Below are 1,138,076 nucleotides of genomic sequence, written 5' to 3'. Positions count from 1 at the left end.
GTCTATGCTTAAAAGAAGCAGGAGGGGCAAACAGAAAAAAAAAAGACAATGAAAGCTAACCCTTCATTGGTACCCCTGCATCTCCAGTTTCAGGTAGCGCTCACAGAAGGTGCGGTCCTGCTCATCTCTGCACACACTCACAGCAAGAAGGACAGGGCTGTGGCTCAGAGCCTGTGTGTGTATGTGTGTATGTGTGTGTATGTGTGTGTTTGCATGACTCTCCCTCACAGAAACAGTCTGAAGCAAAAGACAATTATGAGGCAATGAAAATTTGATTAAATCACTCCTAGAGTTGCGCACAATAGTTCCTACAAAGTTTTAAAGTTTTTACAAATCATCAGAATACTGATGACAGACGAGTGCTGCTTGATCCACAGCAGTGGACTGAAAAGACAAAGCAAAGCAAACATGAACATATTAGCTGAGTGCTTAGTAATGCAGCTCTGGCCAACTTTCTGTTTTAATCTTTGTCAGAAGACTCAGTGTGGGGGTCAGTATGTTCCAATGAAAGTTCCTACAGCACCTCGGAAATCTTTCATCAGCTGAATGAACATACTGTACCAGTGCAGTGGTTTGCTGGAAGATTGTTATAATCTTCATGTGTTCACTTCAAGCTCTCAACCAACATGTACCCTCAAAGAAAACTATTACAGCAGTATGTGTGTCAATGTGTTTATGTTTCAGACATAGAAGATATTCTATAGTTCTTTTAATTGTATGTCTCCTCATGAGAAAAAGCCCGGGGCCTCTTTGAAATGTGCAGGAGACTAACAGCAATTGCTTCCAAACACTAATCCTTCCTGAGCCGCAGCGAAACGTGTTGGCTGTCCGTGGCCATTGTCAGGGTTTTCAAGGACCAATTCAGGGCTCCTTCCTGTGGTGTCACCCGAATCAGTGGTGGAGCCAAAATACGGGGATTGAGTTACACTAAGCTTCTGAAACCCCCAGGATCGGATTGAGAAAACAAACACCAGACAGCCAGAGTTACAGATCTATTTCTTTTTGTGTTTCTGAACTTTTTCCTTACCAAAGAACTAGTGAAGCTGTTAACTTGCCACCTTAAAACAAGTTTAGCTTTAAGGTGGGAAGCTTGCAGATATGACACACGTGTATGCGTGATTTTGAGTCAGCAAACTTGGAAACAGTTGAATGGTATGAGGACTGAGGACAATGACTAGTATCTGAGCCTAAATAGTATTAGTTGTAGTTCCTGTAAATATACTAGCCATTATTGAGTAATTAACATTACTTAAGTAATTAGCATTAGCCAATTACTTGCTTGAAGTGCTTTAAGTTTGAAATATTTAAACCTGCATTAATTGATTATTTGACCACTTGGAGGCGCCAGAAACAAGCTGTAAACACAACACTGACATATGATTACCTTAAGTTGCTATATCGAACTCATTAGCTAACATTACTTACACAACAGATATGGTACAATGTTAGCATTCATTTTGAGTCATTTCTCTGCCACCTGATGGATATTAGAACAATATTCATTTTAAGCCAGAAGAGAGAATGTTTTTGTTTCTGCCAACTCATGAGGGAAATATCTGGCTCTTTAGTCGCAAAATGCTCCAAATGCAGTTTGTTCACTAGCTAGTCGCTAAATTTGTCTGCTGTTTGGTGATGGGCAGACAGCATACAGTCGGTTTGTTAGAGCTGTTTCACATAAAATTGCTGCCTTCTGCTACTGCTGGAAACTATGCAGATGAGAGCTGTGAGAGTGAATCTAAACAGCAAAGGTGAATGCTGTAAAACCAAAACAATGAGCTGAAAGATGCTAAAATGCTCCACAGAACTGAGGGGAACTGCTGAGTCAGGTGATAATTCTCTGGGGGTTTGTAATTACGAGCAGCTCCTTTCACATACAAGTCATCCGATCCATTGTTAATATAAAAATATCCATCACAGCTGCTTTAAAATTATATAAAATTATATAAAATTATATAAAAAGTAAAAATTGGGCTACAGGCACAAATTGATTCCAGTAATTTACAGAGAATCATTTTTAAAGTTGTGTAATTTAAACATATTAAATGTAATTCTACAGTAACAGTAGTAAAAGTAATAAATAAAGCTTATAGACTTACTGTACCACACTCATTACCAGCCACTTGATCCTTATTAAACGATACTGGGGAAAGTACAAAATGTGAAGCAAAAATATTCAGCACATTACAATATGCCCACAAGATACTAAGAAATGTATGGCCCCAGAGAGTGTTTCTTTTTTTTTTCCTCTACAGCAACATGGAAACATTGTCAGTGTACTAAACCCACAGTGACCATGGTAATGATGTTTAATGTTTCAGAACTGTTCTTTAATGTTAAAGTGTCTCTTCTTTGCTGAGGTCTCCTCATATATAAAAGCCACATATGCAGGAGTCCTAGTTGATGTGTAATCTACAGGCGACATCCCTCTTCCAGTCTGGGCCAACAGGTGTTGGAAGGTTCATGTGTCACGGACTGGATGTTGTCGAACACATATTACAAGGATTCCCAGTTGTGGTAAGACATACAATGACAGAGAGATGGTCAGTAGTGATTAGCTGCAGTATAACCTGACCTGGCTGATCTATGGCTGTGACTGTGAGTGAAAGCCCTCCTGTGCTTTGAAAAGGAAGCTCTTTGTTAGATTGATGACTATATTATTTCGTCACTTGGTTCTCACACTGGTGTTTCTTCTTTATATTGTTAATGTTTGAGTCTGATTTTTTTTGTAGAATCAGCTTACGTAAATGTCATGAACACACATTGACAGTTAAAATTTAAAAAAAAAAATCAAGACTCCATTGCACTCAAGGGCATATTAACTAGCTTTCCCTGTGACTCAGTAACCTATTTAAACTTGATATATTTACTGCAAAGAAATACAATGATCTCAGATGTTTGCGCTGGTCTATGCTGGAGTTAATAGGGCTAAGATGGAAAAAAGGAAACAAAGCTATTCCATACAAAAGGCCTGAAGGAAGAAAAGGTTCAAGGAAGACCAGTATTATCATCTCCCAGTTGAGTTTCCAGGCAGAGATACACCGTGTGAGTAAATGGGTTATTCTCAGGGGGGATTTAAGAAGTTTCTGGAAGAGTCTTGTCAGTGTGTTGATGATTTGGTGAGGTCAGCTATTGTGCATGTTCTCGGAGTCCACAGTGTTTTACATAACTCAGAGATACGTAAGGGGCAAGAGGTGCATAGATCACAGATTAGGGTTATCTGTCATGGTTTCCGTTTCTCTCAAAGATATGGGTTATCTTAACGCTTTTGTTCCCAAGTTATGAGGGTCTTGGATTTGAAATGACACAAATAGTGCAGCATCACATCCTGACACCTTTGTCTTTGGACAGTTATATAAAGTGGGTCATGAAGACAAGCGGTATTCTGTATCACAGGTGATGAAAACTGTGACACACTTCACCATATCATGCACACGTCAAGACTTGGAATTAATTCCTGTATTGCCTGTAATTCCTACATTCCTTAAATAGAAATGAATGAAAGCAGTAAACTTTATGAATGAAATATGTGTTCAATAATAAACTTGATCTAACTTGTATTGAAGATTTCAGTAACACAATGTTGCCGGTATTTTACATAACCTCGAGGATATTATGCTTATTAAAACCAGTAAGGAAATACCAAGAAGTCCTGTGTGCCACACAAATAATGCAGCATAGTGCCAATGCATAACAGGATGCACACTGAGTCACGATGAAAAAAGGAGACTTGAATGTCTTGGAAACAGAGGAGTGTAAGACAGCACTACACCTGCCTCTGGTTATTTGGCTTGTTTGAATGAAAACAGTTTAGAGGTTTTATTTGACATGTAATCCCACTACAAATTGCAGACAGTAATACACCGTGTAGATCTAAAGCTAATCTCGATAAAGATACATGGCCACAAAAGATATTCTTTTTCTGTTCTTGCAGAAGATCAGATTAGACCAGATGAGTTTGGGGATGATTGGTCACACATCACAGCAGCGGAGAATTAGATAAGAAGAAGACAGTATTAAAAATAATGCATTTCAAACAGGTTATTATATTGTAGATTGGGTAGATATATATTATCCAATATATTATAAATTAACAGAAATATGAGCAAAAGTGAGTCAGTTCATGCAAATTGGGGTTCTTAGTACTCACAGATCATCATACTGATAGACATCCAAAAATACCACAGCCATATGTGCCATAACATACTGTGTATGAACATATAGGTGCACATGTACAGTACCAGTCAAAAGTTTGGACACACTTTCTCATTTAAGTGAATGGGAAGGTGCTAAATGATGAGGAGATTGAGATTTTTGCAGCACATTTCGGTCTCCCTCTCGGTGTTTCTGGCTCTTGTCCGTCTGCCACTCGTGAGCAGACAGAGATGGGAATGAGAGAGGGAGCGGCCCAAGGACACCCTGATAACAGAGAGTGGTATGTTGAATCTCTCTTTCTGTTTGTCTCTGTCTGTTTCACCCTCACAGGGAACAAAACCCCTAGAAATGCTACCAACTATACTGCACTTCATGCATTACTGATGTAACAGACATAATACAAAAATACAGAGGGTTATACAAATGCCAGCGATCAGACATGGTATGCTTTGCTGCTTTGATGGATTTCGGCAACATGATAGTGAAAAGGTATGTAGCATACCTCTGAGGATTTATACATTTCAATATCATTGCCTTTGCCAAATAATGGAATCACAGGAAGCTTTTTATCAAGGTCTCCGGTATCATATTAAACAGTACATTCCTGTTGATTATATCCTCACGTGCAGACAAAAAGTGAGATATAACACTGGGATGATAGTAATAGTAGCAATTATACATTAGATGAAATTCAGCACATGACTGTAAACATATTATTGTGACCAGAGTGTACAGTAACCATAAAAGGGTAAAGACAAGATAAGATGGTACATATTTCTCAGCCATTACATGATAAAGTGATATGGCCTATTATTACAAAACCAACAAGGTGTCGTGGTGATAACTGCACAGTCTCCCTTTACCCCCACCTACAGACTTTCTCCCCTTCCCCAGTGTCTGCTTGTATTTGAACTTTCCGGACCACGCTGCTATCCCCTACCTGTCCACTAGTCGCCCCTGTTGAGTGATCTTTCCTGGTCTCATGATAAACCATTTTCCCTGCACACCTGTTCCTCATTTCCTAATTAACTTCCTTGGTGTATTTATAGACCCTGGGCCTGTTTCCTCCATTTAGTTGAAGACATAACTTTACTGTCATAGTTTTAATCCATTTTGTAGTCCTTTTACTTGTCTTTCAACTAAAGCTTTTTTTACATCTTGTTTGCCTGCTAGTTGTCTTTGTGGGCTTGACTTCTAACTTTGATTTATTAAACTTATATTTAGCCCAGCCAGCTGTATCCTGTGTCTGCTTTTTCCTCTTTCCTGTTTTCTAATTGTCCAAAACGGTGAAACAACACACAACACGCACACCACAAGTATTTCTCTTTCATAAACACTTTGCAGACATCTGACATTGCACTGAGAATATACAATAAAAGTGTAGATAAGATATGATGTGTGAAAACAATGGCAGACGGAAAGTTCAGTGTTAATATTGCAAATTACCAGAAGATTAGATTCCACAGAATGTTTTCACAGCAGACATTTTGACTTGTCATAGGAGAAGCACAGATGTTAGGCTACTAATAACATTAATGATGGCTCTGTTCAATTCAAGTGTCCTAGTATGCCATGGCAGTGAGCCCAATATGTACATCATAGAACTGAGGCAGCTAATTGGAATTCACTCATCATTGATTTTATCATTGAAACCTATGTTTTTCCTGCTGTAACATGTCAAAATGTTGCAGATACTTGATGTACAATTTGTGATGTACAATTAGATATTTATTCTTAAGGGTAGATATTTCATGGCAGGGGTTACTTTTTCAAGAGAACTATAATTATACTGGATTCATAAGATTGCATTATTCTCGTCTATTTATTCTAAAGACACATGCATATATTTATAAAGAAAGAATCATTAAAATAATGACACCTTTGTATGATAAATGAAAGAATGATCCAATGCAATTGTCGTGAGATCAGAGTACCAACATGTATTCATTCAAGTCTGTACAGGCTGTAGCTGGTAAATGTATAAACCTTAACAAGTCAGCACTAGCAGCCTGTAGCCACTAGTGGTCATCCATCTCACACAAGTTACATGGTTGTTGCCTTCACAGACTGTCGGTAATAACAATACACTGCTGAAAACTTTAATTACATAGCCATTTCTCTCTACTCGTTCTGTTATTGCAGCACATTGCAAATCTATCAAATTTGACTTTCAAAACTCACATGAACAATTCTCTTAGTACTCCTAGTGATAGTCATTGAAACAGGCGACAAGCCACACAGCATTACAGCAGGGCGAAGTGCACTTGAAGGCAGCACCTAGCTCCTGGACAGTCCAGCAGGCACAGTGACGGTGTTTGCGTGTGTGACACTGTGCCTGACAGATAAACAAACCCCTTCTTGCATGGCTTTATGGACCTTTTAACAATTAATGTTATCACTGTCAGTGTTGCTAAATAGCTCATTTTGATGTTGAGAAAACAACCTTGGTTAAAAGAAGACGACTTCATTGATGAAAAGTTAAATACATTGGTTGAGTCCGCTGAGAGGTGAGTTTTGATACAAGTTGTGGCTAGAAAACTTACCGTTAAGCTAACGTTTGCTAACAAGACGCAGTAGCTAGTAGCCAGGACTTATTCTAGCTCCAATACACCAAAGCGTTATTCATGTTATTAAATGGCGTTATCTATTTCAGCAACAGCTACTTGACCATTTGCTAGTAACAAGCAAGCTAGTTAATTAGCCGAAGTCCCCATCCTCTCTGTAATATGAACCGTGTCCCAACGCCCATATGGGCACCGCTATGTTGAGCTATTGATGGATAAAACTGGCTAACGTCACAGCTAACGGTGCAGTGCTGTTTGTGCTTTTCACTGGAAGTTCACCGGTTCACTTGTTGCATATTCAGCTGAGCGTTACGCTCCTTCTCCTAAACATAAGCTCCATTAATCGTATGTCATAATGAATAAACTGACTGCGTGTCTGTTTAAAGGCGGGACTATGTTGGAAATAAGTGTTTTTCACTTTAATGTCATTCCTTGGATTTTAGTTTTTTGTGTCTGATAATCCATTAATAAAATCAATCAAGTGAGTTCTGCCATATATGGACATATGTCCATTGAGCCACGTTTAGCTGGAGCGAATGAAAAACATACCAAGTGTAGACAGTCATAATTTCCTTGGTAAGGTATTTGTACTGAACCATTTTATTAAAGCTATTAAGATATGTATCTACTGCTTTGGCTACAGATTCCCTTCCTCCCCACTCCAGAGACAAATTCTTTTTCCAGTTATAACAAAAAAATCACAGGATTTCATTGGAGTATTCATTGTGGTTGCTTTCTTAAAGTTAGACAGAGTGCTGCCCTTTTTTTTCCTGAATTCTCCCACTAACAGAGAGTAGTCATCACAGCTTTCATCACACTAGACACATTGCATTTCTTGTTAATACATTCATCTGTAACACCTAAAAATACCTGACCACGTCTCCATTTCTCTCACATCCTCCACTGTCTCATCTCTCCAGTGATCTGGTGTGACAATTGCATGCTGCATGTCTGATAGCCCATCACCCACCTACACTCAGCTCTGGTGCATGGTCCTTTTTAGAAATGAATGAGTCGCCCATCCTTGCATGTTGTGCTGTGAATGTGGCATCATGAGGAAAGACAGGGATAACCCTCTGGCACTGTCCCCCAAGAAACCATGCCAGGGCCAGGCGGAGTATGGACGAGAGCTAGAGAGGCTGCGTGCTGATTTGGAAGCGGAGAAGAGCCGCACGCTGCGGGCGCGCCGACACCTCTGTGTGGAGATAAGGCACCTGCGGGAAGAAGCAGAGAGGAAGCAGCAGAGGGCTTTGAGGGAGCTGACGGCCAGGCGTGGCTGCCAAAAGGACTGGCACTCCAACAGATCCTGGCGTCTGCTGGCTAAGGAGGTGAACATTGAAGACATTGGACGATACAGTAACGTTGATTCCACAGGGAAAGAGGCTTTTTGTTTGATCAGCGGAGAAACGTGTACAAAGCTGGAGCAGTTGCTGCTGACACTGTATGAGAAGATAAATGGTGAGCAGGGAGTCTATAAATTGCATCACAGGCAGGAATTTGAGCTAGAAAAGGCCTTCTTCCTCTGCCACCTGCTAGAGGCCCATGAAAGACAGGGGAGGCAGAGTGCAGGACACCCCAGCTACATTTCTAAAAGCCTTTCAAGAAAACCAACGCAAGACAGAAGCAACTTCTGTCAGACAAGGCCTCGTCTGACCTATTCTAGGGCCTCGCTACAGAGATCCCAGAATACCTCCCTCTCACCGAAGAAGAAAACCAAACAAGATCCACAAAAGCTGCCTTTAGGCCGGGACTTGGTTGCAGCTGACCCCTGCACCACGGCTGCAGTAGTGGACACCTGTTGGAGCAGCTCTCTGAATATTTGTCACCCTCCAAACTCTCCCCATGCAGGCTGGGACGACCAGCTCCCCTACTGCGCTGAGTCCTCTGGGTCAGACGAGTCAACGCCCTCCAAATGCATGGACAGAAACATGGAGGTGAGCAGCTTCATATTTACAAATGAATCTTTGACTTTTTTTCACTAGTTGTTAATTCAGAAAGTACATAATTGTGCACTGAATATATACAGTATGTTGATGGCAATTACAGATGGAAGTGTAGTCTATTGCACTCTCTTTGGTGTTCTACTATGAAACCCTGAATGGTTTGTAGCAATACAATATTTTTGACTATGTTTTTATAAACTATACTGCACTTTTGTTTTGGAGGAAGTTGATTGTAGAAAAAAATCCAGATGACAAATGCAATCATAACTTTTACATTTTTTGTATGTGAGTTAACAGACAGTGGACACACATCTTTCAACTTTGCCCTGTGATTTAAAGGAAAATGTTACTTCCAAGTGTCTTATATTTACTTAACACAAGAAAATGCAATTTGTATTGGAGTAGTTAATAATAGTAATAATAATGATCATCTTGATCAATATAGATATTAACTTCAAGTTTTCCTCATTATTATACATAAATGCATAGAATAGATGTAAACCAAGGCTTAATAGTTCACCACCACAGTAATAATACAGGAAGTTACATCACAGAAACAGACCTGCTGACTAGCACCATGATCATCAAGGCAGCAGCACAGGACAAAGCATGTGTATCTAAATATTTTGATATCAATTACCATTTTTTATCAATAGATCTTTATACCAGTGGGGTCAAAACTTCTACCAGGAGGGTTAGGGTCAAACAGTCCACATTATATACAAAATAACTGACGCATGAACCATTTAGGCTATCATTACCAACTTTCTGTCTTCTTATTAGTAGTTTTTGCACGTCAAATTTCGCTCAATCAAGTGCAGAAAGTGTGTAACTACAAATGATTCCCCCTTATTTAAGCTAAGCTTAGCGTGGGATAGACAATCAGAGATCTTTGCCTACCGAAGTCTTGGGATTTCTAAATGCACAGTAGCTGCTTGAACAGCAGCGAGAATGGCCGCTAACAAACCTACGGGATTGGGATTGGTTCTGTCTTTATGAGTGAAGCATTCAGAGACCTGGTAGTTTAAGCATAGGACACTATTCTCAGACAAGACAGCTTTGTAAAAAGGCAGCAGTGGTTGTGGTGTGTTTCCAGTAATTAGACACTACTAAAACTCTACTACGACAAAAAGGAGAATCAAACACTAGCTAATGTCACAGCCTTATGTTGCCATTTTGATGCAGGATATTTGAAAAGCATTTAGTATGACTGGTGCAGTATGGTGTAAAACATACATTTGTAAATATCAGTTGCTGTCAGTGATATGTTATCAGGGAAGGTAAATTCTGCACGATGAGAAGAGAGAGTAAGGGTTAGCATGTGCGCGTGGATCTGTTTATGTCTCTTGTATGAGTGGCAGAAGTGGGTCAGTGTGCTTCTGTCTCTTAAATTTTGGATCAAGTTTTCATATGAAATTTAATAATTAATTAAAGCTTGAACTGTGTCCAAACAGCAATACCCATTTACCCAGCCACATGGTTACTTCATGTTTCTTGCACAGCACTTCGGAGGCATCACCCTTGGTCCCATAGCAACTCTGTTATCAGGGTGAAGTCAATTTTTTAAGTGTATTCAAATGTGAATCCCTTTCAAAACAAGAATGGACTGGCTTATGCCTGTTTCTTTTAATCATGCATTGTCTTTTGAACGTGTCTACTGTAATTCATGTTGTGTGTTCATGCTCCTTTTTATATTTCTGAATAACTAAGTAATGAACAATAAATGTTTGATTTTCCAAGTTAAATACATACACATACATACTGTACCTGGAAAAACATATTTATTATAAACCCAATAAAATCTCAACTTATTAGATTTTCACAAAATTAAGACTTCACAGTGATAGAAGACTAGTTAACAGTGAGGACAGAGTCCTTCATTTGTATTTTGGCCATACTGACTTCTTAGTGTGTTTGATTTATAAATGGTGAATAGGCTTTTGTGATTATCTTAATTGCCATACAATAAAATGCATATTTACTTAAATCAGAAATAATAATAATACAATCAGTTTATAAATCTGCTATTGTAGCTGAAAGATGTGGTAATACTAAAACAATAGTCTGCTGACAACCACTGGTTTGCTGTTTGGCTTTTTGCAAAATCGCAAATGATTTTTCAGAGGTGCTCCTCCCTGTCCTAATTTAATGAAGTACATTTCATGTCAGATGTATTTTACCAGCAGCCTGCTTTTCAGTCAGGCTGCAGACAGGGAGACTCTGTCAAAATATGTCAGTGTGACAGGATGTCAATACCACTGAGCCATGATGGACCAGACTAAAGCTCATTTCTGTGCACAGCATACGCTGTTTGACATGCATTCAGTTATGCTGACTGGATGCTTTTCATTCTTTTATGCTCAGTGACGTTCTTTTGTATTTAGTCTAAGTGTGCTGTGAACAGCGTGATATGTGCGCTCACTGATGGCAGTGGTTATGTCTGTGGCAGTTGTCTCACCTATTCTCTACTTGGGTGTTTGTTTTGCAGTCAGCACCTCTTTTTCCAATCAGGGTGCAAATTTAAACAGTGAGAGGAGCTGAAGCAGAATAGAAACAGTGTTCAGCAGAGTTCATGTCAGAGTTGCTTTCAGTCTTAAGGCTATTAAATTCATGGTCTTGTGAACACACTGTAATTAATAAAGGAACAGACTGAAACTATTCAATGCAGTAAAGAAAATGTTTTTCAGGAACTCATGGGCAGAACAAGGAGAAGTTATATTAAAAGCATTTATTTATTCAGACATATTTGTTAAAACCATAGACTGTAAAAAAAATTATGGATGTAGCCACCGCGACCTCACCCATTGGTTTGTGGACTCGGGTTTTGAAGCCTTGAGTTTGCATTTTGAATGTCGCCATCTTGGATTTTTGGAGCCAGAAGTGACCATATTTGGACGAGAGGGTGGAGCTGACCCTAGCGCTAGCTGCTAGCTTGGTTAGCCAAGTGCATTTACAGTCTATGGTTAACTGTGATAATGCTAATGCTCATTTTCGCTAGCAAAAATCAGGCTACAAACCATTAAAACAAAATATACTTACTGGGAAAAACTGGACATGCAACTCCTCTTTTAGTACAACCAAACGCTGAGCAAGACTTTTTTTAGCTGACCAAAATGTTACAATTAACTTTCATGAACTGAAAACTGAAATAGCAGCGGCTACGCCTATGCTCTGTGAATATGAGGTTACACTATGGTTACCTTACCTAACTAACGTTGTCACTGTGGTAGCAACTTGCCTTTGACGGCACCCACCTGTCACTCAAAGCAGCCACACCCTTAATTATGCATAACTTTAAGCCTTAATAATGTTTAAACGGGTGAGTTATATAAAAATTCATCCCCTGCACAGTTGTCTTGAAAGGGGAAATTAGCTGTAGAGACCAAAACTGTTTTTTGTACCAGGCTGTAAACATGTTTATTTCTGCTTTAAAGTTGGGCATTTTAACATGGGAGTCTATGGGAATTGACTCGCTTTTGGAGCCAGCCTCAAGTGGCCATTCGAGGTACTACAGTTTTTAGCACTTTGTGTTGGCCTCATTTTACAGTCCTGGAAGTTACTTCTTGGTTATAATGCAGATTTTGACCTCACAGGATCTTCATCAGGGCACAAATAGTGAAAAAAGGGCAAAATAAGAAGTGCATTTCTATGAGAGACCAGGAATATGCATCAGCTTGATTTGTCTGGTTGAGGCTTCTCAGATATTTACTTTTTACTTTTTTGGCCCGTCTTTTCAAAATCAGTCCCTTTCTCCAGTGTTACTGATTGCACAAAATGGGGATGATGGACAGTTAAGGGAATTTAAATGTAACAATTTTAATACTGGCTGCACTGGCAGTGCACCAGAATGCCAAGAAACCAGGGCAAAATGTCTGTTTTTGACTTTGCAGCACCCAGCCATGGATTTTCAGTGACCTTTAAAAGAACAGAAGGCAGACTGTTGCACAACATCAAAGCAACCACACTCTAAAGCTTCAGCAAGCTGTGTGACTGCAACAGAGTAGTCAGAAAGTATTAAAATATGTTTTGACCTTCTGTAGATGAGGTGATAATAGGCTGGATGAGAGGTGTCAGGAGTGAAACATGAGATAAATCTGTACCTACATTTTACTTACTGTGACATATGACAATGTATGTCAGTGGCAGGTGATATGAACCCACCTCCTAGACTGTATTCAGGCTGCTACTTTTAAGCTTGTCATTTGATAGATATTTAGCTGGAGTTGTGATCCAGATTTTGTTCATATAGTAATCTTTTGCACCATTACCTATTGCTTTAAAGTAATTTTAAAAAAGTTAACATTTAAGATTCAACTGAAGGATTAATGCCCAGTACACAAAAACAAGAAGCTGCCATGGCAGGTTAAACTACTACATCATCAGTAACACTCATTATCTTGTCAGACGTCTAATTTGTTTCTCTGGTGTACAACTGCAGTAAAACATTAGAATTAGTCTGGACTGGACACACTTGTTCCTCTGCCTGCCTCCTGCAGCCTCCGTGTGTTGCAGTGTGTACTGCCTCTTGAACAATCAATAGGGAGCCAACATCATTCCAGCGTCATCTCCATGGAAACGAGCTCTAGTCGCTGTAATGATTGGGCCCCGACTCAAAGCCTGCCTTTTTGTGATAGGACGATGGAAGCAGTGCTCCCTACCCCCTCCTCTCAGCGACACTCACCGTCTTACACACACACACATTTTTCCCTTTCGTCCTCTTTCTTCACCTTTATGGCGCTGTAACCAAGATGGGATTAAGCAGCCTGTCGTGTCTTATTGCATCTGGATGAATGCAATAAGACACAGCAGCATCAATGAAGACGGACTCAAGAGCTCAAGAGTCAAAATGCAACATACATCTCAGCCCTACTGAGAGAACGGGGACTGGAGTGGAGACCTGTTAGTTAGATCGCTCTCTCGTTTTTTTTTTTTTTCTCCGTTGCACGTCTTCTTGTTTGCTATTTCATTGTGGGCCTACATGCAGTGTTTCAGCGTTACGTAGGATAAAAGGTGGACTGGTCTATCTTTTCTCTTTTCTGGACAAGTACCCGTGACAAACCCCCCTCAGACGACAGAGCGGTAAGGCATGAAGAAACAGCCTATATCAGTATAGTGAGCAGGACTCTCTAAATACTAATCACAGTCTGCTCCAGAATGCTAACAGAACGATGACATTCATTAAATCGCCGTCAGAAGCCAAGGCCGAAAATATGTAATATCCCTTTGGAGCTGATTGTCCTCATTTTGGGAAACGTCACGGCGCCGAGAGAGAGAAGGCACTTTACAACTGGTTTATCTGTAACTGGTTTTGTCTCAGAACAGCTGTAACAGATTTTATGCAAGGAACGAAGCCTCCAATAGTGCTGTTTTTGTCAGCTTAAGCTTTACCAGGACTTATAAATTTATGAGGCTTGTTATTGGGTCACTAACAACCATGGCGGTTACAGCCCTTTGCTTGATTGACACTTCAACTTACCCATGAAAAACACTCCTGCTTATGAACTGTTGACAAGGGGACTACAGTGACATCTTTATCATTCTGAAGTCAACCTGCCGCAGCTGATCTGATCTGTTTAATTCTCCTCCGACAAATAAAAAGCCTGTGATGGCATGGTCTTCGCTGGGCACCTCATTTGGTCATATTGATCCCGTCTGCACTGTTTGACTTTGACAGAGAGTGATGTATGACCTGTGCACTCGGCCTGAGCAGCCGGAGTCTGCATCAGCACACACAGAGATGGAGAGCCGTGAGGAGGCTGAAGCTCCAGGACAAACACAGCTAGAGTTGAAGAGGTCGGAAGAGCAGGGAGATAAGCAACATGGGCTCTTGGACAAGGCAGGCCTAACCACGGCTAATATCACTTCAACATCATTGTTAGGAAAGCGGCACCACTCACTGTATGCAAACCTCAATGGTTTTGAAGCGGAAGGCATATGTAAGGTAAGTGGGGAACATTTTTTGTGTCTTCCTGTGCCATTCTCGATGGTTAAAAAGGCATGGAGAAGTTTGGGGCATTGAGACATGCTACAGACATCTTGTACTCATGTATACAGTATATATTGTCTGGTTCTTAATAATCTATGGATCATAAAGAGCAGAAGAATCTAAAAATACCTGAAAGTGACAGGACTATCCAGAGTTAGTTAGACACTGTTACAGTTTTAAGCAGATAGATGGATAATCATCTGCACTGGGTTACAGTGATTGTACTTTACCAAGGCTGAACTTGTGATTGCAGCACATTTTCTTGACACTTTATCTGGGACAGTGCTGTAGTAGAAGCAGTTGGTTGGAATTATGCTGACCTATAGTAACCTTGTCCTTAATTTCACACCTCTGCGTATCCTGTTAGGAAACAGAGGATCCAATTAATGGTAGCCAACAGAAAATCAATAGGGAACCCATGAGATTTTCATGTGACTGATGGATGCTTGTACAACAATGACATCATTGTCATCATTGTAAGGAACAGTCAGAATAACTTGCTTAAATTACTCCACTCAGCTAACAAAAGACATCTTCTAAATGTTATAATATAACCTTATAACAAAAATAATCGAAAACATCTGGAATAATTGATCATGAGTGGTTTAACTGGTCTAAACACAGATAATAGATACTGTATAAAGGATGCTGTGCAAAAGGCGTAAGGAACATGAAGACGTCTGGACAGTGAGGTTTAACCCGTTGCTAGGCAACGCCCTTTTGCAGATGGCTCATGCTAGGTTGTAGAGAACAGCGGACAGCCTAATATAAAGTTAGACGGTTAAACGATTTCTAACACATGAAGTTTCAGTTGATTTCCTCAGTTCTTGTGCGTCCATGACCACAAGTGAGTACTAAATTTGTGTATTGTGAAGATGTTTAGTTACTGTTGGTGATTAATGCTGTAATGTCGTAAGTTTACCAGCTGTTTATATAGCAATTTATCAGTGAGTTTATATCGAGTGATAATTTATCCGTCTCGTATATGTAGCTTATCAAGCAGCATTCCTGTTGTATATTATAGCATTTAGTAACCATTTTGCAGGGTTTATTTCCTGTAATTCTAGAAAGTTAGTCCCACTTGTGAGGTTTATCTTAAATGTAGAGATAGTATAGCCTAAGTAGCGTAACATTGATGTCTTTGTTTCCCTCTCATTTAGAACCACACTCCCAAGGAATAGTAACAGTGCCTATCCATCTGTGTATCTGCATTTAGTTCACAATAAAACTTTCAAAGGATGTTCCTGCCTCACATGTCCTGACTAGACACCCCATATCACTGACTGTGTTTCCTAACCACTAAGCTTCAATACAGATGCAGATAGTGACTCGGTCCATCGTAGACCATCAAAAGGAACACATGAAGGCAGCTGAATCAACCTGAGCCATGTTGAGCTGAACTTTTTGAGTAAAAAACATTCAGTTTTTCTACCACGTCTTTCCATGTTGTTTTTATAGTTGATTGTTAAATTTGGAGTCGGCATCACTTGAAGCTAATTTGAATCATACAGTAGATTGCTTGAAATGCCAGGGGCCAATTGTTGTCTGTTTTTTTTTTGACCATATTTTTGTTTGTCCTATAACATATAATAATACAGCATGTATTTATCACAAACTCTTCCATAATACAATAGTATGTATCAGTATGACAGCATTTTGTCATTTTGTCATTTAAGCATGGTGGTGATCTTTATTGCAACACTGCCTGCTGGCTTCCCCACCCCCGCCACTTCATTACCCAGTCACCACAATCACAGTTAAGTAAAATCCCTAATGAACTGTCAAAACACAACCTAGGAGAAGCTCTGTGGCCACAGACGCTGAGAGGCAGCATTATTAAATGAGGCATTAGAAATAATTATTTGGCCATTTCAGACCAGTGGGGGTCAGCAGTTGTGTTTTTCAGCAGGGGGCTGTCAGTCTTAGATTATTGTTTATAATTACGCCATTATTTGCAGTGAGGGTACTATGATCGTTCTTTTGTTTCCTTATCACCAGTTCCACCCATAATTGATGACTCTGTGTGTGTGTGTGTGTGTGTGGCAGGATGATTTTTTATAGGAACATAATGATTATCTATAATCCTCTAGAGCAAGAGTAAAACACTCATGCAAGAAGGTGAGCAGGTATTGTACAGCAGAAGGAAAGAGGCTGAGAATATAGCTGGAAAACTATATCATGTTCAGCAAACCCTCACATGACTTGACTGGGTTATAAGTATATATATAGAATAGTATATAGAAAGACGGCTGGTTTTATAGTGTAGGAGATGCTAATCATCTTCTAGATCACCATGATTCAGTGTGGCTCGGCCCAAAGAGCAGAAAGGTTTTCACTTTTTTGTGCCTTCATTGTATTCCACATAAAGCTGTCAGAGGGGTATTTTAGTTCTGTTGACTGACTAAAAGCTTTTGTTAAAATATGTAATATACATCAATTATTCATTTAAAGCACTGCGGGGATATTTAGACACAAGTTAGGATGAGATAGGACTGAAGAGCTTGAGGACGCCAAGCATGCTCCTTCATAAAAATGTGTGTAATGTAAGATCTTAAATATGAAATCAGTTAAGGATTTGAATGGAGTTTCTTTTCATCCTGAAATTTTTAAATACCATCTGAAAGTTCCACACACAAGTTGAAAAAAGTAATGATTAGTCTTCATTCAGTATACTTTATTCTGCTGTGGCTGAAAGGATAGGTTGAACTCTGTCATAGGACAAAATCTTCCAAGCGAGCCAGGATGAAAATAATGTTTGTGTACATATTTCTCATAGCTGCCTGGTATCAGTGTTACACTGTTATTTAGAACCATTACGGAAAACCTATATCAGTCTGTAGGTACAAATTACAAAAAGCAGTTGTCATTGTCAGTCTTTCTACTTCAAGAAACATGATTGCTCTGAAGGCTAATGAGCTTGTTGACTGTGTGGTCCTCTGTGATCCACACTCTTCAACACCTGTCTGGATACCATATGGCTGCCTCTCTAATGATTGTTGGGTTTACACACCATGAGTTCCAAATGGAGCTACAAAGTAATAGTATACTAAACCCTGCTTCTCCTAAATCACTCCACTGAAGACAGTAATTTTTTTTTGATTCACCCTGTATTTAGCTGTGATCGCTCCCTGTGGTTATGAAGCTATGGCCAGGCTACCACAGCCAGAGATTCTTTGAAAGTTTTCTTTTGTTCAGTGTTGTACAGTATAAAGACCTTTGCTCCATGTTTAGACAAAGGTATAGTCTTAATTTACAACACAACAGCGGTACTGTAATGGTCCCACATATTTATTTACTTTATCCGCAGGGGCTTGGAATCTTGGTACCTTAACCTCACACAGTTTTATTCCGGTGGCTGCCAAATCTGTCAATGAAAACAGTTATTTTGGAGTCATCAGCAAAGTCTGGTTAAGCGGTTTGACTTTGGAGAATGTGCAAGGATGTGCAAGCATGTTTTAGCCTTGACATCATGCTGAAGTTACTCATTTATTATATAAGAAGTGCTGATGTTCACACAAGGAATACCTTTACCTCCAGTAATCCAGTTAGCAGGGGCATTTCCAAACGTAAGAGTACTTGTCACTCTTCCTGTCAGCAGTGGTTCTGTAGTCTGTAAATAAAAGCTTTGCTACCTTGTTAATATATCACTTCCCCTGCTTTGGTGGAATTACTGATGCTCAGCAAAAATTCCAGAGAGCTATTTTATACTACTCAAAGCAGCTACATAACAAGTACAGTGGGTGGGTTTCCTCACGCAAACCAAATATGTTGAGGTCAAGTGAACTGAAGACCAGGTGTGAATGTGTTAAACTGTCTATTAGCTCCTCATTAGAGAGTTGACATTATGTGTGACGCACTGATGCCAGCCTTGCAGGTCACCACTGACCCAGTTTGTACCTGTGGGAGAACAGAAAGTGGAGCACTATGTCTCTCTAGAAGACCTGATAGTCAGATTTTACCATCACTTTGCCCATAATATTCTGAAATTAATCACAAATCTCAAAGAGGGCGTATTCATGCCATTGCGGTAGAGTCTTTTAATTGTGAGTCATTATTGTTCTGCTCCTTGATGATGAGCATAGCATCTGCTGTGTTAGACATTTACAAGGGTGACTCTGGCTCTGTTCACTATTTCTTTTTCAGCATATTCTTTGAACATTTCATTTCACATTCCAGATAAAGATTTTTTGCAAGATGTTTTCCTGTTGCAGATTCTACATGGCTCCTTTTAGCCACAGTGTTCTGCCTTGTGTTATTGGCCGTCTATGTTATGACTTTGAATAATTGATAGAGGAGTGCGAGGGTAATCTCTGGAGTATTGGTCTCTCACCATATCCCAGCCCAAACATCACTGTCTGGCTACAAGGAGGTACAGACTCTCTCTATGGAACAGGGGTCAGACAGTGTGTGTCTGCTGTCACATTCACTTGCTGTCACTTCCACACCATATACTGTATTGTATGTGGGATGTATAGGATATACCCTGTAGATCTGATCTTTTGGCATTTATTCCACAGTGTAAAAGACTGAAATCTGACAAAGGCTTGGAAGGTCTTATAAAGCACTATTGAAAATGAAAATGTAACGCTATGATTTTTGCAGTATTAGAAATGTCACTCACATGGCAGAAGCAAGGAAATACATATATCATAGTCATTCTTATGAACAACTCAAATCCAGCCTCTGCAATTCCTCTCCAGTCTCTTCTCATCTTTACCCATCACATTTGCTCGTTAACCTTTAACCACCAAATGGGAAATGTGAAAGTGCCCATTGATTGTTTGCCATTTTCCTCTCATTGCCACACCTCCCTGCTAATACTCTCATAAAATTAAATTATGACAACTAATTTAGAGAAACAATTGTGCCATTGTGAGAACAATGGCATAGATTTTTGTGACCATTTCTAAATTTAACTTTCCCATCTTGTGTATATAACTGCATATAATCTCATCACAAATGCACGGTAGATGTTTCAACATCTAGCGTGTATAAAGAGCCGCAGGTCTGTGTGTCTGTTTGACCGAGGGCGGGGCTGAGCTACACATACGCAGAGCAGAGAGGCCACAGCAGACAGGATGAAGCTCTGCATTCATATAAAATCTGGCAATGTGACCATGTGTGGGCGTGTTTATTTGTGCTTTAGAACCCAATTGCCATGAAACAGTCCAAAAATAACGTTTTACTTATCTGATTCACAGCTTTGTTCACGCCAGCACCGCTCGCTCTCTTCATTCACTCTCTAGCTCTCTTGACTACCACTGCTCTCTCTCGCTCGCTCTCGCTCTTGCTCTCTCTCTCTCTCTTTCTCTCTCGCTCTGGTTGAGCCGGGGAGGAAGGGCCAACTTTGCATGCTGTGTGTTTACAAACACCAACCGACAAATCCTGCATAGTATACCTTGAACGCACCTGCAGGGTTTGCCTTCTTAGAGACTTATGCTCAGACTTTTGATCGTACAGAGGGTGTCTGGCTATTCCTCCTCACGTTCATATTCACTGGCCTGCATCCAGACTTCTATGTATTTGCTGTTCTCCAAGAGCTCTCTGTTGGTGACATTTGGCCGCTGGCAAGATTAAACCCATGATTACCTGTTTTCCCTCTCACAATGGGCAATACTTTTTGCCTGGAGGAGGAAAGGGAGACTCATTTCGTTGAACCACTGAATGTCAAGAAAGGTCACTTGGGCCTTTTATTACTGAAGTGCCTCTACCAGAGGTACATTTATTGAGAGTGACTAGTAAAGGTTTTTTTTTTGTGGAACGCTGTAATACTGCTTAGACATTTGAGTAGTGCTACAGTGTTGTCAGACTTATTGACTATCTTGACCCTCCGCTGTCCTTTCCTAGACTGTGTGTGTGTGTGTGTGTGTGTGTGTGTGTGTCTGTGTGTGTTTTGTTGATGGTTATGTCTGGAAACTAACCTCCAGGCTCGCTCCACCCCATGTTCTTCTGAATATGTTGAATAAATCTGCCTCATGGCGAAGCCTACTTCTAGATCATGATATCAACATGATCTGTACAGAGAAATTCATCTATTTACATTAGTATACCTCTTAAATAACAACAATTTAGCATATTGGCACAGGGCTGATAATACAAGGACGGGAATTCCCAATTTGTCTCCACACTGGAAACATCCGGGGGAAATTTTTCAGCTCTTTATCAGTGAGCTCTGGGTGATGAGATGTTGGCCGGGGAAAACCGCAGTGATGACAGTGACAGAGTAGGAGGAGTGATTTTTGGCAACATCGAGAGTGACGACAAGGTCCTTGTGGGCTGGTTGGACGTATTTCTTCAATTAATTTTAGGTGCTTTCATTTCTGGTTGAGTGCATTGGAGCTTTTGGAGGTCAGCCCAATCTGTAGAATGAAAATGGCCAAATGTCTTGCCCATATTTGTCATTTACTCACTTTGATTTCATCAAAGCTCCAGTCAACAAAGGCTGTCACATGTACCTTTTTAATCCACCACACAGATGCCACCAAAATATCTAAATGTTATGTGATTCCATTGTAGTTTTTCTTAAATATTGCCTATTTTCCCTATTATGATGACTGATGTGGTTTTAAATATTCAGTAAAGCCATTTGTAAGTGTGTCTATTGTGGTAGACCACATATTAAGTTGTTGCTGGTGTGATAGCGGGGGGTTGAGGGGCTTGTTTGCATATGCAATTTTCCATGACAGGATTAAGGGTTATATTCTTCTGAAGCTCTCAGGGTTCAGCCTGTGTAGAGTAGGGGGTGAAACAAATCATCTCCACCACATTCTGTCTCGCTTCTATCCATTTTCTGCTGACACTGCACTAAATGGTATAATTTGGCGACCCCTTCCCTCTGTCCGTCTTTTGACTTTTAAAAGGCCAGATGTTCTCTGCATGTCTAACACCTTATTAAGCCCTTCGAGGCTCGAGAGATCATGACATTTTTATTTTTTCTGTGGACTATGAGATGAGGCAGTCATGCTAGTGTGGATTTTACTAACTGTGTTGGTAGGTCAGCATGATAATGGCTATGTAAGAAAGAAGCTTGAGACAGCTTCAAGCTGTAATAGAGACCACCTCTGAAGGCTGATGGGGTATGCTGTCATAATTAATGTTAACTTGCATACAATTACCAATCATTACAGATGCTAAAACATAGCTGCCATATCTTCCATGCTGATTTCTTCACTTGTATCAAGTGTAAAATCACTACTGGCGTGACAGATGAATTAGCCCGTTGCTTCATGAGATACATAATGACATCTGATTGCATGACCTCAGAGTCTAATGGTTGGAAATTCCTGGATGTAAATTGGATCGTTCACACCACGTATGAGCTGAAACGTATGTACATCTTATATTCTTAACATATGGAAGGGAAAAGGCACTAACAAGCATTTCCAGACAGTGCATTTTATTTTTGCACAACCTCACCCAGAGGATGTTCATATGAGGCGTGGTAGAGGTAGATTGCTGGACGCCTGAGGGGAGTAAAGGGGTGTCTTGTGTTGGCTCTTTGTTCTCTAACGCCCTAATCTGTCACCGTCAGGTACCCCTGGGGAGATGAGTCGTGATAAATACAGGAGGGGATTTGAGAGGACACTTAAGAGGGCTTCTTCATGACTTATATATGAGTGTAGGGAGAAAGCTGCTGTTAATAAAATACCTCGGGCCACAAACTGCTTTTTCATGTGCTTTGCGGTTCTTTCCTTGTGTAGTTTTTAAGAGATATTTTTCTGCTATGTTTGAGATCATTGTAGATAGCTGCCTCCCTGTTTTTCAACCATAAGAAAGTTTTGCGATGACACAGATCTCAAATTTTCTTAAGCATTGCCATAGCCTACTTTTTGACCCATGAATTAGGTGGATATTGCTGCTTTGCCCATAGTAATTAGTACAAAACACAAGCTTGGAAAGGGTGTTTGCAAATATTATTGTAAAAATAATATGTAGTAGAGCACTGACAAGCACTGTTGTGTGTGTGTGTGTAGGTTGTAATAGAGTAGAGCCAACACAACTACAGGTGTAGGAGATCAAAAACATTAATTATTTTACTTTTTTCATGTCTTTTGAGGATGTTTGACGGCAGAGCAGTTCAAGAAACCTCATAAGAAAACCACTGATGATGTAGGAGACAGATAAAGAGAATCATTGACTTAGCTATAAATTGTAACACGTCACTGATATTGTGAAGTCCATTAGTCTCAACTTCAGTGGAAGAGTGGCTATTCCCAGTCTTTAAATAGTTTGTCTGTTTCTTACCTCTGCTGGTAATTAATACTTTCAATCTGCGGTCACAACATACCATCCATATGTCTTCCTGTAGGCGCCGATCTACTGTGCATGTGTGGAACGTGGACTCCAGAAAGTAGTATAAACAGAACTACTACACGTCCATGGTATCTGCAGTTGTCCATGTGTGCGTCCTCTTGGGAGTATATTCAGGCCTTAAATTTGCATTGAGTAGTCATTTCTCTGACCATGTGGTGTTGGAGGGATGTTTGTATGGAAGGAGACCTTTCCCCTTCCATTATTGCCAAGAGCAGACAAGGCCTGAATTAATTAATGCACATTTTCAGATTCAGCAGACTGCGTCCTTCATTCCAATCCTCCGAGCGACTCTGCTAAATGAAACTCAGCAGCAAGGTCTTACAGATTGTGCACCTTGCTTTTATAAAATTGTAGCTGTAGTTTTCTGAAAACCCAGAGTAAAAAAATATTGGGATGATCATGACCTGACTCCAGAAGCTCTCACATTAATTTTATTTGACAAACTTCACAACTCTTTTTAGAAATACAGTCTTATATCTCTGAAAGAGGCTGCCTCCAGTATTAGTAGCGCTGAGACACAGTTGCTACTGTGTATTATCCTTTTTTCCATCCAGACCTAGCCAACAATAAGCTTTATGCTATTTCTGTGGAAATGGTAGAAGAGCAGTGGCAACCAACTGAACCAGTGTAAATAAAGGTTTTCATATTTTTCAAGCCCCAATCCACAACTGGTATAATTACTGGTGAATTGACGAGTTGCTTTAGTAGCAGACCCTGTGATTGCAGTAATACAAACTGTGGACTTTGGCTGAAATGATACACCAATTGCAGATTCGAGCTTTAATAATGCTGCTTCAGTCGTCATGTCCAATAAAGAGTTAACAATGGCAAACGTGTGTTTGTGTGCATGTGTGCCGTGTGTGCATGTCTGTGTCTTTGTCTCGCAGTCTCCTTAGAGGCTTATAGTGGGGGATTTCTAGCTGTCAGCTAAAAATGCTGATGTTGGTGTTTCTGTGAAACCAGACTGTAGACATTTCCATACGCCGTACAAAAGCTAGCTGAGGATCCCAGACAAAAGGATAATCTGGTAGTGTGACCTTATGAATATTTAAGAATAAGCCCCAGTACAATTAATTATCTTTTCTAATCGTTGTTGATTTACTTTTATACTCAACATTTCCTGCATATGTATTTTTTCTGCTTTATCTCTGCCCAAAATATACTAATTAATACTGCAAACATATATGCCTAACATTGCTGTTTTTTGTTTGTTTTTTTTTCTTTTTTTACATTTTTGTCAACAGTGAGAAACCCCTCAAATGTTCTTCCAACATCTTTCCTACTGTGATACACGAAATAACGTAAAATGCAGTCGAGATAGCCAGCATAAGTCAGGAAAAAATATGGGAATGAAGGGAATCACTTAAATTACACAAAACACAGAGAAGTTTCCTTTACTCTTAGTGGTAGCACATTGAATCCATGAGAACAGATTTAGAAGATTTGGCGTAATGTATCAGCTTCTACGTGGGCTCTGTTCTGTGTGTTCTGGCTCTGTCATATTGTATGTTTTGACAGCATTAATGGAGTAATTTAAACACATTCTTTCTTGCAGTTAATGACTTGTTTATTTGATTCTGAACTTTCCTTTTAACCACACATACTGATATTACACATATGAGCAGCTGTCTAAGCTCCAAATAAGACTTATACAAAGAGTGTCAGTTTAATATGATGCTTTCAATAGACTGTGTTCTGCCTATTATTTTTCTTGTGTCTGTGTTGCTTCTCTACTTTAGAGCTTGCAATAAAACGCCCAAGAAAGGGATGAATTTCAGAAAGCCCCTAGCCTCTTTGATTTAGACCCTTAGAGGCATATAAAACAAGCAACTGACCCAGATAATCAAGAGTCAATATCGCCTGCCCTCTTTACGAAGCTCAGTCTTGTCAGTGTCAGCTTGTTATTAGCAATATAAGTAATAAGCATGTGGATAATTAGTAGCAAATCACTTGTGAGGTTTCCCTTTAAAGGTGCAGTGTGTAGAATTTAGTGGCATCTAGCAGAACGGACTTGGCACAAATATAATATTCATAAGTATGTTTTAATTAGTGTATAATCATCTAAACTAATAATCGTCAGGTCAGTAACATGTGATACTAGAGTTTGTCGTTCAGACAGTGTACTTAGAGTTTTAGCTAGACCCAGTTCACATCTGGCATTAACATGAGTCTCCATATGCGTCTCGAGTGACCCTTGTGATCGGATCTCACTTCTTCGCTCTATATGCAAATAAACACGTACATCATTTCCGTTTGCAAAGACCAAATGTGTTGTTGTTTTTAACCGGCAGGAGGCAGCAATGCACTTCCTGTGTCTGCCAGAAATTTAAAAATATTGCCGTAGAATCCATTTTGCCTGTTATTGTGGCCTCTTCTTGATGTTTCACACTGTACTATGACATTGTTGGCGTGCGAATGAGTATGTACTTAAGCTTACACAGAGGACATCAGTTGAGTAGGCGGTCCCAATGTGGCCCAGGACACATTCACATACACACTGCTAAAATAATGTGGCCATATGCAGCCCAGACCATCTCCAAATTCGGGCTGACTGATCCTATCTCAATGTGTCCTCAATGCATCTTGGGTGCATTCACACCTGTACTCAGAGCTGTTCCACTTGTGATCAGATCACCCGAGACGCATTTTAATGCCAGGTGTGAACAGGGCCTGAGTGTAGTCACTTTCAAAAGTGGAATCTGCAACATTGTTGGCATCAGTTATCTGGATTGAGTAGTGGTTTCTGTAGTGTCACTCGTCAGTCATTTTTTCTGTGACTCTTGCCATTTTTGAATTTAAATGCGTCAGTGTGTTTGTGTGAAAGGGTTTTCTGTCTGTATAGCTGTTTAATACATCTGAAAGTTTGACTTTCTTTGTAATAATCTTAAAAGCCCAAAGAGATTCCTCTTCAAAGCACTAGGAAAAACTGATAAAAAGCTGATTTGGATGCCATAGAAGTTTTTCTCAGAAGAAAATATCTCACACACCAGCAATCAGTAAAGGCGTTAAACTCTCACCCACTCTGCTTTTATCAGCTGTGTTGCACTAAAGATCACACAGCAAAATCAGCCTATCAGGGCTATGATAGGAATGGGAAATTTTGGCTGTAACTGCGTGGTTCATTTTCTGTTCTGCTTAATCATGTCTTAAAAGTGAGGATGAACAAATCTCCATTTAGACAAATGAAACTTGGCATTTGAGATAAATTCTAACATAAGTTATGATTGCAAACCAAAAAAATCCCAGTTTCACAGTCAAATAGAATAATTAGTTTTTGCTTATCAGTAGCTATTGTAATTTGAAAACACAATGATACATTTTTTGTTTAAAAAGTTGACATCTATGGTACATCATGGTGTTTTCTAGACCCTGCAGGCTGTTGACAGTATCACTATGGTGACTGTCAATGTGTTTTATAATCAAGACTCCCTTCAGTTATCTGCTTGTATCCATACTTATTGCAGACAGATTCAAACAGAGCATAGGGAGATGGCTCCGTTAGGCCAGTCTGCCCTGCCCAAGGCTCAGACTCTACTGACAGACGTTTGTGTAGAGACCCCTGCCCTCCCGCTACTGAGTTACATCTGCCTCGCTTACTGAGCCAGGCCCATGTAAAAACAGCACTGCTGTGAGAGAGGAGAGCTGGCTGAATGCTAATACTCTGGCCTTGAGTGGACCTTGCCACCTGCAGCCCTTTTCTGAGGCAGCAAGAGCAGTGTGTTTTTAGTTTGTAAGAAGCCAGCATTACCTCATGCCTACAGAAAACCCTCTGTTGTATTTCAGTATGATTCCCTGGGAACAATCACGAGACATGGACGGGCTCCAAGATCATTAGAATCAGAATGGAGGCAGGCGGAGGCTGAGTTCACTTTGGCTGGCCTTCCTCTGAGGTGATTGATTGGGCTTCACTATCGTCGTCCTGAGAGGAAGACTGGGATATAGGGACCAGCTGACTCCTCTAACTGATGGCAAAATAACTCTCAAGGACACAAAGCCTCGCCTGAGCGCTGAGGCTAACTCTCTTAGAACCGTTAAAGAATCTGTGCTGTGTAGAGCTGTTTTTCCGTTTTTCCAGTAAGATCTCCTCAGCTTCAATCTGAAAAAAGTAATTTAGGCTGCAACAGTTTCTGCCTTGTGTTTGTGTGCCACTTTCAGTGACATTTGGTGATGTTATAAAGTGTAAGTTGTGTCCTTTGCTATTGGCTTGATGTAACATTTTTATCATGGCATCCTGTGGTGTATCACTCACTAACAGCGCTATGGCCAAAATGTGACATTCTCCACCCTCAAAAGAGCTGCATTATGAAGTCTTTACTTCAAGTTTTTAGTATATTTCTGCCACTCATGTGACATAGGACTTGCTGTAGTTTGAAGGTTTATTTCAGTGCTACATTTCTATTCTTCCGTTTACCTAAAAGAGTACAGAATATCTCCATACTCACGTACAGACACATTATGGTCGATTGCTTTTACTGTCCTCAAGAGAAAAACATGCTTTATTCCGATACAAGAAACCCACTTTTATCTTCAGATTCTGTGCCAGTTGTTCCACATCTAAGAGTGCTGCTGCTTAAACTGCTGCTGCTTCATGTTAAAAATTTCCACTGACCTTCAAACATTCCAGTTTAGTATATGCAATTTTAAGAATTTATCAAATATTCCTACTTAGAGTATCTGAAAATCTGTAATATTAAAGTAACTTATGTATCTCTAACAATACAGTTCAAGAGATTAATCAAACCAAGACAATTGAATAAGCAGCGTCCCTGAAAAATTCATGTATCATCAACAAAGCAAATAGTCTGGCCATGAAATGCTTGTCATAGGTTTTTATAATAAGCTGTGCGCAGTTGTGTGAAGTTTCTCTATGTGTTCTAAAACATCATCTAAAGTGAATGAGAAGATTCTCATACGCTGCATCATAAGGTTAGGGTGTTTGTCTGTGAGCATGTTCACCCTCTGATAAACCGGTGACCTGACCACAGTGATTTCCTGTTTTTAACCTCAAATCCTGTCTGTGAGCCTGCTCAGGAAAAGAGTGACCAGTGAATGAATGGTTGGAGAGTAGCAACTTTTTCAGTTTGTAAAAATAAAAGTACCAAAAAGGCAGGACCCATAAGAAAGAAGTTGACATTTTACTTCAGGCAGCTGTCTTACTTGTTCTAACAATTTATTTTTACTTTATAATCTTTATATGAAATGATCTAATAGTTTCAGTTTTCTCAGTGCTGTCATGCACCAGAATAATGAGATGAAATGTTGTCTTACGGTGTTTTAGCTGGTGCCAAGATGTGCCCGAAGAGGACATTCAAGTTTAAGGAGAATGTACTTGCAGACTCAATGCCTGTATTGATTATAAATGTCAGCCATGAAGCATCTTTTCTTGCCTACAGTGACAAGTAACGATCACATCTTTGCTTTGACTGCAATGTTTTCACAACTAATTTAGACAGTATTGGGAATTCACTGAAACATGCTCTTATTTTGGGAAGCTGCAGTGGGACTGGCCATCACTAAGTGATGTAGCATTTATAGCTGCATGAGTTCTGTTGTGTCCCTCGACTCGACGTTCTGCCAGTTTGATATGAAGGTTTGTGCAGATTAATATATATTATATGTAATATTAATAAATACGTTTATTTTTCTATGCTACTTCTTCAATAGTTTTCATTTTTTGATCATTTTCCTCATGAGACAATGTGTTAAGTTTTCAGCTAGTCAAAATATTGTGTCTACTAGTTTGTATGGTCTTACCCTGAAAACATATGGTCTTTCTAGTTTGTTTCCCACTAGCTGCATATTCAGAGAGGATGTCAGAGAGGATGTCAGCAATAATATTGGAGGATGAACACATAGGAGCCTCAGCTGCTGGGTTAGTAAACAGCTGGTCATTAGTGTTGACTTAATAACAGGTACTGTATAGTAGCATTAAAAACCCTCCAGGGAGCCATCAGATCGCCCATCATCCGCAGTTTCCAAGACAACATAAGAATCACAGGCGCTAACATAATCTCACAAGATGACGGTCACGTGATTTTTATACCACACCATGTCATCACGATGTTTGATATAACGTTAGTCTTTGTGCTGCTACAAAAGTATCATTGTGGCAGAAGGTTATTTCAGGTTAGTAATGAGATCCCTGGAGTATTATGGAGCCATAATGGGACACATTTGAAAAGGTTGGTGCTGGTGTTTCACATGTGGAACCATCTGTGTGCTTTTGTCATGCTGAGTTATGTAGCCTACCACAGTTAAGTCTTGCACTTGGAGAGACACGTTCCTTACTCATTTATTCATCTGTCTGTGTGTGTGTGCTGCAGTAGCTGGCGGTAGGAACATGCAGGCTGTTTCACAATCAAGAGTCAGAGTCAAGCTGACCACAGATAACACCAGGCAGTGTTACCTTTCTCAACAGTTAATTGCTTTCTCATTATACATAAGCAGCCAAAGTCAGTCTAGATTATTGTTTTGTTGAATGTGTTTTATACTGAGGACAAACCCTCCCCTTACATCCAGCTTATCTGTTCACCCCGTCTGCCCATCTGCTCTCACTGCAGCACTGCATTCATGTGTGCCAGGTCTACTGTCAGTTCTTGCCCCTGAGCCCCAGGCCTCATTTAGAGCATCCCTGACACAGAGTCAGGGTGGCATCGTTTCCATGCAAACCATGGACCAATATGAGGTCTCCACCACTTCCAGGCTTCCTCCACATGAATGATAAACACTCGTGACAGTCTTGATCACCACATTGACTATCTGTCACATTGACTATCTGCCACATCCACCGCTGCTTTGTCCAGCTGTCCTTTCACTAGGAGCTGACAAAATAACAAGCTCATTTGTCTAACACTATAAAACTTTATTATGTGTATTTGTTTCAGTACATGGTTGTAATCTTGGTATATGCAGCGTGTTTCAGAGGATCTTTGATATCCTTTTCTGATTCTTTCTCCATAAAAAACAACTGACCTCAAAGTCCATCACCATAATGTGCAGGTTGCACACACAGCAGACCCGAAGCCTGGGACAAATCATCAATTTCACTAATTTGGCTACCCTATTAACATGCTAATGTTTGGCCATTTGGTCATTATTAGAGCATCAGAGGAGTAGAAGTGAAGTAAGCTGAAGGTTCATCTGTTCTCACAGCTACAGAACTAAAGTGGCTTTGGGACAATCCACTGAATATTCTTGAGGGGGACAGCTAAAGCTCAGACTTGAAACCCACTGAAAATCTATGAGGTGACCTGGAGATCACAGTTAATTGGTGTTCCTGTCCAATTTGACAGCTTGAGAGGATCTGCGAGAAAGAATTGGTGAAAGTGCCTAAAGGCACACCTGAGAGGTATCTCAGCTGTAATTGCTGCCTGTGGTGGTTCTATGTGGGTTTTGCACTATGTGTGTAAATGATATAAACATTAGCTAATTAGTTTTAAGAGTATGTCACCATGAAGTGCAAGATGTAGAAAAAACCTCATTGTGAATTAAATCTATAAAGGAACAAAATGAGTTAAGAAATTGAAAAACATTCTTACTTCATTGTATGGGATCTATTTCAGTCATTTTTTCCTGCCCTCTCACTCTCTGTCTCTCCTCCCCCTCTCTCTGTAGTGCAATGTGAGTGCAGAGCTCATCTTCCTCTTATGCTGAGTTACTGTGGTATAATAAGTGTTCAGCGCCAGTCGCAGGCTCACTGAGTTAGTCTAATGAAAAGCCCATTCAGTGGGCTGTCATCTGTCAGCCACCATTAGATAGTGCTATGTAAACATTGGCTGACAGCAGAGGAAGGCTTTTATGTTACTCAGAGATGGCACATGATTTTAGAAACACTAGAGAATTCATTTCTTTAGTATTGATAAGCACTCGCTCCCTGTTTCACAAAAAAAACAACCCAAAAACAGATACACTGATACTCTTGTGTGCCAGTAGTTGGTAAACCCTGGATCTGATTTTGTTTTTCAGAACGGTACTGACTACGGGTTCCTGGTACGTCAGAACTCTGAACTCTTGCGAGCTCTTGATGAGCTGGAGAAGACTTGCACCACACTGAGGGAGGAAAATGGCCTGCTGGTAAGACTAAAAATAAAAGTTTGTAGTCTTGACTGCACCTGGCCTACTTTCTAGTAGGACAGGTTCACAGAAACTGAGCAAAACATCTACCGTACATGTGCATTGTTTTAGTTTAGTCCTGTAAAGTGCTCTGTTTTTTTGTTCTCTGTCATTTATTCAGTTCATAAATAGGTAATTATTTTGTCAGTGTGCCAGCTTTGCCCCATCTATCTTCTGAATTTCCACCGGTGGCGCAGGCAGATGATATGAAGCAAGCCTAATAAGCCTCACTGAATAAATGTTTTCGTGACTCTCGGTTGGCATCGCTGTGTTAATATGTGCTACAGGCGTTGTCTGATGATGATATTTGTTTCCCCCGTGTGTTTAGCGGAAGAGCAGTGCCCCAGAGACAGAGGAGAAGGTCAGGCGACTGAGGAGAAAGAACACAGAGCTGGCTGTTCTTGCTAAGAGGCTGGAGGAGAGGGCTCGAAAACTGCAGGAGGCCAACCTCAAAGTGGTATACCGCACAAATAAAATACCTCTAACATGTTCTCATTTAACTGCATTGCCTCGCCGCTTTGCCCTCTCTGTGACCCAAACACTGGCAGTGACTCATTATCGAACACCACCATCCAAATCACCACATCACCATGATGTCCGGTAATGAGATGGATGGAATAGTTCAGCATGTGATGAATAGGAGCCTTGTTGAAAGGTACCAGCACCCTATTGAAAAATTTAACGCATCACTGAAGTGACTACAAGAACAAGTTTTAGAAGATTTTTTACTTATTTTATTTGACTTGGACGTCCCTTGATATCTCTTTTATAAAACATTTTTACGTAAATCAAACTAGGAATTGAACACAACGGTCAAGAAAACCACAACCTTGCCAGTTTAAAACATTTACATTCCTAATGAAACATTTCTAGAATGCAGTATTTTAGAACTGATACTTTAGCAAAGATGGACATTGTCTTTTACAGAAGTAGTTGTTTTAGAACATGGGGTTGCTAGTTAGACACCATCTGTACCTCTGCATAGACATACATATCAACATCTATTTTCAGATCAAGGGATGAAAAATTAAATCAGAGTCGAAAATTTGTACACAAACGTGATAATTCACTGGTTGAATCCCTCTGTGTATGCGGCAGCGTGTCTGAAAAGACAAGCAGTTACATAAAATGTGCTTTTTACTATGCAACAGCATAAAAGTATACAGTTGCTTCAACAAAATTTATGTCCGTATTCCCTGACTACTTTTTTAATATTAATAGTATTTGCTTATGCAGTATTTTTTGGCATCTTTTTGTTGACAGAATAAATTATTTCCCAGAAGATCCAACTGTCATCACTTTTGATGAAGACACAACACTTAAAAAGTATCTTGCCTCAACACACAAACTGCACGTGAAATGATCATTAAATAGGTTGATAAATGTCTAGTCTCTTAACAAACGGTGTGAACATCATGATGAAATCTAATCCAATACAATTGTATTGTATTGTAATAGTATTCTAACTAAAAGCTGTGTGTTGCACAGTATCCTGCAGTAGTATTTGAAACATGCTTTTGACGAAACAGATCTCAAGTGGGAAAGAGCCCCCAGCCAAAGTCTCTTCCTGAAGAGCTGCAGTAATCTAGAAAACAATTAAAGGACCACCTACAGTATCTCTGTCCTGACTCCTACCGTCCCTGGCTGCTGTGTATTCTGTGTGCACCTGTTTACCACAGTGAAAGAGAGACCTCTCCCCTCCCCCCTCACCTCCCGCTGCTCTCTGAAGGGCAGAGCAATGTAGTTCAGGTAAAATGACATTTACAAAAACTGAAAAGAAGTTTAACAGCTCTGCAGCATTTCTTGAACTATTGTGTATGGACTTCTAACATAATGTGCTTCACTACATAGCACTGCTGGTAGCCAAAGTAAGAGCCATAAACCCCCCACAAAACACAGTAATATCCTGTCCGATCTTCCTGGGGTGTGTTTATACAGTAATGCTGCCCCCTGTCTGATATTGATGATTGATCTTCCACTTTAACTAATAGAGCTGGTATGTGCAGTAGATCACTGCGGAACAGCTCTGCGTTCCCTGTACCACCTGCTACCATGTAAAAGTTTGCAAATTTTCAGATAAATTCATGTCCATTACAGACTTCCTCTATAAAATCTTCTGGTGATTAATGCACCGCTGATATGTTGTATATCTCCATCTTGTTCCTGCACAGGTGAATTCCCCGTCACTGATGAGGCCGGGGTCAGTAGAACAGTACAAGAGAGCATTTGCCCGTCAACGAGCTCGTGACCTTGCTCAGCACGCCGATGCACTTCTGTCCAAGGACAAGGAGATTGCTGCCTTGCAGCAGGAGTGCAGAGAGCTGGAGGCACGGCTGGGCACCACTAAGGTATTTATAAAACAATTCCTCAGCAACTTCACTCAGCCCAGATTGAACTGTGGCTATTAATTTGGACTTTTTTTTAAACAGATCACTTCACTCTTCCAAGTTTTTGTCCTAGTGTTCCAGCTAACCCTACTCATCCTCTACAAAGGCTAACAATGCCACAAGGTTGCTCTCTGCTGGACAACATGGGTACTGCTCATCCTAACTCCCTCCTAAGCCCGTATTACAAAGGCTGCGTCACTGCTGATGTCTAGATGACAGTGCAGGAATAGGCTGCCTTTATAAGTGCCTGTTTTTAATTACTGTTCCAGTGACTTAAGAGCTCATTCTCCTGAATGTGAACATCTGTTGAATTTATTAATGAAGGGTTTTACAGGCTGAGCTGTGCATCGATCTAATGAGAATGTCTAGGGATCCCATGCTCAACCTAAACACATTTCACCATGTGATAACAAGGTTCAGTTTAAATTGAATTTTTTTTTTTTTGTTTTTAGTTATACGGTGTTCCCTCTGACTGTGCTTTTATTAAACGTACCTTCATATGTTTTGCAGTCAACTCTAAATTGCAAGGGTTTAGGTTTGGATACACATGATTACAGCTGTTATTGATTGAGATGATCATTTTTAGAATCAGTTTGGTACTTAGGATGCGGTTTGAAAAATGTAATAACTGAAACGTAAATAATTCAAATGCCAATGTGCTGAATTGATTAAGACATTGTCTTTGATGTGTATGTGTCTGCATAGGGTTCCCCTTTTCCATCTGGCAGAGTGGAATTTGAGAAGCTTCTCAGGGAGTCTCAGAGGGAGGTGCTGCGGCTCCAGAGGCAGCTGTCGGTCACATCATCCAGACAGCAGCACAACCACAGTCCTGATCCAGGTGGCCCAGAGAAGCATGAGGAAACCGAGGAGGAGCAGGAGGGGGAAGAGAAGGTAAAGTCACCTCACTCATATCATGTACACAGCACAACTCTACACTGACCCCTGTTGGTCTTAAGCAGCTTTAATAAAAGCAAGTGAGCCTCTTCTATGCACACCTAAACTGACAACATCAAAGCACCTGTCATTTTGTGCTTTTTAAACATGAGATCAAAGTAGCAATGAAAAATGGAAGGAAAATTCCCGCCTCTGATCAGAGGAAAAACCAAAATGATGCATACAGCTTAAGTCACTGCACAGGTTCAAAAAATGTAACAGTAAACTTTTACTTGGGGTTAACTATGTGATCAGGGCAAATAAACACAAACCAGATTATGTCTTTACACCTAGAAAGGTTGATGGTGTCGGTACCACAGTATAGTGGGGATTATACGTTGTTTGGAAATATAAAATGTAGCCTGAAAACCTTGTGTATGTTTATGTTGGAATGGATGCGGTTTTGCAGTGTTATATAATGGCTTGTCGTTGGACCCGATACTAATCTGCCACAAGCCATAATGAGATGATTCCCTGTCTTGAACTCGGGCCTGATCAAAGATACCAAAGTCTCACACTCTGATCCTCTCTGCATTTAATGCTGATCTCTTCATATTTGATTCTTAGAAGCAGTTCTTATCTTCTTCACTGTAGAAATGATGCTCAGATATGTCTACCGCTGGCCAAAAAATTAAAAAATGCACATATTTAATGCATATATGAATAAATTACATAATGCAGGATGGACATTATTTGTAATTGTAAAATTTAGTCAGCCGCATTATTTAACATCTGTAACAGAGGGGAAAATGTAATTCCTGTGATGTTGTTTTGAAAGGAACATTTTATAGGTATAATTTCTGTGTATTAATATCAGTTTAAAGCATGCATTCTATATATGGATGTGTGTGTGTGTGTGTGTGTGTAAAATTCTGTTCTGCCTGTGAAATAGAGTAAATTCTCTGCTTGTGAAGCTCAAATGAGAATGCCGATTGTGGTAATCTCTCGTTTGTGGGACGCACACACGCACTCACAGTGGCACGCGCACACCCAGAAAGGGGCCATGTTGTGTGAATTCTAATCCCCTCTAACAACAGAATGGTACAGTCCAGTAATCCGCTCTCTGTTGCTGTGGCAGCGGTGAGAGGGTTTTGGGTGGTAGGTAAGACTCCAGCCGCACTAAAGACTTTTCTATCTCGCCCTGCTCTGGATAACTAGCAGGCCAAGGGAAGCCTTGACGTCGCCACAGATCACACGAAAGGGGTAGGTCATCTTCTGAGTTTTGTAGTCTTTGTGTGTAAGTGTCAGTGGTCCATCGTAGTTCTCCTTGGCTAACCTCATATGTGTCCGCCTGGATGTGAGACTGAAGCCTTGCAGGACTCAAACTTGAGACTTATTGCTGAAAACGAATCAGTGTCATGACGAATCGGGAGTGTGAGAGAATTGGCTCAAGGCAACGGGTGTTGCATTTGTGTTCGATGTAAAAATGAAAAGCTTTTCCTGACAGATTATTAGTATGTTACATACTCTGTGTTGGTATTACAATATGACTCGCAGCTAAGGGGATTTTTCTTTTAGGTCTCATAGCTGTTGTTTTTCAATATTAATTTCAGTAAATCTTGCGATAAATTCCACCCTTGTCTGTGATGGACTGCTACTTTCTTAGAAAATTAGAAAGACAGGACATGCATGAGGCCTAGTCAAGGGCAGCCTGTCAGGAACCCAGTTTTATAACAGTCACATTTTGGAGCTTCCAGATGTAGAATTTAGACAGACCGACTTAGTGACAGGGTGGTAGAGTGTTTGATTGGTGGACATCGATATGCTCTGTATTAAAAAGAAAATCAACGGCCAGGCCAATCCATTAAGGTGCTTTTAAAAGAAGTGATCCAGTTACCCGTTTCAGTAGTCTGCAGGGATTACACCAATGTGCTTATGGCATTCAGGGCCTGCTGAATGGGATCTGACCCTGCTTTAGTACGCATGGGCCCAGGGTGTACTTGATCCTTTAGAATACATGGACCACATCAGTGTCAAGTGTACACAATGGCACCTTATAGTGTGAAGCAGTGTGCAAGTAGAGGTGAGTTTATAAGCAAAGACTTCTGACAAAAGCACACACAGCTGCTGTGTCCTGAACATTTATCAGCTCATGAGAACAGACTTGGCAGCATCCTCTATCAGGCCATATATTGAAAATGAATGATATGAGTGTTTTTATGCTTCCAGCATTTTCATTTCTTCTTTATTATTTACAATATACATTCCTTTAATATTCATTGCAAGTCTTTTATGCTTGCACCATGACTGCCTTTATTTTTAGATCAGAGCCACACCCCTTATGCTCCAGCAGTTTAGTCCAAGTAAAGTATTCATCACTAGGACTGAGAGACCAAGCATACCAATATCATGTAAAGAACCTTTTAACCTTAACCTTAAAAAGAAGAAGTTCATTTCACACATTCTCACACATGCACATTTGTGAAAATCACAAGAGCAGAGATGAGACAGGAAGGGGCTGTGAATTATGCTTTCTCAGATCTCAGATTTCTCTCATTTTAACCAGCACCTAGTGTTCTCTGCTGTTACATTATCTTCCCTATCCCTTCCCAATCAAGTCAACAAATATACCAAAATAATATGCTTCCATCAGCTATAGTCTGTAAAATCAGTCGGATATAATAAAGGAAGGGAATATAGGAAGTGAGCAGAGCTTGTAATGACGCTCAAATTATTCCTCAACTTTCCAGTGTTTTTACATATTATACATTTAAGTAAATTATAATAATTGTACACTTTACTTAACAGGTACACCTCATTAAAATACATATGTACCTCTGAGCATCATAATAATCATAACCATACGTTGACTTGTAAAATAAGAATACATGTACAAGTTGTGTTCAGGGTTTAAAAGTGCTCCAGTGGCCACAAGAATAACATGTATTTGTATACCAAATGTGTTTGAACGCCTTGAGCTCATCACTGTGCAGAAATGGCATTTACAGTGTACAGTAAGTTATCTAAATACATTTTGAATTGTTGACAGTTGGGTGATTTGCAGTAACTTCTTTAAATTTGACACTATTCCTTTCCAGAAAACACAGCATGACACGTACTGATTGTTCTATATTGTTAAATAAAATACCAACATTGAGAAACGTGTCAAAAAATGAATTCACAGTTTAAAGGACAGGATCGCAAGTCTATCTAAATACACTACTCACATGCCCATATGTACATTGAAACAGTTTTTGGTTGAAGTTGTTCCTCCTGTTCCATACAAAGAAGAAATCCCCTCCAAACACATTTCCATTGTAAGAGATGGGGGACAAACTCTGCAGTCCTTGTTCTGCATCAAAATGCATCTTAAAGTTCAGTTGAAGCCAATATTAGGCTTCAGCAGTCTGAAATCAAGTAGGTAACCACCGTTTAATACAGAATTTCCTCTTTTTGTTTCCTCAGACAGTATTTTCTTGCTGATCTGGGGTGGAGGGACAGTAACACAAAGAGGAAATATTTTACTAGACTATAACTTAAGTAGGTACCTACTTGATTTGTAACTACAAACTATATTTTGGGACGTCAGCCTAATGAGACCATTTCACAGCAGGAACCCACTGATTATAAGAACATATTGTACAAATGTAAACAAAACCTTATTTTCACTTTCTATATTCAATCCTTAAACCACCTTCCCTGACATGTCAATGCATAAGCAAACGTTAAATCATACGTGGATAATGACTTTGATACACTAATGTTAGTAGGGCCAAGTCATACACAAAATTCTTGTTAATATACAGGATGACTCTGTTTAACTTATAGCCAATTCCTAATTTGTTGTTTATAGGAATAAAAATCAGCTGTTGAGGCCAGTTGGTCCTTTAGGGACACTAAAGAAATATTTACACATCAGATTCAACAAGTTAACATTTCTTCTGATCAAAATCATATGAAAAAATATGAAATATCTGAACCCAAAAACAACCATGTATGCAGACAACTTCTGTTACTACTAAGAGATAAAATGAGGCCAATCTGTCCGTATTCTGTAGTGCTAAGTGGTTAGAGGAATGCTGCATGTCCTCATACTGTTGTCAGTGTAAAAAAAAAAAAAGGGCAGTTATTGTTTTTGTGCCACCTCAATCATAACCCTTTCAGCTCATGTATATAAGAATTTTATATAATAAGACTAAATAAAATGGGTGCATTTGCTAATACGTTAGACCAATAAGATCATTTTTTGGGGGGGGGAAATATATTGTAATTTTGCCACCGTATGTCAGACATGCATAATGTAAAATATAATATACAATATAAATATTTTGCTCTAAAATGTAAGCTATTTATATAAGCTTAGTCATTGGCCCAGACGAGGGCACTGGCAAAAAGAGCTGGAGTTGGTCCCTGGGTGCTGCACTGCGGCTGCCCACTGCTCCTAGTGTATAGGCTGGGTCAGATACAGAGGACAAATTTCATTTCAATGTATGTGAGTGCTGAGAAATGCTGCACAACTTCTTTAACCCACTTCTTTAGCAAACACTTTGGACAACAACCCCAACACATCCTCCCTAAACTCCACCCTGCTGTTTCCCACATCCATAGCTCTCACCCCTCACTGTTACCTTTTATTCTGTTGTTGTTCTTAATTTTTCTATTCAATTTCTCTGTTTTCTGTTTATTCATTTATTTTTTCTGGCCTCTTATTTGACTATTCAGAATGTAAACTCTGTTTTTACTTAACTGCAGGAACGTGTAAACATTTTGGGTTTTTTTTATGTCATGTGCACATATTATTTTCACACAAGGAAAAAAAAATGTAAGCACATACAATTTGATTGCATTTAGCTCCAAACTCTGCACTGTGACCCAGTGAAATGACTAGTTTTGTTAAGTTGGTGTGTTGGCACATAAACCTTTTGAAATGATTCATAATAGCCTAAGCCCTGGTCTAATGCTCTCTGTGACAGTCCCTTTATTCCTCACAGCATTGTATAAATGAGACATTATGTAATATTCCCCCTCTGTGCCCATTCGTCTAAACGATGTCAGAATTATATCACACGTCGCCTGAACCCTGATTATGTTTGCTTTGAACTCCTCATTGTGAGCTCTCACATTCCCTTTACAAAAAAGACTGCTCTTTTAGAGGATTTGACCTGTAGACTAATAGTGATGTATGTCAAACTGATTATAATATGTTATCACTGTGTAGTTACATGAAAATATCTATCTAAGGTAAACACTGTGACTGTTTTTACTAAGTAGGGATGTTTGATAAGGTATGAAAAGTTAAGAGTTAAAGAGTTGCAAAAGCAGTGGAATAATGATTAAAAAGGGTGGGTTTGTTCACGTTGTATAGGGATCTTACCTTGACCAACACCACTAATATGTCACTCCCACCTTGGTGCATGGCTGCCGGATTGTAGCGCAAACAAGTGCTACAAGCTAATCAAGAGTCACAAGTAGACTGATTGGTTTAACCATGACTGACCAACAGTGGGATCATCTGGCACTTCTAATGAATGTGACAGGATCTTTAATACCCCCTCAAAAGGAATCAGGGACAAAAAAACAGCAAAGCATTTGTTTAAAGCCCTCATTCCTGTGCACTGTTTTTGTACAGGGGCCAATGGAATTAGTGCCTCCTGCCGGCCTTTCGTCACCACTACTAACACCATCTGGTCTTCTTTCCAAAAGATAAACCTGGGATAGCCTTGCTTAACTTCACAGACATTTCAGCGATTTGGTGCTGACCATCACACTGGGTTATCAGCCCCATACTGAGGTCTTCTGTATCTGCCAAGGTTCAAGCTGTGTGAAAGGAAGAAAAGCCTACTGCATTAAGCACCTGCACATTTAACAGACAAACAAACAGATCAGTATGGTGCCAGAAATCTTTTCACATGGCTAGTAGTAACACATACGATGAAATTGAATGAGGCTTGGAAATAGATATCTTGATGTATATAGTGTTAAATTATACCAATGAGAATCAGCTGCTTCATAAAATGAAAGGTTGTCCTCCATAGAAGCCATTCTGTCCGTCTGTTATTGCCAGGTCACAGTTTGGTGGTTTCTTAGAATAGCGATGACTGTGCACGTCAAGGTTTCTTCTTTTTTCCATTCAAGTCAGAAATCCTCTCATATTTCAGTTTCAGCCTCTTCAGTATATCTTTTTTTCAACAGGACAGATGAAAAGTTTTTAGGTTGAATTGTGTGTCAGTTTTCAGCTGGGCCACAGTCATTGTATGGAAGATTTCTTTGTATTGCATCTAATGTGAGTGTTTGCCCTTCACGTTATATGAATAGAGAAATGTTAATTTCTTTATTGACTCTTTCATGACAATTCCATAATACTAAACACTGAACATAATTAGTATATATTTATAAAATATTAAACATGCATTGCAGGTCATTGCTGTAAGATCATAGTGAGAAATCATTTGTTTTCTATATTTCTTTCCCAAATGAGTTTTTTCCATTAAAACCCTAGAAATTACAAGCTAATGAAAACTTTGACAGCATGGACCAGAAGCAACAAATTATACTAATTGTTTTGGGGTTTTTTCTCACAATCCAGTTGTTTTTTTGGTGGATTTTGACTTGTTTAACTGTATCCCTACAGAGAAATTGTTGGTCCAGTATATGAATGTCTCCATGCAGTAACTGACAGTCCCAAGAGAATTCCTTTCTTTAAGCGGTGTGGAAACTGCGTTTTAAGTCTTAAGTGATATGTCTTTTCAGGACTAACAATGTAAAGGAAAGGAGAGTGTAAAGAAGAGATCCCCTTTGCAGCACGTGGCCGAGCGCCTTTGATCCTGTTATTGGGTCATGGCCTTGGCTGCACTAGCACAGTTTTACTCTGAGCATAAGTAGGTTTGCTCTAAAATTAGATGCTGATTCCCGACTCTTAACCCTTAACCAATCTCAGCCTGTCCCCCACCCACCTGGATCTCAGTTAGACGGATCATACAAATTTTAAAAAGATTGTAAAACAGTAATTGGTAAAGAAAAATAGCCCACTGTGAAACATTCAAGCCACTACACGCAGCCTAATTAGAAAGGACGGCGACCTGCTAATGTGTTCTAGTCATGTCACAGGCTAGAGGGATTCCCCCTGGATTATTCATTGATTGTAGTTAGACCACTGGGAAGGAGGCTTGCCGCTAATCCCTCGCTCACAGTGGGGGATGTAATGTTAAGTGTTACTGTACAGTATACCAATAATATATTTGCTCCCTTCTCCGTCGCTGGTCATGTTTTCCAGATAAGAACGGTTTTATTGCAGCATCTTGGAAAATAGCTATTCAAGAATACCTCTGTAAATGTAAGATGACTAACTTATTCATTCTCCCTGCCCCTGCCAGGTTGTAGGAGAGACCCCGTGTGTGGCATTAGATGAAGCTCCATCCAGGTGTGAGAAGACTCCCGGAGAGGAGGAGGAGTCGGGGCTGCGAGTGACGCCCCCACCGGGCCTCAGCCCGACCCCCTCCCATCAGGAGGAACACACAGAGGAGCAACACCTACATTTTCTGGTGAGTGTGTCTAGTTTTATACTGAGCTGATACTTCATAATAACCCTGTCATGCAGGGCAGCATTCAGACAAAGAGCATGCAGCGTTTGAATTACAGTATGAGATCCAGTTTAATATCGCTGCTTTCTTGAGGACACAATTGCTCATGAAAGCAGTTTCATAAAATCTCTATTAATATTATCAAATAAAATGTACCAATTAGAGTGTGTTGCTTGTTGTTGCTGAAATTAGAGGGTTAGTAATGCAGAGGATCACTAAATGTCACTGACATGGCTTTCATATCAATCTTTTCCTCCAAACAGTCAGTCATGAGAGTCCTACGCACCTCTTAGCCGCAGTAACTGCATATTATGAATAATTGTGGGGCTCAAGCTTTTCCATCTACTTTGCATTTTCATGTGAAACTGGAGCTTGAATTCAGTGATGTGACTGTGCTGACTGCCACCGAGGGGAAAAAAAACTATGGTCAGATTTGTTATGTAATGCTGGGATTATTTTGATCTTGTCCCTTGGAAACAGAAGAGTAACACATTGGCCTTGCTGATTGTACAAGTGGGACCATATTCCCACTTAGCTCTGTATTGACTTTCTTGTTAGGATGGGCATTTTAGACAATAATTGATGTTTTGTTTTGTTGTTAGAGCATTCATATTGAACGTCATGGCAGATAAAATAAAAACAACTTACCGTCTCCTCACCCTTCATTGAGCCATGCACATGCCATTATTGTGTCTTCATGACTGTGATCTGTATCCATCGAGGTCATATCTGTGCTACCACCACTGTTCTCACGGATGTGTCAGCAGCATTTTGAAAAGTTTGTTCTGCATTTTTCTTTTAGTTGAGAATGTTAGAATTAACATGCCGATGTGTCACTGTGTTTTCTAACAAGTGCTGTTCTGCTTTTTAAATTCTCATCTCCAAGATGCATCTACATGATTTGCTCAAATGCATAATTTTTGTATGCTTCAGCATACTGACTTCTCTAAAGAGTGACAAAGTTATGACGAAATGAGCAAGTATATCATTTAAATCAGAAGGAGATGTGCTATGCATCATTACATCTGAAACTGAAGTGTGCACAGTCTGGCTGCAGAGGGAGTAATTTAATTCATTTGAATTGAATTTTTTACTTTCCAAAATCCATTGTAGAGCTGATTGAACGATTAGTTGATTAATCGATTAGTTGTCAGCTATTAAATTAATCGCCAACTGTTTTGATAATTGATTAATCATTTAATTTTTTAAGGAAAATTTTCCAAATTCTCTGATTCCAGCGTGTCTAATGTGAATATTTTCTGGGTTTCTTTTAGTATTCTAAAATGGCAAACTGAATATCTTTGGATTGGTGACTGTCAGGACAAAACAAGACATTTGAGGATGTCGTTTTGGGTGATGGACATGTTTCACCATTTTACAGACCAAACAACTAATTAATTATTTGAGAAAATAATTGACAGATTAATCCATGATGAAAGTAATCATTAGTTGCAGCCCTAATCCAGTGCATAGTTAAAGCATAAAAAACAAGATTGGGGAAGTGTAGAGAAGAAACGCAGTGCCACAATTAGCAAAAAGAAGCTTCTGGTGACTGTGTGTATCAGAGGAGACACATGTAAATCTACACCCTCTTCAGGCCAACTGACAGTACAGAGTTAGCACATGAGGAACTAAACAATCAAACCCATTAAGTTGGGCACACAACAAATGAACAGTTAGCTTCACAGTCATGAGTCGACTATACAACAGAGCACACTGGCTTGATGCAAATTATTCAGGCCTGCAATGCTGTGACGATACACACAATCAAGCAAATCAGACCACAGATTGCATTTTAATTATCTTTATCGTCTTGCTGTTTCAGCGCTGGTGAGAGTACAGCGTCTCTTCCAGTCTGCCACTGGTATTCTGCAATTAGCTTGTCTGTTCTGTGGCTTCCCCCCACACAGTCACAGTGGTAGTGCTTGATTGAGGTCCTGTGGCCATGCTGAAATAAGCTGATTTCTCCTATACTGGTCCTGCATGTAAGCTGCATTTAGAATAATTAAAGGATGCTAAGCTTTGTAATACCTCGCTGCATTGTGTCAGAGGTCAGCATGGAACTAAAGCCAATGTTTTCTGCATTGCAAATTGTAGATTAAACAGTTTATCCTTTGTCAGCAAATAAATTATTATTACATTACATATTGTTTTTCATGGATTTACTCTTACACAGTATATCTGTGTTTGTTCTGGTCAAAATCATGTAAAGAACTTGTATTTTCAGAGCTATATCAGATTACAAGAAGAAGATTCAGTGTAATTATCTTTGCTTTGTTATCATTGTCGGTTCAGGAAAGTGAGCTGAGCAAGAAGAGAAAAGAATGTGAAAACCTCGAGCATGAAGTAAAGAAGCGACAGAAGAGATGTCTGGATTTGGTAAGCAATCTTCTTGCTACAGTATTTCCTTCTCATATGCTCCTTGGCAGCCCTCCAGTCTGGTTTAAGCATTGCCATAGTGGACATAATGATGACTTGGGAGACATGGATTTCCTCGGCTTTATCTGAACGTTGTCTTGTGGTTTTGTAACAGGAGAGCCAGCTTGAGGATGAGCGAGGCAAAAATGAGCAACTAAAGGAGGAGGCAGATCTCCTCAGGAGGAAGGCACAGCTGCTCGACCAGGTCAGTGTCTCCCTTCCCTGTCGAGCTCCTTCCTTTGTCTGTTTTACTCACCAACCTAGGTTAAACAACACAAATGGTTTGGCAAAAAAATAATAAACCCTTTATTTTCCTTTAAACTGATCCCGTCAGTTAACCTGCTTGTCTGTGTTGTTTCTCAGACTCGGGCTGAGAATGAGGAGCTGAGGGAAGATCTCTCTGAAGTGACCGCTCAACACAATTCAGTTCTCGAGGAGAACCAGAGACTCCGTGCCAAACTGGAGAACCTAGAGCAGGTCCTAAAGGTACTGCTGGAGTCAGATATTCCGTGGATTATTTTCAATTTCACTCCTTACAATACTACTTGAAAAGATTCTGACATTTTTCCTCTTTGACCAGCATATGCGAGAGGTCGCCGAGCGAAGGCAGCAGCTGGAATTGGAACATGAGCAGGCACTGGCTATCCTTAAGTTCAAACAGGATGAAATCAAACGGTTACAGCGGGTAAGACCCACAGTCTCCTGTACACTCTTCATGTTTGACAGCTTAAATCAAACCCTCACGGCCCCCATGTTGCTTTCAGCCTAATTATGAGAAATGGGGGGTTTTGTCCAGCAGGAGGCAACCTTTGGGCACCAATAAAGCATCACATGTTGTCAAGGCAATTCAAACAGAGCTCACTGTGCTGTGAATTAGAATTTTTATGAGCAAACAACCCATGTTAACACTGATTTTGATGTCTTTTTAATCATCAGGCTCAGTTATTCGCCAAGAGGGAACATGAAGGAGTGGTTCAGATGCTGGAGGTGAGTTGGTATTGCACCATTGTGCAAAAAGAAAGGCAAATAAAAGATTTTTATACCATGCAGTGCTTTTGTTACCATACAGTGAAGCCCTGAGTTGCTTTCAAGCGTTTAGGATGACTTGCAGTACCAAAACACACACCAAGCATTAAAGAAGATGAATATTTAATTCTCGCCTTGTTATTGGTTAACAAAAGATGGCATGGATATACAATGGAATGGGCTCTTTATCTAAACACCTGGCATTTTTGTAACACTCTTGGGCCTGGAGACGTAACCGTTTGAACAGATGGCTTCTCCGCCGCCGTGTGACGTTTACGCTTGCTCTCGGTGTGAGTGTTACACACTGTGAATTCAAAATGAATCCAGACAGCCGATGACAGTTGAAGTGCCTATCTGTCTGATTGGCTGCTGATTTTGAATGACGACATTAGATCAAAAAGACTTCAGACTTCATCTTCCACAATTGATGACTGTGTGTGTGCCTACTGTCTGTGTTCCATTTTCCACACTTTTGCTTTTTTTTTTTTTTATGAGAATTTGTTCCTAAATGAATTGTGTATTTTATTTTAGGAGTTGACTCAGCTTGTGTTGCGGAGGGAGCTGGTAGAGTATAGTTGCTCCTGTTTTTAAAAAATGCTCATTTCCTTCCTCTTGCTTAGTTTCTCTCGCTTTCTGCCTCTATTTAAATTTAAAGCATCACAGGAGAAAGTCTCTTTCCCTTATGAGAGAGCCTGAGCTTTGTTGCTAAGTCAACACACTGTTTTTCCCCAATCTGATAAAAACATTTTTTTCAAAGGTTATAAGGAATATGTGTGTTCATTTAAAAGGCAGGTGTTGACTGCCGAGGGCCAAGAGACATTCTGGTGATGCTTGCTCCTGACAGGATTTTATTGCCGACCTGGACTCAGGCTGCTGTGTTTCTACTTTATTCATATGTTTACTAAATGTTTCACAAGCATGTGTTTACTTTTGTGTACATCTTTTTCCTTTGTGTTATTTTTTGTGCTAACCAGAGTACACTGGACTGCATGCAGGTACTGTTAACCTTTAGCCTGCTTGATCCCCTGGACCAAATTTTTAATCTCTCTGTCACAAAAGCCCCTGTGCTGTAGGTAGAACCACCAAACCCCAGTTACTTTTATTTAAATTCTTCAGTTTGAGGACATTGATAGAACAGCCTGGCTTGTATGTCATTTGTGTTTCGTGTATAGAAATTTAGAGGCAGGAGTATTTCCCCTTCAGTTATTACTGTAAAACCATCTTGCATAAATGCTTCATGTGGCTACAGAGGCCCATTTTAAATGCGGATGCCATTTTTTTTTAGGTTATAGAAGTGTGTGTAAATCAGGTCGTTCACATTTTCCCAGCTGCACTGAGCACAGTTATCATGCTTATCTTGCTGGCTAGTTACTTGATCTCATTATACTGAGATTTCCTTTGTATACACCCAACACATCACTAAGGCAGATTGCTGTGTATAGTTGAGTACTTATAATTTATAAGGAATTGCTCTGTTTTAGTACATGACCACCTCAGCTCAGTGTGTGCAGCTAGATAACGATGTAGCTAGATGACTGCAGAATAGGCTTTGCGTAGGTGAGAGCTAACAGGAAATGTTGTTCAGACAGTTTCGTGCAGAGGCTGCCAGGAAACTCCCACCGCAACCGGAAGTGAAATCAGCCACATATAGAAACTCAGTGAGGCTAAGACTCTGTAGTGTTCTGGCAAATAATCATGCTGTCTAGTGGCTTTGTTAAAGTGAATGCAGTGTAAGACAGAAGCACAACATATAACTTCTTATAACCTATGCTTCCTATCTAACTCTGGTTTTTACTCTTGTGTCCCATCTTACCAGAAAACTACCTGCCTTTATTTCCCTTCCCTTTTCTTCCCACTGATCTTTGTAATTCCTTGTGATTTGTGTTTGCAGTTTGTAACAAATGTTTCAGTGACAGTTTATATGGTCTGTCTTGCAGAAACCTGACCTTATATTGCAATACTTCATTTTACAATGCATTGCTTATATCTTACATAAGCAGCAATGTATAAGTGTGCGAGATCAGATGTGAAATTTTATGCATTAAACATGTGTGTACATCAATGATAAAAAAGTTTTCCATAATACCAATAAAGTGGCTGTATAGTTATAAAAGGTTTCTGCATGACACTGACTATTTATAAAGAAGCTTACCTTTATTTTATTATGTATCATTATTATTATTATTATTTACTTTTACAGGGTTAGACCCCTCCACATGACTGACCACATGTGTTCCAATAATCTATTTGAGATTCACTTAAAGCAGAAATCCACCTTAAAACACAGCCCAGTGTTCACATACTACTTTACAAGCATAGTAATCAACGTTTAACTCACTTGTTTGTGTATTTAACGAAGTACATTGCTTTAAAGTGTGTACACAAGAAAATAAGTACAGTAAAGTTAAGTAAGCACTTCATCACTGTTACACCTGATATGTATCACAAATCAATGATAGCCTGTATAAAGGCGCTGAAAGGTGGATTTTCTTATTTCAAGTCACAGTTCTTTGTTTGTTAAAACTGGGTTTTCACTGTATGTATGTTCTCCATGTTTGTTACACATTATGTGTAGTCAAAGGTACGAGACCTGGAGGAGAAATGTCGCACCCAGAGCGAACAGTTTGGCTTGCTGTCCCAAGAGTTGGAGAAGTTTCGACTGCAGGCCTCGAAGGTGGACCTTGCTGGCTCCAGCCTCCTTAACAATCCCAGCCTCTCTGTTCTGACCAACGGGGTGGGCCTGACTACAGAACGAGGTAAGCTCCACCACCACAAGCTTTGCACTTGAGAGAATAATAGTTGTCATCATGGATTTCTTATTATAATTACGTGTACTTCAGAGGATTCTTTGTAATTTTTCTTGCATGAATGCTTTAAAAGGTATTTAATAACCAGATGAACAACAGCCATGTTTCTTTGAAGAGTTTTCACAACAAAGAAATAAAGTCCAAGTGCCATTTTGACTCAAGCTATCTGCCTCTGATACCCTGATAGTTAAATCATTGCCATAATTCAACTTTCACGTTATATAATCTTTGTTAGTGTTTTTAGAATTCTTTCTGTTCCAAAAAAAAAGTTATCACTAAAAGAGGAATCAACCCCTGGCACAAAACATAGCATGGGAAATATAGACCAACAGCATCAGTCCACCCATGGACAAAATGCTTTCAAAAAGACTCATATCCTTTTTTTTAAACTGTCCCATCAGGGATGCAGCTGTTCAGGTTTTAGTATTTTTTCATTATGTGTAGATCATTTTCATTATGACTATGTAGTTTCCTTTTAAACAGTAAGGATACAATTTATTTTGAATAAAATTATTCTCATACTATTATGTCTCCTTTGTTTATCAATACAACAAATTGAACACAATCTCTTACATTTCAGCTCCGTGTATGTCACATTTCAGCTTTCTCTACTACAGTATGAATTAAAGTCGCATTTTAAATTACTTTTCAACTGAACAAGCAGCATTCTTAGAAGATCCTTTATAATGTAATCCCAGCCACAGCTGCCTTAAATGAAACAACAGTCCATATCTTTACTACTGCATGTGTCCCACAGATGTATCCAACCTCTTTCTCCTACGCTGTTCATGTGTTTTAGACTGCACTGGTGGCTCATGGGATATGGTGTCTCTGAGTGAAATAGCCTTCTGGAGTCTCGAGGGAGGTGACACTCTCTCCTGCCCTGAGGGTAATGATCCGCTCGGTACTCGTTCTGTCTCCGTTACTCATGATATGTGTTGGGCACTGTCACAAAAGCACGGCATGTTCTAACCTGTCATCTCACCCACACCGTCACAGTCCAACAGTGTAACAGAGCTTGTCTCACAATCTCATGAGGGTCATTTCTCATGGGCTGAGGTGAGAAATGTCTGTGGACTGTGGAACCAGTTAAGCCCCTTAGCGGTGCAGGTGTGATGCAAGTTGCCACAAGGTAGTGTGACCTCTGACCTCAGACAGATGGAGGGAGGATTTTTCTCCACTGTTTAATCAGCCAGGTTCAACCTTGAGCCTCCTGCATGTCAACCAGTGACCTCACCCACCTAGCTGCTCATGGATTCAACCAGGTTACCAATGAGGGCTGGTGTCATCTATTAAAGTCGTGGATTATGCATTATCCTCCTCCTGTCTCTCCTGCTAGATGTGGCCGCTGCACTACGGATGGGGGCCACCCCCCACGCTGCAGGGCTGTCCAGGGTGGAGCGCTCGCCTGTCACCAAACATCGAGAGCTGCCCACCATCAGCATCAACAAGTCAGGCTCTTCCTCCAGCAAGTCCGAGACCGCACACCTCACCCCCAAGTCTGACACCCACCTCAGTCCACACAAATCAAGCCCAACACATGAGGTACCAACCATGAGGATGTACAGTGCATCATTTGCTACTCATGTCAGAATTCATACTTTTCCAGTTGTGTTTTGTTATTGTTTTTTCTTAGTTCAGTTTTTTCTTAGTTGTCATTGAGATAATATAGTATTACTACAATTGCTATTGGTATTATTTGGAAATTGAAGTGGCAATTTGCTGCTGGAAAAATTATAAACTTTGTTGCAATGCATTACTGTTTTACCACACAACACTGAATGTACTTATTAGTCAGTGTTATACTTTGCATAGAACATATAACACAGGTTGCCACTAACTCTTCAGCAAGTACACCAATTTAGCATTGCACTCCTACAACATTGTTGACTCATGATGAGCAGTAAAAAAAAAAAAAAAAAGATCAGAATTGATGCAGCAGAACCAGAGATATCGTTTTTTTCTATTCCGAGCATTCTTCTTCCTTGTCAAAACCTAGTACATACATTACCCACAATGCAACTCAACTGCTAACAGATTCAGATTGATTCAGATTCAGATTGAGATTCAGGTTTTTTATGCTAGTAGCAGCTAATGTAGCCTCAAGCCACTAGCCGCTAGCTACAGAGGTTTGGTAATCTTGCTTCTTTCTAATTCCACACCCCCACATTTTTAAAAATTTCAAACTTGTAGTCTTCAGCCCCAACTGATGCTGACTCCAGTAACATAACTTGAAACAATTTATCAAATTTCATGCAACTCTCTCTGGAGCTTTATAAAACTTTTTCACATATGCAGTAGTATTGCCCACCTTTTAAACAGACTTTGATGTGTGAAATCAGTAGAGTTTCCCTTTTGACATCTGCTAGGCAAAATGGTTTTCTTTTTACCCACATTTGGCAGTTAATGAGTATTTATTTTAAGCCTTGGTTATAGATTTGTGAAAATGCTCCTTTGGTCTCTTGATGTTCATTGAGTTCATGTCAGGACCCCTGCCTGTAGCTCCAGTGCTTTCTTTGTTTCCCTATAGACAGGCAGATCACTCATCAAGATTACCAAGACAGCTACGCACAAGCACATTGATTGTGTGGATTTAATGGATTAAAAAGCCCTCCTTAAACTCTCTGTCATCTCACGCGAGTACAAACTATAGCTGAATCTGCCAGAGCTCATACATATAGTAAACACGAAACGTTATGTGGATCTGCCCCCATGCTTAAGTATTTTTATTGTGCCATTTCTCCAAACAGTTAGTGTCTGGTCTCGCATAACAGACAGGTTGGTGGTCTTTTCATCTAGTCACTCGTCTGCCTACAGTTCAATAAAGCTCATATTTAGTGAGATAATCCACTCGCCGCTGTGGATTATGAAGGTTATACAGTAGTAGTTGTAAGTGATTATCCTTAAAAAGGTTTTCCCAGGGAGCTATAAATATACAACTTCTCATATTGTATTGTGTGTAACTATGAATGGAAATCAAACTCCACATCAGGTATCAGTTTGATTCTCTACATCAACAGTGAGTCATTGAGCTATTCGCTCACTATATAACAAGAAGATTGTACATGGTATTTTTATGAGAGCAGTCATTTGTGTTAGCTAATAACTAGCTCTGTAGGTCTGTATTTAAATAGATTAGTTGAGTAAAAAACTGGAAACAGTCATTTATAGTCAAAGACAATGATTTCCTGTACAGTCACTCCTAACAGTCATGGCCTTTCAAGATTTTCAAGTTTTCATATGTGTAGTTGTTCACTCATCTAACACCAAATTTAATAATATCCCATCACTAATAATCACTACTAGAAGCAGGTTTTAGTATTGAGAAAAATGTTAAATTTCTTAGAAACAACCTTCTGGATATGTCAGTATGTCTCACCAATGTCTGTTAGAATGTGGCTTTACTGTGTTGAAAAAAATAAAATAATTGTTTGTTCCCTTTTTTAATTCATATTTTTAAGCAGTTTTAGAATTGTCTGAATGTTGAATCATTTAAGCATCTGTTTATGGTGCTCTCAGGTGGACACTGCCAGTGAAGTAGAGGAGCTGGACATTGACGTGGCCCCGGCACCTTACACAGCCAGCAGAGGAGCTGCAAAGCTTCAGGTTTTTATTGCAAGATACAGGTTAGTATTATACTAAGACAAAAGTCAACTCACCACATCAAGAGTTTGGTATTATGAGATGAAAATAACTTCCTGGTAAATTAACTTTCAACAGCTATAATCCTTATGATGGCCCCAATGACAACCCTGAAGTGGAGCTACCACTCACTGCGGGAGAATACATCTATGTGTATGGAGACATGGATGACGACGGCTTCTATGAAGGTGAGTTTCAAGTATATTTTATTGCATCTACATTTTCATACTTCTGTCTGTCCATGGTCTAGAGTATTTTACTTTGGGTGCTTTCAGGTGAGTTGATGGATGGACGGAGAGGGCTGGTCCCCTCCAACTTTGTGGAACGTGTATCGGACGATGATGTCATGAGCACTCACCATCCAGAGACAGGGGACATGTCCCACAACTCGCTGCTAGACAGCAGCCTGCACAGTGCCAGCCACCAGCATCACCTCCACATAGGCGTCAGCGCCTCAGAAAGGACAGAGGCCTCTGCTGCCTCTGGCCCTGCCTCAGCCCCCTCAGATTCAGCATCGGCCTTGGCTGTCCCAGCCCCCCTCACCAACGGCCTGGACTTGGATTTGGAGGAGGTGGGAGTGGACATTGTGCCTTACCCACGTAAGCTCACCCTCATCAAGCAGCTTGCCAAGAGCATTATCATCGGCTGGGACCCTCCGTTGGTGCCGGCTGGGTGGGGCAATGTGTGGAGCTATAATGTGTATGTGGACCAGGAGCTGCGGCTCAATGTGCCCTTCGGTTCGCAGACCAAAGCGGTTCTGGAGCGGCTAGACATAAACCTCAAGGCCTACCGTGTGTCAGTGCAGAGCCTGACAGAGAAGGGCCTCTCTGACCAGCTGCGCTGCAGCATGCTTGTTGGTCGGGACGTTTGTGTGGCGCCCACGCAACTGCGTGTGGAGAGGATAACTGCCACCTCTGCCAACCTGACCTGGCTGCCCAGCAACAGTAACTATGTGCACATTGTGTCCTTGAATGAGGAGGAGTGTGAGCTGGTGAAGGCTGGCTGCTACTCGCTGTGCCTCAATGACCTTTTGCCCAGCCTGCAGTACACAGTCAAAGTTGAGGCGCGGCCTCACCGCACACCATGGGAGTTACCTGTGGAGCGACGTGAACACAGAAGCGCTACAATCACCTTCAACACACTGATGGCAGGTCAGTATTTTGTCTAATATCAGATGTTCTCAAAGGATGCAATGCTAACTACATATAAGAATAATTTTTCCCCACTCAAAAACATTGACGTTCAAACATTGAAGTTGGAAAAGAATAAGTTAAGAACAATTAATACTCAGTCTTGCTCAGATATTTGTTCCAGATGAAGAGTTTTGGACAAACTTTTGGAGAATCTATTAAAATGATTATTGTAGCCTGAAACTGTATGTCCATGAATATGGCCAATGACCTTGGGTAACTCAGATGCACATATATTTTATCCACACAGCACCTCACAGTGCCACACAGTGTGGCAATTTGAAAGTACATTATTTGCATAGAATTTATGATTCACACATATTTTAATCACAGGAAAAGAATAAAATGGCTGAGCGTAAAACATTACAGAACAAGTACATGTGTACGTGTTCGATTATGTCATGGAAATGTGACTCTTTTGAAGCAATCGGAGTGGGAAAAGTTCTGCACAAGTATCTCCTGATGTTCTTCAGCACACATTATGAGACTTTTACAAAAAAGGAAAATATGAAAATATCACAGACATGTACTGAACTTATAATCATCTACTAAAAATGAGATCCCACATCATATGCAGAAGCTTACCAAAGCTTTGTGTGGATGATAAATTGACGAATTGTCTTGAATATAAATCTCACAAAAATTAAGGTTTAATTTTAAATAGGCCTATGTGCTAAATAGCCGTAGTGTTGGTGGTGATTGAAGTTTTATAGACAGTTGCACTGTTAGCATCTGCTGGATAGATTGTTGAGGCAGTCACATCCACCATTAATATCAGGGACCTGTCTGGTAGGCTACAGCTCCCAAACTGTTCCTACAGTCCTCTGCTGGTTCTGTCCAGCTCTTCAGGTGCAGTAATTTCACTGAAATGTTTGGCAGCTTTTCTTCTTCAATTAGAGCAACACAGTTACAGCTACTAATTAACCAAATGTGTGGTTAAGATGTAGAGGTGATTCTGAACCTCCCAAACAAGGACATCAGTTTATTCATGAGAACAGCTTTTGTGAGCTGCTCTGAATCTCATTTCCTGTATTAAATAGCCAAAACATTAAGGCACTCACCGAATTCATTGTTTGTAAAAGGAAGGAAAACTGGGGACTTGATTTGTTATGACAAATTCTCTACCACAACTTCTAAACCAGTATTCATTGTGATGACATAATTTAGAGAGAAGTAGTTGGTGTTTTCCCAATCTTGAAGTGCACTTTACCCGTTTGTTTTATATTTTCCTACCCTTAAACAAGAGTATAAAGGGCAGCTCAAAGAATTGGAATTCCACGTAAATGATGAATCTTAATGTGCTTAATGTTCATATTTTGATGAGAGCTGAGTCATTCATGTGCTGAGTTTTTAATCCCCAGAAATATTTTTGGTCAATTTGAGGTATCATATTACCATTCTGCTCCTCCCAGTCAACATTTTTTCTTTTTTTTTTCAAGAATAAATCTTAGAGATGTGTATTTGTGATCAGTGTCATATTGGATTTGAGTTGTATTTCTCTAAATGATCATTCAAATTTCCTTAAGTTTCATGCCCACAGTCTGGGAATACAGGTATATGGTTTCTAAATTTCTGAATGTCCCTTTAGAGTGTAGTATATAGTAGAGTATAGTAATTATTTCTCATCCCAAGCACTGTATTTTCAATATGACTTATTCAGTTGATTCTATATTAATATAAAAACATGGTTCTCTATTTTTTGCTTGCCACTGGCTGTGGTATTATGCTATTGATCCCTTCAGGCCCCCCTGATGCTCCTCTGGATGTCCAGCTGGAGCACGGTCCCTCTCCGGGGATTGCCCTCATCAGCTGGCTGCCGGTCACCATAGATGCTGCCGGGACCTCCAATGGAGTCCGTGTCACTGGATACACTATATACGCTGACAAGAAAAAGGCAAGACTTCAGTTTTTTCTTTGAAATTCCTTTCAACCAAGCAGTGCATTGCTGTTTGAAGGAGTTTTATAATGTACAGCACATGTAAGGTGGGGTCATACCTGTTGTTCTCCTCTCCCAGGTGCTGGAGGTGTCTTCCCCAACAGCTGGCAGCGCCCTGCTGGGCCCCTCTCAGATCCAGTCCCTGCAGGCAGCTCAGGAGCTCACTGTCCGCACTATGTCTGCCCACGGGGAGTCCTGTGACTCTTTGCCAGTCAATGTGCCCCCCAAGCTGGCTGCCATCATGGCCGGCCCAGCTATCACTGCCCCAGTTGTGCCACCCCTATCCTGCAGCCCTGCAGGTTTGCCCTCACCGCCATCCTACGGGAACTCTGCTGCCAAAGTCTCAATGCTGCCCAGCACTTTACCATCAGACACACAGTTCACTGGCCTCACAGTGGAGGCTGCTGCCAACTCTCCTCACGCCCTCCACTCAGATCTTCTTCTCTCATCTGCCTCATATGTGAACGCCTGGGCCGACCCCTCATCTGCTGCTGCCTTGGCTGTGTATGAGGCCACATCACCTGTACCTGCCATCATCACTCCAGTGGTAATCCTCACTCTGCCATCCTCCTGGCCATATGAGACACCACTTGTTTTCTAGAATAATAATTGAAAGATATTGCATTGACTGTATTTCTCATCCTCAGGTTAATGTGACCTCGCCCACCATCTCATCACCCCAGCCCCCTCCTGAAGCAGCAGCTGCACAAGCACCAGCATTGGCAGCAGCAGCCGAGTTGGAGCAGCGCAGAGACACCGACAGCCCCGGAACAATTCGTCCTTTCCCATCTATCACAGATTTCATTGAGGACCCCAGTGCCAAGCTCGAGATCCCTGAGCGCATCCCCACACCACCCAAAGCCCCGATCGCAGCGATTCTTAACCCTCAGGACACTCTGCTCCTCCGACCTCCCAGCAATTCACCGCTGGAGTCAGAGGTGGAGGATGAGCGAGAGAATACCCGCCTGGTGTCCATCGAGGAGTTCTTGAGACAGGACCAAGAGCCGGCATACTGCAGGACGCAGCAGGTCAGCAGTGATGTATTGACATCCACCTACTATTTGCAGTAGTTTACTAAGTAGACTTTTTTTTATCGATTATTACTGAGAACTGATCTGAAAGGGGGGAAGATTCTGGGACGCCAGAATGTTTGGTTGAGACGCTCCAGAGGTCTAATTCACCAATAAACATTACTCTACATAAAAGTCTTTTGGAGCCCTAAGCTGTTTATCCTAGACTTAACCATGGTTATGTTCAGCTACTTGAGCAGCTATTGATGTCAAAGTTTACCATAATGTCCATCGGTGTTCATTACATTGTCAAATCTACCAGCATTGAAGGAAGAAAGCTTTAAAATATACTTTTTTAGTTGATGATTATTTGTTGCTGTGGAAATGTCACTTTGTCCTGATAAATGAATGGAGACAATGAATGATGCAGTTTTAGCATGTTAAGAAAGCCTAAATCATGGAAAGTCGATACATATTTCAGTCATGTGAGCTCTTACCGAAGAGGCAACATGTCATTATTTAACTTGCAGGTTTATTATCTTACTCAATATACAATAGAATGACTAATAATAATTTAAATTTGAACATAAATTCACAAAATAAATTCACTCTGGATAGTTTCACTCAGAATGTTGATGTATGTTTTCACAGAGTTATGGCAGAGGGCTAGTGGAGCCTCCCAGTGACTACCACGCAGACAACAGCCGTTCAGACCTGTCTGACATCCTGGAGGAGGAAGAGGAAGACCTTTACTCTGACCACCTCGGAGAGGCACAGGCCAGGGGATACACAATCAGAGCTAACAGGGTAAAGGAATGAGTGCAGTACATACTTTGCGTCCATATGCACCCAAAAAAATATTTTCACTTTGTGAGTTCTGCTTTTCACATGAACTACTTTTCTTTAAGTTGCATAGTCAAGTTCTTGTAGTGGCCTTGTTTCTTCTGTCATACTTTTGATCATGCTTGATTGTGATTCTTTTTGTTTTTTCTTCCTCTTTCTTTCCTTTTTCTTTTGCATGGTTGCGTTGTCCTCTGCTTACTTTGCACCTCCCTTATTTTCACTGAACAATATGATATCCTGTCCCACCATCACCGACCCATTCTTACTTGCTTTGACGCGTGGTCCTGGTAGTCATGCAAGGTGGAGCCTCCAGACAGTGATGAGGAGGTTCTTGAGAAGATCCTTAAGTTGCCTCCTCAGGTCTACCACAGCAAGCAGCTGTTCAGCATTCCTGAGGTGACAGAGGAGGAAGATAGCAGTCAAGAAGAGCCTTTACCCCACCACAGAAAGCCCAGGCCCAGCCACCATGGCTCCCAGCATCACCCACATCACCCCAACCCTCACCCACACGTTCCCCATCACCACTTCAACAGGGATCCTAGATCCCTAACCAAAGAGCCTTTACTGAGGCACGGACCGTTGCAGGTCAAGCCTAAAACACAGCACAGGGTGCACTATGCAGACACGGTGGACACCATCACTTATCCTGAAGAAGAAGACATGAGTTTATATGAGGGTCCCACCAGCAGGCGGGTCTCAGCCCACTGTCCTCCCCAGCCGACCCCCAACAGCAAAGAAAGAGTACTGCTCAGAGGGCTAGGGGACCGCCTTAGGAGGGAGGCCATGCTCAGGAGTCAGATGGCTGTCGCCGCGGCAGCCAACCCCGGCCATGGCCTTACCCCGCCAAGACCCTACCCAGTCAGCAAAACAGCACATACTCTGAGGTCACCTATTGGTCACGGGATGGAGATCGATGTGGAGTACGGCACAGATGACAATGAGGAGCCCGTGGACTACAGTCCAGGGGAAGTGGTGGTGGAGCAGATAAGTTCTGAATGGTGGGTAGAGGGGGCTCAAATGGAGCACAGCAGACCCCCCAACCGCCGAGGGCCAAAGGCTGATCCACTGGTAAACGTTGCTGCGGGCCAGCCGCAATGGGTGTGTTGTCCCAGCCCCCTCCTTTCCCATGTAGCAGTGTGGATCGTCCCATTTGAGTCATTTAGTTGATATCACTTCTTACCGCTCAGTAGACAACAACCTCCGGTTTCATCATCATCATCATTGCAGTGAACAGAGGGAGGTCAGGTAGCTCATTTTGAGGCATGTTTTGCTGTTACAACAGCAAGCACAGTACAAGTTGTTATTCAGTAATAATTGTTGAGTTTCCAAGATGCAGCCAAACTGTCAGTATATACTAGATTTTGTCTATATACTAAGATTTTGTTTTAGCCAAAGTGTAGCTGAATGTGTCCTCCCTCAGTCTGACTGCACTAATTCCTGTTACACTCAAATTCTCCTGCACCTTGTACACCATTCTGCTCTTGTCTTAAACTAGTCAGTACTGCCTTGTCATTGCCTTGTGCATTAGTTTACTCTAGATGTGCTTTGACATCACCCCAATGCAACACATTTATGTTTAAAGAGTTGAATGTTTGGGTTTGCTGTATTTGATGAGGTTTCTATCTCTACTGCAATAAGCAACAATTCAAAAGGATTATCAGTACATGAAGCATAGATTGAGAAATATTGTTTGGAAAAATAAACTGCTGCATTTGCTGTTCATTTTTTTCTGAGCCCCCCAGCTGTCCTCTCCTCCCTTGTAGTGATTCTGTTTCTGTATTAGCTGTTTTTCTTATTGTCTTGTTTCTTTTTCTGTATGTTGAGCAGGAGCCCGGCCAAATGCCACCAGCTGAGGGCGGTCCAGCATGGGCCCCCCAGGCAGAGCTCTCCTCTAAACCAGCTTGCTTGCCGGCGAGGCAACTGAAAGGTCAGAGACTCTTTCCTCTTTTGTCTTCCTGTTTCCTCCGTCTCTTGTTTCTTTCCCCCTAACATATGCGGTGGAAATGCATGAGACGATGCTGACACACCTGTGCTTTCTGTCGGCAAGCCTCCTCTTCTCTCACATGATGGTAGTCAGATTAGCACCTTGTGTTAGAGGGGGCGGGGGCGGGGGGGGGGGTTGCTGTAGCCGCAGTGGAGAAGAGAGAGAGAGGCTGCTAAGCTGAGAACCGGCTTAACCCAAAGTGGCTTGTCATGACAGGAGGAAGTGACAGACATTAAAATAGTAACCTCGATTAGCCAGCAAAGAAAAAAGCTGCAGTGTTGAACGTACAAGCCCCTCTCTTTCTCTTCTTCCTTCCACAATCTCCCATCACTCCCTCTCTTCTCTTCTCGCTTGTCTTAATGAGGCAGACCGCAGTTTTCAGAGGTAAACCTGACCTTTCTGGTATGCGTGTCGGAGCACAGTTGACTACACACACATGCATAAGCGTGAACGTGCATACAGATAGAGGAAGGGAGCAGGGAGAAGTTCTGTCCTATCTACTCGAAAATCAGTGAGGATGTGAAAGTGTGCAAGTCGTCTGCCCGTGACTCTTGCCACAGATGGGCTGATTCTCCCTAATGAGATAGAGAACACGTCTCTTCAGTGCAGCTTAAGTCTCACTACAGCTCTTCATATATGTCTCACCCTGTCAAATAGGCTTCAGATGTAATGCTTTTAGTGGTGTCATACCTCATGCCTGCAGTGCTAAACACAGCGCCACACACCACATTTATTAGCTATCTTGCAAAATCTGTGACAAACTATAAAAGCCCCTTTGATATAATTCTTTTGTATGTGTGCTTGTGGCTGCGTTGTCAGTAAACGTCCTCAGATTTAGATTAGGGAGTGGGTCAAACGCTAGTTCCCCTCTTGCTCGGTTGCAGATCATGAACGAGCGCACGTTTGTCAAACAGCTCACACAGCTTAGGATCAGTGGTTTAGCTTGATTACCTCTTTTAAGGACATGCCTGTGCTAAGCGAACACTGTTCATAGCAGCTCTGCAGTTGGTGGGCAGTGGGGGAGGGGAAAGCTGCCTACACTGATTGCAGAGCTTTGCAAGCTGTGCATGGCTTTTCTGCAAAGTACAGTATTAGTCAAAAGTTTGGACACACTTTATCATTCAAGGGACTGATAAACTGTGTCCAAACTTCCTACTCGTACTGTGTGTGTTGTGCTGAAATAATGATAGTCATTGTAATGTTAGTAATAGTAAATTGTATTTTAGTTTTATCAATAAAATGTTTACAAAGCACATAAAGCATAACAACCAAAAAATAGATAGAGAAAAATGAATTGCATGGAAACAAAAATGATATAAGCTTGTTTAAGAAACAAGTTACACCTTTTAATTCTATGCAAATTAGTTGTAACAAATAACTGATTCAATGTGCGTGTCAAACCATTACCAATGCTCTCAACATTTCACTTGTCTAAGCAAAAGGAAGGTCGCGTGTGACTGAGTTTCTGTGTGTTACTGCAGGTGGTGTTGATTCACCAAAGATGAAAGGAGACGGAGACATACGCATCTTTGTGGCCCTCTTTCCTTATGATCCCGCCACCATGTCACCCAATCCTGACGCTGCTGATGAAGAGCTGCCCTTCACTGAAGGACAGATCATCAAAGTATGTCCCTACATAGCTCAGACACTGCTGGAATAACACTGACGATCATGCATGTTTTCCTTTCAAAGCATCTCTGAAAAGCCTCTTTTCACATATGCACTTCACTGTTTGCTGGCAATTGAACATGTCAGTGTCATTTTTGTAGTCTGAATAGGTAGGCTAATAACATTTTTGTGACATTTCCAACAAATCTGAAGCTCCTATTGATGGTGAACACAAGGTTAAATATACATGTAACTGTGACCCATGTTTTAAAGCACAGAAGCCATTACTTGAACCGATAGATGAAGCCAGTAATGTGCCATGTGTGAAAGAGGCCGTACACCTCATTCCATTTCAATAGGTAAACTTTTACACCCCTCTCCTCAGGTTTACGGGGATAAAGATGCAGACGGGTTCTACCGAGGGGAGTCTTGTGGTCGTCTGGGTTATGTGCCATGCAACATGGTGTCTGAGATCCAGGTGGAGGATGAGGAGACCCGGCAGCAGCTACTGCAGCAGGGCTTCTTGTCCACAGCAGCCTCCATGGAGAAGATAGGTATGTGATGCTGTCAGTCAAAGACTGTTAGCAGATTTCAGACCAAATGACAAACAAAGTGTGTTGTGTGTAAATCTTAATGATGTTGTCTGTTGTTAAATGTGTTCTGTTACACTTAGAAAAGGAGTACATTTGGACATCCTTTACCAGAGGTGTAAATGTTAATGTTTTACTCATGATATCACCGCTGTTCATGTTTAAGTGGTAAGTGAAAATAGCAGCACAAGTGTTGCAGAATCCAAACCTATTCAGCTATGTAAAGATAACGGGCCTCATGGAAGAACAACTCATACGAACACATTTGTTCTTAAGTGTCAGATACGAGTGTTGCCAATGAAATTTGCCTTTGAAGACAAAAAAACCTCATTTGAGCTGAAATCATAATGCCTTCATCTGAATGAATTCCTAGTTTAAATATGACAGAAATTAAAAGACCATTCACCAGAGTTTTGGTTTTCTCCATTTCATGATTTTATTGGTATATTTCACACAGCAATTTCTACATTTCACTAGTAAAGAAACTTTTCTCAATCTGTCAGCTGCCTCTGGGTTTTTATGAAGGTATCTGTCCAGTATCAACCTCTGATATAACACCTGACAGTGTAACATCACCTACTGGCGTGAATGTCACATGGCCGCCTCTCATATTAGTCACGGACCACTTTGCTTTAGAAAGACATTTTTTGGCATCTAACTTTATATCAAATAATTCCCTCTTTATTTCTGTCACAGTACAGCACTGCTCTGATGGCAGCTGTACTATTAATATTTATTAATATTTAATACCATTATCCTACTGACACTGATAAATATATCTGCTGATTTCTGACGGCAGGACTTGAAGCTCCGCGATTTGAAATTCTTCTTTGGTGATATATTTGTAAATGAAACATGAACATGTAGTCTTATATGGCAATTTTAACTTTGTCATTATGCCAATGAAGAAATCTTCAGGTTCTTCAGGTTGAAAAGTGATTTACAACAAATTTGTGAAGAAAGTCTGGTGAATATGACTTGGAACACTCGTACAAACAAACTTAACAGCAAAAAGTAAGCAGGGTTTAGGATAAGAGGATGAAAATGTTCTTGTATGAGGCTCAGTGTCTTGAGACATACTAGAATATTTTTTGTCTGCAGTCAATTGGTTGAAAAATGAAAGCTGCTTACCAGATGAGAGGGAAGAAGTAAAAACTCCCTCTTGACTGTTGACTTTTTGACTCAGCAGGAGGCACAAAGAAAGACTTGGTTTCAGTTGAACTGCATTAAAATGGACCCAAAATTGTTCATTGTGGCATTTTATTTTATGGCTTCTGGTTCACTGTGTTGCTATGAAGGAACTCATAACCATCTACATATTCTCAAACACATACTGACTGCATTGTCATGCAGGTGTCTAAAACATAAAGTCAAAGTGTTTGCTCAAAAGAATCAAGCTGACACTTTGCTTCTGTTTCCTGCTTTCTACCCGGAGCAGTGTTTACAGATGGTTTTAACCTTTTCACTTCCACTTGTTCTCGCTGCCGTGTCTGCTGCTCACTGGTTGTCATTTTTTAAATTGCTCTTCACTGGCTTTTCATTGTCTCCTTGTCTGGTCTGCTTCTCTCAAAATTGCACCTCTGTCTTTCTTTTTGGTTTCAATTTTATTTTTTGGTTTTCCTGTCTAAAACTCCATAAAGGCACTCGCACACACGCACAGCTTCCGCGTCGCCCTGTCCCACCGCCGAAACCGAGACGGTCCAAGAAAGGTGTGTCTCGCTGCAGATTGCGGCTTCCCACCTCCCTCCTTTATTCAGTTACCTGGTTTGCTTCTCTTTCTGTCTCTTTCACTTTAGCTTCTGCTCTTTCAGTTGCTGCTTCTCACTTAGCGACCAGAGGGGATTTTTAGGTCAGTTACTCTTTCCCAGCATTATAGTCAAATACTTCCACTATGAATAAGTCTCCTGCATTAGTTTCACATTCTATAACTGAGACTTAGTATTACACTTTCTATCCTAGTTCCACAGGTTCTCCTGATTTCGATTTTTAACCTGTGCAACAGCATCACACTTGTAAAAAGACACATGCATGAATACTGAGCCAGTCCTGTCAGCTTTCAATGGATATTCATGTAATACTACGCAGACACAGCAGCAGAATGTCACAGTAATGAATGATAATCTCAAAGAAAAAGTCCTTTTGCCAGTATTCTGCTCCTGTGTCACAAATGAATTACATGATCACTTAAAGGTCACTTGTTGAAACATCCATCCCCTCTGATCTCCATCTGTGACTTTATGTACTCCAGTGTGATGACTGATACAAACTATAACGTCAGACAGGATTATTCTTTGGACTTAAAGGTGTAATTTGGGTGTTAAATCACAGCTGATTCTGTGATTGTGCTTATGCTCTCTTCCCTCACCTCATCTCTTCCAGTGGAGTCTGCAGCACTCTGGGAGGAGAGCGTAGACTCCTCCAGTCAAGGTTTGTAGTCGGCACTTGGATCCTCTTCCTCTCTGTTTTCACCTGCATGACCAGACGACCGTTTCAGTGTCCACCGGAGGCCTGCATGCCTTTACATGCCATTCTGTGGCCTCTTTTTGTTCGGTTGTAAACACCAGGTCTTATAATACCAGAACTTAGTTTCATCCATCCTTATTAGGGGCTGTTTGATTATTCTGGGGAACCTTGAAGAATGTGGACCTTTTTTAAAAAATCCTCTCCAAAGCAAAAACTGTTATAGATTCTTCCAGTCTGCATGAAAAAAATGCACTTTCCTTGGGTTTGAAATAATGAAAATATGGGGAAACAATAGCATGAGCTATTTCAGAAAGTAGCATAAATTAAACCATGTTTTATATTCTAAGTTCTTCATTAACCCCCATCTTATAAATATCAAGCAGTGCCCCCCTCTTAACTCCTATTTTCATTTCAGTTCAAGTAGCATCACTTCATCATCAAATAATTTTCTTCATTTTTACAGTGTCGCAATTTTCTAATGGAAATAAATGATTAACTCTCATTGCTAATCTCCTTTTGTTTTTACTTCATGTGTCGGACTGCAGTGGTGTGACTCTCCCTCAGCTTAGCATGACGCTGAGTGAATCAGACCCACAGACACGACGAGCTGCATGCTGATGAGCTGATCAGAACATCAGAGATAGCTTACTCCTCTAATTATCCTCCTGTCTGTTTGACTGACAGATCCCAGTCAGGCTGCTGCTGCTGCTGCTGCTGCTGCCGCTCCCGCTGCTGCTGCTGCAGGGAACCCAGCCCCAGGAGCTCGCAGGATGGTAGCCATCTTTGACTATGATCCACGAGAGAGCTCCCCCAACACTGACATAGAGGTCAGACTTTGCACGTGCATGATATCTTTTCTCAAGACAAGACACTGTATTTTGTAGTAGCTGTTTGCTCATGATCGGCCTTGTTTTTTCAGGCTGAGCTGACTTTCAGTGCAGGAGACATCATACATGTGTTTGGTGACATGGATGAAGATGGCTTCTTTTATGTAAGTGTTAAAAAGCCTGTAGAATTTAAAGTGGTTTGTTCTTTGTTATATTTGAACCGCGCTTCCTGATGAATTTATGGTGCCTCTTGCCTACTGTGTAGGTCTTTGAGAGGTTCTTCTTTGCATTTATTTCACAAAACCATTATTATAACTGCTGAAAAATAAAACACACTAGAAAACAAATCTACCCAGCCCTTAATGACTGTAAATACAAAAGGTTTAATAAACTCAATATAACTTTCAGCCTCATTGTTGAAACATGCTCTCATGTTTTTTACCTTCTAGGGAGACTTGAACGGACACAGAGGCTTAGTGCCCTCCAACTTCCTGCAGGCCCTACCAGAGGATGCTCCAGCAGAGCCTGTCTCTGCTCCGCCTGCACCGGAACCCAAGAAAGAATCGCAGGTACCCAGCATGCATTACTGTATAAACTGTGCTACGCTTTGAGCGTCCGTCTGACCTGCAGTCAGATACATCATCCCTGACATCAGTTTATTTTTTCATCATTTGTGAGTATTTGCAGAGTCTGGTTGTTGTGGTTTTTTTTTGTTCTGCTTCTTTAATTCTTCTTTGTTGGATTTCTTTTTGCCCCACCGTTTCCTGCATGGCCTTTGTGCAGAAGCAGAAACGAACTGTACACTTTGAGACTTGATCGTAAGTGTTTTTTGACAGGATTATAGCAGCCCAGTGATCAACAGTAGTGCCCCCCGTTTACTCCCTGTTAATGTCCTCTTCCTCCCACCTTTAACTGTAGTTCTACTTTCCTTCTTTGGTTAGGATCCTGCACCTGCTTATGATTTTATGTTATCGAAACAAAAACAACTTGTTTCCTCCTGTGTGTGTGCTCCTATCCTTATGTTTCCTTCTTCCTTTGCAGTTTTAAACATTAGTTTGCACAGTAAATACTGATACTGAGATAAAACCAAGCTTTGGATATTTTTAACAGACATAAAGTGTTAAACAAGTCTTCTTTTCTTCCTGAAGGGTACCTGGACATCTTCTACAGAGCCACAGGATCCTGGGCCGTCAATCCTGCACCCCCAAACAGAACCTCCTCGGCCTGACCCAACAGAGCACATAGACCTCCAACCCAACCCGCTACCCTCTGCAAGCCCCACGTCAGACCCGGACACGGCTCCAGCTGCAGCAGACGTCTGCCGCTCTCCTCCGGCCCCGCTCCCTGCAGACAGCCCGGCACAGACAGACTGCTCTGCACAAGCCAAGAAGAAGAAAGGCTTCTTCTCTAAAGGCAAGAAGCTGTTCAAAAGGCTGGGATCCAGCAAGAAAGAATGAGAGTTAGAACATCTAACTCAGAATACTCGCGTCACATTGAAAGCACTTTTTTCTATCTACACTGTTATTCTCGGTTGGTAGTCGGCGCGGTTAGTGGCTATCAGATATAATAACTGATACTTCAACCGTCAGCAATTATACATTTGCCTTAGAGCACTGCTAGACCAGCTGTTAATTATAGAGTACTTAAAACCATCAACATACAGCTTACAGCATCACAAGAGCATGTTGAAGTGCATGTTGAAGTGTGCAAACTCACTACTCTTACAAATATACTCTCTAAATACTTGCTAATTATCGAAGCAAATGTTCAACTCATCAGAGGCTTTAACGCTTGATATAAAACACTTAGTACTCTGCCGGTTTATTTAATTGTATCAGTGTGATACAGAACGCTATTGAAAAGCAGCTCCAGACGTCAGACACAGCTAATGAACTGTTAGCTTTACCGCTCGTGTACTGGTGCCACTTTATTTATTTGAAGCAAACGAATAGAAGCAGCAGTCCATCTCTTCCTCCGTGTGACTGTAAAGAATGCACTATTTTAAATATGTCTGCTTGTCCCTCACATGTGTTTCCTGTCTTTAAGAGTATTTATACAGTACTTTGTACAGATCATGTTATTTATTTGTATCAGACTCTTGCCCTAATCATGGCCACGTTGCATGAAGTGACATCAGGGTAGAAGCTTAGTTGTTTAGAGCTGTCAGAGACAGCAACGATCCACTTTGATATGTATAGTTTAGATGGAGAAAGTTAACCGTCGGCGCTGTTAATTGAAGCTGAAGATAATGTTCAGAATGTGAAGGGTCGCCCTTCTATGTGCGTGTGTGTGTGTGTGTGTGTGTGTGTTTGTAGACGAAGCCGCCCAGTCCACTGGTGAGACTGAAAACAGATGCCTTTCTCAAACATTAACATGGGAACTCTCGATGTGTGTGACAACAGTCACGACTGGCCTCAATGTTGCATACTACATATTTTCTGTTTGTGCGTATGTGAGTGTGTGTTTGTGCAAGAGAGAAAGAGAGACCTGCAGTATGTCCAAAAATGATGTAGTATCTGGTGTTCAGTAGGCTAATTTATACTCAAAATATCCTGGTTTGATTGTATGTGGAGCTGGTATCAGGCTGGTAAATTCAGTTTGGTTTAAATGTAGCATGTTTGGTGTTTTAGCTACAGTATATAACACAGCTGACAGGAACTTGCTACAGTAGAATTGCATTTATACTGAACAGTTTTCAGTCATGGCACTGGTGGTTTGCGGCACTACTGTACTGTGATAGACTCTGCAATAAGTTGATTACGTATTTATTGTTTTGCCTCCATGTGAGTGGTGTGTGAGTATTGGGTCAGACAGGCTAAACAGTGTTGTAACATCTCTTATCAGCCCACGCAGTGTAGCAGTGATTAGTTGTTTTTTTTAACGTCTGCACATTTGCACCATAACATGCCGACTGTTCTGTTAAAACTAAGTAATATGACTTCAGCAATATAGCATACTGTGTACCGCAATGTTTAATAGAACCATACTGTACCGTTTAATGCTTCGTGACAGCTTTACGTAGGGATGCAGCGGTGTTATTGAAGTGAATGTGTGGACCAGGCCTTAGTATACTAGTTTAACAGTCTGATCGGATGGTTTATCTGTGTGACACAGGGCTGTTACAGTAGGCACTGTAACTTCTCAGGTTTATACATGTAGTTTCTTATTCATGCCGAGCCACCCGTGGTCTCCGGCTGTCAAAAAGTGCAGAATATGCCAAAATCTTTAGGTGCTTTGCCTGTTACCATAGCTACAAGAGAGAGCGAGCAGTCCAACAGCGCGGGGGGATATGAGCGCGGAGGTTTGTGGCGAAGATCAGACCTGATTTCAGTTTCGATGGAGCACACCTAAAGGCACAAGTCGGAGGCAAACCTTTTTCTTTAACGTCATGAATGTTTTTTAGTTTTAACTGTTTGTCAATGTTACATAAAGGGAGCTTGATGATGCCAAGACTAAAAGGGAAGGAGGGGAGGGGGCGGACGGACAAAGACACTTTAGATGTGAAATAGCCGGGATAGAGGCAAGACTGAGGCTGTACTGTACGTGTCGTTTTAATTCATGTTTTTCTTATTTTCTGAGGGGTGGGGCGGATGCTCTAAAAAGTTGCCGAAATGTACAGCGAATATTTGTACTGATATTGTATTTCACGGCCTTTAATGCACAAGTATTCCTCTACCTGCTGTGTAGTGAGTAGGCTGCTCCCGCTCTGCTGACTGAATAGGACCTAGACCCATATACATGTAGGTAGTGTTTTAGCTCAGTTGATAATATTTAGCCTTACAAGAAGACGACCTTGTTTAGTCTTAATATGTTGTTTACAGGATGTTTATTGACTGCATGCATACCAATGTTATACCCATGTTCGGCCTTATTTATGTTATTGTCATATTTATGTTTTTCTAGGCTGACTCGTCTACAATATTTGAGTTGTAGATTGTCGATGCAGTGGAGAGGAAGCTATAGGAGTTGTCTGTATATAATGAACAGTGTTGGGACTTTGACCATGTGGTATATTTTCATACAGCACAAGATTTTTTTTTTTTTTTTTTTTTTTTTTTTTGTCTTTCCTGACCTGCATTTATTGTTTGAAACCAGTGGAAGATTGACCTTTTTATATATTACTGTTTTTATTACCCTTTTGGAAGCTCATCTGTAAATATTTTTGTTAATATTGTTTTTCAGATTTTTTTTTTTTTTTTTTTTTTTTTTTTTTTTTTTGCATGTTCAGGCAGTATCGATGGAGGATCAGTAACTAAAGATGTAGTGCACAGAGGACTTGAAATTGTGATGGTTTCTTTCAATATGGATCTTTTTACAGGAATAAAGTATGTATATTTTCACAGAAAACACAGTTTGTAATGTATGTTTCTTAAAGGTTAAAAAAAAAAAAGAGAGATCATTTTAAATGTTCATCTTTATTTCATATCATACTGATTACATTTCACATGTTATGTATGTACATTTTTTTTTCAGGTCAGTTGAAACATGAATTCTAAAATGGAGGAAAGAGTCGCTAGCTTTGCTCTGAGCCACACGCCGCCCATGTGAACAGACTGGGGCAACACTCTGAGTAACGCGTGGCCTTGCGAGACAAAGCAGCTTCCTCTTTTCTGACTTCCTGTGTGAGCGCTGGCGCCGGGGTCCTCTCCTCTCCCTGAAGCCAACAGTACACTCATCCATAAAGTAGGAAACACTACACTGTGGCGAGGAGTTTAGTAGTGCTTTCTACTTTATGGATGACTGCACTGTACATCCACCGCTCTTCTTCCGTCTTCTGTCCTCCCACTTCTCTCTTCTTCTTCTGCACCTGTAGCCGCCACGTCTGCAGCTGCACACAAAAACCAACCAACCCCCACCCTCCCATGCGCAAACTGAAACCTCTCAGCTCAACGCGCCACCCAGCTCAGACAGGCCTTGCTTTTGTTCTACCAGAAAATGCACACTTCCTGATTTGCCTTGAAACGTTCGTTTCCTCGCTTAATTTTACAGACAACTAATTTAAATAAGACTGAGGCCTGTTAACTTTTTTTGTGCAAGACAAAAATCAGTCAAAAGACCCCGCCCGTCTCTTTAACATTGTGCTTCCGTGCAAGTTTTGAGGCTAAAGTCAGAACTTGCTGAATGCAGCGATATCTTGAGGAAGCCATTTTGGCAGGCGTGAGTAAGCTTTTCTTTCTGAGCAACTAACTTGTGCAGTTAAAACTCATGTTAAAAAAAAAGTTAAGAAATACTGTAGAAATTTTGTTCAGTTCAAAATGAAATTGGAGCAAATGCAAACATGCAGAATATACATGTAACGTTTAAACAGATCAATAATATTACAGTAACGAAAAACAAGATTTCAGTTTTAAGTACAAACTTTTTTTGTCAAAATTTCAAATGAACTTCTGAATAGACGTCTATTAAAAGGCATTTAGATCAAGGAAATGCAGAATTAATGAAGTAAAAGCTGTAACACTGGCTTATCTTTTAGTATCTAACAGAAGAAAAAGCAAAAAAAATATTTACCATATCGTCACAAATAATTCTAGCATTTTCTAAACAATGTCACCCGTCATACTTCACCTCGACCTTCCTTCATTGTTTGTTTCTCCCTGTTATAAGAGACGATTGTCCGGCAGCTTCACAGGTGTCTTCAGTCGGTCCAAGAAATGGATGAACAAGAAGAAGAAGCTGCCTCCTTTTGAACCCTCGACAATCACGTGATGTAACCACAGGAAGAGGTCTAACAGTCACAGCTGCTCTCCTTCTCTTCTTCCGCCTCAACTCTCTCGCTTTTTTTTTTTTAAACTGCACCTAAAGATCATTTTCTCAAGACGTGACAGCTTGATAATTACACAAAGTGCATGAGAAAGAAATACGCTGCTCGGACGTGTAGAATATATGAAATAAACGTCTTTGTCATTAGCAGATGTGTCTGAGCTTCTAGTTTAACATTAAAATTGGGATTTTTTTTTAGTGTTAATCAACTTCAAATCTAATTCTATTAAGACTTAAGCTCACATTTTTCCATCTTTACCATGTTTGATGCTGAGCTGCAGGCCGTGATGAGGTCATTTATAGTCATGTAGTCTTTCTGTAGCTTTATGCAGCTTTGCTCAGAGCACAGTGTAAAGTGAAGGTTGGGTAATAAACCCAGAGTGAAGTGGAAATAGATTACAACTCACTGTAGTGTTCCCATCAGGTGAATGAAAACTATTTAGTGTATTTTATATGAATGTATCACATTAAGTTCATTTTATCATCAGTTTCATGATCTGACTAATTATTCTGAACACTCAGATTTTCACCTATTTTTTTCTTCTGAGAGTTACAGGAAGGTTTGGTTAAGTACCTGATGAGTAAAAAGGAACGTTTCCTGTGAAAAGATGGTTTCACTGATAATCTGACTTTCCTTTTGTAGAAATAACAGTCTTCATAGTATGATTACTGATAAAATATGAATGGTAAAGTTTTGGTTCTTTCTGACTCAAGCTTGAGCCTGCAGCAGTCAGATGGTGTAAAAACAGTGAACTGTGGTGTTTGTTTCACAGCTGTGGTCATCAAACAGACATCATTATCAAACAGATGAGTTAACAGATGAGCTACACGACAGCAGCATTGTAAATGGAAAGACGGCAAAACGTAAATTACAAGAAACAGTGTAAATGTGAACATTTTTTAATCCGTGTAAGTTGACTGCTTATTTGCATGTTGAATAACATTTTCTTTCGTTGGTTTCAAAAGTGAAAGGCGGCAAGTTTCAATTCCTCGTTAATGTAAATGTCCAACTGTAGCTGTGTTTTCCCATAATGCTAACTTGGAGGGCAGGTCACCATCGCGCACGGTGGATGATGGAGAAAAAAAGCTTCTCTGGTAGATATTTAGTAATATGGAGACACCAGTATGAGTTTCACTAACACACCACAGAAATGAGCTTACTGTAAGTACAGTGCAGTATAAAACTCGGCCTTTTACACAGTGGTGGAAGAAGTACTCAGATCCTTTTATCAAGTAAACAGCACAATGTAAAAATACTCCAAATACAAGTAAAAGTCCTGCATTTAAAATCCTACTGAAGTAAAAGTAAACAAATATTACCAGCTAAATTTACTTCAAGTATTACAAGTAAAAGTACTCTGAAATTCAGCCTCTGTGACTGATACATTATACATACAACATTATATTATACTGATGCATCAATGTGTAATCAGCATTCTACTGCTGTAGCTTCCTCTCCCAGATTAATAATGGCAGAGGAAAAGGAAGAAAGGCAAAGTTCTGATGCACAAAACTTTTATCTTTGATTTTTGGGGAAATATTTGAACAGTCATTGAAATGAAACCAAAATGTCTCTTTGGTGGAGCTGCTAACAGCAGAAACATGACCAGGAGACACAACTACAAGCTGATTTTATAGAAAAGCTCACAGGACAAAAACAGGCTGGCTTTAATAAGGTGTTGGATTTTATTTTAAGATGATCACATGATGTTTTTATGTATATTATATTAACCTGAAAGTAACTGCAGCTGCCAGGTACATGTAGTGAAGTACAGTGTTTCCCTCTTTCCCTATAAAGCAGCATAAAAAAAGTACCTCATAATTTCACCTCAGATTGTACTGAGTTACATTCCATCACTGCTTCTGCAGCCCTAAAAAACTGCTGGACTAAATAGAAAACCAACTTTTCTCTGTCAAGACTTGTTCATTTATTGCTCTGCTGGTATCTAGGTCACACAAAAAAAAAATCTCTCTGAAGAAGCTCCAGCAGTAATGAACAGGCCTGTCTGTGAGCACAAAGACAGAGGGATGAGAATTTGGCTTCATTTTCTGATTAAGACCTGTAATGCGGGGTAGTGATGAAAAAAGTTGTGCAAAGACAGCTGCTCGTATAAACTGATCTAAGTAGTGAACCAACTGTTTCTGGCGGTGTGTTTAGAGCTTGGAAGCATATGTGTAGAAAACTGTGACATCGCTAGGTAGAATATCACTTTTATCCCCCCGACATCTGCTCTTTCATGTAGGTTAACGGCCGAAAAAGAGAAAATCATTCTGACATTAATACCTTTGAGGGCAGTGGATGTGGGAAACAAACCCTTCCTACAGTACAAAGACATTAAAGAAAAAAATGACATGGTTAGGATACAAAAAAATACATAAAAGCTGGTGTTATTTATTCATTTGAATGATCATATTCTGATGCTTCAAATGCAACATGTCTGTTACAATGAAAAGTCAGGATATGTTGTCTTTAAAAGCCACACTTTTTTTTTTTTTTCTGTTAGCCTTTAACCCTCCAATCTCCTCACCCCTGCCCTGCGTTCTGCTAATCCCCTGTCCTCTCCAATCTATTGAGTCACCGGCCTCCAGGTGTGTGTGTGTGTGTGTGTATGTGAGTGTGTGTGTGTGTGTGTGTGTGTGTGTGTGTGTGTGTGTGTGTGTGTGTGTATGGGGGAGAAGTCTTCATCTGGCAGAAGACCACTGCATGTGCCAGTGAGGAAGTGATCCTAACTCCCCGTGTGAAGAGTTAAGTAAAGCCCACACTGGCTCTTCTGATAGACCTTATCTGGGCCGGCAGCCATTTCCCCCTCCCTGCCTCTCTGCCTGCTTGCCTCCCTGTGCTCCACAAGCTCCTGGGCCACCCACAAGCTCCCCTGAAGATGCCATCATTTTTTTTACAAGGAATTGAAATCCTGATATATGACAAGCTGCTGCCTCTCTCGGTTTATGTAGCTGCTCTCCAGCCAGCTTGAGAGAGGAAGTTTTGTCAGCCTTATGAAACACAGCAACTGAGTGTTTATCCCTGTCACAATGCAAGACTGAGCTGAAGAAAGCTTCACTCGCTTTTTCCTTCTTTTTTTTTCACAGAGGTCACAGAGTTTGACGAAAAAAAAAGCTTCAAGTATAACACCTCGGTTTTCTGATCTATTACTTTCCCCTCAGCTTGCTTGCATATCCAAATAAGGGCAAAAACCATAGCTGCGATCACACAGGCCTGTGTGTCCCCTGTGTGTGAAAATGAAGGGCGTGATGGCCCCGCTCAGATGCTGTTGCACACTAGATGTGTAAAAAATACAGAGCATGGGCGGAGCTGAGAGCCTTCCTGTCTGACAACGCCTGTGGTCGTGGAAGTCTTGCAGCACTGAGCTGAGTTCTCGGTTTTGTTTTTAGTTTGCGGCTCTCATGAAATGACTTCACCCACCGTAACGTTGAAGATGAGGAGAAAATAGGTTCAAATGACATTTGAACAGAGACAAAAAACTGCACCTAAGGGTGGAATTGTTTTACATAGTGTCACATAGCAGAATAAAGTGTCAAATTGAGCAATTGAATGTTGCACTCAGTTGTGCGTTGTTGAGTTAAAAACCCACATGGAGGCGTATTCACTGACATGTGGTTTATTTCTCATTTGATTACCAACTGCCCTAACCACTGTAGATAGATTCTCACTTCTCTGCGTGCTCCGTGTTCCACCTGTGGTGGAACGGATGAGAAATACTCAACGTTCTCTAAAACTAACCGAATAACTGAATAATAAGGTTTGAGTTGCATGTTTTCAGCTCAGTTTTTGAGGGAGGAAAGTTTTGAGTTCTGCAAAGATATGTAATTCAATAAAGTTTCATATTTTAAAATAAAAGAGGAGACATTGAGGTGACAGTTTTACAGATAGTAATCTGTATTTAAGAGATATGTTGTCATAGCAATGGAGCGAGAAGTACACAAAGCCTGGAAATTAAAAGTAAAAAACAGGAGCAGTAAAAAAACAATAGCTGGCGTGAATAAAAGACATTGCAAGTGGTGGAAGAAGTACTCAAATCCTATACTTAAGTAAAAGTAGGAATACTACAATGTAAAAGTACTTAATTATAAATAAAAGTCCTGCATTTAAAATCCTACTGAAGTAAAAGTACATTCTCATGAAGTATTACAAGTAAAAGAACTCATTTTGCAGATAATTGGGCCTCCAACAGGTGACTACATGAATCTGAGATGATCATTCACATAACGGCAAGAAGACAAAAACAAAGTTCTGACACCAACATTTGGATTCATTTTTCAGGCTTTCCTCAAATCATTGCTTTTTTTGTGAAATATTGGAGAGTTGAACCTCTTTGGGTCTAGAACAGTTATTTATATAAAACCATGTGAGAAGTGTAGAGGGGAAATATCTTTCTCACATCTGAAACATGACAAGGGGTCACAAGCCAAAAGGTTTAGTACCTACTGGTTTAATCTTTAACAATGTTTTATAAGCTTGTTATATGTTATTTCATGTAAAATGTTCATCTTAAAGTAACTAAAGCTGTCAAATAAATGCAGTGGAGGACAAAGTATAATATTTCTCTCTAAACTGTAGTTTTACACAAGTATAAAATAGCATGAAATGTAAATGTAAAGCACTGACTTAATTATAGCATGTGAGTAAAGGTACATTCCACCACTGTGTTTCAGTTGGTTCAGCAGGTGTCCTGAAGTCTTTGATCAGGACACCGAATGAACATCAGACACTGACACTGACCTCTGACCCCAAAGAAGTTCATTAAACCAATCGTATTACTTTCAATAAAATGCCTCTCTGTGCTAATCTTCCTATTCAGCTTGATGAAAACATTAAATTAGCAAATGATGATAAATGAACTGATGTACAAAAACTGAGATTTGTGTTTCAGAAGCTTATCACATTTGGATAACAAATTAATCTTTCTTATCAAAGATAGTTTCTTCATATTCATCCATCAGCTATGTTTGTCATTTATCTGCACAGCAGCACCGCTGAGCCTCAGTTATCTGTTAACAGAGGTTTAAAGTAACTAAGTACATTTACTCAAGTACTGCACTTAAGCACAATGTAAAGGAACTTGTAGTTTACTTGAGTATTTCCATTTGCTATTGCTTTATACTTCTACTGCGCTACATTTCAGACGGAAATGTTGTACTTCTGACTCCACTACAGTTATTTAACCGCTGGTTAATTCTAAGATTAAAGACTGAGATACAAAACATATTATCATTATATAAAATATGATCAATTAAAGTACCCAACAGAACACAAAGTAGTTAAAATTTGATCCAACTCAACCTGTACTGACATTAAAATCCTCCTTACATGTTTATCAGTAATAATCATCCAGTATTGTAATATATAATAATATAACAATGACTGAAGAAACTCTGCTGCACAAACATGTTTATTTTTGATACATAGTTCAAACTAAACGGATGAAGAAAGCTGCACGAATGTTTCCATGAGTCACTAACGCCAACATACTCTATGTTCTTCACACACAGTTATACACTGCTTCAATGGAAGCCTTTACAGGGTCATGACCTGCAAATGACAAAAGTACATGTGGCACTCCTACACATAACACAATGAATGTAGTGTGAGGTATAACTATTGTATTTACTGCTCTGGATTTCTATTGAGCTGTAGTTCACCAGTGGAGGCATTTAAGGAGTTATAATACTTCTATCATCTCCTGATATATTTATTAACAGTAATGAGGAAAAACTATGTGACAGTAGTAGAGTCACATTCATTTAGGCCGCGGCATATGTTGCACATCATTCCAGCTCTCTCTCCTATTTTTCCGCGTATGTCTCATTGTTGTCTGTCCAGAACAGTAAAGTGAGAAATGTTCCTGCATACAAACTGGGACAGTTTTCCTGTGTATCATATCACTAATGTGATTTTTTTACGCTGTTTTCACCTCATTTTACTTTAATGAATTTATCCCTGCAAGCAATAAATGTTCATTTATTTTTCTGATTAAAAAAAATCCTCAACTCTAAGTCATAAGTTAACGCTTTAAATTCCTTCCATACATGTCTTTCTCCGCTCCACGTCTTGGACTGATTATTATGAAGTGAATATTCTGACAAGTTGTGTGTGCCATAGGGAGTGTGTCTTTGCTTTTCAGTGCTCACTCAGTTGCGACCTGACAATACAATGGAGAATTTTGAGATAAAATCATCTGCTTTACTTCACTAAACCATAACCTAATCTGTTTTTTCCTTTGTGTGTGTGTGTGTGTGTGTGTGTGTGTGTGCGTGTTTTTAAAGAAGCAGTTTCACTAACTGTTCCTTTGCAATAAAACCTTCATCTAACAAGACGATGGCAAGGCCTTATTGAGCTCACTTACAGAGATTTAAAGAGTCCTCAGTGTGCATGACCCCGATCCATCAGCTTACAGTGATAGTGATAGTCTCTTCTTAAACAGTAATGTAATCCAACAATAGAGTGCTGCACCTGAACACTACCTGATACACACAGCAGCACAGGGTGACAATCTGTGAGCATAAGTTGTTCTGTACAGGCTATTGTTGAAGGAAACAATAGCCACAGTTACTGGAACTGAAAATCACTTTAAAATTTAACTGGGGAAATTATTCATGGCAGACAGAAGGTGAAGATTTAACTAGATTTACACTAGATTGATACTTTAGTTTACGGTTCCCTCTGCTGGCAGACTTTAGCACCCTCACCCTCCACTAATCTGCTTCTACTGACATTTTACATGTGAGACTTAACTGTAAATTATTGCAGATGGTTGAGAACTGCTCACACAGGAGCACAAAGTGTGATTAGGACATCTTTACTTTGACTTTTCAACAAGAAACATTCAAACAAACTCTGGCCAAAGAGCCTCTTCAGTCATCCAGCCATGACTCTGTAAGAATGCTGTGTCATGCTGCAGTCTGCCTCACTGTGCTGTAACTGTTTTTTTTTTTTCAGGCAAAGACGGGACTTTACTCTCTCAGTACAGCAGTTTGCTGTATTGAGCAAATACATCATGGCCTTAATGTGCACACGGTACACACTGTGGGTCTCAATGCGTTTCCTGTTTGTTACAGATAGTTTATTTGGGGAATTACAGGGAACTGTTTTTCTATGGGAACATCTCAGGGAACTTCCAGTGTGCTGTAATGATTTTTGCACTCAGAACAACCCAGATCATACTGATTTCCCTGGTAGTTCACCGTACACTGCCCCCGAATCAGCAAATCTTACTGTGGTTGCAGCTTACACAAAACCTAAAGTAAACAGTGATTTTATGACAATACTCATATTTCTTATTTTTTTTAAAAAAGACCTTTATTTTTCTCAGTTCTTAAGAGAAATAATATCAACTTCCTCCTTATATACACCCATGCTAATATTTCTAATCACAACAAAAAACAAAAAGTGAACAGTTGGAGGGCAGTTCTACAAGACATCACAGACATGTGGAAAATAAAACATACAAATTTAGTCCCGTTGTTGTTACGTCTTCCTGGAGTTGCACCGTGCTGCAGGAAGCTAGCGTTCTGGTGTAACTGATCAGATGATGTAAACTAGAAACAGTAAGGTTTATGTCTTCACTGCTGTATCTCTGGATTTGTAGATCACTCCTCTGCTTTTCAGCTCTCTCACCACACCTGCAGGAGAAGAGAAGAAAATGAGCAACGTAAACAGCAGGTGACGCTACAGTGCAAAGTTAGTGGTACCTACAAAAGTAATAGAAATATAGATTCCAATCAAGAAACAGACAAACATTTACTTTCTATGTGTGTGTGTGTGTGTGTGATTAGTTGAGGTGGTACAGATAGATACGGCGTACCTGGAGGTAGTCTGCCTGTCACTGACACTGCGTATACACCTGGCTTGAAGTTGCCTGTAGGATAAAGCACAAAATATACACAACAAAGCTGACTTTTTCAATGTTTCATCAGAGACCACATATAGAGAGGACATGAATAGAGTAAACCAAAAAAGGAAAAATTATTCAAACAATATTAATAGTATTTAAACACAGAAATGATGAAATCGTTTTCAAAAACACTGAGGTGTACTAGCGTATGAGCTCCATGAATCATTATTTTTCTATTGACAAATGATGAAACTGAATATAAATTGAGTTGATATTGATATCATATTGAGTGATGAACCCACAGAGAACTTTCATCTGACTTTACATTTGTCTCAGAAGTTGGTAGAGAAGCAGGTGGTTATAAACACAAGTCTGACAGGTTGATAATGTTGCTGTGTGCTAATGTTTACAGGTTAGCTGTAACAACTATGTAAATATGTCAGGGCTATGTCTCTGCTTCCTAGTAATCAAAAAATGATGATGCAGCTTTAAGTGTAGGCATACACTCAATAACCCTTTCTTACCTATTCTCTGCCACTTAGCTACCCAGCTGTCCTCAGGACTCATCATGGCTATCACCCTGTGAACACACAGAACTTTATTATAAACAGAATGGTGAAATAATGGTGTGAAAGTGTTTAATTAAACAATGCTAAAATTAGTATTTACCCATCAAATGAGGAACTTGTGCATTCATAAACCATCTCTCGGTTCCCCTTCATCTGAAGGTACGACTCACAGTTGTCGCAGCCGTCATATTCAAACTGGTCAATGGTCTGAGGAGGACATGATGAGAGATGTTAGTAATAGATCATATGAAGCCAGGACAAAGAGTCAAGAAATGAAAACTACCGCTGATAGACAGACATAGTTGTATTTCAAATGTTTCACTTCACCAAAACTACTATGCCAGACCTCTATTCTAACATTAAAGATACCTGTTAGCTTCCAGTTCAGGATTAAGGGAAAAGTTAAGGGAAACATAAATAATGATATTTAGCGGCTGATTCTCCGTTTTTTCACCATTTACACTGATGAAAGAGTGTTAGACACTGTAGCAAAAACCTCAACACTGTTTAAATCCACTTTTGGATTTGTGAAACCTTTAGTTTGCTTGTGAAAACTGAAAAAGGGTGGTTTCACTGCTTTCTCCCCCACACAGACCACATTAGACTGACAGATCTATGTTTAGTGGTTTTTTGGACCTGGTCTAATGTGGTCTGGATGGAGAAATATCAGTGAGATCGCTCTTTTTCAGTTTTAATAAGCAAAATAAAGGTTTCACAAATCTGAAAGAGGGTTTAAACAGCACTAAGGCTTTTGCTACGATGTCTAACACTTTTTCATATATGTAAGTGCTGAAAACACGGAGCGTCAGCTGCTAAATATCAAAGCTAACTTCAGCGTCGTAGCACAGAAGATATTTGATCAACATGAACAGTTTCAGATGTGAACAGCCTCATTGTAAACAAGCAAAGAAAGACTTCCACCAGTGTTTGGATGGTATTCAGTGACTATAAGCCGTCATGACAGCGATAATTAACCAAAGTTTCAGTTCAAGTTGGAGACACAACAGAAGAAAAACACGGCTAGGCGCTAGCAGAGAAGCTAGCTCGACTGTTTCTTCATATTCTTCAGTTTACCTTCACTAGAGAGCAAAGGAGACAAGCTCGAAGATGGCGAAGGTCTTTGGGGACCGTTTCCAATGCCATTGTGTTGAGCCTCTTTAGAAAATAAGACAGAAATACTAAACAAATCTAACAGATGAATGTTTTGAATTTTCTCCAGCAGTAATCATGGCAGTAATACGTCACTGCCTGTGAGGACCTAAACACAGGACCAGCGCAGAGGCGTCTCTAGTGCGCCTGTATACAAATCTTTAGACCTGCCATCATGTAGAATAATGAGCTCAGTTACAGAGATTATTTCAGACTTGTTCTGTATAAATCACCAACTGGTTATGTGTTCCACTTTGTCCAGTCAACTTGTTATATCTAAACTAAACAACGACTGTTGGTCATGCATGCCTGTATTTCAACTGTCTCTGTCTGAGGGATTCAGACTAGAGCTGCAGTGATTAGTCAATTCACCGATTAGTTGCTAACTATTAAATTCATCACCCACTATTTTGATAAACAATTAATCATTTGGAAAAAAAATGTCCAAATTCTCTGATTCCAGCTTCTCAAATGTGAATATTTTCTGGTTTCTTTCGTCCTCTATGAGAGTAAACTGAATATCTTTGGGTTATGGACAAAACAAAACATTTAAAGACATCATCTTGAGTTTTGAGAAACAATGATCAGCATGTTTTACCATTTTATGACATTTTATAGACCAATCAATTAAAGAATTAGACAAGTAAATAACAGATTAATCCATAATGAAAATAATTGTTAGCTGCAGCTCTAATTCAGGCCAGTGAAGACTTTATGATTTTACTAAAAATAATAAATGTTCAAATTCAAAATAAATACAGGCTATGGATGAATTATAACCACATGCCTATAAAGTTCAATCAGATCTGAGCATTTTGAGGTTTAGGCAGTACAATGGCTCCCTGTCTTAAAACAATAGTCAGATGTCCATATGAACAATGTAACAGTTTTGGCTGTGGTAATCATTCTTCCTTTTCATAATGCTCGTTGAGAGATCCCTTAACGATCCAATGTACTATAAGTGATGGGGGACAAAATCCACAGTCCTTGTTCTATGTAAAAATATATTCCAAAGTTTATCTGAAGATAATAAGAGCCTTCAGCAGTCTGAGTTACACAAATTAAGTGGGTGTCATTCAAAGTTTTATTTCAGTACCACATTCCTACTCTGTTATTATGCCTCCACTGCAAATCAGCACATAAACACTATCCAGGCAAACAAATACAAAAAGTGAATATGTTCTAAAAAGACTATAACTTTTGAAGAAACCCACTTGATTTGATCAATCAAAGCTTCTGAAGCTGCATATTCAAGGTTAATATGTGTTTTTATAACAGTAAGTAAAAACTGCTTTCAATGTATGTATGAGCTAGCAGGTATCATTCTTTAGAAAAAATGAGAACCGTTCCTTTAAGATGCTATTCTGTACTTATCTATATTCATTGACTTTTACTAAAATTTAAATTTTCTACGTCTCCCTCTCTCTGGTTTTTGACAAAATAGCTGAATGCATTTTAAATGAACTGTTCTTACAATGTCTGTTTTCTTGTTTTATTATTATTATTCTTAATATCATTATTATATCACTCATCACTGTAACCAGGTCACTGCTATTTACATTAAATCAGCTATTTATTTCATATGTATTATTTATTATCTATTTAATATTTATAACTATTATTTGGCTCTGGTCTTATAGTATACCACATTTTTAAATTGCTACTGTTAAAAATAGACATTTTGCAGACTGTCTGGTTTTGATTTACAACTTGGGAAACTGTATGTGATTATGAGGGTGAAGACAAATGACTACTATCAAGTCATAACACTACTATAAATTCATGCTGTACTTCAGTCGTGGTTTTATTCATGAAACTGTTTATTTTACAGAAAATGCTCTAGTTTGGATTGACACTGTGTTTATATACAGCACAGCAACTTTATCCAAATACATTTAAACTTAACAATGTGTTTACTTTTACTTTACTTTAAGTACATTTTGGCTGCGATAATTATATTTCTACTCAAGTTCAATATCAGCTGAAGATTACCAGTTCTTTGTGACAGTTTCTCACTCTTTCACACATGTTCCTAACAGGTTAATGGTGTCACCTGAGGAACAAACCTTCTCACAGTCACGGGATTATAATCTATCTAGATTAAATATCAATATGAACAGTACATTTATTAAAAGTTATTTCTACCTTTGCTACCACCTTTGTAAACTGATACTTGCTGTTCTCTTAAATTGATTTTGTTGATGTTATTTCTTTTATTTTCTATTTTGTAAACATAAATCTCATTACTATCATGCTTGTTTGGTGCTTTTAATGTGAAGCACTGTGTAACTTCTTTTGAAAACTTTGTTTTGCTTATTGACTTACCCTTACAAAGATTATCACCACCACCTCATAAACTTAACTTCGTCCATCTTTTCAAATTAGATTGTTTTCACAGCAGACATTTTGACTTGTCAAAGCAGGAAAAGCACAGCTGTAACTCATCACACTAACGATGACTCCATTACATTATTTTCCCAGTAAGTCATGTCAGTGAGTAAGTGTGCACATCACCAGAGCACTAATGCCACCATCATTTCACCTGTTCTGACAAATCAAAATGTCTGCTGTGGTTCACTCTACTAAATTGCAATTTAGCTAACTATATGTTAAGGCAAGGCTTCTTACTCTATGCGGACTACGCATGTGCATAGGGCCCCCGCTACCACTAGAGGGCCCCAATGCGCCAACATATTTTCTCTCTTGGAATATAAATTGAGACTTATGGTAACCGAGCATCCTCAGACTTACCTGAGGTTATCAATGGCTCAAGATCACCTCAGTGGCCTTGCATTAATCAGTATCAATCATGAGATTGGCCAGCAGCTGTCCTATGATGACATCATTGATGATTTTGCTTCTACAAAATCTAGGAAGCAAAAGTTTTGAAGATGGTGATGATGATGATAATTGAAAGCCTTCTCTTTTAAGCTTTATAATGATAATTGTGTGTAATTTGTTATTTGCTCATAGTTCATTTACACCTTTATCTTTATGCCAGTTTCATTAGGCCCTATAAATAGTACTTTAGTTGTCTGATTTGCAAAATAGTTTTAAACTTTTATCTTGATCTTGCTGGTGTCACTGTATAATACTTAATTCTGTGTTTATTCTTGTTCATCAATTTATAATTTATTTTTTTAAGTAATTTTATTGGTTCATTATTTATAATCGGCATGTTTGTTTTGATTTTGATGTTAACAATGCAGCTAAATGTACGAGGGGCAAAAAGCTAGAAACGGCCCTGTGTTAAGGCATCAGTAAATATCCAGCAATATTAGCCTCTGAAAAGGACCATTCCACATGATAGCTACTTTTACTTTTGATATTTTAAGTATATTTTGCTGCTGATATTACTTCTGTACTTTTACAAGCGTAATATTTTGAAAGCAGGACCTGTATGGAGGTACTTTTGTGTCTTTATTATACAACAGAATAGGTTTGCAATCAAAAAATAGATTTGAGAGCAAAATTATCGACACTGCAATCAAAAAATTTTTATTGTAAGTTAAATAAATTTGTGATTAAAATGCAAATCAAAACTTTTGTTTGCAAATCCAAAAGTTTTGCTTTTGAATCTTGTGGGCGGGACCTACGCTGAAAGATTGTAAGACATGTTGCTATTGGCCAGTCTCGATTGGAGTGACAGTTTGGCAACATCCACAGTTAGTGAAAAAGAGAGGGAATTTTGAAGTGCACGGAGAAGACAGAGCAGGGCGGATTTGTGGATTTGCACACAATACTGTTGGATTTGTAAACAAAAGTTTTTGATTCGCATTTTAATCACACATTTATTTTACTTGCAATCAAACATTTTTTGATTGCAGTGTTGATAGTTTTGCTTTTTTGGTTGCAAACCTACTCTGTTTGATTGTATAACAAAGACACAAAAGTACTTCCACAGACTCGTAATGGAGTGTTTTTAAATGGAAAGCTTGTTAGAAACAGTTTCATCAGACAGACAGATGAACCTGGCAGTTGACTCCAGGGTCAGAATAAGATGAACCGTTGGAACCTAACAGTTCCAACAGTTCTAACGGTTCTGAGAACAGGAGAAGGTCGTTTTTGGGCGAACCAGGTATGATTATCCAGCGGCTAATTAAGTGTTTATTATCGATGCAGAATGACTCAAAAATACCAGACAACACAATACAACCTCAACCAACGGTACTGTGGCAAAAACAGTTTGACATACTGAGCAGTTCATTGGTGAGCTAACGGACTAGCGCTAATGCTAGCTGAGTACCACTAGCATTTTCGGGTCTTTTAGCAATTTAACCGCTAACGTTATAATGTTACATTTTTAAGTCGTTAGCATTAGACGTTTTAAGAATGTTGTTGTGTCACCTCAGTGGGGATTTTCTTTACAATTTGTAACGTAATTTATAAATTATCCACTACTTAGTATTATTTAACTTTTAACGGTACAATGAAACTGGTAATAAAAGTGTTATTAGCAGCTAACGTAGCTGACGTTAGCATTAACTGTTGACAGTTGGCCTGATATTCAGATGAGGTTAACTCTACCTCTGTTTCCAGTACCACAGACAAAGGCATGGATGCTGCTGATAGTTTACTCCCTGACTGCATTAACCCTAACAACTTTCCTGCCAAACTGTGGCGTTTGGTGAACAACCCGGCCAACAGAGCCATCTGCTGGGACAGCAGCGGTGAGGTCATTATTATTGATCAGCAGCTCTTCGAGAAACAGATTCTGTCTCCCGGCAGCATCACCTCGGACAACGCTGACGCCTTCAAAACGACCAACTTCTCAAGCTTTGTCCGTCAGCTCAACCTGTACGGCTTCAGGAAAGCCGACCCAGCCAACACAGCTCCAACCAATGTGATCACTGGAACGCATCATCATTTTTTCAACCCAAACTTTAAGCGAAACCACCCTGAACTTCTTGTGAATCTGAGGAGACTCACCGTCGACAATAAGGCCAAGCTACAAGCTGGTCTGAATGTGAATTGTCGTCCCCCGAGTCGATACCAGCGACTTAGTGGGGGTGATGATGGAAGAGATAAAAATATTAAAAGAAGTAAGTGCGTCATCTCAACTTTTTCATGGCACGAATATCCAAAAATATATCACATCACTGGATGCCTTCTCATGGCTGTCTTTCAGTGGGGAAGCAGCTGTGGTTAGTGGAAACACAAGTTTCCCTATTGTGGTATAGTGAATAACACTGTAAAATGAAACCTTTCAAGGACTGGAAAGGGTCCTCGAACCACACTTTGAAATCACTAAACGTTTTCTGACTTTTCTTCTGAACCAAACATCGAATTGCAGTTTTAATTACACAGTCCAGTGCTTTAAATTTCAGTTATCACTGTCTTAACCGGTAGTTTGCTTTTTTTTCTGTTTCTGTAGGCAGTTCTTCACTGCTTGACCACAAGGAATCAACTCATCCTTACTATCCAAACAAAGCTCAGTCCATTACAGCACACAATGGAACCCCAGTTCCACCACGTTACCTGATAAGGGGTCATGGTGCAGGTCTTCCTCCTTCTGTCTTTGCTACAGACAAAGGCATAGCGGTCCCTTTAAGCCACCACTACACTGGAGTAGCCTCCAGCCCCAATGCTTTGCACATTCAACAGGGTTTACTGGCTCGTGCAAACCATGGCAACCACAATTTCACCAGTTTTAATGTTCATAACGCACAATATCAGCCTGGCTACTTTTCCCCAGGTGAGCATGATATCAGTTAACCTAGATGTATTGTCACTTTTGCTTAAACTGAATTTCAGTTGAAAAATGTACTTAAGCTATTATGTACTAAAATATACTTTTAAGGATTTGTATGTTGAATAAATATTGTTTATTAATTATGAATGGCTAAATTTTGGTATTAACTGCAGTGGGGGCAAGACCAAAACCCTGCATTTTATAACCTAAAATATAATCTCTTGTCCCTGTTCTTGAAGGTTGCCAGTGCTACCATCCAAACCTTGTGGCATCACATATGAAAGCTAGTGGCCTTCAAACAGGGCAATCCCCTTTCCACAGTTATTACCAGGTAGGTAAAGTGGTGTCTATTCATTTAGTCATGCAAACTGATTTCACAAGTTGAAAATCATGTCATCAATGACTCTGTTCACAATTATTCTGTGATTCATCAAAGAATGTGAGGATTGTTAACATGCACTATTTCTAAAACATATTTTTCTTGCACTGTTTTAGGCAGGCTATCCTGTGAATAATCTGTGTCATGGGGACCAGAACCAGGATTTGCAGTATAAGGAAAACCTTGAGATGAAGAAATGTGACGTAAACTTGGACACAATTTTCCAGATTGCCGACGAGGTGATGCAAACTCCCAATAACTGCCTGGTTAGAGTTGTGACCCCAGAGAAGCCAGGCACTGTGTCATTCAACACCAGTAACACCACACTGCAGGCATCCCCACAGAATGACAACCCTGGCAGTACCAGGAAAGCCAACCCTTTATGTCCCGGACCCATTATAATGGCTGTGTCAGGCAACATTAACCTAGTCACTTGTGAACAGCAGGAAGGATCTGTGGTTTCAGTACCTGAGCAAATGCCTGAAGATGTCATATTGGAGGTAAGCTTCTGTATTGTAGATTTCCCGAAGTCAAAAAGAAATATTCAGTGTGTATATTTATAGATATTTATCAGAGAATGTGTAACAGCTTAGCAGAAACACATTGCATTATTTGTTGTGGTCTCCTGGCAAGGTCACCAGTGATGATGCAAAGGACAGTGAGGTCGTAGGTGTGGAGTCTAGCCAAACTCTTGGGGATTCCAGCCCTCCTTAAAACAGCAGCTGCACGGGAAGTACACCACATGTGTAGGTAAGAGATTATTGAACATTTAGGGAGCACATTCACAATAAAACTAGTGGAAGGAAAGGAATTTGAAAATGGAATGTATATTTGCAGCAGGTTTACTGACAGTTGGTTGTATTTTTTTTGTTTTAGATCTCAACTTATTGATTTGATTGGCATGTGACAGGGAGTCTTGATTCACTACAGGATGTCATGTTCTCACTTTGACCAGACTTAATTCTCCACTTCATTTGTTGCTGTATTTTAATTGAAATCTAATTGTACAACTACTGCAAAAGTAGTAGTAGCTTGTACCTTTCTATAGTGGTATCTTTCCTTATTGTTAGTGACTTTGGAAAATACATTAATTTGAATGATATTTTTGATTCTCCAAGAATAAGAATGACTTGTACCATAGTGCATGTAAAAAAAAAAATGTAATATGCATTTTATTTTAATATGCAGATTTTTTTAATATGCACTTTATTTTAATATGCACATTTTTGACTGACAATTTATTCTAACTAACTTATTCTAACTAATTTATTCTAAGTGTTTGTCGAGGCAAGTTGTAACAAAGCGATGTAATACATAGATACACCATATATATTAAATTATTTATGAAAATATAGTTATTTTAGTCTACTTGTGATTGTTTGTTTTGTGATAGTGACTCAGTGGTGGTTGTATTTCCCAAGCCTTCTATTTTTCACTGCATTGCCTCCAGCATGTAGTGTTTTTTAAAATATGTAACAGACATTTTTAAAGGCATGTGTGTAAAAGTATATGTGTATAGTCATTAAAATGTAATATCGATTCGAGAATGCAGCTGGAAGATTTGTTTATGTGTATTTCATCGCTTGTGGTCGACATTGCAGCATTTACAGTACGTCTGCATGGTTTTATAGACTCTGTAACACTAGAGGGAGCCACTCACTCGGTTTTTATCTGCGCCGCTGCTCTGAAGCTGCTCCGCCCTCAGCGTCTAATGCTGCCTTCACGTGCTACTCGGAAACCCCACTTACATTACTATAACTTTTTTTTCTCTTCTGTGACAGTTAAGGGACTTTAGGTGGACAAAACGACGCAAGCAATAAAATTAAAATTTGATGAATGTTTATTATTAAAGTGAATGTGACTGAAAACAGAGTAAATGCTAGTTGTAACTTTTACATCACATTTCTGATAGTAGGTCTATTATAATTCCATAATTCACCTGTAATACAATTAAGTTTAAACAGCTTCCCCCTCGCTGAAACGTGGCAAGTGACAAATAACCCCTTTTCTCTAAACACATTAGGTCCTTTTTGGTCGTTCATTTGCGCTGTTTCAAAATCATCTCAATCTCCGCCGGCACGTGAAGGCAGCGGACAGTGAGCAGGTAGAGCCTGTCAATGAGATCCCAGGGGAGCGAGAGAGAGTCCGGGAGGTAGACTTCTGGGACAGTGTCCTAACTGTACACGGTGTCTCTCCTGTTTATCAACTTTAAATGGGGATCACAAGGAGTTTGGACCACTCTCATTCCGTACTTTTTGTAGTGTTTCTACTCTGCACTCGCTGATGAGTTTGACAAACGATTCATTTTCCCTCGGTGTTCTCAGGAGGATCGTATCCAATTTCTCATAGTGCAGCGGAGACACTGAACTCGGGGAATGCCTTTTTTTTCTTCTCAGCGTGTAGGTTTAAATGAGGACCGACTATAGAAAATAAGTTGATGGAGCTGATACAGAAATCGCTTTGGTTTCGGACCCTGTTTAATTACGGAGTTATACGCGCAGGAAGCAACGGTCCATTTGGTTCTCTTAATAATTAGATAGAGCTCTATCCTGAATTGAACAACTTCTTCGAGGATTATTATCGCAACTGAAAAAAAAAATATTACCCCACTTTTTGGCACCCTGCATGATCTGTCAACATGCCGTATAACTTTCCGGCGGCAACCTGTAACCCAGCCTTTGAAGTTCAAGTCGTCGCTCCTCTGCGTTTTATGTGGATTTATCCAGAAAATGTGGCGCCCACAGGACGTGCTATCTTTGCCAACTCGCGTTTGCTCTCAAAATGTGATTGTTAGGTACAGTGACTGGTGTACACTGTAATACTATTAGTTGTTCAGTTGCGGATGAAGATCGATACACTGTTGCCAGGACCTGCCCTGTTGGGAGAGAATACAACAGCCCACCTATAACGCAAACACGTTACAAATGAGGACATTATGTTGTCTGTCTCCTGATGAGCAGGCTATGCGAAGCCAATGCACACTTCAAGCTCTAACACAACACAACGTGTCTTCATGGTGTATTTGTGCATACAATGTTTCGCCACCCACATTAATGACACTGGATAAAAGCTCATTATAGCTTTTTTTTAATCTCTGGAGACACAGTTTTCTGTGACGAAGCGCTTGGCTCCATGTGGGGCACTGAGTGATATGTATTTCTGTAGCGTGTCGAGCTTGAATATTAACTCTGGTGCTGAATGGAAGTATTGGGACATTCACGCGTGAGTTACGATGGCAGTCCTCCAGCTTTAAAAGTTTGGATTGTATCCGTTTCGCTGTAGTCGTCGAGGCACAAAGAAGAAGTGGGACGTGTATATATATATATAAATATTTTCTCCGTTTTGTCTGTGTGCGGTGCTTGCCTGCTTTGAAAGTCCACCATGTGCGGCCGGGCACCGCCGCTGCAGCCGAGGCCATGACCGTCCCCCAGCGGCGCCTGGCCGGGCTCTGGCCGTGGCTGCTCATGGCGGCCCTGCAGGTGGTGCTGGGCCAGCCGGGCCTGGAGTCCGAGCGGCCGGCCCTCCGAGCGGTCATCATGGTGACACTGCTGAAGCAGGAGCCGACGCGGAAGCCCATCACCCTGGAAGGGGTGTTCGTGGGAGGTAGTGCCGGCAACGCGGAGGGAAAACTAATGCAGGTAAGGTGTCTGAAAAGAATGTCTACATTGTGTGCCCACACCAAAACATCCCCACTTATCATTTACCCCCAAACATATTAAAAAGAGGAATACTTTGAGTTTTTTCCACTGGGTAGAGTTACAGGGGTGCTGCTGGGCACCTGTTGTCAGAGTTGTTCAGCTGCTTCACGGGGCCCAAACTTTCTACCTGCCAAATGAAAAGCTGTTATAGGTCTTGTTCAAAGGCACTTAAGCAGGGTGGATACGTGGGAATATTTGCTCTTCCATGCTTGTCTTATATTTGAAGGACAGTCTATCACTTGGCATCCTTTGTGCCCTGATATACATTTACATTGACCTGTTGCTCTTATGCCATTTTGTCTCAGGTGATCCTTCCATTTAACAATTTTATTGAAGTAGATGTTCTGCTGTTCCACTATCTGAACAAGTGGACAGGTGATCATTGGGAGACTAATCTTTTGCTAAATGTATACGCTGTCCTACAGTACAGTATCAAAAAAGTATTGAAACACTTTGAAACTCCCTCAAGGCACCCACTGGGCTTATCTCTATCATCATCTCTGATGGATTATGTCAACTGCAGAGTAATAATCCAACAATCAAAGCCCATATATTAAAAGAGGTCCATGTAAAAAGCATTAATTTGGAAATTACTTTTCAAAGCACACCCTCTTGTCTTTCAGTGCACCAATCCTTCTGAGGAGTGAATGTTGGCCCCACCTGTTTTTTTAACCTAAAACATAGTTTACACAGTGTCCACTTTCTGATGAAGCAAATGATGTTGACACCTGCACTCGTTGCTATACACCATCAAAATACTGTAGTGACCAAGGGTTACAGTGCGCTGTATCTTTCCAAGAGCTGCTCACAATGTCACGCTCAGAGCTCAGCATGTGATGACAGAACATCTAAATTCCTTTAACAATAGTGATGACATACAACTGTTATTGAGGTTAGTTTGCATTCAATCTACTTTTACCTATCCCTGAAAAACAGGGGTTTGGTTTAGGTTGCCAACCTTTTCAAAGGTGTTGCTTTTCTAAGATGACAGCTTTGTTCTGCATTTAACTATTTATGACAGCTAATGTTCTTCCAACATTTTTAATACCAAGGTGTGATGGAAGACTGTTAAACAGCACAGCAAATCATGTTTGGACCCATGCAAACCTATAATTTAAGCAAAAGTGTTTTTCTTTTTTTGCCATTTAGAAAGAAGCATGCCCATGCCTTGCAAATGTAAAGTATGTGGTCTATTCAGTGTGCATATTTAGGATTCAGGAGTGGATTAAGGTTCCTGGGCCATAAAGCTCGGCTGTGTCAATTTATTTACCGTCTCCAAAGAAACGGGACGACAGATATGAGGCACTGTAGGATCTTGTCTCTCTTCACTCACCAGGTGTGGGAGGTTTTGTGAATGGCAAGCCAGATGCTGCAGTTTGCTGTAATTGATAAGGATTTACATGGCTTCTCCACCGAGAAAAGCCCAGTATTAGCCATCGCCATCACTCCTTTTCCTCTCCAGTTAAAACTGATTTGACTTTAATGTGTCTGTGTGGCATGTTGACAACATGTTATGGATGCTTATCACAGTGCTTCTGAGATCAAAGACACTTCCAGCTTTCTGGGATTTCCAGCTTTCTTTATTTTTTCCTCATAAAACCTCGCACAGTTTTTTGGAAAGATCCGTGGGCCAAAATATAAATCTGCTGGAGAGTAAAGCAGTCAGATAAAGAGAGTGTACGTTCATGAAAAGATAGTAACCTCCAGTCACCAGATCTCAGCTTAGAGCTTCAGCAACATACTGTGCACATTAAGGCACAGTGGCGTGTGGAAGACAAAGCTTGATAAAGGTTGTAGAAGTGATTTGTCTGTTCAGGTGAAGACTCACTATGCTACTTTTTTCTACAAAAACATGACTGTTTTCTTATTTCCTAAGTCAGATCTTTGATTGTGGTTCGATCCAAGGCTTGGAAGGTATAGTTTTGTCAGACTCTCTCTTCTCAGGCTGTTCCCACAGTGCACAGAGGTGGTGTTATGCAGCAGGATGCTCTTTGTTGCAGCTTAGGCCTGTTCCAACAGGTCCTCATTGCCTCTGCAGGCTGCTTTATGGTCCCGCTTTATGTTCCTGTCTTCCAGTGGATGGGGGGGATGAAGGCTGGAGAGGAGGTTGAGTTCTAAAGATAGATTCTCTGCCTTTCTCAGTCTTTGTTCCCTTTTCAAATCTTAGATTACACTCTCTCCTCTGTGTTAAAACTGTTCAGTCTTTTAATATATTATCATGACGACAAACCAAATTAGTAGATGCATGTCCACCATGAAGCTTAATTCCTCCAGTGTGTACATTAGGAGTCCCAGAAGCTACCCCAGAGTACTCCTCTGCACCATGCTGAAGCATGACAACCAGTTTTTTAAAGCCACAGTCGTTACTTGTCGTTTTGGCCGCCAGTTGATCATTCATTAACAGGTCACCCCCATGAGCCACGGGCTGTGATGCTGTTCTATTAAAATTGTCTCATTTTGGAGGATGATATCCAGGACAACAACAGCTGGCATCAGAAGTTTAAGGTAAATTTAATATAAAAATTACATTGCAACTGTTGTGTATCAGTGGTATAACAGAAAAAGATTCATTTTTACTTAGCTGTTCAAACAGTATAGATACACATATCATAGCCTTTTAGTAATATACTTTGTAGAAGTGGAGATGAAGTTATTTCTTTTAATCATCATCAGGTCCTGTTTTGACCATGTTTGCTATAAAAACTGTGAGTAGTCGGGATAGAAGAAGTTTCCTTCAGTGTATTCAAGTCATAAGACTTTGCTTTGGTACGTATCTCCCTCTGATCTATTAAACTGTGATCTCCCTGGAAGTGTGCCCTGTCCTCTGAATGAACACGTTCATTGGAACACTGGCTGGGGTCTGGCCAGCACTATTTGGACAAATACAAGTGCTGAGGAATTTTGACTCTCTCTCCCGCTTCCAAAATGAAGCTTGCTTAATGACCAGAGAAGAAGTGCAAAGGCTTCTGGGATAACTTTGAACTTGAGAGGAATGTCAACTGTCCTCTGGCCTCTGTTGAGAGAAGGAGTCGGGAGTTTATGCTGCAACGGGCACTGCGCCCAATTAAAGGAAGCTAAACATCATAAAAGCTCTCCTATGTTCCCTGAAGGCCATCTTGAGTTTCTTTTCATCCTAGCGCTGTATTTTTCGGTCTTTGTACTTTGAAATGTTGAATTGACCTTTGAGAGCTCCCTTAAATACATCAGCTATAATTAAGGCACGCCAGGCAATTGACTGAACACCAGTTAACTCTGCACCACTTGACATTCTTTCGTCTCCCTTCTCAGTGTCCCGCAAGGTACTGACTGCCTCCTCGTCAACTGTCCGGGGCCACTACTATCTGCACGTTCCCCCGGCTGGCCCTCAGCATAGCCGTTTGGGAACGAGGGATGGGAGGGCGGAGGGGGCGCTGAGGGAGAACATCAAAGCGCGTCCAGTTCCAAACGTGAGCTGGGATGATTAAAAACCGAGACTGTTTACACTGCACTTCCCATATGGGCCCTCTCCTCCCCCTCCCTCTAGATTTCCTGTCCATACTTCCTATCTCCCTGGATGAGATAACAGCCTGTCCAGGGCTCCTCAGGGCTCCTCACTGCTTTACATTGTTGGGGGTTGCTGCTGCGCACAGTTTTGCTTTTGTTCATGTGGGATAACATTAATATATATCATCATATCATCATAAATATGTGGATTTTTTGAAGGTTTTCCTGAAGCGTGAGCAGGTGCCTGGAGCTTTAGCCTTGCGTATCAACCTTCTGCACTCTTAGTTGTGTGAGAACTCTTGATTGGATAGATGAAAAGTTTTTAAAACTCAAAAACATTCTCTTTCTCTCTCTGGCTCATATAAAGTCTCCAAATATTTGCTTGCTAATGAATCTGCAACAAGCCTTTGGGTAATAAACCCGCACATTTGGCAAACAGATTGACTGACTGAAGTCTGATTCGTACATCTTCTTAAAATACAGTGACAGTGAGGTTCGCAGCAGAGTGGTAGAGGCTTGCCCTGAATTTTGCTGGAAGCCTCACAGCGATCATGTCCGGCATGCAAAGCTCTGCCATGTCCACCGGTATGGACACCATATGAGACCTCAACATAAACAGCAGTAGAATCACGTCCCCATCAGTCCAGTCTGCCCCTCGGCAATACTGGCAGTTACATAAACGTATGAATAAAATTGCCATAAGCTCACAATTTCCCCTGCTTTGCCACAGTGCCTGTTAAAAAGAATGCTGACTTCTCTGTGATTAACTGCTGTTTGTGTAGAAAGGAAGGCCATTCAGGGACAAACGTCAACTTTTTTTTTTTTTTTTTTTTTTTTGCCTTTATTGGATAGTGGGCAGTGAAAAGGCAGACAGGAAACAAGGGGAGAGAGAGATGGTTATGACATGCAATAAATGTCCCTGGCTGGAATTGTACCAGGAACGTTGCGGTTATGTGGCATGCACAGTAACCATTTGGCAATCAGGGCACTCCAGACAACTGTCAACTTTAAAGACAGCATATAACCTAAGAAATGTTGATACAGAGATTATTCACATTCCTTTATTTGGCCAGACAAGCCTCACTCACACAGATCTGCTCTCAGGACGTGTTTGTCATTTGTATTTCCACATGGTCATCAGTACAGTCTGCCTGCTATTGCATTTCTGTCGTCTTGTTTCTGTGTTGCCTCTGGCTCCTGCCTTGAACAGACCCCCATGTGTGTCCAACCTATCAGACAAGCTCTGGGCTAATGGTTTCTCCTGAGCAGGGATCTGACAAAGCTGCATGCCTGCAGCACAGGAAGCAGGGGCTAGTGCTGTCCTGTCCACCCTCTTCCACAAGAGTTGACTGTTGAGATGTTTCTTAGGGCACTGGGAAGAAGGGAGAGGCAGGTAGGGGAAACATGGCAAATCTCTTAATCCTGTCGCCCCCCTTCTTTTTAAGTCATTAGACCAGGTCTGGAATTCTTGAATGTGTCTGTCAGGCTCGTGTTATACAACACATTCTTTTCTACTTTTCATAGCTCTCTTCATGCAAATAACCAGGGAAGGTCTCTATTACTTCAATATGTACTGTCACTCATTCCCTCATCTATTTGTGCAAAAAAAAAGGCCACATACTTAATTCCACATTTTTGTAGCACACCCATGTAGAGCATACAAGCACACACATGCTAAGCACACACTCACACACAATGCAGTATGGTAAAGGCATTACTACTGGACTTATCCTTGAACTGGCCCACAGACAGGGCGAGCTGGAGACGACAGAAGAGGAAAAAAGGGAAGAAGAGAAAACATCAGAGCTGAAACAAATAGGGCTGGGTGATAAAATGATAACAATAACTATCTCAATATAATTTTCCTCGATAGAAATATAACAAATGTTCGATACGATTAAACTGAGAGGCTGGATCGGCTCGCACTGGCTACTAGGAGCTGGCTAACAGCAGCAGCTAATGACTGTGTTTCCATGGTGCGGTGCTTCTAATTCACTGAGCCTCGCCTCCATCACAGAGAATAAACTACATTTAGGCTATTACATATACCATTATCACTAAAGGAGGAAAGAGAGGAATAGCTAAACATAAGATACACCGAGCAAGAGAGAGCAGGAGAGCCAGAGGGGCGAGGGAAGCCATTGCTAGCTGCTAAGCTAAAGTAACTAGCAGATCTGAAAAGCATGTTAACAACTGTGGGATGAGCGAGAAATTTGCTAAAAGAGGGAGAGAGCTATGAGTGCTTGTGCATAACAAGTATTTATTTAAATGTACAGCCAGTAATGAGCCGCGCTAATGAAGAATATAGCAAAATTAACTCAGTTGATAGCAGCACAAATGCTACCAATAACACAGAAAAGCAGGCAACCGGAAATGAGACAATACGCTTATTGCAGCACATCAGTCACAACTTCATCTGGGCAGAAGTGATTTCTGTAGGTTGTATTGTGGTTATTTTCTTTTGTATAATTTAGTTGGAATTTAAATGCTTATGTTATCATGTGTTACTTGACATGTAATTAACTTTGCAGTCTGAGCCATCTTACATGTCCTCTATCACACTGCAGCATTTCATTTTTCTATTAACATATTTATGTTAAAATGACTCGTTTCACTATCAGAATTTGATCCATTTGGGCCTATACCATTTGAGTCTAGAGAGCCACGTGATTAACAGCCAAACAGCCAGCGTGGGAATGTTGTGCCCGACATGAGATTTAAAAACTCCATGTACTATAAAATACAGAGAGATTTACCTGGCGGTAATAGGTTTAATCAGCATTGTGTGAACTCGTTTGGCAAGAGCTTGAATGTAACAGACGTTCATTTATATCTGGTTTCTTCAACTTTCACTCAGGAACAAAAATCAGCCTTTAAACTGGAATGAAATAATGATCTGTCATTTGTCTTGTTAATTGCCTATATCGACTGATATTAACATTTTTAACTTGATAAAATTTTTTGACCATATCGCCCAGCCGTAGAGACAAACAGCATTATCAAATCTCACATTGTTCTCTTACACCACTGTGTTTGTGTGTTTCCATGTTCACACACTTAATTGATCTCAGACAGAGTGGCGGAAAAACACGTGCGCACACGCATAAACACACACTTAAATTAAATGTTAATGACAGAGGCTTTGTCTGGCTCTTTCTTTTAGAGTGGTTTTATTGTCTGTCCCTCTGAGTAACCACCAGGGTACCGAAGGAGTAGCAAATGTACGCAGCTCTTTTAAGTTGTGCCATTATGTAGCCACGCATGCATCACAATGGAGAGAAGTGAGTCACCGCTGAAGTGCTACTATAAAAGAGCACATGCACGCACTCACATACATTCATATATTCCTTTGATGGCACCGTACCTGACCTAGGGCAAGGCAGGGCCAGGGTGTATTTAGGGTCACTGGAATTCAATTATGTTAAATGTCCGGGGTTAAACTGTTGAGAATACTTTGGCATTTTTGCATTCCCAGTGAGACGGGTATCTTGCGTGACCTTTCTGAATTTGTCCTGACAGTTCATGTCAAGTGAAACACCTGTCTCTTTCCAGTTGAAACCGATCCACCGGGAGTACAGAGGAAAGCCTGCTGATCCATCGTGGGTGTGGAGGCCAAGCTATCCCTTCCCTGGGGGATCAAGGCCACATTTATAGAGATTTACAGAGAACCGTGTTGCAACAGATGACAATAACACCATACGGCAGGAGAATTCGTACGCTACTAGTAAAAAAAAGTTGGCCGTGTCTGTTCTGTATTCTCCCCCAGATGAAAGGTAGGGATCACTGGGATAGGTTGACCAAAAGGTAGTTTCATGCCCTGAGGTTTAATCATTAATACAACTTACAAATGAATGAAGCTTTTATTATTGCCTCATGCATATAACAATGCCTAGCCTGCGTGGGTTTACAAGATATCACAAACTCATATAATCAGATCTAGAACGCCACACATACATTTTCAAACAGCACTACTACTATAATAAAGAAAACTAATTCACTTTCCCAATCAGATTTCAAATGTTCATTGTCTACAAGAAAATTCATAAACCTCTGACATGTGATATATAATACTACAGACATCAGAATAGACTAAATAATCCATCTTGCCTTCTCTTCCAGGCTTTGAGACCAAGTTAGGAAACTTAAACTCAATAAATTATCCAGGTTTTGATCATCTGTACACCAGATAACTGCTGAGTTTGGTCGAGTCATTTCATGGAAAATCATAGCATGTCCAGTACAAAAGAAAATAGGACTCACTTTTCCCTTCTCCTAACTCACACAGCTCACGCAAGCTGTTTTCTCCTTAAAGATCTCTGAATCTGCAAACCTCAGTGGACAGAGAAAGAACAGCAGTTCTCAATTGTGCAACTGAAGGTCTTTGACTTCAAGATAAGCAAGATTAAACATGACTCAGGGCCAGACTTTTGTTTAATATGCATATCTGTCCTTCATTTTAATTAAATTTTTATTCATACTTGAACAAAAGATCGAGTATGTTTGATGTACAGTTTGTTGAGGGATGATTTGGCTTCTATCATTTGAGACCTCATTTGTGCTTGCTATCATATCATTATTATGTGGATAATATTCTGTTCATTTCAGCTAAATGACTTCATAGATAATGTAAGTTATCGCAAAGTCTTTCACTAATAACTTCTGCCCCGCCTGCGGTGGCAAGCGCAGCCTTTTCTGCTCCGGCCAACATCAAAGGCTCCGAAGCTTCTCTGCAGTTTTTCATCTCTCTGCTTGTCTCGCTCTCCCTCTTTCTCCCACAGTGCTGCTCGGAATTCCTCCTCCTCACCTCCTCTCCTTTAACCAGCCCTCTCTTGTTTCTTGACAGCTTTTTAAAATGGTTGTAATTCATTGCGTGTGCTTTAGTTTTCAAGGACAAAAATGGCTACATGCACTCAAAAGGCAGGAAGCGCTTAGTTTGCTGAGAGGCTGGAGGAAAAGAGTCATCACCATACCACAGATAAATGCTCTCTGACAAACTCCCTCCCTCTCTGTGGCTCCCTGTGGCTCCTTCAGTCACTCTTTCAGACATTTTTTTGTATGTCTTTGTGCTCGCCGCTTTGGCAAATATAGCAATAACACCTCCCAGCAATCTAATTTTCATACAAAGTTGTTTGGTTCTTGACAAGCTGAAAACTGTTTGTATAACATGTTTATGACAGAAAAATTAGCATCTGATCTGCAGAGTGAATTGTTAAAAAAGCAGAATCTTACAGTAAGAACAGAGCAGTCTTCTGAGTGGAAACAAATTCTCTACTTTTCTGCTTGAACGCTTGGCTCAACGATCCGCAAGAGGAAGAGCTTTCACCTGTGTGACGGTCTGATTCTTTATGTATGTGTGTACAAGCATGAGTGAGTCTTTGTGTGTGTGTGTGTGTGTGTGTGTGTGTGTGTGTGTGCGCGCGCGCGCGCTCCCATACTGAGATCATTTACCAAACTCTATTAAGCGGGATCAAAGTGACTTAGATCTTTCAGTGCTGCATGACTACAAAAGCCATATTGTAACCCCAGATCCAGGGAGATAACACTGCTGACAAAAAATGCTTTATGTCTCCAAAAGTCACATGGTCACCTCCAAACAACAAACAGCATGTCCCATTTTTGACCTTTTTTTTTTTTTTGCCTCCTGCTCAGAAAGGCTTCAGTGTTAGTTGCGGTAATGGTGTTCGTACTTCACCGCTTCATGCAGTTTGATTTATTGAATTAGAAAAGCTGAACACAAATGTCAAATTTCACTCTGTGACAGTATTATAGTCTTAATCGAAATGATTTAGTCTCATGGCAACAAAAACAAAAACGGCCCAAAAGTGGTTAGAGACATGTCGAAATATTAGCTTAAAAATCTTTCCGCTATTGCCTTGCAGGACTGTAATTCACACTGTCACACTAATGAAGGCCACATGCCACCCATCATGGCTGCATTTACCACACTTTAACCAGGTAGATGTGTTCTCTTCGAAATGGGAAATGCAGCAGCTAACAAGTAAAACTATGACAACCTGCCCAGTACAGGTCCATTTATAAAAGTCTTTATATTTTTATGGTGGAAATTTTCTTAACCAACAGGTGTCTTTGTACGTACCGGCTGAATGGGCTTGAATGGGTTAAGGTTAAAATCCTTAAAGTCCTCCTCCACTCAAAAATGTGTTTTTCTTCTTGTTCCTTCAGTTGGATGTTTGAGCTTCACTGTGCAGAATGATTTATTTTCAGAGTTTGACACTTGAAGGATGTTTTCACATTCATCTGCTGAAGAGGGAAAGTTTCTCTGAGCTCACCTCCAAACTCGGTTTAAGGCATGTTCCTACGGGCATGATTTGTGACATCACAACTAGTCTGAAAGCCAATCGTGGTTCAGTATGCAACTTACACAAGTGTGATGTGGAAACTTGAAGCCTCCAGTGCACAAACACTGAGAATGGACCTTTCAGTGAAGTAAAAGACTTCTTGCGTTTGAAATGAAAAATATTTGCATATTCATAGATTCTGGATTTATCAATGAAGGAGAAGAAGTAGATGTAATTTTGAGGGGTTTTTTATGCGTTTATGTGTTAAAACATGTCTAGAGGGGGTCTTGTTAGTGGTAACAGCAAGTATGACTTAAAAGTACAGGTCCTTGAATCGTATGTAGACGATTTGCATGGGAATGGTGGACTCTGCCAAAAAACATCCAGAAAAAAAGACATAAATACTAAAACAGGGGTTGATTTAATGAAAATCTTGAGGATTATTACTTTAAGGACTTATCCTTGAAAGACTGATGTAAGACTCTATATGCGTCCCTTGTTAGTTGCTAAGCTTTCATAGTTAATAACAAAACGTACAATGCCACTGAGCTTCTATAAAACTAACAGTAAACCAGATAACAGGTTTTCCATCATGGGAATCCAGTTATCTCATAACAGCAAACACTTTATTGGAAATTGGTCAGTGTTAACATGTCATTTTTTACTGTCTTTCTGTTGTCTCCCTGATTTAAGATGGCCTGTAACTGATGCAAACATAACTTCCCAATAGAGTTAGCATACCAGACATGTCCAGTGAAGAGGTAGCATGACAGATTTTTGTCCAGGAAAGGCTCAAAACTGTGTTTTTTAGAAAATGTTGTATTGTTCTCATGGGAACTTGGTGTATCTCAATATAAAACTCTGTAAATGGAAAAATACTTTGTCGGTTTTTGGCTTGAAAGATTGCTGTGTATTTGCCCTTTGCAGCTGCTCGCCTGTTCCTAATGACTGCTGTTGGAGCGGGAGGTGAATAATTGTTCTCTGTGAACATGGCTGATCATCATACATCCAGTCACATGCCTGCCAGCATGATAGATGGCTGTTCTCTCAGTCGGACCAAATGAAAAGTGCATGCCTCTGAATTAGACAAGGAGTTAGTATGTCTGCCAGACAAGTGTGTTTCACTGATGTGTTCGTCTCTGCTCACCTGCAGGGAGAGTTTTCCTCTTCCCCTTCAGGGAGTTTTTGTTGGAAATGCACACTCAGAGAAAAAGTCACATGTGCCTTGCTGAGAGAATTTCCTTGCTGAGCTGTCACATGGCCTTGGGCGCTAAATGCTCATATGCATGCGCTCACAAATGATTTCACACTGTTTTACCGTCCACTGCCATCAGGAGGACCACTTGAGCCTGCCTCTATTTGATCAATTCATTTTTCCACCGCAAGTGATGTTTAGTGATAGTGCATCATGCTGCCGTTTTTTGGTGTTCGAGTCTGTTTGGGTCGACGGCAATTAGGTATTCTTGTGTGTGTTCGGATTGGGTCTGACTGTGCTCAGGTCCGCTTTGGATGAAAATGAATTCATGCACATTTCGTCTGGTAAGGTTTCCCACATGAAGCATTCAGACGTGAAGACCTATAATGAGCAGGGCATCCTAAAACTAGTATACTGTAGGACAAGTGCCAAAATGAGTATGACTGAGAGACCCGCGGAGTCCTCATCAAAGCTGGCAACTGATTTAATCACCGATCGAGTTGCTTCACTGCAATAACATACTGCAGATTTACGAGGGCCATGATCCCAATGTCAGTCAAGTATCCAAATCACCTCCATGGTTTAAAACTGCCAATGATCGTTAAGTGCCAATCAAGGAGACCACATAACTAATCAGCTAGCTGGCAGGTGAACAAGTAACCTAACTCATTTGAGGAGAGATCGATTGCCAGCATCTCTCTCTCTCTCTCTCTCAATAGTCTTTTTTGTTTGGCACTTATTTTCTGCCGTGCCATGAAATATTACAGCGCAGATCAGTCTCTGCACACATTTACCCTGCTATGTCCTTGAGCAAGAAAGAGAAACTGAATCTCTGCCAGCCTCATTGTCATTTTCTCTCATCCTTCTTCCAATGTCATATGGACTGAGTCAAACCCCCCAAAAAACCCTTCCAGATTGCCCAATCAGGCTAATGATTGACAGTGTAGCGTGCTAAAATCTAATATCTGTTCAGGACTGTGGCACTGCATGCTTCTCATAACAGTGTTTTCAAAGGCTCTATAACCACTGTAAGGCCGTTTTAGAGCTCCCTTTAAGCGTGTGATAACAGTGCTGCCCCCAGCCGTTTTTTTAGCACAGGTGGAATAACTGATTCAGCACAGCCATGCAGTGACCTTGTTGCACGCTCCAAAAACAACTAAAAACAAAATAGACTGTTCCTGGTGCGCTGTCCAACAGGCATCAGGAGAGAACTGCATATCCAAGAGACCCATTCCCATTGGCCATGACCTCCTGACTGGCTGCTCCTAATTAGAAGCAGTCCCTCACAGTGCCCCGCTCTCTTGTCCAAAGTAAATACCTTGGCACCCAACAGGAATGCTGACAGACTGCTGTTTAGGGTGCTCTGAGAGAAGCAGGAGAGCTTGGACAGTCACTGACTCCCCTCACTCACGTTTAACCCTCTGGAGTATACACAAGAGAAGATATTCAGCCAACACTAACAGCTAACATCAGTCAGCAACGGAAACACAAATGATCTCATTGTTGAACTCACTCAGAATATGCGTTACTATCTTGGCTTTTTCATGCCAGTGTTGGTGCCTGTGTTGGTTTTCCACTCGGTATTCAGATTATTCTCTTGAAATGGCCTTGACCACAGACTGGGAGTTTGTAGGAAAGTGATAGAGCTGGCAGAGTATCATCTACTCCTTGGTTACATAACTTATGTATTTACATTTACTCCAACATTAGGCTTCCTGCAGCCTGGAAGTTAAAAAAACAGATCCTCTCTCTCCCAGTGTCGACTGCCCTCGGCACACAGCGGTTGACTGAAATCAGGTGGGCGGATCAAAAGGCAGTCTGTATTTGAAAGAACAGGGCCATGATGTCTCATCAGGGCCGTTCACCTGATAACCTCCTCTGTGGGAGCCGCTCCAAAGCAGTAAAAAAAAAAAAAAAAAAATCATGTTGTTAGGGCTGTCCAAAGTCATATCGGCTCCTTTTCTACTTCGAGATGGTCTGCCGGTGACCAGAGCTGCCAAACCTCATTCCCTCACAGCCTGCTATTTAAACCCCCTGATTGTTGTGCGGGAGTGGAGCGGAGCATGGTGTTGCTCTTTGTTCTGGGCCCTAGGTTAGGGTTAGCACAGCATTACACCACAGCAGCCCTGCAAGCCAGCTCTAAAGACTAAAGCAGAGCTGTGTGTGGTTTGGTGTTTGGTCTGCTCACTCTGAGATTAGAGCAGCAGGTTGGCAGAGGATTGGGTAATGACATGTCTACCGCTCTCGAGTCCTTGGCCTGTCTGGGACTGCGGGGCTACTTGAAAGCAAGAGGCGCACACACACACACACACACACACATACACCTACACATAAGCTTAGTGCTTCCTCCACTACCGGGGTAAATTTGACCATAAAGTATCACCAAGAAAGGCTAACATTGTGGTAACAAACAACATAACATTTATGATCTCAGCCAAATGAGATGTGACACGGTCTGCCACTAATAGTCGATGACACACAGATGACACAATGTTCTACTCACGACACTGAGTCGAAAATCACATTTTCCAGGGCATTATATCTTTGTGAATGTATATAACAAAATGAAAATGAAGCAGAAAAACATTGGAGGAAGTGTGCAGTGGCCAATAACAAGTAACTGTAAATAACATCCTGGTGGCGGTGCCGGTGTTTAAAGTTGTGTAATGAGAATGATAATGGAAATAGGAGCCCATTCATTTGAAAGATTGCTCATAGCTTTGATCTCCGCTCTCTTATACTCCATTAACAGAGGTATTCAATTAGTGTTTGTCCTTTTTTACGCATTCTTTCCATTTTACACACGTTCGTTTGTACATGCTTGGAATGTTCCCCTGGAGAGGATTTAGTGTTTTCCGCATCTGTGTATTCACAGCACTTAACACTAGAAATGAATGCACGTTAGTAAGTCACACATTTGTTCCAAATCTGATCCGTCACCCTCCAAAATCTCAACAAAACTGCCAACACTCCGACATCACAGTGTTGGGATTATTTCCTAAATTGTAGAAATGTATTTGCGTCGCATGAAGTTTGTAACTTGGCTGGTTTTCAAAGCAGTTAGATAGGGTCGGTCTTGTTAAAGGACTGTTTACATCCTGCGGTATTTTATGAGGACGGTCCTGTTGAGTGCTCATTACAACACTGTCCTATATGAGTCAACAGCATGTTTATGAAGCGCCAGTCCAAGCCCAAGAGTCAGGAGTGGAGCCAAGTGTCCCAGTACGCTAGCAATGCCAGATCTATCTGAGAGAGGGAGGAAAGGAGGGAGGTGGGGGCGAAGGGGGCAGTGTGTCTACTGCAGTTCTCTGACCTACCTCCATGCCACTGACTCCCAGTGTTTGCCCACTCTGTTAACTATTACCAAAAGGCTGTGTACCTTGGCTGCAGCCCAACGCTCTTACACATACTGTGGCCCATTATCAAAGGAGACCTGCACTACAAGCCCTGGAGTCCTTCCAAAAGGCCACAGCCACAGTTTCTGCTTCAAGACCTATCCCAGCACTGCAGCACTATCTGAGCACTCCCCATCGCTCGCTCTCTACCTCCTCCCATTCCCTCTCTCTCCTAATCCCCTTGCTTGAACATGCACATGTTGGCTAAACTGTTCTTGGCAGGTACCTCACCCACTCACACTTCTTTTTATTATCCCTTTCATGGTTGCATTCATTTTCTTCAGTGTGGTTACAGTACAAAAACATTGAAAATACTGCACATTTTAGACAGTTAGCTCATAGTTAAAACACGCACAACTACAGTTTGTAAAGATGATATGATCTGCAGGTTTTTTGGTAGAATTCAAAGTATATGTCATTTTGAAATTATTCTGCTACTCTCGTGCAATGTCATAGCACCACCAGACTCTTTATTGATTATCATTATTTTTGGATAATGATAAACTCAAACAACAGTGAAACTCAACATTTCAAACGGTTGAGGCTTTTGTCTCACAATTATTAAATAATTGTATTATCAGTTTATCTTGTAAGGAAGAGTTTTGACACAGAGGAAGATGGCTGCTTGAACAGGAGGCTCCAGCACCATTGCCATTTATTTTGCTCTAATCTTCTGATATCCATGATATTTTTACTTTAATCACAAGTTACCAGACCTAATACTCATCTCATCCATAAGCTAAATGCTGAATCCTCGAAAAACACTTGGACTCCAGAGCTAACGCTAACTCAAAGGATGGACAGACCAAAAGCCTCAGATACCTGTGTAGTTGAGCCGACATCTAACGCTGCCATTCTTGCTCTTCTCCAAAAGCTATCTGAGGACCCAACAAGACATTTCACGGACATTCGGAAAGATCTGTCAGAAACACGGAGAGCTGTTTCTGCTGTTGAGGAGAAATTAGCCGATGTGCTTACCCGGATGTCCAGTGTGACGGCAAGGCTAGACATGCTAGAACATGCAGAGAAACAGCGTTTAGGTATCTTATTATCCAGACATGCTGCCTGACCTTGGTCTTTTACTGCCATTTCTTCACCGCCTCATATATCATAGGTCATTAATTTAATTTTGCTTCATTCTTTTGACCATGTGCAGGCTATATGTGTGTGTATTATTTGTTTTTCTCTTGCATTCCTGGTCAATTATAGTTCACCCCGTATAGATGCAGGCATCTCTGCATGCCTGTGTTCTCCATATAGGCCACATGCCAGTCAGCATGTATGTTTGTGCCTGTCTCCAGATCCAGATCTATGAGGCCACATGTATAGATATTATCTTTAAAGGACAGGTGTGTGTGTATGGGTGCACATGTCTAGATATATGTATGTGTGTGTGTGTGTGTGTGTGTGTGTGTGTGTGTGTGTGTATGTGTGTGTGCGTGTACATATGTCTGGGTGCTATGTTCTTCTGCACGGGTATATTCTCAGTTAGTTTCTAACATGTCTATTGCTATTATTAGTGCTACTACGCTGAGAGGAGTTCAAATATAAGGATACATGTGTAAATGTGTGAAGGATTGCAGACTGAATGCATAACAACTGTACGTCCGCAGATGTATTATCTCCTTTTTCATTCATTTTATTTGTTTTATCCTGTATTTCAGCTGTACCTTAACGCAGCTGTAAATCTATTGAATGTGATCTGGTGACTCACAATGTCGATTCAATGTTCACCAGTTAACAGATGTTATCAGGAATCTCTAAGAGTAATGCATCTCTTCACTTTGATTTATTTTGTTTCTTTATGGTTTAGGTTTTTTTTTCATTTTGGGGAATACTATTGTAGGAATCCAGGCCACCATATCCTGTCTGTTGAGGTGACTGTGTTCAATACGTATTTATTTTTTTTCTATTTGCACTCTGTGTTCTATGAAGGCTTCTCATATGTATTTACATATGTTCAGGAAATGTTCGCCCGTTATACTCACTCTAACCTGAGCTTGACACTGATCAAAAAGCGAGCGCTATTATGTGGGCTTACAGCGGCAAAAAAATTGATTGCTGCGTGCTGGAAGCCACCCCACGCCTTTTCCCTTAGAGCGTGGGTTCTAATGTACCTAGACATCGTGTACTTAGAACTATCAACAGCCCGTGTACATGGGGCGAAGGAGTCAATGATAGAGAATTTGGTCTCTGTGAAGCTAAAAAGCCTTTTAGGATGATCGCCTGTCTGGAGTGATGGCCTGGATCCTGGGGGGGACTGGGACCTGCTATCACTATCAAACTGATATCATGACTTTATTATTTCATTATTCCAGATAACAAATTACAGTTTTGTGCAAATTGAGCCTATTTCGTCAGTCAGTTATTCTGAGATAACAATAAATTGCTATTTTAAGACATCAAACATTAATATAGTATGATCATGACTTCATTATCTCATTATCTTGACATGACTTTGCTGAGATGTAGCCTGAGTGCCTAAATGATTTTGACAGCCTATGAGTAAGCATGATCAACTAATCAGATTTTACATCAATCAATGATTGATTTAACAGTCAAATAACCAAATAATGAATAAGCTCACTTGGGTAGAATCTTTATCTACATCATTACAATTGGATGTTGGCAAAGCTGTAAAATTTGCTTTCACTAGATGTTAAGATACGTGGGTCATGATCACAAGAAAGCTATTTTATGTGGAAGTAATTATATAATTGTATCATTAAAGTTATTTTAAGATTGAGAGATATGCTGTAAATTGTCATTTTAACACAAACACCTAAAACAAGCCTGTTTTCCAGTTCTGTAACTATATAATAATAATGATGCAATGAGAATAAACTTAATTGATAACCTGAGTTTGGATTATTCAGGATTATTTGTGGACATTTCTGCTCTGATCTGTGACCTGTACGAGATCATTACAAATCAAGCTTTGTCTCGACATCGCTGTGCAACAACCTCGTGTCATATAATTTAGTATGCATGCTTCAAATAAAGGTTCTTGTATACAGTGCAGTATAGTATTCCAAATTTTATAAAAGAAATTTTCGTCTCTTTGATTTCTGTGCCAATCTGTCACAAGTGATTCATCCAAAGTTCCAAGTATTGAATAATGTAGAGCACATGTGACCCAAATATAATATGGTCAACCAGATTCAGAGTTAAGACTGTCATGTATGTGTTACGCCCCCTGTTGGTTGGTACTGATGGTACTGTGCTGCCATATTGTTCACCTTATTTTACACTCTCCATTCAATACGTCTAGAATAGAGTTTAACCATGGATGAGGTAATATTTCGAGGATCTATTCTGCGTTATTTTTGTATTTATTGTTAGGATTTTTTATTGTGTATTCTTACACATGTCAGTGAGCAGTCAGGTGAACACTATGAATGTGTGTGTGTGCGTCTACTATAGTGTATTATGTTGCTTATTTGATCAGGTGGCAGTCTCATCATGCTACAGCCAGGTGCTCGCCCATATTAGCTCGAATCTGTCTGTACACATGGTACTCTTGATGGCATGTAAACATATCATACTTTGAAGTGTGGATAGCCGTTTGTGTATTAAACTTGGAATCTGATTCTTTATAATTGATATATAAACAGAGCGCGCTTTTGAAGTGTGTGTGTGGCACAGACTGTATCTGAAAATGTGATGTCAGATATCCTCGGGCCATACACTGCTCTGTTGGTTCAGTGAAGCCTGCTAATGTGAGAGAGATAATCCCCCCTCCGTACCTCTCCCATGCTCACTTCCTCTCCCCAGCAGGAAGTCCTGGCCTTTTTCACCCTGACAAAGCAGTGGAGACAGTAGCCTCTCGTTGGAGTCTTATCTCTGTAGCTTTTGATTAGCTCAGAGGTGTTCACTCCCTGTTCTGTCATCCCTGTCTTTTAATGCCAGGGGGTAAAATGATCAGGCACACAATAGCAGCACCTACTGCGTCACTTTCATCCTTGACCTGATTGTGTTTCAAGATATATTTAAGTTATTTTAGATACATAATAGCTCACCTGCAATACTCTCAAATTGCATCTGACAAATGCGACATATTATACCAGCAGCAGATTGATGATACGATTGTCAACAAGACTGAGATTCCACAGCCATGCTAGTGAATCTGTAAGGCTTTATTTAAGGACAGCAGTGCTTTTAGCTAAATGCTAATTTCAGCATGCTAACACCCTCACAATGACAATGCTAACATCCTGATGCTTAGCAAGTATAATGTTGACTATGATTGCCATTTTAGTTCACCGATTAGCACTAAACACAATGTATAGTTGAAGCTGATGTGAATGTCATTAGTTTGCAGATATTTGGTAATAAACCAAAATATTTGGCAACCTGAAATTTTGACCTGATGACAGCACTAGAAGAAAAGTTAAGGGATCACCAAAGTTATTACAAATTATTCTGAGCAGGATATGAATGTCTTTACCAAATTTAATGGCAATCCATCCAGTAGTTGCTAAGACATTTTACGGGGGATAAACAAAGTCAGTAGGATACATCCTCTGGGGACCATGATCCATCCAGTGGTTGCTATGATATTTCAGTCTCAACATGACATTGCCATCCATGCATGCCATATCAAGCATGACTAAAAACAGAAAGGCTCAACACTTTATTTGACTTTAATAAGCGTGTGAATGTGCATACACATGTCAGCTTATTGTGTCATACTCTTTGTGTGAAAGCTGAAAGTCATAAAACAGGAACAAATTTTACAGGCGTTGACAGCAATTAGATTTCCAGTTTAGTTGTTCTGTGCCTATCGGCAGTTATCCCGTTTCATTTCAGTCTAGCCATGTTGCTGTGCTCTTTGTAGTTTGTTATATAACACTTCAGCATTGGTTGCATGAGACCTTTGCTGAGAAGGCTGGCATCATTTAACGGGTGTCTGGTTGGTGCCCAGAGGACAAACAGTGGCAGCACTTTACAGCTGGGTATTGCTAAAGACTTCACAATACAATGCATAATGATGAATGGGCCACAATATGGTTAAATTACATCTCTACAGTTTCAAGTTACAGTGTCTGCAGTTGCCACTACATAATTATGTGCAAAATATACAGTTAAAACCTCCTGAACACAGAGTTAACTTTAAACTGTCTAATTAGGCACAACCTGAAAATTGGTGACTAGTGAGATCTCAAACTCACCATCCACACACGCACAATACACACAGACACACACTCAGACATAATATGCCCTGCACTGACCCAGTGGTTCCAGCCTGCATGGCGAGCAGGGAGGAGAGAGGGCAGTACCCTTCAGAGGGTTTCTCCTCCACGCCTACGACGCCTTTGTTTTCTCGCATAATGATTTCCTTTTGGGTCACCTCGCCAGCCTTTCAGGGCAGTGAAAGTGGATCTGTCCATGGCCTCTCCATTACATAGCCCATCAGATAGGGAGCGCTAGATAAGTCCCCCCTGTATAATAAATGTCTCATATTTGATCTTCACAGGTGGGACCGATCTCACAACACTGTAGCCAGGGTGCCTCTCCTGGGACAGCTTGCACAAACACCTGCTCTTTAGGAGGAGAAAGACACGTCTAGTTTGCCGTCTGAGATACACAAACGAAATGTCAAAAACGCACACAGTGATGCAGCCGTTTCCTGTGACTCTGTACTGTCGGTGCGCGGGAGGGTGAAAGGTTAACATATCCTTGCTTATTCAACCTGACCAACCTTTCAGGGAACTTTATGGTGCGAATCGTAAACGAGTTAACCCCCAACCCAGAGTCCCCTCTTCATACCTCGCCTCCATACAGAGTACAAGAGAGAGCACCTTCGCCTCGTCGGTTCAAAGTTCAAACACAGGGCCCGGGCAATCATTGACACAGTAAAGCGACGCACCACTTTAATGTAATGTGTACCAGGAAATCAAAAGGGAATATAAGATGGGTTGGCTCCAGAGTAGACAAGAGATCATGAATACAGTGGAAAGCAAATAGTGGAGGCAGAGTGTCAGGCTGCCTTGTTAGCAGGTATAGTATTGCAGGGCCGCGGTCTGAATGGGAGGCATTGGAGAAATGGGAGGCAACCCTAGCTGTGAGTTATGTTTCCCTAGCGGCACTGGGTATGCAACACTTGTTCCCTCCTTAGCGTTCACCAACAGTCAAAGCCTTGACTTGTCAATAATTTTTCAGGGTGACATTTTCCTTGGAGATCATTGGCCAGCAGGGTTAGGGGTGTGTTCCGCTAGACGGCCCACTACAAGCTCTCCCTCTCAACTCCACCTATCGCTTCGGTTAACTCTTGGATGCTTTGTGCCCTGGTGTGGTGGAAACACAGTTACCTGCTTTTGAGCTATGGCTGCTGCCCTGGTTGTCTATACATCTCTATCCTGACATTTAACAGAAACATACATTTAACACAACTAAATGCCAGGAAAAAAGTGAATACTCAAAAGAATAGATTGGAAAAAGCGAGCGTGCTGCAGGCTGTTGAAGCTACAGACTTAACTGCAGAACAGTATAGCAAAATCAATTGTATCAATTTACATTATTGCATTTCTCATGGCCCTTTGTCTGGGCTTATCCTATGTAAACAGATAAAAGGTTCTTTATATCGGTCAGCTATTTTAAAAACCACAATCAAGTTTGTTTTTCCAGCAGTGGAAATAGCCAGCTATGCCTCTATCTCTAAATAAAAAAAATGGGTTACAGTAACAACCACTTAATAGCATTTAGTTTAGTTAGTGTTTATCTATGGTGTTCTACAGTATGTATCGGAGTGCTACAGTACATAATACACACGTACTATACAGGCTTAGTTAACTGATCAGCTGACCCCCGTGATGTTGTTGCCAGTGTTTGTATTCAGTAGCAATGGAAACAGGCATTTCCCCATTTTATCTACCCCGTTTCCTCCGCTATACAGATTCAGTCATTGTAACCTGCACGCTTTACTCTGTCATCGTCTACCTGCTTCTTGAGCCCCTTTATATTTTTAGATCTCTTATCTGATATTGTCATGGCAATGTAGAATAAACAAACCGTTTTGGTAGCTGCAGGTTTTTTTCAGTTGGAACCTGTCTCTGGCTCCTTTGATCAGAGAGGCCTTTTATTCTGCCAAGAAGCTTGAGAAGCTTGGGGTGGGGGTTGGGGGGTTAGGGGGGGGGGCGCTGGAAGGAAAAATGAAGCAGCCTGAAGAGCAGTAGTGTGCCACAAGTCTTCTTTGAATGTGAGGAGAAAGGAAGACATCTGACAATGTTTAGCAAAGTTTCTGAGTTTTTAACCAAGGTTCCTTTAGAGACTGAGTTGACGAGGAAGTATCTATGATGCCAATGCCAGGATCAGACTGCACAATACCACCCTCAGGTATATCAAATGAATGACTCCAATGCCTAACACTTTTTCATAAGTGTAAGGGGTAAACAAACGGAGAATCAGCTGTTAAATATCATTATTTATGGCAACTGCCTGTCTTCAACTGTGTCAGTAATCAAACCAAACAGCCTATCAAAGGTCATGGTCAGTACTCAAAGTGACCAATCAAAGGAGCAGACTGTCTTTTCCATCCCTGCCTCCAAAGTCTCAAAAGTCAGCTTGACAGGACATGTTCGTGGGATACTATACTCTATACTCTGCTCTTGTATCCCGTGCATGCCTGGTTTTTATGTACGCAGGTTTTGAGACTAATTAAATGCCATAGTAAACGTCCGTGGTTGGTGCAGTCAGGTGGAACAGTAAAGTCATCCCTGGCACCTTCCAAATCACTTACCTACATCACACAAGTCTTTAAAGATGGCAAGCTACAGTATTATAGGGTCGGGGCCCAACGTGTTGTCTTCTGTGTCTCTTGGCATAATTGGCAACCATGTAAATACTACAGAGAGGTACTTCAGTGCACCTTCATTTCTCTTCCAGCAGATTTGAAAGATGTTCACATTTTGGTGCTTTCGATTGTGGTAAAACGTAGAATTTATGAATCATCTTATTGCTGATTGCCTACATTTGTGGGTGACAACATGTTTCACTTTTCATCCTTGTGTGGTTGCACATGTCATCGTGACTTGGTCAAAGTAAATGAGTTTCAGTTGGAGAGTATATCAGCTGGGGTGGGTGACACTGGCATTGTGGGACGAGAGGGGACGGTCGCATTGATTGAGTAGGTGTGTGGATGTGCATGCACAATTGTGTCTATGTGTGCCAAAAGTGTAGGTGTTTATGATGATCCGTGCGTGTGAAGTTGTGCATGAGCGCTGAGCCCCTACATGGTGAGGTCACTGCTCATTGGCCCTTTTGTGGGGGTAAGGTTGGGGAGCACTGATGCCTGCTACAGAAGGGGAGTGTGGGAACCAACTGGCCACCGCATAGAGGGTGGGGGTGGGGGTAAAAGATGAGGTAAATGTTCTGGAGCCCAACAATCAGCATGTTGATGTCTTCACTGGGTGGCCTAGTTCTATGGGGGCTGCAGGTCGCTGGGTCTCAGGGCACTATGGGAGCTCTGGGCAGGGACACACACCACCATCCCCACTGGATGATGGACAAGCTGTGTTCACTGCTCAAAATAACAAGATGAAAACTTTTCTCAATAGAATACCAGTAATTAAACCAAGGGATAGACAAATCTTTTCAGCCAAAGACATAAATAAAGTATTTCAGCAATACTACGAAAAGTTGCACAAGTGGTTCACAAGCCTGCCCGCCCTTAGTTGACCCACCATTGGGTCTAAGCATCTGGGAATTTTTTTTAATGTGTTTTAAGATGTTTTCTAAACTAAAATGTGTTATACAAGTAGTGCAGCTCCTTTAAGGAATAGCTCAGTGCGTAATGAGTGTGTGGTTGAGACCCGGAGAGAGAGAGAGATAGAGAGAGCATGTGTGTGACGATGAGCCTGCAGACCGGAGCACAGAGTATGAAGTTAGCAGTTTAGCTGTGAACAGTGCATTTTGTGTACAGTTTAGGCTATTTGTCAGTGATTACATGCTACAACTCCTCAAGACCCAAGTCAACTTCACATGTCTTGCTTTCCACCCAGTAGGGATGCCATGGTGAGGAAATTTTCCCACCAATTAATAAACTTGTGACAACACTGGTGTTACAAATTAGTTTTTCTTATTTGATGAATGTGGTGCTGATACGCAAAAATGAACAAAATGGGGTTTATTTCTAAAAAAAAAAAAAAAAAGCAAAACGACAGTGGTGGTGATAACATACTTATAAACTATCTGGAACTACCATGAAAAAACCGCAAAGCCTCACAATTTCATAAAACAACTAACTCCTTGTGTAATGAGCCTGTTAATGTGAAAATGATATGGCAGAGAGACTTTGGAGAAGAAACTGAAGGCAATAAATGGTGTAAAATTGTGGCCGGTTGGTTGTGGCAAATATGTGAAAGAAGCGAGGATAATAAAAGATACTGCATAGATACAATCACACACCACCAAGACTCCACAGAATGTTGGACAATAATTTGTGTTTGAAATATAAAATTGAAATAGGAACTTTCCTATATTGTATATGTGAATGTGGTTTGGTCAGACTACTCTGGATCCAGGTATTAGGTATTTTAAGTAGTTGGTTGGTTCAGAAATCCCTTCAAGACCAAAGTTATGTTTACTGGGGGACCGGTCCCAAATACCAAACATATCCAAGTGTGCATTTTCTGTTATTATTATGGGTATAATAACAGTCTGTTGAGTTATTTTAAGACACTGGAAGAAAACAAAGGCTCCAGAACTGAAGGAATGGGTTAGTGCGATGGTGGAAATAGCATCTTACGAATGTATGCTTAGTAGAATAAGTGACAATCAGGAGGAAGACGTGTCTCCCTTGGACCAGTTCTGGGCTTACATTAAGATGGAAGATAGGTCTCCTCTGTGATTATGTGATCCTGTAGTATGACTCAAAATAGAAGATTTATTTATTTGTTTATTTTTACTGGATTTGAGAACTGGAGTCTACCTCCATAATATAATATAAAAAATACACCATGTGTTCCTGTATTCTAGAATCAATAACATATGTATGCAATGTGCCAAGCCTTTCAAAAACTAATAAAATGTTTTAACATATAGCAACAACATATAGTAAATGAATGGACTGGGGGGTTGTTGTGTGTGTGTGTTTTGAGATTGCAGGATAAGAGCTGTAAAGCTCTTGTTGAAAGGCATAAAGAGGCTTTGTGCCATGATGAGGCTGGAATTACATTATAGTTCCCCAAATGAAAAGTTTAATTTAATAATTTTATCATGAAATAATAGAAACAAATTTATTTTGACCCAAGGTTCGGTCCTTGGTAGTGGTCGTGTATTTGACCCTCACTGGCTTCCCACCCATCCGGTTTGTTGGGGCTCCCACACATGTGATAGACACAGTGTGAACTTCCCTCACTCATGGTGTGGTTGGTGAGACCACAGCAGATATATACAATACAAATTACTGCCCGGGGCGCAAAACGTTTCATCACCACAATTTTTAAATTTAGCCACAGTTCATCTGATTTGCATGCAACTGCTGCTAAACGAGATCAATGTGGTAACGTAGCAATGGAGTACAAAAGAAAGTGTTTTCTCATGCTGAACTTGGAATACTGGCTGAAGAGAAGACACTTTTGCAACCGCACGCATGTATTCATCTCGCAAGAGGAAGCTACATGTGAGGAAATATTAGTTAAGTATGTAATATGTTATCAGCTTAACAAAAAGCTTACTGATTGAAGAGATATAAAATACAATGTGCGAAGTTCAGGATAAAACGTTTGAAATCCTTTGACTGGATTATTCCTGTAAACAGATTAAAAATTAATATTCATAATCATCTTGTTTTGTTAGATGAGAGTTCCAGTAAAGTAACTTTGTAATGCCTCTTGTAATTTGTGTTTTTTCTCACTCTTTCTCCCTCTCCAACTCTCTCTCTCACTGTTTCTCTGTGCTGTAGTCTCTCTCCCTCCGTGTGTGTCCAAGAAGCAGTGCCACAGATTTTTACACCTGCTCTTCCCAGATGTTAAATTTCATACACAATTTCCTCTGACGCAGTGGTCAGTCTGCGTTGGCAAAACATCATTTACCAAACACACTTCAGTCAAAAACCATGTCTGTTATGCAAGAACATACACCGTCTCTGTGACAATATAATGTTTCCTGGAAAAAGTTTGGTAATAGTAAACATTTACAAACATCTCCTGTTGGTAGAAATGAGAGCACAGTTTGTCCTGTGTGTTACCCGGATGTGATAGTACCCAGCTGGCTCTGTTAACACGACTGTATTCCACAAAGTCCGTCTTTTATTGTGGGTTGGGGTGGTGCTATGTTGGCATAACATCACAGATTAGAGTCTTGGTTCTGAGATTTGTAGTTTTGGCACAGTTAGGGTTGCTTACAAATCATGATTAGCCTTTGCTTTTCTCCAGAAATAGCATTCATTGTGGTAATAGCTTTAGTCCTCTCAGTAACTCTGTTGTCCAAAGAGTCAGCAGCATCTCCACAATATCCCCCACAGTCTACAGGCTTCTGTTTTCCATAGCATATATATTATTATATATATATTTTCCAAGCACAGTTGGCTCCTGTTGGGACAATGTCAGCACCCCCCCTCCCACCTCCCTCCCACCCCAGCCCCCCCCCCCCCCCTCTTTGGACTGAAATCTTAACTGCTCGCACTCAAAGCCTGTCAATGAAAGGCCAGCTGTTCCCCGCCCTCTGCCGGCCTACCCGGGCCTCCGTTAGATGCTCGCCTCAATGTTCAACTCCCCCCCGCTCACTCACATACACTCACACACACACTCACAAACACACACACACACACAGAGTGCCCACGCTCGTGTGAAAGCATGAAATGCCATTACGAGAAGGCGTCATGTTACGTGGGCACAGCACCAAGCTATGTCCCCACTGCTAACGAAGGATGTGGTGCGCTCCCAGCATGGCACTGTTCTCTCTCTTTCACACACATGCACACACACACACACACACACACACACACACACACACACACACACACATTTCCCGAGGCCACTGGTTGTTGCAGCACAATTCTGTAAAACTTAACCATATGACAGAAATAGAATGCAACGGTCTTTAATGTTAGAGTCTCCTCTAGAAAACACAGGCTGCTGGTGGGACCCCTCAGTATAAATGAAGGCTTATGTGGTCGGCTCATATGTTACTGTAAGAGAAGAGATCTTTGACTGTTTTGAAGCTGTGGCTAATCGAACACAGTGAGGAGGAATGTCACCAGTCGGTTGGTCGGTCGGTTGGTCCTCCACTTTCCAGAGCAGGCATGCTAAACATATTAAACAAAGATGATGAACATGGTAAATATTATACTGCTAAACATCAGCGTTATCATTGATGCTGTGAGCATATTAGAATGCTGACGTCAGCCTTTAGCTCAGTACAGCCTCAAGTAAAAAGCACATGTAATGAGTTAACCATAAATCTAGTAGATGTGCTTATTTTTAACTGGAATTTGGGGCATTAAAACCGAGCCCCCAAGAACAGTGCAGGGCTTTGAAGCCAATTCGACATAGTGGCCAAACAACAACTTCCATCTCGGTCACGTGATGCTATTGGGCCCAAACAGACTTTTTTCCTGTAGACTTACATTGTGAAAGAGACACCTGTAAATCAGTGGATACGGGTTTTTTTGAGCGTCACGACTTCTGCGAAATGACTCGTATCACTATTTAATCCATTTGATCCAATCGCATTTTGAAAAGTCTAGAAGAGCTGCATGATTGAATTGTTTTATCCCTATTCAAGTTAGCCGGAAGTTAGCTGTCTCAGCCAGCAGAAGTCTCTAGTGAGCACGTTCTAGGGGTGCATTGGGCCGATGGAGCGTGTGCAGTATGTTTTCATACGGGCAGTTTCTTTACAGCGGGAAGTGACTTTTTTGGCTTCATGCGCCACTGAGCAACTTTCATAGGAATGAACGGAGCCCCGCCCCCAACGCTGTATCCAGTTATCTTTATACATCCATGAAACAAATCAAAACAATAAAAAAAAAACAATATCAGAAAAAACATTGCTATTGTTTGTCTTTACATTCAGTATTTGACAAGAATGTGTCAAGATGTAAAGACCATGAAGCTGATTTGTTTCTCCTGATGTTATCACAGTTCTACCCTTTTTGTCAACGGACAGTTGCCAGTTACCTGTCTAGGATAGTATAGATAAGAAGATAACTGTTGTGTGTGTAGCTGACAGTTTTATGTACACATTTGCTTTAATTACATCATGTATAGCGAAAAGAAAACAGCAGTTTGAAGACTACAGCGCACTGTTGTTGCAGATAGTGGTGGAGTTTGGGACGGAGTGGGGAGATTGGTTTCACTTCCGCACGTGGGAGGCATGCTCTGCATAGCCCGAGGACACAAAACCAGATATCTTTTTCATCTGATATCAGCTTATATCGCTCCTTGAATCTCATCCCTCACAGGCTGCATTACTGCCTTTCCCTCTACCAGAAGCTATTTCTGTGTCTGAAATCTTTTTTTTTTACTCTGTCAACAATATTTCCTGATTGAAATTAGTTTAGCATCAGTTTAAAGACTTTTTTCATGTCTGCGTTTCATTTTTCCGACATGTTTTTTCTTGCTCCTACTCCTTTCCCCGCGTTTCTCTTTGTCAGAGTCGGGTTAGCTTTAATGAGTGGACTCCATTGTTACTTGGGGCTGCCGCCTGCTTGCAGCTGTGGATGAAACTATCTGGTGGATTTGGCATGGCGCCCGTCTTTGGCCTCAGTTTCTAACAGGAGGAAGAGGAGGAGGAGGTGGAGGCCAACACATTGGATGTGCTTGATGTGGACTGATGGACAGCAGACAGCTTGCCATGTCTCCAGGAAAACAGAGTGCTTTCCTAATCTACTTAGACAGGAATCCATGGAAACCAAATGCTGGTGGAGAAGGGCAGGGAGTTACAGTAGATGAGAGATTGGCTAACAACTGAAAGTAAGCCTCTGTGGAAGATTGTTTTTTTTCTTTTTTTATATCAATGGCTCGTCCATATTTCATCCCTGATGTTTTGCTTCCCTGGCCCTTATAATCTGCTTGTGCAGTTTTTTTAGGCTGGAGTATGTAGCCATGTGACAACATCAAACTGCAGTGTAAACTCTGCTTTAACCTGTGGGCTTCACTGTCCCTTCAGTCATTATCATTGCACATCAGATGCTGCTGACAGTCAAAACAATAATATCTCTTATCATTTTATCCTCCTGGTAGATTACTTGGTTTTGCCCTGTGGGGTTACTTTGTCATGGGCTTTTTGGAACTTTATAAATCATCTCTGACATCAGCTGAGGGTCCCATAGTCCTCCTCTTTCGGAGGTATGATGAAGAAGATGTCTTGGAACTCCCATATTACACATCACCCAAATCAGATAAGGTGTAATGTGTGAAGTCATTTACAGAGTCTTTTGTTGAGCTCCACTGAGTCCTCTAAGCAGCACAGAGAGAGCGCAGGGAAATCCTCCACCCATCTTGAGTTACATTTGTCCGGAGTCGAATGTAATAAAATCATATTTTCACTATAGAAAAGAGGTTTTCAAACTATGAGGTGCGCCTCCCCAGGGAGACACAAGAGAATTGAAAAGGGGGCACAGAAGGAGAGACGTAAGGAGTAGGAGTTAAAACTCTTACTCCTTTGAGTCATAATGCAGTGATTAGTCTCAGATTCAGTCTGACTTGCTGAAAATGTCATCATCTCTGAAGGCATTTCATCGCAAACAATGATCCGTAGATCCCCTTGGAAATTTTTAAAAAGATGCAAAAGAACTTGCCTGTGAGTCATCACATTTTGAAGTTTTCTTCAAAGTATCAAAGTAACCAGTAACCAATAGCTAATTCAGGATACTTTTAATGGTGCCAACTTGCCAAAATCTAAACAAATATAGCCTAAAAAAAGTAGAGCTCAAGTTGTAGTCCACAGCTAACTCAGTGAATCCATGGCAACATCATAGATCCTTTTCAAACCCCATAAAGCATCATGGGAAGTGTATTTCCGTAATTAAGAGCAAGACTATCAAGAAACAAAAAACAATAATAGTGACAAAAAGTTTTTATATGAACTTTTTCATGGTGCGGTATCACTGTGTCTATGACATTAGTGATGCTCAAAAGCTTATAGTTTATTCCTGGAACACTGACACTCTCCTCTATGCATTAATATACAGACATTATGGGTTGAAGACCAGTGGACAAACAGACAGGGTGCAGTTGTCTCTCACAGTGTCAGACTTTGCTGTAGAAGATTACACATTAACTGATCAAGACTACAGATGTGATGTGTTATTACACAGGACCGTTATAATTACAGTTATAACTGATAACAGCTTCCAATGAAAACCTGCTGTTTAGTTGGCTGGGCTTGATGCAAAATTAAGCTTTTGTAGCCTTTTTAACTAAAATTTCACATACAGTATGTCTTCAATAATAAATACACGTGCAGTGGGAGGCTGATTAAGGAGGAGTGTGTGTACATGTGTGTTGGGAGAGTCTTGACATTCCAATAGCTGGGGAGTTTTATATTTGTTCCAAAACAGAGTACAGGGCTGGACGGTAAGTCGTTTTTTGAAAGCCAAGAAATCAGAACACCTGGAGAAGTAATTGTTGAGTCATTGGTATTTATCAGCATTCATATCATTTTGTCGTTTTGTGCTCGGCGCCAATTCTCTTTTTTGCATTTCTCCTATACTGTCAAAGGTATAAGTTGCTCAGTGGTTCGGCCGCTGGAGGAGGGTGACCCTGCAACCTGTCTTTTGTGCAGCTTGCGTACAGTATATTGTGCAGTTTTCATGCCACTCTGATCAGCAGCACAGCAGGCTAGTGTAAGTGGCCAGTGTGGAAATAAAGGATCGGGATGAAAGAGGACAGATTACATATTCATCTTGCCCATTTAGAGGAAGTGAAGCCTACAGAGATGCCTGTCGGAGCACACTGACGAATTCAAGATTACTCACAGGTGCAACTGTGACACACACACATACACACACACACACACACACACACACACACACTTCCATCTTCACCCTCAATCTCTCTTTCTCTCTTGCTCTCTATGCCTCTGTCTTTTTCTCTTCCTGTCTCTCCATTTCAGACGCTTGTGTTTCGCCACCTTCAGCTCTGTGTTTTTTATCGTAGACCCTCATCTCCCTGGTCTTGGCGCGTTTCTGCATGTACACTCTTTGTCTCTTATCGCCAATCTACATTGCTTATCAGTCCCTTTTTATGCGCAAGTTTTTTTTCTTTTTTCCCTTGTCTGTTGTCGGCATGCTTTTATTTTTCCACAGTTGCTCATAATAAAGTCCTTCATAGGAAGGTCCTGCTCCAGGGCCAGAGATGTTTCTCCCCTCACTGATAGACCAGACAGTTTAAAACAAAAGGGACCCAGCGAGGACGTTGAGACATGGACAGAAAAGCTTTTATTTTCATGAGAAATGTCAGTAAATATGCTCTGTTGTCCAAGTAGGTATGAATCCTTGACCTATTGTAACACTGAATTGGTCTCAAGGATCAGGTCTTACCCCAGTTTCTTTATATGTTCTTCACTTATTTACTCATATACAATTAGTTAATCCAATCCAAGCTGTGTATTGTATATCATCCTGTAGTATTTTGTGTGTTATCTGAAGAGAGACAGAAGAATCAGGTTTGGACAGAATTCTGAGCTTCTCTTCCTCTACATGTAAGAACAAAATACCAAAGATCAAATGTAGTTTGTAATCATCAGCAGCACGTAAAGGTGTGGTGCACATGCAAAACATCACTAGATGATCAAAAAGATATTGTAAGATCAGTGATTTTTAATGTAACTCTTTGTGCAAAAAAAGCCACAATGAGAACATCAGTAAGTGTGAGTGCAGTGGAGTACGTGTTCAAAGTTATAAACAAGCCCCCTGTGGTTCAGGAGTGAGCTGTACAAAATCTTGGAAAGTTACTTGAGTGATATTAGTGATATATGCAAACATATGCATGCATATGCAGTGCATAACAATTTGAGTTGTATATTTAAGTATATTTTAATTGGTCTGTTGTATGAGACAACTACAGACAACTTCAACTTATGCAACACTCACATGGTGTTCGTCTCTGTAAAATGAAGTCAGTCAGCAGTGCAGAGAGTCTTCAGTCCTGAGGGATTTATTGGCCAAAATCCACCTGTACTCTACACTGGCTGCACTGACTGCAGTACAACAGTATGTGAGAGATCTCTGGTGCCCTCTCTCTGTAGACCAGTTAGTCTCTCTGCAGACCAGTCAAAATGATATATCCTAGATGTGCTGATTTAGTCAAAGTTCAAGACAGAAAACCCAAAAATCAAAACAAACGCTGTTCTGTTTCTGCTCTGGAAAGACTGCCACAATTCTAGCCACCTTTCATGTAGTGGACTTTTGCTGCATTGTTGTTGACCCCAATGATTATAAATGATTTCCTGCACTGTTTATGGACTCTCCGATAACAAGCTCAACACTGGAATTACATCAATCATGTCTCTTATGACATTATCAGTAAGATTTACCGCCTCTTAAGGCCAGCCATTGTGCACTGGCTCAAGATAATTCTTCTTGTTGACTTCATGCAGAGCAGTGCAGTTTTGAAAACATAAAGTATCCTGTATATAGAGGCCATGAAGCCGCTGGATCCAGGAAGTCACCGCTAACGGATAAGAAACAGTCCAGTGCATAACCTTCTGTGAAAAACACAACTTATCATTTTTACACTTTGGTTTTTTGTTTGTGTTAAAGCAAAGAGATATAACGTGTTAGTTCATGAGCTTTACATGTGTTGGTCGGTGGATTTTTTAACCTTTGGATAGAACAAGGCTGTACGCTAAGTTAAGCTAATCGTCTCCTCGCTGTAGCTTCATACTTAACGGACAGACGTGTGAATGGTGCTGATCTTCGTATCAAACTCTCAGCAAGAAGGTAAATGAGCGTATTTCCAAAATACCGTTCTTTACACACCGAACTACTCAGCGCTACTTTGCAAATTCGTGAATAGAGCGCAGGATCCAATGAATCTTGCTCTCCTTGGGGATCTCGCAGCTTGTTGGCAGGTTTTTGATTCATTTCTGATCTACCTCCCCTTCCATGTTCTGTCTGATAGGCCTGAAGGGCCAAATAGATGGCATGCTTCTAAGTGAATCCGCACCAAAGGAGTGGAGCAGCTCATCTGTCGCAGGTTTATGCCTAAGGCCAGATCCATCGCGTGCAACCATTTCAGCCTCTAATTAAGCTTCTGAAGGGAGCGACAGCCTTTATTAAGAATAAAGATATAACTCAGCGTACAACTGTTTCCCCTCTTTTGCCTCGTTCGTATTCCACGCCCCTTCTGCAAGGAAGCCAGGAAAACCAACTGAAAGGTGCCTTCCATCGAGGCCTCGTTTTAACTTATGAGTATTTTTGTGTATCTGATTTATAGAGGTAAAGATGTCTTGTTGTTGTTTTATTTGTGCATGAAGTGTGTGTGATTGTGCTTTTGCATCGTGTTCTGTGGCCTGACACAGCGGTGGTGGTGCTGGTGGTGGGGGATGACTCCTCCAGATGATCCTGTGTGTAGCAGCAACAGCGACGCAGCTGGAATTGTTATCTCCTTTGATATTAGGGCTGCATGTAATGTGGAAAACACCCTGGGCTGGCTCCACTTCCTCCTCAGACGATAGGGGTTTCACATGCCAGTTGGTTTTTATAATCCTCTCGAGATTTGTAGTTTATTCCACTGAATTCAACCTTAGCTATGTTAAATATTTCCCCATCGCTGTGTTTTTTTTTTCAAAGGCTCAAAGAAGAATATGGGGATTACATTTTGTGTTGCTCTCTCTGAATGAAATCAGCAACAAACGCAGCTTGGCATTAGCTTAGATTGTGTTTTTGTTTTTTTTTTTTTGGTTAGCTTCAGAACACACTACACAACGAGACCGTCACGCCCAAAGTCAAAGTTGCTGCTTGATAGGAAATGACTTAATTTGCACCTGAGGAAAAACTGGAAAGTGTCTGATAAAATGATGCGTCAACAGCTCACTTACCAAGTAGGTTGGGCCAGATAAAGAACAATCATGCCGGCGTATGTTCCTCTGGGCCTTTGCCACTGATATGGCGCTCCCTTGTGATGAATGTCTGAGAGTCTCGCTCTGTCTCTCTACCTTAACAACATGTTCCTTTTGGAGGGAGTTCGAGGGAGGAAGTGCTTTGGATGTCATTGCCCGTCTCCCCAGAGGGGCTGCATGTTGAGACACACCCCTCCCTCCTTCCCTCCTTCCCTTCCCGCCTTCCCTTCACACCCCTTGCACTGATCTCCCAGCCCATCCATCTCTCCCGAGGCGACAGTCCTGTCTCCTTTACTAGAACTGTCTGGCCTCTGGGGTCCACATAATGAGACACACACTCACTGTAAAACTCCACTCCAAAATAATGCAGACTTTCTCATGCTCGTGTGCCTGTAAGAGCGTGTGTGTAGTGTGTATGTGTGTTCATTTATGTCAGAGGAATGTCTAAAGTAAACCTGCCAATAGCGAGCGAGGTCTAAGCAGCTGTTGTAGCTCTCTGTAAACACAGATGTTTTCTTGTATCTCAACATTGACCAATGACAGTGGACGGCGCTTAATCTTACTGCATCATACCTCATATACACAAGAGTCAACTTAGCATAGTCAAGACCCCTCCATATAGTGTGTATAACATTACAACGCCTCATTTACTGCATCATCCATCTTTGGCTTTCCATTTCTTTTCCTTTCTTCTGCACATTAAGTGAACAGCTAGTTTTTCTCATTTTTTTCTCGTCATATTCATCGTCACCTCCCATTCCCATTGTAATTATGATACCAATAGTATTATACAGGATTTTGTCAGCAGGACCGTTTGGCCTGTAGAGAGTGTAGATAGCATCTATAGCGTATACACACTTAAATACATGCCACCAAAGGCATCCGTGATTACTGGATTGGTTTTGGGCAGGTTACTTGAAAACTTTCAGAAATAAGTATATATAGCTACAGATTACTCATTGAAAAATTTATTACATTACTTAACTAATTTATCATCTCAGCTCTGACAAACTTTAGTCCTGGTGACACCTACCAGCACTTCAGAAGCCCTTCCTTCACAGTGGAAAAGTGCTACTGAACATAGTCCCGCTAGTAGCTAACGTTAGCAAGCCGGCTAAGACGACCCAACATGTAAGTAAGACAACTTCTGAGTTATTAGAAGTCATTTGTTCTCCTTTGGTAGACGCTAACAGCTTCCCCACACCTCTTGCCCCTGCCCCAAGCTAACACGCATTGGACCAGTTTCTCCACTGAACGCATTAAAAACAAATTGTCATCAACCACCTCCTGGTTAGACAGCGAACAAACTGACCCCCAAATTGTCAAAGTAACAGGAGGTTACTGGGATGTATTATACTGGAATGTTACAGCACTCACTACTGAAAAAAAGTAATCACATTTCTATGTGTGTGTGTGTCCAATCGCCAGCCTACTTGTGTGTTAAGTTTTTGTTGCTTCATAGAATCTTGAAGGTTTCTTTGTTGTAGCTGACAGCTACCGACAACTAAGGTTTTTAATATTCGGCTAATTTATGAGCTGCTGTTTTTAGTTTGAACAGCTGGGGTTTTAGTGGTATACCCCTCAGGCGAGGTGATAAATCTTTTCCTCTATGGGAGAGGATTGGGCTGATACTCTTCCCTAACCCTAAGAAAATAAATATTAATTAACAATGAATTAATAATTAATTACCTTAAAACAATTAAGAGGGAATGAAAGGCTGGGTTGAGACCTCCCTCCAGCATAGTAAATCAGTGCTTAGTCACTCTTGAGTGTCCTGCGCTGAGTAACACAACAATAGAGCCTCTTTTAGACTTTTGTTCTGGTCTTTGTTAAAAAAAATGTTGACGATTTCTTTTCATCCCACTTTTCTTCCATATAATTTGTTTGAACCAGTGACAAAACAAAAAAAATAGTTTAGAAAAACAGGAAAACCTACCAAGATCTAAAATGAAGCTTTCCAGGATCAGCACTTTTGGAAAGTAAAAATCAAGCAAATAACCCATATTAGAATATATGTGTGGTATTGTTTATCATGTATGTGGGCATAAGGAGTAGGACAGCAGGACTAATGATATTTCACAGTTTTCTTAACCTGAATGACGTGCTTAGCTGGCATCTTGGTGAAAAGTGTGTCTAAAGCGTGTTTGTGTGCCAAGAATCACAGAGAGAGTAGAGATAACCACTTAAGTTCATAGTAATACTGCCTAAGCTTGAAAAGCACAACTGTCTGTCCTATCAGGATGAGTCACATCAGGCTCTTTCAGTACTGCAGAGATAATAGGCTGGCAAAGTGTCAGAGGATGACTAAACATCTGCTTGTTTTTTTTTGTTGTTGTTTTTACGGTCTACACTTGTTCTGTCTTATTATTGGCTCGTCAGTTACCTGTGAAGCACTTTGAACTGCGCTAACCTGTATGAAAGGTGCTATTCAAATAAAGTTTAATTGATTGGTTGATTGATTGATCCACACACGTCTGCTGGTATTGATTTAACAGTTCATTTTAGGCTACAGGATTGGTCTGAATACTGAAATACATAGAGGGACACACCTACAGCTTAGCTAATGCTTTATGAGTATTAAACATAATTAATTCCTCAGCAATTACTGAGCTTTTTGAATCCCATGAGTCACACCTTCATACAGGGGGGATTAGTATGTTCAACTTGTGATCATGAGGTCATTTGATACATTAATTATGTACTGGAGGGTAAGAATGCTTTTCATTATGTTTATGTGTTCTTGCACACAGTTTGTGGTAAAATCAGCACTATGAACACCTGCATAGAGGCAGAATGGGGTAGTATGGCAGGACTAACATATGATTTCTTATTCTGTCTGCTGACTTTCATTCAACATGGTTCATAGAAGTGTAGTTAAAAAAACATGCTTATAAGACTAGTAATTTTGTAAAAATATAAGAATAACAACTTACTAAAAAACAACATAGCACGTTTCTCCCAATATATCATGATTTAAATCAATAGTGTGTATTACATGAGACCAATCGCCATTGTAGCCTACTGAAAATCACATTTTAACCAGATTGGTCCACTGTCTGCTGTTTCACATTAGAGCCAGCAACATATATTTGGCTTGTATGCCTTTCACCATTTGGACTCAAAGAGAGCAGCAACGATTAGTTAGTTAATCAACAGAAGATTAACTAACGTCAATTTTGATGATCAATTAATAGTTTCAAAATCTCCAAACATTCTTCGGTTGCAGCCTTGAAAATGTGAGGATTTGCTTTCCTCTGTTTTAAATCATTAAGTGAATGTCTTTGGGTTTTGGACTGTTGGTCGGCCAAAACAACAACACAAGACATTCATCTGACATTTTAAAAACCAAAACGATCAAATGAGAAAGTAATCTGCGGTTGAATCTGTAGTTGTATCATTAGTTGCAGTACTACCAACTCCCTGAAATGGTTTGTTTAAATGTATTTTTTTCTATTTTTAAGCGCTTTAAGGTATTGTTCCCTATATTATAACTAAAGCATAAAACAGAAGTGCTGTGCATAATGTGAAAAAAACAGATGCTATGATTAATATGATCTGAAAAGGCAGTACTTTCCTTTATTGTTTCCTTTCAGCACGAAGACAGATGTTTAACATTAGCATAACACCCACAAGAGGCTGTTTTGAGCTGTTTAACTAAAGCACTCAGCGTCGATGCACTGCCCCCCTATCCACCACTCTGTTATTTTACCATTATCCTGCAATGATAAGCAGGTGTGAATGGGAACGGGAGGGATGTGACAATTGGGAGGTGATGACTGGTCTGAAAGGTCAGGGTCGCTGTTGGTTTGGCTGTGATGTGGTTTACCAGGGAGAGAGCTGGAGCGTGATGCAGTCTGGCGGAGTGGCAGCTGGCCTTTGCTACACAGCACTGATTCCTCTAAGGGACAGGCCTGTAAAAGCTGGTTCTGATTTGTGGCCCACCCACATAGCAGCGCAACTTGAATGGACCTAACTGAGGGAATGCTGTGCTTTCCCTCAGTCTTTATCGTTTCCCTGCCAGGAGTACAATTTTATGCGGTTATTTACTGCGGTCTACAGTTGAGTTCCAATGCTTTTTTTCTCTCTCTCTCCTCCTCCTCCTTTCCGCTGGGTGCAGGTGTGTGTGCGCTCAACCGAGGAGATGTGTTGGCTTGTCTACAAAGGCTCCGACATAAAAATGGATCAGGAAATTCTGGTTCCACTTTATACTCAGCCCCTCCCCTCACATGGCAGTAAATGCCACAAACCAACCACCTGACCCACCCACAGCTGCAGGAAAAGGTGATGAAAAGTTATTGCCACATTGTTGTTGTCACCTGCCCGCTGCTGAGGTGAACGTTTCTTTCTAGTAGTCTTCAATTAGCACTAAACTTCAATGATTCGATCAATCGTGCAGAAGCTAGGAAAAACCCGATACAGGATCTTTTTTTTTCTTGCCGTAGGCACTTCAGCAGACAAATTTGAGATGACCGTTAATAGGCAACTGCAATACTGTCAGCTTTGTGGACCCTCTAGTTGACTCCAGTTGAGACAGGATTCTCCAGTCTTCATGTCATATGAGGTCACCGTCTTTTGTGTCCAGTGCACACATACACACACATCTCGGCACAAACCCATAGCCCTCACACCCTCAGGGCCAGAGGAAAGAGACCCAGCAGAGGAAGTGTAAAGGTCTAATGTTAGACTGCTGAGTGACTCTGGAAGGATACTAGATCAGGTTGCGGGGCCAGCCAGGTCTTTATTGTGAAGATGAGTCGATCTGCTTCACTGAATGAACCTTGTCTCTGTCAGTAGGGTCCTGTTTGTGTCGTAGACCCCTGGAGCTTCCCCCAGGCACTGACCGCAGAATGCCACAGTGGAAATCTGAATTCCTTTGTGTTACAGAGGAATGCCATTCATGAATTTTTGACTTGAAAAAAGAAACTGGACCCAGTGATTCATGACAATGTCATTTTCTTCCATGGTTTGACTTTTTGTGACACATGAACCAGAGAGGTTGCTAAGGTCACCCAAAATGTATACGTTCATGAATGGAATTCTTATATATACGTCCCCAAGTACACGATATATGACATTAATTTGAAATTTGAAGGAAAAAAGTAATTCTGATTAAAAAGAATGTACGACTGGATTTGGAATGCATGTGAATCCTGATCCACACTGAAGGTGTGATGTTGCTCATCATTATGCAGAAGTGGAGTAGAGAAGTTGTCTAACTTGCTACTTCAAAAGTGGAATTGGCATTATGGTTTCTATGTAAATAATAGCAACACAGAGGATCAGTGGATAAGAGGGATCGGCATTTTTTAAACAGGATGGAAATAACGTAATAATGATAGTAGAGTAGTGTAAATGGTCTATGAAAACATTTAGATTTGATTATTTTGGATACATTTTTGAAATCCTGTGAGCTAAAAAGTTAACCTTGTTGTAATCAAGTGATGTAGATGGACCAGAATAATGCAAATTGAGGTATTATTATATACTTCATAATGTGTGGCTTGGCAGTTGTCCTCTATCTTGTAGCAATGTGTCTGCCATCTGCAGGATCCCTGCATTATGAATAATGTCTCCATGTGATTCCAGCCCTCCTGGTGGCAGCCCGCTGGTGTTGACATGCTCACAGCTAGCTGGTCGGGCCTGTGGATTTGTAGGCAAGGGATATGCCACTGAGGGCTGCCAACTCCCTGTGTCTGTCAGCGATGGACTAAGTTTGTGTCCAGAGCCAGTGGGTTAGCCACAATATTAGAAAACAAGGGAGTGCCAGCAATAAATCTATCCCTTAAGACGAGAAAAAGACAGAAAGGTGGATGTTTTGATGGGATCCAGAAGAAAAGACTCAGGAGTGAAGTGAGTGACCCCATGAAGAGCTGTGATTGAAATAAATATTCCAGCAGGAAATGACTTATGGAGATCCCTGGAACTGACCCCAGACTGGTTTAGTCATTTGCCAGAGGCTTAAAGACAGTAGCAAAGTAAGAAAGGCACACTTTCTGTCAGGGACATACCTGCAGAGGACACTACATTGAGGATTCAGAATCTGTGTTTATGGTGAATCCCAGCCAATGATAGTAAAAAGAAAAAAAAAAAGCAAGCAAAACTCGAGTACAGTCTGAGATTGTCTGTGATTGAATTCAGAGGCCTTCTCCGTTCCTGCCAAGAATCTGCAGAAAAACGGCAATGTTTTGTCTGCTGAGAGCTTCCAGGTGAGGAGGAGGAGCAGACAAGACAGAGCTGAGGTAGATGCACTGCTGCTGGAGTTTCTACCTTACCTCAGCCTCCTGACCAAGGTGTCTCTCACTGTGGGCCAGTAGTGGAGCGGTGCCTACTTGTGGTATCGGCTGACCTGTAAATCACAGACAGACGGTCCCAGCTGAAGAGATTTATCTAGCGGGTACCAGAATAGACCAGCAGACCTGCCCTGCCAGGCAGCACATGTAGCAATTTAAAAGCTTCCCTATGATATGACAGCGCAGCGGTGATGACAGGCCAAACTGTGTTCCAGGCTCCCCTACCTTTCATCCTGCAGAATACAGAGGGAGAGCGGAAGACTGCTGAAAGGCCTTTAAAGTAGGAAGTACTGCACCATAATGTGGCCGCTGCGGTAGAAGTATGCCTTGTGTTTTGTTGTCTGAGGCAGATCGAGTCTGGCTCAATACGCTCATACATGCTCAGAGTCTTCTGTAATTACACGCCAAATATATTTTAATGAGGAATGATGTCTAAATAAATGTCATTTTTGCAAAGCCATTTTGTTCTCTCGAGCCTTTTGGAGGATATTTTGGATGTTGCTTTGTGTAAATCTTTTCGCTGGTGCCCAGACAGAACTGCAGTAGGTGAATATTGCAGGGTTTATTCATCGGACTGTGTGCTGATGTTCAAAGACACTTAGAGTCTTCCTACTGAGGTGGCACAGCTCTGTGAAAATGAAAGGCCTCCGATGGCAGACAGCAGCAGCAGCTACAGCTCAACTTTATTTTGTTAGTGTCCGTGTGTGTACTGTATACATACTGTTACCAAGTAGGAGAGGTGATTTATGTGTATATACACTATAGAGACTTTTATGAGTGTATATATGGATGTGTTGAGTGTTGAGTAGTGGCGGTGTTGAGTGTATGCAGGCAGATGTGAAAATACAACCTTCTGTGTCAGTATTTAAGACAGCCGTTGCTGAAGATTGTCAAGATACCAAGTAATATAAGTAGATGGACATACCGTGTAACCAATCAGAGAGCTAGAATAAGCAGCTACAGTTACGCTACGGTTTATTTGACAAAGATAAGCACCATCTGTTGTGTATTTACGGGATCCTCAAATCCTGCAACCTTCAATTAAATCAAATTTGCATGCAGGGTTGGCATGCAACTGTAAATGTATTCAAATGTTTGGTTCAGGACGTTTGGTTTGGTGCATCATTTTTTCAGTTAAGTACACTAAATGATAAAAGTCTAATTCTGTATAATTAAGAAGCCAGAGTAGTGAGTAAGTTAAAGAGAGCTGAAGTGAAAGCATAACTTTTGGATGAATAAAAAGGTAATTCAAAATCACATGAATGCAAATGACTAAAAATCCAGTCCTACAACATGACCTCGCTCAACAGTGTGGTGTGCAGTTCATCCCATTTATCTAGGCAGCAGTAGTAAATTTAAAAAATATATATCTGTGGTCTTTAACAAACACTATTTCCCACAGGCAGAAAGATTGTCACAGGTGGAATCAACAGGCTTGATTTACAAGTCATTTGCGTGTTGAGCTCCTGGACTGTGATGTTGACAAAAAGAGACAAGACAGAGAGGGCTGAAAGCTGCAGATGTATAAGAAACCAGCAGTTATAATGTGGCAGTGGGGCAGTAATAGCCTAAAGATTAGAGCTCCCCTCATTACCACCACTGAGGTGCCTTTGAGTAAGTCAAAGATCAGACTGGTTGTAGTCGGCAGCTTCCAGGTGTGAATGCACGTAACTCTAACGGTGTGAAAAAGTTCCTATAATATAGAGCGTTGTTGTCAGCCTCGATTAATCATTTCAAATCAGAATTAGGTCAAACTCTGATAGAAAGTGTAAGAGATCATCATCTATCTTATCTTATGGAATGTGGACAGTAAACCCAAAGATCATGTTTCACTCTCTCAGAAAAAGAGATGATTTGCCTTCTGAAAGATTAGCAGATTTGAAACTACTTTGATCTTCAACGTGCATATTATGTCCATACATTTGCATATATGGAATAGAATAATTAGAATTTGATTTATATAATTACATTGAAATAATACTGACAAATGGCCATGACCGCCAACCATAGTATGTGCTTAACCCTTGATTATACATACCTTAAACCCCTAGTAGAGTGGTTTTTAGAGAGTGATTTTGATAACACTTGTTCACTTACACACCCTCTCTCTCTCTCTCTCTCTCACACACACACACACTGGTAGTAAGAGCGAGTGGTGTTCCAAAGGGCAGCAGTGTTTACCTGCCCACTTCAGTGGATTCCTCAGCCGGCTGGCTCAGACACTGAGGTAGAGACTCCGGTGCCTGCGTGTCTACTGTCTACACCGGAGACATTCTTAGCCTGATATCACTGCCGCACGCTCAACAAAGATGTTGAAAGGCCATATTGAAGCAGGACTAGGAGTGGAGTAGAGAGGTGGGGGGTGGGAGGGCAGAACACGGAGGGAGGGAAGGAGGTAGGGAGGGAGTTTGAGAAGATAGCCGAAGTCGCCTCATAAAATCCCCTACCGTCAGCGGGGCCGGAAGCCTTGAAGTGTGGGTGCATGTAGAGGGAGAACAGGTGTGAGCTTCTGTATATGTTTGTGTGTGGATGTACTGTATGTGACTGCGCAGGCATGTGCGTGGGTGCATATGTGTTCACATGTGTTGAAGTGAGCGCATCTGTGTTTGAGTAATAAATAGAGCGTGTGTGCGTGTGTGTGTGTGTATGTGTGTGTGTGTGTTCCGGCCTGGCGGACATCGAGCAGGGCCGAAAATACGCGCATACTGAACATGCTGTGTTTTGTGGTCGTTTTGTGTCACCGCCCTGACGAAGCAAGACTCACAGTTCACTAGTTAAAATCATGCTTTCTTGGTTAATCACACAGCAGTAGGTCACGGATCTGTGTGTGTGTGTGTCTGTGTGTGTGTGTGTGTTGTAATACGGAGATGAAGGGACTTCAAAGTGGCGTGGCAGCATTCTCTCAGCCCAGCCTGTTTACACTGCTCAGTAGAGTCTGCATTCCTCTGTCTCATTTTTCCATGGCATTCCACGAGGAGCTCCATGCTCCTGGCTGCGTGCCCACGCCTCAGCAACATTTACCCCACCACCACCCCCCACCACCCCCCACCCCTGCCCATATAGTACATACATATTCCGTACACACAACTGTACTCTCCGCTTGGCCGTTAAAACAAGACAGGAGCCAGCTGGGAGTGGAGCATGCAGCACCCAGCGGCGGGACACCTTCAGAGAAAAGAAGAAGTAGTTGAACTTTGTTTGTCCCCAGAGGGGCAATTGGTTGTGCAGCAGTAAAAACAGTAATAACACAAAATCACAGTGATAAGACAAACACCCAAAGTGATTAAAATAAATAAAATGAATATAATAAAAAGTAAAAACAAAGAGTACATAATATTTACCAAGCGTGGTTGGGTGGTCAAGCTCATGTTACCTTTTTCTATTGGGAGTGTAGCAGTGAAATGGCAGAGGATATGAAGGATTGTTTGTATCTGTTGGTTTTGGCTAGCGAGTATATGAAGGGGGAACCCGAAGGCCAGGTCTGAAACTCTAGATGCAGAGAGTGGGTGCTGTCAGACAGGATGGATTCTGCTTTCTTTATCAGCTGTTACAAATCAAATCAGACAGACGTTTCTGTTGAGCACCTGTGATACAGCTACGCAACTCGATCACCTTTGTTTTCATCGTTCTGTTTTAGATTGAGAGAAGGATACCAACAGATAAAAGAAATAGTAAAAAGACTCAATAAAAGATCTGTAAAAACAGTCATCAGGGAGCTGTCAACATCAAACTTAGCCAAGAAGGAGGTAAAGGGAGGGATCACATTCACCGTGGCACCGCAGGAGGGCAGGAGATTCAGCCTTCTAGCCTTCCTCCCCTCACTTGTTCCTACCCCCCCCCCCCCTCGCTGCTGATATTCTCAGTTGGATATCAAGACTTGCAAATGTCAGTCTGCGTCTCACCGATGTTGGATATAAACATCTGCGCCAGTTTGTCTTGAAAAGCTCTCAGCACATTCCCTGACCATAAATCAGACTGCTTCAACGCCTGCCTTAGAGCCAAAGTGAAATATAGCTGTGAAAAAGAAAACAATTATGCTGCCAATTACAAGGTGTGTTGCAAGCAGTCGGCGGCCACATCGGAGAAATTCTCTGCTGATGTGTTTGTGATTATTTACTGGTGGGGTTGCTAAGGGTGCAGCATGTGTGTGTGTGTGTGAGAAATAACACGGAAAAGCCCTTAATTTAGTCGCTGTGTTTACTTGCTCTTTGCCTTTATGACTGCGTTTCTCCGACATAGGCCACAGGTGATTATGGGATTCCCTGTGGGGTGGAGTGATGGTGGTGGAGGGATGGTGGCAGACAGTGACATCTGTGGAGAAATATGCCACCGTTTTTCTTTTTTTCCACAGGAACCTCCCCTGGATTAAATTAGAGATCTTCCATGACAGAATAGTAGGTAATGACAACTGCACGGCAAAAATACCCTTCTGAAAGAGTGCTTTCTTCTAGTTTTGAATCTTAAAATCCCCCCCCCCCGACTTCCCCCAAATACGTTAAAAATCTGCTAATTTGTGGGAGACACTGGGGAGATCTTCCCAAGACATTATTTTCTAGACTCTAGACTTAGTTGAGTACTTTACTCTCCGTTGTTTTATGGCAGGTTTCTTCTTTCCAGGAAAACCAGATTTAAGGCTGAACATGCAGCTAAATGACTTGTTAGTATGGAAAGGTTTTACAGTGTATAGCAAGTGTCCAAACTCAGGGACAGATGTTAGAAGAATCAACTGTGAAGAAAAGAGGAAGTCAGTAGGTTAAGTCATTTTTGTCTGTCATTTGTTTCTGAGCAGATGGGAGGATGGGGATGCCTCGGAGGGCATTTCAAGAAAATGATTTATGGCGTAAACCTTAACCCAGATTCAATAAAACAAAACAAAAAAACTGAGCTTTATATTTCCCTCTAACCATTTGTAGTTAATTCCCATTTGTGTTGAACAGCCAAGAGGTGAAACATACCAGCAGTCGACCTGCAGGAGAGATAGAAAACAATATTCAGTCTCACATGCCAGAACTTAGATTTCAATAAAAAGCGTTGCACAACATAGATAAAATGTTTGATTATAATTAGCGGGAAAAAAGTACAGTAATGCTTCGTCATCAACCATTTTGAACATGGAAATATACAAAGATACGGTAATAAAAAAGTAAAAAGCAAAAAGTAAGTTTCATGCTTCAAACTTTTTTAAACAGCACATTTCATTCTCAGTTATACTGTATGTTTAAACTTATGTAGGGATCAGACGACAGGAATTCATCCAGATTTTGACACAATTTTGTCATTGCCGACAAATGTCCACCATCGGGTCCAAACGTGAACATCGGGAATGATGGCGTCTTTAAGCTAGGTTTATGCTCGACGCGTTGTCCCCAGCGCAAGGGTGTGCGTGCCAAAAATGATGTCATCATGTCTTTCGGATCAAGTGTGAAGGCTCCACAAGTTGTTGTAGCACTTGGTGATACACTTCTGAATTTTTGTAGCTAGGCGTGCGCTGCACACGGTCATGCGGAAGTAACTGAAGTGCATTTCCTCACGCATTAGCTTCACAATATAGCTATATTCCCCATCGGTGACCATCGTGAAAGACAAATATATGATCCCAGCATTACACTTTAGCCTTTTCAAGCTGTTGTCCCGTCCTCTTTATAAACAAAGTCTTGTACAGTGACATTGATTCTCAGCCCTTGAGCTGCATTTAGGGTTTTAAGCTTTATGAGATTGACAGGAAGAAGAACTGGAAAGCTGGAACATTAGAGGAAGAGGGGAGAGAGAAAAATGGCTCCCTCTCATATGCTATAATAAAGGCCGACCCCTCTTTAAGAACAGCATATTGCAACAAAAGAGACAAGTTGGGTGGTTTTTGGGGGGGGGGGGGGGCAGGCATGGGATTGGATTTCAAAATGAAAGAGGGGTGTTAAAAACACCCCCAGCAGTCTACTGTTTTTATTTTATGTGCAAGTGTGTAAAAAAAGGCACCTGTTTCTCGTTAAAGAGAAGCACACTGAAACCCTCCTATGGAACGTAGAATAGGACCGAAACGTCTAGTTCGGCGTTCACATTACTGCGTCAAATTTGTACAACAGAAAATAAACTATTAACACGTCCATTTTGAACATCTTAAGGCATTTAAATTTGGGTGCTACCACTTTGTCTTTTCAGTTTCATGCAGCAGTTTTATTTTGGAATACGACCCAGACATGTATCTTCAGTGAAGGTCTGGCACCAGTTGCTATGTGTGAAATGTTTCCTCCAGAACAACGACAGCATCACTTTATGTTTAAATAAGCGTGGGCTCATTGCATTTGGTCACGTGTTTTTAGCTGTGCTAGCACTGTGGCTGGAGGGATGGTACGTTAGTTGGATTGATGTCATTTTGTACATACATTCGTGGTCCCCAGAGGATGAATCCTAATCACTTTGGTGATCCCCTGATTTTTCTACTAGTGCCACTATCTGATTGATATTTATGGTTTGATGACTGTTTGATGGATTGCTGTGAGTGTGATTTGGTACAGACATTTATGTTCCTCTCAGGATGAATTGTAGTTACTCAGATGATCCTCTGACTTTAATTTGGGTTGAAATTTTAGTTTGTCCAATTCTTCAGTTTATTAACAAATACCTGCAAAAACTAATGGCATCCCCTTTTTACTTTGAGTTTAGTGCTAATTAGTTAAAATACTAACACACAGAGATGGTGATAATAGTTAACATTATACCTGCCAAACATTAGCAGCTTAGCATGTTATCATGCTGATGTTTGCATTTAGCTCAAAGCTCCGCTATTCCTAAATGCAGCCTCAATGAGCTGCTATTTTGTCATTTTGACTCAGAAGATGCTTGTATTGTGCCACAGTACTCTATTGAAGCACAAGTACTTTTCCTCTGCTAAACTCTCACTCCTGCTGAGATATTCATACTGTAGGAGAATGTGCTAATGTAAATGTAAAGATAACAGCAGAGATATTACCTTTTCCATGCAATGAAATATATCACTAATAGGATATCACTAAATAATCATGCTTTTGTTGCTATTAGCTACCAGGCATAAACAAACCTCTTACAGTACACAGTCGGTGCTAATGTTTGATCAGCTTGAACATGTGAGTGAATTGAGCATTACATTTTTTTTGCATTTTGTCATTTGGCTTTTATCCAAAGCGACTTACAAGCGAGACAATCAAATGTCACAGAACAGTGACTCTGAAAGAGCCGTGATGCAAACTCTCAAGTAGCCGACCAGGTACAAGTGCAACGAGAAAGAGCGCTAGACAGAAGGGGTTTTTGATTGTTTGTTTGTTTTTTAATATATAAAGTAAGAAACAACAGGGAGTAGACAAGTGCATAAGAAATAACAATAAGCAACAAGAAAGAAGTGCAACAATCACCAAAAAGTGTTGAGGTGTTCACGGAAGAGCTGAGTTTTCCGGCATTTCTCGAATGCAGAAAGGGAGCCAGCAGACTGTGTGGAGCTGGGTAGCTCATCCCACCATCGCCGAACCACAAATGAGAAGAGTCTGGATAGTGATTTCGTACCAGGCAGTGATGGTATTACCAGATGTCCTTCATTTGCAGGCTGAATAAAGCTTACTAATATAAAGCTTATTTAGAAAATGCGCACTCTGAAATGAATGCAATTTCACAATCATAAGCTAAAAAATACCAAAGTAAAATGTAATTACTGACTTCAAAAGTACCTCAAAAGCGTAATCATGCACAGTACTCAGGGTTCATAACAGACAGCTCTTTTACTTTCTTTCACTTGTTTGCTGTCTGTTTCTCTTTGAATTCTCCTACATACTTTACTAATTTATGATATGATAGTATCAAATCATAATGTTATTGTTGCTTTGAGCTATCCAACTAACTAGCGAGAACAACCAAGCATGAACAAACCACTTATAATACTCAGTAGGTGACGGCCCGTACTACTTGAACATGTGAGTTAATTGAGCATTAAATTACTAATGTGAAGTTTATTTAATCTACAAAATGTGTAATCTGATCAAAATGTCTGAAATGGATGTGGTTTATCATGAGCCCAAAAATACTAAAGTAAAGTGAAATTACTGAATTCAAAACGCCTTCAAAGTCAATAACAATCTTCTCTTATTGTCCGTCTTTCCACGTCTCTCTTTCTCCTATAATTTAAAATTCCTTTCGGTGAACACCCTTCCTCACTCTTATGGCTAATCTCTTTCCACATAGATGACCTTAAGTTCTTAACCTTAAATGATTGACAAGTTGAAAAGTGTGGGTTTTCTCTCTGACTGATGTTATGGAACCTGAGAGAGCTGGTGAGTCGTCCTGCGGGCCAGGGACAGGCCGGAGGAAGCCTGGAGGACGTGTGGATGTGGCCCCCGTGTCTACAGGGAAGAAGGATCACTGCAATACTAACAAACTGCTGGGTTACCAAGCCACTGACTTGTTATGACAGGGAAGTGCTGTGTTTATGTTTAAGTCAGAGCTTTGAAATGTATAGCGTAGCGCTGGCCCCAGGCTGATGGAGTGGCACTAGTTGTTGGTGGTGTGCATGCTTAGGTGTGTATATATGTAAGCACGTGCATTTGTGTTAGTATGACCACAGAACTTGTGCAGGAAATGTGGAAAGGGCACCGGCCTCCATCTTTGAGCTGTTTCCACGGTGATCCCAGTGCAACTAACCAGCAACCGACTAAGTTCTCTTGCCCCTGCCGTCATTATAGGGCAGCATGTGCCTGTATTCCAGCAGTACAAACACTTGCTAAGCCAACACTGATTTTATTTGTAAAAAGGCAATAGTTTAGATTAGATTAGAAGCTCAGAAGTTTTAATGGTAACAAGTCTGTTGAAATTGTTCTGTATACGTGTAGTGAGTCAGTTTTATTATTCACTATGATCTGTTGGTTTGCTAATCTCAGTGTGAAAAACAAAGACTTGCTGGGAAAAATTGTGAACGTGTGCCATAAAGTTACAGTTACAGGTGTAAATTTAAATGATCTTTACCACCTCTACCAGGTCAGAGCCACACAGAAAGCACAGGTCATCTTACTGGACTCTCATATATGAAGTCTTTTATTCCCTCAGCTATTGGCTTTTTAAACAAAATGGGACTGTGAGAATCTGTGGATGTGATACAGTCCCCCACTTCTCTGTCTTACTGCTTCTTCTGATGGTTCTGGTGTCAAGGACAACAGTGATTGTGTATATATATTGTATGGATTCCATTTTTACTTCTGCCAAATTGCCCCTTGGGGACATTAAAGCTTTACTCTACTATAACCTACTTTGCCTGTTGAGTGGCTCTAAGTGCCTTGTCACCATACACAGAGAGAGAGAGTGGTCATTCTGCTATGATTTACTGTATGCCAGTGGTTCAGAGCAGCAGCCATAACAATAACAAAAACTAAAAATGCGTAACGAGTTTTGTGGCTGAGTGTCAGTCTGGAGATTTGCAACTACACAGAAGTCTTATGTGCAATCCCCTTAAGCTGGCAGGACAGTATTAACTATGGTAGGTTTGTTGCAACATCCATAAATTTAAGTTTGTTCTCTTATAAATGTCAAACTCTGTCTCTGCGTTTGTTTGTTTTTTGCCATTTCATTGGGTACATTTTGCAATAAGGCGAATTTGTAAACTATAACCACACATTCTGTAACGGTTTTCTGTGTATGTGGGACTATTGTCACACTTTGGGCTTTAGACTTTAAATGCAGGTCAGGGTGTGTCCCTCTCATTGTCCATTCATCCTTTGGATCTAAATCCAAATCCTGTCTGACTACCATTTGTTGAAAATAGTATAATTGCTTATAGTAGCTATAATAGAGGGACATAACTTTAAGAGTGAAGAATATAACTTCAGTACATGGATTAAAGACCAATTTAGTAAAGCTGCTCTAATGTAGGGCATTGTAACTCCACCACTGAGCTCTAAAATTAATTATTTTCATTTGCTTTCACGCATGCCTGAATGAAAATCTGCCGCAGTGATCAAAGCATAGGTGCGGTGTTCAAAGTTCATCCAGGTTGAACTTTTGAGCTGCATGTTGTGATGATGAAACTCTTGCACATTTACTAGAAACAAGCTAATGAGGATGGCACAGAAAAATGGGATATGGATCAATTTGTCTGAGTTAAAAAAAAAAACATCCCATTAAAGTCTGTTCAAATATCTTGGCACATCAGAAAAAAGCAAACATTCATTCCCTCATCTGGCATTCTGGCGGCAACATTCATGCTCACTCCTCAGCTTCCTTTCTTTAAGACCAACTCCTCTTCCCTCTCCAGGTTCTTTCTCCTCTGTCTAATCCCTTTTATAGAGCAGAGAGACAGTCTGACGGGCCTGGAGTTGGGGGGGAAGCACTGCTACTTAAAGAAAGCGCCCGGGCAAATTTGGGGCTGGTGGTAATTATTTGGGCCTCATTATGGGATCACGTTTCCCCAAGTCATTCTCTGTGGTAAGCGTTACTGGATATGGGGCTGACACTGTCAATAAAGCGGGGGGAAAGATGACACGCCTTTTGTTTTGACAGGACCAAAGCAGTAATGCCTCCTGTTCGTTTGCATTTGCAAAGAGAGGAGAAATAGAAGGCCTCAGAGCCCACTTTTCCAGATGCTCCGACAGAGAAAGACCCTCTGCTCCGCTGCTCCCCCGGCACCGGGCAATCCGGCGTCACTCTCATATCAGCCTTTCATGAAAATCTACTTAGTGTAGGTTCATGAGATACAAGTCTGTTTGATTGAGGAGTGTGGTATGAGGAGTGTGTATCTGTGTCATCTGTGGCACTGAGAGCTGGACCACAGTGTGTTGTGTAGAAGCCAGCGCTGCCTGATTATTGGTCCAAGGACGGATATGAGCCTCAGTGCCTTGGCTTTCAGCGCAGAGATTTAGACACACACTCCTGCACCCAGCGCTGAGTAACTCCCCTGCAGGACCACTGAGGGACTTTTTGAAACAGAAGATCAGTAGACACATGCTCATGCACACATATGTTCACATGCAAGCACATGCTCATGTGCCTCTAGCAACAGTACATAGCTGCGCTCTCACTCATTAACCTGCACAATTACACAGACTGTACTGTACCTGATGTTGGGTAGACTAGCTAGCTGATGCATTTCCAAGCTGGGGTTGTCGCTAGAGATAGGAAGCAAAGGGTCAGGGTCTCAACCTGTCCTGTCACCCCGGGGTCTCTCATCCCTTAAAAAACACACACACACACACACACACACAAAGTCAAATCTTAGCAGGGATCAACAGTAAGTGTTGCCCAGTAACCCGGGCAACCAGTTTCAGATCTCTTTCATCTATTACATGCGGTCTTGTTGCTCCTTTTGGCAACCGCTTTTCCTGCGCTTAAAACAAACATTGTACCATCTGCCCTTGTTGTCGAAGCTTCTGCCAATTTCAATAAGAGAAAGTTTTGATTCACACCTTCAGTTAGGCTAAATCATTTTTTGAAACTCATGCAAATTAAATGTTTAATGTCACATTTACCAGTAATGTAAATTATGGGAACCATTCTGTTAACTTTGGCAACCAAAAGCTGCATCCTGGTTGCCAACCTGATCACCATTTATAAAACTTACTGCTGCGAGACATGCTGACTCCTTTCTCACTCCTGGCCCAGTACATGAGTGTGTGTGGGCGTGTGTGTGTGTGTGTGTGTGTGTGTGCATGTGTGTGTGTGCGTGTGTGCCCACAGAACAGGTGGGTGTTTAATGGTGGAGTTTCAAAAGAAAACGAGACACTTCATTGGATTTAGAGCCCAGACGTGGGAGGCTGAGTCACTCACTGAAGAAGTGGGTCAGAACCCAGGCAACAGATAGTATTTACAAGGTGTGTGTGTGTGTGTGTGTGTGTGTGTGCAAGCTTGCATGTGGCAGGGTTGATTGAATTCTTCCCTGATATGCTTTAACCTGGCAGGCTTTCCAGGCCTTGGGGCAGAGCTCCATTGAAGAAGCCTTTTCCCTTCCTCACTCTCAGTCTTGATTTATTGGATAGAATACACACATACGTCGCAGATACATCTCTTTTATCTCCTTCTAAACTAATCTGCTTCATTTTGATAATTTTGCATATAGCATTTCATCCAATAATTCCTCAGAAGCCCAGTGACCCATGCAGTTGGTAATTGAGTGGTGGAGCTTGATGAGAGGTGCAAGCTCTTTTTACTCCCCCCCCCCCCCCCCCACCTCTAACACACACTGACATAACTGCCTGGGCCTGGTTCCCTGCTGGCAGCAGATGAACTAGAAAGCTCTCTTGCTGATTATTGGCAGATGAAAAAAGAAGATCCGCAGGGCTAAGCGAGGGGAAAAAAATATTATTGACTTCTCACCGCAGCTACTATTTATTTTCCCCTTTTTCTGTCCGTGTATTTGTTTTTGAGGCTGTTAGATTCTTGCCTTGGAATATTTTTGGGGTAGTCTTTGATTGAGCTGGAAAGGAATGCCTTTAATCGTGGCTACAAAGGAACCGAGGGACATGTCCCCGTCAGTTTTGCAACAGATCTAGACAGATGAGGAGGAGGCGGAACGGAGGAGTGAGCATTGTTAACAGTCTGTGGGGAACTGTTTGCGTGCCCTGTGGTTTCTAGTCCCTGTGAAATGGAGACTCAGTGATTTGGTTTCCCAGGCCCCTTTTTCTCAGGGCCGCACAAAAACCAAATGAAGACGTTTCAGTCTGTCCTGGTTGCCATTTATAGCTCAGCGGCAGCGTGTTTCTAAGTGGTAGATGGCACTGATGGTGGCACATGGAGAGTGTTCACAGCCATCTGATTGTAAGTGGTGTGGGCATATCTAAAATAGAAGATAATGCTTAGTCTTGTCAACGATGCAAAACATAGACACTGTGACCAACGAGGTGGTTGCCCTCAGAGCCTCCGAGAGCCAGAGGAAACTTAAATCTAGTCGCTCCTTTCCGAGCCTGTTTGGCTCCGCTTTGGGATTATTATCTGCTTTATTAAGTATGGTTGCACAACCCCATGCATCAACATGTTTCACAGCAAGAACCAAACATGATCAAGGGCGTCTGAAGATTTAAATAAGCGTTGTAATCTGGCAATAAAAAGGTTCTCATAACCGAATGCACTGTAGCTCTTTTTCAACATTTCCCACAAACCTATAGCAAAAAAGAGCAGAGGTCATGGCATCAGTGAAGTAGTGTCATTAAAGGATCTTTTTGAATTTTCTTTCTTTTTCTTAGTTAAGGGCCAAGTTCAACTGTAGGCCTCTAATTTGGGCCTAGTAAATGTGGACTGGTAGAGGCAGCTGGCAGCGCAGCATGCAGGCCAGGCCATGCACTTCCTTCGTGAACACGGGTTGCCATTCAGCTGACATGCAACGGTCTGAAAACATCATGCAGGGCAAAATTCTCAACCGAGTGTATTTGTTTTCAATGTTCACCTTCAGATTTAGCTGGACAGAGATGTGTTTCCAGGATGCTTTGGTCTCTGTGTTTGAGTGCATCACCTTGTCTTCCTAATCTACTCTATAGGTCATTACTGCACCTCTCATATGGCATATGTGTAGGTTTTCCAACTAGTTTCATCATTAGTGTTGGTGTTACCTGTGCCAACACTTACAGATATTGTATTCTCCATTTGTGGTATGTGAATCCACCACACTATACAACCACTATACACAGGATGCTTTACCCCCCTGCTTACCCCCATCTCTCATTTTCTTTCATCTTCATGCCCCCGCTCCGGTTTATTTTCTCCTCTTTCTCCTGTCTGCTTTCTTTCTCCCCTCCCTCTCTCTCTCTTTCTGACAGACATGCACCAGCCCTTTGCAGCACATTACGTCAATTCCCCTGGACCGGGGTGCCAGCTGTTGATGTCACCCTTGGGTCTTTTTAATTTAGGGATTTCCGCTGGGTGAGATGAGGGGGAGCCCCATGACCTCAGCCCACAGCCACATGAAGAGGCCCACCACCGGGGCAGAACCAGTCCGGGGACTGGCCTGTATAGGGCAGGGCAGGGCATGGCATGGCAGGGTGGGACCGCTCCGCTGGGGTGTGGGTGAGCGCGGAAGCCGGGTGCTGCAGGGTGATCTGTAAGCTGTAACGAGGACTAATCTGGGAGCACTGCGTTGTGACGGGTGCCCTTATTGATGTCATGTGAGCGAATTAGTGATCCGCAGGGGTGTTTTAGGAGTGGTTTGCTCCCTCCTGGACTGCCGTGCAATTCTTCATACCCGTGACAGCATGTCTGTGACTTGCAAACACTGCTGCTATCCCTTGAGCTCTTAAATGCAGCCTTTCAGCAGCTACGAATTTCCTCCCTTTCAGAGGGGATCAAATGTTCCTACCAAAGACTATCTCTCATTCTTTCAGTCCTCAAGGCTCTGAGTGGGAGTGAACATTGCCATCCATGTAATTGATTTTCTAGGGTGCCAAAGTTTTTCCTCTTGATATCAACAGCTTTAAGAAGGAAACGCCTTCATTTAACAGATAAAAGCTTCTATCAAAAGCAACTGTTGTTCTCAAATGGTGTGAAAACCAGCTTTAGAATCTTTCTCTAGACTATCTCTTTTAAAAGGTTTTCTTGAACATTTTTTCTTCTCATTCTTCTCGGTTTTGGTCCAATTTTTTGATATCTTTATGGTCACATACTATCGGTTACATGTTGTGTTTTTGGTCCATATGGATTAACACAATTTACTGAATAGATGGTCAAGTTAAGTCAGTTTTACTGTATCTTTATAGCCCAATATTATAAATCAGAAATTTGACTCTAGGGTCTGCACAACATACAACACACTCTATCTTAAGACCTTCCATTCGGATAAGGAAAAACCCTTCAATGGAGAAAAAAATGGCAGAAACCTCAGGAACCTCTTCCGACAGATAGATGTCAGTGTTACAGTATCTGTCTCTTAAGTCTCATTGGTTTACAGCCAGCCCATTCTCATTCCCAGGGCATCAAATACCAACGCTTTGTCATGCCCCTCGACGTCTGATACCGACATACAAGGCACTCTTTAGCGTCTGTATGAGATGCACCAGGCTTTCAACTAACTCCAATGTAAACCCATCTGCGTCATTGTTAGTCGCCATGAGACCAATGACATCTATATAAGGTGACATTTCCTTGTTAGGAGGAGGTGGGTTGGATGGATGTCTAGATAATTAGGAGGCAAAAAGTGGACTTTGCTGCAGGAGACCACTGTTCGCCTCCTGCTTCCAACCACGACTTGGGACATTTTTCTCGTGGTGTTTACTGTTGCCATGACAACGTTTCAAGTGATCATTTTAACCCAAACCACGAATTCCCCAAACCTAACCAAGTGGTTTTTGTGCCTCCTGGACTGCTTAACCAAGTGGTTTTTGTGCCTCCTGGACTGCTTAACCAAGTGGTTTTTGTGCCTCCTGGACTGCTTAACCAAGTGATTTTTGTGCCTAAACCAGTTGCTATGAGTGTGTAATATTGGCGTGAATGGGTCTACATTGGATTTAGTTGAAAGCCCGGTGCGTCGCTATACAGACGCCAATGGTCACCTTGTGCGTCTGTATGAGACGCCAGAGGGGTGTGACGAAGCGTTGGTATTTTACGAGCTGGGATGAGAACGTGTTGTTACAGCTGAAGCTTTTTATTGTACTGGTTCTTTTTGGTCTTAAGAATCCATTAGTGTGACTATTTTTGGAAATAGAGTTCTCTCTTGTCTGCATGTTTTGTGAAAGTCATTGCTGTTATTGTAAAAAAAAAAAATCAAATCCCTGAAATATTCTGTATTTTTACAATATGACAAATGTCACATTTTAAAAATTGTTTTCAGACTCATTCACATTTCATTTTTTGCCTTGTGGAGTTTTCTTGTAAACAATCAAAAGTTATGTTTGCATTAAGTGTTACTCACCAAAGCACACTGTGTGTATCCTTGAGGTCTAACAAAAGTGTTGAATGTATTTCCTTTCTAGTCAAACGTTTGCACAGCTGACTTAGAGTGTTTTAAATCCTGCATTGTTTGCATCCATGTTAGTCTTGCATAGCCAGACCTAATTCCACAGTGCTTTGCCGGCACTGGAGAAAGGTCCGGCTGCACCCACTATCATTCTGCTATCGGAGATTTTAGCTTGTTTGTATTTCTTTTAATCAATCACAATCGTGTTGGATGGCGCTAAGCCCAGGATGCAGCTATGGTGCCTTTGCAAAGTATTGTGAAACCACCGACAGGAACATGTGTTGCATCACCTGTGATGCATACACGCGTGCACGAGACAAAGAAAATGGGTTCCCGCTCATAGAAAAACTGCTCCACAGCACTACTAGAGGTCAGAAACTCCACACGGTACCTTTAATCTCAGGAGCTGTTGATGTGCTGTTTGTGTAACTTAACATTCACACTCCTTGCACTTTTCATAGCACAGCTTAAAACCCCAGTTGGCACTGCAAAAAAAAAAAAAAAAAAAAAAAAAAGTATTCCTCAAAAATGTATTCCACTCAACTCCCCAAGCAGAAAAATAACACCACCAGAAACATCTGTGTTGTTTTAAATTTCTGATCTTTACAAGTGATTATTTTCCTTTAGCTTCTATTTTCCTAAAGCTTTTATTCTAAAGGTTTAACCTCTTTCTCTCTCTTGCAGTATCACCCTCTGTCTCTGTGCAATACAAGTGAGGATGAACGACAAGAGAGTGACTTCATCACCATTGTCAAACTGGAGCACAAGGTACATCCCTGTCTGCCGCTGCTCGATAAGGTAGAGATCACACAAACACACACACACACACACACACACACACACACACACACACACACGCTGTTAAAAATGCTTCACGCGTTTCTCCCGGTTGAACTCTTGGAGAAACTTCCCCCTGTGTGACCCCTTCCCCTTTCAGACATGGCAGCAGACAGATAAACCATCTTGCCATCTTGTCCTCTCTCCAGAACCCCTTCCGCTCTTGGACTTAGACTTTAAAGAGAAGACGGTTTAGAGGGAATTATTTGGCAGGAGCGTAATGTTTTGTTCGGGATGGTGATCTTTCAGAGTGAGGGGTTGGACAGGAGGGGGTGGGCTTAGCTCAGCGCTGCTATGTAGCAAGTGGCAGTGAGCCCTGGCTTTGGATGTAAGGCTTTCAAGCCCCAGCTGTCACTGGTCCGATCCCAGCCAGCTAGCCAGCCAGCCAGCCAGAACCAGACACTCGGTGCTCTCCATTTCTGCTTCCCTCTAATATGAGCGCAGCCAGAGCTCCATAGATTCCACCCACAATGGTTTAGATGTATGTGCAACTGCTATGGAGTTGACCTAAATCTCCCATGTGTTTAAGTATTCTACCATACATACTGGCTGGCATGTCCTAACTTTAAAGCAGCGTGATTTAAAACTGTTGCTATTTTTTCCCCGTTTTTCAAGTGGTGACAAATTAGCAGGCAGGAGTTTAGGCGACTGCCTTTTTTTAGCCTGTGTTTTCTTTTCCCCTAATTTCAAGCCATGTTTAGGAGCTGCCCACCGTGGCGACGATGTAGAGACATTCCCACACATTTCCCCGCTCCTTTCCTCCTCCTCCTGTTTGCTCCCTCAGTGGGAACCAAACCGAGTGGGCGAAAGCGGGAAAAAGAGGGGTGTCACTCGATGCTGACTCCAGAAACAGTTTTGATTAAAGCCTTAATGGCAACACCGTGTTGTCCCATAAACAAAACACGGTCTCTCCCTCATGCAAAAGTACCCTCGGACAAAAGGCTGTTGCTTCCGAGTGCTTCCTCCCTCCCTGCAGATCGCCTTTGAAATCAGGAGAAGTGAAGGAGCGAGGAGGAGGGGGGAGGAGGAGGAGGAGGAGGAGGAGAAGGAGGGGGAGGAGGAGGAGGAGGAGGGGGTCTTTCTTGCTGTTTTGGTCGTCTGGAAAGTATGTGTTGCAATAAACTCCACTCCAGCCACCTGCATCCTCGCTTCCTTAGTGAGATTCAAAGCTTTTGGTCGTGGTGGATTTATTGGGGATTCATCGTGCAGCTGCTGAGGAGTTTGCTCTCGGCCGTTTGAAGAGGATGAATCAGATGGTTTGGATGTGCCGTGCTGGGTCCGCCGTGGTCTCTGGATGGGACTTGTTTACAGTTTAGTCTGACTGTAACCCGCCCCACTGATCTATAGATACTCCGACAGGCCACAGAGGGCTCATGTTACACCACACACACTCAGAATAGACTGTAAACCAAACAAAGCGAAGCTCAAAACCTTGAAGGATAGCGTTTCATTGTTGTCCTTTGTTTTTATTTTGGTTTTTAGAGGTTCTTATCCTCAGCGACATCACAAACGTGACGGATGTGCCAGATTCCTTTGCTGATTCGCAGTGATTTGCGATGTCTCTCTAATACTCTTTGTTTTACTGAAAGGGTCTAACAGCATCTCTGAACAGCTCGGAAAGTTAAAGTTAAGAGTAAGTGTCTCTGCTGCACACAAACATTGATTTAACAGTGTGCGACATCTTCTCATTAATAGAAAAACATGTCAAACACTTTCTCTGGATGCCCTTAATAAGAAGTCGTGCATTGAGGCTTTAAGCATCGCCCTCTCCTGGTACATTCAGCACTGCTGGCTACCTCTCATCCACATTCACACACTTGCATGAAAGTACAGCTCTCGATCTCGTTTAAATGAGCATGAATCACATGTTTTAGGGCTATACTGTGAATATTTCTGATGTCCTGATAATGGATAAATGTCCACAAATTTGCTTTGAAGTCAATTTAAAAAGAAAAAAAAAACAAAAACGCTCCGTATAACCACAGATCTTGCCTTATAATTATCACGTTATGAGTTTTCTTCAGTGTCAAAGTAATTCAGTGACAGCTGTCTGTCCGTCACAGTGCAAACAGCAACTGCTAATAGTTGATGCGGCATGACTTTTTACCAGAATGTAAACAAATGCATCCAAATCTTAAAACAAAAACGTATCCCCAATAAAAGAATAACAATAGAAATGACAAAATCCAATAATGTGATGTTTTTTGTTTCACATTACTAAGGAGCATAATGTCCTGTCAAGTTACATCCCTGGAGCACTGATTATTGGTATTTCTAAGTAGCCCAACCTATTCTGATGGCTGTCAGTGACTCTGCTAAAAGCCTGTGAATAAAGGGATTGAAAATCCAGCTAAAGAAAGCCTAGCGTTCAAAGGGTTAATAGTCCTACAATGCTGTACATTTTAGAAGGATATAATTCACACAAGTGTAATTCATCAAAGGAATACAATTATAGAAAATCAAATTTAAAAATACGAAGGGAACAATAAATTACACCTCTCTTAAAAGAAACTTTAAAGTCACATAGTAGTGACTTTTCTTATTATATTTGGAAAATCGTTCAATTTAGCTAAATTAACTTGAATAAAATCCTTAAATATGTTATATGTAACTTTAATGCAGCTCATTAAAAGTTGGATGTTGAAGAGACCAGAATAATGGTGCTTGAACAAATGGTTGTTACACACCTTAACTAAAAAAAACAGTCACATCAATCCAGAAATATCCAAAAAGTGTCCAAATCACCTCTTTCTACAGTTATATATCTGAGTTTCAGATACGGCTCTCTGTATGCAAATGCCTGAATCAAAACCCTCCACCGCTCCAGTGGTTTTGCATCATTACACAACACAACACAAGCAGAGGTTCTCTGCCAGCATGTTGTGCTAGAAGTGATCCGTCTGCTTTCCTCTACCCAGCCTGGCTTTTCTGTTTACACTAAAGCCTTGGAAAGGTTCTGTAGCAAAGTCACAGAGCAACACATGACTCAACGAGAAAAGGCATCGCAGCAGTGCCAGGAGGCCTCGTCTAAACTCCACACGAGGCTTACTGTACTTTGTTCTGAAGAAATGCCGTAATCTGGAATGTTCAAAGCAAAAAAGATGGCCCAGTTTTTGCGCTCGGGGAGACTGAACTGACTTTTCACCCACACAAAGTGCAGCTCTGTGGAGCACCATTAATAAGAATCCGTCGTTTTTGTGAAAACAGTGACTGTTTGGCCCGTGTCTGAACTTGCTGACTCTTATAGAAAGCCTCGCTTATTGATTCTGCTCCTCTCAGATGAAAAGGGTTTTTGGCCTGATTGTGCTGTAATCCTGTTTTCTTTAACTAGGGTTTTCATGTGTATGTGTTTGTGTGTGTGTGTGTGTGTGTGTGTGTGTGTGTGTGTGTGTGTGTGTGTGTGTGTGTGTTATTGGATGACATTATTTCAAGTGTGCTTTCTCAAATTTTTTGTCAAGCTTTTAGAAAGGTGGCCACTTTTTGTGAGGAGGCAGGTTTGGGGATCCAAAGACAGCGTCAGTCACATGCATCAAGAGGAAAACGACACTGATGGTGCACATCTAGTATTTGTAATGACATTATATCTTGTCACGTTGAATATAATAGTTAAAGATGATTTGCAGCATCCATCTACTGTAACACTAAAGGTCTTATTAGCTTTAGTGTTTTTTAAAGATTAAGACTCTTTTTTTGTCACTTCTCATGGTAATTTGGTTAATTTATTCCATCCAAACCACAGTTTTTTATTTAGCTAACATATAGTATATACTGTATGTGCAGGGTGGAGATAATTGAATGATTAAGCTTGTGCTAATACGTAAAATGAAATGACCTAGTGAAAGATGAATAGAAGGAGTAAAATATATTAAGAACAGGAAATGTTAAAGCTAGAAAATCAGCTAGAATGAGGAACTGAAGAATGAATAACAATATACAAGTCATGAAAACTACTCCGAATGGTCCAATTTGTCTTCCAGTGTGGCCTAAACTTTCGTGCCAGCAAGAGTAGTCCCAGTGACAGGAAGTGGTTAAAAACAAGGGAAGCCCGTTGAGGGAGGAATAAATCATGGCCCTCATGACAATGTTTTCGTCTCCTTGTGTCTGATTGTCTGTAGGGGGTGACACTGACCTCAGGCTATTCCTGCCTGGTGTTTTTAAGTTAAGACAGGGGCTGGAAACGCAATGGCAGCTGCCTCTGGCTTATTTTCCTTCGGTAGCAGAGTCCAACGTCTCCAGTTCATAGGAGACGAATCAAGGAGGAGGAACACAGGGCAACATCTGGAAAATGGGGGATATTTCAGCTTTTCAGAGCAAATGCAAAAAGCAGCAGGTACACAATGGACATTTTGGCCGGTATGAAATGCGTCAGTGTTAGCAGACTTCTGGGTTCGCTTTGATTTCCCTCCCAAGAAAATTCATTATTTGCTCGTCCGTGCCAGACAGTTGCACGGTTGCCTTCAAAAGGATCGACTATGACTTTCTGTTTCTTTCTCCTGTTAGTCAGAGCGTCACTCCGACTCCAGCATGCAGGGACCTTTGCACCTCCTAAACCACTGCATGCACCTTAGATTATTCTTTTTAATCTCTCAATCAAAAACACAGACACACCACTGCTTTTTTTTTTTACAGTTTTCAATATGAGATGAACTGTAAATCGCTGCATAAAAAGTTGGGGACGTTTCAAAATCTGTTTTTCAGCCCTCTGTGCGAGCCCTTTCTTCCTGTTATCCTCAGGGTCATATTCCCTCTGCTGCTTGTCAGATAGGTTTACACTGCTTTGATCATGTCACCTCTAACGCAACAGCTTCAAAAGTGATGTAGCTTTGGGCTTCTCTTTCTCAAGCCTCCCCTCCTATCAAGCAGCAGCGTGAACGGATGGCCTCATTATCGGGGTGCAGAGCTGCACCCACGAATGTCCCAAATATGTCTCCTTCCTCCTTTTAACTGTTCACTCTGTTTTGCTGTGTCTTTTCAGATATTTCCTCCCATTCCTTCTTAAGATTAACTAACCACATTCCTCCGTTTGTGCCTGTTTGACCCTGACAACACAGTCTTTTCCCTCCCATTTCCTCTGTTGCTAAAGTTAGGCACCGTCTTAGCTCCCCATATCAATGTGAAGATAACTCGGTAGGAAGTACTTAGCTTTGAGTCTTTTCGGGCAGTGCACTCAGTTTGGCTCTTACTGTACCCATGATGTAATTTGTAGTTTGATTAGCCTGTCTCTGAGGATTGTCTTATTTATTTTGTCTCTGAAATAGATGGTGCTCTGACTGTGCAGGTATTTTCATCCGTCTCTTGCTATTTTCACGATGATGCTCATTATAAAAGGCAAAGCCACACCCACAGGGTTTCTAATAAAGCAGAACAATGGGCACCTTTGTCGGGCCGTTCCCTTATCCACCATCCTACATAACAAGAGTCATAACCCTCCTGGCAAACAGTGTTAACATCAGCTACAGTCCTTTTCTGCGGCGTGTAGAGAGAAGGGGTTGATTTCCTCCCGTGGCGTTGTTGTGACTGAGTCGGTGCTGTTAATACAGTAGTTTTATGGATTTGTTTGTACATGTGTCCATGTATAGTACCAGTCAGTTTGGACACTCTTTCCCATTCAAGGGAACGGGATGGTGTATCCAAACTGACTGGTACTGTATGCTAAGGTGTACTAAGTGTTTGTGTGCATGTGTAGCAGTAGAAGACTGACCCTGGATGGGCATTTCCAATTAGACCTGATGTGTACAGTAAGTCTGTCTAATCAATTATTGGACATGTTATCAATCAATAGTTTATTTAAAAAAAGACAAAACACAATGTGCACTTTTTTTCTATTACAACAGCATTTTAAATTACAGTAGTGGCCCCTAATTGTAGCAAAATCCAAGTAGATTTGAATAAAATAAGTCTCAGCTAAACCTACATATGGTTCACAGGAATTTTTCATAGTCTGACTTATGTAACTTAATGACTTTGATGATCCCAGGACTTTTCCTCTAGTGCCACCACGAGGTTGACATTTGCTGTTTAGAGTGAAATATCCTGACAACTATTGGAAGGACCTGCGATTTTGGTGCATTCAACATTCATGGTCTTCAGTGATCAACTGGTTTCTCATCTATGCCATCATCAGGTCAACGTTTCAGTTTGTCCAATACTTTAGTTTATCTATTAATCGATTTAGGTTTCCTTTTCTATAAACATTAAATCTTCACAGAGCCGCTAGCATGACTGTAGAGATTTTATGGGACACACCTGATAAGTTTTGCCTGACATAGCGTCCTGTAACTTTATGAGATGTGAGGTGTTATAGTGGTTGTTTGATATCGACTCTTTGATCTTTGCAGTTCTTCAAGCTTTACTGTCAATGACTATGACAAATATGCACTGATGAAATCATATGACTGTGACCGTAAATCAATCACTGTGTCGTATTTAAACAGTGTGTGTAATTGTGCAAAAATAAAAATGCTGGAGTTTCATTTGTATGATATAATGGGTCACCTGAAGTTGCTTAAAACATTGGTCGCAATACTTTTCCACCTTTTTAAGTGGTCAGCCGTTACACTTACAGGTTAACACATACACACTCCTCATTTCCAACCCAAAACACTGTCGTTCTGGTGTGTGCACCTCTACTGCTTGTAGAATTCATAAGGGATTACCCAAGTCAAGTGCAGAGTACTTTCTCTGGCACAATATCAGAGTAAAACATTGTCCTCCAAGGCATTGGCTAACGATGTGAAGCACAAACGGGGGCAATTGTAACCTGGAAAGGAGTTTGAGAGTGAAAATCATCAGCCAGTTGTCATGGATGTTCATGAGGTATCTGCTGCGTTAGAAGTCCAAGGACAGGAAAACAGAATGATAACTCTTTCGCTGTCATCACACGAACACGAGAGTGCATTCCCATGGGACCAAGCCAAAGAATATTTTGGACAAGGAAGAGCCCTGAGCAACAGGAATGTTATTCAAGTATAAGCCACCAAAATGAATCTTGGGTTGCTGCTTGTTGACCTCAGCTTGTGTGGGAGGGCTTGTACACAATTTCAGGAAGATTTTCTGCTCATTAGTTGCAGATAGTTGCTGTATTCATACTGTTCTGTGTTGTTAATACCCGGTTCCTCCCTTTACCACCTGACTGCCTAGTTATCTGAGGGAAACCTGGACCTTGCTGAGGTCACCAGCTGGTTACGGTGAGAGTTCACAGACATGTGGAATCTGCGGGGGGGTGGGGGGGGGGGTGGCAACTATACAGCGGTGTACTTTTAACACAAGCTCTGTGCAACAAGGGGATTAGCAAGCACAGGAACAAGCCTTTATCACTGGGGGAGACCTTTCACGTAGAGCTTGGCTTTGTGCGAGGCTCTACAATGAGAGGAATACTTCAGGTTTTCTCTCCTCAATGGGAAAGTGCATTCCTCCTTTTGTCAGCACTTTAAAAAACAAGTGGTGGTGCTTTGTATCAGCAGTCGTGCGGTTTTGGTGACCTGCGTGAGGGGGGAAAAGATAATTGGAAAACAAACATCGAATTTAATTTGTCGGTTCAGGTGAACAGGTGGGACGCACAGGACAGCGAGGTTACGGGAAATATCACGGGATGGATGGAATTTGGTCTTCTTGTCTCGCCGTGGGGTAGGAAAGTGGGTTGGGCTGCTCGTTGAGATATGTTTGACCTTTGGAGCAACAGGGTTATGAGTCTACACAATGATATATCACAGCTGCATACTCGTTGTATGAAAGATACAACACCCTGGTGATTTGTGTAGATTCCGAAGACAGTTTTATTTCCGGGGATTGTCGGCACGACTCCTGGACAAATCACAGAAACAATGCACTTGATGGAGAACCCTGCTGGAACTCAGGGTTTTATTACTACTTTTGTAATAAAACTGTTTTCAGTTGTTGTAACTTGAAATGTTACATTACCTTGTCCAAAGTGAGCCTACTTTGAGTTTGCAGGGCCGATATGAAAGAGGAATTGCCGTTTAAATCAACTTAATTGCTAAGGAGAAGCTGTTGAAATCCCCTATAATCAGATTTCGGCTTATAGGCCCCAAGGCTGCTGTTGGTAATAGTTTCGTAATATTTTAGTCATACACAGTTCATCCTACGGGTGACCAGGAGCATTTGAACTGCAGCTCTTCCAAGTTTAGTGGATCACAATTCAGTGAGACTCAGAGGTCAGAAGGCCTGTGGGTCAAAGCTTAACAGATGTCACCTTGACCCTGCCGCATTATTGTCGTTCAGCTCAGTTCAGCGCTGTCATCGCTCCTACCAACGAGGTGTGAGTGATTGGCAGAGGCCCTGCTCCCCTGCTGCACTCTCTCCACTCATCCTGTCACCTTAAATAGGTGGAGAATTCTCTGGCCCAAAGGTGCGTGCGTTACTCCTGCGGTGTGTGTCGGGTATATTTTCAGCAGAACACACCCCAGCTGTGGCTGCAGCTCTCATCCGCATGTCTTGTCCTCAGTTTCTCGCCCAATGCCAGCGTTGCTAAGCTAAACATTGACTCCGAGCTGATGGCACGGCAAACCGCCCTTCCCACACTCGCATAAAATCTGGGCGATGCGTTGTTTGCTTTGACAGGCGATGTTTTCAGATGCTTTGCTCTCTTTTCCCAGCTACTGGCGATTAGCAGCTTGTCGCTCCCCTTTTCTCACGTTTCTGCTCTTCCCTTTTTCTCTGCCCTCTCTGGAATGACACATAAGCTCTGCATAGTTAGTGCAGGCATGTCGAGTTCTTCTGGAGCGAACACTGATTCTACAGTCCAATTTAAGTTTGTCGACAGCATCACCGCAAAACTTTTATACACAAACAGTGAGATGTCTACAGTGCCGCTCGGTGGGAAGTACTTCTCCAAAATAGAAGCAGCTGGACTATCACCTGAGTGTGTATATGTGTGGATCGCAAAATATGTCCCTTCTAACAAGTTCCGGCAAATACTTTTTTTTTTCCAGGGTCCTGTTTTCTTTGTGAAAAGTGGAAACACACATCTGCCACTAAGTTAAGAAAATCCCCTTGCTTCCAGTGCATTAGACAAATTTTCTGTAAACATCTTAAAACAAGGAAAAATAAGCAGATCCTTTACCACTATCAAGGAAATGACCCTTGAAATTTGCTAATTTACACAGAAAACATGAAATTATCTCAGCTGTTGGACACACTTGTTTAAAAGCAATAATGATTTAAGACTAATAAAGCTACGTACATCATTTACTCCCTGGAATAGAAGAAAGAATATCTTCTTGCACAAGGAATTGAGTTTTTATGACGCATAAAAACATGCATACATTCTGTACATGGCCCGTGTGAGCACCTATGCACGCTAGGCTGTTTATCTGCTCCCCCAGGGTGAGCGCACCACCGTCTTGCAGGGCTGCTCCTGGTATTTGAGAATGCAAAGTGTTTGCGTCTCAAGACGTTCATATTAGGACGACACATCCCTCACTTGTCACTTCAAAGGGAGCATGCGGGGGTCAGGGTTTCGTCAGGGTTTCGTCAGGCTGTCGTCGGCGCTCGGAGCAGACGATTGGAGAAAAATGCGGCACTAAAATTAGAACGGTCTGTCATGCTCATAAAGAGAGACAGAGCCCAGATGATGCTATTCTGTGCCAAATTGCTGTGATTAAAATACCTCCATCCCAACTGGTTGGGAGACACCTTCTGCTGGCTGCAGGAGGGGAGGAGGAAGGGAGGGGGGGGGGGGGTGACGGTTGTATGGTTGCAGCCTCATCTGTGAGGTAGGGTGGGGAAGGATGCACGAAGGGTGAGAGGACCAGCGTTAAGACAGATTTAGAGTCCACGATGTTCATGCACTTCCTTATCACTGTATGTTCTTGGATTTTTAGCATCACTGGCAAGAGTTCATCCCTGTTTCTAACTCTGCCTGCAGAGCTGAAGATTTCTTTTCCACACGGTGATGGCAAAGAGGATCATATGATGAGTGCTTAATGGCCCTGCAGTTACAACTGAACTATATCACTGCCTCTCCCTGATGAATGAGGCGTTCATAGGGCAGTAAGTTGTTATTACTGCAGTATTAGTCCTTTGATCTTCCAGCAGTTTGAACCCTGGAGTTTTTTAGAGGGGTGGCTCGTCAAAATAGCTTTGCAAATGGGATCGGGCCTGGTCTTGCCCCAGCTAAGGGGAGAGGAGGCCCGGAGGTGTGCAGAGGCACCAGGAAAACCTGACTACAGAGGCATCACACTGGAGTCTCATGGACCTTTAGTTCCTAGTGTGTGAATGGATCAAAGACATAATTTATTACCTTATATTTATAACTAATCCGTCGCATTCTTGTTCGGTTCCCTTAAGCAAGGAGATTCATGATTCTTGTGCCTACTGTAAAGGGTTTTATTGAAAAGGAGAAAAAACACAGTTTTATCTTCACTGACTGCATCAACATTCAGACCCTGAATGTGAAGGTGCTGCTGTTAAATCCGTGCTCAGGAGCCGCAATAAAACACGAGATGTCATTCTCAGCCAGGACATTCCTCTATTAATGACAAAGACGAATGGTAAGCCTCGTGGTGAAACATGAAGAAGGAGCTGAGAAGCAGGGTATATGCGGGTCTTGAAAAAGTCTTAAAAACCACCGAATTCACTTCCCTCAAGAAAAGGCTTTAGAATATATTACAAGGCTTAAATTTCATTCAGAAAGGTCTTGAATATGTTCTCTTGCCTGCTGTAGACAGTAACATTAGTTATAACTTTTTTTTGTGTGTGTTTGTGGGCTGTCGGGAGACTTTACACATCTATAAACTACAAATGAGACTGGTGTGACAGTGGATTGTGCTGAAGGAAGCTGTGCGATCCTTTTTTTGTGGAGTTTCAGTGAGCACCATCAGACCTGTAGCAAACACTATCGCTGATACTAGCTACAGTAGCTCGCTAGCTCATCTTTTCATGAGGGCAAGTGACAATTTTGGTGAAAACTTTACCTTTAACTTAAATGAACTTTTGTAGATGTTTAATCCATCCATCAATTTTATGCCACTTCTCTGGTTCCAGATCATGTTAAATGATCAATGATATTACCAGTATATTATTGTACAGGTAGGAAATAGTGACAAAAAGGTGATTTAATGTCAATAAACTCATGCACTTAATCAGTAATTGCAGGCCTCATTGTCCTTACTGGTTTTCCATCAGTCTTTGACCGGCATGACGGTGAGAAAGGTATTAAATTGCATTCTATGTGGTATTAAAAAGGTCTTACGTGTCATTCAGTGAACACTGCAGAAACCCTGAGAAGGGAAGAGGAGGCAGGAGAGAGTCAGAGAGGTGAATGGGTTGATTCAGAGGAGTGGCAGCCGAGGCCAGAGGGCAACCCGCGCCGGTCCTGTCTGTCTACTGTTTCAAGGTCAGGTCTACCAGGTCAGAAACAGGACCGTTGACAGGAAAATTTGTTGCTTTGATTTGACTCTTTCCTCCCCTCCCTCGCCTACTTCACGTCTTTCTCCTCCTTTTGTCGTCAGCCTCTCTCTCTCTCTCTCTCTCCGCTGCTCCCATTCCCCCCCTGTTTACCTACCTAATTCTCTTTCCACCCTCCCATCCTGCATCGGTTCATCTGGCACATCCCAGTTCTCATTGTGCAGGCTGAGCCGCTGGCCCTCTTTAAGATCTGCATTAGAATGTTGTTTTTATATAGCAGCAAGCGGAGGCATGTGGAGTCTCTTTTGAACTGCTCGGCAAACAGATGGAGGTTTTCACGCTGCCTTTATGAGATTAAGTGAAACATTCCCATAAAAAAGACATTTCCCCATGTCCCTTCACCCTTCACTTCTCTGTTTCTCTCTTGTCTTTCTTTCTGTCTCCTTCTCTCTCTTCATTGCTGTCTCATTTATTGTCTTGCACTTTCTCTCTCTCTCTTTTTTTTTTTATTTGGCCTGCCTCAGGCTTGGGCAAGGGCACGCTGCTGCTGAAAGTGAAGTGGAAAGTAGACAGGTTTGTATTACCAATAACTACTTCCCCAGGCAAGCAAGCTAGCATTAAGCATCTCCCAGAGTTTAGAGCAAACCAGCAAACAGGTCTTGTGAGTCCCGACACTGCAGGCGAAGGGAGCGAGTTCATGTTTCTCCTTTGCAGTATGAACCTGTTTAACTCTGACTCAGGTAGGTTTGTGCCAAGTGCCCCCCTCTCTGGCTTTTAACAGGGGTTTGACAAAAAAGATTCACAGTGCAGACAGTGTGGCTCTATGGATACAATGAGACTATTTAGACTCAGATTTGCAAGGCGTAAATGCCTAATAGCTATTGGGCATGGCTAATTTGAGACTTTGTGATCTGTTTTTTTTTTTTTTTTGACCCACATTTTGCAAGAAATGTATTATTCTACTAGCCTAGGTAAGATTATTGACAAGTCAAAAAGTCAAAGTTTGGGCCCTGGGCTATACTGGTGTACATGTGAACTGTACTGACTCACTTTCTGGTTGTGAGTAAACATCAGATATTGAATCCTGTATCCTGTGATTATGTTTGAATAGGAATACTCATTTACAGCACATGTACAGCCTGCAGAAACTAAATTTGCAACATATTTTTAGCCACGTAGCGGAATGGCTCTAGGGATGCCAGACAGTTGGTCCGCACTTTGATGGATTGACATTAAATTTTGTACAGATATTCATGTTCCCCGGAGGATGAATCCCAGCCAGATTGTGATGATCCCCTGACTTTTCCTCTAGCGCTATCATGAGGTTGACATTTGTGGTTTTGAGTGAAATATCCTCACAACTATTGAATGGAGTGGCATTGAATTTAGTACAGACATTTACATTCCCTTCAGGATGATTTCTAATCACAAATTTTTATTTGTCCAACATTTTTTTTATGACCAAATACCTGTAAAACTAATGGCATTCCCATCAGCCTCAGCTGCATTTTGTGTTTAGGGCCAATAAGCAAAAGTTAGCATGCTAACACGCTAAAACTAAGGTGGTGAACGTGACAAACATTAAAATGCTAAACATTGTTTGTCATTATGAGCATATTAGCGTACTGACTGTAGGATTTAGCTCAAAGCCCTGCTGTTTCTTTAAGTACAGCAACACAGAGCTGGTTGCATAGCTGTAGACTCCAAGTCTTGCTTTTACTCAACTGTAATTGAAATGTACAGCATATATGGTGAAGTAAGCCAAAATATCCACTTACTGTTCCTAAAGATGAAGAATGAACATCCATGCTCATTTTTATGTTGACTGGGATTTAGTTCTTAAGCCTGTTAATTGCAAACAATAGCCAGTCATCCAGCAAGCCTGGAAGTAGTTGACATTGAAATATATCCAATAAATGATTTACATGCTTATCCATACTTACTTCATTTGTTAAATTATTTCAACATCTGTACTGTAATTTTAACTGGGGATTTGTCACATCCTCTTAAAATCAGCTTTTTCACTTCTGGCAGAATGAATATCATGAATGTCAAAGATGTGGCTTCTCTTATTTTCATAAACAAACGTCCCATTCACTTAACTGAAATGAGATTTGATATACAGCAGCACTGTTCATTTTTTTAACTTTATTTGTGTCTTAGTGTACTACATTTATTACAGACAGTGTGTGTGTTCAGTTGTCCCTGTACTGCTGTGTGTGTGTGTGTGTGTGTGTGTGTGTGTGTGTGTGTGTGTGTGTGTTTGCTCTGCAGAAAGACACGGCTTACTGCATGGCCTGTTCCAAGAATGAATTCCTGGAGGCTTACAAGAGCTGTTGAATGAGATGGAGGGCTCAGGCCAGGAATGATGGGAGGGAGGGAGAGGAGGGAGGCTGCTCTACACTGTAGGAGGGGTGTCGGGCTCTCACTTACAGGCCTGATTAAATAACAGGATGCTTTATGAAAACAAGAACATTATCTGCCTCTTAAAAGGCCGGGAAAGGCCCTCTAATTGGCTTCCCCTGAGTCTCTGCGTTGCCACCCGTCGGTAAGAGAAAAAATCCTCTGCCATGCCCCAGCCACAAACTCAGAGAAACCATGCAGGACACTTTCTCTCCCTCCACCAGTTATACTCTCATCAGCACTATAGGAATGTATCAACATAGCGATACAGAGCCTACAAAACGGGTGTCTTTTCCCACTCAAAGGAGTATTATTCTCCCTGAATCTCTTGATTGAGTGCAATACAAACAATAAAGCGATAGTGGCTCCTCTGTGGGATCGGACAGTTTCTCATGTGGCAACTTTCACAGCTGAGGTTTTCAAAAAGGCCCTCTAGATGTTTGGAGAAGTGAGAAGAAAGCGTCAGAGGTAGGGTTTGGTATGTTTGTGTTCCCCGAGAGATCAGAGGAGTCCGTACATCCAGGGATCTAACTCTCCCTCATTACATCTCTCTCCCTGCAATGTAACCCAGGTGGTTTACTTAATTATACTTATTATAGTCAAGTACCGCTATAATTAAAGTATATCATGATAGTTACAGCTGTAATTAATTTTAGAACTATTTCGTATGCTTATACAGCTTTAGGAAATTATAGTGATTGTTCATAGTAGCAGTAGTCAGTGTTGTGAATGCAACGTTGGACTGAAAATGTCAAAAATATATTATTATTCACTGTCATAGTAGTGACAGATTTTGGCGTGAATTGCTCACACTGTTATAACTGGTGTTTATTCAGGACAGAGCGGTTGGATTAGAAGCACCAACTTTCATACTTTTTGCCTTTTCATGCATCAAAATCATAACCAAAGTTCTCTGGTATCACACTTTGCTGTAATAGTTTTAAAGTTGAGCAATGATAGTATTTTCTACATAAGCTCCCTCAATAAAATTACACACAATATACAAAAAGTAGAACACAAAAAAGTGCAGAAAATGATCAATTTGACCTTTAATTTATAAAAAAAAACCCATAAAAAATAAAGATTGTGAAAATCAAATGTGAACTTTTTATTTGCATGTTGTACATGCTCACACATTTACTGTACATACATTTTCAAATCATGCACAGCATATGATTTTGTAATTATTTTCATGTTTTTAATATTATCTTTTTAAAGCCACTACAGTATGTGCAGAATTGCGTAGAAAAGTTCTGATTTTGTTGCACCCAGTATTTGTATCGTAGAAAAGATGCTGTGGCGGATATCAATGCACATTGCATGTATGATGTTTTTCATTATTACTAATTTCATACTACATATTCCATAGCTGCTCAGTGTAGTATATATTTTAGCCTGGAAAGCAAGAAATACTAGCACTGGTTGATTGGGTGGAACCACCGTGCTCTGGTCTAGCTTGGTTTTAAAGAACAGACATTTTCAGGAATAAGCATATTTGTTTTCTTGCTGAGATTTAGATAAGAAGATCAATACCATTCTCATATCTCATATCCATACAAATTTAAGCTAAAGAAAAGAGACAGTTATCTTAGATTAGCATAAAGACTGGAAGCAGAGGCAAACAGTAAAAAAAACTATCTATCACGACCTCTAAAGCTCACTAATTAACATTTTATATCTTATTTGTTTAATCTGTGCAAAAAACAGAGTAAAATCGACAAGTTGTGGTTTGATGTTGGACTATTTATATATATAGTACAAAAATATATGTAGTGACGCCCTTCTTGTCGTCACTGTGAAGTTGCCAATCAACCAGCTAAGACTCCAGGAAGTCACTGCTTCCTGCCAAGGAATAGTCCTGCACATAACCTGCTGCACAATCTGTTGCCTTTACACTTCTGTTCTTGTTTGCATCAAATGATATTAAACAATATCTCATGTGTTAATTAGGGAGCTTTACAGGTGCTGGCAGATTTTTTTGCCTTTGAACAGAGCCTGGCTAGCTGTTTCTCCCTGTTTCCAGTCTTTATGCTAAGCTAAGCTAACTGGCTGCTGGCTGTAGCTTCATATTTAATGTACAGACATGATCGGAGTGGCATCAATCTCCTCTCAGCAGGCACATGTCCCACTATGTTGCACTATTCCTTAGCGTCTAGTGGCTTTTAAACTGAAGTCCTCTTGACTTTTTTCTTCTTCTCATCATGTTGACTGGCTGTTAACCCCCTGCACACTCTCAGTGTTCGGGCACTGGGCTCACCGCGTTTCAAGAGTGAAATTTGAGGTCACATGGTGGCGTGTGTGGGATGAAGTCAAGCCTTTCGGCTCGATCGTCACGGTTGTCACTGTCGGCCACATCAGTCTCATCTGCCCCCCAGGCTGCAGGCACTCGCCGTCTGGCTCTTTGATGTTTCGAGGATGTGTTTAGCAAGCGATAGTGTATCAGATGACATTGGTCTTTCTCTGTCACCTTGTGCTTTGCATTTCAAATCTGTGTCACTGTGCAGCCAGCGCCTGCTAACGAGAGGGGGCGAGAGACAGGGGAAGTGCAGAGAGAAAGAGAGAAGGGCGGGCTGAGCTTCGACACTGTGAGTTCTCTAAATGACCTCTCTTACCTCCAGACAGGCAGATCAGGTTCATAACTTTTTCCAGTGTCTCTGCACGAGAAAGGTGGCCAAGCCCAGGTTCTGGATTTAGTCTTTCTGCATATGTGTGTGTGTGTGTGTGTGTGTGTGTGTGTGTGTGTGTGTGTGTGTGTGTGTGTGTATGTGTATGTTTGTGTGTGTGTGTGTGTGTGCGTGCACAGGGATGAATGGGTGGTAGAAGTAGTAGGGAGGAGGAGGAGGAGTGTATGATTCAGGCCCACCCCCTCAGGCTCAATACTTTTCTTGAGAGCGTAGAATCTGCTCACCTGCCCTGACATGCCAGCCGGGCCCCTCCTCTTCATGGTCGCCCCCCTCCAGCGGCCCCACATCAAAGTATCCCTGTGAGTAATGGATACCCTGCAGGGCCACACCCTTCCCTCCTCCAACTAACTCAAATGCTGCTCAGCCGGTGGCGAGCACCCGGCAATCACACAGCACACACACATGCAGCAATTATCCACGCACAATTAGACTTAAATACACACCTTCAACCCTAGGTAAATAATATTTAAGGCAAATGCTGTGTAGTTCTGGTTGTTTTTGGTGGTATTTAATTTACTATTTCAACATTTATATGAGTGTACTGGGAAAGAAAGAAAAAATCAATAGGAGTGTACATTAGTCACTTTCCTGTGTCTTATCTTATTTTGCTCAGTGTGTTCTTAAATTAATTGTCTGATAATTATTAGTTAGAATCGAATTCTGACAAACACAAATAGGAAGGTGTGGTGGACTATGATTGTTCGTTGAATGATTTTTGAACAAATCAAGGGCCCATTTTTTGGTTAGATACAATATTTGTTAATAATAATGAAAATAGAATAATAATTCTTTCCACCATCCATAACTGGGAAAGTAATAACATTAGTTAGACAAGCTGCTGTGTTGATGTTGGTCAACTTACCTGTGCTGACCGACATCACATACAGATGCATTCAATCAGGTTAAATTGATGAAAACAAACCAAAATCCTCCATTTGTCCACAGTCATTCATTCCAGTTGTCAGTTTAACATGTTACTATGTTAAGTGAGTTGGTTTTATTTTATTGGCTGTTTATTTGCATACATATTATTTATATATAAAGGTTTTATTTATACATAAAAAATATTTCAATTCCTAAATTATTACATAAAAACAGCTGATGTACTCATGTTTATTTGTGGAACTTTTTCAGCTGAGCAAATGCGAGGGCATCTATATGCAATGATTTTGTACACAGTATTTATCACCTACCAGGCTATCACCATATCTAAAACCATGCAGCTAGCATAGCTAAAAACACTGAGAAAGAGCCTCCAATAGAGGAAATAGACTCTGGCTCATTTTTTAGTAATTAGGCTTAGAGAGGTCAACATCGTCAGCATACATGGATAACATTCTCATTACTTATCAGGGAAACTGACCTATTGGCCAACAGTCTGTATGGTTATCCCTTTAATTGACTGGTTTCTGTAAGTCTTGCATCCAGTAGACAAGTAGAGGTGTTTTGTACATTACAGTGGAAACTTAAACACAATGTCCACAACATCAATGCAGGCTGCACCTGCTTCCAGTGCCACTTCACCCTGCTATCACCGCCACCAGCCCCCGCCCCCGTCTGCTCCTCATTTAGCCGTGCGGCGTGTCCCAGTGCCTCAGTAATGGTTCCAGTGTGCCGGGCCGGTCAGGAGAAATGACAGAGCAGAGAGTCGGCCTCAGACCTGTAGGCCCAGAGCTCTGTACTCTGTCATTAGACACTTTAATGCAGCAGCAGCACCGCAGCCTGCTCGCCTCACTCCTCTCCTTCCCTCCCTCTCTGTCCCTCTCTTTTTTCTTACCTCTTTCACTCTCACTCCTTATTCCCACACATATTATTCCACTGTATAATTTACCCATGCACTGAATGATGTGGACAGTCACGCTGGGAAAAGAGACCTACATGGTCCCCACAAGAACCATAAAGTTAGATTGAGGTAAATAGAGTCCGGTGGCATGTTTTAAAGAGGCAGTCAGGGTTATCAGAGAGACCAAGTAACTGCAACATCATCAGGTTTTTGGCTGTAGCGGCATGTAATTAAGAGTAATAAAGATTTTCACAATAACCATGCTCACTAATTATATAAAGTTCAGATTGAAATATCTTACTGGATGCAATGCTAAAAATATCTACCCATAGAGTCATAAAATATTATTGTCTTAAAACAAGCCCATTTTTAAGGGGTGTTCTTTTTTCATCTGATTCCAATCTACATCTACAAAAAAACAAAACAAAAATTTCTGAAACAAAGCTGCAGCTACTTCTGAAACAAGTGAAATGATCTCATTCCTCAGCCAGATGTTTTTGCTGTGTGCTTACTACTGCAGATTATAAGACTTACTTGCTGCCCCTTTAACGCACAGACGTCTTCATCTGTTGTCAAAAGTCAAAGGTTATGAAGCTACTGGGTCACACTTTGACTCTGAATATAGTTCTGTAATCATAGATGTCCAACTAATACAGCAGATGTTTCTCCATGGCAAGACTGAGTGTGCCTGTGTGTGTGTATGCGTGTGTGTGTGTGTTTGTGTGTGTGTGTAATATTCTCATTATTGCCCTTCTCCTTTTCCTCTCCATTACATTGGAGCATGGCTGCAGATGAAGGGAGGTCGCCCGCTGGATTGAACTGGGCCATCCGCACCACATTAAACCCCATGACAAACACCGAGACGTCAACAGGCAAAGAGATGTTGTCAGGCGACGGAAAAACCTTGGCGCGTCCCTACTGTATGTGAAATAAAGACATCAGAGCGTAGTTTGTTCCTGACCTATCGAGAACACACTGTGATACTAGGCCTGGCTCAGAGACCGCGCTTCGCCAGGGATGTAAACAAACGGCGCAGGCTGGCCCCAAGCAGGCCACCCACTGCAGGAGAGGGCAGGTCACTGGCTCGATGTGGTGCTACGCGAGCTGAGCTGCGGTTAATGCTGCAGTTAGTCAAGTGCTGCTCATAGCAAGGTGGATCAAGCATTGATTCTTCATTGGGTTGTTTGTGCGCACCGTGTGTGTGACTCAGTTTTTCTGTCCAAAATGAGCTCTTGTGAGTGCAGTGCAAAAAACCTCAATACATAAACAGGCAAAAGACTTAAAGATTTCTTGTAACTACGACTACCTTAACTCAAATCTAGTTAAAACATTTGATTGGTCGCTTATATTTTTCCTACTGTCAGTAAATACTGTGAAAATACCAACAACCAACCAGTGTTGTGTGTGTATGTTCTCTCATTATGATGAACAGGGACACTGCAGTTTATTTTGAGTTGATCTCACACTCACTGTTCTGTTTCTGCAGATGATCACTATGACACTAAATTTGCAGCTAAAAATAACCTAAAATCCACAGAGCCCGGTTGTGTTAGGAGGTTATTCAGACTTTTTTAGAAACGAAAGTATGTACTCGTGACCAGTTTTTAAAGCAAAATTTTGACATTTTGGGAATTGCACTTATTTGCCCTCAGTAGTCTTGTCAGTTAGCTTAGCATTAAGAGTGGAAACTGGAGGGGACAGCTAACCTGGCTCTACCTGAAGATAACAAAGTCTCTCTACCAGCACCTGTAGAGCTCACAAACTACAGCTGAATTCATGTCAGAAAACCCCAAGTGAGGCTGTAAGTTATGCATTGTGTGTGTTTCCATGAATGCATACCTGCTTGTGTACCTGTGTGACCTCACGGTGCCTCTTTCTGGCTCCATGCCCTCAGGTGTGTTTATGTTTGTGAAAGCTCCACACTACCTGCTACCTCAGTGCTCCTCACCGTGTAGCCTCATCCGCTACGATTCCACTCCGTTTCACAAAACGCAGCAAAACTTCACCCGCAGCCGCACCCTCCGTCAAAAAAACCCCATCAGTGTTAAAAGTAGAAGCAGACTATTGTGGTGTCTGTGTTGTTTGTTAGCTTTTCAGCGATGACGTCCTCACTGTATAACTCTGTAAACCACAGCCATTTCCGATGCTGCAATTGTTTTTACTCATGCCAAATAGTGTTTAATCACATGTGTCAAGTTGCACCTCATGAGGATGGGTGTTTAGTTAACCACAGTGATGTCTGTTTCAGTTCTGACCATAACAAACTTGGAGATGTTGAAACACTCGCGCTGGCAGTCCTTTTAACTGTCTTGTTAGCGTCAGACTTGTGCTTTTCATTGCACTATGAAAGGTTAAATATATCTCCTATTAATCATGTAATGAGATCTCTCAGGCTGCTTCCGGGTATGTGGCTCAGCGGAGGCGTACGGGTTGGTGACCACACTCTGGTACAACCACTACTAATACTGAGATATAATAAGACCACAGTGGTCATTTGAGGAATATATTATGATATATTCTTGAACTGGCTACTGTTAGTCGGAGCTGTAGGAGGCAATTTGAAACTCCTCAACTGCTCGTGTCTGTCTGTGTGTGTTGGACCACAAAAAGCGGGCTTCCCTGCATTTATTACCACGATTAGAGCATGTATGGGCTCCGTGCCGTGTAGAGAACTTTTGAACCCCAGGTAAAGCAAATTCCCACATGTCAAAGATCCAGCTTTTTTCTTTCTTTTTCTCCTATGTGACCGCACCCCATTTAGGCCCATGCACGTACTACAATTACTGTTCTGATGAAACAGGGGAAAGGCTGTTGCACCAGAGTTGGAAGCCAGATCAAAGGGTATATGTTAATTTTTTATTTGACCTCTTTCTGACCGTCAATACCATAGCTTTTGAATACCGCCAACAGTTCTGTGGGACAATGCTGCTAAATCACAACGGTGCACTTCCATGTGCACACAGACCTGTGGGCATGTAGTGAACATAATGCTTTTTACTTATTTTCTGCAGTGTGCTTTGAAGAAATAAGTGTAGGAGGGGGGTGAGATTCTGACATTTTGTGTATACAAAGGAAATGTCTGTTTCTTCCTTGTCATGCATCGACTTTCTCTTTTTGAAGTGTTAAAAAGTGATCTGCTGCCACTGCACCAAGCAGGATTCTCATTAACATGATTAATGGATCTACTGAGTGATGATTTTACCTGACTTTTTTAAAAATGTATATGTGTGTGTTTGTGTGTGTGTGTGTGCACGCGCACATGCTCCTTCCTGCCCTGGGCTGCGAGCAGGAGGCTAGGAATAACTGTTTAGTGTTGTGTTTGACCCGGGTGATTAGGTGTTTAAACTTGTGTCTCCTCCTCATTAAGCGTTGGCAGATGCCAGGCGCTTGAGAGCATGTGATGAGATATTGATGAAAAGGCAGTGATTTGTTTTCTCGCTGTCTTCTGGTGATGCCCGCGAAAGCTTTTTCCGAGCTTTTTGTAGAGTGCTCCGATAGCACAAACAACGTTCAGAGCCAACGCAGAAAACGCCCACACACAGAGAAGGCCTCACACACGGGACAATGTGAGGTCAACCCAGCTCCTGTCATGGAGAAGTGGGTCAGTACCAGTGGTAGTAAGGGTGTAATTTCCACTGGAAGATCTCAGTCCCCTTCACTTTTATAGTTTCAGGTTGATTTTTCTCTGAACATTGTCATCTTACTGTCCTGCTACCATAATCCAAATGAGAGAAAAGTTGATAAAAATGTTAATATGCTTATCTGAGCATTACCGTGTACACAGCAATAAGCTTAACAAGTGCTTTGCTGACTTTATTTTGGCCGTGCTTCACCCCCCAGGCTACATACAGTCAGCCCTACCTCATTGCTGGAGGTGGTTGGGGTCGTATGCAGCAAAAGCACAGGTGAAACTGATAAACTGATAACATTAACAATGGCTCTGTTCTATTCAAGTATCCAAGGAAACCATACTGGTGAACCATCATGCGCTATAGCAAGGTCATGAATTAATGTTATTAATTACACCTGTGCTTTTCCTGCTTTGACATGTCAAAATGTTTGCTGTGAAAAAGGCCTATTCAGAGCTGGAAACAGTACTCTGTTTTTATTTGGTTAATATTCTCATAAAAGGATGCAGAAATCTTTGTTTTTTGTAGTTAAGTTATAAATACGACATTATCTATCATAAAGTATCAGGTCTCTGAAACATAATAAGATGTTAAGAAGGGTTAGTGCATTAACAAGAAAGATGATTTAAGGTTCAAGTAGCAACCATCCATATGGAAAACCCAATAACCTATTTTATCATCATTTATCTGCATATATATATATATTCAAGTACATGAAGGCACACACATTGAATTAGCACCTTCATATCCTCATATCTCATATTTCCTCCAAGCTCACTCTTGATATTTTTAAATGTAAATAAAAATGGGAGGATGTTGTGGATTTAATGACACTCTTAGGTGCTATAATACAACCAGAGTGTGCACATTAGTTAATAAAAGTTCATAATGTAATAATAAGCCAGCGGTTGCTTTATGTAAGTTACTGCCTTTATTGCCTGTACTACTGAGCACTGCAGGTAGTACCACTGATGTGCTACCATGTTTGTTTAGAATATCATTCTTTTTTTAACATATGGTTTTAGCTTTAAAATATCACACTGTAAAATGACAGAAATAATAAAACAAATAGAGCTGTAGTCTGGTAGCACATTGTCAGAGCCTAGTTTGAATACAAAATGTCACTTATTTGCATGTTAGCTCTACCGGGATGCCCCACCTGTTTGCTTTCATTCAGCATAACCCCACTTCTTTCCCTTCTATCAAATAATCCTCCACTGTTTCTTTTGTCTGCACTCTCCAGCATTAGATAAAGGATTAGACCAGGCAGCAGATTTGTGCTGCGGCCTTGAGATTCCCACTAACACACTTTCACATAGTGTGTGGGGTTTCCAGAGTCAGGTGGAAAAGGCAGGAGGAGCTGTACTTTGGTCTGTGTTATGAGGACAGACAGTTGTGGCATGACTGCCACCTAGTGACAGTTTAAGACACTGAACTGTCCACTGTATTACTGGCCTGTGGGATTGATTGTTCTCTGTTGTTTGAGTGCAGATTGTACTGGGGGACAAGTTCGGGTCACACAAGCAATTTTTGGCTGTTCCTCACCTCTGGACTGAGAGAAAATGTCCTTAAAGTGAGTTTGACACACTGTAGTGTGTATGTTTTGTTTCTAACTGTAGTCTCTCCCACATTGTCTCCTGCAGGCTCGCATGGCGCTTGAAAAAGGAGCTCAGGCTGTTATCTTTGACGTCAGCGACGACGCTAAGGCTGCTGCTGAGGTGAGTGCGCAAATGCAGCTACAGCTGTATCAGTTTATAAAATACGGAACATGAATAAACACACACAAGATGGTCATTTGTCTCACCCATATTGCTGCATCTTTCTCCTCCTGCTTTGGTTACCGTCCTGTTTCCACAACACACACACACACACAGCTGCGAGAGACAGAATCTCTTCCCCGTCCAGTCGTGCTGGTGGAGGCTAAGAATGCTGAGGAGTTGATGAGTTTGGTCAACAAGAACGAGGAGGCCAAAGTTCAAATCAAGATCCTGGTGGAGCAGCATAGATGGGTAAACACTGATGCTCACACACCATCATGTTAACAAGAGGAAGTAGCAGAACAGAAAGGAAGTTGTGTGGCAGCTCTGGAAATTTCACATCATGTTAGCTGAGAGGCCACTTGAGGCCCAGCGTTAAATGTTGTTTTGGTGTGAAATACATGAGAATGTATTAATGTGGACTGGATGCTTGGATGCAAATGGACCGTCCAGCGTAGAGAAGAGAGGGTGGGAGACAGGCATGGAATATGATTTTTTCATGTCCCCATGGGCATGACCACTTAACTTTGTTCAGCCATGCCTCACCCATGTCCTCTTAAAGGACATTTCACAGATGTACAAGATCCTTAAGAACAAGTCATTGCTGTGCGACAGTCGTGCTGTGCTTTAGACTTCATATGGATGGTCTTACAGGATGTTCTTGTTTTTGTTTTAACATTTAAGTTTAACATATGTTAAATTAGTCTATAAAACAATATTTGCTGTCTTTTCAGCCACATTATGATGTGGGTATCCTGCTCACCATCGTCCTGGCTATTCTGACCATCGTCCTAATCTTTGCTTTCCGCTACAAGTGCAAGTCCAACAGAACTTGGGTGAGTGAGAGCAACAACATTGGTAGAATTATAAAGTTCACAGAGACAAGGATTGTCTTCAGTTTGGCTCAGGTAGAGATCTTTCAAGGGTATTTCTAACTCTCTCCTTGTGTGTTCAGGACTCCGTCCATCAGCAGACCATGAGGGCCATTAGTCGATTGGAGACCAAAACCTACAACTCGCAGGGCTGCTCAGCCTCACAGCGCCATCGTGGAGCCTGGGGATCGGCCAGCAGCTCCAACTCGAGTCCCGTCTGTGCTATCTGTCTGGAGGAGTTCCAGGACGGACAGGTAAGAGGAGAGAAAGCGAGGAACGTGTCTTTAACTTAAAATGTCCTCGCTAGTTATTTATCCTCAATAATGCCACTCTCTGGTTTTCATCCCAGCATCTGAGGATCATCTCCTGCGCTCATGAGTTCCATAGAGACTGTGTCGACCCCTGGCTGCTGCAGCACCGCACCTGCCCCCTCTGCATGCACAACATCATGGGTGAGGACAAGCATATTTCCAGTTAAGTTTCGATAAAGAAGGTGCCCATTAGACTGTAGGAGTTCAAACTGCAGGAAGCTTTTTATTTTCATTAACTTCATCAACATTTCAGGATTAAAATTTAGCTTTCAACAACTCAGGACATGTTTTAAAATTAGAGCATTTCTTCTCTTGTAACCATCTGGAAACATCTGTCTTTGATAATTGTTATTTAAAAATGTGTCACTTAAATTTAAATGAAGTCGCAAATTTACTAATTATAACTATTTCCTTTCTGAGGCTTTTAACCCTATTTGTGAATCTGCTTTGATAAGTGCTGTTACAATCCTGCAGTATTCTATATATTCTGACTGCTGTGGTCCACAGGTACAGAGCGGCAACCTCAGAGGAACAGGCACCAGCAGAGTCCGGAGCAAATCCAGGGTTTCCTGCACTCTCAGCCTTACAGCAGCCCACGCAACCACCCCTTCCCCCAGCACGCCATCCCCTTCTCTATGAGGCCCCACTACCCTCGCGGACCCTCTGGGCCCTATCCTTCCCTCGGCCACTATAGTGGCTCTTCTCCCATGGACACCCAAACACTACGTTTCCTCACCAGCAGGCCGCTTGGCTCCTCCTGTGGGTACCACCTTCCTGCAGAGGGTCCTGGGAGGCCCCACAGGATTGGAGGTAACTGCAGGACTTCCACTCACCACTACACCCCCCGTCGATCCTGCCACAACTATCGCTCATCTTGCCCGGCTCAACGCAGTGCATCTAGCTCAAGACTGCACCACACCTCTTCGGTCACACCACAGTCCCGGGGAGTGCCGCCCCACAGCCGGCAGGAAGAGGGCAGCTGTTCTGGCGGCAGCTACCACACAGAACGCAGTGGATACTTGGCTGACGGGCCGGCAAGTGACTCCAGCTCAGGGCCTTGCCATGGCTCCTCCAGTGACTCAGTTCTCAACTGTACTGATGTGTCCCTGCAGGGGGTTTATGGCAGCTGGTCCACTTTCCGTAGCTCTCTGAGTAGTGACTATGATCCGTTCGTTTATTACGGGCCAGGTCCTGGGTGTGCCCCTCGCAGGAACAGCCTGGAGGCAGGTGCCCAGGCCCGGCCCAGGTCTTTGGATTCTGTGGTAAACAAAGCGGGCTGCACCGAAGAACAGCCACAGACTGTGTTCAGCCACATCCACTACCACCGCCACAGACACCACCACTATGAGGAGGGGGAGCACAGCCAGGGCCCAAGCAGAGGCTCAGATGAGGAGCAGGGGGCCGCTGTTGCTGCTGCTGCAGCTGCACCTGCTGACAAAGACTCACCTGTATGCCCTCCCAAGCACAGCCCCTGCCAGTGCCCAAAGCCAGACCCCACAGATCGGCCCGGCCCTGGGACAGAGGGTCAGGACCATGATCCCGGCAGCCCTACAGGACCCTCTGTCCTGGTGTCCCCAATCCCCTTACAGCTCCAGCCTCACTGCTGCCACCAGGGACACGGACACCCTCCCACTCCTCTTGGGCGAGTGGGTGGCTGTGTGCTTGATGGCCCCTCTGTTCGCTTCCACCAGAGCCTGGATCTGCAGGACGACCGTAGTGTCCACATCCACTACGGCCAGGGCCCAGGCTTCTGCTGCTCGCCCCCTGAGCTGCGCCCTGCGCTGCTCCCCGTACCCCTCATTCTGGACTCTGGAGGTATGGAGGACTGGCCTTGCTGTGCCGGAGCCCATGTTGTGTGGCAAAAACGGGTGCAGCAGGCCCGCTCAGAGCCTCAGCTGCTGGGGCCTGGGACCTCTATGGACAGGCCACCCTGCAGGTTCCACCACAGTCCTGCTGCTGACCGCAACACAGACATTTGTTTATACTGCCAAACATTACACCACAATCAGGGTGGGTGTCTCACTTCCTTATCTTTGATAACATGACTAGCTGTTAGCCGCTAAAGGTTAATTGTGGTTTATTACAACTTGGGTCTTATTTTCATAGTGTTGGACATCATTTCTATTGGTAGGGAGTGTGGGGGTGATGAATATAACTTTGTAGACATTCAAAAGACCTACAAAAATAAGCCCTGAGTTGCAGTAAATCTGGATAATTCTTTAAACATGCATAATATTTGCCGATTGTTTTGGTATTCTTTGTTTTTTTATAATAGTCTTAAGGTGACTTGAGCTGTTTTTGTGTCCACAGGATCAGAAGAGGAGTCTGGCGTGTGAGAACTTGTTGCATCCCCATTATCACGCTGCTACACAGGAGCCAGAATGGACAAGCCTCTCACTGGCTATTGCTCTCATATCTTCCACATAATTCCACCAGCAATGCCTTCGTTCAGACGATTCCCCAGCTTCCCCCAGGATTCAAAGCTCACGCATGCTGAAATGCTCGTCCAGTCCATTTGGATATTGTTTGACCCTACTTTTATATTAGAATAATTTTAATTTTTATTAAATTATGCTAAAATCGTAAGATAATTCTGGATGCATCCTTCATAATATTGTATATCAAAATATATTGAATGATTTGAATGTTTGGAGTCAGGGAGTTGCTGGGGAAACGACTCATACACCACAAAGGGGAAAAAGTGTTTGTCTGTGTGTTTCTCCTTGTCACTTATAGGAAGAATATTCATTATCGACATGATATCACAAGTTCCCGTGCTCCTTAGTGACAACTAACGAATGATCCTTGCTTAGGGTGTTGAGCCCTCATGAAGTGAGACTCCATCTCTGCGTCGCTCACTCTATGACAGAATAACTTGATTTATCTTAGAGGTACTTAACTTTCACTCGCGTGATCTTCGTCTTCCTTCGCTGAGTCCAGTCTCAGCTGAGAGAAGCTTTTCTCTCCAGCCTACCTCAGCTCAGATTTCTTAACATGCCTCACACACAGGGGGTCTTTAAAGGTACTGCTGTAGTGATTTTTTTTGTTTTTTTTGTCACAACCATGTAGCTCCCATAAACTCAACTAAAAGTTATCCTGTTGGCAGTCTGACCTGTCCAAACGGAGAGAAAGGTTGATTCTCAGCCCATCAAATTACAAGCATTCACTGAGGTTGCTGAGCCTTGCATGGGCCTTGTTTTCAATATTTCAATAATGGCAGCTGTTTTCAACATGTTTGTTTGTGTCTTGGATCATTTCTGTTTTCGATTTTTTTTTTTTTTTTGTAGTCTGTAATTTTTTTTTTCTCTTTTCAAAATGAACCAGTTTGACTGAATTATGTCGTCGTCATTACAAGCTATTGTCTTGTTCTTGTCATTTCTCTTGCCAATGGTTACTTCACGTGTTTGACCTCAGTGCTGTTAAACCCCCTGATCAGAGTGAATGGGCCTCAGCTTTAGAGGGATGACAACCATCTTCTCTGCTCCTTCATTCAGCCCAATATTGTATTATGTCCTTGAATAAGGGCATAACCTTTGTCTTCCAGCAACTAAAGCTCTACAAAAATGTTCAACATTGCAGCCATAGAAAAGACATAGTGCCTATTTAATAATATAACTGGAGTAAAGCCATGCTAGGTAGACCTTACAGTCCCAAGCACCAGCTCTGTCTGTTGCCTTAGCACCAGTTTCGTGAAAGCTTGGTGTGCTTTTCCCATGATTTCAAACTCTAATGGGTAGAGCCTGAGAAATGTCTCAGGAACAATCAAACACTGGAGAAATGGGAATAATTCATCATAGTTATAGTAATGATACCCAAGTCGGTGAAAATTCCTTTGTCGTGGTAAATGTGCATTGCCAATCCCTGCTTTTGAGCTTACAGCACTTGAAGGAAGATCCACCTTAAATCAGAAATCAAATACAGTACTTTACATTCTGATATATAGTTTTGACAACCAGTAATCATCTCTCAAAATGTAATTCGTTGTTCCTACTATTCCCTCTGCTCCCATTTAGCCACTCTGGTAGACTGACAGATGGAAAATGTGTTTGTATCCCCGGAAAATTTCTCTGTAAACTTAAACTGAGTAGATAAACGTTGACCTCATCATGCCATCAAAGATGGCTCTCTTATTTTCGACTTAACCACAGACTTCTTCATGCTCACATGTACTAGATAATCTGAGATCAGAGGAATAGGAATTCTGTTTTAGCGTGGACTTTCCCTTAAAGGCTCAGTGAAAATGTGAAAGGATTTTTCTTGGCAGTCTGACTGCATATACAGTTTAGCACAAACAGCAGAGAAAGAGCTCATGGGTACTGCAATGTAACCAGTAGCACTTACTAAAGCCTCATATGTGCCTTATTCATTCAAATCTCATGTTGCAGTTAAAATACTGTTCACAATCCTAAATCAGGAACCTCCCAACACACTAAGCTCTTAGCTGTCTAACCAAAGAGGCAAAATCTTGAACACAGTGAATTTATAGTATGTGTTGTACCTTCTGTCCTGCGCCATCCCTTTCCTTGAATCTCTAATTAAATGTACTTTGAATGACAAGAGAGAACATGTTAGAATTGAAGTGGAAATCATTTTGGAGTCAATATTTTGGACAACCATGCAGAAAGTTTCACCTGCATTCCCTCGTACTAATACCTCACTTTGAATGTGTCCACGCAGTCCTCCTGCTAAAGTATCAGGGTTTCCTTGTCTGTTATTTTTCGTGCCCAAACAGTCTCCTAGACTGAGATGGAAATGACTGAATTACAAGCAGCACTTTGGCTTAAGCAGATTTTATATATATATAAAAAATAAAACTCATAGTATTAATTTAAAACAAGCCCAAAACCATCAGCACATGAAAAATAGCAAGAACGTCAGTGATGCTGCAGAATATCTGATGTGATTTCATCCTGTTCAAGATCTTTCTCTTTGTGTTGTTTATGTGTTTGTTTTGTTATGTTTTGCAAGAATAATGAGCTGAAACTGCCTTTTCTAATAGAGTAAAAAAAAAAATCCCTCCAGAACTCGTTAAGGGATATGTCAGTATATTTTGGATACTTTGTGTACAAAAGAGAACAACAAAAACAGAAATGAAATAGTGTTGTATTTTATATATAATAGAACATTTCAATATAGTGACGTGTCACTAATATATTTATTTACTAATATATTTATCCATTTTGTCCAGGTTTGAAAGAGTGGTTTCTGTATATGTTTTATATGGAAACTGACCAGTGCCATCACTATCAACCTGTCTTCATTCCAATTATATGCAAATAAATTATTTTGAAATAAAATCTGTGTGCTGACTACTTTGTTCTGCAGGAGGATTCAGATAAACTCCTGCAGTGTCAAATGAGTTGAGTTTGCCTGCTGTTGTTAAATTAATAGTTCAGCCAAATCAGCTCCTTTCAAACTATTAAAGATAAGAGGTTTGGTTTGGGTTCATTCTTTCATAAACAAAGAAAATGAACACAAAAGACACAAATTCAGTCTGGAAGAAGTACATTCAACCATCTTTCCTCTTTCCATTTCCTTAAATAAAAACACCTCATTTTAAAAGTTGTAACAGATTCCGATCATCTAACATCTTACGTATTCTGGTAAACTGATCCATATTGTAGCACCCACACATAGGACAAAGATTTAGATCCAAAAGAACCATACTATGAATTTAGACTGAACTTTTCCTGTGCCTGTTTTATACCCATGCTGGTCTGTATGCTGAAACACTTGTTGATAGTCTGGTGCCTGGACATTCGCCAACTCCTGGATCTGATATTACTCAGGTATGAATGATTTACAGCATCAAATGCCTTTTGACAGTTGATTTATAATCATGCCCTGTATATAACCCATGGTCCATATTAAACCTGACTCTATAATCAGGTCAACAAGGGACAACTCTGTGGAATATGATTTTCAGAACCCAGATTGGTACTTATAAAGAATATTAGTGTTAATTTAAAACTCTTAAAACTGGGTCATTTTCTTAGACCTAAAAAATCATGAAACATTAACTAGATTTCTCTAAACACCACCATAGTGTTTGTAGTGCACCATAGTGTACCATACAGAACCAAGTGCTTTGGGAGGACATCTGAATGTGACCTGTAAAAAACCCCAGTAGTGAATATAAAGTCTGAGTAGCAATAAAGATAAGCCCGTTAGCTTACCAGGGGGAAACAGCTAGTCCAGCTATATCTGCAGGTAACAAAATCCATCTACTAGCAACTCTAAAGCTCACTAAAATACCTTATATCTCTTTTTTTTTTTTTCATCCGCACACAAACAGAAATGTAAAAACAACAAGTTGTGATTTTATGGGCAGCTATGTGCTGTAATTATTTCTTGGTCCTGGAGTCTTGTCGTTACCGTTAAGCTATCAGGGAACAGACAGAGACTCCAGGAAGTCACTGCACCAAGAAATTGTTACAGACAACATAACAAATAAAATATAATGTATTATAATGGTAACTGACTAATGTCACTAATGTCAGTTAAGAGATACTAGTAGGTTGATTTTTTTTTTTTTTACTTTGGAAAGAGTCATATTAGTTTTTCCCCTTGTCTTAATGCTACGCTAAACTAATCCTCTCCTGGCTCCTCTTAATGATTCAAAATGCAGATTATAGCACATCACAGCCTCTTGTGATAATATGTCCTGCTATCAAAGCTGCCTGCCACCTGTTTAACTTGTTTGTGCTTCTTGGTAAGATCTGTGCACAAATTCTTTATGCAGGATAAAGAACATTTCGCTAAAGCATAATACAAATGCCTCTCTGTCCACATCTGAGGTAGTTTGACTGATCAGATCCTCAATGCATTTTCTTCTTCTTCTTTTGGTGTCTGTGTGCCGTCACAATCAAGCCTATCAGACTCTCTGAAGTCTGAAGGAAATGTTTAAACCAGAATGTGGCATGCTACTCATCTTTTTTACATAAATTTATCACACAAACCTGGCACCACTTATGTAAAACAGAAATGTGGTTTGTTGTTTCCCTTATATCCTAAGGCAGCAATCTGACTGTTTGTAAGACAGCAATGAGTGTTTGACATATTGGCAGCAGTAAAGCCAAGAAACCAAATGCAAATCTTATCAAAACACAGCTGCTGCTGCTGCTGCTGCTGCTGCTGATGCCATATTGATACCTTCATCACAGCGTTCATTTTAAATATTAGATCTTGCTGCAATTAATATGAATAATGTGCATTTAATTGGCCTTTATCTGTGCTTAGAGGTCTATTACTGCAAATATTTATGTACGTTATTAAATTGATGATATTTCAGTCACATGAATCACTAAATTAATACATAAAGCCAAGAGCATCATTTATAAATGTATACAAGGGAAAAGATTAGATGAGATTAATGAGCTTTAGAGGTGCTGGTGGCTAACAAAGCTACAACGACTGCTGGTGCTAGCTTCATATATACAGTCTAGGTGATATTGGCAGTGATCTTCTTTTCTAACTCTCAGCAAGAAAGCAAATATATTTCCAAACATGTCAACTCTTCCTTTATAATTTGCACCACTGTTTCCCAAACACACATGCCAGCCTGCTTGAACATGAGTTTCTTTATTCAGCCATATATCATGCAATCTACTGACAGCTCAAAGCGTATCTGATAACACTTGCTGCTTGTCACATGAAGATATTCAACACTCTGTACATGTGTTTGATTTACTGTAGATGTGGTGTTGATTGCCTCTGAAATGTACAGCCATATATAACAATCTAAGTGTGGTGCAGCAGCAGTCGGAGGATCAGTAGAAGGCCTTGGCCTGCCCTTTGGGTGTCAGCACAGTGAGGTTGCCCCTGGCGTCTTGGTCCTTCTCAATGGCCTCAAAGAGAGACTTGAAGTTTCCTGCCCCGAAACCCTGGAGAGAGAACAGACACACACAGATGGCTAATTGCCCACAGATCTGCCTTCTTCTGTGTCATTTGTTATGGCTCTGGGGATCATCTCTCACACACTGTTCGGGGTGTTTAACACTTTGATGTTGGATCACAAACGGCAGATAAATATTCTCAGGAGGGTTCAAACATCCACTCTGCTCTGACGGGGAGCTACTTGCAAATTAATCATGTAAATATTTTCATAGATAATCAAAAGATCAAGTGTTAGCGGTTGCTGCGAGAGATTCTTTGCTGTGGTTCAGATTCAGTTTCTCACTTTCATGCATTGTATCCACATCTGTGGACTCGCTGAAATGCTGGAGAGTGACAAGACGTGCCTGTTCTGACAAGCAGAGTGGGTGCTAGGTGTTCTAAATTGAGTGCCACAGGGTGCAACCCAATCCAAAGATCCCCCTCGCTGTGAAGCAGTGAGCCTTTTAATCTGTATCTGTGATAGATTTACTGAGCTTTTACAAGTGGGCCACTGTTATACTGTTCGCACTGGGTGGGAGCTGTAAACAGGTGTTCAGGCTGCTCTGGGCTTCTTAAAGGTGGTACAGGTAAGAAACAGGACCAAAGGCCTGTAAATCCCATCACTGAGGTGCTTAAGCTAACGGATTACCCTTGGTTTACCAGTTATACAAGTAGATTGCCTAACTGGTCACTTACAAAGTGGTTGTTCCTCTGAATGACCTCCAAGAAGAGGGTTGGTCTGTCCTGCACAGGTTTGGTGAAGATTTGGAGGAGGTAGCCCTTGTCATCAAAGTCAACTAAGATTTTCAGTTCCTTAAAAGGAAAAACAGATCATTTATACTTTAGTTTTGTACAGCAGAAAGGCTGTAAAGATTTTCCTGCTTGCTGAAATAAGTCGTCTCCTCACCTGTAAACGGTTGAGGTCCTCCTTCACCTTGATCTTGGCGGTTTTGAGTTTCTCCCGCAGGGTTTCATAGTACGTGTCAGGCGCTGAGAGGAACTCCATCCCTCGGGCGCGCAGGTTCACTATCTGTTTTAGGACAAAAACAGAAAAAAAGTGGGATCTACAACGTGTCTTTACTTGTAGGTTTTGGGAGAATGTGCAAAGCTAAGTCTGACGAATATGTTGGAATTTTAATGATGAATAAAAACACAAGAGACTCACGGTTTGAATAATGTTTGACGTGTTGAGTGCGATGTGCTGAACACCTGGCCCGCCGTTATAGTCCACATATTCCTGTAGAGAGGGAGATGCAGGACATAAACGTACTGAAGCAGGGCTGTAAACCAGGAGGTGTCACAAATTTGAATGTGACAAACTCTCAATTGCTAAAATTTGGACCCATGGATCCACATATGGGAAGATTCTTTTCTCTATAATTGGTAATTCTTTCATTCAATAACTGAAAATAACTGAAATAAATGTATTCCTCTTTTTGCTAGTAACCCACATGTGGATCCTCGAGGGCCAGTTTAGGGAACAAACCACTGCATTAAACAGAAAGTGGCAAAGAAAATGAGTCTGTAGGTGTTGTGGTGATAAAATGAGCTAAAAAGTCACACCTGGATTTGTGACTTCTTTTTCCCCAGCGCAGGTTCATTGATGGGCATCTTAATGGTCTCTTCGTAGTTTGTCACCACTATGGACCTCAGCGCGCTGTACTGCGTGTGGATTTGCTTGTCATCTATTGACCAGAACCGATGGAACATCAAACACTTCTGATACCTGGAATTGGGAGATTACAAACAGGGAAACTGATGATAAGCTAAAAGAACAAGCCATACCTTATTTGGTTTGTTTGAGTGCGCCTCTTTTACCCTTGGTGACTTTTATTGAAAAAAAAAAAGTGACTTTTATATAACTTTTGTGGACTAGTAATGTTGTATTGGGGCCAGCTTTGAATATCAGCAGTATCACATTACATTTCAGCCTGCAACAGTGGTGGAGTGACCTTTTCTGTTTACTCGTCCTTTTGCCCCGTGTGTCTGCTGTGCCCGCCGTGTGTGTACGTGCGATTAAACAGGAATCTTACCAGTCTGAAACTGGCACCATTTGTTCATCTGGCTGGTTTCCCACAACATGATCAATGAAGTTCAAACCTGCTGGTGGACTACAGAGAAAAGAAGAAAAAACACTTCATGGGTACTTTTCCATAAGAAAATTTTGGTTAAAATCCTGAAAAAGCTCACTTTTCTTCTTTTTCTTCTTTTTTTTTTTTAATCAGAGCTGTCAGACAAACATACAACTTTTTCAGAGACTGGTTTTGTGTACAGTTTTTTGTCTGACTTCCATGGTAAAGGAACAATACAAAACATAATTTAAAAATTTGAAAAAAAAAAAAAAACTCTAAACCATAAAATCTGATTATGGTTTATAAAGCAGCCTGGTATAAAACTTCCTAACATGTAAGAACAAAGTAGATCAATTAAGAAATATAAAGGAATCAAAGGTGCACTATAAATTCAGTATAATTAAATTGAAGGATGAGGTGTGAAATGCAGGACAAGTGTCAATCTAATCCTCCCACAAACAATTTAGTACAAAACAGAAGGATTTTTACACCAAAAAAAAAAAAAAAAAGGATTTTGGTTCAATTTTGTACCACACAAAAATGTTTTCATGTATAGAAATATTCAAGACACTCACAGTTTGGCTAACAGAGGATCCCTAAACAGAGGCTCTTTGTAGCCGGGCAGGAAAAGGCCTTTGTAGGGTCCGAGATACTCAATGAGTGTGTGTGTTGTATCTCCATACTGGGGACAAAACATTGACAAAACTATTATTCATTTCCAGTTTTAAATGTGTATTTACATGAGGCTTTGAAACGTGCGTCACTCTTTACGTACCGTCTGAACCACAGCATACTTGACACTCCCATGGCTGTCCTGCTCCACCCAGGGCCCCTTGATGACTACAGCTCCCCGCTCTTTAGCTGTCTGTCAGTGTGTGAGAGGTGTTGGGATCAGTTGGGAAACACAAGGACATACAACACTGAGGGTGGCTCCTTGAAGCCCTCCAGTGGCTGAAGAAAGAATATCTTCATTTATGTAATTCAGATAGGTGATGCTACACTGTAGATCTCTGTGTAAAGTCAGTGCTGATTCTGTATCTCTGTAGCCAGCGGAGGGTCAACCTAGTTTATCCAAACCTCCAGGCCGCCCTTGACTTAGGTAAAGAGTTCAAATGAGCTACTAAACCTCAAGGCTGCACTTTCGTGGAACCAGTCACAACACCGACATGTTTACCCCTATTTCAACACACACTGTGTGCACCATAAAGGCATGTACACACACACACACACACACACACACACACACACACACACACATACATATAAGTAGTATGATGTGCAAGTGATACAAATCAGGTTAGGTTCAGTTCTTGCATTTAGAGAAATAGTTTGAGTTTGAATCAATCACACACTGGCCACGAGGTCAAATAATATAAAATTCACATTTTATGGATGAGGAGAATCTCTTTGAACCATTAATTCATATTTTCTGCAATTAAGTATCAATTCAACTTCTACCTCCTGCACTGTGTTGCCAATTCAATGCAAACTGCAACTAAATCAGATTAAGCACATCAACGTCACATAGAAGTCCTCCTTTTCATTGTTACCTTGATTAAGTGGTCACAGTCCTCCACTTGGAAAGCGACGTCTTTCACTCCGTCTCCGTGCTTAATCATGTGTTCTCCCATTTCTGAGGGGAGATAAAACCATGTTGAAATGCAACCATACTATATGTCATGCTCACAGCATTTCATTTTTCATAATTTCATATATCTCTATGTTTTCTGATGAGGAAACTTGCCTTCATTGCCAGGATTAAGCGGAGATTCAAACGCAAATATTATCTGTGAGGAGAGAAGAGGGGTGGTTTGTTTTTGAGGAGAGGATGAATATACTGATAATTCAAATACTGTAATTCAATCAGCATAGGATGTTAAACTGCATACCTTATCCTGTCTGATGACATGAGACACAACCTCTCGGCTGCCGGTCTCCAAACCCTTATAGGCCACAGGCTCGAAGCCCATCTTATCACAGTAGTACGAGGCCGCCTGTAGAAGAGACCAGACTGTCTTTACTGTCAAGAAAGTTTCTGATGAACTTTAACAAAGTGAGACACACTAAACTGCCAAAAATTTACTGAAAAATATATCTTGCCAGAGTCCAGTGTGACGTCTTGACATATCTCGTTATTATGTGAGTCCAGAACCCAAAGATATTAAGTTTACTATCACAAATCTTCACTTTTCAAAAGAAGAAACCAGCATAAGTTGAGCTTTTTTATTTGAAAAATGATGATTAATTTATTATCAACATAGTTGCAGTTTGGGTTCTGTTTCGGCAGACTGTATCTGTTATTCAGAAATTTGCGTCAAATTGTTTTGGACATAAAGAACAGACTGTAACTGAAGAGACTACAGATCATACAATTCATGGTTATTCAACTGTATGTGGAGAACAAATTTACAGTTATGTAATTACTAACCTGAAACCACTATGTGTTTCTGTAAACACTGAATATGCGGTTAACACTGTCTGACTTTATCTTTAGCCAGAAGGAAGTATAAAGAAGCATGAAGAAGACACTGAATCTTCAAATACGTTACATTTTTAAATCTATTTTTAATTCCTCTGCGATCTAAAACACTTCATCTAAATCTAAATATGAATTATGTTCAGAAGAATTCGGTGCGTATTGACTGGTACTAAATGACACAGATAACAAAAAGTAAACTTTTAGTCATATGTCAGCATTTGGATACTGACCTGTTTGGCATTGCCAACCCAGAAGGTGAGATGATGAAACCTGAGAAACCTTCCCCTTTCAGGCTAAAAGGAAAACATGTAGAAGAATTATATTGACTGAGAGTAAAAATTAAACACAGTATGGAACATTTTAAAGAATCCTATAGGTGAGAAACACTAACATATAGGTATTAAATGATTAACTTTACCTAAAGACTTGTAATGAAATGTCAGGTTTAGAATGAATGATTTATTCCTACAACATTCGGCCACTCATGTATGATTCAGGCCTTCTTCTGCAGAACTAACAGTCCTGTTAAGTGCACACATCAAACTATATCACGCATCACAGACTCCTGTCCTAACAAAAAGCCATCTCTGGAGGTTATTTTAATCTTACCTTCTCCCCTTTATCTGTGTAGCTTGTCTAAAAAGAAAGAAAAGATATAAATCATTATAATTCATCAGTGCTGACAGAATCCTCAGACTAACCTGCAGTCATTAGTGTACATCTCATGTGACATAATTGGTTCTTATCCTCTAAAGAAACAATTATCTCCTCAATTACTAAGCTGTGAAATCATTTAATGCCTCACATTTGAGAGCACCTGCTCATCATAGGTGACTCAAATAAAGTTTCTTACCATGCTGTGATTGTAGATGGGCCACACTTCAGCAAGAGAAAGATCAAAATCAGTGTGCGGCCCGACGGCGTGCAGATAAGTACTGACCTGATGACCAGCTGTGATTGGTCCTTTAGGATCTACACCCACCTGTCCGCCTCCTCGCTTCCTGCTGCAAGTTAGCAAAAAAGTTCAACAGCAGTCATCCCTCCTGAGTCCAGTGTCTAATCAGCGGTCAGTCCTCAGAGGCCTGGTCGTCATAGAAACAAGACACATTAACCTTAGCTTTTCATAATAGGGAAAATAATGAAGTGCAAATACTAAACTCACTCTAGTCTGGGATGTTTTGACTGAGATACTGAGTAGATCCCCTAGTTGAAGATGCAATAAGCTCAGGTGAAACTTTTTATTTGTGATGTAACAGAGGCTCAAAGCTTGAAACAAACATTTGCATCCAGAGTGTGAAGAACTGTGAGTGTCTAAAAGTGTCACTGAGTCAGTGGTAGTAAATTGAGGGTGAAAAGATGAGACATACAACACACCCACACCAGTCCCACTGAGATCCTTCTCTGGTTTCTGGTTTCCACCACCAGAGGGGGCAGAACTGCCTGATATAACCTGCCACTGATATCAACAATTAACCATATACTTAAAAGAGGAGTAAGTACCAGAGCGAGATCTTTCTATTTGCACATGAACCAATTTTGAATTCATCTTCATTTGACTAAAATGTATTAAAAGCCACTAAATTTCCTTCTCATAAGATCTCATACAATGAAAGAAGGATTAAAAACAGATGATAAACATGAGTTTTTACAACAGGGTTTTACACCTTTTTTATTGTTGTTTTTAGCCTGCACCGGAACTTCAAATCATAAAACTGATAATAATAGCCTGATAATAATATATTTCTTGGACAGTGTTTGAGGTAATGAAAACATTCACATATGGGTGGTCATGTTTTGTCTAGCTGTTCAGGAGAAAAATGTCACAGGATCGTAGGAAACACACACAGGGGTGAAGTGCAGCGTTGTGTGGCTGTTGACAGCTATCGGAGAGCACATGAGGTCAGGTCCAGGCTGTTACAGGCAAGGCTGACAAACAAAAATAGAGTCTGGACCCAGCTATAGTGCTGTAGACTGCAAAGATCATCAATAAAACATGCACTAAACAACAGAGCACAGCTCAATAATGAGTTAAGATCAACATTTAGTCAAAAATAAGATGCAGCTGATGAATTAGAGTGAGTAAGCTAGTTTCAAAAGATGGGTTTTAATAACAGAAAAGCAGTGGAATATAACTAAGTAGATTTACTCAAGTACTTTCAGAGGGAAATATTGTACTTTTTACTCCACAGCATTTATTTCACAGTGTGACGACCCTCTCTGGACAGACTCCTGTCCTCATCTGCAGAGTTGGGTTGTCTATATAAGCTGATGGCAGTCAGTAACTCGCCTTCTTTCCTTCCACCATGTTTGGTTGTGTTTGGTTTCATTTATCTTTTAGTTATGTACAATAAATCTATTTTTAGTTACAGCTCGTGTGTGGTCTCCCCTCCCTTCGTGTTGAGCAGGGTTATGACAGATTGGGGGCTCATCCTGGATCCAATTAATCATTTTGGTGAGATGAAATTTAGCATTTGTGGTACTTTGGACCACTTTTGTTTTGCTACCTCCTGCGACGATGGGAGTTTGTCAATTTGTTTGTATGGATTTGGTTCTTGGAAAGTCTGGGCTCATACATGAGCTTTGTTTTCTTTTGGGGGAGAGCAAATTTCTAATCCTTTATCCCTTTTTTGTTGTTTGCTGGTTGAAATTTGGTAAGTGCTTGTCTATTGTGCATTTTGGTTTAAGGTTTCCATTATGTTACTGGAGTTTTTCCCACTGGGTCTTTGTAACAAGCTCTTGCAGTGAGTTTGTTTCAGCTTGACCTCTTAAAGTAGCAGTGAAAGTGGGTAGAGCTATATGCTTTCTGGGGGTAACTGCATAGCAGGTACTTACTGGACCCGGTTTACAGTGAATAAATAACCCCCATCAGTAGCTGCCTGAAGATCAGAGTTGAGCTTATGTAGTTCCTTGTATTCGTGAGCCTAGAGATGGGAATCTCCAGATTGTTTGTGTGAAGTACCTTTTGGTTTTGTTGATGCACATTAGGATTCAGCACTTTAGCTTTGTTTTCTATCAGGTTTGTTTTAGGGAAAGGATTAGGTACCTTCCAGTTAGTACATGTCACATAGTCAGGGACTGGACCTTAACACTGACACTCACCTGATGCTTTTTATTGTTGTGGAATCAGGGAGTTGCCCTTGATACACACATTTATCTATATGTACAGTACTATCGCACATGGTTTTTAATCTGACAGGCTTCTATATAAACTGGTGGCAGTCGCTTGCCCTTTCTCCTCTGGCTTCCATTTTTGGTTTTGGTTGTGTTAAGTTTCATTTATCTTTTTAGTTATGTACAATATAGCTATTTTTAGTGACAGCTCATGTGTGGTCTCCTCTCCTTTGCCCAGCTTTGAGCTGGGTTGTGACACAGCTATTTATATCACTTAATAAAACTATGAATTAGCATTGCCACAGATTAGACAACCCAGTGGTCTGAGTTGTTAAAGTGAGCTCTTCCTTGACAACATTAAAATGCTGCTTACATGTACAAATCAATGAATATGTATAAATATTCTGTATATATATGCAGTATACATACAATAGTAAATGGGGCCATTTTGCATAATGTGTACTTTTGATACTTGAAGTACATTTTGCTGCCAATACTTGTGTATTTTTACTTGTAAGATTTTGAATGCAGAACTTTTACTTGTATCGGAGTATTTTTTTTTCATTGTATTATTGCTACTTTTACTTCAGTAAAGGATCTCAGTACTTCTTCCACCACTAACTGTAAATTTCGGTATGATACTGTCTATCAGGGTGCTTAATGAGAAAGACAAAGATCAGACAGTTACTGTAAGTGTTTCACAAAGTTTCATAAACGCTGGATCACCTTTCAGTTAAATGGTTTATAACATAAATTCAAACAAACCTACTATATGCATATAAACATTTATCTCATCACTCTGTGCGCTCTTTACTTCTTTGCACTATTTGTATCCTGTTCACAGCTCACAGAAGCGGTTTCACCTGTATTCCTTGTGTATATTTCTGAATATTGCTGTGTTTTTATTCTGTGTAAGTACACTGAGAGCCAATAAACTGGAGTCAAATTCCTTGTATGTGTAAACATATTTGGCCAATAAAGATGATTCTGATTTATTTGATGTTTATTTTAGAAATATTATTAAATAGTCTAATTGGCATCTGTGATTAAGCATGTTTGCACAGCTCTTCGTTTCAGTTCTGAAGAGTGAAACCCATTTCTTTTATGGTCAGAATATCTTAAAGCCTGCTGGACTGTGTGTGTGCGTGTGTGAGCTGTATGTGTGTATCCAGTTTGTGCCGCGCTGTGATTTTCTATTGGTGCGCTTTCGGAGTTTGGTGGTACCTAATTGGCTTTTCTGTGGGTGTGTACGGATTCACTCGTTTGAGCGTCGTTAATCCTTATTGGCGGGTACGAATCCTGAAGCGCTATTGGTCTAGGTGGTCCAGTTTTCTCCCCGAGCATTGGCCGGCGCTGTTGTCATCACACAGGAATGCGGAAGTCGTGCAGTCTACTGAGTCACCGTTGTGTCAGCTGATTGTTTCTGAGTGAGTAACTCGATTTAATTTTTAAAATGAAGTAGCCTCTAAATACTGTATTCATATGTGACATGTTGTCGGGCTGTCAGACGTGTGTTGGTCCCGTGAACCTTGAGCCGGTTTGTTTTTTTCTGTTTGCAAATGAGCGAATTTAACACAGCAGCTTCTAGTAATGTAGCTATCCGGCAGCTAGCATTGTGCTAACGTTTGCAAACACCACACACACATACACACACACACACACACACACACACACACACACACACACACACACACACACACACACACACACACACACACACACACACACACACACACTTTCGGTTTGCCAACTAGTATCCTGTTAGCAGTGAACCAGCCTGTGGTGAGGCTGTCGTCCACTTTCACTTTCAACCTGACATGTCTTTAAACTTTATATTTCCCACACCTGTTGTGTTGTGTTGCCTCCGGTCACACTGCACCTGTTATTCATTGTTGTGCTGTTTGGCGTCAGCTCATAGGTTTAGCGGAGATTTAGGAAATTTCTAGATTTCTATTGTGTTTATCAGTGGAAAGCACCCTGGAATAACCCCACTGGACTGGAAATAGTTATAAGGAAGTAGAGTGAAACTGGTCATCTGATGCTGAATGCTCATCATTGTTATTAAATGTCTGTAAAGGGTTCATTAACATTTGCAGATCTTATTACATAACATCTCTGTTGCCTTCACTGTGGACATCATTTAGCCTTTACCTGTGCATTTTAAATTAGCAAATACCTACTGGCATCCAATTTTTATATCAAAATTAGAACTCGCTACATGTTTTCATGTTTAATCATTTGGTGACAAATGGTGAAAAAGCTTCATCACAATTTTCTAAAGCCCTGGACTCAGGTATTTAATTGATACTAGCAAAGACATGTTTCAAATGATACCAAGCCTTATTAATGAAATTGATCGAAATCATCATTGCCTTTTGTGAATCCTTAAAGACCCCTTGCAGACATGTTTTAAGATGTATATAAAATACTCTACTTTGATTAATAATTTGTGTCTAATTTGTTTTTTCCACAAAAAATGTATCTAGTTAAAATACTTAAAATTACATCTACTCCTCCTTTTCCCTCATTAGAAATTCCAGTATTGATGAATATGCAAATATTTTTCATTTCAAAAGTTTAACTGTTGGATGCAAGATTTCTCCTACTTCACTGTAAAGTCCATTCTCAGTGTTTGGGATACTGCAGGCGTCAAGTTTCCACATCACACTTGTGTAAGTTGAATATTGGACCAAGATTGGTCCTTAACTAGTTGTGATGTCACAAATCCTGTTTGTAGGCCTGACCCTTAAAATCAGATTTTCAGTGAGCACAGTGAAACTTTCCACTTTCAGCAGATTAATGTGAAAACAGCCTTCTAGTGTCAAACTCTGCACATGCATCGTTCTGCACTCTCAAACATCCAACTGAAAGAACAAGAAGAAAAACACATTTTTGAGTGGACTTTTTGAGTCTGTGTAAAGCAATAATAAATATGTGCTCTGAGTTTGTCACACCACAGAAAAATGCGTTATTAACCACCCAGCCAAATTTGAATGATTAAAGAAGTTATTGTGGAAAAATAAGCAGTATTCTCTACTCTGAAATGCTGGGGGCGTGTCCACTGAAGACGCTGAAAGCCCGGCCCAACTGAACAGCCTCTGAGTTAACAACGCTCATCCCAAACTCCTGTATAAAAATACACAATTTAAAACAGACCTTGTTTGTAGGTGTAAAGCAAGCAACATGGATATTTTGAAAAATAAAGTAACTTTAGTAGCCACTGTTTAATTCGGCACATATATTGTAGGTAAATGTGGATGATTCAGGAAAAATGTAACTTTAATGACTAGTTAATAAGTAAACTATCACCAATTATTGTTATGTTAAATTGTCGTTTTTTTCAATGGAGTTAAGTTCACTTTAACGTTACTCACTTCTCTGCTGAAAAGTCCTTGGCGGCTTCGTTGTGGCCGTCACCCTTGGAGCAAAAGTCTCTCACGCCATGCTTTCTGGTGAAGTGCTGCCCGGTAAATGCTCTCCCTGTGGCCAGGGACCCTTCCAGACGCACAGCCGATGCTGAAGCCGAAGCCGCAGGTAGCAGCCGTGTTGGCTGCTGCCCGTGTCACGTCCGTTGACTCTACCTGTCCTCCCAGCCAAACAGCCGGTGCTGAAACCGAAGCCGCCGGCTGCTCCAGCTGTCAACGGACACTTCAGCTGGGTTTAAAATAACTCCTTGAGTGTTAATGTTGACTGAAAATTGCCCCATTCACCAGTAACACCAGATTATCCAAAGTGAATCCCATGGTAATACTAGTCACCCCTCGTCATCATAGAGCCACCATTTCAGGCCCGCCCAAAAAATCGTGAACACAGAAATAGTGAAAAGCAGTTTAACGCTGTAACTCCACAATTCAGCACTACATAGTTCAGTCTTTTCACTATTTCAGTTATTTATTTATAACATGTATAATGTGTTTAAAAAGAAATCTCTCATTTTCCTTTACATGGACTTTAAGTGAGCTGAACGCAGTGAGGGGAGTGTATCATGCAGTAGTTTTTAACAAGTCAACAAGGCCTAAAGCAGACATAAAGACAATGTAACTGAAGACAGGATTTGACATGCACAAACATGCACTATTGTGTAAAGGGTGTGACAGGTCCTGGAATTAGTAGTAACATTTCTCTTTTCAGTTTTGGTTTCCTGACAAGGCATTTAATTGTGTTAAAAATATCACTGCAAATATGACAACACCCAAGCCGCAGCCTCCAGTGTATTATTTATTTCTGCAAGCATTTCCATGAAATGGGTGTCAGATTGATGGTGGAGAAGTCATGGCACAAATGTGACCAGGGTCTGAATTACGACCTGTGTACGGCTTTATTGTTGTTATTATTATTTATTTGGTCCTTTGACATTTCCCCCAAACTTTTGCAAAACCAGAGTGATCATAAACAAGCTGTCATTGGTTTTATATTTTTTGGTAGCCAGAAACAGTGAAGGAGGGAATGAATTTATTCCATCAAATTGTTTACATGCCTTGACAGGAAATATATCTATGCTTTTCACTTTGCCCTACTTGATAACCAGTTTGACAAATGGTGCCAGAGAAATAAAGGCTTTCACGTCTTTTGAAAACATGGATGATTATTTTTAAAGTACACTAATTAGATGGCTAACAATAATAAAGTTACCACCTGTAACGGTTGAACCTCCAGCTTAAGACCCAGATATTTTAGGGGGGTTGGTTGAGTCCAAAACAGAGTTCACAGGAAGGTAAATTTTGAATTTACAATCATTAAGTGGCCAGAAACACGACAACAAATGAATGCTAACGCTGCTTGTGTCTGCTGGATGTGTAAAAAGGCAACTGTTGACTGTAAGCTGTAACAGTGTTTTAAGGCAATGATATGTTAGGTTGCTGTTGAATTCTTCTGCCCCCAAATAGACAAATCATCATCTAATTTTGCTAAATTCAGTTTGTGCAACATGTGTAACGTATACAGTGAAATCCTTCAACACAATTTTTGTCGAGTCAGTAGGTGACTCGTGTTGCTTTGAGCGTAGTATCGTACATTTTTGAAAGCAATTACAACTGCCTGCCTACATGTGATGATTTCTTTTTCATGACCGATTAGTGATGAAAGCCGTCCCTGTTGACGAGATGAGTCATGAGCGGAGTTGGTTGAACTCGTAGAGAGAGTCCGTGCCCTGTAGTATGGCTTCTTTCACTTTGAGAAGCCTGGCACTTAGAGAGTGGGAGGGAGAAAGAGTAAGCAATAGAGACAGAGAGCGAGGGAGGGAGGGAGGGAGGTATGTCATGCACTGGATTGCAACCAGTATGTGTTTGGGAGACGGAGACTACTGCTACTTTGCAAGACATTGAGCTTTCACTCAGTCTTAAGAGACACACAGAAGTTTGAGCAAACAGTTTGCAGCACGTTGATTCAGCACTTTGTACAGGTAAGAGAAGTCTACACTGAGAGTTGTATTTTTGTGAGTTGAGAGTAGTAAGGTTTTTTTTCTTTTTGTGGAGCTGTGTGCAAAAGGGGGTGTGTCCGGAAAAAAAAACAAGTGTAGGGAAGTGAGAAGAGAGCGCTGCACAGCGAGAACTTCGATCTACTTTCAACTTGTGTGCTTTACTCAATGTGTTTTAGCAACAGTAAGTCTGGTTCATAACAGAGGGAAGTCAGCACTGTGCCCATGTTTTGTCTGGCTGCTGCCTGTGTGTGTGTGTGTGTGTGTATGTGTGTGTGTGTGTTACTCTCAGTATTGTAAACTTCTGAGCGTCCTCCACTCCCACCTGACTGGGTTTACACATGCACAGGAAGAGAAGGCAATCCAATATCAGAGTGTTGCTTTTCATATTTAATGTATCAGGTGTTTAGTTTCAGGCTGTTAAGTGTTTGTTTAAACTTGTTGCTTTATTAGCCACTGTAGGAACACGCAGCACTGTTCAGATATAAAATATAGAAGAATGAATTGCAGATCTGTCATGTTGTTAGAACATCAGGATATCCACCTCAGCGGGCCCGCTCAGCTGGAGCACCTTGCTGGTGTGTTGGATTTGGAGAAGAGTTGTGAAATTTGTCCACGTCTGCTGTTTCCTGTAGTTATCTAATTGGCTTCTGATAATCTGGTGAGGAATGTTGAGTTTGCATTTCCTGTAAATCAGAGTCTCTCCCATCAGGTCAGCTGCTCTGCTCCAAGGTTTCCACACATGTGCCTGCATGTCTGTCTGCAGCACTGCGTGTGTGGAGTGTGTTTACATTGACCTGACCTGATTTATGGAGACTACCTCTCGTCCCAGGCAGCCACTTTAACCATCACTCTGTCTGCCCCGCATTCTTCTGAGAGCTGTTGGATTGTGGGGTGGTGTTGGTGTTAGTTCGATATAAAGTATATTCTTACTCAATCTACAACTCTCCAATAATTCAACATTTTATGGTTTTAATACCAGCTTTTATTCTGCTTGCTGCACTTTAGACCAGGGAAGGCTGGTTTTTGGAGTCCAGCCCTTTACGCAATCACAAACACTCCACAACAGCCCACACGCACAAACACACCCCATGTCTGAAGGTAGTGTGTTTTTTTTTTTTTCCATGTTGGCAGGAGCCATCGCTGGCACAGCAGAGATCCAGCAGACAGGAGGAGAGGGAGGGATCTGAAGAGGAGCGCCCAGATCGACTGTCTACAGCACTGGCTGGCAGCATGGTGAGCCAATCACACTATTGAAGAGGGGATTGTATATGTTTATACATATTCTGCTGCAAATTCCTGGTTTCTATTAAACTCGGTGCTGCTCTGAACGCCCTATATGCTTTCTTAACGTGAAATCTCACACAGGAAATGGCAAACGCGCTTACATGCCTAAACAAAGCGCAGAGTGTTTCAACACGTCAAACAAAAGAATCCTCTCAAGCTTTTGTCGCTTTTTGAACTCACCATGCATCTGGTTTAAGGCTGAACAGTTAATTGTACATTTTAACTTTAACAATGGATCCATTTCCCAGTTCAGACTGTTGACATTTCTTTTAATTTTTTGTCCAAAAACAATTTCCACATGTGCTAGAATATTGATCAGAAATATAGAAACATTGAATTTCACTCAGAACGTCAACCTCAGTAATGAAGTAGTCTGTGCTCTTGTTTATAAAATGCATGGTCAGTTTTTAAAAATATGTTCCTTAGATCAAGACAATCAAGACTAATTTTGATCAGTGATCAATAGTGCTGCCACAATTAGTCGATTCATTGATTAGTCGATCGACAGAAAATTAACCACCAACTATTTTGACAAAAATAAAATGCCCAAGCTGGAAAGCTGTTCCAGCTTCTTAAATGTGAATATTTTCTAGTTTCTTTTCCGCCTCTAAACATGTAAATCAAGATCTTTGGGTTGTCGACTGTTGGTCGGGACAAAACATGACATTTTAGGTTGCATCTTGGGCTTTGGGAAATGGTGATCATCATTTTTCACCATTTTCTGACATTTTATAGACCAAACAACTAATTGATTAATTGAGAAAATAATTGACAGATGAATTGATTATGAAAACAATCATTAGCTGCAGCCCTCATGATCAACATTGCTTTACCTCCAAGGCACATTTTTCCATCAGAGACTTGAGGTTCAGATCTTTTGGGATGCTACCTCTAGCATGCACATTTGGCCATGTTTGCAGGTGGGAAGCCAGTGAGGGATCATATTATTGTCACTGCTTTAGCGACTCCTACTGGTTGTGCCTGCACAGAGGGACTGTGTCTACTCCCTCTCCAGCCCTAAACAGGGATTTGTGACACGCCACTTTGAGCGAGCATCCGCAGGCAGCATCTCTCTTCACCCCTAAACTTTCCTCAGCAGGGTTACGGCTTTATTGCACTGTTTGTTCCATTCAGGAACGTGCTGCTGCATCAGTAAAAAAAAAGCTGTTAGCAGGTAACAGATGTTACATGGCTTTCATGTAGCTCCCTGCCACGTGTCTCCTGTACACCTCTCTGGTCTGGTGCACATCCAGACCTGTTAACCTCCTACTCACATTTAGAGGCTCATGGTAATATGTGACATTTCAGAGTATTGAATGTATGTGTCCTTGAGCAAGACGCATAATTCCATCCTGCTTATTCATGATTGATCATCGTACTGAATGTGAACCTCAGCTAAATAACCAATATGTGAAATTAAATGCGTGTGCTGTAACCAAGTGGTGAAGGTTTCCAACCAAGATGACCAAGACATCTCTTTGCCACAGTAGCAGCACAATAGGGATCTGTCCCTCTAGTGGATGCTGCTGCCATTCAGTTATGAGGCAAAAGTTGGACCAACTTTTTGACATATAACATTATCATATATCAAAAATAATTATGCTGCATATAGTTGCTGCCGTGTGCACTTACATTTGAATCAGAAGATTTGTTCAGAAACGCTGAGTCTCAGATTTTGCTATACTTGAGACAAGCAGCAGTCTGTCTGATCATGCTGCAGTCGTGGGCCTCAGGGTTGTAATTATACTGAAGAATAGCAAGTATGACTTTCAAGATGCAAGACTATTTGTAGCTCACATCCCGACTTTCATGAGAGCCATGCGAGCTGTGCAGTTTATATCATAGTAATTGTTGCATGTTTATGCTGACTATGATTTTACAACTGTGAACTGTGCAAGAAATGTGTGTGGACATACAGGGCTTCTCAAATGAAGGTGTTGATGCATTCTCTGTAATTTTAGCACACAATATGCAAAATATGGTTGTAATATGTGTTTTGAAATGAATAGCATCATTATACCTAGTGATCATAGGGAAAACCCTGGGCACACGATGGTCTGTCCCTTTGCTCTTTCTCAGTAAATGTACATTAGTGAGAATAGATAACGCTCCAACAGAGGGGAAGTAGTGACCAGATGACTGACAAATTATTTTCGAAACTAATGGGTGCAGCTTTTATGGGACAGAAATAGGAAGTGTAACAGGAGGATGTGTGTCCCGAGGTTCTGGTCAACTGGGTCCACAGAATGCCATTATGGCCGGGTGCCCAGCTCTCAGCCTTTTATGGGACACACAGTCGAGCTCTGGGCTTAATTGATGGCGGGGCTGATGAACAAATAATGTGTCCATCGAGGCATGTAAAATGAGGGTGCAGGCCTCAGCTAGTCATGGGCTAGTCCTGTAATGCAGCTCAATTGTAAACGTTTCTGAAAACCATCTTCTCACTGACCTTTCCTTGCTTACCGGGGTGCACTTTGGGTGTGATTGGGGGTGGACAGAAGTGTGCTCTGTCGCACCTGTTAACCACACTCAGTGATATCAGGTGTACTGAACACACCCAAGACTACTTCAAACACTAGAGATATGCAAAACCCTTATTTGAAGTTAAATGACCTGACGTTTGCAACATGAATTTTCAACTGTGTTAGTTTTTACAAGTATGTTAGAAACTACATTAGTGGTTTACATTTAAGTTTCTATGTGGCCACAGCTAATGATATTTCCTTTGTTATGACCCAGCTCAAGTAGCCACAACAAAAGGGAGACACATCATGTCAAAGTTTAACAAAAGATATTTATTTAAATAAATTAAACCAAATTAAAGGATGCAACTGAATGATTAAAGTATGAGGCAGAGGTGTGGGAGTCATTGGGATCAGTGGTGTATGTGATGGAAGGTGCATGAAAGCAAAAGAAATAAATAAGGCAGCGTAACTAAACCAAACCGAAATGGACGCCAGAAGGGAGAAGCGGAGAGCTGCAAACAACAGCAGCAGCAACAAGCAGTCAGAGGACAGAGAAGCTGCTGGCTGCAGCCAGGCTTTATTACTTAGGAACACCGGCACCAGGTGTTCCCAGTTGGGCTAGCGAGCCACCTGTAGAGCAGAGCAGACAGAAAAGTATATAAACAGCAAACTAAAGATGACAGGGGTCATCACACTATCTCTTCTAAATTGTTGATCTAAGGTCTTGTTTTCTCAGGTGGGATTGGGAGACATTTGTTCCAGCAGTTTGTTCCACAGGTAACATGATCCTTTAATCCGGTCTTGTGAAGCAGTGTTTAATTGCTTCCCAGCCTCGAGCTTTTTTGCTGAAACAAAACGGGAAGTATTGAGTTCATACTGTTGTCCACTCATGCTGCCATATTGTTAGCGGGATAATGTGAGCATGGAAACGAGGACAATGGGGTTGTTTTACCCTGCTCTCAGTGCCCACAGTGCATTGTAATGCTACCTTTTAGAGGTTAGCAGTAGAAGCTGGTGTGCCAGCACCTTGTTAAGATGGGAGTTTGTTTCACTGGCCCATATGATGTCACCTGCTTACATAAGGATTAAGTCACCTGTATGTGTTTTCAAAACACACTGACTAGACAGCAGAAGCTTTCAGTCAGTTAAAGCCAGAGGGTTCATGCCAGGTTGTTGTTAATGATTTGACTTCAAATCTCCATGAAGGGACTTCATATCAGTGTCTGGTTCCCTCTTCCTTGTTTTCACACGAATCAAACAATCTTTTCTTTGATTCAGCCAATCAAAAATGAGTGAAAATAAGTTACATGGGTGTGTACTTGTGGTCAATATATTGAACAGCCTGCATTTTAATGCTTTTAATGCATCATATTAAACTAAGCCCTGCTTCAGGCTGAAAGGTCAGAGTTGCCACCGCTAACTGTAACAAAACACTTCAGGGCCTGCATGTTGCAGTCATTTTACCTACAGAACAAAATTATTGGAAAACACACGAGGATGCCTGGATCTTTCATTTGTTATAGACAGCAGAATAGTTACAAATTACAGCTTGTATGGTTTCATATTGTAAAATGCATGTACAAATAGTTACACGCAGTTACAGACACTCGAAATACAGATCTGCAAATAATTCCTCGTCTGTCTAAAATCTATTGATTTTAGACCAGACAAGCTCCCAAATGCCTCCTGTCTTATTCATATCTTACTTCTATAGCTGTGTGTCAACATGTAGGCTGACACTCTGCATTGGTGACTCGCTGCCCTCCTTTCCTAAAATAAAACCGGAGACACAGGAGGCCAAATCTGGTGCTCACTTTTGCGTCTGGTTTGGGCGGGGCTGGGCAGACAGAGAGGGGGAGTTTGAGACCCAGTGTTTGTACTGTGGAGCAACTCATCACAGATTAGGCTGCAATATTCATAAAGCCTTAAAATGTCCATTCAACATTTTTTTTTTTTAATGGATGAAAATGGTTTAACTGGAGAATGATTTGAAAGCCTGAGCTGTTTGAGATAAAAATAACAACAAAAGTCAAAATGACACATATAGGTTTTCATAGGGATAAAATGTGTTTTTGTAAGGCTGGTATGTGTAGGCTTAGCTTTAATGCATTATGCTTTATTTCACTTCTTCATTTCACTCAAGGAAAATAAATGTCACGAGTCACAGGTTTACCATGTGACATGAAAATAATTCTCTGTAAGGTTCTGCTTGATTTGTGGAAGTGCGTTTTATAGCAGCAGATGCTTCAGTCCATTTACCTGATGAGATGAAAGTCATGCGTCACATGAGCGCAATGCATCAAGCCTCTCTGGCAGCATAATTCTCTGCCTCCTAATATATAGACATACTAAGAGTGGCAGTTTAAAGAGAAGTCAGACTTGAAATTAAGAAGTAGTAGTTTTTGTATATCTGAATATGTAATCTTTGCATAAAATGGGCAATGTTTGGTGTTCAGAAACCAATTTGAGTGTGGATAGAACAACCTAGAAATGAGTAATCCTCTTTTTTAGGTTAAAGTAGTACATCTAATGTGAAAACTAAATGTCCAAATGATTTTCTAACTAAAAACAAACTAGTTTAATTTTTCTGAAAGAAACAGTCTGGAGTGCTCGGGAGTTCAAACAAGTATGACAATGGTGTTCTTTGGTAGGTTCAAAAAAGAAGGAAGATCCAAGGTACAAATTAGCTTTTCTGATAGCACAAAGTTTAAAAGTATTTATTCAGATGATTATTTCATGGTGAAATTCTGAACGTAGACAATATTTATATTAAAATAGAGGTGTGTTACAACCCATGTGTAGTGGCACAAACAGCCTTCTTTGGGGTGTAACTGTCAGCACACAGTTTCCCCTTTAGTAGATACAAGGTAATCGTAAACGCTTGAATAGAAAGCCAATGAACTCACAGCTGACAAATAGATGACCACTAGATGGCTCTACAAAATGTATAGAAAGAAGAAAAAGATAATAAGAAAAGAAAAAGAAAATAGATACACGGACAACAAGACAAAAAACCACGACAATATATGCCATCTACACCAGCATAGGCACCAGACCACATGCATCAGAACAACTACAAAAATCAATTTCTTCATTTAGTCCTGGCTAGGTTGTCGCCTGCATTTGGCATATATATAAAAAGTTTCTCTCTGCAATAATAATTTCAGTCGATCAAGACTGTCTGGATTACTGTTATATATATTATAAAAGTATTTAGGCTTAGGGTAATCCAAATTAGCTTTTCTGATAGCATACTTATGCTCAGAGTGGTAATGGATAAGGACAAATATGTTGAAGAAGTCTTATGGCAATTGGATAACCCAGAATATCATAAACTGTCTTTAAATCCATGGGGCAACACACAGGAGACATTGAGAGAAATGTTGTCCACAGCGAAGGAGGCAGGATGGATTACTAAACAAGAGCAGGACTTCTTGTGGTGTGCACATCCTGGGATACTCACTTTTTACATGCTCCTCAAGGTCCATAAGAACCTTGAATCTCCTCCAGGGAGGCCTATCTAATTTAATCTAATGTAAGGGATCTAATGGATCCCTTATAAAGCCTCTCAGTTTGTGGACTTTTATACTAAGACTTTGGCTCAACAACTGCCTCCATGTATCCAGGACACTACTCATGTTCTGAAGGTCCTACATGAAATGAGAATTCCTGCTGATTGTCTCTTAGTAACTTTGGATGTGGAGTCTTCAAACACTATTATTGACCATGACGATGCATTGAAAGCTCTGCAACACTTCTACAGAGCAGGCCCACAGACATAGTTTATGGAATGGACTCATAAAAATAATTTATTTCTTTTCCAAGATCAACTGTATACTCAGGATCGGGATACGGCTATGGGGATTTGTTTTACTCCTAATTATGCGAACCTTTTTTTAGGTTTATGGGAAAGTATTTAATTTATCATAACAACTATAGTGGAAAGATAAAATGGTGGGGGTGGTCTGAAGAGGAACTTCTACTGTTTTGTAATTTTTTTGAACGCTAACAACAGAAACATAAAATTGTGTATTGAGTATTCTAAAAGCAATATTAACTTCCTAGATTTGACTTTTTAAGGATGAGGATGGCCAGCTTCAAACTACAGTATATAGGAAGCCAAGAGACAAAAATACTGTGCTGAAAGTGGATAGTTTCCATCCTAATTGGCTTAAGGACAACATACCTTTGGGCCAATTCCAACGTCTTCAACGTATTTGTGACACAGATCAAGAGCTTGAAAAGCAGGCTATAATCTTGGCAGACCATTTTGTACAGAGAGTACAAAATGTACAAAAAACTGTGTACAAAGACTGTCCAGGATGCTTACAAAAAAGCCCAGCCTGCCTCTAGATCTGAACTCTTTAAGAAAAAGAAAAGATAATCCTCAGGACAAAAGCAGGTTTACTTCATCACAGGATACAGTTCTCTCAGAAATCCATAAAAAGGATAATACACTCAAACTGGAATATCATTAAAAGTGACCCTATTCTAAGGGAAGTTTTTCGTGTCCCTCCTAAGATCTGTTTCAAGAGGGCCCCAACATTACGGGACAAGCGAGTGTCAAGCCATCTCCCTGTCAATAATTTAAAAAACGCTGTCGACCTTTGAAGGGTACTTACAAATGTGACTTTTGCAACCATTGTGCCAATATAAAGGAATGTAGGAAGGAAGGAATGCACACCACAAGAAGTCCTGCTCTTGTTTAGTAATCCATCCTGCCTCCTTAGCTGTGGACAACATTTCGCTCAATGTCTCCTGTGTGTTGCCCAATGGATTTATGGACAGTTTATGATAATATTCTGGGTTATCCAATTGCTTTAAGACTTCTTCAACATATTTGTCCTTATCCATTACCACTCTGAGCATAAGTATGCTATCAGAAAAGCTTATTTGGATTACCCTATGGCTAAGCACTTTTATAACGTACATAACAGTAATCCAGACAGTCTTATAGTTGAAGGCCTAGAAACCATCAAAAAGAACATTCAGGGTGGTGATCGACTGAAATTATTATTGCAGAGAGAAACTTTTTATATATACGCCAAATGCAGGCCACAACCTAGCCAGGACTAAATGAAGAAATTGATTTCAGTCCTTTTTTGTAATTCTACTGAGGCATGTGGTCTGGTGCCTATGCTGCTGTAGACAGTATATATTGTTATTGTTTTTTGTCTTGTACATCTATTTTCTCTTTTGTTCTCATTATTTTTCTTATTATCTTTTTCTTCTTTCTATACATTTTGTAGAGCCATCTAGTGGTCATCCTTTGCATTTGTCACCTGTGAGTTAATTTCTCTCTCTTTCTATTCAAGCGTTTACGATTACCTTGTATCTACTAAAGGGGAAACTGTGTGCTGAGGGTTACACCCCAAAGAAGGCTGTTTGTGCCACTACGTGTGGGTTGTAACACACCTCTATTTTAACATGCACAAGTATTGTCTATGTTATTAAGAATTTCACCATGAAATAGTCATCTGAATAAAGGCTTTAAACTTTTTGCCAGAAGAGTACCTTGGACCTTTCTTCTAGTGTAATTTTTCTTTTTATAATAGCTGGAGACCTAGAGTAAATACTATGCTGCTGAGGCAGAGCAGCAGCTGATGGATGTCAGAGACTAATGAGGGTAAATATGGTTTATTGAAACCATGAGGTGGAATGACATGTTGAAATGTCTTTGCATTGTTGTTATGTAACTGTACCCTTGTAATATGTTATTTATTACAGTTGTCCATGCTGGATTAGTTTTACTGGGGATGCCCTTTAGTTGATGATGGTATCTGCGCTTTTAATCCAGAAGAAACATGAATTGTCTGTAAATCCAGACATAAGAATAAATAACGTATTAACATATTTTGGATTAATAAGAGGTCATCTGATTGGAATTGAATTTTTTTGTTTTCGTGTAGTAGGCTTAAAACAAAATTATTATACATTTCTATAAAGTATGAATTAATTTCATTTTTATTGGCCTGCGTGTAAAATAAGTTGTACGTTTTACATCCTGATGATGGCAGTAATTTTAAGAAAATAATACTTTTCCTCTCCCCTGTATAAAAGGCCTTCTGGACTGAAGCGCTATAATAAAAGTAATACTAGTAGTTGTACTCCTTTGTAATTTTACACATTGTTCTGGATGTATTGTAGCTAATAGCTCATTATATAATATACAGGTATGTGGTATGTTTAGAGCTTCCTATTTACAGTGATGATATTGAGTCTTTGCCAGCCTGCAGAGGGAATATGAATCTACATCTACCAGAACAACCAGTATAACAGCTCTCCAATGAACTTTATTTCTACCTTTACTTACACTATATTGGCTGTCAAGCAGTGTCCACTATCCAGGCATTGGATCAATATCAGTTCACCTTCCTCTCTACAAACAGAGGTGATATTGCACTGTCACTGACTGTCATGAAGAAGTACAACTGGCTCATCTACAAAGCAGTTGAAAGATTTGAATTGTCAGACCTCTAATACGCCCGATACGGGTGTCAAGTGGGAAAATACACTTGGACTGCTTTTTTCCCTCCATGGATTATACTTAAATATGATTAATAATTAATAACCTTACCCCCCCCCCAAGAAAATTCATCCTGTTAAAATGAGGATCTACCATGTCGAAGTTACATTACAGCACCTCCCCCAGTAACATTAATCCTATTTGAATAATGCTGCGTTGTGCATCCAACATATGCTGCATGTACCACGTTATACGCATTACATAATGCGGGGTCATACAGCTGAGGGCGAGTGGCTGTCACGACTCTGCCAGGGAGGAGGTTGGGGTAAGAGGGGGAAGGGCTGAGTGTCCCCCTGTGGTATACAGGACATTGTATATACACCATATACTAACAATGACCTTCTCCCGTTTTAAGAAGCACAGGAAGGTGCCGCAGTCACTGCTCTGTGCAAAGATGTACCGCGCTTGTGTCGGACAGTGCCAAGGAGACACTCAGAGACAAGGAAGAGGAAGAATTAGTGTCTGTAGAATGCTGTGTCACCGGAGATCTCTGCATAGACTCTCCTCAACACCCTCCCTCCTCTTTCCTCTGCCACGCATTTGCTTTCTGCACTAGATCGTTTGCTGCCAGTGCAACGGTTTTGCGATGGGATACTGTCCAACCACTGGATGAGGTGTATCTCTGCTCTCTGTGTGTATGAGTTTTCTCCAGGTTGTGTTTTTGTGTTCAGCATAGCCTGTGCAGAGACATCTACCTGCACGCGCAGTCTGTGCGTTTGATCAAGAGCCACAGTGTAATGCAGCTGATGTCAGATGGTGCATGCATGGCAGTTGGAGCATCTTTTGGTTACCGGCGGTACCTTGTGCGCTTTACCGCTTCGTTGCTGAGGGAGAGGCATATTTATGAGTAGATGTCGGTGAAGGGTGAACAAGGAGGGAGTGGGGGAGGAGTAGGGATGAGATGGAGGGGAGAAATGTGAGCATGTGAATGCGAGAGAGGGAGGTAGATGCGCATGCAGAGGGTGGAGCTTAGCATCAGGCAGTTCCCTCTGTCTTCCTTTCTCTCCTGCTTTCTCCTCTCGCAGTTTTCCCTCCATCTATCCGCTACAGTTGAGAAGGCACATCTGCAGTCATCTCATCACTTTTGATTTCCCCTCAGTTCCAACTCGGCTGATCGGGTGGACCGCTGCTCTTGTTTGTATCTTTATGGACTATCCTCCTCCTCCTCTCAGCAGTGCAACAGGGGCTGTCTTCAGACACCAGCGTGCTCTCTTTCCCCTCTCTGGGAACACTGGGGGGGTGGGAGGGTGGGGTGGTTTCCTGAATGAGAGCCGGGACTGGCGTGATGCCCCATAGCACCTCTTGAGAAGGGGGGAGAGTGCAAAAAGGTTAGGGGGGGAGAGGGTTGGCAGGCAGAGGGGGTTCGGAGTGGAAGAGGGGTGGAGAGGCTCCGGCTGAGGGGAAGAATGGTAATGCCGGCTCCTCGTGTTCTGGTCGTGCTGCTGCTCCATAGGCTGTGTGTCATTCAGGCACAGCCCTGCCTCACCTCGACATGAGCTTCGCAGGAAGGGTGTCCTGCTCCATGCTCAACTGCTTTGTAAGTCCACAGGATGTTATTTCGGTGTTCGTTTTTGTTTATCAGTCTGTTTTGTGATGGGTGTGTATCAAAGCCCTCCTCTCCCTACCTCGCCTGCTTGTGTGTGCCTGCTTGCCAATCAGTGGGGGATGGGGGGTAGGGGGTGTTGGTCGACACACGTGAGCGCTGCAGTTATTAAGTAACCAACGGGGACTCCACATACAAACAATTGAATTACCTCAATGTCTTCTCATGTGTGAGATGATGAAAAGCTACTTTATGGCACCCATTACTCAGCTCTGTTGTATGGGGGGCTTTGAGCTGCCGGTATGTTGATTGGCAGGGAGGGGAGAGAGGGCCTGTCAGGAGTAAGACGTGTAAAACGTGTGTGCTACCAAGAGCGAGCACATTGTGCAGTAACTGTTGCAGCCTCGGAATGGTGAAGTGTGTTCACTGCAGTGGAGGACCTGCATCGAGCAGTAGTTCGGGGTACTGGGATGTAGCAGGGGATTATGGGACAATGACTGATGTAAAACAGGTGTTTGTATCTTCAGAGTTTATATCCTGAGAGAGTGGTGAAAAGGTCGACAGTTTAAGAACAAGACCGGGTGGTCTCAGCTTCATATCTCTGGCCTTTAATTAGCTGATGGTCTACAAGTTAACCTCTGGCCTTTCAGTGATGCCCACAGTCCACTGTGAGGACCTGTTAGCTGCTAACTTTCAGCAAGTCTCTTTTTCAACACTTCCATCCCAGCCATCCCATATTAATAGTCCACTAAATAAAGTATTAGGCTTCCCAAACTTGGTAAAAACATCAGAGTTTTTTCTCATTCATATATTTATCGAGTTTTTATGAATTGTTGGCAGTCATTTTCTCATGGATTTTTCCAAAGTTGACAAAACCAGCATCTGGTAACAGAACAGTAAATACTCAAAACTCAATAACCTTCTTTAGTATAGCACTAAAGTGGTAACAAAATGTTTTTACATTCAGTAGAACATTATACATACCAGCATTGTAAGCTATACATTTTATAATAATGATCAGACAATAAGGAATATGTAATAGTAATACTAAATAGGGCTTCAGCTAACAGTTATTTTCATTATTGATTCATCTGTTATTAATATTTTCTCAATTAATTGATAAAATGTCAGAAAAAGGAGAAAAATCTCAATGTTTTCCAAGTTCCCAGATGTAACCTAAAATGTCTTGTTTTGTCCCGACCAACAGTAACATATTCAGTTTACTATGATAGAAGACCAAAATAAAAAAAAACAAGAATTTTTTTCTTAAATGACTCCAAACGATCATTCGATAGTTGGAGATCTATTTTATGACTGTCAACTAATTGATTAATCAACTAATTGTTGCAGCTCTAATATTAAATGTAAATCAGTTCAAATGACAAAACTGTTACAAGTCTTGTGCAACAGTCTCTGTTGAAGCATCACCTTCTGTATTTAGAGCGTTTACTGAGGGATTCTTCATTTAACACTTCAACTTTCTCAACAACAATACATGTAAATAATACTGGGAAAGTCCTACTTTGTTTTTCATGACTATTTCTTCCAGAGAAAGCGTTGGTGGTAAAGGCAGGTGGTGCTGGTTCCTCTTCTCCTTTCTCACGGCCAGGCATTTCACTATTTATGATCTCTCTTTAATATGTCTGTGGTTCAGCTGAGTTGGCAGTTCTTCTGCGTCAGTCTCTCTATAATTTATTATCAGCATCCTCTGTCTCTGAAGTAGATCACAGCTCTGTCAAGTCTCCTGATGTGAAAGCAGGCTGCAGCATTGTGTTTTCATCAAAACCACCATTGATTGTTGTGATCCAGTTGTGGAAAAAAACATCTTCAGTTACGGTTCATGTTTATGTCCCTCTGCGATACGTTGTCTGCACCAAATGGAACTATAAAAAGCCTAATTGAATTGGTTAAGATTTTTCCATGAGTCAGATACTATTATACCCACTAGCTAAATGAATCAGGGGTGCAACTATAGCCACATGCTTTTTGGGGATGTGCTTCAGGCTGTATACCTTGATGCAGTCTGCACTGACAACAAGGCAGAAACACTCCCAAGAACTACAGAGTAGGTGATTGTTGACATTGAGTAAGCTGTCATGACCACAGCCACCTGATAGAGGACCAAAAGGCAACAAGATGACACAGAGCAGGTTTTATTTTTTACAGAATAGACTTTATATAAAAGAATAACTGGCACTTAACTGGCAGTTTGTGCTGTTTTCTCAGTATCTCCAGCTTCAAATCTGTCTGTACTTCCTGCACAAAGATCAAGTCAAGTATTGATCATTTTGAGTTGTTTTCATAATGGAAAAAAATTAATTGTTTTTTTTTATGTTTTCCTGCTCCTAGTAATGTTTTTGTGTTGGCCAGAATCTTAAATATGTCTACATGAAAGACCAATTTTCAGTTTGCTACAGAGTTACTCCGACTTTGTATATTTTTAGACGAATTCTGCTTTCTTCCAGAAAACCATGACCCTGCCTTGTTTCGTCAGCTCTTGGAGAACAGCTCAGTCATGAGACTAAAATGGGGCTGATCATTTAGAACACGATGGTCTATGAAATATTAATATGGACGGAGAGGGGACGTGCAGAAAGAGATGCATTTGAAAAGATTCGTCATACAGACAGCCGTCTTTGATCTTGACCCATCACTTAGACTGCACCGCCTAACTCGGCGCTCTCAGAAAAGAGTATGTTTGTCTAGGTTGTTGTTCTTTTTGTTTTTTGGTGCTTTTCATTCTGCCCTAGCCTTGTTTCCTTTCTTTCTCTCTAACCTTTTCTTACTCTGTGACACCTCATTTGGGGTCATTCTTGGCATTTCAGACCATGTGCCAAGCTTTGTCTGCCTCATTTAATAAATAACTGGATACATTAAAGCAGATGCATGAGTGCATGTCCCCCACATATTTAGGAGGTCACCTCTGCATCTGGTAGTGATTCTCTAATCTGTACAACTCTAGGACAAAGCTTCGGTCAGATTAAGTAAATAATCTGTTGAGTAAGGACAGCAAATTGTTTCCAAAAGCTTTAGAGAGAAAGGGACTCTGCCTCTAAAAAGAGATTGGTGTATCCATGGCAACCAGACACTTATTCATGTAGACTGTGCCAGTGTCTTTTTCAATTCCTCTACCTATGCTACCTTTGTGTTGTCATGCTGCCTCATTTTCCCATTCACACACTTGCAGAAATGTCTGGGAGATGGTTTTGCACACGTGCTTCCCCCAGATGATTAAAATCTTATTTTAGCTCATACAAAAATGAGCCCTGTGAACTTTTACCTGCACATCCACACTATGAACCTGTTATGTCAGACCTGTCAATCTGCTGCCAGCTTATTCTATCACTGCACGTAACACAATGTGCTTTATGAAGACATTAAATGTGCTCTCAACATTAGTATTTGAGAAATGCACTGGAGACGTATGTGTGTATGCTGCATGCCTGTCAGCTCCAGCATTTTGATTGTTGGTTGGACAAAGGTGGGGGAGGGTGCGCAGGCTCACAGCAGTGACGAAGCAAAAACGTGTCGGGCACAGGACAAGCTGTGCTCCATCTTTGTGAGTCGGTTGGAAGTGAGAGCATTTCTCTTTTCCTATAATCTTCTGTAAGCTGATTGTCTGGTTGTGGACACAATGCGATGGACTAAAAATCAGAGAACAGAAGTGCCTCACTGCTTGCGTTTGTTTACAGATGTAATGACAGTGTTTCAAGTCCCGTCTTGATCACATGTTATCTGCCATGCGAAGGGACCTTGCAGCTGAAATATCAAGATTGTCTGCAGGTTTCAGTTACTACAAGTCTTCTTCTAAACACTGCTATACTGATGTCTGTACTCTAAATACTCTCCCTGACATGTTCTGTCCTTTGTTGTCTAAACTGCCACCATAACTTGTCAGGTGATACAATTTGAAGTGCAGTATCTTCATTCTAATGTTTATAAGGTATGTTTAGCACCAGTGTTTTAGTATAAACCAGCCTGTATATAGCCTGTGTCATGGATTTATGGACCAATACAACATCTACAGAAGTTTTAGTCAGCTGTTTTTTGCCTTTAAAGTACACAGCGTTCTAGCAGACCTCTCAGAGGAGTGCAACGTCAGGGCTGCTTCATAAGAGAATTAAGTAAATGGTGCCAAGTATCTAGGAGGTGTTGCAGCACAAAGACATATGGGAACCAAGGGAGTAGATGGATTATTGACGTAGGACATGTGTGCTTGTGTGTGTTGAGACTGAATAAATGCTCTTCTCTACTGATTGGCATTGAATTTCTTAGGGGGAGGCTCTACAACGATAGCTTCTCCCATAATTTATGACCTCTGTCTGGCACGCCAGGGTAAACTTTATTCCCTTTAGAAAAAGCAAACGTAGGCCGGTGGTTCAGACTACCCGGCAACGGAGTGTGAGATCAACCTGTAATAACCTGACCCTCGCACGATGCCTCTGACTGATGGCCACTGTCATGGTCCACCCATTCTCAGGTAAAAATAAGAAAATTGATGATGCACAGACCACTGCCTCATCAGTCTGATGCTGAAGGCTGACTCCACGAAAGGGATTTAGAGCAGTTCAGACAAGTTTTACCTGTCTGAAATTTAAGCTTTTAGTGTCGACTGGAGTATCTTCTTACACCACAGTTTGAGTTTTAAATGCAGTATTTTACAATGAGAATTGATGAAATGCTCAGTGACTTTGGTCATGTTATGCCACATTCATGTGTATTCATGGCGTAAATATTTTATGCCATAATTCTGAGCAGCTGAGTGGAGAAAAAACATTCACATCAGCCTTCACGTTGTAATTCCAAGTCAGAGATATCAAGAATTTCTGACATGAAATCTTCCACTCGTGTGTCAATGTACAAATTACTGTACATGGAAATAAATCCAGTATTAGCACTAGCATTAGCAAATTTCAGAGCAGATATACATTGTTTGTTTGTGTAAATGCAACATAACAAAAGTAGTTAATTTAGGCTATTTATCTGATATGGTTACAAGGCTAGCAGTTAAGCTAACCATCTTGGAATAGTCTGCAAACAATCCCAAACTGGAATAATGAGAGTTCTTCCCGTTCTTCCCATTCTGCCAACATTACGTGAACGCAGCATTGTGCTAGAAGGCAGCTCCCACCTCAACGTCGCCTTGAGTGCATTCTGTGAAGAACGGAACACAACATTAGCATGAACATTAAGGCATCTTTTGGAGGAAATGGAGCTTAAAGTAATAACGGGCAGCACTTAGCAATGGAGCATCTTTTAACGAGTGTACATCTCAATTTGGCACACACCCACCTCTATGGCCGCCATCAGCGCTGCCATTTATTATAATTTATGGTGTAGATGTAGCAGGTAGACCGGTCATGTATAGTGACTCAGCCCATTAATCTCTCCCATACAAAGACTTCCCAAACCCATTGACACCTCTGCTCCGTGTCCTGTTAGATAGCTTCTTCTTCACTTGGCTAAAACAGAATTATTGTTTGACTTGATTGCAGCAAGAAGGTGCAAGCATTGTGATAATCTGAACTCTCATTTTTTATTTGAAATTGGTACATTTTAAATACAAAGTAATTAGTAGTTGCTGACATATTTTGAATAGCTACTGTTACCCTTCCTTCATGTTCAAAGGTGTGTGTACGTATTAGCAATAAGCCATTTCCTTAAAACGTATTCTTTTAGATGTGGACTATTCATTTATCTTCTGTCATTGGAGCTGTAATGTTACAGAAGCTGATGAATGATGCTTTAGCTGTTATATTCCTATAATTTCTGTGCTTTCAAAATCAGATGGTGACATATTGGGGACCTGTAGAGGAGGGGTTGTCATTGTCGGGACCCTATCTCCATCTGTTACCAGACAGCCCAATGGGTGGTATGGTTATCATGTGGTTTAATCACCAGCTTGGACCTTTGGATGACAGATGTAATGACTGTAATCATGGCAGGAGGTCTGCATGGTCAGACATCAGGGGGGGTTTTAGCTGTGATGTATGATATTATGCTGCTGTGTTGTTTGTCCTGGGACACAATAAGTCTTTTATTAGCAAGAGAGCAGCCTGAGTCAGTGGGTGTTCTCCACTGAGATAAACCACAGGTGACTACATTCTGCCTCCTTCTGGTCCTCCTCCAGGACTCCATTGCTGTTTTCACTAAGACACACAGTTGGCATACAGTCATACCAGGATTGAGAAGCCAAATGTAGCAGAGTAGTAAAAGTAGCTGTGTTCAGACAGCCAGACACCAAACTGGGTTGATCCTCAACTGGTGACATAACTCACTGAGGCTGGATGTGGAGGAGTGAAAGACATGTTTGTGCATGTCATAGCCACATAAACCTGGAACAGAGTTCTCTATATTCCATATAAACATTGCATCACAAATACGCTGGAAACACTAAAGTTATTAAGTATAAATAGTCTGCTGATGAGGTAAAATCTTCACAGGCGATTTTGACAAATAGGTAAAAGGAATAAAAAGCATGGGCATGTTCTTCAGCTGCATTGTCTTTTCTCTCCAGTGATTGAAGTCTGACCTGATGAGAGTGTTTGCTCAGTCTGAGAGGGACACTGGCACACAAAACTGAAAGGACAGGGTTGGCTGCCCTCTTTGTTCCTCTCTCATTCTCGATTCCGCTGCCTCTTGAAGTGTTGCAGTCTAATTTTAGCCAACCATCCATTACAACAGGTGTGCACTTGATAAGACTCCATTTGGTTGTTTGATTTATCAGCAAATTAGAAATGTGACACGGTCATCCTTCACATAGAAGCATTTGGTTATTGGGTACTGGTATTTAAAGTGACTCTAGGAACGAATTATGTAAACTCAATGTCAGAACATGACTCATGCAAAAGTGGAAATGTGTGGGAAATACTCAGCTAAGCCCCAGTATCTTTGTTTGCTCAAGACTGTAACACCCAGTGACAAAGTTTAGAGGTTTTTGGTATCATTTGCTCATGTAATAACCCACTGCACAGTGCCAAAGCAAAGAGAATCTAAATAAAAGCTCCTACATGATAATTCAATCAGGGGAAATGCTTATTGGGATAGAGTGGAAAACATTTTAACAACATTATTTTATCTTTGAAATAGCTTGTCTCATTGACCTAACAGACGGTCTTGTGTCCCCTATTTAAAGAGAATTTTAGATCTCTCATAGTCAATATTTAATCTCCTACGTGATGTCTGTGAGTTAGCTGGTGCCAATTGTGAAATTCCGCTGGGCGTACGTCTTACATCAGAGGCTAACCACCCTGATAAATGCTCACTACAGGAACACTGAGAATATTAACTTTGTGTTTGATTTTACGCAAGATTTTTTTCCTTTTTTTTTTTTTTTTTTTTTTACCAATGTGTTCTTTTTCTACGCTTTAGCTTTATTTCATCCTGTTGTGTCAACTTACATAATAACAGAAGTATTTATCTGACCACCCCTGCTTTGTGTTTGCATCTGACAGGGTGAAGAGGGGCCTCCCAGTCTGGAGTACATAAAGGCCAAAGACCTGTTCCCCCAGAAGGAGCTGGTGAAGGAGGATGAAAGCCTTCAGGTGAGCTGAATGACAACCACTGCTCCAGAGCACAGTCTCATCTGCTCTGACACCCAGCTGCATGTCTGTGGATTAGACAAACAGGAGCTGGTGAAAAGACCAAGTGTGGCACTTCCAGATTATGACCTCATCTTCAATCCTGGCTCCTCTGCAACACCGTGATGAAGCTTGTGTGGAGTGCCATACTCTGATTGCCAAGGCAGTACTGCAAGAGTCTCAACTCAGCAGGCTTGAGGCCAGACACTGAAGGAGAGATGATGACACTGGCCGAGAAGAGCAATTTTTTGTCATTGTTCTGCCACCCAGAAAGTTAATTAGGCGGCTTGGTGGAGAACACAGTATTTGCATTTGAATGGAGCCGCTGCACACGCTCTCTGCAGATCATACTTCTAAAAGAAAGCTTTTTTTTTTTTTTTATTTTGAAAAGAGATTGTGAATTAGTCTCCCATATTTAGATAAGGGAACTTGAAACTTAACTAGAGCAGAAGTAAAGTTTTGAAAGCAGGAAGTTGAAATGTTGACAGGATGAAAGGATTGAAGAAAATGCAGCTCGGGTTTATCTGTCCGTAGCTGCAGGGATTGTAATATGCATGCTACATGGATAAATAGTCCCAGATCTTCAGACCCTTTTAACAGTCCATTTGATGTTTTTGCACTATTTAAATAAAGGAAAACACAATAAATCAGCTTACGTTTAGATTATTATTATCTACACTTCTACATAGACTCTGCTACCCTCACATTAAATTGGACGAAATTCTGTCCGTGTCTTAGAGATCAACTTGACTAAGTACAACTGAAATTTTATTTTAGAGGTTTGTTTCTGCTTGAGAACAATAGAGGGATCCACCCTCCCACGCTGCTCCGCTCAGCAAGTAAAAGTCACTGCAGAGGATAAAGAATAGAGCAGCTAAAAGCATTTAGGTCACTGAAGTGAAAAGGATTTGTAAGTCTATTCCACGGTGAAGATGCCAGTGGCATGACTGCGATGGGCAACTCTCCGTGTGCCCTCCCTGGTGTTGAGTTTGTGCTCTCTGGCTGTCTGGTGGTTAATGGAGCTGAGCATCATGTGTCTGGAGAACTGGACAAAGGAAAGGTGGAAGGAGGAGGGATTTGCCCAGCCTGGGGTCACTATCTGTTGTTCCTTTTGTGGTTTTTAATTGAAGCATGTTTCCACTTGAGTTGACGGGAGTATCAACCTGTTCAAAAGTGTTTTTAAATTATTATTAAAGGGATGTGCCTCAAAGTACTTCGTGTGTCAAAGATCCTGATAGATTTATTTCCTGCAGGAAGTGTGTGAGGACTAGAGGAGATCTATAACATAGTGTCTTACAAAGTTTATGTGGCTGCATCTTAATCTGAACATCTATGAAGGCAGAGCTGTCTCTGCACTGAATACTTTTGTAATTGTTCTCATTTTAGGCACCTTGCAACGTTTTCTATATTTCTGCACTCTTATACTTTGCTGCCCCTCCCCCTGCATTCACACATGGGATCACACATTGTGTCTCTGCTTTTGTGTTTTCTTTGTGTTCAGGCACTCCCGTGATAGTTTCACTGACAGCTGATGTCTCTCACCGCAGTTTCCCGCAGGCAAATCACAGGCATTCCCTACCCCACCATATTTAATACCCTGCTGCCTTTCATCCCGTGTACGTCGTGGTGCATGCTTGCAGTTGTGAGTGCGTTTGCACACATGCATGTCCTTGCAGGCAGGCTGCTTGAACCGGAAGTCACGACTCACAAGTCAGAGAGTGTTATTCACGGGCCTCTCTGCTCCCCCCCCCCCCCCCCCCCCCTCCCCTCCCCCTCTTTCCCTGTACTCTCTTTTTTACATTTCTGCTGCTGAAGGCTCTGTGGAGGAAACGTGACACAGTATCTTCTGCTGCACTTGCTGGCACTCAGTGACTCATGCACCTACTTTTGGAGCACAGCTTGTTTAATGCAGTTCCCGGTCTGTACAGCATGTTAACTATGACACTCTCAGCAGGACGTGTTAGGGCTCTTCCCCAGCAGAGCAGCACACAGACTTCAGTAACCGCACGGTGTCATTTCACCCATTTCTACTGCTGTTGAGGTGATATTTAATACAATTTGGGTACAAATGCAGAAATGCTTGTGACAAGGCTTTCCGTTTTTTAAATTGTAAAACAGTATGCAGCTTTTTTTTCCCCCCTCACAATCAACAACCTCAGAGTTTCCATCTTTGTTTGTGCACCTGTCACTTTAAACTCAGTTATGTCACAAAAGTTGAAACATTCAAAACTTCACTGTCTGATTTGAAATATTCCACTTTTTTGAAGTCCTAGTGCAGGGTGCCGCGGGGGGCTGCTACCTATATTTGGCTCTGTTGGTGTCTGAGCACCGAGTACTACGTGCTCCATTTCTCAGGTTAAGCTGTACTCTTTCCCTCATCATGCTTCCCGTCACGACGCGCACACATGTATTCAGTTAGAGATGAGCAACAGCAGGTGCAGTGATAAATGTCAGGGGTTTAATTTTTTTTTTTTCATAAGCTCACTGGACCATCAACAGTCATCAGTCAACAGTATGAAGAACTGACAGCTTTTGCCCTCTTGCCAATCAACAATATTCCTTTAAAAAAAACAAGAGTAGTTTAAATTTGTTATATGTATTGTCTTTTGTTTTTGTCATGAGTGGTAAAAGGTAAGTTGACTGAGTAGATGATGACTTGTATTTATGGGTCTGTCAGTTGCATCCAGCTTATGTGCTCTGCGCACTAACTAAGGCTGTGCTTTTAACTGTGTTGGCTAACGTTGTTTCAAGTAAGCCTGATTTTCTGACATCTTACCATAATCCCCCATCTGCCCTGCTGCATGTCCTCTTTTAACATGCATCAGTGGGTCCTCCTCTGCATGACTCAGCAGTGCATGCTAATGCAGGATGAGGTAATCTTGTCTCTAAGCAACACTGTTGTCCTCACTACCAGAAACTAAACAACAAGAGCTGAGTCGCCATTCGTGGTCCCCAATGACTATGATTATATTAAAGCAGCCAGAATATTAGTGAAGGCAGACAAGCATGCAGAAGTGATGACTGAAAAGTGAAGTGTGAATCAGTCATGTAAGTAAGGAATGAATGAGCGTAACACAATCCTCAATTTGTCAGCTCAGAGAGAGCGATGTCACAGCGATGATATATCTCCCAACAGGCTTTATTGTTTTACATCACCTAGAAGGAATGTTTTATGCAAGGTGATTGGAAATTGTTTAATCTCTGTACATAATGTTATAGCTTAAATCCTCCTGATTGACAGCAGTTATAAAAAGCCTTATAATTACCGAAATGCAGGACGTCATTTTTAAATCCCTTGAAAAAGCATCTACAGTAAACAAAACATTTACCAGAGTGGTCAGCATGAAATTGACCACTCTGAAATTGGTTGGATGCTTCCATTTTTCTATGGATTGACACATCCTTTAGAAATTGGCAACTGTGGCTGTCTGTCTTCCACACGGTCAGCTTTTAAAGCAGCTAATGCTCTGCCTCACAATGAAATAAAAAATGTTTCTATTAACCTCTGTTGGGAACCAATTATCTTAATGTAGGGGTCTCGTTGCAGCCAAAGCCCAGGCTTGGCTGTGTCTGTAATAAAATGGGTACAAGTAAGAATGTTAATAGACAGTTTGGGGTCCCTCACTGTACCGTCAGCACTGATGCAGACAGTCTCCCAGCCCAGCCTCTTGTCTGCCTGCTCATTCAAGCTCACAAACATGCCCTCTGTGCTCACAAAGGTCCTTCTGTAAAACTAATTGGACAGCTACGCATGCACACCGTTTCATCCATGTCCCCGTTTTCTCATATTTGTAAGGTTGGGGCGCTCTGTCCTCAAGCATTACAAGTTTAGCTTCTGTTAGGCAGGATGGATTCATAAAATGTTGCAAACCTGAACTTTGCCTGTTAGTTTTGATTAGTGTTGAATATTTGAAAATGTTCAATACTCCAGTATGATGCTTATTATGAAAGGTTCAGTTAGAGCTAGACCAGTATATCGGCCAGGCTCGTTACATTGTTTGTCCACCAGAGAACACTACAAATGGATTTTTCCACTTCAAAATGTTCTGATCAGTATCTCACCTGGTCACAATAAAAAAAAAAATCAAGATTGTTTGTTTATGTTATGTGTTTGTGTTTTAAAAAAGCAATACTACTGTAATTGGATTTTTAAGAACTCCCACAAAGTCATATATAAGTATCGGCCTCCGAAATCTGGTTGGGCTATAGTTTCAATACCAAAATTATGTATTTTTCGATACCTGACTTTGACTTTTTTTTACTTATCCAGTGATATATCTCAACATCTACTAGATCATTGTTTCTCAATCAGGGGACCCCTAGTGGTCTGTGGTGTCATTGCAAGGCGTCCGTGAAATAATAAAATATATATTTTAAAAGGATCCTGTGACCTTTATAGACATACACTATATCTTCAAATAGTAACTGAGGCCTTTGTTTGAAGCAGGCCTGAATTAGAGGCAGGTGTTTATTTTAATTCCCTCTGTTTGATAAGTATAATTTGTCATATTTTAGTACGAAGCCTCATTTTGATCTGCTCCTGTTTGCCCTGTTAAAGTTACTTCATTACGCTGTTAATACAAACTCAATACTTCCCCTATCCTAAAGCCCCTAGCATTCTAGTGGACAGAAACCCTCCATTTCTTAACAAGGCTTTTATTTTGAAACATTTGCAGAGGACGTGTTGTGGAAAACTTGTTGACTTCAAAGGTTAAACATACAGCACTTGAAATGCAGCCACACGTCCACAGGAGAAGAAATGTTGATTGGCGCAAAATGTTTGTACAAACACTCATGGTTCCCAGATGATGAATCCTAATGACTTTGGTGAACCCCTTATCTTTCCTCTAGTGCCACCATGAGGTTGTTATTAGTAGTTTTTAGTGAAATGTCTCGAACGTCTTGAACAGAGTGCTATGAATTTAATTCACACATTCATGTTCACCTCAGGATAAATTGTAATAGCTTAAAAGCCTCAGCTGTACAATGGCCTTAGCACTAATTAGAAAATGTTAAACTAAAACTAAAAGAGGAAATGAGGTGAAAATTTGCATGTCAGCATTCTCTGTAGACTCTTAGTCTTGTTAGAGTCTTGTTAGAGTTTTGTATCAAGACCTTCAGTAATTAGAAAGAGCTTCTAAAACACTGAGAGCACAGGTTTAAGAATAGAAATGTGGATGTTATGATTATGCGTCCAGTAGACATAATAAAGCCTGAAAGTAAGCAGGTATTGTTGAAATGTTTTTGCTGCTTCTACTTCAACAGTCTGGTTGTTTTGTGTGCCTACAGGTGCCATTCCCAGTTCTTCAGGGGGAAGGGGTGGAATATCTTGGCCGTGCCGATGAAGCCATCATTGCCATATCTAACTACAGGCTCCACATTAAGTTCAAGGACTCTGTCATCAATGTAAGTACACATCACAGGCTATAAACCACAAAAGCAGAAATTCACTTCAGTCCAAATGGCAAGAGTGTCTCACTAGCACTGCTGTGCCACGCCACCACAGAAGCCAATAGCAGCAGAGAGGAGACTATAGTGTTTAGTTTGGACACACATAGGCCTTTCCCTTTCCCCCATATAAATTTTATAAACACATAATTGTGCAAACAAGGCAAGTAAACCTACAAGTACTTTACATGAAGCACCCGTAAAGTGGTTTAGTCAGCATAGTTGGCTTGAGCCTGTTTGTACCAGGACTCTACCACAGGAGTAGCGGGCCCTCTGATGTTCAGGCAGGGGAGGTTTAATGTGACATCTAGTCTCCAAGGGCCCGGCCCCCATTGGCACTGATGTCCACCAGCCCCGCTCCTGCTGACGTCAGGCCTTGCTCAAACACAAACAGGCCAATTGTTTGTGTTCACTGGCAGCGAAATTCCTGCTTTCTTCCCAAATCCCTGTCATCTTTTCCAGAAGGATTCTGCTCCTGGAAAAGATGACAGGGATTTGGGAAGAAAGAGAAAGGCCGACTTGAACGCGGATCACTAGGATGTTCACGTTGACTTAGTTTAGTAGAGGAGTCAGATTTGCGCACTGAGACCAAATGTCAGCAGCTAACGGTCCCCATAGTACTTCCTACTGGGAAGTCCTGCCTTGACCCCGACAACACGGTTGAACTCTGTATGAATGCCAACAAGCCACAACCTCTCACCCACACCCCCCCCCTTCACAACTCATCCCCATACTTCTAAGCTGTTTTCTTGCCCTTTGCTCCCGTCTATGTTTGTCTTTCTCTCCATGATTTCAATTTGGCTTGGTCATGTGCTGCAAGTAGCACACTGCGTGATCCACTCGGTTATCTTTCATCTCTCAACCTCTTTGATGTTCTCTTTCCTTTTTTAACTCTTCATTTCCTTTTGTCTCCTGAATTTTTTTGGTTTAATAGTTTTTTTTTTCCATTTCCTCCTGTCTTGTGTCTTCCCTCCCTCCCTCCCTCCCTCTCTCTGTGTGTGCTCCATGTTGTCACTGTGTTTTAGACCTACCCAGGTGTGGACAATGAGATATCTGTGAGTACCATATGATAAAACACCACCCTCTGCCACAGTCTAGACAGCTTTAGTCACTCAGCTCTTCTTCACTCTATTCGATTACAGCGTACTGAGGACAAATTGTACTTTACATCCATCTGAGTGCTAACACTGGGCTCATTATAATTTTCAACGAAAGCACCTTGCTCAGTGATTGTGGTGCAGTATGTTGGCTGAGCTTGAGACGTAATGAGCACCATTTTCTGCCATAAGATATGAAATAGTTGTTATTTTCTCATTCTGAATATGAACTTCAGTGGGTTATTGTCTAAATCACCTTCAGTAACACATCAGTCCACGCACAGGATTACTCAAAGGCCAAGAAAACTAAGTAGACAACCTATAGACAAGGTTTCTAGCTGTCGGTTTGTATAATAATAGAGGTCTAGGGACAAAGTCAATATACTGCAGAGGCCTCCTTCTCCTCTACAGTAAGGTAGAAGCTGTCTGTACTAGACCAGAGGGTGGCAACCTCTTTGCAGATGTGCTGTCTGCTCTGACAGCGGGCCATCAGACTGATGACACAGACTCTCTGTCTCCCCCCACAGGTGCCTCTCAGGCTGATAGACAGTGTGGAGAGCAGAGATATGTTCCAGCTGCACATCATCTGCAAAGACTCCAAAGTTGTCAGGTAAAGAGAGAAAGTGACTCACACACTAAAGACATCGTGTTAAACCTGCAGACAGATTGATGCTGACGTAAATACATCACCATGCTCCGATACTCGTTTGAATGAATAATACCATAGTTTAGTTCTCTCTGGCCATGAGGAGGCAATTTATATCACACTCTACCAAGCTTAAATGTTAATCAATAGTTCCAGGTTTAAGAATAGTCGTCACAACCTTTGTAGTTGTAAAAAAAAGTGACACTAATATAATACCAGTGGTGTTGGGCTTCTCCATCCTCACCTCTCCCTCCTGAATTACTTAATGACATTTGGGATTATGGACATCATGTCTTGTGACTTCACAGTTCAACAGGGTTATTTCTGCCTATGTGAAGTGAGTTATAGTGTGAAAATACAGTATTTTGATTGTGAGATTTAAAGTTTAAGAAAGCACCAGATTGTGTATATTTTAGATGTTTTTTGTTTCTACTCTCTACTTGTGGTTTCTCATTTGCTTTTGTGTTAGCAGGACAACAGGATTTTATGTCCAGCTATTTATGCATGGAGGATTGCATTATTGTGCAATAGTGCTGAAATGATTAGTTGGTTAATTGATTAGTCAGGCAACTGAAATTTAATTAACAACAATTTTTGTTATTGATTAAATGTTTAAGTCATTTATCAAGGAAAAATGTCAAATATTGACTATTTCCAGCTCCTCAAATGTGAGGGTTTGCTACTTTTCTCTATTTTATATCATTATATATATATTGAAAATCTTTCAAAGTTGGGCTTTTGATCAAACAAAACTAACGCTGTTTGCCAATATTTCACTATTTTCTGACATTTTATAGACAAAACATGTAATCTGTAAAAATATTCAACAGGTTACTTGATAATGAAAATAATCATTAATTGCAGACGTACAATATGTTTTATATATTTTGTGAGAGATCAGAATGTAATAAATCACTGAAACACACAGGAAAGAATTATGATGATGCTTTGAATACTGTTATGAATATCTAGAAAGATCCATTATGATTCTGTAGTTGCATATAGGTATATTTCCATATTTTTTCCTGATAATCCTGGACATGATAACACCAGATGTCTTGTAATTTTCTTCCAGTTAATACGGCTTTAGTTCTAATCTTCTAATGTTTTGTTAAAAGCTGACTAAAATAAGGATGATTGCAGGTTGTACTTTGGAGTGTTCTTTGATCAGTGTATGCTCTGTGGCGTTTGTTGATTCGGAGCTGTTGTTATTGGCAGTTTTGTTTAATTTGTGATCACTACATGGTCATTTGCCAAGATCAGACAGATGGCAAATATATAACTACCACTAAGAATGCTTTCACTTGTTTAAAAAAAAACAGTTTCAAGGGAAAAAAAATCCAAGGCCTGCTTTTATTTCACAGCAGACAGAAATTCTCATCTGTTCACAGACATCTGCAAAGTTCAAAACCTTCAAAAAGCCTTCATATTTTCAGCAGCAGATGTGCCAGCGGCATCTTGGTTCCCCATCATTAAGCAGTTATATTATTACTCTTGTTTAACGGCTGGAAAATCACTGAACATTTGAAGAAATACGTTTTTCTTGTTTTTCTCCCTGTCTCCAGTGTATAAACAAGATATTTTGATTTTGAATCTCAGTAATATTTCTAATCTTTTCATCGGGTTCTCCACAGATGCCACTTTGCAACGTTCAAGCAGTGCCAGGAGTGGGTCAAACGTCTGACCCGGGCCATAGCTCACCCATCCCGGCTGGAGGACCTGTTCGCCCTGGCCTATCATGCGTGGTGTCTGGGAGGCTGCGCTGATGATGAGGACCAGCACGTTCATCTCTGTCGCCCAGGTCCATACACACAACAATCAAGACCGAAGTTTGAGAACAATGAGGCCTCTTCGATTGCCTGCTTTGTTAAAATATAAAAATCTGTCTGCAGGTGATCATGTGCGTCAGAGAATGGAGATAGAGGTCAAGAGGATGGGCTTCGACACACAGAACGTCTGGAGAGTGTCAGACATAAACTGCAACTACAAGTATGTCACAGATACTTTACCATAGATACCTTAACACCTCTGCCGGGCAGATACTTGCACAGTACTATCACTATTAAGTGTCATGATGATTGTTTAGGAAGTGAATGATGAGTGATGGCATTTCAAGTAGCTTTTTGAGAGCTGTGACAGAGCATAGGGCTGGAATCAGGCAGGACTAGAGACACTGTCGCCATAATGTCGCCAAACTGAACAGATTGTGTGACGAACAGCTTGTGAGTGCATTGGCACATCTCATCTCAGGGAAACGGGAGTTTTGAATTAGCACTGATTTACAGACTTACTTTTGGACGGAAAGTTGGCAGGAATATGCTTGGATTTAAATTGACAACAACATATTCCTTTTAGGGTATGTTAACGGCTTGAGAGGTTGCTCTTAGAAGCTTGCTCGCTGAGGACAGCAGCTACAGTATAGTCAGCTTGGATTTACTGCAATGCAAATAGGTTTCAGCGGTTTCCAGGAGTCATAGCAAAAAGATGTGTCAAGATGTATCAAAGCATCCGTAGAAACTACTGCATAATCTTCTCCACAGTTGATCAATATGTCAAGTAAATTCCAAACAATCCTTGCTTTGCCAATAAATCACTAAAAATATTACCCCCGTGTCGCGCAGTCACCTTCTTATAGCTCTGAAGCTCTGCTCTAAGTAACTTACTCAGTGATTTATTGGTACAGCAAGGATTTTGTTGAACAAACAGATCAACAGCAGAGATGTGAAATATGCTACTGGAGGGGTTTGATAAGTTTTTATGGACATTTTGATACTTTCTGCTGGGTTATTATTTGTATCCATTGTAACTGCTATGAATTTAGGATGACTACAGCTACGGTTCTCCACATAGGAACATACAAACTTTACAGAGTCAAACTTACAGGGGGAGAGTGTTTAACACTCAAAAGATAGATTTGGAGTGGAGTATTCATTTAAATGCCCTTAACAATACAGGTACACACAGGTGAGTGTGTATACTTGCGTACCTTTACCTCATCTGACCTCTCAGTCCAGCAGCACTCTCACCAAATCCAGTCTTAAACACACATGCATAAATAGCATTTTAGCACTCACTCGAGCAGAAATAACGCAGTGATTCTGCATGTGTACCTCTGTATCCGACTCCTGCGTCTCCTTTGCTGTCTGGGCAAATAAATGCTACGAAAAAAAAGGTCAGTCTGCTCGAGGGCCCAAGAGAGCACATCCTGCTGAGGGAGACAGACACACAGGACAACTGGCTAATTAAACAAGCCGCAGCCTGCTGAGGCCCATGACTCAGCACAGTATTTCACTTTCCCTCTCTTTCTCTCACACACACACACACACACACACTGTCTCTGTCTCTCCCTCCCTCCTTAGACAGTCAGCAGGTGACTAGAAATTGAAGATAGTATCACGGGGGAGGAGGAGGAGACCAGAGACAGATGGAGTCAGGCAGTAGCGCTCTGTGATTTGTTCTCTGCCGAAGCTGAGAGCTCTAGATGCAGTGGTGACCCTGAAAAAAAGAACACTTGTGTATTTGTAAGAATGTGTGTTTGCCGCAGCTCAAAGCACTATACTACCCTGTTTTTTTCTGATTTTAAGACTCCTCTAAAGCCTTCAATGCACAAGATGTATAATTCAGCCATATTAACTGTATTTATCTATGATGTATGTATCTCTATGTACATCTGTCATCAACAGGCTGTGCTCCAGCTACCCACAGAAGCTTCTGGTTCCAATATGGATCACTGACAAGGAGCTAGAGAGTGTAGCTTCCTTCAGATCCTGGAAGAGGATCCCTGTGGTGGTCTACAGGTGGGTTTTCTTACACACAGTATCACATGTTTTCTCTAATTTGCACAAGAGCGTTTTCCTTTTTTTTGTCATTTAGAGTTGTTCACTAACTGCAAATGTTATGACTCATCTCTGTTTGTGTCTACTGACTCTATAACCTTGGATTCCAGACACCAGAAGAACGGGGTGGTGATCGCCCGCTGCAGCCAGCCTGAGATCAGCTGGTGGGGCTGGAGGAACACAGATGATGAGTACCTGGTGACATCCATCGCCAAGGCCTGTCAGATGAACGCAGCAGCCAAGGGTACCTGTGGTGCACCAGCCTGCCGACAACGCGGGGAAGCTCCTGACTCCTCTGATAGTGATTTTGGTAAAGTTTTTGATGACATATGTATACAGATTCATCCATGCACTGTTAGAGCACTGCAGCTGACTAGAATGCAAAGGAACTTAAAGCAGTTATTTGTGAAAATGACCTCATGACATGATGAAGAAGGGAAGAAAATAATTTCCGTTATTTACATATCTAACTAATATTCCCGTCTTCCAAAGTGGGCTGCCAACAGATAATGATGCAGAACATAAGTGCCCAGCGATATTCCATTAACAAATATGCCTGCATACATAAAGCCTGTTCAGCAAATGCATTTCCAATAATTTATGGAGGATTAAGTAGCATTAAATCTATTTCCTGAATTGTTTTGTTGCTTCCATTTAGAAAGAAGTACATGCATTATCCATTAATGTGACTGTATCATATTCAGAATTACGAGTTTCTAAAGAAAAGAGCAACTTTTACAGAAAAACAACTCTGAATATATTCTGAACACGGTTTTACTTTTTTGTTTGTTCGTCTCCATTTTCTATTTTGGTTATTTTTCAAAGATGACAATATGTCACAATACAAGTACATTTGCTGTGAAGAGAAATTCACATATGAAAGAAGCTTCACCATTATCAGTACACTATTACTGGATGCACAATAGCAGGCTAGAGAGTGAGTGGCAGCAGGACACTGAGTGCAGAAACAAGTAGTTCAGCTTAAGTCTTGAAGTAATTACCTGTCTTTCTCCGTGGTAAGGGTTGAAAGATGGTCTTTTTACTTGTGATGGTTACCAATAGCAACACTGTGTCATCAGGATGAGATATTGATTTTTAGTAGGATACAAATAAGAGTCTGTCTGTGTTAATCATGTCCCTAACACTCTTCTGATTCCCTCCTTCTCCTTTCTCACTCACTTTTCTCTTCCCCTCCCCAGCAGTTCGATTCACACAACTCTGTCCACTCATAAAAATAAAAATAGTCTCTCTGTCCTCCCACCTGTATCTGCAGACTCCTCTCTGACGGGCGGCTCTGGCTGCGATGACAACACTGTGCCACAGAAGCTGCTGATACTGGATGCTCGCTCATACACCGCTGCAGTGGCTAACCGAGCCAAGGGCGGAGGCTGTGAATGTGAAGGTTAGTGTGAGAGATCAGAAAAGTCTTACATGAGTCAATACATTTGGTAAGATATTAGAAAAAAGGAAAATGACATTGTGTATGTCAACATTTATCACATTTAAATTGATCAGTGTTCTAACAATATTTTGTCAGTCATCTGACATTATCTGGAGTATGTATTCACCTCCTGTGCTTCTGCTTCTGATTCAAGCAGGAATAAGAAACTTAATGAGGAGTAACTTATAGCTGCACTCATAAATATTCTTTATTAACAATGAATCATATGACTAATTTGACTCAAAGGTGCTTTTTAGCCTCTTTTAGCTCATTTTTGGTTTTGCAGCCCTCTCTCAGTAACCTTGTTTCCAGCGTAGATCTCACTTCTAAAGAGCCCAATATTTTTCTCAATGGAGACTAGTATATAGTTAGAATAGTTAGTTAGAGTGAATATTTGACTGCCATTTGTCAGGAACGCGACTCCAAATGAATGTTAATGAATCTCGTGTCTGCTGGATGTGAAAAATAGACACCTGATTGCTAACATGTTTGCTATGTTTATAAGGGGATAGTATGTCAGTGCTGTGTTTTCAGCTTGTTCTGACCTTAACTGGCCAAAAATTATTAATGCAGCTTTAAAGTTAATGTTTTCACCAGGTTTTGCTATGATAGTGGTGTAGAGAATACAACTGTAGGTCCCTGACATACGTTTAAGTCATTTTTCCATTAACTGTGGCAGCTACAAATGTTCTAACTTGCATCAATGCTAGAAGGCCATTGGACCTGTCTTTAGAGGTCAGCCTGTTCAGAGGTCAAAGTTCAACGAAGATGAAGCTGACTGCAAAAAATCAGAATGTCAAGATGTTGTGTTATTGTCTTGCATCTGTTTAAGAGGGCACTGCTCTGTCTTACTAAGCTGCAGACGATGACCTCGCTCTGCCACAGTGCTTTGATATATGATATTCAGTAAACAAAATGGAGATGATTACTGCCACCAGCGACACTCACTTTTACAGATGGCGGTTGACCACTAAGTAATTTCTGTGAAGATGCAAATGCCAAAAACTCTGAATGTTGCATCTGACTACGAGAATACCATCATCTGAACACATGATGCTGCTGTATCTTACAAACTAAGCCTTTTATACGTATTATGACCTTAATCAGAGTTGTTTATGTTTGTTTTTATTCAGAGTACTACCCTAACTGTGAGGTGATGTTCATGGGAATGGCCAACATCCACGCCATCCGGAACAGCTTCCAGGCTCTGAGGACTGTCTGCAGTCAAATCCCTGATCCAGGAAAGTAAGTCGATCTGTTTGACCTTTCTCCCTGCGCGTCTCTGACCTCGTTCGTGCCTCCCTCTCCCTCTCGCATTTTTAATGGCCTCACCTCACAGTAAGGCAACACCACACAGAGATGGGAGCGCTGCCACAGTCCTGTCTCAGTCCTGCTGAGCTGGCCAGCTGTCTGTCTGTACACACCGACAGTGGATATGTTTGTTGTGTTTCCATCCGTTCCACTGTTTACATGTATGTTTTCAGTGGGCCAGCTGTGTGTGTTTTACTAGCGTGTTTACATCTGTATCCGTGTGTTTGTTACATGTGTGGCTGTATGTACAGTACATAGGTTAACCCTGTAGCTGTGCGTCACATGTTATTTTAAGGCTTGTTGTTATTCTGATGGAGGTGTGTAATGACACAGGGAGGCCTGGAGAGATGTGGGTCAGAGGCTCCCTCCTCCTGATACTGTCAGCCTCAAGTTGACCTTGACTTAACCTGAGCTGATGTATGTATGCAATATCACGGCTCCACGTCACTTCATCAGTGTAGGACAGGTTTAATATAGATTTATCTATCTAATCTCTAAAAGTGATCTAATCTGCCCCCCTCTTCTGTTTCCAGCTGGCTTTCAGCTCTCGAGAGCACCCGCTGGCTGCAGCACCTGTCTGTCATGCTGAAGGCAGCCACTCTGGTGTGTTCAGCGGTGGAAAGGGAAGGTCGTCCTGTCCTGGTTCACTGTTCAGACGGGTGGGACCGCACACCCCAGATTGTAGCCCTCGCCAAGATCCTGCTGGACCCTTACTACAGAACATTAGAGGTGAGAGTCTGTACGGTTGTTTGTAGACAGGTCGAAGTGAAGGGATACAGAAAAGACTGGGACAGAGAAATACAGTGACATAAGAAGAGGGTTGTTTTACGTAGATTACATGTGAACACATTGTTATAAAAATACTTTTTGGGGCATTATGATACCGTTACCTCCAGTACTGACTACCATGTGGTCCACAGGGTTTCCAGGTGCTTGTAGAAACTGAATGGTTGGACTACGGTCATAAATTCGGGGACCGCTGCGGCCACCAGGAGAACGCTGACGACGTGAGCGAGCAGTGTCCCGTCTTCCTGCAGTGGCTGGACTGTGTTCACCAGCTGCTCAAACAGTTCCCCTGCCTGTTTGAGTTCAACGAGGCCTTCCTGGTGGGTGCACTCTTTCGCTTTACATTTTCTTGCGACTACTTTATCAGTAAACCTCAAAAGTGTGAGAAGTTTTGCCAGGCATTACATGAAACCATGTATGTTAAGAGAGGACACAATTGTTGTGTAACCAAAGCTAGTCTTGATGTCAAAGCGCCTGATTCATATCCCATCTTACTCGTGGTCCAGGTCAAGTTGGTGCAGCACACATACTCGTGTCTTTACGGCACGTTCCTGTGTAACAACGCCCGCGAGAGGGAGGCGAGGAACATCTACAAACGCACATGCTCCGTCTGGTCCCTGCTTCGCACGGGAAACAAGAACTTCCAGAACTTCCTCTACATCCCCAGTCATGATATGGTACATACCAGTTTTTACAGTATTACTCATGCTTCTGTGGTTGCCAAGTACAGTAACAGCTGGAGGTCGCCTCCTGCTGTTCGGCATAGAGTTTCTTATTGAGGAGTAAGGTGTAGAATAAGTGGCTTGATTAATGATTAATGGATAGTATGACTCTAATTTTGACTTTCATCCCCACTCTGTCTCTCTGATCAATTATTTAAAGCATAAATTTGACTATAACCTCAAGATTAAATCATCCCACTCTCTACCTCTCTTATCCTTTATGGACGATCTCTATGAAAAGCATAGGAATGATCCTAATACATCATCCACTGCAGTGGTAGAACAGCAAAAATAGAATAATAGGCACCGTTATTATTGTATACTGACCTTCTGAAAATGTCCTTGTCGCTGTTTGTCTGCCAGGTGCTGCAGCCAGTCTGCCACACACGGGCATTACAGCTGTGGACAGCTGTTTACCTGCCCACATCCTCGCCCTGCACCGCTGTGGATGATTCTATGGAGCTCTACCTCCCCCCGAGTGTCACAGGAGATGAACTCACCTCCCGCTCTCTGGACAGGTATGTTTGTTTGGTGCAAATTACTGTCTGTACTTACTGTTCTTGGCATATTTACATCAATTCAAAATGCTTCTGTTGTGTTACAGAGAGCCAGACTGCCCTCTAGAGCCCTAAATAGAGAATTGTATCTTTGCCATTTCTGCATATGTGGAATAAATAGATCCTTATGTATTTCTGATTTCCAGACTTCCCAAGACCCGCTCCATGGACAACCTGCTGTCAGCTTTTGAGAACGGGGTGCCCCTGACACGTACATCCAGCGACCCCAATCTCAATAAGCACTGCCAGGAGGGTCGCTCTGCCCTGGAGCCCTCGCCCGCCACAGAAGGACCCTCTGCAGACAGCTCTGACGAGGTCATACCTGACACTGGACTGGACAGCAGTGATGGGGAACCTTTACATCAGAGTCCTGCCAAGACTCCAGAGGGTGACCAAGGTGCAGAGAGCTGTGAAGACACACTAGAGGAGCCCTGTCTCACCACTCAGCCCCTGCCCTCTCTGCCCCTTCCCCCTGTCCCTTTCAGTAAGGACGTCACACTCGCTCACACTCCCTTCCCCACTCCTGTCCTCCAACAAGCTTCGCCTCAGATCACCAAGCCTCAACTCCCACCTCCTCCACCGGAGGCTGAGAGCCCCTGTAGGACTGCTGACAGCACCACGTCACCCTCTCATAAATCAGAGCCGTGCTTACCTCTCCCCTGCAACGGCACGCAACCTGCAGCCACCACACCCACCTTGCTGCTTAACGGCCACATTGACAGCAAAACAAATGGCCTTCCACAATCTGCAGACCTGCTGGCTCTGAAGCAGCTAACGTCACTGCTTCCCATGGAGGACTCCACAGAGACTCTCACAGGTGAAGGAGAGCTTCCCCCCGCCCTGCCTCCCACAGAGAGCAAGGATCTTACCCAGAATCATGTAAATGATGAGGAGCAGCCTGAGTCGCAGCCACAAGTTCAGTCCCAGAAGGAGAAAGAGGACGTGAGGACAGATGTAGTGAAAGGAAGAGAGCGTGTGTTAGCGGTTGCAGCACCTCCTGTAGACTGCACCCAGATAGCAGCTCGCCACCTGATCTCCCAGAGCCAGCTGTCTGACCTGTCCCTGCTCGGCTCCCACTGGGAGAGCGTTCAGGGTCTGGTCCAGTCCGCCTGTCACTCTGGCGTCAGCCGGGCCTTGCAGGCCAACACTTACCAGAGCCGCCGGCTTGCCAGCAAACTGCTCCGCTCCCAGGGCTTCGCCATAGCCAACGGGTCCCAGTGCTGCCGCAGGGAGGCTCTCTGTTGTCCCAGCAGCCCTTTGCAGGTTGGATGGCTGTCTGCTGCTAGGAGTGCAGGCTACACCGGTCTGAATGGACCTGCTATGGCTGCCCTCAACAGCTACTCCCTGGCAGGCCATCAGCTTCTACCGGTGTCATACTCCTCACCCTCCGCTTCCAGCTCCCCTCCCCCTCCGCAGGCCCCAGCTTACCTCGATGATGACGGGCTGCCGGTGCCCATGGACGCTGTTCAGCAGAGACTGCGGCAGATCGAGGCGGGCTACAAGCAGGAGGTGGAGGTGCTGCGGCAGCAGGTGCGACAGCTGCAGATGAGGCTGGAGAGTAAACAGTACAGCACTCCTCCCTCAGAGCCAGACATCGACTACGAGGATGACATTGTGAGTAGCTTTTTCCCATGATGTCAGACAGCAGAAACTTTTTTTCCTGTCTGCTGTGTTTGTAAATATTTACTTTTGATTATCTTCAGAAAGTCCTCTCTCTTCTTTTAGATCTATCTGTTTTCTCATCTTTTTCTCTCTGTTTTTTCAGACATGTCTGCGGGAGTCAGACAACAGCAACGAGGAGGACTCCCTGTCGACACACAGCGAGGACCGTCTGTCTGAGGGCAGCTGGGATCGAGTGGAGCGCAAGGACACAGAGGTCAGCATCCTTCAGAGCTTTATCATCTAATTTAGCTTCCGTCTCCTCTCCCTCACCTTCCTTCCTCCCCCTCACATGTATGACTCAGAGCACCACTAATTACCAAACACTTTTCTGATAAAGATGTCTCTGTGTGTGTGTGTGTGTGTGTGTGTGTTTGTGTAGGTCACGAGGTGGGTTCCCGACCACATGGCCTCCCATTGTTTCAACTGTGACTGTGAGTTCTGGATAGCCAAGAGACGTCACCACTGCAGGTGGGGCTTCACTGTGGGTTTCTTACAATAACAAACACAAGAACACAAAGAAAATATCACATTTCCCAACAAATGAAAAAATCAACTTTGGTACACTGTTGGTCAGTCAGTTCTCCTCTTTCACTGACTTCACTGGGTTTGAAATATTTCTTCACATGTTTGTTTTAAAGAGAAAAATGTCCCCACTTAACCAACATCATCCTCATTAGTTAATAAAGTCTCACTCTTAATAGTCTTTGTGATTCATAGCTTATCAGTCTACATTCATTTACTTGTGATACCTTGTGCTCCTCATTGTTTCCTTGTATTATCAGGAGTGTTGTTCTGGGTTACTGCAGTGTTGTGGCTCAAGCCCATCGGCTTGGCAAATGATGATAGATTAGATTTCCTTTTTTTCTGGCGAACCAAAATGTTTAACCGTTCCTCTAAACCTTTAATCCCTAATATCTCCTTCTACTCTCTTCTATGGTCACTAAATCAAGATGAGCTTAAAAATCTAATTTGTTTATCCACTCATCAAAATAATTCGATCTAATCATTTGTTCAGGAGAGCTTACTATTATCTTTTAAACTTGAGGTGTTTTTTGTTGGCCCATTTCTCTCGGTATTCTCTTGTTGCAGCACGATTCTGCCAGTGAAGCAGCCTGCAGTTCAAAGACACTCTGATTTGTATTTTCTAGGCAGTAAATCAAGTTTTTTTAGATCAATTCAGCATCAAAGGTCCTTGGGTAGCTATTTATATTTATATTCGCTGAAAAACCGAGACAGGTGTCCTAAATTGGAAAGAGATTGATATTCACAGACAGGACATCACTCTGCTGGTGCTGTGTGTGTGTGTGGGAAGGACAAAATGTACAAGTCCACACACAAGATGTTCAATAAGTGTTAGATAGAGTCATTAGTATCAGTCCAGTTCTCGGTGAAGCATAAAGCTACACATGCTCAACAACTAATCAGACTTTGTTATGTGTTCAGCTTGTCAGTTACTGAAATGCATCAAATCAATACTTGAGCTTCAGAAATGTTTTACTTTTAAAAAACATTCAGTGATTTAAGATGATGGTGTTAACAAGGGGTATTTATTATTCTACTGTATAAAGCCTGTTAATTAATGCACGTTGTTATATTTCACACACTTTTTGACACACACACACACTGAAGTCTTTTATTTTTTGGTCTGTCTGCTAATAAAATTAGCATTCAGGAATCATCGGATCCAGATAAATGCCCTGTTCCTTTCTTGTATTAATAAAATATCTTACTGTAACTCTCTGTGTGTTCTCCATCTTCAGGAACTGTGGCAATGTGTTCTGTAAAGACTGTTGTCATCTGAAGCTGCCCATCCCAGACCAGCAGCTGTATGATCCGGTGTTGGTCTGCAACACCTGCCATGACCTGCTCCTGGAGTCCCGCACTCGCGAGATCCGCAGCCAGCAGCTTAAGAAGGCCATCGCCACAGCCTCCAGCTGAGAGAAGCGTCCTGTAGCATGGCCCGCCTCGGCTCTGTCCTGGTCGTTTTGGACTGATGAGCTGAGCGCTCCCGTTGTCACCCCGACCTGTTGTGGTTTTGGCTGCGGGGAGGGTGGGTGAAGGATGAGGAGGAGTTGTTGCTGTTTGGGAGGCTCGGTTTGGAAGCGGAGATGCACTGTGAGGCTGTCTGAGCGGCGGAGAAGAGGAAAGGGAGAGTCTGTGAAGTGGGAGACTGAGATGGAGGCGTGGCAGCAGGGGAGGTTTTCCTAAAGAACACACCCCTTCTGTTCAAGACATTTTCAGCCTGGAGCGCTGCAGCGTCCCGCTGCCTCCACACGGCTCTCCTCTAGCGGTGCCCTGTCCGAGACACATCTCAAACCTGTCCGCCCCAGCAGAGTCACCCACCTTTAGTACCAAACACCTGCACCCTCCGTATAGACACTGTCTCGCACTTCAGAGGACAATCGCTCACCCTTCCACGTGTCGGGGACTCCAAAGCCTTTACCTGTACTACTGGAGGCTTTCAACTTTAAAAGAAAAGAATTGCTGCTACAGTATTTAAAAGTCTAATTTTGTATTCTTATTTTGTGCACTACTAGCTGTTGTGTATTTGAGGGAATTTGAGACCAAACTTGAGCAAAAGGGAGAAATCTGCTGTTTACTTTGCCATCGCATCTTTTTCTTGGAGCCTGAATGTAATATGTAATGGGTAACTGGATTGAGTTTATGTCAATGTGCATTTGGTGGGTCGTATATGTGTTCATTGCTGCAATGTGTTTTCAGAATTATGTATATGCACAGTCAATGTGGTTCTGTCTTTATCAATGCTTTCTCTCCAGTATAACACGTTGCAACATTTTGAGAGATCCTTATGGACAGATTGATGCAAGGCTGCGTGTTGTTTGTTTCGTGGGACGTGTGCTTGGTATGTTAAGAGGAAGAGAAACACGTGAACGTCGGGAGACAGCAGGCTACTGTAAAGTCGTCTTCTGATTTGAGAAAAAAATGAACGTACTGTGGGTATCCTGTGAAGTGACAAAGGACTTTCCAACAGAGTTTTCTACTGAGATGCTTGTGAATGAATGGCTTAATGTCCACATAAAGCTTGACGTCCATCTGACTGATGACTCCTCCTCAGATTGTTAACTGGCAGTAACGACTGCTCGGGGAAAGACTGAACAAAGTGCTCGGAGTTTCTTCTTCTGTTTAGGGGGATTTCGGCCACAGTCCCCTTTTAAAAAAATGTGTTTGTGTCTACTGGTTGTTCCTTGACAATAGTGCCATATTTTGTTTGTTCTTTTGTCTATTTTTAAAGCCTTTTTTCTTTCTAATGGATGGCAGCAGGTTTCTAATTGGCCACCTCTCTGTATGTTTTAATGGTACAGATAGTTAGCGGCTTAATAACACTGAGACAACTAAAGATTAACAGACGGTTCAGTTTGATAACGAGGCTAACCATTTCAATGGATGATTGGATGTCACTGAATTAGTTAACCTGTGTGGTTATCCATTGTCTAATAATTGGGATTTTTATTCACACGGTGTTCATGAAGTCAAAATCTCTAAGAGGAACTCAGAAATGTAATATACATAGTGATCTGATCTGTAGTGGTGGCTAAAACATGTCACTTAATGAATAATTGTTGTAAAGAAATGCACTGTAAAAGTTAAATCCCATGGGTTAAAATAAAAGATTATATCATGCCTCTGTTTCACAGCTTGCTTATTTGGTTGTAGCTCTGGAAAAGTGTTGAAAGGGTTTTAGATTTATTTGGTCTTATCATCAGTACCAAAGTGTTATCGCCAGTAAAGCAGGCAGTTATGAAGCTGAAAAATCTGAATACCTCGATGTGAGACAGACAGTGTGTGATGAAATCAGCTGGTACATCATTAAAAGGCTCAAACTCACTGTTAACTACCTGGTAGACGATACAAAGTGAAGTGGAGGAGAGGAAAAAACATTTATAACCACAAATCAAGAAAACTGTACTATACCAACATAACCTCAGATTCACTTCACAACAAGGTGGCAGCCCCCAAGAAGTCTGTAAGAATAGGAAGTGCAGGTTATAGTTTACAATAAAAACCAAACTCAAAAACATCTAAACAAAGGTACCAAACTGATGGAGCACCCTGTACAGTACCAGAATGGTAAGGTGAACATTTAAAGTTCACAAAATACAAAATGTGTCACTTTCCATTGGTCACATTATCAGCGGTGATGAATGTTACTACAGACCCAAAAACAGTGGACCAGCGGTGAGATGGGAAAGATTATAAAACATGGTTTCATTGATCATTTATACTCGCTTCGACCTTTGACTGTGGCAGATACTCTGTGCTGTTGATTTTGTGCTCGGGATCTTTTGGCAGAAGTTTCTGAAACTCAAAGGTGGACAACACTATTTACATGAACTCAGTTACTATAGTTAAACACTATTCTGAAGTTCTTGTACTTTATGCTTTTTTTACTCCTATCACTACGACTACTAGGAATAATAAAATATAATGTATTGATATACAGCAAATTAAACAAGCCAACCCTGTAAAATCATTAAAATCAGCTCCAACTCCAACACCTGCAAATACTGCTTACTCATTAATGCATAAGTAACAATAATGCTATGATATAATGTATAATAATATAACTATAATACAATATAACCTTTACTTCTTTACTTTAAGTACATGTTGCGAATAATAATAAGTAAAGTTATGGATGCAAAACTTTTACTTGAAATGGAGCATTTTTACATTGTAGTAGCTACATTTACTTGAAGATCCCTTTAGTCATGTTTTAAGAATCAGCTTGAAATAATAACATTATTTTTCCCACCAAAAAAAAAGAAAAGAAAAATCCAGAATCTATGCATATGCAAATATTTTCCATTTCAAAGGTTTAACTGCTGGATGGAAGATGTCTTCTACTTCACTGTGAAGTCCTTTCTTAGTGCACTGAAGGCATTTAAATAAATAAAGTGAGGTTTAAGGTGAACACAGAACACTTTCTCCCTGCAGTAGATGAATGTGAAAACAGCCTTCTGGTGTCAAACATGCAAGTGAAATAACAATAAGCAAAACACATATTGGAGTGGAATTAAGTAGATAATAAGTAAGTAAATAATATGAAACACATTACAGTGATCATAAAAACACCAATGCTTTTCTCCCATTTGTCCACCAGATGGGGCTTTTCCATCAAGAGAAACACAAGGCGGTACATCTGTTACAAGGCCAGCATTTTCACCAACTCATATCAAGTTTATTCCACGATTTCACTCTTCTTCCTTTTTTACTGGTGACGGATGAGAATAGCTGCTCCCTGATACGAATCAACAGTTACTTCCTTCCTGTGAGCAAGTGTAGAAAGTCATGTTGATTAAGGAAAATACAAGGAATGGAAGTGAAAACTTATATTTGTTATGCATCACATAATGTTCTATGTATTTTCTTGAAAAACACACACACAGTCTATATGAAGACATACCTTCACACACACGTCATGTCCATTCTCAGTCTTTTACACTTGCAGATTGCTGGTTAAAGTCTCCGAGAAGAGCAACGTTAGCTAATTCATGTTTTTTTAGGGAAGAACTTCTGCCAATGTCCCTCACTGTACTCACTCAGCCTGATCAATAATTCAGGCCGGGGGTATTCTAGGTTTCTGCCCGGTGAATGAAAATAAAGGTGACAGCTCTAACTTTTCCGGGGAAAAGTTAGAAGAGAGATGTTGAGGTTTTTTGCAAAGCTTTGCACTGACTAGACGAGTTTTGTGGACACGGTGAACTGGACCAGAAAATAAACCTTTTTAAAGACTTCACTTTATATCCTCTTTTAGATGTGAGGCTCTCAGGTGAAGCTGTGTGTGTGTCTGTCTCTGTCTGACCAGTAAACCTCACTGAATGAAACTCTGTGCTGCCAAACATTGTTCAAATCAATAGAAGTTTATTTTGAATTCTAGTTCAGATTCTAAATTACCCAAAGATACCAGTTAATGAATGTTTCTGGGAATGTGGAAATGATGCATGAAACATCTGGAATATCTGCATTTGATTAACCCTTACATACTGTTCAGGCCATTTTTACATTTAACAGCAATAAAAACACCCTGAACACCTTTATTTTAGCCTGAAATGTTATGACCTCTCCTAAAGTGGCCCAGAATAAACATATTTCAACTTTCTTTTTGAATTTTTTGCCTCTGATAGACATTTTATAGAGGCTGTTTGGCCCATATATATTTAAATAAATAAATAAATAAAATCACCTTTCAAAAATGTCTTCACATTCAATCAAATTCATTAAAATCATTATGTCTGTTATGTTCTCCTGTTTTATGTAACATTGGACCATGATACACTGTGATCGTGAATGTTTTTTTCTCCATAAACAAATAGTGTAAAACCTAAAGAATACACTTTCTCTGCTCTCTGAAAGATTAATTAAGGATTAATTTCCCATTTACACTGACAAAGTGTTTAGAAATGAAAAATGTTGTGGTTTTGAAATTTGGTATAGAGACTAATTATGAGGGTGAAGGGTCAGAATATGAACAGTATGTAAAGACCTAAAAAATCATCTTATGCTTGAATATTTCACTTAGTTTAGACATCATATAGCTTCAATATAAAGCTGGATCCAGCTAATATAGAATTTATATGTATGGTACAGACAGTGTAAAATTAGATGTTTATTAAGATGCCTTAAACATGCAGGAATAGGGTGAAATTAAAGTATAAGGGAGAGAATATTCCCTCTCTTTCCTCTGAGGGCCACCTTGAGTTACCTGTGGAGAAACCAGCTGCCCACATTGATGATTAACTCCATCTGATTTCCTCCAGTGCTACAATTACCTCTCAAATCATCAGGGAGTGTTTGCCTATCATCACCATGACAGGAATGATTGCATTACATTTGGCTCCTGCACATCATGGAGCCCCATTGATAGGCCCTCAGTGGAGCTCTTATCAGTGGAGAGCTTTATTAGAGGCGATGCTCGAAGGGGGAGGGGCCACACTCTTTCTTTCCTGACGGGTACGGTGATAGATAAGTATAAGACCCCCTGCAAGAATGCGATCACATTGGAAAAAACAAGTCATTGTGTTGCCTTCCCTCGGTCGAGTCAGAGACGCTCCAAAATGCAGCATCTAATCCTGCCCGTTCTCCTGGCATCCCTATGGACCCTCTGCACAGGAGCAGGAGGTGAGTCTCAATTGCATTCATAGCTGATAATATGTGTGAAATAACTGGTGGCTTTATTTTAATTTCTCTTGCCATTGCACACGTCCTAAGTGGTGAAAGAAATGGGATAATTAGCTGGAAATAAGATGTTTATTCTCTAATATTATTTTTTCTGCAGAATGCGTCTTTTTATATCACTTTCTTACATCTTTGATCAAAATCTGGGAGGTTAGTTTATCCTACATCTCGGCTCAAACTAAGCATGCAATTAATAGAGCATTCATATCTGGATTAATATGTTTAATCTGTTTTAACACAAACAGTAGATCTGAAATAAATGCAAAGCTTCTCAATCGGGTGAAGTTGTTTTTACCAGTTTTTTTTCCAACCGTGCCAGTCACTTTGCTCAATTAGAAAGTTGATACATTGCGGAATCCCAAGAATCTAAAAAAAAAAAAAAAAATAGAGATAGAAATCTGCAATCTTCAGGGGGGGGGGGGGAAACGGACTCACTGAAGAGCCCCAGATGAAAAAGAGGCTCCTCCGCAACAAAAGCGCCTCTGCTTGACGCTCTCCGCGCACACCTGCCCTGTCCATCACACTGATGTGACATCGGACATTCCTCCATGTGTCCGACATGCTCATCTGCACCTTGCAGTCACACCACTGAGCTGCCTGTTCAAGGGCATGATACGATAACTAGCGACATCCAACAAAAGCAGAGCTGAGCCAAAGACAAAACACGAGCAGATCTGGCGGAGCTGAGATTCCCTCAGTGCCTCTCTCCCTCTCCCTCTCCCTCTCTCCCTCTCCCTCTCTTTCTCTCCCTCTCTCTCGTTCTTGCACCTGCTCGGATCCACGCTGAGCCAATGACTGACGTTTGCGTCCTCGCTGCACCACAGAGACGCTTCGAGCTGCGCGCCTCCGGTGTCTCCAAATGTCTCAGCGGTGGATACTGAGGCGTTAATTTCATAAATATGCCTCGAGGGTTAGCGAAGTAAACCCCCTCTGATGAATTTGGCACCGACACTCTGATGGACTAGATTAGATCTGAGGACCTGGATGAAACAATGACTGATTACTGAAAAAACTATTTGGTCAGTGTGATTAGTCATTAGTCAGAGGATGAACTATTGCGCATATCGGGGAAATCTCATCAACACGCCCCTGATGTGCTTTTTCTGAATACATCTGTTCTCACCGTCTTTAAAATGTGATCATAATTAGATTTAAATAAAGCTAAGAAGTCCAGTTACAGTGCAAAATTAAAATAAGCTCTCCAGTATTTTTTTTCCTTTTCTACATAATAGTATTAGAAGTAAAATGCTGCTATATGCGCTTCTAATGTAGATAGTATCCTATACTGATACATTTACCTGTCTGCATATTCAGGAGTGAGCTATTGGTAGAAATAAATGCGTTTTTTCCCGTATAATCTATGTATTATCTCCTGCTTTTACGGTTGTTTTTTAGTGATGGTTGGAGATGAAACATCAGTCCAAATAAAAACACTCACACAGTTTTCATACAGCCTTCTCTTATTTATCTAGAAGGTTACTCGGTGCATATTATTCAGTGTTGTTGAGGTACATGCTGCGCTCGGACACATGCACCCTGCAGGCGATGTGTGAATAGTTGTTAGTACACTCAGACTTTTTCATGCCAAGGATCTAAATACAGACACACAGAAGCTTCCATGTGGGAAACACGAGTGAAACATGATCAGGACAGTCATAGGTTAAATTCTGCCTTCTCTAATATCTTAAATAGCATGAAACTATTAATCCTGATTTCTTTAGGGACCCTGAATCTCTCTCAACTTCCCCCCTGGATCCAGGTTTATGGAGACGCAGCCAATTAGTTACAGAATGGTGTTTGAAGTCTCTCTCTGGCATATGAGGGGGTACCAGGGCTGGCATTGCTTAGTCCCAGGCTTTCCTTTTCTTTTGAATCTGTTCTGTGTGAAGTGCAACGTCTCCAGCGCACAGTTTATGTCTGGCTCTCTGCTGCACAATGGCATGAAAAGATCCGGCTCCGAGTCAGCTGGCGTGTATTCACATTACGTTTTCACCCCGCTCGACGTGCGGACAGACGTGGTTTTATTTGTTTTCCTTTCGATGCCTTTTGTTTCTACTTGACAGTTTCCTCAGTTTGCTCTCTTGGCAGAGCTCTCAGATCCATTGAAACCCATTCATATTGTTCATTTGCCCCAGCGCCGCACAAAAGATCAAAGCCAGGCTGCGATTGGTCAAGAATTGTGCGGACAGAGATCTGATTGGCTGTGATGAAAACAAGCGACTGTGAGCCATAAAAATAGATATTTCTACTTATTTGGCTAAAACTAAATGCATTATCTTCTTATGGGAGCATTTTTAGCAGCTTGTGTCATGTGTCATAAATGCATCTTCAAGCATCAAGGCCATGACTGATGGCTGACGGGCTTTATTGTCACAATTATCGGATGTAATTGGTACATCATGTCTTTGTAGAACTCACACAGCTGAATCCTCCTGTGATGACCTGGTTTTAACTGTGACATCATTGCACATTTCTGAGCATTTGCTCTCGCTTTTAGTCTTATCCAGTCACTGAGGCTATCAGAAAATGACATATTTTCACAGGGTGATAATTTCAGGAACTGAAATTAATCAGAATCTTTTAATAGCTTCAGCGTCCTGCCTTTAGTGGCAGAGAATAATTACAAATTTCTGTGTTGTAAGATTTTTTTTCTTCTCCTGCAGCATTCACGCTCCACTCACACACCACGCAGCTTTATTAAAAAATAAATCCAAAAATCGAGTGCCTCTTTATTTACTGCGACTTAATGATGGCACCAGTGAATACAATCTGAACCCACACAAATATTTGCCCCCCGCCCTCCCTGCTCAGTTTATTTTCAGTACCTATTATCATGGCAGAGCAGGAGGAAAAGACTCCCCAACATGGCAGAGAAACCAAGCGTCAACTTCCTTCACAAACACCGGGAGAAGTCCTCATACAATTCTAATAACAGAGCAGGAGACCCTCCCCGTATTTTTTCAATGGCATGTGTGTTTTTCATAAATATTTGATTTGTGAGATAGCTGCAGATATTTGTCTCCGGGTACGGGGTAGAAACATGCAAACCAATTGTGAAATATTAATAAACCCTCAGACAAACATGTGAGAACGTGGCCTCACTGATGCAAAAGATTGGCTCTGTGTTTATTTCTGATAGCACGGAAAGATAAAGCACAAACACCAACTTTTTTGTGAATAGGAAGACAATTCCTGTGTATTAGGGGTTTTGTATGGCCGGGAATAACAACTGATTTAAACTAATAGGGGAACAATTCACTGTTTGCAGTAAGGGAAGAAAAAATAAACAATTAATAAAAAGACACATTTGTAAATACTCATAAAATCTAGCTGGACAGTTTCCAGTACATATGTTAAGAAGAAACATCCCATTCTGCTCTGACAATAGGCTGAGGCTTGTTGATGTCAGGGTAACAATGCCAGGAACTGATAATGTCACTGGCATCAACTGTGTGCATGTGTATTCTTTGTTTGCTGTTGACATCAAATCTGAAGATGAGGAGTAAAGTGTAGGGTGAATAAGAGTAATGTGGGACAATTTCTGCAACTGGCACTTTGGCAATATATTTTGATATGAGGCCAATACATCATATCTGCACCCGATACTATTCTGAAATCCCCAAGGTGTTTTCTAATCATATCAGAGAAGAGAATGCAAATATCATGCTCAGAAAAGAAATGGCAAATATAAAAGTACTTCTTGTGCCAAATTGTCCCACATTATGGGACATTTCCTAATGTGGGACAGATAAGGCTGAAATCCTGGACACACTTTGGGAGGCTGAAAAGCCTGTGCTGAAAGGTGCAAATAACCTTAATTCATACAATAATAATAATAATTCAATAATTAAATTACATGACATGCCAGGTTTCATTTGACAGCAGTCCTATTCATTAGCATTTGTTAGAAGAAGATATAGATGCATTTGAGCACAGGTGTCCCACATTACACTAATTCACCCTGTCTTCTAAATGAAAATATTGTTTTGAAATAATCTTTTCTGTGTTTCAGATTGGTGCTATCAGTCCCAGTTCACCTGTGATCATCAGTGCAACAGTAAGCTTCTTTAAATTCAAAAGGTGTACAATTTTTTAACGTGAAAGATGCTGAACAGAAGGCCTGTTTAACGCTGGTGTTTTCTTTGTTTCAGCACCAGAAAAGTGGAATCATGCCAACAGCGAATGTGCAGGAAAACTACAGTCACCCATCAACATTGTCACCAGAAAGGCTCTCACAGACGAGCGTCTGACTCCTTTCCAGTTCAGCAACTACCAGCAGATCTTCAGAAACACAATCAAGAACAACGGCCACTCAGGTGAGCATGTTTTCCATGAAACATTAAATATCCATTGATGCATTTCGGAGGCTGTTGTGTGAACTCTTTGTGCTTGGTGTGTGTCCACTCCAGTTCAGGTTGAAGTCCCTCATGTCGCCATCATCTCAGGTGGAGGCCTGCCGACCAGCTACAAGGCTGTGCAGTTCCACCTGCACTGGGGCGTCAACGGAGGGCCCGGCTCCGAACACACCATCGATGGGGAGCAGTATCCCATGGAGGTACCTTTACCTTACAACCCAAAACACACACAGCCCATCTCTGACATGAACTGTTATGTGACAGAGTGACAATAACTGTTGAGTTGATGGACTGACATGCGTGTCATTCACAATAAAGACATTAAACAGGCATATATGAAGTCAAAACTTTAAATCAGCAATAATTTTGTACCTCACTCACTGTCCACTGAGAGAAACATCATATTTTTTGTTTAAATGTGGAACTTAACAACTTTAAAAGCATAATCCCTGACCCAAATGAAAAGATTTGTTGTGTTTGTTGTGATCATTTGATGCCATTAAAGGTTTGTTTACATTGATAATAGTTGTAAACACAGACCAATAATTTGAATTATGACCATATTCATTCCTACTGAAGATGTAAATCTTTAAAAAATAGGTCAAAAATATGTAGGCCTGTTTTTATTTTTAAAAAAGGCTAAATTATTTCCTAAAACAGCTGAGCACTATGTCACTCAGACAGTAGTAAATAGTGCATTTGTTGAGAACTATTTTCTGCTGTGGATTTGGTGCACTAGTGATAACTTACAGCAGGACGGTGTATGAGGGGTTGACTCAAAATAAACTGCAGTGCCCATGTTCATCAGAATAAAGGAACATTAACATTCATTGTTGGTTTTGATCTTTTAGTGGGATTTGTTGACAATAATAAAATTGCTTACATATTTAATAAAAGACTTACATATCACTAAAATTATCCTTTAAAAATACAAAGAAAAGGTTTCACCCCTCTATTATTGCAGCAAATAATTCTGTGATTAATTGTTGATTGTTAGATGAGTTAGGAAAGCTTTTCTTTATCAATAGTCTTTTAAGACACATGTTTGATAAAGAGTTGCTTAACTTGAGTTCCTATTGTGCGAGCATGAAATATTTTCCACAAACGTTGCCCTAAACTGATAAAATCGTGACATTTTTATTGGCCCATTTACAACAAAGTTCTACACATACTGTGTAAAAAAGGACTTTGTGAAAAAGTTGTAACATCAGTATTATTGTTTCTACAGCTGCATATTGTTCACATGAAGCACCACTACTCCGATCTATCAACAGCACTATCTGACCCAGAGGGAGTTGCAGTCCTTGGGTTTTTCTACGAGGTAACCATTTGAATCCTGTATTGTCATAATCAAGAACATACTTCAACTTGAAATGAAACAATGCTGAAATGTGCCACTTTACATTCTCAGATGTCCAAAAGTGCAAATCGAAAGTATGACTCCATCATCAACGCTCTGCAAAGCATCAAAACCACACGTAGGTATTGAAGTTCAGTTGAACCAACTAAAAAAATGAAAGCATAGCAGTGATCCTAATGTCTCCTCTGTGGCTTTTCTGTTTTTAGACAGCAACACATCTCTGCTTCCCATCTCCTTGGCGCAGCTGATCCCAACTGAGCAGAATATGACTACCTATTACCGCTATAAGGGCTCCCTGACCACCCCAGGGTGCACCCAGGCTGTGATTTGGACATTGTTTGAGAACCCCATCCCCCTGAGCATTGACCAGGTTAGATTTTTTAATACCCTTTCTGTCTTTTGGTTACAAAGCACAGTTTCTGATTTGAAATTTAAGTTGCAGTGTGTAGAATTTAGTGGCCTCTAGCAGAATGGACTTGGCAGAAATGGAATATAAACTTCATAAGTATGTTTTAATAAGTGTATAAAGAATTGTTGTGTTTTCATTACCTTAGAATGAGCCTTTTATATCTATATAGGGAGCAGGTCATCTTCCACAGAGCCCGCCATGTTGCACCGCCATGTTTCTACAGTAGCCCAGAACAGACAAACCAAACACTGGCTCTCCTACACATTTGAAAGGGGAGGGGGAGTGGTATTCATTTGGTTGCAATCTGCAACTTCACCACTAGATGCCACTAAATCTTACACACTACACCTTTAAAACTACAGCCATCAACAAAAATGCCACATTGACAAAGTCTGTCAAATTACACACCTTGATGTGCCAGCATTTTGCTACCTCAGCTGATCTCTTCCAAAAACTGGAGCCTAAATTTGTGTTTACCTTCTGCTCCTCCAGCTGCAGGCATTCTCGCAGCTCAAGTTCCGCGATGGGAAGCCGATGGTGGGGACCTTCAGGCCGGTGCAGCCCCTAAACGGCCGGATGGTGTTCCGGTCGGGAGGCGCGGTGATCCTTGCCAGCTCTGCCCTCCTTGTGGCTGCCATGGCCATGGCCTTGGGACTGTCCCAGCCCAACTAGAGCGAGGCATCCCGTGCTGCACTACGACACCCATGAACACAATAAGTTCTGTATCACTCCTCAGCTGAACCCTGGTTTGTAACATCTTCATCGCATGGTTGCTAAGATGATCGACCACGTCGTAGTGCAGGCATGACTCACCTGGTGTTCCCCCCCTTATGACACACATGACAAAGGCGTTTTGTGGAATGCCTTCGAGGTGCTGTAAGGGTTCGATTAGCATTCATGCATGCATAGTGAAGCAGTAGGTCTTATTTCAGCATTATGAATGTGCCATAAAGCAGGTTACAAAGCACTAAAAGTGACAACTGAATTCAGACTCATCACCAGACCCTTTTAGCCCTGACCTTATTCTTCACAGCATCATCCTAAACACCAGTACACATACATCCTCATACACTTTAAACCTCATGCACCCTGTCCAATGTCAGGTATATTTAGTCTCTGCTAATGTCAGAGTGAGTCGTCGATGGTTTGCGCTCTGAGTGCCAATGTCAGCCCCATAACCTGGCACGTGACAGCTTGTTCTCAATGGGGCATGAGAACGGCATGGAGCTATTAATAGCAGAACTGAGTCATAAAAACAAGCTCCATTTCAAAGCCAGCGGTCAAAGGAGTCAGCAGTTTGGCTTTTCTCTCAAAGTCCAGGAGCTCACAGCGTGGCCCTCAGGTGAACCCGTAACAGCCGCTCGGTCAGCAGTTGGCCAGGGAAGGTGGGAGATTAGGGGGCGGGGGGTGTAGTCTTGCCTTTCTCCACTGGAGTCCAGTGTCCATGATGAACAAGTGCATGGTGTTCTGAGAGCAGAGCTGCAATCCCCCCCCCCCCCCCCCAGAGTAAGAGGCTACTGACACCTGAGATACAGACAAAGATGCAGAGCTACTGATGCTCTGATAGTGGGTCAAAAAGTGAGTGAGCTTGGTTTTGGAGGGGAGAGGAAGCAGCGTGTGGACACAGCAAGACTTTTGAGAATCAACCAGCATATAAAATGTCACTTCTGTTTTCAAAACAATCATTTTCATGCATCTCAAAACACTTAAGAGTTGCATGAATCAGCATGTCTTGATGTTCCAGATGTCTATTATGAGCTCCATGTGAAGCTGCACACACACACACAATCCATACACACACTTCAGTCACCACATTTCCCATTTCTGACCTGTGAAGTTCAGTGAGCTTATCTGGAGAATATGTGACTGTGTTCATGGCTTGTCTTACAGGGTCTCGGATGCACTGAATGTTATCGACTGTGAATTACACCCCACTGAGTTCTCGCTCATTTATTCAGGAGGACTCGTTATGTATTCTAGTGAGAGATCTGTGCAATTTTCCAGCAAGATTTATTGTGATGATCGAGCAAGGGATCTGTGTATTTTCCATTGTTTCATAACGCATCAAGTTATATTTCTATGCTGTGTCATTGTACACATATATTTATGTACCGAATGTGTATATTGATATGAGACGCACAGTTAATGTTATTTATGTATTGCGAAGTTCATATAGTACTGAATGCAAACCCATATATGAAGTTGTTCATGACCAATCGAGTTTACGTGTATGAGATTGTCAGGTTGTAATACTTGAAAGTGTCAAATAATATGGAGAATGTGTTCCAATTGAACAATAAACTACTTACATGCCTTTTTAATCACAGTCTGCTTCCATGGGCACAACTTAAGCTACTTGAACTTGATCAAAACAGTGTTTAGCCTCAGTGTCAGCCCTGCCATCACATCTCTGCACGGTGAAAACTGATATTAGAATTCACTCTGTTGCTCTGTTGTTTGTCTGCTAGCTCAGACACACCGACAAGCTTCTTAGTTTTTCCCCTTCAGTTTGTCAGGAGAGTCTGAGAGCGCTCATGGATCTAAAACCCTTAATCCTTTTCTAATTGATTTGTTCTTGATATTATGGGGGATGTTTTTGGCCAGAGTTCACTTACATATTGAACAGGAGATTGTTGTATCACACACAGCTCATTATCAAAGCAACAGAGGACTCACACAAACACACAAAAATCTATAACACAGCATACACCTTTCTTGTTTCTTTCCGGCTTCTAAGACAGATTCAAGGTGCTTTTTTAAACTTCATCCCCTTTCAAGTTAATTTATGTTCCCCTCCCCACGTCATTAAGGAATCAAAAGGTTTATTGTTACGGACAGGCTCAGGAAGACAGCAGCCTCTCAGAGAGACATGGATGGAGAAAGAGAGAGTTTGGACAAAAGCTTGAATGAAAGCTCCCCTGCTTGAGCTATTATTAACTATTGCTTCTTCAGCTAAGCGTCAGGAGGGACTGGGGATCAAGGGATGGATGGTTTATATCTGGCAATGGTATGGTGGTCCTCCAGTTAATTGGACAGTACCCATACAACCTCACTACCCCCTAAATCTCCCCTCAAATGACCCATGTCCCTGGGGTCTCTAGGACAAAGAGAGCCATTCTCCCTGAGAGAAACCAGAGGCATCCTCATATTGAATGTGGCCCTCTCTGAGACGCACTCGACAGCCTATCAGATAGCTAGCTGCAGTTAAAGGTCAGTGGGCTAGTCTCTGTCTGTGTAGTCTCGAGGAAAACAAACAATGTCACCTTTACTGCCTATGTAATGTCCCTACTTCCTGCGTCCTCATCTCAAGCTCAAAATAACTACCACACAGCCTGTTGATTGATGCCGCGATGCACGTGTCTCTACACCGAGCTGTCAGCGAGAGATATTTGTGACCCAATTAACTTTTCGTATAATCCAATTGATACACCTGCTAACCTAGTTACTGTGCTATCAGTGATATGATTCGCAGAGGTGTCTGCCAACTGTGAGGGTCATGATGTAACGTTAGCCATCGGTGGAAAATAATCCCTCTCTTGCCAGGTAATGTAGCAGCAGCTAGCAAGCGACAACGACCCTCACTACCCCTCTCTTGTTTTTACAGGGATAAGGATCTGGAGGAAGCAATCGAAAGGGGCCAAACATTCATTTCCTCTTAAATTAAACTCAGGAGAGATAGGCCATGAGTAGAGTGTTGCTTTGTGCTTAAAAGTTTAGCACACAATGGCTTTTATTCAGGGAAAATTACACAGCAAGATGACCATTGACCATTAATATCTTTTTTGGAGCCTACTTATCACAACACAGACACTGTTACAGCCATTAACATACATTTTCCATCAGTGGGGATGATATCCTGTCATTTATACACAGCCGTTGACAATCAGTTTACATCCAGCGCAGTGATAAATGTTGAGAAAGAATGTGAAGCTACTTAAAGCCTTTTGATCTCTCTGAGTAGGATAATGAGTAAATCACTGGGTTTAAATAGCCTTTTCAAGAACTTCATTCTCCTTTTCAGTGACTCTTGAGCTTCAATTGCAGGGGAGGTCAAAGGTCATTGAGGTCAAAATTAACACAACAGTCTCCTAGTAAGCTGGGATCTCTTTATCTGTAAGCCTAGTTTGCATCTTGATCTATTCACTGAGGCTCTGAAGTGTTTAAAGGACCGGCATGTAGGATTTAGTGGCATCTAGTGGTGAGGTTGCATATTGCAACCAACTGAATACACCTCCCCTTCCAAGCGTGTAGGAGAACCTGCGGTGGCTGCGAAACTCGCAAAAAACGCAAAAGGCCTTCTTTAGAAAAAGTATTTGGTTGGTCTGTTCAGGGCTACTGTAGGTACATGGCAGTGCAACATGGCAGTCTCCATGGAAGAGGACCCGCTCCCTATGTAGATATAAAGGGCTCATTCTAAGGTAACAAAAACACAACAATTCTTATTTTCAGGTGATTATACACTAATTAAAAAATAATTATGAATATTATATTCCATTTCTGGCAAGTCCATTCCACTAGATGCTACTAAATCTTACACACTAGTCCATTAAGGTGCATGTCTGGTCAAGACATGATGGGATCAGCTGCTGCCGAGGCGGCTCAGTGCTACTCCTGTCGGACCCATGAAAGTGGAGTCAGTAAGGCAGACAGAGTTGGCTCTGAGGCCGGTCTGATAGAGTCAACTAAAGTGATAGGTTAACCACTGTAATCCCCTTCAGGAGCAGCAGCTTTGGGAAAGTGATCTGGATTAGTCTGGCCTGCTGTAGACAGCAGTTCATGGAGGGATAAGTGGGGTGGATGCACAGATATGGAAAAAGCCCTGCAAAAACACTGATAGAAGAAAATCACCTCTAGAGTCAGGGGAATTTCAGTCAATAAGTATAAACACTAGCAGCTCCCCCTTCTCTTCCGAAGTCAACTCGAACTTATTCTGTTCAGTTTTGGCACCACTGGTCTCTAGTTCGTTTGTGCGTGTGTGTGTGTGTGTGTGTGTGTGTGTGTGTGTGTGCGTGTCCTGGGTGCCTATAAGTCTGAGGGTGTGCAGCTCTGAAAAGAACTGAGTTTTACCCTCCTCTTCCATCAGTAGACCTCACAGACCTGTGAGATAAGTGCTGGCATCCATTGTCAGCCATAGCAAAGATATGATAAGTTTACCACAAGTGAACTCTATCACAGTAAATTTGCTCGGAAGGCCAAGCATGCGCAAATCAACATGAGAAAATGTTCTCTGGGTGGATTGCATGGACAGAAATCAAAATACATGCACAAAGTTAACTGTGAGGAAGCTTCTATCATGGCACCTTTGTTGTGAAAGTGACGCTCCTCTGTGACCTGAGTGCAGACTTGGACTGTGGTGGCACTAATCAACAGGAAGAAGGCCCAGGATGGGGTGAAAGACAGTTCCAGCTAACAGAAACAAAGGTATCTTAAGTACCAGCGGTCACAAAGAGCTGGAGGCAAACATGGTGAAGTCGTTCTATTTTTGACAACAATGTTATTTGGCTGCATTGTTCTGGGGGGGTGCAGGCCAGTGCAGGGGTGAGGGGTCTTGTAAAAAGTGAAAATGGATGTGAAGCTTTAGGATGACCCTACATTCCCAGCTAAGCCAGATTTATGGCAGTTTTTCCTGAAAAACTGCAGAGAGATCAGAATAGTAACCATATACTGATCACCAGCATTCCTATATTTCCATTAACCACATGTTTATTCTCTTCAACATTTATTTGTAAGTTTGTAATAAAAAAAGGGGATAAATTCCCAAAAATGTGTCAAAGGCCACAGAAATCCTGCCAGAGGCGGGTCTGCAGGACATAGTGCACACTCACATAACCTGTCCAAAGTCTGCACTTGGCAATAGTCGCCAATTGAATTCCCAATCCACACATAAGGATGTGATAATACACGTGTTCCATTATATACCTGTCAATGGCTGTTAAGTACACACCCACCCTTGTGCAGGGAAACCCTTCTACCGGTGCCACAATTTTGTTCTTGCTGGCGGCACACCCTGTTCATCCGGACGACGTGTGGAAGCAGAGGGCATTCTCATTTTCCATTTGTTAAATTGAATTTCATGAGTCATTCCGACCAGTCACAACGATAGTGAAAGGCTGCTGCCTGCTGGTACATCACGACAAAAACCCCCACCACCTCCCACCCACCATCCACCCCTGGCACTCAACGTCATACTCCGCCTCCCCACGTCACACTCTGCTGCTTTCTGAATGCAAATAAAGCCACACTGAGGAAGAAAAAGGCTAAAAAGGGCTATGTTTTGGTCCAGCATCAAACAAATGTTTGCTACAGGGGAAGAAAAAATACAGTTTGTTCTTTTCAAGGAGCAATATTTATATTTTTGAAGGAAGGAGACATTGCCAGCAACCACATGCAGGCAAACAGAGACAACTGCAGGATGAGGGGACAGAGGAGACGGAAATGTCCTTGGACTTTGCAGTAGCTGTGCAGAGCTCTGTTCAGTACAAACTGATGTGAATATACATATGTTTGGGTATTCAACAATAACCTACATTATTCATACACAAAGCTGGAACAATCAGGTCAAATGATCATGTGGTATGATATGGATATGGTTCATGAGAGCACAGTCTTTTAATTATTACTCTATCAGTGATCAGCAGCTTATTTTGCAGTGATAATGACCAAGTATCTATTAATATGGTAAAACTGTACATAGCACACTGTAGGCATGTTTGACTTAAAACTAAATCTTTAGCAAAAGGGGTGCAATGGGACAAAGAAGAGAATGATTATTTCGGCTTTCTGCTGCAATTTACAATTACAGCTTTTCTTTTATAACCTTTTTAAAGCCACTTCTGCTGTCTGTTGCACTAATGTGTGACTTCTTATATGAAGGTGGATTAACTTGTCGATAGCCTTTCACTTTCACAGCACACATAACATTCAGCAGTCTTTTCAAGGAGAGTAATGAATTAGTTATTAATAGTCAACACTTCCTCACATGGTGTAATTCACACAGCTCCAGGTGTTATCACACAATACGTGGGTAGATATGCAGTATGACATTAGAATGCTGAAATAATATGAAATAAATAAATGGTGCTACAGCCTACACAGTCTCTGTGAAATGCTGTGGATTATTTTCTCTGTTCCCACGCTTCATAACACTCGGTGCGCATGTACAATCAATCTGCTCATGTTCTTCACATGCATATATTTCTGTTCATATCTCTGAAAACAATACATTTCTGTATCTTCTGTGGCTGTAGCTTGTGATTGATTGCTTGTAAGCCTGATCTCTAACAAATAACACACCTGCATATCTGAACACATGATTATTCCTCAATTTAATTTTTGTTAATGTGTAGCTGACAAGGCTGAATTAAACTGCAAATCTGAACACATTCACCTGAGTTTATTCATAAATTTGATACACACTTTAACAAATTTGGCCAGTTTGGAAATACTTAATTCAGACCAACACAGTTAAACCCATTATCTACCTAACTAAATGATACTAACTATCTACGCATCATTATTTTGGCCAAATGGGGGCTGAATAACTCCACCTTATGCTGTGGCTAACATGTTAGCTAGCAATTACCTATTTACACATTCGCTTGTATTAGCTTTGTTTAGAGGCATGTTTCTGGCCAAGTGACAAAGTGTAATATTCACTCTCCTAAGCTACATTTTGGAGAAGAAATTTGATGTCTGACTTTCTTCACCAGCTAACAGTAGATAGTAGTATGTAAAGCTTAAACATGCAAAAACACTCAGTAAAGCTTCAGCATTGGGTAATATCTTATTTTATTCATACATAATATTGAATAGTGGAGCCTTAAAGGTCCAGTGTGTTTCACAAAATCCTACACACTACACCTCTAACTTAATTTGGCACTTTAACTTTATTTGGTAATTATTAAAGTTATGTAATTCTTATTAAATGTTTTATCAGTTAAGTGTCTGTTGTGGGACAAAAATTCCATCAACTTCCGAAGACCTGAGATCGTGAATTAGTGGCTCTAAAACTTTGTCATAGTCATAGAACTTAACTTAGTCTGTTTTGCACAAAACAGGTAAATAAATGGAGGACAAAGAGGAACGAGACCCTGGGGGTAGGTTACTCAGCACCGAATACACAGCACAAAGTTTATGGGTTTTTTGGGAGGTGCCTAGAGGGTTACAGGCCTCGAAGTCATCAACATACAAACCAATAGATACTCTTAACTCTTGCCTTGAGAACAAACTGTTTTGCTTACAATGAAGACTATCCTTGAAAGACTTGTACACAATTTCTTTTGCCATCTCCTTTTGTGTTTCGTGATTACAAACTATTTTATCCAAAATATCTTTCCTATTCAACAGCACTCGTAGGGATTTGAGAATGGGGACATACCTCAAGGTTCTGTTCTCTTCAGCATCCAGAATATATTCAACTGGTTCAACAATATTAAAGGACAAAACTCAAAGGACCACCCTTCTCTATGGCTTTATTTATAGGATTCCCTGTGAACAGAGAAGTGCTTATTTCCTCTACGATAGCTCTGTCAGCCTGGAGATTGTGCTTCTGAAAAATATCAACTAGAATACCATCAGTGTGGGATCTTGAGACAGAACTAGTTAAATGGTGAAGCTCTAGCAAAAAATCATTGATTGAAGTGCTTGGTGTGTGAATAAAATGTTCTAACTTCAACAAAGCCGTGTTCATTTACATGTGGTAGGTCCTTTGTGATATCGATACTGCAATCTGGCTGTGCATCTGGTTGTGCATCAGAGTATGCCTCACAGATTCCCAGGGAATTTGCGGGGAATTCTCAGTTCGCAGATTCCAGAGAAGCAAAGGTTATTGATGGCACATTTTCTGGTTTAAAATCTGTTAATGAGTAAGATATGTGCGTTCTGCTCTTGTGGGATTGGAATGTTCCATAGATATTCATTTGAAAGTTGCAATCTAAAAGCATGCAAGTTACAACCACATTTTTCTTCAGGTGTGCATTAATGTGGGCCCAGTAATCCATTTCAGAGACAAGATCCTTACAAGGACATAAATGGCACCTAAATATACAGCTCTCTGATAGATAACGACTGGTTTTAGTCACATGAAATCTATTCAAATGAATTAAAAGCGCATTCCACGTTCTAAAAGTACATGGGTAGCTCAAATATACACATGGAAAAGGATTATTATTCCCATAATATCTATGTTTCACTCAATAATGCTTTAATACTTGGGACCTACTTGGTAAAACTGAGGGGCAAGCCTTACATTGCCACATTCACAGCAATATTCTGTCACACTTGCAGCACCATTCACTGCAAAAGAGAAATGGAAACAAATAAGGATCAATGTTTAATGAGAAAATCACGTGTTTCTGATTCAAAAATGCATGGCAAGCTGTCACAAATTCCAAAATATCAAACACCAATCAATAATAATAGGCGGAAGGTCTAAGTAACAGTAGTGAACAAAGAAGAACTTGAAAGTCAAATGAGACTTCCTGCAACTGTTTACGACAAGCATTTCTAAAGGTATGACACACAATGGCGATAAGAGAGTGGGGCAGAGTTAAACCAATAATTTACATATATATATACCCACACATATCAATCACACTTACCAATCAACTGAAATAGCCATCTACAGATAACAGACTAAGTTTGCTTGTCAATCTGCAGCAAAAAGAGCAGCGGAAAAAACACTTCTACATTGCAAAACTGTATTTCTCTAAACACAAATAGTATATACTGGATGTGAACAGTGTGGGGTAATTATGTTTTTTTTATGGCTGATGCCAATCTTTTTATAGAAGAGCAGCAAATAGCCAATATATATTTCTGCATCTGAAAATGTAAATGACACCAATGCTCCCTTCAATACATTTATATAATAGTAGAGTGTGAGGCTGTTATATACTTCTATAGTAGAGTGGCTCATGGTGAGCTGCACCAAACACACAAATCACTGCATTAGTATAGTGTTTATTTTCTTTTAAATATAACTTTGGGTGGAGACACTTCTAATCGTGTTAATTTGAGAAAAGATACATACTCACCATAGAACTTGAGCCACAATTCATAACTGTGACTCACAAAACAAAAGTGATATATAATAAAGTAATCCTCCGACTGTCAAATGACCACAGCAAAGCACCTGTACTCCTCGTTGATCAAAGCTAATGCTACATTAACTGTTTTTGCTAACAAATGCTAATTTAGCAGATAACGTTAGCACAAATCAACACACATTGCCCGCAGGCCCCACCTTACAAATTTAACTGATGCCATTGCAACTAAATATTTGTGCTGTTAAAAGTGTTATTCTTTGGAAATTTAATAAAATAGCAATTGTATTCTAATTTTACTTTTTGGTTACTCAAACTGCAATGACGATTAGCGCATACAAACATCTGTTAACTTATAAATCTGACAATTCTCAATATAGTGACGTTCTTCCTGTATATTTTTAGTTATCATTTTTGCAGGATTACTTTCAGAGGAACTAGTTTGACACTGCACAGGACTTTAAATAACACAGAACAAAACACAGTTGCTCGCTTGTTCCACTGTTCCACCCAGAAAATATGACTAACTCTGTTGGTATATTCCCAGTTAATCTCATTGGTCATTCCAGTGTCTATTATCATTGAGCAGTCCACAAACAGTAGAGTCTGTTTTGGCCAGATGAATTGAATCCTTTCATCAAAGCGACATACGTGTTTGATGAAATGCACGTCTGCATCCTAAAAGTAGTCAGCCCAAACAAGCAAAGATCAACATCACAGAAGTGAATTTTAAATTCTTGTCCAGATCCCAAATATACCACAGAACAAACACATCATGCTGAACTGTAAGTATTTGCATAAATGATGTAAAAGGTATCTAGAATTTGTCTTTTGATGTAATGGTGTCAACATATTTTATTTGAATATGCAATTTATATCAAAATCAGAATCAGATTTATTTGCCAAGTAGCAAGTACAAATAATTCAATGTGGTCCAGATGTCAAGAGAAAAAACAATAAACATGAACATTAAACAATAAACATAAACACAAACATAACAGTGTAAGAAAGAGAGGGACAGTAATTTGCAAAGGTTCTGTGTAGTGGGGGTAGACTATATGCTTGTAGATATTGTTATATATAACATATGCTATATTACATTATATTATTATATATTACATATGCAAGAACAAGCACATACTGTACAAAATACTGTGTCTGTTGTTTTGGAACAGTGTGAAAAATTTAAGCTACTTAAGGGGAAATTTAAGGAAATATTGGGATCTTAACTACTATACTTTTCTATAAACTTTATTTAGCACTTTTCCAAACAAATGTCATAGAATGCTTTCCACCATATGCTCTCTCCTTCCCACGATAACTGATAACTGATCAAGAATTGCACATTATATAATTATTATTATTATTCTGCACAATGTATAATAATAAGGTTTCTATTGCACATTGCACACCATAAAATAATAATAATTCTAGTCTTTTTAAAAAATATATTTTTAACATTAATTTAATATTAATTCATATTCATCCATATTTCATTATATACTATGTATATAATCATATGGATAAAAACTATTTTTAACTTTTTACTGTTTTTTTATCTCACTATTCTCATTTTATGATATATTATGTACATAATTACTGCACAATGTATAATAAAAACCTTTTCTATTTTACTAATTATCTATTTATCTTTTTTTTTTTCTATTGTTGTGTGTAATGTGTGCTGGGCGGTGCTGTTGTGGTACTTAAATTTCCCTTGGGACTAATGAAGTATTTCTTATTCTTATTATTATTGTTACCTGCGTCATCGGGGCGTTTGCTATTTGAGGTTTTAGTCATCTCTAGAGATTACATACCAAAATTATTTATCAAGTTCCTCAGAAGAAGGAAATTGTAGTGTTTGTGTTATTGTGGTTGTTTTATTTGTAATGGTCATCTTCCTGGCAACTATAGTGTAAGAAAACATGACAAAAGATTTTCCAGCTGCAAATCATATTGCTTCCACCTGAAAAACAATGTAAGACATAAATAAGGGTAGCTGCACTGTATCTATACTTATGGTTAGTTAGTTAGTTAGTTAGTTATAGTTATTTAATCTAAAAGGAATATTCTTAAAACAAACATAGTCCAAAGTGTATAAAAATTAAAGTTATTTAAAGTTTAATAAAAAATCTTGAATATAAGAAAAGATTTGAAACTTTATGTCAAACAATCCTGTTTATTTTTATTCTATTCTTTGGAAATTTAAGAAAATCGTAATTGTATTCCAATTTTACGTTTTGGTTACTCAAACTGCAATGACGATTTGCACATACAAACATCTGTTAACTTATAAATCTGACAATTCTCAATATTGTGACATTCTTCCTGTATATTTTTAGTCATCATTTTTGCAGGATTACTCTCCGAGGAACTAGTTTGACGCTGTACAGGACTTTAAATAACATTGTTCCACTGTTCCACCCAGAAAATATGACTAACTTTGTTGGTATACTCCCAGTTAATCTCATTGGTCGTTCCAGTGTCTGTTATTATTGAGCGGTCCACAAACAGTAGAGTCTTTTGGCCAGACGAATTGAATCCTTTCATCAAAGTGACATACGTGTTTGATTAAATGCACATCTGCATCCTAAAAGTAGTCAGCCCAAACAAGCAAAGATCAACATCACAGAAGTGAATTTTAAATTCTTGTCCAGATCCCAAATATACCACAGAACAAACACATCATGCTGAACTGTAAGTATTTGCATAAATGATGTAAAAGGTATCTAGAATTTGTCTTTTCATGTAATGGTATTATTATATATTACATATGCAAGAACAAGCACAGACTGTACAAAATACTGTGTCTGTTGTTTTGGAACAGTGTGAAAAATTTAAGCTACTTAAGGGGAAATTTAAGGAAATATTAACTACTATACTTTTCTATAAACTTTATTTAGCACTTTTCCAAACAAATGTTAAAGAATGCTTTACAAGGAAATAAAAACAAGATAAATAAAGCAAAAGCAAAGACAACAACATATATTATTAAAACAGAGCAGTGCTAAAAAGACCAAAAACAAGATACACTAATAAAATATTAAATTGATAAAACAAGATGATAAAAACTAATATACACACATGTACACACATGGATACATATTGTACATCCACAGAACCACACAAATACTTGTAGAAATATTTGCATAGACACACACAGGCGCATATATATCTTCATATACATACCACACACATAAGCACATTTACATTCACATTCACAAACACACATAACATTGACACATTAGAAGAATGCCGTCCTAAAAAAGTAAATTTCAAATGCTTTGTAAAGGTTGACACAGGTGTCCTATAACTCTATAGGAAGTGTGTAACCGAGTTGGGGGGCCCTGACAGCAAAGGCCTGATCCCCTCAGGTCTCAAAACTAGACCTGAGAACAACAAGAAGATGATCTAAGACCATGTTCAAGTTCATAAGATAAAATCAATTCAAAAATGATTTTTACTTCGCCCAAAATCCTGAAGTAGAGTTTATAACAACTGAAAGCTGGATTTGTTCAGTCCTTATTTTCCTGGCCAGTTAACAATTATACAAGTAGCCTCTCTGCAGGTCAATGGGGCAGTACAGCCACCTCCCATCTCTGTGGCAAAGTGCCCCGACCTTTCCAGAAGCTGGTGAAATATCTGCCATATATTGTTTCACCGCCTCACTACCGTTCCCAAGGGAGTCATGTCTCAGTGGAGACGGTGCCAAAACTACATACTGGGTAGGCTGAGTAAACCCTCACCTCTGACGCCTTTACAAAAGAGGAAGGAAACAGGAAATATCAAAGACTCTCTTTTTCTTCCTGTTAGTGCACTTTCAGCAGGTTGTCATCAGCGCCGAGGTGACCAATTAAAAAAAAAAGAGAGAGACAGGACGGACAGTTTTAGCATCAAATGAGGTTCAGGAGCGTCTGCGGCCCAGAGGTGCAGATCATATTTGACTTCTTCAATTTTACGCTGAAGTAAACAAGCACTCCAGTTTCAAGGGGAATGCATTGGGAGGATTTGGAGGGTAGCGTTACTTAGTGTCTCTGTGGCTAGGTCAATCATTCACACATACACATCCACTGTATTTCTGCATACAAGCTACCAATGAGGATTGCCTTACTACTGTGTGTACAAACACAGTTGTAAAAATAACTGCAAAAGTTGTGGTGAACTGCACAGAGCTGAAATATGAGATGATGTGTTGTTAAAACAATGCACATATGACACTGTTATTGTCACTTATCGAATGACTTAATCATCATATATCAATCACACACACACACACACACACACAGTCCTCCTGTCTGTCCAGTAGGCTCTTGGCAGTTGATTCCTCAGCTGTGCATTCTGGGACACTACGAGCCTCTCAGATGTCTGCTTTAAGTTCGCTCAGCCTTTCTCCTGCTGGCCTGACAGGGACAAGGGGCTTCTCTTTCCCTTGCTTCTGCTGACTTTGATTGATCTGATTTGGAACAAGAAGTTTTCAAAGGATTGTGCGGGCACCCCACAGAATGAAGCGTCGCTTTCTGTTTCATTTAATCTGCTCCCCCTCCCACCCACCACCTCCACATACTCCCCCCCAGCCGCATTTGTTTGTTTGTCTGTGTGATCAGCTGCAAGTGGGTGTCCTCATTCTGCCCCGAATGATGTTGCGTTGATGACAACTTCTGTCAGCATCAGATAGCTGCATGGCTGTTGATCGGGGGATTTCTCTGGGATCACACAAACCCAATAAGACACCGAAGCCTCCGGTATAAGTTACTGGTGTAAAGCAGTGACTGTATAATGTACATCTGCACTGAGGCAAGAAGGATACATTCCTGCTGAAGGCTTCAAAGCAGTGTGTGACAATGTAGTGATTTGAGAGGAGACGTATACTCTCAGATAAGAAAGCAGCTCCGGTCAGCTTGACATGAGTTTGTGCTCCATCCTGACGCACCAGGATCACTTTGCAGTTTCTATCTTTAATCACACAGTTTACAGAGGGGAAAAAAAAGATTTAAAAAAGGATATACATGTGTTTTACCATGACTTATTCAGGTGATGCACATTTCTAAAGGGACACCCTGCTCCATTCAGACTCTCTCTACTGTACATGCAATCATGGATGAATGCACCCAGAAACGTGTATACACAGGGCCAGACCAGGACACACAGAGGCACATGTAAAATTCATAAATAACTCTCATTCACTTTTTAGCCAGATGAAGAAAAATATATATGAGTGGGTTCATAGAGAAAGATGCACATACAGTACCATGTTAAAGCCTTGTTCTCTAGTATTTTACATTTATAAATTGTGGCATTTGAGGACGCCTGAATAATTAAATTGTTACAATTTCAAGGAGGACAAACCTGCCAAAATTTGAACTTTTGTCAGTACAAACATACATACATAAAAAATATACACCCACATATTTCTACAGTCAGCTACAGCTATTAACAATGATCATTTGCAGCCGGATTAAGTTGGGATCAACTAACCAATACAAAACTTATCATTTTTCCTGAATCTGCCACATCTAATGCTTTTCCCACAGCCATGTCGGCATTTGCTGAAGCCTGTTTGGGTTTTTCTGGTCTTGACTTCTCTCCCAGATGAGCGTCTCTCAAAACATTGGCCCCCTGGATTATTAATATTTATCATTCACACATCCTGCCGTGAATTATTCTCCAGAATAGGATGAGATTTTGTCACTAACTGAAAAAATGAGATGTTGTTTATTTATAAAAACAAGGGCGCCACACAGGGGTGGACATTATTTGTGCCTCACACGCCCTTATGATGACCTTTGACTCTGATGATGATGTCACCAATCACACAGTAAGTGTCGTGTCAGTTGGTGGAGCAGTGAATTGTGTTTTCGACATCACAATCTCTGATGAAGTAACTTTCCTGACAGTGATGTAAAACAGGTCACGTAGACAGACCTGAGGCATCTTAAGTAGCTCATTTAATTTCATTTTCATCATAGATGGAATTTTTAATTAGATGAGCTTAATTGCCTGTGAGGCAAGGAACATTTGTGTTTACCCACTATCCTTGTCAGATCTATTCCTACAGCAGGAAGGCTGCCAACCTGCCCCGCAGCTTCTAGTTCCCCACTTAATTTCCTTATGAGCCCGATTATATCAGCCACTGGCTTTTTAGAATTCAGTCACATGACAATTTTTTTTAGAAATGTGCACTTAACTGAGAAATACACCTCCACAGACCAAAAATCAGTTATTAACAGCTTGTTAATATTCACAACTTCACACGTGGCTGATTATTGCAGAAGAGGAAGCCTTTAGTCAAGGCTTCTTGCACAGAGTTAGATGAGAAATTGATGCTGCTCTCATACTTAAATATGATGCTGGAGCCAACAGATGGTTAGCTTAGCTTAGCTTAGTGTAAAGACTGGAGGAAAAAAAGGTTTTAATTTTAAGTTTTTAATTTATATATATATATATATTTGTGTGTGTTTGTTTGGTTTTTTTTTTTTATTTTACCTTTGGACCAGAGCCAGGCTAGCTGTCCCCCCTTACTCACACCCCTCCTCTCCTAACTCCAGCTTCATATTTAATAGACAGATATGACAGTGGTATCAATCTTTTCATCTAAGTCTTGACAAGAAAGCAAATAAGCATATTTCACAAAATGTCAAACTATTCCTTTAATGTCAATAATATACATAACTGCAGGCCTGACTTATCAAGTGAGAAATGACCTTTTATTAATGACTTACTCATTTTCTAATATGCCATTAAAACTGCAGCTGTAAATGTTAAAAAGTGATAAAGAATGGGTTTAGTTCGGATGACCTGCAGCTCTGCAAGGGAGTTCTCCTGATTAATTAAGGAACTAAATTAAAAATAGAGGAGGACAGATTTCTCACAAACTGGAAATCCCAAACTGTTTCTATTAATGATTTATTATGGATCTATAAAGCATTAATAAAGTTTTAGTTCTAATTAAATAAAACTATTAATTAAGCCACTAACATTATAAACATTACAATCTGTGTCTTATTAGAAAGTACTGACATGTTTAACACTCCATGACTAACAAGAATCTATGCAACAGCTAAGAAAATATTAATTATTTACCATAAGCATTGATTTCTGAATACACAACACCATTAAAGAAAAACATTACAGATTGGTCCAGTTATGGAGTTTGACACCAAGGTGACATTTACCATTTTCGTGGTCACCCAAACATGATCTTATTCTTGTGGTGTTTGTTTTGTTGCAGACATACGGAGCAGACCTGAACTGTCGACCCCAACCCACAGGTCTCAGCCCCATTGTGTGAGGAGGCACCGGGTCACGACCCGAGCCAACACAGGATGACATAGGTGATGAGTCTTTATATGGGCGCAGGGTCAGGGACAGTGACAGTGACATCACACACTCCCAGCCAAGAGGGAGGATGTGAGATAGACACCAAGAGTCTTGTTTGTTTTCAGTCAGGGGGAAGTGGGTGAGTTAGAGAACTGGAGATAAGGAAAACAATACATCATCTGCTGATTTCATATTAGTCAATCAGGTCATCTCATATATGGGAAACTGACACCTGACAGGCAGTGTAGCATAATTAAGAATATGGTTATGTACATTTCTTTAAGTGCAAGGCAGCTGCAGATGTTTCACCCTGGTTTGTTTATTGTGGGTGGTCTGTGCACAAGGCCACGACTTTCTCATGATTACTGTCCTCTTCCCACCGCTGCCACAGCATATTCCATCGTAACCTTCACCAGGCCTCCAACCTTAAATCCCATGTTGGTCTGACCACATCCCCTACATCCATAAGCAAGTCTGAGTCCACACAGCCCATACATAGAGTCAGGGAGAGGGATCAAGAATGAAAAAATCTGTCCTTCTCTATACATGTAGTGACCTAGTTTGTTGCCAACATCATGTATACATTTCCCTCCATGTCTTCAAGGTGAAGATATGCGGTGACCAACATGCTGTCTTATCAGATAAAGTTATTTTTGATTAAAGTTTATCAGGCTGGAGCAGAGAAGAAGTTTGTGAACACATACTGTCCTGTGCAGTATCTGACCCAGATATGTGTTTTATATCTATGAGCTGGATTTGTTCTAATACTGGTAATATAATATATAAACTGCATATTGTCCCTGCCTGGTAATAACTTTGTAATAGTAATTCCTGTGAGTTTCATGTTTTAACTTCAGCTATAATATCTCCTCTACAGGTTGAGAATTCTCATTGAATATCAATAGAAAAATATGACAATATTGGACTGGAACACACATCACAACACACTTTTTTCTTTTTTTTTTTTTTTTACAAATGTTTTCTTTCACCAACACTTTTTGTCTGTGTGTGTTGAACAACATGACAGTTTGCCTTTGTCGCTTCCAAAGTTTCAGATTTTTCTTTGCTGACATCTGTCTACTGGATTGTATAACCCCTGCCAAACTTTTCCCCAAAATATTTAATGGAATAGACTGCTTTCGAGGTAATGACTTGGCTCAGAAGCATTTTCTAAAAACATCACTTTAACTATTAATATATTAAACAGAAATATCTGTCAGGATGTGTCACTGAGTTGGAAACCTGGACAATGAGTGCATCACCACACACTCCTCTTTCCTGCGGGGTCACTTTCCTAAATTTAATCATAATGACAAACTCTCCTTACGACTTTCCCAGAGTTTTTCAGACAACTAATGTTTTAGTGAATCCATGGCTACGTGCTCCATATTCCATCAACAGACCTTATGTGAGGACTGGCTGCCTGAAAAGCACAGGAAACTGCAGAGGTACAGTTTGTGTGACGCAGCCTCAGATAATCTCCGAGGGGAAAAGGTAGAGACACCTTGTCCACCCTGGGACAATGGGAAACAAGGCTTAACACGTCATAGCACACAAGCATTCATAGGGAGGGAGAATAAGGCTGCTGAGTCAATCCAGACAGGTAGTCAGTGAGTTAGTCTGTGAGATGTGGCTCTACATGACTTTTACCACTTGTGCAAAGACCTTCGGCCCACTGCTTGCTGGAGCAGACTGGTGTCCCTGCAGTGTGCTGGCACCAACATCTGAAGAGCAACCCCTCTATGTTGATATGATCTTAAATGCTGATTAAGTCTCCTGTCGCAAGCAGAAGAAAATAGCTGGGAAATAGTTGGTTGCATTGATGCCAGGAACAATATATGCGTGAGCTGCGATAAAAGAAGAGAACCTCTGTGCTGTGGAGATGTACGTGCAAAAGGGACATGTGTGGCACTAACAAAAGGTTTTACCCCAAAAACAACTGTATCAATTTTCACAAAAGAAACAAAAAAACTACATCAGTCAACAATATATAGACATAAATATATAGACATCCTGATTAATTATTGTTGCAAAAACCATTTACTATTTAAGTTATGAGCCATTTAAAAATACAGAACATTTACCCTTTTGTGAATGAGCTTTAGTTTGACATCAGCTACCGTTAAATTGTGTTTCTTTTTGTCAAATAACCCAAATGCAAAGATATTTCTGAGTAACATTTTTTAGAGAATTCATTTTTTTAGGAAAACAAACATGGGGGCACAAGCTCACCTTAAAGAAGCCTCGTCCATAAAGGTTACAATCAGCTTGACATTCTCAGCATGTAAACGTGCAGACAGATGTGTCCTCTGATCCAACAGAGGAGCTCGTTAACTTAGCTGATTGTTGCAGCTCAGAGTCAACACCTGCTGTCACGTGAGCTCCTGAATACTGAGACCTCAAGTCTGTGGCATGCACTTTTTACAAGCAAAGGAATGAGTGTGTTTGTGTGTGTATGTGTGTGTGTGTGGTATCATGAGAAACGGTCCCCCAGACATCCTCTGTGTCTGTCTCTCTGCGAACTCCTGCAGTGCCTGCCTCTTATTCAAGCTTCTCAGAAGCAGGAAGAGGAAGCTGAGTGTTTGATTGTGTGTAGGAGCCAAACACTGATCAGAACTCCTCCGGATTACCACTCCTCCAATAACAAATTATGTCACAAGCATAGAAGTATGTGACAAATGGCACAACTATGATCAGCGTGTGAAAATATATGCGTGACACAGAGCTTTGTCTATAATGGTGCTTATTCATAAGCATGTCCATTATCCTTTCCCCTATTCTACCACACTATTCCCTCATAAAATCTTTCCAGAGATATCAGTAATTTGTCAGTTGTATTTTTTCCTCAGGTCATGTTAAGGAATGTGAGAGCTGTGTCGGCCAGCTGTGATGATTCAAGACAAGGACAGAGGGAACACTGGTTTATTTTTTCAGCTGAAGACCCCGGGACGCTGGTCCACTCTGGAGAACACTGACCCACACCAGGAGCACGGACCTCTGCTCCTTCAAGAGTGAACCACTCTGAACAGGCTGCGCTCACAATGGAAAACAACACAGATACCACACGTTTTAGCTGTGGCTTTAAAGCTGCATTACAATCAAAATATTTGATGAACGATGGGTCAAATCAATAGGTGTTAAAGAGTTTGCTCATAGTGATGGGAATGATGACCCATTGTATTGGTTTTACAGTCTGCAACTTTACAGTTTTGGATCATCTCACTGCACTCATAGGTCTCTATCATAACAGACATCATCACTTGTCATAATAGGAAAAGCACAAGTGTTGCTAATGACATTGACAGCAGCAGCAGCCGGCAGTCGTTTCCGGCCACAATCTCCCTAGTACCAAACAGGAGACAGAGGAAGTTAACTTAGCAACTAGCTGGTGAACAAACTGGGACATTTAGCAATTAAATACCCACATTTTCTCAGGAGTTGGTGGAAAACAAAACAGAGTTAATATGAGAGTGAACATTGGATTTATATTCATGAGGTGTCCAGAAACAGGGCTCCAAATAAAATGCTATGTTGCCTCATGTCTGCTGGATGTGTAAGTAGGCAACTGTTTACTAGCAGTTAGCCTTAACAACTCTATAATGTGTATGATGGTCAGCAAGTGGCCAAAAAACTGCTTAATGTCTTGTTAAAGGATGGGAGATTTAACTAGAGGTGTTCAATACATGTACAAACAAATCTTAAACAACAAATCTTTAAACTGAACTGATTATAACTGAATCACAACTGTGACTGAAACAGAAGCTTTCAGCAGCGGAGCTCCTCACTGGTGATTGAGAAGCACAGTGTTTTAGCTCAGCCATGATTCACAGATGATACGTAACTTTCTTGTTAAGTAAAAGCAAAGCAATCATAATTTGATTACTTTTGGAAATAAGGGGCTTCTGATCTATTAAACTTATAAACAGGGCTGTATATGTATAGTTTTGTACTGGACTGAACAAGAGCCAGCAACAGACTGAACTTTCTGACCTGACAGAATCAGCACAGAACAACATGGTGGACTGAACAGTGATGTATTTACATAATGTTTTATGTACTTAAACACACAATATGTAATTTCTGCCACTAGAAGTCTCTCTATCAAAACAATAACAAAAGACAGAGTGTGATGATCGTGTGAAGTAGTGAAGGATCATGAGAGTTGTTGTCTTCATTGTTGAACAACCAGCTGTTCATCGTTCGGGATGTTTTTACCGGGAGCCAAATTATCCGCAGAGGTCTCCTCCTCTCCGGAACAAACGGATCCGGTGATTAAAACAGGTAAAAACACTGAATAAAACGGTCTCACGTAAGGATTCAGTGTTTCTCTGACGCTGTTCAGCTGGCACAGGACTTCCGGTAGGGGCTGTTAGCTGATCTGTTGCTAACGTTTGCTCAGCTTTTTTCTCTGATAACTTAACTTAATTATCCGCAGAGGTCTCCTCCTCTCCAAAAACAAACATACACAGGGATTCAAACTGTAAAAATACTGAATAAAGCTGTTTCACGTAAAAAAATCTATGTTTCTCCTACGATGTTTGGACCAGACTTTCGACAGGGGCTGCTAGCCAAGCTGCTGCTAACGTTTACTCTGCTTGTTTCTCTGATAAGTTAAGATCCAGATGTCCGATGATTAAAATCCTTCATCTGGTTAAAAGATAGTTAAAAACAACCAAGATCTAAAAAGTTTATCATAAAAATGTGCCTTAAAACTGAGTAAAAGTCAATTTATAACAGTTTCTGTTGAACAACCACAATGCTGTTGTATTATCTTGTAGGTGTATAATTTTTGGTAGATGCAATTGTAGCAGACAAACACAACGCCAATGCATGCATCTTGTGTGCGTATACTCTTTGGTAGAGGGGGTATGACGCCATTGACAGGTGACCAAATGAAACGGTCCGTTACCTTGATTAAAATTACAGATTTCTCTGGGTTTTACAATTGTTGGAAACATTTGGGATAATGTAAGTACACAACTCAACAAAATATATAACATTGGTCTAGTTGTTTTCAGACGTTTTAATGCGGAATAGTTACATATTATAACTTTAAGTGAATTTGAGCAATGAAGAGATTACTTAGCTTTGAAAAAATGTCAGTGACTATGAATCTACAAACTGAACTGAATAAAATAATTCAAATTAGCAACAGGCCGTTTAATTTTTTCTATGGGATGAAACAAGCTTTATTGGCAATATATTGAAATATTCAAGATGGCAGAAACGAGTCAAATCATCTTGTCATTTATTATTAGTGATGTTTTTCCACAACCAGACCTCCTCACACATAAGAAAACCCCAGGCACAATACAAATCATAACTTAATCAAAATACAAAGAAAAAAGCTTTTGATTAACATTTGAAAAACAATGTATTGTGTATTGCACTATTTATTTGCCTTTAAAACATGTGGATCATTTCATATAGTTATTATTATACATTTTAAAGCCTTATTTAATTTGTTATAATTTAATGGATGGATTTAACTGTACTGTACTTAAGTATTCTAATTTGTTTTAGGAATTTAATTCTAAATTACAGAATTTTCTAAACCCCACTCCTTTAAACAAGTTGTTGGGGGAATTATTCCAACTCCAGCTCTCAAAAAACAAAAAGCAAATTACTAAAAACTTCCCAATCAGCATTTGAACCATACAGCCTCTACTTTTCTTTAATTAGATTAGAGGAGGTGGTGTTTTGGGCCACACAGAGTCCAGTATGGTGAGTCTTCATTTTATTCAGTAAACCCTTTTACGCAAACTGCAGTTATTTCCACACAATATGATGACCTTTAATGCAGGTGTGGAAGCATTTACACCTACGTATTTCTTCATTATATGTGTTGTCAGTTTGAATAATTCCTGCAACACCCGCTGAATGGAAACCCAGCTGCTCGGTGTAAGTCATCAAAAAGGGAAACCCTCAGCGCTGCGTTATATAAGCGCAGATTAATTCACTATATCGCCACACACCGTCTGTTTTGTCACAACACACACTGTTGTACACATTCACATGCAGCAAAAGAAAGTCTTCACACACCAGCCTCTGCTCCTCACATGCTGAGCTGCTCCCTGGTGTTTTGCGACAGCTTCAATGAAACTGCCAGCTTATAGCTTCCACCACACATGCACATCCCCCCTTTAATAAATAAAACTGCAGCTTGCTCCTTTGTCTTGCCTGCGGGTATGTTGCTTCTTCACATACATGTGAGGTGTATATTTAGAATAGTTGTGCGTAGCAGCGGGTGTTGCGTGGGCAGATGCGTGGAGTTACTTTTAACACTGGAAGCCCAATGACCCATGTTATGCAAAAACAACCACACATGCATGCATGGGCTCAGATGTGTCAGCACAGACATGCGTGCACCTGCATGCACACACATAACTCATTTACATGCGCACACACACACATTTTGACAGAGTGTGAGAGAGGGAGATAAACCCTCTCCCCACCCTCCCCTGTATAGGAAACCCCAGCATGCAGACACAGCTCTGCGTGATGCCGCAGTGATGTATTATTCACCATCTTTAAACATGGATTCTCCTTTTCACTCCATTTACACAGTTTTGTGGCATTCAGAGAGCACGTGGATATTCAGTATGTTGTGTTTGCCAGCAGCAGCTTCCATCTCACAGCGCAGGTTGAACACTTTGAACTCAATGAAAATGCATGTGTGCAATTTTAGCTCCTCTGCTGGAGAATTTTTCATTTGTTCCTTCTTTTTTTTTTCTGTTGGTGGAGCAGGTGAGAAATCACTCAGCGGGGGAAGCCCTCCTCTCTCTCCCGCTCATCAACCTCATCAGCATTCATCCTTTAATCATTTGCACATATTCATTTTTCACCTCCCACGGGCAATGAATTATTCAACACTCAGATTTCCACATGAGAACAGTTGGGAGAAGACACGAGGAATGCCTGTTTCCTGTCTTTTCTCTCGCTCTTTCTCCCCTTCTCTCCCTCTTTTCCCTCTGGCTTCAATCTCCCTCTCTCTCATGCACCATTGTCACTCTGGCGCAGCAAGGACGAAGATGGGGTCGTTCTAGCCTCAGGGTGTCTGAATGTAAAAACTGAGGCTTGGTTTATGTTTTTCTGCCAAAACCACCATTATTGCCACAAAACAAACCATGTTTCCAGTAGCTCCGCTCATGAGAGAAGAAAAAACTGAATCCATTTCAAGCAGTGTGTTACATTTGAGAACAAAACAGTTCTGCTCATGTAATCACCAGCATGGTAGCATTCTTACACTTCTTTAAAATATATATGATGCATTGTTTATAAAAACAAACAATTCCTCATGTAGTCATTTGATGAATTATTAATCAACCAAATGCAGAACAAAAATGTGAGCAGCGAATAGTAGTACACCTGCTTCCTGTCACTAAAAACGATGACGCATCCAAATCCACAGGAAAGGTCGCTGACCTTTGCTCTGCCCTGCTCCCATGACAGATATTTCCTTCCACAGCCCTGGTTGCATGACCTGTGATGGCCATTAACATGTTGCAGTGAAACAGTTAATCTTTAGCTGGCTTTGTTCCTCACCTATACAGGTAGCTGTGAAAACAAGATTGCGAGAGAATAGGATATTGATGCACTTTGCCTGGAGTTACGCTGAGACATTGAAAAAGCTGTCATCCATAACTGCTCTCTTGTAAAAATGAAGCTGTTTCAGGGCCATCATGCCATCATGCAGTATATCTTCCTCACCCTGTTTGGACAGGGAGAAGATGGCGAATTGGAATTAAAATCGATCGAGCGGGTCTCTGTGCCTGTGCAGCTGCGGCTCACACATCTCACACAACGCTACGGTGTCAAACCCTGCTATCATACATCTGTGTTACTGTGTCCACTGGGAACAGCCTGCACCAGTCTGCTGTTATGTCATGTGCAGGGAAGGGAGGGATTTTATTTTTAGTCATTCACAATAGAGCAATTACAGCATATAAATCCTGGGTTCTGATTTTACTGCCAGATCTTACACTCTACGACAGATTGCAACTCTCATCAAGCTGGAAACCTGTTTTGCTCCTTGAGGGCCGAGCTGTGTAATAACCCTACAGAAATAGCCAGCGTCTCACCTCCTCAAACTCAACATTACTGCAGGAAAGTGGCCGTTAATAAAACGTGGAGGAGGGAGCAGATCTGTGCTGAGGTGGTGGAGGTTCTGCAGGCTCCTGATCACAGCCGGGGCTTTGGCAGTGTAAATCCTTGGCACAGAGGGAGGCGCAGCGGGATTCAAGATATGATTTCCTACTCTGTCATGCGTGCGCCCACACAGCCAATCTGCCACTACTGCTATCTGACTGAACGTCCCTGGACCCTCAGTGCAGCTACACCCTTATTTGGGCTTCCTCCCTCTGCCCCACACTCATATCTATGGAAAGAGACAACAGTGCATAGTGTAATTTTTAAAAATACACAATGAAATGATCTATCATGTGCCAAAGCAGCATCTAGCAATTTCTTATTCATGCTGAAAATGACACTACTACACTACAACTTAAATGTGTAATATTATAAGACGCTAAATTCATCTCTTCTGCAGGTTCCTATCAAAACTCACCACAAAAACCTTTGAGTTTCAGCTGCTAGAAGGTGAGATGAAAGACTATCACACCTAACTTGACTGAATTCCAAGTGCTTCCTGCAGTCTTAATGTATTTTTGCAACACATTTACACACTCAATATGTTACAGCATAATGAGAACTTTATTCTATCATTAGGTTTTATTATGCTTTTTATTGCATTAATCACTGGTGTTACAGTAATCAGGAGTTGCTGCCAATATGTCATTAGTTGCAACACAATGAGTCTGCTTTGAATTGAGGACTGTGCTGCCTGGTCAGAGGATGTTGACTAAGGAAGAAAGCACACAGCAAGGTGACTCAACGGCCGCTTTCACCTTGGAACAAATGTTCACTGGGGACAGCTCCCCTTCCTTCTGCTCTTACATTTTCCAGTAAGACATATAGTGGCATGTTGCACCTCAAACACCTTATCAAAATATTTCCTCCTCTATCATTTGCCCTTTGTTTTCTGAAATCCCAAAACATGATGATTAATATGAAGAGCATGCTGCCTTTCATTGGGTTAAATACGATATTGAGAAGCATGTTGGCTGGGATTATGGCCTGGAGCATTCAGGAGTAAAGCTATATAAATTCAGGGTTCTTATCAGATTTGCCATCAAACAGTAAATGTTTATCCAAGCAGAGTGGACAGTCTTCACAATGAAAGGAGACAGGATGTAGAGAGCACTATAGGAAATACACAAGTACATCCGCACTAGACTGGAACCAGTTAATTAGCAGTCTGTTTCTATTAAAAATCTATTGGTTGTTATTATGCAATTCTAAAAAAACAGCACAAGTATTGGAGTATTTGGCCCCTGACAGCAGGTGATGATACTGTTAAAGTTTTCTCAAACAGACAGAGTGACACATTGCTCTATTCAGCAGTCCACTGTTTGATAGATGGTTATCATGACTGTTTGAATGTCTGAGGTTCACACCGGCCAATAAATAATTCTCCACCAGCTGAATTATTGTTAAAGTACATAACCATGTTCACTACAGTTCATTAAACTGAAGAAACTTAGCTCATATCTAATCAGAGGTCTGATTATTAACTACGTCTGCATAAAAGACTGATTGAGATAAGGATTTTAAGAAATCCTATTATTATTGATAGGATGTACAGTTCTGGTTGCTTTTTGCACTGCTGTACTTTGCACTTTAAAGTCAGCAACTAATCTTGTTCTGTCTCCATATCTGTACGCTGCGTTTTTTAACTGTTTAACAAACCAACTTTGACTTATTTAACTGACCAGTTTGAGCAAGTCAGAGCTGAGGCTGTTACTTCTCTTCACAGCTGAACATGACTATGTTTCCTTTCAGTACTGATGTAACAAGGGCACAGCGGGACTGTGAAAAGCATATTAACAAAAAAAAAAAAAAAAACTCCAGCTTTGGGGAATTGTGTCCCCCTTTATTCTTTCTTTCTTGCCCTCTATATTTCTCACTCCCCCTTGCTTATTTATCAATAATGCATGAATGAACGCCCTTTCAAAACTGTTTGCTGCAGACTGCTTTTTATTTTCTGCCGACTAACAAATTTATTCATAAAAAAAGAAGTAAGAACAAGTTTAACAGCAGGTCAGCTATTAAAATAACTAGTGCTTAAATATGACAAGGGTAGACAGTGAAATGTGATTCACCAAACAACATTCATGTGTCATTTGCTACAGCAGAGCCTAAAATAACTTGTATTCTGAGTATCAGAAAGATCACAACTAAAGAGCTTGTCTTTGAGATATAGTGTTTTCTCTAACTTTCTTTGTGCAATCAGGACTTCTTGAACAGATTTTGCATTTGTTTCCCAACTGTACCACATTCTGTATAAGGCACAAACACACTTAAATGCTGCTATGGTATCTTCCAATTAGTGCGATTTACAGTAACAAACGCAACAAACAATAAACATCAATATATGTTTATGTCAGTCCCACAGTCACAAGCAGCCTAGTGAAATGCACGTGACCACAACGGGAATGCTACAGGCTGAAAGGGAGAAGATGTTAAGACAACAAATCAGTCAGACTGTTTAACATGTTTGCCAAAAGCTGAATCCTTGTTGCCTCATTGTGACCTCTGCCAGCTCCTTTTTTTCAGTCAAGGTTATGACTTTTTTGTAATCCACAGCTCCTCTGAACATTGCATGTGTAGTTTTAGCTACATGTTTCTATCTCAAGAAGGCTTTAAAGATGGTAACACATGAAAAAACAAACACAAAAAGCAAACATCTGAGATACACTGAAATGCTCGACACTTGATTTTTAATTTTTCTTTAAGATCATAGGAGGATGGGGTTCAGAGTGAGGTAGAGATGTGTTTTCACTCATACAACCTAAGATCACATCTGAGTTGTTTGAGATAAGTCCACTTTGGGAAGAGGTCAAAACCAGTATAGCTGCAAAGTTACATGAGTGTCCTGCAGGTGGAAGGAAGCAGCTTCCTGTGTCCTCCTCATGAATCAACAACAGTGATCTGAACAGGCTGTGGACGCCTACTCAAGTCATTTGTTGTTCTGTGAAGCATGTTGAGACCAACTGGTGTCATTAGAGCTTCACAAATACATTTGCATGGATGCCCTTGAAAACATACTTGGTAGTCTAATGTCTCTTTAAGAGCGTAGGACAAGTCTCATACCAGATTGTGGTCATAAGCATGAATGCTTTTTGGAAACCATTCTGGCCTGATTGCACTTGCTTTTGTGCCACATGACTATGTAACCATGGATAGGTATGTTGAACAAGACATCACTGACATGGGTTGGGAAGCAAAGTATGGCAGCTTTAAAGATTTAAAGTACTTTTTATTTTAAAACATCCCAAATTAACCGGTGGGAAAATGTCTTGGGACAGACTTCACACAGGAAATTAATACTGAACTCACCATTAACCTTACATTAATTTCAGGCAGATGGCAGTGCGATGGATTGTTTGGATGAGTCTGTGAAGCACTTTATGATGAACCTGCTTTGTTGGTGCTTTAAATGCTCAGTAAATTTGACTTGACTTCTTTGGTGCCAGACAGCATTACTTTCAACTCCCCAAAGTTCCGACATTAAATTCAGTTGGTTTGATTATCTTGGTGTCTTGGGGATAAAGTTTTCTGACTTCAGTATGTCACACAAATATTTTGATTTAATGAGAAAAGCACTCTCCCAAAGAATGAATCAGAACGAAGCTTTCTGGAGGGGGAACCAGGAGGTCATAGGGTTACAGAAATGGCAGACACACAGTAAATCAGGAAAAACAAAACAAAACAAAACAGAACAGAGAAAGTACACTGAATTTCTCCGCAAGAGTCACTCCCTCTGAGATTAAAATGTTATGTGGGAAAAGAAAGCATACATCAACTTGTGGCAATCAGGGATCAGAAACATACCTGGATAGGGAATGAGTTACTGTCCCATGCATTGCAAACCAAAATTGGACTGAGGCTTGTATCAGTCCATTCATTGAAACTACAACTGGACACATCCAGTTCAAAACTTATATTTATTTATTTATATTATTAACATGAAACAATTGAACAGAACCTCACTTGTCCAACGCAACAAAAGAAAACCTTCGTAGTGGAAAAGTTTTAAGAAATATTTCCTTTGAAAATGTTGATGCATTTACCTTTTTCTATCAAAAGTTGCATTAGTTTCATTTCAGACTGAAGAAAAAATCTGCGATAGGACTTTTACGTGTCAGGATTATAATCACATTCTTAAAATCGCAAAAAAGTAGGCAACAAAGTTCTGAACGTTTTACACAGATGGGTTGATAACCATCACTCTCAATCATGGCACACCACTCTCTGCACACACACTTGCAATGTATCGTCCCAGCATTTCCCTCATGATTCAGCTATGCCTGACCACCAAAAAACTGACAACAATGCTGGGAAGACAAAGAAAGTAAAAAAATAATGTAAATAATACATGTTTCTTAATGTTGTTTTATAATACAATCTGCAGCTAAACCTGAACTGTGCTGATAAACTGGTGGACATAAACTGTGAGTTACACACATATTACTATTACTACTCACTACCAAGCTTGTGTGGTGGATAGTTTTACGTAGTTATAGAGTGTCTACTTTCTTCTCCCCAAATCCCAAAATATTCTCCCAGGTCACTTTTGAAACTCAGCATCCACAGTCAGAGCTGGACTAACCACCAGGCAAAGCAGGCCCATGTGCTCCAGACCCCCAGTGGTCCCTGAGTCCTCATGTTCATTGTGTGTCAGTTTTACACCACTAAAGCACATTATCAGCTAAACTGTCAAGGGCCTCAAAGTTGGTAGGTTGCATTATTAGTTGTCTTTTCTACTTGTGGAAATGTAAGCCTATGTGGTGCATATTCCTGAATACAACCAAATTACCACAAACAGGGAGTCCACAGCTAAATGACCCAGGGCCCTCTAGCAGGTTCATCCGTTCACGTCCACTGTGAGCTTGAAGGATATTTGGGGATGCTGGAGGCGCTATTTGACACATAATCATGGAAGTGATTTTTCTGAGCAATGTTGAGTTTGATGTACTGGTGTCTAGCGCCATCTCGTGTCATTCATGCAGTATTGCTGCAGTGAGTAATTGAAAGAGGGCCATATTCACTGTCTTTTTTAACACTAGGGTCCTCCTAAATTCTTCGGTTACGCTGTCCAAGTTTAAGTGAGAGAGATCTGAAGCCTCAATAAAAAAGATTGATGGGGTGTTCTGAACCTTAATATCAACTTTTTGTCAAATATTTCCAGAAAACTAGCCAAAAACAAATATGTAGATACATTTTTTCTCTGTTTGATCATATAAATGTATAAATGTTCATTTATAGTCATTTTAAAACATAATCAAATATTTGCCAGTTGACTAATGGAGAAAAAGAGAATGTGTCTATTGTTTATTGTAGATGAAAGCTTCTCTGGGCTGATCAGCAATGATGCACCAAGAGATTCATATATCTATTGTTCTCTGTGACACTTATCATAACATCTCAGTAAAGCTGCTGGTTGAAACAGACTCCAACAAATATTATGACACCTGCAGCTGATTCAGTATTTGAGAGGCTTTATGTAACTTTAACATCACTGAGGGTAAAGAACCTCACAGAACACAGTATCATTTCACATGTGATGATTTTATTGAATTCAACAACAAACCAGTCAAACTGTAAAACATTGTGACACATATGAACAATAGGAATGAATGTATGATCTATTATCACTAATAAACACTTAAATTATGTGTGGTGATATGGACAAAGTTCATATCCTGATCAGTATTACAGCATTTTTTAATATCAACATGTAATATTTGTGCTGTGTATTAAACATTATACATACTTTATATTTACTAAAGTATCAAAATCACAGTTAAAAGTTTAAATATGACCATATTTTTGGATATTATAAAGAAATATTTAGAAAGTTTGTCTTAAATGTATTGCATTGTATTACAGTAACATGCTGTATTTAATGTGACAAAGCCAAGGCCCTAAAAATACTGTGTGTGTGTGTGTGTGTGTGTGTGTGTGTGTGTGTGTGTGTGTGTGAGGAGCTTCCTAGACCCATCAGCACAGAAGAGGCAAATGGTGACAGCTTCCTCTGTGCAGGTGGAATCGGGATGGTCCTCCTCATCCTCTTGGCTGATGAGGAGGCAGCTGGAGGCAGTGGAGGGGAGAGGGAGGAGGAAGGAGGGTGGGGGAGAGGGAGGAGGGAGGAGGATGAGGGTGGGGGAGGGGAGGGTTGGTCGTACTTGTACTCACTGGGTCTTCAGATAGTGTTTGGTGTGGTGTTTGGGAAGCAGGGTGCTGGGACTGGTTCAGAGGTCTGCTGTGGTTCTGGGTCTTCATGGGATGATAGGTTGGTTGACGTCTGCTCCCAGCTGCTTGTAGGTCTGGACATTTGAGTCTAATAATATTATAATGAATATCATCAGCATTTATAAAATTAACTTTATTTATCATCACTTTATGTCACTGTTGCTGCCTCTCTAGTTTTAGTGAGGGGATTACTTACTACTGCTCTCTAGTTTGTCCAGTGGTCATCAGGGGGAAGTGCTACAGCCTCCACAGCTCCACCTGTCACGACAAAAAACATCATCTATGGTGAACACTTGATACACCAACATGTTAGAGCCATCTGCTCTGTCAGAGGTGCAATCCAGCGATTAAGACAAGCCTCCGGAGTACGAAGAATGAAGAACAGAGTATGAAAAACTTCTCCTTCTCCTGATCACACACATAAGCAGCTGCTGCCACATAAATATTTTTAACATACAAGATACCACTCACCAATTTGTTGACTTGATGATTTTTACTAAAAATCATGAAAGTGCAACGGAGTGAGTAAAATAATAATCTTTGGATTACTGGTAAGTAGTATTAAGCCTTGCAGGAGACTTTTGTTAAGTTTTAACTTACTTTTGTCTGGTGTGACATCCATACATACACAAAAATACCCGTGTGTGTGTGTGTGTGTGTGTGTGTGTGTGTGCGAGGAGTTTCCCAAACCTTGTCTGTGCAGGTATGATCGGGATGGTTCTCAACCTCTTGACTGTTGGGGCATTATTGTAACTCACAGGGATTTCGGAAAAAAAATAAAAACACAAGAGTGAGTAAGATAAATACTCACTGAATTTTTAAATAAGTGAATTTAAAACATGCAGGAGACTTTTGTTAATGTTGATGTTCAGTTTTAACTCACCTTCGTCTGGTGTGACCATCCACAGCTGGAGAAAAACATCTGTGTGTGTGTGAGGAGCTTCCCAAACCCACCAGCACAGAAGAAGCAAATAGTGACAACTTCCTCTGTGCAGGTTGGGATGGGACGGTCCTCCTCATCCTCTTGACTGTTGAACTCTTCTTCTTCTGAAAAAGAATCAAAATACAAGAGTGAGTAAGATAAATAATCCCTGACTTTATAAATAAGTGAAAGGTTTTTCACTTAGCTGGTATAATCATCTACAACTAGAGAAAAGTACAACAGTACAACAGATTAAGTGAGATAAATAATCCTTGAACTGTTAAATAAGTCAAATTAAAACGTGCAGAACATGTTTGTTAATGTTGTCATTAAGTTTGAACTTAGCTTCTTCTGGTGTGACCATCCACAGCTGGAGAAAAACATCTGTGTGTGTGTGAGGAGCTTCCCAAACCCACCAGCACAGAAGAAGCAAATAGTGACAACTTCCTCTGTGCAGGTCGGGTTGGGACGGTCCTCCTCATCCTCTTGACTGTTGAACTCACTGGGTCTTCTGAAAAAAAGAATCAAAATACAAGAGTGAGTAAGATAAATAATCACTATTATTACACAGCCACCTATACCTTACAAAACACATCAAACTGCAGCAGAGTGAGTGAAAGAAATAATCTTTGGATTATCATTAAGTGATATTAAAACTTGCAGGAATTTTAATGTTGTTATTATTTTCATTAATTATTAATTTACCTCTGGTGTAGACACCTAAAGCTCAGTATGAAAAAAACAGAGTAAGAAAAGTAAGATTAAAGTAATAAATGATCTTTGAATTATTAAATAAGTGATATGAAACAGCCATATTGTAATTGTTTACAGAGCCTACAGTAGTTAACATTCTTTGCAAGTCGGATGTTCATACTTAACTTTTCTTCCACATTATATCCTGGACAATAGCTTGTGTGCTAAAGCGTTCCTCCATTAATTACAGGGTCGTTTTCTTCAGTCCCTGGCTCCCTCTATCTGCATCAAACCAGTAAACCCCAGGCTAACATAGCCAGACTAGATGGGATACTGTAAGTAATCCCTCCAGTGGGTCTGCCACAGGCTCTGGTCCTGGTTAGAGGTGCTTAGAATTCCTTCACAGGGAGGCGTTGAAGTATTTCATGACTGAGATACCTCAGATGTAGCTTGTATCCATTCAACATGAAGGAGCTTGAAAGTGTTTCCCTGCAGGACCAGATGAATAGTTAAGTGTGGGCAGCTGTGGCTCAGGAGTTTGAGTGGTCTTCAACTAATTGCAGAGTTGATGGTTTGATGTCTACATGTGGATGTGTCCTTGAGCAAGACACTGAACCAGATGGTTATGTCAGTGTCTTGCATGGTCGCTCGCTGCCATCAGTGTGTGTATGCATTTAAGTGTCCTATTAATTATTATTAAAGGAAATTATTATTCAAAAGGTAAATTATATCAATGGATTAAAAAAGTCCTGGTGCAAGATGGTGTTTCCAGCCCCGCCAGACGCAAAGGCCAGTCCTCAATGTTAAAGTAGGACAATCCAGCTACCAGTTATATACAAAAAGACCCCGGTGCAAGACGCTACTCAGGGCCTCACCAGCCCCGCAAGACGCAAAGGCCAGCCCTCAAGGTTAAAGTAGGACAATCCAGTGACCAGTTATGTACAAAAAGACCCCGGTGCAAGACGCTACTCAGGGCCTCACCAGCCCCGCAAGACGCAAAGGCCAGTCCTCAATGTTAAAGAGGGACAATCCAGCTACCAGTTATGTACAAAAAGACCCCGGTGCAAGACGCTACTCAGGGCTTCATCAGCCCTGCAAGACGCAAAGGCTGGGCATCGGCAGCTCTGCCAGATGCAAAGTATTTACAGTTTTCTGAACCTGCTTCCTGCAGTGTACAAGGCTGGCAGTCCTAGTCTGAGTCGCTGTCATAAGCCCACAACGGGATCCCAAAATGACGCTCCCGGAATGGCCTGTTTGTAGATGCAGAGATGCCACTTGAAGTTGAGGGCTCTGCGTATCCGTAGCTCTCGTCCCTGCTGCTGATTGGAGAGGAGCTGAGGTCTGACGTTGGGGGAGCGGAGTTGTCAGGTCTTTCCTCACAGTCCCTCTTCAGGCGCTTAGCAGTCACCTCCTCCGAGTCACTGTCTCCCCTGCTCTTCTTCGTGTACAAGCTGAGGCCGGAGAATAAAAGTAGTGAGTCTCTGTAGCTCTCGTCCCAGCTTCTGTTTGTAGAAGAGCTGTGGTCTGAAGTTGAGGGAGCTGAGTTGTCCGTTCTCTCCTCACAGTTCCACCTTGGCCGCTTAGCAGTCACCCTCTCCCAGTGGCTGTCTTCCCTGCTCCTCTTCATGGACGAGCTGAGGCTGGCGGTTGAAGGAGTAGACTCTTCAGGCCGTTGGGATGCTGAAGCTCCTCGGGGCTTGCGGTGCCGAACAGGTACCGGTGGACGCCTGGCAGTCAGCTGCTGAGGAACAACAACAGGAGCAGCAACAGGAACAGGAGAACCAGCAGGAACAGGAGGACCAGCAGGAACAGGAGAACCAGCAGGAACAGGAGGACAAGCTTCTCTCCAATGCTGCCAAATGTTCTCTGGTGAGAGCTGCTGGACGAGAGGAGAGCGACATCTGATGTGGTCGTCTTCTAATTCCTCTTCATCTTCGGACAGACTGTCATATCCAGTATCCTCGCTTGACGAGTCAGACCAGCCCTCACTGTCTTCGGTGTCTTCATCCTCCTCTTCGTCACTCTCTTCATCAGAAGAGAACGGAGGAACGTCCTCACCTCCACCTGTACGTACAATACTTACCGCAACCTCACCCTCCTCCTTCTTGTCAGAAGAGATGCAGATGGGGAGATTGTTGTCATCATCGTGGTCCAGGATCCTGATGACTTCAGGGACGCCGTCTCCTGCAGGACACTCAACAAGGTAGTCGACACGCTGAAAGGAGCCACCTGATGGGAAAAGAGACACATCACATGAGAACTTGATTTCAAATCTAAAGCATTTCTATATATAAAACATAACATCAAATATTTGGACTAAATAACCAACAATCAAAGTTAAAATTAGAAAAAATATAAACATATAAGAACTATAACTATGTCATATCATCAAAACTCATGTGGTCATGTATGTTTTGGATGTAAAAAGCCGCTGAAAGTCGGGCAGCATGTTTTCATATTTCAAATCAACTCTGAATTGAATTTTATTTAGCTGACGTCTGATGATGAAAAGTAAATTTGTACCACTGACGTGATTATCATTTTATTAAGAGCTGATCACGAATTATCAAATTGTTGTCACATATTAAGCTGCCCAGTAAATGAAGGTTTAAACCGTTCTGAATTATGAGCACTGGCAACTTTGCAGAAAAATAAAATATACTCATAATAGTGATAATGTGCCCGCAACACTGTAGGGCTCACAGTTAAAATGTTTTTAATTATAAGGCGCACATAAACTGCTAAATCAGGAGACTTTGAGATCCCTGCGCGCCCTGCGCTTTAACGCACCGGCTCTATCCACTTTTCTTTTTTTGATCTGGATTATTATTGCAGGCTACAAATCCTTTCTTTGGACGAGAATTTATGAGAGGGGAAATTGGATAACGGGGTAAATGAGAAAACTGAGAGGGGGCTGGGTTCTGTTCCAGACACGGATCACAAGAAAAACTGCGATAATGTGATACAAACCGTCAGGACGTGCAGGAGTCGGCGGCATCCTGGACGCAGGACGCGCACACGCAGAACCTTAAAGCTGCACGTTTCTGTCTTCTCCCTCGAAAAATAAAACAACAAACGAACAAACAGATCGCGTTTCAATGTTATGAAAATACCAACATGTCAAGTACAAACTATATAATGATTGAACGCAACAGTTCTGATTGTGAACCCAAAAACAGTCAGACATGCTTCACTTTTTCTCCTCCATGTTGATGAATATCTTGAAATTAGTTCAAAATGTGATGAACTTTGAAACGTAAATGATTTTTTTTTTTTAATTATTCGGCAACAGTTCCGGATTTTTTTTTAGCCAATTAAGCCTCAACAATCAAAACAAGCTGCTCAGATTTACACATTAGAAGAACCGGACCAGGTGTGTTTACACCTGTACGTCCTGACGTTCTGACGTCTGGAGCTCAGAGTTCCAGCGTCTCCATGGTGCGAGACAAGAACATAATTTTGGCATTTTCCGAAATTTGGCCCAGTCGCCATCTTTTTTCCATAATTTCAATGCAAGTTTTGGACAATTTGATGCATTGAAACCAAAATAACAGTGTTTCAAATCACTACACTAATTGTTTACACATTCCACACCTGTCCCGGGATATTTCATTCGTTCTATCCAATAAATAATCATTTTACACGGAGAAATCGTCGAATAACTGTCTGTTTTCACCAAATCTGTGTTTTTTTCAATAGGCCCAATTACATGCTATGAACTGTCCACCTTTAAACTCTAAAAGTGACATTATTTTTACTCTAAGATTGGTTTTAAAACTTTCTTGGAGATAAATAATGAATAAATCATAAGTAAAATATAAATTTTAAATTGGTCTTACCTGCCGGGTCACGGTCCATCTCATGGGCGACTCCAGTCAGCAGGTGGTCACCAGTGGAGAGGGGTCCTCCGAGGGCCATTTCCAACTTGTTCAGTTGTCCACAAGAGTTCAGAAGTCCAAGTAGTTGTTCAGAGATCCAAGTAGTTTTGTTTTCCAACAAGATCCGCTTTAGAGTTGAAGAGTTTTCCAAGAGTTCACTTTCCAGTATCCAAGCTTTGCGATAGGTCCACTCGGGTCCAAGTTCAGGTGCAAAGTGAGGAATCAAGGTTCTGTTGGCATGACGTAACCTCGTAACCTTAATTTTAAAATAACATTTATTTATACTAGTTTGTTCAATTATTTGTACGATTTGTTTTTCTTTCATTTCAGTAGCTTTGCAGTAATGTGCAAATCATTTGTGGTATTTCGTCCTTACATTCAGAGTTATTACTGACATTTAACTCTAATACAACCTGATTCAGCAAATATTGTACTAATGATTATGACAATACAACGAATTTGAAAACAAAAGAGAGAGAAAGAGAGCAGAGATATTGATGTGCAGCTGTCAGAAATGTCTCCTGTAGCAGCTGATGGTCTGATGATAAAAACACACAACAGGATGCAGAAAACAATTACAAGTTAAAACGGAAACAAACAGTTTTATTGCATGAAGTTGTAATTCATATGTGCAGTTTTTTTTAGAAGACATAAATGTCTGCTGTCAGTAAATGGACTAGTTAGTACATAGAGTATGTAGTTTGACATCTAAAAAGACAAGTTTGGGGCAAATCTCTGCGACAAAGAGTTAAAAATGCAAACTAACATTTCCATTTACCAGCAGTAATAACAACAAACCAGATGGAAGATTATATAGACTTTGTAATCATGCCATGTTGTTGATTCTAATTATTTTAGAATCTGTGTTATCAATCACACAGTGTTTTCAGTGGTTTAGTGTGGTTTATGTTGGTGTCCGCCTACTTCTTCTGTGTTTTTGTTCTAAGCTGAAAGAGTAAAACAAACATGTTTTAGAAATATAGAAAATACTCTGCTTTGAATAGTAATTGGTGTCTGATATCGTTTATCCACAAAATGAATCATTCTGACAGCTGAGATATTGAAATTTCATCAGTGCTATAAACACTGACACTGGCAGCTGATTGTGAGTAGGACAGTGACTAGTAGTCCTCTGAACTCCCTCTAACTTCTCACAGACTTCAGAGCTACTTTTAGCAATATAATGCAATGTGAATTGCTCTTCGGCCAAAACCTTAATTGTCTTGAAGTTAGGACTGATAAGTCTCTTATTTTTAGGAGGTTGTCCTGACTTGGCCAGTTAGGAGCTGCTTTAGGATATTTTGCATAACATACAGTATAATATTTGAGGAATTATTTATAAAAATCTTAATTTAATCCAAGAAGGATATAGTAACCATTTTAATTGGTACAAATCTATGGAAGTCCTATAAATGTTTGTATTTTCATTAAATGCATTTTTTATTGTTCCTGTTTTTCCAAAACTAAAAACCCAGACGTCAAACTAAAAATGAAACATTTCCTTAAAAAGTTGGCTAATATAATAATTATTTAAGTTTTTATGATTGATATAGAGGTTGTTAATATGAGTGTACATTCATGAATCCATCATGTCATGAACTTTTCATGTTGTATAGGTAATGTGGGTGTTGGACAGACCTTGTATCTTTTATCTGCTTCTCATCATACATTTCCAAAACATAGACAGTGTGTATGTGCTGCCTCTGCTGGTCCCTCCTGTCCTCTGGAACTCTCTCCCACAGGGCACAGGTCTGGGGGCCTAAAGGGTCAGGGGTCAGAGGGGGAGCCTCTGAGTGAAATGACTATTAATAGTTATTGTTGGAGATAAACAGACCAGAGGCATCCATGTCCATGTTATCGTCCATCCATGTAGATTTCACACACATCTAAGACATGAAGAACATCGTTGGCTGCAGGGCTTCTTGCAACTGATCCATTAAGACCTTATCATGAGGTCTACATGAAGACCCTCAGTCATGCTGCAGGGAAACTTAGATCCAAAGTTTGGACCTCATCGGTACACTGAGCCTCAGTGTTGTTGCTCATGTTTGCAGGACTGAAAGGAGTTTTTGTGGGTGATGTAAAGTACAAATGTTCACGTAGAACAAAGCAGTTTTCAGCAGATTTTTGTCTTCTACTCTAAATATATCAACATATCTGAAGGTTGACGGCAAATTTAGTCAGTTAAAATTTTAACTGGAGGTCACTTTCAACAGTTTGTAAAAATTGACCACCAGGTGGTGCAATACGCAAAGATCTGAAACTAAGGCTCCAAATGTGGTTCAATCTTTCAGGGAAAAAAACTACACTACCAACATTTCTTTAAGTGTAATTATTTAAGTGTATCATATGGGAAAAATACATAAAAAGGACGTCAACATTCTGACATCTGTGCAAGTTGGCTGTCAGACAGTATTATTTATATCGCAGATCTTAAATCACAGACGGACAAAAAGTCAGAGTGTTTTGGTAATTTTTATTTTACTAAAAAAAAGGGAGGAAAGTTCATGCTGACATTTAGTCTCAATTGCAATATTTTAAGATATGCTACAGGCAGCAGAAAGGTTGTTTTTTGCCGGCCTGGCTCTGTGGTCATGTGACCGCAAAGAAAATCATGTGACTGACTCATATGAGCAGCAGAAGTTACTTCCTGAGTGGACGCCTGCAGCAGTCTGGTTTGTCCAGGATGTCTCCCCCCGGGGTCCTCGGTGTGCTCCGGGTCCTGTGTGTGTGCGCGCTGTGGGACGCGGTGTGTCCGCTGGACACCGGGATGCTTTTCCCCCGGGAGTCTTCCTCCAGGGAGGTGAAGGAGCTGAGCGGGCTGTGGGTCTTCAGGGCTGACAAGTCTTCTAACAGGAACCAGGGCTTCGAGAAAGCATGGTACAAAAGTCCCCTTGCAGAGGTGAGCAGGACCGCAGCCAGCTGCAGCTCTGATAATATGAAGGAGCTCGTTTTATTTGTTTGACAGTTATCTGAATTTAAAGAAACAGGTCAGTATAATCACTGACAGTTGCAATATAGGACATTTTAGTCCACTTAACGTACCATAGGAGATGCAAAACGCCACAAAGTGCATAAAGGATGGGTTCACAATATTTCAAGTTTGTTTTAAAACAGTAAAGTTTTCCTCGCTGTAATCATTCCTCCTGTTCATAAAAGATCTCCTTCAAATGTGCTTTCAATGTAAGTGATGGGGGCCACAGTGTGTCCACACAGTCGTTTTGTGCAAAAATACACTTAAAAGTCGATGTGAAGCTTATATGAGGCTTCAGCAGTCTGAGTGAGTCATATCAAGTGGATATCTGCCACATTTACAGTCTTTTTAGCATCAAATAAATAAAACAAAAATAACATTAAAAGATATCTACTTGATTTGACTCATTTGGACGACTGAAGCTTCATATTAGCTTCAGATAAACTTTTAAATACATTTTTGCTCAAAACGAGGACTGTGGATTTTGTCCTCCATCACTTGCATTATGAAGGGATCTTCTAATGGTCAGTATGAAGAGGAGGAATGATCAGAGCAAGAAAAACCTGTTTCAATGTTCATTTGGGCTCCTGACTGTTATTTTAGGGCAGACTTGAAAAATTGTGAGCTCATCCTTTTAAGTCCAAAACAGAAACTTATCATACAATACCTTAAACCTACTGTCAGTCCGTTAGCAGATGCTACTGTGATATCACAGAAGTGATAAAACTGATCAGTAAGATCATTACTTACTACATTCTCTCCAATTTAATATCAGTTTAACAGAAACACTCTCAAGTTCATTTAACCTATAGAAACATAATCATGATACCAGAGGACATTGGTTCTCAACCTGTATGGCTTATGACCCTGTGTTTGTCAAAGGTTTTGGGGACTAGAAGAGATGATGTATCTAGTATTTAACAAGGAAAAAGCAAAAAATGAGAGAAAAGCCAGAAAATACACATTATTTTTTGTAACCAAAGTTTTTTTTTTTCTTTCTTATTCCTTTAATTTGCAAGATTTATTTTCAGGGTCCAACCATTGCCAAAAGAGCAAAATGAGAATCAAATGAAAAACAATCTATCATGATCATGCTGTTACTATTATTATTCTAATTATGGATGATTATCATTGTGGTGACTAACAGTCAGCCCCAGTCGAAATAAATGAAGCCTTTTCATTAGGCGGTTTTCTCACCCATTTCCACGTCCATGTGCTCCTGTGTGTTAGACTGGCCCAGTGATTGACATGCCAGTACCTGCCAGCTACAACGACATCACCCAGGACCCCACACTGAGAGACTTCATTGGCTGGGTGTGGTATGAGCGAGAGGTGGTGGTTCCTGCCCGCTGGATCGCCGATGAGGGAACAAGAGTGGTTCTCAGAGTGGGGAGTGCTCACTATTATTCAGTGGTGGTGAGTATTATGTGCACCCCGAAAACCCAGAGCTATCCGTGCTTGTATTAAATTTAGAGACTATTTAAAGATCTCAGTCATCCTTTTGTACCCACAACTGAGACCAAGCTGCTTCAGACTCGCTGTCTCTACCTCTGCAGTGGGTGAACGGGGTGCAAGTGACAGAGCATAAAGGTGGCCATCTTCCCTTTGAGGCAGAGATAGGCGGTTTAATCCGCAAGGACCCAACGACGCCGTGCAGGATCACCATCGCTGTCAACAACACTCTGACTCTGGAGACTCTTCCTCCAGGAATCATCCAGCACATGAACGACCTCTCCAAGTAACCTCATTCACTTTTTATTTTCCTAATTAAAACACTGACTTGATAAGAAAGCTTAAATTCATGTGTGACATGTTTTTAATGTATCCAGGTGATTCGTGCTTCAATTCAAATGTTTAGAATCATTTATAGTTTTTATAAATGCCCTTTTTTCCCCCAAGTTTTTTTATAATGGGAATCAATAGTGAGAATGTTCAAACCTTTCAAACTAGACATGTAATTCAGACTTTATTTATTGTATTTAGTCAAGATTAAATGTGCACAATTTCCTGTCAATGAGTATTGAGATAATAAGGCAAATGTAATTGCTCAACAGGTATCCTCCTGGTTTTTTTGTGCAAAACATCTACTTTGATTTCTTCAACTATGCTGGGATACATCGTCCTGTGCTGCTGTATACAACTCCTAAGGCTTATGTGGATGACATCACTGTGGTGACTGACTTCTTGGATAACACTGGTAAATAAATACAGCTGTATACAATGAAATTTATTCACTTTCTAACCCTTACTAAAACCAAAGCATTTGGTAGAAATCCAATGATTAAGTGGCTATCAGATGCATCACATGCAACCTCACTGAACGAAGAAGCAGCTTTCTGATTGTTCATGTCTGTTTTATTAGACTTTGTTGTATCCTCTGTGTTTCAGGTCTAGTCAAATACAAGGTATCAGTCCAAGGTGCTGCCAAAGCAAACCTGAAGGTCACTTTGATGGACAAAAACCGCCGCTGTGTGGCCTCCTCCAACCAGCCATCTGGAGTGCTCAAAGTAGAAGATGTCAATCTGTGGTGGCCGTACTTGATGCATGAGAATCCAGGTTATCTTTACTCTTTGGAGGTAAGACAACCTGTTTTATGCACTTAATTTACCACCAGGAAGATCACATGTTCCACCTTGTGTCAGATGAAGTTTCTAGATATCATAAAACTATAAAAAATCTAATTATAGTTCTGCTGTAATTAAAGCATCAGTAACACTTTATTATGCTTAAGTATGCATAACTAATGCATGACCCCTGATGATTTAATGCATGAATATAGCCTGTCTCACCATTAAATTATCAAGTCATTATGAGCGTGATTAGTTAACACTCGATAGATCATGAATTAATGATTGTTAACTCACAGTTGCTTCATTTATTCATTTATATGGCACCAAACTAGCTGTAGTCCACTTGCATAAAGAAGTGTATTTCAGACCCCTGCATTGGATCACTTCGCTGAAGGCACAACAGTAGCTGTTCTCACAGAAATATAAAGATGTTTCTTATCTAACTGGTAGTCAGATGCAAACATCCACTACATGTTGCTGCTTGACCCAACGGTCAGCAGGTACGATCAGATTCCTGACACAACATAAATACTCAGTTTTTCTTTCTTTCAACAGTGTAAACTGTTGATGAATGCTTAAACATGTCTGTCCCTTCTCCCCTGATTTGTCGACCGGCAGCTGCTAAATGTTTTTGCTTTGAATGCACCCCGATCACACAAAAACACACCTCCTTCAACTCAACACCTGTAAGCCTAAATGGTTGCAACACTGTGCTGCTGTGTTACAAGAGAATCAGTGAAGAAGAGTTAACAACATCTGGACATCCTGTGTGTTCTGACCAAGGGGAACTTCACTATTACACAACCAATGCCTATACAGTCCTAAGTGAATGCCTATTCAATGACAACAATAAAATATAATACGATTTTAAAAATAAAACTCATGTGCCACCCTCTGGCTTGACAATAGTGTCATGCAGTAACATGTAGATGTTTACATCTGACTACCAGCTTGATAAGCTTCTCAGAAATCGCTGCTCCTCTCACTTAAATAAGCCTTAAATCTCTCACAATCATATAATCTAGAAACATATTGTAACTCACAGTTACAGTCAAAGGTTTGTGTACCTTTACTAGAATTAAGTTTTGATTTGTGGCTTGACAGTTTTCAATGTGGTTGGATATTGTGCAAGCCAGATTGTTAGTTTTCACTGCTCTTTGCTTTTCTTCCTCATCTGACAGTTTTTGCACCACACTGAGTGCATGGTGATGTTATCTTGTGTAAGAATTGACTTCCTAACTAGCTGTAGTTGTTTGGTATTCAGCACATCCTCTTGTATTTGCAGTACTTACTTTAAAAAGAGCTCTATTTGGTAGCATTATCATGATTTTCTTTTATTCTGACTTGTTTGCTTTAACATCAAGGTTCGTGTGATGGCAGCTGATGAGAGATCAACATATGAGGATGTCTATAGTCTACCAGTTGGCATCCGCACTGTCAATGTTACCAGCACCCAGTTCCTCATAAACAACAAGCCCTTCTATTTCCATGGAGTCAATAAACACGAGGACTCTGATGTGAGTACCACTAGAGGGAAGCAAAACCTTTACAGAAGACTCAATTTAAAGGTTCATTTTGCTCTGAGGCAACATATACTGTATGTTCTACCATTTACTGAACTAACACCTGTTTTCCCCCTTACAGTACATGGACAAAGAGTTATATAAAATTTGCATGAAATATGTTTTAGAAAAAGTGGCTCCAGTTCAATTGTCTCTTCATCTCTTTACCTTGTGTTGTAGATTAGAGGAAAAGGCTTGGACTGGCCCCTGATTGTCAAAGACTTCAACTTACTGAAGTGGTTGGGGGCCAACTCTTTCCGTACCAGCCACTACCCCTATGCGGAGGAGATCCTGCAGATGTGTGACCGCCATGGCATTGTGGTGATAGATGAGTGCCCAGGGGTGGGCATCAAAGACATGTAGGTATCACTGCTCAGTTCTCTGGGACCTTTAGGTGTGTTTGAAGGGTTTAGGGTGGTCAATAGGGTCTAAGGTCTCAGTGTTAGTCACAGTGTATGAGGACAGAGGATAGACTTTAGGAATTGGTTGTACTGTTTAGAGGATGAGTGGTGTCCATCACCATTATTCTTGAAAACCTCCTGACTATTGTTAAATTAGAGCAACAAAATATACATGCAAGAAACTTCACCCTGTCTAAGTTAGGATTTTCTACTGTTGTTACAAGTCATGTTGATTAGACTTATATGAAACTCTTATTTAGATAATAATAGATTAGAATGAAAGATGCATATTCTTGACAACATATTGAAAATAAATGTGCATATTCTCTAATATTGGGGGAGTTGAATTGAGTTAAAAAAAAAGGTAACCACAAAACAATTTCCATCTCAAGTTAATGGATGTTTATCCAGTTACATTAATTAAATGAAACAGCTTTAAGCCAAATTCCATTAAGTTTCAATTAATTATAAACAGCCACATGCATTTTTACTTCAGTTAGATTTACTCAAAAGCAGTCTGGCATTGCAAGAGGAAACATGCAGAAAGATCTCTCACTTTCCAGCATCCCTGTAGCTCTCACTTTGTGTTTGTGGCAACATTTTTATTGACTTGTGTTGAGATACATGAACATGAATGTTAGAGGCAGGTTTTGAGAGCTGAATGTTTAGACCTCAGTCATGAAATCAAAGAGATGAGAATATATTAAAAAAACCTCTTTGATGAATCATTTCATGAAAGACACTGAAGCAGAAGACAGTTTTGACCTGTGTAAGACAGGGTGAGTCTCACTGTTCTTGCCTACAGATGTTGACAGACACTTATCTTTGTTTTGTGCACTGTTTTGAGGTTGGGTGGGTCTGGAATGTCAGTCTTTGTTCTTTCCATGAGCTGTCTCAGTCTCGGTGTGTGCTGTGTCTTGCCCGACAATGCAGTCGCAGTTTTGGAAACGCCTCCCTGGCTCATCACCTGGATGTCATGGACGAGCTTGTGCGTCGGGACAAGAACCATCCCTCTGTGGTCATGTGGTCAGTAGCCAATGAGCCAGCGGCAGAGATGCCTCCAGCTGAATTTTATTTCAAGTGAGTACTGGTCATTTAAAAAAAAAAAAATTTTTTAAGACTTATCTGTTCCTCGCAGATGCAAGATCATTCACTTGTTTTGTTTTTGTCACTAGTCTTTGCCTTGAAATTTTTCACTCCCCCCCCCCCCCTTTTATTTGATAGTTGACAGTGCAGAGATGGACAAGAACAAGGCTACTGGGACGCCATTGAAAACCCAAAACTTAAAAAAAAAAAGTGAAGCATTTGTAAACTGTCTGTATGTGTGTCTGCTGGTGAGATAATGGTTTGTTTGTCAGTCACAGCTGATACCTTTCCTCTGAAGTGTGTAATGCAGTAAGAGTAGTCATGAAGCTGCCCTGAACACTAACAGCTGGAGCTCAGTAATAAGCCCGAGGCTTCAGTGAGACAAATAGTGTAGACAAATACTTGACCCGACTGCTGTACTCATAAAGTAAAGTGGTATGATGTTTCCAGTGTGCAGACAGGTTCTTTGTCATGCTGAAGTTGGGACCGACAAAAGAAGTTTATTAAATTACACTCATATGTAATTATAACAGACTCTTCGATTTGCTTGTCAGCTTTTTGTGGCGTTGTAGCGATTACTCTGCACTTGAAATTCAGTCACCTAAAGGTGCTTTCTGTTTGTCTTGCAGGACGTTGATAAAGCATACCAAAGCTCTGGACCCCACTCGACCTGTCACTTACATCACAGACAGTAACTATGCCAGGGACAAGGGGGTGAGTTTTCACAGTATTCACGCACCATTAGTGTGCCAAAGTGAAAACCTGCACATCACATTGATGAATTGTCATGTTTATTATCTGGCACATTATCTGTAATTACTTTTGTTGAGGCAAGTGTTGTTAATGTCTTTTTTTATTTGCACTGGGAACGTCAAATGTTTTTGTGCTTTAGTTGAAGAGTAACTTAACACTTTAAAAATTGTGTTTTTGCTGCCCTGCAGTGGTTGAACCTCTCACTTTGCTGCACTTCGCACTCCAGGGCGTGTCAGTACACTGTGACATCACTGTTGGGTGTGGTTACAGGTGCATCAGACTTTCAAGCAGAGAGAGCAGCCAAACAACACAATAGTGTTAAGTTACTCTTTAAAGTTCAGTTAAAGAAAGAAACTTTTCACATTTGTTCTCATCTTAAGTAATAAAAAGGAGAAAATATCAAAGGCAACATTTTTGATCAGGCTGACTTGGCTTGAATTGTGCATCAGGGGAAAAAACAAAAACTTCTTTATGGGCAGACACTGATGATATAATAAGACACATTCTGTAAAATTCTATACACTGCACTTTGAGTCAACATTGCTTACAATTGCATGGCATTTATAGAAAAAAAGGGCAAAATACACCTTTATGCCTGTCAGATCATGGCACTTGACTGAATGTTCTCACATAACAACATAATGGCCACTAATGAATTGGATAAAGTGCCTTGTGAGAAAGACGGGAGTCAAATGCTTCAGAGGTTTATCTCACATTCTGAAGAGCTTGTTGACATCATGTCAAACTACATTGTTGACATGCTGAGAATTGTTCACATTCCTGTGCTGTGAGGAATATCTTTCAAGGTGATGTTTGTAGCTTCAAGGTGGTGATTAGTTTGCAGTCACTGACTACCTGCAGCCACTAATTTATAAAGGCCTCTGGCTGAGTGAATTCAATTCAAACACGTCATTTTGTGAGCATTTGGGAGAATTTATGTGCAGTTACTGCTGCTGTCTTTCATGGCCAAAAATTAGTGTGAAGATAGCCTCTGCATACTTATAATAATGTATTGAAAAGATGAAAAGACATTCACATTCACCATCATTTTATTGGAATAATGGTACATATTTTGCCTCATAACACAATAGTTTTAAAGTTCATACTTTTATGAGCATTCAGATTATATTAATCTAGATTTGCTGATATTGGGGCTTTTAGTAATTTATAGTCATAAAAAAATTGATCAAACTCTGTTTAACAACCACAGAAAGGTCTTGGACATGCTGGGAACGACTTGTTCAATGACAATAAACTTGAATCTAATCTAATAAAGTTGAATCTAATATCTCTACAAGTGACATTTGGTCTTTTCTCTTCCGTCCGTAGGCTCCCTATGTGGATGTAATCTGTGTGAACAGTTACTTCTCCTGGTACCATGATCCAGGTCACTTGGAGGTCATCCCCATCCAGCTCAACAGCCAGTTTGAGGACTGGTATGGAAAGTACCAGAAACCCATCATCCAGAGTGAATATGGAGCAGATGCAGTGCCAGGGATCCACAGTGTGAGGATACACACACATACACACCCCAATACACAACTGTAGTGCAGCAGCAGTGAACATTTTTACGTTTGTTGTCTTGGTAGAAACCATAGGACTGCAATGAACTTCAGATTTTATGAAACCTCAGTCACCCCGCATCTGTCTTCAAGGTTCTGGTTGCAACACATTTTCCTAGAAACATGTTGATACCCAGAGTAAGAGGCTTTATTTTTACTTTCCAGGATCCACCCATGATGTTTACTGAGGAGTACCAGAAGGTAGTCCTGCAGAGCTATCACAATGTGTTTGACCAGAAGAGGAAGCAGTATGTCATCGGTGAACTAATCTGGAACTTTGCCGACTTCATGACTGCACAAGGTACTGAAGCTGCGGATCCCAACCTGTTGAAGCAGAACTGCTGTCATTTGTCGCTGTTTATACAGTACTCCCCCATGGTAGCATGCTAATATGAGCATTTAGTTCAAGTATAGCCTCACAAAGCCGCCAGTATGGCTGTAGACATTTTTTGCTATTTATTTCCTTCCATGACTATATTGAGTGTTGTGTTATTGCTGTAGAAATGGTGCTGGCAATATTTAAGCCTAACATGAGTTGAAGTTGCCCTGCAGGAAATGTTTGAAAGCCAGAACTGATATCTTGCCAACTTTCTTGGCCCCTTCTTGTCTATTGGACTGATAAATCAGAATACCTTGGTGACAGAGCTATTTTTGTTCACCTCTAACTACTTAAGGCTTAGCATTCTTGCTTTTGACATTTAGGAAGCACAATTTACTCAGAAAAAGAATCTCTCCAACTTTGCTGACTTCATGACTGTACTAGGTACTGCAGCTGCGGATAATAACCTGTATAGCCAGTACTGCTGTCATTTGCTGCTGTTTATACAGTACTCCTAATAGTCCAGGCTGAATTTTTAGCTTTGTTAGTGGCGTGGCTCTAGGTATGGCAACATCGCTTTGCCGTTCAGTCGGTTTTCCTTTGGATTAGTCTCACTTCAGTTCAGAGTGAAATATCTATACAACTACTAGATGGATTGCCATTAAATTTAAAACATAGTCAAGTTCCCTAGAGCAGTGGTTCCCAACCTTTTTGGCCTGTGACCCCTTAAAATGAAGCAAAGTCTACCTGGGACCCCTCATCACAGGTTGCACAGTCTACCAGTTAAGTTACCAGTTATTTTCCTGATTCATTGGTTAATCATTACAGAGCCACCAGCAAGGCTGTAGACATTTTTTGCTAGTTATTTCCCTCCATGACTATATTGAGTGTTGTGTTATTGCTGTAGAGATAGTGCTGGCATTGTTTAAGCCTAACATGAGTTGAAGTTGCACTATAGGAAGTGTCACTTGGGCATTCAGGAGATGTTTGAAAGCCAGCACCAGTATCTTGCCAACTTTCTAGGCCCCTCCTGTGTCTATTGGACTGATAAATCAGAAGACCTTGGTGACAGAGCTATTTTTGTTCACCTCTAACTGCTTAAGTCTTAGCATCCTTGTTCTATGCATCTATGAATTTACTCAGAAAAAAAATCTCTTCATACCTTCATCAGTCTGCATATTTGCCTGAAGAAAGGCTCCACTGTGTTTCTGCCTTGTGCATGACGAGGTTTTTGTTGACCCTCTTTTGTCTGCAGGGGTCACCCGTGTCGTGGGGAACAAGAAGGGTGTTTTCACCAGGCAAAGGCAGCCCAAAGCAGCAGCATTCATCCTGAGGGATAGGTACTGGAGACTGGCAAATGAAACTGGGAGACTACCTCCTTGGACCAAATACCCCTGCCCCCTCTGACACCCACCAGTGTTGGGGCACCCAGTCCAGGACAGGCTCAATCCCATGAGAGCTTACGGACAAATGCTGGTAAAATTCAGTCGGTTTACTTAAGCACATATTGAACACTTCTTTTCAAACCATTTCAATACATACATATAAGGTCAAGCCACCATGAAACACAATTAAACTCTGCTATTCTTGTGGTTTGCATCTAATTAACAAAACCACCAACACTATAAAGGGGTTTTCCAGCAATCAACCGTTAACATGTAAGCAATGTTTGATTCTGACGTGAAATTTTGCCTCTAGTGCCTCATCTATAATGTAATTCACATTTAGCTGCTTTAATATGGGTTTGACAGACAATTAATATTGTGATGCGGGTCTCCTCAGGACACCTGAATGAAGACTGGGGATATTTATTTAGCTGTTGCAGATGGTGCTTTCCTTTTGATATCATGAAAAAGTCAAGATCAATAAAAATCATTCCACACAAAATCATTTTTGTGATAAGATCTGACCTTTCCTCTGGTCAGGTGATTCAAGACACTGTAAAGGAAGGGAGTTGCCACACTATCTACGTTTACCTTTCCTCTGTGTGTGTTTAAGGATACATTTTCTATAATAAACACATAAAATTGTGTTTAATTAAATAGCAAGATAACAAATATGTTAGAAGCTGATTTTTTAGAAATATTTGCATCTGTCATCTCCATGAATTGTACAACCAATCTGTGTGTTTTTACTGTTTTTCAAGGATAAAACTGTTCTATATTTGTAATGTTAATGTGAATTGCAATGCTGAATCTAATCACAGAGGTGTTTTATTTTTATATGTGAGGATCAACAGAAAAAATCAAGGTATTAAAGACAAACCATTTACTCAATATGTAAACTGTAACTTTTTGAGTTTTTTTTTCTTATTGTCCCCAAACTCTTTAACTTTACTCATGCTGCAGTTTTGTAGAGCACACAGACGTTTACTTTGCAGTCTTAGTTTTGTTTCCCGAAATCATTGTGAAAACTCAACACTCAGCTCAAAGGTTAACTGATGTGTGGATTGTTGGTGGCGTGACTGCAATCAGACTTTTCACTATCAGTGACTCCACTCATACCCTCATCACAACTTAAACCTTTCTGTTACATCCAGACAAGTACTTTTGTTTCAAACATATAGCGGCCAGCAGGATGCTTCACCTAAAGATGCTGTAAACAAAGCTCTTCATTTTACACAAATCCCTAACTTGTCAGAACAAAACATGTTGGTATGTGAAAGGCAATAAAAAAGTGTCTTCTTATGTACTTCCTAGTATTACAAATGCTTTTGGATTTGGTCCAGCTGTAATTGCTGTTTACACAATAATAGTCTTGCATAAGTGCAGACTGATCTGTCATTAAACACAGTGATCTTTCAACAGCTTGCATGAAACATTTAAACCAATACCACTATGACTGCAAGAATCATTATCAGCGCTGATATTGATCTTAAACAGACGAGGTATCAGCCAGGCGTGTCTGAACCACATTAAATACATTGAGGTCTAAACTCATGGTTCTTAGACAGACTGAAATATACTGGAGGTTTGTGTTCACATACTGATTTTGATAAACTTACTTGTTCACTGCTGTTCTATAGCATTTTATGTCCAGCTGTCACATTCTAGATGAGACGAGTTAAAAAAAATGTTGATAACACTTAAAGTCCCCCTTATTAGATAAATGGCTTATAACACTCTATAATGTAGTTGTAAGCAGATCTTAGTGTCTATAACTCCGTCTGTTGGCAACCATCACTGAATGCTGGCAGCATTCATAATAAATGACAATATAGTGAAACACAGTTGTAATATATAATATAAAATGTCTTCATGTGAGAAGTTATAATTGCTGACAAATACTTTAGATAAACACTTAAAAGTGCCCTTACATCTGAGCATAACTACATCAGTGTGTTATAAACCATATATTATGTTTATATACTGCTTGTAAATGCCAAATAGGGGAACTCAAAGTAAAGTGTTATCAAAAGTTTGAATTGCTTGTCTAAATTGGCTTGAATTTTATTGTTGCTGTGTGATAGCAACAAGCTTTGTGAACTTCTTGTCCACAACTCAACATTGTACAAGCTGCCCCATCTCATTGCTGGAGGTTGTTGGGGCTGAAACAGCTGACGAGAAAAGGCTAAATATGATTTTAGTAATAGGTTAGTGCATTAATAATGCAGCAAATTAGCATTTCAAAATGTCTATTATACTACTCTATTATAAAAAGCATGATACTCAGTCTCATCATGTTATGGTATTTGCTAGATCGATATAAATGCATTTCTGACTTCATTGTCTCCACTCCCACACACGCTTCTGAAACCAAACCTACACCCTTACATCTCAATCCAGTATGCTTCCAAATCTCTTATAGTGATCTACTCTTTTAAATATTTTAAGTAACAAAATAAATGTAAAATGACATTCAAAGTACTAGCACTGACAGACAGATTGGATATTTATTATTTAGGCAATTTAAGTACTTTAGGTAAATTGCTACCCCAATATTTTGTATATCGCTCTTTACTAATAAAGTAGAGCAGATAAAAAAAATTGGTAAGACTTAAAATGAGCTTAACAATTACCAACTTGTAACTAGATTAAAAATAATCTGTTTTTGCTCCTAAACCTCAATGTCAAAGTAACAAAATGTTTAAATTCAGCAGCGATAGTCACTCTTACATGTTTAATAGTATTTAGATTCATTCAAAAAACTTAAAATGACAGGTGGTTTCAGAGGGAATGTTTTAATGGTAGATCATTTCCACATGACAATGACACAATTAAAAATGTTCTCATGTCAAACCTTTTCCACAGTTTCCCTTAAGGTAAGCTGGATTTAAACAACTTTATTTTTTCACACCCTCCTACCATTCATGTAACACTTTTCCATGTAAGAAAATACAGCATTTTAAAACATATTTGGCAATACAGAAGCAAACCCAGTAAGTTTTCCTCCACAAAGAAATTTAATAAACATTTTATGCTGACACATGGATTCCTAGCCCTCCAACCCCTCAACTTTTTTTTTTTACTAAAATAACCCAGATTGTTAACAGTCTATACAGCTAAAGGGCATCATTAATGATGGGGGGGGGAAAAGAAAGTTACAATCTTGAAATTTAAAGAGTGAATTCTTAGCTAACAAACAAATCCTAGCTAGACAAAATAAAGATGAGAATTATATAGTGGAGTTTAGGAAGGAAAAAGGGAACGGCCGTTGATTTGACAGGGCATTTTGTCTGGAAATTGTAAATGGATTTTTGCACTGATACTGGATATCTTTGGGAATTACCAATTGATCAGATTACATCTTGAGGAAGGCAAGCAGAAGTGCCTGTTACAGTTACCATTCTTCATTTTTACAAAGGCTATTACTGTTGCTCGTCTTTGGCTCAAGGCCTAGTGATCAAACAGAAGGCACTTTTGTTGGCATTGGTGATGCAACTAACATGGCAGTTATACCTCAGGGCCTAAATGAATATATATGAAAATGCAGTATTGACTGATTTGACCTTTCTTTTTTTTTTTTTACATTAAATCGTCACACATCATGGTGATTCCTTTTACCAGCTGAAGATTTTCAACTTTTGACCCAACATCCAAATTCCTTATCCGTCTCTTTAAAGTAACTGCACACGACTAGTGTAATAGGGCTTGCATATGACTGGAATCCTGGGTGAAATGAGAGGCTACCTACTGTATGCTTGTTGCTTCTATGGTCAGTACTCACAGGACCCATAGTTGTTGCCTAAAAATAACAAACTAGCAAGTTATGTCAGTTTGACTTCCCTAAATAAAAAATGACTTCATAGTGAATCCATAGGAGACTTTTCTTACATGTGAGTGCACAGGTTTTCCCAGAAAAAGACAAAAACAGTGTGGCTGCTAAACTCACTCTGAGTTGAGATGAAAAAGAACCTGATGTTAGCCCGACAAGGCAATACTGTATAAGGAAGATCTCAATGGTGACGTGCAAACATTTAAACCATTATATGGAGGACCATACAACTTGTTAAGACTGTACTGGTGCTCACGTTTTTGCCAGTTTACTACCAATCATGTCAACTTCACATAACTGGCAACCGTTTTCCAAAGTGAGTTTCTCTTCCAGGCAGCCATTGGTTTCCATTCTTTTCTGTGTGGCATTAAAATCAAGTTTCAAAGATTTGATAGTATGTTAGACTGAAGAGTTTTGTGCACTTGTGCATGACATTTAAAAGCTATACAGTTGGTACTCAAACTCAGAAGACAAATATTTACATGGCAAACAGTGTGTATGATCCTCACTGTGAAGGATTAAGTGATGGAAGTGTCAAGCCTCTTCAAGTTTACGTCATCAGAAGGTGAAATGAATGGAAACCACCGTCTGCCTGGACTTTCGGAAAATCCATTTCATAAATATAACACTTTGGAAAATGGGTAACAGTGATGTAAAATGTATAGATGATAAGTAGTAAAATATCTTGGGGGGGAGGCTGGGGTGACTTCATCTGTTCTCACAGGAAGCACGTCACTGGAAATTCCTGACAGTTGCTATCATCAATACTTAAAACAACCCTCACCCTCCACAAAAAAGATGGGTAAGAGAACTTGAATTCTATGAAACGTGAAGGGGGACAGACTGGAGACTAGCAGTGATGGAAACTATTAAACACCACAGATGAATCACATTATTACAATTATTACCATTATTATTATTATAGATCTTTCAGTGTGTAAGATTGTCCGATGGCCGACTTATGCTTAGAGCCAGGGAGAAAGTGTACCATGCATCTGAAAAGTAGGATACTTTGATTGGTGGATTCTGGATGGAAACAAGACAATGTTCCTTCTCTTGTCACTTGGTGCTGAACTGTTAAGCGTGTTTGACAGTACTGTGGATTTCTTGGAAAAGCCACTGCAAGCTGTGGTTGCTTTTCCAGTACTGCGATCTGTCTGACTGTGTTTGACCAACCTCTTAATGAAAAGCTTCACTGACTGTCTGCTGCTGTTCATCTTAGAAAACCATCAGCAACTTGGATATCTGTTCCTACCGGAGCAAAAGTCCCATAAACTCCACAATATGGCTTAACATACTGTTACACCTCGTTAACCTTCTGCCATTCATGTCAACAAAGCGTTACATTTTCAGAGTTTTGTTCACATCCTTGCAAATGAACTGTAACTCAGCTTGGCAAGATCACTGTTACTGTTCAATTGACATCAAATGTATACAGGCCCGGACAGTGAACAAAAAAAAAAAAAAAAAAAAAAAAAAAGCCAGATGAGCATTAAACGCAACCGAAACTGCAAGAGATGCTTCTGCCACCCGGCCGCTCTGTCGTTGAGCAGACAATCACAGTGTAGCAGCCTTTGCTACCTCATGAGACTCTATTAGGGAGGGAGAAACACTTCACTGGTATCTTAATTTACAAAATATTGTGATCATAAAAATAAAGCCTTGGACCTGTGACAATAAAACAACGAGCAAAACTGGTGTTAACATGACATTACCCCTACCCTCCCACCCCAAAAAAAAGTAAAAAAAAAAAAAAAAAAAATCACCTTAACACTCCTTTAGGCACGTAAGTCTTTATGGGTCCCACTTGTATGGTGGTCAGAAATGCTTTTCACACATTGACAAAAAAAAAAAAAAAAAAAAAAAGAGCGAGGGTGCCTTTATGCAAACTTTGTGAAAAGAACCTCTAGTTCTGTTTAAAAGACTTGTGTCGGTGGCTTCAGATGAAACAATAACCACTTACAACAAAGAAATCCACACAACTCTGAACTGCATGCCTGACCAGGATCGCAGGACGTGAGGTGTCCCGAACTGACCGCAAACGCATCTTCAGACTTGTCCGCCTAACTGTGACCTCGATCACTTTTTGTTCCGGATTTACTGACGTTTTCTCCTGTTTTGTCAGTTGTTGTTGTTGTTTTTTTTTTTGTTGTTTTTTTTTTAAATATTCCTTAAAGGTTTGTGTCAACACTAAAATCACAATCTAGCCTGGAATATTGCTCAGCAGCTATTTACAGAATTGCAAAACAAACTATCTGACTGATCTACACACAGTATCTCACATTGTCCCGTGTTCATTTTTAGTGGTCCTCTTCAAACAGAAACATACTACAAAGTGTAAACATGGAAAAAAAAAAACTATTCTGTATAAATGTTAATCGTTTTGCCCCCTCCCCCCACCTCCCCCACCTTGCCATAGAACCTTATCTGCAAACTATTATAACCTAACGAGTGTTTTTTTCTAATTTTGGGACCCATTCTCATAGTTTTAGTGCAGGTCTGCTGTGGAGTAATAGGACCGTTCTAACCAGTTCAAGTAATCCCCTTTAATGTCCTGTTTTTCTTCCATTCTGCGATCCTTTTTGTTCAAAAGAGAGCTGTCCTCCATCGTTCTGAATTGTGGCCTTCTGCCTCTGCTTGCTCGGGCTGATGTGTTTCCCCCCCAAACACACACACACACACACGCACACTCACACATCCAGCCCCTTCCTTAAGTGAGTACAATGTTAAACAAGGTAAAAGAAATGAAAAGAAAATTACCTTTCACTTATAAATCCTTCCGTGTTTGCAATCAACATAGAGATGTCAGGCCCAACATTTAAGTTAAATTTCTTCATTTTTTTTTGAACACACAGCAGAATAAACATTGGAAGCAAGGTCTCCTGGTGGCAAGTCAAATGTTCAGAGGTCACATTTCTTTTCTTTCTTTTTTTTTTTTTGTTTGTTTGTCGTATTTTTCTTGCCGTTCTTAACAGCTTTAGTCCTGCTTGGCCTGGAGCTGCTGCTTCCAGGCCTCATTCAAGTAAACCAGTCGCTTGTAGTTGAGAATAAAGAGAATGAAGTTCAGCGCATATGTGGTGATGCAGATGATGCAGAAGTCCTTTAGGACAAAGTAGAGGATGTACCCCAGGTAGAGCGAACCCACCACCGACAAGATGGATGTCGTCATGAGAATAAGGGCGGCCATTGCACTGACAGTCATTCCTATGGCAAGAAACACAAACTACGGCTTAGACAAGAAAAAACACATAACCTTGCAAAACACAAGCAACCTGATGAGTCTGCTCTTTTCTCTGAGTGGTTCTCTATTTATATGATCAGCCTCCTCGTGATGACATTCAGCTTAAACACTGAATAGACTGGTCATATCGTTCTGTTGTCACATGAGGTGCAGTCACAGTTCTGAAGATAAGTTTCCTCTGTGTTTGTGCTTGTTTTATTTCATCAGGTTTGTAACAATCGCTGACAAACAGCAGATGAGGATTCTACTTTCCTTCCATCTTTATCATCAGTCATACATTTGATTTGAATCTAGGATGCTCCACTTTATCCATTATTACAAAATTGTTGGCTGTTCCGTACCTACGCTGGAATAGGAGGGTCCTAGTTTCTCTGACTGGCAAAATGCCCAGCTAAACAGTTTCTGGTTTGTCTGCACATGACTGAGTCACATACTGTAGACTGGCAACTCTCAAGGGATAAATGAACTGGATACAGTGTGTGAGGGCTGTGGCGGCCAATGGTGCTCGCTGTTTCAAACATTGTTGCTTTCTATGATTATTGATGACAGAAAAATCAGCTACAGTTCAGTGGGGATCTTTATACAGTTGTCGTAGTACAGGGGAGGTCCTAAAGGATGAAAATGGCCTATGTGATAGTATATACTGTGAGGCGATGTGAATTTAGTCAAACATTAGAAATGTGATGTGCTGTTTAGTTTGTGGCAGCTATCCCTTTAACATCTCTTAGTGTTTTAGACCATTAGAATTTGCTAGATTATCCAAAAACAAACAATCTTATCTAGTTATTTTATCCATTAAAAGGAGAACTCCACCGATTTTACACATCAAAGTCTGTTAACAGGCATTGGGGAAAACTACTGCATATGTAAAACATGTTGTATAAAGACTTTTATGGCCCCAGAGGGAACGGCATAAAATCTGATGTCACTCGAGTTTGAAAAGGAAAAAAGAATCTGAGGGTGTGGAGTCAGAAAGAAGTGAGCTTCCCAGACCTCTGTTGACACTCCTCATCTCTGCTTTAGGTTAGAGGCTACTGCTAGCATAACACACTCAAATCTGTACGGTTGAGTGAATAAAGTAGAGTTGCATTGGGGGCAATGTAGGCGTCAGGTTTTGACAAGCAAGAAGAAAGTGTGGAATAAAAACAAAGATATCTGGTTCTGCTGCATCAGTTTTCTAACAGCGTTTTAGGAGTGCAACGCTAAATGGGTGGAGTACTCTTAACAGCTTGTCAAGTAACTTACTATACCACAGTATATATCCATACTGCCATACAATAAAACATATGCCATGATAGAAGATTTTATCCATATGGCCCAGCTCCATTTTCTTCATAACACTAAATTATAAAAAAAGGAAAAATGTAATAAAACTCCTGAGAGATACTGCACATGGGCAGTGTTCTGGGATAAGACACAACTCTAGCATTCATTTCATGTGGATATAAATTTCAGTCTACAGCAAAGCCCTTCTGTCTGTTTCAACAGTCGTCCTAAGCTGTACACTGGTATTAATTGGAGATTAAGATTAAGATTCTGGAGTCTTGCCCGCTAATATTAGACCGTCCGAGGGCGTAAGAATAATGGAAGTTCTGAAACTGAGGAGTCTTGCCTTTAATATGGAAATCTTGACCCGCTGTAGCAGTTTGGCTTAACTGGGCCTCTATTGTGTTAGTCAAATGAGTGGTAACTGCTGTGGCTAAAAGGACCTCTTGTTCTGTTCCAGCTCCAGGTGGCCGAGCAAGTCTACAGGCCACTCGGCAGGCAAACATGTCAAAGCAGCATGACTGAGTCAGCAATATCATCTATGTACTGAGGGGAGGAGAGTATGACTGTGAGAGTAACCAAGGGGAAAAACCTTCAAGTTAAAACAAGTTACTCATGCGGAGAAATATGTATGATGAATCATACTGACAAACATAGTATTATTTATATAATTAAGGGTCAAGAAGGAAGCCACTATCAGCAGCAATCAAGGCCTTTTGTTCCTTTTGTTATATTTATGGTCACTACACTAATATGTTAGCCTGCCATCTAATTATAAAATCATATTTATACATAGTCACTACATAAAATTTCAGTGTCATGTGAGTCAGGTTTGGTCAAATATAGCTGTGACGGAAGAAGGCTGAGTGTTGAGTCAGCCCCAGTTGTGCAACGGCAAGTGAGATTTGTCACCTGAATTTGCAGTACTCATAGATTTCTCTGAATAAAATGACATCTTACCTAGTAAGAGCTGAAAAGCATAAAAGACAATCCCGTAGACACTGTTTGGCTGGTTCAGTGCACTGTCATTTCCAAAAATGGAGCCCAGGAGTCCGAATCCTCGACCCCACCTAAACCACAAAACAACAGCAGCACAGAAGGTAGTTATTACTTTTTTTAAGGAATACAGAAGAAAAGTGACAAACTAGACTGGATCGGTCAGAGTGCTTTCAAAACCCAATGAGAGGGACTAACACGCAGTTTACAGCAATCAGACCCAGGTCAAATAATTAAAATAAAACTGTTTTATGACAGGCAAATTACATTAATATTTATTATAAGTATTTCTGTGTTCAGTGAACTAGAGCTGTAACTAACTAACTGACTATTTTCAATAATTTAATCTGTAAAATGTCACAAAACAGTAAAAAAAAAAAAAAGTCCAAGGTGACATCCTCAGATGTTCAGTTTTGTCTGACCAATAAACCCAACGATATTCAGTTTACAATGATATAAAACAGAGAAAAGCGGCAAATCATCACACTGAACAAGCTGAAAGCAGAGAAAGTTTTGCAGTTTTGCTTTTGAAAATGACTGAAACAATTAATTGTTTATCAAAATTGTTGGCGATTGCCTAATCGCTGCAGCTCTACAGAGAACATTCTGATGGATGGGATTGGCCAGTTGATAAACTGCAAACTAAACCCATCTGGACCTTTCAAGAGGAGAAAACAAATGCTGTAAAACAATAAGTATTTCTTCATTATTTGACCTTGGTGTGACTGCAATGGAAAATCTTATTGACATAACTTGAGTACCACGATTAAGGCCAGGTTGCCCCACCAAATTCTTCAGTGCATGTGACAGATGAGAGCCCATAAAAGGAATCCCCTTTATTGAATTTGCCTGATTATAAGAACTCTTAAAGTACTGTCTCAAGAGAGTGGCGTTTCATTTGTCTGAGTTTCTGTGGTGCAACTACTCGTGCTGATGTCAAGTATTCTCTCTTGTCCCCACCCGTTAATACCAACGTCCCCCACTAACTTTAAACCTACTGTGTGCAACACATTACGTCTCACATTCCAGTTTGTATTTGTTTGCTGAGTAAAACTGAGGCTTTTGCTCTGCTATAAAGCGGTTTGAGATTCTATTTATTGCATATTTCAACATGTTTTTGTACGTGCTGATAGATTCAGTGACTCTCCAACAAAACCAAACAACAGCCAGCGCATTAAAAGATAAAGAGACGTTCATTTTACTTGATTGAGTAGTTTCACTCTGTTGTTGGGAATGTTCAACGTATCCAATGTGTTCAGCAAGAATATTAACACTTATTGCTCTGAAACAGTGTAACTGCTCTACCATGCTACACAAACTTTTAGTGTGGATTTCATTTCTTGCGTATTATAACACACATTATAACACACCATGTGCAAAGTAGTGATTGTGAATTGGAGATACATTGATGCGACTGTGCAGTTATATCACTATTCGTACACTTATTTCTTCTTCTCATATGACCCAATAATTACTGAACATAGGCATTAATTCAATATGAATGTGTAAAGTTGTTCTTGTGTCTTGAGGCTCTACACCAGGAGCATAAGGATAAGAAGCTGGTTCAATAACTCAGACCTTTCTTCTCATTTACCACAACAAAATGCCTCATTGTGTCTCAGTGACTGTCTTGACAACCAACAGTCGACTTCTGAACAGCATGCGGAGAAATATTTGGGAAGAATGAAGCATGATAGAGCTTAACGTCTCCATCCAAGTATGTTATAATTTTAAAATAACAAAACATAGCACGTCTCTATCTCTTAGTGTGCAATATGTTTTAGCAATCACATTTCATTTTGGACTTTGTGGGAGTTTATTCCCCATGTCTAATAAATTATGTTTTTTTCCCCCCCATATACAGGCAGTCATGTTTTCCATTCATTTCACTACAGCAGGCACTCTGGCTTTTGTTTCAAGGCTCTATCTCAAACTGATAGCCATTTAAGGAAGCATGCACAGAGCGGACATTTAAAAATACATAAATACAACACATTGCATCACCAAAGATATAGAGTATCCAGTTTATCTATAGTCCTTGGATGCTGTTAGAGATCAGACCGCTGGACACCAAGATTGTTTGGACTGAAGTAGAAACGGCTGTAATTCTTCATTTAGAGTGACAAAATTATGACATTCAGTCTTTACAAATAGTACATTTGGTGTAGACGCTCTGAAACACACACACACACACACATACACATACATATGTACTAACAACTGATGGCTCACAGTTTATTTTAGATGACAATGGCAAGGCTGTCTCTTAATACTCACTCACTCATCTTACAAATGTACGTAATAAATCCTAGCCAGGTTGCATTCCTGTTATGCTGAGTATCTGCTCTGGGCCAAGTCTGTCATTCAGTGAGATCAGATAGGTGGGGTTATTCACTAACAGTTGCATTACCCACAGTAAAGCTGGTGTGACAACTTAACAGACTTGATTTTACACGCGAGCTGTGATTTTAGGAAGCAGCTTCATCTGTGGAGTTATCTAACTGGTAACAATGTGTGATGGTGAGCAGCACTGACACTTTCAGGTACTGTAGCCAACACTGTCACAGTCCCCTCCACTGTCCTCTGGAGCAGCTGTGCGCACTGTCCCTTTAGGTAACCAGGGTGGTGTAGGGTTTAACCCCTCGGACTGACTTGAGAGCCGGTGACATTAGCACGACAGCCAATGACAGCAGGGTGACAGCTAAAGTTACTTTTGCTAAAGCTATCAACAATAAACCAGGTAACCAACAAAAACACATAGTTTAGGAATGAAAGGCTTCATCCAGCAACAGCAAACACACACACATTCACAATAACGTTAGTCTGAACAAGCTATTGATAACTTTTGAGCTTAAGTTGGTGATACAAATGAATAACAGTTACATACACACAGAGAGCAGCTAGTGTGATCAATTAACATTATCAATCGATAATTTAACAGTACCGGTAGCTCTGTTGATAGCTTGCTGGCTAAGAAGTACAACGTTAACAGATGGGTCGCGTTGGCTAATGGTTAGCAGTTAGCTTCATCGGGCTATATAGCTAATGATGTGCTTATTAAATGAAAGCTAACATTTCGCATATATCAGACAGGTTGTTAAACTAGCAGCTTGCAGTTATAGTTTGCAGTTAGCTCCGGCAGCCAGCGCGCAAATGTTATGAGTGCATTTGACAGCAAAACCCGCGCAGCCCTTCCCTGACTGCCACAATAGCAGAAAGCTTCACTGAGCTTCACTGTCGGCGCTCTTTGCTGAATTCAAATTACCTTGAGCTGAACACTTTTGAACAGCTGATGGAGCTGCTGACGTCGCACATGGCCTTATAACTCGGATCCCGAGCCTTTTCCCTCTCGACGTGAAAAGCATAAAGAGACAGCAGTATGCCCAGCAGGCAAACTAGAAGCCTGGCTATTCTTTCCCACCGAGGGGTGGACACTCTCAGGACGGGCGCCGCCATCACTCTCTGGCCTAGCTGGAGACACGCATACATACGCAGCGAGCTCGCGAGACAGAGCTGCGACGTGGAAACGCGTCAGCACGCGCCACACAGAGGGCGGGCCGCCGAGCTGCAGAGCTGCAGCTGCAGAGGAGTAACAGTGCACACACCACCCTGAGCAAGGACTTATAAACTGAAACAGGTTTAACATGGAATATTCAAGAAAATAAACAACCATCAGGTAACAGGCATGCACTGGTTTCTGACAACGCAGTGTTCTGCTGTTCTTTTATCTATTATTTAATAAGAATAAGAAATACTTTATTATTCCAGAGGGAAATGTAAGTGTCACAGCAGCACTGCCCAGCACACATCACACACAACATAGAATAAAACAATATAAATAGTTAAATAGCAAAACAGAAAAGGTTGTTATTATACATTGTGCAGTAATTATATCCGTCGTATATAATAAAATGAGAGTAGTGAGATAGATAAAAAATAGTTATTATCCATAGTGCAATGATTATATACATAGTATGTAATGAAATATGAAATAAAAATAATAATAATAAATAATAAAGCAAGAGTAGAATTATTATCATTATTATTATACGGTGTGCAATGTGCAATATAAATATTTATTATTATACATTGTGCAGAACGATAATAACTGGAAAAGAGTAACCTATATGGTTGAGTGTTATATTAACTGTGATTTGTGGATTAATCTCTATAAATGGACTGTACATTAGGCTTCATTGTAGCCGCACTTTGTGCATTGCCCTAACTTTATTAGATAATAATATTTCCATAGCCGAGACCGGCCATATTTCAGTCATTAAAGGTCCCTAAATTTAATTTCTCACAAAACAACGACACGTCAGCAACATTGTTATTACCACTTAGGCTACTATTATTAAATAGTTAGTGTTATGATTAACTGTTTTAATATCCAACATTGATGAATGTTGAATGTATGAATGTTGTTGATGTTGTTGTCATGCATACAGCTGACAGCTGTCATCAGTCTGTACAGTGACTCTCCTCTGTGACGGGGAGGGGACTCCTCCTCTCACAGTGAAGACAGACTGATCACCTTTTATTTTACTACATTATTCATCATATCTGTTAGATTTCAGATTCATATATTAACATTATTGAACAGTGTATACTCAGCAAATAGTATTATAGTTATGATTATAGCTCTAGTCTCTATTCTAATTTTATTTATTCTATTTATTTTTTTATATTTGAGTTAGTCTACTTAGTGATTGTATATAACTTAGCCTTTAATTTTATTTGTTAATTGTTTTTACCTACCTCATTGTTTTTGTATTTTGATTTATGTCAGGTGGCTGCTGCAACCCTTTCATTTCCCTTTGGAATTGATAAAGTACTCTATCTATCTATCTATCCGTATATCTATCTATCTGTCTGTCTGTCTGTCTGTCTGTCTGTCTGTCTGTCTATAACAAACTTTATTCACAAAATAAGAGAAACAAATCAAAGAAAAAACAAAACAGATTAAATCCAGAAAATAATGTAAAATGACATAACAGAACAAACTATAATTCATTTGTTATTTTCAAGTAATAAAAACGATAAATACAATATAGTCAATATTTCCACAGCCAAAACTATCAAACGTCACAGCCATGATCACGTGACTGCGTGTATATAAACACAGGGTGACATCATCTGTTTACTCGCGAAGAGAGCTGTCTGGTAGAAACTACTACACTTCGTTCCCAAATGGCGACAGATATGGAAAGATTTGTTTCTTTCGAGGAGGCATTTTACGATCAGTATGACTATTACAACCTGGTTGAATACTCGTGCCATGCTGGAGGGAAAGGCAGATCCAAGAGAGAGATCGAGCTGAACACAAACCGCCATTCCCCCTCCGGACACGAGAGGAAAATAGCAGAGAAATATCACAACAGCGAGATAAAACGCAGGAGAACCAAGAGCTCGTCGTCTTGATGTGTACAGGTAACAATATGCCTCTTTTGTCTGGAAATAAGAAGTGTTGAAAGTCCTATTTGTTAAACAATGGGCCTTTATGGCTGAACAAAACTACCTCCTGCTTGAATATTTACATAACTAGATCCTGTGGTCTAGTCGAGCAGTGAGGTGAACAACGCCTTCTTTTGTGTCACAATCAGCAGCATTTTAATATGTGCTGGAAATTTTAAGTTTGCTTCTCTTACTGGATTTGCACAGTAAATAGGATCGATCTGATATGAGCATATGGATCGAGCACCCTTGTAACACCTACAGGCTACTGTTTTTACAGCTGTCTACCATCCACGGTGTTTACATTATAATACAACCAGACTAAGCCCCATTTTTGCTCAGGTAGAGTAACTAATATGATCCATTTGATGTCTTAAACTTAGATTAGTTGTTAGAAAAAGAAAGCTTAAAACAACTGATAATTTAAGTAAACTGACAGTGAATGAGGACCAATTCTAATAAGTGAATAATCGTTTCAAAAAAGTCATTTTTAAAAAAAAAAAGCAAAACATTCACTGTTTCCAGCTTCTCAAATGTGGGGGTTTCCTGCTTGTCTCTTTTCTTTTTTTGTTGTTGATAGATGTCTGGCTTTTTTTTGCTTTTGGAAAATTTTAACTTGGGCTTTTGGAAATAATGATGGACATATTTAACTTTTTTTCCAACATTTTATTGACCAAATGATTAATTGTGAAAATAGTATGCATATTCATCAGCAATGAAAATAACCTTTAGTGGCAACTTTAAGAAAATAAATATTATTGTGCATAAACACTATTACCATACTGTATAGTTGGTTCAAACAAGTGGTTGAATTTTAACAGAAAACATTGATGTAATGACTTGTGATGACCATTTAATTCTGATTTCCACACAGATCTGGATGTACGTTGGATTTCTGATGTTGACCGTGGCCAAGTGTCTTTGCCTTTCCCGACCGATGTGGATGATGTGAATGGGCAGCTGTGACATCGGGAATATGCCCAATAATCAGTCACGAGACTGCTCTCCATTCCATACTCTACCCTGTAACCAGACCTGCTACTCTCAAGTTACAGCTGTGCAAGAATAGTTTGTGTTATATAGGTCAGTGGTGTGTGCTTGATAAATATATAGATGTAGATATATACATGTATAATCATTTCTGTTGGTGGAGAAGATGTTATACTGTATTTTCATTCAATAAAAAAGGATGTTAACTAAACCAACATGGATCGTTTTATTTCTATTGTTCAGACCTGATAATAACAACAATTTCTAGTTTATTATCTAGTTTAGTTTTAGTTTTTAATACAACTGATGTAATTCTGGTCAACATATGCTGCTTTACAGGTTTGTTGCTCTTTATAGTTTCTGTAAAAGCGGCATCTCTCCTCCATCCTTCTTATTTTGCTTCACTTGATCATTGGTCATGACTTTCTTCCTGCTCTCTATGAATTCTCTTTCCTGTCAGTGTCAAGTGTCTTCTGGAGGGGGGGTGGGGGTGGGGGGACAGTTTCCCTTTTTATCCCAGAGGAGTGGCATGCATATCCAGACATACACACACACACACACACACACACACATACACACACACATATATATATGTATCTATATATAATTTTACTTAACACCAAGAAAAATATGCCAATTAAGAATTACTCAAAACCCTTTATGCACCTTATGCATTCCAAAATCAATTGGTACTTACAACCATATTGTGTGGGTTTGTTTAAAAGTGTACTTGTTTTGTGCGAAGGTTGCCCCCATCCTCTCTCTCTTTCATAAACCATGTCATGTTATTGAATGATTAATCAACCATAACCATAAAGTTTTGTTTGCAGAATTAACAGCAGCAAAACATATCCTGGTTATAACATGGAAACCTCCCCACAAACTTAGCATATTTCAAAGGAATGATAGTTGAGTTCAGTTCCTGCTTTTTTACCCGCTTTTTTTATTGAGTTCCTTATTTATAACATAGTAATTTATTGTTTTGTGCCCAGGCACAAGGAGCTAAAATAGAATATATTCAAGCATTGATGAAGGTCGCTCAAGAGCTCAAACTACTCTATATTTACTGTACTACTGTCATTTTTGGGGGGTAAACAGATATGGAGGGCAAAGGTGGGAAGAGGGTACAGTTTCTTTGACATGCTGTTTTTCCATCTGGGTGACTGGACTGTATATTTCAAGAACCTGTATACTCTGCAACAGTAGACATATGCTATGTACAGCATAAATTTAAATATGTGTGTACAAATAGATGATATGGTAAGCTTGGCAGCTATAGTCTTTTTTCTTCTCTTTGCAGCCAATAGGTATATGGTATAGATCATGCTTTTGCTGAGTTGTTTTGGTAATGTAAAGACCAGAGATGTTGATACATCTTGACTCAGTTTTTGTTTCACATGGAATGTATATTCTTTGCATGACAATTCCCTTTCTGTTGTGTTTCCTGTACCCTTTCCAAACTACATGGGGGGAGAAGCAATAAAAAGGTTGGTCACAAAAACGTAAAATAATGATAATAAAATAATATCTATATATAATATATATGCAGTAATATGTATAATTTTAAAGATGCAGCTGGGTGTTGTGTAAAGTACACTATGGGGATTGAAACATTACATACATGATGAATGAAAAGATTAAACTCACACTAGCAGTGTTTTGATTGTGTCAATGTGTCATAGTATGACTTTTATTTTTATTCTTAGCTGAAGTGACCTGTTTTTACTTTGAAGGAAAGATTGGCCGGAAGCGATATTACGTATTTCCTGTCGTCGCACACGTGCGAATTGGAAAACAACTGATCAAGGTATCCGTGGTTTATTATTTTACCCAAGAAGATGCAGCTATGCAGCGTGTGCGCCGAACAGACACCAAAATACAGATGTCCAGCCTGCAAAATCAGATAGTAAGTGACGTCAGCTTTCTGTCTGCGAGCTAGTTAGCTTCCGGTTTGTTTGGCTAGTTTTTTACTGTGCTACTCAAACGTTAAAACAGTTATATGAGCATGAAGAATCCACACACAGTAATCAATATCTTGGAAGACTATTTTCCACAACTTTGGTAGATCAGTAAGTTTTTAAGACCTAACTATAAAGAAAAATATCAAAAAACAGCGGCTAAAGCTTAACTACGAGTTAGTACACTAACGTAACGTTAGCTACGCCTGTGAAACATGACAGTGGCTCTCACGACTTTCAAACAAGGGATCGTTTGCAACTAAATATTAAAAATATGAGAATATTGTGAACAGATTATGCATCTGACTTAAAGGACCAGTGTGTAGGATTTAGTGGCATCTAGCGGTGAGGTTGCAGATTGCAACCAGAGACCAGTTCAGAAAGAGAATCTTTGTTGCGAATAACTGAATGCCATCATTTATAGGAGATGTTAGCAGGTCCGAGAGTTGAAGGTGGCATGGAGATATTGGACTTCAAGCCTTTAAATTAAAATGGATAAAAGAATATTTGAAAACTCCAGAACACTTTTGGTGTTTCATACCGCAGAATATTTTTAGAAAAATGGGAGGCCCAAAATTTATATTACTGTGTAATTATGATAAAACAAAATTACAACAAAACTTGTCTAAATTTCACCAAAAGTTTCTTTGGTAACAAAATTATACTTATCCACAATTTCTCTCCCCCAAAAATATGATATGGAACAATGAGTCCATAACCAGAAACAATGAATCACTATATTTGCAACACTGGACTGACAGGAATATGTTTCTTGCAAACTTACAAATTGAAGCTCAAATGTTCCTCAGTTATGAGGAATTTCTCAGATCTAAAACCTTTCCTGACATTTCTAAAGAATATCAAATGGTAATAAATGCTGTTCTCCTTCAGCTGATGAAATGCCACTCTGAGAGGCAGGACTTACAGGAAGTGGAGCCTACATTCTTTATTAATGGAATAAATATCAAAAGTCACAAATGTAATAAACATGAAGGGAATTATTTTAACAGCAAAAGGAATATTACTCCCCGTGGGAAATTTGTGTGGAGCTTCCATTTTTCTAACATTCAATGGGAAACAACATGGCTGATGTTACTGATGTCAGTGTGTATTACCTTGATTCAGCCATTATTTTTATCTGCAAGCTAAATTAATCATGTTTTCCTGTTGTAGTTGTTCACTTGGCTGCTACAAGAGGCACAAAGGTAAATGAGCTTGATCTCAGTATTTTGTTATTATAATTGTGTGTTTCAACAAGCCGTGATCTTAAAATATTACACTGCTCATCATCCACTGATCCACCATTTAATATCTCTCCATAGACACTTGCCTTCCTGCTCAGCAGCTCACACCCGCTGCCTCTGAAGCAAAGGATGCTTTTAACGCTGGTACGTTGTTGTTTCTCTCATCATTCCTGTGATTCTTATTGTAAACAATTGCTCTATATAGAAAGATGACAAACAAAATACTATTGTGATAATCTATCTGCATTTCTTTTCCTACATTACATTGAGCTAGAGAGTTGGACAAGCTGATCTTTTGAATTGGCGTTCTGTTCTATTCAAATTTGTCACTTGTCTAGATTAAATCACAGAAAAAATCATGTGAAAATACTTCTGTGTTGCATTAGAAGCAGTGATCAAAGTACCAACAGAGTTCAACCTTCATGATTTTCTGATGCTCTGTGTGAAAAACTTTTTTGCTTTACTGTCTTTGCAGAGCCATGGAGTGTTGAGGATCTTCTGCATGAGGATGATGTCACTGACAAAGTGCCTCTGCAGAGGCTCCAGCTGTTAGGTATTCATTATCCTTTCATTTTTTTCCCCCTCAGTTCTTCTGACAGCACTCCATATCCAATTTGAAGTTTTTCAAAGAAGTCAGGTGTAAATAGTAGTTTTCTTTTTTTGTCTACAGGTCAATCAAAAGAGCTGAGAGATCTTCTTTGCAACCCCCATCTGAGGCAGTTATTACAGTCCATTGACAGCGCAGACACCAAAGAAGAAGCGATGAGGGCTGCCATGCAGGAGCCCCTGTTTGCCGAGTTTTCAGATCAGTGTTTGAAAATTGTAGAAAATGATGCAAAATCACTGACAACTAATGACATTGTGGATTTGTAAAACAGTGCCAGCATTAGTTTGGCTATCAGATAGTTTTTTGAATATATTTTTTGGGGGGGTTGAACTTTTTTTAAAACATAAAATGTCTTTTAATAGGCCACATTGTGCCTCATGTGTTGTATAATTACTGTAATTTTTGTTGATCTTACTTCCATGTAACAGTATGTGCATAGTGTTGAAATAAATACTTATAATATCAATTATTCCTGAGTCAACACGTAAGGCTTTATAGTGTTGTTAACGTAAGTCACTTGTGAAATATCTAATCACATGCAAACAAAGCTTGAGTTGCAAGGAAAATTTAAACAAAATGTTTTATAAACTGACATTTATTTCAACAGAACAGTCATTTAAATATTAACATATTTCAAGTTCTTGTACATTGATCCCTAATGGTACCACAGACCAAACAGCTGGTTAAAGTATACAGATTCCAGATGATATACTGTCATAGTGTCCCTGACAAACATTTACATGACATTACAGCTGGTAAAAAGGAGGAATTATCCAGTCAGTAAATGAAGATATGCTAGGAGTCAACGAAGCTGTCCCTGTGGATAATGTGTTGGATCAGAAGCTAGGAGGCTAAATATCAGTGGTAAGTGTATAAGAGGTACTGCCCAACATGCATCATTTTTAGTAAAATCTCATAGTAACATAATTGAATATTTCAATTATGAACATCATAAAGTTTTATAGCTATAAAAACACATCAGTTAAAAGATAAAGTTTGTGTTCCCATACAACAGTGTTGTGTAAAAAGACTTTGGTATGTTACACAGTACAATGCTTTGGATTGCAGCTGATAAAGATTAGCATAGAAAGAGGATGTGCATATTATAAAGACCCTTGATCAAATAAAGAGCAGCAATGTGAATAAACCTGGGTTCCCCCTTTCCCTGTATCACATCAGTGATGTTTGTTATGGTTGTCTGTGAGCAGGTGTGTGGTTTTAATGTGCAATGTGCTTAACATGTGCAATACTTGCTTAATTACTTATCCCCCCCAGTATAAACCACACACAAAATAAATGTCAGATGTTGTGTTTACATCTGCATATGAATCAGCAGTGTGTTCTTCAACATAAATAATCACACTTAAATAAATACATATATTAACAGCCCATTTGTGATTTGTGTAGATTTTAAGAAAGGCACTTGTCAGAGGCCCAAAACTTTGATCAACAGTCAAATGTTCCAAAAAGGCAACGATGAGACAAAAACCTGCAGTCCTGTCTTTTTAAAGGTGCTAAGATTGTGCCAGAATTTCAGTTCTCCAGATATGGACACAGACTAAAAATTACTGTTTGTCTCGTCATGTAGTAACATCATGATCACGACTCACATCTCATTCATGGCTTTCTGTATGTGGAACACATGGCACATGTTCTACAAATGGTTGACAAAATCTTATCTGTCCCATCTCATATGTAGCAGGGCAGTGGACAGTCTACTGACTGAGATTTTAAATTTGAGATGATTTTGGAGTCTCTGAGGCCTAAATAAGGTCAAGTTCACAGTACACTGCGTTATCTTACCTCCTGACATGATTATGCAAGGGTGCAGGTTTTCGCATCCTTGTCTGACACAGCGCAAGACAAACTTTGGCACCTTTAAAGTCAGTTAGAGATGTAAATGATCACTTTGAACTGTTCCATCTGTGTCAGATTACAGATGGCAGCTGCTTCACTGCTAAAGCAACTGTGTCAAATTATCCTTTATCTGTGTCCATGAAACCAGGCTTTAGTGTTATCCGAAGAGGGAACTCTTACAAAGTTTTCTCTAACAGGATCTCGTTGAACCCTGTCACCTCAGTCTTCTTCTCTGGTTGCCTGTCAGCATAGAGAAGTGGAGATCGCTGATAGTGCAGCTTTACAGACCCCTGAGTAGAAAAGAGGAAAAAAAAAAGAATCTCATGAGAACAATCCTAAAAAACAAGCAGCTGACAAAATAATTTAGGAGATTTAACAGAGCTGGTTTGGATGTGTTCTTACCCTGGGTTGAGCCCGTATGGAGGCAAGCCCCTGTGTGTACTGGTTGGTCTCCACCTTATACTCCCCTCTCCTGGAGGGCAAATTCAGAGAGGCCATTACAGACATCATCTTCTGGAAACCAGTGGCCGTCAGAGACACGGTGATGGACGGGGCCGAGGCCAGAGCCAACCCCATGGGCCACCCTCGCACTGTGACAGGCTCCTGGATGGTGGAAAGCTGCACCGAGCCCCGTTCCCTGACAACAGGGTTCAGCTCTGGCACATCCTCCTCCACGAGGTCCTTTGCATCATCCAGTTCTGCCTCTGCCAAGGATTTCAAGAGTGCCTGCCACGAGAACAAAATAGTCATTTACATATCATTTATATTATTACGTGTTACTCACAACTCCCTATGAAATGTCTCCAAATCTCACCGTCCACTTCCTCCAGGTGCCTTGGATGATTGCCGCTGCTCTGTTCCATCTCTGGACCTGCCTCCTGACAAGCCAAGACCGCACCACTGCAGGCAACATAACACATATTCAACATCAAACCAAGCAAGCATTCTGCAGGTTTGCACAGTTTGAAGCAATGTGGAGAGAAATGTTAACATAGTCCCATTCAGAGAGAAGTTTCAAGAGAACATCTGTCATTAACAGTTAATCAGATGAGCTGCAAATACGTGTGACAGCTTCTGTTGCTTCAGAAGGGATAAACAGTGTCACCCTACAAACAGTGTGTACAGACTCAGCCAGCTGGTTCCCGTTGGCCAGACAGTCAGGTCAATACCGGCAGACTCACACCGTGGGGGCGAGGCCGCTGAGCTGTACTGATCACACTCACCGGGGCATTAAGAGTTTACCTGCTTGGATCAGAGTGGCAGACTGCTGCCGGGCACGGCGTCTGCGCCGCTGGTGTCGCAGCCAGCAGCACTGAATGGAAAAGGCACACCGGGAGAGGATCTTCTTCCTCTGATCTTCCAGCAAATCTAGCTGTGGGACAGAGCCAGGCAGGTCAGTACTCCCGAAAAAGACCAGAGCTCTGATAAGTAACTGAACATTTACAGTCCCACTAAGTACAATACTACTGGATGTACATTTTTGAACTAAGTTATACATACATACACTTTAAATTATGTGAGAATGCCTGCGTATATAAATGACTGACCATCAACTGGGTGAGAAAAACTTTAGTCCTCCCACAGTGCACCAGTGTATTGTGTTTTTCCCTGTCAAGGTTGTGTGAGGGACCAAAAGTTTGGTGTTGTAACACCACCCTGAGGAGCTTCTCCACCTCTTGTTGAAGAATGTCAACGCTGTCAGTCTCCACATCTGTGACAGAAATAAAATCAAGAAATAGACAGAGTTAAGTATGAGCGTTGTAATTCAAGCAAGGGCTGAGCAGCATTCCAGCTATCTAGAGATTCAGTTTTACCACACAGCATTTGTTTGACAGTTTGTCAGCGTGAGAGCGCAGAGAAATCCATCAGGATCAACAGCACAGCTTCCACACACACTGATATGATTACTGTGAATTCATCGCATCTTTAAAACACTGATAACATGCAAGTGCATATGAAGACAGAGGAGATGTGAAGAGTTATGACAAAATATTTGACAGCACTCAGGATTAGTGAGCAGCTTCCTTGAACTCAAAAAGCAGCAGAAGAGTGGGTCAAGGCAAATATTAGTTCAAGCATACATTAATCAAAAACGAGTAGAAACAGGAAACAAGAGCAAAGCAGGCTCTGACAGTCAGACATGCATGCATTTACCTGGAAAGTTCATTAGAAGTTGCAATTTTTGTTAGAAAGTCCTGTTTTTTTTTTATACACCACATTGAAAAGTCCCAAGGAGAGCAGAGAACTGAGGATCAGATTTACTAAGAGGACTAGTGAAGTAAAAGGAGAATAAACCAGCAGACCTAAAGAGAGGAAATAAAATCACTGTTTGCCCACAGTAAACATGCAAAATTTGACCTTCAGTAGATCCAGCAACAAATTGTACTTACCAACATTAGGAGTTCCTGAGCTGAACTTTGAATATTTTGAAATCAGTCCATAACGCTGAATGAAGCTTTTTAAAGGAATTCTGCGTGACAGAAATGACAAGTTATATAAAATCCAAGAAGGACACAGCAATAAAGAGTTAAGCAAAGGGAAAACATTTCACCTTATTGGAAAGCCAGCAGCACTAATATGTATGGTCTCCACAATCCCACAGGCCTCCAGCTGCATGATCACCTGACAGCAGACAAGAAATATCCACATTACATGTAAAATCTTTCCCTTTGGTGGACATAGAAAGCATTGCTCTTCTAATAACTCCACCAGATTAAAAACACAGAACATCTACCTCCTCCTTTTTGAAGGTCAGCGGCTTGCAGTCTGGGTTTGGTTTGATGCAGCGAGTGTAGTGAGGAGTTGTGGTGTGGAGGATCCTCATCAGGCTCTCCAGAGAGTTCTACAGTTGGACATCAACATCATCAATGCCATGATTAAATCCTCCCAGGAGGGACTCTAAATGCCCCAACAAGCTACTGTTACCCTGGTTCCAAAGGCACCCACCTTGAACTTGGAGACCACAGTGACTTTACTGAGCCCCTTGCTACTTGGGCTCTCAGTTTCCTTGTCAGCGAAGATCTGCTGAAGCAGGGGGTTTTCAGCCTTCTGAAGCAGGTTGATGAGCTCTGGTGGCACTGGGTCCTGTAACACAAAATCCAGTAGAGGATGAGAGGATGAATCTGTGGTCAACTGTTCTGAACACAGTTTAAAAGCTTTTCTTATGCACCTTGTTTTTCTCCACCATGCCCTGTATTTGGTAGTTGACTTTGCCAGCGTAATGGGCCACGGTGAAGTGTGGCTCCTTGCTGAACTTATCCCAGCTGATGTTGGCATTATCACAGAGCTCCTTCTCCAAACGAATCCTGAACGTCTTGGCGTCTGAGGTTCGATTAAGACGACTCTCCTAAAGGACAGGTAGGTGAAAAGTTGAATATCCAGTTAGTGTATAAAAACATATTAAATAATGAATGAATCAATGTATGTATTAAACAAGAGAATGAAATGCACACCTCATTAAGAAGAGAAAACACACTGATAGGGCTGCCCTCTATGAGGTCCAGACAGCTCTGGTTGTCCTGGTATTTGACGAAGGACCACTCCAACCCCTCTGACACATATTCCTCCTGGGAGAGGCACATATCAACATATATTCAAGTACAAAGTCCATTTTTAACACCATAGGGAGGCAAGATAAGCTGTTCGGTTTTCCATCAACAGAGATTTCATAAACACTTAAGAAAGAGGCCTCTTGTGTGTCTGGATATCGACACAATAAGCAGATTACCACCAGGGAATGGTACAGCTCTGCTGAGATCTCTGCATGGAAACGGAAAACCAAGAGACGTTACCTGCTGTGCTCTGAGATAATGGGCCACAAAGTGCTGCTGGAGTTTCTCGTTGGCGTAGTTGATGCACAGCTGCTCCAGGTTATTAATCCGGAAACACTCGAACCCGTAAACATCTAGAACTCCTGGAAATCACAGAGATGAGAGTATTTGTATGTGAGCTTATAAAAAGAAGCTACTAACAGATATGAAGGCCTGCAACGAACGAATTTTGTTATCAATTTATCTGATTATTTTCTCGATTGGTCTATGAAATAGACACAGTGATGCCTTGTTTGCTTGTTTTGTAAGATCCAACAGTCCAGAACCAGAAGAAGATATCCAATTGTTATATATGTTGATGAAAAAGCTAAAAACCAGAGACTGTTTGGGATTTTTGCTGGAAGAATGATTTAAATGATAATTGATTTTCTGTAGATCGACTCATCAGTGAATCAATGAGTTGTTGCAGCTCTACAGGTGTTCATTGTGGTGAAAGAAAAGAATACTTGTACCTATGAAGTTGCACCAAGTGGATTTGTCAGCACATATGCTGTTGTTGATGAATGTAACCAGCCACTCAAATAATCTGTTGGGAAAAAAAGAACACAATTACTCCAAAAGATGGAGAGCTTATAAGAAATCAACAATGATAAACAGACATATCTCCCTCGCTGTGTACTGTAAGCAAAAAGGCATGATGGTTTCACATTTGAGTGTTTGATGACAACAGAGTCTTTGTACACAGAACAAAAACAAGCTCCAGTACGACCGGCACTTTTCACACAATATTATCCCAGTCTGACAAGTCGCTGTGTTATTTGTTGATCAAATCCTCGTCTTACTGGGCATAGATGGTCTTGGCCAGGCAGTCTCTCCTCATGCTGCACTCGGCCTGGGAACAGGGCTTGAGCACACTTTGCTTCCCCGCCTTCAGTGTCCTCACTGTTAAACACGTCTGAAGCTCCTCAGCAGGGACGCGCAGCAGCTCAGCAGCCCTCTGCATGGAGTCTAAAGGAGCGGGGTGATGTCATGGAATTTATTCAGCAGCTTGACACACAGAAGTACAATCTGAATGACATCTTGAAATCCCTTGATCATTAATGGCAGCCTGACGTTTCTGATTGTGGAAAGGACTCAGTAACAGGATGTGATTGATAAGAGTTGTTTAAACCTCTGAAACTAAATCATATCAAATACCTTTGGACTGTTCCTCTAGGTTACACATTTGTGATTCGTCCGCTGAAGAGCAGAAATTCACATTCCCCAGCTGCAGAATCCCTGCTAATATCTGTAATACATCACAGCAAACAGAGGAAATTAAATGCTATTCTTAGAAAGAAAGAATGACACAAAACTAGATAAAAAGTTGATGATTAACACCTTACCCTAAATATTTGTCTCTGCCTTTCTGCATTAATGCCCAGATGAACCATCGCCTCAACAGTCTCATTGAAACAATCCTCTGTAAAACATTCAATGACCAGCAGTTACTTGTGAGAATCACTGTCAAAGAATAAATAAAATCTATAGAAAAAGAAATGATAAAAAGTACAAAACACACATGAAAAATAAAAACTAACCCTCAACAGTTTTTTCAGCATTTGGCAGCCAAACAAAAAGTTGACCATGTGGCATCATCCACTCCTTTCTCTGCTCATCTGTGGCCCCTTTCATCATCTGAAAAACAATACACACTCAGCTCTGTATGAATGTTAATAAGAAAATGAAATACCACATAAACATCATTTGTCGGTGCTTTTCATGAACTAAGAAAAATAACAGGTTTCAGCTTTATGGAAATGCATTTTTCATAGAATTCAATATTTTTTTCAAATGATTTCTTTAGTTTAAGAAGTGAGAGATTTTTTAATCCCATGAAGGTGCACTCGATCCTTCAGTTTATCTAAAAAATGATTCAAAATCACCACATTTGAAGATAAATGCTTTTCACTGGACGGGGTCTGTTAACTCACTTGGTAAAAGATGTGAAAGTTCCTTTCATTAGCTGGCTGGCAGGCCACCCTGGTCTTCTCCAGTAGATACGTTTGCACAGACGCCCCCACCAACATCTGACACCTTCATGTCAAAATAACACGTTGAACAGATTAGACTGACCGACATATCATACAGTTCCCTTTGGGAAAGTGAGCTGATGCTGTCTCATGTAATGACGAAGGGGGTGAATCACTTGTAAGTACCTGTCTAACTGGAGCTGGATGTACTTTCCAAAGCGACTGCTGTTGTTGTTGCGCAGCGTGCAGGCATTTCCTACATGGAGGGTTGAAAGTTGACTCAGTGACTGTCTGTAAAAGGTATTTTTTTAAAAGACACCAGCTATTAGTTGTCTTACCGAAAGCTTCCATGATGGGGTTGGAGTCCAGCACTCTCCTCTCTATCCTCTCCACTGTGTCCTGACTCTTCATCACCGAGGAGGAGGCCGCCACAGTGGCGTAATATTTCATCAGGCAACGAGATGTCCATGTCTGTAAAGAAACAAATCCTTCATACACAACTGAGGAGTAGACCTCAACCTGACAAAACTAATCATTAGTCAACTAAAGATCCTTTCCACCCGTCCTAAAGCTCATTTTACAGATTTTTTTCTTCTGTCAACATCCTGTGTTTTTTAATCACTGTTGCTGCTAAAAATGTAAAAAGACAAATCACCTCCTGTAGGTTAGAGGAGTTTAGTGCAGTCAGAGCAGCAGATTAACCGGCTTGACATTGAATGTCTTTGTTATTACATCAGTCAGTGAAGTGCCAACAGATGCAAACATCAAAACTGCCCTTAAAGACTCTCTCAGACATGTTTGAAGACATACAATATAATACTTACAATATTCTGCTTTAAATAATAGTTTGTGTCTGATTTTTCCGCAAAAGGTTGAATTACCTAGTTAGATATTCTTAAAATGAAATCAATCAATAGAAAAATCCAGAATCTATGAATATGCTGATATTTCTCATTTCAAAACTTTAACTGCTGGACAGAAGATGTCTCCTACTTCACTGTAAAGTCTATTCTCAGTTTATTCAACTTTCTACATCACACTTGTGCAAGCTATATACTAGACCATGACTGGCTTCCAAACTAGTGATGTCACAAATCATGCTCCTAGGTACACATGTTAAAATCAGATTTAATTGAGTGCAGAGAAACTTTTCTCCTTCAGCAAATGTATGTGAAAACAGCCTCCTGGCGTCAAACTCAAATAGCAAAACACATTTTAGAGTGGAGGGTGCGCTGAGCAAAGAACAATAATAAGAATGATGAACACTGTTTTGCTAATAAATACAGTGTGCAGTAATAACTTTCAAGGCATGAATCACGCAAAGACTTAAATTCTTAAACAAGCGAGCTTACAGAAGTGTAATCAGCTTAGTCCATCTACTGTAAACTGGCAAATATCCCATGAGTTGAATCTGTGGCACTGTAAGTAAAAAAAGCTACTAAACTGACATTAGCAAACCATGATTGAAGTTTGTTATGTTCATTCTATACTCATGTTAGCACTATGCCTTACCTTTCCTGCACCGCTCTCACCGCTGACCACCAAGGACTGGTTGACCGGCTCCACCTGACCCTGCACATTCCTGTAGGCTTCTTCTGCCACAATGAAGATATGTGGTTTGGACTCCTGTTGACAAATATACAGATATATTAATGTGTTGGTCATTCCTGGCTGCAGGTAGAGGTGCATTACTCTGAGTTTGACTATTTGACGATAGACAAGACAGGATAGACAAGGAACCGGAGGATTCATGTTTGAAGTAGTTAAACTGAGCAGAAAACAGCATGGTTGATGTGTTCTGCACTTTGTTACACTGTAAGGTTGGTAAACATCAGACATACTGATGAAATATTGATTGTTACTGATTTGATGACACACTTTTTTGAAGGTCTGCGTTATGGCATAATTTCATCCTGAAGGCCCAGGAAATATACTTCTGTAAAATGCTAAAACGCTTGCAATGCAATATCCCCTCCCCACCCACACCAATGCTTGCACCACCATACATCTTCCCTCAACGTAATTAAAAATCCTACAGAGAAACATACATAAGTCAGCTGAATTACAGTGAGAGACTGTTGTGACATTATAAATACCTGGGGCTGAGGAGCGCAGTGATACTCCTTCATCACATCCAGAGAGTACAGATCTGGGATGGGCTGGAAGGGGTTGAGAGCCACCAAAGTGCAGCCAGCATTGGTGTAAAACACCTTCACTCTGTACCTGGCCTGCAGGCATTTCAGCACTAACGGAGAAAATCATTAAAATATAATTAGGCATAATCAGGAAAAAACAGAAGAAGCAGATATTTATATATAACTGGATTAAAAATTAAATGACATTGATGGAAAGTTAAAAAAATGAAATTATCAAATTAGGTTATTATACTCTCTGAGGAGATGCCACATTATGGGTCATCAGTATAATCATTATCCAAACCTACATACCAAGCAACATAACAAACACAATCATAGGCAACAAGAGAACTAAATTCATCTGACCTGAATGGATTCTGTCGGACACACAAGCCAACCTAGTGGTTCTGGTAAAACCTTTCAGTAAACCTCTGGATCTCTACAAAAGTCAGAAAGCTGGAGGAAAAGCTCCTCCATGCTGTTACCCTGACCTCTGCTGTTAATAAGTTTTATTTTCTCCCTTAGGCTGAAAGTAAAAGTACCTAGAAATATGAACCAATGACACTGATCACTTCTTACATAATGCTAATGACACTGCATTTTTATGTCAATAAATGTTTAAACAATGGAAAGTCAAAATGCTGCACACACTGTAGATACTTATAAATGTAAAATAAAAGATTCTGAGGCTGGTTATTATTGTTTTTTGGGGGTATTCAGCAAAGTAAATCATGTCCTTGGTTCTGTCACTTGAGTGAAACTTGTTCTCTATCATTATGTGTACCGCAGCGTTGTGGTAGTGCAGCAATCATTAATGCATTAATGCTGTGTTTATCAACCCCCACAGATTTTATCTTAATGTGGGTAAACAATACGCAGAAAATGCTGCAAACCAAGGTGACATGAGCTGGAAAACACTTTTGACTATAAATAAAGACAAAGTTTACGCAACAAATCAAACCCTCACTGACATACAACGCTAGATTTGAAAACATCAGCTAACCAAAACTCCACAAAACTCATAACAGGTGACATGATTTAAATGTCACTTAGCAGCAACATCAGACATTATCACCACCTCCTCCAGTGACGTTGTAGCCCTACTTGTTACCTGTTGTTGGGGTCACTGGGTTGACTTTGGTGAGGTCATCATAAGTGTGGAGTTGGTCTTCATCAATGAGGAAGGCCTGAAGTTCTCCCTCCAGTGAGTCATCGAGGGACCGATCAGGTGAACGGGCTTTCTGGACAAATCCTTTCACCTGTGTAAATGAGGCAAAACGTGAGGCAAAGAAATTAATCCACATCTTGTAAGTGATGCAGAGTAAATACAAGGTGGAAACAATGGTGAAAATAACAAAAGCCAGGAAGAGGACATATATGTTTTATGTCTATTTCATTTGTTATTTCTGTGATCTAGAGCACTCCAGACAATTTTTAAAACATAAAGACCATCTCCAAATGTTGGGAAGCTGTCAAACTTCCCAGAGCTATAAAACGCCTAAAAATGTTCCATCTTTATGCAATTAAATGTTCAACTTTTTATTCTTGGCTTTGCTGTCAAACATCACAAATCAGATTACACAGGTAAACAAGCATTAGTTCTCACATCGCATGATATATTCATGGACACATTGTTTGTTTCAGAGGTCCATAGTCTTACATAACTAAGTGTTCTCTGCATTTTTGCAGAGCCACTAATTGCTGAATGTGTCATATGTAATCCATTCAATCCATGACAATCACTTTAGCCTGACAAATGGAAGTCTACTTTATCCCGCCACGATCACATGGCCAGTACCTGCAGTCCGCCTGAGGACTGTCAACAGTCTGACGTACTAAATTTGTGCAGACAGATTTAATCCAATACCAGGTAGCCTACATCTCATCATTCTGTAAGGCCATTTAAAAACATGTCAATAGCCTTGATGTCATTAATTTAACACCTTATGCTACAATAATAACATCCTGAGTACACGACACATTACATACATACATACATATAATTGGCATAGCTAGTACATACAATTAACACTATAAAGTCATATGTTAATGCAGTATGTCATATTATGAGTGGCTTAAGAATAAAACAACACATTAGAACAGTTATTTCTAAAGTTATCGGACACCTTTTTGAGTAGCCCTCGTCTTTAACGTGATGTTGTCATACTAATCTCAAGTCAAAAATCTGGCGGTTGCGTGAATGTTATTTTGTCTACTGGCAAACTGGCAACTATATCAGATATTATTTAGCTATTTGCAGCCACTGGTAGACACACAGTGTTACAGCAGTGTGTGTAAACCGTGTCCGTATGTTAAAACAGACTGAAATACTTGCTGCTTGGAGCACATTTACACGAACCTCACATTGTTAACGGTCACCGTTGTGCCTTTTTAATACTTTACAAGGGTTTAAATACGAAACAGCCCATTAGAGCTGAGAACCGGTACAGATTGATAAGGTTACTCCAGATGAAGTTTAACTTTAAAAACTGAAGTTTACATTTTACAAACCAAAAGGGGAAACCTCTGTCCCGTGTCCTAACTTAACTTACCGTCCCCACTCCACGGCTGTGTCCTGCTCTGCCGTTGCGTTGGTCGGTTGCAGAACTCATTGATTTTACCGTTAAACTCTGTCTGTCCGTCTTAAAAGTAAGCTCATATAAAAACTAGACCTAAATTCTACTGGAGACGTTGTTTCATTATTCTACCTCTCAGTTAACCTCAACTTTTTCCATTACTGTCTGAAATTCCTCAAGGACAACCTCCCCACTGCCTGTTACTACTCGCCCGACTGCCTCCCATCCTAGGATGGTGAAATCATGACCCGCCCTACTGTGCCTCTGATTGGCTAGTACTCGTTGTCCTCGTTGGTTGGGTTGGTTAAATTAGGCATGAGGAGTGTTATTGGTTAGGGTTAGGGTATGAATATCAAGGTAAGCCAATCAGAGGTAGAGTAGAGCGGGTTATGACTTCGCCATCCTAGGAAAAATATCGCCTCCCAAACTCCCAAACCACGCAAATATTCCTGTTCCCGCCCTCTTCCTGATGACTCACTGCCCTGGTCTACCACAAGGACCACACGGTTAAGGTTTGCCCTAAAATGACTCTTCAAAACCTTCACGCTTGAATTGCCGCTTAACTTGACTTAAAGTACGACACTTAACTTGTCTTCTTATTCACAGCTTCTTTTTAGAATTTTTCTGGTCCACCATAAAAGTGCCACAACTCCTGCTGAGGATGGTGTTCAGTCATTTTCAACAAACATAACAAATAAGGGGAAAAATACATTCCATTAACGACAGCTTTGACTTTTTTTTTTTATCTAGAATAAAATGTTCTTTAATTGATTTACAATCCCGAATTTTGATCATTTTTAACTGTAGGATTCTTTTTCTTATTGCCCTTACTCATGGTAAACTGATTTTCAGTCTTATTGCTATTTCTACCTATTTGCTGTGGTATACCTGCTCAGTATTAAAAAAGTCTCAAGAAAACAATAATCCAGTATGACAGTGGACATCACAGAGTATCATAATCCTGAGTTTCACTCATTTTTACTGTAGCATTTTTTTTCTTATTGACCTCTGAACATGGTACAGTAACATGAAATTGTAAATCATATATTGCTATTTCTGCCTATTTGCTTCTACGTGCTCAGTATTAAAAAAAAAAAAAAAAAAAACCTTAAGAAACCTATACTCCAATGTGATGGAGGACATTACAGAGTATCATAATTCTGTATTAACAAAATTCACTGTAGCATTGCTGTGGTATAACTGCTCAGTATTAAAATGCCTTAAGATACCAATACTCCAGTATGACAGAGGACATCACAAAGTATCATAATCCTCAGTTTCTTTTTCTTATTGCTGCCTATTTGCTGCTTTTCCAATGTCAAAGTTTTCCTTTTGTGTCCCCAAGTCCGCACATTGATTGTCATCCTACATTGATCAGTTGTCAGAAATAGAAATTGATCCAGAATATTTATATTCGTGATCTAGAAAATAATAGGCATACTAATGTTATACAAATAATATTTATTCACAATATTTTGAACAAGAAAAAAAAACAAAACTGAAGTCCCGCTTAGTCGGAAGTTGCCAGTAATCCGAGCAGTCTTGAATGCGACATGTGACCAAACGCGGATGTAAGCGACGCAGCTATCTCACGTTACTGAAGGCATCATGGCAGGTTAGGGCCGGTGTTTCATGCAGCTGTAACAAGCAATGCTGTAAAACAGGTATTTGTGTGAACCTGCATTCCCCTCACCCAACAGACTACTCCGTGGTGAGTACTGCTAACAACGGCCTTCGTAACGTCATTTAACGTCGCAGTGTAGATTAGAGAAGTCAATGGACTTTGCTCGTGCTTAGTGTTATAGTGATACAGTCTACTATCAGGAAAAGTGAAAATCCGTCCGGCAAAGTCACTGTTTACATTGTTCTTTCAATGCTTTTGTGCGGGTAGGCCATTGATTACAAACAACGACTGCTTCCACTTATGATAAGTTTATGATAAACACATCGAGATTTAGACAGTTGATGTAAAGAGGTGAGACCTGAGTTTATACAATTTATATAGCTTTTATATTCCTGTATCTGAAAATGTACCCATATCCCTTTAAAAAATCACCATGGGTGTTGCCATAGTGTCCTTACATTTTTCAGGTTTCCAGTGTAACTTATGCAGTGAATAATGATTTGTAATGTTTGCAGGCCATGTCTCAGAGGGACCAGAAGGAAGCGTTTGTCAGTAATCTCAATGGGACCAGTCTGGAGGAGGTGGCACTGGGCTCATTTCTCAGCCCACTGTGCCTCATCAGCAGAGGACTCATTTTGATCCTCTACCATCAGGCCAAAGGGAGTCTTCCTCTGCCACATCCACTCATTTCTCATCTGCTTCTGGACTTCTTTGTGCTTATCCTCCCCCTCGTCCTGTCATGTACCATCCTGAGCAACATTCTTCACCAGGTCATCTTGAGCTTAATCTGTGTTTCGGCTTGTGTGATTTTCTATATCTACCGTACCAACAGTCATCCTGCTCGGCACCGGCAGTCCACTGTCAGCACCTTCCTTCAGAGTCACGTTCAGTTCAACCAGGTTCCCTTTGTGACCATCTTTAGAGTGTTTGTGAATGTGAAAACAGCTATCAGCATTCTCGCCGTAGACTTCAGTGTCTTCCCAAGGCGATACGCTAAGACAGAAACCTATGGGACAGGTGTTATGGACTTTGGTGTCGGAGCATATGTCTTTGCAAATGCCCTCGTCTGTCCAGAGGCACGGAGGAAGAACATCTCTGGATCCAAGATGAATCATCTCTCTAAGCAGCTCCTATCTGTCTGGCCCCTGGTTGTTCTTGGTATGGCACGGCTAGTGAGCGTCAAAATGACCAGCTACCATGAGCATGTGACAGAATATGGCGTCCACTGGAACTTCTTCTTCACACTAGCCATTGTGAAAGTTGTGGCTTCAATGTTTTTAGTCATCTTACCAGTCAGCCAGTCCTGGGTCTTCGCCCTTCTGATCGGAGGACTTTATCAGTTCGCTCTGGAGACGACAGGGCTCAAGGATTTCCTTATCCACAACAATGACAGAGAGAAGGACTTCCTGCATGCTAATAAGGAGGGCATATTCTCTGTACTGGGCTATGTAGCCATCTACATGGCAGGAGCACAGGTTGGACTCTATGTGATGCAGCCGAGATCCCAGGTTAGAGAGTGGCTCAAAGCACTTTTCAACATCATGTTGGGAAGTCTTGGGCTTTACGCTGCTTTGTACATATGTCAGACCTTTGTGGAGCCAGTGTCTCGGCGCTTTGCTAATTTACCTTTCTGCCTGTGGAGTGTTGCCCAGTCCCTGTTTTTTATGTTCTGCCTTGCTACAGCTGATGTGGTTTTACTGTTTTCCAAAAGAACATCAGGCTGTCACTTGCTGCCGTCATCGTGGGATCTGTATAAAAAGCAATCATCAGATTCAGTCTCTGACAAAAAGAGAGATGAGATGGACAGAATGTGCCTCATTCAAGCTGTCAGCAAGAATCAGTTGTTGTTTTTCTTGCTTGCAAATGTCATGACAGGATTGATCAACTCCATCGTGAACACACTTAGTTGTAGCGATTTATTTTCAGTGTGTGTTTTGCTGTCGTACATGTTCATGAATTGCATTGTAATATATGTTTTACATCTCCTTGGAATTACAGTCAAATTCTGGTGAAATTGAATTTGTAAAACTATTCTGAAGGTTTTTGTGGAGGGCTAGAGTTGGGGAGTTGGGGAGATTTAATGTTGTAAGAAGATACCATTGCACATGCCTTCTTTATTTATGAAAATAAACATGTCTAGATAAAAATGGTACCTCTGAATCAGTGAGGACTTGGACTTCAATATAACGTGAACCAAATGTGCTGTTAAATGTTCTTAAATGATTTGCCTTTGTCATAAAACCAGTCAAGTTATTGCAGCTAAATAATGCATTCAACTCGTCAGCAGTAAGTATAAACTGTTCATGCACTCATCAGAATGGAAAACTGCATTTAAAATAATGCAGCACTTGAACAAAGCCTGTATTGTTGAACTTTTGCTCTTCTGTATATACTGTATATGTTCTGTTTTTTACTTTTTGCTTTCTTAATCTCTTTCTGGTGTTTATTCCTTTCCTGCTTATTTCATTACTCAGTACAGTTCTGTTTGTTGTAGATGAAGTTTTAGTTTCTCATCCTAACATCACTCAAATATCAGTGACATGTTTACACCAAACCTCAACTAAAAAAAAGGGGGTCGAAATCTAATACCACTAACATAATTTATATATACTGTATATATATGATGAATGCAAAGAAACAAGCAAATAAAAATTAAGCTGTGGAAATGCTTATGGCTCATTTATTCATTTCAAACTAACTTTTTTTCCCCAAATAAAGATGTTTTATTAACAAGTGGATTTATAACAGCTTAGCTTGTATGAATGAGGATTTTTCTCTTTCTCAAGTAAAAGGAAATCGTTAATTATGAATAATACTTTTGCAGTTGGACATACTGAAAATATCTGAAGGTTTCCTCAAAATAGATGGAGGGTCTTTTTGTTTTTGTTTTGTTTTTTTTAAACTTCATTTACACAATGGAATTTACAACATATTTCCAACAACAGTAACAAGGCAATGTATGCTCGAAGTAGTGCACAGCTCATAATACACCAGAATTATATATAGGGAATTCAGATCCTTTTTTTGAGTATACAAAGTAATAATAAATGTATAAGGGAATAACCCAGAGAAGCATAATTAATAAACCTGCTTCTATATTTGTTTGGAATAATCTGTATTTTGGCATAGACTGGGTAAAAAAACAAAACAAGGTTATTACCCAGGATTTTGTTGTTGTTGTTTCAAATAAGGTGCAAGAGGTATCTCTGAAAATATTGCACAGGTGTTATCCAGTTAATTCAGTTATTGTAAAATATAGGCTAAATGTTGACCCTCTTTGTTCCTTCTGTCACCACACACATGAAACGACAGCTCATCTTTTTTGGGACTGAACATTTAAAATTACTGTCTAAAAATATGTTATTAATATTATTTCTTTTTGCAAATTTGCAAAAACAGACACCCAAACTCACTGTCTTCATGTCCTATTTAAACACACTAAAATACTGCACAAACTCTAAAGCTGTGAAAGCTAAAGTCATATCTAATTAATTTGATTTGTAATTAATTTAATTTAATTTTGTTTATGTTTGCTTTTTGTTTTTTAATTTCTTTATTGGTGTAAATAGATGCATAGTGCGCCCCCTGGAGGCTGAGCACATTACGTCAGCTACTACGTGCGTAGTGCAAAGGTCAAATCAGTAATGCAGATTTCGCCACCGTAGCAGCCTCACTCACTGTCGCACTTATTTATTTTTGTTTAAAAAGGAACTTTCATAAGTGGGTGAGTAAAGACAATTATGAGGTTTTTGACAGAGGCACATTTAAGTAGGTCGTCAAGGTGACAGATTATGGTCAGTCTTTTAAACGTTAGAAAGAGAAGCTGATAAAAGTGACAGTCGCTAAGTAGCCCAGTTCAACTTTATGTAAGCCGTGTTCGAGGTTGCTAACGCGAGCTACAGCGATGCTAACAAGTGGCATCGACAGGGCAGAAACTAACTATATCAACACTGCACTTTATATTATTTGCTAAGACATTACACACGTCAGTGTAAGGGTGTATAGCGTGACTGAATTTCTGCTTCCTCGTATTTCAAAATCCTACTGGCAAATAAAATGAGCTAGCAGGCTAACGTTAACTGGCTCACCGCCGGTTACTTTATCCTGCCCAGCAGACGGACGTTAGCGTCATTAAACCTGTTTTCATAACTGGAAGAGTGTAAGAAAAACCTCCTGCCAGCAGATTTTACACCATAAAATAATATACTCTCGTTTCCCAGGTTGTTCTTGCTAACTTAGCTGTCTAAATCTGGGTCAAGACAAATCTGTACGTTCTGCAGCCGTGTCAGTAAATCAGATGGTGTCGGTGTTATATAGCAAATGGTTTGGCGTTTAGTACCGCGTTTTAATGTCAAATAGTCTGTCAGATAGTATTTATTGTGGTGACAAGGTGATGTTGTGGCCAGTATTGATTTCAGATGTGGTCATTCGGTCTCTTGTTTGTAATCGGCAGGAAAGCTGCACCACATTGAGAGAAACCATGGCACGTCTGGTCGCGGTTTGCAGGGAAGGTGAAGAGGACTACCCGTTCCTCTCCAGACAGATCCCCCTGTATATTGATGATGGTCTCACGGTAAGTAAGGTTTCTCATGTGTATGACCACAAAGGGATGTCTATGAAAATCACAGATGTGAAAGGGCTAACACAATCATAGGCCACATCTGCTCCGTAACTGACTAAAACCAAAGACTTAGTCATTACTAAGTACAGACCTTTATTAAAATGTTAAAGGATAGGCTCTTGAAAGTTATAATGTTCATACTGTACAACACAGTAAAATAATAGATGCTTGACAGGCAATCAGTGTCAAGAACTCTTAAGTGGCCGTGGTATAAATTTCAACATTCTTGACTCCTAATAAATGATGCATTAATAATGTACAAAGTGACACTGGATATTTTCAGAGACGTGATCATGTCTTGTGATACTTATCAGCACGGCTGAAATGAGAATTTCAATAATGTACATTAACAGTTTTATATTCTGTCTTGTTGCCAGATGGTAATGGAATTTTCTGATAGTGTCATGGATGTTGATAGACACGAAATTAACAGTTCTCATTGGAAACAATTTTCTGAGGTGAGTAGTTTCAATTTTACGCATTATGTCCCTTCCTTAAATCTACTTAAGCATGTGATTTTTTTTTTTGCTTTTTCCCTACTACTACATTCACAAGCTTGAGTTGAAAAGGGTGTAGGTTTTCTTCATGTCACTTATCAACAAGGCTGTAACGGATGTATGATTCCTTTAGTATCACTCCAAGTTGAAGCAACAGGATTTGAATATCGCCCTGATGGTGACATCCAGAGAGGTGTACGGTGCATTATCTCAGCTGGTGCCATGCGTGGGTTGCAGACGAAGTGTGGAGCGCCTTTTCTCCCATTTAGTGGAATCAGGGAACCCAGCCTTGGAGCCACTGACAGTGAAACCCACGGGCATGCTCTCTGTCACCAAGGCCTGTTTGGCAGACGTAAAGAAACTCTACACCCTCTTCTACGTCCACGGGTAAGATACACAGAAATGTGTTACTTTCATTTTTACTGACAAATTTATACGTGGGAGATACTTTGGTCTACTCAGGGTTTGTTTGGATACTGTCGAAGGATAATTCTATACCAGTTTAAAACACTGTTAATGGACATCTTACACTGTTGTATTTATATCAACTCTTAAAAATTTATACATATTTTTGCAGGTCAAAGTTGAATGACATGATTGATGCCATTCCAAAAAGCAAAAAGAACAAACGATGCCAGTTACACTCCTTAGACACACACAAACCTAAACCTTTGGGGTGAGTAAAATGACTATTTTCATGTGTTTTCCTCATCAAACTGTTATGTTTCAGTTTTTTTCTTTCTAAACAATATCCAGGATGTTTTGAATGTTGTCTTCTATCAAACCATAATGACGGCAGCACAGAGTGTTAGGTTTTAAGAATGACACTGTTAGAGGAGCTGAAGACAACAGATGTAGCATCTTCTTTGCCTTTGGACAGCTTGTGTCACCCGTAGGTAGAGGCAAGTCTTTAAACAGACAGCTTAGCTCTGTCACCAGCCTCCAGAAGGTCTGTGTTTTAGGCCAGTCATCTGTGTACCATTATATGGACAGTTGAGTGATTTATACAAAAATATGCTTCACCTGGGAAAGTTGTTCAGCCTTTTGACTAACAAACTTAAAACTGAACAGAAACCAATATGGGGTGTTTGAGGCTCTCTGGGGGGTTGCCTCGGTGTGGTTGTTAGAGCTTGTTGATGTGTACAGCTTTCAATCACGTTTGTAATTTTTACTAAGAATCATGTAACATTTTGTAGATCTAAGAAATACAAATTTTATTACCTGTGGCTAGTAGTGATGGGAAAAACGTATACACTCATACTTATACAAAACTAATATATAGCCTAGTTTCATACTCTATATATGTGCTTGAAACATTGTTGGGAATGAGAGCTTATTGCTCGGCAGAGTGCTTTTTCTAGTGTCATTTTGGAATCAGAAAACATTCCCGCAGTTAAGAGATGCACTTATGTACATGTATGAGTTTTCTCTATTAAAGCAGATTAAGACCCCAGTTACACAAATGTTTTTTTTTATCATCCTGTGGTGATTTTTATAAATATTGGGGACCTTTCAGTAGTTGATGGTTTGGTTTATATTCAGATTTGGGAAACAAAACAGACTTGTAAAACTGAAAATTATACTGTAAGTTCTGCAGTAATGTTTGGATACTTCCATCTGTTAGAAATCCTTAACCTGTGCTTGGAGCACCTGGAGTTCTTCACATGGTGGGGACATACAGCAGCAGTTGCATGCTTTTAAGCCAGTGTGTACATTGGGAATTGACTATGGGTTGTTTCTCTTTTTTTTTTTGGATTTTGTTTTTTCCAAACAGACATCAGACATGTTGGCTTTGTTTAGATGTAGTTAACATAGTGCAGCATTTAGCAACTAAAGAGCAAAACCAGAGCTAGAAGGAGAGTGAATCTTGGACTTAAATTCACCAGGTGGCCAGAAACATGACTCCAAATGAATGATAATGTTGCTCTGTATCTGCTGGATGTGTGAATAGGCAACTGTTTGTTCACAAGTTCAACATATCAGCCTGTAAGGTGATTAATAATATGTCAGTGTTGTGTTTACAGCTTGTTTCCATTGTCCCCAAGCGGACAATAATCAGTTATCGCAGGTTTAAGAGATGATAATTGTGCTCTGTGATGCATTTTGTTGTAATAATTAAGCAATGATAATTGTTTACAGTGGAAGCTGGATGGACGTGTGGGAGCTGATGTCTCAGGAGTGCAGGGATGAGGTGGTCCTCATTGATAGTGCCTGTCTCCTAGAGACGCTGGAGACATACCTGCGTAAACACAGGTAATGTGTGACTGTCATAGCCTTGATTTCCAGAATGCATTTTTTTCTCTTAGATTTTGTGTTACAGGTCTAAAAGGAACTGCATTAATTGCATATTACTTTCTTGTCCACAGGTTTTGTACTGACTGTAAGAATAAAGTGCTGAGGGCATACAACATCCTGGTAGGAGAATTGGACTGCAGTAAAGAGAAAGGCTACTGCGCTGCCTTGTATGAGGGACTGTGCTGTTGTCCTCACGAACGCCACATCCACGTGTGCTGTGAGACTGACTTCATCGCTCACCTCCTTGGCCGAGCAGAGCCTGAGTTCGCAGGAGGCTATGAGTAAGTAAAATTTTAAACAGTCAACACTGCAGAGCTCACATTCTCCATTGATCAAGTCAGTTTGAGTCATTTTCCTTCTTGCCATGATTCTTTCAGTGTATTTATACATCCAGTTGATGTTACTGTTTGTTTGTTTTTTCAAGACGCAGAGAGAGACATGCCAAGACCATCGACATTGCACAAGAAGAAGTCTTGACCTGTTTGGGCATTCACCTCTATGAGCGGCTGCATAAGATCTGGCAGAAACTACGAGCAGAGGAGCAGACCTGGCAGATACTCTTCCATTTGGGAATTGATGCACTACGTAAAAGTTTTGAGGTACATACCCTCTAAGCCAGTGTGTTTATGGTATTACTTAGAACTGATTTATCAGAGGATGGAGGCATTATGGCACTGTGATCATGTATCTGTTACCATATCCTTAGATGGCGGTGGAGAAGATGCAGGGGATCAGTCGGCTAGAGCAGTTTGTTGAGGAGCTGTCTGAGGAGGAGAGGGCCAAAGAGCTGAAACAGGAGAAAAAGAGACAAAAGCGAAAAAATCGACGCAAAAACAAGTGTGGCTTTGACATATCTGAACAAGAGGCAGAGGACAAGGAGAAAAATCTGGATGAGGTAAGAGTCTAAAAGCTGGCCTTACGCGTTATTTAAGACGCCTGTGTTCATCCGCAGCTTCACATCTGTTCGCCTGTATTAAAGTCAGTAAATCTGGTATGTTGCAGGGTTCTCTTGAGTGTGTGGAGGACAGTTGCAAGGCCTGCGGGAGCCATGAGGAGGAGGAGGAGGAGGAGGCCGGCTGTGAGGAGAGTGTCACCGCCAATGGAAGCCCATCCTGTAGCTGCCCAGACAACACCAAACAAGGTAAAGATTCACACAGACATCACCATATGACATTAAATCTGTATATGCATGAAGGTCACTGCATGACCAAAATTAGTCTGTATAGTACTTGAATGTAAAGACAAATAATGAGCTGTAAAAAAAACTGGTGTTTGTGTAGATTTATCCCCCCTCAGCAACGGTAGTGACTGCGGTTACTCCTCAAGTATGGAGGGCAGTGAGATGGGATCACGGGAAGGCTCTGACGTTGCCTGCTCTGAGGGAATCTGCAACCATGACGAAGCAGGTCAGGTTTGAGCAGCTCTAAGATGCTGAGGACTTTGAACTCTGAAACCATTTCAGAGTCTTGTAAACATGCAGTATAATGTCGTTTCTCACAGTGTGTTTTTGTTTAACTTTAAGGAGAAGACGCCAACGGCCATCACTGTGCTGAAGACAAGGAGGAGGACGGAATAGACAGTTGTGTGGACTGCTGGCCGCACTCCGAGGAAAAGACTCAGTGCAAGAGTAAAAAGAAGAAAAAGAAGGGCAAAGGTTTCTGCAATGAACAGGTGAGAGGACAAACTACAGAATTCACACATTGTATGCACAATATTTAACACTGTATACTAATCAAAGTATGCAAATTTCTACAGGGACAAAAAGTCGAAGGTTGTATGTCAGATAGGAACAAAACGGGCCACAATCCGCCATCATCACACACTTGCCGAACCAAAGAAATCTTTTCCTCCTTATGTGGTGATACATTTGCCAGCATTGCCCTACGGTTACCATGGACAGTACATCAGAAGAACCTCAGCCTTAATGCCAGGCCTCCGGAAGCAAACAGAAGTCTTGTGGAACTTCTGGTAAGTGAGAAATGTAATAATCAAAAATACACCTTTTGAACCTCTCTGTCAATTTTTTGAGTATGATTAATGCGCTGATTGACTGTACTCCGGTTGTGTTTTTAATACAGGATGATTCTGAAGCGACTTCAGATGAAGAAAACTTTCTGACAGAGGATGAAATCCAAGCGTTTTTAGAAAGAAACCAATCCTTCTACAGCAACCGTCACCAGTACCGACAGCTCCTGAAAGAGAAATTCACCAACTACTGCCGTGCCACTGAGCGAAGTAAGCCAGTCTGTGGCAAGTGGTTTGCCACCACCAGTGTCAACTAACTGCACTAATGACATCCTCCCCCAGGAAAACACTCATGACCACTGGTGCAACATCTTTAGAAAAGATAAAATTCTGAAGTACGTTTGTTGTCTTGTTCGGTCATTTTTCCTTTTTAAAGTCAATGTGATTCTTACTTTCTGTTGATCATCTCTCTCTTTTTCACTTGTACACCAACACACTTTTCCATCTCATTTCTTGGCCACGTTCTCACCTGTAATTGTTCTCTTTGACCAAGCCTAGCTATTTGTTGTTGGTCTTCTGTAGGGTTGTTGGGTAAGAGCACAGTGGAATCTGTAATCAAGCTTTGCAAGCTGTGACATTAGGAATACATTTTAGGAGTCTTATTTCATGTTTTCTTTTTCTTTCTTTTTTTTAAATATGTTCTGTTTCTACCGTATTCTGTTTCTCTTTGGTGACACTTCAGTGTAGTGGTAAAGGTTGTACCATTAAATGTGTACAGAAATTCTAAATATAAAGATTTTACAGAGAATAAACATCCATTTGTAATAAGGATTTGGGTGTGATGTTAAGAGCGCAATGTGCAAAATTTACTAAATAAAAAATATTTATTAATATGCATTATATATTTGTTGTTTTTCATTTACGTCTTGATCTTAGAGAGTTCTCATTCTTTGAGCCGCTGGTCCTGACATGTTTAATTCTGAACAAATAGTATGAAAAGACAGGTAGTGAGTCTAGTCCTGAGGTAAGAACATTGTTCAATTAATATCTCAGTTGAAGTTTGTAGTTTGGAACAAGTTTTTATCCTGAAGGATTTAATTTGGTTAAAACCTTTATTGTCAGTAATGTAGTAGGGATAGACACTGAACTAAATAGTCCATGGCCTTATATTTTCTAAATAGTCTAATACTAAAATATGTGAAAAATGGGGTCTTTCATTTACTCAGCCAGAACCAGATGTATATCTGAGACCAATACATTTTTTAGTAATTGTAAATGTAAGTGAATGATGGAAAAGAAAATCTCATTCACTCATCATAGTACCTGGAGCAAAGTTCAGCAACTGGGTGGAGATATTATTACCTTCACTATCTATTGGAAATGTCAGTGTTCCCAGTTCAGATTTAATTAACCACTTGGAAAAGAGATGAATATAACCTTGATATTTAATAATCTGATAAAGTAAAATTTATGATATACTGATTTAAATTGTAGGACATTATACCATGTGTAAAAATTGTGTATGCTTCTGTTTTAATCCTTTGTTGCCACACCTTTTGGATCTGAAGACATCTCAACCCTAAAATATCAGTTGGAGCTCACTGCATTACAGGATATCTCAGCTATTACAACATATTAACTTTGATTTTCATAGATATAGTGCATTGTAAAACAGTTCAAATATTCAGACTGATATGACAGGTAGAATAAAAACTTAGGTTAATGAGTACGTTGCAACTGCCTCCATGTATAGGGTCAGTTGCAACACCTGATTTCTCTTCAGATGCAAATTCTGAGTTTATTATCATATGTAGACATTTAATTAATGATGTGGGCACTAAACTGACATGAGTTCAATCTATTAAATAGTCTCAGAGTAACTGAGTAAATGCGTGTTGAGCAAAAGTGTTGCAACCGTCCCCATTCTGCCTTACTTCATATACTTGCGCTTTTTATAATGTTTCCCAACAAACTTTCAAGTAAAAATACTTGAAAGCAACACGCAAAGCACCTGTCGTGTTATGTGAGTGTGTTTGCGGTAGGCGGCGGTAGATAACCACACATGGACAGCACTGAGGAAGAAAGTGGGAGGTGATGTGAGCCAAACATTTTTCACAATCCTTTAGGGCTCTTCATATTTCATCCAGAGGACGGAGCGCATGGATCCGGGCTTAACTACCCCCACTGTCCTGGATGCTGCATAGACGGAGACTGGAGGCTGTAGCTACTCCATCCCCACAATTATAACACACCGTACGTTTTATCGACAGCTGCCACTGTGACAGTTTGAACTAAGCAGACAAAGCCGAAGTACAGCGCAGGAGCTGCTGTTGTTTGGCGTACTGTACCCGGTGCAGACAGCGCGGAGGAGATGGAGCGGTGGAAAGGCAGAGTGGCCCTGGTGACCGGAGCCTCGGTGGGGATTGGAGCGGCTGTAGCCCGGGCACTGGTCCAGCAAGGCATGAGGGTTGTCGGCTGTGCCAGGAATGTCGACAAAATAGAGGTGGGCAGTTTAATTCAAGATCACTAACAGCCGTAAAATAAGTCAGTCTGAGTCACAGGAGAAGCTAGCTCTATAAGAGCAACAATAAACTAGCTAACTAACGTTAACCGCTAGCTAACATTAGCTTCACAACTTCAACGTCAACTGTAACGTTAAAGACATTTGTGATATTTAGGCAACACAGCCGTTGAAACGTTTGTTGAAATTAGACAAGCACTTAAGAAAAAGTGACTCATTTTTTCCTTACAGTTTGACATGCATAACATATTTTACTAAATTCAAAGTAAATACAGTTAAATCAGAGTGAAGGAAGAGGTGTAAACCAAAGCTAACGCTAAATCCCGGCGAGGCATTGACACCAATTCACCATATGAATATTACAGGGATATTATTCTACACCTCCACATTGAGAAAGTATTTAGTGCCTCACAGTAACACCCGCCAAATGAAGCAAATATGACCAGCATCACTCTAAATCTTTATTATAGCTTAAAAACGACCTTCTCCTGTGAGGTCAGATGTCAGGAGGCAGCATCCACAGAGCTGGCAGGGTGACTTCAGTGTGACTTGATAAATAACACTTAGACAAGGGAGATACCTGCTAACAACTGATCATTATATGGGGCCAGTAACTAGTGGGTCACCCTGTCATTCCCTAATTCATCTACTAACAGTGTTACAGTAATAAACAGTGTGTTCAGGTTCAGTCAGTTCACCACACCACAGTTTCGAAAGAGGTGTGAGGATCATTTGAGAGTGTCAGCCTTGTGGGACAGTATAAGAAGATCTTTTCTGATCATTCAGCTTCTCCACCATCTCTCAAACTACAGCTTTTGGTGTATAAGAAATAAATTTACATCAATTCAATCCATGTAAATATCAGTCCACAAATTGTTCCACCTATATCCTCTTTATTTCATTTTTCACACACTGACTTTGCACAACAATTTTAATTTCAAATGTAGTTTGGAACAAATATGATACAATACTCATAACATTTTCTCACTGCTCTATTAGCTTAAATCACACCCTCTAATATAATAAAAGACAAGCTCAATCATTAAGTCCTGCTCTCATTGTGACTATGAAAGTAATTAGTGTCAGCGGTGATTATATTTGAACCGCATGTGAATTTGTCACCCACATATTGAACCAGTGAACTGATGATTTGTTTTAAAAAATGAATTAATTCTTAAGGTTAAGGGTAAATTAAATGCAGTGGATGCAATTCAACGTCCTGTGGCACACATTCTTGCACACCCCCACCAACTAAGTAACCATAAGCCATAAGGCACTGCACCTTGCTTATCTTGTCAGCCAATAATTAAGCCTTACTCTCCTCACTCCACACTTGTTTTAGCTTCTAGCACTGGCCCGTAAAAGGCTTACTACAGCTGCCTTTAGCCACCTTTTACACTGCTAATGTGTTTTTCTAGAGGCAGAGTGCTGTAGTTTTGCTCGCCTGTGGTTGTTAACAACTTTGTCATATTTTAATATTTAAATGTTTTACTGTCGAATATCACCTAAGCATGTCAGTGTGTGTAGTCACCAATATAAGTAATACGACACTATCATTTTACAACAGCCGCCATGTAAATTATTACTTATTTAAATATTTAGTCACTCACAAGTGTAGCTATCAGTCGCTAACTAGCATGTAGTCACTGACTTGATATATTCTCATGTTTTTAGACAACAGTCCATTTTAGCTATTGAATAAATATGAAATCAGTTTGATTTGAATTGTGACTCTCTCATAAAGTTTTGGAGACTGACTGGCTGAAGAGATGAGCAGCGCACATCTTCCCATGGCTTATGGTTGGTGTAAACAGTTGTGCTGAAAGCAAGTGCCTTCTTATATAACCCACATTTCTCAACAAGGGGCTCATCCATGTCTTAACCTGTTACATCAAACTCAATGACCTGCGATATCCCAGTGTCAAGCTGTTTACAAAAGATACAAGCGTGGTGCAGGGTCAAGCTATATGTTATGTCATTGATCAGTCTTTGGTCAGCCACTTAGTTTCCCATTGTGCATTAACCTTTTCTCACCAATTTACCCTATAGTATGGCTTTTACACCAGTTTCTATTGCTGCACAATTTACAGTTTGCAATATCAGTTTCAGGAACTCTGCTGCTGATGGTGTGTTGTGAAAGCATGAATTACAAATAGGCATGTAAGTCATTTCAACGTTAAGCTTTTGTTTTTTTTTTTCATTCTAGGGATTAAAAAGTACATTATTGCATACTTCAGTCAGGTCTTGTTTTTGACATGCAAGCATATCCTCACCTTGACTACACACACACCCCTGCCCATACATGCATACAGTGAGTGTGATGTTGTGCAATAGATAGCCTCTTTCCATTCATACTCTGGTCACATGGCCCGTCCTGTCAATAGTTAACTGCGGCGGCTTGTTTCAGCCCCTGTTTGTGACTTGTGCAAGACTGAAACAAGGTCACAACATGTAAAACCTTTTTATAGCGCTTTTACATTGTACAAAAGTCAGTCAGCGTTAAAAAGCTGACTACATCACAGCCAGATCAGCTATAACTATTTTAAATTGTACATTAGTATACATGAAACCGAAGCTTCAATTCACTTACTAAATGACAAGAACAAACTGGAGGTACATGTCAGGTTTTATAGAGCGACAGGTTTACATCTCTCCCATTCTATGATAGTTTTCATCACTGGTACAAGACCCTAGAGAGTCGTCTGTGTGAGTTGAGGACAAAGCCAGTATTGTACTCTCTCTGCTATGTAAACTGGGTTCTTGCTGTAGTTGTGCCAAACCTGGCATGCTGCAAGTGGGGGATGCAAGTGTCCATCACTAAGCAATTGTTCTTGACTTCCCTTTTGGTGTTTATGTCTTTACTTGGGGAAATAAAGGGTTTACGATTGTTATGTTACAGCAGCAATATTTTCTCTTAAAGTAGACGGGATATAACCCTGATGAAAAATGAGAGACGTATTCAGATGTTGTCACATTCTGTTTTTATGTGTAAACAAAACACTGTGAAAGGAGAGTGGGGAGTTGTGGCAGCATTATTGTTATGTTGTCTGTGAGACTATAGAATAGGCAGCGGGGGAGCAGGGAGCTGTCCGGAGACGTGTGGTCACCATGGGGTCCGTGCAGGAATGGAGATGACAGGGCCGCATCCAAGTAGCAGCAACACAGATTCTCATTAACTCTTGCGAAAGTAACCGAGACCACTGGACGAAGCTTTTTATTTAGCTGGAAGGAAAATCTCTTCACGGTTCATACGGCGTGTTCTGTGAGGTTACAAAAGGTTTAAAGGTGGCCCGTGTGCGGAGGACAGTGCAGTCCAAGAGTGTGCCACTGAGAGCTGCATTTCATTGTAACCAAGCACCGCAGCATCTGACTTCAATGGTGAGGTCACTATCAAGGAGGATCCACTCAGGGAATTAAAAAAAACAAACCCTGAATGCATGTTGTTTGTTAGATTGCCTCCATATTAGCAGGATTTTATGTCTGAGCTCACATCAGACTTTAAGGCTCTCTGGCCCACATAGCCCATATGTGTGGGTTTGTGCTATCTGCTTACATAGCACAATGTGATGCAGTAGTAAATACAGTTATGGGAATATGAACTCAAGTTGCTGATCACCACAACTCAAATAATCCCTCATTTTAAAAACCACAAATATTAGATTTACAACCACTATACAGTTTGTTTTCTCTTATCACATTTGGCCGGGAAGCTCCATTTTTTTGGCGTGAGGCCTGCCATGAATTTAGATAAAAGTGGTTTCATATTTGTGTGCTTAACTTGATTTCACAAATGAAATTTGGCGAGTTGTAATTAAATGTAGAAATGTATTAGCTGTCTGAATGTCCCATAATCTGGTTGTTAATATTAATGTCATTAAGTCGACGCCCCCACACCTTGTAAATACAAAATAGCCATAATTTGCAGGTCAGGATTGGTTTAGAGGAGATTAGTGTCAGTGCTGTTATTGCTCTAGGGGAAGAGAGGCAGAGGTTGGGATGGGGTAGGGTCTGTCACATAATCAATCATATTCAGTGGTCGCCTATGCCTCTAATGATTCCTGGAAAGTTGTGTCTCTGTAACATTGTTCAACAGGACCCAGGAGGAAGGGTCACAATTTCAGCTGGTGTCCCTTTAGTGGTCAATATAATCAGCGGACACAGGTGTGTATATACAGTGTATATAGCCTGTTTCTTCATTAATTGAATCAGTGTTTTTAAACGGCTGAATTACTTCTCTATTCTCGCTGCAGTCATATTTGTGGTAACCCAGGCTAAATGCAGAGAGATCATCGCCTTCTAGATAATAAATAAATATATTTTTTTTATTTCGAGTTTGTTTAAAACTGATAGAGTGAAACTGACATTTCTTGGGTGCTTTGAGGCTACCCACAACAGAGGCATCAGTCAAAATTCAAAGCTGTGGCACCTGCAGTTTTAGATCAGATAAACTTAGAAAACACAATTTGTGGGTTTTTAGTGCTAAACAGATTTGTGGTTGGCATACCGATAGCCCGTGTTAGCAAGAGATTCTGCATAAAATACGGCCAAAAAGGATGATCTATGTTAAACTATTGGGCTAATGAATAAAACACAGTCTGTGATAAGAAGACAGAGAATACCAGGAGTATAAGTGACAGACTGATGATTTTTCTAAACCTGGACTGTCGGTGCTGAAGGCCTTTGGAGTGGATTCAGTACAAATACAAAGCAGTCGGCAGTTTTTGAACTTGTAAGCACCAAATGCCAAATCATCCACTCACTCATCACACAGGCTTCTTACTTTTTTAAATAATGATATTTGAACTCACTGGTTAAATCAAACAGGTTCTTGATTGGCAGCCTCTACACCTCTGCAGACTAGTGCTGCCTTTTTAACCAGTCTAAGCTTTATTGAGACGCATCATTAAATGAATCGCAAACTTGACCCATCTTGAGTGAGTAAATTTAGAATTAAATCTCAAAGCCTTTGGCAGGTGAACCAGAAGATTAATGTCAGACCTTGGCTGAGCAGCTTGGTTTTGGTGCCCATTGTGTAGGAGGTAAAAGGTGCTCAGTCATGTAAAAGTCAATCAGCGTCTCTGTGTGCAAATCTGAAACCGTCTCCACTAGGGTTGTGTGATATGACGATATATATCGTGTGACGATAGAAAAAAGTCTATTATTTCATATTATGCTCTATCGTTTATTTTGTTGTGTCGCAAATCTTTATCAAACACCACTAACCTCTTGTACCACCTACGCAAGACAGAAACAGAAAATGTTGCTATATCCTGATATGTATGCTTCTCTGGATATGAAATGGTCTATCTCAGGAGATGAGATTTTGGTCATATCGCACAGCTCTAGTCTCCACCACCGAGTGTAGGTGTCTGAACAGCCTGTCCTGTTATCTCACAATAAATAGATTTCACTCCAGAAAGGATTTGAAGTGGGTCAGGTCAGACAGCTTTACTCTCTTTGTCTCACACCCTCTGCCTCACTTTGTGTTTTCATCTCTCTTTAAGTCTATGTCCTGATTCTTCTTTATATATTTCTCTGTCTTGTTCTTTGTGATTTGTATTTTAAGTGGGATGGGTATGTTGCAAAATATAGAGTAAAAACCCATTTTATTATTGAAAAACCCAATTTAGCCTATGTTCAATATAATACAGTATCTACTGTATATGAGTAGTCAAATAATTATGTTTTAACAATTAGTTTTTTGCTGTGTCATTTGTCATCCGCTCTGAGAGAAATCACAGCACTGCTGTCTTCACCTGCACAGTAGCTATTTTATTTCCTGTCAGCTTACTCCTGAGCTCATCGAGTTACCTCACTACTCCTCCGTTTCACAAGTTTTTGTCTTAGCCATGCAGAAAGCTTTTCCACTGACTGCACACTTTCCACTTGAGCTGTGAGCTGATAAAGAGGTATACCTAACTAATAATCTGTCATGTTCCCATGGATTCTGCCCCCAAGAGAAGCAACATTCACTCCAACAGAAATCATAACACCGTTTCCTTACTGTATATATGAATCCTGTGAGGATATCACTGACATATGGACAGATTTATAAAATAAGGGTAGGTGATGCAATGATGATCTCTGTAACGGTGCCAAGCGTACAAACACTAAATATGCCAACAGCTTGAAATTAGTTTTAAAACTCATCTTCACTTATTTTATAACGTGCAGTGGATTTGAGCAGAGGGAGACCATCATTGTGCACCTTAAAAGTTCTATACAGAAATAGCCAGTTCAAGAGGTAGGTGATTGATTAATGTACTAACGTATACACTATTTGTAGAGCTCAGCTTTAGTTGTTAACTGAGTGTTGTGCTCTCAGCTTATTTCTGTTATCCATCAAACTGTTATTATTTGATATACTGTAGAGTAAACTGTCAGAGCAGCTTTTAGAACTGTAGTCTCTACTAAAATTTAATTGTGATAGCTCCACTTCTTTCTCTGTAATTCATTAACAAAGAGGTTTTCTCAGATTTTTTTAGATTATATGCATTACAGACACAGACTGCATTACTGCATATTAAAACCACTGAAATCAGTTTCATCTTCTCTATGAATTATTTAAAGTTCCTATGTCTGGAGTATTTTTAATTACTTGTTATGCTACATCACCTGGGTCTCACGCAGTTAACAGTCTGATTGGTCTAGACAGCCCAGTGACCCCCATGAACCATCCCCCCTGCACCACCACTGTGCTGTCCTCTCTCTGCTTATCATCTTTCAAGGTGTAAGGTTTACTGGCAGTGACATTCCCTCCTCGGGCCTCCTGCTATGATAGGTGGGGCGCTTCCTGTCCTGTCCTGTCTTGTTGAAGACTTGCTGGAAAGCTCTTTTCTGCATGTACAGTCTGTGTGATGGAGTGTGTATTAGTATGAGAGGCCCTGATGTGCAGGGGGGGGGGGGGGGGTGAGGAGGTTTTGAAAGCTAAGTGCGACTGCGGCAGCTGGCCAGCTCTGGTAATTGAATGTATATTTGAAGCAGAGAGCAAAGTGGGAAAGAAATCACTTTGTGGTGAAAGGATTTTGTGAATCTACAACACAAAACCTGAGTTCACCAAGTTCATTATTTCAAAAATTGAGGGGGGCTGAAGAGAAAGAATGCAAATTGGATTGTTTTCGCTTCAACAACAGCCAAATTGGATTTGTTGCTGGGGGTTTGTTTGATATTGGAAGCATTTTAGGGCTACTCTAAGCTCACAGGGTGAATAGAGGCAGTCCAGCCTGGCTCAGTTTGAAAGGTTTTCATTTTGGACGTTGTCAGCTCAACACTGTCTCCATGAGACTCCCCTGTCTGTTTTTGTTGTCTGCGCTGGGCTCAAGGTATCATAAACTTAGCATGCGTAATGAGGTGGCTCATAGCTTGCATCAGGGCCGCCCGCAGGCCTGCGGTGTGAGCAAAGTCGTACTGATGGCTGGCATCAGGTGCAGAACGAACCCATCACATGAGATGGAAGAGGCACGTGATGAATGCTGGTTCACTAGAAGGAAGCTTCACCCCCTCAGCATGTTTCAACTACAAACAAGAGAACTAGAGAGCTATTTTTTAATCATATGATGCCCATGTGAATATATGAATAAAGGCTGCTCTCTGTAGTTGATCTAGTGTTGAAATATTGCTGACAGAAATGTTCTCCTTGCACTATTTTCTTTCTTTTCAGAATAGAGATCAGCTTCTACGCCCTCCTGGTTTTTATCACTTTGTTTGTGAAAATAAAGTCCTACCACACTGGTTTCACCAGTTTGTTACACAACACCCAGCCAGCTGCTCTGTCCCTAGTCTACCAGTGTTTTAAAGGCCAATTTCATGTGAGCCGCATACTTATATCAAACATCAGTTGTCATATTCTTTTTATCACAGACAGTGTTTCTCAGCTTAGTCATCACCAGGACCTGTGTTTGGATTTAAAGTTGTTTTATGCTTAGGGCGAATACTTCAAATACTACAAATTACTTCTGGGCCTCCTGTTACAAGTTATTCCTTGCTTGGAACTCCCCAGGAAAGCCCAAGTCTGTCAATAAGTATAGTTCCTGACAAAGAGTGTAATTTTTTTCTTATCTCTTTGTCTTGATTAGACTGTCCTGAGGGAGGTGCTGTAAAACCAGCCGGTTCAACCTTTAGACCTTTTAGTGGCAGTCTTTCAGTGTGTGAAGAAGAGATAATCACACAACCATCCCTTCTAGCCCTGCTGCAATCCAATTATACAGCCTACTTTTACCTTTGACCCCACATTCAGTACAGTTGTGCTCAGGCTAAACTTAAAACTGTCTATTTTTATGTGACACAATAGTAGTTCAGCTGGATAATGAGTGATAGGGCTTAGAAGAATAAAGTGTCCCAAGTAGACGTGTTCCTCAGAGACCTTTTCTGTTAGATTTGTCTTCAGATAAAATGTTCTGAGACGTCAATAAATGAAGAATTCATTTTATAAATAGTAATGGAATCTTTAGTTGCTGCCCTCGTCCTGTGCTACTGTTCTCCAGCCTCTAAAAGAGTAAAGCATACTGAAATCTGAAAGCATTTGATCACGTTTAATGCAGTATGCTTCAGGTTTTGTTCTCTCTCTCTCTCTCTCCTTCTGTTTCACTTTCTGGCTGCCAGCCCTCCCTCTCTTCCTCCCTCCTTCTGCACACTTTTTGTGATCACTGGACAACAGTCTCAGTAATGAGGATGAAAATGCATTATGACAGGCAAAAATTGTTTTGTGTGTCACAGGTACAAGAGTTGGGACAGAAAGGATGAAGAGGGGAGGGGTCATTGGCTGAATTATGGCTGCATTGCATCTTTTGATTTTTTTTTTTTTTTTTTTTACTGTCTACCAGTCTTTTCAGAGAATAAGAGGCGCACAGTTGGCTATAATACAATCCCTCTTTTGTCTGATGGACCTCCCGAGTCAACCTGAGACAAATCTAATTTCTCAGCTCTCTCAGTTCATGGCTGCTGCCTTGTGCCTTTGATCTGACTCGCCACTTAAAGCTTGTCTGCCTTTTAACACTCTGGCATCTTTATTTTTATCTCTTTCTCCTTCACTAGCAAGTTATCTTTTTTTTTTTTTTTTTTTTTTTACGTCTTTTTTTTTTGTTTGTTTTTTGCTGGCCCATTTACACCAGTTCCACGTGACTGGGTGAATGATTGACGAACATGGTGTGGGACAATGATGTCCCTTGCATCGTAGACCTTATATAACAGCCCCCTGCAGGGGTTGCAGGCCATTAATGTGACTACATGGACATGCCCACATGTGTCTTTTGTTAGTGCTGTGTGGGTGTATGCACACCCATTACTGTAACATGTAAAGGGTTAATGACCTATTCAAACATCATTTGTCTTATGAATTGTAAGACTTTTTATCTTTCAGTATTGGTCTTATCAAGACTCCATGTAATTGCAAACAGTGATTTTATTTGAGTTGTTGAGCTGTGTGTACACATGTGCAGTCTTCCATAACTGCAGGATAGCAAAATGATATGAAAGTCACTGAAGTCACTGATAATACAGGTGATATAGAAACAGGTTTTGCACATGTATGTATTTCAAACATTTTGAATTGTGTAAACATTGTCCAAAGATAAGGAAACAAGGTGAAATTACATCAAGATCGGGAATGCTGCATTTAGAGAAAAATGGCTACATAATGTCCTGAATTATTTACATTTTGGCGTATTGGATTCTGATGCTGCATTTGATTGATGTGGGCTTGTCCTGCACACCTTTAGTACAACCTTATATTCACTTTTATTACATGTTTCCCCAAGGCTCATTTAAAGCTCTTCCTGCTGTGTGTGTCTGTCACTGACACATGTTTTATGGTTGTCTCACTCTCACTTTTCATCCTCATCTTAAAAGGTATGATGCTGAACACGCTTCAATCCACAGATATCCAGTTTCAATTTGGACTGAGATGAATGAATCGTGTGTCGAGTGCATTCGCCAACCACAGTATGCTGCGGCTGCATTTTTCAGGCCTGGTTGCTTATCTGTAGGACAGGGTGCTATAGTGGCATTGTTGTAGGCGTGGCGAGTATGAGGGCTGGTACTGGCCTTGGCAGTACAGCCGGTGCCAGAACTCACAGATTCACAGCCTGAGACTTCCTGTAGTTGGAACTAGATCACAGTCTGTTCGCTCTGCTTCTGAGCTTCCACTTCAACCTCAGTTACACAACTAATTCTCCCCCTCTCACAAAAGATTGGCCTGGCTTCCCCTTTACGTTAACCTCCTTTCTGGATAAAAAAACAGGCCTCTTCACCAGTCCGTATGCCTGAGAGTCTGTCCCTTGGATTTAAAGGCACTTCAGATACTTAAGCTGAACAGACCAGTGATCACAGCCTCACATCTAAGGTAATGCACAAAAGGGAGTGGTTCACCTTTCCATAACAGGGGCAGAAGGGTTGGTTTTAGTCTTTACAGAAGAGACAAGTGTTTTCAGTGTTTTAGCATTTTGACAGCTTTATTCGGGTAATGCCTTCTCTCTGGATAATCCGAGTTAAACAGCTTAGAGGAAGAGCAGAGAAATCTGCACACTCCAAGTGTGAGATGGGGTGCGTTCACTCTATTATGCGTTTTAGTAGAAAAAAGCCAAAAATGATCCCTCAATCCAATTTCATCCTGATTATAAAAAGCAGGCTCCAAGAGTATACTTTAGTTTAGGTGGATTCCACTATCAGCAAATATACAGTCAGGCTTATAGCGTGTATCCAGGTGTCAGACATTTAACAGAGAATCCCACAACGTAGTCACACAAGCCCCTTTCACACATGCACTGCAAACCCTGAAATTTTCCAGACATTACCCGGAGGAACTGTATGTGTGAAGGCAAACGTCCGAATCAGTCAGTCCGGACATTAAACGGACTTTACCCTACCGGCTCCCTAGTGCAAAGTCCGTGCATTGATCCACATTACTTCATATGATAATTACAACTACTTTCTACTGCTGCTGTCCTCATTTACATTGTGGCTGTGAGCTGTCATCAACTTTCAGCTTAAAGCATCAGATCATACCTTCTCCTCCCTGGGATTAGTTTCATCTAAGAGAAAGTGAGCTCCTCTGGAAAATTTTACTAATTTTACAAGCTCCACTCTGCCTTAAAAGAAAAGAGCTTCAATGCTAAACAAGTGCCCACTCAATATCCACATACAGAGAGAACGTGTTGATTCAGGTTAGGAATTTATTGTCGTATGCATTAAGATGCCTCCAGCGAATTTTCATACAATAAAAGACTTGTGATAGCTTTATAGGCTAAAAGGTGTGTTGTGTACCCTAAAGAGATAGTTGGAAAATTGTAGTGGTATGTCGCACAAAAAGGGTTGGGAAGCACTGGTTTAGATCCCTGAAAGAAATTCCATCGTAGCTGTCAGGTTTTGAATACTGAAATCCACCAAGACAAAATGTACTGATTAACGCAGGTCTTTGCTAGTTTCCTGTAAGGTGTTGAAGTTTAGAGGGTAGACTTTTCCTTTTCACTACATCAACTTCCTAAACATGTAATCCTTTTGGCCTCACAGACGCTCACTCTGAGTGTTACACTACTGTGCATCATCTCTGTCCTCCACCAGCCCCACTCTTATCACCAATGCGCCCCCCCCCCTCCTGTCTGACTGGCACCAGGAGCGAGACATCAGGTGACTAGTGCAGCTGTGCCTGGCAGGGGGATCTGTGTCAGTTTGTATCAAACCCCGCAGTGGTGGACGGGCAGCTGACCTGGTTGGAGTGTAGCCTGCTCAGCCTGCAGCAGGCTCAGCCCAGCTGTATCCCCAAGCAAGAGGCATCCCATCAGCGCTTCCTCACATCCAGGGTCATGATGTAGTTTTTGGTAAAAAAAAAAGTAGAGTTTTGTATGAATGTTTTGGCTCTACAGGTTATGATGTACTAATGTGGTGTTGATTTTTATGGCTGCATGTTCTCACTGCTGTCTCAGTGTCTTGAGCGGGTAGAGTGTTTTATCATGGGACTGTAACTTAATTATGTTACTGCAGGTTAATCATTTCTAGCTCTTAACAATGTTTCCGACCTGATTATTACTTTATGGCCAACAGTGTTTAAGGATTTGTGTTTAATATCCTCTAAAATGATGTACGTCGGGTTTGATTTGTGTTTTTCAGAAGCTGGCAGCGGAATGTCAGAGTGCAGGCTACAGTGGCACATTGATCCCTTACAAGTGTGACCTATCCAACGAGGAAGAGATCCTGTCCATGTTTTCAGCCATCAAGACGCTGCACAAGGGCGTGGACGTATGCATCAACAATGCTGGGTTGGCCCATAATGAGCCCTTACTCAGCGGGAAGACAGAGGGCTGGAGAAACATGATCGACGTGGGTGGATCTCGCACGCACATATAAATGCTTAAGCTGAAACAAACTAGAGAGATGGAATTCATTTAGAGCAATATCGCCCAGGGACAGTAAGAATTATTATAAGTTTACGTTGTATTTATTTTTCTGGCTCCTCTAATCAAACACAAAAGCACTGGGAGGAGCTGAAATGGTTGCCCAGTGTGAGTGGAAGCCAGCAAAGACTACGAGTTGAAGCAGAAATGTCCGTGCGTGCACACACACACACACACACTCACACACACACACGCTGATTCCCTCCCCTCACAGAGGCTGCTTCATTGGCTCTGAGGAGAAGCCCTGGCACAGCAGAGGCCCACTAATGAAAGCCAGCACTATTTCTCTTGTTGGGACTTTACATTCTGATTCATTGAGCTCTTGACCATTGAAGACCCCCTGCTCTAAAGTCTCCGTCTCCAGACTCCAGCATTTGTAACGCTTGTCCATCTGTTGTCATGGCAGCCCACATGAATGTGTACAGCAGTGTATTTTTAGCCTGTGTTTAATCTGCACGCTGACCTTGTTTGGTCACCTCCCCCTATCTTGCCACCACGTTGGCTTTAACCTGCAGTCTATCAATTTCACTGCAGGAGCAGCTTAGAGTCCACAAGCTGGACAGGATCAGCAGGTTCAGATGGTCTAACACAGTGACCCAGAGAACATAAGTCAGCTGAACTGATCACACTTTCTTCACATGGCACTCTTAAATGTGATTTAGCAATAAAACAAGATGAAGTTCTGCAAATAATATCAACTTTAGTAATTCATTTTTATTTTCATTTTTCTCACACAGAATGAATTTGTCTACTTTTCTGATACTTTGCATATAGTTCATAGATACAGTAGATAGATTGGTAGATACAGACATTAACTAATAGATACACAGACTGACAGGTAAATGGTTAAATAAAGTTGCTGTCTTCGCCTCCCCCGCAGGTGAATGTCTTAGCCTTGTCTATCTGCACCCGTGAGGCATACAAATCAATGAAGGAGAGGAATGTGGATGATGGTCACATCATTAATATTAACAGGTAAGCTATAAAAACAGCCCACAAGTCTCAGAACAAATATATAGATTTATCTGAAAATAACTCAGTTTGCCAATTTGTTCAAGGTGATTTTAATCTGACCCACCTGGCATCTGTTAGACTTGGAACAATGTGAAGAACTGACTTTTCTGGAAGCGTGGGCTTGTTAAGTCGATCGAGACGCTGTATATGATAAACTTGTGTACTTATGAAATAAACTTGTTAGAAATCTTGCTGTATCAGTGAGCACATGGAGACATTCAGAGGAACACAAGTAAATCAGTAAATTTATGGGGCTGATTTAGGCTTGAATCAAGGTTGAGATACAAAATGTTTTACTATCTTATACATCTACATTATCTCTTCTTCTACCTGTTTAGTATGGGTGGGCACCGAGTCGTCCCGAGTGCTGATGAGCATTTCTACTGTGCCACTAAATACGCTGTGACTGCTCTGACTGAGGGAATCCGGCAAGAACTACGAGAAGCAAACACCCACATCAGAGCCACAGTAAGTGAACTGTCACCTTAATGCACCTTTAGACTGTGCAATAACAACAATCTAAATGTATTTCATGTCACACTGTGCAAGATGGGTCTAATGTAATCTCGGTCGCAGTCTGACTAGATGATATCAGTTTGAGGCATGTTTGCACAGTGAATGTGTGGTGATTCATAGCGTTATGATGTAAATATACAAAAAAAAAAGAGCAGAGGCTTGAGTCATCCATCTGTGCCGCTCTGTTTTGAATATAAAGCAAAACAATTAACAAGCTTTGGCCATAGTGCTGACACTTCTATGCGTCACAAAAACCTCAAAAAAAGGTTTGTTTTGGTTTGTGGGGTTTTTTTCCTCTAAACTTCATTCAAAAATAATCGTATTCAAGACACCCTCTCAGGCCTTTTTGACCAAAACTGTGGAGGTCTGTCTTTGGCCTGTGCTATTTCTAGAAAATTGAATCACATGAATAAGTAAATAGAATAACTGACTTTATTTACAGTATGTCCTTACTTTAAAATGAGTGTGGGAAACTGTTTTGTTTTGGGGGGTTTTTGTCTATGCATGTAAGCAATAAAAATCTAATGCATTTTCCCTCCTCTGCAGTGTATATCACCTGGAATAGTGGAGACGGAGTTTGCCTTCCGGCACCATAACAGTGATCCAGAGAAAGCAGCTGCAGTGTACGAGAGTATGAAAGTAAGAGTGCACATCAACAGATGTATTTTACTAAATGAAGTACTGTAGCATTAATAATAACGGTTTTCTCCATCATCCAGTGTTTGAAAGCAGAAGACATAGCCAGTGCAGTCACATTTGTCCTCAGTGCCCCTCCTCATGTCCAGGTATGTCTCTCTTTGATTCCTTCTCTCTCTTGCTTCTAAACTATCAGTTGCATTGCATTGAATGCCGGTTGGTTTCTGTATTGACCTCAACTCATTTCTGCCATCAGATTGGAGATGTGCAGATGAGGCCAGTAGAGCAGGTGTCATAGCAGTGAATCAGGGAAGCTGCAGGAGGAGCAGACAGACGGCAGCCACGGTGACTCCTTAGCGACCTCTGCTGGGCAAAGAGGGAGGGGGGGTTAGGGAGGGGGGGTGGGGTGGGGATAAAACAAATCAACTACAGCTGTGTTGGATCTGGAGGGATGTGGTCAAGGAGCCCTAAAGGAGGCTGTGCGAGGAAATGAAGGGCGTGGACTTTGTAAACCACTATTAAAATACTACTGAATGCAGCAACCTGGTTTTTGTGAAATGTTGAGCCCAGTCCTGAACTGAGCTGACTCTAAACTACAGTAGGAACAAATAACAAAGGAGGGAGTTTCTGCTGTGCTCTGTGGTCATCTGTACGACCATCACTTCAGAGGGAAGAGTATGCCATTGATTGCACATGTTTTTGTTTTTTTTTGTTTGTTGTTTTTTTTTCTTTGTAGGTCATATTACATATCTTTTTGAAATTAAATGGAAAGAGTAATCGCTGTTTATAAGAATGAGAATTTTTTTTGTTTTAATTTTTTATAAATATTTTAACTTTTGATCATAGATAGATGTAGACTCACACACGTTAACCATAGACAACACTGTGTCGTACTCACTGTACCTAACAGTCAGTCCACCCCGCCACCTTTACTTATTGTACGTTTTCACAAACACATCCAGTGACCTTTGTTTGGATCTATCCACTTTTTCAACCCCATAAGGAGTCAGGAAAGGTATAAAACACAAAAAGTATATAAAACCCTTTCTGTTAAGCACGTGGGTTTGGACAATCCACCTCTTAGGCTGTGTAATTTCAGTTCAGCACTTTGCATTCATTTGCGAGGAGTTATAAGAAGGAAACACTGGCAACTCATGTAGGGGAAGAAACTAACTCCTTGCACATGTGTACCCTAGAAATGTGTACCTTTCAGTGGAAATCTCTCATTAAATGAATAAATAAAAGCTATTGCCCAGAGGGAAGTTATGTTTTGTGTTATATTAACCAGACAGACTGTTACACCCAGTTTGTCATTGCGGAAATAAGATTCAAACACTGGACTTTGTGACGGGTTTTTATTACATGACATGACATGACATAAAAGGTGAAATGACCTGTGTACACCTCTTGTTAACCATTAGCGTATGTAATTTTTATCAGCCATGCCCTAATAAATGAGTCAGCCACAATCAACAACAGTGGTTTATTTATTTTTAAAGAACATGGCTCAATATAAAAGTTAAGCTCTGTTATCTACAAATGTTAAATAGTGGTGTTTCCTTGTCATTTTATTAGGTAAAATGTCAGTACTAAATCTGAATACAGTACCTTATCTGAGATTTAACACACATAAGTGCATTGACAGACATGGCCAAGAGATGGCACCCTTAGCAAAACAAAGTCAAGGCAGTGAAGTTGAGCTCCACTTCTTTGGTGTTCTGTCTTGCAACAGAGGAAGTGTAGGTCAGACATTAACGATGCACACAACAATAACAGATTCTAAACACTGACTGTTCACAACATCTTATTGTATTAAAAATGGGCAGCAGAAGTTCAACAAAATATCACAAATTAAACAAACAGGCTCACAAAAATGGCCATTTTAAAATATCTGCATGGCAGATATGCAGCAATACCTTTTCACAATCATGTAAATTTTTTTTTTTTTTTTAGTATATTTCTGTTTATCTGTCTCACCAGAGGTTTGTGAAAGATTTCAACTTAATGGTAACCATAATTTGTGATTAACTTGTGCTTATTAAAAATCTGCTCCAGCTGGTGGTTTGATGAACACTAACTGTGCAAAGCACAGAGGTATCAGAGGTTTGTCTGAACAGGAGGTTTGTCAGGTAGAGAGACGGTGGAGCTGATGACGGCAATGACTGGATATCTGCCTCCTCTGTTCCCTCCTCCTTCATAATATGGCATTTTTGACGTCTCATTCAGGGCATATGGTGCGATGGACAGTTTCAGTTTCTGTGGGAGAAATGTACCCATAATAATGACACATGCTTGATTTTATAAGAGCATGACATGGCAGCTAATGCACATGGATATCACCTGTAATATCCTGGGAGGGAAAAAAGTAAATAGTAAATGTACGTCACCTGCATGAATGAACCAGGTAACACCCACAATGTGTGAATGGCACCCAAAGGAATCCAGATGATGGAGGCCATGGCTATGACCCAGCCGACCCCCTGAGCCCAGGGAGGGAAGACATAGTCTCCATAGCGAGCTGGTTTGAACTGGATGATGGAGAAAATGAGGATGACCTGCCGCAAGAAGAAACAACTTAAGTTTAGTCGTTATGCATTTAGAGGGATTTCAGTTTTGTTTTAGGGGAAAGAAATCTTTAAATCATGTTGATGCAAAAAAGCCTTGTTGACTTACAGTGATCAGCACAGGTGCAACTATTAACCAACACAGCCTGAAGAAGATGTTTGCTCTCTTTCCAGTCATCTCTTCCAGGTTGTCTGAAAGTCGATTCACACCTGCACATGGAAAGGTACTTTAGACAAAAAGCTATGCATATTTTATTTGCATATTACATGGAGCCTGAAAAATTGTCTACTTTTGGAGTCAAGTGCATCATCACATTATCTGGCCACTGAGAAAAGGAATATAACTGAGACTTTTACTCTCACCATAACTCCAACAGATGGCTATAACCTCAAAGAACGCAAGAAACATGATGGACACTATGGCTGTGTAATGGTCCATCAGCTGGAAAACATAGATCCCCACCTGGACAGAGACACATTAAGACAGCATGTAAGTGAGACTGAGGATTTTACAGTTTGGTTATAATTTGATTACGATCCATCCAGTAAATTGCAGCCTGTACCTGCATGACACAAGGAATCCCAAGAATGCTGGCTGCACAACAAACTGCAAGAACAAACAGCTCCTTGCGCTTGAAGAATTTAATCAGCTTTTGATCGAATTCGTCCATGAGACTGGTCACCATCACTTCAACCATTGCAAACTGGCAAAATAGACAGAATACATCAATCATAACTGTGTAGGATTAGTGAAAATAATCATTATCACTATAGAATTGTAATGTCGCTTTCCCAGTTTCTCAGTAAACTACCTCACTGTCCAGTCCGAGGCAAAGAAGCATGAAGAAGAACATCACAGCCCAGAGCTGAGACACTGGCATGTTGGCAAAGGCTTGTGGGTAAACAACATAAACCAGTCCTGGACCTGGATACACAAACACAAAATGTCTGTGTAGCATTGCTGACTGACTGAAAAAGTAAATCATGGCCATCACAAAGAGTCAAAACTATCATGAAAATTGCAAGAAACAGCTGATTTTTTTTTTTTGAGATGAAAATTGGCCAGGTGCATCTTTAATCAGTCAAAATTGTTTCCGCATCAGAGCTCACTTTCATGTGAGTTGACCTTTTTAAATTGAGTTTCTCCTTTGTTGTATCAACAGAGCTTTAATTTGCAGCATGACACATGTCTCAGGCCTGTATACAGCACATTGATGTGTTGTAGCTTGGTTTCACTTTCCCATAGTCAGAATTATCAGAGCACATTATTAAAATGTAACAAGAACAGGAGCATGGCATTACAAGGGCACTGATAATGAAGATTAAAATCATACAAACTCTCAGGCAGGCAAAATATCCTTTTAGTCAAAAAGAAAAAAAATATTACAATGATTGGAGAAATTATTAGAGAAGAGTTGCCACTTAGAGAAAATTAAATCAAAATAATCTGAAGTAAAACTAATCCCCCTGCAGCAGCAGATATGAGCTGAGATTGTTCTTACCATCCACAGCCAGGTTGCTGACAGGAATGCCCTGCAAGTGAGACATGTATCCAAAACCAGAGAAAATAACAAAGCCTGCCAGGATACTAGTGACAGAGTTGATGATGGATATAGTCAGTGTGTCCCTGTGAGGAGAGAAGACACCTTTAAATCACTTTTCTTACTGCCCAGAGATCATTATTGCCACTGCTGAGGATAAGGATTTCAGGCTTTTTACTTCAGAACGTTGTTGTTGAAGGAGTTGTAGCTGGACATGGCCATGAGGGAGCCGAAACCAATCCCGATGGAGTTAAAAATCTGAGCTGCAGCATTCACCCACACCTGCAACACATCCAACAGATCACTGCCAGAACCAATTATCAGTATCCCTGCAATGCTAACACTAGTATACATCTTTTCTCTGCTCTACTGTGCCAGGCAGGTCAGACTGAACCAGTAGATATTTCCACTTCCTCATCTTTCTTCTTTCTTACCTCCACTGAGAGCAGCTTGTCCCACTCCGGCACTATGAAGAAAGTTATCCCATCTATTGCTCCAGGAAGCTGAGCGTTATTGATCAGCAGAGCAATGAGGATAACATACGGGAACAGAGCCGTGAAGTACACCACCTGCACACAGAAACAGACAACATATTGCATTGTCTGCCCACCTGTCTTTCTCTTTGTTTCTGTGTCAGTCTCTTTCTCTTTTTCCTGCTCACCTTGCCTGTCGATTTCACACCCTTAAAGATGCAAAGGTAAATGAGGATCCAGGCCAGCAGGAGAATGAGGAAAAGCTCCCACCGTATCACTCCTGCCTCCTCCACTCCTGCAGTCTGCTCCAGCATCTTATATCTTCAAAGAAGCCAAAAAAAATTGAAAAGAAAAAGAAATGAAAGTCGTGAATTAGCATTCTCTAAGACAATTGTATTCTACATTTAATGTTGACAATATGCCCTCAAACTATAGCCTTTAACAGACAGATGGTTCCAGATGTCTTCCCTGTTATACTAAATAGTCAGTAATCAGATGGACTCATGGCGGTGTCCCACAGGGTTCCATTTTGGGCTTTTTATTAACATAACTCTACACTAACACTAACAACGGTGGCTTGGCTAACACCTTCCATGTAACTTACATTGCTTTAAGTAAGCCATACGTACTTTCCACACAGTTATGCACTAACTGCAGTTAAACAAGTTAATGAGTAAACCTATCTGAAAACATGAGGTTTCACTCCACTGTCACTATCCACAATGAAAAATGTCAGTTCTTTACAAAAATCTTCAGAGTGGCATCAATGCACATTGAAAAGCTAATCCCGGTACTTCCTCAGTCTATCCACATCAAAACCAAGGATCAGCATCTGGAGAGATGACATCTGGAGCACACATTTATAGTAAGACCTTTTAATGAGGTGCAGCAACTAACGTTTGGACATAAAGCATGTCCTCATGAGAAATCAACACCTGTTTGACCTTTGAGGATTCTGAAACTGCTGCACACAGAAGAAAGCGATATGTGTTTATAGATACAAGCATTTTAGATTAGACTGATGATTAAGTGAAATTAAAACTGAGTAAACACTTTTTATACGTCTGTAAGATATTTTATCTGTTTGTCAATCACTTATCACTTTGACTGATATCCCTAACGCGACTCATATGATAAAATGGAGTTTCAATTTAATTAAGCTGTAAATTAAAATAATCAGTTTCAGCTGTGATATAATTTCCAGACGTTGAGTTGTGTAAGCAGCAGAGCCTCTTGTCAAAATGCAGGGATTTTGTAATTCTGCTGTAATCTAATCATTATCTAGTCTGGTTTTGTAACGCTGAGACCCAGCGCTGGTTTCTCCCACAGAGTGATATGTACTTGAAGAACTCCTGGCTGGCTGTGGAGGTGTAGCTGCTGTTGGTGGCGTGATTAGTACAGTTAGGTGTGTTCCAGGTGTTGTTACAACTCTGCCAGGGTAGCGGTGCCTGGAAGGAGCTAAAGAGATAATAGAGGGCCCAGGTGATGACGACATTGTAATAGGTGCACATGATGAAGGAGATGGCAACAGATGCAATGCCCACTCCTAAGGGACAAAAAAAATAATGTCACTTTTTTTGCTTTCAGAAAAATGTCCATTTATCAGCTTGGACACCTTTTGGTGACTTGAAAATTTCAGTCAGGCTACATAGTACCTTTTAACAGTGGACAGACATTAGCCAGAGCACGGACAGGCCCTCTCCTCATGTACTGTCCCACAGTTAGCTCCATGTAGAGCAGAGGGATCCCCAACACCACCAGCATAAGCAAGTATGGCACCAGGAAGGCACCTGGCAGAAAATGATGGTGAGTCAACTGTCACACACATTTTGCTGGCAAAGAAAGTTGCAACTATGCAAGTTTTATGTTGTTCTCTAATGTTTAACTTCTGTGAAAGGCACCAAGTCCTCGCATCTGTTATCTATATCTTGCGTCTCGGGTAATCTGTTGTAATTGTCAGGTGAGGTATCCCTCCATAAAATTGTATGTTTTTCTTACTGTGCATGCAGGATTTCTGAGTACAGTATAGACTTACATGTAATACACACATTTCTAGGAGAATAATTTGTCAACACAATGAGTATCACTACAGAGCAGAGTGCCTGAAGTCATGCCGACTAACAACAAACAAACTTTGAACCCAGTCTAGAGACCTGAGTGTACTGTATCATATAGTAAGTACCGAGGGCAGTCTGGTTTCATAATATTATTTGAGGATGAAATGTCAGCTTGGTTTCTCACCTCCTCCACTCCTGTAGCAGAGATAAGGGAACCTCCAAACGTTGCCCAAGCCCACAGCGCAGCCGATGCCAGCCAGAGTAAACTCTATCTGCCTGCTCCATGTTGGTCTGCTGGGTTGCTCATCCATGTCTGCTCCTCCTGTCTTCTCTGTGGCTCGTCTGGGCCCAAACTCCATGGAAAAGCTGGCTGTGACTTAAGTGACTCTGGGTGATATAACCTTCTTTTATTATCCTTAATGATTAGCTTAGCAGCATTGTCCATGTTGTCCAGCATGTGGCAGCAGTGGCTCCGTGGTTCTCAAAGAGGGAAAAGTTTGTGTCAAAGTGTGATAAAAATCATCAGATTTGTTGTTTTGAATAACATACAGTATACAATTCCTTAGAGGTTAATCAGAAATTTGAAGATTTTATTTGTAAAATCTGATTGTTTAACATGATTCTTTGTAACCATTTGGCACACCAATGTTAACATGTTTGCTTTTAAACAATGTACAGTACTTCACAATACACAATTAAAACTAAATCTAACTCTCCAAGTTGGATGTGAAAAGTCTTCCCTTCTTACATCATTGTAACCTTTTTCTAAATGCATTGACAGCACATCAACTTCAACTTCAACTTCAGTGTCAGTTTATTTCAAGTGCGCATCACCAGAAGTCTCTGCACACTTTATTTTTCTGCCTCATTTTAATTTATTGAAATTCTGGCAACATTGTTGACAAGGTCAACAATTATTATCTGTAGGATTAAGAAGCTCAAGCAAAGGAAAAAAGACAGGGGTTAAACTTAAATCATTTTTTATCATAAATCACTATTTTGAATACTCTCATATACTTCTAACATTTCAGCTTCAGTAACAACAAGATCTTTACATCAACAGCAAATTCAAAGTCCTGCAGTAAAGGGAGAAGCAGAGAGAGACACTATGTTTCTTCTCAAGTCTTTTATGACTAGTTTGTTACACATGTGCAGTGTGTCACACATGAAATGAGTGTCTGTAAAATTACACAATTTGTTCTTTGCAACACGTGCTGAAAATGCATTTGTGCAATCCTGCTGACAGATTCTATGTGGGGTCAGCACAGTCAAACCACCACATTTCTGTAGTGATATGATATTACTATACTATGCAGTGCTCTGACAGAGCATCTTTCTAAAGGTTTGTTTGGTCAGTTTGCTTTATGCACTTTGCACTTGTGTTTGACTCAGTTGGATATTTATTAATTTTCCTTTATTATCCCATATCAGTCATGGGAGATCAATAGGTCTATACAGTGTTATTATTATCTTGACATGTTAGAGAAAACATTTACAATGTTTAGCAAATGGAGAAATTAACATTATTATGTGAATGCCCTCAAAATGAATATCTCACAATATGAAAACAACTCACAACATTAATGTTTGCAGACAGTTTTCAATCAGGAAATGAGTGATTGGATATTAGACATTATGTTCTGCTGACAACAGTGTACACATATATATATAGACACTGAGATATTTGTGATGAGGTAGGCAAGGAGATTTACTGGGTCTACAACCAAGAAAGGAAAAGGCTGCAGCAGAGTGTACTAAATCAGTGAACATCACAGGTGCCAGAGCCAACCCTGCTGGAAAGAGGAACAGAGAGCAGCAAGAAAGTATGTAGAAAGTAAACAAGTAAGCAGTAAGAGTATGGAGAGGCAGAGGATGAAAAGTTAAAGCATCAGACTGTGAAGTCTTGAACAACTGTGCAGGGTGGAAATCTGAAGAAGAGTCAGTATTCTTATCATTTTCTGATAGAAGCAAAAGTAGCAATACCACTATGAAAAAATACTCAATAAAAGTCCTGCATTCAAAATCTTACTAAAAGGACAGGTTCACAATTTTTCAAGTCTGTCTTAAAACAACAGTCAGGTGTCCATATGAACAGTGAAAGAGGTTTTCCTCGCTGTTTTCATTCCTCTTGTTCATACTGGCTATTAAAAGATCCCCTTCAAATGTGCTTTCAATGTAAGTGATGGAGGCCAAAATCCACAGTGTGTCCACACAATCATTTTGTGCTAAAATGCATTTAAAAGTTGATGTGAAGCTTCTATGAGGCTTCAGCAGTCTGAGTTAGTCATATCAAGTGGATATCTGACACATTTACAGTCTTTTTAGCATCAAATTCCCTCTTTGTGTTTCCTCAGACAGTGTTTCCCTATTGAGCTGTGGTGGAAGTATAGTAACAAAAAGAGGGACTTTGGCACTAAAAAGACGAACGTTGAAAGATATCTAGTTGATTTGATTAATATGGATGACTGAAGCTTCATATTGTGGATTTTAGCCCCCATAACTTACATTGTAAGTACATTATGAAGGCATCTTCTAATGGTCAGTATGAACAGGAGGAATAATTACAGCAAGAAAAACATATTTTAATGTTCATTTAGGTACCTGACTGTTGTTTTAAGACAGACTTGAAAAAACGCAAACCTGTCCTCCAAGTAAAAGTATACAGGTATGGGCAGCAAAATATACTTAAAGTATCAAAAGTTAAAGTACTCATCATGAAAAATGACTCTATTTAGTGTTATATTTATCCTACATGTGCTTTATATAATATTTGAATATTAAAATAGATTTAGTAATGTGTACATGTAAGCAGCATTTTTATGCTGTCAAGGTAGAGCTAATTTTAACACCTTATAATGTTGAATAGTCTAATTTATGTATAACAATGGGTACATAACAAGTGTTTTATGTGTAAAATATTGATCTGAAAAGTAATTAATAACTATAGCTGTGAAATAAATGTAGTGGTGTAAAAAGAACAATATTTGCCTTTGAGTGTGAAATGCAGCTGTTTTAGTTTAGTGTTTCATTTGTTATATGATCATCATAATGACACTTTAGTGATTTGTGTTTGTAGGCCACCTGCTGGATAGAGTGAGCACAGAAGAGTCCTGCTCGACTGGGGTTGAATCCCAGTTCATGCACCACTCCAGTAACTGTAAAACCTTCATGCAATATTCCAGCAAAATGGTAAACTTGTTAATGAAGAGAAGATGTTGAATTAAGAAGTTTGGATACTGTCTATGGCTTACTTTTGTAATCTTGTGGGGAGGTATCCTCCATGGCCCCAAAAGGTGCACAGGCAGCCCTGTACAGTGAAGCAGGTTTTGAAGTTATTTCCATTGCATCAGCACAGGAATGTTTATGAATGCAGCTTTAAGGTATTGTGACAACCTCGCCAGAGGCTGTAGTGCAGGATATCCACATGCTGGTTATCTTGGGTCAATATGGGTTGTGTTTCAGGGCTACAGTCCCAGTCAGTTCCTGCCCTGGAGCATGTCTTGTCCTTTTATTGTGCTACAGCAGCACTCATACATCCATCTGTCAGACACATGGAAAACATGACAACATTGTGAGGGCACTGATATGAAATAGATGGAAAAACTAAACTGTATGAAGAAAATAGGTTATCAACGTGATGAAAATACAATATCATGATTTCTGTGGATCTGCCACCCCACCCCAGACTTTCTCATCTTGCTTACCATGCATGTAGAGGCCTGGTAAGGTGTAATTAGTAGCATTCTCAAATGGCTTAAGAGTTCTCTCATGCAGGTCCTCTACAGTATTTGATTATAGTGCTGATGAAGGGCCACCTCTGCAAGATGTGCCACGCCTTTTCTGTATGAATACAGGCCAGCAAATCTTAGTTTGGTGAAGAATGTCAAAGATTGTGATTGTGCAGGTATACTGTAAATGCACAAATTTGACAAGGCACATATTGCTTTGAATATCATGCTTTTACTGAGTCCTGGGATTTAAAGTTTATACTGTTCAATTGTACACGAATCATGTGGGTGGGCATGTAAAGTTTTTTTTTTTTTTTGCCTGAATGGTGCATGAAGGTTTCATATTTCATTTCATTTGCACGCATTATAGGCTTCCACAGTTGTACAATAGCACAGCGGTTCTCAAACTTTTTCACATCAAGGACCCCTAACCTGACACAAATTAGACCATAGACCCTCATTTGATAAGATTTTGTCCCAGGGTCTCCCATCTAATAAGATTTTTGCTTTTAGATATTTTATTACAGAAAGTGTATGAAACCCAACCAAAATAGTTATACAGTCCGTCACTGTGTTACTTAAAGATGATGAAAATAAATTATTACCCTTTTGCTGGGGACCCTCTGGAACCCCCTTAAGGACCCCTGGGGTTCCCCGGACCCCACTTTGAGAAGCACTACAATAGCACACGCCTTCCCGCTGCATGAGGCGTGTCCTTGCAGCCCCTGACACTTTTGGCAGAGGTATTATGACTGCAATCTGTGACCACGTTAATACTACCAAGGGAGATAAATGGTATGCGATCATGTCACTAAACACCGGGTTTGGTGGTAACACTGTCACGCGCACACATTCAGGGAAATGAAGCTGGTCTGTCGCTGGTTGTCGCGTGAGAGGACATTTAAACAACCACGCCTATATTATTATTATATCACATCCGCTGCTGTGGAGGAGGGTCCGCAGAGGCTATGGGCAGAGAGGGGAGGGGGATCTGATCAGCGAAACCAAGTAACTGCAAAACCAGAACGGAAGTAGGGCGATGCGAACTTCTAAAATAAATGTACAAAATCATTTCAACCATTAGCAGGACTTTTATTTTCACAGTCATGAGCGGAAGTGCTGCTCTCCATTTTGAAATGAAGACATCGATAGGGGCGTGGAACAGTCACACCGATGTAGTGCAGGCGATCAGTGACAGTCAGTAGTGAAGAAAAACGGGGGGAAAATCATTGTTTACAAGCAAAAATAGTTTCGTGGGCGTCGAGTAGTGTTGGATAGTCGATTCTTCTGTCGATAAAATGGGAAACTGCCACACTGTCGGACCAAATGAGGCCTTGGTGGTCTCAGGTAAGTTAACCGTTAACGTATGCGGACAATATGTACGATACGGCCGCTGCCAGAGTCCCACAGAGACAGACCCGAGAGAAAATGAAGCACTCTGCTAACCTTTATTCCAAGTATAATTAACTCTTTTTATGTGAAACAGCACATACGTATTTACGTTAGCTATCATTTCTTTTTACAACAAACCATCTAGGCTTGTGTTTATGTACTTTAACGTTAGCCGTTAACAGGTCGCCCCCCTCCCCAAACTCGATACATTTAACTAAAAAATATACAATATGTCGATTTTTACTGAGATGAATCACAACATCCAACACGACGTTAATGCGGTTATCCCCCCCCAAACCCCCCCCCCCCCCCCAAAAAAAAACAGTTATGCTCTCACAATAAATATGACTGTTTTCTCTGTTTAACGTCAATATCCTAAAATATGTTTTATCGTTACTATAATGCGTGTTCAAGTATTATCCTTAATTTTTTTTGTGGTTTTGGTTCCACATATGTTTTTATTTAGCTAAGTGTATTTTTTGTTCATGAAGCTGCTTTCACAGGTGCACTTCATTATTGTAAAACAGCCATTATAGAGCTAAATGTAAGAATTGAGATGTAGGGAAGGTAAGATATATATATGTTTATAATGGGTATATATTTAATATTTATATTATGTATTTTATGTCTCCTTTCCTTGAACAGTGGTGGTGGGTCATGGCGGCTGTCTGCTGCAGAAGGAATACAGTTGAATTAAATTAGAGTCAGGCGCAACGCTGATACACTCTTCCTGGTTGCAGTGAGGTTTGCGGTGCATTACACAGTCAGTGTGTGTCTCTCTCAGCCGGTGCTTCTTATACCCTTGAAACAGAAGACCCAAGGCGTTTCATCTTCACGAAGGGACTCACCTATAAAAACTCAGAGGCTAGGGCCCACTTTTGTGTCAGAGAGATGGCCGTTAAATTTTCATGTATTCAAAATTCTCTGATCTTGCAGCCTTCAGATAGTCAAATGTCTGATCACAACACTCAATCTGTGAATTGTGTCAATAATGTCTGTGGTAAATCAAAACTGTCTGTCATGTTGCTGCGTTGTCACGTAATCTCAGATGGACCTCTGGTGACCTCCAGGCCCCACTTTTTTAGGAATCAAAGACCGTTACCTTTGTTTTAAAAGCTTGCCTAAATTTATAAATGTGTGCAGTGCATGCAGAGAAGATTTCCAGCACTATTTGTAACCGAATCTGATTGGGTGGTTTCCCGTCTAACCAGCTCTTGATGAACAAAAAAAGAGAAACAGCTTTGGGATTTTCCATTGTGAACAAACTTTGAGGTGTGTGTCAGTCACCACATAGAGGAACGTAGATGGTGCAGAGGTGAGTGGGCGGGAACTACACATCTCGATTCCAAGATTGATTAATTCCACCATGTTTGAAGAAAGTACTCTCTGTACAGCATTTTTAAGGAGGTTGGATGCCAAAGTGGAATGACCCTTTTTTTGGCCTGTTGTGAAATATTGCAACGATATCTGCATGTTGTGAGAAAAGGCTTGCGTTACTTTTCAAGAACCAAATCCTTCATCAGGAAAACTGAAGTTGATGACAGGATTTTTTTAGCTTGTGTAAATTCTCATTCATTCCCATGGAGCACCTCCCCCCCCTCCGCTTTGGAGTGAACGCAGTCAGGAATCTCAGTTATGCCTGGGGAAGACTAGAGCGACTGGGGCTAAAATGGTGTGCGGTTCCAAGCATTTCTATAGGTCTTCAGCCTGTTACCACTTAAGTTTGCAATGGCATTTGGCAGGAGTCAGCTGGATTTTAATAGTAAAAGTCTGTCCCGCCCACATTCTTTCATTAAAACAACACTTCCAATCCACAGGATTTAGATCATCGTCATAACAGAAAATGTCGGAAAAAACCTTTCATGGTGTACATTCTGCTGGTGGAAATTAATAGAAAGTGACAATTAGTTGATTTAGGAAAAAGTAAATATTTAAATGTTAATTTTTTTTCAGATTATTGCATAGTTTGGGGCATGAGTGAGGTAAATCTGGAAACTCAAAAGTCAGCATGACAGATTAGCTCAAAAGGTCATCATCATAAACTTGAGTTGAGAGTATTTTCCAAGTACTACACATCCTTTGTCGTCTTTGCACAATACAATGCTACTGCTTCCTTCCGTTTAATGTGAGGAATGAGGAACATAACAGGCTACTGTGTCAGGATGTGAGATATCTACATTAGACTTGAAATATCACAATATAACTCTTAAAAAAAGAGTGTTTTCAATAATAAGCGTGTGGATGGAAAAGTTAAAAATCATCTAAATGAGTGTGTGTGCGTGTGTGAGACGTTGGTTAATATGTCCTGCTGCAATGCTTGGTTACTTAGAGAGTGTCCATAAAGATAGTCCAGCTCCTCCCCGTCCTCTGTCTGCCGGTTAACGTGTGACAGCTGGGAATGTCACACTAAACACTCCTGATTAAACTATCAAACAGAAGCCAGTGAGTGGGACTGGTATCTGTTGCTTAACCTAACTTTCATCATATCTCACATTGGTTTTAAAGCTATTGTTACTACAATTGCTACAGCGCTGTGTTGAAAAGTTAACAGCATATGTAGTTTAGAAATCAGATGTTTCTGTTCAATGTCCCTACAAGAATAGAGAGTAAAGAGTGCGTATCGTGTAGAAAGAAGAGTTTGTTTCAGGTGTTATTTTTGCTTTAGTTTATTTATGTTTATAGTTTATTAATGTGTTTGGACATAGTTGGATTGGTGGTTTGCATTGAATCACATGAAACACCACAGTCAGATAAAGCATGACTGATTAAAGTCAATAGGAGCATTGATATCAGAGTGAGTGAAAGCATTTACATTGATAACACACAGGCAGCTTGATTCGGCAAATAAATAATGTGCTGCAGTGGTGATACGCTACGGTGGCAGAGCTAACGTCAAATCAAGGGTTTAAAAGTGGTACCGGAAAGCAGAGAGACACTACTTTCTCCAAGATGAACAAACATTGTGGGGACTGTGGTCGTAAGATGGAGTGGCGCATGTTTTTATGACTTTCTGAAAAGCACATGATCACCGCCCTTAGAAACCACTTGTAGAGTATGAAAACCAGGTCACTGTCTTCTCAGTACTTCTGCACTAGTTTGGGTTCAAAACAGAATCTACTATATATATATAAATAAACTTTATTATTAAGTATATTCCTCCTGATTGAACAAACCTGCCCATAGTGGCAGAAAAAATAAAACATGTAAGTGTTTGTGGTTAAATGAAAGCTTCTCACATTTGAGGTAATATTGTTTATTGTGACTGTTAATGAAATACTTTGTAAATACAGCTCATGCTTTGATTTAACTGTGATGGCAGTATGAGTAGTGTATTATCTGTACGACTGTATCCATGTGACGTCCATGTCATCTGTGTTGTTGTCAAGGTGGCTGCTGTGGCTCAGATCAGAAGACATATGTTGTCGGAGGCTGGGCTTGGGCCTGGTGGCTCATCTCTGACATCCAGAGGTAAGACATGTCTGCTCTGGCTCCAAGGCTGCATACTACTCACAAACCAGAGTAACAGCTTACATGTCCTGTAGGGCCATTCAGTGTCAGGTGGCACAGAGCTGACAAACTCAGTAAAGAAGCTTTTAAGAACAGGGTATCTGCAGGTACACGCAACGGGCTGCTCACAGATTTGAAAAAATGTTCTTTATGAACTTATTAGAGTCCTACTTTGCAACTGATTATTTAACCCTTGAGGGTTGGGGGGTGCAAGGGTATTTTTGTCCATCAATTTGGTCCATGGGGAGAATCTGAACAACTAGTGGTCAGATGGTCATTAAATTTGGTATAGATATCTAACACCCCCAGAGGATGAGTTCCAGTGTTTGGAGATCTCCTGACATTTCTTCTAATGCCGCCATCAAGCCAAAAGTTTCACTTGTGGAACAAGATATATAAAAATCTATTCACCAATTTGTCATTTGAGCACATTTATGACCCTCAAAGGATGATGTTATTCTATTTCAGACACTCCATGAGCTTTTCTCAAGCATCAGCCTCAGACCATGTGTCAACGTCGCACACGCAAAATGCTGTATCTCATATTTATAAAGCAGATATAATTAAAGGATAAGTCTAGTGATATGTTTTCTATTTGTCAACAAATCCAGTAAAAAGAATAAACCAACAATGAATTGATCCTATTAACAAGTTTCGTCTGAAGTCTGATGTACATTAAGCTTATTCCTCTGTGCCATAGGCCTCCGTTGTCGTCCAAAAACCTATAAACATTTCACTAAGTTGCACCAGTTGATATGTTCCTTCTGATATGAACATGGACACTGTTTATCTTGAGTCTATCACATATACAATGTCATGATGCTTAAACACTCAGGAGGGGCACCGAGTGTGTAGTAATCCACGGATGAAAATAGCTCAACACAGATGCACTGTTTAATTTTGTCTGATTGACGTTTGCTAAAAACTACATTGCCCATTGCCCCACTACTGAGCCTATAAAAAATTGAATTACATATTACAAGATCTGTGGATAGGAACAAATGGGCCTGAGGCAGAGTGCCACAGACAGGGTAAAGAAGTCAGGAAGTACTGAGAAACGGACCAATGTGTTCTTGAGTTTGATCTTTTCTCGGGATTTGTTGACAATAAGAAAAATAATAAATAATTTTAGAAGAACTTTATAACTTCTTGTTATACATATTCACATGAAGCACAATCTCAACTAATGTTTTATAAGATTATGTAAATTGGCAAAATTAAAGGTGCATTGTGTAGGATTTAGTGGCGTTTAGCGGTGAGGTTGCAGATTGTAACCAAGTGAATACCCTTCCCTCTCCCCTTCCAAGCATGTAGGAGAATCTAAAAAAAACAAAAACCCAAAGGCCCTCTCTAGAGCCAGTGTTTGGTTTGTCCATTCTGGGCTACTGTAGAAACATGGCGGCCTCCGTGGAAGAGGACCCACTCACTCTGTAGATATAAAGGGCTCATTCTAAGGTAACAAAAAATGATTGTTATTATCATGTTATTTCACAGTAATTAAGTCATACTATAGATATTTTAATATTATATTCCATTTCTGCCAAGTCCACTCCACTAGATGCCACTAAATTCTACACACTGGATCTTTAAGAGACAATGACACGTGCTGGAAATGTGGTAAAGACATGGGGAATCTTGTGCATCTAAAAGCAAAAAAATAATTGGAAGGAGATTGTATCTTTTTTGAATAAAATGTTAGGAATATATTTGAGCAAAAGTCCTGCAGTGTGTCTGTTTGGATTATTGTAACACATTTTCAGAAGAGATTGTGGTTTCGAGGTTACCAGTTGTAGAATAATTAATGTCGTTGAAAAATATCTATCTGAGTAGACTGATAATGTAGAAGAATGATTTCTATACCTTGGTGGACAATATGGACTGTTTATTGGACAGAATGGCTTACTATTGTATCTATATGAGTATACGAGGTTTCTAGGGCCTTTTTCTGTCCCTCATGTTAGGAGATCTGCTTTGTATTTGTTAGTGTGTAATAGTAAAAATAGTAAATAATATATAATATAATAGTATGTATGTATATATCTATAATATGTAGACCACAGGTGGTTACATGTCTCTGTCAAAAATATCAATAATAATAATTGAAAAGAAATAATGCCCGACTTACCCTTCAATTAGAATTGCCCTTTTTTCAGCTTTCATATACAGATAGCCTTAAAAATGTCAAATGTTTGAACTTGGGCTTGTGAAACTGCAGATACCCTGACAAAGTTATTTTTCAATAAGACAAGAAGAAATGTTGAAATGTTTCCTACCCTTATTCACTTCAGTGAAGAATAAACAAGTTATTTATGGTGAATTGAGGCAAATAGCATCAATATTAAAAACTAATGTTTACCAGATGTGTAAACATAGCTGCTCACCACTGTCCGCTGCTTTTAAATGAAACCCGATATACAGCTTCTGTGATAACACTGGAAAGATAAACAAATGGCACAAAATGGCAAGGTCAGGTTAACTAATGTTTTACAAAACTATACAAAACAACAACCATTGACCTTGTGGTGTCGACCTCTCCCATCCTAACCATTATATTATTCATTCATTGAATATTTATTCATTTGATAATAAATTGAATTTGTGTTTCTCTATGATTGTCTCTCTGCCAGAGCTTGAAACCAGAAAGTAAAATAGCCTGTTTTTAATCAAGTCTAGCCTTCATCAAGAGACAAAACCTGCAGCTGAAACACTGACAGACACTTTGTGGACCTGCAAACTCTAAAGCTTGTAGCCATATAATATGTCCCTGTAAAATCTCAAAGTTGTGGGTCTTGGTTCAAAGTCGTTAATTTAATGTCAGTAAAGCAGCTTCAGCATTTGTTTCATTGAAATTGTTGGGGGAAAAAAATTTGTTCTATTACAAAACCACCTGTAAAAGATAGTGAGTAGTTATTCCATGAAAACAAACTAACCTGTGATAATACTCCTTTGCCTCTGGAGCTCCTGGTTATAATGAATATGTTATTCAGTGTTTTTCTGCCTCTTGGTTTCTACTTTGCTAACCTGCTTTGCTTCGTGCGGTGTCGATCTCACCCTGTCTCAGCCCCGCCGTGTCTCCTTCAGTTAACCCATTTCCCATTAAGTGCTGCTCTTCATTGTTAGTTGCTAGGAAATCTAACGGCCGACCTCGACAACAAAACGATGTAAATCACACGTCTTTCCCACCCTATCCCTGTTAAGAGACAGGCTGTCCCAAGAATCCCCTCTCATTTACTTAAATTCTGCAGTTTGATCAACATTTCAGATGTTTTATTAGATAATGAGAATAGGTGAGATGCTCCTTCTTTTTCCAGAGTAGTGACCACTTCAGCTAAAAGCCCTGTGCTCACAAGCCAGTCGCTAGACAGTGTCATAAAAACAAGGGAGGGGGGTGCAGCGTGGCTTCCCGCTTGTGATGCAGCAATCACGTTAATGTCCAGGCCTATGAGTCATTGATCCAATTCTTCTGGGTAGAAGGAGGAGGTGGAGCCCCGAACCAGAGAGTCTCCTCCTCCAAGCATTGCTGCAATCAGCCTCCCATGTCTTCCACTCTGAAGCTGACTGCGACAACAGTGAAGCCAAGTCAGTGTTTATTGTAAAAGAACAGTTCTGGCTGTTTTATCAGCTCTGAAACATAAACAGTCATGCCTAAGTGGTATTGAAGTGGCAGATAATGATTGTTTGTAGAAGACATTTTTGTGTAATCTCCATGCAAATGTCGTCACATGGATCAAGAATCCTGTCAACACTGACTTGACGTTTCATGTATGGATCTTGCTCTTTGTCCCAGTTTATTTAAACATTTATTAACAGACATAGACGAGGGAAGCTGTATTGTAGCTGTGACCATTCTGGTTTTGTAAGAGGTGTCACCAGCAGCAGATCATACATGAAACAGCCTTTGCAGGCTAAAACCAGCAAAACAGGAGGTCAGGTTGTGTCTTTTACCCCGTCCCTCATTCCTTTTCTCTCTTGACCTTGGTTACTGACATTCCTAACAGCTGTTGTCCAACTTACTGTTTTGCCTCTTGCTATTCCCGTCTGCCTGCCTGCCTGCGTAGAATGTCTCTGGAGGTTATGACCATCCTCTGTCGCTGTGAGAATATCGAAACCTCGGAGGGTGTTCCCTTGGATGTGACAGGGGTGGCTCAGGTAATTCATTTCAAAAGACCAAAAAAAAGCAAGTGGCTGGTGCTCGAGACCAAAGGAAGACACAGGAAAATGGTTCAACTAACAAGCTAACGTTGTGTGTTTGTTTCTCTCATCTTCATGGGGTTTTTTTTCTGCAGTCGAAGAGAGACGCTCAGCTGTCACTAATTTGAGCTTTGCCATAAAGCTAAACTCTGAGTCACCTTTGGCAATGGGGTAACCAAATGAATGCTACAGAAATGGCTAAAAAAAAAGGATTTTAGGAATCCAATCCAAAAAACAAATTGCATCATTGAAAAAAGCTGCATTTCGAGATAATTAAAACAAATCTAAATCTAAAGCCGTTTTAGTTCTGGATAGCATCTCATTTTACTCCGTTGTTAGTGATCTGGAGTCCTTGGGTGAATGGTTTCACTGTGTGCTGTTTCTTTTCCTTGTGTTCTGGCCCTTCCCTTCATTTGCTTTCCCTCCGAACATGTCAATTTTTATTTTTTATTTTTCCACATTCTTCACAGGATAACGCTTGAGATTATGACCCTGCAGCCCAAGTGTGAGGATGTAGAGACAGCGGAGGGTGTAGCTATTACTGTCACTGGGGTGGCTCAGGTAAATCACCACACTTTTTTGGGAATGCCAGTTCAGACTCCACTAACCCCCACATCCTTCCCCAACCTTCTTTTCTCTGGCGTCACCCCATAATCACAGCAAAAGGGGTTATTTCATATAGAGGACTCAAGTTAAGATGCACACTTGTATTTTTTTTTTAATTTTGACACAAGACAGATGCACATACAGATGTTGGGTCAAACTGTTGTCTGCATGATTTATGCTCACATGTGGGCAGGGAACACCTAGTTTAATGTATCTGACCAAGGCCGCAGTCAGACTGTCAGTAGCACTGTGTCAAAAAAAACGCAGCCTCCTTATTCATTTCAGTGACACCACTAAACTGGCCAGCGCAGTGAGCGTTGAGCAGGGCAAGGTGGTATGAACCAGCCAATCAAATACAAGCAAGTGCACATTTCAAGTATCTTGTAGCACGGACCTTGTAGCACTGTGCTAATTCTTCTGATTATGATATGCAAGTGTGGAGACGGAGGAGAAAAGTATTACTTCCGTGGTAACTTTCCAGTTACTTGGTTAAATTTTGCTTCTAAGGACCATAAAGTGATGTGCAGTTTCTTTATGAAACTTTGTGCGGTAAACCTTCAAAATGAACTTCCTGTGTATTCACACTGATTCACAGCTTCACCGCAGCAATGCAGCCCCTTGCGTTTTGTTGGAGCAGTGCCATTTTCCGTCTGAAATTGGTCTTAGTGTGACAATATAAGGGGTCTGTGTAGAGCCTGATGTGCATTTTAGTGTCGCTCTGTGTTTTTTTTTTTTTTTTAGTGTGTCTGCTATTTGGTTGTTTGATCCTGTTCAGTTTCAAAACTTTTTAAGCTTTTTTTTAGGTTGACAACTGTTAAGGAGAAAATCCACCTTAAAATAAAATTCATTATATCTCTTCCACAAGCCCTCTGGGTAACTAACAGTAGTTAACAGTTCACAGTATAAAGACAGGGTCACTAAATGTATAATAATTATATTCTTTATTAATGGCACTTTTCAGTCCTATAAAGTTCTTCATAATTCTTCAGTATACAATCAAAGGCAACAGTTGAAGATAATTACATGCAAACTAAAATATAATATTAAAAAACTATTTAGCATTGCACTCCCATAACAAGGACTCAAATCACAGTTTTTAAAAAAAATGAATCCAGCAGAGCCATATCGTCTTTTTTTATTCCACGCATTCTTCTTCCTTTTCAAAACCTGGTGCCTACATTACCCACAATGCAACTGCAGAGAGTTCAGTTGGAAATTCAGGTGTGTTTGGCCTGCTTGTTTTTTTTTGACAACAGGTCACAGCAGTGGTGGATATCTTGTCTTGTGGAAACTCGCTCTTGTAAATAAGTATCAACTAAGTTTTTAACAAGTGTAACACAAAGTGAAATCTTCTTCTTTTTTTTTTTTTTTTTTACGGTGGATTTTCACTTCAGGAACAGTTGCCTAACGTACCACTAGTTGCTGTATTTCAGTTTTAAAATGATGTTCCACTATTATTCATTTATCTTTTTTTTTTTTTTTTTTTAGTCTGCATGCATTTTTCGTGTTTGAAAGAAGATGCCTCATCATCTTTTGGCCACAGTCAAGCCAATGATCCTCTGTGATTATTCACATGCATGCTGACAATGAGCCCACTGTTTGGAGCTGAACAACCCCTCACTCTCACACAGTTCACTTCACACAGAGGCTTACCATGCCACCACTTGATTGGTCTAACCTAAGCCAAAGCCATTGTGGAACGTGTGTCCCATGGCAACAGTAGTGGTGTGTCCTTCTTTTATAGAGACCTATGTATAGACTCAGAGGGAGGGAGGGAGTTTATTTAAAGGAAACCAGAGCAGAATGCTAATCCACAACATTGTTCTGTATTTTACTACACACTTGTTGGTAGTTGGGACCTTTTTTAAAAAAGATAAATATCTTTTTGCCTTTGAGGAATAGCATGAGTTGTGAGAAAATAGTTTTCAGGAACAGTTTGGATGTCATTGTTTTTCTCTTACATTTCCTGCGCCTGTGTTTTCCAGTTCTGTATCAACGAAAGAGCTGTTGGCAGGAGGAAGGGTGGTGTCAGGAGGGGGATGGGGGGTTTAGGTTGGAGGTCAGGAGTTATAGATAAGAGGTTACCATTGCACACAAGTCTTTATTCCAGTCTGGGCCGCAGAACAGCTCCCCCTGCTGTCTGTTTGTGCTGGCCTGATGTGTGGTTGTCAAGATGGCTTGCAGCCTTTTTCATTTTCAGACATGTTTCCTTGGAATGACGTCCATCTTTCCTGACATTGTGTTGCCCTTATTCCTGGTATGATTGCATGTTGCAAAACAAAACCATGTGCAGACCTCTCGCCTAAGGACCCAGCTCACTCTCTCTTTTCTTACAGCTCCAGTGGAGTACAGCATTACCCCAAACCTTCTGTTACACCATTTTTGATTTCTTGACTGTATAAATGAGGTCTCTTACTGTCACTGACTGCCCTTGTTTGTATGTTATACACCTCAGGTTATGACATTTATTTTCCTTTTGTTTTATTGTAAACAATGTCACTGATTTAATTCCCTCAACTTTGAATAATACTGTTCATTGTTATTTGACATTATTACAGGAACATACCGTAGTTTCTGATTTGTGATTGGCACTGCATTACCATGAATCCAGATTAGATGTTGGATTTTCTTCCAAATGATAATTACTCAAATGTAAGGCAAGGCAAGTTTATTTGTATATCACATTTCAACAACAAAGGAATTCAAAGTGCTTTACAAAGACCATAAAAGGCATTAAAACAGAATATAAAAGCAACACAAGTAAAAAGACATATAAAAACAAAGAAAAAATTGGAAATAAATAGAAGATAAAGAGGGAATAAGACAGATAAAACAAGAGAATAAAAGTTACAGTGCAGTGTAAAATATTAACCCTCAATTTGGTTTAATGAAAGGCATCAGCGAACAGAAAAGTCTTCAGCTGCGATTTAAAAGAACTGAGAGTTGCAGCAGACCTACAGTTTTCTGGGAGTCTGTTCCAGATATGTGGAGCATAAAAACTGAACGCTGCTTTGCCATGTTTAGTTTTTAGTCTGGGGACAGAAAGCAGACCTGTCCCAGACCACCTGAGAGATCTAGATGGTTCATAATGCAGATCAGAAATGTAGAACTAAACAGGAATATATCCCTGCACATAAATACGTGCCTCAAGAGGCATCAGTGTAGCAGTTTTCATTTACATACTTTACCTGTCGTCATATATCCAAAAGGAATGAGTTAGAAGTCAGGTCTGCATCTGGTGATATCGATCACAGAAGGAAAGCTTCTAATAACGGATTACATACTACAGTTTGATGTGAAGGCCACAGAGTAGATTCAAGGATGCTGCTGTCCGCACTATTAATGTCCAGACTACAGTCATTATTTAGTCATTATTTATATGAGATAAGGACAAAAATGTGCCATCCAAAGATATTGCTAAAATGCTGCTCTATACATGCATAGCAAGGTGTATTGAAAGTCTAAAAAAACAATAAATAATTGGGGACATAATGTTGCACATGTAGTTTGAGAAACTCAGCAGGTTTTACATGAACTTATTTATCTCACCATACAGAATTTGCTCGGTGACTATATATAAGATTACAATTCCAGTGATCAGTCCTCCATCTCCAGCACCTGCTGTGTGGCCCCAGACTGTTGCTTTAATACTGTGTTTATGTGCCTTTCTTCTGTATAAGAATTGAAGAAGTTCATCACAGTGTAGATTGTTGCCAAATCACAATCAATGATGCAGAGGTCTGACGTGTTTGTACCCAACAAAATCTCTTCAAAAAAATTGATCAAATGTAGATGTAAATGTAGTGTTTTCTTTTGTACTTTCAGCAGTTTTCTATAAAATTAATTTTGAAAAATTATGTCCAAGTGAACAGAAAATAACGATGTATGGTAACTGATCAGATAGAAAATTATTAGCTAATAGTTAGAGAGCTAGTACGTATCATGTTTTCATGTGTACCACACCTCTTTGTGCCTGTTTTTGTATTGGTGTTGTGCCTGTTTTTGTGGATGTGTGTTCAGCTGACAATCTTTGTCCACACTGGCACCAGGTGAAGGTGATGACAGAAAACGAGCTGCTGGGTTACGCCTGCGAACAGTTCCTAGGGAAGTCAGTCGTTGAGATCAAGAGTGTCATCCTGCAGACACTCGAGGGTCACCTGCGTGCCATCCTTGGTGGGTAGCTCCTCAAAGCTGCTATGTCATCACTTGTTTTGCTTTTTTTTTTGTCCATGTTTTTGTAACAAATGTGGGCAGTCTTATTTAATATACTAGGAAAGTTAAGATTGCTCCACCAGATGTTTTCTTCCTTTGAACTATTTTTAACATTTTTGGCAACATCTTTGAGTCAAAACATGTAGCAAGTAAGCAACAAGTGAGAAACATGATCACAACATGATCATCTTTTACTATCAGTAGATTTTGAATAACTATAAATGTCATAATTCTTGGTTCTGAAAGTAGAAACATTTAGCAGCTATATACTCTTTTAGGTTATGGCTGTTTTACTCGTACAAGCTAACAAACTCACTAAAAGCTTGGCCTGAGTCTCTGTGGGGAGCAGTTTCACCAGAATGGTGGTTGTGGAGTAAAATGTGCCAACAGCCAAGAGGCAGGTTTAGTTACTGGATCAATGCCCAAATTTAAATTCCATCCTGATAAAATATAGTTGATCTGAACACATTGTGCTCAACAGGTGTGTAATATTACAGAGTGACACTGAAGACATGCGTTATATTGAAAGAAAAAACGCTTCTGTGTAATCAAATACAATGCCGATGCTAACATAAATGTAAAGGAGCTTTCTGCTGCGTCAGAGGAGGGGGTTTAAGAATTTGAATCGGACAAAAGGCACTAACCACTGTTTTGTTTCTATATTACAGGCACCCTAACTGTTGAGCAGATTTACCAAGACAGAGACAAATTTGCCATCCTGGTGCGAGAGGTGGCAGCACCTGATGTCGGCCGCATGGGCATCGAGATCCTCAGCTTCACCATCAAGGTGTGAGACATCATGTTTTCTTCACTCTGCATTTATCTTTTGAATATCTGAGTGAATATCTTTCCTCTTGCTAATTTGAATTTGAGTAATTTAATGACTGACCGTACTGCACTTCCTTTCTGACAGGATGTATATGATAAAGTGGAGTACCTGAGCTCACTGGGGAAAACGCAGACAGCTGCAGTACAGAGGGATGCAGACATCGGAGTGGCAGAGGCAGAGAGAGACGCTGGCATCAGGGTAAGAGAGCTTTAAGAGCAAATTAAAACTACAAACAAGAACAATTAGAAAACGTCCGTTCTGTGATTGCTATTAGCTAATAGCCAGCTAGTGCCAATTCATCTAATCTTGCACACTGTCTTTCACAGGAAGCCGAGTGTAAGAAAGAAATGATGGACATTAAGTTCCTAGCTGATACAAAAATGGCCGACTCCAAACGAGAGCTGGAAATGCAGAAAGCCTCCTTCAATCAGGAAGTGAACACAAAGGTATGGAGTTGAATAGACTGGATTGAATATATTTCTAACAATCAAACACGAGAGTATAAACAACAAGTATTAAGAAACTTCCCACCTCTCCAGAAAGCAGAGGCTCAGCTGGCGTACGAGCTGCAGGCTGCCAAAGAGCAGCAGAAGATCCGTCTGGAGGAGATCGAAATCGAGGTGGTGCAGAGGAAGAAGCAGATCACAATTGAGGAGAAGGAGATCGACCGCACAGACAAGGAGCTCATCGCCACTGTGAAGAGACCTGCAGAGGCCGAAGCCTACAAGATGCAGCAGCTGGCTGAGGGACAGAAGTGAGTCATCACACACAGATCGCCCCTCAGCGCACACTATTATCTCACTATTATTTAACTTCTCAAGTTTCCATGCTTGAGATAAAATGCTAATGATGGGGGATAATTTCACATATTTCCACTATGAATCAAGTGTCACGTTCCCGACAGCGATACAACAGTCTGCCTTATTTTAAGATGTTGCTACTTATCTCAACACAATTCCTGAAACAAGAGGAACTGACCATTACTTACGGGATATAATATATGACAGGCCATCATGCAAATGACTCCTATAAAACTACAGCACCATCAAAGTGGCAGCCAGTTTATCACTTACTTACCATCACTCAAATCTGTTCAGACCTTCTTAAGATCAGCATGGACGCAAGAAAAGTGAAAAAACCTCAGTGTCAGATGTCCTTTGTTCAAATGTAGACACGAGGGCAGCCCCACCACCAAAATTTAAAACACGATTCAAACATGCTCTCACTTTTAAACTGATTAAAAAGCTTGTCTTTCAAAAGCTAGACGACAACACATTTTTAAAGTTCATGTTTTGTGATGGAGTGAAAGTGACACGACTGTCTGCAAATGTAAGTAAAGAGTCTTTCTCTAACCTCCGCCAGGATAAAGACGGTGCTGATGGCACAGGCAGAATCTGAGAAGATCCGCTCCATCGGTGAAGCAGAGGCCGCCTCCATCGAAGCGGTGGGAAAGGCAGAGGCTGAGAAGATGAGGTTGAAAGCTGAAGCCTACCAGCAGTATGGCGAAGCTGCCAAGACAGCTTTGGTCCTCGAAGCTCTGCCCAAGGTCTGTGGTATACATTTATACACCACTGCTTTTCAAAGAATTCACCAACATTTAGGGAGTTTGGCTTATTGGTCTCATTATCCAATCAACACAAGTGGATTGGCACCAAAGTCATGTGTGTCATCTGGAAGCAGCTTTTTCCATGCGAGTGCTGACAGTTAAACGTGTATATTTGGTATTATTAAAACATGACACATTCTTTTAGTTTTCTGAAGTTGGTTTTGATTTTTATTGTCAAACATCAACAAATTAGTCGTCATCGTTACTCAAGTCAATTATGAATCAGCTGCATGAAAACAGCGTGCAGCTGTCTTTCTTGTCTGGTCTCATGTAAACAAGAAGTCCCATGAGAAGAGAAACGATCTGCTGTGGTCAACAAGAGTGTCTTTCCTTATGTTGCCTGGCAGGTTTACATGTACATCATTAAAAATGAACTAACTCTACTGCCGTACAGATGTTACATAGACTCATTTTCTCATCAATATTTTAGTCACATATTGTATTTATTAAAGAGACCAAAAGGGCCAAAAGTTTTTTTTCTCTCTGAGGAAACAGAACAAATGGAGCAAATGGAATGTGTTTGTCATTTCCTGTCAATCCTGGCATGTATGGATGGTATGAGATGCTCAGATGCTCTCTCGTATTTTATTAGATTGCCGGTAAGGTTGCTGCACCCCTGTCCAAGACCAATGAGATTGTCATCCTGAGTGGAGAAGGCAGCCGCGTGACTGGAGAAGTGAACCGTCTTTTAGCTGAACTCCCTGTGTCCGTCAACGCCCTCACTGGAGTGGATCTGACTAAGGTGAGAGTGGTTTATGATTGCTGAAAAATGTGGGTGTTTGACCGTCTTGTACAAAAATAAGATATGAAAAAGCCCAATAATTTGGTTGGTGATCCATATATTTGCTAGAGATTTGATTTTCAGTGGAAATAAAACATTATTGCAACAACCAGAGGGCACATCATAGAGTAGAAACAGGTGCCAACGCTCAACAGTTCTCCATCTTGCCAAGCTGCATCCTCTATGCTGTCGGTTTATCATTCACATCTTTAGGGACTTTCCAGCAAAATAGCACATGAATTCAGTGCAGTTCAGCAGCAGCTGTGGAAGTCAAACGAAGAACAACTGTGCAGTTTCCCCTCAGTTCTATGAAGCATTTTCACATCTTAAAGATCCTTTTTTGGGTTTTACACAAATTCCTCTCTGATAAGTCCACTGCACTAGTGGGTGGATATAGAGGAGCATTCAGTCGCTGAAGAGCCAAATATTTCCCTCAGCAGTTGGTGGAGACTAGATCAGAGCTAAAATGAGAGGAAATATTGTACTTGAATTCATCAGATGGACACAAACACGACAAATGAAAACCAGCATTGCTGTGTGTCTGCTGGATGTCTAGATAGGGAACTGTTTAAAAAATGTTAAACATATCAACTTTACAAAGTGATAATATGTCAGTGTTGCACCTTTTACCAAATTTAGTAGCCATTATATTTGGATAAGCCTCAAAAAGTTGTTCTTTTGTCATTAGATGTACCATTGAGGTTTCTGATGATTACGCTGTAAATGTCAAATGCTTTGTACATAGTGACTCATTAATTCAGCAGAATATGACGGCATTTTGTCTGCAGGTGACATTACAGCAACATGAAGTCAGAATAACAAGCCATTGTGGATTTAGATATTCTACCAAAAATCATGGCTGCCATCAGTCATCAGCTCCGTGGTAACCATATTTGGTCATCAGGGGGTGCTGAAGTTACACACTGTCAGCAGCATTTTCTTCAGACGGCCCTTCTAGTTTCAGATTGAATTCCAAAGTGGAAAATGTCTGTGATAGTGAGATAGATGTCTGTAATTTCTAAATGTGTTCATTACTCTCTGTTGTCCATCAACACCAGCTAATCCTTCTCTCCTCCGATCCCACAGATCCCTCTGCTTCAGAAGATGACCAACCCACAGTGCCAAACAGCCATCTGATGAGTCAGACCAGAGACTCGTTAATCACAATCCGACATATACCTGCCTCAAGCATGAAAACAGTTTTTTCAGCCTCTGACCCCTTATGCAACTGCCTTTGACCAGAAACACTTGACACCAACCAAGAGGTTTTTTATATTTTTAAGAGGTTTTTAATTTTCTAAAGGAAAAACAAAGCTTGGGCCTTACTTCTACAGGACCAGACTGTATGTATCTTTTGTTGTTTTTAGTTGCTGGTTTTGACACTTTGCTCTATATCAAACTGCACTAGTTAGCTAGGATTATATGCTGCAATCCTGTTCAGTCCTACAAGTCATCCAAAGTAGAGTTGTAGGTTTTTGTTTTGGGGTGTTTCTTTTTTTTTTACATCGGAGTTAGTCCACTTTGAATGTGGCAGTGTTTATTGAAGGAAAACACACACCACTGTCTTCAATAGTTAGTGCTGGAAAAAGTTCCACAACATTAAGGACAAATCTGAATATTGCTCTCTTCTCTGGAGCTGTTTAAATTTCTTGATGCCTGAGGTTTGGAGTGCACCGCTTTTCTGTCAGGTGTGGTGACATTTATTCATCCTAGGATCAGAGCAAAGTGTGTCAGCTCCTGCCTCTTCATTAAACAGTCATTCGTCTAATGCTCAGAGCCCAGTTAATGAAATAACTTGCAGTAGACTGAACACAGTATGAAATTGGCAGCCTTTATTTCCTCTCTGCTTTTAAAACTCTCTTTTCTTCTAGATTAGTTAGACTTATCTTTAACTCTGAAATAACTTGATGGATTTACAAACAGCTGTTAAACTTCAGGCTCACCAGATCTTCACCCACTGTGATTGTAAAATTTACAGTATATTACAATATTAGTGATATTTGAATCACTTGTCTGATCATTCTTACCTCACGGTATGTTGTCATGTTTCCTGTCTTCTGATGTGCAGTGCCTGTTCACCACTCAAGTGCCCAAACCTTTAGGACAGCGGTTTGGCTATAGTTGGATTTATGTCAGAGTGTATAACTGTGTCGGAGATGGACGATGTTTAAATAGTGTTCCCTGCTTTCATAACATTTGCTTATACTAACAATAGTGTTAACGTCTCACTTTTGTCACGTGTTTGGATACATAGACAGATATAAACGCTAAGCAAATGTATAACAGAAAGCCATACATAGAGAAAATTAGCCTTAAAATAGACCCTGGACGGCTGCCAGACTTACCCAACATTTCTGTTATACCTCAAGTGGCAAATGGTAGATGTTCAGGGTCTGAGCTTTAACCCTTTTTGTTTCCTCCTCCTGAGATGAACTGTTATGCTGTTAGCTCTCCTCCTACTCGGATGTGGTAACGTGTTTCTCAGATGTCGTTCCCTTTTGCAGATCGTGTACATATTTTTTTAACTTTAAAGAGTAAACCCCACACTAAATCTTTTATCGTAGAAAAGCTTTTTTTTGCACTGACCTCTGTTGGTTGAAAGTTGCCACTCTGCTGCACATCTGACCACACCCAATCTGTGGTGACAACGCAGGAATTAAATGTTACATTCAGTCGGTCCACAGGAAGGAATTAATTTTGGGAATAAGCATGTGATAAGGTTTTCAACACTGTACACAGTGTTTGAGCTCAGGCGGTTCTCAGTGAGGGATATTTATAATGTGAAGAGTATGTATGGATCATATTGGACCAATCACATCACCTGCTGCAGCATCTAACTCAGAGTGAAGCATTAACTCTTTTTTGATTATGTAAATCTAATTTAGTCTGTTACAATCATTTAACTGCTCAAATATACCATTGAAAGCCAGATGACGGTCAATGTCCAAAGTGATGCAATATAGCAGTACTGGTGCAGTGTGCAACAAGTTGTAAGTTTCGACCTCTAGATGGCAGGATGTTAGCATAGTTTTAACCCATGTTACGTTACTCTTCAAGCTCAATGAGCCTTTTGTTGGTGCAGAAATTTAAACTTAATGTTTTCATATCGACCTCTGTGTTATTTTCTGACATTATCCAGCTTACTGTCTGTACACACAGTTCAGTTGGGCTGGCCTTTTTCAATTTTGTGTTTTGCTTCTAGTAAATCACATAGTGAATAATGATTAACCACTTTTCAAAGTTTGTGATCTTAAATGTTTTGTTTTGTTTTTTTCATTTTACTAGTGACCATTATGCAGTTATCATAGTTACGCCATTTTTCTTATTTTCTGTCAAATAAACATGAGGCTTTTGGCTTGTTTATTCTGAGAAAATTCACTCATCTTGTTTCTGTTTTTTCACATTTTGTTATAATTCTCTCTGAGTTCTAATGTACTTCTGCAGTTATTACGTGCTGTAAATGTTGGTGAAAACACTGCCTCGCTCGTCGCAAATACAATATTATTAACCAACTGCAACATACAGTATGTAATTCTGAAATTAAACATTTAATGTGGCCAGTGATTTTTAACAAGTGATTAGTAACATCTAATATTAGTCATTCAGACCTGACAGAGATCCTCTTATCATGGATGTGCACTGTTTAATTTCCCTCTTTAGCTCCCTACTGTTCTGTGATAATTGACTGCAGCCTGGTGAAGCGCTCCAACAGTCATCACTTCATTGTGGTCTGCTCAGGCTACAGATGATTGACAGTCCCGGCAGTCATAAAGCTTTGTTTTTTGTTTTTTAAACTAGAAAAAAAAAAGATGGCCGATCTCGAATCACATTTTGCAATAACTACCCACTCAAATTAGATTCTTAGTGCAATCAAGGTAATTATTTTATATATACAATGCAATGTTTGCTGATTGGTTCTTTACATATCTGACCAAGTTTAATCAACTTGTGAGTGTTTGTTTCCCGACTGTGCAAAGGTAATTTCACTACCCAAACAAAGTTGTAGTGCTCCTGTTATTGACTGAAGTAGTTTTATTGTACACAGTGCCTTTGTTAAATAATGAAGAGGTTATTCATACGTGCACGGTTGTCGATTGTATAAATCACACACTTAGAAGCACTGATTGGATATTCTATCATGAATTTAGGTCAAAGACTGATCATTGTGTCCTGTGGAAGATGTGATCTTTACACGTAGTGAGTGTCAAGCTGTGTGTTTTCCTTTTTCTACTTTATCTATTTTATGTATTTTAGTGTAGAAATAGACAAGGGAACACAGAAATAACTATTTAGACAATTAATGTAGCGTTCGATACCATTTTACAGCTTCTCCTTTGGAATCTGGACCTCTTAAAGAATTTCATTATTTTGGCCTTTTTTGTGCCAAAAATATAATTTCTTGATTTGCGTCGTCTAATCAGAACAGAAGCAACTGTCTGTTGCTCTAAGTAGCATTTGAGAGGAGAATGTGGTTAAAGACCAAACATTATAGACCTACGCCTTAATGTCCTCATCTGAAACATGTCCATCTATTGTCTGTCATGGAAATAATCTTTAATCTCTATTAATATGATATTGTAGATTTATCTTGTGGCTTCTCATGTAACACTGACCTTTGGAAAAACTGATCCAGCATGGCATTTAAAGCATGTGTTCATGTTATTCTGTATTGTGTGCCATCTTATAATAAATGTTACACCACCGCTTGTAGGCCTCACTGTGTTTTTCTTACAGAATGTTACATAAACAGTACAGGCTGAAATGTCACCCTTTAACTTTATTGTCTGTGTGCATCATTTAACATCCAAAATAACTGGAACTGGAACAAGAACATCCAACACGGTGTAGCTGTCTAAATATTTGTGAGATTAATGACTGTGTGAGGATAAGCACCAGCATCATCATCATCATCATAGGGGGGGACTGTGCTCTGTGGTTTAGTACGCAGTCATCCCTCTTGGCAACATGACAGGGCAGCAGACTCCCAGCAGATGAAGGCAGAGATGAAAAGCTTTGTGTCAGCAGGAACAGATGTGTCCTCTGGCCGCTGACCTCCATTAAGCTGGACATCCTCATTACCTGAGGTCAGAGGTCTGGATGCTGCTGAAATAACCGCAAAAAAGCTGTAAAAACGTCCTCAAAATGTTACCACAGTTACTTCTAGCTGATTTAATGAGAATATCTCAGTCATTTGATAAAGGGCTATATTGATATTTTGAGTTATAAAAGGCTTGTTGTCAGTCTTTTGTTATCTGGAGTCAGTATGTCTCCAGTGAATTACCAGTCATGTCCCCCAGCAGCTGATCTGGACCACTTACAGAGCACATGGGTGACAGACTGTACATGCACGGTCTGAATATGAACCACAGACAGTTCATATTCAACCTGAAGAGGGCAGTCACAATCATATCATGAACACTAAGAGATAACACAGAACAAACTCTAATACACAATGACCATGCAAAAACTACCAGAAACACTACAATCATTAATTAATTCTACTGCTACTGCAAATAATCATCATAACAACACATTTATTCATATGACTGACTGTATGTAGCACTGTGTCTGTTTTTCATGTTTAAGCCAACTTACTACATATCATATACACTTTACAATACTGATAACTATTTTACAATGTATGCAATGTGTTTCGTATTTTTTAAGGTGATTTCTTTCCTTCTATTTGACGGTAATTTTACATTTATTTCTGTTCTGTAGCAAAAATCAAACTTGTACTGAAATGTGGAAACTTGCTTGAGTTAGGAGATCTGTCAAATTCAACATCATGTATCGGTTTTAATGTTGTTATATATTATGTTGTTTTGCCACATAGTGATGATGTAACTTTCTGGCTTTTTCACAATGATTTTTTTTACTGTGTAAATGAAAAGTGAAGCATGTTTGGATGGAAAATGGAGGAAACACTATTTAAAATGTGTTACAGTTGCCTGAAATAAATATATGAAGTCTGTGCTTCAGTCTCTGATTCACTGTATTGTTTCCAATTCAGATTAATTTTCATAAAAAATAATGTGATCCAGACTTTGACATGTCAGTACCTGACATACAAACAATGATTAATACAGATGTTACCATCCAATCACCCTTCAGTTCAGTGTCACTGCCAGTGCATTTCTTTAGGGAAACATCATCTTCAGTGTTTCAAAACATCAGATGACATGCCTCTTGCCAAGTTGACCTGTTATTCATAGGCTAGTAATATTAGAAATATATATGTTTTGGTTAGTCAAGCTTAAAATACATATGTGGGCCGAAATGGAACCATTTAAGTTCAGTCTGTACATACACACTGAACACTTTGCCTCCATTTAGACAACACTTTGGCCTGTACAGATGTGTTTCCCTGGTGCACATGTTACTACCATGTATCTCTTTTTCTTGACCTGTACCACTCATCTTCTCTATACACATGCAGTGGTTAGATATAATTTAGCTTCTTACCAGGCGCCCCATTTTAGATCACAAGCCTGAAAATAATGTATCCAAAATAAGAAGGTTACTGTTCTTCAACCCTTTTGATTACAGTCATAACCCTGGTCTCATTTAGAAGGGAAATCTTTGAATTTTACAACCAAAATGTCAGAATGAGTATAAGTGATCCTGAAAATAATGTCACCAAGGCTAAAGTTAACAGGTTAAGTGCACAAATGCTAAACTTGCCAAATGTTTTCCAGAAATGAGTGGAAAATCGAGCAAGCATTCATGTCCCAGACTCATTAACTTCTTGGCAAATATGTCCACAATCTTGTATTTTGCTCTGATCTCCAGCGAGTGCACAAGGTTTGGGCTGAGAATGAGGAGGAAGGCCGAAGTGACACTTGAAAAAGATAGAAATGTGGTAGAGAAATGGGGGATGGGGGTGTACTACATGATGTAATAGCATTAATAGCATTTTACTTGTTTTATTATGCAAAACCCCACAAATTAAAAAGAAAACTTCACCTAACTACAAACAGTTTAATCAATCCCCCAACAAGTTCCCCTGATTACTCTGGATAAAGCTGGATTGTTGCACATTGAGAGCTTCCTCCCTTTTTGTCTTTACAAGCAGCAAAGAATTTAAAAAAAAAACAAACTTATCTCTGAACACAAATGTAAATGTGTGGAAAATGTTACCATTTCTGCAGCAGATAACAAGTTAGAGGCAAACCAAACCACCCAGATAGCCGTACCTCCACCTTTATCTGTGCCTGCAGGAGGACCTCTCACACCCTGAACCAGCTCCCACACCCAAACTAGGGAGTGTGTTACCATGGCAACTGCCGTGTTCCACCTCACCCGGACCTTCCTCAAGAACATGTTGCAGTTCAAGTACAGCATCCACAAACAGACGTAGTTACTGAAATGAATCATTGCATTATGTGTACATACAGTGTGTAGCTTTGATAAATGAACTTGACCTTAAAATAGTGGTTTAACTGAAGACACAAGTATACTGTGAACACTTCCATGTTAATGATTCAGCCTTGAAGCAGGTGCATTCATCAGTGGGAAATCTCTATGCTCTATATTGTGTATACTGGTGTATATCCTACACTACATGACTCCAATCATGTTCAATTACACCTGAACAAGGTTTTGCAGCAATTTAGGGTTTTGAATTCAGTGAGTTTCTAGCAGAATGTTTGAGGGCAAAGTCTCCCGAAAGACTTCTTTTCTTTTCTTTTCAAAAAACAGTTTATCTTTAAAGGATGCAGACAAACTGTCAGGGATTAAAGACAAACTACAGCAGGTAACCTGCTCTATCACAGTCCGGGCAGCCCATCTTTAAATAATGTAACGCTGTGAATTTGATGTGCTGTGTCTGTGTGACATATCCAATAAAAAACAGATCTTAGCTCTTCATATCCTGGAATCTGGCTGAGCGCATGAAAAAAGAAAGTTTAATAAGTCAGATAACATGACATCAGCTGACATATTTTAGTATTAAATCCCAATCCATGAAACCATCATGCATAAATCCAAGGAGCTATGAGATTCAGGGGACTTAAGCAATGGTGAACATTAGATTTATTACAGCAGTGTGAGATAAAAAGCTCAAAGCTTTTTTAATAGTCAACAGAGAAAACCTGTTTGGGCTTACGTCATCAGCTCGTCTCTGCTGGCCTCTTTTAATTAGACTTGTGTGACCAAGAAAGGTCAACACTCAACTACATAAATTCTGTAAAGTGGCTTTGGACATGAAGAATATTAAGTTAGTTAAACGGATTCAGGTTTAAAAATCAACTCTGGTACAAAATGAAATTAGAAAACAAGGAAAATGGCAAATTGGTGAGCTTTTTTCTATGATGATCCAAATACTTTATAGTGCACAGTAGATGCAGCAAAAATAAAAATGGGATTCATGTGCAGTTCTTCTGCAAAGTCCAGTTGGGTGGATTAAGGGTGTGGGCCATCACTGGACAGACACAGTCAGGTTAGGACAAGATAAGAAAAAGTTCAACCCCTGCTGTCTGGTCCACCCCAGATGTCATCACAATATGCTAATGAGCCAGAGGGCCTTTAAGTGCCGGGGCCAAACAGGCACACCAGTTGGGAGCTTGTGAGCCAGACATGGAAGCATAGCAGCCATGAAATATGAACAAGTGGTGAGGAACAAGTGCGATGGAGCCGAATAAGATGCCTTTAAAGGAGAGTGGAAACGACACCGCATGCACAAAGGTGAGTATCACATCAAGAAAAGTACACTTTATTAGAAATGGACTTTTCTTGTAACTGGCATTAGAATACATTCCTTTTTTATATTAATTTAAGAGCAGTTTTACCATGTTATTAACATTTTCATCGTCATGGTTGACCTTCTCCGAATGCATCACTAATGAGTCGTCTACCTTTGTCTTGCAGATAACAAAGTGGGAACACGCTGCTATACAGTTATGCCTTGTGCCCTGGACAGGATATCATCTTATACTGTAAGTTTATTATAGAGACACTACAGTATAGATGATGTACTATCCAGGGTTTCATCACTCCCTCCAGCACTATCAGCACACTCTCAGGCCTAACGGACTGCAGGCTGCGCACGCTACAGAGGAGGGCCGTCAAACCGTTACCATTACTGAGTTTTAGTAATGGTAAGGGTTATACGGCCCTCGCTCAATCTCATCTGGACCAGCAGGAAAGGAAAAGTCGGTGTATTATTCATGAGCTTAATGTGACACACTAAACTGATCTTTTGATCCTGTTTTTGAGATGTACTTGAGGATGCATATGAAATAAAGCTTATGGTTCCCAACAAAACAAATGAATATGTTGTTATTTGGTTGTTTTTTTTTTAAAAATGCATCTAAAGCAGGGTATCAGCATTGTAATTTACTTGTTTTTGAAGGATTACTTTAATGTGCTGGCTGACGCGCATCAACCATAATATTTTCGAGCAGCAGTTGGCTTGTCTAAGTGGTGATCTCTGCTGCGCAACCGGCTTGTCTAATCACTGGGAAGCAGGCGTTGCAGAGAGCAGGGAGAGCTTCAGGGGCTGACACAGCTTCTGTAAGACATTCAAGGCCTCTCCCTCCCTCCCTCTCTCTCTCTCCTCACCCTCGCTTTAGGCTACTAGCTGGTTATTCATCAAGATGCCCCGGATAGAGTAACCGTCGAGTTAACTCACAGGCAGCAGGAATGAATCTAATCACCATTATCTGACCCATTTTAGCATCAGGTTAGTGCTCCATTTTGCCATCCATTAGGGAGACAATTCAGCCCTCAGGGGCAGAGCTGGGCTTTATAAGAGCCAAAAAAGCAAGACGAAGGGGGGGGAGGGAGGAGGGAGAAAAGGGAAGATTGCAGTGGAACAAAAAGTGATAGTCGCAGGAATGGATGGCCACACTTCAAAGGCAGTGGAGGAGGCTAAAGTGATGTGGGAGTGGAGGGAACAAGGGTGGATGGTACATCAGGGACATTTGAGTGAACATGACTGTGCAGGTCCCACTTCGGTTTATCTACAGTCCATGTTTGCATGAGGCGCCCGCCAAGTAAAAAGCTCTGAGAGCCAAAGATAAACCATCAGCCTTTTTCACAGCTTGCCAAACCTGCTCAGCCATGAACGCACTGTCAAACTTGTGTCAAAACATCCATTTGATGGGAGTCTGTGTCATGTTTGTTGCGTAAAATATATCATGGCTAAATAAATGCCAATAACCCATTACAGTCTATTCTGCAGCTTGTGGAAGCTGCTTTTAATCACCGTATTTTCTTCATTATTATTCAGTATTTATTTAGATCATTTCTGCATGAAGTTGGGGGATCCCTCACAGCTGTGCACCACTATATTAACAGCATCTTATAGGTTACATCTTTACATAAAAATCTTTAATAATGTCTTATGGGACTACATGAAAGGATGCTGCTGATGCATGAAGACAGATAATGTAAAATTTAGAGTTCATTTCTCCCCAGATGTACCAGCTCAGTGGGAGGTCTGGGTCTGTGGATATATTTCACCTCACAGCTCCCTGATGACATCTCATTCATTGTTCAACACTTCAGGTCCGTCCGTTAGAGAGATAAATACAAGGAGAGTTGTCTCAAATGCAGCAGGATCTGGTTCCAACTCTTCGTTCTCCTCACTTCCTCAGCTTGACGGAGAGCTTCAACTTCACTTCTCTTAGGAAGATCTGACTCAGGTCCTCGCCCGCCTCTCGGGCGATCCGTGCTACCATCTGGCCAGCTGTGCCGATCACCATCTTCTGCAGATGCAAGAAATACAGCAAAGTCAGGCACCACTGAATAGTTATTGCATGAAAAAAGGTTTTTAAAAACAAATATCAGTAGATATATCATTAAGGATATCAGCAGGTTTAATAAAGTCAAGTTTTATATGACAAAAAGCATCCTGGGTGATTAAATGATTATGTTCACACTATATTATTGCTGCCACTCACCACAAACTAGCTGATGAAACAATGAAAATATTTCTTTATTGTATTCATCCAGACAACTGGCAAAGATTGAAACATTTTTAACAGGATCCTAATTTTTTTTTTTTTTACATTGATAATTAATTTGAATACCTATCAACATATCAATGTATTTTACCTCACTTGTTTTCCATCTATAAGCTCGACTGAGCTATTGATCTCAAAAAATTTGATCCTCAATGTAGTCAAAGAAAACTAGGAAAGGTTGTTTTGTATCAGGAACACACAAGATACACAAGATTCGATTTCTTTAGTAGTAAATCTGTCAGTTCTACCCATCTACATTCCTGTTGACTGTAAAAGCTGAAGAATGCTGCTGGTCTGAGTCACTCTTCTCGGAGGTCACTGGCCATGAAACATTTCAGCATCGTAAATGTAGCCTCAAATATTCTTTGCCATCAAATATGCATGCTTTAGAAAGGCTGCTCAAATATTTACAAGTTAAAAACACAAGAAAAAGAGAGGAATCTGGAAGTATGGGGTAGAGGGGGGGTGGGGCAAAGGCAACTAAATATCAAAAGCCATCAGAGAAGCTTCAGGTGTCAGTAATGGAGGAAAATATTTTACTTCCTCCAGTCATGTGTTGCTACTTCTTTCTTTCTTTTAGTGTTTGTGCTGCATTCTCATCACATCTGATAAAAATATTCATCTGTACATTAATGGTTGACTTTTCAAATCATTTTGCATGTTGACATTCCAGCGAAAATACAAGTTAACTTTTAAATCGACCTACTGAAAGTCATCTCATTCTTTCACTTCTCACACTGTGGCGAAAATGCTTCAAATTTCATATAAGCAGCAACACGTACAGTGTTTCCTCTGCTGACTTACAGTTCACATTCAGTACACAGGCCTCATACTTGCCAAAGGAGTAAATAAGCATAAATAAGCAGAGAGCACTTACCATGTGAGTCTCTTTCTTGGCGTAAAGTTTCACAGAGATATCGATATCGCCATTTTCTGCAGTTTGCCAGAGTTCAACAGACTGAAAACAGAGATGTTTAAATGTTAACAATATGCTCATTTCCAGGCTTGGATCATTGACCATAACTACATATCCCATAACTCTTTGCTTGTGTATTAAAGATGTCCTCCACATGAGCCTGACTGGGACATCTAAGTGTCAAATGTGTAGTTAGTTTGTCAGAAACACTCACGCCACATAACACACCTGTGGATGCAGGAATGCTACACTGCAGCTGGAAATGCTGACTGACATGATGAATAACAGGCAGAGAACAATGAAAATAATGCTGGATTGGAAATGACACGGACAAAATGGCCCTCCAGAGTGCGTGGAAAGGCTGGAGTGAAGCAGGTGGAGGTTAGGGACAATAGCTGCATCAAAAGCATTGAAGCACATGTCAGCATGCAGAGTGAAAGTGAGTATGAAGGGCTGCTTATCGTCACGCCTGACTTCAGAGTGTCCCTGCACAATAGCTTCATTAGTCACCTGTGTCACTGAATAGGGTACTTCCTGTGGCAGATACTCCAGAAGCTTCTCTCTGATGATGTTGGTGCAGACTTCCTCTGGACTCTGGTCGGTCAGGACCTCGCTGTGGTACTGCCACGATCCTGACTTGGCTGCAACCATAAAGTAGCTCTAGGAGAAGGAGATAAAAGCATGGTTATTATCATGAAATATAACAAAAAGTGATTGATGCAAGAATAAAAAATTAGATATTGTGCTAAACCAGTTGTAATGTAATCTAACACATACCTTCAGGGTCTCCACGTCTTCTCTGTCCACAGAGGAAAGCATGAAGACATCCTTGAAGTGAGCCCAGCCCTGCTGGCTCCTCAGCGTCTTCAGCTGCTCTTTGCTCAGCACAGAGTTTGGCTCGGCGCTGTCCTCCTCAAGCGACGACTCTGAATCCCTTTCTGGCTTCTTTTCAGCCCACGGAGGCTTGATCACCGGCCTGATCCGCATTTTGCGTCCGTTCACCATTCCACAAGTCAACTCTGCTGTGATATCCAGCAGCCTGTCTTTGGCTTTCACCAGGTCCACCTTAAAGGCAGAAGAGTGTTAATGATAAAAATCTGTAAGATGACCTTCAGCACAGTTGAGAGCACAAACATTTATTTTTGAATGTCTTGGGATGATTTCAAGGAATGTCTGGTGATATTCAATATAATATTTATTGTCAATAAATTCCATGAAAAGACCAAAACCAATTTCAGGAACTGGTTTCTGGAAATGATTGGCCTTTTTCAAAAATGAAATTTCAAGTATGTCTGAAAAAAATAGACCATATATGCATTTGTGAGTCAGTCTGCTTATCACTTTATATATGTGGAACAATAAGCTGAACTAAGTTGAGTTTCTGCTTGTGTGAAGGACGCCTGATGATAGTGTAAGAATACCTTATTGAGGACTAGGATTGCTGGGATGTCTGGGTGCTGGGCCAGGCATTTGAGCACCTCGAAGTCAAGCCGGTGACACACCCATTTGTCCGCCACATCCACCATGACTACCACTGGGAATCGACACAGTTACAATTATAAGCCTTTGAACTTCAGCCATGAGCACCATATTCTGCTCTTTAACATTCCTTCTGTTACACAAAATCACAGCATAGTTCAGGTTTAACTAACGAACGTCTCAGTCAGAGTAAATTTATATCATACGTAGGTCGGCTTCTTTCACGGTTATCCAGGGATCCATGAGCAAAGACTTCTCCAGCTGGTGTCTGAGAACACAGAGGGTCCATACATGTATTAGCTAGTATGATAATATTACATGAAGACTACAGACTTTAATAGAAAAAATAGAAAAAAGAAAAGCACCTTTTGACTTTTGATGGAGTGGTGAGACCAGGAGTGTCCAGTAAAATCTACAAAAAATACACACATGTTAACTTTTGAACAGCATTATTAAATCATAACAGAAGAGAGGTGAAAAATCTCTTACTATCTGTGTATCGTTCTCTGTTAGGACACCCAGGGCACGTGACCGTGTAGTGTGTACTTTCTTGGACACAGCAAACACCTTTAAGAAACGATTATATACTTTACAAAGTGAGCAGCACACAGATGCATTATAGTGTGCAGGTTTAAAAGAGGGACAGATAAGACAAGAGACCTTTTTGCCAAGCAGCTGGTTGGATAACGTGGACTTCCCTGCGTTCGGAGCGCCTATGATGGCCACTTTCAAAACCTTTGAGTTGTCGGGCTGATCTGGATGTCTCAGTAACAAAGATAGTTGGTCAGCTGAAAAAAACAACACAAGAGAAACGAATCATTAGAAAGACAATGTAAGTGAATATGACGGCCAGGCTAGGCCAGAATATTCAGATGAGTTTAGGGATTAGTTCATCTCTGAGGTGGTGGTCTGCTTACCGCTGTCTGGCAGAACTGAGGCTGGAAAGCGATCAAAGCTACCGTCTGCCTCTGTTGGTTTGCCTTTCGTCAGTCTGTTCAGAAATGCCTCTGATGTAATAAAACAGGCGGGAGTGAAGATAAATGTGTTCCTCCCTCCTCGGCTGCACGCAGCATTTCCTGTAAAGACATCATCAACATCTTCATCACTTCGCTGCTGGCAGAGCCGCAAGGTAACTGATGTCTTGTGCTTACTTGGGCGTTTATGTTAAACAATATAATGATGCATTCAGATGGGCGTGATCGCAAACTTATTCATAAAATTAATCAAAGAGCCATCTCATTCCAAAGAAGTGTTGGAGCGCTTGATCAGATCCTTTAAGAATCACAGAAACTATATGATGCTTTACGCTGTTTTACGCAAAAAAAAACTCACATCTGAATCAAAGTCTGTACATAGTATAAAGTATTTTTTAAACAATGACAGGAGCAATGGTTCAAACTACCACTGAAACAATTAATTAAATAGTCAATCGTCAGAAAAGTGCCAGTAATTTTGATAATGGACTCATTTAGGTGATTTGCTGGTTCAAGGTTCTTTTCTCTGTTTTATCTTACTGTAAATGACATAAAAATTGATTATCTTTAAGACTTTTAACTATCTTCAAGTAATTTGAAGACATCACCTTCTTGGGCTCACAATTGCAAAATTGTGTTCGGTACTTTTAACTATTTTTAAAATATTTTATTATTATTATCTGATTAATTGAGAAAATAATCAGATACAGATAAAGATGAATCCATAATGTAAAAAGGCAGCCTGAGTTCAAACATGAACAGATATGTAGTGCAGAATGAACCAGCTTCAACCCAGTTCACCAAAATCTTTGAACATCTCTCAACTCAAAAATGTGTTTTTATTGGTCTTTCAGCTGAATGTTTGAGCTTCACTGTGCAGAATGATGTATGAGCAGAGTTTGACACTAAAAGGCTGTTTTCACATTTGTCTGTCCTCACTTTAAATCTGAGTTTAACACGTGTACCCACAAGCATGATTTGTGACATCACAACTAGTTTGGAGCCAATCCTGATCCAGTATTCAACTTGCACAAGTGTGATATGGAAACTTGAAACCTCCAGAGCACAAACACTGAGAATGGACTTTACAGTGAAGTAGGAAACATCTTGTGTCCCGCAGGTAAACTTTAGAAATAGAAAAATATTTGCATGTTCATATATTCAGGATTTTTAAATGAAAATGAAGAAGTAGATGTAATTTTAAGATTGTACAGTGCACAGTGAGGGTCAAACATCTGTTAAAGGTGCAGTGTGTAGAATTTAGTGGCACTTAGTTGAACAGACTTGGCAGAAATGGAATATAATATTCATGAATATGTTTTGATTAGTGTAGAATCACCTGAAAATAAGAACTGTTGTGTTTTTGTTACCTTAGAATGAGCCCTTTATATACCTTTACGTAGGGAGCAGGTCCTCTTTCACAGAGGCCGCCATGTTTCTACAGTAGCCCAGAATGGACAAACTCAACACTGGCTCTAGGGATGGCCTTTTGTTTTTTTCGCGAGTTTCACAGCCACCATAGGTTCTCCTACACTCTTGGTTGAGGAAGGATATTTAGTTTGTTGCAATCTGCAACTTCACATTAGATACCACTAAATCCTACACACTGGTCCTTTAACACATTTCTGAGTGGAGAAGACTTTAAAATCCACCAAATATTTGAAGGGTAAGGTGTCAACGCAGAACATAAAGTCAAATCTGTATGTTTTCTAAAGTGGAAAAACATCCTTGCTTGCATCATTGTAAATGTTTTTTTTATAAATAGATTACTTGTGTTAATACAGGGGGGCGTGTTGCCTTATTAAGCTGAGATAGTAACTTGCACTGACAGAGAGGGACGTCACCTCACAGGTGACAAGAAAATCACCTTTATCACCTCATATCTTATCGTTATATGTCATTTATTTTGTCTGTGCCCTGTCTGCCATTCCACACATCGTTTTACAAGGTAAAAATATTATTGAATGTAACTAAAAGCAGCATAATATCATTTTTTAAATCTACAATAAGGGCAGAGGTGCCCTGATGTGTTTTGTCTCCCTGCTCCCTGAAAACCTTTATGTTCGTCACTGGACTGACGGTCAAATTTTCTCCTTTTTGTATACAACAGTTAAGTATCACATGCTTTACTGCTGGCAACACGTTTCCTTGCTATGAAATCAAAGTAAACGAGTTGAACCTGCAATGAGGAGCCATGACGCAGGTTCCTGTGAAGCAGACGCGACGACTCGTCTGGAGAAGACGGCGGAGTCTCTGAACAGCCGACTACACACTCTGAGAGCCATCGAGCCCCGACAACAACAGCTGCTGTATTTCAGATGATGGGACTAGTTGTCGTTGAGGAGGTGAGTCGCTTGTTTACGTTCACATTGCCTACAGGGTGACACCATGTTGTTGTGGCCAAAGAGAAGCGTCTTCCTCTTTCAAGAGTGTCCTCACAGCGGTTTCAGGTGAGAACCACACCGCCCCCTAGCGACCACTACCTCAACTACAAAATGTTCCTGTAGCAGCTTGAGAATCACAACATCAGTCTAAAAGTGGAGAAAGTCTTAACATCCACAGAGGTCCCCATATGACCCCGCTTTAAAAGGCTTTTGGCAAAATGTACCAAGTTTGAAATGTCTCTGGTTTGATATGACCTGACTTAGGCTATTTGCAATTATATTTTTAGTATTTACACTCTGATCTCGAGTGATTTACAAAGACAGAAGAAGATTAAGCTTCAGTTCCTAAATCAAAAATGACAGATCGGGGTCTAAGTGACCACAAAATGATTGCATAAGAGCCGAGCACCGAGGAAAGAAATAAAAGAGGAATGAGACAGAAGAGAATTCAATTTAGAGGAACTAAAAGGAAGCAGAGAGAAGAGATTATTCACAGGGACAGAGCTATACTGCAGGTTGTGAAAGCATTTTGACACGTAGAATAATGACACGGCAAAATAACTAAATAAGATGACAGCAGGATTTAAATATTCTTCATTTTGCAGCAAACTCCCTGAGGACTCGCAGGGCCTTAGTTTGGGAACCACCTGTCTACAGCAGGTAGGATATTCAGAGGCTAAAATCAGCCAACAACAATTTCAAAGTCATCTCATCACAATGCACAAACACTTCTGCCGACACGAGCAACTCTCAGTTTTAAAATGGATGACAGTGCTCAAAGGATCTTTTGGCTGGGGTGATACTCTCTAGATGACTTTGTGAGGGATGGTGCGCCTTTAACCATGAATCAGATTGCTCTGCACAGACTTTTTCTTTCTCTCTTGTCCCTTGAGTACACAGAACAGAGCTTATCCCCGAGGGTGCTTGAAGCACAGTTGTGACAATGTTGTTGAGGATATATCGAGCATCCAAAGCAATACACCAACCTGAGGAAAACTCTCTCGTACTCACACCGCCCTGCAACTCTTCAGTCCTAATTTACGATGACAAGCTGATAAAATGACTTGATGACCATGACGTCTGTAAGGTTAATCATCAGACTAAAAGGACACAGTTTGCATATTGATTGATTAATGTAACATGTTGTTTTCGTTCTGTATGGCAAAGCCAGGCAGATCAGATGTCTCCCCATAGTCCATCAAACACGCCAGCTGTTTGTTAGTCCTCGAGGACTTGCTCGGGGCGGAACAAACACCTCCACTGGGGAGGATGATGAAGGATATCAGGTAGCTCACAATCTGTCATCATCTAACTCTAAAAGCTCAGCAGCAATGGAAGGGCAACAAAAATGGAGCTTTTAGCAGACACTTACTGCCGAATTCCAATTGAACCAGAAACCAAAAGGATATTTGAGGATCAGTAATGTTTGAACTTTCTCTCTATCTGCCACCCTCCCACTCTCTCTCTCTCTCTCTATCCCTCTCTCTCTCTCTCTCTCTCTCTCCCCCTCTCAAATTCATTCAAGGCCTTTTCTCCCTCCGGGCTTTTCTCACATGGCCATTTCACGTGGGAGTGTATCAGAGTTCTTTCTATGACTGCATTAACTTTGGCCTTCAGAAAGAGCTCTCTCTCTCTAAAAAAAAAAAAGACAAAAAGGCTTCGCCTGCAGACCATTTAATCATAAGCTGTAGGCCACTTTGCCATCTGAAGTGCACTTGCCAATGAGATTCAGCATGGTGTGATGGAAAACCTCTTTCTGCTGCTGCAATTCAGTGTGCTGCTGATTCCTAATCAATCTTCTTTTCTGTAATTCAAACAGAGAAGATTGTATTGATGGGAAATATGTTTTTTTAAAACTCCCTAAGTATGCAGTATGCATTTTCTGCAGCTGAAGCAGGTGATGTCAGATACACTGCCACATCAGCTTTTGCTCCAGCAACCTCTGTTGTTGATCTGCCCCAGTAATAAAACTAGCCGGGATTAGACATGCAATAACTGGCAGCTTCTCCACTAATAAGAAGACTTTGCTGCTCATGAGGAATAACAAAGTTCATGGAATAATAAGCATGAGCCATGGGGCATGTCAGCAGGGAGCAGAGGTGGGAAAAAACAATCTGTCAGTGCGTCAGAGCATCCATCACTCCATCACCGCTGATTGCAGTGAGAGGCGTGATGCTGCACAGCTGGCTGACTGTCTATAAAGCAGCCATTCCTGAACTTTTTCACGCTGAGGACTCCAACACAGATAGGCAATTTGTAAAAGATCCCACAGATTAATGAATGGTTGGATGAATTTCCATATCTGATAAATGAGAGAGCGATGAGACCTAACTGTTGCGTCTTCTGTGACGCCATGAAGGTCCCCCAAGGTCCCTCGATTCAGCAATCACTGCTCTATATGTCCTTGCTCTGACTGCTTTTTAAAAGAGGCGATTTAGCTCCTAAACTACCCATATAGGTCACACTGATGCTCTGATTGTACAATCTCTCTCTCAGTGGGGGAGATAAAGGGGGAAAAAAAACTTTTATTCATTCTACTCTTGCAATCGATGGGACTTGTCTGTGAAGTGGATCAATAATGCCTCCCTTTGAAATCATCAATCACGTCAGTGGTGAATTTAAAAAGCGTAATTAGGAACAGCGTTCTTAAATATCCTGTATTGACGTCTTCTTTGGTATGGAGAAAGACACCATTCTGCATCATTAACTTTGTATTATTGCCTGATGGAGCCTGCTGCTGCTGCTTCCCCACCTGCTGAACTCGGAGCGCTGTGTGTGATTGGGCTTTCAGACCAAATTCTCCCCTCTTTCACTTGCTGATGGGGGAAGTGAAGCTTGCAGGCCTAAATTGGCTAGAGTATTGTAATAAGCCCAGTCTGTACTGGAACCGAGGCCATGGAGTCATCCCTCACAATGCTTTATTTCAGAAATGTTTGTGGAGTTGAACGTGTGTAATTTCCTCTCTAATCATCTTATTTGATTACTTTTGTGCAGGTTCTAACCTGGCATGACATTACACGGCAATGAGCACACATTCTCAAGCTTTCCCGTAACTCGCCACAGTCTTCAGTGTTGTCCATCTGTCTCTCTCTGGTAATAAAATGGTATCAATACTGTGGAGAGGGCAGGTGGGCGGTTGTAATGGAGTAATTTATTTTAGTTGTCACAGAAATATAAGTCTTTGATTAGGGAGCTATACACATCAGGCTGCACAAATAAAACCTTTCATCAAACCACAAAGCATGTGACACTATTGACCGTGGAGGCTTCTCACTGGGTTTTATCTCTCCCAACAAGATTCATAATGCCATATGTGACGAGCACAATAATGCAAACGAAATACAGCCTGAGACAAATCTTGTGCCAGATGAGTGTGACATTTGGGTCAGTAAAATGCATGAACAAGTCGTGTTTTCAAAAGCTAAACTGAAGATGTCGATGCAAGAAATAATGATCATCATTATTAAACGACAAATGAGTGTCTGAGAGATGTTTGCAGGCAACATTGGGCTTGTTGCTCAAAAAGGAAAATACAGAAGAGTGACCCATCTCCATATTACTCTCTGAGCAGAAAGCCAAATGCAGATGCTTCCAAACAGGGCACGAGGGCTCACTGAATGTTTTGATGAGTATGAAAATGATATGAATCATATACTGTTGCTTTCACAGTCACCAGATTTCAACCCAACTGAACACCTATGAGTGATTTTGGAGCGATGTGTCAGACAATGCTTTCTAACACCAGCATCATAACACCTAATGTGGAATATCTTTAATTCTAGAGGCTCATGGTGCCCAGTACCTTACTACAACAGTTTATGTTGTCTCTCCCCTAGATGCTGTATGTCAGCCCATCTGTATCTCTAATTATGTCTCACTAATTAAAAAGCTACATCATTACTTTATTACAAACCAAAAATTCACCCTACACTCTAATCTTCAAAGGTTGGGATAATTGTGTTTCCTCCTCTGTGCACCTGTGTGTGAATCACAAAGGGAACAAAGTAACACTGATGCCATATTTCTTTCTTGTCTTTTGGCGTAAAACATTCAAAGTAATCGAAATCAATCCATCTAGAGAAAATAAAATTTCCTGCCACTTATCATGTAAACGAGGTGATATGAGCAGCCAATTACAAATTATTAAGAACACAAATTGATGGATAAAAGAGTACAGTGCAAGTGAGAAAGTATAGTGTTTTCCTCTGAATTGTAGTGGAGTAGAATGTTAAAGGTACCATGTGGGGTTTTATGTCCACCAGTGTTGCTGTGGAGCAATGATTTAAGGAATGGGTTGCTGCTTTTTTGTATTGTGCATGCACACATGAATGCACATGCACAAATCCGAGCACTTGGGCAACATCATCTTTGCAACTGCTTTATGAGGAAAGAAAATGTACTCAACATGTTAGTCAGGCCTCAAGGATACACACAATGCATTTTTGTAAGTAATGCTGAATGAATGTCGCTGTTTGTTTACAAAAGAAAACCTCCACACGACACCTTTAAGTACAGTGTTTATATATTTCATATATATCAGATATTAAATCCAATATTTCCATGATATTACCCTCTTGTCCGAGTATCATTACTATCTCTGCCAATGTTTACCTCATTCTACATGTTTTCTTTTATTTCATTCATACATGTGAGCGCTTTTGTATGTGTGTTTTTGTGATGAAAATTCCACAAATAAATTGTACATATATATATATATATTTACACCACTTGCTACATTATGTGCAAACCCAACTGAGCCATCATAACACCCCATTTAGTATATACATTTCGTTACAATGTCTTTGCCTACGGAGCTTATTAATTGTGTATTATGATAGAAAATAGAGGGCAGCTAAACAAGAGTATGCAGCCTACGTGTATATTGATAAGTGTCTTCGGTGATTAAACATCTACATCTATTTTACGTTATTTCACAATTTTCGTCGTACAAATACTCGTCCAATTGCATTTCACGCTGACTGTCCCTTTAAACCCCTCGGATGTCCTGCGCAGCGCACAGCCCAGCCTGGAACGTATCCAGTAAGTGCGCATGCGCCGGAAGTTGCTGCCGCAGACAGCAGCAGTGATTCGGCTGCGCAGGACAACGGGAGAAAATCTGTCCGTTTCACACCATGGCGACCAACTAAACGATGCCTTTCGCGGAGGTAAACGGAGAGTGAGTAGTTGTATCTTCATAACACGCCTGCTGCCCGACACTGTGTGACATCCTCGCAAATTGTGGCCATAAATATTGGGAAAGGTTGCGAAGGCAACAATGGGACTGTGTGTATGTTTCAGACTGACTGGCTATGTTAGCTAACCAGGAGCAGTCAGCTGGCACAGTGACGGGAAACCTGCAGGTTTATAGCTCCTGTACGGTCCCCTGTCCTGTCTCTAAGTCCCTGCAGCTTAACTGTCTCTTATGAGCCATAAATACTTCACTCAGGCAGAGAAGGAGCCATGAATTCTTGCTGGATGCTGGTGAATGAAACTGGACTTGCGTTATTGAGCTGGTTAGCTAGTTAGTTGTATTTACATTATTATGACAACAACCAATGACGATCAAGTAGACCTCAATTTGCCTTTCAAATCATTATCATGATGTTATCTTTATTATTATAATTTTCATTAACATTAAGGCTTATAGTTTTGTGCCTCATCTCAAGACAAAACTGCAAGTCCTAGAAGAAGCCATCTGTGGATGAAGTTGGAAGTGTGGTTATCTTATGCTATTCCCGGCTTTCAAAGTATGGTATAGCTGTCACTGAGTTGTCTCCCGCGGCTTGTATCCGATATACTCATTAGGACATGCATGCATATATCCAAATTTAGATTGTCAGTCGTCTTCAGCCGTGATGCAGATGTTGTGTGCGCTCCCTGCACCGCCGGCGCGTCTCCAAATAGCGCCTCTTCATATAACGGGAGAGAAAAGTGTTTCCACCTGCAAAGGCAAGTGTTAAAGGTGATAACAAAAGGTTGACGTCACCGGGCTCATCCTGCCTGATCCTGCCGCACAACCTCGACCACTGAAGAGGAGGAGGAGGAGGAGGAGGAGTGCAGGAGGAGTAGTTTCAGAGGAGGAGAGCAGCTTTTTTTGCCGTAACGTCTAATGGTTCGTGTCTGGAAGGAAAAGGTCTATCTCTGATCAGATTTCGGGTATCCTAAGGGCGCACTTAACTAATGGGATCCTATCGATGTTTCCCCCCCCTGCAAAGCCTGATCTTTACACGGCGGAATGTTAATGTTGCCACAGCCTGTCCGTGTTGTCTTTGGCTGCTTTGAGTCTGGCTTTATTGTTGTAGTCGCTCTATAATGTCATGGAGCTTGACGGATATGATTAAAAACATACCGCAGTAAAACAATACTTCTGTGACTGACTGGACAATGGAAGTGGTCGGGTTTGCTCTGCACATGGTAAGATGATTTAAAAAAACAACTGTGAGATGTGTAAGAGTGATGCTGAGAGATAAAAAACAGTTTTGTCTACATTTGCATGACCTTTCTTTTCTGAAGTTAAAAAAAAATCTGTCGTTATGTAAAATGCCATTATCTCTCCTTTACCATAACAAAGTAGAGGCTGTTTAGTTTATGACAGCAGGGAGGATGTGCTCCTGTGCTTACTCAAGCAAGAGCCTGACATTACTTGCCCAAAAGTGCAGTTTTGCAATGTAGCTTTCTTCCCTTACATTTCCCAAAGAGCAGATAATTAAATTTCAGACCTTGTTGTCTGGGAAACTCAGGCCCCTAGACTCTGCAATTATCGTGTAGAAGGAACCCTTTTTGCATTGGGGTGCTATGTTTCCCAGCGCAATGAAGATTAATTAGGTCTTAGAAACAAATGACTGTAAGGCCTCTCCCATTCTGTAACACTCAGTTCACCTCTAATAGCACAAGTCTGACGGATACCTAGAAGAAGTTCTTCAAAGATACTGAAAGATATTGTGATGCGAAGGCTAAAAAAAAAAACCCCTCTTACAATACACATGTAGATTTTGCCGTAGCTTCCAGCTATAGTGTTTGAAGTAAAAGTTTAACTTTGGTGCAATAGTTGTGAATTTCTGTGCGTGCTCTCGACGGTGTGTTTATTTTTGGTTTAAGTCTGATGTGTGTTCTTGTTTGCTCTAACTTAGAGAGGCAGCAGAAAAGCCTGAATGTCAGGAGCACCTGGTTCATTTGTTCATGTTGTGCTGGTCAGCATTGTAGAAAATGACCGCGTTCCACTGAAAGGGAAATACCACTTGAATGCATGTGTTAATTAGATCTCTGCATGGCTTTTCAAAGTGTCTCTCCTCCCCTGCCCTTGAGTCATTTGCTGACTCTTTGACCTGTCACCGCAAACCCAGAGTCTTTGCTGAGGGCAAACTGACAGGAAGGCAAGTTTGCATCTGGTTTTTCAGCCAACCACTGACAAATATATTGGAACATATTGATTTACATTGTGGGCAGAGGAGGGTAATTTGTTCTAAAATACTTGTGTAGCGTCTTGGCTGCTTCAGTCTCCCTTGCCTGTAGACAAGGTTAAACTATTTCAGACAAAAAGCACATTGTGTAGAGAACATGCACACCTACGTGTTTAAGCTTCCTTGAGTGGAAGCTTTGATGTAGAGTAGTGAGTAGAGTACAGTGTGAATGTAATATGACCACCCACACGGTTTTATAGACACTAATTTCACTGTATCAAACTTTCTTGTTGTAAGCAAATGGCAAAGCAGATGTTAGTTGGTCTCACCGAGCAAAATCAACCGTTCTCAGCGCCTCAGACTGAAGCCCGGATGTTTTGTGTTGCAGAAGGTTCTCCACGTGACAGCCAAACGTTCTGATTCCCAACATTAAGCTTGTTTCAGACAGCAGTAATAAGAGGATAACATCAAAGCTCTGCTTTATATCTCTGAGACTTCAGAGCAAGACTATGAATAACAGATCACAAGGTACAACGAGTGAACCAAGAGAACTTGAGCAGCTTTTATGTTTCAGCTGTTGTTGGGATTCACAGGGAGCTCATTAAAATACATTGATTAGTAACAGTCCTGATTCTGTGATTGTTGACTGTGAAATGGCTCGGCTAACCAGCATATTTTTGATGCAACAATTTTCTGTGCTGGGATGAGCCACTTGGCTGATGCTCATTTTGGTTTATTCAAAGCCTGTCATTTGATGTAGCATTTTAGAGACGGTGCTTGAATTGGAAATGTGTAACCATGTGCTCTCCCCAATGCAATACATTTGTTCCTTTCATATTCCACCGGGGGCCTGTGTATGTTAAATCTCTTGCAGGTGTTGTCTGTGAATTTTATGTGCATAGCAGATTTTTATTTTCCTCACCTCGGTCATTTTAGATGAGCAGCATTTGCGGAATATCGTCCATTTGCTAAATGAGGCTGCCCCCCCCCCCCCCCCCCCCCCCCCCTTTGCGGGGCAGCAGGGCAGAGATTTCCCAGGTACCAATGATCTGCCAGCCGACTCCACCTTTCAGTCCTCCAGTCGGCAGTGCAGCTGTCAGCCCACACTCACCCACATAGCCACCCACCACTTGGAGAGAGTCTCTGTGAGGCCACCTGATGTCTTCTCGGCTGTATGAGTCTGGTTTCAAACAGGGAGCAGATGTTTGGTAGCCTTTGTGTGAGTGGGCAAAGTCAAGAGACACAGTGTGAGGGTCAAAAACAGGTCAGGCTGGGTGTAAAGAACTGCGGCCACATGATACATCCAGATCAGGTGTTTAGGACATCACGGGCAACTTCTGATTACCTCTGAGAACAAGGGACCGACCTGCAGGGCTGCGGCTGTGGGTCAGCTGTTGCATGGCATTTGGTTTGGTTCACATGGGTTGTTTTGTGTTGTGCCAAATGACTGCAGGGGATAGGCCTGGTTTGAGGATACAGTTTGTGTCTTTGTTTACTACATTTTTGTGTTCTTTGTGACTTTTTTTTCCTTTTTGCATGGATTTGCATGTTAGCCGGCAGGTCCAATTAGGGCAAAAAGCTCAACTCTTGCTGGATAGTTTGCGTAATCAGCAAACCCTGGCCTTAAGCCAGGGAGTGCTGCAACCTGATGTTACAAACACCAAGACCAAAGGCCTTTCAGAAATTGTTGTGTCTTCAGCTTGAGGGCAATCGAGGAAGAATCTAAACCTCCCGGTGACATTCATGGCAATAACAGCAGTCAGAGCAGCGGGAGGAACGAGGCTTGGTCTAGGACAGCATCTCTGTCTGATCAGGCTTGTCGGAGGCACTGGAGACGACAGGGTTGTTTATCCACCTCCATCTCACAGGAACGGCAGAAGAGCAGGGCAGATACTGTTATCTGTTTATGGCACAGGATAAGGCCATCTCAGTCGGATCACTGACCCTCCACTGATACTCTCCACCCCCAATACCATGCCCTCTGTAATAAGAGGTTGCTAGGCGAGTCCCATATCTCTCTTAAGTAATCCTAATAGATGCCATTAGCATGTCCGCAGTTATTGCTGCAGTTTTCCAACGTCCATGCCAACTGTACATATCAGGGCATCATTAGCCACCACCAGAGAGGCTCAGAGCCTGACCCGGTCTGTGGGGCCACAACAAAGCACCAGTAAAGCTGTCGGGGATATCAAGTGGTGAGGATAGAGGGAGAGTGAGCTCAAAGTGTCATAGTTGGCGCAGACATTAGATAAGGCTAAGCTACCAGAGGATTAGTGGGGGAGGAGATGTAAAATGCTGTCGGCTAATTGGGCTTTATTTTTAATATTTCAGAGGTTCATTAGAGACTAAATTGGTGAAGGATTTCAGTTCTGGCTGTAGTCTGAGAGTCTTTTTGGGACAAGCCTCACAACCTGAATAATAGCAGATCATTTCTTTCTTGTCATTGAACACAGGATATAATGTTTTAGGAGAATACTATTTATGTTTAACAGAATTTCAGTCATGTTACATGGTTACATTTTTTAAATTTTCTTGCCAAAAGTATGTGGTGCTTTGTGTTTTTTTCCCTTTGTAATGTTTGGCAGAACACAATAACCTGAAGGATGGAGTTAAGGGTATCATACAATTATCTTCTCCAAAATGACAAAGCAGTGAGTGTCTGCGAAGGCCTGACGAGGCTCAGAGGCTTAGTCTGGGTGCTAAGAGCTATGCCGGGGAGGGACGGAAGCTGAGCTGGGAGAGCTGCTGAGGTGAGCGGTCAGCGCACGGCACTTTGCCATGACCCTCCTCAGTTTATTATCTGTTGCACCACTTCTCCAGGCCTCAGTGTGTGGGTGTGTTTTTCTGTGTGCGTGCAGTGTGCTGGAGAGCGAGCGGCGCTTAGAATGGGGCCCTTTATAACCTCCTAACCCTCTGGTCCTGTTTGCAGCCATTGTTGGCCGCAGTGAATGGTATCTCCGTGCCTTGAAAAGTAACCAGATGACATTCTTCCTGTTGTTCAAAAGGGCCCGGGGTTGTGCTGTGAAAAGCGGCTGAAAGCATAGGCTAAGACTGTGACCTTCAGAGGCTAATCTCTGGCATGTCATTCAGTGCCCGTTTGAAGCAAATGCAGACCTTTTTCCCTGATAGCAATGTACCAAGTCAAACAAAGCAGAAATTCCTCTCAGGTTTTCAACAGTTACACTCCAGAAACAGTTAAGTTAGTTTTTTTTATTTTTTTTTATCGAACCTCCACTTTAAAGGAACCAGGGGGTGTTTTGTAGCAGCTGAACTGAATCGTTATTCCAGACAGGCAGTGTGTCTGACACCTACATTGTCCAAACAGTCTCTCCAGCCTGTGACTGAGCCCACTGTACACAGACCTGTGGCATCAGCAGCCGCTCTGTACTGCATGCTGAAATACCGCCGCTGCTGTGAAAGCAGTGGGGATGAAATGCACTTAGTGAGACAGTAAACATCGGTGCAGCTCTCAAACTAGCTTACGTTGTTTATGTCTCCTCCTCTCTGGTGTATTTGCTGTCTTCAGCTGGCTGCGTTTCCTGGAATGTGCAGGGATGCAGTTGTCGCTTTGCGGTGGGTTGGGGGGGGGGGGGGGGGTCTGGCTATAATCACAGTTCATAGTTCAACTCTGTAGTTGGACTCAACTAAGGACAGGTCACATTATTTTCCTGAACTACAAGACCACACTTGATATTACTGTCGTTGTGCTTTGAGATGATCTTAACAGGGTTTTGATCGTCGGTTGCACAACAGGATCACGGTGGTTTTATTCATGCACATTAACATGTTTGAAAGTTGCTGTTTAAACTTGAACTGTTCAATTTTTTTGACAACGCTTGAAGAACAGTCTTCACAACACAATACAGTAGTGCTTCAGTTGTAGAGCTAATTCTAACATTTTGACTCTCATCACCCCCTTAAACAGAAGCTTCTAGTCTACTACTTCAGTCTTTATCATTAATGTGTTCAAGGGGATTTGCTTTTCAACATGTCAGAATACACTTGACTGGCATTGAGCTGTCTTTGTGCCCATCTAAATTATCTCTGAGAGAAGTTCTTTGGGTGGGAACAAAGTTTTCACCTTGCGTTCTGTGAATAGCGCTCCTGCTTCCTGTGTTAGCGCGGTGCCACCTGTATGGGGTTAAGATCGGGGTCAGACCTCTCGCACGAGTCTGTTGCCGGGGCCCCTTTTTTTTTTTTCAGGAGCCGGTTGCGCCGGGGACTGACGTGCAACATACCACAGAGAAGGAAAGCTGTCAGGTTTTTAACGCCTCTTTTGTCAGACGTCTTTCAACGATAAACGATTGGCATATTTCCTGCCATTTCCCCCCTTTTTCACTGCGCCTGTTGAGTCTGAGAGCAAATAATGAAATTGACCATTATGCAGCTCGTTTGTGTTTGCAGCTTGTTTGTGCGTGCATGTGCGCACGCATAAAAAGGCGAAGTTATTTACAAAGGAGGCATTGAATTAGAAAAGGAAAATGTCAACTTTTATCATGCCACTGCACAACCATTTTGCATTAGTCAGAAAATATCCCCTGAAGTAGTGTAACATCCGCAGAATGTGATGGAGATAGAGAGGGAGACGGGGTGGGGGCAGAGGAAGAAGGGTGGGCCACAATTTGAGAGGCCTACTTGAAAGTACTCGTGTGTAAAGAGTCCTGAGGCAGGTCATGTTGCTGTGTGACAGAGAAGCATTCGTCTCGCCGTATATCTGACGTCCTAGGGTCTCATTGCGAGGGTTCGCCTGCGCTGCGTGTCGGCTTTCTGTAATTAATAGCCAGTAGCCCCCTTCACCCCCATCAAGGGACCAGGTGCTGCTTAGATCTGCTCTGGCATGGAAAGACAGCAGATACGCTGGTGGTGGGTTTCACTGTTATTGGGATAAAACTCGCAGATGTCACTAACATCTTTTCTCTGTGCACATATACGCATGCAGCACCAGACCCAAAACAAAGAGATGTTTAATCGTTACGGTGAATTTGCTGAAGGATAGCTTGTTGGTAAAGGATGTGGTTCATTTAGTCCACTTTATGTCAAGCACCATTCTTCTCATGTCCTGTGCTGTTTAGCAGGGCTTGCGGCCCTGACAGATTGCCATCCCGATGGGGAGATTTACCCAGCCAGCACTGCCAATGGCACTGACACCATCATTAGGCTTTGATCAGCTGCAGTCTGCAAGGGGAAGAAGAGAGAGTAATATTCTTGATCTAATTACTAGGAGACATTTCAGGCAGTGTAATGTGTGATTTAACCTCTTGTCAGAGGCTATAAAAGGAAGCTGGGTTAATCTTCCTGGCAACCTCTTTTCCACGCAGGGGAGAGTGCCTTTAAATTTCCTTTTCCCATGAAGCTGGTAGAAACGAGCATGTCAGTGCGGTATGCTACCACACCACGGCTGACTTTCTACTTGAAATCTTTCAAGGCCAGAGTTCTCTGACCTTTGAATGTAAGCAACAGCTCGTTGGCAAAAACTCATGCGCTATGTGGCTTTAGAGATTGGCAAGTAGAACAAAAAAAGCTGTCCTTTGACTTATGTATGCTTCCTCCAAATGGATTGTTTTGCAAGCCCCTTTGTTTCTCTTTCTCTCTCTTTCTTCCTTTCTCTCTCTCTCTCTCCCTCACCATCACCACCCACACACTGCAGCATGTTGAGCACAGGAGACTTGATTGAACAAATAGATTGCAAGTGGAATCGAGGGGTTTGGGTTAATCAGTCAAACATAGTTAAACAATTCTTTAGACATGAAGGGATTAGTCTTGCCTGCGTTGAGCTCATCAGAGCCCATTTTCCCCAGCGCTGGCCAGGCTTTTAGGGCCAAGGGCCACGGCCTGGCTGGCTCCATGGAGAACCACACACGCACCCCTCAGCATGCTCCATTGCCTCTGAATGCCCCACCACTCTCCTCTCCCTTTGTTACCGAGTACAATTGGAATGATGGATTAGCAAATTAAATGCAGACCTTTTTATTCATGTCCATCCCCGCGCAAAGTCTCATTCACTGGATCTATCACAAACCTAGTTTAAAACGGTTACCAGGTCTTTTAATTCCTTCAGAAAAGTGTCTTTTATCGTTCAACTTACTCTTAAAAACTAGTTCAATGACTCTTTCCCAACATAAAGGCTCAGGGTATCTTGTTTTTACAGAATGACTTCCCGTACATTTTCTACCCCTTTCATTACTGAGTGCTGATCACACTGATAGGAAGTGGCCCTGATATGATGATGTGTTGGCAAGCTCGGTGCACAGCTGCAGCCAGCCGTAGCCTGCTCTAAATTACCTGTGTCATTGTCTCCTCCATGTTTCCTGAGAACAGAGCACCAACCCTGTTGGCCCACAGATAAAATGTACCTGCCTCACCCACACTATCTTTCAGAAACCCAGGATCCACACTAGGACTGGGTGATAGGGACAAAATCAAATGTCACGATATTTTTGACCTCAATATTGATATTGCGACAGTGTTATAGGGATGACTATTGGTGCTTTCACAAAATATTTACACAGTGAGATTTTTGATAAATGATCATCAGTAATGTGGATATAATGACTAAGTGGGTAAACACCAATAATAGAACAGCTAGAACAGTCTGGTAAATAGATCATTTTACTGTAATGCAACATTTAAAACCAGGAAAAGACAACACTTATGCTATATCACAATATTATGATATCTAAAATCTAGGAAGATGTCTAGTCTCATATCACATCAATATAATATCAATATATTGCCCAGCTCTAATCCACTTTATTGTACCTTTGCTACTTTTCAAATACCATCATGTTCTTTAAACAGTTTGAATTTCATTAGTTTTAATCTGTGTTCAAGTTGGTTTTGCAGTAGTTAATGTGATGTTTATATGTATTTATTTTATAAGAATAACTAATGTTTTAACCCAGAGCACTTAGTTGTTTCTGGTGATGCTATCCTTGAATCTTTTTGAGGTCACTTCACTCACAGCACCTCTCCCACACATACATCTTATGTTATAAGCAAAGATTAGTCCATCAACAGAACAATAACCAAAACTATTGTGATAATCGATTATTTAAGTTTTGTCAAAAGAAAAAAATCACTGGCTGCTGATTCTGATTTGTGAGGATTTGCTGCTTTTCTCCATCGTGTTAGACAATATGGTCTTTGACTTAAAGCAACCTTATGACATCATCAGGGCTCTGGAAACTTGTGATACACATTTTTTACTCTTTTCTAACAAGATAAAAAATTGATTAATTGAGAAAAATATCAGCACATGAATCAATATTACAAACAGGTGATAGTTGCAGCCCTAGTTGTAACTGGTGAGGTATGTTCAGTTTACATTATTAAGGTTTCATCTTCTAACATCCATCATTTTAATCATATAGTGGTGTTTTCTTAATGTTGTGAAACGTAATGATGTCTGAGAAGTTGAACTCCAGTAAGACTTTCTATTGTTACACAGTCCAATAAAGACTTGACATGTGATTTTCCTGTACTTTCAAAATGATGTGTTTTTGTCAATGTTACATTAATATTCAGCATCCATGTTACAAACTTTTCACTCAGTTTACTGCCAGTGCTTTCCCCTCCCTGCATCCCATTTTCACTAGTTTCATTCTCAAAGTTCAGTTTTGAAGCCCGGTCTCCTACTTTTTTGTCTGTTTCCCACCAAGCAGTTAACACAGGCCCCTGCTATCTCTCTCTCTCCCTCTGCCCCTCAGTCCCTCCTCCAGTGCAGTGTGGGGGGTGGATTGCAGTGCTCTGTAGAGACCCCAATTAGCAAGACTAGCAGGCCTCCTGAAGGTCACTCCCAGAGCTTTGGTGTGAGAACAGAGGAGGGCTGGGCCGGTCAGGAGCAGCTCTGAGAGTTACAGGGCTGAGACTCTCAGCTGGGCCCAGGAGTTCTCACACAATAACCACACTTTCTTAACAGCAACAGCAGTTTGCATATTCCCCATTTTTACATTGCACAGTGTTGGCAAAAAGTGGCTCCGGATTTTGCTAAAGGTCAAGCGTTCTCAACGGACTGTCATAGTATACTGTGACCATATCTGAGAGATCCATTTGTCATTAGCTCCAAAGTCCCCTACTTCATCAGCCCGTGTCTGGTGTCGGCTATCTCGGCCTGATTGATGGCTCTGTCCTTATTGCAGGGAACGGGGGTCGATGGCAAAAAATTTGCTGCTGGGTGCATTAATGCTGTGTTCAATGGCAGAGACCTTTGAGCATGCCTCATCAGTCTTGAATCATTGGACGGCCGCAGGAGATCTGTATGAGCGGCCGTGATGCAAGAAAGCAAGAGAGAGAGAGCGATAGGAAAAGGAGTTTTTATCAGCTGGGCCAACGCTATTACTCATATGACTCTATCTCACTCGCTGAGAGGAGAGGAAGAGATTGAATATTTTGATTGAGTTAAGATTTATACATTCGGCCCTTACAAACACACACTAGTGTTGTTACTATAAGTGAATATTTACTTTGTTAAAGTTTAATTTTACTATTGATAGTTTACACATATAGAAGCCTGAACCAGCCAGATGTCAATCAGACCTAAACCACTGTCAAATTTAGGATATTTTGTGGTGCCAATGTAGTTAAAATTCTCAGATGTTGCCTAAATATAAGCAGCCGTACAACTTTTCCTAAATCAAATAAAAAAAATTTTAAATTTGCTAAATTTAGATTTAAATCAGGAACTATTTTATTAAAGCATAAATCACTGATATCATGAATCTGACCAGACATTTGAAGCTTTCTGTACCTTTTGATACTTGGTGTATCAAACCTCAATACTTTTTTGGTACTGACTTAAATGTGTTTGTTGCCAGGGGAACCTCTTTTTAAGGTGCAAACACATCTGCTAAATCAGTTATTCAATAATCATAAAATGATTTTGTGGTTATGTGACATTTAGCTTGTTTGCTTTGGTATTATAGTGATTGTTTTTGTATTTTAAACCAGTACCTGTGTAGGAGTAAAAATTCTGGTTCCATGACAACACCAGTACACACCAGCAGTGTGTGTAGCCTCACAGTCAGACAGACAGGCAGACAGACGGAGGGCCCTGCGAGCCTGGGAAGGCCAGATGTTCCCATGCACACACAGAGGTGAGATGTTTGCCATGCCGGGCCTGTGTTTGCCTGGCTCTCCACAGAGTCACCGGCTGGCTGCCCGGTGCCCAGAGCCGGTGTCTGCTGGGGAAAGAGCCGGGGGCGGAGAGGCGCTCGCATATACACAGGAGATGAAGGAGAGACCACAAATGTCTTGTGTGTCGCCAGGGGCAAAAAGGAACACATCTCACACAACCTTGTCCGGTAGAGAAAGATCTCTTTTATTCCTCAGCTGGTCTGTTGATGCGAGGGGACTCGTTTGGTCTCGCTGGAGGCCAGACTGAATGTCAGAGCTGCCACGGAGGCGGCTGACCTTACCAAACTTCCATAGACACAGGAAGGAGACAGATCAGCTCGTATCGAACACATACGCAGCAGGGTTTGAAATCAGCATGTTGGGATTTGTTTTTGATTCGTGCGGCTGCATTTCTCAGTGCAGCAGAATATTTTAACCAGTTCTGCCATGAAAATCCACCAGACCTGCATCTCAGTAATCTTAATAACTGAACCAACGTGCTTCCGTCGAATCTCGGTGAGAGCTATTTCTCTGGTATGCATTAAAAAAAATCCATCATAAGATCTGAAAAATGATGCCTGTCATGAGACCTTTTTAAAAACTAACACTAACAAATGAACCTGTATATAAAATAACAGAGTTGAAGAATGAGCTCTGGCTCACTAAAATCCTTTTGGAGGTCAGTGTTTATACTTATAAATGATTGAGTTTCCCTGAGTTATTACAGCATCTAGATGAGACCTTAAGGTGTTTAAACCAACAGCGTGTGAGCGATGTGTCAGCATTAAATAAGACGACTAATAGTAAACAGGATTAAGCTGTTTTAATGCAGAATAGTACAAGGTTGAATTGTTTCGGGCCAGACATAAGTCTAATTAGGGTTTTTCTTTCTGTGTGTGTGTGTGTTGGTATATATACAGCTCATATGGGAGAGAGGCCAGTTAGTATAATGGCACAGTGGATAAATCTCTCACAGCAGGCCTGTGTAACACTGGAAGCTGTTTTTGTGCGTTAAGCCCTTTTAGGATGATTTGTGAGAGTCAGCGCTTGCACAGTTCTGCCTAGCAGAGCTGCTCTGACCCCCCTCTTAAATCAGCCCAGCCGCACTTGCAAACAGGCCAGGGCTGGTTAATGCTGGGTCAATAATATGGGTCTGGGTGGGACAAACACACAGAGACTTAACTTTTTTCTCTGTTAAACACAGCGTACATGTCAATAAGAAGGAACTGGGAAAGCTAAAGGAGGTCATTATTGCTGCAGGGAAAATCAGTGGTGTATATGTTCGCCTGTGTTTTATATGCATGTACTATGTATATATGTGTGTGTGTGTGTGTGTGTGTGTGTGTGTGTGTGTGTGTGTGAGACAGAGAGAGATGCAGGAACAGATGCATTGATTCAATTTTGTTTGCTGAGTACTCGGAGCAGAAATGTAAGCCGTGGGAACACCTGGAGAGAGGGGAAAATGGGAGAAGAGGTGGTGGTGGTGTCAGCTCTGCTATTGGCTCTGCACCAAGCATACACACACACACACACACACACACACACACACACACACACACACACACACACACACACACACACACACACACACACACCTCTGATGTGCGAGGGCAGCCTGGGATCCCAATCAGCAGCACTTAACAAAGCTTTCCTCTTTCTCCCTTTAATCGCAGGCTCAATTTGTCACTGGGGTGTCCAATTTCTGATAAGCGCTTTGACTGAGAGAGGCGAGGTGGGTGTGGGGAAGAACACAAAATGGATGCACCTGCTAACAAATGAAATCAAACCACTCCATCTTCATTTCCCTTTTTTTCCGCCAGCTGGAACAATGCTGCCGCACTTTAGCTCTCAACACATTGAGTTATTTCCCACTAACCAGGGAGAAGGCCTGGCAAATAGGTAGACCCAGAAGTCTGCTTTTTAACCTCTGATGGGCAACTGGGCTCGTTTCTGTGACACACCTTCAAGGAATTTTATGTAAAAGGCCAGTTGAATGACTTTCAGAGCAATTGTTTCTATCTATTTTCTATTTTAAGTCATTTTGAGTGTGTATTTCTTTGTACGTTGGAAGTATTTACAGTAGATCAACTCAACACAGATTCATCTGTTTGTTTGGGTTTCTTCATCCTGCCCGTAACACAACTATGCAAATTATAACCAAGCATTCCCATAGCAAACAACTCGAAAAACCAGCTGCCTGAAGTCTGAAGATGTCTATCACCGCACATACCCTTACACACGTGGAGATAATAGATTTACGGTTGTTTAGTATCTGTTTATCTGTGTTGTTCTAAATATGCCCTCCTAGCCCTGTACAGAACCCAGCAATCTGGCATCTGACACGGCAGCATGTGACTCAGCGCATTGTTGTCTGGTGTGATGTTGGGATATGTGAAGATAACACTGATGTGGCTGCACCGCCGAGGAGATGAAAGGAGCAATATTTCTCTCATACGTACGGGGCTCCGTCTCCAAGTTGTGTAACCCGGTGGTTACCAGAAGGCTGAAGTTTCTCCACGAGATGAAGGGTCTCCTCCATGATGCATTCCTGTGCTTCTCAGTCTTTCTCCGCTCTTATCATCTGCCGTATCCAATACACCGAGCTGTTTTTAGTGTGTTAGCTGCAGTGCTAAAGGACTGGACCAGCCTCTTACCCTTGTCATGGATGATTTTTTAGAGCAGCCCCTGATTAATTTTAATCATTTCATGTTAATCAGAACTAGTTTGAGATGCGTTATTACATGAGTAAATCAAATCCAATTTCTAGAGCTGCTTCATGAGATCTTTGCTTTCCTTTTCTTTTACTTCATGTCTTTATTTCTCCCTTATGTGGTTTTGGACTGTCATGTCTGAGAGTAGGCTGGCTTTTTCCTCAGTGAGCTTCTGGCAGCACTCTGGATGGATTTGCAGCAGATAAATAAATAACTAGGCTGGCACCCCTCACTTTGGATCCCCTCTGTTTTGGCAGGCCATCCACACTGCATTTTCTATCAGGTGTAAACATGTCTGTCAAGCGGCACAGCTAGGGGCCCCGGCATTTTGGCATTCATGACGCCATGCATGCTGCGCTGCCAGCACTTTCTGTCTGCCCGCCTGACCTTGGCCAAGCTTGACATGACTGAGCACACTTAGCTCTATCTTCCACATTTGTTGGGCGCTTCGAGAAGCCAAGTGGGCTTAAGTGGCTGTTAGTGAAACTGACCCCAAGTTGAAGAGTGGACCTTGGCTGGCTGTCCTCGCAGCGCTGACGTGGCGGACGGGTAATGACCATGACATAGCTCTGGCAGAGATAGCCAGGCCAGGCCACTCACCGCCCAATATCTTCTCATCCTCTCATCTCACCACCATTAATGTCATCTTCTCCACTGTGAGGAGCTCTGGACATCATCCAAGAGGAGGGGCCACGGGCTCCAAACCACCCTTGTAAAGACGAGAGTGGAGGAATGAGGTCACTCTGATAAGAAGAGGCCCCATACTTTCAAAGCATGTCTGCTTTTTTTTTTTTTTTTTGAGTTTCATGGCACACAGCTTCTCTAAGAGCATGTTTTCTCATTGTGAAACCAACTTTCCGTATCTGACACGTATGCAGAGATTTAGCCGATCCAGCTGTGGTCTATGCATTATTCTAGGGGCATGCTGTCTCTCTCCGCTCCATATCCACCATCTCACCTCAGGGAACTGTCACTTTTTCATCAGTTAGTTACTGAGCGTTCATACAGCCTCCCAGTTGTATCGCAGACCCCTCCCTCCCTCTAAAGGAGAGTAGTTTCAAGTAGCTGTCTTCCTCTCTCCCACACTACTGCAGCAGTTTCCTTGTTTGACAGTTTTATCCCTGACACTCAGCGTCTTGGAACTTTTTGGAACCACTATTTTACAGACTCTCGATTCGTGTGCTAGTTGGGTTTGGGTTGGTTGTCTCCTCTCCGTTTCCACCCTCACGCTCACTATCATGGCTATCTCCCGCTCTCTCGCCCTTTCTCTTTTGGTGTGAGATAACAGCCCGGGTTGATGAGGGGTCTCTGCTGACTGAAAAAGCAAACGGCCCGTCCCGAGCGCCTCAGGATGTGCTGGAGTCATCAGGATCCATTGTGTGAGACTGTGAACCAGCCTGTGGTAGCCTCACATGCCCGTGGCCCTCTGCTAGCAACAGAAATCCTTTTCTACTTCTGTTGTTTGTAAAGCCTGACGGGCTAATGAAGGCCATACCGATGTGTCATTTCTTCCTAATGTGCTCAGGAGCCAAGGCTTTTTCCCCTTTCTTTTGACAGAATGCTCTGGCTTGGTATTCAAGGGTAAAAAGCTGTTCTCTTCCTCCTGCTCCTTTCTTTACCTCCTATTCAGAGACTCAGCTTGCAAAGAAAAGTAATTTCACTCTCTCTGTCCCTGAGAGAATCAACACAGTGAAGTTGCATTGAATTTCTACTGCAACATTTTTTTTCTTGGCTCTATTTCAGACCCATAACCTGGGGGTAAACATGCAATTAAAATAACAGCAGCCTGCTTTCTCCACCACTCTCCTCTCCCTCAGCCGTTAGCACAAGCAATGTACAACATGGTGACTTGGTTCTCCTAATTGCTTTTGCTTTTAATTGGTATAGAAAAGCTGCTAATATTCAACCAGCAACCAAATATACTTTCTCACCTTGTTTTTTTTTTTTTGTTGTTTTTTTTTTCATTGTTTTTCTTCATTAATATAGTTGTACGCCTCTCCTTCTAATGAGCTTATTTTTGGTGCACAGTCCTCGCTTTTCCTCATGCATCACCGCTGGTGGGTATTTTAATAGATGATTTCCTATGCAATTATTCTGATGCAATTTCTAATAAATGCAGATCACAGTTGATGGAAAGGCTATTGATCAAAAGATTCAGCACATAAATGCAGTCAGCTGGTCTCATTTCCTAAATGGCTTCCGTCTATCCTGTTCCTTCTCTTCTTTGCACTTTTTTTTTTTTTTTAAAACTTTCAAATGGCTTTCTTTTTCTCCTTCCCCACCGAGGAATGAAAAGAAAAATATAGGTCAGCTTTTATGGGAACAATTTGACACATGACACAAGCCATGCGCATCACTTGCTGAAGTCCTGCTTTGTCTGCTAGCCTTTATTTGTCTATAATGAAAGCCACACAGTTATTCGCACACTTTTATTACAGTTCTATAAGTAGCTGGTGGAGACTTGCCGAGTCACGGGGGCCCCCTAATACTCTGAGAACCCCGTGGTGTCTGTCTGTATGGGGCTGATAGTGTGAGACGCCTGGCTAAACTCCACCAAACCAATCCCTGCTCCATAGGCCTGCCCAGCTGGCTCGCCTGGCCCTCCGCAGACTCAACTCTGTTTCCACTCAGGACAGGAGGGGCTGTGTCTCTGTATCACAAAAGGCTACTAAGCCACCTTTTTGCCTGGATGAGATTGCTGGAGAGTCCAGACCTGGCAAAACCTCCTGCCTGGTGGTCTGAGAGCAATCAGGAGCGGGTAGAATGTGCCAACTGCGACCTGCGGAGAAGCACCTCCAACTTTAGTGAGCACAGTCCCTGTCTGGACTTGACACCCTGTCAGGTGTAGTCATCCTGCTCCTGTTACAAATAGTCGATGTGTCGAAGAAGCCTGTGTGGGGGCGGGTGCCTTTGTAGAAAGCTCCAGTGTTTGGCGTGTGATGTATATTTGAAGTCGCTGTGGCAGCGGTGCTGATAGGCGAGTCAGTAGACGTCAGGCTTCTGTCTGTCGGGTTTCATCTCCTCCTGCTCTGCGCTGTAAAGCAGAGTGTCAGCTGGGGCATTACCATAGGCTGACCTTTGCCGCCGCACTCCCCACTGCACAGTTTTCTGACATTCAGGGGCGCTGTGGGGAAGGCAGGAAGGGGGTGGGCTGATGGCCTGTTGGCTGTTTTTTGCCTGTAGTGTGTTGATGTGTGTGTTCTTATAACAAATGAACTGACAGTTTATGCTGGTGTTTTTTTTTTTTTTTATTTCATTTCCCACATCAATCCACTCTCTTGCCACTGTTTCGGTTTTGAAACCCCTAGCACAGACACTGTTGTTTTTGATATTTAGTTTTCTTCCACCCCAAACCTGCTTGTTGTCAAAGAGATTGCTGTTATCTTTGTGTGAAATCTTGGCACCCTGATAAATGAGAGAGAGCTGGAAATCTTGCCTGCCGACATCAAGGCGCTATGTACCTAAAATCCTTCCAAGGCCGAGGGAAAAGAATAACATATCAGGCCAATTAAAGTTAATGCATGGTGACACGCTGAATCGAGGGCAGGGATTGCTGCCATATGGCGGTCCAGGCTGTAAATCAGAAAGCAGGGGAAAGGGAGGAGGATGAGAGGAGTGGGAGGCCGGGCAAACAGAAAGGGTGACGCAGCATCAACGGCGCAAAGTGGCCCCCAAATCCTCATATTTGTTTCAAGACTGCGGCTCCGCCACCCGCCAGCCTTCCCCTCTCTCTACCCTTTTCTCCCTTCCTCCCCCCCCGCCGCCGCCCTGCCCCTGCAGCACCCCAAGGTGCAACGCTCTCAGGTATCTGTGTAGAACTGGCAGCTTCATTAAGGCTTGTTTTTTCTCCTCTCGCTGGGAGGATTTAAATGAGCTGTCATCCTGACCTTTTTGAGCTCCTGCTTTTTAAAGCAAGTTCAGCCCCCCCATCCCCTTAAACCCGCCACCCGTCTTTCTCTCTTTCCACCTTTCTCTCTCGCTTTGTCACTCTTTCCTCCACTTGTCTCTTCTCCCTGCAGGGGGGGAAGACACTTTTAAGCCATCACCCTGCGGCAGACAGGCATGCCAAGGTTGTTTTGTGGGTAATTGCCTCTCTCATAGACGCTGTTTGTCTGCGCACACTTGCCGCCCTCTTCTGATGGCACGCAGCAAAAGGGGAGGGCACGGACTCTGTAGACTTAATTTGCTCCCTGACTGTTCTTCAGTGCTGATTAAGCAAGCATCTGTGGTGTTTTGAATACAGCAGTAAGCCAAGTGGAGCATGGCTAATGTTTTCTCCCTCTCTATTACATCAGGGTTATTGCACAAAGTGGCAGGCATTTATTGGAGCTGTAGCCCCGTTTATTCATTTCTTTTCACTGCATCCTGAGCGGGCTCCATTGTTTAATGTCCCCAAAATAAAGGCCTCTTTAAGGTCTAGAGAACTGCAGTATCGATCAGAGACTCACTAACGTGTCAGCACCGGGCCTCTCGAGTGTGTTCTTTTTGAGTGTACAGGAGTCATTAATTTCCTCCGCCGAGGTCTGGCGGAGGCGGAGAGGTAAAGCGCAGGTAGCAGGGTCCAACTAGCTGACTAACATGCAGGGCGAGGAGGAGGAGGAGGAGGGACTGAGTCGATTTAAAGCTGCCAGGCCCTCAGGCTTGTCTGCCCGTTTTACTTCAGCTGTTTGATGTTTAATTGAAGTTGTTATTGGCATCAAATGTCACCTTACCTGATGCTCCAGGTGTGAATCAGTTTCTAATTGAAAGGTAACTATGTCTCCCTCAGCCCTGTGCCTCCGGGGATCAGCCACAGAGTTCTATTAGTCTGGACCCAGCCTCTGTATCGCCATGCACCATGTGTTGCCTCGCAGTTATGTCTGACTGCTGACCCCCCCCCCTCTCTCTCTCTCTCTCTCTCTCTCTCTCTCTCTCTCTCTCTCTCTCTCTCTCTCTCTCTCTCTCTCTCTCTCTGCAGTGTGAGGAGAAGTGTGTGTCCCATGTTGCATTAGTGTCTGTGTGAAATGCTGGCCTGTCTGCCAGGGCCAGGTGACCTCCCCCTCCAGCTTCTCCCCCACACGCAGATGAACACTGGACTTCAGAAATGTAAGTACTGAGCTCCACACACACACACTCACACACTATTAACTACCATCACCATCCCACACAACAAACCAAGCTGTTACAATCCCGATGCCTACCCCACGTCAGATGCCCATGCCAACCCCGGCCTGGTTCTCTTCCTGCAGCTCTGTGTTAAAAACCAAAATGAGAGTATTTTCGTGCTCCAGGATGATAGATCTGTCTTCAAGGGAAATTAGGATGAACTGCACCATTAATTTGCTGAACATTGAATTGGCTCCCTCCCTCATCGCCCCCTGAAGATCTGTCGGCCACAGGAGTGCAGCCCTGTGGTTCTAAAAGCTGCACGCACACTACAGCACTGTCATCAGATTCATGTGTTAGATTTGACCGTACTTTTCACCATCAGGAAGAGTCAGTTACTGTCAGACTTGCAGACAGATTGCGGCTGAGCGGTTTTGGCCTGATGATCTTGTAATGCGAGCGAATCTAAGACGCAATCTGCTGCCCCGGTTTAACAGCAAACTAGTCGGATCTGGCCCAGTTATTTAAAGTGTTTGAATTTTACAACTCAACTTGGATTCTTTCGGAGTGAGGGGCAGCAACACAAATGGAGAGGTGAAGCCAGCAATCGCCAGTTAGAGCTGAGACTCTTAACTGAGTCTGAGAAAAGTGCAATTGATCACGTATCCCTTTTTTTTAAATACGTTCAAATGTACATTCGTGCTCTATAATGCTGTGTATGCATTGTCTGCGCACAGTCATACTTGCATATTCTCATTTTCTTTGTCCCTAATCATAATAGAGCTATAACTCCTACAGTGAGCGTTTTAGATATACCCAAAAAATCAATCACTTGCCAGACATGGATTACAGCAGTTGGTAAGTTTTATTTATTCCATCATAAAAAGTCTACGTCTCCATTTCCTCCTGCCTCTTTCTCTCTCTCAGAGTAGAAACTCAGCCCCAGCCTGACCCATTTCTGCTGCAGTTCTTTTTTTTTTTTTTTTTTTTTGTTGTAAAATGCTCCAGCTCATCAAGACTGTAATTTCAGAATCACAGTAATCAGCCAACCCCCAGGAGATCAGCGAGCGTGAGGGAGTCTGCTAAGTGCCAGCGTCTGTTGCCTCACTCAGGCAGGCTAGTGACATGGTGCAGCCATCAGCTAGACTGTTTCTCTGCTCTTCCTTTATGTGACACACTAAGACACATCAGAGCAGGAGGCGCAACTGGAGTTCAATTTGTTTTTCTGCCCAAAACTGTAATCCATTTTGGTGATGGAGCGTGCTTCACACAGCACGGCCGATCCTAGAAGTGTAATTTCAATCTATTTTTTTTTTTTTTTCTCCTCGTCATTCTCTCATAATGCTTTTCCTTTTCATCTGCTCTTCAAAGTATCATTAACAGGCATGGTGTTATATCAAAAGCCGTGGAGCTGTATTTCATTTAGACTAAATCATTTTCATCAAAGGGCCACTGGAAAGAGTGAGCACCAAAAAAAAAAAAATCTGTACACTCTCAGGTTGCCTCCCTCACTGCCTACTGTCCAACCCCTGGAAATCAAGGTTTTCTTGTGCAGTTGTTGTGTGTCGAGGCATTAGTTCCCTGTGCACTGCCACACACAGCCAGAACCAGACCTCAATCCTCAACACTCACACAGGCCTTGTCCCTGTAGGCTGTCCGCACATGCCGGGGGCCCCGTTGTCTCTTCAGAGCCCCATCGTTTACGCAGCATGGAAGATAATTTGACAGCTTAACTCCATGAGAGATGTACTTGACTTGCTTTTAGGTGAAATTCATAGACTAGTTGTCGCTGGAAATCTTTATTCAATATACTGACAAGTTCCCACAGAAAAATGGCTCAGATAGAGTTTTCATAATTAGTTCCAATCTGTGTTCCCATTATCCTATTCTTGAGCTACATCCTTCCAGCTACTCAGTGGACTACAATACTGAGTCCTGTAGTAGAGAATCTTGTCTTTGACACTTTCCCCTCCCTCTATTTTAACCAAGAGCTCCAGATCTCCAGGCTCGCCCCCTCTCCTGCGGGTGAATCTGTGCATAGAGGAGTCATTTAAAGTTATGAGCTTGCAGGTTGCTGTCAGAGGCAAGGCTAGAGCAGCTGCTCTATTTATCATCAGGGAGTGACTGTTAACAGATGATGGCTGTGAAATGTAAAGGCTGACGGAGGAGTAGATCAGGTACGCAAAGAGACAGTGGGTCACAGAGAAAACAGCTCATCTCCCAGGCAGGATGATTCAAGTACCAGGAAATGGCCCTTGGTCCTCAGTTCTTATAGGCAGAACAAACAGTGAGTACAGCTGGACCACTTGGCTGATTTTCACATCTCAGTCCCCACTGAGATCAAAAGCAACCATCTTTTCTTCCTCTCCTTAGTATATTTTTTCATTTTTCAGAGGTCTTGCTCTATCAGCATGGGATGCTCTATTCAGCTGCTATTTAAGTCTGCAAAAATGTAAGGAGGTGGCTTCATGTGGGAAACCAAATTCACATGTCTAATTTGACGCCGAAGCCTCAGACCCAATTTCCTGCTCTTGTGTGAAAATTGCAATTTACAGCAGCATGAGCCCCTGCCCCCTGCTGCTTAAACCTTGTTCAATTAAAACAGTAGTTTGAATAAAAGAAACCCTAATTAGTGCCTGCTGACTGTGCACTTGTGTTCCAGCTAGCTAGCTAGCAGCGGGGTAATTAACATATGGCCAGACTGGCCTCTTTCCCCTGTTCCCTCCCTGGGAACGTGCTTAGCTGGAGATCTAAGAGATGATATGCTCGTAGCCACCAGCAGCCGCCTACAAACTTCACTCATATCCTCATTAACCCTCCCTTGATACTTTAAGCTCTTCAACTAATCCAGGTTTCAGGTTAAGGTTGAAATGCTAATAAGCTACATTTGCTACCAGAACATATAATCAACAACCGCCAGAACTGTTAAACAGATGTAAACAACAGGAGGTCGATTTTATCCACCGTTAGGGACAAATACTCTAAACAGTAATTCACTGATTTTTTTGATTTTTTTTTTATTACACATTTTGTAGCATTTCTATTAAACTCTTCTTTCTGATTTGCTTTTTTCCCCCAGAAAATGCCTGCCTGAGCTTTGTTAACAATGTATAATCCCTTTTCCAATTTAATGGATTGGTCAGTTTCCAGACATTGACATTGCTTTATTTGCTACTTGCCTGAGTCCAACAACTTAAGTATAAAACTCATTACACAAGTGCCAGTGGCAACGAAATAACACTGTACACAGTTATATGCTCACTGCAGTGTTACTTGCTATATTTCTCAATCTAAAGGCAAGTGAAAGCTATTTCCCCTCTATTTTAAAATAATACAAATAACACTATAGAACTATACACATATCTTATCCTAATATCACTAATATCACTATCCTAAAATGTAATTGTGAACAGTTTGTCTCAAATGAAAATACAACATGTTTAATTTTGCAGTCGGACCCCAGTTAGACACTAAAATTTGTTGTTGTCTTTGTTGATGCTCTTTGAATTTGACTGTTTTGATCCATCAGTCTTGCATGCTTGTATTAATTATCCCCACCTCACCCTTCCATGTCTGCTCAGTGTGTGTCCTCATATCTCCACAAAGCTTGTCTCCGCCTCTCTAGACGCAGAGAAAACCCTGAATGATGACATGTCACATTTAAAGTTACTGGGGTCTTTAACATTCATTCGTGCTGTCTACAATCCTGGTTTCATCCAAAAAAGCAGATTCCCATGAAATGATAAAAAAAAAAACTTTATACATCTCTTCCCACCTACTTACAACACTTTCTACCTCTACTCTGACGTGAGGTTTTGACAAGAGTGCAGACCAAGGGGGCTGTGCCAGAATCTCACAAGCTCTGAATCCAGTATATCTTGAATACTGATAGAAAACAAGTTGCACTTAATTAAAGTGTAATTTTCTTGCTTTAAATGGTATGCACTGCATAGTAAATAGAACCTGTTCATACTGTGAAAACTGGGTGAGTTAACTGTTACAGTCAAACTGCCCTTGTATTTATTAAGCCTGCTACTCTGTCACTTTACAAAACATAATTTCCAACAAGGTCATTAATCATTACCTGTGTTTGACAGGTGAAGTCCATCCTCAGCATGTTTGTGTGCTTGTGTGTAAGTGTTCATTTATCAGTGTTTGCTTACCCCGGCATTTATTCAGCGACAGACATTAGGCCGCTGTGATGGCGGGTGTCGAGCTCCAGCTCCTTGGCCCAGACCCCTGCATTAATGAGGCTGCCATCAGCAGGCTGAACACTTAGTCACAGCAGCCCCCTGTGTGCCGCCCTATACCGGCCCCGCACATCGCTGCCCATTGTTTCCTGTTCACAAATAAAGCGGGAATTAATTAGCCAGTTGGCACAACTCTTGGTGCAGCCGTGTCAGCACTCAGAGATCAGCTCTGTGCCTCATCCCTCAAGCTCAGTCTGCCTACTGTGAGGCTGAGCATAACGGCCACGGCCGCATGAAACCACAGACCTCTGCCAGCAATTCAGACATTTGAAATTACTGCTCACTCAACAGTGAGAAGTAGCCCGTATGCTGCAATGACAACATCTATTTTACTTGAACTGAAAAGCTCCCTATTCAAAAAATAATGAAAGAGTGAGTTGAATGTAGCACAGTAATCTGATACTAGTGATCCGTCCCACAGATCAGCTGCACTCGTGTCCATCAGTCCGAAAGCTGTGTATTGTAAGTGGGTCAGACTGGCGGGGCCGAGGTGATCAGGGCAGCGGGATGGAGGAAAGTGAGGAGAAGAGCCTGTCATTTTCTAAAAAAAAAACAATTATCACTGACTTTTATTTGAAAGAATTGGAAGTGAGTACACTGGATTGCAATGAAACATGCAATCACATCCACCCAGACTTAAAACAACAAGATGCTGACAACATTAGCCAACACCTGCATTATCTTGTCGCACATTTTAAACAGGCTCATAAATAAAACACACCCTCACACATGCACAAACACGTAATCATGTTCACATTGTCACTTCGGCATTGTTAAATTTAGCCACAGTGCTTAGCAGGTGTAACAAATGTCTGCGAGCGGAGGCCTGGGAGGTGTTACCGCAGATCAGAGACATTGCTGCTGTGTCTGATTACTTGTCTGCTGTCATGGAGCTCTGCTCTCTGCATCTATCTCTTTCTTTCCTTCTCCCCAAAGCAGCCACAGGGGACCATCACTGCCTCGCTCATTCTTTGTTTAGTTTGTGATTCAGTAGCAAGCAGCGCAGCCCCCCCTCAGATGCATGCTTATTGTTTGCCCAGATCCTACGTCAATTAAGGCCACTAAAAGCTCCTGACCTCAAAGTCGCCAACAGCACCACAAAATTGGATTTTAGACTGAGAATGTGTCCGCCACAATAATTCCGCTGAGAATGAGCTCGGAAATCTCTTTGTCCTTTTGAGATGGGAGTTGTGATGGTTTAGGAGAAAAATAGTGAGGTATGGAATATGAGAGCACTGTCCAAATCAGGTTCCTCTCAGCTGCTCAGATTACTACTGATGTGCTCTTTTGTGCCATGTACACTTCTACCTGGATTAAATTGTCTCTCTCCCCACTCTGTTCATCCCCCCAATTCTGTCTCCTCTTCTCTGTCTCACCTCTGTCCTCCACCCCAGGGGACACCACACAAAGGATGAGATCCGCTCCGTTTCCAACCCCTGCAGAATTGGATGCTTATGCTAAGAAGGTTGCCAACAACCCCCTCACCATCAAGATCTTCCCCAACAGTGTCAAGGTCCCCCAGCGAAACCACGTGCGCCGTACAGTAAACGGGCTGGATACATCAGGCCAGCGCTACAGCCCTTACCCTTCCTCTCAGGCCAGTGCCAAGACAGGCCTCCTCGCCATCGTCAAGGTGCCCACAGTCAAAGGCATCCTCAAAGATTTTGCTGGCAGCCGGGCTCGCTTGCACCCTGAAGTCATCATGAACCCTCCCACCGGACCTTACCAAGTGGCTTCAACTAGCACTTTAAACCACCACCACCCACCTCTGCTGAACCTTCCCCGACCCCAGCAGAGCTTACCCCTTCAACCACAGGACCCGCCTCAGACTCTACAGATGCCCCTCCCTCAGCAGCAGGGTCACACCCAGAGCCTCAGACACCCTCCCCCAATGGCCCAGCACCCTCAGGGCCCATCCAGACTCCAGACTCTGTCTCAGCACCCAGCCCTTGGCCACCCACAGGGGCCCCCTACTGTCATGCTTCAGCAGCAGCACCTTCAGCAGCAGCCGCCACCTGGCCTGCAGGGGAGCAGAAAGCTGCCAGATGGCGACGCACCGCCTAACGTTACCGTCTCTACCTCAACCATTCCACTCTCCATGGCCACCGGGCTACACCAGGGCTGCCAGGCTGACCTGAGCACCATCGTGCATCAGATCAACCAGTTCTGCCAAGCTCGGGCCCAAGGTGCAGGAGCCACCTCCATGTGCGAGGGCCAGATCGCCAACCCCAGCCCCATCAGTCGCAACCTGCTTATCAGCGCCTGCTCCAGGGTGTCCATGCACAGCAACCCTGCCACCCCTGGGTTCCCCCCACCCAACTGCATTATTGGCCCTCAAGAGAAAGCAACTGCCCCAGTGGGAGCTCATCCTCCACACAGCGTGGCTGCTATGAACCACTTGCCTTCCAACCACACTGATCTCAAGCAGCAGCACCACCTCCAGCAGCACCTGCATCCCCAACAGAATCCGCAGCAACAACAGCTACAACATAATTCACAGCAGCAGAAGATGCGCTCTTGGAATCAGCACCAGTTGACCCATGTACCCCACATTCAGAACGGTGGGACCCACCTCTGTAAGCAGCCTTCCAGGGACCCCGCCTTCCATTTTAAGGGCATGGGCTACCCTGCAGAGGTGTGTGTGGGTCAGCCTTACACACTGAAACCTCCCGTAGAGAGGCCCACCCCCTCTCCCCCTGTCAACAACGGCATGCCCGGTCCCATGGCCCACTACACTAATGGTCACTACTTCCAGTCCCACATTTGGAACAGCAGTATCCTACCCACACCCAACAGTGACAGCTCCGGGTCTCAGGACGTAGCCATGCCATTCCATGGTGCGGGCCCAGGGGGGTGCACCACGCTAGACTGTGGGCCCCCTGGGGCTCCCCATTACAGGCTAGGAACGAGCTCCTCCACCTCCTCCTCCTCCGCCCAGACTAATCTGATGCAAACAGCAGATTACTTGGGTGGGGACTTCCAGACGCCCTACTTCCGCGATCAGAATCTAGGGTTGATGGGCAAGATGCACAGGCCTCCTCTGAGCAGGGTAGGTCCGGAGGTTGGGGATGGCAGAACCGCTCTCATCCAGCACCCAGGGTACAGATAAGCTATGGCCTTGTCTACACAACATTTATCAAAACCCCTTTGTTTAGTCTTAAGAAAGGAAACACATAAAACTAAATTGATAACTTAAACAAATGACCGCTAATCTTAAAGAGGGCAAATTAATATATTTAATGAAGAACAGTAGTTTTTTGGTTCTTTTTTAATTAATCTTGCAAGTGATCAATTGCTACTTTTTTTTTTTTTGTTAATGAGTGCTTTTATGTGGCACTTTAGGGAACTTTTTCACGTGTGTGTACACGTCTGTACTGTGTGTCATTCCCTGTTTCTTCCTCTATCATACTTGTCTATCTGTGTGCCTGGATCTTCACAGATCCTGTGTTATTTCTACTTCAGACCTGTCGGTAAAGTTTTCTTATGCATGTAAGAAAGAAGAAAAACAGATATATCCGTCACTGAAAAACAGTAACATCTATCGGTGGATGTTTTTTTACAGGGTCATGTCAGGAAACTTCGGCTCTGACTAGTTTTATTAGACAGGTTACTCATTTTCATTTTGGTGTTTAAGCTCAAACCTCACAGTAACTTTAAGATTAAACACAATCATAACCATTTTCTTCTTGAGGACAGAAGAAAGAGTAATGGTCTTGTTTCAGTGTAAAGCCATCAGACACTGGACTACTAAGTACAGCTGGAAAAACTTGCAGTATGCACATGTACACAGAGGTTTTATTCTTTTTAAATGTAATTATTTATTTGTATAGTAGGAATATTCAAGCTTGATTCCTCTCTGTCACTTAAGGACGCATGTAATCAGGTTGTTTGTACATAGTAAGGATCCAGCAGGGAGCAAATATGTTAATAAGGTGATGCTCTGTTCTGCTTAAAATGCTGCAATGAATTCAGGTGTTTAAAAAACTTTTTTGCCGATGCCAGGAAGGTTTGGCAACAAGATTGTGAAAAGTTTAGTGCAGAAAAGTCCTGAAAGATAAACTCTTATACCTTAAAATGGCCAAAGTCAGGTTAACAAGGACACACTGTTATGAAGATGTGCCATTTTATTTTTGTTTCCTTTTCAGATTGTTTTTTTTTTTTTTTTTTTTTTTTTAACCATGACAAATGTATTACTTGAATGTTAAGATTATTTGTTTTGCAGGTATTGAAGGAGACAGGTTAGTTATGAGGACAAAACTCTGGACTAGAAGAAATAATAGTGTTACTAATGTCATGTAGAAACTAACAACAAGCCTAACCAGAGTTTTGATCCAGACAGCAGTAACTTAAGTGAATTAAGTTATGTGTAGTTGCTACTGATTCTGATGTGAAGTCTGATCAAAAAGACCAAATTGATCACTTGCAAGATCACTTGGAGGTAAACAAAACTGACTTAAGTTTAAAGTGAAACAGCAAATGCATTGTTTATTTTATTGTACACTGGCTTACCTACTAGACTACTGTAACTTTAAAGTTTAATGATTGTGTGTGAATGTTGCCTGCTGATGTGGGTAGAGTTAAGGGTGGATGAGTGTGAGGGTGGGTGTGTGTGTGTGTGTGTGTGTGTGTGTGTGTGTGTGTGTGTGTGTGTGCGTGTGTGTGTGTGTGTGTGTGTGTGTGTGTGTGTATAAACACAATGACGCCCATGTTTTGTTCACCTACCCCCTAACAGCCCTTAAAAAGCCTTAAGTGTTTGGTCCTTGGACTTTCCTTTGAAAATGAGCATGGTTTTAATGAAAACCCCAAATAATAAGGAGAAAGAAGATGGTAAGGATACGCAGAAACAGCAATTTTTGGTTTCTTTGTTTTTTCTGGTCTTTTTATTTTAATAAAGTTTTGTTGAATAGACAGAGCAATTCCTTAGAGATTCTTTATGGAAAGTAAGAAAAGGAGTAATATTTTGTAATTATATATTTTAGCAATGTGTAGTTACTGAGCTGTAACATTTTTTCCAAGTTTCAAAGCTTCAGTTTGCAGTTGTGACTATTTATAATACTTGATTTGCTTGTTATTTAAATTTTATTTTCTTCTTTTGTTTCTTGTACTATTGCTGTGAAATGGAAGAAGGTCCACAAGCCTTTCTTTTGTGTCATTCTGTACGACAGATAAAAGGCAAGAGCGTGAGAGTTGTGCTACTCTTTTTGTAATATTGTAATAATAAAATAAAGTTCTAATTTATGCTTTGAAATGAGTCTGAACCATCGTTTGGATTATCTGCAACAGTCTGAACTGCTCACTTCAGCCTTACAGAGATATAATAACTCAAATGTCGTCGTCCTTTGTGACAGTTAGTTCAAGTATCTTACTGTTCACACATTTGTTTCTTACACAGCCAGTCTCACAACTGGCTGCACAGTTCAAAAGGCCTGTCTCAACATATGATTTGTAACTGCAACAGCTGGTGCTGAACGTGGTGATTGTTGCACCAATTACTGTGCTTTCATGCCATTTATCCAGGACAACCTCTACCAAATAGAAACAGGAAGTAGAGTAGACAAAGCAAGCTGTGAAATCCCCAGGACTATCTGGCTGCAGTAGATTTAGCTTGTCTGGCTGTGATGAAAATGGGACTTGGATAAAGGGCACCCAGCAGGAGGGCAGGATCAGCACCTTCATGATCAGTATTACTCCATGAAAGATTTTTAAGGGCTGCCAGAGGTGCCAGCAGGTTTATGGCCTTTGTGCAGAGGATGCACATCCTGTTCAGGTGGTGACAGAAAAGGCATTTACAGAAGCCTTTGGATTAAATGTTTGACGTATTTCAAATCCATTATGTCCCAGGCATTTAAGCGGCACCTGTTGCTGCATTCTGCATTGATAGATTACGCTTTTGTACACCATTATGTCAGTCAAATGAACAAATAAAACATGCTCTTCATCAGTGCTCATGGTAATGAAATGAAATGAAATGCCTCAAAGACTTCAAGATTTAAATTCAAGTCAGAGTGACAGTTGGTAGTCAGATCTTCAGTTGTTGGGGACCTGAAACTGAATACTGTCTCTAGGTTGAATGCCTCTTGCTCAGGTCAGTCAAGTTGAGCAGCCAGAGTGAAGCTCTTTGTTGTGAAGCTCTTTACACTGGTGTGGTGCTCAGAGGCCTCATCTCTGTGGACTGGTGTGTCTGCCGTCGCCAATTGCCCTCCGTGAATAAACCTCTCCAGCTCCTCCCTGTGGAAAAAGGAGGAAATGTTACTAGACATGGATGACTTTCATGTCACAGAGAAATGCTTAAAAGGCATTTTCTAATCTAAACACTTCTGAGTCTGTGTCCATGTTTCCGCACCTAAGTTTCTCCTGTGCGGCGGGGTGTCGGAGGCAGGCTGTTGGACACCATCCCCGCACCCAGGATCCTCATTGATTTTGCCCAGGTTGATGTTCCATTTGTTCCAGTTGACTTCCTCCACTCTGAGACAACAAGAGGACACATGCTCCAATTACTGTCTACTGTGTGAGGCATCAATCAGCTGTCAGAGAAGGCAAATTAGTGAAGAACACATTGTACTATGCATCAACCGATCCTACTCACACAGCTGCAATCTTTTGTCAAATTTTACTTGCTGAAGCCTGCTTTTTTTTTTTTTTTTTTTGCTTCTCAAAGGATCAACCTGTAGTGGCTGATCAAAAATCTTTACATTCACATGTAAAAGAGATGAGACTTTGTAACATAGCAGACCATCTCTCACACGCAAATCCAGTAACTGATCATATCAACAACAAATGGAACTCTGATAACAACTTCAATACTCCTCACAATATTCTTACTATCACTGCAAAATCTGACACAAACCCACCAAGTCATGCATTTGAGGACACACAAGCATATTTACTGTTATCCAGCACAACTGGACACAAAACAGGACCACCCCTGACCAGTGGACATATGAAACATGTAGCTAATCACAAAATGTGACTAATAACTGTGTTAAAATGTTCAATCATCATAAACACAGCAAACATACTAATTTCTACAGGCCTTATCCAGGGCTGGATTAACCAATGGATCCTCCTACTTTCTGTGCATTGTGTTTGTACCTTGTCACCTTTAAGTACATAGCAGGTAGCTCACATTGCAGATTACCTATGGCGGCTTCACTACATTTCCCCCAGAAACAACCAGTACTCCAATGCTTGAATACTACCCTGCCTCATGTTTGCTGTGTAGCAGTTGTGGCAATTTGATAAAACACACATTTATTAAATGATATACACTGTTAGAGCATTATATCAACTGAAATAATTATGGTTTTAAAGTAAAAATTTTGACCCAAAGCCCTTCCGTTGGACTGGGCCTCAATATTACAGAACACTATCACCACTGTGAGACTGTGCTTATGAACAGCAGTGCTTTGAGCTAAATGTTAGCATTTAGCATGCTAACATGTTCACAATGACAATCCTAAAATGTTGATGTTTAGCAGGTATAATGTTTACAGCGTTCACCATCTTTGTTTAGCGTGTTGGCATGCTAACATTTTCTGATTGACTCTGAACATTAGTTTTGCATGTATTTGGTCATAAACCAAAATATGGGACAAATTAAAATGTTGACCTGATGATGGCCCGAGAGGAAAAGTTAAGGAATCACCAATGTTGTGATAATTTGTTCTGAGGGGGACATGGATGTGTCAATCAAATTTCACAGTAATATCCATCCAACAGCTGTAAAAAATAATTTAAAAAGAAAAAAAAACATACAGTATGTCAACCACATGGTGGCACCAGAGGAAAAATCAGAAGAACCAAAGTCATTAAGATTCACTGTCAACAGAAACGAATCAATGTTGATACTATTTTTTTTGCCAATTCATCCAGTAGATGGTGAGATAAATAAAAATGTTGACCTGCTGGTGGCGCTAAATGAAAGTCAGTAGACTACATCCTCTGGGCACCATGAACACATTCACAACATCATCAAAATTCATCACAATCCATCCGATAGTTGTTAAGATATTTCGGCATAGCATGGCTTAAATGTAGTTTCCATGTGCTATAGTAGTACATATTACCAATCAATTTTGCAAACCCATTGTACACAGAGATGGGTACTTGGGTCATAATCTGTGATGAGGCAGAGACATTATGAATATTTATACTATTATGGCAGTACACTTCTATGAAATCCAGGACATTCACTTGCACCTGTTGATGGGGCCTTACCAAACACGTCAGTCCCTGATCATCATCATCATCTCATCATTCATTTCATCAATTGTATCATCATTTGAAACTGAAAGAAGCAAACCTGAAGCACCGGCGATGGTCTCCTCCAGCAGCAGTGCCCAGGTTTTTCTCCACCCCACAGCGAAGTCTCTCCCTCATACAGCGAGACAGCCTTTTCTCCACGTCCAGGATAGTGATGGCCCTCTGAAAACACACACAAGTTGAAATCACGCTACCACATCAAACCACAGCTGCCTTGAAATAGACACTTGATCACAGGGCCCCCTGGTCGCCTCACCTGCAGCTTCCAGATGCTGGTACTCTCCATGGTGATCTTCTCCACAGTGCGGTTCATGAGGGCGATGAGCATGTTGAGCAGTAGGATGTAGGTAAGTATGATGTAGCCGATGAGGAGAATATAGAAAACCTCTGTGTACTGGTAGTCCTCTGTGAACTCCATGTCGCCCATGCCGATGGTGAACTTGAAGAGCTGCAGCGTAGTGTTGGAGATGGTTCTGAAGTCGGCGTTTACACAGTTCTTATCAGGGCTGACGGTACTTAAGAAGCGCCCCCTTTTTGCAGGGCAGGTCAGCAGGGTGACCACCGCTGTGACAGGAGACGAGAAGAAGCAGATTAAATACAGTACATCCTCCGTTCATGGCATGTTGACAACAGCAGTGTTATGACATGTTTATATCTCAAAATGCCCTTTACTTGTTATGGAAAGTAATAGATCTTAAATGTGGGATGGTGCTACTTTTCAAATGAGTAAAAACTTGATTATATCACCTTGTGAGTTATATCTTCAAGTGTGAGAGTAGTAGATGTCTTTTTGAATTATTTTTTTCACTTTACAGAGGAGAAAATGAAATACCTGCTGAAAATCCAAAGAGGAAAACAATGTAGACAAAAAGAAAGCGCAGGATATCGCTGAGGATCATCTGCAAAGGAGAAGAGAGACAGTCAAAGGGATCAGACTGATCACTGTGATGTTCAGTGTGGTGCTGTGAGACCTGTGTGGACAAACCTTCTGTATCATGACGCTGTAGATGCCCATATGTCTGTTGCCCCTGGAGAAGTAGAGCAGATTCACCCAGCTGAGAGCGAGACACAGCACCAGGAAGCCGAGGTACTGCTGATGCCCACCCAGATACAGTCCAGCTGAGATCAGGAAGAGGACAGCCTGCACAAAACTTTAAACAGCAGAGAAATCTGTACTGTAAAACATGAGGCTACAGCAAGATTCGTCTGATATTGTACTGTACAGTGTGTGAACAATAAGAAAATTAAATGACATGTTTTGAAGGAAGAATTCATCCTCACATCATCTGAAGCAGTTACATGTCACCAGTCTGTGCTGTTCAATAAATCCAACTCAATAAAACAATTTCAAGTTTTATAAACAGAAAACACCCTTCAATGTCAAAGGGAAAACAGATCTTTACAAAGTGACCTAAATTAATCAGAGAATGCATGTTTGCATAAGTATTAACACACTTAAATCATCACTGGTGCAGCCAACTGGTTTAATCACACAACTAGTGAAAAATAGATCACCTGTGTATTTCAATTGATTGTAGTATGAATGTGGAAGGTTCAATTCTTGGTGAATGCGAGTGTCATAAACCAACACCATGTAGATTTATTAAAGTATGGTCAGACTATTAATTGGAAAAGTGGAAAAGTGGTGCAATATTACTTTAACTTTGTACAGTTACAATCACTAACTATATACCCCTTTTAATAGCTGACATTTTTGATTTGTGCAGCACAGGTGGAATTAATAACATTAGTGGCAGCTGCATTGCATTTAGATGAGCCAGTTCCAGCGCTCTGGTATTGTGTTTGCTCACTCATTGACATGGTTTACAGGGACAATTAATGGAATGAAGTTCAAAAGTATCAAAAGAAGTTCCCCTTCTCTGGATTGACTGCAGCTAAGAAAATCATTGCATTGTTCATACATCAAACAGTGGACAGTTCTTTAGTTATAGAAATGTTGATTACACATGAGGCAAGAGCTGCTTATTTAGTTAAAATCTATTTGCAAATTAATTTTTTGTTAAAGAAGTTTCAAGTTTCTATGAAGTGCAAAGTAGCAAGAGGGGTGGGTTGAGGTGGATGAGTCACATGTCTTTTTCTCCATTCCTGTATTTTGTGTCTTCTCATTCAATTATATTTTCTTTTTATCTTGCATTTATATGTCATTAATTGTATTCATGTCTTCTATGAATGTTTGTGTTGTTCTGTGTGAATAGTGTGGAAACTAACTTTAAAAAATGGTCACAAAAAAGCCACATTAAATCTCATTAAACTTCTCACCTCACTGCAGTGATGTAAAAGTGTACTTCAGGGTGTGTCAGTACACTGTGACATCACTGCTAGGTGTGGACAAGGTGCATTTCTGACCACATCCAGGTGAAACAGACTTGAAGATTTGAACCAGAGATGGCAGTGAAACACAACTTTTCTTCTGACCACCTGTAGCGCTATGGAGCATGTTTTTACTCTTTTTATTTTTCTATGGACACACATGGACGATACAACACACCTTTCCGCCACTGCTTTTGTGTGAAGAAGAAAACCAATTGCTAGCAATCATGAATGTTAACATTGAACAATTTCATATATTCAAAAAATCAGTTTTGTAAATGTTTTATGTGGAAGGGAAAGCATTCAAAATGTTTGCTAGACCTCAAGAACACAGACAATGCATTTTGGTGAAAAACACTGAACGTAAAAATAACTTGTTTTTGTAAGTTGCAACTCCACAGGGCAGCTTTAATTTTGACCATGTCTGAGAAATAAGCATTACTACTTACAAAAGAATCTCATAATATCCGTCAATCAGCAACGTCTGCATCTTTGGGCGTTTCCTCTTCATGTCTATTATCTGGAGATAGAAGAAGTTTCATATAAGGGGAGCACTTACTTCCACAAGGTGGTAATATAAAATTAAAGCACAAGAGCACCAACGTACCCCCATAACAAAGAAAAAGCAGTTTGCCAGCGCTGTCAGTAGCTGACCCAAAACATACAGGTAGTCCATCCGGTCGTACTTGAGGGGAAATGGTGGCTGCAGGGCCGAGAACAAAAATCAGTAACATTTTCACAAGTCCATTTGGGATCACCAACCTGATCAATCACACAGTTTCACCTGTCCTCCTTTCTTATTGTAGGCCACCAGAGTGAAGATGATCAGATACAGGAGGTAGACCAGGAAATTGAAGAAAAAAATTCGACCTGCAAACATCTTCCACTTTGCCTCCAGCAGTCGGCTCAGAGGCTCCGTCTGCAGCATCTCATGACGGTTCTGAGAGGAGACAGGGGGAGACAGATGTTTGAGTACGCAATAACGACAGTAGCTCCTCTGACAGGGCTTATAATACCAGGACTCACAGGAATGTCACTGCTGTTGATCAGGATCTCCAAGACTGAGTTGTCCTCGTACGAATCCACAGAGGCCAGGTCGTACAGGGAGCAGTGGACTGGCCCGTAGACCCACTCTGTGAATTTACGGGACAAATGTTTGGTGTCGCACTCATGAAACTCCCGTTGCAGGATGTGCGAAAAAAGCTGCAGACAAACAGAAGGAAAGCCAAAACAAAAGATTTCTGTGAAGGTTCATTCTCATGCATCCAGATAGTACATCAAGGCAAAATGAATACCGGTAATCCACTTTACTGAAATTGCAGACTTGTGTAAGATTCTACTTTCTTCATATCTATAGTTTCAATTCATTGGATTATTCATTTTGCCTCAAGAAATTAAGATGTTTATGCCTGAATTACCAACAGGGAAAGTGATGCAGGCGTACAGGCCCCCTGGACCATCATGTGGCATGAAAACAATAGTTTCTCATAACGAAAACTGTGAAACATGTTTCTACTTCAATCCTAACAAGTGTCTCAAAATCTCAACCCAGAAACTCACAGGAACCAACACAACACAACCATTTGAATTATCAGTGGAGACGGGGGCCCTGTAGTACATTTGTGCCTCTGGCATTTCAATCCAGTCATGTCTGTTCTGGCCCTGCAGATATCCTCATATCAACCTGTAGCATTTTACCCCGCTCTTGCCAGTCTTAGCAGCCAGCTTGAGAGGCGTCAGCCCATTGTGGTTCTCGATGTCCTCCAGCTTCAGCTTCGGATGCAGTTGGGCGGTGGTCTTGAGGATGCGGTCGTACATGTTGGTGATGAATTCTGTATTCTCCGTGGTGTTGTCGGCCACCACCACCAGAGCGTGCAGCACTGTATTGCCATGAGAGTCTGCCAGCTGTACGTCCGCTTGCTGGTACTCGTTCTTCATCAGGAAGTCCACCATGTCAGGCTGGTTGGTGCAGGCTGCCAGGGACAGAGGTAACTCACCTGGAGACAACACAAAGAGGGAGGCCCTTCAGTGGCAGCATTTTTTTACAGTTTTTTTTCTGCAGAACTAATTAAAAAGCATTATGGTGTATGCTGTCAAAATGTTTCAAATGAATCTACATTCAGTTCATCAAAGTATAAGTATGACCTTTCACAGCAGGGCTTTGACAATGACAAATTTTTGTTACGGTTTATGAACAAAAGATATAATATTATCACTGATTCAATTAAGAAAATATTTGACAATATTTACCCATATATTAAAGGTACCTTATACATTTTTGTCCACTTTTGTCCATTGTATATATCTTGTGTTCTACCAAGGGTCTTTTCCAAGAAGCAGGTTTACAAGTCATATATACAAGTTACCTACATGACTTTGCAGTCTATGTTCCAGATTTGAGATTCTGGGTGTAAATCAGTAAATGAACCAAGATAAATCAGAAATTCTGCATATTTGTACAGCACTCTGTGCAAGGACAGACATGCACACATGCATCAATACGTATCAACAGTTGTTGGTGGTGTTGATATGAATTTAAAAAGGAGCAAAGAGGACAACTGCACTACCCTCTCAACATCATACATACTTTAAAAGGGGCACCCCACCAATTTTACACACGGTTTAGTTTACTTGTCACGACGAGTACTACTCAGCCTGTGAAAACAGGCTTGTGCAACATCCTCTGTTGCTCTGAAGGGAGCTCTCCAAAGTCTAAAAAAATAATCTTGATGATGACATCAGGGGCATCTCAGTTTGGGATTAAGGCTAAAAATGTCAAATCTCAACCTGTAGCATCAATTTTGACCATTTTTAAAAATTTGTCCCTTATGAGTACCCAACTGTACGGAGGTGCAATACTAAATCACTGGAGTACCCTTTTAAGTGAGTACCCTTAAAAGGGTCTTTTTGTGCTGAAGAAAATAGCACCCTATGACCCTGTGATAGTCTGAATGCTACAGGATAATTTTGTTGTACAGTACTCTCTGCAGTAGCATTAACTAATAATGTTAACCAATAACCAATGATCTTTGTGTGAGGATCCAGAGGAGGGCGCTCCTGTCTGCAGCAGCATCCACTCACCAAAGTAGAAGTTGGGGCCGTCATGTGGCTGGAAGAATTTCCCGCATGCTTTGGCGTGGACGTCTGCTCCTTTACTGACCAGAAGGCTGACATAGGGAATACTTCTCCTCTCGATGGCTATGTGGAGAGCAGTCTGGCCTGTCAGAGTCACACATCAGTACATATCAGAGAGCAGATCATATTTCTTTATAATCTCTCAATACAATTACTTTTATCTCTAATTATCATTAAAAAAAATATTATTACACAAAGAATACATACACATACATATAAAACGAAAATATTAAGTGTCACCAACACCAACAACAACATATTAGAAAAAAAAGAGAGTAGAAAAAAAACAGTGGTAGGGTAGATTCATATCCATATACATACAACTCGTGCACACATATTCATATACGGACGGGTGGCAAATCAAAGGAAAAACTGGTACAGGTCTGAGTGCTTGACCCCTACAGTGAGAGGATCTGGTTGGTCTGTTATGTTGTGGGGGGGCATGGTTTTGCTGGCATGGTTTGGGTCCACTTGTCCCCTCAGAGGGAAGGGTCACTGCAAATCAATACAAAGTTGTTCTGAGTCATCACCTTTATCCTATGATGAAACATTTCTATCCCAATGAGAGAGGTCTCTTCCAGGATAACAATGCCCCAATTCACAGGGTGCGAGGGGTCACTCAATGGTTTGATGAGCATGAAAATGATGTGAGTCATATGTTATGGCCTTCACAGTCACCAGATCTCAACCCAATTGAACATCTATGGGAGATTTTGGACTGACATGTTAGACAGCGCTCTCCACCACCATCATCAAAACACCAGATGAGGGGATATCTTTTTGAAGAATGGTGTTCATCAGCCTTGGCACTGATTCTACAGTCTCTGGAACTCTACTGGAGGGATGAACACCATGGTGGTGGCGAAGAGAGCAGTGATCCTTTCCTTAGATTTCTTTTCCCCCTTTTAATGTCATAAGCTTCTTGGAGTCTACGTTTGTCATTGAGAGAAAATGACTTTCTGTTTCAATCGTGATTGCAGTGTGCACTCAGGACCAGCCTCAGGTGGGCAATAATGGTACCGCAGCCACATATCATGGGAGTAAAGTTAAAAAAATAAATAATAAAAATAAATAAATTTTTTAAAAATTACCGTAGTTTTAAAATGTTTTTCCATATGTTGTCATGTATGAAGACATCCAAAATGAACACTGTAAGTGGACTACTTGATTACTATAGGCGGATTATTTAAACAGCATTAATTTTGTATATGAATGATTTCTGTCTTTAGCTTTTTGATCTTTTTGAGCTGATCACTGTAACTATGATCACTTTAAGCAGTTGCCACTGTATAAATTTAAATACAGCAGATGGTCATGGTTTGGACTTTATTTAATTTCCTTTTTGTATTCACATTGAACAAATTGAGCGAATGAATAAATAATCAATAACTTCAAAACAACGTTGACACACTTTTATTTCTTAAATTATAGATGCTAAGCTTTTAAATAAAATGTTCACTCCAAACAAACAAAGGTGACCATGAATGAAATGGGGATTAACTGAAATAGGTATTTTTGTAAAAGTCTCTCACAGTTCTTCCATTTTATGTTTGCGAGCACGGACATGATAAAAGGGAGGCGAGCGGGAAAAGACAGTTGGCGGAACCGTGTTTTGGGAGACTGTTTCCGCCCGTCGGACATTCTTTGACACGCAGCTAAATTAAGCCAATGACAGTTAGCCTGGTTCTGCTGTATAAGTTGTCATGGTTACTGAGCGGGAATTCATATAAGCCACAGAGATGGAACAGGAACTCTCACATAAATTAACGAGGCTTATCAAAATAAACCAGGCTTTTCCTTTATGCAGCTTGAAAGAAAACCCCTCAGGTCTGTGGTATAACTGCCCGAGTTGATTATATGTAAGAGAGTCACAAATATAACAGTACACTTCTATAAGATCATCATAAGACATTCCTTTTTCAAATATTAATTCAATAATTAATAGGCTCGTTCTGCTCATCATCAAAATAATTCATAACACTTGGCTTTCATAACAGGATTCTGCTTGATGATATTGGTATTAAAACCAGCTGACAAGGACCTTCCAAAAAACCTTATAAGTCTGGAAATGACTTTCTCTTTAATGTCGTAGATCAGATCAAGTTCTTTATGGAGCAGAGGATGAACAGACATCAGTCACTTTGCTGAAAACCACTGCGGATTTAAACTAAAGTCAGGCATAACAGATGCTTTTAATGCAAAGTTGAGTGCCTTAAGGTTTAACAATTTAAGTCCACCATGTTTGTAATCATTATATAGATAAGCTCTTTTTATCTTGTCTGGCTTACCGCCCCATGAAAAACTGAACACATTCTGTTCATATTTTTTAAACAGCTTGTCTCCCGGGGAAGGTAATGACATGAGAATATAGATAAACTGAGGAATTTTAGAGTTTAGAGTTTATCACTGTTATTTTTCCATATAAAGTTAAATTAGCTATTGTCCAAACTTTTTCTGTCAACTATATCTAACTTTCTATTGAAGTTTTCCTTTGTAATGTGTTCCATGTTTTCAGGGAGATGTATAACTAGGACATCTATTGGGCCATCCGACCATTTTAATGGCAGATCACCACAGAGCTCAAAATTGTTTCCTTCAGAGACCTCATTTGTAACACAGCACATTTATCATAGTTAGGTTTCAGTCCGGCAATAACTGGAAAAACTGCAATTACTTTGTTGTGTCTAAAAAAACAAAGAGAGTAATGGAAAAAGTTGTTTTAAAGAATATTGTCACAGCAGGCAGAGATGCACATAGTCAGACAAGAGAGGATTAAGTCAAATTTAAGCTCTGAGATTCACAGAAAAAAGTTTACCTTCATAGTAGCCGTTTGTGTAAGCTGCATTCACAAACTCTTTAATGTCGCCCATCTTCTCTGAGATGTCGATTAATAATTCCACCGTCTCGTTCTTGCCGTCTCTGAGGTGCAGCAAAGCCTTCATCAGGGCGGTCTTACCGTAGGACTGGTCTGCAGGTGTAACCACACATTTAGAGAGTTACCTTACAAGTCAGCAGTTTACTGTTAGCTGCAGCTGTTGCACTGTGGGACTGTTCACACTCACACAAGGAGTCAGACAGTTTCTTCATGTTTTGTTGTAGATACTGGTGCAGGCCGTCCAGCTTTTTGACATCCCTGTTGGCCACTGCTTCAAACAACGTATCGATGTTAAATGTCTTGCTGTCTCTCTTCTTATCATGCTGCTTCTCACCTCGAATTCCTCTGTAAACAAAATATGTTTTACAGTCGACTGGGTTACAAAAGATTTGTGTGGGTCAAAAGGTCAAGCAGCTTCACACAGTCATACATACAGTCACAGCAGTCATACTTTATGATGCTCAGCACCCGGGGGTCTAATGAGTAATAAAAAAGGCAGAAATCATATTACTGCTTCATGGAGAGGCTCACTTGTCAAAATTGAGATTGAATCTGATTTGAGGCTTGCTGTCCTCCATTTCCTCCTGGTAGTCAGTGTCCATGGGAGCTTTGGGCGCCTCCTGCCCCAAACCCAAAGCACAGACTAGACCATCCTTTTTTGCAGCTTTATGACGTGATTTCTCCTCCTCCGTCCTGTCGTCTGTCTCCAGAGAGAAGCCGAACATCTCTGATTTATCCATCTTCACCTCTTGCTCAGGTGCTCTGCATATGGAAATATGGCATGAATGCACATGACACAACAGATCAAGGGAATTTAATGATTAATAATAAGAGTGTAAGGTCAAGAGGTGCTAGAGGGAGTAAACATATGTGGTTAATTAATCAGATTCCACTAATTCTCTATCACATATTTACATTTTAAAAAGTGCACAAGGCTGGGAGCTACCCTTTATTACTCATTTGATTTGAAAAATATTGTAGGTAAATTTTCTGTGGAGCTTGCAGAACTACTAATAAAGAGTTTTTTAAAATGTGCAAAGGAGCCAGTTGTATCTTCTTTAGTGCAACACATTTTACCTTGCCTCAAAAATTACTTGAATCAATTTGAGAGTAGTAGCAGCTAGCACATTGCTTCATTTCAATCTGTCACAAGCCAAAAACAGCTGCGAGCCACTGCTGTAAACAATGCATGACAAAGTGTTGGTGGTTTTAGTTACCGTGTGTTTGTCTCATTTGTGTCTGAAACATGTTTACCACAAGGGGATCACTTCTGCAGCATGTCATTGGCCTTAGAGGCACAGAAATATTTTCAAACATGTGATGTTTCACCCCAAGTGACTAACAAAGAAGTTTATTTATAAGAGTATTTCCATGACAGCACTTGATCTGGTAAGCCAGTTCTGTGCGGAATAATCAAATTATTTACAGTAGAAACAGAACCACTTAGTAAAATAAATGAAAAATAGTTCAGGATAACAGGAACCTAATCTTTGGTGGCTTCTTGTTCCCCTTTTCTTGTCAGAAAATGGGGAATTAGTGACTCAGTGGAAACTGATCATCACACAAGGAATATATAGCACAGCAAGAAACAAAGGATGAAAAAGTAGAAGTAAGCATATCCATTTTTACACAAGTCTATTTTTCAATGGTTCATAAAATTCATTTTAATAATCAGTTAGTTGCACCACATCTGAATGATGAATTAAATATTTGCTTTCACTGACAAAAGTGGAGCAACAATATTTTAAAGACAGAGCTGCAAAATGTTCATACACATCAACAGCAGTACATGTTAAACTGTGTACAGAAGCGCCTTCTTTCACTGCATGTTATCCATGTTATCACACCCTGCTGCATTATTTATGAGTCTATTGATTGATGACATACAGTCATTTAGGTCTATAAGCCCTGTTTTTTAATAGAACACTCCAGCTACAGACTTCAAGTTATTAATAAAGACTATAGAGAGACAGTGTTCCCTCTGTCTGTATCTTTAGCTAATCTATTTTCTCATTAAACACATTAAACAACCACAATCCAAGCTGTGCACTGAATCTACAGCATGGCTGTATATGTTCAAATGTACAAAATGTATGATAAATCACAGCAGCATGTAATAAGGGTGTACAGAAAAAATGTTATGTTTAGACATTGTTAAAACATTTGCCAATAATCTTCAGGACCTGAAGCAATATAATCATTAGAAACTGCTAAACAAAACCAAACACATCATTTGACCCACCAGCAATAAGTCTTCCTGTCCCAGATTGTCTTCTTTGTTCACTATCTGATCCTCAAGTCAAAAACATAAAAACAGTACAGTGGAGCGTCCTGAAGAAAGCCGGGTGTGCGAGTCCTATTGTGCTGCACCCTGAGATGCACACTTAACGTAATAGAGATTAGCAGAAACAAGCCAGTGGGAGATAAAGTGACCCGCCCTAGAGAATATCAGAGCACATTACTGGAAGTCTGAGTGCTTAAAAGGGTGTATTGACCATCTCTGCTCATACCAAGACAGCAAAAAATACCACAAAGGCATGAATACCACATATGAGTACCACATATTGACGATACATTATCTGACATTTAGAATATACTGATCACAGTTTCCTGTCTAAGTAACTCAGTGAAGCTGAAGATGTTTCCAGCCCTCAAAGAAAGACCAGTGGCTCCTTAAAATATATAACATCCTTGTGTCTCTGAAAATAACTGATCATAAGTGAATAACTTACCGTTCTTGCACCGCTTTTTGTGTCACTTCTGTTTTATATTCATAAAGCGATTTTTCTTTTTTTTTTATTCTATAATGTTTCCTGCGTGTCTCATCTGCCTCTTTGTGGTTTCACTTCAATGGGTGTGTGTTTGCAAGGCTGCTGTGGTCCTGTGACTGCCTGCCAGTGTGGGCTGGCAGATCTGTGTTCATTCGATGTGACTATTTCCTTTCTTAAGATGACTTCCCCTTTTCACTGTTAGACGGGCCCAAATAGGTGCCTACCACCCAAACATTTATCTGTGATACTCCTTCATTCCAAATGTTTCTCTGAACTTGTGTGATTTTGTATGTAAAGAGCACCTTCCATTCAAAAACTGAGTCAGCACACCATAATATAATATAATATATCACCCCCTCAGAAGTAGAATAAGAACATTAAAGTTCAGTGACATTCATAATTAAAATATTCAAGATGGGAGACAAATGTGAATTATTAACACTGCTTTATTTTTAACAGGATTACATCACATACAGTGAACTGCTGGCCCATTAACAGAAAAATCTACACTAATAACACTCATGTCATGTGCCTTATAACTGTATTCACTAGTAGAAAAATTACTGTATATGCTCATGACTGTAGAAAATTATGAAGCCACCAACAGCATTGATGCTAGAAATATTCCTGGTTTGCCATTATTTGTTTTGACACATCTGATGCAAAGTATAGAAGTTTTGCAAGTTAATAATAGTTAAATTAAATACTGTAGGTCCTCTCTCTAATTCTAACTTTGATCTTCTTGATTCTTAATAGACTGAATAATGAAACCAATCATGACGAAAACCAACTGCAGAAGCAAGGCAAATTCTATAATGGTTAATAAAATTAACATCATCTTGAAAACAAAGATGACAAAGACTGAATGCAACAATAACATTCAACAGAAAGTAAAATAATATTGTTACTCACTGAGTAGCAGCTTAAATTCAAAAAAGGTAAAGAAAAAGCAGTAATCAGGCAATCTAAATTAGACCTTGATAGTGTAAAATTAAAGGACGATTTAGTTGCAGCGACAAGGTTGCAGATTGCAACAAACTGAATACCCTTCCCCTTCCAAGCGTGTAGGAGAACCTATGGTGGCTGCAAAACTCACTTTACATTGTAAAGTGATAGAGACTTGAGAGCCATAATGACATTTTTATCAATCAGCAAAACCACTTTGTTTTCCATGATAATCATTTTACAGTAGAGATAAAAGGCATGCTGTACACAGCTGCGGCTACAACACTTTGACAGAATAATGAACAGTGATTACGGACGCACATTAATTGCACTAAGTTCCTTTAATTCCCTGCAGGATTCCTGAGTGAATAAATAGCTTTTACACTCACATCATCAGTGCAGCTCAGGATGACATGTGGCAACTTTGAGTATTATCTTTTTAAACTCAATGAGATGATAATTGGAAATTAAATGAATACTGAAAAATAATCCATACTCTGTTAATTAGCTCAGAGCTTATACATACATTTCAGTCAGATAAACCTCATCAGGCCTTCATTTCTCTCTACAAGGCTTTTTTGTTCACGCTATCTGTACTTTTTCTGTCTGCTGTGGCAGCAAAAACGTTACTTTCTCTGATTTAAAGCGCATCACTCTTAACATGTTACACTGAACATGTTGAAGACAAGGCAATGGAATTTAAAAAGCATGGCTTATGGCTTTTTATTCATTTCAGCTCATATCTCATATTAAATATTTCTGTCAGGGTTCTGATAATGCTGCATGTGATTGACTTGTTATTATAATTTTTGCCTCTTTCATGTAAATGCGTTCATAACTGGACTGGTAAACCCAGAATGATACTGCTCATCCACATTACCAATGTTGCTGAGTCTAAGTTGAACTTGCTTTGTGATACAGGCCCCTGTATGTGCAACACCACAACAAGTGCAGTCAGATACAAAGGCACAGATACCAAGGTCTCCACCGGTCTATGGATTCAACCCCTTAAGTAACTCCAGACTGCAAAGTGACATGAGGAGGAGATGGCTGAGCTGCAAACACCTAACTCAGAGGGAACTACTTTTTTAACATCTGTGTATTTTATTGAAATGTGCAAAATTATCAGTTATAATCATGTAAACAATCAGGAATTCCCCTGTGGATTACGAGTCTGATTCAAAGTCTGTCACAGAGGACCATCGCCACACCGACAGCAGAGTCCGCGTTCTGTCCGTAAACCACCGGCTGAGGAAACGCCCTCTCCACTTCCTGCCTGAGCACCTCATTGCGAGCGAGGGCGCTCCCACTGCCTACGATCCTGCTGACCCCGGCCTGCTGCAGACGCTCAGCAGGCATCATGGAGGTGATGTTGTCCAGGACTCCGTGGCACAGTGCCCTGGTCACGTGACCCAGAGACAGATTGGAGGCGGAGATGTCGGTCACCTGACCCAGGCAGAGAGGGTTGTGTCTCTCTCCCAGGATGGTAGGACTCACCCTCAGGTCACTTGTTTCCTGGTTCAGAGCGCTACAAATCAGCTTCTCATATAGGCACAGCTCATTCAGCTCTGCACCTGTGAGATATAAGAGGGAGAAAGTCGACGTATGAATGAAAGGATTTTATATCTACAGAGCCTTGTTTTAATAGCTTTAAACAAGATGCAGGAGTTTGGAGAGTCAGACATTTGATTCAGTACACATCTGACCAGGCTGGTTCAGTTGTTGAGTGCTTATTTCCAGAATTAAATCTTAAAACTGAGCTTGTGAGATGTACTCAAGTGCAGAATTTAAGCCACTAGAATTTACAGTAACCTCATCAGTGAAGTACATTTCATGCTCTGAAATATCACTAACATTCAGTTGCATGTGTGGATAAAATGGTACTTACCAAGCTCTTTCATCCAGGCAGTGAGCATCTCCACAAAAGTGGCCAGCACATTCCCTCCGTTGAGTGACGCTGCCACTGCCAGGTAAGAGGAGTCGAAGTACGGGAAGAAGGAGATGGAGGAGGCAGGCTGAGGAGAGTCTGGAGGTTTGAAGTCAGCTGGCATGGCGTAGGTCAGCTGGGCTGAGGTGCTGATGTTAAGGACTAGGAAATTAGAAAAAGGATACAGACAGTTATCTAAGGAATATGAACTAACAGAAACAATCTGACATGTAAGAGACATTGATGGCGGGAACACCCATAATCCATAATGTATTTGTTTTCTGTGTGCTGGTTACTCTGGTTAGCTGCAAAACACCTATTTTAAATTATTCTCATATTTCCATCACAATGCTGATACACTGATCAAATGTTTTCATTACAAAAAACGTATCTGTAATAAATTAAAGCATTATCAGTGAATTAGTAGATGAGATCTAATGGATGCAACATTGTCGTCACAAAACAACGGCACGGTGCAGTCGCAATGGATTCTTTCATTTGAACTGAATAAAGTGTAAAAGGAGTAATGAATGCAGTGCATAAAGTGTGATCTCAGCCTAAGAGAGATGACTGGACTTCCTGTTTCACCTGCATCTGTCCGCGCACTCATGCAGGAGTAGACAGAGCACTGGAAGTCTCCCATGGCGGCCCCTACTGGCGTACCAGCAGGGATGCCGTGCCAGTCAGAGCACGTCTTTCCCGCCAAGCCACCAGATGGCACACACTGAGGTAGCAGGTGCAAAGGGAAGCCGGTACCCTTCAGACTAGAGCATGCACACACAGAGCGGCTGGTTATGTAGGTTATACACGACACCTCCAAGATTGTAATGAACTGTGTTAAGTGGTTGCAGTTTAAACTCCAGGCAGGTAAACTACAGAACATTTATCTCGCATTTAGTACTTCTACTGACACCACATGCTTTAGCACATAAATGAAGCATGTTACATACATGTCTGTATTCCACTGGTTGGAGGAGGTGTTGAAGAAGCCCCAGCTGGCTGCATTCTGAGGCGTCATCACACATCTGTCCAGACCACACAACATGGACACCACATAGTCCTGGATGGTACCTGCAGCTGTGAAGTCCTCAAGGAACTTGGGCCTGCAGCGAAACCACACATCATTAGATTTCACTGTGTGATTAGCAGGAATGTATGCAGTCAAAGTGGTGCAGGAGGCTCTAAATGAGGTTTTGAAAAAGTGGGTGCCAACCTGTGTTTCATGTACCAGAGGATTGTTGCACAGCCAAACCCCGTGGCTATGCTGAGATGTGAGTCTGGTTGTGGCAGAGAGGACAGGAAGCTACTGCTGCAGCGTCCGTCCTGCCAGGTGATCAGCTGACTGGCATCTCTAGCTGTGAAGAAGTCTCCGTTGGACCAGTCACAACCTGCGAGAAGCAAGAAACATGGACAAAAACCTTAACTTCAGCCTTTAGCCAAACAAAATAAGTAATATCTGACTTAATGGTTTTAGTTTTGTATTGATACTAAAACCTGTTGCATAGATTTTCTTGATAGATGAAGCTAAGGATTCAACCAGCAGAGGGCAACATAGTTTCTCATCAAACCTTGGTGAGATGAGGCTTCATTGCAAAGCAAGTTAAGACAGAGGTCATAACTTGCTTTGGACTGCCATTAACTTTTTATTTTTGATGTAAGAAGAGAAATCTCTTTCTCACTTACTTAATTACTTACTTACTTACTTACTTACTTAATCCATATTTTTAAAAAAACATCTTAAGGTCATCAATATTTCAAACTGGATAACTGCCATAATTCAGCAATCTGAAAACACTGCTCTCTTCTTAAACTCCCATGGCTATTTCTTCAAGCCTGTGGTCTGTTTAAACATTATGTGTACTGTGGAGCCAAAACTGTGAATTATCTTTAGGTACAAGAGGTTTGTTAAGGGTTAACTGCATCTAGAGGAAACACATTTATTACATTAACTGATCTGTATAAAAATACATACAGTACAGTATGAAGCAGGGGACGGCCTTTTGCTTAGATTTTAACACTCTGAACAACACTTTCAAAATATGTTGGATGAAATGGTTTATGATACATGGATGTGGAATTTTAATCTCCATTGCACATGTTCATATGGAGACTTGTAGTAACAACGTGTAGACTTGTTAGAAACATTGTCTTTGATTTCCATTGGCAGTTTCCACCCTCTGTCTCATGACCAGATTAACAAGTAACACTGAGGGGCCCTGAGGCAATCTGTCCCCTGCTAACACAATAGATACTGAAATAGTAATGCAAATTAAAAGGGAGAAGAATGAGACACAATGGACACTATGAAGACATGAACAAGTTAAAAAGCTTCATTTATTAGCGCCTTTGGAAATAGCTTAAACTTCAACTGAGGATCTGTAAAGCTGCCATTTCATAATGATGTTAAAAAAAAACATTAAATCAATTGTAAAAACGGGGACCCTCACATCAGAGTGTATAATGAGGGACCCTTATTAGGGGCCCCTTCCATGGAACAGAAGAATAAAGACCATTTTAGGCAAGTATGGATGGATGACCAGATGCTGCAGGCTTTAATATGGAGAGCTCTCTGTCATGAGCCCTGCATGCTTCTGGGGCCGGGGGCCCTCTTTATTTCAGGGTCATGGGTCATTATGGAATTTCATATAGGGTTTTTGACTTATGTGCATAAGCAAATATTCTGATTAAATTTACAAAGATTTTACATATGTATCTATATTTTGGGGCCCAGGACCATCAAATACACTTTACCTTGTCCTCTCTAATTATTTTACATTTTTCTATGCTAAATTAAATACTTTCTCCTGCTCAAACTACTCATGTAACACAGAGCTGCTGTTACACAGTTAACCACACATTGTTATGAAATGTCACAGCAGGCAGACAGTTGTCTTACCGCTCTTTGCTTTCCAGAATAAAACCCCGTGCATCTGTCCAGACAGCCCGATGCTGCGGACATGCTGCAGTTTGTCTCTGGGCAGCAGGCCGACGCACCGGTTCAGAGTGTCTATGATACGGACAGTATCCTGTTCTTTGGCCTGTGTAGCAGGGAAACGTAGCCAGGTTACACATAGGACACACAGGAAACACACACACACACACACACACACACACACACACACACACACACACACTCACAGAGAGAGAGAGAGAGAGAGAGAGAGAGAGAGAGAGAGAGAGAGAGAGAGAGAGAGAGAGAGAGAGAGAGAGAGATTTGCTCAGCTATCGTTGTTAGGACATTGCATTGACTTCCATTCATTGTGGAACAGTCATATCTATCTCTAACCTAACCTCAATGAGGACCTCAGAAATTAAGTTTTGCCTCATCAGGACCGGGCTTTGGTCCCCATGAGGACTATGGTCCCAACAAGGTCGGTGTTTATACCGGAAAAAGTCTCAATGAGGTAACACACACACACATACACACACACACACGGTGTTTAGTTTACTAAGCTGCAGGGCAAAGTTGTGAAGCACGTGAACGCACTCACCTTTATCCCGCTACTGTCGCTTATATCAGACGTGGTTGGTATCGAGTGACTCGCAGCCACAGATCTGGATTCACTGTCTAATAAAACCGCTTTAATCGAGGTGGTTCCCACGTCTAGTCCCAAGATATATGCAGCCATGACAGCTGCTGTTTTTGGCTCTGTGTGTTTCTGCTGAACGACATCATGAGGCAAAGTCAACACTGGTGCGTTTACGTGCAAGTAGGGAATCGGACATTCCCAATTTAGTTGGTTGTAACTACTTCAAACCAAATAGTTCCAGTGATAAACTTTGGAAAAATAAAGAAAAAAAACTTAATAATTGTTTTTGCTTGCACCATTGACTCGAAGAGAAAAGAAATTACTGGCTCCAACAAAGAGGCTATTATAATAGCACCTCTGACAGATTAGTAGTAGTCTATTTAGCTATAATTCCTAATATAATATCTAATTTCTTTCTCATTGTGGACATTTCGTCTTGCCAAACGCTGTACAATATAAACACTGTATTCCAGGTGTGTGCTGGCTCTCTGCCATGTCATGCAGGAACACCTGAATGCATTGAAGTCATTACTCATTTTATCATTTACACCAATGAGTGTTTCCTGTTATAACAAGTCAAAATGTTCTCTATCAGAAAAGTGGGCCTACATTGCCTGTCTGAGGGTACACTACAGCTTTGTCAGTTTTGCTGTTGTGGTTTATTGATCTATGAGATCCAGATTAAGGGAGCCCAGAATAATATCTGGCTACTATAATATTTGTGTCTGATATAGTTTTTCCACACACACACACACACACACACACACACACACACACACACACACACACACACACACAAAAACAAAAACAAAACAAAACAAAAAACACTTCTATTGTCTTGTTAAAATCCTTAAAATTACATCCACTCCTGCTCCCTCATTACAAATTCCAAACACTATGAGTGTGCAAATATTTTTCATTTCAGAAGTTTAACTGTTGGACACAAGATGTCTCCTACTTCACTGTGAAGTTATTCTCAGTGTTTGTGCACTGGAGGCTTCAAGTTTCCACATCACACTTGTGTAAGTTTCTCAACAGAAGTACATGAAGCATTAAACTGAAACACCAACAGTTAAAAATTTTCTTATTTATTGCTTCCAAGTGCAGTTCTTTAAAAACATTTTCACTTTGAATGTGTGCTGACAAAATAATTTCTCTCATAATCCAACATTAATTCACTATATTTTGCTGACATGGAGGACTTCCAACAGTTGCAGTCTAGTGCCTCAAGAGGGTGACAAGTGTTCACCATGGACAGTGATCAGATCAGCCATAATTAACGCCTGGCAAAAGGAATGAGACACAGACAATAAAAGGAGACATTGCTATAGGATACAGAAGTCAGTTCATATTAAACAGTTTAAAGGAGGATACGATAACCGCAGAGAAGAGTTCAGGCATGCAAGCTTTCACTCCATGTTGTATTTAATGGGGAAAAGTTCATGAAATCTGTGTCAGTGGTGTAACACTCTGTAAGATGTAGAACACAGTATCATGCATTGTAGTATATGTAATTCAGAGAGGGAGACATAAAGAAATATAGTGCATGAGACAGGGCAGGAATGAAGTTTAAAAATCACCACTGAGCTCAGGACAGGACTCCAGGGAAATCAGAAGGGGGTTGATAGGTTATATGATACAGACAGGATTAGGAAATAGGGTGTGTTTTGGGGGGGGTGTTTTCTTTGTTTGTTTTTCTGTAGACCAATCAGTATTCAGATGATCTAATGCCATGAATCTACACAGTCCAATACAGTAGGTGGCGGTATGCATCTTTAAAGTTGATTTGCGATCCACCAATAACCACAAAGAAGAAGAATACCAAGGACAGTGGCACAGGCCCCTTTTCCCCTATTTTAAAGCTGAAATTTCCCACTATGGACTGTGATAGGAAACGCACCGCATGGTCGCCTCCCGTTTGATGATTCCCACAACGCACTGCGAAGGAACATGGCCGACTATGTCGTCTAAACTAGAATGAATGTACTATCTCTGAGCAAAACCGACTGACACTCCATCAAAACAACCCAAAATCCACGTCTATTAAGTCATTCTTACAGATTATGTCCGCGTGATCGCGCTGTGAGGAGCCGACAAGTCCCTGCGTTTATCTCCGGTAAGAAGTTGCCATCATTAACGTCGCTGTTAGCATATTAGCATGTTAGCGCTGGTGTGGCGAGAATGTCGAAATCATGCAGTTAGTGTGCTGTAAAGTTTAGTTTAATTACTCCTTTCTCTACCACAGTCTCGTCCGCCTTTGTCTCTTCTGCTGTTAAATGGGCCCGTTTCTGTCAGTAGAACAAGGCTGTAAATGTGCTAATTATTTGCTTTATTGTGGCCAGTAACGTCAGCAAAGCTAACATCGAGGATCGATATTCTTTTTCACTCGTATTAGTGGGGCTTTAATTTAATGAGACTGCTGTTGAGTTCTTTGTCATAGTTAATCTGTTATTATATCCAAGGGAAGGTATTAACAGTAAGCCCGTTGACATGTTAAAGGCCTGTACAAAATGCTGTTGTAATGGCCTTGCTGACAAGTGAAGGACTGAACTCCTTTTAAGTACTGTAGGTTAAAAACATAACAACAATACTGCTATGTAAAAACGTTCCTGTCCTGCATTCAAAATCTTACTTAAGTAAACACACTGACGTATTCTCAGCAAAATATATAAAGACTTAAATGTAAAAAGTTCTCTTCATGCGGCAGACTGGCTCCCATCAGTGTAACTTATTATAATTATTATTATCACTGATACATTAATGTCAAAGCGTTTAAATTTGTAGCCGGTTGAGGTTTTTCCAAATCCTCATGGCTACAATTAGTGAATGTTTTTCTAAACCCTGGTTAAACATTATGTGAACTGTTGTCCAAGCCAAAACTACAATTATCTTTAGAGACAGGAGGGATTGTTAAGGGTTAAGTTTATCTATAAGAATCACACTTTTTACATGATCTGATCTGTGATAATAAAAAATACAAACCCTACAGTACATGACATCATGTGACTTCAACCTCATTAGTTACAATTCAGTATTTTAATCTATAACAATGGATTGTATAATATAACCTGTGTGTAAAATCTAAAGGTGCAAATGAGTTAGTCATCCCATCTGTTAAATAAATAAAGTGGAATACAGTAGAATTGACAAGTAGGCTACATTATTTGCCTAGTATAGAGCAGCATAAAACTAAAGTACTGAAATTACAAGTGCTTCAAAACTGTACTGAAGTACATTTGAGTAGATGTACCTAGTTTGTATTGTTAACATGTCTGAATCTCTCCTGTTGCAGCAGCACCTTCCTGTGACACACGACCAGAGCCAACATGGCAGGAGTTGTAGCCAAGCGTGAGGGACCACAGTTCATCAGCGAAGTGGCCGTGAGGGGTAACGCCGCCGTGCTGGACTACTGCCGCACCTCCGTATCCGCTCTGTCCGGCGCGACAGCTGGCATCCTGGGGCTGACAGGACTGTATGGCTTCATTTTTTATTTCCTCTCGGCGTTTCTCCTCTCTCTGCTGCTCATCCTCAAGGCTGGACGGCGGTGGAACAAATGCTTTAAATCCAGGCGGCTGCTCTTCACTGGAGGGCTCGTCGGAGGTCTATTCACTTATGTCCTGTTCTGGACTTTCCTCTATGGAATGGTGCATGTGTACTAAAAATGATCCACCGCAAATAACCTGATTTATCCCCAACTAATGCTTAGTAAACCAATAATATTGTCTGTCCTGCTGTTTGTAGATAAGCCATTAGTGAAAGACTTGATTTTTCCATTATGAACTGTTGATACAGTGGAGGATGTGTCAATAATTGCCATTTGCAGAATAAACTGTCCTCCTATCCCTCCTGCTTCACACTTAGCAGTGACTATGAACTTGTTTAACCTGTAACTCACGGTTTTTTGCTCAGCATCATCAGTGCCAGGATGAGAGCCACAGCTATTATGTCGGTTGTAGTGTAACATAGATCACAACAGATTACATCATCACAAGGTGTAAGCCCTTGGCATTACATTTCATGTACAATACTATTGTTAGAATAAAATAAATGTGATTACTGATTGGAATAAATACCTCTGTACAACTTGTTTGCACTCATTATTAATCCGTTTGTCTTTCAGGTATAGAGACAATTGTTGGCATCATGAAATAAACAATACATTTGTTTCAAACAGTAAAGACTATTCAAATAAATAAAAACGAGAACAACAAACAGGAAGAAGAGTCCATGCACTTCAATTTCTTGCACCATTCATTATCAACCAGTACATCAACAGAGAACTCGTCCACTTGCGGTAGACCCGTAGCACACGACACACTGCATTCCACAGCTTCACGAGGACGAGTTATGTTGTGACAGAGATTGTGTTGTAGTCGTTGCATGGCAGATATCAGCAACAGCCAACTTGATATCCCGTACAGCAGTGTTTTAACAGTACGCTCAGATGCGCTTCACAACACAGGTACATGAAGCATTAAACCGAAACACCAACAGTTAAGACCGTTCACATTTTCTTACATATTGCTTCCGAGTGCAGTTCTTTAAAAACATTTTCACTTTGAATGCATGCTGACAAAATAGTAAATCTCATAATCAGACATTAATTCACTATATTTTGCTGACCAATGTAACCGAATCTATTTATTTAACCTTATTCAAGCCTGCATTTTAGATCCATAGTGAAGATTTTACATAATCATAAAGGGCTGCATTTTCTTCAATTCAATGAAAGCATCATATCCAGTGATTTTATAATTCTGCCTAAAAACTAAGGTCCGTCAAGTTACTTTAACTGGAAATGCTTAATTAGTCTGATCAACAGCCAAAAAAGCTAAAAGTATTGTGTTTATGACATGAAATAAAGATGTACGATGGATTATTTGCATTTCTGAGGCAGCAAATGTTTGGCAGATCCCTTAGTCTTAGATGAGTAATTTATATATCACTCTGTTAATTGTGTCAGCATTATCACAGTACGTTTTCATATCATCATTTATGGATAATATGGATAATCTCCCACATCCCACCTTTGGATCCTGACCCAGCCACTGAAAACCACCTTCCTCCCTGTGTATCTACATCAGTGTCCTGTCCTAGATGCACAGTGCAGGACGATGAAGACTCTCTGGACCGACATATCTTCACTCAGGCTAGTGTCATGCCAGCATTCGTGCCAGTAGGTGAGAAGCGGACATCGGTCCGATTTTTGGTTCCACCTCCTGCAACATAACCGAAGATCACTGCGGGTGATTTGTCTCTGCAAATTTTAATTGTGTGAAGAGAAAGTGATGTGATGCTTTGTCTGTGCACCTTGTGGGGAGAGAATGGCGGAGTATCGCTGTCCTGTGTTGCGTGGAATGGTGGGACCCCGGTTGTCCACAGGTGGCTGGTTCTCCACGGTGGGAGATCCCTCAGTGAGTTCAGTTTCCTCTGGCTTTTTGATAGAGTTGATGGCCTCTTTCTCTGCAGCTGGTTTCCTGGATCTCCTTTCCCGGTGCCCTGTCTTCCCATCCTTGGGTTTGGTCCGGTCTCTCCTGTTGTATGCAGTAAACCAGAGATGAGCCAGTAAATGTGATGATCAAGTTTGATCAAAAAGCTCCAGCATTAACATTAGTGTAAATGCAGCAAATCATACTTGAAGTTGATGATTTCAAACTTCCTCTCTCGATAGAAGAAGCTCGTGTTCATCATGTACAGCAGTATCATATCACAAGCAAACGCTCCCTGAAAGAAAGAAAACATTTCCAACTGGATTTTCCGGAGAATCATTATGTTACTGGTGATCATGCAGCTAGTGGTAGGATGATATTTTTCAAACTTCAGGCATCTCAGTAATTACACACCAATTATCCACTGACACATCATCAGAATATTTTAATAAATTACTCACTGCACCAAGCAGAGCAACTCCCGAGCCAATGGCAATTACTGTGGGAACAATATTGAATTTCCCAGCCTGTGAAACAAAATCAGGCATTCACTGCAATGACCATTACCAGTGTTACACTGTATTTTGTCACCCTTCAGATTCTGTGACCTGTAGTGTTGAAAGAAAGTGCTCTGATCCTTTACTAAAGTAAAAGTATCAATACCACAATGTAAAAATACTTAATTACACTTAAGGTACTTCAAGTAAATTTAGCTGGTAATAGTTCTATACTTTTACTTAAGGTTGCAGGATTTTTACTTACGTATGAAGTATATTTACATTGTGGCATTGATACTTTTACTTAAGAAAAGGATCTGAGTTCTTCTTCCAACACCACAGGTCACAGAATCTGATGGGTCACGAAATACAGTGTAACACCCAAATCATGTATTTCCCTTAGAACAAAATGTCCAGATCACTGTCATACCTGGCCAATGACCATTATATCGAAACGAATCCCATACACTTTGAACAAAGTGCGATTGGTTGTACCATTTTGATCCTTGTAATACCTGGCATATCTGCAGGGTAAGAAATTTTGTTGATTTAAAGCGTGAAGGGTAAACAAAACAGGGACAGGGAGCTGACAGATTTCCGTCTTGTTAAATGGGGGGACATACCTGAAGTTGTATCCTGATTTAGTGGAGTTGTCTAAACGGGTGAAGCTGTACTGTGGATTACACTCTGAAGAGTCCTTGTCCAGATCACAGTTCCAGTCAATAACAATACCAACAGACCCACCCTGACAGACAAAAACAGAGACTTTGTGAGTATTAGAGCTCACACATGTCTTAAGTATATTGACGCACATTATGTTTGTTTCCTTTAAATTCAAAACTTCATGTCTTGTTACCCTTCTTATTCTTTAGAACCACTCAAGTGTTTTCAGTCAGGTTGAAGGAGAGCGGAGCTGTGCTGGGAGTCACATGATGTCACCAAACTTCATGAATTATTATCATTAGGCAGACGTTTTGACTTGTCATAGCAGGAAAGCACAGTGGTACTAATAATATCAACAATGGCACTGTTCTATATAAGTGTCCCAGTAAGCCGTGACAGTGTGCCAGTATGCACAATACCAGTAGAAAGCAACTAAATTGAATTCAGACACAATTAATTTGATTATTTACAACTGTTGCTTTTCCTACTGTGACATGTCAAAATGTCTGCTATGAAAAAGGCCTATGATGACGGTGGAAATGGTCCCACCCTAACAGGTACAGCTGTCAATCAAGCTCACTCTACACGGGACCACATGATCGTTACAAGAGGTCTAATCAGACAACTTAAGTGAAAACACCTGTGTAGGTAAACTATCAATGTGTTGGGGCTTTAAGAAATGCATCAAGATAACCCGTGAGCTTGAAGGCTCATGTTGGCCTTGGAAATAGCAGTTTGCCAAAAAAAAAAAGGTCCATTTGCTTAGTTATTCTGGAGCTTTCAGCCCTATCTTGTGGCCTTCATCAGCAGATAAAATTTTTAATTGAGATGTTATCACATGACCTGAGTACAGAATTTACTTTTTTATTTTATTTTTTATTCATAGGACTATCTGTAATCATGTCAGTCATGACAGTCACATAATAACTACTAACCATCTCCATGACAACTGAGCAACTTCCACCCACTGATAAAGGCCACAAGATTTGGCTGAAAGCTATGGAAAACCAAGGAAGTGAATTTTGACTTTTTTTTTTTTTTTTTTGCTAAAAAAGATCCCTTTTCTTAGGATTGTTGCACAACCACTCTGATTTCCACTAAAACTGAAATCACATTACTTAAAAACCATAGATACCAATATGGCTGCCCAGCATCCTTGTCAATAATGGGAATGATGTAATGATTTGACAGGAAGTAAAGAAATAGACACTTACTGTATTTTGAGTTTTTCTGAAGTGATTACTGTGATCATGAGCAGTTCAAATGCATTTCCATAATTCCTAAATGTTATGGTCTATTATGGCTTATTATCAAGTTATAATTTCCTGAGCCAGGAACTGAAATCCCTCCCACACACTGTCATAATTGCCAACATTATTACACTTAGTACCTTAATAGCCATGGTTTGGAAGTCATGGCTAGCCAAGCTGACCATATGTCCGAGGCGGAAGATGGGGCAGTAAGGATCTTTGTCACTGTAGGAGCACCCCTTCAGGTAGGTGTCATTGCTGCTATTGGTGGGGTTGTCTTTGAAGTTGGACCTTAGAGGTTAAGATGGAAGACATGCATTTTACTGTCAGATTATCAGGAATGAGTCTAATTTTCACACTGACCATCATGTTTTACGGACTTTAAATTTTACAGTTTAGTCAACCCACAGAAAAACAGACAAATAAACCTTTTACGGCAGATGGAAACAGAATCAGAAACACCTGGTCCTACCAAGTAAGAGTCAGAGAACTGCTTAACATTAAAAAGCCCTCACACACTGCAAAAACAGATATTATCATGCACAGGTATGTACATTATGACAATATACCAATTTTATTTTACACACACACACACACACACACACATATGTGTGTGTGTGTGTGTGTGTGTGTGTGTGTGTGTGTGTGTGTGTGCCTGAATACAAATACTTTATTTGGCAAAGCCAAATAGTAAGTTTTTTATGAATATTTGTTTCATACAAATATTTTAAAAATTATTTGTTGTCAGGAAGAAAAAAAACATGTCAAATACCAGCATGCAGGTCGGTTACATCACTATCTCAGCTCCACTGTTACGTCTATCAGCTGTTACGTGATTATGTCTATCAGCAGGTCAGAATGGGGACCTCCTTCGTCAGGTAGTTTATTTATGAATACTTATTGTAACACTTTAATTTTTTAAAATTAAAAGTGCATCTTGGTGCCATGACATTGGCACAGTGTTGGTAGTCATGTCTGGTATTTTGCTAACCTCAGTTGCTTTTGGTTGGTCAGGTGGGAAACTGCGTGCCAAGGTTTTGGTCTCAAGAACATCGCACTGAGCTTCAGTATTTTGGGGAAAAGAGAAAGGTACACAGGTACACCGGCAGAGGCCGGTGTACCTGTGTACTTGAAGTCAAACAATGGCTTGAATCAGTTGAGATGGTTGTTCATTTGAGTGTGCCTTGTCCTTTTTAAAATTGGTAGAATTGATAAAACTGTATTGGTAGAACTGTGTGGTAGCCTATACTTTGATAGAAATGATAAAATCAGTTTAAAAACTAGTATGTGTGATGTTATTGACCAGGGAAACAAACCACTTCTCTTCATCAAATAAAATATCAAAATGTTTACCATTATGAGCATTTTTATACGTTAATAGGGCAACGTATCCTGGGAGATTCAACTCATAAAATCTAAAATATACAAAATATTTTTAAAAATTTGTGTTGAAATGTTTTACTTATGTGCAAATGAGATAAGTAATAACATTAATTATTTTTTACAACTCATTCTCCACTTCTGCCTGTTTAAGGGTTAAAAACTGCAGCTTGAATAAACTCACCACACACACACAAAGAGCAGCGTATACAGCGTGTGTATGTCAATCAACGGTGACCACACCATTACACGCTCTGCTCTGAGAGCACTGAGTGCAACTGCATGTGTCACACTGTAAGACGTGTAGTGTTGCCAGCCATTTCGAGTGGTGCCCGTTAACAGGAATTTGTATTACCTGCCAATCTCCATTAAGCACGAGCATATCATAGATTAGTGAGGAAACATAAGAGAGATTGCTGTGTCATTAAAATAAGATCCTGACTGATGAATTGGCAATAGCTTGTGGCATCTCTCTGCTTTCCTGCAGGACTTGAACAAACGACAGCAGAGCGAGCAGCAGCACAGCTCCCTGGGTTAGCCCCATCCGATCTGACACCTGTCCAGAGCAAGGCCCGCTGTCAAGGACGTCTCAGATGACTGTTTCACTGTCTCACTGAGTGCAATGCACAGGCTGGTATAAATAGAAGGCTTTCTGCACCCTAAAGTTATTTAAAGCAGCCATTGGGACACGTATATCCCCTCAGCCCACTCAGTCAGCTATGTCACGGTGCCTTTAAACCGTAAGCACACCACCAATCAGCACCACTTAAAGACACTTACTTGGAGAATTCAAACTTTGGAAACCGGATGAAATTCTTGATGAAGACGGTGAAGTTTTCGGCTTCGCTCAGTAGAGGCTCTCTGGAAGTGAAAGACACATGCAGCTGTGTGCAAAAGACAGAAACAAATGTGGCCGCCAGGGTGTTTTAGTAATAAATAGAAGCTGTGAAATGTCTCGGTCCCTGTGAGGTATCAGAGCGAGTGTCAATGTAGTAGCACAAAATGGCACATTTCCAAAGTTCTGCAAAGGAAGAGGGATTCTCACTCGGGTCTCTTTTTGTATTCAACAGGACACCAAGCTTGAATCTCACAGGTCCCAGTGTCGTTTATACACAACCCGGTCTTGACTCCTGACAAAGAGAGCAAAGATTACTGTTGGGTGAGGCTTCCTAAATAAGACAAACTGGAACACTGAAACATATATAACAATTATTTATTGGAGTATGTTGTTGAAACCCAAAAATATAACTAAGGTATTGAAATGTAATAACTTTGTGAATAACCAAACCACAACATAAACATATTAAATAAATAAAAATATTCTAAAACAGTATATAATTATAAATAAATGATACTATCATTCTTTTCATCATACAGAGCCTAGAGGAGATGCTCAGTGACCAATATGAAAGATCACCTAGATGAAAATGTAAACCTGCAATTGAGGCTAAAATATGAAAAAGTATTCAAAGCTTTTCAAGGCTTTCACATGACTACAGTGCAATAAATGCTCCTCACCATGGCCGGCTTTTACAGTCTCCCCCTCGATGCAGTCATCATCACTGTTGCATTGTCCATCTAATACCTTGGCGCTCTGCGAGAGGTAGAAGAGATGCTACTGCATTTGAAAATCTGTGGCGGCGCATTTAAAACTGAGCTCTGTGTACTCACCTCAGGGCAGCGCCCCAGCGTCTGATTGGGGGTCTCAATGTAATTTGTTACTACGAAGAACACCTGCTCACCCTACAAAATCAAATTAGGTCCACACAGTGAGTTGGAGAAGGAAAAGGTTAAACAAATTACACTCCTGAGAAGTTCAATATTGTTAAATCTGTTCAGACTGATGCTGATGCCAACTATATCCACCGAGGCAGACACTCAATAGCCTCAACTGGGGACTCTGCCATTGATATTGTTACTACGTAAACTAGGACTGCCTTTTTTAAATTAATCAGATTGATAGATAGACTCACATTTGGGGGTATGACATAGTCCTCAGGACTCCAGAGTTGACTTCCTGTCTCAGAGCTGTTGATCATTGTAACACCTTTAAGCTTGGTGATGACTGAGCTCTGGATGGTCTCTTCTTTCTCCTGGTACCCCTTTTTCACCACAAACACCCACCTGAAAAATCCATCAAACCTTCAGGATTCTCAATGCTCCACAGACTTATACTGAATATCTTACTGTATATTTCAGTATTATTGTGTTTTTGGACCTTTTTGATGTAAGTGTGATATTTGTGATCTTTTGTTGAGCAGCCTGTCTGTGGTCCGGGTTGACAGCACACGTTATAACTCATAGTAATAATTAAGTGTGTTAACAAGCATGTGGCTGATGAAAGGAGTAATGTGTGAGTGTATCCTGGATGTCATAGAATATTTTATGCTTCTCCACTGGAACTATAATGACCTTTTGCACACACACACACACACACACATACATGTGAGGGTGACAGCAGCATCCAGTTCATATCATGCACAAAAATACCACAAAGTTGACATGATACTGATCAATACACATGAACATGAGCAGCTCTCCACAAGCTACAGAGCCAAATATGACAGTCAGAGCAACACGCTGCCACTAAATCTGTCATCTCACAGTTTGTCTTAACTTTCACAAACAGGTAATGTTAATGTCAAACCACTCGTTGGTATTAACCCTGTCCTCCCTGTCACCTGCTTAGTTTTCATCATTTCTCTTACATACATCAGCATGACATCATGCAGTGAGGGGTGGGATAAGATTACCTCTTCTCTGTGGGGCAATTTGAGACATTAATGATTTCAGAAACACAAACAACACATATCCAAACTGAAAGAAAGCAATGTGGTGCTGCCACTTTAACGAAGTAAAAAACCTTCGGCAAGCTCAACTATTTTTAACTTTGTGAATCACTTTCTAAAAGGTTACTTTATCCCATGCATAGCACGATTGAAAAATGGGGGGCATGCAAATGCACCTCACCCGATTATGTATCCCAGCACGGCCAGCTGGTAGAGTCTTAATAATATTCCTATTCTCTTGTTTTCGGCGATGACATATTTTGCTGTCTTGTAGTTGAGGAGAGAAACGCAGAAGCTTCCCAGGCCAGCCATTCCTCCTGCACGGTGAGCCCGACTGAGACAGACAGACAGACTGCAGCTCCCAGCTGATACAGCTGCTTCACTTGTCACACAACGGGCAAACCCATTGAGAGAGAGGGGCTGCAAAACACTGCTGACCAAACGCTGCTTGCTCCAAAAGACGACTACATGACATCTGGAGGGAGTGTCAAAATTATGATCAGTTTTAAATCAAATTCTTTTTCACTAATATCAGTTTGGGAGCCCCCAAAAAACTTTGCAAACTGATGGAAGAAGTATTCAAATCCTTCAGTAAAAGTCTTGCATTTAAAATCCCACTGAAGTATAGAAATATTACCAGCTACATTTACTTGAAGTACTTGAGTCAAAGTATTCATTTAGCAGGAAATCGGACTGATATATTAAGTAGATGATACAGAGCACCTTGTATTATAATGATGAGTCAATGCATAAGCCGCATGTTATTGCTGGAGCTGCTGGAGGTGGACCTAATTTGAGCTGATTTGTGACGGTCATAAAATAAATCTGAGGGGTGTCGAGATGATAGATTGGATAGGAAAGAAGAAAAAGTATAGGTCTGCTTCATAAATGTGGATTAATATTTCAGAACTTTTCTTTAATTTTTGCATTGTCGTGAAATATTGGAGAATTTAACCCATTTGGACTTTAAACAGTTATTTATTTGAAGCCATGTGAGGGGAAATGTCTCTTTAAATGAACTGCAAACAGCTCAGATATCTGAAACATGACAAAGAGACACAAATATACAGATATAGGAACCACTGTTTATCTTTAATGTATAAGTTATTTTGTAATTTATGTATTTCAATCTTAAAACTAAAGCTGTCAAATAAATGTAGTGTAGTATACTTATCAGGTAGCATAAAATGAAAATATCAAGTAAAGTACAAGTACTTCAGTAAATGTACTTAGTTACTTTCCACTGGTGAGGGGAGCATGCAAGTCAGTTTTGGACTCATACATACTTATATGTGCAATATACCTTTATGTTATGATAAAAGTGGTGTTAATGTTTTGTTTTTGTTTTGTTTTTAAAGAGTTTTTTAGTAGTTGTAGTTTTTTCATGACGCACCTGTTGACCATTTCTGCACCAACAGATAACCATCTACAGTATAAAGGCTATACATAAAATGAGTGAGACACATATAATACAATATCTTGATTTGTTCGTAATTATTTTTTACTACATATAACTTACGATAATATAATACAATATATTATATATTTCCTTCATATATTTGTGTTATCATTTTCATTCTGACTTAGTAGGCTCATATACTGTTATGTTGGCTACATATCCTCATAATCCTTTCATATTATTATAGTTATTATCATTTAGAATGTCCTTGCTCTGTCTCTTTAATAACATTAAAAACTCCCCTCATTGAAAACACCATTTTTTTCACATTTCCTTTAACTTCCACTGTGTGGCCTCCAGAAATGGCTTCACATCATCTGGCAGGGCGGGTTGCTGAGCAGAAAGTCTGTCCTTGAAGCAGAGGACTCGTGTTCAAATCATGTCCCCTCTGGTCCTGAGCCAGACGCAGAATTCCTACTAGATGATCTTGACATACTAGTTGCATCCTTGGCAGACCTTTATCTTTTATTAGTGGCTGTTTCTCTTCCATGTATCTGGAGATTTCTTTCCTACCCGTAGTCATCTGCTCCTGTATTAGTACTATGGCCATGTTAACATGTTGGGAGGCCTTGGGGCAAAAAAATGTTTTGAAGGTTGTCTATTGACCTGCTGAAACACCTCATGCCTTCTATGTATTTAACTCGTTCACCTCCATATTCCCATTAAGTGCAGTGCACATGGCAGACTATACATAACAGATAGACCAGACCTCTACCTGGTATTTCTCAGTTTGAGGAAATTTAACAATAGAATATTTAGAAACAATATTTAGAAATATACACAGTGTGAGCAACACATTTGTTTGAGGTCTTACAGCTAGGTTTTAAAACAGGGTGTAAAGATTAAATTATGATGCAAGACTTTTCTTAGTTAATATACTTTGTTGTTTCAAATTCAGTGTCAGTAGTTTGTTGCAAAAGCAAAACACCAGCAGGCAGCTCTGAGGATCTGCAAAGCAGTCGCTTTGGACTAGAACCATAATATGGTTCTAATATGGTAGGATCCATTAAAGGCACTCTGGCTTTTAACCACAAATAAAAGCAATAACTGCAACTTCCTAGCACCTGCAGGGTGAGAACTACTGGTAAGCCAGTGACCTCTAGTGGTCCCGTATGTCATTTCACTCTTCAATAAATGGCCTTTGAATTTTTCTTTTCAACCAGGTTTCCAGCTTGTAGACAGCTGGAGTAATGGGGTTTTTACTTGGGATGTTAAGTAAAACAAACCCAGGTTAATGAGCTAATTAATACTTGTCATATGAAGTCTATGAGATTAAAAGAAGAAATAAGATCAGCTATCTGGAAAACTTTGAATAAAACCCTGCATTACAGTCCATACATTCTGGGTTTTACTAAATGTAAAAAGAAAAACAAAGGAGGCACATCTAACCTTTATCCTATTCTTGTCAAAGCACTTAAGCCATGTAAGCTGGATGCAGTCACACCAGCTGACTTCATGAATTACAAGGAGTACTTTGCAAATATATGTAGAATATTATGTTGCTTGTTAATTGTGAAGGAGAGCATTAAATTAGTCAACATGGAATTATAAATGCTTGGATGTATAAATGTCTAAGCCATTGTAATAACTACTGCTACTTTGAAAACCGTCAGCTCTGACAGTGTTCACATTATATAAATGTACTAAAAAAAAAAGAAAAAAAAAAAAAAGGAACAAACACCATAAATTTAAATCTCATCTTTTATTGGGTTTGGTCATCACGTAAATCAAGTAAAAACATGGAATCATTTATTGACCGCCCCTCAGACGCAGGACAAGGTGGAGGGTGGACTCCTTCTGGATATTGTAGTCGGAGAGGGTGCGGCCATCTTCCAGCTGCTTGCCAGCAAAGATCAGCCTCTGCTGGTCAGGGGGAATGCCTTCCTTGTCCTGGATCTTGGCCTTCACGTTCTCAATGGTGTCACTGGGCTCGACCTCCAGGGTGATGGTCTTGCCAGTGAGGGTCTTGACAAAGATCTGCATGCCGCCCCTCAGACGCAGGACAAGATGGAGGGTGGACTCCTTCTGGATATTGTAGTCGGAGAGGGTGCGGCCATCTTCCAGCTGCTTGCCAGCAAAGATCAGCCTCTGCTGGTCAGGGGGAATGCCTTCCTTGTCCTGGATCTTGGCCTTGACATTCTCAATGGTGTCACTGGGCTCAACCTCCAGGGTGATGGTCTTGCCAGTAAGGGTCTTGACAAAGATCTGCATGCCACCCCTGAGACGCAGGACAAGATGGAGGGTGGACTCCTTCTGGATGTTGTAGTCGGAGAGGGTGCGGCCATCTTCCAGCTGTTTGCCGGCAAAGATCAGCCTCTGCTGGTCAGGGGGAATGCCTTCCTTGTCCTGGATCTTGGCCTTGACATTCTCAATGGTGTCGCTGGGCTCAACCTCAAGGGTGATGGTCTTGCCAGTGAGGGTCTTCACAAAGATCTGCATGTTTGCACCTATGAAAAATGAAAGATCCACGTTACAAATACATTTTCATGTAACAAGGCCTACAGCAAAAATGACTTTGTATGCCTGACAGATACACCAAGGTGTCAAAAACATTTCACCAGCCTACTATGAAACAATGCCTAGCACATTCTTAATACAATATCTTACATTTCAAAATTTGGTCCTTATTGAAGGACTTCCTTCTGTCAACATTTTTAAAATCACTTGATACATACAGTATCTTTATATACCACCGCCATTGTTCGGTTATTTAGTAACCATTTTATTTTCCTATGAGCGATTATACAGCTAAATCCTACTGTACACCCATGAACATACTGGTAGGAAGTCGGTGTTTCGAGCACCAGCGCCATTTTAAAATAAGCCATTGTTGTTTGCCTTCGTTTTGTTCAGCTAACGTCATCCGCTAATGGACGATACAGCTAGAAATGTTGTACCATTGTTACCAGTTAACTGTTACCTTGCTTTAGCACATGTCTTTCACATTACGGTTGTTTTCAAGGTGACATAAAATATTATTCGTGAAAAAGGTTAACTACATTAGCGTTATTAATTTAACCTAGCAACGTAATATGATGTTGTGGTTGCTAGCTAGCCTTCACAGCTGTTACCTAGCTACTCAAAGGGGACAAAGGCGACAGCAGGTAAAGTCTATGAAAGCTACAAACCGGTGTCAAAACAGAAATAAATAAAATGGAATATTACTTGTTGAAAAAAAAAACAGCTGTACTTACAATTTGCTTCAGCGTCAGGTCCAGCTTCCCCTTACAAACACCTCCCTCTGACTGCAGTTGCCAAGGGGACGGGGTAATTTATACTACACACGTCATCGAGCGATATCCATCCGCAAGTGAAAATAGTTCCCGGTTCTTTCGTATATACAATAGATAAAAACCATAGACTGTATATAAAGTATCTTTATATTCAGTCCATGGTTAAAACATTGAGTTTAGTTGACTTAATGTGGGTACATTTAGCTCTGTCATACACATGAAACTACACGAACAATAATACAGTTTGCTTACAAATGAACTGTGGAATTACTTGGCGGAAGAAAAACCCTTTGACAGTTAATGTAAGCAAACAATGGAAAACGTAAAGCAACTGATAGTACCCAAGTGGTAACTTATTAATTCCCACTGCAATATAAATATAAAACTAGTTAGACTCGTTACAATTATTGGTCCTTCAACAAACATTCTTTAACATAGCCCGAGGGATACTCGCCTCACTAATTGCATTGTGAGGCGCTTCACAATACAATTGTTTAGGGTACTAAAGTGCACAAAGAAATGAATTGACACGTGACTGGTATGAGTCATTAAGACAATCACGTGTCATGCAGTTAAGACAATCATGGCACAATACATGAGTAGATCATTAGTCTGCTAACAAATGGAGAAGTTTTTTATTAACAATTTGCTATCAACTGTTGTGACATTTATCTTCTCCTTCTAGCTGTATCAACCAGGTAGCCCATAAATAATGTTACATTATCATACTAAATGATATAATGATATGGACTAATATATCTATGAGTAACAAAACCAAGTATGTAATTTGACTGTTTAATGATAAAAATGCTAGTAAAGGTCAGACTGTGTATGCCTGATTTATACAGTGTTAAAAAGCTATTTTAGTGTAACTGTCTAAACAGGTCAAGGGGCTGATACTGTTTCGACAACACTAAAGCAGGCAATCACCCACAGATTATAAAACAGGCCCACATAATAAATATACTAAATAAATGTTGCATTGCCTTTTTGCTGTCAAATACAGCTTTTCTGTGAAAATGAATATGTATGAAGCAGGTTGTTGTCTGAATTTAGTAAGTGGCACATTTCATGTATTTGTTATTTATTTTCCTCTTCCTGACACACAAACTGAGAGCAGATTGTCAAATCAGCAGCACTATGAGATAAATGCCTGTGGCAGGATAAACAGCTGACACCTGATTATCCAGATAACAGTGTTGAGCCAGTTTAGGTTTGGATTAGATGGTAAATGCCACAGCACAATCCTTGTGCAATTCATAATCCACACTGCGTTCCTCACCAGAGACTGCAGCATCATCCCTAACCTCTTTCTGTTCAAGTACAACATAGCTAAAGTTCTTCATGCTGGAGTGCCAAATTGTACCTGAATTGTCACTATATGCACAAAAGTTTAGATTTCACCTCAATCATTTATTAGACTGCACATTGAAAAGTATATAGTATATGCTTAAATTTTCTGCTCCTGGTTCTTGCTGATATTTTGACGTCTTCCTGAACTTAAACACACAATGTGTTTTTAATCCGTCACATGTACAAATCATCCAGCTTCAACATTGTAAGAGACATTTGGGCTCCGTTCTACCTGCTATCCTCCAGCACATAAAACAGTATGTTTGTGCTGAAATCTGATATGAACATGCTGTACCTTCTATCCCTCAGTAAAACAAACACATTCATCATTTTCTCTCCTGGAACACAAACACACTTTGTCAACTGTTCCAGCTTAGGATAAAAAACTGCATAGTTAAGCACATTTTCTTCTTGACTTATGCTGAAAACAATTAACATCTTACTGAAAGAGTGTGTTTGTTCTGCACAATTTGCATGTGCCAAGACTAAACCTTTGACGATGTCACCAAATAGCAGTGTGCCTTCCATCTGTCAATTGAAATCAAACTTGTTCCCAGTTGTACCAACACTCTCCTACCAGTTATAGAGCACATCTTACATCTTTTCACTACATTTTAGTAAACTTCATTATTTGACTTTAGACCCTCTGAGGGACCCATGTTGGTCCTTGAACTCAATTTTTGGACCCATTTTGAGATCACTACCTCTGGTTTGTTTGTCCCCCCGCCCTCCCCTCATCATTCCTCTATGTAACACACTCGATGCTCAACAATAGATGGCGCCACATCTTCATTAATAAGAATTCCTTCAACCCCTTCATGTGTTCTGAGGACTCAGAAGCTGATCTTACGCTCTTCAGTTTCACAGTTGACCATGTTGTTGAAAGATTTCAGTAGATCTATGCCGGGTGTACACAGGGCAGACAGACCACCTCTGAGAACTCGGCATTTAGACAAAACAGTAATGTGATTTAATGCAGCTATAGGCTAGTGGTAGGATATACAAAGGGGGTCCAAGTAAACTAATTGCTTCTGCTCACAATTTAATTCACTGAGCAGATATAAGATTTCTTTATTGTCATTTCTTAATTCTCACATACATTGAAATGAAATTCCAAAAACAGTACACTTGCACAAGATTACTAAAAACATATTTAGCAAATATGTTAAGAAAGTTTCAGAAACATAAAGGAATTATATAAATACACACAAGTACACCAAAGTATAAAATCCTTAAGATAGCAGCAAAGGTAAACCTGAGGTAGTGCAGTGAGTTTGCAGAAAGATATTTTACTGTTGTGAAAGCGACTGATGCAGGATGGAGATATTGCACTTAAAGTCCACTATGTGGTGTAAAGTGAGGGATGGGGTAGTTGCAGGTGCCAATGTCCATGTCCTGCAAACTCAGCTTCTCCACCAGCTGTTGTGGTCTGATGGTGTTGAACGCATGGGTGGCATAGGCGTCCTTGTTTTCCAGGTGGGTTAGAGCGAGTTGGAGTGTGGTGGATATTGCATCTTCAGTGGACCAGTTGGCCCGGTATGTGAACTGAAAGGGGTCCAGGTTTGCAGGAAGGTGGGCCTTGATGTTCCGCATGACAAGTCGCTCATCACTATGGGATTCAGGACCACAGGGCAGAGGTCATTCATGCAGGATGTGTTTGACTTCTTGGGCACTGTTATGTTTGTGGCACTCTTGAGGCAGGTGGACATCACTGTGCAAGAGCCTGATAATACTTTTAATTTACATCTTCTTAATCTACATGTCTAGAGAATACAGACATAGCTGTAGCATACATACCACATAAAAACCTGCTGGCTTTGGGTTGCATCTTAATAAATATGCAGGTTTTTATTATTGACTTGTGGGTACTTTACTTGACATGGAAAGTCCTTGGGTAATAATATTGGCACTTATGACTAGTTAAAATACTGGTTTTATTACAATTCTACACACTATGCTTCTAACATATACCTTATGACTGAAGCCAGATGTTTTTTATGATAGAAACCACTGCATGGGCCTGCGGAAATGTACAGAGGCAATAGTGTGAGCAGAAAGATCATTCATCAGTAGTTTTAAAGTTTTCTTCAGCAGATTGTAATTTGCCTTGGAAGCCACTAGATGTCACCAGACTCCAGCTTGCCAACACTAAGGTTAACATATAATCATCAATTTGTAGCCCTATGTGATGCAGTTTTTAGGGCATTATTTGCATGTAACCTCTCTCCAAATTAATTATTTTTATACTTAAGTAGACCTGTCATAAAAGTTGGCTGAAAATGTCCCCAAAATACCACTTTTCAAATCTTCCACAGATATTAATATGAAACTGATGTACGGTATTACCAGAATTAAACATTTGTATTGGCCCTGGATGGGGAACCCCTCCCCAAAACTCCAGGTCTTCAGTAACATAATGTAAGGCATTAGTGTGTGTAATGAAATAAACTTGAGCTAGTAAACCTCAACTTATATTTTTTCCCTGATTGTCATATAAGTTTTCATTAACCAAGTTGTTATGTCTTGTTTGCTTTAGCCTATATTTGAATAAACACACACATAGCTACATGAATACCCCAAGAGGTTTATGAGAATTACTGCTTATATATATATATATATATATATATATATATATATATATATATATATCAAAATATAAATAACAGTTCACCACACCATTAGTAGGAAAAAAACAGCTGGGGCTCACTTGTCCCCACTGCATTCAGATCTTTTACCATTTCTTGTTAATACTGTGGACATTAAAAATATCCATATTTTTTTTAATCATCATCATCATTCACCTGATCACTGGAAGAACAGAACCAAGAAACACCACAAGTTAAGTTTAATCCTTTATTAAGTGAGGAGCATTGAACTTTTGGTCACGTAAAAGGCAAACACCTTTGTCATGTAACAACTTTGTAATACAGCCATGTAGATCATGTTAAACATAGCACATTAACTGGAGACATAGATTTAAGAACACGGAATCATGATTCACTTTTACTGCCCACCCCTCAGACGCAGGACAAGATGGAGGGTAGACTCCTTCTGGATGTTGTAGTCGGAGAGGGTGCGGCCATCTTCCAGCTGCTTGCCAGCGAAGATCAACCTCTGCTGGTCAGGGGGAATGCCTTCCTTGTCCTGGATCTTGGCCTTCACGTTCTCAATGGTGTCACTGGGCTCAACCTCCAGGGTGATGGTCTTACCAGTAAGGGTCTTGACAAAGATCTGCATGCCACCCCTCAGACGCAGGACAAGATGGAGGGTGGACTCCTTCTGGATGTTGTAGTCGGAGAGGGTGCGGCCATCTTCCAGCTGCTTGCCGGCAAAGATCAACCTCTGCTGGTCAGGGGGAATGCCTTCCTTGTCCTGGATCTTGGCCTTCACGTTCTCAATGGTGTCACTGGGCTCAACCTCCAGGGTGATGGTCTTACCAGTAAGGGTCTTGACAAAGATCTGCATGCCACCCCTCAGACGCAGGACAAGATGGAGGGTGGACTCCTTCTGGATATTGTAGTCGGAGAGGGTGCGGCCATCTTCCAGCTGCTTGCCGGCAAAGATCAGCCTCTGCTGGTCAGGGGGAATGCCTTCCTTGTCCTGGATCTTGGCCTTGACATTCTCAATGGTGTCGCTGGGCTCGACCTCAAGGGTGATGGTCTTGCCAGTGAGGGTCTTGACAAAGATCTGCATGCCACCCCTGAGACGCAGGACAAGGTGGAGGGTGGACTCCTTCTGGATGTTGTAGTCGGAGAGGGTGCGGCCATCTTCCAGCTGTTTGCCGGCAAAGATCAACCTCTGCTGGTCAGGGGGAATGCCTTCCTTGTCCTGGATCTTGGCCTTCACGTTCTCAATAGTGTCGCTGGGCTCGACCTCAAGGGTGATGGTCTTGCCAGTGAGGGTCTTGACAAAGATCTGCATGCCACCCCTGAGACGCAGGACAAGGTGGAGGGTGGACTCCTTCTGGATGTTGTAGTCGGAGAGGGTGCGGCCATCTTCCAGCTGCTTGCCGGCAAAGATCAACCTCTGCTGGTCAGGGGGAATGCCTTCCTTGTCCTGGATCTTGGCCTTCACGTTCTCAATGGTGTCGCTGGGCTCGACCTCAAGGGTGATGGTCTTGCCGGTGAGGGTCTTCACAAAGATCTGCATACCACCCCTCAGACGCAGGACAAGGTGGAGGGTGGACTCCTTCTGGATGTTGTAGTCGGAGAGGGTGCGGCCATCTTCCAGCTGCTTGCCAGCAAAGATCAACCTCTGCTGGTCAGGGGGAATGCCTTCCTTGTCCTGGATCTTGGCCTTGACATTCTCAATGGTGTCGCTGGGCTCAACCTCAAGGGTGATGGTCTTGCCGGTGAGGGTCTTCACAAAGATTTGCATGCCACCCCTCAGACGCAGGACAAGATGGAGGGTGGATTCCTTCTGGATGTTGTAGTCAGAAAGGGTGCGGCCATCTTCCAGCTGCTTGCCGGCAAAGATCAACCTCTGCTGGTCAGGGGGAATGCCTTCCTTGTCCTGGATCTTGGCCTTCACGTTCTCAATAGTGTCGCTGGGCTCAACCTCAAGGGTGATGGTCTTGCCAGTGAGGGTTTTCACAAAGATCTGCATGTTTGCACCTATGAGGAATTCAGATACATCATATAAGAGTTTAAAATAACACCAAAAACGTTATATTTACCCATATGCTTTTATTTATAACTATTCCCTTAAATTGGGTAATAATGAATTAGCGTTTGAATGAAAACAAAAAACCCCTTGATTACCGTTTATAAGACATGGATAACATGACGACTTTACCTATAAATGGAAGCTGAAATTACATTATCTTCACTAAAGCTAGATAACTTATTAATATATAGAGTGATTATGCAGCGGTGAATCAAGACAACAGCTGTCGGCAGCTGAGCAGCCATTCCAGGTCGAGCGCCATTTTGAGATCATATTGACCTCCCTTTTGTTCGGCTAATGGACGACACTGGAAATGTCGAGTCACTGCTGAAGCTAACATCAGCTAACCTTACAGTGTCGTCGACGACGATGAGGAACCGATTGACAATACAGGTCGTGACCAACCCATATAAAATTAAAACGAATGTAGCTAAAATACTTAGATTTATGTCAAATGTATCGTTAATTTAAGGCAGATATCTAGGACTGTTAATGCCAGATAACGTTACCATCCTTTGAAGTGAAGCTGTAAAATCATGGCGCTAGTCGCCAAACAAGATATTAGAACATCCAGTTCATCGACTTTTCAAACGTATAATAGTCACAAAACTTTAAAAAGGGGGAAGGTGTACTTACAGTCGAGAAACGCAGTAAATTATCTGTTATTTGTGTCTCGAGTCGTCTTCTGGTCGACTTCTGCTGAAGATCTATACTGCAGTACAGACAAACACTGTATTATATACCGGAGTCCGCATACGTCATCTTACCATATTCATCCGCAGTTGAAACTAGTTCCCACCGCTCCGTAACGCACTATCAATATACAGGAATTATTTTTTACTGCATTTTTTCATTCGATAATTACACATTTACCCATAAACGTCAACGTTTAGTCAAAATTAGAGTGCTTGAAAAACGACACTTTGACATATACTGAGCGGCGGAGTGATATATCTCTCTACACTACGGCTCTGGCTCCAGAATTTGCTAGAACCTCCACAGCAACAAGAACCTTCCCCGAGCTTCTGATTGGATGGTGCAGTTGTTTGTTTGACCAGTGATTGGTTGCTGTGTAACAGTAAGTAATGTTTGATGACTAAGTTATGCTTATGACTGGGGGATAATAACACCTTTTCAAGCATTACACGATACCTAAATATACAAAAATCTTGAATAGGCTATTAGTGTAGTCTATGTATCATACACTGTCCTGTATTCCTTTTTTCGAGAATATCATATTTATTGCATTAATATGAACTCCTCAATTCTAAATGAATATTCATTTATGTGAAGATATGTGCAGACAGGAATTCTGTAACAGATGGAAACGTGCTTGGTGGACATGTGCTACCAGCTGCTGTGACAGCAGGGCAAAGTATTTTAAGCTAAGAGGAAGATAACACTGCTGGCCTCTTTTATCCACCTTGTTTCATTTACTTGCAATTAAACAGGCCTTATTACACAGACCATGTATTTATAGACAACCTGAATACCACTGAAAAACATGTCATTTGATAAGCAGAATTTGCTGATACTGGCTATCTGGCAGGCCTACAATATGAGTCACGATTAAAGACTGTATGGCCATGACCTTAATACTGAAACTGAAACAATGTTTGGGACTGACCAGACCATATTTAGTAGGCCTAAGGATATACTGTTACTTATTTAGCCACCCTCAAGTGTTCTGCTAGACTAGGGTAGCTAAATTCATTTTAATAGTTCATCCATGTTTCACTTTAAGGTTGTTTCAATCTATTTTCACTGAAAATATGGACATATGTTCAAACGATAGAGTAAGCTGTGACTTAGATATTTGTCGTTATTCTGATCATCTTGATGAACATACTCTACAGAGAGATCAAGTCATCACCACCACTTCAAAAGCCTTGAAATATGATTATTTCTTCCCACATAGACATATTGTTACAGCTCTCTGGTTCAAGCTGAATGACTTCAATAGTTTATAGTTTGAAAAGTAATACCAGTTTCAGATTTTCATCTTTCCTCCTTATTCACCACTTCAGTAATTTATCCTGAAGCAGAATGGTAAGCTTTTTTTTTTTTTTTGGCTGGAGTCACAAGATCTTGTTTCCATGAACATAAGACACTAACTATGCCTGGCATGATGTGAACGCCCAGGTGATACTGGAAAACTCCCTCAAATTAAGTACTGCTCAGGGACAGCAGGGCTCCTCTGTAAAGTCAGTCAGACAAGGCTTTTCAGTTGGTACAGAGAGTTTTTGAGTTATGTTCCCGGAGTGAATAAATGAGCCAGCTGAGTAAACATACTGAGCATCTGAGATTTAGGTCAGTGGTCTTCACAGTGGATGGTAGTGAAAAGTACTGATTTCTGTCTAACTTCATTACTGGTAACTTCAAGTAGTGACCAGTGATTTGACCCCCCACTTTTATTCCCATCATCATTGCAGACAGCTGTTGGACTGCAAACTAAATAAAATCAAAGAGCAAAAGCTCACATAGGTGTCTGCAGCCTACTGGGTTTTCTATTTACGGATCATAGCCATGATACAGCTTGGTGAGTCCTAATTTATGTATTTGGGTCAAAACATTATCCCCCTCCTGCACTCTGTCATATGACACCAAACTCGTGATGCACCACACCAGTGCTTTCCAACACAGAGCTGAGCTTCTGGCTGAACTGGTTCAACCTATGAGGAATGTGTTTGTGCAAGTCTGCTGTACTTTGCCCAGCCCCTTGCTTGGAATAATTATGGTCTGTCTCAAAGTGTTCCAGGAAAAACAATCTTTTAAGCAGAAAATAGGCCTAGCCCAGTGCTATGGAAGCTCACACTATTATCACATGAAATGAAAAATGCGCATGACTCCGAACAACAAACGTGACGGTGGGACTTTCTTAGAGGTACCTACATTTGAATATAATTGGCTGAATCAATGAACACGTCGATACATGTGAATGGGTCAAAGGTGTAACTAGCTGTGAGGCTTTTAATGTAAATGTGACTCTTATCAGTGATGGACTTTGATCGGGGTCATTGTGTTTTCTTTGGAAGGTTGGTTGTAAGTGTTTTGGGTGGGACGTCCAGTTCCACGTCAACACTTTCCACAACAAACACGTCACACAGGTTTTACCAGAACTTTCTGAAAGAGTTTTGAGTAAATAACATTCCTGTTCTTTTTCTTATCAGCATCAAAATGACAGAAAAGAAAGGCTTACAACCCCAGAATACTCAAATATGAGGAAGATATACATTTATCATGACGGTTTGTTTTTTTTTACCTACAGAATGGATCTTGTGAAACATACCGGTGGCTGCCACTGTGGGGCTGTTAGATTTGAAGTCTGGAGTTCCCCGGATCTCTATGTTTTCCATTGCAAGTACGGATATTAAATTCAATCATTGTAATTCAAGATGTTTCATCATCTTCAATAATAAATGTTTGTATTACAAAGGAAACAAGATTGTCAAAGACATTATTTTAAATCTAAATGAATTGGTAGATGTCTGCCAAAAAAATGTAATTCTGGCAAAGAAACTACATTTTTAAGTTTGGGCATTCATCCAAACACGTTAAAAGATATTTAAAACAATGTTTTGTACACTTTTTTTTTTTTAGCAAAGCAATATAAACTGATTTACATCTTTTCTCCAGCTGTAGCATTTGCACAAAGAAACAAAACAATCATTTCATTGTTCCAAAACAACACTTCACACTCCTGCAGGTAGGAAGCCCTGCTTCTGGCAAAAATATTTTATATAACTGATCCTAAAAATCCTGAGAGCATTTTAAATGAATAATGTTTCTTTGTTCCCTTCTCTTTTTTTCTCCAGGGGTCAGATAATCTTACCACATACACGTTTAACAGTCACGTTGCAAGACACACCTTCTGTAAAACCTGTGGGGTTCAAAGTTTCTACACTCCACGCTCCAACCCTGACGGCCACGGTACGACCTCTAACTGCTGGCACAAGACAGTCACACCACTCTCATGGGTTGTAAATGTATTTTATCATCCTGCTGCGTTCGCTCCAAACTCGTTCTGTTGTGTTTACTGCAAACTAACCAACCACCTTTGCTCTTTAATGCCCTACAGGAAACGACTCTTGAAACACAATACTCTGCACAATTGAACTTGTAAAACCAAGTTGTCATCAGAATGTGCTGGAGAGAAAGGGCTGCTGTGCATATACATATCAATGATCTGTCCCTTGTTGTCTCCTCTCCAGGTGTTGCTCCACACTGTTTGGATCCAGGTACTGTGCGAAGTGTCACAGTAGAGAAGTTTTGTGGGGAGAAGTGGGAAGAAAGCATGCAAGCTCACCAGACCATCAGAGACATGTCTAAACCTGCAGCGGACGTACAGCTGAGAGAAACAAAATAACACCACTGATATAAGAATCAAACTTTTATTTCAATCAGCAGTATATCAGAAATATTGTACAGTATTTTCAACAATCTTTGCAATAATAAAATCAAGAGAAAATAAACATAAACCTTGGTCACATTCAAATTCCTGTATACAGTGTTATGACTGAAAACAATGAAGAGGTCTCTATAATAGAAAGACATCAGAAGTTACTAATATTGTCAAGTATTATTTAAAATTGTTGTATCATCATAATGGAAAGTGCTTTAGATATTCAGGCAACTTTAGCCAAAAAAGGTATCAAAGAAGTCTTTATTTACTGTGCGCAAAACAGCTTATCAGATTTGTAAACGGCTACTAAATTCACTTCCACTATTGTATTCGGGTAGCTAGACAATCAGTGCTTCTGGATGAGACAAACTTTTAGTAAATCTTCAGGTTCTTTGGTCCCTGTGGGATCACTTGGAACGTGTTCACGTACATGTACCGTGAGAAGGCGACGTACAGGTAACGAAACCACAGGAGTTGAGTGCGATGACAAAGCATGGCAGCCTGGCGAAGAAAAGAGGGTTGTTTGAGAGATTATATAACTTGTAACGTGGTTTGTGGGATCTCAGTTAACAGCCGATAATGGTCAAAATCTATGTCTTAGTGTAGATGTATTTCTCTATATAATATTAGCTTGAGTCCAAGACGAGACACAATTTTAAACCTCAACACCTCACTTTACTGTAGTGTCTCTTAACTGAATCTCTACTTCTTTTGCTGCTTCAGCTCACGTATCTACCCTTGTTTCAATGTGCTAAAAACACGTGCATCTTCTATTAGCGGACAGCGTTATTTTGTGCCAACAAACTGTCTATTTCAAGGCTTACTTTGGCTTGCTTGTAGCCCTTGGAGCCAATAATACAGCAGAGACATGAGGGCAGCAGCCAGCTGAGAGGAAGCTCCAGGAGGGAGATGTATTTCCTGAGGAGGCCAACAGTCACCAAGGAGAGCAAACAGCAGTCTGGGAGAGCAGACAGAGACCCAGTTAGTGGTTAACGTTGACTACAGCAGCAGACAGTTAACTAGGACATTCCCTAAGCCACACACTCAGGCTGTTCTTCCTGTGTGAACATACGCTGCTACTATAGGGGAGTTGACATATAACATACAAAAACAAAGAAAAACTGGATAACCCGATAAAAAAAAACCCCAGAACATTATATTACCAAGCACAGACTTTCATTTTACTGAAATTTTGTACAAACACTTGCAGCAGGAGTTTGCGGGGCACAAGGGACTTAAAGCTGCTGGTAATGAGCAGGGAGTCTTGCTGTACAGCCAGGTGAAGAGGCTTTACAATTACATTGAGCCTAATTCTCTCCAAACTCCTCTAGAGGCTGCAGACCAGTCAAACAGGTGAGGTGTAAACGCCTCGTCACTCTGTGGTAATAAATAACCTGTGAGCAAGACGAATGACACCCCTGCTGTTTTTTTAGATTACTCACTGAAGGCTAAAGAGGCCGAGGCAGGCCGAGTCATGTTGTCCTAAATAAAGAGTGTGTTTGCTGTGACCTTGGTACTGAGATGATAATGTCTTTCCTGCTATCCCACAGCCCTGTGCGTGCTTTTAGATCTCATATATGATTAACTACATGGGCCTGTGTCGCTTGTTTCTTATCATTCTGCCTATTCAAACTTTAATGTGGGTGTGCTCTGTGGACCTGCATGTTTACCCAGCCAGCAAAGTAATGAGTCTCTGTTCCAACATGTTGCCACTTCTCTGTCCTACTTTTCCTTTCATATCCTGTTTTAAAAAAAAAAAACTCCACATGGGCGTCATCGTGAGACATGACCTTTCAAAAGCAACACAAAGTAAGATTTCAGTCATTCTGAACAGTTTCTAGGATGACATTTAGGGATTCATTTGCATAAATTTTGATTATGCCTGGACAGTAAAGATGCCAGCAAAGAAAAGAAGGAAAGGTACATTAATTTTTTAATCTGGCAGCAAAAGACGGTATGGAACAACGGACATTTGGAATGACAACATATGTAGTTTGAGGGCAACAACACAGCTGAAAGCAAAACAATAGTATTGCAAATGGTGTTTCAAATACCCAGCTGGCCTCCTGCTGCCACCAGCAGACCAAAATGTATAGAGACAGAAGACTCATGCAGCCCTTTTGAACAGAAGAGGGCGCTGCACATTAACAAAATACCTCGTCTCAGCCAGTATTAACCAGTACTTTCCAAGGTTCTCAGTGTGGAAAATGCAGACTGGAAGAGAGGTGGTGCTTCTCATGTGAGGAAGTCATTTCTGTCTTGTCTGATTTTGAAGCAGTTTGTATCTTTAATTTAAAATGCTACCTAAAGATGAATAATTAATAAGGCCTGTGTTCAGTGGGTGGACTCACTGTCATCATCCCTCACATGTGGATACAGTCAAACCAGCATAACCAGTTATCTGCTGTTGATCACTTGACTTTTTACTGGAGCAGAATTCCTTTCTCAAAAATTTTTGAGGAAGGAATTTTATAGACAACTTTTCTGAGTCACCTGTAAATCCACAAAGACCTGTGATACTGTAGACACATAAAAATATAAACAGAAAGTTTTCTTTGTGTCAAACCTACCGTTGGGTACCTGCCCAGTGGAAGCGAGGTGCCTGCAAGTGGAGAAAGGAACAATGTTACCCACTGAAAACGTCACAAATGCAAACATTGTTATTTAAGAGATGATACAGCCTACTGACAGGTTTTCTGTTGGGAACTTCGACAAAAAAATGGCCAGTGTTATATTTCGAATTCCCAGTATCTGTTAAAAGTGTTTTGGTTTCATTGATAACAACACAAATGGGTAAGAAGTCAGTGACTGTAAGCTTATGCAGTACTGCAGCCAAGTTCTTTGGGGTCCAGTTGTACTGTGAGCTTTTTTTCAGTGAAGCAACAACATCATTTTCCATTTCATATTCTTCTCTCACTACAGCAATTCATCTTTAAGTCTTGGTGGTAGCAAAGTCAAGTTTTCCTCCAAACGAGCATTTCTGTACACAATAGCTGTTAACGATGACAAAAAAAATAAACCCAAAAGCAAACCCTTGATATTTAGAGAACTGTGAAACCAGTACACAGCCCCTCTGGCTTCAGCTTAATGGGAATCATGGGATGTGATGTGAAGAGCTTGTATCTTATCAACAGATGAGGCCCACAGATTGACAGAGAGCCATATAGGCTCAGCAAGGGGAAAAAATCATGACTAACACGTCAGACATTGAAGGCATCGGTGCAATATGGGAACAGCAACGTAAACTTCGCTGTGCAAAACTGCAAAGCACTTTTTTTTTTTTTTTTTTTTTTTAAAACCAAAAGTCTGATGCAACTTGCTTGGTCTGCCTCTCCAAACCAGAGCTTCCCTCCCACCTCACCACTTCAGGGACAGGATTTACTGCTGCTCTCTGGGGACTGTGTTTGGATGACCTCTCAGCTATATGTAACAGACCAATTCTGAAAAACATGGTGTGTGTGTGCGCCTTTATGGGGAAACATTTTGGAGAGATGGATGTTGATGTAAGTCTTAAGTGTTTTGCATGTTCTTGGAGGGAGTTTTATGATGCGCAAGTGGTGGTGTTTTTTAAAAAAAAATCTGTTTTTTTGATGCCAAAGCCTTAAAATGCAGTCTGTACCTGACAGCTTTATAGATGGCTATGTGATTGGCATGGCTGCTCACTCCTCTTCCATCGAAGGTCAGCACCTGAAACAAAATATCTCACTGTGTGGGTGAAAAGCCAGAATCTGGGTATCTAAAAGTGAGCGAAGGCAAAAACAGAGAGAGATTTTTCTTGGGTTAGTGGAAGGGTTTCTGTGTCTGACTGTGGAGCTGCTTGGCAGCTGACAACTGATATTTAAAAGCCTTTTTCTGTGTGCATGCTTGCACACCAGAGGAAGCAAGAGAAAAAAAAAAAAAAAAAAATCAGGTCAAAGGGAAAGAAAAACTGCTTGACTAAAGACTTGGCATTTGCTATGCTAAGGCGTATTTTACCATGACTATGCCTTTGCAATCAAGCATAAATTTAATCCCCCAAACACCATATATTATAAGGAACTTGTGAACTATGAGTCTGTCGTTCTGGCTTATATACAGAAGAGCAAAGTCTAGTGAAGTCTGAGAAGGACCAAAGAAACAATATTATTCTGTTTAAGAGCAGGAAAATGAACTACTGTCCACTTCTAGTTGTTGTTATGTCTGTGCATTTTTCCAGCTTATATTTGTTAGAGGATGTTTATGCGTGACTGACATGATTCTCTAGTGTACTTTTTGCTAGTGAGCCTGACAGGATGGGAGGAGACGGCGTATTTGTTTGTCATCTTTGATAACAAAGAGAGATCAGCAAATATAGGACAGAAGTAGTGAGCTCACTTCTCAATCATCTTCTGTAAAGATGTGTGGGTTTTAATAGCTATACTACTACTATTCACTTTTTTTTAAACCTTGTTGAGATAGACCAGATAAAAGAAATCTTTAAATTTGCAACATTCCCATTAGCTAATAGCGCGGAACTTGTACTGGGGCTGATAAGAATCTCTCTGTAAACACAGAAATTGAATCCGATCCATCCTTTCTACTGCAGCAGAAGGCCATTTCCCCTGGTTTTTAGGGAGGCTCAAAATACAGTCTGGGTTTGAACAAAAAGAAAAGGCGGCTGACAGGATTATTACACAGACCGCAGTGAAACTGGGATAATGAGTTAGGAAACTGTGGTGCCAAAACATATGGTAAACGCAAAACAAAACAATACACAGATTTCTTACACACAATGACAAGGAAATTGTGTGTTAACGTCAAACAGGAAATGACAGAAAAGCCACTGCTTTGAAAAGCACAGAGCAGAGCGTACCATGTTGAAAGAATGAGCTCTTATGTGTTTCACAATTAAAGAGGAGACCAAGGAGACGCTCCATTCTGCTTTGGGATCGTCTGGAAGTTTTCTGGAAGGGAAAGAAAGGGACACTGGTTATCTACCCAGTTACAGCACTATTACAGCAGTGTTCTTGCAGAGATACAGGAGTGCATCGTGACCTCACTGGGTCTGAAATCATACAATACAACATAAACCTGTCGGACGTTTCTTAAGAGTAGCAGTCTTATTCTTTTCCCATCAGAAGATATCTGTGCAGCGGGGCTTTAACCGAGCATTTGCAAAAGGGCGCGGGAGTGCTGGGAAGTCCAGAGGTTAAGGGTGGAGACAACATGGAGCGTACATCAAACATTCCTAGTCCAATATCTTGGCCATCGAATCCATTTTTGGCAAGAATTAAAGATAATTTTCCCCTGTCAGTTTATAAAATAAAGCCTTGCTTTCTATGGTTGTTCAACTTTCACCCTTAACTCAAGAGAAACCCTCCCGCTGGGCCAGTTCACACAGTTCACATAACTAAAACAAAGTGCTGAGTGTTTCATTTCAAGTGCAGCAAATCTAGTTTTCTCACCAGCTATCATTACTCTGCTTTATGTTGATCAAAAACACAACCAACAAGGGAGACTGACATCACTGGAGCAAATGGACACACACAACCCCTGCTGAACGACAGTTTGAAGTAAACAGTTGGGGTGTTGGGCTGACAAGATAAGGAGAAAGATCAATGGCGTGACGTGTTGTTGTACATTTGGATATGGGTGGCGCAAGTGACAGTGTGTGCATGCATACGTATATGTAAGTGCATAAATTGGGGGTTGGTGTGGGGACGTGACAACAGTTGTCCCCCTCCCCTTAGTTGCAAACAATGAGGCAGGACAGTTGAGCTCGTAGAGGGAAGTGATGGATTATGGCCACAAATCTATTGGCTGCCAGTGATGTGAGGGTCAGGCTTTGGTGTAAGGGGTGGGGTGTCGGGGTCGGCTATGTCAAAGAGAGGAGGGGCGGAGGGTCGGGGGTTCAAAGATAGTTTAAAACTGTCTGTCATCGAGTGAATGCACTGCTGTGACACTCTGATACCGGTGACCTACATATCATTAGGGCTGTGTAGGGCTGGGTGATATGGCCAAAAAATAAAATCTTGATTTTATTATCAAATTTTTAACGATACATGATTTTAATCTTCTTGTTTTTCACTAAAACTAACAAAGACCAAGACATGATTCAAATAAGTGTTTTCCTTATTAAAATGAAAAAAAGAATGAGACTGTATCAACAAGTCTGCCTATGTGTGCAATAACAGTTGTTCAAGAATAATAAATAACAGCACTTGTAAGGCTCATTATTGTGCTTTTTTTAAACATATAAATAAATACATGACAGTATATAAGTAATCAGCGAGTGTTTATAGTTTAAGTCATAGTTTAAATTTTACAATTCAGTTGTTTTTTTGCATCATTTTAAAACAAATATGAATGAACTGATTTATCGAGCAGCTCTAGGGTTGTGTGTGTTTTTTGGATCAGGACGGCATGTGAAATTGTATCTTATCTAAACCGATGTTAAATTCAGTATAAATTAATAAACACAAGTCTAATGTCCTCATTTCTGTCTGCTTTAGACTATTAAAGATAAGTTGAGGATTTAGTGAGAATTTGGCCAAAGTGCATGAATATTAACTACCATTATAACACGCTGTGTTCACAGCTTGGCTTCACTGTAGCTCTATCTGTGCTGTTAATGTTACATGATTTTCCCACTGTTACATTTATTCATTTATTATTTTAGACATTTTGCCTTGCCAACCGTAGCTAAGCACAAGCCTACAGGGAAGGAGGGAGGAGGAGGGGGGGGGGGGGGGGGGGGGGATGAACAAAAGATATAAGACACCTGACCTTTCTGAGGCAGGATGCAGGCTGAGTGTCAGCTTCACCATGGCAACGGTGCAAAATGTCCTAAAGTAACCTCCCCAGCTCCCCTTTGTAGCTTTGCATGTGGATGTCTAATTGCTTGCAGGCATCTGTATGCAGTTGCTGAACTTTGGCCCAGTAAGGGGATTCTGTGTGTGTGTGTGAGTGTGAGAGAGAGAGAGAGAGAGAGAGAAAGAGAGAGAGAGAGAGAGAGAGAGAGAGAGAAAGAGAGAGAGAGAGAGAGAGAGAAAGAGAGAGAGGGCTTGTTTAGTCTGGTCACATGGACCACAGGCCTGTGAAACTGCCAGACTTCTGTCCACACAGTCAGATTATATGTCCTGCTGTGAACGGCTGAGATGCCACTACATGCTGACAGTACGCCTGCAGTATCCCAGTGTAATAAGGCAGCTACGACTGCAGTAATAACACCAATAGACACATGTTTCACAATGATTTACTGACATTTATGGTTGCAGGTTTTGCCAGTATTCACTGGTGTTGTGGTAATAAACTGTCATGAAAATAACCATGGAAATAATGCTGTTAGTGTTGTTTTGAAAGTAAGTTGTGCAGAAAAACAGCAATCTAATGTGACAAAATTACAGTTTGCTGCTGGCTGCAAGATTCGGTAAATGGGAAAAGCAACTGTTTGACTATGTGTGGTGACAAATGTATCTAGAATAAAAGCACAGCCAGAGGTCAGTGGCAGGGCTGGAACAACTCACCACTATTTACTGCGTCCTGCCATGTGCTTATAAATCAGCTCGGGCTATTTTTACCGCTGATCAATGTATATTTAAAACCGGTGTGAGGATAGAATGTTACTGCAGCAAATATGGCTTTACTTGCCAGAAACTAGTGGTGAGCTCTGTTTACACATCCCTGCAGACAATTACACCCCTCCAATCAAAAACAAAAGCCTCTCAGTTTGTGATTTACTTCTGAGCAAAGATTTTGAACTAAAGCAAATCTGAAGTATGTTATCACGAACAGGGTTAAAATTATTAAATGCAGAAAGAAATGTGGCAAGTGAGGCTTCAGCTCAGTCTGATGGATAATGTAGTGAAGAAGTGACACGGTTGGATTTGTGCAGTGAGCAGCTATAATCGAGTCCAGGGAGCAGACAGAGGTCAAGCCAGTGCAAGTGGAGAGGCAGCAGAGCGTGCTCAGATCGAGCTTGATCACAAAGGCCCCAACATGCACTGGGGCCCCAGATACTGTCAACACAGCTGTCCTATTCAGTGAGCATTAAAGGAAAAATCCAATTTAGAAACAGAATTCATGTGTTATTCCTGTCATCTTGGAGAACTAGGCTATAGTTGTGAGTGAGCGAGTCTCACCCAGAGCTGTCATCATGAAACATTACCCGCACTGTGTGCTGGACTTTTGTTTGTTGAGACTTAAGCTGGAAAGCAAAAAAAAGTCCAGTAGATTCAGTGCATCACGCTGCCTTGATGAATGAGATTATAGTGAATACACATAGCCAATAGTGCAAAAAAATACAACGTAACAATCATATATTCTGCTAATTAATACTTTCCCTCCTCATTTCTAATTTTAACAGGTTTGAGATTTTTCTCAAAGCTTTTGAGACCCCCTGCATACATGTTTTAAGATGTATATAAAATAGTCTTTTTCAACAAAAAAGGTTCCATTATCTAATTAAAATCCTTAAAATGACATCTTCTCCCTCGTAAACTAATTCCAGAATCTATAAATATGCAAATATTGTTCATTTGAAGTTTAACAGCTGGATACAAGATGTCTCCTACTTCAGTGTAAAGTCTGTTCTCAGTGTTTGTGTCTTGGAGGCTTCAAGATTCCACATTAGTGTAAGTTGCCTCCTGGCCCGCGATTGGCTCCAAAGTAGTTGTGATGTCACAAATCATGCTCGTAGGTACACGCCTTAAACTTTAGGTGAACACAGAGAAACTTCCCGCTTTCAGCAGATGAAAGTGAAAACAGTGAAACTCTGCACACACATCATCCTGCACAGTGAAGCTCAAACATGAAACTGTAAGAAGAAGAAGAAAAAACACATTTTTGAGTGGAGGAGGACTTTAAAAATCTCAAACCTGTGATGGCACTCTAACTGTATGGAGGCAATTATGAAGATGATTTGTATCAGAAATGGTCATATGTATATTCACTGCCAGGATTACATTCATTTCAACAAAGACGGGATTCTAAGTGTCGTTACAAGAACAAATAACTCATTAATATGGATTTTTTGAACACTGCAAAGACAAAGCCTAAGGCTAAATGAAAAGTCCAGCTTTATAGCCAGTGAGAAGTGTCAAGAAGTAAAACACAGCTTGGTAACCAAACTGAAATATTTTGAACGTCTGAAGAGCTCCTCTAAGTTTTGGCCTTTGATAGAATCACATAAAAATCCCAGTTCATGAGCATAGGTGCTCACTGTTTTAGGCTTCAAATGATCTTTGAAAACGTCCCAAAACAATAGAGATTTGTCTGGAAATCAGCACAGGCAGCATATTGCAACTACTGAGCATGAGTTACCCTTACCTCCAGTCATTATCGTCTAACCCCACATCCATCACAACTCTACACGGTGACAGTGTAGTGATTTAGTCTCGACACAACATTCATTTCCCAAACTACTGGAGCTTACAGGGCCATTCTTTCACAGATACAAAAACAGAAAACATTCTTGCTATGTGCATCCAAAATCCAATATTTTATAAAATATCTTCTACAGTTAAGTGGTAGGTTCATAAAGCCAAAGCAGTTAGCAGTGAGAACATATAGGAAATAATAAGGTATGAAATTGAACTTTGCAGTTACTTTAAGACAAAACACTCTGAGATATTTAATGGACCTTGAATAATTTGTCTGGATTTAAATTTTTAATTTCATAACAAATCTACATAACAATACTGTAAAATGACAGCGCTCTAATAGATGACATTGACATGTGGTGAGGAGAAAGATGAAATGTAGTCCTGTTCAGATCAATAGCTTGTAAAAGATTGATGTGGAATTGTTTAGCAATGCAAATGACTTTTGTATAACTCTCTCATGGACGTATACATATCTATTTTGTCCATCCGATTTATCTTAATGAGTGTAGTCAAAATATTAGAAACACCTCTTAGCCTTATCAAGCAGCAGCACAAAGTACAACCTCCAAAATGACCATAAAGTTAGATCAACAACTCTCCTACAGTTTCAACAAAAACTGACCTTGATGAAGGTAGGATTTATTGCAGGCGTGTAAATACTGCGTAAATCAAACTGATAAGTTGCAAAGGCCTTTTGTTTCTATTCAAAAGAGTAGATGGTTACAATTCTACTGGGATTTGTGTGCATTTCTGTGTTAATTAAACCTTGAAACACATCTCTGTCTGTGACATTAAAACACTGCTTCACCATTATGCGTTTGAGATGAAAACATGAAAAATTAACAGGCCGCTAATTGCTCCGCTGCATCTTTTTTCTTTCTTTGTGCACATAACATGGTCAGTAAGAAAAACAAGGAGAGGTCAAATCAAGGATGTACATCTGCACATACTTGGGCAGAGAAGGTTAAGAGAAAAGCCAAAGTGTGGCTAGCCATGTACACACACATACAAAGAGAAAAACAGTTTGGAATGACCTACATTAGCAGTGCTCAGTGCGTTGCCAAAATGTATCCCACAGTCCTTGGCAGTTGGCTTCAGCAGACATGGACAAGAGGAGGAGGGGAGGGCCAGAGGGAGAGAGAGAGCGAGTGTGGTTGAGAGTGAGCAGGGCTGGGGGTTCTCAAAGTGCTGATTAGGTGTGTGTTTTGGGCAAACAACAGAATACAAAGAAAGGGAAAATGGGCTACACTCCAGTTCAGCAGAAGTGCAGACAGCACTGAGATCAAAGTTCAGCTATATTCTGTGTGCACAAGATGATAAAACGGTGAAGTCTGTGTGTATGTGTGTGTTTAAAAAAAAAAAAAAAACAAGACACACACACACTAACAATGTTCTCTAGGGCAGACAACCCGGGCATGTTGCCAGCTTATTACTGTGAGTTCCAGGTTAGTGCCAGAGTTCATGCAGCTCTCCTGGTGAACCAACATGTAGAGACTCACATGTAGGCAGCCGGGAGGTTCTCAGAAACTCAAAACATTTTCAAGAGAAGCTGCAGGGTTGATCCACAAAAAAAAAAAAACCCTCCCCTTTTCAACTTCACCTTTTACCACTACTTTCTCTGTAACTTGACCTTGCCAATAGCCAGAGCCAGCAGACTGAAAGGCTTACAGCTGCATCAACAACAAAACAAAACAGAATATAGAAGAACACAGAAGAAGAGCGAGCTCCACAAGTATTTGGACAACAGTATAGTTTGAGGGTCTGGATCTCAGTTCTGCTCCCTGCTTTGAATGTGACAGCCTCGCTTCAATAACCGTAGTTGTTTCTGTGCATGATTTATGGCGTTTAACGGTGATAAAAAATATTTGAACAAATGAATATTGTACTCTGTAATCATTGTTCATTTTGTGGTCAAACAATTCTTATCGTGTATTTGCTTCAGTAATTCTCTGAGGTACTGTAGTATGCGGTCTTGAAACACAGCTGGAATATGCGACTGTTTTCATTCCACTAATTTTCCTACATAGCTCTGCAAGAATATTGTTGGGGAACCAATGACAATACAAGAAACACTGATGAAAAAAAAAAAGTGGATTGACACTTTTGACACACAAATTTGTTTCCAGCAAATCTGAGCTACATGGCTGAGTGGCTACTGATGATAAATGAGGGACTAAAAAATAATAGTTTCATTTAGTAGTGAAGAGGAAAAAGACGTCACTTGACTACTAGGCAATTTCCTCCCCAGAAATATTGTTAACCAGCCTTGTGATGAGAGACTGCTATGACCTCAAAGTAAACATTACAGGCAGAATTATTCAAATATCATGGTTTGACTACACAGAACTTATTTCACTAAATTACTTTAATTATCATTTGAAAACTTGCTTTGCTTTACATTTTATAGACAGATATACTGTAGAAATATAAATATATACATAGATGTCAGTCTGGGCTTTTAAAGCTTTTTAGGGGGCTGTGTGTCCCACAGGGCAGACCTATCAATGAGGCCTAGTCATTTATTTCCCCTGTGACACAGAGGGGTAATACATCAGGCCAGGCTGGATCAGCTCTGTTGTGAGAATGGAAGGACGGGGTTTGTGGTCGACTCTCTTTTTGTTCTGATAGACTGTGGGTGGTGGGGAGGGGACTGATGGGGTCCAACAGGCAGAAATGTTGAGACCAGACTCCTGAACTGAAGTTTTGTTTTTACATTTAGGTTTAAATCATATGAAGAGTCAGCAATGCACATGTACAGTATAAACATGTAAAACACAAATCTGATTCTTCAACAGCGCAAATTATTACAAGGAAACACAACCTCAGTGTTTTTAACATTAAATGCAGATGTAATTTGTATATTATGTGTAAAATGGCTCCTTACTTGTGGTCTGTTATGGTGACTCTGGAAGCTGGTATCCCCAACACAGCACAGCTGTTGAGAAGTTCTTGCTTACGCTGAGCTCCTTGATTGTAGTAGTTTCCTGTTTAATATTTAAGGGACAAATTAGGCTGTAAATGTATTGTCATAGTGCTTCATTGTTTTGAAATATCATGCTATCTTTAGCTCTGTAATGATGGTCCTCCAGCATCAGCTGATCTGGATCTATGTTAAATTCAGTGCTCTACAGATGTGAAAAGTGTTTAATTATATTCTCTTCAGTATTTAAATGGATATCGAGATGATGCTGGAGTTAATTCTGATTTGGAGTTGAGGGAAAATTAAGGGAAACATAAATAATTATATTTAGTGGCTGATTCTGTTTTTTCACCTCACCACTAACACTTATGAAAGACTGTTAAGCATCGTAGAAAGCTGTTAAAACCCATTTTCATATTTGGGAAACCTTTATTTTGCTCCTTAAGACTGAAAACAGGGTTGTTTTACTGATATTTCTCCATCCAGACCACATTAGATGAGGTCCAGATCAAAAACCACTAAACCTAAACTTGTCAAATCTGGACTAGATTAACAAGGAAACTCCAGAAAGTCATTAAAACACAGTTTCAGATTTGTGAAACCTTTATTTTATTTGTGAAAACAAAAAAGGGGATTTCACTGATATTCTGCCATCCAGACCACATTAGACCAGGTCCAGATAAAAAACCACTATACGATTTAGACTTGTCATATCTTAATAATAATAATCTAGTCCAGATTTGACAGATCTAAGTTTAGTGGTTTTTGATTTGGGCCTGGTCTAATGTGGTCAGGATGGAGAAATATCAGTGAAACCACCCTTTTTTCTGTTTTCATAAGCAAAATAAAGGTTTCACAAATCCGAAAGAGGGTTTAAACAGCGTTTAGGCTTTTTCTACGATGTCTAACACTCTTTAATGAGTGTAAGTGGTGAAAAAACGGGAATCGCCGCTAAATATCATTATTTATGTGTCTTTTAAGTCAGAATCGGAAGTTAACTTCCAGGTCGTAATATTGAGTGGGCTGACAACTCTTACTTTGATTTTACCACACATTCAAAAACTCTTGACCTTAAGAAAACATTGTAACTATTGACAAAGCCACGCCAGTGTTTTAGGAGACATGCTATTTCACTTTCCTTTAAGGGAAATCTTACTTTTATTTTTTGTCACCTATTATGTTAACTCATTTCACTAAAAAACACGTAATAATATTAAGAAACGTTAGCTAGCAGCAAGCCACACGACTAATGATTCACTCTCCATAACTTTATATGAATTTGTTAACGTTATTTGTGGAAACAACACCACCGTACCTTCAGATAAACACAGCAAATGAACACTGGCTTTTAACTCGACCAGCCGTATAATCGTTGGCGCGAAGAACATACATTCATCATCCGGATGCGCAGTTACGATCAGGGCGGTGACGTCAGCGCCGTTTGGCTCTGTGCATGATGAAATGTTCGTTACGCGTTTCAACGACTTCAACAATGTTCGCCGATGTCGATGGAAAATGCATTTTATCCAAATCAGATAGGACAAGAGTATGAAGACAGCCAGGTAAATACTCATTATTTTGACCGTTACCGTAAACACTCCGTGTAAAAACAAAAAGTCTTAAATGCAATTGGTTCCACACGTTTAAAACAACAAAACATGCAGCCCGTTTGATATAACTGACCAGTTCATCAGCAAATGCAATGAGTAAGATAACTAAATCCAAAAAAAGCGATAGCTGCACAATTTTCACCTAATATTAGTGTGTTTTAGTCACTTAAAGTCACTTTCGCTCTCTCAGTTCATTTGCGTTTATATCAACCTATTAAGTAACGATTGTGATACGGAATATTTTTTTATGAAATACTGACATAAGGGGAATGTAGGAGAACGTAATATAAATCAAGCTAAAGTTGTGTTTTTGAGAAGTGAAAATGAACAACCACCAGAAACATTACCGTGTTTGAGGGGACGATTTAGCTGTCACACCGCATTGTCCTTGCAGGTATATATACACGTCCACATTTAAGATTTTAAAGGTTTATCTAAAGAATTGCATAACATCATCTTACTTTGTAAATCTGTGCATTATATTTTTCTTTATAAATACACATGTGTTAATGAGTGCCAGTACCCTGTGGATTGAACTGAGTAAGGGTAATTTATTTTATCCTGTCAGGACATCGACCGACAAATGCGGCGCAGCCTTCAGTCTGCCCAGCCGTCCACAGCCCGTAACCCGCGGATTTACAATCAACAACTGACACATATTTCTGCCCAGGGACACCGTTCTCTCCCTTCGGTATATTTTCTAGATATGAGGTGAGTACAAATCGTGTACATGCAGCAAAGAAACACGTCTAATTAGCACGATATTTAAGCGCTCCGGTCTACGCTGAAAATCTGCCTTGCAAGATGGCGACGTGGTTGAGAATTGAAAGGTGAAACACAGGCTAAGTTAGCCAGCTAGCGACAACAACAACATCTTAAACGTCGTGTTGGTACACTGGAGGGCTAAAGTGGCATATATACTTTTGAGTCGACGTTTATTATTGTGCATGTTTTTGGTGCATTTCCGGACAAGCTCTCTGTTGTGGAAGTAAACCCATCCCCCCCTCAAGATAAGCTACAAATCCTATTGCGTTTATATGATAGTGTGGTGTTAAAAGACAACAATAACAACACACAGCAGTAGGATTTCTCACAGCCAGACTGTGTGTGAGGCCATAAAGTTCATCACGGTTACTGGGTTTGCATGGAGCTCATCAGATCAGAGAGACCATTGTAAATGCTGTCTAAAATTAACTGAAACCATGAAAGCAGACCAAACGCAGTGTAAGATTCATAACCTGAAAACTTCATGCATCTACTCTCAAAAAGACATTAAACCACGATGGAAATTATGATAGAAGACTGCTGAACTGGGAATGATGGATGAAGGGTAACACCAAATACACTATAGCCACTAATTCTTAGAGCTTTCTGTGACATTACAGAATGGAAATACATCTAACCAGCCACATTTATGCGTCATGTTAAAGGGAGTGAGAAAGGGATACAGCTTAACTTTATTGTGAGAAGGTCAAATGACTGATTCCTATCATTGATTTCTTTAGAAGTTGACATAGCTTCAAGTTGAGAAACAAGTTATGGGAAGTTATGTCACTAACCACGGCAGCTGAGTCTGAAGCATATTCATATTATTATGCTTACTCAGTTGCTGTGAATAATTAAGATTCAAGGATTCAGTGCTTTGCTAAGCAGGGAGGATGCTGTGACATGGGCTTGAACCCAGATGATCTGTTTTCTTTTATTCATGGGGAGCAAAGTTGAACAAATCATCTGGTTGCAATACTTGAAGCCAAAGAATTGCAAGAATTTTAGTTTCCTGTGTCATTGATTATCAGCCATACTGATAAATATTTGGTCATCACCTCATGGTACAACTCAAGTTCATCATTTTTAAGCAAGGATTACATTTATTTATGCAAAGTTTGGTTGACTATTTTTGGCACATAAATTCAACTCAACTCTACTCTATTTTTTGTCCCATTGGGTAAATTTGTAAACTTGTCTTGCAAGAAAATAGTGAAAAATATTTACATTCCCAGTATCACAAAAACAGCACATGTTTATATTTGTTGTAAACTCAGGTTCAACCACTTAGATCTGAATCTTCCTGCTATGTAGATTGCATTGCAAGCTAAATGCAATAAAACTAAAGCCAGCCTGACTCTAAATTTTAGTGTAGAGGTCACATGGAAGCATAAAGAGAAGCCTAATATTCATAAACACAGAGAAGACTATGTAGGAGCTATTGAAAACCGTTTCAAATTAAATCAAGTGTAGAAAAATTAGAAAAAAAATCACCATCTATCAGCAGTATTAACTGCGACACGTTAGTTGTTTTTTTTTACAAGTCATGTCTTGAAGACACTGATGATATTTTTAGTCGCATTGCTGAAATTGTGGAAGTGGATCTCAAATTCTGGGAACACCAAACCTGTCTGCGGATTTAAAAAACAAAATAACAGCTTCCTACCCTTGGTTATGGTGGCAATAGCTCTTCCCAACCCTGAAGTTAGCGTCGTAATGTCTTGGCATCGTGGTCATGCTAGAATAAAAAATGACAGAGCCAGCAGGACACAGATTCATTTGATGGATCACTGTGAAGAATGATTAAAAAAAGGGCCAGGAAAAGTGATTGTTCTAAACCTACACACCAAACTGTTCTTTTTTGTAACCCATAAATAATAATGGGGATATCTGGTGTGTATGTTTTCTTTAAGCGTCACAGTATTTCCTACCTCTGTCCTGGGTCCTGTTCTTCATACGTTGCTTAACTGATACAGGTTAAGCAACATATGTCTCCAGCTAACTAATGTCTTCAAATGCAAGTGGAGGATTGATTTATTTATCTCGGGAGGGAATTATATTAGTTAAAAGACTGACGTTATTCTGAAATAACAACAACATGAGCGGACAGTTGGAACCACGATCAGTGCTGATAACATTGATTGATTGGCACGACATGTAAGGTTTGAGACAGCACCTGTTTACTGCAGCTGTACAGCAGAAGTTAATTAAGAGTGGAAGAACATTTCTGTTGAAACAAATATCTTAACTAACACTTAACTATGAAATGACACACCCTGCCAGCCCCTTTAATAAACAACAGATTTAAAGCCCTTTTAAACGAGATGAAATCGCACAACCAACTGATAATATTAATAGTATGTCTGACTCAGATAATTAAGGTGTCATGTATGAAAGTTGAATAATTTAGAATAATATTGAATTATTTGTAGTTCACGCTTGAATGTTTAGAAAGCGTCCGACATTTTATTCATCAAAATGTTGTGATTAAAGTAACTGTATTTGAATTTGGATCTCATTTGTTCTAGCTCACAGTGAGATAAGCTACCTTTGGATTTGAGCAGGAATGTTCATATCTTTAGATTACATTTGGATAGTTTATTTCACTTATATTCATTTGATTTCATTGTATTTTCAAATCATGGATAGACTCTTTTTATTGTGAATCTCCTGAGAATTACATTGATTTGTGTGCACATAACGCTGCCTAAATTGTTTATCATAAATTGATTATATTCAACATTCCTGCAAAATGTGAACTTTTTGTGCAACGTTTTTGTTGCTATGATAATACAGAACCTATCTGCAAACTATGAATTATATCAACTTTTAAATGTTTTTTTCCCCCAACAATACCTACTTTTTCCAACAACATCTACACCTGTGAAGTTTTTTAAAAAAAATATATTTTTGGTGCATTTTTAAGCCTTTTTACAGTGACAGTAGAGAGTAGACAGGAAACAAGGGGGGGACCAGGGCTCTATTCACACCTGGCATTAAAATGCATCTCGGGTGATCTGATCACGTGTGGGACAGCTCTAAGTACAGGTGTGAATGCACCCAAGATGCATTGAGGACACATTGAGATCGGATCAGTCAGACCGAATTAGGAGATGGTCTGGGCTGCATATGGCCACATTCATTTAGCAGCGTGTATGTGAATGTGTTCTGGGCCACGTTTGGACCGTCTACTCAACTGATGTCCTCTTTGTAGGCGGAAGTACGTTTGCCAACGGCGTCATATGAAAGTGCGAAACAACAACACAACAACAGGCAAAATGGATTCTTGTGGATGGAATTCACACGAAACACACTTTCTGATTTCCATTTAGGCTGAAGAGTTTTGATTTTGCCTGTGTGCCTAGATCACAAACTGTTTCTTCTTTTAATTTCTGGCAGACTAGGCACAGGAAGTGCATTGCGGCCTCCTGCTATTTAAAAACAACAGTGCATTTGGTCTTTGCAAATGAAAGTGATGTATGTGTTTATTTGCATATAGAGCCAGGAAGTGAAATCTGATCACAAGTGGTCACTCGAGATGCATGTGGAGATGCATGTTAATGCCAGTTGTGAACAGGGTCTAGGAAGTGACCTGCAACAAAGGTCCACTGCTGGAATCGAACTGCAGATGTTGCACTTATGTGGGCTACCAAGGCACACCTATGCCTGCTAAGTAAAGGCAAGACAAAAACTCCTCGGTCAAGGTTGGGCAAGGTCTGAATGTTTGGTGGATGAAATGAATATAAAAAAGTTTTGGCCTTGATGATGCAGCCAGTTTTGAATAAATAATATTCAAACGTAATAAGTTATTATTGTGATAACAGCTCCGCATACGTTTCAGACAGCTCTGACAAGCTAAAAAAATCCTGGCTAATAACAAATCAAGTTAACTGTGTTATCTGTGTTCAGAGATCAGGCCCCTGTTCTTTCTATGCACAGAGAGACTGTTTCGGTGTTTCTTAGAGCTGCAGCTGCTTTAATGCACCCATTTTGTTTAAAGGCTTTGACTTTAATGCAGGAGTTTAATAAGTCATAGAGTGGTGTATTTTGGCTTCGATACTAACTCTTTGACCTTCATTAGCAACAAGAGCCAATATCAGCAGACCAGTGCTTTAGGCCTGTATTAGAACTTTTTGAGAAAAATGATATATAAATATACTATCATATGAAAGGTTTGTGGCACTCCCTCTTGTTGTGTCTTGTGTCTATATTGTGCACACTAACTCATCAGCACACCGTTAGTTCAAGAGACGACACACGATAGCTTATCACAAGTTCCACACGTTCTATCTGATGCTCTAGCAGGTCTCTCAAAATGCAGTATTTTTTGACAAGACTATTCATTACTGTTAATCTAACTTAGTTTATTCCTTTTATCTTGGTTGGCAGATTCTCTTTATCTTATTCTGTCTTATGTCTTATTCTGTCATGTAAATATCTACAGTGTGACATTAAAAAAATAAATGTGATGTTTCCTGTCTTGCTGCAGGTGGTTTGTGTCTCCAAACATGGTCTAGCTGAAACCTCTGATCCGTGAAGCAGCAGCAGCCCGCTTGCACTGATTCAGGATGTCCAGTAGCTCGGGCTACCCCCCCAGCCAGGGGAACTTCAGCAGCGAGCAGAGCCGATACCCACCGCATTCTGTCCAGTACACCTTCAGCGGCTCGCGCCACCAACAGGTAAAGCCTTCTTTGTTTTTTGGGGGAGGTGGGCATTTGCTGGCTTTGTTAAATAGCTGTAATGGAGAGATGACACAATGTAAAGGAGAGAGTGATGCAACGAGGTCCCACGCTGTATTGGAATTGGAGATGTTGCGGTTCATGGTCGGCGTTTTAACAGACAGTTTCATGGATCGTGAAATCTGAATTTTGGTTTGAGATTTTCTGCAATTGAGCGCAGGGTAGATGTGAAGATATTACAAATAAAAACTATTTAACTGTAACAATGGCACTGTGCTAGGAACACTGGTAGTAATTTGCAATTTTGTGTCCACTGTATAAATATATATATATATATATATATATATATATATATATATATATATATGTGTGCTCTGTAAATCAGGTATCCTGTTTTCTCCTTTGAGAGAAACCAGTTTCAATTCTTTGGTTTCATGATGGCTTCACCTAGTTTTACATTATTTTGCTTAAATGCCGTTCTTATATTCGCCTATGTAGCCGGAGACCTTATTTCGATTATTTCTTGCATAAAGCGATAACGTCAGTCTGAAAGCATCCTGCCACACAACACAAGAGCCACAGACTCTGAACAACCTGCTAAAGTCTCCTTATCTAACTTACATCAACACGTGTCTTGTCCTGCACCTTAGCTTGTTGAACAAGCTACCAATCAAACATTTGATGGGGAAAAGTGCACTGCTAACGTCAGTTAGCAGCTAGATAGCTAATTAGCTGTTAAGCTGCAGCACATTAAACAGCGTGTAAACATACCTGGTGTGATTATTGCTCTTTAAAATCCCTGCTAACGTCACACTGTCTGCCCATGACTTGCAGCTGCACCATTTTATTCTCTTTGTCTCTGTTCTGTAACATCGGTAGCCTGCTAGCTGCTGTCAATCAAACCCAAACACCAGCATGCTCCTCTAGCTGGCTGACACAAAAAGGAGCATCTCTGATATTTACCTTTTTTCTTAATTTTTAATAATACAGAACTATTACCAATATATTTACACACACATTGACATTATTTTTGGCTGCAAATATGATTAAATGTGATTTCAGTTGGACTCTAACCATAACCGAGTCAGAGATTCGATCAAGGTAATGCGTTGCAATCGTTGTGGAAAAACCAATCCTGAAGGAAGATGTGAACCAGATTCGGCCTGATTTTCTAATTAAAATATTGGGCTTGGGTTGGACAATTATTGACTGATTTAAATTAAAGGTTTTGTTTGTACATAAATTGAGATATGTTTCATTTTTGACAGTAGCTGAATGCTATACTGTATATGTTTTTGTTTTGTTTTCACTTTGCACACAGTCAGAGATTTGTTCCAAGAGGAAGTCTAGCATTTGAAATAAGAAGGATTTCTTTTGTTGCCCTTAATTGTGATTGTGATGAACAGCGGGTTTAGGTTCAGGCCCAGCTTTTACTTTTTGTGGGTTGGGATGAGACATTAAATTTAGGCACCTGCAGAGCAGTACTGATTGCGTGGGTTGAGAATTTGTTGCAGTGAAGTGCAGTGAACAAACAAGATTTGTGTTGGTAGGCAGTCTAAGAAGAAGTTCAGACAGATTTGTTGAACAAGGCCTTCGGGCTGCACCTTAAACCTGTGTTGACAGTTAATCCGAATGGGTAATGCATGTTCACTGACCTCTTCGCAACTGATTCGCAGCTACACACTGAAAATTAAATGGAGGCGGTGGCCTCATGTAGCCTTTCATGTTCTGTGTGGCTTCAGTTTTAGGGCTTTTAGTTTCTCAAACCCAGCTGGAGCTGCAAGAGCCTTTTCACTACGTAGGCAACCTGCAAGTGAATTGGGACGGCATTTGCTATGAATGTCTTGCTTGCTATGGAGGCATTGTTGTTGGTTTTGAGACTAGTTTTAGTAATATTTTAACTCAAAAAAAAATACTAATTTCATGTGTTTCAAGACCTTTTAATTTCAATATTTGTAGAATTGAAGCACATTTACAGGTTTATTTATTACACTGAAGTTGTCAGGAGTTTTTTGTCAAATTGAAATGCAATAAAGATGAATAGATAATCATAGTGAACAACATACTCCTGCAGCTCTATAATGTCTGTATAGCATTGAATTCATTTGACTGTTGTGAATATCGGATAATGTTTGTTAGCCGTTTTGAATGACTTACTTCTTAGAAACTTACTTTCACAGAAAATTGTCAGCGGTACATTTCTGGGCATTCGGATTGTTTGCTTAAATCTGGGACAAAACTGGAGTTTGGAAATGTTTCCTGTAACTGCATTTGCTTGTTCAGGTTGGAGGTCACTCTGTGCTGATAACATTAATGTGTTCTTTTCTCAAAAGCTTTTTGATAAATGCTTAATAAATAGAGTATTTAATAAGGTTTAATCAATTTACTTGACATGAACAAAATTAATTTTAGCTTGCCAGATAGAGACAGTGCTACTGATTGTGATGATTTCATCATTGTCCACTGACTGATGAGATGTTTGGCCACTTCCCGACCAGCCCTTGTTCCACAGTGTCCTATGGTTTTATTTCATTCATCTTTCTAATAAGCTTAGACATGATATCGTGGTGTTGTGTTCTCATTCTAAGCTACATGGGCATGTCCTCCTGTACATGCTGATAAATTTGAGAACCTTGTTATTTTAACAGATAGGGATTAGTTAGTGTTTAGTATTCAGATGCTATGTCCTATATTCTGCACTTGTTGAAAGCTAAGAAATGCCCCATTTCCTTCATTTAGCAGCGTTGCCTTTATTAGATTGAGTACAGCAGAGATCTTAAACGAGGTGGGTAAGGAGGGGAGTGACATGCGACAAAGGTCCCCAGCTGGACTCGAACCGCAGACGTCGCTCTTCAGACGACTTTTAACAGCGCTCGCAGCCCAATACACAGTCAACGCAGTTACTTGTGCAAATTAGGAGGAAAAAAAAAAGAGCCATAAAAAAACTCCTGATGTCACAGTTAGATGTGTAAAGCGTAAGCGAAGTACGCAGCCTGTATTGATTAAAAATGAAGCGTATATGTTGCGTCAGATGGGTGTGAGATGTGCAACTGAAAAACGCAGAGCGAGTCGCTGGCGTGGGCGAGACTTGCCTCACTGTAAACATGATTTATTTGTTTCATCTGTGAAGTGCTTTTTTGATAATGGTAGCTTTGCAGTAACTCATGGTTTATTTTTCTTTTCTGTTCAGCAGATCTCATTTCCTCCATATTGTTGTGACCTTGATCAGTTTGCTTCATAAAGTGTTTTTGTGGTGTTTACCTCTTGCCTGCAGGATTTCACCGTCCCAGACTATCGGACTCACATGCAGGATCCACAGGGTCGGAGAAGACCATCTTTACTGTCTGAATTCCACCCTGGGACTGAAAGGTGAGGGTTTCACTGACCTGCTGCCTAAATATCTAACAGATGATAACTGCATCCATGTATTTTCAATCCAGATTTCTAAATTCAGTATTGTGTTGCAGTTTCCCCCATTTGCACTCCCTGAGGGATAACCCCAGATTACAGTTTGGGAGCCATTTATCTCGACAGCTGGGTGTGACTCCATCTGTAAATGTGAGTTCTTGTTTACTTCTGTTCTTTAGGCCTCCCGAGAGACGCCATGGTTACGAACAGCAGTTTCACTCCGTCACAGCCCAGCCTGAACATGAAGTCTTGGAGTCTAAACGCCCTCGCATGGAGACTGTTGCTGAGTCCCACATCACCCGCACCCCTCCTACCGCTGGGGGTATTGTCCTGCCCATGCCCCACACAGTACAGGACAGCCTCAGAGCCACTGTGGAGGTCAAAAAGGTGGGCCCTGTTCCTCACAGTTAGTCGCAGTTGTGTTTTTGTCCTTTTAAGAGACAAACTGAGATGGGTCGTATTATGGTTTACAGTCTCCTCATAATGAGACAGAACTTTTCTGTATGTTTTATAATGTCAGCACGTGTTCATGTGTACTATTGGAGGTCGGTACCCAACAAAATGTAGAACCCTATGCGACACTGCCTCACTGGCTGCTTTTTGAAGTGTAAATAATGTTATGAGACAGGACTGAATCATTCGGTTTGTAGAGAACTTGTCCTGTAGTTTTTGTGATCTCAATGAACCTTTTTTCATTTTACCAGGAGTCTCAGTTCACCGTCAAAGTGGAGTCCGCGTCCCCAGGAGGACATACACTACACATGGGGGAAGAGCAGGACACTTCACCTTCCAAGCTGTCCAAGGAGGAGCTGATCCAGAGTATGGACCGCGTGGACAGAGAGATTGCTAAAGTGGAGCAGCAGATTTTCAAGCTGAAGAAAAAGCAGGTTGGTTACCCAGTGAGACCTTTTGTCTCTGAACATGCATCAAACACAATAGGTGTTATGTAAGAAAACTTGGCACAAGGAACAATTCCACTTGGTTTTTTGGTTAAGCAATAACCCATGAGGTTACCAGTGAGGTAATTTAGAACAGAAATGATGAATTGTTAAACCTCAAACATCAATGGCTTACTGCTTTTATGAAATTATGTGTAATTATAAACCACCATAATAGAAGTTTTAAAGGTCCTGTTGTTGATTGATGTTTAGTGTAATAATTACAATTTGAAAGAGCAGGTGTGACAGTGACTGCATTACCATCAGAGCTTCAGAACCAGACATGAATGTGTTCAAGTATAATCAAGTGACATGGATGTAAATAAATATATAGCCACAGGAGAGTCATAGCAGGCCAACGGTGTATGCACAGAAACGTCACAATCAGAACTGAAGGTCAGGTTGAAGTGACAAATATAACAAGTTGTAGTCATGTCAGTAGTCTTAATTCGTAGCATTGGCAAAATATCATTTTGGATTAAAATAATCTCAGATTTGATAGTTTTCCAGCAGGCTCTGGAGTTCTTTCCCTCCTGGAAAAATCTGGTGTTGAGTCTAATGATAACAGGCCCCATACAGTGTTGCATTTTGTCTCTCAACATTTCTCTCAATTTCTAGCGATGCAGGCTTAGTTTTTCATCATCCTATCTTCTCGTCTGGATTAGCTTGTTTTTAATCTAGTTTGTGGCTGTTTTTCTGCTGCTATCTTTTTTGGAATTTCGTCTCATTAGATAGGAATGTAAGCTGAGCTTTGCTGGGAGAGAATACTTTTCAGTTTTTCAGTCTGCGTTTTCCCAAGATTTTCAGGGATTTATTTGTTTATTTGAGGCATTTCAGGAACTTCTAATCTCATCCCTGTAACCTGGTAGTTTACATAACCTTTAACTTGTAAACATTTAGCCATCAAACACTCAGTAGTTCAGGTTGTCTGTCAGCATCAGCATGGCCCCAATGGCAAAAACCTTCATTTCTGTAATAAAAAGTGTTATACTTGAACAAGTTTGTAGAGAACAATCTGATAATACACGTATGGGCTCAGATATCAGAAGCTACGATCAGATCAACACATTGTAGATTAGCTACAAATCCAATTAAACCAGCACCTTTATCGCAGTAAGGCTAGTGATGTAGCAGTAGAGCGAAAAACACCCAGCTACAAATCCAGACTCTGCTAATGTCACCAGTAATTCACACAGGTCACCGTTATTAGTTGTAATTGCATGTAATTAGTCAGTAGCCAAGGAGTGAAGCAAAACACTCTCTGCTACGGTTCCCCAATCATCGACACAACTGTCGTAATGAGGCGAAAACACCTCAGCGAGACTGGTCAGTCAAGTATAAAACCCACAAGCTAATACAGCACATGATAGCAGTTCACCCGCAATGACCGGAGGCGTTAAGCGGGTACGTTAGCAAGGCATATCCGACGGAGGAAATAAAGTTGGCTACTTGCCTGGAAAAGTTTTGGCAAAACTCCCAGCGGAGATGAACACTAGCTATGTAGCCTCTGGAAGACAGAATCATAGGTCCAACTGATTGGTTACGAGGCTCCTGACATAGGCGGTAAAGCACTGATGCTAGCTAATGCTAACAACACACACAACCTGTGCGTTTAGGCTAGAAGATGAAAAGGATACAACTCCTTGGTGCCAGGCCCCTCTATCAGGTTGCTTGTGTCATCCAGGTTACACGTGTGACTTTGTTGGTATTATGTCTCGACCCCCTGTGCATGCGTGCGATGTATATCCAGGTATCTCATACCGTCTCATAGAACCTTAGTTACATTCGTAACTCTCTGTGTGTTTTCTACCATGTGTTCAGTATGAACATGAATACACATAACAAAACATTTAATTGAGTCACGTATAGAAGAGAGGAGGTCCCTCCATATTTTTCCTGTGTGTATTATGTGTGTCTTGTCTTGTGTACTATTGGTTAAAAATATTTTATGTTGGTGTTGTCTCTTAGCAACAACTAGAAGAGGAAGCAGCAAAGCCAGTGGAGCCAGAAAAGCCAGTGACCCCTCCCCCGGTGGAGCACAAGCACCGCAGCATAGTCCAGATCATCTACGATGAGAACAGGGTTAGTCGTCTGCTGCAAACACCAAAAAACAAGCATCTGTTCTTCTCACTTCTCTTTTGTCAATTTGTTTGTGTTCTTAACAATTCCTGCTATTCTTTTTTTATCATCTCTGTGCTGCGTCAAAGTTTTTGTTTTTCCACTGGCCTGGGTTAGCCCACTTAAGTCATGCCGAGCCACACAAAGCTGAGAACACATGCATTTCCACTGCACCCTCACAGCAGGGGACACCTAAGGCGAACCGCACACTCGTGGTCCTGCTTAGTAGCATGGCTAAACACGGCCAGCCAGTGATTGTCTCCTCTCTCAAACTAAACCATGTCTTGCACTAAACTGGCAGTTGAGCACGTGTTTTTATGTCTCTCTGTGTTAGCTCTCAGTACTTTTGTATCTTTTAACTGATCTCTGTGGTTTGGAGTTTAGTTTCACTACGTTCTGTTCCTACTTTCAGACATCAGCCCTGTTTTACTGTTTTACCGTTACTGTATTTGACTGGAGCTGTGTTAAGTTACTGCTGATACAAACTCAACATTTCCTGCTGTTGCTGTGTCACATTAACGTTGTTCACTGGAGAACCAGCAGGAGGCTCTCAGTGTGGAGCAGCGATAGGAAATGCAATTTTTTGTGCCAGTTGGTGTAACTTAAAGCGTTGCAACTTAAAAACACCAACTACACAACATATTGAACGCTATTTGTTCAGTGGGTCTGTTTAAACGTTGCAGGGAGGAATAGTACAAGCAGAGACGACCACAGTAAGATGTTGGAAAAAGAGCTGCGAATGACTGGCTCTTCTGCACACCTCCAATACATTATCAGTGAATTTTACCTTGCTGTGCTGTGGGAAAACACTCGCACCATGAGTTTTCTCACAGCTCAGCTCTGCATGATTATCCCCACCCCTGATGAAAAACGGCCTATGGCGTAGCAATGTGTTAATTTTCAGAAGTAATTTTGGGCGTCTGCCATTGGAATATGTTGGAATGTCTTGTGGTTTTTTTTGCATCATTGATGTTTTGAAGGCAGTAGTGTGAGAAAGTAAACATGTATTTTCGTGAGGTATTTCCTATATTATTATATTACCTATTGTATTTTTGTTTAACTTCGTTTAATCAATTAAGAACACACATAACCAACAGTCAAGTGCAGAGGCAGGCCTCATTATCTGTATTTCAGCCGAACAATAGGGGAGTGAGTGAGTGTGTGTTTATGAAGGTCACTGCAGTTCATGTCTGTCAGACAATGTTGTGGTAGGAGAGTGCTGGGACACGCCTTCCTTCCCAGTCAGCCATTAACCCTTTAGGCTGTAAAGCTGCTCCAGCTCTGTGCACAGCATTTAGGTCTTGGTTGTTTGTCTCAGTCTGTGGCTGGAGGCTTATGCAAAGAAAAAAAAAAAAAAAAGTTATTCAACATCTTTCTGAGGATCTTGAATAAGTTGACAGTCTGCTCTGATCCAGGAAATCTGTTGTTGCCAACCCTATTAATTATGCTGCAGTGGGAACATTCTTTCTTCCTTTTTTATTTATTTATTTTTTTCTTGTATCCTTTCAGCTGCAGCTGCTCAGTTTTCAAATGTATCAAATGCAGAAGGTCATACTTCAAGCACAAACAATATGTATCTAAAAATGTTCAAGCAAGCATCCATTTTTTTTCGTTATTCAGTACTTTAAGTTATTGAAGTTTATTTTGAGTTCATGATTTTCCTGAATTGTTGCCCTTTTTATAGTTACAGTAATTAACTGGAAAATTTGAATTGCTGTAAAAATGTAACAATGCATGGCCACATTTAAGTACTTTGTTAATTGAAGCTTCTCTTTATGCTGTAACCAATTAAAATGTTATGTATATAATCTCATATTATATTTCTATGAGTATAACCAAGATATAATCTTGATCTTCACATGCAGTGTTTTTCTAGGTGAAAATGTTTCATTTTTGAATTTGCAGTGATTTTTTTTGGTAGATCTTTGTTAAAACTCTTGTCCTTTATTTATTTATTTATTTTTTTATAGAAAAAAGCTGAAGAGGCCCATAAAATACTGGAAGGTCTTGGTCCTAAGGTTGAGCTGGTATGTTATGAAATGGTTAATAATATATTTTGTCCTTGCATGAGCTTTGAAGAAGAAGTAATGCTTAGATCAGTGGCAAGTTAATTATTACTGCTTGTCTAATGGCTAATGACTAATCCACTACCTGTGTCTGGTCTTCTTTTACACTTCTTAGCCCCTGTACAATCAGCCGTCAGACACAAAGGTGTACCATGACAACATCAAAACGTGAGTATCCACATTTGTATCATAGATTTGCATTAGAAGTGCAAGACATGATGCTTAACATATTAACAGCATAGGAACCAACTCAGCTTGAGGTAACGCTGACCTCAGTGCAATAAACCCAGCTGATAAACCTGTCTAATCTGATTGCTGCGTCACCTGACTGAGTTGCCCTACTGACACCAAGGAGAGTGATTGAGAAAGGAAGTAAAAGAGCGTACATGTGTCTGGGTTAGGTGTGTTTAACGTAGGCTTGTGTTTGGGGTTGAAGGCCAGGCTGTCTAGGATCTAGGAACCCTTATCAGTGTGTACCTTGAGAGTGGCCCATTTGACTCGGTCTTTTATCAGGACAGAGACCACCTCTGTGTGAATCTGCTGTACACACATGCTTTCAGGGTCAGCTCACTCACTATTCTCTCCCCACAGCCGCCATCATGTGTAAACAAATGAGTTCCCAGTATTTTGTACCTGCCACTGTGCAAATAAACAATGTCCATGATGTTTTTTTCAAGGGTGAAACAATAATCAAGCTATCTGCCTCAAAGAATTTACTTTTCTGCTGAAATATGGCTTTTTTAAGTAGTGTGCAATTTTGTATGCTTTCTGGAAAATGCCACAATAATTTTGCTAATGAACTCTATGATATCTCCATTTCACTGATTTTAAGTGTTGTTCTCTTGTAGCAACCAAGTCATGAGGAAGAAGCTGATTTTGTTTTTTAAAAGGAGGAACCATGCTCGTAAACAAAGGGTAAGTGTCCCTGCTGTTCAGAAAGTGTGGTGGAAGTTCCAGGTATTTGTGTGTGAATGCTCTGGACGCATTAGCAGCAGCACTCATTCTGGTGGTCAGTGTAACAGCCATATCATATCTGACTGTTTGCATTAGGATGACCTCAGCCGCCCAGGGGAAATATTATTGGTCTTGTTAAAGGTTTTGATACGCAGCATCTTCCCTGTTTACATAAAGCTACTGAATATTGACACAGTCTGGGTACACTGCAAAAATCATCATCATCAAACTCAAATAAGAAAAGTTTTGAATGTCCATATTGTTGGACAGAATGTTAAATACTAGAGCTCACTCAGCATTTAAAGCTGATTTTATATAATTCCTTAAATAAGAAACTCTTGTAATTATCAGGTTAATGTATATAGTGTGTAATATAGAAATTGTGGGCTGCAGTGAAACCAATTCTTTAACACTTAGAGTCTACGTCCATGCTGTAGCTAATGTCAGCATGCTAACATACTGACAGTGTCCATGCTAATGTGCTGATGTTTAACATGTATAATGTTTACCATGTTCACCATCTTAGTTAAGTTAGCCTGCTAATGCGCTAAAGTTATTCTAAGTAAAGTTATTGTAATAAATTACAAAGTTGTTGTAAGTTCTTATAATTCATCTTAAAGGGGACATGAACCAAATTTCAAGGCAATCTGTCCAACAGTTGTTGAGACATTTCACTCACAACCACAAATGTAAACCTCAGGCTGGCTAGAGGAGAAGTCAGAGGATCACCCATCAGTGCTATTCTCTAGGGAGCATGAATGTCTCTACAAATTTCCATTACAGTCCATATAATAGTTGGAGAGATACTTCAGTCTGGAACAAAGTGGTGGACCGAGTGACCGACAGACATTGTAATCCCAAGAGGCATGCCGCATGCTTGGCTAATAAAAGTCATTTACTTGTGTATTTTCAGTACAGGAAACGCCTTGGTTTCCCCTGTTAAAAAGTATGTTGTGAGCCAAAACCTACTTTCATATTCAGTAGGAAAATAAATACTGTTACATAACAGAACAGATATGACACATATGCTGTCCAAATGACGGCCTGTCTGTCTTTCTTATCAGTAACCAGTGAGTTACAAATTTCAGAATCACCCCATGTAGAAGCAATTTGCTCTTTTTTTTGTATTGTAGTAGTTCAGTCAGTCCCACCTTTCTCTGGCTGTTCCCTGTCAGGGTCAGACAGACCTTTTGGACTCTGAACAATGGCAGAGTGCACATGGCCTCATGCCAAGAGGAAGGTGAATTGTTTGTCTGTCGCAGCAGAGAGTGGAAACGAGGCTGTATTGTCCTCCCAATACAGGAATCTTATCTTCACTAAGCACTTTAACTCTTACGACTCTGGAAATGTGGTTTTTAGTTTTTATGGTACAGTAAAGTGCAGTGTTTATTTTAGCAGTAAATACCAAGTCAGATCTTTGAGGGTATTTGATCTTGCTCCTGTAGAATTACAGTGTACCAGAGCAGTTTTATATAAAAACATATACAATACATGTACAGTACCAGTCAAAGGTTTGGACACAACTTCCCATTGACTTGAATGAGAAAGTGTGTCCAAACTTTTGACTGGTTCTGTATGTGCTGATTTAAACGTAAGCTTCTGTAACCAAATATTGGTTATGGCAAAGAGCTTTTGAAAGCGATTTGTAAACAGAATAGTTGCATCAGAACAAGCTGTTCCTGGGTCAGCACACTGAATTAGGCAATGTGAAAGACAGGCGCAAACCCACAACAAACAGAGGCAGTTCCTGAACAGCATGTACTCTCTCAACTCAAAGTTTCTGTAGCCCGTCTGTAGTTGTGGTTATTTTTTAATGCTCATTCTCAAAGATAAACTACAACACTGATTTCATTGTCATTAAAAAAAAAAAAACATCTACTAATACATTCATGTTCACCTACAGCCAATAAGACAGAGGTAGGTCGTGATTCTTGTTGCTAGGTGGTCTGATGGTTAGATTTTAATAATGATGTTTCCATTATTTGTATTTACTTTGCCTCTTCTGTTCAGTGATCTAGCAACATATTGCATTTAATGTACCTCCAACAAACTGAGCTCTATCCATTACTTCATCAAAAACTTGAGAATTTATTTCTCACCTCCAGAATCCGCCCTAAACGCAATCAAAGGTGGCCGATATAACGAATATACTCGATGTATCACAGCTTGTTCTTTCTGGGATGTAATAAATTACTATATCACGAAAATCGAGTACAAATAGTCACTTTTTTTTTTTTTTTTTTTTTAAAGCTGCTGGCATCAGACTTGCTTTGATGTTTTGCCTCTCTTAGGTGCTTTGCTTCCTCTCTCTCTCTCTGTCTCTCCTATGGGTCTCTCCCTCTCACAGAGACAAAAAGAAAAAACTCACATACATATGACGCACACACTCGCCTGTCCATTCAGACCATGATGTTTTTGGATCTCACCAGTAACAGTTTAACTTTCTGCGAACAGCTAACTGCTAACAGCTAACTGTTGTTGTTGTCGACCTTCTGTTGACCAGAAGCTTCAAGTTCACAGCAACTAAACTTCCAGCCCGAGACGAGCCGGGTGTTGCAAAATAAAAGCATCAGTGGTTCTGCTTTCATTCATATCATTATAATGGTACTTTATTTAACTTTATCATAACAGTAATTTATTTAACTTAAACAGTTATTTATTTAACTTTATTATAACAGTAGTTTAGGATTTTAGTAGTCTAGAGTAGTTTAGAGGAGATTTCAAAATATCAAGATATATATTGTGTATCATGATATAGCCCAAAAATATTGGAATATTATTTAGAGGCCATATTGCCCAGCCTCAATGTCAACCACTTCAACAGTGTAGCAAAACCTTGTACAATGCTGTGATAACAATATAGCAACAGAAGATTGAAATCATCTTTAATCCTTATTACAGTCAGTGGTTTAAGAATGTAGCGAAGATACAGGTGACAAATTTTATTTTGGAATTTGAAAATATTCCTTGTTGATCCTCTGGCTCATCGGTTTGACGAGGTTCTTTTGGCCCTTACTGCAGTGATGGATGCCCACTCCTGATACAGTTGTGCATTTTTCATGCTGTGCGCACAGGAACAGAAGATCTGTCAGCGCTATGACCAACTGATGGAAGCTTGGGAGAAGAAGGTGGAGCGGATGGAGAACAACCCCAGACGCAAAGCCAAGGACAGCAGAACACGGGAGTACTATGAAAGACAATTTCCCGAGATCCGGAAGCAGAGAGAGCAGCAGGAGCGCTTCCAGAGGTAGGTATTAACCTGTGACTGGTCAGCATTGTGACATTATAACGTTGTGTTTTATAATATACATTTGGCTATGACTGGTTCATGGTTCAGAAGCACACGGGTACCCTTCCCACTTTGCTGTACAGTCTTCCTCCTCTCCTCAGTATTGGTTTACTCTGGGAAGGGGTGGACTTTGTTTTCATCAGATTCAATAATTGGCTGGTGGAAGGAGATTAATTGTACTCCTTAAATTTGATGGGTGCGATGTAGAGCTGCTGTGGTTACTGTGTTACCATGGTAATGCAATCACGTCACGCCCACCACAGAGTCAAGCTGATCACCACTGAGTGAGCGGCTCAAGTGATGAGACATTAGTTATTCTCTCAGGCTTGACATAAAGAATGATGTGCCTGATGATGATGAGGATGATGATGATGATGAGTGCTAAGACATTTAGAGACATAAGACTTATTGATAGACATTTAGACAATAGAGGCTATAAAGAATAGATTACTACAGGAATAAATACATTTGAAAAGTTGGTGCGAATATAAGACAGGTTTTTTATTTTCCTGGAAATACGTGTGAAAAAGTGGGGTCGTCGTGTTCACAACATCAGATATTCTTTTTGAATGGATAAAATACCAGTGTCAAACTGACTCCTCCATTGAGTGTTGCATTATGGGTTGTTTGTAGCTTTAATGTTGCTAGGCTAGCAAGTGTCTTAAAGTCTGTTTATAGTGATTGTGTTAGAGTCAGTCAGCACTAAAAGTGGTTCATTAGTCCAGTTTAACCTGCAGGAGTTTTCTCAAGGCTTGTTTAACGTGTTTTTCTGCCACATAGGAAATAAATTCAGTAAGTTCAAAGCGTCTTCCGACATCTCTACTTCAGAAACGGAATATGACAAACTGCCAAATACCACTGTCACAGATAATAAGGAGCTCAAACAGACAAACAGGCAGTTGTATAAATGCTAACTGCTGGAGAAAAAAAGTTCTGACTGCTTCTAAGAGCCTGTCAGGAGAGTGTGTGAGTATGTAACTATACTATGATGTAAGTTATATTCAGAAAGTATTTTTCCAAAAACAGGTGTTGGAAAAGGGGCGGAGGGGGGTTGTCTTATAATCAGGATGGCCTTATACTTGGGCCAATACAGTACCAGGAACCAATTATTTTATAACATTTGAGGTTTAGATTTATTTTTTGTTTTAATGACAGTCACTGCAACGGTTGGAATGACTTTGGTAATTTGTGCAGTAAGGAAAAAATCAATACCGCAGCAGCTCTAGTGCCACATCCCACACACTGAGAAAGCAGTATCTGCTGTTTAATTGAATGAAAAATGATTTAGCTTATATTTATTTAAAAAAAAAAGACATATCTATTGTTCTGGAGACTGGACAAAATGAAAGCCTAATGTGGAATTTAAGCTTTTGCTTGTATTTTATGTAATAGTGGACTTTTTTGTTCTGCTTGTGCCGTCACACCGAATCACAGCTGAAGTAAACACATTTTGTTGTAAAATAGTGAAGGACCTACTTTACTGTATGTGGGAGACTTGTAAGAGTGAAATCATATTCACTTTAGCAATCTTTTGATGCATTAATAATGTTGACAAGAGAAGCAGCCAAAGACTGTAGCCACACCCAGACATTAAAATTGTCTCCTCCAATTTTAAAATGCCTGTTCAACTATCACTTAATGGAGGACACTAGGTTGTGTGCGGTGGCCTACTTTGGACAGAGACACTGGCTGTCTGGGTGCTGCTGGGCAGGGTGGGAGACAGGGACAGGGTCCAGCGTCTGGTTGTTCCTGGCGCTGACGTTTTGGGCTTTCACTAAAATCTCTAAGTAAGAGTTTTCATGTCAGCGCTGTTTATGCAGACTGCTAGACCGTGAAAGAGGAAGCAAGTAATAACTGGTCAGAGCAAGACTTTTATTCATTAATAATGGGTACAATGATTCTGTTTGTTAACAGAGCTTCGAAAGTTCCAAAACTTATCTCCTGTTGCTCATGTTAGCAATTTGACTCTGGTTTTGTTTGGAAAAGAAACAACTGTGGAAAAAGTCATCAAAGCTTGGAAAATGTATTTTCCTCTGAAAAGAATGGACAATAACAACTGTTATTGTCTTTGCACAGCATTCAAATGTAATGCAACATTTAAAATACATTTGTAACACTGTGATATTTGTAACACAATATGTCTCTATTTTCCACAGGGTTGGACAAAGAGGAACGGGCCTTTCTGCAACAATTGCAAGAAGCGAGCATGAGATTTCTGAAATCATAGACGGCCTTTCTGAGCAGGAGGTGGGTATTATCTGGAGTAGAGCTGCCGCAGTATTGATTTTTTTTTTTCCTTACCACACAAATTAGCGAAGCTGTTCAAACTGTTGTGATAACATAAAAAAAATGTAAACCTCAGATGTTTTTGGTTCCTAAATATTGGCCTGAATATATAGCCTGATTATAAGATGACCCCCTCTTTTCCAACACCTGTTCTTGGAAAAAACACTTTTTGAATATAACTTTCATCATAGTATAGTCACATACTCACACACTCTCCTGTCAGGCTCTTGGAAGCGGTCCAAAATGATTTTCTTTGGCAGTTAGCATTTATACAACTGCCTGTTTGTGGATTTGAGCTCCTTATCATCTGTGACAATGGTATTTGGCAGCTTGACATATTCCATTTCTGCAATAGAGACGTCGGAAGACTCTTTGAACTCGTCATGAATTTATTTCCTCCGTGGCAGAAAACCATGTCACACGAGCCTTCAGAATCTTCTGCAGGTTAAACTGGACTAACCAACCACTTTTAGTGCTGACTGACTCTAACACACTCACTATAAACACACTTTATCCATTCAAAAAGAATATCTGATGTTGTGAACACGTAATAGTCTAGACCCTGAATATAAGACAAACACACTTTTTCAGGCATATTTCCAGGAAAATAAGTTCGGACCAATACGGTAAACTTTTCAAATGCATTTATTCCTGTAGTAGTCTATTCTTTATGGCCTCTATAGTCTAAATGTCTGTCTTTACTCCAGTGTTGTCATTAAGAGGCCGACTTTGCAGCAGGAATATTGGTCGGCATTCGGCAGGCACATCATTCTTTATGTCAAGCCTGAGAGACTAACTGATGTCCCATCACTTGAGCCGCTCACTCAGTGGTGAAGCGGTGATCAGGTTGACTCTGATATACTGAATTAGGGAGACCTTTCTCTATTGAAAAACCCAGGTTTATTCCTCCCATGTTGAAAAGCAGTTTCCCAGCTAAAGTGTCTCTCATTTCAGCGGACACAGTTTTGAAACTTTGTGCTTTTACACCCTGCTGATGGAAGTAGAGGTATCGAAGTTTCAGAATGATTTGTGACGAATTGTATCTGTGTCCACTTCCCCTGTCTGTGTCCCACAGAACAACGAGAAACAGATGAGACAGCTGTCAGTCATCCCTCCTATGATGTACGACTCCGAGCAGAGGCGAGTGAAGTTTATCAACATGAACGGCCTGATGGACGACCCAATGAAGGTGTACAAAGCCCGGCAGTTCATGAATGTGTGGACCGAACACGAAAAGGAGATCTTTAAAGAGAAGTGAGTTATTTTTGTTTTGTTGCACAAGATGTCAGTTTCCCCCCCCTGTAAGTCTGTAGTGCAGATCTTGTTTATAGACCTTTATGCCACCTTGTACTTGCGCTATATATATTTTTGGCTTTAGCACATGAATAATACTGGCATCTCTTTGCAGGTTCGTCCAACACCCCAAGAACTTTGGCCTGATTGCCTCCTATCTAGAGAGAAAGGTAAACTGCTGCTGGCATTTTCACACCATGTGCCCATTTTTGGAACTAAGAGAAGGATTTCATGCTGTTGATATTGTTTAGGCAGTCTATTAAAATGCCTCACTCTCCCAAAGTTCAAGACCATAAAGCTCTATGTGATTATGTGATATTTATAGTAAAATCTAAACTTTTAATTTTTCATCCGTGTTGTAGTGAAGTTGTACAGGTTGTGATGAAATATTTAACCCAACTTCACTTAATTTAAAGTGCACATCACTCAAAGAGTCTTTGTACACTTTTACTAGTTTAGAAAAAAGCAGGCAGTGAGGCAGTGAAGTGATTATTTGTTTATAATAAACAGAAATATTAAAAAACTCTGCACTCTGTGGGTTCCCATAATCCCCCATTAGTCTTCTACATATCAATACCAACATCTAATTTTACATCTTGTTAAGGATAATCCAGTTTGGTTTGTGGTTTCAGGCTATTATTAAAATATTGATTGTGATATAATACTGCAAAGGAGAAACATACATGAACTCTAAAAAAAACCCACGTTGCCTCCAGTTTCAGTGACATCTGTTCATATTTACTCGCTATTCCTTGTTTCAGTGTGTTGCTGACTGTGTCCTATACTACTACTTGACCAAGAAGAACCACAACTACAAGACGCTTGTGAGGCGAAACTATGGAAGACGGAGAGGAAGGAACCAGGTAAACCTGAGACTTTGTTCAATGTCTGTTCCTGCTGTGATTGACAAGTTACTGGATATCTCCTCTTTGTATTCAGAGCATGAAAGATGAAGTTTAAGTTAATTCAAATTTATATCAAGTTTAGCAATACTTCGATATCTTAGATCCGACCGGACTTTAAAGAGAAACAGAAGTATTTACAGGGAGTTTGATATTGAAATGTCAGTTGACTGTGAGGTGTGGTCGTTTCACATGCAGAGTTTGAAGCTTTTGGGTTCAGATTTGTTTGACTCTTCTGCCACACCTGTTTCATATCTGGTCATCAGATTGACAGTACATGGTAGGTGTTACAGATATATATCTACCATATATATTACACACATGCCACAGCTTTCTACAGTGTTAAGTGCTTAGGATTTAGCTCCTACATTGCTGGCACTCTTCATGGGTCAGGGTCAGCAAAACAGGAAGCAGAGTGAGCACTCCCCACATTTTCTTCAGTTATAAGCAAGCAACCCTCGGATTATTTCGATATGGCTACAATTTGAGTTGTTTGTCTTGTTAATTGTTAGCATGTTGATTATCTGTCAAATATTAAATGGAGCATGTAATTACATAAATAAGAGTTTACGCGTTCTGGAAAATGTTTTCCAGGATGAGGAAAACTGAAGCTGTTGCACAGCTGTAAAGTTTTCAGCTTGATGAAAGTTTCAAGTCTGCCAATGTAGAGCTGAGCCTGACGAGCTGCAATGTCCACACTGTATAGAGGATAAACTAGCAGTTACAATAAATAAAAATAAAAAAGTCAATCTCTTGATTTATAAATATGTAATGATATAACAAATATATAAGAATAAGCAGCATTACTCAACAGTTTCTCTGCACTACTGGTCTTTTAGATTTTTGATGAAAGTGAAATAATTCCATTGATTTATTTCATGACAGGAATGGTCTGCTTGATCCCATTGCCACGACTGCTGCACATGCCCCCACAAAGATTTACTTGTTGCATTATCCAGCATAAAAACAAACTGCAGACTCCTCTCCCTTTAAAGCCTCAGTGTTAAATCACTGTCAGACCTGGAATGTGAACTTTGTGGACTTCTCAGCGAAAACTGCAAAGTGACGGCTGTGGAGATACAGTAGTACACAGATTGTTGTTGAGGGTTTTATATAATTGTTGTCTTTGCACCAAAATCCAGTACAAAAAAGACCATCACAGCACCGTCTCACATCCCCGTGTTGGCTGACTAAATACATTGGCCATTCTAGTGGATGTTTTTTCCTTACTTCATCGATGCCACAGTCCTTGTACAGGACATTCTGTCTCTGCGTCGAGTACTGAGGAACACAATGGGTTTGTTGTGGACTGTTTCTTTATATAGGAAGAGGTGGAGGGCACAGAAGTTCATGATTACATCTCCAACACAAAGATGTTTTTTCTTACTTTTCTAAGTGACTGATACAATTTCTTAATGGGTGAGTCAGCTTTTTAATTTTTTTTAACCATTCATAGAATAGACAGTTGAGAAAGTGTTTGTTCATTTCTGTGACACAGAGTGATAAATAAAAATCAGTCTGAACTGGCAGATTTTCAGCTGATGGTAGCTAATTGAAGCAAACGCTATCTTTTATGTATTTGGAGTACACTGTCATTTCACACGGTGAAACCTCTCGCTTCTTTTACTTATAGTGTAACAAAATCCACACACAGCCAGAATCACATTAAATACTTTATTGTTAAATCATGCAGCCTCCAAGTTGCTTTTTCTAAATTTAAAACACAGCGTGGGCTTCGTTTAAGAGACGAGAACACATAAATGTACTTTCTTGGGTGGAAATTTTACATACAAATGAGACAGAATATTGGACATGGGTCTAACACACGTGTTTGATGACACATATGAGACTGTTGAACGTGGATGAATACCAGGTTGTCTGTGTTCACTCAAAACCCACTTCTGCATCTGCGGTGCACTGCTGAACTGGGTTGTCATGTTTCATAGTCTTTTAAGATGCTTCCTACAATATTTTTTTGACACTTGAAATTTAACATGACAGGTGGTCATTTTGTACGAGTGGAACAGCTAAACGAAACATAATTTGGGTCATGGGTCATCACTTGAATGTAAAAAAAAAAAAAAAAAGAGTCTAAGATGGTCTCTATCATCGTCTGGTCAGTTGCTTAAACAGCTTTATTGCTTTTTCCAACCCTTCTTACGGTTGTTGCGAATGAAGTCAATACTGTTTTTGTTTTTTTTTTCTTCGCCATTTGGAGTAATGCACATTAGGATGTAGTGGATTTCCAAGCTACTGGTGTGACTTAACAACTGCAGTTGGAGTGAGTAGAGTGAGTCATTAGAGAGGGAAGGAAGAGGACAGTGAGCAAAAGCAAGAGCAGTGGAATGTAGGGCGAGTGAGTGAAACTGAGGGAAAAAACCCTCTGCAAGACAGAGTCAGCGCTGGCAGCTTATCCGCTGAGTGTGTGCTGTTGTTTTTTTTCGTTTTCCATTTCCTCTTTCTTCTGTTCCTGTGAGAGAGTGAGAGAGAGAGAAAAAGTCACCCCTCTCTGAAACAGCTGAGTTGGTACAGCCCAGCCATCTGACAGGCCCAAAAAACTCACTGTGCTGCTGTGAGTGCCAATCAAAGAGGAGTGCTCGGCAGGGATTACCTTGAGTGACCCTGCATAGATTAGTGCGTGCATGTGAGATGGACAATTCTTTGGGCGGCTTAAGCGGCCTGATGACACGCTTTCCCGGAATATGTGCGGCGGTGCCGTGGCCCGGCAGCCCTTCTAAGGAGCTCTGCTATGGTGCTGTCCTGCCCCTCTACTGCTACCGTTACCACCGCTATGGAAGTACTGGAGGTTAAACTCCCATTTGCAACACCAGTAAGCTGTGGCTCACAGCAGAGAAAAGGGTTTTTATGACCAGCAAATGAGCTTGCAGGTACGTCACCAGCTTTGAAACCACAGTTTTCGCTTTGTAGTTGTTACCACACTCACTCCGTTTTTTTTTTCCCTTGTCCTGTATCTTCTCGTTTTTTTTTTTTCTGTGTCGTATTTTTTTATTGCTCTGTTGCTCGGGCAGTTCGTTTCTTAGCCTCCATATTTACTTGAGGCTTGTAGGCAGTCAAACTCAGCTATTTTAGGGTGGTTTTTCTAGGACATGTGCAGAGTGAGACATGGTTTTTAATTTAACAGTCAAGCCAAGGCTATGTGGTCATGCATGTACATATGCATTTATGCAATAGGGTTGGGGTAAAAATAAAAAGTGTGTTTATTTTTTAATGTCATACTTTGTAGTACAGTGTATTAGGCTTTGGACAGACTGACAGCTTTAAAACATTTCTTGTGCAAATGTGCCTCAAACATTGAAGTATATACCCCCCCATGTCAGCTGACTCTTATTGACTGCACCTCTGAGCTAAATGAATATTCTGCCTCGACAACAATAAGCATCGATACTCACAGTACACATTCTTGTGTAAGCCTACACCGGCTACACCCCCTCATCTCTGCAACCATTTCATTGGTTATCGGTAAGTGGAACTTGCGCCTTGACACACTGGTCGTGTCAGAGGGTCTTCTTGCCCATGCTGCTCTGTTATGACAAAAACAAAGCATTTAAGTAAATGTAGTCTGTATATCTGTCAGCTAGAAGCTCCTCCCATAACAACATATCATTATTTGCTTTTTATGCAGCTTTGGTAGTATTGAGGACTAGCTGCAATCCAGTGTCGCATGTTATGATCTTTATTTTTATGATCGTCATAATGAATGTTTATTATTGTGTGATATCTTATCTATATTTGAACTAAGGGAGGTGCCGTCCCTCAGTGATTACGCTATAACTTTCACATTAATTTCAATGCTCTTCCAGGGCTGTACTACAAATATAAAAATATTTTCTTATTCCAGTTTAAAATAAGATTATTTTGGATTGACACATTTGAATTTGTTTGGCAGTTCACACAGTATAACATGGTGATAATGTGCTAGTTGTCTTGGAGCACTGGTTCACTAGGATACCCTGTAATCATGTTTTTTTTGAGATGTGGCTATTGCAGTAATCAGAATTGTCAATATTAGGCAATATGAGCTCTAAAACAGATATGCAGAGTAGTATAAACATATTGTTATGAGCTTCTCTGACACGTTTTATGGGTCTTGGAATCATTGTTGTCAGCGGTGGAAAAAATGAATGTGCTTATCTGTTCATCAGCCATGTCAGGAGAACCAAAGACAAATGTGAAACAAATAATTTCCACCATGAGAGAAGGTCAACGCAGGAATTACAGTTTCCATTGCAACACTGCAAAAAATTCCAGTTTTTCCACAACGATATCTTCATTTTTTATCTCATCTCTTGTTCAAAAACACCTGCGCTACAGGCCATATTTTCTTTTTTTGACTCGCGAAGACAACACATTAATCAAATAGCAGAACACAGAAAAGTCCAGAGCATGTGTTTGTGGTAAAATGACAGAATGGTTGATTAGTAGAATAGGAGCATTTATAAAGAAAAGCATGAGTGATTTTTGCAGTTGTCACTGCAACGTTTTTCAAGATGAAAAATATGACATGAAGCTCAATTTTGGTGGTAGTGTTTTGAAAAATTGAAGTGATAAAAGGTTTCACCCATTTTGGAAACATAATGTAGCCTTCTCCTGGCTGTCAAGTGTTTTTTTTATCAATGTAAAAGTTTATATTAAGATCAGAATAGTATATATTGAGTGCTCATATACAAGGCGAGTACATATGTATAATATGTATATCTCTGTCCTTTTGTTGTGGGGGTCTAAAATGGGGAAATGTTCCTTAAGTGCTCCCTTTTTAATTGCCTGCCAGTAAAGTTTATCAAGCAGTCAAGTAGATTTCATTGGTTTGTAGCACCAATGATCAGCAGTTTTTTCCTCTGCAGAGCTCCCAGTAACCAGGGCAACTGTGGCTAATGCTTGATTTTTTTTATTTTTTTTTTCCAAATATTATCTTCTTTTACAGTTATTCTTGACAGTAAAATGTTCCACCATAATGGCTCAGGAGTTAATAGCACCCTCAGCAGGACTGCACATTTTATCCAAAATGAATGCATGGTAAAATGTTCCTGGTAAATGCAGTGATTTAAATGTATTCCATAATCCTTTCCCTTTTCAGACTTTTTTATACAATTTCTTTACCGTAATTTATCATTTACTAGACATTTTGAAGAGATCTTCTGTCCAAGTAATTGTGTCATTCAATGATGGCAATAACTGTAATGAATTTCAAGGGTAGAGGAGATGCATAGTCATAATTTAGTAGTTTTTTTTCATTTCCTGGTCCTGCAGTGGAATTGCTTGAAGCAGGAGTGAGAGATTCCTCCGGTGGCCTGAGTTCTGTGGTAGGAAAGGGAAGATTGACTTGTGGCTCTGTCATTTCCTAAATCAAACAGGACTTGTGAATCAGCAAAAGAGGGGAGAAATTAAAACTCTCAAAATATTCAAGCCAGGTCAGGAAAGAGCTTCATTTAAAAAACACTGAAGAACCACAGAACCACAGGGCCTCATTGACTTTTGGAGAACATCTGTGTATAGGCTCTTTACGCAGTGTGGGAGAAGAGGCAGGAATGCCACGGCTCTCTGACCACCTCCAAAGCAAACACGAGCGCTCCCTGACCCAACCAGAACAGCGTCTCACTGAAGAGAAGTATGGGGAGAATAATTCTGCCCTAAAACAGACTGCAGAAAAGTCTCCGAATTGTCGAGTGCCAAAAACATGCAGACTGCTGCAGGCAGGAAATGAGTCAAGAGTTAAAGTCCCGGTCCAAGTTTGACGTGGTCCTTTCTGCATACATCGACCTGCAATCTGGGCTCTGAATCTGCAGGGCTTCCCTTTTTTAAAAACTGTGCAGTGCAGCTACATCATCACACTGTGCTGTAAAATCATCATATCAGTTCCAAAATATTGTTGCAAGCATATTTCCATGTCATTTTTTAATATACAAAATACTAAATATGGGTTAACATGCCCAAGACTCTGGCAAGACCCTTGATCTGCATCAAAAAGTAAAATATACAAGTAGCTTGTAAGCAACAGTCTTAAAATAATAAGCAACTAACAGCAACAACATCAACCATGAATCAGATTTTCCAGTTTTGTCTGCAATTGATTCAAGAGTCACAAAGGGAGGACTGTGAACCTAATAGAAAGTATACCTGGAAAACTTGAGAAAGCAGTTTTCCTTCAAATACCGTAGATTTGATTTTGCTAGTTATGTAGCCCATCTCCTAGAAAGAAAAATCCCTCTGATTATTGGCAGTCTCTGGTTAGAGCTGGCTAGAGCAGCCTCTAATTCTGCAAGTCAGGAGACAGAAACTTAAAAACAGCTTCTGTCCGAGAGCAGCAAAGGCTGCTGTGACAGTTGCTTACTGCCTGTTTTTCTAGAGTTGTCAAGCATGTCTGTACCACCGTTTATTGTGCGATATGGCAACCAGACCGCTCATGTGCAGAGCACGTTGTTGTAAAATAGACAAGCGGCCACAACCCTCTTTTTTTTCAGGTTATACCCCTGTCTTTCCTCTCTTTGCCTCAGTCCATATCTTTTGCCTTTACTATTGAGTGAAGCACATTCCTTGGCCCCATCTGGTACCAGCATGGGATGTTTGGCTTGGCATAGCCAGACTTGTTCCAGCACAGCGCTTTCATGGAACAGGCAGGAGGAAGCATTCTGTGGTGTACCACGCAAGCAGTGATGATAAAGAATGTTGCTCTGTCCTCAATCACTCTGTCGGACCTGTTTTTGAAATTTCTCATTTGAATGATGATTTCACTCTTAACTTGTGAAGGCAGTAATATCGATCTGAACTCGGCCTCTACACTTTAAATTTTAGAATAGTGAGATTATCCTCTTTTCTACTTTGTTGTATGAGGGTCATGGTCAAGCCCCTTCCTCTGTTAGTGAGACAAATAAGAACTGGCCACACTCCAAATTAATTTTGTAATTATAGCAGAAAGATAAGAGAGCAGTCTGCAATATGATTTGTTTGTGTCTATGTGTTTATGAAAATGATCAAAATGTGGCATAGCCTTAAACCTGTCTGCACAGGGTGTATGACTGGGCTCTTCCTCTTCTATCTAATCATAATATTTGATTTTGCACTGGTTCTGAGGAAATAGTGCAGTTTGAAAACAGGAAGTCTAATAACCAGATGGCATTATACGTTTCTGCAATTCATCTAATCTGTTTTGTTCTTATCAAACTGAATATTTAAGCAGACTGTTCAGGCCTATTTTCTGTTGTACAATTTTTAAATGGTCCTCTGGGCTCACAGGGCCAATGCAAACACTGCTATACCATTAGGAGATGCTACTGCTTGTTAGCATGCGGGGAGACTGGATCAGGAAGTATGGACAAATTTCAGGAGAAGTGTAGTGTAGTAAAGGTTGAAGCAACCAAAGCTCAGATACTCTCCTTTCATATGTAGAATGTGGCAGATATACAAGCTTGCAATAAGTATGTGATGTATTCTGTGTCATAGTAAAACATTATCAGACTGGTGAATATATTAAGATGTAGCCCTTTTAGGAAAAAAAAGAAAAATAAAATGCTTGTGGTGGTTGTTTGATCACTAAATGGAGATCAGCTGGATTACCATTTTAAATGCATTACAGCATGGCTTTTTACATCTGAATGAAAGCATTGATGACAGTGTGGGAAATTAGCACCAGCCACCAGCCAAACACTGGTTAAAATATGAAAGTCGCCAGTAGATTTCAGACACATAATGATTTACTACAGAGCGCCTGCTGAATTTGAACGTTTATCTGTCACTTTCACTTATCTACACATTGACCTTTTCTTAATGTTTCAAGGAGCAACAACTAAATATTTCCCCTTTGTGTTTTGCCTCCAGCAAATAACACGTCCCTCACAAGAAGACAAGTCAGACGACAAAAACGAAGAGGAAAAATCTGAGAAGTCTGAGAAAAAAGAGGACGAGGAAAAGAAGGACGAGGAAGAGAAAGATGAAAAGGAGGATTCTAGGTGAGTTATGAATAGTTGTTTGTCCTGGTGTCTCTTTACTCCGTTTGGCCCTGCAGGTAACGCTACCTCCTTCTCTGTGCCAGTCTTTGGTCCGTACACAGTGATTATTTCAGAGACAGGGTGTCTTATGTGTCTTCATGCTAGTATTTGAAAGCTAAATTGGAAACATTTCTCCTGTTATGTTCAAACAAGCCTGTAGAGTTACAGTTGTGTGTATCAACAATATTCCTCCAACCTATAAACAAATGACATGACTGTAGCTTTTACTTCCTGGATCTAACCTGCTGACATTGAAATAGAGGAATTGAAAAAAGCTGGCGTCACATTCAGATTTAATGGTGCAAGCCCAGAAAGTGACCTTGACCTCATGTTGTAAGATTCAAGTAGTGTTTTGGAATAGACGATTCAAAGTATTGAGTTAATGATAAACCTAATGCAAGTTCTGTTTTGGTATTGTATTGCCTCATAAAGTAATAAATGAACATCGGAAGTGGTGATAAGAAAATTTCATGTCACCATGTCCTTTGTAGAGTGATGGCATGTTCATGGTCCAGAGAAGACTTGGAACGGGGACAGTAGCGTCTGTTTTGGCTTTTGGCTAACAGACAGAACAACTTGTTAACATTTCAACTTGATTGTAGACAAACTTTGAAATACTTCTCTTGTGTGTTCATTCGTGGAGGAAGAGAGCACATTACAAAAAGGGCCTGTTATTGCTGAATCAAAAGGGGATAGATATTTTCTATCCTAACAGTCTGAAAAGCTGCGTTTTTCCCTCAAAAACCACAGGGACATTGGCAAGGACAAAGACAAGTGTGACGGTGGGGAGGACGAGGACGGAAAGGAGCAAAACACGCCGCGTGGCAGGAAGACTGCCAACAGCCAGGGCCGCCGTAAGGGAAGGATCACCACACGCTCCATGGCCAATGAGGCTGCGTCTGTGGCGGCTGAGGAAGCACCTCCCCATGCCCCTGAGCCTGCCTTGCCAGATCCTCCGCAGCTCCCTAAAGCCGACCCCGCACAGAAGGCCATGAAGGAGCCTGCAAAACCCCAGACTCCAGTAGCTTCCATGGATGCTAATAAAGGTGGGGATGCTCTCCGGAGGGTGTTTAAAAATATATTTTCACAACATAGGAACAACTTACTGACCCAGAATTAATTGTTAGAGAGTTCACCCAAAAAAAAAAAAAATTTCATGACAAACTATCTGCAGGAAAGAATGCATAACAGAGCATCAGATTTGTGATTCAGCAGCATGAAAGTATCCAAAGCTTATTCAAGTTGTATTAGCAGTAATGTTATTATATGTTTTGGCTAGGCACCAAACATCACACATTTTCTAGACGGTTGGGTCAGCGTCTTGAGTTTATTTGCAAGCCACATTGTGGTGCAGTCACCCAAACAGCCTTGAGTCTTTGACACAAAGTGTGAGTCTAAACTCAGCTCATATACATTTTTATATATGGAAAGATTACACATTGCAATCATTTAAAGTTCAGTGTTGTCTCTTAGTTAGCATTGATTTTGATTTTTGAGTTTAGCATCAAACCCTAGCATGAAACCTACCAAAAAGCAAACAGCAACCCGTACAATTAGCATCCCTTGTGTAAGGGACAGTGTTCAGGCTGTTTTTCTTTTTGCTGAGTTATGAGCGAAAAGAACGAAATAGCACACACCAAACACATACCTGAAACAAGGTTAAGAGGCGCATCAGAATAATGCTCTGCTAGTTTTGTCCCTCTTTAAAATGTGAAGGTTCATACGCAGTGTTGCCAGATCTCACAAGAGAAACAAGCAACCATGGAAACAAGCCGAAGAGGAGTGACTTGGCTGTCCAAAAACAGGCGACCTTACCTACGACATCGTGAGAGAGGCCGTTTGATTAATTTATATACACAATATGTGTTTGAATTTATTTTGCATTTCATTAACAGCCGTTTCAGGAACTCTGTAATTAGTTGAACGAGTTGAACAAAACCAATGGGCTATCAAAAAAAAGAGGAATGAATAATGAATGAATGAAAATGAAAGTTAAGAAGTTGCATATAACAGAAACGAGCCCAAAAAAACGCAACCTGCAACTACCAATATTTGTAAGCGACTTAACAGAAAAACAAGCCCAAAGTAGCTTATAATAAGCAGACTTGGCAAATGTGTTTATGAGCTGTTTTTAGCCTGAAAGTGGACAGTTGGTTCAGGAGGTTCAGGCACTCATTGTTAAGTGTCAGACAGACTCTGTCCTGCACTGCGTTTCACTCAGGAAGCTCTGTGTAGTCTGTCCATCGCCATGGCAATGCACTGCACTGGTAGAGCTGTTGTCATGGTACTCAGTCACGCACTTGTACTCTTCCACCCTTTGAAGTCTGTCACTCTGACGGTGGCAGCTCAGGTTTTCAAGTATCCCTGTGTGTTAAGCTCATTGTGACGCTAATCTGTATCATTAATTCACTGTTTTGTAAGTGTGTTGTGCTCCTCCGCCACCTGCTCCCTCTGCTGTCTGTTGAGCTCTACCTCTCAACAGTCTAAGTTATGCAAGATCTGCCCTACAATGTGATTAATTAACCTGCGGTGTGTCCTTCCATCCTGTACACCCCCTGACCTTTCTGGCTATGTTCTGGGTGTATCATGGTTTACGTAGGACTGTGTCAACTGTAATTTCTCTTAGCGACTACACTGTGGATTTTGTGTGTGTCTGTTTGCTTGCCCTGTTGTAACCCCTGCAGCTATGGTGCTTCTTAGAAGTAAGCTGGCTAGGTGCTAAAGGGTAGCTATCAGTCAGTCTTGCCCAGTTGAAACGGTGCCAGGCAAGTTGAGGAAGCTGCTGATTCAGTGGGGGCAAAAGGTGGTGGTTAGATCTTACTTGAAGCCGTGGGGGATGGGGTGTGTGTCTGTGTGTGTAGGAGGAGGGCTCCTGTCATGAGGTGAGATGCTGCGCTGTAGGCAGACGCCCCGTCTGTTTTCATAGCCCAGAGATTAATGACCACCCCAGAGGGGCCTAAACTGTCACGGGGAGAACATGTGAGTTTTGCAACTGGAGAAGGAAGCCTAGTCCAGTCGACATTTGTTTAACTAACTGTAACAGACTGTGTGGCCGGGGGACCTTTGGTAGGAGCCGTCTAAACAGTGAGAATTGATCTCCTCATCTTCGAGGTGGGTGGGTGGGGGTGGGGGTGGGGGGGGCAAGCCTCCTGTTAATGTCAAGGGTACATCTGCAGCTATATTAGTCCAAATGTTTACACTGTCTCAGTGGGTGCCATGGAGGAGAGTGGGCTAGAGTTCACTCGGCCCCCTCCACATAACTGTGCACTTCTGTGAATTTTGTGGGGGGTGTAGAACTGTGTAGCCATGCCAAGGCAAGAAGGAGGAGTGTGTATGTGTGTGTGTGTGTGTGTGTGTGTGTGTGTGTGTGTGTGTGTGTGTGTGTGTGAGTTGGTGTGTGTGTGTGTGTGTGTGTGTGTGAGATGCGCAGTGTCACAGTAGAAGGGGTGGGAGGGTTTTGGGCTGGCTGTTCTATCTGTCTGTTTGTCTCCATCCAAGGCCATTTCCCAAAGAGGGAGGCACAGCTCTCAACTCCTCCACTGTCTGGCGCTACATCAGCTGACCAAGGCCCTCCCCTTGTGGATTAGAGAGGAGGAGGGCTTGTTCTGGGCTGTGGGGAAGGGGAGAGAGAGAGAGAGAGGGAGAGGGAGAGAGAATGAGAGTGTGAGAGTGTGAGAGGAGGAGAGTGAGCTAGAGCGAGAGTGTAAGTGAGGGAGCAGGTCTCAGCAGCCCCTGAATGTAAACAGATTATTAGATTAGTGGCCATGAGAAGGAGACGGCTGGAGAGAGGACTGTCACTCTCCATATCTGTCTGCCTCTCCCTCTCCCTCTCTCTCTCTCTCTCTCTCTCTTTCTGTCAGTGCTGATGGGGCTTTCTCTTTTCTTTGTGATTTAGCTGGTGTTGGTGAAACCGGAGAAACTTCTCGCTGGACCGAGGAGGAGATGGAGGTCGCCAAAAAAGGTAGTGTTTCATTTCATTTCTCTCTCACTTTATCTCTCTGTCCTTCCTTTCTATCTCTGCGTTGCTGTGAATTTTTAAGATCTTTCTTTGCCCCCCTCCCCCCCTCCCCCCACGCCTCCTCGACTTTCTCTTTCCCTTCTGATTATCTGATGTTGCTTCGCCCTGCCTGTTTCTTACATGCACACAGGAATGAATGTGCACATGCATCCACACAAATAGAAACTTGTACTGGTGCTTTACTGGAAGTTGTCAGAGACCCATGAAAGGTTTCAGGGAGTTTTTTTTTTTTCCGTTTAGCTGCACTGCTCTGCTGGCTTCTCAGAAGTGATCTATTAAGGCCATCCATGAAGCAACAGAGCGTGACAGTTGCAGCTTCCTCCAAAGATCACTATCTATTATTCACATTCGAACACTTTGTCAGACCATGGTCTCTTAAATTCTTCGAAATATTTATTGCATACTGTGCCTGCTCTTACGCCCTGATCAGACAGAACGCTTTTTAGCAGCCTGTGCCAGCTTTTTCTAATTGTTTTCAATGAGAGTGAAGCTTTTTGCTCGTTGCTTTTGTGTTGCTGAGCGCCTGGCGTTTTTGTGCTCTGTGCGCCTCGTGTTTTTTTGCAGGAGCGCCCTGAACGCCTCGAGTTGAAAAAACTTCAACTCAGAGCAGAGCAAAGTGCCCAACGTCATTTGCGTTTTTCCCATTGTCCAATCAGATGAATTGAGAGGCAGGTGGTGATTTGGTGGTTGCCTAGCAACAATTAAAAAAAAAAAAAAAAGACGCGGCAAGCTGCTTTTTTTTTTTTTTTTAAATTGTAAGACAAAAAAGTCAGTGCGGTGTGTCTCACCTTTTGCAACCTGCAAAAAGCGATCTGTCTGATCGGGACCTTAGACTGTACTGCTTCGGTCATTAGTCAGGTCATATGCCATTCAAGCGTGCCCCCTCTACCCTTTTTGCTTTGTGGCTTTGTTGGTATGGGCTCTTCCGTGAGTGCCCCAAGACCCATAGACTGGAGGGAGTAAATGAAAGGATTAATGGGGATTAATTAAGACTCTCTCGGGTAGAGATTTGCTCCCTTAACAAAAAAACGTTGCTGCTATGATCTCCTCAGGCATTCAGACCTCTATGCCAGATATGTCCGTGGATTAGTGTACCACAAGGAGACCTGCACGACCTCTTGTAGTTATATGACAAAGCAGGTTCAGAAATCACTTTTATGCTATGCGGTCACGCATGGCTGGTCATGCGAGCACAGTGAACACCGTTCCCTTCTACAAGTCACAGTTGTAAACTGTTGATCTGTATAAGTCTCTGTTTTAATATAAGGCTTTCACATCCCAGCCCTCGTAGTTTCAATCAATCTATCAAGTTTCCCCTCAGGGGGAAGGAACAAAGCTCTATGAGGGGAAATTGAAAAGAACCGTTCTCTGTTGTCGTTGGTGCAATTTCACACCTGCAATCTAATTGAACTGTTATGAACCAGCTAGAACTATACTTTACACATTTGTTGTTATTTTTCATTGATTCAGTCATACTCTAAAGCAAGTCAGAAATATAATAGATCAACATCAAGCTTTCCTGAGCAAACAAGATCTTGCATATCCAGCTTATATATTACAGCCTAATAGTGATATTTTTAGGGTTGCTCATACTTTTCTTTTACATTATCTTGATTTGTTTGCATGCAAACAGTGAAGTTTGAGATATTATGGCTCCAGACAAAGACACTTGCTGCAAATACATTATTTTGACAAAAAAAAATTTAGAACACCTTACAACATAAAGCATCTACTGTAACAGCACCAGGACGTGATCTAATACATGATCATAGATATTATTCCACTCCACAAGCTTCACAAATGCAGCTTTGTAGTGCAGAGCTGTTACATTGAATCACATTGAGAGGTATTCCTTACAATACTACTATATATATATATATATATATATACCAAATCAAGACTTAAGACTTAAGATAAAATCGACTTAACTCTGTCAAGGACTTTTGTCAAGGATGTGTGCGCAATATGAATTGGTAGATTGTTGCCATGGTAATACTGTAATACTAATACTGCCAGCTCTAACTCTTGTCAGAGCTGGCAGGATCGAAGAAGTTAAACATGTGATCATTTAGCTCGATAATTTCTCAGTTTCTGTGTCACTCTATTTACTGTTGCATCACGAGTATCACGTCATTCGTCATGTGACAACAGTGTCAGGACGGTTGAGTAACCAAGCGTAAAGATTTAGACAATTAAATCTTTAGAAAAGCTTTTAGATATGAAGGTGAAGGTAGGGGCACCACAACAAGAACTATTGCCTGTTGAATGTGTTGCGTGCAGTGCTATGAAACATTTGGGAACACCGTGAAGGTTATTTGGAGGTTCCTGCTGACAGTGATCGTGACATGCAAGAACGTTTTTGTGTACTTTCATGGCTGCTCGATGAAGTTGGAGAAGAGAGAATTCCTACACGCTGTCCTTTCACTGGCAATAAACTTTATTAACGATTCAATGTTTTGTTCAGTTTTTTAACTTATTTTTTATTAAGTTTATTGCAAGTAAAAGGACAATGTGCAGGAATTCTCTCCTCTCTTGCCTACGGATATTTCCTCCTACGCACCTGCCTATAAGAAACTGAAGATGTGCATGAGCATTTACAGTTAGGATGCTAAATGAAGTTGCCATAGTGGTCGAAACAGAATGAGGCTACATGGAGATCTGAGAGTGTAAGCAGCTTAACTTGTGTGTATGGCTAGGAGCTGTTAGTATATGCTGTCTTTAGGTGTCTACTATATGTCACAAGATACACAAGACCATCCTGCCTGACATTATTTAATTGTCTGCAGGTTTAGATAACTCCAAATGAGACATGAGTCTGGACAGTCCTAATGCCCTCATTCCCTTATTTAACTGCAGCAGTAATGGTGCTTTGTGTTTAGCTCTGTGGTGATTTGTCAAGCTGCCAGTATCCCTCATCTCAGTCGGGCTGAGAGGGAGGGGAGGTCACGGGGGTTACAGGATTTAGAGAAAAGACGCCCTAATGTCAAAGGTAAATGGCAGTCTTCCGGTTCACTGCTGCTCGGCAGAGTTGTTTCAAAGTGTTTTGAGACGATCAAAGCTGATTGTGTGCTCGGCTTAGAGTTGATCAGGATGGGGAAGACCATCAGCAAACCACAGGAACCCCGGGAGTATAGTGTAAATTTGCAGTAATACCAAAAGTTTGCCCTCAATAATATTAATAACAACAACTACAGCAGCTTCTGATTCTTAATAGAGACCATTAAGAATTCATAGAGATCGTCTTCTTGAATCATAGTTATGGCACTGACGCAGCATGAAGCAATAATTGGAAATAAAAGGATAAAATGTCAAAGTATGTCTGTGTCAAACTAGGTTTTTAGGGCTTGGCTATACCACTCGGCTGTTCCTTTTAGATACCTTCACTTCTGTTTAATCCTGTTTAAATACAGTGGATGAAATCATTTTAATTAGTCTGAGTAGTTCAGTATAGACTTAGCTTATATTATCAGACATGACAAGTGATTTCAGCCTAATTAATTTGTATCCTATTAAGCGTAAATCTTAAATAGTGAATTGCCTCTCTTTGTCCTGCACCAGGGCTAGTTGAGCACGGCCGAAACTGGACAGCCATCGCCAAAATGGTGGGCACCAAAAGTGAGGCTCAGTGCAAGAACTTCTATTTCAATTACAAGAGACGCCACAACCTGGACAACCTGCTCCAGCAGCATAAGCAGGTAAGCTAGTCGCTGTCATCTGCTCTCTGTTACGGTCTGTCATCGACAGACTGTTGTAACTATAATTCACTGTGTCTCTCTGGTTCCCAGGACACACGGCGGGCTCGTGCTGATAGGTCTCAAGGTGAAGGTCTAGCCACACCATCACCTGATGATGATGATGAGGACAACGCAGATGACAGTGAAGGTCAGTGAGATGGATGATAGGTAGCATGTGAACATCGTTGAACACACACAGACACACACACACACACGCCCAAACTCATTTGTTTTGGACTTTTCATCCTGTTTATCGGAGGTGCGAGTCCTAGAGCAAACTGGATGAAGGATATACAGCAAGCTGGTGTTTGTATCCATCTTTTTGTCCTTGCCTATAGCTTGTGGAGCTTCATTACTAAGTGTTAAGTAAAGAGGACAAAGAGAGCAAGTATTCAGTGATAAGTACAGTGGAAAGCAGGGAAGACTAAAATGCCCTCTGAATTGTCATATAGGATTTTATTTGACTTGATGGCAACGTGCTTGCTCTCGTCTGGCCGTAGTTTTTAACGAGAGGAAAAAAAAAAAAGGATCAAATGAAAAAGAGCGACGGGGGGGGGGGAGAGGAAGAGATAAAAGATATGAACTAATTCTGACTACATGGGCGCCTGTTGCATAACAGTTCTTGGCTTTGAAGACTCAAGAAAGCCTGCTCTTTGAACACAAAGTGCTGGTCCACTTGTTTGATCCAGCAAGCCTGCCTGTCTATCCACCTCCCTCCTCTCCAGAAGCCCTTATCTTTGCTGGCATTACACGGTGAAGGAATCCAACTGTGAAAAAGATACAGTATTACCTACAGAGACAGATTATTGTGGATGTTGTATGATTAGCGCTGAATAGTACTGGTTTATAAAATCGGTTCATAAGTTTTTTTTTTTAACAACAATTCGATTTAATGTTTGTTTCACAGTTGTCACGCTTAGCAGAGCTCTATATCATTTAAACAGCCTCCACTTCACATGATAGCAATGGTGACAGCAGGAGGTCACAAGGCTTTCTGTCATGTTTATTTGACTTTCTCTCTGTCTCATGGAAACCCAAACTGCTCTTTAGAGGCCTTGGTGACCTGCAGCTTGTGGATCACACATAATACACATTCTACAGTAGACCACATAAAACCAGAGGAGGCATTAGCACAGCTCTATTAACATGTGCTCACAAGCATTGTGATGTTTGTCGTTCGGATGTTTAGTAATGCCACGTCTCTGATTTTAGTTTGATACATTTAATGCATCTGCAAATTGTTTTTGCATAGACATAGCATCTGGACTACCATCACCATGGCAACCACTGCAGCGCTAGACAATATGCAAACCAACAGAGGCATAGAGATTTTTTAAATACACAGTTTTTATCCGAGTAAATGTTTCCTTATTACTTATAAGTTGCAGTTTGTTCAGTGTCTTGTCGGACACTGAACTGTATGTGTGTGACATCAGAGATATCTAAAATCAAGTGTAAAAGAAACAAATGATTAGTTTTTATCTTGAAAAGCTGTTTTGCTCTATCTTGGAGGCCTTGGTCTCAACATAAGCAGACCTTAATGGTATAAAGCAAGATAATTGAATAAACAAAAAATGGTCATAGATTAGATACAGTAGGAACTCACCAATACGTTTGTGCCAAATGAAAACGTGACAATGGATAAATTCTGGAGGGATTTTTAGGAAAGAAATGTTTTAGGCATAAATTCTCAGCAACTTTATCAGTTAACAGTCCTCATGTCAAATTTCTGCTTCTCTCACGTGTATTTTGGAGATGAGCAAGTATGAGTTTGTCTCAAAGTTTGTTGCTGGTCAGGTCTGTATACCAACTGTAGCTGATGTTAACACAGTGTTTGCATCTTTTTTGGATTATTACATGGAGCCTTTGTGATTGTGGCCATGTTTCTCTGGGGTCATTTATTGATTCATAAACATGTTCAAATGTTTTTTTTACAGAAGTCAGTATGTAGATATTTAAAATGATTCTATATAAGGTGTCTTTTATTTAAATGGAGTTAAATTTGGCCTGAAAGTCTTGTTAAAGACTGCCTATAAATTCCTCAGTGTTTGATGCATTGTATGTAACGTTATAATTCGTCTTCTTTTGCTTCCTTAGGTGGTGACAACAGCTCTGATACAGAGAGCGCCCCCTCCCCCTCTCAGGCTGACTCCTCAAAGTCTGGTGACTCCAAGAGGGCAGACAGCGCTGCAGGAGATGCTCAGTTCTCAGACCAGGACAAAGGTCAGGCCAGCAATGGAAAGGCCCTGGAGCCCTCATATGGAGAACTCTGTGTCAAGGAAGAGAAAAGCCCTGAGAGTGAGACTGGATCTCAGGAGGAAAGGGCCAGGATGGCTTCCTATGCAGGCTCACTGCATCCCAAAACCGAACCTCAGGATGTGGACATGAAGACCGGAGAGGTTCAGGTCAAGATGGAGCCTGAGATCAAGGAGAAAGGAGAAAAGGGAGATCATGGCGAGAGGCACAGGGAGCTCCACTCAGATAATGACTCCAGCGCCACCTGCAGTGCTGATGAGGATGTGGAAGCAGAGCCTGAAAGACAGAGGTGTGTTTTTCCATTACTGCTGCATTCATGTTCTCATTTTGACACTACGTAATTGTGTTTTTTTATAAGTACAGGACATAAGTGTTCATGATTCATGCTTCCTTGTGCCTCTGCAGAATATTCTCCATGGAAAAGCCTTCCCTGCTCACCCCTCCAGGCTCGGTACTGGTGTCCTCACCCAAGCAAACCCAACTCAACATCCAGCAGCTGCAGCAGCGGGCAGCTGCCATCCCACCCATGGTTAGTCACGGTTTCAGGTTGATTCATTTAGACTGGCACGGAGGCAGGCAGCAGGTTGAAAGCATGCCCACACCATTTCCCACTTCAGTCATTATCAGCAACGTGATAAGATTAGAAACTATAGGCCAGCACATTCAGCCTTTAAATTACTAAGCAGTTATGTAGTATTTACCCATCAGTTCCATCGTATCCTGCGCTGACGGTGTTTCCTGTTTTGGGATCTGCAAATCTGGATATTTTATCTCCCAGGGTCTTTATTTAAGTGTAAGATGTATGTCTTTCTTTTATGTTGTGTCTTTTATCCATCAAACGTAAACTTTTAAAGATAAGCAGGGAAATGCATTTACATCTCACTTATTCCAACTCATCTGGACATTTTCCCTCCTCTACTCCTCTAGGTGCCTGGTCCTTTTGGCCCTGGTGGTGTGCCCATCAGTGGCTTTGCCATGTTGCAGCACCAGATTAAAGCAGTGCATGAGTCGGCGCATCAGGAGGAGAAGCAGAGGCAGGATCAGGGAGACCTAGAGCGCAGGCCCCCCTTCACCTGCAGCCCCACCATACTAGACAGAGATGGTAAGAGAACAAGTACTATCCTCATTCTGTCCTCATCTCCCCTTCCTCCTGTTCATCGTTCCGTCAACCTTGTTCCCTGTCGCTGCTAGCAGTGGACTATTTATAGCTAATGCATTTTTTAGGCCTTTTTTTTTTTTTTTTTTTTTTAAGGAAACGTTTGAGGGTGATCTGGACTGTCATAATGTGGTTCAGCCTGAGCCAAGACAAAGAAGTTAGCTGACCCTATTTTACATTTGATGCAAACACTGAGCTGAAGCCTGCGTTGATGCGTTTTTTTGAATCGTCTTTGGATGAAGAAGGGGATCGTGGTGTTTTTTGAAGTTGTATGACTTGAGCGTGTCAGAGAAGGACACTTTCTGCTTCTGGGCAGTCAGACATAGTTCAGCCACTGAACATCAGAAGGGAGAGCGGTAAAGTCACTAGGCAAGCTGCATTATGGCTTGATTTTTTTTTTTTTGCAAAGCTTTTAGCACCTTTTAGTCGGTGTGTTGTGAAAAGACAAGCAGCTGTCACTAAGCTGCTGAGCTTTGACATAAGATATTTATTACATAGGTTTCAGCAGGTGTGTGTCCAGGTGGCTGTGTCAGTTGTACAGGCCCGTCCAGTCTAGGTCAGCTCGATGCTCACTGGCATTGAGTTCTTGTTTTAATAGTGGTTGTCTTCCCTTTGTCCTTATGCCTGTGTACTGCAGGTAAGCCCTTACCCTACATGCCTTATGACATGATGTTGGCTCTGGACCAGGAGACCCTCTCTGGTCGGCCAGGCTCTCCCTACAGACTCTCCCCCAGGGAGCTGAGCAAGGCCTCACCCCAGCCTGACCCCAACGCCCCCAATGCATCCCGCTACAGTGTGCCACCAGGTAAAAGCACACATCTTCACCACCTCCTCCTCCCCCTTCTTGTCTGCTCTGTCCCAGACTTCCCCATCACCATCCTCCCTTCCCTTGCTGATACAAATTAGCCTCGCCTGACTCCCAAGGAGTCTTGTTTTTGACAATGGACACATTTTTCTGACTCTGTTGGCAATATAGTTATATTTGAATGCAGTATGACATGTATGTAAATCTATATTTTTACTCTCACAGGCTATTCTATATCTCACAGATATGTGTATCTGTGATACACAGATTTTTAACATTCAGGCGGTTTTACGGTATATCACTTTTTTTTTGCACGACTGTACCTTTAATGTAGGTTTATAGTGGCTTATTCTACTGTAGGAGTACATAGAGTTTACATGAATTGCTTCAACAGTTAGTTTCTGAGTCTGAAAGTAAACACAGGAACTAGCTGCTTGTAGAAGCATTATGGCTAATTGCATAGAGATCTTTATCCGGGGCAATTTGCCGGGTAACCAAACCACCCACATATTTATCCACGCACGCTGTTTTGTTTACATGTACGAGGCTCACTTTCACTGCGGTTAGACTGTAATGAAACTTAAAAAAATGAATGCAATGACAGATTATCCCACGGACTATTATGAGGACAATCATGAGTCATTTCACTTTGAATGCTCAAGCATATTTATTTGAGCCGGAGTTCACAGAGAGGAGATAAAACAACTGAAAGAAGAAAAACGAAGAATGGAACCAAAAGGGCAAAAGGACTGTAAGGAAAGTCAGCGTATATCAACGGTTACCTCAGAGAAACTCCTGGTGTTCCTGCTCTCCTGAAGAGGAAAACTTTTTCTGCAGAGTCGGACCTGTTGCTGCCAGACTTGGAAAATCTAGAAGTGTCCACGGATGAGAGTAATCCCAGCTGTGTAACTACTGCACATGGATTTACAGCGTTTATCAATATTGTCATCCTGGAGACTGTTTCACCTGGAAGAAAAGAGCAAAGCTGGCTGGACCAAACGTTCAGTTCCACGTGATAGGAAAAATGTGATTTCAACACATAACTGTTTGAGGAATTACAGTAATCAAGTCTCTATCATTCAGCTTTGTGTGTATCTTTGTCATTTTATCCTTGCAATTTGGAAACTTGCAGACATGAACCATTTTATTTCATCTACTAAGTTACTAAGTTACTACTTCTCTAGCATGAACAGACGCTGAGCTATCTACAGCCTCAGAAGTAAACAAACCAACGTGAAAACTTCCCCGGATGTAACTTAGTGTCTTATGCAGTTAGCCATAATGCTGCTACAGGCGGCTAGTTCCTGTGTTTACTTTCGTTGGCAGGAGGCTGACAGAGGTTGCCCCGACAATCGTCATTATACGCGAGGTCTCGTGTCTCAATTTGAATCTACGGAGCTACCCGGCTAGCTAGAGAGCTGTACCCAGCATGCCGTTCGGCTGTATAATTTGTAAATGTACAGTTATTAGTGTTACAAATTGTTGTGTGCCATGGTGTTTTTCCCTGTTAAAGAGAATTAATTGTAGGTTATTAACCGTTGTGTTATGAAGTTATAACCATTAGTAAGAAGGTTACACAGTTAGTAGTGGTCCCCTCTCAATATTCTTTACACAGCTTGTCCCGACTGTAGCGCTCTTTGCAGTGATTATATATTTTGCCACCTATTGAAGAGTTACGCCAATTATTTCAGCTATGCACCGGTATGGCAGTATATGAAAAATTCCTATCATATACCAGATGAATTGGTATACTGCCCAGCACAAGTTGGAGCAGAGAGAATTGTTGTGGAGCTTTTATCCTTTAACTCTGGGTTCGGCAGTGTTTTAGAGCACTTGTGCATTTGATGAGTCAGGCTGAATTTCCTCTTTTCCAAAGGTATATGTACCCACATTGGGGTTATAGCATGTACAGGATGCATTTAGTCAATGTTAAGCTGGCATGAGAAATACATTTTGAAACCTCTGCTGCAGTTTCTCTTGAGTATTAAATCAGAAAAATGGTTGCAATAAATTATTTTCTTTTAGTTTTGTTCTGAGAATGTATCATTGTCTGTGCAGTTCTCATATTTAATATTAGGTGCTCGTGTGCACCTTTTTATAAGAGTGTGTTGGATGCTTTTTGGTTTGTTGATGCATAACACTTTTTATAACAGGTAGCATTATTGACATATGCTTTTTAGGCCCTGCGGAGCCTGGATCCCTGCATGAGAGGAATGGACTGTGTGCTTGTACACGTGTACCAGTACAGTAGAGGTCAAACAAGAATGAGCCAGCTCTCTCTGGTATAATCACATACTAGAGAGACGCTTGGTGATTTTATAACTGCAGTGAGTACGTCAATGCATGAGTCAGATATTTTTGGTGTGTCCACCAGTAGCACACAGCTTGGCCCTTGCACAGCATTTTTCTTGTACCAAAAAGAGGCTTAGGTGGTGTGTGTGAATCACTGCCTATCAATAGTTGCCATTGTCATCATTTTTGGTCTTTTTTTTGACATGACAGGATTGTCATGACAACAAAGTTGTCCTAGTTGCCCAAATTGTTCCGTACATAAGGGTTTGAATGTGATGCCACTAATCATGGCCTAATGGTGTAAATGCAGGTTTAAAAAAAACTTTTTTTGTAAAAACCACAGTAGTAGGCATCCGTCCGTCAGTGCTGACTATGGATTGCGCCTGAAGGGTCGTCAGTTTTTGTTGCATTGGCGATTGTGGCTGTGCAGCCTCACTCTGGAGTGGCTGTCTCTTCTGCAGTTAGCACAGATGAATGGAGAGGGGCCTGGCACAGGAGTGGTGGCTGCTGCTCACAGTTAAAACTATAAATTCATAACAAAATCTAAGATCATAATAGATTAAAAGTTGAAAAGGAAAAAGTCTTAACCATATATAACATGCAGTAAAAAATTCAAAGCTGTGTGATAATAAAATAAAATCTTGTACTTAACACAGAATGTAATGCATGAACATGGAGCAGCAACAATGACACAACATTATTATAATGAACAAATCAAAAATAAATGATGGGCCACTACAACTCATAAAGGAGCACACATGGCTATAAATACATGTACCTGTTTAATACAGATGTTATGTTTTGTTGTTGTTTGGTGAATGAACCAGACACATACTACTGCACACTAAACTAAAAAACAGAAACCATCAAATAAGAGTTCCATATATACAGTACCAGTCAAAAGTTTGGACACACCTTCCCATTCCCTTGAATGACAAAGTGTGTCCTAACTTTGACTGATGCTCTTGCATTGGTAAATGTATTACATTTCAAGTCCAAATATCCTCTGTAGGTAGTTATTATGAATTATGAATCTTTCAATCATTACATTTAGCCCTGACTGGCAAACAAGCAGGGTTTAGTTTTATGACTACAGTGAATCCAACATCATTTTCTCCACTTTCAGCTGAATTCACTTCCTGTTCACTGAGTTTTTGTGGGACACAGACAGTGTTATTACGTCTGTCTGTGTTACGTAAATTATTAACCAGTTTTGATTTTGATGATCTTTTTTGATCTTTTGATGATAATTTTAATTTCATTGTTTCATTTGCCTGCAGTAACTGTAGTAAGATGTAGTACATTTACAGATTTAACTTTAGAGGACAGCTGTAAAGGAGAACATTTCCTTTTTTCTCCTTTTCTCCTCCCTAAGAGTCCATTGCTGCTTTTGGTCTGGAAATAACATTTGGACTAAAGTTTGAGTGGTTTTTTTGGACATTTTGGGTAAACATTTCACATGTCCTAACGAATTAGGCTGTTGTCCCTGATGGCGAGCTGCAGCATGAATGTTAATGTTTGACACACAGTCTCCCTGCATCCGGGATTTATAAATTCGTCATCGAGTGGCTTGTTTTCTTATCTGTCCCTGTATGAGCCAGCAGGATGATGACGTCAATGCCCGCTGGAGGAACTCTCACACATCCATTTGCATTTTTGATTTTATAGAGTGCAGAGCGTGAGGCGCGCTCCCTGCAGGGAGGTTACTCCCGGTCTGTGTGTGTATGTGTGTTTGTGGATTATGATCCATTTTGTCTACTCAGCTTTCCCAGGAGACAGTAAAGCAGGCAGCAGGCATGCCAAAGTTATCTCAGGCTCAGGACAGGCTATTAACTGAGGTCTTGAATGCTTACTTCACCACTCAATGGAGTCTGTCAGAGTCGAGCTGAATATTTTATCATGCAGTCTTTGCTGGGAAATGGAGCTTAATGGAACCCTTAATGTTGGATGGATTGGTACTGAGTTGTCTGGCAGGCAGAAGACATTTAGAAGACGGGTTTAGGTTACTGTGTGAGCTGTTGATATGATTTGTTTTGCAATTTTGGGGGGAGGAAAGTAATGATTAATTTGCTGTTCAGATAGGTATTTATTGTCCAATTACTGTTAGCCAGTAATCAGTGATGTCTTCTTTTTTTTTTTTTCTTTTTCATATTCCCACCAGTCCTCCACCCTGCCCCCAATCAGCTGGTCCAGAGTATGCCAGATGGAGTCCGCGTGACTTTCAGCAGACCCAGTCGACCCCCCAACATTCCCTCTCCTCCTCCACTCATTCCAACCACCAAGCCCACAGACAAGCCCTCCTTCATTCAAGGAGGCTCCATCTCGCAGGTAAGACACCAGAGGAATAATGGGAATGCTCAACTGGTGGACCCAGTGAAGCAACTGTCCTCTTACCTTTCTGCACCGCTGCCATTCACACCAGAGCTTTGACAAACCTGTGTTGGCATTTTTAAAAAAAGATAATTTTCATGTGAACTCTCATTTAGAATGAACACGTCTGGGTTTGATGATGTTTTCCACAACAGACACCATGATGCACAAAATACTGTTCGGTCAACTACCAAACTTTTACCCATTTATCAAAGGAAGATTGTAATGCAATTTTAAACATTTAAATGGTTATGCAGTTAGTTAAATTATTATATGCCATCCCTTGTAAGTTATACTCCCAGAAAATTGACCCAAAGACTTGTAGCAACATGATAGATGTGGAGCGGCGTAACCCAGATTTCAACCGTGATCCATAATAGAAACAATTTGATGGGTTGACCCAGTTGGCTTGATTATTTCTACCAAGGTATCTTGGGTCCCAAGGCCATTGTCAAAGAGTCATTAGTCAGGGAAATGAAGACTTTTTGATTTGTTTATTAGCTGTTATCACATCGTTGTAAATGATTTACTGTAACACATAAAAGATTATCAACATAATTTGACACCAATTTCACCATGGTTTTTTTTCACAGTTTTCACCATGTGAACACAGTGACCTGACCTGGAAATGTGTTCTTTGCTTTTTCAGGGAACTCCTGGCACATACCTGCCGTCCCACGCTGTCTATGGGCCAGATGGGACTAAGAGCACTGTGGGCTCCATCTCTCTGGGTCTGCCTCGGCAACAGGATCCCAACAAGCCTGGTAGGACAGCGGACAGTCACATTACTACACTATATTGTCACTGTGAAGTTTAAACAGACTCGACAACAGTCAAATGAAATCAATCCTGACATAATAACAAGAGCAGACCTGTATGTAGGTAGGCAGACATTAAGTACCACTTCCGAGGGATTATTATAATTTGAAGGCCATAAAGCTCCATCCCGCTGCATCATAACGATTTTCTATAGCCAGCTTTAATTGTATAATGGATATTTAACCAGTGTTCAAACAAATTTAAAGATAGATGAGTCACTAATGGTATACATAAAATCTTCTGCATACTTTTCGCCAATTGTTGTGGTGACTAAAAAGTAAGCTTCATCCATCCATCTATCATCTCATAAAGAAAGGGAGAACATGGATTAGAATAACCTTTTAATCTGATATCACATGTATATTGTCGACCAGGATTGCATCCACTTTTTGTGAATCTGTGTCTTTGCTGTCAGTTGCGTAATGTTAATACGTCAAAGGAGATTGTTCTGGACAATCAAGGATATGTTGACTACAAGAGAAGGTTGATGATTAAAATATCCTTTGGGTCTTTGAAGCACAATTCTGTTGTGTTACTCCAGAACTGACAGAAAGTGAGGCACTAGTCTAGATCAAAAGCTATTTCTGCTCCGTGTGACACAGAAATGTCTGAACCTTTACACAGTGTCTCTCTGGTCTCTGATCAAAGGTTCTTACAACATACTACACCAATAGGAACTTATTGTCCCGTAGGGTAGTGGTCCTGCAGATAAAGCACTGGGGTACCTGATGTGAGGACTGGTAGTACAGGTTTTCCTGACCTGATCCTCTACGTCACTTTAGATGTTTTAATTTTCTGTTTGCATAAAACTCACTCCTATAAATACCGTTGCTTCCAAAAATATAAGGTCATGTTTATCATATGTTTTGTTTGGAAGATCATGCTGTACAACTATAATTCAAGCAGTGGGAAGCTGTGTCACAACAAAAACAAAACATTGCCTGCAGGAATATATTTTTTGTGGATTCAGTAACTTTTCCCCTATTTGTATTTTTTAAAATTTCAATCATGACACTTAAACCAGTGTTACAACCAAAGCCAAACTTTTGGTGCAACTCCACTACATGAAACCAGCAGCACATGACTAAACTCTCCTTTTCCTCTTTCTACTACTCTCTCCAGGAGCTGCAGTTCCATCCATACAGGATGGCAGAGGCAACCCAGGGAAAGTGGGCGAGGGTCTGGCTTTCAGAGGATCAATCACTCAGGTAATGAATGATGAAATTATAGAAGCAGAAGCAGTAATTGGATAAATAATAGACACATTGTGCTTTTTCATTGGTCATATATGCTTTTTGTGTTACATTATATCTGTACTCTTTTCTAAAATAGGGCACACCAGCCCTGCCCCAGTCTAGCATTGCTGCTGATCTCCTGAAGGGCACAATCACCAAGCTGGCCACAGAGGACTTGAACAGCCCAGACAAGGCCAGAGGAGAACAGCTGGCTAAAGGTCATGTTGTCTTTGAAGGCAAGTGTGGACACATCGTCTCCTATGATGGTAAGTGCTTTGATTATTGATATACCAAATAACTGTTATGTATTTCTTCACCAAGCACACAAACCTGATCATGAATGTATGTGTCCAACAGCTATCAAGAACCCCAGGGAAAACACCCGCAGCCCCAGAACTGGCCATGAGCTGAAACGCACTTATGACATGATGGAGGGACCTATGGGCAGGGCACACCCTGGCAGGGAAGGAGCTCCATTTGAGGGTACTGCTCGTGTGTCAATGAGTATATTGTATGTGTCCTGGTTTGTTTGTTCTGTATCAGGATAGTGATTATACTTGTTTGTCTCTCAGGGCTGATTAGCAGAGCCTTGCCCAGAGAAGGGCTCCATGGGGATTCTAAGGAAAGACCATTGATGACTGGATCCATTATGCAAGGTAGCCAATTGAAAAACTCACCACTTCTCTAGAAGTCACACACTCACTGCTAGCATTGAATAATGAGAAAAGCTGAAATACTTTTCAAATCTTTCCAGGAACACCTAGAACCGCTGCAGAGACCTATGAAGATGCCATGAAATATGGAAAACAGATAAAGCGAGAGAGCCCACCAATCCGGTCCTTCGAAGGGGGTATTGGCAAGGGCAAGCCCTATGAGGGAATCAATACTATCAAAGAGATGGGACGCTCCATTCACGAAATACCCCGACAAGACCAGTCTGGCCAGGACCTCTGCAAGACCCCTGACTTGTCAGATAGGAGGGTGATGGAGGGCTCCATATCTCAGGTGAGAGTTTTGAAGAGCTGATCAGGACTTTAGATGTGTTCAGTGAACAAATTGTCATATTATTGGGTTTTATGTTAGAGAATATGTGAAATCAACAATTAGTCAAGTTACCAATGGTATAAGTGATGATTTGATGACTGAATCCAAATCATACCCCCCATTTAACAGATTCACCCTCTGAACCAGTCTACTATCAAGCACAATGTCAAGTCCCTAATCACCAGTCCCAATAAGATGCCCCACAGCATACCCCAGCTCGAGGCCATGGAACGAGCCAAATACGAGGAGAGCAAGGCAGTACGCCACACTTCTGTGGTCAACTCCACTGCCTCTGTCCTGCGCTCCACACACCAGGAGGCTGGCAAATCCCAGCTTAGCCCGGGCATGTATGAAGACGCCAACGCCCGCAGGACCCCTGTTAACTACAGCACCAATCCCGTGTCCAGAGGATCACCCATGCTGGGACGTGGTCAAGAGGGTATATTCCATCATTTTTTATTTACAAACTGTAGAACTTAAGATTCTCAGTTATTCATTACTTCTCTAATGCTTTAAATACAATAGTTATACTGTTTGTGTAGCATTGTCTAATTAGCAATGCGTTATGTGCACCCAGTGCTGAATTGGGAGAACTTCTATTGCTGATTTCTGTCACAGATTGCTGTCATGAGATTATATTAAGTTCTTGTTGAACAAAGAATTAACTAATTAGATGAGCCTTGTGTGTTCTTCTCTCCTACAAAGGTGGTATGAGCTCAAAATCTGCTGCGCATGAAAGAAAGAGTGCCATGACACCAACACAGCGGGACAGCGTTCCAGCCAAGTCCCCAGTGTCTGGGGGTGACCCTGTCGCCTCTCACAGCCCCTTTGACCCCCACCACCGGCCTGTTGTTCCTGGGGAAGTGTACCGAGCCCACCTGCCTCCACATCTGGATCCCACCTTGGCCTTCCACAGAGTGCTTGATCCTGGTACAGTGAATAAATCCTGCTATCTCTTCACACTGTTTCCATCATAGCAGAACAATAATAGCCTTGATTCTGACGAAAGCAACTCAAGATTTCTAATTCATAAGCACTAGATGTCCAGGATCTTTTTTCAGCTATTGACGTCAGTAATGGTGATCAGTATCTGTGAGCCTTCTGTTCATTTGTTTTGTTTTTGGTTTTTTTGTTTTTTTTTCTCCTCTTCTCTGTTACAGCGTTCATGTTCCCCAGGCAGCCGTCCCCAACTGGCTACCACAACACTTACCAGCTGTACACCATGGAGAACACGCGGCAGACGATCCTCAACGATTATATCACTTCCCAGCAGATGCAAGTCATCCCTCGGCCTGACATGAACCGAGGCCTGTCACCACGGGAACAGCCCGTCACCATCCCCTATGCAGCCGGAACTCGAGGTATGGCCCTCCACCAGCTGACCCTCTCTCACCTGCACAACTGGCAGGGTAGAGGCCATGGGCGGGAGGGGCTGTAGTATGCAGACTGTGTGCTTGTGAAGTAGTGGCTACCTTTTCCAGACGCCCAGAAGCAAATGACCTAGACAAATTTTGCTGATTTGCTCTTTATATTGGGGCTGCAACTAATTCGACTACTACTCAATTTATCAATTGGGCATGGTCATCCAAATCTCCATTTGCTGAGTGGTTGCCTCTTACAAGTTGACCACTATTCCACTCCCTTTGCAGCCCTGCTTACTTATCAATCTGTATTTGGGAGCACTAACAGATGAAGGTGATGGGTTAAAGTGTATACGGTGTTCATACATTCAGAAATTGATGGATCGGTTCTTGTTGTTCACCGTTGGCCCTTTGCTTCTGTCTGTAAAAGGGATTATTGATCTAGCCCAGATGCCTCCAACTATCCTGTTGCCTCACCCTGGGGGAACAGGTACTCCCACTTTGGAACGCATCGCCTACCTCCCTGGAGCTCAGCCCCCTTTCCCTCCTAGGGCTTTCAACCCAACCTCCATATCGCCAGGTGAGGACCCCCTCCCTTCCCCATCCCTACACCAAGTGTTCCCTTATCCTCCTTGCCACGATCTCCGTGTTCCCTCACACCTCTGTAAGAGTGCAGCCCTGCACTGGCCTGAGGTGTCAAAGGTCAATTCTGCCTGTCCAGTCACAGATCAAGTCTTACTGCAGTCATACTGTGCCTCAGTCTGAAAACATCAAGGGAAGGATTTCTCACAAAACAGTCTGACTGTCGCACAGGAACGGAGTGATTTTCTTTTTCCCCTAAAGAAATTGTGCTCCTTAAAAGATCATTTTTAGGGGCACAACATTTTTTGGAGTGAAATGTGAAGGAAATTGCGCATCTGTTAACGGTCAAGTTGAACCTTTTTTGTCTGTAGTTAAAACTCTGTGAAGTCTTGTAATTCATCATAGTGCAAATTTGTCATTCTATCTAAACTCAACATTTTTTGTAATATGTTGACTCAGATTCACTAAAGTAAGCCTTAAAAAAATATTTTACAAAATAGGTCAACAGTTGTTTTCGTTTTCATATTTGAAAGCAAATATGTCTTTATATTTCACTCTAAGATTAAGATGGTCTTAAAAAGTCTGAAATGGTAAATATGGTAATATTCCTGAGACAGAAGATTACCATGCTCCTGCTGTGACAGATACACAACTTGTCAGCAAGGCCCTTTGGCTCAGACTACTAAAGGAAGCTGATCCATTCTGCCGAGACCTCTTTGAGTCGTATGTGTATAAACCATGTGTGTATGATGTCTGTCATTGTTGTCCTTAGGTCACCAAGCCCACCTTGCTGCTGCCGCTGCTGCCAGTGCGGAGAGGGAACGGGAAAGAGAGCGTGACCGGGAGCAGCAGGAGAAGGAGAGAGAAAAGGAAAGGGAAAGGGAGCAGCGGGAGAGGGAACGGGAGCGGGAAATGCGAGAACGAGAGCGGGACCGGGAGCGAACCAATGAATACATGCGTGGAGGTGAGTTATTTTGTTGCTGTTTAAACTCAATGTAGTTGTGAAAATCTCAATTGAAGTTAATGTTTATATCCCTTTTAGTAATCTGTGTCGATCCATCCTATTGAGAAAACATTTACCAGTTCCTATAAGACTGCTGTTAGTCATCACTGAGCACGCAACCGTGGTTCCATACAAATCACTGCCATGACATAGAATTACATAACCTAAAATAAGTTCTCTAACTTGCTCTCTTCTGCTCACTCACTCTCTATTATGCTCTCTGCTTTTATCTGACTCTTTTTAAGTAGTGGGGTATTTCGTTACATAGATAAAAGTAAAACATTAATTACAACATGATAAATAATAAAGGAGGTCTGTGAATCCAGGTCAGACAATTTGTGCTGACGCTTTCAGATCGACCACAAAGAAGGGTTTAAAACACTCTTACACCCCTTTCAGACAGGGGTCAGTTTGAAAGGGGTGTAAGTATGTGTGGTGTGCTGGGAAAAAAAAATCTTACCTGTAGATTTCAGTGGCCCACAGAAATGAAGTTTCACAGGAGCTTCAAGTTGATGATCTGTTATTATAACTATTACCATCTGATAATGCAGAATGAGATACAGCAACTGCTGTAGTTGTAGAGCTGCTAGTCGTAGCTGTACGACATGGAGGGAAAAGAAAGATGGGGTTTAATACAAATAGAGGATAGACCATTATTTATGATTGTTAGACAGCCGTGCATGTATTTTGAAACACAGTTACAATGCTTGGTTTATGTGTGTGGATCAGGTGGACCAGAGCAGCCAGGCCGGCCAGGGAGTCGAGGTTATCTGCACTCCCCTTCTCCCTCGCTCAGGACACAGGATGTAGTGGTTCAGCAGCGGCCGAGCATCTTCCAGGGCAAGAGTGTCATCACCTCTCTAATGTAAGTCAGGACCTGCTCTAACTCATCAGCTCACTCACACTGTTTGTGTGTATTCACAGTATTTATATAGATGGTTAAATTTTGGGCAACATTACTGTTCTCTGACAGCTCTGTGCGTCAAACATCCACAGTTTGCGTTAAAAGTCTGGACAGTAGACCTCAGATGCATCAGACAGACAAACCACATGCCTTTTAACTGAACCCATCCTTCAGGAACTGTGGTTGAAGCCCTCATCTCTTTATTTCCTCTTCAGGCCTCATTCAGCAGCAGCGACAGCAGCTGCACAGAGTAGCTCTCGCTACAGTACTGCAGCTGATGCTCTGGCTGCTTTGGTGGACGCTGCGGCCTCTGCCCCGCAGATGGATGTGGCCAAGGTGAAGGAGAACAAACATGAACGGGATGATGACATGTCTTCGTCGGCTGCAGCTCGGCGAGCAGCCAGCCTCTCTGAACAACAACAGCAGCAGGAGGCAGAAAGGCGACCCATGCAGTCACCATATGGTGCTATGTCCCTGCCAGGGGGTAAGCCCCATCCAGCTTACTCTGAAGGCCCTGGTGTCGGGGTGAAGGATAAAGGACCTCAAACCTCAAAGTCCCGCATCGAAGAGGAGCTTCGGACCCGTGGAAAGACGACCATTACAGCCGCTAACTTCATTGACGTCATCATCACACGGCAGATAGCCTCAGACAAAGACTCACGAGAGCGAGGATCTCAGAGCTCTGACTCGTCTAGCAGCTGTGAGTGTGCTGGATACACAGTGACATCATCAGTTAGCACACATATGAGTTAAACCTTAAATGTAATCTTTTTCTTAGAGTAGAACATGACCTAACCTCAACATTGTGTCCTTTGCTCAGCAGATAGTAGTAACTCTTTGTCCATACTTGTCCTGCAGTGTCATCCAGTCGATACGACAACCCTGGTGGAGGAGCCATTGAGGTGATTAGTCCTGCTGGTTCCCCAGTCCAGTCCCAACAGGACAAACCAGATGACGGGCAACAGCAGGCAGCAGGTATGAACACACAAACTCAGTCTGAGCATTTAAATTAGTAGTATAGTATAATATAATACTGAATAATGTTTCAGTTTACTCAAAGATTGTTTGAAAGATTCTTCATATCAAAGATAACATATAACAGTGGTGAGGCAGTTTTTGCTTTAAAGGCTAAATTTAGCTGCTAGTGCAGTGGAGTAAACATACCATAACTCGAATAACTTAACCCACTGACCTTGTCATTCGAGACTGTCAGACACCATTCCTTTGCACCAGTGAAGTCACCAGACTCCAGTTAAAGTTATTCCTGTCGCCTGCAAGCAGACGTAGATCAGTTACTGTTGGCATGTAGCGTGTTCTCGTCTCATCACGCCTCGCCTCACCCTGCCTGTCTCTCTCCAAAACAACATCACTCTGTCCCCGCTCAACCTTCACCAGCTGGCATGCGGGCCTATGACATGAGTCGTTACCGGCCATCAGGGGAGCCACCACAGCCCAGTTCCCAGCAGCCCCCCTCGTCCCAGGCTGAAAGCTACTCCCAGGTCCCCAAGACTCACCGGGTCATGACTTTGGCAGACCACATTTCGGTAAGAAATGCTGGTGAACAAAATATTTCGCATTTGAAAAACGAATGCAGCACATGCCAGATTTACTGTGTCCATCATATCGAACTGACCAGGTTTTGTTGTCCCTGTATTCCCTGTCATGCAGCATATCATAACCCAGGACTTCGCCCGGAACCAGGACCCTCCTCCAGTCTCCTCCTCAGCTTCTGCCACATTCCAGAGTGGGGTGCCAACCATGTCCTCCTCAGGTCGAGCTAAGGTGCCCAGCCGCTACAGTCCTGAGAATCAGGTCCAGGCCCCACACCACCAGAGACCCTCAAGCAGAGTTTCCCCAGAGAATGCCCCTGACAAGCCTAGAGCCAGGTACATGGACCAACCACTTAATCATCAGGTTCAGTCTTATTTATTACCCATCATCTGTCTAACATTTGTCTCTCTCTTGTCCCTGTCCAGGCCTGGTAAGTCTCCAGAGCGAGGTGGCAGGCCGATGGAGAACTATGAACCTATCTCTCCGCCACAGAGCTACCAAGGCATGGACAAACAGGACACTGGTGGGCCTCCACCCCAGAGGCGCGAGGCAGACAACTCTGAGATCAGGTACGGGATCTGCACAGTTGGGATGCATGATAGTTAGCCAGCACATCTCTTAATGCAACTTGAAATGGATTTAAAATGAATTAAAATTAAAATTAAGATTTTCAGCCTCTGACATCCATGTAGCTTCTTTGCAACTTGCACATGTGTGTTGAAATGTCTTGTCATGTGTAGTATACTGTATATTGTGAATATTGAATTACCAGTATCACATTGCTAAAATTAGCCTCGTGTTAGCGCCCTAACATTTGATGCCTTACTGTATTAGACTGTAAATCAATTTCTTGTATGGATGCCAGCAGGCAGAATGTGCCCCTGTGTCAACAGCGGTTTTACATCCCAGTGAGGTGGGAAGTGGTTAGTTCTGCCAGCAGCTTGTTGCCCCAGTTACCCCTTTGCTGATTGACTCCTGACTCTTTGCCCTCTCTCTGGTTCAAGGAGTGACTCACGGTCCCCGGGGAGTGTCGGCTATCTGCCTTCCTTTTTTACCAAGCTGGAGAACACCTCGCCAATGGTGAAATCCAAAAAGCAGGAGATCTTTCGTAAGTTGAACTCCACATCTGGTGTCGGTGATTCTGATGTTGGTAAGTGGGTCTCTTATTCTTCTCCCTCAAACTAACATGCATGCATCAAATGATGACCCTAAGTCTGTAATATGTGTGCATGAAAGTTATTTCTAATTTTTCAAGCTCATTAAGCATGTGGTTACTACATTTCTTGTCAGATATTTTGTGGGTCTTTTTAACAGCTAATAATTGTCTTGCAGGAAATGCACAACCAGGCACTGAGATTTTCAACTTGCCTGCTGTTACCAGCTCCAGTAAGTAGAAGTTAAACTCACTCATATGCTTTGCGGCTCATTCCAATCGATGTCTCCTTTCTCACTGAATGTTTTGTTGCGTTGTGATTTGTAGGCAGCATCAACCCCAGGAATCACTCCTTTAGTGACCCAGCCAGTAACCTGGGCCTGGAGGACATAATCCGCAAGGCCTTGATGGGCAACTTGGAGGAGAGACCGGAGGAGCACCAGGGAGGAGCCATCAACAACACACCCAGCACAGGCAGTGACGCACGTCAGGAGGCCAACCCATCACCCAGCATGGGTAAGCACAAATCACACAACAGAAACACAAACAGCACCAACATTCAGAGTCGTATGTTTAACATGTTGCTGATTTATACGTTCTGCCTGTTTGAATCTACAGTGAAGCAGAAGCAGAGCAAAGCCAACAGCCGGAAATCGAAGTCACCTAACCTGGGTCAGGCCTACGCTGGAGGGGAACGTCCCTCTTCGGTGTCCTCCGTCCACTCCGAGGGAGATTATCACAGACAAGCCCAAGCCCAGCCCCAGTGGAGCTGGGACGACCGACCCTCATCCACAGGTGAGCTGTCCAGCCCCTGCTACTGTGTTCTAGTAAAATCAAAGACAGAAATACCTGAATGCACATGATCTACATGTTTCACTTAGTCTTCTCCTTCTCTCCCCAGGATCCATGCAGTTTCCTTACAACCCGCTGACCATGCGCATACTGAGCAGCACCCCACCCACCTCCATAGCTTCTCCCTCCATACAGAGCCAGCAGCAGCAGCAGCAGCAGCAACAGCAGCAGCAACAGCAGCAGCCGTCTCTAGCTGGAGCACCGGTGGCCCAGCAGCGCGTGTGGCAGTCTCTGCTGTCAGAGCAATACGAGACCCTGTCTGACAGCGACGACTGAGCCCTGCCCGCTACAGCCCCCAGTAACCAGAAGAGAAGAAGAGAGGCCTGCGCTGAGGCTTGTCTGTTCACCCCCCTCTCCCAGAACTAACCTCGCTCACTGGCGAGTGTGAGAAGAGAATGGGGTGGTGTCATTTTTTTTTTGGTGCTATGGCGCCCCCTGGCTGTTAGCTAAGAGTATAAGCAGCAGCCCGTGACAGGCAGGGCTCTCCAGAACAAGACTCGCTTTTGATCCGGAAGCACTCACCCAGCCTGTCAGGGAAATAAAGAATACTCGACTGAGTGGATGACATGAGCTACAGTAAATATGAAGAACTTGATATGTAAAAAGAAACAACATAAGAGACTATTTCTGAATTTTGTTTGATTTCTGTAAAGATATACTTTGTCTTTAAGAAAATCATTGTATGTAAATAGAGTAACCTTTTGCAGTGTTTTTCTTAACTTGATTATTTCTTATTTTAATGTCGCTTTTAAATTGATCCACTTTAAACGGGAAGAGAAGGTGTGTAATCTTTAATATCACAGTTGGCCTCTCCCAGTCCACCCCCACCCCCACATTACCTGACACCCACTCGAATATTTTTACCATAGCGGCCGCTAAGAGAGACACAGACCTGTGGTTTGTGGTTTGAGCACAGAGGTTGTGCCACCCTGCGCGCCATCCACCAAGCACCACCAGAGCCTGAACATCGTGGACATTAGAGGACGAAACAAAACAGACTAACATTTCGAACAGCATTGATAGTTGATGCCTCTCTTCACTCAGTGGAGATGATGCATGGATTATAACTATCAGATGGTAGAGGTGACCTCTCACCCCGTTCTAGACAGAGAAATGTCTTCAAAGCAAGTTGAGAACACTGGTGTCATAGCAGAAAGGTGAAAAGTCTGATATAAGCTTAATTGTGCCGGAAAAGATATCCTTATGACTACTCCTGGACCCCGTCTGAATAATGAAAGTGAGCCAATGTTTTTGTTTATTGTTTTTTTCGGTAGAGCTGACCATGGTGTGTCACATGTAGCTGTCTCTCTCTGCAGTTTCCAACCTGTCCAGAATGATCTGCTCTGCAATGTTGTCATGGTTTTAAAAAAAAAAAAAAAAAAAAAAAAAAAAAGTACCTCGGGAACTTTTTCTTTTTTTTTTCTTTTTTTTTTTCTTTTTTTTTTTTTTTGACGGTTTTGCCATGCCTTGTGACTTGAGAAAGAAGGCAGCTTTAACTAATTTTCTCAGAGATATACGTTGGTGTTTGATGTTTGTATTTGTTTCTGTAGTCCCTCTTTTTTTTTTTTTTTGATACTGTCCTGACAAAAATCTGAACTCTGTAAATTGTCTTTCTATTACACAAAAAGACAAAACTAACCAAACATAAAGAATGGTCTGCACCATTGTTGCACTTTTTTTGCTTTGTAGCTTTTGACAACAAAAAGCATACCTACCTGCTGTGTAACTTATTCAGCCTCCAGCACAGGAGTATTCAGTAATGTGCTTTAACTTTTTCCCACCACTCACAGAAATCTGGATGTTTTGACTTCCTGTCTTTTCTTGTAGCTGGTACATGATTTTGTAGTGTGACACTTGCATTACAGTTACAATTCTAAGTGTATGGTACCGTTAAATGTTTAGGAGTTTGCTGTCATGGTGATTCAAAACCGTGACCACTTAATCTCTGCTTTCATTGTGTCAATCAACAGGCATAAAGCTTTGAATATGCGTTATATTAGGTCAACATCATAAATGGCAGTAACGTTCCTTTGCAAGTCTTTTTTTAGATGTGGAAAAAAAAAATACCATATTTAGGCTTTTTCAGCTTTCACTTTGCTCAGTTTAACTAAAACTTGATATTTCCTTTCTTCCTTTCATTTTAATTTTGAATCATTTGTCATAGCACATGTTCAGATTTTTATTTTCTGTCATTTTCAACATCTTTGTTATTCATCCTATTTAGATGGGATGTTATGTGTTTACAAAGGCAATGACAAAAAAAAGTTTACAAACTTGAATCTTAAAGAAATCCGACATGAAGCCGAAAAAGAATTGGAGCATCTTTTCAGCTCTCTATCAAACACACAGTGGTGACTTTTTTTGTCTTTTTGAAATTGAGACTTGAAAACCCGTGTATCCTATGATGTTGAAATGCAATGTTTGTATCGCACAATGTCTCTTAGTAGGCTATTACAAGAGTTCAGACCAATCAAATAAAGTGGATCAGTTCTCCACCACTGATAAATGTGTAGCTTCTTAATAGGTGTTGCATCATTTTGACTACTATGCCCTGGTCATTACTCTGTGACTAAAGTGTACTACAGTGCAGTTTCATTTTCATTTGTGACTTCATGCAATAGGAAATGATGTAACTTGGTTTATTGGGGGAAAAAACAACACTTCCCTTTGCAAGGTTTTGAATCAGCCATCTTATAGTGAAGGTAATTTACTTCAGAATGTTTTGGCCTGATATGAACAACCTTGTATAACCTTGTGTAAAACCTGACTGACATCCCAATCAAAGTATTGTATTTTCCATACAGACTGAGGTAATTAGGAGTTGGTTTCTTTATTTTATTAGGGAGAGTCATTGAATGTGAGCGAATAAGGCAGAGATACTAACTGAATTACCATGAAATAGTAAGAAATAAGGTGAAAAATAATAGAAAACAGACGCAGATAAATGGTTAATGTAACATATAGATTCTGCTGCGTCCCCATTTCTACTGCTGTCCAGTTAAAGGACAGGTTTACAATTTTTGTTTTAAAACAACAGTCAGGGGTGAAACAGTGAAAGAGGTTTTCCCCAATATAGTCATTCATCCTGTTCATACTGGCTATTAAAAGATCTCCTTTAAATGTGCTTTCAATGTAAGTAATGGGGGCCAAAATCCACAGTGTGTCCACATGTAGTTTATCTGAAGCTTATATGAGGCTTCAGCAGTCTGAGTTAGTCATATCAAGTGGATATCTGCCACATTTACAGTCTTTTTTAGCATCAAATTCCCTCTTTGTGTTTCCTCCGACAGTGTTTCCCTGTTGAGCTGCGGTGGAAGTGTTGTGACAGAAAGAGGGACTTTGGCACTGAAAAGACTGTAATGTTGAAAGATATCTACGATTTGACTCATTTCGATGGCTGAAGCCTCAATACTAGTGTGGATCGCATTCACTGTAAACGCATTGAGAAGGGATTTCTTCATGGTGACTGTCAACAGGAGGAATTATTTGATGTTTGAACATGAGAAATATGACAAATCAGCTGTTGAACTATATCATGGATTTGCTTTACAGTAGGTCTAACACTGCATATTCTGTGTGCTCGATGAATGAAGTTGATTATTTTTCTGAACTTAGCCTGTTCATGATGAGAAAAGAGCCTGCTGCACATACTAGCTCCTTGGCTAGTTATTAGTAAAAACTTGTGCTAATCGTCACCAGTAGGAAAGACCTATAGCCCTTCTTCACAGCAGACATTTTGACTTTTTAATGATGTGTCCCAGTAAGCCGTGACAGGGTGACAGTGAGCCAGCATGTACAATACCACTACAAAGCAGCTAAATGGAATTCAGCCATCATTAAATTTAATATTTACACCTGTTGCTTTTACACCTGTGACGTGTCAAATTGTCTTCCAGGTGATCTCATGTCTCCAGACATCTGTATTATGCAGTTTTGTCAATTAAACAGAGGAGTTGATACCAGAGAGACAGCAGAAAATGAAGAGTTTTGAACCAAGTATCAGTGTCAGTTGTCTGGTGGGGCAGTGTGATCATTGGTATACATGTATTTGTCTGGGACTTGCTTATCTTTCACATACACACGCCAAAGCTGTCATATATTCTGCTATATCTCAAACAATGTGTCATGAAATAGTGGCCTTGGCTACTGTTTTCTACAGCAACAACAACAACAACAGTAGCAGTATTTGCAGTAGCAACACAGGTACTTACCGCCACCTCATCAGTATGCATTGCACTATGAATTGCAAAGGCAAGCTGATCCCCAACAAACTGAAAGAAGTACCTTACAAAATTGTGCTTACTGTAATATATATCCCACCAACAATTTTGTCTCAAGATTTGTGGATATTTTTGTAAAAATGAAGAAGACACAACTAGTGTGTCTAATCTATTTTATGAATATCAGTTTACATCAGGATTTGGGGGGGGGGTCAAGATTACCTAGAAATCAAACCAACTATTTAATTAAGCTGGAAGCCAAGGATGTAGTAATATACAATGAAAAGTTCAACAGACTGTTAGTTTATTAATTTTCCTGGGAAAAAATTCACAGCCATAAATCCAAGATCCCATTGTTTAAACTTTTCATGGTTTAATTTAGACAGAATTCTATCCAACTTATAAACAATAAGAAATGTGCTCATACAGTTAGTATGTTAGAATAATTTTTAAAGAAAAGTTATTTTTCTATCTGTTTATTTATTATTATTATTTTGACCCTTTGTCCTTTGTTACCATGTTGACTGTATCAACAAACTGAAAGTGAAGTCATGTCCTTTGTGTTATTTTATTTTATTTTATTATGCCTAATTGTTTTCTGTTGTAGTACTATTGTCACACATGTTGTAAGAGACGCTTTCTAAAAATAAAGTGATGAAAATAATATTACCAAAAAATAAATAATAATATTACAAAAAATCCCCCAAAACGTTAATGCAAAGCTACAAGAAAACAAATAAGTGTTTAAAAAAAACAAACCCGGAAGCGGAAGTCGTACTATTTTGATCGTGTCCTATTGGCTAGAGGAGCCGATGACGCCATGAAACTCAACAGTCTCAAAAATCAAAATGCGCTCATGTTTGCCTACAGTTGCTGAACAGCTTTTTCGAGATATTCAGAAAACATACCAGGAAACGTCTCAAAGTAAGAAGAGAGTGGTGAAGGGAGATGAATTTGACAGTTTAACGTAAACGCAGCTGTTACGTTACGAGCTAAGCTAACAGGTTACTGACTTTCTGACCAGACCGACGTCAACTTATCCGGTGTAGCTGTTGTTACTATACTTGACCTTAACGTTAACGTAGCTTTATGCACATTTAGAGTTAACATTAATGTTCTAGTTAGTGTTTTACAACTCGATGTAATTTAATATTTAAGCTGAAGGAGGGGCTGCTATCAGGATAAAATAAACACTCACACGTTAGTTCATTGGGTACATTTCAATAAAACTGTTGCAGAATAAGGCGACAGCCCTGCAATAAACCCTACCTTTATGAACATCATAATGTTGAAGAATGGCGTTGATTCATTTTATGGTTATTTTGGAGGTCCTGTTGAACAGTACTGAGTTATACTGAGAGGTGTCTTTTAATATTTAGTCTACTCTAATTCATACAAATGGGATGGATTGAATATTAGAAACAGCTCTCAGTATAACCCAGTACAGTTCAACAGCATCACAAACAGCAGCCTCCAAGACTGACCATAACATAAATAAACACCTCACGAAAAAGATAAAATAAAAACTGAATATTACAACCTTCATGAAGGTAGGAATTACTGCAGGGCTGTTGGATTATACTGCATTACTTTTACTGAGGTGTACCTAATGAACTGGAAAGTGACTTTAGACAGCACACATCCTTTTATTATAGACAACTATAGGCTTGCATGCCTGAAAAGACCTTTTACATTTCATTTTAATTTTGACATGTCATAGCAGGTAAAGCACAGGTGTAATTAACAACATAAATACTGGCTCTGTTTGGGTCTTATTATGAACAACATTGTCCAACATGAAGAGACTCACATAATTCAAACATCACCAACCTACCTTCATCTCCAGGCCCCCAAATCGACATATAATGTTACAGTAATTGGACATTGATTACTTACAGTAAGAATTGTCCCTCAGCAGTTTTTATCTCACTGGGCATAAAATATGGGAATGTTATGCCATTAACTCCTGCCAAGCCTTAAATCCCCATATTACTCAGCATGCGTCAGTGGACATATTCAGTAAATGTGCTCTATCTATATATGGTCATGTTGTAACCTTGCAAACTAAAGGCACTCAAGACACTCCTATTTTTAGCTTTGGCTTTAGGGAAGAGTTAGTTTAATTTGTATACTTAAGTCACACAAAGGGAACAAACGATACTGCAGGTCTGAATAGTTGACACAGAGCCACTCTGAGGCAGTGCCTTGCCTGAAGCCATCTCAACAGGTTTTTTTGGGTTTTTTTTTAACCCAGATATTATATGAAACAGTAATTAAACTTGGACCTACAACCGTTTGGCCTCCAGCTTCCTTCTATACCAAACAGACGGTTGCTGACTCACTGGCAGTGGATAGAAAAATGGCCAAGTACCACCTGCAGTGCATAATTCATAAATACTGCAACTACCTTGTAGTTGTTTTTTAATTTAGTTAGTCAGGTTTTCTGAGACAGCTAGTGCACTCACCCTAATAGGGAAATGCTACTTAAAGCTTTATTACTCTTAAATCTGTGGAATTGTTGTTTTTGTTTTGTTTAGAAAATGATGATGATGATGATGATGATAATAATAATACATGAACACACATTTTAAGAAATTATTTTTGTTTCTTTTTTATAGTTCCTGATGACCTGCTCATTGCGTAAGTATCAATCTCCTTATTATCCTCTTACCCATTAACTTCAATGAGTTATTTATCACTAGCTCTGCCATTTTATGTCTTAATGACATTATGTCGCTTTCAATCATAAAAATGTTCTGACTTTAAGACTGGACTCCATGAATAGTTATTGTCCCCTGTCTGAGTCTGATCTATGTAAAAAGGTCTGCACATGGCTGAATCTGAGTGGGTGTGAAGCGCAGAAACCGCACTGTGGAGGTCTAGTGAGGCAGTTTTACAGTCTGGATTTGCCAAAGTGACAAAGCACTGAGACACAATGTCATGATGCTGCTTAGTGTCTTTACTGAGATATTTCCCGACATAGCGGTTTGAGTTACTGAGAGTGAAGGGGTGCTCCCTGTCTGGGTCACAGCCACATCCTGTCTGTTAGTCAGGACGTCTCTGATTTAGGGACTCTTTATCACTTTATAATTCACAAGCCGACTTCATTCCTTTATATATATATATATATATATATATATATATATATATATATATATATGTTCTCCTGGTTTCTCTCATCTTTGCCTCATAGCCAAAATTCTGTCATCCACATTAATGATAGCAAGTAAAATGTAATTAAATAAGTTATGTCTGATGTAATGTATTGGAATCATAATCTTATTAATATACTATATTTTTCAAACATATTTTTTGGCCCTGGTGTGGTCTAAACTGGTGGAGAAAGTTTTTAGTGGAGGATAAAAGATTTTGATACTGATACAAGACAGCTAGTGCATTTTTCATGTCAGTGGATGCATGACAGTCACATTTTGATATTTTGAGCACAGGTACAAACCGAAAATGATATTTTTGACCATCTCAGCTTTAAATATAAGGTTTTGGTGTTTGTCTCCTAAAATAAAATTCACAGATTCATGATTGTGCACAAACATTCAACAGTCATACAGGGAAGAAGTGACTGTACAAGAGGCAGAAATATCTGTTCTTCTACCAGCAGTTGCCCCAAAAGTCAAACCTGAAGAGAAATGCTTTTTTAGTGGGAAGCTCCACCACACACACACACACACACACACACACACACACACACACACACACACACTCTTTAGGGTTCATAATTAAATTGGTCTAATTTGATTTTTCTTCAAACTTCTACTCTGCAGTTTCTGTTTGTATACCATGTGCAGCGTATTTTATATGCACAACTCATTATTTTGCACAACGTTTTCAAGTCTTGCATTGCCATGTACACATTTAAACTTGAGGACATAAGTACAAAACATGTGTGTCTTTACATCTTTCCCTCATGTTACGTTTTCTTTATGTCTTTCAGGCTGAAGTTTGTCTTTGGGTCTTGTGCGCTGCAAGCTTTGGACCTGGTAGACCAGCGTTCAGTCACCTGTCTGTCATCTCCAAGTGGACGCAAGGCCTTCCAGGTCTGTCATGCACCTGTCAACACTGTTAAATCCCGCAAATTCATGGTACATTCTTCCACAGCAAAACAATTTCCAACCTGTAGGAGCTGCATCATTAGTATGTGTAGGAGTACTCTCATTCCTCTGAATAAAACCGTTGGGTCTCTGACTTTTAGTTACCCAGTTTTATTCCTGTCACATTTTTTCAAAATTCAGAGTGAAATCATGGAAATGAATCTAGTTAACAGTCTACAATCTAGTAACAGTTTGTAAATATATTTGCATCTAGATCAACAAGATCATCAGAACAACCAATCTTAGGCTTTTTTCAGACAAGGAGAAAGTGTAAGAGTAAAGATGTTTTCAATAGATGTCTACATTGTACTTTGTTTTAATGCAGTAGGTCGTGTTCTCAAACACTCAGTGTTTTGTCTCTATTCCAACTCTAGTTAAGAATCCTATTGTGTGTCTTGTGTGTCTTGTGTGTCTTGCCCTTTTTTAGTCAAAATCCTCTCACTCAGCTGATCCGTCATGAGTCAAAACATTTTATATCACTATTCAGCACCAATATGTCAGAAGCCCTTTCCAAGAAAAGGTCATGAGGTGTTGCTCTGTCATATTTTGGATATGTATTTGTAGTTTCCCTGAATCCTTTTCATCCTGCGGGAGACCCAGTAATCAAGTCCCAGCATGGCCCAAAATGCTCACTATTGTGTGTACGGCACTTGAATGCCAAGCTAAACCTGACTTGTGACATTTTATAATTATAAAGGTCACATTTAAAGATGATACCTAACTGGCTGAGGTTTTCTGTTCGACGTCTGTGAGTTACTTTATGATATCTCGTTACTAATGTATCACTACAAACCTTAAACATAGCAACTGACTCTCCTCCTTGATTGAGTTATTTTAATTATATTGACCCATCATTATGTAAACGCATATATTTCCAAAAGCACTTTACATAATAATATAGTCATTGACTATAGATTATAATAATAGTCATTGTTACCAAATTACTTTGTATCTTAGTACCAAAGATGAAATGTTATTACTCCATAATCTTGAGTCTGCTGTCCTCAAAGTTAAGGAGTAACCTCAATAGGACATCGAGTGACTTGCGTTGGGAGAAACAAGGCAGTCCACTGAGGTTGTGGTCACTGTGACCCAAATTTCCCGTAAACTCCTTCAGGCCCCTGCAAAAACATTTATGGAAGGAAGCATAAAATACAATGCAGCTAAATACAGATATTCTGTTGTCTTGGGACACTTTCAGTGAAATTGTTGGTGTCTTAATTGTTTCACTTCATTCCCTCAAGGCTGTCTAACAGCTGTGGTCCAGCAGTTTTCGTTGGAAAGGATTAATACAGTTATCAGTATTTATTTTACTCTCCTCTCTTCCAGAAAATACTTTATACGTAATTCATTATAATTTCTGCCTCTTTTTTTTTTTTAGAACAAATCCAGGAAAGAATAAAATGACGTTTCCTATTTCCGCTCTTATTGGAATAGACACAATACAATTTTTTTATATTTAACTACATTTAATACATATATAAATTTATATTTGGCACGCTGTACCTCTTGTGATATTTGGATTTTTGAGATGAACCTTCATATACTGAGGGTTCATCTTTTCATTAAACATCTTATTTGTACTTAAGGAGGTTTTAATGTTATACTCAGTGTGTCCAGACCGATGTCAGTTCCATGTCTTACAGTGTTTCATTTCATTATTTTGTAAATTAAGAAATGATGATTTGCAGGCTGGTGCAGTGTCTGGCAGAATCTAGTGTTCAGTGGAAGCCACACAGGTCTTACTGTACTTGTTGGACTGTTTGCATGTGTCTGAGTCTGTGGGAACGTCACACATTTCTCCCTCTCTACTGTGTTTTATTGCTTCACTGTTTACTTGCTGCTCTGCCTGCAGCGCTTCAGTTTCGACATCATCACTAACGTAGGGAGGCACACAGCTATAGATTTATCCTAAATAAAACAAACCATTAAATGAAGCCCTAGCAGCTGTTTATCCTGTCTATCAAATGTATTACCATGAGCATGAGTATTTCTTTAAATAATGTAGAATATATCAGTAAGATGTCTTTCTCAAAGCCCATTTTTGAATGTTTCAGACTTAGAGGACCCAGTATTGTTGACCGTAATGAGTAAATTATCTGTTACGTACTTGATGGAATTTGAGTATTTCAAGGAAAGCAGTGAATAAGCAGAGCAATGATTTTTCTTTGTCCAAGTTAAATATTCCTGAAGCTTCACACCTACCTGAAGGTACAGGCTCTTAAGTTTTGGGAATAGCAGCATTACATCATGTAATAGTGCACATGGCTTCAGGGAAGTTTTACAACATGAACAGCACGTTAATAATCAGAATGTTCTTTTTCTCTTTGTCACAAATCTTCAGGATAGAGTTTATTTTGTCTGATGAGCTGCTGCGAGTGTTGCTCCTGTCGGGTCTCTTTTATATTTTAACAGTTAGAGATGCATTAAGTGAGACTTGAGTTTACACAGTTCTGATAAAATGCTGTTTTCATGCCATAAATGTTTAGATTTCACTGCTCTCTGACTCTCTCAATTTAAATTTGACAGTAAGTGCTTTAAGGGACAGTTATTGAAACCAAACCAAGATCCTTCCACTGAAATCTCTAACACCAGAAGATGGCAGGCTTAATAATAATATTGATCTAATAATCTAGGCTCTGTGTTATATTAGTCAGTAAACTGAGTTTACTGACTTTAGAGCGATGAACATTAGGAGTAAAGTGAAGATGCCACGCTGAGGATCAATGGTTGAGTCATAACAACAGTGACCTTTCAGAGTAGACCGTATTTGGGCCACATGTGGAAGCACTGTGAGTTAGAGGATATTTGTTTAACATCTGGAACACAGTGAAGTCAGTGAAGTGACCCGTTTTAAAAAACGGGTCACTTCACTATTAATCATCCACTTAAGTGTTGTTACACATCCTGTAAGGTGGGAATGAGAAGAGGATGAGAGCAGATTTCTGACATCATATCATGAAATATAATAGTGAATAAACAGAGGTGGTTTTCTTACTGGAAATAGACTGTGTCAGAGATGTTAAAGTTGATGAATTAACAAGTAATGGGTTCCTGTTAATATCCTGTTTCTGTGGGAGAAAGTTGAGTTTCTCATGTTGCCGTTGCTTATTTTGTCTCTGCTTTGTGTAAAAAGGAATGAATAACTCATGAGAGCATGACATTTCACTGCTGGGATTTTTCACCTTGTCTCATCCCCACAATTCAGTGACCTTTTCGGGAATAGTGTACTATGTCCTACAGGGAGACGGAAGTACTGAACAATAATAAAACTCTGACTGTATTAGCAGGAATACTTTGTCGGTGACGTATTCAGTCTTTTACTTAACTAAATATTGAGATTTCCATTGAGGACAGCTGTGCTGAAACAGTTAGTTGACGAAGTAGTTGATTTATTTTGGAAATTGATTAATCATTTAATCCAGGCAAAAATGCCAAAACATTCGCTGGTTGGACATTTTGTAGACAAAAATAATTGGGAATCTTCACACTCATCGGACAGAATAGTTGCAGGATACATTAGAAAAAAATCATCAGCTAGGACTTTGATATTTTTTGTGCCTCAGATCATGTTTGACATCGCTGCCAACCGAGCAAGAATGACTTGATAAACTGGTGAAAGGGGCAGTTGAGACTTTGCTGTGCTCATGTGAGTCTCTGGCTGTGAGGAGAGGCAGCTGAGGGAGGGGCGCTCAGACGTATTTTATCTTTTCTCCAGTGGCGTTAGTTTGCCAAACCGTTCTCATGACTGGAATGTAAAATAAACTCTGTTAAGAGGAAGGCTTTTTAGCACTTGAAGTAGTCCATCAGTACACATATGAAAGACAGGCGGTGTTTATAGATGGCTTTTATATGAGTCAGTCACTCACAAATGCATCCCATCAGTGGTGACCGGTGATGCAGATGCACAGTATGTTGGGGTACAGATACAGGGCATATGTGACTTCATAGAGCTTGAAATTTACAGCCCTGTTTGTGGTGTGGAACCAATGGACAGAGGGCGTTCAACCTCCTGGCCCTCTGGCTCGTGATTGTTCCTGAGAGTTCCCACGAGAGGCATTATTTCAGGCAAGACGGAGCCAGATCTTTGCTGAGGCTTTAACTCTCACTGTTCCATGTGCAGCGACTGAGTGGCAGCTCTTAATGTAGCGTCTTGTTGAAGAAACTTGGATCCCTGCCAGGCAGTGGAGGCCTGCAGTTTGGGGTGTCTATTGAAGATATTAGCAGCCGGGAGTTCCACATAATCCATGATGCCAGCAGAGAATAAAACAGGCTCCAAGTGTGAGCTGGTTTTCAATAAACCCGGCTCTTTAGAGATTGTAGCAGTTCTTGGCTTGGTCTCACAGTTTTACAGCTTCTAGCCTAGCGTCTTGCTGTGCACAGTGCTTTATTCATCTTTACTGATGTGTTTGAAGGCCATGTAATTGTCTCTTTTGTGCCTTATTTATAATGAAGTGTCACATTGAACAAATGAGGTGTTTTTACTTTTGTAGGTCACAGGGGAAGGTAATTTATTGGAGCTCTGGAGAATAATGGAGCCTGATCCTCCATCTTGGGAGGCATTAGTTATTGTGAAGTGTCAAGCTAATCCACCAACTTAATGTCCTCGTGTGTCATGTGCATGAGGACGAGATTTAAATCACTGTCTGCAGCTGAGCGTGTGCGCCAGCATTCATGGACAGGAGGTGCTGTCAACTGAGGCCATTAGACAACACATACGGCTTGTTTAAAAATGCATAATTTCTCTCTCGTCTCCTCCAAATAACTAATGTGAAATGATGAGGTTGGTGGAAGCAACCTCACCTTCAACCCAACCACCGTTCTGTCACTTCTATGCAACATTTAAAAGGAGAGACCACCCAAAAACAGAATCTCCAATGGGATATTCCAGTTATTCTGGACTTTAAAATCAATATTTAAAAGGAGAGACAAGCTGGAAATCTTGAATCTTTATCTTCACTGAAGCAGTCACAACTCCAAGAGCTTATAGATATTACATCCGAATCAGTGTATTTGACGGTAGAGTGTATTTGTGTATTAGTGTATTTGGTAGAGGACGTGCCTGTATCCCAGTAAAGTACCATGACTTCTGTCATAATGTGTGAACAGTTTGATTTCACACATGAAGCAGTTGCAGGACTCGTCTCCACATGACATCATCACATCATTAATCTTGTCTGTCTGCTGGGAGTTTTAAGGACAAATGGGTTCAAATTCACAAATTACAGAAAATATTTTAAAAAGAAAAAGTAGATTTGTTTTTACTCTTACATTTAAGAGTTTTATTTAAAATATTGAGTTAAAAAAACATTCACGCGGGGAGGAAGATGTACAGTACTAGGAGACATTTTCATGTGTTCACTGCTCTGATCCTCTGAGCTCAGGCAGCCATGTCCGGACTCGTTGTGGGACAACTGGGATGCTTGTTTTCCTTCATGCCTTTCCATTCTTTTAATGTCTCCACTGCTCCTCAGCTGCGCTGTGCACAACTGGCAGCCAACTCAAACAGCATTTCGATCATACTTGATTAGTGAACCTCGTCCCACATAAAGAAACAACTCACACTTGTCTCTGTGTGTGATCTTTCAAATAAAGTTGATGCTCACAAGCTGCTGTGTATAAAGTGCTGCATATTTGAATGTATTTTGCATGAATTTGTTGCAGGTAATGGGAGGCTCGGGACGTTTGTACACCTGCTTCGTGTCCTGTCACTACTGCCCGTGCCCGGCCTTCGCCTACACTGTGCTCCACAGAAATGAAGGCCTGCTGGTGAGTCTCAGACAAACTGTCACACACAGGTAGGGCTCGGTTTCCACTCTCAGTACAAATGTTTATACACAGTGTCCTACTGGGGTTGAACATACATACAGTATATAAGGGACAGTGTATACAGTTGCATATTTACACACAGACATTGTGTCCCGTCAGCCAAGCGTGAATCCTGGAGAAAACCGTCATCCAGTCGACAATGAGACGAAGCACACGTAGAAATGTGTGTAACAGATGTATTGTGGTTGGGTCATGTTTGTGTCTGGTCACTGAGGGGCGACTCCGCTCTGAATGGCTGTTTGTACTTGTGCTGTAGCTCTAAATATCTGCGAGCAAACGACCTTGTCTCTTGCTCCCAGTATCAGAAAGACTCGTGTCCCCTGAGGTTGCTGCTAAAATCAGTGTGAGAAACAGAGAACTGAAACAGACCATTGAGACTCTCCGTGAGCGCATCAGAACTACTGATGTCATTCCCCATGAAATCACTAAATCAACTGAAGACAGAAAAATAAAGCTATTCGCTGCGTCGTCAAACCCCCCCAACAACTTCAGAAGCTTGATGAGGCTGAATCTGACTTTTTGGGGTCGATTTTGTGTTGCCACAAGTCCAAACCCTACAACTCTTAAGAGACAGAGTGAGTTTGACCATACAGTCTGCGGTCCTCCCCTGCTGTAGTCACTTTGCTCATTCGGGGGCTTTGCAGATTCCAACAAACTGGATAAGGCCAGACCAGGTCCATGCTGCTCTGGCGAGTCCGTCAAAGGAGAGATAAAGAAACAGGAGACGGCCATGTGCTCACAAACAGAGCTGAGTGGAGAAGCTAGTAAAAAAAAACTCTCTGTACCTTTTGCCTTTTTCGCCTCACTTTGGCTCATTGCTAAAAGGCTCAAAGGCTAATCCACGGGCACGTTAGCGTCTCATTCATAATGCATGGGATAGGCTGACGGTGAAAACAAGTCAATGATTAACGTGTTAATATTTATAATAAGGAGAGGAACCTCTGAATGTGTTCAGTGACACATGAACACAATGCAGAACTGCACCACTACTTTTCCTTCAGCACACACTGCAGTTACTTCTTACTGTTTGGAAAATAATACACACTGTAACCCTCTTAATCAGAAGTGTTTGTCATTTATAGAAATGTTTATAATTTGATATAAATATTGGGATTTTTCCCGGCATTTGCTTTGTGACGAAGATTTTCGGATTGATGTTACTCAGTGGAAAATTTTCAGTAGGTCAGAGTTGTACCTTTTCTAGTCTGTTTCCATTAGATCTTTGAATATAAATGAGTTCAGTGTCATTAGAGCTTCATATCCGCGTCATTAATCACATCGGCGCTCATGTTCACGTTATAAATCAGTCTCTTTTCTCTCAGTGCAAACACATCCTGGCCGCCTACCTGTGTCAGGCCATGGGTGTGACTCAGCAGGAGAGTGTGTCTGATCAGCAGATGTCCATGCTGCTCAGTGGGACTGCAGCCCTGTGACACCCAGATACTGCTCAGTACTGAGTACAGCAGGTGGACCAGCACACCTGGCTCCACAGGGACAGCAGGGACCCTCTTGGACGAGAGCCGATGTTTTAAATGGAAACTTTGGGTCACTACAAAGACGACAGGAGCACGAGACAACTACCATGGTTTCTACTCTTTCATATGTCTCTTTAAAAGACACCAGATGTTGCTTTATTTGTTTTTTCTTTTGCAAGAGTTTGTAATCTGTTTCCATGGTAACGACATCTGTTCATTGAGTTTGCGCACTGCTTTATTTTTAGGTTTAGGCTTAGGCTTTTTTATCTAGGGAAGTAGTGAGTTACTTCAGAGACATTTTTAAAACATGGATGTATTTTTTTCCCCATGTGTCACTTGTAAATATAAATTCTCATATGATTTTCAATGTGTATTTTAAGAATAAAGTCTGATCTGTAACAATATAAACATTGCCTTTATTAACAAAATATTTCACCATACATACAGATTGCATCATGTTAAATAGCAGTATCAGTTTGCAGTTGTAGTTCTGTTGAAACAATGGCCTGAAGAAGAAAGATTGAACATCAGCTTGACCACAGAGTGGATGTTTCTCCTGATTAGTAATGACACTAGAGCACACTGACAGATACTTTGGAATGAAAGGCAGGAATGTTGAACTAGATCAACTTGTTATTGTCCGTTTTTACCTTGAAATTGCAAAAGAAGGCAATAGTTTGACATCAATCAATAGCTTGTAGAAAGCCGGACATCTACAGTACTTATTTTTACACATCAGTCAACAAAGACAATACAACGTTACAGTGCAGTTACAGTATAGATGTCTCCATTGGAATGTACTAAAACGTTGGCACACTCCTGTATTTTAGCCCTTGAAATTAGTCAGAGGTGGAACACTGTACACAACGGCAACTGAGGGGAGATGGCGAAGCAGTGGAGGCAAGTGCTCAACTCAAGAACGCCAACACAACATGGTTCAACACCAATGAAGCACACGAAACATCAGTGCAATGTGTTTTCATTTGTGTAGTGATGGCTCTCAGGTGACCAGAAATACCTTAATTTTTTTTTTTTTTTCACATACATTTTGAAACTCCAAACAAGACTACTTATCTGATCAAATTCACGCACGCAAACATGCAGAAAAGAGGAAGAGCATCAAGTGTGAACGATTTTATCATCATTAGTGTTTCCTGCTTCACTCTCAATATTATCTCTATTTTTCTGGGTTCAGCTAGTCTATCAGTCGTCTTATTTTTGCGCGGACAAGTGTCGGATCATTAGGAATTTGATCAAAACAAGTCTTGGATGCAACACATTTTAGACATTTCACCCTTAAAATACGTATTGTTTCCTGAAAGGAAACAGCTCATCTCAGTTCAGTCAGTGACTTCAGCAGTGTATGAAGGACTGATTGCATTAACAGGCCACATGAGAGCCTGGGGATCCCAGCTGAGACTGTCTCATGGGGGGGTGGGGGAGATGTCAGCTGGACTCCAAAGGCAAGTGACATTCATATATACACCCAACTGAATCAAAGAAATGGTGTTTTATGTTATGTAAGCCACTAAATGCACGTGTACCAGGAGCCTGGATGATGAGGAATAATGTAAATTGCATTGATCTTAAGTTTGACACCAGCTTGTCTGCTTACAGTTTGTCATCACTTGGCTCAAGACAAAGCAGCTGAAAATGCTCGGTGCAGATGTCATGTTTCTATGAAGGGTACAATCAGTTTCCCGCTTCCTGAGCTTTTGTCCTAAGAAATGTTAACGTGGAAATAATACGGAGCAGCACCGCAGGTGTGTGTTGCTGAACTACTTCTCATGTCTTTAGGTCTGCGTGACCAAATCAAATCATGCTGTTCATCTAGTAGTCACAAAAACGCCTTCCTCTGGCTCATAGCTGCAGGGGTCACAGAATAAATGTGAGACCCCTGTTGCTGTGAGAGATGACTCATGGAATAAGAGCGGCATTTCTTTTTTTTCTTTTTTATGTTTTGATTATCCCTCTCTTCTTTAGTTGTTGCGTGAGAGGCTCTGTTGTTCTTGTGGAGAGCGGACTGTGTGCCTCTAGAAGATTTACTAGTGCAGCGACAGGAACACTTGCAAACACTGGCACTTAGTTGAAGGTAGCTGCTTAATAGAAATAATTCTGCTATACAAAGGTATTGTGTATTTTACTGTCTTACTTTGGGTCGTCTGTGAGAAATACCATCGTTTTCAGCTGCTAATGCCTCCCTATAATCAAATACAACAGCACAGAAAAGGAAGGACAGTCTGTACTTCTTTCTGCAGATGAAGCCCGTAATGGAGATCATGAGTTAATGAATTAATTTAAAGGGTCACAAGCCAAAAAATAACCATGGATGCAAACTACTTCTATTGTACCTTTCTAGGTCCACGAGCACAGATCTAGCCTCACAAAGTTTTTTTTTGTTTTTTTTTTTGTTTGTTTTTGTTTGATCTTTACATTCTCAAAGATAAGATCTTGCAATAAATAAATAATTAAACACTGGCACTGATTGTTGACAATATAAAATAGCAGGAGTGTTATGAGTTGTAACAGGGTGGATTCAATATGATAAATAGCATTTTAGAATGTAGCAAAGTTTGGATCCTATTTCACAGTCCTACAAATCCAGTTAGCTTCAACAGTTAAAAAAAAAAAAAAAAAAAATCAAAACTCCTTCACAATACAAAAGTTATAAGACTCTCCATTCAACATTTCACTGCTTGACCCCTGATACTTGGCACGATTCATAAATAAATGTCCACATTCAAGGCGTGTTTGACATCGGTTCATCTTCACATATCATACCCTTGTTCTGTAAACATTAGAAACCTCAGTGGACATAAAATACAAGACTGAAACAACAGAACTGACACAGATAATACTCCGTCACGGCTCTCTATAGCAGAGGGTCGATGGTCATGTGGATCTGGTCTCTGTTGCGTCTGCTGCCGTTGGAGCTGAGGTACAGCTCCTCCCTGTGGCACAGGACATGTTGGGCCAGGATCTTGCGGAAGGTGTTCCTGAAATCCTGGATGCGGTAAGCGTAGATGATGGGGTTGACTGCAGAGTTGGCATGTGACAGAATGATGGCCACGTACATTACAACGTCCGGCTTGTCCAGCTCCTTGTAAAACAGCGTGAGGCAGTTGAGGATGTGGACGGGCAGCCAGCAGAGGGCGAACAGTCCCACGATGATGGAGAGGGATTTTGCGGCCCGGATCTCCCGCTGCAGGAGCCCGTGGTGATGGCTGTCCCCGTTACCCACACACTTGAGCTCAATCTGTCTCAGCTGCTTCCTGGCCACGGTGAAGATCTTCACGTAGATGCCAAGCATGATGAGCAGCGGCAGCAGCACGCACACAAAGAAATTAAAGTAGACCATGTAGTGCATGTCCACCACCTTCTCAAATAAGCACTGGCACTCGCAGCTCCGTAGGCCAGCGTTTGTAGTGTTGTCTGCCTTGGAGCTGTTGGTTTCGCAGGCTAAGTGCTTCATGTTCCAGCCGAAGAAGGGGATAAGGCCAATGACAAAGGAGAGGATCCATAAAATAGCGATGATCTCTCTGGCTGTCTTTCCCGTCATCAACTCCTTGTACCTAGAGAAAACACAGCAGAGGTTACTTTCTTTAAAAGTTTTCCCAAGTTGGCAGTTTTAGACATGCGTCACTCTCAAAAAAGAGACTCTTGAGACTGATTACAGGCCAGCAATAACAGATCAAATCTGTAACAACATGGCAAAAATGCCAACAGAGTGCAAACATGAATTACGCTTTGTTTCTTGTGGTTGCTGTCATTTAATAGTTTATTTTAACCACTTTATGATGTGAGTATTTGCCCACGTAGCTCTCACGACTGTTACATACCTGCATCTTTATTTCATTTTCTCACAAAAGTCTCAAAATCACAATAAAACTCAAAGCTAGCAGAGAGGTCTGGTTAGTATTTTGTGACTGTAACGAGACTCAAATGTTGATCTTGTTTAGCTCTTACAGAGTTTTTGGCTTTTGACGTGCAGTTTGTTGATGTGGCCTAACTGACACATCACTATCTATGGATTTAGTCCAACAGCAACACTAACAGAGGGCAGATTATACGCTTGTGTGATTTTCATTTACTGTAAGCAGTAGAGAACTGAAAGTTAACTGGTTCCACACATCAATAGATACTTCACTGTTGTTTTCTGTCTTGGTTTTGTGTTGTTTTGAAGTTTGACGCTGATACCGTTACACTATTTCCTGTACATATTTATCATAACTCATAGATGGTTGATGGTTGAGTTCTAGATTTATAGATTGTACCCTGACTCAGCATGTCTCCCTCGGAGCTACGGCCTCACTGAAATATGCTATGAAATGATCAGAGCAGCAGGTGCACAGAGGCTATGTATGGAGATGGAGGACTGACTCACACAAGTTTCGTCCTGACTGTCCCCATCATATGAACAGCACTTGAAGCAAAATGAACCGTTTCCCCAAAGTGACTCAGAAGGAGCAGCCACATGGTTATGACTCATACACATGTGCACACACACACACGCCAGTCTGTGCTGTAGGTGCCACAAATAATCCATCTGACTTCTACAGCTGAACTACATAATCACACTATATCAACACTTCAAATGTCACTTTCTAACAATCAGCTGTAATTCATCATTAAAACATTAATGAATGATTAATAAGTAAGTTCTTATATTAATCTGTTGTGTCATTTACAAGCCATTAGCCAAATTACTGTTGATGAATCATTTATAAATGACAAAAAATGATTTGTTATTCTGTGATTAAAAGCCTTTGCAAATCACTTCATGATTTATTAATGGATCATAAAATATTTTAAAGGATAGGTTCAAAGCAATACTCACATGCCCTTACAGTAAGTACAGTATAATAGTGTAACACAGTCACTGGTTGACAAGATCGTTTCTTAATGCGAATCCAGTGTAAGTGAAGAGGGGCAAAATCAACTCTTTCAATGTACATATGGGCATATGAGTATTGTTTTAATGTGAACCTATCATTTCTGAATATGTAAAAAGTGCTTTGTATACGATGATCCTTTATGAAGCATTTGTAAACTGGTTAAAGCCTGAGTTGTTCCTCCCTGTCTTGCCTGACTCCAGTCATCACAACACAGCATGACCTTACCGGCTCTGCATCACCTTGTCTGTCTGGTGTTTCACCTCACAGTATTTTTAGTACTTCAGGTTCACGCATCCTTTAACAAAAGGTCAATCAGACATAAACAAATAAAGACAGAGAGCAGAATCATTTGAGAATAGGCTCCTGCTGTTTCAGGAGGAAACATTCTCCCCTCATCTGTAGCTGATTTATGACACATTATTGTTCAGCATCATGTTAATCTGTAGTAACACAAACTGTGCTCTTATTCTTTAAGTAGAGACATCAACTTAAATACCCTCAGTTGAACCAGATGTGTGTGTGTATTGACAGAACCACTCCTCATGAACAAGCTGTTATCACTACTTGCAACAGCACTGTTCATGTCTGTGTTCATGACAACAAGCCATACCAGGGAGTGGTTATACAGGCAATAGTTGTTAGTAGGATAAAATCATTGTTGATTTTGGCCTCTGATTTTTATATTGATAAAACTATAAAATAAAGCCAGCCTCACCCTTTGAAGAGGCAGAGAGGGATGAAAGTGAAGCCAGGTTATGAGGAAGTGGATTCAAACGGCAGCAAATGTTATGACTTTGATGGCACAGGCAGGAAGTCTGTGTCATTAAAGTTTGTTTTCAGAAGCAGAGAATTTGCTAGTAAAATGAAAGTCATGTCACTGGAACGACACAACTTCTTAATCATTAGCTCAGTCTGCCCGCTTTATAAGAACTATAAAATTATTTAAAAAAACAGTTAATTATTCATCAGTGGTGTGCGAGCTCCGCCTCTGCCCTGCGACTCCCCTGCAGGGAGGAGAACTGGTCTCCCCGGGGACCATGAATAATACACCACTCTGCCCACAGAGGGAGGAGAGGAGGTCACGATGACCTGCGCACCTCCTCACGTCTCCACATCTCCCCCCCCTCCCGCTCTTCTCCATCCTCTCCTCATCCTCCTTCTGCCTGTCAATCAAACATGCAGCAGGCTACATTTCCTGCAACATACTGTCCATTTCCCAGAGGTCCTGCACATCACCCCTCACTCTCTCTTTCTCTCTTTAGAGGCAGGGAACGGCTGGCCGGCTGAATGGATTAGTTCTGGCATGACGACAGCACGCTGGCATCTATCTTTGTTTTGCTTTCTTCCCCTTTTTTTTTTTTTTTTCTCCCTGTTCTATTCTCCATACATCCCTTCTCTTCTCTCTGTGGCTGTGCTTCCGCCCGGGGCCACAGACCTCTGCCAATCCACACACACACACACACACAAACACACAAACACACTAAATGTTCACAACATCCGTTTAAATGTCCAGCAGTATCCGCAGCTCAGCTTCAACACATTCTAACAGGTGGCCAACCATTCACACCAACAGCACTGAGGGGCTGTTATACTTTCCTCAGCCTGTGTGTGTGTGTGTGCAAACAGAAGTTTACAGCATTTGCATTATGAATTGCATTTGTTTCTATGTCTCTAAAAGACAAATTTTACAACATGCTGAAGACTTGATAACATAGATTTGAATATCTAAAGCTCTAATGCTCTGATTAAAATGTGATCATGCAAGAATTGTTTTGACAGAAGAAGGGAAGGTAAATTAAGATATAATCTCGCTCTCTCAGAGTCTAACTGTGTGTCTTGTTGTGAACCTCGACTGCTGCTCTTAGAAATCGTGTGTTGGCCCTTGATGACAAAGTGATATTCCACCCAAAGGCTGTCTTTTAGAAATGAAATACTCATCATCCCCGTGTAGGTGTGATAGGTGGTTTTTCTTCACCACAGAAAATGGAGGCAGTGCACAACTTGTTTTCACTACTTTAAATATACAAATGGTTATGACCTCCGCCCAGTGATCATCCTGAGTTTAACCCTTAACCTAAAACACCTTCCAGTGTGCAAAACATTCAAACAAGGTCCAACACTTAACAAACACACTTTATGCTGCTCCACCACTTTAGTCCAGACTGAAATATCTCAACAACTGTTTAACAGATTGCCATGAAATTTTGTACGGACATTCATGATCTCCAGACAATGCATCCTAATAACTTGGTGATCCCCTGACTTTTCATCTAGCGCCGTCATCAATATCAACAAGACTTGACGTCTCACCCGTCTGTAAATGCAAACAGTGAGCACAATCGATACTAACCCTAAAAATCCTACTGTAACCTCTAAACACCATGTTTAGTGAGTCCAGACACAAAATGAAATCTGGCTCCGATTATTAGATCAGATGTTGACAGTAAGTGTTCTCAGTGTCATTGAAACTTTGGTGCAGATGGTGGTAAACATGAGATGAAACTGAAATGCTTGAACTCATCATAAATCACTGATTAGACTTCCGTGACTTCTGTTTACATCATACTGCTCCTCATTTTAGTCTCCGCAGCTAATCCCAGGTCATTTCAGGACTCTGCTTTTGTTGTGGGGAATGTGTTCCTCACTCAAAGTCTGAGGATGATTAATCCCTCACGTTATGTCTGCATCTTCACGGTCCTGATCCTCTTCATTTTCCGTGTGAGACAAATCAGTAAATTTGGATCACTGTGACGGAAAAACTTGAAATTGAGCAGTTACGCTTCAAGTCGAGCTGTCAACAGAGCTCCTTCAACTGTATCGATGCCTTCATATTTCAACTTTTTTTATTTGAATCAATAGTGATTTGGGAAACGCCAGAATAGTGAAACGCTCAACACTGCGCCACACTCCTTTAAACTGTGCGTTAAAATGATGAAGCTGAAATCTGTTGAATCAGCAGGCAAGATGATACTTCTCTTGAGCACAGCAAGGGACAGCTACCGGTGTGAGTGACGACAAGGTCCAGGAAGTATTAAAAAGGTTATTTGAGAGCTTAAAAAGGACAGAGGGACAAAACAGCTCGAGGGTCTTTTTTTGTGGGAAATGCGAACAGGGAAGGGCTGGAAGAGAGCGTTGAGTGGGTGAGAGGCTCTGCTATCTCAGGGGGTTTAAAACATCTGGCTCTGTTCTATCACTTCCACTAAAACCATCTGTGAAAACACTTTTATCTAAGAGAGAATCGCAGCCCCGAAGGACCGCAGACTGGCCAAACTCACACACACACATGCAGACATACATGAGTGTGAGTTCACACACACCAGCCATCGCTGTGGATTTGTAATATGAGCTGAACACTGATGTTAATATCACGTGTGTGTGTGTGTGTGTGTGTGTGTGTGTGTGTTGTTAGGGTGGGCGCTGGGCTTTTAGGGGAAACTATAAAAAGTCACGTTGAGAAGTTTTTAGAGAGTGTTATGAGTGTGTATCCTGTTTAAAAACAATGAAAGTCATTGTTTTCAATGTGAGAAAGTAGAATAAGGTGTTTTTTTCTGTGGTAGGTCAAAAATAGAAGCAAAAATGGGGATTTTATAAGCCACTTGGTCGGTGGCGGACAATTCCAGACTCGTGTCAAACTGTCCTTTCTTGCCAGAGTTTGAAGCTAATGGAAATGACAGCACATCATGACTGAACAGCCCCGCAGCAAGAAAACAGCCCCCAAAACCACATCAGTGCCTGTGTAGGAAACTGCAATGATAATTTCCTCCCTACAAAAGAAACTGACAACTCTTTGACACAGAGAAATACCAGAAACAACACCGACACCACCTGGAAACGAACCATTCCTATCTGATAATAGATCTTACAGTCTTCAGTTTATGGAAATGTCAAACAGCTCTGCTCTGTCTCTGCTGGCAGCTGATCCTCAGGCCACAGCGGATCTCTGTGGTCTTAGCCATCAGGATCAATGGAGGTGACACGCTGTGAGCAGGCATTGATCAGCGTGCAGATCAGCATGAGAGTGATTTGCATCTTTTTATGAGCTGCAGATGAAACGCACATCAGATAGCTACTGGTCAACCAAGGCAAATTATATTTGAGAAACTGGATATTTTAAAGAACTCAAGTACTTGCATGTAGATGTATTTTGTATCTGCTGCTGTGATACTAAAGTCACCTCTGAATGTAAACTGGAATCACTCAAATCCTTTAGGTTATAGAATCAAGGTTATGAAACACTTCAAAGCGTTTGCGACAGTCAGTCTGTCTCCAACACCAGATTTAAATAATGTTTGGAGAATATTATCTGATTATCATACCTAGTTTAGATATTAACCATTGCTATTAATACACAAGGCAATAAGCTCTGCAGGAAACTGATTAGTAAGATCACAGAGTTGATACTGATCTCCCAGCTTCTGAATTCAAATATTCTCCATGGGGTACAAATGTCACCATTTAGGAAACTTACACATATTTGCATTTGAGAAAATGTTTTCAGCTCTTTTATGAAAATGATTCAATGCTCGGTATTTTTCTGCTTATTTAGTATCTACGTTGACAAGTTATTACACAAATAAAGTCACTTTTCTAGTAGATAGATGGCTGGTTGGTTTCTAAAGTGGGATCCAAGAACCAACAAGGATCCCTGGCAGAGGTCAAAGAGGTCACGTGAAGTCACTGATTTAATCAATTAGAAGAAAGCAGGATGAGAACGTTTAAGAGAAGTTTCATTATCTTCATTATTATCTTCACACCTACAGCACTAATCTTGTCATAGGGGGGGAAACCTTTAGCAGCGTTTCAGCAGCTAAACAAGATGTGACATTACTTCCACGTAGGAGATTTAAAAAAAAAAAAGAAAACTCACCTCAGAGGAATTTTGACGGCCAGATATCTATCAATCGCGATGGCTAGAAGACTGAAGATGGAGCTCTGTGTCAGCACCAACAAAAAACAGGCCAGGAAGAGGCATCCATAGAAGTCCAACTCTATGCCGATACTGATGATTATGGCAAAAGGGATGGCGAGGCAACCGACCAGAATATCTGCCACAGCCAAAGACACCAAAAAATAGTTGGTGGCGTTCTTCAAAGTGGTGTTGATGGCGACAGCCCAGCAGACCAGTACGTTGCCGGATATGGACAGAACAGCAATTACTACTTCAATCACGATGTAGTACGTATTCATCTCAGCAAGAGTGTGACGGGACCAAAATCTGCAGGCTGTTCACAGAGAAGACGGTCACTCACACACACACATACACACACACACGCAACAAAGCTCCTAGTCCCGATGGGGTAAACAAGTCTTTTTGCTGTAATCCAGGAATATTCCACAAGTGTGAGCAGCAGAAGCAGCCATCTGTTGGAAAGAAAAGGATCTAATTTTTTAACAAAAGCTATGAGAAAAAGCAGTAATTTACTATTTCTGCATCACAAAGTTGACAGAGCTTATTACTGCATTAATCCTCCCGCCTGCTGATTAAATAGAACTATTCTAAAACAGATAAAGTATCTGCACATTGTTTTCGCTCACCTTAATGAACCTGTACATCGTCTGTGGATGTTTTCACACCAACAGCGACCGATCTGTGGAGCGTTTGTGCGGCATCTGTCACACAACTCCCACCGACAGCAGTTTTGAAGTGGAGGGAGAAACGCAAGAAAAAAAGAGGGGGAAAAAAAACTCACAATTCACAGAGAGGCCACGCCCCAATCTGACACACACACACACACACACACACACACACACACACACACACACACACACACATACATACACACACGCTCGCGGTTAAGTGGTGTGATAAAAGTGGAATCCCCGAAGCCGTGCGTAATTACGCGCCAATTACAACAGCATCCACCTACGTCTGCACGTGCTCTCAGTATAATGTAAATGCTGTCTTGTGTGTACAGCACACACGCATACACACACACGCACGCGCGCCCGCACTACTCACACCGGCTGCATCTGGTTTCAATCAGGCCGAAATTGCGGTGTTGTGCCCCCACACAGAAGACTCAGCGGAGCTAAAAGCATCCAAAAGTCAACTTACTCATGTTTTTAAGTGTTTGCCGGACATAATTCAGATTCCTGTTCTAGCTGACGCAAACGCACAAGAAGTCAGTGAGGAGCGCAATGATGAAATAGTCACTTGTGTATAGGTGCATAATATTCCTAGAAATGAATATGACGTATGTCCTTATTGGTCATGATCAAGCAGAATCTTCAGTCTGTTTGCTAAACAGACCCTGTGAAGTTTTTCCTTTACTCATTCAAGTCTTTGTTTGATCTAATGTTTAGATATTTAAATCCATTTTTTTAAAAATAGGGGCCTGCCAAAGTGTATTCTGCCTTGAAAGGTGTGTGTGTGTGTGTGCGCGCGTGTGCATGTGCGCGCGAGAGAAGCAGGCAACCCTTTTCCACTCAGTGTTCCCACATACCCAAAGGTTTTACAACCCTGGCACAGAGCTTTAATGGGCACAGTGGAAAAGCAGTTTAACCTAAACTGGAGCAAGACAAGAATATGTTTAAAACACACAAAGTGCTACACTGAGAGGCTGCTGAGTTCACACAATACAGTAGCTTCTCACTCAACAACTGTGCATCATGTGCCAAACTGTTACACAAAAGAATACATGAAAAAAAAAAAAGAAAACCTGACAATCCTTTATTAAGCAATATTCATCCAACAGGTCTCCAAATCTGACATCCGTAAATAGAAAACTGCATACGTTTCTGTGCACATTGTCACCTCTCAGGATGCATTTCTTGTAAATAAATAAATAACACTTTTATCTTTCAAAACATAAGGGCATCTGCAAATGGAGGCTTCTCTAAATCACGCCACAGAGAACGTGTAGCGCCTCGACTCTAAGATGTAAAAGTTATTCTCTCCTTCATAATTTAACATGGCATGCGAAATATAGATATCTGTTTAGCAAAGCAGCTGCAGTACCACAGTTGTTTGAGAGTCTTGATGGGAAGAAACGGCACAGGATGGCACGGTACGATGCTTTGATTCAGCCGATCCTTAACGCTTGCCGAACGTAGAGATCTCTTTTCATAAAAAATATTTCTACAAAACTATTCAGCAACTCTCGCAGTGTTCAGTTGTTTTAGCGTCTGGTCACAGATGGCAGCGAGGGTTTGTCTAATCTCTACTACACATTTGAAGTGGAAAATATAAAAGCTTCAGTTCAACTCAAACCTGTCACTCCAGCTCGTTTACAGGAAGAACTCAGCAAGAGAAGTGATTGATTCTATTGAGCAACATTTAGGTAAAATGGGCCAAAAATTTACCAAAAGTTGAATTCACTCTGATTCACTGCATGTTTTTCAGTCACACTGAGCACACAGACAGAATGTTACACTTTAACCATGCATAGATAGTCTTGTATAGATTGTGTTTTGGCAGAAAAATTTGGCACGTGTTCAAAACGACACAAAGGTCAGAACATTTCCACAGAGCATTTGATTCACAAACAACACCGATAATTAGCAAATAACCTTTAGAAAAGTGTTGGAAGCACAGTGACGTGGGGACTGAGTGCACAAACATCTGAAAAATGTGAATGTCTGCAAAAAATATCTCTCATTTCAATAGATTATATCATTATATTATCTTCAAAAGAAAGTCTTTCAAAGTCAATATAAAGGGATGAACAAAACGCTGTTGTGCTACGTGCCACTACAAGGCTTGATATTAATCTAATATCACCTGCTGTCATTTGTCTGTGAATCAGATGCTCCACTGACACCTTGAGTTTGTAAAAATGAAAACAGGACAATGTTCTCACTGACTGCAGTGTTGCTGAATTTGGGCCACGACACTGACTGTGGTGTCCTGTTAATGAGAAATGAGAAAACAGCAGCTCCGTGACCGTTTGAAAGCTCTCCAGAGCAGAGCGGTCCGTCAGAGTCGAGTCTCTAGTGTCAAACAGCGAGCGGGAGAAGGTAGAATTTGCAACTTTCGGTCTGTCTGGAAGGTGAATGTAGTGCTGACAGACGGCGGCAGAAAAGTGCTGCAGTGCCTCCGATCTTCATCGGTCTCCTCTTCCCTCCGCTGGTCAGGTCTCGAAGTACTTGTAGATCTGAGAGACGTACTGCATGACGCTCTGCCAGTCCGGCCTGTCGGTCTTCATCAGCTCCTCGATGTCCTGTTTGTACAGTCACAGAGAGAGAGAGAGAGAGGAGGGAAAGAACAGCGATTCAGAACAAGTGTATTTTAGAGTTTGTAAAACTTTTGAGCTTTATGAACACCAGGTTAATCAGCCGGAGCCAAATTCTGCTCTTTAAATCTGTTTTTTATACAAATAGTTAATGTATTCTGCAGGGAAAGCTAAACGTGTGATCATAAAAAAAAAGCGTTTGCCAAATGCGATTAATATGAATGTGAGGGCTTTAAAATCTTATAGCACCCCCATTAGCCCAATTACTTTTTAAACACTTGAACACAGAAAAAAATATGCAACATGTGCACTTTTTATCAAAACAGACGCACAGACGCGACCCAAAACCATGTCATCCTTTGCATTCTTCATGGTTACTTCAATTGCATTTGCGCTCTAATCTACAGACTATGAGACTCTGATCAGCTGTGCGGAGCTGCAGCGAGACGCTCGGAGACAAATCCTGGCCGACAGTGATGAGTCAGACAGTGAAGCAGGCTTTCACATGACTCCATGTCGAGCCAGTGTCACGGCAGCTTCCTGTACACAGTCACCTCTTCTCTCTGAGCTGTATCTGAGGCTTTGTTAATGCAGCAGATGAATGGAGAGTAAAACACAATCAGTAGACTAGAGAGACAGCCGGTGGCAGTCTAGTTCCTGTAATTTATTTGTTTATAGTATTTTTAAGTCACTGACATGGGAACAAGTTAACCATATCCAAACTGGCAGCCACAAGCATGTAATGGAGAATTAATAAGTCAAAGAAATGTGAACTTTGGTCTCAGTGAAACATTTAAATCACATAAATCACTTCCTAGACGTCCTGCTGGCTCCTCCAGATTTAGAGCGAATGAGCCGTTAGGATTGATTTGTGTGTTTTCAAAGTCATCATACAGCAATTATCTTTAGTTGGAAAAAAATCAAAACACATTCATCTGTTTTATCATGCACATTAAAACAAGAAGCTGTCATCAGAGAGAGGGTAACAAGGCAAGACGTCATGCACAGATGTAAAACAGGGAGGTCATGTTAGTTTCTGTCTCAGGAGGCAGTAATCAGTAATCACTTCCAAGATATTTTAAATGATGTAGTGCAGCTGAGGTGCCATCAGTATGTACAGAGGAAAGATCAGACAAGAAATATTTCATTCCTGCTGGCAGCAAAACTGCAGCAGATTATTCCTCTAAATCTTTTTTTTTTTCTGTTTTCACTGGACGTACTGTAACCAAGAGTGTGAGCAATTAACTTCACCTGGTCTGGTGGCCACACTTTCACTGGCAGTGATGTGTGTGTTTTATATGAGAATGAAGAAAATACAGTGAATGCAGTGAAAATAAAAACATAAAGGCAGTGTGTGTGTGTGTGTGTGTGTGTGATGTTTTTATGAACAACAGCTCCTGACATCTATGACCTGAAACTAAAAACATGATGATTTTGTTTGAATTCTGTTTGCACCTGATTTAAAAAGACCTCAGTAAAAAAAAATTCTCACTCAGCTTCCTGGTATGAACGTTAGATTCTGCCTCATCACACTGTTTTCTGCCAAAGTTAGAACAGTTTTGGTTGTGTCATGTGAGAGATTTTTCTCACTGGTTTAAAGTATGTAGTGGGCGAGGCTCAGGTTAAATCACCTTCAATCAGATCTGATCAAACACCCACACAGTCCTGATGATGCAGATTAGCTCTGTTTTTGAGTGTTAGTGGGCACTCAGACCCAAAAGAACGCTGTGTTTAAAAAAACGTAAGGGGCTGCTTGGTGGAGACGAGTTGTTTCAGGCACTGGTGAGACGATGAAATACCATCGAGGAAGTCCAGTTTGAGTAATAGATCCATCCAAACAAGCGCTTTATAATTCTGGAAAGTTATCAGGTTATCTTTTCTCATTCAAATGAATGAGAGCGCTGCGTTTTTTCCACACAGCGCTAAAGTCAGACTGAACACAGTCTTAAACTCTTAGCAAACGATAATTATTTTTCCCCAAACTTGAACTTTTTGTTGCTTATTCAGTCTTATTTAGAATATTTAATCTTAAAGAGAAAGGAAAAGGAAATCCACCCTAAAACTGTTCTTCTAAAGGAGTGGACACTCTAGACTTGCTACATGAAGCACATTTCACTGTGTTTGTTTACAACATGACGAAACATTGAGGTTATCTCACTAAGTGCTCTCTTAGCCTCCTTCAGCGGAGCAGCTGCTTGTTTCTCAATCATTTCGGAGGAAAGCTGCTGATTCACAAACCAACAAAGCTAATCAAACCCAATTATATCTGAATTATGAATTAGCTTATTTTTTTCTCTTGAAGCAAAGTCTCATAGATCTCCAGTGTGCAGTGCTGGAATAAAATGCTCGAGGCGATCCAGCAATAAAAGAGTCGGTAACTGATATGACAGAGATAAGCTCATGACTGTCATGGTCCAGTAAAAATGGTCCAATAAAAAGCTTCTGGGGCGTCTCTGTTCTGAAGCATCCTGTAAGTTTGACAAATCAAAGTGTACTGTTTCCAATTCGTCTAATCAATGGATCCCTCTGTGTGTGTGTGTGTGTGTGTGTGTATGACTTAAGTCACTTTCAGGGACACACACCAGACTTAAGACCAGTTGATTGTGCAACTGGAGACAAAAGCCGTTTCCCCAGTTGGTTAAACACTGATTGATATATGTCTATGTAAATACCCCAGAAAGTGACTTAAAGGTGGAGTCAGTCATTCTGGAGAAAGATAGTTGATATTTAACCTAAAAAACAAATACGTCCCTCCCTTCTTGCTCCTTCACAAGCTCCGTCCCCCAAATTTACAGACATGTGTTGCCAAGACAACAACCAAAAGAGAAATATGGTGAAATCCAGAACGATGTGTCAGCTGTAGAGTCACTTCTGTTCTTCTCACACTTTATCACGAGTGCAAAAAAAAATTCATCTCATGTGGGTACAACAGTCCAACCACGCTCTGCCTCTCTGCCGCCTCCCCACTTCTCACTCAACCTGCGTTCAGCGTCTCTGCCGTCTGTCAGCTGCAGCAACCAAAATAGTTTGTATGTCTGCATGTTTGACAAAAAGTATATAAAAGAACAATCTTTCCCCAGAATCACTGACTCTACCTTTAAGTAAACCTGTGGGTTTGTGTGTGTTTGTGTGTGTGTGGCAGCTCAACTCACCAGGGAGGGTTTGATGCCAATGCTCTCGGCCGCCTGGAAAGCCAGGGTCAGATTCCGGACCTGAAGAAAAACAAACCATTGGGTGTTGAGACACTGAAGCCGCCATTCTCTACTCGCTGTTATATCTCAGTACCACACACAGAGTTTAGTACAACAACAATAAACTCACAAATACATTCACGAATCCCACAAACACCAAAAATGCAGCTTTATACATCTGTGAGCCTTGGCTTGTTTGTGTGCATATTTCAGTGTATTATATTATCTCTTATGTTTATTTGATAAGTGCAAAGCTACACTGGGCAAAAACAGACACGTCTGTGAGCCTAATTAACATCCACATGAAATGAATCTCTGTAGATTTCTGTCTCTTTCTATGGGAATTTCTCCACAAACAAGAAATGATCATTTAAAACTTAACGAGTGAAACAAAAACTGTCCTATAAATGGAAGTGAGCAGCTGAACTCATGAACATTATATCTAATGCTTCTCACAATCACTTCAACCATCATATTAACTGTCTCTAGACATCAGCACAGCTGGAATGATTAATTAGAAAATTATAAAGTCTTAATAATTAGTTCTGCAGGTGTAGACTGGTTCTTGAAAGAACAAACTTCCCCTGTTTCACCAAAAATATACAATAAATCCATCTATAAAGTTGTTTTCTTAAAAACATCTATGATAAAGGGTGAAGGAGGGCAGTAATGGGATTACTGGAAGGACAGATTATACTGGGAAGAGGTTGGGTGTTTGGGCCTCGGGGAAAGTCACTCAGCAAGAGTTATTAAAGCCAACACGCGTCTATTGAATTATTCAGAGAGATGGGCCACGCAATGTCTCTGTCATCAGCTTAATGTTACGCATTCACATCGACAAGGCCGTGCGCACACGCCTTCATTTGTCACGTAGGATGTGTCAGGTCTGCTCTGAGGTGTTTGTCTATTGTTTTAATCTTGGAGTAGACTGAAAGACCTGCAGAGGAACCATATTGTTTGCAAAGTTGCCAGCTCGTTATTGTATATACCACCTGCATGTCCACATTGCAGAGCTGTCAACACCGAGCTATAGCTGCTGCTCTGTGCCTGGGATCACTTACAGTTCGACTACACAAACGCCACATTCATAATTCATCCTCAGGGTGTCTGTTAATGCTGTGTGGACAATATGGCAGGCTTATAAAATGTATACAACTTCATAAAGGAAGTCTGTTAATGTGCAGCTTAATGGTGGAAAAAATGACTCTTGGCAAAATAGCTTCAAAGCATTACAGGGATTTTATTTTCCTCTTGGCAAACATTCTTCTGTCAGACCTGCACTGTGTAAGCAGACCATTTTCACAGTTTATAGGTTCACATTTTCCACAAACAACTTATTGTGGCTTTATGTGTGGTGTTATTTTGGAGACACAATTCTGCAAGTCTAAATAGAAGACAGGACAACAAAAGGCTGAAGGTGCAGTTTGTTTGCTGGACTCATTAATCAGAGAGGACATTCAGACTATACTTTTGAGGAAAAAAAAAACAAACAACTTGTTTCCAAGCAAATGTGACTGCGTTTCCTGAACACGTGCTGGAGGTCTGACAGATCGATATCTTCATGAAATCATTTTGTTTTTAAATTTCTGAATTTTCTCAGAAAAGCCTCCAGTCAGGAAGTGTTGTAGTGACCCTTGTGGTTAATTGAGCCATCGAAACTCTGCGCTGTACGTGTGAAGTAGCTCAATCTTCTGCTACGAACTGACACGAACACACAGAATTGCTCACATATGGATGTAAAAACTTTGTGTGGGTCATGACCGAAGTGATGTCTGAACCCAAGTATGCAGTTGAGCCAGCAATTGGATAAGGGGGTAACATGAGAATTGTACCTGTTTTTTTTGTGTGTGTGTGTGTGCGCGCATGTGTGTGCATGTGTGTGTGTGTGTAGTCTTCCTGATAGTGTTCTACCTTATCTTGACTGATGAGTTCCTGGTAGGGGATGTGGGCGGGCAGATATGTATGCAAGAGGGCACAAAAAGCCAGTCCATCACTCCAACTGCTGCTGAAGTTGGTCACATCAATATTCTGTAAATCGGAAAAAAGACAAAAATCATAGAGGTCACACAAACCACGATCAATATCACACACTCATAATAAGCTTAAAATGCCCGTAATTTGAGTGGAAGAGCTAATAGTCTTTTGGCAACATGAACAGGCAATAAAAAAAAGCCATTAAGTCACAGAACCACAGGAAACAACACGAAAATTAAAATGTAATGCTATTATGTGTGGGTCATGTTTCCTTTGGAGGATGTTTGAAGGATCTTCTTAGATCCCCTTTAAGCCTCTGTGGTTCTCTCTGATCTCTCCTCTGGGTGAAGAACGTGCATAGCGGCACGTCCAGTTTGTTGTTTTTTGTGTGCGTGTGCAATTCACAGAGCATCATCACCTCACACTCTGTATTCAGGGTATTCACAGTCTGATAAGAGTAGAGTGTTTGAAGGAAATACTTCCTCCAGGCCATTGTTGGGTGTTTGCAGGCTCCCCGTTGGATAGATCAGTTATTTCCGGTGTCTCCCTCACGGCTCACATACTTCTTTTTTAAAAAACTTTTTATTTATTTAATTTTTGGTTATTTTTTGGTTCACTTTTTAAGGATAAAGATTTTTTTTGTGCCATTTTTGCCTTTGTTGGATAGATGATAGTGAAGTGGCAGACAGGAAACAAGGAGAGAGAGAGAGAGAGATGGGTACGACATGCAATAAAGGTCACTGGCTGGAGTCAAAGCAGGGACGCTGCAGTTATGTGGCATGCACAGTATCCATTCAACTACTTTAAACTGAACAAAATCCACAACAAAACAACATTAATAACAAAAATAAAAATAAATCTAAAAATAAAAGGGGGCACTACTCTCTCTTTACAACCTTTGATCCATTCTATTCAGTCCTACTGAGAACACGGCCCATCCTTTCTCTTGTATGCAGCCCATTTTCCCCGGCATTCTTCCTTAGATAAGGAGTCAGTTTTTCCACGGACTATATTTCCTGTACAATGTCCAGCTACTGTCCTGGTCTTTTGGGGGGTCACAACCAGCTCCTCGTGATGTTTTTTTTTACATGCAAGTATGCGGAGTTTGAAGAAATAGATGTCCTGAATTATGTCACCAGGTATTAATCCCAGGTATTCAATCTGTGGCCCCCTGGGAATCTTGTAACATAAAATCTCCTCCAGAATCTGAATAACCCTGTTTGTATTTTTATACATGACCAGAAAATATGTGAGTGATTGGCCTTAATTTGCCCACACTGTCTCCAATATTGCTTCTGTTTACCCAGTTGTTTATTTTTTATGTGGGATGTAATAAAGAAGCAAATTAAATTCTTCCATCTGAATTCCCTCCATCTTTTAAAGTTAGTGGAAGTTTGTTGCCTTCTACACATGGAATGCTAATCACTCTTTCACAGTTTAATGATCAATTCAAGTTCCCATTTCAATTTTAAATCTAGTGAATTTCTGCACCTCACAATAAATGTGTTAAGTAATACTTAACACATTCACACACCGATCCTGGGAAATCTACAGCACTCTGATCCAGAGCCACCATCCAGTGCAGGTGGACATAAAGAGATTTAAAAGCAGATGTGTGAACATTATGTTCGACATGACAAGACATGCAACAATATGAATATGTGTGTAATAACTGAATATGAAAATTTCACATCTTGCTTTAAAAATAACAAGAATAACAACAGCGTGCTCACAATGGCAATGCTAACATGCTAATGTTTAGCAGGTATAATGTTTACCATGTTCACATCTTAGTTTAGCATGTTGGTATGGTAACAGTTACTAAATAGCACTAAACACAAAGTTTTGAAGACATTTCACTAAAAAACTAAACTGTCAACTCGATGGTGCCTCTAAAGGAACAACTGGACATCACCAAAGTCAGGAGACTTCATCCTCATGGACACAATGAATGTCTGTACAAAATTTCATGGAAATCTATCCAATAGTTGTTGAGATATTTCGGTTTGGACCAAATAAAAGACAAATATTGCCATCCCTACAGCCATGCTGCTAGTGAGGAAACAAACCTCCAATATATTACACATTATTACACTATTGTCTGATTGTAGCCCAATGTGTACATGCTGAAATTCTCCTCTTTCCTAAAATCAATTTCCCACTGGCGCACACAGCATTTGCTGTGGATGTGTGTGGTACTGGTCTAGCTGGGAGGTGAGTTGTCTGTCTAGGTGAGACTAGCAGACATACTGTAATCAATTCAATCAATTCAACAAAAAGCAGAAAAAATCAAAACAACATCAAACACAGCGATTGAAAACCTGTTCAAAAAGTGAATAGAAACATTGTTTTTTTTAGTTGTTTGGGATAAAGCACTGCATTAAATATCTTTGGGTACATCGGTGCATCTGTACACACAGCATTAGCACCAGTGAGATGTGAGAGATTGGACATGCAATCATATGTTTGTTTACTGTCTTCAGTGCCTGGCCCTGAGGACCAGAGACCTGCTGATTTTCATTCTATAATCTAATCAGGGACTGATCCATACATGTGAGGCCAGGTGAATGTAATTAACTACCTGATAGGACAGAGAAACGACAGAACTCTGGCTCCTGAGGACAAGAATTAAAAATCACAGCTCTGAGTCTCTCCAGTAATGAATATCCCCCGAGCTCCCAAGAAGTGTTGACAGATTTGTTATGTCTGATTGCCTTCACTTGTGTGCTTTGGCTTTATGGAGACCAGTTCACTCAGCTTGAAGTTGGATGTAGTTTCAAGTCATGAGGTTGACCAAGAAGACGACTGTGGGACAAGAGCAAACAGTTTCATGGTTTCTGGTTGTGGAGCTCATACTCACACTGATGTGAGCCTAGCTGTGTTTAGTACTTGTAACTGATATGAAACTATGTCTTTAGCTGAATGTGATCTTATTTTCATCTAGTTTTTCGCCATGTGGTGGTGTGGCTCTAAGGATGTCGATGTCAGTCAATCGGTCGGTCGACCATTTCGGTCCAGACTGAAATATCCTGACAAGCGTTTAATGGATTGCCATGAAATTCCGTACCGACATTCATGGTCATCAGAGGATGAATCCTGCTGACTTTGGTGATTCCCTGATTCTTCCTCTAGCACCACCATGAGGTTTTCAGTAAAATGTCTCGACAGCTGTTGGATGGATTGCCATGAAATTTTCTACATTCACATTCCCCACAGGATCTAAAAATTTGGTGACCCCCCCCCAGCACCATCATCAGGTCCAGTCCTATACTTCCCATCAGCCTCAGCAGTACATAAAATTCAGTGCTAATAAGCAAATGATAGCATGCTAACATGTTAAACATGTTAAACTTCAATGGTGAACATGGTAAGCATTACACCTGCTAAACATAATTTGCAATTTGAGCATGTTAGCATGCTGATTTTAGCATTTAGCACAGCCTGACAGAGCCTCCTCCATGGCTGTAGATCCTGTTTAGTCATACAAAGTCATGATTGGTTCATATTAATATACAGTAAATTGTTAATTATGTTATTGTTAATCATATTCCTGAATCTGAAATTGTTAGATTTTGAATATTCCTTACGGCATGCCAATGAGCGTTGTTTGCTCATCTCATCTATGCGTTTGTGTGGCCAGTTATTTCTGTCCAAAGCCACAGAGCACTGATGGTCACAATGGGATCTGAAGGAGCAGCTGTTTCATCTTAATGAAGCAAAACAGGATGCATAGTCCTGGGCTCAGGCTTTGTTTACGATATACAGCCAGTTTGTGTGTTAAAACAATCACCAAAACATCATTTACATCAACAACCGCCTATTTAATCACCACATGGATACTAATCAGCACATACTATCAATTTACGGAAATGTTTACGTAACTCTCAAAAGCTAAGTGATCTCTATTCTGCAGGTAACATTTTGGTAATCTCGTTTTCATCTGCAGGCTGAGATGGTGTAACAGAGGCTGAAAGCGAGAGTGGTTTGATGCACGACTCTCCTCTCCATCAGTCACTGCCTGTCTGTTATGTCTGGAGGGCAGACCTGTGGAGTCATGTCAGCCCACATTCCTCTCATAACTCCCCTCTTCTCTCTCTTAGCTGGCTCAGCAGCACCACTAGTAGTCTAGTCAAGTCAAGTCAAGGCAGTTTTATTTATATAGCGTCAAATCACAACAGTTATCTCAGGGCACTTTTCACATAGAGCAGGTCTAAACCGTACTCTTTAATTGATGCCGTAGCACTGAGCGTGAGAGTGTGTGTGATGTATGTGCACATTAACCCACACACACACACATAGAGGGAGTTATAGAGGGTTAATCAGAACCCAGAGACTCCCAAGACCAAGAGAGACAATGACAAATAAGCTGATAAAAGAGGTTGCAGAGGGCAGTTTGTACATAATATGTGAGGGAGAGTGTGTCTGGGTGTTGTGGTAGTCTGAGGAGAGCACATGTCCTAATCCAGGCCAGGGCCGGTAGGTATGTTCGAGTTCAGGGTGGGAGAGAAAGAGGACGAGGGGGTTGGGGGTCGTTCAGGGTAGGAAAAGAGGGAGAGGCATGAATGCTAAAACAGCAGCGGACAACAACAGCTCTCTGGGAGCCGGCTCAGAAAAGCAAACACAGCATCAAGCGACAGGAAGCGTCTCGCTCGGCACAAAAGGCAGAGCCGTCGCTTTTTAGGGCTCAGAGAAAGAGAGTATGAGAGAGAAACAGTGGATCGTACAAAGAGAGGACTGAACAGAGAGAGCAAAAAAAGAGAACGTCAAGTTAATCTATGTATATTGGCTTTGGCCTGCCTCCAAGTTTAAAGCAGATATGATCTATGATTGTATCAATAGTTAAATCAAGGGTGAAAATGACATTTAAAGCAGGTAATAAACTACACACACACATTCTTAGATAGACTAGAATGGCCCGATGGTACAGCATTCATTCTCTGCCTTTTAATACTGCACACTTTTTAATAAAAAGGGACCGGTTATTTGAAAGATCTTAACGATGTCACAAAATGCAGACAGTGAAATATTTGCAGGTACATTAGAAGCTGCTAGAAGTTGAAAAACTGGTGGAAAATTGATCTGTTTTTGTAGATTTAATCGAATTTTTTTTAATTTTTTTGCAGAGTTCACTAAACATTTGACTGCAACTAACAATTATTTCTTATTATCAAGTCAGAAACATCTGAAAACGCCCATCACAGTTTCCCAGAGTCTAAGTTGTTTTCTTCAAATAACTTGTTTTGTCCAACTAACAGTCCAAAACATCAAGAAGTTCAGTTTACAATGATATAAAACAGAGAAAAGAAGCAAATCATCACAGTGGAGATGCTCTTCAACATTTTTCTTTGAAAAAATGACTTCAATCAATCATCAAAACTGTTGAGGATAATTTTTCTGCTGATCATTTCAGTTCTACATAGAACTTCATCCTGCAGAGTAACTGCTGCAGAGGACATTACAGGCCAAGGACATGTCACATCCTGCCTGGACAACAACCTCTATATGCTGTAAAACATTTGGAAATGGAATTCACAGATGAGCTGGACACGAGCCAAGCACTAAACACCACAGAGACAGCACTTCAACACTGTGTGCAGCAATACAAGATGGGTGTGTGCTCTCTGCAGCTCTATGTAAATGCTACTGGACTTTTGACACGTTCAGTAGCAAGGAGTAAAGCCCCTCCGCTATTGTGTTTTCATAACACTTGACCCCGGATGTCAACGTGCCATTATTGCAATATTAAGCTCTTGCTTACAGATAAAGAATGTAAAAACACAATGCCAAAGCACAATGCAGCACACGGCAGGCAGGGGAGGAAGGAGGATAACTGTGACACGCACACATGGTTTGTTAAAAAGCCATTAGTCTAAAGGGTGAAAGCAGGAGACATCAAGCCTGAGAGAGTCGTCTGACTGATGAGCTTAGTATATTTCCTCTCAGAGAACCTCTCTGCGTCAGTGGGATTGAATGCGTTGGGGAACAAGAAGAAAAATAACTGAAAATGATGTGAGAAAGGAGCAAAAATAAAAATGAAAGTATGAGTAAGAAAACAAAAATAGGAAAAGAAAGTTTTAAACGGAGAGGCTAAGAACGACAGAGATGGGAGAGAAGGGGGAACGCCCTAATAGACCTTGCAATGAATCACAGTCATGAGCAATGACAGGCTGAAAGCCCAGGCAGGCGGGACCATGAAGATGAAGACGGGGCAGCTGGGAAGGTCACAGAGCCGGTGGAGCTGGGGAGTGCTGCTCTCTAGACTCAGCCTGTCTACATACAATTTAATGGACACATTCTGCACACAGGACCAGATAAAGAGTGGGGAGGGCGGCGCGGGTCAGAGAGGACACAGAAGTACACAGGTCACCTGTACTGATGCTTTAGGATAGATCTGCCTTTAATTAAAAACGTTCACCTATCTGATGAATCATAAGATGATATAAAAGAGATTTAGATTATCACAGAGTTTGGACTCAATATGTCCTTCTGATTTTATGACTTTGTATCTTTAAATACGACCATATTGTTTTTAAAACTGGCTTCTTTTTTATGTCCATAAATCACTTAACTTGCCCTGCCTCTGTTGCTTTTGCTGAGCTAGGCTCAACACATCCTGGACCTCTCCCTGTACTGAACATTCATTTTCTCTTCTGATTCTTAGAAAGACTGCAAACAAGCACATTTCTCAAAATGTCAGTGTTTCTTTAATTAGGCAGCACAGCATTTCCTTCTATTGTTATACCAAGAACATTTATCTGCACCTCTCAGACTAGAAGAGTGAATTAAATAACCACTTAGCACTACCACTTCCAGGTGTCAAGGATTGTTTACTTATGCATGTTTTTTTTGCACTTAAGTTCAGATAACGTCAAGGACTTTCAGTCTTAAGCAGGTTTAAACTCAGATTTGACCGACATATTATGGTCATTATGATTATTTAGCATTAGATAAATACATAAGATATTCCAGACATTTTCAACTGCAGTGAGCCCTCTACTATGTTACCTTGCACTGATGATGTCACTCACACCACTACTACTATTAATCCTGCATTATTAGAACTTACAGTAATTTCTAGTCTTTGAACTTCAACCCTCTCCCCCTCCTCGATGTCAGACCTCCATTCCTCCCTCGCCTGGGGGTCCATTCCTGTCTCTTCAATGGCTTTGTATGTGTGTGTGTGTGTGTGTGTATGTGTGTGTGAGACAGTTTCCCAGACAGGGCCGGATGAGCTGTGCTCTGTCAGACCCAGCTGAGCCTAATGTTCTGAGCCTTTGCTCATTGTTCCCATTTTGAACAAATAGAGCATTTATTTTTGTTTGGCTTCTATGGTTAATTGAGAAAAAAAAAAAGTTTAAAAAGTGTCCGGAGCTCTCCTAAATTAAGACATCAAAGAGTCTGATAAATATACAGCAGCACATTTCACAACAGGCCACCAGACCAGCTGTTCAAGAAAGTCTTTACTTCACTGAGAATGACTGATCAGTAGTGATGAAATGGGCACTACTGTGAAACCACAGCAGGTAGACAAGAGGATAGGTTTTTTTTCACAATTATAGTAAAATTTTTAACAAAAATATATAAGAATTTTCAATCAAAAACTTCAAAATTAGACATGAACATGGTCCAGCTCGCTTTGTGATCGCAATTCCTTGTAGTCCAATTAAACAATGTAAAGACTTTGAGGTGGATGGCAGGAAAAAAAATGAACACAGAGAGAGTGTAAATAATTACAGCCACTGTGGAAAACACAAAACAGCCAGTTTCAGACATGCTTTTATGCACGTGCACAAGATCCCTCGTGAATACTAATTTCCTGTGAGAGGCTCCTTCAGTCTCTCCCACAGGGCAGAGTCAATCAGAGCCAGCTTAAGGTCCTCACTGATCGATCTGTGCTTCCCAGAATCTGACATTTGAGGTGCGACAGAGTCTGTCTGGGCTCACATCTCATCCTCCGCTGAGAGTTTAACACAGGTCAGGTACTGAGCTGAGGACCTCTGCATTACTGGGGTATGGTGGTAGTTGATGAGTAAACACACCATGCTCTCCCTTAAGGGGATGAAGGGCTCTTCTCCTTGGTGACAGCACTGCCATCCTACCCCTGTGTAAGTGTTTAAATGCATGTCATTTGCCATGTTTTCCCTTATCTTTCTCTAGCTACACCTACACACACGTCCACACATACATAGACTCATACCTGTGGCGTGACCTAATGCATGATTGAAGACACGTAGGCCATGGTAACTGCGATCAAATGCATGATTTAAGGCACGTAGACCATGGTGACTGCTTTCATCATGGTTTTTTCATTGTATGCTGTATACATTGAATAAACAGAAAAGCTTGCATTTGCAGAGCCACATGTAACCTGGCATCTCACAATCACTTAACTTTTATAGTTTTAGCATTTAAGTACAATATGTCCAAATATTTGGACAGTACATAATAACAATAATATGAACTGTAACACAACATTAAGTTTGGTATATATTAATTATATATATGTACAGGATGTCCTATGCATGTATGTGTGTGTGTGTAGGTCATTCACTGTCTGTCAGGTTGTGGCATGTTGATATATATTGGGCAGCAAGATATGTCTTATCATCTTCTGGGAGAGTTTTGAGTGTTCACTACGCTCTTTGAAATCTGAAACTACAGAGTTAAACTTGTTACAGTAAATGCTCCTATTTCATTGTTTTACATTGTAGGAGGAAGTGCATCTCTGTCTCAACCTCACCTGTCGAACAGTGACCACATATTCTGTTTTCTTTCGGTTGCCATGGTTTTTTCTTTTCAATTGCCGATTTGTGGTCACTGAGCGTGTACTTGATGAGGATCTGTCTCTGCTTTCTGTCTCTGACAGTACAGAGATATTCTGCTGATTCATAATCTCCTTTCAGGGCCAGATAACGTTCTAATCTACTTTGGCTTTTAGTTTCTTCTTTCTAATTTCCCAGATAGGTTTCTTTACATTGTGTTATAATTTAGTTTACTTTGATTGGCGTTTGGAGAGCAGTGTTGGTGTGAGACTGGTCAGAGTGTGTCTGAGAGGAGGCAGTTAGTCTCATTACCAACTGAGATAGGGGACTCTTTTCTGGGCTCAGCTCTTGGATTTAGAGGGCTTTGGAATGGAGGGTGTCTAGGGAGCTGGATTTAAGTTGATTAAGAAATTTGAGTGCTCTCTTTTGAATGTTAATTATCAGGTATTAGGTATTTGCCTAATTCTTCTCGACATGCGTTGCTTGGTGTTTTTCTGTGTACTTGAAAATGTATCTGCAGAATTCTGCATATACAGGGTTGCTGCACACTTTTTTAAATCAAATTTGATACTTTTTAAGACCTTTTAAAGACCTTCGACAGAGAAAATGTAATACCCTTTCCACAGCAAAACAAATGCACATTAGGGCTGAACTTGTTTGAAATCAATTTGACAACATTAATAGGGATATTTTTGTATCTCCATATAACAATCATATGTAAAATCACCTTGAATGAACTGCATGCTAAGAACTGTCAAAAAATCTTTACAAAAAGAAACAGCTGGACCGGACTGAGTCGCGACCGAAGACCCAACCATATTTATATAAGTGAACCCTGTGGGGAAGTTTATTTCTCATGACCTTAAATTCTGAAAATCTAATTTAAGACTTATAGCTACTGTATGTTTATGATGACTGAGTGGACCCCATACTTCACTACCATACAGCACAATAGGCTGGACGATGCTATCAAATATTTTAAGCCAGATTTTAATTGGAATTTGGAAATTTCACTTCATAGTTCTTTTAGCACGCCATACCCTACACTGTGGTCTCATTTCACTCTCTTCTTGTGGTAATCACAGGCACACATGTCTCTCGTTCCTTTATTGATAGGTTAAGGGTGACATCAGGCTTTGTGTACGGCTATAATCAGACAGATTTACTGTGCCCTCGGCAGCTATTTGCACCTAAACATCAAATGATCTTCCAGCAGGCTTACAATAGCCCCGTTTTCGGTTTCACTTTAATTAGGCTGCAGTTTGACTGAAATGTCCGCCAACAATAGGACTGTAATAACAACTGGCACGGGGCTGACCCTCCCATCGGCTTTGTTCCCGTCTCTCACAGCAGCTTTTCTGGCTCCGCAGATGAAAATGATATAAGAGCTTGTTTCCTGACTCTTCCGTTTGGAAGCAGAGAGAAGATGGAAGCGAACGTCGATGGTCAAAGCTGCCTCTTCAAAGTGACCATTAATTATGCTGCCTCAAGAGGCCAAACATAAATTACAAATGGGTGACTCTATACTAAAGAGCCAATTAGTATTGAGTTATTACCTTTATGACCTTAGTCCACAGCAGAGAGGAGAGGGGCCACAAAGTGCATGTGGATGTATTGATAACACTGAACCTCACTAACCTTTATCAGAACAGGAGCATGACAGAGAAAGAGAAAGAAAAAGCGAGCATCGTGGATGTGGTTGTCTATCAGGCGACCGTTGTAGTCTCTGTGCCTTCGCTGTCCTGGAACTACAAACTGTGTGACAGATCAAGCAGTCTCTCCGGTCATTAGGCCTGTAATTGGTGGCTTCGGTGCGGACCGAGGCCACATGACACTGAAAAAGCCTGACCTTTCAGCAGACATATGAAGCTTAACACGCCCTCTGACAGTAACCTTTTCCCTCTGCTCAACATGAGGTGGGGCCAGTGGTCACATATGTCCTGCTGCAGAGCACTCAACTAGGCTCCTCGTACGGTAACTAATGCGCAAACACTAGACGTCACTTACGCAAACATACAATCCATATCAACGCCTTATCCTCAGAAACAGAAATCCCTGTAGGAGGTGATGGAATTCACTAGAAGAAGGAAAAAATAAAGATGCAAATAACAGCCGTTCTCATAAATCTCTGCTGATCCTCCTCATAAGTTGAACACCAAAATATTTGGGAAATCGTTCTGAAGCAGAGTTGTAGTTCCTCACATTGTCTGCAGTATATTTAGTGTCTTACATGTTATATGTTAAGAAGTTCCTTGGAAACCTGGTTTAACAGACAGGGCTATAAAAGCATTCTTGTCTTTATTCTCTTTAGATAAAAAAAACATTGATTGTGAACAGGTTTGTGAAAAACTGCCACAAGTTCTCTGGAAAAACATATTCATCAGATATGCAAACAGATATGCATCATGATCAAATGCCCTTAGGACAATACAGTATAGGGGCACTCACTTGTTCTAAAAATAGACATTTTAAGGTTAACTGCCTAATAGTCTGTGAATGAATCCAATTACAAGTCAGGCACATGGCGCACATGGAGAAAATGCACAAACATAAAGGATCACAGCTCGAATCAAGAATAGTTACTCCAGGAGGGGACTCATTATGCCACGCACTGAAACACTCCTAGTAGCCAAATCTTCTTACTGCATTCCTGATACTTGCAAATAATCACACTGTGTTGCTAAGCCCTTTGTGAGAGCGGATCATAGGTTCCATAGTTAAATCCAGACCAATGGGAATGAGGCGCCATTAAGGGCTTCGTGTTGCTAGACCCATCTGTCCTGGACTGAACTGAGATTTGCAATTCCAGTGAGGTTACTATTTGACAGAAGTTCGTTTAAATTGCTCTCACCCAGGACACAGCAGAGAGGGGTGTAGACATCAGACCAGCTGACTTTGTTTAGACTTTGAATCCCTTTAAAAAACTTGTTTTATAAATTCACATTTGTACACTGATTGTTTGTATAATGCTTTCTTCTATTTACAAATCTAATTAAGTTTGTTAACGACTGTCTCAAGTTTAATTTGATTGTAGCATTTCATATTAAATTTTGTCTTATTATTTCTTTTCCACAAGCGCCCAGCTGGTGGCGGAACCTGTGGAATTTATGGGTACTGAACCAGTCATCTTCTATTTATATACCAGTGTCTTTAAACACACTCCTGCTGCCCAAAGACCCACATCATAGTGTATATCTCAACAATGTGATCCATCGTAGTCTGTATACAGGTCCTGCATCTTATCAGACAGAACACCAGACTGTCTGTTGGTCACCTGCAATTTTATCTCATCTTGTCAGATGTTTCCATCACAGAGGATCTGCTGTGTGTTTTACCAACACACAGCGCAGTGTGACCATTAAACACCCGACCTCAGAGGAGGGAAGGGTGAATCAAAGTTCACTGAGCTGTATATGAAATACAAACTATTGATCTAACAACTCATCCCATTGTTCAGACCATTTATCACTGGGAAAGCTCGGTCTATTTTTAGCAGTTATCATCACCTGTGCCTTTTCATACTTGGTCATGCCAGAGCTACATGCTATTAGACCCAAAACTAAGATAAATCTTCAATCTGAATGACGAAATGACTCCTCTTCCTCTTGAACTAGACTTTGCAAGCTGGGACCAGTCTGCCTGGTGCTAAGAGTTTTAGCATTTGCTAGCTGGCATGCTGGCACACAAACACGATGATTACATAGGCAAATCTTTAATCCCACTGGGCTTAATGGGCTCCTTAAACTGGGTATTAGGGGGGCAGCTAAGCCAGGTGATTGTCAGCACTTGGCTCCATGGACACGGAGAACACAGATGGGAACACATCACAATAACAATGCATAAGCATAGGGACATGCAAAAAAACAAGGTGGGCTATATAAAAACACAGATGCACAGATCCAGTGTATCTGTGACAATGAGCGCTTTGCTTCATTGTTTCCATTACGTCTGTGCCACAGGGACTTCATATCCCCAGTGAGATGACAGGTGGGTGAATGGTGTGTCTGCAAACACAGTAATGTGCCACTACTGTCTAACACCTCTGTGAAGGCTGGAAAAAATAAAATAAGTACCCGAGGGCTTACACTGAACCGAATACCGCATCCCTTCAATATAAATGGGTGGGAGGAGTGGGAGCTGTCATCTCACTTTTAAATGAAAACCTGAAGAGTGTGAGACTAAAATAAAACTGCGAGACAAAGATGCAGAGAAAAGCAGGGTGTGAAAGTGAATGGAGCCTGACTTGCATGTGAGAGAGGTCTCTGGCCTGTGATCCCTACCGGATAGCCTTCTGTTTTCTTCTGGCACCACTTCAGTAGAGCGTTTCTCTTAGATCCTCCATACTCCCGCGCCAGTGCAGCCAAAGGGTCCTTTCTTTCCACACTGTCATCAGGGAAATAAGAACCGCAATCACAGAGGGAGAAAGAGAGAGAGAGAGAGAGAGAGGCAGCTTCAGTATGATAAGTGTAGTGTGTGATTCCCCTGCAAAAACGTTAAATTCACATTCACACTCAAACAAACATGAACATGAGCTTCATAAATATTTGGATAAGGACACACTGACGTTTTAGCCACACGCAATACTTCAGTTATGTCTCATAGTACATAGTTATTCCTGGGAGCTATTTCAGCAGATTAGCATTGTGCTCCTTTCGGTAAGCATTCTTCCCCAGACGACAATCCTTTGTAAGAAATAACTTCTACACGTAACATCATTCTTTCCAGATTTCTCGTGAGGATGCTTCAGGGACCTTAAACTTTTACTCCTCACTATTTCGTAAACATTACTTTTTAGATCAGAAAAGTAAGATGAACAGCTGAAAACCACCTTATAATGTAACACATTACAATAATGAGATAATTAAGTAAACTAATTAATGCATTCATGTACAGTGGAAATATTTCATACAGGATGACAGCTCTAAAACATACTACATACATTAACTCTATGTGTAGCTTAAACCGTTAAAGGCATAGAGACATAATGACAAAGGGAAATGTCGCTAGAATGATTTAATGGCCTGTGTAGGGATGGAAAAAATTAAAATGCATTGTAATAAAGAATTGAAGTGATCCATTTGTACAATTCTTTGGTAATTCTTTAATTTTTCCTGTCTTTAATGTACCTCCCAGAATTATGTGATATTCTAAGATTTCCATTATCAGAGACAGCTGGATTGATGGAAGCTTCTTTGCAGTTTAGTATGTTTGTATTGGAGTTTAAGTTGGTTCAAGATTACTTTGGAGTGGCGCAACTATATATAGTTCAGCACGTTCAGTCCGCCTATATATAGTTTGTGTGCTTTAACACAGTTTTTATTTATCTCCCTATTAATTTTCCTGTTCTAGGTCTACAGGCAATGTTAACATGTTTATACTGTGGTTTACATGTTTACACAGCCACAGGGGGAAATTCCAAGTGAGATATCTGATTGGTTAAATGCCCGTCTGCAGTATTCTTCAGAGGGTCTGATCCCCAGGGTTTGTGCTGGAGCTGAGGCCATGGGAAGACTGAGACGCGGTCATTGCTCTGAATATGGTAAACATTTCACACGTCACAGCAGCTCTGCTGTAAAATTCATTATTTCTCCTGTTTGAAGCACCGCAGGGCCAGAAGCAGCAAGATCCTGTCAAAATGAATGTTGCAGAGGCAGGATGTACTGTACATGTGCATGCATATATCAACAGTGATAAAGCAGCGTTATCATAACCCTTATACCATACCAAACACGGTAATGGACTGCTGCTATTTGAGAGGGAAGGTCTGCATGAAGATGAGCTAAACAGAGAGAAAGAATACAGTACAAATAATCTTTGCGGTTGTGTGTGTGAGTGATCTTTGAAAATGGCACATCTGTAAATTGAGATGGTGAAGAGCAGTAAGCCTAGATGAGGAGGAAGAGGTGAGGCTGGATGGACAGGTTTTTTAGTCTCCAGGTAACTGAGGGTAATGTTTATTAATGTCAACAGTATGTCTGTGGAAGTTGAGGGTGTTGTTCAGAACGATGGCCAAGGATTTAACTGCTTCAACCAACATCACCGTCTCACTGTGACAACACTGGATTCAAAAATCAAACACTGTAAAATGTTAATGTTACCTCAAACACTAAGTCATCTACCTTAAAAGTTACCATTTGCAGTTGTGTATGAGTATGAGCTGTGTATGCTACAATGATTGTTTTTGGATAAAGAGAGGAGTGGTTTATGCGGGAAAATGACAGCTGTTGATGCCAGGAGTCAGTCGATCAAAGTATGTTTGTTTAACATCCGTCTCTCTGCCCTCTCTGATAAGCAAACACTCAAACTACTGTGTCAAAGCTACATGTGTCGCAACCACACTGTTGGCTAGAAAAGTTGTGCACGTCTTCTTAGCTGGAATTTAAGTATTTAACACTGAATTTCAGCCCAATGTGTTGACACTTAGAAAACCTAGAAGGACACCGAGTAAGAGTTACATATATACCGGAACCTGTTACCAAGTATCTTAAAGAGGAACTTCTATTACACAAAAATGCAGAACTGAAACTGTATTTTCTGTAAATCATTCTTCTTCTGGTAAAAAAACATCTCACCTTTTTTTTAAGCCTATTCTGAACCCTGAAGTTGTATTTTTTTTTTTTATACATTTCAGAAACAAGGCTCAATATGAGACAAAAATACTTGTTAATGTGTCGTCTTTTTCTTCCTCTAATGAATTTCCAGCAGGCTGTACACTGAAAAGCATACCCTCTATATACAAGGGTTTGCTGATTATCTTATATTTTTTAATACAGGCCAGTTGCGTGGAGAAATTTTAAGATTGCTCCACTAATAGGTTGAAAATTAATTTCAGATACAAAAATAAACCTAAAGAGAAAGCCGAAAAACCCAGATCTGACAAATCCCTGAATAACTGTTAACATGCCTGTTTTGTTGCAGTGTTGTTGGTCAGAGCACGTTAACATATGTGTGTTAAAGACAGTACAATGTGTGTCATAATATAAACTGATGTTTACATCTCTCCAACTAAAGGAAACAAATGTTTTGCTGTTTCCAAAGTAAAGGAGGTTGGTGAGATTATTTCACCGGTTTTAAGGAAACCCCGCACAACTAAACAAGTGGAGTTATCTCACAGAATTATCAGACAAAAGCCTCTGGGTAAGCACACCTGAGCTTGCTGTTGGCTCGGTTGTAGCTGAAGGATGCCGTGCGGTTGCCGAGGGAGGAAGGAGTTTTGATAACAGACTCTAGGGAAGGGCTTTTCCTCATAAGGCTGGCAGGTTTCATGTCTTCTCCGCAGCCCGACAACTTATCTGAGGGATCAAAAAGATGCAGGAAAGAGAGAGAGTCACCGGAGAATGTGAGGAGCCAGTCAAAAACGGAGGGATAATAATATACTTTTTGAAACACATTCTGATAAATCACATTGTTCAATGCTTTATGTAACAGGACAGTGGGACAATAACAACATTCAAGAACAGGGCATGAAAAGACAAGACAAAAACAAATGGAAAATTTACAAATCTGTCCATAATGTGACTGACTGGGAATGTCCTATTACATTTACTTTTCAGCCTGGTCTTCAAAACACCCCAAGCAACCCTGCCTGAGGGCGTCCTGTTAAATCTGACTCATAAAAGGCTGATTTTACCGAAACAGCTAAGACCATTAAAAATAATTTCTGTTCAATGCTTGATGATCAAGTTACTTTCTGTGTCTCAGTCAACTCATCCAGGAAGGAGCTGTAAACCACATTTACAGTATTTGCTCTCTTAGACCAAAGTCATAAAACTACCCACAAAAACAACAGCAGTCGGATGTTTGCACATCTTAGTTCCTTTTCATTTTTTTGAATTAATTACATCTGACATTTACTAATTTCTACAGGTGCTGCCTCACAGTAGTATGTTGGCTGGCTGTCAGTATTCCTGAAAGCAGTGTTCAAGGACTATAATTTGTCTAAGTATGACAGCTAACTGGAATATGAATATAAATATAAATATGATTGTAAATCAAACACCACAACTGTCATCTGAAATCATCTCTGCAGTACATACCATGATGATGAGAGAATTCTCCATGATTGATTCTTTTTTCCAAAGTCTTTGATAGGGGCTTTATGTATGACTGTCTCTAGAAGAACATAAAACACAACAGGGGTCACACATATCAGAATACCAAACCTCGTCACTTACAGGAAGTCTTCTTCATGTTTAACGGTAAAATATGCTCATGTAAACCTGGATAGGAGAGACCGCAGCAGCCGGTGCTGTGCGTACAGGGATTCCACTCAGCGGGCTTCTCGGTGAGGAATGCATTTGAACTGTGTGACCTGGTCCATCTGAAAGACCCCAAAATATAAACATTGATTACGGTTTCAAAAGAGCCGCACATATCATTTTTTTATATCAGTAAATAATTATCACATTGATTCCAAGACTTCAGTGTAGTTACTGTAAATAATGACTCTACAGACAAACAGGCAGAGTATGCCAGACTTTATCTTTGCTCAGATTAAGGAGAAGATGGGTACTGTTCCTACAGCAAAAACAAAAACAGCAGCTTTTCACATTAGCAGCTGGAGAAAGGAAAGAATGGCTGATAGAAAATGACTCCCATCATGACTTCAGTTTAGCCCAAGATAAAACAAAGCATAAAAACAGGCAAGGAAGGAACAGTAGTTTTTACTGTAAAACCTGGTGGAGAATAATATTTGTGAAACGATGATCTTACAGTAGAGATAGAGCTATCAAACCCCAAATACTTTTTAAATACTGAAATATGTTATAGCATCAAGTATAAAAAACTATTTCTTGGTCAGTTTATACAGTCTTGTTTACTTATTCTTTTATTACATATTTCTAATGTTAATGAGTGTAGTGTATTTTATTTAGTCAAAGTTCTGATATTAAAGGACAGGTTGACAATTTTTGAAGTCTGTCTTATAACAACAGTCAGGTGCCGAAATGAACATTGAAACAGGTTTTTCTTGCTGTAATTATTCCTCCTGTTGATACTGAACATTAGAAGATCCCTTCATAATCCACAGTCCTCCTTCTGTGCAAAAATGTATCTAAAAGTTTATCTGAAGCTAATATGAAACTTCAGCTGCCCAAATGAGTCAAATCAAGTGGATATCTTTCAATGTTAAAGTCTTTTTAGTTCCAAAGTCCCTCTTTTTGTTACTATACTTCCACCACAGCTCAACAGGGAAACATAAAGAGGGAATTTGATGCTAAAAAGACTGTCAATGTGGCAGATATTCACTTGATATGACTCACTCAGACTGTTGAACATATAAGATTCACATCAACTTTTAAAAAGCATTTTTGCACAAAATGACTGTGTGGACACACCCTCATCACTTACACTGACAGCACATTTGAAGGGGATCTTTTAATAGCCAGTATGAGCAAGAGGAATGATTACAGCGAGGAAAACCTCTTTCAGTGTTGTGAAAAAAACAACACTGTGAACCTATTAAATGAAAATTTATGTTATATTAAATGTTAAATGATGTTAACCTAGAAAAATGTATTCACATGACAAAGTGAGCTATCAGAAAAAAATAACTGAAACTACACTATTTTCCTGACACTGGTGCTGAAAGCAGCTCTACATACTTGTCATGTCACGTTCACTGTTGAGGTTTTAACGTGCTGTAATTAGGAATGTGCTGTGATACAAGCTGATGGTGCTGAGACAGTTTTTCAGAGAACGTGACAGGAACAAACATTTCCACAGTAACTAAAGCTATTAAAGGAAAATGTCTCCTCATCAGTTGCTGATCCGACACATCAGTTTTGCATGGGTCAAACGTGATTCTACAAACACAGAAAAAAACCACCAACATGCCTGAGGTCAGCTGAGGCCACAGTCCAACACAACTGTACATGACTCTGCTGAAAAGAAATGACAGATATTCACACTGCAGACCAGCTGTTCTCCTCTATAGTTACACTGCTGCAGTAGGGTTCCCTCTCAGCGTGTGTGTGTGTGTGTGAGTGTGTTGAGGTGCTCGGTGCTCACTTTGTCCAACAGTATCAAAGGACTTAATGAGGGATTTGACAGTAGCTCCTGGCTCTGAGTCGGCATCTCCGCTGGCGTCGGCGGGTGTGGTCGGGATCATGGAGATGCCGCACCAGTGACGGCTGTTATCGGAGTCGGACACTTTCACCTCTTCACCTTGGGACCTGACAGACACAATGAACAGAGTTGCTGTGTAGAGACACATACAATACATACACTGAGGGAGACGAGAATCTGACAGGACATCATGTGCATTTGTGAACTGGACTCACTTCACTACTTATTTTATGAGATTACCTGAAGAATGTTCTGAGATAAGAGTGTTTGCTCAATGTATCGACAAGATCATGTGATCATAGTTTGAAGTCTGAACTAAAGATCTGTCATTAACTGATGACCAGTTGCAGATAACCAGATCTAAACTGGGAACACAAAATCTGAACAGTCAAATCATTGGGGCGCTTTCTGCCCATTGCCCCTGGTGAACATTGGACTCTGGGCTACGGATTGAGGGATTTGGAGTGTCGTTATCAGTGATAGATGAGGAAGGAATGACAAGTGAGGAATTTCTTGAACATTGCACTCAACTCACCTCCACAGAATGTAGACTGACAGAGATACGCAACCACAACAAGCTGTACTGGTGTAATTTCATTTATTCATTTACCTAATGAACAACAGTCAAACAGACATACAATACACTTATGTATTCTTTCACAGGCATAAAACCAGTCACAAGTCTTTCTAAGTCTCTCTTTGCAGAATAAATTAACAGCACATTCACTGTATTGTTCATTAAATGGCTTTACTATAGACAGAAAATGACCACACTGTCACCATCTCATCTTTTTCTACATCTTTTTGGCAGTGTCCAAATGTTAACATTTTGAGTGTCAGTACCTTATTTTCTGGTAGAACAATATGGCTTTTAATAGAAATGCACAAATTGAATATCTCTGATAAAAACAGGACTTTAAGTAGAACCTGAGATCCTGAAACCATATGCCATTATACTATTACAGTATGGATACTATCTGATGTATGAAGAGTTCGGCTCAAAGATAAAATAAATCAACCATTTGACAGGTGACATCTCTGTCAAAATGAGTGACTTCACAAAATTTGAAGACCAGATACAGTAAAAAATATGTTGAAGAAATCTCTAAATATGTTTAATATAGTGGTTCAAGACTGGTCAACAAGGAGGAAGTATCAGAGCCTTGAGCGCCCCCTATTTCTATACTAACATGTCAGTAATATGATAAAAAGTGGAATAAAAATGAGTTCCACTAATCATTCGACAGTGATTTTTAAGGGAAAAAAATAATCCTTTTGAGAAACCTGTAGCACAGTCTTCTAGGTCTTTGTGTTAACATGAACCATCAGCCTTTTGGTATGTCTGAGGAGAGTAAAATGACTTTGAGGTACAGCTGTTTGTGTTTGTGGCAGTTCTAAAGTCTAATTTTGGCAGTGCTCTGAATCTGCCAGCATGACAAACATCAGAACCATCCTGGTTATTTTATCTGGCAGTGAGAACAAATTCTATGAATCACTCTGTTAAAAAGGAATAATGCAATGATAAAAAACACATATACATACATACAGTAACAGAGCAGATGATACCAGTATGTCCACATGGATGTCACCCGTTTATGGTAATTGTGTGTTCTATAGTGCCACCTAATGGCAAAATATGACACTGCATTCAGTTTTATTCCAACTGCAGGACCAAAGATCAAACTTCAAACAGGTTTTCTCAGTTGCCGTGAAAAAATTCTCAAATCTACGGTTCATTTTTTCACAACAGTGTATGCATGTCCTGTTGCTTTCATACTGAGGTCAAATTTATAAGTACAAAGACCTTCAAATGATCCAATGATGCATTGTGTTAGCCTCTGTGATCAAAATGAATTCAAGAGCTTTCCTAATGATCTGTATAACTCTCAGATGGAGGAAAAAGTACTTTGGTCAGAGGGAGGACTGAGCCTCTGTGCTGCTGTGAGGACACCACAGCAGAAACATGCCTTGTAAGGCTGCATCATACAAAAATATTTTTGTGTTTATTGTAAAAAATAAATAAGAGAGTGTGACTAGATGGAAAGAAGTGCTTTGACAGCAAATGAGGTTTCGGAGGGGATTTACATATTTTTTTGATTTACATGAATTTGTTGTACTGAGATGTTTGTTTTTGATGTACTTACATTTTTGTATTTTCTGTTTTACATTATTGTCTTGTATATAACATTCACTATTCACATGTCTCTTACTACTGATGGTGAGACAAATGTGAGTAGACTGTTGAAACTGGTGTTTGTACACTATACGTTTATTCAGTTGGTTGTAAGGATAATTGACTTTATTATTTGGTTACTGACTGTACTTCTCAATGAGAAATTCAATAAAGAAACACTATTTCAGTGAGTTCTGTCATATTGACATAGTTCCTTAGACATTTGACTGTCTTGATTTAAAAAATGATAATAGAATATGTTGTTTTGGTGGCAGCGATGAAGTGAAGTGAAGATGAAGTTATTTACTTTTGACATGTGAATTAAATGTTTTGAGTGACTGACAGCCTTTTGCAGATCAAATGAAGGGCTGTACTGCTCAGTATAAAATGGTAAGGTGATTGCTCACAGTGTTTTGAGAACTGCAACAGTGTTTCAGAAAATGTGCTTAAGCAACTGAGAAAAACTGTAAGTCTGAAGTATTTTACAAATCATACTATAAATGTCAAGTTTTAAAGTAAGCTAAGAGGTCAAAGTGAAGGTAATTTGACTGATACAGAAATAGTAAGAAAGGTTAATGTAAGGTCCAGCACAAAAACCAAGAATCACCTAGTTTTTGAATATCAACTGGACTTCCACTTTCACTGTTGCTTTTGCCTTGATATGTGACTTTGTTCTTGCAGACTGCTGTGAATCTAAATTTACTGATTTTCTTTTTCACACTTCATTTTGCTTTTGTAACAGATCATGTACCCTCTACCATCTCAACTTTCTAAAAAGGCACAAAGCAGCTTCACACTGTATAAAAAAGAGAGTCTCAACAAACATATGACATCTCTTCAACACAAGTAAAGAAAATAAACATAAAGAGTACATTCATTGGGAAATAAAAATACAGTATTATTATTGAGAAGGTTCCAAAATTTAAAAACATGTAGAGAAATGGAAGCCAGACTCTGCGTCACCAGACTGTTTGTGTACTGCATTTACATTGGTCACTGTGGTTTAGAATGAGACTGGTTTGACACATTTCATTTTCAATTACACAGGAGGGTAATAAGTGCAACAATAACACTGTCTTCACATGGTGCTGAGGTGGGGGGCACATCTTTAGTGCCCTTCTACTGCCGTCTTGGTATCAAAAGTGGCTCCGGTGCTTATTCTGAAAGAAAAAAAGAAGATGGAAGATGAACTACTGTGTACAATTACCATATAAAGCCTTTTTTAAAATACATTTACATGTGCAGTATAATGAGTATCATCATATTACTCACATTGTACATGTGCAGCAAAACTAGAGACCTTACAGTTCTTAAAATCGTTATTTTAAAAAGCCGACTTCTGACCACTTCTGGACTTTTTAAAACTCCATGCATACCTCATAGGATTAATAAGGTCACTCATAATGTCAATTAAGACTAAATCACCCGGTGATGAAGACGCTATGCAAATGTATCTGAAGCAGATGATGCATAGCATGGGTTTAATCCAGTCATGCCGTGCAGACCATCCTGCTACTTAATCAAAAAAGTAGGAGGGTTATTCATTCAAAGAACAGCAGGTGGCACCAGATACATCTATTTGAACAGCAGGTTTAAAGAACCAGGCAAAGCAGAGCAAACCAAAAAGCTAAGATAGTCCTGAAGGTGCAGTCAGCCAGCATATGGAAAGACAGACAGAGTCAGACAGGCTGAAGCAGCAACACGAAGCCAAACACAGATAGGACAGTCAGTGAAAAGCAGCAGCACACAAGGCAGGGAGACGCAGACTGGCTGAGAGAGGGCTGGCAGGGCAGGGAACTCACCTGGACTTTACATAAGGAGCCTTGTCAGAGGGACATCTTTGACAGAGTCATCACAGGGAGCTGCTGGAGGTGGGGAGCGGACGCAGCGTAACAGCTAATCTTGGGGAAAGTTGCCTCATTTAGCTATGGTCTAAAACCAGTAATGTAACGTACTATATTCACAAAGACTGCATGAAATTTGAACAGAAGACTATTTTATTATTTTTTACTGTTTTTCATATGTGAAAAACTGCTCTCGTGAAGTTTGTGAGGTGTTATAGTGTGACTGAGGATTAAAGGATTATACCATGACGGGCCACACAGATAAACAGAGCGCTATACAGTAGCAAATCTAAGCAGACTTTTTGACCTGGCATGATAATGAAAGGGGACAAGACTGTCAAAAACTGTGGCATTTGCACGCTCAAACACACTGATATACAGTATACTCACACACAAATCAATGCAACGCTCTTTATAAATACATCAGTCACATTACTGTATGGCCACAGTGCAACAACACTACATGAAATCTTAAATAGCATGATATATTGGCGTGAAATATGTTAACTGAAAAGTGCAGTGAGGACAGTGTTAAAGTGGCTTCAGTGCTGCATTGTAACACACTTGGATCAAAGCAGCATTCTGTGCATAGAGCAGATTTGTCACCACTTCTGCCTTCTCATAGAGTAATAATAAACTCTAATCAAGATACTGTTGTTTGTTGTGGAGTGTTTGAGTGTTACTACAGAGCGGTGGTCAGTGTGGAAGAGGGAGACAGAGATGGCAGCAGCTTAAAGGAGTAGAATACACAGAGGGAAATACTGCAGGAGACTGCTAATTTACCAACAGAGTCTGCCAAATCCCAGTAACCTAAACTCTGAAAGGGTTTAATCTTGTGAAATCACAAGACTAAATAATGTCTATACTAAATTCATCCTAGTAAATATTTCATCCTACTTTGATCCCAGATAGGAATTTTGGAAACCTCTTAATCAAGAGATTCATGGGAATTGATATGATAATAATATTATTGTTTGTACCACATGTATAAAACATGACAGTGGATGGGGATATGGCAAGACTCTGGCAGGTATCTCATATTCACATTGTGGTTCAGAGAGAAAGGAACTGCAGCCTGATACTAAAAAAAAAAGGAGGGAGGGGGATTGGTGGAGGGGGAACACTGAAAAAGTGGAGTATGGTAGATATGGTACCTGACTCCCTGCAGGGCCTCTAGGTCTGCGGAAAGCTTTGCACTGCGATCCTGCTCCTCCTGCAGCTGCCTCCTGAGTGTACGCAGCTCCTGTTGGGCTTCCACTTTGATGTCGTTGGCCACCACCACTGCCGTCTGGAGATCCGCCTGGAACCGGCGCCACTCCTCTTTTTCATCCTTAAAGCACAAACAGGATATGTGCAGGTGGATGCAGATGTAGACACATATAGGGAAAGCCATACAGACAGCAATCATCAATAACTGACATGGAGGATGTTTGTGAAAATTTAGATGTAGTTGGACGTCAGCAAATCTTATAAACAAACGGTACACACATACAGGTGAAGGACTTAGTCCAGTATATTCCAGTATAGGCTGGAAAAACTAAATGATAACTAGGAAAATGACTGTCAGTGACATTTGGATATGCGTTAGATGCATCCTGTGCTATCACAATGCAAATTTTGTTAACAACAGTGTTCTTCTTCTTATTATTATTCTTTATAACAGAGATCTGTGAAAGTAAAATATCACAAACCAAATTTCTGAAAACCTCTGAAAGAGGTGTTAAAACTCCGGAGGCTGAAAAGAACAAAAAAAACCTGAATCTGAACCACAAAAGGGCGACAGAACAAAAGGTGCTCTTTGGTTTGCAGCAGGTAACAGACACTTAAAATAGAAATGGAGATATCCCTTGCCACTGAAGTAAAATAAAAAATAAACGTGGGCCTATATTCAGTGTTGTAAACGCAAGGATTAGTACTTTGTAGATTTGTTTTCGGCTGACTTTTAAACTAAAACTTTTCAAATGCTTAAATGTTTTTTCAGCATCTCCTCAGACTTGGTCTCTATCAGTCAACAGTCAGGCAGGAAAAAGGAGAGCAAGTTCCAAGGATCACATTTAATATCAGGGAGGTGACAGAGACATTCAGGGGGATGTGTTTGGTGCACTTGATAATGCCTGTTTTGAATAAAAAAACACCAAACAGAAGTGATACGCATGTAATAATACCATGGAGACAATCTCGATCTGCTAAAAAAAATACATAGCTGCCTGTCTGAACAGCCAACCTGCATGTTCCACAATGCTGCTGGAACAATACTCGGTGGACAGATGACTCAAAGGTCAAACATTTTGGCAAAAAGACAAGGAAAAAATAAATACCAGCACTAGAACATTATCCTAACCTTAAAGTGATACTCCATCCACAAGTTATCTTTTGAGTATTGAGTAAAGAGTATGGTGGCTATGGTCAATTCATTTTTTACACCAGACAATGGCATCCAAACTTTGGTAGGGACATATATCCACTTTATTGCTGTCCATGTGTATGCTCATTATATTCCAAACACTCACCGTTTCACTACAATATAGCTAAATTCACTGCTTCTATGTCACAGTATGGCCCTGCTGCAAGCTCTGAAGCTCTACCAGAGGCAGCACAATTTATCTTGAAAAGGTATGTCACCACAGAAAAGAAGCTTTATTGGTTTTCATATTGAATCCTTCTTACCTTCATCTGTCTATTAAAAACTTTCAGGTGTCGCTCTGCTTCAGTTTTCTGCTCCTCCAGCTTTTTGACAAGATCTGCAATGACAAATTCAAGGTTTTTGAGAACTGCTTCCAAAACTCTGTCAGGTATAACTTACTATAGACTCAGGCAAAGTCACACCCATTAAATACAGCATTCACCACTAAAAAGTACAGTTTTCAGTGTGATGGGGATAAAGCAGCCACATCTATAGAATAAATGTTCCTATGAAAGTAACAGTTACTTATGCACAGAATCACATTATTATCTCCGCCAGGTGTAAGCCTGGAGGGGATCATGCATTTGGTTGTTGTGTGTGTGTGTGTGTGCGTGTCTGTATCTGTCTGCAACAATCTCATATACTACTGGACCCATCAGCCTAACATTTTTTGTGCATATTTATGACTATGCTCAAGGACATCTCGTGGTTGCGGTGATTCACAATTTTTAAAAAACCTATTTTATAACGCCATTCTTTATGAGCCTATCGTAAAGCTTAGACCTTTGTCTTTTCAGCAGTCCTCATGATTTTACAATATCCGTTATGACATAGGAAAAGGCATTTCCAGCAATCGACTAGGCTAAAAACAAGGCTTACTTAGTCTGTTGCAGGCCACATTTTGGCCTTTGCTCAAAAACTGACATCCATAGAAAAGTTTATTCTCATCTTGAACTGGAGCATCTGCAGATTAATTCCATACCTGATATGTTATGATACACTAAAGTTAGGCATGATATGAAATAAAAAAATCCCTGTTTGTTATCTTTGTGGCCATCAGAATTATGAGCGCTGCTGCTAAAATTTCACACAATAATTAATATCAATGGGCTACTAATGATTTTCACTCTAATGCTGTGCAAGAATGATAAAATCCTATGTTATCATGGAATTGTTTTGAGTCATTGACGAGTACATCAAATCCCAAAATCCCTCTCCTCATTCTTCAATGGACAACTATGTGAAAGGTACTGTTATAAGAGTAGCGTACCCGCATTAAGGAATAGGGCAGTGCGTAATGTGTTTGCGTATTGAGTGTATGGTTGAGCAAGTGGCAGAAAAGTGACAATGAATGCAAGTGGAGCAGAGAAAAAGGTTAGCAGTAAGTTGTCAATCTGGCAGTAAATGTACAGTACAGGCTACAGTGTGTCAGTTAATAAATGCTGCAGCTTCTCAAGACAAAGAAAAGTCTCGTCTGTTGTTTTCCCCAACAATCTCATCTGCAGTGCAAAGGTCTGCTGCTGGATTCAAACCTCGGACGTTGCGGTTATGCAGCATGGGTCATAACCAGGAGGCTATCGGAGTGCGCCTGCATCTAATTTTTATAAACATGCAGTTGCCAGCTTATTAGGTACACCTAGCTTAAACTAATGCAATAAATCCTACCTTCATCAAGGTTATAATGTTCTGTTTTTGTTGGAACTGTTTTAAGAGGTATTGATTCAATATTCTGGTCATTTTGGAGGCGTTTCTAATATATTGTCCACCATATTTATATAAATGAGCACAGACTTAAAATTAGAAACATCTCTCAATATAATGCAATACAGTTCAACAGAACCATAAAACTGTCAGGAAAAAGTAAATGACAGTAAGGCTCATTCCCAAAGGTAATAATTCAAGGTTGAAACAAAGACTTAAAAGTGCTTTAACCACCAAACTTAAGACTCCACAGAGCTACAGAGGAACTGATCAGCATGCAAAGAACATACTCTCCATGTCGAGGACGGCTTGGTTGGTGTGGAGGTTGACGGCCCTCTGCTGCTCCACCTGGTCCTCCAGTTCGAAGATGGTCTCCTTCAGCTCCTTCACCTGGTTCTCAGTCTGGATCCCGGCCTCTTCCAGGGAACTCACCCGGTTGTTGAGCTCCTGCTCCCTCCTCTCTGCCCGCTCCTGAACCTGCTGGCATTTGGCCTCCACCTGTGTATGTGTTTGCATTTGTGAGATTAGGTTCAGAAATGGGTTAAAAAAGAGGCAATGTTTTATGTGAAAGTAACTGTTGGCTTTCACTGTGCTAATTAGCTGGAAGCACTTAGGTCACCTTTGGCTCAAGATATTATAATTTATGATATCTTCCAGACATTCTTGTGGTGCAGTGTTTCCATTCCATCTTGATGGTGCTTTTCTACATCTCTGTTTTTCCAAAGATTAGATACAAGATGTTAAGTCTGTATCAAGCCAAGACTTTTGGGTATCCATGATGGCTGGATGAAAAAGACAAGCAGTGTGTGTAGAAACCTCTAAACAACATGTAAATGAAGTAGGCTAAATGTTATGGTATTTATCAGATGAGCTAGACTGTCTTTCGGATAAGTGATGAAAACAAACTCTATTGAGCAGTAAAATGTATTAAGGAGCCAAAGTGAGTCAAACTGGCCTTAATACATTGACATCCTTTGCAATATGACTACTGCATATTAGTGCAATGCGATGTTGGTGCTCAAACAATAGATTTTTCAGCTCTAGCTTCCACCTAATTCCAATCGAGGGTCTAAGGACAGAGATTGTTGTATTGCTGTACAGATTGTAAAACCCCCCTGAGGCGAATTTGTGATTTTTGACATTGGGTTATACAAATAAAATTGACTTGACACATATGTCACATAATAAGTTCTGGTTTCCAATTATGAAAAAGTCACACAGGAACAAAAGTCACATAGAAATAAGGTTGGTAATAGCACTTAAGCTAGCGTCCGAGCATTATTGGATGTATACGCAAGAGAGCTTAACCATGTCTGACAATGACCATTTGGCCACAGTGTAAACAGGTGACATGCGGGGTGACAGTGACTCATGGAAATAAGAATATCATCTGGATTAGGTCGGACTGCATCACTGTGTTCTTTCCTCCAACTGTCGAATAACACTGAGGCAATGTGCCATGATGATTTCTGTCCCGAGAAATTACAGTGTAAAGCAGACCTCTATGAGCTTAACACACTAAAATAAGCACATGATGGTGTTGGGTAAGACACTTTCCAACTGACGCCATGTGGCTCTAATAGATTAGGGTGTTTGAGAGTGAAGTTATGTAGTGGCCTCACCCTCACACCCATGTGGCAGAGGACAGTAGCGTGACTCAGAGGGTCTTATACTGGTGGACCACCCTACTGTTGGCACCACAGTCACAGTCCAACAGTGAGGACATCACTAAGTTGATGACTAAACTAGTGATACGCCTCACTTTGGAGAAACAACCACCAACATGACCCCAAAGCAACACTGCCTCAGCCCCACTGGGGTATGTGGTGTTAAAGGGGAAAACTGAGAAACATATGAAAATAATTTGAATGAACATGAGTTCATGAGTGAGTGCTGTTGTGGGGAAGAAAAGTACCCAATACCAGCTCTAAACGCAGCTTAACGGTCATGTTCAAACAATTTTGGAAGTGGTTAAGACAAGTATTATGACAAATGTCATGGTCGCCCATTTGACTCACATTTTTTAATCATTAGCAATTGCTAGACCAGTGACTTGGCTATTACCAGACAAGTCACTGAAGCATTTACATTTTTTGTAATTAATATGTACAAGCATACATGAGTTGCTAGTTCTGCATCTGAACAATAATCAATCAACTGTTGTTCAACAAGCGAACTGCTTGCTTTGCTTCTTCATAGTTTACAGTAAATGTGGATGGGGAGATTGTTCTTAAGGGGATTCCTGAAAGCTTTGTCAAACACAACACAACTATTGAGCTCACTAAGCTCACAAAAAGTTTTTTAACACTGAGTCACATATAATCCAAGTCCTGGTTTGCACACACACCAGTTAGTAAGACACAATGGAAGCAAGCAAGTGGAAAATGTCTGAACTGCAAAGACAGTTTGTAACCAGAGAATTGTCCAGTCTTAAATAGATTCATATGAATCTTTGGTGACAACAGTTGTCTCCAAATATTGTCTCCAAACAAACATATTAGTAATTATTGCCTTTGATGGTGTTCTGACTAAATTCCCATCTGTTGGTATTTCTTAAACAGCAAATCTCAATAATTATTCATATTAATTCTATATATACATGGTGTATATACAGAGCAGACCTAACGTAGGTGCAATAAATCATATACTATAAATCCCAAGAGTTGTAAACTTGCACCTGCCTACCTTGGACATCATGGCTTGCACATGCTCAGTCTCAGCCTGGGCCTGTAGCAGCTCCTGCCTCAGCTCTGTCAGCTCCACCTCCAGCCTGTCTCTCTCAGCGTGGGCTGTCTTCAGTAAGCTCTGCAGCTCAGTGCTGTCACTGGCACTTTGCATGGCCTTCAGCTCACCCACCTTTTGCCTCTCAATGTCCACCTGCGCCTTGAGCCTACTATTTTCCAGTCTGAGGCAGTCTGCTGTTGCCCTCTGCTCCTCCGCAGACTGTGCTGCCTGACCTCCGGCTTCCAGCTCCCTGTCCAGCTGGGCCTGCAGCCTTTCCATCTCTTCTCTGAGGCAGCGCACCTGGCCTTGGGCCTCCTGGTGTTCCTCCTCCAGAGCCCGCAGGCTGCCTGTCAGCTGCTGCTGGATGTCCACCAGCTTCTCCCGCTCGAAGCGTGAGCTCTCAACCAGCTCGGCATACCTCTGCTCCAGCTCGGCCAGCCGAGGCCCTTGGCTTCCCAGCTCCTCCTCTCTCTTAGCCTGAGCCTGGGCTTGCTCCTGAAGTCGGCCAGCCAGTGCCTCATTCTTCTGGGCCAGCATCTCCAGACGCTCTCTCTGCTGTTGAAGTGAGGTCTGCAGGAGGCGCTTCTCCTCAGCAAGACGTTCGTTCTCAGCCGTCAGCTCCTGCACCACTTGCTGCTGGTCAGCCAGCTCCTGCAGAGTTGCCTGCAGCTCCTCAGCCGTGCTGTGGTGGCTCTCTTCCATCTTGTGAATCTGTTCTGTTAGGCTCTGCACTGACACATTCTGCCCCCCTGCACTGGTTACTGCCCCCTCTGCAACAGCTTCACCACTGACACCGCTGCTTATTGATTCTGAACGTGATGGGATCTTCTCAAACTCTGAAGAGTCAGGTGAAGGTGAGTCCTTGGTGACATCAGAGCTGGAGGAGACAGAGGTTTTGAGAGGGCTGGCAGTAGAGTGGAGACTGTCCTGTTGTGGAGCTGAAGAGTTGGACACTGAGGGCAGGCCATTCAGCAAAAGCTTGGAGGGGCTGTTGGTGTTTGTACTAGCAAGAGGGGAATCCTCTAAACAAAGCAGCTTTTCCTTCAGCCCCTGGTTCTCCTCCCTGAGGGATGCCAGCTCTCTCTGAAACTTCCCGTTCTTCTCCCTAAGCTCACCAACCAGCACAAGGGCCTCCGCCACCTGTCCCTCCTCTTGTTCTGCAGCAGGCTCTTGGCGTGAGACAGAGTTAGGTGAGGGTGATGAGGAAGCAGTGGAGGCTTTACCTTTGCAGCGTTGCAACTCCATCCTGAGATTGCTGATCTCTAAGTCTTTAGCCTTGGCCTCAGCCAGCAGCTCTTTCACCTGACACTCCAGAAGGCCCTTTTCCTGGACCTCTATATCTACACGAGATTTAGCTGTACTACGTGTCTGCTTTGCCAGGGTAGAGAGGCTGGATGTGCTGGCACTAGAAACCATCCTCTTGCTGGTAGAGCTCCTCAGCTGATCCCTCAGGGAGATGCGGTCTCTTGTTATGGTTGAAGAGGTTTCTCTTGGGGCTGGGATACCTGACTTCTTGGCTGCTTGGGCACCTGCAACACACACAAAAATAAACATATTCAGTGTATTAAAGAACCTAATCAAATTTACCACAGAGCAGTTCACAAAGCAGTTTGATTTATAACTGTAAATATATTGTGAAAAAAGTTTAATTCAGTTCACTATTTCAGCCGCTTAAATTAAACTCAAAATACTTAATTTGTCCCCAAAGCGTCAGACTCCTAGTTCATGAGCCAGATTGTCTTCTTGAATGAAAAACTATAAAGATATAATCTTGAAAACGTGTAAGGTAACCTACATTCACCACTAAGCAGTAGACAATGAAAATAGTTTATATCTTGTTAAATAATAAGCAAATATAGCTACAATATATGCAAACTTTACAAAGAAATTAGAATAAAACAATACAAACATTAACAGAATGTTTATATTCATATTCTATATATTTTATTATATTTGCAAAGTCAAGAATGTGAATTATCACATCAGATGCGCAATTAATTCTAGTCAAAAATGCATTTTGATTAATCAAATGATACAACTCATATTCAAGTTGACAGACAGGAAATTGTTCATCAGCAGCTCCAGTTTCTAAGATAAAACTTTTCTCAGTAATTGGACTGTCAAGCTGTACAATTACCATACTGTAAGCTTGACATTGAAAAGGGAAGGTTAATGGAATCAGCATACAGACGTACTGGGACCATGAATTTGTTAACAACATGTAATGATGACACTAATTGAATAGACAGTGTGTCACATTCAGACACTTGTATTATTCAGCAGTTTCATGTTGCTGGTCACTGTACTCTATTCACATATTGTTCTCTGTTTGGACAACAGAGCATCTGCCTGGCACTGTCTTTCTGTTGCTGTCTGTGGTCATTCATTGCTGCAGCAGAGCTTAGCTGTGGCATTTCAAAAGGCATGAGTGTGGGCCGCTGGTGCGAGCCTTTTCCAGACCCCTCTCAAATACTGTATGAAGAGTATTTATTGATGGCCGGCGTGAGCAGGGTGCCGCCTGAAAACGTTTTATTGTTTGTTTTCAGATCATCAGCAAACAGCGACACGGACACAAGGGGCTTGCTTGTTTCAAAAGATGACAAAGGTCTCTGTGCACGTGGAGCATTCAGGCACAAAGCAGCTTAAGCAGTGCACAGACAAAGACAGCACTGTGTCTCTCACATGCATACATCATCATCAAACCCACAGAGCACAAACTAGACAGACAGCCTGTGTGCTGAGATAGACAGCGCATCAGCCTGAGCAACACGTGCACACATTTACAGCACGCGCATACACACACAAAATCCACAAACAAATGGCCTAGTTTGAAATGTAAAGCCTATACCCCTGTGAGTTCTTTAAGTACTCTGCCATTGATAGGCACTTTGCACAGACTATCCTCTTATTGAATAAACTAGCAACTGTGGAAGAGGCTGCCAACACTGGCACAATTTGAGGGGTACAAAGCCGTTTAACATTCCCAGAGTGTGCAGCTGGGCTTGAGAAAGTGAGGTGCTTTAAGTAGAGAGGTAAAGATACATCACTGCTGTAAATGGAGAATTGTGAATTCACAGATTTAAAGCAAACCACAATGGTCAACTTTTTAATTATAACCTAAAAAAGTTTTTGAACAAACAGTGCAGTAAAGGATTTGAGGTTCAGATTTAAAATATGGCAGAATGGTAGAATGACACTCTGGTTAAATCTCTTTAGAGAAAACTCCAACCTGTTTGGACTGAAGGAATGCAGTCATTTAAATTCACAATAACAGACGAGGCACTTCATCACAAATCAGAGAGATGACTTTGCTACAGGACAGACCTGCACTTCACAAAGATCCAGTGTGCAATTAAAAATCTACACTCACGTTTCTCGTCACTTCACAGAGGATGAATCTATGACTGACAGAATGAGGACATGCACTCCTAAATTATGTACCGTCACGTGGAGGATGTTAACATTAAATCAGCACTGTGTGTTATAAATGACTATTTACTGTGCTCTACATGAAGCATCACCCAGACAGGACAGAAAAAGAAATTTTATGGCCACTTGTCATATTCTCATTCAATAGAGAGAGAGGAGTCTGATGTGTTTGAGATCAGCTCATTCCCATGAAGATGAGTGACGTGAGGAGTGACACTGTGGGACAGCCCTCTATTTGCTTGCTATTCTGTTTGGCCTCTTGCTCTTACTGAATAGAACCCAGATGGAGAACATGAACTCACTCATCTTCAGATCGCCCACCTCTTTAGCCATGACATCACCACAGCTGCTTAATGTGCACAGAGAAATAACACAAGTGTAAATGCCAGCAGCGAGCACATGCAAGACGGAAGGATCCTACAGTCTATGGACACAAAGGCCTAATAACAGAGCTGGATTTGTGTTAACCTCTTCCACTCCCCCCTCCCTACTGTAGACCCATTTTTGTCTTTTTAAGGGGGGATCTTTAGGGGGAGATAGCAGGTCAACAGTACATGCCACATAGAAGTGAAATACATCATCTGAAAGCCTGGAACCTGAAGATTATTGAGATGCAGCACTTAGCACTGTGTGTCAAGTTTTTCTGGTCATAAATCTGTAATAACTTTGTGTTTTGGTTAGGCACCTATTCAATTTTTGAAAGTTTAGAGTGTATAAGGGCTTAGAACATTGTGATGGAAGTATATGAAGGCCATTCACATGCACAGTTATGTCTCATAAGTTGTTGCAGCAAGTTTTGGGTTGATACCAATTGTTACACAGATTTGGTACAAATTTTAACCATTTTTGACCACTTGAGAACTGATAAAAATGGTCAAAAATCCCTCTAAAATACCACATTAAGACACCTTGAGGAACACCACAGAAAAATTCATGCTGGGATTTGAAAACTTTTGACATTTGGAGATTTCTGTAAAAATTGCATTTTTTGGCGATTGGATGGCGAGCACTTCTGCTCTTGAAATTGCTGAGAAACCCCCTTATTGTCAATATACCTAGGAAAGCCGTACATCATCTGAGTGTCCTCGGTCTCTAGTTTGTGGTTGTAACGTTTCATGAGGCTGTGATTATCCTAGAGGTCACAATAGGTCGTTTTATAGAGTGAGATCAAGTTTCACAAAATGCTCTCACTACAATGAAAGGGCTACTGTGGGGACTATCATCATCACACATGAATACAATTGGGCTCATTGAATCCACAAGAGTCTCAGCTTTCCAGTCAATTTATGCAAATCCAAGACTGTTTAGAGACCCCAGTATGCAGAAATATTCAAATACATCATTTTTAGAATAGGCAAAAATAACACATTTATACTGCATGCAAAAACCTGCATGGTTTTTGCCCAAAACTGCATGGGATTAGCATAAAGTGGGCATGTCAGTAAAGGGGAGACTTGTGGGTACCCATATTACCCATTTTCATCTTGAGATGAGAGATCAAGAGACCCCTTTGAAAATGGCCATGCCAGTTTTTCCCTTCGCCAAAATTTAGTCTAACTTTGGAGCATTATTTACCCCTCTTCCCAACAAGCTAGTTTCATATGATACCAGTATCTTCACTCTAGCTTTAAAACTGAGCCCGTGACAGCCTCTGAAAGACAGTAATGTCGGCCGAGGACACCAGCGTCCCTTTGAGTTTAGGAGGTTAAACTGTATCCACTGTATGGTACTCTATCCACCATAGCAGAGGACGCACTACTATATATATTTTTTATCTAAAACCATATACCACCATTTTCTGGCTGTACCAGCCAATACAAATACCAAAATGCATTTTTATGGCACAAGTGCAGGTGCAAAACAGGTCAAGCTTTTCAGACATGCCTTTTTAAGGTGATTGAGTATTTTTTAAACACTACTGATAGTTGTATTAAGTGGAATACTCCTACTATGGAAAGAAAGATTATAAACATGCCAATTCCACAAGAGGCCAAATTCTGGCTGTAAAAATAATATCAGACCAAAATCAATATTGTTTTATAAAGCTGATATTGGACACCACTGACAGCATATCAAAAAAATCACCACAATTAGATAATCTGTTTCCAAGACCAAAACGGCAGCAGCGGAATGTTTATCATTTAAAGTTTCACATCATCAGATGTCCACTACTTTGCCAGACAGTGCCAGTGAAAGGAATGACCCTGCCAAGGGAGAAAGAGATGAGTTCAGATCCTACTTAGCCTGACAATGAGAAGGCATGAGGGGACATCAAATAGACCACTGACTCCTACAATTACTAGCTTGTGGCACTGGTTCAAATGGGAGTACTAATAAATATATAACAGAAACAGTCAGTTTAATTCATTTGTTTATTTTAGTTTGCAAAAAATGTGGAGTGGAGAAGGAGAGACTAGTGGAAGCGTTTTCCTTACTCAAACACTACAGTTGAGATGAGAGACACTTCACCTCCAATTACTCTAGGAGAGATACTGGCTACCCGAAAAAGACTCCCAGGAGAGAACATGGGTAAGTGCATTAATGTATAGCAGTGCACTGCTGTAAATTAGCATGCCTGCTTAGTTATTTTTCCTTAAAAAATAAAAGAAGCAAAAAACGAATATTCTTTAGGGAATTTTTTTAAATTGTAGGAAAGCTAAAGGAGAGTGGATTGTACAGCATCAACATGCACAACTGATGGATAACAACAACTTCTTGAATGTACAATCAAGCCAAACACAATGAAGATTTAACAAGACAAAGAAAGTCAACAAGAAATTGCTTAATTTATAATAAAGTGAAATTTGTGTACTCAATTTGTTGTGCCCAAGAATACTAAAGCGATACATTTATCAATGGTCTTAACAGAAATAACTTCTGCTGTAGGTGTGGAAGTGCAAATATTTCTTACACCACTCAAAACTAAAATATTAAAGACAAAGGTTGTTCAGAGTTAGCTTAGCCTTTACTTAGTGCTTGCTTCGATGTAGGCCATCTCTGGTCCAGGACCATTTATAGCTACCACAAGAAGCACTAAATCCGTGAAAAGCAGTTGAATGGGAAGTTAAATGGCTCACTGAGGAGCTTTCCCCTTCCAGCAGGAAATAAATCCTCACGTAGTCTATGGAGACTAGCACTTATTGATAGTAAGTGCTGAGAAAGACCAGCTTTGGAGAAACTAGAAAAAAATCATTTTCAATGAAAGAGAACATTGTCTGAGAATATTTTTATATTCAGTGTCTCAGGGACTGTTTTATAATCTTTTCTCAAATACTCAAGAGGAGTTGGTTCTTGCACTATTGACAATTTGTCAAGAATTCCAGATTAAGAATTTTTAATGTAAATCAATCAATCAATTTTATTTGTCACATGTAATCATATAAGGTACAATCACAGTGGGAGGGCAGTCTTGGGCAGTGACCTCATTTAGGATCCTAGTGGCCTGACGGTAGAAGCTCTTCATGAGCCTCTCAGCACTGGCCTGGTGTGTCCGGTACCTTCTTCCCGACTGTAGCAGGGAAAAAAGGCCGTTATCCGGGTGGTTGGGATCCGTAATGATTCTCCTAGCCTTATTCTTGCAGCACCTGGTGTAAATATCCTTTAGGCAGGGTAGAGCACTACCTACTGTATGTTCAGCCAAACAAACTACTCTTTGCAGGGCCTTGCGGTCCTGTTCGGTGCCATTTCCGTTCCAGGCAATGATGTTCCCCATCAGGAGGCTCTCGATAGCACAATAGTAGAAATTCCTCTGTATTTGAAGGAATACCTGGCATATCCTCAAGTGTCTGAGGTGAAACAGTCTCTGCCAAGAGTCACTTGGTTGAATGGCACTGTCTGGTATTCCAGGATTTAGCCAAGTTTCGGTGAAACGGAGGACATTACAGTTCCTGATATCCCATTGAAAACTGATGCGGGCACGGCGGCCATCCAATTTATTATCCAATGCCTGTACATTAGCTAGCAGGATGCTTGGCAGAGAAGATCCATGTGGCTGGGACCGTAGCCAGTGTTTAATCCCTCCATGTTTACCTTGGTGTTTCCTCTGATGTTGAGATGGATGCGGAGATGGTCTTGTTTGTCTGTATGGTTGGGATTGCAGCTGGTGTTTATTCCCTCCACCTTTTCCTCGATGTTTACTCCAATGTTTATGCTGTTGTTTACATTTGAAAACCTCAACCAGCAGGTAGTAGTAGCAGGAGCAGAGTTTACATAGCAGTGAGTTGTCCATTTCCCTATCCTGATGAGTGACTCATAGTCATACGTTATCATTGTCCAATATTATTTACAAAAAGTACAACTAATAAAGGTAATGAGCATAAATTTGTATATATTCAGTGGAGCTAGTGGAGAGGCCACTGGATAGGTCTGCACCTTCTAGAACCAAAGCTACATTAGTTACATTTAGACAGTAGCCGCAAAAAGTGATTTGCTGCCAAGTTCAATAAACCTGATTGAGGGGACTGAGCATATGAAATTATTGTATTGTTTAGATTAATGAATTATCTAAATCAATTAAACAGGCTGACTTCCAGTAATCCAAAGGCATTCAGCTATTTCATGAGAAGTCAGCTCCCTGATCACACTAATGCACTGTGCTGGCTTCTTTCTTTCTAATGAAGATAAGCTTTCAAATCACATCAGGAGCTGTGTGGCTGGACACAGTCCAGCACCAGCCAGTTAACTGCGGTCAGCCTGCTTGCCAGCCAAGAGGTGACAGAGTGCATTGTGTGCACAGACTCTTCAATTTACAGAACAGGAGGGTCATGGGTGACGAGTCATGATGAATTAATGACTGCAGGTGGTCAAGTGTCAGAGAGTTGGCACCTGAAATGACCCACTGGCTTCATCATCATCAAAAACAAGCTTTTGATGGGAATCTCTCGCTGCCACTCCTACGTCTTCCCTTTTGTGTTCCAGGAAATATGGTGTGCTGTTTTTCAGTCAAGTGGAAGTGGAGAGAGACAGAAAACGCAGTCTGTGTTTCTGGCCTTCCTGTTGTCCAACTGACAGGGCATGAAATAGGTCAACAGGCGCCCATCAGGCAGACGCTGGGATGCACAGGCATTCCTTTCCTCTTACTGGAATGGAAGATAGACAGAACCGAGGCTCCATGACTGCCACAGTGACTGAGCAGAGATTAGCCTGGACGGTAAGCTGCATCACAACAGCCCAATGTGCCACTGGAAACCATGAAAGCACCACTTGTTCAGAATGATATTTCATTGTAATAAGTTATTGTACACAACTTAAAAATCCAGCAACACAAGTTGGATTAATTAATTAGCATCTTACTGTATACTAAAATTCCTAAAAAGCTTCTTCCAGTCAAGGACATCACATCATTTGGAAGACAATAAATAAATAAGTAAACTGATAATACAAGACTACAGAAGCTCCTTGGGCCCATGTCAAACAAGGGCAATCAGATTTAACAGTGTCTGTATTTGCAATAGTCAGCTGTGTAAATCGGATATACCGTTATCATTAAGCTTCAGAGACTCACTGAAGTCTGATAACTGTAACATCTGTCTCAAAAATTGAGATTAGGGACTAACTACACAGAGGATTTAAACGGTTGTCTGCACTTGGGATGAGTTCATCAAAAAATCAACATATTCCAACTTTGAATAGTTGTTTGAGATTCATTGGAGGAAAAAGTCAGAGTGCTGTGACTTTCACAGCCATAAAATAGGTTTTTCAGGGTTTCTGTTTTTCCCCTCAAAGCCCCTCACACCACTGTTCTTAGCTAAATTCACCAATAACATAAAATAGGTCTGATCTTGTTGCATATATTCTTGCCCAGCATATTTTCATTGCAAAATGTCTTCCTGAGCTGGGGTGCTACTGCAATTGTCATTAAAATATCCTGAGATAACACAGTAGGCTACATTCAAACTGTTCTATGTGTAATCACAGCACTGCGAAACCTTAGCTGCAACAAAGAGTTTACATTCAGTGCACTAAGGAATAAAAGGTAAAACTGAGGCAAGAAATGGTAAACATTAGGTTTCTGTTAACAACATTTGAAAGTATTTGTGTTGAGGTTATTCAATAAAGAGAATCAGGAAAGAGTTTGCTGTTTCAGTGACTGATATGCAGGATGTATGAGAGGAGAGCAAATATGCTCAGTAGCTGAGGTGATATTTTTCTATTGGGATTTCTCAATAACCAGTCAAAATAATACAACTTAGTGAGGCAAAAGAATGTTTTGGTCGTTGAAAGTTTAAAAAGAGACTTGAAAAATCATGAAAAAGTAGAAGAAAAGACAGCGTTGACTGAAACTTTTAATTTTTCTAAGAAATAATTTGGACTTAATAAACAGAAAAAATAATTATTGGACTGAAATGAAAAGCAAAGAAATGCTTATTTACTAAGCCGATACAGAGCCGTCCACCCGACACCACCGAACCTCCTCTGTAAGCAGAGGTCCAGTAAAACAACCTTACACATTAGTCTGGACTCACTGCTGTGACACTCTTGTCAGCAGGTGAAATGTTAATCGACTGTCTGTCTCCTACTGACCAGGCAAACCTTCAACCCTGCTGTTAAAAAAAGACAATAATACGCAAGTCTTCATTGTGTATTTAAGCTGAAATGCTTTTTTTCTGCCTGAAAAGTGAACAGCTCTGTGCTTCCTCTGCAGCACAGCAAGGAAGGGCAGCATGAGAGCTGGCAAGCCACAGAGGACCACTTGGCTTGGGTTCCTTGGCTCCTTTAATCATTTTGATTGAATCATTTAAACTGGCCTGTATGCTAAGACTGTTAACGCAGCATCCTTATGCTGACCCACTCTGCTCTACACTACTTATAGAGCCAATACCCTACAGAAATATCCAATAGCACAGGCGAAGTTCTTCATTCTCCAAATGGAAAACAGTTTAACACAGGACTCACTGAAGGAATAATATGCCATTTTACATAATTGCTGGTTTATGGGATAAGCGTGTGTGCTGCGTAACAGGTTGTAATGAGTATTTCTGAATTTAGCTTTAAGCTTTGGATGATTTCTATCCTTGTATTATACCTTAAATAGAAACGTTACAAGACTTAGGATGTATTAAGCATTTGTGATTCACTTTCCTGGATTGACCACAAAAAGGACAAAAAAATGCTTTGTGGAAATATTAAACTGCAAATAGGAGATGGAACATCAACCCCCAATCTCAAGCCCCACTAAGCTCCCTTTCAATTGACCACAGTTTAAGACACAGCCAACAGAGAGAATACTGATTCTACAAAAGGGTTCACCAGCATTTCTAAAAGCAAAATCAATTTGTTTGAAAGGCTATGAAAATTCAAGCTGTTCACGGTTCAATTTTGATTAACTTTGACATACAAATTCACACCATCTTGACAGCGCTGACGTCCGAGGGAACAGAGAGAACCAAAGAGCTGCTGTGTCATACAACCCGCAAGTAGTCATTACGTCACCAAGCTTCCAGCATCGCCTTGTCGTGAGGATGTGTTAATGACTTTCGCTGTGCCACTTTCTGGACACATATTCAACAAGATGACACCCAGGATTCCCAACTTCACTCTCAGAGGGCGAAGATCTTTCTTTGGGCTGTTGTTCTAAAGATAAAAACAGTGCTAGTGTAGACAGCAGAACCAACATGCACAGAAAGGCCAGGATTACTATTCCCAGACTGAGGACAAGCCTCAGCCAGCTGCTGACAGATATACAAACCACATCAGTACAAGTTTGACTTGGTATGCATTGAACACACAATTCACAGGCTTAGTGGTCTACATGTTCGATCCAGCACAAGTGTTTTTAGGGTGTCAATTTCATACACAAATTGTTAGTTGCTCTCCCATAAATTTGTGAATTTTATGAACTCAGACCTGAAGGTTTGAATGTATCAACTTTATAGTCTTTAGTTGCACAAACAGGACATTTAAACAGCACACGCCTCCCTCTGCAAACACAAAGCACAGTGGAATGGCCACTGTGTTTACTGTACTGTACCAACCGCTTACTGCCATGGAAAGTATGACTGATGTAACTTCCTCACAGTGTCCCGGCTATCAGAAGTTGGACAAACTTGCTTCCTCAAGTTTAATCCCTGCTCTACGTCAATTTGCTCCAATATGGTGTTGAGGTGGCACAATAATCTTTGTCCTTCCACATTCTTTGGCTTGTTGCTCACTGTGGTGTCGAAGTCTGCTCTGTGTGGGAGCAGCACCCGCCAGGCAAAATGAATCAGCGCTTCAGACAGATAAGCATTTAGTATAGTCTCAGAAGTATTTTAATTGGCATAAGTCAGCTGAATTCAGCCTCTAGCATTGTATGAGAGGAATGGGACTCCTCAGTGGTGGTCTTGGGATTTTATTTTCAATGCTGTGATAAATTTGTCAGCAAGAGGGCTGCTAAAAAAAATGTCAATAAGAAAAAATATCCCAGTGTTTGGGGGAAAGAGGAAGACAGATGTCGCTCTATGTCTGAGAGGAGGCCAAGTGTGGTTTATGTGTGAAACCGGAGGAGGAAAATTGCCTTACCACTGGAGAGCACCAAGCAGAAGCCACGCAGAACTTAATCCTAACTAAACACAACATGAAAATACTGTTTCCTGTCAAAGACACTATTGCCATGGGCCACTGAAGTGGCACTTATCTGGGCTAGCAAACAGTTATCAATAAAAGTCTTCATACACACACAGTTATTCTGGTTGATTAGACCTCTGCGGTTGATGTTGGGCAAAGCTATGATGACAGTTTCATGAGGTCACCAAACTCCATGTACCAATTAGAATGACGGACGCGTTAGTTGTCCCACCCTAACAGATGCAACTAAGCAAACAGAAGAGCCAGGGAGATGTCAATCAAGTACTTTCTGCATGCAGTCCTTAGAAAAGCTTTGATAAAGTAGATTAAGTGAAAACACCATGACCGTGTCGTGGTTCACCAATGCTTTTTTCAAGTGGAAGTACTCAGTAAATGGCTGAAGAAAAGTTAGTTATTTCAGAGAAAACAATCTTAAAAGAGGTGAAAAATATTTAGATATTTAATTACGTAATTATGGTGTTACATTATGAGACATTTCAAACATCTTGGATGTCTGTATCATGGAACTAACTGAGCTCTGTTTCTGTACTCCTACTGGTACCCATAAAAACTAATAACTTCATGCTCCTCTGGTGCTGAGTGTGAACAGTAGCCCCATCCTCTAATTTCAAGAAACGCCATGCTTTTCCAAGTTTTTGGCACTGTCTTCAAACATTACAGATCCCTTCAAGCATCCCAATCACACTTGTGGAGAAACCACACGTATGTGAAAATTCCCATTTTTGACCATGTTAAAGTAACAACAATCTATTTTACCTCACTACACAAACATGTTTAACTTTCCTTTTATCCTGGGCCCAAATGCACACAACTGACTTGTAGTCCTGAAAATAGACTCACTGTTATTGGACCATATTTTACTGATAATTCATGAACAGCTGACACATGCTGACCATAGGCTCTAGTCTTGGCCGCTCTCCTGGTAAGCCAGTGGGGAGACAGGAAGGCTCAGTGTAGTAGTCATCAGTGTACTTTGGTTCTGATAACGACCCTCTTATCACTGCAGCAGACAGCTTACTCCTTAGCCTTCCACTTCAGAGATAACAGCATCAATCAAATCTGAACGAGTTCCTCCTGTTCCCACGTTTCTTTCCACACTTCCAGCACCAGAACTGTTATTCTACTTTACAAGCCCAAAGTCTGACAAACCTCAGCTGGCTGTTTCACCGTCTGGGTGGAATGAAAGCTAATGTGGAGAGTACAAACTTCACTGCTCTTATCCATCACTATGTTGCTGTTCATCAGAGCAAAACAGCTAATCAAAACTTCTGGTTCAGTTAAAAGGTTACAAAGTTTATGCTAATCATTATATTTCCACCTTGTCAAAAAATAGGTGAAAAATAGATTCTGTGTGTCCTTGGCTTCAGCGCTCTTGGATCAATAGTTTCATATCATGAACAGGCACAGTGAAAAATCAAGCAATTTGATGATTTACTATAGAGGTCTGTAAAGATTCTCAGTCATCCAGGTCATGGTTATCCATGGAGGGTTGAACCGAGGGCAAGTGGACTTGGTCCAAGTCCAGTTACCCTCGATTCAACTCTCCTTAGATTTACTTGGAGGCTCATTTGAGAAAATGGAGAGTGGATTTATAATGATAATGGGTCAATCAATTAAAAATATAGCTGACTGCTTCATTTCATAATGGAATGTGGGAGGTTGGACCAAAGATTATGGAGTACCAAGCACAGTTTAAATACTTTTCATAGCCTGGAGATGATTGATTATATAGTGTGTGACCAGGATGGTATATCCTTTCACTGGCTGAATTAATATTTTTACTCTGACTCATTTCAATTTTAAATCACATATACTGCACCTCCATATACCACCTATGTGGACCAATCTCATAATTACTCTGTACTAAAAGTAATATTTATCAACAAGCAGACCAATTTTGCTTAGCAACGATAATTAGCAAGGTAAAAGAAGTAATATCAGCCTTCTTTGTTGTTACTTTTTGACTCAATCTTTTGTTTTGTGTGTAATGTATTAACTGTACACTCTTTCTTGTATCTGTGTGTGCATGCATGGAGAACTGGGAGCTAATCTTTTCAAGCATGCAGTAGCTTGCTAGCAGCCTTCCGATCTGAGCCTACTGTGCTCTATCTTCAAGCAACACACACCACTGATATGAAATGATGCAGCTTAACACCCACCACTGATAAAAAAAAAAGACATTAAAAAAAAAAAACCCACTGTATTTTTTTTGTGTGTGTGTGTGTGTGTGTGTGTATGTATGTGTCTGTCCCTTTTGCCCTAACACACCCCCTGACTGTGGTCTAATCAGTATCTTTTGTTGTTGAGATGGAGCATGCAAATATGATAAATATCAATGACATAATATAATCAAATAAATTACAAAGTTCCGTACAAATATATGTAGGCCCTATGCATTCACAAGAACACACTAAGATGCAAATGCTTGTTTTGTTAAAGAAATTCGGAGAGGTTACACAGACGTGGAAGAGCTTGGTTGTCTTTCGATGTGAAGTTGCCGCTGAGCGCAGTTCAGAGGGACTTTGAAATGGAAATCTTACGGAGGCGCAGTGTGCTCGGGGCAGTGGAGGGATGTGAGCGTGAGACTGATGATACCATCTCCTCTGGCAGGTTCCCTCATGCTTACTGTCAGGCGAATCTCACTCAGCACTTTCCCCTACCCGCCTCTTAATATCTACACACAGGTGCAAACACATATACACATACAGACCTGTACTAACTGAACACAGAAACACAACACACCAGATCCAAAAAAGTGTGGACATGCTCAGAAAATTAATGGCAAGAACAGAACTGAGCAACTAACCTCTAACTCGTTTAAACATCTTCCATAACTCCAGGGCATATTAATCAGTGCTCATCCATCAGTGCTCTGTTGGTGCGCATCTTAGTCAGTACTCATTAGTCAGGACTTGTCTGTCAGATGTACTCAGACATGACATGACAGGAGATTAGCTCGAACCTATTGTATTTAGCAAACGTTTGTCTTTGCCTTTTACATCAAAAGAGAAAGGCAGAAACAGACAAAGAGGAATAAGTGATGCTGAGGCAAACCATGATACAACAGAAGCAGACCTGTCTCTGTTTCCTCCTGTCTCCCCGCCTGGTTCCCCATGTTGGTCCGCTCCGCGACTCCCACACTCCACACCGGGGCGGACTAATCCAAGAATCCGTGGCTGCGGGGGAGAGTTGTGAGTGTGTGGGTGTCTGGGTTGTCGTATCTGTTCAGCACTCACAATCACCTCCGGTCAGTCACAGTGAGGGAAAACCATAGGAAACATAAAATTCTTCTTATTCTTCCCTCCTTCTGGTCTTCTTTTCTTTTCTCCTCTCCTTCCCAGAACTGTGTGTGTGTGAGTGTGTGTGTGTGCATGTGTTGAGGAGGCAGGGTGCCTGTCCTGTCAGTGAGTGACTGCGAGTGTGTGTGTGAATGTGTGCGAGTATGCGTGTCCTCCAGGACGGTGACAGTATGTCACACTGGCAAGCAGGCGGGCAGGCAGCGTCGTGTGCACTTCATTATCGCTGTGATGACTGGAATCAGCTCAGAGGGGGAGTGGCTTCCCAGGCCACACACACACACACACACACACACATTAACACACCTCCTCCCACTCCTGCCAGCCAGTATACTCTCACCAATACCAGTTGAACAATGGTGAGATGAACCGTCCCTCTCACTGGTACTGAAAGGACAAGTGAATATACAGAGAGAGAGAGAAAGAGAGAGGAGGGCGGGGGGACGAAGGAAGGAAAGAGGAGCAGAAGGAAAGGAAAGGCACTATTTTTTATTTTTGGCACAGGGTGACAGTGCAGCTTTGTCTTTTCTTTTCAAGCAAAGTTGCGGGCTGGGACCATTTACAAAGTCTCCCCTGCCCACACACACACATACACACATACACAGACAAACACACACACACACACACACACAGACACACACACACACACACACACAGAGACACACAGACAATGACAGACAGACAGAGACACAGACACACACAACAAAAGTCTTCATAAATGGGTGAAGGGGATAAGAGGCCACCCCAGGCGTCCTGTAGCATTTCCCCCCGCAGCACTCCCAGCAGGAAACAATAGTATGTGTGTATGTGAGTGTGCCTACAGTACATGTGTATGAGATGGGGGGTGGTGTGCTAGTTTTCGTGGGGTTGTGTGGAGCTAGTGGGAGACTGGCTTGTTTTTTTTCTGTCCTTTCTCATTCAGTGTACGCAAGTGTTAAATATTTATGATGGCAAGAGCTACAGGGAGAAACCAAGTTGGAAGCGAGCGTGACTTGTCATTTTCAGTCGGACTGGTCTCTTTTTGGGTAGCCGATCTTCAGTGTTGTATTTTTGAGTGAGCATATGTGTCCAGTGCAACTATTGGGAAAATCATTGTGAAACCCTCTTGGAAGTGTGGCTAAAACATGAGGAAGTCAGAAACTACAGCTCTACACTACGGGCAGATTGCTGTCATTAATTAATAAAAAAAAAAAAGAGAATTATATTTTATCTATGAGCCACATTCATACCACAACAGTTACAAGAAACCACAGGGTTTATAACCATTGTTTTGCAAATTAAAACTGCTATGAAATGGTTCCAACTTGAGCAAACTAATGATTTTTTATTCTTCTGAAGTGATCCACATCATTTCATCCAACCACAGAAATACAATAGCATTGCACAATGTCTATTGACTATTTTAAGTTTTCTGAGGTTCTATGATACAGTAGGCTGCGCTGTGATGGCCTGAAAAGAAGCATCTGTCAGCCAAGGGCCCTAATCTGTAAGAGGAAGGACTGTTTACCAGAAATTAAAATTAATCTTGACTGCATCATCAATTTCTTAAAGCTACACTTGACACAGATAAGCACTGAGTAGTATGAGTAGTATGAGTCTCTCTGGCATAAGCTCAGAGCTACCAGCTTATTTCCTACATGTTCATAGCTGAAAAGAAATAAAAATGAATAAGCAGAATAATAAATAAATGGCCATTTGAAGTTGTAGCTGTATTTTTGGTCAATTTGTATTTGATGCACAAAATACTCTCAAGCTCCAGCTAAAAAATCCTTCTAAAAAAAAAAATTCTCCACTCGCTGTGAGAAAGGTTTAGTTTGCTGCATTATTCTGCCCACGTTGGGCTGGATATTCAGTCCTTTCCTACAATGCACTGCCTCTTCCAAGCCTTTTCACAGATCCTATGAATGTTGCATAAACTGTTGCATTTTCCTCTTCCTTTCTTAATATTCTCATCTCTCTTCCTCTCGGAGCAAGCACATCCACCTTGGTAAACAAACATGTCTCTAATCCAGCTAAGAATGTTCTCCTCACCGCAGGACGTCCATCTCTGTGGGCCCAACTGGCCTCTTTCAAGATCTGGCAAGACCATTTCTCTCTGTCTTGCAACTTTAGGGGACTTGCTAGGGTCACAAGCTTCTCAGGAGAGGAATTTCAAACTCTGGTCAACAAACCTAAAAGAGGCCAGGTGTGTTTATGTCTGAGTTGAGGTCAGATACAGGCGTACACACGGTGTACGGTGTTAATTCTGAAGCAAATCCTTCTCGCTGTAGTGAGTAGGAGTAAAGCTATTCCCACTTACCATTATCCTTTTCACACTGCATGCATAATAAACAGAGGAGTGCATTATCATACTGTACACTGTAGTGCATATTTAGACATGGACAGGACAGTATGGGAGACATAAAATAGTGTAATTTTTGCATGCATATTCGTGCCCGTTCATCTTTATGTGTAAGCATGTATGTCTCTTTACCGCTTGTGTCTGTCATGGCTGAGTGCTTATGCAGGCTGAGGCATCCCGGTGGACTGAAGCATGTTTGATTAATTCATCTGACAGATATGAGGAGCTAAAGGACTATACCTCTCCCTCCTGCTGCCTCCCAAACACTGACACAGACAGACAGATGGGGCCCCGCTGGGAACACATGTTACGGCTGAGTCTGGTGTCTGAGTTGTGCATAGTAAAACTCTGGGTCCATAATATTCCTGGAGCACATTAGTTTCTCTGCTTATCTTACACTGTGACTGTTCATGAAGGTCAACTGACACTAGCATCATACATCCGTTTTTATTTTTTCCTGGCGATAAAGTGGTGAATGAGGAAATGACACAAGCTATGAGCTAATAAATTGGGAATATAAAAGTCCATATCTGGTGTCTCTAGCAAACCTCACATATAGCGAATAATCTGAGAGGAACCTTTAGTCCATCACTCACTGACAGAGGAACCTTTACTCAGTAGACATTGGAGTTTAACAAAATGTGTGTGTAGTTGATGTACATTCAGGGAATGATACAATAAAAACACACAAGATACATATAAGTCAGCGTGTATTATCCTGCATGTAACAAACCCGCCTTGACTTGTAATAATCATGACAACAAGATGGTTAGTAATGAGAGGACTGATGAAAGATGATCTCTGGTTGTGATAATGTGTCACTGTTCTGTGTTTACACTCAGTAGAATAGGTGAGGAGTGTGGAGGGCTAAGATAATCCTGATACTGCAGCTTCCTCTTCTTGCAGAGTGAAATTTATGAAGAGACAGTATTGCACTCACACATGTCACTCTGGAGAAAGACACCTTACAGCACAAGCACAGTAAAACTGGCAGATGCTTGTGTTTTCAAATTCGACAAACTCTTGTCAGAGACTCAACTTTTACCTAAAGGCAAAAAGTGATACTAGATGCTAATAAATACACAAGAGGAACATAGAATAAATTATGAAATAGGGCTCAAGGAAATATTCTTTCAGGCCCTGACAGAAAATACAGAATGCCAAGCAACAACCTTTACTTCCCAGGTGAATTTAGTGTGATATTCTTTTGTATTCAAATAGTATATCATACTTTAGAATCTCTTGCAATGGTCATTGTTATCCATTGTGATGCCAGTGCTGCTCACACTTCAAATCTATCAATTGAGATATCACCACTGAAACACCACAGTATCACTGAACGTCACACAAATTTGTGCCTTAACAATCTCTGACCTGTAAATGTGGTGGCAGAATGCTACAGGGGGTGAACTAGTAGAAGTAGGAAGAACGAGGAAAAGACTCACTGAAAAACAGTTATGTTCATGACTTTCAAGATCAACTCTACTCACCCAAACATTAATGATCAGTGCGAAAGTATCTACTGAACAGGGGTGAAGGAAAGTGCCTGTCAATGATGTGCCCATTTGTAAAGTTATGCCCTGCAGTCACCCCCACTAGGCTTGTTATTTATAGAGCAGGACAGTCTTATCTCCTTCTGTCTCTTCTCCTTGCACACTCCACAGGGACTCCTCTTCTAGTGAAAGCTTTACTGAATTATTGATGAGATGTTTTAAATAAGTCATCAGGATGAGGCTGGGTTTTAACCCGTTGTCTGACAGCATGGAAGAGTTGGTTAAGTGCCAACTGGGATACAGACAAGACTCCATTAGGAAAAATAACAGTTTTGACTCATTAGTGCGGCATGCTGTGAGGGCAGGCAAGGGTGGGGTCAGACTGTCGGTCAGCTGACCTTGTTAGCCAATACTCTATGTGAATGAACATGTGTAGATTTTCCTTCTTGTGCAGCAAAGGACCCTTGATGTTTTACAGCCATCTAACCTTCTGTGATTGCCTCCTTTAGCACCTAAGAAAAGTGTAGTAGTTACTGTGCTCGAATCTTGTTTTTTATAGATACTCTTTTGAAGTCTTTTAGAGAGACAAAAGCCTTTAATCACGAAACAGCAGTGACTCCAGTGAAATCTGTCATTCGCAGTGCAAAGCCTGAAGCTGCACAGCTGATATCTAGTTGGAATTGGAGATGAGATGGTACCGTAAAAATATATTCAAAGATCATGATAAAAATGGCAGTTTCTTCCTCGTGTGGGCAATTTTGGTTGATTTCATCCAGAGAAAAAAAGGGTAGTGCAGATCAGTTTCATGACTGAAGACTGACTGTCACACCAATCAGAATCAGTATTTTAAAAATTGCATTGATTAGCTTGAGCAATATGCTATATTGATTGTTTCTTCATTTTTCCATGTATGCAAAATACCTCAGGCACATCTGACCTAGTTCTGATAAAACTTGAAAAAAAAGATGCATCTCACCACTGCAATCCTCATTCCTACATTTATCACTGATTGTCTAAAGAAGTGCAGTGCCCATTGAAAACATGCCTGTTCAGAACGGGCCGATTGCTTGGCTTCCTGTATTGCTGCTTGCAGCTTTCTCAAGAACCACTCATCCAAATAACTTCACGACTGATACTGCACTTTCTTGGGTCTTCAGAAATACACCGGCCAAGTGTGAAGTCGATTGGATTGACAGTTGTCAGGAAAATCGATTCTTGGAGCATGCTAACTGTATGCGCATTTCTTATTGTTTCTAAGCTGGATAGATTCAAAAAACATCCTAAATTCAGTCATCAAAAGTTCAGCCAATAAGAGTTTCATTAATATGTAGGATTAACGTGTCATTAACATCGTGGAGTTATCAAATGTTATAAATCCTTGTTTGTAATTTATTTTGAAAGTCTGTCGCTGCCTTGCATGTCATTTTATTTTGGTAAATGGCAGAAGTAGGTCAGTCTTCATATGTTTGTGGAAGCAGTTGGAGATGTGACTGAAGCAGGTACCCAGAGTTCAGATATATTATTGAGTTTTTGCAGTACGTCAATGTCTGAATACATAAAACTAATTTGTATTATAACATGTAAAACATTATGATGTTGCTATTCCTGATCGGCTGCTGTATGTTGCAGCTATGCATCTGCACAGCAACCATGTTGGAGAGGTCAAGATCATGGATATATTATATATTATAAGAGCTGGATACCAGATTGAAAATGGCACCATTTCAGTCCAAAGAGAATTGCTCAGCTGGCGCATACGCCAAGTAAAGCTTCTAGCTTCCGCATTTGCTTCCGCGTTGTGCAGCCCACTGACTATTTGCACAACGGAAATATTCAGTGGGAGTGGGCCAAGCCCACGAGTTCCTGCTCAGCCTATAGACTTTACATTATGATGACATCACAGATCTTAAAATCACTTTTCTCAGCTCAAGGAAAGTTTTATAAATATAAAACCTCCATGGATCAAAAGTTCATAATAGAAAGAGTCATAATTGACCTTGTTTGCAGTTCAAGGTGCCCTGTCAACAGTTTTACAGACGTCTCTTTTACAGTGGTGGTCTAAGGGCAAAATGCTTTGTGGGCCGCAGGGGGATTTTTCACTGCAATACTGGGAGTGACCACTGGGAAAAATTGGCTACAAGGCTGAGTGGCAGAGCCCAAACCAGCTCTTATTATACATCCATGGTCAAGATCCGCTAGTAAACAAATGCAGCGCCGGTATTTGAGGCCACCATATTGGATATCTTTAACATTTCTCATCCAAACTACTTCGCACTTGACACTGCACTTTCTTGGATCTCCAGCGATACACCTGCCAAGTGTGAAGTAGTTTGGATGAACAGTTGTCGAGAAAAGCGAAGAACAGACCCACACACACACACACACAGACAGACTATTTCCTTTATAGTTAGAAGATGGGGTTTGAGTACAATTACAGGAAATGGAGTGTTCCTTACTCTATAAAACTTTCGTAAAAGTATGTTTTCAACGCTCAGTCAGGATTCTGTCATGCATCCACAGTCTAGCTGTAAAATCCACTTGGATGGCCTCTGCAAAAAGACTCAATTACTGCCCTGACAGGTATGATGACAGTTCTGCTGCGGTGCGCCTTAGAGCCCGGTAAGTCCTGATTGCTTCTTGTCAGTGTGGAATGTCACATATCAACTAGGGAGAAACTCATCCGTTTAAGACCAACCTGATAACACTGATGGTTGACAATATTACTAAGACACACCTGAAGACACACCTCATATTCCAGTGAATGTGTTCATCCCAAAATGTCATAATGCAAATTCTGGATTTATGATTCCTCTCTTCATCTCTTCAATACGTTTTTTTTTCTTCCCATCCATATCAATAAATACAAACACTCAAGGCATTTCAGATTGTTACATCTCAACATCAAAGAGTTCAAAATACCACAGATCACCACCGCAGTCTATATTCAAATCATGACATTTCCCCTGTGTGGATGTTTCAGCAGAACTCTCAGGTCAGATTCAGTGACTTAATATTGACTGCAACAGGTTAAGTGATGAGTGCCACTGCTTGAATGCATGGTTGACCATCACTGCTCTTTCACATCTGATCTGATTTTCCACTTGCTGATTAGCTTGACTTTTAAAACCTGTTTGACATATACATTCATTGTCTGTCTTCATATGTCTTGACATGCACCGGTGTAAAGTCCCGACACAGGTGCAGATCAACACAGCAGGCCTGACTGGAACATCATGTTGAGCAAAGGAAAAAAAAAAACGCCCTTGTCACGGGTGTCCCAAAGTTATAAACAAGGGCAGAATATGCCTGTGTACGTTTGAGCTTGTTTAATTAAGAAAGTGTGTAGAATGAATTCATTTGGGTGCCTAAAGGGAATAAAGTTGGTTAGTTTGAAGCTAAAACCCAAAGGATACATTTTGTAAGGGACAAAGAAATACCTGAAATACCTGACTAATGATTTTTCCTCTGTTGTAATGGTAAAGCAACTGGAATGCAAAACAAGCTAAACATAGAGTGTCAGTTTTTTTTTAACTGCCTAAAAGATAGAACAGCATGATTTAAAGTATATTACAGCATGACCACTATGTGCCCTCTTTAAAAGATGGTTTTCTTTATGATAAAGAATTATTTAACAAGATTCCTGCCTTCAACTTGGTTGACTACCAGAAATTGGCTAGCAAAACTAGGCCAGACCAAGTAAGTGTAATGAATTTATCATGCATGGCACAAAGTGTGAATCTGTTCTTGTCCTTGAGTGTGAAAACACTTTGGAAAAACAAACTTTGGTTAATTAGCACCAAGTCCAATGAAAGCTGATCATGGTCTAATTGTCTTTGAAAGAAGCGAGAGCCTCACTTGGCTGAAGTTTCTCAGCTCCTCTGGAGTCTTTTGTCAAGTAGAATTCAATTATCTTCGCTTCAGCACAACAGCCCTTTGAAGAAGAATTTCACTGGAGCACAGCATCTACACACTGTGCGGATGGGCTGCCATAAACAAATGCAGTTATCGTCCACACAGAGGATTTTCCAATGGTATGCTGTAAACAAAATTATTTACTGCAATAAATACCCTGTCATTATCATTCACTATATTTGTCCTACATACCAAGCTCATAAGTATAAACCAACACACAAGGCACACAACAAGTGTTTATTGGGACATGAGATCCTGTTGATAATGTGAGTAGGAAAGCATTTGTTTCAGTCACAGGAAACAAACACTGATGTCATGGACAACAAACCCCCAGCAACCACACTGTGTTGTGCAAACACAAGAGGCAGCAGTAACTGTCCCATACATGGCTAACCATCATCATTTGAAGTACATCATCAAATAGCTTCAGTCTCTTAGGTATCCTAATGTGTATTGAACTCTACACTTTTTTAAGCATTCACATGCAACACCAGATCCATATACAATCTGCATACCTTCAGAATCAGTCAACAATATTGATGGTATAATTCTTGATCTGCTACACCTTTACAGCCTCAAACAGGTGAACACTCTGGTAAAATAGATTAATCTAACTAAAATGGAAGGCGTCTCTGTCTGTATGTCTGCACTTTGATTTTCTTGACAACCATTCATCCGATCGACTTCACACTTGGCAGGTGTATTGCTGAGGATTCAAGGAAGTGCAGTATCGTGTGCAAGCTCTTGAAGATCTTTTGTTCCCAGAAATAGCCTGACCCCAAATAGCTAACTAGCCTAGTCCTAGATAGCTAGCTGTTAGCAATGAGAGTGGCAAGTTGATTATCTCACATTTGCTACTAAGTTGAACGCTATTTTTGATTGAAATGCACATCTCTAATTGTGTCCTGGTCATCACCATTCTATAACCCTGACTCTGCTGAATCTGGGAATATAAGACACTTGTGATGTAAAAAAAACCCCAGCCAAAATAGGCTGGACTTTCAGAATGAACACTTTTGTTCCCGAAAATAGCCTTGTACCAAATAGCTAGCTGTTAGCAATGACTAGGTATAAAATAAAAAGGCAAGGTACAAAAGGTTAACAAAAAGTTTATTTTCTGATGAGGATTCATTATTTCTTTTGAATCATTTTACTTCAGTTAAAGGACCATTGTTTAAGAGTTAGTGGCATCTAGCAGAACAGACTTGGCAGAAATGGGATATAATATTCATAAGTATGTTTTAATTAGTGTATAATCACCTGTAAATAAGAATTGTTGTGTTTTCGTTATCTTATAATGAGCCCTTTATATCTACATAGGGAGCGGGTCCTCTGCTACGGAGGCCACCATATTGCACGTTGCATGTATCATGTTTCTACAGTAGCCCAGAACGGACAAACTGTTCTGGGCCACAAAACTGGCTCTGGAGAGGGTCTTTCGCTTTCCAATATTTGTGGAGGGAAATGTATGAAGTTGAAATACTGAATAATTAGTATGGCTGTCTGGTGAGTGTTAATACATGAAACGTTTGACTTACTGCATGTAAACAATTTGAAGTTTGATTTGTTGTTTGGATGAGCTGTTCTCGAGAAAGCTGCAAGCAGCAATACCGGAGACCAAGCAATTGGCCCGTTCTGAACGGGCATGTTTTGAACTGGCAGTACACTAGTATAAATAATGCAATTTCAATAAAGCACTTACAGTAGCATCTCATAGCATGGACGTTTACTTCACTGTGTTGACTGCATGGTAAGAAGAAAAGGGGCCAGAGGGGGATGAAGCAAATTCAGATCATAACTGAATTTTAAGGCTGCTTTTCAAATGTGGATACACATGGCCCTTTTGAGCACCATGGGGAATAGTTTTGTGAAATGCTGTATAGAACCAAATCTGCATAATACAAGCAAGCTGCATGGGAAATGGTTAAATTAAGTTTGAATGCAGGTGTGATAGGTGGTTAAGAGGATACTTAACATGAATTTCCCAATAATATTTGACCAAACCTAAATATAATCATGCTTACTGTGATCCACAAAATACTTTTATTTAAGTGCACAATTAAATGTTTATGTGTAGGAAATTAAACTCTCACCTTGATGTCTTCAGTGGAGTGTTTATCTCAAGTAATGTGTGATTAAACAGAATTTGCATATTTCATAACAGAGCATAAATTATGTTCTCATTCAGAGCTTTGGGGTGCTTCTCAGTGATCAGGATGTCTGAAGCCATACAGACCATAGTACAGGACTATAAGCTAAAGGAACATCAGCACAGGCTGTACATGTACACAAGCACATGCAAAGACATGTGACATGTCACACACTGAAGCCAAATAACAGCAGAAGACCAGCCAATAACATCACCACATTCATTTTCCAACTCATGCTTTTGGATAGAAAAGAGTTCATTTTTCCTCATTTGTCATCCAAAACATAGCATGCTGTTCGCACAGCTGAGCAGACGTCTGAAGAGCACACTATGAATGTGTCCAGTCTCTCAGTTTTGGACCAAAACCCTAAGAACCACAGTCCTCAGCCACCTGCACCCCACTAATGCAAACCAAACGAGGACAAAGAGACAAAAGAAAAAAAGAGTAAAGGGTAAAGAGAGGCATCTCTCTAACTGCTAGTTACTACCAGCATCCAGGAGCTGTGACAGGGAGCATTACTGATGTGCTGTGGCCCTCTAGTGGTCACAAGTGGTTAGTTGCACTACTTTCATCTCTAAACCCTGACACAAAATTCAGATCACATCCATAATTAATGAAGATTAGAGTTCTGTTCCCCACTTTACAGCATCACATTGTTGTTTTTTGGGGTTTTTTTAATTTTTTTTTTTTTACATCAAACCAAGCCTCTAAAATTAATTATATTTTAGAGATTTGGTTTATTTGAATATATCTGACATGATTTGCAGTCCCCTACCAGACAGATTGCGAGGGCGGGCCTCTGCCAGATCTGAGATGGCTCCAGTAGTCACTGTCTTCTTCATCCTAGAGCCAGAGGCAGCAGCTCCCAGTGCAGGCTTTGTCAAGGCATCATCACTGCTGGCTCTTTTCAGCTAGAAACACATCTGCTGTTAGTACCAACAACGTAGGTCCACTAATGTGATAATGATTAATTTAAATTACCATCACTACTGTACATTTATCACCATGTTAGTTGGTGGTAGACTGCAGTGTGTTTGTGACTCACCCTGCTGAGGCGCTGGTCTGAGGCCAGCATATTGGAGGATCTGGAGGTCTTCATGGCTGTAGAGGTGGCAGAGGAGGAGGAGGGCGCCAAGGAGGCCTGCTTAGCCCGCTCCTGGAGCCCCGGCTTGGGCAGCCCCACCTTGGTGGCGCCCGCTTTCATCATGGCTGCGTGTCAGATAACTACACCTGAGAGAAGTCCAGAGAAGACAATTAAGAGAAAACTGTTGAATAGAAAGTTTTGAATGGTTATCCTAAAGAAAAATAATAACTTTAACGTGCTGGTGTATTCACTAGAGTACAGCAGAACAGCCCTGCTGGAGCTGGTAGGCAGATTTTAGATGCTCAGTATATTTCACTGAACGAACCGTTTCTTTACCACTATGCCGCACTGTCTATGCCCCAAAGACACTCGTAAGCACTGCTGAAATATGGACACATGATCTTCCATTAAATAGAGAACAAAAAAGTCCCTGAGAACAACAAGATGAGTGGCACTGTGTGAAACTGGCTTTTGAGTTGTTTAATTGCTGTTTTTGACTGCCAGGTGAAATTTATATCTTTAAAAATTCACTTTGTTGACAACTTAAGTTTTGTCTCACCTACTGTACGTGTAACTTGACTACAAACATTTCATTAATTAAACACTACATAGTAATATTAAAGCAAAATTAACAAATTATCAATTTAGACAAAAGCTGAAGTTTCTGCCTCTTTCCTTTGTGGGGCAGTATAGATCTAAATATTTCAAGAAAACTACCTGCACTGCAAAATAATATATATTATACTGTAGTTCAAATATTTTATAAACAATAATGGTATAACTCATAAAAAAAACATTTTAGCAATGCAACATTTATAGGTGTGAGTCAAAACTAGAATTGTTCCCTTAAATACCACATCAGCATAAAACTGAAGGGGAAGTACAGAATAATAGGCAGTACCTTTGCTTCGTCTGAATAACAAGACTATACAGTATTAGCACTGCCTGGTGGCATTTGTAGCTGTTCCAAAATATACAAGACAAGAGTTGCCTCTGAGGGCAGATAAGGTAAGACCAGTAGCAACACCATTGAACTACTTCCTGCTAGAGGGAGGAGAGAGAACACAATGTCTTATCTGATAAATTCAAACCAGTGGCAGAAGTATCTCTCCGCAGATTTAGTTGGAGGTATGCAGCCAGTTACAGTCACAACTGCCATTCATTTGTATAAGAATATGGTTAAAAAACAGCACAATAATAGCTTCATTTTTCCAACTCCTACAGGATGTGGTCACAGAGACTGTTAAAGGTGTACATTTGATGTCCAGGAGGAAATGTACTCAGCTGGGCAGAGAATAGCTGAAGGAAATGGAAGGAGGTGGGAGTGCACTTAACCACGAAGAGTGTGCACTGGTAAAGAGCTCTGTAATTCCCAGAGGAGTGGCTGAGTCATTGATCAAGGCCGGGGTAACCTGACCTCTGAGTCCTCTGAGAGGCACAGGGCTGTTAATGGGGATAGCCTCTAGACTCTGTAAGAACAGAAATGAGTTAACCAAGGACAGGGCTGTCAGGCAGGACAGCTTTCCCCTCTGCTCTTAACTGTTTATATTTATTTCATTTGCTGGAATGATTGATAGGTTGCAAGTATTACACAACAGTTGAGAGCAGAACTAGTGATGCTAGAGTTGAGATCATTTCAAAATCTACAGTTAACAATACCTTGCCGTCCTACAACCAATGATATGATGGGTAACAGGAGCAATGTGGCAATGTGACCAACCCTAAGAACATACAGGGGATCCACATCACAAAAATGTTTGCTGCAGGGGACACCAAGTGCTTGGTGCATTTTATGCTGCAATCTTATTAGAGATTGTTTGCTTGTGCTTAGGGACTTATCTGATTAAGAACGCACTGCACACACTTTATTTTTTGCCTTCATGAGAGCATGTGTCTCTCTGCAGGCCCATCATATGATACTCAGAACTCTCTAGGCAAGATCCTGTGACTAACTCCTGCCTGGCCTGGTAGTTCAACACCTCAGTTGTGATGCCTCGTCTCCCATCAGATCAGTTTACATCTACAGCACATATTGCCAAACGCACGTTTGATCTTTGTCTAGGCTAAATGAGGAAGTGAGGTAAAATTGAGGATGTCCCCCTTGAGGTTATATCATTTTCTTTTTGAAACAGAAGGGAACTAAGCAACAACCATTTTGTGGAATAAATTAAACAATAACGTGACGTAAAGTAAAGCCTGTGAAGTTTAAGTCTAAACTTTGTTTTCACCTTCTTTGGACCACCGCAAGGTTAGTTTAACAGGTCTCAATTCTGCAAATATGACCTCTCCTTATTCCTCTGCAGAGATATGAGGCCAGTTTCTCAAGAGCCAAAAGTGTGTCCCACTTTATAATGGCCTAGTTAGAAACCAAAATGCCTTTGACACAGACAGCTGGTTGTATTTTAAACTTGAACTATCCAAGAGTTAAGATACAGGGTGTGAGTAGGGTATCTGTCTGTAAAAGCAACTAAGCGACAAAGATAATAAACATTTACTGCCTTTTACAGCTTGCACTGTGTGACAAAACAAACATGTAAAATGATGACATCTGGCTTAAGCAAGCCTGGTAAAAAGCTAAATATGGAAAAATACCAAATTAGAAAACCAAATATAATTTGTAGTCACCACAGCCATAAGTAAAAGGTTGTTATCTGCTTTAATTATATTGCCTCAAAAACAGGAAGATGAATGTAAAGGCTAAGTTTGGGACAAAGTAGTAGAGGAGTTTCAGACAGTTGCTGCTGGACTCAACTGCTGAAAGGAGATAAGGAGGAAGCACGAGGAGTCAAGACCAACAGACAACAGTTATCAGTTTGGACCTGGATGAAACAATCACTCACACATCATCTGATCTGATACAACCCCCAGAGAGAGGACAATGTGCTTTCATCACACAAGGAAGATCAGTAGTGACACATAATGTAAACATCAATCCACTAGTGTGCCCATTGATTCAGTTTAGTAGTGGATCTACTAGAGCAAAATACTGCATATATATATCAATTTACCTCTTAGAGCACACATAAATATAGCTCCAGTATTTAGAATGTGTGTTACTTATATTTCCTTCACTAAAAAAGACACACATATATAATCATTTTAAGGTGCAACCTGTAGTAGAATGGCTGCTCAGCAAAACAGGGACAGATGTTGAGACAAAACCAATAATTACTCCTTACAAACCCACCACTATATACTGTATCAGTTACAGAGGAAATACCGTCTTGCATGTACACTTTCATTGCACAAATACGTAACTTGGCCGACTACATCTGCCACAACCACGAAAGAGCCTGAGATCACGTAGGGAAATCCTAGCTAACCAGTCCTGACCATTCTCTGACCTTAAATGCAGGCTGCCCCAGTACAGAGCAGGATGGGCCATGATGAACACCATACTTCACTTTCTGGGTGTAGAATATGTACCAAATACAAGTGAAGTGCCTGTTACAAGTAGGTACTCTCCGTGCATATGAACAAACATCCTGTCTCTGCCATTTACACAGACCTTCAGAATCAGTGATCAGAAGGGAAACTGCAGTCCTGGACTGAATGCAGAACATGCTGCCTTCCTGTGGTGACACTTAATTAAACAAAATGGATTCAGGTGTGACTGGACTACTTTGCTACAATTAATCATTTTTATTTCATCCACAGAGAATAACATTAAAGAGGCTGAAGCATTGCAACACACAACAAAGCAAACAACTAGTGCTTTACAGCTATTTGAGGATATCAGAAGCTCAGTATGTGTCATCACATCCTCATGTTCTTTCCTGCCTGGGTCAGTGGTTAGCAGGTTACCTTTTAAAAGCCTACTAAATATAACACACAGTAAGCATAATATTAGTCCAAATAGGGCGAACTTTTATTAACCAGAGTTGTAAAACTTAACATAAATAGTACTTCTACACAGAGCACAGGCCACAATCCCCTTCAGAAATGTACTCTCAGTGGTTGACAGAAATGTGAGAAACCTGGCAAAAATATAGACAGCAGATGTTCTCAGTTGCTTTTTTCCTAACCTATTATATAAAATGACTTCAGATTTTCCTTTTTCAAACTTTCCAACAGTCACCAATCACATTCTAAATCTAAAATAAACTCTATTATCCTTGTAAAGCTTTAAAACAATGGCTGAAGATTAAACAACATATCCCAATATCATCCGAGAGCTTAAGGTAGTGAGTAATACAAAAGATGGTGATGGCAGATTGGTGTCACAGAGAAAGTGCTAAAAAAAAACAAACAACCAGTGGCACAGCTCACTCACGTGTTTGGAACTGGATGCTGTCCTGGAGCCTGCCCTCAGCCTGAGTGCCCTGAAGCACAACTGACCAAAATATTCGTCCTTTGCTGAGCTTTACGGAGAGAGAGTCTGAGCGCGAAACTGAAGTGTCAGGAGCAACGGCTGTCTGCCTCAATACAGCAGTCAGGATGAGGAAATACTGCAGGCTGCCAACCGCTGTGCTGTGTGTGCCGTTGCTTCTTTCACTCTCTCTCATACAAAGAGGAAGACAGACACATAGTCTCAGCTATGGGCATGTTTTTTTCCTCTCACAGTTTTTCCAGACTTTCACCCCTGAAAAACTCACTGCAAGAAAGGGAAGAATGAAGCAGGAGGAACAGATTTCCAACATGTGGCACTGAGACTACTGAGCCAATAAGGGTAATGATTTATATTTTGAAGGATCACACAGCCTAAACTGCTGTTGTTTGAAATACAGGTTTCTGCACTTCGTTCTCAGGACAGTGGCTTACAATTTGATTTAACCTGAGACCACGTGTTTGTGTGGTTTGTGGGCGAGACACAATCGTTCCACTGTATTTTCAAATTAAAAACCACAGCTGTGTAAAGCAAGTATTTGTGCTGCTTGAGTGAAATATTTCTGCATTACGTTCAACTCATGTCTGACTAATTGGAGTAGATTCTGAAAATTAAACATTGATTTATGACATTGCTGTGCTGTGTAGTTTATTTCCAAACCATCTGTAGGCTGTTTGGGTACAAACAGCAGTCGCACAAACAGCTACCAACACTGACAAAGCCATTCCTTGTCTCAGAAACACTTCTTAATATGAGGGTGGGTCATTTGTGGAGGGGCCTGCATTTTATGCTGTCCCATACTGGTCTAATTTGGATCCCACAATCTACGGCATGCCAAGGCCGTAGAGAATGTGGGTAGAGAGCGTACACTCCGAGCCGAGATGAAACAGACTTCAGTTTGTGGCAAGTGGCTAACTGTGGAACTTGGTCTGACCACACCCCTACTCTACCACAAAAACTGTTTTTTAAAAGGGCGCTGCAAGGAGTTGAGAAACAGTTCAGGATTATTTTTAAGGCATCACACACTATGTCACACTCTGTTGCAGATTTCAGCTGTGATTTCACATGCACCGCAGGCTTCTGAGTCAGTAATATTGCCATTGGGGGACACTACCTACTGTAGCTTTGTTAAAGGTCCAGTGTGTAGAATTTTGTGGCATCTAGCTGAACAGACTTGGCAGAAATGGAACAGAATATTTATAAGTATGTTTTAATTTGTGTATAATCACCTGAAAATCAGAATTGTTTTTTGTTACTGTAGAATGAGCTCTCTATATCTACACAGGGAGCGGGTCCTCTTCCACAGAGGCTTCCATGTTGCACCGCCATGTTTCTACAGTAGCCCAGAACGGACAAAGCAAACTTCGGCTCTAAAAAGAGCATTCACGTTTTTCGCAGCCACCGTAGGTTCTCCTAAACACTTAGAAGGGGAGTGGGAGGGGTATTCAGTTGGTTGCAATCTCACCATTAAATGCCACTAAATCTTACACACTGGTCCTTTAAATGCTGTCAAAACACTGCACCATTCCTGTGATTGTTCACTGCCAGTGGTCACACAGCTTCCTGCCTGTGTGGTAAATGGATAACACCATGACCACAGTAAATACTCCTTTCTAACATTTGCAAGGTGTCTTTTGAAACAATGTATTATGACACCTAAAACATAGTTCTAATTAACAGTCTAACGATTGTTTTAGTTTTCCTAGGACGTCTATACAAGCCTTCTGTAGAGATATGGGAGACAAGTGTGACTTTGTTTTCTATTCTAGTCTACCCTTCATAGATGGCTGCAGTGCTGAACAAGCATGAGTTATAGGAACTGTGTTTCAAAAATATTGACCCATGACTCGATTCGTCTTTATTCCAAATCACACAAGAAGTGAAATACTTCAAATTATGATAAATCCCTGAGGGGCAGGTGCGGTGAGCCTGCTGAAGGTGTCCAGAAGTAAGTGAGCACAACTGCCAGTAAGGTGAAAACACAGATGAAAAATGAGCTATCCTCCTAGGGAAAAAATGCTTCCTGGGAAAAGTTTAGACAGCCTTGTGCTTTCTCCCACACACCTGGTGTCAAAGGCTGCTGCCTTGATAGAAGAACAATAGCACACTCCAAGGTACCCAAATATAGACTATAACTGACTTAGAAGAAAAGCAAAGAACCGCTTGAACTTCATGTCCACCTCACTTTCTCACAAGCACGACAATGACAGACCAGTAATTACCAATACACTGACCATTTCCCAGCCATAAAAACAACCAACTGAAGTATGAGGATATTTCTGTGAATCTGCAACTGGATTTAACTTCCATACTGCAAAGACATTTTGCATAAATTAAAGCTGAACACTTAGCAAAAGAGAAAAAACAGAAACAGGAAACAGCAGACCACAGGATTATGAAACAGGCCAAACATGAATAAATAATGATGGAACATGAAGCCATGTGGCTCGATTCTCACTAGGTGAGGTGGCTGTCAGAGGATTCTCTCATTGTGTGATATAGGAGTCTTAGTGGACTGACCACTGAATTTCACACTGCTCAGACAGAACTATTTGCAAGCACGATGAGGCTCCTGTGTGCCGCCTGCTTCTTAAGTCTCTTCCTTTTTCCTCTCTCCATCCACAGGAAAGAGCACTGAGTCAGACTCTCCACATAGACACCACAGTCGCACAGGATGTGAAAACAAATATAAAATGTGTGATGACAGTGATTCAGCTGAGTGTGTGGCTTAAAATACTGCTTTTTCCATGATCACTGTAAGTAGATCCTGCACTCATTATATAGTATCATAGACATGTGTTAAGACTGTAAACAGGAGTAGAATACATTGTAAAGGTTCTGTAGGATTATAAATTCAATGTTAAGTTTTTGTGCAGAAAGAAATTTAGATCATGTGATTCTGACTGTGAAACACGTGTAGGTCAGAGCATTTTTGAGGATTCAGCATTATGACATACCACTGGGGTTTCGACTCCACACTATTGGTCTCAATGTGTAATGGCACAATGACTTTCATTGCAACAGGCATTACAAACTAGCTTAGGCTATAAATACTGTGGTATGTGGCGTTAGTCCATACTATGTACTTGTCCCCATAAAAATAAACATTCAATTCAATATAAATTCTCTTTTTTCATCATTTAAAGCCACATCCATTAAAAAAAGCAGGGAACTACAGCCTTTTGGCTGTGAATGGGTCCCCATTTTCCAGATATCAAAAGTATTTGACAGAAGAAAAGATTAAAAGATTAATAAATATACAACACAAAGTTAAACGGGTCAAAATACAAGTGAAGCAATTTTCCCTGATAATACTGTCATGAAAATCATAATAGTTGTTTGTCCCTGTCGCTGCAGCAGGGCTTAAACCGATTCTCGCCATCTTGACGCTCTGCAGCAAGAGGATTTAAACATGAAAAACTTGAATTAGTTATTTCAGTCTAATTTTGACTAAAACGTTATATAACTATGATGAAATGTAACACACAGGCTGAATACCAATCACAGAGTATCATCAGGAGAAGTGAAAATAAGCTTCTTACAATCGAAAGCAGAGATGATCTTACTGTGGTGTCGGCTGGTGGATATTGATATGTTGCAACTGCTACTGATATCACATTACCATAACAGCAGCTGAACATTTGGCCAACATTTGCACTTGAGCTAGTGGGTCCAGAACAGATTATTGTTGCTATATATAACATTTACTGTATAATCAAGATCCATTTCACTACATGTCCCACACAATATCAGTGTATTGGTTGACTCAATGATATTGCAGTGAGCGATACAGGCAAATATGCGTTATAACATGCATGTGTTAATATTTTAACAGTGCCTGACCACATCTGTAGCTCTGAAGCATCTGTACAGCACCTGGATCTAGGGAGGCAGTGTGCTCAAAGTCATTATCTCAGTTGAAGTGAAACAGGAAGAGTGTGGGATTAGTATGAATGCCATGCTGTGAGACGGTCTCTGCTCTCCCTCTGGGTTCCCCTTTCGTCTGGGGAGATCTGAAACTAATGCACAACAGGACGCAAACCTCCTTCCCAAAAGCAGCATCAGGGTTGTTGCAGCCTAGTTTTGCACAAAACAATAAGGCAAATGTGTGACATGTGACAGTGAAAAATGGCCATCACAATTTCTTCATCATTATCATAAAATTGCTTGTTCTGTCCAGCTAACCCTGACCCCAACAACATTCAGTTTACTTTCACATAAGTCAACAACATGGCACAAATCCTCACCACTGACAGGCTGGAACTGGATCTACAGTTTGACTGAAAGGATTTTTATTTATCACAATAGTTGCCAATTATGTCTAATCGACTAATCCATTAATAAACTAAGTGTTTTATCTTAATTATATGAATCATTTCTTAAAGAATATAACCCTAAAGTCTCCACTAACACACACAACTAGTGGTGGAATGTAACTAAGTAAAAGTACAGTTTTGAGGCACTTGTACTTTTCCATTTGATGAAGATTTGACACAAATGATAATATAACAAGCTTTTAAAATACAACACATTGTTAAAGATGAAACCAGTGGTTTCCAACCTTTTTGGCTTTTGACATCTTACATAAAGCAGTGTGTAGTCGGGGTCACATTTCAGATATCTATGAGTTGTTAACAGCTCCACCAAATAGTGATTTTTCCCTCTAAACTTCTCACGTGGTTTCATTTCAATAAATGTTCAAATGATCCAATATTTCACCAAAAATCAATGATTAGAGTAAATGTCCAAAAACTGAAAACAGATTTGTGTATCAGAACTTTGTTTTTTCTTCTTTCCTCTCCCATTAATCATCTCACAACCCCTCAGATTTATCTGGTGACCCTTTGGAGGGGCCTGACCCCTAGGTTGGGAACCCCTGGACTAAACTAGCTAACTGTATATAAAGTAGTTCAAACTAGCTCCACCTCCAGCAGCTACAACAGTAACATGCTGCTCTAACACTGATGCTTCAGTATTAATAATCTAATGATGTCATTCATAATAATATATCAGTTAGAAGGACCAAACCACTACTTTTACTGCAACACTACATCCAGCTGATAATACTTATGTATCTTTACTAAAGTAAAGGATCTGAATACTTCTTCCACCACTGCACATACCCTATTAGGCCTTCTAGTGTATAAAAACTACTTCTCAGCCTCTGAATATGAAATAGCCTAAAAATGAGAGCAGCTGCTTAAATCAGCATCTTTTAGTTCAAGAGAAGAGAAAAAAAGCAGAGCAAGTGAGGAAAGTGCTGAGGTGATGATTTCCTTTGATCTGGACATAGATCAATAGGTTGTTTGGCCTTCGGGCCTGTACAGTAGGGGTTCCCAAACTTTCAAAATAATAAGTGCTCACTATGGGATCCTGGCTCATTAAGTGTGATGGTTCAAGTCCAAGAGGAGGGGCTGGGATGTTCATTCCCCATTTTTATGTCTGATACAATATTCACTTTGTTAATTAAAAAGTTCACAATTATTTCACAGTTTTCATCTGGTTTTGATCTACATAAGTTATACAATTAATATAACATGAATAAAACTATTTATGCCCTGATTACTAATTGAACAGCTAAACTTTCTAAAACATTAAATCATATATTCTTCTCTTTCATAATACAGTTTATGCCTATGAGCCAATATTTGTAACTTTATACAGTGGTAACTAATTAGCCAAACACCAACTCCAACAAAGCAGTTATAAGTGAAGTTATAGACAATAAATCTTTTGATGTCTTACAATTCATTTTAGCAGTCCTCTCAAGATATTTGTTCACAAAAAGGTTCTTCTGTTGATGACATCTGCTATATTCGGAAATGATTAACTTCCTGGACACCTACAAAGTTAATCTTTTCAAAGAAATTTATGTAAGATCTGTTTGTCCCCTGCACAAGGAATAACTGATGTATTGAACTGTACCATGTCACAGCCGTACATTATCTCCCACAGAACTTCTCTGTCCTGGATTCATCAGGCATACAGTAGTACAGTGGTTCCCCACCTGGGGGTCTGGCCCCCCACAAGGGGTCGCTGGATTAATTTAAGGGGTCGTGAGATGATAGGACAACTACTCAAGCCAAGTGGAAAGTTATTCAAATAAAACAAAATAAGCCTTCTTTCGTTTAACTGGTAGACATCACAATGTGTGACGAGGGGGCCCAGGTATACTTTGCTTTATTTTGACAAATGGGAACATGGTGGCAGTGTGGAGATGCAGCTTGGCAAGTGTTGCTGCTCCACATTTCCAATTACACCCAGGAGGTCGTTCATCTCATCATAAAGCATACTTGTAAAAAGACTGTGTCAAATATAAATCAGTTTACAAGATTTTTCAATAGTAAGAAGATCTGGGCTGTGATTCATGGTGTGATTATTACACTGCTGCTGCTATTTATTGTTGCACTACCTGTGTGCGTCGGTCTGGCCAGAATACATACATACAGAAATCAGCTGGATCACCATACATTCCTGGCGGGTAAACACGGGACAAACACTGGTACATGGCCAGTCAATGCTCCTGCAGAAAGTTTTCACCAAAACATAAACAGCTTTTACACAATCAATTCCTCTTTCTTATGTCATGGATGGGCCGACATACCAGACCAATGGAGTGGCCATACGCCACCCCGTATGGAAAGATACCAGGTCTCCAGTTCATGCTGCTCCTGCTCTCCAGGGATGTACAACTGAGTCCAAGACTAGTTACTTCAGGAATACAGCAAAAGTGCGGACGAGGCTTCTCCAGTGGTGGTAAGTGACCATGAACTTTCTGAGACTGGCTTCTCCCTTTGCAGGCTGAGCTTTGTCAACACCAGGAATAACGATCTATTAGTGGATAATATACCGTTGCTGGATTCTGGAGACCTTAACAGGCCCACTGTCTCTCTCATAAAATCTGCTGCAAACGCTGCAGTGTGCTGGAACCCTGCGGTGAGGAAACAGAGACTATCCAAAACATTTCAAACTGTCGATCATGCAAAAGTCCTATCAGACCCGAAGTTGAAACCGAGCGGACTATTTGGTGGACACATGAACATCAGAAGTATTGTTTCAAAGAGCAATCAGCTAATTTGTTTACTGTCTGACTCAAATCTGGACTTTGTTCTATATCTGAAACGTGGCTGAAACAGTCGACTCCCATTAGTGTGTTTATTGTGCCTGGATGTCAATATTTTAGACTAGACAGAAGTGTAACCACAACACAGAATTAATTCTTATGGGTGATTTTAATGTCAGTCGGGGGATAAGTTAAAGAGAAAAACAATTTAAAACGATTGCAGAGAACTTCCACCTAGCACAATTAGTAAATGGATCAACAAGTATTGCATAACTCTAATACAAAATTAGATCTGGTATTTACTAACAAACCAGAAAGAACATTCAAAAGTTATAATTTGATTACTGGCTTATCCGATCACAATCTAACTCTCTTTGGGAGTAAACTGACAAAAAATAGATACTGAATACTGTAACTACTAAGACAAATATCTTTCATTGCATACCTAAAGCTTAGCAAGATGGATTTGACAATGAGATTACTTAGTTTGAAATGGGATGATGTACTATCTTCTGATGATCTGGAGTATGGCTGTAACACATTATACTTGTAGAATGAACTATGTTAGGGAAAGATTTACTGTGAGGGTGCAGAAAAAATCTAATAAAAATAATCCACCCTTTTTTAATGAAAATCTGTGGAAACTGATGAAGTCAAGAGATGCAGAACTAAGGAAAGTAATGAAATCTGGAAGAGACACTGATATGCTGATTTATAAAGGTTTGAGGAACAGAGTTATCAAGAGCTGAGATTAGCTAAATCTTGCTCTTATCTTAATATAACGAATGAGTCAAAGGGTAACAGTAAATTGATCTGGAAAAATATTGATAATCTCACAGGGAGAGACCCATAACTTTTGGGAGATGTTCAGCTCAAAATACAGGGAGAGCTAATTTAAGATAATCTTTCTACTGTTTCTGTCTTTAATCATTTTTTTCTTGAGTCTGTATGTGAGTCCCTTGAGTCCCTCCTATTTTTAAATCTAGAGACCACCATGAAGCCAATAACTATAAACAGATAAGTGTACTGCCAGTACTCTCAAAGGCTGCAGAGAAAGTTGTTGTTGAACTATTGACAAATCTCCTAACAAAGTCAATTTTGGTCCACATCGCATACAGTTTGGCTCTAGAGAAAATCTTTTCACCAAAATAGCTACCTTACACTTCACAGATCAAATTAAATCTAGATCACATTAAATCTAGGCTTGATAAAGGAGGTGATGTATTTTTATTTACATAAAGCATTTGATACAGTCAATCATGACGTTTTAAGAAATTTAACTTTTCATCTAGAGCACTGGCATTGATGTCTTCATATTTATCTAATAGGATGCAATGTGTTAAAGTTTGTGATGCACTGTCCAGTAACATGAAGTGCACTATGGGTGTACCACAAGGATCAGTGTTAGGTCCCCTATAATTTAGCCTCTATATTAAAGATTCAACAACAGTACCATGATGTAGAACTGCAAATATATGCAGATGACACTGTTGTATACACACATGCAAAAACAGCTGAGTTAGCAGCTGCCAAATGGAAAGGATCACACAGTGGCTTCATCAATCATGTCTTAGTCTGAATGTTGACAAGACAAAATGTTTTTTTCTAAAACCATGGTACAACCCCCATAACGATGATATTCTCATCAAAATATAAGTATTGACATAGTCACTGATTTTAAATATCTTGCCATGACATTGGATCCAAATTTTAATTTTAATAAACATGTTTAAAAAAAATGGTAAAAACCATAAAGTACAACTTGGCATACTTTAGACACATTAGAAACTGTCTCTCTCTGGATGCAGCCAAGATATTTATGCATGCTACAATCCTTTCCCATATGTCCTATTGCATTACACACTGGGGGCAGGTGAAAGAGGCATTTAGGTACATTGTTGAGCGTAGATCACCCGTGTTTTGGAAGCGCTCAGAGCCCAATACACAATGACCATAGTTACACACGTACAACAGATCAAATACTTCCACAGGCAGTTCAAAACCAATTGTCTCATATGACCGTGGCGATTATGAAGCACCACTACAGACAAAGCACAAATCTTTGGAGCAAACAAACCCACTCAAATCCAACCTGAAAGCACAGAAAATAGGAACGATCTAAGAGCCCAATATGATCAATCCACTTTATTTTCCGATGCATATTATTTCATTTTTAAATGCAGCCCTTATTTAAGGCTACTTGAAATGAGAAAAACCTCACATCAACCGTATTACGTGTTGAAGTAGCAGCTGGAGGCCAAGCAATTGGCCCGTTCCGAACAGGCACGTTTTGAACAGGCACTGCACTAGTGTTTATAAAATTTTTAATGGTTTGGCCCCTCCTCCATTATGTGACTTTGTGTATTTTCGTTCAGTGAACGCTATAAAATCCTCAAGAATATCCTCTTAAACAGATTTTACTGTACCATTTCGTCACACTGCATTTAGGCAGTCAGCATGTGAAAGCCACAACTCAATGGAACACCCTACCCGACGATATTTGAAGAGCTGCAGCTCCATCAGCACATTTAAAACCAAATTAGAAAGTCTGCTAAAAAATACTCAGCTCTGTAACCACTGATTCTACATTTTATCTCATGGTCTTCTCATGAAAGCAAATAATCTTGCTTTTAATTTGACAAGCATACATTTGTCATTTCTAGTTGACATTGTGGGTGTGTGTTTAATGTGCTTTTGTGCGTGACTTTTTATTATGTGTCCTGTGTGTTTTTTGCTTTGAAGTTTGTTATTGTGCTGTTATACTGTATGTTTTAATTGTGACCTGCCGAAGGGACTGTAGATGACAATTAGCTATAAGCTAACTCTGGTACAGTGCATCAAATGGTAACATTTATTTTTAACACTGTACATGGTCCCTTAAAAATAAAATTAATAAATAAATACATTTAAAGGGGGGTCAGAAGCCTAAAAGGTTAGGAACCACTGCAGTAGTAGGAGCTGAGATAGTCTTCATGCATATTTCATCTGCTAGAGCCTCTGTTTCATCTTTCTCAGAGTCGGGCTCCCCTGAGGGGCAAACTTCCTGCTCTGATGGTGTCAAAGTTCTTGTCTGAGAAACAGTCAGTCACAGCCACGTTGCAGAAACTTCAGCTGCTTTCCTGTCTGCTTGGCTGGCTACATGTACAGTGAGTGGGCGGATTCCATAGAAACACTAGCATAGGATCCATGAGAACTGGGTGGAAATAAAAAGACAACCACTAAACAGAGCACAATGATATTCCACAATAGGGCATTATAATATTAGTGCCACACAGCAGAACTACTGTACAACCCAAAAGAAGCATTCCCTGCACTACACAGACTTGTGGCATGAGAGCTATTTGATGTGCACTGTGGGTGTGTTCAATTTCACTTGTGTGAAGAGAGACCAGAAGAGATTACAATAGGCCAGACATCTTTCAGCTACCAAGCAAACATTTTAACAATTCTCCCCACGCACGTGTTAACGTCACACTTGTAAACTCGCTTGTCCTGTTTACCTGGATGGGATAACTCAATAATATTAAATCATCTGTCTGATTATTGACTTGCACAGCACAGTTCTACAAGATACTGTTCATGCTCTCAGGCTACAGTGAGGGCAAAAGAAGCTGATATTCATGTTTAAAGACCATATCTTTGGTTTACCTCAAACGTGACCCAGATGACCCATTTACAGAAACAGTAGAATTCCTTGGAGCCAGCGAGTTAGACTGCGATGCTTGTCAAGTATGCGGTCTGTTTCCTGGACGTTCCTGAGCTAAAAACAGAGCCAAACGAAAAAAAAAAGCTTGGAGCTACTCTCCTTCACAGCTAACATACACCTCTCTGACAAAAAAACAATGGTGTGCCAGTGCCATGCATTTTTCTCCACTGGCCTTTTGGTAGATGATGCTTGAGGAGAAAAAACTGAGGGAAGGCAGCCTGGCAATGCTCCTGGAGGGCTAGGACCTCTCTGTGCCTATGCGAATGAGAAAGTATCTTGTTAAAATATCATGCAAAATATCTGCAACCTGCTGCAGTGTACTGAGCAGCCTCATATTCTGTCAGAAATAGGGCCACTTCTATTTATTCAACTGACTGAATGCCACAGCAGTACTCATCCTGCTCCAATCAGTCCATCTCCTCTTATCTCCTCAATTAAAGCCTCCACTGCAGTAAAGGACGTGCCACTCCAAATGTATGCAGACCAGACCTCGCCTCTTGGGTACAGATAACAACTCTTTTCTTTTCAGAGTGCTTTCCCTCAAAGTGTGTGAACAAGAGTGGGAAGGAGAGCTGGCTGGTCATACCAGGCAGAGAAATGTGTTTCTGACCATATTAGTATAGTCCTAAGATCCTCATGCTGAGGAGTGTGCGAACTATTCTTTTCACAAACAAGAGCGACAACATTCACAGCAACAAAGGCTAAATGAATGGTTACACTGTTAATTACAGAAGGAGAAACAGACAGAAGACGTGTCCTGGCAAACAGGCCTCAGAGTATAAAACTATACAGGCTACTGCCTTGATTTCAGGTCATTCTGCTGTGCTGATTACCACGGGATACTTGTGTTGCTCAAGATTCATGAACTATACCCAGTCAGCTCCTCTCTCTGGTACCACATCTACAACCAATCAGGCTAGGTTGTGATGATACATGTCATTTGTTCAACACTCAATTTAAAACAATACACCATTTACATTTAAGTTTTAAAAAAATACTTAGTATGAAAATCCATGAGCTCATTTCAAGAAGACAACTTGCATCTTCTAATATAATATTCATATCCAATATCATATTCATAATTGTGTTTTAATTAGTGTATAATCACCTGAAAATAAGAATCATTGTGTTGTTGTTACCTTAGATGAGCCCTTTATATCTACATAGGGAGCAGGTCCTCTTCCATGGAGACCGCCATGTTGCACCACCATGTTTCTACAGTAGCCCAGAACAGACAAACCAAACACTGGCTCTAGAGAGGGCCTTTTGTGTTTTTCGCGAGTTACGTAGCCACTGTAGGTTCTCCAACACGCTTGAAAGAGGAGGAGGTGAGGGAAGGGGTATTCATCTGGTTGCAATCTGCAACCTCACCGCTATATGCCACTAAATCTTACACACTGGTCCATTGAGCAGCACATTGCATTCAACGGTTAGTCCTAATTGCTTTACCTGATAAAGTATGCCAGGGAAATTGTTGTTAAGTTGATCCCTTTATGAACAACCAGCACACAGTCTGCACTCGTTGATCTACTTCCAAAACTGCACTACATCAGCCAGCAGGAAATTGATTTTCTAGTCTTGAGTTTGTTTAGAGATAAGGTCATTTCCAACTCAAGAAAAACTGCATTGTTTATATATAAAGACTAAACATTGACTGACAGGTCTTTATAGGCTAACACTGAGCAGGTTCAGCTGCAGCATCAAGTTCAGGAAGACTGCCCATGGGTTCAAACTGGTGCGGTGGCCTTTGTGATCATCCAGCTCATTGTTGTGGGGAGAGGGGTGGTGTACTGTATGTTCTGGAAAAGACGGGTACCCCACCTTACATAACTACTTGTGGCTGAAGTCTCCTGAGAGGACAGTTGTGGTCTCCATCCATGCTAGCTCAACTTGGTGAAAGTCATGTTCAATCTCTCTACTAACTATCAATCTGCTAAAAATCCTAACCAACAACCTCCACCCATTGTCAAACACGGCACCATGTGGCCATGTCTTTGCACACACACACTTTTGTTTTAAATATACTGGCATTGCCTAGCTGAACTCAAGGGTGTACATACTCTTTAAAAGTAAGAATTTATACAAACCAAAGTTATTATTTCAGTTTTTAATGCCTAATCAGAACTTTTTGGACAAATTAGAGAGCTATGGCCAGGTATTAGATTCATAAGCAGATTTCTTGCTGGTTATATTGGGGTGCTGCAGCTCTGAAAAGTGTGTATTCACCCCATTCCTGAGACCCAGATTGATATCCTGGTGTGAGTTATATTGAGTCACAGGTCATCATTATGATGGTATCTCCCTCCATAGAGAACGATCACACAGAGCATATGAAGAACAGTATAGAGGACTTCATCACCGCTGTATCTGCCTTTCAACCTTCTTACCACAGCTGGACAAGGTCACCCCAAATGTTGTTACCCCACCTTCATCCTGACTCATTTCATACATATGTCAGTTACAGCATGTGGATGAAGGACTCCAGTACAGCTGCTAATTTTCTACTCACAGTCCCTGAGTGTGTCGTTAACAAAAGTGAATCCAGGACACCAGCACTGGTAGGAGATATTCCTGAGCGTGTGGGGCAAGCGCAGCACTGAGAGGAGACCTTGAATTCCCTTTAGAACGTCACACAATCACATCCCGTTAAGCAGAGCAGTGAAGGAGATCGCCAGGCATGATTTTCCATCTCACAAAATAAGCCATACCACCGCTGTACAACTGGCCATGGGTGCTCCTCACATAACCCCTAGCTATAAATAGCCAATGACAAGGACAGTGGATAATGCGTTGAACAGAGGATGAGAGCAGCTATAGAAAAAAGGCAGGAGCACTGTGGTTGCTGAATGGTTACAGTGCATGCCACATAACCACAACATCCCCGGTTTGAATCCACCTGGGGACCTTTGTTGCATGTCGTGCCCATCTCTCTCCCTCTTGTTTCCTGTCTACTTCTCCACTGTCGAGTAAAAGCAAAAAAATGCCCTAAAACATATCTTTAAAATAGAAAAAAGGCAGGAGGTTCACTGCTGCAGGCTCTAAAAGGACATGCTGAGTATCAGGTCAAGGTAAGAGACACCAGTGTCTCTATAAATGACAAACACAAAGTCAGTAAATCAATAATAAACTTAAGACTTAGACAAACTGAAAATTTGCAATTTCGTTGATGTCTTCATGTGATTTTCTGAGATACAAACACTCATAAACGATACACATCGTAGACACAGAAAGGACAGGAGCCTCGTCACGCTACATCCATCAGTAAATTAGATTTTATGTCAAAGGTTAAAAAACTTGATTATCCACTTTACTCAGTGCTATAGTCTGACTGCGCATCATTACATGGACACAAGCGTGGCCTCCCTTGGTCTGAGTGCTTTTTTTTTTGTCTAGCCCAGCTTGTCCAGCCCAGCAGCCAAAAACCAGACTTCCAACTATTTCCCTTTTTTGGATGGTTAACCATGAGAAAAACAAACGCTGTAATTACCTACAAACATCCTTCACATTGACTGCATCATAAATGACTGGTGCCCTGCTCATATTTGAACCCTATTTTCTACTGGTATTATCAAAAGGAACAGAAGAAAGTGAAAGCTGTCATTTGTTGCCTATTTGGTTCCTCCCAAAGGACACATGCATGTTCCACTGCATGGCTGGCGTATTCTATAAACATAAGACTGCAACTTAAACTCTGCAATTAGGACATATTACAACTTAACTTAACTTAACCTTTTGTTATTATTGAGATGTCCAATTATGCTTCACCACAAACCATGACCAAAATAGCAAAGGTTTATTATTCTACCATCACTATTTTAAACAGTGATCTGGTGTTTCTGGAACACTTTGGTAATGTAGTTAACAAGCAAATGTTACGTGGCAAGAACAGAATAACACACAGTAGCTTAGCACAGGATAGTTGGCCATAATGAAGCATTTAAGGACCTATTAAAGACATAAACAGCAAACTTTCACCGATGACTACACTAAACACAACAAAGCCTTGTTTGACTGCTTCACATGGCACTGATCTAATGAGGAACAAATGGCTGGCTGATCATGTGAAGAAAAAACGCCTGCAGTGAACTTAAGCGGTTCCAAAGGCAACTTGCCATTGGCAACAAAATGTGTTATTTACATAAAACACAGGGAAACCTCAGCAGTATGGCTAATTTTGTAAATTCATCTTGATCTGCCAGTACATTCTCAGCTTTACGTCAGGAGGGAAAGTGTGAGAATGTTATGAAAGAAGCAGGTGCTAAACAGGGTCCAACTACTGTACATACAAATCCAAGAGGAAACCTTTCATCCCAAAACAAAATATTTGCAATGCGCAGGGTCTTACCTTCCACTGAGTACACTGAAATCAAGTCCTCTTTATTTTGGGGGAGAATAAGGGCATTTTAGCAACCTGAGGGGACTTAACACGCGGTGGCTATTATATAAGCTGCTTCCAACATTTTTAGACTCAGTACGTTTATATTTAACTATACTTTTAGGCCAACAAAATAATAAATAAAGGAAATAAAGGCCACAGCAATTCTCCCCCATAATTTTATTGCTGGCAGCGTGGAGAAAGCTTTGAATATAAGATTTTGAAAGCTTTGGGATATAAGATTTACATAAAGTAACTGAACAGTTGACTATAGGGACTATAGGGACTATATATATATATATATATATATATGGGTTGGTTATAATAAAAAAATATCTGAGGGTGGTAGGGGGACGTTGAGGGGACATCAGTTTTGCTAAAATCCTGGCCAAAGCCCTGGCTGAGTTTGAGCTGCAGTCTCCTCACTGACATGTCCCTCCACACAGCAGCACATGCAGAGGTGTCAGGGAAAACATTACCACCACTGCCATGATAACACTATCATTGTATAAAGACTATTACCTCTAACTATGGTCGAATGAAAAGTGAGCCAAGAAAAGGTTGTCTTTTTTGTTTGTTTGTTTTACAGTGCAGATGGGGAGTATTGGACAAACAAAAATCCTGTTGAACTCACGACTACGCATGGTGCAACATTAGCAAGTAAACTGAAAAATCCAGGATGACAGTCTGAAGCAATGTAAAATACTATTCGGATTTCTGTTGCCTAACGTTACAGTCATACAATGAGACGTTAAATTAGCGCGAAAACATGTCCTCTGCCTAATTTTAATAGCAGACGTTATCGGGAATGACACGTCTGCTTCAGAATGAATTAACGTTAGTCATTAAATTAAAGAAATAGAGACATCTACTGTCAATGCTGTTAATGAACAAGCTGTCATAAAAGTCTGTTTGCCGTTGCTGTAAACTGGCCAAACCAACTGATCCCGAGCGACTCTGACAGCTTCTTTCATTTCCACCGACTACAGAAAAGCGTTAACGGTAAAGTTTACACATTTAAACTCAACACATTGGCGATAAGAAGAAGAAAACACCGTATAAGGTCAGAAATAAACGAGTATAAGCCACTAGCTTCATCTCACCTGTTCAGTATTGCGGCGGTACTGCTGTTGTTTGGCCAGGATGCTGCTGCTGCCGCCGCCTCATACACACGAGTCATCAAAGTGTCACCACCGGCCTGCGCTCGAGCCGGTAGGTGGAGCGCGTGAAGAGAGTTTGGCGCAGTGCTCCGGTAGATTTCTGGGAAATGTAGTCTTTCTATTGGTTGGTAGGAAGTGAAATGAAAAAGGTAGATAAAATGTGGCCAAATGTCCGTGTTAATATTAAATGTCATATTTAAATGTACAATATTTAAATAGTTTATTAAAACCATAATATTATCATATTGATAATAGTTTGTCTGCACTTTTTTTTTTAAGTGGTAGACAATTTTTTTTAACCACAATTCAATAGCACCACAATCCACAGCCTCCAAAATGACCGTACATGTTCAACGAAAACATTATGACTCATATGAAGTTAGGAGTTATTGCCGGGCTGCTGGTAAGGTCATATTTGCAGGTTGACTTTGTGTCGAATGTGCTGACACGAATTTAAATAAGTCTAGTGATGACATGATAAAAAAATTTGAAAGAGCTTAGAAAAAAGTATATCTACATGATTCTGTTTGTTCCTTTGAATATATGAGTATATATAATTTTGATTGTGTTGCCATTATTTTCCGTTCTCAATATAAGACGTTACAAATGTGCAGAATCTGCTCCCGCTCGTCTTTGACTACATTTACCTAAAGGACTGTCATTGAGAAACATGGCCGACTCCACGGGTGCTGCAAACGCTGCTGTCTCCGACTCGCAAGGTCCAACTTCGTCGAGCATGGGCAGCCCACCGATTCAGTACAGTATGATTCTGGACCATCTTATCGGGGACAAGAGGACCGTAAAGGATCTTAATCCCACCGTGATGGGGGGACTGCCGGTGCCTCCTAAAAGTGAAGAGCAGAAGATGATCGAAAGGGGGATGGAGAGCTGCGCCTTCAAGTCTGTCCTGGCCTGTGTGGGAGGTCAGCACCACAATTGTTATATTATTATTTATTATTATTATTATTATTTTAAAGTGCTCAGAGTTTGTGTGTGTGTGTGTGTGTGTGTGTGTGTGTGTGTGTGTGTGTGTGTGTGTGTGTGTGTGTGTGTGTGTGTGTGTGTGTGTGTGTGTGTCTGGCTTCAGCTGACAGGCAGTTAGAAACAAATCTCTTAATATGTGGTGTCAGTTTTTCTGTATGTGGATGAGGATTTGAGGAGGACACTGGCATTGGGGTTTGTGTCATGTGTTTTCCATAATGCAGACCTGAAATGACTAGTTGATCTACAGAAAATTCATCTGCAACTATCTGATAATCTATTCAAGGTTTAAGTCATATTTAAAGCAAACATACCAAACTACAATTTGAAGATGACACCTTGGGCTTCACTAATGTGTTATCTTTCTCAGTATTATCTTACATCTTATCAATTTTATCAGTGAATCAAGAGAGATAATTTGCAGATTAATCGATACTGAACATAATTATTAGTTGTAACCCCACCATAAAGATTCCTGTCCATAACAGAAACATGATCAGTCAGTCAGACAGCCTTTTTCTCCAATCAGAGGAGAATAAGCACAACAGATTGCGTCTTTTACTTCATTCCCTAATATTGTTGTGATTTACTGTTTAAAACCTCATGTTGGTTGTTTGTTTTGTCACAGGTTTCGTCCTCGGAGGAGCTTTTGGTGTTTTCACAGCGGGCATCGATACCAATGTTGGCTTCGATCCCAAAGATCCTCTGAGAACTCCAACAGCACGAGAAGTCCTGAAAGACATGGGCCAGAGAGGGATGTCGTACGCCAAGAACTTTGCCATTGTGGGCGCCATGTTCTCCTGCACAGAGTGCATCATAGAATCAGTAGGTCACAGTAGGTCTCTTCATTATGTGTGGGGACTGGTGCATTGACATACCGATGTTGGACAGAACCATATGGCTTCATAAACGTGGCTGAAACTAAAGACTTTCACTAGAATCCTATAGACAAAACAGAATCATGTGTGAATATGATACTACACATCACTCAACTCCTGAGTAGTTGAGTAAAGAGGATTTCAGTATGTCCCTTTGTGAAGAAAGACAGGGAAGAAACAAAGAAATAAATATAAACACTTTGTGAAGATGGATTTAAACATTGAAGTATCTTAAGCACAGTCACAAACACTGCTACAAGGGTGGCTGACATGTGACAAGAGTTTTGAAAGTAACATGAGACTACTAACAGCTTCAAAAAGAACAAATATGCAACCTATGGTCAAATTTCAGGAGTATCATTATAAAACACTGCAGAAATATTGAATACATCGACGAGAACAATATGGAAAATCATGATGACAAATAGAAAACACATCAACAAAGAGGGACATTAGTTTCAGGTTGAAAGATGAGTGAGTAGTTAACTTGTGTCATTTCTTGTGTGTCCAGACTGACTGGAGAGCGTACCTGCTTTCATGCTGTAAAAAATGGACAGGGATAAGCTAAAAAAGGCTTCATATATTCTTCATAGCCTTACTTCAACAGATCCATGATGGAGCTTGGACAGAAATTATAAAGCGATTCCAGCTATTTGAGGAATTACTCATCCACATCTTGTTATTGTAAAACCATTCAAATATCCCCTGATGAATGTCAAACACATGGTAGAGCTGTTCTGCTCTTTGAACCTCCTCAAAGTGGTGTGGTAGCGCCCTCTGGTGCTAAACTGTTTTTTGTTTTGGGGGTTTTTTTTGTGCAAAATTTTTAAAAAACAACTCTGACCCAAATTATTACAGTTCAGATATAGAAATCCCGTCAGTGTTCCCTGGCAACTCCTCTGATCAGTTTAATTTGCTCTCTACAGCTCTCACACACAAATAAATCAACTTCTGTTTTTCATTTGCAGCACAGAGGCAAATCTGACTGGAAGAACGCAGTGTACAGCGGTTGTGTAACTGGAGGAGCCATTGGATTTCGTGGTATGTAACCAAACCTGGTACATTTATTTTTATGTTTTCAGTTGAAAGTGATTTATTCCTGACGTCCTCACATGGATTCTTTTTCTGTTTTGTAGCTGGTCTGAAGGCCGGGGTGCTGGGATGTGGAGGCTTTGCTGCATTCTCCGCTGCCATTGAATATTATCTGCGGTGAACCACTGAAGAGTTGCTCTATGGACAAGAATTTAATCGTTGCACATCTGGACGAGCCAGTGAAGACTCACTGTGTGAGAAATCCAACCCTGAGAATATTTGTCTGCACATGGAGGCCTGCTGTGAAAGTATTTGGTGGAAGTGACAGGTTCCTGTTTGTGTACAGTGGTGTTAAGTGACGCTGAAAAAAAACCTGTCTGTGTTTTCCAGTGTCTCATTACTTATTATCATATGGACAGTTTGACCAAACAAAGCAACTTCATGTGGAGAATCTCTAGAAACAGAGCAGGGTGGGTCTGCTTCTGTACCGAAGGTGTAATGAGATGAAAATGTTGAACACGAGACACCTTCACTCTGAATCATGACTGCATCAGATCAGAGTCATATATAACACTGTTCTTGTTGTACAACACTGGTATGATGAGTCAGTAACTAATCCACATTAGGATTATTTATAATAAAACTGTTTTATTAACTTGTGCATTAATTCTTGATTGGGTTTACAAGTGTCCATAATCACAGAACTGTTGATTCCCTTTTAATAACAGTCAATCTATGTAAATATGTTGCCTTTATTCCAGGCTTTTTCTTGTACGTGATGTGTGTCATACAGATTTCACACAGAGTTCAGAGTTACAGGTTTCCACCAGGAGAGGCAGCTGGACTGCAGTCCTAGGCTTTACCTCAGGAAGACCAACAGATCCTTCACAGAGCTGCATAAATTTGGGGCAGATGGAGTTATAAATTATCAGTAGAACCTAAACAAAATTACATATTTTGTCCACGGCATTAGGCCATGGGATTTTTTTTTTTATTTACAAGTAGTTAAAAGTAGTTACAGTATTGGTAACATGTCAATCTTTGGCAAGACATTTGTTTAACAACTTTGACAAACGGCTCAGGCTATTAATTATCTACAAAAACAAGCAAACAACACATATCAGCTTATTAATATCAGAAATACTGAAAAGGTTTTCACTTCAGAGAGCATTACTGCTATAATTGTTTAACTTTTGGAGGACACTTTTATCCAAGGTGCTAAAAACATGACTTCATTTTGAATGTATGTACCTCAGAATGCAAGATGTGAATTTATTTAACAAAACAAACTACAGCACATCTTGTAGTAAACCATTAAACCACACAGAGGTGGTCAAATATCAGTTTGGTGTTTACTGGTGAATAATGTAGCCATTTTAAGTGGCAGGTACCACAACAAAAAATCTGATTAACACCTGATGGGTGTTCAGATGTTTAATATTAACTGTCAAAAATATGTAAATACATATTTTATGTCTGAACATTAAGTGTTGGAGTGTTCATTTATAGTCATTTTAAAACATAATCAAATATTTGCCAGTTGACTAATGGAGAAAAAGAGAATGTGTCTATTGTTTATTGTAGATGAAAGCTTCTCTGGGATGATCAGCAATGATGCACCAAGAGATTCATATATCTATTGTTCTCTGTGACACTTATCATAACATCTCAGTAAAGCTGCTGGTTGAAACAGACTCCAACAAATATTATGACACCTGCAGCTGATTCAGTATTTAAGAAGCTTTATGTAACTTTAACATCACTGAGGGTAAAGAACCTCACAGAACACAGTATCATTTCACATGTGATGATTTTATTGAATTCAACAACAAACCAGTCAAACTGTAAAACATTGTGACACATATGAACAATAGGAATGAATGTATGATCTATTATCACTAATAAACACTTCAATTATGTGTGGTGATATGGACAAAGTTCATATCCTGATCAGTATTACAGCATTTTTTAATATCAACATGTAATATTTGTGCTGTATATTAAACATTATACATACTAACGTATTAAAAATCACAGTTAAAAGTTTAAATATGACCATATTTTTGAATATTATAAAGAAATATTTAGAAAGTTTGTCTTAATGTGTTGCATTGTATTACAGTAATATGCTGTATTTAATGTGACAAAGCCAAGGCCCTAAAAATACTGTGTGTGTGTGTGTGTGTGTGTGTGTGTGGGTGTGTGTGTGTGTGAGGAGCTTCCTAGACCCATCAGCACAGAAGAAGCAGATGGTGACAGCTTCCTCTGTGCAGGTGGAATCGAGATGGTCCTCCTCATCCTCTTGGCTGTTGAGGAGGCAGCTTGAGACAGTGGAGGGGAGAAAGAGGAGGAAGGAGGGTGGGGGAGAGGGAGGAGGGGGGGTTGTTGTTTGGGAAGCAGGGTGCTGGGACTGGTTCAGAGGTCTGCTGTGGTTCTGGGTCTTCATGGGATGATTGGTTGGTTGACGTCTGCTCTCAGCTGCTTGTAGGTCTGGACATTTGAGTCTAATAATATTATAATGAATATCATCAGCATTTATAAAATTAACTTTAGTTATCATCACTTTATGTCATTGTTGCTGCCTCTCTAGTTTTAGTGAGGGGATTACTTACTTACTACTGCTCTCTAGTTTGTCCAGTGGTCATCAGGGGGAAGTGCTCCAGCCTCCACAGCTCCACCTGTCACGACAAAAAACATCATCTATGGTGAACACTTGATACACCAACATGTTAGAGCCATCTGCTCTGTCAGAGGTGCAATCCAGCGATTAAGACAAGCCTCCGGTGTACGAAGAATGAAGAACAGAGTATGAAAAACCTCTCCTTCTCCTGATCACACACATAAGGAGCTGCTGCCACATAAATATTTTTAACATACAAGATACCACTCACCAATTTTTGACTTGATGATTTTTACTAAAAATCATGAAAGTGCAACAGAGTGAGTAAAATAATAATAAAAATAATAATCTTTGGATTATTGGTTAGTGGTATTAAGCCTTGCCTTAAGACTTTTGTTAACATTGTTAAGCTTTGACTCACCTTCATCTGGTGTGACCATCCACAGCTGGAGAAAAACATCTGTGTGTGTGTGAGGAGCTTCCCAAACCCACCAGCACAGAAGAAGCAAATAGTGACAACTTCCTCTGTGCAGGTTGGGATGGGACGGCCCTCCTCATCCTCTCGACTGTTGAACTCACTGGGTCTTCTGAAAAAAAGAATCAAAATACAAGAGTGAGTAAGATAAATAATCACTATTATTTACACAGCCACCTATACCTTACAAAACACATCAAACTGCAGCAAAGTGAGTGAAAGAAATAATCTTTGGATTATCATTAAGTGATATTAAAACTTGCTGGAATTTTAATGTTGTTATTATTGTCATTAATTATTAACTTACCTCTGGTGTAGACACCTAAAGCTCAGTATGAAAAAAACAGAGTAAGAAAAGTAATAAATGATCTTTGAATTATTAAATAAGTGATATGAAACAGCCATATTGTAATTGTTTACAGAGCCTACAGTAGTTAACATTCTTTGCAAGTCGGATGTTCATACTTAACTTTTCTTCCACATTATATCCTGGACAATAGCTCGTGTGCTAAAGCGTTCCTCCATTAATTACAGGGTCGTTTTCTTCAGTCCCTGGCTCCCTCTATCTGCATCAAGCCAGTAAACCCCAGGCTAACATAGCCAGACTAGATGGGATACTGTAAGTAATCCCTCCAGTGGGTCTGCCACAGGCTCTGGTCCTGGTTAGAGGTGCTTAGAATTCTTTCACAGGGAGGCGTTGAAGTATTTCATGACTGAGATACCTCAGATGTAGCTCGTATCCATTCAACATGAAGGAGCTTGAAAGTGTTTCCCTGCAGGACCAGATGAATAGTTAAGTGTGGGCAGCTGTGGCTCAGGAGTTTGAGTGGTCTTCAACTAATTGCAGAGTTGATGGTTTGATGTCTACATGTGGACGTGTCCTTGAGCAAGACACTGAACCAGATGGTTATGTCAGTGTCTTGCATGGTCACTCGCTGCCATCAGTGTGTGTATGCATTTAAGTGTCCTATTAATTATTATTAAAGGAAATTATTATTCAAAAGGAAAATTGTATCAATGGATTAAAAAAAGTCCTGGTGCAAGATGGTGTTTCCAGCCCTGCCAGACGCAAAGGCCAGTCCTCAAGGTTAAAGAGGGACAATCCAGCTACCAGTTATATACAAAAAGACCCCGGTGCAAGACGCTACTCAGGGCTTCACCAGCCCCGCAAGACGCAAAGGCCAGTCCTCAATGTTAAAGAAGGACAATCCAGCTACTAGTTATATACAAAAAGACCCCGGTGCAAGACGCTACTCAGGGTTTCACCAGCCCCGCAAGACGCAAAGGCCAGTCCTCAAGGTTAAAGAAGGACAATCCAGCTACCAGTTATGTACAAAAAGACCCCGGTGCAAGACGCTACTCAGGGCCTCACCAGCCCCGCAAGACGCAAAGGCTGGGCATCGGCAGCTCTGCCAGATGCAAAGTATTTACAGTTTTCTGAACCTGCTTCCTGCAGTGTACAAGGCTGGCAGTCCTAGTCTGAGTCGCTGTCATAAGTCCACAACGGGATCCCAAAATGACGCTCCCTGAATGGCCTGTTTGTAGATGCGGAGATGCCGCTTGAAGTTGAGGGCTCTGCGTATCCATAGCTCTCGTCCCTGCTGCTGATTGGAGAGGAGCTGAGGTCTGACGTTGGGGGAGCGGAGTTGTCAGGTCTTTCCTCACAGTCCCTCTTCAGGCGCTTAGCAGTCACCTCCTCTGAGTCGTTGTCTCCCCTGCTCCTCTTCGTGTAGAAGCTCTCGTCCCTGCTGCTGTTTGGAGAGGAGCTGAGGTCTGACGTTGGGGGAGCTGAGTTGTCAGTTCTTTCCTCACAGTCCCTCTTCAGGCGCTTAGCAGTCACCTCCTCCGAGTCACTGTCTCCCCTGCTCTTCTTCGTGTACAAGCTGAGGCCGGAGAATAAAAGTAGTGAGTCTCTGTAGCTCTCGTCCCAGCTGCTGTTTGTAGAAGAGCTGTGGTCTGAAGTTGAGGGAGCTGAGTTGTCCGTTCTCTCCTCACAGTTCCACCTTGGCCGCTTAGCAGTCACCCTCTCCCCGTGGCTGTCTTCCCTGCTCCTCTTCATGGACGAGCTGAGGCTGGGGGTTGAAGGAGCAGACTCTTCAGGCCGTTGGGATGCTGAAGCTCCTCGGGGCTTGCGGTGCCGAACAGGTACCGGTGGACGCCTGGCAGTCAGCTGCTGAGGAACAACAACAGGAGCAGCAACAGGAACAGGAGGACCAGCAGGAACAGGAGGACCAGCAGGAACAGGAGAACCAGCAGGAACAGGAGGACCAGCAGGAACAGGAGGACCAGCAGGAACAGGAGAACCAGCAGGAACAGGAGGACAAGCTTCTCTCCAACGCTGCCAAATGTTCTCTGGTGAGAGCTGCTGGATGAGAGGAGAGCAACATCTGATGTGGTCGTCTTCTAATTCCTCTTCATCTTCGGACAGACTGTCATATCCAGTATCCTCGCTTGACGAGTCAGACCAGCCCTCACTGTCTTCGGTGTCTTCATCCTCCTCTTCGTCACTCTCTTCATCAGAAGAGAACGGATGAACGTCCTCACCTCCATCTGTATGTACAATACCTACCTCAACCTCACCCTCCTCCTTCTTGTCAGAAGAGATGCAGATGGGGAGATTGTTGTCATCATCGTGGTCCAGGATCCTGATGACTTCAGGGACGCCGTCTCCTGCAGGACACTCAACAAGGTGGTCGACACGCTGAAAGGAGCCACCTGATGGGAAAAGAGACACATCACATGAGAACTTGATTTCAAATCTAAAGCTGCATGTTTTCATATTTCAAATCAACTCTGAATTGAATTTTATTTAGCTGACGTCTGATGATGAAAAGTCAATTTGTACCACTGACGTGATTATCATTTTATTAAGAGCTGATCACGAATTATCAAATTGTTGTCACATAGGGCTCACGGTTAAAATGTTTTTAATTATATAAATCAGGAGACTTTGAGATCCCTGCGCGCCCTGCGCTTTAACGCACCGGCTCTATCCACTTTTCTTTTTTTGATCTGGATTATTATTGCAGGCTACAAATCCTTTCTTTGGACGAGAATTAATGAGAGGGGAAATTGGATAACGGGGTAAATGAGAAAACTGAGAGGGGGCTGGGTTCTGTTCCAGACACGGATCACAAGAAAAACTGCGATAATGTGATACAAACCGTCAGGACGTGCAGGAGTCGGCGGCATCCTGGACGCAGGACGCGCACACGCAGAACCTTAAAGCTGCACGTTTCTGTCTTCTCCCTCGAAAAATAAAACAACAAACGAACAAACAGATCGCGTTTCAATGTTATGAAAATACCAACATGTCAAGTACAAACTATATAATGATTGAACGCAACAGTTCTGATTGTGAACCCAAAAACAGTCAGACATGCTTCACTTTTTCTCCTCCATGTTGATGAATATCTTGAAATTAGTTTAAAATGTGATGAACTTTGAAACGTAAATGATTTTCATTTTTTTTAATTATTCGGCAACAGTTCCGGATTTTTTTTAGCCAATTAAGCTTCAACAATCAAAACAAGCAGCTCAGATTTACACATTAGAAGAACCGGACCAGGTCTGTTTACACCTGTACGTCCTGACGTTCTGACGTCTGGAGCTCAGAGTTCCAGCGTCTCCATGGTGCGAGACAAGAACATAATTTTGGCATTTTCCGAAATTTGGCCCAGTCGCCATCTTTTTTCCATAATTTCAATGCTAGTTTTGGACAATTTGATGCATTGAAACCAAAATAACAGTGTTTCAAATCACTACACTAATTGTTTACACATTCCACACCTGTCCCGGGATATTTCATTCGTTCTATCCAATAAATAATCATTTTACACGGAGAAATCGTCGAATAACTGTCTGTTTTCACCAAATCTGTGTTTTTTTCAATAGGCCCAATTACATGCTATGAACTGTCCACCTTTAAACTCTAAAAGTGACATTATTTTTACTCTAAGATTGGTTTCAAAACTTTCTTGGAGATAAATAATGAATAAATCATAAGTAAAATATAAATTTTAAATTGGTCTTACCTGCCGGGTCACGGTCCATCTCATGGGCGACTCCAGTCAGCAGGTGGTCACCAGTGGAGAGGGGTCCTCCGAGGGCCATTTCCAACTTGTTCAGTTGTCCACAAGAGTTCAGAAGTCCAAGTAGTTGTTCAGAGATCCAAGTAGTTTTGTTTTCCAACAAGATCCGCTTTAGAGTTCAAGAGTTTTCCAAGAGTTCACTTTCCAGTATCCAAGCTTTGCAATAGGTCCACTCGGGTCCAAGTTCAGGTGCAAAGTGAGGAATCAAGGTTCTGTTGGCATGACGTAACCTCGGTTTGCTCATCGATGACGCACGCGCATGCGTGTGAGAGAGTTTTTAAATCAAATTTTAAAAAAACATTTATTTATACTAGTTTGTTCAATTATTTGTACGATTTGTTTTTCTTTCATTTCAGCAGCTTTGCAGTAATGTGCAAATCATTTGTGGTATTTCGTCCTTACATTCAGAGTTATTACTGACATTTAACTCTAATACAACCTGATTCAGCAAATATTGTACTAATGATCATGACAATACAACGAATTTGAAAACAAAAGAGAGAGAAAGAGAGCAAAGATATTGATGTGCAGCTGTCAGAAATGTCTCCTGCAGCAGCTGATGGTCTGATGATAAAACACACAACAGGATGCAGAAAACAATTACAAGTTAAAACGGAAACAAACAGTTTTATTGCATTAAGTTATAATTCATATGTGCAGTTTTTTTAGAAGACATAAATGTCTGCTGTCAGTAAATGGCCTAGTTAGTACATAGAGTATGTAGTTTGATGTCTAAAAGGACAAGTTTGGGGCAAATCTCTGTGACAAAGAGTTAAAAATGCAAACTAACATTTCCATTTACCAGCAGTAATAACAACAAACCAGATGAATATTAAACAGACTTTGTGATCATGCCATGTTTTTGATTAGGGCCCAAGCACGAAAACGCCAGGGGCCCAACGGTGTGCAAAGTAACTAGTAACTGTAGCGGTCAGATAAATGTAGAACAATAGTACTATTCAACAGCAGACATTTTGACTTGTCATAGCAGGAAAAGCACAGGTGTTACTTATAACATTAACGATGGCTCCGTACCATTTAGGTGCCCCAGTATGCTAAACCAGTTAGCCAAATAGGAGGCCTGAAACCTCCACATGTAATTGGAATGCAGCCATGGTTAATGTTATTAATTACACCTGTACTTCTCCTGGTATGACATTTTAAAATATCTGCCATGAAAAAGATCCATATTGCCCTCAGAAATGTGACGGCAGCCAGGTCATTCTTTCAGGAATAGTTCATCTTACTCACATTTTAAGCTCATTCAAAGTCTTGAACTGTGTAATTTGCCCACAAAACAGTTTCTATTTTCTAACAGCACCACATAAAGTTGATTCATCAACAACAAAGAACATTCAAAAATGCTGTTTTATTAAATTCATAATGAATGAATGTTTAGTATTGGTGTACTTTGTATTAGAATGGTGAATATTAACATGTTACTTAACACTTAAATCTTATCCAATAAAACTGTAACAAATAGACTTAGTACTGTGCTTTTATCATACAATAACTACTGATGAAGGTAGTATAAGCATAAATTGTGAAATATAAAAACTTACTGCTTAACTTGAGTTAACAGTGAACAGTTAAATTGCACAAACTTAAAAGAATTTCCTTCATCTGAACTGAACAAATAATGTACAACAACCTTCTATAAAACATTCTTCCAACATGCATTAAGTTTTCTCTGTGACTATTACAGGCCTTTTGTTTTTCTTTCTACCACAGTCTCTGTGTTGTGTGTTTTAACCAGATGATCAGGTGATGTGTATGAGGGCATGACGTGTCCCTAAAACCCTGATTCTCAGCCCACGTTAAACAACCACATGAAAAGAATATGTTATAGTTAAAGAATGAACAATTCAATGACATTGGCTCATATTTTATAAGTATAAATTAAAAATTAATTAAAATGTACTAAAAAAATAATTACACTCAAAAAAATTAAATTATATTTAGCAATGACTGCTCTGTATTCTTCCACTTATGGTGGTGGCTTTACCATTATCATTTTGTGGTTTGATAAAGTCAGTGAGAGGATCATTTGAGTCATAGCTGAAAATGACGCTTTATCAGTCAAACCCCTGAAAGTCAAATATCTAAAACAAAGCAAAGGTAGAAAATACATGCAAGCCCAGTTGGCTTCCATGGATTGAAAACATCTTTTGAAATAATGTTGCTAAGTAAGCTTGTTTATCTACATTAAATATCTAACTGGGAAAGTCACACAAGTTCTAAAATTGGCCATAATATGTACATACATGTACATGTAAAACATGATAAAACTGCAGCTGCTAACGAGCTAATGTTTGCTTTCTAATAGTCTCTGTGTCCAATAGAGCTGCCAACAATGTTAAACAATAATTTAATCTGCACTTCATTTAGTTAACCCAAAAGTAAATCTGATAAACTGTACAAGCAGGGTAAAAGATGAGGCAAATGTCTCTGTAGGTGGTGGATGGCTCTTGTTGCCTCTATGGGGTTACCTTTGCATCTTTGCAGGGGCCACACATAGCCTGACTGATTGAACCGACTAGTTGAGCAAACTTAAACTTGATATTTCAAGTACAATCAACTTTTTAGAACATTTTAGTTAAAATGAGCTGAGGTCCCAGGGCTGATACTGTATGAATAAAACTTCTAAGTAATGGTCTTAAGATTGATCCTAAAATTTGAGTCAGAAAATCCCTTGTAAAAAGTGGGCTGTAGGTGGATTTGCAATAAGAAACCAAAGTAATTTCCAGCAAAGTTTAAGTTTGATTCTTCAGCGCTGACTGCAGTGACTCTTAAAGTAAAGACTACAATCATGTCTACCCACAGTGCCCTCCCTCAGCACTGAATCAGCCAATAGCAGGTCTCCAGAGGGGACACGTCAGAGCTGAATCACATCAATCATCACAGTTTCATGTACAACATGTTGTGATTAAGACTACCCTTCATTCATTGTATCCAAGATTATATATACTTCAATATATTGTTGCATGTTAGAGAAAAGTTTACTATATATTTCCCTTACAGTTATCCTGACAATATCAATTGATACTATATATATCCTATAATATATGCTATTTGGGATATTATTCATAAAAATCTGAAATGAGTTCAATAAGGATATACAGTACAGATGATTTTAACTGATACGTCTGTGGACGTCCTATAAAATGTATTTTTAATTGTAACAGACCAGAGGCATCCATGTCCATGTTATCATCCATCCATGTAGATTTCACACACATCTAAGACATGAAGAACATCGTTGGCTGCAGGGCTTCTTGTAACTGATCCGTTACAATCTTATCACGAGATTTACATGAAGACCCTCAGTCATGCTGCAGGGCAACTTAGATCCAAAGTTTGGACCTCATCGGTACACTGAGCCTCAGTGTTGTTGCTCATGTTTGCAGGACTGAAAGGAGTTTTTGTGGATGATATAAGGTGAAAATGTTCTTCAGACTCTTACACCCAGAGGTCTGAATCAAGAATATGAGATTAAACATTTTCTCTGAAGTATAAAAAATGTTGGTGGCTTCTTGATGGCTTTATATGTTTATATTTCTAGTTTCTGACATACATATTTGATATTGTTAAAATTTGTAAATCTAAGAGGTGCCACTTTGTCAATTTTAAATGTCATTTGATCTAGTTCATATTACATAAAATATACATTTCTGTACAAATATTTGTACAGAAAGATCCCCTTTCTGTACAAGAATTTGAGGTTCCTTTTTTCTAGCTTACTATATCTTTCTGAACATATGTGATATTGTGATATATGTGATGATGAATGTGATGAAATGTTTATATATAAGATGTATCTTTTGATATTTGTGATATTTTTGATCTATTGATTTTGAAGTATGGCCTTGGTATTCCTGCTCTTTTCTATGTACTTTATTAAATGATTAGATGATTATCACCCTGGGCAGGTTGGATGTCCACATTCTGACCTAAACAAGATCAGAGTAGGATCGAAGTGTTCAGATTAAATTTTGTGGCTTGTTTAAATGTGCAGGCGTTACCTATTTTCATTGACACTGCTTTCTATTAGCCTTACACCTACACGATGTGCATATAATTACTTTCCTTCAACTCATAAGGTACAAATGTGCACATATGATAAAGCAGTCTTCAGCAGATCTAAATATATCAACATATTTGAAAATTAACAGCAAATCTAATCAGTCATGTGAGTTAAATCTTTCACTGGAGGTCACTTTCAACAGTTTGTAAAATTGACCACCAGGTGGTGCAATATGCAAAGATCTGAAACTAAAGATCCAAATATGGTTCAATCTTTCAGGAAGAACTACACTACCAACATTTCTGATCATGTGGTGAATTATTTAAGTATATTAAATGGAAGAAATACAGAAAGAAGTCATTATTCTGATATATCTGTGCAAGTTGGCTGAAAACGATCCACTATAAATACACATGACCATAGAGTGCAGTTTTACATTCAGAGGACAGTTTTATTTATATCAAAGATCTTAAATCACAGACGGACACAAAGTCAGAGTGTTTTGGTAACTTTTATTTTACTAAAAAAAAGGGGGAAAAAGTTCACATTGACATTTAGCCTCAATATTACAGTATATTGAAATTCTTCTCAAATGAAGTAAAATACAACATTTTTTATTTTATTTTAATCTTATATTAAAAATATCAAATAGTACTGATCTAGCAGTGCTTACAGTATTTAAGATATGTCGCAGGCTTGATAGCAGAAAGGTTGGCTTTGTACAGAGCAGAGATGGGCTGTTGTTGGTCTTAGCGAGGGCCTACAGTAGCAGAGACCACCTACCTTTGTGTTACCCGGCCTGGTTTGATTGACAAGCTGAACATGCAATGAGGGCAACTACACAAATCATCCTATAGATTATACCGGTGCAGTAAGACACTTGGAACAGGCTTGCAATGCAACAACAAGAAAAAAAAAGCTAAATGTTCCATTCATTGTGTTTTTTTTCCCCAACAACCCTCATGTCACAGAGTGCCCCTTCTCCTCTACAAAGTGATCTGAAATTCATTGGCAGACTTTCTGATGATCTTTTCAGTACAGCTTACCAACCATGGACATGGTGAATGAGAAAATCAGACTAAAAATAACATCACTACCTGAATAAACTTCAAAAAACACACTCCTTAGAGCATTTCTCTAGTTGCACAGAACTGTACAGGCACACATATTATATATATTTAAAATAAATAGGGCTAATTTGGCCAAGACTCACTGGGGAGGGCAGTTCTCTCGTTTGTCAGCACAGAGAGACGCGTTGCCAGTCATTTATTAGGACGGCTTCCCACCCACTTCTAAACCTCACAAGTTCTCATAGTCCCTTAAACACAAACACACGCACTCACTCACTCACTCACTCACGTATGTACATCCACGTTGTCTCTCATACACCCGGCCTCCTCCACCACATGCACAAAGCCAGAAAGACAAGAAAAAGGAAATGAAACAGCTGTTGAACATAGTTATAAAACACGTAAATGCCATTTTTTTCTGGAATGCCTCTGATCAGGAAAAAAAAAAAAAAAAGTGTCACGCTGGAGGTTGCGAGTCGACCGGTTTTCTGAGATCATGAAACCAGTGTCTGGAAAAGGCTCCCTAGATGACGCCAACACACACATCCCTGTGTATGATCCTGTGTTGAAGGACCGTGGCCTCCAGAACCCCCTCACTACCACCGCCACCTGACCTTTCCCACTGCGGTCCGAGAATGCCTTGTCATCATGTCGGTGGGAGGCGGGGAGGGGAGGGGAGGGGGGGGGGGGGGGCTCTGCTCTCCTCACATTACAAACATGACATGACACGTGACTACTAGACAACCAGGAAATCTCCTTCACCACCTCCCTACGTACTCGGCTTCATCTCTTTTCAGGACGGGGGGGGGGGGGGGGGGAAGAAGGTTGATTAAGGGCTGTTTTGGAGTAGACGGGAAGGATGTGGGTGGGGGAGTGGGGGCTGTACAGTCGAGACGAGCCGCCCGCTGGGAGAAGAGGCGAGGCGGGAGGACCGAGCGGCGGGGACCGAAAGGTTCGTATGGAGTCTCTCACTCTCTCTCGTCTCCAGAAGTCGCCCTGAGGGAGGTGGGTGGGGATTAGACGTCAGTGGAGAAGTAGAGCGTGTTGCGCTTCAGTTCGGCAAAGGAGATGGGAGGATGCTGCAGGTAGTAGAGCAGCACCTGGACCTAAGAGGAGACAGAAAGAGATGAAACTTTACAGTCATCTTATCCACATCTGAAATGAACCCACATTATCCTGGTTGTCTGTCTGCTCATACCTCAATGTGACTAATACAGTTTAAATAAGTTTTCCATGATTAACCGATTTAATATGTAGGAAAGGTTCTGGCAGTCTGCAAACATTTTGAAATTTTGTAAAGTCTAGACAATCTACTTTATGAAAACAGGTGAATCAGTCTAATGTTTCCCCTTCAGTCCACTCCATAAATTTCCCTTAATCTCCCTTTTAATCAGTTTCATCAGACGAGCACATGTCTGGAAAATTGAGTTTTTGATTTACTGTTTGTTTAATGCTGCAAGAGGCTCACCAGATAAATGAGTTTCTAGCTTGTAACTGAATTTAAAATATGTATTTTACTACTCAGACAAAGTGTATTTTGTGAGTCAGTGAGCTTAAAAGCATGTAGGAACGACTGCTACCCTCTCTTCAGTTTTGCTAGATGGGTTCTTTTATTAGAAAGAGGTCTCATGTCTCAGTATAAGATTATTGTATATTCAGGATATGCAGGCGGAAGCATCTTTCAAGGGTGTTTGACGTTGTGTATACTTATGCAATAAACATTTAGAATTTAAATATGCCCCAATACAAACACTCAGCTTCACTGTTAGACAGACGGGGCCTGCTACATGTGCACGCTGTCCCAGTTATGATGATTTACTCTGGATGTTGTTCTTTTTTCTGCCAAGAAAAGACATTTGTGCACAGGAAACTCATCTCTCAGTAGGGATGAATGGATGTCCTGGAGCCTAAATACAGCTGGGGGAATAGACCGCAGTGACACGGGTCACTTAGCGTCGTGGGAGTAAAATTCATCTGGAAAAACATGTGCGCAGACCGAGGAAATATGCATGTACGCACCAGTCTGTCACTCACTGCATACACTCAGTTTCCCTCTATCAACGACAGTATATTCACATACACCTGCGACCGTAAAGTGTGTGTAGGTACCTGTGCCATGACGTCGTGTGACCAGATGTCAGAGGCGGAGGTGATGTGCTGTCCCTTCGTGCTCTCTGACTCTGAGGGCCTGAGAAGAGTGGGGCCAAACACAGTGGCCAGGTTATGGAGGGACATCTTGTTGATGGGCTCCTTCTCAGCCACCCTGCAGGAACACACGCCAACAGGCAGGACGGGGTTAAAAGTGACAGCGACGGTCGTTACAAATGTCGGCAGAAACTGCACAGTGGAGAATGTGTACAGTAGATGACTGTGGTTGTACTGGGAAGCTTTTGAGTGTGAATGTGAAGCTGATTTTTCCATGGCTAGTGTGTGAGTGTATGTGTACCGTTTGAGGTGCTCCAGCAGAGTGAGGAAGGTCATGAGGTTGGGGTCAGGCAGGGAGCGCAGGAGGTGCATCATGCAGTTCTCCTTGGCAGCCGGGTCTGAGAGAGCTGCGGAGGAGAGGACAAAGATGTCAGATCCAATTATGGAAAGACAGCGTTTAAACTTTAGCCCTCATCTGATCCAGCTGGGCAACTTTAACTCTCTTGTAAACCTCTATAATGGCTCACTGATGACAAACACTTCCTGGGCTAATGTGGAAGTTTGGGAGTAGGGTAAAAGGTCATACCTATGCCCTCCATGAAGGCCGGGTAGAGGCGGTCGGTGAGCAGAGGCTCCGGCAGCTCCCTGAAGTACAGCTTGAGCGTTCCTGCGATGGCGTTGATGTCCATGTCGCTCAGCATCACCAGGATATCTTTGGTATCTACAGGCCAGACACACACATTATAAACAGAACACATTATTACAGGCTCACAATAACTCAGCTGCTCTCTCCTCTCCCTCATCTCCAGGAATGATATAATCTCTAAATAACCCCACGTCCAGACAGAGACAGATGCAGACAAGAGAATGAAAGGTGATAGCAGCCTCTGCTCAGTCCGCTCTTAGTGATGTAAAAGCAGTTGTGACTGACACTAAGAGGCTCTTATGCAACATTTTTCTATGATCATTTTAACTCGTGTTAAGTGTCTTCAAGTACCCTGAAAAGTGCTCTATAAATAAAATGTATTATCATTATAAAAATGTATTATAACACTTGAACACTTGACAGCTGCTGCTCCTCATCTCTGTCCCCTGGCCTCCCTGACTGCCAATTCTCACAAATCTCTTCGCTAAACAACTGTGAGCAAAGGCCTCGGTTACTATGACATCAGAAAGTCTTTTTCCAAAACATACACATACAGCCTCTGTGCACACATTACATTTACAGGAAATTATTATGGACAAAGTAGCTAAATGCTTGATGACTGATCATATTTAAATTGGTGAATCCTGTGGGGGAAATATTCCTCACGCAACTACGCATCAACTCAAAATTTAAGACCTTCAAGATATGAAAATCTATTTAAGACTTTTAAGGAAAGGATCGATTATTCAAACTATCATCTTAGAGGGAAATTAAAATATGTTTCTGGGTTTATTTACTGTAATCTACTGGTACTACATAGTACTGACAAAAAAAAAACTGTTAAATTTGATCTCCAGACAAGATGATGGAAGGGAAAGATAACACAGAGAGAGAGTGAGTGGAGTCTTACTGGTGTCGAATGCTAATTTGAGGGCCTGGATGTCCGTGGCCACCCCTGAGATCCTGTAGATTCCCACCTCGTCGATCCCCCTCTTCTCCACTTCCTCAATGCACTGGCGGACGATGTAAGGCACCTTGGAGCGCTCGCGCCTGTGGACGTTTAACAGTCGTGTTAATTCTCTGATGATGTGAGTGAAGTTATACAGATTTTCTACTGTTGACATGTAAACAATTCAGCTTTAAAAGGTAACAGCCCCATTTTAGGAACATACTTACTTTGTCACCACGTTGATTTTGACTCCAAACACCCCGCTCTGTTTTTTGGACGGCGTCCTCTTCAAGCTTAGATCCCGACTTGTAAACTTCATGGAGAATTCCACTTTGATCTGATGACAGACATTTTAACATTTGGGTTTTTAAAAAAAAAAACATTAGAGCCAAACAGATGTCAATTCTGAATATAGTTTGAATCTCAAAGCTATTAACAGATCTCTTCATATTATCAAGTTCTTTTTAACAATCTGTGTACATAAAATGTCTGTACTTTTGAGGACATAACACTTAATCAACTAAATATAACAATCTAAACCTATTTGACTCTCCTGCAGGGATGTAAGAGGATACAGTGTTGTTAAGACTGATGAATAAAAACATTGTCCAAACAGAAAAGCTGGCCAACTTTACATCGCTCCTGCCAAACATAACATATGTCACCACAGAGTGTATGTCATAATCTAAAGTTGATTTCAAATCGCTTGTGTCTTTACCCCGTTCATCTCTATGACGTCCATGTGCCAGTTCTTGGACTGCACCGTCTGAGGATCCAGCTGAAAGACACAACAGAGACAGAGATACATTGGATGATAAGATGTTTGACCAAATAAGGTTACGTTACTTAATTCATTCACAGAGTTTCCCAGAAGACGACGTTGCTACATCAAATCATCAGATGATGAGTGTCGGCACAGAAAAGTCCCATTTCTGCAAGATATTGTTATGGGAAAACAATAGAAGAGAGAGTCACTACCTGTACACTCACAAAGAGGAAGTTAAGGGTTTTGATTATGTGATATGACACCACATCAATCGTGGAGAATATTTTTACAACAAAAAAAGGAAGTCAGCTTTTACCATCTCGGTGAGTGCTCCCAGACATGCTTGTCTACACTTATATACACTAAAATCACGATAATGGGAAACTCAAACTTGCTTCAGAATGTCTCTTTCTGAGCAGTGTTGAACTCCCAAGAGGCCGACAACTGGTGAAGTGAAATGTGATTCGACCCGCTTGTGAGGAAGGAGGAGCAGTAGTGTGACTGCATTCAGAGCTTTTTGCACTTTAACTTCCACGTTTTCTGCTCTATTTGTTTTACTTAAAAACAAATACACCATCGTGGCGGAGGAAAGAAAAAAAGGGCTGTTCCCGCCCGGTTTCGAACCGAGGACCTTTCGCGTGTTAGGCGAACGTGATAACCACTACACTACGGGAACTGGCTGACGGCATCCCCTCCCCCTCTCTGCATACATGTAATGAGAAAGACCTGACTGAGAGATTGTCTGTAACCATGTAAATGTTCAGACAAGAAAAGCAAAGCTGCTATTGACAAAGTTTAAAGGTGAGAAGAAGGTGACAGAAGTTTAGCTTTGAACTTCTCCACATGTCTAACCTCTGAACCAGATCAAAGTCTAGCTGCTGTTGTTGGGTTTTCGTGCTTTACAGTCACCAAGTCTACTTTGGGAAAGAATGATACCACTTATGTTTCCCACATATGCCCTTGGCAGTCTCTCGGGGGTCCGACAAGGACTCCAGATTTCCTCAGACGCTTGGCCTACTTTACCACACACATTCTCAAAGTCTTCATCAGACGTCCCTTGATGCCCTCTAAGACATGATAGATGGAAACTTGTTTTAAGTCTCCTGGAGTCCCGCTAAGTGAGGCCACAACAGCTAATGTCTTTTTTATAGGCTGTTTCAGTGTCTGCACTTCAGTTATGTTATTACTATCCGGCATAGTGACAAGCTCAATTTATAATAATGAATGTTGGGTGAGCACAAGGGCAGCACGCTTCTCTTATTGTCGGCATTAGGCTGAAACCATTAAAAGTTCTCAGTGAGTGTGTTTCATCACCTCATAAAAAGGCCATTTGGCATCGGTTTCACGCATTCCTATAATCGTTAAAGCCTGTTTTCCTAGCAGGGTGTGGGTTTGAGACGACGGACAGGTAATCACTGCAATCGGGTCTTTACACAGCTACTTCCAAGAAGAGAACCGGGCAAGGATCCAGGACTCACTGCTGACGCCTCACGTAACCCCCTCGAAGTAGACTCACTGAAAAAACAAAAACTGTTCCTCCTGCTGATTTCTTCCCTGTTGCCCTCTGCTAATTTCTAAAAAAAAAAAACCTGATTAAAAATGAATGCATAGGGTTGGATAAGGGTTGTAAAAACAAAGAGGATCCTTTACAGGCAGCAGTTACACTCAGTGACCCCTCTCGAAACCGTATCCTCAACTGGACTCCTTTTATTAAAAAATACTTAGAGAGGAACTTGGCCCATTTCCCCCCTTTCCTTTCCTGGGAAATGAGTTGGTTTAAAGGGATGACTGCAAACAGCTTGGCTAAGGAGGCTGCACGAAGAAAACTGATTTAGTTCATGCTAAATATTACGTTCAGAATAAAGAGCAAAATGTCAGGAGAAGGGTTGCGTGATAGGAAACAGCTTTGTTGGAAATGAATTGTGACTTATGGAGGGATGTGTCCAGTTGGCTGGTTTAAACAAAGCGGCGGGAGGATTTAAGGTTTTATGCTAAGTGACAGCTCAGCTGGGGAAGCAGCAGGAAGAGGGCAGCAGGTAACAGAGCAGGCCTAGATTTCAATTCAAGACCTATTAAAAGCCAAAATAAAGAAATAAAGTGTGTTATACTTGTCTAAATCTGACAGTGTAACTATCATAGGCTATTATACCAAAGATATAATGATGTTTACAGCAAATAAGATTAAAAATAGACGAGACAGTGCAAAGGATACATTTTAAAGCCTCACTTTTAGCTGATTTTCTATATATTAAGACCTCATTAGACCTTTTAAGGACTCTCAGAAGAGCAGTCGCCTTTCATCTCAGTCCAAAAAGCTGAAAAGTACAATGACCAACTTCCTGCATGAAGGAGATTATAAGCACATGAGCATCTACAGTATGTGTGCACATTGATGCACATGTCAAGGAAAAGATAAAAGTCAGAACGTGTCTCGTGTTTTTTTTAAAAGACATCCTCAGGCTTATATGGTTCCGATTAGGATCGCATCAGTCTGGTGTCAAAGCTCTCTTTGTACGGCCATGAAAGCTACTGAGAATATATGATTGAGGAGAAGCCAGAGCAGACTGCAGCCTGAAGCAAAAAAAACACAGATACTTCAAATGTAGTGGACCATTGCGTACACTGATTTGTACGCATTCCAGTTGGTAGGCGGTACACATTTTGAAGCCTTTTCCTTACATAGAATACAATAAGTGTGTGTGTGTGCCAGCATGTTGCTCATTCTGTACAGTAAGTAGCTCATAATGTAGGTCTCTGAGTGTGCATCAGGTTTGGGGATCAGCTGGTTACGCTGCTGCCCATTTACTTTCTCTGTGTATATGGTCTACTAAACCTGACCCCTGTATGCTCACACACACACACACACACATCCTCCTCTCATCACTTTTCTGTGTGTTTGAGCATTTGAAATATGTCAGGAGGCATGTGGCTGCCATGTGATATGGCCCTCTTGTGGGCTCAACAGAAGATCGATGGTTGATTTCAGCGCGTCTTTCCCGCTCCTGGTTGGAGTTTCTGTCAGTCAACCAGAAGACAGGCAGAAATATCACGACCAGGAGTCTAAACTTCAAAGACGCAGCAGACAGCCGTGAGCCAGGAAGTACACACAGCCTGTACTCTGCCCCGACTGATCTACGGGGACAGAACAAAGCAGATAAGATAAATCAGGGTGTTTTGCCACCACATGGTCTTTCTTTTGTATAGACAGTGCAGGAGAACAAGCTGTCAGTTCCCTCCTTCATTATTTGTAATGATGAGAGACTTGGTAGAGAGGGTAAACTTCATTTCCTGACATTCTTAATTTGCCTTTATGAGGATTCATAAGGTGATTTGAGGTGACAGAGCCTTTTGAGTGAAAATTGGTTTAGGTTGTCAGTCCCTTTGAATACTTTTCAGACAATTTGATTACTTAAAGATTAGATTTGATAATGAGTACACTGGTAAAAATGTGGAAAAAAAGAAACATAAGACATTGCAAAATCTGTTTAAAAAGGCGCAATGCTTTGCTTATTCTGATCAAATAATAAACTGGTGAGTCAGTCACTGATTTAGCCTTTTTATTAACCATTAAACCACTGCATACACCAAGACCAACACTGTTCACTCAAAACCAACAGTGTTATTGTAAATTCAACTTTTGCTCCTTGATTTATTTGGCTCAAAAGAGACAAAAAGGGCTGTTCCCGCCCGGTTTCGAACCGAGGACCTTTCGCGTGTTAGGCGAACGTGATAACCACTACACTACGGGAACTGGCTGACAGCTTTTCTCCCCCGCTCTGCACAGATAATCCCTGCCCTCCTTCACTGGTGTGAAGTGACATGTGAGCCGTGCTGCTGCAGCCCGTATGAGACTGACAGCAACAACAGACCGACACAGCGGGATAGTCAGAGGTCTGCCTCCCCCCCCCCTCCCTCCACAGCTGTTTACATTTCCTACACAACATTTCCTGCACATGCAGCACTACAGCAGGAGAATAATAGATCCAGGTTCTTCATTTGTCAGAAAAAGAGGAGTGAGAGCTCAGCACATGTATTGCCAAGCGGCCTTGAAAAGACCATACATATCTTACAAGAGTATGGTCGGCCCTGGGCCCTTCAGCGGCGTGATCGATCCACCGGCATACTATACATGAAAGCATTTCTCACTGCTGACGAGCACCACAAGCACAAAACAAACACCTGCAATATGTGCAAAACTTTTTTTTGAGAAATGAATGCTGAAAATATTTATCTGGGGATTTCTTCAGTCACAATTAGGGAAGATTTACTAGTCTATACATTTAAAATAAAAGTAAAAATCCTGCATCTTCATTTAATTTTTATATCATATATCAAATGCTTCTCAGAATTCATCTTAGGGTTGCAATTAAGTGTGGGGTTTGGATACTTGTTTGTTCTGCACACTGGTTTATGCAGCTCTAACTAAGGGCGTTCTGATATGGAACAAGACATTGTGCTAAAAAGTCCGTTACTGCAATGATTTGTACAGTCTTTAATAATACACACCTACACACCTACCTACACACTTAATTAGCCCATTGTTGCTGTGCTGGAGAGCTAATGCATGCTGGTGACAACATTCAAAACACAACTCGATCTTTAGATATGCTAAATTAATGAATTCTATTTAATTTGTCCTTTGTGTTTCATCACATCGCTGTGCTCTGGCTGATTAAATATTCATTCAGCTGCAGAAAGCCTTTTATTACTCCTTTAATTAGAACGTAGCTCAAACTGCATGGTTCTCTGGTTTTAGTGGGATTACAGGAACTGTTTGTGCAACGATTGAGTCTCCCCCCCCCCCCCCTCCCTGACCTATCACTTCACGCTGCAGTGTATTTGCTTCGAGTACGAGCAACATGACTATTTTTAGACAAATGAACCACATAAGCATAATGTTTACATATGCATCAGTAATAGCGGGCCTCTTTACTCAGCAGCTGCTGATGTCACCACTGCCATGAGAGGTCTTTGACTCGGTTGCCATGTTGTCTTCTCCCCTCACTTCCTTGTTTGAACCAATGGGAGCAGGTTTTCAGCTGGCACAGGGTTGTGATTTGCAGAGTAGTCTTGCATCTCTGCGGGCATTGTGTGACTCTCTTATAGGGCTTGTAAACAGTAACACACAGACACGTACTACACTTATGCAACACGGCCCTGCCTGCAGCCTGGGTGAGTAAGAGCGTTGATGCGCACGGAAACGCGAGTTATCCTGCACTGCAGTGAGAGAGAAATATCCCTTTAATGTTTTGAATTTGAATTAAACACAAGTACTTCATGTATTCAAGTGCTTATCAGTAATAAAAAGGATGAAAAAATGAAGGGGTCAGTATAACCAGTGATGTCAGAACAAATTAAACTACGATATCGACTCCAGATGGATTATCTGAACTCTGACCCCAGACACAAATAAAACCCACTCAATCATTATTTCATTTAAAAAACTAATGCTTAAGTCTTTTCTGCTGTAAAAAAAAAAGCAGAAAAAATTATTTCATGAACACTCTTCACACACAAAGATCTGTTAATGTCACCTTCTATCCTCTGACATACAGACTAACCACTAAAAAAAAAAAAAAAGATTTAATCTGGTGCAGCAGTGACAAAACTCACATATGCTATCAAGAGACCGGGATCTCAGCCACATTTTTGTCCTCTGATGAACCCTCATGTTTGTCTTGGACAGATTGACGGTGATGCCGATGGCCTCATGGGAACATTGTGTCGTTCTGGGCTAAGTCATTACCTGACTATTCAGCTCATTTGTCATCTTTGCCACAACTAACGGCGTGTACCATTTGTAAGCCATTAGATCATCTCTATGTATGTTTACCCAACAGAGTCGACAAAGTAACCGAGGAAGTAGGATGTGTCACTGCTCGAGCGAGTGCCAGTAAGATGATCGGATGCGTCTCGCTTAAGCTCTGTTGTAACATTCATCATGTTTTTTGGTGACTTTGATGACTTAAGTTGGATGAAAAATCTTCCTGCTTGGTGATGTTATGTTTTAGGTCAGAGGAAAACTTTCATAAAAACAGCTGAAAACCAACAACTATTGAGACAAATGTGCCAAGCAAGTGATAAACTAAATGTCCTGTGACTTTTTCATATAAATGTTTCAGTTTCCCTGAATTCATGTGGTAACCCAGAGTCATCATCTTTGGGTTTTCCCTATAAACCCCCCTGTCATTACATTACCTAAGCCCAGACCACTGTTAAAGCATGTGATGAATATAGCAGAAACCAACATCTCCTAACTCCCATTGTCTAATTAGATGATTAATGCCTCGTTGTCAGCCTAGTGAGATTAAAGCCACCCTGCATATGGCCTGCTGCACAGCTAGAAGCGATGGGACTGGACTCATCCGAGGAGGGGGTTATTCTGGGTATCAACCTGAGAATGCTTTACTGACCTGCCACTCCCCTCCTGGAGCTCATTAACCAATCTCAGATCCTGCACATGAGGATGGATTGGGGCCAATAAAGAGCTATGCCCTCCGGCGGGGACAGACAGAGATTTATGTGGCCTATATAAAAGGCCATTAGGGGACTGGCTGGCATTTTAGGCATGCATGAGGGATGAAACCCTAATATCTCATCTGCGCTAATCAACATACTCAAATGGAAGAGCATAATTTCGTGTGTGGGCTAAAATACAGCAGGGGCGAGAGGTGGGATGAGGGCGGATGATAATGGTTGGATCTGATTCCCTTCCATAGTTAAGCCGGCACGACAGCTCCATTGTTCTCTGGGCTAAGCTGGCTGACACTCCACAAAAGAAAATAAAACCCAACCTGTCCAGCAAACAGGTCATCAGCCAAAAGAACATGATGTTAAACACACGGCCAAAAAAACCTCCAGCTACAACAGAGCAACAGCTTAATCATCATTTGTTCTTTTGCTGGGACATTTGCAATACCTTATGTCTGGTTCTAGTCCAATTAGTGTTCCCAGCCAGCCAGCCAGCCAGCCCCTTCCTCCCTCCTCTTCCTCCTATCTCATCACACCGCATCTTAATTAGGTAGCCGCTTTAGGCTGAAGGAGTGAGGACAATTCCCCGGTGTGCTTCCCGTACCCTCACGCATTCTTTAACATCCACAATACTGTTGACGCCCTGTGAATAACATGCATGCCACAGATGCACACAAACAGAAGAAGCGATATGGCCTAAAGTCAGCTTTCCCTGCCCCCCTTTTATCCAATCCTTTGAAAATAACACTTGAAGTCAACCTTCCTCATACTTTGTATGTTACAAAGTTCCATTTCATATTTTTACTACAATACTTGAAGGTGGCCGGTTGAAGCTGTAAAATAATTAATGTACAGATTAGAGAAAAATAATTTTAAAAAAAGTGTATGTACCAAAGAACACTGATTAACCTTGTCTTTCCTTAACATAAACATATTTTTTTTACTTTTTAAACTTCAGATTTTGATATTTTCAGATACTTCTAGAGACCCTCCGGCACCCTGTCACTGTTTCAAGTGATGATGGTATGTGATTGCCATTATCGTCTCAGCCTTCACCGCCATTTCAAGGCAGAAAACGCAGGCCGAGAGGGGAGAAGAAAGGGTGAATTGTAGAAGAGCTGATAGGATCAAAAGGCAACTGAGCACAGAAATACTGCAACACAAGTTTACTCATAAAAACCTGGCATTCAAAAGCCTCTTTCAAAAATGAATGAGTGGATGAATGGGACTTCACAGAGCAGTCGAGTGAACGGGGATTTCTGAGCAGGATCACATGCAACTAACTGCAAAGCTGACATATTTAGACGGCAATGAAATACAGACGGAAAGAAAGAAACCGTCTTAATCACGTTTGTTGATGTTAAGACGCGCTGACGTGTACGCAAGGAGGAGAGGAATGAGTCAATACGGGACCTGTGGGTCAATGCAGTAAAGTCTGGGCTTAGTATGTAATCCCTGTTTTATCCTGCTCAGTATAAGCAGTGGTCAGCCTTCCTCAGGCCTCTGTTGAATAATGGAAAGCACTGAAGCAAAGGCTGGGCCACCTCTCAACTTAGATTCTTTGTCCTTTGCTGGTTGTCCTGAACTGGTTTATTATGCAACTCAAAATGCTGGAGATGCACTCATGACGAAGATGAAGGGGACTGCTGAGCACACGTGTGCAAGCATTCAGTGAAATAAAAAAAAAAAAAAAAATTACATCTAGGGCTCATACCTCCACACATTAGTCATAGTTTTAGCTGCGTGTGCAGAGCTATGCAGAGAATCAGAGCAGACTCACGTGCTTCTTTCTCTATCTTTCACACATAAAAAAAGCAGCTGGAAGAAAAGAAGTAGCCCCTTTTTCCCCTGCTCCCACGCACGACTCACAAATCCAGAGCCAGCAGTTCAACTATGCCATACCAGACCTGTGTGTGTGTGTGTGTGTGTGCACCCATCTTTAGGTAACAGATCCCTCGACAGAAGGGTCATTCAGTCCAATCTTAATGTTTTAACCACATGAAAATAATAAATGAAGCTCAGTCTTATAATGGAACATACAGTGATCGCTATGTTTTCCATCTAATTTTGGTCTGGAATTTAAGTGAATTCTTAAGAAAAAGCTAAAATTACATCTCTCTAATCTTTATTAGCTTATTATCTTTATTTAGCTTAACCATCCACAGACTGCCTCTCATAAAGTGCAAAAACAGAATCACGCTGAAAAATTCATACAAACAGAGTGAAATGTCAATAGTCTGTGAGTAACAAAACAACACTGTGGCACAAATTGCTGATAATTGGCTGAATGCTGAAAAAATGTCAAAGTTTAATTAAACTTTATCCTTGCAATGCTAATTTCATGAGAAAAAAAAATCAGATGCACATGTGCCAGACAGATGTTTTGGAGTCTATTTGGGATAATGTGATAGTTAATTAGTGGAAGAAAAAAAAAATACGTGTGCTTGAAATGTCAAAGGGGCATTAGATGAGCTCAGCCGGAGGATGATGATACTCAGACGGTAAGTGAACAGCAGGGGGAGCTAATCTGATACTGAAACATCAACACAGTGTAGCTGGAAATGCTGTGCGCTCATCACCAGAACCTTTACATGAGGAGTAACAGAGAGACTGACGGATGTAGAAAGTGTCAGGAATGAGACAATAGATGTTATTAATGTTAGATGGTCTCACTCATCGAAGCAATAGTGATTTTATCTCTTAGTAATTAAACTGTACAGTTCAGTATCCAGGTGAGAATACATCTTCCTGGTATCTGTTACCTATTTATCAAAACATTAACATCAAGACACACTTGTTTGTGGTGGAGGATCAATCCACCACACACCTTGATATAGAGAACATTAACTATGTTTTAAAGCCAACACAATGCTTGGTAAATATGTACAATGAGCAAATCGATGTGAGTTATTTGAGGATAAGATCATTTAAAGAGGAAAAAAAGCTTTTCTAAAAATATATATTTTTGTGTTTACAGCGGTTGGCTTTTAGTGCAGATCATAGTTTAGCCACCTTTTGCTATAGCACTACATCACTACCTCTACCGCAGTCAATAGACCCATCAGATAATAGTCAACTCTGCCCTGAAAGAAAGACACCCGGGGAGCGAGCGCACGCACATGGAGAAGGACACAGTGAGCATAAAAGACACAGAGCAAACAGATGGAAGTGACACAGTGATAAAAAGAAGAGAACAATTGCGAGGGAAAGAAGATAAAAGAGAGGAAACACAGCTTGTGTATGCACGTGACATGCTTTTTTTGTGTGTGTGAGTGTGTGCATATGTCAGTCAGAGACCTTTTGTCTGAGCAGCTTGCTGCGGACGCGGCCCCATAGCTTGGCCCCGGTGTTGGTGTGCCTTTTAAGCACAGGGGTCTGTGGCTGGCTGGATAGGTTTTGCTGGTTCTGGTCCACGCAGCAGTGCTGCTCCAGACGCTCACACACTGAGTTCAAGTTTACATCCGACACCAAGATCTCCGTCATCCCAAAGCCTCTGAATCCCCCTTCCACCGAACACAGGTGGAGGAAGTAACGCCGCTTACAATGAGGACTAAACCTCTCTCACTGATCACTGGACCAGGTGCTGGAGAGACGTTCCTGACAGGAAGAATTCACCGGCAAAAGAAAAAAAGAAAAAAAAAAAAAAGTCTAGATGTTCACTTCAATAAAGAAAAGAAAGATGAAAATCAGGAGAACAAGATGCTGCCATGGTCTCCTTGATAAGCCTGGTATTAATTCCACGTTGGTGCCTCTCGCTGTGAGCTCATTCCACAGTCAGCTGCCAACATCTCCTCGCTCGTGCAATCTGACTTCCACAACGGCAAACACAGATACAGAGCGCTAGAGCGAGGCAGAGGCAGAGAGAAAGAGAGAGAGAAAAAGAGAGAGAGGAGGGAGGGAGGGAGGGAGGGAGATGGGGAGGGGGGGGGGGGGAGTGAATGAGCTCCTGTTGTCACTGAGCGGCCCTGCTTCTCCAGATGTTGATGGACACACCTCCAGAGAAAGGAGGGAGGGGAGGAGGGCGCAATAAACAGTCAGTGAGAAATGAGAGGAGAGAGAGAGAGGGAGAGAGAGGGAGAGTGAAAGAGGGAGTACTGTGTTTTGTTCCACGCTTTGACCCCTTGTCAACCTTTCCCAGAGCTGGTCACCACACTCATGACGCGAGTGGAGAGGAATGTGATGAGGAGAAAGAGCTGCGTTAAAGCGGGCAGGTAATGAATGATAAATATGAGCAGCAGAAGGATTCACTTTTAGATAAAATGTCAAAAAAAATAAAAACAGCCAAAAACATTACAAGAGGCTTTAAAAGCTTCTCAAAATGTGACACTTTCCTTCCTCCTCCTCTTTTCTCCTCACCATGCTCTTACAGTTCTCTGATTTCCACCATTCCCCTCCTGCTATGAAGGCACTCACTGGGTTTTTTTTTTCCACTACAATGCTTAACCCTTTTCACTAAGCCTGCCTGTTGACATTGGAAAGTCATTCAAAGACGTCCACATGCACACGCGCTCACACACACACACACACACACACACACACACATCCTCAGAGGACACGCGGAGCGAATCACCATCTTTATTCAACAGGACAGCCTGAGCTGGCTGCTGTTAAAAGGCGTATTCCTCTGTATAATGGATCGATAGGGGCAGGGGAGTGTGTGTGTGTGTGTGTGTGTGTGTGTGTGTGTGTGTGTGTGTGTACGCTTGTCAAACTCCATCTCCATCCACCGTGTCCTATCCCGTTCAAATTAGAGGAGAAATATATTCTGCTGGGGAAAAGGTTACAGACACCAGGCTGCATTTTTTGAAACCTCGCTACCAGTACGACCGGCTGTCTGCTGAGATGAGCAGTAGCTGTGATTCAGTGGGTGTCTGCGGTGGGTAGACTGATGCCTGCTGATTGTACAGTGATTCATAAAGGGATTCCGATAAGAAGAGAGGACAGTATGTGCATGTTACACTATTTCCTTGATCTTCTGAAATGCTGCGACACAGCTGTGTTTACTAGGATGGCAAGTAAGATGCATAAATACAATATGTGCTCTGACAGAAACTGCTCTCCTTCCTCTCTATTAAATGTGTTTACTCCAACTATACAAATGGAAAGAATCAGGTTGAAGCAAAATGAATAAATAATAACGGGGGAAACATTTTTCTTCACCTCCTGTATTCTCTGATGACACAAAAAAATCACTAAGGTTAATGATTATTGATATTCTCAATGATGATTTAGTGATTTGTCAATTCTATATTCTCTTTATTACAGCAGTTACTAGCTGACAGAGTGTAAGTGGAAATATTGTATTCAGAGGTTACTTTTACGTCCATGCAGTCCAAACAAAGTCATCATATCTCTGGCAGGTGTCTCAGACAGCAGTAGACAGTATGATAACAGGGTGTAAAACAATCTGTGTTTTCTGTAGTGAAGATAAAATAGTGAACAGATAGGAAGGGTGAGCAGAACAGACTATATGTCTGACTTTGTGACCGACCGAGCATAGGAGGAGGAGGAGGAGGAGGAGGAGGGGTGGTGTAGAGGGTTAGAGACCTCAGCCAACCCTCACCGCAGAGTATTTTTAACTTCCAGGGTTCGTAAGTATGAGACATACACACTCCATGCGTCACGTCCTGGAAAGAATGTCTGGGAAAACCATGTTTTGGAAATGGGAGGAGAAAAAAAAACCCACAGGGGAGACATGAGATATTTTTGGGGAAAGATGAGAGAGAAAGGGAACGCAGAAATAGATAAGTGTATTTGGACTGTGTATATGTTCACTGTTATGTATGTGTTTTAGATATTTTTGTTGCAAGAGAGTTCTGCTGCCACAGCATCCATCAAAGAGATGGTAACATAAGCAGGGAAAAAAAAGAAAAGTCCAAATTGAAAACTTCCATATTGGAAGCTCCAGAGGGAAGCCATGTGAAAACTAATGCCTTCATGTGATCTTTTCACTTCAGTCCTGAATTAGACTATATCTCCTTTAAAGGGATGCTCCGATCCAACCCCAACGCAGGGTATGTATGTACCAATACAGACTAGCTTGGCACACAACACTAAAGAGTCTAAAATGACAGCAGAAACACTGCATTTAAGCCAGTGATGAACAATATTTAATGTGAACTGGACTGATACCCCATCTGTTTAACTTAAAGAAGGTTTATGGATCAGTGCATCCTTAATTGTTTAGTCCACAGTGATGACAAGTTCAGTTAAAAGTCAAAAGCCCAACATGATGTCATCAAACTCCTTATTTAGTCCGATCAACAGTCAACAACACAGTCTTCAATTTACAAATGAGACAGCTGATTTTTCAATGTCTATCAAATTTTTCTGCTGTCACAAGGAGACATAAAAAAACCCTCTTTTCCTCACGTTCCAGGGGTGTCTCATGTTACTGTCTTCACTTTCTTTATACATACTCTTCTATGACTTCTTCTGTATATTCACACTCCTGAGATTGATTGTTTTTGTTTGACCAGATAAGATGTTCGATATATGAACAGCCAGTCACACACTCTGGCGTGGCGTTGCTCCTTAGAGTAACAGCAGCTTTCCGGCGTCTCTAGGACCGGGTCAACCAGAGTCCAACACTTCACAACACATCACATCAGCAACATCATGGAGTGAACACACATCATCTCCCCCAGCATAGCGCAAACTGTACATTCATATACGTATATCCAGGTCCGCCCTCTCCCTAGTGTTAGCTCATGCTTTATTTATGGCACTAAAAACATGCCAATATTCTGTACATGCAGACGTGTCAACCAAGAATACTATGGATTCACACCACTACACACACATTAAAAACACTCCCTGCAGTTCTGCACAGGCTGCACACAGACCGCCACGGTTCCCTTAAACCCACATTTACTCCGTATGTGACATTTAAATGCAAAATAATGACAGGATAGCGATGTGCCAGGATAATATTTATCTGAATCTCGTTGGAACCAAACTATTTCAGCACTCTGATGTTGGTCGGATGGGTTTTGCTGTGCGTAAGATGAGCGGAATAATGGCCCCTTATTTTCCTAAAAAGGGCCGCTCGTAGATAAAAATGTACCGCAGAGATAAATTCACTGTATGCTATTAGAGAGGATGAACTGTGTGGGGCCTTGAGCTTGTGAGATATGAGAAGAGGAAAGATGCAAGCAGGGGAGGAGGAGGAGGAGGAAGAAGAGGATGGAGTTCAACAGGGAGATAAGATTAAGTTTTCTTGTGGGAATGAAAGGCTACATGAAAGAAAAAAAGAGTAATTAGTAAAAGTGGTGATCTGTGAAGTGTTTTTGGTTCCAGGTTTGGTGCTGAGCCCTCATTGCTATGGTGTGAGTGCTTTCAGAAATCACCTGCTGCTCCTACACTTTTTAAAAATTGCTCTCCATTATACTTTTTCTTTTTTCCTCTTTGATACTGTGGATCATACCAACTAATCAATTCTTCTTATAATTTATATATTTTTCTTTAACAAACTGCTTTTGCTGCTGGACATCTGTGCACCAGAGCTCCAACGAACAACTTACTTGACACCATTTTTTTAAAAGGGCAATTTAAAGATATTTCATTTTAAAATGTAGTTTATTTTAACTTCAAAGATGAAGGTAAAATCACAATGTGAAAAGGTGAGGAAGCAGATGGTTCAGCCCTGAGTGCCTGTGCTCTGACATCAGGGCCAGTCCTGGCCCTTAATTATAGATGGGCTGGGTGGCACAGCCCCTCGTAAAGCCGCAGCATATGACCAGACAGGAGGGGGAAGGGAGCGTTGAACCAGGTTCTGGTTTACACTCCAGACTCCATCTGGGACTGCAGCCGCTCCCTGACAAGCATTGTGATTCTGTTGATTCTGCGATTCTCCGGCCTCCACTCCTGCAGGCTTCAGCACTGCTCTGCCAATCACAGACACCTTCACGAGCCAGAGATAAATTAATGATCAATTTAACAGCTACAGCGCTCTGACATGAATATGGAGCAGCTCTGAATTCATGCCTGGCTAATGAACATGGGATGGTCCTGACAGTCTGTAATGCAGTCAGTCTGGTGTTTTAGTGTATTTGACATGTAACCTATGAGTGGATGGAAGATGTCCTGGGAATGTTGTACATCTGGCTAAAAAACATCTGCCTGTAAATGTTTTGTAGTTGACCTTCACTGTAATCCCCCTGTGTGTGAGGTTTACAATGATAATTTCCTAATATCATAAGCAACTTGTTCATGAATCCCATCCCAAGTTATAGCTGGAATATTTGACATTAGCATGATCCTGCAATTACAGATTTTTGACTCCAGATTTTTGAATAGAAAGCTGTGGAGTGGCTCTCCTCACAGCAAGAAGGTCCTGGGCTCAAATCCAGCTTCCAGCTGGGGCCACTTGGTGTAGAATTTGCATGTCCTGTCCTGCCTGACCTGTAGTACATGTATGCACAGCTGCTACATTCAATTGTTAAAGGAATATTTTGACATTTTGGGAAATATGCTTATTTTCAAAGACATACATGAGAAGATTGATACCATTCTCATGTATGTGCATTAACTATAAAGCTAAAACCAGAAGTTGATTAGCTTAGCTTAGCATGAAGGCTAGGATCTGTGGGAAACAGCTAGCTTTATAGGTGCTGGTAGGTGGACTTTTGAGCTTTGGACAGAGTCAGGCTAGCTGTTTCCTCTTGCCTCTAGTCTTTATGCTAAGCTAATAATCTCCTAGCTCTAGCTGCATAGTCATTGCATAAACATGAGAACAAAATCAACATTCTCATCTAACTCTGCAAAAATGAGTGAATAGGTACAAAATGTCAAACTATTCCTTTAATACAAAAAAATGGGGGATTTTGCTGTAAATGTACAAAGCTAGCCAGAGAGCATTTCAGTGTGTATCTGTATAGATTTTTAAAGTTTTGGCAGCTTGTTTTAAATCATATGTTTTAAGGAGGTTTGGCTGAAAGCATGTATGGTTTATTGTATGTTACAATCTGCAGGCACATGTGGCAGAAGCAGGATTCACATGGCCTCAGCTCTGTAATGTTCTTACTGTGAGTCCCTGTGAAGCTGCTAACGGTGGAACAAAGGTGATCATTGGGGGCTTGGGTATCGAAAAATGATGAAATCAAAAGAAAGGGGAAGCGGCCCCCGGCCTATTTGACTTACTCATCAAAAATGACAAAGTGCTGTGTTTTCATCATGTGTGTCTCTTCGAGGCCTGAGATTGGCTGAAATGACAGGGCTGGGTGACATCAACAGCTGCAAGCAGTGTTGAGAGCGGATAATTCAATCAGATTTAATTAGAACGGTCTCTATAAGTATGTTTATGAGATGACCCGCTCCACCTCTTTGATCTCTCCTGCTGCTTTCACTGGAGCTTAAGCAAGAGGAAGGGGAAATAGAGTAAAAAAGGAGGTGCGTGTGTGTGTATGCGAGGGGGGCTTTCAAGGGAGGGTCCTTCAGGGTACTGTGGGAGTGCTAAGATGGGAGTGCAGAGGCAGGAGGGGGTTTGGCGGGGTGGGAAATCACAGCCTTAGGGTGCTCCACAGATTATTCCTTCTTCTCTTTCATCTGCGCCGTTGGGGGGCATCTTCCTCCGATTAACCGCTCCATCACTTATTAAGCACTTTGGAACAAAAGTGGTGAAGGGGAGCGAGGAGGGAAGAAAAGACAAGGAGCTACGGGAAGGTTTCATTAGCATGTAGCTGGAGTCTGTGTTATTGGGTGTGGTTGGATGAGAAGAGAAGAGAAGTGTGTGAGTGCCCACTTATAAACAGAGAGGGAAAACAAAGCATTCAGGATATGAGAAGATATGAGACATAGAGCCTGCTATTTAAACCTATCCACAAATCAGCAGAAAATGTTTAAAACCTGTGTTCCCTTCTCTGAAGAATATTTTTGAGTCTGATCAGTAAATGTGGATGTAGGTGAGGACAGTGAGAGATAAAATGAGGGAAAGGAAACTAAGTACAAAAAGAGGCTGAGAAGCAGAGTGACGCAAGAGCAAATGTTGAAGCAGCAATGCTGCAGGTTCTGCATGACAGACCTGCATCCAAACAATGAGGTCACACTCTGTATACACACTGTTCCTCACATATTTTCCTTACAGTGATTCATGTACTTCCCCTTAATGTGTTGTGCTAACTTATATTTATTGCTCCTCTCTTGATTTATTCTAATGTCTATTTTCATAATCTTATTATTTAAGTCACTCTGCGGTGTACCCACAGAGAGCAATGAGGCAGCTGATGCTTTATATGTGAAACACAAAAATTCAAATGTGTTGTTCCTTGGCTCAAAGTCTATTTGTTCACCAAACAACAGAAATCTTTTCAGGCAAACAACAGTGGAGGTAATTACATCTCATCAACACAGTGAACTTTCTTTAATTACAACTGATCCGCCCATCCCTGGCAAATATTATAGGATAGAATCTGAGCTGAGATAAAACTTGAGTTTGCTTTAAATAAACACCCATGTCTCAAAATAGAGTTAAAGCTGCACAAGGCAAATTTGCATTTTTGAAACCCAGAGAAGTGGTATAAAATAAGTTTTTGGAATTTCTGAAAGTTTAGAATTCATAACTCATAAAGCATCATAACATTAAGAAACCAAAAAAGTGGGTCTATTTTTTTGTCTTCACAAGTAGGGGAAGAGATTGTGATAAGAAATCTTTCCATGGCAGGTTTAGCCATCATTGCTGCCTCCAGGTTTTTCTGGACTTAGCTTTCACCTACTGGCTTTTGCTGTCCAGTTTAGATCTGTTATTTCCTGTGCACAAGATTTCCAGTTGGTGTCATGCATTAGCTGGTATCAGTTTATCTGTGTAAATAGGGTGAAGCTAAAAAGTAAGTCTCAAGGGAGGGTGACACATTCTTCATACAAATCTCATGTAGCATTAAACTATCTTGGCCTTAAGTGCGATCTGGATGTGAACCCACTATGCTGAAGCTTCGTGCCTTCGTGTTGTGCCCTCTGGTTGACTGGGACGAGGCTGGGTTACATCTGAACAGTGTGACCCAGTTCCAGTGATGAAGAGAGTGCAGCCTCACAGGACGACGACGCTGCTGGCCTGCTTGAATAATTCACTCTGGAGAATAAAGTCACGGCTGACTGGATGCAGCCACCTGGAAGATTACACGAACAGGCAGGAGGGAGGTGGGACTAACGGGGACGAAGAGGTGAGCGGATGAATGACATAAGATGAGATGAGAAAGTATTACACAACTGAGGCTTACGGTAAAAAGCACTGATGGTAAACAATTCTGAGTATCTAAATGTTAGGAGGGAGGCAGATAAAGTGTTTTACAGCACACAGGACTTCTGTGTTTAAACCAACTCAGTGTTTTCTTCAGTTTTTGGAAGTTCGTAATGTAGACACTTTTCTTTTTCTAGGATGTCCGATCATGATGCAGAGATGGCGAGCTTTCCATGTTAAACAGGTAGTGGGTGAGCCAGCTCATGCTGACCCCAAACTTAAACTGGAGTCTTGTCGTCACTGTGGAGTTGCCAAGCAACCAACAAAAACTGCAGTGGGTGAAGCGTATGAATGGAAAAGTTTGAAACACACACACATAGCAGCTGAGGCTGTGTAGCAGGGCTGGACAGCATGAGTGCTCCCAGTGGATGTGAGTTTGCAGAGATTTGGTGGCCAAATCAACCACTGGAGTCCTGAAAGAGATGGGACAAGCCACCAGGTCATTGTCGGAGGCTGCCGAGTGTAGCAGCAACTGGCTTTGGCTGAAGAGAAAGGCCCTGATCTGGGCTGCAAGGTGACCATCAACCTATAGGAAGGGTTAAAAGCGGAGGGGGGCACACCTGGGACGCCAGATGTTGCCCTCTGGAGGTGTCATGGGCTTATCAACGAAACACCAGAGAATGAAGGACGCCCACCTGATGAGCCTAATAAAGTGATTAATCCTACCTACCGCCACTCAAGAAATCAAAGGACTGCTGATTATTTTAAGGGATAGTTACAACAAGTCCTATGAGCTCAATTCAAGATTATCATCAGCACAAAATGTGACTGAGGTGGTGCAGTTTCTCCACGATGAGCCGACTACTGAGAACATGCCTTAATGAAGGACATAAAATCATCAAAGATCGTCAAAAAATCTGTTTTGTAAGCTCTGACATTTTCTTCTCCAGCAAAACTGGGTCAGCTATTCCGTTAACTAATTCACAGCATCTTCCAAACCCTCACAAACCCCCCTTTTTTTTACCAATAGAGTAAAAAAAATCCCCCCGAAAAATCAGTGCAGGGTCAAAACCTCATTATCAGGTGAAGAAGCTATCAACATGGAAGTGGAAAATCTATTAATCAATCAATGGAGATTTCAGCAGTGTCAGCTCCCAGCAAGCATCCTGATGATTGGGTTCTTATAAGTCTTTGTGTAACAGTGTTAGCAGTGCAGGCACAGAAAACCACCTCAGGCTAAAGGCTGATGTACCACACTACTCTCTGTCTCCAAGTCTCTTCTTTTCTTCTCCTTCACTCCGCTTTGATTCTCAATCTTTCTTCCTCTTCTCCATCCAATTCACAGATAAAGAAGACGGATTTGAAACTAAATAAGTTAGTGTTTACCACTAATGATCGATACCAAGCAACCACTTGCAGGATTAGTGAAGCTGGATCACAGTGTCTTCTATCTAAACACAGCTGACCCGCTTGCTTCAGCCGCCAGCGTCAGTTTATACTGGAGGGAGGGGAGAAGACACAAGTAGGCAGAGATGCAATCAACCCAAACAACTCCTCCGCAGAGCCTGGACACACACATTCAGTACACATCCTTCTCCTGGCTATTATACAACACACATTACATAATTCAACCAATGTGTGACTCTGTGAAATAGACTTTTGAGGTGCCCTCCCTCATATAACACCCACTCAGCCTCTTTGAAAGCAGGACCAGCAGAGGGAACAGGTACACACTCGAGCTGGCTCCCCCGCCGGATCAAAACATTTCATGCTTCTGCCAGGGACGCTTTTTAAATAGATTGCTCAAATGAATTCATCACGACATGCTGGTTATGCAACAGGCTGTTTCAAGCGAAGCAAGGTACAGAGTGCACTCATCATCTGAGAAGCACAAAGAGCTGGAGAAAGCAACATTGTCCTCCAAGGTTGTTTAAACTGGTACATTTCAGTAGTTCATTTCATAGTGGAGTGTTGTAAAGTGACTAATTTCAAATTGTGCATTACTTAAGTTTCGGCTACTCAAGTAAACTTATACAAGAGCGCATGAATTGCTGACACATTAGGGACGGAGCTTTACACTGCTCTTCTCCAGAAGTTTAACATTCCTTAATATGTGACAAAGGCAGAAGATCAAGTTGAAATGCTTTGATCCCTGACATGTTACATGTGGTGTCAGTCTGCTTCACAGCACTAGAACTGGATTTGGTGCGGGTGTAAATACTAGATAACCACAACTGCGGTGATCTCATCTTTTATACAGCTGACAAGTTCAAAACATCCTCCACAGTCTGGAGGGACTTTAGAAACATTTCCTCCACATGAAAACAATTACATCATCATTAGCCTAATGTATGGTGGCAAAAGAGGCCCGATACAGGAGGTCAAACATTCAAGAAGCCAATAAAAAGAGATTTGCTGTTAACAGCCAGGAGGCTCTGAGAGAATTACATAATTCCTTGAATCTACCTAATAACCATTATTGTGATATGTTTAAATCATTTTAACTCATTACAGCATATTTATATCTGCCATGTGAGGAATGCTTTGTGTGATTAGGGAAGACAAACACCTGTCCGGGTGGCCAGATGTCAGTCCGGCTGCACATTTGTATGGTATGAATGGGAAAGGAACTGCATTGTCTGCTGTGGTTGCAGACTGTAAAAACAATGTATCTGATTTAATAAAGCTTCTGTTCTGGACAAGATGTTTTCAAGAGTGGGAGGGGTTTCCGATATTTACTGATAAAAATAAAAACAAATTAGATAAAGACTTCTGCCATTAGCACACCAGCGAGGTCAGAGTTTATGCAGACTGCACAGTCCCAGCAGGAAACGAGCAGTCTTCCTCCCTTGCCCTGGGACAGGAAGTCATAAAGCAGGATCAAACGCCTGGCACTGTGCTCACGGTCCTGCCATATGAACAACTAAATGTCATGGGAAGTCCTGAAGTGGAAATGCTAATGACAACTCAAAGCCTTTGCAATAACCGAAGTTATGAAAACTTGATCCATCGAAGGTAGCTGGATGTTTGCAGAGTGTAGAATCTGTACATGAGGCAGAAACACTATTAATGATGAGTCAGAGGTTCTCTCAGTGGTACGCTACCTAGCTGCCCGGTTTTTTGTACATTTACATTAAACATGGAGAGGCTGTGTCGCACTCAGATTAGTGGAGTGGAAGGAATATGGAAAGGTCAGCAGGACTTGCTGAAATGTGAAGAGAGAGTCAACAAACACAAAAGCACGAAGGTTTGAGCCATGACCTGAAACGACTGCGCCTTAAAGACAGTAAAGACAGAATAAAAAGCCTTACAAAATCCTTATAGTATTTATATGTTAAGTACTTCTTAACTAGTCCAGTTTAGACTAAAACCCTTTAAATCTCACACTTATCCTACAGTATGTAAACACCTGCCAGACATTTATTAGTTTTGGCTATTTATTTGCTTTTGACCCTCTACTGTTATGTTTAGATATGAATCTGAACATCATAAACCACGTCTCCACCACTGTTCATCATCTTCTGCTTACATTAGGGTTAAAGATCACAGTCTAGATAAGACTACAGGCTTAATGCACTATTTTAAAGGACCCTGCATTCACTTTAAATCTTGATACAAGCCTGGGAAGAATGCTATTAATAAATGTAGTTCCCTCAGCCAGCACTTTTCATGTCCACTCGTTTGTCTCTCTGCCTGCTGGGCAAATTCAGTATGCGTGTTTGTGACTTGGGGGGTGGGGGGGTGGGGGGGCTTTCTCTCTCTCGACTCACCCATGAACATGGTTAGATCACTACAGGAGCTGAGCAGATGCCTACCAAACACCCCGCCTTCATGCAGAAACAGCATGCAGCAACCCAAAAATAACAGCTGCAGTACCTCAAGCTACTGATTAAGAGTCAACTACTGTTTCATCTTCATATGGTGTAGAGGAAACACAAGCTAAACGCTCGGTATCAACCGAATCATGACTTGGCACGAACTGCGTCTTCAATCCCTCCTTGTACTTCCCTCAAAGATATATTATATTTTGTATATCTCAAGTCGCCTACTGTATTTGTAGCAGCATATTTCAACACCTTTTTACATTCAAATTACAATTCTGAAAATGTCCACTCGCCTGTTCCACCTTTTCAAAGACAGACAATGAAAACAAGCAGAAAAGTGGAGGCGACGTTTCGATTCGATCACTGAGGATTTGTGAAACCTGTTAAAAATTACTGATAGCATTCTTTCTTCACTAACTTGCAACTAGCAGAAGCATTGTGCACCTCCACAAGCACAGTCCTGTTGGTGTTTTCATTCCATGTGTGAGCCACTGGAGCTTTAGAGGCCAGGCATATAGACAGATGTGACAGCTTACTGAGGCATACACACACACAGATATAGAAGTATTTCAACAAAGACTGTGAGGCTCGAGGACAAAGAGCATCCAAGAATCTGCATATGGTTCTTGGCGGACAGCAGGGGCGAGGCTCATCTTTCAAAAATTATTGGAATTTTCAGCAGGGATGTCAATGAACAACACAGTGGAAATGTGACTGGAAAATAACAGACACACAATATGAAAACCCCATATGACCGTGATGGTTGGAGCAGTTGCTGTTTTTCTGCTGTTTCTCCCATCTTTTTGGGTGAGGCCTCCTGATTTTGTTCAAACATCATTAAATCTGGCCCACTTCTGCTGATACAAAATGTTGTTGTTGGATTGCGGATGTTTTACAAAGCTTCTCCTTTCTACTGAGGTTGTCGAATGGAAAACCAGGATGTCGGTAATCTCTCTGACACACTATACCGCCTGACAGATTCTTATGGACACTTCTGGGGAAACGTTTTAGAGGAGGAACGCTACACGGTAGTCAGGATATAGTGGGCCACGTGTGGTGAACAGGGACATCACGCTTGCAATTCCTGCAATGATCAACTAAGGTAAAATTGTGTTTACAGTACAGCAATACAAAGTACTTTGGATCAATGCCTCCACTATGCAGTACAACACAAGAAAACATTCTGCCATAAGTATAATTTCTCTTTTCCTGGTGTAGACAGCCACCCCCTTGTCTTCTCTACAGTATCTCCAATTCCTAGAAGAAAACAAACCTCACGCAGGCCCCAGTGCAGATAAACCATCCTGCATAATGAGGTGCAGAACCGCAGTGGGCAAATACTTGCTCAATCTAAGACCCCAGCTCTGGCCATGTGGAAAGCATCGAAGTTCCTGCACAATTATCACATCTAAACAAACGGCTGAGGAGAACGTTCGAACAAAGTGGCATTCGGGCAAACTCTACAGCTTCATAACTGTCCAATCCAATCACCGGCTTCCCTCAGAGAACTGTGGCTTACAAAACAAAAGCGGGCCAGAGCAGACGTCAGCTACAGATGGATATCCATTGCATCTCACCACTGTAGGAACAGCTCTGGTCCCCTGACTGGCCACTTGAAAGGCAGATCGAGCTCTCCATGCTGGGGACACTGTGTGTTGCTGAGGCCCATTTACTTTAATATGTGCAGGGAGGCTGCCAACAACAACAAGAGTGAAAGGGAGGCAGAGTGGGAGAAAGTATTCTGGTCTCACTGGGATTTTTGGGGATAAAAAATACAGAAGCGCATCTGGTGGTCAGAGACTTGGTTCTGGCAGTGATGTGAAATCTTATTAAGAAAGAAAAGACAGAAAAGGCAGAGAGAGAGAAGCTGAGAGATGTCTCTGCAGAGCTGTTCAAACAGTCAACCAAGGACGAAGGAGGAAAGTGTGCAGAGCAGAGGGGGGATTGCTTTCAAGAATTGGTTCCACATTTTGGGAAATGCAGTTATTTGCTTTCTTGTTGAGACTTTGATGAGAAGATTGATATCACTCTCATATCAGTTTGTTCAAGATAAGGCTACAGCCAGATGCCAGTCAGCTTTTTACACGTTTTTGTACAGATTAAACGAGATATAATGTGTTAATTAATGTGCTTTAGAGGTGCTGGTAGGTGGATTTCTCTATATTCCTTATAATATATACTATGGATTTGACATAATAACTAATAATGTTAATATATAATATCATAATTTTCATACCACCCTTAAACTGTGGGTAAAACCCTGGTAACAGATCAAAGAGGACAGAGCAGAAATTAAGAGGACATCTCGAGTCTGTAAGGAGATACGCTCTTATGGTGGAGAAGCGTTTGTGTGGTCACACACAGAGGACACTCAAGCATCAATGTGGGGATTTCACAGACCCACAGCTGAGGTGAACCCTAGTCAATCCATGGTTTGAGCCTCGCAGTGCGCTGGCAGGCAGAGCCAAGCATGAAATGAGCTTTACCCCACAGAGAGTCAGACTGGGACCGTGATGAGAGGAACGAGGTGAATCTCTTCCCCCCAATGTCATCTGTTGTCTATAAATCCACAGCTTGAGAGCAGCGAGGGGATGTGTGTGTGTGTGTGTGTGTGTCAGGTTCATTTTGTAAATTAGAAGAAAAGAAAGAACGCACTGGAACAAGGGGAAGAGCCTAAATTAAATCTGGAATGTCAGAGGATACAAAGAAAGAAAAACAAAAGCGGGAACACAAGGTGGGAGTTTAATCAAATGAAAGAATGATTTCTCTTTGATACTGAATAAAATATACAGTATTTTGTCACCATTTGTTGGTCTGCTAGCAGTAGTCCCATAACATGAAAACTAGATGAGATTTGATTTTTTATAAACACAGCAGGATGACAAAGACAGCGAGGAGTTTTGGGTGTTAACCAAAAAGTCGGCTTGTCATTATTAATGACTACTTCTTGCTTCTCTCTGTGCTCTGGAGTCCAACTGTAGAGTCTCTGTATTATCCTTTTCAAGTCTCAGGCTCCAACGTTACGTATTTAGCAGCTGAAACAATAAGAGAAGCGATGGGAAATTTTAATAACAGGACATTTAACTGATCCTGATGGTCAAAACGGGAACATCAAGCTCTTACGGCTCTCTCACTCTCACGGTTTTATCTGAACGTAGAATTTGACGACCTCTGTGTTCAAATGTGACACTCTTTGTATTAGCTGACCCCCCCCCCCACACACTCCAGACTGTTTCCAATTATTTCTGAACCCCTACTCTTCCATGAGACTAAAGGGTGGTAGTAAATGTGTCTCTCTGGAGAACATTTCATTTCTCCGGCTCTGATGAGCTCCTTTGTTCTCACTTTAACTCTCAGCTTCATATAATTGGCCACCATCTGGGGCTCTCATTCCTATTCTCTTCCTCTTCTGTGTCCCTCTAACCGTCCTCTCCACGTGCGCCACATATGCATGTTCATGGTAGGAAATCATACATCTGTTGTCAATCCCTTCCACTTTCCCGAAAGATTATGTAATGTTATAATGAGGACCAATTACCAAGCAGGCTTGCCCTTGACATCTCGGAGGTTCAGCCATTACTTTGGAGAGAAGCGTGTTTGTATTTTTCTTCTGTAAAAACGACAGAGAGGTACAAATGGGTTCGCAAGGGAAAAAGACAGCGATGTGAAGGAGGTCACGGAGATCCTTTGGCCTTTAAATAGCCTGTTTATATTCTCACTTTATTCTTTCATGGGGTCCTCAGTCATCAAACAGCTACAGCAAAACTTTTCTGCTTTGCTCTTCCTACACAGTTCACTCTTTTTCCTTGGCTGAATCAAAAATGTCTGTCCAACGCCTCCGACTTGTACCGTCCAGCAGCTGAGATTTTAACCAGTTCTGGCATCCTGTTACTCATAACAGATTCAGAATTTATTGTTCATCATGTTCCAAGTAGAAATTCGTAATGTTTCACTTTATTTAGAAAGGCCTAAAACTGTTGGTATAGTTGGAGAAGTTCTCTATGACAATACCCAGGATACCAACAATAACTCCAAGATTTGAGATACTGACTCCACTTTCTTTGCTGCAGTTTAATACTGTCGTCTCCAAACTAACATTTCACTTGGTTTTGCTGCTGGCATCCTTGTATTGTTTTCTATAAGAATATGTCAATACATTAGGATTCCTCATGCTTGATTTTTACTCCCAGTCTATACCATCTGAGTAAAACCTAACAAAAGCTTCTAGCTGGACAAATGTGTCTTTCTTTTCCCTTCACAATCACACATCAACTAGATTTGGCAGGTCAGAGGATTTTCCTATTCTGCTCACAAAAAGGAAAAAAGTGTGTATCTGCACGTTTGCATGATCTAAGAACGCTTACAGGAGTGCATGTAGTTATTTAGGGCATGAATATCCCTAGTGGAGGGGAGTGGATGTTTTTAAGTGGGAACAAAGGCTGTCTAAGTGAGGGGTTGTGATGGAGGAGCTTCTTTGTGGGGAGATGACAAGGAAAGACTAAAAATCCAATCAAAACGCTGCTTTCAGCTCCACTGATCAAGGGTCATTTGATGAGGAAGTCGGCTTAATTGGGACTCATCAATAAAAAAAAAGCTCCATATGTTGAAACACAGACAGACTATGAGGGATGAGCCTCATTAAAAATCATAGTGAAAAAAAAAATCTGTACCGGAAACATAAAGAATAAAATAAGTGGATTTAGTAAACAAGCGATGAGGACTTTGTTATTGAATGAATATACATACTCCATTAATCTACAACCCCCACCCCAACACACACACACACACACACACACACACACACACCTAGCCAGACAAAGGAGACATGCTAATAAACACCAGGTAATGTGGCAGGCTGAAGTTATTCATATCATTTACAATACATTAGCCCATCACCCAGTTGTGTGCATGTATGTGTGTGTGTCTTCTCCCGGGGGGGGGGGGGGGGGGGGGCTGAACACACACAGCGGGGTCCCATCTGTTAGTGTTGTTGATGGCTCTGTGTGTGTGTGTGTGTGTGTGTGTGTGTGTGTGTGTGTGTGTGTGTGTGTGTGTGTGTGTATGTATCGCTGCAGGGGGTGTGTGGTGTGGAAACATGACAGATCACAGCCCTAAATGACAGGGGGCAGAAACAAAATAGATGACACCATCTATTAGATGATAATTTATATTAATACCTACACACTGGAGCATGAACACACACATGCACACCCTCATTAAAACCTCTGAGCTCAATGTTCAAAGCAAATACTACATGAAATACTACCACCCTGCATACCCCAGAGGCGAGACATTTTTTAACAAAAATAATCAGTTGGGAGTTCTGGGTACAGTTTCCATAGAAAAAGAAAGAAAAAATAATTATTTTGTTCCCCTTAATGTTAATTTTATGCTACACTGAAACAGAAACTACAGACTGTTTTGTTTAGATGACGATAAAATATAAAGAATCCCAAAAATCTGTTATCAGATTTTCATTTTGTGCTGATTTTGCTGCCAATTTCTATATCTGCGCACAACTATTTTTACAATTTTTCCTGTTCCTTCACTGTTTATACATACTGTACATATTACTAAACACAAGCACCAGGCTATATTTCATCATTATGACAGCCTGATGTTGGCATTATGTTTGAATGGGCGCTGAGAGATTGGGTCTGAGCGTGAGGACTGCGCTTTCTGCACTGGCTTGGTGCCACTGGTCCACAAGCTTCACCGCTAATTCTCCAGATGGCCAGCCTGCTATTAGCCCAAACAACGGTGCTTTCACCCATAAACCCTTCACATAGCATGTAAATGTCAAACTTCGCATCTAATGCTTCGTGTAGGGGAAAGACTTTGGCTCTTAAGTGGGAATGAGAGTGCTGATAGATGCTCGCCTCAAACTTTACAACCCCTTTGCACCCGTAGTTTTACAGTAATGCCGGCTAATGCGTGCTCCCCTGTCCAGCTCCAGAGCTGCCAGGAACAAACAACTTCATCGCCCCTTTCCCTTTTCCCTCCTAATGCCCAACTTCTCTGGCTCTCATTATCTCCGGGAAGCCATTCAAAACTATCAGGTTACAGCTTGTTGGGGCCCGTTAACACTGAAGAGATGGGGGAGATGACATGCACTCACCTCTGAATACAAACCAATAGAAACATCCCCCAGAGCGGTGCAGAGGCAGAGAGAGGTGCGTGAATCTCAAGGATGAATGCAGGGGTTCAAAGACTGAGGTAGTGTCCCTTTTCTGGGGACATAAGTGGACTCGTAAGCGAACATAGGATCGTCAGATGTGACTGTAAACTTCAGCAACAAGCAACACACAGTATGAGACAGACCACGTGATGTTGGCCCTGATCTTTTAAGTGATAGACTCAACGGTTTGGATGGCAGCGATATGCTGATTGCTCTGAAAGAGAGACCAAAGACTTTACTATAGAGCCTTGAGATTCACCTTACCCACGATGGGATCCGTTTCCTCTTCCTAACCAGCCCTCAACAATGTGACAGCCGACAGACTAAACGATTTGAGGGTACTGATGGGTGTATGAAAGACAACACACTCTTCCCCTGATAAGACAAGAAATAAAAGCCTCAAGAGGTGAGCCCAGGGGAGGCTTGCGAGGGTTGGGTTACCAGATGAAAGCACTGCTGACGATGGGTGATATGATGCATTTCTGCTACACAAAACACAGAGGCTGATAACCTAAACAGTTACGCAACCGGCACTCTGAAGACAAGTATCGCAAGCTACAGCTGATACATAAGAGCCACTTGGGAGACCAGGAGACTGTTCAGGACTCAATGTCCTTAGTAGCAAGACTGAACACAATCTAGGCAACCAGAGATGGCAGTGACATATCTCTTAAGTGTTATCAGAAATCAACATGAGAGCCTGATCCAGTAGAGTCTGTAATTAAAAAACATGAGTCCATTTGTGTTGCCAGTTTGAGAGACAGGGTGAGTGTGACCCCGACATTGTTGCCATTTAAGGATGATTAGCAGCGTGACCTCAGAGATCAGAGGTTATCTGCTCAGGGGACATCACTGGGTGACGGGCTGGAAATAAATGGTGAGTGGTATTTCGCCTGTGGACAAGCGACTCAATCAAGCTGACATGAGAGCGCTGCTGTAGCACTTCTACTGTTGCCTCTCTCTCTCTCGTGCTTTTCCTTTACTGTGGGTGTGTGTGTGCACGTGCTCACTGGTGGACATAACAAACTCTGGAGAACTTTCCAACAAAATGTTTAAAGTTTGCGCAATATACTTCCTGCCAAAAAAGGCATATCATTAACCGAAAAGACAGTATCAAAAATCCATCAGGTTTCCTTAGCCACAACCAAAATAAAATCTCTGGCCCAAATCATCATCTTCTGATGACAAAGGCGATCAACTTTCTCATCAGTGCAAAGTGAAATAACAGCAGAGTGTAAAAAAAGAAAACTTCCAGCTCAATATGCCCATCTACGGTCAGTCAGTATTCCACAAGCCTGTTAAATAAATCAGAGGGTCTCCAGGGAGGAAAGCAAAACACTGAAGGGTCCTTCTAAACTCAGCTTCACCAGGAAAGCAAACAGCTCGGGTCCAAGCGAAAGTCTCTTTAGGTATGCACTCTGGACTGTACGGTAGACTGATGTCCCCCAGGCCAATTTTTTGGTGAAAATGTACAGCACTTCAGTTCCTCAGCTGCCATATCATGACATGTCTCTGTAATGTGATGAAATATGTCTCTAAACTATACATGAACACTGTGGGGTCAGTTTATCTTGGAAAAATGACCTTATCATGGATTGTACGTCCTTGCATTCAGAGCCTTAAAAAAGGTAAACGGGGCCGACAACTGAGATCAAAATCAGATTGAATATATATCGCTCAAGGGTGACAATATCCAAAACATCAATGTATTTTCCAGTTTTACCACCACAACCCTGGACTGTCAGTGCCTTTGATATCAATGATAGTGTATTTTCACCTGATACACAAATTGATACAATCAGTAAAGAAAGTTTCTCCATCAACATCTGTCACTTGGCCTCCCACTCCGTAGTACACACACTCATACACCGTTCCCACCCTGTCAGACTCTGGGACAGAACATGCCATTCTCTTTCTCCATTTCTACCCTCCTCTCTATTTCTCCACTCTCTCAGCGAGCCAGCGGACTTGTGGTGTATTTGTTTTTTTGGCTGTTGTTGGCTGGAAGTAGATGTTCCCAGCGGCAGCAGCAGAGGCACCAGCAGCATTTGTCTCTCTGACTGGCTGCCACACCAGAGAGGGCAGATTTTACTGTCATATAAGATAAAATGTTGAACCACCGATAAACCACTATACCTTATGTGCAGAGATGGAATAGTCCCCTTTAACTAAGAAAGGATAATTGAATAACATTATATTCATCTGTATGGTTCTGCTTGAAAATGTGGAGGTAAAATCAGTAATAAAATATATTCTTTGCAACTTTGTGAATTTATAACTGTGAAGAAGTCCTTTTACTCTACACACTCAGATGTAGAAACAGATGCCTGCACACTTACATACATGCATGTGCACAATTCTTTTTCCAATCCTCTCGTGAGTCTTCATTCAGGAGCCAAACTCATTAACCACATCACACAGGCAAGGCAAGGTAAGGTTGATTAACCCCATACATTATGTTTAAGTCTTTAAATACAGATAACTGGTCACAGACCAGGAACTGCCATGATGAAGATTTTAATTAATTTCTACCACACTAAACTTGACACAAAGATTGACTGGTAACACTCCATAGATTTCCATTATCCTCACAGATGTTTCTATTAATTATATTAGAAACATCCAAGGTCATGATAAGAAAAAACAGCTGCCAAATTAAGATGGATGTGAATCTAACATGCAGTCTATCCCTGAAATGTTCAGGATCATTTCCTGCATGGGGTCATGTGTGAATGGGAGCAGGGATCGATATTCAGGGAAATCTGTACCACCAATTTCGCACCTCAAGACCTAGTAACATTTCAGGGAAAATGCCAATACAGCTGTTGTGAATGAAAGCAGTAACATTGCAGGGAACAGCAAGTAAAGGGTTACGTCTGTTTGAATTGACGTATTTGAATCCATGACTTGTTCACAGTTGCCTTGCCAGAGGGTTGATTTGATAACCAACAAGTAATTCAAGTTCTTTTGTTTGTACACAGGCCCCCTTTTTTTCAAGAATGGCTGGAAACTGGACAGATTCAGAAATAAGGGAGCTTCTCTCAGTCCATGCAGAACGGTTGGCATCCATGAGTGTTGCATGACAGCCATCTGCTGGACTGTCCCTTGCCCCATCTATTCCGGCATTGCCATGGCATTTGTGAAAAGGCGCAAGACAGAAATGTTGCTGCATGTGTTAATAGAAAAAATCACTAGCGGTGCCTGAAAGGTAATCCAAGTAATTTACCGGGAGCTCTGTGTGAAAGAGACTTGAGGCAGTTCAGCAAGAGAAGTATGCCTGTGTGGTACACACTTGCTCTTCTTCCAATTCACTCTTCAGAGGGAATCAAATCTGACATTCAAGGACACAAATCATCAAACTGAATGAGAAAAACATGGAAAGCAGTGGTGACAAACAAGAAATACTACAACAAATGTGTTGTGGGTGTTTTTTTTCCATTCAAAGACTGTTTGAAAGATATAAAACGGGAACTTAGGTCTGAGGAGAAACAACAAACCCGCTCAAGAACATAAGGTTTATAAGATATTTTTGAGCTGCATCCTTTCCTTTAAAATGCAAGGTTATGTGAGTGAGTCATGTTTGTTCCACTTTCTCTCTGTTAGACAGGAGATTTGTATTCCCACTGCAACTTGTTACTGATATTGCTTTTACCTGCGACTACAAATTTGCTGCAGCAACAAACAAATCTTGAAATCTTAACTGATTTATATCTTCTGTTTAGTTTGAGAGAGATAAAAAATGTCAGAAGCAGGTTCATAAATAACCTGCCTTGCAAGTTTGCCTCTGGCACTGACAACACTTGAGAAAAACATGAGGACATTAATTGATGATAAGAGCAACTAAATCCCTCAGAGTTGGCCCAGATTCATGAGGTGAAACTCTATCCATTACAGGGCAGAGGAGACGGAAACTGCAGCAGCAGCAATTTGACTGAATTGCAGGGAAAATGACAGGAGTCAAGCTTCACTTGACCAAACACATTTTCCAAAGAAGTTCTGGAAAAACTGAAATATGACTTCTCCGTAGACTGCTCTGCAAAACCAAAACACCGATGCTGAGTGGAGAACAGCCCAAGAAACCGCAGATTCCACTGTGTAGGCAGGGTGTAGTTAACAAGACTCTGAAAGGGACTTTTATAGGGACATTTCTCACAACAAGGCAGGGAAACCCCCCTTAAATAAACTCGCTTTCAGACTGTTAATCCAACCAGCGTCATTACAGGCTGCTACTACAAGACCACTCCATTGTGCACGGAGGCTAGACAGCTAATTAAAACGAGTCACATGTTGGGAAATCTCCCCAAGAGGACACAGACGTTTCTCTTTGTGTACAGTTTGTTTCTGTGATCATCCACGGATGGCTTGTTAGCTTCTCTCTTCTTACCTGAACCTGCCCTTTGCCCATGATCTTGTCCACAATCTCGTTGTCGTCCTTGTTGAGCATGCTCTTGTCATAACACTTCTCGTAGCACAGGATCCGCAGGTACTGGGAGCCCTCCAACTCGATCTCAAACTCCTATTGGATGACACAGGAAAGGAGAATTAAAATATCTGACTCTGCATGTGCCAAAATGGAGAAATATACCAGGAGATGTCTTAGTAACTTACCTCGTTCCACTGAGGCTCTGAGGTGTCTCTGAAGACTCTGGTCTTGGCCTTGCTGACAAAGTATCCAAATGAGTCCACTTCCAGGGTGCAGTATAGATCTAGGAGGAAACACAGAAGGTTGAAAGATCCATCAGTCATGCTGATAAAATTAACTTTTATATCATGTTTAAATCTTTTGAAAACATATACCTTGCAAAATTAGAAGTACGGCCATTAAAACAGACTTTTAGTGGGTAATGATTTCATTACATGGAAAATGATGTCTTTGCATTAAACGTCAACATAATTACAGGCCAAAGACATTTCTAATTAATGAGCGTCTCTACCCTAGAGTCATATTTGAATATTATGCAATATTCATGTATCTTATAAATTCAGCAACCAGAGAATCGCATTAAATTAAGTATTTTTGTGCTGCAAAATTTGCCAAAGCTTGATCAATATTTACAGTGTTAAAGGCAACGTTTCTCTGAGGTCACTTTTTTAGCATGCATATCTCCACCAGTCAGCACAAATAAGTAAAATATAAATATAAAAAGATATGATTTGTTATTCAAGAGTCTCATCCACACTTGAATCCATTTTCAAGTGTTTGAAAGTACAAATGTTACAGAGAGTATTTAAACTTTAACAGAAAGTGAGTGAGTATTTCTGGTAGCGGATTTGTAACAAATGCGCATTTAAAAATGAAAAACGCTATGTTCCTTCAAAGTGAAATAGCCCTTTAAAATGTCAATATGTTGTAGTCCGTTAGCTGACAGACATCAATCTCCTGCTTGTGTACACAATCAGGACCCCCCCCATCCATTTACATCCTCAAACCACGACCGTCGCTCCCCTGAGATCAGCTCACACTCAGCTCTTACACAGGAGCAATTAAGTCTGTTAATGTGTTTCTTCAAATGCTGTTGCAGCAGCGGTTCCTGCAGGCTGCGCTGCCAGCTGTCTGTAAAGTGTCTATAGTATGTCCTGTAGCCTGGACCTGGTCCCTCGGGTAAACCTCCATCTGACAGCATGATGGATGGATGTGTGGCTCGACCTTTCACCAGGAGGGTCGCCAGGATTGGACGAGGTAGCCAGAGACAGATGCAAGGGGGCCGGTTGAATCTCATATACATATATGACAGAGAACCTGTTTATACTGCAACATCAAAAGCAAAAGCCTGATCTTTGTCTGATTAAAGCTACAGAGAGACACCAACCATACCAGCTGGGTGAGCTATGACTGACTGGAGCAAACATTCACATGTGCAGCCATGTAACAATCACTAACAGGACTTCACAGTATAATAGAATCTCAATGCATCTGGTTTCATCTGGTAAGATTAAAGAAAAAGTGGACGAGCTTCAAGCAAACACTCTCTACTTGCACAAATACAGGGAAGCTCGTGTTCTTGCATTTCTGAAACCTGGCTTAATGAGACCGTGCCGGACTCTGACGTTTGCCCAGACGGATTTACTATCACACGCATTGATCGATGCAGAGAGACTACAGGCAAGGAGCAAGGAGGGAGCATGTGTGTCATGAAACAGTGGTGAGGAAGAAGATCTGTACCCCTGATATCGAACTCTTATCAGTGTCCCTGCACCCCTCCTACCTTCCCTGTGAGTTACCACAAATATTTCTCACTATTGTTTATATCCATATAAAAGCAAATACTGATAAAGCAAAAGATATCATTTTTAATATTACTAAATCTCACCAGATGCGCCCAAGTTCATAAGTAATTTTAATAATTGCACCCTCAAACACACACTGTCTACTCATTCTCAGTATGTCACCTGCCCTACAAGAAAAAACAAAACCATTGATTTATATTGTGACTCCACCCCTAAGGCGTATTCATGCATTGCCGAGGCCCCCCTGGGTGGCTCAGACCACAATACTGTCCTTCTTAGAACCACCTATAGACAGGTTCTGAGGAGGGTGAAGCCTGTAGAAAAACAGGTCCAGGTGTGGGATGAGGACAATGTTGAGACTCTGAAAGGGTGCTTTGAGTGCACATCACGGAACGTTTTTGAAGATTCTTCTGCCAATTTAGATGAGGTGACAGAGGTTATCGCAGGTTATATAGACTTCTGTGTGGGTGCTATTATTCAAACAAAGACCAGCAGAGTATACCCAAACAACAAGCCGTGGGTGACTAAAGGGTTAAACAGGGTAATAAATGATGAAAAAGAGGGTTTTTGCTTCCAGGAGCCTGCAGGACAGGAAGGAGATAAAGAGGAAGGTAAACAAGGAGATCTACAAGGCCAAATGCCAGTACAGGGCCAAGGTATCCTGACTGAGAGCTACACTAGGGCTGCATGGGCTGGCAAATGCCCCCTTTAAGGAAGGGAAAAAAGTGGCCCCCTGTCCAGATGAGATGGAGCCAACAAACTGAATTAAGTTTACACCCACTTTGAGACAGGGGGCGGTGACAACATTCCTGCTTGGCAAGAGACGGACAATGCTGGGATGGAGAACACACACAACACACTCATCATCGAGGAGGAGATGGAGTGTTTGAGAGCACTAACACATGAAAGAACGCAGGGCCCAATAACATTGGTGGCAGGGTGTTGAAACACTACTCAGCCCAACTGAGTGGGATTTTCTGCTCCCTCTTTCAACACTCACTGGATACCCAGGTGGTCCCGTCACTGTGGAAAACATCTGTCGTGGTCCCCCTTCCCAGAGTTCCTCATCAATCCTCTCGTAATGACTACAGGTCCATTTCCTTCATCTCATTGGCTGGATGAAGTCAAACATGGTCCAGTTCTAAATGACTTGGTGTGAGGCCTCACATTTGAAACTGAACACATCCAAGACCAAAGAACTGATTTTAGATTTCAGACGTGATGCTCCACCACCCACTCTATCCAGGATCAGAGGAGAGGAGGTTGTGGTGGTGATGGAGTATCTTGGTCTTATTATAGATCACAAACTCTACTGGGACCAATGTTTTGTTGCTATTTTTAAGAAGGGCCAACAGCGCATTTACGTTATTAGAAAACTCAACTTTTTAATGTTGATAACAAAATTCTCACTCTATTTTACAAATCTTTTATTGAGAGTATCGTTTGTTATTGTACTGTATGCTGGTATGGACATTCAAAAATCACCCACAAGAACAAATTAGAAAAAAATGTGAAGACTTGTGGAAAAATCATGGGGGAGGGTTAGGGGGCTGGGGCTGACCTGTACCTCCTGTACCTGACCAGGCTGACTGAGAACGCAGCCAAGCTCTACATGGATACATCCATCCAGTTTCAGTTCCAGCCACTCCCTACTGGTCAACGGTATAGATACCCCAAGATCAGAACCAACCAAGCAAAAAACTCATTTTTTCCCATGGCAATAACTCAATTAAATGAGATGTGGTAGCCATGGGGAGTCTGGGAAATACATGGACTAGGGGATGTGAAATACATGGATACATAGGGGATGTGCAGTATACTCACTGTCTATTTATTTTATTATATTTTAATTGTTGGTATACAGTTATTGACATGCACTTGCATGGACTGTGATGATATGTATGATGGCGGGTATAGATGATCTTATCTACTAACTATTGTTGTTTTTGTGCTTTTTGTGCTTTTCATGTGTCTATATGTCCTGTGCTGTACCACAAATTGCCTCTCAGAGGACAGTTAAGTTTTGTAAGTTCATTCCTTCTTTGTTTGTTTTCTCAGCATCCTGAAAGGCTCTGGCATAATTACTCCCAATGAGGAGAAGATTAGCGGCGGTGGTATGAGGGAAATTCAGCAGAGGGGAATTCAGTGTGACCATCTGGGGGATATTTATAAAGTGAAGTCATAGCTGAGCAGTTATTGTACGCTTCCGCTACATACGGAAGCAAAACAGCTCATGGCCATCACCTCTGGTTTGACATTCGACATCCCCAAAAATACACAAACTACCTGTCAGAGTCTGGTTCAGTGAAGAGGTAGGATGAAACTTTTGAAGTAAAAAAACTGATCAAGCTTGTTTTTAGTTATAAACAGTGAAAATTCAGTTTGACACTTTTTATGGCTACAAGAACAAGCTGTTTGTTGTGTTCAGTTCAGAAAAAATAAATTGTGAGGACATTTCTTTGAGACACTAATGTGATTTAAACTTTTCTTTTTCATCTAACCACACAGCAGAAGCGAGTGTATGGGCAGTTCCTACATTTCTCTGGAAGTTGGTTTCCTTTCAATGTGAAAGGGGTTGATGTGTGCAGAGCTAAAACTCAAACAAGACCCGAGAAAGCATATTTAGAGAGGTTTTTTTTTGTGTCCTTGCAGTGGATCCAGGAGAGCTTAGAGAAGTAGGACAAACTAAAAGAGGCCTGGAACTCCATGAGTGTTCATTTTCCTGGCAGGTCACCATCAGGCTCTGAGTATGAGGGGGATAAATTGGTCAGCATGGGGTCTCTGACCCCTAAATGCAGGGGTTAATGGATACCATCCTTTTCCATCTCAATTAACTGAGGGCTGCAGCCCGTATGTGTGTGTTCTATAGGAGGCTAATCTTTGCCCGAGGCAGTGTTGAATGCCGGGTCAAACTGTGGGTTCACAGAATTAGGAGACAAGTGATAACCAGTTAAACTAATCAATGTCTCCACAGCTTCTAGTCCCTGCCACCAGAACGACTATCTGTATGCTTTGCTTGAGGGCTTCAGGAGAAAATATTCTCTTAAGAGAACAAAATGAGGAGGGAACAGCATAATCGGATTGTTTTCATAGAATCCAGAAGGAGAAAACTAATAAAAGCGTGGCAAACAATGAATGGGAATGCATGCGGCCATGGCTGGATTCGATTACTCGCAGAAATCACAAGAGTCATGAGAACATATGACCATTTAAAGCAGTGTTGTGCCTTAAATCTTTATGGGAACAGTGGCAAGTGACGAAAAGTTGATTGCAATTCAGGCATAAAAAAGCATTTCTTGTTGGAGTTCCAAGATGAAAGCTATTGTGTAACGTTCTCTTGTTCTGTAGCAACTGCAGTTATTCTATTATTAGTTAAGTATATCAAATATGAATTGAGTTTTGAATGTCGTTGGAAGCTGTTGGACAAGCTCATCTAACTTTCTCTCAGTTTGTGCAACTGATGTATTTGAAAATGACTTCGTCTTTGGATCTGTACAAACTGTTCCTTTGCAGCACGGACAACTACAGATTTACAGCATCATGTTGCAGCAGCTGTTGAATACATATAGTGGGAACAATGCAAAGTGTCACTCACTGACATTCACACATACACGAAAATAAACCAAGAACAAAGTCCTAAGTTTCATACCTCTCTACTAGGTCATGTTTTCCACTGATTTTTTTGGATTGAAGTTTTTGGGAGATTCTCAACTCCCAGCTCCTTCCTCTGTGACCCAGTTTGACTACTTTGCCCTGGGCTGAATTAAAAGCACTTTCACACTAGGGGAGATCTATATGACATAAATAACACATCTCAATAAGATTTTTTTTAGTACAAGCTTATGCGATTTTTAAGTCCTAAAAAAGGAAAAAAAGAGGCTGATGATTCCACGTTTACTGAATAATGACTGCTATTTCCAGTCATTACACTTTTCCATTCTGATATGACAATAATTACCAACAGAGAGCACACACACACACACACACACACACACACACACACACACACACACACCAATTATCCACAAGAGCAGCAAACTGCTGTTAGATGCCAGCTTTCTAACAGTGAGAAATGTCTTAAGCAGACAGCGTCCACAAAGCAACTAAAACCACAACAATCCTCTAACACACAGAGGCTGAACTACACAACAACATCTCTGCAAAACATCTACATAAAAATCAAATTGGATCCCAAAATTAACCTACATCTGAAGGAAACAGTGTCATTTTAGTCATTTGTGGTATTGGAGGGAATTATAAAGGCAGAGGACACAGTGTCACGAACATGATGTCTCACAGTGATCACTGGGCTGTTTTCAAAACATCTGTATATGAGAAATTCTGCCAGTGCTGGACAAGTTTCATAAGCAGGCCTCTATAGGGATATTAAAAACATATTACAGACATCCATCTATTTCTGAGGCGGGTAAAAGCACAAACTGTGGCACACCGTCAGTCTTCAATGCCATTAAAAGTGAGGTATTTGAATACTGGTGTTTGATACTGGTATTATGTGCATCAAGGCCATAACTGCACCAATTTGAATTTTAAAGAATTTATTATTACTTTAACCATGAAGATGTAAGCAGAGGGCTTGAAGTGACTAATGGATACATGTGAAAAGATGATACACTGATTGCATGATAACGTAATAGTGTCACACTAATGTCTTAATAAACAAAAACAGCTCCTTAAATAAAATGTTGCACTGATGAACAGCTGTGATGGTTAACTGCCAGTGCACGCCCACATATAAACTACACACACACACACACACTGTATAAAAACAGTCACCCACACAACACTTTCCTAACCAGGATCACAGATGTTTTGTGGCAGCATTGGTGAACTGTGGTTCACCACCAGTACAGCCAGTACTGTATGTGGTTTTTTATTATAGAGCAATTTTTTGGATACACCTGCATTAAAAACCTCAGTGATGTAAAATTAGAAAATAGAATTAATTATGGCAATTCAAGGTTTTATATACAATATTGTCTTTTTTTTTCCTTGGTGGGATTTAACAGAGTTGATTCTAAAGCTTTAGCTCCACATAAAGGCTGATAAATAAACTTATGGTCTGTTATTCATCAGATTGAATTTGATGCAGCATATTTTAAATTCTGATGGATATCTATGCTGTATGACTACCTCTGACTTGTCTCTTTTCACCAGGTAAACAGAATTATTATCCTCTTTTGCTAGATTCAGTGAAGAATTAGGTTTGTTTTTTCCCCATATTTAACTCACACAAGTGGGTCGTGTGAGCAAACTCAGAATTTACAAAAGAAAAAAAGCATTTTAATATGTGCAAATGTGAATTCAATTATAAGATTTTCAGAGCTGGTTAATGGCATTAATGTGCTTTCACTCTCCACTACATCCCTGACAATTACATTTTGTTCATTTCTGACCCATCTGGAGGGATATTTTATTATAATATGACAAATTATTACATCAACATAAAGTCATTTCATTAGACCTTAAAGCCATTTAACGGAGTATGTGGCATTCATCGAGTTTAAGGATGAAACGCTCCTGTAATCGAATAACCATAAACTATCATCATCATCATCACCAGAGTGCCTCCTAACAACACTAACATCTCATCTACGCCATAGTACCTTCATGGCGTGCGTGCCCCACCCTGGTTCTCTATGCTCCGCTGGACACATTGACATGAAAATGTATCAGTGAAACTACCCAACTTTCCTCCACCCATACACACACACACACACACACACACACACACACACACACACACACACACACACACACACACACACACACACACACTTTCTTCTCTTTTAAACCCCTCAGCTCTCTGCGCTCCATTGAGGATCAAACAGGCTTTCAGAGGAGATAGCTTTCCAATCCATTACCCGGGAAATTCTAGCAGGCCAGCTTTCATATACTAAAGGCTGTCATGGTAACTGAGGAAATCATATTTCTCCCTTTTTTCTCTTATCCAGATATTTGATATTTGAACTGGTGCTTGTGTAACAGGGCACAAAGTGTACTGAAACACCAGCTGTCCACTACTGACACGTCTGAAACAGCCTCTGCACGGTCCTGCCAATATTACACTGGCTTGATACTGAACACGCACACAGAACTGTGTCTGTACAAAGGAACAGTTGTGTAAGGTAGGCGATATCAGAGTTTGTGAACAAAGACAACTGGTATTATGTTTGCCAGCAGCTCAGTTTGTAAATTATCATCCCCCTGCTGTGCATGATTTTAGACATTCTTTCCCTTTCCATTTAATGGAGTATTTTTGTCATTTTTGATTGCGAAACGAAAACAACCGCAGAAATTCCACAGTGGCTTCGACTTCTCTCCATCCCTCTCTCTCTCCTATCCTCTATCTTTGTTCTTTTCATCCATCCATCTATCCATCTATCCATCTCTGGGCTCTCACATGATGGATGTGTGTGTGCATACTGCAGTGATTGACTGGGTCATGTGTTTCCGCGTACGCACGCTGGCAGACACGTACGTGCGCGGCAGCTATGTGCGAGTGGATGCTGAGCCAGAGTGTGAGTACAAGTGTGGTAAGAAAACAAAAAGCTGTTTCTGGCTGACTTACTGGCTGACTCCTTGAATCCTTTGGCAGAGTGGACGATCACATGCAGAAAGCCGTACAGGCCAGGAGTCTCCTCATCTGGAAAACAAGCACACAGCGCAGTCAGGGCCGTTTCTAGTGTAAATATGGTGACGTACTGTGTTTTAAAGTCTTTCAGAATGGAAACATAAGCGGTCGTTGCAAATTATGGCGCATAACCTACCTGAGGATGTTAATTCAATCACATTTCTATTGCGGCTCTCACAATCCCCAAACAGTTTCAGACTAAGTAAAAAATGCATATTTTATTCAGATGTAACATTATAAACATCAAAAATATATAATTGTGTTCTAGTAATTCCCTCAAGATGTCTATTTGCGGTTTTAGCTTTTACTTTTAAACTCTGTGCAGCCTAATTTTCTCCTTGATGTCCAGAACCATTTAGATGTCTTTAAAATTGTTAATCAACATGAAATTGCTCAGTGGGAACAATGTGTGCTTTTCATTCCTCTCTGTCTGGGTGGTCCTAAACTCATTATTATCATCATCCACTATGATAGCTGCTCTCACCCCTACAGACACCCAGTTACCAATTTATGTTGGAGAAAAAAACATATTAAACTTCACATGACATTAGCTAAAACTTGAATATGACGCACAAGTTTTACTATTTGAAGATCTGAAAATTAACTGTTATCGCAACCTTTTTTTTTTCATCAGATCTGTATCAGACCTCACATCAACAAACGCAGTCTTCTGCCATAACAACTGAGCTGGCCGCCGAGTGGAAGTTGGTGGGTGGATGTTTTTGGGTGGCCTGATGTACCCCCTGTCTAACCGACAGACACATGAAGGGGATGCACTCTTGCTTTGGTAGAGGCCTGCGAAGCCCTGACTGTTTCCTGGTAAATAAACTACGATGGAGGGCTGCAGGACTGTTTGGAGCTCCATTGTAGATGGCTGAGAGGAGTGCAGTCAGCCCAGGGGTTAACTGTGAGTGAGTGTGTGTTATGTATAAGCAACAGGGGAGTTTCACAGGGAGAAGGTTCAAAGGTTCAGCTTCGAGGTGGCCTGTGCGCTGCTTTTAGAGCAAAACTGAGATATGTTTCTCTCAATTATGAGCAAACTTGAACAATAAACTGAGGGAAACTAGAGAAAACCATTAACTAATATGTGATAATTGATAATGAGTCAATCAAAGGAGTCAAGTGAAAGTTTGAGTATTCCACTGTGGACTTAGAGAGGGTCTCTGCAACATCATCCATCCTCTTAATTATGAGAACATTCCTTTGCCAGCTGGTCCCCATTTCAACCTCCACTGTGCTCTGTGCACTGCATGTCATGGAGGTGTGTGTGTGTGTGTGTGTGTGTGTGTGTTTGCTTTATAATGAGGAGTGGGTCAAAAGTCTAAGACAAGACATGGGGCCTGAGCTCTGTTTTAACACACAGACATATCAACTGACGACTGACCTGAGGGTGTAATCAAACATAAACAATAAATGTGTAAGTAAAAACTTTGGTAATGAAACTTAACAAGGAGAACCTCCTGGTATCTGCTAAAGCAAGAGAAGTTCATGGAGAGAAGATATAAACCAATTCAACTCTGCATTTGAAAAAAATTCAAGGAATCCAGATCAGATCATATTCAGAATAAATCAATGAATTGTAAAAATCTTATATTGTTTTCACAACTAAAGACTCAAAATGCTCTGATTTAATTTTAAGGAGACACTGACATATTCTTCATTCACATAAGACCTTCAGAAATGCATTTAAATATCCTCCCATCAGGACTTTCAAGCAAAATATCAATCTAAAGGTAAAGTCTGATCATCTTCTTCCAAATATCTCCTCACAGAGTCGCCTATGTCCTTTACAGGCTGGGAATTACAAATATGGAGCATGTACATTGTGTAACAGCAGTAGTCAAAAGTTTGGACAGACTTTCTCATTCAAGTGAAGGGGATGGTGTGTCCAAACATTTGACTGGTAATGTATACATATACATGCTCAACATTTAAAACACCCACAACAGGGCAAACTGTAAAGATATATTGGAATTGAGAAGGTCTCAATGAGAGAGGAAGACATGGACAATCTGTTGCTAAAAAGGTTCATTCATCCTTAAAGCTCTTGTGCACTACAGCATGAACACTGACTTTGATCTGAGACCATTCTTGTAGATTTTCTGTTTAAAGGTCTATTTCTATGACAGCTAACCCACTTAAGTTTAATACACCTTGCAATTTGTTTTTTGTAACAGTATTTGTAATATTTTTTCTATTTGCCTTCTGATTGTCGAGTGTGTAAAATGCTTCTTTGATGTGCGGTGATGTAATAGGTGGGTGTGACCAACAGCTGACTGAATGAATGCTTGATTGAATGCAGCCTATATAAGCTTTGTACACACTGTCATCTCAGAAACCCTGATTAAGCCAGTTTGTCTGGTGAAACTGCAGAAGTGTTGTGTGTTTTACGTTCAGCAGGGACTTCTTGGTAGCCCTCAAAGTTTACCGGAATGTGAAATGAAAATAAAAACCAAGAATCCCTGTGATCACCACTTTAAAGGCATTGAATGTCAAAATAATGGTTCACTGGCATAGTGCTTCCATTGTACATGAACATGGATCTATTTTCTGTATTATGCAAGATAGATAAAGACAGTGTGTTTCAGTGTGTTGAAAGCTCTCCATCAGCTCTGTGGTTATGTGTGTATGTGTGTGTTTGAAAGCAGAGACCCTCATGCCATTCAGGGAGATCAGAGCAGGTCGGCCAGATGGCTTTAATGTCACTACCAGCCTCTGAAAGCAGTGCGACATGGAGATCTGGAGCGAAAACAAACATATAGGAGCCGAGAGCTCGGCACAGGCCACCGCCGACTCACTGCGTGGCATTGACTGCTACGAGCTAGATGAGAAACATATTGTAACCTAGATTCTCTCCTGCAAGGCCCCCTCTCTCATTATGTGGCTTGTTTTTGTGCTGAGAATGTAATGGGCGCTTTTGTGTGAATTTAAACTCAAAGCAGAGAGGAGAGGAAGGAGCAATTGGAGACTGTGTGTGTGTTTGTGATTGGGGTGGGGGGGGGAGAGAAAAAGAAACATACAAAATGTCCAAACAGAAGAGAATAAAAAAGATATTGTGTGAGTGTTTCTTACCGTCTTTGTTACTGGTGACAGGAATGTTGTGGACAGTTCGGAGTTTGAAACAGGAGCTGGTGAGGACCTGGAGCTCTACGGAGCTTAAAACACACGCCTGCAGGTCTGAAAAAAAACACAGTAAACCACACAAATATGGTCAAACTTTCACTTTTCTGTGGCACAGTGTATAAAAAGTGGTTTTAACCAACTTAAAGATGAAGCACACAATGTTTTATAAGGACAATCAACAGGACAATCATAGTGAAGGCAGTGTTACCTTTCTTCTGAAGTTTCTGGATGCTTTCCCTCCACTCTGACCTCTCATAGTCAGAGGAAAGCAGGAACAGGTAGCTCTGAATACACACAGAAAAAAAAAATTATACTATAAATCAAACACCTAAATCTGATCGAATTCTAAATCTAATCTAGTGCAAAAAATCTTTTGAAAGGTACGTGTCTCCCTCTAGTGGTGAGATTTGAGAGCTTTGCAGAGCATGATGGGACAGACTGATTACCTTTCCATGTTTGTTGTGGATGCGGAAAGGGATGGTGGGGGAGTGCAGGAGCAGCCAAGACTCTTGCTCATTCATCTTCTTCCTCAGACGGTCCACACGGCTCTGACCCTTTGGTGCTTTCTATACACACACACACACACACACACACACACACACACACACACACACACACACACACACACGAAAACAGACATACAGAATCTCATTTAGTGCTGACATGAACACTCAAAATGAATCAATAAAGTGATAGAAACATTTATCATTTATTTTTTAATTTTTATTTTGTTTCTGTTTCATATCATTGTGAATAAAATGACTTTGGGTTGTCTGATTGTTGGTCCAAAAGCAATTGCAATGTGTCACTTTGGTCTGTAGTAATTCTAGAAAACAATTAATAGAAAAAAGATTTAAAAAAATAATAAGCAGCTACAGCCACAGTTTCACTTTGGCATAATCATAAAGAAAGAAGCAACACTTGCATTATAATTTGTTGAATAGCAAAGTTTCTCTTACAGCAAAATATTAGGCTATTTTTCAAAGTAGTAGGTTAATGTGATACCTGAAATTTCAAAATTCAAAGTTCAAAATTGGCCTCATGTATCTCCTGAAGTTTATTAACATCTGTTTACTTGTTACTGTTCATCCACTCTTACTCTCCTTTACATTAAAGGTACGTCTATTGTAGCAGGATCAATTATCTCAAATCATAAAAGGAGATTGAAATGTGATTGAAAAGTGAATTGAATGTTTGTGCAGCCAGATGTGTTGTTTGTTGGATGCTGGTTGATAAAAGTTGAACTGAAACTTAAACTTTAAGTTGTCTTGTAACATGACAGAGTCGTAATACATTAATAAACAGTACAGTATATTCTGAGATAAAACTACGGTGTTGGTATCGATTTTGTGTCTCGTTTACACACATATTTTGTAAGGACCGATTCAATTTTGAACAAAATATTTTAACAGCTGATTCAAAAGGATGTCTGCACAAATTACAAACAAACTCATTAATCACTGCTGTTGTGAAGTTCTTATCAGCATCGAATCAGCTTATCAAAATCTTTCCTATTTTCCAGGAAAGCCTGTGGATAAGCTTTGAGGCTGAAATGAGCGCAGTGCTGAGAGAGTATTTATATATAATTCAAGGATCTCAGCTCCTTGCCAGTAATGAAGGAAAACAAATACACACATCCTCCCAGCCCAGGACCAGGAAGCTGTGAGTCACAGCCTGGCTACTATCAGATGGATCTCTCCTCTGACTCAAAATACCAACCGTGGTCACTCAATGTGCCCTGGGTGGGCGAGTTTAACACTGAGCGAGGGGAATAACAGGAACTCTCTGCTCCTCTCACCCAGGGGCGAGGGGGTGTATTACTGTACATACTTGTAACAGCTGGGGGCTTAAAACATCTTTTTGTTTCCAACCCGTCACTAACCGATGTTTCAGCAACTGACAGAAATAGATGAAAAAAGGCTGATGCCATGGCAAACATTTTCCAAGTGTGACGCATTTTTGACCGCAAGTCCAAATAACAGTAACTCAAACAATTCAGAGAATAGGAAGTAGTACGTTTTTGACTTCTTCTTCGTGTTCTTGACATCTTTTAAGTTCATGTTTTTCCCCAGTTTGAGGATCTAAATCTTGCATATTTGGATTTCACTTTTTTTTTTTTAATCAGTGCTCACAGTCACAGGAGTTTCCCACCATGATACATTAAACCATGTCTTGACCTTATGAAAGATAAACAAAGGTGTGAATAATAAGCAAAGTGTGTAACAGGAGATTCAGCCCTTCCAGTAAGTGGTAAGTGACATGGGGGAGTTTTCCATGAAAGAACAAGACACAATCGGTCAAAACTCCCCTTCTGAGTCACTTGTGTGTGTTTACATGTGTGTGTTTGTGTGTTGAATCTGTGGAACCTGGAACAGGTCCTGCTCAGAAAAGAGAGCTTTCCGGTACATATTTTAAAATAACTTCTTCCCTAATCATGTGTACCTTGGCATCAAACTTTTTATCCCTGTGCCTATTTCCGATATGTCTGCCAGTCTACTCTACAGTCACAAAATGTACCTATGAATTAGGGGTGTAATACAAAGTTGTATCTGTATACATCACAAAAATATCTGTACTTGTATTATACAGGAAGTGGGCAGAGTGCCGCCTACACCAGAGGCTGCTGGACACTGTCTAGACTGTCTCATTTTCATTGTTTTCTACTGCCATTTATATTCCTCGTACACAGTAGTGACTGAAGCCAAAATATACAAAATAACATAATATTTGAATTATGTACTGAAATGTATCAAATAATAAAGCACGATTTGTATTTGATCCCCATCATCATAAAAAAGTCAGTCTGAACAGAGTCGAAGTAAAATCAATGTAACTGTTGATGAAAAAATGAGAACGCTGTTGACAAAAATATGAAAAGCTCGCTTGGTCTGTTGGCATGCACTTTTGAGACAGTTCCTAACTTCAGCACATCTGTTTCCCATCTGCTGTCAAGTTACACAAGGTGTCAGGATTCACTATAACACTGGCGGAACATCAGTCGAGCCTGATCCTGCATGTCACAACAAATCAGTTAAAAAACAAAACATTTCGAGGATGAACCTCGTATAGTGTCTGAGTATTGAACTTAAAACTATCTACACCTTCATTTTTTTTCTCCCTATAGCCTGTTTGTTTACATTTTGGCAAACTTGAGTCATGGAAAGTCATGCTATTTTGGCCACAAACAATGCCTTTCTACACTGCACAGACAACAATCACCTGGCTTACTTTTGATAATCATCCGGTTCCGATGACCATGAGACAAGATTTGTCTCAAGAGCGCCTTTTTATATAATTTCTAAACAGATTTGATTGCAGCTGAGGTGTGAATCATGTTAGTGTGTTTCGATTTGACTGAGTTACAACTCTGAGAAGAGACGGTGTGATTTTGTGGCAAACTGTAAACTGAGTGACAGGTTAGTAGGGGAGGTGGGGGGACGAATGTTACTGTAAAAATTCTCATGCTGTTCGTAACTGTTCAGAGCGCATTATCTGTTCATATCCCATTAATGTGTTTGTATCCTTTTACACTCCTACTATAAATGTACCAACGTGTCATACAATAATAGCTCCATTTACAGATCGTATGAATGAATTAGTCTTCTCGCTTCTCTGTCTTCAGAGTGTAAAATGTGTCAGTCACAGATGATGCAATCACATTTTAGATTTTAAATATTGCATAAATGCGTCTTTGTCGAATGCCTTCTTCAACGTCAATCCCATTTCATTGTAGATTAACCCAACACTTGCTCTTTTTTTTTGCATTAATAGAGATTAACAGAGGTTTCAGTCGCTTGTCTCGGTGTTAAACCCTTGCTTGTTAAACTGGCTAAGCCATTCTAAACCATGGGAATACATTGGATTTTTTGCCACATGCCAGTAAAAGCCAACAGGATTACCTTTTCTTTCTGTATCTCACTCTTTAAGACTGAGATCTTGATCTTCATCTCCTCTATCTCATGCTCGGGCAGGACTTGGATGCTGGGGCAAGAGTCGGAGTCGTCCAGGGTTTGGAAAGTTAAGTCTGCCAGAGGGATGTACCACTTGCACTCATACTGCTGGTGACGACTGCAGATGGACAGAAAAGGTAAAGATGGAGGGATGCAGAAAAAGAAGGGTTCAGAGGAGGAAACACAATTAGTCAAAATATCACAGATTAAATCAAATCCACAAAACAAATAAGTCTGTGAAGATGGCCATTTTGCAGATATGAAATAATTAAAAAAAATAAAAATACAGATGCCATAATTTGAGGAAACACATTTCCTTGCTTTAAAATTCCATAATTAATTTATCTCTAGTGTGATTTTGACAAAGCATTCCTTGTAAGAGATGATTTTATTTGTCAGTGTTGTTTGGTTTAATCACATCACTGTAATGGAAACACATCACAACAACCAGCCATCCTTACAAATCACAATAATTGGTCTATAGAGGGGCACTCCAATTTAAAGTCACACTCACACTCATAAATGTATTACTGTTCAGCTCATTCATATAAACACAAAGCTATATTATTGAAAATAATGCATGCTCAGCAAAGTGCTACTTCCACTGGCGCTGGGAGGATTGAATTGCATTGACACTAATGATGAGACTTTGATTAGCATTCCCGGGCTCTGCACAGTCAACTCATTACCAATGTGATAACATCATCAAAAGACCAATTAACATATTTTAATGCATTTTCAGCACTTGCTATAAAGCTTTTTCAGCGAGAGTTAAAACGATGCATTACGTCATCTTGACCAAATACTGTTTGGTATCAGTAGTCTGGACTTGTCTTATAATTGACAGCACTTATGTTACACCTCTTGAAGCTGTTTCCCTCCAGACACTCTGATGAGCAAAATCTCTTTGTTCTACAGGCTACCCATCAATTTTAATCCAATGCACCCATAGCGCTGCTTAAAGCTGATCCAGTCACACTTGAACACACCCTTGCAGGTGCTGCACACTGATACACAAACATGAGGGTGGAGCTAAGTTAGATACATGAGAGTAGAATATGAATGGATCGCCGTATCCAATCTCCTAACCAACGGCGCCAAACAGTACGGTCCATTCACTAACCAAAGCCAAGGTAGGATATACAACAGGAAAATGCAAAAATACCCATGAGACACAATCAGTGTTTATGTATGTAATTCCAAAATGACAGAAAATGATAGAGATAAGCATCGGATTCAAAGGGATTAAGGATCCTCAGGGAACACAAGGTGATTGAGTTTCTGGATGGTTGCTTACTGTAGCTCTAACTGTGTGTGTGTGTGTTTGGGGGTGGTTGTTGGCGGCACACTGAGATAACACTCCAGACCATAATAGTCTGATTTACAGGTCTGGTAGTTATGGAAACACTGTGTCTTCCTCCAAGTGAGAGGCGTCTGGTAATGATTAGTATAGTGACTGTCAACCAAAATCAGATCCAATCAGGCTAACAGTGGCTACCATGCTGATAAGGCGAGCCACACACAGTCCCAAAAATGTGACACTTAATCTGTGGACGGTCAAAAAAACACAGTCGCTCTGTTTCTGTCACCCTCTCTACTTTGCCTCCAGCAGATTGCTTCCTGAGACACACAGCCCCCTTCTTGTACTTAAGCATTTTTCTGAATAACACCTTTGTGTTCAGACTCACTCTCTATTCACCCTGTTCATCTGCTACTCTCCTCCACTTTCATAATACCAGAGGTAAAATGCCTGCTAGTCTTTCTCTTTGTTAGTGAGGAATCAAAAAGCCCTCCTGCTTTGCAGAAACGGGAACAGAATGAGAGACAGGATCTTTTGTAAAGTGCCAGTGTCATCCTTTCTGTTTCACCGTCAGGGGGCCGACATGCTGATGTGGAAGGCAAAATGAATGACATAAAGATATGAAGACAGGGAGGATAATCCTAAGAGTGGATATTTAAAGGTACACTTTCAGACCACTAAATACATTCACAGTTTTTCACTCTGAAAAAGGATGAAGAGGAAAAGGTAAAGTAGACTCACCCCACAGCTGTCTTCTTCATCTTGGCACAGAGCAGCAGATCAGTGAAGAGGAAGACGTGCCGTAGCTTCCTGGAGCTTTCTGACACCTCCACCAGGAAGCCATCCTTCACCAGCTGACGAGCCTGAGATAAAACCTCATGTCACTTCTTACTGTGCTAACAACATATACACAATGCTGATCAAATTGACCTGACATGGGTCAAATTGTGTTTTTTTTTTCCATGTCGGGTGAAAACCATGATGAATTTTGGCAACATTTGTGAATTGAGAGAAACTGCCTTGTTTTCAGGGAGATCACAATGCATTTCTGGATTTTATTGACTTGGATGTGAACTAGTAATATGTTTCAACAAAGAAAAATAATACACTAGCAACTCTATAATCACTATTGCTGGCTCTGAATTGGCCCCACACTCAGTTTTAAAATGTATGTATTAGTTAAATGTTTCTTAAAGGCCAGACTGTCACATTGATCTCATAATAGTCACATAGCTAAAACCAAAACAGGTTCATTATTTCCTTGCAGCAGCCTACCAGCCATTAGTATCCGCAGTAACAGACACTAACATTTAAGATGGTTTACAAGAAGTCATATCTTTTGGTTTGTTTTTTTTAATTTAAAGGTACCCTGTTGAATTTTTGACCGTTTTTTACAAGTGGGTCCCCATTTTGTTTGTATCGTGCATGCACACAAGGATGCACATTCATGCATGTGGGCAACACAATTCACATTACAGCTACTGGTTCCACTGATCAACAGTTGGTGGCGGTAATGAGCAAAAAAAGCATAGAAAAGCACCCACGAAGGTAGCAAAGAAGACTGCAAGCTAGTAAACAAGGATATAAACACTGCTGGATTTAAAATATTTTTAAAAAACCTGCTTCTGAAGTGTTTTATGAGATAGGAAATGTACACATTTTTCAGACCTGAAGGATACATACAATGTGTTTTGATTGTTTCCTCCTCATAACTCCATAGGGCACAATATTTAAACTTCCTAATATACTCTTCACAGTTGTACTTGCTATTGTTGTTGCTATTTTTGCCTATAAAAGTTAGTAAAATCATGTGTCAAATCATGACTTTCATTATTTTGTGAAATGTGCTCTATCAATACATCAGATTTTAATTTTGAAAGTGTTTCATGCAGAAATGTAGTCAAAGCACACCATACTGTATGTCATTTCTCAGGAGAAGTAAAGAATTGACAGAGAGAGGATATGAAAATATTGACTGAGTTGAATAGACCTCAGCTTTTTCTTCCATTCATTGTCAGTCTCTCCTTGTACCCAATGACACAGCACCTAACCACATAGTCAATTATCCAATCATAAGGCTGTTGTCATTGCTCTGACCAGATAATTAAGACAAGTTCTAAAAAAAACCCAATAATATCTACTGCTTTTGTATTCATTACAGTAACTAGATAGAGCATGTGGGCAACCTCATTCGTACTTGGAGAAGATGTGATTCAAGTCCACTTAATCAAACACAAACCACCCCACACACCTCTCCCTTGGGCGTGGTGACAGCGGTCCTGCGAGGGTCGATGTCCTCGTTGATGGAGGAAAGGAAGTTCTGAGATATCCGCAGAGCGTCCTGCAGGAGGGGGAAGTCCGGGTGGTCCTTAGGAGTGTGTTTCAGCAAGTCCTGCAACACGTGTACAAAAATACAGGGTTACATAGATGCATAAAACTTAACTGTAGTGTGAAAGAACAAATATGACTGCCTACGGTTGTTGGTGCAGAATGAATGTCATAAACAACAGATAGTAATTATATTTCTGATTGTGCACTTAATTTCTAGCGTCTTGTAATTTTGACCTTATTCTCTTTTTCATTAGAAATTCCACTTGAGAAGAAGTCATCTCTCAAAAGCCCATTTCCTTGTTGCTGTTGAAGCTGCTTTCATCATTATAGCTGATTGATGAACAGCACAGCTGACAACAGAAGCTTGAGCAAGCATCTTCCTTCCTAAATAAACACCGCCAACTTCCACCATCTCTTATTTTGCATTTATGACAGGAACATGACCTTTGAAGAAACACACACTAACCATGGATGCACTGGGCATGTTGTTGTTCTGGCAGCTTTATGCAAACTTATTCATGCAGTACACTCCTGTAACCTAACTAGACACATCCAGACATCTCCGCTTCCCTGATTGGCAGTTTCTACTTAATTATTACTCATCCAAAGAGGTGGGAAGCTGGGAGGACACAGTGATAAACATCATTGTGCAAAAAGCAAGGCTTTGACTTTTCAGCTCTTGGGCTGCTGTGTGGAGGGGAAATAAGATGTGTGAGAGTCTAAATTTTACCCTCCAGGGTGGATTTGCTGTGAAGAATGCAGAGTCTGTTATAACAGAACAGATATTTTTTTCTTTTTCAGAATCATTTTTTCAGCTTCCTCTTGAGTCTAGCGGTCTCTGGCTACACAGATACATTTGTAAAATTCTGCAGCAACATTTCCAGATTCTGTGCTCCTGTTTGTTGGTGATTTGGGTGAACTGAACAGCGTAAGAGTAAACCGTGTACTCACATGAAGGACCAGGGTGCTTCTGGTAACACGGTCAATAGGCTTATAAAGGAGAGCTGTGGGAAGAGAAGAAGAGGGCTCTGAGTCAATGTTGCTCTCTCACACATACACACACACACATGCACACACACCCCAACACACACACACATACATACATACATCAACAGGAGGTCACAGTTCTGCTGCTCGCACAAGGACAAACACTCCCACTAATCTCACACAGAGTTAAACACAGCACCTATAGTCTGACTGATGATATGATTCTTGAGTTGACTTTCAAATTCATGAGCATCCATAGTGCTGAATTGTCCTTTAACAAGCTACTGTGTGCAGCTGACCCTGACCTTTGACCTCTCTGTGAAGGGGAGTAAGCAAACAAGAGCATCTTATTATTGTTATTTTAAAGAAATCTGACTGCATGTGTACTGTTTTATAGATTGAAAGCGGGGTAATGCAGCAGTTTGTTACTGCACAACAAGGAACTGGAAACACACACACACACACGCACACACAAATCCGTAGGCAGGCTGCTTAACATGCAGTCCATCTCCAGGGTTGCTGCTGCTGCCTCCTATTGGTTCTGAAACAGTTTGCTTCCACTGCATATTTAGGCTGCTACTAGGTAAACTACAGCCTGCCTGAACACTGGACTGTAAGAGAGTCTCTCTGAAATGCACAGATACAAACATTAACAGCACAAATGACTGCATGACAGTATATATAAAAAGTCCAATAAGACAGACACGTGCCCACACGCTGCCATTCCTGTCTCTAAATCAGGGGTATCTTGTTAAAACAGTAACAAAAGACGGAGTTTGATGATGTCGTGAAGCAGCGTGGGATCATGGGAGTTGTTGTCTTCATTGTTTAACAAACAGCTTCTCTGGGAGCTGAATTATCCTCAGAGGTCTTCTCCTCTCCAAAACAAACAGACCTGGTGATTAATACGTTTAGACCACTGAGTAAAGCAGTTTCACGTAAAAAAAATCTGTGTTTCTCTGACGTTGTTCAGTGGGCACAGGACATCCAGGAGGGGCTGCTAACCTTTTCTCAGTTTGTCTCTCTGATAAGTTAAGATCCAGATGTCTGATGACTAAAATCCTTCATCCGGTTAAAAGATATAGTTAAAAATGACCAAGATCTAAAAAGTTTATCATAAAAATGTGGCTTAAAACTGAATAAAAGTCAATTTCTCTGAGTTTGAAGATTGCTGGAAACATTTGGGATAATGTAAGTACACAACTCAACAAAATATATAACATAGGTCTAGTCGTTTTTAGACATTTTTAATGTGGAATAGTTACATATTATAGCTTTAAGCCTGCACCATCATACTTGGCTGGCTTCCCCGGGGATGGTTTTGCTGCTGAGGTAGTGTGAACAGCAGCAGGTCTGACACACAAGGCGGCTCTAAGTGAGAAATTCCCACAGATAGGACAGACAGAAAGAGGGGGGAAAAATGACAGAGGGGAGATAGGCGGCAGGCAAGATGGCAGATGTGAGAAGGGAGGGAGGGGTGACGGATAAGAAGCGAACACACATAGATGTATAAGAATAGAAGAAGGGGGGGGGGGGAATTATTCTGGGTTTCCTCTGTAAGACCTAAGGTTCCAACAGTCAAGTAATGAAATGCCAAAAACGTCTCAAGGTCTCAAAATAATAATGCCACTGGTGTCACGAAGCATTATAAAAAAAAAAGTATAATTATGTTGCTCTGCACATGTGCCCAAAAAGAAAAGACAGCAAGGGTACGTAATCAAAACAAACCACAAGGGCATAAAAAATTGGAAACCGGCTGACGATGTTCCACTCAGTGACCAAGCTAATCTCCATTTATTATAGTGCATACTGCGGACTTTAAGCACCTGATTTCCAAACCGAAGGAAGGAAAAGCTAGCCAAGTGAAACAAAGAGAAGTAAAGTGAGTTCTGTATGCAGGGCTGCTTGTCCCTGGCACACAGCGCTCTGCTCCCAGAGAGACTTAGAAACACAGCTACGCTCCCCCTTGAATGTTACACTATCTGTTTAAACCAATGAAAGTCGCTCTCTTCGGCTGTAAAGTAGTACAGACATGTTATCTCTCTCTTCTTCTCTCCCTGAGTACGCTCACTTTCAAGTGCTCGCTCTCTTTTCTTATCGCCTCCTCCTTCAACTAAAAGAAATGAAAGAGCCAGAGCAAAAACCTACAGGGAACATGTTTAGATCTTCTGATAGGACTTGTCATGTTAAACTTTACACACTCTATACACACTCTTATACGCTCAAATATACATTCACACACTCAGTCGCTGTATAAGACCAAAGAGAATCTTCTAGGGAGCCTTGCTGAGGCTCTTTGAAGTTTCTAAACCCTCTGGTCATTAATAATGCCGCCTCCATCAATGGTCCTGGCTCAGTGAGCCAATACTGCTACCTCCTGCAGGATTTACCACAGGACCTGCTCTGGCTGCGAGGGCAGCGAACACCTTTAATTATGTGTGTGTCGGAGTTTGTATTCACCTCAAGTACAAGTACTTTGGGAAAGTTTAGGTGACTTTAGTTTACCTTGTGTACAAGTCAAGTATCAAAAGTTAGTACAGCACATTGAAGTACTTCAGCTGTGAGTATGCTAGCTGACATCAGCTGTATTGATTATTTATGTCCTACTTTGTGCTGCATGTCTGCATTATTGCAATTTGGTTGCATTCTTGAGAGGAATTTGGAAAAAAAAAAAACATCTTTACGATCTCTACAGCTGTAACTACACATCTGGTGATGTAATACATTATATAGTAATATTATATAGTATATACATGTAGTAAGAATACTGTACACTGAGTACGTATATGTTATCACCAGAGTCCTGAGTACGATCATGTTTTTGGAGTATTCTGTTCATGTGTTTGTGAATGTAAATGTCACATCATGGTTTTGGAAACCTGGATAACTTCTGTTATTGCTTTAAGAAACTTGAATATGCTTGCTGAGTTCATCATCAGTTGTTTTGAACTGAGTATGATGGCTCAGTGATCATGTGACCACATTATATTCCTCTCTTTTCTCCCTCTTTTTACGATCAATCACATCCTTCATACTTTGGAGGATATAAGACTTTATTTTTATGTATTTGTGCATATATATGACTTTTTTCTCAGATACATAATGTTATAATTATGTATGCAGGGATATAAATAACCAGGTTACCCTACGTTCCAGACTGGATAAGGATTATATCTATGTCTATGTGTTTGTGTGTGTTTTACAAACACAAATCTGGAAAGAGGAGCTATGTTCAAAGTCCGGTAAGAGTCAGGACAAAGCAGGATGAGAAGACATGAGGAGAGAGAGAATCAGACAGAGAGAGGTGGAATATTAAGTCGATGACCTGTCGCAGCAAGGGCCTCTAATTGGTCCTGTTCTCAAGGTCGCCTTGACAGCTTGGCTGACGGACAAATAGTTCATCTTTGCTAACGAGGGAATAGGCCATGTAGCCAAAACCTTTGAACAAGCAAAACACACACACACACACATACACATACACACACAGGGGTGTACAGCTACGGGGACTGCCAGCTTTCTGCCCTTAATATTTGGCAAGACATTCAGCTACCAAAGCCAGGCATGAGGCATGACGGAGGATGAGGATGGAACAGGACAGAGAAGAGAGGGATAATAAAGGAGGCAGAATGACAGACAGGGAGAGGGCATATAAGGATTAAGAAATAGAGAGCAAACGCCAGCAATGTAGCGCATGAGCCTCCATTTACATATGAATCAGGATGTTAGATGCTTGTTTGATGTAGTACTTGTGTTGCTATTTGCATCCATTCATTAGGTGGTGGGCAGATGAATCGGTGAGCTTTACTATATGTAAAACAAGCCTGACAAACTGACTTATTTCAATAAAGACCAAACACACACAAGATCAAACATCAGTTCATTTGGCCGGGATCCAGTGAAATCATTTGGAAAGAAGAAAGATGGATGGTTGGGTAATGAAAAGAAAGGAAGAAAGCATGATAAAAGAAATATAGAGGGGAAAAAAACAGGAAGTTTCAGAGCTGAGCTAAAGAAATCCATGGACTGCTCTGCCAGGTAATTAAGGAACCGCAATACAAAGAGTAATCAAAGCAACGGCCCCGGGTGCTGACAAACAAGGATTGTTGAGGGAATATTAAACTAGTTTAGTTCTCATGCGTCCTAACTGCCAGCAAACAAAACATATATTATTCTTGTAGAACATAATATAGTCTCAGCTGTACAGAAAAGAATGCAACTGAAATAACCCAGATGTTTGATTCTTCCTCACTTACGATGCATAAATTAACAGACGTTTCACAGGTACATGCTGCTGAAAATCGACACGGTACACACATGTGAACACTCACCCGCCCTCTCTCAGCCTGACAAAGCCACACCATTTGCTCATCATGCATGCTTATCATTGCATAATTTGAACAGCCCGAAACCTTTTCCTCTTTCCCTTGCAGTGTGAAGTCTACCCTGCGGTTTGGTTAAGCAAAATCCCTTAAGTTTGCAAGACGGCAGCAGAGCACAGACATGTATCATCTTCCTAATATATATACACACACTCACACATAAGACATCAGACTTTTTCTGATCCACTGGTGATAAGTATTTTCTATGAGGAGCAGTCTGGGGCCAGCAGTCCTTATAGAGGCAGAACATGCCTTGATTTTAAACACACACACACACACATAAAAGCTGCCGTCCTCCTGTGTATTCTCTATGTTAAAAGACAAGAACAACTGCAGTCTGTCAGTCCCGGTGAACAGCATATTCAGGAGGAGCATCACTCAGCAACCACACAAAAGCTCAGACGCTTCAAAATGAACTACTTTCATCACCGGAAAATCTGAAAAGGGCAAATTCCATTTAAGGTCTGAAATCACCGGCAGACAGACACTATTTGTACATCATGAGCATCAACGCATAAAGCTTCAAATGCTGATCAGATATGCCGATATCCAAAATCAATATCTGAGCGCTTATTAATAACTGTCCAAACTTCACAGCAAATACGGTATATCACCAGTCTACCGTAGGATCAAAGACGTTGATATCCCGGCTCACAGAAAAAAAACGACGTGAAAAACAACACTCCAAGTTGCCAACATCAAACGGCGGCAGCTCATATCATGCAGTCGTTACCGTATGTGCAGTTACAACACAGTCTGAGGACCACAAGCACCTCCATATCCCTCTTCTCCTCTCCTCACTATGTTCTCCTGCTCACTGCCTTCTTTCTCAGGCTACAAGACAGAGAGGGAGAGAGAGAGACAGAGAGAGAGAGAGAGAGAGAGAGAGAGAGAGAGAGAGAGAGTGTATGTGTGTGTGTGCTCACACATGCGCCAGTTTGCCTCCCAAAGCCCGCCACTGCATACACAAGTAGAAGGGGGCAGGACTGGAGGCTTAAAGCATCAAGCCAGAAAGACAGACATATGTGCGCACGCATACACACACACACACACACACGCATACATACACACGTGCACGCACACACACACACACACACACACACACACACAAACTTACCCTCCATTGAGACCGTTGAGGTACAATCTTTGGAGTCTTTAGGACCTTTTACTTTGAGGTTCTGAAAGAAACAGAGGAGCGGAAAGATCAATTTAATTAATCACACACACTTCTTTGTACTTGCTTGGATGAAAATGAGGCTGAGCTAACGAAGAAGTATCGGTCACTGCAGCAGACTGAGACAGCTGAGAGAGGCTGGACCATGCAACCTTCACAAGTTTACTCCAAAATTAATTATATTTACAACCACCAACACACTTCTACAGCATGATGGTGAAATAATACAAATAATGGTTTTGATTAAAACCTTGTAAAATGTTCAGCTGCATACTCAGTGGGCGGGATAGCGCTTGGTTTAAAAGGTTAAAAACAGGAAATAGGGGTTTTTATAAATGCAAAAAAAAAAAAAAAAAAAAAAAGGTTTATGCTGTAAACGGTGAAATGTGTGTGCTTTGTGTGGACAGAAGTTTGTAGGTGGCCAATACCTTCACAAATACTTTGTAACTGATATAATAATTAGAGTAAAACTGTGCTAGAAAGTCGAAGCACTTCATTCACTGTTGACATTTCAAGTATTCAGAGACAGGAAGGAGGATTTCCTTCACGATTAGTTAAGTTATAATTACCAATGGGTGGGATGTAACACCTCTGTGCAAACTTTAGGTGTGCAGTTGTGTACAAAACCAGCCTGGAAACGAGCTAATGAGAGCAGGTTTGTCATTAGCGGGTTCATCCGGTGCCACTCCATCACATATGTCTGGTTTATTAACATCAATAACACCTTCAAAGCAATGAGGAGGATTTTTAGCACCCCACAACACTCCTCCTCACACCAGCTCTCAACACTAAATATATACGCTCCTTGATGCAGCTATGCGTTGACGTATAGTAACCCTACAGTATTCTAAACCTTCTGTTGTGAATCACACTGCTCACCTGTACACACAATGAATTCAGTCAGCAGACTTAAGATAAATATTCTAGGTGAAACATATTTTACCATCAATATATACAATATAGAGCCCGGCCGATATATCAGTGAGCCAATTTTATCACAGATATAGTGGTATAATATCGGTATTGGTGTATATGTTGTCTGACATGTATTGTGTGTACATGTATGTATTAATTTTATTTTTTAAAGTAATATAGACAGCATTTTATGTATATTTGATTGGCCCCAAATATCCAGTATCTGTCAGGCTGGACACATCATCACATTCTCATTAATGAGAAAGTATGTCTGAACTTTTGACTGTTATTGTATATAAATGAAGACGGAGATGACTTGTAGCATCAGTCTCACTCAAGGGGTGTTTTAAACTACTGTTCCTCAAAATCAGACCACATTTCCCATAAACACTGTTGCTTCTTTTCGAAAAGAGGATGTTTCACCCTGCTTCCTCTCTGTGCTATCATTCCATGTGCATTTGTTTTCTCTTTTACTTTACTGTGGAGGATTAACCCGCCATCATGAGGGATTTATCTTCTAATGCATTAACTAGAACAAGTTTGTCATGCTGTGGTCTAAAAATTGTGATTTAAAAACACAACACACAGCAACTGTGACAAAATGACAAGTCATCCTAATGCAAAAAGGAACCTAATGGATGCTGCCTCTCCGCTACACAGGTTCTTTACATTCTTCCAACCGCTCCTTGAGTCTCTTATCATCTCTGAAGAATGAAAAACATACCTCAGATATCTTCTGGAACTGGCTGTTGGCCTGGCTGCATTTCTCTGCCGTCTCTAGAGCCACCTTGTAGTTGTCCACAAAGGCCTTGTACACTCCCAGCCGGCTGGCCTGGAGCATATGAGAAAAGAGAGGAGGATAAACATTAAGGTACAGGAGAAACAGGCAGGTGTGAGGGAGGGAGAGACACTGATCGGGGCATCTACCTCTCCTCCATTTGGATTGTTTAATGGAAACCCAATGAGGAACTGGTTTACTGCCTAATACTACATTTACTATCACAACACAACATTGAACGTCATAAACATAAATACAGTGAGTTCAGTACATCTTGCATTCACCTTCACTTCCATACTCCTGCATGTCACTTATTAGAGTTCATATACAGCTCTGGCAGATAAAGTCATTTTCTTTTCCCATCAGAATTCTGCCTGACGTGAAGGGTTGAAAAGAATGCTGCAGTCGCTCTTTTGCTCAATCAGCATACATGAAATGACCCCCCCGCCCCCATACACATACAGTCAATGCACGCAGACTAATCATATTCCCATAATGCCACACTACTGGTGGCTCTGTGCGGTGTTCCTGATTGGAACAGAGTCACTTTCTCTTTCCTCTTCCCGTTCATTAACAGCCCCTCTCTGCTGCACTGTATGTGCATTGTAACACAAGCTGCAGACCAGCAGTGCATGAATATGCATCCTGCTACAGCTATGCTCGATTGGCTATGCTGAGGAGCTGACTGCATCCTATTAAAGCAATGAGATTGGATTCAGCTGAATAGAATGAATGAGTAAGACTTGTTACTTTTGTCGTTAACCCTCCCACCACCTCCCGTTTTCATTTCCTCTCCTTCCACTTCCTCTCAGGGTGTGAAGTGGAAAGTTGGGCTCAGAAGAGGAGATTTTAGGGAGTCATCCGGCCTCACATGTCACTTGTGTTATAGATCAATACATTCTTAATAGGAACAGATGATAGAGAAACTAAAATAAAATAGCCAACAACTATTTTATTATGGTCATCTTAGCACAAACATTTAGCCACATAAAGACTTAAACAGACAAGAAGCCAGCCAAACAAGTGTCTGCACAACATCTCATCATAATGGTGACTTCATTATGTCCAACCCTAACCTTGGATGGTAGGGAGAAACCACTGTGTAATTACTGAATTTCCAAATATAGAGATTTTTGACTTGGCAGCTTGGCTGGAAAGTACCAACCAAGCAGACTGACGTGATGATATTTCATAAGTTCATCATGTTGCCTGGACACGCTGGACTTGGAGCAACACTGCTAGCGTAGTGCCTACACTTCAAATAACAGGTTCACAGGTGAAAATAGCTGGCGGGAAAACATCAGTTTGTGTTTTTAGAATGGAGGTGGGAAGAAGATGATGATGAGAGAGAGGAGGGCACTAGATGTGTTGACTAGAATAGAGACTTTTACCTGTGTAGTCTGGATAATTCAAACCATCTTTGACATGTAGGAGAAGGCTGCAGTCCAAATCATGTTACACAACACATCATCCAAGCTCTGTTTTGATTTTTTGGGTCTGTTTTTTTTATTTTAGGGAGAAGAGGAAGTCTACTCTGTTTAAGCACAGATCATCATTTTTAGGATCAGTTAAAAACAACAAAGACAAACAAAGCAATCAAACATTTTAGACACTAATGCTTAAATATTAGCAATTATTAATATCTACTGTATATACTGCACATGCTTGATAGCAGCTAAGCAACACCAACTAGTGTTTCTGCCTTCCAGAGAAAAATCCCAACAGACAAATCAATTGCACAATCAAATAGTGCAGCTATATGCAGCACTGTCTGTTGTCTACAATGGGTCAGAGTTCCTCCTGTTGCTGAAATACATTGTTCCCCTTGATATATAAACACTCAAACTTCAGTCAGTTGTACAGAAGTGAGTATAATCAAACCGGGAAGATTTCACTGCTTTCACTCAAATGTTGTGATGACAAAATTCAAATATCCACAAAAATAACAACTGCATAGTTTAGACAGAAATCAAAAAGTCAAAGTGAGATACGCATGGCTAAACATTTAGATGAAGTACATATCACAGTGTGTGAGCCAACATTCTGACATCCCCTCATCATAATTTTATCCTCAATATACTCAGAACAAATGCAATAATCCATTAAAGGTTATCATGGGGAAGCAGTAACCCAGTTACCCATAATAACATAATACAAGGATTACACTTATAGTTAGTGTCAAAAGATGGAGGCATGTCTTCAGCAAAGGGGTTTACAAAGCCCCTTCAGAGCCATGACCGTAGCAGGATTGAACCCTTCTCACTTTATGTCTCCAGAGATTTTGACAATTTGGTTGGTCAAAAGAAATCCTGGCAGTCAGAGGCTGCAGCTGAGACCCTTCTTTATGTCTGAAAAAGGTGAGAAGAGTTGGAACTGTGGCAGGCTTTTATCTGCTGTCAGCCTGCTTTCTGTGATTCTGTCCCTCTGTGTTGCTCCAGTGGCCTCCATGCTGCTGACAAGGACCAGTAGGAAGCAAACCAGCTAATTACAGTGCCATCTGTAGTGTCGCACTGCCACTCTGACTAAATGTTTAGCTGCCACATGACATGCCCATGTACGCACGTATACGCAGCGCAGATGGGAGCTGATGACTACACTAATAGGTGTCACTTGGTGGTGCGACTCCCAGGGTTAACAGAGAGGAGCGAGAGTGAGAGGAAGCGCTTAAAACTACTAAAAGTATTACATTTCTACACCAGAGCCGCCATCATTTTCTAAACATGAGCTCATGTGTTATTGCCAATCTATCTTCCACAGTTACTGAGACTTATCCCCTTCTGAATCATCAACAGAATCATTTATTCATTAAACGTTTCATTAAATATTTTATGAAATTAATCACTTGGTGCATTATTGCACACATAAATCTGAACCAGTGTGCGTTTAGGAGAAGTTTAATAACCATATTGAAAGTCATTAGCTCTTGGGCTAAAGCAGTTAGCTGTAAAGTAGGTATGATTTCACTTTATTTGGTACTTATGATATGTGCCAATCCCACACAATACTTGTGAAACATATTGGTTTATTTTGTCTTAACACAAAGCTGTACAAGAACTTTGTCAATATATAATACAGTCCAAATTTATATCAGGACTTAGATATGGAAATATCACCTTAAAGAATAAGAATCTGACCAGACAAGAATCTGCTAATAATAACTCTGGCTGATAGTTTGCTGATAGTTTAAGAGATCAAAATATACCCAAAACCCTTTGTGAGATGTTGAAAACCAAAAGCGAAAGATGTCTACATGGCAGAGAAACTGTTTCATATCAGAATACACCAGACATCTTGCCTAAGTTCCTCATAATGATAGCATGAATTTTCTCAGTGATTTTATCGGGGTTGTCATGCTTATACAGCTGTAAAACCGAAAGCCTGGTTAGATATTGTAGCTCACTTGCTCACTGAGCTGTGACCAAACCAAACAGTGCGTAAATGTAGCAAAACAATCAACATTATGATACCAAACAATGTGACACCTTGATTTTGGCTAGAAAAATACACTGATTGATATGTTGATAATAAGATCAGACCTAGAGTTTAATGTGTGCTGCTCTGCATTTAAAAAGCCTAAGATGTTGTCCACTGCACAGACATTAACTCTAATTTAATCTGTCACATTTTTAAAATACTTTCAGTTCTAAATCACAGCAGCCAGCCCACAGAAACAAGCCAGAATCACAAGCCAGAAGAGCCAGAAATATTTTATAACATCAAAATTTCTCTTTGTAAAAGATTAAAATAGATGGTGAAGTCTTGGTTCTGAGGTGAGGATAAGAGCTGGCATGACACGTCCTCTAGTCTAAACAGAAATGTGCTAATGACTTGGCAAAATGTCACAGGATCTCTCATAATGGGACGTCTGATTAACTAACAGCTCGTTGGCGAGAATAAATCACATCTCCTAAAATCTGAAAACATGGTGTGAACTAAATTCAGTACTTCTTTAAATCACTGATCCCACAGTAGTAAGTCAAATTTATCTGGTTATTATAGTAAAATTTAAAGGCAGATTTCAAAAACAGCTCATAACGTTCTCACACAGGATCAGTATAGTATTTGATTTTTTCACATGACAGTAAAGTTGTCTATTTTTAAGCTTCTGCCTTTGTACCACGTCTTTACAAACAGCGGAAGTAGCTGAAACCAAAGGAGGTCCACATGTAAAGACAGAGATGACTAGTAGCATCACTCTCACTCGCACAAGGGGTGGTACTGTATAATCTGCAGGGGTATTGTGAGGCTCCCAATTTAAGAGCAAAAGCCTGTTGTTACTGTCAGGTGGAGAAGCTTACAGCACTTTACTGCCACTTTTCTAAATAGCAAGTGTTTGTGTGTCTGTCTAGTTTCCAGCCCCAGAAAATTATAAACCACAATATTCTACCGTCTGCCCACAGTTGGACTGTGTCAGGGGGGAATTAACAGGGCACTACTACACTACTGCTCTCAATAAATTACTTTCAAACGCTTTAAATTGGCCACTAAAGTTAACTATTTTCCCTGATGATGGTATCTGGATTTTACACACTAACTGGGCTTTACCCTCTAAATTAAATTTCTATCTGTTTTTTTTTTTTCCTGCTAGTCTCCAGTTTCTTAGTTGAAAGTCTCTGTTACACCGTGTTGCATCAGCCCGTCGAGCATATGCCAAACAAATGCAATGAGTATCTAAAATATGTTAAGACACACACATTGTATGCACATGCTCTTACGCTATGTTATGTGCTGATAAGCCCTGTTCAAATTACATTATCCTCTGCAATGTAATGATCTCACACAGAGGGAGAACTAACTCACTTTACTACTAGCTGAGGCCTGGAGCCTTGCTAATTCTGTACACAGACACATCCACACACATAACAATGATACTGTTACATTCTGTACTGAAAGAGCCTGTTTAAACAGCATAATCCAGTTCAAATATGACAGTGCGAGAGACCGGGGGCTACCACATTTCTGCTAATGCACTCAAACCACAGACACTGGGCTGCACACACACACGTTTACGTACACAGTCTAAATTAGAAGAGAGATTCACTCAATACAAATAGTGAGAGTCTGACAGTTCTCATTCATATGTATCCTGCAAGTGATGGAGGGGAAGGAGAAGAAAGAGATCTACACACAGTGAGCGCTAGGCACACGTCAGACTCACCAGCTTCTGAAACAGATGTCCCACGGTGACCTTCTCATCCCACTGCTGGATGCTGGGTAAGAGGGCGTCGTAGAACTCCTTGTGGATCTCAAAGATGTCCTGGATTTTGTAGAAGATGGTCTCTACCTGCTGGATGGTCAGGACGGGCTGCGAGGTGGTGGCCGTGGCTTTCAGGGGACGCATGGGCTGGATGGGCAGAGACAGAGAGAACGGGCAGAGTTAGTGAAGACAACTCAGCTGACGAGGAGGCAGACCAGGACCAACCTTGAATGTGTTCTCAAAGGTTATTTAAATATATTAAGAAGGGGAAAGAAACTGGCATCATATTTTAACTCAGTTAATGTTTCTTCTAGTCAATATCAAGTTTATTGTGGTGGTGTGTAATTGTTTTCTTCAAGGGAATGTTCATTCTATTTAAAAAGTTATACACAGTATTCTACACTCCAGTCCTGATAAAGTGGGTTGAAGTTGTTTCCAATTTCAGAGCAGGCTGCGAGCGTAACTTGGTGCAGTTAATTGGCCAATCAGTGGCCTAATTGGACCAGTGCCTGAAAAGAAAAGTTTCTGATATCGCTGTGTGTCGCCCAGTGATAAGCATGTAATCTTAGCCTCTCTTCTCTGCCATTGGGTGACTCTCTTCTCCGATGTGCTGTTTCTGACCAGTCAGATTGCAGGACAGCTCAGTTAATCATAGAGATGTGTGAAGTGGACACAGAGGGGGGACGATGACACTGAATTACAGTGAAAACAAAAAAGCAAAAGTTCTCTCGATGATGAGTCAGTCTCCCACTGATTGCAGGGGTTGCATGAAGGCTAATCAGACACAGGCTCATTTTTAAAAGCTCTGACAATGACTGCGTTCGACGCCCCCGGCAAGGTCTATATATGATGGCAAAGCAGCGAGCTGAAAATCACTCATCAGGTTGGACAAATGTTTTGACAGATGAATGAAATCACAGACTGGTCACATTTGTTAATTTCCATCTTTGCATGTTATTGGTTAAATTACAGGATAACATGCTTACGGAACCGACAAAAACACAAAAGGGACACGTGTGAATTTATATTTGCCACTGCACAGAGTTGTTAGAAATTATACTTTTGAAATATATTTACAAACAGCCATTTTACTACTGTACAGTAAAATATGGGCCATCTTTATCTACATTGTTACTGATAATAAGACACCTATGTGAGCAAGTGTGCACAGGCCCACAGCGCATGTTCTACATGCTCAGTACAGCCAAATCTGTGTTTGGTATCGCATAAAAAAGTACATATTCATCATGTGTCATTAGACCTTTTAACCCCTATTAATGTCAGTGTCATCTGATCTATTGCTTAATTCTATACTTCCTTCGATGGGTCATGACTTGTAGCCTCTTGCTGTTAGTTGGTGACAGTTGCAGCATCAGCAACACTTAAGTAAAACACCTATATACAGAGAGAAATACCCTCTCTACAATGAGACAAACTGAGACCTGCTGTAAAGTAGTAGTGCACTGATCCACACACAGTATTATCTCACCTCTGTTGTCGTTGCTGTACTCTAAGTTACCTTCTCAGGTGTTAATACCAGTTAAAAGTAAGCAACTGAATACGAGCTTCCAGACTGCAGCTGGCAACTATACCAAAACATTCAAGTATAAGTGACTACTTGGCTGTCACATATCTGTATCACTCCAAAATATTTTTTAACACTGAAAGATGACATATAGGGTTACTGACACCCCATGACCAACACTTGTGACTTTTGTTTACAAGTTCCTCTTGCCAGTATTTTGGTAGTGTAAACTAAAATCTGCAAAATATGAAGAATGCATTAGAGCAAAAACAAAGTGTGATAACACCCTGCGTGTTAGACATTATCTCAATGACTGAGGAAGTGGAAGAGGACGGGAACAAACTCTCCATTGGTCGACTTGTATAATGACTTGTGTTGTCACTACTACAGCTAAAAGAGGAGGAACTGAGCCACAGACCAGATTTTTGACAGTATTTCTGCACTCCTATGTTTACTTCATTGATTGCTACTAACTAGAGCTGTTTGTGTTTTAGTGATGGAGGTTTTGCACTATAACTGTGACAAAACAATTTTACAGAATAGCATAACGTTGCACTTGCTGTCAAACCAACTTCATATTGGTCAAAGTGCAACATGTGGCTGAGAGCTGCAGGATATGACATAGTTTAGCAAGGGGAAGCATGTTCAGTGAGTGTTTCAGGAAACTGCTGTGAGTGCGGTCCTGCTTTCATTATGACCACTAATGGCAATCACACAGGCCTGCACCAAGTAACATAGCAGCAGCGCTGAAACATGAATGCCTCTACATGAATGCTTCTACATGAGCCTTGATGTAGAAATAAGAATAAGACGCAGCCCAAAGTGCTTTATGAAACTGAACAAAAATTAAAATAAAAAATAACAGATAAAACGTTTGATAACACTACAATGAAACATTAAAAACAATACAAAAAAAACTAACAGGAAAAAACGATATAAATAACTAAAGATAAAAAAATTAAGAGCTGGCGAGGTTGGATTACCCCAAATTAAAAGCCAGATCAGAAAGATGGGTCTTTAATTTCTTATTAGTTTGCTGCTCTAAGGAAAGGGTGTTCCACAGCTTAGGGCCATAAAAACAAAGAGCAGCCTCACCAGATTTCTTGTGGGCAACATTAGGAGCTTCTAAAAGAAAAGCAATTGAAGATCTGAGAGTTCTAGTTGGAACATAAAATGAAAAAACCTGACGCACCAGATGCTTTGTTATACAGAACCATCTGAGAAGTTGTCGTTGGAAACTGTTTGGGAAAGGGCAGGAACTTTCAAAAAAACACTTGGCGGGTTATTGGCTGAACCATCTGTCTATCAACACCTATCACCATCTTAGAGGCAGCTGGATTCACAAGATCACAAGAGAATCCTCATAGGACACTAATTGACACAAGTGCATTATTTGAAGCCTGACAAGATGGATTCTTGCGTGATCTCGCAAATCCAGCTGCATTGCAAGGTAAAAAATGAAAGGCAGTCGGTGATATAGGAAGGTGCAAGATTATGTTAGGCTTTATAAACAGGCAAAAGGAAATAATTCTAAAAGATACAGGTAACTAGTGCAGTGTTGCGAGCGGTTAGGTAATGTGATCCCTCTTTTTTTGTTTTAGTCAAAACCCTGATGTAAAAGATGAAAAAATTATATTTTCATGACCTTGTTAAAATGGCAAAAAAAACCAAACATTCCTATATCTGTAACTTCTGTCTTATTTATTTTGGACAGACAACCAAACATTGACTGCAGATTCTGTCTTTCTTCTTTTGATCCTTCAAGTAGAATCTCGGTTTCATGCTCATTTCCCCTTTTTAAAAGATGATACATTCAAATATTGATATCCATGAGAAAGATAAAAAGACAAAGAACCAGGGTTGCGTGAGACAGAGATACAGTTGTGTATCATCTGTGTAACAATTATATTTGACATTACTGTATGCTGACTAATAACCTTACACAGAGGGAGAATGTGCTGTATAAAGAAAAAAAGGACAGGGCCCAGGATGCTTCCCTGAGGAACACCATAATCAATATCAAATGCCTGTGACACAAAAATCCAAACCTAGACTGACAAAACTTTCTTCCTGACAAGTACGAGAAAAACCAGTCACACAGCACAACAGAGAGACCTAACCAAATCTAAAGTCTATTAATTAATTAAAATGCCATGATCGATGAACTGTATTAAACACAGTGGTCAAATCTAACAGAATGAGGACGGCCACAATGTTGGAGTCAACTGAAATTCTCAGGTCATTTACTACCTTTAATGAAGCTGTTTTAGTTCTAGGGTTGGTTTGACAGCCAGACTAGATTTTTTCTGATATATTGTTGGTATTCAAATGAACATGTAGTTGGTCAAAAACAGCTTTCTCCAGAAGTTGTAAAAGAAACGGCAGATTTGAGATTGGCATTGGTTTTACTATAACTGCTTTAAAATCATCAAAGTGTTGATTATTCTTGTTGTTTCCTTGGAGAGGCACTGGAAGCTGGACTTAAAGAGTTTGGTAGGAGTGGGGTCTACAGCATATGTGGACGACTTCATTTTGTTGTATTACTTCAAAATATTTACTTTTTTTTTGGCAGGGTGTGTGTGTGTGTGTCTCACCAGTAACAGGGCCTCCAGTTGGTTAATGTAGATCTCCTCACTGGCCAGGAAACCAGACAGCACCAGTTTCTTCATCTCCAGTCCTTTCTCTATGTCTCCCTGTGGGATAAAACAAACATGATTGTAATAATGTATGATACATGTAGTTATATACTTCATACACATACATACACAGCAAGGATCCTTGAATAACCTATTTGTATTCAGGATTAATTTCTAACCAACACCACATAAAAGTACCATGACTCAAGCTCATTTCCTGATGCCGCTGCAGTTACCATATCAGGTAAACAAAACATTAATGCACACACATAGCCAAACTACGAAGGAATGTTTATTGGGAATTTCTGCTCATCTAAAAACATCAAATTAGCTTGCTTCCTCTGTGGAAAGTCTTACTCCAAGTGCTTCAAAGCGGTTGTTGTATTTTGACTTCAGTATCAGGGAAGTCACCACCCTAATCATGTTTGAGAAACACAGAGAACAAAACAAGACATACTTGTGGTTTTCACCCTATATTGAGGAAAATACTAGTTTGAATAAAAATTATCAAGGCTTGGAAAGAGAAAAAATTGACAAATACAGCTGCAAAGTAGTGAGAAGCATGCTGACTCAATGGTTATTGAATCAAAAAAATATTTTAAGATGTTTGGTATCATCACTGAAGACATCTTATCTAGTCAGCAAGCTGTTAATAAAATATATTACACAGCAACATATGCGAATGTGTGAAGATGGCAATCATTATATCTGTGCATGTATGACAACATCATCATTTGCACTGCAGTGTAAAGAGCAGTGGTGTTAATATAACCTGAACAAGTCAAGTTACTTAATTTATAAAGCACATTAAAAATGTGTTGAACAAAACAATTCAAATGCGTGAAAGCTACTCAGGCCATCCTCATTTTAATATTCCTCCTTAATAACCAGAATATACCTTAACAGTTAATCAACTACTTCCCCAAAGTAAACATCTAAGCAACCTGCCAGACAGTCATATATGTACTTAACAGAGGCCAAAGAACAGCGATGTGAGCAGAGGAAGAGTGAGAAGAGGAAGATTAATTATTAACAGCCAGATCCTTACAATGATATCAGCACACCGGCTCGGCCTGATAAGAAAAGGGAGCCATGACCTCATTGTTTTAACCCAATCATGACTAACATTTACCTCCTGACACTCCTGCTGTCTTTCCAGATTGGACATACACTGTACGTACAGTATATAGAGTTTTTACACAATATATACTTTAAATTTCTGCACAAACTATTGCAGGCTAGATATTCACTTGTAACATAAGGAGTAATATTTATGTGAACTCATGTTTATTTTAAGACATATATTAAAATTCTGTGACAAATCTAAAATGCTACATGTGCACCTGTTTATCAATATACTTGCATCCCCACACTTGTGATGATAACAGTCTTGGCGCTTGATCTCGCTGTGAATTGACAGTTTAAAACTAAATTAGAGCAAAAAATCAGAAGACGAACCGGGATTGATTTCTAAAGCTGTTGTCTCATATAACTGAACTGTGGAGGATTTTCAGTTTGAGATGTCATTGAACTGTTCAACTCTCCATCTGTCAAACCGCATTTACATCATCGCCTCTGTCAGGTAATGCAGGAGTTCAGCAGCGCCTGTATCCAGAGAGGTTTGAGTTCATGAGTAAGTAGCCTCTCCACATGTTTGAACGCTGGCATTCCTTGAAAGAAATTGAGAGATCATTTTTCTGATGACTGAAACTAAAAACAAAAGCCGCAACAGAGATGAGTCATACTCTTGAAACTCTCAGAAGCTTTTTGACATGCAAGTCCTGCACGACACTTATTTCTAGCACCAAACGCCTGCTCACATCTCTAGACGTTTTCAATAAACATCATGATTATATTATTATATAAACATTATTTATATTATTATATAAATGATTATAAACATGTTTTTTATTGAAATTACGTCCCAGAGCTATGTTTAACAAGACTTCTTATCTTTTCTAAGGTCTGAGATATGATGCCTTGTAGTTGCCCTGACACTGGACTAAACAAACAGAGTAACCATATGCAACTCAAAGGATCCGCGTACGTGTTGGTGACGTGTAAAGCTTACTCCTTCGGTGACAAACATGTCACAGCACGATGAGAAAAGACAGAAAAAAGGAAGGGGGAAAAACTATTTTTTCCAACAGCAGGAATATTTTCCCTCAGCTGTACAAAGAGCTACTGTGTGGCGAGAGGGCAAGATGAGAAATACATGAGTGGTGAAAGGATTTTTTCCACGGCAACCTGTCTGTCCACCGCTAATTGTCCCTTCACAGTTACACTTTTCATACAGACAACTCTGTGTGCTCTCTTATTGTGCCTTCTGCTGTCATTCTGTCATAAAAGGAGATGATATCAAGATTGACCTGATACCACACAGACAGCCCTGCTTTTTGTCAATTCATCTACTGGGAGGAGCACATAAACACACACACACACACCCACACACCCACGCACAACGAGGCTTCTTAACAAACAAAAGTTACCATTAGGAACAGAGATTCTTAAAAAAGTAACAGCGTGAGCGCCTCGTCGGGCCACGCTGAAACATCAATGACTATCTCACACACACACACTCTTGCAGTACAGATGGCTCATAGACACACGTTGCAGCACATACTGTAGTGACGCCACATCATGCCAAGACACCAATAAGACTTTCCACTTTGCTAAATATAGCCAAGCTTTCAAGCCCAGTAAGAGTGTCAAGTTGCGTAAGTGTGTGCATGTGTGTGTGTGTGTGTGTGTGTTTTCTCTGCATCCAGCTGTCCAGCCGCTGTCTCACCTTGAACTGTCTATGTGACGGAGTGATGGGATCTAGCTCCCCATCTCCATAATCAAACAGCTCCTCCTCCTCCTCCAGGACCCTGTCCAAGTAGCACAGCACCTCCTCCTCTTCCTCCTCCATGATTCTTTCTTTCTCTTTCTTTCTTTTTCCTTTCTTTCTCCTCCTCCTCTCCCTCTTTCTGTCTGCTATTCCCTTCTTCAGGGCCTGCCTGGACACATCAGTGTTTTCCCGTCAGAGCAAGTCGTCTGGACAGCGAGAGAGAGAAAGAGAGAGGACCCCGCCTACATAACCCCACCCCCTTCCTCTGCTGGGCTTCCTGGTGGTGTGTTTGTGTGTATGTGTGTCTCTGTGTGTGTGTGTGTGTGTGTGTGTGTGTGTACTCTATGTGTGTGCGTGTGTGTCTCAGTGTTCCACCTCGGTCGATGAGGTCTGCCCTCCCTCTACATCCGCCCCTCCCCTCACAACAAACGATCTCCAGCCACTTCCTTGATGGCCACATAGGCTCTCTCTCTCTAACTGTGCTTCAGTGGGAGAGTCACTCTGTTTCATTCTTTTTTATTTCTTTCTTCCGTCTCTTCAGGCTGCAGCCACTTCCTCATCACGCAAGCACACAGTTTCTCTCTTTCTCTGCATCACTGAGCGTCGCAGAGTTCATTTTTTTCTCCTCCTCTCTCGCACTCTCTGGTCATTGTTTCTTTATTGATCCGTTGGAAGAGGCTTGGATGTTGAGCTGAGACGCGGCTAATGTGCTGCTAGTGCGGCTGATTCTAATTACAGGTCGCATAGTTCACTGGGTAACAACGATTTTGCACTGGCAGAACACAGGGTTCAAATATAAAACAGTGTTTAAAAAAAGACACAGAGACACGCTGTTAGGAAAATTAATAACTCTGGAGAGTAGAAATGGAAAGAAACTGGAACTGGGAGTGACTTGAGTCACACTGAGCATATAATGATTCAACTCTGAGTGGGTGTTACTTAGCACATGTGTTTGTGAATGACTTTAGTTCACTCGCCATGACCTCCCACCCTGCTCCTGACCCTTAAGATGCCACTTCACAGGAAGTGAGACCCACTACTGCTCTTTCAGCCTCCCTCTAGATTTTCCTCCCCCCACCTCTTTCTCTGATGGAAGATTTTAGACTTGTTCTTCTGTGTGTCCCAAACCACATTTTTAGGCCATTTTCAGGTCATTTATGCAGGCTAATCTGGCTAAATCTAGGCTAGTTTGAGTTAATAACTTTGTAGCCTACATTATTTAGGACAGGCTTATTTTACAAACCAAGGACTTGGAAGGGAGCAGGGAGAATTAATACGAATACATTTATGGTTGTGGCTTGTATTTATGAGACAGTAATACGGGGGGAGAAAGGAGTGATCTTGTAAGAAAGAGGACAAAGGAAAGAAAATAACATCTGCCCTAAAGAAAGACTGGAATTAACTCATTTGTAGACAGGCAGACATACAGAGACTAAAGTTTTAAAGCATCCCAAAAAAACAAAAAACAAAAATATCTCCGAGTTCAAATTTAACTCTCATGCGTGCACATTTACATACAAGCTCCACACGCTAAACGTATGTATCTTGGCATGGAGGTGTCAGCGTCGGCTCTCTTGTGTCAGCAGATAAGAGGCCTGTGCAAACTCAGCGGAAAGAAAAGGCCTATTTAACAAGGCGGTGAGGAGAGGACGGCTTCAGCGGAAAGACCTTTAGAGTCCACGAGGCAGCGTCCAACACAAATTCTCCACAAACATCTTTCCACAGCAGACCGGTCGGCTCGGTCAAACTAAAGCACTCTGAACTGCTCTGACTCATTTTTCTACTGAAGTGTAAGGGTCAGGAGACAAAAGTGAGAGTGGATAAAGATAAATACGCCATCAGAACTGAGAATATAGATTATCCACTGGTGCATTTTGACTAACATTATGCATGCAGTGACAGCTTTTTGAGGGTGGAAGGATTAAAATGTGCTGAGCGGTCTGTTGGAGGTGGTGACTGAAAAAAAAAAGATCCAAAACGACTGAAATGTTATATATTTTCCATGACTCTACATAGCTGCATGATCTGTTTATGTACATTATATTTTTTCAGCATCTTGATAGTACTGTGATAAGGCTCCTTTTTGTCCTTTCTATATAATGGGTCATGAGTTATCAATCTACCACATAAGGTTGACACCGGTAAATGTTTTTAACCATTAACCTGTCTAAACAAATAAAGTCAACTTATAATCAAGATGTAACCAGTTTAACTTTTCTTCATGCGTGCAACGGATCATGAAACTCCTCCTCCTCAAAGGTTTTAGAGTTTGGACAGTTTGAAACATGTGAAAATGTCCTCTCTGGCCTGTTCTTACACTAACTTGCCACTAGATGGAGACACATTTCCATTTACATGAGCTGACATCCAAGCAGGGTGACTCACAGTGAATGTAACAGAACAATGAGCTTAATAATTCATCATTTGCCACAATTGTAAGAAGGTCAAGGTCTGTGATCATACAGTGATAAGAGAGCTGCTTGGAAAAGAGATAGGGCAGGTAGATTCACGGAGCAAATAAAGGAAGGGGCAGGATGAGGATCGGATAGACAAAGATTGAGGAAGAGGAGGTGATAAGAGGCAATTCTTGAAAAAGGTGACAGACGTGGGAAGGCAATCTCCTGGAAATTCTCTACTTCTGTTCACTGTATAATTGCGGGACATGACAGACTGTCACAACAAGTCTTAGCCAACCGGACTCAGGGTTTCTTTCATATTAATACATGTAATATGGTAGTTTTCATTAAGGCTTTTTCATGCTGCATGTCAAAGCTGCTGTGATGTGTTAAGTGAAAAGTCTTCTAGTCTTCCTCTGTGTGTGTGTGGGAGGGCTGGTTCAGGTCAGGGTCAACATGACACCCGCTGAGCCTCCCTGGGTTGGTGAAGCACCCTCTCACACAGTGTTACACACAAGTTTTCACACAGGACATGCAGTCACACAAACACATGCAGCCGCAGGGCATGAAAAGAGACTCTGCTAACCTCTGGCCTACTGATATGAAGGAGGGGATGAACACATGACAGGACACTGAAATATGCAGATAAAAACAATCTGAAAACTACCAGTAGTTTTATAGAATTAGTATATTGGCACTCTATCAGAATTTAATATAATGGCAAGGACCAAACAAATATCCATTTCATGAAAGCTTTTACATCAGCTGTTCTAAATCCCTGGTGTCTTAGTGTGTTTTTATATTTCCAGCAGCAGCAGTTTATTTGGAATAAACAGAAGAGCAGATGGTATTCAGCATGTGCACTGATAGCCACTGTGACTGAACAAACAAAGAAAAGACTAACATCCACAATACATAGATTCTCATTTCATTAACTGTAAATCCAAAGACAAAAAGCACCAAAGCACCAACATTGATTGATTGACATGTAAAAAATTAGCAAGTTTTAAAAAATTACAACTGTGTGGATAATTACAGTAATGTATTCTCATTGACACACAGAATGGCAGATTGGTGCCAGTGGCGTCAAACCCCATCTGGGTCAGTGGTCATTTCCTGCTGCTGTGAATGTGCCACCTGCAGTGTGCTGCAGGCAGTCCAGCTATTGCGGCTAATCGCTAACAATTACAGAGGGTAAAGATCTGGAAACTAACTTCAGAAAGAAACAAACAGCCCAGAAAAGAGAAAGACAGATGAAGCCTGGGGTAAATAATCCCAAATGAAACTTCTACTGCTAATACCAGCAGAAATTTTAACTGTATTACACTCTACGCTCTAAAAATACTCTGATGCCACTTAGAATTTGGAAACTTGAGAGTTTAGATAATATGATACTGGTTACTGGTTAATAGTGCACCTTTTACTAAACATCACATAATACTTGTTTTTATCAGTTAGTTGTAAATAAAATCAACTTGTAGAAACATGAAACTCTCTTCATATAGTTAATGATTATTTGGTTACCTTTAGGTTTAATTACATGATTATCATGAGGTCATGGCTTAACAGAGATTGTTTCGAAGACTCTTCCTTGTTGGTGCATTAAAAAAAGCTCCAACATCTGAGCAGACTGTTGAGAGGTTTGCATTCACAAGAATAATCAAGGATAATGTGACTTTGGTTGTTTCTTTCCTTAAATAACTGATTGCAGTTCAGCAGGAAACTCTCTTGTGCTGAATGTTGGACATTCACTTGAAAGCACCAAGTATAAACTAGTTGATGGGCTTAAACCTACACAACTACCAGTATAGTCTTTAAGGCCTTTCAGGATCTTGAAAAATATTCTACATAAGCAACTCGCCTGGAGCTGAACCACACCTGAGCCAATCAGTCATCTAGCATGTAATCACAACCTGGAACATCCAGGTCACACGTTCCCTCTCTCTTCCCATCTGTCACATTATTCCCGTGTGTTCAAGTTCAAGTGTGGCGGACTGCTACTGATTCATACCTGCCTCTTTATGTATGTATGTGTGTGTGTGTGTGTGTGTGTGTGCGCTCTTACCCCAGACAGCAGGCCCTCTGGTGGTGTGGGAGAGACCGTTTCTCCGTCGGGCCCTTGGGGCGCGCACAGCTGGGGCGACATGGTGGGGGATTCATCTATATAGGGCAGCGTCTCTGAGCCATCCTGAGACTTGCCGTCCTCTGCCCCGTCCCCCTCGTAGCCATCTGTGTTGTAGTTAAAGTCTGGAGGACAGAGAGGCGGGGAGAGATACTGGTTAGCATTTTACCACAGAGAACAAGTCCATTGCTGGGCTCAAATGCAATTATTTATTTCTGCAGAGCCAAAAAAGACAAACATCCAGCTGCTAATTCAATAAAGTGTCACAAGTAACTTGCTTAATGTTTCTCTGGTTTTCTAAGGTATCACATGATTAGGCTTAGTGTCAGTATTGAGGTCAAAATTCATATCCTGTGACAATGCTGGCGTTCAGGCCTTAGTAACAGTGACAGCTCCAGTGGAAAGGAACAACGCCGACTCTGAAACGGCTCCTGTCCTGCCTTCACACGCAGCACCAGTGAGGAGAACACGGAATAACAAAAAGGCATGTATGAGATATAAAAAGCCTGTCAGACATAAAAAACAGTGAGTCGACTTGAAGCCTTTCATATCTGGTGTCTTATTAGAGAGGAGAGGTGTATTTCTGATGGGCAGTCACACCTCTTTGTTGCCTCGTAGGGGAGAGGAGTGACATTCTCTGCAGACAAACAGCATCATGGCTACACTCGATGAAAAACAAGCCCATGTAATGGTCAACTGTTATAATAAAGTAGATCAAAAACACAAGCAACACTGGTGTACTGTCAGGAACAGAAGGAGGAATTAGTTACTAAGTGACAGTCAGTAATTTTAGAGATTCTTAGATGTTCTCCTTTTTTTTTTATGCTGATGGGAGGCAAATCCTTTTTATCTATACATTTCCTTTATGAACTTGGAATAGCAGCAGTGCACGCACCAAAGCTTGTGTCAATCTGTACAAAAAGCCTTACAGCAGTGGACCGGAGTAAAAGCAAAACCAAATGTTTGGAGAGCGCTTCATGTGGGAGGTGCGTAGGTAAGCATATCTGCCTGCCAATGACCTACGCTGAGCTCACGCCACCACTTAATAGTAGAGCTGTGTGTGAATTCACCGTCGTCACACAGACATACGTGCTCAACAAGGCGTGTTTGTGTGTGTGTGTGTGTGTGCACAAAGATATCAGACAATCCTAACGAGCCACAAACGAGAACTAATTGGAAAATAAAAGCAGGGGTAAATCCCCACTGGGACTACACACACCATCAAGCTAATGTTGATGGGTGCCTACAGTGGCCTGCACACTGCCGTCTGTCACCTCCTGACATGCACCATAACCCATAGTCACTGGACCACCCACCTGCCAATCAAAAAGCAAAAGAAAAATCCCTCCATCTGTTATGTGCATGCAAGTATGTGAGTGGAGCGTGCAGAGTCACCGCTACCATATGGTTTATTTGTAGCTGTTGGGCAAATAGCTGACAAATGGTGCATTTGGGTCTTAGCTGACTTAGTGATGCATGTGCAAAAAAAAAAAAAAACACTGACAGTGCGCTCAAGCACTGAAAACGAAGAGTAGAACATGAGACAACAGGGAGAGGATGGTGTTAAAATACTGTGGTAAGGTCACTTGTCCAAACCAACTGTGCCATGATCATGCCATAGAAAAGATCGGCTCTTCCAACATACAAGTGTGTGTGTGTGTGTGTGTGTGTGTGTGTGTGTGTGTGTGTGTGTGTGTGTGTGTGTGTTCGTTTTTTTCTCGCTCCTCCATCTGTTCCCTCTCTGGCTCTTCTGTACACCTTCTGGCCTCCTGACATGCTAGTTTGTCCCTGTTTGTGTGAGTTTGTGTGAGAGTGAAGTATTGATGTTATAAAACCAAACTATGAGCTGGAAGGAACGTTTTAGACTCGGGGCTGCTATTGAGTGTAGGACTCAGTGTTCCCATAGACCCAGTGAACACTGCACACCTGGTTTCTGTGTGTGAGTTTACATGTTTTTGTGGGATTTTTCTTCAGGTGCTACAGTTTTCCTCACTTATCTCAGAGATGTGTAGGTTAGGTGAACTGGAAAGTGTGAATATGAGTTAGAATGTGATTGTGTTTCTTAAGTGTGCAAGTGTAGCAACCTTGAACAGGATAAATTGGCATAGAAAAAAAAAGATGGATAGCACAGAAATCCTTACACGGTGCACTCCACAAAGCACTCGTCTAGACGAGCACTAAAGTCTGTTCCCTCTTTTACAAAGATGTAGGCCATGATTCATTTCTATTGGCAGAAACATCAATAGGCAGCAGAAATCATTTAGAAATACAGTCCCTACTGTGGGGAGCAGGGAGCCAGTCAATCATGGAGAACAGAGTTGGAGCAGCGAAGACAAAGCAGAGCAAATGGGCTGAATGTAAACTCGACTCTCTGGCTCATGAACTGCACACGCGCACAAGCTGTGTGCTTACACGCTTTACTTACACTCGTCTGAGCTCTCATGCATTTGCTAGTTGATTGTCTGCTGTGTGTGCAACGTGTGTTCCACTGTTAATGTGAGTCATTAGAGTCCGTTTGTTTTTGAATGAATCTCGCTGAGTGCAATTTGGTGTGTGAGTGGTCATTATTTCTCCTTATTATATCTGATGAGCTCTACTAATGCAAGAAAGACACAGATACAGAGAGAAAGAGAGAGAGAGAGAGAGAAGTAGAGACAAAAGATTGTGAGAACGTCTCTTTCGCCTGGCTGAGCTGCTGCTTGGACACTCAGTGATGATATCAGACTAAGATCCAACACAGTCTCAGGACAGAGGAGATCAAGGAGACAGAAATGAAGGTTGTGTATTCAGTAACACTCTGACATTGTAGTCATACATAGTGTAACTCACTCACCTACTGTGTAAAAGCTCAGTGCTTTGGTCATTCAGTTATATCAGCTAATATTGTATGATTACACATAATTGGCCACTTCTATTCATTCATTTGAGTTAAATGTTTTCCCACATGATAAACAACCATTGGTATTTTAGGTCCAAAAGGCATTTGAGACATTTGATTACTCGTGTTGTCCAAATGGACTATTTACAGGTCATGTGTTGACGTCTGTTCCCCCTCGAATAGTGTTTCCCTCCCGTAGAGCCACCTCTGTGGTTGGGGTCAGGGCTTAGGTTGCAGTTATGGTTAGGCGTAGCAGAGATGACTGGTTGGGGTTAGAGATGAAGTCGGGTGCAGGTGCAGGTTAAGGGAAACACATATCAACAGGGAAACAGACTTCAAGACAACACCGACATGCCTATATCCTTCTAATCCTGCTCATCTCGGCTGATTTGTCAAAACAGAAACTGAAAACATGTTTGTTGTCGGTTTCAGGTGTCAATATTTGAATAAATGCAAACAGGTAGGACATAGTAGATGCACAATAAAAGTTAGTAACTTTTCTAATAATCTAATTACTAGATTAAACTGATATTGACAGTATCAGATAAAATGGAGTAAACAACAACATACTTTAAGTATAGAAATATAATCATGTTTTATGTATGTTGAAGTTTAGCTTAAGGGAAATAAAGCCATCAGTTTTAAACTAAAATTATTTGTCATTCAAAAGTTAAATGTTGCAAGTCATGTCATCATCAGTAGACCTTTACATCAGTATCAAGAACCAATATTTTGCCATTTGCTGATTAATGTTACAATGTATAGGAAGAATTAGTGTGCAGCGTGCACTATGCACATTCTTTAGAACCAGGAAGTTGGTTTCTAACTGTTGTAGGTATGTCTGTACATGAATTTAGATATTTTGTTCAGTATTTAGTCTCAACGATAGTTTGTTTCCACAGCATTTTGGTATTCACACTTTAAAAAGGTAAAAACTCCAGTCATACATACCGTTCAACCCTACAGTATGAAGGCCAACACCAGCACACTACTGCATATTTATAGGGGTTATACAATAGAGACCATCAGATATAACAGGAGAAGATTTTACCCATATCTAACCACCCTGCCTGCACCGTATCTCACAAGAGCCCTGTTACAAATGAGTATGTATTACTGGATGACAATTGTTTCAATAATTAAAAAGGAACAAAAGTCATTAAAACATTTTTTAATTAATTTTGCTTGGTGAAATTGAACATTTCAGTAATACCATCATTGTTCCATTATTGGTAGGTGAAACTAGAGTCACAGATAAATCATACCACGTGTGATTCCAGTTTCTTGCGTGCTTCGGTATGTAATATCTATCTCATTGCAATTTCCGAAAAAAACCCTCGATGTGTTTGAAGCTGAGGTCACAGAAGATATCCAGTCTGCATAGAGGAACGATATCTGACTGAGAAAGGTGGAAGCACAAGTTTTATAACTAGCAGCTGAGCAAAAGTGTGAAAGTGTGTGCAGTTCATGTGTTCAGAGAGGGAAAGCGATGTTTCTGAATGAGGGCTGTATTATCTTCCTGTTTCCTACATTTGTCTTTCAGCACTCTTGTTCCACACTGCTTTTCCCGAAAACCCATTAATATGCAATTAAGCTGGATATTAGAGACATTAGGAATTGTGCTACCTGAAAATGAATACACTCTTTTTCACTTTGTTCCAGATTTTTTTTTTTTTTTTTTTTTTAAACAAACTGGTTTACTGAAACAAGTTTTCCCAGACAAGATACAAATTTACATTAAAAGTTCTGCATCAGTGTTGTCATATGCTTATGAAAAGGAATTTATGGGTTTAATTTAGTTTTTTATTATATCACAATATCACCAACTGTCACAGGAAACTCTCCCACAGTCACAATGTTGACATGAACTAATGACTCAGAAGACCATGGAGAGGGTTTTTTTTTTTTTTCAGTGCAGAGGATTAATCAGTTCTAACTTGTTATTACTGTTCAATGGCGCAATCCTCCACATACACACATTTTAAAAAGGGTTAAAACGGGGACAAGCTGAACATGACATGCGATTAAACAGGAGATAACGCCGAGTAAAAAGGATTGACTTGCAGGGGAGGAAGATTCTATTGACAAATCAATACAACCTCAGTCTGGCACATCGCTACAGTGAAGCGAACACACCCACAGACCGGCAGAATCACCCAGTCAAACACAGGTCGACCAGACTCACCGTTGTTGGAGAGGAGAGAGCGAATGACACAGGCAGCCTCGAAGAAGAAAGCCATGAGTGTGTTGGCGAGGTGTGTGTTTTGTCTGACTAAAACACCTTTCACTGGCAGTCTTCCATGTCACCAAGGCAGTCGGGCGAACATTGTGTCACACCTCATGTCCTGCTGGTCCCGTTTCTTCGACTCATATTCGACAACACAGACCGAGAAGCTCGCTCAACTGTCCCGCTGGAGGAGTGATATGAAAATAAGAGAGCTGGTTTGAAGCTGTTCAGTGCTCAGTTGAATGCTGCCACTGTTATAAACCTTTCAGCCCTCATTCAAATGAAGGCAACAACACCCACATCCTAAGAGGAAGCAACAAACTACGCACAAAGAGTAATTACTGTATGGAAGCTATGAAACGTAGTATTGAGTACATGAACATGCTTCTCTATCCGCTGAATATTGTCACATCACTTCCCAGTTGGCCAATAAATACTGTCCCGGTATAGTTTGTGGGTCATGTAGCTATAATAATCAATATTGTGGGTGTATGTGCATGAATTGTACTATGAGGAACCAACCAAAACTGGTTTTCTGGTTCAGATACTCAATAATTTAACCACTTGTCAAACAACATGATGGAAAGTCAACTACCCAAACCAAACACTGGAACTCAAAAAACTGCTGCGGTGAAGCCAGTTCTGGATTAGAGGAGTCTTCACATTTGGAAATCATTCAAATCATGTTGTTGTGGAGAGCCGACAAGCTGCGCTGAACACGGCAAGTATCAACCAAACTGTGATTAACCATTTACAGGACTATTTGAATATGTAGTTTGGGTTTTTCCAGACAAACAATTTCCCCCAACTGGTTGATATCAAATAGGGAACCAGGTTCGACATACAATCACTGGCTCATTTGTATAAGTAAATGGTGCGCTGTCTATTAGATTTACAGCAAAAGTCTGTCTGAACCTGAGAGGAAGCAGAAAATCTCCTGTGGCCAACACAGGATGCTCTTCTACTGCTGTGTGTGTGTGTGCAACCTCCAGCATGTTTGTGTTGGAAGCAGAATTACACTTAAAGCACCAGAGAGCTGCGGCTCAAAGGATTGAGTGTCTGACAAAAACAGTTCCTGACAGGCTCTATCCAAGCTTGGCTACACTAGGCGTGCTTTCTCTTGTATTACAGATTTTTTTTCTTGTTATTATAGATTTTTCATCTCAACCTCTTTACTTGTGTTTCTGTTGGATCTTATCTCAATTAGGAAAATGTGACTATCATTTATGCCAACTGTAATAGAGAGGTGTTGCTCTACGTTGGCGCAGAAATCAACAGAACACCTACAAAAGGTCACACACTGAGTGAGCATGCAAGGGTTCACTGTCTGACAAATGGCGCCAAGTTGACCTTTACAGACACAATGGCTGACCTGACAGTCACCGAGCACACTCAAAAATAAGTGAGCATTTGAGTGCCACCGAAGGAATATGTTTTCTATGTGCACAGGTGGCACTCAAATGCTGACGGTCATTAGTGTACCATTGACTAAACTGAGAGAGGCATACTCTAACAAACCACCAGTGGAGACCACAGAGCTACACTTTGAGGAAGATAAAACCACATGTACAACGTTCATATCCTGCTTGTGCTGACAAAAGCAGGAGCGCCTGCAGAGAGCTTTAAAGAATAAAAGCTTTGATTAAAATGGGGTTTTAATGTTGAGGATGGAGATGTAGACCAGTCATAGTGCACGTGCATGATTGCTACCACAAGTTTATGATAGTCAAACCATTTATTTTACCATTCTGCTGCTGTGACCTCAAAACGGTAATTAAACAGCTAATAACTGAAGCTATGAGAGTAGAGAGAGATAGTGACAAGACTATCTGCCCTCTCCATTTAAGTCTGAACATTGTTCAAGGTATAAATAAATAGTTGCTGGCTTTTTTGTTTTTTTTCTAAAACAGCTAAACAGAAGGCAGATTTATTCTTTTCTGTTATTGAATACTGTATATTTCCTCTGATTAATGTTTAATACATTCTAAGAGTTTTGAGTATTGTTGTCTGGTTCATTGAGTCTACTGGCAGTTGAGAAATTTGTATCCCCACAACAGTGGATTTCTGTGTAAAATGTAGGTTATGCTGTGAGAAGGCAAATATCGCCCCGGCATAACAACTATGAGAACAGTGACTGACCCCCACTGTGCTCACCGCCTGTGTCCTCATACAGGCCAGCTCACACAGTTCAAACCTCCGGCTAAGAGATGTGGTGAGGAATACTCTAAACACACACACACACACACACACTGAGATGGGGGTGTTTCCCCGTCTCGTTCTTCCTCGTTCAGCTCTGCTAGGGAGGCGGGTGAAGACAAACGCGGAGACACAATGCCAGCCGCTTTGAATAACACACAGCCGGCGACGCTGGTGCGTTCACGGACCTTGCTGCATCCTGTGATGTTCGAAATTGTTTTTAAAAAAGATATACCAAAAAATAAAAAAAGTGCAGTGATGATGGTAATAAGCTCAGCCCCACGGTAGGCATCACATGCGGTTATCGTCACAGCCCTAGTAAAATGTCAAAGCAAATACAGAAAGAAGAGTTGCTTTGATTCTGAGGGATTGACTCCAAAGCCTGACATTTCCGCTGATGTTTTATAATACTGAAATACCGAAAAGGTCATGTTATGAAACTTGTGACATGACGTCATCACCATATGGCCGGTAATTCACGGGATTAGAAAAAATATATATGTCAAGAGTGTTACATGTGAGATATAAGTATATTATTAATATGGGTTGGGTTTTCCTTCATCTACAATGAAAACTAAAAACAGCAGTCTGTGCATCATGTATTTTATGGTGCTCTCTCGCTCACTCCACATAATGCTTGGGGAAATTAGTGCAGCCCTGGAGGAAACACAGACACTCTCACTGTGTCACTCACACCATAGATACACACTCTCCCCAATTACTAACAGGCTCTGATGTGTGTTGATCGGGTTAAATCAATGAGGCTTTAGCTAATATGGGGGACTTGCACCGGAAAACCTTTCAAACCGGGTAAATACGCGCGCACACAAACACTCACAGAGCAATCTAATCTGCAATTGTAGAATTGCTCACTTCAGCAACTGCTTAAGTGTATGTGACAGAATGTAACAGCCAAGTGTTGAAATCCGCCTTGTACGGAGAAAATTACCTCAGCGCTTTCAGAGCAACTAGTTCCACATGTGGTGGAAGAACATTTATCACAGAGGGATCAAAGTGAACGCCATGAGATAAATCAGAAAAATGAATGAAATGCTGCCAATATTCTCCTCACAGTACAGCGCAATAAAGTCTCCTTTTGAAATAAATGAGTAATAGTGTAATAGTCCTCAATCTCTGATGCTATTTATGTTGCTATCACACCTTAAAATATTCTTCCCTGATGCGTTCAAAGAAGCTCTAAACTGTGACATTTGAGTATAAATTACTAAGCAGCAACCTGTTTAATGCAAAAATTGATGTAATTCAAATTATTCTTTTCAGTACTATGTTGCATTATTTTTTGCTCAAGGGTTTGGTTTTTAGACAACATAGCGTGTGAATGCAATAGCAGCCGGCTCTTCAATCTCACACCAAGGAAGGGTTCCCCCTGCCTGCAGCTGCACTAAAAAAATCAATGATGTAACTTTGACAAAACATAAAGCAGCAGACTAAATGTTCCTGTCACACAATTTGTAGTTAAAGGGATTAAACATGTAAAACCTATGTCATCCTTTAAAGAGGTCAGAGGTGAAGGGTTGAATGACAGGTTAGTGTTTACACGCCATAATTTGAGAGCCATGAAGCGCTTTTTCATCAATACTACCCTAATGTGATTTTTGCCAGTGACAGCTGGCAGCAGAGAAACAAAGGATTCGGGTAATGCAGAGAGTCCAGAGGTTCTCCAGAGAATTAGCGCTGAGGTGTGCGTGACAGTAGATTTGGTCTGTCATCTCTGCTACGTAATAAAGTCTAAATATTGTTGCATAAGCAACCGGTTGAATCTGCAATCCTATCCCTGCCACCCATTGACCTCGGCCCAGTGTCAGCTCACATCACTCTCATGTTAACTTCTCCTGACGGACGGCTCTAAATCCACCTGTCACTCTCAATAACCAGCCCTCGTTTCTGTGGCAAGGACAAAGGCTGCCATGACAACTGGTCAGGTTGATGTAAATGCTTCTTGCTTGCCAATAAGCCGTTTGGTCGTGTCGGGAGGTAGCCAATGTTCCTGACAGGACTATTTGTACCGGAGGAAACTTTTAAAACAGAACACTCCGAGTCACTCTGTGGAGCCCTCGGCTAATGACTGAGGGCTCCACAGAGAGAGAATACTCTGCTATAGACTGTGTGTGACTCCCTCGCCCACCCCTCCACACTAAACAATAAGCCTCTGCAGAGATAATACAGCAAAGCACGTACACTGCAAAAGATGAAATCTAGCCCCGTGAACGTACTAGATCTGCAGTATATGTGCATCACAGCTCACCTTTCAGCTTTTGTTTTGTTTTGTTCCTCTTTAATGTGACCGCAGCTTGTATGTCTGTTACTGCTTCACATTAATAATAGAGAAACGGTTAATAGGAAAACATCCTCTACAAAATACAGATTAGCTAAAACAGCACACTTCCTATGAGAGTTTTACAGTGGTCAACTCTAATGCAGTTAGAAGGTTTCTCCCATGCTGCTGAGGTTAAGTGGTAATGTCAAAATGGCATTTTAAAGCATAAGGGTGGGATGCTTTCAGCCAGGAAGGCAGCCACACAGCAAGAATACAAGACAAGAAGCAAAGAGGGTTTGAAACACTAAAAACCTATAACCTCACCTGTGCTGTATCGTCTCCTCACACCCGCACTGGGCAGCTGAGTGACAGCTCTACTGCCAGGCGATATCACATGGAAGGACCCCTGCTTAAAGCTGCTACAGCAGGTGGGCCAGTCTCCAGCTGTTTAAAGGGGACCTATTATGCTTATTTCCAGCTTTACATTTTTATTCTGGGACTCCACTAGGGTAGCTTTGCATGATTCACAGTTCAATAAACTCCTTATTTATCTTATACTGGCCCTTTATGCAGACCCTCAGTTCAGCCTCTGTCTCTTAACAGGCAGTCTTAGCTCCTGTCTCTTTAAGGCCCTGCTCCTGATGAGCCCACTCTGTTCTGATTGGCCAGCTTTCAGGAAACTGCCGAGGGGCAGCTGTATCACCGTCCTGTTAAGTTACCACAGATGCAAACCAACATTTCCTGCTTTTCTGCTTCAAATTAAAAGCTTTTAAATAACTAAATAACAGGAGGAGGGGAATTTATATGAAATGAAATGCGTTCCTTACTGAATTAGCAGAGCTTCATTAGCGGTGCTAAAAACTGGTCTAAACAACAACATACAGAGATATTTGGAGCTCTTTGTTCAGCGGATCAGTCGGAAATAATGCAGGGAGAAATAGTACGAGCAGAGTGATTATGATGTTTGATGAAGAGCTGCAGATGACCAGCACACCTCCAACAGATAAACTACTTATTTTACTTTGCCCTGCTGTGTAATGGAAAAACAGTCACAACGTGCCAGCCCAACTCCAGTCATGGCTCTGCGTGACTTCCCCCAAAACAATGGAAAGACACCATAATGTTAGCGGAGTGGAGCAGTGAACTCGTGCGCTGTGTGTGGAGCAGATGACCATGATGTAAAGAAGTCACCATCACAAGCCAACGTCAGCTCAGGCTGAAAGTAGAAGAAAACGTTGGAAACCGAGCGTTCAGAGCAGACTGAAGCCAGTGCTTTTCGCTCACAGGGATTACTTCTATATACGTTTACCTCATTATCTGACACTTTAGCCACGTTTAATATGAACATCCGACATTGTAACATCATATATATGACTGAAAATAAGGAAAAGCAAATTAACTACACCGAGCATTCAGTTGAAGCCAGAGTCAACGAATGGCTGCTTCTGTAAGATCACCTTTATGCTCAGACATGAAAGGGGTTTTTTTTTTAAATCAGTCTTTTTTAAGAGCGGGTCGCAGCTGTGTGTGCATGTGTGTCCGAGGGGCAGTAACGTGATGGGTGAGTGGGACTACAGGAATCTGCAAAGGCATCCATCACACAGCCAACATGTCCACTGTGCTACTTGGGACTGACAGAAGCATCACAAAAACACAGAAACATACACAGCAGCAAGTGCATACAAGAACCTGAACGGCAGACATAAGCATACAAACAACAAGCAAGACTCTGAATCATAATGTGTCAGTGAGGGAAAAAAGGAGCTAGAATTGAAATTTACTGCTATATGGAAAGATGAAACACTGAGAATAGGTTAGTATGCGAGTGTAGTCGTCCTCTGCGAGGCTACTGTACCTGCGTGCTGAGATAACTGATTCTCTCATTGCCTACCTCTGAATAAACTCATATACATAATGTAGTGGCAGCGACGGCTTTGTATCAGTATTCTGTGTGAGTGTGAGCAGAGAAACAGTGGCAGCAGAGTTTGTTTATGTGGTGCAACAATACTATGTGTTGACCTAAATGACCTAAAGACAGATGAGTCAGCACTAATGCAAACATGAGTGACCTCTGCAAATGCTTAGTTTTTTCCAAATCCATTCTACTATTCTTATGGTAAAAACATATCCTTCTACCTACAAATTGATTCAAAAGGACAAAGTCATTCTCACATTAGCTATGTGGATTTTTGTGTGTATGTATTGATAAATGATAAATTAATATTTTGTCTAAAAAGCAATTTAAAAAAAGTGAATGTAAGAAATCAATATAACATGATGATGATGTATTGATTAAACAGCTTCATTACAATATATATACATTGAAAGAGTGGTCACGTACTGGCCCTGAAGAGATCTCCCTCTAATTCAATTCCACTTTAAGTGATGGGGCCAAAATACACAGTCCTTTTTAATAACGCATAAATGCTTTCTGAAGTGAATGTAAAGCTAATATGAGGTTTCAGTGGTTACAAAAATCAAATAGATACATTTTAAATCTTCAGTCTTTTTAGTACAGAACTCATTCTTGCTGTTCCTCCATCGTAGCTCAGTAAGGAAACACTGTCCATAAAACAGGCACGACGAGGGAATTCTGTACTAAAAAGACTGTACTGTAAGTTTGGAAGTTACCCACCTGATTTGTATAATTCAAACTGCTGAAGCCTCATATTAGATTCAGCTAAATCACAGCCAGTGTGGACAGGAAGAATGCTAACAGCCACCAATAACACTGTCAATGTACACATAAGTACTATAATAAAGTAGACTTGTAAAAATGTGATCCTATCTTTAAAGCTTTTATGATTTTATGAAAAGATTTCCTTCAAACAAGTCCACACATTTTCAAAACCCTGATGTAGAACCATCAAGTTATATTCTCACATACTGACACACATGATCCACAATAAGTGAGAAAAATCCACGTTATCAAACAGTTAGTATCAAAAAAAAAAAATGTAAATAGAATATGTGTATTAGCACGAAGCAAAAATCGGATATGTTCAGCCTCCTTTGGACAAAAAAACCCCAGAAGAAAACAGCCCCTATAGAATCTATAATGTCATCCTCCCAGCTCTCTCTCTCTCTCTCTCTCTCGTCCATCTATAAGAGCTTAGACCCGCTGTGCAAAGTTGCAAACTAATAAAGTCAGGGGGAGAAAAAGTTGCTGCTGCAGTGTGAGAATTCAATCAGGAAGTTCTTGCTGCCTTGCTCAGCAATTTTATAAGGAGGAGAGGGATTACATCATGCCCTGCAGCCAGCTAACATTATACTGTGTGGGCACAAGAAGCAGCCCTGCAAACTGCCTCTGTATAAGGGGCTCGGCTGCAGTGACTGAGCGCACACACACAAACACAAATAAACACTCATTTTCACAATAGAGACGTGTGTTTATGAGCCAAGGCTGTTGTGCACCTTTAAGTTTCTTTGGGGAGGTAATTACATGAGGAGAAAGCACAACACGTCTGTATAAGTTTATTTTTTTTATTATTCAACCGTTTTTACTGTATATATACCGAACGTGTTTGTGTGTTTTTGTGCGTGTGTGTGTGTTCAGGATGGTTGAAGATATTCCTCTGCGTCTTCCGTGTCGCTCTCACAAGATGTAGGGGAGCTCAACCATAACAGATCCAATTCCCCGAAGACCGGATAAAAGACAGAGAGAGGAGAATGAAAACAAAAAGACGGAGTGGTGCCTCCTGCTCTACTTCTAGTCTTCCCGGCCCTGTGGAGCCATGACAGCGTGACAGTACATCAGTGGTTTGACAGATGTGTGGTCATTGTGTGTGTGTGTGTGTGTGTGTGTGATGACTGTGTACATGTAGGCTTTTACACCTCCCTGTCTTGCAGTCATCAATCAGGACACTAGGGAAATTAAAAAGCCTTTATGAAGGTCTATCTTTACAGCCCGGGTCCCGTTATTCCACTCATCAACATAAAGTATTTCCACAGCAGTGAGACTCTGAGGACACAACCAGCAGCAATATAGTTATCAATTGAAACCAATGTTATTCCACCGCATGCAGATGCTTCAAATGAAAAGCTCTAAAATGAGGAAAAGGGGAGCTTTGGTGAGTGTATAGCCCTGTGGGAAGATTTAAAACATTAAATGTCCAAATGTAGTGATTATATATCGTATCAACAGTATTCAGAATTGGCCAGAGTGTGCAGGTGCTATTTAACTGATTGTTTCAGCTACTTGTTATGAAACTCTACAGATGGAAAAGAACCTTTGAATAAAACCATTGCGCCTGATTTACTGCTTCATTAGCTTTCATTTTCTTGTGAACCAGGCCCAAAAATCGTCAAAAGTCTTTCTGCTTACGCACTGTCTGTTTCAAAAACCATCCAGAAGCCAACGTTAAACCTGCGGGCTGACAGCAAACAGCCGCCGGCCAGAGAGCCAGATGTGGAGCGACAGATTGTGTTCTTTACCGCATGCTGCCTCCCCCAGGTTCAGTTCAGTTCAGTTCACATCTTTTTTTGTCCCTCCAGGGTGAAATCTCAACGGTGATCGATCCAGCTTAGGTAGCGATCAATATGCAAACACATCCACCCTCTTCCATACACACAGACACAGATTGTCAAAACAATTACATCGACGGACACGTGAGTGAACACGCGGCCACATGTGAACACAGAGACAGATGGGCAGATGTTTGGAGAGAGAGGTCTCGCTGCACAATGACAGATTCTGATTTAGCTTGTTATTTGAGCATTAAATATGGAATTTTATTTGACAAGTAAGTTCAGTGTCTCTGGATATGGCTCAAGTGTTGGTGGAGATATTTGTGAACAGATGTTAGCTGCACAGGAGTCCTCTACAACGCAGTTCTTTACAAGGACGAGTCAAGGGTTTAAAAAAAAAAAAAAAAAGCTGTGATATGTGCAATTGCCATTACGAATGCAAAAACACATGCAAAACATTTTCCATACCTTTTGGGATCATCGGTATATTTGAAACCCATCTGATTAGCCACAGAGCCACAGCAGCTTTTAAAATGAAAATGGCTCACTGAAGCACCGACGAGTGAAGTCTGACATGATGCTGCAGACCTCACGCTTCAGGCAGGCTCGGTTGTGGCTCAGCTGTATGCCGAATTCACCAGCATCACTACGATCGCAACCCACTCTTCTGCAAAGTATTCATTTGCACGAATATGCACGGCCTTGTGGTCAGAAAAAAACCATCTGAAGAAAGTCATTCTCATATCCCAAAGTCTCTAGCGGCTATGAAAAACTCAGTTTTAACCGTGCACTGATGCTCTCCAGCTGTTACCAGCCATCCACCACAGACTGCCTGATCAAACAATCTATACGGTACAGGTAGAGAAGATGTGAGCACTGCTGAATACAAGATGAGAGCTTTTAGAACTTAAAGCTCCGAAAATAAACCGACTACATGAATTTCACATGAGTGCGGGATGTGGAACAGCGATAAACACAGGTTACTACGACTGTAAGTGGACGCTGGATCATGAATGCGTTCAATGATAACTTAAGGAACACCAAGGTCCTGCTGTGTTCCCCGTGAGCAAACTACAGCGCTATTTAAAGAAATCAGATCACATCTGGGAGTAATTCGAGGTATAATCCAATGTCACAAGAGAGATAAGAGACATATTTTTTCTGTTTTTTTTGTCTGAATAATGAAATATATTCTCCTTACTAAGCTTAATTCCACTCTGTTGTAAAGATATAATCCACATATTACAAATCTGCCTGAGAAGAAGAGAGAACAGAGGCCTTTCTATGGCTCCAGACCTTATAATTACAGTTCACTTTCAGTTCCTGCACCTTCCCTTTCAACAAGTAGCAGATCATCCCACTACTTTTTACCGGCTCGATGTTACAGTAATTCTTAACAATGCTAACTAAGCCAGTGTCAAGAGCTGAGAGCAGCTGAAAGTCTGTGAGTCATCCAGTTAAGCCGGGGTCTTTGTTCCCCTTTCCCTCATCCAGCCTGATCAAGATGATAATGGGTTGGCTCCTCGGCTCAGATAGAGCTAACCACTGTGCTCAGGAAACAAGCCGAGCACACTTTAAAAAGGTCAATAAGCTTCTGGACTCCCACACATTAGTTACTGGACAGAAAAGGGAAGTGGAAAAGAAGCGCAGACAGCAAGGAAACACGGTTTCACATCTTTGTACGTTAATGGAAGATGAGGGGAGAACTGCGAATCAAAAATCAAAACCTTAACGGCTTGAAACATCGAATGTAGGCAGATAGATGAGACTAGTCTATGCATTTCGCTACAAATGTAATGAGAAGAGGCTAATGAAGATGTGTGCTCACTATCCACTCCACAACCTGTGCACACACACATTCAGAGCACTTTCCTGCCGGAGGAGAGTCTGATAAAAAGCAGTTTTGTTCCTTTATAGCTCAAATGAATGACACTTCTACTACAGCTGCATATCTTCACGTGCCATATGCCTGTAGGCAGCAAGAGATAAGGACCCCCTCAGCTGCAGAGCCACATGCATGAATTGCTATTACTCCCCACGCCCCCCACCAAAAAAGACCCCCAAAACCCAACCAACCAATGTTACCATGGCAGCCAGCCACTATACATTGTAATTAGCTGGCCTAAATCCCCAAGGCTCGGACCGGTTGGATACAACTCACTGCTTCCATAGATTAGAACAACCTCTGTTGTACATGGAGCCTAAAGCATGTCTGTCTGCACACACACACACACACACACAAGGTCTCATTCAAGTGCAGACACACCTCTGCACACGCACACACAAAGGGACACAAACATGGCACATCTACAAAACCCTGACTAAACCACCATATTTTTTCCCCCCCTCCGATCATCCCACTCCCACTTCCCACCTTGCACCTCTCTCCATGTGTTTGCAAGCAGGTACGAGGAGATCAATCCTTCGCATGTTTTGTAGAGCTTTTCTCTGCCAACACACACCCACGTTCTGCACACGCGTACTTGTACAGCAGCTCTACTGTGTGGGCATCTACCTCTCGGTGTGCTGCAGTACACCCTGCATTCGTCGGTGGGTATTGTGCTAATGGAAAGAGTATCAAACTGTGCAGCGAGCTACAATGAGTGAAGCTATTAAAATACAAGCGTCTGTCGATAGCCTTCGGGGCATCCTTTGCCAGTGATTGGAGCGTCTATTTATTACACTCTCTAGCCCAATTAGGAGAACGTGATGCAGATTAGAGGCAGAGAGTTTGCGACACTCTTAGGTGTGTCAGATAGGAAGAGGACGCCCTGAGCAGCCAGCGGTGTCTGCGTCTGAGTCAGGTCACGTCACAATAACACCATCAAGGCATACCTATAAATGAAAGGCAGAAAAGAGCTAGTGTTGATATCAAAAGGAAAATATTCTCTTCTATTGGGAGTAAAAGTGAGCACGAAAAAATCTGTGAATTAGTTTGCGACAAAGAAGAAAATCATGTGGAAACTAATTAGACCAAAAAGAGACATGAAGATAGAAAGTGGTAGTGGCAGTGTGTGGGTGTACACATTGGAGTGGGAATACATAAAACTTTCTGCTGGATCTAGATATTAAAGAGGCCATTTTGAAGACTGTAAGAGAAATTTGCTGGCTTCATGGTGCCTTTAGTAAACCTCTGAAGACTACAAGTGTTGTGGTAACTGTTTATGGTGCCTTCTCTCTAAGAGCTGCGAATCATTTTGAAAAAAATCAGTCAACATTTAGTCATTTTTATCACCATGAAACATAAAAATAAAATATTAGTGTGTGCATATAACCTTGCAGATTGAAAACTGTTGCACACGTACTTTTCACTTTCAGTCTTTAAAAGGCTCTGGTGCTAAACATTGTTTGAAATAAATACTTTTGAAATCAGAGGCCACTGGTTTTAACTGAAAAGTTTAGTTGTGTTAGTCAATGCTAAATGCTGGCAGCAGATATGAGGCCGTCTATGAGACTAGATCAAAAGATGAGAAACACTATACACCATTCAGAAAAAGAGCTGAAAACATTCCCGCATCGTGACAGCTCCTCTGTCCTTTGAGCAATGACAACAGGAGTGCTGGCATACAGAGAAACACCTTCATTATAGGGAAAAAAAACTTCTCTCAGACTCTACAAAGAGGCTGGCCTCCACTTTGTTTTAGAAGTTTATTTTAAGAGGTTTCTATTGAACGAGACATTGGGAAGAGTGACGGGAGAGATAAGACAGAAAGAGGGGATGCAGCATGATGCCTGATGAAGTGAGAGAGCGCTTTGAGCCACAAGGCCATCTGGCACGAGTGTGTCAAGCACAGCGAACACACACAGACCGGAGAGAGAGACCTTGTGGATATCGCTCCATTGATTTGGAGTTGGGTCCATCTACAAAAGGTTGCGGTTATTGCCAAGCACACACACTACATGATTTTCAAAAGGTGTCAGATCCCTGTGCTGTTCACATTACACAACTTTCTGTCTTGTAATCAGGAATCTTGAAGTTGTGGTTTGCACACTACATGACTGATCGCAACAGGGGGGTCACATTACACATTACAGGATCTTTCACCAATAGGGATCTTGAGTCTGTCTGGTCCCCAAACTACGTTTTGTCATGCAAACACACAAGTGACATGCAAAATGACATGATACCATGCGCAAGGCAGGATTTTTTTATTCCAAAAATGGATGCCTGCAAGAAACAAGTGATCCAAGTTGTTTGTGAGCTGATTTGCAGCAAAAAAACAAGGAATAAAAAGAAAAGAATATGGGTGAGACACTGCAAAAAGTGTAGTGTGAACTCGACATTAGTGGTGAATTAAAAAGTGGACAGAGTGGGCTTGCCGTGGCAAACATAGTCTGTAATAGTGCCAGCATCCTATCCATATTTTCCCATACTGTGCCAAACTCCCTTTACATCTGATCTCTTTCCCAACTCTCTCACTGAGGGTCTCCACAATGTCGAAGGGAGCATCTACTTTTGACCCCAGCAGAAGGACGACCTAGTGAGAACAGAAGGCCAACCCTTACTGGGGCCATCAATCTTTAATGATACACACACAAACGCATATGTAAACATATGCACACACACACGCACGCACACACAAAGAGCAAGAGGACCGCTGTACTGACTGTAAACATGTGACCAAACATTTATAGAGTCAGATTTATATCAGTGATTCAGGAATGTGGTGTGAGTTCCAGCCAATTTAAGAAAACCGGAGGTGATATGTGACCTATATGTGTTTATTCACCTGAGTGTGTCTGGGTGACTGGTCGTTGCTCGAGTGCATCCATCAGCCCTCTCAACTCATAATGGCCTCATCCCCCCCCCCCCCCCCCCTACTTCTTCCCTCATCTCCTCTCTTCCGCTCGACTACCCTGAATACTTAATCACGGCCCCTGCCTTCCGGGAGCACGTAAACATGCCAGCCGCGCCATTGGCCGAGGTGGTGGTGTTACTCTCTGCCGATTGGCTGAACGGAAGGGGGCAAGGGTGGCAAAAGAAGAAGGGGTTGGTGGTTACTATACTATAGCCCTTGAGGATGACTTCTGTCCATAGTAACACACCAGACATACACACACACACACACACACACACGCAGCTCCAGCCCCTCAGGACATGGCGAAGGTCCCCACAGACTCACAGAACACAAACACACTCAGACACATGACACACCCTCTAACATCAAGCACAACAAAGGATTTTCAGAGCTTCACCCACGTGAGGATGGCAAGAGATTTGGAATTGAAAGGAGAATGTTGCTAATGCTGCTATTTGGGGTATTATAACTAGATTATAGCTTAGCTTGAACCAGTGATTCTTGTGATAAACAAAAAGAGCACAGAGGAATCGTAGTTTCTATAATTCCTGAACACTGAGGTCGATTCAAGCAGAATAAAAAGATGATTTAAAAACATGCACAGGAAAAAGGCAAGTGAATAGACACAGTGTACTATAAATGGATCCTAATATATGATGAAAGATTACCTGGGGCTGGACTATTAATAGTTTTTATATCAAAATTCCAATTAAAAATGTTCAAACTGCATGAGCCCTGTTATCTGTTAGATAAGGCAGCTCTATTATATCAGGTATCACTTACAAACAGTTTGTCACTGTTATATAAAATGACAGCTATGTAGGAATTTAAAAAGAATTGCATTTTGCAGGTCAGAAAAATCAATTCAAGGTCTGCAGAAAATTCAACTGGATATTTTCTCCAAATTCACTTCAGCCCTAGTGATACATGACGTCTACCTTGTTTTCTGTGTGTTAAAGAGCAACAACAACACATTCAGCTGAGCCAAAAGATCCATCAATTATTTACGAGGCTGTCATTGAATGAACCCAAGCATCCTTGGTACAGAGGAGTACAACACCAGCAGGGATGTGGGTGAACGAGCAGCTAGGTTAGTGTTATGACTTTGTGCCAAATCTCTCCTTCACTCCAGTTCAGCTGGACTCACTCACTTGGAATGATGAGAAATTAAACATGTCCACGTTTCAATGTGGCTGCCACTACACTACAAGCTGCACAGTTACTGTAATTGTGTGTCACTGTATATGACAGTTTTGGTTTCCACAGTAAATACCAATAAAACATTAGCTTGTTGAAAATACTGAAACATTTCATCTTAGTTAGAACCCTATCTGTAGATAAATGAAACACTAATCATTGGTTGAAAAAATAAATCTGGGTTTGTATTTTTTTACTACACCATGCAGTGATGGTCATTTTCCATACAAATCTGTATTCTGTATGTTAATCAACAGATAGCTGCACATTTCATACTGCATGTAACAGGTGTGTTCTTACGTAAAGCCTACTATATTCTGAAGTGGATCTTGACATGGTCCTTAAATAATATCAATGGTACAGTAGTTAAAGGTGCAATATACCACATTCATGTTTTGGTCTGAGATGCTGGTGCTGTAGTACAACCTCTAGTAGGGCTGAATGTCGTATATTGCACCTTTATCTTCGATGAGCCTGTGGAGAAAAGTGGGATCTTAGGTCTTGCTAGATAAGAGCATCAGTTAAATTGTTTACTTCACTATCATTACTTCTGGTCTCTCTCTTTCTCTTTCTTTCTCTTTCAAGCACTCAAAGCACTGAGCATTTGCTTCTCCCTCAGCAGCAGCATACAAACTGTTTTCTGCCTGTTTTGGAGAAGTGAACATGAAGCCGATTACATAAGCATGAACCCCTTACCAGGCTCAATGGGAGGAAGATGCTCGAACACAAAAAGCAGAGAAGCATGGCATGGAAGAGGCAGTGGAGATGACGCTATTACATAACACTGCTTTAGGCTGACTCAGATACTTTCTCCCTCTCTGTGTGTGCGCAAGGACAGATTTAAATGTCTGTTTCTATAGCTACCGTACAGAGGAGGGAAGGAACAGCTTCATCTATTGATCAGGATAATGGAGGAGCTTGTACAGTGGGAAGACAATGCTTCATGACTTGACAAACAGCACAGATTAAATTACGCAATACACAGCCTCATTCCTACAGAACAAGATCTTATTCTCACTGCACATTAGTGAACAGTTACAGTAACAGGGCCAGCAGTAATTCATTGATTAATACTGGTATAGAAAGGTATTTACCATTTTCAAATAATGTAATAAATTATGTATGTACCTACAGCGCCATTAAGCAACATTAAGTCTGTTTTTACTCTTGTCATAGTTGCTGTATCTTCTAAGTGTTTCATGCATTTTTAAGTGCGGACTGGTTTTGAGGTGCCCATGTGGGACAGATGTACAGTTACGGATTTTATTCCCAGCAGTGGTGCACCATGTTCGCAGGTGGGAAAGCCCAGGAGGGTTCTCGTCCTTGTGACTCCCACTTCATACTATATATAAATCATTTTTGCTCAATGACCCTGATATCCTTTAATAAAATAAATGGACTAGCACTCTGGTGAAAAGAGTGAATCTTAACAGTGAATCAGGGATTTAAGTGGACCTTTTGGTTTTTGTTGAGTTGTGTTCTTCTCTGCGGTCAAGCCACAATTGATGTGTTTGGAAACACTATCAGATCACATTGATCTGGACCTGTTTCTGCTGGCACCAAGAGCAGAGCCATTGGCTTTTCAAAACAGAGTGAGACGGAGAGACTGAGAGGGAGAGGTGGGTGGTTCGGTCAAATAGATTTTGTTGGGTGTGATAAATGAGACATCCCTAGTTGTATTAAACTTCCCTATGACACGCTGCTGGGAAGCTATCCAGAATCATTTTGCTGTGTGCCCTGTTTGCCAAAGCAGGCCATGTGACAGCCAACTAACTACTAACATTAAACACTTAAAGACAGAACTGGGACCGGGTCGAATCAGACGGGAGCAGCTAGCCAGCAGTGAAGTTGGCTCCATGATCCATTATAGTTTATGTGCTGCAGGGGGGGACCGACAGTTTGACAGCTTTGTGGTTTCAGCACAGGGAAAAAACAACCGTTTGGTGAAATGTGGAGGCATAACCTGAAAACTCCATAGATTTGTAATGTGGCAGCAGAGAGGCCTAAATGTTAAAAGAGCAAATTTTACACCCAGATTGACTGACATATCAGCCAATGTGTCATTTATACTGAGGTCATACCAAAGCTCTGCTTGCCTACTGACTGCAATTTGCAAGATAACAAAGAAGTGTTTGTTTGAAAGCAGCGCGTTGATTGACAGGTATCCCACACTGAGCATTCAGCTGCTTGTTAGTCCCACATCAACTCTAATCAGGATCCAATCTATTGCCAAAATTTGGCTTCAGAAACTAGCATGGTAGCAGCAAGTGGTAGACTCAAACTGCAGGCTATAAAATATCCTTTAAGAGACCTATGAGTGACGTCATCACCATAACATTCATGCTGTTCTACGGTTTATGATTAGAGCGCACTAGTTGGATGGCATCAGGACAGACGGCAGATTACTTCTCACCAGAAACATGCTGTTCCATATTACTATCTGCAAAAACTGGCAGCAGGAAGTAGGGATTATACAGCACACATTAACCCCTTGCAAACTGGTAAATGGCCCGCCCTGACTCACACTGGGCTGGGCTGAACTCAAGTGCTCCCAACACACTGACAGGATATATGGAAATGAGGATGGATTTTTTTTTTTTTTTTTATGCTCCCTCAGAGCTGCGCATAAATTCAAGCCTTCCGCACTGTGACTCGGATTAGAGAAAATCGTTTTTACATACGTGCATGCGTGTGCCTCTCTCTCTCTGCACGTGCATGTGCCACCTCTTCTCTGCCATGCCAAAATGCCCATATTCTGGCTCTTACATAATCTAGCTTTCCCTTTGATGTTGCTTTAGCATCACGTGGCACTGAAGCAAGCCAGAGAGGAGTCTGGCTAATTCTCTGAAGGTTACAGCGCAGATTGCCACAGTCAGAAGTCGGAGACCGTCTGTCACTCAGGCTGTGATGGCAGCAATTGCGCCGTAGTTCAGCTGCATAATTTACCCATCAGTACATATCTTTTATATATCTAAATTTAAGGGATCCTCATCAAAAATGTTTATGTTCTGTGTTTCTATTAAAAAATGAATATCAGCAGATAGTTAGTGGATCTTTTAAAACCCTCAGATATTGAAAACAGCATTCAAAATCTTGTATTGGTCAGGCTCTACTTGAAAATAATTTGTACATCTCCTGTGATATTATAAATAAATAAAAGAACTAAACTAAAATGCCCCTGTAGGTGAAGGCCATCACCATATTCACTATTTGATATCATTGTTTGAATAAACATAATAAAATGTTGCAAATTGAAAGTGCCCTGAGATATACTGTAAACAAACATTTTTGAGAGACCCAGTCAACATTAATTGAGGTTGCTAATACATCTTGGTTAGCATTAGTAATCCAAACTCACTATAATTTAGCCAGCTGATGTAATTTAGCAAGCATTTTTTCCATCAGTAAAGAACACAAACGTACACAGCAGCTGTGATAGATAAAGAAATAAAAACAACCAACATTATAAAAACATAATACACAGACAGACTAGTTAGAGCCAGCAAATGGAGACACTGGCACCACCAAAATGCATCTTAAATCAGATCATGAGGGAAAAAACCTTTTATCCTGATGCAGACTGTAACAAAACTGATTAACTGTGTGCGTGAGAAACACTCTTGAGTAAAGGATCTACTTAGATTAAGAAGTAACAAGAAGACAAAAAAAAAGAGGTGGAAGAGGAAAAGATGAGGGAAAATAGGAGGGTTTTGTTGAAGTATTGATAAATCACACACACACTAATGGCCACCTGGGAGTCTACCACTTATGCTGCTGACCAGACAAATGGGGCTCTGCACCTTGTATGAATACGCTACAGTATATTTGTGCTTGTAAAAAACAAAAGATGTGCTATGAGAGGATGCAGTGGAATAAAAGAAATGCTGTCCTGAGCAGCTGTGGCCAAGATGTTGAGCTGAACAGAAAGACTTCAGCCTCTTGGGAGAACGACGCGGCTGTGGCTTTGAGCATCTACTCCCACTTTACTCAGGGAGTTAAGGATGTGTGGTAACAGCTTAACATTGGGCCACTAACACAGTTTTAGCGGCTGAAGAAGAAAAGATGCATTTACAGCCTCATGTTTGGAAATCCACTACACAACAGAGGCAGACATATTATGGTTTAAGGTAGGGTGGGACTGGGTCACACACCATTAACAACCAGGTATGAGTCATCTTCCATAGTATGTCTGCTGTGTGTTGATGTGTTGTAGCCTGTGAACTGGTGAATGGGCTGTTTTAGGGTCAGTGTAGTAGTACTGAGGAAGTGTACTTAACAGTAGCCCTTAAAGCTCACAAAAGTAGTGGTGTATTTTTATCATCCTGAGTGGAGGAAAGGGGGCAGTTCAGCAGCCATAGATGGAGCAATTTACTTACACAATACACATGCACAGAGGCATACAAGTATAGGAGCTGGGATAAAGGAGGATTGGATAGCAAAAGGATGATGAAATGACAGGAACATAAAAGGACTGTGCCCTTTCCCTCAGAGACGCTCATAGTAAAGCCTGGAGAGAGGCTGTTGTAATGTTAATAGTCTCTATTGTACACATCCAGCCTCTCATAGAATTTCAAATGTGTAAAAGCACATCAGGTTTAAAGTTATGATTCTTTCTGTTCACAGCGATACCAGAACCAAAATAGCCATATTAAAATAGTACACAGACCAAGTTTACAGTCCCTGGTGATCAAAAATCATTATTATGCTGTTACCTTCACCTGATCTATTTTTGAAAGTGGACTAATGCATGCACGCAGGATTCTGTGTTGAGATAAGCCAGTGCTATGATGCATTCACAGTTACTGGTAAATTATTATCTTTGATGAAAATCCCCAAATTATAAAATGTCGCTATGCCATCAGACAAAGAAATTAACCTGACACTTTAAAGGAATACTTTGGCATTTTGGGAAATCAATCATTTCCTTTCCCAGAGTTAGACAAGAAGATTGAAGCCACTCTTACGTCTGTACCCTAAATATGAAGCGAGAGCCCGCAGGCGATTAGCTTAGCTTAGCATAAAGACTGGAAGCAAGGGGAAACAGCTAGCCTGGATGTCACTGCACCCCGCCGAGTCTAGCATGTAACCAATTTGTAAAACCACACTTTAGTTTTTGCACAGATTAAAGAAACAAGACATAATGTGTGTTAATTAATGAGCTTTAGAGGTGCTGGCAGGCAGAATTTTATCTTTGGACAGAGCCGAGCTAGCTGTTTCCCTCACTTCAGTCTTTACGCTAAGCTAAGCTAATCGGCTGCTGGTTCATGCTTCATATTTAGCATACAGTATCAATCCTCTCATCTAACTCTCGGCAAGAAAACGAATGAGCGTATTTCCCTAATAGTCAAACTACTCCTTTAGAGATAAAACAGCTAATCACCGTCATGCAAAATAACGTGTGTGTAGCTCAATTGTTTGCAAAATGCATATTCTGAATAATGTCACGCCACAACCACATATGTGTCTTTTTTTTTTTTTCCACACAACATTCAGCAAACAGATGAGTGCTAAGCTACAATGTTACACATATAATAATGTACCAAATCATACACTTGGTTGAATACTGCCCATAACTGTGATAAAAACATTATCACTCATGTGTAGCTGCCTTCAGTATCTGTGTGACAGTCCCTAGACCTCTGAGGAACTTCAGTAACAGCTGCCCAGTGAATACACTTCTGACAAACACTTTGTGTTTCTCTTTCTTTATCACTTTAAAATCCCAAACACTATTCAATCCCTCTCCGCAGATTAAGGCATGGTAACAATGGTGACACAGCAGAGCAAATCCCAGAAGGCTATGTCATGTGCCGAAAAACTCCCAACACACACACACCGACAGGGAATCACAGCTGCTCCTGCTAGGATGTGTGCATTCGCTGCAAAGTGGCACACACTCACTGTGCTGAGTTACACCGTGAAAAACCATTGTTCATAATCTGGTCTATGCAAAAAAATGTTTATTCATCACAACTGCTCATTAAAATATTCCTTTATATACAGTAAAAAAAAAAAATATCAAGGTTAATTTAGGCAGGAAAGAATAATGAATTGTTTCTCAGTGCTAATGCTTGATCTGAAAACACAACCAAGTGACCCAGTGTACAGTATGACATGTCAAGACTGTGTCAACAACACAATAAAGAGCAAATTAAAAATTCAACATCAGACAGCTTGTGTCCTCGATAGGATGGAACATAAAGTTCTACCTCCAGGTTGTAAGCATGACTCACTCGCTCCCACACTATATTTCTCCAGGCTTTCCCCGCTTCTCTGCCTACAAGCCAGCAAAACGCCCGACAACAGCAGACACGAGTTGCTACCACTGTCGGGGAATGGAGGTAAAAGAATGAGTGTGAGGGGGTCGCTGACCGTCTTGTTATGGACAGCCACAGTAATACACACTAATTGGAAGTCTTGAGAAATACAAAGTGTGGCTCCCACTGTGTGTGTGAGTGCATGTAGCTCTGGTTTAACACAAACAGGCAGCCCATGAGATGGAGAAGGGGGGGGGGGGGGTGCTGGGTAAAATGGCTAGAGGTAAAGAAGAGCGCAGAGATAAATGGGAAGCAATGTGTGGAGAGGAGTACGTAGATAGACGGAGAGATACATACTGCTGTACAGGGTGTCGATCCAGGAGAGCCGGGGCAGGCCACGAGCGCTGAGGGGCTCCATCCTCCTTTTTCTCTCCCTAGCTCAGTCACTCTGCTTCTTTCTTATTTCTTCCGTTCCTTTTTCTGTTGCTGTTATTTTGTGTTGCCTCTTTTCTTTTCCTTATCCTTGAAAAACAGCCTTCATGTCGCAGGAAGGAGCAAAAAGAATCATTTGGAAAAAAAATGTCAAAAGACACCCCGAGGTCCAACAGGCAGACGAGCGAGTGAGCCGAAGGAGGAGAGTGCGCTTGAGTGCTGTGTATGTGTGTGTCTGTATAACAGAAAGAGAGAAAACAACAGGCTGGAGACGACCACCGCCGACCGTTGCTAGGGGAAGGGAGAAGCACTCCTTCTCTCTCTTTGGCTTGCTCGCTCACTCCCATCCACCCCTTCTCTCTCTCTCTCTCTCTCTCTCTCACTCTCTCTCTCTGTCTCCCTCTCTTGATTCTGCGCGAATGGCTCATCAGCCTCTCTCCCTGAGTGGAGGCAGGAATTCAGAAGTGATGCATAATGACTGTGTAGCAAAGAGGCTTGTGTCATATGTGAATTAACTGGCACATTCACCGTCTGTTTCTCTCTCTGCTCTTCTCCTTTTAAAGGGGCTATATTATGAAAAACTCATTTTTTCAGTTCTTGTATGTATATATTTGAGTCTCTGATGTGCCTACTAACACACAAACTGTGAAATAAGATAACCCTGTCAGTTTAGTTTGGGCTGGCTTGCTCTGTACTTATGTGATTCAACAAGCCATTCAGATTTGATGCCCCTTCTTACATCACATGGGGCTTCATTGACTAGGGACTAGCTAAACTAAGCTAAGGGTGACAAATTTGTGGGGAGCAGAGCCGGAGAGTCCTGCATGCTGCTGTTTCATTTGCTGTAGGAATAAACACCCAATTCTTCTCTGATCAGGAGCTTTTTACTGGCGGGAGGAGTTTATTTTTTAAACTTCTGGGATTAATTGGATTTATCTTCAAAGTGGCTTCTCAATCTAGCTGGAGCCAAGTTGACCCCAGAGTCACACACCACCTCAGTGGCTGTCATCAATAATAAACATTTTATATAGCTAATTTTAAAGTTACACAGTATGTAGATATCTATGTGTATAAACAATAACATCGATGCTACAATGTTAGCATAGCTCTGATCAATCTAAACTCATTTCAGAAGAGAAGCATTTTAAAAGTTGTTCGCTTGTTGTTGTGCAAACAGACCCGGCAAAGCATGAATTCAGACTTTTGACAAATCGGCATCATGATGTAGTTATTTCGACATCCATTTGATCCATTTATTGCAATTAAACCGCAGCAAAATCTAAGTTTATTTTGGGTTCATTCAGGCTGAGCTAGTTGGTGCCTGCTGTTGCTCCCTGGCTGTTTGGGGCGAATAAACACAAGTGGTTGCACATGTAACGCGAGGCATTTGCTGTGTTTGCTGCACTGTTATGTTTTCTCAGGCAGCCATGTTTCTCCAGGGTTCATGCTTAGCAGTTGCCATGGTAGCCGGCACACCCCATGGAAGAGGGGGGTGAGGCGGGCGGGACAGGCACTCAAACTGGCCGTTCTGAACAGGGCTGTTTAGACAGGACCAGAGGGCTGCTGTGGTGCTTGATCCTTGTGGTACTTTGATCAAAGCATGTCAGATACATTTTATTAAGACCCCAGTTAACTTGTAGAATAGGAGTATAATATGGCCCAGCTTTATCACTGAATGAATGCCAAATCCAAAGTTACGTTCACTGTCTCTTTTCTCCTTTGTTTTTTATGTTTTTTTTGAGCAGCTGCTTGATTCATTTGCTTTACCTTGAACTCTTAAGTACCTTTAAAAAAAACAGACTTTTAAGCTAAAATTCTCAATATTTGTCTCAAGTCGCTGCCTGTCTTTTCTTTTGCTCTTCCTTTATTTGACCTCACTGAGATTAAATCTATTTTTCAAGACAGATCTGACCAAGAAGGCAGCTTAAAACATATGTTATAACAACAGACAACTGTCAAACACTACAAAAGACCAGAAACAATTTCCAGTAAAGATGCATTTACAGGCATTTGAGTTTTCAAATCTATCAAAATAAAGAAAAAGTAATAATAAATAATAAATTAGAAGCAAAAACATTGACCAGGAGTGCTACTTTTCTTGAAATTCACCAATTTCAAGTCCTTTTGTACATTGTTGGGGGTGGAAGGGGCAGCATCCGTTTTTGTCAATGAGTATGCTTATGTGTACTTTGATGGTTTCTGACGCGTGATAATAGTAGCCACACTACACGATCAGCTCAAGATCACTGCCTCTCTACTTCCACACACACACACACACACACACACACACACGACAATGAGCAGCTGTGTGTGAAAGAGAGTCAGTCATTCAGTAAGAGAGGGACTGGTTCAGATGTCATGTTTTAAGCTACTCCCGTCTTCTGTTCCCTTTGGCAATTTGCTCGGCCCCCCCTCGTCTACACAGACTCGCATGTTGGAGGGACTTGAAAGAGACACACAAACCTGAGCATGTGTGTGTGTGTGTGTGTGTGAGGAAAGTGTGACGAGGTGGTCTGACAAAACTGAATACTGATATCAGAATGTACTGGTAAAGTAGAAAAGTGTGTGATTATGCTACATATATATCTTAGTGCTATATACACCACCAAAACAGGCCTGAAGTTTAATCTGTAGAAAATAATAGACATTGAAACTGCTGCTGCAATACTGGTCAGAAAAAGTGAAATTAGGTATGTTCATTGAATTGTCCAGGCCTAGTCAGAATTATGAGTTTCAGGGCAATATCTGTATTAAAATTGTGGCATGAGCATATTTTTTAAAACCCCCCACACACCCAGAAAACAGATATTTGGTTACAGTACATGTCTCATCAAGTTAGGAAAGCAAACAAATCAAGGTTATGTGTCATTATGCAATTAGAGTTTAATAATCTGCTTTATTGATTTTCAAATTATCTTTCTATCAGGTTTTATCGGGCTCATTTAGCACGTTAGCTTTCGCGTCCTGTTGCCAGAGACAGAGCTGACAGCTTCACCAACCAGCCCACTTCCTTTTCATCAAACCCAGCTTCCCGTGTTCGTGACCGCATGTGCTGCTGAGGTGGGCGATCAGATGCGAGCATCATGCCAGTGGCGACAAAGCCCGATACATATGTGAAACCCTCCCCTCGAAACCCTGTCAAGTCCACTCCTCCCCCCCCTTCTTCCCCCTCTAACCAGCATGGGGGAGGAAAGACAGAGGGTTGAGAAGCAGAAAAACTTCAATTAGGACACAAAGGCTGACAGGAGGGCCCCCCCCCTCCTTCCCTCCTTCCCTCCCCTCCACAGGCAGAGCACCGGGCCCCGAACATCACTCTTTGTCTGGCTACAGAGCTCTTATGTGCCAGCTGGAGGAAACGCATACATTCAACGACAGGGTGCCTAAGGAGCTCGTCTAGCCAGGGGTCATATCTGTGTGTGTGTTTGTGTGTGTGTGTGTGTGTGTGTGTGTGTGTGTGTGTGTGTGTGTGTTTGTGTGTGTGTCAAGGCATTTCATGTGAGCTTGCATGTGTTAATGTATGTTAGGGTTGTTGATGAATATAAATGTGCCATTATGAAGGAGGGAAATCATACTGGCATGACAAATACATTCATAAAGTCAAGGTTTTTAGAGCGCGCACGCACACACACACACACACACACACACACACACAGGTTTACGTAAACGGAAAAGCCAAGCAGGCGCAGGGGGGCATGGCACATGGTTGGTGAGTGGCACTTCATCAAAAATAGATTTATCTACTGTACAGTCTTACACATCCTTTGTCTTAAATCTGGGACAATAGGGTCTCTCTCTCTCTCACACATACACACACACACACACACACACACAGCTATAACTCTACCAATGTGTGCAAGTACCTGTCTTTAAGGGTTTTGAGGGCGAAGCTGCCCCCTCCCCTCCTAAATGCCTCATCATTCAAGAGGCAGAGCCAAACAAAGAAAACACACATGTGCCATGCTCTCTCTCTCTCACACACACACACACACACACACACACGATATATGCAAACACATCAAGCTGCATGTTAGTCTTCCTGGAGCATCACAAACCTACATCCATCAAATATTAATAGGCAGTCAAGCTGTGTAGTAAAATGGGCCATTTCTAACTGTCTCTACAACCCTTTAACACACACACACACACACACACACACACACACACACACACACACACACACACACACACACACACACACACACACACACACACACACACACACACACACACACACACAACTAGCACAGTTGGTTCAGGTTAAGAGCAGCTGAAGTATCTGTCTGGTTGCAGATGTTGGGGGAGCAGTCTGGCTCTTTGTAAGGCAACAATATAACTCTACACATCATTCTCTGTAAAGGTCAACATTCAGCAACAGTCTCCCACTCTTTCTCTGTGTGTTTATGTATGTGTGTGTGTGTGTGTGTGTGTGTTGGCATAAAGGCTTAGCAGGTGGATAGAGTGGCTGGATAAGATCTAGACTTCAGGCAATCATAATTTTAAGTGTTTCCATACTGAAATTGGTTTTCACAGGAAAGCAGGTGCATCGTGCCAAATCAACTTCAAGTCATTTGAAGTCCCAAAAAAATATCTCCTCATATAGTCTCTGTGTGTTTGTGTAGTTAATGTGAGTGTAACACAAACAGAAAACAAAAAGCTGATACATCATTACTCAGTACAGCCAGAAATACGGACTACAACACAAAAAAAAGACAAAAATCAATGTTTTCCTTTGATCATGCGTGTCATCCCAATGTGAGCAAATACCATCTGAACAAAGGGCATCACCTCATCACTGTGCTGCATGACGCTCCGAGGCATCTTTAGGTTTCACAAAGTCAAATTTGAATTAGAGGACATATTTATTTATTTATTTGAAGTTCTGCACCACCTACGTCCACAGGAAAGCTGATTATTCACAACACTGTTTCCACTAAAAAAAAACAGCTTTAACTTTAGGAAGTCGAAACTAAAAGTGGATAAAAACACAGATGAAGTCAATCAATCGACACACACACACAAATTAATCAGACACAAATGGAACAATTTACTGGACATCATGTATTTTATATTCACAATTAAGCCAAATGATATGTCTTTCTAATTTCTAATATAATTTCATCTGGTCTCCACAGCACAATAACGACCCTGACTGACCCTTTCAATCAGTACAGTCACACAGGCCGCCTATCAGCTTGTGATCCACTTGCGTAACTGAAGCATATTTTTATTCAAGTTTATTTTCTTCCATTCGACACATGTAACTACAGTGATTATGTGTTGGTCTGCCAAAACACCAGGTGACCTACACTCGACGCTGTGCCTGAATGCATCTTGTGTATCGACACTGACAGAGGAATGAAGCCGCTGCTCCGCTAACACGCTACACATCCTGTGTAAACTAGACTAGTGTTAAACATATCCTGTGATCCTGTGTGAATACAATCTAAACCTGCTCTGATGAACATTGCTAATAAAAAGGTCAAAATGATTTTTAATAAGCCTCATTTGGGGAATTATAGCTCTTGATTAATCCCCACGCAGCACCAACACCATCATAATTACATGATTATAATAACACTGTTCGTGTTATTAAAATACGCCGTTATCCATAGCAAACACCTACCAGACAAACTGTGTTTAGAAATGCTAATGTAAAAGTGTCCATGAACAGGCAGGAGGTTGCTCTATTAGTGTGTTATATCAATCAGCAACAGCAAAAAAGAAATATTTACACAAATTGTTTCCGGTTCTCAACATGACATTTCAATAGATACAGATTTCCTGCCATGTAGGCTGGAGGGAGATGGGCTTGTCATTACCAGGCCAGTGTGAGCCTGAGTGTGTGTGTGTGTGTGTGTGTGTGTGTGTGTGTGTGTGTGTGTGTTTGCGGGCATGTATAATTAGGCAGCATAGGGGCCCACCAGCCAATCAAACTGCCATCCACCACTCTCCCACCCCTCCATATTCTCTGTTCTACCCAGATACCCCCGCCCCACCCTACTCCACCAACCCCACCCGCATCTACCCTTCTTACTGGTCCCCAGCATTTCGACCCTAACCTCAGGCCTGGGGGATGGGAGGGGGTGGGGTGTGAGGGTGTGAGAGTGTGAGGGTGGGAGGAGGGGGGGGGGGGGGGGGGGGGGGTCTGTTGATAGCACTAATTTTCCAGTCACCACCCCACACCAGCCCCTGCAGCATCCACAGAGAGTTGTGCCACTCTGCCTCCATCTTCCCCTCCTGCTCCCGTCAACCTGGCACTGGAACACCAACTGGTAGATGAGTATAAAGTCTACTGGAAATGCTAAAAGCCTGATGTACACCTGCTACCAACAACCTGCTCCTGCATGATCCCACCATCCTCACTCCCACTCTTCAAAAACCTTTTCCAGCGCTACCAGTTTTGTGTGTGTGTGTGTGTGTATGTACATGATAGTGACAGAGTGAGGCTGCACACACAGGAAGTAGACAGCTGTGTTTCCGTACGAGTGGCTTCAAAAAAGCCTAATGAAGCACTGGAGCAAAGCTGAATTTACAAAAACACAAATAATTCAAGCTGACTGAAATCATTCCTGGCAGAGAGAAATATTAAACATCCACTGATATGAATGTGAAACTTACAAACTTGAAACAAAGTTAAATTATGTGTTTTCTTTCAAAATATGGTACGTGCCAATCATGAAGCTGGAAATAACAGCGACACGTCACAGTCGAATCTACAAATGATCAATCGCGAAGTAGAAGATCATCACCAGCTGCACCCGTTTACTTCCTAAAATTAATGGAGAAACTTAATCAGATCACAACAAACTAATACTGATTCAAGTTCAATTTCCTATCTGACAGTGTAACAGTCACTTGCTCTCAGCTCTTTTTTAAGGAACTCTCACACTCCTTGGAGATGAATGACGATATTCTCTAGTTGTATATTTTCCTGCATGTTCCTTTGTTTTGGGGGTTGGGGGAGATGGCAGCGTGGACGAGGGATGACTATGCATTATTAAAAAGCCCAGAGTGCACCAGCGATGAATGTCTGCTTGAAATCATCTGGGGCGGGTTTTTTTTTTTATTGTTTGTTATTTGCTTTTTTTTTTTTTTTTTTTTTTTAAAGTGAAATGGTGTGATAAGCCTCTTGGGTTTTCCTTTTTTTTTTTTTTTATCTCAACTGCACAAATAAGTCGTTTGTCTCTCCTCTGTGTTGTTGTAATCGCTGCGTTTTTTTATCCATCACTTCAACTTTTATCAGTGTCAAAGAGTAATTCATCCGACAATTACTCCTCCTTTGATTCTCCTATTCCTTCTGTCCTGTGTATGTGTGTGTTACTACAATAATAACTGCTTTATATGGCTCTGATTGTTAACACTTCTCTATGACCTACTGAGCTGTCACAATCTAGCTTTTTTTTTATGAGATTCACAAAGCTACAGCCAACACAAGAAAACCATGAGAGCTTATATACGAATGTGTGTGTGTGTGTGTGTACATAACAGCATGTGCTCTGGCAGGCGAGATCCCCGCTCACCTCATTTGCCCCGAATCTCTCCCCTAACTCCCTCACCATCCAATTATGTGGAACGACCCTGTCTAGCCGACCACTGTGACATATCAGTGTGTGCATGTGTGTGCGCTGTTTCTATATTAAACCGGCTTCTGATTTATAATAAGATAGAGCTTCCTTAAATATAATCTTTCGCTCTGTTTCTGTCAAGGAGAGAGACAGAGGAGGGGACATAGATATCGAGAAAAGTGTGTGTGTGTGTTTGAGAAAGAGAGATAGAGCGAGTATTCATCCCGTGCCAGCTGAATTCACTTTGATCTATTGAGGTCAATGTGGAAATCATCTGAATCATGCTGTGATTGGGCAGACACCAATAAGGAGCATTACCCTTCCGCACACAAACACTCATACAGTCAAAACGTGCTCATGCGCTGTAAAACGTCTCATGTGTTATTTATGCTGTTTGCTTGTCATTAGTATTTGTTGCTTTCACAGACACACTTGCGCAGGGAGCTTGTTTGGCGTTTTTAAAACATACCCAGAGAGGAGATGCGTAAGACTGCTCCATAAAAAAAAAAAAAACACACAGTCTGTCTGTTTATGCACAGCTGCACATGTGTGTCTATGTATGTGTGTGTGTGTGTGTCTATGTGTGTGTGTGTGTGTGTGTGTGTGTGTGTGTGTGTGTGTAAAATGAACACAACAGTGCAGTGTATGTCTGCACTCCACAGATTAATTTCTGAATGATTGATTTCATCAGATGCCCGCCTATAAACTGAAAAGCCGCCATCAGATGGAGTGTTACAGATAGAGACACACACACACACACACACACACACACACACACACACACACACACACACACCATTAACACAGTGGACAGTGAGTAGGATGAAGGCACTGGCGGCTAAATAAAGAACTACTGCACTCTAGTGTTTAGATTCTGCCAATACAAGTTCAGGAGCTCAAGTAAAGACCTTCAGTGAGTGTGGAAAATAACATAAAGCTAGAGGAGGAACTGATGGGCAGAGCAGTGTTTCCCCTGGGATTTTTTTTTCAGCAGCGGTGCTGTTGGATGCACACGCAGCCCACAACGTCAGGACTCGTATTTGCGCACGCCGGCAGTGGAATAACTTTGTTCCAGATAGGTTTATCCACGTCCACAGAGTCATAATAATTTACAGGAACTTTCCACACCAGAAGGGCTCTGGAGGTCATTGTAGTAAATGTCAAAAAATGAAATGTCTCAACAAAGTAGGGGGGGTTTGGGGGGTTCAACCCCAAGAAAATTTTTCACAGTTACACTGTTCAAGAAGAACAGTGAAACAAAATGGTGAAGTAGGCGCTATGTCCTGAAGTAATCCTAGAAAGTCAGTAAAATAAATCATGTTACTGACATGAATAATACTGAGTGAAGTTTAGAAAGAATGAAGAATGCAGACATCAGTCAGTATCAGTCCTTCCTCCTGTCCTCCTCCTCCTCCTCCTTCTGCTGCTGATGTGATTCACTGCTGCAGGTGCTGCTGGTTAAGATAAGAGGCTGGTTTGTCTCAGCCTGTAGCTAAGTTTACAAGAATGTGATTAGTTTCAATATACGTGGCAAACTAAGTTAAACATTTACAGCAGCGACATACAGACAGATTTTGTTTTAGCTTGTTCATTACAACCAGCCTAAACAGATTTTCTACATGTTTCTGCTTGTTGAGGTGGCGGTTTGATAAATTACTCTTATTGGCTTTTTACTTGAAGGTTTTATTGCACTTCAGTAACTAACATTGTTGTCGTCAATTCTTTCGCTTAACCTGGTTCACTGTCTCTATTCACACACGATCACATTGGCTGATTTTGATGTTTGCCAACAGGTCAACCTCTCAAACCCCAGTGTATCCCTTCAACGGCTGTGATTAACACTAATGTGAAACTACAACGAGAAGTAGACTGACACTGACTCAGTGTCAGACAAAAAAAAAAGCTGTATTTCCAATTCCATAACCATTAGTTTTTGGACAATCCATTAATGGTTGAGATATAGGAAAAACTCATGGTAGGAAACAACATGAAATGTAATGAAAACCAGAATATAAGCAACAAGTTCAGTTTAATAACTGAAATGAATGAACACAAATGCATCACGACAAAACTGTCACTGTTACAGATGTCCACATGAGGGTGCTGTCCATATGTTCAACATCCCATAATCCCCCTGACTCTGTTCTACATTATGTCTCATAAATGTTTGAGCATGCAGGACCATTCACCTGTTTACCTATAAGTCTGACAGTATGTGACAGTGACACAAACCAGCAGCGTTCAATAGTTTTGATCAACTCTTTGGAGTTTCTCAAGGTTTGACTCAAAATCTCAATGTTAAAAAGAAGATTTTAGATCTTTAGTTAGTTTACTTAGTTTTAGTTCTTACAATATTTTGAAATATGAACAAAAGCTTTGATTGAGTTCTGATTATTAGTGGAAACAAGAGGTTCCATGAACACAGCTACTGATAATGTGTGGCAGGTGAGTGTGCTTGATGCAGCGGCTGCAGCTGCAGAGGGATTTGTTCCCTCCCAGCAGGCCGGTCGCTGCACCTCTCGAGTCAGGTGGACTGTACCAGGACAGGATACAGCGCTCGGTGACACATGAGAGGGACACTTACTGCAAATTAAGAGAGCGAAAGCTGCATTGTCCAGATCTCTCTTTCCTTTCATCGAGATCATCAGTTTTCAGTTGTGTGTGGACTGTCTGTGAACCAGAGAACCCTGTTAAAAAACCTCTTCTGTGTCCCCATCATCTTTACAGTTCTGCTCCAAGATAAAACAAGTAACTTTCTTCTATGCTAATCATCATGAGGTGTCTTAATAACATGTCATACTCTGGCCACTACAGAGGGGGCATTAACATCACCTCACCACAACTTAGCAGTGGAACAAACCAACAGAAGACTGCTGTGGGTGGACAGATGTGATACCAGGAGGAAAGCAAACAAATGTCTTAAGAGAGTAAAGTATACATACGACACCCTCTATATCCTGAAATGTAGGAGAGCTGGAGAGAGCGTCTCTTTAAATCACATCCTGACGGCAAACGGCGCCGTGTTGTATCGCTCTCAATTCATTTGCCAAGAGCCTGTGGCTAGAGAGCAATTATGAGAACGCACCAATAAACACTGTCTGATCCTACAGACAGTCTCTCAACACTGAACGAGCAGATAAACTAGATAGAAGATAGACAACTTCCTACTGGAGTGATCTCATGCTAAGTATAATATTATGCTTGTACTTTTAACTCTTGACCCGCGGGCTCGGTGTAGCTAATGTTTCCACACGGAACCGCGATGACACTCAATACCCACAGTGGGAGCTCCTGTGACCTGAAACTCAAACACTTCTTTCCTTTCTCTGACACGGACAATCAGATAACCGGGAGCAAACCTTCCCGTCCTGACTGTCTTTGTACAGAATAAATTATTATAATATTATTATGTTGCTGTATAACTAAAACAGCAAGTGGCTTCCATTACTGCGGTTCATGAACACTTTCAATCCACCTGTTTATTTGTCCATCTGTTTCTATTTCCACCCAGAAGTAAGATGTGAAAGTGATAAGCATCGCAAAGGAAGTCCTTAAGAAAATCACCAAAGCACACTGAGATAAGAGAACTGAGACTTCATTAATGTTTTTAGCATAGGTATATAAAACAGTTATACTTCAGTGAAAGCCAACGGTCCATTAATTCCCCCGTGTGCGGCCGACAACAGAAATAGCTTTCATGAGAGCGACACACAAGTGAGGGGACTGACAAAGGCTTGGCAAGAAGTTGTGTCTTGTAGAGCTGAGAGAGAATACCGCTGTGTTCAGTCCCAAAAAGAAAGTCATGTAATGAGAACATCTCCTGTGGTGACAGCTATGAAAGCTAAAAAGTGCTAAGTCTGAGCCAAATCTCTTTAATACAGAGGTGATGATCCACGACAGCCCATGAAAAGCATTTTTTCCTCTGGTCTGAACATGGTTGCCATCTGACATGGCAACACTGTCACCATGAGAGCGTCACACACCAGCGGGGAGAGCACAAGCCCGCCATTCAGAGACAGAACGAGAGCAAGAGAGCGATCACAACTTGTTTACTGAACATTCACTGTTATCCCATATAGTTTGAGTTTGGGACGGCCCCTGCCTAACCTACCTTAAATGTATTGTATATGTATATGGTGGTGTGGTTATGAGTTGCTGTTATATTCTTTTGTGTCCATAAAGGTTTCGGGTGAATGTGGGCATGGCAGGCAGCCAGACTCAGAGCACCTGGGCTTAATGCTCCATAGGATAAAAGGCCAACTCCCAGCGCTGTTCAGGCTCTCTCTCACTTTGACTCATCCCAGCCAGCAGCTGCAGGCTTTTGCTTTTTGTTTTAGTTTTGTTTTCTCTCCACAGCACCTTCCACACCACTGCCCACACATTCACATCACTGACGTTACTGACTGGCACACTCCATATATGTAGTCATTTCTTCAGTGGTTTACTTTGTTAAAATAGATATCTTTAATTTAACCGCCATCCGTTGTGTCCATTCCCGTATTTGTCATGGCCTAGGAGCCGGCTTACGACAAGTTAGTTTAGAGCACATTAACAAATAAGCATAAGTCCAAGATGTGTTTTTTTTTTTCCTCCTTTGTTTTTACTGCACTAGGCTTGAGGAAGCATTAGGATTTGCTGGTTAACAAATGCCAACACTCTGTATGAAACTTGTACGAAACAGCTGAAAAAGGAACAAAGTAAAAGGACAAAAACCCAGATTATGTTCTCTCTACTGTACAGTCTGAGCCAGCAGATGTTGACCACTGGAGCGAGGTTGCCACTAGCCGCAACTATTGCACTGTGCTTCCTTCTGCAACAAGTGATTAACACAAAACATTAAAAAAAAACCCAACTGATAGAAAACTTTACAATCTGTCTGGCGTGGAACAACAAGTTATGACTGGTCCCAGTTGTTACCACGTCATTACCCAGCTCTCACCTCTAGCTAATGAGCTAATTAGCTAATGAGCTGAATTAGCTCATTGGCTATATACCATTAGAGGTATATATTTTCAGAACAGAAGCTTGATGCATGAATTATGCATACATTTGGACATGACTGAAACATTTGGATGGCTTTATCAAATTTTTTGGATACATCAGACTACGTGCTGAGGTTAGAGAAAATTAGCAATGCACCCACACCCACAGTTTCAGTCCTGCAGGCAGGAATCTGCAAGAATCGATACCCCCAACAGTTCTGGGACCGCATCATCAAGTTGTGGTTGGTGCACTGAACCCCCCTAGTCAAAGTGGGAGTAGCTGTGAAATTAGTAGTGAACCGATATGTGGCTGACATCCACTGAAAGTGTGTCAGAGAAGAATGCAGGGCTCAGCGAGCCCATATGCACTGCACACACACACAAACACCAGCTCTTTACCACACACACACACCACAATGGGGTCTCCATAGCAGCCACAGTTGTCAGCCAATCAGAAGTGTCCTTGTGCTTTCTGAGATTTCAGACCGAGAGGAAGTTTGTCAACAATAAAAAAAACAGAGTTGAGCCTTTGGTGTGTGGCTGCATGCGAGCTGCGTCTATATAACGTCTCTATCCTACAAAAATGAAAGATAGAAAAGTATAGATGAACCGGTCTCGCTTTGAATCGAGCCGTGACTTCACGCAGCGCAAGAAATAATGATATTCACATCATTCACATGTAGTTCACACTCTGATTGCAGGGAGACTTACAAGTCAATTCCTGTATTAGCCACAGTGTTAGCCACCAAAATAGAAAGTGCTCTGATCAGAATCACACTGGGCTAACATTAATGTGTGGCCCAAAATCAGATGGACTGAAAAACAGAATAGGAACGAGGGAGAAGAATAGAAACCGAGAACCTGTCAGAGGGGACAGGATGAGAGGAAGCAAGTCTCTTCTTCTGCTCTCAGTTTGCAGGCCAGAAGTCAGTAGAGTCATGTGGTTATTGTAGCTAAATGTAACCTGTGTTTTCCATATCCTGATAGCCTCAGAGCTAACATGCTTTTTCATACAATAATTGACTGTCATCTAAGACACCTGAGTGGTTTGTTCATTTAGCAGAGTTGCAAAGGTTCCGTGTGAATCAGCCAACTGACAGGAAAACCACCACTCTCAGCATCCCTTTATCTTGCATTTACTTGAACTGAGAGCATTTCACATTAAGAATGAGTTTGCATTTCCTGTTCTTCTGTATTCCCTCGTGCAAACCCCTAGCTCCAAGCCTTAATCTGAAGGAAACACAGTAAGTGATAGCTGGCCTGAGTTTGTTTGTCTAGTCTTTGTTTAAAAATGAGGGTGAGCGAGGGGTATTCCAGCTCAACCCTGTCACGAGGGAGATGGAACAGCAGCGGGGGGGGGGGGGGGGGGGGCTTTCGCTGGTGGATGGAGAGTAAAAGGCTTTTGCGGCAAGATGACCGTCACCTCCAACTGGCCTGTAACCCCTCCCTGCTCCTTGTAATGTGGAAACCTTTCAAGCGTAGCCATGTCCCTAATCACGAACCCCATGGGAAGTCCACGCCTTTGTTGATTCTTGGAATGAACACACACACACACACACACACATACACACACAAAGGGCAGTGTGCCAATGTCTGATGAGCAGTAAGGTGGTGGGAAATCAGCAAGTGTTAACAAAGTTTGGGGTTTTTTTTTTTTCCTCAGTAATTTTCTTGTTCTATCTCATTCCGTGACAATCTTCACATTATCTGATGACTCCATAAATCATAGTCACCATCATGCATTTGTCAGGCGCCTAAACCACTTTCATTGCTCATCACAGTTTCAGCAGTTAGTGACTGAGGCTGCTGACATCAGTCGGCTACGGGAGAACACTGCATCAAAGCACTCTCTTAAGAGGTGACAGTGACTGTGCTGTGTGTCATTGGAGCATGGTATTTCACTGACGGTGAGGGTGTGGGTGGGGGGGGGAAATAAATAAATAAATCACCTTACAAGGAACTACAGTTCTGTTTAAATCACCAGGTTAAAAGGATAACAGTGAATTGATCCTACTGTTGTCCAAAAACTATTACGAACATGTGAGTGAGCCACACCCTTGCACTGGGTGACTTGCTCCTTCATAACAAAGATTACCATGACGATAGAAAAGACTCCAAGGACAAATTATAGGAAGGAATAAGATAGAATCAGGCTTTGGATACACGCACAAACCTTGTAAGTAGGATCAGTTCATTGTTGGTTTCGCTTATTGGTTGACAATAAGAAGAATATAGAAAACTGACTGACAGCCATATCCTTTAGGTTTATCACTGTAGACTGCTATGACAAATAGAACAATTACGACTGATTTAGAGTGAACAGGATATAAGTATATATGCATCTACATAACTAACTGTGCCTGTGCACATGCACTAGATGTACACTGCATTTCACACCTCTGATTGAGAACTAAGGTCAAGGCTCCCACACACACAGAGATACTCCTGCATCCATCTCATGAACAAGCATTGATGCTGCAAAACCCACATCTCTGCTATCACAGAGACATCCTGTCAGCAGTCACCACGGTATATTCATCGCCTTAGTAACACAAGTCAGACCATAAATAGTATTTTGGTCTTGAGAACTTAAAGCTGTAGGTTCTTTGTATGTCTTCGCTTTGAGGACATTTTAGATTTGAAGGATGTGTAAAACTGTCCTGTTGTTGATCCCACTGCTGCACCACACAAGGTTTTGGGAGTTTTAGGGTTACAGGAGGATTATTCTGAAGTTACTTGAACATACAAATAATTATACTTCCATCTCATGAACAACATGTGGTAGAACTTCGAGATGCCTGCATCAGTACAGTGTTAAATCAAAGCGGCAATACATCATTATGAAACTGTAACAGAATTTGAGGTGTGAATCAATTCATCACAACTTCAGTCTATTGGTTTGCCAAAATCAACAATTGGGTACATTGTATAAGAAAGCAGGTGTGCACAGGAAAACCAGGCAATGGCAAATGTGCTGGTAGACTGAGGAGCACAAGTCAAAATAATTTGCATGTTGAAGAAAAACCTGTTTATGACTGCACAGGAAGTTAAGAATACTCTTCAGGATGGAGACATATGTGTTTACTTGTCAGTAATCAAGCGAGGACTTCATGACCATAACCTCAGAGGATTCCCCACCAAAGTGCAAACACTGGGTTTAAGGTTTAAGCCTCAAAAACAGAAAGGTCAGGCTGCAGTTCTCAAGACGCATGAAAAGAAAGCGGTAGAGTCCAGGAACAAAGTTCTACGGCCTGATGAAACATAAATCTACCTCTGTCAAAATGATTTAAAAATCATTAGAAAGTTTGGAGAGAAAAAGGAACAGGTCATGACCCAAAGCATAGCAACTCATCCGTCAAACAGTGGTTCTGTTATGGCTTGGGCATGTATGGCTGCCAATGGAAGTGGCTCACTCACATTATTGATGATTTCACTGCTGACAGAAGCCACAAGACAAATGCAGAGTTATAAGAGCATCCTGTGTGCTCACATTCAGCCAAATGCATCAAAACCACAATTCATCATTCAGCAGGACAACCACCCGAAACATACGGCCAAAGCAACCAAAGAGCTTTTAAGGGTGAAGTGGTAGAATATTTTCGAATGGCTGAGTCACTCAGCTGATCTCAATCAGACTGACATGCGTTCCACTTGCTGAAGACCAGACTGAAGGCAGAGAGACAACAAGCAAGAGCTGAAGGCGGCTGCGGTGAAGGTCTCGGAGAGCATCACCGGGGAAGATACAAAGTGTCTGCTGATGTCTGTGGCAACAAGACTTCAGGCAGAAGAGGTGCAACGGATCACAAAACTCATGGTTCAGATCATATCACAGTTTTGAGTCACAGCTCGGATCATTTTTCAGATAAAGTCTTAAATGAAAACAACATTCAAGATGTCCGATGTTTGAATAAAATCTTAAACTAAATGAAATACTAATACTCAATTGTTAAAGTAAAGTGCAATATGAGGCGTGACACCTTCTTCCTCTGAACATGGTAGTGAATGAAACAACAGCCTGCGTCCACATCATCAAAACTTAATGATAACGTACAAACACGTGTCTTGTTCTGCAGCTTGTTCAACGAGCCACCAAACAAACATTCACCAGGGAAAAGTGCACCGCTAGACAGCTAAACAGTGTGTAAACACACCTGCAGATGTCACTTTGGACCCCTTAGATGCCTGTTTGGTCATTGTTCTTCAAAATCCCCATTAGTGACACGCTGTTTGTCCGTGACTTGTAGCTACAGCAGTTTGTTTACTTTGTCTCCAATGAGACATTACATTTTGCAGTTAATCCGCGGTTCACATACACGCCAAACCATGGGGGGCGATCCGTACAGTTCACGGATGAACTGTTACACCACTATCATGCACTCATTGACTGCACAATGATTTTCCACAAAATATCAAATATGATGACTTGGGTTTGTATCTGTCCAATTATGTTTGAACCCCTAATCTTTGGGCAATCTGTGTTAAAAGGGCTATATCTGCCACACGAATCATCTGATATTGATGTAAACCTCCTCAAATTAAAGCTTAGACTTTAATGAGCTTCTTTATCCATTATTTTATCTCTAATTAAATTTGCACAGAATCTGAAGAACTGAAAATGTCTGAAAACAGTCTGAGCTGTATTTTCATTGTTGATAAATCTGTCAATTGTTCCAAGAGACTAAGGTGATGTCTCCCAATCTATTTTATTCCAATCTAATAGTCCTAATCTATAGTATGAAAACTACAAGTAATAAAATACATTATACATAATTTAACAAACATGCCTTAAGAAAAAAGACCCAAATTGAGTATCTAAGACTTGAGCAAAGCAATGAATTGCCTGTGGGATTAAAGATGTTTTTTGTAGCCAGAGGCTTCCTGCAGTGCCTCCCAGAGTTTTAGCGTTCTGGAATCTGGAGAACAGAGGATGTGAAGGTCCCTCTGTGATACACGGAGCCTTCCTCCTCACCATCTGTCCACTAACAGCCCCCAACTGACTCTGTGGCCTTCAGAGCCAGTACATATATTTACAATGATATAACACAGAGAAAAGTAGCAAAGCCTAACATTTTGATTCATCAATTCATGGGCTAATAGTGTCAGCACTAGATTAGTATCCTCTGAAAAATATGAAGAATTGTATAAGCCCTGTGTAGCCCCATGTGCTACTGTTAAGAAGGCAGAGAAGAGACTGACATACCACAGAAGCAACCGTGTCTGCATGAGCTTAACAGCAGTGTTGCCTAGAAGATATCTGAGATGAGCCAGAGTTTTTTTGGAGAGATTTACCCTGATTTGTGGGGATCTATTACATTCTCAGAGGACTGTCTGCCACAGTGTAAAGCCTTCACTTCGTAGTAAGACGCTGTAGTAACTGAGCTGTCAAGCTGTCCAGTAATAATACTTACAAACCAGAAGTGGGTACAAAGCACATACTGTACACTGAGGCATCAGAGCCTGGAAACTATAATTCACAAGTTTATGAGAAAAGCACAAACAAACAATATAGTCTTAGCTGCCATTTACACCACATAGTGTTAACATGGAAACAATGACGGCTGCCCTGTTGCACATGCTGTTCGAGACGGGCCTGAACAAGCCCTGCTTATCTGAGGGAAGAAAGAGCCAAGGGGAGAGAAGAAATATGTGAGCTAATGTTCAAGAATCACTCTCGAGTAGAGTGACAAAAACAGGTTTGTTCCCCAGTTTTTCTTCCTGAGCGCATATTAACAGAACTCTTCTAACACCCAGTTATCAACGCTAGCCGTGCCTAATTCAAGATCATCAAGAAAAGTCATACAAAACCTACCATGATGATGATACAGCATGTACTACCAGGCCTGCCTGGTGATACTGTTTTATTCTTTACATTACAGTGGGAGTTCATCATGGCAAAAAGCACTTCTGCAGAAAGCACCCAAATGATTAGTGAAAATGAAAACAACCTTCTTATCTGTGTTGACACAATCGTGTTGGATTCTACAATTATCTTTCCTCGGAAAATGACCAACTTCTGTGTAATTTCATATGAGGTCTTACAACAAACATTGGCTTTCCAAACACAGTCTATGTCCTGCAGTGCTAACATGACACACGATGTTCTCTAATTGTATGTTTGGATAAGATCTTCACTCCAAAGACTTTTATTCCAAAATTATACATTCACAGTCCAGAGCCAAAATACTTGTTACCACAAAAAAATATCTCTTATTAGAAGTTAGTATTTAAGTGATGACTCATCTTAACATTTTGCCTACAAGGTTTTTGTAATATTGAACATTTCAGACTTTGCTTGTTCTCAAAAGCAGTCACAAAGAATTTCATATTCAAATACTTCATGCAGGAGTCATTTTCTCACCCAGGTGCTTTGCATTATAGATTTGATATTATAGATATTATAGGAACAGAAAACAGAGCAGTCACCCGTGCCATTCTGTTGACAAAGCAACCTATAAAACAAACTACTCTTATATTTAAACACAATTAGCTTAATGTAAACTATCACATTTACTTCATCAGCCAAAATGTTATCACCACTTAAACAATGACTAAACACACTTAACCGTGCAGAAATGAAACCGTGCAGAAGTTCTCTGTGCAGATCAAAGTTGCTGTGGGCTAAAAATAAACAATCTATTGAAGCCACATTTGCTCCCTCATTCTACCTCACTCTTACTTTCACTCAATAAAAAAAACAGATATTTCTCCATTAAAATGCTTGTAATAGCTAGAATAGCTGAAAACTAAAGTCTGTGCAGTGTTTCTTCCAGTCATCTGATGGAGGTCTGCATGCTGCATGCTGGCATGACTAGACGGGACTAATGCAAAACAAACACCAGCGAAAACTTTGTTTTCTTATTTTCAAACTCACTCAGTGAGATCTCTGGATCAACAGAATCATCAGACAAGACAACAAAGCTTATTGCGACAGTCTTACAATAACAGAGAGTTGCTCCAGGTTTAAAGCAACACCGTGCTGTGAATCAGAGGTGAATCAGGAACCATACAGCGAGGCCAGACCTATGGCTTCAGACTCATGTGACCTGATGGACCTCTTCCCAGCAAACACACATTACACAAAAGGCATCAGCATGAGCAAGACCCCTGGCATGAGCCCACTGTTGGTGTTCATGTGCGTGTGGGAGTAAAAGAGGGCCGCATCCCATAATTCCAAGTGAACCAGGAGCCAGGCAACTGCTGTTGCTTCAATTGAAAAAACTTGACCTCACAGCCAAGTGGGCAGAGGCCCCAAAAAAGCCTCTAGTTCTTCCCACAGCTCCACAAACCCTCCATTGTTTTTAGCCACAATCAAGTCTGTCCACTGATTATCCCAGTTGTCAGAGCAAAACATCAATATCCTGTCGGACAACAAAGATGGAATAGATTAAACGACTTACAGTAAGTGCTTATCCTCACTGACCCACGGCTTTATGGGAAAACGCATGATCCCCTAAACTGCTACAGAGGCACAAACAGTGTGTCACCGTCAGAAAACACAGAAGGTGTTTTCTTTCTGTTCGTCCGATGTTGTATTTGAGGTATGAGACCAACTCCTCAGACATGAGGGGTTTTCACATCGACTCATTTCCAACGACTTTGTTTTAGAGTCGTTCGTTACAGTCGTGTCTCCTTGATAAAGTATGACATTTCAACAAAGGTGTTGTTTTAAATGACAGCCCTCAATTATTACATAAATATGATTTTCCACTTTTGCTCAAAATGATTTCAACATCCAATGCGACAGAGGTTGAGTGCCTTCCTCAAATCAGTTCTCCATTAAGAAGAAGCCTTGGCGTCAGTATACACAGTGCTGGTACCCGGTTGTTACTGAGAGGAAGCACACAGGGCCTGAGGGTCTCATCCAGCCTACCCAGCCTCCTTTCATATAATTCAGACCTCTTACTGTGCAGCTACTCACACTTATGTTATCTATAAATGCCATAAACAGACACATAAAACAATGAAGCCACAAGGAAAAGCTAACAATAAAGTACTTATCCGCCCATAATCCTCAAATATTAAAGGGCAGGACACACATGGGCACGAGGATGTGTCATAAAAATGTCTTGTCTGCACAAAAAGCCTTCCTCAATCTATTCACATGTTCAAGTTAGTCATTCACTTTTGACTCATGACACCCAGATAATCTCAGTCAATATTGCCACACTTTCCTGAGGAAGTCTCAAACAAATGCCAAAGCATTTGTGTAAATGCTGCTTCCTGAGTTAGTCTTCATGTTATTACTTTATCTCTTAGATCCCTTCTTCAGGGGCTGGGAAGAAATTGGATTTTGTGCACCAGAGTAACAACACAACATCTTATAAAACTACAACTACTGATAAATCATTAGTGAACTATTTGATTTTTGTTCCACCTGAACACATGTATTCCTGATGCACTGACACATAAAGCCACCTTACGCTTGTCTGTGGGCTTTACACAAAGTTGTAGTTACTCATTAAAATGTCAGTGAGTCATTCTGTATGTGTTTGTAGTGCTTAACCTACCACTGCACTCACAGGACATGACGTCAAGCTGCACCTCCTTGATGTCATATCAGAGGAGTTAGAGGGAGATTTGATTGTGATGAAAAGTCTACATTCACTTTCATGGTCACAAACGTAATCTGAACTACATTTCACAACATATGAAAGTGACTAGTGTCAGTGATGAAATGATCAGACTGCAGCAACTTGGGTTTTTTTTTTTTTGCTGTCTGCAGCAAAAACAAAAAAAGATCCAAAGATGTCAAAACACTGGATTTGTAATATTTATGGAAACATTGGCCCGATCTACACAAGAGACATTTGTTACCATAGGTAAGCCCACAGGGTTTTTGAAATATTGATTTAAGTAGCCCTCATTTGTGTTCAAAAACAGTAATAAAGACTTTCATACTAAATACTTTGAATTGTGTTGATCTTTGTACAGAAAGACTTTTTCTCATCTAGCCACAGAACCTAGTTCCCATACGCCAGGCTCTGCTTCACACAACCAAAGTGTATGCTAACATGACTGCCTACAAGCTCTCTGTTCACATGCTTTATCTGTACCTCGGGCACGGTCTGAGGTAAACCACTAATCTACTGTACAAGATGAAGTGAAACAAAGACAAAGAGATGCTGGAGCAGGAATTTACTTCTTTGTCTGCATTGTAGTTGCTTACTTTTCCTGTTCTGCCTCTACCTGGAAAGTGTCATGTTGCAGCAGACTTTGTGTTACTGTAAGCGAGCATCTAACAGGCATTTCCCTTAAGTCAGCTCAGATATCTACAACAACAGAGCATGTAGTTCACTTTAAATCTGGTCCTGAGCCAAACTTTTAGGTAGGACCTCTTTGTTTCATGATGTCCGCTTCAAATGGAGGAGCTGGCTAGTCACGGCAGGAAACAAGAGCCAGAAATAAATAAATCACTTAACATTGTTGATCAATAGCAGCTGATGGTGTATTGCAGGACAGTGAATGAGACTGCACTAAAATATTGAGCAACTTGTCAGTCTGTGCATACAGAGGCGATCAAAGTCAAACGTTACATTTGTTTGCATTGATTGTCAACATTTTGTCAATGAAAAAAATACCATATTTAACTTATTTTGGAGTATATGTGCCTTTACGTGTTGCCATTTGCCACACTTACAATGTATTAAGGACCATCCTGAGTTTTCCACTGAGAACAGTGATTCTTAAAGTGGGTCCTGGGACCCCAAGGGGTCCTTGAGGGGGTTCCAGAGGGAATCATTTATTTTCACTATAATTCCATCCATAAGTAGCACAATGACAGTGCATGACTAGTTTTGGTTCGGTTTCATACACGTTCTGTAATAAAACATCTAAAAGCAAAACTCTTATCAGATGGGGGACCCCGAGACAAAATCTTATCTAATTGGGGTCCATGGTCTAATTTGTGTCAGTTTAGGGGTCCTTGACATGAACAAGTTTGAGAACCATTGATGTAGAATCAAGACTCATTGATTGCACTGTTATGTTGAGTTTTGTTAGTTGTAGTAGTATTATGTGTTTATATTTTTGTTTCTCATTTTATCATCAGTAATGGTAGCAGTGGTAATATTGAAATGAACATCAGTACCTGCAGAAGAGGAGTCATCATGGTCTGAGCTCAGGTACCCATCGCTCCTCCTGTCAGGGGTGCTGCAGCCGGAGCCGCGGGAGGCTCTGCGGGTAATATGCGGGAAGGATGGGGACAGCCTGCCGTCATCGCCGGAGTCAAAATCTCTGCTGTGGCGGCAAGGTCGCCGGTTGTCCCGGAAGGTGTTGGGCGTCCTCTGGCTGTCCCTGGCGACGTGAATCTTTGGTGCCAACAAGTTATTCCTCACGAAATTGTCATTCAGCTCCGCATCCTCGTATTCTCGGTCGCTGCCCTCCTCGTTATCGTTGGTTTGGGGGACCCTGGTCGGGACCGTGCTCCCTTTCTGAAAGGTGGGTTTCAGTGGCGGGACAGGGATAGGGACGGGCTTACCTGTCTTGCCGCTGAACCTGCTCCGTTCATGGCCGAAGGAGCTGCCGGTGATCCCTGCCGTCTTACCTGTGGCGTAGAGCTTCACGCCTCCTCCAAAGTCAGGTAGCTTCTCGCCGTCACGCTGTGGTTTCCCCGTGTCCCTCGTCTTAGAGGCCAATGTGTCCGCGTTAAAGTTTTCGTCTTTGCCTCCAAATTTTTCCGGGTCGTTCCTCTTCTGTCGAGACACGGTGGTCTGCAGGTAGATCACCTTGAATTTCTCCTCCGCCAAAGCTTTCTGGAGCTGCTTCAGGTTGGTTTTACATGCCTCCAGCTCCGACTCGATGTCCTCCACAGAGTTCAGGTTCATTTGGGGGACTTCGCCGTCGGGAAATTCATTCCTCCAATGTTTTGCAAATTCCTCCTGTTCCCACATATCGCTGTTCACACCGGGCTTTCCGCCAAACGCAGGCTCGTAAAGCAACAGAGAGAAATGTTAAGTCTTCACCGACAGTCAGCAGCGTGTCTGTCGCATATATCCTCCTTCCTCTGTCCTCCTGTCTCACAACTAAGCAGTCTGAGAGTCTTTACTTTTTAAACATCTTCTGCTCCTCTCATATACAAGTGACAGGCGCGCACCGTGTGTGTGTGTGTGACGAGGATAACAGGTTTACCACGAAAAAGTTTCAAGGCTTCCTGTATCGACGCATGCTGCGTTCAAGTGCTGCTCGGACACGTGTGTGTTTTATAATGTTTTATGACAGAATCAAATAATATACTTTAACTAACTCCTTGTTTTGGAGAGATTTCTGCTCGAAAAACTTGATCCGTTTCTTTATTACCCCTAAGCAGAAGTCCAAATTTAGTGAGTCTCAGCACCCTTGCTGGAGTGTGAATCGGTTTCGGTGGACCATGCACATATTTTATGGTCCTATTTATATGTTGAGTCTTTTTGGAGAGAAGTGAAACATTTAGTTTCAGAGATTCTGGACCTGAAATCGGATTTCTATTTTTTAGTAAAAGTGACACATATGTTTTGAACGTTTTATGGCCCCAAGTTAAAAAAAAACAATTACAAAATGCCCCAGAGGAACCCTCCCACCACTGCCCTATTATCAACATAATCAACTCTATTTGCTCCATGGAAAAAATGACAACTTCAAAAAAAACCCTTCAAATTCAAAAAGAGAAGATGATAAAAACTGGGAAAATGGGAGTGCTATAATCACCAAGATTTCAGCTATTTTTCTTTTTTCTGTCTGAACCCTTTTAAATGTACGGAGCCCCCCTGGGGTTAGCTGAGAGAAAAAAGATCTATGTGTAAATCTATACTCTCGGTTTAAAAACCCTCGAATTAAGAATCCATGCCAGGTCGTCCCTGTTATACAGTGACTTTTCTGTCCCTATGATTTACTCACTCATATTTTCTCTAAAATGAGTCACATATTTATAATAAACAGCTTAAATTATATATTTAGGTCTTCTTTATCACTTAAACAGGGATAATAGACAATCGATTGACAAGTAATTGATATATGCATTCAATTTTATCGTGTCCTCAGTGCAAAGTAATCAACTTTCACAAGAACTATAAACCATGAAACGATAAAAAACCTCAAAATAGTCTTTAATTATGTTATAGTTTAAGCTAAACTGCCTCTAATCATAGCATATAAATCAGGTGAAACTATAGTTGTTGTTTTTTTACCTTTTTCTTCATTGTGTGTGTCCCTGAAGTCATCTTCCTGTTAGTATGTACTTTCTCACCTTCCAAAGAAGACTACAATTCCATTGAGACCATTTTCAGGAAGGGAAGTGATATAAACTTTTGGGGGGGCAGGAATTCAACCTTCAACCTTTAAGTCCTTGAAGTTGTGCAATGGAACCTCCATGGATCTGACTTGTTTTTCCAGCACATCCCACAGATGCTCGTTTGGATTGAGATCTTGGGAATTTGGAGGCCAAAGCAACACCTTGAACTCTTTGTCATGTTCTTCAAACCATTCCTGAATGATTTTTGTGGTGTGGCAGGGTGCATTATCTTGCTGAAAGAGGCCACTGCCATCAGGGAATACTGTTGCCATCAAGGGGTGTACTTGGTCTTCAACAATGTTTAGGTAGGTGGTACATGCCCAAGGAACATCCACATGAATGCCAGGACCCAAGGTTTCCCAGCAGAACATTGCTCAGAGCATCACACTGCTTCCGCCGGCTTGCCTTCTTCCCATACTGCATCTTGGTGCCATCTCTTCTCAGGTAAATGATGCACACGCACCCGGTCGTCCATGTGATGTAAAAGAAAACATGATTCATCAGACCAGGCCACCTTCTTCCATCACTCCATCGCTCGGCAGTGGACAGTAGTCAGCATGGGCACTCTGACTTGTCTGCAGCTACTCAGCCCCAAACGCAGCAAGCTGTGATGCATTGTGTGTTCTGACACGTCTGTCATGGCCAGAATGAACTTTTTCAGCAATTTGTGCTACAGTAGCTCTTCTTAGGGTTCAGACCAGATGGGCTGGCCTTTGCTTCCCACATGCATCAGTGAGCCTTAGGTGCCCATAATCACTCTGTCACTGGTTCACTGGTTGTCCTTCCTTGGACCACTCTGGCAAGTATTGACCACTGCATACCGTGAAGACCCCACAAGACCTGCCGTTTTGGAGATGCTCTCACCCAGTTATCTAGCCATTACAATTTGGCCTTTGTCCAAGTCGCTCAGATCCTTATGCTTGCCCATTTTTCTGCTTCAAACACATCACCTTCAAGAACTGACTGTTCATTTGCTGCCTAATATTAATATTATTCACTTCGCCTGTCAAGTGGTTTTAATGTTTTGGCCGATCGATATATAATAATCTTCCTCTCACCCCCCTCCCATGGGGGGTGGTGGTGTGTCTTCCTCAAGCTCGTGTCCTCCACCAGAGGCCTGGGAGTTTAAGGGTTCTGCACAGTATTTTAGCTGTTCCTAGGACTGCGCTCTTCTGGACAGAGACCCCAGATGCTGTACCCGGAATCTGCTGGAGACACTCTCTCAGTTTGTGGGTCACAGCCCCCAGTGCTCCAATTACCACTGGCACCACTGTTGCCTTTACTCCCCACATCTTTTCTAGCTCCTCTTTCAGCCCTTGGTATTTTTCGATCTTCTCGTGTTCCTTCTTCTTGATGTTGCTGTCATTTGGGATTGCTACATCTATCACTACTGCCTTCTTCTGTTGTTTGACACGATGTCCAGTTGGTAAGCCATCACCAGCTTGTCAGTCTAGATCTGGAAGTCCCACAGGATCTTGGCTTGGTCATTCTCAACCACCTTAGGAGGTGTCTTCCATTGTGACCTTGGGACTTCCAGCCCATACTCAGTGCAGATGTTCCTGTACACTATGCCAGCCACTTGGTTATGGCGTTCCATGTATGCTTTTCCTGCCTTCATCTTACACCCTGCTATAATGTGCTGAACTGTCTCAGGAGCATCTTTGCACAGCCTGCACCCGGGGTCCTGTCTGGTGTGGTAGATCCCCACCTCTATTGATCTTGTACTGAGTGCATGTTCTTGTGCTGCCATGATTAGTGCTTTTGTGCTGTCCTTCAGTCCAGCCCTTTCCAGCCACTGGTAGGATTTCTTGATATCAGCCACTTCTTCTATCTGTCGGTGGTACATGCCGTGTAGGGGATTGTCCCTCCATGATGGTTCCTCCTCCTCCTCTGCATCATCAGGTTTCTGCTGTCTGAGGTATTCACTTAGCAGTTCATCTTTGGGGGCCGTCTTCCTGATGTATTCCTGGATGTTGGCTCACCAGTCCTCGGCCTCCCTCGTTCCGCTTAGTGTACAGTCTCAGGGTGCTGGACTTGGAGTGAAACCCTCCATGTATTGTGAAAAGACATCAGCTGATACGCTGACAATCAGGTACTGTGCCTGATCAAAGGACCGCAGACCCTCAATAAAAGGTCTTTACAGGTAGATCACTCAACATGGAGGTACGAACAAAAGAGCCAAACCACAAAAAAGGGCATCCCTGTCCATTACTGTTCCTCCTTGTGATGGTTTATGTGTTTGTTTGTTATTACTTGTTAATCATTGTTCGGTGTTCATGTTTTTGTACTGACCCGATTTGTGCATGTCTGTTAAACCTACAAGTTAATAATAGGACTTTGGCAGGTCCTGTTTTTATAACTTTACAAGCAACATTCAAGGTTTATATTTGCCACTACCTCTGCCAGATACTCTAATTGATGAATGTATCACTTGTTTTGTGCCAAAATGTTGTATTTCTTTAAGAAATTAATTATAATCACATGATGAATTACAGCATCTTTATTTTTAATCAAATAAATAAAACACAATTTCTTCTGTGTGTCCTCGCTAATATATAATTCTTTCTCTGTCCACCTGATCAGAGAATTGTTTTGCCATTTGTCATCATGATTGATTGTGATAAGGAGCCACACACACAAAGCTATTTGTTGTGACCCTCCCCCAATTTGCACATCGCAAGGACATCTGGAAAAAAAAGAGATTGTTTTGAAACATTATTATATAGGTGCAGTTTCACACATTGCAGATGACAAAGTATGCAGGACAATGAGGGAAAACTCATCCACAGTTAGAACCTGTTAACACTGGTTTTTCACCCTCTTGGACAAGTAATTTTTAAATAACAATTTGACAGCAACATTCAATGTTTGGCACATTTTTGTGTAATTTTGGGAGGTGAGGAGCATTAACAGCATAGATATGTTTTTTTTATTTACCATCGACAAAAATGGGTCTAAAAACGTACCGGCTCTTAATAATCAAGACATATTCTATTCATGAATAATTGTTTTGTTATTGTTTCAAGAATAAAAAATACTATGATGGCATAAGACACATATACTATCCACGTAAAGCTCATTATTGTTTAAAGCTGTAGTGCAGGACGTTCATCTGCCCCTTCTGGCAGTGAGGGTAATTACAAAAACACTGTGAACACGTGCTTATGTCATAGGCTTGGCCGTAGCCTGTTCCAACGCTATGTTGTTCACACAACCTTTGTAAAATGACTCCAATAACATGTGTAAAGTCTAGAAGAGCTGCACGATTAAATTATTCTATCCCCATTCAAGTTAGCAGAGAGCTAACCAGAAGTTAGCCACTTGGCCAGTGGAAGTCTCTAACGCCAGTATGCATTCATCCAGCCAGCGAGGGAATGTCAAACCTGACACCAGATTCCAGTACAATATACTGTGAAATATAGGGATTTACCTGGTGGTGATAGGCTTAATCAGCATTGTGTGAAGTCATCTGGAAAGGGCTTGAATGTAACGAACATTCATTCATATGTAAAAGCTCCACACTGCAGGTTTAATATTTACAGTATTTTTATTTTGTAATAACTATGTATATGTCCCTAACAGGGTGGAATACCTTTTTAAAAAATGTAAATTATTTTAAAATATTATAATATAATTATAATATTATTAATTATATATACATTTTTTATTTTTAAATATTTTTTGAAATTGTAAATTGTCTTCACCCTGTTTGATGCTTCATAACTGGATAAGTAGTATCTCACATTGTTGTGACACAAAGTTTTCCCAACAAGTAAGCCCGGGAAGTTAACATTAGCTGCTTCCCCACTAGCCTCAAACTGAAAGGTACAATAAATAAACTATACAATGACCACTGTGAAAAGTCCAAAAAAGTCCAAAAGTCAGCATGTGGATTGCAAATCCAAGGGCATGGTTTTGTAATCCAAGAGCATATTTTATAAGCCTTCTAAACTGAGAGTACAGATTTACACATGATAGCTTCTTTTTCTCAGCTGACCTCAGATGGGCTCCATGTAAATGCATTATGAACTGTAGGGGAGAGTTGCCTTAAAGTTAACATGTTACAGTTGTAACACACACACACACGCTATGTAAATGCCATCATCATGTCAGCATGTGGCCTGTGTAGTACCAAACATCCCTAAGAAATATCAACAGGATTCGTCCTCTCTGCAGGGTGGCGGGAAAAACCAGTTTAGCTCAAAGTAAGTAAAAATTAAGATCAAGAAGTATTTTTCAAATATAAAGTTGTGCTTGTATGTTGTGCAGCTAAAATCCACATGGTTGTCTGCATGTATCTGTTCTTCATCAGTTAGCATAGTTTTCATATGTCATGCATGCTAGTTCTGGTCTGTAAGGAAGGACAAAGCATGGGCGCAACCAGGACCTCATTTGTAACATGTTACATTTGTAACTGCCTGGATTTGTTAGCACAGCTTGATTAATGTTCCCCTTTGTTTGCTGGTGGACTGCACTGTGTGGTTATAGCATAGAATGTAAAGCTTAGTGATCTAGGGTGTTACTACATTTTTGACCCTCCAGGACTCAGGGCATTATTACACATGGGCCTCCCCAAAAAGCATGCGCTGTATTGGCCAATACTCTGTGTTCAGTCAGATGTCATTCAATTATATTCTAAATCAGATTAGGGCTGTATAGTATTTTTACAACTTCCATCAATCCAATTCACAAACTATGTAGATGTAATTAATGTACTTGCCAACAAGGAAGAACACAAATGCGCCAACTGGTACATCAGGTAAGTTTTAATAATATCATTTTGTTGTATGCATTATCTGAACACATCCATGGCATGAAATCAACATAGAAAGAGTTGCTTCACTGAAATATTGTTGATTTGCCATGAAAACTATTTGTTTAATGCTGTTTTTTAGCTGTGTTACAACCGTAGCTCACACTGTTACAATTGATACTCATGATGAGTGCTACTTGTTTTCTCTATTGAAAAACTTTAAGAGGTTTATAACACATGCAGGTTGTTTGCCTGAAAATATTACATATGTAGGTAAGAAGTTGTGAGTAAAAGAGTGAAAAATGAAAAATGTTACAATAATAGTGACTCTCTCCAACCTGTGCTCTTTTCTTTTACTGATTGTGATGTCTTGTCTCAGAGCCCCATCTGTTCTGTGTCCTTAAAAGAAACTAAAACTAAAAGTATTTTTTTTAAAAAAGAATCAAATCAAAGGTTCACACCTCATTACCAGCATTGAAGCAAGTGTGTTTGGCTTTGGGAGAAAAAAAAAAAACATTGTTCTTGTGGCTTGAACATTTAGAACTCAACCACAGAACTATGGCCTACTTAGATCAGGTGTTATATTTGGTTTCCAGGGTCACAGATTGTGTTCTAGGTCAAATGTGTTAGTGATATTAAAATAACAACATTATTCAGTGTAAGGAAAACAGCAGAAAAATATATAAAAAGGCAAAAACTAGACAAAAGTCACAGTAAATTATATAGAATAGAGAAACAATCCAAACAATATTAATTATTTAGCTAAAATCTTACATTCTGTGGCCTAGTTAGTAGTGTATGATAATAATTAATATAATTAATAATTAATAATTAATCATTTTTGTAACATAAATTGTTCTCACTTCTTATACCTCCATATAAAATATCTAATATGTCTTTTGTAGCCCACCACAGAATATTCCGTCATGCTCTATGGTCCAAAAACATCTGACAGCACCTGAAAGCAACAGTTGCTGGTGAAGTGGAGACAGTGATGAAAAGATATCAGGATGATAACAGGTTTAACCTGGTGGTTAAGGTGGACATGCCATGTGACAAATGTGAAGTCACTTATAATCACATTTTTGCAAAATAACATGATGTTTATATGACAGATGAAATGGTGGTCTGTTATCCTGGTCCCAAATGAGTCTTCTCTTTTCAGAATAGAACATTTTATTCATTGGCTGAAAAGATTACACATTGTTCTTATAATTCAACTTAAATGAATTATAAAAAGTCATAATTCGGTATTATTTTAATAGTGAACTTTGCTGTATTGCTCTGTATTTGCTTGTGCAGTTTTATATTCAAGTACAGAGCTATTGGAAACATTTTGTCCTCTCTAATCTGATGGGTTTCTCATGGTTCTCTGTTCAAGCAGCATTGACTGCACACTACACAATGACATAGCCTACTTTTCTCTCTCAGAACATATTAGATACGAGTACTATGATATCCAGAGAAGAGGAAAAGGTGTAACACTTACTTTGAGTGCCAGAGAAAATCAATGAGAATCTAATTCTTTTTCATAGTTTAACACAGATCCATTTATGGGTCTTGTTTTTATCATCTCACTTATTGTTTTAATAGCATGAATAAGCATTTGGTAACTCGCTTGATTGCAAAAGGAGGGCACTGTGACTAGAGCTTGCCTGTTCCCTCTGAAACCAGTCTCCTCCCCTTCAGCTGTTGGTTTCAGTGGTTAGACACAAGGGAAGAGTTTTGTGCTCATTTATCAGGCTTTGTGTTATCAGGCCTCAGCACTTATTTGGCACCGCAAACACGTGGGTGCCTTTGAAATGCATTTGCATGTGCATATTTTATACAGGAACATGCCATAGCTCAGATGAACACATCCTCATTCTCTTGCTTGTTTTGATTGATGCTATTTTATCACTGCAGAAAAATCTTTGGTAAGAAATGTTACTCCTGCTCAGCCTCTCCCACCCACAGAACACAGACACCTTACATCTACTAGTTCCAACATTTTCAAAGGTAGCAATGGGCAAATGTGTTAAATCATACCTTAAAAACTTGTGATCATGGTGATTTACATGATTGATAATTACACAAAGGGGTAAACTTAAAATCTGATCATTTTAACCTCAGCAGGATCCGTGCAGCTGTGTCCGGATAAAAAAAAAACTGGTAAGCAGCCAAGTAGGAGACTTCCAGTAAAATAGAGTTGTAATGCAATACAACAGGGGAGAAAGTTATCACTACGGACAGTGAGCGGAGGGTGGGGGCAGAGATGGACTCTTGGTTTTTCGAGTGCCCATTTGGATCACTGCCCAGAACTGAAAGATCATTCTCCTAAAAGCTTTCTCTAGCCAGGAGGAATCATTGATCAGCACTCATTACAGACCTGACAGCCCCGATCAGGTTACTGTAATGAATAGATGAGAAAGGCTACGACTATAGCCTGTAGTCATGAAACTGGCCTGACAGAAAATGTATGGACTTTTCAGGTTAATCTACATGTCTTCAATAGAGTCAGCTTGTGGAACGCAGAAGTGTGACAGCTGAGTCCAGACCTTCTCATGTGTGCTGTGTTCATTCCAGTGATTATGTCTAAGGAAACACTATGTAGGGCTGTGCTGTTAACAGACACAAAAAAAGACCGCTCTCCAGCATGTACACACTCATTTTGGTTCATTCCCAAAGTGAATTTATTCATTAGACAACAAAATCAGGAATTTCTGATCCACATGTCCATGTATTGCATTAACCAAAGGTGCATAATAAGGCAAAATAATGTATCAATGTAATTATCCTGTTAAATGTGCATGCTTTTCTGTTACCGATATATTCACAGATTAAATGACACCTCCAGCATTTCTCAGCTTCATTCATTACCATTCAATTCCAAATATTCTGAAATCTGATTTACTTTCTAATATGAATTCATCTCTGAGAACAAGAAGCAACTAATAGTGTCTTGCAACAACAACGTTCTCAGTTGTGCTGTAATTGTAGCATTTAGTGTTTAGTCATTGCAAAGGATGCATCATTGTAAACACATCTGTCGTTTGCAGATGCTGAACATCTTATCTGCAACATACTTTTTATACGTACACAACATGCAATGTTGTGTTAAAATGCGTCAGTGACAGATGTTTTTTTTTTTTTTGAAAAGTAGCTCAAGTGTGTGCTGTGACAAAGACGACATAGAGTTTTGTTAAAAATGAGACAAATTAGACTAAGCTTTGGACAAGATTTTCAACACTTAAATTAATCTAATCTAATCTAATCTATCTAAATCAAGTGGTTAGAAGTCAAGGCTCCGAATGTGTTCTTAATATTTTACCAAATGACATCTACCCCTTTATGGCTGCATAAAGAGTTTAAATATGGACTGTCATCCAATTATATGAAACATAATGAATGTTCTAGTATATATGAATATACAGCATATATGTGGTGTTTTTGATTATTTCTGTCAAGTATAAAAACTTTGGTTGTATATTTGAGCTATAGATATGTAGTTCTGGAACAAGAAAAGTTCTGCTATTGAAATAATTAAAGGGTAAATTCCTTGATAATGGCATGCTGGCTATAATGTTTTGACATGCACTTCAGCAGTGGCAGGCTGAAGAGCAAAAGATCCAGCTCTGACAGTCTGCAACTACTCCATTATATTCTAGGTTGCAGCAGAGGGCCACATACAGATTACAGATCAGTGGTTGTGTGATGCCCTCTTGTGGCTGCAAGTGCATGACAAAACAAGCATGACGGAGTCAAAGCAACACAGTATGAAGAGTGCATCTGCAACAACAATAATAAACAATAAAATAGCATAGTACTATATTTATTGATTGGACAATTTCCACAGGACATCAAAGACAGTGAGTTTTACTAATCTTATAAATGTTGCTACCAAAAATAATGAATTAACATTATAAAAATGAATGACTGTAAGACCACAGCGATACACTTTGAGACAACAAAGACGTAAAAACATTAGAAAGTACATATGCTTTCCATTATTCAAGTCCTATACATCACTTAAAACCAAACATACAGTACAAGGATATCAAAATAGACACATATATATTATTATAAAACATGTTTCAAACTGCATCCCATTTGTATTGAGGAACAGAACACATACCATTTCTTATCAAAATAATATCTTGTTATCCAACACGTAATCTACAAATTCCACTCCAAATTTGTTGTGCAATTTTCACTGAAATCTCTCTTTTTTTTTTAAGGCAACAATAGGACAGCACCACAGATGCAACCACTGGAGTTACAGGTAGGTAGTATCAAAGGCCACAAAAACCCTCCCGAAGATTTTACAAGTATAATTTCAGAAGAAGACAAATGACTACAGTTTTGGGTCAAAAGTTGCAGGTTATGATCCTCAATGGCCTTCCTGAGCAGTAAAAAGGAAACTTAAAGAATGGTGTATAAGGATTCATAAGTCATCCATGATTAAGCCTGGCCTTTAATATTATAAAAATTTAGTTGATTTAATGTAAATAGGTTTTTAAATAACAATAGTATCATAAATACTTATCACAACGATATACCAGTCTTCAGATGAAAGACTTTCACAGTGACTCTTTGCAAAGCCTCCACAAATGTTCTTTGCATAGTTAATTGATTTTCTGATAGTAAACGCATAAAAAACTAAATCAGAGTGTAAAAGATGGTATCTAATCAATATGTGAGGAAAGTCTGTCATTTGCTAACAGAACAAAGTGCAAAATCTATACATGTTGCTGTGACTAGCACATATTCAAGATCGCTGTTAGCCTTACAAACCAGTTTTTATGCTTTTCTGATGCTGCTTGCCACCAAGGTTTCTCGCCTGGTGGTTACAAACGCCTGTTGTTTTTCATAATAGGCTGCCTCATTAATAAAAGTGGGATAGACGGTTCCAGAGCCTTGGTAGTGGATGGTCTTCCCATCAAACGTTTGGAACATAGGGTCACCGGGGTTCAGCGGCTCCCAGTCGCAGTCCTGAAACAACAACAAGCAATAACCACAGAAGAGTAACTTGAGTGTGTTGCTCCAAGGAAAACATCAACCAAGGATTTCTCATTTCCTCTTTCATAATATCTTATATTTACAGGTGCAATGGGTCAAATATGTTTTTTTTTAACCTGCAGATTGGGGTGCACCATGGCAATGATGTTTCCGTTGGCATCTCTGGGGTAGTCGATCCTCTCTGTGACCCGGAAAACTTCCACTGTACAGGGAGGGAACTCCATACCTAAATAACACACAGCACACAACATCTCTGATATTGTAAGCATCTTAAAGAAACCTGTTGAACACTAATGAAAAATGTGACTATCACAAAAAATTCAAGCATTTTTAGCTTTTTGTAATACTTTTTCATACTTTTTCACCTTCAGGTCATGTTATCCTCAGAATCATGGCACTTATTCCACTTAGAGGAGAAAAAAAACTTTCAGTATTTTCAGTTATTTTGAAATAATGGACACAATCTGAGACTTAAAAAATCCCCAATATATTAACATAAGTAAACAAAAGTTGATGTTTTATGTGGGATACCATGATGTCATGTGATTTAAAAAAAACAACAACTGTATATGCAAGGCTGGATTACCAACCAGGCATAGCGGCCCAGGGGCCCCAAAAGCCCAGGTTTGCTCCATATCATTCGGGTCTATTTTATTAATCAAAAAAATGTAACAAATTTGCAAAAGTGAAGTATAATATCAGCTATGACTGGTCTTCCGTCTTGTGGTCCTGGTCTTGAGGAGGGACTCTTTTATCGAATTGCACACACAAAACTGAGGGCAGGGTAATATCATTCCATCATAGAGTACTGTAAGACTGCAACCAACAATTATTTTCATTATTAACAGGTCTGACAATTGTCTTCTTTAATTATCAATTTATTGTTCAGGTGCTGAAAGATGGTAGACATTGCCAAAATGGCCCAATTCAACCTCCGAAACAACACAGGAAGGGCAGTGCTTTTTGAGTCCAGACTCAAATGCTTTGCTTTGCAACCTAAGTGAGACCACTCAGCTGTATTGATATGCAAGGTGCAGCATGGGGGTTCCAAAAGTCATCACCATTGCCGACTGAATCTATGTGATGGTTATTCTGCAGAGGAAGTCATGTTGAACTGTAACAGCAATGTAATCTCGTATAGCTTAAAGAGTTGTTTCGTCATGGTGCTCAGCTTCAGAGAGCAGGAACACCAATTCATCACCATGCCAGAGCATTCATCAGCACCAGTGTGGCCCCACGACAGAAGATTACCACACTCATTGGCAGCCAGACCCTAATGACATGGAAACTGACCAACTCCCAACAAGCAGGCCATTCAACAGCAGGCCAGTCGGGGGAAACCAACAGAACTGCAACTCACACTTGGCACAGACCGCTTGTTTACGTAAAAAGGGGAAGGAAAAGCTGCTTTGCACCTAAACATGCAAACACTGTTCCATGTTGTGGGGAAGAAAAGGGGTAGAGCGGAGGCGAAGATGAGGCAAATGCAGATAAATTTAGACTTCTGGGTGTAGGTAAATCAGACGGGCACCCATGAGTTATATGTCATTTCTCATCTAGTTTCTCGTTATGCTGACAGATGTACAGACTGACCATAAAGTTACATAACACACAATGAATGAATCATAATATTAATCATCCCCAAGGAAAAATTCTAGAGACAGTGTAGTTATTTCCTGCAAAAATGGCCTCTTGCCATATAAACGTGGTATGTCATAACTTACATTTTTAAGCTGCTTCCCCTACCTTCATTAAACAGATCGATGAAGTCCAGGGCATGTTTCAGTATTGCCCTCATAGCTTCAAAGATGTTACTCCTCAAAACACCTTGAGGCTGAGGACCCACTTCCAGACCTGCAATAAAACAATCAAAAGACTCATTTGCACATGTAAAACTATTTCCCACCAACTGAATGGACACCTTGGGAATGGCTTAAACGTTATTTCCTTTGTCCATAGTCTCCCTGAGCGATTTGGCTGTTCTTGAGAGACTCACCAACAGGGTGCTTGGCTACAGAGCGTGAAGTGGAATATTTCAGAAGAGGGTGTTCATTCAGCAGAACAAGACAGCTGGCTGGAGCGATGGCTTTCTGCAACACAAAAGCAGCAAAAACAAGATCTAGCAAAAAAATAAAAACACACCTTAACAAAGTCACATGCGTCACATCAGCCAGCTGTCTTAAGCAGAGCTACTTTAACTGTGAGTGACTAGTTTAAGCTTCTGCTCAACAGAATGGAATTAAATTGAAAATGACATTTGCACCAACTCACATCGCAACAAATATGACACATGCAATAAAAAGCAAACAAACTCAATGACCATGTGCATGAATCAAGCTTAAGTTGGTAGTCTGTCTTGGTAATCAGTAAAGGCACAAAATCATTTTCAGCACAAACAGCACTGTGATTCTTGTCTTTATAATTTATTGTTGTCAATTGTTGTCACCATGTTCTCCTGAGTTTAAGGTGTGGATAATTCAAATAATAGTAGATTGTTTGTGTTTATTTGTCTTGACTGAGAGGTCTCTGAATCAGTGGAGGACCCGAGTTGACTGCAGGGCTCCAACATCTCTCTGCTCAAGTCCAGACAAAGTCATCAGTACTGTCCTGTACATTCTCCCCATTCTACAACACATATTATAGAAGCCTGCCTTTAGTCATTAGACGAGGCTCAATCCCTGTTGAGGAAACCAGCCTGACTCAGTTTCTGAGCAGAATAATGATTGCTGGCAGTTACCAGAAAGTCAGTCAAAGAACTCAAAGTTCAGTTTGTTATCTAACACACAGCAAAGAAATGAGTCATCATACAGCTGATGCTTGGTGATAGTATACTGGGCTTTATGCATTTCTGTGTAAGCATTTTGTGTTAGAACACGTTGCTCATAAGCTCTGTCACAAAGATACTTTTGGCTTTTCTTTTTCTCCCTGGTGTTGCTCTGCATGCCTTTGTTTTGTGCTGTAGAGCAAGAAAAGGAACAAGAACTAATAAGAGACCTTGCACAATATATTCCAAACAGGTAAGCAAGCTAATGTAATGTTTGCAAAGTGAGGTTTGTATTTTTGCCATAAAGCAATTTGCACATTGCAGCAATGTGCCAAAACAAATGTTATGCTATATGTACCATCATCAAAGGCCCTGAACACCTTTGTATATGTATATGAAACACATAAAGGCATCTTCTCACACTCATCTGCCATTTGTGGCTCAGAGAACATAATAACCAAAGAAAAACAGGTGACCCTCGGGTGTGTTTGGATGGTTGATCCTTTAGATGAGTTTGTCCAACACGTAAAGGTAAACAGATCATGACATTATTCACATAGGTTAACTGAACCTCTCCAAAGAGAGCTAATTTTAGTAAAACATTGACTCTTCAGCACACAAGATGATTTGGAAGATAGATGTAAGAGGAAACCAGAGACACAAAGTCTCTAGCTGTCACTTTCTCTCTTTTTGAGAAGTTTAAAAAAAATGATACATGTTGCATACTGTAAATTATGGAAATGGTTACAGCCGCAGATCCCCATAATAGCTAATGCTACTCCTACAGAGGTGTGTTTGTGCTGTGAGGTGTAAAGATTCAGTCAGATTTTAAACCTCTCTCTGAGGTCGTCACCTTGATGTAGTTCATCATCTGCAGATTGAAGTGGTCTTTGGAGCTTTCCAGAATTAGAGTGGAGCCCATGTTGGACGTCGTGTTGTGGAGGTCAAAGATGACATCGTAGGCCTCTGGGCTTCCTTTAGGTCCAAATATCCTGTTGATCTCCTGAGCTCTCTTCACCTCGTAGGGCAGGTCATCTCCCTCCAGGGCACTGCAGGGCACATGCACACACACACACGCACACACACGCACACACACGCGCACACACACACACACACACACACACACACACACATACACACATACACGCACATGCACGCAGCATTAGAAAGCGGTCAATCAAAGAATTCATATTTGACGTCATCAGATTTATATCTTATCAGAAAGTTAGGCTGAAAAGAACAATGAACAATGAAACATGTTAATGATTTACACAAAGGTGTGTACTTGTCCAAGATACCCTGTAACACTTTTACCTAACTGTTCTGTCTCTGTGGATAGAAGCCTGCATGTTAACACAGTAACTGTGTGGTTAAATTAGAGATCATCTACAACAAGCGTCAAAAGCCAAAAAACAAGAATTTCCTGTTTATGTGGTGAATGTATGCATTGTATTTCCAACAGTTTTTCACGTGTGGGTAACAGGAAAACATTAATAACTGTGACTGCAGATGATTACACCTATTTTGTTGTTAATGTAGAAAGTCATGACAGTCATTAAGTCTACACTGGGACACAAAAGCTGGATTCAACAGGACAGTGGCCTCCTTTTGTGAGCATTCAGAAGAAATTTAATCCACTTTCTCCACTTTCTCTTGCATGTCGGCACTAAATGATCCTTGAGAAGTTTGTTTTGTCCCCCGGGCTAAGCTTGCTTTTTTCCCTAGACAGACATTACACTGTATATGCTCTCCACAGAGAGAATGAGAGCTGCCCTTTTTCTCTCTCTCTTAGCTCTTTTAAAGCATTTCAAAATAACCCCTAGTCTAGGACATTCTCCAAACTACTGTAGAATAGCACCTCTGCTGCCCATATTGTCTCACCTCCCTCACATCTGCTCTTTAGACCCCATTTTCAGCAAATATCTGGTATTGTCTGGACTGCCGGCACATCAGTACACAGGCATAGTGTCAGCTACAGCTGATAAAGTGGTCTCCAACATACTAAGTTAAACTGAAATGACACACAGTCACTAAATATGGGGAAGAGCAGAGTTGTCTGTCTATTTAAGTTGAAGAAAATGACACTGTGTGCTGTTTTTAGAAAGTAGTTAATCTTCTTATATGTTGCCTTCAGAAAGGCCAAACAGTTTGTAAGCTGGAGAGCGCTGAGAAGATCTTTTAAGAGAAAAAAAAAATCTGCATGATGAGGCAGTGACAGTCACTTCCCCCATACGATGAGAGCTTTCACAAAGACACTACTGAAAAATATGTTGTATATCATCAGAAATCCTTCAATAGTATCACTATTAAGTACACTTATTGTCACTCTACTGTATATACACACTATCCAAAAGTACCGTAAACACCACAATATTCCCATAACAGGAATATCAGTGATACCATATGATGGCAAAAGGTCAAGATTGAATAAATAAATAAGTCCACTTAAAAATATCATGGTGATAATCATAATTTCCCCTCTGGAAACAACAAACACACTACAATAACCTTGGGAGTGTTATTACATTGTTCCTATTACGATTTATGAATAGAGATGCTGTTATCCAACCACATTAGTAAATAGGCTGCTGTGCGTGCTCGTGCACACTTGACTGTATGAGCCAGGGTTTGCATAAGACTTAATTTTACGCTGTAGTGCACACACAAAAAAAAAAGGAGCGAAAAAAAATCGTCTTAAATCATTTGCAGCTCGGTCACGTTTCGCTCACGTTTTTCCTGCTGGCTGGCAGTCAGCTGAAGTCCAAGAGGAGGGGGCACGCTGCTCGGCTGTTATTGGCAGAGGCGCAGGTGAGGGGGGTGGGACGGGGTGGGGGTATGGGGGGCATGGACGATGGTAAACACAATCACACAATCACACACACACACACACTACCTGTGATAATAACAGTATGATGGAAGTGTCCACGTGACTGTTTTACTGTAGGAATTCCTACAATAAAAGAGTATGAATCCTATATTCAGACGTCCTACACCTTGTTTACGTCCACACCGCGTTGTTTTTCATTCTATTGTGTTAACCATCATGTTCTCACTGAGAGATCCCAGAATCTTTTCCTCATTTGTCTACCAGAGCACACACATAAATGGTCAATTATGTCAATAATGTTACATAATTTAAGCTGTCATTACATTTTCCATCACATTTCCACTCACTGTGGCCCAGATCCTTTAACACAGATGGATCCTTAAGGAGATTCCACTGGGTCCCAAGCACAATAATTAGCTCGGATTTTAGTCATTTCATTCGCAAAAAACTACCGTAATGGCAACATGTACTTACAGTAAGTAAGACCATTCACACAATGTCAGAATTTACAGCACTAGTATGCAAATGTGCCATGTTTTTTTTCAGTAGACCCATAAAATTGAGCTCAAAACCAAATCCGAAAAATTAATTTTGTGGATCCGTGCCATGAAACAGATTGTGTTCAACACGTGACAGCAGATAGGAACAACAGCACCCAGCAGCGACACTGGCTATGACAGCAGGTGTGTGTTGTGTTTACCTGAGGTTTTCTGGTGTGAAGGCTCGGTTCAGATCCGTGTCCACATATCTGGTGCATTTCTCCACAGCCCTCGGGTTGGTGATGAAAGGTTTGGTCACGACCCCTTTCCTCTGTATCTCGGCGCTATTCTTCACCCACAGGTTCACGAGCGTCACGCCGGACATCTCGTTCCCATGAGTCCCTCCGAAAATCGCTACTCTCCTGGCCTCGTTCAAACACACGCTGTTGTTATAAGAAGACATATCTAGACAGAGAAACTGTGCAGAGCCTGGATGAAGACACGTTGGTCTCAACGGCAGAGGAAAAGTTTCCAGCTGGAGCTTCGCAGCCTCACTGTTTAAATGCCCACTGTGGCTGCGCGCTTACGTAACGTGCCCGCTGGGCTGTCACGATCAGTCACCGTGCGTAAAAGGCGCTGAGTTGTGCACGACATCTCGAGTTGCAGGCTAAACTCCGGTCAACAAGGTTAGTCCCATTGACTGAATCCAAATGTCCAGACGCCACCGCACTTGCAGACTCGCGGACTTTGCGGGCGCGTTCCCCGTAAGTCTGCGGGTGCTGAGAGCTGTTCAAACCCGCATTTTATCAGGTCCACAAGAGCCCTCAAGCAGACTTTCTGCAGACTTCACCATACCTCCCTCGGAGAGTTACCCCTAATCCTGCAGCAATATAGGCTATAAAATGACGATGTAAAGACAACTACTAATTATTATTATCAATAATAAAAACAACAACAACAACAACAATAACAATAAGCTTTGTAAAATGTGTACTTTTGATGACTTTTTTCACTTTTGTTGTGATGTAGTGAGGTATAATGTATACACACAGAACAGGCCTATAGGCTAAATAAAGTGGATTTGTTTTTTATAATCTGCTAATGTAGACGGGCAAAGGTTGGTTTTTTATCGGTCTACAATGTGAAGGTGCTTAGTTGAGTAAGTAAACCTGCAGTGTGGAACTTTTACATATAAGTGAACTTCCGTAAGAACTTGCCAAACAAGTTCACACAATGCTCATTAAGTTTATCACCGCCAGATAAATCTATCTGTATTTCACAGTACATAGTTTTTAAATCTGATGTCTGTGGCGACTTTCCCGCGCTGGCGCACCGGAAGTGCTGGTAGTACACATTTCTGTGGCGGAAAATAGATATTTACCTCATTACCTCTGCCCTGGGGGTGGGGGGAACGACCTGTATGCAGGAGACGACAGCGTAGAGTGTTTTTGTAATTACTCACAATTCCAGAAGGGGGAGACAAAGGTCCCCCACCGCAGCTTCAATCTGAATATAATATTAGCAGTGTTCAGCAGGTCATGCAAACGGGAAATCTCGCTGAGCACTGTGAACAGATTTGCTAAGTAAAGCAGCAGAGACTGCACATATCAGAACCATCAAGAACCCAGAAAAAACACTTTGAAATGAGTCACAGGGTCAGGAATTTCAATTTATCTCCATGGAAACACTTAAGGTTGAAGTCCCGTCTCAGTGCATTTTATCCCCTCGCGGCTCAGCGCCATCACAGACTTGATGTGCCGACGGTGAACGTGTCACGGTACTGTAACTCACTGAAGTCTGCGAGGGCAAGTCTGCAAGTCCGGAGGGTGAAAGTTTGGATTCAGTCTTTGTTTACCTCATCACTGTCAAATTAATGGAAAATACTAACTGGTTTCCAGTGACGTTCTTCTTAATAAAGTGTAATCAATGTTACGGGAGTGTTCAAAGTTAGATTTGACTGGACACAGTACTTCCGGTCATTACCTTCAAAATGAAACTGACACTTGAGAAATAACTGAGTGGACACAAGATGAGCACTTCAGGAAGAAACGACTGAAAACACAATCACAGCGTTTCCCCCCAAAAAGTCCACGTCACAAGATGTGCAGCTACACAATCTGCAGGATTAAGACTGAACCAAGGCTTCCGTAAAGCATAAATAACATAAAACATGTACCTGTTCCTATAGAGGTCTCAAGATACCATTTACAGTTGCAAATAGCAATTATCTTCAATATCGATTAACGTGACAATTATTTTCTTGATTAATCGTTTTGTTTTAAAAATATCAGGAAATAATAAAAAATGCAAAGTGAGTCAAAGGTGATGTCTTCATATGTCTTGATTTTCTGACCCAGAGATGATTAATCATAACATCACACATTTTTGCAAGCATTAGCTGAAATGAGTAAAATGATTATTTGATTATTAAAATATGATTGTTGATTCATTTTCGGTCAATCATTTAATTGACTTATCAATTATACCACTATTGATCCTCCTTATTAAATTTATAGCGTTCATGGTGTAGAAATAGGAGCAGACAAATAAAATTATTTTAAAAACTTTGACCCATCTGAATTGTGCAAAATGGAAAATGTCCATATTTGGTACATTAGTCTGTCAAAAGTGAAGTGAGCCACCAACACGCAGAAGCACAATCACAAATGAAATACCAGAGAATGTTCCTTTCTTCAGAAAGTATCCCTGAAAATGTTTTACCCATAGTAATGGCACAGTATTACCCATTAACCTCATGAATGGTTCTAAAGCTGCACTTTGTTACAACTGCAAAAAAACACTGAGTCACTCAGACAGAGCAGATCATTTTCAGTAAAAGAGCAGAGGTGGCTGACATGGTGGAGCGATCTCCTCAACAGTGTTGAGCAGCCCGAAATTTCCAGCACAGAAACTGACAATTACACCCTCATCATCATAAACCCTTTGAACTTTAAACACCATTAACAGAACAAGCACAAGTGTAGGGTGTAAAAAAGCGCTATCGTACCTTTGCAGCCATGAATATATTACGCATCAAATGTATGTCTATCATTTCTACTCAAGGAAGAGTTGCAGTGCAACATGCTCAAAACTATGCAAGGATAAGAAAAAATAAGTTTCTAGTGGTAAGAAAACTAGAAGAAAAATGACCTTGACTTTTCTTCCAAATGCCAATTAAATGTTCAGGTTTAAACCAATAAAGTTAAATTAAAAATATAAAATAAAAAGCATTGTCTAACAATTTGTTCCACAGTCAAAGAGTGTTCACAAACCAATTTATTTCAAGTTTTAATTTTCAAGTTTAGGAAAAGTTTTTCCTCCAAATATTGTAACTTTCCCATTCTGGAGCTTTTCTTTCAAAAACACAAAACATTCATGGTTTTTTATGGAGTGTTATTGCTCAAGATCAATATCTCAACACCAAAAAGGTTGAGAGCCATGATAGTAAAAAAAAAAATGCTTTGATACAAAACAAATTATATTAAAAAAAACTGTCTCTGTGTCTTTGTTACACTGTTCATCTTGAAACTTAATTATTTACAGCTGCAGCAGTTTGTTTTGTGCATTCAGGTGGTCAAACTTCAGTGTTTTCTGTTGATCTAAGACTAATCAGTGCATGAGGAAGTCCTCACTCAGATTATAAAGTCTCCTCTTCGCTTTTATGCGCTTGTTTTTACTGATATTGTTAGAGGAGGACATTTCAAAACGTGAAGGAGAGTCAGTGTCTGGTAACATGGAGCTACTGGATATGAAACTGGGGACAGCAGTTGGATTATTTCTTTCCTTCTTTTCCTTCTTTTTATGTTTATGGGGCTCTAATTCAACAGATTCAGCCAACGATTGCCCCTCCGGCAAGACGTTATCAGTGCGTTTCTTTTTCATTTTCTTTTTCTTGTCTTTGACATCATTTAATGTCTGACTTCCAGGTACTTCTGGAGCTGCTATGTCTGCTGTTTCCTTGGCGGCTTGGTCAGAAGTCCTGCTATCATGGGATCTTTCAGCACTGTGACCATGTTCGCCCTTTGGATCCAGAGGAGAGGCGAATTGTTTTTTCTTGTGTGAAGTCAGCGTGAATATTTCTGATTCAGCATCTTCAATGTCAGTTGGTGGATTCTCTTTTATCTTTTTCTTCTTCTTCTTCTTCTTCTTCAACACAACAGCCTCATCAATTTGCGAACATTCCACATCAGCTGCACTTTCCGTGGGGGTTACCGGCTCACTTTCCTCTCGCCTCCGTTTCTTCTTCCTTTTCACCCCACCGTCAGTAGTTTCGGGCAAATCGCTCTGACATGTTTCGTTTGGTTCCTCGAAATCCCGCTCGTGACCTTTATCTGACATCTTCCTCTTCCTTTTCTTTTTCCTGACCCCGTCGTTAGACTCTGCGACAGACAAATTTCCAGCCATTTCTGCTGATTCTGTCTCGAAAGCACCGGCGCTGACGGCAACAGCTTGCGAAGGAGAGCTTTTATCTTGGTTTGTTTGAGCACAGTTTCCCTCTGCATCAGCAGCAAGGAAGGAAGAGGCCCTCTTCTTTTCCTTTTCCCGCACAGACGCTGAATCATGGCTTTGTGCCACAGTGTCATCTGAAATATGTCTGCTCAATATTTCACTCATTCTTTTCTTCTCCTTCTTCTTCTTCTTTTTCTTGGTCACCAGCTCAGCATCTTCGTCTCCAGTTGCTTTCTGGGTTTTGTCAGCAACTTCCCCAGAAGACGTATCTATCCCATCACACACATCGAAACCTGGTATTTTCTTCTTCTTCTTCTTTCCTGCCAGAGTTGCAGCATCATTAGACATGCTCACATCTACACCACCTTCTTCTCCAGATTGAGTAGCATCATTAGAGGAGGACTGTTTCTTCTTTTTGTGCTTTTTTCTCTTCACACAACTGGAGTCTAACGTTTCTTGAGAAGCTGCAGTATTTTCTAAACAACTCTCATGTTCTTCTAACTGATCTAAAGTTGAATTTGATGCTTCTGCATGTATAACTCTCTTTTCCTTTTTCCTTTTCTTCTTTTTCTTCTGTGTCTCAGCATCGTCATTTAGAGGTTCGGCAACTGCGCCGGAGGATAACTGCTCAACATCCTCCTCTTGCTCACTGCTTCTTTTCCTCTTTTTCTTCTTCTTCTTCTTTTTCTCTGTCCCGTCACTCACCACATTACAGCTCTCTGAAAACACAGAATCCTCCTCCATCCTCACGTCACATTCTAAATTACCACCCTTGTCCTCTTGACCACTATTTTCTACTGCAACCTTATTCTTGTTTCTCTTCTTTTTCTTTTGTTTTAAAGGGGGTATTTCTCTCTCATTGACACCATCTTCCACACTCCTCTCTCCTTCCTGTCTCAGCGTGTTGTCGTCATGCAACGAGTTCTCCATCTGATTGTTTTCATTAATCTCCAGCTTGCCGCCAGCCTGCAGCGCCGGGGAATCTGCATCTGTGATTTCCACATCCTCAGATGTTGCAGCATGCTGAGCTTCAGGCAGCTTGTCTTTACCGCCGTGCTCTCCTTTCTCTTTTTTTCTCTTCTTTACCCTGCTTTCATCACCATTGGTGTCCCTTATGAGGTGTGGGGGACTTTGCAGGAGATCTTGGCGTTCTCTGGTTCCAGATTCGTCCTCTGGTTGACCTGTTTGGGACGGATCATCTATGTGAGAAACATCAGCTGTCACAGTGACTGATACCTCTCTGTCCAGCTGCGTATACTCCACTGGGCTTGTAGCATCACTATCGTTATGAAGCTCTTCCTCTCCTGCGTTTTGGTAGAAAAGATTCCTCTTGCATCTCTTTGTTTTTGGCATTTCAGTTTGGGCCACAATGTTCCTGCCACTTTTTATATGTTCATCACTCTTCCTGCTTTCCGCTCTACAAGAAGACGCTCCATCGTCTGTGCTCTCTGTATCTGAAGGCGATAACGTTACCCTTGATATGGATCCCTTAGCTGGCATTTTATGCAGCATCTTCCATTGCCTTCCTTGTGACATTTCTTGACTGGCATTACTAGCTCTCCTCCTCTTCCTCTGTTGTTTTACGTGGTTGTGTCTCTTCTGTGGAGTGTTCAAGGGTTGTGGGCACTTTGCTTTAGATGACAGCACAAAACGTTTCCTTTCCTGCAAGATAACACACAAACACACACACATTAGGTCCAAGTTCACACTCGGGAAGTTCTTCGGGATTCAAGATTCCATGAGTTACTTACTTACCACCACTTTGATGTCCTCATCATCAGACTTTTCTTCTTCTCCTCTGTAACAGTAAAGATGTGATTAATTACACATGTCACTTCAAATAAGCATGAGTACTCCTTGAAATAAACTCACTCTGACAACGGCGGTATCTCCTCCCCGTCCACATCTACTGTTAGTAAAGATGACTCCAGATTATCTCCTCTTTGATAGCTCTGCCACAGCTCTCTGACACATTTAAAGAAGCCTCCCATCCCAAAATTCTGTAAACAGAAAAGACTTTAGAACATATACAACCCTCGCCCCCCCCAAAAAAACAGACAGCTAAAACATGCGTACTGAAGTATTAGTTATCCTTACATGGAGCCTTGTATTCTGTTGGACAAACAACAGATTGCTCTTGGGCTTGCCCTTCCTCTCCGTGAGGAAAGGAAAGCTGTATTTTGGCAGTCTGTATTTCTTCTCTCTCCTCTCTCTGCCATCCTCTCTGTGGGGAGCGAAGCATGAATCCTCACCGTCCTCTAGATCTCTGGGAGATGTTGGGTCTGACCTCAAGGTGGAGTGACGCCGCCTTCGTGACCTCACAGCCTCAGGTACCGACTTCTGAGTTAGAAACAAGCTGTCCCCTGAATCACTGCAGAGACACAATTACACATTCGCAGCGTCAGACTGGAGCATCCTCAGGCTGCTGCAACACAAATAGGGCTGTTACACGGGTAGTTGCATCATCGCTGTGGCATTAGAGCAGTGGTTCCCAACCTTTTTGGCCTGCGACCCCTTCAAATAGAGTCTGCATGGACCCGTTGTGACATGTTGCATTGTCTAACAGTTAAGTTACTGATTATTGTCTTGATTCATTCGTTAATCATCCACAAAATGTCAGGAAATAGTGAAAAATATCTGTTAAAGTTCCCCACAGTCCAAGGTTACATCTTCAAATGTCTCGTTTTGTCTGACTAACAGTCCAAAACCTAAAGATATTCAGTTTATCATCATGTCATCGATATCATCACATTTGAGAAGCTGAAACCAGCTTATTTTATTTAGATTTTTGCTTTAAAAATGACTAAAATGATTATTCAGTAATCAAAACAGCTGCTGATTAATCTAACGAATTGATTAACCTTGCAGCTCTAGAAAAAGCACTTTTTGTTTTATGAGAATGACTTAAAGGCTTGAGGAGGTAAAATACAGAGATCCACAAGAAATAAAGCAAAATTAGAAGAAACCTTGACAAAAAAGAATCACACAGTTGTGTCAAAAATATGTGGATTGGTAGGATACAGAAAAAAATTCTGTATCCTATCCTGTCCTATCATCTCACGCCCACTTTGATTGATCCAGCGACCTCTTCTCAGGGTCCTGACCCCCAGGTTGGGAACCACTCTGGTGGAACCACTGATGATTGAGTAACATTGGTACCTGTCGTTAGCCTCTGGGTCCTGTCTGCTCTGTCCCACAGAAGACTCAAGAAACCTTGATATTTTCTCCACATAATCCGGAGGAGACGTTTCCAGCACAAAGTGACATGACTGTGATGATACCTCAGTGATGGCATCTAATCCACTCCTCTTTACAGGATGATGCCCTGCCTTCATCGTGCAACGCTAGTTCAGAAAAAGATACTAGTCACGGAAGTGGAGATTGGTGTTAAATTTGAGTCGATTCAATCTCCTTGATGCCTCCAACGTAAACATGCAAGAAACGAGTTGATTCTTGCGTTAGTTGTCCGCTACAGATACATGATGATGTATAATTATAAATAAGAAAACATTCCTCAAAACACATGTGGCGGTATATACGTCATCAACGCGACGAATGATCACCTGACCGATCACCAAAGAGGACTAGGGGACGAGAGAGTTCACTGTGTGTACTTCCGTGTTCGACTCGATGCTGATTTTCACACAATCCAGTGATTCAAATGGACGAACCAACTAACTGAAAGCTTCACGAAAAGCTAGTAAGTAGACCATTGAGTTAAGACTTAAATCAAACAAACAAATTAATCTATTACTAATTGATTACAATATAACCCGTGAACAGTTATAACTTAATCTGGCTGCACAGGCGAGGAAACACTATGTGGGATATCTATCTTGTTACACTTTACTCTTTGGTTGTACTTTAACCAGCCAGTAGATGTGCCCGCTATAACAATCTACTTCTCCTGCACCCTACAGTCAGCTGTTTTATGTCCAGCTTACAGTACAGTTATGGCAGATATCAGCAAAACTGAGAAGGTCCAGCTGCACACACCAGATCTGGAGGAACTGCGGGGTGGTAAGGACTTCAGCTTTGATATACAGGCAAAGTGACAGGCATGTTTATAATGCGAGTAATATGTTGATAAAGAGAGAGTAAACACATTATTGCTGGTTGCAGTATTACAAACAGGACTGGAAACCAACTTCGCAGAAGTTCAGGTTTGTGTTGTCGAGTGTCCAGATCTCACCAAAGAGCCCTTCCAGTTTCCTGTCAAAGGTAAGAGCCATGTGTATTTCCCAGTGTGCAGTTTTCAAATGTTCTAAAACTATGCAACACTATACATGTGCATGCAGAATCCCATGAGAAGTGTAAAAATCACATCTCTCTAGCACGCCACCTACTGTACATGCATACATTTTAGCCACTGGCTCTGGATCAAAACACTGATTTAGGTCTGAAATACTAGTAATGCATGTATGCAACGTTGTACCAATGATCATGGCAAGAAAAACCTGTCTCAATGTTCATTTGGGCTCCTGACTGTAGTTTTAAGACAGACTTGAACAAATATGAACCCGTCCTTTAATATCATCTCTTTCCTCACACTGTAGGCTTGTGTGGAAATCCTCGTATCACTGATGTTGGTGGTGTACCGTACCTGATCCCCTTGGTTCAAAAGCACAAGGTAGTTTTTTCAACCACTCACAGCGCAGCATATGGAAACGATGCATGGAGATGATGTGTAATAACTGGTGGTGAATGGGACTTGTCATACTGTCTTCCCCTTTTCTCTTCTCAGGAGTACAACATGAACACTGTATCAAAGGAGCTGGAGCTGCCTGGAGCGTTCATCCTCGGTGCAGCAGCTGCTCCCTCCAGAATCACTGGGATGAACGCGGAGGTTAATCACCTTTACCACCAATACTTTCTGTGTCAGGCAGCTAATAGCAACATGTTGGCGTCACACCATCGAATTCTGACCAAAATGTTAGAGTGAAGTAAACCATAACAGCTGACCAATAGGTGCTCCAGATACTGAATTGTGTATAGGTTCGTTTTCAGCTTGCTCACTGCTCATTTTGTACTATTTACACTGTATTACACAACAGCTCATGTAAACACGTAGTCACTGCAGCCACATGTCCTCCCAGTGAGTGAGATGCTGAATCACTGACCCTCCCTGCAGAGAGTGACAAATAAATCTTTAAAAAAAAAAAAAACCCACTTGAAACACAGAAGTTGACGGAATAACTGTTCTTGTTCCCAGCTGATGCCTCTGGTTTTGACTGAAGCGGAGGGAAGGCCCGCAGTGAACAGCAGCTACTTCTCCTCCATCAATCCAGCCGATGGCCAGTGTTTGCAAGAGAAATACAGCGACAGATTCTCCGGCTGCAACTTCGCACTGCTGGGCAATCTTTATGCTTGTGAAGGGAGGTCCGGAAAGGTAATTAGACTTAATGGATCAAACAAAATCTACAAATGGATGATGGGGTTCCTGCAAAAATGCATTCTCATTATTTACTTTGGTTTTTGACAAATAATGAACTTCTCTGGTTATATATGAACCCAAACACAATTATCTGGGTGTCATTAACCAAGTTTTTGTGCATGAACTTCGGCCTTTGGACATGTTTGCTCCCGACATATGAAAGAAGAAACATTAACAAATGTAAAGTGACTATATAAGCTGAGTTGACACGTTCTCTTCATGTGTGCCCCCTTAGGTCATAGAGGTGAGGGCTAAGAAGAGAACAGGAGGCCACAGTCTTGTGACGGCCTTGAGGAAGACTCTTGAAGATCGTTACCCTGATAAAAGCCTGGCTCTGGGAGGCACCTTCATCATCCAGAAAGGGAAAGCTAAAATCCATATCATGGCAAGTATTGTCAAGAAGAAGGCGCAGAATGAGGGACTGATTGTTACTGTCAAGTTTCAAAGGAGGAATGGGTCTCTGTTCTCTGTGTATCATGTTGTTTTGCATTTAAATGGTTGTTCATGATCACTTGATTGTTTTCTGAGGATGAATATATGGTTGCCTGTTGCCTGGGGTCACAGCCAATTCCTTTTTGTCACCTGTTGTAAATGGCCATCATTTGCAACAGTAAAAAAAACCCAAAACATTGTGGAAGCAAATAACACTTTCTTGCCTCACTGTCAAGTTTCAAACATTGATTAATTTCCTTGTGTTGACTCATACATAGCCTAGAGAGTTCTCAGCCTGCCCCCTCAACACCAACGATGAGGTCAACAACTGGCTCAAGCACTTTGAGGTCAGCGCCCCACTCATCTGCCAGTCAGTGCTCGTATCCAGAGATCCTGTAAGTAAAGCAAACACACTCATCTCAATGAGACAGATGAGATAAGATGAGTTCATGATTGAAGCACAACACTTAAAAAAGGACCTTGTATCTGGTTACAACTACATTATAGTGTGTTATAAACAATTTATGAAGTGTTTATATACTGCTTATAAATGCTAAACAAGGGGGGTTAAAAGTGTTACTCTGCTGTGTGTTGTGTATTCAGGGTTTAGACCTGCGTGTGGAACATACCCACTGCTTCAGTCACCATGGAGAAGGTGGCCACTACTACATAGACACCACACCCGACAGTGTGGAGTACCTGGGCTACTTCATGCCTGCAGAGTTTGTCTACCGCATCGACAGGCCCAGAGAGACCCACACAGTTGGACGGGATTGAAACACAGTATAAACAGCAGCACAGCATCTCTTGATCTAATCTAAATTAATCAAGCAGTATGTGATTTACGTTAGGTCCTATGATTTATAAAATCCCACAAAAAATTTACAATGAAAATGATTTGTTAGCATCATTTGCTCTCATAATTCTTCTATTAACTTCTATTCTTCTATCTTCTAATAACTTCAGAAAATTTCATGTATTATAATAAAAACAATCTTGAATTTGTCTGTTTTGGCTCTTTTTTTGTTTGTTCACATTGAAGTAGTACATTTTATTATTTGGGTAAATTTGGGACCTTGAACCACATAGACTGCCAACTCCATCATGATAAAATATTGTGCAAGACAGGTCAGACTAGACAGTCGCAGTAAGTAAAGACAGACAGAACTATCACTTTACACACTCATGGTCCTCATACACAGTGGTTTTCACTTGCTAACCCTCTTGAGGACAGGGGAGGTGTTTACAAAATGTGCTTGATTGACATCTATCTAACTCCTGCACCTGTTGAGGTGGGATAGCAGAGATCTAATCAGCCAGAAGTGAAAACACCTGTGTATGTTAGCTATCAGAACCATATAGAAGAGAGCTATCAGAGGTTACATATGTATAACTGTAACCCTCATCCTGGTTTTAGAGCCAACGCTGGTTAAGTTATCCCCAGAGAAGAATTGTCATTTCTACACTCGTGGAACGATGTATGACGTGTGAACTACACATTTAAGGATTTACAAACCCACACCTTTATCATTCTCACTTCCCACTTCATTTTTGTTATGAAAGCAGTATGAACCCCATCACATTTGTTCCTCCCAGAATGAGTTTTAGTATTTTTTACTCTGTTTCCCCAATTCTGTTTCATACTCCCAACAAAATACATTTTTAAAACATACCAAATTTTAAAAAGGTTTCAGGCGATTACAATAGGTTATAGTAAATAAAATATTGTATTGTGGTTACATTAAATGTAATTGGGAAAACAGTATCACAGTTTGTCACTGTTATGATGGAAACCTTTGGATTTTACAGTCATGGTTATTGAAAAATGTCCCAAGATGTACATTTAAGCAAAACATAAATGTGAAAAATGAATTATTATGATAGAATGGATGAAGGATTGCTTTATATATATTTTTTCAATTGCACATGGAAAAAAAATATATCATTGTTGTCATTGTTGACAACATAGACATAGACATTTAATAGTTTAACCGCTTTGTTGTTTCCTGGGGAAGAGAATGTACAGTTTGGTTTCATTAATGGAAGTAGGTGGTATTGGACAATATAATAATTACTATCAATCCATCCATCCATCTATCTATCTATCTATCTATCTATCTATCTATCTATCTATCTATCTATCTATCTATCTATCTATCTATCTGTAGTAGATGATAATGGGAATGGAGCATTTTTATAATATGGTGTAAATAAAAAGTGTGTCAAAGTCAAAAAAGTCTCTCTCTCTCTCTCTCTCTCTCTCTCTCTCTCTCTCTCTCTCTCTCTCTCTCTCTCTCTCTCACTGCTTCTCAAATTCAAATTTGCTTTATCAACGGCAAAGCATCAAGAGTTGATGAAACAAAATAACATTAGCATAACATTAAGATTGACATGTATTAATCATATACAGTATATCTATGTATCTATGTGTATATATAGTATATTCTATGCATGTATTTGTGTGTGTGTGTGTGTGTGTGTTTGTACATATAATACATATTGGGCAGCAAGATATGCCCTGTCTCCTTCTCCTGGGAGTATTTTTAATTATGAGAGGTCATTAAGCTCTTTGAAATGTGAAATTTTAGAGTTGAACTTGCATGTTTTCTCTCTCTCTAGATGACCGTGTGCAAACACCGCCCTCTGCTGACCCGAGCAGGTAACACATCATTTCCCACAATGCTGCTGCCGCACCAGCCCGGAAGTAAGACGTTTATTGACAACATGGCCGCTGAATTGGGTCTGGATTTGGAGAAAATAGGAATTTGACAGCACTCACCGGGGCTGCAGCAGTAACCCGTCTCCCAGCTCAGGAGTGCACGGAACAGATGCGTGTGAATGAAGGGAGCCGTGAACCCACGGGATGGTGTCAGTGAGCTGAGGAAACGTTTCAGAGTGTGAAACCCGTCATGTCGTTTTTCAAGAGGAAAGGTGAGGACGCTGCAACGTCAACGGCAGCTAGCAGCAGAGATACTCGGCGGAGGAGGAGAGATTGAGGGTACTCCTCGAAAAGATGTGACTAATATGTGGCCGAGACTGCGGCTGCTAGTTAATTAGACAGAGACAGGGATGCCGTGGTGTTTGTGGAAATGAGCTGTCCCGCCGCCGCTGCTGCTCACCGCAGTAACACGGCTAGCTTAGCGGTGGCCTCACTGTCCTCCTACCCGATCAGACGTTAACCAGGGCGGCATTAAACACACCGCAGAGCATACACATTAGTACGTAGACCTGAAAATAGTGCTTCTTCATGGTCAAAAGTCTCTTATTTGTGATAGCTAACACTTGACACAAATGTCGAGCTGTGCTACGGCGGCTAGCTTTATCAAGGCGTTTCTCATACATACAGCCTCAATGAGCAAGAAATATGAAAAAGATAAAAACAGTCCGTTATGTCTGAGTCAGAGTTGATGGTTATCATGAAGGAAATGTGCGTTGTTAGTCCTCATTAAGAGCCCTTAGCCGAAATGTTAAGCATCAACTTCTAAGAAAGAGGAGCGGATATGAATCGGACTTGTCCATTAGCTATTAGATAGACATAAACATCATGACCAGGCATTATTTCAGGCCAACCCTCCTATAGTTTTGGCCACCAAGTGAAAGAATAGCCACTGCATGACGCAAAAATTGTGCCCTTGACACAGGGAAATTTGTTATCCAGTTTACTATTGCTCATGTCCTTAAATGGTCCTTACTCACCTGCACAAAGCCTCACTGACTCTACCTGTTTGCTGTGCTGCTCCAGTTACACCCATTTACTAAATGATGAGGGACAATAATGACTTCCAATATATCAGTCCTGCAATAACTCCTACTTTTCATGAAGGTTGTAATGTTCAGTTTTTGTTCGGAGTGTTTTAGAGAGGTGTTGATTCAATTTCATGGTCATTCTGAAGGCTGTAGTTTCATTATACTGTGAGGTTTTTCTAATATTTTGTCCACGTTTGTGTACTTCATTAGGGTAGACTATTAAAACACCTGTCAGTATATTGTAAGACAGTTTTAACAAAAACTAAACATGACAGTCTTCATGAATGTAGGATGTATTGCAGACCTGTTGAATTAGGCTGCATTTGTTTGAGCTACTGTAGGTGTACCAAATAAACTGGAAACTGAGTGTATTTAAAGAAGCAGCAATACATTTACTCACTAAATCATCCCAGTTAGATTACAAGAGACATTTTCACTGAGCCTTGCTTTGATAAAAGGGACAGTAAGGAGAGCCAGTGATTGTGAAATGGATTTCAACTGAAAAGTCTGCTCGTGTTTCATTCAGGAAATCAGCACAGTATCTTCACTGTCTAATCTGGCCTGCAGTTGTTCATCTTAAAGAGTGAGATTAGTGGTCAAAGCAGCTGACACAGCACATCTTCAAAATTAGGAAATGTTGCAAGAGTGCGCTTATAACGCTCTAAAGTAGGATTCAGGACTGACAGGAAGTGGGTGTGTTCTCGGGGATAGGCATGGTTGCAATGTCGTCAGTCAAATCTGTTTGCCACAAGTGAACATATTTTCATTATTACAATGCTTTTAATCTTAATATCTTCAGGTTGGTCATTCAAAGGTCATTGTTGTTTCCTTTAGTTATCTTGATCAGGAAGTAATCCATACAAGTTTTCCTTTATCAGTTTTAGCCACCTGTTGTTCAGTTAAGCATTTGTTTGTTTATAATGGGCCCATACAAAATTTCTTCCCATCTGTCTTTGTGCTAAAGCGCTGAGATTAAGCTCCTCCTTTTTTTTTAAATTCATTTTTATGTCCAAAAGTGAAAGTGTTGTTTGTTTTTTAGAACATCTAGAAAATCAATTGCATCAAGCCATATTGGTTGTTTGAGTTTTTATTTAGAGCAAAGAGACCGATGCTTCAGTTTAGTACTGCAAAGTTTTTTTTTGGAGCTCAGACTTTTTCACAACTCTTTCCTGTGCCTATCAGTGCCAACCAACTCTGACTTTTGGCTGACACATGCATTCACAAACATCTGTCCAAAATGTCTCTCTGAAAGATTATCTTCTGTACCATTTGCCCAAGTCTTACGGTCCATTATGTAATGTCATTGCTTGAAATTGATACTCGGCCTAACTGGTCTTTGCAGCAACAACCTAATCTGAAGATATGAATGTTGAGTCACTCTGATCATGTCTGCCAGTGTGCATTCATTCTACTGTAGTCTGTGTGTTTCCTTTTTTAATTTGACAGTTGGCCACAGAGGTTAGGAGCGGCGTCAAATATTTGTCTTGTTGAATAATTTTACAGTAGATCACAAAATTCTAGCTCACCCACTTGGTTGGCCTGTTTGCCATCTGAAGTTAGGATATTGTTTACTTTTTTTTTCTTTTTTTTTTAATAGAAAAGCAGCAACTCCAGCTGTCTCACAGTCAACTCCACTCAGCTGAAGGAAAAATCTATCTTTAAACTTCTGATGAACCAAGGTCACAAATCTTGTGAGGGGCTCTTAATGCCGATGTCAAGTATGAAAGCCCTCTCAGTTCTGCTTACTATATGGTGTGCAGGACTGAGAGTGCTTTCACATATCAGAACACAACTTCCCTATTTATCTCCTTCTTCATCAGCAGCAGCATGGAAGCAGGTCCGCAGTAAATGACGTGTTTACATAGCATAGTTATTCAGGGTTGCTTGTACAGTATATCAGTTTCCTGACTATGCCTTTATCTAACTAGATAGTACTTTCCAGTCAGTGACACCACAAGAACCTTTCCCCTGACTCCACAATCACTCTTGTGTATGATTTTTTTTTTTTTTTTTTTTAAACTTGCTGGTCTCACCCTGTATTGTGAATGAAAATGCTGTACGCCTCTCCAGTTACAACACTGCTCTCATCTTTCTCCCCGCAGCTAAAAGCAAAGAACCTGAGAGAGTGACAGATGCTAAAGTCAACAGAGGTGAGTTCATCTTTACCTCTGTGATGTTATGAAAGTGTCATACAGTGTTGTTGAATTTGGAAATGTTTTGTTTCATAGAATCATTTAAAATTGTATGAAAACACTACAGACCTAGTAGATAATGTTTAATGATATCTGTGATGTATTTGCTGACTTTTGGCTTATATATGTTCTTGTATCTGTGTGTACTCAAGACTGAAATTAACATTACAAGGTAGTGATTCTTGCTTAATTTGGCTTATGTTTAATCATCACTGGTTACATTGTCACAAGGACCCACATTTTGCCCTTCAGCTATTAAGTGAAAGACAGAGCACACAGTCAAATGAACACTGAGCGAGTCTGTCTTCTCAAACATGTCTCGCACCCCTGAGGCATCTGTACACAATGTGTGAGCTCTTTCAAAGACAGTTATTTCACTTTAAAAAAAGACCTTTTCATATAAGTCACCCTGATGTTGTACATTCAAGCCACTCAGGAATTTGACGTTATTGTACTTCGCTCACAGCTCCAGTCAGCCCTCACTCTCCATCACTAGGACTAAGGAACCACCATGCCATCCAGGAAGCTGCGGGGCCCAGCCACGTGGCCATTAACGCCATCTCCGCCAACATGGACTCCTTCGCTCGAGGTCGCACTGCCATCCTCAAGAAGCAGCCGAGCCACATGGAGGCTGCGCACTTCGGCGATCTTGGTACAGAGTTCACGTGTTGTACACTGTTTTTAGTGATAACATACAGAGGCCAAATCAAACATTTCACCATTTAGATTTGGGGTGTTTGTATAAATGTAACTGCAGAGTTTGTGTTGTAGATGGAAAACCAGCATTTTGTTTTTTTTCAAATGGTTGAAATTCAAAATACAGGTTTTACCTCAGTGGTTAGTGCAAGTATTTAAGAAAACTTCATTAGTTTATACTTATTTGTTGTCTTATGATTATCACCTTAAATTTCCGGTAATTTTGCTTAGATTTGGTATAAAGTATAGAAATAAAAATGACAGCATGTATGAAGGGTCTGCCAAATAATAAAAGCTTGACATACTCAGGCAAATGAAATAAATGAGAAGTAAATGAAAATGATCAAAAATGAACAAATGTTTGCAATAAAATTTGCATAAACCATATGGAGATAATTAGGTTTCTCATAGTAGCATACTGTAGCTACAGTATGCGTGAGTGTGACAGTTGCATCACTGAAATGGCTTAAACAACCCACTGTCTTGTGCAAGGGGGAAAACACTTCATTAACCCTATAAGGCACTCACATGACACGAGCACCCAGACCTTCAGCAACACGCAGTCCGTCTTCACGCGTAGTCACACGATGAAGAAACAGCTCCTCCCTTTTTTTAATCTAAAATTAGATTGTGTGTTTGTGCGCAGGGTGCCGTGATATGAGGCAGCGAACGTGTAGAATGACTGACATGTTGAGTGACAGCAGTGGCAGGAACTGTACGAGCAAGTTGTCCAGAGAATAGCAGGGTTGAGTCAGACAGAGGTGGAGGAACCTGTGCCACAGGCCGGACAACAAAATCTGAATGAAACACATTGGGTGCCGATGATTTGTGGGCTGCAGAGATTCAATAGGAGGAGGAGAAAGGAAGAGCGTCAGTGAGGAGGAAGGTGTCAGTGTCAGTGTCAGTGTCAGTTTGTAGGCAGTCGTGGCAGTTAATCCTAGAGCAGGTGGTGAAAGCCGTACCGTCCTCAGAGCTAGTGGGACTTAAACATTCACAGGTTAGTAACCTGTAGGAATTGAGTGGCAGCATGAACCACAATGTTGGACATGATTTTATGATTTCTCTCGTCTCCTTTGATCGTGGTTGAAAGAGTATAGAGTAGATGAATCAGAATCAGATTTATTGCCAAGCAAGTTTGCACATTCAAGGAATTTATCTTGGTGTTGTGCACAATAATCAAAAAATAGAAGACAAGAGAAAAAAAGTATATACAAAATGAGATAAATACAATTACCACAAAAGACAGGTGGTATACATATATAAATACAATTTTACAATAAAGAATAAGTAGAAATATACTGTATGTGAAGAGAGCTGTTGAGTTTGGAATGTGCAAATGTTCACAGTATAAGCAGTTTAGGTAATCTGCAAGTGTAATGATACAAATACAAACGGTTGTGTTAATGTAATGCACCATGTTAGATGTGATGAGTTCACAGATGTACAATATAAGATAATAGATTTCACATTAATATGATGTGCAGTCACTGTGAGTGGGAGACCAGCTGTAGTTGGGGAGGAACTGTTCTTGTGATATGAGGTTTTTGGTCAGGATAGACCTCAGCTTCTTGCCGTAGGGGGATGTTTGAAAAAGTTTATGTCCGGGTCTTGTTGATGAGGCCAGCTGCAGTCGGGAAGAACCTGTTCTTGTGGTGTGAAGTTTTGGTCAAGATAGACTACAGTCTCTTGCTTGAGGGGAGTGTTTAGAAAAGGTTTTATGTCCTGGGTGGGAGGGGTCGGCCATGACCTGCTCGCCTCAGTGTCCTGGAGGCGTGCAGATCCTAGAGGGACAGCAGGTTTTAGCCATTCACCCTCTCAGCAGAGCGAATGATACACTGCAGTCTGCCCTTGTCCTTGGCAGTGGCAGCAGCGTACCAGATGGTGATGGAGGAGGTGAGGATGGATTCATTGATGGTGGTGTAGAAGTGCACCACCATCGGCTTTGGCATGTTGAACGATTTCAGCTGCCACAGGAAGTACATCCTCTGCTGAGCCTTCTTGGTGAGGGAGCTGATGTTCAGTTCTCACTTGAGGTCCCGGCTGATGATGGTGACCAGGTAGCGGAGGGACACCACCGTGTCGACTAGGCAGTCACACGGGGTGATGGAGGTGGGTGGGACTGGGCTCTTTCTGAAATCCACGACCATCTCCACTGTCTTTAAAGCGTTGAGCTCCAAGTTGTTTTTGCTGCACCAGGACACCAGATGGTCAATCTCCCGCCTGTAGGCGGACTCATCCCCACCAGAAATGAGCCTAATGAGGGTGGTGTCATGTGAAAACGTCAGGAGCTTGACTGACTGGTGACTGGAGGTGCAGCTGTTTGTATACATGGAGAAGAGCAGAGAGGAAAGGATGCAGTCTTGAGGGGAACCGGTGTTGATGGTCCTGGACAGGAAGTTGTTGATCCACCTGCAGGTGGAGTCGGGCATGTGCAGCTGGGAGAGCTTGTCCTGCAGCAGAGCTGGGATGATGGTGTTAAAGGCAGAGCTGAAATCCACAAACAGGATCCTGGTGTAGGTTCCTGCAGAGTCCAGGTGCTGGAGGATGAAGTGGAGGGCCAGGTTTACTGCATCATCCACAGACCTGTTGTCTCCAGGAGTGGGTCGGTGATGGTTTTAAGGTGGGACAGTACAAGACGCAGATGTGAGGAGGCACTGCAGATTTTGAGTGGCTTTGAAAAGATATGCAAATGAGGCTGGTGTTTTTGATGATGTGATGCAGACACAGATGCTGCGCTGGTTGTTGTGATTTAAACAGCTTTCAGTGTCAAGGTGGCCTTGACTGTGTGATCTTCAGGAATGTGAAGAGGCAGATAGATAAACAACTCGCTGGGTGACACCTCTTGAATTTTATCAAGATTCAAAGCTTCAAAGAGCAAACATAACATCACGAAGCTTCTGCCCACATCTCACTCGAACTGCAGATGATGTGCTCAGATTTCATAATCAAGCAAGTGTCGGGTTTGTAGTCAATGAACACGCTGCCTCGTTTATTTTGCTTTCTGGGTGTGTGTGTGTTTGTAGTAGCTGTCCCCCAGGATGGCGGATGTTATTCAAACAGACAGTCTCTATTTGACACATTGTAAAGTCAAATACTTCTCTACAGGAATCTGATTACAATACATTCCATGTCACCGTCTGAGAGCTCAGACGTAGCTGGAGTTTGAGTCTGGTGTGATTTGACTGCCAAAGGTTGCAGGAGTGTCCACCGCTGGCCACTTCATATACGCATGAATGACAGGATGGACACGAGACACAAAGCATGATTCTGAAAAATTTCTTTGGGTTAAATCATCCGTGAAATTACATAGTCTAAGGCCACGTTCAGACGGAGTGCTGGAAATTCACGTCTTCAAAACAAATATCCAGGAGTTTAAATTCAGCTCACAACAGCCTTCAGTCTGGACTAAATTTTCAGTTGAAATGGGAAGGTTGAACACAGAAAATCCACCATTTACCTTTCACTACATCTTCCAACTTCCATCAATAAAGTACACAATTTTTCTTCTTCAAGTATGAAAATTGAAAGCTGTACATTAAAGAAAATGTAGTGCTCAGTCTGGTTTTAAAGTGGAACTATTCTGTTTCTAATCTGTGCCTATTTTTGCCTGTGTCATATGAATGCAGAGGGTTTTGGCTTAAGTTTATATAGTGTCTGTAATAATATTCGAGCTGTCTGGACACTTGGATTACTGATACTTGTATGGATCGTTACTGTAAATGTATATGCTTCAGTGATCTCAGCCTTGCACACAGGAATTTATATTATCTGTCCACAAGACCCTACAATTCATAAATTATCTTAGATATCAGTGTTCTTGTTTCCCACTGTGTAATGACAGGTTTCTTTTTCAGTCAGCATAAGTACTTGATAATTAATGCACTCTTTTAAATTGAGATAAATTACATTGAATTGCACTGCAGCAGATTTGTAAAGCATCACATATCAGGATTGTCTTATGTTGCTAGAAATACACTGTTGACACTGTTTTGGTTGAGATAGTTGTACTTGAATGCAATTTATAACAAAGTGAAACATATTAATAAAGTCTATAATGTGTCTCTCTGAAACCTATAGTTACCTCTGCTAAGTTTATTGCTCTGTTTTGTTTGTATTTGTATGTTCCAGGTCATTCCAGTGTAAACTATCAGCCCCAGGAGACCCGCTCTCGGCTGTCCAAGACGGTAGACCATGTCCTTCGGGACAACGTGGCGATGCCCCACTACATGCATTTCATGGAACTACAGGGTGCCGACCACCTGGTTCGGTTCTGGTTGGAGGCTGAGAGTTTCCGCTCCACTAGCTGGTCCCGGGTCCGAGCACACAGCCTCAATTCTGTCAAACACAGCTCCTTGGCCGAGCCCGTCCCTGCTTCTGAAGGTGGCTCGGAGCTCTCAGGGCTCGCCCAACACACACCCAACGCCCTCACCCGGGACTGTAGCAGTGAAGGCACTACAGTGCAGTCAGAGCAGCGGGACTCCTCCAACACAGAAGCAGGCCAGAGACCCGGCACCCCTCGAGCAGAAACCCCCAGCAGGCAGCCACCGTCCAGGACAGGGACTCCCTACAAGTCAAACAGCACCCTGCGAGACCTCTCAGACAAACTCATGAAAAGTGAGTCAGCTTTACACACGTCTTTCTCTTTATATTTCTCTAATTGTTTATGTTTTTCCACATACTGTACTCAGTGGGCCACCGCTGCCAAGTCGAATTAGGACATTTTAAATTCAGAAAGTGAATTTTCATTACACTGATGGAGAACGATTATGAAAAGCAGCTTTAATGACTGTTAAATCTGAAGTAAGTACTTTGTACTCTAGTGGCCCCAGTGGGCAACTAGATTGTTGAAATCTTTGAAAGTTTAAAGATCTTCGTGCAGAGAGATTGTTTGGGGATGATGGGGAGAAACTTTTTTTAGCTACTGTTTCATTTCCCTCCACTTTGTGATTCAGAATTATCTTTTGCAGCTTTAAAACAACTGGAGAGAGAAACTACCTATCTTGTAGCATCACTAGATTATCAGCTATTTTTGTGTTTTTTCAGGTATAGAGAAAGATGCAGTTACCATCTTCACTAAGTACATCTCTCCAGACGCTATGAGGCCTATCCCCATCACAGAACAGATCAGAAACGACATAGTTGGTAAGACGCATATCAGTGTAATGTAAACATTATGGTCTGTTTTGTTGCATTTTTACCAAAGCCCGACTGATTTGAGTTAATTCCTGTGTTTCCTCTGTGTAGCTAAGATATGTGGAGAGGACGGCATGGTGGACCCAAACTGCTTTGTTATTGCACAGGTGGTAGTCTTCTCCATCATGGAGCAACAGTGAGTTTCTATCTGTTCGTTTTCTAGAAGAGTTAATAGTCACACAGAAAGGTTTTCCCCCTGTTGCCATATTTTGACATTTAAGATTAAAGTGTCTCCGCTGTCCTTTGTCGTTTTACCACCTTGACATCCACTTTAGCGGCTGCATTCACCTCCCACTTGCTCTTTCATTCCCAGGCACTTCAGTGAATTCCTGCGGAGCCATCATTTCTGTAAATACCAGATTGAAGTGTTGACTAGTGGTTCCGTGTTCCTAGCTGACATCTTGTTCTGTGAGTCAGCTCTCTTCTACTTCTCTGAGGTGAGTGGGCCCAGTGGTTCCCAAAACATTGTTTTACACTGTTACTGTTAAACAGTTTTTGCTCCTGTCACAGACAATCTTTTCCTCCTCTTGACTCCTTACTATACACTTGTCCTCTCTTGCCACTGCTGCAAGAGGTTCTGTGGGAATGAACAGTGACAGTTAGTTTGCATATTTATCTATCTATCCTAGAGGGAAACTCCACTGTCACAGCATCAATAAACTCAGGACACAGTAACAAACACAAACAACTTGTGAATGCTCTCTTTACAATCTTCTAGCCTGTTGATATATTTATATGATAAAGGGGTGATAATTATGTTAATTTGACAGAGTTAGTACACATACAGTGAATCATGACAGACACTTTCAGTTGATTTGTTCCATCTTCTGTATCTCCGTCCCTGCAGTACATGGAAAAGGAGGAGGCGATGAATGTATTGCAGTTCTGGCTGGCGGCAGACAACTTCCAGAACCAGCTTGCAGCTAAAAAGGGCCAGTATGATGGTCAGGAGGCCCAAAATGATGCCATGATCCTATACGATAAGTAGGTTTTCATGGTGCTGCTTTGCTGTGCTGTTGTGCTCAGAGATACCAGTTGTTTTTGTCAAAGGGATGGGGTTTGACTTGTAACTGTTCAGTGTTTACAGTGATGCTGTTTCCTGTATTAAATGTCATTTTCTTAGAATTACTGAAGGTCATATGGATTCGCTCTATTGTGCCTCATTTCAAGTCACAAATTTTTCAGTAAAGCTATTGTGGTTTTTTCTGAACCAGAAGTAGTATTGTAGGTACTGATTGAAATCAATATAAGTACCCTCATCTGAACTCCTTCATTGCTCTGTTTCCTTTCCAGGTATTTCTCACTCCAGGCCACCAACCCTCTGGGCTTTGGCGACTCTGTGCGGATGGAGATAGAGTCGAATATCTGCCGAGAGGGAGGCCCTCTCCCCGACTGTTTCACCACTCCACTCAGACAGGCCTGGACAACCATGGAGAAGGTCAGATTCTCTAAAAGCCACCCACCAAGGACTCCATTATTTTCAATATGGGTTTTCTCTTCTGTTCTTTCACTACGTGAGGAAATATGGAATATGCAGCTACATAAACAAAAGCAACCTAAACAAAGAAATACAAAGCCTTGAGTTCAGTTTCATTGTCCAGCAAAGTAGGAGAAAATTGTGATATTTTAAGATTGTGGTTAAATGGCGCTTTTGTCTGTACTCCATGAACTTCTTTCTTGAATTTAATTGAAAGGTTTTGTACTGTAAGTCACTGACAACTTGTCCTGTTACACCACTGACAAATGCACCTGCTTTAAGTTAATGAAATAGAAGTTGAACACTGTTGTTAGCACATAAAGGTCAGTAACAAACTTTTTAACTTGTACCTAGAAATATATCAGAGAGCTCATTATTTTCTAAGAGTTCACCCTGTCTTGTGTTTGCGCAGGTCTACATGCCAGGCTTCCTGTCTAGTAACCTTTACTACAAATACCTGAGTGACCTCATCAACTCAGTGCGTGCGGATGAGTTTGTAAATGTCAGCACTCCGGGTCAGGGTGGGCCTGCGGACAACGACCGTCCAAGTTCAAATGCCAGCGAGGGCTCTCAAACTCAGGTGACCCAAACCTTAACCCACATCTTCAGCCCCCGCGGGGGTGTTCTTCTGTCTGCTGACATTTAGACCTGTTCTGCCTCATTAGATGAATTATGAAGATATTTTTGTTAATGCCAAAGGGTCGTGATCATTTAGTTGTATTCCTAGAGAAAAAAATGATGTTACTTGTAATGCTGCCAAACATTCAGTTCATGGTATCTTCACTACAGCATGGTGTCAAAAAGGCAGCGATAAAGATCCTGAAAAACTTTGATGAGGCGATAACGGTGGACGTTGCCAGTCTGGACCCCGAGTCCCTGTACCAGAGGCCATATGCTGGGTGAGTGTTGCATATCTAATTAGGCTTTACACTAGTTAAATCACCTAATTTATTTTTTGCTAATTTACCTCAAGTTCCCTTCTTGTCTTTTACTTTTATGTTGCTCTCCTTTTAAGTTTCTTTGATTTTCAGACTGCTGTTTGGATTTAATGCTCCCTCGTAAAGTGTTTTCATGAGTGTACTTTAAAAAACAGAATTCAAGAGAAGGATCATACTGACAGACAAAGCTATAATATGTCAGATTTGATTTTTTTTCCCCATAGAAATGTCAGTTATTGAATGGATACACACAGCTGTACAGGGATATGTACATGCCTGTGTACGTGTGTGTGTGCACCTGAGGCTCACTTTTGTCCCATTTGCTCTGTCTGCTCTTTTCATTGGTCTCCTCTCCTCTGTCTGCTCAGAAGGATGACGTTTGGGAAGGTGAATGAGCTGGGCCAGTTTATCAGGGAGGCAGAGCCAGAGCCGGATGTGAAGAAATCCAAAGGCATGATACACTCCCACTTTTTTCTCCCCTCTGCCTGTTAGACTCTCTCTGTCTTAGTATTCTGTCTTTGCCCTCACTCTGTCATATTTTATCTCATTCTCCTTGCAGTAAAAAACATCTAGCTTGTGGCTGTTTCCATTCTCCTAACAGCTCATAGCCTTCTGAAATATTTAAGAGCATTCCCTTAAAAAAACAGCATCCACTACTCTTAGATTTCAGGAACACAAAATGACATAAAATATCTTAATTTATCATGTCTTTGAGTGTTTTCTCAAGGACTACAACAGAGTCCCAGACATGTTGACTGTAGAATAACTAGCACGAACATCGACTCTCATTCAGTACCGTTAACTGCCTGCTAAGAAATTATTATTCACATTTCAAAAGCAGAATCTAACAAATCACTAAATATGTCAGGGTTATCTCACCTTGAGTTAATTTTGAGAGCACTTTCCCAGAGAAAGCCAGATTAGCCTGTAGCTTGTGGCAGTGTATTCAGGTCAGTTTATGATGTCTGCTTAACAGATGTCGTCTCTTTTTGTCTCACTCCGTCTTCTCTCTCTCTTCATTTAGGTTCCATGTTTTCTCAAGCCATGAAGAAGTGGGTCCAAGGCAACTCAGATGAGGTGAGACTACAAAATGTTAAAATGCTCATAAATGATTCAGTGGTCTGAGGCTCATGAGTGGCATGTAATCAAATCCACTTTGCGGATGACGTATGATTTATTAAATAATCTAATGAAAAGCCCGTGATGAATTAAAGTTGTTTGTGCTGTGACTCTTGCTTTCAAGGCCCAGGAGGAGATGGCATGGCAGATTGCCAAGATGATTGTCAACGACGTTGTTCACCAGTCAAACCACGACAGCCCTGGCAAGTCCACCAAGGTATAAACTCTCAGTCAGTTGTCTGTTTCCTGTGCAGCGATGTGTGAAATGACTACAGTTCTTTTCTAAGTGTTTTCTTTTGTATGTTTGCAGTTATGACCCCGCTGAGGAACCAAAGGACCGTCACTCCCTGCAGACGCCGGCCAAGCTTGTGACAAACTGTACACAGGGTTCACCCTGCAATGAACTGCATTACTCTGAGAACGAACAAGGCATTTTATCACCTCCCCAACCACCGTGTGTGTGTGCGTGTATGTATTTGTGCATGTGTGTGTGTGAGCGCGCGTGTGTGAGGCTGTGAGCTTGGGTGAGTAGTTGTTAACGCATGGGCTAGTGGAAAACTTGAAATACATCATTGTTCCAATCTTCCAACTCCATAACACTATAAAGGTACACATGTCGTCGCCCAAAGCAAAGTCAAGTAAAGTAAAGCAAAGCAAAGCGCATCATCTTGAGGTCACTTCTCAACTCCTGAGGAAGGAAACATTCAACATGACACTGGCACGAAGAGGCAGCATGTCAGTCAAGACCATTACTGCGTTGCTGTAGCCATACTGTTGAAAAATGTCTTATCTCGGACCTATGGAGGATGTCACAAAGACTGAATTACCCCCTGATGACACACCTCCCCACACCTTTTATAACCATTCCTTGTTTTTAGATGAAATTCTCTCCTAAGGGTCAGCCACTTCAGGCTTAAGCAGATGAAAATCATCGGTTTGGAGTGTCGTACAGTTTTTGCATATGCTTCCCTCATGCCTGGAGTTGTTTTGTCTGCTATTCACTGATGTAAGCTGTCCTACTCTGGACAATTACGTACTGTAGAACATCTGCAAATGTGACAATGAAACAGAGAAGGATCTTATTCTGTTCTCGGACTGGCCGACTTCCTATAGGAACCTCCCGGCACCTTTATAAAGCTTAGAAGAAGAAATACTCCCTAATGAACCGAACTGCTCCAATTGTGATGGAAAACTCCAATCTCCATGTTCTATATATATATATATATAGTATATATATGTAGATTTCTGGTTTACCCCATATATTAATGTTAGTCCTTTTTTAATGGTGGTTTTTTTTTTGTATGCATCACTGAATCAAGCGTCAGTGATGGCTAGACTGGTCAACTGGATAGTGTGCTCAGTGAATTAAACTTTTTTTAATTTCTTTTGAGCCTTACCAAGATGTGGAAAAGAACCAGAAAAGAGTTTTGGTACTATGTACCACTAATGTTTTCTGACATGTATGTGTACTTAATCTATAATATATTTAAATTGTGTTTGATTTAAATACATATATTATGAAATGTTTTTGTCTGTGCTCTTTTTAAAAACAAAAACATATTGTAGCTGAAGTGCTGGTGTAATACTGCAAGCTGTGGTTATTTTTTTGATACAGTTAAATGTATTATGTTTACAGGCAGACTGACTTGAAAACAGTGTTATAGTTCAAACGTGGGGAGAGTAGTGACCCCAGTACTGACAGCTTTAGGGTGGACAATCATCACCCTTCACCAGGCGGGGGCAGTGTTGATTGCAGTGCTTATGTTAAAGCAAAACAAAAGACGCCCACTGATGAGACTGTATATGATTTCTAACATTAAGAATACAACTTAAGTTATGTCTACTTTTTTCTAACAATAAGGCTACTCTTGGAGTAAGTCTACATGTCCAGAAAATCCACAAATTGTAAAATATAATTGAAGTCAAATGGCTCAAAGTTGGCCCTATGAATGCATTTTTAGAGGAGTCATTGTTGTCTCTCACTGTGTGTGAACAATTAATGGTACAACAGCTCTATATCTACTCTGTAAATACCCCAGCACAGTTTACAGCTAAATAGATTTAATTTACAGCTAATTTGTTAATTGTATGTATTTTCTCCTGGATAACACTAATCTACTAAAGCTAATTAGAGTGCCACATATAGCTGTGTGAAATTCATTTCACAGCATGCTTGCTACTTGCTGCTACACCAGCTGACTGTGGTTTCCAGACTGAGGACACCTGTACATGCAGAGTCTGTCCACCTAAATATAAACTGACAGTCCCTGTCTTGAGTTCTGATTGGCTGGTATAATAATTGACCTACACACACTTGTAACTGCAACTTCTATTGTACATTTACATGCTATGAGGTATTTTGTTTGGGCAGAAAATACAATTTAATTGAGATTAAAAATGTTAAATTAATATTTTAATTCACTGTTTTTATCACAACGATGTGTCTTTATGAAATCAGTTAACATTGTGCATTAACAAAGTGCAGTGTGAATTTGGACAAACACCTGCTCTGTCAAGTGAGAAGGAGGCAGTGTAGGAAAATACTGGAAATGAAGTTTTTTACCTTCACAATAGAAGTAATGTTGTTAAACAAGGGGGTCATAGAGGATTTCCTGCCACAGCTCTAACAGAAACATGTAGTGTACCCAAACAGACTGAATTTAACTATCGACATGTACAGTCTGGTTCCCTTAATCCTCAAACATGTCACATTATGAGTTGACTTTGTGTTGTTGTGGTTGTGTGACAAAAACCTGTCGGTCTACCTGGATGTTTACATCCACTTCTCCAAAAGATCAACTTGTTTGAACTTGTTGATACACTTGAATGTAATATATTAACACACCAAACTAGATTATTTCACATGATCCATCAATTCATTTTTGATGCATTTTGTTTTTCCATAAGCTCAAGTTAGGCAGGTTTTCATTAAATATATCTTGAAGCAATTATCTTATCAGGCTCTAACCTGTCCTACCAACAAAGAGCTGGAATGATCTAATTGGACTTTAGTGTTACAAAATATTTAACATACAGTTTTGTCTCTTTTGTTGTTGTGAAATATTCAAACCCAACACTCCATGCTCTTTAATTGCCGTGCAATTACATTAGATGGAAATATTCTACATGTGCATCATTTTACAACCTTTCACCCCAAATTCAGCTCGACATATTTGGTGTCTTTGGAAATGCTGGGACCTCCATGAGAATTTACAACAAATTTCTGTGGGTTTGAGTCAAGTCTGGTTGGACACAGTATGAGTTTGTCTCAACTGACCCACCAGAGGGCTGCTGCTTATTATGTAGGAACACAGTGAAGTTTCCACAATCCCTGTTGTGACCCACATCTCCCACTTTCTTCTGCCCCACATACTGCACTGAATGATGGCAATAACTGACCCAACCAATATTTCAGCTGACTGAACCTCAGCCTCCACAGAAGCAGATGAGAGCCTCATCAGGGGGGGTGGCGCTGGACCACATCTGGACCACATTTTGTCCCCATAAGTGCAGCTGTTGTTGCTGTTGATAATATAATTGTAATTGAGACATTTCTATGAAAATATGAATAATATTCTAACATTATTCCTTGATTTGCTGTGAAGGCTGACTGCACCGTCTCTCTCTCTGGATTTCACTTTGAAAATCAAATCCGGAAATGTGGTCTTTCTAACCCCAGTGAGCTTGACGCTGTCCAGACGCACTCTTTCTGAAACGCAAAGTGCGTTGCTGTCTGTGTTGAGGCAGAGCAAGTACCTTCAGAGGAGCAAAAGGCAGACAGCGGTACAGGGAGATGTTTCTGTCTGTGTTTCTGGCTCTGAATGAACCTGCTCCTCCACCTGCACCGGCATGTCAACTGCGCAACCAGTTTTGGGTGTGACAAACATCTTGCGCGCGTGTGTGTCAGATTTGGGCATTTTTCCAGCCTGAGTGGACGCGCGGATGACTTGACTTTATTGTATCATCATCACTCCAGCTGCTGATGTGTTTTGGACGTTTTCTTAGTGTTTTCTCTTTGCTGACCAGATGTTCTGGACACACACGCGCAGGGCTGCGGATGTCCAGTGATTATTATTATTATTATTACTATTATTATTTGCTGATGTAGTGTTGGTCAGGGGCTGAAGTTGAAGTCTGCTCTTGAAGGTGTGAGCTCCAAATGCATTCGCTCCTGGGCCGGGAGAAGAAAGAAGAAGAAGCCGGGTTTGGGATCGATCTGGGTCTGTCTCCGGGCTTTCTGCCCCAAGCTGCCACGATGTTCAGCTGTGTGGGCTGCTTCTGGGTGCTCCTCTCCTCCGCTCTGGTCGCCGTCTGCAGCTTCAGTTTCATATCTCCTGCCTGGATTGTTAAAGACCAGCTGAGGAACAACCACCAGCACCAGCATCACAACAACAACAAGGACTCCGTGAGCTTCGGCTTGCTGTGGCACTGCTCGGAGTCTCTGGATCACATGTACCGATGCTACACCTTCGGGGGACTGGGTAAATTTGCAGAGATCCCCTCCAGCTCCTGGCAGGTAAGCGTGCACACCCATGTCCGACACATGTGGATGGATGTGAGCATGTGGGTGGGTAATGCATGGCAGGCTGTGTGGCATCACAGGATCCAGGAGAGAACTGGGAGCAGGGCAGCGATCTTTAAGGAGTATCTTACAGCAAAAATGAACAAATCTGAGCATCCAGACTCAAGCCTAATTACTGCTACTGATGATTTTACGAAATCAAGAGAATTACACCTCATTGAAGAAAATGTCTCTTGATTTAAGATATTTGATCAAACAAGATGATTTGTGTCCATAATAAATCATTAATCTAAAAAAAAACACCACATGTTTAACTTATAATGGTAGTTTAAATGACTTGTTATAATGTACATTTCCCAATATCTACTCATCCATCAGCCTCATAAGTTGTTTTTTGGGTTTTTTTTGTAAATTCTGGGCTCAGATGAAAAAAGTGACCCTGCCATTCAGGTGAACTGACATCTCATGATGGAACTCTGTACTCGGTCACATGCTGTAGGCCTACATACACGCTGCACACGCCATATGTGTCACAGTAACTTGAATGACGCTACAACATTATTACTGTGGCTCTGATGCTCCTCCTGAGTCAGTTTCTTTGAGGAAAAAAAAAAACACATTTGGGGTGATGCAGAAGAAATTACTGATCTGGGGGTGTATCATACAGAGCAGCATCTGCAGCGCAGCATGGCAGACACTCATCAAAGCTGCTAAAGTGGCACTAGGTTGGCAGGCTGCTCACTGATCGGGGCTCCCTACTAAGCAGAAATTTCATTTTGGTCTCTTCTTGTCAAATTGAACCCATTTAGCAAATGCACGAGTGGCTGTTTTCCTACCCAATGCAGTCTCCCCACATACGGTGTAAACAGCTGCACGGTTATATCCAGCAACAAACATCCTCACAAATGTCTGTGGGCCAGTGTGGATCTGTTTGAGACTTAAAAAAAAGTTTGGAAAAGACTGCTTTGTTATCAAATCAGATTGTTTCCCAGTGCCAGAGTTAGAAATACAATAGGCCTTGTTAGGAGATTGTATCTGGGACGCTTACTGCTCATGCAAGTGGTGGAATAATTTATTTCATTATTACAGGAAGGCTTTTTGGACCCCCAAGCTTGGCAACCCCCACTAAAAGTCTAAAAAAAAAAAAAAAACCTGCTACAGAATACCAGCCACCTCTGGAGTTACTGTATGATTTATGTATGAGGGGGAATTAGCATTTGAAAGGGAGATATTAATAAGTGGCTGCTTGGGTGATTGTAGCAAGTATCTGCAAAGAGGGAAGAATGCAACGCCTGGGATTCTTTTCACAGGGAAACACAGGTGTTGAAACTGCAGAGACAGATAGAGAGCAAACACAACAGAGACTTGGTCCTCTGTATGTATCTTTCATCTCATTCACATTCAAATATCAGCTACTGTGTGTCCTTCACTGAATCAAAGTTTTGCTGCGCTGTGTTTAAGGCTCATTTGGCTAAAATCAGCAGTCACTTTGCCAGTTGTCAGTAAGTCAATTAGCGAGTCTTCCAGTTATGAAGCTTTCCTGCCAGTGTGTTAGTGAACGCCTGGCTGATGGAGCTGCTTCTCTGCGCAGGGCTACACGTGTTATTACGGCGGTGAACCCGAGCGCACGATCCTGCTCCCACAGCCATTAATAAAGGTGAAGGGGCCATTAAGTTTTCATCAGAGCCACTTTATTACTCCACCACTCCTCGCTGATGTGCACATCATTTTGCTGATGCCTTCCATTTTCAACTTGTCAACAACCTGCCCGCACACAGAAACACAAATCTGTGTGTGTATGTGATAAATACACAGACGCAAGCCCCAGAAGCCATTAGTTCCACTCTGTGTTTGTGTTGGAGTAGAAGAAGACAACTATTAACTGTATATTGAGCTCCATCAGAGTGGAAGGGTGTGTGCTCTTGGCTCACTCTGAAGAGTCAAGCTGAGCTCTTGTTGATGCTGTGTGAGTGAACCAGAGAAGGACAGGACAGGACAGAGGAGGAGGAGGCTCCCAGAGAGACTGCCCTACTTGTGCTGGAGTTTCTGTGGGGTTTTCTGTTGCTACTCCATGTTGTCAAAAGCTTTTCCTTGGAACGCGCTGCTTTCCAGTGCTGCTGGCGCTTAGAAGCCCAGTGCTGTGAGCCGTCGCCAGGCTGGCAGGGACGGTTTAAGTTCAGCTACTGAAAACTGTTTCTTCTACATAGTGGTTTTCCATATAAATTATTCCTCGTCGCGTGTTTCTTCATATCACACTGCTGGGGTCGGGTGATGTAGAGTAGCGGCAGTGTGTGAGCGTGTTTGCGTACGTTTAATGTAAGTGTGTAGAAGTCAGTGGAAGTGTGAAAGCGTGTGTGCTGCGGTGGTGCACGCCAGGTTGGACGTGTCATTGGAGGAGCTGTATTGTGAGCTGCTGCTAGGTAAAGTGTGAAGGAGGAGGAGGAGGGCGCCTGCCAGAAAACATTTTCACCTTAACTTGTTAAGAGCTTATGTGCTTCCAGCTGCTCCACAGCACTAAACACTGGAACTGGATTAGCTCGGCCTCTGTAGTAACCAGCCAACAGCTCAGACACTACAACTGTGTGTGTGTGTGTGTGTGTGTGTGTGTGTGTGTGTGTGTGTGTGTGTGTGTGTGTGTGTCTGGGCAAAGAGGTGCTGTGTCTGGGTGCTTTTGGATTGTTCTGTATGTGTTTTCTGTCTCTGCTGTGCTGTGTGTGTTTGGGCTTCTCATACAGCATGTGCCCACTGCATGTCAAGGTCGTCTTGTAGCCTAAATGAGTGGTGGCCGAGCTCCAGGAACACTGATTGGAAAATGTCTGAGTTTGTCCTCATCTTTTGTCGGTCTGTGCAGGAAATGGCAGCATGTCAAGGCGGAGATTCTGGGCTGTGAAAAAGGGATGTGATTGGCTTCCATTGAAATCCTTTAACACACTAGACAAAACAATCGGCCCATGTTGTCTCTTCCACGTGCCAAGAAGATGAATTATAGACGTTACTGGAGATGTTTTACCATGCCTAATTGCCAGCTACCTATGAAGAACACTTACTGGTGCATAAACCCTGCTAGATGCTCTAAATGTCATTTCACCACTCAGTGAGCCAGAACTAGTTTTAAGTAGACAGATAACTCATCTAATGAAATTCACATGTGATTCCTTTGTCTGGCTGCTAGTCAGCATTTGTCTTTGCCTTCCTTCATTTAATGTTAATACCAAGAGATGGTTACACTGTGAAAATAAATGTTAACGGGAAAAAGGATGTTACAGCTGTATTTTTAGTCTGTTGTTTGCGTGTGAGGATTATTTTAGGTTATTTTACACCAAAAAGTGTTGTAACTAGTTTACCTTTACTCATGTTACATTAATTTGATAGCTTTTGTGAACTTCTACTTTTAAAGTGTTTAATTTCACCTTTGATCAAGTGCATTTTTATCAGAAACTAGACAGCTGTGGAGCCGTTTACAGCAAACAGTCAACCAGCAGAACAAAAGAACAAAATAGTAATGCAACTTTGTTAATTTTTGACATTTTCAATGATTCTATCTAAGGCACTGTGTGAAAATTATTAGGGGAGTCAGAGAAGGAGGAGGGTGTTATAATTTTTCTTTTGGTTGAAGGGTAAACTGACTTTTTTGGGAGAGCAGGAGAGAGACTTATTTTTTCTTGTCCTAAATTTATATTTTAATTCAGCCTTCCTTTGCAATATAGTTAATAGTTGCATCAAAAAGACAACTTTCACTTGAACCACGTTTCATAAACATGCACTTTGCCATAAGCAGAGGACAGTCTCTGTATGCTTTACTGTCTCTGTGTCAGTGTTTTATTAACGTGTACATTGGTGGTGCCCATGAGAATTTCCATTAAGATATTTAGGTTTAAACTGGGGTACATGATTAAACAAATTGTACCAATCTAACACTGTTATATAATTTTGACAATATAATATATTTAGCAGGTGCCTCTAAGTCAGGAGGAGGGTTCAGTGGTAACATTAATAATGCTAGGATAGGGAGAGCCTTGCTTTTTTACAAAGTGAAAAACAAGGTTCTGTCTCCCTCACCGCCCCAATACGTTTTGTAAAGTCCCTTAAAACAAAGTCGTAAAAGGTCTGTCAAAGTTTATCCTAACCTTTTGAAGTCATGAAGATCATACCCAACAATGACCAAGTAATTCAATAACATTTAGCCAAAGCATATTTTGAAAAAGGTACATTTGACTTTTGATCAAACAGATTTAAAAAAAAGTACTCGTATATAAAATATCTGTGAAATAAATATCTTTGTTACCTCAAATAGGAGATACTGTATGTGAATGCAGACAATACATTTGTTCACATTGTACTAAATCTAAGACTTCATCAACTCATATAATATATAATTTTAACAGATAAGATAAAGTTCTCTGAGTTAAAAAGACAACATTAAGACCATGACATGACCTATACTTCCATATTTCTTTTGTTATCCAGAAAAAACAACAGTCAAGTGAATGCACTGTTATTAAATATTTCTCTTTTAAAGGACCAGTATGTAGGATTTAGTGGCATCTAGCGGTGAGGTTGCAGATTGCAACTAACTGAATACCCCTCCCCCTCCCCTTCCAAGTGTGTAGGAGAACCTACGGTGGCCGCAAAACACATGAAAAATGCGAAAAATGTGAAAGGCTCTCTCTAGAGCCAGTGTTTGGTTTGTCCATTCAGGGCTACTGTAGAAACTTGGCGGTGCAACATTGTGGACGCCGTGGACAAAGATCTGTTCCCTATGTAGATATAAAGGGCTCAAACACAGTGATTCTTATTTTCAGGTGATTATACACTAATTAAAACATACTTATGAATATTATATTCCATTTCTGCCAAGTCCGTTCTGCTAGATGCTGCTAAATTCTACACACTGCACCTTTAATAAGGTATGATATATGCCCTTCAGACCAGAGCATGATGCTCCTGGTGGAGAGCGAGTTCAGGTAGAGATTCACCGGTGTGTCTGCCGTCTAATATCAGAATGATGGACAAGGTCTGGCCTTTATCTGTCTGAACAACATGAGAGAGAAATGAAGGGTCTGTGCTCTGAGTTGGCCTCCACTGCGGGGGCCAGAAGGTCCAATGACACACACATACACACACACACATTCCCAAGAGACTCAATGTATTCGCTGCCACTTACTGACAAACACACCGGCTCAACAGAGGACCCAGCAGACTAGCAGAGGGCTGTGAAATCTCCGCTGAACAGAAAACCATCATTTCGTCCTTGATGCAGGCTCGAGTCGCTCCTTAGATTTAGTGTAGCAGTAAAGCTCCTCTCTCCCCTCTCTGCCTCTTATAGCCTCTCTCCTTTAATGCTAATGGGGAACCTCTGTGGTGAAAGCCATTTGTGTGGAAGTGTGTCTGCCTGTTATAAATGATGTTATGGGGTCTAATGCACATGTTGTATTCCTGCTTCCCCGTGGGGAGTCCACTGCCCGGTTTGCATGAGAGACAAAGACGGACTTGTCTGGATGCTTTCTCCTGCCGACCTCATTCTGTTCAGAGCTTCATGCGCAGCTCTTACCACAGAGGCACGTTCACCACGTACACAAGTATGACATGTCAAAGTGATGTGATGCACCCACACATAAACACGCACATATTTTTTTTTACACGCACATGCACGCACACGGTGAGATGAAAAGAGTCAGAGTGACGCAGACATGTTAACTCGCAGGAAAAAAAAATGCTTTCTCACATATCAGCGTGATCAAAAGAGACATTGATGTGATGTACAGTGGCTGTCCATGTCAGCACTGAGGCAGTAATTAGGGGTTCAGGGAGGGATGGCCGAGGGACATTAGAAAAGAAGAGAAAGAAGTAGACCCAGTGTGTTATTTAAATAAAAATGCCTCTTTTGCTACCTTCCAAAAAACTCAGCTATAACACATTGTCCATGCTAAAACAAGGCTGTATCCACTCAAAACCAGCGCCCCAGCAAACCGCCCCCGTTCACAGCACAAAGGAGCCATCATCCATTTTCACACTCAGTAATAAACTGAACTCTTTTCAGCTGATATCATAAAAGGAAATCCACTTGTAATGTCGCGGCCACCAGCTCCAGCCTATTTCCACTCTGATTCCCCTGTGACCTTTAGCCCAGCCTCTTGTTCGCACACTTACCTGTGAACAGAAAAGAAAGAAAAGTACAAAGTACATGGCATGGACGAGAGGAGGGAGCGAGCACAGGAGAGACACAGGGAGGTCAAGAGTCGTGTTTTACTACCGTCTCTTCTGCCGGGTTGTTTTTCAGGTGGCTGGTTAAGAGCAGAGCTACACATCATCTCGCTGCTAGTGGTGGCGTGCTGCCTGGCAAAGCACATAGCCCCTGCTTTATGAGACAAACACATCCTTGGCCCCCACGCTCAGCCTTATATGAATTAGTGGTGTTTTGTATTTAGTTGTCTGTTCACCTTGACTTATACCAGGTACATAAATAGACTCATTGCAAAAACTACAGTGTAGAGAGCAGGGGAAGGCGCTGGAACTGGAAAGAGAGATAAATGTTTGGTCCTTTGACAGCAAGTCTTGCGTGAAATGTGGTGTGCTGACTTATTATCATACGGCGCATGTTGACTTCAAGGCCACCTTCTGACTGGTGACAAAATGAATGGTAGGCAGTATGTATACAGAGGAGCTTTTTAAAATGATAGATTTGAGGATGAATGGGCCATTTGGATGGCATCCTGATTCTCGTTTTTACCCCCTCACATGCTTGTGTGTTCTCTTGTTTACCCTTCTGAACTCCCAGTGTTAACGGCTTCATAATGCATTTTGACTACAATATCTATTAGAATGAGTGAGACGCATATAAAGATGTGCTGAGATATCAGCTTATCTTTTATTTCAAATTGGTCCAGACAGTATTGTCTGCCTCTGATATGAGCTTTTGGAGAATTTGTCAATACCCTGCTGACGTCTATGGGAGGCATTTAAAGGATTGTACTATGGTAACTCTGCATTAATTACAAAACATACATACTTTATAAAGCTGCTCATCCTTTTTGAAAGCACATTGTGAGCTTGCACATTGCTTTCCTTCCAAACAGCTTCTTGTTTCAGTTTATGTCAGCACACAATGAAAGTTAACATACAGAGACTTGAAACTTGCTTGAGAAAGGTAATCCATCGCATCACGTTGCCTTTATTTACAGTATTTGATCAAGTTATGTCATTATTGAATTCATGAAACAACCAAATTCACACGATCAATCTCAAAACATTCATTTTATACTGTACTGTTTGTCTTCTGGGTTTAAATTTGTGATATACAGCATACAGTAGCTCTTAACGTAATACCTTTTGAAATCTCACACTGAAATTTTGCACACAGTGTCCTTGAACGCCACGACAAGTAGGCTCGCAATGCCTTATGTGTTTCAAGAACATTTCAAGCCTCTGCAAGTTGAATTCATATGCTGCTCTGAGAAGAATAAAACCAATGGCTGCCTGGAAGGTAGGAAATCATTTTAAGACGCTTTTGAAAAAGTAGTTAACTCAGTTAAATTCAATTCACTTTAATGACCACCACACGGCTATCCTGGTGTAACTTGTTACTGGTACAGTTTGTAATATCACAAATACACACATCACAAGTTACAAATGTGAATGGGAAATATGCAAAATGAATAGTATGTTCCTTTAAATTGAATTGGACGCCTCTCAGTTATGCATTTCTTACTGTATTGTTGCTATTAATTGCAATATTTTAGTACAGAGTGTTTGTGTCTCCTGGTTTTAAAATGCATTATGCACATACTGGGAGCATTACAGGGGTCTTGCTCAAGGACAGTTTGACATGTAGAGGTGGAGATTGACCCACAAACTCTACAGTAATGGCTGAGCTGCTCTACCACCTGAGCTACAACCGCCCACTAGATGTTTGTCCACATGATTGAAAAATAGAATTTATTCATTTTTTTGAAGGAGTCACTTCTGCTACCTTGAGGTAGGGTGTGTCTCATCTAAATCCTGCATCTGTGGATTTTGTCACAAATTCCTAGATGTAAGATTTTGGCCGTGTGTGTGTGTGTGTGTGTGTGTCGGCTGGCTTTCGGAGGGGGGAGGGAGTGTGTCGACAGGCGGAGCGGGGCAAGAGGTCAGCGCTGCATACGGGAGAGGAATTGAAAGTGCAGAGGAACAGCTGTCCAGATGATGGATAGAACAGGTGGCTTCGAGAGAGATGATGAGGAGGAGAGAGGGGAACATGTTGATCTGCATATTATACCCACGGAGGTGAAATAGAGAGGAAATCAGTCTGGCTGAGGAGGAAAAGGATTTATGATCTCATCAGCCTTGATGGATGGATGCTACCTGCTGCGTGTGATCATTTTCTGCTGCTTTTTATATCTGGTAGTTGATATTCTCAAAGGAACTGGCACAGCAAAACACTTGCTCTGATGATGTGCACCTCCAAAAGACACTGATGGTCAAAACTGTGATTTACTCCGCCGGCAGACAGGAGAATGTTTATTCAAATACTGGCTGAATTCCCAACCGTGCGTTTATCTCTCTCTTATGAATTATACTCTTTGCTTTGGTGATATTTAAGACCCTCTGATCAGCAGTTCCCAGGTAGACACAGTGAGCTGTCTTAGTGATAGGAGAGCGGGAGTGATGGGGCAGCGGAGCGCTGTTTCCTTCGCCGGGAAACGTGCTGAGTCAGCGGTCTCCGGGAGGCCGCCGTCCATTTGTTAAGCGGCCTGTCACTTCCACCGCCTCCACTGGGGATCCTGCGGGTAGTTTATGTATTGATTTAACAGGGAGCCTTTCTCCATTTTTTAACATAAATGATGGCTCACTCGGCTCGATGCATACAGGCCGGCTGTAGCCGTGCGAGCCGGCCTCCTTCAGTAATCAAAGCACAGGGGTCGCAGGTAAAAGAGCTCAGGCATACCGGGAAAAACACTTTGCTGCCTTCATACAGTAAGTCTACCTCCACTTCACATCTTAAAGCTGTCATTCTGTAGAGGGCAATGTACTAGGAAGACTTCTTTAAGAGGTGAAGATACTAGTTAGATGGAATCAATATATTTTTGTGATTTTTTTCCACTGTGGATGGATATAGTTTTGCTGCTCCACTTTTTCGTTTCTCTCTCAAATCCTGAAACATCAAAACATAAAGCTCCTGGGATCCAGCTAAGCTCCGAAACATAACTTCTCTGTTGAATCCCGGAGCGAGTTGTGCAGCTTCAGAGAGGAAAAGTCCCACGTGTGTAGACTTACTCAGAGTTATATAAAAAGCTTTAAAATATCATACTCTTATAAGCTCTTAGACAGTTTAGACATGTCATACATGACAAAAAAAAAGATAGCCCTTGGTTGGGACATGAATTGCCAGTGTTCCCCTCAAATGTTTAAGTTTTGGGTCAGAAGAAGCCTGCTGGTGTGCAGAAGGGAATTGCAGCATCTAATCAGATTTTCTGATCTTTCTGTGGGGAGTTCTGTCTTACTAGTAGAGGCGAAGACTTTCTTCCTCTCTCACTCAAACTATGATGATAGAGGCGGCCTAAAGGCTCATGTGGGAAACATTTATCACAACCCACTCACACAGTCATTGGGGTTAATGTTTTTGTGTATTAATGGTTATGTACTAGATGCATTTTTAATTTAGCATTAGCATTTAAGTAGCAGTCCCTCTTCTTATCTTGAAGTAATGTGAATTTTTACTATGAATCAATTCCAGCCAACTTCACAACACAATATGCTACAGCTGTGCATTGTTTCAGTTTGATAAATGGACAACAACATGTATTATTACCGTCTAATGTGATTGGTTTGGATGATACAAAGGCTTTCTCTTAGAGTGATGCAGATTGTCTCCAAAAAAACAGCTGAGGGGGGAAAAATATTCCTCAATAAAAAGTTAATTTCCCGAACAGTGAAGAGTTTGATGTTGTGCTAATGTGCAGCTCCAAAGATGAATATGGGAGGATACGGGTAAAGTCTGACATTCATAAGAGAACATAGATGTATAATAAAGTCATTTGGATGCAAGTCAATTTGTACATCAGTGTAACATCTCATATTGAAATCTAGATTCTCGCTTTTAAGATTTTGGTTCAAGTGTTGTTCCTGCTCATAAATGTAAACCCTGCAAGGCTACAAGAATAGGATTCCTGCATTTGATATGTATTCCCATGCAGTTATTAATGACTTTAATAAAAACTGTAGCTCCTAGCTGATCATCTCAACTCACCATTATTCCTGGAAAACTCCCTTATAGTCGTACTCTAAAACAGAAAGATTTTTATACAATATGTTCATGCAGTTTGGGAAAACACAGCACAATAAATGGTAAAAAAAAAAAACCTGCTGAAATCTCTGATCAGTGTTCACCCAGCCAGACAGCAAATCACAAAAGTGAGTTTAATTAGTGACCTACTGTGTAATGATTAACTGTCACCATGTAAGCAGCTCAGCATGTTGTTGTCCAGTTACATCATTCTTACCCTAAGTCTCTGTAGACCAGACTCTGAGCTCCTTAACATGCTCTTTCAGTCATGAGGATGATACTTTATCAGAGTGATGCAACTGTGATTCAGACCTGGTAACACACTTTATTTATTAGGCCTGTGGAGCTCTACTTTCGTCTTGATTTGTGTAAAAAATACGCTTAACTCAAAGAAGATTCCTGACTTTTTTTTTTTTTTTACCGGCAAGAAGGTCTAGTGCTGGTTACCAATTCGACTCCCGAACTAAAGATGTTAATTAAACTTTTCTAAATATTGCCCTATAGCTACATGTTCATTTTTGGGGTCAGTGAGTTTGCTGTAATCCGAGTGTAACATGGACCAGTCTGACTTGCTGATGAAATGAAGCAGAGTGGTGGAGGCAGATATAGTAGCATTTCCAGTTGCTACAGTACAGTATGCATGAATTATGAAATGTGCACTTGGGACCAGCGGTAGTGCAGATCATGCATAAATGCAAGGACAAGCTGGGCTGTGCGAGTTTTTGAGGGTGTGAGTTGTGTGAGAGGTTTGCTGAAGGACGGCTTCTGCTGAAGCCCACACGCTCTCTTAAACTGCTCTATTACAGGTGGAGGAGGCCGGCCCACGTGGTCGCATTGTCTATAAGTTAGACTTTAGCCATGGACAAACTGATTTTTTTTTAACTGGGGGGAGGTCTGTACTTGTAATCAAGCATAAATATGCAAGATTCATAAATATTAAATCCAAATTCTAAAAAAAATCGAAGTAAATTACCTCATTTTTCTGCAAACTCACTAGTCATCGGGGAATAGTAAACCGGTTCAAACTGGACTGTTGAAAGTAACTCATTCTTCAGAAGATGCTCTTCTACAAATCATTTTCATATAATCTTAATTTATTGCACTACATCATGTGATGATACAGTTTTTCAGTCCCAATATTTCCATACAACTGGCCAAAATATAACAGCTGTTGTTCAAATGTGGCTTGACTAACAGGCTAACATGTTGTTATCAAGCTTAAACAATCCTGTCAATTCTCATCCAGATAAGTTGCTTCTTTGATGAACTTATCTTGAATCTTGAAGTGCTCTCTACTGAAATAAAAGCAGCATGAGTTGAGAGGGAAAAGTGCTGATTATATGATTGGAGTTAGATGAAGTAGGCGTGTAGGGAAGCCTACAGCATGCACTAGTACAACAGACTTATGGACATTCAGCACCAGTCAAGCATTTGGACACACTCACTTGAATGAGAAGGTGTGTCCAAGCGTTTGACTGGTGCTGTCAGTCTCATTCAATTTGTATTGCTAAATTGTTACTGCTGTTATTGTGCTTTACATCGAGCTCCACAATGTTTCCACTATTTCTGCAATTCCACTACTGTTAAGTAATTAGATAGCTAGCTCACTGCAAAATCTCATCATAAACATATTCTGATTACTCTATACTCTGGGTTCATGCTCTAAACTAATGTTGTATTCGTTCCTTTTTTAAGTGTTCATCATACTTTGTTTTGTTGTATATTTTATCATGTACCTGTATAGGTGTTCAGTAGGTAACACCATGTAATTAAAATGATATTTCGCTAATTACACCTGCAAATATTGGTTCCTCTATAAAACTGCATGTTCTCATCTAAAATCATACTTCAACATTATATTACATTATAAACAAGTGAGTTGTTTGTGTCTCACACAATGTGTTATCATTATAACTGTGATAAGTCTGCACTTTTGCAGGTTTGGGTTTAAGGACTTGTTGCCCTGACGACAGTTTGAGATCAATTTTAATCTGGACTCAAATCATCAACACTCTAATCTGTTCCACAAGCAATAATTTGAGAGAAATCCTCGTTCTATACCCTGTGTCCTCATTCACCTCAGTTCAGGAAAATTGAGTAGGTGAGTCAGTGCTTTTTATTATGAGGACTTGAGTCATACATTTTGTCTACCTACTGGACTGAGTGAGCTTCAGCCTGATAAACAGATACTAGATGAATAAGTCATCTATTGTACAGATGGAGCCTTTCTGTATGTGGGCTGTAGTGTTATTATGCCAGTGTGAAAAAGTACAGTATTTCTTTTTTTCACTTAAAAAAAAAAGGCAAAGTGCTCCCCCCTCTCTCCCCCACATCTTCTCCATATTTCTCTCATACTCCTCCATCCTCTCATCTCGTACTCTCCCCTCAGCTCTCTCTTGCTCTCTCCTACGGTGCCAATGTTTTTTGATGTAAAAAGATCAACCATAACTTCTCCTTTTGTGCGCTCTGCTGTTTGTTGGGATGCCAAATATACGTTAATTCTAATGAGCAAACATGGCGATTAACAGTCATCATCTTGGTTTCTTTCATCACTTCATTCAAATTTTGCTTTTCATCCATTTCTTATTAGCATCTGCTTTCAAAGCCAAGAGACAAAACAAGACAAATTCCACGACTGGTGTCTTTTGTAGACTGAGGGGGGGAAAGAGTGGAGGGGGAGGGGGAGGGCGTCGGACACAAAAGTATCATTTGCGCTATAATTCAATTACAGCATCTATTGAGAGAGAAGAGAAAGGAGAAACTTTGCCCGGGGTTTCTCTCTTTCAACTACCCATCAGCCCCCACCAACAGCAGCCCATTATAGGAGCTGAACAAACCTCTGGCCGGGCTCTCAGGATGCCATCATTAAACCGGCCTGTGAGGGATCCCATATATTTCAAACCAGCTATTTGATCCTCCCATCTGATCTGATCCGCTTGTGTGATCTATTATGAAGAAGAGTGCGATGGAGAAGAGAGAGAAGAGGCGATGTTCAGAAGTATCTCAACCTGTACACCCCCTCATCCCCTCCTCTCCTTCTCCAGGATCTCAACTGCGGTTTAATTGAGAGCAGAGAGAGCGATAAAGAGAAAAGAAGCAGAAGAAAAGGCTTTTGTGTTGCATCCTATTTGGATATTTTGCCCTGCAGGTATAGTAGATGATGACTCTGATCTGAGGCGGTAAAGTTTGGAGGCAAGAAGGAGGTTTAATGATCTCAATCTCTGCAAGCCCTCTGCTTTGGTCAGGGAGGTGCGGCTGTGTGAGCTGTGCATAAGCCTGCTGCTCTCATCTCTACACTGTGGGGAAACAGTGAGAATCAGTCATGTAGTGCTGCAGTGTGTGTGTGTGTGTGTGGGCAGGTGGTGCTCAGCAATGCCAGATGGACACTTGATCATTTGTCACACAATTCTTGATTAACCCATAAAGATGAACCCAGTGTATAAGCCCTCATCGACATCATCAGTGGATCATTGAGGGAATTTATGTGTCTCTTTAAGTTTCTTTAGCTTTTGATCTTTACAGCTTTACAGTATTACAGTATTTTGATATGAATGGGACTGCAGGGCTGCAGTGCTTCGTGTAGTTTTGAAAGAGAGGTATTTTTCACGGAACAATGTGCCTAAAATAGAAGCTTTTTCTCCGCGTCCTATAGTCCTCCATCACAGTCTCTTACATATGAGTCATTGTCTGTGCTTCTCCACCTGAGGGTTTCATAAAGATGATTCTCCTCTGGGATGATACCAGCGTGCATCTATTTCCTCTCGCTGCTCCGCGGCTGATGTGAAACCAGAGCTGTGGTTTATCCCTTTCTCCAGCAGCTCTGGGACTCGAGCCTCACTGAAGTTTTTTGGCAGGTTGGCAGGTACCCGAGGCAGCTTATATTTGTACAACTTCTATTCATAGAATGAAATAAATCTTATTCTTTTTGAAAATGAAGAACATGATGGAACATAATGGTTTTTACTGTGCAAAGAGCTCCAGTAATCTCTCTCCAGAGTAATCTGTGGTCTAATTTTCTCTTTTGTTGGTGTGGAAACATTTAGGCTGCAGTTTTTACCTTTTTATTGGCCATACAGTTCATTTAGTTAAAATCTGAGAAGCTATAAAATAAGCTATGCTATGGGGACATTACAACAGCAGAATCTATGTTGACAATCACAGTTGGAAACAACCTGAGAGTAGACTGCGAAGTCAGAAGAACACTGGGAAAAAGAGAAAAACTTCATTAGCACCTCACTCCTAAGATATTCACAGTTGCATACAGTCCTGATTCAGGGCGTATATGCAGCTGTCATTATTCAAACTCACACATGACTGGAATATGATCATTTATATTGGAGACAGGTCATAGTGCAGCTTTGGCTCACTGATGAACAATAATCTGGGTTTATTCATCACCCCAGAGCCCAGAGGTGAAGTTTGGTCTCCAGGTGGTGCAGCAGGTGGCAGTTATTAGTCTGGCAGGGAGGCAGCTGCCTGCAGCTCTCAACCAATCTCAGAACCCATCAGCTATCGTCTGACGACGATTTAGCCTCTGGGGGCGATGGCCAATATTTCGGGGGTTCCGGTGAAGCCAGCGGATATCCGGATAACTGATAACAGATAACGGATAACAGTTATTGGATATTGGGGCCAAGACTTCCTCTTCTGTGCATCAGTCATTGTTTACAGTCTGATTAGCAACTTGCGAGATGCAAGAATGGAGTTGGAGTTGAGAGACGATGTCTACGACTGGATTGTTTCACAAGTAGCCAGTTTACACTCAGTTAACAGTTTTAAACCAAACAAACATCAATACTTTTTGTAGGTGTTTTAGGTCCAGATGACATATTGGTTCTGCCTCTTTCGCTCCCCACACGGACTGTTTACCTGCATTCAACCAAAGCATGTTCCTGTAGGAATTCCCAGAGTGGAAACAGAAACCAGAACGCTTCTGATCCCAAAATCTTGTCCCTTGCCTACAGATTCTGCATTCATATGCAGATATCTGTTTATAGAGATTAGCTCTGGATAAACTGGAACCACGCCAGCTACAGCGGACTGCTGTGGGCATGATCAGATTAACCTGCAAGGGGGCCCAGGGGCAAAAATGTGATGTTTCACTATATCCTCACACATCCAAACACCAACCAGTACTCCCATGCTGGAATAGAATGCATAGAATGAAATAAATCTTATTCTTTTTGAAAATGAAGAACATGATGGAACATAATACCACCTGGCCCCAGGTTTGCAGTATTAATTATCTTGAAGCTATTTGATTAAACACAACTTCCTATGGGCCACGTAAGCACCTTATGATCTAAAATTATTAAGGTTGTAAAGCTGTTAAAGCTAAACTTTGATAATAAAGGATCTGTCTTGATATTGTACTTTATAGTGGTGCAAGTTCCCACCTTTCCCGGGCCACTACCCCGGGCTAATCCAGCCTCAGCTCAGCTGTGGGTTGAGAAGAGAGATGCCTTGAAGATTGCAACGCAGTGTGTTCATACACAGTAGGGTTTCTGCTTTCAATACAAACACACAGAAAAAAAGCACTATGTTTGGTTGATAAATACAGTCCACTAGACAGAAGTTGAAGTAAGAACAGAAATGACAGGTTGCGGTTGTGTTCTTGCAGCCTCTGGAGATTCTGAACCAACTTCCTGGCCTGAACTATGATCCAGATCAAACATTCACACAATATACATACTGTACAGTAAATGCCTAGAAATGTGAAGTATAAAGGTGTGTGTGTTCTCTTGCCTTTGGTGTGTTTAGGGGTGTTTCCTGGGCTCATATATGATATTCCTCCCAGTTCATTCTACTGTCAGTGTGTGTGTGTGTGTGAGTGAGTGTGAGTGTGTGTGAAAGCGACACTCTGACTGTACGAGAGATTCTCACCATGTTTTCATTTAACATGACACCGAAGACTCAACACCACATTAAAGCATTGCTTTGCAGCAGGGAGCGTCCTGTCTGGGTCCCTGGACGAGAACACTAGATGTCTGATGACAATAAACAACTTTCTAGTGTTACTGTGTAACTTGGATGAGAGAAACTGAACACTGATACTATAAAGGAATAGTGTTACCAAACATAATTAATGTCACCATTCAAGGCCCAAAATAGAAGTAATTAAAACTATTCCAGGTAGTAGCGTGTACCCTTTCTGTGACATTTGGCAGAACAAGCACCAGGACTGAAGTAACATGAGGCCAAAACGGCTTCAATAAGTCGGCCCATACGGTGAGATTAATCCAGAAAGTTGGCTACTTCAGACATTGGCTCAAAAAATCAGCTGAAATGCAAAAAGCAGTCCCTCAGAGCCTCGTTTTTTAAATTATTTAAGTATTCCATTTTTAAATTATTAATTTTAATGTCATTACTTTGATAAAAAATTCATTTCTCCCCATACATAATGACATTAAAACTGGCGGTCGATCTTATGTACCTTACCATCACAAAATTTAATAAAGTTTTCCTGTCTCACTCAGTTTTTTAAAGTTGCAGCAGGATAGGTTCTTTAGTCGCAGGGATTATAGAAGTTTATAGAAGATTCTAGTCAACATGAACACTTCAGTTTAACTTCAGGTTACCTCCACTAGCAAACCAGAGCTAACCAAACGGCTGACCCTTAGTGAAGAAAGAGGCTGTGGGTAACATACAATATACACTGGCACCAAATTGCATGGTAATACATCCAACTGTTTTTTCAGTCTGAACCACAAATGTCTGGTGCTGGTATCACTAGAGGACAAGTCAGGTGACTTCATCCTCCAGGCACCATGCATATCTGTTCCAAATGTCATGACAATCCATCCAACAGTTGTTGAGATACTTCAGTCTGGATCAAAGTGGTGAATCTACCAACTAACCGACTGACAGACCGATCCATCTCCATCACTAAAACTAAAACCCTGAAATGAATGATAGGACAACAAATTTAGGAAACGACAGAGGACATAGAGCTGAAATCATGTGAGGGATTTTCCTTCCAAACTACTGAGACCATGCAGATAAAGAAAAGATAAAGAAAGATGTGTTACTGCTGGTGTTTTTTGGCCTATGTAATGTTGTGAAGGAGTGAAAGTATGTGTGAAAAGTATCTCTTTCTTGCAAACCATTGCTTGGATACACAACAGGAGGAAAGATTGTGAAAGTACACCATAAATGTATCCAGTATGGACACCAAAGGTCTTATTCTTGTGGAAAAAAATCTCTCTCTCAGAATGGATTCTCTTAGATTCTTGAACAAATTCACAGAGGCAGACTTCAGGCAGAAATTGATACAAGATTGAGGTTAATCTGAAATTCAATGCATTCTGGTACAACTGATGCATCCACAATATGATCAATCTTTTTCATCAAGAATGTTTTGTTAATATTGGAAATTATTGACTGATGTTTACAGTTGTCGTACAGTTTTTGTAGCACATTAAACACAGAACATGATATGTTCTGGGGAGGAACCACTCTTTAAATGGGCCCAAAAATAAATGAATGTAGAGGCACCTTTTGCATTTTGACCTGAACCAACAAGTGTCTTCACTGTGGCCGATAATCTTAGCAGCCTATCATACTTGTTGTGGGATTTTATATTATATCACAACCTTAAACCCTTACAATTATACCCTTACAACAAAAACAAAGGAATTCCCCTCTGAATGTAAATGTGTTTGTATGCTAACATTGAGTGACTCTCTATGTGAGTCCCTGTGGGTGTGTGTGTGCTTGAGAGGGAACAGCTAAGTGCTCCTGAATGTCACATCCTATCTGCAGCCCGTCCCCAAGGTACAAATGGACACTCCATCCACTTGTCAGGTGATTAATCTCCGCTCCCATCCCTCCCTCATCTCCTCTCCATCTCGTATTCACTCTGTACACACAGCGTCGTCAGCCATTCAGAGGACAGTCACACTCACATATATGCACACACACACACACACACACTTACCGTACGACACTCCCTCTCCCAGTCTCCTCCCAGTGAAGATCAATGAGGAGACGGATGTATTATTCAGCACATTAATTTAGAGGTGGAGGGAGCTTTTTGTCTTAGTGCTCTGGCAGGATTGTCAGAATTCATCTGAGAGATGATGATGTTACACAACAAGCAGAGAGAAAAAGTGAAGAGTAGAAGGGGAACGGTTTACAGAAACTGGACAGGTGAAATCAGCTGATTGCTTATGTGTGATGGAGCAGAAACACCTCTGGTGGCTCTGAGATGTTCAGGGAAGCTGTGTTACAGCACTAATGGGCTTCTAGAGGCTGAACGTGTCAAGGCCGATGCTTTAGTATGACCTCTGGGCTCTCACGCTGCTGAATGCTGATTAGAGATGGGAGAGCTGAGGCAAGCACACGCAGAGGATGAGACAGCAGTTGTGTGCAGATGGCATACCTGTACACATTGACAATGTACACCAGAGCACACACACACCTACATACACAAACTTGTCACATCTGCTTATCGGTGGATCTGCAGTGCTCTCACCTCACCTCTTGTCCTCCATAAAGGCGAGGCGTTCGATTGTAAAGTGGTGAGGTTATTTCTGTCAAGGGCCGGTGCTGAGCATTAAGGTAACATTCTCCTCGCCCCGGCACTTCTGAAGAGCAGAAACCTGTGTGGAAACATTAAGCCATTCAGTCCAGGCTTGGGAAGGCAAAGTGCGTTTAATGAGACATGCCTTGCCATCTCCATCTTGTAACTCCCAATTGAGGAGACAATGAAATTTCATTGTCCTGTACAGTGTAATCCCTGACTTCCTTAATGTAATTGGAAATGAAAGAGTCCCCTTCAGACTGCCCCTTTATTACTCAAAGCAGCTGTATAGAGGGGTTTTTTTTGTTTCAGCGCAGTTATTGGGCTCCAACAGGCTCAGGATGTGGACCATTTATTGTGGGAATCCAATAAAGTTTCTTTACGACAGAGCCAGGTAGTCTTACAACATGTGTGTCAATGCCTTTGGCCCTTAGTTTTATCAGCATTGTAACACTTGTATGGTTATATTAGCGGCTGCTAGAGGCTTGTTACTCGTATTTCCGGATTAAATGATGCTTGTGGGTCAAGTCCGCCAGTTATTGTCTGTATTAATTAGGGTGGTGATGTAAAAGTTGTGTCCTTGTGCCTTAAGTCACAATATCCTGAGAGGATTGCTTTCTAAATCAAGTTTTCAGGCTGCAGCAGAGTGAAAGACAAAGAGATTAAGATAAGTCCTTGCTGTCTTCTGCCAAATGAAAACTTTGATTTCTTCTCACCACAATTCTCTACTCTTTCAACCCCTCCCCCTCATCGCTTTCGACTCCGGCTCCAGCTGTTGGGGTGGATCTACCAGTTATTCACACATAATTGCAATTTATTTAGGAAGCATCACTGAAAGGACCAGTGCAGTTAGCAGCTCATTTTCTACTAAATTAACTTGCTCAGAGCGACTAGGGCCTCCTAAGTTTTTCTGTATTGTCTGAGTTAAAGTGGTAATGATTATGAGTTTGTTTCATCAGAACACACTCACACAGAGACACAGAGTTGGGAGTTGATTAATTGTGACACCATTAATTGAAATGCTGGTTGTTTTCTGTAAAAATAGCTGTGCAGCACTCTGATAGCCTTTATTAGTCTCTCGGGCTGTGTTTAAATGGCACACAGAAAATGTCATGTGTATAAATCTATTACAGCTTGCAGATAATTGACTGAAAAAATGGGCAGAATACACAAATAGCAGCTGGATTTATAGCTTACATAGGGAAATATTTATATTTACACCCATTTTCAGAAATGTATTTTTTTCTTTGCCCTCAAACAGTCGTGCATTTTTATGCTAATCATCTTTATCAAACTTAATTCAGCCGATCACAACGTGCCTCTTATTGTTTAGTCAAAGTAGACCTTATATAACTGAACACGGCTGTCCTCCCCCTCAAAGGCTCCACTCCCCTATATGACACATGATGCACCTTTAATGTGTCACAATGAATTGAGAACAGCAGGGTGGGAGGTAGGCTGCACACTGGGAGCCCACGAGGCACGCCGAGATCAAGCAGCAGGGAGAAAGGAGACATTCCTCTGCATACATGAATATCATTCCAGCGAGAAAGGGAGGAGAACAAAGACCACCGAAGTTAATGGCTTTTCTGTATCTGAGTGAACCGCTGTGTCTTCTCTGTCCTCTTGTAGTCACCAAGTTCAAAACAGGAAGAACAAGTAGCAGGAGTAGCAGAGATAAAAGTTCTTGTTGGCATAATGTTTTTTCTTTACTTACCATGTCCTTTTTTTGGTATATTAATGCAGCTATAATCTATATTTTTGTAGTATCAATGGATCTTGTAACTGTGTGTAATGTGAAAGGCGTTGCCGTAATGATGAACCCACAGGTAATTATCACCCAACTCTGCAGTTCTCCGCAGCTCTCAAGGAGCTTGATGGCATCTTTCAGCTCATTGTTTTGGTTTTAGAGCCCACAAACGTGCTGTTTTGGTTCAGTCTCACTGCTCTCAACAATTTGTTTTTGGCTGCAGCTTGCAGCTATTTTCAGTGAAAAAGCTCTAAAAAACCACAACACACTACCTGCCCAGCACCAAACAGCAGACAGGCAAAATTAGCAACTAGCTAGTGAACATATAGTGGAGCATTTAGCTGCTAAAGAGACAGATATTTCACTCAGGAGTTGGTGGAAGCCAAAAAAAGAGCTAAAAGAAGATATTGGATTTTCATCATTCACCAGGTGGCCAGAAACACAAAAGCAAATGAATGCTGATGTTGCTCCATATCTGCTCAATGTGTAAATAGGCAGTTGTTTGCTAACGTGTCCTTGGCACCTTAAAAGGTGATAATGTGGCACGCCTACTGGTTGCCACATGCATGGTGTGACGCATGCCACACACCACATAACCGCAACGTCCGTGTTTCAAATCTGGCAGTGGACTTTTGTTGGTTGTCACTCCCCATCTCTCTCCCCTTTTGTTTCCTGTCATTTCTCCACTGTTGCCATAATAAAGGCATAAAATGCCCCCCAAAAAATCTTTAAAAAAAAGGTGATAATGTGTGAGTGTTGTGTTCACAGCTTGTTTCTTCTGCTTCTAAGTGGCCAGAAAATAATTGCTTTGAAAGGGAAACCACTGGTGTTGCTAAATATAATCAATCTCTAATGCTCAGGAGTTATTACAGTATATGATGATATATTTCACTCGGTGTACTAAAGGATTTCTTAGATTTCCTAGAATGCCTTTGATAATAATAACTTTGACTGTACCTGAACTTGTTAGTTCAGAAAAAGGTCTAAACACAAGCAGGTAAATACCTTCCAGGTGTATTTATTCAGCTGTGTATATACTGGATGTGTCAGTGTTTTTGACTGTACCCAAAACTGTGGTGCATTCTGGTCTGTTGCTGCCACTTTGGTTGGAGAAATTGGAATCTCTGCTTCTTTTATGATTTTATGATCTGTGTTTTATGATTATTCAATGGTGCTGTTGTTAGTACTGAAAAAAGGTTAGAAATAAATCTTTCTACTAGAGTCTCTTTCTAGGGATTGACACTATCTGACAAAATGCTCACTGTGAATGTTTTAAATTACTAGAACACTTCTAGTAATCATTTCTCCCTGTCACTCTAGTGTAGCTGCTGGAAATATTTTGATATAAAGTCGTGTTGTCCACTTTTCCCCAGCTGAGAACAATTTCACTGCTTCACACCAAACACCATTCAGACTTTATTGTGTTTGCTGAAACTTAACTATTCTCATCAACATCACCACATGTTTTTATATTTATTGTTTATACCTTGTGTCTTCCTGCTGGTTATTTATCCTCCTCCTCCCTTCATGTCAAGTCAAGTCCAATTGATTTTATTTATATAACCCAGAATCACAAAGGAATTTAATATCTGTAAAGCCTATGACACCCTTGATTCAGAGAAGGAAAAAGTCAGGAAACGCAATAGTGGAGGGGTCCCTCAAGGACAGGTGGACATGCATTAGATGTTGTGTGTACAAAGTCGACAGAAATAACAAGTAAAATGACACTATAGAGAAAAATGATGATAATATTTGGTAAATAGAGTGCAAACACACAGTATATAAAGGAAATAGATACTGGAAGAAATGCAGATGTGGGAAAACACTGGTAGGACCTCTCTCAGGAGGGTGTGTGGCTCAGCTTTTGCAGATAGCAACCTCTGTACTCACTATGAAAGTGGGGAAAGTAACTGATTGACAAAGCTGGTAATGCGCAGAAATATTAGCACAAATGATCTGACGGACTAAATTTATTTGGCAAAAATGAACATTGTGTTGTTTGCAGTGAGCTCCCATTGTTGTGCATCTCCGTCTGCTGTCCTCTGGCTCATCCTACAGCTGACTACCGATGTGATAGTCAAAGCTTGCATTTGTTAATATCCAAACAGTCATCACAGAGGAAGAGACTGTACTGCTAGATGACTGACAAATGATCAACTGTGCAGAATTATGATGACATTTGAATCATAGATTAAATCAAATTAAACCTATAATCTTTCTCTGAATTATTTGCAATACAGTCCTGAAGGAGTTGTTCGCATTCTGCACATGCTCTTCCTTTGCTTAATTGCAATGGTCAAGGTGCCCTTGTGCAAGGCACTTAGCTCCCAGCAGTTCCCAAGGAGCTGATCCGTAACCCAGCTGTGAACGTGAAGAAGAACACACGTTCAGCAAAACCTGGACAAATAAAGGTCAAAAGAATAATCACCATCATTGCCACTAACATCATAGCACTTGAATATTCTCCTGCTCCCCTCTTTGCCTCTCTGCCAAACACCCAGAACAAGCTAATTAAATCTTCTGTCAGGCATGGAAATCGCTCTGCTTTCATCCTCCCTCCATTCACGTCAGTCACATCAGGGACATGCATAATGACACGTGTTTTAGGGCTGTAATTCCCTAGTGCGTGTTAGACATTTCTCTCGGATCGCCCCCGCCTGCATGCTAATCACTAATGTGGCGCTGTTTTCTGACTGCGGCAGTGTCTGTGTGTTGCACTTGTCCAAGAGGGACATGTTTTGAAAGTGTCCAGGAGGGTGTGTGGCAGCTTTGTAGTGAAGTGAAGCTGGAGAGTCACTTTGAGAAGCTATCCACATCAAACAGCACCACCAAGACACACAGGTTGTAGGAAACACACTCACACCTACACACAGACACACAGACACACACACACACACACACTCCCTCAGGGCTAACGCACTATAGGGCTTTCAAACTTACCTGCCACTCGTCCAGGAATGCACACTTTCCCAGGAGACTCTTTGTAAGAGCAGAGTAAGAGGCCAGCTTAGCAGGTTGAGTGAAAAGCCGGTCAAAACACTGACAGGATGCTGTGTAAAGAACCTAAATTTCTCACAGCAGAAGAATTAACATGCCTGCTGCTTTACGGAAGTGGTGATGTTCCATGTCAAATGCATGGCAGACATGCTAGTACAAATTTACATGTTTGCACACATTTGTACAGCTCATTAGAAAAGGTGTGAATGAATCTATCATCTGCGTGTGTGTAGTAGTGCTTCTGTTTTGCTCCTCTTGCTCCCAGCATGTGTGTGTGATTAAGCGAAGATGTAATGAATAGGGACAGTGCCCTGTTGTTTGGCCATAGAGTGCTGTTTTCCAGCTGAGAGAGCCATTAACCTGTTAGGAGGATTGACTGTGAGATTACACAATCTGCCCTGACCAAAACACAGACTTCTGGCTTTTGGGAGTGTTTTCAAATGTAGCAATGAATCATAACTCTTTGACGGGAAGGCAAACACAGACATTTGTTTGTGGCTATGTTACAAAAGCAGCCTCTTTTCACAGAGTAGAGGAATTTGCAACCACTTGTTGTGCAGCCAGGTGTCTAACACAGTAGTGTCTGATTTGCTTTCAGTGAATGAATCAGGTAGTATTGATCGTTTAGTTAACAAAATGTCAGAAAATAGTGAAAAATTCTCGTTATAATTTCCTGCAGCCCATGGTCATGTGTTCAAATTGCTTGTTTTACTCAATCATCAGCCCAAAATCCAAAAATATTCAGTTTAAACTTATGTGTGACAAAGATAGCATTGAGAAGCTGGAACCAGTGAATGTTTGGCATTTTTGCTTGAAAAATAACAAAAACGGTTGATCGTTGCAGCTTTAAAATTAAGTTAAAATAACAGTGTTTTGTGTGTGTGTGTGTGTGTTTGTGTTCTTCAGACCAGTGCGGTGCTGTGTTCAGGAGGTTGCGCTCTGCTGGCTGTCAGCTCCCTCTTAGCCATCATCACCATCTTCCTGCCCAGTGGAGGATGTGAGAGGAGGATCTGCACCCTGGCTGGATACATGCAGATGGCTTCAGGTCAGTACAGACGTGAATACACACACAGCAGCTTACACACACTAATACTGGATACAGACAGATAATACAGAGGACTTTCTTCTCACAAATAGCTAATAACAGCTTGTTAAGTCCTGCATCTGCTTAAAATTCATCATTTCAACACTCTGCATTGCCCCTGTACCCCCCGAGCACGAGGCATTCTGCACTATCTCATCTTCCTTCAGTAGAGCCTCTCTGCAACAAGCCCTGACAGTGCTTCCTGTTACCAGAAACAGTAAAAAGAAGCTGACTTTGTTGCCCATCAGTCAAAACACAAAAAAACAAAGGAAACAACTGGAGGACAGCTGCTGCTAGGCAACCAGAGTCTGCATGGCACTCGTAGGGGTGAACTGCTGAAGGGAAGGCGAGGATAGATTTAGAGCCTGCTGTAAAAAGACAATTACGCCTCCTTAACACAGGTCATTGGTTCAGGGCTACATGTGACTTATCAGGCTGCCGCTTTCATTCAAACAGAGAAGTAGTCTCATAAACAAAGCGTGGTCTTGTCAGCACTTCGGCTTTAAAAACCCATAATACACCACGGCTCATGTCACTGCTCGGTAGCGGCCTTCACACTCTTGCCTTGTGCATCGGACCATTTTAATGGCTGTTGGTACAAATGTGAAGCATTTTTCTAATGTTAAATGAGAGGTTCATGTGTGCTTTAGTTAAAGCAACATATTTTCTTATACATGTCGCACCTTCACATTTTCTGTTGAGATACTGTGTATTTGCACTGTTAAAGATAAAATAGCTGAGCAGCAAGTCAAAAAAATGCCGTTTTCTGCCTTTTCTAAAGCTATTCATGCACCTCTGATGCCTTTTTGATTTAGTAAGTCTCAAGTCACTTCATCTATCCACTCTGTTTTTCAGGTCGACTGATTCACAAACCCTTAGTTGTTTATTTTTCCCTCTCTAATTCATTTGGCGTCAGCAGCAATTACGTAGCCTGTATACTGAGTAGCTAATTTGAATCCCTGCATGTGGCATTTAACTAAGCATAATTAGAAGCTGAATTAATTGGGCAGGTTAAATCTTTATTGACAAAGCCGGAACTTTCACAGGGCATGGTTAATGGTGTGTTTTAAAGTGGCGCTTATTGCTAACAGTCAGACCCTCATACTCCTCTGTCTGACTCCACAATCAGATCAATGTTGCTCTGGGAAGATGAGAGGGAGTCTGCAGCAAAGCAAGAGTGCTGAGCCTCTTGTGAATGTGTGTGTGTGTGTGTGTGTGTGTGTGTGTGTGTGTGTGTGTGTGTGTAATCCTGTTCTGTGGTGTAGAGCTGTGTGTCTTTCTCAGTGACAGACTTTGCTAAATAACAATGCAAAGCGAGGAGACGGGCCTTTGTTCAGTTTCCAGGTCGACTCTTGTCTAGATAGACAGAGGTTTCACAGAGAGCCCACACAGCCCTGAGGAGGGCAGATCAGAGGAGTGTTTGTTTTCCCAGCAATGCAAGTATGTGCATGAGTGCTATCAAAGTGGCCTGATAAACTGAAACAAGTAGATTAAGAACAATGGTTTTCGTTAGAGTGTGCATATTATCAGTGTTGCTGATGCCTGTTTTTACTCCCATGTTTTCTACAGTATCTCTGACAAGTGAGGCAAAGGAGACGTGTGATGTTGTATTACTTCACTTACAGTATTACAGTATTAATATAGTAGTAGTTACTGTATGAGGGCTGAACGTCACAAAAATAAAAAAAAAGAGATCACATATCAAATAGGAAGGGAAGGGGAGGTTTATGAAATGTTTGTGAAATGTAAGCAAAACATACACAAAACGTATGGGCAGAAATGTCACAGTTTTGTGGGTGGAAAGTTAATTTGCATTTTTAAGTTGATAGGATTGAGCAATGCAAAAGGATTTTAGCTAGAGATGCAAGAAAATCATCATGTAGTAACATGTGGTAGAAATTATTGCATAAAAGATTTTTTTTCATTAGATATTGGGTTTAATTACAGTCAGTCATGTTGTCAGGATTCATTGCTGTAGTCTGTTGCACTTATGACGACGTTGCAGATGCATGTGGAACAGTAACAATATTGTTTTCATAATATCTGTTTGCTATATGGTAGCAGTATTATAGTAGACCAGTGGTTCACAAAGTCACTGGGGTGCTTTAAGGACAGTCTGAGACAACGGAGCTGGCCAAAAGGATTAGGGGTTAGGGTTAGGGTTAGGGGTTAGAGTCCACCTCTAAAACTGACACTTGCTTTACAACATTTGCTGTATCACTTTTACTACATAGCTAGAACATAGGAGGCACAGCCCAGGAATGTTTGTACATTCTGTCAGAAGTAGAAGCACGTAACCTTGTGTCCTTACATTCAACAGTTCTGCACACACAGCAGAGGGCTTTTCGAGGTAAAACTGCCCAGCTCTTTGCTTTCTCAGGCCGGTGGTCCCGTGGGTGAAGTCCAGAATTAGATGTGAACTTGCTAACCCCTCCACTGGTTTAGCTCAGCACTATATCAAGTGGTTCAGCTCCTGCGCCACCGAGCGCTGCCACCATCAATGTTTTACGCTCCGAGAGAGGGAGGCAGAACATTTCTGTGTGCCTAGGCGGGGAGCTTTTTCTCCTGTCATGCATATTTTATCGGCCTGTTCTTCTTAGTGGTCAGGATCCATAGGATTGGATGGCTCTTTGATTCGAGCAATGTGTGTCTGTGTGTGTGTGTGTGTGTTTGTGTGGAAAGAGTGAACAGAGATGGAGACATGCATAGACAGATTTACTTATCAGGGTAAAGAAATACATGCAACCATTACTTCGCACATAATTTTATGCATATTATAGATGTACAAACATGCACAGGTGTAAAAACACACAGCTGCAAGCTCACAAACACACCCACTCATTTATTTCATTCGTGTTACTGAATTTTATTTGAATTTCTGTGTATTTAACTTTCTAGCATTCCACTCCTGGGTAACATCAAATCTACCCTTCATTTTTGCTTTTTTACTTCAGTTCATATGCTGACAGAAGCAGCTGAAGACCACGTTGGGGTTTCGTCGTGCAACAACACTCAGGCAGATTCTCACAGTGCAGTTATCTGTTCAGGGCTGAAGACACGTCACACTCCGCTGAGTGTACAAGCACTCACTGCACAGACAAGCGTAATCTCAAGCTGCTTTCCTCCAGGGTTATAGCCATATTAACATATGGAGATCATTTACATTACATGCTCACACGAAAACGTTGGAGAGATTTTATTTGCTACATTGATTGCCTGTTGTTTTCTCTTTTTATTGATATGACTGCCAGTTCAAAAAATGTTTTAGTGTGAAAATGGTTCTTTGGGAGTCTGGCAGGTTGAGGACTTAAAAGGTATACACCTAAAGCTGTGTTTTTCTGCTCTTGAAAGAAATATGAACCACAGAGTGTTTTTTTTTTTCTTACCTGTATAATCGAAGATGTTTGTGTTGCTCGGTCTGGAGCAGCAGCAGCTTGTGGTGTTTTGTTGTTACACAGAGAGATAAAAGGAGAGCAATGGCACTCAGTAATAAATGGGGAACCACAAGTGAAATCTGGCTCTGCTTTGAGCAATGAATTTGGCAGCGCTATTTGGTGACATTTTTTAAAATATGAAACCCAAACTGTTTTTTTTTTCTGATAACAAGGAACCCTGTAATTTAAGAAATATTTCATGTGCCGCAACATGAAAGTTTTCTTGTATGCTTCCCAAAATGTCAAGATCTTATTGAAATTCTTTTACCACAAGACTTCACACGTTGAGGAAAGAAATCAAGTTTCCCAAAGTGGAAGCTTAGAAAAGTAATTTTTCATCTTAGATAGACATGAAGTCTTGAAGTAATGGACTTTTTTATGCTCTGATTTTCCTTGTTGATGTACAAAGCCTGGTATGTTATCTGAACATATTCTTTGCAGCTATCAGTGATTATAGTATTTCAAATTCTTTATGTCAGTAGTTCACAACTTTTTTGGCTTGTGACCATTTTAAACAAAGCAAACTCAACATATTTCTATGAGCTGTGAGCACTTTAAGAGCAATCAGATTTTTAAAATATCATGTACATTTCCATATTTATATCCTGGGGCTATATTGGAATATCTTTGAATGATTTACACTAAAAAAACCCTCTTTATTTATCTTATACTGACCCTTTATGCAACCCCTCAGTTCAGCCTCTGTCTGAAACAGGCCATGTTAGCTCCCGTCTCTTTAAGACTCCCCTCCCGATGAGCCCACTCTGTTCTGATAGGTTAGCTTCCAGAAGCTGTCCCTCAGCAGACTTCTGCTGGCTCTGGAGGCTACATCAACATGATTTTATGTAAGAGAAATATATATATTCATTATATATATTTTTTCCATTTAGTTAAGTATCCTGCAATCACTCAGATTTACTTTGGGGCCCCTTACAAGTCCCCAGGAACAGCGCTGGGCTTTGAAGCCAATTTCACATGATGGCCAAACTGTGGAATTACAACTTCCATTTCCACCTTTGGCCCAAAAAGCATTTTTCCTGCACACAATCATGAGAAAAGGAGCATCTCTAAAACAGTGGATACATTTTTTTGAGCATCACAATCCCTGCAAAATGACTCGTTTCACATCAGAATTTGATCCATTCGGTCCGATCACATTTCAAAAGTCTAGAAGAGCCACACGATTGAATTGTTTTATCCACATTCAAGTAAGCCAGAGGGCTAAACTAGGAGTTAGCTATCTCAGCCTGCAGAAGTTTCTAGTGGGCAAACTCTATGGGTGCATTGGGCCCATAGAGTTGCACAGTATGTTTTCATCTAGGTCTTTACATTGGGAAGTGGCTTTTTTGGCTTCATGCACCACTGAGCAACTTTCATAGGAATGAATGGAACCCTCCGACACTGTATCCAGTTATCTTTTTGGCCCCTGACCCTTTAGTGGGAAACCACTGATTTACATTATTATTTGATATTTGGTTCATTGTGTGGAGAGGCAGGTTGAGTTGCTCATGGACACTTGGCAAACTAACCTCTTGTTGTAAAACAACTTCAGAAACAATACTCTTCTGATATCTGCAGATATCACAGTACTGTGTCTCAGCCTCAGGACTATATTTATATCAAAATCGTGACATTTCGGCTGCTCTTGGCCATGAATGAATGGATTTTGCAGTCACAGCAGAATGAATGAAAATGACTCTGTAAGGGAATGTTATCATTTGCTCAGTGGACCAACTTTTGGCTCAAAAAGGTTTCCAATTTGCAGCTAAACTCCATCCAACCCCAGCTGCACCCGCTGAATATTTCCCTTTGAAGATTCCCCCTATGCGACTTTCTGAAACTGTGCCTTCTTATCTGCATCCCCATCAGAGAGAGTCCTTCAGTGTTTTTACCCCGACGTTGGCTGCTTGGGAAACGAAAGAGAGCGTGTATTTTTGTGTGTGTGTGTGTGTTCCCTCAAGCACATACACTCACATCCAGTTTCATTGTGCTGATGCTGAGGAAGCCCGGCCTGCTGTGTCAGCTTTCCCTTGGGCAAAGCTGCTATGCAGATGTCCTCCGAAGCATGGTGATGAAAATAGGAAGTTGCTTTGATCAAAGCACCTGCTGTTTTATTTCAGTGCTGCTGTCGCCGCCGGAGCCCATATGGTACCTGTGCCAGCTGTCAATCATTTCTCTGATACAGATGAATACATTTTCCATATCAGGCTGGATTAGAGCTGCAGAGTCTATTAGCAGAACATGTCCCTCCAACAATTAAATTACACTTTGTGTGTTTTCCTTTCATCGCTGCGAAAGGGAGGATGATTGAACCATCATTTATGTCACCATCAGTATTCTGAATAGTTTTCCTCTAAAAAGTCTCAGACTGAGTGAGAGAACTTTTCTTAGAGAGCAAACATCACTGAAACATTGTTTGATTATCTCTGCCATCTTTGAACCGCTTCCAGCTGCCTCCAGGCATAAAATCTAGCCAGTGCTGTCCAGTTTTCCATATTTCTGTGTGACGGGGGCAACTTTGGGTTAAGCTCCGTACTCAAACTGATGTTTTTGAGTTTTAGTCTTTCATGTCTGTTCAGGAGGCCTCTGCTCCACCCTTCAAGCTGCTTCCCTCTCATTTAATATGCTGTGTGTCTGAATGTGTGTGAGCACTGCTGTAGTAAATCCACGCTCCTTTTTCTGACCTATCACTCCTTCCTCTGCTTTTTTCTTTCACTCTCTTTCTCTCAAAGGAAAAATTCACCACTGTGAATATGATGATTTCTTAAAACTAGGTCACCTATGTTGAAGAAATGTGCAATTATTTTTGAAATCGGTGCCCTATGACTAGAGAAAACTGAGAAAAAGTTAAAGGGGAATCTTACAACAACCAGGATGCATTGTGTTTGTCCTGTCCAATCTACTGACGGGTGCGTTTATGGGATGCAAATTTCAGAGACAAAGTTAGTAAGAAGCATTATATCTCTTTACTCACCGATTCTGGATATATTGTACTGGTGTGCAAGGAGTGGTGCTGGTGTGATATTCGGCCTTGTATCATGAAACTAGTTTTCTTCCAAATATGCTGATATTTTAAAGTATTTAGTAGTGATATTTTAGTAGTGATATTTTATATACTTTTACCTATCACTGGTGTAACATGGTAGACAGAGTTTTTTTGGAGACTCACCTTTGACAGTTTTTGAAGGCTCCACTACAGAAAATGAGGAAACTTAGTTTGTAGTCTAAAGCAGATCTCCAAAGTCTTTGCCAGCAAATCATTGGGGAGCTCTGGGTGCAGGCAACATGGAGGGAAGTTAAACATTGTTAATTTGCATATACTATTCACATTGTCTTAATCACGATCAGAACCCCAAACCTCTTTCTGCATGTTCTCTGTCGATCACTGGTATTTCATTCTGTTTCATCATGCGTCGGGCCGGCTCGAGGCTCTCACACGCCTCAAAGTGTTTTTTTTAGTAGGGAGTCTAGAACTTTTTCACCACCGAATCTCACAGATCTACCAAAGAAATCAAAGACAGAAAAGTCAATTTAACTTCTACACACGCTATGTTTTGTCTGTGTGTGTGTGTGTGTGTGTGTGTGTGTGTGTGTGTGTGTGTGTGTTGACAGAATGTGACCCAGTTTAGATGCAGTGTGATGCTGACATTGTAACCTCTTCACCTGTGACTCACAGCATGCTGACAATAGATATTCAAGGAGTCTTGTCAGTCACAGTGTTCGTATGTTTCAGTGTCACTTTTTATATAATCAGAGCTGCATCCTGCACACACTCACACACACACACACACACACACACACACACACACAGTCTGAACATTTTCTCTGAGTTTGCGCTCTAGTTTTACAAACTTGTTAATTAAAAAAGATCGGAGCAGATTTACACTGGAGAAGCACCACACAGCCTTGTCTGCGAACTCGACAAAGCATTTACAAACATGCAACATGTTTGATTCATTTGTCATCTGTGTTACAGCAAATGGACCCAAATGGATAAACGAGGCCTAATGTCTACTGAATCAGCCTGTGTGTTTGTGTATTTGCGTATGCTAAGCTCACTCATTGGTCAAATCTGATGTCTACTGTAATTATGAGCATGGCGGCACTTGGCTCTGCTCGCTCACTGATACATTACCCACAAAAACCACAGTAATTGGCCCACCAGTCAATTAGAGCTGGACTGTGATTAAGACTGAACTTTCATGCTGTCCAATTCATCTACTTTCTTTAATTTACTAGAGAGCTCTCTTACAGACTTTGCATTGAAGCGGCTGTCTCAGATCAACAGTTCTTTTTTAAATCTATCTTTAATGTTGCCTTTTGAAAGCTGTGCTTTGATATTTTTCCTCCACATCAACTCTTGTGAACTCATGTGAAGAAGCAAGAATACCGGCGTGTTTCAGAGATTTTGTCCTCTGATATTAATGTTCTTTACAATATTAATTAACCTTCCTTATTATCTGTATATGCTGGAAACCCTTATTACTGTATCTCTGAAACTGAAACTGCCCTAGCGTGTGGTTACGCCTCCCTGAGTCGTATCACGGTAGCAAGCAACAAATGACATGTTGACAGGAGGAAGATGAACAGAGCTTGAAAGGAGAGGAGGGGGAACAGCAGCACTTTCTTTTTTTGTTTCTTTTTTCCAGTGGACTGGCTGAGTCCTTTCCCTTCTGTCAGATGGAGAAGAACCGTCGCAGGGTCCAAAAACATGTTCGGCTGTTTGTTATTCCTCCCCTTTCTCCCTTCTCTTCCTGTTCTTCCGTCATCCTGCCATGAAAGCCCCGGTGAACACACTCACATTCGCACACAAACACACTCAAAGAACTAGTGGCTATGCATATTGCATGAGTCCTCCACTTCTGAAGGCCTCTCTGCTTTTTTTTTCATTTCGCAACTTACAGCAGAGATGATGAGGTGGAAGCCAGATTCTGCACTTAAGGGCTGCTTCCTTTCTTTACTGCAGGAAAACAGACCAGAAGCTGCTTATAGGAAACCTGCGACTTAAAGATGCTGTGTGCTGCAGTTTAAATCATCAATATGTAATTCTGTAATATCTTTGTGCAGTTGAGAGCAGGAAATTAATGAAACCCATTGCCTATTGATGTGCTAGTGTTTCACTGTAGTCAGACCACGTTTCCCATAAACCCTATGGCTTTATTTTACTCTCCGCTTACTTGACTTTGCTCTGCATGTCTGACTTTACAGAAGACGTTAAACATTTAAACTCAATAAAATCTGAAGTTTACTCAGACCCAACAAATGGAAAGTTTTTGGAACAGTCTTCATTAAACATTATGTTTGTACTAGATAGTCTGACTGCAAAGGGAACTGAATTGTCACCTGTGCTAACACTCTGGTGTGTGCTCTGGATGTTCAACTTGTTTTTTACTAAATCTAAGTAGATCTAGAAGCTTGCTGGTTAGTCACGCCAACAGACTGGCTCACTAATAGTCACTGTAATACAACTCTACACACAAAGTAAGTGTGTGTGTGTGTCTGTGCATCTCCTAGGAATTCCCACTAGTGCCCATTTGATATGAACAACAGCCTGGATGACTCATTGTTGTGTCTGTGGTTGTTGGATTGCAGCTGCTTTAGTCCTCCACACTGGGCCCTCAGCCGTAAACATACACACACACACATACACACACACTTGGATGAATGTTTGTGGGTGTGTATGTGTGATGTGTGTGTGTGTGTGTGCGTGATTATGTGTGCTTTCCTTTCAGTTTCATTTCTCCTATGTCGTTTTATCCTCCTCCCTCTCATGCGGTGATTGATCCTCCGCTCAGAGGCTTCTCTTGAGTGCGCGGTGATGAGTGGGAGCCGGTGCCGCGTTGTCATGTTTTTGTTTGTGCCATCTGTGTTGTTGGGAATTAGCTTTTTGTAGGCAATATGAAGGGTTGAGACCGCCGGTACCTGTCACATACACACACACACAGACACACACACACAGATACACACAGGCAACATGATTGATTAGGCAATGCTGCACAGTTGCTATTGCTTTGCTTGTGTTCATGACTTCCTCATTTACATGAGACAAATGAATGTGTTTGCTCTGCTAAGTGAATTAAAAATACTGCTTTTGAGGATTGTGTGTAGGTGTGTACATGGCGTGTATGCTGACCAACCTATTGTTCCTGTACAGAATGTATACTGGATGAAATCAAGTTGGGAAACAATGGTATATCAAAATCGTGACACTTTGGCTGCTCTTGGCAATTGTCCTATCTATTTTATAACATTGACAATCACAGCTTTACTGAAGCTACATCAATACATTTCAGGTTTGAAAGGTTTTAGCAGAATTTGCCCCAAAATCATCTTAGCAGTTATGTAATGAGAGAACAAAAATCAAAAACTAATATCTATGTTAAAGGAGTAGTTCAACATTTAGATCAACATCACTCTTATCTGTCGGTTAAATATGAAGCTACAGTCAGGAGCCGGTTAGCTTAGCTTAGCTAGACTGGAAGCAGGGGGAAACATCTAGCCATTCCATCCAAAGGTAACAAAAGCCACATACGAACACCCCTAAAGTTCAGTAATTTACAGGCCATATGACTTCATGCCAAGCTAAGCTAAGACATGAGAGTGCTATCCATCTTCTCATCTAATTATCAGCAAGAAAGGAAGTAAGCATATTTCCCAAAATGTCAAACTATTTCTTTCAGTATACTAAAGGGGAACAAAAAGCTCTACAGTTTAAGGGTAAGCAATCACAACTTAAGTGCAGCAATTTCTGTTATTGCTGTGTACAACGCTGATGAAAAGCACACAAAATAAGACTGAAAAATAGTTTACTGTTTGGAACTAGCAGGGACTGTTTTCTCTGTATGTGCCGTTGCTGATCCTGCAGGTCTGTGCAGAAGAAAAGAGAAGAACAGTAGCGATCCAGGACACGTTTGAGCTTTCAAGTGTCACAAGCAGCACAGGCAGAGAGAGCTGTAGAGGGAATCAGCTATCAGCAGCAGCAGGGCGACTGGAGACTGAGTGTACATTCAGAGTCAGCTGGATAAGAGACACATATCAGACAGATTCAGTGAAGATGGTGGGGTATATAAAGAGATAATCATGTGTAGTAAGGCATTGGTAAAGGGCGCATCACCTTTTTTACGAGCAGGCAGAAGACATTAGGACTGACAGGAAATGTTTAGACTCAAACACAAAGTGGTTTTGCCCCCTGAGGATTGCTATGAATCACTTTATTCTCCTTTTAAAAAAAATGCTTTGCACTTAATGGATGTTTGTTCGTTTATTGCTATGGTTTATGTTAATTTGATGCTGAAGTTGCCGCGTCAACATTTGCGATGAAGCTGCACCTGGTCCAGTCCTGAACCACCTGATGCATGCATGCATGCAGCAGCTACACTTGATGCATTTGCAGCAACATGATGATCCTCAAAGGCAGAGTCACGCTGGAATGTTTTACTTATGCATCACTTCTGTACCTCAGGAGTTTGAGCCTATAAACACTGTACGTCAAGTTGAATTGATCCACATATCGCAAAATGTAACGTTAGTTCAGGCAGAGCAATGAAGCCATGCTTGTATTGTGAAAACCACAATCCCTGGGTCATATCCAGCTGTCTTGTAACACCCAGTTATATTCCTGCAGGTGCATCTCATGTGCTTTTTTTTGGGTAGTGTTCATTTAACCAATATTTAGTGATCATATATATTTATAAATGGGGATGAGTTCTCCCAAGAAAGTCCTAGTTGCTGCTTGGATTATTTGAGAGCTCCTCAAAGAGTAGAGGCTAAATCTAACTGTATAGCTAACAAATTCCTATACCTATAAATTGTTCATTCTTTGATCTAAGTGGCTCTGAAATTTTGTGTCGCCCAGTAAGACTATTTTCATTTTTGTTCAGCTTTTGAATTGTGAACCCTAACGCACCAAATAGTTAACACAACTGGTAAAGAATCGTTGTCTTTACATTTTCACACGTGTTGCACAGTAACTTTTAGGTTAAGACAAGCAAACTTCATCTTGTTTAATCAGAATAGAGCTTTTAATGCACCACTCAGTCTCTGATGTGGAGCTGATGAGGCATGATGACGTGATGAACACACAGCTGCTCTCAGTGCTTTCACATGTTCGGTGAAAAGTGAAAGTGAGACACGCCTGTCTGTCCGCTCAGCCTGGAGACCACAGCATATTACACCAGTGAAAAATGGCTTTTTGAGATTATAGAAGCCAACTGACCTGGAGAGAGAGAGAGACTGTGTGTGTGTGTGTTTGTGTGTGTGTGTGTGTGTGTGTATGTATTTGTTGTAACAGATTCTAACATACCTCTCCATCTTTGTCAAAAAGTGGTACCCACAGGTGCATGTTGCTCTGCTAGACACACACACACACACAGACACACACACACAAATACACACCCATGAAAGTAGAGAGAGAGGACTCTTGACCCCTCTGGGCCCCCATACAGTTGGCCCGGTGCCTCCTTAAATCAAACACACACTCTTGGCCCTTTTCCATACACACATGCTGACTTGGTTTGACTCTGTTTGACTCGGTGCATCAGCCTAGCACGGCTTGGATTTGCATCTCCATGCAACAGGGCTACCCTCTTTAAGGTGTGTCTTTAACTGATGATGCGCTTGTCTTGAGTCGATGATGATTAAAAGCAGCGTCCTCTTTAGTGCTGTTTACCGTGACACTGTGTTAACAGTTGTTGGTAGCCAGCTACTTATCATCATGGATTTTCAGGCTGTTGTTATCATTTTTGCTTGAAAAACAGAGACGGGATGACGAAATGGATCTAGAAAAGGAAGCTACCATTTGACGTTTGAAGAGAATGGCGAGAGAAAGAAGAAGAAAAATCAATATTGTGCTTGCGTACAAGTATAGGTTCAGCCACCGACAACAACTCATTGTTCAGACAGTGTGTAAAAAAGTTTCTTTGTCATCATCTTCATTCCGTTATATCTGTTACTATTTCGTGTACTGGATAGGTTTGGCTGTATAATCTGTATCTACATGTACCTAAGGTGGCTAGCTAACATAAGTTGGCTTCACTGCCTTCGTCCTCACAGAAATGCAGGTAGACAAATGGGTGAGTTCACACACGTCCGGAATGTTCTCTCTCTGTCTGACTTACACTGTATATATCACACACACACACACACCTTTGTTGTCGGCCCTAAAGATGTGTATCTCTGGCTCTGTGGAGGAAGAGGATATGATATGTGCATCACTCTCTGAGGTTATTTGTAAGCAGCTATCATATCTCAGCATGAAGGTAGAGCTCAGATCAGTATTCTGGGAGAGACCACAGCACACACACACACACACACACACACACACACACACACGGAGGTGTTGTAAAAGCAGTCAGTTGTGGATGGTTCTTTCTCCGTACATCAGGACCAGAGTCGCATATTATTCTAGGCCCGTCCACATACACACACACACTGACAGAATGTAATGATTTCATCGATCATTTTTGTAATGAAATCTGTCCTCATGTTTTCACCTGCTGATCCACTTCTTCCATGCTATCGATCTATCTGGAATTCGAGGTGTGAGTGTATGTGTGTGTGTATGTGTGTTTACTTCTATAAAAATGACACATGGGTATTTATTTATTAGTATTTATCTTGAATTACTGGAAGGAAATGGCTTTATTTTCTCAGTGAGAGCTACATATGGCTGCTTTTTAATAATGTTTCCATTATTTTGTCCAACCCCCTGACCTGCAGAGGACTTTCAAGTTAAGTATAATAAAGAAAATGTGTTTGTTCTTCATGATAGTAGCATTTTATGAAACCCAATAAGGTTTGTGTAGCGACGTAAAACAAACACACCCTCAACCCATACAATTTCCTCCTAATTGATATGTCGTGTGTGTTTTGGGCTGCTCCTGCAGCTCACGTTGAGTGATCTGCTGATGGGATGGATGCTCTCAAGCTTGTGATCTAATCTGTTACAGCAAAGGAGTACACACAGAAGATAGAGAGGATAGTAGAGAGAAAGAGAGAGAGAGAGAGAGAGATCTCTGTCTCTCCTCTCTCTCTCTCGTTCCCAGCACATCCCTCACCTCGCTCGCCTCCCTCTGATTGCAGTTTAAAGAGGGCACCTCACAGGAGCACACAGACAGGGGAAGAAGACAGATGGGGCAAGCAGCCCGTCTGGGACCAAACAGATTAAAGCACTGGTCGCCCCACCAGCCTCTCATGTTCATTTCATTTCTCTCATCGTATGACTGTGGGGTCAAGATGAGGCTGCCGGGCAGGAAGTGAAGAATAAGATGGGATCACCCTGACAGCCACATCCCTCAACCACACCCTTTATTGTATGTTTAATTGTCTTGTTTTCGTACCCGACTTTGGCTCAGTTGTCACCGGGAAACAAAACATCGTCATGTGTTCGGCCACGTTTCATGGATATTCTCTCATAAACAAACCTCTTGCCACAACCTATACTGATTGACTTTCAAAGGATAATTCTGATTTATTACAATTTGGGTCTTATTTTTGTAGTTTTGGCTATAATTCCTATCTGTAATAAAAATATTGTACTGTTCAAGTTAATTGGTGAGATCTGGGAAAATCGCTAAAATGAAGTCAGATGGGGCACGAAACATGAGCAGTCAGATGATCATACAGGTTGTAAGTAAAGCTACAGTGTAGCCAAACATATTTGGAAGAAAAAAGTGAACAATGAAATGATTAACTATAAATATCCATCACAGTTTACATGTTTGTGGATGTTTGGAAAAAAACATTGATGGATAAACACGCATAAGATATTCTCATGTTATGTGTACATCTCTTGGTGTATTTATGCAGAATTGACACTGGTTTCTGCCTGACACTATTTCTTCTGTAAATCCTAACATTGCTTATTTTGTTGAAAATGAGTCTCAATGTTCTCATGCGAACACAGAGCAGCAACTAACTTACTGTCCACTTGCGCAAGGAGATAAAAACTCTTTACGCAGAGAAAAATCACTGAAGGGTGCTGATTCTGAGAGGCAGACAGGTGAGACAACCTGACAGTATCAAAAACATGACGTATTAATAATATGTTCAATAAAACATCAAAAATGTCCTGTGTACTTAGATGTTTTTTTGCAGTTTATCATCAGTCCTTGATCATATCAATCATATCAATTCAACTGCTGTAATTATTTCCACACATTGCAGATTAAAGTTTAGAAAATGTGATTCTGCATCTGTCAGTGTTTCTATATACAGTATGTTGTTTGTTCTAAACACACACACACATACACTGAAAACCTGTTTGTTTCCTGCTTCGGCACGGTGATGTCATGTGTTCCCAGATCTCAGTGATGACTGTGTTGTTTAATATCGTCATATACGTCTAATAGAGACAATGACCAAAACTACAAAAATGAGACCCAAGTTGAAACAAACCAGACTTTTCTTTTAAGGAAGTATAATAATAATATCAGTGAGGATTAGTATTTTTTGTGACGAGGTGTTGGAGGCTCTGAACATCCGTTAATCACACCTCTTGTAAAAACTGCAAAGCCTAATCACATAATCCGTCCAGCTATTTTCTCCATTATCCCCTCTCGCTGACAGGCAGATACAAACAGCCTCAGTAGAGGCTAATACTGTATCAGCGGGGCTGAATTGTCCATCCAAGGATAAGATGCTCGCCATCTGCTGTGTTTACACTTTCAGACTTTCAGATCGTATTCTTTTGACAGTCTTTGATGCATTAATGATTTCCCTTGTCTCCCTTCTCTCTCTTGGTTCGGTCTAGCCCTGTTTACTCTAGAGTTATCTGCACTCTTTCATCACAGCTGGAATTCCCCTGGTCCTCAACTTCTAACCAAAGCATGTCAGAGAGACGGGAAGTACGGAGAGAGAATATATTTTTGGCAGAGTTTGAGAAACCCAGGCTGTCATTCTCTTCTCGTCAGTCTAATGCTGTCGAACAGTGCTCATCTTCAGAGCCTTTTTAAGATCACCTCTGTGGAAATTCTGCTTTGTTAGGTGGAGAGAAAACAAAATTCATGAGCTGGATTTTAACTTTTGCAGTATTGTGTGCAACTTAACGTGCTGAGGCTTCAAGATGCAAAGGCAGACGATGACTTGCTGTACTGCTGTTATCAGATTGGTTGCTGAATCGGCCATATAGCAACAGACTGTGATATTAAAAGCAGCAGAATGAGATGAGTTGTTCAGCTCTATACTGTAGCATTTCTTACATTTCCAACAAAATACGCAAGTTGTCAAAAAAAGGCAGTTTTTAGCACCTCTTGTGATGAGATATGAAGTGTGGAAACTGGCTGCAAATTGCCTCTCTTTCTCTCTCTCACGTGGAAGCAATTTAGCACCGGGAAGCTTCTCAGGCAGGAGACATAGTGGTAGAAGTATAGTATATATATGAGTATAAGTGATAAAAGTAGTCTCTTGTGAGAAAACAAATGAAAAAGACAAACAAGGTAAACTAAACCAGACAGAGAGAGAAAAGAGGGCGAGTGTAACATCTTGGAAATCTCCTTTTTCTTGTTTCTGGGGGGGGCAGAGCGGGTTGTATCTGAGAGAGCACAGCTCACATTCAGCAGGAGCAACAGGAGCAGTAGGCGTCATCGGCTCCCAGAGCCTCCCAGCACCCTCAATCTGTCACCACACATTCACACACAGAGTGGAGAACTCACACACGGAGAGAACACATCTGTGTGGACACACCTCGACCAAATCTATTTTTTGTTGTTTTCCATGTTAAGAAAACTATCTGATCAGTTTTTTGGCAATATTTGAGTTTTCTTCTTATAAGAAGTTTCCCCTAATGACTTAAAAAAAAGCTTAAAAACAATACGTTTGGATTGAAAAAGGGAAGCTTTTTACACCTACATTACGCTTTCATTCGTCATGCATATCTTATATGATGAAATCCTTCCGTATTTTCTAACAGAGACAGCCGTTGCATCTTAACTCCTTTTTAGAATTTTATTCATATTTTATTATTTTTCTTTTATTTGTAAAATATAATAACTTAAAATAGAATTAAACATAATATTCATATTCACAGAATCATTGCCAAATTTGCCAGATAAAAAGGGCTTTAGTGATCCCTGAAGGGAAGCAGAAAAGAATATAAGTCGGTGTTTTATTAATAAAGGGCATGAATAAAACAGTAATAAAGGATATAATGCAAACTAGGGCATCAACATTATAGTCATGAAATATAGCTTCACGACTAAAAGAGAGAAACCATGACGGCTTTTGACAGATTTACAGATTTGATGTAAGAATTATATACGCGTTGTCGTCAGTCTGCAAACACAAGGGTCTCTGTGATGGAGATAAGACTTTTAATGGGAAACAGAGGTGACACTGAGGCCCTAATCCCTCTATCATCTCTGCTTTGCCCTTTATAGCCGGGCTGTTTAACACAGTCTGGGCACGCAGAGGCCAGAGGAAGTCAACGACCCTCATGAGAGGTCACAAGGACAATCAGCACTTTGTATGGCTGAGGAGAGACACGTTATTCATCTAATCCTGAGAGAAATACTATCAGAAAAAAACCATAGTTTGACTGCTGCTGATCGTGGTATAGCACTTTCAGGTTTTTCTATCCTAGAACAGAATTACAGCCTGTCAGCAGAACAAACGGCCTCAGTCGAGCGAAAGGCCTTCAGCGAGAAGAGAGAGGGATGTTTTCTCTGTCGGAGGACCTGATCGTGATTTCTGCCCCGTCTTTACAACAGCGGGCCCTCCGCTCAACGTCCACACGTCGACCGCTATTTCAGAGAAAGACGGAGAGACCAGAAATGCTCCTGACAGCAAGAGTGTGGATGCAATTATCACCACAAAGCCTTACTTGTGTCTCAAAGCAGAGAGCGAAAGAGCTGTAACAAGCAAATGATACTCGCTTGCAATTTTTTTTCTCAAGAATATGTTCCCCTCTCACCCTCTGTGCTTTGGCTCTTTCTTTCAACTCTTCCTTTTGTTCCTTCCTCTTCTGACTTCACCCCTCCCCTCCCTCCATTGTCTCTTCATCTTCCCTCCAACCCCCTCCCATCCTCTCCTCCCTCACCGCCCACCCCTTGCGCATGTCGTCTCCAAGAACCTTTAAAATTCTCTGAAATTGAAATGTGCCTGGTGTCCTGCCCTGCATCGAGGACCTGAGACTGAAAATAAGTGTGGTTCTCTTTTCAAGGTTTATTGTTTTCTCTCTATGCAGGTGTCGATTGATGATCTCTTACAGTTTACACATATTTACTGCTGTTGCACAATTTCTCATCCTTGTGTGTTACAGTGTGTTACGGCACTGGACTCCCATGCTTGTGCTTTCCCCCTGTCGTCTCTGTGAGCGTTTGCATAATGCAAACACTGTGTATGTACGTGCTGTATAAGGAGAGTGCCATTAATCTCTGTGTCCCGTGAGAACTGTGTTGTTTGTGTGAGTAATGAGCGCTGTACGTCCACGCTGAGTCTCTGTTGTCTTTAATTGGTGCAGCGTGACTCTATTAGAGGGATCCAGCGTAATTAACGTCTTCTCCAGAATGGTAATCCAACCTTACTGCTTCATAGGCCTGACTTGTTAAGCAGTTTGAAGGGCTGATTTGCTCAACGGACAGCTGATCAGTGATTGAGATTTTAAGAGATTTTAATTTTTGTCGACTTTTACCGTCACAATTATGTATCAAAATGTGTCAAGTCGTGTCTGCTGTGTAGGGATGTACTTGTGTTTGCTCTGTGCTGTGTGTGTGTGTGTGTGTGTGTGTGTGTGTGTACGCCTGCAGCTTTTTCATACGTGTTACCCAGGTGTGTGAGAGAAGCCATACGGTGCTGATAAATAATAATGATACTCCCGTCTGGCCCCCCCCTGCAGCTTTTTAATCAGTACCTCGCACAGCCGCCTCTCCGTTTATTTGCTTGTCTACGCACAGTCGGGCTGACAGCGACAGCAGACCACAAATGTTTTAAGCAGTGTAGTTGTTCGGTGCTGGTTGGTATTGAATGCCGCCACTGACCAACACTGAGTTTGTTTTTAATCTTTATGATATCGCAGTGCATATACTGTATATGTTGCTATTTCAAGCTGTACCAGACAGTCTTTTATGTAGAAACACACCTGTCTTGTTCACATAAACCATTACTTGGGGCTGCAACAGAGAGGAGCTTCCATCCTCTTCTGTCACAATGACCTTTTTTTCCCACCTGAAATTCTGCGTTGCACACAGGAACTAAACTGAAACAGAAAGTAACAAATTTAATTTTTAGGGCCCTGAAAACTCATTTTCTCATTCAGCTTCCCTACTATGAGTGATGGGATCCTCCACAAACACACTGTTTTCTGACAAAGTTATACGCTTTAGGTTGTTACACATGAGAGATTTCTATATCTTGTTTTTTGTCTGGGCTGTTCTTACTGGTTTGAAGCTGACGAGGCTCAGCTGGATAAAAAAGATGATGTCATTCGACATTGGAATGAAAACCTGATAACAGTTGGTAGGTTGTTTGATCAATCAAATCTGATCAAACCACACCCGCACAGTCCTGATGAAGCAGATTACTTGAGTTTTGGACTGTTAAACTCTCAATAAATAATACCTAAAGTTAGTTATTTGAACTTATCATTAGCTTATTTAGTCGTGAAAGTTTAATGTAATAGAGAAGTACATTAGATTTAAAGTTCTCAGGGCTTTAAGAGCCTGATTCCAGACTTCACTGAACTCTGCAGTTTAAGGCCTGAAAGAAATGGTTTGGATGACAAACATCTCTGAATTTTGAGGACAGTACTGTGTTTGTGGTTCTTACTGGTAAAAGGGGATCCATTTAATTATTTAATGTTGGTCCACAGCCTCTGATGACTCCCTAACCTCTGTCTGATTGTGTCATATGACAATAAGCAAAGCATACTGGCCATGTGATGCTACCATCCACCGCAAAAAACAAGCTTAAGCCTGAGAATTATGTGCTTTACCACTGTTACATTACTGGATAATGAGGATAATGAAGTGAAGTTTGCAGCTGGAATACAAAATCAAATGTGAAAGTCAATAATAGACATTTTGTCTAAAAGCCCAGTGGTTATGAGTAGAATAAATAGATGAGTCACACATGAAATCTCTGGGTATTATTTCGGAACAGTGTGGTGCTCTGTGTGTGTGTGTGAGATGAAGCCCTGATATGTGATCTCCCTCCTGATCAAGGTGACTTGGATGGGTAGTGGGTTTTGGGTGAGGCTGGGCAGGCTGCCCGGATAAAGATGTCAGGCGACGCTGGCAGGTTTGGGACCGCTGTGCTCCCTGTGATATCACTGGCAAACACACTCCCATGCTGAGCCATGCATCACACATACGCAAACACAAACATAGACACACCCGCACACATGTACACACTGCTAGTTCAAATAGTCTTAGTCCCTCTGTTTGCATTTCTGTTTGTTTTTGTGTTAGTGTTTGTGCATGGACAGTCTGTGTGTCACCGCCAGTATCTTTTCACGCTCTCTCTCTGATGATCCGAAGCACAGTCGGCTTGGCACAGGCCTTGATGTCACTGTCATGCCAGCGATCTGAAATCTGAACCTCCCTGCTGCCCGTACCAGCCCGGGGAGGGGAGGGATGGAGGGAGGGATGGGTAGAAACAATAGAGAGCTATAAAGAAATTGAGACGTGGAGAGAAATGGAAGCAGAGGACAGGGAGGAGAGGATGGAGAGACAAAAAGGAAGGAGGGAAGGTGCTTCACCTCCTTGACATGATTCCCAGATAGGAGTGTGTGCAGATCAGCGCTCTCCTCCTGCCTCTCTGATCTCAGTTATTCCTCTATCCAGGTGACGAGGGTTCACTACAGAGGATGAATGGCGAGGGATAATCCCCGAGCTCACAGATAATCAACTTACACTCTCACACTGCTTGTCAGCTCGCTCTCCATGTCCAGCTCCACTCTGAGTTATTGATCAAAAAGCTTTATTCTTGTTTATTCTACTCTGGAGCTTCACTCAACCTCATTTTATTTATTTATTCAGTCGGCAGGATGGTTGGGGTTTTTCTCTTAGTGTCTTCTCTGCTTGCGAGGGCCATTAAGCATCAGGTTGTGGTCTAGTGTAAATAATAGGACCTGATATGGTTAGTGGGTTCTGTGTGTGTGAGAAAGAGAGAGAGAGAGGGAGTGTGTGTGTGTGTGTGTGTGTGTGTGTGTGTGTGTGTGTGTGTTTGCGTTTGCTGTGCATTTCATATTCATCCTAAAAGGGGTAATGAGGTGGGAAAACTTAATGTGTGCATATGTCTGGTTGTGTATCTGCATCCTCAGTCTCACTCTACCCTTTGCCTCACCTGAGATGTTCTCACACACAGACACACACACACACACACACACACACACACACATACTGTAAAATCTCAAATGAAAGCTAGTATTCAAAGGTGTCAAATAAGGCTCAAATGTATAAATAGTAAATTTATAACGGTGAATTCAACACAATGTACAGCTCCAGCACTAATTCCAGCAGTTCAGTACAATAAGTCATACTCACTCCAGGTTCTGTGAGTGAGGATGACATTTTGCCATTAGCTGAAATGTTGGGATTGGATGGTTGGATTTCAGGTTTAAAAATAGATTGATAACATCAACATCACTGGAACTTCAGATAATGAACAAAGCATTGGAGGAAGAGGTGCAACAGATGCGGTGATTGATGAGGAAAGTGGGTCACTGCGAGCTGCTAATGCTAAAACGATGCCTACCTGTAAGAATATGGTGAAGGATGCTAATGCTACCTGTAAACTGACGCTTTAAGAACCTCTTCAGACATGTTTTAAGATGTATGTAAAATACTCTACTTTGAATAATAATTTGTGTTAAAAAAGTTAAAAGTTAAAACGTTTAATTATCTTGTTAAAGTCCTTAAAATGACATCTGTTCCCTCTACATTGTTAAAAGTTCCAGATCAAGAAATATGCAAATATATTTTATCTCAAAGTTAAATTGCTGGACACAAGATGTCTCCTTGTTCACTGTAAGTTCAAGTCCATTCTCAGTGTTTGTGCAATGCAGGCATCAAGTTTCCACATCAAGTTGAATATTGGACCAAGCTTGGCTTCCAAAGTATTTGTGATGTCACAAATCACGTTCACAGGCCTGCCCCTTAAAGCTGGATTTTCAATGAGCTCAGAGAAACCTTTCACTTTCAGCAGATGAATGTGAAAACAGCCTTCTAGTGTCAAACTCTGCACATACTTCATTCTGCACAGTGAAGCTCAAACATCCAACTGTAGGAACAAGAAGAAAAACACATTTTTGAGTGGAGGGGGACTTTAAGTGCTACAACCCATGGTGAAGGATGTTAATGCTACTGTTGAAGCGGCTCCCTGCAGGGCTGGTATATTGGACTACTGGATGTCTGTTTTTTCAGCATTTAGAGATCATGCTAAGAAAATTGATGCTACATAGAGTGAAAGCTGAGCATTTTGCAGTGTTACTTTAGAGACAAAGCTGATGACATTTCCCATAAATTAGACTCTGAAAAGAGAAGACAAGTTAGAGAAAACAGTCAGGGTTAGACTGAGGAGTGTAATTGAAACCATAGTATTTGGTCGCCCCTTTCACAGCAGACATTTTACTAAGAAACGGGATTTGGAGTAACTTCAGGTTTAACTCTGGGTTTCCAGGGTTACAACAGTAGTTCAGGGATACATCACCATGGTAACTTATGCTGAACAGCTAATCTGCTCCGGAGCATCAACTTCAGAGGATCAGATCACAACCTGTCAACCCCCCCGACCACTGACCAATCAGATGGCTGGAAAAAAAGGAGTCATCATTCCTACAGGATACTGACACGAACAAAAGTCCTGAGTTTACAATAAAGTGACGAGTAAAAAAGAGAAATATATATTTTTATAGGTCAGTGGAAACATTTTGTTGCTCCAGGCTTTTTATTTCCTCTCTGGTTTTAAAACAGAGCTCCTAACAAACAGAGAGATCGTTCATGAAACTAAAGACATAATGATGATGTTAGCTGCATTTTAATTGTGCAAAGTTGATTTTATGGAGTGAACAGCTGACAATGTTAATGATTTTACACTCTGATTCATCACTGCAGTCAGAATAACATGAGACAACTGTGTGATGATAATTGGAAATAAAAACGAAAGATTGTCTTTTATTAGAAAAAGATTCCACACACAGTTAATTTGCTTCCATGATTATAAATTTAACATTTGGGTCAGACAGACTTCATCAGTCATTAACTTCTTTTCCACTCTTTGCTTCAGTCGCAGAAACAGTCTGGCATTACTTTTAGGTTCTTTGATGTGACATATTCAGAATGTTTTCTTCATCAACCAACTAAATAGCAAAACATACCCACTCCATACTTAAGTCATGTATAGTAATTCCTACATGTATTTTAAGCCTTAGCCCATTTTTAATATTTGGAAATTATTTCTAGTGTTTCCAAATCTTCTTGTTCTGTTGTATGATTACAGGCTCATTTACATTTCATCTCGTTGAATGCAGCTTTTTGCTGTCCTAAAGCAGAAGTTTTCTGCAGGTACTTTGTCTCATATCATAAAAAGTACTTCATTCATGGTTCTGATGATGTTGCTTGTAAATAACAACCCTGCCTCTTTCACATGGATGTGCTTGTAGATGGATAGGAAAACCCAGAGTTGACTGAGTTGATAACCAGCTTCATAGCGCTGGTTATCTGGACGTCCAATGTTACACTCAGTGAAGCCAGCTAACAAAAAGATATCCTGGGCATGTTGAACTTGCTTCATAATACAGGCCCCAGGAAAAGCACAGGTGTAAATAATAACATTAACAATGGCTCTGTTCCATTAATTTTCCCAGTAAGCCATGTCAGTGAGTGAGCATGCACAATACCAGAGCGCCGGAACAGGGTCACCTAAATGCAATGCAGCCATCGTTAATGTAATTATTCCACCTGTGCTTTTCCTGCTTTGACAAGTCAAAACATTAACAAGGGCTCTGTTTTATTCAAATATCCCAGTAAAGTAAACCATGACAGTGTGATGGAAAGCCAGCATGCACAACAAATAAATTCATTATTTTTATAGTTACACCTGTGCTTTTCCTACTGTGACATGTCAAAAAGTCCTGTTAACTAACCATGAAAGGGGATGATTGTGCCCTTTGAGTCACTGCAGGGACTGTTGAGTTTCATTAACAGAAGTTTAATAGCTTTAAAAAACAGCAACCTGCTGAAGTTAATTAGTGAATGAAAATAATGCAGCGGAAATGTACATTATCCTGAATTTTATAAGACAACATGTAAACATGGAGGAGGTTTGGAGCAAACAGAATCAACAGCAACTTCAAACAGTAGCAGATCACAAAATAGGCATGTTTTACTAAAAACATATATATAATATAAACATGATATAAAATGGGAGGAATTAGCCATAAAGGTCTGTCCCTCATATACACGTTACAATGAAAGGTTCTGGTTCTCTTTGCAGTTGAGGTAAATAAATGCCACTATTTACTGTATCTGTCTAGAGTTGAATGAACATACAAGCAAACACTGTCACCTGTGCTTAGTTCTCTACTGCCTCACACACACAACATGACTCACTCACCCATGGCTGCATGTCACATCCACTAAAACCTGTCGCTCTTCATGCACACTTCTCATACACACACAAACACACATGTGTCCTATCCCCACCCGGTGACAGCAGTGATGCCAATTCCCTCTGTCATGTACAGTCAAAGCCAATCACACACGCTTCCTGTCAAGTAGTGCCAAGGCTATGAACCACGTAACAACCGTATCAGTATTCTGTGTGTGTATGTGTGTGTGTGTGTGTGTGTGTGTGTGTGTGTGTGTGAGTTTTCATTGTGGGCTCATTGTGCAGCATTGGAGTGTCTATAAAGCGGAGATGGATAAACAACTCTCCTTTGTTTGGCCCCTAGCATTGGCTGCACACATCCATTCAGCAAAAACACACAGTCTGTCAGTATAAATGGACACACACATACACACACACACGCACACACACACACACACACACACACACACATGTTTATTGCCTATGTTCAGTTATCATCTCTATGATGACCCTATTTTCCCCTCAACTCAGCATGGCCTACACTTGGCTATAAAAACATCCCATTTAATATGTTCCAATTACAGATCTCTCCACACACACACACACACACACACACGCACACACACACACACACACACACACACACACACACACACACTCACACACACACACACTCACACACACACACTCACACACACACATACACACACACACACGCAGTATATACACACATACACACAATACAGGTGGGTTTGTTTGCACTAACAAGACAAGGGAAGAGACTCAATCAAGAAGGGAGGCTTGACTTTGTGATGTTGGAGAACAAAAGTGCCATTAAACAAAAGAATATTTATTTATTTATATTATAATTTTGAACCAGCAACCACTTGTATGCTAAGGACTCTTGACTTATACATTACCATGACTGAGATCTGCTGCGATTTTGTTTCAACATGACCAACACCAACTGGAGGACAGATGGATGAATGACTCCAGTGCAGCATGACTCTGTTCACAATTTAATGTAACTCATGGTAAAGCTGCTCTTCACACGCCATCCTTGTCTTTAGTGTGTATTTGTGTGTATGTGAGAAAACATGTGTGCCTACGTTTGTTCGCATTATCGTTATACAGTGTTTTTAAGCTTGTCTCTAAATCCGCCCCCACATAAACAAAGTGTGTGTATTCAGGGATTCTTAATGATCGCTGTCATGGATCTAAACGCTGAGGAGTCTTTGGAAGCTTAAACGTCATCAGTATGCAAACACACACAAAACAATAAAGCTTTCCGAGCGGCACAATGTTACTCTCAAGACATCAGCTTCATATCACCGCTTCCCAACAAGCGCAGTGATTAACCCTCTCTCCCTCTGAATCTGGCTGACTAAAACAGACAGGGAGGGTCTGTGGCCTGGTATTTAACTGTATTTGAGGAAATTACACCCACACACACATAAACATGTACACACACACACACACACACACACACACAGTATGGTAGGTTAATCATGTGTGCTTTCCGCAGATGATCAGAAAACAGACTGAGCCTGCTTCTTGAGATACAGAGCTGTATTAGCTCCAACTGGTAAAAACAGGGACGCATATGCTTCAGAAATACAAATACCCTGAGGGTGTGTGCTTGTGTGTTTGCATGTGTGTGAGTATTTATTAGCATCTGTTGGTTTCTAGGTGTGTGTGTGTGTGTGTGTGTTTCCATGTCAGAATTATGCTTGCATGTGTTCATACTGATGTGTTTCTATGTTATTACAGTCCCACCATGACTTTTCAGACAGGCTGCAAACTTTACTTTGAAATTGTATATAGTTTTCTAGATGTGAACAAGAGAACAAAAGACCACATGTCTTAAAGATACAATATAGAGTCCAAGAGTAAACAAGACTAAGACAAAACAAATCCCAAGATTGGATTAATTGTAATAACTTTGGTGATTCCTTAATTTTCCATATAGCATATAGTCAGATGTTACTTTGTCTAATATGACCAAATACCCGCAAATGAACGAAAATCCCATCAGCCTCAGCTGTACTTTGTGTTAAGTGCTGAGTACTAATTGGTAGCCTCATAATACGGTGCACTAACATAGTGAACATGGTAAACATAACATAACATAACATTAACATTGGCATGTTAACATTACCACTGTGATCATTTTAGCATACTGACTTCAGGATGTAGCTCAAAGCTCTGCTTTGCCTAAGTGCAGCCTCAAAGAGCTGCCTGTGTGACTGTACTTCATTTATAAGTCAAACTCTGTAATTTATATGGTCAATGGCTTTAAGCTCATTAATTAACCACAAATCAAATCAGCTGACATAGTCATATAAATAAGTGTTCGTGTTGCAGTTTTGAATAGCAGTTTAATGTAAAGCTATTGCTTAAAAGCTGTAACATTCTCGTCCCTCTGAGAAAAAAATCTGGCAAAGGAAGTGAACAGGAATTGCTTGGTAGCTGGAGGTAGCATGTGAGGCAATAGCCACCACAACTGAAGAAGAATCACCAAAAAGATCAAACCAAATCTCAACCTTTTCTCTATGACGAAAGGGCTCCACTGCTGCATAACTTTACCACTGCTCTCCATCCATAAAGTGGCTATCAACTCTCTGATCTGTATTCCCAATGGCTGCAATCTATCATTCCCTCTGTGTCCTCTGTCCCTCTCATGCTTACCATCTCCAAAACCCAATTTCCTGTTCTCTTCCTTTCCTGCTCCTGTGTCCAGACACTCCCTCAGTTTAGGAGGGGGTAAAAGCTGGGAGGTAGGATCAGAGGAGGTCGGTTAGCATTGTGGGAAGAGAAGGTTCAGAGGTGAAGAAGAGACTTATGATCCCTGTCAACGCTCACTGTCACTGGCTCACACTGAGAGACAGAGCAGGGAAACCGGACTCCATGAGATGTCTTACTCTCTGCTTGTTAGTGTTGGTGCCACGCTCTGTGGTGGGTGAGTGTGTCCGTATGAGATTGGTGGCGATTATGGTGAAGGAGAAGGTGTGTGCATCTGTGCTCGAGTGTGTTTGTGTGTTGTATTTACACAACATATCTTTGCCTTTGATAACTGCCCTTAAGTCATTGATGCAATCTCTGCAAGCCTCTGTGAAAACAGAGCGTGGGCCTCTTTCTTCTGATGCACAGCAGATAGTCACAGCTCACAGAGAGCTCAGAGAAGCAAAGGAGAAATAATCAAAACAACAGCACGCTACACGCCGCATCACATCCTTGACTACTGGAGGCAAGGGGAGGAGATGTAAGCAGGTGTGTACCCGGCATGTGTGTGTTTGAAAGAGTGTGTGTGTGTGTGTGTGTAGTGGGGGGCGCAGACAAAAGGGCTGTGCAACATCTGGATGCCGGTGATAGCTCTGCTCACATGCGTTACGAGCCAAATTAATCAAACCTGGTGGGGAGACTGTCGTGTGTGTGTATGTGTGTGTGTATGTGTGTGTGTGACGTGTATTAAGAGTCGATCCACGTCCCGGACAACCTAGTGCCGACATATATAGTTATCCATGTAGGGTCGAGGGATGGAAAGAGGAGCGGAGAAGGAGGGAGGAGTGAAAGTATAAAAATTGATGGGTTGACGTCGGCATGGTGACTGCGCTCGATACTGGAGTTGGTCCTAGTGAGAAGAGAAGCAGACACATTATGTTGTCGCCTTCTGAAACTCTTTTAGTCCCTTCAGAGAGGAGCTGTTAACCACAGCTAGTTTCTTTTACACTCTTCATGAACACAACACAACACAAACCAAGACAGCATGACTACTGGTAGACTGATGGCCATGAATGTACATTGCATTGACTGTAAAAATATTTAGTCATTGCTCTACATTCTTTCTAGATATTTAGCCAGTGAGATTAGTTTTAGAGGTCAAGGAATGAGGCAAGATGCAGAAATTTGGAAATAACTTTAATAATACTATTTGGTACTCCTTAATGTTCACAGTCTTGGTCTATGAATGGTAATGTCAGCCATTTTGTCCACCACTTTGGTCCAGACTGAATTATCTCAACACCTATTGGATGGATTTGTATGAAATTCTCTACATTCATGGTGACCAGAGGATGGAGCCTAGTGATTTTGGTGAGCCCCTGACTTTTCCTCTAACACCACCATGAAGATGACATTTTTGTTTTTTAGTAAAACGTCTGGACAACTATCGGATGGATTGCCATAAAATTTGGTCCACGCGGTGCCCAGAGGAAGAATCCTAATGATGCTAGTGATCCCCTGACTGTTTCCTATAGCACCACCAGTGGGTTAAAGTTATTAAAAAATACAGTGAAATACCTCAACATCAACGAGGTGGATTGATCAAAAAAATATAGATACAGAAAATGTCTCAACAACTACTGTAGCTTTTTTAGCCACATTGGCAGCATGGCTCTAAGGATGAAAATGTCAGTTGGTTGGTCAAGACTGAAATATCGAAACAACTGTTGGATGGACTGCCATGAAATTTCGTATAGACATTCATGTTTCCCACAGAATGAATTGTAGTAACTTTGGTCATCCCTTTCATCTAACACTATCATCAGGTCAAAATTTGTCAAATACTTTACTAATGACATTTCCATCAGCCTCAACTGTACTTTGTGTTTAGTGCTAATTAGTTAATCTTAGCATGCTAACATGCTAAACTAAGTTGATGACCATGGTAAACATTACCTGCTGAACATCAGCATCATCATTAATATTGTCATTGTAAGCATGTTAGCATGCTGATGTTAGCATTTAGCTCAAAGCATTGCTGTGCCAAAGTACAGCCTCACACAGCCACTAGCATGGCTGGAGTCTTATTGTTGAACACTAAATTACACTGAAGTCGAACCACTGGGTGTGCAAGACCCAAGTTTGCAAATCACTGAGGTAGAAGAACCGTAAATGTATTTAAGCCAGAAGTGTTTCTTCCCTTCCCCCCTCCCCCTCCTCTGACTGTGATGGTATTGGGAAGGCAGCAGCGACAGAGCAACCATCACTTATTTCCCGACTTGGCTGGAGGGTCGATAAGAATTAGCATTCCCTTCTAAATGAAACCTCCAGGGATTTACAAGCCGCTGTTCCAGTCACCTGTCTCACTTGCACACAGTTGTGAGATAGCTATAAAATACAACATTTTAAATATTCACCTCTTAGATGCTACTTTCTGTTTGATATGATAATGATTCAACCTACAGTTTATTCAATTCAGTTCTTTAACATTTCACACCTAGGAGGTAAAATGTTTGTGGTTTGTGTGAAATAAACAGAAGAAGAACTTTGCTGTTACCAAGGCTCTGAACTCCACTCTGTTTCTGTCTCTTTCATTCACTGCCTACATACAAACTATGACGATGATGACATTTTCTGAGGGGGGAAGTTTCCTCTGTGGCCTTGCTCTGTCCCATGTTAATGTGAGTGTATTATATCAGCATTGATTTTCTCCCCTGCATTCCTGCTATCGACACATGAATATATCACGTTAACTGCCGAAGCGCACTGGGTCAGGGGTTTCTGCAGTAGTCAATGCGGCATCGGGAGGAAGATAAAGAAACTGTACAGACTCCATTCTGAGTCGAGCCAGAGGAGTGTTTGGCTCACAGCTCTTTTATGTCTCTCTCTCTTTGGAAAATCTTTATTTTTTTTTTTGCTAAATCTCCTTCAGTGTTGTACAGGGCCTTCTTAAAAACAAATCTATTTGTTGAGTTTGAGGTGAAGTCATATCTTTTGTTTGTTGGGAATCATGTAGGAGTTCACAGGAAATGTGATTTATCGACATTTTTAAACTGTGAATCAGAAGCAAACGATTTTTTTGTCTTACCTTAAAAAAAAAACAACAAGATTTTCAGACTCATCACCACACTAAACTGTACCGCTGTTAAGTGTTTTTCATGTTGGAAAGTCCCCTCAGATGAATGGTGTGTTTATTGTCATTATTTATCTCTCTCTCTTTTAACCATCCCTCCCTCACATTCTCTCGTCTGTTGATGAGGGCAGGTAGCGCTGACGACTGTGAAATTGAATTAAGTGTGCCTTCCACCCCCCTTTCCTCCTCCTCAACCTCCTCTGACATGCAAAGGTTTTAATGATCATGAAGCTGGGAAGCATTCCAAATGGCAAATACTTAATTGAGAAAAATGGAAGGGACAGCGGTGCAATTCATTTATCTAAATAGAGGAACGTGGGGTGCGGAGGGTCGTCCCGTCTTCAATTTCTCATTTTTTTCTCCCCACCTTCAGCCACTTGCTCAAAAGGGAATGTGTGAAAATTTCATTTGGTGAGGTGTGGGACAAATCAACATGACGAATCTCTCCGCTCACCTTAATTGTGTTTCGCTCAGCAGAAAAGCAGACGGGGCGCTGCTGGATGTTGTAGATGCTTTTGGTCATTTGGAAAAGGTGATGTAGCAAGCTGTAAATTGATTTGATTTAATGCAAAAGATATTTGTTGAGAGTTGAAGAAATATACCAGCATGGTGTGTAAAGTGTCTTTTGTCAGAGCTTTCAAAGATTATTCATAGCAGAGTGAAAAGTTAACATGTCCGGGTGCAAAGGGCTGACCTGGTAATGAACCTCTCATTAGTGACATCATTAGCTGCCGCCTCCCACGGTTTGAATCACACCTCAGGGACGAGCCTGTGGATCCACTTAAATCACCTCAGAGCTCCGTTCTCCATCTCCTCTCTGACTCTGGTTAAGGCCGTGCAGGGCTCCCTTCGCTAAGGCAGGGGTTAATGTGGGTGACCTTCCCCCCTCACCCCTCCTCCACTCAGCCCTCCGTCTCCCCTACCAGCTTGGCTCAGCCCATCACTCCCACCAGCCAACCTGGCCTAATCTGTGATTATGTGTCAGGCAGGAGGCCATTTATTCCAGATTAATTTATTCATCTTCCTAGTGTGGTTTCCGCTGCGGGGGATTGATGGCGCAATATATCTGAAGAAAAGAGAGCAGGAGAGGAAAGAGAGATCATCCATTTCTATCCTCAGCTCTGTGCAAAGGGTGGATATCAGCTTGTTTTACCGCCAACGTCTCCCCTCCCCTTCATGCTAACCTCCTGGTCAGGCCGTGTGTGACAGACAATTAATCAGCCAATTAAAGAAAAAAAGTCTATGAATCTTAGTAAGGTTCATTGGCTTACATCTTCATCTCAGTTATAATTGTGCCTTGCAGATGGGTCATAACTTGCTTGAGGAAATTGGAGAGTGTCAGAGAATCAAAGTCTTAATCTGAGCGAATCCTCGGCTCTTCCACCTCCTCTGTACTCTTATAAAGACATACCCTTAGGTTTTGGAAAGTCAGCCCTTTGATCAACTTAATGTTGCGCAGCGAGAACATTGGTAGCTTCTTCACGTCTTAGTGTTAAATTTTCTAGTGCTATGTTGCTCTTGAGATTATGTAAAACTAGCTGGTGTCCTCCATTGCCCTTAAATGTTACTGTGCTCTGTAGACAAAGACCTTCAACCAGATAGTCCTGGTTCAAGCCTTGGTTTTGGCATCAAAACAGACATTTACTGTTTGTGTGTGAACTGAGTTTTTTTGTCATCTACCGTGTTTGGTCTTAGAAGGAAAACAGTGAGTGCAGAGGGTGCTGAGGTGAATACTGAGCATTTGTGAGCCCATAAAGAGGCTTATTCATTCATCATGGTGCTGATGAACAGCATCAGGCCATATGTTTTGTTTAGAAGGGTGTCTAGAGAGTGGCAGCAGTTTATTTTATGGTTTCTCTCTCCTCCTCCTCTACAATCCTCAGCTCCTCTCTCTCTCTCTCTCTCTTTCCTGCCTATGGCAGATGTTCTGAGCTTCTTGGTATAAAGGTGAAGTGGATCTCCAAGACTGTGATGGCTCATTACAGAGCTCTTCCAATCCTGTATATGTGTCTTAGCTGGCTGATAGGAAAGGTGGTGGGTTTTTGTAGAGGCACACACACGCGCACACACTCACACACACACATGCACACACAGGCAGCCAGACACCTCGCTCCTCTTTCTTACACCTAGTGGGCTCTTGAAGCCTGTCTGCATGTTTTTATACTCCAAGTAAAATCTTGCAGAGGAGATGTCATTTCCATGACATTCCACTCTATGTCTATTGCTTGCTCTTGCTTTTGAGGGCCTTCAATGAAGGCGTTAAGGCCGAGAGACAGCCAGACAAGCAGCCAACTGTCAGAGGGGTGGGAGGTTGAGGAGACTTTTTAAGGTTGCCCTCTGGCTGCCTGTTTGATGGAGCTCCCAGGACAGCACTTGAATAGGGGGATAGAGGAAGGCCTTGCCTTGAAGCTGTACTTTTGTAGAGGGAGGGGAAATTGGTTATGAATCTGTTACACCCATTTAATCCCATTTAAACCTTCACTCTTTTATTTGTAGTCCCAGCTGCAGCAACCCAGTGGTTGTTTTCAAGAAGAACAACCTCTCCCCACTGAAACATTTACCTTTTCCTTCCTCTCAGTCTAATTGCTGTGTGAAAACGTTCACATGTTCCGCTTCTTCTTCTGAGCTCTTGTCTTTTTCTTTTTGCACCCTGCTGCAAGATCTCTCCATGGTCATAGGCATATTGTCAAGGCTGTTGCACTTGTTATGATTTGATTAAATTCATAGCTTTTTATACTCCCCCGCTTATTGTAGTTTGCAATGGGTATGTACATTAGCAAAATACCTTGATGTCTCAAGTCTGCGTCCAGGTTATAATGGGAGTGTTTTTAAGTAAATGAATGTGAGGCGATGTGATGAATAAAAGTCAAAGATGAAGAATTTTTAACAGGTGACGCAAGGATGAAAAGATCTTAAAAATCTATTGCTTCATCTGGATGCTGGAGTACAAGAGAGATGAAATGACGACTTATTGAAAGTCAAGTCAAACATACTTCCCTCATCCCTTCCTCCTCTCTCTCTCTCTCCCCTGTCTGTCTTCTTCCATCTCTTCCTCATCACTCCCTCTCGGAGCTGCTGTCTTCTCTCTCCTCCGTCCTCCCAGATGTGCCACATTAAATCCACAGCTGCTGTCCCCATTAATGTTCACCGTCACAGCTTGCACACCCTCATTTTCAACTTTTTCTGCCCCCTCACCCATACATAAGTGTGTGTGTGCATGAGAGAGAAGTGCAGCAGCTGTTAGCCCTCCGCTTCCTAGTAAAAATATAGTAGCAGTGGTGTGAGGAGGGGAAAGCAGCAGATTTACTCATTCATTGAGGTGTCATCAACAGCAGCGCTCATGCTTGTCCGTGACTCGTGCACGCAGACACACACACACACTGACACACACACACACACATAGCATCAGCACTACTACTCCCTTTCCCATTTAAAACTGCCCTGCCTGAGAAGATTTCAATAATCCCTGCTCCACAGTGGGTTGTTTTTCCAACACATTGCCCTGGCTATTTGAGCCCGATGGACGATATCTGTTCTTTACCTCCAGGCTCCCCCTAAGCCCACAATGCCCCCACCCCCACCACTGCCCCCACCCCCACCCCGTTAAAACAACGTGTAGGTAGTTGTATATCCCAAAATAAAGATATAAAAATAGATAAAGAAAAGTTAAAAATACAGCATCTAGCAGTAGTGCTACACTTTTAAAATTCTCACTGCATACACATTAATAATTAATTTGTTTACTTAACAGCTTTGCCTCTCTTGTAATTACGACCTGCTGGTTAATATATAAGTGGTTTTATCCTGGGCTCATTAAAGCCTGCGGTAAGTATTAACGCACTAAACTGATTTGTGTGTGAGTTTTGTGCCTTTTGCATATTGTAGTTGTATCTCTTTGCCTATTTGTTCTGTGCACGTCTCTCTCTCTCTTACCCTCTATCTCTCCTGCTAAAGACGGTTAATTTGAATGTGGAGGGGAGTAATTGAAGGTCACACCTTTGTGTTGGCTGCCCGGCTTAATGAAGGCTGAAACAGTCTTCTGGAGGAGTGCAGTTTAGAGGATTTTCATGCACTACACCTGGGATTGCTGCTGCAGACAGTGGTGATCTGTGTGTAATGGAAATTCCATCATTTCTTTCTTTCATTTTCATAGGCATGTAAGGGCAAAAGGGGCTAGTTTTAAAGTGGCACTCCACCAATTTTACACACCAAAATCAGTTTCTGTGGCTCTAGAGGAGCTTTGCCATGTCTGATAAATTGACCCTGTTGATGTCATCAGAGGTTATCTCGAATTGGGCTTGAACGGCACAAGAAAGATTACAAACTGGAGGAGTGAAGTTTAAATGAAACTATCCAGTTGGACTATGGGAAGTGTAGGATCCATCATTTTTGGAGCTTGACCAATAATAAGGACTAAAACTCCCTGAGTCCCTTAAAGCACACCCTGATTGAAGAAATCTGCAATTAGCATCATGTGACAGCCAAAACATTTCAAATGTTGCCGGATAGAGTTGGTGGTGAAGTCTTGCATACTCCTTCTTCCTCAAATTGACATCTCATTTTTTTAGAGGACTATATGGTCCTCTTATTGCTAATGGCTGCCACTTCTGTCACATCTCTTCCTTGCTGTTGACAGGATGTTTGCTCTAAAGGATTACTGCGCTGGCCAGGGAATCCTCATATATGGACACAAACTGACACACAGGCAGACATGTGCACACACACAAACACACACACACACACACACACACATAAATAAACTGCAGTGAGCTGTAAGACTGATGTTGAATGTTGGACATGGGGAATACAGGACTAAGGGGACCCATTGTATCTGAAGCTGTGACCCAGCCCTGCCTGCCCCAGATAACAGAATTACTGCAAATTGAACTTTTTTCTCTCACGCTTTGCTTTTTCCTCTCTCCAAATCACTCTATCTTTCTCTCGCTGCCCATGTCACCGTCTCTGCTGCTTTCTCTGGGATTTACAACTTCTCAGAAAACCATCCTCTACTGTTCTGCCTGAGCCCGCTGCCCCCGGAAGAAAGAGAGGAGGAGGAGGAGGCAAAGACAGAGAGGAAGCAGGAGTGAAAGAGAAGAGATGCAGACAGGCACAAAAAAAGATGGATGGCTGTTGAGCAGAGTGATAAAGAGCAGGAAAGAGCGACAAATAGAGAATCAGAGGAGAAAGCAAAGTGAGACTGATGCGTATGGAATGAAACAGAGGATGGAGGTGAAATGTTGGCAACAGGAAGAAATCAAGTGAGGAAAAAGACTCAAGGGAAAGCTCTGCACTCCCCCGCACCTTCCTTAATTAGGAAATATAATATTGAGAGGATTGAGGTGGATCAAATGCGGGAGATAATGGTTTTATCTACGGCCACCACAGAATTATGGATACAACTGCCAAAGACCTTTCCAGGTTGGCTACCCGCCGAGAGTGAGAAGAAGTGCAGGAAAGAAAAGCCTGAGGCTATGATTTGCAGAATAGAATTTAACAGAATTGTATGGAATACTCTTGCATTATTAAACCGCCTATTAAAGTCAGAAAAGGAATAGTGTCTATTAACATAAAAGTAGATTCAGACCCTGAAGGGATGGGCAGACACAATGATAGAAATCCATCAAACTAAATGCTTTATTGTTGAAATGATTTATGTGTGTTTGTGTCTGTTTGCATGAATTAGTGAGTTTGAGTGAAATAAAACAAGGCTGCAACCAAGGATTATTTTCATTATTGATTATTCTAGGTTTCTGTGATTAATTGAGTAATCTAGTCAATGTCAGAAAGAGAGAATCATGTTGTTTTGTCTGTCCAACAGATGAAAATCCAAAGATATTCAGTTCCTGTGATATGAAAAAGAGAAAAGCAGCAAAAACAATCACATCTTAGATGCTGGAACCTGCTTGATTAATGACATAAACAATTAATCGATTCTTAAAATTTTGTGTGGTGATAGATTAAATGATTGATCTCATAATTGTTTCAGCATTGAAATAAAATGGTATTCTCAGGCCCGCTTCCCACAAGCGGTCACACCCATATGACCCTCAGCCTCTTTGGGGATCAAAGGTCATGACTGTTGTCCAGTCAAAGCAACATGTGCTCCGGCTGATAGGACTGAGGATACTCTAATGTTGGATCCTGGTGCTCCATCCAGAGAAATCTCTTTCACGGCAGCTTTAAGTACACCCTGCGGAGCCTCCGTGGTCTCTTCCAGATTATTCCCCTCTCTGATTGAATTCTAAATAGATTCCTCATCCATAAACCCTCAACATTCACAGTCACCTTGAGTATTACAGCGGTGTGTGCGCCATTCTTATATATACATGTCGCTCTCCATCCTTGCAAGATACCATTAAATACAGCAGTTAGTATTATGATAGCCTACTTGGAATTCATCTTTTGCACTTGAAGGAGGACTGGAGTGGAATGCGAGTTCTGACATTGCACACAACATTGCGCGGGAGACAAATCACAGAAAAACACCATGTGTCTGTCTTTCCCAGAATTCAGTGAGGGGAGTTGACCAGAGTGGCATATGTTCACCACCCTGGGTTCATTTTGAGGGTTTAGCTGCTATTTTTATTCTCCCCCACACTCTCAACTTCTTTGCTTGGTCTTGGTTGCTTTTTAGTCCGCTCCATTTCCATCCCTTTCTGTCCTCTGCCAAGTGGGAAGCTGTTGTCATCGTAACCACAAGTGTCTCTGACTTTCTCTCTCTCTCCCTGTCCCTGCTCTCCTGTTTTTCTCTGCCTGCATCTCTGTCCGTCTTTCTCTCTCCCTCCTGTGATGTGATAAATATTTATTTCCACGCCTCTCGAGGAAGGGGGGGGTGGGTGGGTGGTATGGCAAGGAGGGCTTGAGTGCTTTTTAAAGAGCTAACGGAATTGGAATTGGTGACTGGTGCCCTGGTACGAGGACAGAGCACACACACACCCTCAGAAAACAGACATGCATGGGTTGAATGGAAGGGAATTGATTGTGGCGGCAGCCCCATGCTTTTTTACAAACCTGTCTCATTCACAGAGGGAGACTCACCCTCCCAGGGGGGTCTTCAATATCTGTTATGGGTGGATGTGGAGGCCTGCGCCATGTGCCAGTCAATTTTAATCATATAAAGCTGTCTCGGCCTCTCACTGAAGGAATGCCGGCTTTATATTTCACTCCTCCTCGCTCTGCTGTTGAGCCTGAAATCGGGTTTTGAATCATGTGTGGAAGTTTTATGAGAACAAAGGGCAGTCAGAAACCTTAAACTCCATCTGATATATGCAGGATGATACAGATTGAAGCATTTCTCTATCAACTTTCAATGTTAGAGCATACTTTCATTCTGCAGTTTGGAGTAATGGACGATGGGTATTTACATTCTTGAGACATCTTCATGAAAACAAGGTCTGGCAGTGCTTTCCTGAGTTGTTTACCATGAATTCTTGTTTTTCTTCTGCTTTCTATTTTAAACTGAGTGCCACAAACTCCTAAGCCCTCCCATACTGCTCTCCCCAACCTTGTCTTTCCCACTGTTTCCCCCAGTAGGCCACAATTACAAATCTTCCTCCCACCATATGGGCCAAATCCTATAATAGCTTGAGCTGAAAGAGGTGTGTTTGCTCACAGTCTCCATTCCTCATTCGCACAAAAATTACACGCATTAGTAGCTGTGGGACAAAGCAGGGCTAAAGAGGGGGGACCTCTTTTAGGCTGCAGTGTGAGATGGTGCTGGGCCGGAGAAGAAGCTGCTGTTTTGCATTGCAATAGGCTGATAGTGTGTATGGATGAAGTCATGGGGCTGGCTGGCCATCAAACAGAGCCTGAATGTGAAGGAGGCCGGGCTCCATGGCTAATTGTGTTACCCAGAGAAAGCCCGGGCCGTCCTGTTCTCAGCCATTGAGTGGAGGCGCTGGTTTGAAGCCTTTCAGGAAAAGGTAGAATGGTCCCCGGGTTACTGAATGGACCCTTCCAGAAACTGAGAATGGCTGAAAGACAAAACGAGAGGAGGAATGTGATTATTGGATTGGTCCCTCTTTCACAGAGAGTAAACTGTGTTGGCAAACATACAGTTGAAAGAGTTCACTGGTGCTTTTGAGAAACTGATACTGTCACAGCCGAATGTGTGGTGGTGCAACAATGGCGCTAAACCATGGTGAAAGAGTGAAAGTGTTCATCACTCCTTGGTGCTAACAATTCATGGCTATGGTCACGATCGGCTTTTGATTACCTTGTATTGATCCTTAATAGAAATCTATGTTTACCACTGTACTTTTTTGCTCTCAGCCACCTGGAGCCAGACTCACCAAAGGGGACTGACATTAATGACCTATCGAATGACCTCTTTTTATACAACTGCTGAAAACAAATCTCCCTCTTGCTATCAATCTATCGTCTTTCTTCTGTCTTTTTGTCCTTTTCCTTCACTTTTTTCTCTTTGCGGCAATAATTTACAAGGACCATGAAAATACTGAAAAACAGAGGATTTACACCCGCCATATAAGATTCTGTGTCTCTTGGACAGTTTGGTGGCGTCGCAGGATGAAGCACCAATAACCTGCTTGGCTCCCAGTATCATCTCCTCCACCTCGACTTTGCTGACCTTGGGTGCTGGGATATTTAACCACAGATATCCTTGAGCCCTGCTATTTTTATGTCTTTCCTAACCTTTTAAAAAATGTTCTACTCGGCCAGTGCCTCAGTTTATAATCTCCATCCATCTCTGTCGGCCGACAAATGCACCTCCGAAAGACATAATCGGATTTCGATGGCATTAAACAGCGAATAGCTGCAGTCATTGGACAACCTGCTAGTAACAGGTTTAGAGGGGAACACCACATTTGTCAAGTGTCAGGGCTGAGACCTAAACACCAGATATGGACATGTACTGTACACTTGCTCTCTAGTCTCGTAGGAATTTACACAAGCTGTTTAGATTGAGGGCGGGAGCTGTCTCATTTCATTTACTGTCAAGCTGGACTTACAAGTTAATAGGTTTCCTTAAGCCGAAATGAAGATTTTAAATGTAAACTCACTCAGGAACAGGACCTCTTGCCACAAGTTCATGAGCGTTTATTGACAAGTAAGAAATCAGAGAAAGTGTTTCCTTATGTACAAACTGTCTATTTCCTCCTGCCTGCCTAGTGAGTTGTGTTGCCTGTGTTCAGCTGGTGATATTCATTTCAGATGTCTGTATTGTTTGTTCTGGAAATGAGAAATATGTATCAGACACGAGGCGATGTCTCATTCATCACTGGCTCCCACTGTCCGACTATCTCTCCACTGAAGACAGATAGATATGGCAGAGTATTGTCTATGGCTGACACTGTTGTCAGAAACGGTCATTGTGGATGTGAATGCGTCTCATTCCCGGGACAGATAAAGCAGAGCCCTCTTTCTTTTCTCTGTAATTGTATTCCGTCTCCATGCACTGCTGGAGATGTAAGTACTAGATGATATGAGTAATGAAAGTCCTGAAATGAGATGCTTTCCTTTTTCAAGTGTCATGCACAAACTTGTTTGTAGCTGGTTGAGCGGGTGGATGGATTATTTGTGTGTGTTTGTGTGTGTGTGTGTGTGTGTTTAAGGAGGGGGAAACAGTGATCGGTAATCATTTGGAAGGGGGAAATGAGGCGCCTCATCAATCACAAGGTGTTCGTTAAAGGTTACGTCGCCACATCTGAGGGAACGTATTCAGCCTTAGCGAGGGGAATAAAAAAGTAATTATCCTTTATCATCAGCCAGAGGAGACTTGACATAATTAGGTTTTTTTGTTTGAAGTTGATTTGGGCTTCCTGTCCTTGGGGATTAAATATATCAGACAATCATTCGACTGTTCAGCACCCATCGGGCCGTACTCATCTCCTAACAAAACCTGAGACAGGAAGTTGTCCACAGCTCCCTCTTTCAGCCACGTCTATTGATCAGCCGTGACTATCTGCGTTCCACCTGAGCTCCTACAATTTATCTCTTGGTTCGACTGAATTCTGCTGGTTGTCATTTGTACTCTGTCTGAATGTGTTGCATCTTCATGACCTGACGTAAAATGCTTCCATTCCTACAATAACATGATGTGAGGTGGGGGGGTCGGGGGATGGCAGGGAAAAAGAATTTCCCTTCAGGCATCAATAAAGTATCACACTGTACATTAATAAAGCTATGTTATTATTGGTAGGGCCACATTACTCAGACCTCATTTTCACAATAGCTCCATCTTTGTAATTAAATAGTACATATCAATTTCGAAATGGACATGCAGTATGCTCTGATGGTGGAAATGCTGCTGTTCACAATTGCTTGTGTTTTACTGTTTTGTTATATTGATCCAGAAAATGGTTAGTAGTTAGTGTTGCTAATTAATTTAATTGTCTTTTTTGTCTTTCTGCCTATAATCCGAGTTTCACCCGCTGTCCTTCTTTGTTAACCCTTTAACAAATGTTAACTTGACCCTTGTGAATTAGACCCTTATTTTTAAGGCAAGGTTACCTTGTAAGACTGCTGGATTCTCAAGATCACAACATCATGTGAGAATCCATCTTGTCAGGCTTCAAGTTTTGCACTTGTGTCTGAACCACTGGTGGTTCGGACCAATCAGCGTTGCAAATCCAGCTGTCTCGCAAAGTAAGATGGTGATAGATGAATGGTTCATCCAATCACCTGCCAAGGATTTTTTGAATGTGCCTGCTCTTATCCAAAAAATTTCCATGGACGACTTCTCAAATGGGTCTGTGTAACAAACCATCTGGCCTGTCAGGTTAAAGACAAGGCATTATTGTTGAAAATGACCACAAGAAATGAAGAGATGAGTCTAATCTCTTGTAAAGACACATACCGTATATTTCATGTTTATACATGTATCCATGTAACTTTTCATTGCTTTAGCAGTCTGTGAAAGTTTTACATAGTCCTTCACAATCAGTAGCATAAATTAGGTTTTTAAAAGTTTTACATTTGGCTTTTTGTTGCAATTAAATGTTTTATTGATTGTTAGATTTATCACTGTTGCCACCTCGATGAATACTCAAGGTAACTACACTTAAGACTGATAGATTCATATGTCACACCATCTGTCTACAACTTTACTTTAAAAGTGCAGGCAAATTTGTTTTAACCGACAACTACCAGTGTAAATAACAGTCCTCAGACATCCTGGCCACAGAGCCAGCTGTAATGATTTTGAATTACAGGAGGACAAGGACAAGGTGGCTTCTCATCCCACCATCATGAAGCTTCTAATTACCTGCCATCTCCCTTTGTCTCGTGGATTTCACGCTGGGTTGTAAAGGCAGAGAGAAAGAGATAGAGGAGAAGAAGAGTTATGGAAAAGGTGGCAGAATGAAGGAAGGGGGTTGAGAGACTGTAAGAGAAAGAGAGAGTGAAAGCCAAGTGAAAATCCATATACATGATTTATACTAGTGCGACTGTGCGCAGTAGGCAGGAGTTATCTTTTATTTATGAGGGCATCAGCGGCAAAGCGCCCAGATGTTAAGCTGTGTAGGGATCTCATCTAGCTAGAGTCGCTCTCTGGCAATAAAGCTAGAAGGTAGGCTGTTCGGAGCTGGGGAGGGCTGCGTAAGGATATGTGTGGAAGAGATAGACGAAGCTTTGTCCTCTTTGACAGAAAGCTTTAGGCTAGATAGTTGTGGCTGTAAGCGAGAGCCTTAAAACTTCAGTTAGATTTGTTACAATTTGTTAAACTAGAAACCCATGATAGAAAAAAAAACCTGAAGTGCTAATGGAGTCATTTACTGGACTGGCTCATTTTCCACTGCTCCATTATTTATCTGTAGAAGACAAGACACGTGTTTTTTTTTCTCCTCTGTCAACAGCTCATCAAAGAGACGCTGAGGATTCATTATGGAAATGAAGCCCTCATTGTCAACCTCTGCAAATCAGATGCAAGATCTCCACACTGAGCATCATCATCATCAATCTAACCTCACATTAACATGGCCTGGATATGAAAAACATGCCTCGTACTCTAATAGCACTAATAAAGATGGTTGCTAATGTTGTACCGCAGCCACCCATGGGTGGAGGTTGCCGACAGGATGGCTCACACTTTACATGTTTCTAAAGTCAAAAGCTGTTTTTTTTGTAACATGGCAGTGTTGGTGACAAATGTCTCACAGCCTCAGGGCCAAGTGCAGAGAGATTTGTGAACTGTAACAGAAAGGGAAAGGTTACGCTCTGACCAGGTCACCCAAACCCTCCAGCAACCCAGCGGGTGCAGCAGTTGTGTTAGTTTAACTGTAGCTTCTATACAGCTCCAGCAGTTTTGGTTGGCCGTAACCACATTTCAAGCGTCATATAACCCCAGTGTGTTCATTTCATCACATACAAGCACAATAAGCCCTCGTGCTGCTTTTGAGCTTCTCTGCAGTGTGTACAGTATGGCTCTGGTTCTGCCTGCTCCTTATAATGGAGGCTGTGATTATATTTACCAAACCAGCCTAGCCCTGCAATGTCAATGAAGATCTCATCCATCGGCTATGAAATAAAATAATAATGGACTGTCTGTGTAGATGACCTTGAGGAGTGACTGAAATGAGACAAAATAAAAGGCAGTATGACTGAAAATATTTAGTATCAGCTTAGGAAAACAAGTTTGGTGTCTTCGCAGGGAGACCATGGGGTGCGATGGGGGTTGTTAACTTGCCCTTCCACCTCTGCTCCATTATCTCAATTGAAGCAGTTAGTTACAGTAAATGGACAGTATTAACGTGACACTTCTTGGCTCCTGAAGCAGGTGCTTATATAAAACGCTTTCAATTCCAGTGCTGAGCTGAGGCTTCTTAATAGCTCAGTCCCTATTAGCAATTACTGGAAATGAAGTAGGTTTTGCCAAAGTGTTCTTTACTGCCAGTTTGGGATTTTAAAGTATCTTAATCTACGTTAAAGAGATCAAAAGGGGAATGAAGGGATCCCCAAACATTTCCAGTTTTCCACATGAGTAACCAGGGGCATCCAAACTGTTACATGCTTGATAACAGAAATCCATATAGCTTTCACGTCAGCTTTCTGCTGCTGCTGATGAAAGGTATAATCTCAGTTCCTGACAAATAGGGACTGTCGTCTGTCTGCTGGAGGAGCGTTTCAGTGTGTGCATGTGTGTATGTGTGTGCATGTGTAACACAGCAAGCTGAACGCAGGCAGACAAAGAGCCACTCCCTACTGGATGTGGAAGGCTGTTGTGTAGATGCACATCATGCTGAAACACTGAGGAAAGGCTGTGTCTCCTAAAATAAAAATAATATTCCACAGCACAGGGGAGGTAGTGTAATATATGACATTTTATTGTTTATCTTCTATCATGAGACTCTTTTTAATATCAGGAACTGTGATGCACAGTTTTCTAGTCTAAATTAACACAGACAGATCTCTCTCAGAATGATTGATAACAAAGGTTCCTGTTTGACTTCTCATCACTGCAAATGTGAACATCAATTAAAGAACTAGAGGTGATTTTTCTTACCTAAATATTTATAGTTACATACATCAATATCAGAAGAGTGTCTACCAGTTAATTATTTTTCCATATCGCCCAGTCACAGCCAGTATTTTGTTAAATTTGAGCTCCCCGACTCTGGCAGACATATCTCAGGACTGAGGAAATGCAGATAAACACAAGTTTAATTCAATAATACTGGAAAGCATACAGGTAGTAATAGTATTGTATCTAGATTTTACTGGAAAGCTGAAGTTTTCATCCTTGTCATATTTTCACTAGATACAGTTTGGTTGGGAAGTTGTTATAATATTGCTAAATTACAAACCTCATCAGACTTTATATCCGCAAATGATGAAACATAGTGGTGCTGGTATCATTAAACTCGCTTCTTGCAGAGAGTTAGATGTGAGGGTTAGCTTAGCTTAGCATAAAGACTGGCAGCAGGGGAAAACAGCTAGCCTGGCTCTGTCCAACAAAATCCTGCTACCAGCGCCTCTAAAGCTCACTAATTAGCATGTAATCCCAGTTTGTCCAATCTGTATAAAAAACAAACTGTAAAAATGACAGTTTGTGGTTTTATGGGATGTTATATGAGGGACTATTTCTTGGCCAGGAGCAGAGACTTCCCGGACAGTAACAAGACTCCAGGAGAAAATTTGAATAAAGGAAAGTGAATTATAAATATTTAATTGAATAGTAATGGCATTCAATTTCAGCTGTCAAATACAATTTTAATTCATTTATTCAGCAATTTATTTGACATAAATCAGCAGTTCAATATGAACATGACAAGTTCAAATATATGTAAATACAATCTGACATTAATCTCCTTCCACCACCCTTCACTTCAGAACCCACCTGCCCTCTATTACCTCACTTTCTCACTTCCAATAAGAAATATGTGGGAAAGACAAACCATAAGAAGCAAATATGCAGCAGCGGACGTTAAATCAGATAAGAATGGAGGAAATGTTTAGATCAAGCTGCAGCGAGCCTAACCTATAGCCAGGCTGCTGTTATTATATCACCACTCACCAGACAGCACATCAGCCAGCATGGCATTTACTCCCCATGGAACCCCCCATTATCATAATATCCCTGGGTTTAGCACCCCATCCCAAAGGCCAATGAGGTCTCCATCTCACCACTCTAATAATGGAAAGTGCCTTAAAGCCCCACAAGACCTCCAGGTCTAGCCTGCTTAGTACTGGGCCATTAGGAATATTGTGAGGGAATGTGATACATGTGCATCTGTGTTTCGAGTGTGTGATTGTGTATACAGTATAAAAGCAGGGACAGATGTGAGATGGGAATAATTCATTTGCAGTAAATGGGATTTCAGTAGGAGCTTGTGTTGTTGACAGTTTACTGTAGCCGCCTACCGCGGTGTGAATTATTAAACAGCTTTGAATTCCTATTAGTGGTTGTGACAGTAGAGCATTCCAGACAAAGAGCTGGACTCACAAACAGCTCCCACACACACACACACCAAAAAAACCTCAGAGAAACAGTTACATGTTACTGAACTCTTTCTCATAATCACACAAAACTGGGCAAAAAAAACCCCACGCTAACTCCAACACATTTTTGGAAATTTGTTTCGAGCAAATTAAATTAGTATTCACACATTTAAAGTAAAACAGAATTTAAATGGGGCTCAACATCAACTCCTCGCAGCCTGGCTACACACACACAGAAAACAAATACACACATATAACCACCAAGACTGAGGAAACAGCACTTCGCAAGTCACAGCAAGCCTTAATTTAATTTCCCAATGTTTGCTTTGACGTGAGACAAGGTCATTTGCATTTCTGCTCTGAGTGTTTTTTTAAGCTGCTTCTCAGCCCACCAGTAGAGCAGAGACACACGCAGGACAAGGGAGAGGCACAAATAGGTTTAAATTTTAAAAAGCATTGTGCGGCTCTGTGAATGTGTGTGTTGCAACTGCTCGAGGTTGTCTGTGTCTACGTCTTTGTCTGTCTCATTATACAGATACACAAGGTTACAGCGGCTGCCTGCTGGGTGTCAGTGTGTGTTTGGTGCAGTGTTTTACTGTCTGTTCTCAGCTTGCCACATGAACATGGGCATCGCGGACAGGACTATTAAAAGCCAAGGTGCGCTCTCGACCGAACTGCCTGTCAACGTGATTGGTTGGCTGTTTGTAATTGATGGAGCCTGGCCCACAGGCCAGCCACCTAAATCCATACAGACGGTTGGGAAGGATGAGATGGCAGTGGGAACATGGGCAGCAAGAAAACTATTACACACACACGCACACACACATGCAAACACACACACACACCCCCTACTCCTTGTTTAAATGGCTCCCCACTGTTTAAGACCCCATCGATCAGTTAGTGAGCGTGTGGCATTTTGACTTAAACCGTGCATGGATAATGGGCCTGGCAGGCATCATACAGATAGTGGGACAGCAGCCCAAGGAATTGGCAGAAGGGGGGCTCATTAATCTAGAGGCGTGCCGTCATGCCGTGACATTGCCAACAGGCTGCAGCTGGATTGAGGAGCATCTGGAGCACACCCTCCCATCACTGGTCCACCCCTCCTTTGGAGCAGTGGTCTGGTCTGGTCTGGTTCATTTTACTGCCAAGGCAGATGGTACGTTGGGGGGTACAGGCTGGGCATGAGATGTGCATGGGCAGTGATGTGGGTGATGGAAGCACACAGACATGCTTTGGCTTGCGTTGGGCATACTGGTCATATTTACTTAGTGAGGGAGTGTAATGTGGGGTTCATGGTTGTGCATTTTGGGTGCCATTATGGGGCTGGACATGGGGAAGTTTTGGGAATTGATAGCCTGTAGAGACTTTCTGCATAAAGCCGGGATCAGGCTACCCAATGTCCTGAAATTGACCTGATCCAACAGATGGACAGCACTGGGCATGACAATTTGTGCTTTTATCCTGTGTAGTGTGTCATAGGACAATGAGGATGCGTCTCATGGCCAATTGACTAGCATGTCAGAATTTCTTTGCATGCGCCTGGTTTGACAGCTTCTACAACGTGCTCTGTGATTCTTTGGATGCTGTGGTTGTTGATATTCCTGATCAAATCCTTGCAGGACCATGATCACCTAATCTAATATAGCGACCATCTTGAAAGACATAAATGTCAAGCAGTCTGATCATTGCATAGGTTATATGCACCCTTAAAGCATGCAGAAGGTAATGTCTACAACTCTAAAAAGATGCATGTCACACTGGTAGGTACTACTGGGAAGAATCCAGCAAAGCAATTATTGGCCAGTTGGCTTTACAGATGGTTTTATGGTGATATTTAATCCACACATTCATCACACTCTGCTGTCCAGATCTCTGAGTGCAGGTCTGCATATTCAGTTTGTCTTGTCTGTTCAATCAATGACAGCCCTGACGGGGTCTCTCACCTCTGTCTGGTTCTGCTCCTGCAAAATCACACCGTCATTACAGACTAAACACACACTCAGTGGTTCCCAAACTCAGACATCAATAAACTAATCACACACACAGTACAAGCCAAACGCCACGTCAATGAGCCGCAATTGCAAATGTCAACGCTAATGAATGTAAATGTATTCAGTGTAAACCTACACACACCAGTTGAACTGTTGGAGGGCAGAAAGGTGGAACTGTGAGCAGAGAGATGCGCTGTCTCTCAACCAGATGGCTTGGATTCAGTTTGACAATCATCCTCACTGCTGATGTGTCCTTGAGCAAGACTCTTGACTCTCTACCAGATCCAGGGTGCTTTCTTGTAGCTGAGCCTGATCTCTGACCTTCAAGTGGACATGGGAAAAAAACTTGTCTTTTGTTATAATGGTATCTGACTCAATAGTTTTGTTGTCTTTTCTAATTATAAGGATTCTTTTCTGCACATACACAGTCTCAGCACATCACCTCTCATTAGCCAAGATGGGCACCAAATTGAGCTGCTTAATTATCCCAAAACAGAGTGAGAGGAAAATTGCTAATGACAGGGAACACAATCCAGATTAAAATAGAGCATACACGCAAGCTTCTGTGTGTGCTCTTGTGCACACATACTGTATATCTGCGTATGTTTAGCCAGAGCTGATTCTTCTAAATACAAAGTGTTGATGAGGATAATCTGGACTACATATGGCTGCATCCTTGTAAACAGCAGACAGTTGCATCCTAATTAACCCACAAAATTAGAAAAACAGGAGGCCACAGTTTGCGCGGGTGTGCTGGACCAGTGCTATCAAAGAGAAACCTTATTGCAGTCTCATTGCTGGGACCCGAACTGTGGAAGGAGACATTTGATAGGCTGACTGTTCTCGCCACGGTGAGGATCCTCTGAGCCAGTCCTGTATTGTATAATCTCAGTGGGGGGAATTGTGGAGGAGAGACAGTGATGGTCTCATAACTGCTTTTTAGTGCATGCTAATGGATAATTAGGCATTTCATGACTAAAGCTGCATGGTTATTCTCATTACATGCTACTCAGTACTCCCAGAGTGCCGTAGTGTTATGCTGAGGATGGGGAGAAGTCGCACAGTGAGAAAGCCCAGCTTGGTTTTCAGTGTCTCACTGGAAAGTGTTATATTTAGTCTGTTTCTACAATCTAAACGCTAACTGTATTAGTTGGTTATTCATAGCTGTTGGATTTAATGGTTTGATAATAGGAACACCCCCATCTTACTTTCAATGGATGTTTATTTGACTGTTCAAAGTCTTTCTCTCTGACATGATAGAGGCCCTATAGATGCTTCTGTCAGCTTAAGTCCTCACCCAGGCTCTGGGTCATTAAAATGCTGTCTGTCAAACACCCTCCAAATTAGACACAGCACCATTACATTTAAAGGGACAGTGTGTGTGTCCCTTGGAGTCTGTGTGTGTTTAAGAGAGAGAGATTGGGGGGTCGGGGGTTTTCTGCTGTTGCTTAGAGATAAAGCTGCAAATGGAGTAGCCACTGAAGATGTTAACCAGTCTTTGTGCTGTGTGATGAACACCCCAGTTATCATGATAATATGACACAAGGGAACCCAACACAGTGTTTATGTGAGTTTGTGATCAGTGTGTGTGTGTGTGTGTGTGTGTGTGTGTGTGTGTGTGTGTGTGCAGGCACACAGGGTCACAGGGGCCTGTAATAACAGAAATCTTGTGTGTTTTTCTTGGTTTCGGTTTGCCGTGTCACTGTCCTTAAACATGGGGGTTTTCCAGACCCGCATGAGATGCTTTTGGGATGAGGGAATGTTTGTACACAGTGGAGATGTTAGGTGCTGCTTTAGGATCTTAGTAACTAGGGCTGTGCCTTGTTATTAAAGCATGACCAGTCAGCTTTGCACCTGGCTTTGTCTCCTGCCTATTCATCCTCTCACAGGCAGCGTGACAAGCAAGTGGCCCTGTTCCTCCCTTTGGTTGAGAATAGCTGCAGCTCCAAAAGAGAGCAGAATTTTTAAAATGTTTTCCTTATATTGAGTTTTTTCTCCCCTTGAGCTACAAGTGCCAAAAGGCCACAGAGACTATTTGAGTGGAGATAAAACTGTGTATGGCTGTGTGTTTGCCTGTTGAAATCTTAGATTAATGCTTTTATAAGATCATTTATATCATAACTTCAACATATTACTGGATGACCACATTTTAAAATTTACACCAGAGAGTTTCTACAGGTGTGTTTGTATGTAGCTTGCATAAAATTTAAAAAAAATATTGGGAAACAGAGCATTGTGCACGCTCATAAAAACACGCACTAAACCAGCTCCTGGAGGGAGACAACAGCTCTATTTACGCTGCTCTGCTTTCCTCACTATTCTCTCATAGCAGCTTGCTAGTGTGTGCGATCACCTCACCATGCCAGCTGAGCGGCCGGTCCCAGCGGCAACCAGTGGACAGAGATCTGCACTCAAGCACAAAAGTACCAACCAACTGTTCAATTTTGGCCAATTGAAGCCAAACCCAGACTTGGGAGATTAGTAGGATTCAGACTGATGAGTTTGATCTCCCAGTGTTATACCCAGCGACCTCCCCGCCAAGCCCCCACCCACCCAGTTCACCTCTCTGACCTCACATCCCAGGGCGATGATGAGTTTCTCTCCTCCTCCTGACAATTTGCTCAGCGGGCTGGCCTGAACAAGAGGTGTGAACTGGCAGAAATTGCATCCCTTTCCACGCCAAATATGCTTGCGAGTGAATTACAGCTTGTGTTCAGTGGCGGCTGAGGTATATTCAGATTTTTGCTTTTGTCGGGTGGAAACATCAACAGCATCAAGATCAGTGGAACTAAAATAGAGACAAATTAACTGGATTCAGCCGATCAGGATTCGTAGTAGTATTTGGACCCCTTCTGTCATACTCTGAAAACTTTTACCTAAACGCTTTTGTCACAATTACCCAACCATTACACTCACACTAACATTCTCTCACTGTGAGTCCACTCCACCTATCAGCGTGTTGTGATTGTTGTGATTGAAGGACAATCAACATGTCTGTGTGTGTATTTGTAGGGGAGGCGGTGTTCAAATTGAGTTTTGAAACCATGCGGGGCAAACCAGAGGGGTGCAACCAATCAGAGAACAGTGGTGTTTGCAATTATGGGCACACCTTGTGTGTGTGTGTGTGTTGACATACAATACTATAAATGATTCATGATGCCATTACGTTCTGTGAAGCACTCCAAAAGGATAAGCAAGCTGTCAGCAAAACAAAGGATACTGAGTCTGTGGGAGGTGTTTTTTAGTTTTCATAATAATTCAGCATCAAATTTCAACTATGTGGCCTACAAATAATGATACAGGAAGGTGTTGGTGTTGGTTAAAAACAGTTAAGTGCCTTTAGTCCATGATCTTTAGATTCCATCTTTTCTTTTTTAATTTTTGCCTTTTAGCTTTCTCCACTACATTTAAATGTGCTATTTGATCTATTTGAAATATATGCTTTAAACACACTCTAACAGTAATATACAATAACTTATCCTTCTCTTTACTACAGTTTCAGCTTTGCCCGAGTTACCACCATCTCTAGATACTTTCTCTGTCTGTCTGTCTGTCTGTCAGGCTGTCAGTTTTGGTATGATACATAGATGCTCAGAGAGCAAAACAATAAGCATGTGTTATTAGGTCCCGGAGTCACGCCTGAGTGAACAGAGGTCACCCTTTGACCCTCACCACTGACACCCTGCGTGTGTGTGTGTGTGATCACATGAAAGACAGACAGAGGATGAAGCATTAAATAAAGGAGAGTGAGGCAGACCGTTCCTAAGAAGGGCCAATGCACATGCACACAAAGGCCATTGTGTGCGTGTGCGTGCGTGTGTGTGTGTGTGAGGAGCTCAACCACCGCTGCTCTGACTGCTTTCATGAAGGCTGCTGAAACTAAGGAAATGCTTTCACCACATTAACGCTCCTCTCCATTGTGTCTCGGTGGTCTTCTTGATTACCTCTCTGGTCAACCTCGTTACCTAAGCCCTCATTTACAGATCTGAAAGCATGTGATCGATTGAAGGAGAGACGGAGGCCATTTAACAGCAAAGGCTGAAGGCAGATTTGTGATTGGCTCCTTAGATTAAATAAGAGATGTGAGTGATTAAAGAGCAGGATGAATGCTCTGGCTTTGAGCAAGAAACTACAGAAGTCTGATGAGAAGACACAGGGCGAGGTTGAGGGGAACTGCTAAAGTCCCTTTCTTGCTCCATTAGCACGAGCAGTGCTGCAAGAGATGTCATTAAAATGTGTGTGTGTGTGTGTGTACTTGTATGTGTGTGTGCACCTAAGTGTCATAGTTGGCAGAGGGAGGAAGGGAGAAGCTCATTAAAGATGTAAGAGATGCAAGATCAAAGAGTTTTAAAAGAATACACTGAGTCGAGGAGAGACCGACAAACACCAAAATAATCAAAATGATCCTGGTAGATCATTTCACTTCTCCATATATGTGAAATATCAGATGATGGGTTGGAAGAGGAAAATGGCACAAACAAAACAAATAACAGGAAAGGAGAGTAAAAGTCAGGTAGCCCGCCCTCACAAGATGCACTCTCTACTCTTTCTGTCTGCAGGCCCTGCAAAGCCGGGCAGACTAACCAACAAAAACAAACATTATAAATCAGTGATAGGACCTGGAGCCTGTACTACAAAGCAGTACTACTACGAAGCCGGCTATCAACTCAGTCAACTCTGGGTTTTCCCGTCTAGCTACAAGCATGTTCATGTGAAAGAGGCGGTGTTGTCAATTACGAGTGACATCATCAGAACCATGAATGAAGTACTTCTTATGACAGAAGATGAAACAGTGAAAGTACCTGCGGAAAAATCCTGCTTTAGGGACAGCAAAAAGTCATATTCAACGATATGAAATGTAAATGACAGCCTGTAATTATACAACAGAATAAGAAGATGTAGAAACACTAGAAATAATATCCAAATTCCTATAATTGGATGATGAGGAAACCATTTTGAATATGTCAGATAAAAGAACCTAAAAGTAATGCCAGACTGCTTCAGCTACTGAAGCAAAGAGTTTAAAAGCAGTTAATGACTGATGAAGTCTGTCTGACCCAAATGTTAAATTTATAATCATGGGAGCCAATTAACAGTGTGTGGAATATTTTTCTAATAAAAGACAGTCTTTCGTTTTTATTTCCATTTATCATCACACAGATGTCTCATGTTATTCTGAGCTGCAGTGATGAATCAGAGTATAAAATCATCCACACGGTCAGCTGTTCAGTGGCTGCTCCTCTCCCTTATCACTTAGCCCTGGTTCCCAACGTTATTAGTGTTTTTGTGTTAAATCACTAATTTCAGTCTAATGTTTATGTTAATTTATCAGTCATGTTGCACTAATGTAAATGTGTTTTAGTTGAATAGTTTGTGTTTCACAGTGTTATATTTTGTTGAAGGGCTTCAGTCCTGTTAATCTTTTGGAGTTTTGTGATGGTGGGCAGATCGTCTGCTTAATCAGTGACAGTGACAACAGTTGTGTATCATTAGCTGCACTAAACAGTGAGTCACTGGGCTCTGTTAAGTTGCGGTAGGAAGGAGTTCTGTATTATACGTTGTGTATAATTTGGTGCACTCATAGCTGTGCGTGTGTGACCATAGTAAATTGTGATTGTCAGCAGTAACAGAGAAATTCTACATCAGTGTTGTTCTATAAGTTTTAAAAGCTTTGTCTAGGTCACCCTGTGGTCACCTGAGTAGATGGTACGTTCCAGTCAGGTGAGGCTGAGAAGGTAAAAGGCTGGTCTCTGGTCATTGAGACGGAATAGGGAGGAGAGTAGGTGGCAGCTTGCTGAGGCTGCAGATTTTATTTGTTTGTTCTTTGCTCAGCTTAAGTTATTTTTGTTGAATTTCCTGGGGTTCATTTTTGTCTCTGTTTCATCAATATTTTTCTTAACAAATATCATTTTTTGTGCATGTACCCTGGCCTGCAGAGCTGCTTTTTGTAACATCCCTTCAAAGGTTTCCAGTGCCAAATACCATCTTCTGCATTTCATATGGGGTGACGGCACTACAAACTATTAATTAAAACCATAAGAAATCACTAACACAACATGTGGAATTCCAGGGAGAAATAGCAGCTAGTAGCAGTAATAACACTAACCCACACTACACAATGCTAGCTCCTATGTAGGGTATAATGAAGTGTGTGTACCAAACTATCAATGGGCAGCAAAAGTTAAAAGCACAGAAGCCTCCCATGATACACAGGTAACGTTAGCATTTTTAAAACAAGTTAGCACATCGGCATATTAGATACGTGTAATGTATACAAAACTACAATGACAACAAACCATTAGTGCATGATTTAATAAGCATTACTGTATTCATCAGATCAGAGCTGTTTGTGCTTATCTGAAATGTTATAATACATTTCCATTCAAAGCCATCAGTCTGCACCTTTATCAGCTCTATCAGCAGTTTCTGTGCAAAACCATCTACCACCTTAACACCATTAAAACACCAACACCATTAAAATCCAGGGCTCTGAACAGATAGCTACATGCTAATATGTAATCCTGCTGTGAGCTAACAGTGAGGTTTCCTTTCTGGGAATATGAGTAACTTCCACCAATTACTTTTTGTGATTCTTCAAAACATAAAAACAACTTCTGTTGATTTCTCTTTAAGCTCTCTGTCAGTCTGGTTTGTGTTCTACCCCCTTCATGCACATCAATTATGGTAAGTGGCTGAATCTGGTGGTTTAGAGAAGAAGTTTGGTATAATTCACACAAGATATATTTATTTTTTGTGTACTAAGCAAATGCGGTGAGATGAGTGCAGTGTAAATTGTTACGAATATGTTTTTGTCCAATGAAATTACTAATAATTATGATATTGCTAGTCACCTGTTAACTGACTAGTCATTCTCCTAATCCTTCATTCAACCTTTAAAACAATAACGGAAATAGGAGTGAGAAAAGGCTAGAATAACAATAAAAAAAAAGATTTAAAAAAAGAGAAAAGGAAACCAGAGCCAAAGGAGAGAAGCCCATCTTATCTGAAGGGTTCATCTGTGGCAGGCTGCGGTGGTGCTCCATTTCTTGTAATGAGCTTGATCCCAGAGATCTGCTGATCAAATGATCCCCAGCCAGCGGCACTCCAATTTGAGAGGCCAGCCAACAGTGGAGGACGCAGCCGCCACAACCGACGCAGCCCACAAAATATAATTTGTGGAGACTTAAGACAAAAGCCTCCCTTTTGTTCTCCTTCCCTTGGGGTACTGTGGATTTCGACACTTCTGAACAATGGCTTCAAGATGCAACTGAAAAACGTGATAAAATGCTGTGGAAATCACGTACACAAACACACACACACACACACACACACACATAGACACATATAGCTGAGGAGTGTGGTCTGTTTACTCTTTTGGAAATCCACAACAAACAAAGACACTCTACTCCTAATAAGATGCATTCAACCAAGGCTGAGCTTAGCGGGGGAGTACTGAAACACACACACACACACACATAAAGCTGTTAAGATCCCTGGGCAGTTTTACAGACTTCTGCCTGAATGTGACTGAGAGGAAACATCCAATCTTCTTTAAAACCCCGTCCTCTACATCTTCAGTGTGTGTGTGTGTTTGTGTCTGAACTAAAGTATGTCTTGGCTAAAGCTGTTTAGATGCTTGTGAAGATACATTCTTCTCTTGGGCTTTACTTTACATGGCACCTACACACACCTGCGACAGCCTATCACTGTTGTGACAGACATATTCGTCATATACAGTAGCAGTCCTGTCTGGTCTGGATTCCCTGCTGTGCCCCGTCTCTACCTCAAACTGATTTATGTTTCCATCCCGAACATACACACACACACATGATTTCCCACAACATGAGGAATACCTGCTCCACATATACAGTATATACACACACACACACACACACGCATGTCTGTTCCAGGTCTCCCACTTGGTTGACTGGTGAGGTGAAGGCTGAAGGTAATGGTTTCCATTTTTCCTTAATGCCAGTGGGTCAGGGAGCGATGGCAGGGCAGAGCTTCATTACAGCAGCCCAGCAGGCCCCCATATCTCCTGTAGGGATTCATTATGTTGCTGCACCCTCCCTTACACACACATGCACACACACACACACACACACACACACACACACAACCCGGCTACATCTTGCACTCTTCATAAAGATTTCTATATGTTGTCAGATAATGATCCTCTAGGTTTGTACCAAGCAGGACTCCTCTGTTCTGTGAGGCTGCAACATCCTCTTTCTAGCTTTTTTTGGTAAAAAAAAGAAAAAAAAAATGTTTACACTCTTTTTGTTTCAGTGAAGATAAGTTTGCTTTTAATATTAGCAAAACGTCTTTCAACAAGAAAACATGGCTAAACACATGGTATTTTAGAGCATCTTCTGCACACTGCCATGTAGCAGATGCTGTGCCTGAAAATTTCGCTTTGTGCACATAGCTGAGTCCAAAACCAATATCGAATTGTGCTTTTTCACTGTAAAAACTGACACAATTTATTTCCACAGGCAGTTATACAACCTGTGATAGAAAAGGTTTTCTCTAACACTGTGATTATATGGTTTTATACTGTAAAAGCTCCTTAATATCGTAGAAAATTACCAAAATCAGCTGTACTGAAAAAGTATTTTCCAGCAGGTTCCTGTTTTCAGATCTTGGATTTTAAAATGTTATTCTAACAAATCAAACTATTTCTTTGAATCAATAAGTATATCAACTACTACGCAAACCATAGAAGATCCCTCTTTTTTCTGTGTACAGTCCACCCTCTCGTCCTCAATCCAACACTACTGCCAGAAAAATACACACTACTGAAACACACATACACACACAGATAGAGATCAAGATTCATATAAACAAGGACATTCATGTATTATTTTCATATGTTCTGTGTGCAGACTGCACAAGCGACACAAAGAGGCACATTTGCAGCACGCACACACACACACACACACACACACACACACACACACAGACTGATTAATGGGAGTTCGTATATAGTTGCTGCGCCCAGGTGCAGGGCTCCTGATCTTCTTTTGTCTACAGCAGCCTTGTGCACATCACATTCATAATGATCCACTTTCTCTCTTTCACTGCTTTCATAATCAACATGCTGCCATGGTGACATTTTTTAAAATTGTCTGTGGATGCAAAATTAATTTACACAAAATAGGTGAATTCCTCTTGCAGGACTTTTCACATTTTCTCACTTGAATTACAGGGTTGTGTGTGTGCTGAGTGAGCTTTATAACCCCAGGACGTAGGAAACCCATTCAAAATACATTCTGCAATTTGAAAAATGCGCAGCAGTCAATTGGAAAATAAGTACCCTGTTCTTAGCCAACCTCATGAATTCATGCATTTTGCACTTTTCATTATACCTGCTGTGTTCTACAGTATATTCTATCAAAGAGCTAGTGTGGTTGTGTAGATGTTTATTCAATAAGATCCACTACATCTTCTGTGCTGTTTTCATGCATGTGTTTAGAAAAATATATGTTTTTTAATGAAAATAACCTTAAAGGGACAAAAAAAGTTGAACCATTTCCTCATTTTGTAGCTTTCATCTGCTTTACATAAAAGGTACATGACATCAATCAAGGCTTGTAACATTCATCACAGGCTGTTCTGCTCTACCTTTTCTCTTTGTCTCTATGACACACAGATATGAACTGTGATGCCACAGCACAGCTGGATGTACAATGCACCTACCAGTGTCACCAGGTTGTTCTGACTTTTAAGGCTGACATTCCCTGTTGAACCTGCGGCAGCTACTGAACCCAGGAGACGTCTGGCTTAAGGGGCTTAGCCTCAGGGCCAAAGGCTGTCAACACAATCATGGGGTTAATGTCAGACACACGGCCGTACACACACAAACACACACACACAGACATCACCTTTTGCAGCCGTCCACATGCAGCACGAGAGCAGACCTTCAAGTTTCGTCAGATAAACCGTTGTTTCCGTCCAAACCACGGACTGTTTCCTCACACGACACACTATCGTCGCGGCAAAAGCAACTCTTCACAGTTGATTGATGTCTTCAATCTAATCGGCACTTTCTTTCCAGTATTATTATTATTTATATTCCCATCCATGCATGTGAAGTACTTTGTCTCCCATGCTAATTCAATCTGCGCGGTGGGTTGGATGGATTGAGCGACAGATTAGGTTTGGTTAGGTTGTACACTGACACAACCCCATGCTCGCTGTGGGCTGCCTCATAAGGGATAAGGAAGTCAAGGACAAGCAATTTGTCTGAGGTGTAAATTAATTTACAACATAAAAAAAAAAAAATTAAAAAAAATAGATGGCGATATGGAAATGGAAGTAATTAAGATGATAGATTGGATGCAGCGTGTGAGATTCATGTGTCATCGCTACAGTGCTCCCAGGATGGAGATTCACAGTCATAATCGTGGGTTTAGATGGCTCAGCATGCACACACAAAGTCATCTTATAAGGCTGTGAAAATGGTGTCCATCTTTTTGTAATTCTGTCATTCTTTTGTTGTTTCTTTGTTTTGCTTTCTTTTGCTGATCTGCATATTATCTTATCTTCTTTTTTTAGCCTTAGTCAACAATTGGTATTTATGACATCATCTTGTTGAAAAATTGAGCTGCAATATCTCCTTATCCCTGTTACTCAAAATAATCCACACACCTCACTGTCAGTGTTATTTGTGACTTGGATGAACCCACCTTTTTAAAGGAAAAAATTGGTGAAATACACTTATTTGCTTTACTTAGATGAGAGGATTGATACCACTGAGAGGGGTACCAATCTTCTCATCTAACTCAGCAATAAATCAAGTATATTTTTAAAATTAATCTGCAATCTGTTTACAACACCGCCTAGCCTATATTTCTTTATCTGTGGAGAGTATTCACAATATGCTCTCCTACTTAACTGTTGTGTTATCTTTAGTTCTCTGTATCTTATCTGTGTCATTGTCTTTGTTGTTGCAGTGCCACAATCATTAAAGCTTCACTTAATCATCTAATATAATCTCCCAGATGCAAAAAGCTTGTACGAGTCAAAATCAATTAAGAGTCTATGAGACTGAACAAAACATCTGCATGCCCAAATGCATTCTGTACTGCGGGCTTTAACCACCTATGCAGTCCTGTGTGTGTGTGTGTGTGTGTGTGTGTGTGTGTGTGTGTGTGTGTGGAGAGCAGTCTGAACGACTGAGTGATAAACAGACCTATTACTGAGCTCTGATTGACCAGTCCACAGACAGGCCTGCTCGTTCTAAAGATAGCAGAAGCTATTTTATTGCCCTGCTAATCTCTCCCAACTCACTGTATTTTATTTCGTCGACTTTCTCTTTCTCTCCCTTTCTTTACTCTCTCAATCTTTTATATCTTTTTTTTGTGTGCAGAGCTCAAGGTCAACAGTTTTTTTTTCCCTCCACTGACATTAGTGGACCATTTCCACTGAAAATGGTTTGATTTTCTCTTTAATGAGTTGCTTTCACATAGACTAAAACAAGCTTTGTAGACTCAGTGTCGGTTTGTCTCACCTCTTTGTCGTAATTAAACAAGCAAACTGGACCATACAAATTGAATTTCTTTGTCCTGTAACAGCTATTGTTTATCACAGCTGACTGATCATTAGATTATCTCATCATTGACTATAACTTTCAGTTTTAACGGTTTCAGATTTTCCCCCTTGCCTGGAGGATGTGTCCTTTCCAGTTGGACCAGGACAGCTCAGCAGCCTCTCAACTGTTTTCTTCTTGTAAACCTCAGTATGATCTCATTTTTCCACAAAAGGGAATTTCCCATCCTACAGTTCTCTGTCATTCTTCTTTTGCACAACAGTCTTTGAAGAAAATGGAGATAAAAACACATGAACATCACATGAGCAGATGTATCTACCAAAACACTTAATTCAATGTTTTTTTTTCTCTCGTCCTTAATATTTTCCAGAGACATTTATTAGGGAGATGTGTTTTAGTTGCCGCTGTGTACATGATCACCTTAAGCCCAACCTTTCGAGAAATGTACTAGGTAGTCGGAGTGTCATTAGCATAATTTCCCAGAGGCGCACTGAGCTTAATTATCAACATGGCTGTGTGCAGACTAGAGCACAGCTCATCACATTAGGATGGAGTCCCTGCTGTTTATGCCCACGCTCCGCCAGGTCCCAGCTGACTACCTGGAGATTCATTGCTGGCACAGCTCAACTCCCAACAACTCAGAAACTTTCCTCTTCCACAGTATCATTTCTCACCTTGAGGGCACGAGGGGTCGAAATAATGGAGCAAACTCGATGCACATTTAGATACAAGACTCTGGTGGACCATCTGTTGCGGTCTGTGTCCACAGCTTTGTTATTTCAACTGATTCCCTTTTAAAGATGGTTGGTTTTTCAGATGGAACGCTCTGTTGTCTGTGGTCTTCTCAGGTGTGCTCACACATTCTTCTGCTGTTCCTTTATCTTTATCTGTGGTTTCTCCTTAATGCACAGTCGCATCTATGATTTGGCTGTGCCTCTGCTTCCTTCTCCATGCTGCCAGACTGGAGATCGAGGAAAAAGTGTGTGCTCTCTGTCTGAGAGAGAAACAGAAATTATCCCTCCCCATCTCCATTCGCCTGTAGATAGAGGAGGAAATGGAAATACTCCTTGTGTGCAGCCTGTGAAAAGCCATTTTCCTACAGACACACCACTGTTATGCACTGCCCTTTGTTATGCTTTCACTATGGGACACACACACACACACACACACACACACACACACACACACACACACACATCTCCAGCAAATACAAACAGTGATTAAATTATGCAGTTTAGACACTAATCTTTCAATTTCTTTGTTAAACCACTGTTGAGCCAAGCATTGGCCCCCGACTGTTGTTACAGGGGCCCCTCTTTACCTGGATAGCCACATGCTGTATATGTGTGTATATATGCTCTCTTGTATGTGCCATGTATATACAATATAACAGCATGTGTATGTGGGTCACACTATGTGTTTACTGCCCCAGGCTGCTGCTGTAAATCAGCACCTCATCTACATCAGCTTGCCTGATCACATCTGTGTTATTATTATCTACATGGGACCAGACAGAGAGCAGCTCACCTGTTCTATTCAGGGAAAATGCTTGCTCGTGGAAAAAAAAGGGGGGGATGATAGAGGATATAGTGGGGAAAGACACCGTAGAGAAACAGTAGTTCTGATGTATAGCTTTGGGCCTGCATCTGTAATTAAGCAATACTTCTCAGCATTTTCCAGCATATGTTTCCTGTCACTGTATTTCATCAATGACAAACATGGCTGGCAACTGAAACAAATGAGCGCTGTGTCGGCAAATCAAGATTTATTAAACGCATTTTGTTGTTGTTGTTGTGCATTCGCCTACAACTTTACCTGGAAGAAGGCAGGCGTTAGCTTTGGCAGAGAAGAAAAATGTGTTTTTTTTCCCCTCTAGTTGGTGTGTTGATGTCTTTGCTATGCGAGGTAATGTGACATCAAACAGGTCTGTGGTTATGTAAGGCCACGGTCTAATGTGTGTGCTCTTTCATGTGTCTTTGAAGTGAATAGTAGCAGCAGATAATGTCCTGTTTGGACCGCAGCCAGATAAGAAGTTTCTTTCAGGAGTGAGAGTAAAGTGACACAGAAGGATGCAAGTAACACCCAAAGATCCGGTTTGATTCTGCGCTTCTTCTTTTAATGTTTTTATATTTACACGTCTGACTGCTCTCATCCCAGTAGAGCTGGTGGTCTCCACCTGACTGTCTGTCTGCCATGTAGGTCAGAGAAGATAAGCAGGGCATTAGTCTCTTCTAATATATTCTAGTCCGCTCTTGCTGGCTGCAAGGCTTGAATATATATTGTGTAACCCGTCCTGTCTGATTTTTTTTATTTCAGTGTCTTTCTCTCGCTGACGTCTCTTTATAAAACACTTTAAAGAGCCTGTTCCTCGATAGAAGAACACACACAAGGCAGCATGTTAGTGAATTAAGCTGCTGCTGACAGAATCTTCACCCTGATCCTTACCAAGGTTTAACAATACTATATTTTTCAGACTTTGAATCATTCTGCTTCTGTACACTACTGTACACTGGGTTTTACTGCATGGTAGTTGTATAGACAGGCATCTCTCCGTCTGGGCCTGGGTGACAATAATCAGAGCGCTTAATATACTGTATGTAAGTGTTTGCCAGAGGGAGCAACTAGACAGATGACACCATGTCAAAACAGGAATTAGGTAGCGCTGCATATACAGTAGGGGAGCCACCCATTTCCAATGAGTTTAATTCAACCCTTCCCATTGCTAACCAAATTATGAGAGTCAGCATGGGCTGGCAATAGAGTTTGATCCAAAGCAGAAGGCTTAGCCTTGTAATAAAAGGAGCCACGAATCTCACATAATGGAAATTTTTATTAGTAATATCTTGGGAAGAATAAAATTGAGGAATACTACATAGGTACAAGGTCTGTGAATGTCAGAGGTTGCAGTTTATTGGATTTCTGGCTTGTTCTGACAAGAGTAGATTCCAGGATGACCACCGTTGACCTCAGACGTTCACATTAAAATATGACAAGAGTAATCTTATGATGTGTGTTTTTCAAGGTTTTTGTAAGAACCTAAGCCATTTTCTGAGCAAGAGGCCTGTGATGAAATTGATTCAGTGTCACACTTGGACGCCAGGTTATCACACACCTTCCTGCTCCACAAACCCATTCAATCTCAGTCTCTCATTCTCACCGCTGTGAACCTGTTTCGCCATCTCTGGGAGCAGCTTTCCATTTCTCGCTACACCACTGAGAAAGAGATTCAAGGTTAATTTAGTTCATTTAGTTGGTAAAAGCTGCACTGAGCATTTGAATGGCAGCACAACACTTTCTCCTCTTGTTTTATTTAATTTCACTTCTCTCCCCCACCTCCCTTGCCACGGATGCACGCAATAAAAACCTTTACAGAAAAATTGAGAAGCAAACACATAAAGGTATTTACTATTCATTATCGTACACAAAGGCCTCCACAGCCTTGTAGCTACCTGAAAACGGGCCAAATCTCATGAACAATGAAATCTGGTGCTCTTGGAAGCCTCTGGCTGTTTCGCCTTTCCAAATCGATATCTTACTCAAAGTCTGAGTGTGCCTCAAAGCTGCTGAAGTATGCATTCAGAAAAGTTGTCAGTCATAAGAAACACAGTGAGTTTTCAAGGATATTTTTTCAAAATTTTAAGTATGTTAAATGGTAATATCATGGGTGAAAAAGTAATTCAAGAAACTCAAAAGAATGTAGTACTACAGCATTAATCAGAACTGTCATTTCAGCTTCATACCTTTGTATGAAGCAGAAAGCACAAATTAATTAAAAACAATAATGGCTAGCGACTTTAAATATCTGAGAAGCATCTGTTTGTTTTGTCATCTGTTCTGTGAATAAACACACACCTTGAAAGATAATAACCCCCTTCCTTTGCCCTCTGAGAAAAGTTTGCAATGAAACTGGGACACATTAGTGTCCAGCTAACTCCATTATTCACCGTCTCATCTCTGAGCCATTATGATAGCTTCATGGACTCAGCGGTACTCAGCAGTCTCATCTGATTGGGGCTGACTCACTCACTCCACACCTCTTCACTTTTATTCCCCTGTTTGGAGAAAGGTCTGGCCAAAATAGACTCTCCTCCCTGTATGAGTTCTTACAAATGCAGAGTGTTGATAAAGGGTTGGAAGGTTAGTAAACTGTCTGCTGCTTGGGTCTATTAGGAGATAAAAGATGGAAGTACTCGTAGCGTTTTACCGCTTGGTGGCTACTGTGTGGACAGCTTTTTAAACTTCCAAGAAATTCAACTCTATTCGAGTTAAGTCAGAGCTGTACTGACAATGATTTTAACATCTTTGGTTTTGATTCCGTTACCCTGGCTGGTTTCGGTAATTCTTCTCTTTTTCAAGTTAGAGGTGACTCAGATGTTCTTTGTAATTCTTGACAAAATGTGCAAGTTTTCTGCTTTCATGTGATCTCAGCAGCTGCTCTCCTGGTTGCACAAGTAATGAACACTTTCAGGCTTCAGTCTCCCTGCATGGCACTGTGGTGTCATGTCAGACTCTTTCATCACACTGTCCATTCCTCATTGGATTAGACCACCAGGCCATGTAAGAGCCAGTTGAAATGAAGCTTGTCCACCATAAAGTGGAAACTAGAATGCAATTTCACTTTTTCTCTTGCCTGAATTGAAGTTTTGTCACAAAACATAGAGCTCATTCTTCTGCATATGTGTCCCGTACAGTGTGTAATACAGGCAGTCATTAAGACGTGTAAATGCATGTCAAGGATACATTGATCAGTTTTGAGTCTGATGTGAGGTTGATTTTACAGCTTTTCAATGCTTCTCTCAGTAAAGGCTTACAAAGATCCAGTCAGCCCGAACTGCAGCTTATCTGATCCAGACAACCACCCCTCATCCTGCTTACCTAACACTTGTTATAGACTACAGCCTGGATTTAATTCCTGTATTGATTGTTTGGGAGTAATGCTATGTTGTTCATCATTAATCCATTTGAGGTTTGGGCCCAAGTTTGCTTTATATACCATCATTTCAGTGTACAGTAGGAGGGAAGTGGGTTTGGGTTGCAAGCCTGCGCCTGTGTCTTTGTTTCATCCACAAAATCCAATGATAGTTTGATAAAGAAGGTCATTAAAGTGTCATTAGGCAGGGAGCTTTGAGACGCCGGGCTCCTGCAGATAAAACATGGAGCCATTCTGAGCGCTGGGAGGGCTGAGCACGGGGTTAGGTCTGCTGAGAGTTACACCCTCAATGAACTCCACAGAGACGCTACAAGAGGCTAGACGAACCACACTCTAGAGATACTACTCCTTCACCCATTCACACCTCTTTGTCTGTTTCTTCCTCATCATTCTGCTTTTCTTTGCCTCACAGTCAATTCCAAATCCCCCAGTGTGCAACTAGAACATCAGCGAAAGCTTCCTACCTCAGCCTTGTTCTACGAGCACAATCCTCCCCTGCCCACACAAACCATCGATCTGATACTCGTACAGCTATTGCACTGAGGCGCTCGCATGACGCATTGTTTTCCACTAGCCATGAAGCGGCTGCCCTTGAAAGTAGGAAAACCGTCATCTCGTAAAATCAATACGACGTAATAAAAGATATGTTTGTTGTGTTTTCTAGAGAGCTACTTGCTTTCACAAGTTAAAGCTTTTCCAGTAACCCCACAGCTCTCCAAAGCTAAAACAACTATGACACCTGGCATTGTAATGGAAATCCAGCCGGCACTCAGAATGACTAAGAGCAGCAATGATAGCCTGTAGCGCAGTCGATAACTGCTTGGCAGCATGGGTTGGGAGACTTGACTCAATTTGTAAAAGTGAGCTGCTCTCTGGCTGTATGGGCGCTGAGGAGAGCGTCTGAGAAAGCTGATCGCCGCAAAGCGCAGAGCAAGCTTCTTTTTTTTTTTTTAACGGAGCCCTGGAGTTTTGAAATGACGAGTACAAATGGATTTAAGGAAACGTGAATCATTTTACATTTGAAGGTTTTGTCAATTACAGGTCATCACGGCTTTTGTTGTTCAGTATATTAAAAGCATTGTTCTGCCACTGTTGGAGTTAATAAAACTACCTGAGTTGTGATTTATTTTCATGCATGTAACGCAAGGCAACAAATCATCAAGTCTCAATGCAAATGGGGGAACTGTAACACTGGGGAAGCATCTAAATTACACCCTTGACTCTCGGTCAGACTGTTAGTGCTTTCTGCAAAACCTCTACTGCCATCAAGTGGCTCTCTGTTGGCACATCAGTACAGTATCTAGCCATAAGGGTTGGTCCACTCAAATTGAATAAAAAAATTACATTATAAACAAACAAACAAACAAAAAAACACGCAATTTTTTATCCAGAGTAAAGAAGACACAATTTCTTTTTAATGTTGTGAGCACCACACATGAAATTCTATTTACCTCCATTGTACTCAGGCGTAGGCAAAAACAGATATCTCAAAACTTGGGAAAATAAAACCAAAACTCTGCAGGGCTTCATACCACTAAAAGAAGTGAGACAAAGTGCTGGTTTACACATATAACCTTTTAAAAGTTTGATGTATATATAGATATATACATTTGATCTTGATATTTTGTGTTAAATGTTTCCACAACCAGCCTATATGAATATTCAGTATTGTACACTACCTAATGCACTTTGTCTTGTATCTTCTCTACAGTGTTCATCATGGCTGCTGGACTGCTGGTCTACCCCTTTGGCCTGAACTCCCCACTGGTCAGGTCCTTCTGTGGAGACTCTGACATCTACTACGCTGGCGAGTGCCAAATCGGCTGGGGCTACATGCTGGCTATTGTTGGAGTTATGCTCACTGTCTTCTTGCCCTTTTTCGCCAAATATGCACCGAAGGAGCAGCTATCTCCCACCCCTTTGCCCACTCTGTTATAGTGCATTGAAATGATGTCTTTGTTTTTTCCCTCCTGACCACTCTCTCTAATCTGGGCTTGATGTCATGGAGAGATACCTGCATCCCGTTTTTTTTAAAGGTGATGCTGTTTGGGAAGCCTCACTCAGTGAAAACTGAAGCTGACACTTAACAACAAACACTGTCTTCCTGCATCTTTTATGTAATTAATTCAAATTCAGTTCATTTAAAAGAAATGTTTCATGTAAGAATAATACTGTATGGTTATATTTTTAACCCTCAAATCTATCATCATGCCATCATGAGTTTTCCATGTTTGAGTTATCTGTTTTCTTCATGTCAGTTCTGGAGATGCAGTCAGAAGATGAAAGGACATTTCACACGATTCAAGAAAATTAGCGCAAACATAACAAGTGCTTGCTAAAAATTAAAGTGTTTTCTTTCCTTCTTTTCTTTTGTGGGTAACAAGTTAACATATGTAACATTCCAAAACAGACTGGAAGTTGTCAGCATTAAGAGAGAGGAAGGAAGCATGAGGTTATGTGGCAGTATGACTCGACCAGTCAAATAATATGTTTCATTAAGAGATTGTGAAGAACATTAGACACAAGGGGAGAGCCACTTGGCGTGGTCGAAGACTGAGGATATTAATGGATCTCGATTAATGGAGCTGTGATGGAGTTGCATCTTTTGACAATGTATTGTGCTGAGGCGTTTGGACTGTACATATGATTTGGACTTAACAGAGCTGAGGTTTGAGGTTTCAAAATAATACAGAAAAGAGAACTCTGGTGCTTTGAAGGATTTTTGCTGTTTAGACTTTTCTGCCTTTCAGTCTTGTGAGCAGGCAGTGAACCAGTGGGAGTCAAGAGGACGTTTTAGCTTTTAAAGACAGTGCTTTCAGTTACTGTCACAAAGAAAAGGACACTAGACACAGCATCTGACCTGCCGAGAGGACAAATGGAAATTTTTCTCTTCTCCAAACAAGGACGTGAATCATAACAATAAGTAGTGGTTTCAAAGCAGTGTTGTCAAAAATTTAATGTTGGGATACTGCATCCTTTTGTCAACCTTTTCCCCAGAATTCCTTGTGTAATGTAACTCGCTAATTTCTGTCTACAACACACAATACTAAACACTCAATTCAGGACAAAAATGATTGCAAAAGGCAGGGAGATGTAGGAATTTAGTCAAAAATGCATGATAAGATGGACTTTGTTAATGGTAGAACAATTGATGTAGATTTTAATGTGATCTGACCAACTTGTGCCTTTTAACATAACTAAGACAACTGTTTAATACGATTATCAAGTTATCATCTTTTTCTGCTGAAAAATGTGGATCCTGTTGTATGAAGTGTTTTTTTAATTATATTTTGTCCTCTCAGTGGTAAAGTGTTTCTCCTGTACTTGATGCAGTATGATCTCATTAACTTGAGTAAATGTTCTGGAAGAAAAAAAGATGATGTCTTGTAATCCTTGGAGGCAATGGCAGACAGAAGGGAAAAAAGGAAAGCAATGTACTTGTGTTCAATTATGCCCTGAGACATTTTTGGCAATTAACTAGAAGAGGAAAATCACTTGAATTGCTATATCAAAAGGTTGTGACATGCAGCTAACAGATTAATTCCTGGCATCCTTGTCTTATGTGATTTTGAATTTGAGTGGTAGAGGAGGGAGCTGTACAAATTGAACTTTGCCTTTAGTTATCTGTGCTGAGCTGACACATTATTCACATCATGTGTAAAATGTGGCTGAAAATAATTAGCTCCTCAAATAAGCTAATGTGTTGGTGTGTGTTTTGTCACCCCACTTCTCCTTTTAAGCGCTGGCACCATCCCTGCCATGTTCCAAGGACAAAATGTCTACTTCTCCACTTACTGTTCCCGTACACTGCCAATTTCATCAAGCTAGACTCCCTTTTCTAGTGGGTGTTTATGTGCGTATTAGTGTTTAATGGGTTGGATTCTGCTAATGGGTTAAACTTTAAATACTTCCCAAGTTTGGGCTCCCATAATGACATATCCTGACATTAAAGGTATACTATGCAGGATTTTCCTAAAAAACAATGTATAGACTCCCTCACAATCATCACTTATGACGCACTAGAAGTGTGTGGTGGAGTATTTATCTACAGAGACTCTGCCCTCTGCCTGTATTTTTTTTTATTATTTGCTGTGTTCTGGACGCTTCTGGGCATCAACCCATGGGCAGTGGGTGTGTAGCCAATAATAGCACGCAGGGTGTGAGGTTGGGACAGGTAGTGTAGCAACCAAGTAACATCGCTGTCTCCGTTGCTCCTCTGCTCCACTCTGCTCCACTCTGCTCTCTGTCTCTGTGTCGTGGATGTATAAAGAGCTGCAGGTCTGTGTGTCTGCTAGACTGAGGGCGGGGCTGAGCTACACACATGCAGAGCAGAAAGGCCAAAGCGGACAGGATGAAGCTCTGCATTCACACAAAATCTGGCAACATGGCATCTTCCTGCAGGGTTGTTTATTTGTGCTTTACAACGTAACCGCTGTGAAACAATCAGAAAACAACATTTTATTTATCTGATTCATGGCTTTGTTCTCGCCAGCACCGCTCGCTCTTTTCATTCGCTCTCTAGCTTGCTCGACCACTGCTGCTCTCTCTCTCACTCGCTCAAGCCGGGGAGGAGGGGCCAACTTTGAATGCTGTGTTGACAAACACCAACCGACAAATCCTGCATAGTATACCTTTAAGAAAATTACCGTGATTATGTTTTCATTTTTGGAAGAAGGTCAGGAAAGAAATGTTGGTATTGTATTGGACCTCATACTGTGCTTGACTGTGGGAATGACTGGCGTGATTGCACTGGACTTATTCCCCTATTTGTTGAACCATTGTGTGTAAAGTCTCAGCACTGGTGAAACTGTTTTGGTAGAGTAGAATTATTGTTTTTCCATTGTGATGTTTGACTGTAAATAAACTAACTGTACTTGATATCACATGTTATTCTTAACTGCCCCGTTTTTCAAAGATATATTTTGAGATATTACCTCATCGTGTTTGCTTTACCTGAACTAACCTCTAAACAATGTTTGCTGTTCTGTGAATTTTCTTTGTAATAAAAATATTTCATGAATTACAAAAAGAGAGGCTTTACTTTTGGTTAAAGTTTCGGTTAAATTAAACAATTATTTTTATATTTGTTTCACAAATAAATACAAGAATATCTACACAAGAACATGCAAGAGAATTAAACTGTTTAAGAACAAATTAATTTTGTTTGCATACAACAAACTCATGGCAACAGCAGGTTACAGGTAAAAACTATACTAATACCTTGAAAATGCTTTTTATAACCACTTCTACTCATAACAAGAATTATCTTTTACTGTATAGCACTTGACTTGGCTCCCATGAACCCTAATTGAACCCTCATCAAATACTAGTGTACATTCTTCCAATCAGTCTCGCACTGCTCAAGATATCTATTCATGCTCAGACTTCACTGAGTGATTTGACCAGGGCCCTCATTTCAGCATCGCAGGCTTTGACAGCCTCCTGGGCGTTCCTGAGCTCTGAAGGCAGGCCGGGTCTGACGGACACACACATCAGGACATCTCTGCTACGGTCATAGTTACCCACACAGCGATGAATTTGACCACGGATGAGGCGGGGCAATTCCTGCTCCTGTTGGACAAGAGGCAGAAATTAAGATTAAGTCAAGACAGATTCCAGTGCTATTTTTTGTAATGCCAATACTTTGAAAATTTCCTTGCCAGTATTAAAAGTATTCAGTAATTCCTCAAGATTTTGAGTTTGATTAGATATATTCAAACCAAGGATATTTATGATGGTGATATCATGTTCATGTTAACAGGTTTACTTGTTAGTATACTTACTTACAGGTGACTATACAAAAAAAGTACATTTTAACAATACCAAGCATGGATAATACTAAGCAATTTTAATTTATTTTTATCTGACTGAAGCTGAGAAGACTCAAAGCAAATTAATGTGAGTAATTTGACATTATCCTATGATAAACTCAAGAAACATTCATTTGTATTTACTTCTTAAGAGAAAGTGTTTATTCTCAACTCACATTTTCATAAAAGATACACTGCACAACCTCCTTCCCATCCGTGGTGGGCCAGTGTGACTGCAGAGTCTAGAGTAGCTGACAAAAGAGCACAGGATGCCAGATTAATAGTGTTTAAAAACACTAAAGTGTGCATAACAAAGACAGCAGTAACTCCAAATCAGCTGACCAAATATCTCAAATAAGCATGGGACTTTGTCTTTAAATTGGCTCCAGTGTCTCATGCCATTGATAACCGCAGTCAGGATCCTCAGTGAGTTCTCAATGGCCGGCTTCATTGGAAATGTTACCTGCTGAATACAGGGAAAAAAATTCAAATGCTGCACTTGTCACTAATGCTACAGTGAAACATTACTGGGAAATTAGACATTTCTGTGTATTATTACATATTTTCTATATATTTTTCTACCTGAGTTTGAGTGTGTCGTGGATTCTGAGGTTGATTTGTGCTCCTTTTTCCCTCAAAGGGGGTATTCTGTGGCCCAAAGCTATTTGTAAATTTCCAGGAGTGGTGTTGTGGCTGCACTGTGTGAGCAGAGGGCCCACTGGGTGGTGGGACATAATGAGGCAGAGATCTAGACTGCTGGGAATACTGATGTGTGAGATTAGGCGGTTTGTAAGATGACTGCTGACCCATCTGAGAGAACCCAGTATGAGGTGTTTGCTTGTTTTGTGCACTCTCACTGCTGAGGGGTGTTTGATATTTGTTCTGTCTGAAATTAACACTGGAGCTGGAATCCTGTTGTCTCACTGGGTTGTTGGGCTGTCCCATCTTAGAGCTGAAAATGAAAATAAACCTCCTACTTTCAATCAAAATATAAAAAAACAGTCCAACTTAAACAGCTTGTGGATCTTATTTTGTCATTAGTATTTCGGGTTGTTCAGCATTTTTTTGTTTTTTAATGTATCATGACAAACGGGTCAATGCACTGACTACCTTGCTAATGGTCAGAAGATCAATAAATCATACCTTGTGTTTCCAACTTTGTACGGATGTGGTATGGGTGCACAGGCTCTCATTGTAGGAGCAAGTCCAGGAGCAGGTCTACTACCATACTGCTGAGGCTGAGTAGATTGTGGGATAACCTGTCTGTTCCACTGGTGACTTCGAGGAGCACCAGAAGAGGGACCTGAGGCCTGATAACATCCATAGGGACCTGAGAAAAGGTACATTCTCAGATGAAAATTTCCATAGAAATAGCAGCCTCCTCTTCCCGTAGCTGTGAATTGTTATCTTACTTCATGGGGAGACTGTTTACAATATTGTTCTTTATTTTAAGTAAAATGTTCTCAAATGTGTGATTCAACAGTCAGACTTTGAACAACATTTGAAAGCAAGGATTTCATTTCTTTAACACATTTAAATGCCCTGTATAAGCCACACTGTTGAGGGTCAAACATCTTTACTGGTACAGAGAAAAAACATCTCAGGTAATGATTAAGACCACTTGTTATTTAAAGTGGATTTATATTTTATTTGGGTGTGCTGACACCTAGTGACTGAAATACAGTAGAATCTAAAAGAGCCTGACTGAATACTTCACCTGATGTGCTGTGAGATGTAGCCGAGCTGGTGCTTGCCATGTATTCAGTGTGGGAAAAGAATTCATTCTCGGACGGAGCTGATGTCAAAGGAACTCTGTTTCTTTTCTTCTGGTTAAACAGCGGCACAGAGAGGCAGCCTGATGGAGAGGAAACAGCAGAGGAAACATATCTGAACATATCAGATTTCTCAGTACATTATGCCAGGTAATAAAATACTCTACTACTACTTGATGATTCTATAAACATACCGATATATTTAAAATATTATCAAACATATTAAAATTGACTTCACTCATTATACTTGAATTGTATCTTAAAAATACACCCTGGAGGAAGCACAGCTGCATTTTAAACATTTCTATCCATATGCCATTATGATGACAGGACCTTTCAGAAATCAAAACTAATTTGACTTTTGATAATCACCAGACTCATACTACTCACTATAATGAATAGTAGGCTATTTCATTTCCAAACTGATTAAGATGAGGAAACAGATACTAGCCTGTGGATTGTGAAATAAGATTTTACAAACCTTCTGTGGGCCTGGCTGGCTGGTTTTCTTGTCTCCTCATTATGGTTGCTCAGAAAAAACAGCTACGGTTTGTATTAGCTATACGAAGAAATTCACCAAATAAAATAGGGGAAAGACCTTATAACTGATGTCCTGGTTAGTGTTGGTCACTCACTTGGTTCTAAAAAGTGAAAACAGTGGTAGGTTAACTCAGTTAGACAGACTCGACAAGTTAAATAACTAACTTGGGCTAAATATTTAGACAGCTAATTTAGCTAGGAGCTAACCTACTATTACAGCTGTTATTTACAGCTAAGTTACAATTAATAACAGTTTTTACTATCGACGAACGATTTTACGATATGTAGTGAACCGATTTGTTTTCTTTGAGCATTGTACATTAGTTAGTAACCATTTTTGCTAGGGAAAGTTCACAAAAGTTACAACAATTGTACCAGAAATTTACTTTCCACTGCAGCACCGAGGAGACCGACTCGCGCCAAAAGTCACTGGTGACGGATGCTGCGTTCAGGTCTCCCCAGTAAGCTCGGGGATCCTACTTACAACTCAAAGGGGATTTAGGTCGATAATAACAATTATTTATTTATTTATTTATTTATTTAATAACCCACAGCGCTTGTTTGTGGTGCAGCTGTGAAAAGGAGGGGGGAAGTATGCTAGACACATGTCATCGATATTGATATACAGTACTCCCTCAGATATCGTGGTGTACAGGTATCATATCTTATCAAGAGCTCCTGATCTTTAGAAAATTTAAAAGGAAATTGTCATCACATTTAATTCATGTCTAATTATTTCTTGACATATATATATATATATATATATGTATATATATATATATATATATATATATATATATATATATATATATATTGTTTCTCATGTATTTATTTGTTTTTATTGGATTGCTGTCCACTGATTGGTTAGATTTTATGTTCATTTTGTGTGCTTCTTGTTGTCATTTATTTATTGTTGTATTTTCCTAAATTATGTTAGTGTTGCCCCCCTGGCCTTGTGGGTGTCAGGAGGGGTGTGTTCATACACCCTGCAGCTTTATGTAAAACAAAGAGGCAGAAAACTTTAGCTTGCGTTCAGCTCATAGACTATGGTTCAGCTCGACTGCAGGATTTATTCTGCAGTGCTTGCCTCTACGGGGTTTTAGGTTCCTCCCAAGCGCTAAGCGCCCTCTAGCGATCTGTTTAAGCATCGCACTGACACGGTAACAAGTAGAGTACAATGAAATGTGGAGTTTAATTACAATTTGACACAATAAAATAAAATGAAAAATATAGGGGTGTCTATTTTTAAACACATGTAACTCATTATTTTTGCAATGAACTGTACGATAGTCCTAATGACTTTTTAACATCTTTTTTATGCCATTTTTAATTCCTGTATATACATTTTAAACCTTTTACACTCTGCATATTTAACCCTTTACATTAGCTTAGTTTTTTGTTTTATTTTATTTTTCTTTTTTTGTTATTGTTTGTTTGTTGATGAGAGGTCCGTTGTATAAGCCTGTGGCTTTTTGACCTCTCCTGTCACATATTTTATCTTTATTATCTGGATTTTATGCAGTCTTATGTCTGTGCAAATGAAATAAAATAAAAAATAAAATATTGATGTTATTGTATGCATCAAATCGTGTGCATTCACCACAATCTTTTGCTGACATGACGTCAACACTCTTTCCTAAAACTCACACCCTCCCAACTGGTGTGGTCACACAAAAAAAACATGAATATCACATTAACATTGCATTACAAGTACTGCATTGGATGCATACACACACACAGAAAAAGAAAATATCAGAGGTACCTCTGAGTGGCCTCAGTAGCATGTCTAGTGCACTGATTGTACATCTCCTTAATAATTTTAAAATTTGAGTTAAAGTCCCCCTTCACTCAAAAATGTGTTTTTCTTCTTATTCCAACAGTTGGATGTTTGAGCTTCACTGTGCAGAATGAAGTATGTGAAAAGTTTGACACTAGAAGGCTGTTTTCACATTAATCTGCTGAAAGTGGAAAGTTTCTCTGTGCTCACTGAAAATCCAATTTTAAGCGGCAGGCCTGCGAGCACGAGCCTTTGTGATATCAAAACCAGTTTGGAGCCAATCCTGGTCCAATATTCAACTTACACAAGTGTGATGCAAACACTTGAAGCCCCCAGTGCACAAACACTGAGAATGGACTTTACAGTGAAGTAAGAGACATCTTGTGTCCAACAGTTAAACTTCTGAAATGAAAAATATTTGCATATTTATAGATTCTGGATTTTTTTTAATGAGGGAGAAGGAGTAGATGTCATTTTAAGGATTTTAACAAGATAACTGAACTTTTTTGTGGAAAAAACATATCAGACATGAATTATTATTCACTGTAGAGTATTTTATATACATTTTAAAACATGTCAAGAGGGGATCTTTAAGTTTGCTTTAGCCTATTACTTTTGAAATGTAGGTACGTCTTTTTCTGTGTAGGCTCTCTAATCCAGTAGGTTACTTCTAATGCAATACTGATGTGATATTCAGATGTGTGCCGCATCACCACTCCAGTGATGATAATAAAATAAGACATATTGCCCTCACAGGTATATAATTATAGTATATAGTTATCCAGTTCACTGATGACGTGTCATCACAGGTCAACTTTTTATATACAAGTGTGTGTTCACACCCTCACCTTTACCTGGGGAAGACCATTAGTGGTTGAGACGTTGTCATATCCATGTAGAATTAAAGAAGAACTGGGGACAAGATTGAAGAGTATGAGCACTTTCTCAGTCTTTTGCTAAGTTTAATTTTGCACACAGAAGAAAATATTGTTAGGATTCTAATAGTTGTGGCATTACCATCCCAATATGAACCTGAACCTGAAAAACAGGACCCATAAAAGGTATCCAATGTCCAAAAATGCAAGTGTCAGTCCCTCTCAGTCCTCCTGATGGGATCCTCAAGCCACAAGAAAGATGCAGAGCTCCCAACTGTGCCTTAATCCTTATCAAATACCTGGAGTGTGCTAATGGTGAATATCTGCAGAGGAGCAATTACATTTTTCTGAGCTTCATCTTATTTATATGAGTTTACGTGTGGTTGAAATGCTCTGCTCATCTGTGGGCTTCTGACTCCTCATGGTGTTTCAGTGGATGAACTACAGTGAACAGATGACATCTTGTTCAAAGGTTTATAAGAAAACAGAAGGGCAAAGGCTACAGAGCTACCAGTGCTGCCCTTCCTTTTGCACAAAGCCTGAGGCTCGCTGAGAGTCCAGAGGACACTCATTGGTCCTGACACACATCGCTTCTCTGTCTTGTGTGTCCTCGGTCTAGGAATCCATGGCAACAGCAGCATGAATGGTCTATTCAGGATGGCCTCCACTACATCCTTTGCCTCTGAGAAACTATTGATCAGCAAACAACTTGTGTAGTTATTAGACGTTATTTTAGGTGAGAAAAAAATAACCATTTCAGTCACTCCTTGCTATCCTCTGTCATCTCAGCAGCACTTGTCTTCTCTGAATCTCTTTCATCTCTCATGTGGAGTAGAAAACCAATTATTCAGTTACTGAGTCACAATTGACTCTTAGGTAATTGAAACCTGTTTACACTTTATGTCTGCACATAATCGGATGTTACTTTGTCTCAGTATACAAAATGAGATTATGACCAGAACATTGTCTACATGGGGTTCAAATTTTCTGTTTCCCAGTCAGATTTACATCTCATTTAGCAAAAGAAACCTTACAATAACACAGCCTATGAATAATGAATAAGTATTAAATAGATAATGACACAGTATGGCTTAATATATTTCCATAAAACCACATACACTGCATAAAATGTATAGGTTTCACTAATGGATGTATTATATTATTTGTGTTAACATTCTGCCGAGAAATGACTGGCTTCAGTCAACATAACTCTTCCATTAAGCACCAATGGCTTAAATGAATGGTTCACAATGTTTCAAGTCTGTCTTAAAACAACAGTCAGGTGTCCATATGAACAGTGAAAGAGGTTTTCCTCGCTGTAATCATTCCTCCTGTTCATACTGGCTATTAAAAGATCTTCAAACATGCTTTCAGTGTAAGTAATGGAGGCCAAAATCCACAGTGTCCACAGTTATTCTACGCAAAAATGTATTCAAAAGTTGATCTGAAGCTTGTATGAGGCTTCAGCAGCCTAAGTTTGTCATATCAAGTGAATATCTGCCACATTTAGTGTTTTTGGCACCAAATTCCCCCTTTGTGTTTCCCTGTTGATCTGCGGTGGAAGTATAATAACAAAAAGAGGGACTTTGGCATTAAAAAGACTGTAATATTGAAAGATATCTAGTTGATTTGACTAATATGAATGGCTGGAACTTAATATTAGCTTCCGATGAACTTTAGAAAAAATTCACAGAAGGAGGCTTGTGGATTCTGGACCCTATCTATTACATTGTAAGTGCATTATGGCTAGTATGAACGGGAGGAATGATTACAGCAAGAAAAACTTTTAAAATGTTAACTTGGGTACCTGACTACTTTTTAAGACAGACTTGAAAAAAGGTGAACCCTACCTTTAATGAATGTCCACATCGTATGTCACATCTAACACATCTACGAATTTTTTCCATCATCTTCTGGAAGTTTCTAGCGGTCTATATATGCCCACATGGGTGAAAACGTAAGTGAGATCGTTGATTACGGGGTTTCTTCCTCCCAAACTGGCAACCTGCATGTTGTTCAGGGGGAGGCGCTCGTCCGTAGTAGCTTCTGGAAGGAACCTCATGCTTGCACCATGGAGAAAGTGAGTGTCCTGCAACTCTCTTCTTAATGTTATTTTACAACCTATATGGTAAAGAAATATCGACGTATTCCTCTGAGTTACTTTAAACTTAAGTGTCTTCACCATAATAATTTGGAGATTAGTGTAGCTAAACACCTCTTCACTGTTTGCTAATATCATATAGCTAAGCTAGCTTGTAAGGTTAGCGTCAGTCCGGTAGCAGTGTGTGGTAGCTTGGGTTTAATGGTGTTATCCAACGCTAGATATTATGCCAACGCTAGATATTTTGCCAACGCTAGTCTGCAATGTAGCCAAACTTTCAATTACAGAAAGTGCAAGCTTAGCAAAGTTAGCTGTTAGTTATTTTGTGTGCTGCTGTGGCTAATTATGATTGTACTCGACAAGGTTAGCTAGCGTTAACGATAACTGTTAAGCTAATGTAGCTATATGACAGTTTGCTGCTTTATCATTGAAAATACCACGGTAAGGTTTGCCTGCCACGGTAGCCGTTCTATGTAAATCGCTAATCACTAGCAAATCATCGATAAGATACTGCCAAGTAACTCCTAAGCCAGCAAATAGCTGTTTAATAGCTAACATTAGCTATCAATAGTGAGGCGTCCGACAAATGAAAGCTGTAAGTTAATTGCGTCCTTTTGTCAAAATATGTCAGAGGATCGACAGCTTAAACTGCGGAAGTGAGTGTAAGTTAAAGCACATGCTGCAGAAGTATTTTTGGATCAGACCGGAGGATCATTCTCGATGCACACGGTGCCGCTGTCATGGCTACAGCCGTATTTCGTCACATGCGTGCACCGTGCAGGTCAACAGAGAGTGCTACATGGTTACAAGTATGCTGCTGCTGTGAGGCATGATCCATAGTTTTACATGGTCACTTAAAAACCATTCAGAGAGAACAAAGCAGAGTCACTCCATCAAGGCATTACTTATCTTTTGCTTCAGTGCATCTATGTGGTTACCTCAATGTTATGCCATGTTTAAACTTTAAAATGCTGTCACATAAATGATTTAATTTTAGATTGTCAAAGTGGAATAAGACAGTTGGCACACCCACAGTGTCTCCATCACAGACACTTTGATGACAAACGTTTTCCCATTAAATGTGCAGTGTAATAGCCTCACGTACCACAGCTTACAGGCCAGACTTTCTAGAGGTGGATCTACTGACTTGTGAATATGGATTTTGCATGAATTCCTAATGCTTAAAAGACAGACAGTATCCAGAAGAGAGCATCATCATCAACAACCAGGCTGGTATTCCAAGTAGGCAGCGGCTGACACTGCTTAGGATCAGGGATACTACTTCTGACTAATTTCACAGATTTATAATTTGTCAGACCTGCAGCTGTTTGGTTAAAAATGAATATGCAGGAACTGTATGTTTTTTTTTTTGTTTTTTTTTTTTACTCATACAAGATTTTTTTTTTGTTTTTATTTCCATTAGTACAAACAGAAGTCAAAACAATTGACTGACTTTGTATTTACCGAAATGTACTGTATTTGGCCCGTTGTTTATTATAATTACGGCCTAGAAAGTCATTAGAAAGTCAACATTATTCTTCTCTTCTGTTGGAGAGTCACAGAGGCCTTACCCCAAGCCATGCCTGTAAACACTCCTTGTTCTTGGCCTAGTATAGCATTAATGCACTATTAGTGTTGTCACACAGTCAGCAAAGGAATCCAAGTCTATTCAATTTGAAGTCAGAAAGGAAGAAGAGCTTTTTTAGAACTGAGTGCTTATTTCTGGTCTGTGTGTTATTGAACCTGTCTAAGTCACATACTACCACAGCAGGTACTTCAGTGACAGGAGGTCTTGGAAAACAATCTGCATCCTCACATGCTTTTTTTAATTTCAGGGCACAACTCATCTTTCTCTCCCCTTTTTCTTGTAGCATCATTAGTGTCCTTGTTGTCTCTCAGATTAAACATCCCAATATGCCAAATTACTGTGTTTAGTCAGAATAAAACACGTTTTTTGAAACTGACACTATCAAAAGTGTAATTTTCTTCACCGGATTTGGATTTTTATATTTAGAGTAGCAGAGTAGATTACACCTGAAGGGCGGTGAATGTGCATTAACAAAATAAAGCAATGATAAATGTGTTCTGAGATTGTCACACCACAGAAAAATGTGCAGTTAACCACCCAGCCAAATTGGAATGATAAAAAAATGGCCAAGTATATAAAATTAGGTTTCATGATCGTGGAAAAATAAGCAGTATTCTCTGCTCTGAAATGCTAGGGGCACGTCTGCTGAAGATGCTGAAAGTACAGCCCAACTGAACAGCCTCTGAGTTAACAACGTTCATACCAAACTCCTGTATAAAAATATACAATTTAAAACAGACCTTGTTTGTAGGTGTAAGGCAAGCAACGTGGATGATATTTTGAAAAATAAAGTAACATTAGGAGCCACTGTTCAATTTAGCACATTTTGTAGCTAAATGTGGACCTTTTTCAGTAAAAATGTAACTTAAATGACTAGTTAACAAGCGAACCATCACCAGTCATCGTTATGTTAAATTGTTGGGTTTTTTTTTTCGGTGGAATTGCACTTAACGTTACTCACACCTCTGCTGAAATGTCCTTGGCAGCTTTATTGTAGTCGTCACCCTTGGAGCAATTGCCTCTCACGCTGTGCTTTTTGGTGAAGTGCTGCCCGTCAAACGCTCTCGCTCTGGCTGAGGACCTCCCAGCCACACAGCCGGCGCTGAAGCCGCGGGCGTTGGCTGTTGTCGGTTGCTAGTAACCCCTCTTAACTCATAGAGCCACCATTTCAGGCCTGCCCAAAAAATCCTGAACACAGAAATGGTGAAAAACAGTTTAATGCTCTAACACCACAATTCAATACTATGTAATTCAGTCATTTCACGTTTTCAGCAATTATTTTCCAACATGTAAAATGTGTTTGAAAAGAAATCTTGCTGTGTGACTGCTGCACCTGTCTGACATGAACAGCTGATTTGTCCATTGCTTTTTAAGTTGTGGCAGCTGTACAAGATGTCTGCTCTTTAGTCAGATCTATATTGAGGAACGTATACATGTGTCCTGTGTAAGAGCAATAGAGCATGAAGAGCAGGAGAGCTGTAGTATTGTGAATTTGTCTCTTTATGCTTCACTTATTCGTTTCGTCCTGGCTCACAGGTTTCAGCATTAAAAGACCAGGGCAACAAGGCGCTGAGTGCAGGAAATATCGATGAGGCCGTACGTTGCTACACTGAAGCGTTGGCCCTCGACCCTTCAAACCACGTCCTGTTCAGTAACCGCTCAGCTGCCTACGCCAAAAAAGGCAACTACGAGAATGCTCTCCAGGATGCCTGTCAGACCATCAAGATCAAGCCTGACTGGGGCAAGGTGAGATGATGATTGTTCTGTCGTTATTCTGTTGACAAGATATTTAATATAATGATCAAAACTAACATGGCAATGTACAATCTTTCAATTTTGACCATCCAGGGCTACTCCCGTAAAGCTGCAGCGTTGGAATTTCTCGGCCGATTGGAGGATGCGAAAGCAACTTACCAAGAGGGAATACGGCAAGAGCCAAGTAATCAGCAACTAAAGGAGGGTTTACAGAACATCGAGGCCCGGCTTGCAGGTAGAATCTCTTATTATTGTACATGAAAGGGCACTGTGATGTGAAAACTATGTGACTCACTTTACCTCCTACGTGAGCAGAGGATTTAGAGATGGTTGCTGACAGAATCACTAATGCAAAATCACATTGTGAGCGCTCAAGTTTTCAGAAAGGGAGTGGGAGGTCCACTTGAGTGTTGCTATACATTGAGTCAATGGGCAAGTAGTAGATGGCACAGGAGAGAAAGCCTTGATGGATTCAATCCCAGGCCTGTAGAGGATGCGTGGGAAGCCTGGATGCTGTATAGATTACACTAATGAACATCAATTTCTGCTTCACCAGAAAAATCAATGATGAACCCCTTCGCCATGCCCAACTTGTATCAGAAGCTGGAGAATGATCCTCGGACCCGTGAGCTCCTGTCAGATCCGAGCTACAGAGAACTGCTGGAGCAGCTCAGGAACAAACCATCAGAGCTCGGCACGTATGTGCATTTTTCAAAAATTTTCAGTTTGAACAAAAATTATTTTCTCATAGACTTGTGTCGTGATGCTGGAATGAGAATCAAAGGGGAGTAGGTCAGAGGTAGTTATTTCAATAGGCTGAGAATTGTACAAAAACTCTGTAAAAGTATTGAAGTATTTTTGTAGTACAAGATTATACAGTATTTGTAGGCCCACTGTCATTCTTTATATTGTGATATTAGTTGTTGTGGATCTTTAGTGTTGTCGCCCAGCTGTTTTTAGCATAAAAGGGAAAACGAGTATTAGCCCTGAATAGTGTGGTTTTAGAAATGCATTTGTTTGCTCGACTGTTCCGCAGGAAGCTGCAGGATCCCAGAGTGATGACCACACTCTCTGTGCTGCTGGGGCTGAACCTTTCAGAGATGGAGGAGGAAGAGGAGCCCACACCCCCTCCTCCCCCCAAACCCAAAGAGACTCAACCACCTCCTCCCAAAGAGGAAGACCTTCCCGAGAACAAGAGAAAGGTGCATCAATTCAGAATAGTTTTTACATTAAATGAGTCACTTCTGATGAATCCATATTTTGAGTTTTATTTAATCCTGTAATTTGCATTTTTTTTAACAGGCCTTGAAGGAAAAAGAACTTGGGAATGCTGCATATAAGAATAAGGAGTTTGAAAAAGCGCTGAAACATTATGAAGAAGCAATCAAACATGACCCTACCAACATGACCTATATTTCTAATCAAGCAGGTACATATTTTCATTCACATGTTGGAATACCAGCCTCACATGTTTGAGTTTATTGACCCACAAAATTCTTAAAATGAACAAATAAGTCTGAATTTTGATTGTATATAAAACAAATCTATGCGGTCCACCCAGAGAGATATTTTATTTTTGTATTTATGTCATCCTTTTAAATATCTGTGTGAAAATGCATTTGAGAGTACGGACTGAATAAAGTCTGTCAGAATGGTGCATTTTGCAGTTGACTTTCAAGTGTTGGTAGAAGCACTCTGCCACTGGGCTGACAAGCCGCTAAGTGAATCACTCAGAAATGGAAATGTACTGAAATATTGACTCAACAGACACAGTTTTTTTTTTTATTGACATTAGTTTGGCGAGTTCAACCAGAATTGAAAACTGATGTGACGTATGACTTTTAATTTATAACTTAAATGTTAATTGTGTATTCATTTTTTTTTTTATATCCCTTCAGCTGTGTACTTTGAGAAGGGAGATTTTGAGAAGTGCCGGGAGCTGTGTGAAAAGGCCATTGACGTTGGCAGAGAGAACCGAGAAGACTACAGACAAATTGCAAAGTGAGTTCTGTATTTTTTTTTTTTTTTTTTTAAATTATTGTTACTGGAGTGAATCTACACACACACTGCCTTTCAAGCTAGAGGGCAGGATTGGGATTTTGTGTATCTTGCAGGATTTGGAAGTGATCAGGCTACAGAAAACATTTACTCTAAACTGGATGGATACCCACATGCTGCTAACAAACATTTGATAAGAGAACTCAGTTGTGTTATACAAGAACCATTGGATGGCAGTGTTGATCTGTAGCTTCCCACTACAGACTCGCAAAAGATGATGTGGAATTGGGACTCTAATTATCTGTCCATCAGAGTTTACTAAAATACTCTTTTCCTTTAGTGAACACTTCCACGTTCTGAGTTCTTGAGTTTTTTTTAGTGAGGAAACAAGAATGATGTCAAATCATTGCATTCTCATGTATGAACATGTTTATCATCATCTGTCTCCTCCTTGTCTTTTCATAGGGCCTTGGCCAGGATTGGCAATTCATACTTCAAGCAGGAAAAATACAAAGAAGCAATTCAGTATTTCAACAAAAGCTTGACAGAGCATCGCACTCCAGACGTCTTGAAGAAGTGTCAACAGGTGCAGTATTCAGACAATATTCATTCATCCATCCATTCAAACTGTTAGACCTACATGTGTAAATGTGACTTTTAATATTCAAACTGATACCTTGTTGGATTCTGCACTGGTTAGTGGTGTGATCGGTCTGAAAATAAATATACTGTAGATGGCTGTTAATTAAAACATAATTAGGTGTTAAATTGGCTTCAACTTTTTTAGAAAAGATTTCTGACCTTAAGTTCCTTTTATTTCCTACAGTCAGACCATAGTAAGTCATAACATGTTGGCTTCTAGTAATGAATTGATCAGCTTGATTTACTTTCTATAAGTAAAGTAAGACAATTTGTTAACTGCTGTTTGGCTACATGATCATAATGCCTCTTATCAATTTACTTACACCACGATACTGTTGATTGGTTCTACAGGCTGAGAAGATACTGAAGGAGCAGGAGAAACTAGCCTACATCGACCCTAAATTAGCCCTGGAGGAGAAGAATAAGGGCAACGACGCCTTCCAGAAAGGTGTGTGCAATAGTTTAAAGTGCTCTATGGTTAGGATTTGATTTGATTCTTATTTTATGAACTTGCACGAAGATTTACTCATCTTTTCCTTCTCACAGGAGACTACCCCTTAGCCATGAAACATTACAGCGAGGCCATCAAGAGAAACCCCAATGATGCCAAACTCTTCAGTAACAGAGCTGCCTGCTACACAAAGCTGTTGGAGTTTCAACTTGCCCTGAAGGTACAGTGCATCCTTACCAAACATCTTCATGAGTTTCTAGCCTGACGAAATAGTGCCTCTGAATTTTATTGTACCTACATAAAATTAACTTGATGATCTGTTTTATTTGTCAGGATTGTGAAGAGTGCATCAAACTTGAGCCCACCTTCAGTAAGTAGGAAACTCTGTGTGAATTATCATTAAGATTTGCTTGAGGAACTTAAATGAAGGAGTGTTTTATACTATAACTGTTTAAGTTTAGATTCAGGCCAAATCATTCTGAATTTACACCTAATTTAAGTCATCTGTCCACAGTTAAAGGCTACACACGTAAAGGAGCTGCTTTGGAGGCCATGAAAGATTTTTCAAAAGCCATGGATGCATACCAGAAGGCTTTGGAGCTCGACTCTTCCTCAAAGGTATTTTACAGACTGCTACGCAGTTCAGAAAAGTTTGGAAATTAATGGGGAAATAAATCTGGAAATTTCCAGGCCTTGAAAATTTTAAATATGACAAAAGATTTAGGAAAAGTATCTAAAAATACTAATGTTTTAACATTATATTACATTTTCCACTTCCACAAATTACTGATATTAATAGGTCATTCAGGGTTTGGGTAAAATCTTATTTCATAGTAGAGCTGCGTACTGTGCATTGATTCGCTCAGTGCCCTTGCCCCCCCCCCTCTCTCTCTTTCTCTTTCTCTTTCTCTTTCTCTCTCACTCTCACTCTCACTCTCACTCACTCAATTCATAAAGCTTTATTGGCATGAATGTCAGCTTAACAATATTGCCAAAGCGTCAAAGATAATACAATTCATTAAATACTCATCCACTCTGGACCTGGATTGTTGTTTTATCAATACTTAGCTGGATAACTGACGCTACAGTTATAAACTAAAGTGTCTGCTCCATGAGTTTGCAGCAAAGAGTGCATGTTTTTGGCGAAATCCTCCCGCTCTCTGTCTGCTCTCGGTGTGTCTCTCTCCAGATGGCATATGGGTTGCTCCGGTTCTGGTTATAAGCGGCGCTCGTGCCTGTGTCAGTGTGTGCTGCAGACTGGTGTCAGCACAGCAACACACACTCTTTCTCTCTGTTCCTTAAAGTAGCTACACTACTTGTAGAACACATTTTATTTTACAAAACATATTGAAATACTTTTTTAAAAAACAAAGTTCCCCGATGCTTAGGCCCGGCGGGTCAACTTGCGATACATTGGTGGAAACTCTGCAAGTTATCTCTTATAAGTCTATGTTCGTAACACAACACTGTCAAAATACAGCAGGGTTGTCAAGATCAGCTGTACGTAGCTGCGTCCTATTTGCAGTGGAGCACCTCATATATGGTATTACTGAGCCACAAACAGACTCTAATTCTGTGGGAAACATTGGGTCATTACTTGAATTCAATTTTTATTAACTGCTAAAACTTTGAAGAGGTTCCTCTCATCTCATCCTGACTTAAACTCATGCTGGAAATATCAAAATTGACAGAGCACACACGGACAAGCCAAGATGTGATAACATTTCACTATTACTATTTACAGTTTTTTTTTTTTACTTATACAATATTTATTGAAGTGGTCAACACAAATGACTGTGCAATTGTTGTTTTTTTTTTTTAATTTAACACCCAAAGCAGTAAAAACTAGTGTGACCAGATATCTGCCTTAAATAGTTTCAATAATTCATCACCACTCTGAAAACTAGGGAGTTATATATATTTTTTCACCAATGAAACTATGACTGCTCAACTTACACATGATATTTTGATTGCATGTTATCAGTATGTGAAAGATTTGTTTACTATTGTTACATGCATAAGTTTTAGTCGTGTTGTTTGAGATAAGACGGCCACCAATGTGAAATCTGAGCAAAAACTGAGCACCAAAATCAATGAATCAAATCAAGATCAGTTTGAAATACTCAAACTGTATTAAATCCTATCCATACTTGCTGTGTCTGATTCTGTTTTTTTTTTTTTCCCTCTTTTGCCCTCTCTACATTCAGGAAGCCACAGAAGGCATGCAGCGCTGTATGGTCAGTCAGGCCATGAGGAACGACAGCCCTGAGGAAGTGAAGAAAAGGGCCATGGCTGATCCTGAGGTGCAGCAGATTATGTCTGACCCAGCCATGCGCATGATCCTGGAGCAAATGCAGAAGGACCCTCAGGCGCTCAGCGAGTAAGTTTCTGTTTTACTCTCTCTGCATTTAGAGAGTATTGTGCGAACATCCACTGAAATGCATGAAAATGTTAATATGTTCTTGTTTCCTGTTTGATCCCCAGCCACTTAAAGAATCCAGTTATTGCTCAGAAGATTCAGAAACTCATTGATGTTGGACTGATAGCCATTCGCTGATGAGAGACAAGAGCCAGATGTGTGAAGAAACTCCCAAGACCAGAGTGGAACAAAATGCAAATCCCTCCAATATATTACATCCTCTCTTTACATGCCTTCAAATTCAAAATGATATGTCCTTAGTCTCACTGAGACTTTGTGTGTATGTTTTTTGTTTTTATTTTTAAATCAGTTTCACTACTTTTACATTGTATTTAAGAAGGCATCTTGTATGTCATCTAGACAACTCCAGGACTCCGACTCCAACTTCTTCTGGAAAAAAAAAAAAGAATTCATGTGTACAGATGCTTAAATACATCTTAAAATAAACATCACGATACAGTACACCAGCACGATCAGTGTTTAAAGGGGAAATCCACCCTAAAGCAGTTCACATATTCCTATTAGTTCATGGAAGTGTTTGAAGGAAACGAAACAAAATAGAAGAATTTCTACACACAAAACAAGATTGTAATGTAGATCACAAATTGAAATTCTCAGCATTGGTTACTTTTCTTGGCTCCTTTGTCCTCTTCAAGGCTCGACTAAACATGTGGCTGTGAAGTTGAGGAGTCTAGTTTTCCTCTGTGCCTCTTTGAGTCACCTCCCACACCTCAGGTGCAAAGCTGAGTCTGTCCCGTCTACTTGCCACTTACATGCAGGTTCTGGATCTTGTAAGCAGGTTGGATATTATTTTTGTACATATCCAAAAGATTTGATATTAGTTTTCAAGCATTGCTGTCTTTGGCTTAATGATGGTATGTTATTGGTGTACTGTTAATATCAGCAAAGGGATGGACACTTTTCTTGAGCTTTACCTCTGTCAGTTGATTGTGGTGGATAGATGGAGCTTGACAAATTGTAATGGGGACTAGCAAATACTAATTGCCTTGGACCCAAGGGCTAATTTTGCCATGATAAGACGTAAGAGTGATCCTTAATGGTTTATTAAATAAGTTCATGTATCAATTGAAGCAACCATGTTATTGTTTCTATGTTAAAAATGAAAATCTTGGAGGTAAAGCTCTGTGCCAGTTGAAGTATCAGTAAGGCTGTCAGTCAACGTCACAGGAATACTGTGGAAAATGCCAAAGCATGAGGAGTTGACACAGGCAACAGGAGGTGTGTTAATTCAAGTCCAAATAGATACTTTTGGCTAGCCCCAAATTTTAGTTTCCTGAGCCTGAAACTAGAGGGCTGCACAACAAAATGTGGCGATTTACCTGGTATGAATATTTCAAGAAAAATGGGAATAATGTGACAAAGGGTGGATTTACCTTTCTAAGACAGCAACTACTGGTTGAGTAAATGGGGATAATCTCACTTCATATGCATCTTTAATGTTTGTCGGATGAAGTCCCAGTGCTACCCTGTCACTAATGTGTTTTTCACCCAGCAAGGAAATTGTTTAGGTAAATGGTGCCAGCCTTTTCTGATTGAAATTGTAATACCTATCATTTGTTGGCTTCACACATGCTGGTGGTATTTGTCCTTCTACAGCGGCAGACTACTCAGCCTCTGTTTTCAGAGAGGAAATACATATGTGTTAATATTGCTATCGACCATTATGCCACACGTGGCTTCAGATACCTCAAAGTCACAACATTGTCATAATATCTCTGCAATGATCTCCATGAGGGACTCAAATATGTCAGAAAAGAATTTTAACACCTTTTGTTTCCACAGTAGAATTGCTCCAACGGGATTTCTCTATTCCTTGTGGCACACAGCACAGCAGAAATGCCCCATTGTAATCAAAAACTATATACAACAAATGTGGATCTGTCACATGATGTAAAAGAAACTGTCCCAAGAAGTGTAATGTACTGATGGAAATCAGTTTTACTGTGGAATATACAATATCTGAATGTATTTGAAAGGTCAGTGGTGGCTTTTTTTTGTCTTGTGAGACCAACATCATTGACATTTGAGTCAGTGCAGTAGTAGTACTAATTTTATGGTCTGGTCATAGGTAATGTAATTCCAACACCTCACAATACACACACATCATTTATAAGTACAATGGAGAGATTCTGAAATGTGGCCTTCATACAAGCTAAACACTTGTAGTATAGTTATGCTTGGACTTGTTGCAACATTTATACACTTAAATGAAGCATAAAATAACATCTTAAACACACTGTTAATAAAGATATTGATAGATTGTGACATTCTATCTCAAACAATTTCTCAGCCATTTTGGTAGTTTGTACTCTTATATTACTTTGTTTTTTATTTTTTGAAATTTATTGAACATTTTCTGGTACAGGATATAAATCCTCCACACCAGACTCAACAAACAAAACAGTACTACTATATACTTGTTTAAAATAATAATTTCACAAATAATCATAAATCAGCTTTATAATGATACAAAATACCCTATGTTGACCAGAATTTATCCAATATATTTATATTATATAAGAGTCATAGAAGGAGCCTGCAATACATCCTCTGGAAGCTCATTTCATGCTTTTACAGTATGAAGTGTGAAGACGTTTTTTTTCTCTTTTAAGAGAAACATTAGTGGGAATAATTTTAAGGAGTTTCCTCTTTCCTTTCCTCAGGTGGATGACAGGCTCGCCTGTGATATCATATATTCTGTGAACAAGCTTATAGACCTCAATCATGTCTCCACTATGTCTCCTGTATGGTAAAATTGGTAAATGTAGTTTTCTTGACTCTCCTCATATGACTTCTCTTTCAGACCTGGATGTAGCTCTTCTCTGAACCTTCTTAGTTTTTTAAATTAAAGAAGAGATCAAAGATTTATATAATGATAAAAAAAAAACTATTAAATGGAGTTATTTATATGGTGAAGAAATGTAGGCCTACACCTAATTGATTATACTACAATTGAAACCAGATAGGATCAGTATGCAACGTCGCCCCGCCCACACTGACGTGTCACGTGACTGACCGTCGCCCAGGTTGTGTCGAAAGCATCCTGGTGTTAGCAGTTAGCTAGCAGCTGACAAAAACAATAAGTGAGCTGTAAATATCTTTAACATGGACGAATCATGAACTTGGCTTTAGTGGAGACAAAGAAGATCAGGAACTACCCAAACTGGCCTTTTACCAACATGGTCTGATAGCTGATAGACGAAGAGGCCATTTAACACCGCTAACTAAAACAGCGTTAACGACAGCTAACGTTCAAAGTTTGACGGGCAACAGGAGCAAATGCGTTAGCTAGCTGCTAGTTTGCCAGTTTACTACAAACCACAACAGCTGGATAGGTAACATGTCTAGTTATCGTAGCAATTTTGTTAACTAACTAGCGGTGTACGCACTGAGTAATAACGCGTCGTGTCTGTAAAATTAGCGAAAACGTTATAACTGAGTAACGTCAGGTAACGTTAGTTAGTGAATGACTGCTAGTAATGCTAACGTTAGCCACTTAAACTTCAGGGTAACACATATGTGACAGTTACTCAAAATCAGTGTTGAATGTCTTTGTCATAGTCAGTTGTGAAATAAAGCGAATGATTGCTTAACGCAGTGAGCAGCTACTATCTGATAACAACACGTCTGTGGTTTTTTTTTAGATTGATTTCGGCCAATCACATGAGATAAATAATGCGAAACACCAGGATGTCAAGCGAATCGGGATTAATGTCTGGGCAGCAGTATTGTGCAGGAAACACATCTGTCCGGTCATTTCGATAATCCCTGTATTCTCAGTAATGCAGCTACTGTAGGTTGTTGTTTTTTAATAGCTGAGAGTTTAGTGTAACATCTTGTAAACACCAAAACATTTGGCAACCCAGTTCATCTTCGACAGTCTCTACAGGGTACAGTCTACTTTTCTGTAAGTTATGCCTGGGGACGCATCTGATAGTGGTGATGACTCCGATGCAAAAACAAACGAAACAGCCTGTACCGTCAAGCATCAAATCACCAATGGTAAGTCGAGCTGTGTAAACAGAGAATACAACCCCTGTAAATTGTAGTTAAATTCCATCATTAAATAAACACAACCTTCGTGAAACGTATACTTTTTAAATGTTGAACCTTTGTCAGGGATGTATTGATTGATTTGAACTCTGGTCATTTTTGAGGCTGGAGTTTGATGTGATGTTTGTATTATATTGTAATATGTTTATCATTTTTCAACTGTGTGCTTCTTCATATACAGTGGGTGGACAACATATTAGAAACACCATCAATACGATGCGGTACAATACAACAAACCCCAAAATGTCCCATAAAATCAAGTCAATACACAAAGTATTTGCTTCACATGATACATGATTCTATTTGTGTTTTTCATTGCTCAGTATATGTAGATCATGGACTGCATGGCCTTCAGCATAAGCTCAAGTAATTAGTCTGACAAGAGCTTACTGCAGCCATGTGCCGAGCTTTCAGAGCATCTGTGTGTCAAACCTGAGGAGCTTGTGAACAGGAGATGCAGGAGATGGGTGCACCGCCTTCAGAAAGGGATGTTGACTTAGTTTGTGGTGCTTCAGCCTGAATACAAATTTGATCGAGACTTATAGTGTTACTCTACTCAGAAAATCCACTCTGAATCGTATAAAGCAGATAACGGCTGCTGCATCTTCTCTCAGTAGGTTGAACATTTAAAGTAAGTCGCAGGTCTGGCCGTGTGTGGTGTTATAGAATATTTTTCATCAGCTGTCACAGGAGTAATGTATTACTGTGCTTACAGTGAGCTCATCAGTTGGGATGTAGATATTGATTGAAGTGCAACAACCATCAACGTTTTAATCTATAGCGTGTATATAGAGACTCTATTCTAGTAATAGTGTTGTAATACCTGCAAAATAGCGATAGTCTTCAAAAAATATATATATTTATATAACATATGAGTTTTTCACTTTTAGCTCATGGGTCATTCCCTGTCAAATCAGACAGAATCCAGGAAAGTGGTTGCAGCACAGTTTCAGATTTTGTTCAGAGTTTGTCTATATAATATTTGGATCCCAAAACTAAGGCCTGTAAAATATTTTTGTTCAATTCCTGTTTTTTTTAAAATTTTTACACTCTCAAAAATGCCTTTTCTGGGAAGCCATGTTTGGGAATTAATGTCTTGAAAAGTGTTGTTCCTAGCTTCACCAAACTTTGTAGGATGGAAGACAAACATGTTCTCAGTATGACTGAACCATTGTACTGCATGCGTATTCATTTTCTATAAAGCCCAGGATTTGGAAAAAAGTGCAAAATTCCCTAATGAGAGTGATATTGAGGGTATTATAAACCCATTTTTTTGCACCCATATGGTATCAATTATTTTTTCTTCAAAATACAATATTTTATTAATTTTGTGTCATTTTGAGGTCTCTACCACTAATGGACATGAAGATATTATGAATAAACCAAGGCGTGGTAGCATTTTTTGGTCATTTTCATAGGATCAAAATGTTATGTGGGGTAGCTAGTAGGAACATAAAAATGGAAATGTGGAAATAGCTTAATGTATGGTCATTTAGTGTACAGAGTGCCAGTGTCTCTTCCATGTTCCCTTCATAGATACATGTGCATAGTTATGAAGGCATTGCTTTAACTCTAGGGGGAAAAAATTTCCATCATGAAGAAGCAGGGTGTTCCCTTATTATCTGTACCTATGTGAGTCCCAGCCTCTGAAATATTGATTGGAGTTAAGAAATACATGTTTTCTATAGGTCATTAATACAAGCTATATTCTTTACTATCAGGGCATATAGTTTTATAACATGCACACTGTAAAACTACATGTATAAACACATCCAACCTTTGAAACCTGTGAAAACACATTAAGATACTCCCACTGGAGCCTGAGAGAGCCAATTAGGATACCACTTATTCCTCCTTATACCAGAGGTTTTATCAAAATATTTCACTTATTTTCAAAATCTAAGACCTTACTGGTGACACATTCCCATCTCAAATGCCCTCTATTCCAATGAACATACTGAAAACATGTTTATCCTTTATTTCTTACAATTCCTATGACACAGGAATTCAATAATGGAGATACTGAGGTGAAAAAATGTAATCCTGAAATGGATGTTTTTCTGCCAGAGGTAAAATATCTCTCAAATCTGTGTCTATTTTTGTATGAAGGAAAAACAGAAGGACATTGGCACTTTGTACCCTTAATAACCATACACAAGCAATTTCCATCTACATTTTAATGTTCCTACTAGCTGCCTTACATACCATTTTGGTCCTATGAAAATGACCAATATGCTACCATGCCATGTTTTATTCATAATATCTTCATGTACTTTGCTGGTAGAGACCTCAAATATTGGCACAAAATTAATAAAAGATTGTATTTGCAGAAAAAATAATGATTGATATCATATTGGTGCAAAAATGTGTGTTTGTAGTACCTTCAATATCACTCTCATTCAGGAATTTTGCACTTTTTTCCAAATCTACGGCCTTATAAAAATAACATGGCATGCAATGCAGGCTTTTAATGGTTTTGGCAAACAGAACATGTTTTTCTTCTATCCTACAAAGTTTGGTGAATCTAGGAACAATACCTGTCAAGATATTAATGCCTAAACGTGGCTTACCAGAGAAGGTGTTTTTGAGGCTATAAAAATGAAATAATATCAAGGGCTGAAAAAAATATGAAAACATAGGATTTGAACAGAAATATTTTACAGGCCTTGGTTTTAGGACCCATTCATGATATAGACAAGGTTTAAACAAAATTTGAGACGGTGCTGCAACAACTTTATCTGATTTGAAACAGAATGACCCGCATTGATAATCTCTAATATTATGATGATTTTGTCAAGTCTCTTGTGTAGACTGCTGATAGTCAATCTCAGTTCATGTGTGAGGCTAAACTGACTTGTTCACAATTAAAACTTGGTATCTCTTAAAAGTTAGACATATGTTTCTAATTACTTTAAGAGATGTTAATGCATTTTTTAAATGTTTGCAGTGTACTGAAAAAAATGAGCATATTTACTGTATGTTTTGAAGACGTTTTCTTCATTCTGCCACTAGCTAACCTCACAGGACACACTGAGAGGGTCGGCATGGAGAACTTTGAGCTGCTCAAAGTCTTGGGCACTGGAGGTAAGTGTCAAGTGAAGCGTGAAATATATGAAATACAATTATAAGTGTTGTCAAACCTTAAGAAAAACTTGAGTGAAATGTCAGTATGGAAAATACTCAAAGCAGACAGGATGTGTTTTTCTTGCCATGGTTAAATATCTTTGGGGTAGAGTGTTTGTAATTGATATTCATAGCCGGTATAGAGAAAGCATCCCTGAGGACTTCAGCGCTGTGACAAAACATGTCTTTACATTCATATCCTGGTTTGGGAGTTGCAAATCATCAAGACAGCATGTCTAATATGCGGATGTTTAGAGGGTAGACCAGATGCTGTAGATGTCTTTGTTATTAGACCTCTGCCGTACTAAATACCTATGGGAGATATGAGAAGCGGCTTCTATCAACAGAACAACACCTGATTAAATTTAGTGTTCAGGAATGCTTTTGCATATATTTAGCTGAGTTAAATCGTTTCTGCACCTGTTCACCTTGTGCTCGTGTTTTGCAGCAGCTCCACAACTAATTAAGGCACAATCTGATGATGTTTCTTTGTTTGCTGGTACTTGTGGGGCTCTCTTTCAAGAAGTTATTGAATGACTGGAAGAAATATTTGTTTGTCTTTGTCTAGCTTATGGAAAAGTGTTTTTGGTCAGGAAGAACAGCGGCCACGATGCAGGCCAGCTTTATGCAATGAAGGTGAGTCTGTAATATTGAACTACATGTGATCACAAAACTGTTTCTTGGCTCAAAAAATGAATCACTGGGCTTTGCTTTAAATCTAAGACAAGAAACCTTTTGAAATGTTTTATGTTGATGATGAATTGATTTTGTTTGTATTCAAAAGTATATGTAATACTTAATTTCTTGGGCACATTTTGTTACTTTGAAATAAACACATGAAGAGATGTCAATCTAAAAATGATAGGCAACAAAGTGAAGTTTGCTATAACTTAATACAGTATTTTTCTTCACCTGGTCTGTAGGACTAAATCCATTTAGGATGTGTAGGTTTTCCTGGTGTTGACTTAATATACTGATGGAAAACCCCAATCAGTTAAAATATAAGTAAGTTTATTTTATATACTACTCTAGGTGCTAAAGAAAGCAGCTATCGTTCAGAAGGCAAAGACAACGGAACATACTCGCACGGAGAGGCAGGTGCTGGAGCACATCCGCCAGTCTCCCTTCCTGGTCACACTCCATTATGCCTTTCAGACGCAGAGCAAGCTGCATCTCATCCTGGGTGAGTGCTGGGACACAAAGGTCTAACCAAATATGTAGAACTCATGTCTCTGCAGTCTTGAAGTTCTGAATAGATGTTCTCTTTATGTTTCTGTGTATTACTGTTTGTGTGTCTGTTGGCCTTTTGTGCATAATGTGTGTTTGCGTAATTTTTGTATATGTCTATTCAAGCTCCCTGTGTATTTGTCTGTGTGTGTGAGTGCAGACTATGTGAGCGGCGGGGAGATGTTCACTCATTTGTACCAGCGGGATCACTTTCCAGAGGAAGCGGTGCGGATTTATATTGGGGAAATAATCCTTGCTCTGGAGCACCTGCACAAGGTGGGCGTTTCTCCTTCCAGTACTATAACTTCAATCTTCATTTATTGATTTTTGGGCACTAGAAAGCAGAAGAAAGACAAGGTGAGCTTAAAGAGCTTAGAGTGCAGTGATATCACCTTATAGAATTGTTATGTCTGACGTGTTGGAAAGCAGTTTCCTACTTACACAGTTTTGACGGAGCAACATTATCATCCTATTGGAATCATGTTTCTCTCCACCTGACTAATGTTAGTCCCATATTTAGTTCCTTTTAGCTCTGGTTTAGTCACCACCACCTCTTTAGTATAGGAGTAAACTGTAATGCTAAACTTTCTTTACCAGATAGTTGTTAAATTTGACATCAGTTTGATGCTGGGCAGGAAGTCAACTCTGTGCTATTGTTTTACTACCTGAAATACTCTTTAGCTCACTAAAGTTACCTAGTGGTTACCTAAGAATGTTTCAAAACTACTGTAGCTGTAAATTTAGCTCTAACCTCAGGTGAACAACTGTGCCATTAAATGATCCTTATGTCTTCTTCTAGCATATGCAAAAAGCACTGTATGCAGGGAAGATAGAGTGTGTGCATTTTCAAGGATGTTTTAGAACTTTATGGATACACTCCTGGGGTTCTTATGAATCAGCTTAGTCTATAACTAAGTAAAGACACTTGCTGGGCAAACTAGATTCACAGTAAAGCATTTAAATAATTAATATAGGCTGAAAACATAATGTCAACTGTTAGGAATTGTTCCTTTGCATAGCATCAAGTAAAACCATGTAAATAACAGCACCTTTGGTGAGCTGTGTTCTCATTTCCTGAGGTAATGTTGCAATTAAGGGTTGCACTTCTGTTTGTGTAGCTGGTCAGGCAGTTTACTTTGACAAGTTTAGGAGTTAGACCTTTAGAAGATTAAAAGCACTGAATGGGCTTGGAAAATGCTGTGATTACTGAAAACAATCGGTAGATAATGGGTCATTTTTTGTTTTCTTATGAAGATTTTTACCATATACTGTGCACAATGAAAGCCATCTCTGTTCACAAATCACAGCACGTACCATACAATTAACTGGTACGTATTTTTGTTTTGTTCAGCTTGGGATTGTGTACCGAGACATCAAATTGGAAAATATTCTTCTAGACAATGAAGGACATGTGGTATTGACTGATTTTGGGCTCAGCAAAGAGTTTCTGGTCGAAGAGGTACGTAAACACGAAGTGGGCAATGATACATGGAACGTTCGTCATTTGTTATCGCAATCTTAACAATGATTTGTTCCTATTATAATTGTTTTTACGGTCATACTTAATCTTCACTTTCTTCTTATTACAGAAGGAAAGGACCTACTCTTTCTGTGGCACTATTGAGTACATGGCACCTGAAATCATCCGGGGGAAGGCGGGACATGGCAAGGTAAAGATATGACAGTAAGGCAGCGAGCACTGGTTTCCAGTGTTCAGATAATTTTGGTAATGCTAAAGATTTTAAATGATCTCAATGAGCACCTGTGAAGTAAGGTTCAAATTATATATTTTTTACATTCAGTTTGATGATAGGCTACCTCATCTGCGTGTAATTTGTCCATTTTTCTTTATGTAATGTATTTTTAACCCGTCTCCTCCCTCAGTCGGTAGATTGGTGGAGCCTCGGGATCCTGATGTTTGAGCTGCTGACGGGAGCATCTCCTTTTACTTTGGAGGGAGAGAGGAACTCCCAGAGCGAGGTGTCAAAGTGAGTGCTGCTGACTTCTTAAAATATGTATCCAAATCTCAATCATCTTTATTCTCAACTCATAAAAATGATCTCAGCCATTGTGTTGAAGGTACCATTTACTTAACTTTTTTAACTTAACTAATTTGAGTTGTCTTAGTATGTTATGAGGGTGCTATGTTGATAAAATAGGACTTATTATCATCTTTTCCACCCTCCTCAGACGTATTTTGCGCTGTGATCCACCATTCCCCTCTATGATTGGACACACTGCTCAGGACCTGCTCAGGAAGTTGTTGGTGAAAGATCCCCACAAGAGGCTGGGCTCTGGACCACGGGGGGCTGAAGACATCAAAGCACATTCCTTCTTCAAGGTTCCTCTTTCTTCAGCTGCTACTTACTCAAGTGCCTCTCTTCTTCCATCTTTTTACTGATTCATAAACTCTCCCCATCTGCTTTTTGTTTGCCCGACAGGGACTAAACTGGGATGACCTAGCCCAGAAGAAGGTGCAGAGTCCATTCAAGCCAGAGTTGAAGAGTGAACTTGACGTGGGGAACTTTGCTGAGGAGTTCACGGGGATGGATCCAGTCTACTCTCCGGCAAGCACGCCCCCAAGCACAGACCGCCTGTTCCAGGTCAGTCCTTGCTGTCTCAACCTGGACACTAACAAAAGCTGGATTTCCAATATATAAAATATCCATAACTATCATCTGAAAAGATTGTCATTCTGAAATGCGAGCCTGATAATAAAGATAATAGAAAAGCGTGTCTTAATTCCTTTTTTATTAATAGAGTTGTGTGTTTGGATGTATGTTTTTTGATAATGATGTTGTGTTTTTTAAGTAGTCCGCTCCCTCTGTCATTCACAGCAGTCTACTCAGCGTCTACTACCTCGTCATAAACCCAACATCTCTTCTCTGTTTTTTTAGGGCTACTCGTTTATTGCTCCCTCCATCCTGTTCAATAAGAACGCGGTCATGGGAGACTTTGTAGAGTCCCAGATTCGTGCTGATCGACCAGGCTCGGCCTCTGTCCAACGCAGTGCAATGTTAGAGGTATGGATATTCACTTATAAACCCATTTTTGGTTAAGGTGTTAAGTGATTTAGGAATAAAGATATGTTTTAAGGGCAGTCTTGCAATGTTTTTGCAAGGTTACCTCACTAACATAAAGTGTCTCGACTTTATTTGAAGTTTTTCTGCAATCTAGACAGATGTGAAATAGCAGCTAAAAAAGGCTCAGCATAGTGTTTGTTAATCAGGGCAGAAAGGAAGGAAGAGACAAAGAGAAACTAGTTTTATTTAGCCTAGTTTATTAAACCTGCAATGCGGAACTTTCACATATAAATATCTACTGTTACATTCAAGCCCTTGCCAAATGTTTTCACATCATGCTGATTGAGATTTATCTGCTGATTGAGTTGTGTCAGATAAATCTGTCTGTATTTCACAGTATATGGAGTTTTTAAATCTCAGGTAGGGCACAACATTCCTGAACTGCCCATTTAGCCATTAATCGTGTGGGTCTTCTAGACTTTCCAAACGTTGTAGGACCTAATGGATCAAATTCTGACAGTGAAACGAGTCATTTCACGGGGCTTGTGTGGCGCTCAAAACAATTTATCCACCGTTTTACAACTGCAACAGCAGATTATGGCCAGTGGTGTACTGGCATACTGGGACAAATCCCGGTAAGCAGGTGGGCTTCGAAAAAATATGTTTTTGGGCCTGTGTACCGTCAAAACATATCAGTTTTTACCGGCCCTCTCTGTACGCCTGTCATTGGGGGTGCGCATGAGAGCGTGCTGCATGCCTATGTCAAGCAATCACAGCCGAGCACCCCCCTTTACTCTCACTGCCAGAAGGGGGAGAAAAAAGTCCTGCACTCCAGCTTTAACTACAGTTGGCCTACCTTATTTCAAGAATTTTATCACAAAATAGGTGTTTTAAATCAGCTCTTTATTGTAATCCTACTGCACATGTCCAAACCAGTGGTTTTAAACTGTATAGATCTACTAGACAGGCTTGTCCTACATCTCCAGTCATATTCACAGTAACACTTGAAACATTTGCCTGTGCTGTTAGAGATAATCAGAACATAAATGGTATCTTTTTGGTTATGATTTCAAAGCCAATCTTTATGCAGATGACATTTTGCTAACACTGTCTAACCTAGGTGACTCAGTTCCTCATCTCTCCTCTCTGTAATCTAGACGGATGTAAAGTAGCATCTAAAAAAGGCTCAGCATAGTGTTTGTTAATCAGGATAGACAGGAAGGAGGGGAGGAAGAGAAAGTAGTTTAGTTTGTTAACCAAAGTTGGCCTATCTTATTTCACAGGATGTTTTGTCATATCATATCAAGGCTTATGCAATATGGAAGAAATATCACAATAATCACGAGGCTTTGTTCTGATATCAATGTGCAATATTATAGTAAATGTTTAGGAATGGAAAATCTCAGGTCATGAGACTGCCTGTTGGAAAGGGAAGTCAAATTGGAGCTACATATCATTTTCATTTGGCCTTCTCAAATGTTACGTAATACATAAATTTGACGTAGTAATTGTTTGCATTGCTATTGTAACAACAAAAATGTGTATCACAGCTCATTATATTATGTAAAAAACAACAACAGCGTGGTTATGATAAACATTGATATGTTGACCAGTCAGGTTTCATGTGATTGTAAAGGCAAATTTTATCACTATATAAATCCAAAAATATTTGTTTGTTTATAACAAACCCTTGTTCGGTACATAAATGCTCATTCATCAATGCGCACCGAAGCCAGATCTTTGTGCTGGGAGCCATGTTTTATTGCACAAGAAAATAACTAATAAACACATCTCTCAGGCTTAAAGTCACACGCTTTCCCTTCTTTATTTAGGAATCCCAGTTTTTCCAGCACTATGAGCTGTGTCTCCACGGGCCACCTTTAGGTGAGGGTAGTTTCTCTGTGTGCAGGAAATGCAGACACAAGCAAAGTGGCCATGAGTTTGCAGTCAAGATCGTCAGCCGCAGGTGAGTCTTAGTACATTGCTCTTACATAACTTTGTGTTCGTGTGTTTACTGTATCACTGCACCATCTGATTGTATAAGTGACAGCATGTTTGTTTCTTGTATACCTTTCCATTCTCCTTCTGAGATGCAGAGTATTAACCCTAGAAAGAATTTTGTGACAAAACAGATTAAATTGGCTCCAAACCAGTGCTAGACAGGGTTGTCCTGTGCCATTAGAAGTAATCAAAGTATGAATTAAAAATTAACATTAAAGATTTTACAGTGTCTGATCACTTAGCTTCTACCTGCACTGTATGGGGAACACAAGGGTTGAAATATTTAGAGATGAATGGTCCTAAGCTCTGGAAAAAAGTAAAAGACCTCAAGAGATGGATGAATTTGCCTTTATCATTATGGTGGAGAGCAGACGTGATAAAAATGAATGTACTCCCCAGACTGTCTTTTCTCATTTCCACCATTCCTCTAAAGTTTCCACAGCTATGATTCAAGGAAATTAACAAATTGTCTGGAAACTGGTTTTTAACAAGGTTTGGCAGCAGGAAAGTATTACCAAATTGTGCCAATTTCTTTCTAATGGCAATATTATTGATTTTACTAGATAAATGCAGTATGCAGTATTTTAATGATGCCAACTTTTTTCAGTATATCCAGCTGAAAATGTTACTAAAAGGTTACATTGTTAATGGCATAACATTTAGCCATAAAGACACAGTGAGTAGTGATGGCAAAGGAACTGTTTTCAAACCTTGTCAAATTCTGTTGAACACTTTTGATAATTGTTGCACTAATAATAAAAAAGGAAAAGACTAAAACTAAATAAACCTAGGAGTATCTCTCACTATAGACCTGCGGGAAAACATATTGCAGCTTTTATTATTTGTCAGACTATGTTAAGCATAAAGTTATTCAGTCAAAGGTTTTATTCAGGTCAGATATATATATAATCCCCCACAAATGAATGAATTGTGTTTTAAATGGGTCAGAGTGGCAGGACAGGTACATTAATACATCTACTGTGGCACTGCCCCGCAGAGAAAACATTCTGCGCTGAGGTGGTAAGCTTTTTAAGTCATATGTTTTGTATAAATATCCCATTATGCCATAAATTATGTCTCTCAGTAAAGAGGACCACACTCATTCATTGGAAATGGAGAAAACCAAATTGTTTTCATCTGAAGAACTGGCTTAAAGATGATTTTGATATTTGACATCAATGGAACAAGCAGCTACAGATCCTCCGGGGCTGTATAATGGACATCTGACATTTTTCATAATTTTTTCAGTTGTTTTTATAGATGTTTTTCTTTGGTTCCTTGTCTGCTGTTTGAAACAATATGTACCATGATGATTTCTTTCCTCTTGTGTGTGTGGGCGTGCTGAGGATTTGTTCTCGTGTAGAGGGTGCTACTCTGTACTCTATGCTGCTGGGAGGGTTGCAGGCTGGAGGAACTGTGAATCTGTCCCATTTGCGGCAGGATTGGGCCAGTGCCTTGAGTACCACCCACCCCTCACCCACTGACTGTGTTTTATTTTGTGTATCTCTCTCGTATGTGTGTATGTCTCAAGTATTGAACAGTGAAGTAAAACTGTTTTCTTTTGATTTTATTAGAATGGAGGCAAACACCCAGAGGGAGATTGCTGCTTTGAGGCAATGTGAGGCTCACCCAAACATCGTGAAGCTGCATGACGTCTATACTGATCAGGTACAATGGAAAAATCCAGGAAACTTATGTATAATGACATGTACAATTCCTTAATTAATTTAATATACTGTATGCACATTTGAGGATAGAAACTTTGCAATACTGGATATAAAGCTATCTAGCTATCTCTAAAAATGTCATCACAACCCCTTCTTTTTGCACATCTCCTTCTCTCTCAGTACCACACATATTTAGTGATGGAGCTTCTGCAAGGTGGGGAGCTGCTAGAGAGGATCAAGAAGAAGAAACTCTTTGGAGAGGCGGAAGCCAGTCAGCTGTTACAGAGCCTGGTCTCAGCTGTCAGCTTCATGCACGAGGCTGGAGTCGTGCACAGAGACCTCAAACCAGAGGTGGGCTATGATTTGATGACTCAATTGATTTCCGTAAACATACAGAATCTCCCACTTAATTCAAAACAGTTCCACTGTATCACATCAGATTGAAATTAAAAATCCATTTTTAATAATTCAAAACGAAACTCGTGCCAGTGAAGTTAGAAATGAAGCCAAGGTGAGTAGAATTACTGATGAGAGAGAACGAGAGTGGGAACAAGAACAGAGTGAAGTTTTAATTATCTCAGTGTTTTTCCTCTGTGAACTGCATGTGTCGTGCGCCTCCAGGATATCTCACATAAACTGGCAGATCTTTAACCAACCAGTTTGATGTGTGTAAATGTTTGTGTGGTTATTTTGGGACATCATTTTCACATGATTAAATAAAAGTAAACACCGTGGACAGTCGTGCATACTGTCTGCGCTGCAGCACGGCACTTTTCAAAATGAAGGCTGCAGATTTATCACACATGTATCTTGATTTCAGAAGGCTGTCGGGATTTAATTAACTGAAGGACATGACTTTCATACAGTATAAAGCAGCTGTGAATGACAGCAGTGAAGAATCACCCATTTTAGTTCTGCACAGTGTTTTACTGAGCTGCCTGCTGTAATTACATAAACCTTTATCTTTGATGCTGATCTAAATGCATTTCCTGGTTTATCAAAACATTATCTACATTATTCTACAATTCATGCACATTTCCTCTCTAAGCATTTAGTTTGCGCTTATTGTCAGAATCAGCAAATGTTGAATCATAGTGATGTGGAAACAGCTTTTGTCTCACTCAAATATCCACAACTAATTTTGACACCTCATTTGAATGATAACACTTCACCATTGGCCCCTATTCCCACCTTTGTGCTGCATGTGCTGCAAAATACCAAACACATACAATATATCAAGGTCAGGAACATACCAACTTGCAGTATTTAATAGTGATATTTAGTAGTCTTTGCTCTGTCAGGAAAAAATGAGGCCTGAGTGTAAAAAGTAAAGAAAAATAAGTGGATGATCATGTTTCTTGTCGGTTTATCTTACAGAACGTGCTGTTTGCAGACGAGGGAGAGAGCTCTGTGCTTAAAGTGATAGATTTTGGATTCGCCCGCCTGTGCCCCGCAGGCAGCGCCCCCCTGCAGACTCCTTGCTTCACGCTGCAGTACGCTGCACCTGAACTTTTTGAGAGCGCAGGATACGACAAGGCCTGTGACCTCTGGAGTCTTGGGGTCATCCTGGTAATTTCACTCAAAACTGTTGATTTTATCACATCAGACAGGCTAACTGAAGTGCTCATTACTATCTGTGTGTGTTTTTTATCAGTACACCATGCTGTCAGGCCAGGTGCCATTTCAGAGCGAGCAGCAGGGGATGACCTCATCGTATGCTGCCGACATCATGCAGAAGATAAAAGAGGGAGATTTCTCATTGGATGGGGAGGCCTGGAAGGGTGTGTCAGAGGATGCAAAAGAGCTTGTGAAAGGTATGAGATGTGGTTTGCTTTTACTGACGCATGTTCTGATTCTGTTTCTGTCTGCACTGTTGGCAAATAGCATGGTGGATGGCTTACAGTGTTCCCACTGTTTTCTAGCCGTGAGAGGAATGTCAATGCAAGTCAGCTTGTTAGCCCGCGTCATTATCTTGTTCTCTTGTCTGTGTCTCTTTCTCTGTTTTAACCCTTTGCTCTATGATTTAAGGTCTACTGACAGTGGATCCAGAGATGCGTCTCAAACTCTCTGATCTGAAAGAGAACAGCTGGCTGCAAGGCGGAGCATCCATGTCCACCACTCCTTTGTGCACTCCAGATGTGCTGGAGTCCAGTGGGCCCACTGTCCGCACCTATGTCAACGCCACCTACAAGGTAACAGCATTGTGTACTAATGTCTCAGAGTTTTTGAAACAATATGTTAAGTGCGTGTACTTAATGTGTCTCATCTCACTGTCATTTTCTTCTCTCACCAGGCTTTCAACCGCGGTAAGAGAGAGGGCTTCTTTCTGAAAAGTGTCGACAACGCTCCCCTTGCAAAACGACGAAAGCTCAAGATGACAAGCACAGGTGTAGAGACCCGATGGAGCTCATCCTCTTCTTCCTCTTCTTCTTCCACTTCCTCCTCCGCCTCTGCAACACCATCCAAAGCACAGCCAAAGCAAACTGTGACCCCAAAGCAGAGCTAGCCTAAATGGCAGTGGGGAGGAAAGTAGAAAAAATGAAGTGGTATGTGCTCATACTGGCAACAAGATGTCCTCCGGTGGTGATACTGTCACCCAGTTCCAAAAAACATACTGACAAACCAAAAGACTGGTTTAGGTTAGTGTTTAGGTTTTCAGCACAAAATTGAATTCCACTTTTTACTAACATGGTAAAGCAACTTCATTCATCATATCATCGTGCATTATTTTCCCCAAACCACACATGTATTTTGGATGTAAGATGAGATGGTAGAGGTCTAGTTCGGCATCTCTAAGATGTACAGAAATTGGTTGCCTTGAGAAAAATGAATACATATTCAGTATTCGCTCACTATAATGTGGTGACATCACACACTAAAAGTTAAAAATGAGACATTTACCTGTTTTCACTGTGGGTAAGAAACAGTGCCTGGTTATATAGGGATAAAGGGAAAAAGGAGCCATAAATGAGCAGAAGCCATATATACAGCAAAGCAGTGAATATATCAATTGAGCCGGTGTGAATACACACTTAATTTGCACATAGCAAACGAGTAGTCCTTCCAGTAATTTGCAGATTTAATACTTTGATTGTATCTAGTTATTTTTAACTTTGCCACACATAATGATTTGGCCACTGCTTTACAAGTGCTTTGCCACATGTAGGCACTCTGCTCTGTAAAGATAGCGAAACGTCTTTTTTTTTTTTTTTTTAACTTTTCTAAATTGTTTAGGTTGGTCAAAAATAATCTAGCTGTTTGCACTATTTGCAGAGAATGTAAATGATCAAATGGTTGAAAAGGAAAGAATATTTCTGGACTGAGCGCTGAGGGAAATGCTTGTGATATGTAGAACCTTGGAGATGGCAAAGGATGATTATTGCTGTAGTCGAAATCTTCTCTATTGAATACAGTTTTAACTGTGTGATGATCTTCAGTCCAAAGGACACTGACAAAGCAGTGGCACCTCTAATACACTACCAACTCTACAGATCCCACTGAACACAACACGGAGCTCATGTCTTGATACACTGCTCCGATAATGTGTTTTGATAAACAATCAGTTTGATTTGAAGTGGTCGCAGTACTAACTAAGTGTCCAACAGTAGCAGCACCTGTAACAAGAGATGAAGACACAGAAGTAGTCATGATACACAGAGCGATTTTCTTGTCATATTTGCTGTAAATTACTCGCATTATTGTGCCTGTCTGAGGATTTCTAGCATGCTAATCTGTTGTGATGATGAATTATAAGAACATTTTCTATATTTTGGTATTTCGGGCTCATTAAGAAAGTGTCACTCAGAATGTTTGCACGTAGATTGGAGCAAAAATTGATTTAACTGATTTTTGAGTGCACATTGTCTTGGGCTGGTGATTTTTAAAAGGGTATTGCAGTTTTCTATTAGCCTATCAGACCAGCGCCAAATGCAGCTATTACAAATAAAAACAGATTTGATACAGTGAAGTATTGTTGCCTGTCGATTACGCTTTGATTTTAAGATTTAAGTTTGTTGTCACCTGGGCTGCATAAGTCACCCAAATATGTCTTTTTACAGATGTGGTTCAAAATATTTTATTGCTTTGAAATGAAAATGATGTTATACAATGATACACTTAATCATGACTTTAAAAATGGTTCTTTGGAGACCATCCTGCGAGAGCTGTTGTGTATATACTCATCCTTGATTTAGAGCAAAAAATGATGTCTGTAATGATTTAATGGTATGGTATAGTCTCCTGATGTAATTATGTTTTTATTGGATTTTTTTTTTTTTTTTTACAAGTTGCACAGTTGATCAATTAAACACATTTCAGCTTTAAAGGTGCTTTCACTGATATTTATTACATGTAATTGATTTTAATGCTGTGGTAATGGGATTCATGTGAAATTGGCTCTTGTTGTGTACCAGCACCGTGTGTGTGTGCGTGGCTGTGTGAGAGCATGAGTGGCGCTGGGAGATTGGTTGTACTGATATTTCTGTACCAGATGAAGCATTATTGCAAGTTACTGTATTATTTTCTTGTTGTTGTTTGCTGCCTTTGTCTTTTTAAAAGGTAACAGGTTGTTTGTGTTTGAAAATTGAACATTTTTACTTAAGAAACTGTGCTTTTATTGGTGTTGATATTCTTTTGTTGTAGTAAATGATATTTTTCTTCTCTCTCTCTCTTTTTTTTTTTTGAGCATTACTATTTTACTGAGATGCACTGTCACTGATGTCATAACTGGGAGTTTTATCTTTTGCACCAAGATTTTTTGTTTGGTGCAAAATAAACTACTTTTAAATAGATGGTGTGTGTGTTGTCTTGAGTGCTGATACTGTTTTGTAAGTGATTGTGATAAGAGTGCTCATTAGTTTGAGGACTGTCAGCACCAATTACACTGAGATGCATTAATATTGATGGTTTTTTTTATTGTGAACGATTGGTACTAATAGAGCTTTTTAACAGCAGACATTTTGACATGTTAAAGCAGGAAAAGCACAGGTGCAATTAATGACATTAACGATGGCTGAATCCCATTTATTTATCCCAAATTCATGACGCTGCATTTGTGCATGATGGTTCACCTGTATGGCTTTATTTGACGCTTGAATGGAACTGAACGAGCGTTAATGTTGTCAGTTGCACCTGTGCCTTTGCTGCTATGACAAGTCTAAATATGTGCTGTGAAAAACATCTATTGAAAACTCTTCCACTGGACAAAAGTGATTCCAAAAATGTACCTATTTCATAACAGAGGGAGGACGCTTTAATCAATGTCAAAACAACATGAACTAAACAGTGAAGACAGCTCTTTATGAACTCAAATCTATGATGTTATTCAAATGTATCTCAAACCCCCTGTCGAATATCTTATATACTGAATATCTTTTTGCAATAAAAAGAGACATTCCTAGTGAAAATTGGTACAGTTTATATGTTGTTAGAGAGATAATGACCACTATGAGTTGCTGAAGTCAGATAAGGGGCTTTAAAGTTACTTCACACTAGTCTGAACAACTACCGATACCACCATATTGCACAAAAATGATAGGACAAAATTAGATGTTAAGCAAATTTCTGAGCATCTTCATTCATTCCTCAGCTGGGTTGTAGAAAAACTCTTCTGTGAACATGGCTGCCTTTCATCTTTAAACACTGCTGCTTTGAAACCAGTCATAATCTTTTGATAGTTAATAATGACATTTTGATAGATATACTAGATAACAGACCATTCAAACACAGTTAATGGGGGACATTTATGGGCTGAAACATAACAGCAGACTGATTTCAAAGATGCACGATAAACTTCTCCAGATTTTTGAAATTATGTTTTGGTCATGAATTGTTTTTAGTGTATAAAAAAGTTCCCAGTACTCAGAAGGTCAGAATTCACAAAGGTTTGTTTTTGTATGAAAACCTAATTGTATTTCATTGATCCATATTTATTATCCACCATTTACAGAAAGCAGCGTCATGATGAGTGGAACAGCACCTCCGCAAAAGAGGTTTGTTATGTGAGGTACTTGAGACAGGTGATACAGACACGCTGAAGACTTGTTCCAAGTATCATTGTGAATTAGTCAATCTTCAACTTGATCTTCATGTCAAGAATTATTCTTGACTGTCTTGAAATTCCTGAGCCTCATAATTGTTGAAATCTTCAACAGGAAAAATAAAACATATATTTACACTGTTTGTTCAAACTGTATGTAACAGGACTGGCAGGAACAGCACAGTCAGTGGAGTGATTTTAATCTCTTAACAGTGTATGAACAGCCACATACATGCTGGTTTATACACGCACACATATGGCCTAATGACCCTGCAGTCGCTAGGAGGGAACTATAATATCCCATTCAGTGTAATGAGTTTATTGTACCATTAGGTGGCTGCTGTGTGCTGTCCTGTGTTCTTTGTGTCCGCACTGACATAAGATATGACTACTGTATGTTGGTGAGCTCAATGAAATCCTGTGTCATGTGGAGCAGAGCAGCTGGACCCAAATGCAGGAGACTGCAGGCAGACCAAAGCTGAAGAATAACATCTTTATTCTGGCTCAAGTGCAGGTAAAATAAAACTGAACTGAACAAAACTGATCAACAAAGGATCAAACAAGGCTGAATGGCAAACCAGGACTTAAATACTAACTGAACTAATGAGGATATGAGGTGCAGGTGGGGAGATGGGTGGAGAAACTCAAGTGGAGGAAATCAGGAGATGAAAGGGAGAACAGGGAAGAAGCTGACTGGCTGGGGAAAACAGCGATCAGGGCAGGGCTGACGAGGCTGAATCCAGGGCAGGTGTGGAGGGAAAAGCAGGCTGGGGAGAAAAAACACAAAAGGCAATAGCTGCTCTGGGCTGAGAACACGTCAAAAACAGAATTTCATCCATGAGTAAACTAAAAGCCTACAATATAATCATGTACAATCCTCCTGATATATAAACCGTCATTAATCAAGCTGTCGCAGAATTACATAAATATAACTTAAATAAGTGCACAAGTCATACTGAGCAAACACAGTAAATAAACTTCAGCATTACATTGCCAACCTAGGAACCTTTACCAGAAAACTAGAAACATAAATTGCTGCTGGCATAAACATGAACCAATAAATCTGTCAAGCGGAGTGGTCTGCATATTAAGGCTGCATGTAACATAAATTGGACAGAAAGATAACTGTTGCTCTGAGTTTCAGTTCACTTTTGCACTTAGCAACAATATCTCAAGTGGTCTTTAAATATAATTTGCAATCTCTCTTATCTGTCCTTTTCCCATCAATCCAGTCTTAACAAACAGGGAGAAAGGCCTGAGGGCATCTGGTGGACTGGTGGAGGGACACGGAGCCAGACTGGGGCAGAACCATAACAGTGTGATATATTTAAAATACTCAATATTGCATTACTTTATTGTTCAATGAATATTCTGTTATGTGCTACATTTCAGACGACATGACAGTTTGAAACACTGCTGAGGACAAGACACCGATTAACAGCACAGAGGACACAAGAACAGGACACTGCCAACACAGAGCAGGACAGAAACGGACACAGTGGTCACCTAATGATACAAGACCTTCATTACACAGGCCAAGACACTAAACTACACAGTCTCACTAAATTTGCACCCTTATTCATTTACCACCAGACCAGGAGTCTGCAGAGTCACTGTACAGTCTACAAACTAGAGAAGCACTGACAGCTGAATCAAACATTTCTAATGACATGTTTTTGCTTTATCTGAAAAATTCCAAGAAAATGAAATTGTTTAAAGTTGGACTTTACAGTGAAGCAGGAGACATTTTGTGTCCAGCAATTAAACTTTTGGAATCAAATATATTTATTCTCACAATGATGATGCTATCTTGCTTATGTTTAGCAGGTATAATCAGTAGGCAATTTGAGGGGGGGTGAGGAGGGATATCATCTCCTTTTTTAGCAAAATGACCAAAATGCATTCCCCTTGTTAACCTGCAATCCCCCCTCTCCAACCACTAGTAGCAGAGAGAGTGATGGGGTAGAGGGGTTGTTTAGTTGAATAGGTTCGTCTAATCTGCCTGACTCATTGATCCTTTATCTGACTGAGTTTTGTGCAAGTTAGAATCTATGGCCCCGACCATGACTCTGAAATATCAGTAGCCTAACTGTGCTGTGTATTGATAAATCCATGGTGCTGTCCATGATGCTGAAGAAGCAGATGGATTTGTAATTGCATCTTTTTCTCTCAGTCTCGCCCCTCTGTCAGTTTCGTCTTGGATATATAATATTTTCTAAACTATATACTATAAGTACTCAATTCTATACTACATACTAGCCTATATACTCTTTAGAGTAGTGTCACCTTCATGATCAAAGTGACAAGTAGCAAAGTGTAGTTGTGGAAGAGCGAGAGGATCATATAGACACAATACTGCCTGTAGTATTCCCACAATATTCCTATATTATTTTTATGGTTATTCAGTAGCCTCTGTGCTGCTGAAAATACATCCCCAGACCAAGCCACCTCTGTAACAAAATATTTTAGGGGAGAGATGACTACAGATATAGTTTTTAGTAAAGATGTTTGGTGTAACTTGGGAGTGGAGCAGATAATGTGACTGAGGTAATTAACCTGCACTGACCGCACTGCGCTCAGCTGCTACAGTTACATAATTCGAGGTAAAGTTTATACTGTCAAAACTAGGTGTGTTCTGAAAAATAAGCATTATTAAAATGTTTAATGTCCACATCCAGTAAAAAATGAGGCCTACACAAAATATGTATTTAGCCTAATGGCAGTTCTATTAAATTGAAATTATAATCACGATTAAAATATCAAGAATTAGGCTAGGCCTATATGATAATCCTGCAGTCCTAGGGTTTGCTCCCATTGACAAGACCTAATGACAGCACTAGATGGATAGTTAGGTTATCGCTGAAGTGATTACAGTTCATCTTGAGGGGAACATGAATGTAGAAAATTTAATGGCAATCCATCCAGTAGTTGTGGAGACTTTTCACTCAAAATCACAAATGTCAACCTCATGGTGGTGCTAGAGGAAAAGTCAGGGGATCACCAACATCTGTGTGATTCATCCCCTTGGGACCATGAATGCCTGTACAAACTTTCATGACAATCCATCTGAAAGAGATATTTCAGTATGAAGGTGATATTATCTTGTTGGCGATGATGCATGTGATAACACAAAAGCATGGAGAAACCAATAAAACTGATTGGCATGCTTTGCAGCCTGCATTGATCGTTGGCAGCAAGTGAATCCCCCGCTGAGCCTCTGGGCTAATCAAGCTCTTCGCTTCACATATTCTACAGACTGTGGGCTGCAGTGAGGGCTACTGTTACTGGCATGGCCATCGCTTTCAAACGGATGCACTTTCTGAAGGGCAAAACATTTGTCCACACAGGAAGAAGCAAATGTTTACTCCTAAAACTCACACATTTTCATACAAAGCAACATTGAAAGCCAACAAATGGTGGGAAAAAGCAGCTCTGTTGGCACAGTGAGCTGAAACTATATTTAGGTTTTGTAATAAATTAAATATTAATTGGGAAGTAGAATTAAAATGTTATCGTAAGCATATTAACAGTTTCGCAGACACCCACAGAAAGTGCCAATGCAATGCATTTCCTTGTTGGTACATCTTAAAGGAATAAAGTACTATAATGTATTTGTGTGTCTGGCTGCATGTAGCAAACAGCTCACCCAGGAATGATAAAATATTTGTATATATTTATATATCAAATGAAAGCCTGGAGGAACGACTCTACTGTTGCACGTCTGCCGTTCAGTGCTGAATGTGGGAGAGGAGCTGCTGTCCACTCCAAGCTTTATGTTAAAGACTATATACCAAGTGTTTTAACTGATGGGAGTGTTTAATGAAATATTTAACAGGCTATTAAAATATGTGGTTCGTGATAATATATAGTATCAGAAAATGTTGCTCATCAAGGACCCACAATTAGACTTATTAGAGAAGTTTCATGAGTTCTGTCGCAGTCCATGGTTGTGAGTGCTGCGCCATAAATTCCGCACCACCGGGGGTCAGTAGGATGCTTGGCACCGACAGCACAAATGCCACAATGAGCAATTGAGAAGCGATGGATAACATGAATATAATGTGTCATTGAGCCATTAATCAAATCAGTCCCTGGGTGGATGATTTGCACATGATAAATGTAATATACTGAGCATGACAAAGATGGATCTGGATGGAACGCCTGTTCAGAATCATCAATTACAGTCCATACGGCTTGGGAGTGACCTGAGAACAGAGTCAGAAAGCAAAAGGGGGAAACATTTTCTAGTAGCACCATGATGCTGCAGGAATTCACATGTTAAGTTTTCAGAGCTGATACAGACATGGTCTTGGATTCTTCTATTAAGCAGTTTAACTGTCACAAAATGTCTTTATGGACTTCACAGGGAATCAAGGGGCATTGAGACACAATATTGACTTGTGCTGTATGATGCAAACTGTACGGTATTATCAGGCTGAAGAAAAAATCTAAAAAGATTCATATTACAAGAAGATATTTAAAGGAACACTCCAATGATTTTTTTATTTTAAGATTGGTCTGATTGTCATGGTGAGCACTACTCAGCGTGTGAAAATAGTTTTATAGTATCTGTTGTGGCTCTGGAGGGAGCTCTCTAAAGGATGAGAAAATAATCCTAATGATGTCATTAAGGACACTGAGTTTGAAAGATGAGGGCATTTAACAGACATGCTGGGAAGGTCTAATGAAAGATACAGTTGAGTTGCATTATGGGAACTGTAGGGTCCAGTCCTTTTCAAACTTGACCCATACTAGGGACCAAAAGTCAGGGTACTTCGGCCTCTGCTGCACCAATTTTTCGACCATTCTTTTTTTCAGTCTGTCTCATGCAAGTACCAAAACTTTATGTGTGTACAATATTAAATTGGTGGGGTATCTCTTTAAATACAAAGTCATCAATTTCTCTGCTTTTCTGAAGTCTTGTTGCTTTAGCAGGGTAAATTAATGTCTGAGCAAAACAGCAAGGAGGGACAATAAACATGACACAGTACAGGCCTTGCTTACTGTTACTCATGTCAGGTGATCCCCAAAAAGTCAGAGATTAAATTTTTAACTGGATGATCGTGCATTTTTTGTCTGAGTTTTCATTAACCCAAGGGTCAACATATTTTCATAGCTTACAGCCTTCTTTAATTGAAGTTAGAAATTAAAAATAAACAGGAGATTTGAACCTGGGGGTGACAGTTGGTAGAATAATATCAGTATATAAATGAATACTTTTCAGCGAATGAGTGACTCCTCTTCCTCTCTGTGTTGTGGGTAAAAGTCTCAGCACACCTAAGCTTTATTAAAATTGCTCCATGGCTTTCTGAGTTCATCGCTGGTCGCCAACCTTATGTTGGAGGATGAGCAAGAACGATCCTTTGTCGTGTATGTCTGCTTCCTCTCTCTTACTTTTGTCCTCTGACTCAGTGGCATTTACACAAGCAACTTTAATTTTGCAGTAGCTAACATCTGTGAATACATCTCAGAAATCTAACTCATGTGGTGCATACTGAGCTGCTTTCACTTAATCATGCAGGTCAACCTATAAAATACTGTAAGGATAAAGATATATATTTCTGCAGCAGCATATTTCTTTGTTAAATTACCCGTGAGGATAGCAAAGGGGCTGACGTTGAAGTTTAGATTTTTGAAGAAAAAAAAGAGAGAACAGACTTGAGATGCCCTATGAATATGTCGACACAATGGGATTGCTGTCACTGAATGCAGAAGAGGAACATAGTAGATAGAAAGGTCTTTATTATGCATTTTTCGTCACCCTACACCCTTTCACCTCAGTGGTAAAAGAGCCTTCGCTAACTGACAGGTTCTCAGAACAGAAAAACTGTGTATTGATTCAGTAGCTAAAAAGGCATTTTCAATTCTCGTACCATTTAAACAGCCTCCCCTACACTTTTTACTCCACCAATTCCATTAACCTCACGTTCCCCTCTGGCACCCATCACCCCTCTCACTGTCTGTTAACCCTGTCCGCTTTATTCTCATCTCATCATTTCTTGTTCAGCTGAGATATTATCATTACCTTTCCTCACACGTCCATCTTTAGGCGTGATTGTGCTGTGATACAAATGCCACTGTAATCTTAAGTGTGTTGTAAAAAACGTAAAATCACCAGCGGTTATATCCACAGGAGAGCTCTCCTGCCAGTGATCCACTTTAACAAGCCTGTTCAGACTGTTATAGATTCAGTTGGCAGGGAGGGATGCCATGTACAAACAAACAATCAGAGTCTGTTAAAGAAAAAGGTAAACATCATTGCAGTATATAAAAAAGCCACACAGGAACTGCAGAGGGGCAAAATCTGAGAGGATGACGAGGCAGCTTTTAGACATGTTGAATATCTCAAACTAAGAGCGTGTTGTGTGAAAGCAGCTTTCACAAAGAGGAGGAAGGAGCAGAACAAAATGAAGGGGGGTAAAAATCATGGCGGGTGCACTGGCATGATTTCTTAAGCTTTTGTGTAATATAAATTATGAGGCATATCTATCTCTCCGGCATTGTTAAGTGCACCTCCCCGGTATCTGATCTGCAGGGCTGCGAGCAGTTTATTAAAAATGGAAGTCATTATAAATGAGCCCATAATGCTCAACCCTTTCAGGAAATCTTAATGGATCCCAGCCTATCTCTGACAAGGTTAAACGCTTGAGGAGACAGCCAGAAACGTTAACAGACCAGATTATGAAGAGAGATGAATACTAACCATCATGTGCTGTGGATTCAGCTGGGACAGTAGAACACAATCATGGATAAATTCACTGAGCATGTTTACAAGTACTCCAGATATAAACAGTTAGAGAATATGTCTGAGCCACTCAGCCTTCATGTTATTGATTCTTCATAATGTGTTGCACAGGAGACACAAAACCTCTGAAACCGACAAAAGGGCTGCTGTTTATTTTTGCCTTATTTTTGTCTCAGCATTCTCACTGTACCTCCAGAGAAACTGAGGAACATCAGTAACGGCACAAAATGAAAATAAGCAAAATCCTGCTGATTAAGATCATCAGTCAAATTGTTGGATTACCACTCATGAGGTCACGTAGAGTCAGGTGAACTACAAAAATGTAAATGTTCTACCAGGATGAACTGTCTCTTCTCCACACAGAATATGTCCTTCAGATGACACCACTCAGATGGTAAATTTAGCCTCATTAACTCTGCATAACTCCAGTCAGAGGAATTTGCAGGTAACTGTGTACAGTTCCACGACATGAGACTGTCTGAATAATACATTATCTTTGTTTGTTTGGTGAGCAGCGCCTTTAAAGTCTTAAGGATAAGCTGTTCGTATGCATCTTTGATGTCATGCTCACACGTTCCCATGTATAATGAATAAATATAATCTCAATATGCTCACAGATGCCATGGAAACTGTGCTTGAGTTGACATCATGGAATGTGAGCACAGTATTTTTAGAGTTTCTTGTAATTGGAGTATTATCTTGGCTGGGCTTTTTTTTGTGAATTTAATGTTTACATGTGCAAAGTCAGACAGCCACACATTTGGTGAATTAATGTGAGAGACATTTTCTTATGAGACCTCTTGAACTCTGCCAGACTTGGCGGTTCAAAACTCCTGGTGTGTAACCAAGATTTGTTCAAACCTGTGTAGGTTTACTTTAAATTAAAGTTCTCAAAGATACTAAATATATGCTGAATTGGAGGAAAAATATGTATAAAATGAAGCGTAAGACAGAATACTTCCATTTGATGGAATGGTGCAGCCATAATACCATGGTGTCTTAGGTTTGAATATTTAACTCAAAGTAAACATCATATAGCTTTAATGAAGGTTGGAACGAGCAGTTACTGAATATATTTGTGATACTCTCATACAGTGTGGAATGTTTTCTGGATTTAAATAAATTTAAAGGGAGCGGATGCCCTGCTTTAGTCGTCAGGATATCAGACATTGAGGCTGTGAATGGCCAGTCTGCCTTTTAGGACACAGGGCTTTCAAAAGGACAACTTGTCAGGCATTATTATGTCTGTCTGTGATCTGGGTCAAGCCCCTGTAATGCATGAGTGCTTTTACAGGCGCACACAAGACAAACATGCAGCACACAGGACCAGCATTTCAGAGGAAACACAATCAGCTCTATTGTGGAGCCTGCACTGCTCTTATTAACAGTCTATAAACTGCTTTTAGCTGATGTCTATGTATAAAGCAGCCATCAGAGCGCCTACAGCTATCACTCAAACCTCACAGCGACAACGCGTTCACAGGTCACACATGTGCTGAAAATGGTACAAACAGCTGAAGGAGACATGCAATGCATTCTTGCCCTTGTGTGTAAACAGCGAAGCATAATAATTACCATTAAGATACTTCATAGACTGGATGCAGGAGGAGTTGTGGTGGCAGTGTGTGTGCGTGTGTGTGTGTGTGAGCGTGGCGATGGAGGGAGGTGGAGGATAGGGGGTTGGGGGGGCTGGATAATGCACGATGATGGAAGAAATCTGTGTTGCAGTTGCTTCATTATTAATCTAGTTTCTCCTCGTGCTCAAAGTTATTTCATGTTTTGTTTTCTGAGGCTTACTTGCATAGATATAAGCAGATACACACTCCCATGTGTGGCGAACTTTTCTAAATTGAGGAGAAATTGATAAATTGATAAGTTGAAAGAGTATGCTTAGTAGCCTGGCAAAGAACACTGCACAATCCAGCACTTTTATACTGCCATCAAAACAGTTTGTTCCAAACTTTAAAACAAAGCAAATCCTAGAAATTCTATTGACAGGATAATGCTGGTGATATTTTTTTTATTGTCAACAAACTCCATGAAAAGACTGAAAATCAACAATGAATTGATATTTCTAACAAGTATGTATAGTTTAAGCCTGATAAATCTTATTATTCTGTACAATAGAGCTCATTTGCTGTCCAAAAACTATTAAAAACACATCAATGAGACATACTTTTCCAATGGGTGACATGTTCCTTCATTACCAAGAACACAGGAACTATAGTTTATTTTGAATCGATCCCACATACATGGTCCTGCTGCTGAAAATACTCAGTGGGGCACCAAATGTGTATTATTCCACAGCTGAAATGATTATTCACTCTTGTTTGAGTAATTTTGCTAAATACTACAGTGCCCAGATGTTTTAGGAAATTACTTTAGTCTTATTAAAAAAATGAAAATATATATTTACATCATCAGTAGAAGCAAATGGCCACTATGGTCATCTTCTCTGACTTAAATTATATTTCATTTCTAAAGACCTAGACTAAATCTAAGCCTTTTTAGCCACTTGCCTCCTTGCCTGGATTTAACCAATGCTGAGCTCAATTTCAGCAGAAGATCATTTACTGTAAATGTTCTGGTATAAAAGCAGGAACATCTGTCCCTGGTGATCTTTCTGATCCCTGGTAATATCGCTGAGGTTCTGGCAGATGTTGCACCAAGCAGGATAGATGAGAAAGGTGTGACAGAAAATCAACAACAGCAGCCACATCCAGATCTGTTCACACAGCTTGGCATGAAGCCATTTATTGCACCAGGGAGCTGGACGCAGTTCTGACCTCCTTGCAAACTCTGGAACGTTTCTGCCTCCCTCTGTCATAAAACCGTTTCACATAGGTTAGTGGAAATAAAAGACTATATCGCACTCGTGACTCCCTGCCCACATGCAGAGCAGATCGCTGGATCGATAGCTGCCCTCAATTACTCTCCCCAGTGGCTTAGGCTGGGAGCACGAGTGCTGTCAGTGGCACTGAAACTGTTCCCTCAAATAATGCAGGTGCCTACCATTTCTATCTCCTACAACCCAAGACCCATTTTTACTGTTAACTTTCAAATAGCATCTTGATGTTTTTATTATCTGCTGATTGTTTATTGCCAACCACTTCACTTAAAATTAAAACTATTTCATGATTACTCTAAACATCACTTGTTTTGAAAGAGACTTAATTCATATACATAAGTTTTATAATAGTTATCTGCTTATTATTAAAGTCCAAAGGCCAAAGAATAGGAATGCTGAAGTTGTAGATCAGGTAGAGATAAAACGTACAACAGAACCACATTGGACTTAGAAATAGGATCTATTTGTTGAACAAAAAAGTAAAAAACAAAACAAAATTATATTTATAAAATTTTGAATAAAACAAAATCTTTACTTAAAGGCCACCTATTATGCTCATTTCCAGCTCTATATTTTTATTTTTGGACTCCACTAGAGTAGCTTTGCATGAGTCACAGTTCAAATTTTTTTATTTATTTATCTTATACTGGCCCTTTATGCAGACCCTCAGTTCAGCCTCTGTCTCTTACAGGCAGTCTTAGCTCCTGTCCCTTTAAAGCCCTCCTCCTGATTTGCCCACTCTGTTCTGATTGGCCAGCTTTCAGGAAGCTGTCGAGGGGCAGCTGTATCAGAGTTGTGTTAAGTTGCCACCGATGAAAACCCAAAATTTCCTGCTTTACTGCTTCACACTAAAGGCGTTTAAATGACTAAATAACATGAGACTTTTACTGTGAAGGATTTACAGGAAATTAAACGTGTTCCTCACTTAATTAGCAGAGCTTTGTTAGCAGCACTCAAAAACGGTCAGCACAACAAGATATGGAAATATTTGGAGCTCTTTGTTCAGCGGATCAGTTAGAAATAATGCAGGGAGGAATAGTACAAGCAGAAATAGCCACAGTGATGATGATGTTTGATGAACAGCTGCAGACGACCAGCACAATTCCAACAGGTAAACAACTTATTTTACTTTTCCCTGCTGTGTAATGGAAAAACACTCACAGTGTGCCAGCTCGACTCGAGTCATGGCTCGGCGTGACTCAGGGGTGGAGCAGCAATTTTAAAAGTGTGGGGGTACTAGGGGTGGGACTGTACTGCAACCCCCTGCCTTCGGCCCCCATTCCAGTCTCCACATCATGCCAAATCAAAATGAATGCCATGGATTTCACTTTTTTTTTTCTACTACTATAGTTGTTATTACTATGTATTACTTAGACCATATAACTGCAACAGCTCAGGAGAATTTATTTAGGGTCTGGTAGCAGTTTACTACCTATATCCAGTTATTTATACGTATAATTGCTGGACTGGAGCATAGCTATCCTTATTATACTTCAGATAATCACAGAGTATCATTTTCCTACTTCCTTATACCTTATAGACATGAAATTAAACAAAACTTGCGTTCATACAGATCAGCAGATCATACAGAGAAATCCATCACAAACTGACGTCAGCTTGGGCTGAAAGTAGAAAAAACTGTTGGAAGCCGAGTGGTCAGAGCAGTCTGAAGCCGGTGCTTTTTGCTCACAGGGATTACTTCTACATATATTTACCTCATTATTTGACACTTTGGCCATGTTTAATATGGACACCCGACATTGTAACATTATATATATATATGACTGAAAATAAGGAAAAGCATAATAGGTTCCCTTTAAGGTCCAATTACTAGTTTTTTCATTTACTTAGTTTTCCACCACATTTCACTTGACAGAATATTGATGTTTCAATCTGTGAACATGAAAATGCATTTTTCACAGAAGACATTTTGACGTATCAGAGTAGGAAAAGCACAGGTGTGAATAATCAAATGAATGATGGATGAATTTCATTTAGCTGTGGAAGTTTCAGAGTCCTGGTATTGTGCATGCTGGCTCACAGTCACACTGTCATGGCTTACTGGGACACTTGAATATAACAGAGCCATCATTGATGTCACTAGTAAAACCTGTGCTTTTCCTGCTATGACAAGTCAAAATGTCTGCTGTGAGGGAAATATTAGATATTTTCTCTTTTAATTTCCAGCTACATGTTTAAATACTGCAGCAAGCTAAGCTGACATACATAAAGAGTCGTGTTAGTGAGATGACAACTGTTTATTGGACCATTGTCAACTGGATTTAGTGGGTAAGATTAATACAGTTACAATCCACAACTTTAAAAACCAGGGATGTAAATAAAACGCTATGCTTATTGCTGATTTAAAATGATTTAGAAATCCATTAATCATTAAATGTATAAAATGAAAAAAAAAATAACAAATGCTCATTGCATGATGAAGAAGCTCTAACTGTAATTGTAAATCAACAAACCAACTGAAGGGAAGCAAACAACCAAATAAACACCATTTTAAAAACAAATAATTCAGTTTTTGTCTGTTTTTAAAAAGCGTTTGTAGCCATTTGGGAGGTGAATTTTGTTAGATTGTGTTAGCTCTTTGCTGTGACACATCATGATAGATACCATATGTTGTCCACTGGTGATGCATGAGGAGAGAGGGTTTCCTCTTAACACTCACTCACATACCCCAACAGTATGCATCTGTGGTGATTTTGTCTCCCTTCCCTGCCTCCAATATCTCTGTCCCGTATGCTGTGGGACAGAGTAAGTCAGCTCAGCGGGGTGGAAAATTAGATCCTTAATTGGGAATCATCAACAAGGAATCTTTGATAAGTAATTTAACGAGTCTTCAGCAGTTGTGGGGGATGAGCTTTATGTTGAGAATAACTCACCCTTGATAGTCTATTAAAGGATAAGGCTGGTGATGTTTATATTTTTGTTATTGCCAACATCTTAGATGGAGAGACCCAAACCGACAATGTGTTAATCTGTCTCTCACTGCTTTCTGACTTCTTTATCCTGCTGTCTGTGGTACACAAATACATGTTTTCATTTTTTAAAAAGGCTCAATAATTTCCCCAAACATCTGGGCACTATTTAATCAAACGGGAGTAAATAGTGCATTTGTTGGAGACTATTTTCAGCAGCTTATTTGGGGAGTTAGTGCCCATGTTCTTCATAATTCAGGAACAAGTCACCCAGTGCAACCATGTGGCTCATTGAAGTGTTTTTAATAGTGTTTGGACAACACGTGAGCTTTATGGCACAATGAATGACGGATCAGGCGTTGGATAGACACACAACACTTGTTAGTCGGATCGATTCATTGTTGGTTTTGATCTTTTCACAGGATCTGTTGCCAAAAAAACAGAATCTCAACAGACTTAGTGCTGCTGCTGACCCTCTAAACATGTATTGATGCTGTGCACAAACACCTCTTTAACCCTGAGTTTCTCTCACCCTTCTTTTCACTATCTCTCTACCTCGCTTGCCATGCTGTGCCAAGTTGCTCTGTGCCAAGAATGCTTCACATCTGCCTCTGCAGGGTACAAATGATGGCGGCGATGTGGATTTAAGAATGTGTGCCTCTGTAAATATTTGGTTGTGCACCGGTGAGTCCCGAGGGGAAAATGCCACTCTGTTTGGCAAAATAACAGGAGTGCAGACTCTCAACAGTAACCCCCCACCAATCTGAAGGAGTCCAGCGTGACAGTAAGTCCTCTCCCCCAGCAACACCAGCAGGAAGAGGATCCCTGGAGTATTTAGTGAAGTAGGAGAAACAAGGACAGACATAATAGATGAGACCAACATCACTTTTATAAATATAATCAAATTACCCACAAGGACAAACAAAATATAGCAGTTAGGAATGATTAGTTGCCAAGTCATGTCACTTAAGTTGAATTTGACAGCTGCTCTGGGTTTAGTCGAGTGGTCTGACTGTTCATCCAATAAAAATGACTGTTATCGTGCTATAATGGGTCACTACCCGTTGCAGTACGGTTAAATGGTTTGTTGATTGCATGAATAGGAAAAGGGGATATTAAAGTCTAGAATGAAAAAATTAACTCTTTCCTCCACTCCACACCTCTGTTCTTTCTCCTCCTGTTTAAGTGCTGATTGACATGGTTTAACTAAACCATCGTTTATTTTATGTGTCTCTGATGAAGAACATGTAGCAGGATGAATGGTTTAAAGCGAGTACAAACATCAAAATGTCTATGTAAATGACAGAGGGGGAAAGTGGAATCGTGTTTATAGTTTGAGGCTCTGTAGAAAGGTGATATGGTTGGAAAGCTGACATTGTAATAATTCTCACAAAATGTATGTATATGACTATGAAACTTCAGTTATTAGGGAGTCCTTTGAACATAACATGCTTTCCTCAGTTTTATCTTACTGTCTAAAATTAGATAATGTGACAAGTAGGGAAACTGCAACTTCAGTTCTTTAATCTTTATACAGTAGCAAGTCTGAATATGTAAACACATTTAAAATGAGAAAGGCTTTGAGCCATTCATAGTAAAACTGTGAAACAGCCTACTGTTGCAAGCTGTATGCTAAATTTATTATCCACAAATTATCCTGTGATTGTGTTTTATGAGGTACTTGTATTGGGTCTTGAGGGTTTTTGCAGAAATTTACTGCAATGATTTACCTTACCCCCCCTGAAAATGAATGAGGTATATAATTGTTTCCATTCAAAACCAACACTCAGGAAGAGACTGACAGTCATGTGATACTTCACCAAATGAGCAAAGTTTTAGAACTGAAGTGTCCACAAGATACTGTACTGAAGAAATACTGTAGCTGCAGTTTGTTTGTCCCATTAGATTTCATTTCTAAATCATATGACATTGGCAAACATAACATTGACATATTGTCACCTTTATAGTTGATATGCGTAAGTTGTTAGCAAACTGTTGCCTTTTTACACAGCAAAGGTGGAGCAACATTATTATTCATTATTTGGAGTCATGTTTCTGGCCACCTAGTGAATGTAAGTCCAATATTCACTCTCTTTTAGCTCTGTTTTTGGTCTCCACCAACTCCTGAGGGAAATATCTGTCTCTTTAGCTGCTAAATGCTCTGCTACGTTCACCAGCTAGTCGCTAACTGTGTCTGTCTGCTGTTTGGGGCTGTGCAGGTAGCATATAGTGGGTTTATCAGAGCTTTTTCCTGAAAACCAGCTGCTTGCTGCGAGGAAATGCTATGCTATGAGAGCCTTGAGACTCAACCAAAACACTAAAGTTGTGTGCCAGAAAACCAAAATAAACAGATGAAAGAATCTATAATACTCTAAAGAGCTGAGAGAAGCCACAGAGTCAGGTGATAATTCTCTGTGGGTTTGTCGCTACAAGTGACCCCTTTCACACTGCACACAATCATTTGTGCTGTTGTTCTAGAAATATTGATTATAGCTGCTTTAAATTGATGTCGTACTCTTTCTTAGTATTGTTTTTATGTCTGTGTGAAGTAGCCACTGTGTTTGAAATATTGTTTTACATGGAGGGTAACATTTGACATGTTTCTGGCCAGACCAGAAACAGACTAGATCAGGTCAGACCAGGTCACAGTTACATGGTGCCTATTGACCACTGGCTCTAGAGGACAGCCAAGTGATATCATTTAGTCTGCCATAATGACTGAAGAGACTTGCCAGATGAGCCAACTCTTTGCCAACTTGCTTTTACCGCTGACATGTGTGACCCTTAACAGATGCAGCTTATTTGCTGAAGTGCAGTGATCATTTTTTGATGCAGACTCCAGCTTATTTGTGTGTCTGCTGTTGCTTAGCTCTTTTTTTCTCTCTGGCGACTGAACCGTGACTCCACCCAACGCCACGTCAACTCCTCAAATGTCATTCATCATTGGTGGAGTCAGCTTCACCAGTCGACACAGCAATCAGTGTCTCTGTTTTAACCCGAAAACTAATTTCTTATGTCCCCTTCTCCTCTATGGCCCTACTTCTTCTGAAATACCCCCACTCCCCTGTACATAATACATCTTCTTTCTCCCTCATGCACTCAAATTTTCTTGTTTCTTTTATTATAAATGATCATTTTTGCTACACAGGACGATTTGTTACATTCATGGTCAGGCCTCTGTGGCTTTGACTCTTGCTCTTCTACTAATGGTCTTACTAATGCTTAGCTTTAATGCTGGCTATCCGGGAATTGAAGCTTATTCTAGCTTTACACTAAATGCAATTTGCCTTCTGTATGAGAACTTAAGCTAAATGACTAAATGTAAATCAGGATTGTCCAATTTGGAGCCTTTACGTATATCAGTGTTTGTTTTCTACTTGATGATTGTAAATAGAGAGATGGTATAATGGAAGAGAAGATACAGCAGAAAGATGACACTGCATTTAGTGACATTATTAATGTGAAAATCTTTAAGCAGACTCAATCTGACAACAAGATTATCTGTGAGATTTCACAGCATACACAGCTTCAAATTGCCTTCTTGAACATAGCTTTAAGATTTCAGTGACAACCCTTGGTGCAAAGATTTGGTCCATGCTCTCTTTTCCATTCTGACACGTTCCTGTTTCAAATTGCTGTCAACAGCTGCATCAATACCGCACTTTCATGCTGGGGATGGAGAGGCGTGTTTCCACACCAGCTGCTACAGCTCAGTGGGCTGTTTTTCTTGGGTATCTTGACATAACTCTTTTGGTGCGGTCATTAAGGTTTTGTACCTTGCCTCACATGGTTTCCAAAAAGTCAATAAGAGCCATTGAAGCTGTTGTGAGGCAGCAGTATGAATGTAATCAATGCCAGTTTTCTCAACAGTGTTCACAGTTTTAGAGGGTCTTATAAGTTAAGAAAACACAGGAATAAATGCACTTTTATTTCTTGAAAAGACTCCCTGTTCATGGTGAATCACACCCAAAACAGACTGAAGACCTGTTTAGAGGAAGCTAAGTGTAATATATTTGTAAATTAACTGAACTGTGGATTATTACCAGACTGGTTGATTGCAGTGTTGATTAAATGACAGTAAAGACAAACTGAACTACCCGTCATTACATGTTTTATAGCCTGACAAGACATGAATATCACAGTTGGCCGTCTGTTGAGGCTTTTTGCAAAGGACTGGATGATAATGATTTCTGAACAGAGACACTGCAAACGATTTTCAGCCACAAATAACACAGCCATAAAAATCTTTTTTCTTTAGTTATTTACATTCCTTCCATTACAGAGCAAACGAAAACCCACCATTGATAGGAAAAAAACAACCTAAATGTGCAGTAAAACCAATGGTGATGGCTTTTTACGTGTGTACACCTTGTGGAAGTTGTAGCCAACTGTATTCCGTAATATAACGTCCATATGCTCCTTCTCTCTCCCCCTCATTCTCACTATCTGCTTCTCTCCTTTTCCCACTGGGTGAAGGAGCTATAAATTAAAGTGGGGAATTACTGCTAACTGTTGGAATAAATTAAGGCGCTTTTGCGTCTGTAAACACCGTCTGACTGCGTAATTACACTCCCACTCCCACTGAGACGCCATGGAGAGGGAGGATAAGTAAAAAAATGCAGAATAGATGGAGAGCAGTGGCAGTGGGAGAGAGAAAAGATGAGCAAAATGTCACAGTGGAGTGGGGGGGGGGGGGCAATATTAGAATCACTCCTTTACTGAGTCTTGGATGCTGGGCACTCCTACAGATTAGGGGGGAAATGTGACTTTGAACATAATGGTCTCAATCATATTGTCAATCAAACCACAAACTGCAAAGGTTAAAATCTCCGCTCAGTATTCGGGATGCTTTGGTATGGAATTACAAATCTGAGCAATTGGACCTTGTGCAATTTTATCTAAAAATAATGTGTTGAACATCACGTAACACTCAAGCTTTCACTCAATCTGCAATCTAATTACAATATGGCTATGTTAATGGTAAATCACATTTAGCAGTGCAATAGCTCAATGGATGGACTGAGAGCCACTTTATCACAAAAGGATCTTAGTAGCTGGCTATAACAGGAGCCAGATACCCACAAGCCTTCAAGGACAGTAACGTCATCAGCCTGAGTGTCACAAACCACAGTTTCCGTGTAGCCTATTATGAGAACCAGACAAATTTAATTAACACATTTGAAAATGTGCACCCACATCAACTGCTGACAGGGAGTCATGCGCTCGAACAAGGTTGTTGACATTAACCAGTACAACACAACTGGTGTAGTAGTCCTCCCAGTGTTTCAACATACAGCTCAAGCAGCCAGCTAAATGAAGGACACACAGCTCAGCTCATCTTACCATTTGATTGTATAGCAGCTGGAATACATCAACAGTCAGCCTGCAGAGCCACTGAAACGGCCGGACCTGCCAGCACGACCCCAGCAGTGATTGGAGACTATCGATGACCTGCATGCACATAATGGCAGGTGGCTCCTCTGCAGCACATGTCTAAAGAGCGTGCACATTCAGCTCAACACTGGTGTTGCACAGTTTGCCAGGGGCATGCACCTTCGATAAGCAACAACCACAAATAAGCCTTACTCATCAATCAACACGTGAAAATGATCTCTATTTTTATGAAATTGCACCAGATATCCATTCACAAGGATGGAAAAGGTTAGAGTTTTGTGACTCCACATTTCATAATCAGGGTAATGCATACTATTCAGATTGGGATTATTAGGCTGCATATTCCTATGCACACCAGATCAGTGTGTGCACACAGAGACAAGGCCCATCATAGCACTGAGAAACATCACTCCTTGGACAGGTTTAGTCTGGGTCTCCTTGGCTTTCTGTTGAGCTTCAGCTCTCAGTAAGGAGAACTACATTTGTAGGTTACTCACTCCACCCAGTCACTTCAGCTGTCTGTTCAAAGGGCTAATGTTGTCATTTTTTCCATGCTTTAACACTCTCAGATGCTACAGTAATTGTTTCCCGGAGAGACACTGACATAAATTTGATGCACACAAAAATACATCTAATGCACCGCCAGCACTGGAGTGCATGATGGTATAGCAAACTATAAGTAGCTGCATTTTCATTTTTCAAGGTCCTGCTGAATCATTAATGTTATACACTGAGGAGCCACTGATCTTTGCTTACAGTTCTGCCTTATATGAATAAAATTCTGCTTTTCCACAAAAATCACAAGCTCTGCTTTTTTATGGAATATGATCGAGGGGCGTAAAACAATGTCAAATCTTCAGAGCAGCACATTTCTTAAGTTGACATGTGCACATGTAGGGAGAGCGAGGCTAAAGCGGTGCCACATCTAATCACACCAGCTGATTCATAGAAAGCTTTCAAGCTGACAAGTATTGGTTTTTGATGCACAACTGAAATGTAAGCAGCTGGTCTGAGCTCAGCCCCACCGGTGGGATTCACAACACTCACACTGCTCGGTTCCTCCCACAGTGAGCAGTGGTCCACATCACTCTGGGGACTGTAGCAGATGTCCAACCAATTTGAGGAGCACTTTGAAAACACACTGTCAAGTGTGGCTCGGACTAACAGTGCCATGATTGGACAGAATCATAACCTGCTCAACATGCTGCCCGGATCAGAGTGAAGCTCTAATTAAAAAAAAAAAAAAGAAGGAGAAGAAAAAAATAACATCCATCAGTCTGACAAAGACGGACTGACTGAGACCAAGAAAAAAAGCTGTGGGAAATTGTTGGTTTTCAATATGCAAGAGACTCCTGGTGATATTATTCATTCATAAAGATGGATTTCTAGACAAAGACACTGCAGGTATGTTTAAGGCAGATACTATACAAAAAGATAGATAGATAGATAGATAGATAGATAGATAGATAGATAGATAGATAGATAGATTTGACATATCTATTAATAATCTATATTGCTGTGTACTCAAGTTCACATTACAGTCAATCAACAGGGAAGAGCTGATAGAGAGAGAGAGAGAGAGAGAGAGAGAGAGAGAGAGAGAGAGAGAGAGAGATTTGGAGAATATGCACCGTAGCTCACTGTTATTCAAAGGACATATAGCCTAGAGGAAAGGCTTTCACAAATGTGTTCCAGCTTCCTCCTCCTTCTCCTTTAATCCTCTCCATCCTTTTACGCCTCAGTCTTTCTCCTCTCTGCTCCTCTTCTCCAGCGTCAGCCGTCAGATTGTTGTTTCTCTCTCTCTCTCTCTCTCTCTCTCTCTCTCTCTCTCTCTCTCTCTCTCTCTCCCTCTCTCTTTCAGAAAATAAAACACGTTTCAGCGTCTCGAGGGCAATTTATTCAGTGCAAATAGCGGATATAGCTGAGAGCCAGCATATTTTGCAAAGGTGCACGGATGAGCAAGTCGCGGACCAGTCCGGCGACTAATTACCATAATAAGGCGCACAAGTTCGCCAGCGCACGTTTCGTTTCTCCGTATCTCCGTGTAGCCAGTGCCGCAGCGGGGAGATAATCGGGCGGAGGGAGCAGTTACAGAGAGGAGACACAGAGACAGAAAGGAGCTGGCAGCGTATGATCACACGGGCTATCCAGTCACTCATCAACTGGAGCATTCGTAATTGCGCTGACGACAACATATGGGAATACAACAAGGCGAGATTGTGGTCACACCTGGTTCTGGAGGACACCGGCGGACCCGTGCGGGGAAAGGGCGGCCAAACCGGAGGGACTTTGCATCAAACACAGTGGAGAGAAAGCGTGGCATCCGAAGCACCATCCGGTAGGTAAGCCTTCATTGATGTGCACGGACTGCCAATATGCTTTGCATCATCTGATCCGGCAAAAATTTACACCTCGTCAGTGTTTTATTGCGCCTTATAGCCCAACAAGTATTTGACACATTTTTTATTGTGCTTGTGGCACGGTTGAAGAAACAATTAGGCCTGTCTGTGAGACAATACAATCGACTCTTTGCAATTGCCAAACCACTTGATTGAGGATGCGGGTTTCAGTGAATGGCTGGCAGTCAGATGTATAAGCAGTGGATTGTGGTTCGAAGGCCCACTGTATAAATTCAAACAAAGGAGAAGACAAGATAAAAGCAACAGGGATTAGGCAATGATTGGCGCAGGTCTTCATGCAAAGAAAATAAAACTGCACATTGAAGCTGCAAAATGTAAGTTGACAGCTGTATTGTTTTCAATGCCTTTGCGCTTGTAATGTGTATTAACTGGAGGGAAGGTCTGCGTTTTTAATTGCAATTAGGCAGAGAACAATGGATCTGCAAAACAATGCTTTCAATCAGCCTGAATGTACTCAGATCCTGCTCAGCCCCCTGTTCTAGTTTGGGGCTGAATATTGTTAAGTTGGTCAGGTGAGTCCTCGCTAACCACGCCCCCACCTCCAGGTTTCCACTGACTCATCTGACAGACACATGTGGACAGAATTACTGCATGCAATACTCCCGCAGCAGCGCCTCCCAACATGCATGCCTATTATTAAATTGGCATTAAGTTGGTAAGACAGTTGGATGTTATAACGCCACAAGCTGAAACCAGCACAACAAATCTTAACATATAAAATATAGAAACACTGTGCTTCACAGGATCAGTCAGATAAACAGGGAAGGGCTCGTGTATCCAAAGCATGTAACCCTCGCTGAGCTAATCAGGAAGGGTATGATCTGAAAACAAAAAATGGAAATAATGCAAAAAGCATCTTGTTACATGTCATAATCTGAATCAGAATAAAAGTCAACACTCGTGCATGCAGATATCCTGTCTGTTCCATACTTCCACTCGATTTAATCACCTTTGATCAGCTAAACCAAATTTCAAAAACCAGTGTTTGATCATGGAAGCGTTTTGGGAGGCGACGTTGAGCAACCCACTGTGTATTACAACCCCGTATCCAACTCATTGATTAATCCTTCATGCGGAATCTTAGATTGAAGGTAGATTTGGCAGAAGCCCGCAGAGGGGAAACAAAACAGGATGAGAAGGACCCATGTGAATAAGGGACTGCAGAGGCTTCAGACATGCCTGCTGCAATAACTTGATTTAACCTGCACACATGGCACCCGGGCGATAGACAAACAGATGGCATCTCCAAAGGAACTCATCTTGTGAAAGTTGGAAGAGATATTCTTGGATGGACTACCCTCTGACACGCTGGCACCGGGGCTCACGTCTGGCAGTCATGGTGAATGGCCTCGCTGATTACACCGCTCAGTCTTCTAACTTACCGGGACCTTTTTTTTATTAAAAAAAAAAAACAATCCCCTCAAACTAGATTCACTGTACAGTAGCTGCGATGCTCATGCTGCAGAGTTTTGCTGAATTGATTTGCATGGCTTCATCATACATCAATAGATATGCAGGCAATTGAGATGATTTGCAATTGCATGACCAGCTCAGGCACAATGCAGCCTCTTCCAGTGCTATTAGATGCCCGGTCATTAACATGGAAATTGAATAGTGTGGCTTTCTAATTCGTTCGTTTGTAGATAGAGCAGGCACAAAATAGTACAAGGTCTTTGTAGTAGGGGGTTCTTTGTGTTGCATTTTTAGTGGCTTGTTTTTTATATTTGTTGATGTGAAGTTACTCCTTAGTAACTGCAAAACCCAGATTACACATTATTTTGAGAGCACAATACTTTTTATTGCCTGTCAGATACTGGACAGCATGTTTTGTGGCTGTTGTTCCAGTTCTTTCACAGTGCATCCATGGATGCCATAGCTACAAATGTCTCTATGGCTGCAGTGCTGATCTGCCTTGTTTATTACTTCAAAACATTTAAATCAGTATATTGTGTCAGATGATTAATGTCTATTGTAAGCAGCTATGTAATAAGCAGGGTAATGTATAGGGAGCCATTCACTATTGCATTTTGCCTTGGGGCTTACTTTCAATAATGACCAGCTCGCTGTACGTGTGCCTTACTTGGCAACCTGTAGTAGATCAGAGACTGTTGCTGCCAGTGATAAGCCAGTCCCAAATCATTAGTGTTCATTTCAACTGGCTGTGAATGCAAAGTGAGACTACTTACTGACATTTGACTTATTGATGTTATTGGCGTTTGACTGATGTCCAGATCATTTTATCCTGATCTTTGACAGATTAATGTCAACATGTCACATATCAACAGGGATATATCATGTGAAGATCTTTCAAAACAAAGAAAATGGTGCATCAAAGATTTTACAGAAGCAAGATGAAACTTGGCTTCAAAACCGCTGGAAACCTTTGTCTCATGATATTTTGCTCTCTTTCAACTATGATAGACTGCTCAGTGTTGCCACAAAACAAAATCATACAGAAATGATGCAGATTCAGCCCAGCTAAGCCAGGTGTCGTCAGCTACGGTAGGCTTCTTGCTCACACTGGGAAATATGTGAACTTCCTGTCTATAAAACATAACAGCATATCCATTATATTCATGACAGCACAGTCATTACAGGAATGACAGCCTTCCCGCTACCCATTGTTGCCATTACAGCTGAAAAATTGATGGTTTGCAGTGTCTGTGGTGGGCAGTAGGTGGGAACCTGTCAGAACAGACTGGAAGCGGACTGAGAAACGGGATTAAAACAGTTTATGGAAATAAGTTGAGTTTGATTATGATGAAAAGCACCTATACTCACTATTGAGTCATATTGTTAATTGCAAGGTAAGTCATTCCAAGAATCCCACAGTGTTATTTTCATGTTATTTTCAATGGCAAAGTGGTAAAACTTGATGATTAAGGAGATTCATGAGTACTAATTAGTATTAGTCTTTAACAAAATGGAACATTTATGAGCATGTGTTAAAATTATGGTACGAAAAGGACTATTTGTCCTGAAATATAAGCGCTCTTACAATTGCATAGCAGGGAAACTTAGCAAAAACCTAAAAGCGAGTATGAAAAAAAAAATCACCATCTTTTATGGCTAAGGTATTTCTCAAGGCCTTTGTGCTCTCAGATCTTCTCCATCAATAATCATATTAATGTGGAAAACTGTATTTTCTCAGCAACTTTGCAGCTTCTTTTCGAAATCTAATTTCAGCAAAATGTCTGTGGGCATACACTAGGGGACTTGTCATTTTCTGAAAGCATTTTGCATCCACTGTTTGTGCTGTTTTAATGAAAGCCGTTCTTGAGCCATTTGCCATTTGCAATAGCAGGAACAGAAACACAGTCCCTCTCTTCTCCACAGCTCCAAAGCCCTAGAGGGGGAGGAAGGAAAGGGAAGGGAGGGCTCTCTGCAACCAGTGAGGCCTTTGGTGTTGGTACCCTTGCCACAGGCCTGCGCTGAGCTGGACAGCCTCTATCTTTGGCTATGAACACAAATTAATTAGTTGTACATTTGCAGGGTAAACAGCACGTTGAACTACTGCTGACAAAACTGAGGTTCATTGGATCAGTGTTAGTCAGCTGGCTGGGAGACAAGAGAGGGACAGCTTGTGACATGATGTGTCTCTACCTCCAGCTAATGGAGCCACTGCATCTTCATGGCCCCGGTCTTAGCTCAATATCCACTCACAATATCCATCGTTCTCTTTTTCATGTTCTAAAGTCTCTCATTCGGATGATAAATATCCATCAAGTTCATTTATATGTAAATTAAGGTATTGCATCATCTTCTTTGTGCGACTTTTCGTGCAGCCATTAGTGTATTTCATTGCAGAGGAGTTGGCAACATTGTCTTTCATGGCTTTATCCAGACATTTATTGTAAACTTCCTGCCATCCTGTGCAGCAGACGCCTGAGTTTTACGAGTGCTATTTATTTGGCAGAGTGAGAATGGCGATATCAGCACATGCACTCCAAACCCTAATCCCTCGAAGGCAAATAAAAAACAAATGAACATGAAATGGACATTTCCAATTGTTCCCTAATTGCTGTTGATTGTTGTAGTGTTGATTGCAAATTAGCATGAAATATGATATACAAATCAATCAGTATTAGCCAGCAGAAAGTTAAACATATTTTAGCAGTACGTGGCCGTCACTGTAAGTAATTTAATTAATTGATTGTTAATTTAATTTTTGTTTTGTTTAGTTTTTTCATAAAACTAAAAAGGAGTAACTCCATCACATTCACATCAGTTAAAGCCACTGCTTCTCTATACTGGCTCTATTTATGCATCCTAGCATTTAACAGCCACCTAAGAAAATAAGTCTTAAGAGTCTTTTCAGGTGCCATGATGCATGAAATGGACATTCAAACATGGCATTTTACATGCCATTTCCAAGAATAAAAATGTAATGAAGTCAAGCACTGAAAGCCTGCAAATGGGCCATAATGACCATGAGTTATTATGCCTATGACACAATGCACAGTAAGCATCCGTGCTGACGCTCCTTTAAGTGACACTCAGTTTTGACATAAAAGGAAACAGTTTATAACTCATCTTTTGAAGGAGCAGGTTTATAGGTTCATATATCTTAACGCACAGCTGAGAAAAACATAGTTAATCTTTGTTTGAACAGACTGAATCGAGGTGTAATGGCTGTTGCTCTTCATAAACGTGAAATAAGTAAGATGTGAAGACCAGGCTTGTCTAGGTGAGGGGGAGAGATCTCTGTACCTGTAAACCTAGACAACACCCTTGAGTCAGTACCATGTGTTTATGCCTGTTTTGTGCCTTACATTGTCAGCTGATGATAGTTTTTATGTTTGCACTGGGCAGTTTGTTTGAAGCCAGAGGGATCAGCTGTTTCAGCTTCCATGGAAGTGTTGCAGCTTATAGCTGAGAAAAACATGTGAGGGAGCAAGATCAGTGATTCCCAACCAAGGGTCCTCATATCTTAGTGGGTACTTCTGCACTTACTGGGGTACATGGAAAGGTTGCAGGGTAGCTTGAGTAATTGGGGAAATAAAACGAATTATGATTTGATGAAAAAAAAAATTGAGTCTATAACATCTGAACACCAGGTGTTGTGATTAACGCTAGAGCATGAAAACTAGTTAGCAAGCAAATATTAAATAGTGAGCTAAAAGTAATGGATTAATATCAGAAATAGATAGAGATATCTACCCTGTAAAGAAAGGAATCTCTGTATGTCTGTGTATATGTCCTTTGCTTATCTCTTGAACCGTTCACCTGATTGACTCCACACTTGGTGGGTGTATGGCTGTGGAACAAAGGGAGTGCAGTATTGAATTTAGTGCAATTTGCACACGTGACACGTTTAATATCAATAAACTTTGAATAAACAAGCGAACAGCGAGCTGCTCAGTTCCGCATCTGAGTGCAGCCGGGGTTGTTTGATACAAACACCATCACATCACATTGGAGAACGAGCACACAAAGGAGAAAAACACTAGCCAATAGGAGTGTAGACCGCTTCTATGGTTCAACCTCTGTTTAGTCTCACTGGTGAAGTCTCTGTCTTGAATAAAACCATTTAAGTTATTGAATCTTTATCGTTTAAATTGATACGTTTGTTAATTGATACATATATATGCTTAAGAAATAATAAGCAATCAGCCTGTTCCGATCAGGCACGTTTTGAATGGGCACTGCGCTGGTACAGTTGAAATAGATTGCTAAAGATATATGGTAGAAATAGATAAATAGCTAAAAAGAATAGATAAATGGTTGAAATGGATAGCTAGCTAAAGTTATGGATAGGCTACATGTTTGAAATAGATATATCAAGATATATAGTTGAAATAGCCAAAGGTAATGGATAATAGTTTGAAAAGGTAGCCCAGCTAAAGTAAAGGATAACAGTAAAATAGTTGCTAAATGAAATAGATAAACAGTTGAAATATAGTTATATAGTTGTGGTATTAGGACAGGGCTGTGGGCATAGGCAGCATCTGACAAAAATGGTTGGGAGCCACTGGCCTAGATGATAACCACCAGTGTTGTATCTGCTGTCATTGTCCTACAACACATAGACATATTAGATCACAGGCTTTGGTAAATATGCATAAGAGGAAGGTTAGGTTTAAGCTCATATTCTAAAATTGAGTTTAAGTCAGTGCAGGTGCAAAGATGAGAGATTCATGATATCACTAAGAGGACCAGACATGAACTGCTCTCCCTCCCCTGCTATGCTTCAGTCTTGCTGTGTGTGCAGTGCATATCTGTCACTGATTACATCAGCTGTGATGCTGATATAGCTATTTACTGTGGTTTTGGGCTAAAGAAACATAGCCTCCTGCATTCATTTTGTCTTTTTGAGTGTTTTGTATGTCTGCCATTTTGACAGAAGAAAAACCTCTTGATGTCCCAGTCTTTTCACAACAGAAAGCGTTCACTGAGACCAAAAATCCAGTCAGCGGCCTAATTCATTTACTCCACATAATCTATACAAATTTTCAATATATTTTGGTCTCGCAAAGGTTTACCGCCAAGAGTAACTGAGTTTCTCTACTTCGGCTGTGCATGCAGAGTGATCAGTTCATCCACAGATGAAAGCTCTGTGCAGATGAAAGCTTTGTGAGGATGTGGGGTCATCAGCATTGACGTTGTTCAATATAACAGATATCAATAGCTTGAAGCTGCCTGTGAGAGCTTACTGAGCTGGAATAAAACCATGGTTTGTCCATCTCAAGAGAGCCTGTGTTGCTCCACCACAGGCAATATTATTTCCTCCTTCATAAAGCACTGTAGATTGCGTGTTCAGAGACCGAAAAAGCAAACTATGTCCTCTCTCAATTTTAATTTGTCCTTCACTTTAATAACAGGCATTGAGTACGTAGATGCAGGAGAAATAACATTCATATTCTATAAAAAAAATCAAACCCCGTACCTGTTTGTGTGAGCACAGTTGTCCCATTGGCAATATGCTCTTCTGTGAACTTAATTTGTTATATTCTACACATTCTAGGTGCTTTTTACCCCCAAACACACTAGTTGGGTCAAATGAGCCCATGCCAGCATTTTTGAAACAATATGTAGCTCATAACATGGAACCCAACTGCAATCTCACACAGCCCTGAAATAATATCTAATTTAAGCCTGTACAGGTTCATGCTGGGTGGATTTATGGAGTATTGTTCATGTTGTGTACATCAAATAAATCTTATTGTGGAACGCAGGAGGTACTGCAGGAGGCCTAAAGTGAGGATAACATGCTGATAATTATTATTCGCATGAATGATTTAAAAAATCACAATAGCGGTTTCTATTTAAAAACATTTAGAAAATTTTTGAGATCTCAAATGCAAATCGGCAGCAATTAATGGTGGTTTTCCTTTATTGTGTTGAGGCTCTAAATGAGACGTGCAGCTTTCTGTGGCCCAACAGTATTGACATTTGTAGACACTAAAGCGTTTGAATCCAGCAGACATCACAGAATGTGTCTTCTAATGATTAACTGATCTGTTAAACCCCTTGTACTCTGTAAATCACAGGAACCAGTGTCTTATGAGAAGCCTAAGCATTCATACTCAGCTCCGTTTGTCGGCGGTTCAGTCAGAAGACATTGAAAAATATACACACAAATTAAAGATTGTGAGAGTCAGACTAGCTATAGAGCGCTACTCAGTTGTATTGTATGGGCCAAAAATATTAAATATTAATGTTTCCCATGAGGTGGAATATGAGTAAGTTGTATCTGCATGTGCCATGCCCAGTCTAGTGACATGAAAGGCTTCAAGAAATTTATTAATCTGCAAATCTGCTGCAGCAGAGCAAAGAATATCAAGTAACTTCATGTCAAATCCCATGTACAGTATATGCTGAGAGACAGTATTTTTAAGCCAAACCTCTGCACACATGCTGCTTACACTTTTTTTTAGAGTAACTAAGCTGAAATTCTCTGCGCCGCGCTGTGGCTGCATTGATTGATGTTCCAAAAATCAGAGGGAGAAGTCATGACATCAGATTTTGTACAGTGTGTTGGTAGTGCAGCAGGCTCTATTAGGCGTTCTCAACAATCTTTATTCATCATTAAAGAGTAGAAAATACTTTTATTAAAAATGGAGTGTCCAATTTTTCTTCCAAATCAGTATTTACCAGTAATAGTAGCACTTATGGTTGGATGGTAATATGACAAGGAGCAACCAAAGAGGCCTTTAAAAATATGAATGACTTCATTTACTTGCTGCAAACCTACAGTGTTTGTACTGGCTGGAGTGCAATGCCAAATGTGGCGTCAAGAAGAAACCTTTCACATTACATTTTTCACCCATATTGACGAATTTGTATTTGCGTCACATTTTGTCATCGCTGGCATAAAAAACCAGGGCCTGTGCCTGCCTAATTACAGGAAAAACTGAATCTGAACCCAAAAGGATGCATTGTGAGGGTCTGTTGTTTTCTGTTTGGGTTAAAATGTGCCTTTTTTGTTTCTCATATGAGGAGCTTCTCTTTGTACAGACAAGCTATATTTTTTCCAGTCTGTCCTAATTAGTCGGAGGAGTACTGTAATGAATACTGCAACAGGCTGTGGGTAAACCTGTAGCCCTCTGCAAACAAAGCAATTCAAAGTATGCATAAAATACCACATTGTTGTATATGGTTAATATCATGGTAGACCCTGGGGTGCACTCACTGGGATTAATGCATTAAGATTCACTGTGTTGTGGCCTGCATATTTAATAATTTTACCATCAACATAAAAAATGGTTTCCTTTCCATATCACGCACATTCGCTTTCTTTTCCTTCAGCATTGTTTTCTTCTTTTTTGCCTCTGATGTCGACCTCTTTTCTTTTGTGCTGCCATGTTTTTTATTATCATCAGAGAGACAAATGAGAAACAAGAGAGAAAGAAAGCCTTGGGGCTCATGTCCTCACATCGTCACCACTCCCTTTATCTCTCTCTCCACTTCTGCCCCCTCCCTGTTCTCTACCCTCCATCTTTCCGTCTTCCTGAGTGACAGCTGGCAGCCAGTAGGGTACAGTGGGCATGCCAGCCCAAGTGCAGATATTTGCCAACTGACCTGAGAAAATACACATTTGAACGTGACTGACTCATGCGTGCTGTAGCTCTGCATCTCTCGTTGCTGTTCTTTTTTGGACAGCTCGAACACACGCAGTACACATTACAGTTCCTGCTGCCCATGGAGCTTCGTGATCATTAAAACGTGCAACAGTATGTTCACGGAAGGCCTGTAAATGAATCCGTTGGGACGGAGTTCAAGGCAGAGGCCATGCAGGCAGCTGCCATAAAAATCAACCTTGAACGCAGCAGTACGTGGAGAAGAATTGATTAGAAAATAATAATTAACATGTGGATAGATGTTAAATTTAGATGGATTTTTAGTTGATGACAGATTGATGTTGACATCCCTAAAATTCATTCCCGGTATGTGAACTTATTATTATGAAAATGTCTATATTTATTGCTTCTGGAAAGCTACTACAATTAGTTTCTCTTTTGTTTTGACTGGAGCAATAATTAAACTCTGCTTTGTTACTCATGTGGCCCCTTTTCCTCCCTTTAGCATTGTCCTTCTCCCGCTCCTTTATATTCAGGAGCTTTATAGCTCACAGCAAAAGGAAGACATCTCCTGTAATGACTGTGCAATATGCAAACAGCACCTTTTATTATACAAACAGCGTGTGCCGTCCCACTCTCCACTATCTACACCCCCCACTACATATCAGCTGCTGAGCTGAGTCTTGAATATCTGAAATTCTGACTGGTGAATGGTGTTGAAAACAGGAGGAGCAGCCGTTACCATTATATTATTCTTTCATAATTTGCACTGTTTTCTTCATTTTCAAGCATTCCCAAACGGAAGACAGCTTTCCTTTCATTCCTTCACCCTAAATAGTAAGTGACATTTGGGTCAGGTTCCCTGGTTGCTGTAGACTGAACAGCAGCACTGAAAATCCAAGATCTGATTAGTGTTGTGTGGAGGCTGGATTGCTGCATTTTACAACAATCTATGGAAGTGCAGAGGTCAGTGATTGCAAAGAAAATTACAGTACACAAGATTATATAAAACATACACAGAGAGTAAAAGAAAAGACGTGTGCCATACGAGGGTATTCATATACAAGTACGCACACACACACACACTCAATATCTATGTGTAGACGTGTAATCTGGGATTATTATAGTACAGAAGAAGGGCATGACCAGCACTTCATGCCCCGCAGAAATACACAAAATGCATAGAAAAAAAAGAAAGAGACAAAACACAAGGCTCAGACTTGAATCTTGAGGGATAAAGCAAGACAAGCCGTAATGAAAAATCAGGGATACAGAGATTTGTTGTTTTGCTTTGATGGGGGAGACGGACAGAGAGAGAAAATCAGAGTCTGAGATAGAAACACCAGCAACAATACTCTGCTGGAAACATAAAACAGTTCACAGACATTTCTCTGACGTGTATGGGAATGTTGGTGTCGCCATTAACACCAGTAAAGATGTTAACATGCAGCATTCTAACACTGATTACTACCATTACTCCAATAACAGCTGAGACATTTGTATAATTATCATAACAAACAGGGCAGCCACCACAAGGCCTTTACACTACACATGACATTATGTGTCACTGTCTTACGCTGGAAATCTGATAAACTGCTTCATGACACATGAAGGGAAATTGGTGATGATCGGTGGCACAGGACAGGAAGAGAGTGTTGCTCTTCCACTGGCAGAATAATTATCTCCTACATCTTTGAATCACAACTTTAATTTCTTAATCTATTAATTAATCTATTGTGGGGAAATTAACTTTTTCAAGTAAAAATGTCAAAAATGAACGGGTTCCAGTTTCTCAAATGTGAATATTTTCTGGTTTTCTTGGTCCTCTGTGACAGTAAACTGAATATCTTTGAGTTTTGGACTGATGGTCTGATAAAATAAGACATTTGAAGATGTCTCTTTGGTGTCAAAGAAATTGTAATGTGTATTTTTTGCAATTTGCCAGCATTTTATACCAAACCATCAAGTTATTTGCAATAATAACTGGTAGATTATATGATAGTGAAAGGAATCGCTAGTTGCAGCGATCCTCTTCAGTAAAGTGACAGATAACACATTTTGAAGTAGCATTTTAGCTCAAAACATCACGCACTATTAGAAGCATTCACAGCATTCGCAGACGTTGTATTATTTTTATCAAGGTTTGCCCTCATCTATTCTTATTTCTAATTCTTTTTAGCCCCCCAGCTAACATCCATCTGTTCATAGTTGTTTGGTTGTTTACAGAAAAAGAAACAAGAAAGAATGAGGGATGTTGTGTACCAGCAGTCTGTTTCACCAATGTTGCAACAGGCAAGATGTGATTTGCAACAGGAGATAATTTCCTCTCGTATTGATTTTGACATATTTAACTAATCAAATAGAACCCCATACTTGCCGCCCATGCGTAAAGATATGAGAGGACTGAAGGACTCAGAAATGTATCTGCTATTTGTAAGTGACAATCATTTGTGAAAGGGTCTTTTTCACCATTTGCGATCTCTTTATAAACAGTGCTCGCAAATTACTTCCATGAATCAGGCCCTCAGAACCAGAGTGGTGCATTTTGAGCATATCAGCCTACTGAGGCGGCTCCACCCTCTAGTCATTTAAGTCACACTTAGGTTTCAGTGGTCATTGGGATTCCTTTTTACGAGCTCGCTGATCAATCGGTCATGTAATTCAATCCCCCGGTCAATCATGTTTAAATGAATAATTCACAAACCATCACAGAAAGCTCAGGGAAATGGCTCACATGCAGAGTCCTGCCCTTAAACTGCAAAGAGAGCTGAATGGAATAAGTCCAAAATAAAACTGGATGCATAAAAGGAGAGTGCACATGTGTGTATCACTGTGGCGTGTTCACACACTCTGTGAGCAAAACGTTACAGGAAATCTGTTTATGTGGCCAATGTGAAAAGCTGGCAACAACTAGTCAACAGCCAGACTGATTTTCATACTGTTGTGATTTCAAGCTATGATCAATATGTGCAAATGGAGAAATGAATGTGGAGCTTATTACAGTTGCTCATAGCATCTCAATTTTCTTAAGCTACATGAATAAATGTGTGCAGAACAGTTAGGAGTCCAGGGTTGTCCTGACTAAGGAGTTTAAGACGCTGACCATGTAATTCCAGTATCCCCAGTTGGAGTCTGATTGTAGCTCAATAAAGTTTCACAGCTTTATTGTCATTTGTGCTGAGAACAAGTTGCTGTCCTCTCTGATTGCCATCCATAGAATGGAAATACTAACAAGCAAAGTCAGCACAGGATAAAAACAGAATGGTGGAGAGGAAATCACTAAAAGTGAATATAAAATGACAAAACTGTAAGAGCCTGTTGTGTGACAGTACTGCAAATCTGTACCATGCAGTAACAGTGTGTAACACTAGTGTGTTTTTGTATAGTTTAGATGTATACATTAGCAACAAGCAATGAAACAAATGTGATCAGTGAGGCAGCTGTAGTAAAGTCTCAGTCAAACCCTCATAATCACTGTTCTGCTTGACCAATTAACATGACACCATCATCATCATCATCCATCCATCATCATTGGCATCGCGGTCTCGGAAGACCATTGATTTCTTGTGCTTGGAGTAAGGTTTTGGCGCAGCATCTACTGTGGCTGTGAAGTCCAATCCGTGAGAGGCAGACTCTGCTGCAGATGTTATATGTGTAGGCCAGCCACGATGACATCAGACATGATACATATAATACATATACTGTATGTTATTGACATGTTATATTATATACATTTCCACATGGTTAACATATTTACCTCAAGGACCCATAAACCTCACATATGATCATTTCCTGTTTTGTGTTTTTTAAAAAAAAAATAAAAGTGAAGATTTCTGCTCACAGCTTTATTTTTCTTGTGATTTTTCAGTTTATTGTTTCAGATCGGTGCTTCCCATTTACTGCTTTGTGTTCTGTTGGCTATGGTAATTGCTCTGGTAAAGCAGCAAATACATACATAATTTGACTGTTTAAACGTTGTAGCTGAACAAGACCAGAACACAGAAGCAATCAGGCCCTGTTGCACCGCCCACAGATTACAGCAACACATCAGCCGCTCGCAGTGTGGACGCCCTGTCAGGGGGCAATAACCACCAACCCGCACAGACGGGGCCCAGATGGACAGGTTTACTGTTTCTGATTTCCATCCTTCCTCCTACCACTGAGCAGTCCTCTCTCCGTGCTTCACGCTTTGTGCTTTGTGAAATGAAGTGCGATGATCAATTGCGCTGAAAATTTTGCCGAAGGTTTAAAATGGAGTTCTGTGGCCTCGGTCTGCCTCCTGAATTTTTTAACTTTCCTCTGTGCAGAAAGAAAAATGGCTGCCCTTTATGGAACAGCCTCAAGCAGTTTGATTGTTAATACTGTAGGTGTTTAATATTACAGAAGAGAGTTGTTAAATATATAAACACTTTACAGAACATTTTATAATGTATGAGCTTTTTAGAAAATTGCATCAAGCCCTTTTTATACTAGTATCTGATTTCTCTATTTTTTTAGTAATGAAACAACAGCTTTTGACCCCTCCGGGAGTCCTTCATGTGTATTTTTACAGTGTGAGTTTTCACAATCAGTCATATGGCCATGGATCACTTCCAGCACACACACTTTCTGAGAATAAGGAATGAATTGCAAATAAAAAATATGCCAGGAAAACATAAAATTTCTTGACATTGAGGTTATTGGCTTTGTGACTAGTGAGCAGGTTTATGGCAGGGAGCTTTTCAAAGCCTAAAGGAGACAAAGAAGCTAATCTCACTTAGAACGGTAAAATCTGCTATATAGCTAATGAAGTATTATACTGTGGTCAATGAGGTAGAGGCACTGCAGAGAGCCTACGCAGTGTGTACGTGTGTGTGTGTATGTACAGTATGTGTGTGTGTGTGTCAGTGTACTTTGGTGTATGAGTGGGGGTTTGTTTGTCAGGAGGTTGCGGTGATAATGCTGGCATCAAGAAGTGAAGTCTTTCAAGGGAGAATGAGCATGTACGTCAGGAAGAGTGGGAGAGAGAGAGAGGTGTAGATAGTGAAGGAAATATAGAGACCAAAAAAAGAAATAGAAGGGTAGTGAGAAAAGCAGTAGCCTACACATACTATGACAAGAATGTTATCCTGTAAAGATCAGTGTTTTTTTCAATATTTTAGCCTTAACTGCTAATTCTATAACGCAGGCTGTTGAATTTCCATCACTTTCAAGCTGTTCTCATTCCCAGGTCGTCAAATACCGATGCTTTGTCACAGCCCTGGGCGTCGCAAGGTTTTCATCTTACTCCAATGTAAACCCATCTGCGTCATTATTAGACTATTAGATTATTAGATTTGTTAGATTATTAGCATTTTTCAATGTGCACTATCACAGCAGTTCGTGAAATTTAATTTATATAATGTATTTCAATTGGAAATATCTTTCGTACTTGCACTAACCATTATAAAAACAACTATGCAATATATGTTTCATGGTGTGATAATGCTATGTTTAAGGTCTGGTTAGGTTTAGGCACAAAAACCACTTGGTTAGGGTTAGGGAAAGATCATGGTTTGGGTTAAAATGACTTGAAACGTGGTTGGAGGCAGGAAGCAAATAGTGGTCTCTTGAAGCAAAGTCCACCACCTCAGAATAAAGACAATTTGTCACCGTATATAGAAGTCATCGGCCTCTTGGTGTCTATTTCAGACGTTGTGGGACTTTCAAGAAGTCTATCCGACTACCCTGCATGTTGAAAAATGACGCTAAGGGGTACCCAGTGCATTAAAAAGTGATGGTGAGGGGTGTGGCAAACAGGCTTTTTTTAGTGTCTTTTAGCTCAATGTTTTGGTTTTCCAGCTCAAAGCTTAATGGTTTTGGTTCACCCTCACCACTCTCATAGTTGTTTTCGGCTTTAAAAACTCACTGTACACTACCTGCTCAGCATCAAATAGCAAACAGACAAAATTAGTGACTAGCTGGTGAACACAGGAGAGCATTTAGCAATGAAGAGTCAGATATTTACCTCAGGAGACCAAAACAGAGCTAAAAGGAGATTGAATATTGGACATTAACCAGGTCACACAATTTCAGATGTTGCTTCGTATCTGCTTGATGTGTAAATAGACAACTGTTTGTTAAAAGTTTGCCATATCAACTTTAAGGTGATAAGTATAGGGTTGTGTTCACAACCTACTTCTGTTGTCCCCATGTTTCAAGAGTCATGTCATTTGATATTCATGCCGTACAGAAATGAATGAATTGGGGTTTTCAAAAGCCTTCAAGAAAACTGTGCATTGATAGTTCACGTCAAATCTATTTGCTGTTTTAGAGCAATTACAAGACATGGACATAGGAGTTCACAATAATCTTGTGTATAAATTGAAAGTTTATTTAGTTCTGTAAAATATTGTCAGTGTGAAGATGTTCGGACACAAGTCAAGGTTGAGTTGCTACGTAGGCTGAGTCAAGGGCATGTAGTCTGAAAGATGACAACTATATTTTCCTCAGCAGGAGAGCAAATGTCATCAGTCCTAAAAAAATGGCTGAGCAGCAGTGCTGTGGTCAGAGGTCACAGGAGACAGTGTTTACAGAAAGATCTTTTTTTTTCCAGAGACCTAATGGTGTTTATATGGAGGCCAACAGGTATAATGATTGGGAGAAAAACTGGGTTAACCGACCAGGAGGATCCAAGGCAAAAATACAGAATCCTAGAGACTCAGTCAACCCCTGCTACTGAAGCTGCTGGTGATTGGCAGTGTCCACTCTGTAGACTGTGCACGTACACTGACCACTTCAAGAACTCACTTGGTACAGTGCAAAACCTACTATCCAAGTTGAGGAAACAAGAATCAAACCTCAAAAATAACACAGTTTCATTTTCAAAATGTCAGATTTGGCATCTTCCTTACTTAATGCTTATTTTGAATTTTATTGATATTTTGTCTGTATGGGGGCAAATAAAATTGCACATAAAACTGTGTTTGTTGGGGCTCTTGAAAATCTGAGTCCCCAGGGTCAACTGAGGATACCCCAGAGGCTTTTCCCATCAATGATGGAGGATGCCTCAAGAAAGTAACTCCTGCTCTTCTCATTGCTGTCTTGGTTTCTGCTGCTCTCTATTTATCAAGTCCTACTGTATCATTTTATGCTTCGCTCTCTTTTCCTATTACCTCATGTACAGACTGTATGGCAGCCCATGGGATATGTCAACATGCAGACCCATTAAATTATTAGACCTCGTTTATTATTAACTCTGTTGCATTCACAACTGTTGCTACAACCTTTTAATATTCATGCAGCATGACTGTTCCCAACTGATGCTAACAGGACCAAGTGGGATCAGATTTATACAGTCACACACACATGCAGAATAAGACAAACAAGTACACATTTTGACATGCAGCTTTTTAATAATTACTGCTGCTATGGGTCATTATATAGATGCACACGGTGTACAGTAGAATGATAAATGCACACAGAGGGATCTTTTGGAATGGTCAAAGGACAGAGTGAGTTGTTCTGTGCAGCAGCCTGGTCAGATTGACGTGGCCAGTTGGAGCAGCTTGGGCTATTTCTGTACTTTTTGGTCCGAGCTCGCTGCAGGCAGGAGAGGCTGGAACACTGTCTGCCTGGCTGAGTGGTCGAGTGAGGGCGACCCATCACGCAAAAAGGAAAGACTTTTTAGAGGAAACATTTTAGAAGGTGAAAGCTCTCCCTGAACTGCACCTCCTGTGTGCTGCAGGCCTCTGAACAACATGAACATATGGTAAAGCTTCCAAAACTGAAAATGGTCACAAAATGTAGTTTGGACGGTGATAACATGGTCTGTTGCTCTCTCATGGGGCTGTAAATTTGTCATTAAACAGGCCATCCAGACATGAGTCATCTGCGAGATTAGTCTTTGTTTTCTATGTGCCCTCTGTCCCTCTCTATTCTTATCCTGCGTAATTTCCTCTGTCTCACACGTTTTTTTTTCTCCAGCATGTTGACCTTGTCCCTTATTCCACCTTGTTCGATTGTGAGATAGTCCACAATGTGTGTGTGTGCGCGTGCATGTGTGTGTGTGTGTGTGTGTGTGAGGGGACAAGAGGAAACATAGAGGAGAGAGAGAGGGAGAGCAGTGAGGTGTCCAGCACTTAAATTGCCTGTTTATTTCCAGTCATTGCATCAATTACACCGATACAGCTTACAGACGAGCACACTGAGCGTGTGTGCATGTGTGTGTGTTTGTGGGTAAGATGGGGATGGAATAGAGAAAGAATTAAAAATGATAGATATGGAAATTTTTGTGCTGTAGTATGCATTTTCTGGTTTCATGCGAGCCACAAAAAACACACAGGGGGCAGAAGAAAACTCAAACTGTATTCTGATTGTGAATCATTTGACAATCAAGGAATTCATGCATAAAGAGCGTACGTCTGAGTGTAGAGGAGGCTGCATGGGTGATTCTGTAAGTGTGTGTTATATGGGGTCGGCCAGCGGCTGCCCTGAGATCAGGAACGTGTTCCTCTGCTCTCTAGGGACGAGGGGCGTGTCTGTGACAGGCTGCAGTGATTAGTGGAGCTCGGCGGACAGAATTTATCAGACTCAGCCGAGGCCATGGACCATTTCGGCCTGCAACTCTGCAATTTGTCTCCCACTTCGCGTCATATAACAGCCCCAATGCGGCTTGCATGTGCACATTTGCAAAATTGCACGATTGAGCCTTGTGCTTTTCTGAACATGCCTCCGATTGTGAGGTACTATATTTGAATGGTGAGATGATAGCAAATCATATGTTTGCATGACAAAAGCCTTTTTTATCGCAGGGAGATGTATTGCTGTGACTACCCTTTGATTACTGCTTACTTTAGTTATTCTGTGACTTTAAATGCATGTTGCATTCAAAGGTTAAGGGAAAACAGGCTTGTGAAGAGATTTATCTCACCAACAAGATGCTGTGAAGAAGTGCTGAAACAAATAGTCGATTAATTGATTAGTCAGTCGAGAGATGATTAATCAGCAACAATTTTACCATTTTACCAAGCAAAAATGCTGACATTTCACTGAGGACTTGCTTTTTCTTTGTCTTATATCATTGAAAACTGAACATCTTTGAGTTTTGCACTGTTGATCGGACAAAACAAGCAATTTAAAGACACTATGGGGCATTTTGACCCATTCTTAAAAATATTTTAAAGATGAAACAATGAATTGATTAATCAAAAAAATAGCGAGAGATTGATCGCTAATGAAAACAACCATTATGTTCTCCACTGTTATGAAGCCATTAGGTTTCCTGTGTAGGAAATGTCAAAGTAAATCCATGTATTATAAGAAACTACTTTTAATCAGCCACTGAACAGCCAATCATACTGGCTCGACTCATTACTGTCAAAAGCAGAGAGCATGAAAAACATAGATGACAGATTTAGTAGCCTGGCTCCATCCCGCTGGGATGCATACACATTTTTTATGGTAAGGGAAACAATTCATCACAGGGCAATTCATCAGTGGATAACTTTTAATTAATGTTCAAACGTGCAGACCTTTAAAATGGCAACCTCAGCTCGCTCCCTCTCTCTCTCCTTCTCGAGTGTCCGCTCTGTTTGTTCCCCTCTCCAAATGTCCACACACCTCTTCTTCTTTTTCTTCCTTAAAGTGTGGTTGGTGTGTTTACTCATCCGCTTTCAACACTCTATTTTCACAGCTTCTCTTTTTCTCTCCACTCTATATTCCCTCCATGTTTACATTAGTTTCACTGGCAAGTCCTGGAGGCTCAGTCCCTGCCAATATTTGTGTTTTGGTGAATGCTGCCCCTTATTTCCAGCGTTTTATCATCTTAACATCTCTCCAAACCAGCTCATTTATTTTCTGACATCAGTTTTTTTTTCTCCTTTCCCCTTTCTCCTCTCTCCTCTGCCCAGAATTAGCAACATCAAGGCTGAAAGTTAAAAGAAATGGCCGATCAGTGAGCGCAGTGGAAGAGGAACATATTGGAAAGGCTCAAAATGGAGCCGGCACAAGCAAATTGGATAGTCATGAGCACAGAAGCGAGCCTTGATGTAGCAAAGTACACATTATAGGGAAAAAAAAGAGAATCCGACAGATTGATTCTGAATGAAATTAAAGAGGACGAGGGGGAGAATGAGATAGAGTAAATTGAGCATTACATACTGCATTACAGTGTCTCTTAATTAACCGTGTAAAAGCTTTCTTATTAGGACTGATGCACTCCTCAGTTAACGAGGGAAGAGAGAATGCTCTTTCAGTTGTCATTGAGATGGGCCTCAAAGGAAAAAGTGAAACAGCGAAGCACTGAATAGGAAAGAGCGAGAACAACTTCAGGACAATGATAAAGAAAGGTCCGAGCTAAGTGCTCTCGTGAAATCATCTCACTCTTGTGCTTTCTGTCTCAATTATGTGTCATCTTTGTCATCCCAGTCCACGCTGCTCTCCGCCACCTCCCTGTCAGTGAATAGACATTATGTGCAGCTGCGTTGAAAGTCTGATCACATCGCGGGGTGTCTGTGTGTGAGAGTAGTGTGTGTGTGAGTGTCAAATCATTTCAGCTTCAGGTTCTGCACCTTTTACTGTCTATCACCATTAAATCACAGTGAGGTATAAACAATTCACAGCACACACACACACACACACACATTTGCATCTTTTATTTATATCCAGATGGAAACAGTAACTTAAGGATGTGCAGTAATAACAGAGTGAAACAATGACTGAACGTCAACCTAGATGCCTGACATTTTATAGTGTAGACATACACAAACATGCAAATACAGATTATAACTTGAACAAATTGTTCAACATTTTGGTAAATTAGTTTATTTGTTTTCTTTCTGAAAGAAGATTAATTCAGTACATAGAGTCAGAACATGTTTAGTCCAGCTGCAAGAAATAGCCCCAAAGCCGACTCCCTAAAATCCCAGATTGTCCTTTTTACATTTCTGTTCATGTAAGGGTTAAACAGACATGATACATGATGTAAATAAGACAGCTTTAGAGGTGTTGGTTAAGGTATTTTTAACTTTGGACAGAGCAAGGCTAGCTGTTTCCCTGTGCTTCCAGTCTTTATGCTAAGCTAAGCTAAACACTCCAGCTTCATACTTAAAGCAGCTATAATTGATATTTTTCATAACGTGTCAAACGACTGTGTGTAATGTGAGAGGTGTTGCTTGTAGAAATAAACCTACAGAGAATTATGAGCGACTCCGCAGCTCCCCCCGGCTTTACAGAGTTTTATAGTTAGTTTAAGCTCATTATTTAGCTGTCATTTGGCTAAAGCTAGGTTTATGCTCGATGAAGTGTCCCCTGCGCAACGGTGCGCGCACCGTTCATTCATCAATCATTGCTTCTTTCGCATCAAGCATGAAGGCTCTGAAAGTTGTTGTGGCGCTTGGTCATGCACCTCTGAATTGTTTTAACTAGGTGCGTTCTGCGTGTGGAAGCGCAGACATGAGGATGTAGTTGAAGCTGTATTCACCATTGAGATGTATCTCTGCATGTAAGGGACATACCTAAGCAGATAAATTCAACAACAAGCTCCAGGGCAGTGCTTGTAGCCATGTTGGATAATGACATTCTTCTGGTAACACTTGTTGAGTTCTTGCTTATTCACAGAATATTTTGTTTGTACATCCCTGGTGCTACAGAGAATACTGCAATGAGTAACGCGTTGAGCATAAACACCTCTTTGCATGCTGGTAGCTCACGTGCCATCTGCGGGGGCCTGCACCACAGCGTATAAATGTGTATAAAGTATAAACAGTATAAACAAGGCTTTAGACTACAGGAGTTTTGGGCTGATTTATCCCCGATTCACCCCTCCCGACAATTGGAGGAGAAATCTGGTCTGGGACCTTGGTCGGTACCGATGTTCGGCCCAGATTATCTGGTAATGTGAGGGGTTTACAGATGCAATCGTAAAGCTCCAGAACTGCTCGCAGACTCATCGGGGTCACCCCAATAATTTAAAACATGTTTGATATTTAGGATTTAAAATCTGGATGATTATGTTACTACTTTCCAAGCGGGACCACAATAGCTAATGAAAGAGACAAGTCTCAGCAGCAGACAGTAAAGGTAAACATTCTAGCCCTTGAGGCTAACGTTAACTAGCATACTACTGTTGACAGATATTAAAACTGACAGTTAAAATCTCACCCTCAATTCTCACTAAAGAATCGACAACCCGTGTTGTCCACATCTTCCCAACCAGTTTTTGTTTGTTCATTGTCTGACTTGCTCTTTTCCACTAAGAATGTAATGACAGTCGTCAGAATAGCTAATACCAAAATATTTTTAGAAGGGATTCAAATGGTAACATAGCTGCTAACTAGTAACGTTAGCAAGCCCAAATGTAGCATATGAATTTGCTGATATGGGGCTGAGTAACAGTATGTTAACTTAACCATAATAAACAGTATGGCTACTGGCGACTATACTGGCACTTCTCAACACGGGTACACACACGCAAACCCAGTTTCACAGCAGTTCGTGAAGTAATCATAAAATTTAATCTATAATCTCTTTAATCTCTTTAATAGATCTCTTTAATCTAGATTTGTGTGCATGGACAAATTTTCCATTTTTTTGTGACACTCAGAATGACTTTCAGTCATTTGGAAGTATCTTTACTTCCAATACAGTTCGTCCGAAAGTATTTTCTTCATTGTGTAAAGGTTTTCTTTTAATGATATCTTTTCTCAACACAAAAACACGATAGTGTCCTTGATAACTCAGTAATACGATAGGTTAATGTTATGGCCATCAGTTTTCATTATTTCTCCTTCGATTCTGAGAAATAACGTTTTTTGTTAGTTTTTGGTAGCGGTAGGCTAAGGAAGAGCATTGTGTTGTGGGTGGATGTGACACGTTCAGCTACTATTTTGGGTTGTCTGTCGTTGGTGGGCTTCATTCCATTTCAAACTGCCACCGGGCAATGCCATGTTAGGAAAAGGTGTTTCATAACCTGTGATGTTGCTCATTTAATTTATATTTCCAAGAATATGTGGCTGAGGATATTTAACTTGAAATCATCTTTCTTAACACAGACAGTCTTCCTAAATTAATATTGAGCCACGTCATCCAATAAAGCACTCCAACATTGTGTGTGTGTGTGTGTGTGTGTGTGTGTGTGTGTGTGTGTGGTCTGACAGACGGAGTTATCAAACTGGACTTTACATTTCACATCCCTCATTTAATTCCTGCACTTTTCACTTTCATATATTTCATCAAACAGGACTTAAGATTGTGCATTGCATTCAACCTCCATAATTTAATGTTTTTTTTAATTTACTGTTACATAATTTAATTATTTACACATTTGATTGTTGCTTGTCACCTTCATATATTTCATACACTTTATTTCTTTGTCCGAAGCACAGTCCATGTTTCCTTTGTACAGTCAATATTACATTTCAAGTTTTATATCCCATTTCAAAACTATTACTCTTCCATTCTCTAAATAGATTTTAAAATTTCAATTTAGTTTTAATATTATTTGGTTTATTTCATTATTATTATTATTATTCTTGTTGTTGCTGTTGTTATATTGGTACTAATAAAAACTAACTTTTGTTTATTTTTATTCTTCTGTGTTGTGAGCAAATGCCAGGACGTATTCTTTGTATGCTTGCATTGGCTAATAAAACAGATTCTGATTGAATGGGCTACTGTATGTCATGCTGACATAAAATCCCCAAACCAAGAATTATAAAGACACTAAAAATCTCCACAACTGTGCAAATAGTAGACTATGCATGCGTCAGTATTTGATGACCTGCAGTGTTTCCCCTAGGTTGACTGTTTTGGCCTGGCGCTTGCTATTTCACTCAACTACTCACTCACCCGCTATGCACAAATATTACGCACTGCCCTATTACTTAGAGGGAGCTACGCTACCAAGAGTTTCCCAGGCAACGATACAGAGGTTAACTCACGTTTCGGAACAGTGCTGCACAGAGGCTCCCAAACACTATTGATTTCTGAATGAATGGATATTTGGCGTTATTTTTGGCATTGAAAAAATATTTTTTTGGCCTGGCGGCCCGCCAGGCCTACTGCTGCCGCCAGCAGTATTGTATTCTCTGAAGGCGATTCATTTGGTCACTATTACCACTAAAAAAGAAAAAACAAACAGACAAACAAAAAGCTTCATTTTATATTTATTGGGCCTTCAAAGTTCTCTGAAACTAGACATGGCATGCCTTTTGTCCATGAATTGAGAAAACTTTGTCATAGAGTGAAATCAAATAAATTATTGGAAAGGTCTCAGCCTTGGTGAGGTTTAGGGTTAATATGTCAGTATGAAGATTCTACATGGCTCCTGCTTTGAAATACAGACTGTTGTACCTTGACCTTGGTGCACGTTTAAAGGTATATAATTCAGCAGAAAAAGTGGCTACAGACATGGGACCAACTGTTATAGAGAGCTCTTGACCTCAGCTATCATATGAGTATATATGATTGTCCTCCATTTGGACTACTGCTAATACAACGCCACTAACACACTGTTAGCCTGTTACCGCCAATGTTACTGAGAAAAATACATAAAACAGCTCCTAAGCTAATTAAATCTGTATCTACAGAGCTGTGTTAGTTAATCAGGGATCCTTTCTAAGAAATGGAGCAAAACCAGCTGCATCAGATGCATCATTGCATACAAGCTGGAAATAAAGCTGCTATCACTAGCTAGCTCGATTCACTCAACACTCAACAGTTCATAAAAACTCTGATTTTAATCCTGCTGCTTTGGTTGTTAAACTATCACATTCAGTTGATCTTTCAGTCAAACTCAGGTTATACCATGTTTTATGTGAGCAGCCCGCTTTCAGAAAAGGACAGCAATAATAAATGCACACAGCAAGTCAGTGGATCCTCTGGTCCTCGTGATTAAATGTTGAGCAATGTAGTGGTTTTAGTTAAAATGAATAACAAATGAGAAAAAACAATATAGCTTCTGTGCTCCCGAGTCCCGACTGATAAAAAAACCCGCAGGCACGAAACATACTCCTAAATGAAATACATTAGTTTGAAAGTTGTTCTGAGTGTCACGAAAAAAATGGAAAATTCGTGTCCATGTACACGAATCTATAGATTAAATTTTGTGACTATTTCACAAACTGCTGTGAGACTGGATTGCACACACAAACACACAAACACGCACACACACACACACACACACACACACACACACACACACACACACACACACAGAGCAACGCTATCACAGGGGAATGAATGTGCTTCTAGTGACTGTCAATGCTCTGCCTGCCTCCATGTTTTTAGTGGAGACAGTGCATATGGTATATTACCACTCTCTATTACACTAGTAGAAAACAAGCACATTTCAGTGCATTTTGAAGTTTAGTCTGACAGCTGTCTTATTGCAGTTACTCTCAGGTTGCTCAGCCAGATCAGATCTGCAGCAGTCCAGATGACAGACAAAGAGTGTTTGCTCAAGCAGCTGGGTCTGAGTCAGCACATTTTACACACAGCAAATCTGCAATAGCAGCTCTAGCAGTCGGTGGTCTAAGATCAGACTAAACGTCGGTCTGGGCAGGAGCGACTGTGCTGATGTCATGGTGATTGACAGCTCTTGTTAAGGGCAGGATTTTGGAGCAAAACAGCAGTTCAATCTTATCAAGGTCAATCGGGAGGCATTTGGCAGCGATCCAGTCGGTGATTTCAGCTAGAAAATTGGAGGTATGCAACCCAACCTGTGTGTCAGAGAGGGGGAAGCAAAGGTCAGTATAAGTGTTATAGCAATGATGGGAAAACTTATGGGATGTGGTGACAGCGCAAGTGGTTTAGGTGTAGAGAAAGATGAGGGTTTGGAAAAAGTGGACTCGTCATGATACCTGTAACACAATGTTTTCTTAAAGCACTGAGTGTTGGCTGGATGATTTCAGGCTGATTTCAGAGGCAGGGACTCTTTCAACAACAACTCTTGCTTTCGATCAGTTCTTTTTTTTAAAGGCCTTGCAGTCAGACAGACCTGTCTCCAAAACAATAACTTCTAATTTCAACGAAAAAACTTACACTTTAGGGAAGAGCAATGAAATAAATTGTTGTATGTCTGGCTGCACAATCTCTGCTTCGGTCTCTTCCTATATTTATGCCACTATGTTTACTTAGTAGCAATAAATTAGAGGTGTTCCTGTTATGGCTTGTGAGTTATGGTACTGTAGTTCGATGAATTATGACAGCTATTTGGGTAATAAAACTTCTGTTATGTTCGTTGGTGTTTGCTCATTGCTGTCACAGGTGTGTAAAGTTGTTCTTTTCTTTGGCATATACTGTAAGTTGAACATGAGTACCACCAAACCTTGATTTGACTCAATATGCTGCACCGACACCTGATTGTTTAAATCATAACTCAATCATATACCTGATGGTGTACTGGAATTGAACCATAGACGAGGTGCACTGTCTGCTCAGCACATATTTTGACAACTGTTGGCATTTGTTTCAGTTCCAATTCGGTGACAAGATCATATTTCTAACTCAAAGTACAAGTTTTCAGTCACACCTGTCTGTGTATTTATCTTTTTTTTTTTTTTTTTTCTTGCAGACAGCTTGTTCTTCAGTAATGGATCTTCTTTTGAATTTTGAGATTATAATGTTACTTTTTTAGAATATCACCCACACAGAAAGTTGTTTATGAGAAGTATAACTAACATAACAAGACATTTTTACAGAGTATTATATTTCTACTCAAAGCTTGTGCCAAAGATCAGTGCCGTAAGTCATAATTTAGCTGATATATGAAAAAAGACATAAAAAGTGGCATAAAAAGACGACTTGACCTTGTTATTTTGGTTATTCTTGAAAAGATTTCTACAGAGCTCATTGGATGTGGCATGTTCAAAAATGTAAGAAGAGCAAATGTTAAAGGAGCAATATTCTGTATTTTTAAGTGTCTGATCAGATGAGGTTTGGTTTCTTGACATGAGGAGTAACTGACTTGAAGGAGGACGGCATGCTGTCACAAAGCAGTCGATGTTAGTTGTGAGAAAGACACTTGATCAGCATCCCTGTGAAGGATAGACAGTGAAATCAGGGTGGAAGGGGCTGCTGGCAGAGTTTCAGGGCCTTGCCTGGGAAAGTGAGTGAGGTAGTTTGGAGTTGGGAGCTTCAGATGTCATTGACCATTTTCTTTTCCGAGTAAATGACAAAATCCTCTAATAGGAGGTGTGAGGTTAGAGGCAAAGACTTGTTGTAAGGTTGCTTTGGTGGAAAACTTTCATGTTAACATATTTTAGCTGAGATTGATACCATTCTTTAAAGCGTTTCTTTGAACTTGATTCAACAACCTTATGACTGTCATGGTGATGCAATCATCGACTCAGTGGAAAGGAGTTCAGCATCAAGTGTGATGGAAAATCAAAGGAAAAGTAATGGGCTTCTGAGGTTTGCTGACTTTATATTTTTGTAATTGGCATTAAAACCACTTAAACAGCAATTCAGTCCGTTTTTTTTCTATCTAGAGTGTTTTTGATTAGACGGTGTAACAGTCATTACAAACGCACATTTGATTTATTTGGAATGAATACAATGATAGTTTGGTAAATGAAGAATAAATCACTTAATCCTCTAAACAAGGGCAGATTAAGAAACATAATACAGATATAAAGTGAAATACTGTATATGAGAAACAGTAGCAAACATGATAGACAGAATGCCATGCAGAGACATCTGTAACGGCATTACAGTTTCATCAGAAAATGTGACATCTTGATTGACATTGGTGGTCAGCTGTGATCCTCTATGATTTTTCTGTCATCTCTTTCTCCACAGAGAGTTGATCTGAAACCAGTGGTGGCATGTAATCGACAACCAAACTGAAAATAAAAACACAGGGGGAAGAGTTGCTCTTGTTAACAGTGGGTCCACACCTCTACACAACACGTCCTGCATCAGCTTCCCAGAGTTTATGGACCGCATGTCGACAAGAGCCGGAGAAGATACAACTAGCAGACTTTGAAGGAATCGTGTCGGGAAGAAGAGTGCAAATGGTGCTGCAGCACCTCCTTCCCTGGCAGCCCCACTTCAAAAAGTAAGCTTAATGTTATTTGTCGAAGTAACTTATTCTATATTTAGACAATAGATTGATGTATTTGAGCAGTTATACCTTTTGCTATATGTATTACTGCATAATCAAAGTATTTTCCTCTGCATTTGAATTTGTCACTAATTGAAGCACTCCTGTATGTGTGCTTTGTGTACTTCATGCTACTTTAACTCCAGACCCAGTTTGTGCCTCTCATGTATCACTATCATATTTGTGTCACAGTGGTAAGCATGCATTTCTCTGTTTCTCGTTCCAATATTTTTTTTTAATTTATTTTGTTATTGTTTTACAAAAAGTGCAGGGACATATGTCATTTCTGGCTACCTGGATTATACATATAACAGTTGCAACTTGGAAAAGGGGTTAAAATATGTTTTTATCATGCAGCAGACATAATAGTTTTTCATCCAGATGGTCAGAAGAGTCTTTGAGGAGTCTGAAAATATCCTCAGAACAGCGGCAAGTGTTGTTAAACGACCTTCTGGTTTTACTTATTTTTCAGAGAAATGGATGCTTAGCGCAGTTGCTCAAAAGTAATCAGAGGCACAAACTGGGGCTATTTTATCACCATGTAATGTGAATCTAACTCAATGACCCTTTGTACTGGGATAAAAAATTTGAAAAGAAGTAGACTACAACAGACACTCTTTTATGAAATGCACAAAATACAATATAATTACTGCTTGGAAGTAAGAAAACCGTCTCCGTGCTTGTAATTTTTTTTTATCCTTTTCATATTGTTATGGGGAATCCATTCTGGCTCATTGAGAAAGGAAAAAAGTTATGAGACTTGAACGCTGTAGCAAAAATAACCCAAGCCAGAGGAGCACCTTGACTGTACCTCCTTCTCAAATAGTGGCAGTAATTAAATGAGAGATAAATGAAGTCGTTAAACAAACTAACACTTATCACTGGTTAAACAGTGAGCAATAAAGCTCGATTACCACCCTCATTTTCTCCTTTTGGGCAGGAGGCAATCAGTAAAGGTTGCTCTAAAAGCCGGCACCCATTAACGAAATATACTAACTAGCTGCTATTGGTCAATGCCTTGATGTGGACTGTATCTTGTGACACCATGACTGCCTCAATTTGTCTTACAATTCCAAAGTGTGTTGGTTCACAAGGGCAGGATTTGACTTTTTTTCTTCAGTCAAAGATTCAGTAATGCTTTGCTGGTATCCAAATATAAGACATGATTCTGTTTGAAAAGTGAGATTACAGTGTGTAATGATAATAATAACATTCTAATACAAAATTTTCCGAGATTTATCTTCTAAATCAGGAAAAGAAATTACAATATGTTCTGTTTTGAACCCAGTCTGAGTGGACTTCAGGGGTGAATGTGAGGTCATTGTGTGGTTTCATAAGAGAGCGCAGAGTTTAGAAAAATTGTGTTAGGCGTCTAAGGATTCAAGGCAACTTTTGTTTAAGATCCAAACACTCCTACAGCTGATATTTCATGCAGGAGAAACCCACACACACTGGGAAGTCAAGTGTACACTGCACAGGATATTTTCTGAGCCCCGGAGGCAGCCGTATGTATTTATCCACTTTTGTCTCTTGTATGTTGAAAGATTAACGTATACAGCTCTAAGTGCGACAACGTATTACCAAGATAATATTTACTTCATTATTAACATAAGCCGGCATGCATACACCGGTGCCTTTTAAACCACAACTGCAATTCTATTACACATGGAGAGCTTTCCTCAAATGTTAAATTAGATTTATTTAATGGCTCTGTAATTAATTTTCTAAGTTGCATTGCTGCTGTAATTTCCTTTTGAATGAGGTTTTATGAGACATAAGTGGATTGTAACTGGACGGTATTTGCCACCATTTATTATTTCAATAAGTCAAAGGAAAAGAAAGTATTTGTTTTCCTTTAGATTTCTGTTTGGAAGATATAAAGATTGTTTAAAATGGGATTAAGTAAAAGCTGCATTAAGAGAAAGTCATACAAAGGGAAGAGAAAAAGAAGGAGAGATGCTGTTACTGACTGAATGGAAAGGAATAAAATATGCAGAAAAATAAACTCTGGTTAGAAAAGAAAGAAGAGGAAATGATGAAATTCACATCAACATTTTTGACACTCGTAAATGAAACACAAACAGGTGACAAGGCAGATGAAAGCGAAAGGAAGACATGGTTGTAAAGGGGAGCCATGATGATGAAGCCGAAACAGTCTGTGAATTTGTGAATTTATGTAAGAAACTGAGAGAATCTGGGTCTCCGTCAGCCCCCTCATAGCTCCCACAAGCCACGTACGTACATGAGAGGAGAAAGTGAGACGAGAAATATGTTTCTTCTGACTGTTTTTGTTAAACCAATGTGGACTGAAAGTGAGTCCTCAGATGTTCAGGCTGTGTGAATGAAGATGTAAACAGGCATGCTTTCATTTTGGAAAGTACAGTATAGGATTTGATGTGTAAATTGTTACTTGGAGGTCGTAGAAGAGAATAGAAGTAGATCAAAATCAATGACAGCGAGATGAGAAATATGGTAGGCTGGGAGCAACAGGCTGCGATCATGGAACCAACATGTGATGGAAACTGGTCTTTACAGCAGATCCACCTCTGGTATTACTGAACTATGATCCTGTCAACCAAAACAAATGTATAGTTATTTCTTAGATTTTCTGCTCTTACTTTCTATTTTGGTGGATTTGGGGTAGGATGTGAATTTTGCTTTAGAGCTGCAACGACTAATCGATTAGTTGATTGACAGAAAATTAATCTGGAACAATTTTGATCATCAGTGAACCGTTTTAGTCATTTTTTAAATAAAAAATACTTCTGAAAAGTGAATATTTTCTGTTTTTTTTAGCCCTCTATGTTAGTAAACTTTAAATCTGTGGGTTGTGGACAAAACAAGACATTTTAGGTTGCATCTTGGGCATCTTTGGGAAACAGAGAGTGATTTTTTTTTCTAAAACAACTAAAATAATCAACAGATTAATCGATAATGAAAATAATCGCTAGTTGCAGCCAATTTTGCTTTGCTAGGTGTGTGTTACTGATAAGCAGCAAGTTACTGAGGTTTTCTTCAACTTCCTTAACATCGTCTTCACCATCAACAGTCTGTACCAGCATCAGAAACTTGAAAGACAAGCACAAGCCACCAATCACTGTTGTTTCGGTCCAGATGTGGTCCAGATGTGTAGCGCAAAGGCATTGTAGTAATAATCTTTCATTTTCCTGGAGGAATTACCAGTTTGATGTTAAAACAAAAAAACAAATGTCTTCACTGTGATTGTTTATTATGATTATAATGCCAACACTGTGACAGCTGCCTGTAAGAAACTAAATAACGCTGTCTGGGTTCCTCAAATGGAAAAAGTGCAAAGAATGTAAACTTTTTATTTTCCACCACTTTTCATTCAGATATAGAAAACAAAAAACTTGAACTGAACTTAAACTAAAAAGCCCAACTTGAGTTCCCGAGAAATGTTAACTTTATTTTTGAATAAATAAATAAAGCCATAAATAGTAAGCCCGCGGAAATACATAAATAACAATGAAACTGAATAAATAAAAGGATGAAAGATGCAGTAATCTTTAGTAGTTGCAGGGCGACTACGCCTCGACTAGCAGCTGCATCAGGTGTGTTAGCAGCAATGAAATGAACAGTTAAGACTCAGAAGCACATATGTTTTTCACATCATTTAAGCTGTGGTGAGATGGCTGAGTTTTATGTTTAGAAGCGTGCTCAGTTGTTCATAGCTGTTGGCCCTCCAATATGGCTGCCAGACACAACCTGGCAGCCCAGTAAGGTGTCAGGGATACAGAGAGGTTTTTCATTGATGTTGTATTTTCTTTTTCATCTTCTTTTCTCTGATGTGGAGGTGAATTTTCACCCTGAAAGCACAATGCTGTCTTGTGACTCAGCTGCCTGCCTCCCACAGCCTTGTATTTATATTAAAACTTGTCAGGGTTGAATTCAAATTCAACCAATTAAGCTAACCAACCTCCCTCTCTCCTTTCCTCGCAAATAAAAAAAATCCAATCAGAATCCTAGCTGAAGCGTGACAACCACAGCCTTGACTTAAAGGCAGGAGATAAATTTGCCTTTATAAGGCCCGTTTAAAATGATCAAGTTCGTTTTCTCAAAATGGAGAGTCCGTCCTTGAGAATAAACAGTTTCCTTTATTTTATGTAACGCCAACATTACTGGAAAAAACAGCAACATTAAAAGCAGGGCAGATTATTTCAGAAGTCAGCGAGGTGATCAAAGACCGGAATATGACCACTGACACAGACTGACACATCTAAAGTTTATTTGCCAGCCAGTCTGTCAAACTCATGCTATGTCACTGTATCATCCACCAATGTGACAGAGCAGCAGATCTTCCATTAAATACCAAGACCTTTATTTTAAATTGGATTATAGATCAAATCCAGCATGTGAGTCAGCTTTTTCATTTCAATTAGCAAACAAAGCCAGGGAATGCTTGCTTAAGAACATTAAAATCATTTTTATCTATTCTGGTTGAAAAATAGGTTTAAATTTGCAATTGTTTGTTGGATTTCACAGTGACATTTTTAAAACGGGACAATTATTTTTGTAAAACTATCCAGTTCAGTTTTGTGAAGATGACTGATTATTTTACTATAATGCCCTTGAGAAACCTGCTGGATTACATTATTGATCTCAGTTAGCATGCGGTACATTTTGAACATAACCCTCCCAAAACCCTGCCAGCATCATGTAAGATTTGTTCTTACCCTTGAACACAATGCAGGAGCATATTGCTTCAAAAGAGCTGTGGTCCTTTTGTTAATGCTGAAAGGATTTACCTGTAATCTGGCTGTCTCAAGGAAGAAACGCCGAGCCAAAAGTATTCAGGGGCAGCTGCAGCTGCAGTGGAAAGGACAGGGGAATTAGACTGGTGGTACGACAGAACATATAATAGTGCTGTAAAGATAAAACATGTTATAGTGCTGTAGAGCTATATGTCAAGTCACTTCAGGGCCCTGCAGGCTCATACCCACCAGCAAACAAAAGCCTCTAAGATGAAGACATATCTCCAGCTGTGAATTATGTGAAGCACTCCATAGATGCTCTACAATCTTTATTACTTTGCTACAGCATATTTTCAAAGCAATATCTGCAGCCGTACACAATAAAAACTGTCGATTTGTAGGTCAAACATTCATTTGAACTGTGCTCTTTATTTGTTTGTGTTCATTATACATTTGACATTTATACGGCAATTGGACAAAAACATGCAAAGTCTCTAAAAATGATTGACCTGTCACAAAGTTGACTATGTGTATCGAAAGTATTTACGTTGTCTTATGTAAATGTCTCGACTCCAGATCGATTTTTACACGTATGATGCATAACTTATTTGATACTGAATTTAATCTTTGGTTTGTTTGTACATGTAACTGAAGAATTTAAGCTCTTGGTGGAGTTTTTTAATAACATAATCTGTAATAACACAACAGAAAATGCAGGCCTTTTTATTTGAGTGTTAATATAGACTATATGACAAAAACAAGAAAAAAAAACCAACAATATTTTCTTCCGGAAACACAAATCTTTTATATATGTCACATACCCGGGGTCTTTGTGTCAGCAGCTGAAATGAGAAACTGCTGAGTGCAAATCCAATCACTCCTTCATGCCAAGAAATGGGTGCATAAACCAAGAAAAAAAAAAAACTGATTGGGGGGTGGTTCCATTACGTATTTAGCCTTTAACATATTATTCATTCTGCCTCTATAGCATATTCACATGGCAAGAAGAGAAGATGATAAGAGATTTAAAAGGATTGTAATGCATTGGCATATCAAATAATTCATAAGTATAGCTAAGAAAATTAAAAATTTTAAAAAAATAACACAGGGACTCATTTGGTTTGATACCTTTATTCAAGATACTTGAGCATTATTTGTGATGATGACAGTATTATCTGTTTATTTTACATAAAACTGACAATGAAGATCTTGATGTTGCCAATGTGAAAGAAGCAAATTGTGGAGAGCAAAATATTTCCATATTATTGATGCTGTGGTGCACATTTGTGCCTTGTTTGGGGATTAAAGTAAATTTTTTATCTCCATGTTTTGATAGCTTGAAGATTATAGTGTATTATTGCAAAAACAGCATCTATCAGCCACAGTATTACAGAAATATTATACTACACACACAAAAATGAAAACCCACCTCTCCTCTGTGGCTCCAACAACCTCTGCGATTAACCAAAATGAATAAGCCAAGCTTCTCTGGCCTTGTGTACTTCTCTGTCTCAAACCCTCGATTTATTTCTGTCATCACCATAGCCATCATGTTTTTGTCATCCTTTCCACATGTCCAATCTCTAAATCTAAAATAGGACCCATAGACATGGCATGTAAGATAAGCTTTGGGCCACTATTATCTTTTCCCTGCCATCAGTAAAGTGGATCTCGTGATACATCAGCAGCCCCCTCAGTCATCCAAAATCCGGTTTTCCAGATTTCCCAGCCCTAGCCCTCTGTGGGGGTCTTAATGGGGAGATGGGATTCAAAGGTCTTGCTCAAAGCTGCTTTCTGTCACTCTCTCCATCTCACTCTGGTTTTTTTTTATGTAAATCGATCCAGTCTTGGGTTCCAGTATCAGATTGGGGGTTGTTGTGTGTGTACTGTACTCTGCCTGAGGCGGCTGGCTGTCTGGCTAACACATTACCCCACATCCATGCTTTACTCCCCATATACAGATCAGTGAAATGTAGACTGTGACCATATAGATTGTGCACATATGGGTTAATGTCTGCAATTTGATCATGCATGGACAGACAAACACACAGTGCTTTCAAACCAGAAACATTCACATACACAAACACAAAGAGCTGTCAGGTGCTGTTTATGCTTTTACATTATTCTCTAATATAGGAGGCAAAATGAGTAACCATGATGCAAAAACCCCCTGAAATGTTTGTCTGCCGTAGCACCTGCTTAATCCAGAGAATAACAGCTCAATATGCTCTATTAATCCCTGTGGCTCTGTGCACTATTTCAATCTCACACCACATCTATCTTGTTTTTAAAGAGCTGACCCAAATACTCCAACATTCAAGGGACTCACTGCTGAAGCTCCTGGGATTCAAAAGTCATCCATTCTTTAGCACTACTCAGCCTCTCACACACACACACACACATGCTCACACACTGAAACCTTATGAACATTTACAATATAATACAGTATCTAGCCTTCTTGGCTTTGAAATGAATTCATATCAAACTGCACATAGTGTATAAACAATATCAACTTTTAAAATTTTCAGAAATCATTTTACTCTCCAGGTTCCACTTAAAGTGCACAGACACCACTTCACTGTGGCCAGAGGACTGAAGTGGAAATAGGCACAAAAATGGATTAGTGGTTGTAGGTGAATTTATCAGGGAATGAGAATATTTTGTGGAGCAACACACAAATGTTACTCTCACTAAAGATCAGTGAGCGTGAGAGTTAAAGGGAAACTTTGCCGATTTTCAACCAGCATTGTATCATAACAATGTGGCTAGTATATGCAAATGAACAATGTTTAACTTCCCTCCACGTTGCCTGCACCCAGAATTCCGTGTTCATTTGCCGGCAAAAGTCTGTTGGGTGACACAAAACGTGTCATCCGGTGGACTTTGGAGATCTGCATTAGATTACAAACTAAGTTTCTGCATTTTCTGTAGTGGTGCCTTCAAGGACAGTAAAATGTGGGTCTCCCAAAACACTTTGTCTATCATGTTAACTAACGAAAGGGAAAAGCAGACACTAAAATATCATACTGCTAAATATTTTAAATTATCAATATATTTGAAAGAATACTAGTTTCATGATACAAGGCAGGATATCGTGCTGTTGAATTAGACACAAGAGAGTGTAGAGGAGGAAGAGACCACCAGAGTGACGTTACAGATGCAGCTAAACTAAGCTAAGCTAAGCTAAGTTTCTCCATGATTCATCCAGAAGAGCTGAATCTAACACAAAAAACAACTAGCTTTACAATATAATGTTGGAGCTGAGATGTGGCGCCACTGTTACAATTCATGTGGCCGAATATAGTGCTGTGTAATCAGACAAAACAGAGTATAGAGGAGAAAGCGAACATGGGAGCTATAACTGCAGCAGCCTATAGAGAGGCACTCGGTGAGTTTGAACTGATCCGCATAACGTAACTAACGGTGCGCTGATGAACCTTGCACACCGGTACGATAGAAAAAATGTTTTGTAAATGAAAATAAGCCTCAGTAAAGAAATATTTTTTTTGGTGCTCTGCTGGCAGTATAGGGAATCTACAGTCTTTTTCTCATTTTCTTTAGTCATAGGGCACCAATTTCGAAAATAACTCCACATTTCTACTACATAGATGACCTAGTTTAAAAACATAATATTAACAGTGGTGAATTTTCCCTTTTAGAGATCATTTGGCAGATGGTGACTGACACAGATCAACATCTGAAACAAGAAGAGAAAGTAAAACTTGAAAAATAAGATTTTTTGTCACAATGGCATTATTATGCATTTATTTTTTTATTGGTAACGTTCTAAATTTCAAGTCCAATATGAGATGTAAAAATATATTAATAATACAGTAGAACAGATGATTTCTGTAATAATTTGCCCTGTCAGGGTTATAAATGTAGAAATCTGTGAACAATATCTGAATAGAACAGGAAAAAGTAACATAGAATACCAAAGTCTATTACAAATGTGTTATTATTCTACATTGTAGACAGTTGAACTAGAAGAAAGTTTGTCTTGAACTTAATTTTAGTCTTAAATGATCACACCTCCCACCTTTAAAATTGCCATTTTTCTCAGTGTTGCTGTCCAGGACTGAGCAGAGCAGGGCGCCAGCAGTGAGATAAAATCAAGCAACACATTCTGCTGCAGCCAAAATATAAATTGCTTTCAGCCAGTCTCGATTTCAGTCATCCATTTCCCCATGTATAATCCCGTTTTCCCCTGAAAAAATAGTTTTCTGAATTTATCACCTCCTTCAATGCTTCTCTGTTTAATTTTGATTGAGGACTTTACAGATTGCCTTAGTCTGCACAATTGTAAGTGGAAGTAACTCAGTGGAGAATGAGAATGAAAATCCTCCATTTGTAAGAAGAATTTACAAAACATTTGGATTGACAAATGATTACTTTTCCATTAAATGATCCCTGACTGACCATGGTTGAACAACTGTTGGAGTGTTAGGTGTTTTTTCAAACAGTGATTAATTACACTTGAAAATTAAAACAAATGTCAACAAAGTTGATTCTCTAGTTTTAAATATTTTGGTAATGAATAAGCACTTACAGTACAGATGAATGTTTGCAAATATATTTTCAACTAAGTCAGCTGCCAGCAGAGTTGCCATTTGTTTGGTTAATTATCAGCTTACACTCTTGGGAATCCTGTAATGTGCATGAGAGCCGAATGACTCTGGCAGATCACCTCGAATTTGTGTGGAAATCAATACTGCAGCCTGAGTATGTCTGCAGTTGTGTGGGCCTTAACGCTTTGACTAATGGCCCTGGTTATTGAAGACTACGATGGGCTCAAGTTGTCACTGACGGAGTGTTGCAATTTACCAGTTTCCAAATCTCTGTAGTCAATACTGTACTTACTGTTATGACATCTCCCACTTAATCAGTAGCAACAAATTACGATGCCAATCAAATTCTAAGGACTTAGGTAGATTCCCACAATACATTTACATTTGTAGTGACTGCAAATGGTTAATTAGTTATCACATCATCTACATTCAGCTGCAGATGAATTATGAATTATTACTATACAACTAAATTAAGAAGGTATGATTTGTGGAGAAGTTTTAATGAAGTTTTAAAGTGTCCATTGCCTTCCTGACTGCTTAATTAGAATTTAGCTCTTGAACATGCTGTTCCTTCTTGATAATGAAAAGTATCTTCAGCTCTGTCTGGCTAATGCAGCCATCTGCTGGCAACTCCTAATGGAGTTATGGAGCCTCTCAAGATCTCTTAAATAATTTAGAAGTTGAGCGTATCTAAGACTTCATATTTATACACAAGGCTTAATTCTAAATGTAGGATTGAATTTGTCAGTTCCAGAGTTGCTTTTCCTAAGACTAATTGTTCAGTACAGTACACAAAGTTTAGTTTTATGACTGTCTTTAATGTTTGATTACTGTATAATTATTGCAATTATTTTTGTGTTCTTTTTGGCTGCTAATTGATGACAGAATGTTGTGAAAGGCTCAAGATTCAAGATTACTTTATTTGTCCATAGGGAAATTTGTCTTGGACATAAAGGCTGCCACATAAAAATTATATACAATTTTAGTGCAGTAACGGACATGAAGTGCATAGTACACACAAGTGCAGACATGAAATGCATTCAGGTAAGTGCAACACATTCCCTCATTTCACACCCTTGTTGTGTCCTGAGTGTAGGAGATTCACTGATAGAAGGATGAAAGAGTTTTTGTATCTATTCAGGCATCTTTTCCTGTATTTAATTGGAACCCTGTAGCGTCTACCTGATGGGAACAGTTCGTATTCTGAATACAGGACATCGGAGAGGTCAGCAATAATTTTCCTAGCCTGTTTAACTATAGTCTTCTCAAAGAGCATTTGGAGAGAGGGATGCTCCCTCACCCCCATCACTGTCATTGCTGTGTGGACCAGTCTGTTTATTTGTGATCTCAACTTAACTGATATGTTACCAAACCAAGCTGAGATTCTGTAACATAATATACTCTCTATCATAGCATGATAAAATGACATCATTACCCTGAGTCTGTGCAAAACTTAGAGTTGCTGTTGGATCCTAGTGATACAGAATTCACATGGACATTCCAAGACATATTACAGTCAATATGTACACCCAAATATATGTAAGAATGAAACTGGGTAATACAAGCGTTATGGACCAGTATTGGAGGATGATCCCCCATATGTCCCAAAAATAATTTCTTCTGTTTTCTTGGAGTTTACAATGAGATGATGGTCATCACATCATTGTACAAACTTTTTAACCTCCAAACTAAAGCCAGAAACGCCAGTGTCTGTATCTATAAGTCCCAAGATGGCATTGTCATCAGAAAACTTGACAATAAACCTGCTGGGATGACTGCTGTACAATCATTTGTATATAATGTAAAAAGAATCAGAGAACTCACGCATCCTTGAGGAACGCCTGTGTTATTGACATTAAACTCAGATAATGTCTGGTTCACTTGGACCTGCTGGGTCGATTTGGTCAAAAATGATACCAGACATCTGCCTGAGCTTACTGACAAGGATGTGTGGCTGCAGGGTATTAAAAGAATAGCTGAAGTCTACAAACAGCAGTCTGGTATAGGCCTTGTGGTTTTCTAGGTGTCACAAAATAAAGTGTATTGGTATTGTATGGTTAGTATTGTATTATCAGTGCCATGATTTTCTTTATAGGCAAACTGATAAGAATCTAGCTGTCCATTTATGTTTGACTTCAGCTTCCACACCATTATCTTTCCCAGACACTTCATTATAATAGAGGTCAGGGCTACTGGTCTATAGTCATTATTTTCCTGGGGGAACAGGCTTTTTTGGAAGAGGAGTAATGATTGCCGTTTTACAGAGAGATGGAACTATATGTGAATCAACAGATCTTTGAAAGACAGAGACCCAGGCTGATGTAATTTCCTCCGAACACGTCTTCAAAAGGAAAGCTGAGAAACCATCAAGGCAAACCATATTTGCCTTATTGGTGTTTGTGCTTTTAAATAGTCTGACTTCTCTGGGGCTAATGTCTATCCTTGGAACACAATCATCGATTATTATGGTGTTAATGACACTTTCACGTTATAAAGAGAAATCATGTAAATCAAACTTAATGTAGAAATTGTTCAAATCATTTGTTATTGTATTGCCATCTGTTGTGTGCAGTGGTTTCCTGGTGGAAGTCATATTTGTAATAGATTTCATAGTGGCCCACAGTTCCTTCAGCGGTGGTCCACTTATGGCTCTAGCTGTATGTATGTTCTGGATATTTCCATAGCATTTGTCAAGAATTTTACTGTTTGTAGTGTCACATTTAATATACTGTTCAAACCCAGGTAAACACATTTCAAGTTTGAAATGGATGAAATCCCCCAAAATGAGCATAGAGGTGTCTGGTGTGCATTGCAACTGTCTATGTACACAGACCGCCACTTGGGCCGCAGCTTTCCCTGCATTTCCACGTTGGGGCACAAAACAGCACAGATCACAATGTTCCTAAACTCCCTTGGAAGGAAGAACAGCCTGAGACTCAAGCATAATAGCTCAATGTCCAGGTTACAAATAGCCTCTTATGTGGTGTATTGCCTACACCATTTATCATTAATATAAACACATAGTCTGCACCCCCCCTTGTCTTAGCTGACTCAGAACTCCTATCAGAATGTGCCTGGGAAAAGCCATCCAACTCAACGATTGAGCTAGAAATATCCTGATGCAGCCAAGTTTCTGTAAAAACCATGATACATGATTCGTGGTACTCAAAGCAGGTTCTGGTGTAAAGTTTGAGTTTGTCCATCTTATTCCTCAGGTAGTGTGCTTTACTCAGGATCATCAATGGCAAGGGTGGAGGCTGTGATGGGAATCATCATAGATCCATCCATGTTTGTACATCCCCCTGAGGATATGATTAATAATTGTGAAAAAAATCTTGTTATTTAGTGCAAGATGTCTCTGTAGCTTGTGTTTAGATATGATCATTGTAGTTCCTAGATTATAATTTTGAAGCTGTTAAATGTTTCTGAGCTCATGAAATTTCACTGAAATCTCCTGTGTCATTACCTGTGACGTTTCACTTATTCATCAGTGCTGACTAATTTTTCTTTGTCTTTCAGGGTGGAGGTCAGAGGATTTCAGCTCACCACAACAATTTGAGGATTAATAGCAGACCTGGAAAAGAGAGACAATGCCTATGTTCACCATTATGGTACCTGTAGGTGTAGCTAAACTGCGGGCTCGGCCCCTCCTGCTGTTTCTTTGCTTGACACTACGTGCTGGCATGCTTCAGTTTGTTGCAGCCACGATACAAGGTTACATTGGAGAGAGGGACATGATATGCCCATCTGTGTGCAGATGTGATGAGGATTTTATCTACTGTAATGACCGTGGCCTGAGCTCCATCCCATCACTGCCTCCTTCTGCGTCTGTCCTCTATCTTCAGAACAACCACATAAATAACCCGGGCTTGCCGACTTCCTTGGAGCGCCAGCTTACTGTCCGCGTGGTCTACCTCTATGATAATGAACTGGATGAATTCCCAATGCACCTGCCACCATCAGTCCGTGAACTGCATTTGCAGGACAACAACATCCGCACCATTCCTCGTAGTGCACTGGCTCGGATGCCCTTGCTAGAGAAGCTCCATTTGGATGACAACTCTATTTCCACTGTCAGCATTGAGGACCAGGCCTTTGCTGACAATCCACGGTTGCGTCTACTTTTCCTTTCACGCAACCACCTGTCTAGTATCCCCTCAGGACTGCCTGCCTCTCTGGAAGAACTCCGTCTGGATGACAACCGAATCTCCACTATCCCAACCCACGCCTTCCGAGGCCTCACCTCTCTTAGATGTCTAGTCCTGGATGGGAATCTTTTGGCAAACCAGCGCATTGCTGATGACACATTCTCACGCCTTTCCAACTTGACCGAGTTGTCCTTAGTCCGTAACTCCCTCCAGACCCCACCTGTCAACCTGCCCAGTGCCCATCTACAGCGCCTGTCTCTACAGGACAATGCCCTGACTCACATGCCACGTGGTTCCTTAGATGGCATGCGCAGGCTGCAGAGGCTAGACCTGTCAGGGAATAACCTGACCACCCTGCCGAGGGGACTGTTTAAAGACCTGGACAGCCTGGGTCAGCTGCTGGTGCGAGGTAATCCTTGGCACTGTGGCTGTAACCTGCGCTGGCTATATGACTGGCTGCATGCCCGCGGTAACTCTATCACTGTCAGAGGTCTCACCTGCCATGGGCCTGACAGAGTGCGAGATATGGCTTTGACAGACCTGGCCAGTGAGATGGAGGAGTGTGAGGTGGTGAGGACAGCAGGTACCAGAGACAGAGTGGGTGGAGGTGGAGTCGATAGCTCTACCACCAACACCCCTCCACAGGGCTCTCTCTTCACCCTCCGCTCAAAGCGACCTGGCCTGGGGCTTCCTGACTCTGGCTTAGACTACACTCTCAGCAGCAGTGGTGTGGGAAAGAGCCTGGCCCTCAATGTGAAGCCTCTCTCTCACAACAGTGTCCGTGTAACCTGGAGCGTGGCCCAGCCCAGCTCCTCCTTCAGGCTGAGCTGGCTCCGACTGGGTACTGGTAACGCCATGGGGTCTATCACAGAGACACTGGTTCGGGGCGACCGTCGGGAATACCTGCTCACCTCCTTGCAACCGCGTTCCAGCTACATTATCTGCATGGTGCCCCTGCCGGCCAGTTCAGAAAGCAAAGGGGCAATTTCTGGAGACGCTGACTCTGATGAAGCTCTGGTGTGTGCAAAAGCTGAAACATCAGATGTCAGCCTGTTGGAAGAGGAGGAGGATGAAGATTCACAGCAGATGACAGTTCTGCCTCTGGCAGGGATTATTGGTGGAGCTACTGCCATTGTATGTTTGGCTCTTATTTTTGGCGTCTTCTGTTGGTATGGACATAGGAGTGGCCATTTGTGTTCCCGTGACCATTATACTCGCAACAGCTCCCGAAAAAGCAAGAACTATGATGATTACATTGAGTCAGGCACTAAGAAGGACAATACCATCTTGGAGATCCGTGGTCCGGGATTCCAGATGACGCCTATGGCAGCTTGCCAGCCAATGCAGCCTAAACCCCTACAAGAGGATTACATCATTCATACCATATTCCCTTCCAATGGCACTGGCCTGTACAAAGGTGCCAACCATGTTTCTAATGCAGGACATGGCACCAACCGGGGCTATAGAGAAGGAGGAATCCCAGATATAGACTACTGTTATACATGATGTACTGTACCAGATCCTGTTCACAGTGTTATTGGTAAACTGTATAGATGCACAATTTCCCTTCGCATGGACACTTCTGAAGCACCCCTCTGTGCCTTCTTCTTCTGGTCTCCCATTCCAAATTACCTGCTGTTCACTGCACTGAAAGTACTGTATGTGATTAACTGGAACTGAAACCGTGTGGGAACAGTTCACTGCAGGAAGCAGCAGCCAATGCCCCAGGTGTAAATGCACAGCTGACTGTTTCGTCACCATCTTAGTAATGGCCTGTGTATGTTTTCCTTTCTGCTCTCTCCCTGTGACATGTAAGCAAAGAATGTATACACTGTGGAAAGGTCAAACTCAGCGTAAGTGCAGGTAGAGTTCCTCCTCCAACACACAGGAGCCAAAACTGAAAATGGATTAAGAAATGATGTTAAACAGACATTTTTCGTACTCATTTCCTGCTCACTGGTCACATACAGTATAAAGTCTTATCAACTCATTGTTCCAAATGCCTCAACTATATTGATGTGCCCTACCAGCTATTCAAGGAAAGGGCTTTGTAAAGCTGTGAATTGTTCTATTTCAAACAACCCGTTAACCACTTGTCTTAAAGTAAGCTTGTTATTACCTTATTCAGTAGATGGCAGGTTGAAGATCTTATCATGGCTGGTCAGCCTTGGTTATACCTCTCAAGATCATTCACCTGAGTTCAGCATTGTAGTGTTGCATCAGATGAGATGCAGCACAAGCGTGTAGATAATTTACTTAGATACCGACTGGGCTGTGTTTGAAAAATGCTTTGCAATTTTTATCAGTGTTTTTTTAACCATAAAATCCTGCATAACTCTCTTTATTTATTTATTTTGTTCCTTATGTGATGTTTTTTTGTCTCTGCTAAAATTACTTTTAAAATTTTTCACCCTCATGTTCTTCAATAGTGATGAAATCCAGCTTTGATGAAGACAGTGGATTGTTCCATCCTAAACAAAAACAAAATACGAAAAGTGAAGAAAATGTTCTGATGGTTTTCTGCAGATTCATGTTATCCTAAATGCAGCAGAGTGAATTCTAAAGTAAAACTATTTAAAATGTGTAATTTGAAAATTAGACCCCACCCAAAGACTAGCATGTCCAGTGAGACAGTAGAGACCAACCCCAATCACCCCTTTCCCATTTTGTGCCTGTGTGCTTAACCTGTATCTGCAGTTGGTGACTTTTAGTTATGAAATGTTTCCTCCACATTCTTGAAGTGACGAATGAAAATCCAGACTGGACAAAATGCTAATAATGGGGAGCCTCCTGTATGAGGCAGACTCTTGTGAGTGAACCTCAAAATGAAGGAATGAACTGTGAGTGAAACTGAGGAGACTCAAACCGCATCACTGTTGACCTGCACTGTGGGGCAGCGGCCAAGCTGTGGGTGGGTGGATGGACTGGTGGGGGAGTTTGGAGGTGGGGTGAAGCTGACTCCTCAGGGAGGGGAGTTCACCAATGTTTGTTTTAGCAATGGTGAAAGGCCTCCACCTATTCCACCTCTTTTATTACTGAGCAGCACTAAAAATGTAAATGTTTTAGCACTTAGCAGAGAACAGGGATAAATGTAATGACAGGCACAGGGAGGGTAAAAAAAAACATCTCCAGGCACTGACAAAGATGCAGAATTGATGGCTCTGGCGCGATGGAGTTCACCCATGCATAAATCTGTTTGTCATACTCAGCTTCTCCCCTTGGGTTTAATATTGTCCATCAGTTGTTTACCACTGTGTTGCTTCCAAAGGGGGAAACCAATTGTGCTTCCTCGACTGTTCTGTCCGCTAGAGTTTTACACTGGCGTCAGAAAAAATGTCAGTGGAATGTATATTTTATCTTGCGCCCAAAATCACTGGCTTAAACAAATAACATCTTACTGGCCTGGCTAATTCTGTTTTGGGGAATGTTGATATAGTGTAATTGCTATTTTATAGTCGGTCTATTCAAGACACGTACTTCCTCATCATTTGCATAAATAAAACCATGGCCATAGCCACATGAATATTTTCTCTGGTGAAATTATAGAAAGTAATGGTGCCATAACTTTGCGTAAAAAAAAATATGTGAACCTGAGATATGTGTGGATTTTGCTTTATAAATTCATCTTCAGAGGGGATCAATAAAAGTTTTATAATCTTGTTATTACTGCAACCTGTCATTTCACCTCATGCCTGAAGAGATGGATTTTTCTTTAACCCAGCGTGACTTATTCTTGAACTGAAAGTAACATTGCAGAGAGGTTTTGGTAGGAGATCAAAATCTATCCCAAGAAGCTGGTTTCATGCACAAATTAGACCTACATATTGTTTTCATTTGATGACGGTAGCACTGGGATAAACCAGTGCCAGCTACAGCCTGAGGCCAGACACTTGGAAGCAGCTGAGATTATAAAATGGAGCTGAGAAGAGACAACAGGCTGCTGCCCTCAGTGACCTATACGTTTACATGCAGCCTGGGACACAAGGTTGTATGAGCCCAACTCCAAATGAAAAATTTCATCAACGCATTTCAAATTAGATAGAGTAATCAGCCAGCTGTGGCTCAGAGGTAGAGCGGGTCGTCCACTAATCAGAAGGTCGGTGGTTTGATCCAGTCCACATGTTGAAGTGTCCTTGGGCAAGTTACTAAACCCCAAATTGCTCCTGAAGGCTGTGCCATCAGTGTGTAAGTATGTTTGAATGAGCAATAGATGAGCAGGTTGGCACCTTGCATGGCAGCCTCTGCCATAGGTGTATGAACATGTGTGTGTGAATGGGTGAATGTTGGCATGTAGTGTAAAGTGCTTTGAGTGGTCAGTAGACTAGAAAGGCGCTATATAAATGCAATCCATTTACCATTTAGCCTCCAATGGGTTGAAATTTAAGTTTGACGACTTTGCCTGTGCATCTGCAGGATACCCTTCAGCTACCTCCGAATTCCCAACAGCCACTTGCTAATTTAGTAAAGGAAAACAAAGCTGTTTCATTTGCGGTACAAATTAGCTGGCTAACTAAAGAATGAAGGATGCCGACATTAAGCAACCCAACATACAAATACTCACATTCATCTTTGTCAGGGCAAATAACAATGTTTTATTGTAAATTGGATACACTCATCTATTACATTATTCTTTGCTATTGTGCATATCAAAACATTTGTCAATTACATCATCGCAAGGTGTAGACACAGACACAACGAGTCAGATTAACTCCTCTGCTTGTACAGAGCAAACATTGATTGAATTGAAGTGGAGAACCCACTACACTGTACCCACAGTCATGTTGTGTTTGGCTGTGTCAGAGGAAAGCTCATTCCTAAAGTCTGTGGTCTGAATAGGGGAAATACTGGGTGTTGGACTGAAAAGGCACTCAGGAGAACCACCAGCTGTGACCTTGAGGTACAAAACATTGGAACTCCAAAGAGTTTTTAGTCTCCTTTTGTTACTTTACTGCCATTGTATTGTTTTGTTTCATTTTCCCTTTCAATACAACTTGAATTTCTTGCTGTCACACATTTGATTGCCACATAACTACAGCGTGGCGCCATTTATTATCGTCTAAGCCCATGAGAGTGTGGTGGGTCTGTGAGAGATTTAAGGAGCATTACCACAGATCAACAATGTAACTTCTGTTGCAAAGCAGTGTGAACAGTTTGTAATGGTGGCTGAATTCCCCATGCAGAGCGACAGAAGTTGATTGGATTCGCCCCTCCTCAACATGCTGGAGTGTGAGTCAACTCAACGCAAGTTAGTTAATTTCAAGTGTGACAGAAAATAAAGTCTACAGATACCCCACAGACTGACAAGCCGAGAGGGAGCAAAACATCTGAAAGCATCTTGTCATATCTTTATTTCTCCAGCACATCTATTAATAAAAAAGATAAAAAATTACACCTGGTTTTAAGTCATAGAAATCTGAACAAGGATAATTGTAGTTTTCTTAGTTAAAATAACCAATTTATTGTGGAAGCCCTCATCCCCCCAAAAAAAGAAAGAAAGAAAGAAAAAGAGGAGAAGCAAGGGAGTCCTGTGAATGTTACCTTGGAGGACAAGAAACTTCCATCCGAAATCAGTGGAATTACGGCAACTGTTCTGTAGCTAAACTGGGATTGCAATAAGAAAGATGATTCTTTGCTATGGTCTCCAAGGAAGGCTTCTCTGCCAACAGTACATATGTCTCTGCTGGTCTTGGACAGTGATCTCGAGGACCTTTTGTGCTCACAGAGATGAAAGAGTATCCTATTGTCATGGTCAGTCGGATCACAACTCAAATAACTGTGACCTGAAGGTTGGGCGGTAACCTATTTCTTGCCTCAGTCCTGGACGATTTAAGACCATTCTCTGTAAATCTTATTGTGCAGCAAGTAAAAAAAGGTGAGGAAAATGAAATATGAGCAATATGACAGTGGAAATGAGGACAAAGGGGGATATTGCAGAGAAAGAGATCGTGGAGATGTTGGCAATGGGAGTCGTTGAGGAGTCTCACAACAGATGGGCTTGCTTTGTTTGTAATGCGGATGGTTTAATACTGTTTTACCAAGATTTCAACTGTTAAAGGTTGATAAGCTTGCAGTCTGATCATCTTGGATAAGCATAATATAAGACCGCCTTGGATTTTGTAAGAAAAGCCTTGTCTGAACCGTTAAGACCCTGAGGAGAAGACTGCTCTGGCTACAGTCACAACACTGTCTAAAAGTAGAGAAACAAACTGTACTGGTGGTTTTTGCAGGGTAAGCAGCATACAGTAGTCAGACTATAGAGTTGTTTTTTTGAGTCACAATAGAGCAGTCATGGACCTCAAAGAAGAAGCTGGACCTTTTCTTCCTCTTGTTGCTTCATCTTTAAATACAAAATCTAATCTAAGAACTCTGTGTGCCCTGTAGTATAAATAGAGAAATTAGTCCAAGGTCTCAAAAAGGTCCTCTGGAAAACAAAGAAACACAAGGTGAAGAACATTCAGTACTCTCTGCACCAGCAAGAACCTCAATGGTGTATAATGGAAATACAATACATGCTCTTGAACCTGTCCTTGCTTCAACTGAGCTCTAATCACTAAATGTGATGTGTTGGTTAATCAGTAAAACCACAGATGGAAGGGAAGTAAAAGCAGGTTTTTAGTTTTAATGGTCTTACGGTATGTATTTTTCTATCTTAGCCTGTAATTTGATTTTCTTTAAGTAATACCCCAACATTTATCAGCCAGGAACCAGATCTCTTGCCTTCAGACATTTTATTACAGCACAATGATCCTACAGTAATACTATATCTTCTGTTATTCTTGTCTGTTCCAAGGTCCCAGAGTCAACCTGATTCTCAGAAATGCTTACAGCTTTAACCTGCAGACACACAGTATTGTTTTCTTGCTATTATTGTTACTAGATAAGCTTTCATTCTTTAGTTTTAATTAGTTAATGTAGGCAAAGGAATCGAGACGAGATGTTTGTGTGTAGGTGTGAGAGATTTTTCTCTGCAAGTGGATTGATGCAGAGCATTATCAAAGATAAATGTGTTGCAGCATAAATCTACTGTAAGTAGCCAAACATCTGTATGTAAGTGTGCTATTCATTCCAAAGTGGTAGTAATGATGTAAAAAATGATGTGGCTCAAATTACCAAGGTGGTGCTTCAGACTGGACTAAAATTACATTTTGTAAAGCAATTTAGCCAAGCTGTTTTGCAATTAAGAATCTCACTGACTCAGTTGTTCTGGATGGACACAGATAGTAAATATATTCTACAGGAGTCACTTAATAAAACTAATACCATTAAGAAAAAACGTATTGCATGCTGGCATTTGTGCAACATGACCACTTGAAGTTTTTAGTATTCCTGCCAAACACCTGCTGACAATCACAGGGATTGCAGTTGGCAGGTGTGGACAGTTGCTTGTGGTCTGGCAAGGTTTGCATGTGTGTGTGTGTGTGTGTGTGTGAGAGAGAGAGAGAGAGAGAGAGAGAGAGAGAGAGTGTGTCTTGCTAAAAAATAATAGAGAGCACAATGAAGCAAACTTGTGGGAATCTCAAATTCCTCTATATTTTGTCAAGATTTCCAGGAATATGGTGCACATCAGTGTCATCATCACATCTCATCAGTGTTACCCATCACACACGGACCTATACAGGAGACCCACTGCCAAAACGGCATGTGATCATGATTGTAATTTCAAATTTCAGTCAGACTTTCAAACAGGATTGTGTGTTTTTCTTCAAATTTAAAAAAAAAAAAAAAATCTCCCCTACTTGACTGTTAGCAGGAGTGCATCATTTTGTCTTTTCTTGTCTAACCATATTTTCTTTGTGTGTTTTTTGTAAATGACTGCCTCTGAGTGATCACACTCTTCCTTTGTTGGACTCTGTGTTACACTGAGGGAAAATTAAATATTTTGTAGAAAGGATGTCTCGTTGCTATGTGATTAAGCTAATTTTGGTTTCTTAACAGGTTGGGCTTTGTTCCAAAACACTGCAGCACTATAAAGTATAAATTACATTTTAAACAATGAGTATTTTATTCAGTTTATTATGATTCACTACATCACAGGTATCAATGTAGTGAGTATATTTCACCTTTTAGGATGTTTCTTTCTGCTTTCATCTGTGCACAGATTCATTCCTGACAAGGAAACACTGGATGAGTGCAGAAGAACCATTGCCTTCCCTCTCATAGACATTAACACACCAGCCCAGCTGTTATCATCATTGTGACTCCTTTAAGCTCTCCACCACCTCATTATACACTCATATATGAATAACTATTTTCTCATACACCTGTTTTGTTACATTCATATTGTAAATGCCATACACATTTTCATATGCTAACATATAATTCATAACGAATGTATAAGTTATGCAAAACACAGGTAACAATGAAAGGAGTGGCTGCTGAAAAATGTTGGCAGTAGATATTTATCAGGCAGAAAAAAGAATGATTGTGTCATAAAATGAAGCACAGGTTGTGCTATGCTGATTTTAAGCTTTTCATATCCTGGAGAAAACAGCATCTCTCAACAAGGACGCTGACCCTGCTGGATATCTTAAAGAGGTCACCCATTTCACCAACTACTTTGAATTTACAAATTTGTAACAACTCTTTAGTCTCTGACCTCTTAAGCGCAATCCAAATCTTATCCGTCTCAATAGTTTTATCTTTCAAAAATCTCAGTGAAGATGAACTGATAACAGACCATGACTCAGAGAAATACTGCAGTCATGACAAATTCACAATGACTACTCATCTTTATATCAAGAGTTATTTTCTGTTCACGACAGATCCAGTGAAGTGTTCATTTTTAATCATTTGAGACTCAAGCGGTGCTTTGATATTGTCAACACAGCCGTTCTGATCAAACACCTGAAAGGTAGGTGGTACTGACACATCACTTTAATGGTTCATCTCCTTCCACTCTGACTCAACATATCCATTACAGTGATCAAATGATTGTCGTCACCTGCGCTAAAAACAGCTGTGTCCTCTTGGGGTTTTGTTCTCATCATTTCCTCCCTGCACTTGTTCTCATGAAGGAGCAGGAGGTGTGACGGACAAACCGGCAGCAGCCAAACAAATGAGCAGGGGATTTAGGATGACAGCTGTCTTTGGTGTTTGTTAACTATGTTTTGACACTGAGTGGTCAAGTGCAAATTTGAGCTCAGGTAAGCTGCGCCTTTCAGATCCGCTGGGGGAGGAGTCACAGATGGCTCAGCATAACTCTCAGACAGCTGCTGGACATTATATCCAACCAGGGTGTTCAGGGGATACAGCCAGCAAAGCCCTGCATCCTGACCCATATAGGAAGGGACACAAAAAAGTTATGAGTGTAATAACTATAGGATCTCTTGACAGTTCTTCTCCTTCTGTCATAAACAACAATTTTGGTGAAGGATTTGGTAAAGTGGGCTTAAACAGTAAGTCAGCAATGTTTCAGTGGTAGGAACATCAAACCTGAGCTAAAAGTGGGCTAAAGACACTGATAGTTGGTCAGGATCTGATTATCTCAAGCACATGGGTGTCAGAGAGTGAGTCAGTCCACACATTGAACAGCATAATAAAAAACATATCTGACTAATTCTGGCTTAATGAAAAGTAAGGAAGACTAAAAACATTTAGAAACCAATTTAATGCCATGGGCAAATGTATTCATTGCATATCCTCGGAAGTGTAGACTGGTTTCTATACCAGTGTACATGCAAGAGAAGAAACCTTTCTAGTTTAGTGCTTAGCAGCTACAGACAGGTGACAAATTAAAAGAAAAACCTGAATAAATGAATGGAGAAAGATAATGAATGCAGATGCTTCCACACAGGTGCACTGCATTGTACAATTAAGCAATTAACATCCAATCATGCTCTGTGGCATGTATAAAAATGCTGAGCATGCCCAGTTTATTCTGATTATGTATCAGGATTGCAAGAGGAAAAGATCTAAGTGACTTTGAAAGAGGGTTCATTGTTGGGGCACAGATGACAGGAGCTTCAGTCACAAGACCATTCAACTGGCTCATGTTTCAATAGGAACAGTGACTAAAGTGACATCTGTATTTAGATCTATGGGAAAGACATCAGAAAATTGTGGCACACATTTGATGACTGTGATGCTCATACATTAGTGCGATATGTAAGGAAAAACAGAAGAGCAGCTCTTCCTCAGGTGACTGAGAATGTCAATGCAGGACGTGATTAGACTGTGTCAGCAAGAACAGTAGGGTGGCAGTGCATAAACCCCTCATTACAAAGATGAATGCACATTTGAGAGTTCAGTGGTGCAAAAACCATAGGCACTGGTCTACAGAGATGTGGAAAAAAGTGATATGGTCAGATGACTCATCCTTCATTATATTCTTGACAAGTGGGCAAGTGCATGTGTGGCATACACCAAGAGGGGAGGGTATGCTCGACCCCTACAGTGAGGGGAACTGATGTCTCTGTTATGCTGTGGGGGGCATTTTGCTGGCATGGTTTGGTTCCACTTGTCCCTTTAAACCAGGCCCAGACTACAGGAGTTGATTTATGGCCGATTCACACCTCCTAACAATCGGAGGAGAAATCTGGCCTGAGACCTTGGTCGGTATCGATGTCTGGCCCAAATTATCTGGTAATGTGAGGGAATTACAGATCCAATCTTAAACCTCCAGAACTGCTTGCAGACTCATCGGGTTCACCCCAATAATTTAAAACATGTTTGATATTTAGGATTAAAAATCTGGATGATTATGTCACACCACATATAGCCAGTGAGAGAGACAAGTCTACAAGGAGACAGAAGTGAATGAGAGGACTTTTGAAATGGCGACCATGAAGAAACAACAACAAGCTGTTGTACAAGTGCGTTGGACAGCTTAGATGGAGGGAAGGCTTGTCGATATGTGACAAAAACAGGGCTGACTATATAACATGTCTCCCAAGACATATCATAACCATATGGACAATGAGAAGAGCTAAGCAAGTTATTGCACCATGTCAGTCTCCATTTTGTTTACATCTGCTTCTCCATAAGATCACATGCAGTGGTGCATTGCTCCCTCTGGCACGATGATCTTATTAATATCCTGTAGTGTGTGATGCGCCATTATTTTCAAATCTTGTAGTGTGTACAGTGTGCATATTTGAGATTAGAGAGAAGAACATTTGTGAAGTTTCTCCTTATATGTGTAATGCAACCCGATTTCAACATCAGTTAGGATTTTAAAACTCCTGTAGTCTGAGCTGGCTTTAGAGGGAAGGGTCACTGCAAATCACCACACAGTTGTTCTGAGTGATCATCTTTATCCTATGATGAAACATTTCCATCCTGATGAGAGAGGTCTCTTCCAGGATAACAATGCCCCAATTCACAGGCCATGAGGGGCCACTCAATGGTTTGATGAGTATGAAAATTATGTGAATCATATGCTATGGCCTTTGCAGTCACCAGACCCAATTGAACATCTATGGGAGATTTCGGACTGATTTGTTAGACAGCGCTCTCCACTACCATCATCAAAACACCAGATGAGGGAATTTCTTTTGGAAGAATGGTGTTCATCCCTCCGGTAGAGTTTAGAGACTTGTAGAATCAATGCAAAGGCGCATTGAAGCTTACTAAGACACTTTATGTTGATTTTTCCTTTAATTCGTCACCCATCTGCAGATACAAAATGTGAAAGTGGAAAATAGATAGTTGATCAAACTACATCACAGTATCGGTTGCTGCAGTGTAACATTGGTGAATTCTTGAGGCCATGTTTTCTTTATTAAATAATTAATCAAGCAATTATTGGAGACTCTGTAACAATCTTCAGTTGGAATGATTGTATGTGACCAAGATGGTGCCGTTCCTGCACCAGTTTTCATGATAACCTCTGATGATCCCTGCACCAGATTAAACAGTTCTTATTGTGTTTGCTTCTGTATATTTTATTGATGTTCCACTCTCTTAGAAATCAATCACAGTTGGGATGGGTCCCACTCTGCAACACCCTGCCCAAGGTTTCTGACATGTCTTTGTCCATTATGACATCTTCATGGGAGCATTTCCTCGTTCTCAAGCAGGATCTCAAGTTGGGGAGCGTCCATTTAATTTACTGTCTCATAAAGTGGGGGCCCCTTGAGACTTCAACAGTGATAACAGGTTATCCAGGGAGCCAATAAGAGCTTGAGCTGGGATGGGGAGGGTACCTTCATTCTCTGCACACCTTCACTCCCTTTCAGCCAGAGCACTTAATCCTTCCGAGCATGCTCTCTGTCTTCACGGGTGAAGCTCCACTGTAAACACCAGGCACCACTTCGTCTCATCTCGGCTGCTATTGTGGTATCCCCTGTCTTAATTTCACAAAGAGGACAGGGGCAGGTTTGTCTTTTTTCACCTGCAGAGCAGGCATCTTCTCTTTCTGTCTGCCATTTTAAGGAATCTGGATAATTGAACGCGGGTCAATCTAGTCGTTATGCATTGTGGATTTGAATAATGCCATGCTGGGGCTTCTTCCTAATTGGCTGAGGATGTGTATGGAAATTCTTTCGGTCTTAAATGGCAGGAGGAACCAATAATAAGGCTGATAGGGGGTGAATCCTGGGTGGAATATAACACAATTTAGCTGATTAATAGAAACTTTGTAGAATTCTCTTCTGGGAAAATGCACCGCTCACAGCAATATACAGTATACAGCACGCATCTGTCAAAGAAATTATTTCTTAGAAAGTGCTGGTGTCTTATCTGTCAGCCAATGTGTGTCTGTATGTTTATAAGCGAGTGAGTGGGAGACAGCGGGAGAGAGAATCTGGCAATCAGAACAAGAGCACCTAAGAACCAAACATTCACTTGTATTTTATTGTTATGAATTATTTTGTATGAAAATGCATGTCTGTTTATTTGCTACACTGAATAAGGCAAACTTTATATACACGTTACATGCAGTACCTGAGGAAGCAGTCATTTGTGCAGCAGTAATGTTTTATCTCTCACTTTCCTCACCGAGCTTAGTGACGAGGACAGTCTAAGTGCTCCAGACCTCTCAGTCTTTTATAGAATTACAGGGTACAAAATTAAATAGAGGCATGTGCAAAGGTTGGGAAGCCAGGGAGGAGTCAGACAGGGGCGAGGTAATGTCACTGTCTTTCTGATCTTTATTTGGAGCAACACAGACAGAACCTCCCTCCCTCCAAACAAGCACACACACACACACACACACACACATGTGCATTTCCCTGTATTGATTAGTTGGAAAAAAGGGTTGAGGTCAGCAGGCATATGTCTGAATTTCTTTCTCTCTGTCTCTCACACTCCATTTGTCTCTGTCTGATTCAATACTCTCCTTCCCCCATCAGGGGGCTGTGCTTCATCCATATATCTGTTGCTCCCCTCCCCTGACCCACTCTCACACTCTGCGGTTTCTTTTTGTCTGTCTCTTTGTCCTTCACTTGACATACATAAATCAATCAGTCAATCCAATTTCATTCAGAGCAAAGCTTGATGGATTTGCTTCTGAGCCACATGTCCTGATAAAGTATCAGCATCCACACTGTAATTGCATTCCAAATTAGATGATGTGGTTATGACCATGGACTTGATTTAGCTTCTTTTTCAGTTATCACACACAAATGTACAAGAGGAAGAACAAAGCAGAAAACAAATACATATGGATGCAGACGTACAAACATTTCATAGCTCAAGCTCACTGTGAAATGGAGTAAACATGTCTCTAGAGCAGTAATTCTCATCCAGGAGACCCCGGGCGCTAGATTGTTTCAGGTACTTGAGTGATGATTTATGGAACAAGAATAAAACACTAATATATATATATATATTTCTAATATAAATGCGCTGTCCATTCCTTTTTTTTCTTTTCAGTTTTTTCTTATCAGATTGTGACTCTATCTGGACCCAATCATGAATGATTTTTTCATTGCTTTGACACAAAAAGTTATTAAACTCATTCACAGTAAATGTATTCACTTGACAATATTTGCATTCTCTATTTTCAGATTCAAAATTGTGTTTTGTAGGTGAAACTTACCAATAGCATAAGCATAAACATGAACAGTAATAAAGTGTTGATGTTTTACATGAAATGAACTGGTGTGCATAGCTACTGTAGAGAGCAAGAAAAGTTTGGGAAACATGAAATTACTACTGTAAAATCAAACAAATTGAACTGAAACCTCAGTATTTAACAAATGCTTTGCCACAGAGTAATGATATGTTATTTCTAATGTGAAATAAAGATGTTATTTTTATCTATTTGATCAACACTTCTAGGACCAATGAGAAATGAAACAAATCCAGATTTTGTTCAGTGCACAGTGCATTTGTGTGTAAGACACATCCTGTATGAAGAGAATAGCAAGATTAGTGTGAAAATCATGAGCAAAGGTGCAAGACTTGTAATTAGAGGTTAGATTTGCAGACATGACATGACATGATATGTGGAGAACTGTTTTCTCAAGTCCTAGAAACTATGATTGAGCCAGATATCACTCAAATGTGGTGGAGTGAAGCGTCTCTCTTATGTGACAGACCGCAATGACTCATGCACTCTCTGAAAACTAACCTAACTAAAATACAGGTTTTACTGTACCAATGTGTGATTTTGAACAGTGTTTAGATTTCTTAAAGTCGTCTCTTGGATATTGTAAAGGCATCACATCACAACATCTTTAAAATAACATGGAGTATCATACATCACCAGACTATCTGGATTTTCAGCACCCCTCTGATTTAGGGCCAGTCTCTTTACTGTAACATCAGGGAACCAATTCATTACAACAAGCCATGTCTGAATCTTAACGCTTTCCCTCACAGATAGAGCTGATAGCTGATCAATAGTTGCCAGACTCAATCAATCATTGTACCCCGCCCACCCCGACAACCTCTCCGGTCACTGTTTCAGACACCACTGCCTTGGCTCCGGGGCTGATTTGTCCTCCAGTGCCTCTGTCATTTGTCTTTAGATTTCCCTTCCATCTGATAGCTCCAGCGCTTTTCACATGCCCTCTCCACATGTCCTTACCCCCTGTCAGTGATTTATATGTGTCCCTGATCACCACATAGGACACCACAAGTTCACACTCATTTGCACAAGTCATTTAGTCTAATATTCATTTTTTTTCTTCATGTGTCCAGAGTTGCTGTTTCACAAATTTCCTATAAACAGTCATGTAACAACAGTGGATGAATTGTTCCATTAAGACAATCTACTTCATTGTTCAATTTAACTTGATTTAAAGAATGACAGCAAGTTCATTCATTTGTAAACGAGGGAAATAATGTTACCAGACGAGCACGTTTTCACCTGCAATGCAAAATTTAAAGAGTTTAGTGCTACATTTAACATTTTTTTATTTTCAAGAGAGCATGCATCATAATTTGATTCAGTGCTTTAGACATTGTAAATGTACAGCACATCCATCCTTTGCACTTCTTGGACTGTAGGTGTTTCTTCTTTTTGCTTTTTCATTTTCTCGTTTTGCTCTCTCTACAGGCGTTTCACATGTGCAGTGAGCTGTGAAGGAAAGAATTTGCACCCTCACTCTCTAATACATAAATGGCCATTTACACACAAGCACACATGCATACTGTGAAGACAAAAAGTCATTATTATGCATGAACAGGGCAACATCGATGACATTACCATGCGTTTAAAAACTGCTTGTCAGTGCTTTATATACAGTTTATGGAGAAAAAGTTTTGATTCTTGTTGTTTGATCATCTTGTTTTGTGGATCTACATATAAAAATAAATCTATCTGTGTTATTCATAAAGTTATTAGGATGCATTAGGTTGCAAGGTGGAAGCTGTGAAGTCCCAACTTTTTAAAGCAGCGGCTCCGAATTATTGCAACACCGTTGACGTCTATCAAGGATGGCCAAGGCTTTTATGACAGTCATTTCCCACATTTACAGTCCCTTACTATCTCTTTTCTCACATTTATATTTATGACATTTGGCAGACACTCATCTCTAGAATGTCTTTAAATGTTGCTCATTAGGACAACACCATCAGATCAAATGAAGATACACATTTAGCAGCAATCAAACCATCTCAGTGATCTGCTGATCATAACTGCAAGAACACTTCTTCTTAACATTTGTTCGTCTCTGCCTTTTACTTTTAATGTCACCGCAGTAATTCACAAGCTTATGATCATGAAGACCTCTGCAATCATTGATCATCTATTTAAAAGATAAACACATAAACATAGAAAATCAATAATCTATTATCTGCAATGGCTACATGTTGAGAACTGTTTTGCTGATGAAAGGTTAATCTCCTCATTTGTGCTGAGGGTGGTGAATTTCTGAACCCAGCATTTGTACATTTGGCAATCACCAATTTTGTATTGGCAGTCAGTTTGTACGCCATCTGCTGACTAAACACACTAACTGCAATCTGACAAAAACTAGCCAGTACAAAGGGCAGGTGCTGAGCAAAACAAAAGGCTTTATTTATTTATCTATTTATTTATTTTTGCTGCTGCCTTACAAGGAAAAAATGTTGAGGTGCACTTAATGAAAAACTAAAAGGCATGACAGTTTCATCACTTTGATGGCTGTCCCAGATGCTGCAGCATGACTGCACATAAATGCAATTTGCTACCTTAGATAAACACACAATAATATGCATTTTGTTCACACTGCATATTGTATGTAGATGCTCGAAATTTCAGGTTACTTATCTATACTATACATCTGTTCTTATTTCCTTTTGGTGCTGTGGGATAAATTAATTTCATCTTATCTTGTCTTAAATTAATCTGATCAAGTGTTTTCAAAAGCTGTTACCTGTTACCTTTAAAATAAGAGGGTCTTTAGTTGACATTATTAAAGCCAGCTTTGCTTAAAAAAGGGAGGTAGACATGTCTAGAATGCAAATGAATTATAGAGTCAAATTTAAACCAAATCAGATGTCTAACCAGTTCATTTCTGTGTGGGATTACAATTTAATTACATTTATCTGTAGCCTATATCTTGTGAATTGGTTTAAAGTCTAGTAAAGGATGGGAGGACAGGATGTCTTATGAAACAATACAAATTGAAAATTTAATGTGTGAGAATCATAAAAGGTAACATCTGCATCTATTGAATCGTGTCAGAATCTAATAAGAGAGACATGTGGATAATGGAGATGTCCATGTAATAGGCTACCTATTACTCATAAATCCCTCTGTTGGTGTAAAATGTTGGAAAGATCTGACTCTAACTGAAAAGCTGAACCACAAAGTACATGAGATGGTTACATTTCATTTCAATTATCTGTCAGTGGTATGTACAGACAATCATCTGGACATGTAAAAGATAAGCCTCCTCCAGCACAGTATTTTTCACACCAATTTGGGGACCTGTAAAACCAAACAGCCACTTGTCTGCCTCATATGGGTAACTAAACTGAAATACAATTTATAGTTATGTAACTTCTATACATGTAAGCTACTGTGAGTTACCTAATTGAAAATATATAATATAATATATAATCTTTAAAGAAAGCTAACAGAAAAACGCACTCCACGTCAGTAGATGGCGCCTGTTGATTTGTAAGGAAAAGACAAGAAGAAGACACAGAAGTTTTGTAACATGCAGGAAATTTATATATGAAAACAAAAATAGGGCGGGTGGAGGACAAGGTTAAAACTAGAATGTGGAGACAGTGTTGAAGGGAGAAAATTATTACTTATTTTTTTGAGGACAACTGGACTGGAAGGAAGGTTTTAAAATAAATGGACGCTGAGGGAGAATTAAACCTGAAGGTGGCAGTAATGCGACGTGATGGATGGCAAAAAAAAACTCACAGAAGAAGAAGAAGAAGACACCGAAGCGGAAGAGACGTGGCACATAAACAGAGAGAGGAAGGAAGCAGCTACCTGTAAGTTTACTGATGACAGCTTCTGGAGCCTCCTTCCATGTGAATTTGACCAGCAAGCTTAAATGACAGTCATACAACAATACCAGAAGCGAACGGGACTTGATTAAAGTCTATGTGACAGGTGACGTATAATTATTAATCGTTTGCGTAAGAAGCTGCTAGCTAAGTTAGCCTGTTAGCGTTACTGATAACTTCCAGCTAAACTAGCAGCTAATGCTGCTATTAGGAGGTGTTGCCGATGACAAGACGGAGTAGATAGTGCTTAAATATAAAGTGAGAGCAGAAAACTGACCCACGACCTCCTGAAATGTGTGTGATAACTTATGTCAAGATAGTAAAAACCACAACATTAGAGGCTCTGTAATTTACAGCTAAGCAAGTACAAATCACGTCAGCAGACAGAATGAGTAGCACCTAGAGCTATGTGTCATTGATAACAAATGATGGAATTAGTTACAGGGCATGTTAACTCAATAACCTGTCGATATTGATAATGTGATGATGATTTGACTGGGACAATATTACATACACTCACCGCCCACTTCACTAGGTACACCTGTGCAATCTAATGCAACAGCTCTGCCATAAATTCTCCGTTACGAAGCTTATACATTTTCAGTGTTTGTTAACATTGTCAGAAATGATATAATTCTACTTTATGTTTATTATTGAGGTTGTAGTGGGTGGTGGTGGTGTACTGGAGTGCGATGCATTGATATTGAATGGTGTTCTTAATATTTTGTCCACTGTATATACTATTGTTAGCCATTAGAGACTGTGCCATCCGCCACTTGAGACATGACATTAGGGTGTCATTAGTAAAATAGATACAGTATGCTGAACATACACGAAGAGTGTAACAAGTCTGTACACCAAGGAAAAAACAAAATATACAGTATGCAAAATCATGATGACCAAATCTCTGGTCTATATGTAATTTTGTATTGCAATATGTCAAGATGTACAGAGTTATGTAAAAATCAATTGAGATTGAAATTGATAAAATTACCAAACAAGAATACCTGTATTTTCCTTAAAAAAGCAAGTTAAATAACTGACAAACCAAGGTACTTAATCACATGGATGCAAAATTATCTTAACAAATACAATATGGCCCTAAAACAGTCCTTCTCATTGATTTGCAACATTGCCCACAATGTGCAAATATAACCAGAGATATGAATGACATAGATACTTGGTGTAAATGGTATAGCATAATCTCTTAACGGTTGACTCATTTATATCATCACATGGCATGTATTGACATATCATATCCTTATACTGACATATCAACATATCCTCAAGCCATAATATGTGACCTATATGAAACATGTTCACATTGTGATTTTTATTGCTTATATAATTATTTCCCCACCCACATGGTAACTATTTATCTTTAAAATGACTGATGTGACATAAAAATTTAACACAACGAACAACACTCTGAAGTTTAAACCCTTCTCATGACTTTTTATTCAAAATTTTGGGAAAGTGAGGAAGTAAATCAAAAATATGCCAACAGCCAGTGTGTCAGGGCAAATTTCAGGCTGTCAAGAAAAAGCAAAGAGATTAAGTTGTATTAATTTTAACGTCTATTGTGTGTGCAAAAATAAACATACCTAAAGTCTGTATTAGAAAAACATTAGCCCCAGGATAAATACATTTAGTGTCAATGTCACATGCTTTTGCCATTAAATGAAGACACTCTTCTTGAGTTGACACCTTGGCAAAAATAAATTAGGATTTGTACTTTTGTTTGTTATGGCTTCTGCTCACTTTAAACAGGACAGTTTGTAAGTCACAGAAGGATGAGAAATCAGAAGAATTTTTTTTGTATGTACATCCATAACAAACCTGTATTTATTTATTTGTTTGTCCTCAACACAACACAGGTGGCAATGGGTCTCTGCAAGTGTCCGAAGAGAAAGGTGACCAATTTATTCTGCTTTGAACATCGCGTAAATGTATGCGAACATTGCCTAGTCTCCAACCACAACAAGGTCAGTAGGTGAACAAATATCACATGATTTATTAATGTACAAAACCTGTAACATATTTTGATCACATAGAAATTCTATATCTCCTCTTGCCGCCCTTTAGTGTATCGTGCAGTCATATCTGCAATGGCTCCAGGACAGCGATTACAACCCAAACTGCACTCTGTGTAATAATCCACTCAGTGCTCAAGACACTGTCAGACTCGTCTGCTATGGTAAGTTTTATTCATTAGGAACTTATTGGAAATTCATGGTCACATGTGTCAAACAAATCCACTGCTGTTTAAAGGATCCATTCAACCAATTAAAGAAAAATTCACTTACCCCTAGTCATATCTAGAGATGGATATTGTTTTGGTTTTATTTGCTGAGGAGTTAAGAGAGACCTCTGCCCCCACCCGAATACAATAGAGATCAATGGATTTGTTTGTTGTGCTCACAGCATTGAAAATGACATTTCAGTAACTCAAATACATTATAAGTACATTATACAACATCCTTACTGTACTATGTGCATCCCACACCTGTTGCTGTGACGAGAAAATGTTTTCTTTCTTCTTCCACAGATGTGTTCCACTGGGCTTGTCTTAATAACTTGGCATCTCGGCTGCCCCTTCATACGGCTCCAGCAGGATACCAGTGTCCCAGCTGTCAGGGTCCAGTGTTCCCCCCTTCCAACCTGGCCAGCCCAATTGCTGATGTGCTGAAAGAACAGCTATCGTCTGTTAACTGGGCTAGAGCTGGTTTAGGACTGCCACTGGTAAGGGCCTGTTATTGTTGTACCTTGTTTGGTGATCTCACAACTATTAGACAGTATTCCTGAAAGCAAATCAAGTGAGAAGAAAATGCACATTCATGGCAGTGCTTTTTCTGGTTGTATTTATGCACAGATGTAATGTGCTCAGATATTTATAAAATGGGATTTCTGACTGACAGATTGAAGAGCCAATCGGAGTTCTTGAGGAGACCACAGCTAATGATGTCACTGACTACACTGACTGGTCAACATTTGATGGTGAGCCTATATGTTTAGTTCTCAGTAGATTACAATATGTGCATAATTATTAGAGATAGTTTTGCAGCCTTTTATACGGTATTATTTAAGTAGTTTGATTTGTAGTGAAAGTCAACATATTATCTGCCATGATAGGCTCAAATCCTATTTTTTTCTGTCCATGTTACAGCACAAGAACAAAGTAATGTTTACCCCAGCCACTCTTACAACACCAGCCTCGGCCCACCACCAAATGCTGTTTCACCCCCAGCACAGGAAGAGCTCGGAGGTCCTCGTAAAAATGGGGATCCAAATGTGCAGGAGCACTCTGTGATCAACTTTACTACTGCCACTACCTGTGACACAATTACAATACACACAGGTAAAGCAGTGGAAAGCCCTCCGAACTAGTCTCTCTACCTGCTTTTAAAGAACAGCTTTGCCTTCCCTCAAACATTCAAAACAAAATTTAGGATCAGTTTTGTGCACATACTGAATATACTGTTTTACCTTCTTTGTTGGAAGACTAATTGGAGTGTTTGTTGTTATTCTCTAGCATCATCACCGAGAAAGATCTACGACACACGGGACACTGGTCACAGCTCTGTCACACAGATCGACTTTGACGACGACAAGTACCGGCGACGACCAGCGTTAAGTTGGTTTGCTCAAATTCTCAAGTTAGTATTCTGATCTCCTGAGGAATTTGAGCTTTCTTTGATTGCATTGTCACTAGTAATCAGTCACTATGGAAATGTTATTGTGATCTCTTATTCATTTATTTATTTATTTATTTCAGGAACCGCACAGGTGGAAAGCGGACATCTCTCTCCTGGAAGCAGCGGGTCTTTGTGCTTCTTCTTGTTGGAGTTCTGGGATTCTTCACGTTGATAATCGTTATGGCTAAACTTGGACGTGCCTCAGCTGGCTCAGACCCAAATTTAGATCCTCTCCTTAACCCCAACATCCGTGTGGGGAAAAACTGAAAACAAGCATTGATTCATTCCTTCTTTTCCTTTCTGTATTACACAACATAAGCCTGTGTAGAAAGAGCTGGAATGGGACTTTCCTATATACGGTTAGCCCAACAGAGGGAGCCGTTTACCCAACTTCAATGGAAAAGACAATAAGACACTACGCCTTTATTAGAGTGGAAGCAGCTCCTGGTTCCATTCGTTTCCATCAGGCAGTAGGAACATGCCAGGGCCCTTCAGACTATGAAAAAAAATCTCAACATTCAGGAGCTGTGATCCCAGCAAAGCAGCTTCCAAACTCCAAAGGTGTCCAAGGCTCGGTGCATATAGATGAAGAGTCCACTAATTGTTGCTTTGAATAGCTTTTGATGAAGCGGGGCAGTATTTATATTTACAGTTCTGGCTAACATTGTCAGTGATCTTTGTAGGTTGTTTTTTTTTTTTTTTTTTTACAAATTCAGTAGAAACTAAAGAAACACTGTTTCATCTTTTGCTGACATATGTGTAATGAGAAGCGTAACGTTCAGTAACGTTTGCACAATTCTAAACTGATTCTACTAAGGAGCAGTGACTGCTTTCAGTCAGTTATGGAGTGGCCTTGTGCATTTCCACTTCAGAGAAGAGGTGGCCCTCAGAACTGGAGTCAGAAATACCCCACACATAATTAATACACAACTATTTATGGGTGTCTGCATTACTTCTAAAATTGAGTGCATTGCTTTTAGATTTGCCATACATACTGTATGTACATTTTCCTGCTGTTTTTTGACTGTCCATTAAATGGGAATACTACAGAGTTTCAGCATTTTAATGTTTTTTAAAGTCCATGATCCATTATCGATTGCTGTGCATTGCCAAAATCAAGAGTGAAGAATTTATGGGATGTCAGTTGTGTCTGCAGCTTCAGTGAGAATCAATTTTCTTTCTGAATAATGTTGTTATAAAACAAAATATGTATTTCTATTGCACATTTGAGTGCAATAAATATTTTGTTATTCCATTGTCCAGTTCTCCTAAAGCAGCTGATGGCCCTAAGCAGCTATCACAGACAGGTAGTTTTAGCTCTGTAGGGAGAAGAAAAATGATGCTCCAACACTCATCGTAATAATATACACGAATCGTTAAAGTGTTATACAATTGATTGAGATCTCACACAGTATAGGCAGTGCTAAGCAATCTTTAAGGCAAAATTTGCACTAAAATGATGTATGAATACATAACTAGAACTGGAAGGGTGACAGCAAGTAACTTTATCTATTTCCAGCATCTCACTGTGGAAAGACACTACATACATGCCTGTCTTCATAATAAAAGTTCACTTTCAAAGACAATGCTGTTCTTTATTTCAACATGTGGCAGAAAGAAATGACTGTTTCAGCAGGATGCATCAAACCCAGAGAACTGCTTTATTAAACATTTATTTTGTGCTTAATTTCTGTCATATCCCAGATGTAAAACAGTTCTTGCACACAGGATGAAGAATGGACTCTAAATACAGTTAATGTCACATGTCCAATTCTGCTCTGGAGACAAAGTTGGATATTAGATACTTGCGCTGAACATCATGTACTTTCACTCAGACTGAAAAAGAGGAGGCAGACCTGCCTCATAGATAAAAACCTGATGAATGAACTCACTGTGGTGCTCAACCATGAAACCACTCTACAAATATTTTTCACACTACTCCCCCTGGTGGTGTATCCAGAGCTCAGGACCTCCTCAGTAATGTCCTATGGTCCTCGGTGAGGTCAATGTTAGTACAGAGACCAGAGTAAGGCTGTTTTTAAAACATCTTTCTATGTCTGCTTAAAAAAACAAACAGAATTAGGTCATTTTATTATTCATTCATTAAAATTAGTCTTATCTTGTAATGTTCATGGAAATATAAATATTGTCTTGTGGGCATCATACTCGCATGAATTTGAGTTAGAACCCCAGAAAAGCATCTTTCTTATGGACATGGTTTAGATTTTCATACTGTATTTGTTTGTATTCATATTTCAAACCTCACTCATTGCCCATTAGTTTTTTCTCTCTTTTGCTTTGTGTTTTCTGCCTTCTTATTGAATATTGTAATGTTTTTGTGGCGCATGGACATCCAAAATGAAAAACCTCGTCAGTCAAAGAATTAATAGCATTATCTTGCCTTAAACCCATTGTAGTCAACTTACAATTTAAATTCAAATTCATTGTGGAAAGTTTGTTTTTCCAATATGGAAGATTCTCAGTACGTTTAGTGCTGTATGGGTCTGTGCTGCTTTACTGCATGTATGATGCACTTCAGCAGAGGGTGGGTACATGTTGACCTATCCAAAACTTTCACCATATCACCACAACAACATTCCTAAATACTTTGGCAAGTGGCTGGAGAGCAACTAAATCACCAACTAAACCTTCTGAGAGTGAAATGGTGAGCTTCTTCACCTGAGACAGAGATGTTGTTGACAAACCTTATAAAGTTATATTTTCTCCTCACATATTTTAAATTGTTTTACTGAAAGCTCTGTGGGGGAAAAAAAGGCTTTAGTAAATAATTCTATATGACAGGGTGTCAGCATTTCAGTATGCAATCACTATACTGCATTCATTATTGGGCCTATGACTGTGAATGATAGATGACATACTGCATTATACGATGTAACTTTGTCACATGCTGTCCTTGAGAATCCTTGTAATAACCCCCTTCAAGTGTAGATCCTGCTGTTATAAATATTCACCAATATATCACGTGTTTGCATGTGAGTGTGTGTGTTAGCTGCATCATCTAACTTTCCATTGTGTTTGCCAAACAGTCACAGCAGTGGAGGTTTGCCATTGACTGTCAGTGGATCTGAGCCATATTCCATTGATGCAGGGAAAGCTGCCGGCGGTGGTGATGATTATGCACGCTGCAAAATTACAACGGGGACGACGACTTGTACAGAGCACAGAGCTGTAGTTTGTCTTGTCTTATATTTCTCTTGATGTGTGAAAATAGTTCAAGTTATGAGTGGTTTAATATAACAGCATGATGTCTTATGGTGTAATTACTTTTGTCACTCTATTGGAATTCAATGTGTTTCTCAGTAACTTTGAGTTATTAGATTTCCCATTGCACTGACATAATAGGGACATCCTAATCAATAACTTCCCACTTTGTAGTTAACATGCATACCGCAGCATAGTTTGTCTGCACCTCTGTTCAATACTCATGACGACAATCATAAGTGGAAAAATGTTGAATCATCTTTGTGATGAGCTGCTGATATTTGGAGTGATTCATTTTATTTAATTTATTTAATTTGTGCTTAGAGTTCACCTCTCAGCTGTTTCTGCATTTGCTGGGGGCCAGTGTTTTATGGCTGATGCGGTGATCCTGCAGTGGCTATTATGACATCAATATATCATCACTATTTATTCAAGGCATTTTCAAAAAAAAATCATTAAAATATGCTGAGACTCTTATTCACTGGATTTGATGAAATATTCGACATAACTATCATTCTGATTTCTTTAATCTTGCTACTGTTGTCTGAAGAGCAATGACAAGAAAGAAAAATGTTTTGTTTTTTTAAATAATAATCTCATATGATGAGAGTAATTAATAGAAATCGAAATGGAAATAAAATGAAATAAATATAAACACAAATAGTATATATAAATAAATAAATGACAGAATTTGGTTTGTATACAGTATATTGCTTTATAACATATGTAAAGTATGTATTGATCTGTTTGGTGTATTTGAATTTATGTATGTTCAGCACAATATGTTACTCATTAAAACTGGTGTTTTTAAAATACAAGCATACGCCATCATATACAGTATACAGTACAGTTTAATACAGGTCAAAGTATCTGCATGCAATAACTGGCCCTTCTGTCATTGGATGGCATGGGAGTATAGATTGATGTGTGTGTGTGTGTGTGTGTTTGTGTTTTCACACGTGCTTCCCTGTTCATTTAGAAGGCGCATCACACAGAGAGAGTCATTGCGTTTCTGGTACAAAGCATCAATGAACACCTCTGTCTGTGTCATTCCTGTGGCTTCTTTCAGAACGTAAGTACAGATGTTTTCTCTATGGTAGATGTGTTAGTTACAGACAAATATCTGAGTCAATTCCTCTGTAGCTGTTCTCTCAACTAAAATAAACTTTCATTGGAACATTAGAACTTGTTTTGTAATGAAATGTTGGATAGCGTTACTTGTAACTTAACAAAGCTGCATTTGGGCAAAGAAATCTGCATGGGACTATTTTTTACAGTTGCCTTTTCATGGTATGCAGTGCTGCATTCACTCTTTTTTCACAAAAAATCTAATCTTTATTCATATATAATGTACATGAAACTGATCAGTAATCATGTTACTGGTGTAGTGAACCAGTATTATTATTATTATTGTCTATATTTAAACCCGAAAAAAAAAACAAGTATAAAAGTACAGTTAATAAAAGATACAAAAAACCAAATCAATTAAAACAGGTACAAACAGAAACAGAATGGTTTGTTATCATAGATTTAAATTGACCAAGCGTTACCAAAGTATTAATTTTTATGGTGCTTTGTAAAGGGTTCTGGGTGGTTGGGGCATAGAAACCAAAAGCAGATCTTCCAAGCTCGGTACAAACTCAAGGGACTTGGAGTGAAAGTCAGTCATTAGACTGAGTTTAATCAATCTAGCAAAGATGTGATGTAAGATGGCAGCTTCCCAATAAGGGCTTTGTAGATAAACAAATACATATGCCTATCACGTCTCTCAGACAGAGAAGACCATCCAACTTTTTCATACAGGATACAATGATGAGTGCTATAAACATCACAAGTAATAAACCTAAGAGCAAAATGATAAAAGCATCCAAAGACTTAAGAGTAGAGGCAGAGGCATGCCTATAAATCACATCACTATGATCCAAAACAGAGAGAAAAATAGCGTCAACAATCCTTTTCCTACAAAGAAGAGGAAAGTTGGTTCTATTTCTGTGCAAAAAAAACAAAACAAAACAATTATTTGTCATAATTTGTTGACAAGATTGTTTATATGAAATTTGTATCTGAATTTGTCATCTATCCAAATCCCAAGGTCTTTATATTCTATAACTCTCTCAATAATGAATCCTGGTACAGTGGAAATATGAAAGTTTTTGCTACCATTACTTCTAGCTCTGTATAATGACATACACTTAGTTTTATATGCATTAAATACAAATTTAAGATCATAAGTGTAGCTTGGAGAACGTCAAAGGAACTTTGTAGGTTCTCCACAGTTAGCCGAGCAGAGTTGGCAATACGATACAATATTGTATCATACGCACTTAAATGTGAATGACAGTTAGTTAAAGATGAAAAAATATTATTTATGTAAATTGTAAAAATTGTAAAAAGTTTAGTTTAATAAGTAATTTAATGTGTAATGACATTTTCATTATCATGTTTTTTCCTAATATATTGCAATTATTGTATGAATGAAAATGTGAGTATCGCTTTGTTTCTATTTTTCTCACATTAATTTTGTAGATGGATAAAAAAAAATAGTACACCAGCAGAAGACTGAATTATGTGACATGATTTTAATGAAGGAAAATAATTTCCTCAGGGATCAATACTGTGCCAGTTTCTGTGGACATCACTCAGCCGATGGAGAAATACTTCAGACCTTTACATCCTGATCAGGACAACAGAGGCGTCAAAGGTCAGAAGTCTGACATGTGTGACCATCAGGAGAAAGACCTCAAGCACAGAAAGACTGCAAAATCTCAACAAATGAAGCACCACCACCAAAATCAAGGCCATCGCCATCACCATTACCAGCACAAGTTACATCAGTCAGACGACAATGATAGCCCTGAGTAAGTTATGAAATCATTTCTCTATTATAACTATGTCTGTTCTCTCTTTCGTGTATGGAATATGTTGCTAATTTAAAATAGACCAAGATATTTAAACATTCTGTATTTATTTTGGTTTGATTTTACACATTAGTAGGATTAATTTAGCGGAGTATGTCCTTCTGAGTTCATTCATTTAATTTTGATTCATAAACTGCTGTTGTCATTGTCATGCCTTGTCTTGGTGTCCTGACTTTAAACACCCATGTTTTCTTTTTGAAATAGCACCCATTCAACAGCAGAGGAGAGCATTTTCAACGACCATCACACTGACCATCGACATCGGTTTGATAATGACAAGACTCGTGATTCTCATTCTCACCATAACCATCGCAAGCAAAACCATCGCCATGTTTCTCTGTCAGCAACGTCTTTTAGTTCCTCAGCTGGTTCCTCTTCATCCTCCTCTTCTTCTTCCTCTTCATCAACATCTTCCTCCCCCTCTTCTTCCTCCTCCTCCTCTTCTTCCTCCTCCACTTCCTTCTCTTCCTCCACTTCAACATCTTCCTCTAGCCTGTCATCTGAGACCAGCAGTGAGTGTTCAGACAGAAATCCACTTAAGAAGCCTCAGCATTCACAGTCCTGTACTGACATTTCCGGGAAACACAAGTACTTTGAAGACGGAGATGATGCAGTCCCTTTGATAGATAAAAGAGGTCATCAACACAGGCTCCCTGCCAAACAGAAAAGAGAGAAAGGCAGGTCCTCTCACGGTGGCACTACTCATGGTACACAGAGGATTACAAGAGGCTCTGGAAAAGATGGAAGTTTCCGCAAAGCCAAATCAATGGAGGCTCTCAGCAGTCCCAGAGATAGAGAGGGGCATGGAAATGAGGATGAAGAAGAACAGGAGATGAGAAAAAATGAAGCCAAGAAGAATTTGATGAAGGAAAAAATGAAGTTTTCTGCCTTCCTTAATGAAATAACCCGGCAGGTGCTCAGCCCAATGAGACTCACCACTCTTGGGGTTACAGACGCTCAAACACCCGGCAGCCCAGGGCAGGCCACTGTTAGATCCAGTAAGGTCGACAGCAGCACTGAGAAATGCAGACAGCAGAGGAGTCGGCCTACCAGTGCAGACTCAGTTAGCTCCAGCAAGTACTCCCATACCAGCAAGCAGTCCCATACTAGCAAGCAGTCCGACTCTTCTCGACTATCTCACTCTAAATCTTTACACCACCATCATCACCGTTCAGCAGTCTCACCCCATGACATGTACCCTAGGCCTAAAAGCTGCACTGATATTAGCTGTTTGAAAGGACGTCACTCACGGTCTGAAAGTCCTCAGCATCATTCCCATTCACCCTCTTATAAGCACCACCACCGTCACCAAGGAGACCATCATACTCGTAGACATCATCATCACCATGATGACTGCAACAGCCCAAGTTATCACCATCACCACAGAGATCACCACAACACAAGTCGTCACCATCACCACGGACACCACCACAGTCCTGTCTATCATCATGAAGATCACCATTCCCCCACTTATCACCATGGTGAGCACTACAACACTTCTCATCCACACAGAGACCACCACAATACATCTCGTCACCATCACTATGGAGACCATCATCATGGAGACTGCTACAGCCCAACTCACGACCACGGAGAGCACCATAGTGCAACTCATCATCATCACCATGGGGACCATCATAGCCCTGCTCGTCACCATCACCATGGTGACCACCATGGCCATGCTCATCATCATCACCATGGAGACCACCATGGCCACGTTCCTCACCATGGAGATCATCACAACCCAGCTCATCATCATCATGGTCACCACAGCCCAACACATCACCATGGAGACCATCACAGTTCAGGACACCACCATCATAGCAAACGCCCAAACACTGAACACCCTACTACACCACATCACCATGGACACCACAGCCCAAGCAATGACCATGGAGATCACCACAACCCAACACATCACCATCACCATGGAGATCATGATGGCCTTGTGCAGCATCACAACTCTGGCCATCAGCATCACCATGGTGACCACCACAGTGAATCTCATCATTGTCACCATGGAGACCACCACAGTCCAGGCCATCAGCATCACCATGGAGACCACCATATTGAAGCTCATCAGCATCATCATGGAGACCACCATAGTGAAGCTCATCAGCATCATCATGGAGACCACCACAATCCAGGCCATCAGCATCAGCATGGAGATGACCAGAGTGAAGCTCATCAGCATCACCATGGAGACCACCACCATGAAGCTCATCATCATCACCATGGCGACCACCACAGTCCAGGCCATCAGCATCACCATGGAGACCACCACAATGAAGGTGATCAGCATCACCATGGAGACCACCACAGTCCACGCCATCAGTATCACCATGGAGAACACCATAGTGAAGTTCATCAGCATCACCATGGAGAACACCACAGTCCAGACCATCAGCATTACCATGGAGACCACCACCATGAAGCTCATCAGCATCATCATGGAGACCACCATAGTGACACTCATCAGCATCACCATGGAGAACACCACAGTCCAGGCGATCAGCATCACCATGGAGACCACCACCATGAAGCTCATCAGCATCACCATGGAGAACACCACCATAGTGAAGCTCATCAGCATCACCATGGAGAACACCACCATAGTGAAGCTCATCAGCATCACCATGGAGACCACCACCATGAAGCTCATCAGCATCACCATGGAGACCACCACAGTCCAGGCCATCAGCATCACCATGGAGACCACCACCATGAAGCTCCTCAGCATCACCATGGAGATCACCACAGTCCAGGCCATCAGCATCACCATGGAGACCACCACAGTCCAGGCCATCAGCATCACCATGGAGATTACTATAGTACAAGTCATCACCAAATACATCACTCTGAATCACACCTGGACCAGCCCCACTCCAAAAACGATGATCTTGACCATGATGACCACCACACTCATTTAAGGAGGCACTCTGCTGACAGTCCGCCTCCATGCAGGAAGCTTGAGTCTCTTTCTAGCAACTCAGATTCACCCAGGAATACAAGCAGCACCTCCAGTCAAGAGAAGGAACAGACAAGCTTCACTGGCTCATCATTACATAAAGTATGGCTTTATGGGGTTAACACTACATCCATACTCATTAAAATCCCCTATTACAGTCTGTTCATTAACACATTATTGACAATTCAATAGTTCCCTGTGTTCTACATGCTTATTTAACAGGTTATGCAATAATGTTCCACTAATTTACTTTCCTATTGATTTGGGCACCAGTGTGCATGTCACAGTGAACACTAGCTTAGCTATTACAGAACAGTAGGTTAGTTATCACACCCAGATAGTAATCAAATTGACATGTTCTTTGTTCTTCTTTCTGTTGGCTTTCTATTTCACTTTGTTATTGTGACATCATGGATAATATTTCTGAATGTCATTTTTCTTGTCCAAGTAATTTTGTTTTTTTTATACAGGAAAAGGCACATGAGCTGGGTAAAATGATGTAAGTGTTATGTAATTCTTTTGGTTTGTTTACTAGTAAAAGTCATTGTCCAAGTGACAACCATGACAGTGCTAGTGTACTTAGATTGATTGATTACATGGGAGTATCATAGAAACACTGACCTGCATATTTTTACACCCACAGTAATGAGAGTAATGAAAAAATGTCTTATTAAATGAAATATACATCAAAAACTCATGTGCATTGTCTAAATTGATTTATTTTTCTCTTGTCTTGTTTAGGATATTCCAGGGGCAGAATGAGGGTCTGCACCACAGTTTGCTGCAGACAGCAGTGAGGATGGAGTGTTTAGGAGAGGAATTCATGAGCAGCCAAAAGCTTTTGGAGGCAGAGCTTCAGAGGACACGTGTGGAGCTTAGTAACCTCACAGAGAGGTTTAAAAGGTGAAGAATGCAGTTTTGGACTGAATATGATGATGATCTGCATAGCTATATTACTTCATCTCATACTACTGCATGTACAGTATACTGCAATGAATTGTACTATCGTTTAAGTGAGTGATTTCTCTCTGTCTTATTTTAGACTACATGACAACTGCTCCTCCGCACAACAGACTAATAATCTTCTAGAGCAAAAGCTTCACTCAGTGGTGAGATTGCAAGTATTTCCCTTGTTACGTAGAAGCAAGTTTTGACACATGTAGAGGCCTTTTTCTAATTAGTTGAGTGAAAGTTATCAAAAATCTCTGGAGGGGATAGCGTGACATAAGCCCCCCCCCCCCTTACTGAAGGTTTACTGTGCTTCCTGTACTTTCTGTGTCAGGCTCAGAGTATGGAAGGAGAACGTGAGAGGTTGAACCGTCGAATTTCAGCATTGACAGAGCAGCTCGCCGATGCAAAATTTGCCAACTGTGTGGAAACATACAATGTAAGAGCTTTACTTTCATCTAATTTGTAGGCAGGCAGTAGCTGCTTAAACACTTTCAGAGGCAGGGGAGGAAAAACGAAAAAGGACACCTCCATGGTTGTCTCTAGCATAAACTATCATGTCAGAAATGACGAAATACAAAATGTTCTGGTATTCCTTATGATTTCTGTTTGCTACTATGAGCAAGAATAGACAGACGAAGAAATTAGATATTGATAAGCCTCTGTGAAATTGTTTAGTGCACATATGGCATTAGTATGTTCTTCCATACAAAATATCCTCTTTATTCTTTGACTTTGAAATATATTAATCAATAATCTGACCAGTTTGCACACTTAACTTCTACTTACTGCAGGTAACATCAGTGCTGCACAAAACAGACCATCATTTTCGGTCAGATGATGCCATTAATCAGGTGATTCTCCCCATCGCTCCCCCTCCGGCTCAGTTCATGGACAGCCTTAACTATGGAAAGGCCAAAGCTGCTGGGCAGGAGCAACCTCTGGGTCCAGTTCCAGAGGAGGAGGAATCTGACTGGTCAGAGATGGGAGAGGAGACCCCACGATTTATACTGACAGGATCAAACAGAGGTCAAGCATGGAGACACCGGGAAGGAGACTTGGACAAAGACAGTGAGTCAGGTGGTGAGGAAATTGTCAGACGCCCCTCTCCATTCCCACTGCAGATACCTCATCTGCAGTTTACCATTCACAATGAGATCTTACCTGTCCCCAAGACCAGTGCTTGCCCTTCTGGCTTTAAGAATCTGCCTGAATGCATGACAGGTGAGAGCACATACAGGATCGCGACAAGTCCAAACCATGGCTCTGCCATGCTGATCCGGTCAGCTAGCCTGGAGGAAATCCCTCTGGCACGCCATCACATGCAGAAGGAGCTAAGAGGCACAGAGGCCATGATGGACCTCCACCACCCAGGTGATGAAGCTATCGAGGATTTAGATAATGAGATCATTCATCACTGGAGAACAAGCAATGATAGGGACACAGTTATTGGGAGGCCGATAGAAAGCAGGGTGTCAGAGGCAGATAGCAGTCTGGCTGGCCTGCAGTCAGCTGAGCGGATGCTTAACCATTTCATATGTGAACCGCAGCCCAGTGAGGGGAAAGGGCAGGGCAGGGCTGAGGTGCATGGCTGGACAGGAGGGATTCCAGACGAGGTGTTGAAAGGGGAGCGAACACAGCTGTAACAATAACACATGTGCACTGTTCACTCTGTCTGAAAACATGATCTACTTTGGTCTTTTACGAGGGAAAGTTTGAACCTTTGAATTGAAACAGTAAGACCTACTGGATTTTGCATTTGTTTGTCTCTCACTATCACTTTTCAGACAGCACCTTGTGCTCCCTCATTAGTTTCTCAATAAAAATGTACACTCAAATAAACTTCATATTACACATATTCAACACACACTCGCAGTTTTAACTATAACTATAAAAATTAGATCAATACAGACATTTACTAAATGACAGTGGAGACAGATGGATAATGTAATATATGTATTATGTATTTAAACATACACTATATTTTTCTGTACCTTGAAACCTTTTCTGCAGCTTAGATTTAGTCATTACATGATAAAATGCAAATGTTTATTTCTGTTTTATAGATACACATATAGATATTTCCTTTCCTGTTCAATCTCTGCAGAATAGAAACAAATCTACTTATAAATTTGCTTATTTATTTTGCATTGTTGCATGAAACATTATTTATTCATATAAGTTGTATTTCTTGTGTGGTTAGCCACAGTTATGCATTGTTGAATATTTAAAGGTATATACTGCAAGTGTTAAGCACATCACTTTTCCTGTTGTAAAAAGTAGATTTAGGCATAATAATGTATACTTACAGATACAGTTCTGTAATAGCTCTAAATATGTGATATATATGATATATATTCAAATATATATCCAAAGGTATTTTCCTGTCTGTGTGCAAAACTGTTTCCTCTGTTTATAATGATGAACCTGCCAAAAGAAATGCTTGCAATTGAATAAATTTCACAAGTTAGTGTAAATGTCATCCATGTAATTCTGTCAATATAACATCTAATGAGATCTAATAAAACAAATTAAGATACAATTATACTTTCTGATCTATATCTTATAATCATTCCTTGTAAAACTCCATCTACCTATCTATCCAGGTATATATATTTAGGGAGGAGTTGCTCTAAGTTTAATTACAGATGAGAAGCTCTGAAAAGTTAAGGTGAATGACAGAAGACATGTTGATCAGGGACATTGTTAGAAAGTGAAGGAGAGACTTTGGTGATTTTCTAAACTTACCAAGTGTCCTAGATGAGACATGGTTTTCTGATGATAGTTCAGCAGGCAGAACAGACTGGTAAGTCAGTCTCCTAAAAGGTCACTGAGATTGTAGCTGGGTGGGATGCCTCAGGAGGACTGTGGAGTTTGTGCAGGTTTCAGTAGTGAACCACCTCTGCACTGTCACACAATTAACTGAAGGGTCATGAGGGTTGTGTTTTATGAAATTGGACAAGGAACATGTTTCCTAGGCTTTTGACATTTTCTATACTCCAGGGACAGTTGGGATTTATTATTTACCAGTTTTTAGCATATTAACTGTATTAAAAATGTTTCAGTTTAATTCTACCCATACAGCAGAATATATGTAATGTATTTTACTTATGGCACTGGCTACAGCTACAGAACCAGTGCAATAATTTTCCAACTATTGACATGGAATGGAATTCTGTGCCAGTGGTCCCCAGGCTGTTGGTTCAGACTGGTTTTCCGTGCTGATATTTAGTTTGTTATATTGGTACAAAATGGGTTTTCCAGAATTTATTGCTGGACCTCTTGTAGACCACTAACCAGGCATTCTTTACCATCACATTGGACATTTTAGTGCTGTTAAATGAGACGTCTTTACCGCATATTCATGTTTCAACCTAAACCATGATCTTTCCCTAAAACTAACCAAGTGGTTTTTGTTAGTAAACCTAACCATGTTAACCCAAACCATGGGAAGGATTGGCGTTACACCAACAAGCAAAAATGTTCCTCAAATTTGAAACAATTTGAATTTGATTTCATGATCTTGTGCAATCAACACTGATGTGCATGCGTAATGATTCTGTACCAAAAATAAACAGACTATTGACACAGAGGAATCTGTACCAATAGCCACTTCCTTTACTTATTCAGAACTTGCTGTGAGGTGTATTCCGTAATATAGACTATATGCTCTCCTGCTTAGATGGTTAGAAGCTCTGTTTAGCAACAGTCAGTGATTTAGAAAGACCTCCTTGCTGTATGGCTGGAGCTCCTTCACAGTAAGGGGCAGTGACTCTGGATCAGATTCAGGACATAGACTACTCCCACCTGGCCTCAGAGTGCCTTGAGGGACAGAGGAAGCTGCCCTGTTGCCACTGTGACGCTGACCTTGATATACTTGTTTGGGCTTCTATAAAAAGACGACATAGACCCTCCTGTGGTTGCTGTCTTGATTTTGCCCGACTTCCTTAACTTCTGCAGAATTCCAACCTTATGATCAGCACATGGGCCCCAAAGAGAGAGTTATATTTATCCCTATGAGCTCCTCATAGGTATTATAAGATAATCAACACATACTCTCTCTGGAGCTACATAGTCCTTTCTCGCTTTGCTGAAGAGGAACAATTCATCAATGTGAATTTATTTCAATGTCCTTACACATTAGTGTTTTCTTTGGCTGACATGGAAAATAAATAAAGTGTTTGATAATAAAGTCTCCTGAATACATATCTCATGCTTTTTATCTCATGTCTCATTTTGTTTTCATCTCAAATTTATTCCAGTCTATGTGTGCGTGTTTTAAGTTGTGTCCTGAGGATCTGTGTTACACTGTTAATGCCTTATAATATCCATCTCTGTGTCAGGTTCAATTTGGTTTGTCATCCACGCCCCTCTGCATAAGTGATGGGTGCTGAGCAGACAATGGCCTGGATTCACAGAGCAGTTTAATAGGATAGGTAGGCATTAGTGGTAAGACGCTCCCAGCATCCAGGTTTACCAAATCCAGTGTGCCAAATCCACTGTGTGGCACACTGGACGATACACAGTGGATGCTGGAGATATCTGGACTTTTTTCACCACTTTTTGGGGAGACAAATAAGGTGAACTTTGATGTACTTACATCTGTTGAACTGAAGACGCACTAGTTGAGATGTGAAGCTTTAAAACTTTATTCTCAAAGGATTTTGCACTAACTTCTTAACCTTTTCATTTTTGGATAAAAGTTCATTCTCACATTGCTATTATCATTTTTTATTTTGCGTGTTCTGTTGCTACCATTTAATTTTTCAAATGCAGTGTTGAATTTCAATTTTGTCATCTTCATCTTTGAGAGTCCTGCCTCTGACCTCTCCTCCTTTCTCTCAGACAAAGCACAGCATCGTCCCTCGTTGCCACGTCGCTCTCCTTCCCCTATTCCCCTGGTAAGACTCAGAGCCCCTCGCTGCAACCATGGTGGTGATGAAGATGAAGTTCCCCTTTGAGAAAAGGGTGAAGCTAGCCCAGGGACTGTGGCTCCTCTCCTGGACTGCCACAATCGCCGGGGCCGTCACCTTTACCCTGGGGTGCATCCTCAAGACGGAGCTCCGCAGGAGGGCAGAGGTACCGTCTTATGTCTTACATGCTACAACTTGGAAGCTGAGTACACTCCAAAGCATTGCTGTTTTTGACCTTTTTATTTTTACATTTAAATTACCAGCATAATCACAATGGTCAATATTATAGTTACTTATAGTTTACTTGCAAAAGTGAGTGAAATGTAATGATACTTTCAGTGTAACAGAAGCTATATATGAGTTGGTCCAACTGTTGACAGGATATGTTGGAGTTGTAAGATGGTTGTGAGTGACTTGATTACACACTGTAGTACTGATTTACACTTGTAACACCAAGTACGCTTGAAAAATGCCATTTGTGCCAGTTGTACTTTCCTTGGCACAGTGTTTTTGGGGGAAAATAAGAAAATGTGGAAACCAGAAAATGCGTCTTGCAAAGAGAAATTAAATTTCTTGTCGTTAAACAAACGTCCTTGTTATATGTAGCTCAACAGCTAAACACACCTGTGACCCAATTTGGATCCTGACTCATCATTTGATAAACCAGGCTCTATATCCAGTCTTAATCTCACCGTAATCCCCACTTTTAAAGGTTGTCATCACAACTTTGCATTATTAACAAACCTATTACATAGGCTGTAACTAATTTGGATGTATTTTATTTCCACATTTACATAGTTTGTACATTTTAATCATTTGCAACCTCAAAAACATAATCTTTGTACAACTATCACTGCATTTTTCAGTATTTCTAGTATTTTTTTAAAAAATCCCAAAATATTTATTTTTAGCAATTATAATTGTGATTAGAAGAGCCCTTTTCCCTTCAATATGAAGATTTCATCCTGTGATAGCTGGATGACAGCATTCTGTTTCTGTGCTTTATTGACTGCAAAAAAGTGTAAATAGCCTTATTCACACATACATTACAAACAGGCAAAGAAAAAAGAAAAATACATATAACAAGAAATAAATAAATTACAGAAACAGTAACACCTATAAATCTTATAAATGTTACCCTGTCATACTACTATCTATACTGCATTGTAGTTTTCCCACAGATTTTAATCCAATAATTTTACACTGGAATGTTTCAATGTAATTTAATGTAATAGATCTACAACAGCTCATCACATTCTGTAAAAGTCTGTGGGTGTCCTCCTCACACTAAAATTTACTTTTTTTCGAGAGTTTTAATATACAAAGATCATTTAATCACCGTCTTCTTCAAAGTGCTTTTAAATTTAAATGCACTCCTTGATAGCAGCCTTATTTATATAGCGTTATATATAGCACCTTTAACAAAAAACAGTGAAATATTTCTTAAGTTCTTTTGCATTGCCCAACAACACAGTCTGAGGGTCAGCATCAGCAAATTCATCAAGTACTTCAGGTTTCATTTTGTCTGGAGATCACCTACTCTGCTGAGCGTATATTCATCAATCCATGTTATATTTTAAGGTGTGCAATCATTCAAACCAAGGAACCAGGACATTTGTATACAACATAATGTCTCACACATTTACAGGGTCACATCCTGATTTGGCAATATCACATTTGGCAGCTTACACATGTTGACTTTTAAAAACTGAAAGATGGGAATAAATCCTGATGGGGAAATTTGGACACAGTGCACTGTGTCCAAATTTCCCCATCCCTCATGAGTGAATAAGATGAAACTGCAGTTATAGTAGATGTCCTTGACCAACATAGCTGAGGCTTAACTGCTCCTGCTGAGCCGCTCATTGCTCAAGATCTGATTGAATTGAGGCAGGCATAATAATGCATATTTGTTACTGCATTTGATGCTACTGAAGAAAGTTATTATACATGCATTCAGGGAATCTTCCCCGTATAAAAGTTTGACCAGTTCATTGTGTTGAATCTTCCAGGGTTCATTAATACACATGTTGTGTGGCCGATCATTATTCAAACCCACAGAGCTCTAACTTAAAATTCATCATTGTAAAGTCAAGCTGAATCATTTGGGGTTGAATAGAAAATGGTGCACACTAAAATTACTCATCATCAGTGGCAAAAATTTAAGTTAAACAACTGGTAGAACTGATGTTCAACATATATTTCCAGATGAATTTTTTAAAAATCTGGTAATTTCAGGCAAATACATTACTTCTGTCTACATAGTTTTATATGTTTGTTGAAGGATTATGCATCATTTTTAACATGATACATTTAGATGTATTTTTGCTATTTCAAACAAATTGAATTCATATTCATTATATTATTGTGTGACTTACTTACAGGTAATGGATAACTCAAACGTACATATTGTGCCCAATACCCTCATGATTGTTGGTCTGGCCTCCATGGGTATCAACTACTTTGCGTCAAAGATCTGTCAGGATGCCCTGGATGTCGGGCGATTTCCTCGCTGGAAGACCTTCTTGAAGCCCTATTTTGCTGTCTCTTGTTTCTTCACTGTCCTCATGCTGCTAGCTGTCATCATGAGCTATGTAATGAGGGGCAGTCTGGAGGGTTCTCTGAAGGTTGGCCTGAGGAACGGCATCCGCTTCTACAAGGACACAGACACCCCGGGCCGCTGCTTCCAGAAGCAGAATATCGATCGCCTGCAAATGGAGTTTCAGTGCTGTGGAAACAACGACCACAGGGACTGGTTTGAGGTCCAGTGGATCAGCAACCGCTACCTTGATTTCAGCTCTAAGGAAGTGAAAGAGTAAGTTGTGGGCAATGATACAGGATGTAGTAGAGTGGGTTTCACATCTGTGAATATTTACGCAAAAACAAGGAGATCTGACTACAGTACTGTATTACAGATAAACAACCTCAACAATGTTAGTTGTCTGACACACATCTTTCATTTGTTTCTTTAGCCGTATCAAGAGCAACGTGGATGGCCGTTACTTGGTAGATGGAGTCCCATTCAGTTGCTGCAACCCCAGTTCTCCACGACCATGTATCCAGTATCAGCTTACCAACAACTCAGCTCACTATAACTACCAATACCAGACCGAGGAGCTCAACATCCACCTCCGAGGCTGCAGAGAGGCCCTGGTCAACTACTACATGGGCCTGATGAACACCATTGGGACTGGAGTACTGTCAGTCTTCCTCTTACAGGTATACTATGAAGGATTTATGGTGCTTCTACAATGTTTTACAGGCAGAGTTGATGATGCAAAGGTAAGCTTTAAATTTGGAAGCTGGTCAAGGCATGACATGGGCTTTTTGGGAAGTTAGATACAAAGGTAAAAATGCATTCTTGCAGTTGAAAATGAGAATCCTGACTAAACTGAGAGTGAATATTGACTGATCTCTCTTTCTTTGTAGTATCTGATGTGCACAATTTGAGCAATATCCATCAATAACCACTTCCTTTTGGTAGTCCTTGTGAATCCTTCATGATGCACTGTGATGAAATGTGCTCTACATTTAACACCCCCCTACTCCACCTCCTTCTTCCCAGTGCTCTGTGCTGGTGAGCTTGCGGTTCCTGCAGACCTCCATGGAGGCAGTGGCAGGGAACGAAAATACAGAGATCGAGACAGAGGGGTACTTGCTGGAAAAAGGAGTGAAAGAGACCATCATGGAGTATATAGACCCTGTGCTGAAGTTCCTCCTGCTTACAAACCAAGTGGAAGAGGGCACTCCGGCAGGTGCTGACCCAGCATAAACCAGCGATGACGTACGCACATGTAAATAATTTCTACGCAGAGAGGGCAACTAATGAACGATCATTTAAAATTAAAAACAGAACATTAATCACAATTTTCTATGAGTTTCGTGGATTTAGGGATAGTATTTTTTATCGTCCGAAGACCATCACAAGTAAAATAAATGTATTTCATTCAAATTCCAAATGCTGAACTGATACCCTCTCTGTAAACCACCTGAAAAGATGCCCACAGATGTTATTGAAAATGATGATGATTTCTGCTGTTTTTCAGATTCTTGTCACTCCTTAAAATGCTCCAAATACCTGAGCACATCTTTATTTTTTATTTTTCTCCATTTCATTTTTCCAATTATGTACATGGATGATAAACCCTTTATTATTATATTTGATTACAATTCCACAAACACACAAAATCATTGCTTTTGAATGTAATGTGCATCGCTAATTGTATTCCCACAATTCTTGTCTGTATCAAAAGCAATAAAACAATCACCAATCAATGGGTAAACAGTAATTCGTGAGGCAATGTACAAAATTTCTTTTGGGTCTTATACAAAAACAAGGATGTAAAGCTGACTGTAGAGAGACATGAGGCACAATGCTGTGCTGTGCAACAGGACTATGACAGAATTTAACAGATGATTTATTAAAGTTTGAAGTAAGTAATTGCCTTATGGAGTGGTGTCACTTATTCCTTCTTTTTTTCTAATGTAATCACAGCAATTGCAGATATTACACATAATACATCATATGTCACCCTCCATAATAGGTGCCCCAAGATGCTACTTTCAATCCCTGCCTCTCTTCTCCCCCGTCAGTGAAAGGAATAGGATTAAGAGGATTGATTAATCGATGTCAGTAATGCAGTGAAAGCCATCAAGTGTGTCCTCTGTTGTGTCACCTTTGCTAAAGCTGTTAATCCCATTTGTTAATACTCAACCTGCTGCCCTTGCAGTTAGACACCTGCGTCAGGTGGATATAAGATCCAGCATGAACTATGTGAAGGCTTGGTCTGCTTATAAGAATATAATGATACTGGGAAAAAATTTTGAGATTGATCAAACAGAGATATAACTATAACATTCAAATAGAGACACACGGTGGAGAGTCTATGTTCTGGTGGCTCATTGGGCCTTTGATGAAATGATTTTCTGATTTAGTGAAACAAATGAAAAATAAGTGGGAAAACTATTGTATTTTCCCTTTAAATTTCAGCAGATGATTCATCCTTGGAATCTATTTGTAATATCAACCCATATGTTTAGCTTTATTAAAGGTCCTTTTAAAACATGTGTCTTGAGTTATTTTTAGGGGCTAGGAAGACCTCCTCTGACATAAAACAGGTAGCGTTCAGCTGTTTAATGTAACATTTGGGTGAAGAATCACAATGAAGATGTCAGAGGCCATGTATTGTTACTGCAAAAACTTCAGGCTGTAGATCTGAATAATTGTGCTTCTCTAGTTTGTATGTTGTCTTGTTTTGAAGGTGTAATATTTTTGCACACCAGTAGATGTTCAATATTTCCATTATATCATATGGTCATATTGTAAAGTGTAAGTCATTCATTATTGTTTTTTAAATCGGATGTTTCAGCACAGCCAATATGTAATATTGTTGTCAGATCATAAATATTCCTGTCAAACACTATATAGAATAGTATAATAACACAAATTGAGTACTGTCAAACATACTATGGGTAAAACCTACGCAAAGCTTTATCACAAAAGAAGCAAAGACATGAACCCCATTAAAATTCTAACTGCATCCAGTACATCAGCAGCCATGCAATAAATATTACTTTTGTGAGGTTTAGCATTGAGGCTCTGACAGAGAGGTGTTAATTCATGGTCATTTTAAGTCTGCAACACAGCAACCTCAGCATTGTGTTGTAATTGATTGCAAAAGTTGTATGGTATATTTGTCCAACTGGAGGACCAGACCACATCTAGTCCACTGGCTTTGAACATCACCATACTGGTGACTCAATAACTGAATGGAATTAAGTTTACAGTATAATAAGGATTACTGGTAGGCAGCCTATACATTGTGGAGAGGCAGGAAGGAGTCTGTTTATTAACAATTTTCATTAGAATTCTAATAAAAAACACTTTAACTTTGGCTGCAAACTAGGCTGCTTTTTAATTTTTAAATTAATCTTTTATTAATCTTTTTAATTTAAAAATATTAACAGCTTTATTGAAACAAGTATACAAAAAGTTTACAGCACCTTGTGTAGACAACCTAAGTCTACAATCACAAACACGCCAGGGGGACTAAAGCTTTTAATATGAATAAAAAAATAAATCTTGTAAAGCTTACAGTGGCTATACGTTTTATACATTTTAACAGCTTTTTTATTTGTACATTGAAGACATTGAAAAATGTATTGTTTGATACGGACAGTCAGCTCTGAAAAGTTTGATCATGTGGCGGGAGGACAACGGGCTTGCTAACATTCCAACCATTTTTTCGACTCATTCTGGAGATCAAACCTTTTTGAACATGTACCGTGTAAAACCGTTCAAACTGCATACAGTCTGTCCTTTCAAATGATCACCTGACTGACTCCTTGGAATATCTGCTCTTAGCTGTTTTAATGACTTCTTCATATTCATTAATACTTCAGTTACTTGTGTTTCAGGTCTCCCAGAGTAGCTGTCATGCCCAGTAAAGAGTGGTTCAGAATGAGCAAATCATCCACCAGTCACACAAAGTCTGTAACTGTTTCAACGACAATTTCACTGTTATTTCTGGTCAGTTTGAGGAAAGGTGAGAGATCAACAATAATTTTGCATTTAAAAGAAATTAGAGGAGTGAGTAAAGAAGATTTACTCTGTAAAGGTAAAAACAACTTTTCTATGTATGCTACAATAGGCAAACTCTTTCTCAGCAAAGATCTCCAACAAATGTGCAGCAATATGATACGGCAGAAGGTGATGAGCTTATGATGTCTTGTTGAAAAAGTTAACAGATTGCCTTATTTTTGTTCATAGTTTGCCATGAAAAACAAGTTTTCCTAACCGCTGTTTCAGTTGCATCTAACAGCAATTAAACAACAATTAATGCGCGGTGGCGTCATTACAGCTGCGGTGACGTTTTGATCACATGGCGGGACGACGACGCGCTCGCTAACATTCGAACCAGTTTTTCGACTTATTCTCGAGATCGAACCTTTTCGAACGTGTACCGTGTAAAACCGTTCAAACAGTATACAGTCTGTCCTTTCAAACGATCTTCCAACCGACTCTTTGTAATATCAGCTCTTAGCTGTTTTAACGGCTTCTTCGTATTCATAAATACTTCAGTTACCTGTGTTTCAGATCTCCCAGAGTGGCTGTCACGCCCAGTAAAGAGTGGTTCAGAATGAGCGAATCATCCACCAATCACACACAGTCTGTAACTGTTGCCGCTGCCCGGAAAGCTAGTTTTAGACACCTGGCTAGCCGTAGCCTGCTGGAATATAACGGCGAACCGTCGATTAGCTACAGTATTTACAAAATCTGCAGGTTCCCATCCAGACAGCTTATAAGCAGCGAGTGGAGGGACATTTATCAGAATTGGCAGGTAGGTGGACAACAGACATTTTGTTCCTTCACCCGCAGTATTATGAAACTGTTGGACAAACACCAAAACTATCTAAAGCTAGCCAGTGAACGCCAAGTGACCACATCGTTGTCAACTGATGATGAAATGTATAAAGTCTAACAGTTGACGCTTAAAATATAGCAGTAACATTTATTATGGCTATGGCTAGCTAGCGCTTCCTGTGCCTTTTAGCTACTGGAATTAAATGAGTGTTGTTGAATAGTTCACTGGGATATTTCATCCGTTGTTTGGGTTTGTTTGGGCATGTTCAGGACAATCAGTTACACTTGGGGAGCTAGCTAGCCTCTGTCCCACGGGCCTCTGGACGTTGCCGTCATACCTCTGTATTTATTAATACTACCCCTCTGTAGTTACGCTATTATGTCAATGCTTGAAGCCCTATTAGACTCCATATAAATGGGGCTGAATAACAGTGACAAGCTGAGACTAAACGATGATTTCCAGTTGAACAGGGTGAGGTCCACAGCAGTCGACTGGGATGTTCTGATTTTACAGGGAAAATGAAAAAAGGGCGACTTGACTGATATTTCTGGTCAGTTTGAGGAAAGGTTAGAGATCAACAATCATTTTCTATTTAAAAGAAAAATTAGAGGAGTGAGTAAAGAAAATGTACCCTATAAAGATATTTTGTGATTGTATTTCAAAAGGTAAAAATAACTTTTCTACCTTTTTTTTGAAGTGAAAAAGAGGAGCTCTAACGTTACATGGCCATAACCAATGAAAAGGAGAGACGTGGAATCGTGATGTGAATTTCTAGCTCACTTCTTTATTTAAACATGACTAAACATGACTTGTTTATTAAAATAGGTGGATAACGTGGCTTATTTCAGAGAAGACCCACTTACTAATGTTGCTATCATATGTCTAGTCATCTCTGAAGCAGTTACAGGGTCTTAATTTGAAGGCAAATGAGACCAATGCAAATGTAACTATATTAGTATGAGCACCACACACACAGTCAAATCACCTGGTTGTACATAGATAACTTGGATTGTAAGGAATTGTGAAGTTCTATGTTGACCAATTATCACATTTCTGTATGTTTCTAACCATGCTTGTAGATTAAAGGAATCTATCCAGGCTCTGTGTCCCACACCAGCCTGTGAAGGTTAGGAGGCATTGGTAATGCGTGCTGCATGGCTAGAAAGGAGGGAGCTGCAGACGTGCTGTCCATCTTAGCATTTGTGGATCTGATGCTTTAAGCGACGGCTGCACACCTGAAAAATCTGCATTTGTGAAGTATATCAGCTTTTGATGGTGACTGACATGACTGGAGTGTTTTGGTCATTGTGTTTCAGATTAGAGATGGAAGGAGATGAGTGCAGTTTTCCTCCAGATTCGTCAGATGATCACTCCCAAAGAGGAAGTGTTGCTTCCTCCGCAACGCTTTCCCGTGGTATGATGCAGTAACTCTCTATATAATTGTTTGTGTCATGTTTAAATCTCTATATGATGCTGTTTCACTGCGGCTTATTTATATTTGTAATTTTGTCTGTTTTTGTTAATCACACAGCTCAAGATGTGCTGATATACCTGTTTGGTGAGACTGCAGTACACTTGTCTGTAGAAGGGCTTGGCAGTGTCACTGTGCAGGAGTTGGGCCGCATTGTTCGTGATGCTCTCCATATTCCTGAGACTGCACAGGATGTTTTTGCCTTCTGGTTGTCTTCTCCACTACTCGGTAAAACCTTTTTCCCTCACATGTTTTACACTCATCAATGCATCAATACTCTTTATCTGATTCAGTTCTAGGTGGTTAATAGGATAGCTAATTTGATTGTTAATTTCCTTGTTAAAGTTCATAAGTGTAGAATTTCTATGTGAGCATCTTCCAAATAATTCCTCACCGGCAAATGGCACATAATCAGAGCTGGAAAAAGGGAAACATCTCACTGTATTACATTTGTCTCCTGCTTATTCCTCAGAACTGCAGTTAAAGGCAAGACATCAACCATACAAACTGTGTCGGCAGTGGCAGGACTTGCTGTATCGCTTCACTGAGGCTTCGGAGGAAGACATTTCACAAGGTAAGAGTTTTGTCTGTAAATCCAAAGGCAGAGTACAAGTGAAACTGAAATGAAGAAGTCTATAAATGTTGTTTTCTTGTAAATATTGCTCACAGTAAGATAAAATTAGGTTCTACAGCGCCTGTCCTCTCACCTTGCTGCAAGTCTAAAAACTTCAACCAAAAAGAAAAAATAGAATCACAAAAAATCATATATCCACTAATAAATGTATGATATGCCAGCTTTGTGTAGGGGAGAAATGTGATTACTGACCAGCTGCATGTAAATGTGAATATTTATAGGAACAAGGTTATTGCGGTGCATGTTAATCTATTCTCTGATTTCCTGCCTCAAGTTGTTTTCTCTTAGTTCCTCATGTCCAAACACAGTGAGTGTCTTTGTATGACGAGCACAGCCTGTTTGTTTTTCTGCAGCTATTCCCTCCTGAATTGTGGCTTACATATAATGTATTTGGGGCTTAGTAGCTTAGCTGCGGTAAACAAAGGATAAAGATGCTGTCAGGTTTGTTTGGAATAAATAAAAGAGTGATGTAGTTTGTATAACATACGCAATAAACAACTGTGGCTTAACAGGCAAAGAAAAGGCTTGAACATGTAGAAAATCAGACCGCAGAGAGTAACAGTGATTGCAACAATATGTTGACAAATCCTGTCTAAATATAAAAACCTGAATGTTAATAAAACATTATGTATAATGGTTATGTACTGGCCTATCAGACAGAGGTGGCCATCTACAGTATGTATGTTGCCGAACCATCAGTAATTTTTCTAAAGTTTTAAAGTTACGTGCTACAAACCATAACCAACAATAGCATGTTATATAACAGTCAAAGCATTAAAACTATGATCAAATTTTGTGATTATGAGATGCTGTATATGTATTATTATATGTATCATATTTACAATTCTTTTGACATCAGAATGGAGGCTTACAGCAACCCCCCCCGACACAGTGTGTTTTAATGTGTCGCAGAGTACACTCCAACATGTATCTGATGAATGCAGTCAAGGATACAACTTTCTGTTTAGTTATTAGGGAGAAGAAAGAACTGAGACGACACAAAAGTTTGATTTTTACAAAGTTCAGCTGTTGGTTATCGCTCTGTCAAAACTGTCACGCATAATGGACTTGTGGTAAAGTGTAACACAGTTTTAATAGGTTATAAATAAGGTGTCAGGCACAGACTCGAATTCTGGTGTCATTTGTCATTACTTTGCCAAAGTAGAACAGCCTACACTTGTTTGTCAGTGGTGTGATGGGTGCTTTTAAGTTCAGTGATGTCAAAGAACTGGTGACACTGTTGCAAAGTGCGCTGCAAAAAAAAAACAACACACAGCAGTGACAGCTTAACATTGATGAAACGAAAAAATATGACAAATGGATTGCATAATCACTTACATGCTGTTATGTGTTTTTCTGGAGTCAGCAGGGCTTCCACCCACAGAACAGGACTATGAGCTGCAGCAGAGTGGGTTGGAGGGGGGCTTGAGTGGTAGATTTGACATTAGTCCCACATCTACCCTCACTCCTCCACTCTGTCTGATCTCACCTAGAGACGACTGGATAAGCTGAAAATACAGACGGTCAACTAATGTTAACACACTCGTTGTGTTTTCCCTCAGATGAACCATGTCTCCAGTACCGTCGGAATGTGTTTTATCCCAAATCTAAAGAGCTGCAGGTACTTTGACCCTTATTCTCTGCATAAACATTAATTAACCTTACATATGAGTGAATCACGAAGACAATGGATGCAGTCATTCTTGTCATCGTCTCACTCCTGAGCAGATAGAAGATGAGGGAGTGCTGAGACTTCTGTACGAGGAGGCCAGGAACAACATCCTGACAGGTCGTTACCCCTGCGATCCCGAGCACTGGACGGGTCTCGGAGCCTTGTCTCTTGCTCTCGATGAGGGAACTGGTCTTGACAGCCAAAAATTGACCGCTACTATAAAGTAAGTTGGAGAAACTGGTTGAAAGACTCCACTCTGTTCTTTCTGCCTTAAATTAACATTTTGTGGAGCTCACATTTGACTCTGTTAAAATCTGCCTTTTAGAAGATGTCATGGCCCTGCTGATGATGATTTTGTCAAATGGTGAGAGGACGCCTCGCTGCAGTTTAATGTGCTACATAAAAATGTAACACAACCAAGCTCAAGTCCCTCAACCCACATACACTAAAGGGCAGATGGTAGATTAAGCAGCTTCAAGTGCTTCGGCACAATCGGCGACAACAAGTTGCAATTTGATGAAAGTCCACAGGCATTGTGGAAAAAGGTCAACAGCGCTTCTTTTGTTTGAGGAGGTTTTGATTGTTTTAGTGTTTTTATTGTGCCACGGCAGTGTTCTTCAGTTTGTTGGCTTGTAAGTGCAAGAATGCACCAAATGGCATTTTTGATTGGAGTGTGTTTCTTTTTTCTCTGTAAAACCTTTTGAGACTTGATTGTGATTAAAGATAGTTAAAGATACTTAAGTTAATTAAACTTGGTACAGATTGCCTACAGTTAATAGTAACATGCAGCTTCTTTTATTGTGTTTGATCATTATTAAACTGAAATAGACATTTCAAGGTCTGTATGGCTTTAAAAAACAAAGATTAGGAGTCCAACTCAAAAGTTCAAAAATCACTTCTTGTTTTCTTTATTTTTTCCACGTGGGCGTTATGTTCCAAACTGTAAAGGAAATGAGATGAGAGCATACTTAGTTCATCCTCTACCCACAAATTGCATGATGTTCACTCTAATCTAAATACAGCCAAATCAAATCCTGTGCTCCAAGATATGAGGTGATTGGACCATAGAGGAGAAAATCACAACTGAAAGCTTGATAATCTTGACGTCCACTGATGGGATGCAGATTATATTTTAGACCCAGAGGCTCTCTTGGTGATCATGAGTTAAAGTTTTTATGAAGCTGAAGAACAGAAGCTGTCCCACTCCTGGAGATTTTTTTTATTTTACGATGTGACTGATTAAAGAGAAAAAAAATATGTTGGGACACGTACAATGCCGGTCAGAAGTTTGGGCACACTGTATATCAGAATAGTTTTAGACTTTTAAGACTTTTTTTGTTTTTTAACTTTTAAGATTTTCCAAACCACACAGTAGCACAAGAAAACATGGTGCATTAATGCAAAAGGTCATTTCAGCATCAGTGGAAAAGGAAAATATATTTCACTTTTAACAAATGAACTGAATATAATCTCACCCGGATTTGCACAGATAACTGACTGTGTCTGTATTAGATTCTTGATATCTTCTCGGTTGTTTGTGACGTGCTGTTATTTCATATACTTTTTTAATTTGAATACAAACTTGTCTCATCTGCTTTCCACAGAGAGAAGAAGCTGTCTTCTTTTCTGCCTGCACACGTTGCCATGGGGAGTGGAGGATTGTTCTCCACTCTGAGAGGGAAGTCGAGTCGTCAGGCAGGGTTAGAGCAGAACCTCCTGGAGGAGTACAGAAAGATCAGCACATCCGCTGGAAACCTTCCCGAGCCCACACAGCTCCTACACCAGTACCTCAACACATGTCACACTCTGCCTTATTATGGGTATGATTTTGTGTAATTAGCCATTCATACTCAGCCACAAAAGTATGTTTTCAAATAATTATTAAATATTCAAATAATTCACATACCTGAAATCACTTTATTTATGTTTTCAATCTACATTGACTGTACAAACAGGTGCGGTTTCTTCTTTGGGGAGATTGACAAACCAGTGCAAGGGCTCCTCCAAAGGGTAAAACGCAAACCTGTCAATGTTGGCATCTGCCTGGAGGGAGTTTATGTGATGGATGTCAAAGAGAAGGTGAGCACTGGATCCTCTTTGATTGACAGCTTTGTGAAACAGCTGCATGACAACATGTTTTTCACTTTAATGCAGAAATGTTGAAACCAGTTTTTATCTCTCTTTATGAAGACTCCTGATTTCTTTTCTTGAACACTTTTTCTTGCAGCACGTGCTGCTTGGCCTGCGTTTCAGCGAGCTTTCCTGGGACCACAGCTACCCCGAGGAGGAGGGTGACTCTCACATTCTGTGGCTAGAGTTTGACGGAGAGGAGGATGGCACTCCTGTCAACAAGTTGCTAAAAATCTACTCAAAACAAGTGAGGAAATGTTTGTTAAATTTAAATTCATCTAATATGAAGCTATGAAATCTTAAGAACTATGTTTTAAGATGTTATGTGAGATGTTTTTGTTTTATTAATGTGGACTTTAAAAAACAGAAATGTTGTTTACTTTTTTTTTTTGGATCTCACCTTCCCTGTTTGACAACTGCACCATCTCTGCTGAACATCAATTTACAAATGTTGTACACTGGAGATGGTGACAGATTTAGTCGTCTTATGTGTGTCTCACTTCAAATGTTTTCAACAAGTAGAGAGGTGACGCAGCCATTTCTAGAGAACTCACATGATGTTTTTGACAGCTTCAGTATTGGGTGCAGTTGCTGCACCAATTTCTACCTAGAGGAACATAACACTTGAGATAGATTTCAAATAATTGAATGCACTCATATCTTTGTCATCCTTGCTGAGTGTTTGTTGTATTGAAAAAGACTGTCTCAGCCACCAGATGGTGAAGAGGTATTACATAACGGTAGTAATACATAATCACACTAGGCCTTAATCCAAGGTTGGCAGTGTGACCTTTATATGCCTGTGGTTCATTAACGGACCAGCGAAAAAGTAAACTACATCTGTTTATTATGTATAAATAAGCTTGTTAGACACCGTCCTATTTTTCTGTCCACCAGGCAGAGCTAATGAGTGGCTTCATTGAGTTCTGTGTGGAGCTGAAGTCTACGTCTGAGGGAGGGGCTTCAGCTGAAACGGACAGAGAGGTGAGTCCATCTCAACAACCCGACGGCCAAGATGGCAGCAACAAGAACGGACGTGGAGGACGGCGCGGGATGCTGCGCAGGCAAAGCAGTGTCGTGTGCAGTCGGGTCCATTCACTTAACACTATCAGCTATGTGGACAACGGTGAGTCTAATAGTCACCAGGCCCTCATATATTTAGTATAGTTGATTGTAAAGTGAGCTACATCTATGTTGAGACAATCACCTAGTAATAAAATTTGTCCATTTTTGTCTTTCAGGAAAAGAAATCAAACGCTTGAAGCCGAAAAGGGCCGCATCCTTCTTCACCCGACAGGCATCTGCACCCACGTACTCTGCCGTGCAGGTGACAGAGAGTCTGGAGCAGGGTTAAAACTCACCGATCCACTCTGCCCCATGCTTCTCAAAGACCAAACCTGAACATTTTACACTGAGATTTAAAAGAAAAGACTTGACACGAGCTTGAGACATTTAACTGATAATATATGAACATGCAAAGGACCAAGCGAGGGATCTAAGTGTGAGTGGCAATATTTATCTTTTGAAGTTGTGTATATTGAGAGAATACAGTAATGTGAAAAACAGAGTGATCTATTAACAGTTAAGCTTCCAAGGTTGAACTGAAGTGGCTATTTGTTAAATGGCCGTACATGAACATGAATATAAATGGGAAAAAATAGCATTCTCTGAGCACCATATGATGGACCTCCTTCAGGCAAATGTTTACAAAAGCCTGTATAAGTCTGAGACAAGCCTTAGAGAAATCCTCAGATGTTGACTTCAATCGATGACTGTGTATCTCATGACCTTTTTGACCTTTCTGCAGCGTTCTCGAGCAACGTTTAATGCCATTATCATTCAAAATCACTGCATTACCTCTTTTTACCTTATTCTTAACTCTATCCGGGGAAGGAACATCAAGAACATTGCAATACAACCCCCTACAGTACAGCAACTATACTAACTATAACACCTTCTCCTCTTGACTGTTAAGAGTTACCACAAAGACAGTCAGCATGACAAACACTTTCAGGGGACGATCTAAAGGCGTGTTCCCACAATTCTGCTTTTTTCTAAACTGCCAGTGCCTTGTTCTCATGAAAGTCAACGGGCCACTTTAGCAAAGCATTGGCAGAAACATTTAATGGTTTGGTGTTAGTGATCGGGAAGAGTCCGTATGGGAGCACACTGGCTGTGTTGTGGGAGTTTCTTGTAAGTACATGTATTTAAGATTTGCCTATATTTGCAGTTGATTATGGGAGGAAATTGTGCAATGATTTTATTTGTAAAAGCTGAACAACAAATAGTCTAAACATGTAAAATAACTGGATAAACTGGACAGTGTCCTGTTGTAGAAGAGACAGTCACTCATTCACAATGTCACGTCCTCACTGGGGAGCATAAAAGGAATTGACTCCAATGAAAGAATCAAATTAGAGGCAAAAATGACCTAAACATATAATAAGTTAGTAAAAATGACTCTATCTGTTAAAATAGCTCGTCCTAAACAACTAAAAGAACAATACCGTGCTGTTATTCCTGCCACCATATGTTCTACGGTTGTTGCCCAACCAGTTGTGCACAAGTTAACTTCAAATCAGCACCATCAGTACCAGTGACATCCATGTACATGCCTTGACTTGACTATTGCTTGCTTGATCAGGCTTTATTAACAAAAACTAATACAATAATGCAACTTCTGAGACAGAAGACATGTGAGAGACTTCCTGTTCCTGTTATCAGCTCTACTTAAACCTGCTGAGTCACAAACAAATGCACACTACAACCTGCATGTTTAATGGTATTAAGAAGCCATTTAAAATGATTGTTTTCCTTGCAACACACAATTATTTGAAACTAGACAGGGAACACTATCTTTATATAAAAATGAATGAAAACCAACTGACCAACTTTTCACTATGCTGTTGAAATCTCAGTCTGCACACCAAAGCAAGCCTATCTAACATGCTGCAACACAGTATGCTACCTTAACTACACATTTCAGTCTCCTCCAGGTGTCTCTCTGAACTGCAGCCTCATGCTGATACAGGCAGTTTCTGTCTTTGCTGTACATTTAACAAACAAGCTCACCTCACTAATGACCATCCATGAAGGTATACATCTGTATAACACTGCCTTCCACTTGAACGTATGTCCTCATTAAGATGTGGAGGCATCAAGTATTCTTCCAGATTATCCTGAGCATGCAACCTGCAGAACGTTTTTACTTTTCTACGCTTTGATTTGTATGTATGTATGTCAGCGACTGTATGTAACTTTTACTATGCATGTCACATTGTAGAATTAGGCATTCCGACACATCATGTGATACTGCACTATTAATACTAATACACTGTTTATAAATCCTTTACATCTGCAGATTTTTTGTATTGTTTGTTAGCTTTTATGAGAGACTATTTTTATTTCCATTTTCATATACTTGTGTGTGAGTGTTTATACACAAGAATGAAGTAATAGGTCATTTAAAGCATTATCTTCTCAAGCAGTCACTTTGCAGAAGCATAAAGTGCCTTTTTGTTTGTACTAAGTTGGCATATGAATGGCTGTTTTGGAGCTTGGAAACCTTGAATGGACAATTTTTGGTATTGCTATGGTTTAAAAAGTGGTGTTTCGTAATGTGTTTCCCACATTTACAACTAGATGGTGCATTTCACCTTTCTTAGCTGATGTGAGTATATTAACATACTGGATAATGACACTTGGCTGCTGTTGAACAGTGTGATATCTCAGTGCAGTGGTCAGCCAGTTCTGCCTTCATCATATATGTCTGGCATGTTTGGTTTTTTTTGTAAATAAACGGATACATTGTGGGCCTGTTTCTCAGAGAATATCTGTTAAAAAAGTGTTATTACGACTGCACTTCCTACAGCCCAAGTGTACTGAAGCCGTGCTCATTTTTAACTAACATGCGTGTGATTTTATTGAGACAATACATTTTTATTTGGCAATTCATGTTTTGTATCTCTTTATACATTTTGACCTGTTCTGTAGTAGATGGAGGGAAAGTTGCTGATTATGTTTGAAGCACTGAGGAAAGTTTGACCTTTTCATTCATTTATATACAATTTCAGATTACTTAAAAACAGATTCTGTTTCAAATCATTTTCTTCATTAATCATAAATACTCATAGGAAGAGTTTTTGCTTAATGTTCACAAAAAGAAAACCTTATTGTTCATAATCTTCTCTATTTAAAGATGACTGATAAATATGCTATTACGACTAATATTGCCAGTAAGTGAAGGAAGACAATGCCTCACCCACTTTAACTAATCTCTTTTTCCTGCAACCTATTATTTTATCATGTGTTTTGCTCAGATACTGACAACTGTAGATCTGTTTTACAATGAAAGCATCAACTCAATGGTTAGATCCTGAATCATTTCAACTGGATGCAAATGTTCTATTATTACATTTTTATATATGGTGTGCAGGGATGTAAAAGTGACACTGTTAATGCATATTTACACACTTTCTGCATAATTCCTCCTGTGAAATGGTTTTAAATGCACCTAAAAACTTAAAGCTCAGTGGCTACTGGCTGTACCAAACTCTACTGCAATTGGCTTTTTATTCTCTATTCATAATTACTAATAATTTTCAACCAAATCGCAGGATATTATTCCACTGTCCATGATGCAATATGTTGACTTTGTCAGATTTTGAATCTTTGACCAATAAACTGTTTTTTTTTTTTCGCTCTCTGAAGTTGAAGCCTGTTTCCCTTTAGCTTTCTTTCTGGGATTTGTTGTTTTGTCTTTATGTTTGTTATTCTCTTGGTTCCTCTTCAGCATTTGATCTTGGTCTTGTTTTATAAAACACAGCCATGATTGGAACACAAAAAAGATTTTATTTGTATTTTTATTATATTTTATCATTTTGATTTTGTTGTTGTTAATCATGCACACACTAGAAACTAAGTTTAATAAATACTATGACATGCGCAGTAGTGCACTTCCGGGAATTCCGACCAGAACTACAACATCCAGAAGCCACTGTTGGTTCTCTGGACTACACTTCGCTGACGACGCAACACCGGATAGGCTACAAATCCGGAAACTTAACGTCCTCAAACTGTCTGCCTGTGTTTGAGGAAAAATATGACATTTTCCAATGCATTATTCTAAAAAGACTTGTTATTTAGAGCAGACAGCTGAGCTTCGTGGACACTGGGCTGTTACTGTGCAGCAAGAGGTTAACTTTGAAGTTTTCAGGCGGTGGTTGTGAGTTGGGACACCCGTCATCCTTTTGTTTACCGTCATTTTATTCGTACATTTGTCAGCTGGCCGCAGTTCAATATGGACAGTGAGACGGACGGCGGGCCCGAGAGGAGGCGCAGGGTGCACGGCATGTTGAAGCTCTACTACGGGCTAAACGAAGAAGGAAAGGCCCCGGAGCAGCCGGAGTCCCTGGATCCCTGCGATATCAATGGGCCGCATTTTGAACCGGAGCTCTACCTCAACAAGGTGAGGGACCCCTGCTGTCATGTCATGTTTACACTGTCATACAACTCACTTCATCTAATGGTGTCCGCTTTCAGTGTTATTAAAGCTGCTTGGTCATCTGACAGTCACCACCAGTTAGTTGAAAGTGATGACACACTGAATCCCAAAAACTAACTGGAGATATAGCCTAATTCAATTTTCATCACAAAGTAATGCACAACTGAACCACTGCTCGTTCAGCTGACATTACATGTCAAAGAAATGGCAAAGAATTCAGTGAAATGGTAATTCATCATATTATACATCAAATCACCTGTAAACATACAGTAACTTAAAATTTTAAACACATACTGCCCTCTGAAAAGTGTGTTTGCTGGAGAATGATGGTGATTGAATGTACACACATTTACTGGTGTTGGATAATTAGATAATAATAATGATAGTAGATCATAAGTGGTTCATTTAACACTGGTTTGGCTAAAGTGGTTTCTATTATTTGTATTTTGGTTCTATATAACAGTTAAATAACTATATGCTTGCTCATGGTTTCCACACTCGTGGGAACTGCATGTTTATGAATAAGGAAGATATACTCAATAAAATATGTCATTATACTGTATATTTTACATCCCCTGTTTTTAAGTGTGTCTCTGACCATTTTGTGTTTTGTGTCCAAACGCAGCTTAGAAGAGAGTGCTCTCTTGCAGAGTTGATGGATCAGGAGACCTGCATGGTCAAGCAGATCCGTTCTTTGGACAGTGACATGCAGACGCTGGTGTATGAAAACTACAACAAGTTCATATCTGCTACAGGTGAGGGAACATCTGACTCACTGTTAAATACCTGTTGAAATCTCAGATTTTGTTGAATCATGCGTACCTGGATAGTTAAGCCATCCTTCCATCTTTTGCCAGACACCATAAGAAAGATGAAGAACGATTTCAAAAAGATGGAGGATGAAATGGATTGCCTGTCTGCTAACATGGCGGCAATCACTGAGTTCAGTGCTAGTATCAGCGGTACTCTTCAAGACCAGCACACACAGATTACAAAACTCTCAGGTGAGACCTAAACCTGTCAGTTTTTTTGTTAAGCCAGTTGTGGGGCGCATCATGATGCTTATTTTCACATTTTTGTCTGGCCATGTTTCACTCCAGGGGTTCACACACTGTTAAGGAAGCTGCAGTTTCTGTTTGAGCTGCCTGCAAGATTGAATAAGTGTCTGGAGCTGCAGGCCTATGCTCAGGCGGTGAGCTCCCACCGCCGTGCCCGCTGTGTGCTGCAGCAGTACAGTCACCTGCCCTCCTTCAAGGGAATTCAGGATGACTGTCACGCCATCATGGACAAGCTGGCCCAGGAGCTTCGACAGAAGTTCAGGTGGGAATTCCTCAACCTAGATTCAGACTAGAGACGCCACTGTGAGTGACACAATAGTCTCATTTACTGCAACAAAGAAATGTGACTGACAGGAGTGCACCCAGAATCACAGCAATAAAGATTAATTTAAATAATTACAAAATGACAAGTACATTTTGTTCTTTCAGGCTGTTGCCATTATTTTACCCTGATTTTACTATTCTGCCATAATAAGGTTTATTTGATGTTTTGACTGAATTTTGGACATAAAAACATATATTTTTTTATTGTATAATGTACATATTCACGTCACTAAGCTAGAAAGTTGACTGAGAAATAATTGGCGTTGGTTTTGTCATCATTGAATGTTGGACAATGTTGCAAATGAAAGAGAGCTCTATGTTTTATTTTTCTTCCTGTTTTCTCCTACTTGTAGGGATGGTGGGTCAAGCTCCAAAGATTTATCAGAGTGTGTAGAGCTGCTGCTACAGCTGGATGAGCCAGCGGAAGAGCTCTGTGATAAGTTCCTGAGCCATGCGCGATCTCGGCTTGAGTTGGACCTCCAGGGCCTGGAAGCAGAGATAAGACCGTACCCATCTGCTCCAGCCGTGAAAGATGCTTCTGCACACAGGCCGTCTACTACATCTACTGCAGCTGCTGGAACTCCGACTGATAATTCTCCTAAAACAAGCACTCTACTGTCTCCCACCTCAAACACTGACATCCTGGAATTCATTGACAGAGGCTGCAATGAATTTGTCAGCAGCTTATGTTTAGTCATTGCATCTTACCAAGAGCTTTTTATCAACCATGCTCAGACAGGCGAGCTAGCATCCAAAAACATTCCTCAGATGGCAACTGGCAAGCTGCATGCCTTCGTGGATGATCTGGCTGCTCGGTATTTCTCGCTCGTGGAGCGGAGGATACAAGAGGAGAAAGGGGTCGGCGATAACTCCCTCTTGGTCCGCGCCCTGGACCGCTTCCACCGCAGGCTTCAGGCCGTGGCCAAACTTCTGCCAGGCTCTGCTGTGCCAAACCAGGGAACTGAGATTGTGGTGCGTGCAGCAACAGAGCGAGTCAAGCAGTACCTCTCCGCTCTGCAGAGCTTCTACATGGACAGCTTGACAGACGTGAGGCAGGCCCTGGCGACACCTCGGCTCTCTGTGGCTGGTGCTTCTGTGGCTGGAAGTGGAGCCCTTTTAGGGGGGGCGACCAGCGGCAGAGATGCTCCCACCAGCCTCCCAGAGCTGCTCTCCTCCCTGTCTGCCTCTATTCTCAATCAGATTAAGTCAGTGTTGGCATCAGTGCATCTCTTCACAGCTAAGGACATTACATTCTCCAACAAACCGTACTTTAAGGTGAATAGTTCTATTGTATATTCGCCCTATTTAATGTATTTTTCTAATCTGCTCCATGTAAGCTAAGTCTCCATTTGAGTCTTTTCCCGTAGTGTTGCAATGTGTTTGGAGAAATTAGATGGAGATGTGATGCTATGTTTTTCTAACATTTGGGAGAAGGATAAGGTGTGTTTGGTGATCCAGAGTTTTCATATTGGGATGAAATATTCCTTTAATTTGAGACATCCTAATAGTAATTGTAAGCTTCTATTTTGTGTATGCACAGTGAGAGTGACAGGTCTTCTCTGTCTTCTCCTTGCAGGGTGAATTCTGCAGCCAGGGTGTACGTGAGAGCTTGGTGGTGAGCTTCATAAAGTTTGTGTGCCAGTCTTCTCGCCAGTTTTGCGAGAGTGCGGGAGACAAGGGAGGTTCCACTCCTCCGGCCCTGCTGTTGCTGCTGTCTCGCCTCTGCTTGGACTATGAAACCTCTACTATCTCCTACATACTCACTCTCACAGATGAACAGTTCCTTGTGCAGGTAAATTGCTTGTCCCCCTAAACTCCTTAAAGTTAACATATTTCATTCCCTAATGTAACCACTTACTCCTCCTTTTTGTTCTTTCTCAGCACCACAACCCTGTAACACCCGTCACAACTTTATGTGCAGAAGCCAGGGAGGCGGCACAGAAACTACTGAACCATTACGTCAAGGTAGATTTCACAGAGTTACCACTTCTCCTGAGGAGTAACAGGGCCATCAGTGCTGTAAAACACTCCATTCCTCACTAATCAGTTTATTTTGTTGTTTGTTTTTTGCAGGTTCAGGGCCTGATTATCTCCCAGATGCTGAGAAAAAGCGTAGAAACACGAGACTGGGTCAACACCATTGAACCACGAAATGTCCGTGCTGTGATGAAGAGAGTAGTAGAGGACACCACCTCCATTGATGTGCAGGTGACACTATATAAAACCACAATATTGTCATCAGCATTATGTCCTCATGTCCAGTCATTATGCTTGCCTGCAGGCTCTCTGCTGAACCCTCTGTGCTCTACTGTAGGTGGGTCTTTTGTATGAAGAAGGTGTGAGGAAAGCACACAGCAGTGACTCCAGTAAAAGGACTTTCTCTGTCTACAGCAGCTCGAGGCAGCAGGCCCGCTACGCTGCCAGCTACACACCAAGGTACTGTAGCTGCTAACAGACACAGTGCAGTCCTTTTAGCAGTTTTAGTTTAGTTTATTGACAATATTGAAATATATTTGCAAAATATCAGACCCTGTGAAGAATTGAATGAAGTCCTGTGTTTATTACCCGTTGTCGCCGGGGTGTTTTATGTTTGCATGTGTCTGACTTTGACTCAGTTTAGTGAGTCTCCGTCATTTCTCTGATGCATAATTTAAGATGGAAAATATGTAAATCTAAACCATGTCACAAGAAGTATATCACTACACCCAACACTCCCACCAGTTACACACACATAGCATCAGTTCTTCTTCACAAGGAGAATGAGTGACTTTTTTTTTTTTTTAAATTTAACTTAAACTTACCAACATGTAGAAGCTCAAACATTTGTTGCTATAAGGTCTCCAATGCATTATTGTTTTACAGCTGAAAGTTTTCAAAGAAAAGGTAGCCACTTCGGTTTCATACTAAAACAAAACAGCGTGTTGTTTTTGCAATACAGGTGATTTAGTGATTGTTGCACGTTTTGATTAGCAGTTTTGTAGTCCATGTAGCTGCAAATGTAGGCTGTTTGTTGAAATCACAGATTAGATAATGCAGAGTTTTAGTGAACAGTTTTAGTTGCCATTCCTCAGCATTTATATTCTGGTCCTTATACCAATGCAGTATATGATGTACAGAAATGTGATATAAAAGAACTCCTTTTTATCCCATTATTCAGATATTTTGAAAATGCCAGAGTAAAGCAATGACGTACAGTCCAATCAATGCTTATATGTACTCCCTCCTTCACTTTCACTGGCGGAGGAGGGGGGGGGGTAATTGTTACTGAGCTGTCTTTAATCATAAGAATAAGGTCATTTTATAATTGTAGATGTACTTCAGTGATCTCTCTTGTCTGTCTGCAGTGCTCCCATGGATACTAATCTACTGAGCAACATACACAAGCTGTTTTCTGAGAGGATTGACATCTTCAGCTCAGTGGAGTTCAACAAGGTGAGTGTAGATCTTCATTGTGCTGTTAACTCTGTGCAGTCTTCAGTGAAAAACATCTCTAACACTCACGCCACTCCACTGTCCCAGGTGTCCGTCATGACAGGAATCATCAAAATCAGCTTAAAGACGTTCCTGGAGTGTGTCCGACTGCGCACTTTTGGCCGTTACGGGCTGCAGCAGATCCAGGTTGACTGTCACTACCTGCAGATGTACCTGTGGCGGTTCGTCTCCGATGAGAACCTTGTACACTTCCTGCTGGATGAGATAGTGGGGAGCTCTGCCCACCGCTGCCTGGATCCTGCCCCGATGGAGCAGAGTGTGATCGAAGTAATCTGTGAACGAGGTTGAAGGTTCAAAGTGCAGCAGGGCAGATAGTCCGCTCAAAACACTGTGTCACAAAGAAGACAGAATTACAGGATATAATGGTTTATCAAACACTGGAATTGTTCTGTTACTCATTTACTATTAATTGTTAAATTTATTGATTCTTTATCGATCTATCTACATGGTCTAAAATAATACTGTAAAAACATTGTTGGAGATCTCAATACTTCCGTCACAAGTCAGCTGAACCCCAATCATTAAAGTGTGAGGCATAGTGATAGCACTTTTACTATTGTAAAAATATAAATGACTGTTCTGACACTAAAAACAACAGAATCACTCGACTGTTTTGTTGTCAAGAAGAATGTCAGATTGATTGACTGACAGTGAATTAAAGTGAACATCTACATTACATTCCAGGTACTTTCTACACAAACTCCACATGAGCTTCTACTACTTGGGTTTGATATTATAGTTGTCATTTACAAACCATGAAATATTTATTCTCTGAAGTCATTGTGGATAATCTCACAGACCCTTAAGAAGGCAACAGAAGGTGTCAAAAGCAAGAAGAAACTCATCTATCTACTAAGATACATGTACTTAACTTTTTTAGTTCATGTTCCCCTTAAAGGAAAGGTGTTCAATGTGAGTACTAAATATAATAGAATATGAATTACTGGTGAGTGTCCTGGAATTCTCGTGTATTAATAAATCCATTTGCTGAATCTGCTATCTGAATGTCATCTGATTATGTAATCTATTTCTAACACTACAGCAGACTTACTGCATATAATGTAGTTGCCTTCAATCTTAATTGATTCTCTGTCTTCTGCTTTGTCTTGCACAGATAAACTGTATGTTTAGGAATGGTTTAAATGTATATGTCTGCAATAAAAGTGTATGAATGCAAGAATCCAAAAGTGTGTGTCCCTTCCTTTACAAAACCAAGAGTCTCATGTTGGCAAAAAAACCCCAAAAAACAATAAATAAGTATTAATGATGTAATTTCACACGTTTATGCACTTGCAGTTTCAATAAACTAAATGCAACAAGGCAATTCAGGTGTATTTCACAACATCTGGCAGACATTGCCCATTGTAGGTCACAGCTGACTGTCGCCACCTGATGAGCACATCTGATTGGCTAAAGCCTCTTCTCTCCACCCTCTTCTGATGACCGCGGAGGGATTTCATTGGATGAGGTGCTGGAAAACGTGGTTCGGGGGGCGTTTCTAGCTGCAGGCTGCTGGATGGAGGCGCTAGCCCACAGTCTCGTCATTACCTCCATGCTTCACAGAGGTAAGACATTATACTTCACATAATACAAACTGATTTTTACTTTTAACATTCACTGTATTTACTGCACAGATCTGAGTTTGTCTCGCGTTCAGATAGTTTTAACATCACCAGGTGAAGTGACTGTAATATCAAACGGCCTTTGTCACTGCATGGACTGCAGTGTCTAGGTGACATATGACAGTAAACGCAATAATACAACAATAGTAAACAAAATAACTGCCTAATTTCCTAATTAAATATAATTTCAACATTATTCGGTTCGTCCATTTCTAATCAAATGTATTTACCGTAGAGTAGCTGTAGGTTCCTCAAGCACTTGAAAGCATCTTCATTATAACTCTCCTAATATGAAAGTTACCTTCGCACGTAATGTTATGTACAGAAGGCTGTGAGAGAGTAAAAGTCTCTATTGACCAGTGGTGGAAGAAGTGCTCAGATCATTTACTTGAGTAAAAGCAGAAAAGTCATAATTTAGAATACTGTTACAAGTAAACATCTGTTCAAAAGTGTACTGAAGTACAAGTTAGGGCTGGGCGATATGGACAAAATCAAATGTCATGATATTTTTCACCAAATATCTTGATATCGATATTGCAACAATATTGTAGGGATAACTATTGGTGCTTTCACAAAATATTTACACTAAGTGGGTAAAGGCAACTGGAACAGGCCGGTAAGTTCAGAAAATTACATAACTTAATTGTTATGCAGCCTTTAAAACCAGGCAAAGATAACACTTATGCCATATCACTATATTACAGTATCCAAAATCTAAGACAATATCTTGTCTCATATCACGATATCGATATAATATCGATATATTGTATGACATTAGTGGATTATTATTATTATTGATAAAAGGTTCAGCAGGTCCACACTGGGTGTTAATATAGATTCAGAGATTGATTGCCTTAAACTTCACTGCGGATTATTCTGAACATTATTGTAGCATCTTCAGAGAAACAGCTGTGTGTACTTTTTGCTCTAGGTCTCAAGAATCAACATCACCAGAAGGCTTCCTCTCTGTTACTATATTACTCCTGTCATGAACTACTAATTGGCATTGCAATCGGATTATTGCTCTTTATTTGTTCCTCAATCGTCTTATATTAACTGAAATGTATCTGTGTTAATGTTTTCACAGGAGACCAATAATGAAGCCAAACAGCCAAGCTCTCAAACACAGATCCTCACATGACACAGAGAGGGAATTCGGAGGAACCCTGGGTGAGTCACAGCAGAGCGTCAGGTGCCAACACCACGATTAGTTGCTTCTGTCAGCATCATCACGCTTCCTCTGTCTTTTCATTGAAGACATTTTGCCGTTTTACAAAACCACAAATCACATTATACACATACACTAATTAATGCAGCTGAGAACAAAATTTGCTAAATCTTCTCTGTCATTCTATTCATGCACTATTGTGATGTAACACTTGTTCCTAGTTTTTATTTACAATTTTTAAAAGCAGAATTAATTGATTTTTATTATCCTGTGTTGCTACAGATAAAAGCTGCTTTTCTGTTTAAACCACATCCAAGATGAACTTCAAGGGAAACATGTGGAATAGTTGCATATTTTAATAAAAGCTAATTTTATGAAAGAAACAAATGTAGTGAAATTTTCAGCCAACATACAAAATTTTAAACATTAACATTAAAACATTAATACTAATTTACTGTTTTAATTTATAGACACTTTTAGATATTTGTTGTTTTATGAAATTGCTCAAATCTGGTACTTGTCTTTCGCAGGCTCTATGGTAGATCATAAAACAGCTGCTACAATAAACATAATAGGATAATAAAAAAAACTCACTGCAGTGAAGATCAGTAGCTTCACAGCATGAACTCCAGCAGCAGATGATTGTTCATTACAGCTCTATTTGAGAATCGTCACAAGCTCACAAGTTGGATTTGTCATTGTAGACATGACGTGAAATGAAATGAAAGCACAAACTCGTCACAGCCTCTGCATAAGTGTCTGTGTGTGTGTGTGTGTGTGTGTGTGTGTGTGTGTGTGTGTGTGTGTGTGTGTGTGTGTGTGATAGAGAGAGAGAGAGCACTCAGTATCAAATCCAGTTGGCTTTCCAGCTGTTATTAAAGTAAAATCATGCCTTGAACGTGACAGTTAAGCTCTCCACAAATTGCAGATCTGACAACACTGAAATGAACCACGAGTTTTGTTGCACCCCTGCTGACAGCTGATCTAATTGTTTTGCTGTCATGCAGTTATTTGAGTTGCTTGAATTATTCACAGTTAACATACATTTGCAGTGTCAACCTGTTACATCAGATACTGGTAGTCTCACTGGTCAAATGTGCTCCATCCTGAAGTTTTCCCTGCGATGCTGCTTCACTTCTTTTTATATCTTCAGTGCTTCGGGCTACTGCTCTGCCCGGTCAGCCAGGTTGTCTAAACACACACTCAGTCTATTGTCTCACTTTTGTCTGTATTTGTTTCTCAGGTGCAATATGCATTCCCATCTTTCTCCCGTTAACGGTACTTTTTCTGATCTCCGTGAGTCGATCTCCTGAGGCTAGTGTGCTCCAGTGGCCCCCTCCCCTCCCCTCCACTGACCGGCTGTGGGACCCTCTGGCCCCTGTGCTCCTGCTGGGCTGGATGGGTCTGCACGCCTGCCTCTATCTGCTGCCATTAGGAAAGGTATGACACGTTCAGTAGCCTGGTTCAAGGTTAATTAAAAACAACTGTGGTGGCACCAATCAAATAAACTTTGATGATACTACAAACCATAGCATCATCTGTGGTGATTATAAGATATTGACACATTCTCTTGAGTCAGCTGCTTTAAAGACTCATCATTGTGTTTATCTATGACATGCTAAAATTGAGTCTAGCAAAAGCAAGAAAAACAGTCAGAAATTCAGCAATCTAATCATTAATGTCAGTTAGATGGCATCTATTTAAAGTTTGCTAACATTAGCCACCATAAGCTACCGCTCATACCTGGACTCTCAAGTCAATCTGTAAACGTTTCGCTCATAGAGACTGAGGACTATCCCCCAGCTTCCGTTGTTAAAACTGGGTGGAAACAATCAGGGAATTAAAAAAGAAAAAAACAGCATTGCATAATCAATCTAAAGTCTTTAGGGTAGTGCTTCATATTGCGTCGGTGATATGCAGTTCATAAGGGAGGAGAATGGGGGGAGAGTATCATTTCTGGTAAGGCGTGTCCTTGACAAAATGTAAGGGGTGTAGGTTTGTTATTGGCCGTTCTCGCCGTCGTTCAAGCAACTACCGTGCATTTAGAAATACCCAGACAATCAGTAGGCGGAGATCTCCAACTGTCTAGCATTGCGAGACTAGTTCATACCAGACCAAGTAAGACTGTAGTGGCTAAAATCCTGAGTCTAAGGAACTGAGCAAAGGTGCGTCTAATTGCTTATGAATTCAACTTTTCATTTGTAAGACAAGGAATGTTTTATTTCTCTCAAAAGTTACATAGTATTGCTTTAAAGTTTTTGTTTTTACACATAATGGATAATGAAATGCCCAATGGTTCATTAAATTGAGCATCAGTTTGATCATTTTATATGTGATTTTGCTTATATATTTGCTATATCATGATACATATTTATATGGGGGAATAAGATCTTATTTATATAGTGATATTAATTTCAGCCATATCACCCAGCTATAGCATGAAGGTATACTGTATGCATGTAAACACAAAGCTGTGCATGAATTGCACGATTTTGATTTAATGATTTCAATCCAAATGTCCATCTTCTAGCTGAGTTACAGGCTTTTGACTCTGTTGCAATTGTTAATATATACACAGGACATGATGCGTGTATTCTGTTCAGATTCATAATGTATTTACCTGCAGGTGTCTGAAGGATTAGTGCTGAGGGATGGAAAGCGCCTCAAGTATCCCATTAATGGTATTGTTGGATTTGCTTTTATGACATTGATCAGTAATAAAAACACTAGAGTTAAAAAACTTTTTAAGATTTTTAAGACGATTTATTTTCATTATTTAATCTGCATGTGTTTATACTGGGAGCAATGGAGGATATTTGTGCTCTGGAACAGTATTTTCTATAATACTGTTGAACTATAAACTCACAGCTGCAGTATGCTTTAGTTTTAAGTTTTTTGTGTTTTAAGTGCAAACGTTCACATTTGTAAGTTGTCACTGTAGAAAAAATCACCTGCTGTGACAAGTCATGTTTCTCTGTGTATGTTTTAGTTTAACCTCTACACTCTCAGCCTGGTCTGACCTTAAGCTAAAGTTTACTTATGTTACACAATCAAAAGCACTTCCTTCTCTTCCAACTTTTACCTTTTTGTAATACTAGCCAGTCTGCTTATCTCTCTCCCCCTGGCTACAACATTGAGTTTTGTTTGTTTCTCTCCCTCAGGTTTTCATGGCCTGTGCATCAGCAGTGTGTTGCTGATGTTGTTACTGGGGCTCGGGGCTCCTCTGGGGTATCTGTTTGAGCTGCTGGTGCCTCTGGCAGTGTGTGCAATAGGAGTCTCATTCCTATTCTCCGTCTACCTCTACATCCGCTCCTTTTGGGCTCCATCTCATGCTCTCGCTTTGGGGGGCAACACAGGTGAGAGTGGAGTTTCATCAATAAGGAAAGAAACCATCCAACAGCCACTAGTGATGTACTGTGTGTTTGAAGGTTGGTTTTGTTGTTTGGTGGAGGATTGTGGTATTCCTGTGAGTAACTGGCAAAACTGAGGTGAGAAGCTACATTTTCTAATGATCTAACAGCCAAGCTGTACAGAAGCCTGTAGGCATCAGGCATAGAGCGAACACACTCTTTCAAGTAAGCTGACCTCGCTACACCAGCTCTGCTGTGCTCTGCTGCTTCTGGAGGCAGAGACCTGAGAGCATCCAGCATTATGATTCAGCTTCTGCTGGCTGATGATCACGAACAGGAAAAATGAGCAAGCTGACAGCAACATGTTGTTTCCAGTGCCATGTTATAAAATCAAACAAAAAAACCTTTTCCTGGCAATTCAGTTACCATAAAATCAATTCTGTTAACAACAAGAAGAGACAAGAAGGGGAATGTGAGCACCCAGAAAACACTTAACCCCGGTAGCACCCAGTAACTCAAATCGATATAGACCTTTTTCACAGCAGACATTTTCACTTGTCATAGCAGGAAAAAGACAGTTGGAGGTAATACTGTTAGCAATGGCTCTGTTCCATTTAAGTATCCCAGTAAGCCAGGCCACTGAGAGAACATTCATCAGTTAATTACAGCTGTGCTTTTCCTCTTATGACATGACAAAATGTCTGCTGTGAAAAGGGTCTATTCTACCAATGTGATTTTATCAGACTGGATTTAATTAAACTACTCCCCGTAAACAGCATTAGGCTACAAATAGGTTTCAGCTAATTGCTAATTACCTAATTGCTAGTTAATTATAACTAATTGTTGATAAAGTAAATGTCATGACAAAGTTAGACCACCTGTAAAGATCTGATATTAATAAACCTTTTATTTACTATATGTTCCTGCAGACACTGAAATGACAGAATTATACATGTCAAATCTTCCTGTGGGTTTGTTTTTGTTTGTTCAGGAAATCCTCTGTATGACTTCTTCATCGGACGGGAGCTGAACCCTCGGATCGGAAACTTTGACCTTAAATATTTCTGTGAGCTCAGACCGGGTCTGATTGGCTGGGTGAGTTGACTTGCAGGTTCTGATGATTGTTTCTGTTAAATGGTTTACACACTGTACCCTATTTTGAAATCAAAAACTGACAAGTTGTCATTTATCAACTGCCAAGAGCAGTTTTATATTCAATTTTAAGTACAAACGAGTTTCATTAAATGTCCTCCAACTCAGTAACAAATATTCTTTTGAGAAAATGTATTGAGTCCTAGCTGACATTTTCTCATACAAAGAAGAAATAATGCAGCGAAATAATAGAATTTAATTTAAATGCATATCCTCAAAAGACCAAAGATGTGACTTAATTAAATCAAGATGTAATTTCCATTTTCCATATTTGCAATTATATCTGAAGCCACTATGTTTAAAGTGTTTATTTAAACACAAAGCTGATACATCTCAATAGCATTTGGAGTGCATCTTTTAAGATAAGTACATACATACTGAATGCATTGATAAACAGTGATTTCTGGATGAGAACCAGACAAGGCCAGCAGGTGGTGATGTTGTTTAACTCAGTTTGACACAGTCAGAATCAGAAACTTCTCTCCCTGATGACCTGACACAGTGAGGGATTTGCTGGAGAACAGGGCTGCACATCATCATCTGTGTCTGAGTCATCAAACCAAATCAATAATATAACATTTCCAGTGAGATTACAAATGAGAATCCCTAAAATTACAACAAGGTTCTCTGTATGTGCACTTCACAAATAAACAACATAAACCAGTGAAAAGGTTGATGAGTCATATCGGAAAACATTGATGTAATGAGTCCTTTATTACAAGTATATGTATTCTTTTCTCTGCATTTACAGTATAAACAGTAAAACCTTTGCACATCTGAATGTTTTAAAGCAAAGGTGCGTAGGAGAGGACAGAAAAAGCTCCCACTAACTGGCTACAGACAGTGTGTGGGAGATTTTTTCCTGTTGAATGTTGAAAGTATTTATTTGACAACATCTTACAATTGATAATAATGTCCTAAATATCTAACATTTGAATGACTAAGTCTTCTGGATTATTTAATGCATTGCTTGAAAATTGTGATTAAAAACTCCAAATGGAGTTTGTTGGATATAAATCAAGTTCATTGTATTCAAGAGTCCACTTAGAGTAACGAGCCTGATTATTAACATGAAATAATTAGCTTTCATGCATTTACAGTTATCATCTATTCAGATGTAAATGCATGTGTTTTATAAGACTAAATCAACAGCATCATGTCACCCTGCAGACTATATAAAAAAATCAAAATTGAAAAAAAAAGTTGTCTCTAAAATGTAATAAAAAACAATATTTCAGCAGAGAAAACATGGTTTGTTTTTGATTAATACATTGAACAAACCAACTTAATTTGTGATGCTGTAAACTGCCCAACAAGTAACACTGAGATGTCATTTCATGATACATACAGTGTCACATTATTCTCTGTCGGCCTCAGGCCACAGAGGTGCTTTTCAGTATTTATTTTACAGTGATTGAAACCATCCACTAATGTATCACCTGGCAGGTACAATAACACACAACAGATTTATTGCTACTGTGTTTCTTACTATCAGTGAGCAAACAATGAAACATCGACCTCTTATTGATGCTGGCATTTTCTCTCATCATCTGTGAATGTTACTGAATGAGTCAGTGACAAGAATCATAGAACAGATGTGCCACTGCAAGTTATGGATACATTAGAAAGTGATCTGTATAAAATAACTTTGGCCTGGGAAAGGTAATACAGTTTTGTTTTCATAGAAAATGTTAAATTTAATGTAAAATGAAAGGTGATTGTTTGTGGAACTTATGTAACCACTGCGGAGTCTGTTTTTGTCTCTGCTGATTTCACTTGTTACTGTTAATCAATCTTGGGTTTTGATCTTGCACACATCACTTTGCAAGAAAAAAAGCTGACAAAATCCCAGCACAGTGCAGCTGTGACAGTTCAATTTTTCGGGTGTTTGCTGTTTCACCTGACAGTGATGTTTGGTGAGGATTGTGGGTTTAAACAGTTCACACCTGCAGTTCTGCACAAATTAACCATAGGATGAGTTTGCGCAGTGCAGTGGAAAAACACTGCCTTACCAGTGATGTTAATCAGTATTTTCTTCATCTGTTTCTCTCTCAGGTGGTCATAAACCTCGGTATGCTGATGAAAGAGGTGGAGCTTCGAGGTTCCCCTTCCCTCGCCATGATACTGGTCAACAGTTTCCAGCTGCTGTACGTGGCAGACGCTCTGTGGAATGAGGTGAGGGCTCAACAGAGTCAGATATAAAAATAAGAATATAATTAATTAGAAGTATTTTTTACATTTGTTTTGAAAGTGCTCAACAAATAAAGTTTATTATTGTACAGACACATGTTATTAGTGTATTTTTATTATTTCATTTTAACTTCTTCTCATTAATCGTTCTGCGATAACAGGAGGCTGTTTTGACGACTATGGACATTGTGCATGATGGTTTTGGCTTCATGCTGGTCTTTGGAGACCTGGCCTGGGTTCCCTTCACATATGGCCTGCAGGCAGCTTTTCTGGTCGTGCACCCACAGGCCCTAAGTTTACTCGGAGCCGCAGCTATAATAGCACTGAACGGTAATCACGTGTCAGCTCTTTTTCATTAGACTGTTTTATGTTTTGTTTGATGCATAAAGATGTTAATTTTCTTCTCTTTGCCATCAGGTATTGGATATTACATTTTCAGAAAATCCAACTCACAGAAGAACCAGTTCAGACGAGACCCGACACATCAAAGTGTTGCAAGTCAGTAATTTTTTCCTCAATCTTTTCAATTTTTCTTCTAAATCAAGACAAATACACTCACTTCTTACACATCATATTTCTAATAACGTATCGCAGCAACACTGACAGTAACTGTTAAGACCAGGAAAATGAATTTTCTCTCTGTCTCAGATTGGATTGTAGAATAATATCATGTCGCGCAGACTCCTGTCCCTGTAGAGGGAGACAGGGAGTTGAATGATAATTAGCTGATCTCTGTAGTGATATGCAAATTTTACTCTACGTTCTTCGTGACCCCTTGCAGGACTGGAGACCATCGCCACAGCAACAGGGAAGCGTTTGCTTGTGTCCGGCTGGTGGGGTCTTGTTCGTCATCCTAATTACCTCGGTGACCTCCTCATGGCCCTGGCATGGTCCCTGCCATGTGGTGAGACAGCTTAAAACACACACGTCTTGCATGCAGGCCACACTAATGTAACACAGTTAGTCTTCATTAGTGAATGTGGATGAAGTCAGAGAATCTATTATAATAGATATGTTGGTGTTTTTAATTATATGCCCATTTTTACCTGAAACATACAGTATTATCATTAATTCTGACGTGTGCCTGCAGTCCAACTTGACGTCAGCACAAAGCAAGAAGTGAACATTCTCATTTATGTGGATTCCACTGTCACTACTCCCCATCTGTATAGTGGGTGGACAAAATAACAGAAACAATTTATTATACAGTACTGTAGACCCGCAGTAAATACCAATGAAGCATGTTCAGACCGTCAGATGTGTTGATTAATCCAAATAGTAAATTTAAAGGTTTTAAATTGGCAGTATTTTGTAAATAAGTGGATAAAGGCTCCTCAATGTGCACTAGCTGTCACTCGCTAGCTTTCTTAGCTGCTGTTTGGTGCTGGGCCAAACAGCACCAAGAGGCTTTCAATAATTGGCAGTTTTTGACACTCTGTTATAGTTGGTACCAAAAAAAGTTTGAGACCAAGCACCAGACATTGTGATTTTTATCAGATTTCCTTCCTGTCCTGATAATTATATGTTTGCGACTGATGCAAAGGCAGCGACAATCTGGTCTCTTTGTTACTCTGTAAGCTGCCTTATGTTCCCTTGAAAACTCACTGTCTAAAATGGAGACTGTCAGACCTTTGTTGCTGCTGACACATACTGCTCATTAGTATTCAGACTTTATGTGACTCACTTATGTAGCTGCTTTTGTAATTGAGAAGTACAGTAGTTGCTGCCTGGCATAACTTGTTCCAGACAGATAAAAGCTATGAGGAACAGTGGTCACATGTAGACCCTGACCCATGAAACAACTGACTGAAAGAGAAAGAGTTTTTTTTCTCAAAAACACGACAAAGTGCAGTCTCGAAAAATAACCATCGAGATGACTCAACACTGAGCATGATGAGCTTCATCAACTGGTATTCACTTCAGGGCTTTTGTATAATAATTTGCTGAATCCGCCCCCTATACAGATAGAGAACAAAATGGAGGATGTACACTTGATTACAGCTTGTTTGAAATGTAATTTACATCAGCAACATTGATGTCTGTCTGAAGTAAAAATGGAAAAGGTGTTAGTTTGTCTCTGTTTTGATCTAGTTTAAAATTCATGTAATCTATGAATATTGTTTTGTATCTAATAATGTATCCTTGTTCCCTTATCCTTACAGTTTGTTTATGCTTCTCTTTCCTGTAGGATTCTCTCATCTTCTGCCTTATTTCTATGTCATATATTTCACCGTCTTGCTGATTCACCGAGAGGCCCGTGATGAGAGACAGTGTAGGGCCAAATACGGACTAGCGTGGGACACCTACTGTCGACGTGTCCCCTATAGGATCTTTCCTTATATATACTGAAAAGGAGAAAAAATAGATGGAACCCTCGTGTCTCCTCGAGTTTACACAAACGTAGCAATAACTTGAAATCCATGAATCCATTTTGAGTTACATGGACGGTGCTGCTGCTGGGAATCTGCAGGGAGCTCACAGTTTTAACCAGCTTGATTCGTAAGGCTGCTGTTCGGTTACAAAATGATGTTTGATGAATCACTACTCAGATTTAGGCAAATTTATTGCATTTTGAATTTGAAACCTCACAGGAATCTATATCAGTCTGCATTACATGTCTCTTCTAAAACATCCCAACATAAAAGGCTAAAGTACGGCAGCATTTTGCTGATGGTTAGGCACAGAGTGGATCTTTTTCTTATTTTACAAACATGTTGTACAAATTTTGTTATAACAACTTACTAACATATCATGTTATAATGAGAAAAGTTTGTTTTAATGTTCATTCTTGTGAAATAACGAGAAAGTTTTGTGATATAACAAGATAAAGGGGTTTGAAAAGAATCTTGTTAAAACACAATAATTTAGTATCTAGTTGTAATAACGAGAAAAGTATGTCATTATAGCATCAAACTATCTTATTTTAAGGTGAAAACGATCTCGTAGTAACATGAAAATGGACGTGTTACAATGAGAAAAGTTCCTTATTATAACAAGAAACTGAGCCAAATTTTCTTTGTCATGGTGGCAGCAGTACACTGCTAAAACTGTAAACCAGAAAAAATGTTTCTTCTCGTAAAAATCAGAGAAGTTCTTGGAAAAAAAATAAGATTAATGAAATATTTTGTCTGAAAAACACATAATTTTATAAAGTTCTCAACAAACACAATGCAATCCCATGTAAACATCAGTGCCTTTAATCAAAAGACTGGGTCACATAATTTTTATCATGTTTTTTTACAATGTCTTCTTTATTGTTAAGTGTATATTACCTGTGGAATACAGTTGAAATAAAATACAAAACAGCAAACAACACTCGATCATGTATCTTAATCACTTTTATTAGACAGTGATTTGAACCACTCTGAACATTGTGAGGAATAGAAAAACAATATTGTTAATATGGTTGATCTCTGATATCATTACCTTGCATTATATATGTACAGAAAATGCATTTTTTTTGTATGAACATTTGAGACAGCTGAAAGACCAACTATAAGATAGCACGAGCCTTCACAAGCCTGTGAAGATGGCAGCTAATATCTGTGTCAGTTTTTAATAACCTTTTCCAACCTGTTATCATCATCCTGTTTAAATGGATTTTCTTGCTAGTGTACAGGCCTTAATAGCAGACGTTCACCAAGCCTCTGGGCTTTTTGCACGTCTATCAGGCTTCAGCTTTGAATACACTCTGCTCCAAATTACTCTGAAGGAACAAAAAGTACATGGGACTCTATTTGTACCAGTAAATGCAGGCAGAGGCAAATGGCCTCAATCAGCATTAAAGCAGCAGATCCTTCTTGACGCTTTGCATCAGAGCAGGCTGATTCACTGACCACTTTGGGGGAAGTTTTTTTGAATAGCTGCTGTAGTCTGCAGTTAATCTTCCCTGATGGTCTGTTATTATGACCAGCGACTTCATATTTAGACCCCTATTCTATTAACAGGCATTGCAATTTTGTCTAAAAATGGTCAAATTTTCCATTTTCCATTATAAATCCCCCTGCATATACGCTGCAAATAATATTTCTCTCAGATAGAAATGACAGAGCTCTCTGCTGATGCACTCCTTCATTTTTCACCTTTTCAGCCCATTTACAGTACAGTTGGCCTCTGGCTTCGCCTACGCAGCACTCAAGCTATTTTGTGTTGTTTTTCATACGCTAAGTGCTAATTAGAAACATGCTTGGATGTGAAGCCATGAGTTTCTGCATGGTGACTGGATTTATACATAATACATAAGCTTCTTAAGTTTTATAAGTATACTGTAGATATATATGTGTGTACATGTGTATGTGCAGATATGTATCAAAGACATGACACCGCATGCTGATAGTAATGACAGATGACTCCAATATTTCAAAACACACAGTGCTGAACTGCTGCTTCTCATCTATCTACAGGGGAGATCATGACAAGTTTAGACAAAAATAACCAAAAACTCAAAATTTCTGACTATACAGCTCAGACTCACACTGATCTTTATTGTCTATAAAGTGACAAAATCTTTTCAGAATCAGCTGAATGTGTCTCAGTTTGACAATCAGGTTGTGATGCTACAGAAATCAGAAAAAAAAAGTTTCTGTTGCTATGCATATTCATAGAAAGTTATACAGATGGTTCAGTGGCCTCACCAGCATTATGATGTGTATATTACAGCAGCCTATCATCAGGAGTAAAATTAGACACCATCATGATCATTACTCTGAGCAAAAGGAGCAGAGCAGAAACCCCAGATATAAAAGCCTCGGGGTCTCATTCATAAAAAATATACTTTGATTTGATCTTAAAAAATTCATTTTGAAATCCATTGTGGGTTGACCTCTCTGGCTGAAAAGACCATTACAGCTGCATGATACTCCTTCTATATATGAAACTTAAATGTACCTCAGGAATTTGACCGTATATCAACCACAGCAGTCATGGAAAACAGCAGCAAGACAAATAACAACACTGATTTGGTTTTCATTTGAGCAAAACCAACTGTATAGGAAACTGAGACTTGCACATGACTGATAAATGAAATGTCATTATTTTTATTAAAAAGGCCGTTATTTGAAAATGAACTTAGTATTTAATTAGAGATGAAAGCGATGGATATTTTTAGAAATGAGACAGCAGCTGACAGTCAGAGTTAGTCACGCTCAAGTCTCTGTCTGGACAGATGAGCCGCAGTCCAAATAAAAGCATAAGTGTGAACAAGTTTGACACATTCCTAGACACAAACAGCTACTGTTAAGAAAAAAACTCCCTTTCCTGCTCCTTTTTCATTCTCCTTTTTCATTCTTTTTCAAGGCACAATACAACATCATAATCTGGGAATGACAAAATGGTCTGTCTATAAAGCGAACAAAATTGATTTAAGAGTTGATTTGTGAATAACGTGGTTCATTTTTATTTATTTATTTATTTATTTTTGTGACGTGGGAAGTCTATTTATAGAATAATCAAACCAAATTCACCCAGTGTTTGGCAGGAATGTGAATATGCAGAACAAACAGGTCAAACAACAACTATTTTCTTTTTCCCTTTTCTCCTTTTTCCTTTTTTGAATTTAAATCAATTTTGACTTTTTGTTGTGCTTTTTCTTCTCTGTCACTCTAATCTCTATTCTGCCATTAAAACTCAACTTGAAACTTTGATTAAATGTTAATTTATCAAGTTCATGGCTTTAATATATGCTCTTATGGTTTCTCTATGCATGTCTGTACAGCCAGAATAATTATGCAACATCCTAGAGTGCTTTGCATAATAATGAATTAGCAAAATGTGTGTCCTTGTGTATGTGTGTGTGTGTGCGTGTGCATGAATGTGTGTGCATGCACCTATGCGTGTGCGTGCGCTCGCCAATTGTGTATGCCAATCTTGACGTTTCAAGCCCATCAGTTGTAGCCAGTTTCCATGGTAACATCTCTCTGAGAGCACAGACGTAGGAGAGAGGGGAAAGAAGTTGAGACAATTATCACGGTGGAGGGTGCTGAAAAAGGAAGAGCCCGGGATGATGAGTGTGAAACAGCGTGAACCGTGGGATGAGACAGAATGAGAAACAGATGTATGTGTTGCGACTGAGCGAGCATTTGTGTGTGTGGTGTGTGTGTGTGTCCATATCCTGGGATAAGCAGGTGTCATGCATAGAGGCACCGGGGTTGTGATTGTCATGACTGCATACATGAAACTGTTATATTTGTGCTGGCTTTAATATTAATAAAAAAATAATGTATTGTGCAAAAAAAAAAAAAAAAAAAGCAGCACTGCCAGGCATGTAAACTGTGGATTCAACTTGAAATGGATTTTTCTGTGTTTTGAGTGAGAGCCTCAGAGTGAGTCAACAGGAATCTCTAATACAATTTTGTTTCCATGGTGACAGCGGGGAATAATATGTCCTTTTCAAACAGAGGGAAAACGCCAGCTTGAGGCCTCGTTGTTGCTCTGATATCTGTCTGAAACATTATTTAAACAAGGGATAACCTGGCAAACCTTACAGACCCTACAAACCAGTCCCTGAGCCAGTTTAGAGACACACTCAGCATCCTCTACTGTCTTTCTTCTTTTTTTTCCTGTTGAAATCAGGGAGAAAAAATGTTCCTGGCATACACTTGGTACAGAATTTTAAATGTAATACAGCCGCAGTGATATTTCCATCAGTGATCTCTTGCTGTGGAGATGAGCTCTTTCAACTTAGTTTTGTTATGCAATCTAATAGGCATCTAGCGCACTATAATTTGATATATTAGTATTCTGAAGGTACAGACGTTAATGAAAAGCTATCATCCTTGCCGTGCTGCCTCTCTAGGAGAAGCTCTTTTAACATCAGCGAGGCATTTTCATAGAATTCAGTTATTTTCGTGCCTTTTAAGAGGTTGTGTGAATGTCTCTGAAACCACTTCTAAATGCAGCTGTTTTTTTTTTTTTTAACAGCTTTCAATGTTGCGGTTTGTCTCCTATTCGTCTAATGCACCACTTAGTATCCTCGCTTATAAATTCCTCTCATCATCCTCAAAGTCATAATTTCCTCCTCTAGTGCATCTCTGTTGCTGGATGAGCATCAGGTCTGCAAAACTACACACAGATGGACGAAATACTGACCTTCAAAAGACAGGAAATAAGAAACTGGGAGATAATCATTTTGGCATTACTGTTTTATTAGAATACATGTGAACTGCTGTTTATGAACTGTACATCATAGTGTAACCTAATAAATATAAAGTAATCCACCAAATTTACTATAGCGTACATTGATGATAAATGTATAAAAGACAGATACAAATAGATATACTTAAATACAATTTTCTAAAATGCTTTGTTCAGAGCAACTACATAATGACATTCAACCGAGCTGTAAGTCTCCTCCTTTTCTCGTGTTCCTGTGCTTTAGCAGTGATTGTCCAGACTCATCACACTCATATTGTTGCTAGAGTTTTGAGGTCTCAGTGTCCTGTGATTACTTTCATGGGGACTACTTTCATTTGGCACAGCATGTATTGTCTCCTGTTCTGTATGTCTTGGTATCAACGCCCACGTAAAGAACACTGACAGACTATTAAAGTTGCTTTAGTCGAGTAAATGTTGTAAAATGTTTGAAATTCAAATCACACAAGCAGTTGGAGTTGCTCCCGCTGACATAAGACAGATTGTGATTGACACAAGAGGTGTGTGTGTGTATGTGTGTGTGTGTGTGTTCATGAGTGCGTACTGAAGCTCTATCACGAGCTTTTCATAATTGATTGTATTTAAGCAGCGATCAAGAGGGTTTTGTCACATGCGGATGTGGTTCGGCATATTGATACAGAATGATTATTGTAGCAGCTACAATTTAACAATAAAATGCTTTTTAAACTTGAAGATGTTCTGCAATTATGCTATTACGTGACATTTTAATTTATAAGAAAAAAGAAGATTCCTTAAACGTGTAGCATGTCAATACAGATGAAAGAACAAGAATTCTATCTTTTGAAAACATCTTTTTTAAATTGATGTATGCATCACTTTTTTAAACAGTTTTGGACTGCCAATGAAACAGTTTTTTTAAAGGATAAGTCTGGCCATATTCCATATTTTTCTTATTGTCAACAAATCCCATGAAAAGACCAAAACCAATGTGAATGTGTCCTACTAACAAGTATTGTCTATGTAGCAAAAGCCTGATAGAGCTCCATTGTTGTTCAAAATCTATTGAAAACATGTCAGTGAGCCACATCGTTGCACATGACATGTTCCTTCACTATGATGAACATGAGCAGTGTAGTTTATTTTGAGTCAATCCCACATACCACATGCTGCTGCTGTAAATACTCACTAGCGTATTGTGTATTGTAAATGTGTATTAATCCACTGCTGAAAGTAGTCCTCAAGACTACTTTACTCTTGTTTACTATATTTTTACAGACATCTGCTTAAAACTACATCCCAACTGTTTTATGAACCTACTGAGCCTTTTGTAAAAATGAAACTATGAACTGTTTTTAAAGATTCATGCTTTCAGTAATAGCAAACACGCTTGTGGCCGAGTACCACATACAGGGTAGGGAAGTTGGAAAGTATTGAGAAACAGATCAACATATTATTGGATTTAGTCTTTTCAAGGGATCCGCTGACAATAAGAAAATTATAGAATTAGACCAGTCTTATTCTTTAATCCTGGTATTGGTATTTAATTCAAATCAATATCCATAGTATGGGCTTCCATGTTAAATGTAAGTTTCATATTATGCTAACTTACACAAAACGCATTGCAAAATGATTTAAACAGTACAATAATAAAGACTAAATCTGTGCTCCATATGAAAGTGTCCAGAAGTGATTTTTCCCATTTAAGAATGAGAATGTCAGTATCAGTTCAATATCAGTACTGTTGAATCTTCATGTAAACTCATATTAAGCTGTGAATTTTCATTGTAATTCATTTGACATAATTATAAACTACTTCAGTAGGCTGCAGTATTCAGGACTTACTTAGTAAATATACCAGACATATCATCACCACCATTTTCTACAAGTGGAGCCAGTGACAAACATCACAGTTTCTTTTCAGGCCCCAGAGTTTCTGCTTTCCTCCTGATGTTAAAATCACACATTTGAACCATCACTTATCTACAAATAGATCAAACTCATGAACACATAAAGGCAGCACCAGATGAGCAAAAGGCTGTGCTGTTTACAAGTCTTGGTCATCATAGCAACATTAATGTCTCGTGTCTGTCCCATCTGATACTGTGTGATTGAAGACGTATTGAGATGACTTCACTGTCTTTACACTTCTGAAATAACTGAAACATTGTCATAGAGTCACTATTGTCTCATCTGCCACTCGTGTCCCACTCACTGTTATTACATACACTGAATAACACTGCATCGATATGTCTCATGAATCGTATTACATTGCTAGTTTGCTTGTTTTTAATTGCTTTTTGTACATAAGATTTCTATATTCTACCTCGGATCAGAGAAATGTTGCTGTGCTAAAATGACTATAGTATAGATGCAGATGAGTAAGAGTAAACTTCACTGGAAATAGGAATAAGGCGCTCCCTGCACACTAAAAATTACAACAGAACAAAGTTTTTTTTTTCTATTTTTTTCAAGAAAAAAACATTGTGCCAAAATCAAAAGTGAGACTAAAGACACAGCCTTACAGCACCTTAGCATGTAGATGAAGATACTGCAGATACTTTCTAACCTCATCACTTTTTTTCACTCCTAATTGACTTTTTGATTTGGCACAATGTTTTTCAGATGTAAACTTTTGGCATTTTATGTCTGAGCATGAAGCTCTTTGGAAAGCATGAACCTAGCATGTAGCATAAAATGCATCCTTACAGCTATGGACATACTAATTTTGAATGCTCACACATGACAAGCATTGACCCTTGAAGTCAAACTTATGATTAATTCCTTGTTGTTTTTCTTACAGTGTGACTTTGACTTTTGGCAGAGACTGGCGTTGAGGAAATGACGTGTTGGTCTATGCTTCATCTCCATCCCAGTTAAAAGTGTCTGTGCACACACCAGTCTGTTATTTCCCTGCCATACAGTGCTTTTAAGTTCTCCTGTAAAATTTAACCTGCTTCTTACAGTTTTATGTACCTGTAACACAATCAAAAAAGTGGTTTGATATTAGAGGTCTATCATCTTAAATACAATGCCAAAACAATCCTGCTTTTAGTACATTTCCAAAGTCATAGAATACAGACGTACTGTTTTGTTTTCCAGCCACTAAGTGTTCGGAGAATCACAGTGAGATGAGCGACTGGATCAGTAAGAGCAGCATGGGATAACTCCAGCCCTTCAGAAATATTGATAAATCATATAATGGGTCAAAGGCAACACAAACACCAGCTGCGTCCTCTTTCTGTTTCATTTCAATCCTTCAAAACTTTGTCCAGCTGTCCGACAGCCGTATCTGGGATAAAGCGATATAATTGAGTGGAGGCAACACCTTTACATTCACATTATCACTCAGATTGGTCTTCTTGTTTTGTCCCAAAGTTAGACAGTTGAAAACCCAAGCCAGTGATGGGAAGGATACATGGAGAGAGGAAGAGTTGATGTCTCCATTTATTCCTCTGTGTCTTTTTATATATTTCCTTTTTTCCCCCTCTCCAGATCTCCTGTCTGTTAGAAGCTCACCAAGGCATAGACCATACTTCAGCAGGAAATAGACCGTGGCAACAGATGAAAAAACAGAGAAAGAACAGTAAATGTGCTTCTTTTTTTCATACAACACTGAAAGTACTGTGACTTTATACTCACCTGTAGAGATAATAGAAGAAAGAGAGCAGATAAAAGCCCAGCTTACACCAGGACTCCTTCTGACAATAGTTGAGAATGTCAGCGTTCATTACACTGACAGGATCGTACATGACCTCTGACCCGTCGGCTGGCCGGTGGAAAAACCTGAAAAAGCAGAGAAGTTTGGCTCACACACCCAACAGAGGCTTGTCAGACATCTGTTATGGGACCCTGCACACTGTACCTCCACAGATGGTAGAAGAGCAGCGGGATATTTAGGCCAAGTGTGACCCACTCTCCAGCACACATGAACATCAGGCAGAAGAGCCCATGGATAGAGTACTCCGGTACCACCAACTAACCAGAACAGACACAAGGAATCAGGTTATACAGTAGGTCTGCACATTATTAAGACACAGCAACTGCAACTATTAAGTAATCACACTACAATAAGTCCTCGGAAAACACTGAAACACTCAGGGGTCGCATTTTGTGACATATCTACAACCTACAAAACCAAAATCACACGGCAAGACAAATACTTTCACACAGAGGGTGTTAATGTTGCTCATGGCTCACTGCTGTTACAAGTGCAAATATAGTTTCATATCAACTGGTTCTGAGATGGTCGTAGAAGTTGATGTAGTTGACGTAGCTTGTTAAGGTTGCTGATTGATCAAAGCTTGCTTCAAGACTTCTGAATCGCTCCCCACACCTCAGATTTTTTGTGATTCAGTAACACTTAACTGTAAGTTCCCCTGTGTAGCATTTATAAGTGGCTAATAGACAATTAATATATGGTTTATAACATACTATAATGTATTTGTTTGCAGATGTAAGTACTGTAATTATAACTATAACTCCTCCTGTGGGCACCCATAACTGGATGCTGGTGAATAAACAGATCATGAATGACAATATAGTAAAAATCTGCTTTAATAATATAAAATATGTCTTTATAGGAGATGTATAACTGCTAAAAATACTGAACATTATTAAACACAAATGTCCTTATATCTGCTCATAATTACATTATAATGTGTTATAAACCCTTTATTATTATGTTTGTATATTTATAGTAAAGTATTACTGGTGATTGTGCCAGGTGTTGTTGTAGTGCAATAAACCTACAATAACTGTTTTTTTGGATACTTGGGGGAAGTGGTAACAAGCTGTGAACACAACACTGACATCATCTTTAAAATTGATATGTTGAACTTGTTAGCAAAAGGTTATATATTTACACATCCAGCAGATAGAGAACAACGATATCATTCATTCAGAGTCATGTTTGTATCCCCCTGATGAACGGAAGTCCAATATTCACTCTCTTTTAGCTCTGTTTTGGTCTCCACCAACTCCTGCGGGAAATATCTGGCTCTTTAGCAGCTAAATGCTCCACTATGTTGTTTACCGGCTAGTTGCTAACTTTGTCTTTCATCTGTTTGGTGTTGGGCAGGTAGTGTACAGTGGGTTTCAGAACTTTTTTGCCAAAATCAGCAGCCGACTGCAGCTGAAAACTATGCCATGAGAGCACTGAGAGTGAATCAAAACACTAGTTGCAGGCCGACACAATAAGTGGAAAGTTGCTATAAAGCTCCATATAACTGAGGAGAACTAAGAGTCCAGCAATAATTCTCTGATAATTCTCTTTTCGCATACAATTTAATTATGTGAGTCGTTATTAATGTAATAGTTATGATCAGAGTCACTTTAAAGAGGTCATATTATGCCCCTTTCCCGGTTTAATATTTTCATTTTCGTGGTCTATTTACAAAAACTTGTATGTTCTTATGGTCAAAAAGCACCTAGTTACAGCTGTACAAGCCAATGATGAAGGCCCTGTCGTTCAGTCTGCTCAATGCCCCTCTCTTCTGATTGGCTGACTGTTTTCTGAGTGACGACAGGTAATTGTGAAACACAGAGAACGGAGGAGAGGAAAGTGTGACCATAAATGACAACAAAACATAGTAGAGACTCTCACACTGAGAGTGCACATAAATTAGAAAATTAGCATAAATAAACATATTTTGTCTTTTCCAAGAGGGACGGGGGGTCCTGTGGAGGGGCAGACCACCCCTCCAAGGCAGTGGTAGGGGAAACGCTGAGCATATATTTGTGACATCACAGCCGTACGGAAAACCAAACAACGTTTAAAGACACAGTTTCTGAATATGGGCTGTGTGCATTTCTTCGTGGACTGAGTGTTTTGATACTTTCACAGAATTTTTATAGTACCTACACCTGCTTTATAATCAAAAAAGAAATGTAAATCTCCTTTTTTACAATATGTCCTCTTTAAAGAAATAGCAACCAGCATATTTCTTTGTTTAACATGACAATCTGCCAACCAACCAACTGCTCCAAGCAACTGTGTTACCACAGCTTCTGTGTTGACTGACAATATTGTTGATTGGACAGATATGTCACCACTGATTGGTCAGAGCAAAATAACCCTCTTGGCTGCACTGGCATGAACATGATCTCTGAATGAATGCCAAAATGAAAATAAAATTATAATTTAGTCTGATTGTCAGGCTATATTGATCACCTTTCTATTAAAGAAATTGATTTGAAAACAGATTTTTTTTCATGCTCCACATTTGTGAGCATAGTCGCACATCTCTACATGTTGTTTCCTTCTGCAGCAGCTAAATGTGACATGATCTTCGCACTACAGCAAAGATATTGAACAAATGCTTATCATCTGATTTCTTCTTCAATGCTATGGTGATAGAGAGGGTATGTATCAGTGGCACTTAAGTTCCTTGCAGTACACCACTGTGGAAAATAATTAATCAATAAATCAAATTACAAATCAATAACAAACATCAGCAAATCAGTAGCTATAAACAGGTAAAACCACTGTGAGCGTTTTTGCACATAATCAAAATGTCCTCCACAGCATGTCAGATTTCAGGGACACTGAGCTTTCTTGCTGAAAGCCTTTGAATGTGAAATAGAAACACGTATAAAACCTACTTGACAGTGTCAGTGTGCTCCATCGCTGTGTGCCTGCAGAGCAGTGATGGAGGTTTGTGGTGATGGGCTACATGTGAAATGAATCAGTGTGCGTCATGGTCCTCACAATGGTTAGACAGACAAATAGTCATGGTTGTTTGAAGCCCCTCTGCTTTAGTCATCCACCAGCAGCAGGTGAAAAACAACTATTACTCACTCTGCGAAGCAGGTTGCAGATTCTTTCGATATTGAGAATCCTTTCCCTCTGTGAAGTGGACACAAAGAAAGTCTGATTGTCATTTATTCATATTTCCTAATCCTTTTTACTCGCTATGCCTATAAGTAAAAAATAAATCTGAGGGCAGAGGAAATACATGCTTTTAGATTTTAGGCAGTGATATTTGGAGATTTTAAAAATGCACAAAACTAATACTTTCAGATACAGATATTGCTGCTTAAATACATGTTATGGATACTGTAAATGATGCATTTTTAAAACATATTTGATTCTGTCTATCTAACATGTTACACACCTCCACCTCAACCAGTATTATACAGTATTAGCCCAGAAAAATAGACTTAACAAGTAATAGCAATGAATGAGAAGCAGATTTTCTTTTTTTTTTTTTTATCACACAGTGTGTTGTTTAAAATACCAACAGGACACATTTAACCATAACCTGAGTGAGATTGTGCATTAGTATAAAGCAGCAGACACATTTGAAGTAAAAAAAAACCCTTATGTTTGGTATGGCTTTGTCTTCTATACCTAACTGTTTGAGTCTCCTGTGAGCCATTAGAGAAGGCTCAGTAATCAGTTTTAGAAATGAAAGCCATCCATCTATTCTTGCATCCACTATCCAACAGCTAGTGGCCTCTTATGTTGCTGCTTTATTTGGGTGTCCATTGATTAACTAGCAAGGCAAATTCTGCTGTTTTGCTGCAGTTCATTCACAAAGATCAATTTGTTTCTGTCACCAGGCTAAGAGCAACAGAGCAAGTAAACAGTACCAATAGTCAGGTAATTAATAGACAGGTTGTTCATTTGTTCATATGCATGTGTTTCCTCTGTATATAAAGAACCCTTACACTCATTTTATGACATACTGAGGGACAAGAGCTTCCAGTATTGAGGCCCCTGGTAGCCTGAACATGGACTTTGCTCTGAATATACAGCGCCCAGCCTCCAAACCAGATGCTGGCTCTCTCCAATCTCACTGTTTTTTTGCAGCTGTTGGTTTGGTCTATGTCATTTTCTCCTTTTTGCTTGCTTTGTGCACCGCATCCTGCTTTAAAATGTAAACGGCACAGTGCTTGAACTGCCTGCCGAGCTACATTACACGGTTTGTAATTGCACATATAAATTGTTTTCCTGCAGTAAATCTGCTTGGATTTTATAGCCTTCAGCCACCCCGAGGTGCCCTAATTTGTGTCAGGTCATCCAATTCACTCTGAATTTTTAACTATTCCAACAAGGGAAACGTGATTGAGAAGACATAAAGGCAGCAGAGACATTTCACAATATATAAAACAGATAAAAAAGAAAAAAATGCCGGGAACAGTTGTCTAGTATGTAGTTCAATTAAAAAAAACAAGAGACCTAATCAAGCAATCATTGTAAAAATGAAGTAGCAGGAAAGAATAAAGTAGTTGATTTCACTGACAGACAGCCTTATGATTACTTATAGCCACTGAAATTAAAGCAGGCTTGAAGTGAAATGAACGTCGAGAGCATGATTTTTATCATTTGTTATTTCAGAGGGAGAGGGCTACAGCTGCCACTTGAGATATTTCTCTTTATGTGGTGATTCACCTTTTAAAAAGCTTTCAAGACAAAATACTCCTACATTTCAGTCACTTTTTGTCAACCAGTCAATCACAGTGTTTCATGCAGCGGCTGTGTGTCTCCCTTGGAGACTTACCTGTGATTAATCTCTTAAACCTGATTTGGAAACACATGTTTATTCTCTTCCATTTTATCCTTCTGTAATTGCTCTCTCATTGACAAATATTTACTGCTTTAGTCTTTTTTTGCAGACAGTGGCGGCTGAATGAATACACATTGCTCTCTGCTAACAGCAGAAATAATTGTTGTTTATTTTCTGGGGCTGTTGCCATGTTAAGTCTTTTTCTGTTTGTGCAGTTTGTTGATTTTGTCTGAGACTGGCAGCATCACATCCAGGCAGAACATGTTATTTCTGAGCACATCTGATGTGTTTGACATCAGTTCAGAATTTAAGTTGATGGCAGCATCTGAACATAGTGTAGCTTGTCATTTATAGATTAAAAAAACAGCTGCACAGTGTAATGCAGTCCAATAGTCTTGATACAAATACTGCTGCTATGAAGCTTGTAATGTTCAAAATCTGTCAGAGAAATGTTAAACCAACTCTCCATCTTTGTCTGAGAGGAAAGAGATAACACTTGAATGTTGAGCATTCACAGAAGTGTTTATCCCAGAGCTACTGTATTCAAATTAATTATATTTTACAGGTGTTGCAGTTATTGTGTCCGCCCCCCTGTAACTGGCGCGCCTCCACACTCCCACACTGTTTTCACAGTTTCCTCTCCCACTCCTCATCACTCTCACTTTGCAGTTTAGATGCAGGTCCACATGATCTCTAGAACATCAGCTAACTTGTGAGAAAAAGACACTCACAGCTGCTGTTAACTTGCTAAATGAATAATAGCACACTCTTTAACTCATGACAATGTGTGTATTTTTATATTTATATATATTTATTTTATATTTTCAAAAGACTCATAGAAAATATACATATGTACACAACAGTGCAGGAGAAAGGAAAAAGGAAAAAAATGTGCACTTAATTACTCAATTACTGTTTTCTCTTTTTCTGTTGATGTAAGTGAACAAGTTTATTCTTCTTCTTTCATTGAGGTGACAGTGCAGTATCTCATTGTATAAACAGCAGCTCCATTTGCATCAATCTCTTTAATTGAATGAGCCAACAACGTCTTTGTAGAAGGCTGATTACTTCATTCTGCATACAAATGAGTGTTCAAAGCAAATGCTGCCTGGGCGTTACAGCTGCAATCACCTGGACGCTTAGATTAGTAGGAATTGTTTTCAAAGAAATACAAATATTTGATGTTGGGAATTTAATGGATTGACTAAATATGGTTGAATAAAATATTTAAAAGGTTACATTGCAAAATCATTTACATAAAATGATGCTTGCCTTTTTGATTATTACATGCATTAAATGACACTGTGATTCATTTTAATTTTAAGAAGATGAGAACTTTATAAACAATTTTGGCATTGTGTTATACTGACAATAAATTATAAATTTAGGGTCACATGTAACATATTTTGGAGTGAAACCCTTAATTTGTCCTCAGTCTTGTTTTTGTGGGTAGATCATTGAATGTTCTTTTTGAAGCTGAAAAGAAGGGATTTCTCTGTGTTCATGTGAGGGTTTGATCATTCTTGAAAGAAATGAAACAGCAGCGTTCTTACCGCTCTGGTGGGATTGCTCTGATCAATGGGGTTTTTGAAGTCTGTGCGAAGCTCATCAAATGCAATGATCTGAAAAATAACAGACATGTGAGTTTGTTTTTATTTAGGTAGCTTGAGAATACCAATGAATGCACATACTGTATATGTAATGTATATATATTGTGTATGTATGTATGTATGTGTGTGTATATATATAAATATATACATCTTGTCAAGTCTCAGCCTGTTGTACAATACTCATGCTGTAATTTATTTCATGCATCTAATTCTGCTCATTACCTCAATGGGGTGGCAACTCAAAACAGTTTACTGGACACTTGTTACATCCTGTACAGCTGCAGCCACATTGTTCACTTTGCCTGAATGCACATGGTGATTACTATAAATGGTGAAAGTGTACATGTATAATTACTTACAGCATCCCTATATACTGTATGTGAGTTCCTGTTGTGTTCATGCCATGTGACATCATGTGGTTTCTCACTATTTAAGAAGCTAAAATGTATCCTAAAGAAATTCTGATTTGAGTTCATCATCATCAAATCTCATCCCCTCTAAAATTATTAAGCCTGATCATAAAGTTTACATTAGAAACTGAAACAGAGACACAAAAAGCTGTCAATGAACACATTTTTGGACAATCAGAACTTTTTCAGGCAGCATAAATAGGTGCACATCCAAATTTATGTCTGGGAAAACATGCACGTTTAATAAATCGATGCTTGGTTGAGTTTGTGTTTGAGAGGATATACTGGGGGTGCAATCCATTATTCTGTTCTTGTAAAATCTCATAATTCAGTTTCTTTGGACTTTTTTTTAGAAAAATATCAAAAAAATAGATTCAATTAAGAAAACGTCATTGTTCAGATAAAGCATACTGATAGCACTCTAACTGTTCCCTGTGAGGCAAGTGTGAGTGATATTTTTCTCTCAACAGCTCACTGATTGATAGCTCTATAGATACTAATAATTTGTGGTGTAAAGGCCACCTGCTGTGCTTATCATCAGCTTTTAAACAGCAAAGCCTCACTTTGGAGGCTCGTTGAAAATCAATAAAAAGCAGACGTTATTTGCAGATAAGTGAGCATCAGTATGTGATGATAACATGAAAACAGAATGTGTTGGAAATAGAAGCAGCCCTGGTGGTAATTTCCCCACACGAGTCTACACGGCTCTCCTCGTCTTCTTTCACACTTCATCTCTGTTGTAAACAGATGCAGTTTCCATGGCGACATGGTGAGCCCCTCAGTGGGCTCCATGGTTACTAAAGCAGTGAACAAACGATCTGATTGGTGGAGAGCCACATAGAATTGGGGTGCTCTGCCCGTGGGTAGGCAGACTGGGGGAAGGGGTGAGCAAAATCATAGTTTAATAAGCGTTTCAATCACACGGTGACGGAGCGCTGAGCCAGACACCTGCTTCTCCCCGTCTCTTTCACACACAGACACGCTAACTGACTCATATGCAGTCTCACCCACTTAGTCAATTGGTACGTTAGTCATTTCAAGTCTTATATTCATAATGATGTGTTGTGTATTCCACATTATTCCTGCCTCCATGTATCGAATGTTAAAGGTGAGAGATAAAAGCTTTGGTGTTTGTTGAGTCTCCACTTGTGTAACCAGCAAACCGAGTGCACCGGTCTCCAGCGATATCTGTGCAAATTCCACCCAAAATGCCGCAGGCAGACAGATTCACAACAGTCTGGCGGTGAGATTTATGATCATTGTGTTTTGCCGCCTCCCTGTACTCATTACAGTACATGCAGTTTGCTGAGGCCTGAACACTTTGGTTGAGGAACTGTTTATTGTCAGTACTCTTTCATGTGGAGGGATGGAGCCAGCTGCTTTTTTGTTGAATGTGTGGTCAGAAGAGCTTCAGTTAATTATACCAGTGATAAACCACCTGGTCACTTAAAGTCACTGTGTGGAAATAAATGAAAAAACACATAAATTTAGACTCAACACCCTGTGTGTTCAGGTTTATGCATCTCCTCCAACACTCATTACATCTTCACAGCTAGGTGTTTGAAATGAAAGTAATAAATAAAAAGTGTCATTTGGTGGCTTTTAAGAGGAAATTTGAAGTGTCAGACAGTCACATATATGTTCTTTAGCTAAGATATACAGTGAGATTCAACTGACACATTTACATGTGTGAACGCCTCTAGAGGACCTGAACCAGGTGTGTGTGCTGTGTTCCTGTCAGTGTTGTGTAGGTGGACGTGTTTGTCTGCCCGTGTGGGACGTTTGCAGGCCCTACGTGTGCCCATTTTAGTTTCAGTGTGTGCCATGGCTCCAGTGTGCACAGTGCGACTCACCTGCCATATGACGAAGAAGATGAGAGCGGCGCACAGCACCAAGGTGAGCATGTAGCAGAAGGCCGCAAAGGTGAACGCCATGGCTGTGCCAGCCAGCCTGACGACGATATGGGTCGAGAGAGAGAAAGGGAACTTTCCCCTGCTCTCTACCTCTCTCTGGCTATTGCTCCTTCTCCCTCCTTCTTGGAGGTTATCGTCTTTTTTCTCTCAGGTCCCCCACCCCCCCCTCCCCTCGATGACAGCTGAGTCTGTATCGTCCAGGTAGGCAAAGCACTCAGTAGTAACAATCAATAATAATCAGCTTGAGCTGTGCTTCCACTCATGCTCGTCTTTGTCTCTTTTTGTACGCCTGACAGCAAGACGACCTGACGACCCCTCCTTCGCTCTGATTTAGGAAGCACTTATACTGTATATCTGTTCACAGCCACAGTTGGCCTGATGCTCCTCTTTTCAGTCTCTGATAGGCAAAATGTCTGTCTCCTCCTCCTCCCTGTAGTTTAGACGGAGCCTACACATTATTTTTTTCTCCTCACAGCAGCGCAAACCACAAAGTGTCTGACTGACACGCTGACAGCAGAAGCACAGGATTCCTGTCGATACTAAGCACAGCTTAAAACTGCCTTTTTTTAAAAAAACAGTGAGGATTATTGTCAAAAGTGGTTATGGCTTTTTGATAGTTCAGGAGTTTGTCGTATGGCTTTCACTTCATCTGTTGCTCTAAATCAAGAACACCAAGCATGACGCATATTTCTAAATCATATTTAACCCATCTGTAAACAACCACAGTTGGCAGATTAGCTGTGAGTTATTGTTTACACAGGCAGTCTCTTGGTATATTACTTTATTTTATTACTAGAGCCACATAAATCTGATCATTGGAAAGGTATTGCTCTGCACATGAGACAGTTATATTCTGACAATGCAAATTACTGGATGTCACTGTTAATTTTGCAATAAAATAAGACAAGTATAAATCAGAGAGGCAGCAAATATTGGAATAAGCTTGCAAATCAAATCACTATTTAACATTACAATGCCAATGCCACACATCCAAGTAGAAGAGGACTTACAGAGAGAGGAGATAGTACAATATTGATGACAGTTTTCAGTTAGCATGGATCAATATCTTGACTGATCTTAATATCGAGTAGAGAATACCTGTGTCTGGTTGGAGACGTGTCTGCCACTGAACAGTCCACTCTTTCCTCGTCTTTGTCAATTTGGGTCGGCACCATGTCAGAATTCTCTGCTCTGCATCTTTCTCTCAGACGCATCCCTCAGATTTCTCAAAAAACAACAACAACCAAAAAACATTTAGATTTGTCTTAAGCTGACGTGCAGGGTAAATGATTCAATTCTGGGGGGAAAAAAAGAAGCATTGAGGAAATTCGAACCAGAAACCTGCAGAATATCTACATGTTGAGACGCGTTTATTCTTATTTTGAAATCACTCTTGTTCTCAAGCAAAAATTTCCACATCCCTCAGGAGTCATAAGTTAATTAGTCCACCTTTCTATTGTCTCACCCTTCGTCATTTGTCTTTTCTCTTTCTTTCTAAAGTCCCCTTTCTTTCTTATCTCTTCCAGATATGTTGAAAACAGACCTGAATGTATTTCCTGAGTCTACTGTCTCTGTCTGTCGCTTCCTCTATTTCTTAGACTGCGAGAGAAATATTTCTATCACGCTTGATGTTATAACGGTCAGCCAATAGCGTTGCTCTGTCTCCCTCCCTCTCTTATTTGCTCTCTCCTCTCTCTCTCTCTCTCTCTCTCTCTCTCTCTCTCTCTCTCTCTCTCTCTCTCTCTCTCTCTATCTGTCAGTCTCCCCCTCTCTTGCATTTATACATTTCCATAATCCCTTGTTCCCCAGAGACTGATGTGGGGGGGCAGGGCAGGCTGCAAATGTTTTTCCTTTTGTCTGGATCTCTCTCTCTCTTTCTCTCTTTCTTTCTATCATTCCCTTTCACCAAAGCCTTCAGTCAGACATCATTTCATGAAATATAAGTCTGTTTCTTAGAGGCTGTTGCTCTTAATCACCCGTCATTTCTTTTAATTCTCCGTTCTATTCACTTTTCACTCAACATCTATTCATTTGCCAAAATTTCTCATTTTGTTCTTTTTTTTCTAACACCAAGATATTGAACATTTTTTAGAAACTGGTGCCATCTAATGCACAGTGCTGATCTTTTGTTGAAAGCGTCTAGTATTATCACTGTTCATTCTCTGTTTATCTCTTTTGACGCTTCCCATTGATTCCTTAAGCATTTTTTTTTCAAACAATTGCCCAAATCTGTAAGGATCAACTGTATCACAACAACACACAAAAATACAAACAGTATTTATGAAAGTGATGTCACCTACTCACTATCTCACTATGGTCGTAATTCTCTGCTGCTCTGTACTGTATGTCTGTGTCAGGACTGGGGTGATGTGATGATGTAATGGATCCAGATGGGGAGATGCATTGATCAGTGCTTTGTGGGAGTCAGGAAACAGACCAGCTCTAGATCTTGTCAGCCCCTGCATATTTCAGCCTTCTCTGGAACAATATAACAATTTGTCAGCCGATTAGCTGCCGACACTTGGAGCAACATTTTATCTGTGAGGGTCTCATTTTACTGTACTTTATAAAGTGCAAATTTTGTCCATTAATACAATAAGTTTTTGACCAGCTTTAATAACCTTTATTATTGAAACCATTATTTTCACCAGCTAGGCACAAACTTCTGCCATTTGGTGCTGCTGAGCAGGTAGCGTACAGTCAGTTTAACAGAGTCAAAAATGCTATTATGAGAGCAGTGAGAGTGAATTAAATCAGTAACGTTAACCAGAAAACCAAAACTATGAGCTGAAAGAATATAAAGCTCCTCAATGCTGTAACTGCAGAGTCAGGAGATAATTGTCTGTGGGTTCATCACTATGAGTGAGCTCTTTCACATACAAGTAGTCATGATCAATTGTTAATATAAAAATATTGATTATTGCTGCTTCAATGAATCATTTGAGGATTTTTTTTTTACTATTTTTTCCTTCTTTTCTTGACTTTCTCTCTTTGTCGTGATTGACAGGGTGTCAGCAGCCACTGCATCAAATGATTTATTAGTTTAGTCATTTGAACAAGAACTAAAAAGTTATTATATATCAACTCCCTTAGACCTTTGTGAATTTAAAATGTTAAGTTATCTACTGTATCTAGGGTGTTGCCTAACCATTTGTCTTGGCTCTTATCAAAAATTCATAGACTCATTATGTCTGATGCTTTAGATAGCTCCTGTAAGATTTAAGAAAAATCTCAAAGCAAAAACAAAATCTCTACAAGTTGATTTAAATAGATGAAATAAAGACTGTTATGCTGCATTTGTCCTGCTTACATGCATCAATCTGAACTCAACATAGAATTTCTTATCTCCACAGTTACATACATACATATATATACATATAGGCTGGTTCCACATCTCTGAATCACCGAAAAGAAATTCAGACTGATTATCAGGTTTGTACATAACAGTACAAACAGTATGTCTGATGGCTTGTGATTGAAATATGGGGTGAAAATTGCAATCTGGGTTACAGCTCAGAGAAGTGAATGGGTGGTTTTCAGCAATCTGGGTTAGTGTGTTAGCCATCTAATGGTTAAGCAGAGGTTGCTGGTCTATTTTGGTTTACTGTGTTGTAAGTGTTTGGGAGATTCCCTGCAGTTTGGTCAAACTGTGGCAAGATGTTATTTTTTAACATTAATTACTTTTCCACTTGTATCATTCCTAAAGCGATTTGGGTTGTTAAACCAAAAAAACAGTAACAGTTCATAAGAAACACACTGTTTGGTTGGAGTAATCCGCAGTGATATACATGGCGTGATGTGCCAATCAGTTTCTTGGTTTATTGGACATAATCAATCCCTCTTCTGTGTATTGGTGTGGAGCACTTGAGAAAGGGCCCTCAGTCTTCTTATGAATTCTAGTTATATTCCACAGGGGCAGAGGGCTGTCAGCCCTGGGATGAGAGATTCTGGCCCCATCTTGAGCTAGTTGCTCAGAAATCATAAACACCACATGATGGTGTCTGGACCAAAACTACCAGGAGTCCAAGAAGGTTAATCTTCCAGCCCTCAAAGTGAACACTTAAGTTTGCTCTGATTAAAACTCTCTCACTTGATCTTCTGCCATGTTACATTTCTATATTTATGCAGTTAATGTATAACTACAGTAAAGCTTATGAATGTATTCTGCATTGAAATTCACAGCTTTCTTATGAGAGTTTGGCAAGTTATTGTCAAAAATGACCCTGACCTTGACAATATTTTGCCTGAGCCATCGTTAGAGGGAGACCAAAGGGTCGTCTACAGTCTGTGGTCTCATGATGGCTGCTTTGATCACTATGAGACATGTTTTTGGATGAAAAACTGTACGACTGTAAAAAAAAAAAAAAAAGTATGTAGCCTCACTTGATTTAGTATTTGAATCTCAGCAGATTATATTCAGAATCATATTGAGAAATGAACAAGCAAAAACAACAATAATCAAACCTCTTGTTGAAACCCAGGAAGATGTTATATCAGTTGTAGCCTAACATCACAGAGTGTGCAGGCTTGCTGTTGTCTCATTGCCTGCTTTAGGCTTCCCACTAGTGGTGATCATAAGTGACTGCAGTT

At 40.6% G+C, this 1,138,076-nt stretch overlaps 47 protein-coding genes, 3 long non-coding RNA genes and 2 other non-coding genes across 107 annotated transcripts; 29 read left to right on the top strand and 23 right to left on the bottom strand.

Annotated features, from left to right (window-relative positions):
- The first annotated feature begins 6,273 nt into the window (after positions 1 to 6,273).
- On the top strand, positions 6,274 to 68,434 carry LOC121909712 (peripheral-type benzodiazepine receptor-associated protein 1). 6 transcript variants are annotated; one of them, XM_042430329.1, is made up of 33 exons: positions 6,274 to 6,659; positions 7,637 to 8,650; positions 30,924 to 31,031; positions 31,399 to 31,527; positions 33,242 to 33,418; positions 34,163 to 34,348; positions 41,704 to 41,871; positions 44,206 to 44,289; positions 44,444 to 44,533; positions 44,692 to 44,814; positions 44,909 to 45,013; positions 45,265 to 45,315; positions 45,886 to 45,918; positions 47,930 to 48,110; positions 48,961 to 49,065; positions 49,501 to 49,706; positions 51,681 to 51,787; positions 51,882 to 51,991; positions 52,079 to 52,954; positions 54,736 to 54,887; positions 55,009 to 55,476; positions 55,577 to 55,957; positions 56,591 to 56,746; positions 57,074 to 57,850; positions 58,610 to 58,709; positions 60,248 to 60,390; positions 60,760 to 60,928; positions 62,605 to 62,673; positions 63,344 to 63,391; positions 64,112 to 64,254; positions 64,347 to 64,418; positions 64,704 to 64,823; positions 65,403 to 68,434. In XM_042430329.1, exons 2-33 carry the CDS (start codon positions 7,745 to 7,747, stop codon positions 65,709 to 65,711), a joined length of 6,852 nt encoding a protein of 2,283 aa, XP_042286263.1. In that variant the 5' UTR covers positions 6,274 to 6,659; positions 7,637 to 7,744; the 3' UTR covers positions 65,712 to 68,434. The 6 variants fall into 6 exon arrangements, with proteins under 6 accessions (XP_042286263.1, XP_042286261.1, XP_042286258.1 ...); XM_042430324.1 differs by lacking the exons at positions 48,961 to 49,065; positions 57,074 to 57,850; positions 62,605 to 62,673 and having other exon boundaries at positions 6,281 to 6,659; XM_042430325.1 differs by lacking the exons at positions 45,886 to 45,918; positions 48,961 to 49,065; positions 57,074 to 57,850; positions 62,605 to 62,673 and having other exon boundaries at positions 6,281 to 6,659.
- Positions 68,435 to 77,307: 8,873 nt separating this feature from the next.
- On the bottom strand, positions 77,308 to 84,309 carry supt4h1 (SPT4 homolog, DSIF elongation factor subunit). Of its 2 annotated transcripts, none has more exons than XM_042430789.1 (5): positions 84,110 to 84,309; positions 78,534 to 78,640; positions 78,389 to 78,444; positions 77,835 to 77,888; positions 77,308 to 77,652 (listed from the first exon to the last, which is right to left on the bottom strand). In XM_042430789.1, exons 1-5 carry the CDS (start codon positions 84,260 to 84,262, stop codon positions 77,585 to 77,587), a joined length of 438 nt encoding a protein of 145 aa, XP_042286723.1. In that variant the 5' UTR covers positions 84,263 to 84,309; the 3' UTR covers positions 77,308 to 77,584. The 2 variants fall into 2 exon arrangements, with proteins under 2 accessions (XP_042286723.1, XP_042286724.1); XM_042430790.1 differs by lacking the exon at positions 84,110 to 84,309 and adding an exon at positions 79,508 to 79,708.
- Positions 84,267 to 87,197, top strand: hsf5 (heat shock transcription factor family member 5; the record flags this gene model as incomplete). Its single annotated transcript, XM_042431810.1, has 6 exons — positions 84,267 to 84,624; positions 84,957 to 85,277; positions 85,514 to 85,605; positions 85,770 to 86,153; positions 86,287 to 86,403; positions 86,530 to 87,197. Coding segments are annotated over 5 exons (1,236 nt in total), but the record flags the coding sequence as incomplete, so codon positions are not given.
- A 131-nt stretch (positions 87,198 to 87,328) lies between these two features.
- LOC121909925 (E3 ubiquitin-protein ligase RNF43) lies at positions 87,329 to 175,812 on the top strand. 3 transcript variants are annotated; one of them, XM_042430788.1, is made up of 9 exons: positions 87,329 to 89,291; positions 145,586 to 145,669; positions 169,248 to 169,322; positions 169,479 to 169,613; positions 170,096 to 170,197; positions 170,317 to 170,487; positions 170,583 to 170,706; positions 171,052 to 172,554; positions 172,855 to 175,812. In XM_042430788.1, the coding sequence occupies exons 1-9, from the start codon at positions 89,070 to 89,072 to the stop codon at positions 172,878 to 172,880; spliced, it is 2,442 nt and encodes an 813-aa protein (XP_042286722.1). In that variant the 5' UTR covers positions 87,329 to 89,069; the 3' UTR covers positions 172,881 to 175,812. The 3 variants fall into 3 exon arrangements, with proteins under 3 accessions (XP_042286722.1, XP_042286720.1, XP_042286721.1); XM_042430786.1 differs by having other exon boundaries at positions 145,586 to 145,699; XM_042430787.1 differs by having other exon boundaries at positions 87,330 to 89,291; positions 145,586 to 145,699; positions 170,583 to 170,685.
- A 2,332-nt stretch (positions 175,813 to 178,144) lies between these two features.
- On the bottom strand, positions 178,145 to 189,703 carry hpda (4-hydroxyphenylpyruvate dioxygenase a). Of its 4 annotated transcripts, none has more exons than XM_042431080.1 (16): positions 189,456 to 189,703; positions 183,953 to 184,052; positions 183,824 to 183,849; positions 183,580 to 183,606; positions 183,201 to 183,263; positions 182,381 to 182,485; positions 182,236 to 182,278; positions 182,042 to 182,124; positions 181,267 to 181,356; positions 181,067 to 181,173; positions 180,453 to 180,530; positions 179,983 to 180,145; positions 179,585 to 179,656; positions 179,327 to 179,449; positions 179,116 to 179,232; positions 178,145 to 178,427 (listed from the first exon to the last, which is right to left on the bottom strand). In XM_042431080.1, the coding sequence occupies exons 3-16, from the start codon at positions 183,824 to 183,826 to the stop codon at positions 178,314 to 178,316; spliced, it is 1,188 nt and encodes a 395-aa protein (XP_042287014.1). In that variant the 5' UTR covers positions 183,827 to 183,849; positions 183,953 to 184,052; positions 189,456 to 189,703; the 3' UTR covers positions 178,145 to 178,313. The 4 variants fall into 4 exon arrangements, with proteins under 4 accessions (XP_042287014.1, XP_042287015.1, XP_042287017.1 ...); XM_042431081.1 differs by lacking the exon at positions 189,456 to 189,703 and adding an exon at positions 184,133 to 184,353; XM_042431083.1 differs by lacking the exons at positions 183,824 to 183,849; positions 189,456 to 189,703 and having other exon boundaries at positions 183,953 to 183,994.
- On the top strand, positions 187,428 to 232,046 carry mtmr4 (myotubularin related protein 4). 5 transcript variants are annotated; one of them, XM_042431076.1, is made up of 20 exons: positions 187,428 to 187,508; positions 192,632 to 192,733; positions 210,773 to 210,862; positions 216,188 to 216,304; positions 217,372 to 217,401; positions 217,971 to 218,053; positions 219,724 to 219,890; positions 219,982 to 220,078; positions 221,773 to 221,886; positions 222,036 to 222,235; positions 223,199 to 223,327; positions 224,500 to 224,611; positions 225,211 to 225,406; positions 225,598 to 225,783; positions 225,970 to 226,140; positions 226,549 to 226,703; positions 226,889 to 228,356; positions 228,508 to 228,618; positions 228,784 to 228,872; positions 230,165 to 232,046. In XM_042431076.1, the coding sequence occupies exons 2-20, from the start codon at positions 192,731 to 192,733 to the stop codon at positions 230,340 to 230,342; spliced, it is 3,696 nt and encodes a 1,231-aa protein (XP_042287010.1). In that variant the 5' UTR covers positions 187,428 to 187,508; positions 192,632 to 192,730; the 3' UTR covers positions 230,343 to 232,046. The 5 variants fall into 5 exon arrangements, with proteins under 5 accessions (XP_042287010.1, XP_042287013.1, XP_042287008.1 ...); XM_042431079.1 differs by having other exon boundaries at positions 187,448 to 187,508; positions 192,628 to 192,733; XM_042431074.1 differs by lacking the exon at positions 187,428 to 187,508 and adding an exon at positions 187,534 to 187,618.
- A 3,366-nt stretch (positions 232,047 to 235,412) lies between these two features.
- Positions 235,413 to 242,540, top strand: ca4a (carbonic anhydrase IV a). Its single transcript, XM_042430165.1, is given in 9 exon segments — positions 235,413 to 235,422; positions 235,425 to 235,544; positions 239,614 to 239,658; positions 239,753 to 239,917; positions 240,011 to 240,156; positions 241,185 to 241,277; positions 241,368 to 241,434; positions 241,523 to 241,686; positions 242,218 to 242,540. Coding segments are annotated over 9 exon segments (990 nt in total). The 3' UTR covers positions 242,398 to 242,540.
- A 6,788-nt stretch (positions 242,541 to 249,328) lies between these two features.
- LOC121909636 lies at positions 249,329 to 250,864 on the top strand. Its single transcript, XR_006099492.1, has 3 exons — positions 249,329 to 249,500; positions 249,783 to 249,821; positions 250,072 to 250,864. It is a non-coding gene; the product is annotated as an uncharacterized LOC121909636 (long non-coding RNA).
- A 21,891-nt stretch (positions 250,865 to 272,755) lies between these two features.
- LOC121910334 lies at positions 272,756 to 275,056 on the bottom strand. 3 transcript variants are annotated; one of them, XR_006099661.1, is made up of 4 exons: positions 274,342 to 275,056; positions 274,149 to 274,191; positions 273,651 to 273,716; positions 272,756 to 273,546 (listed from the first exon to the last, which is right to left on the bottom strand). It is a non-coding gene; the product is annotated as an uncharacterized LOC121910334 (long non-coding RNA). The 3 variants fall into 3 exon arrangements; XR_006099659.1 differs by lacking the exon at positions 274,149 to 274,191 and having other exon boundaries at positions 274,342 to 275,048; XR_006099660.1 differs by lacking the exon at positions 274,342 to 275,056 and having other exon boundaries at positions 274,149 to 274,335.
- A 1,206-nt stretch (positions 275,057 to 276,262) lies between these two features.
- Positions 276,263 to 280,327, bottom strand: LOC121910567. Its single transcript, XM_042431808.1, has 3 exons — positions 278,913 to 280,327; positions 278,044 to 278,128; positions 276,263 to 277,302 (listed from the first exon to the last, which is right to left on the bottom strand). The coding sequence occupies exons 2-3, from the start codon at positions 278,069 to 278,071 to the stop codon at positions 276,263 to 276,265; spliced, it is 1,068 nt and encodes a 355-aa protein (XP_042287742.1). The 5' UTR covers positions 278,072 to 278,128; positions 278,913 to 280,327.
- Positions 280,328 to 281,490: 1,163 nt separating this feature from the next.
- On the top strand, positions 281,491 to 292,454 carry gusb (glucuronidase, beta). Its single transcript, XM_042432219.1, has 12 exons — positions 281,491 to 281,853; positions 283,156 to 283,341; positions 283,482 to 283,663; positions 283,980 to 284,122; positions 284,314 to 284,501; positions 285,860 to 286,012; positions 286,238 to 286,416; positions 287,392 to 287,538; positions 288,174 to 288,258; positions 289,627 to 289,803; positions 290,025 to 290,160; positions 291,434 to 292,454. The coding sequence occupies exons 1-12, from the start codon at positions 281,581 to 281,583 to the stop codon at positions 291,583 to 291,585; spliced, it is 2,001 nt and encodes a 666-aa protein (XP_042288153.1). The 5' UTR covers positions 281,491 to 281,580; the 3' UTR covers positions 291,586 to 292,454.
- A 4,683-nt stretch (positions 292,455 to 297,137) lies between these two features.
- vkorc1l1 (vitamin K epoxide reductase complex, subunit 1-like 1) lies at positions 297,138 to 304,447 on the bottom strand. The gene is made up of 3 exons (XM_042430408.1): positions 304,161 to 304,447; positions 300,860 to 300,969; positions 297,138 to 298,596 (listed from the first exon to the last, which is right to left on the bottom strand). The coding sequence occupies exons 1-3, from the start codon at positions 304,382 to 304,384 to the stop codon at positions 298,370 to 298,372; spliced, it is 561 nt and encodes a 186-aa protein (XP_042286342.1). The 5' UTR covers positions 304,385 to 304,447; the 3' UTR covers positions 297,138 to 298,369.
- Positions 304,448 to 309,083: 4,636 nt separating this feature from the next.
- znhit3 (zinc finger, HIT-type containing 3) lies at positions 309,084 to 311,617 on the top strand. The gene is made up of 5 exons (XM_042430409.1): positions 309,084 to 309,245; positions 310,471 to 310,502; positions 310,620 to 310,685; positions 311,017 to 311,094; positions 311,212 to 311,617. The coding sequence occupies exons 1-5, from the start codon at positions 309,178 to 309,180 to the stop codon at positions 311,412 to 311,414; spliced, it is 447 nt and encodes a 148-aa protein (XP_042286343.1). The 5' UTR covers positions 309,084 to 309,177; the 3' UTR covers positions 311,415 to 311,617.
- Positions 311,618 to 311,714: 97 nt separating this feature from the next.
- LOC121909749 (unconventional myosin-XIX) lies at positions 311,715 to 323,738 on the bottom strand. The gene is made up of 24 exons (XM_042430407.1): positions 323,475 to 323,738; positions 322,034 to 322,181; positions 320,884 to 321,032; positions 320,300 to 320,413; positions 319,126 to 319,258; positions 318,974 to 319,043; positions 318,749 to 318,851; positions 318,356 to 318,452; positions 318,161 to 318,237; positions 317,973 to 318,063; positions 317,618 to 317,783; positions 317,288 to 317,361; positions 316,797 to 316,918; positions 316,458 to 316,571; positions 316,175 to 316,351; positions 315,952 to 316,089; positions 315,740 to 315,847; positions 315,557 to 315,627; positions 315,396 to 315,475; positions 314,553 to 314,716; positions 314,248 to 314,377; positions 313,820 to 313,905; positions 313,408 to 313,731; positions 311,715 to 313,295 (listed from the first exon to the last, which is right to left on the bottom strand). The coding sequence occupies exons 1-24, from the start codon at positions 323,532 to 323,534 to the stop codon at positions 313,182 to 313,184; spliced, it is 2,910 nt and encodes a 969-aa protein (XP_042286341.1). The 5' UTR covers positions 323,535 to 323,738; the 3' UTR covers positions 311,715 to 313,181.
- A 949-nt stretch (positions 323,739 to 324,687) lies between these two features.
- On the top strand, positions 324,688 to 327,780 carry pigw (phosphatidylinositol glycan anchor biosynthesis, class W). The gene is made up of 2 exons (XM_042431266.1): positions 324,688 to 325,209; positions 325,638 to 327,780. The coding sequence occupies exons 1-2, from the start codon at positions 325,045 to 325,047 to the stop codon at positions 327,132 to 327,134; spliced, it is 1,662 nt and encodes a 553-aa protein (XP_042287200.1). The 5' UTR covers positions 324,688 to 325,044; the 3' UTR covers positions 327,135 to 327,780.
- A 960-nt stretch (positions 327,781 to 328,740) lies between these two features.
- On the top strand, positions 328,741 to 335,402 carry ggnbp2 (gametogenetin binding protein 2). 2 transcript variants are annotated; one of them, XM_042432221.1, is made up of 14 exons: positions 328,741 to 328,846; positions 329,576 to 329,695; positions 330,121 to 330,201; positions 330,374 to 330,627; positions 330,818 to 330,916; positions 332,380 to 332,493; positions 332,607 to 332,816; positions 332,960 to 333,134; positions 333,242 to 333,430; positions 333,538 to 333,676; positions 333,816 to 333,941; positions 334,058 to 334,206; positions 334,291 to 334,503; positions 334,614 to 335,402. In XM_042432221.1, exons 2-14 carry the CDS (start codon positions 329,603 to 329,605, stop codon positions 334,815 to 334,817), a joined length of 2,046 nt encoding a protein of 681 aa, XP_042288155.1. In that variant the 5' UTR covers positions 328,741 to 328,846; positions 329,576 to 329,602; the 3' UTR covers positions 334,818 to 335,402. The 2 variants fall into 2 exon arrangements, with proteins under 2 accessions (XP_042288155.1, XP_042288156.1); XM_042432222.1 differs by lacking the exon at positions 328,741 to 328,846 and adding an exon at positions 329,262 to 329,281.
- A 1,159-nt stretch (positions 335,403 to 336,561) lies between these two features.
- Positions 336,562 to 352,835, top strand: dhrs11a (dehydrogenase/reductase 11a). The gene is made up of 7 exons (XM_042431359.1): positions 336,562 to 337,003; positions 349,124 to 349,333; positions 350,288 to 350,382; positions 350,760 to 350,889; positions 351,484 to 351,576; positions 351,657 to 351,722; positions 351,830 to 352,835. Exons 1-7 carry the CDS (start codon positions 336,872 to 336,874, stop codon positions 351,869 to 351,871), a joined length of 768 nt encoding a protein of 255 aa, XP_042287293.1. The 5' UTR covers positions 336,562 to 336,871; the 3' UTR covers positions 351,872 to 352,835.
- Positions 352,836 to 353,040: 205 nt separating this feature from the next.
- On the bottom strand, positions 353,041 to 362,864 carry si:ch211-283g2.1 (sodium- and chloride-dependent GABA transporter ine). Of its 2 annotated transcripts, XM_042431357.1 has the most exons (17): positions 362,542 to 362,864; positions 361,913 to 362,048; positions 361,602 to 361,748; positions 361,460 to 361,515; positions 358,393 to 358,688; positions 357,807 to 357,941; positions 357,493 to 357,697; positions 356,340 to 356,472; positions 356,113 to 356,247; positions 355,857 to 355,960; positions 355,640 to 355,764; positions 354,950 to 355,062; positions 354,701 to 354,841; positions 354,501 to 354,600; positions 354,247 to 354,347; positions 353,961 to 354,128; positions 353,041 to 353,829 (listed from the first exon to the last, which is right to left on the bottom strand). In XM_042431357.1, the coding sequence occupies exons 5-17, from the start codon at positions 358,565 to 358,567 to the stop codon at positions 353,671 to 353,673; spliced, it is 1,794 nt and encodes a 597-aa protein (XP_042287291.1). In that variant the 5' UTR covers positions 358,568 to 358,688; positions 361,460 to 361,515; positions 361,602 to 361,748; positions 361,913 to 362,048; positions 362,542 to 362,864; the 3' UTR covers positions 353,041 to 353,670. The 2 variants fall into 2 exon arrangements, with proteins under 2 accessions (XP_042287291.1, XP_042287292.1); XM_042431358.1 differs by lacking the exons at positions 361,460 to 361,515; positions 361,602 to 361,748; positions 361,913 to 362,048; positions 362,542 to 362,864 and having other exon boundaries at positions 358,393 to 359,391.
- Positions 362,865 to 363,063: 199 nt separating this feature from the next.
- On the top strand, positions 363,064 to 383,766 carry LOC121909901 (flotillin-2a). 2 transcript variants are annotated; one of them, XM_042430744.1, is made up of 11 exons: positions 363,064 to 363,283; positions 366,715 to 366,796; positions 370,894 to 370,984; positions 375,682 to 375,805; positions 376,513 to 376,631; positions 376,758 to 376,871; positions 377,000 to 377,119; positions 377,213 to 377,427; positions 378,036 to 378,219; positions 378,872 to 379,021; positions 380,147 to 383,766. In XM_042430744.1, exons 1-11 carry the CDS (start codon positions 363,235 to 363,237, stop codon positions 380,195 to 380,197), a joined length of 1,299 nt encoding a protein of 432 aa, XP_042286678.1. In that variant the 5' UTR covers positions 363,064 to 363,234; the 3' UTR covers positions 380,198 to 383,766. The 2 variants fall into 2 exon arrangements, with proteins under 2 accessions (XP_042286678.1, XP_042286676.1); XM_042430742.1 differs by lacking the exon at positions 370,894 to 370,984 and adding an exon at positions 371,497 to 371,587 and having other exon boundaries at positions 363,065 to 363,283.
- A 3,165-nt stretch (positions 383,767 to 386,931) lies between these two features.
- eral1 (Era-like 12S mitochondrial rRNA chaperone 1) lies at positions 386,932 to 395,822 on the bottom strand. The gene is made up of 11 exons (XM_042432153.1): positions 395,576 to 395,822; positions 393,340 to 393,498; positions 393,083 to 393,210; positions 392,912 to 392,989; positions 392,788 to 392,834; positions 392,629 to 392,690; positions 392,365 to 392,477; positions 391,721 to 392,008; positions 391,454 to 391,603; positions 390,905 to 390,985; positions 386,932 to 389,769 (listed from the first exon to the last, which is right to left on the bottom strand). The coding sequence occupies exons 1-11, from the start codon at positions 395,679 to 395,681 to the stop codon at positions 389,647 to 389,649; spliced, it is 1,335 nt and encodes a 444-aa protein (XP_042288087.1). The 5' UTR covers positions 395,682 to 395,822; the 3' UTR covers positions 386,932 to 389,646.
- Positions 395,823 to 400,850: 5,028 nt separating this feature from the next.
- Positions 400,851 to 428,517, top strand: fam222ba (family with sequence similarity 222 member Ba). Of its 3 annotated transcripts, none has more exons than XM_042431491.1 (3): positions 400,851 to 400,945; positions 419,960 to 420,087; positions 425,732 to 428,517. In XM_042431491.1, the coding sequence occupies exons 2-3, from the start codon at positions 420,006 to 420,008 to the stop codon at positions 427,444 to 427,446; spliced, it is 1,797 nt and encodes a 598-aa protein (XP_042287425.1). In that variant the 5' UTR covers positions 400,851 to 400,945; positions 419,960 to 420,005; the 3' UTR covers positions 427,447 to 428,517. The 3 variants fall into 3 exon arrangements, with proteins under 3 accessions (XP_042287425.1, XP_042287424.1, XP_042287426.1); XM_042431490.1 differs by having other exon boundaries at positions 400,851 to 400,956; XM_042431492.1 differs by lacking the exon at positions 400,851 to 400,945 and adding an exon at positions 401,882 to 402,194.
- Positions 428,518 to 429,672: 1,155 nt separating this feature from the next.
- Positions 429,673 to 443,728, bottom strand: trpv1 (transient receptor potential cation channel, subfamily V, member 1). Its single transcript, XM_042431489.1, has 16 exons — positions 443,673 to 443,728; positions 441,472 to 441,702; positions 441,128 to 441,285; positions 440,881 to 441,033; positions 438,012 to 438,149; positions 436,629 to 436,927; positions 435,957 to 436,133; positions 435,715 to 435,870; positions 435,538 to 435,633; positions 435,380 to 435,450; positions 433,585 to 433,750; positions 433,432 to 433,498; positions 432,856 to 433,163; positions 432,640 to 432,761; positions 430,681 to 430,802; positions 429,673 to 430,565 (listed from the first exon to the last, which is right to left on the bottom strand). The coding sequence occupies exons 2-16, from the start codon at positions 441,678 to 441,680 to the stop codon at positions 430,471 to 430,473; spliced, it is 2,337 nt and encodes a 778-aa protein (XP_042287423.1). The 5' UTR covers positions 441,681 to 441,702; positions 443,673 to 443,728; the 3' UTR covers positions 429,673 to 430,470.
- A 2,013-nt stretch (positions 443,729 to 445,741) lies between these two features.
- On the bottom strand, positions 445,742 to 450,272 carry shpk (sedoheptulokinase). Its single transcript, XM_042431153.1, has 7 exons — positions 450,075 to 450,272; positions 449,480 to 449,621; positions 447,797 to 447,971; positions 447,534 to 447,686; positions 447,172 to 447,347; positions 446,545 to 446,745; positions 445,742 to 446,230 (listed from the first exon to the last, which is right to left on the bottom strand). Exons 1-7 carry the CDS (start codon positions 450,210 to 450,212, stop codon positions 445,836 to 445,838), a joined length of 1,380 nt encoding a protein of 459 aa, XP_042287087.1. The 5' UTR covers positions 450,213 to 450,272; the 3' UTR covers positions 445,742 to 445,835.
- A 1,717-nt stretch (positions 450,273 to 451,989) lies between these two features.
- Positions 451,990 to 454,196, top strand: emc6 (ER membrane protein complex subunit 6). 2 transcript variants are annotated; one of them, XM_042432315.1, is made up of 2 exons: positions 451,990 to 452,229; positions 453,409 to 454,196. In XM_042432315.1, the coding sequence occupies exon 2, from the start codon at positions 453,440 to 453,442 to the stop codon at positions 453,770 to 453,772; it is 333 nt and encodes a 110-aa protein (XP_042288249.1). In that variant the 5' UTR covers positions 451,990 to 452,229; positions 453,409 to 453,439; the 3' UTR covers positions 453,773 to 454,196. The 2 variants fall into 2 exon arrangements, with proteins under 2 accessions (XP_042288249.1, XP_042288248.1); XM_042432314.1 differs by having other exon boundaries at positions 451,991 to 452,229; positions 453,406 to 454,196.
- A 91-nt stretch (positions 454,197 to 454,287) lies between these two features.
- Positions 454,288 to 462,524, bottom strand: p2rx5 (purinergic receptor P2X, ligand-gated ion channel, 5). The gene is made up of 13 exons (XM_042432313.1): positions 462,303 to 462,524; positions 461,306 to 461,456; positions 461,004 to 461,075; positions 460,851 to 460,926; positions 460,378 to 460,462; positions 460,113 to 460,193; positions 458,093 to 458,243; positions 456,663 to 456,784; positions 456,470 to 456,563; positions 456,004 to 456,069; positions 455,749 to 455,837; positions 455,424 to 455,647; positions 454,288 to 455,332 (listed from the first exon to the last, which is right to left on the bottom strand). Exons 1-13 carry the CDS (start codon positions 462,431 to 462,433, stop codon positions 455,259 to 455,261), a joined length of 1,416 nt encoding a protein of 471 aa, XP_042288247.1. The 5' UTR covers positions 462,434 to 462,524; the 3' UTR covers positions 454,288 to 455,258.
- A 2,743-nt stretch (positions 462,525 to 465,267) lies between these two features.
- ubb (ubiquitin B) lies at positions 465,268 to 473,575 on the bottom strand. Of its 4 annotated transcripts, none has more exons than XM_042430610.1 (3): positions 473,468 to 473,575; positions 471,181 to 472,779; positions 465,268 to 466,027 (listed from the first exon to the last, which is right to left on the bottom strand). In XM_042430610.1, exons 2-3 carry the CDS (start codon positions 472,769 to 472,771, stop codon positions 465,330 to 465,332), a joined length of 2,289 nt encoding a protein of 762 aa, XP_042286544.1. In that variant the 5' UTR covers positions 472,772 to 472,779; positions 473,468 to 473,575; the 3' UTR covers positions 465,268 to 465,329. The 4 variants fall into 4 exon arrangements, with proteins under 4 accessions (XP_042286544.1, XP_042286541.1, XP_042286542.1 ...); XM_042430607.1 differs by having other exon boundaries at positions 465,268 to 465,830; positions 471,215 to 472,779; XM_042430608.1 differs by having other exon boundaries at positions 465,268 to 465,602; positions 471,215 to 472,779.
- Positions 472,786 to 477,283, top strand: cenpv (centromere protein V). 5 transcript variants are annotated; one of them, XM_042430612.1, is made up of 6 exons: positions 472,786 to 473,224; positions 473,813 to 473,909; positions 476,100 to 476,192; positions 476,468 to 476,537; positions 476,647 to 476,761; positions 477,043 to 477,283. In XM_042430612.1, the coding sequence occupies exons 3-6, from the start codon at positions 476,101 to 476,103 to the stop codon at positions 477,195 to 477,197; spliced, it is 432 nt and encodes a 143-aa protein (XP_042286546.1). In that variant the 5' UTR covers positions 472,786 to 473,224; positions 473,813 to 473,909; position 476,100; the 3' UTR covers positions 477,198 to 477,283. The 5 variants fall into 5 exon arrangements, with proteins under 5 accessions (XP_042286546.1, XP_042286547.1, XP_042286548.1 ...); XM_042430614.1 differs by lacking the exons at positions 472,786 to 473,224; positions 473,813 to 473,909 and adding exons at positions 474,548 to 475,715; positions 475,867 to 475,969; XM_042430613.1 differs by lacking the exon at positions 473,813 to 473,909.
- Positions 477,209 to 491,108, bottom strand: pigl (phosphatidylinositol glycan anchor biosynthesis, class L). Its single transcript, XM_042430611.1, has 7 exons — positions 490,810 to 491,108; positions 489,459 to 489,558; positions 482,065 to 482,155; positions 480,853 to 480,920; positions 479,804 to 479,835; positions 478,058 to 478,191; positions 477,209 to 477,734 (listed from the first exon to the last, which is right to left on the bottom strand). Exons 1-7 carry the CDS (start codon positions 491,066 to 491,068, stop codon positions 477,606 to 477,608), a joined length of 813 nt encoding a protein of 270 aa, XP_042286545.1. The 5' UTR covers positions 491,069 to 491,108; the 3' UTR covers positions 477,209 to 477,605.
- Positions 491,109 to 491,544: 436 nt separating this feature from the next.
- Positions 491,545 to 551,438, top strand: ncor1 (nuclear receptor corepressor 1). Of its 3 annotated transcripts, XM_042430604.1 has the most exons (46): positions 491,545 to 491,815; positions 496,359 to 496,548; positions 499,823 to 499,917; positions 500,136 to 500,343; positions 500,661 to 500,843; positions 502,863 to 502,976; positions 504,983 to 505,039; positions 505,194 to 505,246; positions 505,927 to 505,993; positions 509,107 to 509,279; positions 511,478 to 511,568; positions 512,683 to 512,861; positions 513,016 to 513,070; positions 513,662 to 513,763; positions 521,636 to 521,766; positions 522,556 to 522,851; positions 525,701 to 525,766; positions 529,382 to 529,518; positions 529,609 to 529,705; positions 531,655 to 532,102; positions 532,219 to 532,342; positions 532,741 to 532,915; positions 533,607 to 533,774; positions 538,228 to 538,394; positions 539,086 to 539,200; positions 540,378 to 540,463; positions 540,588 to 540,756; positions 540,848 to 540,973; positions 541,063 to 541,146; positions 541,245 to 541,495; positions 541,664 to 541,973; positions 542,240 to 542,464; positions 542,695 to 542,895; positions 543,326 to 543,475; positions 544,250 to 544,441; positions 545,210 to 545,345; positions 545,600 to 546,084; positions 546,243 to 546,359; positions 546,780 to 546,928; positions 547,053 to 547,270; positions 547,361 to 547,504; positions 547,940 to 548,085; positions 548,268 to 548,321; positions 548,416 to 548,604; positions 548,707 to 548,883; positions 548,990 to 551,438. In XM_042430604.1, exons 2-46 carry the CDS (start codon positions 496,438 to 496,440, stop codon positions 549,214 to 549,216), a joined length of 7,248 nt encoding a protein of 2,415 aa, XP_042286538.1. In that variant the 5' UTR covers positions 491,545 to 491,815; positions 496,359 to 496,437; the 3' UTR covers positions 549,217 to 551,438. The 3 variants fall into 3 exon arrangements, with proteins under 3 accessions (XP_042286538.1, XP_042286539.1, XP_042286540.1); XM_042430605.1 differs by lacking the exon at positions 543,326 to 543,475; XM_042430606.1 differs by lacking the exon at positions 533,607 to 533,774 and having other exon boundaries at positions 491,546 to 491,815.
- Positions 551,439 to 553,951: 2,513 nt separating this feature from the next.
- On the top strand, positions 553,952 to 564,900 carry zswim7 (zinc finger, SWIM-type containing 7). Of its 2 annotated transcripts, none has more exons than XM_042431904.1 (5): positions 553,952 to 554,084; positions 555,779 to 555,800; positions 557,113 to 557,215; positions 562,934 to 563,038; positions 564,406 to 564,900. In XM_042431904.1, the coding sequence occupies exons 1-5, from the start codon at positions 554,009 to 554,011 to the stop codon at positions 564,529 to 564,531; spliced, it is 432 nt and encodes a 143-aa protein (XP_042287838.1). In that variant the 5' UTR covers positions 553,952 to 554,008; the 3' UTR covers positions 564,532 to 564,900. The 2 variants fall into 2 exon arrangements, with proteins under 2 accessions (XP_042287838.1, XP_042287839.1); XM_042431905.1 differs by having other exon boundaries at positions 553,955 to 554,084; positions 564,421 to 564,892.
- A 69-nt stretch (positions 564,901 to 564,969) lies between these two features.
- Positions 564,970 to 575,353, bottom strand: adora2b (adenosine A2b receptor). Of its 2 annotated transcripts, none has more exons than XM_042431901.1 (3): positions 575,004 to 575,353; positions 574,336 to 574,829; positions 564,970 to 568,145 (listed from the first exon to the last, which is right to left on the bottom strand). In XM_042431901.1, exons 2-3 carry the CDS (start codon positions 574,653 to 574,655, stop codon positions 567,446 to 567,448), a joined length of 1,020 nt encoding a protein of 339 aa, XP_042287835.1. In that variant the 5' UTR covers positions 574,656 to 574,829; positions 575,004 to 575,353; the 3' UTR covers positions 564,970 to 567,445. The 2 variants fall into 2 exon arrangements, with proteins under 2 accessions (XP_042287835.1, XP_042287837.1); XM_042431903.1 differs by having other exon boundaries at positions 574,336 to 574,690.
- A 763-nt stretch (positions 575,354 to 576,116) lies between these two features.
- specc1 (sperm antigen with calponin homology and coiled-coil domains 1) lies at positions 576,117 to 659,480 on the bottom strand. 5 transcript variants are annotated; one of them, XM_042430698.1, is made up of 15 exons: positions 659,322 to 659,480; positions 638,709 to 638,893; positions 638,439 to 638,574; positions 612,439 to 614,006; positions 610,044 to 610,251; positions 608,316 to 608,389; positions 606,803 to 606,978; positions 601,575 to 601,738; positions 599,786 to 599,886; positions 599,603 to 599,678; positions 598,714 to 598,858; positions 595,847 to 595,949; positions 582,742 to 582,858; positions 580,792 to 580,851; positions 576,117 to 577,627 (listed from the first exon to the last, which is right to left on the bottom strand). In XM_042430698.1, exons 2-15 carry the CDS (start codon positions 638,868 to 638,870, stop codon positions 577,538 to 577,540), a joined length of 3,180 nt encoding a protein of 1,059 aa, XP_042286632.1. In that variant the 5' UTR covers positions 638,871 to 638,893; positions 659,322 to 659,480; the 3' UTR covers positions 576,117 to 577,537. The 5 variants fall into 5 exon arrangements, with proteins under 5 accessions (XP_042286632.1, XP_042286634.1, XP_042286636.1 ...); XM_042430700.1 differs by lacking the exon at positions 659,322 to 659,480 and adding an exon at positions 643,021 to 643,519; XM_042430702.1 differs by lacking the exon at positions 659,322 to 659,480 and adding an exon at positions 642,256 to 642,300.
- A 524-nt stretch (positions 659,481 to 660,004) lies between these two features.
- On the top strand, positions 660,005 to 662,924 carry timm22 (translocase of inner mitochondrial membrane 22 homolog (yeast)). The gene is made up of 4 exons (XM_042432297.1): positions 660,005 to 660,301; positions 660,988 to 661,184; positions 662,206 to 662,278; positions 662,374 to 662,924. Exons 1-4 carry the CDS (start codon positions 660,049 to 660,051, stop codon positions 662,448 to 662,450), a joined length of 600 nt encoding a protein of 199 aa, XP_042288231.1. The 5' UTR covers positions 660,005 to 660,048; the 3' UTR covers positions 662,451 to 662,924.
- Positions 662,925 to 664,062: 1,138 nt separating this feature from the next.
- Positions 664,063 to 666,306, bottom strand: LOC121910912. Its single transcript, XR_006099758.1, has 4 exons — positions 665,672 to 666,306; positions 665,311 to 665,476; positions 664,882 to 664,947; positions 664,063 to 664,773 (listed from the first exon to the last, which is right to left on the bottom strand). It is a non-coding gene; the product is annotated as an uncharacterized LOC121910912 (long non-coding RNA).
- A 7,668-nt stretch (positions 666,307 to 673,974) lies between these two features.
- Positions 673,975 to 805,660, bottom strand: abr (ABR activator of RhoGEF and GTPase). Of its 5 annotated transcripts, none has more exons than XM_042431274.1 (23): positions 804,590 to 805,660; positions 755,168 to 755,349; positions 747,835 to 747,933; positions 743,677 to 743,862; positions 738,465 to 738,572; positions 736,769 to 736,829; positions 731,237 to 731,289; positions 730,206 to 730,346; positions 728,696 to 728,817; positions 726,604 to 726,772; positions 723,151 to 723,270; positions 722,913 to 722,988; positions 722,654 to 722,758; positions 719,519 to 719,593; positions 711,310 to 711,407; positions 711,086 to 711,217; positions 679,008 to 679,067; positions 678,517 to 678,626; positions 678,251 to 678,390; positions 677,281 to 677,415; positions 676,996 to 677,101; positions 676,659 to 676,812; positions 673,975 to 675,655 (listed from the first exon to the last, which is right to left on the bottom strand). In XM_042431274.1, exons 1-23 carry the CDS (start codon positions 805,389 to 805,391, stop codon positions 675,566 to 675,568), a joined length of 3,324 nt encoding a protein of 1,107 aa, XP_042287208.1. In that variant the 5' UTR covers positions 805,392 to 805,660; the 3' UTR covers positions 673,975 to 675,565. The 5 variants fall into 5 exon arrangements, with proteins under 5 accessions (XP_042287208.1, XP_042287209.1, XP_042287210.1 ...); XM_042431275.1 differs by lacking the exon at positions 804,590 to 805,660 and adding an exon at positions 781,881 to 781,956; XM_042431276.1 differs by lacking the exon at positions 804,590 to 805,660 and adding an exon at positions 760,288 to 760,378.
- On the bottom strand, positions 679,659 to 679,731 carry trnav-aac. Its single transcript has one exon. It is a non-coding gene; the product is annotated as a tRNA-Val (tRNA).
- Positions 682,734 to 682,806, bottom strand: trnav-aac. The gene has a single exon. It is a non-coding gene; the product is annotated as a tRNA-Val (tRNA).
- A 9,671-nt stretch (positions 805,661 to 815,331) lies between the features above and the next one.
- aspa (aspartoacylase) lies at positions 815,332 to 823,269 on the bottom strand. The gene is made up of 6 exons (XM_042431000.1): positions 822,810 to 823,269; positions 820,136 to 820,331; positions 818,515 to 818,608; positions 818,265 to 818,372; positions 816,635 to 816,744; positions 815,332 to 816,491 (listed from the first exon to the last, which is right to left on the bottom strand). Exons 1-6 carry the CDS (start codon positions 823,049 to 823,051, stop codon positions 816,300 to 816,302), a joined length of 942 nt encoding a protein of 313 aa, XP_042286934.1. The 5' UTR covers positions 823,052 to 823,269; the 3' UTR covers positions 815,332 to 816,299.
- A 2,575-nt stretch (positions 823,270 to 825,844) lies between these two features.
- Positions 825,845 to 830,583, bottom strand: pho (phoenix). Its single transcript, XM_042430996.1, has 5 exons — positions 830,197 to 830,583; positions 829,135 to 829,408; positions 828,910 to 829,037; positions 828,793 to 828,835; positions 825,845 to 828,699 (listed from the first exon to the last, which is right to left on the bottom strand). Exons 1-5 carry the CDS (start codon positions 830,370 to 830,372, stop codon positions 826,198 to 826,200), a joined length of 3,123 nt encoding a protein of 1,040 aa, XP_042286930.1. The 5' UTR covers positions 830,373 to 830,583; the 3' UTR covers positions 825,845 to 826,197.
- Positions 830,584 to 830,642: 59 nt separating this feature from the next.
- On the top strand, positions 830,643 to 833,910 carry c13h11orf54 (chromosome 13 C11orf54 homolog). Of its 3 annotated transcripts, none has more exons than XM_042430999.1 (9): positions 830,643 to 830,737; positions 830,977 to 831,057; positions 831,160 to 831,258; positions 831,594 to 831,667; positions 831,782 to 831,883; positions 832,250 to 832,426; positions 832,707 to 832,856; positions 833,182 to 833,298; positions 833,507 to 833,910. In XM_042430999.1, exons 2-9 carry the CDS (start codon positions 830,991 to 830,993, stop codon positions 833,678 to 833,680), a joined length of 960 nt encoding a protein of 319 aa, XP_042286933.1. In that variant the 5' UTR covers positions 830,643 to 830,737; positions 830,977 to 830,990; the 3' UTR covers positions 833,681 to 833,910. The 3 variants fall into 3 exon arrangements, with proteins under 3 accessions (XP_042286933.1, XP_042286932.1, XP_042286931.1); XM_042430998.1 differs by having other exon boundaries at positions 830,650 to 830,737; positions 830,958 to 831,057; XM_042430997.1 differs by lacking the exon at positions 830,643 to 830,737 and having other exon boundaries at positions 830,883 to 831,057.
- A 1,562-nt stretch (positions 833,911 to 835,472) lies between these two features.
- akap10 (A kinase (PRKA) anchor protein 10) lies at positions 835,473 to 849,792 on the top strand. The gene is made up of 15 exons (XM_042432171.1): positions 835,473 to 835,834; positions 838,753 to 838,800; positions 839,309 to 839,494; positions 843,667 to 844,152; positions 844,582 to 844,680; positions 844,783 to 844,867; positions 845,045 to 845,168; positions 845,579 to 845,715; positions 846,025 to 846,169; positions 846,621 to 846,788; positions 846,998 to 847,107; positions 847,515 to 847,597; positions 848,171 to 848,223; positions 848,390 to 848,482; positions 848,576 to 849,792. Exons 1-15 carry the CDS (start codon positions 835,813 to 835,815, stop codon positions 848,579 to 848,581), a joined length of 1,845 nt encoding a protein of 614 aa, XP_042288105.1. The 5' UTR covers positions 835,473 to 835,812; the 3' UTR covers positions 848,582 to 849,792.
- A 1,436-nt stretch (positions 849,793 to 851,228) lies between these two features.
- On the top strand, positions 851,229 to 944,603 carry LOC121909600 (transmembrane protein 211). Of its 4 annotated transcripts, none has more exons than XM_042430090.1 (4): positions 851,229 to 852,329; positions 852,412 to 852,781; positions 877,223 to 877,361; positions 912,204 to 912,913. In XM_042430090.1, exons 1-4 carry the CDS (start codon positions 852,292 to 852,294, stop codon positions 912,293 to 912,295), a joined length of 639 nt encoding a protein of 212 aa, XP_042286024.1. In that variant the 5' UTR covers positions 851,229 to 852,291; the 3' UTR covers positions 912,296 to 912,913. The 4 variants fall into 4 exon arrangements, with proteins under 4 accessions (XP_042286024.1, XP_042286025.1, XP_042286022.1 ...); XM_042430091.1 differs by lacking the exon at positions 912,204 to 912,913 and adding an exon at positions 919,022 to 919,360 and having other exon boundaries at positions 851,231 to 852,329; XM_042430088.1 differs by lacking the exon at positions 912,204 to 912,913 and adding an exon at positions 942,293 to 944,603 and having other exon boundaries at positions 851,243 to 852,329.
- Positions 944,604 to 945,640: 1,037 nt separating this feature from the next.
- LOC121910236 (spermatogenesis-associated protein 22) lies at positions 945,641 to 949,151 on the bottom strand. The gene is given in 9 exon segments (XM_042431351.1): positions 945,641 to 946,152; positions 946,568 to 946,607; positions 946,609 to 946,642; positions 946,734 to 946,854; positions 946,974 to 947,343; positions 947,535 to 947,721; positions 948,109 to 948,246; positions 948,645 to 948,804; positions 949,079 to 949,151. Coding segments are annotated over 8 exon segments (1,122 nt in total). The 5' UTR covers positions 948,685 to 948,804; positions 949,079 to 949,151; the 3' UTR covers positions 945,641 to 945,960.
- A 4,176-nt stretch (positions 949,152 to 953,327) lies between these two features.
- stip1 (stress-induced phosphoprotein 1) lies at positions 953,328 to 964,298 on the top strand. Its single transcript, XM_042430323.1, has 14 exons — positions 953,328 to 953,435; positions 956,581 to 956,790; positions 956,893 to 957,034; positions 957,356 to 957,497; positions 957,836 to 958,001; positions 958,102 to 958,228; positions 958,698 to 958,800; positions 959,263 to 959,383; positions 959,791 to 959,887; positions 959,986 to 960,110; positions 960,224 to 960,260; positions 960,405 to 960,508; positions 962,098 to 962,270; positions 962,375 to 964,298. Exons 1-14 carry the CDS (start codon positions 953,427 to 953,429, stop codon positions 962,445 to 962,447), a joined length of 1,629 nt encoding a protein of 542 aa, XP_042286257.1. The 5' UTR covers positions 953,328 to 953,426; the 3' UTR covers positions 962,448 to 964,298.
- A 1,027-nt stretch (positions 964,299 to 965,325) lies between these two features.
- Positions 965,326 to 982,214, top strand: rps6ka4 (ribosomal protein S6 kinase, polypeptide 4). 2 transcript variants are annotated; one of them, XM_042430322.1, is made up of 19 exons: positions 965,326 to 965,665; positions 966,211 to 966,332; positions 969,396 to 969,467; positions 970,075 to 970,142; positions 970,539 to 970,689; positions 970,894 to 971,009; positions 972,085 to 972,192; positions 972,323 to 972,403; positions 972,618 to 972,721; positions 972,924 to 973,074; positions 973,175 to 973,336; positions 973,631 to 973,756; positions 975,589 to 975,722; positions 977,332 to 977,425; positions 977,605 to 977,775; positions 978,802 to 978,993; positions 979,079 to 979,238; positions 979,453 to 979,616; positions 979,718 to 982,214. In XM_042430322.1, the coding sequence occupies exons 2-19, from the start codon at positions 966,245 to 966,247 to the stop codon at positions 979,928 to 979,930; spliced, it is 2,355 nt and encodes a 784-aa protein (XP_042286256.1). In that variant the 5' UTR covers positions 965,326 to 965,665; positions 966,211 to 966,244; the 3' UTR covers positions 979,931 to 982,214. The 2 variants fall into 2 exon arrangements, with proteins under 2 accessions (XP_042286256.1, XP_042286255.1); XM_042430321.1 differs by having other exon boundaries at positions 965,326 to 966,332.
- Positions 982,215 to 1,003,306: 21,092 nt separating this feature from the next.
- flrt1a (fibronectin leucine rich transmembrane protein 1a) lies at positions 1,003,307 to 1,047,217 on the top strand. 7 transcript variants are annotated; one of them, XM_042432247.1, is made up of 3 exons: positions 1,003,307 to 1,003,716; positions 1,030,576 to 1,030,834; positions 1,043,679 to 1,047,217. In XM_042432247.1, the coding sequence occupies exon 3, from the start codon at positions 1,043,750 to 1,043,752 to the stop codon at positions 1,045,811 to 1,045,813; it is 2,064 nt and encodes a 687-aa protein (XP_042288181.1). In that variant the 5' UTR covers positions 1,003,307 to 1,003,716; positions 1,030,576 to 1,030,834; positions 1,043,679 to 1,043,749; the 3' UTR covers positions 1,045,814 to 1,047,217. The 7 variants fall into 7 exon arrangements, with proteins under 7 accessions (XP_042288181.1, XP_042288183.1, XP_042288184.1 ...); XM_042432249.1 differs by having other exon boundaries at positions 1,003,307 to 1,003,720; XM_042432250.1 differs by lacking the exon at positions 1,003,307 to 1,003,716 and adding an exon at positions 1,024,006 to 1,024,857.
- Positions 1,047,218 to 1,062,044: 14,827 nt separating this feature from the next.
- Positions 1,062,045 to 1,066,888, top strand: zfpl1 (zinc finger protein-like 1). 2 transcript variants are annotated; one of them, XM_042431234.1, is made up of 8 exons: positions 1,062,045 to 1,062,127; positions 1,064,020 to 1,064,127; positions 1,064,228 to 1,064,339; positions 1,064,691 to 1,064,884; positions 1,065,061 to 1,065,139; positions 1,065,309 to 1,065,500; positions 1,065,675 to 1,065,798; positions 1,065,918 to 1,066,888. In XM_042431234.1, exons 2-8 carry the CDS (start codon positions 1,064,026 to 1,064,028, stop codon positions 1,066,102 to 1,066,104), a joined length of 990 nt encoding a protein of 329 aa, XP_042287168.1. In that variant the 5' UTR covers positions 1,062,045 to 1,062,127; positions 1,064,020 to 1,064,025; the 3' UTR covers positions 1,066,105 to 1,066,888. The 2 variants fall into 2 exon arrangements, with proteins under 2 accessions (XP_042287168.1, XP_042287167.1); XM_042431233.1 differs by having other exon boundaries at positions 1,062,061 to 1,062,248.
- A 13,934-nt stretch (positions 1,066,889 to 1,080,822) lies between these two features.
- On the top strand, positions 1,080,823 to 1,084,867 carry rom1a (retinal outer segment membrane protein 1a). Its single transcript, XM_042431942.1, has 4 exons — positions 1,080,823 to 1,080,972; positions 1,083,191 to 1,083,621; positions 1,083,779 to 1,084,025; positions 1,084,372 to 1,084,867. Exons 1-4 carry the CDS (start codon positions 1,080,823 to 1,080,825, stop codon positions 1,084,576 to 1,084,578), a joined length of 1,035 nt encoding a protein of 344 aa, XP_042287876.1. The 3' UTR covers positions 1,084,579 to 1,084,867.
- Positions 1,084,868 to 1,087,964: 3,097 nt separating this feature from the next.
- frmd8 (FERM domain containing 8) lies at positions 1,087,965 to 1,097,889 on the top strand. Its single transcript, XM_042431436.1, has 11 exons — positions 1,087,965 to 1,088,146; positions 1,089,487 to 1,089,584; positions 1,089,702 to 1,089,869; positions 1,090,114 to 1,090,215; positions 1,091,838 to 1,091,896; positions 1,092,004 to 1,092,170; positions 1,093,552 to 1,093,767; positions 1,093,903 to 1,094,026; positions 1,094,175 to 1,094,324; positions 1,094,975 to 1,095,203; positions 1,095,319 to 1,097,889. Exons 2-11 carry the CDS (start codon positions 1,089,494 to 1,089,496, stop codon positions 1,095,429 to 1,095,431), a joined length of 1,419 nt encoding a protein of 472 aa, XP_042287370.1. The 5' UTR covers positions 1,087,965 to 1,088,146; positions 1,089,487 to 1,089,493; the 3' UTR covers positions 1,095,432 to 1,097,889.
- A 1,220-nt stretch (positions 1,097,890 to 1,099,109) lies between these two features.
- On the top strand, positions 1,099,110 to 1,105,634 carry vps51 (VPS51 subunit of GARP complex). Its single transcript, XM_042430991.1, has 11 exons — positions 1,099,110 to 1,099,544; positions 1,100,206 to 1,100,335; positions 1,100,438 to 1,100,584; positions 1,100,681 to 1,100,900; positions 1,101,316 to 1,102,237; positions 1,102,539 to 1,102,754; positions 1,102,844 to 1,102,927; positions 1,103,036 to 1,103,170; positions 1,103,277 to 1,103,398; positions 1,104,307 to 1,104,394; positions 1,104,482 to 1,105,634. Exons 1-11 carry the CDS (start codon positions 1,099,377 to 1,099,379, stop codon positions 1,104,740 to 1,104,742), a joined length of 2,493 nt encoding a protein of 830 aa, XP_042286925.1. The 5' UTR covers positions 1,099,110 to 1,099,376; the 3' UTR covers positions 1,104,743 to 1,105,634.
- A 305-nt stretch (positions 1,105,635 to 1,105,939) lies between these two features.
- On the top strand, positions 1,105,940 to 1,117,236 carry tm7sf2 (transmembrane 7 superfamily member 2). The gene is made up of 11 exons (XM_042431431.1): positions 1,105,940 to 1,106,019; positions 1,107,164 to 1,107,246; positions 1,108,488 to 1,108,684; positions 1,109,871 to 1,109,925; positions 1,110,406 to 1,110,600; positions 1,111,586 to 1,111,689; positions 1,113,802 to 1,113,921; positions 1,114,098 to 1,114,266; positions 1,114,354 to 1,114,434; positions 1,114,718 to 1,114,840; positions 1,116,125 to 1,117,236. Exons 2-11 carry the CDS (start codon positions 1,107,174 to 1,107,176, stop codon positions 1,116,283 to 1,116,285), a joined length of 1,278 nt encoding a protein of 425 aa, XP_042287365.1. The 5' UTR covers positions 1,105,940 to 1,106,019; positions 1,107,164 to 1,107,173; the 3' UTR covers positions 1,116,286 to 1,117,236.
- A 4,976-nt stretch (positions 1,117,237 to 1,122,212) lies between these two features.
- Positions 1,122,213 to 1,133,536, bottom strand: cnih2 (cornichon family AMPA receptor auxiliary protein 2). The gene is made up of 6 exons (XM_042431633.1): positions 1,133,427 to 1,133,536; positions 1,131,107 to 1,131,175; positions 1,127,843 to 1,127,890; positions 1,124,909 to 1,125,021; positions 1,124,686 to 1,124,829; positions 1,122,213 to 1,124,578 (listed from the first exon to the last, which is right to left on the bottom strand). The coding sequence occupies exons 1-6, from the start codon at positions 1,133,505 to 1,133,507 to the stop codon at positions 1,124,551 to 1,124,553; spliced, it is 483 nt and encodes a 160-aa protein (XP_042287567.1). The 5' UTR covers positions 1,133,508 to 1,133,536; the 3' UTR covers positions 1,122,213 to 1,124,550.
- Positions 1,133,537 to 1,138,076: the final 4,540 nt, after the last annotated feature.

Source organism: Thunnus maccoyii, chromosome 13 (assembly GCF_910596095.1).
Source record: "Thunnus maccoyii chromosome 13, fThuMac1.1, whole genome shotgun sequence".
NCBI lineage: Eukaryota > Metazoa > Chordata > Actinopteri > Scombriformes > Scombridae > Thunnus > Thunnus maccoyii.
Note: the sequence above shows the minus strand (reverse complement) of the source record. Positions and strands in the feature narration are given on the sequence as shown.

What these genes read in the sequence shown, in the direction of transcription:
- zfpl1 (XM_042431234.1), top strand. Translation starts at nt 1,064,026, where the DNA reads ATGGGTCTCTGCAAGTGTCCGAAGAGAAAGGTGACCAATTTATTCTGC. An exon ending in TGACTGGTCAACATTTGATG is followed by an intron (nt 1,065,140 to 1,065,308) that starts GTGAGCCTATAT and finishes TCCATGTTACAG; the next exon opens with CACAAGAACAAAGTAATGTT. An exon ending in CACAATTACAATACACACAG is followed by an intron (nt 1,065,501 to 1,065,674) that starts GTAAAGCAGTGG and finishes GTTATTCTCTAG; the next exon opens with CATCATCACCGAGAAAGATC.
- specc1 (XM_042430698.1), bottom strand. Translation starts at nt 638,870, where the DNA reads ATGATGAAAGCGGGCGCCACCAAGGTGGGGCTGCCCAAGCCGGGGCTC. An exon ending in AGCCGTCCTCGACATGGAGA is followed by an intron (nt 608,390 to 610,043) that starts GTATGTTCTTTG and finishes TTGTCATTGCAG; the next exon opens with ATCTTGTCAAAAAGCTGGAG. An exon ending in TTGGCATCAAACCCTCCCTG is followed by an intron (nt 577,628 to 580,791) that starts GTGAGTTGAGCT and finishes CTGTACAAACAG; the next exon opens with GACATCGAGGAGCTGATGAA.
- trpv1 (XM_042431489.1), bottom strand. Translation starts at nt 441,680, where the DNA reads ATGGATAAATCAGAGATGTTCGGCTTCTCTCTGGAGACAGACGACAGG. An exon ending in CTAAGACTGGCAAGAGCGGG is followed by an intron (nt 436,134 to 436,628) that starts GTAAAATGCTAC and finishes GTTTGTCTGCAG; the next exon opens with CTTTTTTCGCACATCCTGCA. An exon ending in GACCATCGCCGGTGCTTCAG is followed by an intron (nt 430,803 to 432,639) that starts GTTTGCTTCTTT and finishes TTGTTGTCTCAG; the next exon opens with AGTGGAGGAAGTCAACTGGA.
- flrt1a (XM_042432247.1), top strand. Translation starts at nt 1,043,750, where the DNA reads ATGCCTATGTTCACCATTATGGTACCTGTAGGTGTAGCTAAACTGCGG.
- rom1a (XM_042431942.1), top strand. Translation starts at nt 1,080,823, where the DNA reads ATGGTGGTGATGAAGATGAAGTTCCCCTTTGAGAAAAGGGTGAAGCTA. An exon ending in AGCTCCGCAGGAGGGCAGAG is followed by an intron (nt 1,080,973 to 1,083,190) that starts GTACCGTCTTAT and finishes ACTTACTTACAG; the next exon opens with GTAATGGATAACTCAAACGT. An exon ending in AGCTCTAAGGAAGTGAAAGA is followed by an intron (nt 1,083,622 to 1,083,778) that starts GTAAGTTGTGGG and finishes TTGTTTCTTTAG; the next exon opens with CCGTATCAAGAGCAACGTGG.
- abr (XM_042431274.1), bottom strand. Translation starts at nt 805,391, where the DNA reads ATGTGGGAACAGGAGGAATTTGCAAAACATTGGAGGAATGAATTTCCC. An exon ending in AACTGGAGGCCCTGTTACTG is followed by an intron (nt 743,863 to 747,834) that starts GTGAGACACACA and finishes CTGCCCATCCAG; the next exon opens with CCCATGCGTCCCCTGAAAGC. An exon ending in CCAGAAACTTCAGAAGAAAG is followed by an intron (nt 722,759 to 722,912) that starts GTAACACTGCCT and finishes GTTTTTTTTCAG; the next exon opens with ACCTGCAGGCGTGTGTTTTA.
- aspa (XM_042431000.1), bottom strand. Translation starts at nt 823,051, where the DNA reads ATGTCTTCTTATAACAACAGCGTGTGTTTGAACGAGGCCAGGAGAGTA. An exon ending in TGTAGCCAAGCACCCTGTTG is followed by an intron (nt 818,373 to 818,514) that starts GTGAGTCTCTCA and finishes GTTTTATTGCAG; the next exon opens with GTCTGGAAGTGGGTCCTCAG. An exon ending in CATCGATCTGTTTAATGAAG is followed by an intron (nt 816,745 to 818,264) that starts GTAGGGGAAGCA and finishes TGTGTTATTTAG; the next exon opens with GTATGGAGTTCCCTCCCTGT.
- fam222ba (XM_042431491.1), top strand. Translation starts at nt 420,006, where the DNA reads ATGCTGGCCTGTCTGCCAGGGCCAGGTGACCTCCCCCTCCAGCTTCTC. An exon ending in GAACACTGGACTTCAGAAAT is followed by an intron (nt 420,088 to 425,731) that starts GTAAGTACTGAG and finishes CCTCCACCCCAG; the next exon opens with GGGACACCACACAAAGGATG.
- LOC121909600 (XM_042430088.1), top strand. Translation starts at nt 852,292, where the DNA reads ATGTTCTGGACACACACGCGCAGGGCTGCGGATGTCCA. An exon ending in CGCAGGGCTGCGGATGTCCA is followed by an intron (nt 852,330 to 852,411) that starts GTGATTATTATT and finishes CTGCTCTTGAAG; the next exon opens with GTGTGAGCTCCAAATGCATT. An exon ending in ATACATGCAGATGGCTTCAG is followed by an intron (nt 877,362 to 942,292) that starts GTCAGTACAGAC and finishes TCTTCTCTACAG; the next exon opens with TGTTCATCATGGCTGCTGGA.
- gusb (XM_042432219.1), top strand. Translation starts at nt 281,581, where the DNA reads ATGAGCAGCAGAAGTTACTTCCTGAGTGGACGCCTGCAGCAGTCTGGT. An exon ending in TGACTTCTTGGATAACACTG is followed by an intron (nt 284,123 to 284,313) that starts GTAAATAAATAC and finishes TCTGTGTTTCAG; the next exon opens with GTCTAGTCAAATACAAGGTA. An exon ending in ACTATGCCAGGGACAAGGGG is followed by an intron (nt 288,259 to 289,626) that starts GTGAGTTTTCAC and finishes TTCCGTCCGTAG; the next exon opens with GCTCCCTATGTGGATGTAAT.
- ncor1 (XM_042430604.1), top strand. Translation starts at nt 496,438, where the DNA reads ATGTCCAGTAGCTCGGGCTACCCCCCCAGCCAGGGGAACTTCAGCAGC. An exon ending in TTGGTCCTAAGGTTGAGCTG is followed by an intron (nt 505,040 to 505,193) that starts GTATGTTATGAA and finishes TACACTTCTTAG; the next exon opens with CCCCTGTACAATCAGCCGTC. An exon ending in CAATGAATACATGCGTGGAG is followed by an intron (nt 544,442 to 545,209) that starts GTGAGTTATTTT and finishes TGTGTGGATCAG; the next exon opens with GTGGACCAGAGCAGCCAGGC.
- pho (XM_042430996.1), bottom strand. Translation starts at nt 830,372, where the DNA reads ATGAAGGCAGGGCATCATCCTGTAAAGAGGAGTGGATTAGATGCCATC. An exon ending in AACAGAATACAAGGCTCCAT is followed by an intron (nt 829,038 to 829,134) that starts GTAAGGATAACT and finishes TTCTGTTTACAG; the next exon opens with AATTTTGGGATGGGAGGCTT. An exon ending in GAGATACCGCCGTTGTCAGA is followed by an intron (nt 828,836 to 828,909) that starts GTGAGTTTATTT and finishes TTACTGTTACAG; the next exon opens with AGGAGAAGAAGAAAAGTCTG.
- cenpv (XM_042430613.1), top strand. Translation starts at nt 476,101, where the DNA reads ATGGATCTTGTGAAACATACCGGTGGCTGCCACTGTGGGGCTGTTAGA. An exon ending in AACACTTCACACTCCTGCAG is followed by an intron (nt 476,538 to 476,646) that starts GTAGGAAGCCCT and finishes TTTTTTCTCCAG; the next exon opens with GGGTCAGATAATCTTACCAC. An exon ending in CTCCAACCCTGACGGCCACG is followed by an intron (nt 476,762 to 477,042) that starts GTACGACCTCTA and finishes TCTCCTCTCCAG; the next exon opens with GTGTTGCTCCACACTGTTTG.
- LOC121909925 (XM_042430786.1), top strand. Translation starts at nt 89,070, where the DNA reads ATGACCGTCCCCCAGCGGCGCCTGGCCGGGCTCTGGCCGTGGCTGCTC. An exon ending in CGGAGGGAAAACTAATGCAG is followed by an intron (nt 89,292 to 145,585) that starts GTAAGGTGTCTG and finishes TCTCTCTTGCAG; the next exon opens with TATCACCCTCTGTCTCTGTG. An exon ending in AACATTACACCACAATCAGG is followed by an intron (nt 172,555 to 172,854) that starts GTGGGTGTCTCA and finishes TTGTGTCCACAG; the next exon opens with GATCAGAAGAGGAGTCTGGC.
- adora2b (XM_042431901.1), bottom strand. Translation starts at nt 574,655, where the DNA reads ATGAATACGTACTACATCGTGATTGAAGTAGTAATTGCTGTTCTGTCC. An exon ending in GCCGTCAAAATTCCTCTGAG is followed by an intron (nt 568,146 to 574,335) that starts GTGAGTTTTCTT and finishes TGTTTTCTCTAG; the next exon opens with GTACAAGGAGTTGATGACGG.
- LOC121909901 (XM_042430744.1), top strand. Translation starts at nt 363,235, where the DNA reads ATGGGAAACTGCCACACTGTCGGACCAAATGAGGCCTTGGTGGTCTCA. An exon ending in TCCTCAGCTTCACCATCAAG is followed by an intron (nt 376,632 to 376,757) that starts GTGTGAGACATC and finishes CCTTTCTGACAG; the next exon opens with GATGTATATGATAAAGTGGA. An exon ending in AGAGAGACGCTGGCATCAGG is followed by an intron (nt 376,872 to 376,999) that starts GTAAGAGAGCTT and finishes TGTCTTTCACAG; the next exon opens with GAAGCCGAGTGTAAGAAAGA.
- timm22 (XM_042432297.1), top strand. Translation starts at nt 660,049, where the DNA reads ATGGCCGACTCCACGGGTGCTGCAAACGCTGCTGTCTCCGACTCGCAA. An exon ending in TGTCCTGGCCTGTGTGGGAG is followed by an intron (nt 660,302 to 660,987) that starts GTCAGCACCACA and finishes GTTTTGTCACAG; the next exon opens with GTTTCGTCCTCGGAGGAGCT. An exon ending in AGGAGCCATTGGATTTCGTG is followed by an intron (nt 662,279 to 662,373) that starts GTATGTAACCAA and finishes TCTGTTTTGTAG; the next exon opens with CTGGTCTGAAGGCCGGGGTG.
- mtmr4 (XM_042431074.1), top strand. Translation starts at nt 187,571, where the DNA reads ATGTTGTCGGGCTGTCAGACGTGTGTTGGTCCCGTGAACCTTGAGCCG. An exon ending in CGTTCATCTCTGTCGCCCAG is followed by an intron (nt 219,891 to 219,981) that starts GTCCATACACAC and finishes ATCTGTCTGCAG; the next exon opens with GTGATCATGTGCGTCAGAGA. An exon ending in CTCCTCTGATAGTGATTTTG is followed by an intron (nt 222,236 to 223,198) that starts GTAAAGTTTTTG and finishes CTGTATCTGCAG; the next exon opens with ACTCCTCTCTGACGGGCGGC.
- cnih2 (XM_042431633.1), bottom strand. Translation starts at nt 1,133,507, where the DNA reads ATGGCGTTCACCTTTGCGGCCTTCTGCTACATGCTCACCTTGGTGCTG. An exon ending in AGAGCAATCCCACCAGAGCG is followed by an intron (nt 1,127,891 to 1,131,106) that starts GTAAGAACGCTG and finishes TCCACTTCACAG; the next exon opens with AGGGAAAGGATTCTCAATAT. An exon ending in TCTGCAACCTGCTTCGCAGA is followed by an intron (nt 1,125,022 to 1,127,842) that starts GTGAGTAATAGT and finishes TGTTCTGGTTAG; the next exon opens with TTGGTGGTACCGGAGTACTC.
- si:ch211-283g2.1 (XM_042431357.1), bottom strand. Translation starts at nt 358,567, where the DNA reads ATGGAGTTTGGGCCCAGACGAGCCACAGAGAAGACAGGAGGAGCAGAC. An exon ending in CTGCTACAGGAGTGGAGGAG is followed by an intron (nt 357,942 to 358,392) that starts GTGAGAAACCAA and finishes ATTTTCTGCCAG; the next exon opens with GTGCCTTCCTGGTGCCATAC. An exon ending in TACCTGGTTCATTCATGCAG is followed by an intron (nt 353,830 to 353,960) that starts GTGACGTACATT and finishes TTTCTCCCACAG; the next exon opens with AAACTGAAACTGTCCATCGC.
- znhit3 (XM_042430409.1), top strand. Translation starts at nt 309,178, where the DNA reads ATGCAGCTATGCAGCGTGTGCGCCGAACAGACACCAAAATACAGATGT. An exon ending in CTGCTACAAGAGGCACAAAG is followed by an intron (nt 310,503 to 310,619) that starts GTAAATGAGCTT and finishes ATCTCTCCATAG; the next exon opens with ACACTTGCCTTCCTGCTCAG. An exon ending in GCAGAGGCTCCAGCTGTTAG is followed by an intron (nt 311,095 to 311,211) that starts GTATTCATTATC and finishes TTTTGTCTACAG; the next exon opens with GTCAATCAAAAGAGCTGAGA.
- akap10 (XM_042432171.1), top strand. Translation starts at nt 835,813, where the DNA reads ATGTCGTTTTTCAAGAGGAAAG. An exon ending in CTCAGACAAACTCATGAAAA is followed by an intron (nt 844,153 to 844,581) that starts GTGAGTCAGCTT and finishes GTGTTTTTTCAG; the next exon opens with GTATAGAGAAAGATGCAGTT. An exon ending in TTCTCCATCATGGAGCAACA is followed by an intron (nt 844,868 to 845,044) that starts GTGAGTTTCTAT and finishes TTTCATTCCCAG; the next exon opens with GCACTTCAGTGAATTCCTGC.
- tm7sf2 (XM_042431431.1), top strand. Translation starts at nt 1,107,174, where the DNA reads ATGAAGCCAAACAGCCAAGCTCTCAAACACAGATCCTCACATGACACA. An exon ending in ATCTGCTGCCATTAGGAAAG is followed by an intron (nt 1,108,685 to 1,109,870) that starts GTATGACACGTT and finishes ATTTACCTGCAG; the next exon opens with GTGTCTGAAGGATTAGTGCT. An exon ending in CCTCAAGTATCCCATTAATG is followed by an intron (nt 1,109,926 to 1,110,405) that starts GTATTGTTGGAT and finishes TCTCTCCCTCAG; the next exon opens with GTTTTCATGGCCTGTGCATC.
- ubb (XM_042430610.1), bottom strand. Translation starts at nt 472,771, where the DNA reads ATGCAGATCTTTGTGAAAACCCTCACTGGCAAGACCATCACCCTTGAG. An exon ending in TCTTGTCCTGCGTCTGAGGG is followed by an intron (nt 466,028 to 471,180) that starts GTGGGCAGTAAA and finishes CATTTTTCATAG; the next exon opens with GTGCAAACATGCAGATCTTT.
- pigw (XM_042431266.1), top strand. Translation starts at nt 325,045, where the DNA reads ATGCGACATGTGACCAAACGCGGATGTAAGCGACGCAGCTATCTCACG. An exon ending in ACCCAACAGACTACTCCGTG is followed by an intron (nt 325,210 to 325,637) that starts GTGAGTACTGCT and finishes TAATGTTTGCAG; the next exon opens with GCCATGTCTCAGAGGGACCA.
- c13h11orf54 (XM_042430999.1), top strand. Translation starts at nt 830,991, where the DNA reads ATGGCAGATATCAGCAAAACTGAGAAGGTCCAGCTGCACACACCAGAT. An exon ending in TCTGGAGGAACTGCGGGGTG is followed by an intron (nt 831,058 to 831,159) that starts GTAAGGACTTCA and finishes TGCTGGTTGCAG; the next exon opens with TATTACAAACAGGACTGGAA. An exon ending in CTTCCAGTTTCCTGTCAAAG is followed by an intron (nt 831,259 to 831,593) that starts GTAAGAGCCATG and finishes CTCACACTGTAG; the next exon opens with GCTTGTGTGGAAATCCTCGT.
- rps6ka4 (XM_042430322.1), top strand. Translation starts at nt 966,245, where the DNA reads ATGCCTGGGGACGCATCTGATAGTGGTGATGACTCCGATGCAAAAACA. An exon ending in GCCAGCTTTATGCAATGAAG is followed by an intron (nt 970,143 to 970,538) that starts GTGAGTCTGTAA and finishes ATACTACTCTAG; the next exon opens with GTGCTAAAGAAAGCAGCTAT. An exon ending in ACAGAGACCTCAAACCAGAG is followed by an intron (nt 977,776 to 978,801) that starts GTGGGCTATGAT and finishes TTTATCTTACAG; the next exon opens with AACGTGCTGTTTGCAGACGA.
- LOC121909749 (XM_042430407.1), bottom strand. Translation starts at nt 323,534, where the DNA reads ATGAGTTCTGCAACCGACCAACGCAACGGCAGAGCAGGACACAGCCGT. An exon ending in CACTTGGTGCAACTTCATAG is followed by an intron (nt 316,919 to 317,287) that starts GTACAAGTATTC and finishes TGTGATTTCCAG; the next exon opens with GAGTTCTAGATGTTTACGGG. An exon ending in CTGTGGTCTCCAAGTTCAAG is followed by an intron (nt 315,848 to 315,951) that starts GTGGGTGCCTTT and finishes GTCCAACTGTAG; the next exon opens with AACTCTCTGGAGAGCCTGAT.
- pigl (XM_042430611.1), bottom strand. Translation starts at nt 491,068, where the DNA reads ATGAGTATTTACCTGGCTGTCTTCATACTCTTGTCCTATCTGATTTGG. An exon ending in GCCATCTATAAAGCTGTCAG is followed by an intron (nt 479,836 to 480,852) that starts GTACAGACTGCA and finishes CTCCACTTGCAG; the next exon opens with GCACCTCGCTTCCACTGGGC. An exon ending in AGGGCTACAAGCAAGCCAAA is followed by an intron (nt 477,735 to 478,057) that starts GTAAGCCTTGAA and finishes TTTCTTCGCCAG; the next exon opens with GCTGCCATGCTTTGTCATCG.
- stip1 (XM_042430323.1), top strand. An exon ending in CAACGACGCCTTCCAGAAAG is followed by an intron (nt 959,888 to 959,985) that starts GTGTGTGCAATA and finishes TCCTTCTCACAG; the next exon opens with GAGACTACCCCTTAGCCATG. An exon ending in GACCCTCAGGCGCTCAGCGA is followed by an intron (nt 962,271 to 962,374) that starts GTAAGTTTCTGT and finishes TTTGATCCCCAG; the next exon opens with CCACTTAAAGAATCCAGTTA.
- ggnbp2 (XM_042432221.1), top strand. Translation starts at nt 329,603, where the DNA reads ATGGCACGTCTGGTCGCGGTTTGCAGGGAAGGTGAAGAGGACTACCCG. An exon ending in CACTACGTAAAAGTTTTGAG is followed by an intron (nt 333,135 to 333,241) that starts GTACATACCCTC and finishes CCATATCCTTAG; the next exon opens with ATGGCGGTGGAGAAGATGCA. An exon ending in CCCAGACAACACCAAACAAG is followed by an intron (nt 333,677 to 333,815) that starts GTAAAGATTCAC and finishes GTGTTTGTGTAG; the next exon opens with ATTTATCCCCCCTCAGCAAC.
- LOC121909712 (XM_042430329.1), top strand. Translation starts at nt 7,745, where the DNA reads ATGTTGTGCTGTGAATGTGGCATCATGAGGAAAGACAGGGATAACCCT. An exon ending in AGGAGGCCAACCTCAAAGTG is followed by an intron (nt 31,528 to 33,241) that starts GTATACCGCACA and finishes GTTCCTGCACAG; the next exon opens with GTGAATTCCCCGTCACTGAT. An exon ending in CATACTGCAGGACGCAGCAG is followed by an intron (nt 55,958 to 56,590) that starts GTCAGCAGTGAT and finishes ATGTTTTCACAG; the next exon opens with AGTTATGGCAGAGGGCTAGT.
- supt4h1 (XM_042430789.1), bottom strand. Translation starts at nt 84,262, where the DNA reads ATGACCTCACCGCTGCTGTCCCAGCAGATGGCTCTGTTGGCCGGGTTG. An exon ending in ACAAGTTCCTCATTTGATGG is followed by an intron (nt 78,445 to 78,533) that starts GTAAATACTAAT and finishes GTGTGTTCACAG; the next exon opens with GGTGATAGCCATGATGAGTC. An exon ending in AGCTAAGTGGCAGAGAATAG is followed by an intron (nt 77,889 to 78,388) that starts GTAAGAAAGGGT and finishes TTTATCCTACAG; the next exon opens with GCAACTTCAAGCCAGGTGTA.
- emc6 (XM_042432315.1), top strand. Translation starts at nt 453,440, where the DNA reads ATGGCAGGAGTTGTAGCCAAGCGTGAGGGACCACAGTTCATCAGCGAA.
- frmd8 (XM_042431436.1), top strand. Translation starts at nt 1,089,494, where the DNA reads ATGGAAGGAGATGAGTGCAGTTTTCCTCCAGATTCGTCAGATGATCAC. An exon ending in GGAGGAAGACATTTCACAAG is followed by an intron (nt 1,090,216 to 1,091,837) that starts GTAAGAGTTTTG and finishes GTTTTCCCTCAG; the next exon opens with ATGAACCATGTCTCCAGTAC. An exon ending in TAAAAATCTACTCAAAACAA is followed by an intron (nt 1,094,325 to 1,094,974) that starts GTGAGGAAATGT and finishes TCTGTCCACCAG; the next exon opens with GCAGAGCTAATGAGTGGCTT.
- dhrs11a (XM_042431359.1), top strand. Translation starts at nt 336,872, where the DNA reads ATGGAGCGGTGGAAAGGCAGAGTGGCCCTGGTGACCGGAGCCTCGGTG. An exon ending in GGAATGTCGACAAAATAGAG is followed by an intron (nt 337,004 to 349,123) that starts GTGGGCAGTTTA and finishes TGTGTTTTTCAG; the next exon opens with AAGCTGGCAGCGGAATGTCA. An exon ending in GCTGGAGAAACATGATCGAC is followed by an intron (nt 349,334 to 350,287) that starts GTGGGTGGATCT and finishes CCTCCCCCGCAG; the next exon opens with GTGAATGTCTTAGCCTTGTC.
- zswim7 (XM_042431904.1), top strand. Translation starts at nt 554,009, where the DNA reads ATGCGCTCATGTTTGCCTACAGTTGCTGAACAGCTTTTTCGAGATATT. An exon ending in ATACCAGGAAACGTCTCAAA is followed by an intron (nt 554,085 to 555,778) that starts GTAAGAAGAGAG and finishes TCTTTTTTATAG; the next exon opens with TTCCTGATGACCTGCTCATT. An exon ending in CCTGATGACCTGCTCATTGC is followed by an intron (nt 555,801 to 557,112) that starts GTAAGTATCAAT and finishes TATGTCTTTCAG; the next exon opens with GCTGAAGTTTGTCTTTGGGT.
- p2rx5 (XM_042432313.1), bottom strand. Translation starts at nt 462,433, where the DNA reads ATGGCTGGCCTGGGAAGCTTCTGCGTTTCTCTCCTCAACTACAAGACA. An exon ending in GACTGTAAAAGCCGGCCATG is followed by an intron (nt 460,463 to 460,850) that starts GTGAGGAGCATT and finishes TCTCTTTGTCAG; the next exon opens with GAGTCAAGACCGGGTTGTGT. An exon ending in TTTGAAATCATCAACTTCAA is followed by an intron (nt 455,648 to 455,748) that starts GTATGATTTGCT and finishes TGCATACAACAG; the next exon opens with GAGAGACCGGACCAAACCCA.
- vkorc1l1 (XM_042430408.1), bottom strand. Translation starts at nt 304,384, where the DNA reads ATGTATGCGTGTCTCCAGCTAGGCCAGAGAGTGATGGCGGCGCCCGTC. An exon ending in TCAAAAGTGTTCAGCTCAAG is followed by an intron (nt 300,970 to 304,160) that starts GTAATTTGAATT and finishes TTTGTGGTTTAG; the next exon opens with GTGGGGTCGAGGATTCGGAC. An exon ending in TGCTTTTCAGCTCTTACTAG is followed by an intron (nt 298,597 to 300,859) that starts GTAAGATGTCAT and finishes TTCTTGCCATAG; the next exon opens with GAATGACTGTCAGTGCAATG.
- shpk (XM_042431153.1), bottom strand. Translation starts at nt 450,212, where the DNA reads ATGGCTGCATATATCTTGGGACTAGACGTGGGAACCACCTCGATTAAA. An exon ending in GCGACAGTAGCGGGATAAAG is followed by an intron (nt 449,622 to 450,074) that starts GTGAGTGCGTTC and finishes CCTGCTACACAG; the next exon opens with GCCAAAGAACAGGATACTGT. An exon ending in TGCCTGGATGAAAGAGCTTG is followed by an intron (nt 446,231 to 446,544) that starts GTAAGTACCATT and finishes TATATCTCACAG; the next exon opens with GTGCAGAGCTGAATGAGCTG.
- hpda (XM_042431080.1), bottom strand. An exon ending in GCTTAATCCTGGCAATGAAG is followed by an intron (nt 182,125 to 182,235) that starts GCAAGTTTCCTC and finishes ATCTCCCCTCAG; the next exon opens with AAATGGGAGAACACATGATT. An exon ending in ACTGTGACCACTTAATCAAG is followed by an intron (nt 181,357 to 182,041) that starts GTAACAATGAAA and finishes ACACACTGACAG; the next exon opens with ACAGCTAAAGAGCGGGGAGC.
- LOC121910567 (XM_042431808.1), bottom strand. Translation starts at nt 278,071, where the DNA reads ATGCCGCCGACTCCTGCACGTCCTGACG. An exon ending in GACTCCTGCACGTCCTGACG is followed by an intron (nt 277,303 to 278,043) that starts GTTTGTATCACA and finishes TTTTCCCATCAG; the next exon opens with GTGGCTCCTTTCAGCGTGTC.
- vps51 (XM_042430991.1), top strand. Translation starts at nt 1,099,377, where the DNA reads ATGGACAGTGAGACGGACGGCGGGCCCGAGAGGAGGCGCAGGGTGCAC. An exon ending in ACAGATTACAAAACTCTCAG is followed by an intron (nt 1,100,585 to 1,100,680) that starts GTGAGACCTAAA and finishes GTTTCACTCCAG; the next exon opens with GGGTTCACACACTGTTAAGG. An exon ending in GAGCTTCGACAGAAGTTCAG is followed by an intron (nt 1,100,901 to 1,101,315) that starts GTGGGAATTCCT and finishes TCCTACTTGTAG; the next exon opens with GGATGGTGGGTCAAGCTCCA.
- eral1 (XM_042432153.1), bottom strand. Translation starts at nt 395,681, where the DNA reads ATGGCTCTCAGAGTGTGTAGTCGGCTGTTCAGAGACTCCGCCGTCTTC. An exon ending in GTCATGGCTCCTCATTGCAG is followed by an intron (nt 393,499 to 395,575) that starts GTTCAACTCGTT and finishes ATGTCTTTACAG; the next exon opens with GAAATGCTGCGTGCAGCCGA. An exon ending in ACCAGCTGCTTGGCAAAAAG is followed by an intron (nt 392,990 to 393,082) that starts GTCTCTTGTCTT and finishes CGTTTCTTAAAG; the next exon opens with GTGTTTGCTGTGTCCAAGAA.